The sequence below is a fragment of the Ambystoma mexicanum genome, chromosome 11, assembly GCF_040938575.1.
Source record: "Ambystoma mexicanum isolate Mex_15411 chromosome 11, UKY_AmexF1_1, whole genome shotgun sequence".
Classification (NCBI taxonomy): Eukaryota; Metazoa; Chordata; class Amphibia; order Caudata; family Ambystomatidae; genus Ambystoma; species Ambystoma mexicanum.
The window spans coordinates 823,452,603-824,533,942 of record NC_090934.1 but is presented as its reverse complement, the minus strand read 5'-3'; the positions used below and the strand labels follow the sequence as shown (position 1 = coordinate 824,533,942).

Sequence of the window (1,081,340 nt, the reverse complement as noted above, 5' to 3'; positions counted from 1 at the left end):
GGGCTTCACAGCACCTTCCCCCCTTTCCCTAAGTGCATTGCAAGGGGCTCTGGGAGGCGTGCACATTTGTCTGAAACACAAAGATCCACTGGCAATAAAAAGCGTAGGTTCCTAGTTTGCATTTCTTAGAATTTGAGGTGGCACTCAGAGTTGTCTCGGGCGTGACTGTACCTTTCATAGGAGATGTGCTAATCCCCAAACCCTCTTCCTTTGTCCCAGTAATCTGTGTTAGGGCCTCTAGCAAGTTGTTTTCTGAAACAAAGTTTACCTGAACATCCTGTAAAATTGGTAACTTTTCAGTAGCCGTACAGTGCAGTATATAGCATTCCTGTTGCGCACAGCATCTAGATCCAAAAATTACTTACTCTACCCCAGAAATTAGAATTCACCCAGTCAAACAGAGGGATCTATAAAGATCATGGCAAGTAGTTAACATAAGCTACTTCCCCCAAGTTCTCTTGGTGCACTCTGCTGCCCTCTTTTAACAGAAGAATGCAACTGCAGGTCTTGCTTCTCAGCAAGGTACCTACATATAGAAACCTTGGTGCACTCTTGCTAAATCTGCTGGAATGTGTCTTCTATTGTGCCCAAGGTGGTTGTGTATTTGGGGACTCAGGGAAGCAAGGGAGCTGTGTAATGCACTGCAGTGCTAAGAGAGGCATGCCTTTTTCTGAAAAAAGTTCAGGTTTTCTGCCAATCAGAAAAAAATAGCAATGCAATCAGGCCAAAGGCAGAACACACATGCCAGTGAGTCTCTCTGGCGCAATTGGTTAGCGCGTTCGGCTGTTAACCGAAAAGACGCTGCTGTTTTTGGCACAAAGACACAGAGTGTTCCACTCAGTAAACCTGAGTCATTTCTCCCGTGTTCTCTGGGTTCAGCCTACTGTCCCCTTTAAACACAAGTGCGCAACTGTGGCTTTCTCCTCATAGCAAGTTATGCCTACACAGAGGACATTTGGTGCACTGTTGAAGGGCTCTGTCCTCTACTAAATCCCCTGTGTTTGTGGATTAGGGGAGGTAGGGAAGTGCTTGATACCCTGATTTGCTGTGGGAAATAGAGCTATTTTAGAAATATTTTCAGGTTGCCTGGGAAGCATAAGCAAACAGCACACCAATCAGGCCCCAGTGTAAGCACTGCATGAGTCTCTGTGGCGCAATCGGTTAGCGCATTCGGCTGTTAACCGAAAGGTTGGTGCTTCAAGCCCACCCAGGGACGATGCATTTTGGCTCAAAAATTCAGCGTGACCAACTATGAACTTCTGTTTACCTCTCGCAGGTCTCGTCTGCTGACGTCCAAAAAATCCAATAAACTGCAAGCAATTCTTCTCGCTTGCTTTAGTTTTTCAAAACTTGCCATTCAATTCATAAACATCAAGACTTCATGGGAAGGGTTTGGCTGCAGCGTGTACTGATGCACAGAAGGAAGCTATCCTAGCCAGTCTACTTAAAGAAGCAATGAGGCTCTGCAGGTGCATGTACGTCTCCTACCTTTATTCTGTCATCAGACACACCAGGTGGATTGCCGCAAGGACCTCGTGGCGCAATGGTAGCGCGTCTGACTCCTGATCAGAAGGTTGCGTGTTCAAATCACGTCGGGGTCATACTTGCTTTTCCCACTCTGAAATACAAAATTGCTCTTCAGTATCTCGTTATTTCAACCTGACTGCATCTTTGTGCGCTGGGCCTAGTTGTTCTGGCGTTTCGAATGTAAGCTTTGCAGCAGGGAAGTATCATATTGACAGACACCCATGAAGGACATGGTCAACCTTTAAAGCAGGCCAATCTCTATGTTTTACTGGATGCAGCAGAAGTATTTCCTCTTTACCATCTCTTCAAGTGGGCCTGACTGATGTGCTGTTTTGTGCACGCTACGTGGGCTTTGTAAAGCATACCTCTGCCATTTGCATGGCCTCCTAGCGCTGTCAATATTTTCGTGTAATCGCTGAATGCTGCACTGTCCTGGGAACTCTAGGTGTGACTAAAGGATATATGCTGGGGACCCGAAAGGCGGTCGGCAGTCTAGTGGCAATGCCCATCACTTTGCAGTTTGGTTTGTGAGTTCAGGTACCGGTCTGGTGTCAGAAAACTGTAAGCGCCCTCCAATCAACTGTCGGTCCTGGATTGTGAGGATTGCCCCTTATACTGGTCTCAGTAGACACATTTCCATTTTACTTTTTCACTCTCGCATTGCCTATTTCTCTCTCTCTCATAGATACATTATAGACAAGAGAGACATTGTCAGCGAGAGGGCTTCACAGCACCTTCCCATGTTTCCCTAAGTGCATTGCAAGGGGCTCTGGGAGGCGTGCACATTTGTCTGAAACACAAAGATCCACTGGCAATAAAAAGCGCAGGACCCTAGTTCGCATTTCTTAGAATTTGAGGTGGCACTCAGAGTTGTCTCGGGTGTGACTGTACATTTCATAGGAGATGTGCTAATCCCCAAACCCTCTTCCTTTGTCCCAGTAATCTGTTTTAGGGCCTCTAGCAAGTTGTTTTCTGAAACAAAGCTTACCTGAACATCCTGTAAAATTGGTAACTTTTCAGTAGCAGTACAGTGCAGTATATAGCATTCCTGTTGCGCACAGCATCTAGATCCAAAAATTGCTTACTCTACCCCAGAAATTAGAATTCACCCAGTCAAACAGAGGGATCTATAAAGAGCATGGCAAGTAGTTAACATAAGCTACTTCCCCCAAGTTCTCTTGGTGCACTCTGCTGCCCTCTTTTAACAGAAGAATGCAACTGCAGGTCTTGCTTCTCAGCAAGGTACCTACATATAGAAACCTTGGTGCACTCTTGCTAAATCTGCTGGAATGTGTCTTCTATTGTGCCCAAGGTGGTTGTGTATTTGGGGACTCAGGGAAGCAAGGGAGCTGTGTAATGCACTGCAGTGCTCAGAGAGGCATGCCTTTTTCAGAAAAAAGTTCAGGTTTTCTGCCAATCAGAAAAAAATAGCAATGCAATCAGGCCAAAGGCAGAACACACATGCCAGTGAGTCTCTGTGGCGCAATTGGTTAGCGCGTTCGACTGTTAACCGAAAAGACGCTGCTATTTTTGGCACAAAGACACAGAGTGTTCCACTCAGTAAACCTGAGTCATTTCTCCCGTGTTCTCTGGGTTCAGCCTACTGTCCCCTTCTAACACAAGTGCGCAACTGTGGCTTTCTCCTCATAGCAAGTTATGCCTACACAGAGGACATTTGGTGCACTGTTGATGGGCTCTGTCCTCTACTAAATCCCCTGTGTTTGTGGACTAGGGGAGGTAGGGAAGTGCTTGATACCCTGATTTGCTGTGGGAAATAGAGCTATTTTAGAAATATTTTCAGGTTGCCTGGGAAGCATAATCAAACAGCACACCAATCAGGCCCCAGTGTAAGCACTGCATGAGTCTCTGTGGCGCAATCGGTTAGCGCGTTCGGCTGTTAACCGAAAGGTTGGTGGTTCAAGCCCATCCAGCGACGATGCATTTTGGCTCAAAAATTCAGCATGACCAACTATGAACTTCTGTTTACCTCTCGCAGGTCTCGTCTGCTGACGTCCAAAAATCCAATAAACTGCAAGCAATTCTTCTCGCTTGCTTTAGTTTTTCAAAACTTGCCATTCAATTCATAAACATCAAGACTTCATGGGAAGGGTTTGGCTGCAGAGTGTACTGATGCACAGAAGGAAGCTATCCTAGCCAGTCTACTTAAAGAAGCAATGAGGCTCTGCAGGTGCATGTACGTCTCCTACATTTATTCTGTCATCAGACACACCAGGTGGATTGCCACAAGGACCTCGTGGCGCAATGGTAGCGCGTCTGACTCCAGATCAGAAGGTTGTGTGTTCAAATCACGTCGGGGTCATACTTCCTTTTCCCACTCTGAAATACAAAATTGCTCTTCAGTATCTCGTTATTTCAACCTGACTGTATCTTTGTGCTCTGGGACTAGTTGTTCTGGCGTTTCGAATGTAAGCTTTGCAGCAGGGAAGTATCATATTGACAGACACCCATGAAGGACATGTTCAACCTTTAAAGCAGGCCAATCTCTATGTTTTACTGGATGCAGCAGAAGTATTTCCTCTTTACCATCTCTTCAAGTGGGCCTGACTGATGTGCTGTTTTGTGCACGCTACGTGGGCTTTGTAAAGCATACCTCTGCCATTTGCATGGCCTCCTAGCGCTGTCAATATTTTCGTGTAATCGCTGAATGCTGCACTGTCCTGGGAACTCTAGGTGTGACTAAAGGATATATGCTGGGGCCCCGAAAGGGGTTCGGCAGTCTAGTGGCAATGGGCATCACTTTGCAGTTTGGGTTTGTGAGTTCAGGTACCGGTCTGGTGTCGGAAACCTGTAAGCGCCCTCCCAATCAACTGTCGGTCCAGGATTGTGAGGATTTCCCCTTATACTGGTCTCAGTAGACACATTTCCATTTTACTTTTTGACTCTCGCATTGCCTATTTCTCTCTCTCTCATAGATACATTATAGACAAGAGAGACATTCTCAGCGAGAGGGTTGCACAGCACCTTCCCCCATTTCCCTAAGTGCATTGCATGGGGCTCTGGGAGGCGTGCACATTTGTCTGAAACACAAAGATCCACTGGCAATAAAAGGCGTAGGACCCCAGTTCGCATTTCTTAGAATTTGAGGAGGCACTCAGAGTTGTCTCGGGCATGACTGTACCTTTCATAGGAGATGTGCTAATCCCCAAACCCTCTTCCTTTGTCCCAGTAATCTGTCCTAGGGCCTCTAGCAAGTTGTTTTCTGAAACAAAGCTTACCTGAACAATCTGTAAAATTGGTAACTTTTCAGTAGCAGTACAGTGCAGTATATAGCATTCCTGTTGCGCACAGCATCTAGATCCAAAAATTGCTTACTCTACCCCAGAAATTAGAATTCACCCAGTCAAACAGAGGGATCTATAAAGATCATGGCAAGTAGTTAACATAAGCTACTTCCCCCAAGTTCTCTTGGTGCACTCTGCTGCCCTCTTTTAACAGAAGAATGCAACTGCAGGTCTTGCTTCTCAGCAAGGTATCTACATATAGAAACCTTGGTGCACTCTTGCTAAATCTGCTGGAATGTGTCTTCTATTGTGCCCAAGGTGGTTGTGTATTTGGGGACTCAGGGAAGCAAGGGAGCAGTCTAATGCACTGCAGTGCTAAGAGAGGCATGCCTTTTTCAGAAAAAAGTTCAGGTTTTCTGCCAATCAGAAAAAAATAGCAATGCAATCAGGCCAAAGGCAGAACACACATGCCAGTGAGTCTCTGTGGCACAATTGGTTAGCGCGTTCGGCTGTTAACCGAAAAGACGCTGCTGTTTTTGGCACAAAGACACAGAGTGTTCCACTCAGTAAACCTGAGTCATTTCTCCCGTGTTCTCTGGGTTCAGCCTACTGTCCCCTTTTAACACAAGTGCGCAACTGTGGCTTCCTCCTCATAGCAAGTTATGCCTACACAGAGGGCATTTGGTGCACTGTTGATGGGCTCTGTCCTCCATTAAATCCCCTGTGTTTGTGGATTAGGGGAGGTAGGGAAGTGCTTGATACCCTGATTTGCTGTGGGAAATAGAGCTATTTTAGAAATATTTTCAGGTTGCCTGGGAAGCATAAGCAAACAGCACACCAATCAGGCCCCAGTGTAAGCACTCCATGAGTCTCTGTGGCGCAATCGGTTAGCGCGTTCGGCTGTTAACCGAAAGGTTGGTGGTTCAAGCCCACCCAGGGACGGTGCATTTTGGCTCAAAAATTCAGCGTGACCAACTATGGACTTCTGTTTACCTCTCGCAGGTCTCGTCTGCTGACGTCCAAAAAATCCAATAAACTGCAAGCAATTCTTCTCGCTTGCTTTAGTTTTTCAAAACTTGCCATTCAATTCATAAACATCAAGACTTCATGGGAAGGGTTTGGCTGCAGCGTGTACTGATGCACAGAAGGAAGCTATCCTAGCCAGTCTACCATAAGAAGCAATGAGGCTCTGCAGGTGCATGTACGTCTCCTACCTTTATTCTGTCATCAGACACACCATGTGGATTGCCACAAGGACCTCCTGGCGCAATGGTAGCGCGTCTGACTCCAGATCAGAAGGTTTCGTGTTCAAATCACGTCGGGGGCATATTTGCTTTTCCCACTCTGAAATATAAAATTGCTCTTCAGTAATTCGTTATTTCAACCTGACTGCATCTTTGTGCTCTGGGCCTAGTTGTTCTGGCGTTTCGAATGTAAACTTTGCAGCAGGGAAGTATCATATTGACAGACACCCATGAAGGACATGGTCAACCTTTAAAGCAGGCCAATCTCTATGTTTTACTGGATGCAGCAGAAGTATTTCCTCTTTACCATCTCTTCAAGTGGGCCTGACTGATGTGCTGTTTTGTGCACGCTACGTGGGCTTTGTAAAGCATACCTCTGCCATTTGCATGGCCTCCTAGTGCTGTCAATATTTTCGTGTAATCGCTGAATGCTGCACTGTCCTGGGAACTCTAGGTGTGACTAAAGGATATATGCTGGGGCCCCGAAAGGGGGTCGGCAGTCTAGTGGCAATGCCCATCACTTTGCAGTTTGGGTTTGTGAGTTCAGGTACCGGTCTGGTGTCGGAAACCTGTAAGCGCCCTCCCAATCAACTGTCGGTCCTGGATTGTGAGGATTTCCCCTTATACTGGTCTCAGTAGACACATTTCCATTTTACTTTTTCACTCTCGCATTGCCTATTTCTCTCTCTCTCATAGATACATTATAGACAAGAGAGACATTGTCAGCGAGAGGGCTTCACAGCACCTTCCCCCATTTCCCTAAGTGCATTGCATGGGGCTCTGGGAGGCGTGCACATTTGTCTGAAACACAAAGATCCACTGGCAATAAAAAGCGTAGGACCCCAGTTCGCATTTCTTAGAATTTGAGGAGGCACTCAGAGTTGTCTTGGGCGTGACTGTACCTTTCATAGGAGATGTGCTAATCCCCAAACCCTCTTCCTTTGTCCCAGTAATCTGTTTTAGTGCCTCTAGCAAGTTGTTTTCTGAAACAAAGCTTACCTGAACATCCTGTAAAATTGGTAACTTTTCAGTAGCAGTACAGTGCAGTATATAGCATTCCTGTTGCGCACAGCATCTAGATCCAAAAATTGCTTACTCTACCCCAGAAATTAGAATTCACCCAGTCAAACAGAGGGATCTATAAAGAGCATGGCAAGTAGTTAACATAAGCTACTTCCCCCAAGTTCTCTTGGTGCACTCTGCTGCCCTCTTTTAACAGAAGAATGCAACTGCAGGTCTTGCTTCTCAGCAAGGTACCTACATATAGAAACCTTGGTGCACTCTTGCTAAATCTGCTGGAATGTGTCTTCTATTGTGCCCAAGGTGGTTGTGTATTTGGGGACTCAGGGAAGCAAGGGAGCAGTCTAATGCACTGCAGTGCTAAGAGAGGCATGCCTTTTTCAGAAAAAAGTTCAGGTTTTCTGCCAATCAGAAAAAAATAGCAATGCAATCAGGCCAAAGGCAGAACACACATGCCAGTGAGTCTCTGTGGCACAATTGGTTAGCGCGTTCGGCTGTTAACCGAAAAGACGCTGCTGTTTTTGGCACAAAGACACAGAGTGTTCCACTCAGTAAACCTGAGTTATTTCTCCCGTGTTCTCTGGGTTCAGCCTACTGTCCCCTTTTAACACAAGTGCGCAACTGTGGCTTTCTCCTCATAGCAAGTTATGCCTACACAGAAGACATTTGGTGCACTGTTGATGGGCTCTGTCCTCTACTAAATCCCCTGTGTTTGTGGATTAGGGGAGGTAGGGAAGTGCTTGGTACCCTGATTTGCTGTGGGAAATAGAGCTATTTTAGAAATATTTTCAGGTTGCCTGGGAAGCATAAGCAAACAGCACACCAATCAGGCCCCAGTGAAAGCACTGCATGAGTCTCTGTGGCGCAATTGGTTAGCGCGTTCGGCTGTTAACCGAAAGGATGGTGGTTCAAGCCCACCCAGGGACGATGCATTTTGGCTCAAAAATTCAGCATGACCAACTATGAACTTCTGTTTACCTCTCGCAGGTCTCGTCTGCTGACGTCCAAAAAATCCAATAAACTGCAAGCAATTCTTCTCGCTTGCTTTAGTTTTTCAAAACTTGCCATTCAATTCATAAACATCAAGACTTCATGGGAAGGGTTTGGCTGCAGCGTGTACTGATGCACAGAAGGAAGCTATCCTAGCCAGTCTACTTAAAGAAGCAATGAGGCTCTGCAGGTCCATGTACGTCTCCTACCTTTATTCTGTCATCAGACACACCAGGTGGACTGCCACAAGGACCTCGTGGCGCAATGGTAGCAGACTCCAGATCAGAAGGTTGCGTGTTCAAATCACGTCGGGGTCATACTTCCTTTTCCCACTCTGAAATACAAAATTGCTCCTCAGTATCTCGTTATTTCAACCTGACTGCATCTTTGTGCTCTGGGCCTAGTTGTTCTGGCGTTTCGAATGTAAGCTTTGCAGCAGGGAAGTATCATATTGACAGACACCCATGAAGGACATGGTCAACCTTTAAAGCAGGCCAATCTCTATGTTTTACTGGATGCAGCAGAAGTATTTCCTCTTTACCATCTCTTCAAGTGGGCCTGACTGATGTGCTGTTTTGTGCACGCTACGTGGGCTTTGTAAAGCATACCTCTGCCATTTGCATGGCCTCCTAGCGCTGTCAATATTTTCGTGTAATCGCTGAATGCTGCACTGTCCTGGGAACTCTAGGTGTGACTAAAGGATATATGCTGGGGCCCCGAAAGGGGGTCGGCAGTCTAGTGGCAATGCCCATCACTTTGCAGTTTGGGTTTGTGAGTTCAGGTACCGGTCTGGTGTCGGAAACCTGTAAGCGCCCTCCCAATCAACTGTCGGTCCTGGATTGTGAGGATTTCCCCTTATACTGGTCTCAGTAGACACATTTCCATTTTACTTTTTCACTCTCGCATTGCCTATTTCTCTCTCTCTCATAGATACATTATAGACAAGAGAGACATTGTCAGCGAGAGGGCTTCACAGCACCTTCCCCCATTTCCCTAAGTACATTGCAAGGGGCTCTGGGAGGCGTGCACATTTGTCTGAAACACAAAGATCCACTGGCAATAAAAAGCGTAGGTCCCTAGTTTGCATTTCTTAGAATTTGAGGTGACACTCAGAGTTGTCTCGGGCGTGACTGTACCTTTCATAGGAGATGTGCTAATCCCCAAACCCTCTTCCTTTGTCCCAGTAATCTGTTTTAGTGCCTCTAGCAAGTTGTTTTCTGAAACAAAGCTTACCTGAACATCCTGTAAAATTGGTAACTTTTCAGTAGCAGTACAGTGCAGTATATAGCATTCCTGTTGCGCACAGCATCTAGATCCAAAAATTGCTTACTCTACCCCAGAAATTAGAATTCACCCAGTCAAACAGAGGGATCTATAAAGATCATGGCAAGTAGTTAACATAAGCTACTTCCCCCAAGTTCTCTTGGTGCACTCTGCTGCCCTCTTTTAACAGAAGAATGCAACTGCAGGTCTTGCTTCTCAGCAAGGTACCTACATATAGAAACCTTGGTGCACTCTTGCTAAATCTGCTGGAATGTGTCTTCTATTGTGCCCAAGGTGGTTGTGTATTTGGGGACTCAGGGAAGCAAGGGAGCAGTCTAATGCACTGCAGTGCTAAGAGAGGCATGCCTTTTTCAGAAAAAAGTTCAGGTTTTCTGCCAATCAGAAAAAAATAGCAATGCAATCAGGCCAAAGGCAGAACACACATGCCAGTGAGTCTCTGTGGCGCAATTGGTTAGCGCGTTCGGCTGTTAACCGAAAAGACGCTGCTGTTTTTGGCACAAAGACACAGAGTGTTCCACTCAGTAAACCTGAGTCATTTCTCCCGTGTTCTCTGGGTTCAGCCTACTGTCCCCTTTTAACACAAGTGCGCAACTGTGGCTTTCTCCTCATAGCAAGTTATGCCTACACAGAGGACATTTGGTGCACTGTTGATGGGCTCTGTCCTCTACTAAATCCCCTGTGTTTGTGGATTAGGGGAGGTAGGGAAGTGCTTGATACCCTGATTTGCTGTGGGAAAAAGAGCTATTTTAGAAATATTTTCAGGTTGCCTGGGAAGCATAAGCAAACAGCACACCAATCAGGCCCCTGTGTAAGAACTGCATGAGTCTCTGTGGCGCAATCGGTTAGCGCGTTCGGCTGTTAACCGAAAGGTTGGTGGTTCAAGCCCACCCAGGGACGATGCATTTTGGCTCAAAAATTCAGCATGACCAACTATGAACTTCTGTTTACCTCTCGCAGGTCTCGTCTGCTGACGTCCAAAAAATCCAATAAACTGTAAGCAATTCTTCTCGCTTGCTTTAGTTTTTCAAAACTTGCCATTCAATTCATAAACATCAAGACTTCATGGGAAGGGTTTGGCTGCAGCGTGTACTGATGCACAGAAGGAAGCTATCCTAGCCAGTCTACTTAAAGAAGCAATGAGGCTCTACCTTTATTCTGTCATCAGACACACCAGGTGGAATGCCACAAGGACCTCGTGGCGCAATGGTAGCGCGTCTGACTCCAGATCAGAAGGTTGTGTGTTCAAATCACAACGGGGTCATACTTGCTTTTCCCACTCTGAAATACAAAATTGCTCTTCAGTATCTCGTTATTTCAACCTGACTGCATCTTTGTGCTCTGGGCCTGGTTGTTCTGGCGTTTCGAATGTAAACTTTGCAGCAGGGAAGGAAGTATCATATTGACAGACACCCATGAAGGACATGGTCAACCTTTAAAGCAGGCCAATCTCTATGTTTTACAGGATGCAGCAGAAGTATTTCCTCTTTACCATCTCTTCAAGTGGGCCTGACTGATGTGCTGTTTTGTGCACGCTACGTGGGCTTTGTAAAGCATACCTCTGCCATTTGCATGGCCTCCTAGCGCTGTCAATATTTTCGTGTAATCGCTGAATGCTGCACTGTCCTGGGAACTCTAGGTGTGACTAAAGGATATATTTTGGGGCCCCGAAAGGGGGTCGGCAGTCTAGTGGCAATGGGCATCACTTTTCAGTTTGGGTTTGTGAGTTCAGGTACCGGTCTGGTGTCGGAAACCTGTAAGCGCCCTCCCAATCAACTGTCGGTCCTGGATTGTGAGGATTTCCCCTTATACTGGTCTCAGTAGACACATTTCCATTTTACTTTTTCACTCTCGCATTGCCTATTTCTCTCTCTCTCATAGTTACATTATAGACAAGAGAGACATTGTCAGCGAGAGGGCTTCACAGCACCTTCCCCCCTTTCCCTAAGTGCATTGCAAGGGGCTCTGGGAGGCGTGCACATTTGTCTGAACACAAAGATCCACTGGCAATAAAAAGCGTAGGTCCCTAGTTTGCATTTCTTAGAATTTGAGGTGACACTCAGAGTTGTCTCGGGCGTGACTGTACCTTTCATAGGAGATGTGCTAATCCCCAAACCCTCTTCCTTTGTCCCAGTAATCTGTCTTAGTGCCTCTAGCAAGTTGTTTTCTGAAACAAAGCTTACCTGAACATCCTGTAAAATTGGTAACTTTTCAGTAGCAGTACAGTGCAGTATATAGCATTCCTGTTGCGCACAGCATCTAGATCCAAAAATTGCTTACTCTACCCCAGAAATTAGAATTCACCCAGTCAAACAGAGGGATCTATAAAGAGCATGGCAAGTAGTTAACATAAGCTACTTCCCCCAAGTTCTCTTGGTGAACTCTGCTGCCCTCTTTTAACAGAAGAATGCAACTGCAGGTCTTGCTTCTCAGCAAGGTACCTACATATAGAAACCTTGGTGCACTCTTGCTAAATCTGCTGGAATGAGTCTTCTATTGTGCCCAAGGTGGTTGTGTATTTGGGGACTCAGGGAAGCAAGGGAGCAGTGTAATGCACTGCAGTGCTAAGAGAGGCATGCCTTTTTCAGAAAAAAGTTCAGGTTTTCTGCCAATCAGAAAAAAATAGCAATGCAATCAGGCCAAAGGCAGAACACACATGCCAGTGAGTCTCTGTGGCACAATTGGTTAGCGCGTTCGGCTGTTAACCGAAAAGACGCTGCTGTTTTTGGCACAAAGACACAGAGTGTTCCACTGAGTAAACCTGAGTCATTTCTCCCGTGTTCTCTGGGTTCAGCCTACTGTCCCCTTTTAACACAAGTGCGCAACTGTGGCTTTCTCCTCATAGCAGGTTATGCCTATACAGAGGACATTTGGTGCACTGTTGATGGGCTCTGTCCTCTACTAAATCCCCTGTGTTTGTGGATTAGGGGAGGTAGGGAAGTGCTTGATACCCTGATTTGCTGTGGGAAAAAGAGCTATTTTAGAAATATTTTCAGGTTGCCTGGGAAGCATAAGCAAACAGCACACCAATCAGGCCCCTGTGTAAGAACTGCATGAGTCTCTGTGGCGCAATCGGTTAGCGCGTTCGGCTGTTAACCGAAAGATTGGTGGTTCAAGCCCACCCAGGGACGATGCATTTTGGCTCAAAAATTCAGCGTGACCAACTATGAACTTCTGTTTACCTCTCGCAGGTCTCGTCTGCTGACGTCCAAAAAATCCAATAAACTGCAAGCAATTCTTCTCGCTTGCTTTAGTTTTTCAAAACTTGCCATTCAATTCATAAACATCAAGACTTCATGGGAAGGGTTTGGCTGCAGCGTGTACTGATGCACAGAAGGAAGCTATCCTAGCCAGTCTACTTAAAGAAGCAATGAGGCTCTGCAGGTGCATGTACGTCTCCTACCTTTATTCTGTCATCAGACACACCAGGTGGATTGCCACAAGGACCTCGTGGTGCAATGGTAGCGCGTCTGACTCCAGATCAGAAGGTTTCGTGTTCAAATCACGTCGGGGGCATACTTCCTTTTCCCACTCTGAAATACAAAATTGCTCTTCAGTATCTCGTTATTTCAACCTGGCTGCATCTTTGTGCTCTGGGCCTAGTTGTTCTGGCGTTTCGAATGTAAGCTTTGCAGCAGGGAAGTATCATATTGACAGACACCCATGAAGGACATGGTCAACCTTTAAAGCAGGCCAATCTCTATGTTTTACTGAATGCAGCAGAAGTATTTCCTCTTTACCATCTCTTCAAGTGGGCCTGACTGATGTGCTGTTTTGTGCACGCTACGTGGGCTTTGTAAAGCATACCTCTGCCATTTGCATGGCCTCCTAGCGCTATCAATATGTTCGTGTAATCGCTGAATGCTGCACTGTCCTGGGAACTCTAGGTGTGACTAAAGGATATATGTTGGGGCCCCGAAAGGGTTCGGCAGTCTAGTGGCAATGGATCACTTTGCAGTTTGGGTTTGTGAGTTCAGGTACCGGTCTGGTGTCGGAAACCTGTAAGCGCCCTCCCAATCAACTGTCGGTCCAGGATTGTGAGGATTTCCCCTTATACTGGTCTCAGTAGACACATTTCCATTTTACTTTTTCACTCTCGCATTGCCTATTTCTCTCTCTCTCATAGATACATTATAGACAAGAGAGACATTGTCAGCGAGAGGGTTGCACAGCACCTTCCCCCATTTCCCTAAGTGCATTGCATGGGGCTCTGGGAGGCGTGCACATTTGTCTGAAACACAAAGATCCACTGGCATTAAAAGGCGTAGGACCCCAGTTCGCATTTCTTAGAATTTGAGGAGGCACTCAGAGTTGTCTCGGGCATGACTGTACCTTTCATAGGAGATGTGCTAATCCCCAAACCCTCTTCCTTGTCCCAGTAATCTGTCCTAGGGCCTCTAGCAAGTTGTTTTCTGAAACAAAGCTTACCTGAACAATCTGTAAAATTGGTAACTTTTCAGTAGCAGTACAGTGCAGTATATAGCATTCCTGTTGCGCACAGCATCTAGATCCAAAAATTGCTTACTCTACCCCAGAAATTAGAATTCACCCAGTCAAACAGAGGGATCTATAAAGATCATGGCAAGTAGTTAACATAAGCTACTTCCCCCAAGTTCTCTTGGTGCACTCTGCTGCCCTCTTTTAACAGAAGAATGCAACTGCAGGTCTTGCTTCTCAGCAAGGTACCTACATATAGAAACCTTGGTGCACTCTTGCTAAATCTGCTGGAATGTGTCTTCTATTGTGCCCAAGGTGGTTGTGTATTTGGGGACTCAGGGAAGCAAGGGAGCAGTCTAATGCACTGCAGTGCTAAGAGAGGCATGCCTTTTTCAGAAAAAAGTTCAGGTTTTCTGCCAATCAGAAAAAAATAGCAATGCAATCAGGCCAAAGGCAGAACACACATGCCAGTGAGTCTCTGTGGCACAATTGGTTAGCACGTTCGGCTGTTAACCGAAAAGACGCTGCTGTTTTTGGCACAAAGACACAGAGTGTTCCACTCAGTAAACCTGAGTCATTTCTCCCGTGTTCTCTGGGTTCAGCCTACTGTCCCCTTTTAACACAAGTGCGCAACTGTGGCTTCCTCCTCATAGCAAGTTATGCCTACACAGAGGGCATTTGGTGCACTGTTGATGGGCTCTGTCCTCCACTAAATCCCCTGTGTTTGTGGATTAGGGGAGGTAGGGAAGTGCTTGATACCCTGATTTGCTGTGGGAAATAGAGCTATTTTAGAAATATTTTCAGGTTGCCTGGGAAGCATAAGGAAACAGCACACCAATCAGGCCCCAGTGTAAGCACTGCATGAGTCTCTGTGGGGCAATCGGTTAGCGCGTTCGGCTGTTAACCGAAAGGTTGGTGGTTCAAGCCCACCCAGGGACGATGCATTTTGGCTCAAAAATTCAGCATGACCAACTATGAACTTCTGTTTACCTCTCGCAGGTCTCGTCTGCTGACGTCCAAAAAATCCAATAAACTGTAAGCAATTCTTCTCGCTTGCTTTAGTTTTTCAAAACTTGCCATTCAATTCATAAACATCAAGACTTCATGGGAAGGGTTTGGCTGCAGCGCGTACTGATGCACAGAAGGAAGCTATCCTAGCCAGTCTACTTAAAGAAGCAATGAGGCTCTGCAGGTCCATGCACGTCTCCTACCTTTATTCTGTCATCAGACACACCAGGGGGATTGCCACAAGGACCTCGTGGCGCAATGGTAGCGCGTCTGACTCCAGATCAGAAGGTTTCGTGTTCAAATCACGTCGGGGGCATATTTGCTTTTCCCACTCTGAAATATAAAATTGCTCTTCAGTAATTCGTTATTTCAACCTGACTGCATCTTTGTGCTCTGGGCCTAGTTGTTCTGGCGTTTCGAATGTAAACTTTGCAGCAGGGAAGTATCATATTGACAGACACCCATGAAGGACATGGTGAACCTTTAAAGCAGGCCAATCTCTATGTTTTACTGGATGCAGCAGAAGTAGTTCCTCTTTACCATCTCTTCAAGTGGGCCTGACTGATGTGCTGTTTTGTGCACGCTACGTGGGCTTTGTAAAGCATACCTCTGCCATTTGCATGGCCTCCTAGCGCTGTCAATATTTTCGTGTAATCGCTGAATGCTGCACTGTCCTGGGAACTCTAGGTGTGACTAAAGGATATATGCTGGGGCCCCGAAAGGGGGTCGGCAGTCTAGTGGCAATGCCCATCACTTTGCAGTTTGGGTTTGTGAGTTCAGGTACCGGTCTGGTGTCGGAAACCTGTAAGCGCCCTCCCAATCAACTGTCGGTCCTGGATTGTGAGGATTTCCCCTTATACTGGTCTCAATAGACACATTTCCATTTTACTTTTTCACTCTCGCATTGCCTATTTCTCTCTCTCTCATAGATACATTATAGACAAGAGAGACATTGTCAGCGAGAGGGTTGCACAGCACCTTCCCCCATTTCCCTAAGTGCATTGCAAGGGGCTTTGGGAGGCGTGCACATTTGTCTGAAACACAAAGATCCACTGGCAATAAAAAGCGTAGGTCCATAGTTTGCATTTCTGAGAATTTGAGGTGACACTCAGAGTTGTCTCGGGCGTGACTGTACCTTTCATAGGAGATGTGCTAATCCCCAAACCCTCTTCCTTTGTCCCAGTAATCTGTCTTAGTGCCTCTAGCAAGTTGTTTTCTGAAACAAAGCTTACCTGAACATCCTGTAAAATTGGTAACTTTTCAGTAGCAGTACAGTGCAGTATATAGCATTCCTGTTGCGCACAGCATCTAGATCCAAAAATTGCTTACTCTACCCCAGAAATTAGAATTCACCCAGTCAAACAGAGGGATCTATAAAGAGCATGGCAAGTAGTTAACATAAGCTACTTCCCCCAAGTTCTCTTGGTGAACTCTGCTGCCCTCTTTTAACAGAAGAATGCAACTGCAGGTCTTGCTTCTCAGCAAGGTACCTACATATAGAATCCTTGGTGCACTCTTGCTAAATCTGCTGGAATGTGTCTTCTATTGTGCCCAAAGTGGTTGTGTATTTGGGGACTCAGGGAAGCAAGGGAGCAGTCTAATGCACTGCAGTGCTAAGAGAGGCATGCCTTTTTCAGAAAAAAGTTCAGGTTTTCTGCCAATCAGAAAAAAATAGCAATGCAATCAGGCCAAAGGCAGAACACACATGCCAGTGAGTCTCTGTGGCGCAATTGGTTAGCGCGTTCGGCTGTTAACCGTAAAGACGCTGCTGTTTTGGGCACAAAGACACAGAGTGTTCCACTCAGTAAACCTGAGTCATTTCTCCCGTGTTCTCTGGGTTTAGCCTACTGTCCCCTTTTAACACAAGTGCGCAACTGTGGCTTTCTCCTCATAGCAAGTTATGCCTACACAGAGGGCATTTGGTGCACTGTTGATGGGCTCTGTCCTCTACTAAATCCCCTGTGTTTGTGGATTACGGGAGGTAGGGAAGTGCTTGATACCCTGATTTGCTGTGGGAAATAGAGCTATTTTAGAAATATTTTCAGGTTGCCTGGGGAGCATAAGCAAACAGCACACCAATCAGGCCCCAGTGTAAGCACTGCATGACTCTCTGTGGCGCAATCGGTTAGCGCGTTCGGCAGTTAACCGAAAGGTTGGTGGTTCAAGCCCACCCAGGGACGATGCATTTTGGCTCAAAAATTCAGCATGACCAACTATGAACTTCTGTTTACCTCTCGCAGGTCTCGTCTGCTGACGTCCAAAAAATCCAATAAACTGCAAGCAATTCTTCTCGCTTGCTTTAGTTTTTCAAAACTTGCCATTCAATTCATAAACATCAAGACTTCATGGGAAGGGTTTGGCTGCAGCGTGTACTGATGCACAGAAGGAAGCTTTCCTAGCCAGTCTACTTAAAGAAGCAATGAGGCTCTGCAGGTGCATGTACGTCTCCTACATTTATTCTGTCATCAGACACACCAGGTGGATTGCCACAAGGACCTCGTGGCGCAATGGTAGCGCGTCTGACTCCAGATCAGAAGGTTGCGTGTTCAAATCACGTCGGGGTCATACTTCCTTTTCCCACTCTGAAATACAAAATTGCTCTTCAGTATCTCGTTATTTCAACCTGACTGCATCTTTGTTCTCTGGGCCTAGTTGTTCTGGCGTTTCGAATGTAAGCTTTGCAGCAGGGAAGTATCATATTGACAGACACCCATGAAGGACATGGTCAACCTTTAAAGCAGGCCAATCTCTATGTTTTACTGGATGCAGCAGAAGTATTTCCTCTTTACCATCTCTTCAAGTGGGCCTGACTGATGTGCTGTTTTGTGCACGCTACGTGGGCTTTGTAAAGCATACCTCTGCCATTTGCATGGCCTCCTAGCGCTGTCAATATTTTCGTGTAATCGCTGAATGCTGCACTGTCCTGGGAACTCTAGGTGTGACTAAAGGATATATGCTGGGGCCCCGAAAGGGGGTCGGCAGTCTAGTGGCAATGCCCATCACTTTGCAGTTTGGGTTTGTGAGTTCAGGTACCGGTCTGGTGTCGGAAACCTGTAAGCGCCCTCCCAATCAACTGTCGTCCTGGATTGTGAGGATTTCCCCTTATACTGGTCTCAGTAGACACATTTCCATTTTACTTTTTCACTCTCGCATTGCCTATTTCTCTCTCTCTCATAGATACATTATAGACAAGAGAGACATTGTCAGCGAGAGGGTTGCACAGCACCTTCCCCCATTTCCCTAAGTGCATTGCATGGGGCTCTGGGAGGCGTGCACATTTGTCTGAAACACAAAAATCCACTGGCAATAAAAGGCGTAGGACCCCAGTTCGCATTTCTTAGAATTTGAGGAGGCACTCAGAGTTGTCTCGGGCGTGACTGTACCTTTCATAGGAGATGTGCTAATCCCCAAACCCTCTTCCTTTGTCCCAGTAATCTGTCCTAGGGCCTCTAGCAAGTTGTTTTCTGAAACAAAGCTTACCTGAACATCCTGTAAAATTGGTAACTTTTCAGTAGCAGTACAGTGCAGTATATAGCATTCCTGTTGCGCACAGCATCTAGATCCAAAAATTGCTTACTCTACCCCAGAAATTAGAATTCACCCAGTCAAACAGAGGGATCTATAAAGATCATGGCAAGTAGTTAACATAAGCTACTTCCCCCAAGTTCTCTTGGTGCACTCTGCTGCCCTCTTTTAACAGAAGAATGCAACTGCAGGTCTTGCTTCTCAGCAAGGTACCTACATATAGAAACCTTGGTGCACTCTTGCTAAATCTGCTGGAATGTGTCTTCTATTGTGCCCAAGGTGGTTGTGTATTTGGGGACTCAGGGAAGCAAGGGAGCAGTCTAATGCACTGCAGTGCTAAGAGAGGCATGCCTTTTTCAGAAAAAAGTTCAGGTTTTCTGCCAATCAGAAAAAAATAGCAATGCAATCAGGCCAAAGGCAGAACACACATGCCAGTGAGTCTCTGTGGCACAATTGGTTAGCGCGTTCGGCTGTTAACCGAAAAGACGCTGCTGTTTTTGGCACAAAGACACAGAGTGTTCCACTCAGTAAACCTGAGTCATTTCTCCCGTGTTCTCTGGGTTCAGCCTACTGTCCCCTTTTAACACAAGTGCGCAACTGTGGCTTTCTCCTCATAGCAAGTTATGCCTACACAGAGGACATTTGGTGCACTGTTGATGGGCTCTGTCCTCTACTAAATCCCCTGTGTTTGTGGATTAGGGGAGGTAGGGAAGTGCTTGATACCCTGATTTGCTGTGGGAAATAGAGCTATTTTAGAAATATTTTCAGGTTGCCTGGGAAGCATAAGCAAACAGCACACCAATCAGGCCCCAGTGTAAGCACTGCATGAGTCTCTGTGGCGCAATCGGTTAGCGTGTTCGGCTGTTAACCGAAAGGTTGGTGGTTCAAGCCAACCCAGGGACGATGCATTTTGGCTCAAAAATTCAGCATGACCAACTATGAACTTCTGTTTACCTCTCGCAGGTCTCGTCTGCTGACGTCCAAAAAATCCAATAAACTGCAAGCAATTCTTCTCGCTTGCTTTAGTTTTTCAAAACTTGCCATTCAATTCATAAACATCAAGACTTCATGGGAAGGGTTTGGCTGCAGCGTGTACTGATGCACAGAAGGAAGCTATCCTAGCCAGTCTACTTAAAGAAGCAATGAGGCTCTGCAGGTGCATGTACGTCTCCTACCTTTATTCTGTCATCAGACACACCAGGTGGATTGCCACAAGGACCTCGTGGTGCAATGGTAGCGCGTCTGACTCCAGATCAGAAGGTTTCGTGTTCAAATCACGTCGGGGGCATACTTCCTTTTCCCACTCTGAAATACAAAATTGCTCTTCAGTATCTCGTTATTTCAACCTGGCTGCATCTTTGTGCTCTGGGCCTAGTTGTTCTGGCGTTTCGAATGTAAGCTTTGCAGCAGGGAAGTATCATATTGACAGACACCCATGAAGGACATGGTCAACCTTTAAAGCAGGCCAATCTCTATGTTTTACTGAATGCAGCAGAAGTATTTCCTCTTTACCATCTCTTCAAGTGGGCCTGACTGATGTGCTGTTTTGTGCACGCTACGTGGGCTTTGTAAAGCATACCTCTGCCATTTGCATGGCCTCCTAGCGCTATCAATATGTTCGTGTAATCGCTGAATGCTGCACTGTCCTGGGAACTCTAGGTGTGACTAAAGGATATATGTTGGGGCCCCGAAAGGGTTCGGCAGTCTAGTGGCAATGGATCACTTTGCAGTTTGGGTTTGTGAGTTCAGGTACCGGTCTGGTGTCGGAAACCTGTAAGCGCCCTCCCAATCAACTGTCGGTCCAGGATTGTGAGGATTTCCCCTTATACTGGTCTCAGTAGACACATTTCCATTTTACTTTTTCACTCTCGCATTGCCTATTTCTCTCTCTCTCATAGATACATTATAGACAAGAGAGACATTGTCAGCGAGAGGGTTGCACAGCACCTTCCCCCATTTCCCTAAGTGCATTGCATGGGGCTCTGGGAGGCGTGCACATTTGTCTGAAACACAAAGATCCACTGGCATTAAAAGGCGTAGGACCCCAGTTCGCATTTCTTAGAATTTGAGGAGGCACTCAGAGTTGTCTCGGGCATGACTGTACCTTTCATAGGAGATGTGCTAATCCCCAAACCCTCTTCCTTGTCCCAGTAATCTGTCCTAGGGCCTCTAGCAAGTTGTTTTCTGAAACAAAGCTTACCTGAACAATCTGTAAAATTGGTAACTTTTCAGTAGCAGTACAGTGCAGTATATAGCATTCCTGTTGCGCACAGCATCTAGATCCAAAAATTGCTTACTCTACCCCAGAAATTAGAATTCACCCAGTCAAACAGAGGGATCTATAAAGATCATGGCAAGTAGTTAACATAAGCTACTTCCCCCAAGTTCTCTTGGTGCACTCTGCTGCCCTCTTTTAACAGAAGAATGCAACTGCAGGTCTTGCTTCTCAGCAAGGTACCTACATATAGAAACCTTGGTGCACTCTTGCTAAATCTGCTGGAATGTGTCTTCTATTGTGCCCAAGGTGGTTGTGTATTTGGGGACTCAGGGAAGCAAGGGAGCAGTCTAATGCACTGCAGTGCTAAGAGAGGCATGCCTTTTTCAGAAAAAAGTTCAGGTTTTCTGCCAATCAGAAAAAAATAGCAATGCAATCAGGCCAAAGGCAGAACACACATGCCAGTGAGTCTCTGTGGCACAATTGGTTAGCGCGTTCGGCTGTTAACCGAAAAGACGCTGCTGTTTTTGGCACAAAGACACAGAGTGTTCCACTCAGTAAACCTGAGTCATTTCTCCCGTGTTCTCTGGGTTCAGCCTACTGTCCCCTTTTAACACAAGTGCGCAACTGTGGCTTCCTCCTCATAGCAAGTTATGCCTACACAGAGGGCATTTGGTGCACTGTTGATGGGCTCTGTCCTCCACTAAATCCCCTGTGTTTGTGGATTAGGGGAGGTAGGGAAGTGCTTGATACCCTGATTTGCTGTGGGAAATAGAGCTATTTTAGAAATATTTTCAGGTTGCCTGGGAAGCATAAGGAAACAGCACACCAATCAGGCCCCAGTGTAAGCACTGCATGAGTCTCTGTGGGGCAATCGGTTAGCGCGTTCGGCTGTTAACCGAAAGGTTGGTGGTTCAAGCCCACCCAGGGACGATGCATTTTGGCTCAAAAATTCAGCATGACCAACTATGAACTTCTGTTTACCTCTCGCAGGTCTCGTCTGCTGACGTCCAAAAAATCCAATAAACTGTAAGCAATTCTTCTCGCTTGCTTTAGTTTTTCAAAACTTGCCATTCAATTCATAAACATCAAGACTTCATGGGAAGGGTTTGGCTGCAGCGCGTACTGATGCACAGAAGGAAGCTATCCTAGCCAGTCTACTTAAAGAAGCAATGAGGCTCTGCAGGTCCATGCACGTCTCCTACCTTTATTCTGTCATCAGACACACCAGGTGGATTGCCACAAGGACCTCGTGGCGCAATGGTAGCGCGTCTGACTCCAGATCAGAAGGTTTCGTGTTCAAATCACGTCGGGGGCATATTTGCTTTTCCCACTCTGAAATATAAAATTGCTCTTCAGTAATTCGTTATTTCAACCTGACTGCATCTTTGTTCTCTGGGCCTAGTTGTTCTGGCGTTTCGAATGTAAGCTTTGCAGCAGGGAAGTATCATATTGACAGACACCCATGAAGGACATGGTCAACCTTTAAAGCAGGCCAATCTCTATGTTTTACTGGATGCAGCAGAAGTATTTCCTCTTTACCATCTCTTCAAGTGGGCCTGACTGATGTGCTGTTTTGTGCACGCTACGTGGGCTTTGTAAAGCATACCTCTGCCATTTGCATGGCCTCCTAGCGCTGTCAATATTTTCGTGTAATCGCTGAATGCTGCACTGTCCTGGGAACTCTAGGTGTGACTAAAGGATATATGCTGGGGCCCCGAAAGGGGGTCGGCAGTCTAGTGGCAATGCCCATCACTTTGCAGTTTGGGTTTGTGAGTTCAGGTACCGGTCTGGTGTCGGAAACCTGTAAGCGCCCTCCCAATCAACTGTCGTCCTGGATTGTGAGGATTTCCCCTTATACTGGTCTCAGTAGACACATTTCCATTTTACTTTTTCACTCTCGCATTGCCTATTTCTCTCTCTCTCATAGATACATTATAGACAAGAGAGACATTGTCAGCGAGAGGGTTGCACAGCACCTTCCCCCATTTCCCTAAGTGCATTGCATGGGGCTCTGGGAGGCGTGCACATTTGTCTGAAACACAAAAATCCACTGGCAATAAAAGGCGTAGGACCCCAGTTCGCATTTCTTAGAATTTGAGGAGGCACTCAGAGTTGTCTCGGGCGTGACTGTACCTTTCATAGGAGATGTGCTAATCCCCAAACCCTCTTCCTTTGTCCCAGTAATCTGTCCTAGGGCCTCTAGCAAGTTGTTTTCTGAAACAAAGCTTACCTGAACATCCTGTAAAATTGGTAACTTTTCAGTAGCAGTACAGTGCAGTATATAGCATTCCTGTTGCGCACAGCATCTAGATCCAAAAATTGCTTACTCTACCCCAGAAATTAGAATTCACCCAGTCAAACAGAGGGATCTATAAAGATCATGGCAAGTAGTTAACATAAGCTACTTCCCCCAAGTTCTCTTGGTGCACTCTGCTGCCCTCTTTTAACAGAAGAATGCAACTGCAGGTCTTGCTTCTCAGCAAGGTACCTACATATAGAAACCTTGGTGCACTCTTGCTAAATCTGCTGGAATGTGTCTTCTATTGTGCCCAAGGTGGTTGTGTATTTGGGGACTCAGGGAAGCAAGGGAGCAGTCTAATGCACTGCAGTGCTAAGAGAGGCATGCCTTTTTCAGAAAAAAGTTCAGGTTTTCTGCCAATCAGAAAAAAATAGCAATGCAATCAGGCCAAAGGCAGAACACACATGCCAGTGAGTCTCTGTGGCACAATTGGTTAGCGCGTTCGGCTGTTAACCGAAAAGACGCTGCTGTTTTTGGCACAAAGACACAGAGTGTTCCACTCAGTAAACCTGAGTCATTTCTCCCGTGTTCTCTGGGTTCAGCCTACTGTCCCCTTTTAACACAAGTGCGCAACTGTGGCTTTCTCCTCATAGCAAGTTATGCCTACACAGAGGACATTTGGTGCACTGTTGATGGGCTCTGTCCTCTACTAAATCCCCTGTGTTTGTGGATTAGGGGAGGTAGGGAAGTGCTTGATACCCTGATTTGCTGTGGGAAATAGAGCTATTTTAGAAATATTTTCAGGTTGCCTGGGAAGCATAAGCAAACAGCACACCAATCAGGCCCCAGTGTAAGCACTGCATGAGTCTCTGTGGCGCAATCGGTTAGCGTGTTCGGCTGTTAACCGAAAGGTTGGTGGTTCAAGCCAACCCAGGGACGATGCATTTTGGCTCAAAAATTCAGCATGACCAACTATGAACTTCTGTTTACCTCTCGCAGGTCTCGTCTGCTGACGTCCAAAAAATCCAATAAACTGCAAGCAATTCTTCTCGCTTGCTTTAGTTTTTCAAAACTTGCCATTCAATTCATAAACATCAAGACTTCATGGGAAGGGTTTGGCTGCAGCGTGTACTGATGCACAGAAGGAAGCTATCCTAGCCAGTCTACTTAAAGAAGCAATGAGGCTCTGCAGGTCCATGCACGTCTCCTACCTTTATTCTGTCATCAGACACACCAGGTGGACTGCCACAAGGACCTCGTGGCGCAATGGTAGCGCGTCTGACTCCAGATCAGAAGGTTGTGTGTTCAAATCACGTCGGGGTCATACTTCCTTTTCCCACTCTGAAATACAAAATTGCTCTTCAGTATCTCGTTATTTCAACCTGACTGCATCTTTATGCTCTGGGCCTAGTTGTTCTGGCGTTTCGAATGTAAGCTTTGCAGCAGGGAAGTATCATATTGACAGACACCCATGAAGGACATGGTCAACCTTTAAAGCAGGCCAATCTCTATGTTTTACTGGATGCAGCAGAAGTATTTCCTCTTTACCATCTCTTCAAGTGGGCCTGACTGATGTGCTGTTTTGTGCACGCTACGTGGGCTTTGTAAAGCATACCTCTGCCATTTGCATGGCCTCCTAGCGCTGTCAATATTTTCGTGTAATCGCTGAATGCTGCACTGTCCTGGGAACTCTAGGTGTGACCAAACGATATATGCTGGGGCCCCGAAAGGGGGTCGGCAGTCTAGTGGCAATGCCCATCACTTTGCAGTTTGGGTTTGTGAGTTCAGGTACCGGTCTGGTGTCGGAAACCTGTAAGCGCCCTCCCAATCAACTGTCGGTCCTGGATTGTGAGGATTTCCCCTTATACTGGTCTCAGTAGACACATTTCCATTTTACTTTTTCACTCTCGCATTGCCTATTTCTCTCTCTCTCATAGTTACATTATAGACAAGAGAGACATTGTCAGCGAGAGGGCTGCACAGCACCTTCCCCCATTTCCCTAAGTGCATTGCATGGGGCTCTGGGAGGCGTGCACATTTGTCTGAAACACAAAGATCCACTGGCAATAAAAAGCGTAGGTCCCTAGTTTGCATTTCTTAGAATTTGAGGTGACACTATGAGTTGTCTCGGGCGTGACTGTACCTTTCATAGGAGATGTGCTAATCCCCAAACCCTCTTCCTTTGTCCCAGTAATCTGTCTTAGTGCCTCTAGCAAGTTGTTTTCTGAAACAAAGCTTACCTGAACATCCTGTAAAATTGGTAACTATTCAGTAGCAGTACAGTGCAGTATATAGCATTCCTGTTGCGCACAGCATCTAGATCCAAAAATTGCTTACTCTACCCCAGAAATTAGAATTCACCCAGTCAAACAGAGGGATCTATAAAGAGCATGGCAAGTAGTTAACATAAGCTACTTCCCCCAAGTTCTCTTGGTGAACTCTGCTGCCCTCTTTTAACAGAAGAATGCAACTGCAGGTCTTGCTTCTCAGCAAGGTACCTACATATAGAATCCTTGGTGCACTCTTGCTAAATCTGCTGGAATGTGTCTTCTATTGTGCCCAAGGTGGTTGTGTATTTGGGGACTCAGGGAAGCAAGGGAGCAGTCTAATGCACTGCAGTGCTAAGAGAGGCATGCCTTTTTCAGAAAAAAGTTCAGGTTTTCTGCCAATCAGAAAAAAATAGCAATGCAATCAGGCCAAAGGCAGAACACACATGCCAGTGAGTCTCTGTGGCGCAATTGGTTAGCGCGTTCGGCTGTTAACCGAAAAGACGCTGCTGTTTTGGGCACAAAGACACAGAGTGTTCCACTCAGTAAACCTGAGTCATTTCTCCCGTGTTCTCTGGGTTTAGCCTACTGTCCCCTTTTAACACAAGTGCGCAACTGTGGCTTTCTCCTCATAGCAAGTTATGCCTACACAGAGGGCATTTGGTGCACTGTTGATGGGCTCTGTCCTCTACTAAATCCCCTGTGTTTGTGGATTACGGGAGGTAGGGAAGTGCTTGATACCCTGATTTGCTGTGGGAAATAGAGCTATTTTAGAAATATTTTCAGGTTGCCTGGGGAGCATAAGCAAACAGCACACCAATCAGGCCCCAGTGTAAGCACTGCATGAGTCTCTGTGGCGCAATCGGCTGTTAACCGAAAGGTTGGTGGTTCAAGCCCACCCAGGGACGATGCATTTTGGCTCAAAAATTCAGCATGACCAACTATGAACTTCTGTTTACCTCTCGCAGGTCTCGTCTGCTGACGTCCAAAAAATCCAATAAACTGCAAGCAATTCTTCTCGCTTGCTTTAGTTTTTCAAAACTTGCCATTCAATTCATAAACATCAAGACTTCATGGGAAGGGTTTGGCTGCAGCGTGTACTGATGCACAGAAGGAAGCTATCCTAGCCAGTCTACTTAAAGAAGCAATGAGGCTCTGCAGGTGCATGTACGTCTCCTACCTTTATTCTGTCATCAGACACACCAGGTGGACTGCCACAAGGACCTCGTGGCGCAATGGTAGCGCGTCTGACTCCAGATCAGAAGGTTGCGTGTTCAAATCACGTCGGGGTCATACTTCCTTTTCCCACTCTGAAATACAAAATTGCTCTTCAGTATCTCGTTATTTCAACCTGACTGCATCTTTGTGCTCTGGGCCTAGTTGTTCTGGCGTTTCGAATGTAAGCTTTGCAGCAGGGAAGTATCATATTGACAGACACCCATGAAGGACATGGTCAACCTTTAAAGCAGGCCAATCTCTATGTTTTACTGGATGCAGCAGAAGTATTTCCTCTTTACCATCTCTTCAAGTGGGCCTGACTGATGTGCTGTTTTGTGCACGCTACGTGGGCTTTGTAAAGCATACCTCTGCCATTTGCATGGCCTCCTAGCGCTGTCAATATTTTCGTGTAATCGCTGAATGCTGCACTGTCCTGGGAACTCTAGGTGTGACTAAAGGATATATTTTGGGGCCCCGAAAGAGGGTCGGCAGTCTAGTGGCAATGCCCATCACTTTGCAGTTTGGGTTTGTGAGTTCAGGTACCGGGCTGGTGTCGGAAACCTGTAAGCGCCCTCCCAATCAACTGTCGGTCCTGGATTGTGAGGATTTCCCCTTATACTGGTCTCAGTAGACACATTTCCATTTTACTTTTTCGCTCTCGCATTGCCTATTTCTCTCTCTCTCATAGTTACATTATAGACAAGAGAGACATTGTCAGCGAGAGGGCTTCACAGCACCTTCCCCCTTTCCCTAAGTGCATTGCAAGGGGCTCTGGGAGGCGTGCACATTTGTCTGAACACAAAGATCCGCTGGCAATAAAAAGCGTAGGTCCCTAGTTTGCATTTCTTAGAATTTGAGGTGACACTCAAGAGTTGTCTCGGGCGTGACTGTACCTTTCATAGGAGATGTGCTAATCCCCAAACCCTCTTCCTTTGTCCCAGTAATCTGTTTTAGTGCCTCTAGCAAGTTGTTTTCTGAAACAAAGCTTACCTGAACATCCTGTAAAATTGGTAACTTTTCAGTAGCAGTACAGTGCAGTATATAGCATTCCTGTTGCGCACAGCATCTAGATCCAAAAATTGCTTACTCTAAACCCAGAAATTAGAATTCACCCAGTCAAACAGAGGGATCTATAAAGAGCATGGCAAGTAGTTAACATAAGCTACTTCCCCCAAGTTCTCTTGGTGAACTCTGCTGCCCTCTTTTAACAGAAGAATGCAACTGCAGGTCTTGCTTCTCAGCAAGGTACCTACATATAGAATCCTTGGTGCACTCTTGCTAAATCTGCTGGAATGTGTCTTCTATTGTGCCCAAGGTGGTTGTGTATTTGGGGACTCAGGGAAGCAAGGGAGCAGTCTAATGCACTGCAGTGCTAAGAGAGGCATGCCTTTTTCAGAAAAAAGTTCAGGTTTTCTGCCAATCAGAAAAAAATAGCAATGCAATCAGGCCAAAGGCAGAACACACATGCCAGTGAGTCTCTGTGGCGCAATTGGTTAGCGCGTTCGGCTGTTAACCGAAAAGACGCTGCTGTTTTGGGCACAAAGACACAGAGTGTTCCACTCAGTAAACCTGAGTCATTTCTCCCGTGTTCTCTGGGTTCAGCCTACTGTCCCCTTTTAACACAAGTGCGCAACTGTGGCTTTCTCCTCATAGCAAGTTATGCCTACACAGAGGACATTTGGTGCACTGTTGATGGGCTCTGTCCTCTACTAAATCCCCTGTGTTTGTGGATTAGGGGAGGTAGGGAAGTGCTTGATACCCTGATTTGCTGTGGGAAATAGAGCTATTTTAGAAATATTTTCAGGTTGCCTGGGAAGCATAAGCAAACAGCACACCAATCAGGCCCCTGTGTAAGAACTGCATGAGTCTCTGTGGCGCAATCGGTTAGCGCGTTCGGCTGTTAATCGAAAGGTTGGTGGTTCAAGCCCACCCAGGGACGATGCATTTTGGCTCAAAAATTCAGCATGACCAACTATGAACTTCTGTTTACCTCTCGCAGGTCTCGTCTGCTGACGTCCAAAAAATCCAATAAACTGCAAGCAATTCTTCTCGCTTGCTTTAGTTTTTCAAAACTTGCCATTCAATTCATAAACATCAAGACTTCATGGGAAGGGTTTGGCTGCAGCGTGTACTGATGCACAGAAGGAAGCTATCCTAGCCAGTCTACTTAAAGAAGCAATGAGGCTCTGCAGGTCCATGTACGTCTCCTACCTTTACTCTGTCATCAGACACACCGGGTGGACTGCCACAAGGACCTCGTGGCGCAATGGTAGCGCGTCTGACTCCAGATCAGAAGGTTGCGTGTTCAAATCACGTCGGGGTCATACTTCCTTTTCCCACTCTGAAATACAAAATTGCTATTCAGTATCTCGTTATTTCAACCTGACTGCATCTTTGTGCTCTGGGCCTAGTTGTTCTGGCGTTTCGAATGTAAGCTTTGCAGCAGGGAAGTATCATATTGACAGACACCCATGAAGGACATGGTCAACCTTTAAAGCAGGCCAATCTCTATGTTTTACTGGATGCAGCAGAAGTATTTCCTCTTTACCATCTCTTCAAGTGGGCCTGACTGATGTGCTGTTTTGTGCACGCTACGTGGGCTTTGTAAAGCATACCTCTGCCATTTGCATGGCCTCCTAGCGCTGTCAATATTTTCGTGTAATCGCTGAATGCTGCACTGTCCTGGGAAATCTAGGTGTGACTAAAGGATATATGCTGGGGCCCCGAAAGGGGGTCGGCAGTCTAGTGGCAATGCCCATCACTTTGCAGTTTGGGTTTGTGAGTTCAGGTACCGGTCTGGTGTCGGAAACCTGTAAGCGCCCTCCCAATCAACTGTCGGTCCTGGATTGTGAGGATTTCCCCTTATACTGGTCTCAGTAGACACATTTCCATTTTACTTTTTCACTCTCGCATTGCCTATTTCTCTCTCTCTCATAGATACATTATAGACAAGAGAGACATTGTCAGCGAGAGGGTTGCACAGCACCTTCCCCCATTTCGCTAAGTGCGATGCATGGGGCTCTGGGAGGCGTGCACATTTGTCTGAAACACAAAAATCCACTGGCAATAAAAGGCGTAGGACCCCAGTTCGCATTTCTTAGAATTTGAGGAGGCACTCAGAGTTGTCTCGGGCGTGACTGTACCTTTCATAGGAGATGTGCTAATCCCCAAACCCTCTTCCTTTGTCCCAGTAATCTGTCCTATGGCCTCTAGCAAGTTGTTTTCTGAAACAAAGCTTACCTGAACATCCTGTAAAATTGGTAACTTTTCAGTAGCAGTACAGTGCAGTATATAGCATTCCTGTTGCGCACAGCATCTAGATCCAAAAATTGCTTACTCTACCCCAGAAATTAGAATTCACCCAGTCAAACAGAGGGATCTATAAAGATCATGGCAAGTAGTTAACATAAGCTACTTCCCCCAAGTTCTCTTGGTGCACTCTGCTGCCCTCTTTTAACAGAAGAATGCAACTGCAGGTCTTGCTTCTCAGCAAGGTACCTACATATAGAAACCCTGGTGCACTCTTGCTAAATCTGCTGGAATGTGTCTTCTATTGTGCCCAAGGTGGTTGTGTATTTGGGGACTCAGGGAAGCAAGGGAGCAGTCTAATGCACTGCAGTGCTAAGAGAGGCATGCCTTTTTCAGAAAAAAGTTCAGGTTTTCTGCCAATCAGAAAAAAATAGCAATGCAATCAGGCCAAAGGCAGAACACACATGCCAGTTAGTCTCTGTGGCACAATTGGTTAGCGCGTTCGGCTGTTAACCGAAAAGACGCTGCTGTTTTTGGCACAAAGACACAGAGTGTTCCACTCAGTAAACCTGAGTCATTTCTCCCGTGTTCTCTGGGTTCAGCCTATTGTCCCCTTTTAACACAAGTGCGCAACTGTGGCTTTCTCCTCATAGCAAGTTATGCCTACACAGAGGACATTTGGTGCACTGTTGATGGGCTCTGTCCTCTACTAAATCCCCTGTGTTTGTGGATTAGGGGAGGTAGGGAAGTGCTTGATACCCTGATTTGCTGTGGGAAAAAGAGCTATTTTAGAAATATTTTCAGGTTGCCTGGGAAGCATAAGCAAACAGCACACCAATCAGGCCCCTGTGTAAGAACTGCATGAGTCTCTGTGGCGCAATCGGTTAGCACGTTCGGCTGTTAACCGAAAGGTTGGTGGTTCAAGCCCACCCAGGGACGATGCATTTTGGCTCAAAAATTCAGCATGACCAACTATGAACTTCTGTTTACCTCTCGCAGGTCTCGTCTGCTGACGTCCAAAAAATCCAATAAACTGCAAGCAATTCTTCTCGCTTGCTTTAGTTTTTCAAAACTTGCCATTCAATTCATAAACATCAAGACTTCATGGGAAGGGTTTGGCTGCAGCGTGTACTGATGCACAGAAAGAAGCTATCCTAGCCAGTCTACTTAAAGAAGCAATGAGGCTCTGCAGGTGCATGTACGTCTCCTACCTTTATTCTGTCATCAGACACACCAGGTGGATTGCCACAAGGACCTCGTGGCGCAATGGTAGCGCGTCTGACTCAAGATCAGAAGGTTTCGTGTTCAAATCACGTCGGGGGCATATTTGCTTTTCCCACTCTGAAATATAAAATTGCTCTTCAGTATCTCGTTATTTCAACCTGACTGCATCTTTGTGCTCTGGGCCTAGTTGTTCTGGCGTTTCGAATGTAAACTTTGCAGCAGGGAAGTATCATATTGACAGACACCCATGAAGGACATGGTCAACCTTTAAAGCAGGCCAATCTCTATGTTTTACTGGATGCAGCAGAAGTATTTCCTCTTTACCATCTCTTCAAGTGGGCCTGACTGATGTGCTGTTTTGTGCACGCTACGTGGGCTTTGTAAAGCATACCTCTGCCATTTGCATGGCCTCCTAGCGCTTTCAATATTTTCGTGTAATCGCTGAATGCTGCACTGTCCTGGGAACTCTATGTGTGACTAAAGGATATATGCTGGGGCCCCGAAAGGGGGTCGGCAGTCTAGTGGCAATGGGCATCACTTTGCAGTTTGGGTTTGTGAGTTCAGGTACCGGTCTGGTGTCGGAAACCTGTAAGCGCCCTCCCAATCAACTGTCGGTCCTGGATTGTGAGGATTTCCCCTTATACTGGTCTCAGTAGACACATTTCCATTTTACTTTTTCACTCTCGCATTGCCTATTTCTCTCTCTCTCATAGTTACATTATAGACAAGAGAGACATTGTCAGCGAGAGGGCTTCACAGCACCTTCCCCCCTTTCCCTAAGTGCATTGCAAGGGGCTCTGGGAGGCGTGCACATTTGTCTGAACACAAAGATCCACTGGCAATAAAAAGCGTAGGTCCCTAGTTTGCATTTCTTAGAATTTGAGGTGACACTCAGAGTTGTCTCGGGCGTGACTGTACCTTTCATAGGAGATGTGCTAATCCCCAAACCCTCTTCCTTTGTCCCAGTAATCTGTCTTAGTGCCTCTAGCAAGTTGTTTTCTGAAACAAAGCTTACCTGAACATCCTGTAAAATTGGTAACTTTTCAGTAGCAGTACAGTGCAGTATATAGCATTCCTGTTGCGCACAGCATCTAGATCCAAAAATTGCTTACTCTACCCCAGAAATTAGAATTCACCCAGTCAAACAGAGGGATCTATAAAGAGCATGGCAAGTAGTTAACATAAGCTACTTCCCCCAAGTTCTCTTGGTGAACTCTGCTGCCCTCTTTTAACAGAAGAATGCAACTGCAGGTCTTGCTTCTCAGCAAGGTACCTACATATAGAATCCTTGGTGCACTCTTGCTAAATCTGCTGGAATGTGTCTTCTATTGTGCCCAAGGTGGTTGTGTATTTGGGGACTCAGGGAAGCAAGGGAGCAGTCTAATGCACTGCAGTGCTAAGAGAGGCATGCCTTTTTCAGAAAAAAGTTCAGGTTTTCTGCCAATCAGAAAAAAATAGCAATGCAATCAGGCCAAAGGCAGAACACACATGCCAGTGAGTCTCTGTGGCGCAATTGGTTAGCGCGTTCGGCTGTTAACCGAAAAGACGCTGCTGTTTTGGGCACAAAGACACAGAGTGTTCCACTCAGTAAACCTGAGTCATTTCTCCCGTGTTCTCTGGGTTCAGCCTACTGTCCCCTTTTAACACAAGTGCGCAACTGTGGCTTTCTCCTCATAGCAAGTTATGCCTACACAGAGGACATTTGGTGCACTGTTGATGGGCTCTGTCCTCTACTAAATCCCCTGTGTTTGTGGATTAGGGGAGGTAGGGAAGTGCTTGATACCCTGATTTGCTGTGGGAAATAGAGCTATTTTAGAAATATTTTCAGGTTGCCTGGGAAGCATAAGCAAACAGCACACCAATCAGGCCCCTGTGTAAGAACTGCATGAGTCTCTGTGGCGCAATCGGTTAGCGCGTTCGGCTGTTAATCGAAAGGTTGGTGGTTCAAGCCCACCCAGGGACGATGCATTTTGGCTCAAAAATTCAGCATGACCAACTATGAACTTCTGTTTACCTCTCGCAGGTCTCGTCTGCTGACGTCCAAAAAATCCAATAAACTGCAAGCAATTCTTCTCGCTTGCTTTAGTTTTTCAAAACTTGCCATTCAATTCATAAACATCAAGACTTCATGGGAAGGGTTTGGCTGCAGCGTGTACTGATGCACAGAAGGAAGCTATCCTAGCCAGTCTACTTAAAGAAGCAATGAGGCTCTGCAGGTCCATGTACGTCTCCTACTTTTACTCTGTCATCAGACACACCGGGTGGACTGCCACAAGGACCTCGTGGCGCAATGGTAGCGCGTCTGACTCCAGATCAGAAGGTTGCGTGTTCAAATCACGTCGGGGTCATACTTCCTTTTCCCACTCTGAAATACAAAATTGCTATTCAGTATCTCGTTATTTCAACCTGACTGCATCTTTGTGCTCTGGGCCTAGTTGTTCTGGCGTTTCGAATGTAAGCTTTGCAGCAGGGAAGTATCATATTGACAGACACCCATGAAGGACATGGTCAACCTTTAAAGCAGGCCAATCTCTATGTTTTACTGGATGCAGCAGAAGTATTTCCTCTTTACCATCTCTTCAAGTGGGCCTGACTGATGTGCTGTTTTGTGCACGCTACGTGGGCTTTGTAAAGCATACCTCTGCCATTTGCATGGCCTCCTAGCGCTGTCAATATTTTCGTGTAATCGCTGAATGCTGCACTGTCCTGGGAAATCTAGGTGTGACTAAAGGATATATGCTGGGGCCCCGAAAGGGGGTCGGCAGTCTAGTGGCAATGCCCATCACTTTGCAGTTTGGGTTTGTGAGTTCAGGTACCGGTCTGGTGTCGGAAACCTGTAAGCGCCCTCCCAATCAACTGTCGGTCCTGGATTGTGAGGATTTCCCCTTATACTGGTCTCAGTAGACACATTTCCATTTTACTTTTTCACTCTCGCATTGCCTATTTCTCTCTCTCTCATAGATACATTATAGACAAGAGAGACATTGTCAGCGAGAGGGTTGCACAGCACCTTCCCCCATTTCGCTAAGTGCGATGCATGGGGCTCTGGGAGGCGTGCACATTTGTCTGAAACACAAAAATCCACTGGCAATAAAAGGCGTAGGACCCCAGTTCGCATTTCTTAGAATTTGAGGAGGCACTCAGAGTTGTCTCGGGCGTGACTGTACCTTTCATAGGAGATGTGCTAATCCCCAAACCCTCTTCCTTTGTCCCAGTAATCTGTCCTATGGCCTCTAGCAAGTTGTTTTCTGAAACAAAGCTTACCTGAACATCCTGTAAAATTGGTAACTTTTCAGTAGCAGTACAGTGCAGTATATAGCATTCCTGTTGCGCACAGCATCTAGATCCAAAAATTGCTTACTCTACCCCAGAAATTAGAATTCACCCAGTCAAACAGAGGGATCTATAAAGATCATGGCAAGTAGTTAACATAAGCTACTTCCCCCAAGTTCTCTTGGTGCACTCTGCTGCCCTCTTTTAACAGAAGAATGCAACTGCAGGTCTTGCTTCTCAGCAAGGTACCTACATATAGAAACCCTGGTGCACTCTTGCTAAATCTGCTGGAATGTGTCTTCTATTGTGCCCAAGGTGGTTGTGTATTTGGGGACTCAGGGAAGCAAGGGAGCAGTCTAATGCACTGCAGTGCTAAGAGAGGCATGCCTTTTTCAGAAAAAAGTTCAGGTTTTCTGCCAATCAGAAAAAAATAGCAATGCAATCAGGCCAAAGGCAGAACACACATGCCAGTGAGTCTCTGTGGCACAATTGGTTAGCGCGTTCGGCTGTTAACCGAAAAGACGCTGCTGTTTTTGGCACAAAGACACAGAGTGTTCCACTCAGTAAACCTGAGTCATTTCTCCCGTGTTCTCTGGGTTCAGCCTATTGTCCCCTTTTAACACAAGTGCGCAACTGTGGCTTTCTCCTCATAGCAAGTTATGCCTACACAGAGGACATTTGGTGCACTGTTGATGGGCTCTGTCCTCTACTAAATCCCCTGTGTTTGTGGATTACGGGAGGTAGGGAAGTGCTTGATACCCTAATTTGCTGTGGGAAATAGAGCTATTTTAGAAATATTTTCAGGTTGCCTGGGGAGCATAAGCAAACAGCACACCAATCAGGCCCCAGTGTAAGCACTGCATGACTCTCTGTGGCGCAATCGGTTAGCGCGTTCGGCAGTTAACCGAAAGGTTGGTGGTTCAAGCCCACCCAGGGACGATGCATTTTGGCTCAAAAATTCAGCATGACCAACTATGAACTTCTGTTTACCTCTCGCAGGTCTCGTCTGCTGACGTCCAAAAAATCCAATAAACTGCAAGCAATTCTTCTCGCTTGCTTTAGTTTTTCAAAACTTGCCATTCAATTCATAAACATCAAGACTTCATGGGAAGGGTTTGGCTGCAGCGTGTACTGATGCACAGAAGGAAGCTTTCCTAGCCAGTCTACTTAAAGAAGCAATGAGGCTCTGCAGGTGCATGTACGTCTCCTACATTTATTCTGTCATCAGACACACCAGGTGGATTGCCACAAGGACCTCGTGGCGCAATGGTAGCGCGTCTGACTCCAGATCAGAAGGTTGCGTGTTCAAATCATGTCGGGGTCATACTTCCTTTTCCCACTCTGAAATACAAAATTGCTCTTCAGTATCTCGTTATTTCAACCTGACTGCATCTTTGTGCTCTGGGCCTAGTTGTTCTGGCGTTTCGAATGTAAGCTTTGCAGCAGGGAAGTATCATATTGACAGACACCCATGAAGGACATGGTCAACCTTTAAAGCAGGCCAATCTCTATGTTTTACTGGATGCAGCAGAAGTATTTCCTCTTTACCATCTCTTCAAGTGGGCCTGACTGATGTGCTGTTTTGTGCACGCTACGTGGGCTTTGTAAAGCATACCTCTGCCATTTGCATGGCCTCCTAGCGCTGTCAATATTTTCGTGTAATCGCTGAATACTGCACTGTCCTGGGAACTCTAGGTGTGACTAAAGGATATATGCTGGGGCCCCGAAAGGGGGTCGGCAGTCTAGTGGCAATGCCCATCACTTTGCAGTTTGGGTTTGTGAGTTCAGGTACCGGTCTGGTGTCGGAAACCTGTAAGCGCCCTCCCAATCAACTGTCGTCCTGGATTGTGAGGATTTCCCCTTATACTGGTCTCAGTAGACACATTTCCATTTTACTTTTTCACTCTCGCATTGCCTATTTCTCTCTCTCTCATAGATACATTATAGACAAGAGAGACATTGTCAGCGAGAGGGTTGCACAGCACCTTCCCCCATTTCCCTAAGTGCATTGCATGGGGCTCTGGGAGGCGTGCACATTTGTCTGAAACACAAAAATCCACTGGCAATAAAAGGCGTATGACCCCAGTTCGCATTTCTTAGAATTTGAGGCGGCACTCAGAGTTGTCTCGGGCGTGACTGTACCTTTCATAGGAGATGTGCTAATCCCCAAACCCTCTTCCTTTGTCCCAGTAATCTGTCCTAGGGCCTCTAGCAAGTTGTTTTCTGAAACAAAGCTTACCTGAACATCCTGTAAAATTGGTAACTTTTCAGTAGCAGTACAGTGCAGTATATAGCATTCCTGTTGCGCACAGCATCTAGATCCAAAAATTGCTTACTCTACCCCAGAAATTAGAATTCACCCAGTCAAACAGAGGGATCTATAAAGATCATGGCAAGTAGTTAACATAAGCTACTTCCCCCAAGTTCTCTTGGTGCACTCTGCTGCCCTCTTTTAACAGAAGAATGCAACTGCAGGTCTTGCTTCTCAGCAAGGTACCTACATATAGAAACCTTGGTGCACTCTTGCTAAATCTGCTGGAATGTGTCTTCTATTGTGCCCAAGGTGGTTGTGTATTTGGGGACTCAGGGAAGCAAGGGAGCAGTCTAATGCACTGCAGTGCTAAGAGAGGCATGCCTTTTTCAGAAAAAAGTTCAGGTTTTCTGCCAATCAGAAAAAAATAGCAATGCAATCAGGCCAAAGGCAGAACACACATGCCAGTGAGTCTCTGTGGCACAATTGGTTAGCGCGTTCGGCTGTTAACCGAAAAGACGCTGCTGTTTTTGGCACAAAGACACAGAGTGTTCCACTCAGTAAACCTGAGTCATTTCTCCCGTGTTCTCTGGGTTCAGCCTACTGTCCCCTTTTAACACAAGTGCGCAACTGTGGCTTTCTCCTCATAGCAAGTTATGCCTACACAGAGGACATTTGGTGCACTGTTGATGGGCTCTGTCCTCTACTAAATCTCCTGTGTTTGTGGATTAGGGGAGGTAGGGAAGTGCTTGATACCCTGATTTGCTGTGGGAAATAGAGCTATTTTAGAAATATTTTCAGGTTGCCTGGGAAGCATAAGCAAACAGCACACCAATCAGGCCCCAGTGTAAGCACTGCATGAGTCTCTGTGGCGCAATCGGTTAGCGTGTTCGGCTGTTAACCGAAAGGTTGGTGGTTCAAGCCAACCCAGGGACGATGCATTTTGGCTCAAAAATTCAGCATGACCAACTATGAACTTCTGTTTACCTCTCGCAGGTCTCGTCTGCTGACGTCCAAAAAATCCAATAAACTGCAAGCAATTCTTCTCGCTTGCTTTAGTTTTTCAAAACTTGCCATTCAATTCATAAACATCAAGACTTCATGGGAAGGGTTTGGCTGCAGCGTGTACTGATGCACAGAAGGAAGCTATCCTAGCCAGTCTACTTAAAGAAGCAATGAGGCTCTGCAGGTCCATGCACGTCTCCTACCTTTATTCTGTCATCAGACACACCAGGTGGACTGCCACAAGGACCTCGTGGCGCAATGGTAGCGCGTCTGACTCCAGATCAGAAGGTTGTGTGTTCAAATCACGTCGGGGTCATACTTCCTTTTCCCACTCTGAAATACAAAATTGCTCTTCAGTATCTCGTTATTTCAACCTGACTGCATCTTTATGCTCTGGGCCTAGTTGTTCTGGCGTTTCGAATGTAAGCTTTGCAGCAGGGAAGTATCATATTGACAGACACCCATGAAGGACATGGTCAACCTTTAAAGCAGGCCAATCTCTATGTTTTACTGGATGCAGCAGAAGTATTTCCTCTTTACCATCTCTTCAAGTGGGCCTGACTGATGTGCTGTTTTGTGCACGCTACGTGGGCTTTGTAAAGCATACCTCTGCCATTTGCATGGCCTCCTAGCGCTGTCAATATTTTCGTGTAATCGCTGAATGCTGCACTGTCCTGGGAACTCTAGGTGTGACCAAACGATATATGCTGGGGCCCCGAAAGGGGGTCGGCAGTCTAGTGGCAATGCCCATCACTTTGCAGTTTGGGTTTGTGAGTTCAGGTACCGGTCTGGTGTCGGAAACCTGTAAGCGCCCTCCCAATCAACTGTCGGTCCTGGATTGTGAGGATTTCCCCTTATACTGGTCTCAGTAGACACATTTCCATTTTACTTTTTCACTCTCGCATTGCCTATTTCTCTCTCTCTCATAGTTACATTATAGACAAGAGAGACATTGTCAGCGAGAGGGCTGCACAGCACCTTCCCCCATTTCCCTAAGTGCATTGCATGGGGCTCTGGGAGGCGTGCACATTTGTCTGAAACACAAAGATCCACTGGCAATAAAAAGCGTAGGTCCCTAGTTTGCATTTCTTAGAATTTGAGGTGACACTATGAGTTGTCTCGGGCGTGACTGTACCTTTCATAGGAGATGTGCTAATCCCCAAACCCTCTTCCTTTGTCCCAGTAATCTGTTTTAGTGCCTCTAGCAAGTTGTTTTCTGAAACAAAGCTTACCTGAACATCCTGTAAAATTGGTAACTATTCAGTAGCAGTACAGTGCAGTATATAGCATTCCTGTTGCGCACAGCATCTAGATCCAAAAATTGCTTACTCTACCCCAGAAATTAGAATTCACCCAGTCAAACAGAGGGATCTATAAAGAGCATGGCAAGTAGTTAACATAAGCTACTTCCCCCAAGTTCTCTTGGTGAACTCTGCTGCCCTCTTTTAACAGAAGAATGCAACTGCAGGTCTTGCTTCTCAGCAAGGTACCTACATATAGAATCCTTGGTGCACTCTTGCTAAATCTGCTGGAATGTGTCTTCTATTGTGCCCAAGGTGGTTGTGTATTTGGGGACTCAGGGAAGCAAGGGAGCAGTCTAATGCACTGCAGTGCTAAGAGAGGCATGCCTTTTTCAGAAAAAAGTTCAGGTTTTCTGCCAATCAGAAAAAAATAGCAATGCAATCAGGCCAAAGGCAGAACACACATGCCAGTGAGTCTCTGTGGCGCAATTGGTTAGCGCGTTCGGCTGTTAACCGAAAAGACGCTGCTGTTTTGGGCACAAAGACACAGAGTGTTCCACTCAGTAAACCTGAGTCATTTCTCCCGTGTTCTCTGGGTTTAGCCTACTGTCCCCTTTTAACACAAGTGCGCAACTGTGGCTTTCTCCTCATAGCAAGTTATGCCTACACAGAGGGCATTTGGTGCACTGTTGATGGGCTCTGTCCTCTACTAAATCCCCTGTGTTTGTGGATTACGGGAGGTAGGGAAGTGCTTGATACCCTGATTTGCTGTGGGAAATAGAGCTATTTTAGAAATATTTTCAGGTTGCCTGGGGAGCATAAGCAAACAGCACACCAATCAGGCCCCAGTGTAAGCACTGCATGAGTCTCTGTGGCGCAATCGGTTAGCGCGTTCGGCTGTTAACCGAAAGGTTGGTGGTTCAAGCCCACCCAGGGACGATGCATTTTGGCTCAAAAATTCAGCATGACCAACTATGAACTTCTGTTTACCTCTCGCAGGTCTCGTCTGCTGACGTCCAAAAAATCCAATAAACTGCAAGCAATTCTTCTCGCTTGCTTTAGTTTTTCAAAACTTGCCATTCAATTCATAAACATCAAGACTTCATGGGAAGGGTTTGGCTGCAGCGTGTACTGATGCACAGAAGGAAGCTATCCTAGCCAGTCTACTTAAAGAAGCAATGAGGCTCTGCAGGTGCATGTACGTCTCCTACCTTTATTCTGTCATCAGACACACCAGGTGGACTGCCACAAGGACCTCGTGGCGCAATGGTAGCGCGTCTGACTCCAGATCAGAAGGTTGCGTGTTCAAATCACGTCGGGGTCATACTTCCTTTTCCCACTCTGAAATACAAAATTGCTCTTCAGTATCTCGTTATTTCAACCTGACTGCATCTTTGTGCTCTGGGCCTAGTTGTTCTGGCGTTTCGAATGTAAGCTTTGCAGCAGGGAAGTATCATATTGACAGACACCCATGAAGGACATGGTCAACCTTTAAAGCAGGCCAATCTCTATGTTTTACTGGATGCAGCAGAAGTATTTCCTCTTTACCATCTCTTCAAGTGGGCCTGACTGATGTGCTGTTTTGTGCACGCTACGTGGGCTTTGTAAAGCATACCTCTGCCATTTGCATGGCCTCCTAGCGCTGTCAATATTTTCGTGTAATCGCTGAATGCTGCACTGTCCTGGGAACTCTAGGTGTGACTAAAGGATATATTTTGGGGCCCCGAAAGGGGGTCGGCAGTCTAGTGGCAATGCCCATCACTTTGCAGTTTGGGTTTGTGAGTTCAGGTACCGGGCTGGTGTCGGAAACCTGTAAGCGCCCTCCCAATCAACTGTCGGTCCTGGATTGTGAGGATTTCCCCTTATACTGGTCTCAGTAGACACATTTCCATTTTACTTTTTCGCTCTCGCATTGCCTATTTCTCTCTCTCTCATAGTTACATTATAGACAAGAGAGACATTGTCAGCGAGAGGGCTTCACAGCACCTTCCCCCTTTCCCTAAGTGCATTGCAAGGGGCTCTGGGAGGCGTGCACATTTGTCTGAACACAAAGATCCGCTGGCAATAAAAAGCGTAGGTCCCTAGTTTGCATTTCTTAGAATTTGAGGTGACACTCAAGAGTTGTCTCGGGCGTGACTGTACCTTTCATGGGAGATGTGCTAATCCCCAAACCCTCTTCCTTTGTCCCAGTAATCTGTTTTAGTGCCTCTAGCAAGTTGTTTTCTGAAACAAAGCTTACCTGAACATCCTGTAAAATTGGTAACTTTTCAGTAGCAGTACAGTGCAGTATATAGCATTCCTGTTGCGCACAGCATCTAGATCCAAAAATTGCTTACTCTAAACCCAGAAATTAGAATTCACCCAGTCAAACAGAGGGATCTATAAAGAGCATGGCAAGTAGTTAACATAAGCTACTTCCCCCAAGTTCTCTTGGTGAACTCTGCTGCCCTCTTTTAACAGAAGAATGCAACTGCAGGTCTTGCTTCTCAGCAAGGTACCTACATATAGAATCCTTGGTGCACTCTTGCTAAATCTGCTGGAATGTGTCTTCTATTGTGCCCAAGGTGGTTGTGTATTTGGGGACTCAGGGAAGCAAGGGAGCAGTCTAATGCACTGCAGTGCTAAGAGAGGCATGCCTTTTTCAGAAAAAAGTTCAGGTTTTCTGCCAATCAGAAAAAAATAGCAATGCAATCAGGCCAAAGGCAGAACACACATGCCAGTGAGTCTCTGTGGCGCAATTGGTTAGCGCGTTCGGCTGTTAACCGAAAAGACGCTGCTGTTTTGGGCACAAAGACACAGAGTGTTCCACTCAGTAAACCTGAGTCATTTCTCCCGTGTTCTCTGGGTTCAGCCTACTGTCCCCTTTTAACACAAGTGCGCAACTGTGGCTTTCTCCTCATAGCAAGTTATGCCTACACAGAGGACATTTGGTGCACTGTTGATGGGCTCTGTCCTCTACTAAATCCCCTGTGTTTGTGGATTAGGGGAGGTAGGGAAGTGCTTGATACCCTGATTTGCTGTGGGAAATAGAGCTATTTTAGAAATATTTTCAGGTTGCCTGGGAAGCATAAGCAAACAGCACACCAATCAGGCCCCTGTGTAAGAACTGCATGAGTCTCTGTGGCGCAATCGGTTAGCGCGTTCGGCTGTTAATCGAAAGGTTGGTGGTTCAAGCCCACCCAGGGACGATGCATTTTGGCTCAAAAATTCAGCATGACCAACTATGAACTTCTGTTTACCTCTCGCAGGTCTCGTCTGCTGACGTCCAAAAAATCCAATAAACTGCAAGCAATTCTTCTCGCTTGCTTTAGTTTTTCAAAACTTGCCATTCAATTCATAAACATCAAGACTTCATGGGAAGGGTTTGGCTGCAGCGTGTACTGATGCACAGAAGGAAGCTATCCTAGCCAGTCTACTTAAAGAAGCAATGAGGCTCTGCAGGTCCATGTACGTCTCCTACCTTTACTCTGTCATCAGACACACCAGGTGGACTGCCACAAGGACCTCGTGGCGCAATGGTAGCGCGTCTGACTCCAGATCAGAAGGTTGCGTGTTCAAATCACGTCGGGGTCATACTTCCTTTTCCCACTCTGAAATACAAAATTGCTATTCAGTATCTCGTTATTTCAACCTGACTGCATCTTTGTGCTCTGGGCCTAGTTGTTCTGGCGTTTCGAATGTAAGCTTTGCAGCAGGGAAGTATCATATTGACAGACACCCATGAAGGACATGGTCAACCTTTAAAGCAGGCCAATCTCTATGTTTTACTGGATGCAGCAGAAGTATTTCCTCTTTACCATCTCTTCAAGTGGGCCTGACTGATGTGCTGTTTTGTGCACGCTACGTGGGCTTTGTAAAGCATACCTCTGCCATTTGCATGGCCTCCTAGCGCTGTCAATATTTTCGTGTAATCGCTGAATGCTGCACTGTCCTGGGAAATCTAGGTGTGACTAAAGGATATATGCTGGGGCCCCGAAAGGGGGTCGGCAGTCTAGTGGCAATGCCCATCACTTTGCAGTTTGGGTTTGTGAGTTCAGGTACCGGTCTGGTGTCGGAAACCTGTAAGCGCCCTCCCAATCAACTGTCGGTCCTGGATTGTGAGGATTTCCCCTTATACTGGTCTCAGTAGACACATTTCCATTTTACTTTTTCACTCTCGCATTGCCTATTTCTCTCTCTCTCATAGATACATTATAGACAAGAGAGACATTGTCAGCGAGAGGGTTGCACAGCACCTTCCCCCATTTCGCTAAGTGCATTGCATGGGGCTCTGGGAGGCGTGCACATTTGTCTGAAACACAAAAATCCACTGGCAATAAAAGGCGTAGGACCCCAGTTCGCATTTCTTAGAATTTGAGGAGGCACTCAGAGTTGTCTCGGGCGTGACTGTACCTTTCATAGGAGATGTGCTAATCCCCAAACCCTCTTCCTTTGTCCCAGTAATCTGTCCTATGGCCTCTAGCAAGTTGTTTTCTGAAACAAAGCTTACCTGAACATCCTGTAAAATTGGTAACTTTTCAGTAGCAGTACAGTGCAGTATATAGCATTCCTGTTGCGCACAGCATCTAGATCCAAAAATTGCTTACTCTACCCCAGAAATTAGAATTCACCCAGTCAAACAGAGGGATCTATAAAGATCATGGCAAGTAGTTAACATAAGCTACTTCCCCCAAGTTCTCTTGGTGCACTCTGCTGCCCTCTTTTAACAGAAGAATGCAACTGCAGGTCTTGCTTCTCAGCAAGGTACCTACATATAGAAACCTTGGTGCACTCTTGCTAAATCTGCTGGAATGTGTCTTCTATTGTGCCCAAGGTGGTTGTGTATTTGGGGACTCAGGGAAGCAAGGGAGCAGTCTAATGCACTGCAGTGCTAAGAGAGGCATGGCTTTTTCAGAAAAAAGTTCAGGTTTTCTGCCAATCAGAAAAAAATAGCAATGCAATCAGGCCAAAGGCAGAACACACATGCCAGTGAGTCTCTGTGGCACAATTGGTTAGCGCGTTCGGCTGTTAACCGAAAAGACGCTGCTGTTTTTGGCACAAAGACACAGAGTGTTCCACTCAGTAAACCTGAGTCATTTCTCCCGTGTTCTCTGGGTTCAGCCTACTGTCCCCTTTTAACACAAGTGCGCAACTGTGGCTTTCTCCTCATAGCAAGTTATGCCTACACAGAGGACATTTGGTGCACTGTTGATGGGCTCTGTCCTCTACTAAATCCCCTGTGTTTGTGGATTAGGGGAGGTAGGGAAGTGCTTGATACCCTGATTTGCTGTGGGAAAAAGAGCTATTTTAGAAATATTTTCAGGTTGCCTGGGAAGCATAAGCAAACAGCACACCAATCAGGCCCCTGTGTAAGAACTGCATGAGTCTCTGTGGCGCAATCGGTTAGCACGTTCGGCTGTTAACCGAAAGGTTGGTGGTTCAAGCCCACCCAGGGACGATGCATTTTGGCTCAAAAATTCAGCATGACCAACTATGAACTTCTGTTTACCTCTCGCAGGTCTCGTCTGCTGACGTCCAAAAAATCCAATAAACTGCAAGCAATTCTTCTCGCTTGCTTTAGTTTTTCAAAACTTGCCATTCAATTCATAAACATCAAGACTTCATGGGAAGGGTTTGGCTGCAGCGTGTACTGATGCACAGAAGGAAGCTATCCTAGCCAGTCTACTTAAAGAAGCAATGAGGCTCTGCAGGTGCATGTACGTCTCCTACCTTTATTCTGTCATCAGACACACCAGGTGGATTGCCACAAGGACCTCGTGGCGCAATGGTAGCGCGTCTGACTCAAGATCAGAAGGTTTCGTGTTCAAATCACGTCGGGGGCATATTTGCTTTTCCCACTCTGAAATATAAAATTGCTCTTCAGTATCTCGTTATTTCAACCTGACTGCATCTTTGTGCTCTGGGCCTAGTTGTTCTGGCGTTTCGAATGTAAACTTTGCAGCAGGGAAGTATCATATTGACAGACACCCATGAAGGACATGGTCAACCTTTAAAGCAGGCCAATCTCTATGTTTTACTGGATGCAGCAGAAGTATTTCCTCTTTACCATCTCTTCAAGTGGGCCTGACTGATGTGCTGTTTTGTGCACGCTACGTGGGCTTTGTAAAGCATACCTCTGCCATTTGCATGGCCTCCTAGCGCTTTCAATATTTTCGTGTAATCGCTGAATGCTGCACTGTCCTGGGAACTCTATGTGTGACTAAAGGATATATGCTGGGGCCCCGAAAGGGGGTCGGCAGTCTAGTGGCAATGGGCATCACTTTGCAGTTTGGGTTTGTGAGTTCAGGTACCGGTCTGGTGTCGGAAACCTGTAAGCGCCCTCCCAATCAACTGTCGGTCCTGGATTGTGAGGATTTCCCCTTATACTGGTCTCAGTAGACACATTTCCATTTTACTTTTTCACTCTCGCATTGCCTATTTCTCTCTCTCTCATAGTTACATTATAGACAAGAGAGACATTGTCAGCGAGAGGGCTTCACAGCACCTTCCCCCCTTTCCCTAAGTGCATTGCAAGGGGCTCTGGGAGGCGTGCACATTTGTCTGAACACAAAGATCCACTGGCAATAAAAAGCGTAGGTCCCTAGTTTGCATTTCTTAGAATTTGAGGTGACACTCAGAGTTGTCTCGGGCGTGACTGTACCTTTCATAGGAGATGTGCTAATCCCCAAACCCTCTTCCTTTGCCCCAGTAATCTGTCTTAGTGCCTCTAGCAAGTTGTTTTCTGAAACAAAGCTTACCTGAACATCCTGTAAAATTGGTAACTTTTCAGTAGCAGTACAGTGCAGTATATAGCATTCCTGTTGCGCACAGCATCTAGATCCAAAAATTGCTTACTCTACCCCAGAAATTAGAATTCACCCAGTCAAACAGAGGGATCTATAAAGAGCATGGCAAGTAGTTAACATAAGCTACTTCCCCCAAGTTCTCTTGGTGAACTCTGCTGCCCTCTTTTAACAGAAGAATGCAACTGCAGGTCTTGCTTCTCAGCAAGGTACCTACATATAGAATCCTTGGTGCACTCTTGCTAAATCTGCTGGAATGTGTCTTCTATTGTGCAAAAGGTGGTTGTGTATTTGGGGACTCAGGGAAGCAAGGGAGCAGTCTAATGCACTGCAGTGCTAAGAGAGGCATGCCTTTTTCAGAAAAAAGTTCAGGTTTTCTGCCAATCAGAAAAAAATAGCAATGCAATCAGGCCAAAGGCAGAACACACATGCCAGTGAGTCTCTGTGGCGCAATTGGTTAGCGCGTTCGGCTGTTAACCGTAAAGACGCTGCTGTTTTGGGCACAAAGACACAGAGTGTTCCACTCAGTAAACCTGAGTCATTTCTCCCGTGTTCTCTGGGTTTAGCCTACTGTCCCCTTTTAACACAAGTGCGCAACTGTGGCTTTCTCCTCATAGCAAGTTATGCCTACACAGAGGGCATTTGGTGCACTGTTGATGGGCTCTGTCCTCTACTAAATCCCCTGTGTTTGTGGATTACGGGAGGTAGGGAAGTGCTTGATACCCTGATTTGCTGTGGGAAATAGAGCTATTTTAGAAATATTTTCAGGTTGCCTGGGGAGCATAAGCAAACAGCACACCAATCAGGCCCCAGTGTAAGCACTGCATGACTCTCTGTGGCGCAATCGGTTAGCGCGTTCGGCAGTTAACCGAAAGGTTGGTGGTTCAAGCCCACCCAGGGACGATGCATTTTGGCTCAAAAATTCAGCATGACCAACTATGAACTTCTGTTTACCTCTCGCAGGTCTCGTCTGCTGACGTCCAAAAAATCCAATAAACTGCAAGCAATTCTTCTCGCTTGCTTTAGTTTTTCAAAACTTGCCATTCAATTCATAAACATCAAGACTTCATGGGAAGGGTTTGGCTGCAGCGTGTACTGATGCACAGAAGGAAGCTTTCCTAGCCAGTCTACTTAAAGAAGCAATGAGGCTCTGCAGGTGCATGTACGTCTCCTACATTTATTCTGTCATCAGACACACCAGGTGGATTGCCACAAGGACCTCGTGGCGCAATGGTAGCGCGTCTGACTCCAGATCAGAAGGTTGCGTGTTCAAATCACGTCGGGGTCATACTTCCTTTTCCCACTCTGAAATACAAAATTGCTCTTCAGTATCTCGTTATTTCAACCTGACTGCATCTTTGTGCTCTGGGCCTAGTTGTTCTGGCGTTTCGAATGTAAGCTTTGCAGCAGGGAAGTATCATATTGACAGACACCCATGAAGGACATGGTCAACCTTTAAAGCAGGCCAATCTCTATGTTTTACTGGATGCAGCAGAAGTATTTCCTCTTTACCATCTCTTCAAGTGGGCCTGACTGATGTGCTGTTTTGTGCACGCTACGTGGGCTTTGTAAAGCATACCTCTGCCATTTGCATGGCCTCCTAGCGCTGTCAATATTTTCGTGTAATCGCTGAATGCTGCACTGTCCTGGGAAATCTAGGTGTGACTAAAGGATATATGCTGGGGCCCCGAAAGGGGGTCGGCAGTCTAGTGGCAATGCCCATCACTTTGCAGTTTGGGTTTGTGAGTTCAGGTACCGGTCTGGTGTCGGAAACCTGTAAGCGCCCTCCCAATCAACTGTCGGTCCTGGATTGTGAGGATTTCCCCTTATACTGGTCTCAGTAGACACATTTCCATTTTACTTTTTCACTCTCGCATTGCCTATTTCTCTCTCTCTCATAGATACATTATAGACAAGAGAGACATTGTCAGCGAGAGGGTTGCACAGCACCTTCCCCCATTTCGCTAAGTGCATTGCATGGGGCTCTGGGAGGCGTGCACATTTGTCTGAAACACAAAAATCCACTGGCAATAAAAGGCGTAGGACCCCAGTTCGCATTTCTTAGAATTTGAGGAGGCACTCAGAGTTGTCTCGGGCGTGACTGTACCTTTCATAGGAGATGTGCTAATCCCCAAACCCTCTTCCTTTGTCCCAGTAATCTGTCCTATGGCCTCTAGCAAGTTGTTTTCTGAAACAAAGCTTACCTGAACATCCTGTAAAATTGGTAACTTTTCAGTAGCAGTACAGTGCAGTATATAGCATTCCTGTTGCGCACAGCATCTAGATCCAAAAATTGCTTACTCTACCCCAGAAATTAGAATTCACCCAGTCAAACAGAGGGATCTATAAAGATCATGGCAAGTAGTTAACATAAGCTACTTCCCCCAAGTTCTCTTGGTGCACTCTGCTGCCCTCTTTTAACAGAAGAATGCAACTGCAGGTCTTGCTTCTCAGCAAGGTACCTACATATAGAAACCTTGGTGCACTCTTGCTAAATCTGCTGGAATGTGTCTTCTATTGTGCCCAAGGTGGTTGTGTATTTGGGGACTCAGGGAAGCAAGGGAGCAGTCTAATGCACTGCAGTGCTAAGAGAGGCATGGCTTTTTCAGAAAAAAGTTCAGGTTTTCTGCCAATCAGAAAAAAATAGCAATGCAATCAGGCCAAAGGCAGAACACACATGCCAGTGAGTCTCTGTGGCACAATTGGTTAGCGCGTTCGGCTGTTAACCGAAAAGACGCTGCTGTTTTTGGCACAAAGACACAGAGTGTTCCACTCAGTAAACCTGAGTCATTTCTCCCGTGTTCTCTGGGTTCAGCCTACTGTCCCCTTTTAACACAAGTGCGCAACTGTGGCGTTCTCCTCATAGCAAGTTATGCCTACACAGAGGACATTTGGTGCACTGTTGATGGGCTCTGTCCTCTACTAAATCCCCTGTGTTTGTGGATTAGGGGAGGTAGGGAAGTGCTTGATACCCTGATTTGCTGTGGGAAAAAGAGCTATTTTAGAAATATTTTCAGGTTGCCTGGGAAGCATAAGCAAACAGCACACCAATCAGGCCCCTGTGTAAGAACTGCATGAGTCTCTGTGGCGCAATCGGTTAGCACGTTCGGCTGTTAACCGAAAGGTTGGTGGTTCAAGCCCACCCAGGGACGATGCATTTTGGCTCAAAAATTCAGCATGACCAACTATGAACTTCTGTTTACCTCTCGCAGGTCTCGTCTGCTGACGTCCAAAAAATCCAATAAACTGCAAGCAATTCTTCTCGCTTGCTTTAGTTTTTCAAAACTTGCCATTCAATTCATAAACATCAAGACTTCATGGGAAGGGTTTGGCTGCAGCGTGTACTGATGCACAGAAGGAAGCTATCCTAGCCAGTCTACTTAAAGAAGCAATGAGGCTCTGCAGGTGCATGTACGTCTCCTACCTTTATTCTGTCATCAGACACACCAGGTGGATTGCCACAAGGACCTCGTGGCGCAATGGTAGCGCGTCTGACTCAAGATCAGAAGGTTTCGTGTTCAAATCACGTCGGGGGCATATTTGCTTTTCCCACTCTGAAATATAAAATTGCTCTTCAGTATCTCGTTATTTCAACCTGACTGCATCTTTGTGCTCTGGGCCTAGTTGTTCTGGCGTTTCGAATGTAAACTTTGCAGCAGGGAAGTATCATATTGACAGACACCCATGAAGGACATGGTCAACCTTTAAAGCAGGCCAATCTCTATGTTTTACTGGATGCAGCAGAAGTATTTCCTCTTTACCATCTCTTCAAGTGGGCCTGACTGATGTGCTGTTTTGTGCACGCTACGTGGGCTTTGTAAAGCATACCTCTGCCATTTGCATGGCCTCCTAGCGCTTTCAATATTTTCGTGTAATCGCTGAATGCTGCACTGTCCTGGGAACTCTATGTGTGACTAAAGGATATATGCTGGGGCCCCGAAAGGGGGTCGGCAGTCTAGTGGCAATGGGCATCACTTTGCAGTTTGGGTTTGTGAGTTCAGGTACCGGTCTGGTGTCGGAAACCTGTAAGCGCCCTCCCAATCAACTGTCGGTCCTGGATTGTGAGGATTTCCCCTTATACTGGTCTCAGTAGACACATTTCCATTTTACTTTTTCACTCTCGCATTGCCTATTTCTCTCTCTCTCATAGTTACATTATAGACAAGAGAGACATTGTCAGCGAGAGGGCTTCACAGCACCTTCCCCCCTTTCCCTAAGTGCATTGCAAGGGGCTCTGGGAGGCGTGCACATTTGTCTGAACACAAAGATCCACTGGCAATAAAAAGCGTAGGTCCCTAGTTTGCATTTCTTAGAATTTGAGGTGACACTCAGAGTTGTCTCGGGCGTGACTGTACCTTTCATAGGAGATGTGCTAATCCCCAAACCCTCTTCCTTTGTCCCAGTAATCTGTCTTAGTGCCTCTAGCAAGTTGTTTTCTGAAACAAAGCTTACCTGAACATCCTGTAAAATTGGTAACTTTTCAGTAGCAGTACAGTGCAGTATATAGCATTCCTGTTGCGCACAGCATCTAGATCCAAAAATTGCTTACTCTACCCCAGAAATTAGAATTCACCCAGTCAAACAGAGGGATCTATAAAGAGCATGGCAAGTAGTTAACATAAGCTACTTCCCCCAAGTTCTCTTGGTGAACTCTGCTGCCCTCTTTTAACAGAAGAATGCAACTGCAGGTCTTGCTTCTCAGCAAGGTACCTACATATAGAATCCTTGGTGCACTCTTGCTAAATCTGCTGGAATGTGTCTTCTATTGTGCCCAAGGTGGTTGTGTATTTGGGGACTCAGGGAAGCAAGGGAGCAGTCTAATGCACTGCAGTGCTAAGAGAGGCATGCCTTTTTCAGAAAAAAGTTCAGGTTTTCTGCCAATCAGAAAAAAATAGCAATGCAATCAGGCCAAAGGCAGAACACACATGCCAGTGAGTCTCTGTGGCGCAATTGGTTAGCGCGTTCGGCTGTTAACCGTAAAGACGCTGCTGTTTTGGGCACAAAGACACAGAGTGTTCCACTCAGTAAACCTGAGTCATTTCTCCCGTGTTCTCTGGGTTTAGCCTACTGTCCCCTTTTAACACAAGTGCGCAACTGTGGCTTTCTCCTCATAGCAAGTTATGCCTACACAGAGGGCATTTGGTGCACTGTTGATGGGCTCTGTCCTCTACTAAATCCCCTGTGTTTGTGGATTACGGGAGGTAGGGAAGTGCTTGATACCCTGATTTGCTGTGGGAAATAGAGCTATTTTAGAAATATTTTCAGGTTGCCTGGGGAGCATAAGCAAACAGCACACCAATCAGGCCCCAGTGTAAGCACTGCATGACTCTCTGTGGCGCAATCGGTTAGCGCGTTCGGCAGTTAACCGAAAGGTTGGTGGTTCAAGCCCACCCAGGGACGATGCATTTTGGCTCAAAAATTCAGCATGACCAACTATGAACTTCTGTTTACCTCTCGCAGGTCTCGTCTGCTGACGTCCAAAAAATCCAATAAACTGCAAGCAATTCTTCTCGCTTGCTTTAGTTTTTCAAAACTTGCCATTCAATTCATAAACATCAAGACTTCATGGGAAGGGTTTGGCTGCAGCGTGTACTGATGCACAGAAGGAAGCTTTCCTAGCCAGTCTACTTAAAGAAGCAATGAGGCTCTGCAGGTGCATGTACGTCTCCTACATTTATTCTGTCATCAGACACACCAGGTGGATTGCCACAAGGACCTCGTGGCGCAATGGTAGCGCGTCTGACTCCAGATCAGAAGGTTGCGTGTTCAAATCACGTCGGGGTCATACTTCCTTTTCCCACTCTGAAATACAAAATTGCTCTTCAGTATCTCGTTATTTCAACCTGACTGCATCTTTGTGCTCTGGGCCTAGTTGTTCTGGCGTTTCGAATGTAAGCTTTGCAGCAGGGAAGTATCATATTGACAGACACCCATGAAGGACATGGTCAAGCTTTAAAGCAGGCCAATCTCTATGTTTTACTGGATGCAGCAGAAGTATTTCCTCTTTACCATCTCTTCAAGTGGGCCTGACTGATGTGCTGTTGTGTGCACGCTACGTGGGCTTTGTAAAGCATACCTCTGCCATTTGCATGGCCTCCTAGCGCTGTCAATATTTTCGTGTAATCTCTGAATGCTGCACTGTCCTGGGAACTCTAGGTGTGACCAAACGATATATGCTGGGGCCCCGAAAGGGGGTCGGCAGTCTAGTGGCAATGCCCATCACTTTGCAGTTTGGGTTTGTGAGTTCAGGTACCGGTCTGGTGTCAGAAACCTGTAAGCGCCCTCCCAATCAACTGTCAGTCCTGGATTGTGAGGATTTCCCCTTATACTGGTCTCAGTAGACACATTTCCATTTTACTTTTTCACTCTCGCATTGCCTATTTCTCTCTCTCTCATAGATACATTATAGACAAGAGAGACATTGTCAGCGAGAGGGTTGCACAGCACCTTCCCCCATTTCGCTAAGTGCATTGCATGGGGCTCTGGGAGGCGTGCACATTTGTCTGAAACACAAAAATCCACTGGCAATAAAAGGCGTAGGACCCCAGTTCGCATTTCTTAGAATTTGAGGAGGCACTCAGAGTTGTCTCGGGCGTGACTGTACCTTTCATAGGAGATGTGCTAATCCCCAAACCCTCTTCCTTTGTCCCAGTAATCTGTCCTAGTGCCTCTAGCAAGTTGTTTTCTGAAACAAAGCTTACCTGAACATCCTGTAAAATTGGTAACTTTTCAGTAGCAGTACAGTGCAGTATATAGCATTCCTGTTGCGCACAGCATCTAGATCCAAAAATTGCTTACTCTACCCCAGAAATTAGAATTCACCTAGTCAAACAGAGGGATCTATAAAGAGCATGGCAAGTAGTTAACATAAGCTACTTCCCCCAAGTTCTCTTGGTGCACTCTGCTGCCCTCTTTTAACAGAAGAATGCAACTGCAGGTCTTGCTTCTCAGCAAGGTACCTACATATAGAATCCTTGGTGCACTCTTGCTAAATCTGCTGGAATGTGTCTTCTATTGTGCCCAAGGTGGTTGTGTATTTGGGGACTCAGGGAAGCAAGGGAGCAGTCTAATGCACTGCAGTGCTAAGAGAGGCATGCCTTTTTCAGAAAAAAGTTCAGGTTTTCTGCCAATCAGAAAAAAATAGCAATGCAATCAGGCCAAAGGCAGAACACACATGCCAGTGAGTCTCTGTGGCGCAATTGGTTAGCGCGTTCGGCTGTTAACCGAAAAGACGCTGCTGTTTTTGGCACAAAGACACAGAGTGTTCCACTCAGTAAACCTGAGTCATTTCTCCCGTGTTCTCTGGGTTCAGCCTACTGTTCCCTTTTAACACAAGTGCGCAACTGTGGCTTTCTCCTCATAGCAAGTTATGCCTACACAGAGGACATTTGGTGCACTGTTGATGGGCTCTGTCCTCTACTAAATCCCCTGTGTTTGTGGATTAGGGGAGGTAGGGAAGTGCTTGATACCCTGATTTGCTGTGGGAAATAGAGCTATTTTAGAAATATTTTCAGGTTGCCTGGGAAGCATAAGCAAACAGCACACCAATCAGGCCCCTGTATAAGAACTGCATGAGTCTCTGTGGCGCAATCGGTTAGCGCGTTCGGCTGTTAGCCGAAAGGTTGGTGGTTCAAGCCCACCCAGGGACGGTGCATTTTGGCTCAAAAATTCAGCATGACCAACTATGAACTTCTGTTTACCTCTCGCAGGTCTCGTCTGCTGACGTCCAAAAAATCCAATAAACTGCAAGCAATTCTTCTCGCTTGCTTTAGTTTTTCAAAACTTGCCATTCAATTCATAAACATCAAGACTTCATGGGAAGGGTTTGGCTGCAGCGTGTACTGATGCACAGAAGGAAGCTATCCTAGCCAGTCTACTTAAAGAAGCAATGAGGCTCTGCAGGTGCATGTACGTCTCCTACCTTTATTCTGTCATCAGACACACCAGGTGGATTGCCACAAGGACCTCGTGGCGCAATGGTAGCGCGTCTGACTACAGATCAGAAGGTTTCGTGTTCAAATCACGTCGGGGGCATATTTGCTTTTCCCACTCTGAAATATAAAATTGCTCTTCAGTAATTCGTTATTTCAACCTGACTGCATCTTTGTGCTCTGGGCCTAGTTGTTCTGGCGTTTCGAATGTAAGCTTTGCAGCAGGGAAGTATCATATTGACAGACACCCATGAAGGACATGGTCAACCTTTAAAGCAGGCCAATCTCTATGTTTTACTGGATGCAGCAGAAGTATTTCCTCTTTACCATCTCTTCAAGTGGGCCTGACTGATGTGCTGTTTTGTGCACGCTACGTGGGCTTTGTAAAGCATACCTCTGCCATTTGCATGGCCTCCTAGCGCTGTCAATATTTTCGTGTAATCGCTGAATGCTGCACTGTCCTGGGAACTCTAGGTGTGACTAAAGGATATATGCTGGGGCCCCGAAAGGGGGTCGGCAGTCTAGTGGCAATGCCCATCACTTTGCAGTTTCGGTTTGTGAGTTCAGGTACCGGTCTGGTGTCGGAAACCTGTAAGCGCCCTCCCAATCAACTGTCGGTCCTGGATTGTGAGGATTTCCCCTTATACTGGTCTCAGTAGACACATTTCCATTTTACTTTTTCACTCTCGCATTGCCTATTTCTCTCTCTCTCATAGATACATTATAGACAAGAGAGACATTGTCAGCGAGAGGGTTGCACAGCACCTTCCCTCATTTCCCTAAGTGCATTGCAAGGGGCTCTGGGAGGCGTGCACATTTGTCTGAAACACAAAGATCCACTGGCAATAAAAAGCGTAGGTCCCTAGTTTGCATTTCTTAGAATTTGAGGCGGCACTCAGAGTTGTCTCGGGCGTGACTGTACCTTTCATAGGAGATGTGCTAATCCCCAAACCCTCTTCCTTTGTCCCAGTAATCTGTCTTAGTGCCTCTAGCAAGTTGTTTTCTGAAACAAAGCTTACCTGAACATCCTGTAAAATTGGTAACTTTTCAGTAGCAGTACAGTGCAGTATATAGCATTCCTGTTGCGCACAGCATCTAGATCCAAAAATTGCTTACTCTACCCCAGAAATTAGAATTCACCTAGTCAAACAGAGGGATCTATAAAGAGCATGGCAAGTAGTTAACATAAGCTACTTCCCCCAAGTTCTCTTGGTGCACTCTGCTGCCCTCTTTTAACAGAAGAATGCAACTGCAGGTCTTGCTTCTCAGCAAGGTACCTACATATAGAATCCTTGGTGCACTCTTGCTAAATCTGCTGGAATGTGTCTTCTATTGTGCCCAAGGTGGTTGTGTATTTGGGGACTCAGGGAAGCAAGGGAGCAGTCTAATGCACTGCAGTGCTAAGAGAGGCATGCCTTTTTCAGAAAAAAGTTCAGGTTTTCTGCCAATCAGAAAAAAATAGCAATGCAATCAGGCCAAAGGCAGAACACACATGCCAGTGAGTCTCTGTGGCGCAATTGGTTAGCGCGTTCGGCTGTTAACCGAAAAGACGCTGCTGTTTTTGGCACAAAGACACAGAGTGTTCCACTCAGTAAACCTGAGTCATTTCTCCCGTGTTCTCTGGGTTCAGCCTACTGTCCCCTTTTAACACAAGTGCGCAACTGTGGCTTTCTCCTCATAGCAAGTTATGCCTACACAGAGGACATTTGGTGCACTGTTGATGGGCTCTGTCCTCTACTAAATCCCCTGTGTTTGTGGATTGGGGGAGGTAGGGAAGTGCTTGATACCCTGATTTGCTGTGGGAAATAGAGCTATTTTAGAAATATTTTCAGGTTGCCTGGGAAGCATAAGCAAACAGCACACCAATCAGGCCCCTGTGTAAGAACTGCATGAGTCTCTGTGGCGCAATCGGTTAGCGCGTTCGGCTGTTAACCGAAGCCCACCCAGGGACGGTGCATTTTGGCTCAAAAATTCAGCGTGACCAACTATGAACTTCTGTTTACCTCTCGCAGGTCTCGTCTGCTGACGTCCAAAAAATCCAATAAACTGCAAGCAATTCTTCTCGCTTGCTTTAGTTTTTCAAAACTTGCCAATCAATTCATAAACATCAAGACTTCATGGGAAGGGTTTGGCTGCAGCGTGTACTGATGCACAGAAGGAAGCTATCCTAGCCAGTCTACTTAAAGAAGCAATGAGGCTCTGCAGGTTCATGCACGTCTCCTACCTTTATTCTGTCATCAGACACACCAGGTGGATTGCCCCAAGGACCTCGTGGCGCAATGGTAGCGTATGACTCCAGATCAGAAGGTTGTGTGTTCAAATCACGTCGGGGTCATACTTCCTTTTCCCACTCTGAAATACAAAATTGCTCTTCAGTATCTCGTTATTTCAACCTGACTGCATCTTTATGCTCTGGGCCTAGTTGTTCTGGCGTTTCGAATGTAAGCTTTGCAGCAGGGAAGTATCATATTGACAGACACCCATGAAGGACATGGTCAACCTTTAAAGCAGGCCAATCTCTATGTTTTACTGGATGCAGCAGAAGTATTTCCTCTTTACCATCTCTTCAAGTGGGCCTGACTGATGTGCTGTTTTGTGCACGCTACGTGGGCTTTGTAAAGCATACCTCTGCCATTTGCATGGCCTCCTAGCGCTGTCAATATTTTCGTGTAATCGCTGAATGCTGCACTGTCCTGGGAACTCTAGGTGTGACCAAACGATATATGCTGGGGCCCCGAAAGGGGGTCGGCAGTCTAGTGGCAATGGGCATCACTTTGCAGTTTGGGTTTGTGAGTTCAGGTACCGGTCTGGTGTCGGAAACCTGTAAGCGCCCTCCCAATCAACTGTCGGTCCTGGATTGTGAGGATTTCCCCTTATACTGGTCTCAGTAGACACATTTCCATTTTACTTTTTCACTCTCGCATTGCCTATTTCTCTCTCTCTCATAGTTACATTATAGACAAGAGAGACATTGTCAGCGAGAGGGCTTCACAGCACCTTCCCCCCTTTCCCTAAGTGCATTGCAAGAGGCTCTGGGAGGCGTGCACATTTGTCTGAAACACAAAGATCCACTGGCAATAAAAAGCGTAGGTCCCTAGTTTGCATTTCTTAGAATTTGAGGTGACACTCAGAGTTGTCTCGGGCGTGACTGTACCTTTCATAGGAGATGTGCTAATCCCCAAACCCTCTTCCTTTGTCCCAGTAATCTGTCTTAGTGCCTCTAGCAAGTTGTTTTCTGAAACAAAGCTTACCTGAACATCCTGTAAAATTGGTAACTTTTCAGTAGCAGTACAGTGCAGTATATAGCATTCCTGTTGCGCACAGCATCTAGATCCAAAAATTGCTCACTCTACCCCAGAAATTAGAATTCACCCAGTCAAACAGAGGGATCTATAAAGAGCATGGCAAGTAGTTAACATAAGCTACTTCCCCCAAGTTCTCTTGGTGCACTCTGCTGCCCTCTTTTAACAGAAGAATGCAACTGCAGGTCTTGCTTCTCAGCAAGGTACCTACATATAGAATCCTTGGTGCACTCTTGCTAAATCTGCTGGAATGTGTCTTCTATTGTGCCCAAGGTGGTTGTGTATTTGGGGACTCAGGGAAGCAAGGGAGCAGTCTAATGCACTGCAGTGCTAAGAGAGGCATGCCTTTTTCAGAAAAAAGTTCAGGTTTTCTGCCAATCAGAAAAAAATAGCAATGCAATCAGGCCAAAGGCAGAACACACATGCCAGTGAGTCTCTGTGGCACAATTGGTTAGCGCGTTCGGCTGTTAACCGAAAAGACGCTGCTGTTTTTGGCACAAAGACACAGAGTGTTCCACTCAGTAAACCTGAGTCATTTCTCCCGTGTTCTCTGGGTTCAGCCTACTGTCCCCTTTTAACACAAGTGCGCAACTGTGGCTTTCTCCTCATAGCAAGTTATGCCTACACAGAGGACATTTGGTGCACTGTTGATGGGCTCTGTCCTCTACTAAATCCCCTGTGTTTGTGGATTAGGGGAGGTAGGGAAGTGCTTGATACCCTGATTTGCTGTGGGAAATAGAGCTGTTTTAGAAATATTTTCAGGTTGCCTGGGAAGCATAAGCAAACAGCACACCAATCAGGCCCCAGTGTAAGCACTGCATGAGTCTCTGTGGCGCAATCGGTTAGCGCGTTCAGGTTGGTGGTTCAAGCCCACCCAGGGACGATGCATTTTGGCTCAAAAATTCAGCATGACCAACTATGAACTTCTGTTTACCTCTCGCAGGTCTCGTCTGCTGACGTCCAAAAAATCCAATAAACTGTAAGCAATTCTTCTCGCTTGCTTTAGTTTTTCAAAACTTGCCATTCAATTCATAAACATCAAGACTTCATGGGAAGGGTTTGGCTGCAGCGTGTACTGATGCACAGAAGGAAGCTATCCTAGCCAGTCTACTTAAAGAAGCAATGAGGCTCTGCAGGTCCATGCACGTCTCCTACCTTTATTCTGTCATCAGACACACCAGGTGGACTGCCACCAGGACCTCGTGGCGCAATGGTAGCGCGTCTGACTCCAGATCAGAAGGTTGTGTGTTCAAATCACGTCGGGGTCATATTTCCTTTTCCCACTCTGAAATACAAAATTGCTCTTCAGTATCTCGTTAATTCAACCTGACTGCATCTTTGTGCTCTGGGCCTAGTTGTTCTGGCGTTTCGAATGTAAACTTTGCACCAGGAAAGTATCATATTGACAGACACCCATGAAGGACATGGTCAAGCTTTAAAGCAGGCCAATCTCTATGTTTTACTGGATGCAGCAGAAGTATTTCCTCTTTACCATCTCTTCAAGTGGGCCTGACTGATGTGCTGTTTTGTGCACGCTACGTGGGCTTTGTAAAGCATACCTCTGCCATTTGCATGGCCTCCTAGCGCTGTCAATATTTTCGTGTAATCGCTGAATGCTGCACTGTCCTGGGAACTCTAGGTGTGACTAAAGGATATATGCTGGGGCCCCGAAAGGGGGTCGGCAGTCTAGTGGCAATGCCCATCACTTTGCAGTTTAGGTTTGTGAGTTCAGGTACCGGTCTGGTGTCGGAAACCTGTAAGCGCCCTCCCAATCAACTGTCGGTCCTGGATTGTGAGGATTTCCCCTTATACTGGTCTCAGTAGACACATTTCCATTTTACTTTTTCACTCTCGCATTGCCTATTTCTCTCTCTCTCATAGATACATTATAGACAAGAGAGACATTGTCAGCGAGAGGGCTTCACAGCACCTTCCCCCATTTCCCTAAGTGCATTGCAAGGGGCTCTGGGAGGCGTGCACATTTGTCTGAAACACAAAGATCCACTGGCAATAAAATGCGTAGGTCCCTAGTTTGCATTTCTTAGAATTTGAGGTGACACTCAGAGTTGTCTCGGGCGTGACTGTACCTTTCATAGGAGATGTGCTAATCCCCAAACCCTCTTCCTTTGTCCCAGTAATCTGTCTTAGTGCCTCTAGCAAGTTGTTTTCTGAAACAAAGCTTACCTGAACATCCTGTAAAATTGGTAACTTTTCAGTAGCAGTACAGTGCAGTATATAGCATTCCTGTTGCGCACAGCATCTAGATCCAAAAATTGCTTACTCTACCCCAGAAATTAGAATTCACCCAGTCAAACAGAGGGATCTATAAAGAGCATGGCAAGTAGTTAACATAAGCTACTTCCCCCAAGTTCTCTTGGTGCACTCTGCTGCCCTCTTTTAACAGAAGAATGCAACTGCAGGTCTTGCTTCTCAGCAAGGTACCTACATATAGAAACCTTGGTGCACTCTTGCTAAATCTGCTGGAATGTGTCTTCTATTGTGCCCAAGGTGGTTGTGTATTTGGGGACTCAGGGAAGCAAGGGAGCAGTCTAATGCACTGCAGTGCTACGAGAGGCATGCCTTTTTCAGAAAAAAGTTCAGGTTTTCTGCCAATCAGAAAAAAATAGCAATGCAATCAGGCCAAAGGCAGAACACACATGCCAGTGAGTCTCTGTGGCGCAATTGGTTAGCGCGTTCGGCTGTTAACCGAAAAGACGCTGCTGTTTTGGGCACAAAGACACAGAGGGTTCCACTCAGTAAACCTGAGTCATTTCTCCCGTGTTCTCTGGGTTCAGCCTACTGTCCCCTTTTAACACAAGTGCGCAACTGTGGCTTTCTCCTCATAGCAAGTTATGCCTACACAGAGGGCATTTGGTGCACTGTTGATGGGCTCTGTCCTCTACTAAATCCCCTGTGTTTGTGGATTACGGGAGGTAGGGAAGTACTTCATACCCTGATTTGCTGTGGGAAATAGAGCTATTTTAGAAATATTTTCAGGTTGCCTGGGGAGCATAAGCAAACAGCACACCAATCAGGCCCCAGTGTAAGCACTGCATGAGTCTCTGTGGCGCAATCGGTTAGCGCGTTCGGCTGTTAACCAAAAGGTTGGTGGTTCAAGCCTACCCAGGGAAGATGCATTTTGGCTCAAAAATTCAGCATGACCAACTATGAACTTCTGTTTACCTCTCGCAGGTCTCGTCTGCTGACGTCCAAAAAATCCAATAAACTGCAAGCAATTCTTCTCGCTTGCTTTAGTTTTTCAAAACTTGCCATTCAATTCATAAACATCAAGACTTCATGGGAAGGGTTTGGCTGCAGCGTGTACGGATGCAGAGAAGGAAGCTATCCTAGCCAGTCTACCTAAAGAAGCAATGAGGCTCTGCAGGTGCATGTACGTCTCCTACCTTTATTCTGTCATCAGACACACCAGGTGGATTGCCACAAGGACCTCGTGGCGCATGGTAGCGCGTCTGACTCCAGATCAGAAGGTTGTGTGTTCAAATCACGTCGGGGTCATACTTCCTTTTCCCACTCTGAAATACAAAATTGCTCTTCAGTATCTCGTTATTTCAACCTGACTGCATCTTTGTGCTCTGGGCCTAGTTGTTCTGGCGTTTCGAATGTAAACTTTGCAGCAGGGAAGTATCATATTGACAGACACCCATGAAGGACATGGTCAAGCTTTAAAGCAGGCCAATCTCTATGTTTTACTGGATGCAGCAGAAGTATTTCCTCTTTACCATCTCTTCAAGTGGGCCTGACTGATGTGCTGTTTTGTGCACGCTACGTGGGCTTTGTAAAGCATACCTCTGCCATTTGCATGGCCTCCTAGCGCTGTCAATATTTTCGTGTAATCGCTGAATGCTGCACTGTCCTGGGAACTCTAGGTGTGACTAAAGGATATATGTTGGGGCCCCGAAAGGGGGTCGGCAGTCTAGTGGCAATGGGCATCACTTTGTAGTTTGGGTTTGTGAGTTCAGGTACCGGTCTGGTGTCGGAAACCTGTAAGCGCCCTCCCAATCAACTGTCGGTCCTGGATTGTGAGGATTTCCCCTTATACTGGTCTCAGTAGACACATTTCCATTTTACTTTTTCACTCTCGCATTGCCTATTTCTCTCTCTCTCATAGATACATTATAGACAAGAGAGACATTGTCAGCGAGAGGGCTTCACAGCACCTTCCCCCATTTCCCTAAGTGCATTGCAAGGGGCTCTGGGAGGCGTGCACATTTGTCTGAAACACAAAGATCCACTGGCAATAAAAGGCGTAGGACCCCAGTTCGCATTTCTTAGAATTTGAGGAGGCACTCAGAGTTGTCTCGGGCGTGACTTTACCTTTCATAGGAGATGTGCTAATCCCCAAACCCTCTTCCTTTGTCCCAGTAATCTGTCCTAGGGCCTCTAGCAAGTTGTTTTCTGAAACAAAGCTTACCTGAACATCCTGTAAAATTGGTAACTTTTCAGTAGCAGTACAGTGCAGTATATAGCATTCCTGTTGCGCACAGCATCTAGATCCAAAAATTGCTTACTCTACCCCAGAAATTAGAATTCACCCAGTCAAACAGAGGGATCTATAAAGATCATGGCAAGTAGTTAACATAAGCTACTCTTGGTGCACTCTGCTGCCCTCTTTTAACAGAAGAATGCAACTGCAGGTCTTGCTTCTCAGCAAGGTACCTACATATAGAAACCTTGGTGCACTCTTGCTAAATCTGCTGGAATGTGTCTTCTATTGTGCCCAAGGTGGTTGTGTATTTGGGGACTCAGGGAAGCAAGGGAGCAGTCTAATGCACTGCAGTGCTAAGAGAGGCATGCCTTTTTCAGAAAAAAGTTCAGGTTTTCTGCCAATCAGAAATAAATAGCAATGCAATCAGGCCAAAGGCAGAACACACATGCCAGTGAGTCTCTGTGGCACAATTGGTTAGCGCGTTCGGCTGTTAACCGAAAAGACGCTGCTGTTTTTGGCACAAAGACACAGAGTGTTCCACTCAGTAAACCTGAGTCATTTCTCCCGTGTTCTCTGGGTTCAGCCTACTGTCCCCTTTTAACACAAGTGCGCAACTGTGGCTTTCTCCTCATAGCAAGTTATGCCTACACAGAGGACATTTGGTGCACTGTTGATGGGCTCTGTCTTCTACTAAATCCCCTGTGTTTGTGGATTAGGGGAGGTAGGGAAGTGCTTGATACCCTGATTTGCTGTGGGAAATAGAGCTATTTTAGAAATATTTTCAGGTTGCCTGGGAAGCATAAGCAAACAGCACACCAATCAGGCCCCAATGTAAGCACTGCATGAGTCTCTATGGCGCAATCGGTTAGCGCGTTCGGCTGTTAACCAAAAGGTTGGTGGTTCAAGCCCACCGAGGGACGATGCATTTTGGGTCAAAAATTCAGCGTGACCAACTATGAACTTCTGTTTACCTCTCGCAGGTCTCGTCTGCTGACGTCCAAAAAATCCAATAAACTGCAAGCAATTCTTCTCGCTTGCTTTAGTTTTTCAAAACTTGCCATTCAATTCATAAACATCAAGACTTCATGGGAAGGGTTTGGCTGCAGCGTGTACTGATGCACAGAAGGAAGCTATCCTAGCCAGTCTACTTAAAGAAGCAATGAGGCTCTGCAGGTGCATGTACGTCTCCTACCTTTATTCTGTCATCAGACACACCAGGTGGACTGCCAAGGACCTCGTGGCGCAATGGTAGCGCGTCTGACTCCAGATCAGAAGGTTGCGTGTTCAAATCACGTCGGGGTCATATTTGCTTTTCCCACTCTGAAATACAAAATTGCTCTTCAGTATCTCGTTAATTCAACCTGACTGCATCTTTGTGCTCTGGGCCTAGTTGTTCTGGCGTTTCGAATGTAAACTTTGCACCAGGGAAGTATCATATTGACAGACACCCATGGAGGACATGGTCAAGCTTTAAAGCAGGCCAATCTCTATGTTTTACTGGATGCAGCAGAAGTATTTCCTCTTTACCATCTCTTCAAGTGGGCCTGACTGATGTGCTGTTTTGTGCACGCTACGTGGGCTTTGTAAAGCATACCTCTGCCATTTGCATGGCCTCCTAGCGCTGTCAATATTTTCGTGTAATCGCTGAATGCTGCACTGTCCTGGGAACTCTAGGTGTGACTAAAGGATATATGCTGGGGCCCCGAAAGGGGGTCGGCAGTCTAGTGGCAATGCCCATCACTTTTCAGTTTGGGTTTGTGAGTTCAGGTACCGGTCTGGTGTCGGAAACCTGTAAGCGCCCTCCCAATCAACTGTCGGTCCTGGATTGTGAGGATTTCCCCTTATACTGGTCTCAGTAGACACATTTCCATTTTACTTTTTCACTCTCGCATTGCCTATTTTTCTCTCTCTCATAGATACATTATAGACAAGAGAGACATTGTCAGCGAGAGGGCTTCACAGCACCTTCCCCCATTTCCCTAAGTGCATTGCAAGGGGCTCTGGGAGGCGTGCACATTTGTCTGAAACACAAAGATCCACTGGCAATAAAAAGCGTAGGTCCCTAGTTTGCATTTCTTAGAATTTGAGGTGACACTCAGAGTTGTCTCGGGCGTGACTGTACCTTTCATAGGAGATGTGCTAATCCCCAAACCCTCTTCCTTTGTCCCAGTAATCTGTCTTAGTGCCTCTAGCAAGTTGTTTTCTGAAACAAAGCTTACCTGAACATCCTGTAAAATTGGTAACTTTTCAGTAGCAGTACAGTGCAGTATATAGCATTCCTGTTGCGCACAGCATCTAGATCCAAAAATTGCTTACTCTACCCCAGAAATTAGAATTCACCCAGTCAAACAGAGGGATCTATAAAGAGCATGGCAAGTAGTTAACATAAGCTACTTCCCCCAAGTTCTCTTGGTGCACTCTGCTGCCCTCTTTTAACAGAAGAATGCAACTGCAGGTCTTGCTTCTCAGCAAGGTACCTACATATAGAAACCTTGGTGCACTCTTGCTAAATCTGCTGGAATGTGTCTTCTATTGTGCCCAAGGTGGTTGTGTATTTGGGGACTCAGGGAAGCAAGGGAGCAGTCTAATGCACTGCAGTGCTACGAGAGGCATGCCTTTTTCAGAAAAAAGTTCAGGTTTTCTGCAAATCAGAAAAAAATAGCAATGCAATCAGGCCAAAGGCAGAACACACATGCCAGTGAGTCTCTGTGGCGCAATTGGTTAGCGCGTTCGGCTGTTAACCGAAAAGACGCTGCTGTTTTGGGCACAAAGACACAGAGTGTTCCACTCAGTAAACCTGAGTCATTTCTCCCGTGTTCTCTGGGTTCAGCCTACTGTCCCCTTTTAACACAAGTGCGCAACTGTGGCTTTCTCCTCATAGCAAGTTATGCCTACACAGAGGGCATTTGGTGCACTGTTGATGGGCTCTGTCCTCTACTAAATCCCCTGTGTTTGTGGATTACGGGAGGTAGGGAAGTACTTCATACCCTGATTTGCTGTGGGAAATAGAGCTATTTTAGAAATATTTTCAGGTTGCCTGGGGAGCATAAGCAAACAGCACACCAATCAGGCCCCAGTGTAAGCACTGCATGAGTCTCTGTGGCGCAATCGGTTAGCGCGTTCGGCTGTTAACCGAAAGGTTGGTGGTTCAAGCCCACCCAGGGACGATACATTTTGGCTCAAAAATTCAGCATGACCAACTATGAACTTCTGTTTACCTCTCGCAGGTCTCGTCTGCTGACGTCCAAAAAATCCAATAAACTGTAAGCAATTCTTCTCGCTTGCTTTAGTTTTTCAAAACTTGCCATTCAATTCATAAACATCAAGACTTCATGGGAAGGGTTTGGCTGCAGCGTGTACTGATGCACAGAAGGAAGCTATCCTAGCCAGTCTACTTAAAGAAGCTATGAGGCTCTGCAGGTGCATGTACGTCTCCTACCTTTATTCTGTCATCAGACACACCAGGTGGTTGCCACAAGGACCTCGTGGCGCAATGGTAGCGCGTCTGACTCTAGATCAGAAGGTTGCGTGTTCAAATCACGTCGGGGTCATATTTGCTTTTCCCACTCTGAAATACAAAATTGCTCTTCAGTATCTCGTTATTTCAACCTGACTGCATCTTTGTGCTCTGGGCCTAGTTGTTCTGGCGTTTCGAATGTAAGCTTTGCAGCAGGGAAGTATCATATTGACAGACACCCATGAAGGACATGGTCAACCTTTAAAGCAGGCCAATCTCTATGTTTTACTGGATGCAGCAGAAGTATTTCCTCTTTACCATCTCTTCAAGTGGGCCTGACTGATGTGCTGTTTTGTGCACGCTACGTGGGCTTTGTAAAGCATACCTCTGCCATTTGCATGGCCTCCTAGCGCTGTCAATATTTTCGTGTAATCGCTGAATGCTGCACTGTCCTGGGAACTCTAGGTGTGACTAAAGGATATATGCTGGGGCCCCGAAAGGGGGTCGGCAGTCTAGTGGCAATGCCCATCACTTTGCAGTTTGGGTTTGTGAGTTCAGGTACCGGTCTTGTGTCGGAAACCTGTAAGCGCCCTCCCAATCAACTGTCGGTCCTGGATTGTGAGGATTTCCCCTTATACTGGTCTCAGTAGACACATTTCCATTTTACTTTTTCACTCTCGCATTGCCTATTTCTCTCTCTCTCATAGTTACATTATAGACAAGAGAGACATTGTCAGCGAGAGGGCTTCACAGCACCTTCCCCCCTTTCCCTAAGTGCATTGCAAGGGGCTCTGGGAGGCGTGCACATTTGTCTGAACCACAAAGATCCACTGGCAATAAAAAGCGTAGGTCCCTAGTTTGCATTTCTTAGAATTTGAGGTGACACTCAGAGTTGTCTTGGGCGTGACTGTACCTTTCATAGGAGATGTGCTAATCCCCAAACCCTCTTCCTTTGTCCCAGTAATCTGTCCTAGGGCCTCTAGCAAGTTGTTTTCTGAAACAAAGCTTACCTGAACATCCTGTAAAATTGGTAACTTTTCAGTAGCAGTACAGTGCAGTATATAGCATTCCTGTTGCGCACAGCAACTAGATCCAAAAATTGCTTACTCTACCCCAGAAATTAGAATTCACCCAGTCAAACAGAGGGATCTATAAAGAGCATGGCAAGTAGTTAACATAAGCTACTTCCCCCAAGTTCTCTTGGTGCACTCTGCTGCCCTCTTTTAACAGAAGAATGCAACTGCAGGTCTTGCTTCTCAGCAAGGTACCTACATATAGAATCCTTGGTGCACTCTTGCTAAATCTGCTGGAATGTGTCTTCTATTGTGCCCAGGGTGGTTGTGTATTTGGGGGCTCAGGGAAGCAAGGGAGCAGTCTAATGCACTGCAGTGCTAAGAGAGGCATGCCTTTTTCAGAAAAAAGTTCAGGTTTTCTGCCAATCAGAAAAAAATAGCAATGCAATCAGGCCAAAGGCAGAACACACATGCCAGTGAGTCTCTGTGGTGCAATTGGTTAGCGCGTTCGGCTGTTAACCGAAAAGAGGCTGCTGTTTTTGGCACAAAGACACAGAGTGTTCCACTCAGTAAACCTGAGTCATTTCTCCCGTGTTCTCTGGGTTCAGCCTACTGTCCCCTTTTAACACAAGTGCGCAACTGTGGCTTTATCCTCATAGCAAGTTATGCCTACACAGAGGACATTTGGTGCACTGTTGATGGGCTCTGTCCTCTACTAAATCCCCTGTGTGTGTGGATTAGGGGAGGTAGGGAAGTGCTTGATACCCTGATTTGCTGTGGGAAAAAGAGCTATTTTAGAAATATTTTCAGGTTGCCTGGGAAGCATAAGCAAACAGCACACCAATCAGGCCCCTGTGTAAGAACTGCATGAGTCTCTATGGCGCAATCGGTTAGCGCGTTCGGCTGTTAACCAAAAGGTTGGTGGTTCAAGCCCACCCAGGGACGGTGCATTTTGGCTCAAAAATTCAGCGTGACCAACTATGGACTTCTGTTTACCTCTCGCAGGTCTCGTCTGCTGACGTCCAAAAAATCCAATAAACTGCAAGCAATTCTTCTCGCTTGCTTTAGTTTTTCAAAACTTGCCATTCAATTCATAAACATCAAGACTTCATGGGAAGGGTTTGGCTGCAGCGTGTACGGATGCAGAGAAGGAAGCTATCCTAGCCAGTCTACCTAAAGAAGCAATGAGGCTCTGCAGGTGCATGTACGTCTCCTACCTTTATTCTGTCATCAGACACACCAGGTGGATTGCCACAAGGACCTCGTGGCGCAATGGTAGCGCGTCTGACTCCAGATCAGAAGGTTGTGTGTTCAAATCACGTCGGGGTCATACTTCCTTTTCCCACTCTGAAATACAAAATTGCTCTTCAGTATCTCGTTATTTCAACCTGACTGCATCTTTGTGCTCTGGGCCTAGTTGTTCTGGCGTTTCGAATGTAAACTTTGCAGCAGGGAAGTATCATATTGACAGACACCCATGAAGGACATGGTCAAGCTTTAAAGCAGGCCAATCTCTATGTTTTACTGGATGCAGCAGAAGTATTTCCTCTTTACCATCTCTTCAAGTGGGCCTGACTGATGTGCTGGTTTGTGCACGCTACGTGGGCTTTGTAAAGCGTACCTCTGCCATTTGCATGGCCTCCTAGCGCTGTCAATATTTTCGTGTAATCGCTGAATGCTGCACTGTCCTGGGAACTCTAGGTGTGACTAAAGGATATATGTTGGGGCCCCGAAAGGGGGTCGGCAGTCTAGTGGCAATGGGCATCACTTTGTAGTTTGGGTTTGTGAGTTCAGGTACCGGTCTGGTGTCAGAAAACTGTAAGCGCCCTCCCAATCAACTGTCGGTCCTGGATTGTGAGGATTTCCCCTTATACTGGTCTCAGTAGACACATTTCCATTTTACTTTTTCACTCTCGCATTGCCTATTTCTCTCTCTCTCATAGATACATTATAGACAAGAGAGACATTGTCAGCGAGAGGGCTTCACAGCACCTTCCCCCATTTCCCTAAGTGCATTGCAAGGGGCTCTGGGAGGCGTGCACATTTGTCTGAAACACAAAGATCCACTGGCAATAAAAGGCGTAGGACCCCAGTTCGCATTTCTTAGAATTTGAGGAGGCACTCAGAGTTGTCTCGGGCGTGACTTTACCTTTCATAGGAGATGTGCTAATCCCCAAACCCTCTTCCTTTGTCCCAGTAATCTGTCCTAGGGCCTCTAGCAAGTTGTTTTCTGAAACAAAGCTTACCTGAACATCCTGTAAAATTGGTAACTTTTCAGTAGCAGTACAGTGCAGTATATAGCATTCCTGTTGCGCACAGCATCTAGATCCAAAAATTGCTTACTCTACCCCAGAAATTAGAATTCACCCAGTCAAACAGAGGGATCTATAAAGATCATGGCAAGTAGTTAACATAAGCTACTTCCCCCAAGTTCTCTTGGTGCACTCTGCTGCCCTCTTTTAACAGAAGAATGCAACTGCAGGTCTTGCTTCTCAGCAAGGTACCTACATATAGAAACCTTGGTGCACTCTTGCTAAATCTGCTGGAATGTGTCTTCTATTGTGCCCAAGGTGGTTGTGTATTTGGGGACTCAGGGAAGCAAGGGAGCAGTCTAATGCACTGCAGTGCTAAGAGAGGCATGCCTTTTTCAGAAAAAAGTTCAGGTTTTCTGCCAATCAGAAATAAATAGCAATGCAATCAGGCCAAAGGCAGAACACACATTCCAGTGAGTCTCTGTGGCACAATTGGTTAGCGCGTTCGGCTGTTAACCGAAAAGACGCTGCTGTTTTTGGCACAAAGACACAGAGTGTTCCACTCAGTAAACCTGAGTCATTTCTCCCGTGTTCTCTGGGTTCAGCCTACTGTCCCCATTTAACACAAGTGCGCAACTGTGGCTTTCTCCTCATAGCAAGTTATGCCTACACAGAGGACATTTGGTGCACTGTTGATGGGCTCTGTCTTCTACTAAATCCCCTGTGTTTGTGGATTAGGGGAGGTAGGGAAGTGCTTGATACCCTGATTTGCTGTGGGAAATAGAGCTATTTTAGAAATATTTTCAGGTTGCCTGGGAAGCATAAGCAAACAGCACACCAATCAGGCCCCAGTGTAGGCACTGCATGAGTCTCTGTGGCGCAATCGGTTAGTGCGTTCGGCTGTTAACCGAAAGGTTGCTGGTTCAAGCCCACCCAGGGACGATGCATTTTGGCTCAAAAAATCAGCGTGACCAACTATGAACTTCTGTTTACCTCTCGCAGGTCTCGTCTGCTGACGTCCAAAAAATCCAATAAACTGCAAGCAATTCTTCTCGCTTGCTTTAGTTTTTCAAAACTTGCCATTCAATTCATAAACATCAAGACTTCATGGGAAGGGTTTGGCTGCAGCGTGTACTGATGCACAGAAGGAAGCTACCCTAGCCAGTCTACTTAAAGAAGCAATGAGGCTCTCCAGGTGCATGTACGTCTCCTACCTTTATTCTGTCATCAGACACACCAGGTGGATTGCCACAAGGAGCTCGTGGCGCAATGGTAGCGCGTCTGACTCCAGATCAAAAGGTTGTGTGTTCAAATCACGTCGGGGTCATACTTCATTTTCCCACTCTGAAATACAAAATTGCTCTTCAGTATCTCGTTATTTCAACCTGACTGCATCTTTGTGCTCTGGGCCTAGTTGTTCTGGCGTTTCGAATGTAAGCTTTGCAGCAGGGAAGTATCATATTGACAGACACCCATGAAGGACATGGTCAACCTTTAAAGCAGGCCAATCTCTATGTTTTACTGGATGCAGCAGAAGTATTTCCTCTTTACCATCTCTTCAAGTGGGCCTGACTGATGTGCTGTTTTGTGCACGCTACGTGGGCTTTGTAAAGCATACCTCTGTCATTTGCATGGCCTCCTAGCGCTGTCAATATTTTCGTGTAATCGCTGAATGCTGCACTGTCCTGGGAACTCTAGGTGTGACTAAAGGATATATGTTGGGGCCCCGAAAGGGGGTCGGCAGTCTAGTGGCAATGGGCATCACTTTGCAGTTTGGGTTTGTGAGTTCAGGTACCGGTCTGGTGTCGGAAACCTGTAAGCGCCCTCCCAATCAACTGTCGGTCCTGGATTGTGAGGATTTCCCCTTATACTGGTCTCAGTAGACACATTTCCATTTTACTTTTTCACTCTCGCATTGCCTATTTCTCTCTCTCTCATAGATACATTATAGACAAGAGAGACATTGTCAGCGAGAGGGCTTCACAGCACCTTCCCCCCTTTCCCTAAGTGCATTGCAAGGGGCTCTGGGAGGCGTGCACATTTGTCTGAAACACAAAGATCCCCTAGCAATAAAAAGCGTAGGTCCCTAGTTTGCATTTCTTAGAATTTGAGGTGACACTCAGAGTTGTCTCGGGCGTGACTGTACCTTTCATAGGAGATGTGCTAATCCCCAAACCCTCTTCCTTTGTCCCAGTAATCTGTCTTAGTGCCTCTAGCAAGTTGTTTTCTGAAACAAAGCTTACCTGAACATCCTGTAAAATTGATAACTTTTCAGTAGCAGTAAAGTGCAGTATATAGCATTCCTGTTGCGCACAGCATCTAGATCCAAAAATTGCTTATTCTACCCCAGAAATTAGAATTCACCCAGTCAAACAGAGGGATCTATAAAGAGCATGGCAAGTAGTTAACATAAGCTACTTCCCCCAAGTTCTCTTGGTGCACTATGCTGCCCTCTTTTAACAGAAGAATGCAACTGCAGGTCTTGCTTCTCAGCAAGGTACCTACATATAGAATCCTTGGTGCACTCTTGCTAAATCTGCTGGAATGTGTCTTCTATTGTGCCCAAGGTGGTTGTGTATTTGGGGACTCAGGGAAGCAAGGGAGCAGTCTAATGCACTGCAGTGCTAAGAGAGGCATGCCTTTTTAGAAAAAAGTTCAGGTTTTCTGCCAATCAGAAAAAAATAGCAATGTAATCAGGCCAAAGGCAGAACACACATGCCAGTGAGTCTCTGTGGCGCAATTGGTTAGCGCGTTCGGCTGTTAACCGAAAAGACGCTGCTGTTTTGGGCACAAAGACACAGAGTGTTCCACTTAGTAAACCTGAGTCATTTCTCCCGTGTTCTCTGGGTTCAGCCTACTGTCCCCTTTTAACACAAGTGCGCAACTGTGGCTTTCTCCTCATAGCAAGTTATGCCTACACAGAGGGCATTTGGTGCACTGTTGATGGGCTCTGTCCTCTACTAAATCCCCTGTGTTTGTGTATTAGGGGAGGTAGGGAAGTGCTTGATACCCTGATTTGCTGTGGGAAATAGAGCTATTTTAGAAATATTTTCAGGTTGCCTGGGAAGCATAAGCAAACAGCACACCAATCAGGCCCCAATGTAAGCACTGCATGAGTCTCTATGGCGCAATCGGTTAGCGCGTTCGGCTGTTAACCAAAAGGTTGGTGGTTCAAGCCCACCGAGGGACGATGCATTTTGGGTCAAAAATTCAGCGTGACCAACTATGAACTTCTGTTTACCTCTCGCAGGTCTCGTCTGCTGACGTCCAAAAAATCCAATAAACTGCAAGCAATTCTTCTCGCTTGCTTTAGTTTTTCAAAACTTGCCATTCAATTCATAAACATCAAGACTTCATGGGAAGGGTTTGGCTGCAGCGTGTACTGATGCACAGAAGGAAGCTATCCTAGCCAGTCTACTTAAAGAAGCAATGAGGCTCTGCAGGTGCATGTACGTCTCCTACCTTTATTCTGTCATCAGACACACCAGGTGGACTGCCAAGGACCTCGTGGCGCAATGGTAGCGCGTCTGACTCCAGATCAGAAGCTTGCGTGTTCAAATCACGTCGGGGTCATATTTGCTTTTCCCACTCTGAAATACAAAATTGCTCTTCAGTATCTCGTTATTTCAACCTGACTGCATCTTTGTGCTCTGGGCCTAGTTGTTCTGGCGTTTCGAATGTAAACTTTGCAGCAGGGAAGTATCATATTGACAGACACCCATGAAGGACATGGTCAACCTTTAAAGCAGGCCAATCTCTATGTTTTACTGGATGCAGCAGAAGTATTTCCTCTTTACCATCTCTTCAAGTGGGCCTGACTGATGTGCTGTTTTGTGTACGCTACGTGGGCTTTGTAAAGCATACCTCTGCCATTTGCATGGCCTCCTAGCGCTGTCAATATTTTCGTGTAATCGCTGAATGCTGCACTGTCCTGGGAACTCTAGGTGTGACTAAAGGATACATGCTGGGGCCCCGAAAGGGGGTCGGCAGTCTAGTGGCAATGCCCATCACTTTGCAGTTTGGGTTTGTGAGTTCAGGTACCGGTCTGGTGTCGGAAACCTGTAAGCGCCCTCCCAATCAACTGTCGGTCCTGGATTGTGAGGATTTCCCCTTATACTGGTCTCAGTAGACACATTTCCATTTTACTTTTTCTCTCTCGCATTGCCTATTTCTCTCTCTCTCATAGATACATTATAGACAAGAGAGACATTGTCAGCGAGAGGGTTGCACAGCACCTTCCCCCATTTCCCTAAGTGCATTGCATGGGGCTCTGGGAGGCGTGCACATTTGTCTGAAACACAAAGATCCACTGGCAATTAAAAGCGTAAGGCCCTGGTTCGCATTTCTTAGAATTTGAGGTGGCACTCAGAGTTGTCTCGGGCGTGACTGTACCTTTCATAGGAGATGTGCTAATCCCCAAACCCTCTTCCTTTGTCCCAGTAATCTGTCCTAGGGCCTCTAGCAAGTTGTTTTCTGAAACAAAGCTTACCTGAACATCCTGTAAAATTGGTAACTTTTCAGTAGCAGTACAGTGCATTATATAGCATTCCTGTTGCGCACAGCATCTAGATCCAAAAATTGCTTACTCTACCCCAGAAACTAGAATTCACCCAGTCAAACAGAGGGATCTATAAAGAGCATGGCAAGTAGTTAACATAAGCTACTTCCCCCAAGTTCTCTTGGTGCACTCTGCTGCCCTCTTTTAACAGAAGAATGCAACTGCAGGTCTTGCTTCTCAGCAAGGTACCTACATATAGAAACCTTGGTGCACTCTTGCTAAATCTGCTGGAATGTGTCTTCTATTGTGCCCAAGGTGGTTGTGTATTTGGGGACTCAGGGAAGCAAGGGAGCAGTCTAATGCACTGTAGTGCTAAGAGAGGCATGGCTTTTTCAGAAAAAAGTTCAGGTTTTCTGCCAATCAGAAAAAAATAGCAATGCAATCAGGCCAAAGGCAGAACACACATGCCAGTGAGTCTCTGTGGCGCAATTGGTTAGCGCGTTCGGCTGTTAACCGAAAAGACGCTGCTGTTTTTGGCACAAAGACACAAAGTGTTCCACTCAGTAAACCTGAGTCATTTCTCCCGTGTTCTCTGGGTTCATCCTACTGTCCCCTTTTAACACAAGTGCGCAACTGTGGCTTTCTCCTCATAGCAAGTTATGCCTACACAGAGGACATTTGGTGCACTGTTGATGGGCTCTGTCCTCTACTAAATCCCCTGTGTTTGTGGATTAGGGGAGGTAGGGAAGTGCTTGATACCCTGATTTGCTGTGGGAAATAGAGCTATTTTAGAAATATTTTCAGGTTGCCTGGGAAGCATAAGCAAACAGCACACCAATCAGGCCCCAGTGTAAGGACTGCATGAGTCTCTGTGGTGCAATCGGTTAGCGGTGGTTCAAGCCCACCCAGGGACGATGCATTTTGGCTCAAAAATTCAGCATGACCAACTATGAACTTCTGTTTACCTCTCGCAGGTCTCGTCTGCTGACGTCCAAAAAATCCAATAAACTGCAAGCAATTCTTCTCGCTTGCTTTAGTTTTTCAAAACTTGCCATTCAATTCATAAACATCAAGACTTCATGGGAAGGGTTTGGCTGCAGGGTGTACTGATGCACAGAAGGAAGCTATCCTAGCCAGTCTACTTAAAGAAGCAATGAGGCTCTGGAGGTGCATGTACGTCTCCTACCTTTATTCTGTCATCAGACACACCAGGTGGACTGCCACTAGGACCTCGTGGCGCAATGGTAGGGCGTCTGACTCCAGATCAGAAGGATGCGTGTTCAAATCACGTCGGGGTCATATTTGCTTTTCCCACTCTGAAATACAAAATTGCTCTTCAGTATCTCGGTATTTCAACCTGACTGCATCTTTGTGCTCTGGGCCTAGTTGTTCTGGCGTTTCGAATGTAAGCTTTGCAGCAGGGAAGTATCATATTGACATACACCCATGAAGGACATGGTCAACCTTTAAAGCAGGCCAATATCTATGTTTTACTGGATGTAGCAGAAGTATTTCCTCTTTACCATCTCTTCAAGTGGGCCTGACTGATGTGCTGTTTTGTGCACGCTACGTGGGCTTTGTAAAGCATACCTCTGCCATTTGCATGGCCTCCTAGCGCTGTCAATATTTTCGTGTAATCGCTGAATGCTGCACTGTCCTGGGAACTCTAGGTGTGACTAAAGGATATATGCTGGGGCCCCGAAAGGGGGTTGGCAGTCTAGTGGCAATGCCCATCACTTTGCAGTTTGGGTTTTTGAGTTCAGGTACCGGTCTGGTGTTGGAAACCTGTAAGCGCCCTCCCAATCAACTGTCGGTCCTGGATTGTGAGGATTTCCCCTTATACTGGTCTCAGTAGACACATTTCCATTTTACTTTTTCACTCTCGCATTGCCTATTTCTCTCTCTCTCATAGATACATTATAGATAAGAGAGTCATTGTCAGCGAGAGGGCTTCACAGCACCTTCCCCCATTTCCCTAAGTGCATTGCAAGGGGCTCTGGGAGGCGTGCACATTTGTCTGAAACACAAAGATCCACTGGCAATAACAAGCGTAGGACCCTAGTTCGCATTTCTTAGAATTTGAGGTGGCACTCAGAGTTGTCTCGGGCGTGACAGTACCTTACATAGGAGATGTGCTAATCCCCAAACCCTCTTCCTTTGTCCCACTAATCTGTCCTAGGGCCTCTAGCAAGTTGTTTTCTGAAACAAAGCTTACCTGAACATCCTGTAAAATTGGTAACTTTTCAGTAGCAGTACAGTGCAGTATATAGCATTCCTGTTGCGCACAGCATCTAGATCCAAAAATTGCTTATTCTACCCCAGAAATTAGAATTCACCCAGTCAAACAGAGGGATCTATAAAGAGCATGGCAAGTAGTTAACATAAGCTACTTCCCCCAAGTTCTCTTGGTGCACTCTGCTGCCCTCTTTTAACAGAAGAATGCAACTGCAGGTCTTGCTTCTCAGCAAGGTACCTACATATAGAAACCTTGGTGCACTCTTGCTAAATCTGCTGGAATGTGTCTTCTATTGTGCCCAAGGTGGTTGTGTATTTGGGGACTCAGGGAAGCAAGGGAGCAGTCTAATGTACTGCAGTGCTAAGAGAGGCATGCCTTTTTCAGAAAAAAGTTCAGGTTTTCTGCCAATCAGAAAAAAATAGCAATGCAATCAGGCCAAAGGCAGAACACACATGCCAGTGAGTCTCTGTGGCACAATTGGTTAGCGCGTTCGGCTGTTAACCGAAAAGACGCTGCTGTTTTTGGCACAAAGACACAGAGTGTTCCACTCAGTAAACCTGAGTCATTTCTCCCGTGTTCTCTGGGTTCAGCCTACTGTCCCCTTTTAACACAAGTGCGCAACTGTGGCTTTCTCCTCATAGCAAGTTATGCCTACACAGAGGACATTTGGTGCACTGTTGATGGGCTCTGTCCTCTACTAAATCCCCTGTGTTTGTGGATTAGGATTAGGGGAGGTAGGGAAGTGCTTGATACCCTGATTTGCTGTGGGAAATAGAGCTATTTTAGAAATATTTTCAGGTTGCCTGGGAAGCATAAGCAAACAGCACACCAATCAGGCCCCAGTGTAAGCACTGCATGAGTCTCTGTGGCGCAATCGGTTAGCGCGTTCAGGTTGGTGGTTCAAGCCCACCCAGGGACGATGCATTTTGGCTCAAAAATTCAGCATGACCAACTATGAACTTCTGTTTACCTCTCGCAGGTCTCGTCTGCTGACGTCCAAAAAATCCAATAAACTGTAAGCAATTCTTCTCGCTTGCTTTAGTTTTTCAAAACTTGCCATTCAATTCATAAACATCAAGACTTCATGGGAAGGGTTTGGCTGCAGCGTGTACTGATGCACAGAAGGAAGCTATCCTAGCCAGTCTACTTAAAGAAGCAATGAGGCTCTGCAGGTCCATGCACGTCTCCTACCTTTATTCTGTCATCAGACATACCAGGTGGATTTCCACAAGGACCTCGTGGCGCAATGGTAGCGCGTCTGACTCCAGATCAGAAGGTTGTGTGTTCAAATCACGTCGGGGTCATATTTCCTTTTCCCACTCTGAAATACAAAATTGCTCTTCAGTATCTCGTTAATTCAACCTGACTGCATCTTTGTGCTCTGGGCCTAGTTGTTCTGGCGTTTCGAATGTAAACTTTGCACCAGGGAAGTATCATATTGACAGACACCCATGAAGGACATGGTCAAGCTTTAAAGCAGGCCAATCTCTATGTTTTACTGGATGCAGCAGAAGTATTTCCTCTTTACCATCTCTTCAAGTGGGCCTGACTGATGTGCTGTTTTGTGCACGCTACGTGGGCTTTGTAAAGCATACCTCTGCCATTTGCATGGCCTCCTAGCGCTGTCAATATTTTCGTGTAATCGCTGAATGCTGCACTGTCCTGGGAACTCTAGGTGTGACTAAAGGATATATGCTGGGGCCCCGAAAGGGGGTCGGCAGTCTAGTGGCAATGCCCATCACTTTTCAGTTTGGGTTTGTGAGTTCAGGTACCGGTCTGGTGTCGGAAACCTGTAAGCGCCCTCCCAATCAACTGTCGGTCCTGGATTGTGAGGATTTCCCCTTATACTGGTCTCAGTAGACACATTTCCATTTTACTTTTTCACTCTCGCATTGCCTATTTCTCTCTCTCTCATAGATACATTATAGACAAGAGAGACATTGTCAGCGAGAGGGCTTCACAGCACCTTCCCCCATTTCCCTAAGTGCATTGCAAGGGGCTCTGGGAGGCGTGCACATTTGTCTGAAACACAAAGATCCACTGGCAATAAAAAGCGTAGGTCCCTAGTTTGCATTTCTTAGAATTTGAGGTGACACTCAGAGTTGTCTCGGGCGTGACTGTACCTTTCATAGGAGATGTGCTAATCCCCAAACCCTCTTCCTTTGTCCCAGTAATCTGTCTTAGTGCCTCTAGCAAGTTGTTTTCTGAAACAAAGCTTACCTGAACATCCTGTAAAATTGGTAACTTTTCAGTAGCAGTACAGTGCAGTATATAGCATTCCTGTTGCGCACAGCATCTAGATCCAAAAATTGCTTACTCTACCCCAGAAATTAGAATTCACCCAGTCAAACAGAGGGATCTATAAAGAGCATGGCAAGTAGTTAACATAAGCTACTTCCCCCAAGTTCTCTTGGTGCACTCTGCTGCCCTCTTTTAACAGAAGAATGCAACTGCAGGTCTTGCTTCTCAGCAAGGTACCTACATATAGAAACCTTGGTGCACTCTTGCTAAATCTGCTGGAATGTGTCTTCTATTGTGCCCAAGGTGGTTGTGTATTTGGGGACTCAGGGAAGCAAGGGAGCAGTCTAATGCACTGCAGTGCTACGAGAGGCATGCCTTTTTCAGAAAAAAGTTCAGGTTTTCTGCCAATCAGAAAAAAATAGCAATGCAATCAGGCCAAAGGCAGAACACACATGCCAGTGAGTCTCTGTGGCGCAATTGGTTAGCGCGTTCGGCTGTTAACCGAAAAGACGCTGCTGTTTTGGGCACAAAGACACAGAGTGTTCCACTCAGTAAACCTGAGTCATTTCTCCCGTGTTCTCTGGGTTCAGCCTACTGTCCCCTTTTAACACAAGTGCGCAACTGTGGCTTTCTCCTCATAGCAAGTTATGCCTACACAGAGGGCATTTGGTGCACTGTTGATGGGCTCTGTCCTCTACTAAATCCCCTGTGTTTGTGGATTACAGGAGGTAGGGAAGTACTTGATACACTGATTTGCTGTGGGAAATAGAGCTATTTTAGAAATATTTTCAGGTTGCCTGGGGAGCATAAGCAAACAGCACACCAATCAGGCCCCAGTGTAAGCACTGCATGAGTCTCTGTGGCGCAATCGGTTAGCGCGTTCGGCTGTTAACCGAAAGGTTGGTGGTTCAAGCCCATCCAGGGACGATGCATTTTGGCTCAAAAATTCAGCATGACCAACTATGAACTTCTGTTTACCTCTCGCAGGTCTCGTCTGCTGACGTCCAAAAAATCCAATAAACTGCAAGCAATTCTTCTCTCTTGCTTTAGTTTTTCAAAACTTGCCATTCAATTCATAAACATCAAGACTTCATGGGAAGGGTTTGGCTGCAGCGTGTACTGATGCACAGAAGGAAGCTATCCTAGCCAGTCTACTTAAAGAAGCAATGAGGCTCTGCAGGTGCATGTACGTCTCCTACCTTTATTCTGTCATCAGACACACCAGGTGGATTGCCACAAGGACCTCGTGGCGCAATGGTAGCGCGTCTGACTCTAGATCAGAAGGTTGCGTGTTCAAATCACGTCGGGGTCATGTTTGCTTTTCCCACTCTGAAATACAAAATTGCTCTTCAGTATCTCGTTATTTCAACCTGACTGCATCTTTGTGCTCTGGGCCTAGTTGTTCTGGCGTTTCGAATGTAAGCTTTGCAGCAGGGAAGTATCATATTGACAGACACCCATGAAGGACATGGTCAACCTTTAAAGCAGGCCAATCTCTATGTTTTACTGGATGCAGCAGAAGTATTTCCTCTTTACCATCTCTTCAAGTGGGCCTGACTGATGTGCTGTTTTGTGCACGCTACGTGGGCTTTGTAAAGCATACCTCTGCCATTTGCATGGCCTCCTAGCGCTGTCAATATTTTCGTGTAATCGCTGAATGCTGCACTGTCCTGGGAACTCTAGGTGTGACTAAAGGATATATGTTGGGGCCCCGAAAGGGGGTCGGCAGTCTAGTGGCAATGGGCATCACTTTGTAGTTGGGTTTGTGAGTTCAGGTACCGGTCTGGTGTCAGAAAACTGTAAGCGCCCTCCCAATCAACTGTCGGTCCTGGATTGTGAGGATTTCCCCTTATACTGGTCTCAGTAGACACATTTCCATTTTACTTTTTCACTCTCGCATTGCCTATTTCTCTCTCTCTCATAGATACATTATAGACAAGAGAGACATTGTCAGCGAGAGGGCTTCACAGCACCTTCCCCCATTTCCCTAAGTGCATTGCAAGGGGCTCTGGGAGGCGTGCACATTTGTCTGAAACACAAAGATCCACTGGCAATAAAAGGCGTAGGACCCCAGTTCGCATTTCTTAGAATTTGAGGAGGCACTCAGAGTTGTCTCGGGCGTGACTTTACCTTTCATAGGAGATGTGCTAATCCCCAAACCCTCTTCCTTTGTCCCAGTAATCTGTCCTAGGGCCTCTAGCAAGTTGTTTTCTGAAACAAAGCTTACCTGAACATCCTGTAAAATTGGTAACTTTTCAGTAGCAGTACAGTGCAGTATATAGCATTCCTGTTGCGCACAGCATCTAGATCCAAAAATTGCTTACTCTACCCCAGAAATTAGAATTCACCCAGTCAAACAGAGGGATCTATAAAGATCATGGCAAGTAGTTAACATAAGCTACTTCCCCCAAGTTCTCTTGGTGCACTCTGCTGCCCTCTTTTAACAGAAGAATGCAACTGCAGGTCTTGCTTCTCAGCAAGGTACCTACATATAGAAACCTTGGTGCACTCTTGCTAAATCTGCTGGAATGTGTCTTCTATTGTGCCCAAGGTGGTTGTGTATTTGGGGACTCAGGGAAGCAAGGGAGCAGTCTAATGCACTGCAGTGCTAAGAGAGGCATGCCTTTTTCAGAAAAAAGTTCAGGTTTTCTGCCAATCAGAAAAAAATAGCAATGCAATCAGGCCAAAGGCAGAACACACATGCCAGTGAGTCTCTGTGGCGCAATTGGTTAGCGCGTTCGGCTGTTAACCGAAAAGACGCTGCTGTTTTGGGCACAAAGACACAGAGTGTTCCACTCAGTAAACCTGAGTCATTTCTCCCGTGTTCTCTGGGTTCAGCCTACTGTCCCCTTTTAACACAAGTGCGCAACTGTGGCTTTCTCCTCATAGCAAGTTATGCCTACACAGTGGGCTTTGGTGCACTGTTGATGGGCTCTGTCCTCTACTAAATCCCCTGTGTTTGTGGATTACGGGAGGTAGGGAAGTGCTTGATACCCTGATTTGCTGTTGGAAATAGAGCTATTTTAGAAATATTTTCAGGTTGCCTGGGAAGCATAAGCAAACAGCACACCAATCAGGCCCCAGTGTAAGCACTGCATGAGTCTCTGTGGCGCAATCGGTTAGCGCGTTCGGCTGTTAACCGAAAGGTTGGTGGTTCAAGCCCACCCAGGGACGATGCATTTTGGCTCAAAAATTCAGCATGACCAACTATGAACTTCTGTTTACCTCTCGCAGGTCTCGTCTGCTGACGTCCAAAAAATCCAATAAACTGCAAGCAATTCTTCTCGCTTGCTTTAGTTTTTCAAAACTTGCCATTCAATTCATAAACATCAAGACTTCATGGGAAGGGTTTGGCTTCAGCGTGTACTGATGCACAGAAGGAAGCTATCCTAGCCAGTCTACTTAAAGAAGCAATGAGGCTCTGCAGGTGCATGTACGTCTCCTACCTTTATTCTGTCATCAGACACACCAGGTGAACTGCCGCAAGGACCTCGTGGCGCAATGGTAGCGCGTCTGACTCCAGATCAGAAGCGTCGGGGGCATATTTGCTTTTCCCACTCTGAAATATAAAATTGCTCTTCAGTATCTCGTTATTTCAACCTGACTGCATCTTTGTGCTCTGGGCCTAGTTGTTCTGGCATTTCGAATGTAAGCTTTGCAGCAGGGAAGTATCATATTGACAGACACCCATGAAGGACATGGTCAACCTTTAAAGCAGGCCAATCTCTATGTTTTACTGGATGCAGCAGAAGTATTTCCTCTTTACCATCTCTTCAAGTGGGCCTGACTGATGTGCTGTTTTGTGCACGCTACGTGGGCTTTGTAAAGCATACCTTTGCCATTTGCATGGCCTCCTAGCGCTGTCAATATTTTCGTGTAATCGCTGAATGCTGCACTGTCCTGGGAACTCTAGGTGTGACTAAAGGATATATGCTGGGGCCCCGAAAGGGGGTCGGCAGTCTAGTGGCAATGCCCATCACTTTGCAGTTTGGGTTTGTGAGTTCAGGTACCGGTCTGGTGTCGGAAACCTGTAAGCGCCCTCCCAATCAACTGTCGGTCCTGGATTGTGAGGATTTCCCCTTATACTGGTCTCAGTAGACACATTTCCATTTTACTTTTTCACTCTCGCATTGCCTATTTCTCTCTCTCTCATAGATACATTATAGACAAGAGAGACATTGTCAGCGAGAGGGCTTCACAGCACCTTCCCCCATTTCCCTAAGTGCATTGCAAGGGGCTCTGGGAGGCGTGCACATTTGTCTGAAACACAAAGATCCACTGGCAATAAAAAGCGTAGGTCCCTAGTTTGCATTTCTTAAAATTTGAAGTGACACTCAGAGTTGTCTCGGGCGTGACTGTACCTTTCATAGGAGATGTGCTAATCCCCAAACCCTCTTCCTTTGTCCCAGTAATCTGTCTTAGTGCCTCTAGCAAGTTGTTTTCTGAAACAAAGCTTACCTGAACATCCTGTAAAATTGGTAACTATTCAGTAGCAGTACAGTGCAGTATATAGCATTCCTGTTGCGCACAGCATCTAGATCCAAAAATTGCTTACTCTACCCCAGAAATTAGAATTCACCCAGTCAAACAGAGGGATCTATAAAGAGCATGGCAAGTAGTTAACATAAGCTACTTCCCCCAAGTTCTCTTGGTGCACTCTGCTGCCCTCTTTTAACAGAAGAATGCAACTGCAGGTCTTGCTTCTCAGCAAGGTACCTACATATAGAATCCTTAGTGCACTCTTGCTAAATCTGCTGGAATGTGTCTTCTATTGTGCCCAAGGTGGTTGTGTATTTGTGGACTCAGGGAAGCAAGGGAGCAGTCTACTGCACTGCAGTGCTAAGAGAGGCATGCCTTTTTCAGAAAAAAGTTCAGGTTTTCTGCCAATCAGAAAAAAATAGCAATGCAATCAGGCCAAAGGCAGAACACACATGCCAGTGAGTCTCTGTGGCGCAATTGGTTAGCGCGTTCGGCTGTTAACCGAAAAGACGCTGCTGTTTTTGGCACAAAGACACAGAGTGTTCCACTCAGTAAACCTGAGTCATTTCTCCCGTGTTCTCTGGGTTCAGCCTACTGTCCCCTTTTAACACAAGTGCGCAACTGTGGCTTTCTCCTCATAGCAAGTTATGCCTACACAGAGGACATTTGGTGCACTGTTGATGGGCTCTGTCCTCTACTAAATCCCCTGTGTTTGTGGATTAGGGGAGGTAGGGAAGTGCTTGATACCCTGATTTGCTGTGGGAAATAGAGTTATTTTAGAAATATTTTCAGGTTGCCTGGGAAGCATAAGCAAACAGCACACCAATCAGGCCCCTGTGTAAGAACTGCATGAGTCTCTGTGGCGCAATCGGTTAGCGCGTTCGGCTGTTAACCGAAAGGTTGGTGGTTCAAGCCCACCCAGGGACGATGCATTTTGGCTCAAAAAATCAGCGTGACCAACTATGAACTTCTGTTTACCTCTCGCAGGTCTCGTCTGCTGACGTCCAAAAAATCCAATAAACTGTAAGCAATTCTTCTCGCTTGCTTTAGTTTTTCAAAACTTGCCATTCAATTCATAAACATCAAGACTTCATGGGAAGGGTTTGGCTGCAGCGTGTACTGATGCACAGAAGGAAGCTATCCTAGCCAGTCTACTTAAAGAAGCAATGAGGCTCTGCAGGTCCATGCACGTCTCCTACCTTTATTCTGTCATCAGACATACCAGGTGGATTTCCGCAAGGACCTCGTGGCGCAATGGTAGCGCGTCTGACTCCAGATCAAAAGGTTGCGTGTTCAAATCACTTCGGGGGCATATTTGCTTTTCCCACTCTGAAATATAAAATTGCTCTTCAGTAATTCGTTATTTCAACCTGACTGCATCTTTGTGCTCTGGGCCTAGTTGTTCTGGCGTTTCGAATGTAAGCTTTGCAGCAGGGAAGTATCATATTTGCAGACACCCATGAAGGACATGGTCAACCTTTAAAGCAGGCCAATCTCTATGTTTTACTGGATGCAGCAGAAGTATTTCCTCTTTACCATCTCTTCAAGTGGGCCTGACTGATGTGCTGTTTTGTGCACGCTACGTGGGCTTTGTAAAGCATACCTCTGCCATTTGCATGGCCTCCTAGCGCTGTCAATATTTTCGTGTAATCGCTGAATGCTGCACTGTCCTGGGAACTCTAGGTGTGACTAAAGGATATATGTTGGGGCCCCGAAAGGGGGTCGGCAGTCTAGTGGCAATGGGCATCACTTTGTAGTTGGGTTTGTGAGTTCAGGTACCGGTCTGGTGTCAGAAAACTGTAAGCGCCCTCCCAATCAACTGTCGGTCCTGGATTGTGAGGATTTCCCCTTATACTGGTCTCAGTAGACACATTTCCATTTTACTTTTTCACTCTCGCATTGCCTATTTCTCTCTCTCTCATAGATACATTATAGACAAGAGAGACATTGTCAGCGAGAGGGCTTCACAGCACCTTCCCCCATTTCCCTAAGTGCATTGCAAGGGGCTCTGGGAGGCGTGCACATTTGTCTGAAACACAAAGATCCACTGGCAATAAAAGGCGTAGGACCCCAGTTCGCATTTCTTAGAATTTGAGGAGGCACTCAGAGTTGTCTCGGGCGTGACTTTACCTTTCATAGGAGATGTGCTAATCCCCAAACCCTCTTCCTTTGTCCCAGTAATCTGTCCTAGGGCCTCTAGCAAGTTGTTTTCTGAAACAAAGCTTACCTGAACATCCTGTAAAATTGGTAACTTTTCAGTAGCAGTACAGTGCAGTATATAGCATTCCTGTTGCGCACAGCATCTAGATCCAAAAATTGCTTACTCTACCCCAGAAATTAGAATTCACCCAGTCAAACAGAGGGATCTATAAAGATCATGGCAAGTAGTTAACATAAGCTACTTCCCCCAAGTTCTCTTGGTGCACTCTGCTGCCCTCTTTTAACAGAAGAATGCAACTGCAGGTCTTGCTTCTCAGCAAGGTACCTACATATAGAAACCTTGGTGCACTCTTGCTAAATCTGCTGGAATGTGTCTTCTATTGTGCCCAAGGTGGTTGTGTATTTGGGGACTCAGGGAAGCAAGGGAGCAGTCTAATGCACTGCAGTGCTAAGAGAGGCATGCCTTTTTCAGAAAAAAGTTCAGGTTTTCTGCCAATCAGAAAAAAATAGCAATGCAATCAGGCCAAAGGCAGAACACACATGCCAGTGAGTCTCTGTGGCGCAATTGGTTAGCGCGTTCGGCTGTTAACCGAAAAGACGCTGCTGTTTTGGGCACAAAGACACAGAGTGTTCCACTCAGTAAACCTGAGTCATTTCTCCCGTGTTCTCTGGGTTCAGCCTACTGTCCCCTTTTAACACAAGTGCGCAACTGTGGCTTTCTCCTCATAGCAAGTTATGCCTACACAGTGGGCTTTGGTGCACTGTTGATGGGCTCTGTCCTCTACTAAATCCCCTGTGTTTGTGGATTACGGGAGGTAGGGAAGTGCTTGATACCCTGATTTGCTGTTGGAAATAGAGCTATTTTAGAAATATTTTCAGGTTGCCTGGGAAGCATAAGCAAACAGCACACCAATCAGGCCCCAGTGTAAGCACTGCATGAGTCTCTGTGGCGCAATCGGTTAGCGCGTTCGGCTGTTAACCGAAAGGTTGGTGGTTCAAGCCCACCCAGGGACGATGCATTTTGGCTCAAAAATTCAGCATGACCAACTATGAACTTCTGTTTACCTCTCGCAGGTCTCGTCTGCTGACGTCCAAAAAATCCAATAAACTGCAAGCAATTCTTCTCGCTTGCTTTAGTTTTTCAAAACTTGCCATTCAATTCATAAACATCAAGACTTCATGGGAAGGGTTTGGCTTCAGCGTGTACTGATGCACAGAAGGAAGCTATCCTAGCCAGTCTACTTAAAGAAGCAATGAGGCTCTGCAGGTGCATGTACGTCTCCTACCTTTATTCTGTCATCAGACACACCAGGTGAACTGCCGCAAGGACCTCGTGGCGCAATGGTAGCGCGTCTGACTCCAGATCAGAAGCGTCGGGGGCATATTTGCTTTTCCCACTCTGAAATATAAAATTGCTCTTCAGTATCTCGTTATTTCAACCTGACTGCATCTTTGTGCTCTGGGCCTAGTTGTTCTGGCATTTCGAATGTAAGCTTTGCAGCAGGGAAGTATCATATTGACAGACACCCATGAAGGACATGGTCAACCTTTAAAGCAGGCCAATCTCTATGTTTTACTGGATGCAGCAGAAGTATTTCCTCTTTACCATCTCTTCAAGTGGGCCTGACTGATGTGCTGTTTTGTGCACGCTACGTGGGCTTTGTAAAGCATACCTTTGCCATTTGCATGGCCTCCTAGCGCTGTCAATATTTTCGTGTAATCGCTGAATGCTGCACTGTCCTGGGAACTCTAGGTGTGACTAAAGGATATATGCTGGGGCCCCGAAAGGGGGTCGGCAGTCTAGTGGCAATGCCCATCACTTTGCAGTTTGGGTTTGTGAGTTCAGGTACCGGTCTGGTGTCGGAAACCTGTAAGCGCCCTCCCAATCAACTGTCGGTCCTGGATTGTGAGGATTTCCCCTTATACTGGTCTCAGTAGACACATTTCCATTTTACTTTTTCACTCTCGCATTGCCTATTTCTCTCTCTCTCATAGATACATTATAGACAAGAGAGACATTGTCAGCGAGAGGGCTTCACAGCACCTTCCCCCATTTCCCTAAGTGCATTGCAAGGGGCTCTGGGAGGCGTGCACATTTGTCTGAAACACAAAGATCCACTGGCAATAAAAAGCGTAGGTCCCTAGTTTGCATTTCTTAAAATTTGAAGTGACACTCAGAGTTGTCTCGGGCGTGACTGTACCTTTCATAGGAGATGTGCTAATCCCCAAACCCTCTTCCTTTGTCCCAGTAATCTGTCTTAGTGCCTCTAGCAAGTTGTTTTCTGAAACAAAGCTTACCTGAACATCCTGTAAAATTGGTAACTATTCAGTAGCAGTACAGTGCAGTATATAGCATTCCTGTTGCGCACAGCATCTAGATCCAAAAATTGCTTACTCTACCCCAGAAATTAGAATTCACCCAGTCAAACAGAGGGATCTATAAAGAGCATGGCAAGTAGTTAACATAAGCTACTTCCCCCAAGTTCTCTTGGTGCACTCTGCTGCCCTCTTTTAACAGAAGAATGCAACTGCAGGTCTTGCTTCTCAGCAAGGTACCTACATATAGAATCCTTGGTGCACTCTTGCTAAATCTGCTGGAATGTGTCTTCTATTGTGCCCAAGGTGGTTGTGTATTTGTGGACTCAGGGAAGCAAGGGAGCAGTCTACTGCACTGCAGTGCTAAGAGAGGCATGCCTTTTTCAGAAAAAAGTTCAGGTTTTCTGCCAATCAGAAAAAAATAGCAATGCAATCAGGCCAAAGGCAGAACACACATGCCAGTGAGTCTCTGTGGCGCAATTGGTTAGCGCGTTCGGCTGTTAACCGAAAAGACGCTGCTGTTTTTGGCACAAAGACACAGAGTGTTCCACTCAGTAAACCTGAGTCATTTCTCCCGTGTTCTCTGGGTTCAGCCTACTGTCCCCTTTTAACACAAGTGCGCAACTGTGGCTTTCTCCTCATAGCAAGTTATGCCTACACAGTGGGCTTTGGTGCACTGTTGATGGGCTCTGTCCTCTACTAAATCCCCTGTGTTTGTGGATTAGGGGAGGTAGGGAAGTGCTTGATACCCTGATTTGCTGTGGGAAATAGAGTTATTTTAGAAATATTTTCAGGTTGCCTGGGAAGCATAAGCAAACAGCACACCAATCAGGCCCCTGTGTAAGAACTGCATGAGTCTCTGTGGCGCAATCGGTTAGCGCGTTCGGCTGTTAACCGAAAGGTTGGTGGTTCAAGCCCACCCAGGGACGATGCATTTTGGCTCAAAAAATCAGCGTGACCAACTATGAACTTCTGTTTACCTCTCGCAGGTCTCGTCTGCTGACGTCCAAAAAATCCAATAAACTGTAAGCAATTCTTCTCGCTTGCTTTAGTTTTTCAAAACTTGCCATTCAATTCATAAACATCAAGACTTCATGGGAAGGGTTTGGCTGCAGCGTGTACTGATGCACAGAAGGAAGCTATCCTAGCCAGTCTACTTAAAGAAGCAATGAGGCTCTGCAGGTCCATGCACGTCTCCTACCTTTATTCTGTCATCAGACATACCAGGTGGATTTCCGCAAGGACCTCGTGGCGCAATGGTAGCGCGTCTGACTCCAGATCAAAAGGTTGCGTGTTCAAATCACGTCGGGGGCATATTTGCTTTTCCCACTCTGAAATATAAAATTGCTCTTCAGTAATTCGTTATTTCAACCTGACTGCATCTTTGTGCTCTGGGCCTAGTTGTTCTGGCGTTTCGAATGTAAGCTTTGCAGCAGGGAAGTATCATATTTGCAGACACCCATGAAGGACATGGTCAACCTTTAAAGCAGGCCAATCTCTATGTTTTACTGGATGCAGCAGAAGTATTTCCTCTTTACCATCTCTTCAAGTGGGCCTGACTGATGTGCTGTTTTGTGCACGCTACGTGGGCTTTGTAAAGCATACCTCTGCCATTTGCATGGCCTCCTAGCGCTGTCAATATTTTCGTGTAATCGCTGAATGCTGCACTGTCCTGGGAACTCTAGGTGTGACCAAACGATATATGCTGGGGCCCCGAAAGGGGGTCGGCAGTCTAGTGGCAATGCCCATCACTTTGCAGTTTGGGTTTGTGAGTTCAGGTACCGGTCTGGTGTCAGAAAACTGTAAGCGCCCTCCCAATCAACTGTCAGTCCAGGATTGTGAGGATTTCCCCTTATACTGGTCTCAGTAGACACATTTCCATTTTACTTTTTCACTCTCGCATTGCCTATTTCTCTCTCTCTCATAGATACATTATAGACAAGAGAGACATTGTCAGCGAGAGGGTTGCACAGCACCTTCCCCCATTTCGCTAAGTGCATTGCATGGGGCTCTGGGAGGCGTGCACATTTGTCTGAAACACAAAAATCCACTGGCAATAAAAGGCGTAGGACCCCAGTTCGCATTTCTTAGAATTTGAGGAGGCACTCAGAGTTGTCTCGGGCGTGACTGTACCTTTCATAGGAGATGTGCTAATCCCCAAACCCTCTTCCTTTGTCCCAGTAATCTGTCCTAGGGCCTCTAGCAAGTTGTTTTCTGAAACAAAGCTTACCTGAACATCCTGTAAAATTGGTAACTTTTCAGTAGCAGTACAGTGCAGTATATAGCATTCCTGTTGCGCACAGCATCTAGATCCAAAAATTGCTTACTCTACCCCAGAAATTAGAATTCACCCAGTCAAACAGAGGGATCTATAAAGATCATGGCAAGTAGTTAACATAAGCTACTTCCCCCAAGTTCTCTTGGTGCACTCTGCTGCCCTCTTTTAACAGAAGAATGCAACTGCAGGTCTTGCTTCTCAGCAAGGTACCTACATATAGAAACCTTGGTGCACTCTTGCTAAATCTGCTGGAATGTGTCTTCTATTGTGCCCAAGGTGGTTGTGTATTTGGGGACTCAGGGAAGCAAGGGAGAAGTCTAATGCACTGCAGTGCTAAGAGAGGCATGCCTTTTTCAGAAAAAAGTTCAGGTTTTCTGCCAATCAGAAAAAAATAGCAATGCAATCAGGCCAAAGGCAGAACACACATGCCAGTGAGTCTCTGTGGCACAATTGGTTAGCGCGTTCGGCTGTTAACCGAAAAGACGCTGCTGTTTTTGGCACAAAGACACAGAGTGTTCCACTCAGTAAACCTGAGTCATTTCTCCCGTGTTCTCTGGGTTCAGCCTACTGTCCCCTTTTAACACAAGTGCGCAACTGTGGTTTTCTCCTCATAGCAAGTTATGCCTACACAGAGGACATTTGGTGCACTGTTGATGGGCTCTGTCCTCTACTAAATCCCCTGTGTTTGTGGATTAGGGGAGGTAGGGAAGTGCTTGATACCCTGATTTGCTGTGGGAAATAGAGCTATTTTAGAAATATTTTCAGGTTGCCTGGGAAGCATAAGCAAACAGCACACCAATCAGGCCCCTGTGTAAGAACTGCATGAGTCTCTGTGGCGCAATCGGTTAGCGCGTTCGGCTGTTAACCGAAAGGTTGGTGGTTCAAGCCCACCCAGGGACGGTGCATTTTGGCTCAAAAATTCAGCGTGACCAACTATGGACTTCTGTTTACCTCTCGCAGGTCTCGTCTGCTGACGTCCAAAAAATCCAATAAACTGCAAGCAATTCTTCTCGCTTGCTTTAGTTTTTCAAAACTTGCCATTCAATTCATAAACATCAAGACTTCATGGGAAGGGTTTGGCTGCAGCGTGTACTGATGCACAGAAGGAAGCTATCCTAGCCAGTCTACTTAAAGAAGCAATGAGGCTCTGCACGTCTCCTACCTTTATTCTGTCATCAGACACACCAGGTGGATTGCCACAAGGACCTCGTGGCGCAATGGTAGCGTCTGACTCCAGATCAGAAGGTTGTGTGTTCAAATCACGTTGGGGTCATACTTCCTTTTCCCACTCTGAAATACAAAATTGCTCTTCAGTATCTCGTTATTTCAACCTGACTGCATCTTTATGCTCTGGGCCTAGTTGTTCTGGCGTTTCGAATGTAAGCTTTGCAGCAGGGAAGTATCATATTGACAGACACCCATGAAGGACATGGTCAACCTTTAAAGCAGGCCAATCTCTATGTTTTACTGGATGCAGCAGAAGTATTTCCTCTTTACCATCTCTTCAAGTGGGCCTGACTGATGTGCTGTTTTGTGCACGCTACGTGGGCTTTGTAAAGCATACCTCTGCCATTTGCATGGCCTCCTAGCGCTGTCAATATTTTCGTGTAATCGCTGAATGCTGCACTGTCCTGGGAAATCTAGGTGTGACTAAAGGATATATGCTGGGGCCCCGAAAGGGGGTCGGCAGTCTAGTGGCAATGCCCATCACTTTGCAGTTTGGGTTTGTGAGTTCAGGTACCGGTCTGGTGTCGGAAACCTGTAAGCGCCCTCCCAATCAACTGTCGGTCCTGGATTGTGAGGATTTCCCCTTATACTGGTCTCAGTAGACACATTTCCATTTTACTTTTTCACTCTCGCATTGCCTATTTCTCTCTCTCTCATAGATACATTATAGACAAGAGAGACATTGTCAGCGAGAGGGTTGCACAGCACCTTCCCCCATTTCCCTAAGTGCATTGCATGGGGCTCTGGGAGGCGTGCACATTTGTCTGAAACACAAAGATCCACTGGCAATAAAAAGCGTAGGTCCCTAGTTTGCATTTCTTAAAATTTGAAGTGACACTCAGAGTTGTCTCGGGCGAGACTGTACCTTTCATAGGAGATGTGCTAATCCCCAAACCCTCTTCCTTTGTCCCAGTAATCTGTCTTAGTGCCTCTAGCAAGTTGTTTTCTGAAACAAAGCTTACCTGAACATCCTGTAAAATTGGCAACTATTCAGTAGCAGTACAGTGCAGTATATAGCATTCCTGTTGCGCACAGCATCTAGATCCAAAAATTGCTTACTCTACCCCAGAAATTAGAATTCACCCAGTCAAACAGAGGGATCTATAAAGAGCATGGCAAGTAGTTAACATAAGCTACTTCCCCCAAGTTCTCTTGGTGCACTCTGCTGCCCTCTTTTAACAGAAGAATGCAACTGCAGGTCTTGCTTCTCAGCAAGGTACCTACATATAGAATCCTTGGTGCACTCTTGCTAAATCTGCTGGAATGTGTCTTCTATTGTGCCCAAGGTGGTTGTGTATTTGGGGACTCAGGGAAGCAAGGGAGCAGTCTAATGCACTGCAGTGCTAAGAGAGGCATGCCTTTTTCAGAAAAAAGTTCAGGTTTTCTGCCAATCAGAAAAAAATAGCAATGCAATCAGGCCAAAGGCAGAACACACATGCCAGTGAGTCTCTGTGGCACAATTGGTTAGCGCGTTCGGCTGTTAACCGAAAAGACGCTGCTGTTTTTGGCACAAAGACACAGAGTGTTCCACTCAGTAAACCTGAGTCATTTCTCCCGTGTTCTCTGGGTTCAGCCTACTGTCCCCTTTTAACACAAGTGCGCAACTGTGGCTTTCTCCTCATAGCAAGTTATGCCTACACAGAGGACATTTGGTGCACTGTTGATGGGCTCTGTCCTCTACTAAATCCCCTGTGTTTGTGGATTAGGGGAGGTAGGGAAGTGCTTGATACCCTGATTTGCTGTGGGAAATAGAGTTATTTTAGAAATATTTTCAGGTTGCCTGGGAAGCATAAGCAAACAGCACACCAATCAGGCCCCTGTGCAAGAACTGCATGAGTCTCTGTGGCGCAATTGGTTAGCGCGTTCGGCTGTTAACCGAAAGGTTGGTGGTTCAAGCCCACCCAGGGACGGTGCATTTTGGCTCAAAAATTCAGCGTGACCAACTATGGACTTCTGTTTACCTCTCGCAGGTCTCGTCTGCTGACGTCCAAAAAATCCAATAAACTGCAAGCAATTCTTCTCGCTTGCTTTAGTTTTTCAAAATTTGCCATTCAATTCATAAACATCAAGACTTCATGGGAAGGGTTTGGCTGCAGCGTGTACTGATGCACAGAAGGAAGCTATCCTAGCCAGTCTACTTAAAGAAGCAATGAGGCTCTGCAGGTCCATGCACGTCTCCTACCTTTATTCTGTCATCAGACACACCAGGTGGACTGCCACAAGCACCTCGTGGCGCAATGGTAGCGCGTCTGACTCCAGATCAGAAGGTTGTGTGTTCAAATCACGTCGGGGTCATACTTCCTTTTCCCACTCTGAAATACAAAATTGCTCTTCAGTATCTCGTTATTTCAACCTGACTGCATCTTTGTGCTCTGGGCCTAGTTGTTCTGGCGTTTCGAATGTAAACTTTGCACCAGGGAAGTATCATATTGACAGACACCCATGAAGGACATGGTCAAGCTTTAAAGCAGGCCAATCTCTATGTTTTACTGGATGCAGCAGAAGTATTTCCTCTTTACCATCTCTTCAAGTGGGCCTGACTGATGTGCTGTTTTGTGCACGCTACGTGGGCTTTGTAAAGCATACCTTTGCCATTTGCATGGCCTCCTAGCGCTGTCAATATTTTCGTGTAATCGCTGAATGCTGCACTGTCCTGGGAACTCTAGGTGTGACTAAAGGATATATGCTGGGGCCCCGAAAGGGGGTCGGCAGTCTAGTGGCAATGCCCATCACTTTGCAGTTTCGGTTTGTGAGTTCAGGTACCGGTCTGGTGTCGGAAACCTGTAAGCGCCCTCCCAATCAACTGTCGGTCCTGGATTGTGAGGATTTCCCCTTATACTGGTCTCAGTAGACACATTTCCATTTTACTTTTTCACTCTCGCATTGCCTATTTCTCTCTCTCTCATAGATACATTATAGACAAGAGAGACATTGTCAGCGAGAGGGTTGCACAGCACCTTCCCTCATTTCCCTAAGTGCATTGCAAGGGGCTCTGGGAGGCGTGCACATTTGTCTGAAACACAAAGATCCACTGGCAATAAAAAGCGTAGGTCCCTAGTTTGCATTTCTTAGAATTTGAGACGGCACTCAGAGTTGTCTCGGGCGTGACTGTACCTTTCATAGGAGATGTGCTAATCCCCAAACCCTCTTCCTTTGTCCCAGTAATCTGTCTTAGTGCCTCTAGCAAGTTGTTCTCTGAAACAAAGCTTACCTGAACATCCTGTAAAATTGGTAACTTTTCAGTAGCAGTACAGTGCAGTATATAGCATTCCTGTTGCGCACAGCATCTAGATCCAAAAATTGCTTACTCTACCCCAGAAATTAGAATTCACCTAGTCAAACAGAGGGATCTATAAAGAGCATGGCAAGTAGTTAACATAAGCTACTTCCCCCAAGTTCTCTTGGTGCACTCTGCTGCCCTCTTTTAACAGAAGAATGCAACTGCAGGTCTTGCTTCTCAGCAAGGTACCTACATATAGAATCCTTGGTGCACTCTTGCTAAATCTGCTGGAATGTGTCTTCTATTGTGCCCAAGGTGGTTGTGTATTTGGGGACTCAGGGAAGCAAGGGAGCAGTCTAATGCACTGCAGTGCTAAGAGAGGCATGCCTTTTTCAGAAAAAAGTTCAGGTTTTCTGCCAATCAGAAAAAAATAGCAATGCAATCAGGCCAAAGGCAGAACACACATGCCAGTGAGTCTCTGTGGCGCAATTGGTTAGCGCGTTCGGCTGTTAACCGAAAAGACGCTGCTGTTTTTGGCACAAAGACACAGAGTGTTCCACTCAGTAAACCTGAGTCATTTCTCCCGTGTTCTCTGGGTTCAGCCTACTGTCCCCTTTTAACACAAGTGCGCAACTATGGCTTTCTCCTCATAGCAAGTTATGCCTACACAGAGGACATTTGGTGCACTGTTGATGGGCTCTGTCCTCTACTAAATCCCCTGTGTTTGTGGATTAGGGGAGGTAGGGAAGTGCTTGATACCCTGATTTGCTGTGGGAAATAGAGCTATTTTAGAAATATTTTCAGGTTGCCTGGGAAGCATAAGCAAACAGCACACCAATCAGGCCCCTGTGTAAGAACTGCATGAGTCTCTGTGGCGCAATCGGTTAGCGCGTTCGGCTGTTAACCGAAAGGTTGGTGGTTCAAGCCCACCCAGGGACGGTGCATTTTGGCTCAAAAATTCAGCATGACCAACTATGAACTTCTGTTTACCTCTCGCAGGTCTCGTCTGCTGACGTCCAAAAAATCCAATAAACTGTAAGCAATTCTTCTCGCTTGCTTTAGTTTTTCAAAACTTGCCATTCAATTCATAAACATCAAGACTTCATGGGAAGGGTTTGGCTGCAGCGTGTACTGATGCACAGAAGGAAGCTATCCTAGCCAGTCTACTTAAAGAAGCAATGAGGCTCTGCAGGTCCATGCACGTCTCCTACCTTTATTCTGTCATCAGACACACCAGGTGGATTGCCACAAGGACCTCGTGGCGCAATGGTAGCGCGTCTGACTCCAGATCAGAAGGTTTCGTGTTCAAATCACGTCGGGGGAATATTTGCTTTTCCCACTCTGAAATATAAAATTGCTCTTCAGTATCTCGTTATTTCAACCTGACTGCATCTTTGTGCTCTGGGCCTAGTTGTTCTGGCGTTTCGAATGTAAGCTTTGCAGCAGGGAAGTATCATATTGACAGACACCCATGAAGTACATGGTCAACCTTTAAAGCAGGCCAATCTCTATGTTTTACTGGATGCAGCAGAAGTATTTCCTCTTGACCATCTCTTCAAGTGGGCCTGACTGATGTGCTGTTTTGTGCACGCTACGTGGGCTTTGTAAAGCATACCTCTGCCATTTGCATGGCCTCCTAGCGCTGTCAATATTTTCGTGTAATCGCTGAATGCTGCACTGTCCTGGGAACTCTAGGTGTGACTAAAGGATATATGCTGGGGCCCCGAAAGGGGGTCGGCAGTCTAGTGGCAATGCCCATCACTTTGCAGTTTGGGTTTGTGAGTTCAGGTACCGGTCTGGTGTCGGAAACCTGTAAGCGCCCTCCCAATCAACTGTCGGTCCTGGATTGTGAGGATTTCCCCTTATACTGGTCTCAGTAGACACATTTCCATTTTACTTTTTCACTCTCGCATTGCCTATTTCTCTCTCTCTCATAGTTACATTATAGACAAGAGAGACATTGTCAGCGAGAGGGCTTCACAGCACCTTCCCCCCTTTCCCTAAGTGCATTGCAAGGGGCTCTGGGAGGCGTGCACATTTGTCTGAACACAAAGATCCACTGGCAATAAAAAGCGTAGGTCCCTAGTTTGCTTTTCTTAGAATTTGAGGTGACACTCAGAGTTGTCTCGGGCGTGACTGTACATTTCATAGGAGATGTGCTAATCCCCAAACCCTCTTCCTTTGTCCCAGTAATCTGTCTTAGTGCCTCTAGCAAGTTGTTTTCTGAAACAAAGCTTAACTGAACATCCTGTAAAATTGGTAACTTTTCAGTAGCAGTACAGTGCAGTATATAGCATTCCTGTTGCGCACAGCATCTAGATCCAAAAATTGCTTACTCTACCCCAGAAATTAGAATTCACCCAGTCAAACAGAGGGATCTATAAAGAGCATGGCAAGTAGTTAACATAAGCTACTTCCCCCATGTTCTCTTGGTGAACTCTGCTGCCCTCTTTTAACAGAAGAATGCAACTGCAGGTCTTGCTTCTCAGCAAGGTACCTACATATAGAATCCTTGGTGCACTCTTGCTAAATCTGCTGGAATGTGTCTTCTATTGTGCCCAAGGTGGTTGTGTATTTGGGGACTCAGGGAAGCAAGGGAGCAGTCTAATGCACTGCAGTGCTAAGAGAGGCATGCCTTTTTCAGAAAAAAGTTCAGGTTTTCTGCCAATCAGAAAAAAATAGCAATGCAATCAGGCCAAAGGCAGAACACACATGCCAGTGAGTCTCTGTGGCGCAATTGGTTAGCGCGTTCGGCTGTTAACCGAAAAGACGCTGCTGTTTTGGGCACAAAGACACAGAGTGTTCCACTCAGTAAACCTGAGTCATTTCTCCCGTGTTCTCTGGGTTTAGCCTACTGTCCCCTTTTAACACAAGTGCGCAACTGTGGCTTTCTCCTCATAGCAAGTTATGCCTACACAGAGGGCATTTGGTGCACTGTTGATGGGCTCTGTCCTCTACTAAATCCCCTGTGTTTGTGGATTACGGGAGGTAGGGAAGTGCTTGATACCCTGATTTGCTGTGGGAAATAGAGTTATTTTAGAAATATTTTCAGGTTGCCTGGGAAGCATAAGCAAACAGCACACCAATCAGGCCCCTGTGCAAGAACTGCATGAGTCTCTGTGGCGCAATTGGTTAGCGCGTTCGGCTGTTAACCGAAAGGTTGGTGGTTCAAGCCCACCCAGGGACGGTGCATTTTGGCTCAAAAATTCAGCGTGACCAACTATGGACTTCTGTTTACCTCTCGCAGGTCTCGTCTGCTGACGTCCAAAAAATCCAATAAACTGCAAGCAATTCTTCTCGCTTGCTTTAGTTTTTCAAAATTTGCCATTCAATTCATAAACATCAAGACTTCATGGGAAGGGTTTGGCTGCAGCGTGTACTGATGCACAGAAGGAAGCTATCCTAGCCAGTCTACTTAAAGAAGCAATGAGGCTCTGCAGGTCCATGCACGTCTCCTACCTTTATTCTGTCATCAGACACACCAGGTGGACTGCCACAAGCACCTCGTGGCGCAATGGTAGCGCGTCTGACTCCAGATCAGAAGGTTGTGTGTTCAAATCACGTCGGGGTCATACTTCCTTTTCCCACTCTGAAATACAAAATTGCTCTTCAGTATCTCGTTATTTCAACCTGACTGCATCTTTGTGCTCTGGGCCTAGTTGTTCTGGCGTTTCGAATGTAAACTTTGCACCAGGGAAGTATCATATTGACAGACACCCATGAAGGACATGGTCAAGCTTTAAAGCAGGCCAATCTCTATGTTTTACTGGATGCAGCAGAAGTATTTCCTCTTTACCATCTCTTCAAGTGGGCCTGACTGATGTGCTGTTTTGTGCACGCTACGTGGGCTTTGTAAAGCATACCTTTGCCATTTGCATGGCCTCCTAGCGCTGTCAATATTTTCGTGTAATCGCTGAATGCTGCACTGTCCTGGGAACTCTAGGTGTGACTAAAGGATATATGCTGGGGCCCCGAAAGGGGGTCGGCAGTCTAGTGGCAATGCCCATCACTTTGCAGTTTCGGTTTGTGAGTTCAGGTACCGGTCTGGTGTCGGAAACCTGTAAGCGCCCTCCCAATCAACTGTCGGTCCTGGATTGTGAGGATTTCCCCTTATACTGGTCTCAGTAGACACATTTCCATTTTACTTTTTCACTCTCGCATTGCCTATTTCTCTCTCTCTCATAGATACATTATAGACAAGAGAGACATTGTCAGCGAGAGGGTTGCACAGCACCTTCCCTCATTTCCCTAAGTGCATTGCAAGGGGCTCTGGGAGGCGTGCACATTTGTCTGAAACACAAAGATCCACTGGCAATAAAAAGCGTAGGTCCCTAGTTTGCATTTCTTAGAATTTGAGGCGGCACTCAGAGTTGTCTCGGGCGTGACTGTACCTTTCATAGGAGATGTGCTAATCCCCAAACCCTCTTCCTTTGTCCCAGTAATCTGTCTTAGTGCCTCTAGCAAGTTGTTCTCTGAAACAAAGCTTACCTGAACATCCTGTAAAATTGGTAACTTTTCAGTAGCAGTACAGTGCAGTATATAGCATTCCTGTTGCGCACAGCATCTAGATCCAAAAATTGCTTACTCTACCCCAGAAATTAGAATTCACCTAGTCAAACAGAGGGATCTATAAAGAGCATGGCAAGTAGTTAACATAAGCTACTTCCCCCAAGTTCTCTTGGTGCACTCTGCTGCCCTCTTTTAACAGAAGAATGCAACTGCAGGTCTTGCTTCTCAGCAAGGTACCTACATATAGAATCCTTGGTGCACTCTTGCTAAATCTGCTGGAATGTGTCTTCTATTGTGCCCAAGGTGGTTGTGTATTTGGGGACTCAGGGAAGCAAGGGAGCAGTCTAATGCACTGCAGTGCTAAGAGAGGCATGCCTTTTTCAGAAAAAAGTTCAGGTTTTCTGCCAATCAGAAAAAAATAGCAATGCAATCAGGCCAAAGGCAGAACACACATGCCAGTGAGTCTCTGTGGCGCAATTGGTTAGCGCGTTCGGCTGTTAACCGAAAAGACGCTGCTGTTTTTGGCACAAAGACACAGAGTGTTCCACTCAGTAAACCTGAGTCATTTCTCCCGTGTTCTCTGGGTTCAGCCTACTGTCCCCTTTTAACACAAGTGCGCAACTATGGCTTTCTCCTCATAGCAAGTTATGCCTACACAGAGGACATTTGGTGCACTGTTGATGGGCTCTGTCCTCTACTAAATCCCCTGTGTTTGTGGATTAGGGGAGGTAGGGAAGTGCTTGATACCCTGATTTGCTGTGGGAAATAGAGCTATTTTAGAAATATTTTCAGGTTGCCTGGGAAGCATAAGCAAACAGCACACCAATCAGGCCCCTGTGTAAGAACTGCATGAGTCTCTGTGGCGCAATCGGTTAGCGCGTTCGGCTGTTAACCGAAAGGTTGGTGGTTCAAGCCCACCCAGGGACGGTGCATTTTGGCTCAAAAATTCAGCATGACCAACTATGAACTTCTGTTTACCTCTCGCAGGTCTCGTCTGCTGACGTCCAAAAAATCCAATAAACTGTAAGCAATTCTTCTCGCTTGCTTTAGTTTTTCAAAACTTGCCATTCAATTCATAAACATCAAGACTTCATGGGAAGGGTTTGGCTGCAGCGTGTACTGATGCACAGAAGGAAGCTATCCTAGCCAGTCTACTTAAAGAAGCAATGAGGCTCTGCAGGTCCATGCACGTCTCCTACCTTTATTCTGTCATCAGACACACCAGGTGGATTGCCACAAGGACCTCGTGGCGCAATGGTAGCGCGTCTGACTCCAGATCAGAAGGTTTCGTGTTCAAATCACGTCGGGGGAATATTTGCTTTTCCCACTCTGAAATATAAAATTGCTCTTCAGTATCTCGTTATTTCAACCTGACTGCATCTTTGTGCTCTGGGCCTAGTTGTTCTGGCGTTTCGAATGTAAGCTTTGCAGCAGGGAAGTATCATATTGACAGACACCCATGAAGTACATGGTCAACCTTTAAAGCAGGCCAATCTCTATGTTTTACTGGATGCAGCAGAAGTATTTCCTCTTGACCATCTCTTCAAGTGGGCCTGACTGATGTGCTGTTTTGTGCACGCTACGTGGGCTTTGTAAAGCATACCTCTGCCATTTGCATGGCCTCCTAGCGCTGTCAATATTTTCGTGTAATCGCTGAATGCTGCACTGTCCTGGGAACTCTAGGTGTGACTAAAGGATATATGCTGGGGCCCCGAAAGGGGGTCGGCAGTCTAGTGGCAATGCCCATCACTTTGCAGTTTGGGTTTGTGAGTTCAGGTACCGGTCTGGTGTCGGAAACCTGTAAGCGCCCTCCCAATCAACTGTCGGTCCTGGATTGTGAGGATTTCCCCTTATACTGGTCTCAGTAGACACATTTCCATTTTACTTTTTCACTCTCGCATTGCCTATTTCTCTCTCTCTCATAGTTACATTATAGACAAGAGAGACATTGTCAGCGAGAGGGCTTCACAGCACCTTCCCCCCTTTCCCTAAGTGCATTGCAAGGGGCTCTGGGAGGCGTGCACATTTGTCTGAACACAAAGATCCACTGGCAATAAAAAGCGTAGGTCCCTAGTTTGCTTTTCTTAGAATTTGAGGTGACACTCAGAGTTGTCTCGGGCGTGACTGTACATTTCATAGGAGATGTGCTAATCCCCAAACCCTCTTCCTTTGTCCCAGTAATCTGTCTTAGTGCCTCTAGCAAGTTGTTTTCTGAAACAAAGCTTAACTGAACATCCTGTAAAATTGGTAACTTTTCAGTAGCAGTACAGTGCAGTATATAGCATTCCTGTTGCGCACAGCATCTAGATCCAAAAATTGCTTACTCTACCCCAGAAATTAGAATTCACCCAGTCAAACAGAGGGATCTATAAAGAGCATGGCAAGTAGTTAACATAAGCTACTTCCCCCATGTTCTCTTGGTGAACTCTGCTGCCCTCTTTTAACAGAAGAATGCAACTGCAGGTCTTGCTTCTCAGCAAGGTACCTACATATAGAATCCTTGGTGCACTCTTGCTAAATCTGCTGGAATGTGTCTTCTATTGTGCCCAAGGTGGTTGTGTATTTGGGGACTCAGGGAAGCAAGGGAGCAGTCTAATGCACTGCAGTGCTAAGAGAGGCATGCCTTTTTCAGAAAAAAGTTCAGGTTTTCTGCCAATCAGAAAAAAATAGCAATGCAATCAGGCCAAAGGCAGAACACACATGCCAGTGAGTCTCTGTGGCGCAATTGGTTAGCGCGTTCGGCTGTTAACCGAAAAGACGCTGCTGTTTTGGGCACAAAGACACAGAGTGTTCCACTCAGTAAACCTGAGTCATTTCTCCCGTGTTCTCTGGGTTTAGCCTACTGTCCCCTTTTAACACAAGTGCGCAACTGTGGCTTTCTCCTCATAGCAAGTTATGCCTACACAGAGGGCATTTGGTGCACTGTTGATGGGCTCTGTCCTCTACTAAATCCCCTGTGTTTGTGGATTACGGGAGGTAGGGAAGTGCTTGATACCCTGATTTGCTGTGGGAAATAGAGCTATTTTAGAAATATTTTCAGGTTGCCTGGGAAGCATAAGCAAACAGCACACCAATCAGGCCCCTGTGTAAGAACTGCATGAGTCTCTGTGGCGCAATCGGTTAGCGCGTTCGGCTGTTAACCGAAGCCCACCCAGGGACGGTGCATTTTGGCTCAAAAATTCAGCGTGACCAACTATGGACTTCTGTTTACCTCTCGCAGGTCTCGTCTGCTGACGTCCAAAAAATCCAATAAACTGCAAGCAATTCTTCTCGCTTGCTTTAGTTTTTCAAAACTTGCCATTCAATTCATAAACATCAAGACTTCATGGGAAGGGTTTGGCTGCAGCGTGTACTGATGCACAGAAGGAAGCTATCCTAGCCAGTCTACTTAAAGAAGCAATGAGGCTCTGCAGGTTCATGCACGTCTCCTACCTTTATTCTGTCATCAGACACACCAGGTGGATTGCCACAAGGACCTCGTGGCGCAATGGTAGCGTCTGACTCCAGATCAGAAGGTTGTGTGTTCAAATCACGTCGGGGTCATACTTCCTTTTCCCACTCTGAAATACAAAATTGCTCTTCAGTATCTCGTTATTTCAACCTGACTGCATCTTTATGCTCTGGGCCTAGTTGTTCTGGCGTTTCGAATGTAAGCTTTGCAGCAGGGAAGTATCATATTGACAGACACCCATGAAGGACATGGTCAACCTTTAAAGCAGGCCAATCTCTATGTTTTACTGGATGCAGCAGAAGTATTTCCTCTTGACCATCTCTTCAAGTGGGCCTGACTGATGTGCTGTTTTGTGCACGCTACGTGGGCTTTGTAAAGCATACCTCTGCCATTTGCATGGCCTCCTAGCGCTGTCAATATTTTCGTGTAATCGCTGAATGCTGCACTGTCCTGGGAACTCTAGGTGTGACTAAAGGATATATGCTGAGGCCCGAAAGGGGGTCGGCAGTCTAGTGGCAATGCCCATCACTTTGCAGTTTGGGTTTGTGAGTTCAGGTACCGGTCTGGTGTCGGAAACCTGTAAGCGCCCTCCCAATCAACTGTCGGTCCTGGATTGTGAGGATTTCCCCTTATACTGGTCTCAGTAGACACATTTCCATTTTACTTTTTCACTCTCGCATTGCCTATTTCTCTCTCTCTCATAGTTACATTATAGACAAGAGAGACATTGTCAGCGAGAGGGCTTCACAGCACCTTCCCCCCTTTCCCTAAGTGCATTGCAAGGGGCTCTGGGAGGCGTGCACATTTGTCTGAAACACAAAGATCCACTGGCAATAAAAAGCGTAGGTCCCTAGTTTGCATTTCTTAGAATTTGAGGTGACACTCAGAGTTGTCTCGGGCGTGACTGTACCTTTCATAGGAGATGTGCTAATCCCCAAACCCTCTTCCTTTGTCCCAGTAATCTGTCTTAGTGCCTCTAGCAAGTTGTTTTCTGAAACAAAGCTTACCTGAACATCCTGTAAAATTGGTAACTTTTCAGTAGCAGTACAGTGCAGTATATAGCATTCCTGTTGCGCACAGCATCTAGATCCAAAAATTGCTTACTCTACCCCAGAAATTAGAATTCACCCAGTCAAACAGAGGGATATATAAAGAGCATGGCAAGTAGTTAACATAAGCTACTTCCCCCAAGTTCTCTTGGTGCACTCTGCTGCCCTCTTTTAACAGAAGAATGCAACTGCAGGTCTTGCTTCTCAGCAAGGTACCTACATATAGAATCCTTGGTGCACTCTTGCTAAATCTGCTGGAATGTGTCTTCTATTGTGCCCAAGGTGGTTGTGTATTTGGGGACTCAGGGAAGCAAGGGAGCAGTCTAATGCACTGCAGTGCTAAGAGAGGCATGCCTTTTTCAGAAAAAAGTTCAGGTTTTCTGCCAATCAGAAAAAAATAGCAATGCAATCAGGCCAAAGGCAGAACACACATGCCAGTGAGTCTCTGTGGCACAATTGGTTAGCGCGTTCGGCTGTTAACCGAAAAGACGCTGCTGTTTTTGGCACAAAGACACAGAGTGTTCCACTCAGTAAACCTGAGTCATTTCTCCCGTGTTCTCTGGGTTCAGCCTACTGTCCCCTTTTAACACAAGTGCGCAACTGTGGCTTTCTCCTCATAGCAAGTTATGCCTACACAGAGGACATTTGGTGCACTGTTGATGGGCTCTGTCCTCTACTAAATCCCCTGTGTTTGTGGATTAGGATTAGGGGAGGTAGGGAAGTGCTTGATACCCTGATTTGCTGTGGGAAATAGAGCTATTTTAGAAATATTTTCAGGTTGCCTGGGAAGCATAAGCAAACAGCACACCAATCAGGCCCCAGTGTAAGCACTGCATGAGTCTCTGTGGCGCAATCGGTTAGCGCGTTCAGGTTGGTGGTTCAAGCCCACCCAGGGACGATGCATTTTGGCTCAAAAATTCAGCATGACCAACTATGAACTTCTGTTTACCTCTCGCAGGTCTCGTCTGCTGACGTCCAAAAAATCCAATAAACTGCAAGCAATTCTTCTCGCTTGCTTTAGTTTTTCAAAACTTGCCATTCAATTCATAAACATCAAGACTTCATGGGAAGGGTTTGGCTGCAGCGTGTACTGATGCACAGAAGGAAGCTATCCTAGCCAGTCTACTTAAAGAAGCAATGAGGCTCTGCAGGTGCATGTACGTCTCCTACCTTTATTCTGTCATCAGACACACCAGGTGGACTGCCACAAGGACCTCGTGGCGCAATGGTAGCGCGTCTGACTCTAGATCAGAAGGTTGCGTGTTCAAATCACGTCGGGGTCATATTTGCTTTTCCCACTCTGAAATACAAAATTGCTCTTCAGTATCTCGTTATTTCAACCTGACTGCATCTTTGTGCTCTGGGCCTAGTTGTTCTGGCGTTTCGAATGTAAGCTTTGCAGCAGGGAAGTATCATATTGACAGACACCCATGAAGGACATGGTCAACCTTTAAAGCAGGCCAATCTCTATGTTTTACTGGATGCAGCAGAAGTATTTCCTCTTTACCATCTCTTCAAGTGGGCCTGACTGATGTGCTGTTTTGTGCACGCTACGTGGGCTTTGTAAAGCATACCTCTGCCATTTGCATGGCCTCCTAGCGCTGTCAATATTTTCGTGTAATCGCTGAATGCTGCACTGTCCTGGGAACTCTAGGTGTGACTAAAGGATATATGCTGGGGCCCCGAAAGGGGGTCGGCAGTCTAGTGGCAATGCCCATCACTTTGCAGTTTGGGTTTGTGAGTTCAGGTACCGGTCTGGTGTCGGAAACCTGTAAGCGCCCTCCCAATCAACTGTCGGTCCTGGATTGTGAGGATTTCCCCTTATACTGGTCTCAGTAGACACATTTCCATTTTACTTTTTCACTCTCGCATTGCCTATTTCTCTCTCTCTCATAGTTACATTATAGACAAGAGAGACATTGTCAGCGAGAGGGCTTCACAGCACCTTCCCCCCTTTCCCTAAGTGCATTGCAAGGGGCTCTGGGAGGCGTGCACATTTGTCTGAACCACAAAGATCCACTGGCAATAAAAAGCGTAGGTCCCTAGTTTGCATTTCTTAGAATTTGAGGTGACACTCAGAGTTGTCTTGGGCGTGACTGTACCTTTCATAGGAGATGTGCTAATCCCCAAACCCTCTTCCTTTGTCCCAGTAATCTGTCCTAGGGCCTCTAGCAAGTTGTTTTCTGAAACAAAGCTTACCTGAACATCCTGTAAAATTGGTAACTTTTCAGTAGCAGTACAGTGCAGTATATAGCATTCCTGTTGCGCACAGCAACTAGATCCAAAAATTGCTTACTCTACCCCAGAAATTAGAATTCACCCAGTCAAACAGAGGGATCTATAAAGAGCATGGCAAGTAGTTAACATAAGCTACTTCCCCCAAGTTCTCTTGGTGCACTCTGCTGCCCTCTTTTAACAGAAGAATGCAACTGCAGGTCTTGCTTCTCAGCAAGGTACCTACATATAGAATCCTTGGTGCACTCTTGCTAAATCTGCTGGAATGTGTCTTCTATTGTGCCCAGGGTGGTTGTGTATTTGGGGGCTCAGGGAAGCAAGGGAGCAGTCTAATGCACTGCAGTGCTAAGAGAGGCATGCCTTTTTCAGAAAAAAGTTCAGGTTTTCTGCCAATCAGAAAAAAATAGCAATGCAATCAGGCCAAAGGCAGAACACACATGCCAGTGAGTCTCTGTGGTGCAATTGGTTAGCGCGTTCGGCTGTTAACCGAAAAGACGCTGCTGTTTTTGGCACAAAGACACAGAGTGTTCCACTCAGTAAACCTGAGTCATTTCTCCCGTGTTCTCTGGGTTCAGCCTACTGTCCCCTTTTAACACAAGTGCGCAACTGTGGCTTTATCCTCATAGCAAGTTATGCCTACACAGAAGACATTTGGTGCACTGTTGATGGGCTCTGTCCTCTACTAAATCCCCTGTGTGTGTGGATTAGGGGAGGTAGGGAAGTGCTTGATACCCTGATTTGCTGTGGGAAAAAGAGCTATTTTAGAAATATTTTCAGGTTGCCTGGGAAGCATAAGCAAACAGCACACCAATCAGGCCCCTGTGTAAGAACTGCATGAGTCTCTGTGGCGCAGTCGGTTAGCGCGTTCGGCTGTTAACCGAAAGGTTGGTGGTTCAAGCCCACCCAGGGACGGTGCATTTTGGCTCAAAAATTCAGCATGACCAACTATGAACTTCTGTTTACCTCTCGCAGGTCTCGTCTGCTGACGTCCAAAAAATCCAATAAACTGCAAGCAATTCTTCTCGCTTGCTTTAGTTTTTCAAAACTTGCCATTCAATTCATAAACATCAAGACTTCATGGGAAGGGTTTGGCTGCAGCGTGTACGGATGCAGAGAAGGAAGCTATCCTAGCCAGTCTACCTAAAGAAGCAATGAGGCTCTGCAGGTGCATGTACGTCTCCTACCTTTATTCTGTCATCAGACACACCAGGTGGATTGCCAGAAGGACCTCGTGGCGCAATGGTAGCGTGTCTGACTCCAGATCAGAAGGTTGTGTGTTCAAATTACGTCGGGGTCATACTTCCTTTTCCCACTCTGAAATACAAAATTGCTCTTCAGTATCTCGTTATTTCAACCTGACTGCATCTTTGTGCTCTGGGCCTAGTTGTTCTGGCGTTTCGAATGTAAACTTTGCAGCAGGGAAGTATCATATTGACAGACACCCATGAAGGACATGGTCAAGCTTTAAAGCAGGCCAATCTCTATGTTTTACTGGATGCAGCAGAAGTATTTCCTCTTTACCATCTCTTCAAGTGGGCCTGACTGATGTGCTGTTTTGTGCACGCTACGTGGGCTTTGTAAAGCATACCTCTGCCATTTGCATGGCCTCCTAGCGCTGTCAATATTTTCGTGTAATCGCTGAATGCTGCACTGTCCTGGGAACTCTAGGTGTGACTAAAGGATATATGTTGGGGCCCCGAAAGGGGGTCGGCAGTCTAGTGGCAATGCCCATCACTTTGTAGTTTGGGTTTGTGAGTTCAGGTACCGGTCTGGTGTCGGAAACCTGTAAGCGCCCTCCCAATCAACTGTCGGTCCTGGATTGTGAGGATTTCCCCTTATACTGGTCTCAGTAGACACATTTCCATTTTACTTTTTCACTCTCGCATTGCCTATTTCTCTCTCTCTCATAGATACATTATAGACAAGAGAGACATTGTCAGCGAGAGGGCTTCACAGCACCTTCCCCCATTTCCCTAAGTGCATTGCAAGGGGCTCTGGGAGGCGTGCACATTTGTCTGAAACACAAAGATCCACTGGCAATAAAAGGCGTAGGACCCCAGTTCGCATTTCTTAGAATTTGAGGAGGCACTCAGAGTTGTCTCGGGCGTGACTTTACCTTTCATAGGAGATGTGCTAATCCCCAAACCCTCTTCCTTTGTCCCAGTAATCTGTCCTAGGGCCTCTAGCAAGTTGTTTTCTGAAACAAAGCTTACCTGAACATCCTGTAAAATTGGTAACTTTTCAGTAGCAGTACAGTGCATTATATAGCATTCCTGTTGCGCACAGCATCTAGATCCAAAAATTGCTTACTCTACCCCAGAAACTAGAATTCACCCAGTCAAACAGAGGGATCTATAAAGAGCATGGCAAGTAGTTAACATAAGCTACTTCCCCCAAGTTCTCTTGGTGCACTCTGCTGCCCTCTTTTAACAGAAGAATGCAACTGCAGGTCTTGCTTCTCAGCAAGGTACCTACATATAGAAACCTTGGTGCACTCTTGCTAAATCTGCTGGAATGTGTCTTCTATTGTGCCCAAGGTGGTTGTGTATTTGGGGACTCAGGGAAGCAAGGGAGCAGTCTAATGCACTGTAGTGCTAAGAGAGGCATGGCTTTTTCAGAAAAAAGTTCAGGTTTTCTGCCAATCAGAAAAAAATAGCAATGCAATCAGGCCAAAGGCAGAACACACATGCCAGTGAGTCTCTGTGGCGCAATTGGTTAGCGCGTTCGGCTGTTAACCGAAAAGACGCTGCTGTTTTTGGCACAAAGACACAAAGTGTTCCACTCAGTAAACCTGAGTCATTTCTCCCGTGTTCTCTGGGTTCATCCTACTGTCCCCTTTTAACACAAGTGCGCAACTGTGGCTTTCTCCTCATAGCAAGTTATGCCTACACAGAGGACATTTGGTGCACTGTTGATGGGCTCTGTCCTCTACTAAATCCCCTGTGTTTGTGGATTAGGGGAGGTAGGGAAGTGCTTGATACCCTGATTTGCTGTGGGAAATAGAGCTATTTTAGAAATATTTTCAGGTTGCCTGGGAAGCATAAGCAAACAGCACACCAATCAGGCCCCAGTGTAAGGACTGCATGAGTCTCTGTGGCGCAATCGGTTAGCGCGTTTGGCTGTTAACCGTAAAGGTTGGTGGTTCAAGGCCACCCAGGGACGATGCATTTTGGCTCAAAAATTCAGCGTGACCAACTATGGACTTCTGTTTACCTCTCGCAGGTCTCGTCTGCTGACGTCCAAAAAATCCAATAAACTGCAAGCAATTCTTCTCGCTTGCTTTAGTTTTTCAAAACTTGCCATTCAATTCATAAACATCAAGACTTCATGGGAAGGGTTTGGCTGCAGGGTGTACTGATGCACAGAAGGAAGCTATCCTAGCCAGTCTACTTAAAGAAGCAATGAGGCTCTGCAGGTGCATGTACGTCTCCTACCTTTATTCTGTCATCAGACACACCAGGTGGATTGCCACAAGGACCTCGTGGCGCAATGGTAGCGCGTCTGACTCCAGATCAGAAGGATGCGTGTTCAAATCACGTCGGGGTCATATTTGCTTTTCCCACTCTGAAATACAAAATTGCTCTTCAGTATCTCGGTATTTCAACCTGACTGCATCTTTGTGCTCTGGGCCTAGTTGTTCTGGCGTTTCGAATGTAAGCTTTGCAGCAGGGAAGTATCATATTGACAGACACCCATGAAGGACATGGTCAACCTTTAAAGCAGGCCAATCTCTATGTTTTACTGGATGCAGCAGAAGTATTTCCTCTTTACCATCTCTTCAAGTGGGCCTGACTGATGTGCTGTTTTGTGCACGCTACGTGGGCTTTGTAAAGCATACCTCTGCCATTTGCATGGCCTCCTAGCGCTGTCAATATTTTCGTGTAATCGCTGAATGCTGCACTGTCCTGGGAACTCTAGGTGTGACTAAAGGATATATGCTGGGTCCCCGAAAGGGGGTTGGCAGTCTAGTGGCAATGCCCATCACTTTGCAGTTTGGGTTTTTGAGTTCAGGTACCGGTCTGGTGTCGGAAACCTGTAAGCGCCCTCCCAATCAACTGTCGGTCCTGGATTGTGAGGATTTCCCCTTATACTGGTCTCAGTAGACACATTTCCATTTTACTTTTTCACTCTCGCATTGCCTATTTCTCTCTCTCTCATAGATACATTATAGATAAGAGAGCCATTGTCAGCGAGAGGGCTTCACAGCACCTTCCCCCATTTCCCTAAGTGCATTGCAAGGGGCTCTGGGAGGCGTGCACATTTGTCTGAAACACAAAGATCCACTGGCAATAACAAGCGTAGGACCCTAGTTCGCATTTCTTAGAATTTGAGGTGGCACTCAGAGTTGTCTCGGGTGTGACAGTACCTTACATAGGAGATGTGCTAATCCCCAAACCCTCTTCCTTTGTCCCACTAATCTGTCCTAGGGCCTCTAGCAAGTTGTTTTCTGAAACAAAGCTTACCTGAACATCCTGTAAAATTGGTAACTTTTCAGTAGCAGTACAGTGCAGTATATAGCATTCCTGTTGCGCACAGCATCTAGATCCAAAAATTGCTTATTCTACCCCAGAAATTAGAATTCACCCAGTCAAACAGAGGGATCTATAAAGAGCATGGCAAGTAGTTAACATAAGCTACTTCCCCCAAGTTCTCTTGGTGCACTCTGCTGCCCTCTTTTAACAGAAGAATGCAACTGCAGGTCTTGCTTCTCAGCAAGGTACCTACATATAGAAACCTTGGTGCACTCTTGCTAAATCTGCTGGAATGTGTCTTCTATTGTGCCCAAGGTGGTTGTGTATTTGGGGACTCAGGGAAGCAAGGGAGCAGTCTAATGTACTGCAGTGCTAAGAGAGGCATGCCTTTTTCAGAAAAAAGTTCAGGTTTTCTGCCAATCAGAAAAAAATAGCAATGCAATCAGGATAAAGGCAGAAAACACATGTCAGTGAGTCTCTGTGGCGCAATTGGTTAGCGCGTTCGGCTGTTAACCGAAAAGACGCTGCTGTTTTTGGCACAAAGACACAGAGTGTTCCACTTAGTAATCCTGAGTCATTTCTCCCGTGTTCTCTGGGTTCAGCCTACTGTCCCCTTTTAACACAAGTGCGCAACTGTGGCTTTCTCCTCATAGCAAGTTATGCCTACACAGAGGACATTTGGTGCACTGTTGATGGGCTCTGTCCTCTACTAAATCCCCTGTGTTTGTGGATTAGGGGAGGTAGGGAAGTGCTTGATACCCTGATTTGCTGTGGGAAATAGAGCTATTTTAGAAATGTTTTCAGGTTGCCTGGGAAGCATAAGCAAACAGCACACCAATCAGGCCCCAGTGTAAGCACTGCATGAGTCTCTGTGGCGCAATCGGTTAGCGCGTCCGGCTGTTAACCGAAAGGTTGGTGGTTCAAACCCACCCAGGGACGATGCATTTCGGCTCAAAAATTCAGCTTGACCAACTATGAACTTCTGTTTACCTCTCGCAGGTCTCGTCTGCTGACGTCCAAAAAATCCAATAAACTGCAAGCAATTCTTCTCGCTTGCTTTAGTTTTTCAAAACTTGCCATTCAATTCATAAACATCAAGACTTCATGGGAAGGGTTTGGCTGCAGCGTGTACTGATGCACAGAAGGAAGCTATCCTAGCCAGTCTACTTAAATAAGCAATGAGGCTTTGCAGGTGCATGTACGTCTCCTACCTTTATTCTGTCATCAGACACACCAGGTGGACTGCCACAAGGACCTCGTGGCGCAATGGTAGCGCGTCTGACTCCACATCAGACGGTTGCGTGTTCAAATCACGTCGGGGTCATATTTGCTTTTCCCATTCTGAAATATAAAATTGCTCTTCAGTATCTCGTTATTTCAACCTGACTGCATCTTTGTGCTCTGGGCCTAGTTGTTCTGGCGTTTCGAATGTAAGCTTTGCAGCAGGGAAGTATCATATTGACAGACACCCATGAAGGACATGGTCAACCTTTAAAGCAGGCCAATCTCTATGTTTTACTGGATGCAGCAGAAGTATTTCCTCTTTACCATCTCTTCAAGTGGGCCTGACTGATGTGCTGTTTTGTGCACGCTACGTGGGCTTTGTAAAGCATACCTCCGCCATTTGCATGGCCTCCTAGCGCTGTCAATATTTTCGTGTAATCGCTGAATGCTGCACTGTCCTGGGAACTCTAAGTGTGACTAAAGGATATATACTGGGGCCCCGAAAGGGGGTCGGCAGTCTAGTGGCAATGCCCATCACTTTGCAGTTTGGGTTTGTGAGTTCAGGTACCGGTCTGGTGTCGGAAACCTGTAAGCGCCCTCCCAATCAACTGTCGGTCCTGGATTGTGAGGATTTCCCCTTATACTGGTCTCAGTAGACACATTTCCATTTTACTTTTTCACTCTCGCATTGCCTATTTCTCTCTCTCTCATAGATACATTATAGACAAGAGAGACATTGTCAGCGAGAGGGTTGCACAGCACCTTCCCCCATTTCCCTAAGTGCATTGCAAGGGGCTCTGGGAGGCGTGCACATTAGTCTGAAACACAAAGATCCACTGGCAATAAAAAGCGTAGGACCCCAGTTCGCATTTCTTAGAATTTGAGGAGGCACTCAGAGTTGTCTCGGGCGTGACTGTACCTTTCATAGGAGATGTGCTAATCCCCAAACCCTCTTCCTTTGTCCCAGTAATCTGTCCTAGGACCTCTAGCAAGTTGTTTTCTGAAACAAAGCTTACCTGAACATCCTGTAAAATTGATAACTTTTCAGTAGCAGTACAGTGCAGTATATAGCATTCCTGTTGCGCACAGCATCTAGATCCAAAAATTGCTTATTCTACCCCAGAAATTAGAATTCACCCAGTCAAACAGAGGGATCTATAAAGAGCATGGCAAGTAGTTAACATAAGCTACTTCCCCCAAGTTCTCTTGGTGCACTCTGCTGCCCTCTTTTAACAGAAGAATGCAACTGCAGGTCTTGCTTCTCAGCAAGGTACCTACATATAGAAACCTTGGTGCACTCTTGCTAAATCTGCTGGAATGTGTCTTCTATTGTGCCCAAGGTGGTTGTGTATTTGGGGACTCAGGGAAGCAAGGGAGCAGTCTAATGCACTGCAGTGCTAAGAGAGGCATGCCTTTTTCAGAAAAAAGTTCAGGTTTTCTGCCAATCAGAAAAAAATAGCAATGCAATCAGGCCAAAGGCAGAACACACATGCCAGTGAGTCTCTGTGGCGCAATTGGTTAGCGCGTTCGGCTGTTAACCGAAAAGACGCTGCTGTTTTTGGCACAAAGACACAGAGTGTTCCACTCAGTAAACCTGAGTCATTTCTCCCGTGTTCTCTCGGTTCAGCCTACTGTCCCCTTTTAACACAAGTGCGCAACTGTGGCTTTCTCCTCATAGCAAGTTATGCCTACACAGAGGACATTTGGTGCACTGTTGATGGGCTCTGTCCTCTACTAAATCCCCTATGTTAGTGGATTAGTGGAGGTAGGGAAGTGCTTGATACCCTGATTTGCTGTGGGAAATAGAGCTATTTTAGAAATATTTTCAGGTTGCCTGGGAAGCATAAGCAAACAGCACACCAATCAGGCCCCAGTGTAAGCACTGCATGAGTCTCTGTGGCGCAATCGGTTAGCGCGTTCGGCTGTTAACCAAAAGGTTGGTGGTTCAAGCCCACCCAGGGACGATGCATTTTGGCTCAAAAATTCAGCATGACCAACTATGAACTTCTGTTTACCTCTCGCAGGTCTCGTCTGCTGACGTCCAAAAAATCCAATAAACTGCAAGCAATTCTTCTCGCTTGCTTTAGTTTTTCAAAACTTGCCATTCAATTCATAAACATCAAGACTTCATGGGAAGGGTTTGGCTGCAGCGTGTACTGATGCACAGAAGGAAGCTATCCTAGCCAGTCTACCTAAAGAAGCAATGAGGCTCTGCAGGTGCATGTACGTCTCCTACCTTTATTCTGTCATCAGACTACCCAGGTGGACTGCCACAAGGACCTCGTGGCGCAATGGTAGCGCATCTGACTCCAGATCAGAAGGTTGTGTGTTCAAATCACGTCGGGGTCATACTTCCTTTTCCCACTCTGAAATACAAAATTGCTCTTCAGTATCTCGTTATTTCAACCTGACTTCATCTTTGTGCTCTGGGCCTAGTTGTTCTGGCGTTTCGAATGTAAACTTTGCAGCAGGGAAGTATCATATTGACAGACACCCATGAAGGACATGGTCAACCTTTAAAGCAGGGCAATCTCTATGTTTTACTGGATGCAGCAGAAGTATTTCCTCTTTACCATCTCTTCAAGTGGGCCTGACTGATGTGCTGTTTTGTGCACGCTACGTGGGCTTTGTAAAGCATACCTCTGCCATTTGCATGGCCTCCTAGCGCTGTCAATATTTTCGTGTAATCGCTGAATGCTGCAGTGTCCTGGGAACTCTAGGTGTGACTAAAGGATATATGTTGGGGCCCCGAAAGGGGGTCGGCAGTCTAGTGGCAATGGGCATCACTTTGTAGTTTGGGTTTGTGAGTTCAGGTACCGGTCTGGTGTCGGAAACCTGTAAGCGCCCTCCCAATCAACTGTCGGTCCTGGATTGTGAGGATTTCCCCTTATACTGGTCTCAGTAGACACATTTCCATTTTACTTTTTCACTCTCGCATTGCCTATTTCTCTCTCTCTCATAGATACATTATAGACAAGAGAGACATTGTCAGCGAGAGGGCTTCACAGCACCTTCCCCCATTTCCCTAAGTGCATTGCATGGGGCTCTGGGAGGCGTGCACATTTGTCTGAAACACAAAGATCCACTGGCAATAAAAGGCGTAGGACCCCAGTTCGCATTTCTTAGAATTTGAGGAGGCACTCAGAGTTGTCTCGGGCGTGACTGTACCTTTCATAGGAGATGTGCTAATCCCCAAACCCTCTTCCTTTGTCCCAGTAATCTGTCCTAGGGCCTCTAGCAAGTTGTTTTCTGAAACAAAGCTTACCTGAACATCCTGTAAAATTGGTAACTTTTCAGTAGCAGTACAGTGCAGTATATAGCATTCCTGTTGCGCACAGCATCTAGATCCAAAAATTGCTTACTCTACCCCAGAAATTAGAATTCACCCAGTCAAACAGAGGGATCTATAAAGAGCATGGCAAGTAGTTAACATAAGCTACTTCCCCCAAGTTCTCTTGGTGCACTCTGCTGCCCTCTTTTAACAGAAGAATGCAACTGCAGGTCTTGCTTCTCAGCAAGGTACCTACATATAGAATCCTTGGTGCACTCTTGCTAAATCTGCTGGAATGTGTCTTCTATTGTGCCCAAGGTGGTTGTGTATTTGGGGACTCAGGGAAGCAAGGGAGCAGTCTAATGCACTGCAGTGCTAAGAGAGGCATGCCTTTTTCAGAAAAAAGTTCAGGTTTTCTGCCAATCAGAAAAAAATAGCAATGCAATCAGGCCAAAGGCAGAACACACATGCCAGTGAGTCTCTGTGGCGCAATTGGTTAGCGCGTTCGGCTGTTAACCGAAAAGACGCTGCTGTTTTGGGCACAAAGACACAGAGTGTTCCACTCAGTAAACCTGAGTCATTTCTCCCGTGTTCTCTGGGTTCAGCCTACTGTCCCCTTTTAACACAAGTGCGCAACTGTGGCTTTCTCCTCATAGCAAGTTATGCCTACACAGAGGGCATTTGGTGCACTGTTGATGGGCTCTGTCCTCTACTAAATCCCCTGTGTTTGTGGATTACGGGAGGTAGGGAAGTGCTTGATACCCTGATTTGCTGTTGGAAATAGAGCTATTTTAGAAATATTTTCAGGTTGCCTGGGAAGCATAAGCAAACAGCACACCAATCAGGCCCCAGTGTAAGCACTGCATGAGTCTCTGTGGCGCAATCGGTTAGCGCGTTCGGCTGTTAACCGAAAGGTTGGTGGTTCAAGCCCACCCAGGGACGATGCATTTTGGCTCAAAAATTCAGCATGACCAACTATGAACTTCTGTTTACCTCTCGCAGGTCTCGTCTGCTGACGTCCAAAAAATCCAATAAACTGTAAGCAATTCTTCTCTCTTGCTTTAGTTTTTCAAAACTTGCCATTCAATTCATAAACATCAAGACTTCATGGAAAGGGTTTGGCTTCAGCGTGTACTGATGCACAGAAGGAAGCTATCCTAGCCAGTCTACTTAAAGAAGCAATGAGGCTCTGCAGGTGCATGTACGTCTCCTACCTTTATTCTGTCATCAGACACACCAGGTGAACTGCCGCAAGGACCTCGTGGCGCAATGGTAGCGCGTCTGACTCCAGATCAGAAGGTTTCGTGTTCAAATCACGTCGGGGGCATATTTGCTTTTCCCACTCTGAAATATAAAATTGCTCTTCAGTATCTCGTTATTTCAACCTGACTGCATCTTTGTGCTCTGGGCCTAGTTGTTCTGGCATTTCGAATGTAAGCTTTGCAGCAGGGAAGTATCATATTGACAGACACCCATGAAGGACATGGTCAACCTTTAAAGCAGGCCAATCTCTATGTTTTACTGGATGCAGCAGAAGTATTTCCTCTTTACCATCTCTTCAAGTGGGCCTGACTGATGTGCTGTTTTGTGCACGCTACGTGGGCTTTGTAAAGCATACCTTTGCCATTTGCATGGCCTCCTAGCGCTGTCAATATTTTCGTGTAATCGCTGAATGCTGCACTGTCCTGGGAACTCTAGGTGTGACTAAAGGATATATGCTGGGGCCCCGAAAGGGGGTCGGCAGTCTAGTGGCAATGCCCATCACTTTGCAGTTTGGGTTTGTGAGTTCAGGTACCGGTCTGGTGTCGGAAACCTGTAAGCGCCCTCCCAATCAACTGTCAGTCCTGGATTGTGAGGATTTCCCCTTATACTGGTCTCAGTAGACACATTTCCATTTTACTTTTTCACTCTCGCATTGCCTATTTCTCTCTCTCTCATAGATACATTATAGACAAGAGAGACATTGTCAGCGAGAGGGCTTCACAGCACCTTCCCCCATTTCCCTAAGTGCATTGCATGGGGCTCTGGTAGGCGTGCACATTTGTCTGAAACACAAAGATCCACTGGCAATAAAAGGCGTAGGACCCCAGTTCGCATTTCTTAGAATTTGAGGAGGCACTCAGAGTTGTCTCGGGCGTGACTGTACCTTTCATAGGAGATGTGCTAATCCCCAAACCCTCTTCCTTTGTCCCAGTAATCTGTCCTAGGGCCTCTAGCAAGTTGTTTTCTGAAACAAAGCTTACCTGAACATCCTGTAAAATTGGTAACTTTTCAGTAGCAGTACAGTGCAGTATATAGCATTCCTGTTGCGCACAGCATCTAGATCCAAAAATTGCTTACTCTACCCCAGAAATTAGAATTCACCCAGTCAAACAGAGGGATCTATAAAGATCATGGCAAGTAGTTAACATAAGCTACTTCCCCCAAGTTCTCTTGGTGCACTCTGCTGCCCTCTTTTAACAGAAGAATGCAACTGCAGGTCTTGCTTCTCAGCAAGGTACCTACATATAGAATCCTTGGTGCACTCTTGCTAAATCTGCTGGAATGTGTCTTCTATTGTGCCCAAGGTGGTTGTGTATTTGGGGACTCAGGGAAGCAAGGGAGCAGTCTAATGCACTGCAGTGCTAAGAGAGGCATGCCTTTTTCAGAAAAAAGTTCAGGTTTTCTGCCAATCAGAAAAAAATAGCAATGCAATCAGGCCAAAGGCAGAACACACATGCCAGTGAGTCTCTGTGGCACAATTGGTTAGCGCGTTCGGCTGTTAACCGAAAAGACGCTGCTGTTTTTGGCACAAAGACACAGAGTGTTCCACTCAGTAAACCTGAGTCATTTCTCCCGTGTTCTCTGGGTTCAGCCTACTGTCCCCTTTTAACACAAGTGTGCAACTGTGGCTTTCTCCTCATAGCAAGTTATGCCTACACAGAGGACATTTGGTGCACTGTTGATGGGCTCTGTCCTCTACTAAATCCCCTGTGTTTGTGGATTACGGGAGGTAGGGAAGTGCTTGATACCCTGATTTGCTGTTGGAAATAGAGCTATTTTAGAAATATTTTCAGGTTGCCTGGGAAGCATAAGCAAACAGCACACCAATCAGGCCCCAGTGTAAGCACTGCATGAGTCTCTGTGGCGCAATCGGTTAGCGCGTTCGGCTGTTAACCGAAAGGTTGGAGGTTCAAGCCCACCGAGGGACGATGCATTTTGGCTCAAAAATTCAGCATGACCAACTATGAACTTCTGTTTACCTCTCGCAGGTCTCGTCTGCTGACGTCCAAAAAATCCAATAAACTGCAAGCAATTCTTCTCGCTTGCTTTAGTTTTTCAAAACTTGCCATTCAATTCATAAACATCAAGACTTCATGGGAAGGGTTTGGCTGCAGCGTGTACTGATGCACAGAAGGAAGCTATCCTAGCCAGTCTACTTAAAGAAGCAATGAGGCTCTGCAGGTCCATGTACGTCTCCTACCTTTATTCTGTCATCAGACACACCAGGTGGACTGCCACAAGGACCTCGTGGCGCAATGGTAGCACGTCTGACTCCAGGTCAGAAGATTGCGTGTTCAAATCACGTCGGGGTCATATTTGCTTTTCCCACTCTGAAATACAAAATTGCTCTTCAGTATCTCGTTTTTCAACCTGACTGCATCTTTGTGCTCTGGGCCTAGTTGTTCTGGCGTTTCGAATGTAAGCTTTGCAGCAGGGAAGTATCATATTGACAGACACCCATGAAGAACATGGTCAACCTTTAAAGCAGGCCAATCTCTATGTTTTACTGGATGCAGCAGAAGTATTTCCTCTTTACCATCTCTTCAAGTGGGCCTGACTGATGTGCTGTTTTGTGCACGCTACGTGGGCTTTGTAAAGCATACCTCTGCCATTTGCATGGCCTCCTAGCGCTGTCAATATTTGCGTGTAATCGCTGAATGCTGCAGTGTCCTGGGAACTCTAGGTGTGACTAAAGGATATATGTTGGGGCCCCGAAAGGGGGTTGGCAGTCTAGTGGCAATGGGCATCACTTTGTAGTTTGGGTTTGTGAGTTCAGGTACCGGTCTGGTGTCAGAAAACTGTAAGCGCCCTCCCAATCAACTGTCGGTCCTGGATTGTGAGGATTTCCCCTTATACTGGTCTCAGTAGACACATTTCCATTTTACTTTTTCACTCTCGCATTGCCTATTTCTCTCTCTCTCATAGATACATTATAGACAAGAGAGACATTGTCAGCGAGAGGGTTGCACATCACCTTCCCCCATTTCCCTAAGTGCATTGCATGGGGCTCTGGGAGGCGTGCACATTTGTCTGAAACACAAAGATCCACTGGCAATAAAAGGCGTAGGACCCCAGTTCGCATTTCTTAGAATTTGAGGAGGCACTCAGAGTTGTCTCGGGCGTGACTGTACCTTTCATAGGAGATGTGCTAATCCCCAAACCCTCTTCCTTTGTCCCAGTAATCTGTCCTAGGGCCTCTAGCAAGTTGTTTTCTGAAACAAAGCTTACCTGAACATCCTGTAAAATTGGTAACTTTTCAGTAGCAGTACAGTGCAGTATATAGCATTCCTGTTGCGCACAGCATCTAGATCCAAAAATTGCTTACTCTACCCCAGAAATTAGAATTCACCCAGTCAAACAGAGGGATCTATAAAGAGCATGGCAAGTAGTTAACATAAGCTACTTCCCCCAAGTTCTCTTGGTGCACTCTGCTGCCCTCTTTTAACAGAAGAATGCAACTGCAGGTCTTGCTTCTCAGCAAGGTACCTACATATAGAATCCTTGGTGCACTCTTGCTAAATCTGCTGGAATGTGTCTTCTATTGTGCCCAAGGTGGTTGTGTATTTGGGGACTCAGGGAAGCAAGGGAGCAGTCTAATGCACTGCAGTGCTAAGAGAGGCATGCCTTTTTCAGAAAAAAGTTCAGGTTTTCTGCCAATCAGAAAAAAATAGCAATGCAATCAGGCCAAAGGCAGAACACACATGCCAGTGAGTCTCTGTGGCGCAATTGGTTAGCGCGTTCGGCTGTTAACCGAAAAGACGCTGCTGTTTTGGGCACAAAGACACAGAGTGTTCCACTCAGTAAACCTGAGTCATTTCTCAAGTGTTCTCTGGGTTCAGCCTACTGTCCCCTTTTAACACAAGTGCGCAACTGTGGCTTTCTCCTCATAGCAAGTTATGCCTACACAGAGGGCATTTGGTGCACTGTTGATGGGCTCTGTCCTCTACTAAATCCCCTGTGTTTGTGGATTACGGGAGGTAGGGAAGTGCTTGATACCCTGATTTGCTGTTGGAAATAGAGCTATTTTAGAAATATTTTCAGGTTGCCTGGGAAGCATAAGCAAACAGCACACCAATCAGGCCCCAGTGTAAGCACTGCATGAGTCTCTGTGGCGCAATCGGTTAGCGCGTTCGGCTGTTAACCGAAAGGTTGGTGGTTCAAGCCCACCCAGGGACGATGCATTTTGGCTCAAAAATTCAGCATGGCCAACTATGAACTTCTGTTTACCTCTCGCAGGTCTCGTCTGCTGACGTCCAAAAAATCCAATAAACTGCAAGCAATTCTTCTCGCTTGCTTTAGTTTTTCAAAACTTGCCATTCAATTCATAAACATCAAGACTTCATGGGAAGGGTTTGGCTGCAGCGTGTACTGATGCACAGAAGGAAGCTATCCTAGCCAGTCTACTTAAAGAAGCAATTAGGCTCTGCAGGTGCATGTACGTCTCCTACCTTTATTCTGTCATCAGACACACCAGGTGAACTGCCGCAAGGACCTCGTGGCGCAATGGTAGCACGTCTGACTCCAGATCAGAAGGTTTCGTGTTCAAATCACGTCGGGGGCATATTTGCTTTTCCCACTCTGAAATATAAAATTGCTCTTCAGTATCTCGTTATTTCAACCTGACTGCATCTTTGTGCTCTGGGCCTAGTTGTTCTGGCATTTCGAATGTAAGCTTTGCAGCAGGGAAGTATCATATTGACAGACACCCATGAAGGACATGGTCAACCTTTAAAGCAGGCCAATCTCTATGTTTTACTGGATGCAGCAGAAGTATTTCCTCTTTACCATCTCTTCAAGTGGGCCTGACTGATGTGCTGTTTTGTGCACGCTACGTGGGCTTTGTAAAGCATACCTCTGCCATTTGCATGGCCTCCTAGCGCTGTGAAGTGGGAGAATGGAAGACCAGGCTCCCGTCCTTCACCTCTCGCGCTTGGCCTAGAGGGTCACGGCCCAGACACCCGCCGCGAGAAGAGTTTGTCCATTTACCAGACGACCAGGTACCCTGGTACAGGAACATACGGATGTGTCCATCTGCCTGCCCAACAGCCCGCACTGGCCATGCCGACACCTGCGGTTCGGATCAGCTAGACTAAAATCCACACGTCGTTAGAGATGCCATGACGACCTAGACAACGGGAAGCACTTCTGTACAAATATACGCACTGAACATTTCCACACCAATCTACACGAAGAACATACTCAGTGCTCTGACGTAGGCGACAGGCATATTCACGGACGTGCATCTTTATTATTTTTACATAGGCTTTCAGAATGCAGAAACGCAAGACGCATCATGAACTCATCTATAACGCTTGCTCACGCTTCTCTTGAAACCCATTACCACAATAGAGGTATAATGGAAACACGATACTGGTCATGGAAATATATGCTATTATAACCTAAAAGCACCTATGCACCAAACGGACTAATTATGCACCAGGCCCGAGTAGGCCTCAACCAAGAGCTCCCGTGGACATTAACAAAGCAAGAGTCAGGTTGCTGATCCTGCAGAAAGAACCCAGTGGAGCAACCAGCCAAGGTCGCAATGTTGCAAACTCACATTCCAAGAACAAATCATCAAAGGCACGATGTTGCAACCTCGCACTCCGCGCCCCAACCTTAAAGTCACGCCGGCAAATTAAACCAAACGCGCAGTAGAAAAAACAATATTAATTGTGCAGAATTCTGCCTCTTTCACGGTCCCTCCCCACGTGACCAAGCCGAACTTGACGAGATGCCAAAACCCAGGAGAAAAAAGGCGTCTGGGTCCCTCGCTACGAGACACAGGCCGATACACTTGAAAGGCTCAATGGACATCTGCTATAGTGGGAGCGGTCAGCCTTCCACCTATGAATAAATCCTCACATTGTCTGCACGTACCCATATTGAAACATTGTTGCAATCACAGGTACACCGAGAGCTGGGAACAACGGTGGTCCCAGGCTGGGAAGCTCACGAGTGCACCAATCAGAACATGGGGCTCTTATCTCAGACGTCAGTAATATTAGCCAATCCTCAGGAGTCTTCATGTAACAATTCTTATGTATCTAATTGTAGGGACAACCCAGATATACCACCTGATTACACCTTGTCCACTAATATCATTCTCTATATGTGTACTATACTAACCCTACCACTCGAGCAACCAATTAAGAGTGGCGATAGGTTTTTTGTTAACTTTCTGAAGTGACGCAAGTAGCGCGTCATAATACAGTAAAAAGGGCCTGCGAGCCCCACGATTGGGTGTGTGTCAGGACGAACGCGTACGCTCCTTGACCCATCCCTGCCGTTTTGTATAAATAAACAGCAGAGTCACCTTGCTCCTTGTGTGTGTCTCATACTCTATCTCATCTGGGATATACGGGAGGAGTTGGGGCCTCCCTGCCCAGAGGTCTGCGGACGGCCCGGCCGACCCCGGCAGAATTTCCCCCCGACAAGTTGGAGGCACTGCTGAGATCTGTTTAAGATCGACTTTTATTTTTAATTTTTCCAGGCACTCCCGTTGCGAGGAGGCCCGGCGGCGCGGCCCCCTCTGCCGTTGCCCCCTTCTGAGGACTACAGGACCATCGCGGAGCTGCGAGAGGACCGGACAGCGCAATCCGGATATTGGCCCTCGGGAGCCGGTTGAGAAGTATCCCGCCCGCGGTCGGCGAGTGTCCAGACGTGGTCCAGACGAGGGGAGGTGGCGAGCCGCTTGGAGGGGTGCACGCAGTCGAACGGCCCTGCATCGAGAGAACTTGGTGAGCATGACACGCACAACAAGCAATGCGAAATTGTGAGGGAGGGGGAGGAAGTAAATAAGGGAGGAGGGAGGTATTGTACAGATGTGCGGCGAAGGTTTAACTGAGTGTTGCAAATGGAATGAATGGTAGCGAAACGAGTGCGAGAGCAGTCGGCTACGTTACGCGAAAGAGGGGGGCGGGGCACGAAAACATCACGTGCAGCCGCTCGTAAGACACTGATGGCCTAAATTGCGACTACGTGTGAGGGTGGGTGTGTGTGGTTTCCTACGATTTGGCATTTATTGATCAATGAGTAGATGAGGTTCCCTATTGTTCGAGCAAGAAACTCGATAGGTAGATGACGTTTCCCTGTGGGCGGTAGCTAGTTACATAGTTGCCCAAAACGGAAGATAATTGGCTGGTTAAGCCCTCCTGTTGAGGGGCGTATCACACGCGAGGCGACGCAGCGTGCGCAGTCCGGTTATATTATTGATGAGATTACCTTGTTCCAGGAGAGACAGGAAGACAGCTGTAGGGTTAGCGGGGTAGATTGCAAGTGTATTTTGAACTTAAAGAACATAACAAGAATGTACCAGTAGCTCGAAGAAATCGGTGACGTCACCAGTAGGGATTTAATAGGATATCGCGAGCACAAGGAACTTTGGGTTTGAGAGTGGTGGGTAAGAGAAACATGATAAAGGAGCGGATACGGAGATAAACTATAAACCAGTGGATCGAAAGAGGAGAAGGGGAAAGGGGCGTGGCTGCGCACGGAGAACGCCGGCCACGGCAAGTGTAAAAGGGGGAAGAGAACGGAGAAACAGGACGACTGTATAAGATCGTCGTAAGGGGTACGCAGCCGCAGGGGGCTGCGTGCGCTTCGGCCGCAGGGGGCCGTAGGGGAAGGAATATAATATAACATCATATTTATTATTATTGCATAATTTGTCAAAGGATTGTCGTAAGTCCCCACACTTGCGGGGCGAGGTAAGCAATACAAGGTTGTATATTGTAAACTGCTAGTAAGGGGAAGGGTAACCAGGGGAGTGCCACTATGTCATACGGGAGAGGGTCGGGAGGGTGGGGGAACACCCTCACTACCCCACTACAACACATATGCACCACACTGCCACCACATAGGGAGAAATTAATTAAGTACAGCATAGAGTGGACCCAGGGGACGGACAACAAAATGTTAACACCATGGCCGCCTAATGGTAGTTTCGATCCATATGCCCAACATTCACTACTAAACCATCTGCACAATACATACAAGGGGAAGAAGTTGGCAAACCATGTGGAGGTGTTTAACTTATGGAGGATGTTCCAGGGGTCCCGACCAGGACCAAATGGAATGTTCACTATGGGGGAAACAACGGAAGAAAAGGAGATTAAGAAAGAAGGAACGGATGGGGAAAAGGAGTGCGAAAGCACAAAGAATACGGGGAACGGAGGACAGGGAGGAGAAAAGATTGATAAATCAGACGACATAAAAAAGGAACCGAGCAATGAGATACCCATAACACCGGGAGTGAAAACAGAGGGAGTAGGGTTGTACCCTTTAAGAGAATTAGGAGAAATAGAAGGACAGTTCAGGGCGGCTGAAGGATACTCAAACCCGGCATACAGCCCTCCACCATATGTGGCTCATGGGAAGATACCAATGGGGGAAGGGAGGATTGGAGAAGAGCAGACTGTAGAGATAGGAAACGATGAGTGGGTAGCTGCACAGATATTATTGAAATTACGAGGCTCACTAACTGGAGAAGAAAGGGAGGCGGTAAAGAGAACAAACGAGGATAGTGCCAGAGAGAGTGAAATGAGGGGAGAGGAGCTACTACGGCAGAAGGAAGAGATTTTGGAGGAAAGATTAGCAAAACTAAGGGATGAGCAGAATGAATTGATCAAACAACTTGAGAGGGAGGAAAGAGAGAGAGTGAGGAAAAGGAAAGAAGGTAAGAACGAATTGGAAAAATTAAGGGAACGAAATGAGGAGCAAAAGAGAGAAGATGAAAGGGTAAAAGCAGCAGCAGATAGGGTATCAAGAGTAGTGCTGAGAGAGAAGAAGAAGGAAGAAGAAGAAAAGGAAAAGGAAATGGAAATATGGAGGAGGAGGATAATATCAGAGACAGCTAAAAAATATGAAGAGGGGAAGGTAATAGAGAGTATAGTAGAAAGAGAAAGGGTGAAATGGGAAAGGAAGAAAGAGGATGAAAGGATATTGGAACAGATGAGCAACGAAGTAATGGAGGAATTGAAAAGGAAAAGGGAGGAAAATAGTAGGGAAATGGAGGAGAGAAGTGAAGGGGGAAGAGAAGGGAGGAGTAGGGAGAGTGAAAGATGGGGAGATGTATATAAAAGTAGAGAGGTAGCAACAACATCAGCACTAGGGGGAACAGTTGGTAACAACGAAACGGGAGAAAGAGACCTAATAGACTTAAAAACAGTAACAATAAAAGGAAAAAAGGCAGAGTGGGGGGTGCCATTTATGAATGACTTTTGCAGTGAGGAGGAAGAAGGAGTGGAGAAGGATGGAAGAAAGAGTGAAAGGGAAAGCTTAGATAAACTATACCTCACTAGAACAAACATAGATTCGCCCTGGATGAGTAGAAGATGGGAGGAGCTGGAGAGAAGTAAGGAGGAAGTGAAAAGAATAGGGGAAACACAAACCAATGAAACCACGCCACCCACATCCCCATCACGCCCTCCCACGTCACACCCTACATGTTCAACCACCGCACGCTCACTGCACAGAATAAAGCTCGCGCCCTTCATGAACGAACTTACACCTTATGCATGTCGGCTTAGGGACCTCCCTAGTCGCAGGCAAGACAGACAAATAAACATACCCATATTGAACACAGGAAATGACGAAAAAAGGGGAAAGGAAGAAGAGGGAGGTAGGAGCAGAGGTAGTAAGGAAGAATTTGAAGTAGTAAAGGAAACGGGGGAAGAGGAGGGGTGTGAAGACTCAATATTATGGAGCGTAAAGGGTGACACAAGACAGAATTTAATGCCACTGTTGGAGAGAGGAGGGGTTAGACCACAGTATGTAACTTGGAAACATACGGATAAGGAAAATATAAAATGTAGGCTCCCATCACTAAGTGGAGGTGCGGGTAAGTGGATATATGAAATGGAAAAACACACCGCAGGACAGAAACTAGCAGTAGGAGATGTGAAGGGCCTGTTAATATCAATATTAGGGGATAGAGCGGATGACATTTGGAAAAGAGCGGGATTCCATGGGGTAACAATAACGAACACATCGCATGATGGGGCACCATTTGCAAACTGCAGACATGCGCTATGGCAGGCACTGAGAGTGCAGTACCCAGACACATCAGACATAGGAGCCATTACTTCCCGTAAGATGGGTGAAAATGAGGATCCTGTTGATTATATCCAGGATATTCAAGAGAAGTGGCGCATGGAAACTAGAGAACAATGGGACAAAACACCAGCCATATTTTATCATATACTAGTACAAGAGCTCCCAGAAGGAGTTCAGAAACAACTAAAGAAAGTAGTGGGGATGGAAGCAAAACCATGGCCATAAATACAACTGACTATAGTACATCACTGCAGGACATGGCAAGGAAAAATGAAACAAAAGGAGGAGGACAGGAAAACAGAAGAGGCCAAACTAGTACAGAAAAAACTTACTAAATACACAATGGAAGGGGCACTAATAACTACGCCCACACCAATGGCCCAAAGCCCAACGCAAGTAGTGGCTGCACAAGATCCCGCTCAAATAGCGCCTCCACAAGGTGTAATACAGCAAGTGCCGCCTCTGCAATTACACGCACCAAACATGGGAGGAGGGTACCCAATGCAAGGAACTGGGTATTATAGTTATAACAGAGGGAGAGGAGGGTTTATGAGGGGGAGAGGATACGGATATAATACCCAACAACAGGCTGGGGGACTTAGAAATTACTACCCCACAGGGCAACCCGTATACCAGGACAACACAGGGAGCTTCCCATGGCAAAGCAGGGAACCACCCGTGTGTTGGAGCTGCGGACTATTAGGACACATGTCACGTACATGTAGGGTCAGGCCAGGAACACCAGCATGGAATGAACAAGCACAACCTAGGACCTCACAAGAACAGCAGGGCATACAACAACAGCAGATGTCACAACAAGGGAGTGACCCACAACAACAAACACAACAGCCACAAACCTATTCACTGCCACAACAACAAATAACACCGCAACTGCCACCGCCACAACAACAAGTAGCGTTAATACAACCACCACCCCAAACTCAACAAACACAATTGGGTAGGGTGACGGTGTTGGGACACAACCCTTACACAGGGAATGGCCAATCATTGTACCCCCAATAGGTCAGCCCACAGACGGCCTTGGTGTGTCCCATCCTGTCAGTAACACCTAATAGTGCGGAGGAACCACGCATAGAGGTAACGATAGGTGACAAAAAATTATCATTCCTTGTTGACACCGGGGCAACCCGGTCTTGCATAAGGGAAGGTAAATTTAAGATGTCAGGCGAAGCCATGAACACCCAAGGATTTTCTGGGGCTAAAGGGTTGGTTCCATTTACTGATAACGTTCCCTTATCTATTGGAGATTATGATCTGTCAGTCCCACTTTTGTATTATAGTGCCTCACCAGTAAATATACTGGGGAGAGACATAATGAACAGGTTGAATATGACGATCTCCTTTACAGAGGATGGCATAATTTGCTCTACTCCAGGGATTAACATGCTCGCAGCACGACAGATTTTGCAAGCATACTGTGGACAGACAGCGATTAGGGCGGAGCCAGTAGATGGCGAGCTATTCCAGCATGGCACAGACATGGCATTTGCATGGATGCCAGGGATAGAAGGGAAAATATGGAGGAGGCCAGCAGCCTATCTGTTCCGACCAGAAACACCAGTTAATGAACTGGAAGGGAAGGTGTTGTAATGGACATTGAGAGCATTATTGCAACAGCTGATTATGTTGCTGTGCACGCCCAAGATAAAGAAGGGAGAGCATGGAGGGCAGTGATAGCACTAGCAGAAGGATGTAGGCTGACCCAGGTGTCAGATGAAGAGCTGTTCTCAGAAGAAAAGGAGGAAGGTGAAATGGTGTTCATGATGAGTGTAGAAATATGGCTAAGAGTGGCTCACAAACAAGTAGCACAGAAAATTGCAATGGCACTTGAGGCACCCGCAGGCACCCCAGTCCCATTTTTTAAGGAAGATATGTCAAAGGTGCCCAAATCATTATGGACTGTTAGCCCTTATGACGTGGGATGTATAAAAAGCATAGGGGGTGTAAGGATAAAATTGAAAAAAGGTGCCATACTACCAAGAGTGAAACAGTACCCATTGTCAAAAGAGGCAGATGAGGGCATATATGAAACCATAACGGCCCTTATAAACAATGGCATATTGGTCCCCTCAGAATCACCATGTAACACAGCTGTGTACCAGGTGCGCAAGGCTAAAGGGGGGTCTTGGCGCTTCATACAGGACCTCAGACCCTTGAACAACATAGTAGAAGCAGAGTATCCAGTAACAGCAAACCCGGCCACAATATTGTGTGGCATTCCAGCAGAGGCATCACGATTTACAGTGATTGACCTTAAAAATGCTTTTTTCTCAATACCATTACACCCAGACTCACAAGATTTGACAAGCTTCACTTACCGAAATACAAAGTGGAAACATACCAGGTTACCACAGGGGTATTGTGAATCACCCTCAATTTTCAATAGAGTAATACAGATGGATCTGGGTAACGTTGAGGTGGAAAGCACAGTGTTACAGTATGTGGATGACATAATAATTTGCAGTACAAACGAAAGTAAATGTAGAGAGGACTCCTTAAAAATGTTAACAATATTGGCTGAAAAGGGGTACAAGGTAGACATGGAAAAGATACAATACTGTCAGGAACAGGTACTTTACATTGGCCAACTGATATCCCAACATGGAAGAAGGATTGCACCACAGAGAGCACAGGCCATCTCAAGCACTCCCATGCCACAGACTGTGAGAGAACTGCAGCAATTTCTGGGGCTGTGCAACTACTGTAGAGCATGGGTATTTGATTACAGCTCATACATAGGACCACTGCTTGAGGGTTTGAAGGAAGCAAATAAAGGGGAGAAAAAGTTGGGGTGGACTATGGAAATGAGGGAGGCATTTGACGAATTGAAAGACGCGATATCAACTGCTCCAGTACTGGCATCCCCAGACTATGAGCGACGCTTTTTTATATTTTCACATTGCGACTCAGCAGTGATGAAAGCAGTGTTGGCCCAAAAAACTAGCATGGGCTATAAACCAGTAGCATTTTACAGCGGTCACTTAGACCCTGTGATGTTAGGCCACTTCCCTTGTGAACAAGGTCTTGCTGCAGCTGCTTTTGCAGTAGAAAAAGCATCAGCAATAACTATGGGGTGTCCAACTACACTGTTTGTGGAACATGCACTATTTGCGATATTGAATAAACCTAAGTCCACACTATCGACACAGAGGGCATCAGGTTATGAGATTATTTTGTCTAAAGCTGAACTAGCAATTGTTAGATGTAGCACGGTTAACCCTGCAAGATTTCTAGCAGAAGTAATTGAAGAGGGAGATTACGCCCACGACTGCACCCAAATAACTAAGATGTACTCATGTACTAGGAAAGTTGAAGAAAACGCACTAGAGGGAGGTGAGCTTTTGTTTATTGATGGGTCATCAACTATTGATCAAGGAGATGGGATACGAAGGACTGGGGCAGCAGTAGTAAAAATGATGGAGGCGCCGGTGTGTGTGGCTATGAAGTGTGTACAATTACCACAGCATTACTCTGCTCAAGCCGCGGAACTGGTTGCACTAATATTGGCATTAAAGGAAAGTTTTAATAAAAGAGTAACTATATATTCCGACAGTGCATATGTTACATCCACTGTCCACTCAGGGCTATCAAAATGGAGAAGAAGAGGGTTTAGGAGAGCTGATGGCACTCCAGTACAACATGCCCTCTTGTTGGCTGAACTAATTGAAGTAATAAACGACCCCCAAGAACTAGCCCTAGTCAAATGCACCGCACACACCAATGGAGAAGACTACGTCTCAAAAGGAAATGCAGCAGCAGACGCACATGCGAAATATGCTGCATATTTTGGTGAGATATGGAACCCCACAGACTCACAGAGAGGGAGAGGGAGGGGAATAGCTAGGGAGATGTTAATAAGAGAAGGGTACACCCATCTCCCAGCCACACAGATTATGGAGCTACAAGCGGCTGCACCAATGGCCGAAAAAGAAGTATGGGTGAAAAGAGGATGTACAATGTCACCAACCGACGCACTATGGCGCCAGGGTGGCACTGGGAAAGTTGTAATACCGTTGGCACTGTTAAATACCGCCCTGAGCCAATTACATCACCCTGCCCATACAGGCAAGGAAATAATCGCAGCACGAATTAGAGAAGATTGGTTTTGTCCTGAGTTAAACTCTCATGTGTCAAATTTTATCAGCAATTGCTTCACATGTCAACAGTTTACGGCCGGTCATACTCTAAAAGTGATAAGAGGTACCATACCCCGGCCAGAAGGACCTTTTCGGCATCAACATATGTCAAGGTAATAGGTATATGATTGTAGTAGTATGCCCATTTTCTAGGTGGATTGAAGCAGGGCCCTGTTCACACCCTGATGCGTTTAGAGCAGCCAAATTCATAGTAAGGGAGGTCTTCCCCAGGTGGGGAGTGTGCGAGGTGTTAAGATCAGACAACGGCCCACATTTCGCAAACGAAATGTTCCAGCATATCACATCCCTGCTGAACATTAAACACAAATTTGCATGTGCATACCACCCACAGGCTAATGGTGTATGTGAACGCCTGAATGGCTTATTGAAGGAGGCAATTGCTAAAATACAACAAACAACAAAGAAAAGTTGGTTGTATTGCCTTCCGTTAGCCTTATTTGAACTTAGAAATAGGCCAGGGTCCGACCACCACCTCACCCCTCACGAAGTGGTTACTGGACGTCAAATGCGCCTTCCCCTAACCCCAACGTCAAGGGCATTCACCGACCACGAAAGTTCAGCGAGTGTGTTAGGTGATGAAATGTATCAATATGTGTCTTCTTTGATTACTTGTGTCGTGTTTGTGTCTCAACAGCTCGAGCGCACACGGGGCGGGTCTACCAGCAATCAAGAAAAAGACGCAAGTACAGAATTGGGAAAGGAGAACTTGTGCAAACTTGCCAAAGGTGACCACGTACTACTTCGCAATTTCAATAGAAAGTGGAACGAGAAGAGGTTCACTGGCCCCCATCTGGTAGAGGACGTATCAACAAGAGCAGTAAAACTAAAGGATAAGCGTGCCTGGAACCACCTACATGACGTAAAGATCTACAAACTGCAGACCCGCCCCAGCGCCAACGACAGGTCCATTGGAAGAACAGCAACAACATCCCCGACAGCGGAAGAAAGTTTCATCACAGACAACGACCCAATTGTTCCCTCGGAGACGATAACTGACGAAGAAAGGGGTGATCCCCATACTGCCCACCCCATGGTCACACGCTCAAAGAGTAAAAATACTTCCGCCATCTGAGCGCAAACCCCCCCCATTGACTCCTAAGTACAGTTGTAACTAAAACTGAAGGACATTGCTTGCACCAATACACATGTAAACACGTGAATGTTCTCTTTTTTCTCTCGCACATACAGGAACTGCGTAATATTGTATTGTTAAGAAAAGCTAATTAACAAGTTCAGTGTACAGGCGTAGATGGTGCTGCCAGACGATAACTACCCAGAAGAATTGTCACACCAATTTGTATACGAAATAAAAAGGCCAACATACCTAAAAAGGAGAAGGGTACGTGTCTACTACACAGCCTTCCTCCTGGCCATAGAAAATTACATGCCCCACCTCCGCCCATACTTGCCGGTCCTAAGAGACCGATCACTTAGAGTAGCGTGGGAGCAGCTCTTCGCCTGGGCACTGAATGACTACTTGATAGGGAGAGCTTAAAGGAAACAAAACTAACATTTAATAACGAGCACTTTTGAGAATTTTTAGGCGGGCAACTTTAACGTCACAAGAATACGCTGCCAGGACTGCAGCAAGGTAAGAGCAAAATGCCGGTGAGATTAGCATATGTAATAAAAATAATAGGGATTTTTATGATCACCGGGTTCTTGGCTGCCTCTGTCTGGCAGTACAGCTATGCTATCAATTTTATTGCTGCACCCAAACCTAATATACCCCCGTTCCCTGCTGCAACAGGTGTTACGTCAGGTGGTAATAGTAACATTGCACCCAAGCAAAATAGAGTTAAACGCAGCACATACTCAGACAATAAAGGTATTGATAATTATGTACAAGATTCAGCACACGTCACAAACAACATATGGTACCAGCACATGACCCGCATTGGTAAGCAGACAACTGAGGATAGCTGTTACGTTTGCTCATTAATACCATACGCCATGAGCGCTTCACGAACATTTGTTGCCACTGAAATAGATAAAAAGACAGCACAGTGCATAATATATTTGGCCCTGTTCCAAACGAAAGGAAGATTTCAAGGAACAGTAGTGCACATGACATGGAAAACACGAGACTCATACCCATATGAAAACAACTTCCTCAAGACCTATCTGAGTTATCACAAGACCAGTTTACATGCTGAAGCATTCAAATACATAACAAGTGGCCCTGCAAAAGGAGAAACAAAGAAGGTAACACTGCAGTATCTACCATGTGATTGGTACGCCACTGAAGTTCCGGGTAAACAAGGATGCTGGGAGAGGCCGCTACTGACGATAACAGGAAAGGTGTATCTGGACAACAGCTGGGAGATAGGAGTGATTGGCAGCAACATGGTAACAAAAGAAACTATCTCAACCATCGAGACACACAATCATCGATGTTGGACGACGTGGATCAAGTACGTACCAATGCTCTCGTGGGTAGAAGAAGATGAAGACCCAATAACAATACTACCATTGACTGCGCCCAAAGTATGCTACCAGCATAAAGGAGAGGTGGACGTAGGATATAACACCAATTGTGCAAGCGTGATGGAGTTACCTGAGGGGGGAGCGGGAACAGCAGTAATAATGGACCATTATTGGGCCTGTGGAGAAAAGGCATATCATACACTGCCTCCCCTGTGGAATGGTGTGTGCACAATGGTACACGTCAATGTACCATCATTAGTGGTACCTAAGAAGCATGTCGATGTGGCGAAATTCCCTAAAATGGATGAAGGGGATAAGAGAAGAAAGAGATCTGCACCACTTCAGAAGGAGCAAGAGAACAGGACCAACAGCAATGATACTGTCCTAAATAGGAGAAAACGACAAGGAGAGCCACTGACAGGAAATTACCTGTGGGGAAGGTCGGAAACGGAACTAACATCAATACCGCCAGAACACAGACTATTCAGCAGAGCAGCAATGTTCTTCTCCTCAATAATACATCCGGGACTGCAGGCATACGCAAACGCAAAATGGCTCCAAATAACCAGATGGGAACTAATGATGACCATCAATTCAACAGTAAATGGGTTCAACGCAATTAAAGAGGAGCTGCGAGCTGTAAGGATGGTAGCACTCCAGAACAGATATGTATTGGACCTTCTCACAGCAATGGAAGGAGGAGTTTGTGCAAAGATAGGACAATCTTGCTGCACGTTCATACCTGCCAACGATGCTGACAATGGTACACTGACAGAAGCAGTATCACAATTGGCCCAGATGCACTCCAAAATGATGGATGAAAGTAACGGTGTAGACAAGGATAAGAGCTGGTTTTCACTATTATGGTCATGGATGCCATCCTGGCTGTCAGATGGACTGAAAATAATAGTGGGGTGTACTATTTTGGCTGGAGCTACTCTGATCATAATTAGATTTTGGAAGGCCCGGAAGGCACGCACGACTGACGAGTTGCTGGAAATGGTGGGAATGCACCCCTTAATGCCAGCAGATGACGGCCAGCATACAGGGGTGATAATACAAGAGAGGGAGAAGTTGCGCACCCAAATCATCACCAACCATCTAGACCCACCATCAGTGAAGATCGAGAACCCAAGGAACCCCAGGAGCTACATAGGAAGATGGGTATACTGTACTCCTGGAGGAACATGTGAATATATGTATTGGTCATTTGAAGATCATGTAAACCATTATGGACATCTCGGAGGGATAACTAAGATATGGAGGGTAAGAGGAGATAACGAGAAGGATATGTTTGTGGTCGACAAGTCGACCAGAGGGGGGACTGAAGTGGGAGAATGGAAGACCAGGCTCCCGTCCTTCACCTCTCGCGCTTGGCCTAGAGGGTCACGGCCCAGACACCCGCCGCGAGAAGAGTTTGTCCATTTACCAGACGACCAGGTACCCTGGTACAGGAACATACGGATGTGTCCATCTGCCTGCCCAACAGCCCGCATTGGCCATGCCGACACCTGCGGTTCGGATCAGCTAGACTAAAATCCACACGTCGTTAGAGATGCCATGACGACCTAGACAACGGGAAGCACTTCTGTACAAATATACACACTGAACATTTCCACACCAATCTACACGAAGAACATACTCAGTGCTCTGACGTAGGCGACAGGCATATTCACGGACGTGCATCTTTATTATTTTTACATAGGCTTTCAGAATGCAGAAACGCAAGACGCATCATGAACTCATCTATAACGCTTGCTCACGCTTCTCTTGAAACCCATTACCACAATAGAGGTATAATGGAAACACGATACTGGTCATGGAAATATATGCTATTATAACCTAAAAGCACCTATGCACCAAACGGACTAATTATGCACCAGGCCCGAGTAGGCCTCAACCAAGAGCTCCCGTGGACATTAACAAAGCAAGAGTCAGGTTGCTGATCCTGCAGAAAGAACCCGGTGGAGCAACCAGCCAAGGTCGCAATGTTGCAAACTCACATTCCAAGAACAAATCATCAAAGGCACGATGTTGCAACCTCGCACTCCGCGCCCCAACGATAAAGTCACGCCGGCAAATTAAACCAAACGCGCAGTAGAAAAAACAATATTAATTGTGCAGAATTCTGCCTCTTTCACGGTCCCTCCCCACGTGACCAAGCCGAACTTGACGAGATGCCAAAACCCAGGAGAAAAAAGGCGTCTGGGTCCCTCGCTACGAGACACAGGCCGATACACTTGAAAGGCTCAATGGACATCTGCTATAGTGGGAGCGGTCAGCCTTCCACCTATGAATAAATCCTCACATTGTCTGCACGTACCCATATTGAAACATTGTTGCAATCACAGGTACACCGAGAGCTGGGAACAACGGTGGTCCCAGGCTGGGAAGCTCACGAGTGCACCAATCAGAACATGGGGCTCTTATCTCAGACGTCAGTAATATTAGCCAATCCTCAGGAGTCTTCATGTAACAATTCTTATGTATCTAATTGTAGGGACAACCCAGATATACCACCTGATTACACCTTGTCCACTAATATCATTCTCTATATGTGTACTATACTAACCCTACCACTCGAGCAACCAATTAAGAGTGGCGATAGGTTTTTTGTTAACTTTCTGAAGTGACGCAAGTAGCGCGTCATAATACAGTAAAAAGGGCCTGCGAGCCCCACGATTGGGTGTGTGTCAGGACGAACGCGTACGCTCCTTGACCCATCCCTGCCGTTTTGTATAAATAAACAGCAGAGTCACCTTGCTCCTTGTGTGTGTCTCATACTCTATCTCATCTGGGATATACGGGAGGAGTTGGGGCCTCCCTGCCCGGAGGTCTGCGGACGGCCCGGCCGACCCCGGCAGAATTTCCCCCCGACAGCTGTCAATATTTTCGTGTAATCGCTGAATGCTGCACTGTCCTGGGAACTCTAGGTGTGACTAAAGGATATATGCTGGGGCCCCGAAAGGGGGTCGGCAGGCTAGTGGCAATGCCCATCACTTTGCAGTTTGGGTTTGTGAGTTCAGGTACCGGTCTGGTGTCAGAAAACTGTAAGCGCCCTCCCAATCAACTGTCGTCCTGGATTGTGAGGATTTCCCCTTATACTGGTCTCAGTAGACACATTTCCATTTTACTTTTTCACTCTCGCATTGCCTATTTCTCTCTCTCTCATAGATACATTATAGACAAGAGAGACATTGTCAGCGAGAGGGTTGCACAGCACCTTCCCCCATTTCCCTAAGTGCATTGCAAGGGGCTCTGGGAGGCGTGCACATTTGTCTGAAACACAAAGATCCACTGGCAATAAAAAGCGTAGGACCCCAGTTCGCATTTCTTAGAATTTGAGGAGGCACACAGAGTTGTCTCGGGCGTGACTGTACCTTTCATAGGAGATGTGCTAATCCCCAAACCCTCTTCCTTTGTCCCAGTAATCTGTCTTAGTGCCTCTAGCAAGTTGTTTTCTGAAACAAAGCTTACCTGAACATCCTGTAAAATTGGTAACTTTTCAGTAGCAGTACAGTGCAGTATATAGCATTCCTGTTGCGCACAGCATCTAGATCCAAAAATTGCTTACTCTACCCCAGAAATTAGAATTCACCCAGTCAAACAGAGGGATCTATAAAGAGCATGGCAAGTAGTTAACATAAGCTACTTCCCCCAAGTTCTCTTGGTGCACTCTGCTGCCCTCTTTTAACAGAAGAATGCAACTGCAGGTCTTGCTTCTCAGAAAGGTACCTACGTATAGAAACCTTGGTGCACTCTTGCTAAATCTGCTGGAATGTGTCTTCTATTGTGCCCAAGGTGGTTGTGTATTTGGGGACTCAGGGAAGCAAAGGAGCAGTCTAATGCACTGCAGTGCTAAGAGAGGCATGCCTTTTTCAGAAAAAAGTTCAGGTTTTCTGCCAATCAGAAAAAAATAGCAATGCAATCAGGCCAAAGGCAGAACACACATGCCAGTGAGTCTCTGTGGCGCAATTGGTTAGCGTGTTCGGCTGTTAACCGAAAAGACGCTGCTGTTTTTGGCACAAAGACACAGAGTGTTCCACTCAGTAAACCTGAGTCATTTCTCCCGTGTTCTCTGGGTTCAGCCTACTGTCCCCTTTTAACACAAGTGCACAACTGTGGCTTTCTCCTCATAGCAAGTTATGCCTACACAGAGGACATTTGGTGCACTGTTGATGGGCTCTGTCCTCTACTAAATCCCCTGTGTTTGTGGATTACGGGGGGTAGGGAAGTGCTTGATACCCTGATTTGCTGTGGGAAATAGAGCTATTTTAGAAATATTTTCAGGTTGCCTGGGAAGCATAAGCAAACAGCACACCAATCAGGCCCCAGTGTAAGCACTGCATGAGTCTCTGTGGCGCAATCGGTTAGCGCGTTAAGGTTGGTGGTTCAAGCCCACCCAGGGACGATGCATTTTGGCTCAAAAATTCAGCATGACCAACAATGAACTTCTGTTTACCTCTCGCAGGTCTCGTCTACTGACGTCCAAAAAATCCAATAAACTGCAAGCAATTCTTCTCGCTTGCTTTAGTTTTTCAAAACTTGCCATTCAATTCATAAACATCAAGACTTCATGGGAAGGGTTTGGCTGCAGCGTGTACTGATGCACAGAAGGAAGCTATCCTAGCAAGTCTACTTAAAGAAGCAATGAGGCTCTGCAGGTCCATGTACGTCTCCTACCTTTATTCTGTCATCAGACACACCAGGTGGATTGCCACAAGGACCTCGTGGCGCAATGGTAGCGCGTCTGACTCCAGATCAGAAGGTTGCGTGTTCAAATCACGTCGGGGTCATATTTGCTTTTTCCCACTCTGAAATACAAAATTGCTCTTCAGTAATTCGTTATTTCAACCTGACTGCATCTTTGTGCTCTGGGCCTAGTTGTTCTGGCGTTTCGAATGTAAGCTTTGCAGCAGGGAAGTATCATATTGACAGACACCCATGAATGACATGGTCAACCTTTAAAGCAGGCCAATCTCTATGTTTTACTGGATGCAGCAGAAGTATTTCCTCTTTACCATCTCTTCAAGTGGGCCTGACTGATGTGCTGTTTTGTGCACGCTACGTGGGCTTTGTAAAGCATACCTCTGCCATTTGCATGGCCTCCTAGCGCTGTCAATATTTTCGTGTAATCGCTGAATGCTGCACTGTCCTGGGAACTCTAGGTGTGACTAAAGGATATATACTGGGGCCCCGAAAGGGGGTCGGCAGTCTAGTGGCAATGCCCATCACTTTGCAGTTTGGGTTTGTGAGTTCAGGTACCGGTCTGGTGTTGGAAACCTGTAAGCGCCCTCCCAATCAACTGTCGGTCCTGGATTGTGAGGATTTCCCCTTATACTGGTCTCAGTAGACACATTTCCATTTTACTTTTTCACTCTCGCATTGCCTATTTCTCTCTCTCTCATAGAAACATTATAGACAAGAGAGACATTGTCAGCGAGAGGGCTTCACAGCACCTTCCCCCATTTCCCTAAGTGCATTGCAAGGGGCTCTGGGAGGCGTGCACATTTGTCTGAAACACAAAGATCCACTGGCAATAAAAAGGGTAGGTCCCTAGTTTGCATTTCTTAGAATTTGAGGTGACACTCAGAGTTGTCTCGGGCGTGACTGTACCTTTCATAGGAGATGTGCTAATCCCCAAACCCTCTTCCTTTGTCCCAGTAATCTGTCTTAGTGTCTCTAGCAAGTTGTTTTCTGAAACAAAGCTTACCTGAACATCCTGTAAAATTGGTAACTTTTCAGTAGCAGTACAGTGCAGTATATAGCATTCCTGTTGCGCACAGCATCTAGATCCAAAAATTGCTTACTCTACCCCAGAAATTAGAATTCACCCAGTCAAACAGAGGGATCTATAAAGAGCATGGCAAGTAGTTAACATAAGCTACTTCCCCCAAGTTCTCTTGGTGCACTCTGCTGCCCTCTTTTAACAGAAGAATGCAACTGCAGGTCTTGCTTCTCAGCAAGGTACCTACATATAGAATCCTTGGTGCACTCTTGCTAAATCTGCTGGAATGTATCTTCTATTGTGCCCAAGGTGGTTGTGTATTTGGGGACTCAGGGAAGCAAGGGAGCAGTCTAATGCACTGCAGTGCTAAGAGAGGCATGCCTTTTTCAGAAACAAGTTCAGGTTTTCTGCCAATCAGAAAAAAATAGCAATGCAATCAGGCCAAAGGCAGAACACACATGCCAGTGAGTCTCTGTGGCGCAATTGGTTAGCGTGTTCGGCTGTTAACCGAAAAGACGCTGCTGTTTTTGGCACAAAGACACAGAGTGTTCCACTCAGTAAACCTGAGTCATTTCTCCCGTGTTCTCTGGGTTCAGCCTACTGTCCCCTTTTAACACAAGTGCGCAACTGTGGCTTTCTCCTCATAGCAAGTTATGCCTATACAGAGGACATTTGGTGCACTGTTAATGGGCTCTGTCCTCTACTAAATCCCCTGTGTTTGTGGATTAGGGGAGGTAGGGAAGTGCTTGATACCCTGATTTGCTGTGGGAAAAAGAGCTATTTTAGAAATATTTTCAGGTTGCCTGGGAAGCATAAGCAAACAGCACACCAATCAGGCCCCTGTGTAAGAACTGCATGAGTCTCTGTGGCGCAATCGGTTAGCGCGTTCGGCTGTTAACCGAAAGGTTGGTGGTTCAAGCCCACCCAGGGACGATGCATTTTGGCTCAAAAATTCAGCGTGACCAACTATGAACTTCTGTTTACCTCTCGCAGGTCTCGTCTGCTGACATCCAAAAAATCCAATAAACTGCAAGCAATTCTTCTCGCTTACTTTAGTTTTTCAAAACTTGCCATTCAATTCATAAACATCAAGACTTCATGGGAAGGGTTTGGCTGCAGCGTGTACTGATGCACAGAAGGAAGCTATCCTAGCCAGTCTACTTAATGAAGCAATGAGGCTCTGCAGGTGCATGTACGTCTCCTACCTTTATTCTGTCATCAGACAACCCAGGTGGATTGCCACAAGGACGTCGTGGCGCAATGGTAGCGCGTCTGACTCCAGATCAGAAGTTTTCGTGTTCAAATCACGTCGGGGTCATATTTGCTTTTCCCACTCTGAAATATAAAATTGCTCTTCAGTATCTCGTTATTTCAACCTGACTGCATCTTTGTGCTCTGGGCCTAGTTGTTCTGGCGTTTCGAATGTAAACTTTGCAGCAGGGAAGTATCATATTGACAGACACCCATCAAGGACATGGTCAACCTTTAAAGCAGGCCAATCTCTATGTTTTACTGGATGCAGCAGAAGTATTTCCTCTTTACCATCTCTTCAAGTGGGCCTGACTGATGTGCTGTTTTGTGCACGCTACGTGGGCTTTGTAAAGCATACCTCTGCCATTTGCATGGCCTCCTAGCGCTGTCAATATTTTCGTGTAATCGCTGAATGCTGCACTGTCCTGGGAACTCTAGGTGAGACTAAACGATATATGCTGGGGCCCCGAAAGGGGGTCGGCAGTCTAGTGGCAATGCCCATCACTTTGCAGTTTGGGTTTGTGAGTTCAGGTACCGGTCTGGTGTCAGAAAACTGTAAGCGCCCTCCCAATCAACTGTCGGTCCTGGATTGTGAGGATTTCCCCTTATACTGGTCTCAGTAGACACATTTCCATTTTACTTTTTCACTCTCGCATTGCCTATTTCTCTCTCTCTCATAGATACATTATAGACAAGAGAGACATTGTCAGCGAGAGGGCTTCACAGCACCTTCCCCCCTTTCCCTAAGTGCATTGCAAGGGGCTCTGGGAGGCGTGCACATTAGTCTGAAACACAAAGATCCACTGGCAATAAAAAGCGTAGGACCCCAATTCGCATTTCTTAGAATTTGAGGAGGCACTCAGAGTTGTCTCGGGCGTGACTGTACCTTTCATAGGAGATGTGCTAATCCCCAAACCCTCTTCCTTTGTCCCAGTAATCTGTCCTAGGGCCTCTAGCAAGTTGTTTTCTGAAACAAAGCTTACCTGAACATCCTGTAAAATTGGTAACTTTTCAGTAGCAGTACAGTGCAGTATATAGCATTCCTGTTGCGCACAGCATCTAGATCCAAAAATTGCTTACTCTACCCCAGAAATTAGAATTCACTCAGTCAAACAGAGGGATCTATAAAGAGCATGGCAAGTAGTTAACATAAGCTACTTCCCCCAAGTTCTCTTGGTGCACTCTGCTGCCCTCTTTTAACAGAAGAATGCAACTGCAGGTCTTGCTTCTCAGCAAGGTACCTACATATAGAAACCTTGGTGCACTCTTGCTAAATCTGCTGGAATGTGTCTTCTATTGTGCCCAAGGTGGTTGTGTATTTGGGGACTCAGGGAAGCAAGGGAGCAGTCTAATGCAGTGCAGTGCTAAGAGAGGCATGCCTTTTTCAGAAAAAAGTTCAGGTTTTCTGCCAATCAGAAAAAAATAGCAATGCAATCAGGCCAAAGGCAGAGCACACATGCCAGTGAGTCTCTGTGGCGCAATTGGTTAGCGCGTTCGGCTGTTAACCGAAAAGACGCTGCTGTTTTTGGCACAAAGACACAGAGTGTTCCACTCAGTAAACCTGAGTCATTTCTCCCGTGTTCTCTGGGTTCAGCCTACTGTCCCCTTTTAACACAAGTGCGCAACTGTGGCTTTCTCCTCATAGCAAGTTATGCCTACACAGAGGACATTTGGTGCACTGTTGATGGGCTCTGTCCTCTACTAAATCCCCTGTGTTTGTGGATTAGGGGAGGTAGGGAAGTGCTTGATACCCTGATTTGCTGTGGGAAATAGAGCTATTTTAGAAATATTTTCAGGTTGCCTGGGAAGCATAAGCAAACAGCACACCAATCAGGCCCCAGTGTAAGCACTGCGTGAGTCTCTGTGGCGCAATCGGTTAGCGCGTTCGGCTGTTAACCGAAAGATTGGTGGATCAAGCCCACCCAGGGACGATGCATTTTGGCTCAAAAATTCAGCATGACCAACTATGAACTTCTGTTTACCTCTCGCAGGTCTCGTCTGCTGACGTCCAAAAAATCCAATAAACTGCAAGCAATTCTTCTCGCTTGCTTTAGTTTTTCAAAACTTGCCATTCAATTCATAAACATCAAGACTTCATGGGAAGGGTTTGGCTGCAGCGTGTACTGATGCACAGAAGGAAGCTATCCTAGCCAGTCTACTTAAAGAAGCAATGAGGCTCTGCAGGTGCATGTACGTCTCCTACCTTTATTCTGTCATCAGACACACCAGGTGGATTGCCACAAGGACCTCGTGGCGCAATGGTAGCGCGTCTGACTCCAGATCAGAAGGTTGCGTGTTCAAATCACGTCGGGGTCATATTTGCTTTTCCCACTCTGAAATACAAAATTGCTCTTCAGTATCTCGTTATTTCAACCTGACTGCATCTTTGTGCTCTGGGCCTAGTTGTTCTGGCGTTTCGAATGTAAGCTTTGCAGCAGGGAAGTATCATATTGACAGACACCCATGAAGGACATGGTCAACCTCTAAAGCAGGCCAATCTCTATGTTTTACTGGATGCAGCAGAAGTATTTCCTCTTTACCATCTCTTCAAGTGGGCCTGACTGATGTGCTGTTTTGTGTACGCTACGTGGGCTTTGTAAAGCATACCTCTGCCATTTGCATGGCCTCCTAGCGCTGTCAATATTTTCGTGTAATCGCTGAATGCTGCACTGTCCTGGGAACTCTAGGTGTGACTAAACGATATATGCTGGGGCCCCGAAAGGGGGTCGGCAGTCTAATGGCAATGCCCATCACTTTGCAGTTTGGGTTTGTGAGTTCAGGTACCGGTCTGGTGTCAGAAAACTGTAAGCGCCCTCCCAATCAACTGTCGGTCCTGGATTGTGAGGATTTCCCCTTATACTGGTCTCAGTAGACACATTTCCATTTTACTTTTTCACTCTCGCATTGCCTATTTCTCTCTCTCTCATAGGTACATTATAGACAAGAGAGACATTGTCAGCGAGAGGGCTTCACAGCACCTTCCCATATTTCCCTAAGTGCATTGCAAGGGGCTCTGGGAGGCGTGCACATTAGTCTGAAACACAAAGATCCACTGGCAATAAAAAGCGTAGGACCCCAATTCGCATTTCTTAGAATTTGAGGAGGCACTCAGAGTTGTCTCGGGCGTGACTGTACCTTTCATAGGAGATGTGCTAATCCCCAAACCCTCTTCCTTTGTCCCAGTAATCTGTCCTAGGGCCTCTAGCAAGTTGTTTTCTGAAACAAAGCTTACCTGAACATCCTGTAAAATTGGTAACTTTTCAGTAGCAGTACAGTGCAGTATATAGCATTCCTGTTGCGCACAGCATCTAGATCCAAAAATTGCTTACTCTACCCCAGAAATTAGAATTCACTCAGTCAAACAGAGGGATCTATAAAGAGCATGGCAAGTAGTTAACATAAGCTACTTCCCCCAAGTTCTCTTGGTGCACTCTGCTGCCCTCTTTTAACAGAAGAATGCAACTGCAGCTCTTGCTTCTCAGCAAGGTACCTACATATAGAAACCTTGGTGCACTCTTGCTAAATCTGCTGGAATGTGTCTTCTATTGTGCCCAAGGTGGTTGTGTATTTGGGGACTCAGGGAAGCAAGGGAGCAGTCTAATGCAGTGCAGTGCTAAGAGAGGCATGCCTTTTTCAGAAAAAAGTTCAGGTTTTCTGCCAATCAGAAAGAAATAGCAATGCAATCAGGCCAAAGGCAGAGCACACATGCCAGTGAGTCTCTGTGGCGCAATTGGTTAGCGCGTTCGGCTGTTAACCGAAAAGACGCTGCTGTTTTTGGCACAAAGACACAGAGTGTTCCACTCAGTAAACCTGAGTCATTTCTCCCATGTTCTCTGGGTTCAGCCTACTGTCCCCTTTTAACACAAGCGCGAAACTGTGGCTTTCTCCTCATAGCAAGTTATGCCTACACAGAGGACATTTGGTGCACTGTTGATGGGCTCTGTCCTCTACTAAATCCCCTGTGTTTGTGGATTAGGGGAGGTAGGGAAGTGCTTGATACCCTGATTTGCTGTGGGAAATAGAGCTATTTTAGAAATATTTTCAGGTTGCCTGGGAAGCATAAGCAAACAGCACACCAATCAGGCCCCAGTGTAAGCAATGCATGAGTCTCTGTGGCGCAATCGGTTAGCGCGTTCGGCTGTTAACCGAAAGATTGGTGGTTCAAGCCCACCCAGGGACGATGCATTTTGGCTCAAAAATTCAGCATGACCAACTATGAACTTCTGTTTACCTCTCGCAGGTCTCGTCTGCTGACGTCCAAAAAATCCAATAAACTGCAAGCAGTTCTTCTCGCTTGCTTTAGTTTTTCAAAACTTGCCATTCAATTCATAAACATCAAGACTTCATGGGAAGGGTTTGGCTGCAGCGTGTACTGATGCACAGAAGGAAGTTATCCTAGCCAGTCTACTTAAAGAAGCAATGAGGCTCTGCAGGTGCATGTACCTACCTTTATTCTGTCATCAGACACACAAGATGGATTGCCACAAGGACCTCGTGGCGCAATGGTAGCGCGTCTGACTCCAGATCAGAATGTTGCGTGTTCAAATCACGTCGGGGTCATATTTGCTTTTCCCACTCTGAAATACAAAATTGCTCTTCAGTATCTCGTTATTTCAACCTGACTGCATCTTTGTGCTCTGGGCCTAGTTGTTCTGGCGTTTCGAATGTAAGCTTTGCAGCAGGGAAGTATCATATTGACAGACACCCATGAAGGACATGGTCAACCTTTAAAGCAGGCCAATCTCTATGTTTTACTGGATGCAGCAGAAGTATTTCCTCTTTACCATCTCTTCAAGTGGGCCTGACTGATGTGCTGTTTTGTGCACGCTACGTGGGCTTTGTAAAGCATACCTCTGCCATTTGCATGGCCTCCTAGCGCTGTCAATATTTTCGTGTAATCGCTGAATGCTGCACTGTCCTGGGAACTCTAGGTGTGACTAAAGGATATATGCTGGGGCCCCGAAAGGGGGTCGGCAGTCTAGTGGCAATGCCCATCACTTTGCAGTTTGGGTTTGTGAGTTCAGGGACCGGTCTGGTGTCGGAAACTTGTAAGCGCCCTCCCAATCAACTGTCGGTCCTGGATTGTGAGGATTTCCCCTTATACTGGTCTCAGTAGACACATTTCCATTTTACTTTTTCACTCTCGCATTGCCTATTTCTCTCTCTCTCATAGATACATTATAGACAAGAGAGACATTGTCAGCGAGAGGGCTTCACAGCACCTTCCCCCATTTCCCTAAGTGCATTGCAAGGGGCTCTGGGAGGCGTGCACATTTGTCTGAAACACAAAGATCCACTGGCAATAAAAAGCGTAGGTCCATAGTTTGCATTTCTTAGAATTTGAGGTGACACTCAGAGTTGTCTCGGGCGTGACTGTACCTTTCATAGTGCTAATCCCCAAACCCTCTTCCTTTGTCCCAGTAATCTGTCTTAGTGCCTCTAGCAAGTTGTTTTCTGAAAAAAAGCTTACCTGAACATCCTGTAAAATTGGTAACTTTTCAGTAGCAGTACAGTGCAGTATATAGCATTCCTGTTGCGCACAGCATCTAGATCCATAAATTGCTTACTCTACCCCAGAAATTAGAATTCACCCAGTCAAACAGAGGGATCTATAAAGAGCATGGCAAGTAGTTAACATAAGCTACTTCCCCTAAGTTCTCTTGGTGCACTCTGCTGCCCTCTTTTAACAGAAGAATGCAACTGCAGGTCTTGCTTCTCAGCAAGGTACCTACATATAGAATCCTTGGTGCACTCTTGCTAAATCTGCTGGAATGTGTCTTCTATTGTGCCCAAGGTGGTTGTGTATTTAGGGACTCAGGGAAGCAAGGGAGCAGTCTAATGCACTGCAGTGCTAAGAGAGGCATGCCTTTTTCAGAAAAAAGTTCAGGTTTTCTGCCAATCAGAAAAGAATAGCAATGCAATCAGGCCAAAGGCAGAACACACATGCCAGTGAGTCTCTGTGGCGCAATTGGTTAGCGCGTTCGGCTGTTAACCGAAAAGACGCTGCTGTTTTTGGCACAAAGACACAGAGTGTTCCACTCAGTAAACCTGAGTCATTTCTCCCGTGTTCTCTGGGTTCTGTAAGAGGATTCAATTCAACACTACAGCTAAGTCAACGCCTAGTCTATAATACTGAATGAAAACCCTTATTGATATATCTTTATGTCCAGTTCATGCGTTCTGGATGACTACCCCTATATAACACCCCTCTCTTGGAATCCTCCTGACCCCACTGAGCCAAGAAGTAGTTCTGTTTTGCAAGTTAAAAGGTTTATTTGATAATTTAAACAATAGATATAGATATCACGCTTTATAGTAAATTAATAATTGAATATCACACTTAATCTGATATGATAAATATTAACAACGGAGAATCTGGCACCAACACGCTTCTCTATAATCAATAAGGAGTTGACATGAAATGGATAAGGTAGCACACAGGTGAATAGGAACAAAAGAAGAAGGTGGTACAGAATGCTTTATGTAAGCTCAGGTGGATGCAATATTCAATGAATGCAGTACAGAAAATACTCAATATGATTTCAACCAAACAATGTAATCACTTTTCTCTGGCTATTCACTCCCCCCCTCTTTATGCAATGCAAGGAAATGGGAGGAAAGCACACAGTTCTCAGAAATGCAATCAATGTAATTCAGTTCAATCCCCCCCAAGCACGCTTAAAGAAAACAGATAGGAGTTTTGAAAACACAGGCCCAAATGCTTTTATATGTGCTAGCAATGGATGAGAAATATGCTGGAAATGCTTTTAATTCCCTTTCAGAGGTTCAGGGTGAGTGGTATCTAGTTAATATTAGTCCAGGCTCACTCTTGCAATGATTCAGGAATGATTAGCAGGTTAAACGAATTTCTGGCAAATGGAAGGCAAGCAGCAGCAGATTTTTTTACACGTGGAGAAATGTGCAAATCGCGGTAAAATTCGCGAATGCGCCGAGCGCTATTACAGAGGAACTACAAGGACTATCACTATCGTTTTGGGGTCCTAAGAAAGCCTAGGATCTCAGCTTCCAGATGAAAGTTACTGCAAGTCTCTAAGACAAACGGTCGCGGAGATATGAGCGATTTAGTAAAGGTCGTTTTTGGTTTTGCAAATTTTAAACGCAGCACTTTTTCAGTTTTAAAAATGATGGCAGGATAACACAATTGCTAAGCTGCAGTTCTACTTAGATTAAAAATGGATTGAATTATATGATTTTAACTAAGAGATTGGTTCTGCACAGTTTTCTAGGTACTCACACTATATTCTTGAGTGAAATGGACCTCGCCACGGATCTGGTCAGGTTTTAGACTCGCCTCTGGTCTCTGCACTTCACAGTGATCTGGGTCAGCTCTCTCTGGTTCTGAAGATTGAGGGATTTAAAGTCTGGATCTTTCTGCACAGCTTTCTCTGGAGATTGATGGAGGTAAAGTATGGATTTTCCCGGCAGAGCTTCCAGCTGCAAATGGATTTGAAGGTCCCTATCTGTCCTGTCTCTCTGCTTTTATGTGTTTTTAAAATGGGTGTGTGTGAGCATCACTGACCCTACCTCTCTCTCAGCTTCTAATTGGTCAAACTTCCATTTCTCACTTGATTGGGGAAGGAACTGTGAGTCAGAGCGATGTCATTTTATGGCTTGCAGAGAGGACACTCCCCAGTCAAATTGCACACATTCTATATATGATAACAAAAGACATATTTGCACAGGTAAACATTGGTTTAAAATTACATGCACACATCACATATCACAGGAGATATACCCTGTCCAAACTTTGCTCTTCCTGGGGGCTTGCATTCAGAAATGGCAATATTTTGCACTTTTTAACTGGTTTGCAATACCGTACATTACCCCAAATTTACACACATGTGCGCAAGGAGTATGGACATTAGTTGATGAAGTGTCAGATTTTTCACATGCACACATTTTGAGTAATATCCTCTTTTCCGCTAAAACCCCCCTGAACATGCCACCGGTTCGAAAAACCTCTTAAAATGTGGGCAGAAAAATCACAAGAATTATGGTATCATTGATAAAATTTTCACATGTCCGCTCTATGAGTTATTCATCTTTTTAGAGTTATGTTCTGGCCCCAAAGGGGTGTGGTTTTCCTCCAGCACAAGGTTGAATTTCTGGTTTTTCCAGTTCTGCCAAGCCAGCTTGCTCTCACAGGCAGTGCCCCTCCCCTTTGCTTCAGGAGGAAGCTACTTTACGACCTCTGTAATAAACCATCTGCCTGGGTGAAGGGGGTTGCATTGTTCAGAGCTCCTGTGTTCTGTGGGGCTCCCCTTAATTCAATTATCAGGGAGATGGCATATCCTTAGTGTGGCCAGCAAAAGGCAGATAGGCCTGGGAACACAGCTGTGACTCAAGTTTCACTCCTGATGGGGGTAGTTGCCAGGCAGAATTCAGTTCCTTAAGCCAAGTTTCAGATAAAATGTCACTTTTTGTTCCCCAGTTAAGTCAAGACATTTTTTTACATATGCAGCTAGAATGCTGATTCTAAGTTCAAAACTATGACATTTAAACAATTGCAACCTATGTGACACTCAAAGTAGGTCACTCATTTCTCTTAAACCTTGAGATTTTTAATGTCTTTCAGTCCAAATTTACTTAAACTGCTGAAATCCCCAGCTCAGCCAGTCTTGTTATAAACCTTCAAGTCACTTCAGAATATAACTTTACATTGTATCCACCTCTCAGTAAGTCTTTCTTTGGCATGTTTTGGGTTCATTTATTCAGTTTTGCAAAAAGTAAAATCTGGTGTTGTTTTAAAACGCCGGCTTTTGGATAGTGGTGAGTACTGGTACTGCACCCCTTTTTGGGATTTAAGAAAACGAATTCTCCACAGTTATGGGTTTGCTTTTGGCAATCAGCATTGCCACTCCCAATGGTTTCCGACTACTGTGTGGGTAGTCCCATGGTGGTTTTAGGCAGTTTCTTTCTGTGCCCATAACATCGGCAAAAATGAGTGGCAGCCTATTCTTCATGCATTTCCCTGTGCATTTTCTGGGAAGCTCTGGCCATCATGATGTTTTCATGTCAGTACTGCACAGTTTTGAGGTAGGGCTCGGATGCATGGGTAAATACATCCCAAAAGCCCCCCTTCTTGCGGTGGCCATCTGATCCTTCACTGGTGGGACACGCAAGATCTGGGATGTAGTTCTCATCTTCTTCCGGTAGATGGCACAGTTCAGCATCTTTTCCTCCATCCGGTACTGATCGATCGGTTCTCCTCGCCGGTCCTGATGGGAATATTGGGCGGTACCCCGGGCCCATTGCGTCTCTGCTCGCGGTCTCCGGATCGTCCTCCTTGGTCCGTCTCAAGGTTTTCTTTCTCCTAGGACGACAAAGGAAGAGCGGCAATACCTATTCATAGACATTTTTCCACCACTGTTGAGATAGTGGGGCAGCATATGCATTTCATCATAACAAAACATTACATTCTTATTTTGGAAAAAAAAAACGGTATAACTAAGAGACAGTTTCATGCAAATCACAATATTTTAGAGACTAGATGTGGTCTGTTTTATGGTTGGAACTGAATTAGTCTGAGACAATACCCGCTAGGATTCCAGAGGATTCCTCCAGTTGTTGCAGAGTGTGCCTGGGATGGCAACATTTCAACTGGTTTATGTGGACCCACTTGTCTTCCCCCGCTGCCAAAGGACCTTTGGGGATGTGGATTTTGTAGGCCACAGGGGAGATCTTGTCGATGATCTCAAAGGGTCCCTTCCATGTAGGCAAAAATTTGCGCTGCTTGGCCTGGTTCCTTTGGAAGTTGTATAGATAGACCCGGTCTCCCACCTGATATTCCTTCCTGGAAGCTTTCAGGTCATAATGGGTCTTCATGCTATCAGCCGATCTTTCTAGATTCCGCTGAGCGTAAGCAAAAGCATGTTGGAGGTGTTTCCTTAAATTCTCCACATACTCATGAGTAGTGGAGGCATTTATCAGTGTCTGCTCTTGGGTCCTATAGAGCAAATGCTGAGGAAGCACCATCTTGCGTCCAGTCATCAACTCAAATGGTGACATTTTGGTTGCAGATGAAGGGGTAGATCTGATGGCCATTAGGACCAGAGGTAATCGGATATCCCAACTTGGCCCAGAATCTGCCACAAACTTCTTTAATATGCTCACAATTGTCCGGTTATATCTCTCTACGGCCCCAGAAGAAGCTGGCCGATAAGCAATATGCAACTTCCTTTTGACCCCCAGTATCTCCCACATCTTTGTCATTACTTCACTGGTGAAGTGGCTACCTCTGTCTGACTCAATCCTTTGAGGTAGACCAAAACGGGAAAAGATGTGGTTAATCATCAAGGCAGCTGCAGTTTCTGCCTTGCAATTTGGGGCTGGGAGACATTCCACCCACTTGGTAAACAAGCATGTCACAGTCAACATGTACTTATTCCCCCTAGCAGAGCGAATCACGGGGCCTACAAAGTCGATTTGTAAATCTGACCATGGCAGTGTCATTCCCCTCTTTTGGAGAGGCGCACGGTGCGTGAGGGATGATGGCTGAAATTGTGCACACACAAGACACCCCTTCAAGTATTGGTCGAGGTCCTGCCCCATGTGTGGCCAGTATGCAACCTCTCTTAAGATTTCCAATGTTGTGTGAAACCCCCTATGACCGGCGGTGGCCGCATCATGGGCGTGACTTAACATCAGGCTTCGGAATGAGGTAGGAACCACCCACTGATCGTGGCCAGCTTTGGATTTCCTTACCAGCAAACCGTCTTGGATTTGGAACATTTTTGGACATTTCATCAACACTCTTAGGTCCTCTTTCCCAATGTAATCGGTATCCGTCAGGGGAAAGTTCTCAGGGTCCTCAAGGTGCTGGTAAAATTTACCAATTATTGGATCCCCCTTCTGAGCGGTAATCAAATCAGCATCAGGGGTCTCCTTACTCCATTGTACAATTGAAAGGTCGTTGTGAGCATTCGTCTGGGACCTAGTGATAGCAGTGACCTGGATTTCCCCCAACAGGGACTCAATCTCAATTAGATCCCCTTGGATGGCCCCGGTTTTGGCCAGCTGATCAGCTAAGTCATTTCCAGTTTTGTCTGGTCCCTCTACTTTGGAATGACCCTTGATCTTTTTCCAATAGATGGTCATCTCATTCGAGGTGACCAGATCATCAATGTTTTGGATCAACTTCCCATGTTTCAAGGGTTTGTTGTTAGCACATAACATGCCTCTGGTTTTCCAATTAACCAGGTGCTCCACGAACCCGTTCCGTACATAATCCGAATCTGTGATTATGACCAGTTCGTGGAGTTGATGCTGGACAGCAGTGAGGATGGCCTGATGCACAGCCATCAATTCTGCCACCTGACTACTTCGGGGACCAATTTTGTATCCAGCGGAGGGTTCTGGGGACTCATTCACCCATGCATTCCCTACGCCGGCCACCAGTTCTTTCTCCCCGTCGTTGTCAACATGGTAAGAGCATCCATCCACATAGACAGTGGGCATTCCCTCACACTTGTCTTCTTCAAAGACTTTGTGGGGGGAATTAAGGTATGCCTCCATGTTGTCCTTTATTTTTAGACCTTCGTCCTCGAGACAGTTTTCTCTGGCACAATCATGCAAGTCAGCCAGACCTTGCGCGAGGGGACTCTTCTTGTTTTGGCCATATCGGACCTCCACAGGAAAGCCTTGCATTGACAGAATCCAGGAAGTAATTCGGGAATTACTCACATTTCCGGCCCGGATTCTGTCACTTTGGAGATATTGCAGAGGCTGGTGTGGAGTCTCCACTATGATGTGTTCCCCCTGGATAAACGGGCGGTAATTCTTCAATGCCCACACCGTTGCCAGGAGTGCCTTCTCACAATCGTTGAATTTTTCCTCCACAGAGGATAAAGTTTTGCTCGCATAGGAGATTACTTTATTGACCTTGTCATGCTTATGGTATAATACTGCCGTCAGGCACGTATTAGAGAACCCTGTCTCCAGGAAGAACTCCTTGTTTCTGACAGGGTAAGCTAGGCAGGGCGCTTGTGAGAGGCTTCTTTTGAGTTGTCTTACTGCCTCGGCTTGTTCTGGACCCCATTCCCACTTGACCCCCCCCCTTCAGGAGATTAATCAGGGGTCTGGTGATCTCTGCGTAGCCCTCAATGAACTTTCTGCTGTAATTAGTCAGTCCAAGGAGGCTCCTTAGTTCCCGCAGAGTTGTGGGGTCTTTCAGTTTTTGGAGGGCTTCCACTTTCTTTTCCTGGGGACAGAGACCCTGAGGAGTAATCTCATGCCCCAAGAAATGAACACGGGTTCTACACCACTGTGCTTTCTGAAAGGAAAGTTTTGCTCCGGCGGCCCTCAACTGCGTCAGAACATAACGGATCTCCGCTATGTGTTCCTCCACAGATGAACTTTTGATGAGGACATCATCTACATAAGCCAGGTTACCCCTCGCACCCAGGTCGGGCATGGCCTTGTGTAGAAAAATGTTGAACTCATTACCGGAGTTGAGGTATCCGAAAGGAGTCCGGGTCCATGTGTACTGCTGGCCCCCAAAGGTAAAAGCCAGTTTGTATTGGTCCTCCCTACTGACAGGCACAGTCCAGTATCCATTGGTCAGGTCTATTGCAGTGAATACCTGTGACCCCTGAATCTGGGCCAGCCCTTGGTCAATGTAGGGAAGAGGCCATCGGGAAGTGTGGACCCGTTTGTTGAGCTCCCTGAGGTCGGCGCAGAGTCTCCACTGGCCGTTTGGCTTCAATATTCCCAGCACCGGATTATTGAAGGTGCTGTGAACTGGACGGATTATTCCCCGGGACTCAAGGTTCTTAATTATTTCAGTAAGGGACTCCATTGATGTGAGAGGCAAGCGATATTTCTTCACAAACACAGGAGTCATGCCAGGGTCCGTGGGGATGGTGGTTGTGTGGATGTCAGTGCGACCACAGTCATATGAGTCTACCGCAAAGAGATCTTGGAAATCCAAGAAAACTTGTTTCAACTTTTGCTTTTGTTCCAGAGTCACACAGGCATCAGCTAGGTTGACTCTCTCTTCCACCATCTGCCTGAAGCCTGGAAAGACTTCTGGTTTGGCTATCTCCGCGGCCTCCTCCAACTGGGTGGAGAAGTCCCTGGTCAGAGTGCTGATTTGGACTGGAGGCTTCAAGTGGGAAAGGCAGCCCTCATGGACCTGGAAAATCACCTCATCCCTCCTGAAGTCACAAGTCACATCTTCCTTACCATAGGGGCAGGAAGTGTACACCAGGAAGTCCCCCCCATGCCGGGTAAAAATCCTGTCTGGTGTTGTATTGTCATCACTGTCACTGTCAAAGCAGTCCTTGGGGATTGGCCCTAGCAGTTCATTTCCAAGATCAATGGAGAAATGTCGGTCATCAACCGCCATTCCAATAATGGTGCCTGCGGCTAGAGTAATACTCTTTAAGTCGCTGTTATCCACCTCTATTGGAATGGTGTCATGTTCTATGTTGACTAATGGAGTTGGGTTTACCCCTAACCCTTGCTGTTGGAGAGAAGCGTTTAGATGTATGTAAGCATCAGGGTTTTGCAAATGTTGTCCTCTTTTAACTTTCACTTCCAGGGAGAATTGTCGGGTCCTTTCTGGGATGGTGACTTCCTCTTTGATCTGAATTTCAACTGCATAAGGTAGCAATTGAGCTGACCTAAATGCTTTTTCTGGATCATCAAAGCCCATGGGATTATCCGCTAATCGGGACCAAGCTTTGAAGTTTATTAGGTCCAAACTAATGGCAAAGCGATTGAGAATGTCACTGCCTAAGTAAAAGGCGGCAGGGACGTCTCGCACGACCCAACAATTGTGGACTATGCTCTTGTTGCCAATGGAGATTTTGAGCATACACCTGCTTGGCAGGAGATGTTTGGAATTAGGCGCTTCCAGGTCCATTTCCCATTTGTCTATCAGTTTGAATGTGGGAATGGCTGGATCTTTTGGGAGTTGGCGGAACATGGCTTCGCTGATGAAGCTCTTACCGTTGTTCACACACACTCGAGCGAGAACCGAGTCCTTCCCATCATTTAACTGGACAGGGATGAACAACTGCTCTCCAATTTGCTGAATATCAGCCAGGCTCTGAGCTGATTTCACATCTTTCTGGACTATAGAAGTGGGAGTTTCTGATTGTGGATTAGTATAGAATCTCAGAGTGTTTCCTTCCAGCGTGGAGTACCACTTTAGACTGGAAGGAAGGTTGATTTTCAGAAATAGAGAGGACCCCCCATCACCAGTCTGTTGTCCTACTGCTATTACTGTCACGTCTGGAATTTGGCTATTCTGGAAGTGAAATTCTACTTGGTCAGGTTTTTGTTCAACCATGTGGCAGGTGCCGTTTAAACTAACATGGTGGACACTCTGTTTTAATTTTATTGGTCGGCTAGTCTGGGTCCAGAGGACCTTGTTTACGCAATCTATTAGGGGTGACAACCTTCTCAGGAGGTCATTCCCTAGTAAACAAGGGGTGCCCTCTGGGGTCACTACTATGACCGGGTGTTTCAACTTATGTCGCCCAATTTTTATGTCCAAATCTGCCGTCCCCTCAACGGGAATTTCCTTCCCGTCGAAGTTCTGGAGTTGTCCAGGAAGAGAGGTGAGAGGAATTCGGTAATTCTCTCCCCTTCCTGCATTCAGTTCGTCAAAGGCCCTTCTGGACAGAAGGGTAGCTTGAGATCCAGTGTCCACCAGTGCCAAGATTGTACCCTGCCCCTGTACTTGTACCGGGGCATAATATCTTCCCTCCTTCTCCTCAAGGGGGCACAGATAATGTACATTTTTGGACAACTGGTGGGCTAATTTTCTGGTTTTGGACATCGCTAGCGAAGAGATTTGGGCAGAATTCTGTGGAGAGTCTTGGGAATCTGAAAGAAAAATTTGGCAACTGGAGATCAGAGCCATTGTGGGTTCCCCTGGCTCCGGATCTGGGCCGCCCCCCCCTTTTTGGAGGCAGTCACCAGGATGGGTTTGAACCAGGGGATTTTCTTGCGGTTGGTTCTGGGATGAGATGGTGGGCGGCGGTAGCTCAGTCTCCACATCTCCCCAGTCTGGATTTGCATCCCTAGGGACCCATTTTTCTTTGGGAGGAGTTCCCCCCTCTCTGAAGGAGAAGATCCTTTTCCCAGGATCCTCTGAGGATCCCTCTCCCTCAAATTGGAATATCTGTACCTCCTCCTCAAACAGAGTCTGTTTGGGTCTTTTGTTTCTCCTACCCCCCCTCTGCTCCTTAGGAGGCAGACTTTCAGGGGCAAGAGATTTTGTTTCCGGTTCCTGGGTTTCCAGGGGCTGTTTACAAGTGAGGAAGGAAGCTTCCTCCAAGGCTTTACACCCCCCTTCCCCTTGTGCCTCCTCCCTGGGAACCGGTGAGTTATCGGGGTGCTGCCCCCGTCATTGTTCTGGAGCACCAGGTCCAGAGTTGGGTGCGTTCTGCGCCGGCATGCTGATCTGAGGGTTCTGCTGAGCCCTCAGTATGTGACCCATATCCCGCGCCATGTTTTGAACCTGGCGCTCTAACTGGGAAACCCGCTCAGGCTGATACGGGGCCCTGTTTTCTCCCCTGGGCTGATCCCGGGAAGGGTAGCTATCCCTTCTTTGGTAGTACCCCTGGTTGGGAAGATTTGGGTACCCCTCCACCCTTGGCCTCCCCTCTCCCGGATTCAGTGGTCTGGGCTCAGGGAATTGGGGAAAGAAGGATGGATGGTTTTGGGGCTGAAAGTCGGGTGGATATCTGGGGAAAAAGTTCTGCCCAGAGTTTGGTAAATTTCTGCCCTCCTGTGGGAAGTTTGGAGGGAAGTTCCCTGGGTTTGGTGCTTGGCTGGATCCCCCCCCTTGGGCTGGAGGAGTCCACACATAACCCAGGATGGGTCGATTTCCCTTGTAACGGGGACTTACATAATCAGGAGAGCGAGGGACCCCATTTGTGGGGCTGCCTCCTTGGCTCCCTGTCTGTGACTGACCCGAGGACCTCCTGGGCCTAGCATTATTAGGTGCAGGTAGGTTTTTAGGCCCCCCCATCTCCAAATCCAAAACGGGGGTGACCTTTACCTCTGCAACCTTGGCAGCAGCAGGGGTGCTGTTGGCTTTGGGGTTTTTCTGGGCATTACTTTTGCTATCTATCGGTTTCTGCACCTCATAGATCCGGGTAGCCTGTTCAATGACCCAGTCTAAAGATCTTTTCTCGTGAAAATCCCTCACGAGCTGGGTCATGATATATTTGGGCAAGGCATGGAAAAACGTATTAATAGATTCTCTGCTATCCGTGCGCACCCTTCTTGTGGTCTGTGCAAAAGCACGCTTTAACTCCTGCACAAATTCTTGTGAGGCCTGATCCTCCCCACATTGCAAATTGTAGGCTGCCTTGCGAGCCTCTTGAGGATTTCTGTGAACAGAAAAATGTTTCAAGATGGCCGCCTTATAGGCGGACCATCTTAAATGATTTTGGTCCTCCAGCCCCGCAAAGAAACTGGAGTATTCCGGGGAGAAGGTCCACTTTACATATTGAATACAGCTTTGGCTGTCCTTCAAATGGAAAGTCTCCATCATTTGTTCAAACAACTCTAAGTGCTCCCAAACAGAATACTTAGCGTTCTTATGGTAAGGCGTGATGACGCTCCTGATCGCCTTAATCTGCTTTAAGGGGTCCTTAAGCAAGGCCCTTTTTGCCTTATTGGCCTTTTTGGTTCGGGTAACCCTTGTCCATTCGTCCTCGGACTCAGAGGCACTGCTCCCAGAGGTTCCCGTCTGTTCTTCCAGGTTTTCCCGGATTCTGCGAGCCTGGGAACGGCTGGCAGAATGTGGGGACCTGGTCTCCTGTGTCCTGAGCAGTTCAGAGGAGTCTTCAGATTCCTCCTTGCTGCCAGGATTTGATGGGTACCCCCTCCACTGACCTAACTGGGCAGAGGTTTTCAGGATGCCCTTAATGGGCCTACTCTCCTGGGGTTCCCCATTGAACTGTACTGTACTTGGGTGCCCATACCCGGATGCCCACCCCTCCATTCCTGAGTGGTACTGGCCTATGAGCCCCATACTCTTAGCTGGATAGTAATCTGCCATCCCTGTGGCCCTGTGCTCATGTGCGCCAGGGGACATGGGGGTGGTAGAGTCCAGGGACTGTGGGAGATGAAGGCCCCTGATGTTAGGGCTCCTGCGGTTATGGTCAGGAGTCTCTCTTTCCCAGCGGACCTCATCTCTATCCGCCCCTGCTCCCTGTTGCAATGCAAGAGCCTGCATTTGTGCTTTCAGTTCCTCAGTCAAGGCCTTACTAGACTCTATCAGTCTCTCCTGCATCGCTACCTGTTGTTGGAGCCTATCATTGTGTTGACAGAGGGCCTCATTTTCCCACTGTGCTTCCTGGTTGGTCCTGGAGAACTGGGCCAGTCTTTGCTGCAGGAGGTTTACCTCCTGAGTCCCATCCCTACCGGCCTGCTCCTTTCTTGCCAGAGCATCTTCCACCCTTCTGGTGCGCTCTACCAAGTTCTGGTTTTCTTTTTGGAGGTCACCCAGCCCCTGGAGGGCCAGGTGATTTTCTTCAATTTCCTTTTTTAAGTGGCAGACTTTCTGGCCTAAAGTGTCTCTTTCCTGACTGAGAGCCTGCATCTGTGCTGCCAGGTCGTCCCTCTGCCTTTGAAGGGCACCAGCTTTCCGGCGCTCTTCATCAAACTCTGCCTGGGTATCCAGGTCTTTCAGAATCAGTTTATTGCTTTCTGCCTTTTCCCTATCTAGGTGGCCTTGCAGGTTGACTACCTGCTCAGCACATACCCTGTTGAAGTCCAGTTGTTGCTCCAGCTTTTTCTGGCTTTGCAGTAGGGAGTCCAAACCTTCTTGGTGTTCCTTCTGCAAGGCCAGAAATCTGGTATCCTGTTCTGACTTTTCCTTTTGCAGCACATCCATATCCTCCTTTATTTTAGTGATGTACTGCCTGGTCTCATTTTCTGACTCCTGGCTCCTGTGCAGCCTTTGCTCAGAAGAGTCCAGATCAGATTGGGCCTTCTCTAACGCCATCTGTTGTCTTTTTGCCAGATCATGGCCTTCAGCACATTTATTCTGTATGGCTCCCATATATAAATATAAATATGCCGCTATCCTAACAATCTTGTCGTGTTCATCTTTGGCCTTAGGAGCCATATATAGTTCACTCAGGGCCACATGTAATGGACCCTGATCTCTCCATAGTCTGACCCTGTTTCAGTGACCTGTTGCGTGATGGCCTGCAACCAGGCATCCTGGCCCTGCTCAGCCCATTCACCTCTCACAAATAGTTTATATAAGAAGTGCTCTCTGGCTATTTTCATATCTACCAAGGTCGTCATTCTAGAGATTGGTCTCTGTCCTGACTTACAGAAGTTAGTATTTTATTTTTGCAGAACAGAACTTTTCTTGGAGTGTCCCTTTTGAGGAGTGCTTTACAGCGTAACACAGCGTGGTGATCCGACCGGATATGTGTATCTGGTCAGCTGGCACGCTGTATTAATCTGCACAAATGGTAAATCTAACCCAAACGTCCGGCCCGAGCCCCCAATTTGTAAGAGGATTCAATTCAACACTACAGCTAAGTCAACGCCTAGTCTATAATACTGAATGAAAACCCTTATTGATATATCTTTATGTCCAGTTCATGCGTTCTGGATGACTACCCCTATATAACACCCCTCTCTTGGAATCCTCCTGACCCCACTGAGCCAAGAAGTAGTTCTGTTTTGCAAGTTAAAAGGTTTATTTGATAATTTAAACAATAGATATAGATATCACGCTTTATAGTAAATTAATAATTGAATATCACACTTAATCTGATATGATAAATATTAACAACGGAGAATCTGGCACCAACACGCTTCTCTATAATCAATAAGGAGTTGACATGAAATGGATAAGGTAGCACACAGGTGAATAGGAACAAAAGAAGAAGGTGGTACAGAATGCTTTATGTAAGCTCAGGTGGATGCAATATTCAATGAATGCAGTACAGAAAATACTCAATATGATTTCAACCAAACAATGTAATCACTTTTCTCTGGCTATTCACTCCCCCCCTCTTTATGCAATGCAAGGAAATGGGAGGAAAGCACACAGTTCTCAGAAATGCAATCAATGTAATTCAGTTCAATCCCCCCCAAGCACGCTTAAAGAAAACAGATAGGAGTTTTGAAAACACAGGCCCAAATGCTTTTATATGTGCTAGCAATGGATGAGAAATATGCTGGAAATGCTTTTAATTCCCTTTCAGAGGTTCAGGGTGAGTGGTATCTAGTTAATATTAGTCCAGGCTCACTCTTGCAATGATTCAGGAATGATTAGCAGGTTAAACGAATTTCTGGCAAATGGAAGGCAAGCAGCAGCAGATTTTTTTACACGTGGAGAAATGTGCAAATCGCGGTAAAATTCGCGAATGCGCCGAGCGCTATTACAGAGGAACTACAAGGACTATCACTATCGTTTTGGGGTCCTAAGAAAGCCTAGGATCTCAGCTTCCAGATGAAAGTTACTGCAAGTCTCTAAGACAAACGGTCGCGGAGATATGAGCGATTTAGTAAAGGTCGTTTTTGGTTTTGCAAATTTTAAACGCAGCACTTTTTCAGTTTTAAAAATGATGGCAGGATAACACAATTGCTAAGCTGCAGTTCTACTTAGATTAAAAATGGATTGTATTATATGATTTTAACTAAGAGATTGGTTCTGCACAGTTTTCTAGGTACTCACACTATATTCTTGAGTGAAATGGACCTCGCCACGGATCTGGTCAGGTTTTAGACTCGCCTCTGGTCTCTGCACTTCACAGTGATCTGGGTCAGCTCTCTCTGGTTCTGAAGATTGAGGGATTTAAAGTCTGGATCTTTCTGCACAGCTTTCTCTGGAGATTGATGGAGGTAAAGTATGGATTTTCCCGGCAGAGCTTCCAGCTGCAAATGGATTTGAAGGTCCCTATCTGTCCTGTCTCTCTGCTTTTATGTGTTTTTAAAATGGGTGTGTGTGAACATCACTGACCCTACCTCTCTCTCAGCTTCTAATTGGTCAAACTTCCATTTCTCACTTGATTGGGGAAGGAACTGTGAGTCAGAGCGATGTCATTTTATGGCTTGCAGAGAGGACACTCCCCAGTCAAATTGCACACATTCTATATATGATAACAAAAGACATATTTGCACAGGTAAACATTGGTTTAAAATTACATGCACACATCACATATCACAGGAGATATACTCTGTCCAAACTTTGCTCTTCCTGGGGGCTTGCATTCAGAAATGGCAATATTTTGCACTTTTTAACTGGTTTGCAATACCGTACATTACCCCAAATTTACACACATGTGCGCAAGGAGTATGGACATTAGTTGATGAAGTGTCAGATTTTTCACATGCACACATTTTGAGTAATATCCTCTTTTCCGCTAAAACCCCCCTGAACATGCCACTGGTTCGAAAAACCTCTTAAAATGTGGGCAGAAAAATCACAAGAATTATGGTATCATTGATAAAATTTTCACATGTCCGCTCTATGAGTTATTCATCTTTTTAGAGTTATGTTCTGGCCCCAAAGGGGTGTGGTTTTCCTCCAGCACAAGGTTGAATTTCTGGTTTTTCCAGTTCTGCCAAGCCAGCTTGCTCTCACAGGCAGTGCCCCTCCCCTTTGCTTCAGGAGGAAGCTACTTTACGACCTCTGTAATAAACCATCTGCCTGGGTGAAGGGGGTTGCATTGTTCAGAGCTCCTGTGTTCTGTGGGGCTCCCCTTAATTCAATTATCAGGGAGATGGCATATCCTTAGTGTGGCCAGCAAAAGGCAGATAGGCCTGGGAACACAGCTGTGACTCAAGTTTCACTCCTGATGGGGGTAGTTGCCAGGCAGAATTCAGTTCCTTAAGCCAAGTTTCAGATAAAATGTCACTTTTTGTTCCCCAGTTAAGTCAAGACATTTTTTTACATATGCAGCTAGAATGCTGATTCTAAGTTCAAAACTATGACATTTAAACAATTGCAACCTATGTGACACTCAAAGTAGGTCACTCATTTCTCTTAAACCTTGAGATTTTTAATGTCTTTCAGTCCAAATTTACTTAAACTGCTGAAATCCCCAGCTCAGCCAGTCTTGTTATAAACCTTCAAGTCACTTCAGAATATAACTTTACATTGTATCCACCTCTCAGTAAGTCTTTCTTTGGCCTGTTTTGGGTTCATTTATTCAGTTTTGCAAAAAGTAAAATCTGGTGTTGTTTTAAAACGCCGGCTTTTGGATAGTGGTGAGTACTGGTACTGCACCCCTTTTTGGGATTTAAGAAAACAAATTCTCCACAGTTATGGGTTTGCTTTTGGCAATCAGCATTGCCACTCCCAATGGTTTCAGACTACTGTGTGGGTAGTCCCATGGTGGTTTTAGGCAGTTTCCTTCTGTGCCCATAACATCGGCGAAAATGAGTGGCAGCCTATTCTTCATGCATTTCCCTGTGCATTTTCTGGGAAGCTCTGGCCATCATGATGTTTTCATGTCAGTACTGCACAGTTTTGAGGTAGGGCTCGGATGCATGGGTAAATACATCCCACAGTTCAGCCTACTGTCCCCTTTTAACACAAGTGCGCAACTGTGGCTTTCTCCTCATAGCAAGTTATGCCTATGATATGATAAGGCATTTGTAACGCGCCTATACACAAGTGTTTCAAGGCGCGACGAGGCAGGGGGGGGCAAGGGGAGACAGACAACGATCTTACTAGGCCAGGTGTCATTCAGATCGCGCAAGTGCCAGGGAAGAGGGGAAGGGAAAAGTGCATGGGGGAAGGGAGAGGGGAAAGTGCAGTACAGGGTTATAAGCATACAGCATACAGGATAAATAACAAGGGCCAGCTGGTGGGAAGTGCGAGGTAAGTGCAGACAAGTGCTGGGAAGGGGGGCTGTATGGATACAGACACAGTCCCGTAGTGCAGGGGTTGCCGTGGAGGCAGTGCAGGGGAGAGTGGCTGGGCCGAGAACGGTGAATGGCCCAGTTGCAGATTCAGTGCAGTTTCAGTACTATTAGCAGGGGAGAGGGGGAGAGAAAGCGGAGGCAAAGAGGAAGGTTTTGAGGTGCTTCCGGAACCGGAGGTGGTTCTCCTCAAGTTTCAGGGAGGTAGGAAGGCTGTTCCAGAGGGAGGCCCCTGCAGTGGAAAGAGATCTGCCCCCAACTCGTTGTTTGGAGAAGCGGCTGACCCTGAGGGAGTTGGAGGCGGATGAGCGAAGAGCTCGAGAAGGAAGATATTTAGGAAGAGAGAGTTGAAGGTATTTTGGCCCAAGGCCCCAGACGGCCTTGTGGACAATGTAGAGGGTTTTGAACTTGATCATCGCAGTCACTGGGAGCCAGTGTAGTGATTTCAGTCCTGGAGAGATACGGTCCCTGGGCTTGAGGCCAAGGACAAGTCTTGCAGTCCTGTTCTGGATGAGTTGCAAAGGGCGGAGAGTAGAGGCGAGCAGATTAAGATAGAGGCTGTTACAGTAGTCCAGCTTAGAGAGAACCAGGGCTCTAGAGACAGTGAGCTTCTGGGTGAAGGAGAGGAAAGGAAGGATACCTCTGAGGAGGTGTAGCTGGTAGTGTGACTTCTTAGATACGTCGGATATGTGAGGAGAGAGGGAGAGTGTGGAGTCGAAGATGACCCCAAGGTTTTTTGCCTTGCAGGTAGGAGTAGGAAGAGGGCCCAGAGAGCAGCAGGGAAGGAGGGAGTGGGAGTGCCGATGAGTAGAATCTCAGTCTTACTGGCATTAAGGCAGAGGTCGTTGGCGGCACACCATTCCTGGATAGCAGAAAGACAGTCAGAGATGAGGGAAGGAGAAGAGGAGGCCGAGGGTAGCCTGAAAATGAGTTGGGTATCATCCGCATAGCACTGAAAGTAGGGGCAGAGAGCGGTGATGTGGTGGGCGAGAAGTGCCAGATACTGGTTGAACAGCCAGGGAGAGAGGTTAGATCCCTGGGGGACACCACAGGTAGAGAAGAAGATGTCAGAGAGGAAAGACCCCAGTTGGACCTGGGAGGGTCGATTTGAGAGGAAAGAGGTCAGCCACGTCAGAGCCTGACCAGTGATACCGAGGTTATCACGGAGACGGTTGAGCAGGATGGTATGGTTGACAGTATCAAAGGCAGAAGAGAGATCAAGCAAAATGAGAACACATGGAATGTTAGAGTCAAGGTTCGAGAGCAGGTCCTCACAGATGTTCAGGAGAGCAGTTTCCGTGCTTCTGGCAGCTCTGAAGCCAGACTGATGGTCATGAAGACTACCAACACATTCAGCATGGAGATTAAGCTGGGAGATGGCCAGTTTCTCCAGGCGCTTGCCCAGGAAGGGAGTGATAGAGATTGGGCGATAGTTAGCTGGGCAGGAAGGGTCGGAAGAGGGTTTCTTAAGAAGGGGGTGCACAAGGGAGTGCTTGAGAGGGGATGGGAAGACTCCAGAGGCGAAGGAGTGACTGCAGAAGTCAGCAAGGGCAGGAGCCAAGGAGTCAATGTGGTCCTTGATAGTTTTGGAGGAACAGGGGTGGACCTGTTTTGATGAGACTTTCATAGATCGGACTTGTCTTGAAACCTCGTCAGCAGAAAAAAAGGGGAAAGGAAGAGAAGGAGAGAGGAGGGGTGGCTGCAGAAGAGCCAGAGGAAGGGCAGGGAATAGAGGGGGGGAGGTTATAGGAGGAGAGTGAGGACAGGATGTCCTGAGTTTTTGAAATGAAGTGAGAGGCCAGTGCCGTGCAGAGGGCCTGGGAGGGGACAGGAGAGGTAGAGACTGCAGCAGGGTTGGCCAGCTCCTTGCAGATTTTAAAGAGTTCGGCCGAATTGTTAGATGCCGCAGAGATGCGGGCTTGGATAAGGGCTCTCTTCTTGGTGAGAACGGAGAGCCGGTATTGCCTTTGGAGCAGGCGACAGGCCAGTTTGTCAGAGGATGATCATGAAGCACGCCATTTCCTCTCTGCCACCCTGCACTTGCGCTTAAGGGTGACGAGATCCGAGTCATACCAGGAGTTACATTTGGCTTTGGGCTTCAGACGGATTCTCATGACAGGGGCAAGGATATCAAGAGTATCAGATATAGCGGAGTGGAGAGTGGAGAGGGCTGTGTCAGGGTGGGAGTCAGCCGAAGGGGGAGGAGGGGGCAAGAAGGTGGCAGCGAAAGCCTCAACTGACACGCGCTTCATGGGTCGGATGACCGAGAAGGAAGGTGGCAGTGATGGGGGTGGCTTTGCCTGTGGGGTAGGTGAGGTGGGAGGAGAGGAGAAAGTGATCACTCCAGGAGAGAGGAGTGGAGAGAGGGACAGAGAGGGGAAGGTCAGAGGAGATCAGGGCATCAAGAGTGTGCCCTGCAGAATGAGTCGGCCCAGACGGGAGAATAGAGAGTGAGAGAGAGTCGCAGAGGTTGCGAAAGAGTCCAGAGGGGGGACAGGAGGCATCCAGGTGGATGTTGAAGTCTCCAAGAAAGAGGAGTTGAGTGGTTGAGGACAGGAGTGAGGAGGAGAGGTCCGCCCACTCGGAGAGGAAGGAGGAAATTTGACCAGGTGGCCGATAGATAGTAGCCACGGTAAGGGAATGGCTAGGAGAGAGAGAGAGTCGGCAGACAAGACATTCAAAAGAGGAGTAGGTCTGCATGGGAGTAACAGTGGCAGGAATCTACTCAGGGAAGATAAGGGCCACACCTCCCCCCGCACGGTTGGGCCTGGGCACAGAGAGGATCTCTATATACAGAGGACATTTGGTGCACTGTTGATGGGCTCTGTCCTCTACTAAATCCCCTGTGTTTGTGGATTAGGGGAGGTAGGGAAGTGCTTGATACCCTGATTTGCTGTGGGAAATAGAGCTATTTTAGAAATATTTTCAGGTTGCCTGGGAAGCATAAGCAAACAGCACACCAATCAGGCCCCTGTGTAAGAACTGCATGAGTCTATGTGGCGCAATCGGTTAGCGCGTTCGGCTGTTAACCGAAAGGTTGATGATTCAAGCCCACCCAGGGACGGTGCATTTTGGCTCAAAAATTAAGCGTGACCAACTATGGACTTCTGTTTACCTCTCGCAGGTCTCGTCTGCTGACGTCCAAAAAATCCAATAAACTGCAAGCAATTCTTCTTGCTTGCTTTAGTTTTTCAAAACTTGCCATTCAATTCATAAACATCAAGACTTCATGGGAAGGGTTTGGCTGCAGCGTGTACTGATGCACAGAAGGAAGCTATCCTAGCCAGTCTACTTAAAGAAGCAATGAGGCTCTGCAGGTCCATGTACGTCTCCTACCTTTATTCTGTCATCAGACACACCAGGTGGATTGCCACAAGGACCTCGTGGCGCAATGGTAGCGCGTCTGACTCCAGATCAGAAGGTTTCGTGTTCAAATCACGTCGGGGTCATATTTGCTTTTCCCACTCTGAAATATAAAATTGCTCTTCAGTATCTCGTTATTTCAACCTGACTGCATCTTTGTGCTCTGGGCCTAGTTGTTCTGGCGTTTCGAATGTAAACTTTGCAGCAGGGAAGTATCATATTGACAGACACCCATGAAGGACATGGTCAACCTTTAAAGCAGGCCAATCTCTATGTTTTACTGGATGCAGCAGAAGTATTTCCTCTTTACCATCTCTTCAAGTGGGCCTGACTGATGTGCTGTTTTGTGCACGCTACGTGGGCTTTGTAAAGCATACCTCTGCCATTTGCATGGCCTCCTAGCGCTGTCAATATTTTCGTGTAATCGTTGAATGCTGCACTGTCCTGGGACTCTAGGTGTGACTAAACGATATATGCTGGGGCCCCGAAAGGGGGTCGGCAGTCTAGTGGCAATGCCCATCACTTTGCAGTTTGGGTTTGTGAGTTCAGGTACCGGTCTGGTGTCAGAAAACTGTAAGCGCCCTCCCAATCAACTGTCGGTCCTGGATTGTGAGGATTTCCCCTTATACTGGTCTCAGTAGACACATTTCCATTTTACTTTTTCACTCTCCCATTGCCTATTTCTCTCTCTCTCATAGATACATTATAGACAAGAGAGACATTGTCAGCGAGAGGGCTTCACAGCACCTTCCCCCATTTCCCTAAGTGCATTGCAAGGGGCTCTGGGAGGCGTGCACATTTGTCTGAAACACAAAGATCCACTGGCAATAAAAAGCGTAGGTCCCTAGTTTGCATTTCGTAGAATTTGAGGTGACACTCAGAGTTGTCTCGGGCGTGACTGTACCTTTCATAGGAGATGTGCTAATCCCCAAACCCTCTTCCTTTGTCCCAGTAATCTGTCTTAGTGCCTCTAGCAAGTTGTTTTCTGAAACAAAGCTTACCTGAACATCCTGTAAAATTGGTAACTTTTCAGTAGCAGTACAGTGCAGTATATAGCATTCCTGTTGCGCACAGCATCTAGATCCAAAAATTGCTTACTCTACCCCAGAAATTAGAATTCACCCAGTCAAACAGAGGGATCTATAAAGAGCATGGCAAGTAGTTAACATAAGCTACTTCCCCCAAGTTCTCTTGGTGCACTCTGCTGCCCTCTTTTAACAGAAGAATGCAACTGCAGGTCTTGCTTCTCAGCAAGGTACCTACATATAGAAACCTTGGTGCACTCTTGCTAAATCTGCTGGAATGTGTCTTCTATTGTGCCCAAGGTGGTTGTGTATTTGGGGACTCAGGGAAGCAAGGGAGCAGTCTAATGCACTGCAGTGCTAAGAGAGGCATGCCTTTTTCAGAAAAAAGTTCAGGTTTTCTGCCAATCAGAAAAAAATAGCAATGCAATCAGGCCAAAGGCAGAACACACATGCCAGTGAGTCCCTGTGGCGCAATTGGTTAGCGCGTTCGGCTGTTAACCGAAAAGACGCTGCTGTTTTTGGCACAAAGACACAGAGTGTTCCACTCAGTAAACCTGAGTCATTTCTCCCGTGTTCTCTGGGTTCAGCCTACTGTCCCCTTTTAACACAAGTGCGCAACTGTGGCTTTCTCCTCATAGCAAGTTATGCCTACACAGAGGGCATTTGGTGCACTGTTGATGGGCTCTGTCCTCTACTAAATCCCCTGTGTTTGTGGATTACGGGAGGTAGGGAAGTACTTCATACCCGGATTTGCTGTGGGAAATAGAGCTATTTTAGAAATATTTTCAGGTTGCCTGGGGAGCATAAGCAAACAGCACACCAATCAGGCCCCAGTGTAGGCACTGCATGAGTCTCTGTGGCGCAATCGGTTAGCGCGTTCGGCTGTTAACCGAAAGGTTGGTTGTTCAAGCCCACCCAGGGACGATGCATTTTGGCTCAAAAATTCAGCATGACCAACTATGAACTTCTGTTTACCTCTCGCAGGTCTCGTCTGCTGACGTCCAAAAAATCCAATAAACTGCAAGCAATTCTTCTCGCTTGCTTTAGTTTTTCAAAACTTGCCATTCAATTCATAAACATCAAGACTTCATGGGAAGGGTTTGGCTGCAGCGTGTACTGATGCACAGAAGGAAGCTATCCTAGCCAGTCTACTTAAAGAAGCAATGAGGCTCTGCAGGTGCATGTACGTCTCCTACCTTTATTCTGTCATCAGACACACCAGGTGGAAGGCCACTAGGACCTCGTGGCGCAATGGTAGCGCTTCTGACTCCAGATCAGAAGGTTTCGTGTTCAAATCACGTCGGGGGCATATTTGCTTTTCCCACTCTGAAATATAAAATTGCTCTTCAGTATCTAGTTATTTCAACCTGACTGCATCTTTGTGCTCTGGGCCTAGTTGTTCTGGCGTTTCGAATGTAAGCTTTGCAGCAGGGAAGTAACATATTGACAGACACCCATGAAGGACATGGTCAACCTTTAAAGCAGGCCAATCTCTATGTTTTACTGGATGCAGCAGAAGTATTTCCTCTTTACCATCTCTTCAAGTGGGCCTGACTGATGTGCTGTTTTGTGCACGCTACGTGGGCTTTGTAAAGCATACCTCTGCCATTTGCATGGCCTCCTAGCGCTGTCAATATTTTCGTGTAATCGCTGAATGCTGCACTGTCCTGGGAACTCTAGGTGTGACTAAAGGATATATGCTGGGGCCCCGAAAGGGGGTCGGCAGTCTAGTGGCAATGGGCATCACTTTGCAGTTTGGGTTTGTGAGTTCAGGTACCGGTCTGGTGTCGGAAACCTGTAAGCGCCCTCCCAATCAACTGTCGGTCCTGGATTGTGAGGATTTCCCCTTATACTGGTCTCAGTAGACACATTTCCATTTTACTTTTTCACTCTCGCATTGCCTATTTCTCTCTCTCTCATAGATACATTATAGACAAGAGAGACATTGTCAGCGAGAGGGTTGCACAGCATCTTCCCCCATTTCCCTAAGTGCATTGCATGGGGCTCTGGGAGGCGTGCACATTTGTCTGAAACACAAAGATCCACTGGCAATAAAAAGCGTAGGACCCTAGTTCGCATTTCTTAGAATTTGAGGAGGCACTCAGAGTTGTCTCGGGCGTGACTGTACCTTTCATAGGAGATGTGCTAATCCCCAAACCCTCTTCCTTTGTCCCAGTAATCTGTCCTAGGGCCTCTAGCAAGTTGTTTTCTGAAACAAAGCTTACCTGAACATCCTGTAAAATTGGTAACTTTTCAGTAGCAGTACAGTGCAGTATATAGCATTCCTGTTGCGCACAGCATCTAGATCCAAAAATTGCTTACTCTACCCCAGAAATTAGAATTCACCCAGTCAAACAGAGGGATCTATAAAGATCATGGCAAGTAGTTAACATAAGCTACTTCCCCCAAGTTCTCTTGGTGCACTCTGCTGCCCTCTTTTAACAGAAGAATGCAACTGCAGGTCTTGCTTCTCAGCAAGGTACCTACATATAGAAACCTTGGTGCACTCTTGCTAAATCTGCTGGAATGTGTCTTCTATTGTGCCCAAGGTGGTTGTGTATTTGGGGACTCAGGGAAGCAAGGGAGCAGTCTAATGCACTGCAGTGCTAAGAGAAGCATGCCTTTTTCAGAAAAAAGTTCAGGTTTTCTGCCAATCAGAATAAAATAGCAATGCAATCAGGCCAAAGGCAGAACACACATGCCAGTGAGTCTCTGTGGCACAATTGGTTAGCGCGTTCGGCTGTTAACCGAAAAGACGCTGCTGTTTTTGGCACAAAGACACAGAGTGTTCCACTCAGTAAACCTGAGTCATTTCTCCCGTGTTCTCTGGGTTCAGCCTACTGTCCCCTTTTAACACAAGTGCGCAACTGTGGCTTTCTCCTCATAGCAAGTTATGCCTACACAGAGGACATTTGGTGCACTGTTGATGGGCTCTGTCCTCTACTAAATCCCCTGTGTTTGTGGATTAGGGGAGGTAGGGAAGTGCTTGATACCCTGATTTGCTGTGGGAAATAGAGCTATTTTAGAAATATTTTCAGGTTGCCTGGGAAGCATAAGCAAACAGCACACCAATCAGGCCCCAGTGTAAGCACTGCATGAGTCTCTGTGGCGCAATCGGTTAGCGCGTTCGGCTGTTAACCGAAAGGTTGGTGGTTCAAGCCCACCCAGGGACGATGCATTTTGGCTCAAAAATTCAGCATGACCAACTATGAACTTCTGTTTACCTCTCGCAGGTCTCGTCTGCTGACGTCCAAAAAATCCAATAAACTGTAAGCAATTCTTCTCGCTTGCTTTAGTTTTTCAAAACTTGCCATTCAATTCATAAACATCAAGACTTCATGGGAAGGGTTTGGCTGCAGCGTGTACTGATGCACAGAAGGAAGCTATCCTAGCCAGTCTACTTAAAGAAGCAATGAGGCTCTCCAGGTGCATGTACGTCTCCTACCTTTATTCTGTCATCAGACACACCAGGTGGATTGCCGCAAGGACCTCATGGCGCAATGGTAGGGCGTCTGACTCCAGATCAGAAGGTTGCGTGTTCAAATCACGTCGGGGTCATATTTGCTTTTCCCACTCTGAAATATAAAATTGCTCTTCATTATCTCGTTATTTGAACCTGACTGCATCTTTGTGCTCTGGGCCTAGTTGTTCTGGCGTTTCGAATGTAAGCTTTGCAGCAGGGAAGTATCATATTGACAGACACCCATGAAGGACATGGTCAAACTTTAAAGCAGGCCAATCTCTATGTTTTACTGGATGCAGCAACAGTATTTCCTCTTTACCATCTCTTCAAGTGGGCCTGACTGATGTGCTGTTTTGTGCACGCTACGTGGGCTTTGTAAAGCATACCTCTGCCATTTGCATGGCCTCCTAGCGCTGTCAATATTTTCGTGTAATCGCTGAATGCTGCACTGTCCTGGGAACTCTAGGTGTGACTAAAGGATATATGCTGGGGCCCCGAAAGGGGGTCGGCAGTCTAGTGGCAATGCCCATCACTTTGTAGTTTGGGTTTGTGAGTTCAGGTACCGGTCTGGTGTCGGAAACCTGTAAGCGCCCTCCCAATCAACTGTCGGTCCTGGATTGTGAGGATTTCCCCTTATACTGGTCTCAGTAGACACATTTCCATTTTACTTTTTCACTCTCGCATTGCCTATTTCTCTCTCTCTCATAGATACATTATAGACAAGAGAGACGTTGTCAGCGAGAGGGTTGCACAGCACCTTCCCCCATTTCCCTAAGTGCATTGCATGGGGCTCTGGGAGGCGTGCACATTTGTCTGAAACACAAAGATCCACTGGCAATAAAAGGCGTAGGACCCCAGTTCGCATTTCTTAGAATTTGAGGAGGCACTCAGAGTTGTCTCGGGCGTGACTGTACCTTTCATAGGAGATGTGCTAATCCCCAAACCCTCTTCCTTTGTCCCAGTAATCTGTCCTAGGGCCTCTAGCAAGTTGTTTTCTGAAACAAAGCTTACCTGAACATCCTGTAAAATTGGTAACTTTTCAGTAGCAGTACAGTGCAGTATATAGCATTCCTATTGCGCACAGCATCTAGATCCAAAAATTGCTTACTCTACCCCAGAAATTAGAATTCACCCAGTCAAACAGAGGGATCTATAAAGATCATGGCAAGTAGTTAACATAAGCTACTTCCCCCAAGTTCTCTTGGTGCACTCTGCTGCCCTCTTTTAACAGAAGAATGCAACTGCAGGTCTTGCTTCTCAGCAAGGTACCTACATATAGAAACCTTGGTGCACTCTTGCTAAATCTGCTGGAATGTGTCTTCTATTGTGCCCAAGGTGGTTGTGTATTTAGGGACTCAGGGAAGCAAGGGAGCAGTCTAATGCACTGCAGTGCTAAGAGAGGCATGCCTTTTTCAGAAAAAAGTTCAGGTTTTCTGCCAATCAGAAAAAAATAGCAATGCAATCAGGCCAAAGGCAGAACACACATGCCAGTGAGTCTCTGTGGCACAATTGGTTAGCGCGTTCGGCTGTTAACCGAAAAGACGCTGCTGTTTTTGGCACAAAGACACAGAGTGTTCCACTCAGTAAACCTGAGTCATTTCTCCCGTGTTCTCTGGGTTCAGCCTACTGTCCCCTTTTAACACAAGTGCGCAACTGTGGCTTTCTCCTCATAGCAAGTTATGCCTACACAGAGGACATTTGGTGCACTGTTGATGGGCTCTGTCCTCTACTAAATCCCCTGTGTTTGTGGATTAGGGGAGGTAGGGAAGTGCTTGATACCCTGATTTGCTGTGGGAAATAGAGCTATTTTAGAAATATTTTCAGGTTGCCTGGGAAGCATAAGCAAACAGCACACCAATCAGGCCCCAGTGTAAGCACTGCATGAGTCTCTGTGGCGCAATCGGTTAGCGCGTTCGGCTGTTAACCGAAAGGTTGGTGGTTCAAGCCCACCCAGGGACGATGCATTTTGGCTCAAAAATTCAGCATGACCAACTATGAACTTCTGTTTACCTCTCGCAGGTCTCGTCTGCTGACGTCCAAAAAATCCAATAAACTGTAAGCAATTATTCTCGCTTGCTTTAGTTTTTCAAAACTTGCCATTCAATTCATAAACATCAAGACTTCATGGGAAGGGTTTGGCTGCAGCGTGTACTGATGCACAGAAGGAAGCTATCCTAGCCAGTCTACTTAAAGAAGCAATGAGGCTCTGCAGGTGCATGTACGTCTCCTACCTTTATTCTGTCATCAGACACACCAGGTGGATTGCCACAAGGACCTCGTGGCGCAATGGTAGCGTGTCTTACTCCAGATCAGAAGGTTGTGTGTTCAAATCACGTCGGGGTCATACTTCCTTTTCCCACTCTGAAATACAAAATTGCTCTTCAGTATCTCGTTATTTCAACCTGACTGCATCTTTGTGCTCTGGCCTAGTTGTTCTGGCGTTTCGAATGTAAGCTTTGCAGCAGGGAAGTATCATATTGACAGACACCCATGAAGGACATGGTCAACCTTTAAAGCAGGCCAATCTCTATGTTTTACTGGATGCAGCAGAAGTATTTCCTCTTTACCATCTCTTCAAGTGGGCCTGACTGATGTGCTGTTTTGTGCACGCTACGTGGGCTTTGTAAAGCATACCTCTGCCATTTGCATGGCCTCCTAGCGCTGTCAATATTTTCGTGTAATCGCTGAATGCTGCACTGTCCTGGGAACTCTAGGTGTGACTAAAGGATATATGTTGGGGCCCCGAAAGGGGGTCGGCAGTCTAGTGGCAATGGGCATCACTTTGCAGTTTGGTTTTGTGAGTTCAGGTACCGGTCTGGTGTCGGAAACCTGTAAGCGCCCTCCCAATCAACTGTCGGTCCTGGATTGTGAGGATTTCCCCTTATACTGGTCTCAGTAGACACATTTCCATTTTACTTTTTCACTCTCGCATTGCCTATTTCTCTCTCTCTCATAGTTACATTATAGACAAGAGAGACATTGTCAGCGAGAGGGCTTCACAGCACCTTCCCCCATTTCCCTAAGTGCATTGCATGGGGCTCTGGGAGGCGTGCACATTTGTCTGAAACACAAAGATCCACTGGCAATAAAAGGCGTAGGACCCCAGTTCGCATTTCTTAGAATTTGAGGAGGCACTCAGAGTTGTCTCGGGCGTGACTGTACCTTTCATAGGAGATGTGCTAATCCCCAAACCCTCTTCCTTTGTCCCAGTAATCTGTCCTAGGGCCTCTAGCAAGTTGTTTTCTGAAACAAAGCTTACCTGAACATCCTGTAAAATTGGTAACTTTTCAGTAGCAGTACAGTGCAGTATATAGCATTCCTATTGCGCACAGCATCTAGATCCAAAAATTGCTTACTCTACCCCAGAAATTAGAATTCACCCAGTCAAACAGAGGGATCTATAAAGATCATGGCAAGTAGTTAACATAAGCTACTTCCCCCAAGTTCTCTTGGTGCACTCTGCTGCCCTCTTTTAACAGAAGAATGCAACTGCAGGTCTTGCTTCTCAGCAAGGTACCTACATATAGAAACCTTGGTGCACTCTTGCTAAATCTGCTGGAATGTGTCTTCTATTGTGCCCAAGGTGGTTGTGTATTTGGGGACTCAGGGAAGCAAGGGAGCAGTCTAATGCACTGCAGTGCTAAGAGAGGCATGCCTTTTTCAGAAAAAAGTTCAGGTTTTCTGCCAATCAGAAAAAAATAGCAATGCAATCAGGCCAAAGGCAGAACACACATGCCAGTGAGTCTCTGTGGCACAATTGGTTAGCGCGTTCGGCTGTTAACCGAAAAGACGCTGCTGTTTTTGGCACAAAGACACAGAGTGTTCCACTCAGTAAACCTGAGTCATTTCTCCCGTGTTCTCTGGGTTCAGCCTACTGTCCCCTTTTAACACAAGTGCGCAACTGTGGCTTTCTCCTCATAGCAAGTTATGCCTACACAGAGGACATTTGGTGCACTGTTGATGGGCTCTGTCCTCTACTAAATCCCCTGTGTTTGTGGATTAGGGGAGGTAGGGAAGTGCTTGATACCCTGATTTGCTGTGGGAAATAGAGCTATTTTAGAAATATTTTCAGGTTGCCTGGGAAGCATAAGCAAACAGCACACCAATCAGGCCCCAGTGTAAGCAATGCATGAGTCTCTGTGGCGCAATCGGTTAGTGCGTTCGGCTGTTAACTGAAAGGTTGGTGGTTCAAGCCCACCCAGGGACGATGCATTTTGGCTCAAAAATTCAGCATGACCAACTATGAACTTCTGTTTACCTCTCGCAGGTCTCGTCTGCTGACGTCCAAAAAATCCAATAAACTGCAAGCAATTCTTCTCGCTTGCTTTAGTTTTTCAAAACTTGCCATTCAATTCATAAACATCAAGACTTCATGGGAAGGGTTTGGCTGCAGCGTGTACTGATGCACAGAAGGAAGCTATCCTAGCCAGTCTACTTAAAGAAGCAATGAGGCTCTGCAGGTGCATGTACGTCTCCTACCTTTATTCTGTCATCAGACACACCAGGTGGATTGCCACAAGGACCTCGTGGCGCAATGGTAGCGCGTCCGACTCCAGTTCAGAAGGTTTCGTGTTCAAATCACGTCGGGGTCATACTTCCTTTTCCCACTCTGAAATACAAAATTGCTCTTCAGTATCTCGTTATTTCAACCTGACTGCATCTTTGTGCTCTGGGCCTAGTTGTTCTGGCGTTTCGAATGTAAGCTTTGCAGCAGGGAAGTATCATATTGACAGACACCCATGAAGGACATGGTCAACCTTTAAAGCAGGCCAATCTCTATGTTTTACTGGATGCAGCAGAAGTATTTCCTCTTTACCATCTCTTCAAGTGGGCCTGACTGATGTGCTGTTTTGTGCACGCTACGTGGGCTTTGTAAAGCATACCTCTGCCATTTGCATGGCCTCCTAGCGCTGTCAATATTTTCGTGTAATCGCTGAATGCTGCACTGTCCTGGGAACTCTAGGTGTGACTAAAGGATATATGCTGGGGCCCCGAAAGGGGGTCGGCAGTCTAGTGGCAATGGGCATCACTTTGCAGTTTGGGTTTGTGAGTTCAGGTACCGGTCTGGTGTCGGAAACCTGTAAGCGCCCTCCCAATCAACTGTCGGTCCTGGATTGTGAGGATTTCCCCTTATACTGGTCTCAGTAGACACATTTCCATTTTACTTTTTCTCTCTCGCATTGCCTATTTCTCTCTCTCTCATAGATACATTATAGACAAGAGAGACATTGTCAGCGAGAGGGTTGCACAGCACCTTCCCCCATTTCCCTAAGTGCATTGCATGGGGCTCTGGGAGGCGTGCACATTTGTCTGAAACACAAAGATCCACTGGCAATAAAAGGCGTAGGACCCCAGTTCGCATTTCTTAGAATTTGAGGAGGCACTCAGAGTTGTCTCGGGCGTGACTGTACCTTTCATGGGAGATGTGCTAATCCCCAAACCCTCTTCCTTTGTCCCAGTAATCTGTCCTAGGGCCTCTAGCAAGTTGTTTTCTGAAACAAAGCTTACCTGAACATCCTGTAAAATTGGTAACTTTTCAGTAGCAGTACAGTGCAGTATATAGCATTCCTGTTGCGCACAGCATCTAGATCCAAAAATTGCTTACTCTACCCCAGAAATTAGAATTCACCCAGTCAAACAGAGGGATCTATAAAGATCATGGCAAGTAGTTAACATAAGCTACTTCCCCCAAGTTCTCTTGGTGCACTCTGCTGCCCTCTTTTAACAGAAGAATGCAACTGCAGGTCTTGCTTCTCAGCAAGGTACCTACATATAGAAACCTTGGTGCACTCTTACTAAATCTGCTGGAATGTGTCTTCTATTGTGCCCAAGGTGGTTGTGTATTTGGGGACTCAGGGAAGCAAGGGAGCAGTCTAATGCACTGCAGTGCTAAGAGAGGCATGCCTTTTTCAGAAAAAAGTTCAGGTTTTCTGCCAATCAGAAAAAAATAGCAATGCAATCAGGCCAAAGGCAGAATACACATGCCAGTGAGTCTCTGTGGCGCAATTGGTTAGCGCGTTCGGCTGTTAACCGAAAAGACGCTGCTGTTTTTGGCACAAAGACACAGAGTGTTCCACTCAGTAAACCTGAGTCATTTCTCCCGTGTTCTCTGGGTTCAGCCTACTGTCCCCTTTTAACACAAGTGCTCAACTGTGGCTTTCTCCTCATAGCAAGTTATGCCTACACAGAGGACATTTGGTGCACTGTTGATGGGCTCTGTCCTCTACTAAATCCCCTGTGTTTGTGGATTAGGGGAGGTAGGGAAGTGCTTGATACCCTGATTTGGTGTGGGAAATAGAGCTATTTTAGAAATATTTTCAGGTTGCCTGGGAAGCATAAGCAAACATCACACCAATAAGGCCCCAGTGTAAGCACTGCATGAGTCTCTGTGGCGCAATCGGTTAGCGCGTTTGGCTGTTAACCGAAAGGTTGGTGGTTCAAGCCCACCCAGTGACGATGCATTTTGGCTCAAAAATTCAGCATGACCAACTATGAACTTCTGTTTACCTCTCGCAGGTCTCGTCTGCTGACGTCCAAAAAATCCAATAAACTCTAAGCAATTCTTCTCGCTTGCTTTAGTTTTTCAAAACTTGCCATTCAATTCATAAACATCAAGACTTCATGGGAAGGGTTTGGCTGCAGCATTCGAAGGAAGTTATCCTAGCCAGTCTACCTAAAGAAGCAAAAGACGCTGCTGTTTTTGGCACAAAGACACAGAGTGTTCCACTCAGTAAACCTGAGTCATTTCTCCCGTGTTCTCTGGGTTCAGCCTACTGTCCCCTTTTAACACAAGTGCGCAACTGTGGCTTTCTCCTCATAGCAAGTTATGCCTACACAGAGGACATTTGGTGCACTGTTGATGGGCTCTGTCCTCTACTAAATCCCCTGTGTTAGTGGATTAGGGGAGGTAGGGAAGTGCTTGATACCCTGATTTGCTGTGGGAAATAGAGCTATTTTAGAAATATTTTCAGGTTGCCTGGGAAGCATAAGCAAACAGCACACCAATCAGGCCCCTGTGTAAGAACTGCATGAGTCTCTGTGGCGCAATCGGTTAGCGCATTCGGCTGTTAACCGAAAGGTTGGTGGTTCAAGCCCACCCAGGGACGGTGCATTTTGGCTCAAAAATTCAGCGTGACCAACTATGGACTTCTGTTTACCTCTCGCAGGTCTCGTCTGCTGACGTCCAAAAAATCCAATAAACTGCAAGCAATTCTTCTCGCTTGCTTTAGTTTTTCAAAACTTGCCATTCAATTCATAAACATCAAGACTTCATGGGAAGGGTTTGGCTGCAGCGTGTACTGATGCACAGAAGGAAGCTATCCTAGCCAGTCTACTTAAAGAAGCAATGAGGCTCTGCAGGTCCATGCACGTCTCCTACCTTTATTCTGTCATCAGACACACCAGGTGGATTGCCACAAGGACCTCAAGGCGCAATGGTAGCGCGTCTGACTCCAGATCAGAAGGTTGCGTGTTCAAATCACGTCGGGGTCATACTTCCTTTTCCCACTCTGAAATACAAAATTGCTCTTCAGTATCTCGTTATTTCAACCTGACTGCATCTTTGTGCTCTGGGCCTAGTTGTTCTGGCGTTTCGAATGTAAACTTTGCAGCAGGGAAGTATCATATTGACAGACACCCATGAAGGACATGGTCAAACTTTAAAGCAGGCCAATCTCTATGTTTTACTGGATGCAGCAAAAGTATTTCCTCTTTACCATCTCTTCAAGTGGGCCTGACTGATGTGCTGTTTTGTGCACGCTACGTGGGCTTTGTAAAGCATACCTCTGCCATTTGCATGGCCTCCTAGCGCTGTCAATATTTTCGTGTAATCGCTGAATGCTGCACTGTCCTGGGAACTCTAGGTGTGACTAAAGGATATATGCTGGGGCCCCGAAAGGGGGTCGGCAGTCTCGTGGCAATGCCCATCACTTTGCAGTTTGGGTTTGTGAGTTCAGGTACCGGTCTGGTGTCGGAAACCTGTAAGCGCCCTCCCAATCAACTGTCGGTCCTGGATTGTGAGGATTTCCCCTTATACTGGTCTCAGTAGACACATTTCCATTTTACTTTTTCACTCTCGCATTGCCTATTTCTCTCTCTCTCATAGTTACATTATAGACAAGAGAGACATTGTCAGCGAGAGGGTTGCACAGCACCTTCCCCCATTTCAATAAGTGCATTGCATGGGGCTCTGGGAGGCATGCACATTTGTCTGAAACACAAAGATCCACTGGCAATAAAAGGCGTAGGACCCCAGTTCGCATTTCTTAGAATTTGAGGAGGCACTCAGAGTTGTCTCGGGCGTGACTGTACCTTTCATAGGAGATGTGCTAATCCCCAAACCCTCTTCCTTTGTCCCAGTAATCTGTCCTAGGGCCTCTAGCAAGTTGTTTTCTGAAACAAAGCTTACCTGAACATCCTGTAAAATTGGTAACTTTTCAGTAGCAGTACAGTGCAGTATATAGCATTCCTATTGCGCACAGCATCTAGATCCAAAAATTGCTTACTCTACCCCAGAAATTAGAATTCACCCAGTCAAACAGAGGGATCTATAAAGATCATGGCAAGTAGTTAACATAAGCTACTTCCCCCAAGTTCTCTTGGTGCACTCTGCTGCCCTCTTTTAACAGAAGAATGCAACTGCAGGTCTTGCTTCTCAGCAAGGTACCTACATATAGAAACCTTGGTGCACTCTTGCTAAATCTGCTGGAATGTGTCTTCTATTGTGCCCAAGGTGGTTGTGTATTTGGGGACTCAGGGAAGCAAGGGAGCAGTCTAATGCACTGCAGTGCTAAGAGAGGCATGCCTTTTTCAGAAAAAAGTTCAGGTTTTCTGCCAATCAGAAAAAAATAGCAATGCAATCAGGCCAAAGGCAGAACACACATGCCAGTGAGTCTCTGTGGCACAATTGGTTAGCGCGTTCGGCTGTTAACCGAAAAGACGCTGCTGTTTTTGGCACAAAGACACAGAGTGTTCCACTCAGTAAACCTGAGTCATTTCTCCCGTGTTCTCTGGGTTCAGCCTACTGTCCCCTTTTAACACAAGTGCGCAACTGTGGCTTTCTCCTCATAGCAAGTTATGCCTACACAGAGGACATTTGGTGCACTGTTGATGGGCTCTGTCCTCTACTAAATCCCCTGTGTTTGTGGATTAGGGGAGGTAGGGAAGTGCTTGATACCCTGATTTGCTGTGGGAAATAGAGCTATTTTAGAAATGTTTTCAGGTTGCCTGGGAAGCATAAGCAAACAGCACACCAATCAGGCCCCAGTGTAAGCACTGCATGAGTCTCTGTGGCGCAATCGGTTAGCGCGTCCGGCTGTTAACCGAAAGGTTGGTGGTTCAAACCCACCCAGGGACGATGCATTTTGGCTCAAAAATTCAGCATGACCAACTATGAACTTCTGTTTACCTCTCGCAGGTCTCGTCTGCTGACGTCCAAAAAATCCAATAAACTGTAAGCAATTCTTCTCGCTTGCTTTAGTTTTTCAAAACTTGCCATTCAATTCATAAACATCAAGACTTCATGGGAAGGGTTTGGCTGCAGCGTGTACTGATGCACAGAAGGAAGCTATCCTAGCCAGTCTACTTAAAGAAGCAATGAGGCTCTGCAGGTCCATGTACGTCTCCTACCTTTATTCTGTCATCAGACACACCAGGTGGACTGCCACAAGGACCTCGTGGCGCAATGGTAGCGTCTGACTCCAGATCAGAAGGTTTCGTGTTCAAATCACGTCGGGGTCATACTTCCTTTTCCCACTCTGAAATACAAAATTGCTCTTCAGTATCTCGTTATTTCAACCTGACTGCATCTTTGTGCTCTGGGCCTAGTTGTTCTGGCGTTTCGAATGTAAACTTTGCAGCAGGGAAGTATCATATTGACAGACACCCATGAAGGACATGGTCAACCTTTAAAGCAGGCCAATCTCTATGTTTTACTGGATGCAGCAGAAGTATTTCCTCTTTACCATCTCTTCAAGTGGGCCTGACTGATGTGCTGTTTTGTGCACGCTACGTGGGCTTTGTAAAGCATACCTCTGCCATTTGCATGGCCTCCTAGCGCTGTCAATATTTTCGTGTAATCGCTGAATGCTGCACTGTCCTGGGAACTCTAGGTGTGACTAAAGGATATATGTTGGGGCCCCGAAAGGGGGTCGGCAGTCTAGTGGCAATGGGCATCACTTTGCAGTTTGGGTTTGTGAGTTCAGGTACCGGTCTGGTGTCGGAAACCTGTAAGCGCCCTCCCAATCAACTGTCGGTCCTGGATTGTGAGGATTTCCCCTTATACTGGTTTCAGTAGACACATTTCCATTTTACTTTTTCACTCTCGCATTGCCTATTTCTCTCTCTCTCATAGATACATTATAGACAAGAGAGACATTGTCAGCGAGAGGGCTTCACAGCACCTTCCCCCATTTCCCTAAGTGCATTGCAAGGGGCTCTGGGAGACGTGGACATTTGTCTGAAACACAAAGATCCACTGGCAATAAAAAGCGTAGGTCCCTAGTTTGCATTTCTTAGAATTTGAGGTGACACTCAGAGTTGTCTCAGGCGTGACTGTACCTTTCATAGGAGATGTGTTAATCCCCAAACCCTCTTCCTTTGTCCCAGTAATCTGTCTTAGTGCCTCTAGCAAGTTGTTTTCTGAAACAAAGCTTACCTGAACATCCTGTAAAATTGGTAACTTTTCAGTAGCAGTACAGTGCAGTATATAGCATTCCTGTTGCGCACAGCATCTAGATTCAAAAATTGCTTACTCTACCCCAGAAATTAGAATTCACCCAGTCAAACAGAGGGATCTATAAAGATCATGGCAAGTAGTTAACATAAGCTACTTCCCCCAAGTTCTCTTGGTGCACTCTGCTGCCCTCTTTTAACAGAAGAATGCAACTGCAGGTCTTGCTTCTCAGCAAGGTACCTACATATAGAAACCTTGGTGCACTCTTGCTAAATCTGCTGGAATGTGTCTTCTATTGTGCCCAAGGTGGTTGTGTATTTGGGGGCTCAGGGAAGCAAGGGAGCAGTCTAATGCACTGCAGTGCTAAGAGAGGCGTGCCTTTTTCAGAAAAAAGTTCAGGTTTTCTGCCAATCAGAAAAAAATAGCAATGCAATCAGGCCAAAGGCAGAACACACATGCCAGTGAGTCTCTGTGGCACAATTGGTTAGCGCGTTCGGCTGTTAACCGAAAAGACGCTGCTGTTTTTGGCACAAAGACACAGAGTGTTCCACTCAGTAAACCTGAGTCATTTCTCCCGTGTTCTCTGGGTTCAGCCTACTGTCCCCTTTTAACACAAGTGCGCAACTGTGGCTTTCTCCTCATAGCAAGTTATGCCTACACAGAGGACATTTGGTGCACTGTTGATGGGCTCTGTCCTCTACTAAATCCCCTGTGTTTGTGGATTAGGGGAGGTAGGGAAGTGCTTGATACCCTGATTTGCTGTGGGAAATAGAGCTATTTTAGAAATATTTTCAGGTTGCCTGGGAAGCATAAGCAAACAGCACACCAATCAGGCCCCAGTGTAAGCACTGCATGAGTCTCTGTGGCGCAATCGTTTAGCGCGTTTGGCTGTTAACCGAAAGGTTGGTGGTTCAAGCCCACCCAGGGATGATGCATTTTGGCTCAAAAATTCAGCATGACCAACTATGAACTTCTGTTTACCTCTCGCAGGTCTCGTCTGCTGACGTCCAAAAAATCCAATAAACTGTAAGCAATTCTTCTCGCTTGCTTTAGTTTTTCAAAACTTGCCATTCAATTCATAAACATAAAGACTTCATGGGAAGGGTTTGGCTGCAGCGTGTACTGATGCACAGAAGGAAGCTATCCTAGCCAGTCTACCTAAAGAAGCAATGAGGCTCTGCAGGTGCATGTACGTCTCCTACCTTTATTCTGTCATCAGACACACCAGGTGGACTGCCACAAGGACCTCGTGGCGCAATGGTAGCGGGTCTGACTCCAGATCAGAAGGTTGCGTGTTCAAATCACATCGGGGTCATATTTGCTTTTCCCACTCTGAAATACAAAATTGCTCTTCAGTATCTCGTTATTTCAACCTGACTGCATCTTTGTGCTCTAGGCCTAGTTGTTCTGGGGTTTCGAATGTAAGCTTTGCAGCAGGGAAGTATCATATTGACAGACACCCATGAAGGACATGGTCAACCTTTAAAGCGGGCCAATCTCTATGTTTTACTGGATGCAGCAGAAGTATTTCCTCTTTACCATCTCTTCAAGTGGGCCTGACTGATGTGCTGTTTTGTGCACGCTACGTGGGCTTTGTAAAGCATACCTCTGCCATTTGCATGGCCTCCTAGCGCTGTCAATATTTTCGTGTAATCGCTGAATGCTGCACTGTCCTGGGAACTCTAGGTGTGACTAAAGGATATATGTTGGGGCCCCGAAAGGGGGTCGGCAGTCTAGTGGCAACGGGCATCACTTTGCAGTTTGGGTTTGTGAGTTCAGGTACCGGTCTGGTGTCGGAAACCTGTAAGCGCCCTCCCAATCAACTGTCGGTCCTGGATTGTGAGGATTTCCCCTTATACTGGTCTCAGTAGACACATTTCCATTTTACTTTTTCACTCTCGCATTGCCTATTTCTCTCTCTCTCATAGATACATTATAGACAAGAGAGACATTGTCAGCGAGAGGGCTTCACAGCACCTTCCCCCCTTTCCCTAAGTGCATTGCAAGGGGCTCTGGGAGGCGTGCACATTTGTCTGAAACACAAAGATCCACTGGCAATAAAAAGCGTAGGTCCCTAGTTTGCATTTCTTAGAATTTGAGGTGACACTCAGAGTTGTCTCGGGCGTGACTGTACCTTTCATAGGAGATGTGCTAATCCCCAAACCCTCTTCCTTTGTCCCAGTAATCTGTCTTAGTGCCTCTAGCAAGTTGTTTTCTGAAACAAAGCTTACCTGAACATCCTGTAAAATTGGTAACTTTTCAGTAGCAGTACAGTGCAGTATATAGCATTCCTGTTGCGCACAGCATCTAGATCCAAAAATTGCTTACTCTACCCCAGAAATTAGAATTCACCCAGTCAAACAGAGGGATCTATAAAGAGCATGGCAAGTAGTTAACATAAGCTACTTCCCCCAAGTTCTCTTGGTGCACTCTGCTGCCCTCTTTTAACAGAAGAATGCAACTGCAGGTCTTGCTTCTCAGCAAGGTACCTACAAATAGAATCCTTGGTGCACTCTTGCTAAATCTGCTGGAATGTGTCTTCTATTGTGCCCAAGGTGGTTGTGTATTTGGGGACTCAGGGAAGCAAGGGAGCCGTCTAATGCACTGCAGTGCTAAGAGAGGCATGCCTTTTTCAGAAAAAAGTTCAGGTTTTCTGCCAATCAGAAAAAAATAGCAATGCAATCAGGCCAAAGGCAGAACACACATGCCAGTGAGTCTCTGTGGCGCAATTGGTTAGCGCGTTCGGCTGTTAACCGAAAAGACGCTGCTGTTTTTGGCAGAAAGACACAGAGTGTTCCACTCAGTAAACCTGAGTCATTTCTCCCGTGTTCCCTGGGTTCAGCCTACTGTCCCCTTTTAACACAAGTGCGCAACTGTGGCTTTCTCCTCATAGCAAGTTATGCCTATACAGAGGACATTTGGTGCACTGTTGATGGGCTCTGTCCTCTACTAAATCCCCTGTGTTTGTGGATTAGGGGAGGTAGGGAAGTGCTTGATACCCTGATTTGCTGTGGGAAATAGAGCTGTTGATGGGCTCTGTCCTCTACTCAATCCCCTGTGTTCGTGGATTACGGGAGGTAGGGAAGTGCTTGATACCCTGATTTGCTGTGGGAAATAGAGCCATTTCAGAAGTATTTTCAGGTTGCCTGGGGAGCATAAGCAAACAGCACACCAATCAGGCCCCAGTGTAAGCACTGCATGAGCCTCTGTGGCGCAATCGGTTAGCGCGTTCGGCTGTTAACCGAAAGGTTGGTGGTTCAAGCCCACCCAGGGACGATGCATTTTGGCTCAAAAATTCAGCATGACACAACTATGTACTTCTTTTTACCTCTCGCAGGTCTCGTCTGCTGACGTCCAAAAAATCCAATAAACTGCAAGCAATTCTTCTCGCTGGCTTTAGTTTTTCAAAACTTGCCATTCAATTCATAAACACCAAGACTTCATGGGAAGGGTTTGGCTGCAGCGTGTACTGATGCACAGAAGGAAGCTATCGTAGCCAGTCTACTTAAAGAAGCAATGAGGCTCTGCAGGTGCATGTACGTCTCCTACCTTTATTCTGTCATCAGACACAGCAGGTGAACTGCCACAAGGACCTCGTGGCGCAATGGTAGCGTGTCTGACTCCAGATCAGAAGGTTGCGTGTTCAAATCACGTCGGGGTCATATTTGCTTTTCCCACTCTGAAATATAAAATTGCTCTTCAGTAATTCGTTATTTCAACCTGACTGCATCTTTGTGCTCTGGGCCTAGTTGTTCTGGCGTTTCGAATGTAAGCTTTGCAGCAGGGAAGTATCATATTGACAGACACCCATGAAGGACATGGTCAACCTTTAAAGCAGGCCAATCTCTATGTTTTACTGGATGCAGCAGAAGTATTTCCTCTTTACCATCTCTTCAAGTGGGCCTGACTGATGTGCTGTTTTGTGCACGCTACGTGGGCTTTGTAAAGCATACCTCTGCCATTTGCATGGCCTCCTAGCGCTGTCAATATTTTCGTGTAATCGCTGAATGCTGCACTGTCCTGGGAACTCTAGGTGTGACTAAAGGATATATGCTGGGGCCCCGAAAGGGGGTCGGCAGTCTAGTGGCAATGCCCATCACTTTGCAGTTTGGGTTTGTGAGTTCAGGTACCGGTCTGGTGTCGGAAACCTGTAAGCGCCCTCCCAATCAACTGTCGGTCCTGGATTGTGAGGATTTCCCCTTATACTGGTCTCAGTAGACACATTTCCATTTTACTTTTTCACTCTCGCATTGCCTATTTCTCTCTCTCTCATAGATATATTATAGACAAGAGAGACATTGTCAGCGAGAGGGCTTCACAGCACCTTCCCCCATTTCCCTAAGTGCATTGCAAGGTGCTCTGGGAGGCGTGCACATTTGTCTGAAACACAAAGATCCACTGGCAATAAAAAGCGTAGGTCCCTAGTTTGCATTTCTTAGAATTTGAGGTGACACTCAGAGTTGTCTCGGGCGTGACTGTACCTTTCATAGGAGATGTGCTAATCCCAAAACCCTCTTCCTTTGTCCCAGTAATCTGTCTTAGTGCCTCTAGCAAGTTGTTTTCTGAAACAAAGCTTACCTGAACATCCTGTAAAATTGGTAACTTTTCAGTAGCAGTACAGTGCAGTATATAGCATTCCTGTTGCGCACAGCATCTAGATCCAAAAATTGCTTACTCTACCCCAGAAATTAGAATTCACCCAGTCAAACAGAGGGATCTATAAAGAGCATGGCAAGTAGTTAACATAAGCTACTTCCCCCAAGTTCTCTTGGTGCACTCTGCTGCCCTCTTTTAACAGAAGAATGCAACTGCAGGTCTTGCTTCTCAGCAAGGTACCTACATATAGAATCCTTGGTGCACTCTTGCTAAATCTGCTGGAATGTGTCTTCTATTGTGCCCAGGGTGGTTGTGTATTTGGGGACTCAGGGAAGCAAGGGAGCAGTCTAATGCACTGCAGTGCTAAGAGAGGCATGCCTTTTTCAGAAAAAAGTTCAGGTTTTCTGCCAATCAGAAAAAAATAGCAATGCAATCAGGCCAAAGGCAGAACACACATGCCAGTGAGTCTCTGTGGCGCAATTGGTTAACGCGTTTGGCTGTTAACCGAAAAGACGCTGCTGTTTTTGGCACAAAGACACAGAGTGTTCCACTCAGTAAACCTGAGTCATTTCTCCCGTGTTCTCTGGGTTCAGCCTACTGTCCCCTTTTAACACAGGTGCGCAACTGTGGCTTTCTCCTCATAGCAAGTTATGCCTACACAGAGGACATTTGGTGCACTGTTGATGGGCTCTGTCCTCTTCTAAATCCCCTGTGTTTGTGGATTAGGGGAGGTAGGGAAGTGCTTGATACTCTGATTTGCTGTGGGAAAAAGAGCTATTTTAGAAATATTTTCAGGTTGCCTGGGAAGCATAAGCAAACAGCACACCAATCAGGCCCCTGTGTAAGAACTGCATGAGTCTCTGTGGCGCAATCGGTTAGCGCGTTCGGCTGTTAACCGAAAGGTTGGTGGTTCAAGCCCACCCAGGGACGGTGCATTTTGGCTCAAAAATTCAGCGTGACCAACTATGGACTTCTGTTTACCTCTCGCAGGTCTCGTCTACTGACGTCCAAAAAATCCAATAAACTGCAAGCAATTCTTCTCGCTTGCTTTAGTTTTTCAAAACTTGCCATTCAATTCATAAACATCAAGACTTCATGGGAAGGGTTTGGCTGCAGCGTGTACTGATGCACAGAAGGAAGCCATCCTAGCCAGTCTACTTAAAGAAGCAATGAGGCTCTGCAGGTGCATGTACGTCTCCTACCTTTATTCTGTCATCAGACACACCAGGTGTATTGCCGCAAGGACCTCGTGGCGCAATGGTAGCACGTCTGACTCCAGATCAGAAGGTTGCGTGTTCAAATCACGTCGGGGTCATATTTGCTTTTCCCACTCTGAAATACAAAATTGCTCTTCAGTATCTCGTTATTTCAACCTGACTGCATCTTTGTGCTCTGGGCCTAGTTGTTCTGGCGTTTCGAATGTAAGCTTTGCAGCAGGGAAGTATCATATTGACAGACACCCATGAAGGACATGGTCAACCTTTAAAGCAGGCCAATCTCTATGTTTTACTGGATGCAGCAGAAGTATTTCCTCTTTACCATCTCTTCAAGTGGGCCTGACTGATGTGCTGTTTTGTGCACGCTACGTGGGCTTTGTAAAGCATACCTCTGCCATTTGCATGGCCTCCTAGCGCTGTCAATATTTTCGTGTAATCGCTGAATGCTGCACTGTCCTGGGAACTCTAGGTGTGACTAAAGGATATATGTTGGGGCCCCGAAAGGGGGTCGGCAGTCTAGTGGCAATGGGCATCACTTTGCAGTTTGGGTTTGTGAGTTCAGGTACCGGTCTGGTGTCGGAAACCTGTAAGCGCCCTCCCAATCAACTGTCGGTCCTGGATTGTGAGGATTTCCCCTTATACTGGTCTCAGTAGACACATTTCCATTTTACTTTTTCACTCTCGCATTGCCTATTTCTCTCTCTCTCATAGATACATTATAGACAAGAGAGACATTGTCAGCGAGAGGGCTTCACAGCACCTTCCCACATTTCCCTAAGTGCATTGCAAGGGGCTCTGGGAGGCGTGCACATTTGTCTGAAACACAAAGATCCACTGGCAATAAAAAGCGTAGGTCCCTAGTTTGCATTTCTTAGAATTTGAGGTGACACTCAGAGTTGTCTCGGGCGTGACTGTACCTTTCATAGGAGATGTGCTAATCCCAAAACCCTCTTCCTTTGTCCCAGTAATCTGTCTTAGTGCCTCTAGCAAGTTGTTTTCTGAAACAAAGCTTACCTGAACATCCTGTAAAATTGGTAACTTTTCAGTAGCAGTACAGTGCAGTATATAGCATTCCTGTTGCGCACAGCATCTAGATCCAAAAATTGCTTACTCTACCCCAGAAATTAGAATTCACCCAGTCAAACAGAGGGATCTATAAAGAGCATGGCAAGTAGTTAACATAAGCTACTTCCCCCAAGTTCTCTTGGTGCACTCTGCTGCCCTCTTTTAACAGAAGAATGCAACTGCAGGTCTTGCTTCTCAGCAAGGTACCTACATATAGAATCCTTGGTGCACTCTTGCTAAATCTGCTGGAATGTGTCTTCTATTGTGCCCAGGGTGGTTGTGTATTTGGGGACTCAGGGAAGCAAGGGAGCAGTCTAATGCACTGCAGTGCTAAGAGAGGCATGCCTTTTTCAGAAAAAAGTTCAGGTTTTCTGCCAATCAGAAAAAAATAGCAATGCAATCAGGCCAAAGGCAGAACACACATGCCAGTGAGTCTCTGTGGCTCAATTGGTTAACGCGTTTGGCTGTTAACCGAAAAGATGCTGCTGTTTTTGGCACAAAGACACAGAGTGTTCCACTCAGTAAACCTGAGTCATTTCTCCCGTGTTCTCTGGGTTCAGCCTACTGTCCCCTTTTAACACAGGTGCTCAACTGTGGCTTTATCCTCATAGCAAGTTATGCCTACACAGAGGACATTTGGTGCACTGTTGATGGGCTCTGTCCTCTACTAAATCCCCTGTGTTTGTGGATTAGGGGAGGTAGGGAAGTGCTTGATACCCTGATTTGCTGTGGGAAAAAGAGCTATTTTAGAAATATTTTCAGGTTGCCTGGGAAGCATAAGCAAACAGCACACCAATCAGGCCCCTGTGTATGAACTGCATGAGTCTCTGTGGCGCAATCGGTTAGCGCGTTCGGCTGTTAACCGAAAGGTTGGTGGTTCAAGCCCACCCAGGGACGGTGCATTTTGGCTCAAAAATTCAGCGTGACCAACTATGGACTTCTGTTTACCTCTCGCAGGTCTCGTCTGCTGACGTCCAAAAAATCCAATAAACTGCAAGCAATTCTTCTCGCTTGCTTTAGTTTTTCAAAACTTGCCATTCAATTCATAAACATCAAGACTTCATGGGAAGGGTTTGGCTGCAGCGTGTACTGATGCACAGAAGGAAGCCATCCTAGCCAGTCTACTTAAAGAAGCAATGAGGCTCTGCAGGTGCATGTACGTCTCCTACCTTTATTCTGTCATCAGACACACCAGGTGGATTGCCACAAGGACCTCGTGGCGCAATGGTAGCGCGTCTGACTCCAGATCAGAAGGTTTCGTGTTCAAATCACGTCGGGGTCATATTTGCGTTTCCCACTCTGAAATATAAAATTGCTCTTCAGTATCTCGTTATTTCAACCTGACTGCATCTTTGTGCTCTGGGCCTAGTTGTTCTGGCGTTTCGAATGTAAGCTTTGCAGCAGGGAAGTATCATATTCACAGACACCCATGAAGGACATGGTCAACCTTTAAAGCAGGCCAATCTCTATGTTTTACTGGATGCAGCAGAAGTATTTCCTCTTTACCATCTCTTCAAGTGGGCCTGACTGATGTGCTGTTTTGTGCACGCTACGGTGGCTTTGTAAAGCATACCTCTGCCATTTGCATGGCCTCCTAGCGCTGTCAATATTTTCGTGTAATCGCTGAATGCTGCACTGTCCTGGGAACTCTAGGTGTGACTAAAGGATATATGTTGGGACCCCGAAAGGGGGTCGGCAGTCTAGTGGCAATGGGCATCACTTTGCAGTTTGGGTTTGTGAGTTCAGGTACCGGTCTGGTGTCGGAAACCTGTAAGCGCCCTCCCAATCAACTGTCGGTCCTGGATTGTGAGGATTTCCCCTTATACTGGTCTCAGTAGACACATTTCCATTTTACTTTTTCACTCTCGCATTGCCTATTTCTCTCTCTCTCATAGATACATTATAGACAAGAGAGACATTGTCAGCGAGAGGGCTCCACAGCACCTTCCCCCATTTCCCTAAGTGCATTGCAAGGGGCTCTGGGAGGCGTGCACATTTGTCTGAAACACAAAGATCCACTGGCAATAAAAAGCGTAGGTCCCTAGTTTGCATTTCTGAGAATTTGAGGTGACACTCAGAGTTGTCTCGGGCGTGACTGTACCTTTCATAGGAGATGTGCTAATCCCCAAACCCTCTTCCTTTGTCCCAGTAATCTGTCTTAGTGCCTCTAGCAAGTTGTTTTCTGAAACAAAGCTTACCTGAACATCCTGTAAAATTGGTAACTTTTCAGTAGCAGTACAGTGCAGTATATAGCATTCCTGTTGCGCACAGCTTCTAGATCCAAAAATTGCTTACTCTACCCCAGAAATTAGAATTCACCCAGTCAAACAGAGGGATCTATAAAGAGCATGGCAAGTAGTTAACATAAGCTACTTCCCCAAAGTTCTCTTGGTGCACTCTGCTGCCCTCTTTTAACAGAAGAATGCAACTGCAGGTCTTGCTTCTCAGCAAGGTACCTACATATAGAATCCTTGGTGCAATCTTGCTAAATCTGCTGGAATGTGTCTTCTATTGTGCCCAGGGTGGTTGTGTATTTGGGGATTCAGGGAAGCAAGGGAGCAGTCTAATGCACTGCAGTGCTAAGAGAGGCATGCCTTTTTCAGAAAAAAGTTCAGGTTTTCTGCCAATCAGAAAAAAATAGCAATGCAATCAGGCCAAAGACAGAACACACATGCCAGTGAGTCTCTGTGGCGCAATTGGTTAGCGCGTTCGGCTGTTAACCGAAAAGACGCTGCTGTTTTTGGCACAAAGACACAGAGTGTTCCACTCAGTAAACCTGAGTCATTTCTCCCGTGTTCTCTGGGTTCAGCCTACTGTCCCCTTTTAACACAGGTGCGCAACTGTGGCTTTCTCCTCATAGCAAGTTATGCCTACACGGAGGACATTTGGTGCACTGTTGATGGGCTCTGTCCTCTACTAAATCCCCTGTGTTTGTGGATTAGGGGAGGTAGGGAAGTGCTTGATACCCTGATTTGCTGTGGGAAAAAGAGCTGTTTTAGAAATATTTTCAGGTTGCCTGGGAAGCATAAGCAAACAGCACACCAATCAGGCGCCTGCGTAAGAACTGCATGAGTCTCTGTGGCGCAATCGGTTAGCGCGTTCGGCTGTTAACCGAAAGGTTGGTGGTTCAAGCCCACCCAGGGACGGTGCATTTTGGCTCAAAAATTCAGCATGACCAACTATGAACTTCTGTTTACCTCTCGCAGGTCTCGTCTGCTGACGTCCAAAAAATCCAATAAACTGCAAGCAATTCTTCTCGCTTGCTTCAGTTTTTCAAAACTTGCCATTCAATTCATAAACATCAAGACTTCATGGGAAGGGTTTGGCTGCAGCGTGTACTGATGCACAGAAGGAAGCTATCCTAGCCAGTCTACTTAAAGAAGCAATGAGGCTCTGCAGGTCCATGCACGTCTCCTACCTTTATTCTGTCATCAGACACACCAGGTGGATTGCCACAAGGACCTCGTGGCGCAATGGTAGCGCGTTTGACTCCAGATCAGAAGGTTTCGTGTTCAAATCACGTCGGGGTCATATTTGCTTTTCCCACTCTGAAATATAAAATTGCTCTTCAGTATCTCGTTATTTCAACCTGACTGCATCTTTGTGCTCTGGGCCTAGTTGTTCTGGCGTTTCGAATGTAAGCTTTGCAGCAGGGAAGTATCATATTGACAGACACCCATGAAGTACATGGTCAACTTTTAAAGCAGGCCAATCTCTATGTTTTACTGGATGCAGCAGAAGTATTTCCTCTTTACCATCTCTTCAAGTGGGCCTGACTGATGTGCTGTTTTGTGCACGCTACGTGGGCTTTGTAAAGCATACCTCTGCAATTTGCATGGCCTCCTAGCGCTGTCAATATTTTCGTGTAATCGCTGAATGCTGCACTGTCCTGGGAACTCTAGGTGTGACTAAAGGATATATGCTGGGGCCCCGAAAGGGGGTCGGCAGTCTAGTGGCAATGCCCATCACTTTGCAGTTTGGGTTTGTGAGTTCAGGTACCGGTCTGGTGTCGGAAACCTGTAAGCGCCCTCCCAATCAACTGTCGGTCCTGGATTGTGAGGATTTCCCCTTATACTGGTCTCAGTAGACACATTTCCATTTTACTTTTTCACTCTCGCATTGCCTCTTTCTCTCTCTCTCATAGATACATTATAGACAAGAGAGACATTGTCAGCGAGAGGGCTTCACAGCACCTTCCCCCATTTCCCTAAGTGCATTGCATGGGGCTATGGGAGGCGTGCACATTTGTCTGAAACACAAAGATCCACTGGCAATAAAAGGCGTAGGACCCCAGTTCGCATTTCTTAGAATTTGAGGAGGCACTCAGAGTTGTCTTGGGCGTGACTGTACCTTTCATAGGAAATGTGCTAATCCTCAAACCCTCTTCCTTTGTCCCAGTAATCTGTCCTAGGGCCTCTAGCAAGTTGTTTTCTGAAACAAAGCTTACCTGAACATCCTGTAAAATTGGTAACTTTTCAGTAGCAGTACAGTGCAGTATATAGCATTCCTGTTGCGCACAGCATCTAGATCCAAAAATTGCTTACTCTACACCAGAAATTAGAATTCACCCAGTCAAACAGAGGGATCTATAAAGAGCATGGCAAGTAGTTAACATAAGCTACTTCCCCCAAGTTCTCTTGGTGCACTCTGCTGCCCTCTTTTAACAGAAGAATGCAACTGCAGGTCTTGCTTCTCAGCAAGGTACCTACATATAGAAACCTTGGTGCACTCTTGCTAAATCTGCTGGAATGTGTCTTCTATTGTGCCCAAGGTGGTTGTGTATTTGGGGACTCAGGGAAGCAAGGGAGCAGTCTAATGCACTGCAGTGCTAAGAGAGGCATGCCTTTTTCAGAAAAAAGTTCATGTTTTCTGCCAATCAGAAAAAAATAGCAATGCAATCAGGCCAAAGGCAGAACACACATGCCAGTGAGTCTCTGTGGCACAATTGGTTAGCGCGTTCGGCTGTTAACCGAAAAGACGCTGCTGTTTTTGGCACAAAGACACAGAGTGTTCCACTCAGTAAACCTGAGTCATTTCTCCCGTGTTCTCTGGGTTCAGCCTACTGTCCCCTTTTAACACAAGTGCGCAACTGTGGCTTTCTCCTCATAGCAAGTTATGCCTACACAGAGGACATTTGGTGCACTGTTGATGGGCTCTGTCCTCTACTAAATCCCCTGTGTTTGTGGATTAGGGGAGGTAGGGAAGTGCTTGATACCCTGATTTGCTGTGGGAAATAGAGCTATTTTAGAAATATTTTCAGGTTGCCTGGGAAGCATAAGCAAACAGCACACCAATCAGGCCCCAGTGTAAGCACTGCATGAGTCTCTGTGGCGCAATCGTTTAGCGCGTTCGGCTGTTAACCGAAAGGTTGGTGGTTCAAGCCCACCCAGGGAAAATTCAGCATGACCAACTATGAACTTCTGTTTACCTCTCGCAGGTCTCGTCTGCTGACGTCCAAAAAATCCAATAAACTGTAAGCAATTCTTCTCGCTTGCTTTAGTTTTTCAAAACTTGCCATTCAATTCATAAACATCAAGACTTCATGGGAAGGGTTTGGCTGCAGCGTGTACTGATGCACAGAAGGAAGCTATCCTAGCCAGTCTACCTAAAGAAGCAATGAGGCTCTGCAGGTGCATGTACGTCTCCTACCTTTATTCTGTCATCAGACACACCAGGTGGATTGCCACAAGGACCTCGTGGCGCAATGGTAGCGCGTCTGACTCCAGATCAGAAGGTTGTGTGTTCAAATCACGTCGGGGTCATACTTCCTTTTCCCACTCTGAAATACAAAATTGCTCTTCAGTATCTCGTTATTTCAACCTGACTGCATCTTTGTGCTCTGGGCCTAGTTGTTCTGGCGTTTCCAATGTAAGCTTTGCAGCAAGGAAGTATCATATTGACAGACACCCATGAAGGACATGGTCAACCTTTAAAGCAGGCCAATCTCTATGTTTTACTGGATGCAGCAGAAGTATTTCCTCTTTACCATCTCTTCAAGTGGGCCTGACTGATGTGCTGTTTTGTGCACGCTACGTGGGCTTTGTAAAGCATACCTCTGCCATTTGCATGGCCTCCTAGCGCTGTCAATATTTTCGTGTAATCGCTGAATGCTGCACTGTCCTGGGAACTCTAGGTGTGACTAAAGGATATATGCTGGGGCCCCGAAAGGGGGTCGGCAGTCTAGTGGCAATGCCCATCACTTTGCAGTTTGGGTTTGTGAGTTCAGGTACCGGTCTGGTGTCGGAAACCTGTAAGCGCCCTCCCAATCAACTGTCGGTCCTGGATTGTGAGGATTTCCCCTTATACTGGTCTCAGTAGACACATTTCCATTTTACTTTTTCACTCTCGCATTGCCTATTTCTCTCTCTCTCATAGATACATTATAGACAAGAGAGACATTGTCAGCGAGAGGGCTTCACAGCACCTTCCCCCATTTCCCTAAGTGCATTGCAAGGGGCTCTGGGAGGCGTGCACATTTGTCTGAAACACAAAGATCCACTGGCAATAAAAAGCGTAGGTCCCTAGTTTGCATTTCTTAGAATTTGAGGTGACACTCAGAGTTGTCTCGGGCGTGACTGTACCTTTCATAGGAGATGTGCTAATCCCCAAACCCTCTTCCTTTGTCCCAGTAATCTGTTTTAGTGCCTCTAGCAAGTTGTTTTCTGAAACAAAGCTTACCTGAACATCCTGTAAAGTTGGTAACTTTTCAGTAGCAGTACAGTGCAGTATATAGCATTCCTGTTGCGCACAGCATCTAGATCCAAAAATTGCTTACTCTACCCCAGAAATTAGAATTCACCCAGTCAAACAGAGGGATCTATAAAGAGCATGGCAAGTAGTTAACATAAGCTACTTCCCCCAAGTTCTCTTGGTGCACTCTGCTGCCCTCTTTTAACAGAAGAATGCAACTGCAGGTCTTGCTTCTCAGCAAGGTACCTACATATAGAATCCTTGGTGCACTCTTGCTAAATCTGCTGGAATGTGTCTTCTATTGTGATATGATATGATATGATATGATATTTGTAACGCGCCTATACACAAGTGTTTCAAGGCGCGACGAGGCAGGGAGGGAGGGAAACAAGGGGAAGACAGACAAACGATCCTACTAGGCCAGGTGTCATTCAGATCGCGCAAGTGCAGAGGTAAGGGGAAAAGGAGAAAGTGCAGGGGGAGGAGGTGGGGGGGAAGTGCGGTACAAGGTAAGTAGCGTAAAAATAAATAAATAATAAATAATAAATAAAAGGGCCAGCTGGTGGCAAGTGCGAGGTAAGTGCAGAGCAAGTGCTGGGAAGGGGGCTGTAGGGATGCAGTGACAGTCCCACAGTGCAGGGGGAGCCAGGGAGGCAGTGCAAGTGGAGAGTGGCTGGGACCTGGACCGAGGTCGCTGAGAGTGGCTCAGATGCAGGTTTAGTGCAGAATTCAGTGGGGAGTTAAGCAGGTTTAGCAGGGGAGAGGGAGAGAGAAGGCAGAAGCGAAGAGGAAGGTTTTGAGGTGCTTCCGGAACCGGAGATGGTTCTCCTCAAGTTTCAGGGAGGCAGGAAGGCTGTTCCAGAGGGAGGCCCCTGCTGCGGAGAGAGATCTACCCCCAGCTCGTTGCTTCGAGAAGCGGCTGACCATGAGGGAGTTGGAGAAGGATGAGCGAAGGGCTCGTGAAGGAAGATATTTAGGAAGAGAGAGTTGAAGGTATTTAGGCCCCAGGCCCCAGAAGGCCTTGTGGACAATGCAGAGGGTTTTGAACTTAATCCTCGCAGCCACTGGGAGCCAGTGAAGAGATTTCAGTCCTGGAGAGATACGGTCCCTGGGCTTGAGGCCAAGGACAAGTCTCGCAGTTCTGTTCTGGATAAGTTGCAGAGGGCGGAGAGTGGAGGCAGGCAGATTAAGATAGAGGCTGTTACAGTAGTCCAGCCTTGAGAGAACCAGGGCTCGGGAGACAGTGAGCTTCTGGGGGAAGGAGAGGAAGGGAAGAATACCTCTGAGGAGGTGCAGCTGGTAGTGTGACTTCTTAGAGACGTCAGATATATGAGGAGAGAAGGAGAGTGTGGAGTCGAAGATGACCCCAAGGTTTTTAGCCTTGCAGGTAGGGGCAGGAAGGGGGCCAAGGGAGGCCGGCCAGAGAGCTGCAGGGAAGGAGGGAGTGGGTGTGCCGATGAGTAGAATCTCAGTCTTACTGGCGTTAAGGCAGAGGTCATTGGCGGCACACCATTCCTGGATAGCAGACAGACAGTCGGAGATGAGGGAAGGAGAGGAGGAGGCCGAGGGTAGCCTGAAAATGAGCTGGGTATCGTCCGCATAGCACTGGAAGTAGGGGCAGAGAGCGGCGATGCGGTGGGCAAGGAGTGCCAGATACTGGTTGAAAAGCCAGGGAGAGAGGTTGGATCCCTGGGGGACACCACAGGTGGAGAAAAAGATGTCAGAGAGGAAGGAGCCCATTTGGACCTGGGAGGGTCGACCGGAAAGGAAAGAGGTCAGCCATGCCAGAGCCTGACCAGTGATACCCAGGTTATCACGGAGACGGTTGAGCAGGATGGCATGGTTGACAGTGTCAAAGGCAGAGGAGAGATCGAGCAGAATGAGAACACAGGGAGTGTTGGAATCGAGGTTCAGGAGCAGGTCCTCACGGATGTTCAGGAGAGCAGTTTCCGTGCTTCGGGCCGCTCTGAAGCCGGATTGATGGTCATGAAGATTACCAACAGATTCAGCATGGAGGTTAAGCTGGGAGATGGCCAGTTTCTCCAGGAGCTTGCCCAGGAAGGGAGTGATGGAGATTGGGCGATAGTTGGCCGGGCAGGAGGGGTCGGAGGAGGGTTTCTTGAGGAGGGGGTGCACAAGGGAGTGCTTGAGGGGGGATGGGAAGACTCCAGAGGCGAATGAGTGGTTGCAAAAGGCAGCCAAGGCAGGAGCCAGGGAGTCGATGTGGTCCTTGATGGTTTTGGAGGAACAGGGGTGAACCTGTTTAGACGAGGCTTTCATAGATCGGACTTGTCTGGAAACCTCATCAGCAGAAAAAGGTGGAAAAGCAGAGAAGGAGGGCGGAGGGGAGGCTGCAAGAGAGCAAGAGGAAGGGCCGGGAAGAGAGGGAGGGAGGAGAGAGGAGGAGAGCGAGGACAGGATGTCCTGAGTTTTTGAGATGAAGTGCGAGGCCAGTGCGGTGCAGAGGGCCTGGGAGGGGACAGGAGAGGTAGAGAGTGCCCAGGGTGGTTGTGTATTTAGGGACTCAGGGAAGCAAGGGAGCAGTCTAATGCACTGCAGTGCTAAGAGAGGCATGCCTTTTTCAGAAAAAAGTTCAGGTTTTCTGCCAATCAGAAAAAAATAGCAATGCAATCAGGCCAAAGGCAGAACACACATGCCAGTGAGTCTCTGTGGCGCAATTGGTTAGCCCGTTCGGCTGTTAACCGAAAAGACGCTGCTGTTTTTGGCACAAAGACACAGAGTGTTCCACTCAGTAAACCCGAGTCATTTCTCCCGTGTTCTCTGGGTTCAGCCTACTGTCCCCTTTTAACACAAGTGCGCAACTGTGGCTTTCTCCTCATAGCAAGTTATGCCTACACAGAGGACATTTGGTGCACTGTTGATGGGCTCTGTCCTCTACTAAATCCCCTGTGTTTGTGGATTAGGGGAGGTAGGGAAGTGCTTGATACCCTGATTTGCTGTGGGAAAAAGAGCTATTTTAGAAATATTTTCAGGTTGCCTGGGAAGCATAAGCAAACAGCACACCAATCAGGCCCCTGTGTAAGAACTGCATGAGTCTCTGTGGCGCAATCGGTTAGCGCGTTCGGCTGTTAACCGAAAGGTTGGTGGTTCAAGCCCACCCAGGGATGGTGCATTTTGGCTCAAAAATTCAGCGTGACCAACTATGGACTTCTGTTTACCTCTCGCAGGTCTCGTCTGCTGACGTCCAAAAAATCCAATAAACTGCAAGCAATTCTTCTCGCTTGCTTTAGTTTTTCAAAACTTGCCATTCAATTCATAAACATCAAGACTTCATGGGAAGGGTTTGGCTGCAGCGTGTACTGATGCACAGAAGGAAGCTATCCTAGCCAGTCTACTTAAAGAAGCAATGAGGCTCTGCAGGTGCATGTACGTCTCCTACCTTTATTCTGTCATCAGACACACCAGGTGGACTGTCACAAGGACCTCGTGGCGCAATGGTAGCGCGTCTGACTCCAGATCAGAAGGTTGCGTGTTGAAATCACGTCGGGCTCATATTTGCTTTTCCCACTCTGAAATATAAAATTGCTCTTCAGTATCTCGTTATTTCAACCTGACTGCATCTTTGTGCTCTGGGCCTAGTTGTTCTGGCGTTTCGAATGTAAGCTTTGCAGCAGGGAAGTATCATATTGACAGACACCCATGAAGGACATGGTCAACCTTTAAAGCAGGCCAATCTCTATGTTTTACTGGATGCAGCAGAAGTATTTCCTCTTTACCATCTCTTCAAGTGGGCCTGACTGATGTGCTGTTTTGTGCACGCTACGTGGGCTTTGTAAAGCATACCTCTGCCATTTGCATGGCCTCCTAGCGCTGTCAATATTTTCGTGTAATCGCTGAATGCTGCACTGTCCTGGGAACTCTAGGTGTGACTAAAGGATATATGCTGGGGCCCCGAAAGGGGGTCGGCAGTCTAGTGGCAATGCCCATCACTTTGTAGTTTGGGTTTGTGAGTTCAGGTACCGGTCTGGTGTCAGAAAACTGTAAGCGCCCTCCCAATCAACTGTCGGTCCTGGATTGTGAGGATTTCCCCTTATACTGGTCTCAGTAGACACATTTCCATTTTACTTTTTCACTCTCGCATTGCCTCTTTCTCTCTCTCTCATAGATACATTATAGACAAGAGAGACATTGTCAGCGAGAGGGTTGCACAGCACCTTCCCCCATTTCCCTAAGTGCATTGCATGGGGCTCTGGGAGGCGTGCACATTTATCTGAAACACAAAGATCCACTGGCAATAAAAGGCGTAGGACCCCAGTTCGCATTTCTTAGAATTTGAGGAGGCACTCAGAGTTGTCTCGGGCGTGACTGTACATTTCATAGGAGATGTGCTAATCCCCAAACCCTCTTCCTTTGTCCCAGTAATCTGTCCTAGGGCCTCTAGCAAGTTGTTTTCTGAAACAAAGCTTACCTGAACATCCTGTAAAATTGGTAACTTTTCAGTAGCAGTACAGTGCAATATATAGCATTCCTGTTGCGCACAGCATCTAGATCCAAAAATTGCTTACTCTACCCCAGAAATTAGAATTCACCCAGTCAAACAGAGGGATCTATAAAGAGCATGGCAAGTAGTTAACATAAGCTACTTCCCCCAAGTTCTCTTGGTGCACTCTGCTGCCCTCTTTTAACAGAAGAATGCAACTGCAGGTCTTGCTTCTCAGCAAGGTACCTACATATAGAAACCTTGGTGCACTCTTGCTAAATCTGCTGGAATGTGTCTTCTATTGTGCCCAAGGTGGTTGTGTATTTGGGGACTCAGGGAAGCAAGGGAGCAGTCTAATGCACTGCAGTGCTAAGAGAGGCATGCCTTTTTCAGAAAAAAGTTCAGGTTTTCTGCCAATCAGAAAAAAATAGCAATGCAATCAGGCCAAAGGCAGAACACACATGCCAGTGAGTCTCTGTGGCACAATTGGTTAGCGCGTTTGGCTGTTAACCGAAAAGACGCTGCTGTTTTTGGCACAAAGACACAGTGTTCCACTCAGTAAACCTGAGTCATTTCTCCCGTGTTCTCTGGGTTCAGCCTACTGTCCCCTTTTAACACAAGTGCGCAACTGTGGCTTTCTCCTCATAGCAAGTTATGCCTACACAGAGGACATTTGGTGCACTGTTGATGGGCTCTGTCCTCTACTAAATCCCCTGTGTTTGTGGATTAGGGGAGGTAGGGAAGTGCTTGATACCCTGATTTGCTGTGGGAAAAAGAGCTATTTTAGAAATATTTTCAGGTTGCCTGGGAAGCATAAGCAAACAGCACACCAATCAGGCCCCTGTGTAAGAACTGCATGAGTCTCTGTGGCGCAATCGGTTAGCGCGTTCGGCTGTTAACCGAAAGGTTGGTGGTTCAAGCCCACCCAGGGACGGTGCATTTTGGCTCAAAAATTCAGCGTGACCAACTATGGACTTCTGTTTACCTCTCGCAGGTCTCGTCTGCTGACGTCCAAAAAATCCAATAAACTGCAAGCAATTCTTCTCGCTTGCTTTAGTTTTTCAAAACTTGCCATTCAATTCATAAACATCAAGACTTCATGGGAAGGGTTTGGCTGCAGCGTGTACTGATGCACAGAAGGAAGCTATCCTAGCCAGTCTACTTAAAGAAGCAATGAGGCTCTGCAGGTGCATGTACGTCTCCTACCTTTATTCTGTCATCAGACACACCAGGTGGACCACAAGGACCTCGTGGCGCAATGGTAACGGGTCTGACTCCAGATCAGAAGGTTGCGTGTTCAAATCACGTCGGGCGCATATTTGCTTTTCCCACTCTGAAATACAAAATTGCTCTTCAGTATCTCGTTATTTCAACCTGACTGCATCTTTGTGCTCTGGGCCTAGTTGTTCTGGCGTTTCGAATGTAAGCTTTGCAGCAGGGAAGTATCATATTGACAGACACCCATGAAGGACATGGTCAACCTTTAAAGCAGGCCAATCTCTATGTTTTACTGGATGCAGCAGAAGTATTTCCTCTTTACCATCTCTTCAAGTGGGCCTGACTGATGTGCTGTTTTGTGCACGCTACGTGGGCTTTGTAAAGCATACCTCTGCCATTTGCATGGCCTCCTAGCGCTGTCAATATTTTCGTGTAATCGCTGAATGCTGCACTGTCCTGGGAACTCTAGGTGTGACTAAAGGATATATGCTGGGGCCCCGAAAGGGGGTCGGCAGTCTAGTGGCAATGCCCATCACTTTGTAGTTTGGGTTTGTGAGTTCAGGTACCGGTCTGGTGTCAGAAAACTGTAAGCGCCCTCCCAATCAACTGTCGGTCCTGGATTGTGAGGATTTCCCCTTATACTGGTCTCAGTAGACACATTTCCATTTTACTTTTTCACTCTCGCATTGCCTCTTTCTCTCTCTCTCATAGATACATTATAGACAAGAGAGACATTGTCAGCGAGAGGGTTGCACAGCACCTTCCCCCATTTCCCTAAGTGCATTGCATGGGGCTCTGGGAGGCGTGCACATTTGTCTGAAACACAAAGATCCACTGGCAATAAAAGGCGTAGGACCTTAGTTCGCATTTCTTAGAATTTGAGGAGGCACTCAGAGTTGTCTCGGGCGTGACTGTACATTTCATAGGAGATGTGCTAATCCCCAAACCCTCTTCCTTTGTCCCAGTAATCTGTCCTAGGGCCTCTAGCAAGTTGTTTTCTGAAACAAAGCTTACCTGAACATCCTGTAAAATTGGTAACTTTTCAGTAGCAGTACAGTGCAGTATATAGAATTCCTGTTGCGCACAGCATCTAGATCCAAAAATTGCTTACTCTACCCCAGAAATTAGAATTCACCCAGTCAAACAGAGGGATCTATAAAGATCATGGCAAGTAGTTAACATAAGCTACTTCCCCCAAGTTCTCTTGGTGCACTCTGCGGCCCTCTTTTAACAGAAGAATGCAACTGCAGGTCTTGCTTCTCAGCAAGGTACCTACATATAGAAACCTTGGTGCACTCTTGCTAAATCTGCTGGAATGTGTCTTCTATTGTGCCCAAGGTGGTTGTGTATTTGGGGACTCAGGGAAGCAAGGGAGCAGTCTAATGCACTGCAGTGCTAAGAGAGGCATGCCTTTTTCAGAAAAAAGTTCAGGTTTTCTGCCAATCAGAAAAAAATAGCAATGCAATCAGGCCAAAGGCAGAACACACATGCCAGTGAGTCTCTGTGGCACAATTGGTTAGCGCGTTCGGCTGTTAACCGAAAAGACGCTGCTGTTTTTGGCACAAAGACACAGAGTGTTCCACTCAGTAAACCTGAGTCATTTCTCCCGTGTTCTCTGGGTTCAGCCTACTGTCCCCTTTTAACACAAGTGCGCAACTGTGGCTTTCTCCTCATAGCAAGTTATGCCTACACAGAGGACATTTGGTGCACTGTTGATGGGCTCTGTCCTCTACTAAATCCCCTGTGTTTGTGGATTAGGGGAGGTAGGGAAGTGCTTGATACCCTGATTTGCTGTGGGAAAAAGAGCTATTTTAGAAATATTTTCAGGTTGCCTGGGAAGCATAAGCAAACAGCACACCAATCAGGCCCCAGTGTAAGCACTGCATGAGTCTCTGTGGCGCAATCGGTTAGCGCGTTCGGCTGTTAACTGAAAGGTTGGTGGTTCAAGCCCACCCAGGGACGATGCATTTTGGCTCAAAAATTCAGCATGACCAACTATGAACTTCTGTTTACCTCTCGCAGGTCTCGTCTGCTGACGTCCAAAAAATCCAATAAACTGTAAGCAATTCTTCTCGCTTGCTTTAGTTTTTCAAAACTTGCCATTCAATTCATAAACATCAAGACTTCATGGGAAGGGTTTGGCTGCAGCGTGTACTGATGCACAGAAGGAAGCTATCCTAGCCAGTCTACCTAAAGAAGCAATGAGGCTCTGCAGGTGCATGTACGTCTCCTACCTTTATTCTGTCATCAGACACACCAGGTGGATTGCCACAAGGACCTCGTGGCGCAATGGTAGCGCGTCTGACTCCAGATCAGAAGGTTGTGTGTTCAAATCACGTCGGGGTCATACTTCCTTTTCCCACTCTGAAATACAAAATTGCTCTTCAGTATCTCGTTATTTCAACCTGACTGCATCTTTGTGCTCTGGGCCTAGTTGTTCTGGGGTTTTGAATGAAAACTTTGCAGCAGGGAAGTATGATATTGACAGACACCCATGAAGCACATGGTCAACCTTTAAAGCATGCCAATCTCTATGTTTTACTGGATGCAGCAGAAGTATTTCCTCTTTACCATCTCTTCAAGTGGGCCTGACTGATGTGCTGTTTTGTGCACGCTACGTGGGCTTTGTAAAGCATACCTCTGCCATTTGCATGGCCTCCTAGCGCTGTCAATATTTTCGTGTAATCGCTGAATGCTGCACTGTCCTGGGAACTCTAGGTGTGACTAAAGGATATATGTTGGGGCCCCGAAAGGGGGTCAGCAGTCTAGTGGCAATGGGCATCACTTTGCAGTTTGGGTTTGTGAGTTCAGGTACCGGTCTGGTGTCGGAAACCTGTAAGCGCCCTCCCAATCAACTGTCGTCCTGGATTGTGAGGATTTCCCCTTATACTGGTCTCAGTAGACACATTTCCATTTTACTTTTTCACTCTCGCATTGCCTATTTCTCTCTCTCTCATAGATACATTATAGACAAGAGAGACATTGTCAGCGAGAGGGTTGCACAGCACCTTCCCCCATTTCCCTAAGTGCATTGCATGGGGCTCTGGGAGGCGTGCACATTTGTCTGAAACACAAAGATCCACTGGCAATAAAAGGCGTAGGACCCCAGTTCGCATTTCTTAGAATTTGAGGAGGCACTCAGAGTTGTCTCGGGCGTGACTGTACCTTTCATAGGAGATGTGCTAATCCCCAAACCCTCATCCTTTGTCCCAGTAATCTGTCCTAGGGCCTCTTGCAAGTTGTTTTCTGAAACAAAGCTTACCTGAACATCCTGTAAAATTGGTAACTTTTCAGTAGCAGTACAGTGCAGTATATAGCATTCCTGTTGCGCACAGCATCTAGATCCAAAAATTGCTTACTCTACCCCAGAAATTAGAATTCACCCAGTCAAACAGAGGGATCTATAAAGATCATGGCAAGTAGTTAACATAAGCTACTTCCCCCAAGTTCTCTTGGTGCACTCTGCTGCCCTCTTTTAACAGAAGAATGCAACTGCAGGTCTTGCTTCTTAGCAAGGTACCTACATATAGAAACCTTGGTGCACTCTTGCTAAATCTGCTGGAATGTGTCTTCTATTGTGCCCAGGGTGGTTGTGTATTTGGGGACTCAGGGAAGCAAGGGAGCAGTCTAATGCACTGCAGTGCTAAGAGAGGCATGCCTTTTTCAGAAAAAAGTTCAGGTTTTCTGCCAATCAGAAAAAAATAGCAATGCAATCAGGCCAATGCCAGTGAGTCTCTGTGGCACAATTGGTTAGCGCGTTCGGCTGTTAACCGAAAAGACACTGCTGTTTTTGGCACAAAGACACAGAGTGTTCCACTCAGTAAACCTGAGTCATTTCTCCCGTGTTCTCTGGGTTCAGCCTACTGTCCCCTTTTAACACAAGTGCGCAACTGTGGCTTTCTCCTCATAGCAAGTTATGCCTACACAGAGGACATTTGGTGCACTGTTGATGGGCTCTGTCCTCTACTAAATCCCCTGTGTTTGTGGATTAGGGGAGGTAGGGAAGTGCTTGATACCCTGATTTGCTGTGGGAAAAAGAGCTATTTTACAAATATTTTCAGGTTGCCTGGGAAGCATAAGCAAACAGCACACCAATCAGGCCCCTGCGTTGGAACTGCATGAGTCTCTGTGGCGCAATCGGTTAGCGCGTTCGGCTATTAACCGAAAGGTTGGTGGTTCAAGCCCACCCAGCGACGGTGCATTTTGGCTCAAAAATTCAGCGTGACCAACTATGGACTTCTGTTTACCTCTCGCAGGTCTCGTCTGCTGACGTCCAAAAAATCCAATAAACTGCAAGCAATTCTTCTCGCTTGCTTTAGTTTTTCAAAACTTGCCATTCAATTCATAAACATCAAGACTTCATGGGAAGGGTTTGGCTGCAGCGTGTACTGATGCACAGAAGGAAGCCATCCTAGCCAGTCTACTTAAAGAAGCAATGAGGCTCTGCAGGTGCATGTACGTCTCCTACCTTTATTCTGTCATCAGACACACCAGGTGGACTGCCACAAGGACCTTGTGGCGCAATGGTAGCGCGTCTGACTCCAAATCAGAAGGTTGCGTGTTCAAATCACGTCGGGTCATATTTGCTTTTCCCACTCTGAAATACAAAATTGCTCTTCAGTATCTCGTTATTTCAACCTGACTGCATCTTTGTGCTCTGGGCCTAGTTGTTCTGGCGTTTCGAATGTAAGCTTTGCAGCAGGGAAGTATCGTATTGACAGACACCCATGAAGGACATGGTCAACCTTTAAAGCAGGCCAATCTCTATGTTTTACTGGATGCAGCAGAAGTATTTCCTCTTTACCATCTCTTCAAGTGGGCCTGACTGATGTGCTGTTTTGTGCACGCTACGTGGGCTTTGTAAAGCATACCTCTGCCATTTGCATGGCCTCCTAGCGCTGTCAATATTTTCGTGTAATCGCTGAATGCTGCACTGTCCTGGGAACTCTAGGTGTGACTAAAGGATATATGTTGGGGCCCCGAAAGGGGGTCGGCAGTCTAGTGGCAATGGGCATCACTTTGCAGTTTGGGTTTGTGAGTTCAGGTACCGGTCTGGTGTCGGAAACCTGTAAGCGCCCTCCCAATCAACTGTCGGTCCTGGATTGTGAGGATTTCCCCTTATACTGGTCTCAGTAGACACATTTCCATTTTACTTTTTCACTCTCGCATTGCCTATTTCTCTCTCTCTCATAGTTACATTATAGACAAGAGAGACATTGTCAGCGAGAGGGCTTCACAGCACCTTCCCCCCTTTCCCTAAGTGCATTGCAAGGGGCTCTGGGAGGCGTGCACATTTGTCTGAAACACAAAGATCCACTGGCAATAAAAAGCGTAGGTCCCTAGTTTGCATTTCTTAGAATTTGAGGTGACACTCAGAGTTGTCTCGGGCGTGACTGTACCTTTCATAGGAGATGTGCTAATCCCCAAACCCTCTTCCTTTGTCCCAGTAATCTGTCTTAGTGCCTCTAGCAAGTTGTTTTCTGAAACAAAGCTTACCTGAACATCCTGTAAAGTTGGTAACTTTTCAGTAGCAGTACAGTGCAGTGTATAGCATTCCTGTTGCGCACAGCATCTAGATCCAAAAATTGCTTACTCTACCCCAGAAATTAGAATTCACCCAGTCAAACAGAGGGATCTATAAAGAGCATGGCAAGTAGTTAACATAAGCTACTTCCCCCAAGTTCTCTTGGTGCACTCTGCTGCCCTCTTTTAACAGAAGAATGCAACTGCAGGTCTTGCTTCTCAGCAAGGTACCTACATATAGAATCCTTGGTGCACTCTTGCTAAATCTGCTGGAATGTGTCTTCTATTGTGCCCAGGGTGGTTGTGTATTTGGGGACTCAGGGAAGCAAGGGAGCAGTCTAATGCACTGCAGTGCTAAGAGAGGCATGCCTTTTTCAGAAAAAAGTTCAGGTTTTCTGCCAATCAGAAAAAAATAGCAATGCAATCAGGCCAAAGGCAGAACACACATGCCAGTGAGTCTCTGTGGCGCAATTGGTTAGCCCGTTCGGCTGTTAACCGAAAAGACGCTGCTGTTTTTGGCACAAAGACACAGAGTGTTCCACTCAGTAAACCCGAGTCATTTCTCCCGTGTTCTCTGGGTTCAGCCTACTGTCCCCTTTTTTGAAAATCAATTTTATTAAGTTTCCTTGGTGCATAACGAGGTTACATTCTTGCATTGCATTTATTAATGTGAGTTAACATAAAGAGAAAACCAGACGAAACACACCCCATGCCCCCCCCCCTCCCTCTCCCTCCCCCCACCCCCCTTCAGTTCGCGCTTACATAGCCTTGATAAACACTTGCACAACGGGCTCTCTTAATGATGGAGGCGTCAATACAATATGCGTGTGGCACGCCAAAGTCATATGGGCCAAACGAGTTCAGTTCTCAGCCGGGTCCTTGGCCCATGGTCCCACATCCGTGGGGAGGAGGGGAATCCCTCAGCTCAGTCTTCAGGACCTAGACCACTCGGCCGTACTTATCAAAGAAGGGGAGCCAAATTTCCTCGATACTGGACTTAGACTCATCGAGCAGGTGTGTGAGGAACTCCATGTCGTAGATGGCCCTTACTTTGGTCACCCAGGTTTTTTCCCCTGGCATTCTCGGGTGTTTCCATTTCTGCGCTAGACAGCATCTAGCTGCTACCAGCATCACCTGGAGCATGTGATCATGAGTGTTACCCCGGTCCTCTTCGTTACTAATCCCGAAGAGGAAGAGCCACGGGCAGGATACTCGTTCTATCCCATCTACCCCTTTGATCCAGGTCCGCACCTTGTCCCAGTATTTCTGGACCACTGGGCATCCCCACCACATGTGGATATAGTCACCTCTCTCTGTCCTACATTTCCAACAGTGTGGGTCATATCCTGGACGCATTTTGGCTATTCTTTGCGGGGGGTAGTGCCATCTATGTAATATCTTGAGGGCCTGATGGCGATATTGGAGGGAGGATGTGGATCGATTGGCCCGTCTACACATCTCTGTCCATCTCTCGTCATCAATTTCCTCGCCCAGGTCCCTACCCCATTGTATGCGTGCTGGTGGCGGGTCTCGGGGGATGGAGAACAGAAAGAGCTTGTATAGGCGGGAGATTATCCCCTTGGAGCCCCTTGCGGTCAGAAGGAGTTTTTCAAAGTCTGTGAGTTCCCTCCTGAGGGTATCACCCCAAGATGGTTCCGTGAGGGCACCCTTAAGCTGAAGATATCGGAACGGGGAAAGCGTGCCTATTCCCAGGGCTTCCTCAAGGTCCTTCAAGGGGAGGAAGGAGCCCCCCACCCACAACTGGCCGGTCCTACTAAGGCCCGCCTCGAACCATGTCTGGTAGGCTGCTGGTTCCGCTATTTTGGCCAGGAAAGGAGGGGCCCAGATGCAGCTCAAGGGGGAGGGCCATGTCGTGAGCCATCTATAGTAACCTCCCTCTCTCCACAGGGACCACAGTACTCTTAGAATCGGGTGGTTCAAGACTGATCTGGGGATCGTTCTCCTTGGGACCCAGAGCCATTCCTCTAGTGTGACGGGCGCCAGGGGCCTATTGTCCATGGCTACCCACTGTTTTTTCGGTCCCGGTGAGAAGTGATCGACCAGGATCCTCAACTGGGAAGCCCTATAATACGTCTCGAGATCAGGGTAGCCCACCCCTCCATCTTCCTTGGTCCTAGTCAGAACCTCGTATGAAATCCTGTGTTTTTTGCCCTGCCAGAGGAATCTAAGGAGGATGCGTTTTGTCTCGTCAAAAAAGGCCTTGGGGACTTGGACCGGGAGCATTTGAAAGAGAAACAGAAATTTTGGGAGGATAACCATTTTTATAAGGTTAAGGCGTGCCATCCATGAGAGACCCGTTCCCGCCCACCTTTCTATGTCTCTCCTGATTGCTGACCAGAGGGGGGGGAAGTTGGCCCCATACAGGTCCTCAAGGTTACGTGTGATTTGGACTCCCAAGTAACGGAACCCCTCATCGCTCCGCTTGAAGGGGAGACCCTCCACAAAGGTCACCTCCGTGTCTGGCAGGTTCCCACCCATGAATGCGACCGATTTGTCCAAATTAACCTTATACCCCGATAGTTCTCCATATCTTGCGAGGCCCTGCAGAACCCGAGGGATTGTTTGGGACGGTCTGGTGACATAGAGCAGGGCGTCATCCGCAAAGAGGCAGATCTTGCAGTGCATATCCCCCATCTGTACACCACTGATGTCCGCATCATTGCGGATCGAGATTGCCCACGGTTCCATCACCAATGCGTAGATTAACGGAGACAGGGGGCATCCCTGCCTCGTGCCACGTTCAAGGGGGAATTCCCTAGACTCAATCCCGTTAGCCACCACTCTGGCCGAGGGGGAGGAGTAGAGCGCGGATATCCATCCCAACCACCTTGGACCCATCCCCACTGACAAGAGAACCTCCCTCATGAAAGCCCAGCTGACCCTGTCAAAGGCCTTCTCCGCGTCAAGAGCCAGTAGGAGAGCGCCTTCATTCCTGGCCTCGGTCGTGGCCAATACATGGAGGGTCTTCCTTAAATTATCGGAACCCTGTCTATTGAGGACGAATCCCGCCTGATCAGGATGTATCAGGCGTGGGAGGGAGTTTTCCAATCTGGAGGCCAGGATCCTAGCAAAGATCTTGGCATCTAAGTTGAGAAGTGAAATGGGTCTGTAAGACCCACAAGCTGCCCGGTCTTTACCAGGTTTAGGTATGACGGTGATGAGGGCCTGTAGGAAAGTCGGGGGGATCGTGTCGTTGCCTCTAATTTGGTTGAACAATTTGGTCAGGGGCTTCACTAAGGTGGACTGGGTCTGTTTATAGAAATCCGCTGTGTAGCCGTCAAGGCCAGGAGCCTTTCCGGCCTTCAGTCTCTTGATGGCTCCCTCCACCTCCTCTTCTGAAATTTCCCCCTCGAGGGCCTCCAAGTCCTGGTCGGTCAGTTTGGGGAGGGGGTGTTCTGCCAGGTAGGAGGCAATGTCCTCCCGAGATTCGCCCGCTTGCCTAGAATAGAGTTTGCTGTAGTACTCAGCAAAGCATTCCGTCACTTCATGCCGGTTCCCATGAACCCTGCCCTCTTCGTCGGTCAACCGGGTAATCCCTCTCTCCACTCTACACCCCCTCGACCTCTGAGCCAGCAGAGTGCCTACCCTGTCGCCCTGTTCGTAGTATCTCTGTTTGGTATATCGCATCCTCTTAACCACCTCCCCTATGAGAACCGTATGGAGCTCCTGTCTTTTGCCCTGCATCTCGTCCAATAGTGCCCTCCGGTCCACTCCCGGGACTCCCAGTCTGGCCCGCAAGATCTGCAGCTCCCCTCGGAGTCTGCTCTCGATCAGGCCCCTCTCTCTTTTACGCCTCGAGCCCTCCGCTATGAGGAGGCCTCTGAAGGTGGCCTTCCCCGCTTCCCATACCATGGACATGTCCGTCTCCCCCGTGTCATTTGTCTCGAAGTAGGCCAGCATTTCCTGCTTCATGAACTCACGGAATACTGGATCCCTAAGGAGCGTGTCGTTGCACCGCCATCGAGCCGATCTCGGGGCGATGGGCAGGGACCAGTTAGCTATAAGTAGTTCATGGTCCGACCACGTTATGGTCTCGACTTTTGGTTGGGTCATCGCCCCATCTCCCTCCTCTGAGGCCAACAGAAGGTCGATTCTGGTGTAGGTGCAGTGCGGGGGAGAAAAGAATGTGTAACCACCCTGGGCCGGGTACGCCTTGCGCCAAACATCTACCCAGTAGTGATCCTTCAAGAGGTTCTGCAAGGCCAGGTTATCCCTCGTGATCCCCTTGGGTACCCCACCTCTGGCGGACCACCAGTCCAGTTGGGGGTCGGCTATGAGATTAAAATCACCCCCGAGAATCATGGCCCCCTCGGCCCATTCATCCATGACACCAAAGATCCGTGTGAGGAACTCCACCTGGCCCGTGTTGGGCGCGTATACGGTGGCGAGAGTAACTCGCTGCCCCTCGCAAAGCCCCTTGACACCCAGAAATCGACCCCCAAACCCCCTCTTGGTTTCCACCCCCGTTAGTTGGAGAGCCCTTCCCAGGAGAATGCCCACCCCCTCCTTCTTCGAGGTCGGGTGTGAAGCCCAATAGTTGCTACCGATGTCTTTCCCCTTGATTCTGGATTCCCTCCCGCGCTTATAATGTGTTTCCTGTAGAAATAGGACCGTCAGGTGTTGTTTTCGGAACATGTTGCCCGTGAGGGATCTTTTATTTTGAGAGTTTAGACCCTTGACATTTAACGTGCCCACCTTCCCTTCAATCGTTGTCATCATACCGTGTGCGTATTCTGAACCCCTCGTGGTGATTGAATTTTAGTGCCCCTTGCCAAGCGTATTCTTGCGGTCTGAACTGAATTTCCCCCTGAGTCCCCCAAACTACCCCGTTATCCCCCCCATCCCCTCCCCCCTTGCAACTGACCCCCCTCCCCGTGTCTTCCCTCCCCCCTCCCCACCCTTGTACCTTGAGGCGTCCGTCCACTCTCCCCAACATGTGTTGGGGCCGGTCAACGAACCACCAAGGACTCCAACCCCAGCCCCGGGGTTTTCGTGTGTCTGGAGAGTCCCAGATCGCAAGTCCGATTCAGGTCGGCCCCTGCAGGCCTTCGGTGCACTTAACCGAGACAAAAACCAGAGACCCCGCCCGGGCCCTCAACCCACAACCAGAAACCCAAACGCGGGGCAACACAAATAAACAGTTAACTTTTTAACATAATGGTCTGCCGACCCAAGGTCCGGTGGGCCAAACGCGACACCGCCGCGGTGTCCGTTCAAGGCAGTTCGTGGGCCCGGGGCCTCCTGCGTCCGTACCCTGAATCGTCTCTCACCTCATGATTTTCTCTCCTTCCAATCGAACGTCATTTTCATGAGTCAGTGTGATTTTCCGGGTTCATCGACGGGTGTCTGGTTTTCCGAAACTTTCGGGCCCCCTTGACCTTAGATTTCCCACTGTGATTTCCTGGGCCGTCGGGACCCCTAGGGGGGTCCCGTGGTCCTCCCTCCTGGGCGCCCGAATGGCCCGCCTGGTCGTTCACCAGATCGTCCGTGGCTCTTCGTATGTCCTCCTCCGACACCAGGTGGTGTTTCTCACCTAGCCACTCAAACTCCAAATAGAAGGGGTGACCCCACCGATATCGGACTCCTTTTCCCTGCAACCATCTTGTGAGTGTGCCGCATTTCCTCCTCATTGACAGGGTTAGGGCCGAGAGGTCTTGGAAGATGGATACCTTTGAATCACCGTACTGTATGGTGCCAAGATGTCTCGCCTTTTCCAGGATTCTGATCTTGTCCCTGTAGTAGTGCAGCCGAACCAGAACCGAGCGTGGGCCTCTGCCTCCCCCCCCCGCTCGGTGCACCCTGTCGAAGTTGGTCGCCCCCACGTCTTCCGTTCCCAGGGCGATCCTCACGATATCGTGCACTTTGCCTTCAAGTCCTTGTACGGATTCGCCCTCAGATTCCATCAGGCCAAAGATTCGAAGGTTGTTCCTCCTCTCCCTATTTTCCATGTCGTCAACCTTGAACCGAAGCTCTTCCTCGCGCCTTTCCATGTCTCGGAGTCTCATGTCCATTTGGGTTTCGAGGAGTGTCGCCGAAAGTTGGTTATTCTCGACGCCCTCCACGCGGTCTTCTAGGGTGGCGACCTTGGTGGTGAGGTCGGCCAGTTTGGCCCCCATGTCTGTCCTCATACCTCGTATCTCCTCCAGAATCGTTTGGATGTTGTTCTGGATAGCCCCCAGATCCGGGGGTGGGACGGTGGGGCTACCGGCGGCCATGGTCCTTTCTTTGGGAACAAACTGATATTTCAGCAAGTTCTCTCTCCAGTTCATGAGGGGTTCGTGTCGGCCAGTTTACGACGGACGCCGCCTTTCTCCGGGTCAGGCCGGGCCTCGGGCACCAGAGGCGCCGGGCGTGCGTTCCCTGTGTGGGTGGACGGTTTTCTTCAAGTCGGAGGATGCCCAGGGGAGGAAGCGCCGCGGGCTCACCCTCTCGGGCCTATTCGTGGGCGGCGCGGCTCGTGCTGTCTCCTGCGCCACTCCGCGCCAGGTCGTGGGGGAGGGGCAGCCGATATCGCCTTGGTCCGTGTAACTCCGCACAGGAGCGTCGGATCGGAACCAAAGTTGGACCCAGGTGGGGGCCACAGGCTTCCACGTCTTTTGGGGGGGGTCGCGTAGTATATGGGACCCTCGTTTCGCCGATAAATCGTGATTCACCCGGGGCTGGGTGCGGAGCTCGACGTTCAGGCGTCCATCCTGCCCGCGCCCCCTGGTGGCCTCCTCTACTGTCCCCTTTTAACACAAGTGCGCAACTGTGGCTTTCTCCTCATAGCAAGTTATGCTTACACAGAGGACATTTGGTGCACTGTTGATGGGCTCTGTCCTCTACTAAATCCCCTGTGTTTGTGGATTAGGGGAGGTAGGGAAGTGCTTGATACCCTGATTTGCTGTGGGAAAAAGAGCTATTTTAGCAATATTTTCAGGTTGCCTGGGAAGCATAAGCAAACAGCACACCAATCAGGCCCCTGTGTAAGAACTGCATGAGTCTCTGTGGCGCAATCGGTTAGCGCGTTCGGCTGTTAACCGAAAGGTTGGTGGTTCAAGCCCACCCAGGGATGGTGCATTTTGGCTCAAAAATTCAGCGTGACCAACTATGGACTTCTGTTTACCTCTCGCAGGTCTCGTCTGCTGACGTCCAAAAAATCCAATAAACTGCAAGCAATTCTTCTCGCTTGCTTTAGTTTTTCAAAACTTGCCATTCAATTCATAAACATCAAGACTTCATGGGAAGGGTTTGGCTGCAGCGTGTACTGATGCACAGAAGGAAGCTATCCTAGCCAGTCTACTTAAAGAAGCAATGAGGCTCTGCAGGTGCATGTACGTCTCCTACCTTTATTCTGTCATCAGACACACCAGGTGGACTGTCACAAGGACCTCGTGGCGCAATGGTAGCGCGTCTGACTCCAGATCAGAAGGTTGCGTGTTGAAATCACGTCGGGGTCATATTTGCTTTTCCCACTCTGAAATATAAAATTGCTCTTCAGTATCTCGTTATTTCAACCTGACTGCATCTTTGTGCTCTGGGCCTAGTTGTTCTGGCGTTTCGAATGTAAGCTTTGCAGCAGGGAAGTATCATATTGACAGACACCCATGAAGGACATGGTCAACCTTTAAAGCAGGCCAATCTCTATGTTTTACTGGATGCAGCAGAAGTATTTCCTCTTTACCATCTCTTCAAGTGGGCCTGACTGATGTGCTGTTTTGTGCACGCTACGTGGGCTTTGTAAAGCATACCTCTGCCATTTGCATGGCCTCCTAGCGCTGTCAATATTTTCGTGTAATCGCTGAATGCTGCACTGTCCTGGGAACTCTAGGTGTGACTAAAGGATATATGCTGGGGCCCCGAAAGGGGGTCGGCAGTCTAGTGGCAATGGGCATCACTTTGCAGTTTGGGTTTGTGAGCTCAGGTACCGGTCTGGTGTCAGAAACCTGTAAGCGCCCTCCCAATAAACTGTCGGTCCTGGATTGTGAGGATTTCCCCTTATACTGGTCTCAGTAGACACATTTCCATTTTACTTTTTCACTCTCGCATTGCCTCTTTCTCTCTCTCTCATAGATACATTATAGACAAGAGAGACATTGTCAGCGAGAGGGTTGCACAGCACCTTCCCCCATTTCCCTAAGTGCATTGCATGGGGCTCTGGGAGGCGTGCACATTTGTCTGAAACACAAAGATCCACTGGCAATAAAAGGCGTAGGACCCCAGTTCGCATTTCTTAGAATTTGAGGAGGCACTCAGAGTTGTCTCGGGCGTGACTGTACATTTCATAGGAGATGTGCTAATCCCCAAACCCTCTTCCTTTGTCCCAGTAATCTGTCCTAGGGCCTCTAGCAAGTTGTTTTCTGAAACAAAGCTTACCTGAACATCCTGTAAAATTGGTAACTTTTCAGTAGCAGTACAGTGCAGTATATAGCATTCCTGTTGCGCACAGCATCTAGATCCAAAAATTGCTTACTCTACCCCAGAAATTAGAATTCACCCAGTCAAACAGAGGGATCTATAAAGAGCATGGCAAGTAGTTAACATAAGCTACTTCCCCCAAGTTCTCTTGGTGCACTCTGCTGCCCTCTTTTAACAGAAGAATGCAACTGCAGGTCTTGCTTCTCAGCAAGGTACCTACATATAGAAACCTTGGTGCACTCTTGCTAAATCTGCTGGAATGTGTCTTCTATTGTGCCCAAGGTGGTTGTGTATTTGGGGACTCAGGGAAGCAAGGGAGCAGTCTAATGCACTGCAGTGCTAAGAGAGGCATGCCTTTTTCAGAAAAAAGTTCAGGTTTTCTGCCAATCAGAAAAAAATAGCAATGCAATCAGGCCAAAGGCAGAACACACATGCCAGTGAGTCTCTGTGGCACAATTGGTTAGCGCGTTTGGCTGTTAACCGAAAAGACGCTGCTGTTTTTGGCACAAAGACACAGAGTGTTCCACTCAGTAAACCTGAGTCATTTCTCCCGTGTTCTCTGGGTTCAGCCTACTGTCCCCTTTTAACACAAGTGCGCAACTGTGGCTTTCTCCTCATAGCAAGTTATGCCTACACAGAGGACATTTGGTGCACTGTTGATGGGCTCTGTCCTCTACTAAATCCCCTGTGTTTGTGGATTAGGGGAGGTAGGGAAGTGCTTGATACCCTGATTTGCTGTGGGAAAAAGAGCTATTTTAGAAATATTTTCAGGTTGCCTGGGAAGCATAAGCAAACAGCACACCAATCAGGCCCCTGTGTAAGAACTGCATGAGTCTCTGTGGCGCAATCGGTTAGCGCGTTCGGCTGTTAACCGAAAGGTTGGTGGTTCAAGCCCACCCAGGGATGGTGCATTTAGGCTCAAAAATTCAGCGTGACCAACTATGGACTTCTGTTTACCTCTCGCAGGTCTCGTCTGCTGACGTCCAAAAAATCCAATAAACTGCAAGCAATTCTGCTCGCTTGCTTTAGTTTTTCAAAACTTGCCATTCAATTCATAAACATCAAGACTTCATGGGAAGGGTTTGGCTGCAGCGTGTACTGATGCACAGAAGGAAGCTATCCTAGCCAGTGTACTTAAAGAAGCAATGAGGCTCTGCAGGTGCATGTACGTCTCCTACCTTTATTCTGTCATCAGACACACCAGGTGGACTGTCACAAGGACCTCGTGGCGCAATGGTAGCGCGTCTGACTCCAGATCAGAAGGTTGCGTGTTGAAATCACGTCGGGGTCATATTTGCTTTTCCCACTCTGAAATATAAAATTGCTCTTCAGTATCTCGTTATTTCAACCTGACTGCATCTTTGTGCTCTGGGCCTAGTTGTTCTGGCGTTTCGAATGTAAGCTTTGCAGCAGGGAAGTATCATATTGACAGACACCCATGAAGGACATGGTCAACCTTTAAAGCAGGCCAATCTCTATGTTTTACTGGATGCAGCAGAAGTATTTCCTCTTTACCATCTCTTCAAGTGGGCCTGACTGATGTGCTGTTTTGTGCACGCTACGTGGGCTTTGTAAAGCATACCTCTGCCATTTGCATGGCCTCCTAGCGCTGTCAATATTTTCGTGTAATCGCTGAATGCTGCACTGTCCTGGGAACTCTAGGTGTGACTAAAGGATATATGCTGGGGCCCCGAAAGGGGGTCGGCAGTCTAGTGGCAATGGGCATCACTTTGCAGTTTGGGTTTGTGAGCTCAGGTACCGGTCTGGTGTCAGAAACCTGTAAGCGCCCTCCCAATAAACTGTCGGTCCTGGATTGTGAGGATTTCCCCTTATACTGGTCTCAGTAGACACATTTCCATTTTACTTTTTCACTCTCGCATTGCCTCTTTCTCTCTCTCTCATAGATACATTATAGACAAGAGAGACATTGTCAGCGAGAGGGTTGCACAGCACCTTCCCCCATTTCCCTAAGTGCATTGCATGGGGCTCTGGGAGGCGTGCACATTTATCTGAAACACAAAGATCCACTGGCAATAAAAGGCGTAGGACCCCAGTTCGCATTTCTTAGAATTTGAGGAGGCACTCAGAGTTGTCTCGGGCGTGACTGTACATTTCATAGGAGATGTGCTAATCCCCAAACCCTCTTCCTTTGTCCCAGTAATCTGTCCTAGGGCCTCTAGCAAGTTGTTTTCTGAAACAAAGCTTACCTGAACATCCTGTAAAATTGGTAACTTTTCAGTAGCAGTACAGTGCAGTATATAGCATTCCTGTTGCGCACAGCATCTAGATCCAAAAATTGCTTACTCTACCCCAGAAATTAGAATTCACCCAGTCAAACAGAGGGATCTATAAAGAGCATGGCAAGTAGTTAACATAAGCTACTTCCCCCAAGTTCTCTTGGTGCACTCTGCTGCCCTCTTTTAACAGAAGAATGCAACTGCAGGTCTTGCTTCTCAGCAAGGTACCTACATATAGAAACCTTGGTGCACTCTTGCTAAATCTGCTGGAATGTGTCTTCTATTGTGCCCAAGGTGGTTGTGTATTTGGGGACTCAGGGAAGCAAGGGAGCAGTCTAATGCACTGCAGTGCTAAGAGAGGCATGCCTTTTTCAGAAAAAAGTTCAGGTTTTCTGCCAATCAGAAAAAAATAGCAATGCAATCAGGCCAAAGGCAGAACACACATGCCAGTGAGTCTCTGTGGCACAATTGGTTAGCGCGTTTGGCTGTTAACCGAAAAGACGCTGCTGTTTTTGGCACAAAGACACAGAGTGTTCCACTCAGTAAACCTGAGTCATTTCTCCCGTGTTCTCTGGGTTCAGCCTACTGTCCCCTTTTAACACAAGTGCGCAACTGTGGCTTTCTCCTCATAGCAAGTTATGCCTACACAGAGGACATTTGGTGCACTGTTGATGGGCTCTGTCCTCTACTAAATCCCCTGTGTTTGTGGATTAGGGGAGGTAGGGAAGTGCTTGATACCCTGATTTGCTGTGGGAAAAAGAGCTATTTTAGAAATATTTTCAGGTTGCCTGGGAAGCATAAGCAAACAGCACACCAATCAGGCCCCTGTGTAAGAACTGCATGAGTCTCTGTGGCGCAATCGGTTAGCGCGTTTGGCTGTTAACCGAAAGGTTGGTGGTTCAAGCCCACCCAGGGACGGTGCATTTTGGCTCAAAAATTCAGCGTGACCAACTATGGACTTCTGTTTACCTCTCGCAGGTCTCGTCTGCTGACGTCCAAAAAATCCAATAAACTGCAAGCAATTCTTCTCGCTTGCTTTAGTTTTTCAAAACTTGCCATTCAATTCATAAACATCAAGACTTCATGGGAAGGGTTTGGCTGCAGCGTGTACTGATGCACAGAAGGAAGCTATCCTAGCCAGTCTACTTAAAGAAGCAATGAGGCTCTGCAGGTGCATGTACGTCTCCTACCTTTATTCTGTCATCAGACACACCAGGTGGACCACAAGGACCTCGTGGCGCAATGGTAACGCGTCTGACTCCAGATCAGAAGGTTGCGTGTTCAAATCACGTCGGGGTCATGTTTGCTTTTCCCACTCTGAAATACAAAATTGCTCTTCAGTATCTCGTTATTTCAACCTGACTGCATCTTTGTGCTCTGGGCCTAGTTGTTCTGGCGTTTCGAATGTAAGCTTTGCAGCAGGGAAGTATCATATTGACAGACACCCATGAAGGACATGGTCAACCTTTAAAGCAGGCCAATCTCTATGTTTTACTGGATGCAGCAGAAGTATTTCCTCTTTACCATCTCTTCAAGTGGGCCTGACTGATGTGCTGTTTTGTGCACGCTACGTGGGCTTTGTAAAGCATACCTCTGCCATTTGCATGGCCTCCTAGCGCTGTCAATATTTTCGTGTAATCGCTGAATGCTGCACTGTCCTGGGAACTCTAGGTGTGACTAAAGGATATATGCTGGGGCCCCAAAAGGGGGTCGGCAGTCTAGTGGCAATGCCCATCACTTTGTAGTTTGGGTTTGTGAGTTCAGGTACCGGTCTGGTGTCAGAAAACTGTAAGCGCCCTCCCAATCAACTGTCGGTCCTGGATTGTGAGGATTTCCCCTTATACTGGTCTCAGTAGACACATTTCCATTTTACTTTTTCACTCTCGCATTGCCTATTTCTCTCTCTCTCATAGATACATTATAGACAAGAGAGACATTGTCAGCGAGAGGGTTGCACAGCACCTTCCCCTATTTCCCTAAGTGCATTGCATGGGGCTCTGGGAGGCGTGCACATTTGTCTGAAACACAAAGATCCACTGGCAATAAAAGGCGTAGGACCTTAGTTCGCATTTCTTAGAATTTGAGGTGACACTCAGAGTTGTCTCGGGCGTGACTGTACATTTCATAGGAGATGTGCTAATCCCCAAACCCTCTTCCTTTGTCCCAGTAATCTGTCCTAGGGCCTCTAGCAAGTTGTTTTCTGAAACAAAGCTTACCTGAACATCCTGTAAAATTGGTAACTTTTCAGTAGCAGTACAGTGCAGTATATAGAATTCCTGTTGCGCACAGCATCTAGATCCAAAAAGTGCTTACTCTACCCCAGAAATTAGAATTCACCCAGTCAAACAGAGGGATCTATAAAGATCATGGCAAGTAGTTAACATAAGCTACTTCCCCCAAGTTCTCTTGGTGCACTCTGCGGCCCTCTTTTAACAGAAGAATGCAACTGCAGGTCTTGCTTCTCAGCAAGGTACCTACATATAGAAACCTTGGTGCACTCTTGCTAAATCTGCTGGAATGTGTCTTCTATTGTGCCCAAGGTGGTTGTGTATTTGGGGACTCAGGGAAGCAAGGGAGCAGTCTAATGCACTGCAGTGCTAAGAGAGGCATGCCTTTTTCAGAAAAAAGTTCAGGTTTTCTGCCAATCAGAAAAAAATAGCAATGCAATCAGGCCAAAGGCAGAACACACATGCCAGTGAGTCTCTGTGGCACAATTGGTTAGCGCGTTCGGCTGTTAACCGAAAAGACGCTGCTGTTTTTGGCACAAAGACACAGAGTGTTCCACTCAGTAAACCTGAGTCATTTCTCCCGTGTTCTCTGGGTTCAGCCTACTGTCCCCTTTTAACACAAGTGCGCAACTGTGGCTTTCTCCTCATAGCAAGTTATGCCTACACAGAGGACATTTGGTGCACTGTTGATGGGCTCTGACCTCTACTAAATCCCCTGTGTTTGTGGATTAGGGGAGGTAGGGAAGTGCTTGATACCCTGATTTGCTGTGGGAAATAGAGCTATTTTAGAAATATTTTCAGGTTGCCTGGGAAGCATAAGCAAACAGCACACCAATCAGGCCCCAGTGTAAGCACTGCATGAGTCTCTGTGGCGCAATCGGTTATCGCGTTTGGCTGTTAACCGAAAGGTTGGTGGTTCAAGCCCACCCAGGGACGGTGCATTTTGGCTCAAAAATTCAGCATGACCAACTATGGACTTCTGTTTACCTCTCGCAGGTCTCGTCTGCTGACGTCCAAAAAATCCAATAAACTGTAAGCAATTCTTCTCGCTTGCTTTAGTTTTTCAAAACTTGCCATTCAATTCATAAACATCAAGACTTCATGGGAAGGGTTTGGCTGCAGCGTGTACTGATGCACAGAAGGAAGCTATCCTAGCCAGTCTACCTAAAGAAGCAATGAGGCTCTGCAGGTGCATGTACGTCTCCTACCTTTATTCTGTCATCAGACACACCAGGTGGATTGCCACAAGGACCTCGTGGCGCAATGGTAGCGCGTCTGACTCCAGATCAGAAGGTTGTGTGTTCAAATCACGTCGGGGTCATACTTCCTTTTCCCACTCTGAAATACAAAATTGCTCTTCAGTATCTCGTTATTTCAACCTGACTGCATCTTTGTGCTCTGGGCCTAGTTGTTCTGGCGTTTCGAATGTAAGCTTTGCAGCAGGGAAGTATCATATTGACAGACACCCATGAAGGACATGGTCAACCTTTAAAGCAGGCCAATCTCTATGTTTTACTGGATGCAGCAGAAGTATTTCCTCTTTACCATCTCTTCAAGTGGGCCTGACTGATGTGCTGTTTTGTGCACGCTACGTGGGCTTTGTAAAGCATACCTCTGCCATTTGCATGGCCTCCTAGCGCTGTCAATATTTTCGTGTAATCGCTGAATGCTGCACTGTCCTGGGAACTCTAGGTGTGACTAAAGGATATATGTTGGGGCCCCGAAAGGGGGTCGGCAGTCTAGTGGCAATGCCCATCACTTTGCAGTTTGGGTTTGTGAGTTCAGGTACCGGTCTGGTGTCGGAAACCTGTAAGCGCCCTCCCAATCAACTGTCGGTCCTGGATTGTGAGGATTTCCCCTTATACTGGTCTCAGTAGACACATTTCCATTTTACTTTTTCACTCTCGCATTGCCTATTTCTCTCTCTCTCATAGTTACATTATAGACAAGAGAGACATTGTCAGCGAGAGGGCTTCACAGCACCTTCCCCCCTTTCCCTAAGTGCATTGCAAGGGGCTCTGGGAGGCGTGCACATTTGTCTGGAACACAAAGATCCACTGGCAATAAAAAGCGTAGGTCCCTAGTTTGCATTTCTTAGAATTTGAGGTGGCACTCAGAGTTGTCTCGGGCGTGACTGTACCTTTCATAGGAGATGTGCTAATCCCCAAACCCTCTTCCTTTGTCCCAGTAATCTGTCTTAGTGCCTCTAGCAAGTTGTTTTCTGAAACAAAGCTTACCTGAACATCCTGTAAAATTGGTAACTTTTCAGGAGCAGTACAGTGCAGTATATAGCATTCCTTTTGCGCACAGCATCTAGATCCAAAAATTGCTTACTCTACCCCAGAAATTAGAATTCACCCAGTCAAACAGAGGGATCTATAAAGATCATGGCAAGTAGTTAACATAAGCTACTTCCCCCAAGTTCTCTTGGTGCACTCTGCTGCCCTCTTTTAACAGAAGAATGCAACTGCAGGTCTTGCTTCTCAGCAAGGTACCTACATATAGAAACCTTGGTGCACTCTTGCTAAATCTGCTGGAATGTGTCTTCTATTGTGCCCAGGGTGGTTGTGTATTTGGGGACTCAGGGAAGCAAGGGAGCAGTCTAATGCACTGCAGTGCTAAGAGAGGCATGCCTTTTTCAGAAAAAAGTTCAGGTTTTCTGCCAATCAGAAAAAAATAGCAATGCAATCAGGCCAAAGGCAGAACACACATGCCAGTGAGTCTCTGTGGCACAATTGGTTAGCGCGTTCGGCTGTTAACCGAAAAGACACTGCTGTTTTTGGCACAAAGACACAGAGTGTTCCACTCAGTAAACCTGAGTCATTTCTCCCGTGTTCTCTGGGTTCAGCCTACTGTCCCCTTTTAACACAAGTGCGCAACTGTGGCTTTCTCCTCATAGCAAGTTATGCCTACACAGAGGACATTTGGTGCACTGTTGATGGGCTCTGTCCTCTACTAAATCCCCTGTGTTTGTGGATTAGGGGAGGTAGGGAAGTGCTTGATACCCTGATTTGCTGTGGGAAAAAGAGCTATTTTACAAATATTTTCAGGTTGCCTGGGAAGCATAAGCAAACAGCACACCAATCAGGCCCCTGCGTAAGAACTGCATGAGTCTCTGTGGCGCAATCGGTTAGCGCGTTCGGCTGTTAACCGAAAGGTTGGTGGTTCAAGCCCACCCAGCGACGGTGCATTTTGGCTCAAAAATTCAGCGTGACCAACTATGGACTTCTGTTTACCTCTCGCAGGTCTCGTCTGCTGACGTCCAAAAAATCCAATAAACTGCAAGCTATTCTTCTCGCTTGCTTTAGTTTTTCAAAACTTGCCATTCAATTCATAAACATCAAGACTTCATGGGAAGGGTTTGGCTGCAGCGTGTACTGATGCACAGAAGGAAGCTATCCTAGCCAGTCTACTTAAAGAAGCAATGAGGCTCTGCAGGTGCATGTACGTCTCCTACCTTTATTCTGTCATCAGACACACCAGGTGGACTGCCACAAGGACCTCGTGGCGCAATGGTAGCGCGTCTGACTCCAGATCAGAAGGTTGCGTGTTCAAATCACGTCGGGGTCATATTTGCTTTTCCCACTCTGAAATATAAAATTGCTCTTCAGTATCTCGTTATTTCAACCTGACTGCATCTTTGTGCTCTGGGCCTAGTTGTTCTGGCGTTTCGAATGTAAGCTTTGCAGCAGGGAAGTATCATATTGACAGACACCCATGAAGGACATGGTCAACCTTTAAAGCAGGCCAATCTCTATGTTTTACTGGATGCAGCAGAAGTATTTCCTCTTTACCATCTCTTCAAGTGGGCCTGACTGATGTGCTGTTTTGTGCACGCTACGTGGGCTTTGTAAAGCATACCTCTGCCATTTGCATGGCCTCCTAGCGCTGTCAATATTTTCGTGTAATCGCTGAATGCTGCACTGTCCTGGGAACTCTAGGTGTGACTAAAGGATATATGTTGGGGCCCCGAAAGGGGGTCGGCAGTCTAGTGGCAATGCCCATCACTTTGCAGTTTGGGTTTGTGAGTTCAGGTACCGGTCTGGTGTCGGAAACCTGTAAGCGCCCTCCCAATCAACTGTCGGTCCTGGATTGTGAGGATTTCCCCTTATACTGGTCTCAGTAGACACATTTCCATTTTACTTTTTCACTCTCGCATTGCCTATTTCTCTCTCTCTCATAGTTACATTATAGACAAGAGAGACATTGTCAGCGAGAGGGCTTCACAGCACCTTCCCCCCTTTCCCTAAGTGCATTGCAAGGGGCTCTGGGAGGCGTGCACATTTGTCTGGAACACAAAGATCCATTGGCAATAAAAAGCGTAGGTCCCTAGTTTGCATTTCTTAGAATTTGAGGTGACACTCAGAGTTGTCTCGGGCGTGACTGTACCTTTCATAGGAGATGTGCTAATCCCCAAACCCTCTTCCTTTGTCCCAGTAATCTGTTTTAGTGCCTCTAGCAAGTTGTTTTCTGAAACAAAGCGTACCTGAACATCCTGTAAAATTGGTAACTTTTCAGGAGCAGTACAGTGCAGTATATAGCATTCCTTTTGCGCACAGCATCTAGATCCAAAAATTGCTTACTCTACCCCAGAAATTAGAATTCACCCAGTCAAACAGAGGGATCTATAAAGAGCATGGCAAGTAGTTAACATAAGCTACTTACCCCAAGTTCTCTTGGTGCACTCTGCTGCCCTCTTTTAACAGAAGAATGCAACTGCAGGTCTTGCTTCTCAGCAAGGTACCTACATATAGAATCCTTGGTGCACTCTTGCTAAATCTGCTGGAATGTGTCTTCTATTGTGCCCAAGGTGGTTGTGTATTTGGGGACTCAGGGAAGCAAGGGAGCAGTCTAATGCACTGCAGTGCTAAGAGAGGCATGCCTTTTTCAGAAAAAAGTTCAGGTTTTCTGCCAATCAGAAAAAAATAGCAATGCAATCAGGCCAAAGGCAGAACACACATGCCAGTGAGTCTCTGTGGCGCAATTGGTTAGCGCGTTCGGCTGTTAACCGAAAAGACGCTGCTGTTTTGGGCACAAAGACACAGAGTGTTCCACTCAGTAAACCTGAGTCATTTCTCCCGTGTTCTCTGGGTTCAGCCTACTGTGCCCTTTTAACACAAGTGCGCAACTGTGGCTTTCTCCTCATAGCAAGTTATGCCTACACAGAGGGCATTTGGTGCACTGTTGATGGGCTCTGTCCTCTACTAAATCCCCTGTGTTTGTGGATTACGGGAGGTAGGGAAGTGCTTGATACCCTGATTTGCTGTGGGAAATAGAGCTATTTTAAAAATATTTTCAGGTTGCCTGGGGAGCATAAGCAAACAGCACACCAATCAGGCCCCAGTGTAAGCACTGCATGAGTCTCTGTGGCGCAATCGGTTAGCGCGTTCGGCTGTTAACCGAAAGGTTGGTGGTTCAAGCCCACCCAGGGACGATGCATTTTGGCTCAAAAATTCAGCATGACCAACTATGAACTTCTGTTTACCTCTCGCAGGTCTCGTCTGCTGACGTCCAAAAAATCCAATAAACTGCAAGCAATTCTTCTCGCTTGCTTTAGTTTTTCAAAACTTGCCATTCAATTCATAAACATCAAGACTTCATGGGAAGGGTTTGGCTGCAGCGTGTACTGATGCACAGAAGGAAGCTATCCTAGCCAGTCTACTTAAAGAAGCAATGCGGCTCTGCAGGTGCATGTACGTCTCCTACCTTTATTCTGTCATCAGACACACCAGGTGGAGTGCCGCAAGGACCTCGTGGCGCAATGGTAGCGCGTCTGACTTCAGATCAGAAGGTTGCGTGTTCAAATCACTTCGGGGGCATATTTGCTTTTCCCACTCTGAAATATAAAATTGCTCTTCAGTATCTCGTTATTTCAACCTGACTGCATCTTTGTGCTCTGGGCCTAGTTGTTCTGGCGTTTCGAATGTAAACTTTGCAGCAGGGAAGTATCATATTGACAGACACCCATGAAGGACATGGTCAACCTTTAAAGCAGGCCAATCTCTATGTTTTACTGGATGCAGCAGAAGTATTTCCTCTTTACCATCTCTTCAAGTGGGCCTGACTGATGTGCTGTTTTGTGCACGCTACGTGGGCTTTGTAAAGCATACCTCTGCCATTTGCATGGCCTCCTAGCGCTGTCAATATTTTCGTGTAATCGCTGAATGCTGCACTGTCCTGGGAACTCTAGGTGTGACTAAAGGATATATGCTGGGGCCCCGAAAGGGGGTCGGCAGTCTAGTGGCAATGACCATCACTTTGCAGTTTGGGTTTGTAAGTTCAGGTACCGGTCTGGTGTCAGAAAACTGTAAGCGCCCTCCCAATCAACTGTCGGTCCTGGATTGTGAGGATTTCCCCTTATACTGGTCTCAGTAGACACATTTCCATTTTACTTTTTCACTCTCGCATTGCCTATTTCTCTCTCTCTCATAGATACATTATAGACAAGAGAGACATTGTCAGCGAGAGGGTTGCACAGCACCTTCCCCCATTTCCCTAAGTGCATTGCATGGGGCTCTGGGAGGCGTGCACATTTGTCTGAAACACAAAGATCCACTGGCAATAAAAAGCGTAGGACCCCAGTTCGCATTTCTTAGAATTTGAGGAGGCACTCAGAGTTGTCTCGGGCGTGACTGTACCTTTCACAGGAGATGTGCTAATCCCCAAACCCTCTTCCTTTGTCCCAGTAATCTGTCCTAGGGCCTCTAGCAAGTTGTTTTCTGAAACAAAGCTTACCTGAACATCCTGTAAAATTGGTAACTTTTCAGTAGCAGTACAGTGCAGTATATAGCATTCCTGTTGCGCACAGCATCTAGATCCAAAAATTGCTTACTCTACCCCAGAAATTAGAATTCACCCAGTCAAACAGAGGGATCTATAAAGATCATGGCAAGTAGTTAACATAAGCTACTTCCCCCAAGTTCTCTTGGTGCACTCTGCTGCCCTCTTTTAACAGAAGAATGCAACTGCAGGTCTTGCTTCTCAGCAAGGTACCTACATATAGAAACCTTGGTGCACTCTTGCTAAATCTGCTGGAATGTGTCTTCTATTGTGCCCAAGGTGGTTGTGTATTTGGGGACTCAGGGAAGCAAGGGAGCAGTCTAATGCACTGCAGTGCTAAGAGAGGCATGCCTTTTTCAGAAAAAAGTTCAGGTTTTCTGCCAATCAGAATAAAATAGCAATGCAATCAGGCCAAAGGCAGAACACACATGCCAGTGAGTCTCTGTGGCACAATTGGTTAGCGCGTTCGGCTGTTAACCGAAAAGACGCTGCTGTTTTTGGCACAAAGACACAGAGTGTTCCACTCAGTAAACCTGAGTCATTTCTCCCGTGTTCTCTGGGTTCAGCCTACTGTCCCCTTTTAACACAAGTGCGCAACTGTGGCTTTCTCCTCATAGCAAGTTATGCCTACACAGAGGACATTTGGTGCACTGTTGATGGGCTCTGTCCTCTACTAAATCCCCTGTGTTTGTGGATTAGGGGAGGTAGGGAAGTGCTTGATACCCTGATTTGCTGTGGGAAAAAGAGCTATTTTAGAAATATTTTCAGGTTGCCTGGGAAGCATAAGCAAACAGCACACCAATCAGGCCCCAGTGTAAGCACTGCATGAGTCTCTGTGGCGCAATCGGTTAGCGCGTTCGGCTGTTAACAGAAAGGTTGGTGGTTCAAGCCCACCCAGGGACGATGCATTTTGGCTCAAAAATTCAGCGTGACCAACTATGAACTTCTGTTTACCTCTCGCAGGTCTCGTCTGCTGACGTCCAAAAAATCCAATAAACTGCAAGCAATTCTTCTCGCTTGCTTTAGTTTTTCAAAACTTGCCATTCAATTCATAAACATCAAGACTTCATGGGAAGGGTTTGGCTGCAGCGTGTACTGATGCACAGAAGGAAGCTATCCTAGCCAGTCTACTTAAAGAAGCAATGAGGCTCTGCAGGTGCATGTACGTCTCCTACCTTTATTCTGTCATCAGACACACCAGGTGGCTTGCCGCAAGGACCTCGTGGCGCAATGGTAGCACGTCTGACTCCAGATCAGAAGGTTGCATGTTCAAATCACGCCGGGGTCATATTTGCTTTTCCCACTCTGAAATGCAAAATTGCTCTTCAGTATCTCGTTATTTCAACCTGACTGCATCTTTGTGCTCTGGGCCTAGTTGTTCTGGCGTTTCGAATGTAAGCTTTGCAGCAGGGAAGTATCATATTGACAGACACCCATGAAGGACATGGTCAACCTTTAAAGCAGGCCAATCTCTATGTTTTACTGGATGCAGCAGAAGTATTTCCTCTTTACCATCTCTTCAAGTGGGCCTGACTGATGTGCTGTTTTGTGCACGCTACGTGGGCTTTGTAAAGCATACCTCTGCCATTTGCATGGCCTCCTAGCGCTGTCAATATTTTCGTGTAATCGCTGAATGCTGCACTGTCCTGGGAACTCTAGGTGTGACTAAAGGATATATGCTGGGGCCCCGAAAGGGGGTCGGCAGTCTAGTGGCAATGCCCATCACTTTGCAGTTTAGGTTTGTGAGTTCAGGTACCGGTCTGGTGTCGGAAACCTGTAAGCGCCCTCCCAATCAACTGTCGGTCCTGGATTGTGAGGATTTCCCCTTATACTGGTCTCAGTAGACACATTTCCATTTTACTTTTTCACTCTCGCATTGCCTATTTCTCGCTCTCTCATAGATACATTATAGACAAGAGAGACATTGTCAGCGAGAGGGCTTCACAGCACCTTCCCCCATTTCCCTAAGTGCATTGCAAGGGGCTCTGGGAGGCGTGCACATTTGTCTGAAACACAAAGATCCACTGGAAATAAAAAGCGTAGGACCCCAGTTCGCATTTCTTAGAATTTGAGGAGGCACTCAGAGTTGTCTCGGGCGTGACTGTACCTTTCATAGGAGATGTGCTAATCCCCAAACCCTCTTCCTTTGTCCCAGTAATCTGTCCTAGGGCCTCTAGCAAGTTGTTTTCTGAAACAAAGCTTACCTGAACATCCTGTAAAATTGGTAACTTTTCAGTAGCAGTACAGGGCAGTATATAGCATTCCTGTTGCGCACAGCATCTAGATCCAAAAATTGCTTACTCTACCCCAGAAATTAGAATTCACCCAGTCAAACAGAGGGATCTATAAAGATCATGGCAAGTAGTTAACATAAGCTACTTCCCCCAAGTTCTCTTGGTGCACTCTGCGGCCCTCTTTTAACAGAAGAATGCAACTGCAGGTCTTGCTTCTCAGCAAGGTACCTACATATAGAAACCTTGGTGCACTCTTGCTAAATCTGCTGGAATGTGTCTTTTATTGTGCCCAAGGTGGTTGTGTATTTGGGGACTCAGGGAAGCAAGGGAGCAGTCTAATGCACTGCAGTGCTAAGAGAGGCATGCCTTTTTCAGAAAAAAGTTCAGGTTTTCTGCCAATCAGAAAAAAATAGCAATGCAATCAGGCCAAAGGCAGAACACACATGCCAGTGAGTCTCTGTGGCACAATTGGTTAGCGCGTTCGGCTGTTAACCGAAAAGACGCTGCTGTTTTTGGCACAAAGACACAGAGTGTGCCACTCAGTAAACCTGAGTCATTTCTCCCGTGTTCTCTGGGTTCAGCCTACTGTCCCCTTTTAACACAAGTGCGCAACTGTGGCTTTCTCCTCATAGCAAGTTATGCCTACACAGAGGACATTTGGTGCACTGTTGATGGGCTCTGTCCTCTACTAAATCCCCTGTGTTTGTGGATTAGGGGAGGTAGGGAAGTGCTTGATACCCTGATTTGCTGTGGGAAATAGAGCTATTTTAGAAATATTTTCAGGTTGCCTGGGGAGCATAAGCAAACAGCACACCAATCAGGCCCCAGTGTAAGCACTGCATGAGTCTCTGTGGCGCAATCGGTTAGCGCGTTCGGCAGTTAACCGAAAGGTTGGTGGTTCAAGCCCACCCAGGGACGATGCATTTTGGCTCAAAAATTCAGCATGACCAACTATGAACTTCTGTTTACCTCTCGCAGGTCTCGTCTGCTGACGTCCAAAAAATCCAATAAACTGCAAGCAATTCTTCTCGCTTGCTTTAGTTTTTCAAAACTTGCCATTCAATTCATAAACATCAAGACTTCATGGGAAGGGTTTGGCTGCAGCGTGTACTGATGCACAGAAGGAAGCTTTCCTAGCCAGTCTACTTAAAGAAGCAATGAGGCTCTGCAGGTCCATGTACGTCTCCTACCTTTACTCTGTCATCAGACACACCAGGTGGACTGCCACAAGGACCTCGTGGCGCAATGGTAGCGCGTCTGACTCCAGATCAGAAGGTTGTGTGTTCAAATCACGTCGGGGTCATACTTCCTTTTCCCACTCTGAAATACAAAATTGCTCTTCAGTATCTCGTTATTTCAACCTGACTGCATCTTTGTGCTCTGGGCCTAGTTGTTCTGGCGTTTCGAATGTAAGCTTTGCAGCAGGGAAGTATCATATTGACAGACACCCATGAAGGACATGGTCAACCTTTAAAGCAGGCCAATCTCTATGTTTTACTGGATGCAGCAGAAGTATTTCCTCTTTACCATCTCTTCAAGTGGGCCTGACTGATGTGCTGTTTTGTGCACGCTACGTGGGCTTTGTAAAGCATACCTCTGCCATTTGCATGGCCTCCTAGCGCTGTCAATATTTTCGTGTAATCGCTGAATGCTGCACTGTCCTGGGAACTCTAGGTGTGACTAAAGGATATATTTTGGGGCCCCGAAAGGGGGTCGGCAGTCTAGTGGCAATGGGCATCACTTTGCAGTTTGGGTTTGTGAGTTCAGGTACCGGTCTGGTGTCGGAAACCTGTAAGCGCCCTCCCAATCAACTGTCGGTCCTGGATTGTGAGGATTTCCCCTTATACTGGTCTCAGTAGACACATTTCCATTTTACTTTTTCACTCTCGCATTGCCTATTTCTCTCTCTCTCATAGTTACATTATAGACAAGAGAGACATTGTCAGCGAGAGGGCTTCACAGCACCTTCCCCCCTTTCCCTAAGTGCATTGCAAGGGGCTCTGGGAGGCGTGCACATTTGTCTGAAACACAAAGATCCCCTAGCAATAAAAAGCGTAGGACCCTAGTTTGCATTTCTTAGAATTTGAGGTGACACTCAGAGTTGTCTCGGGCGTGACTGTACCTTTCATAGGAGATGTGCTAATCCCCAAACCCTCTTCCTTTGTCCCAGTAATCTGTCTTAGTGCCTCTAGCAAGTTGTTTTCTGAAACAAAGCTTACCTGAACATCCTGTAAAATTGGTAACTTTTCAGTAGCAGTACAGTGCAGTATATAGCATTCCTGTTGCGCACAGCATCTAGATCCAAAAATTGCTTACTCTACCCCAGAAATTAGAATTCACCCAGTCAAACAGAGGGATCTATAAAGAGCATGGCAAGTAGTTAACATAAGCTACTTCCCCCAAGTTCTCTTGGTGCACTCTGCTGCCCTCTTTTAACAGAAGAATGCAACTGCAGGTCTTGCTTCTCAGCAAGGTACCTACATATAGAATCCTTGTTGCACTCTTGCTAAATCTGCTGGAATGTGTCTTCTATTGTGCCCAAGGTGGTTGTGTATTTGGGGACTCAGGGAAGCAAGGGAGCAGTCTAATGCACTGCAGTGCTAAGAGAGGCATGCCTTTTTCAGAAAAAAGTTCAGGTTTTCTGCCAATCAGAAAAAAATAGCAATGCAATCAGGCCAAAGGCAGAACACACATGCCAGTGAGTCTCTGTGGCGCAATTGGTTAGCGCGTTCGGCTGTTAACCGAAAAGACGCTGCTGTTTTTGGCACAAAGACACAGAGTGTTCCACTCAGTAAACCTGAGTCATTTCTCCCGTGTTCTCTGGGTTCAGCCTACTGTCCCCTTTTAACACAAGTGCGCAACTGTGGCTTTCTCCTCATAGCAAGTTATGCCTACACAGAGGGCATTTGGTGCACTGTTGATGGGCTCTGTCCTCTATTAAATCCCCTGTGTTTGTGGATTAGGGGAGGTAGGGAAGTGCTTGATACCCTGATTTGCTGTGGGAAATAGAGCTATTTTAGAAATATTTTCAGGTTGCCTGGGAAGCATAAGCAAACAGCACACCAATCAGGCCCCTGTGTAAGAACTGCATGAGTCTCTGTGGCGCAATCGGTTAGCGCGTTCGGCTGTTAACCGAAAGGTTGGTGGTTCAAGCCCACCCAGGGACGATGCATTTTGGCTCAAAAATTCAGCATGACCAACTATGAACTTCTGTTTACCTCTCGCAGGTCTCGTCTGCTGACGTCCAAAAATCCAATAAACTGCAAGCAATTCTTCTCGCTTGCTTTAGTTTTTCAAAACTTGCCATTCAATTCATAAACATCAAGACTTCATGGGAAGGGTTTGGCTGCAGCGTGTACTGATGCACAGAAGGAAGCTATCCTAGCCAGTCTACTTAAAGAAGCAATGAGGCTCTGCAGGTGCATGTACGTCTCCTACCTTTATTCTGTCATCAGACACACCAGGTGGACTGCCGCAAGGACCTCGTGGCGCAATGGTAGCGCGTCTGACTCCAGATCCGAAGGTTTCGTGTTCAAATCACGTTGGGGTCATATTTGCTATTCCCACTCTGAAATACAAAATTGCTCTTCAGTATCTCGTTATTTCAACCTGACTGCATCTTTGTGCTCTGGGCCTAGTTGTTCTGGCGTTTCGAATGTAAACTTTGCAGCAGGGAAGTATCATATTGACAGACACCCATGAAGGACATGGTCAACCTTTAAAGCAGGCCAATCTCTATGTTTTACTGGATGCAGCAGAAGTATTTCCTCTTTACCATCTCTTCAAGTGGGCCTGACTGATGTGCTGTTTTGTGCACGCTACGTGGGCTTTGTAAAGCATACCTCTGCCATTTGCATGGCCTCCTAGCGCTGTCAATATTTTCGTGTAATCGCTGAATGCTGCACTGTCCTGGGAACTCTAGGTGTGACTAAAGGATATATGCTGGGGCCCTGAAAGGGGGTCGGCAGTCTAGTGGCAATGCCCATCACTTTGCAGTTTGGGTTTGTGAGTTCAGGTACCGGTCTGGTGTCGGAAACCTGTAAGCGCCCTCCCAATCAACTGTCGGTCCTGGATTGTGAGGATTTCCCCTTATACTGGTCTCAGTAGACACATTTCCATTTTACTTTTTCACTCTCGCATTGCCTATTTCTCTCTCTCTCATAGATACATTATAGACAAGAGAGACATTGTCAGCGAGAGGGTTGCACAGCACCTTCCCCCATTTCCCTAAGTGCATTGCAAGGGGCTCTGGGAGGCGTGCACATTTGTCTGAAACACAAAGATCCACTGGCAATAAAAAGCGTAGGTCCCTAGTTTGCATTTCTTAGAATTTGAGGTGACACTCAGAGTTGTCTCGGGCGTGACTGTACCTTTCATAGGAGATGTGCTAATCCCCAAACCCTCTTCCTTTGTCCCAGTAATCTGTCCTAGGGCCTCTAGCAAGTTGTTTTCTGAAACAAAGTTTACCTGAACATCCTGTAAAATTGGTAGCTTTTCAGTAGCAGTACAGTGCAGTATATAGCATTCCTGTTGCGCACAGCATCTAGATCCAAAAATTGCTTACTCTACCCCAGAAATTAGAATTCACCCAGTCAAACAGAGGGATCTATAAAGAGCATGGCAAGTAGTTAACATAAGCTACTTCCCCCAAGTTCTCTTGGTGCACTCTGCTGCCCTCTTTTAACAGAAGAATGCAACTGCAGGTCTTGCTTCTCAGCAAGGTACCTACATATAGAATCCTTGTTGCACTCTTGCTAAATCTGCTGGAATGTGTCTTCTATTGTGCCCAAGGTGGTTGTGTATTTGGGGACTCAGGGAAGCAAGGGAGCAGTCTAATGCACTGCAGTGCTAAGAGAGGCATGCCTTTTTCAGAAAAAAGTTCAGGTTTTCTGCCAATCAGAAAAAAATAGCAATGCAATCAGGCCAAAGGCAGAACACACATGCCAGTGAGTCTCTGTGGCGCAATTGGTTAGCGCGTTCGGCTGTTAACCGAAAAGACGCTGCTGTTTTTGGCACAAAGACACAGAGTGTTCCACTCAGTAAACCTGAGTCATTTCTCCCGTGTTCTCTGAGTTCAGCCTACTGTCCCCTTTTAACACAAGTGCGCAACTGTGGCTTTCTCCTCATAGCAAGTTATGCCTACACAGAGGGCATTTGGTGCACTGTTGATGGGCTCTGTCCTCTATTAAATCCCCTGTGTTTGTGGATTAGGGGAGGTAGGGAAGTGCTTGATACCCTGATTTGCTGTGGGAAATAGAGCTATTTTAGAAATATTTTCAGGTTGCCTGGGAAGCATAAGCAAACAGCACACCAATCAGGCCCCTGTGTAAGAACTGCATGAGTCTCTGTGGCGCAATCGGTTAGCGCGTTCGGCTGTTAACCGAAAGGTTGGTGGTTCAAGCCCACCCAGGGACGGTGCATTTTGGCTCAAAAATTCAGCGTGACCAACTATGGACTTCTGTTTACCTCTCGCAGGTCTCGTCTGCTGACGTCCAAAAATCCAATAAACTGCAAGCAATTCTTCTCGCTTGCTTTAGTTTTTCAAAACTTGCCATTCAATTCATAAACATCAAGACTTCATGGGAAGGGTTTGGCTGCAGCGTGTACTGAAGCACAGAAGGAAGCTATCCTAGCCAGTCTACTTAAAGAAGCAATGAGGCTCTGCAGGTGCATGTACGTCTCCTACCTTTATTCTGTCATCAGACACACCAGGTGGACTGCCGCAAGGACCTCGTGGCGCAATGGTAGCGCGTCTGACTCCAGATCCGAAGGTTTCGTGTTCAAATCACGTTGGGGTCATATTTGCTATTCCCACTCTGAAATACAAAATTGCTCTTCAGTATCTCGTTATTTCAACCTGACTGCATCTTTGTGGTCTGGGCCTAGTTGTTCTGGCGTTTCGAATGTAAACTTTGCAGCAGGGAAGTATCATATTGACAGACACCCATGAAGGACATGGTCAACCTTTAAAGCAGGCCAATCTCTATGTTTTACTGGATGCAGCAGAAGTATTTCCTCTTTACCATCTCTTCAAGTGGGCCTGACTGATGTGCTGTTTTGTGCACGCTACGTGGGCTTTGTAAAGCATACCTCTGCCATTTGCATGGCCTCCTAGCGCTGTCAATATTTTCGTGTAATCGCTGAATGCTGCACTGTCCTGGGAAATCTAGGTGTGACTAAAGGATCTATGCTGGGGCCCCGAAAGGGGGTCGGCAGTCTAGTGGCAATGCCCATCACTTTGCAGTTTGGGTTTGTGAGTTCAGGTACCGGTCTGGTGTCGGAAACCTGTAAGCGCCCTCCCAATCAACTGTCGGTCCTGGATTGTGAGGATTTCCCCTTATACTGGTCTCAGTAGACACATTTCCATTTTACTTTTTCACTCTCGCATTGCCTATTTCTCTCTCTCTCATAGATACATTATAGACAAGAGAGACATTGTCAGCGAGAGGGTTGCACAGCACATTCCCCCATTTCCCTAAGTGCATTGCATGGGGCTCTGGGAGGCGTGCACATTTGTCTGAAACACAAAGATCCACTGGCAATAAAAAGCGTAGGTCCCTAGTTTGCATTTCTTAGAATTTGAGGTGACACTCAGAGTTGTCTCGGGCGTGACTGTACCTTTCATAGGAGATGTGCTAATCCCCAAACCCTCTTCCTTTGTCCCAGTAATCTGTCTTAGTGCCTCTAGCAAGTTGTTTTCTGAAACAAAGCTTACCTGAACATCCTGTAAAATTGGTAACTTTTCAGTAGCAGTACAGTGAAGTATATAGCATTCCTGTTGCGCACAGCATCTAGATCCAAAAATTGCTTACTCTACCCCAGAAATTAGAATTCACCCAGTCAAACAGAGGGATCTATAAAGAGCATGGCAAGTAGTTAACATAAGCTACTTCCCCCAAGTTCTCTTGGTGCACTCTGCTGCCCTCTTTTAACAGAAGAATGCAACTGCAGGTCTTGCTTCTCAGCAAGGTACCTACATATAGAAACCTTGGTGCACTCTTGCTAAATCTGCTGGAATGTGTCTTCTATTGTGCCCAAGGTGGTTGTGTATTTGGGGACTCAGGGAAGCAAGGGAGCAATCTAATGCACTGCAGTGCTACGAGAGGCATGCCTTTTTCAGAAAAAAGTTCAGGTTTTCTGCCAATCAGAAAAAAATAGCAATGCAATCAGGCCAAAGGCAGAACACACATGCCAGTGAGTCTCTGTGGCGCAATTGGTTAGCGCGTTCGGCTGTTAACCGAAAAGACGCTGCTGTTTTTGGCACAAAGACACAGAGTGTTCCACTCAGTAAACCTGAGTCATTTCTCCCGTGTTCTCTGGGTTCAGCCTACTGTCCCCTTTTAACACAAGTGCGCAACTGTGGCTTTCTCCTCATAGCAAGTTATGCCTATACAGAGGACATTTGGTGCACTGTTGATGAGCTCTGTCCTCTACTAAATCCCCTGTGTTTGTGGATTAGGGGAGGTAGGGAAGTGCTTGATACCCTGATTTGCTGTGGGAAATAGAGCTATTTTAGAAATATTTTCAGGTTGCCTGGGAAGCATAAGCAAACAGCACACCAATCAGGCCCCTGTGTAAGCACTGCATGAGTCTCTGTGGCGCAATCGGTTAGCGCGTTCGGCTGTAAAGGTTGGTGGTTCAAGCCCACCCAGGGACGGTGCATTTTGGCTCAAAAATTCAGCATGACCAACTATGAACTTCTGTTTACCTCTCGCAGGTCTCGTCTGCTGACGTCCAAAAAATCCAATAAACTGCAAGCAATTCTTCTCGCTTGCTTTAGTTTTTCAAAACTTGCCATTCAATTCATAAACATCAAGACTTCATGGGAAGGGTTTGGCTGCAGCGTGTACTGATGCACAGAAGGAAGCTATCCTAGCCAGTCTACTTAAAGAAGCAATGAGGCTCTGCAGGTGCATGTACGTCTCCTACCTTTATTCTGTCATCAGACACACCAGGTGGACTGCCACAAGGACCTCGTGGCGCAATGGTAGCACGTCTGACTCCAGATCAGAAGGTTGCGTGTTCAAATCACGTCGGGGTCATATTTGCTTTTCCCACTCTGAAATACAAAATTGCTCTTTAGTATCTCGTTATTTCAACCTGACTGCATCTTTGTGCTCTGGGCCTAGTTGTTCTGGCGTTTCGAATGTAAGCTTTGCAGCAGGGAAGTATCATATTGACAGACACCCATGAAGGACATGGTCAAACTTTAAAGCAGGCCAATCTCTATGTTTTACTGGATGCAGCAGAAGTATTTCCTCTTTACCATCTCTTCAAGTGGGCCTGACTGATGTGCTGTTTTGTGCACGCTACGTGGGCTTTGTAAAGCATACCTCTGCCATTTGCATGGCCTCCTAGCGCTGTCAATATTTTCGTGTAATCGCTGAATGCTGCACTGTCCTGGGAACTCTAGGTGTGACTAAAGGATACATGCTGGGGCCCCGAAAGGGGGTCGGCAGTCTAGTGGCAATGCCCATCACTTTGCAGTTTGGGTTTGTGAGTTCAGGTACCGGTCTGGTGTCGGAAACCTGTAAGCGCCCTCCCAATCAACTGTCGGTCCTGGATTGTGAGGATTTCCCCTTATACTGGTCTCAGTAGACACATTTCCATTTTACTTTTTCACTCTCGCATCGCCTATTTCTCTCTCTCTCATAGATACATTATAGACAAGAGAGACATTGTCAGCGAGAGGGCTTCACAGCACCTTCCCCCCTTTCCCTAAGTGCATTGCAAGGGGCTCTGGGAGGCGTGCACATTTGTCTGAAACACAAAGATCCCCTAGCAATAAAAAGCGTAGGTCCCTAGTTTGCATTTCTTAGAATTTGAGGTGACACTCAGAGTTGTCTCGGGCGTGACTGTACCTTTCATAGGAGATGTGCTAATCCCCAAACACTCTTCCTTTGTCCCAGTAATCTGTCTTAGTGCCTCTAGCAAGTTGTTTTCTGAAACAAAGCTTACCTGAACATCCTGTAAAATTGGTAACTTTTCAGTAGCAGTAGAGTGCAGTATATAGCATTCCTGTTGCGCACAGCATCTAGATCCAAAAATTGCTTACTCTACCCCAGGAATTAGAATTCACCCAGTCAAACAGAGGGATCTATAAAGAGCATGGCAAGTAGTTAACATAAGCTACTTCCCCCAAGTTCTCTTGGTGCACTCTGCTGCCCTCTTTTAACAGAAGAATGCAACTGCAGGTCTTGCTTCTCAGCAAGGTACCTACATATAGAAACCTTGGTGCACTCTTGCTAAATCTGCTGGAATGTGTCTTCTATTGTGCCCAAGGTGGTTGTGTATTTGGGGACTCAGGGAAGCAAGGGAGCAGTCTAATGCACTGCAGTGCTAAGAGAGGCATGCCTTTTTCAGAAAAAAGTTCAGGTTTTCTGCCAATCAGAAAAAAATAGCAATGCAATCAGGCCAAAGGCAGAGCACACATGCCAGTGAGTCTCTGTGGCGCAATTGGTTAGCGCGTTCGGCTGTTAACCGAAAAGACGCTGCTGTTTTTGGCACAATGACACAGAGTGTTCCACTCAGTAAACCTGAGTCATTTCTCCCGTGTTCTCTGGGTTCAGCCTACTGTCCCCTTTTAACACAAGTGTGCAACTGTGGCTTTCTCCTCATAGCAAGTTATGCCTACACAGAGGACATTTGGTGCACTGTTGATGGGCTCTGTCCTCTACTAAATCCCCTGTGTTAGTGGATTAGTGGAGGTAGGGAAGTGCTTGATACCCTGATTTGCTGTGGGAAATAGAGCTATTTTAGAAATATTTTCAGGTTGCCTGGGAAGCATAAGCAAACAGCACACCAATCAGGCCCCAGTGTAAGCACTGCATGAGTCTCTGTGGCGCAATCGGTTAGCGCGTTCGGCTGTTAACCGAAAGGTTGGTGGTTCAAGCCCACCCAGGGATGATGCGTTTTGGCTCAAAAATTCAGCATGACCAACTATGAACTTCTGTTTACCTCTCGCAGGTCTCGTCTGCTAACGTCCAATAAACTGCAAGCAATTCTTCTCGCTTGCTTTAGTTTTTCAAAACTTGCCATTCAATTCATAAACATCAAGACTTCATGGGAAGGGTTTGGCTGCAGCATGTACTGATGCACAGAAGGAAGCTATCCTAGCCAGTCTACTTAAAGAAGCAATGAGGCTCTGCAGGTGCATGTACGTCTCCTACCTTTATTCTGTCATCAGACACACCAGGTGGACTGTCACAAGGACCTCGTGGCGCAATGGTAGCGCGTCTGACTCCAGATCAGAAGGTTGTGTGTTCAAATCACATCGGGGTCATACTTGCTTTTCCCACTCTGAAATACAAAATTGCTCTTTAGTATCTCGTTATTTCAACCTGACTGCATCTTTGTGCTCTGGGCCTAGTTGTTCTGGCGTTTCGAATGTAAGCTTTGCAGCAGGGAAGTATCATATTGACAGACACCCATGAAGGACATGGTCAACCCTTAAAGCAGGCCAATCTCTATGTTTTACTGGATGCAGCAGAAGTATTTCCTCTTTACCATCTCTTCAAGTGGGCCTGACTGATGTGCTGTTTTGTGCACGCTACGTGGGCTTTGTAAAGCATACCTCTGCCATTTGCATGGCCTCCTAGCGCTGTCAATATTTTCGTGTAATCGCTGAATGCTGCAGTGTCCTGGGAACTCTAGGTGTGACTAAAGGATATATGCTGGGGCCCCGAAAGGGGGTCGGCAGTCTAGTGGCAATGCCCATCACTTTGCAGTTTGGGTTTGTGAGTTCAGGTACCGGTCTGGTGTCGGAAACCTGTAAGCGCCCTCCCAATCAACTGTCGGTCCTGGATTGTGAGGATTTCCCCTTATACTGGTCTCAGTAGACACATTTCCATTTTACTTTTTCACTCTCGCATTGCCTATTTCTCTCTCTCTCATAGTTACATTATAGACAAGAGAGACTCTGTCAGCGAGAGGGCTTCACAGCACCTTCCCCCCTTTCCCTAAGTGCATTGCAAGGGGCTCTGGGAGGCGTGCACATTTGTCTGAAACACAAAGATCCACTGGCAATAAAAAGCGTAGGTCCCTAGTTTGCATTTCTTAGAATTTGAGGTGACACTCAGAGTTGTCTCGGGCGTGACTGTACCTTTCATAGGAGATGTGCTAATCCCCAAACCCTCTTCCTTTGTCCCAGTAATCTGTCTTAGTGCCTCTAGCAAGTTGTTTTCTGAAACAAAGCTTACCTGAACATCCTGTAAAATTGGTAACTTTTCAGTAGCAGTACAGTGCAGTATATAGCATTCCTGTTGCGCACAGCATCTAGATCCAAAAATTGCTTACTCTACCCCAGAAATTAGAATTCACCCAGTCAAACAGAGGGATCTATAAAGAGCATGGCAAGTAGTTAACATAAGCTACTTCCCCCAAGTTCTCTTGGTGCACTCTGCTGCCCTCTTTTAACAGAAGAATGCAACTGCAGGTCTTGCTTCTCAGCAAGGTACCTACATATAGAAACCTTGGTGCACTCTTGCTAAATCTGCTGGAATGTGTCTTCTATTGTGCCCAAGGTGGTTGTGTATTTGGGGACTCAGGGAAGCAAGGGAGCAGTCTAATGCACTGCAGTGCTAAGAGAGGCATGCCTTTTTCAGAAAAAAAATCAGGTTTTCTGCCAATCAGAAAAAAATAGCAATGCAATCAGGCCAAAGGCAGAACACACATGCCAGTGAGTCTCTGTGGCGCAATTGGTTAGCGCGTTCGGCTGTTAACCGAAAAGACGCTGCTGTTTTGGGCACAAAGACACAGAGTGTTCCACTCAGTAAACCTGAGTCATTTCTCCCGTGTTCTCTGGGTTCAGCCTACTGTCCCCTTTTAACACAAGTGCGCAACTGTGGCTTTCTCCTCATAGCAAGTTATGCCTACACAGAGGGCATTTGGTGCACTGTTGATGGGCTCTGTCCTCTACTAAATCCCCTGTGTTTGTGGATTACGGGAGGTAGGGAAGTGCTTGATACCCTGATTTGCTGTGGGAAATAGAGCTATTTTAGAAATATTTTCAGGTTGCCTGGGGAGCATAAGCAAACAGCACACCAATCAGACCCCAGTGTAAGCACTGCTTGAGTCTCTGTGGCGCAATCGGTTAGCGCGTTCGGCTGTAAAGGTTGGTGGTTCAAGCCCACCCAGGGACGATGCATTTTGGCTCAAAAATTCAGCATGACCAACTATGAACTTCTGTTTACCTCTCGCAGGTCTCGTCTGCTGACGTCCAAAAAATCCAATAAACTGCAAGCAATTCTTCTCGCTTGCTTTAGTTTTTCAAAACTTGCCATTCAATTCATAAACATCAAGACTTCATGGGAAGGGTTTGGCTGCAGCGTGTACTGATGCACAGAAGGAAGCTATCCTAGCCAGTCTACTTAAAGAAGCAATGAGGCTCTGCAGGTCCATGTACGTCTCCTACCTTTATTCTGTCATCAGACTACCCAGGTGGACTGCCACAAGGACCTCGTGGCGCAACGGTAGCGCGTCTGACTCCAGATCAGAAGGTTGCGTGTTCAAATCACGTCGGGGTCATGTTTGCTTTTCCCACTCTGAAATACAAAATTGCTCTTCAGTATCTCGTTATTTCAACCTGACTGCATCTTTGTGCTCTGGGCCTAGTTGTTCTGGCGTTTCGAATGTAAACTTTGCAGCAGGGAAGTATCATATTGACAGACACCCATGAAGTACATGGTCAACCTTTAAAGCAGGCCAATCTCTATGTTTTACTGGATGCAGCAGAAGTATTTCCTCTTTACCATCTCTTCAAGTGGGCCTGACTGATGTGCTGTTTTGTGCACGCTACGTGGGCTTTGTAAAGCATACCTCTGCCATTTGCATGGCCTCCTAGCGCTGTCAATATTTTCGTGTAATCGCTGAATGCTGCACTGTCCTGGGAACTCTAGGTGTGACTAAAGGATATATGCTGAGGCCCGAAAGGCGGTCGGCAGTCTAGTGGCAATGCCCATCACTTTGCAGTTTGGGTTTGTGAGTTCAGGTACCGGTCTGGTGTCGGAAACCTGTAAGCGCCCTCCCAATCAACTGTCGGTCCTGGATTGTGAGGATTTCCCCTTATACTGGTCTCAGTAGACACATTTCCATTTTACTTTTTCACTCTCGCATTGCCTATTTCTCTCTCTCTCATAGATACATTATAGACAAGAGAGACATTGTCAGCGAGAAGGCTTCACAGCATCTTCCCCCCTTTCCCTAAGTGCATTGCAAGGGGCTCTGGGAGGCGTGCACATTTGTCTGAAACACAAAGATCCCCTAGCAATAAAAAGCGTAGGTCCCTAGTTTGCATTTCTTAGAATTTGAGGTGACACTCAGAGTTGTCTCGGGCGTGACTGTACCTTTCATAGGAGATGTGCTAATCCCCAAACACTCTTCCTTTGTCCCAGTAATCTGTCTTAGTGCCTCTAGCAAGTTGTTTTCTGAAACAAAGCTTACCTGAACATCCTGTAAAATTGGTAACTTTTCAGTAGCAGTACAGTGCAGTATATAGCATTCCTGTTGCACACAGCATCTAGATCCAAAAATTGCTTACTCTACCCCAGAAATTAGAATTCACCCAGTCAAACAGAGGGGTCTATAAAGAGCATGGCAAGTAGTTAACATAATCTACTTCCCCCAAGTTCTCTTGGTGCACTCTGCTGCCCTCTTTTAACAGAAGAATGCAACTGCAGGTCTTGCTTCTCAGCAAGGTACCTACATATAGAATCCTTGGTGCACTCTTGCTAAATCTGCTGGAATGTGTCTTCTATTGTGCCCAAGGTGGTTGTGTATTTGGGGACTCAGGGAAGCAAGGGAGCAGTCTAATGCACTGCAGTGCTAAGAGAGGCATGCCTTTTTCAGAAAAAAGTTCAGGTTTTCTGCCAATCAGAAAAAAATAGCAATGCAATCAGGCCAAAGGCAGAACACACATGCCAGTGAGTCTCTGTGGCGCAATTGGTTAGCTTGTTCGGCTGTTAACCGAAAAGATGCTGCTGTTTTTGGCACAATTACACAGAGTGTTCCACTCAGTAAACCTGAGTCATTTCTCCCGTGTTCTCTGGGTTCAGCCTACTGTCCCCTTTTAACACAAGTGCGCAACTGTGGCTTTCTCCTCATAGCAAGTTATGCCTATACAGAGGACATTTGGTGCACTGTTGATGAGCTCTGTCCTCTACTAAATCCCCTGTGTTTGTGGATTAGGGGAGGTAGGGAATTGCTTGATACCCTGATTTGCTGTGGGAAATAGAGCTATTTTAGAAATATTTTCAGGTTGCCTGGGAAGCATAAGCAAACAGCACACCAATCAGGCCCCTGTGTAAGAACTGCATGAGTCTCTGTGGCGCAATCGGTTAGCGCGTTCGGCTGTTAACCGAAAAGACGCTGCTGTTTTGGGCACAAAGACACAGAGTGTTCCACTCAGTAAACCTGAGTCATTTCTCCCGTGTTCTCTGGGTTCAGCCTACTGTCCCCTTTTAACACAAGTGCGCAACTGTGGCTTTCTCCTCATAGCAAGTTATGCCTACACAGAGGGCATTTGGTGCACTGTTGATGGGCTCTGTCCTCTACTAAATCCCCTGTGTTTGTGGATTACGGGAGGTAGGGAAGTACTTCATACCCGGATTTGCTGTGGGAAATAGAGCTATTTTAGAAATATTTTCAGGTTGCCTGGGGAGCATAAGCAAACAGCACACCAATCAGGCCCCAGTGTAAGCACTGCTTGAGTCTCTGTGGCGCAATCGGTTAGCGCGTTCGGCTGTAAAGGTTGGTGGTTCAAGCCCACCCAGGGACGATGCATTTTGGCTCAAAAATTCAGCATGACCAACTATGAACTTCTGTTTACCTCTCGCAGGTCTCGTCTGCTGACGTCCAAAAAATCCAATAAACTGCAAGCAATTCTTCTCGCTTGCTTTAGTTTTTCAAAACTTGCCATTCAATTCATAAACATCAAGACTTCATGGGAAGGGTTTGGCTGCAGCGTGTACTGATGCACAGAAGGAAGCTATCCTAGCCAGTCTACTTAAAGAAGCAATGAGGCTCTGCAGGTCCATGTACGTCTCCTACCTTTATTCTGTCATCAGACTACCCAGGTGGACTGCCACAAGGACCTCGTGGCGCAACGGTAGCGCGTCTGACTCCAGATCAGAAGGTTGCGTGTTCAAATCACGTCGGGGTCATATTTGCTTTTCCCACTCTGAAATACAAAATTGCTCTTCAGTATCTCGTTATTTCAACCTGACTGCATCTTTGTGCTCTGGGCCTAGTTGTTCTGGCGTTTCGAATGTAAACTTTGCAGCAGGGAAGTATCATATTGACAGACACCCATGAAGTACATGGTCAACCTTTAAAGCAGGCCAATCTCTATGTTTTACTGGATGCAGCAGAAGTATTTCCTCTTTACCATCTCTTCAAGTGGGCCTGACTGATGTGCTGTTTTGTGCACGCTACGTGGGCTTTGTAAAGCATACCTCTGCCATTTGCATGGCCTCCTAGCGCTGTCAATATTTTCGTGTAATCGCTGAATGCTGCACTGTCCTGGGAACTCTAGGTGTGACTAAAGGATATATGCTGAGGCCCGAAAGGCGGTCGGCAGTCTAGTGGCAATGCCCATCACTTTGCAGTTTGGGTTTGTGAGTTCAGGTACCGGTCTGGTGTCGGAAACCTGTAAGCGCCCTCCCAATCAACTGTCGGTCCTGGATTGTGAGGATTTCCCCTTATACTGGTCTCAGTAGACACATTTCCATTTTACTTTTTCACTCTCGCATTGCCTATTTCTCTCTCTCTCATAGATACATTATAGACAAGAGAGACATTGTCAGCGAGAAGGCTTCACAGCACCTTCCCCCCTTTCCCTAAGTGCATTGCAAGGGGCTCTGGGAGGCGTGCACATTTGTCTGAAACACAAAGATCCCCTAGCAATAAAAAGCGTAGGTCCCTAGTTTGCATTTCTTAGAATTTGAGGTGACACTCAGAGTTGTCTCGGGCGTGACTGTACCTTTCATAGGAGATGTGCTAATCCCCAAACACTCTTCCTTTGTCCCAGTAATCTGTCTTAGTGCCTCTAGCAAGTTGTTTTCTGAAACAAAGCTTACCTGAACATCCTGTAAAATTGGTAACTTTTCAGTAGCAGTACAGTGCAGTATATAGCATTCCTGTTGCACACAGCATCTAGATCCAAAAATTGCTTACTCTACCCCAGAAATTAGAATTCACCCAGTCAAACAGAGGGGTCTATAAAGAGCATGGCAAGTAGTTAACATAAGCTACTTCCCCCAAGTTCTCTTGGTGCACTCTGCTGCCCTCTTTTAACAGAAGAATGCAACTGCAGGTCTTGCTTCTCAGCAAGGTACCTACATATAGAATCCTTGGTGCACTCTTGCTAAATCTGCTGGAATGTGTCTTCTATTGTGCCCAAGGTGGTTGTGTATTTGGGGACTCAGGGAAGCAAGGGAGCAGTCTAATGCACTGCAGTGCTAAGAGAGGCATGCCTTTTTCAGAAAAAAGTTCAGGTTTTCTGCCAATCAGAAAAAAATAGCAATGCAATCAGGCCAAAGGCAGAACACACATGCCAGTGAGTCTCTGTGGCGCAATTGGTTAGCTTGTTCGGCTGTTAACCGAAAAGATGCTGCTGTTTTTGGCACAATTACACAGAGTGTTCCACTCAGTAAACCTGAGTCATTTCTCCCGTGTTCTCTGGGTTCAGCCTACTGTCCCCTTTTAACACAAGTGCGCAACTGTGGCTTTCTCCTCATAGCAAGTTATGCCTATACAGAGGACATTTGGTGCAGTGTTGATGAGCTCTGTCCTCTACTAAATCCCCTGTGTTTGTGGATTAGGGGAGGTAGGGAAGTGCTTGATACCCTGATTTGCTGTGGGAAATAGAGCTATTTTAGAAATATTTTCAGGTTGCCTGGGGAGCATAAGCAAACAGCACACCAATCAGGCCCCAGTGTAAGCACTGCTTGAGTCTCTGTGGCGCAATCGGTTAGCGCGTTCGGCTGTAAAGGTTGGTGGTTCAAGCCCACCCAGGGACGATGCATTTTGGCTCAAAAATTCAGCATGACCAACTATGAACTTCTGTTTACCTCTCGCAGGTCTCGTCTGCTGACGTCCAAAAAATCCAATAAACTGCAAGCAATTCTTCTCGCTTGCTTTAGTTTTTCAAAACTTGCCATTCAATTCATAAACATCAAGACTTCATGGGAAGGGTTTGGCTGCAGCGTGTACTGATGCACAGAAGGAAGCTATCCTAGCCAGTCTACTTAAAGAAGCAATGAGGCTCTGCAGGTCCATGTACGTCTCCTACCTTTATTCTGTCATCAGACACACCAGGTGGACTGCCACAAGGACCTCGTGGCGCAATGGTAGCGCGTCTGACTCCAGATCAGAAGGTTGCGTGTTCAAATCACGTCGGGGTCATATTTGCTTTTCCCACTCTGAAATACAAAATTGCTCTTCAGTATCTCGTTATTTCAACCTGACTGCATCTTTGTGCTCTGGGCCTGGTTGTTCTGGCGTTTCGAATGTAAGCTTTGCAGCAGGGAAGTATCATATTGACAGACACCCATGAAGGACATGGTCAACCTTTAAAGCAGGCCAATCTCTATGTTTTACTGGATGCAGCAGAAGTATTTCTTCTTTACCATCTCTTCAAGTGGGCCTGACTGATGTGCTGTTTTGTGCACGCTACGTGGGCTTTGTAAAGCATACCTCTGCCATTTGCATGGCCTCCTAGCGCTGTCAATATTTTCGTGTAATCGCTGAATGCTGCACTGTCCTGGGAACTCTACGTGTGACTAAAGGATATATGTTGGGGCCCCGAAAGGGGGTCGGCAGTCTAGTGGCAATGGGCATCACTTTGCAGTTTGGGTTTGTGAGTTCAGGTACCGGTCTGGTGTCGGAAACCTGTAAGCGCCCTCCCAATCAACTGTCGGTCCTGGATTGTGAGGATTTCCCCTTATACTGGTCTCAGTAGACACATTTCCTTTTTACTTTTTCACTCTCGCATTGCCTATTTCTCTCTCTCTCATAGATACATTATAGACAAGAGAGACATTGTCAGCGAGAGTGCTTCACAGCACCTTCCCCCATTTCCCTAAGTGCATTGCAAGGGGCTCTGGGAGGCGTGCACATTTGTCTGAAACACAAAGATCCACTGGCAATAAAAAGCGTAGGTCCCTAGTTTGCATTTCTTAGAATTTGAGGTGACACTCAGAGTTGTCTCGGGCGTGACTGTACCTTTCATAGGAGATGTGCTAATCCCCAAACCCTCTTCCTTTGTCCCAGTAATCTGTCTTAGTGCCTCTAGCAAGTTGTTTTCTGAAACAAAGCTTACCTGAACATCCTGTAAAATTGGGAACTTTTCAGTAGCAGTACAGTGCAGTATATAGCATTCCTGTTGCGCACAGCATCTAGATCCAAAAATTGCTTAATCTACCCCAGAAATTAGAATTCACCCAGTCAAACAGAGGGATCTATAAAGAGCATGGCAAGTAGTTAACATAAGCTACTTCCCCCAAGTTCTCTTGGTGCACTCTGCTGCCCTCTTTTAACAGAAGAATGCAACTGCAGGTCTTGCTTCTCAGCAAGGTACCTACATATAGAATCCTTGGTGCACTCTTGCTAAATCTGCTGGAATGTGTCTTCTATTGTGCCCAAGGTGGTTGTGTATTTGGGGACTCAGGGAAGCAAGGGAGCAGTCTAATGCACTGCAGTGCTAAGAGAGGCATGCCTTTTTCAGAAAAAAGTTCAGGTTTTCTGCCAATCAGAAAAAAATAGCAATGCAATCAGGCCAAAGGCAGAACACACATGCCAGTGAGTCTCTGTGGCGCAATTGGTTAGCGCGTTCGGCTGTTAACCGAAAAGACGCAGCTGTTTTGGGCACAAAGACACAGAGTGTTCCACTCAGTAAACCAGAGTCATTTCTCCCGTGTTCTCTGGGTTCAGCCTACTGTCCCCTTTTAACACAAGTGCGCAACTGTGGCTTTCTCCTCATAGCAAGTTATGCCTACACAGAGGGCATTTGGTGCACTGTTGATGGGCTCTGTCCTCTACTAAATCCCCTGTGTTTGTGGATTAGGGGAGGTAGGGAAGTGCTTGATACCCTGATTTGCTGTGGGAAATAGAGCTATTTTAGAAATATTTTCAGGTTGCCTGGGGAGCATAAGCAAACAGCACACCAATCAGGCCCCAGTGTAAGCACTGCATGAGTCTCTGTGGCGCAATCGGTTAGCGCGTTCGGCTGTTAACCGAAAGGTTGGTGGTTCAAGCCCACCCAGGGACGGTGCATTTTGGCTCAAAAATTCAGCGTGACCAACTATGGACTTCTGTTTACCTCTCGCAGGTCTCGTCTGCTGACGTCCAAAAAATCCAATAAACTGCAAGCAATTCTTCTCGCTTGCTTTAGTTTTTCAAAACTTGCCATTCAATTCATAAACATCAAGACTTCATGGGAAGGGTTTGGCTGCAGCGTGTACTGATGCACAGAAGGAAGCTATCCTAGCCAGTCTACTTAAAGAAGCAATGAGGCTCTCCAGGTGCATGTACGTCTCCTACCTTTATTCTGTCATCAGACACACCAGGTGAACTGCCGCAAGGACCTCGTGGCGCAATGGTAGCGCGTCTGACTCCAGATCAGAAGGTTTCGTGTTCAAATCACGTCGGGGGCATATTTGCTTTTCCCACTCTGAAATATAAAATTGCTCTTCAGTATCTCGTTATTTCAACCTAACTGCATCTTTGTGCTCTGGGCCTAGTTGTTCTGGCGTTTCGAATGTAAGCTTTGCAGCAGGGAAGTATCATATTGACAGACACCCATGAAGGACATGGTCAACCTTTAAAGCAGGCCAATCTCTATGTTTTACTGGATGCAGCAGAAGTATTTCCTCTTTACCATCTCTTCAAGTGGGCCTGACTGATGTGCTGTTTTGTGCACGCTACGTGGGCTTTGTAAAGCATACCTCTGCCATTTGCATGGCCTCCTAGCGCTGTCAATATTTTCGTGTAATCGCTGAATGCTGCACTGTCCTGGGAACTCTAGGTGTGACTAAAGGATATATGTTGGGGCCCCGAAAGGGGGTCGGCAGTCTAGTGGCAATGGGCATCACTTTGCAGTTTGGGTTTGTGAGTTCAGGTACCGGTCTGGTGTCGGAAACCTGTAAGCGCCCTCCCAATCAACTGTCGGTCCTGGATTGTGAGGATTTCCCCTTATACTGGTCTCAGTAGACACATTTCCATTTTACTTTTTCACTCTCGCATTGCCTATTTCTCTCTCTCTCATAGATACATTATAGACAAGAGAGACATTGTCAGCGAGAGGGCTTCACAGCAACTTCCCCCATTTCCCTAAGTGCATTGCAAGGGGCTCTGGGAGGCGTGCACATTTGTCTGAAACACAAAGATCCACTGGCAATAAAAAGCGTAGGTCCCTAGTTTGCATTTCTTAGAATTTGAGGTGACACTCAGAGTTGTCTCGGGCGTGACTGTACCTTTCATAGGAGATGTGCTAATCCCCAAACCCTCTTCCTTTGTCCCAGTAATCTGTCTTAGTACCTCTAGCAAGTTGTTTTCTGAAACAAAGCTTACCTGAACATCCTGTAAAATTGGTAACTTTTCAGTAGCAGTACAGTGAAGTATATAGCATTCCTGTTGCGCACAGCATCTAGATCCAAAAATTGCTTACTCTACCCCAGAAATTAGAATTCACCCAGTCAAACAGAGGGATCTATAAAGAGCATGGCAAGTAGTTAACATAAGCTACTTCCCCCAAGTTCTCTTGGTGCACTCTGCTGCCCTCTTTTAACAGAAGAATGCAACTGCAGGTCTTGCTTCTCAGCAAGGTACCTACATATAGAAACCTTGGTGCACTCTTGCTAAATCTGCTGGAATGTGTCTTCTATTGTGCCCAAGGTGGTTGTGTATTTGGGGACTCAGGGAAGCAAGGGAGCAATCTAATGCACTGCAGTGCTACGAGAGGCATGCCTTTTTCAGAAAAAAGTTCAGGTTTTCTGCCAATCAGAAAAAAATAGCAATGCAATCAGGCCAAAGGCAGAACACACATGCCAGTGAGTCTCTGTGGCGCAATTGGTTAGCGCGTTCGGCTGTTAACCGAAAAGACGCTGCTGTTTTGGGCACAAAGACACAGAGTGTTCCACTCAGTAAACCTGAGTCATTTCTCCCGTGTTCTCTGGGTTCAGCCTACTGTCCCCTTTTAACACAAGTGCGCAACTGTGGCTTTCTCCTCATAGCAAGTTATGCCTACACAGAGGGCATTTGGTGCACTGTTGATGGGCTCTGTCCTCTACTAAATCCCCTGTGTTAGTGGATTACGGGAGGTAGGGAAGTACTTCATACCCGGATTTGCTGTGGGAAATAGAGCTATTTTAGAAATATTTTCAGGTTGCCTGGGGAGCATAAGCAAACAGCACACCAATCAGGCCCCAGTGTAGGCACTGCATGAGTCTCTGTGGCGCAATCGGTTAGCGCGTTCGGCTGTTAACCGAAAGGTTGGTGGTTCAAGCCCACCCAGGGACGATGCATTTTGGCTCAAAAATTCAGCATGACCAACTATGAACTTCTGTTTACCTCTCGCAGGTCTCGTCTGCTGACGTCCAAAAAATCCAATAAACTGCAAGCAATTCTTCTCGCTTGCTTTAGTTTTTCAAAACTTGCCATTCAATTCATAAACATCAAGACTTCATGGGAAGGGTTTGGCTGCAGCGTGTACTGATGCACAGAAGGAAGCTATCCTAGCCAGTCTACTTAAAGAAGCAATGAGGCTCTGCAGGTGCATGTACGTCTCCTACCTTTATTCTGTCATCAGACACACCAGGTGGACTGCCACAAGGACCTCGTGGCGCAATGGTAGCGCGTCTGACTCCAGATCAGAAGGTTGCGTGTTCAAATCACGTCGGGGTCATATTTGCTTTTCCCACTCTGAAATACAAAATTGCTCTTCAGTATCTCGTTATTTCAACCTGACTGCATCTTTGTGCTCTGGGCCTAGTTGTTCTGGCGTTTCGAATGTAAGCTTTGCAGCAGGGAAGTATCATATTGACAGACACCCATGAAGGACATGGTCAACCTTTAAAGCAGGCCAATCTCTATGTTTTACTGGATGCAGCAGAAGTATTTCCTCTTTACCATCTCTTCAAGTGGGCCTGACTGATGTCCTGTTTTGTGCACGCTACGTGGGCTTTGTAAAGCATACCTCTGCCATTTGCATGGCCTCCTAGCGCTGTCAATATTTTCGTGTAATCGCTGAATGCTGCACTGTCCTGGGAACTCTAGGTGTGACTAAAGGATATATGCTGAGGCCCGAAAGGGGGTCGGCAGTCTAGTGGCAATGCCCATCACTTTGCAGTTTGGGTTTGTGAGTTCAGGTACCGGTCTGGTGTCAGAAAACTGTAAGCGCCCTCCCAATCAACTGTCGGTCCTGGATTGTGAGGATTTCCCCTTATACTGGTCTCAGTAGACACATTTCCATTTTACTTTTTCACTCTCGCATTGCCTATTTCTCTCTCTCTCATAGATACATTATAGACAAGAGAGACATTGTCAGCGAGAGGGTTGCACATCACCTTCCCCCATTTCCCTAAGTGCATTGCATGGGGCTCTGGGAGGCGTGCACATTTGTCTGAAACACAAAGATCCACTGGCAATAAAAGGCGTAGGACCCCAGTTCGCATTTCTTAGAATTTGAGGAGGCACTCAGAGTTGTCTCGGGCGTGACTGTACCTTTCATAGGAGATGTGCTAATCCCCAAACCCTCTTCCTTTGTCCCAGTAATCTGTCCTAGGGCCTCTAGCAAGTTGTTTTCTGAAACAAAGCTTACCTGAACATCCTGTAAAATTGGTAACTTTTCAGTAGCAGTACAGTGCAGTATATAGCATTCCTGTTGCGCACAGCATCTAGATCCAAAAATTGCTTACTCTACCCCAGAAATTAGAATTCACCCAGTCAAACAGAGGGATCTATAAAGAGCATGGCAAGTAGTTAACATAAGCTACTTCCCCCAAGTTCTCTTGGTGCACTCTGCTGCCCTCTTTTAACAGAAGAATGCAACTGCAGGTCTTGCTTCTCAGCAAGGTACCTACATATAGAAACCTTGGTGCACTCTTGCTAAATCTGCTGGAATGTGTCTTCTATTGTGCCCAAGGTGGTTGTGTATTTGGGGACTCAGGGAAGCAAGGGAGCAGTCTAATGCACTGCAGTGCTAAGAGAGGCATGCCTTTTTCAGAAAAAAGTTCAGGTTTTCTGCCAATCAGAAAAAAATAGCAATGCAATCAGGCCAAAGGCAGAACACACATGCCAGTGAGTCTCTGTGGCACAATTGGTTAGCGCGTTCGGCTGTTAACCGAAAAGACGCTGCTGTTTTTGGCACAAAGACACAGAGTGTTCCACTCAGTAAACCTGAGTCATTTCTCCCGTGTTCTCTGGGTTCAGCCTACTGTCCCCTTTTAACACAAGTGCGCAACTGTGGCTTTCTCCTCATAGCAAGTTATGCCTACACAGAGGACATTTGGTGCACTGTTGATGGGCTCTGTCCTCTACTAAATCCCCTGTGTTTGTGGATTAGGGGAGGTAGGGAAGTGCTTGATACCCTGATTTGCTGTGGGAAATAGAGCTATTTTAGAAATATTTTCAGGTTGCCTGGGAAGCATAAGCAAACAGCACACCAATCAGGCCCCAGTGTAAGCACTGCATGAGTCTCTGTGGCGCAATCGGTTAGCGCGTTCGGCTGTTAACCGAAAGGTTGGTGGTTCAAGCCCACCCAGGGAGGATGCATTTTGGCTCAAAAATTCAGCATGACCAACTATGAACTTCTGTTTACCTCTCGCAGGTCTCGTCTGCTGACGTCCAAAAAATCCAATAAACTGCAAGCAATTCTTCTCGCTTGCTTTAGTTTTTCAAAACTTGCCATTCAATTCATAAATATCAAGACTTCATGGGAAGGGTTTGGCTGCAGCGTGTACTGATGCACAGAAGGAAGCTATCCTAGCCAGTCTACTTAAAGAAGCAATGAGGCTCTGCAGGTCCATGTACGTCTCCTACCTTTATTCTGTCATCAGACACACCAGGTGGACTGTCACAAGGACCTCGTGGCGCAATGGTAGCACGTCTGACTCCAGGTCAGAAGGTTGCGTGTTCAAATCACGTTGGGGTCATATTTGCTTTTCCCACTCTGAAATACAAAATTGCTCTTCAGTATCTCGTTTTTCAACCTGACTGCATCTTTGTGCTCTGGGCCTAGTTGTTCTGGCGTTTCGAATGTAAGCTTTGCAGCAGGGAAGTATCATATTGACAGACACCCATGAAGGACATGGTCAACCTTTAAAGCAGGCCAATCTCTATGTTTTACTGGATGCAGCAGAAGTATTTCCTCTTTACCATCTCTTCAAGTGGGCCTGACTGATGTGCTGTTTTGTGCACGCTACGTGGGCTTTGTAAAGCATACCTCTGCCATTTGCATGGCCTCCTAGCGCTGTCAATATTTTCGTGTAATCGCTGAATGCTGCACTGTCCTGGGAACTCTAGGTGTGACTAAAGGATATATGCTGAGGCCCGAAAGGGGGTCGGCAGTCTAGTGGCAATGCCCATCACTTTGCAGTTTGGGTTTGTGAGTTCAGGTACCGGTCTGGTGTCGGAAACCTGTAAGCGCCCTCCCAATCAACTGTCGGTCCTGGATTGTGAGGATTTCCCCTTATACTGGTCTCAGTAGACACATTTCCATTTTACTTTTTCACTCTCGCATTGCCTATTTCTCTCTCTCTCATAGATACATTATAGACAAGAGAGACATTGTCAGCGAGAGGGCTTCACAGCACCTTCCCCCATTTCCCTAAGTGCATTGCAAGGGGCTCTGGGAGGCGTGCACATTTGTCTGAAACACAAAGATCCACTGGCAATAAAAAGCGTAGGTCCCTAGTTTGCATTTCTTAGAATTTGAGGTGACACTCAGAGTTGTCTCGGGCGTGACTGTACCTTTCATAGGAGATGTGCTAATCCCCAAACCCTCTTCCTTTGTCCCAGTAATCTGTCTTAGTGCCTCTAGCAAGTTGTTTTCTGAAACAAAGCTTACCTGAACATCCTGTAAAATTGGTAACTTTTCAGTAGCAGTACAGTGCAGTATATAGCATTCCTGTTGCGCACAGCATCTAGATCCAAAAATTGCTTAATCTACCCCAGAAATTAGAATTCACCCAGTCAAACAGAGGGATCTATAAAGAGCATGGCAAGTAGTTAACATAAGCTACTTCCCCCAAGTTGTCTTGGTGCACTCTGCTGCCCTCTTTTAACAGAAGAATGCAACTGCAGGTCTTGCTTCTCAGCAAGGTACCTACATATAGAATCCTTGGTGCACTCTTGCTAAATCTGCTGGAATGTGTCTTCTATTGTGCCCAAGGTGGTTGTGTATTTGGGGACTCAGGGAAGCAAGGGAGCAGTCTAATGCACTGCAGTGCTAAGAGAGGCATGCCTTTTTCAGAAAAAAGTTCAGGTTTTCTGCCAATCAGAAAAAAATAGCAATGCAATCAGGCCAAAGGCAGAACACACATGCCAGTGAGTCTCTGTGGCGCAATTGGTTAGCGCGTTCGGCTGTTAACCGAAAAGACGCTGCTGTTTTTGGCACAAACACACAGAGTGTTCCACTCAGTAAACCTGAGTCATTTCTCCCGTGTTCTCTGGGTTCAGCCTACTGTCCCCTTTTAACACAAGTGCGCAACTGTGGCTTTCTCCTCATAGCAAGTTATGCCTATACAGAGGACATTTGGTGCACTGTTGATGGGCTCTGTCCTCTACTAAATCCCCTGTGTTTGTGGATTAGGGGAGGTAGGGAAGTGCTTGATACCCTGATTTGCTGTGGGAAATAGAGCTATTTTAGAAATATTTTCAGGTTGCCTGGGAAGCATAAGCAAACAGCACACCAATCAGGCCCCTGTGTAAGAACTGCATGAGTCTCTGTGGCGCAATCGGTTAGCGCGTTCGGCTGTTAACCGAAAGGTTGGTGGTTCAAGCCCACCCAGGGACGGTGCATTTTGGCTGAAAAATTCAGCGTGACCAACTATGGACTTCTGTTTACCTCTCGCAGGTCTCGTCTGCTGACGTCCAAAAAATCCAATAAACTGTAAGCAATTCTTCTCGCTTGCTTTAGTTTTTCAAAACTTGCCATTCAATTCATAAACATCAAGACTTCATGGGAAGGGTTTGGCTGCAGCGTGTACTGATGCACAGAAGGAAGCTATCCTAGCCAGTCTACTTAAAGAAGCAATGAGGCTCTGCAGGTGCATGTACGTCTCCTACCTTTATTCTGTCATCAGACACACCAGGTGAACTGCCGCAAGGACCTCGTGGGGCAATGGTAGCGCGTCTGACTCCAGATCAGAAGGTTTCGTGTTCAAATCACGTCGGGGGCATATTTGCTTTTCCCACTCTGAAATACAAAATTGCTCTTCAGTATCTCGTTATTTCAACCTGACTGCATCTTTGTGCTCTGGGCCTAGTTGTTCTGGCGTTTCGAATGTAAGCTTTGCAGCAGGGAAGTATCATATTGACAGACACCCATGAAGGACATGGTCAACCTTTAAAGCAGGCCAATCTCTATGTTTTACTGGATGCAGCAGAAGTATTTCCTCCTTACCATCTCTTCAAGTGGGCCTGACTGATGTGCTGTTTTGTGCACGCTACGTGGGCTTTGTAAAGCATACCTCTGCCATTTGCATGGCCTCCTAGCGCTGTCAATATTTTCGTGTAATCGCTGAATGCTGCACTGTCCTGGGAACTCTAGGTGTGACTAAAGGATATATGCTGGGGCCCCGAAAGGGGGTCGGCAGTCTAGTGGCAATGCCCATCACTTTGCAGTTTGGGTTTGTGAGTTCAGGTACCGGTCTGGTGTTGGAAACCTGTAAGCGCCCTCCCAATCAACTGTCGGTCCTGGATTGTGAGGATTTCCCCTTATACTGGTCTCAGTAGACACATTTCCATTTTACTTTTTCACTCTCACATTGTCTATTTCTCTCTCTCTCATAGATACATTATAGACAAGAGAGACATTGTCAGCGAGAGGGTTGCACAGCACCTTCCCCCATTTCCCTAAGTGCATTGCAAGGGGCTCTGGGAGGCGTGCACATTTGTCTGAAACACAAAGATCCACTGGCAATAAAAAGCGTAGGACCCCAGTTCGCATTTCTTAGAATTTGAGGAGGCACTCAGAGTTGTCTCGGGCGTGACTGTACCTTTCATAGGAGATGTGCTAATCCCCAAACCCTCTTCCTTTGTCCCAGTAATCTGTCCTAGGGCCTCTAGCAAGTTGTTTTCTGAAACAAAGCTTACCTGAACATCCTGTAAAATTGGTAACTTTTCAGTAGCAGTACAGTGCAGTATATAGCATTCCTGTTGCGCACAGCATCTAGATCCAAAAATTGCTTACTCTACCCCAGAAATTAGAATTCACCCAGTCAAACAGAGGGATCTATAAAGAGCATGGCAAGTAGTTAACATAAGCTACTTCCCCCAAGTTCTCTTGGTGCACTCTGCTGCCCTCTTTTAACAGAAGAATGCAACTGCAGGTCTTGCTTCTCAGCAAGGTACCTAAATATAGAATCCTTAGTGCACTCTTGCTAAATCTGCTGGAATGTGTCTTCTATTGTGCCCAAGGTGGTTGTGTATTTGGGGACTCAGGGAAGCAAGGGAGCAGTCTAATGCACTGCAGTGCTAAGAGAGGCATGCCTTTTTCAGAAAAAAGTTCAGGTTTTCTGCCAATCAGAAAAAAATAGCAATGCAATCAGGCCAAAGGCAGAACACACATGCCAGTGAGTCTCTGTGGCGCAATTGGTTAGCGCGTTCGGCTGTTAACCGAAAAGACGCTGCTGTTTTGGGCACAAAGACACAGAGTGTTCCACTCAGTAAACCTGAGTCATTTCTCCCGTGTTCTCTGGGTTCAGCCTACTGTCCCCTTTTAACACAAGTGCGCAACTGTGGCTTTCTCCTCATAGCAAGTTATGCCTACACAGAGGGCATTTGGTGCACTGTTGATGGGCTCTGTCCTCTACTAAATCCCCTGTGTTTGTGGATTACGGGAGGTAGGGAAGTGCTTGATACCCTGATTTGCTGTGGGAAATAGAGCTATTTTAGAAATATTTTCAGGTTGCCTGGGGAGCATAAGCAAACAGCACACCAATCAGGCCCCATTGTAAGCACTGCATGAGTCTCTGTGGCGCAATCGGTTAGCACGTTCGGCTGTTAACCGAAAGGTTGGTGGTTCAAGCCCACCCAGGGACGGTGCATTTTGGCTCAAAAATTCAGCGTGACCAACTATGGACTTCTGTTTACCTCTCGCAGGGGTCTCGTCTGCTGACGTCCAAAAAATCCAATAAACTGCAAGCAATTCTTCTCGCTTGCTTTAGTTTTTCAAAACTTGCCATTCAATTCATAAACATCAAGACTTCATGGGAAGGGTTTGGCTGCAGCGTGTACTGATGCACAGAAGGAAGCTATCCTAGCCAGTCTACTTAAAGAAGCAATGAGGCTCTGCAGGTGCATGTACGTCTCCTACCTTTATTCTGTCATCAGACACACCAGGTGAACTGCCGCAAGGACCTCGTGGCGCAATGGTAGCGCGTCTGACTCCAGATCAGAAGGTTTCGTGTTCAAATCACGTCGGGGGCATATTTGCTTTTCCCACTCTGAAATATAAAATTGCTCTTCAGTATCTCGTTATTTCAACCTGACTGCATCTTTGTGCTCCGGGCCTAGTTGTTCTGGCGTTTCGAATGTAAGCTTTGCAGCAGGGAAGTATCATATTGACAGACACCCATGAAGGACATGGTCAACCTTTAAAGCAGGCCAATCTCTATGTTTTACTGGATGCAGCAGAAGTATTTCCTCTTTACCATCTCTTCAAGTGGGCCTGACTGATGTGCTGTTTTGTGCACGCTACGTGGGCTTTGTAAAGCATACCTCTGCCATTTGCATGGCCTCCTAGCGCTGTCAATATTTTCGTGTAATCGCTGAATGCTGCACTGTCCTGGGAACTCTAGGTGTGACTAAAGGATATATGCTGGGGCCCCGAAAGGGGGTCGGCAGTCTAGTGGCAATGCCCATCACTTTTCAGTTTGGGTTTGTGAGTTCAGGTACCGGTCTGGTGTCGGAAACCTGTAAGCGCCCTCCCAATCAACTGTCGGTCCTGGATTGTGAGGATTTCCCCTTATACTGGTCTCAGTAGACACATTTCCATTTTACTTTTTCACTCTCGCATTGCCTATTTCTCTCTCTCTCATAGATACATTATAGACAAGAGAGACATTGTCAGCGAGAGGGCTTCACAGCACCTTCCCCCATTTCCCTAAGTGCATTGCAAGGGGCTCTGGGAGGCGTGCACATTTGTCTGAAACACAAAGATCCACTGGCAATAAAAAGCGTAGGTCCCTAGTTTGCATTTCTTAGAATTTGAGGTGACACTCAGAGTTGTCTCGGGCGTGACTGTACCTTTCATAGGAGATGTGCTAATCCCCAAACCCTCTTCCTTTGTCCCAGTAATCTGTCTTAGTGCCTCTAGCAAGTTGTTTTCTGAAACAAAGCTTACCTGAACATCCTGTAAAATTGGTAACTTTTCAGTAGCAGTACAGTGCAGTATATAGCATTCCTGTTGCGCACAGCATCTAGATCCAAAAATTGCTTACTCTACCCCAGAAATTAGAATTCACCCAGTCAAACAGAGGGATCTATAAAGAGCATGGCAAGTAGTTAACATAAGCTACTTCCCCCAAGTTCTCTTGGTGCACTCTGCTGCCCTCTTTTAACAGAAGAATGCAACTGCAGGTCTTGCTTCTCAGCAAGGTACCTACATATAGAAACCTTGGTGCACTCTTGCTAAATCTGCTGGAATGTGTCTTCTATTGTGCCCAAGGTGGTTGTGTATTTGGGGACTCAGGGAAGCAAGGGAGCAGTCTAATGCACTGCAGTGCTAAGAGAGGCATGCCTTTTTCAGAAAAAAGTTCAGGTTTTCTGCCAATCAGAAAAAAATAGCAATGCAATCAGGCCAAAGGCAGAACACACATGCCAGTGAGTCTCTGTGGCACAATTGGTTAGCGCGTTCGGCTGTTAACCGAAAAGACGCTGCTGTTTTTGGCACAAAGACACAGAGTGTTCCACTCAGTAAACCTGAGTCATTTCTCCCGTGTTCTCTGGGTTCAGCCTACTGTCCCCTTTTAACACAAGTGCGCAACTGTGGCTTTCTCCTCATAGGAAGTTATGCCTACACAGAGGACATTTGGTGCACTGTTGATGGGCTCTGTCCTCTACTAAATCCCCTGTGTTTGTGGATTACGGGAGGTAGGGTAGTGCTTGATACCCTGATTTGCTGTGGGAAATAGAGCTATTTTAGAAATATTTTCAGGTTGCCTGGGAAGCATAAGCAAACAGCACACCAATCAGGCCCCAGTGTAAGCACTGCATGAGTCTCTGTGGCGCAATCGGTTAGCGCGTTCGGCTGTTAACCGAAAGGTTGGTGGTTCAAGCCCACCCAGGGAGGATGCATTTTGGCTCAAAAATTCAGCATGACCAACTATGAACTTCTGTTTACCTCTCGCAGGTCTCGTCTGCTGACGTCCAAAAAATCCAATAAACTGCAAGCAATTCTTCTCGCTTGCTTTAGTTTTTCAAAACTTGCCATTCAATTCATAAACATCAAGACTTCATGGGAAGGGTTTGGCTGCAGCGTGTACTGATGCACAGAAGGAAGCTATCCTAGCCAGTCTACTTAAAGAAGCAATGAGGCTCTGCAGGTCCATGTACGTCTCCTACCTTTATTCTGTCATCAGACACACCAGGTGGACTGTCACAAGGACCTCGTGGCGCAATGGTAGCACGTCTGACTCCAGGTCAGAAGGTTGCGTGTTCAAATCACGTTGGGGTCATATTTGCTTTTCCCACTCTGAAATACAAAATTGCTCTTCAGTATCTCGTTTTTCAACCTGACTGCATCTTTGTGCTCTGGGCCTAGTTGTTCTGGCGTTTCGAATGTAAGCTTTGCAGCAGGGAAGTATCATATTGACAGACACCCATGAAGGACATGGTCAACCTTTAAAGCAGGCCAATCTCTATGTTTTACTGGATGCAGCAGAAGTATTTCCTCTTTACCATCTCTTCAAGTGGGCCTGACTGATGTGCTGTTTTGTGCACGCTACGTGGGCTTTGTAAAGCATACCTCTGCCATTTGCATGGCCTCCTAGCGCTGTCAATATTTTCGTGTAATCGCTGAATGCTGCACTGTCCTGGGAACTCTAGGTGTGACTAAAGGATATATGCTGAGGCCCGAAAGGGGGTCGGCAGTCTAGTGGCAATGCCCATCACTTTGCAGTTTGGGTTTGTGAGTTCAGGTACCGGTCTGGTGTCGGAAACCTGTAAGCGCCCTCCCAATCAACTGTCGGTCCTGGATTGTGAGGATTTCCCCTTATACTGGTCTCAGTAGACACATTTCCATTTTACTTTTTCACTCTCGCATTGCCTATTTCTCTCTCTCTCATAGATACATTATAGACAAGAGAGACATTGTCAGCGAGAGGGCTTCACAGCACCTTCCCCCATTTCCCTAAGTGCATTGCAAGGGGCTCTGGGAGGCGTGCACATTTGTCTGAAACACAAAGATCCACTGGCAATAAAAAGCGTAGGTCCCTAGTTTGCATTTCTTAGAATTTGAGGTGACACTCAGAGTTGTCTCGGGCGTGACTGTACCTTTCATAGGAGATGTGCTAATCCCCAAACCCTCTTCCTTTGTCCCAGTAATCTGTCTTAGTGCCTCTAGCAAGTTGTTTTCTGAAACAAAGCTTACCTGAACATCCTGTAAAATTGGTAACTTTTCAGTAGCAGTACAGTGCAGTATATAGCATTCCTGTTGCGCACAGCATCTAGATCCAAAAATTGCTTAATCTACCCCAGAAATTAGAATTCACCCAGTCAAACAGAGGGATCTATAAAGAGCATGGCAAGTAGTTAACATAAGCTACTTCCCCCAAGTTGTCTTGGTGCACTCTGCTGCCCTCTTTTAACAGAAGAATGCAACTGCAGGTCTTGCTTCTCAGCAAGGTACCTACATATAGAATCCTTGGTGCACTCTTGCTAAATCTGCTGGAATGTGTCTTCTATTGTGCCCAAGGTGGTTGTGTATTTGGGGACTCAGGGAAGCAAGGGAGCAGTCTAATGCACTGCAGTGCTAAGAGAGGCATGCCTTTTTCAGAAAAAAGTTCAGGTTTTCTGCCAATCAGAAAAAAATAGCAATGCAATCAGGCCAAAGGCAGAACACACATGCCAGTGAGTCTCTGTGGCGCAATTGGTTAGCGCGTTCGGCTGTTAACCGAAAAGACGCTGCTGTTATTGGCACAAACACACAGAGTGTTCCACTCAGTAAACCTGAGTCATTTCTCCCGTGTTCTCTGGGTTCAGCCTACTGTCCCCTTTTAACACAAGTGCGCAACTGTGGCTTTCTCCTCATAGCAAGTTATGCCTATACAGAGGACATTTGGTGCACTGTTGATGGGCTCTGTCCTCTACTAAATCCCCTGTGTTTGTGGATTAGGGGAGGTAGGGAAGTGCTTGATACCCTGATTTGCTGTGGGAAATAGAGCTATTTTAGAAATATTTTCAGGTTGCCTGGGAAGCATAAGCAAACAGCACACCAATCAGGCCCCTGTGTAAGAACTGGATATGTCTCTGTGGCGCAATCGGTTAGCGCGTTCGGCTGTTAACCGAAAGGTTGGTGGTTCAAGCCCAGGGACGGTGCATTTTGGCTGAAAAATTCAGCGTGACCAACTATGGACTTCTGTTTACCTCTCGCAGGTCTCGTCTGCTGACGTCCAAAAAATCCAATAAACTGTAAGCAATTCTTCTCGCTTGCTTTAGTTTTTCAAAACTTGCCATTCAATTCATAAACATCAAGACTTCATGGGAAGGGTTTGGCTGCAGCGTGTACTGATGCACAGAAGGAAGCTATCCTAGCCAGTCTACTTAAAGAAGCAATGAGGCTCTGCAGGTGCATGTACGTCTCCTACCTTTATTCTGTCATCAGACACACCAGGTGAACTGCCGCAAGGACCTCGTGGCGCAATGGTAGCGCGTCTGACTCCAGATCAGAAGGTTTCGTGTTCAAATCTCGTCGGGGGCATATTTGCTTTTCCCACTCTGAAATACAAAATTGCTCTTCAGTATCTCGTTATTTCAACCTGACTGCATCTTTGTGCTCTGGGCCTAGTTGTTCTGGCGTTTCGAATGTAAGCTTTGCAGCAGGGAAGTATCATATTGACAGACACCCATGAAGGACATGGTCAACCCTTAAAGCAGGCCAATCTCTATGTTTTACTGGATGCAGCAGAAGTATTTCCTCCTTACCATCTCTTCAAGTGGGCCTGACTGATGTGCTGTTTTGTGCACGCTACGTGGGCTTTGTAAAGCATACCTCTGCCATTTGCATGGCCTCCTAGCGCTGTCAATATTTTCGTGTAATCGCTGAATGCTGCACTGTCCTGGGAACTCTAGGTGTGACTAAAGGATATATGCTGGGGCCCCGAAAGGGGGTCGGCAGTCTAGTGGCAATGCCCATCACTTTGCAGTTTGGGTTTGTGAGTTCAGGTACCGGTCTGGTGTTGGAAACCTGTAAGCGCCCTCCCAATCAACTGTCGGTCCTGGATTGTGAGGATTTCCCCTTATACTGGTCTCAGTAGACACATTTCCATTTTACTTTTTCACTCTCACATTGCCTATTTCTCTCTCTCTCATAGATACATTATAGACAAGAGAGACATTGTCAGCGAGAGGGTTGCACAGCACCTTCCCCCATTTCCCTAAGTGCATTGCAAGGGGCTCTGGGAGGCGTGCACATTTGTCTGAAACACAAAGATCCACTGGCAATAAAAAGCGTAGGACCCCAGTTCGCATTTCTTAGAATTTGAGGAGGCACTCAGAGTTGTCTCGGGCGTGACTGTACCTTTCATAGGAGATGTGCTAATCCCCAAACCCTCTTCCTTTGTCCCAGTAATCTGTCCTAGGGCCTCTAGCAAGTTGTTTTCTGAAACAAAGCTTACCTGAACATCCTGTAAAATTGGTAACTTTTCAGTAGCAGTACAGTGCAGTATATAGCATTCCTGTTGCGCACAGCATCTAGATCCAAAAATTGCTTACTCTACCCCAGAAATTAGAATTCACCCAGTCAAACAGAGGGATCTATAAAGAGCATGGCAAGTAGTTAACATAAGCTACTTCCCCCAAGTTCTCTTGGTGCACTCTGCTGCCCTCTTTTAACAGAAGAATGCAACTGCAGGTCTTGCTTCTCAGCAAGGTACCTAAATATAGAATCCTTAGTGCACTCTTGCTAAATCTGCTGGAATGTGTCTTCTATTGTGCCCAAGGTGGTTGTGTATTTGGGGACTCAGGGAAGCAAGGGAGCAGTCTAATGCACTGCAGTGCTAAGAGAGGCATGCCTTTTTCAGAAAAAAGTTCAGGTTTTCTGCCAATCAGAAAAAAATAGCAATGCAATCAGGCCAAAGGCAGAACACACATGCCAGTGAGTCTCTGTGGCGCAATTGGTTAGCGCGTTCGGCTGTTAACCGAAAAGACGCTGCTGTTTTGGGCACAAAGACACAGAGTGTTCCACTCAGTAAACCTGAGTCATTTCTCCCGTGTTCTCTGGGTTCAGCCTACTGTCCCCTTTTAACACAAGTGCGCAACTGTGGCTTTCTCCTCATAGCAAGTTATGCCTACACAGAGGGCATTTGGTGCACTGTTGATGGGCTCTGTCCTCTACTAAATCCCCTGTGTTTGTGGATTACGGGAGGTAGGGAAGTGCTTGATACCCTGATTTGCTGTGGGAAATAGAGCTATTTTAGAAATATTTTCAGGTTGCCTGGGGAGCATAAGCAAACAGCACACCAATCAGGCCCCAGTGTAAGCACTGCATGAGTCTCTGTGGCGCAATCGGTTAGCACGTTCGGCTGTTAACCGAAAGGTTGGTGGTTCAAGCCCACCCAGGGACGGTGCATTTTGGCTCAAAAATTCAGCGTGACCAACTATGGACTTCTGTTTACCTCTCGCAGGGGTCTCGTCTGCTGACGTCCAAAAAATCCAATAAACTGCAAGCAATTCTTCTCGCTTGCTTTAGTTTTTCAAAACTTGCCATTCAATTCATAAACATCAAGACTTCATGGGAAGGGTTTGGCTGCAGCGTGTACTGATGCACAGAAGGAAGCTATCCTAGCCAGTCTACTTAAAGAAGCAATGAGGCTCTGCAGGTGCATGTACGTCTCCTACCTTTATTCTGTCATCAGACACACCAGGTGAACTGCCGCAAGGACCTCGTGGCGCAATGGTAGCGCGTCTGACTCCAGATCAGAAGGTTTCGTGTTCAAATCACGTCGGGGGCATATTTGCTTTTCCCACTCTGAAATATAAAATTGCTCTTCAGTATCTCGTTATTTCAACCTGACTGCATCTTTGTGCTCTGGGCCTAGTTGTTCTGGCGTTTCGAATGTAAGCTTTGCAGCAGGGAAGTATCATATTGACAGACACCCATGAAGGACATGGTCAACCTTTAAAGCAGGCCAATCTCTATGTTTTACTGGATGCAGCAGAAGTATTTCCTCTTTACCATCTCTTCAAGTGGGCCTGACTGATGTGCTGTTTTGTGCACGCTACGTGGGCTTTGTAAAGCATACCTCTGCCATTTGCATGGCCTCCTAGCGCTGTCAATATTTTCGTGTAATCGCTGAATGCTGCACTGTCCTGGGAACTCTAGGTGTGACTAAAGGATATATGCTGGGGCCCCGAAAGGGGGTCGGCAGTCTAGTGGCAATGCCCATCACTTTGCAGTTTGGGTTTGTGAGTTCAGGTACCGGTCTGGTGTCGGAAACCTGTAAGCGCCCTCCCAATCAACTGTCGGTCCTGGATTGTGAGGATTTCCCCTTATACTGGTCTCAGTAGACACATTTCCATTTTACTTTTTCACTCTCGCATTGCCTATTTCTCTCTCTCTCATAGATACATTATAGACAAGAAAGACATTGTCAGCGAGAGGGCTTCACAGCAACTTCCCCCATTTCCCTAAGTGCATTGCAAGGGGCTCTGGGAGGCGTGCACATTTGTCTGAAACACAAAGATCCACTGGCAATAAAAAGCGTAGGTCCCTAGATTGCATTTCTTAGAATTTGAGGTGACACTCAGAGTTGTCTCGGGCGTGACTGTACCTTTCATAGGAGATGTGCTAATCCCCAAACCCTCTTCCTTTGTCCCAGTAATCTGTCTTAGTGCCACTAGCAAGTGGTTTTCTGAAACAAAGCTTACCTGAACATCCTGTAAAATTGGTAACTTTTCAGTAGCAGTACAGTGAAGTATATAGCATTCCTGTTGCGCACAGCATCTAGATCCAAAAATTGCTTACTCTACCCCAGAAATTAGAATTCACCCAGTCAAACAGAGGGATCTATAAAGAGCATGGCAAGTAGTTAACATAAGCTACTTCCCCCAAGTTCTCTTGGTGCACTCTGCTGCCCTCTTTTAACAGAAGAATGCAACTGGAGGTCTTTCTTCTCAGCAAGGTACCTACATATAGAAACCTTGGTGCACTCTTGCTAAATCTGCTGGAATGTGTCTTCCATTGTGCCCAAGGTGGTTGTGTATTTGGGGACTCAGGGAAGCAAGGGAGCAATCTAATGCACTGCAGTGCTACGAGAGGCATGCCTTTTTCAGAAAAAAGTTCAGGTTTTCTGCCAATCAGAAAAAAATAGCAATGCAATCAGGCCAAAGGCAGAACACACATGCCAGTGAGTCTCTGTGGCGCAATTGGTTAGCGCGTTCGGCTGTTAACCGAAAAGACGCTGCTGTTTTGGGCACAAAGACACAGAGTGTTCCACTCAGTAAACCTGAGTCATTTCTCCCGTGTTCTCTGGGTTCAGCCTACTGTCCCCTTTTAACACAAGTGCGCAACTGTGGCTTTCTCCTCATAGCAAGTTATGCCTACACAGAGGGCATTTGGTGCACTGTTGATGGGCTCTGTCCTCTACTAAATCCCCTGTGTTTGTGGATTACGGGAGGTAGGGAAGTACTTTATACCCGGATTTGCTGTGGGAAATAGAGCTATTTTAGAAATATTTTCAGGTTGCCTGGGGAGCATAAGCAAACAGCACACCAATCAGGCCCCAGTGTAGGCACTGCATGAGTCTCTGTGGCGCAATCGGTTAGCGCGTTCGGCTGTTAACCGAAAGGTTGGTGGTTCAAGCCCACCCAGGGACGATGCATTTTGGCTCAAAAATTCAGCATGACCAACTATGAACTTCTGTTTACCTCTCGCAGGTCTCGTCTGCTGACGTCCAAAAAATCCAATAAACTGCAAGCAATTCTTCTCGCTTGCTTTAGTTTTTCAAAACTTGCCATTCAATTCATAAACATCAAGACTTCATGGGAAGGGTTTGGCTGCAGCGTGTACTGATGCACAGAAGGAAGCTATCCTAGCCAGTCTACTTAAAGAAGCAATGAGGCTCTGCAGGTGCATGTACGTCTCCTACCTTTATTCTGTCATCAGACACACCAGGTGGACTGCCACAAGGACCTCGTGGCGCAATGGTAGCGCGTCTGACTCCAGATCAGAAGATTGCGTGTTCAAATCACGTCGGGGTCATATTTGCTTTTCCCACTCTGAAATACAAAATTGCTCTTCAGTATCTCGTTATTTCAACCTGACTGCATCTTTGTGCTCTGGGCCTAGTTGTTCTGGCGTTTCGAATGTAAGCTTTGCAGCAGGGAAGTATCATATTGACAGACACCCATGAAGTGTGGAAATCGATATAATATTGTGACCCCAATCGCATTGTTTAAATGTATGTTGGCCTACGCCAAGCTGTCTAAAGAATATTGTGAACATAGGTTCCGCGGCAAGGTCTTGACCTTAATGTATTGTGTAAGCTGCCATCTTGGATCTAGCCGCCATTTTAGGTATTCTTGCAGTGTGGAAGTCACCCCGAATCACAAAATGGAGGCCGAATGACATTGCGAGTAAGACTTCGGCCATGGTGACCTCCGCACACGTGAATGAATAATATGTCCGCAGGCTACTTGTTAGGGTCATGAACTAAGACCCTGTCCTCTGTTTAACCTAGGTGTAAATATGTAACTGTATCAGCGGAACCAATCTAATATATGGAGATTGCATGTTCGACCTGGCTACGAACCCTAGCCATGGTTCCAGAAATGGTTAACTTGTAAGAGGGCTGGCCAATGCAGTACTAAATGTATAAAAACCCAAGCATCCCGATGATCGGTCTCTCCCACTTTCGATGCGAAACCTTATCGTTGGAGGTTCGTGTGTGAGTCAGAGAGCCGAATAGCTATTCGCATGTCAATTGACCTTGATAACTTGATAACTTTGTAACTTTGAAATAAAGCGCTTTATATGGTCCTTTGTAACCTGTGTTGGTGTGTTTCCATTTGGGCTTCCCGGCCTCATGTCAATTTCTCTGTTTCCACAGTTGGCGCCCGAATAGGGACCCTCAAGATTGATGCCGGATAATTGAAGGTTGACGCAGACTATCGAATCGGGATCGGACGGTGTGATTCTGCGGGCCCGACCGATCGAGATGCGATACCTCGGCAGCGCTGCACGATCCGATCCTTGGGCGATAGTCGTGCGGTCTGACACGGCATCTTGACGAGGGTCCAAATCCGAGGCGGGCAGATTTGCCGAAACCACTGAACGCAGGTAAAATTTGTTAGTTGAAGTCCTTTGAAAACCGTACGGTCCTCCTTAGGTTTGGTCAGGTGTAGTCGTGACCCGGCTCTTAATTTAACCCTGACAATTTGAATTTGGCGTATTGTATCTGCAGACACAATTATTGGACCAGGTAACACCAATTCTTTGAGAAATGCCTGGGAAATTGTCTAGCTGTTTTAGGGCTCTATTCCGCAGCGATCGACAATCTTTGGAATTTAGCCGTCCGGCACCACAGGAGGGGTCGCCGGCGTGTACTATGTACTGTAAGTATGGCATTGGTAGTATTGTATTTAATGACATTTGGCACAGACAGACCAGAAATGCCTCCGGATTTCAGTGGCCAATCAATGGTAGTTTTGAGATCCCCCGTATTGAATACTTAGAGTCGATTTTGCTTAAGAAGAAGGCTAGGCCAGCAGCCTTTGATGTGTTACAAAATTGGAAAAAGGAAGCATTACAGCAGCTTAAAAGTAGGGATAAACATGCACGACGTCATAAAACGAATGCCGAAAAGGCATTGTTATATGACAAGGAAAAACGATTAGATGAAACCCAGAAAATGGACAGAGCTTTTTCGCTCGGAGTCCAGAAAATTTACCCTTCTAAAGATTTCCATGTTTCCGAGGAGTTTATTGAGAAAATATTAAACGAACGGAGGCCTGATTCTTCAGCGCCACCTCCGTATGCTCCTGTTGTGGGCGCTATTCCCATTCCTGCTATTGCTCCTATCGTTATTCCTACTCCTCTTACACAGCCTACTACCCCTAGTTCCTTAGTTGTCGCTCCTCCGTCTATTTCGTCTGTTACTTTACCTCTTTCCCCTGCACCCATGTTAGGTTCACCTACACTTTCGATCTCGGGGAGTCCTGTGTTTATTAAATCAGATCCTGGTGCAGGGTCGAGGATAGTGACTCGTAGTACTGTTCCTGCGGGCAGGAAACAGGAACTATTTGCTTGGGCTAAACATTGCATGGAAAAAGGTGATCAAACTGAGGTATTTTCAACATTATCTAATTTGCACGATTTTCCCGAGAAAAACGTTTTTATTGAAGGACTGGGGATTCATTTAGGTGTAATGTGGGGTAGATTGCAGACTTCGGATCTCCCACAAGGGGTGAGAGATCTGAACGCTTTGGCACTCTCAAGGGATACCGAACAGAAAGTATATGGACATGTTGATAGATTGTTTGAGTTTAGACAGGATTTTGAAAGATTACAAAATGAGGATGATGAGGACGATAGGATATATATGCAGAAACGGTTCCTTTCGTGCCGAAGATCAGCACCCGAGGAAGTACGGATTTGTACTAGAGATGCGGTTCGATGGATCTCGGATCCATCAATACCGCCGGATGAGGTATACGATACATATAGTCAATATACGGTAGAAATGCAAAGGAAGGTAATTCAAGTGATGGTACAGCACTTGCAGGAAGAATGTATAAGAAAGAAGGTTGGTTGCCCCACAGAGTTATTAGGTATTTGTAAAAGAGCTTTTTCGCCCGACACTTCCACAGCTGCTTTAGCGCTTGATTTGGCCTTATTACTCAGTAAGCGGTCGGAGGTCCCTATATCTCAGTTGCCTATGAGAGAGGTCCCTCCGACCCTTGTCCCAAAAGTAGAAATCCCCGCCGACGCGGCGACTGGTGCTCCCGCGGTGGATATCCCAGCACACTACGTATCACAGTTTGTTCACGTCCCGTTCTCTCGACAGGAAGTGAACACGATCAGACAATCAGTCCCTGATATTAGGAAGAACCCGACAGGGTTTTATAAAGAAATAGAATCCGTTTTGCAGTCTTCCGTGTTCACCTTAAGTGACATGGATTTATTGTTTCCAGTGCTTTTACCTGTTGATGTATGGAAGCAGGTACGGACAGTAGATGATGTGCCGGGGTTAGGGGATACATGGGTAAATCTAACTAGAATAGATGGGGAACGACCAGCTGGTGAGAAACCACCGCAGGTAATACTCACTTTACCTGATAGAATAGTTGCCAAATTGAAAACTATAATTCCAGAAAAAAGGATTATTTGGGACAAGCTTACGGCCTGTGCCCAAGGAAAAACTGAAGGTACCACTGAATTCTTTAATAGGTTTGAACAAGTGTTCTCCGACTTCAGTGGACAGGATTTGGGTACAGAGTCGGGGAAGAGGTTGTTTGTGGACAAATTTGTGCGTGGATTGTTGCCCGACATCCAGTCACAAATTATGTCCTCAGAGAGCGCTTGGCAGGCAAAATCTCAGTCAGAGGTTTTGCATATGGCTCAGTATTATGAGAATAGGGTTAATAACGAAAAAGAGAAAATAGAAAAAAGAAGGGGTGACCTAAAGACTAAGGTATTGTTGCAGCAAATTGTCAGGCACCCCAGAGGAGGTACGACACAAACTAGAGGTCAGTACATTCCAAGAGGAAATACTCCTCTAAATTCTATAAATATTAATCAGTGTGCTTATTGCCGCCAGGAAGGTCACTGGCGAGCACAGTGCCCTGCCCTCCGTCAGAGGTCAGGAGGCACATTCGGAGGTATGGGTAGGCGACCACGGGGCCGCCCTGGAGCAGGGGGTCCTGATAGGGGTCAGCTTCTACGAGATCCCCAGCAACCTTTTTCACAGGAAAATCAGACTTCGAGTATGGACTCAAGAAATATATTTGATCACCCTTCCGCCGTCTATCTTTCTGAGGAACTTCCCTTTGATGAAGTTCTGCCTTACTAGGATTGCCCGAAGCAGCGTTTGGAACCTTTACCTATTCCCGTTATTCAGAAGGGCCCCTATGTTGAATTATTGGTGGGGAATAGGAAACATCAGTTCTTGATCGACACTGGAGCGCAGAAGTGCTCCATTGACCATTCTCGGGTTCCAAACATTCCCCTGTCAGGGCAAACGAATGTTTCTATAGGGTTCTCTGGTATACCAACTGTTTGTCCGGTCTCTGCACCGGTACCCATTTCTTTGGGCCCTTTTACAGACCAGTGCCCTTTTCTTCTTACTTCAAACTGTGGAGAAAATTTGCTGGGGTTGAATTTGTTGAAGAAATTGAACGCAGTGATTCATTGTTCCCCTGACGGAATAAGATTAACAGTTTCACCACAGCAACCTTTTAACTCCCAATACTTGACCCGACCTCTACCTCCCGAATTTGGCATTGTCCCAGAATATTTGTGGGCAATAGACGACAATGATGTCGGGATATTGCACATTGACCCTGTTAAGATAGTATTGAAACATGGGGTTAAACTGCCGCGCATTCCGCAATATAAAATTTCAGTTGAGGGCGAGCGCGCTTTGAAATGCATTGTCTCCGATTTTGTACATCGTGGAGTGATCGAAGAGATTACAGGTAGCTTATGTAATAGTCCGATCTTACCGGTATATAAGAAAGGCGACAATGCAATTCCGTACCGGTTTATAATAGATCTTCGTGCTATTAACCGGGTAGTGGCCCCACAATTTCCAATCGTGCCGGATGTAACTACAATCTTAACAATGATCCCTGCTATGGCTACGCACTTCAGTGTCGTAGATTTGAAAAACGCCTTCTTTAGTATTCCGATACACAAGGAGAGCAGGTATTTGTTTGCGTTCACCTTGGGGGGACGCTCATTTACATTCACAAGGGCACCTCAAGGGTATACTGAAATTCCTAGGATCTATAGTAGAGCCTTAAAAGAGCAGCTCGACACCCTTGAATTGCCACCTACTTGCACGCTGCTTCAATATGTAGACGATTTGCTCTTAGCTGCAGACTCTGAGAAAGCTTGTAAAGAAGGCACTATATTGTTGCTTGTTCATTTAGCTGAACATGGACACAAAGCTTCACTTAAGAAATGTCAATATTGTTGCCAGGAGGTTGCCTATTTAGGCTACCTCCTGTCAAAGGAGGGGAGAAGATTGACACCTGAACGAATAAAACACATTTCTGGCATGTCTGTCCCAAAAACACAGAAGGAAGTCAGAGCCCTGATAGGGATGGCGTCCTACTGTAGACTGTGGATCCCGAACTTTGCCCTAGTGGTAAAACCGATGTTGGCTTTGACGAGGAAGGGCATTTCTTTGCCACTGCCATGGGAATCGGAACATCAACGATCATTTGAGCTTCTCAAAGCCGCGCTGTGTTCAGCACCGGTTCTGGGTACACCAAATTACGATAAGGCCTTTGTGTTGTTTGTGCATGAATGTAATGGATGTGCTTTGTCTGTGTTAACGCAGGAACATGGAGGGAAGAATAGGCCGTGCGGCTATTATTCCTCTGCCCTTGATCCTGTCGCATGCGCTTTGCCGCGATGTCTGCGCGCTGTTGCTGCTGCTGCTGCGTCTGTAAAACAGAGTGAGGGGATGGTCCTAGGCCACGATTTGATTCTGATGGTACCTCACTCTGTTGATATTCTATTGAATAAAACTCAAACACAACACCTTACTTCTGCCCGGTTGACCAGGTATGAATTAGTTCTATTTGCTCCTCATATCCAAATTAAAAGGTGTTGTGTTCTCAATCCGGCTGAACTTTTGCCTCTCCCGCAAACTTCTGCTTGCGGCGATGATGGATCACATGACTGCCTGTACGCCACCGAACAAGAAACAAAGGGCAGAATAGACCTCTCAGATACTCCTTTGGAGAATGCGGAAGGGGAGCTGTTTTGTAATGGCTCCTGCTTTAAACTTCCGAATGGCACATCTACAGCTGCTTATGCAGTTACTACTTTAAACAAGATCGTAGAAACTAAAAGGATTCCGCATAACTCTGCGCAGGCCGCAGAGATTATAGCGTTGACTCGTGCTTGTGAGCTCTCCCAAGGGCATAGAGTTAATATTTATACGGATAGTCAGTACGCCTTTGGGGTGGCTCACAACTTCGGAAAATTGTGGTCGGAAAGAGGGTTTCTGACCTCACATGGGACCAAGATTCAGCATGGTCCCTTAATAGTACAGTTACTTTCAGCACTCTCACTCCCTAAACAACTAGTGATTATGAAATGTGCAGCTCATCGTAAGGTCATAGATGATGTGGGCAAAGGAAATGCTTTTGCAGACTCGATAGCTAGACAAACAGCTACAGACCTTAGCACAGACATGTATACCTCAAGGGAAGTGAGAGATGGTTGTATAATAGATGAAGGCATTGGGTCTGTGCGAGATATTCAGACTGATGCCTCTGTTGATGAATCTAGGAAATGGGCTGAAGGCATGGGGAAATTGGATGACGAAGGGTGTTGGGTGGACGCATCTGACGGGAAATGGTTGCTTCCTGATTCTTATGTATTAGCAATGGTCACAATGGCACATGGTCCAACACATGTGTGTGCCCATCAAATTGCAAAGATATTACAGCAGGTTTGGGTGAATGACAAAATTTTGGAAACTGAAAAAAAATATGTTCAGAATTGTATGATTTGCCTGCAGCACAATGTGGGTAAAGGGACAGTGACTCCAAGGGGAAGTTTCGGGCCCCCCTCTGTCCCCTTTGAAACCATTCACCTTGATTTCATTGAAATGGAACGTTGTAATAACTTGAAATATGTTCTTGTTATCATTTGTGCTTTTAGCAAGTGGGTCGAGGCTTTCCCTGCCAAAGATGCTACCGCCATGACCACCGCAAAGATCTTGGTGAAAGAATATTTTCCTCGATTTGGGCTCCCGAGGATAATCTGGTCGGATAACGGCCCACATTTCATCGCAGCTGTAATATTGCAAATATGTGTTGCCTTAGGGATTGAGAAACGTTTTCATTCAGCTAGGCACCCTCAAAGTGCGGGGTTGGTAGAAAGACACAACGGTATTTTGAAAAACAAACTTGCAAAAACATGTGCTGAGACTAAATTAAAATGGCCAGATGCTTTACCTATTGTATTGTTAGCTATGCGCACCACACCCCAGACTAGAACTGGGCTTTCTCCATTTGAGGTAGTAATGGGAAGGCCTGCTAATATTTGGGGCCTCCCTAAACCTAAAGCCCTGAGGGATGTGGAGAATGTATTGCTTGTAGATTATTGTAATCAATTGACTAAAAACCTGTATTTCATCTACCACCAGGTGAAGGCCGCCTTACCTGTACGGTTTACGGGCCCAGGGCACGATATATTGCCCGGCAGCTGGATCCTGGTAAAGGCCTACGAAAGGTCTTCCTGTCTCGCGCCTCGCTGGCGGGGACCCTACCAGGTTTTATTGGTCACCAGGACGGCAGTGCGGGTGGCAGGAAAGAAGAACTGGATACATGCAACACACATCAAGAAGATCCCTCACCCGACGCCACAAGTTACAGAAGAAACAGAACCCCTTGCTGATGCTACACTTTCTGATCTCGGAGTAGCAAGCAGCGTTGTGAGTGCGTCGGAGAAGTTCTCTGAGCCTGAGGAGCTCGGGGAGCCGTCCATTTTGTCTCCGCACTCCCTTGATCAATCACTTCCGGAAACTCTGGTTTCAAGTTCTGCGACTTCCGTCGCCACCGACGTGACGCTCCCCTCAGGGAGCGACGATACTCTGCTTTTGGATTCGGAAAACTTGGGTACCATCAGGTACAACCTTCGACCACGAAAATAAAATCGCTGCACGAGTATCGTGCATCTGGAAAAAAAAGGAGTGATTGGAATACTAATGTCTTTCCCTTTTTTGGAACACAGAAAAGGAGGGTTCTGTTGGCTAGGGTTGGGAAGGACTAAGAAGTCGCGCGGCCGAAGTGCCGCCAGCAACGAACATTGGGGCCGTCGATCGGGACAACCATGATGCCTGCCGCCTTCACCGCTGCTCCTCGTATTGAACTATTAGATAAGGAGGTGACCAGTTCGAACAATGGACAATGTGCCTGGGCCCTGAAAACGTACTGTTGTGTTCTTGTTTTGATTACTGTTAGTTTTGCAACTGCTGCCGTGGGACTTTGGTACTTTGAAGAGATTTATCCTTTGAAGCCTCTGTTACCGACCGAAATTGTACCAACTGTTTTGACTCCCTCTGTACACCTTCACACTCTGTCCCCTAGGGACTCTCGGCATAGACAGAAATATCATAATAACACTCTGATGATAGTGATGAACGCTACGCATGCTATTTTTAATAAGAGTAATTGTTGGATTTGCACGCATTTGCCACAACATGGGAACAAGGGACTGGGATGGTATATACATCCCTTACCTCTAACGACTTCCTGCTATGCCTCTCTTAGAGCACTCTTCTTTGGCCGATGGAATGATAGCATCTCAGGGAACTTCGATGGCACTAATTTGAATGAATTTGAGAGACGTGAATTGACTCCCCTGGGATGCTCGCTTTTTCGCAAATAGGAGTAGACCTAATATCGCTTCTATTAGACCGTCTGATAAACTTTCCTTTCCTTTCCAAAATCTAGTTTCTTTCAAGATGGCTCCGATAGGCAATAAGGATGCCATGCCTCCTTCTTATTCTGTAAATCACAATCCTGATTCTGTCCCTTTCTGTGTACAAAGAAATGGCACTAGGCCAATGGGAGATTTTGAGCCTTGTATACATATTGTAAATTTGACTGGGGAAAATAGGCCTTTGTATGTAGGGGGACCCGTTTATTTTGTTTGTGGTAGTTTAGCTTTTCCCTGGTTGCCCAAGGATTGGCAGGGGACTTGTTATTTAGGGATATTGTTACCAGGTGTATTTATAGCCAGTACCTTAGAGGTATCCCAGGCTCGCCCGCGACGAGATAGTGAGGGAGATACCCCCGGACAAGTGTTCGGGGATATAGCCAAATCAGTAGTCCCCTTTTGGGGACAAATAGCAAATTCAGAAAACATTAGGGGATTAGCGAGGGTATTGGAGAAAACGATCAACCGGACCACGGACATACTTTACAATATGACCTTAGAGCAAAAGGCGATAAGATTGGTAGCACTGCAAAATCGAATGGCATTAGATGTCATTTTAGCCGAACGAGGTGGAGTATGTAAATTAGTGGGGTCCGCTTGTTGCGTTTTCGTACCAGATTCTTCACCAACAATATTTAAAGCAATTCAGAACTTACACATTCTTAGTTCTGAAGTCCATATCCCTGTAGGAGACTGGAGCCTTAGTACCTGGTTTTGGGATTCTCTACGATCTTGGGGGTGGAAGGTGCTTTCTGTCATTTTAGGTATTTTAGGGACTCTGTTATTTCTTTGCTGTTGTTTTCAATGCCTCCCAAGTATATGCGGAATGATGGGGGAATGTTGTGCCCAGGTAATGAGCGCAATAGGGCGTAAGATATACACTCCGAAGACAGCATCTAAAGAGTTCATGTTGCAAGAAGTTCTTACGAACGACCTTATGGCTATTGATATTTCAGACAATGATGCGGAACCTATGGATGATAATGCCTTCAAGTATTTTCAAAAGTATTAGAAAACTATGTTTTAGCACTTGGCATAGGCCAAAAGGAGGGTCTGTGGAAATCGATATAATATTGTGACCCCAATCGCATTGTTTAAATGTATGTTGGCCTACGCCAAGCTGTCTAAAGAATATTGTGAACATAGGTTCCGCGGCAAGGTCTTGACCTTAATGTATTGTGTAAGCTGCCATCTTGGATCTAGCCGCCATTTTAGGTATTCTTGCAGTGTGGAAGTCACCCCGAATCACAAAATGGAGGCCGAATGACATTGCGAGTAAGACTTCGGCCATGGTGACCTCCGCACACGTGAATGAATAATATGTCCGCAGGCTACTTGTTAGGGTCATGAACTAAGACCCTGTCCTCTGTTTAACCTAGGTGTAAATATGTAACAGTATCAGCGGAACCGATCTAATATATGGAGATTGCATGTTCGACCTGGCTACGAACCCTAGCCATGGTTCCAGAAATGGTTAACTTGTAAGAGGGCTGGCCAATGCAGTACTAAATGTATAAAAACCCAAGCATCCCGATGATCGGTCTCTCCCACTTTCGATGCGAAACCTTATCGTTGGAGGTTCGTGTGTGAGTCAGAGAGCCGAATAGCTATTCGCATGTCAATTGACCTTGATAACTTGGTAACTTTGTAACTTTGAAATAAAGCGCTTTATATGGTCCTTTGTAACCTGTGTTGGTGTGTTTCCATTTGGGCTTCCCGGCCTCATGTCAATTTCTCTGTTTCCACAGAAGGACATGGTCAACCTTTAAAGCAGGCCAATCTCTATGTTTTACTGGATGCAGCAGAAGTATTTCCTCTTTACCATCTCTTCAAGTGGGCCTGACTGATGTCCTGTTTTGTGCACGCTACGTGGGCTTTGTAAAGCATACCTCTGCCATTTGCATGGCCTCCTAGCGCTGTCAATATTTTCGTGTAATCGCTGAATGCTGCACTGTCCTGGGAACTCTAGGTGTGACTAAAGGATATATGCTGAGGCCCGAAAGAGGGTCGGCAGTCTAGTGGCAATGCCCATCACTTTGCAGTTTGGGTTTGTGAGTTCAGGTACCGGTCTGGTGTCAGAAAACTGTAAGCGCCCTCCCAATCAACTGTCGGTCCTGGATTGTGAGGATTTCCCCTTATACTGGTCTCAGTAGACACATTTCCATTTTACTTTTTCACTCTCGCATTGCCTATTTCTCTCTCTCTCATAGATACATTATAGACAAGAGAGACATTGTCAGCGAGAGGGTTGCACATCACCTTCCCCCATTTCCCTAAGTGCATTGCATGGGGCTCTGGGAGGCGTGCACATTTGTCTGAAACACAAAGATCCACTGGCAATAAAAGGCGTAGGACCCCAGTTCGCATTTCTTAGAATTTGAGGAGGCACTCAGAGTTGTCTCGGGCGTGACTGTACCTTTCATATGAGATGTGCTAATCCCCAAACCCTCTTCCTTTGTCCCAGTAATCTGTCCTAGGGCCTCTAGCAAGTTGTTTTCTGAAACAAAGCTTACCTGAACATCCTGTAAAATTGGTAACTTTTCAGTAGCAGTACAGTGCAGTATATAGCATTCCTGTTGCGCACAGCATCTAGATCCAAAAATTGCTTACTCTACCCCAGAAATTAGAATTCACCCAGTCAAACAGAGGGATCTATAAAGAGCATGGCAAGTAGTTAACATAAGCTACTTCCCCCAAGTTCTCTTGGTGCACTCTGCTGCCCTCTTTTAACAGAAGAATGCAACTGCAGGTCTTGCTTCTCAGCAAGGTACCTACATATAGAAAACTTGGTGCACTCTTGCTAAATCTGCTGGAATGTGTCTTCTATTGTGCCCAAGGTGGTTGTGTATTTGGGGACTCAGGGAAGCAAGGGAGCAGTCTAATGCACTGCAGTGCTAAGAGAGGCATGCCTTTTTCAGAAAAAAGTTCAGGTTTTCTGCCAATCAGAAAAAAATAGCAATGCAATCAGGCCAAAGGCAGAACACACATGCCAGTGAGTCTCTGTGGCACAATTGGTTAGCGCGTTCGGCTGTTAACCGAAAAGACGCTGCTGTTTTTGGCACAAAGACACAGAGTGTTCCACTCAGTAAACCTGAGTCATTTCTCCCGTGTTCTCTGGGTTCAGCCTACTGTCCCCTTTTAACACAAGTGCGCAACTGTGGCTTTCTCCTCATAGCAAGTTATGCCTACACAGAGGACATTTGGTGCACTGTTGATGGGCTCTGTCCTCTACTAAATCCCCTGTGTTTGTGGATTAGGGGAGGTAGGGAAGTGCTTGATACCCTGATTTGCTGTGGGAAATAGAGCTATTTTAGAAATATTTTCAGGTTGCCTGGGGAGCATAAGCAAACAGCACACCAATCAGGCCCCAGTGTTAGCAATGCATGAGTCCCTGTGGCGCAATCGGTTAGCGCGTTCGGCTGTTAACCGAAAAGGTTGGTGGTTCAAGCCCACCCAGGGACGATGCATTTTGTCTCAAAAATTCAGCATGACCAACTATGAACTTCTGTTTACCTCTCGCAGGTCTCGTCTACTGACGTCCAAAAAATCCAATAAACTGCAAGCAATTCTTCTCGCTTGCTTTAGTTTTTCAAAACTTGCCAATCAATTCATAAACATCAAGACTTCATGGGAAGGGTTTGGCTGCAGCGTGTACTGATGCACAGAAGGAAGCTATCCTAGCCAGTCTACTTAAAGAAGCAATGAGGCTCTGCAGGTCCATGCACGTCTCCTACCTTTATTCTGTCATCAGACACACCAGGTGGATTGCCACAAGGACCTCGTGGCGCAATGGTAGCGCGTCTGACTCCAGATCAGAAGGTTGCGTGTTCAAATCACGTCGGGGTCATATTTGCTTTTCCCACTCTGAAATATAAAATTGCTCTTCAGTATCTCGTTATTTCAACCTGACTGCATCTTTGTGCTCTGGGCCTAGTTGTTCTGGCGTTTCGAATGTAAGCTTTGCAGCAGGGAAGTATCATATTGACAGACACCCATGAAGGACATGGTCAACCTTTAAAGCAGGCCAATCTCTATGTTTTACTGGATGCAGCAGAAGTATTTCCTCTTTACCATCTCTTCAAGTGGGCCTGACTGATGTGCTGTTTTGTGCACGCTACGTGGGCTTTGTAAAGCATACCTCTGCCATTTGCATGGCCTCCTAGCGCTGTCAATATTTTCGTGTAATCGCTGAATGCTGCACTGTCCTGGGAACTCTAGGTGTGACTAAAGGATATATGTTGGGGCCCCGAAAGGGGGTCGGCAGTCTAGTGGCAATGGGCATCACTTTGCAGTTTGGGTTTGTGAGTTCAGGTACCGGTCTGGTGTCGGAAACCTGTAAGCGCCCTCCCAATCAACTGTCGGTCCTGGATTGTGAGGATTTCCCCTTATACTGGTCTCAGTAGACACATTTCCATTTTACTTTTTCACTCTCGCATTGCCTATTTCTCTCTCTCTCATAGATACATTATAGACAAGAGAGACATTGTCAGCGAGAGGGCTTCACAGCACCTTCCCCCATTTCCCTAAGTGCATTGCAAGGGGCTCTGGGAGGCGTGCACATTTGTCTGAAACACAAAGATCCACTGGCAATAAAAAGCGTAGGTCCCTAGTTTGCATTTCTTAGAATTTGAGGTGACACTCAGAGTTGTCTCGGGCGTGACTGTACCTTTCATAGGAGATGTGCTAATCCCCAAACCCTCTTCCTTTGTCCCAGTAATCTGTCTTAGTGTCTCTAGCAAGTTGTTTTCTGAAACAAAGCTTACCTGAACATCCTGTAAAATTGGTAACTTTTCAGTAGCAGTACAGTGCAGTATATAGCATTCCTGTTGCGCACAGCATCTAGATCCAAAAATTGCTTACTCTACCCCAGAAATTAGAATTCACCCAGTCAAACAGAGGGATCTATAAAGAGCATGGCAAGTAGTTAACATAAGCTACTTCCCCCAAGTTCTCTTGGTGCACTCTGCTGCCCTCTTTTAACAGAAGAATGCAACTGCAGGTCTTGCTTCTCAGCAAGATACCTACATATAGAAACCTTGGTGCACTCTTGCTAAATCTGCTGGAATGTGTCTTCTATTGTGCCCAAGGTGGTTGTGTATTTGGGGACTCAGGGAAGCAAGGGAGCAGTCTAATGCACTGCAGTGCTAAGAGAGGCATGCCTTTTTCAGAAACAAGTTCAGGTTTTCTGCCAATCAGAAAAAAATAGCAATGCAATCAGGCCAAAGGCAGAACACACATGCCAGTGAGTCTCTGTGGCGCAATTGGTTAGCGCGTTCGGCTGTTAACCGAAAAGACGCTGCTGTTTTTGGCACAAAGACACAGAGTGTTCCACTCAGTAAACCTGAGTCATTTCTCCCGTGTTCTCTGGGTTCAGCCTACTGTCCCCTTTTAACACAAGTGCGCAACTGTGGCTTTATCCTCATAGCAAGTTATGCCTACACAGAGGGCATTTGGTGCACTGTTGATGGGCTCTGTCCTCTACTAAATCCCCTGTGTTTGTGGATTAGGGGAGGTAGGGAAGTGCTTGATACCCTGATTTGCTGTGGGAAAAAGAGCTATTTTAGAAATATTTTCAGGTTGCCTGGGAAGCATAAGCAAACAGCACACCAATCAGGCCCCTGTGTAAGAACTGCATGAGTCTCTGTGGCGCAATCGGTTAGCGCGTTCGGCTGTTAAGGTTGGTGGTTCAAGCCCACCCAGGGACGGTGCATTTTGGCTCAAAAATTCAGCGTAACCAACTATGGACTTCTGTTTACCTCTCGCAGGTCTCGTCTGCTGACGTCCAAAAAATCCAATAAACTGCAAGCAATTCTTCTCGCTTGCTTTAGTTTTTCAAAACTTGCCATTCAATTCATAAACATCAAGACTTCATGGGAAGGGTTTGGCTGCAGCGTGTACTGATGCACAGAAGGAAGCTATCCTAGCCAGTCTACTTAAAGAAGCAATGAGGCTCTGCAGGTGCATGTACGTCTCCTACCTTTATTCTGTCATCAGACACACCAGGAGCAATGCCACAAGGACCTCGTGGCGCAATGGTAGCGCGTCTGACTCCAGATCAGAAGGTTGCGTGTTCAAATCACGTCGGGGTCATACTTCCTTTTCCCACTCTGAAATACAAGATTGCTCTTCAGTATCTCGTTATTTCAACCTGACTGCATCTTTGTGCTCTGGGCCTAGTTGTTCTGGGGTTTTGAATGGAAACTTTGCAGCAGGGAAGTATCATATTGACAGACACCCATGAAGGACATGGTCAACCTTTAAAGCAGGCCAATCTCTATGTTTTACTGGATGCAGCAGAAGTATTTCCTCTTTACCATCTCTTCAAGTGGGCCTGACTGATGTGCTGTTTTGTGCACGCTACGTGGGCTTTGTAAAGCATACCTCTGCCATTTGCATGGCCTCCTAGCGCTGTCAATATTTTCGTGTAATCGCTGAATGCTGCACTGTCCTGGGAACTCTAGGTGTGACTAAAGGATATATGCTGGGGCCCCGAAAGGGGGTCGGCAGTCTAGTGGCAATGCCCCTCACTTTGCAGTTTGGGTTTGTGAGTTCAGGTACCGGTCTGGTGTCGGAAACCTGTAAGCGCCCTCCCAATCAACTGTCGGTCCTGGATTGTGAGGATTTCCTCTTATACTGGTCTCAGTAGACACATTTCCATTTTACTTTTTCACTTTCGCATTGCCTATTTCTCTCTCTCTCATAGTTACATTATAGACAAGAGAGACATTGTCAGCGAGAGGGCTTCACAGCACCTTCCCCCCTTTCCCTAAGTGCATTGCATGGGGCTCTGGGAGGCGTGCACATTTGTCTGAAACACAAAGATCCACTGGCAATAAAAAGCGTAGGTCCCTAGTTTGCATTTCTTAGAATTTGAGGTGACACTCAGAGTTGTCTCGGGCGTGACTGTACCTTTCATAGGAGATGTGCTAATCCCCAAACCCTCTTCCTTTGTCCCAGTAATCTGTCTTAGTGCCTCTAGCAAGTTGTTTTCTGAAACAAAGCTTACCTGAACATCCTGTAAAATTGGTAACTTTTCAGTAGCAGTACAGTGCAGTATATAGCATTCCTGTTGCGCACAGCATCTAGATCCAAAAATTGCTTACTCTACCCCAGAAATTAGAATTCACCCAGTCAAACAGAGGGATCTATAAAGAGCATGGCAAGTAGTTAACATAAGCTACTTCCCCCAAGTTCTCTTGGTGCACTCTGCTGCCATCTTTTAACAGAAGAATGCAACTGCAGGTCTTGCTTCTCAGAAAGGTACCTACATATAGAAACCTTGGTGCACTCTTGCTAAATCTGCTGGAATGTGTCTTCTATTGTGCCCAAGGTGGTTGTGTATTTGGCGACTCAGGGAAGCAAGGGAGCAGTCTAATGCACTGCAGTGCTAAGAGAGGCATGCCTTTTTCAGAAAAAAGTTCAGGTTTTCTGCCAATCAGAAAAAAATAGCAATGCAATCAGGCCAAAGGCAGAACACACATGCCAGTGAGTCTCTGTGGCACAATTGGTTAGCGCGTTCGGCTGTTAACCGAAAAGACGCTGCTGTTTTTGGCACAAAGACACAGAGTGTTCCACTCAGTAAACCTGAGTCATTTCTCCCGTGTTCTCTGGGTTCAGCCTACTGTCCCCTTTTAACACAAGTGCGCAACTGTGGCTTTCTCCTCATAGCAAGTTATGCCTACACAGAGGACATTTGGTGCACTGTTGATGGGCTCTGTCCTCTACTAAATCCCCTGTGTTTGTGGATTACGGGAGGTAGGGAAGTGCTTGATACCCTGATTTGCTGTGGGAAATAGAGCTATTTTAGAAATATTTTCAGGTTGCCTGGGAAGCATAAGCAAACAGCACACGAATCAGGCCCCAGTGTAAGCACTGCATGAGTCTCTGTGGCGCAATCGGTTAGCGCGTTCGGCTCTTAATCGTAAGGTTGGTGGTTCAAGCCCACCCAGGGACGATGCATTTTGTCTCAAAAATTCAGCATGACCAACTATGAACTTCTGTTTACCTCTCGCAGGTCTCGTCTGCTGACGTCCAAAAAATCCAATAAACTGTAAGCAATTCTTCTAGCTTGCTTTAGTTTTTCAAAACTTGCCATTCAATTCATAAACATCAAGACTTCATGGGAAGGGTTTGGCTGCAGCGTGTACTGATGCACAGAAGGAAGCTATCCTAGCCAGTCTACTTAAAGAAGCAATGAGGCTCTGCAGGTGCATGTACGTCTCCTACCTTTATTCTGTCATCAGACACACCAGGTGGACTGCCACAAGGACCTCGTGGCGCAATGGTAGCGCGTCTGACTCCAGATCAGAAGGTTGCGTGTTCAAATCACGTCGGGGTCATATTTGCTTTCCCCACTCTGAAATATAAAATTGCTCTTCAGTATCTCGTTATTTCAACCTGACTGCATCTTTGTGCTCTGGGCCTAGTGGTTCTGGCGTTTCGAATGTAAACTTTGCAGCAGGGAAGTATCATATTGACAGACACCCATGAAGGACATGGTCAACCTTTAAAGCAGGCCAATCTCTATGTTTTACTGGATGCAGCAGAAGTATTTCCTCTTTACCATCTCTTCAAGTGGGCCTGACTGATGTGCTGTTTTGTGCACACTACGTGGGCTTTGTAAAGCATACCTCTGCCATTTGCATGGCCTCCTAGCGCTGTCAATATTTTCGTGTAATCGCTGAATGCTGCACTGTCCTGGGAAATCTAGGTGTGACTAAAGGATATATGCTGGGGCCCCGAAAGGGGGTCGGCAGTCTAGTGGCAATGCCCATCACTTTGCAGTTTGGGTTTGTGAGTTCAGGTACCGGTCTGGTGTCAGAAAACTGTAAGCGCCCTCCCAATCAACTGTCGGTCCTGGATTGTGAGGATTTCCCCTTATACTGGTCTCAGTAGACACATTTCCATTTTACTTTTTCACTCTCGCATTGCCTATTTCTCTCTCTCTCATAGTTACATTATAGACAAGAGAGACATTGTCAGCGAGAGGGTTGCACAGCACCTTCCCCCATTTCCCTAAGTGCATTGCAAGGGGCTCTGGGAGGCGTGCACATTTGTCTGAAACACAAAGATCCACTGGCAATAAAAAGCGTAGGTCCCTAGTTTGCATTTCTTAAAATTTGAAGTGACACTCAGAGTTGTCTCGGGCGTGACTGTACCTTTCATAGGAGATGTGCTAATCCCCAAACCCTCTTCCTTTGTCCCAGTAATCTGTCTTAGTGCCTCTAGCAAGTTGTTTTCTGAAACAAAGCTTACCTGAACATCCTGTAAAATTGGTAACTTTTCAGTAGCAGTACAGTGCAGTATATAGCATTCCTGTTGCGCACAGCATCTAGATCCAAAAATTGCTTACTCTACCCCAGAAATTAGAATTCACCCAGTCAAACAGAGGGATCTATAAAGAGCATGGCAAGTAGTTAACATAAGCTACTTCCCCCAAGTTCTCTTGGTGCACTCTGCTGCCCTCTTTTAACAGAAGAATGCAACTGCAGGTCTTGCTTCTCAGCAAGGTACCTACATATAGAATCCTTGGTGCACTCTTGCTAAATCTGCTGGAATGTGTCTTCTATTGTGCCCAAGGTGGTTGTGTATTTGGGGACTCAGGGAAGCAAGGGAGCAGTCTAATGCACTGCAGTGCTAAGAGAGGCATGCCTTTTTCAGAAAAAAGTTCAGGTTTTCTGCCAATCAGAACAAAATAGCAATGCAATCAGGCCAAAGGCAGAACACACATGCCAGTGAGTCTCTGTGGCGCAATTGGTTAGCGCGTTCGGCTGTTAACCGAAAAGACGCTGCTGTTTTTGGCACAAAGACACAGAGTGTTCCACTCAGTAAACCTGAGTCATTTCTCCCGTGTTCTCTGGGTTCAGCCTACTGTCCCCTTTTAACACAAGTGCGCAACTGTGGCTTTCTCCTCATAGCAAGTTATGCCTACACAGAGGACATTTGGTGCACTGTTGATGGGCTCTGTCCTCTACTAAATCCCCTGTGTTTGTGGATTAGGGGAGGTAGGGAAGTGCTTGATACCCTGATTTGCTGTGGGAAATAGAGCTATTTTAGAAATATTTTCAGGTTGCCTGGGAAGCATAAGCAAACAGCACACCAATCAGGCCCCTGTGTAAGAACTGCATGAGTCTCTGTGGCGCAATCGGTTAGCGCGTTCGGCTGTTAACCAAAAGGTTGGTGGTTCAAGCCCACCCAGGGACGGTGCATTTTGGCTCAAAAATTCAGCATGACCAACTATGGACTTCTGTTTACCTCTCGCAGGTCTCGTCTGCTGACGTCCAAAAAATCCAATAAACTGCAAGCAATTCTTCTCGCTTGCTTTAGTTTTTCAAAACTTGCCATTCAATTCATAAACATCAAGACTTCATGGGAAGGGTTTGGCTGCAGCGTGTACTGATGCACAGAAGGAAGCTATCCTAGCCAGTCTACTTAAAGAAGCAATGAGGCTCTGCAGGTTCATGCACGTCTCCTACCTTTATTCTGTCATCAGACACACCAGGTGGATTGCCACAAGGACCTCGTGGCGCAATGGTAGCGTCTGACTCCAGATCAGAAGGTTGTGTGTTCAAATCACGTCGGGGTCATACTTCCTTTTCCCACTCTGAAATACAAAATTGCTCTTCAGTATCTCGTTATTTCAACCTGACTGCATCTTTATGCTCTGGGCCTAGTTGTTCTGGCGTTTCGAATGTAAGCTTTGCAGCAGGGAAGTATCATATTGACAGACACCCATGAAGGACATGGTCAACCTTTAAAGCAGGCCAATCTCTATGTTTTACTGGATGCAGCAGAAGTATTTCCTCTTTACCATCTCTTCAAGTGGGCCTGACTGATGTGCTGTTTTGTGCACGCTACGTGGGCTTTGTAAAGCATACCTCTGCCATTTGCATGGCCTCCTAGCGCTGTCAATATTTTCGTGTAATCGCTGAATGCTGCACTGTCCTGGGAACTCTAGGTGTGACCAAACGATATATGCTGGGGCACCGAAAGGGGGTCGGCAGTCTAGTGGCAATGCCCATCACTTTGCAGTTTGGGTTTGTGAGTTCAGGTACCGGTCTGGTGTCAGAAACCTGTAAGCGCCCTCCCAATCAACTGTCGGTCCTGGATTGTGAGGATTTCCCCTTATACTGGTCTCAGTAGACACATTTCCATTTTACTTTTTCACTCTCGCATTGCCTATTTCTCTCTCTCTCATAGTTACATTATAGACAAGAGAGACATTGTCAGCGAGAGGGCTTCACAGCACCTTCCCCCCTTTCCCTAAGTGCATTGCAAGGGGCTCTGGGAGGCGTGCACATTTGTCTGAAACACAAAGATCCACTGGCAATAAAAAGCGTAGGTCCCTAGTTTGCATTTCTTAGAATTTGAGGTGACACTCAGAGTTGTCTCGGGCGTGACTGTACCTTTCATAGGAGATGTGCTAATCCCCAAACCCTCTTCCTTTGTCCCAGTAATCTGTCTTAGTGCCTCTAGCAAGTTGTTTTCTGAAACAAAGCTGACCTGAACATCCTGTAAAATTGGTAACTTTTCAGTAGCAGTACAGTGCAGTATATAGCATTCCTGTTGCGCACAGCATCTAGATCCAAAAATTGCTTACTCTACCCCAGAAATTAGAATTCACCCAGTCAAACAGAGGGATCTATAAAGAGCATGGCAAGTAGTTAACATAAGCTACTTCCCCCAAGTTCTCTTGGTGCACTCTGCTGCCCTCTTTTAACAGAAGAATGCAACTGCAGGTCTTGCTTCTCAGCAAGGTACCTACATATAGAATCCTTGGTGCACTCTTGCTAAATCTGCTGGAATGTGTCTTCTATTGTGCCCAAGGTGGTTGTGTATTTGGGGACTCAGGGAAGCAAGGGAGCAGTCTAATGCACTGCAGTGCTAAGAGAGGCATGCCTTTTTCAGAAAAAAGTTCAGGTTTTCTGCCAATCAGAAAAAAATAGCAATGCAATCAGGCCAAAGGCAGAACACACATGCCAGTGAGTCTCTGTGGCACAATTGGTTAGCGCGTTCGGCTGTTAACCGAAAAGACGCTGCTGTTTTTGGCACAAAGACACAGAGTGTTCCACTCAGTAAACCTGAGTCATTTCTCCCGTGTTCTCTGGGTTCAGCCTACTGTCCCCTTTTAACACAAGTGCGCAACTGTGGCTTTCTCCTCATAGCAAGTTATGCCTACACAGAGGACATTTGGTGCACTGTTGATGGGCTCTGTCCTCTACTAAATCCCCTGTGTTTGTGGATTAGGGGAGGTAGGGAAGTGCTTGATACCCTGATTTGCTGTGGGAAATAGAGCTATTTTAGAAATATTTTCAGGTTGCCTGGGAAGCATAAGCAAACAGCACACCAATCAGGCCCCTGTGTAAGAACTGCATGAGTCTCTGTGGCGCAATCGGTTAGCGCGTTCGGCTGTTAACCGAAAGGTTGGTGGTTCAAGCCCACCCAGGGACGGTGCATTTTGGCTCAAAAATTCAGCGTGACCAACTATGGACTTCTGTTTACCTCTCGCAGGTCTCGTCTGCTGACGTCCAAAAAATCCAATAAACTGCAAGCAATTCTTCTGGCTTGCTTTAGTTTTTCAAAATTTGCCATTCAATTCATAAACATCAAGACTTCATGGGAAGGGTTTGGCTGCAGCGTGTACTGATGCACAGAAGGAAGCTATCCTAGCCAGTCTACTTAAAGAAGCAATGAGGCTCTGCAGGTCCATGCACGTCTCCTACCTTTATTCTGTCATCAGACACACCAGGTGGATTTCCACAAGGACCTCGTGGCGCAATGGTAGCGCGTCTGACTCCAGATCAGAAGGTTTCGTGTTCAAATCACGTCGGGGGCATATTTGCTTTTCCCACTCTGAAATATAAAATTGCTCTTCAGTAATTCGTTTTTTCAACCTGACTGCATCTTTGTGCTCTGGGCCTAGTTGTTCTGGCGTTTCGAATGTAAACTTTGCAGCAGGGAAGTATCATATTTGCAGACACCCATGAAGGACATGATCAACCTTTAAAGCAGGCCAATCTCTATGTTTTACTGGATGCAGCAGAAGTATTTCCTCTTTACCATCTCTTCAAGTGGGCCTGACTGATGTGCTGTTTTGTGCACGCTACGTGGGCTTTGTAAAGCATACCTCTGCCATTTGCATGGCCTCCTAGCGCTGTCAATATTTTCGTGTAATCGCTGAATGCTGCACTGTCCTGGGAACTCTAGGTGTGACTAAAGGATATATGTTGGGGCCCCGAAAGGGGGTCGGCAGTCTAGTGGCAATGGGCATCACTTTGCAGTTTGGGTTTGTGAGTTCAGGTACCGGTCTGGTGTCGGAAACCTGTAAGCGCCCTCCCAATCAACTGTCGGTCCTGGATTGTGAGGATTTCCCCTTATACTGGTCTCAGTAGACACATTTCCATTTTACTTTTTCACTCTCGCATTGCCTATTTCTCTCTCTCTCATAGTTACATTATAGACAAGAGAGACATTGTCAGCGAGAGGGCTTCACAGCACCTTCCCCCCTTTCCCTAAGTGCATTGCAAGGGGCTCTGGGAGGCGTGCACATTTGTCTGAAACACAAAGATCCACTGGCAATAAAAAGCGTAGGTCCCTAGTTTGCATTTCTTAGAATTTGAGGTGACACTCAGAGTTGTCTCGGGCGTGACTGTACCTTTCATAGGAGATGTGCTAATCCCCAAACCCTCTTCCTTTGTCCCAGTAATCTGTCTTAGTGCCTCTAGCAAGTTGTTTTCTGAAACAAAGCTGACCTGAACATCCTGTAAAATTGGTAACTTTTCAGTAGCAGTACAGTGCAGTATATAGCATTCCTGTTGCGCACAGCATCTAGATCCAAAAATTGCTTACTCTACCCCAGAAATTAGAATTCACCCAGTCAAACAGAGGGATCTATAAAGAGCATGGCAAGTAGTTAACATAAGCTACTTCCCCCAAGTTCTCTTGGTGCACTCTGCTGCCCTCTTTTAACAGAAGAATGCAACTGCAGGTCTTGCTTCTCAGCAAGGTACCTACATATAGAATCCTTGGTGCACTCTTGCTAAATCTGCTGGAATGTGTCTTCTATTGTGCCCAAGGTGGTTTTGTATTTGGGGACTCAGGGAAGCAAGGGAGCAGTCTAATGCACTGCAGTGCTAAGAGAGGCATGCCTTTTTCAGAAAAAAGTTCAGGTTTTCTGCCAATCAGAAAAAAATAGCAATGCAATCAGGCCAAAGGCAGAACACACATGCCAGTGAGTCTCTGTGGCACAATTGGTTAGCGCGTTCGGCTGTTAACCGAAAAGACGCTGCTGTTTTTGGCACAAAGACACAGAGTGTTCCACTCAGTAAACCTGAGTCATTTCTCCCGTGTTCTCTGGGTTCAGCCTACTGTCCCCTTTTAACACAAGTGCGCAACTGTGGCTTTCTCCTCATAGCAAGTTATGCCTACACAGAGGACATTTGGTGCACTGTTGATGGGCTCTGTCCTCTACTAAATCCCCTGTGTTTGTGGATTAGGGGAGGTAGGGAAGTGCTTGATACCCTGATTTGCTGTGGGAAATAGAGCTATTTTAGAAATATTTTCAGGTTGCCTGGGAAGCATAAGCAAACAGCACACCAATCAGGCCCCAGTGTAAGCACTGCATGAGTCTCTGTGGCGCAATCGGTTAGCGCGTCCGGCTGTTAACCGAAGCCCACCCAGGGACGGTGCATTTTGGCTCAAAAATTCAGCGTGACCAACTATGGACTTCTGTTTACCTCTCGCAGGTCTCGTCTGCTGACGTCCAAAAAATCCAATAAACTGCAAGCAATTCTTCTCGCTTGCTTTAGTTTTTCAAAACTTGCCATTCAATTCATAAACATCAAGACTTCATGGGAAGGGTTTGGCTGCAGCGTGTACTGATGCACAGAAGGAAGCTATCCTAGCCAGTCTACTTAAAGAAGCAATGAGGCTCTGCAGGTTCATGCACGTCTCCTACCTTTATTCTGTCATCAGACACACCAGGTGGATTGCCACAAGGACCTCGTGGCGCAATGGTAGCGTCTGACTCCAGATCAGAAGGTTGTGTGTTCAAATCACGTCGGGGTCATACTTCCTTTTCCCACTCTGAAATACAAAATTGCTCTTCAGTATCTCGTTATTTCAACCTGACTGCATCTTTATGCTCTGGGCCTAGTTGTTCTGGCGTTTCGAATGTAAGCTTTGCAGCAGGGAAGTATCATATTGACAGACACCCATGAAGGACATGGTCAACCTTTAAAGCAGGCCAATCTCTATGTTTTACTGGATGCAGCAGAAGTATTTCCTCTTTACCATCTCTTCAAGTGGGCCTGACTGATGTGCTGTTTTGTGCATGCTACGAGGGCTTTGTAAAGCATACCTCTGCCATTTGCATGGCCTCCTAGCGCTGTCAATATTTTCGTGTAATCGCTGAATGCTGCACTGTCCTGGGAACTCTAGGTGTGACCAAACGATATATGCTGGGGCCCCGAAAGGGGGTCGGCAGTCTAGTGGCAATGGGCATCACTTTGCAGTTTGGGTTTGTGAGTTCAGGTACCGGTCTGGTGTCGGAAACCTGTAAGCGCCCTCCCAATCAACTGTCGGTCCTGGATTGTGAGGATTTCCCCTTATACTGGTCTCAGTAGACACATTTCCATTTTACTTTTTCACTCTCGCATTGCCTATTTCTCTCTCTCTCATAGATACATTATAGACAAGAGAGACATTGTCAGCGAGAGGGCTTCACAGCACCTTCCCCCATTTCCCTAAGTGCATTGCAAGGGGCTCTGGGAGGCGTGCACATTTGTCTGAAACACAAAGATCCACTGGCAATAAAAAGCGTAGGTCCCTAGTTTGCATTTCTTAGAATTTGAGGTGACACTCAGAGTTGTCTCGGGCGTGACTGTACCTTTCATAGGAGATGTGCTAATCCCCAAACCCTCTTCCTTTTTCCCAGTAATCTGTCTTAGTGCCTCTAGCAAGTTGTTTTCTGAAACAAAGCTTACCTGAACATCCTGTAAAATTGGTAACTTTTCAGTAGCAGTACAGTGCAGTATATAGCATTCCTGTTGCGCACAGCATCTAGATCCAAAAATTGCTTACTCTACCCCAGAAATTAGAATTCACCCAGTCAAACAGAGGGATCTATAAAGAGCATGGCAAGTAGTTAACATAAGCTACTTCCCCCAAGTTCTCTTGGTGAACTCTGCTGCCCTCTTTTAACAGAAGAATGCAACTGCAGGTCTTGCTTCTCAGCAAGGTACCTACATATAGAATCCTTGGTGCACTCTTGCTAAATCTGCTGGAATGTGTCTTCTATTGTGCCCAAGGTGGTTGTGTATTTGGGGACTCAGGGAAGCAAGGGAGCAGTCTAATGCACTGCAGTGCTAAGAGAGGCATGCCTTTTTCAGAAAAAAGTTCAGGTTTTCTGCCAATCAGAAAAAAATAGCAATGCAATCAGGCCAAAGGCAGAACACACATGCCAGTGAGTCTCTGTGGCGCAATTGGTTAGCGCGTTCGGCTGTTAACCGAAAAGACGCTGCTGTTTTGGGCACAAAGACACAGAGTGTTCCACTCAGTAAACCTGAGTCATTTCTCCCGTGTTCTCTGGGTTCAGCCTACTGTCCCCTTTTAAGACAAGTGCGCAACTGTGGCTTTCTCCTCATAGCAAGTTATGCCTACACAGAGGGCATTTGGTGCACTGTTGATGGGCTCTGTCCTCTACTAAATCCCCTGTGTTTGTGGATTACGGGAGGTAGGGAAGTGCTTGATACCCTGATTTGCTGTGGGAAATAGAGCTATTTTAGAAATATTTTCAGGTTGCCTGGGGAGCATAAGCAAACAGCACACCAATCAGGCCCCAGAGTAAGCACTGCATGAGTCTCTGTGGAGCAATCGGTTAGCGCGTTCGGCTGTTAACAGAAAGGTTGGTGGTTCAAGCCCACCCAGGGACGATGCGTTTTGGCTCAAAAATTCAGCATGACCAACTATGAACTTCTGTTTACCTCTCGCAGGTCTCGTCTGCTGACGTCCAAAAAATCCAATAAACTGCAAGCAATTCTTCTCGCTTGCTTTAGTTTTTCAAAACTTGCCATTCAATTCATAAACATCAAGACTTCATGGGAAGGGTTTGGCTGCAGCGTGTACTGATGCACAGAAGGAAGCTATCCTAGCCAGTCTACTTAAAGAAGCAATGAGGCTCTGCAGGTGCATGTACGTCTCCTACCTTTACTCTGTCATCAGACACACCAGGTGGATTGCCACAAGGACCTCGTGGCGCAATGGTAGCATCTGACTCCAGATCAGAAGGTTGTGTGTTCAAATCACGTCGGGCTCATATTTGCCTTTCCCACTCTGAAATACAAAATTGCTCTTCAGTATCTCGTTATTTCAACCTGACTGCATCTTTGTGCTCTGGGCCTAGTTGTTCTGGCGTTTCGAATGTAAGCTTTGCAGCAGGGAAGTATCATATTGACAGACACCCATGAAGGACATGGTCAACCTTTAAAGCAGGCCAATCTCTATGTTTTACTGGATGCAGCAGAAGTATTTCCTCTTTACCATCTCTTCAAGTGGGCCTGACTGATGTGCTGTTTTGTGCACGCTACGTGGGCTCTGTAAAGCATACCTCTGCCATTTGCATGGCCTCCTAGCGCTGTCAATATTTTCGTGTAATCGCTGAATGCTGCACTGTCCTGGGAACTGTAGGTGTGACTAAAGGATATATGCTGGGGCCCCGAAAGGGGGTCGGCAGTCTACTGGCAATGCCCATCACTTTGCAGTTTGGGTTTGTGAGTTCAGCTACCGGTCTGGTGTCGGAAACCTGTAAGCGCCCTCCCAATCAACTGTCGGTCCTGGATTGTGAGGATTTCCCCTTATACTGGTCTCAGTAGACACATTTCCATTTTACTTTTTCACTCTCGCATTGCCTATTTCTCTCTCTCTCATAGATACATTATAGACAAGAGAGACATTGTCAGCGAGAGGGCTTCACAGCACCTTCCCCCATTTCCCTAAGTGCATTGCAAGGGGCTCTGGGAGGCGTGCACATTTGTCTGAAACACAAAGATCCACTGGCAATAAAAAGCGTAGGTCCCTAGTTTGCATTTCTTAGAATTTGAGGTGACACTCAGAGTTGTCTCGGGCGTGACTGTACCTTTCATAGGAGATGTGCTAATCCCCAAACCCTCTTCCTTTGTCCCAGTAATCTGTCCTAGGACCTGTAGCAAGTTGTTTTCTGAAACAAAGCTTACCTGAACATCCTGTAAAATTGGTAACTTTTCAGTAGCAGTACAGTGCAGTATATAGCATTCCTGTTGCGCACAGCATCTAGATCCAAAAATTGCTTACTCTACCCCAGAAATTAGAATTCACCCAGTCAAACAGAGGGATCTATAAAGAGCATGGCAAGTAGTTAACATAAGCTACTTCCCCCAAGTTCTCTTGGTGCACTCTGCTGCCCTCTTTTAACAGAAGAATGCAACTGCAGGTCTTGCTTCTCAGCAAGGTACCTACATATAGAATCCTTGGTGCACTCTTGCTAAATCTGCTGGAATGTGTCTTCTATTGTGCCCAGGGTGGTTGTGTATTTGGGGACTCAGGGAAGCAAGGGAGCAGTCTAATGCACTGCAGTGCTAAGAGAGGCATGCCTTTTTCAGAAAAAAGTTCAGGTTTTCTGCCAATCAGAAAAAAATAGCAATGCAATCAGGCCAAAGGCAGAACACACATGCCAGTGAGTCTCTGTGGCGCAATTGGTTAGCGCGTTCGGCTGTTAACCGAAAAGACGCTGCTGTTTTTGGCACAAAGACACAGAGTGTTCCACTCAGTAAACCTGAGTCATTTCTCCCGTGTTCTCTGGGTTCAGCCTACTGTCCCCTTTTAACACAAGTGCGCAACTGTGGCTTTCTCCTCATAGCAAGTTATGCCTACACAGAGGACATTTGGTGCACTGTTGATGGGCTCTGTCCTCTACTAAATCCCCTGTGTTTGTGGATTACGGGAGGTAGGGAAGTGCTTGATACCCTGATTTGCTGTGGGAAATAGAGCTATTTTAGAAATATTTTCAGGTTGCCTGGGAAGCATAAGCAAACAGCACACCAATCAGGCCCCAGAGCAAGCACTGCCTGAGTCTCTGTGGCGCAATCGGTTGTTAACCGAAAGGTTGGTGGTTCAAGCCCACCCAGGGACGATGCATTTTGTCTCAAAAATTCAGCATGACCAACTATGAACTTCTGTTTACCTCTCGCAGGTCTCGTCTGCTGACGTCCAAAAAATCCAATAAACTGCAAGCAATTCTTCTCTCTTGCTTTAGTTTTTCAAAACTTGCCATTCAATTCATAAACATCAAGACTTCATGGGAAGGGTTTGGCTGCAGCGTGTACTGATGCACAGAAGGAAGCTATCCTAGCCAGTCTACTTAAAGAAGCAATGAGGCTCTGCAGGTTCATGCACGTCTCCTACCTTTATTCTGTCATCAGACACACCAGGTGGATTGCCACAAGGACCTCGTGGCGCAATGGTAGCGTCTGACTCCAGATCAGAAGGTTGTGTGTTCAAATCACGTCGGGGTCATACTTCCTTTTCCCACTCTGAAATACAAAATTGCTCTTCAGTATCTCGTTATTTCAACCTGACTGCATCTTTATGCTCTGGGCCTAGTTGTTCTGGCGTTTCGAATGTAAGCTTTGCAGCAGGGAAGTATCATATTGACAGACACCCATGAAGGACATGGTCAACCTTTAAAGCAGGCCAATCTCTATGTTTTACTGGATGCAGCAGAAGTATTTCCTCTTTACCATCTCTTCAAGTGGGCCTGACTGATGTGCTGTTTTGTGCATGCTACGTGGGCTTTGTAAAGCATACCTCTGCCATTTGCATGGCCTCCTAGCGCTGTCAATATTTTCGTGTAATCGCTGAATGCTGCACTATCCTGGGAACTCTAGGTGTGACCAAACGATATATGCTGGGGCCCCGAAAGGGGGTCGGCAGTCTAGTGGCAATGGGCATCACTTTGCAGTTTGGGTTTGTGAGTTCAGGTACCGGTCTGGTGTCGGAAACCTGTAAGCGCCCTCCCAATCAACTGTCGGTCCTGGATTGTGAGGATTTCCCCTTATACTGGTCTCAGTAGACACATTTCCATTTTACTTTTTCACTCTCGCATTGCCTATTTCTCTCTCTCTCATAGATACATTATAGACAAGAGAGACATTGTCAGCGAGAGGGCTTCACAGCACCTTCCCCCATTTCCCTAAGTGCATTGCAAGGGGCTCTGGGAGGCGTGCACATTTGTCTGAAACACAAAGATCCACTGGCAATAAAAAGCGTAGGTCCCTAGTTTGCATTTCTTAGAATTTGAGGTGACACTCAGAGTTGTCTCGGGCGTGACTGTACCTTTCATAGGAGATGTGCTAATCCCCAAACCCTCTTCCTTTTTCCCAGTAATCTGTCTTAGTGCCTCTAGCAAGTTGTTTTCTGAAACAAAGCTTACCTGAACATCCTGTAAAATTGGTAACTTTTCAGTAGCAGTACAGTGCAGTATATAGCATTCCTGTTGCGCACAGCATCTAGATCCAAAAATTGCTTACTCTACCCCAGAAATTAGAATTCACCCAGTCAAACAGAGGGATCTATAAAGAGCATGGCAAGTAGTTAACATAAGCTACTTCCCCCAAGTTCTCTTGGTGAACTCTGCTGCCCTCTTTTAACAGAAGAATGCAACTGCAGGTCTTGCTTCTCAGCAAGGTACCTACATATAGAATCCTTGGTGCACTCTTGCTAAATCTGCTGGAATGTGTCTTCTATTGTGCCCAAGGTGGTTGTGTATTTGGGGACTCAGGGAAGCAAGGGAGCAGTCTAATGCACTGCAGTGCTAAGAGAGGCATGCCTTTTTCAGAAAAAAGTTCAGGTTTTCTGCCAATCAGAAAAAAATAGCAATGCAATCAGGCCAAAGGCAGAACACACATGCCAGTGAGTCTCTGTGGCGCAATTGGTTAGCGCGTTCGGCTGTTAACCGAAAAGACGCTGCTGTTTTGGGCACAAAGACACAGAGTGTTCCACTCAGTAAACCTGAGTCATTTCTCCCGTGTTCTCTGGGTTCAGCCTACTGTCCCCTTTTAAGACAAGTGCGCAACTGTGGCTTTCTCCTCATAGCAAGTTATGCCTACACAGAGGGCATTTGGTGCACTGTTGATGGGCTCTGTCCTCTACTAAATCCCCTGTGTTTGTGGATTACGGGAGGTAGGGAAGTGCTTGATACCCTGATTTGCTGTGGGAAATAGAGCTATTTTAGAAATATTTTCAGGTTGCCTGGGGAGCATAAGCAAACAGCACACCAATCAGGCCCCAGAGTAAGCACTGCATGAGTCTCTGTGGCGCAATCGGTTAGCGCGTTCGGCTGTTAACAGAAAGGTTGGTGGTTCAAGCCCACCCAGGGACGATGCGTTTTGGCTCAAAAATTCAGCATGACCAACTATGAACTTCTGTTTACCTCTCGCAGGTCTCGTCTGCTGACGTCCAAAAAATCCAATAAACTGCAAGCAATTCTTCTCGCTTGCTTTAGTTTTTCAAAACTTGCCATTCAATTCATAAACATCAAGACTTCATGGGAAGGGTTTGGCTGCAGCGTGTACTGATGCACAGAAGGAAGCTATCCTAGCCAGTCTACTTAAAGAAGCAATGAGGCTCTGCAGGTGCATGTACGTCTCCTACCTTTACTCTGTCATCAGACACACCAGGTGGATTGCCACAAGGACCTCGTGGCGCAATGGTAGCATCTGACTCCAGATCAGAAGGTTGTGTGTTCAAATCACGTCGGGCTCATATTTGCCTTTCCCACTCTGAAATACAAAATTGCTCTTCAGTATCTCGTTATTTCAACCTGACTGCATCTTTGTGCTCTGGGCCTAGTTGTTCTGGCGTTTCGAATGTAAGCTTTGCAGCAGGGAAGTATCATATTGACAGACACCCATGAAGGACATGGTCAACCTTTAAAGCAGGCCAATCTCTATGTTTTACTGGATGCAGCAGAAGTATTTCCTCTTTACCATCTCTTCAAGTGGGCCTGACTGATGTGCTGTTTTGTGCACGCTACGTGGGCTTTGTAAAGCATACCTCTGCCATTTGCATGGCCTCCTAGCGCTGTCAATATTTTCGTGTAATCGCTGAATGCTGCACTGTCCTGGGAACTGTAGGTGTGACTAAAGGATATATGCTGGGGCCCCGAAAGGGGGTCGGCAGTCTACTGGCAATGCCCATCACTTTGCAGTTTGGGTTTGTGAGTTCAGGTACCGGTCTGGTGTCGGAAACCTGTAAGCGCCCTCCCAATCAACTGTCGGTCCTGGATTGTGAGGATTTCCCCTTATACTGGTCTCAGTAGACACATTTCCATTTTACTTTTTCACTCTCGCATTGCCTATTTCTCTCTCTCTCATAGATACATTATAGACAAGAGAGACATTGTCAGCGAGAGGGCTTCACAGCACCTTCCCCCATTTCCCTAAGTGCATTGCAAGGGGCTCTGGGAGGCGTGCACATTTGTCTGAAACACAAAGATCCACTGGCAATAAAAAGCGTAGGTCCCTAGTTTGCATTTCTTAGAATTTGAGGTGACACTCAGAGTTGTCACGGGCGTGACTGTACCTTTCATAGGAGATGTGCTAATCCCCAAACCCTCTTCCTTTGTCCCAGTAATCTGTCCTAGGACCTGTAGCAAGTTGTTTTCTGAAACAAAGCTTACCTGAACATCCTGTAAAATTGGTAACTTTTCAGTAGCAGTACAGTGCAGTATATAGCATTCCTGTTGCGCACAGCATCTAGATCCAAAAATTGCTTACTCTACCCCAGAAATTAGAATTCACCCAGTCAAACAGAGGGATCTATAAAGAGCATGGCAAGTAGTTAACATAAGCTACTTCCCCCAAGTTCTCTTGGTGCACTCTGCTGCCCTCTTTTAACAGAAGAATGCAACTGCAGGTCTTGCTTCTCAGCAAGGTACCTACATATAGAATCCTTGGTGCACTCTTGCTAAATCTGCTGGAATGTGTCTTCTATTGTGCCCAGGGTGGTTGTGTATTTGGGGACTCAGGGAACCAAGGGAGCAGTCTAATGCACTGCAGTGCTAAGAGAGGCATGCCTTTTTCAGAAAAAAGTTCAGGTTTTCTGCCAATCAGAAAAAAATAGCAATGCAATCAGGCCAAAGGCAGAACACACATGCCAGTGAGTCTCTGTGGCGCAATTGGTTAGCGCGTTCGGCTGTTAACCGAAAAGACGCTGCTGTTTTTGGCACAAAGACACAGAGTGTTCCACTCAGTAAACCTGAGTCATTTCTCCCGTGTTCTCTGGGTTCAGCCTACTGTCCCCTTTTAACACAAGTGCGCAACTGTGGCTTTCTCCTCATAGCAAGTTATGCCTACACAGAGGACATTTGGTGCACTGTTGATGGGCTCTGTCCTCTACTAAATCCCCTGTGTTTGTGGATTATGGGAGGTAGGGAAGTGCTTGATACCCTGATTTGCTGTGGGAAATAGAGCTATTTTAGAAATATTTTCAGGTTGCCTGGGAAGCATAAGCAAACAGCACACCAATCAGGCCCCAGAGCAAGCACTGCCTGAGTCTCTGTGGCGCAATCGGTTGTTAACCGAAAGGTTGGTGGTTCAAGCCCACCCAGGGACGATGCATTTTGTCTCAAAAATTCAGCATGACCAACTATGAACTTCTGTTTACCTCTCGCAGGTCTCGTCTGCTGACGTCCAAAAAATCCAATAAACTGCAAGCAATTCTTCTCGCTTGCTTTAGTTTTTCAAAACTTGCCATTCAATTCATAAACATCAAGACTTCACGGGAGGGGTTTGGCTGCAGCGTGTACTGATGCACAGAAGGAAGCTGTCCTAGCCAGTCTACCTAAAGAAGCAATGAGGCTCTGCAGGTGCATGTACGTCTCCTACCTTTATTCTGTCATCAGACACACCAGGTAGACTGCCACAAGGACCTCGTGGCGCAATGGTAGCGCGTCTGACTCCAGATCAGAAGGTTGTGTGTTCAAATCACGTCGGGGTCATACTTCCTTTTCCCACTCTGAAATACAAAATTGCTCTTCAGTATCTCGTTATTTCAACCTGACTGCATCTTTGTGCTCTGGGCCTAGTTGTTCTGGCGTTTCGAATGTAAGCTTTGCAGCAGGGAAGTATCATATTGACAGACACCCATGAAGGACATGGTCAACCTTTAAAGCAGGCCAATCTCTATGTTTTACTGGATGCAGCAGACGTATTTCCTCTTTACCATCTCTTCAAGTGGGCCTGACTGATGTGCTGTTTTGTGCACGCTACGTGGGCTTTGTAAAGCATACCTCTGCCATTTGCATGGCCTCCTAGCGCTGTCAATATTTTCGTGTAATCGCTGAATGCTGCACTGTCCTGGGAACTCTAGGTGTGACTAAAGGATATATGCTGGGGCCCCGAAAGGGGGTCGGCAGTCTAGTGGCAATGCCCATCACTTTGCAGTTTGGGTTTGTGAGTTCAGGTACCGGTCTGGTGTCGGAAACCTGTAAGCGCCCTCCCAATCAACTGTCGGTCCTGGATTGTGAGGATTTCCCCTTATACTGGTCTCAGTAGACAAATTTCCATTTTACTTTTTCACTCTCGCATTGCCTATTTCTCTCTCTCTCATAGATACATTATAGACAAGAGAGACATTGTCAGCGAGAGGGCTTCACAGCACCTTCCCCCATTTCCCTAAGTGCATTGCAAGGGGCTCTGGGAGGCGTGCACATTTGTCTGAAACACAAAGATCCACTGGCAATAAAAAGCGTAGGTCCCTAGTTTGCATTTCTTAGAATTTGAGGTGACACTCAGAGTTGTCTCGGGCGTGACTGTACCTTTCATAGTGCTAATCCCCAAACCCTCTTCCTTTGTCCCAGTAATCTGTCTTAGTGCCTCTAGCAAGTTGTTTTCTGAAACAAAGCTTACCTGAACATCCTGTAAAATTGGTAACTTTTCAGTAGCAGTACAGTGCAGTATATAGCATTCCTGTTGCGCACAGCATCTAGATCCAAAAATTGCTTACTCTACCCCAGAAATTAGAATTCACCCAGTCAAACAGAGGGATCTATAAAGAGCATGGCAAGTAGTTAACATAAGCTACTTCCCCTAAGTTCTCTTGGTGCACTCTGCTGCCCTCTTTTAACAGAAGAATGCAACTGCAGGTCTTGCTTCTCAGCAAGGTACCTACATATAGAATCCTTGGTGCACTCTTGCTAAATCTGCTGGAATGTGTCTTCTATTGTGCCCAAGGTGGTTGTGTATTTGGGGACTCAGGGAAGCAAGGGAGCAGTCTAATGCACTGCAGTGCTAAGAGAGGCATGCCTTTTTCAGAAAAAAGTTCAGGTTTTCTGCCAATCAGAAAAAAATATCAATGCAATCAGGCCAAAGGCAGAACACACATGCCAGTGAGTCTCTGTGGCGCAATTGGTTAGCGCGTTCGGCTGTTAACCGAAAAGACGCTGCTGTTTTTGGCACAAAGACACAGAGTGTTCCACTCAGTAAACCTGAGTCATTTCTCCCGTGTTCTCTGGGTTCAGCCTACTGTCCCCTTTTAACACAAGTGCGCAACTGTGGCTTTCTCCTCATAGCAAGTTATGCCTATGATATGATAAGGCATTTGTAACGCGCCTATACACAGTGTTTCAAGGCGCGACGAGGCAGGGGGGGGACAAGGGGAGACAGACAACGATCTTACTAGGCCAGGTGTCATTCAGATCGCGCAAGTGCAAGGGTAGAGGGGAAGGGAAAAGTGCATGGGGGAAGGGAGAGGGGAAAGTGCAGTACAGGGTTATAAGCATACAGCATACAGGATAAATAACAAGGGCCAGCTGGTGGCAAGTGCGAGGTAAGTGCAGACAAGTGCTGGGAAGGGGGGCTGTATGGATACAGACACAGTCCCGTAGTGCAGGGGTTGCCGTGGAGGCAGTGCAGGGGAGAGTGGCTGGGCCGAGAACGGTGAATGGCCCAGTTGCAGATTCAGTGCAGTTTCAGTAGTATTAGCAGGGGAGAGGGGGAGAGAAAGCGGAGGCAAAGAGGAAGGTTTTGAGGTGCTTCCGGAACCGGAGGTGGTTCTCCTCAAGTTTCAGGGAGGTAGGAAGGCTGTTCCAGAGGGAGGCCCCTGCAGTGGAAAGAGATCTGCCCCCAACTCGTTGTTTGGAGAAGCGGCTGACCCTGAGGGAGTTGGAGGCGGATGAGCGAAGAGCTCGAGAAGGAAGATATTTAGGAAGAGAGAGTTGAAGGTATTTTGGCCCAAGGCCCCAGACGGCCTTGTGGACAATGCAGCGGGTTTTGAACTTGATCATCGCAGTCACTGGGAGCCAGTGTAGTGATTTCAGTCCTGGAGAGATACGGTCCCTGGGCTTGAGGCCAAGGACAAGCCTTGCAGTCCTGTTCTGGATGAGTTGCAAAGGGCGGAGAGTAGAGGCGGGCAGATTAAGATAGAGGCTGTTACAGTAGTCCAGCTTAGAGAGAACCAGGGCTCTAGAGACAGTGAGCTTCTGGGGGAAGGAGAGGAAAGGAAGGATACCTCTGAGGAGGTGTAGCTGGTAGTGTGACTTCTTAGATACGTCGGATATGTGAGGAGAGAGGGAGAGTGTGGAGTCGAAGATGACCCCAAGGTTTTTTGCCTTGCAGGTAGGAGTAGGAAGAGGGCCCAGAGAGGCCGGCCAGAGAGCAGCAGGGAAGGAGGGAGTGGGAGTGCCGATGAGTAGAATCTCAGTCTTACTGGCATTAAGGCAGAGGTCGTTGGCGGCACACCATTCCTGGATAGCAGAAAGACAGTCAGAGATGAGGGAAGGAGAAGAGGAGGCCGAGGGTAGCCTGAAAATGAGTTGGGTATCATCCGCATAGCACTGAAAGTAGGGGCAGAGAGCGGCGATGTGGTGGGCAAGAAGTGCCAGATACTGGTTGAACAGCCAGGGAGAGAGGTTAGATCCCTGGGGGACACCACAGGTAGAGAAGAAGATGTCAGAGAGGAAAGACCCCAGTTGGACCTGGGAGGGTCGATTTGAGAGGAAAGAGGTCAGCCACGTCAGAGCCTGACCAGTGATACCGAGGTTATCACGGAGACGGTTGAGCAGGATGGTATGGTTGACAGTATCAAAGGCAGAAGAGAGATCAAGCAAAATGAGAACACATGGAATGTTAGAGTCAAGGTTCGAGAGCAGGTCCTCACGGATGTTCAGGAGAGCAGTTTCCGTGCTTCTGGCAGCTCTGAAGCCAGACTGATGGTCATGAAGACTACCAACACATTCAGCATGGAGATTAAGCTGGGAGATGGCCAGTTTCTCCAGGAGCTTGCCCAGGAAGGGAGTGATAGAGATTGGGCGATAGTTAGCTGGGCAGGAAGGGTCGGAAGAGGGTTTCTTAAGAAGGGGGTGCACAAGGGAGTGCTTGAGAGGGGATGGGAAGACTCCAGAGGCGAAGGAGTGACTGCAGAAGTCAGCAAGGGCAGGAGCCAAGGAGTCAATGTGGTCCTTGATAGTTTTGGAGGAACAGGGGTGGACCTGTTTTGATGAGACTTTCATAGATCGGACTTGTCTTGAAACCTCGTCAGCAGAAAAAAGGGGAAAGGAAGAGAAGGAGAGAGGAGGGGTGGCTGCAGAAGAGCCAGAGGAAGGGCAGGGAATAGAGGGGGGGAGGTTATAGGAGGAGAGTGAGGACAGGATGTCCTGAGTTTTTGAAATGAAGTGAGAGGCCAGTGCCGTGCAGAGGGCCTGGGAGGGGACAGGAGAGGTAGAGACTGCAGCAGGGTTGGCCAGCTCCTTGCAGATTTTAAAGAGTTCGGCCGAATTGTTAGATGCCGCAGAGATGCGGGCTTGGATAAGGGCTCTCTTCTTGGTGAGAACGGAGAGCCGGTATTGCCTTTGGAGCAGGCGACAGGCCAGTTTGTCAGAGGATGAACATGAAGCACGCCATTTCCTCTCTGCCACCCTGCACTTGCGCTTAAGGGTGACGAGATCCGAGTCATACCAGGAGTTACATTTGGCTTTGGGCTTCAGGCGGATTCTCATGACAGGGGCAAGGATATCAAGAGTATCAGATATAGCGGAGTGGAGAGTGGAGAGGGCTGTGTCAGGGTGGGAGTCAGCCGAAGGGGGAGGAGGGGGCAAGAAGGTGGCAGCAAAAGCCTCAACTGACACGCGCTTCATGGGTCGGATGACCGAGAAGGAAGGTGGCAGTGATGGGGGTGGCTTTGCCTGTGGGGTAGGGAGGGTGAGGTGGGAGGAGAGGAGAAAGTGATCACTCCAGGAGAGAGGAGTGGAGAGAGGGACAGAGAGGGGAAGGTCAGAGGAGATCAGGGCATCAAGAGTGTGCCCTGCAGAATGAGTCGGCCCAGACGGGAGAATAGAGAGTGAGAGAGAGTCGCAGAGGTTGCGAAAGAGTCCAGAGGGGGGACAGGAGGCATCCAGGTGGATGTTGAAGTCTCCAAGAAAGAGGAGTTGAGTGGTTGAGGACAGGAGTGAGGAGGAGAGGTCCGCCCACTCGGAGAGGAAGGAGGAAATTTGACCAGGTGGCCGATAGATAGTAGCCACGGTAAGGGAATAGCTAGGAGAGAGAGAGAGTCGGCAGACAAGACATTCAAAAGAGGAGTAGGTCTGCATGGGAGTAACAGTGGCAGGAATCCACTCAGGGAAGATAAGGGCTACACCTCCCCCCGCACGGTTGGGCCTGGGCACAGAGAGGATCTCTATATACAGAGGACATTTGGTGCACTGTTGATGGGCTCTGTCCTCTACTAAATCCCCTGTGTTTGTGGATTAGGGGAGGTAGGGAAGTGCTTGATACCCTGATTTGCTGTGGGAAATAGAGCTTTTTAGAAATATTTTCAGGTTGCCTGGGAAGCATAAGCAAACAGCACACCAATCAGGCCCCTGTGTAAGAACTGCATGAGTCTATGTGGCGCAATCGGTTAGCGCGTTCGGCTGTTAACCGAAAGGTTGATGGTTTAAACCCACCCAGGGACGGTGCATTTTGGCTCAAAAATTAAGCGTGACCAACTATGGACTTCTGTTTACCTCTCGCAGGTCTCGTCTGCTGACGTCCAAAAAATCCAATAAACTGCAAGCAATTCTTCTTGCTTGCTTTAGTTTTTCAAAACTTGCCATTCAATTCATAAACATCAAGACTTCATGGGAAGGGTTTGGCTGCAGCGTGTACTGATGCACAGAAGGAAGCTATCCTAGCCAGTCTACTTAAAGAAGCAATGAGGCTCTGCAGGTCAATGTACGTCTCCTACCTTTATTCTGTCATCGGACACACTATGTGGATTGCCACAAGGACCTCGTGGCGCAATGGTAGCGCGTCTGACTCCAGATCAGAAGGTTTCGTGTTCAAATCACGTCGGGGTCATATTTGCTTTTCCCACTCTGAAATATAAAATTGCTCTTCAGTATCTCGTTATTTCAACCTGACTGCATCTTTGTGCTCTGGGCCTAGTTGTTCTGGCGTTTCGAATGTAAACTTTGCAGCAGGGAAGTATCATATTGACAGACACCCATGAAGGACATGGTCAACCTTTAAAGCAGGCCAATCTCTATGTTTTACTGGATGCAGCAGAAGTATTTCCTCTTTACCATCTCTTCAAGTGGGCCTGACTGATGTGCTGTTTTGTGCACGCTACGTGGGCTTTGTAAAGCATACCTCTGCCATTTGCATGGCCTCCTAGCGCTGTCAATATTTTCGTGTAATCGCTGAATGCTGCACTGTCCTGGGAACTCTAGGTGTGACTAAAGGATATATGCTGGGGCCCCGAAAGGGGGTCGGCAGTCTAGTGGCAATGCCCATCACTTTGCAGTTTGGGTTTGTGAGTTCAGGTACCGGTCTGGTGTCGGAAACCTGTAAGCGCCCTCCCAATAAACTGTCGGTCCTGGATTGTGAGGATTTCCCCTTATACTGGTCTCAGTAGACACATTTCCATTTTACTTTTTCACTCTCGCATTGCCTATTTCTCTCTCTCTCATAGTTACATTATAGACAAGAGAGACATTGTCAGCGAGAGGGCTTCACAGCACCTTCCCCCCTTTCCCTAAGTGCATTGCAAGGGGCTCTGGGAGGCGTGCATATTTGTCTGAAACACAAAGATCCACTGGCAATAAAAGGCGTAGGACCCCAGTTCGCATTTCTTAGAATTTGAGGAGGCACTCAGAGTTGTCTCGGGCGTGACTGTACCTTTCATAGGAGATGTGCTAATCCCCAAACCCTCTTCCTTTGTCCCAGTAATCTGTCCTAGGGCCTCTAGCAAGTTCTTTTCTGAAACAAAGCTTACCTGAACATCCTGTAAAATTGGTAACTTTTCAGTAGCAGTACAGTGCAGTATATAGCATTCCTGTTGCGCACAGCATCTAGATCCAAAAATTGCTTACTCTACCCCAGAAATTAGAATTCACCCAGTCAAACAGAGGGATCTATAAAGAGCATGGCAAGTAGTTAACATAAGCTACTTCCCCCAAGTTCTCTTGGTGCACTCTGCTGCCCTCTTTTAACAGAAGAATGCAACTGCAGGTCTTGCTTCTCTGCAAGGTACCTACATATAGAAACCTTGGTGCACTCTTGCTAAATCTGCTGGAATGTGTCTTCTATTGTGCCCAAGGTGGTTGTGTATTTGGGGACTCAGGGAAGCAAGGGAGCAGTCTAATGCACTGCAGTGCTACGAGAGGCATGCCTTTTTCAGAAAAAAGTTCAGGTTTTCTGCCAATCAGAAAAAAATAGCAATGCAATCAGGCCAAAGGCAGAACACACATGCCAGTGAGTCTCTGTGGCACAATTGGTTAGCGCGTTCGGCTGTTAACCGAAAAGACGCTGCTGTTTTTGGCACAAAGACACAGAGTGTTCCACTCAGTAAACCTGAGTCATTTCTCCCGTGTTCTCTGGGTTCAGCCTACTGTCCCCTTTTAACACAAGTGCGCAACTGTGGCTTTCTCCTCATAAAAAGTTATGCCTAGACAGTGGACATTTGGTGCACTGTTGATGGGCTCTGTCCTCTACTAAATCCCCTGTGTTTGTGGATTAGGGGAGGTAGGGAAGTGCTTGATACCCTGATTTGCTGTGGGAAATAGAGCTATTTTAGAAATATTTTCAGGTTGCCTGGGAAGCATAAGCAAACAGCACACCAATAAGGCCCCAGTGTAAGCACTGCATGAGTCTCTGTGGCGCAATCGGTTAGCGAGTTCGGCTGTTAACCGAAAGGTTGGTGGTTCAAGCCCACCCAGGGACGATGCATTTTGGCTCAAAAATTCAGCATGACCAACTATGAACTTCTGTTTACCTCTCGCAGGTCTCGTCTGCTGACGTCCAAAAAATCCAATAAACTGCAAGCAATTCTTCTCGCTTGCTTTAGTTTTTCAAAACTTGCCATTCAATTCATAAACATCAAGACTTCATGGGAAGGGTTTGGCTTCAGCGTGTACTGATGCACAGAAGGAAGCTATCCTAGCCAGTCTACTTAAAGAAGCAATGAGGCTCTACAGGTGCATGTACGTCTCCTACCTTTATTCTGTCATCAGACACACCAGGTGGAGTGCCGCATGGACCTCGTGGCGCAATGGTAGCGCGTCTGACTCCAGATCCGAAGGTTTCGTGTTCAAATCACGTCGGGGTCATATTTGCTTTTCCCACTCTGAAATATAAAATTGCTCTTCAGTATCTCGTTATTTCAACCTGACTGCATCTTTGTGCTCTGGGCCTAGTTGTTCTGGCGTTTCGAATGTAAACTTTGCAGCAGGGAAGTATCATATTGACAGACACCCATGAAGGACATGGTCAACCTTTAAAGCAGGCCAATCTCTATGTTTTACTGGATGCAGCAGAAGTATTTCCTCTTTACCATCTCTTCAAGTGGGCCTGACTGATGTGCTGTTTTGTGCACGCTATGTGGGCTTTGTAAAGCATACCTCTGCCATTTGCATGGCCTCCTAGCGCTGTCAATATTTTCGTGTAATCGCTGAATGCTGCACTGTCCTGGGAACTCTAGGTGTGACTAAAGGATATATGCTGGGGCCCCGAAAGGGGGTCGGCAGTCTAGTGGCAATGCCCATCACTTTGTAGTTTGGGTTTGTGAGTTCAGGTACCGGTCTGGTGTCAGAAAACTGTAAGCGCCCTCCCAATCAACTGTCGGTCCTGGATTGTGAGGATTTCCCCTTATACTGGTCTCAGTAGACACATTTCCATTTTACTTTTTCACTCTCGCATTGCCTATTTCTCTCTCTCTCATAGATACATTATAGACAAGAGAGACATTGTCAGCGAGAGGGTTGCACAGCACCTTCCCCCATTTCCCTAAGTGCATTGCATGGGGCTCTGGGAGGCGTGCACATTTGTCTGAAACACAAAGATCCACTGGCAATAAAAAGCGTAGGACCCCAGTTCGCATTTCTTAGAATTTGAGGAGGCACTCAGAGTTGTCTCGGGCGTGACTGTACCTTTCATAGGAGATGTGCTAATCCCCAAACCCTCTTCCTTTGTCCCAGTAATCTGTCCTAGGGCCTCTAGCAAGTTGTTTTCTGAAACAAAGCTTACCTGAACATCCTGTAAAATTGGTAACTTTTCAGTAGCAGTACAGTGCAGTATATAGCATTCCTGTTGCGCACAGCATCTAGATCCAAAAATTGCTTACTCTACCCCAGAAATTAGAATTCACCCAGTCAAACAGAGGGATCTATAAAGATCATGGCAAGTAGTTAACATAAGCTACTTCCCCCAAGTTCTCTTGGTGCACTCTGCTGCCCTCTTTTAACAGAAGAATGCAACTGCAGGTCCTGCTTCTCAGCAAGGTACCTACATATAGAATCCTTGGTGCACTCTTGCTAAATCTGCGGGAATGTGTCTTCTATTGTGCCCAAGGTGGTTGTGTATTTGGGGACTCAGGGAAGCAAGGGAGCAGTCTAATGCACTGCAGTGCTAAGAGAGGCATGCCTTTTTCAGAAAAAAGTTCAGGTTTTCTGCCAATCAGAAAAAAATAGCAATGCAATCAGGCCAAAGGCAGAACACACATGCCAGTGAGTCTCTGTGGCGCAATTGGTTAGCGCGTTCTGCTGTTAACCGAAAAGACGCTGCTGTTTTTGGCACAAAGACACAGAGTGTTCCACTCAGTAAACCTGAGTCATTTCTCCCGTGTTCTCTGGGTTCAGCCTACTGTCCCCTTTTAACACAAGTGCGCAACTGTGGCTTTCTCCTCATAGCAAGTTATGCCTACACAGAGGGCATTTGGTGCACTGTTGATGGGCTCTGTCCTCTACTAAATCCCCTGTGTTTGTGGATTACGGGAGGTAGGGAAGTACTTGATACCCTGATTTACTGTGGGAAATAGAGCTATTTTAGAAATATTTTCAGGTTGCCTGGGGAGCATAAGCAAACAGCACACCAATCAGGCCCCAGTGCAAGCACTGCATGAGTCTCTGTGGCGCAATCGGTTAGCGCGTTCGGCTGTTAACCGAAAGGTTGGTGGTTCAAGCCCACCCAGGGACGATGCATTTTGGCTCAAAAATTCAGCATGACCAACTATGAACTTCTGTTTACCTCTCGCAGGTCTCGTCTGCTGACGTCCAAAAAATCCAATAAACTGCAAGCAATTCTTCTCGCTTGCTTTAGTTTTTCAAAACTTGCCATTCAATTCATAAACATCAAGACTTCATGGGAAGGGTTTGGCTGCAGCGTGTACTGATGCACAGAAGGAAGCTATCCTAGCCAGTCTACTTAAAGAAGCAATGAGGCTCTGCAGGTGCATGTACGTCTCCTACCTTTATTCTGTCATCAGACACACCAGGTGGACTGCCACTAGGACCTCGTGGCGCAATGGTAGGGCGTCTGACTCCAGATCAGAAGGTTGCGTGTTCAAATCACGTCGGGGGCATATTTGCTTTTCCCACTCTGAAATACAAAATTGCTCTTCAGTATCTCGTTATTTCAACCTGACTGCATCTTTGTGCTCTGGGACTAGTTGTTCTGGCGTTTCGAATGTAAGCTTTGCAGCAGGGAAGTATCATATTGACAGACACCCATGAAGGACATGGTCAACCTTTAAAGCAGGCCAATCTCTATGTTTTACTGGATGCAGCAGAAGTATTTCCTCTTTACCATCTCTTCAAGTGGGCCTGACTGATGTGCTGTTTTGTGCACGCTACGTGGGCTTTGTAAAGCATACCTCTGCCATTTGCATGGCCTCCTAGCGCTGTCAATATTTTCGTGTAATCGCTGAATGCTGCAGTGTCCTGGGAACTCTAGGTGTGACTAAAGGATATATGTTGGGGCCCCGAAAGGGGGTCGGCAGTCTAGTGGCAATGCCCATCACTTTGCAGTTTGGGTTTGTGAGTTCAGGTACCGGTCTGGTGTCGGAAACCTGTAAGCGCCCTCCCAATCAACTGTCGGTCCTGGATTGTGAGGATTTCCCCTTATACTGGTCTCAGTAGACACATTTCCATTTTACTTTTTCACTCTCGCATTGCCTATTTCTCTCTCTCTCATAGATACATTATAGACAAGAGAGACATTGTCAGCGAGAGGGCTTCACAGCACCTTCCCCCATTTCCCTAAGTGCATTGCAAGGGGCTCTGGGAGGCGTGCACATTTGTCTGAAACACAAAGATCCCCTAGCAATAAAAGGCGTAGGACCCCAGTTCGCATTTCTTAGAATTTGAGGAGGCACTCAGAGTTGTCTCGGGCGTGACTGTACCTTTCATAGGAGATGTGCTAATCCCCAAACCCTCTTCCTTTGTCCCAGTAATCTGTCCTAGGGCCTCTAGCAAGTTGTTTTCTGAAACAAAGCTTACCTGAACATCCTGTAAAATTGGTAACTTTTCAGTAGCAGTACAGTGCAGTATATAGCATTCCTGTTGCGCACAGCATCTAGATCCAAAAATTGCTTACTCTACCCCAGAAATTAGAATTCACCCAGTCAAACAGAGGGATCTATAAAGAGCATGGCAAGTAGTTAACATAAGCTACTTCCCCCAAGTTCTCTTGGTGCACTCTGCTGCCCTCTTTTAACAGAAGAATGCAACTGCAGGTCTTGCTTCTCAGCAAGGTACCTACATATAGAAACCTTGGTGCACTCTTGCTAAATCTGCTGGAATGTGTCTTCTATTGTGCCCAAGGTGGTTGTGTATTTGGGGACTCAGGGAAGCAAGGGAGCAGTCTAATGCACTGCAGTGCTACGAGAGGCATGCCTTTTTCAGAAAAAAGTTCAGGTTTTCTGCCAATCAGAAAAAAATAGCAATGCAATCAGGCCAAAGGCAGAACACACATGCCAGTGAGTCTCTGTGGCACAATTGGTTAGCGCGTTCGGCTGTTAACCGAAAAGACGCTGCTGTTTTTGGCACAAAGACACAGAGTGTTCCACTCAGTAAACCTGAGTCATTTCTCCCGTGTTCTCTGGGTTCAGCCTACTGTCCCCTTTTAACACAAGTGCGCAACTGTGGCTTTCTCCTCATAGCAAGTTATGCCTACACAGAGGACATTTGGTGCACTGTTGATGGGCTCTGTCCTCTACTAAATCCCCTGTGTTTGTGGATTAGGGGAGGTAGGGAAGTGCTTGATACCCTGATTTGCTGTGGGAAATAGAGCTATTTTAGAAATATTTTCAGGTTGCCTGGGAAGCATAAGCAAACAGCACACCAATCAGGCCCCAGTGTAAGCACTGCATGAGTCTCTGTGGCGCAATCGGTTAGCGCGTTCGGCTGTTAACCGAAAGGTTGGTGGTTCAAGCCCACCCAGGGACGATGCATTTTGGCTCAAAAATTCAGCATGACCAACTATGAACTTCTGTTTACCTCTCGCAGGTCTCGTCTGCTGACGTCCAAAAAATCCAATAAACTGCAAGCAATTCTTCTCGCTTGCTTTAGTTTTTCAAAACTTGCCATTCAATTCATAAACATCAAGACTTCATGGGAAGGGTTTGGCTGCAGCGTGTACTGATGCACAGAAGGAAGCTATCCTAGCCAGTCTACTTAAAGAAGCAATGAGGCTCTGCAGGTGCATGTACGTCTCCTACCTTTATTCTGTCATCAGACACACCAGGTGGAGTGCCGCATGGACCTCGTGGCGCAATGGTAGCGCGTCTGACTCCAGATCCGAAGGTTTCGTGTTCAAATCACGTCGGGGTCATATTTGCTTTTCCCACTCTGAAATATAAAATTGCTCTTCAGTATCTCGTTATTTCAACCTGACTGCATCTTTGTGCTCTGGGCCTAGTTGTTCTGGCGTTTCGAATGTAAACTTTGCAGCAGGGAAGTATCATATTGACAGACACCCATGAAGGACATGGTCAACCTTTAAAGCAGGCCAATCTCTATGTTTTACTGGATGCAGCAGAAGTATTTCCTCTTTACCATCTCTTCAAGTGGGCCTGACTGATGTGCTGTTTTGTGCACGCTACGTGGGCTTTGTAAAGCATACCTCTGCCATTTGCATGGCCTCCTAGCGCTGTCAATATTTTCGTGTAATCGCTGAATGCTGCACTGTCCTGGGAACTCTAGGTGTGACTAAAGGATATATACTGGGGCCCCGAAAGGGGGTCGGCAGTCTAGTGGCAATGCCCATCACTTTGCAGTTTGGGTTTGTGAGTTCAGGTACCGGTCTGGTGTCGGAAACCTGTAAGCGCCCTCCCAATCAACTGTCGGTCCTGGATTGTGAGGATTTCCCCTTATACTGGTCTCAGTAGACACATTTCCATTTTACTTTTTCACTCTCGCATTGCCTATTTCTCTCTCTCTCATAGATACATTATAGACAAGAGAGACATTGTCAGCGAGAGGGCTTCACAGCACCTTCCCCCATTTCCCTAAGTGCATTGCAAGGGGCTCTGGGAGGCGTGCACATTTGTCTGAAACACAAAGATCCACTGGCAATAAAAAGCGTAGGACCCCAGTTCGCATTTCTTAGAATTTGAGGAGGCACTCAGAGTTGTCTCTGGCGTGACTGTACCTTTCATAGGAGATGTGCTAATCCCCAAACCCTCTTCCTTTGTCCCAGTAATCTGTCCTAGGGCCTCTAGCAAGTTGTTTTCTGAAACAAAGCTTACCTGAACATCCTGTAAAATTGGTAACTTTTCAGTAGCAGTACAGTGCAGTATATAGCATTCCTGTTGCGCACAGCATCTAGATCCAAAAATTGCTTACTCTACCCCAGAAATTAGAATTCACCCAGTCAAACAGAGGGATCTATAAAGATCATGGCAAGTAGTTAACATAAGCTACTTCCCCCAAGTTCTCTTGATGCACTCTGCTGCCCTCTTTTAACAGAAGAATGCAACTGCAGGTCTTGATTCTCAGCAAGGTACCTACATATAGAAACCTTGGTGCACTCTTGCTAAATCTGCTGGAATGTGTCTTCTATTGTGCCCAAGGTGGTTGTGTATTTGGGGACTCAGGGAAGCAAGGGAGCAGTCTAATGCACTGCAGTGCTAAGAGAGGCATGCCTTTTTCAGAAAAAAGTTCAGGTTTTCTGCCAATCAGAAAAAAATAGCAATGCAATCAGGCCAAAGGCAGAACACACATGCCAGTGAGTCTCTGTGGCACAATTGGTTAGCGCGTTCGGCTGTTAACCGAAAAGACGCTGCTGTTTTTGGCACAAAGACACAGAGTGTTCCACTCAGTAAACCTGAGTCATTTCTCCCGTGTTCTCTGGGTTCAGCCTACTGTCCCCTTTTAACACAAGGGCGCAACTGTGGCTTTCTCCTCATAGCAAGTTATGCCTATACAGAGGACATTTGGTGCACTGTTGATGGGCTCTGTCCTCTACTAAATCCCCTGTGTTTGTGGATTAGGGGAGGTAGGGAAGTGCTTGATACCCTGATTTGCTGTGGGAAATAGAGCTATTTTAGAAATATTTTCAGGTTGCCTGGGAAGCATAAGCAAACAGCACACCAATCAGGCCCCAGTGTAAGCACTGCATGACTCTCTGTGGCGCAATCGGTTAGCGCGTTCGGCTGTTAACCGAAAGGTTGGTGGTTCAAGCCCACCCAGGGACGATGCATTTTGGCTCAAAAATTCAGCATGACCAACTATGAACTTCTGTTTACCTCTCGCAGGTCTCGTCTGCTGACGTCCAAAAAATCCAATAAACTGCAAGCAATTCTTCTCGCTTGCTTTAGTTTTTCAAAACTTGCCATTCAATTCATAAACATCAAGACTTCATGGGAAGGGTTTGGCTGCAGCGTGTACTGATGCACAGAAGGAAGCTATCCTAGCCAGTCTACTTAAAGAAGCAATGAAGCTCTGCAGGTGCATGTACGTCTCCTACCTTTATTCTGTCATCAGACACACCAGGTGGAGTGCCACATGGACCTCGTGGCGCAATGGTAGCGCGTCTGACTACAGATCCGAAGGTTTCGTGTTCAAATCACGTCGGGGTCATATTTGCTTTTCCCACTCTGAAATATAAAATTGCTCTTCAGTATCTCGTTATTTCAACCTGACTGCATCTTTGTGCTCTGGGCCTAGTTGTTCTGGCGTTTCGAATGTAAACTTTGCAGCAGGGAAGTATCATATTGACAGACACCCATGAAGGACATGGTCAACCTTTAAAGCAGGCCAATCTCTATGTTTTACTGGATGCAGCAGAAGTATTTCCTCTTTACCATCTCTTCAAGTGGGCCTGACTGATGTGCTGTTTTGTGCACGCTACGTGGGCTTTGTAAAGCATACCTCTGCCATTTGCATGGCCTCCTAGCGCTGTCAATATTTTCGTGTAATCGCTGAATGCTGCACTGTCCTGGGAACTCTAGGTGTGACTAAAGGATATATGCTGGGGCCCCGAAAGGGGGTCGGCAGTCTAGTGGCAATGCCCATCACTTTGTAGTTTGGGTTTGTGAGTTCAGGTACCGGTCTGGTGTCAGAAAACTGTAAGCGCCCTCCCAATCAACTGTCGGTCCTGGATTGTGAGGATTTCCCCTTATACTGGTCTCAGTAGACACATTTCCATTTTACTTTTTCACTCTCGCATTGCCTATTTCTCTCTCTCTCATAGATACATTATAGACAAGAGAGACATTGTCAGCGAGAGGGTTGCACAGCACCTTCCCCCATTTCCCTAAGTGCATTGCATGGGGCTCTGGGAGGCGTGCACATTTGTCTGAAACACAAAGATCCACTGGCAATAAAAAGCGTAGGACCCCAGTTCGCATTTCTTAGAATTTGAGGAGGCACTCAGAGTTGTCTCGGGCGTGACTGTACCTTTCATAGGAGATGTGCTAATCCCCAAACCCTCTTCCTTTGTCCCAGTAATCTGTCCTAGGGCCTCTAGCAAGTTGTTTTCTGAAACAAAGCTTACCTGAACATCCTGTAAAATTGGTAACTTTTCAGTAGCAGTACAGTGCAGTATATAGCATTCCTGTTGCGCACAGCATCTAGATCCAAAAATTGCTTACTCTACCCCAGAAATTAGAATTCACCCAGTCAAACAGAGGGATCTATAAAGATCATGGCAAGTAGTTAACATAAGCTACTTCCCCCAAGTTCTCTTGGTGCACTCTGCTGCCCTCTTTTAACAGAAGAATGCAACTGCAGGTCCTGCTTCTCAGCAAGGTACCTACATATAGAATCCTTGGTGCACTCTTGCTAAATCTGCGGGAATGTGTCTTCTATTGTGCCCAAGGTGGTTGTGTATTTGGGGACTCAGGGAAGCAAGGGAGCAGTCTAATGCACTGCAGTGCTAAGAGAGGCATGCCTTTTTCAGAAAAAAGTTCAGGTTTTCTGCCAATCAGAAAAAAATAGCAATGCAATCAGGCCAAAGGCAGAACACACATGCCAGTGAGTCTCTGTGGCGCAATTGGTTAGCGCGTTCTGCTGTTAACCGAAAAGACGCTGCTGTTTTTGGCACAAAGACACAGAGTGTTCCACTCAGTAAACCTGAGTCATTTCTCCCGTGTTCTCTGGGTTCAGCCTACTGTCCCCTTTTAACACAAGTGCGCAACTGTGGCTTTCTCCTCATAGCAAGTTATGCCTACACAGAGGGCATTTGGTGCACTGTTGATGGGCTCTGTCCTCTACTAAATCCCCTGTGTTTGTGGATTACGGGAGGTAGGGAAGTACTTGATACCCTGATTTACTGTGGGAAATAGAGCTATTTTAGAAATATTTTCAGGTTGCCTGGGGAGCATAAGCAAACAGCACACCAATAAGGCCCCAGTGTAAGCACTGCATGAGTCTCTGTGGCGCAATCGGTTAGCGCGTTCGGCTGTTAACCGAAAGGTTGGTGGTTCAAGCCCACCCAGGGACGATGCATTTTGGCTCAAAAATTCAGCATGACCAACTATGAACTTCTGTTTACCTCTCGCAGGTCTCGTCTGCTGACGTCCAAAAAATCCAATAAACTGCAAGCAATTCTTCTCGCTTGCTTTAGTTTTTCAAAACTTGCCATTCAATTCATAAACATCAAGACTTCATGGGAAGGGTTTGGCTGCAGCGTGTACTGATGCACAGAAGGAAGCTATCCTAGCCAGTCTACTTAAAGAAGCAATGAGGCTCTGCAGGTGCATGTACGTCTCCTACCTTTATTCTGTCATCAGACACACCAGGTGGACTGCCACTAGGACCTCGTGGCGCAATGGTAGGGCGTCTGACTCCAGATCAGAAGGTTGCGTGTTCAAATCACGTCGGGGGCATATTTGCTTTTCCCACTCTGAAATACAAAATTGCTCTTCAGTATCTCGTTATTTCAACCTGACTGCATCTTTGTGCTCTGGGACTAGTTGTTCTGGCGTTTCGAATGTAAGCTTTGCAGCAGGGAAGTATCATATTGACAGACACCCATGAAGGACATGGTCAACCTTTAAAGCAGGCCAATCTCTATGTTTTACTGGATGCAGCAGAAGTATTTCCTCTTTACCATCTCTTCAAGTGGGCCTGACTGATGTGCTGTTTTGTGCACGCTACGTGGGCTTTGTAAAGCATACCTCTGCCATTTGCATGGCCTCCTAGCGCTGTCAATATTTTCGTGTAATCGCTGAATGCTGCAGTGTCCTGGGAACTCTAGGTGTGACTAAAGGATATATGTTGGGGCCCCGAAAGGGGGTCGGCAGTCTAGTGGCAATGCCCATCACTTTGCAGTTTGGGTTTGTGAGTTCAGGTACCGGTCTGGTGTCGGAAACCTGTAAGCGCCCTCCCAATCAACTGTCGGTCCTGGATTGTGAGGATTTCCCCTTATACTGGTCTCAGTAGACACATTTCCATTTTACTTTTTCACTCTCGCATTGCCTATTTCTCTCTCTCTCATAGATACATTATAGACAAGAGAGACATTGTCAGCGAGAGGGCTTCACAGCACCTTCCCCCATTTCCCTAAGTGCATTGCAAGGGGCTCTGGGAGGCGTGCACATTTGTCTGAAACACAAAGATCCCCTAGCAATAAAAGGCGTAGGACCCCAGTTCGCATTTCTTAGAATTTGAGGAGGCACTCAGAGTTGTCTCGGGCGTGACTGTACCTTTCATAGGAGATGTGCTAATCCCCAAACCCTCTTCCTTTGTCCCAGTAATCTGTCCTAGGGCCTCTAGCAAGTTGTTTTCTGAAACAAAGCTTACCTGAACATCCTGTAAAATTGGTAACTTTTCAGTAGCAGTACAGTGCAGTATATAGCATTCCTGTTGCGCACAGCATCTAGATCCAAAAATTGCTTACTCTACCCCAGAAATTAGAATACACCCAGTCAAACAGAGGGATCTATAAAGAGCATGGCAAGTAGTTAACATAAGCTACTTCCCCCAAGTTCTCTTGGTGCACTCTGCTGCCCTCTTTTAACAGAAGAATGCAACTGCAGGTCTTGCTTCTCAGCAAGGTACCTACATATAGAAACCTTGGTGCACTCTTGCTAAATCTGCTGGAATGTGTCTTCTATTGTGCCCAAGGTGGTTGTGTATTTGGGGACTCAGGGAAGCAAGGGAGCAGTCTAATGCACTGCAGTGCTACGAGAGGCATGCCTTTTTCAGAAAAAAGTTCAGGTTTTCTGCCAATCAGAAAAAAATAGCAATGCAATCAGGCCAAAGGCAGAACACACATGCCAGTGAGTCTCTGTGGCACAATTGGTTAGCGCGTTCGGCTGTTAACCGAAAAGACGCTGCTGTTTTTGGCACAAAGACACAGAGTGTTCCACTCAGTAAACCTGAGTCATTTCTCCCGTGTTCTCTGGGTTCAGCCTACTGTCCCCTTTTAACACAAGTGCGCAACTGTGGCTTTCTCCTCATAGCAAGTTATGCCTACACAGAGGACATTTGGTGCACTGTTGATGGGCTCTGTCCTCTACTAAATCCCCTGTGTTTGTGGATTAGGGGAGGTAGGGAAGTGCTTGATACCCTGATTTGCTGTGGGAAATAGAGCTATTTTAGAAATATTTTCAGGTTGCCTGGGAAGCATAAGCAAACAGCACACCAATCAGGCCCCAGTGTAAGCACTGCATGAGTCTCTGTGGCGCAATCGGTTAGCGCGTTCGGCTGTTAACCGAAAGGTTGGTGGTTCAAGCCCACCCAGGGACGATGCATTTTGGCTCAAAAATTCAGCATGACCAACTATGAACTTCTGTTTACCTCTCGCAGGTCTCGTCTGCTGACGTCCAAAAAATCCAATAAACTGCAAGCAATTCTTCTCGCTTGCTTTAGTTTTTCAAAACTTGCCATTCAATTCATAAACATCAAGACTTCATGGGAAGGGTTTGGCTGCAGCGTGTACTGATGCACAGAAGGAAGCTATCCTAGCCAGTCTACTTAAAGAAGCAATGAGGCTCTGCAGGTGCATGTACGTCTCCTACCTTTATTCTGTCATCAGACACACCAGGTGGAGTGCCGCATGGACCTCGTGGCGCAATGGTAGCGCGTCTGACTCCAGATCCGAAGGTTTCGTGTTCAAATCACGTCGGGGTCATATTTGCTTTTCCCACTCTGAAATATAAAATTGCTCTTCAGTATCTCGTTATTTCAACCTGACTGCATCTTTGTGCTCTGGGCCTAGTTGTTCTGGCGTTTCGAATGTAAACTTTGCAGCAGGGAAGTATCATATTGACAGACACCCATGAAGGACATGGTCAACCTTTAAAGCAGGCCAATCTCTATGTTTTACTGGATGCAGCAGAAGTATTTCCTCTTTACCATCTCTTCAAGTGGGCCTGACTGATGTGCTGTTTTGTGCACGCTACGTGGGCTTTGTAAAGCATACCTCTGCCATTTGCATGGCCTCCTAGCGCTGTCAATATTTTCGTGTAATCGCTGAATGCTGCACTGTCCTGGGAACTCTAGGTGTGACTAAAGGATATATACTGGGGCCCCGAAAGGGGGTCGGCAGTCTAGTGGCAATGCCCATCACTTTGCAGTTTGGGTTTGTGAGTTCAGGTACCGGTCTGGTGTCGGAAACCTGTAAGCGCCCTCCCAATCAACTGTCGGTCCTGGATTGTGAGGATTTCCCCTTATACTGGTCTCAGTAGACACATTTCCATTTTACTTTTTCACTCTCGCATTGCCTATTTCTCTCTCTCTCATAGATACATTATAGACAAGAGAGACATTGTCAGCGAGAGGGCTTCACAGCACCTTCCCCCATTTCCCTAAGTGCATTGCAAGGGGCTCTGGGAGGCGTGCACATTTGTCTGAAACACAAAGATCCACTGGCAATAAAAAGCGTAGGACCCCAGTTCGCATTTCTTAGAATTTGAGGAGGCACTCAGAGTTGTCTCTGGCGTGACTGTACCTTTCATAGGAGATGTGCTAATCCCCAAACCCTCTTCCTTTGTCCCAGTAATCTGTCCTAGGGCCTCTAGCAAGTTGTTTTCTGAAACAAAGCTTACCTGAACATCCTGTAAAATTGGTAACTTTTCAGTAGCAGTACAGTGCAGTATATAGCATTCCTGTTGCGCACAGCATCTAGATCCAAAAATTGCTTACTCTACCCCAGAAATTAGAATTCACCCAGTCAAACAGAGGGATCTATAAAGATCATGGCAAGTAGTTAACATAAGCTACTTCCCCCAAGTTCTCTTGATGCACTCTGCTGCCCTCTTTTAACAGAAGAATGCAACTGCAGGTCTTGATTCTCAGCAAGGTACCTACATATAGAAACCTTGGTGCACTCTTGCTAAATCTGCTGGAATGTGTCTTCTATTGTGCCCAAGGTGGTTGTGTATTTGGGGACTCAGGGAAGCAAGGGAGCAGTCTAATGCACTGCAGTGCTAAGAGAGGCATGCCTTTTTCAGAAAAAAGTTCAGGTTTTCTGCCAATCAGAAAAAAATAGCAATGCAATCAGGCCAAAGGCAGAACACACATGCCAGTGAGTCTCTGTGGCACAATTGGTTAGCGCGTTCGGCTGTTAACCGAAAAGACGCTGCTGTTTTTGGCACAAAGACACAGAGTGTTCCACTCAGTAAACCTGAGTCATTTCTCCCGTGTTCTCTGGGTTCAGCCTACTGTCCCCTTTTAACACAAGGGCGCAACTGTGGCTTTCTCCTCATAGCAAGTTATGCCTATACAGAGGACATTTGGTGCACTGTTGATGGGCTCTGTCCTCTACTAAATCCCCTGTGTTTGTGGATTAGGGGAGGTAGGGAAGTGCTTGATACCCTGATTTGCTGTGGGAAATAGAGCTATTTTAGAAATATTTTCAGGTTGCCTGGGAAGCATAAGCAAACAGCACACCAATCAGGCCCCAGTGTAAGCACTGCATGACTCTCTGTGGCGCAATCGGTTAGCGCGTTCGGCTGTTAACCGAAAGGTTGGTGGTTCAAGCCCACCCAGGGACGATGCATTTTGGCTCAAAAATTCAGCATGACCAACTATGAACTTCTGTTTACCTCTCGCAGGTCTCGTCTGCTGACGTCCAAAAAATCCAATAAACTGCAAGCAATTCTTCTCTCTTGCTTTAGTTTTTCAAAACTTGCCATTCAATTCATAAACATCAAGACTTCATGGGAAGGGTTTGGCTGCAGCGTGTACTGATGCACAGAAGGAAGCTATCCTAGCCAGTCTACTTAAAGAAGCAATGAGGCTCTGCAGGTGCATGTACGTCTCCTACCTTTATTCTGTCATCAGACACACCAGGTGGAGTGCCACATGGACCTCGTGGCGCAATGGTAGCGCGTCTGACTACAGATCCGAAGGTTTCGTGTTCAAATCACGTCGGGGTCATATTTGCTTTTCCCACTCTGAAATATAAAATTGCTCTTCAGTATCTCGTTATTTCAACCTGACTGCATCTTTGTGCTCTGGGCCTAGTTGTTCTGGCGTTTCGAATGTAAACTTTGCAGCAGGGAAGTATCATATTGACAGACACCCATGAAGGACATGGTCAACCTTTAAAGCAGGCCAATCTCTATGTTTTACTGGATGCAGCAGAAGTATTTCCTCTTTACCATCTCTTCAAGTGGGCCTGACTGATGTGCTGTTTTGTGCACGCTACGTGGGCTTTGTAAAGCATACCTCTGCCATTTGCATGGCCTCCTAGCGCTGTCAATATTTTCGTGTAATCGCTGAATGCTGCACTGTCCTGGGAACTCTAGGTGTGACTAAAGGATATATGCTGGGGCCCCGAAAGGGGGTCGGCAGTCTAGTGGCAATGCCCATCACTTTGTAGTTTGGGTTTGTGAGTTCAGGTACCGGTCTGGTGTCAGAAAACTGTAAGCGCCCTCCCAATCAACTGTCGGTCCTGGATTGTGAGGATTTCCCCTTATACTGGTCTCAGTAGACACATTTCCATTTTACTTTTTCACTCTCGCATTGCCTATTTCTCTCTCTCTCATAGATACATTATAGACAAGAGAGACATTGTCAGCGAGAGGGTTGCACAGCACCTTCCCCCATTTCCCTAAGTGCATTGCATGGGGCTCTGGGAGGCGTGCACATTTGTCTGAAACACAAAGATCCACTGGCAATAAAAAGCGTAGGACCCCAGTTCGCATTTCTTAGAATTTGAGGAGGCACTCAGAGTTGTCTCGGGCGTGACTGTACCTTTCATAGGAGATGTGCTAATCCCCAAACCCTCTTCCTTTGTCCCAGTAATCTGTCCTAGGGCCTCTAGCAAGTTGTTTTCTGAAACAAAGCTTACCTGAACATCCTGTAAAATTGGTAACTTTTCAGTAGCAGTACAGTGCAGTATATAGCATTCCTGTTGCGCACAGCATCTAGATCCAAAAATTGCTTACTCTACCCCAGAAATTAGAATTCACCCAGTCAAACAGAGGGATCTATAAAGATCATGGCAAGTAGTTAACATAAGCTACTTCCCCCAAGTTCTCTTGGTGCACTCTGCTGCCCTCTTTTAACAGAAGAATGCAACTGCAGGTCCTGCTTCTCAGCAAGGTACCTACATATAGAATCCTTGGTGCACTCTTGCTAAATCTGCGGGAATGTGTCTTCTATTGTGCCCAAGGTGGTTGTGTATTTGGGGACTCAGGGAAGCAAGGGAGCAGTCTAATGCACTGCAGTGCTAAGAGAGGCATGCCTTTTTCAGAAAAAAGTTCAGGTTTTCTGCCAATCAGAAAAAAATAGCAATGCAATCAGGCCAAAGGCAGAACACACATGCCAGTGAGTCTCTGTGGCGCAATTGGTTAGCGCGTTCTGCTGTTAACCGAAAAGACGCTGCTGTTTTTGGCACAAAGACACAGAGTGTTCCACTCAGTAAACCTGAGTCATTTCTCCCGTGTTCTCTGGGTTCAGCCTACTGTCCCCTTTTAACACAAGTGCGCAACTGTGGCTTTCTCCTCATAGCAAGTTATGCCTACACAGAGGGCATTTGGTGCACTGTTGATGGGCTCTGTCCTCTACTAAATCCCCTGTGTTTGTGGATTACGGGAGGTAGGGAAGTACTTGATACCCTGATTTACTGTGGGAAATAGAGCTATTTTAGAAATATTTTCAGGTTGCCTGGGGAGCATAAGCAAACAGCACACCAATAAGGCCCCAGTGTAAGCACTGCATGAGTCTCTGTGGCGCAATCGGTTAGCGCGTTCGGCTGTTAACCGAAAGGTTGGTGGTTCAAGCCCACCCAGGGACGATGCATTTTGGCTCAAAAATTCAGCATGACCAACTATGAACTTCTGTTTACCTCTCGCAGGTCTCGTCTGCTGACGTCCAAAAAATCCAATAAACTGCAAGCAATTCTTCTCGCTTGCTTTAGTTTTTCAAAACTTGCCATTCAATTCATAAACATCAAGACTTCATGGGAAGGGTTTGGCTGCAGCGTGTACTGATGCACAGAAGGAAGCTATCCTAGCCAGTCTACTTAAAGAAGCAATGAGGCTCTGCAGGTGCATGTACGTCTCCTACCTTTATTCTGTCATCAGACACACCAGGTGGACTGCCACTAGGACCTCGTGGCGCAATGGTAGGGCGTCTGACTCCAGATCAGAAGGTTGCGTGTTCAAATCACGTCGGGGGCATATTTGCTTTTCCCACTCTGAAATACAAAATTGCTCTTCAGTATCTCGTTATTTCAACCTGACTGCATCTTTGTGCTCTGGGACTAGTTGTTCTGGCGTTTCGAATGTAAGCTTTGCAGCAGGGAAGTATCATATTGACAGACACCCATGAAGGACATGGTCAACCTTTAAAGCAGGCCAATCTCTATGTTTTACTGGATGCAGCAGAAGTATTTCCTCTTTACCATCTCTTCAAGTGGGCCTGACTGATGTGCTGTTTTGTGCACGCTACGTGGGCTTTGTAAAGCATACCTCTGCCATTTGCATGGCCTCCTAGCGCTGTCAATATTTTCGTGTAATCGCTGAATGCTGCAGTGTCCTGGGAACTCTAGGTGTGACTAAAGGATATATGTTGGGGCCCCGAAAGGGGGTCGGCAGTCTAGTGGCAATGCCCATCACTTTGCAGTTTGGGTTTGTGAGTTCAGGTACCGGTCTGGTGTCGGAAACCTGTAAGCGCCCTCCCAATCAACTGTCGGTCCTGGATTGTGAGGATTTCCCCTTATACTGGTCTCAGTAGACACATTTCCATTTTACTTTTTCACTCTCGCATTGCCTATTTCTCTCTCTCTCATAGATACATTATAGACAAGAGAGACATTGTCAGCGAGAGGGCTTCACAGCACCTTCCCCCATTTCCCTAAGTGCATTGCAAGGGGCTCTGGGAGGCGTGCACATTTGTCTGAAACACAAAGATCCCCTAGCAATAAAAGGCGTAGGACCCCAGTTCGCATTTCTTAGAATTTGAGGAGGCACTCAGAGTTGTCTCGGGCGTGACTGTACCTTTCATAGGAGATGTGCTAATCCCCAAACCCTCTTCCTTTGTCCCAGTAATCTGTCCTAGGGCCTCTAGCAAGTTGTTTTCTGAAACAAAGCTTACCTGAACATCCTGTAAAATTGGTAACTTTTCAGTAGCAGTACAGTGCAGTATATAGCATTCCTGTTGCGCACAGCATCTAGATCCAAAAATTGCTTACTCTACCCCAGAAATTAGAATTCACCCAGTCAAACAGAGGGATCTATAAAGAGCATGGCAAGTAGTTAACATAAGCTACTTCCCCCAAGTTCTCTTGGTGCACTCTGCTGCCCTCTTTTAACAGAAGAATGCAACTGCAGGTCTTGCTTCTCAGCAAGGTACCTACATATAGAAACCTTGGTGCACTCTTGCTAAATCTGCTGGAATGTGTCTTCTATTGTGCCCAAGGTGGTTGTGTATTTGGGGACTCAGGGAAGCAAGGGAGCAGTCTAATGCACTGCAGTGCTACGAGAGGCATGCCTTTTTCAGAAAAAAGTTCAGGTTTTCTGCCAATCAGAAAAAAATAGCAATGCAATCAGGCCAAAGGCAGAACACACATGCCAGTGAGTCTCTGTGGCACAATTGGTTAGCGCGTTCGGCTGTTAACCGAAAAGACGCTGCTGTTTTTGGCACAAAGACACAGAGTGTTCCACTCAGTAAACCTGAGTCATTTCTCCCGTGTTCTCTGGGTTCAGCCTACTGTCCCCTTTTAACACAAGTGCGCAACTGTGGCTTTCTCCTCATAGCAAGTTATGCCTACACAGAGGACATTTGGTGCACTGTTGATGGGCTCTGTCCTCTACTAAATCCCCTGTGTTTGTGGATTAGGGGAGGTAGGGAAGTGCTTGATACCCTGATTTGCTGTGGGAAATAGAGCTATTTTAGAAATATTTTCAGGTTGCCTGGGAAGCATAAGCAAACAGCACACCAATCAGGCCCCAGTGTAAGCACTGCATGAGTCTCTGTGGCGCAATCGGTTAGCGCGTTCGGCTGTTAACCGAAAGGTTGGTGGTTCAAGCCCACCCAGGGACGATGCATTTTGGCTCAAAAATTCAGCATGACCAACTATGAACTTCTGTTTACCTCTCGCAGGTCTCGTCTGCTGACGTCCAAAAAATCCAATAAACTGCAAGCAATTCTTCTCGCTTGCTTTAGTTTTTCAAAACTTGCCATTCAATTCATAAACATCAAGACTTCATGGGAAGGGTTTGGCTGCAGCGTGTACTGATGCACAGAAGGAAGCTATCCTAGCCAGTCTACTTAAAGAAGCAATGAGGCTCTGCAGGTGCATGTACGTCTCCTACCTTTATTCTGTCATCAGACACACCAGGTGGAGTGCCGCATGGACCTCGTGGCGCAATGGTAGCGCGTCTGACTCCAGATCCGAAGGTTTCGTGTTCAAATCACGTCGGGGTCATATTTGCTTTTCCCACTCTGAAATATAAAATTGCTCTTCAGTATCTCGTTATTTCAACCTGACTGCATCTTTGTGCTCTGGGCCTAGTTGTTCTGGCGTTTCGAATGTAAACTTTGCAGCAGGGAAGTATCATATTGACAGACACCCATGAAGGACATGGTCAACCTTTAAAGCAGGCCAATCTCTATGTTTTACTGGATGCAGCAGAAGTATTTCCTCTTTACCATCTCTTCAAGTGGGCCTGACTGATGTGCTGTTTTGTGCACGCTACGTGGGCTTTGTAAAGCATACCTCTGCCATTTGCATGGCCTCCTAGCGCTGTCAATATTTTCGTGTAATCGCTGAATGCTGCACTGTCCTGGGAACTCTAGGTGTGACTAAAGGATATATGCTGGGGCCCCGAAAGGGGGTCGGCAGTCTAGTGGCAATGCCCATCACTTTGTAGTTTGGGTTTGTGAGTTCAGGTACCGGTCTGGTGTCAGAAAACTGTAAGCGCCCTCCCAATCAACTGTCGGTCCTGGATTGTGAGGATTTCCCCTTATACTGGTCTCAGTAGACACATTTCCATTTTACTTTTTCACTCTCGCATTGCCTATTTCTCTCTCTCTCATAGATACATTATAGACAAGAGAGACATTGTCAGCGAGAGGGTTGCACAGCACCTTCCCCCATTTCCCTAAGTGCATTGCATGGGGCTCTGGGAGGCGTGCACATTTGTCTGAAACACAAAGATCCACTGGCAATAAAAGGCGTAGGACCCCAGTTCGCATTTCTTAGAATTTGAGGAGGCACTCAGAGTTGTCTCGGGCGTGACTGTACCTTTCATAGGAGATGTGCTAATCCCCAATCCCTCTTCCTTTGTCCCAGTAATCTGTCCTAGGGCCTCTAGCAAGTTGTTTTCTGAAACAAAGCTTACCTGAACATCCTGTAAAATTGGTAACTTTTCAGTAGCAGTACAGTGCAGTATATAGCATTCCTGTTGCGCACAGCATCTAGATCCAAAAATTGCTTACTCTACCCCAGAAATTAGAATTCACCCAGTCAAACAGAGGGATCTATAAAGATCATGGCAAGTAGTTAACATAAGCTACTTCCCCCAAGTTTTCTTGGTGCACTCTGCTGCCCTCTTTTAACAGAAGAATGCAACTGCAGGTCTTGCTTCTCAGCAAGGTACCTACATATAGAAACCTTGGTGCACTCTTGCTAAATCTGCTGGAATGTGTCTTCTATTGTGCCCAAGGTGGTTGTGTATTTGGGGACTCAGGGAAGCAAGGGAGCAGTCTAATGCACTGCAGTGCTAAGAGAGGCATGCCTTTTTCAGAAAAAAGTTCAGGTTTTCTGCCAATCAGAAAAAAATAGCAATGCAATCAGGCCAAAGGCAGAGCACACATGCCAGTGAGTCTCTGTGGCACAATTGGTTAGCGCGTTCGGCTGTTAACCGAAAAGACGCTGCTGTTTTTGGCACAAAGACACAGAGTGTTCCACTCAGTAAACCTGAGTCATTTCTCCCGTGTTCTCTGGGTTCAGCCTACTGTCCCCTTTTAACACAAGTGCGCAACTGTGGCTTTCTCCTCATAGCAAGTTATGCCTACACAGAGGGCATTTGGTGCACTGTTGATGGGCTCTGTCCTCTACTAAATCCCCTGTGTTTGTGGATTACGGGAGGTAGGGAAGTACTTGATACCCTGATTTACTGTGGGAAATAGAGCTATTTTAGAAATATTTTCAGGTTGCCTGGGGAGCATAAGCAAACAGCACACCAATCAGGCCCCAGTGCAAGCACTGCATGAGTCTCTGTGGCGCAATCGGTTAGCGCGTTCGGCTGTTAACCGAAAGGTTGGTGGTTCAAGCCCACCCAGGGACGATGCATTTTGGCTCAAAAATTCAGCATGACCAACTATGAACTTCTGTTTACCTCTCGCAGGTCTCGTCTGCTGACGTCCAAAAAATCCAATAAACTGCAAGCAATTCTTCTCGCTTGCTTTAGTTTTTCAAAACTTGCCATTCAATTCATAAACATCAAGACTTCATGGGAAGGGTTTGGCTGCAGCGTGTACTGATGCACAGAAGGAAGCTATCCTAGCCAGTCTACTTAAAGAAGCAATGAAGCTCTGCAGGTGCATGTACGTCTCCTACCTTTATTCTGTCATCAGACACACCAGGTGGACTGCCACAAGGACCTTGTGGCGCAATGGTAGCACGTCTGACTCCAGATCCGAAGGTTTCGTGTTCAAATCACGTCGGGGGCATATTTGCTTTTCCCACTCTGAAATATAAAATTGCTCTTCAGTATCTCGTTATTTCAACCTGACTGCATCTTTGTGCTCTGGGCCTAGTTGTTCTGGCGTTTCGAATGTAAACTTTGCAGCAGGGAAGTATCATATTGACAGACACCCATGAAGGACATGGTCAACCTTTAAAGCAGGCCAATCTCTATGTTTTACTGGATGCAGCAGAAGTATTTCCTCTTTACCATCTCTTCAAGTGGGCCTGACTGATGTGCTGTTTTGTGCACGCTACGTGGGCTTTGTAAAGCATACCTCTGCCATTTGCATGGCCTCCTAGCGCTGTCAATATTTTCGTGTAATCGCTGAATGCTGCACTGTCCTGGGAACTCTAGGTGTGACTAAAGGATATATGCTGGGGCCCCGAAAGGGGGTCGGCAGTCTAGTGGCAATGCCCATCACTTTGTAGTTTGGGTTTGTGAGTTCAGGTACCGGTCTGGTGTCAGAAAACTGTAAGCGCCCTCCCAATCAACTGTCGGTCCTGGATTGTGAGGATTTCCCCTTATACTGGTCTCAGTAGACACATTTCCATTTTACTTTTTCACTCTCGCATTGCCTATTTCTCTCTCTCTCATAGATACATTATAGACAAGAGAGACATTGTCAGCGAGAGGGTTGCACAGCACCTTCCCCCATTTCCCTAAGTGCATTGCATGGGGCTCTGGGAGGCGTGCACATTTGTCTGAAACACAAAGATCCACTGGCAATAAAAAGCGTAGGACCCCAGTTCGCATTTCTTAGAATTTGAGGAGGCACTCAGAGTTGTCTCGGGCGTGACTGTACCTTTCATAGGAGATGTGCTAATCCCCAAACCCTCTTCCTTTGTCCCAGTAATCTGTCCTAGGGCCTCTAGCAAGTTGTTTTCTGAAACAAAGCTTACCTGAACATCCTGTAAAATTGGTAACTTTTCAGTAGCAGTACAGTGCAGTATATAGCATTCCTGTTGCGCACAGCATCTAGATCCAAAAATTGCTTACTCTACCCCAGAAATTAGAATTCACCCAGTCAAACAGAGGGATCTATAAAGATCATGGCAAGTAGTTAACATAAGCTACTTCCCCCAAGTTCTCTTGGTGCACTCTGCTGCCCTCTTTTAACAGAAGAATGCAACTGCAGGTCCTGCTTCTCAGCAAGGTACCTACATATAGAATCCTTGGTGCACTCTTGCTAAATCTGCGGGAATGTGTCTTCTATTGTGCCCAAGGTGGTTGTGTATTTGGGGACTCAGGGAAGCAAGGGAGCAGTCTAATGCACTGCAGTGCTAAGAGAGGCATGCCTTTTTCAGAAAAAAGTTCAGGTTTTCTGCCAATCAGAAAAAAATAGCAATGCAATCAGGCCAAAGGCAGAACACACATGCCAGTGAGTCTCTGTGGCGCAATTGGTTAGCGCGTTCTGCTGTTAACCGAAAAGACGCTGCTGTTTTTGGCACAAAGACACAGAGTGTTCCACTCAGTAAACCTGAGTCATTTCTCCCGTGTTCTCTGGGTTCAGCCTACTGTCCCCTTTTAACACAAGTGCGCAACTGTGGCTTTCTCCTCATAGCAAGTTATGCCTACACAGAGGGCATTTGGTGCACTGTTGATGGGCTCTGTCCTCTACTAAATCCCCTGTGTTTGTGGATTACGGGAGGTAGGGAAGTACTTGATACCCTGATTTACTGTGGGAAATAGAGCTATTTTAGAAATATTTTCAGGTTGCCTGGGGAGCATAAGCAAACAGCACACCAATAAGGCCCCAGTGTAAGCACTGCATGAGTCTCTGTGGCGCAATCGGTTAGCGCGTTCGGCTGTTAACCGAAAGGTTGGTGGTTCAAGCCCACCCAGGGACGATGCATTTTGGCTCAAAAATTCAGCATGACCAACTATGAACTTCTGTTTACCTCTCGCAGGTCTCGTCTGCTGACGTCCAAAAAATCCAATAAACTGCAAGCAATTCTTCTCGCTTGCTTTAGTTTTTCAAAACTTGCCATTCAATTCATAAACATCAAGACTTCATGGGAAGGGTTTGGCTGCAGCGTGTACTGATGCACAGAAGGAAGCTATCCTAGCCAGTCTACTTAAAGAAGCAATGAGGCTCTGCAGGTGCATGTACGTCTCCTACCTTTATTCTGTCATCAGACACACCAGGTGGACTGCCACTAGGACCTCGTGGCGCAATGGTAGGGCGTCTGACTCCAGATCAGAAGGTTGCGTGTTCAAATCACGTCGGGGGCATATTTGCTTTTCCCACTCTGAAATACAAAATTGCTCTTCAGTATCTCGTTATTTCAACCTGACTGCATCTTTGTGCTCTGGGACTAGTTGTTCTGGCGTTTCGAATGTAAGCTTTGCAGCAGGGAAGTATCATATTGACAGACACCCATGAAGGACATGGTCAACCTTTAAAGCAGGCCAATCTCTATGTTTTACTGGATGCAGCAGAAGTATTTCCTCTTTACCATCTCTTCAAGTGGGCCTGACTGATGTGCTGTTTTGTGCACGCTACGTGGGCTTTGTAAAGCATACCTCTGCCATTTGCATGGCCTCCTAGCGCTGTCAATATTTTCGTGTAATCGCTGAATGCTGCAGTGTCCTGGGAACTCTAGGTGTGACTAAAGGATATATGTTGGGGCCCCGAAAGGGGGTCGGCAGTCTAGTGGCAATGCCCATCACTTTGCAGTTTGGGTTTGTGAGTTCAGGTACCGGTCTGGTGTCGGAAACCTGTAAGCGCCCTCCCAATCAACTGTCGGTCCTGGATTGTGAGGATTTCCCCTTATACTGGTCTCAGTAGACACATTTCCATTTTACTTTTTCACTCTCGCATTGCCTATTTCTCTCTCTCTCATAGATACATTATAGACAAGAGAGACATTGTCAGCGAGAGGGCTTCACAGCACCTTCCCCCATTTCCCTAAGTGCATTGCAAGGGGCTCTGGGAGGCGTGCACATTTGTCTGAAACACAAAGATCCCCTAGCAATAAAAGGCGTAGGACCCCAGTTCGCATTTCTTAGAATTTGAGGAGGCACTCAGAGTTGTCTCGGGCGTGACTGTACCTTTCATAGGAGATGTGCTAATCCCCAAACCCTCTTCCTTTGTCCCAGTAATCTGTCCTAGGGCCTCTAGCAAGTTGTTTTCTGAAACAAAGCTTACCTGAACATCCTGTAAAATTGGTAACTTTTCAGTAGCAGTACAGTGCAGTATATAGCATTCCTGTTGCGCACAGCATCTAGATCCAAAAATTGCTTACTCTACCCCAGAAATTAGAATACACCCAGTCAAACAGAGGGATCTATAAAGAGCATGGCAAGTAGTTAACATAAGCTACTTCCCCCAAGTTCTCTTGGTGCACTCTGCTGCCCTCTTTTAACAGAAGAATGCAACTGCAGGTCTTGCTTCTCAGCAAGGTACCTACATATAGAAACCTTGGTGCACTCTTGCTAAATCTGCTGGAATGTGTCTTCTATTGTGCCCAAGGTGGTTGTGTATTTGGGGACTCAGGGAAGCAAGGGAGCAGTCTAATGCACTGCAGTGCTACGAGAGGCATGCCTTTTTCAGAAAAAAGTTCAGGTTTTCTGCCAATCAGAAAAAAATAGCAATGCAATCAGGCCAAAGGCAGAACACACATGCCAGTGAGTCTCTGTGGCACAATTGGTTAGCGCGTTCGGCTGTTAACCGAAAAGACGCTGCTGTTTTTGGCACAAAGACACAGAGTGTTCCACTCAGTAAACCTGAGTCATTTCTCCCGTGTTCTCTGGGTTCAGCCTACTGTCCCCTTTTAACACAAGTGCGCAACTGTGGCTTTCTCCTCATAGCAAGTTATGCCTACACAGAGGACATTTGGTGCACTGTTGATGGGCTCTGTCCTCTACTAAATCCCCTGTGTTTGTGGATTAGGGGAGGTAGGGAAGTGCTTGATACCCTGATTTGCTGTGGGAAATAGAGCTATTTTAGAAATATTTTCAGGTTGCCTGGGAAGCATAAGCAAACAGCACACCAATCAGGCCCCAGTGTAAGCACTGCATGAGTCTCTGTGGCGCAATCGGTTAGCGCGTTCGGCTGTTAACCGAAAGGTTGGTGGTTCAAGCCCACCCAGGGACGATGCATTTTGGCTCAAAAATTCAGCATGACCAACTATGAACTTCTGTTTACCTCTCGCAGGTCTCGTCTGCTGACGTCCAAAAAATCCAATAAACTGCAAGCAATTCTTCTCGCTTGCTTTAGTTTTTCAAAACTTGCCATTCAATTCATAAACATCAAGACTTCATGGGAAGGGTTTGGCTGCAGCGTGTACTGATGCACAGAAGGAAGCTATCCTAGCCAGTCTACTTAAAGAAGCAATGAGGCTCTGCAGGTGCATGTACGTCTCCTACCTTTATTCTGTCATCAGACACACCAGGTGGAGTGCCGCATGGACCTCGTGGCGCAATGGTAGCGCGTCTGACTCCAGATCCGAAGGTTTCGTGTTCAAATCACGTCGGGGTCATATTTGCTTTTCCCACTCTGAAATATAAAATTGCTCTTCAGTATCTCGTTATTTCAACCTGACTGCATCTTTGTGCTCTGGGCCTAGTTGTTCTGGCGTTTCGAATGTAAACTTTGCAGCAGGGAAGTATCATATTGACAGACACCCATGAAGGACATGGTCAACCTTTAAAGCAGGCCAATCTCTATGTTTTACTGGATGCAGCAGAAGTATTTCCTCTTTACCATCTCTTCAAGTGGGCCTGACTGATGTGCTGTTTTGTGCACGCTACGTGGGCTTTGTAAAGCATACCTCTGCCATTTGCATGGCCTCCTAGCGCTGTCAATATTTTCGTGTAATCGCTGAATGCTGCACTGTCCTGGGAACTCTAGGTGTGACTAAAGGATATATACTGGGGCCCCGAAAGGGGGTCGGCAGTCTAGTGGCAATGCCCATCACTTTGCAGTTTGGGTTTGTGAGTTCAGGTACCGGTCTGGTGTCGGAAACCTGTAAGCGCCCTCCCAATCAACTGTCGGTCCTGGATTGTGAGGATTTCCCCTTATACTGGTCTCAGTAGACACATTTCCATTTTACTTTTTCACTCTCGCATTGCCTATTTCTCTCTCTCTCATAGATACATTATAGACAAGAGAGACATTGTCAGCGAGAGGGCTTCACAGCACCTTCCCCCATTTCCCTAAGTGCATTGCAAGGGGCTCTGGGAGGCGTGCACATTTGTCTGAAACACAAAGATCCACTGGCAATAAAAAGCGTAGGACCCCAGTTCGCATTTCTTAGAATTTGAGGAGGCACTCAGAGTTGTCTCTGGCGTGACTGTACCTTTCATAGGAGATGTGCTAATCCCCAAACCCTCTTCCTTTGTCCCAGTAATCTGTCCTAGGGCCTCTAGCAAGTTGTTTTCTGAAACAAAGCTTACCTGAACATCCTGTAAAATTGGTAACTTTTCAGTAGCAGTACAGTGCAGTATATAGCATTCCTGTTGCGCACAGCATCTAGATCCAAAAATTGCTTACTCTACCCCAGAAATTAGAATTCACCCAGTCAAACAGAGGGATCTATAAAGATCATGGCAAGTAGTTAACATAAGCTACTTCCCCCAAGTTCTCTTGATGCACTCTGCTGCCCTCTTTTAACAGAAGAATGCAACTGCAGGTCTTGATTCTCAGCAAGGTACCTACATATAGAAACCTTGGTGCACTCTTGCTAAATCTGCTGGAATGTGTCTTCTATTGTGCCCAAGGTGGTTGTGTATTTGGGGACTCAGGGAAGCAAGGGAGCAGTCTAATGCACTGCAGTGCTAAGAGAGGCATGCCTTTTTCAGAAAAAAGTTCAGGTTTTCTGCCAATCAGAAAAAAATAGCAATGCAATCAGGCCAAAGGCAGAACACACATGCCAGTGAGTCTCTGTGGCACAATTGGTTAGCGCGTTCGGCTGTTAACCGAAAAGACGCTGCTGTTTTTGGCACAAAGACACAGAGTGTTCCACTCAGTAAACCTGAGTCATTTCTCCCGTGTTCTCTGGGTTCAGCCTACTGTCCCCTTTTAACACAAGGGCGCAACTGTGGCTTTCTCCTCATAGCAAGTTATGCCTATACAGAGGACATTTGGTGCACTGTTGATGGGCTCTGTCCTCTACTAAATCCCCTGTGTTTGTGGATTAGGGGAGGTAGGGAAGTGCTTGATACCCTGATTTGCTGTGGGAAATAGAGCTATTTTAGAAATATTTTCAGGTTGCCTGGGAAGCATAAGCAAACAGCACACCAATCAGGCCCCAGTGTAAGCACTGCATGACTCTCTGTGGCGCAATCGGTTAGCGCGTTCGGCTGTTAACCGAAAGGTTGGTGGTTCAAGCCCACCCAGGGACGATGCATTTTGGCTCAAAAATTCAGCATGACCAACTATGAACTTCTGTTTACCTCTCGCAGGTCTCGTCTGCTGACGTCCAAAAAATCCAATAAACTGCAAGCAATTCTTCTCTCTTGCTTTAGTTTTTCAAAACTTGCCATTCAATTCATAAACATCAAGACTTCATGGGAAGGGTTTGGCTGCAGCGTGTACTGATGCACAGAAGGAAGCTATCCTAGCCAGTCTACTTAAAGAAGCAATGAGGCTCTGCAGGTGCATGTACGTCTCCTACCTTTATTCTGTCATCAGACACACCAGGTGGAGTGCCACATGGACCTCGTGGCGCAATGGTAGCGCGTCTGACTACAGATCCGAAGGTTTCGTGTTCAAATCACGTCGGGGTCATATTTGCTTTTCCCACTCTGAAATATAAAATTGCTCTTCAGTATCTCGTTATTTCAACCTGACTGCATCTTTGTGCTCTGGGCCTAGTTGTTCTGGCGTTTCGAATGTAAACTTTGCAGCAGGGAAGTATCATATTGACAGACACCCATGAAGGACATGGTCAACCTTTAAAGCAGGCCAATCTCTATGTTTTACTGGATGCAGCAGAAGTATTTCCTCTTTACCATCTCTTCAAGTGGGCCTGACTGATGTGCTGTTTTGTGCACGCTACGTGGGCTTTGTAAAGCATACCTCTGCCATTTGCATGGCCTCCTAGCGCTGTCAATATTTTCGTGTAATCGCTGAATGCTGCACTGTCCTGGGAACTCTAGGTGTGACTAAAGGATATATGCTGGGGCCCCGAAAGGGGGTCGGCAGTCTAGTGGCAATGCCCATCACTTTGTAGTTTGGGTTTGTGAGTTCAGGTACCGGTCTGGTGTCAGAAAACTGTAAGCGCCCTCCCAATCAACTGTCGGTCCTGGATTGTGAGGATTTCCCCTTATACTGGTCTCAGTAGACACATTTCCATTTTACTTTTTCACTCTCGCATTGCCTATTTCTCTCTCTCTCATAGATACATTATAGACAAGAGAGACATTGTCAGCGAGAGGGTTGCACAGCACCTTCCCCCATTTCCCTAAGTGCATTGCATGGGGCTCTGGGAGGCGTGCACATTTGTCTGAAACACAAAGATCCACTGGCAATAAAAAGCGTAGGACCCCAGTTCGCATTTCTTAGAATTTGAGGAGGCACTCAGAGTTGTCTCGGGCGTGACTGTACCTTTCATAGGAGATGTGCTAATCCCCAAACCCTCTTCCTTTGTCCCAGTAATCTGTCCTAGGGCCTCTAGCAAGTTGTTTTCTGAAACAAAGCTTACCTGAACATCCTGTAAAATTGGTAACTTTTCAGTAGCAGTACAGTGCAGTATATAGCATTCCTGTTGCGCACAGCATCTAGATCCAAAAATTGCTTACTCTACCCCAGAAATTAGAATTCACCCAGTCAAACAGAGGGATCTATAAAGATCATGGCAAGTAGTTAACATAAGCTACTTCCCCCAAGTTCTCTTGGTGCACTCTGCTGCCCTCTTTTAACAGAAGAATGCAACTGCAGGTCCTGCTTCTCAGCAAGGTACCTACATATAGAATCCTTGGTGCACTCTTGCTAAATCTGCGGGAATGTGTCTTCTATTGTGCCCAAGGTGGTTGTGTATTTGGGGACTCAGGGAAGCAAGGGAGCAGTCTAATGCACTGCAGTGCTAAGAGAGGCATGCCTTTTTCAGAAAAAAGTTCAGGTTTTCTGCCAATCAGAAAAAAATAGCAATGCAATCAGGCCAAAGGCAGAACACACATGCCAGTGAGTCTCTGTGGCGCAATTGGTTAGCGCGTTCTGCTGTTAACCGAAAAGACGCTGCTGTTTTTGGCACAAAGACACAGAGTGTTCCACTCAGTAAACCTGAGTCATTTCTCCCGTGTTCTCTGGGTTCAGCCTACTGTCCCCTTTTAACACAAGTGCGCAACTGTGGCTTTCTCCTCATAGCAAGTTATGCCTACACAGAGGGCATTTGGTGCACTGTTGATGGGCTCTGTCCTCTACTAAATCCCCTGTGTTTGTGGATTACGGGAGGTAGGGAAGTACTTGATACCCTGATTTACTGTGGGAAATAGAGCTATTTTAGAAATATTTTCAGGTTGCCTGGGGAGCATAAGCAAACAGCACACCAATAAGGCCCCAGTGTAAGCACTGCATGAGTCTCTGTGGCGCAATCGGTTAGCGCGTTCGGCTGTTAACCGAAAGGTTGGTGGTTCAAGCCCACCCAGGGACGATGCATTTTGGCTCAAAAATTCAGCATGACCAACTATGAACTTCTGTTTACCTCTCGCAGGTCTCGTCTGCTGACGTCCAAAAAATCCAATAAACTGCAAGCAATTCTTCTCGCTTGCTTTAGTTTTTCAAAACTTGCCATTCAATTCATAAACATCAAGACTTCATGGGAAGGGTTTGGCTGCAGCGTGTACTGATGCACAGAAGGAAGCTATCCTAGCCAGTCTACTTAAAGAAGCAATGAGGCTCTGCAGGTGCATGTACGTCTCCTACCTTTATTCTGTCATCAGCCACACCAGGTGGACTGCCACTAGGACCTCGTGGCGCAATGGTAGGGCGTCTGACTCCAGATCAGAAGGTTGCGTGTTCAAATCACGTCGGGGGCATATTTGCTTTTCCCACTCTGAAATACAAAATTGCTCTTCAGTATCTCGTTATTTCAACCTGACTGCATCTTTGTGCTCTGGGACTAGTTGTTCTGGCGTTTCGAATGTAAGCTTTGCAGCAGGGAAGTATCATATTGACAGACACCCATGAAGGACATGGTCAACCTTTAAAGCAGGCCAATCTCTATGTTTTACTGGATGCAGCAGAAGTATTTCCTCTTTACCATCTCTTCAAGTGGGCCTGACTGATGTGCTGTTTTGTGCACGCTACGTGGGCTTTGTAAAGCATACCTCTGCCATTTGCATGGCCTCCTAGCGCTGTCAATATTTTCGTGTAATTGCTGAATGCTGCAGTGTCCTGGGAACTCTAGGTGTGACTAAAGGATATATGTTGGGGCCCCGAAAGGGGGTCGGCAGTCTAGTGGCAATGCCCATCACTTTGCAGTTTGGGTTTGTGAGTTCAGGTACCGGTCTGGTGTCGGAAACCTGTAAGCGCCCTCCCAATCAACTGTCGGTCCTGGATTGTGAGGATTTCCCCTTATACTGGTCTCAGTAGACACATTTCCATTTTACTTTTTCACTCTCGCATTGCCTATTTCTCTCTCTCTCATAGATACATTATAGACAAGAGAGACATTGTCAGCGAGAGGGCTTCACAGCACCTTCCCCCATTTCCCTAAGTGCATTGCAAGGGGCTCTGGGAGGCGTGCACATTTGTCTGAAACACAAAGATCCCCTAGCAATAAAAGGCGTAGGACCCCAGTTCGCATTTCTTAGAATTTGAGGAGGCACTCAGAGTTGTCTCGGGCGTGACTGTACCTTTCATAGGAGATGTGCTAATCCCCAAACCCTCTTCCTTTGTCCCAGTAATCTGTCCTAGGGCCTCTAGCAAGTTGTTTTCTGAAACAAAGCTTACCTGAACATCCTGTAAAATTGGTAACTTTTCAGTAGCAGTACAGTGCAGTATATAGCATTCCTGTTGCGCACAGCATCTAGATCCAAAAATTGCTTACTCTACCCCAGAAATTAGAATACACCCAGTCAAACAGAGGGATCTATAAAGAGCATGGCAAGTAGTTAACATAAGCTACTTCCCCCAAGTTCTCTTGGTGCACTCTGCTGCCCTCTTTTAACAGAAGAATGCAACTGCAGGTCTTGCTTCTCAGCAAGGTACCTACATATAGAAACCTTGGTGCACTCTTGCTAAATCTGCTGGAATGTGTCTTCTATTGTGCCCAAGGTGGTTGTGTATTTGGGGACTCAGGGAAGCAAGGGAGCAGTCTAATGCACTGCAGTGCTACGAGAGGCATGCCTTTTTCAGAAAAAAGTTCAGGTTTTCTGCCAATCAGAAAAAAATAGCAATGCAATCAGGCCAAAGGCAGAACACACATGCCAGTGAGTCTCTGTGGCACAATTGGTTAGCGCGTTCGGCTGTTAACCGAAAAGACGCTGCTGTTTTTGGCACAAAGACACAGAGTGTTCCACTCAGTAAACCTGAGTCATTTCTCCCGTGTTCTCTGGGTTCAGCCTACTGTCCCCTTTTAACACAAGTGCGCAACTGTGGCTTTCTCCTCATAGCAAGTTATGCCTACACAGAGGACATTTGGTGCACTGTTGATGGGCTCTGTCCTCTACTAAATCCCCTGTGTTTGTGGATTAGGGGAGGTAGGGAAGTGCTTGATACCCTGATTTGCTGTGGGAAATAGAGCTATTTTAGAAATATTTTCAGGTTGCCTGGGAAGCATAAGCAAACAGCACACCAATCAGGCCCCAGTGTAAGCACTGCATGAGTCTCTGTGGCGCAATCGGTTAGCGCGTTCGGCTGTTAACCGAAAGGTTGGTGGTTCAAGCCCACCCAGGGACGATGCATTTTGGCTCAAAAATTCAGCATGACCAACTATGAACTTCTGTTTACCTCTCGCAGGTCTCGTCTGCTGACGTCCAAAAAATCCAATAAACTGCAAGCAATTCTTCTCGCTTGCTTTAGTTTTTCAAAACTTGCCATTCAATTCATAAACATCAAGACTTCATGGGAAGGGTTTGGCTGCAGCGTGTACTGATGCACAGAAGGAAGCTATCCTAGCCAGTCTACTTAAAGAAGCAATGAGGCTCTGCAGGTGCATGTACGTCTCCTACCTTTATTCTGTCATCAGACACACCAGGTGGAGTGCCGCATGGACCTCGTGGCGCAATGGTAGCGCGTCTGACTCCAGATCCGAAGGTTTCGTGTTCAAATCACGTCGGGGTCATATTTGCTTTTCCCACTCTGAAATATAAAATTGCTCTTCAGTATCTCGTTATTTCAACCTGACTGCATCTTTGTGCTCTGGGCCTAGTTGTTCTGGCGTTTCGAATGTAAACTTTGCAGCAGGGAAGTATCATATTGACAGACACCCATGAAGGACATGGTCAACCTTTAAAGCAGGCCAATCTCTATGTTTTACTGGATGCAGCAGAAGTATTTCCTCTTTACCATCTCTTCAAGTGGGCCTGACTGATGTGCTGTTTTGTGCACGCTACGTGGGCTTTGTAAAGCATACCTCTGCCATTTGCATGGCCTCCTAGCGCTGTCAATATTTTCGTGTAATCGCTGAATGCTGCACTGTCCTGGGAACTCTAGGTGTGACTAAAGGATATATGCTGGGGCCCCGAAAGGGGGTCGGCAGTCTAGTGGCAATGCCCATCACTTTGTAGTTTGGGTTTGTGAGTTCAGGTACCGGTCTGGTGTCAGAAAACTGTAAGCGCCCTCCCAATCAACTGTCGGTCCTGGATTGTGAGGATTTCCCCTTATACTGGTCTCAGTAGACACATTTCCATTTTACTTTTTCACTCTCGCATTGCCTATTTCTCTCTCTCTCATAGATACATTATAGACAAGAGAGACATTGTCAGCGAGAGGGTTGCACAGCACCTTCCCCCATTTCCCTAAGTGCATTGCATGGGGCTCTGGGAGGCGTGCACATTTGTCTGAAACACAAAGATCCACTGGCAATAAAAGGCGTAGGACCCCAGTTCGCATTTCTTAGAATTTGAGGAGGCACTCAGAGTTGTCTCGGGCGTGACTGTACCTTTCATAGGAGATGTGCTAATCCCCAATCCCTCTTCCTTTGTCCCAGTAATCTGTCCTAGGGCCTCTAGCAAGTTGTTTTCTGAAACAAAGCTTACCTGAACATCCTGTAAAATTGGTAACTTTTCAGTAGCAGTACAGTGCAGTATATAGCATTCCTGTTGCGCACAGCATCTAGATCCAAAAATTGCTTACTCTACCCCAGAAATTAGAATTCACCCAGTCAAACAGAGGGATCTATAAAGATCATGGCAAGTAGTTAACATAAGCTACTTCCCCCAAGTTTTCTTGGTGCACTCTGCTGCCCTCTTTTAACAGAAGAATGCAACTGCAGGTCTTGCTTCTCAGCAAGGTACCTACATATAGAAACCTTGGTGCACTCTTGCTAAATCTGCTGGAATGTGTCTTCTATTGTGCCCAAGGTGGTTGTGTATTTGGGGACTCAGGGAAGCAAGGGAGCAGTCTAATGCACTGCAGTGCTAAGAGAGGCATGCCTTTTTCAGAAAAAAGTTCAGGTTTTCTGCCAATCAGAAAAAAATAGCAATGCAATCAGGCCAAAGGCAGAGCACACATGCCAGTGAGTCTCTGTGGCACAATTGGTTAGCGCGTTCGGCTGTTAACCGAAAAGACGCTGCTGTTTTTGGCACAAAGACACAGAGTGTTCCACTCAGTAAACCTGAGTCATTTCTCCCGTGTTCTCTGGGTTCAGCCTACTGTCCCCTTTTAACACAAGTGCGCAACTGTGGCTTTCTCCTCATAGCAAGTTATGCCTACACAGAGGACATTTGGTGCACTGTTGATGGGCTCTGTCCTCTACTAAATCCCCTGTGTTTGTGGATTAGGGGAGGTAGGGAAGTGCTTGATACCCTGATTTGCTGTGGGAATTAGAGCTATTTTAGAAATATTTTCAGGTTGCCTGGGAAGCATAAGCAAACAGCACACCAATCAGGCCCCAGTGTAAGCACTGCATGAGTCTCTGTGGCGCAATCGGTTAGCGCGTTCGGCTGTTAACCGAAAGGTTGGTGGTTCAAGCCCACCCAGGGACGATGCATTTTGGCTCAAAAATTCAGCATGACCAACTACGAACTTCTGTTTACCTCTCGCAGGTCTCGTCTGCTGACGTCCAAAAAATCCAATAAACTGTAAGCAATTCTTCTCGCTTGCTTTAGTTTTTCAAAACTTGCCATTCAATTCATAAACATCAAGACTTCATGGGAAGGGTTTGGCTGCCGCGTGCACTGATGCACAGAAGGAAGCTATCCTTGCCAGTCTACTTAAAGAAGCAATGAGGCTCTGCAGGTGCATGTACGTCTCCTACCTTTATTCTGTCATCAGACACACCAGGTGGACTGCCACTAGGACCTCGTGGCGCAATGGTAGCGCGTCTGACTCCAGATCAGAAGGTTGCGTGTTCAAATCACGTCGGGGGCATATTTGCTTTTCCCACTCTGAAATACAAAATTGCTCTTCAGTATCTCGTTATTTCAACCTGACTGCATCTTTGTGCTCTGGGCCTAGTTGTTCTGGCGTTTCGAATGTAAGCTTTGCAGCAGGGAAGTATCATATTGACAGACACCCATGAAGGACATGGTCAACCTTTAAAGCAGGCCAATCTCTATGTTTTACTGGATGCAGCAGAAGTATTTCCTCTTTACCATCTCTTCAAGTGGGCCTGACTGATGTGCTGTTTTGTGCACGCTACGTGGGCTTTGTAAAGCATACCTCTGCCATTTGCATGGCCTCCTAGCGCTGTCAATATTTTCGTGTAATCGCTGAATGCTGCACTGTCCTGGGAACTCTAGGTGTGACTAAAGGATATATGTTGGGGCCCCGAAAGGGGGTCGGCAGTCTAGTGGCAATGGGCATCACTTTGCAGTTTGGGTTTGTGAGTTCAGGTACCGGTCTGGTGTCGGAAACCTGTAAGCGCCCTCCCAATCAACTGTCGGTCCTGGATTGTGAGGATTTCCCCTTATACTGGTCTCAGTAGACACATTTCCATTTTACTTTTTCACTCTCGCATTGCCTATTTCTCTCTCTCTCATAGATACATTATAGACAAGAGAGACATTGTCAGCGAGAGGGCTTCACAGCACCTTCCCCCATTTCCCTAAGTGCATTGCAAGGGGCTCTGGGAGGCGTGCACATTTGTCTGAAACACAAAGATCCACTGGCAATAAAAGGCGTAGGACCCCAGTTCGCATTTCTTAGAATTTGAGGAGGCACTCAGAGTTGTCTCGGGCGTGACTGTACCTTTCATAGGAGATGTGCTAATCCCCAAACCCTCTTCCTTTGTCCCAGTAATCTGTCCTAGGGCCTCTAGCAAGTTGTTTTCTGAAACAAAGCTTACCTGAACATCCTGTAAAATTGGTAACTTTTCAGTAGCAGTACAGTGCAGTATATAGCATTCCTGTTGCGCACAGCATCTAGATCCAAAAATTGCTTACTCTACCCCAGAAATTAGAATTCACCCAGTCAAACAGAGGGATCTATAAAGAGCATGGCAAGTAGTTAACATAAGCTACTTCCCCCAAGTTCTCTTGGTGCACTCTGCTGCCCTCTTTTAACAGAAGAATGCAACTGCAGGTCTTGCTTCTCAGCAAGGTACCTACATATAGAAACCTTGGTGCACTCTTGCTAAATCTGCTGGAATGTGTCTTCTATTGTGCCCAAGGTGGTTGTGTATTTGGGGACTCAGGGAAGCAAGGGAGCAGTCTAATGCACTGCAGTGCTACGAGAGGCATGCCTTTTTCAGAAAAAAGTTCAGATTTTCTGCCAATCAGAAAAAAATAGCAATGCAATCAGGCCAAAGGCAGAACACACATGCCAGTGAGTCTCTGTGGCACAATTGGTTAGCGCGTTCGGCTGTTAACCGAAAAGACGCTGCTGTTTTTGGCACAAAGACACAGAGTGTTCCACTCAGTAAACCTGAGTCATTTCTCCCGTGTTCTCTGGGTTCAGCCTACTGTCCCCTTTTAACACAAGTGCGCAACTGTGGCTTTCTCCTCATAGCAAGTTATGCCTACACAGAGGACATTTGGTGCACTGTTGATGGGCTCTGTCCTCTACTAAATCCCCTGTGTTTGTGGATTAGGGGAGGTAGGGAAGTGCTTGATACCCTGATTTGCTGTGGGAAATAGAGCTATTTTAGAAATATTTTCAGGTTGCCTGGGAAGCATAAGCAAACAGCACACCAATCAGGCCCCTGTGTAAGAACTGCATGAGTCTCTGTGGCGCAATCGGTTAGCGCGTTCGGCTGTTAACCGAAAGGTTGGTGTTTCAAGCCCACCCAGGGACGGTGCATTTTGGCTCAAAAATTCAGCGTGACCAACTATGGACTTCTGTTTACCTCTCGCAGGTCTCGTCTGCTGACGTCCAAAAAATCCAATAAACTGCAAGCAATTCTTCTCGCTTGCTTTAGTTTTTCAAAACTTGCCATTCAATTCATAAACATCAAGACTTCATGGGAAGGGTTTGGCTGCAGCGTGTACTGATGCACAGAAGGAAGCTATCCTAGCCAGTCTACTTAAAGAAGCAATGAGGCTCTGCAGGTGCATGTACGTCTCCTACCTTTATTCTGTCATCAGACACACCAGGTGGACTGCCGCAAGGACCTCGTGGCGCAATGGTAGCGCGTCTGACTCCAGATCAGAAGGTTTCGTGTTCAAATCACGTCGGGGGCATATTTGCTTTTCCCAGTCTGAAATATAAAATTGCTCTTCAGTATCTCGTTATTTCAACCTGACTGCATCTTTGTGCTCTGGGCCTAGTTGTTCTGGCGTTTCGAATGTAAGCTTTGCAGCAGGGAAGTATCATATTGACAGACACCCATGAAGGACATGGTCAACCTTTAAAGCAGGCCAATCTCTATGTTTTACTGGATGCAGCAGAAGTATTTCCTCTTTACCATCTCTTCAAGTGGGCCTGACTGATGTGCTGTTTTGTGCACGCTACGTGGGCTTTGTAAAGCATACCTCTGCCATTTGCATGGCCTCCTAGCGCTGTCAATATTTTCGTGTAATCGCTGAATGCTGCACTGTCCTGGGAACTCTAGGTGTGACTAAAGGATATATGCTGGGGCCCCGAAAGGTGGTCGGCAGTCTAGTGGCAATGCCCATCACTTTGTAGTTTGGGTTTGTAAGTTCAGGTACCGGTCTGGTGTCAGAAAACTGTAAGCGCCCTCCCAATCAACTGTCGGTCCTGGATTGTGAGGATTTCCCCTTATACTGGTCTCAGTAGACACATTTCCATTTTACTTTTTCACTCTCGCATTGCCTATTTCTCTCTCTCTCATAGATACATTATAGACAAGAGAGACATTGTCAGCGAGAGGGTTGCACAGCACCTTCCCCCATTTCCCTAAGTGCATTGCATGGGGCTCTGGGAGGCGTGCACATTTGTCTGAAACACAAAGATCCACTGGCAATAAAAAGCGTAGGACCCCAGTTCGCATTTCTTAGAATTTGAGGAGGCACTCAGAGTTGTCTCTGGCGTGACTGTACCTTTCATAGGAGATGTGCTAATCCCCAAACCCTCTTCCTTTGTCCCAGTAATCTGTCCTAGGGCCTCTAGCAAGTTGTTTTCTGAAACAAAGCTTACCTGAACATCCTGTAAAATTGGTAACTTTTCAGTAGCAGTACAGTGCAGTATATAGCATTCCTGTTGCGCACAGCATCTAGATCCAAAAATTGCTTACTCTACCCCAGAAATTAGAATTCACCCAGTCAAACAGAGGGATCTATAAAGATCATGGCAAGTAGTTAACATAAGCTACTTCCCCCAAGTTCTCTTGATGCACTCTGCTGCCCTCTTTTAACAGAAGAATGCAACTGCAGGTCTTGCTTCTCAGCAAGGTACCTACATATAGAAACCTTGGTGCACTCTTGCTAAATCTGCTGGAATGTGTCTTCTATTGTGCCCAAGGTGGTTGTGTATTTGGGGACTCAGGGAAGCAAGGGAGCAGTCTAATGCACTGCAGTGCTAAGAGAGGCATGCCTTTTTCAGAAAAAAGTTCAGGTTTTCTGCCAATCAGAAAAAAATAGCAATGCAATCAGGCCAAAGGCAGAACACACATGCCAGTGAGTCTCTGTGGCACAATTGGTTAGCGCGTTCGGCTGTTAACCGAAAAGACGCTGCTGTTTTTGGCACAAAGACACAGAGTGTTCCACTCAGTAAACCTGAGTCATTTCTCCCGTGTTCTCTGGGTTCAGCCTACTGTCCCCTTTTAACACAAGGGCGCAACTGTGGCTTTCTCCTCATAGCAAGTTATGCCTATACAGAGGACATTTGGTGCACTGTTGATGGGCTCTGTCCTCTACTAAATCCCCTGTGTTTGTGGATTAGGGGAGGTAGGGAAGTGCTTGATACCCTGATTTGCTGTGGGAAATAGAGCTATTTTAGAAATATTTTCAGGTTGCCTGGGAAGCATAAGCAAACAGCACACCAATCAGGCCCCAGTGTAAGCACTGCATGACTCTCTGTGGCGCAATCGGTTAGCGCGTTCGGCTGTTAACCGAAAGGTTGGTGGTTCAAGCCCACCCAGGGACGATGCATTTTGGCTCAAAAATTCAGCATGACCAACTATGAACTTCTGTTTACCTCTCGCAGGTCTCGTCTGCTGACGTCCAAAAAATCCAATAAACTGCAAGCAATTCTTCTCGCTTGCTTTAGTTTTTCAAAACTTGCCATTCAATTCATAAACATCAAGACTTCATGGGAAGGGTTTGGCTGCAGCGTGTACTGATGCACAGAAGGAAGCTATCCTAGCCAGTCTACTTAAAGAAGCAATGAGGCTCTGCAGGTGCATGTACGTCTCCTACCTTTATTCTGTCATCAGACACACCAGGTGGACTGCCACTAGGACCTCGTGGCGCAATGGTAGGGCGTCTGACTCCAGATCAGAAGGTTGCGTGTTCAAATCACGTCGGGGGCATATTTGCTTTTCCCACTCTGAAATACAAAATTGCTCTTCAGTATCTCGTTATTTCAACCTGACTGCATCTTTGTGCTCTGGGCCTAGTTGTTCTGGCGTTTCGAATGTAAACTTTGCAGCAGGGAAGTATCATATTGACAGACACCCATGAAGGACATGGTCAACCTTTAAAGCAGGCCAATCTCTATGTTTTACTGGATGCAGCAGAAGTATTTCCTCTTTACCATCTCTTCAAGTGGGCCTGACTGATGTGCTGTTTTGTGCACGCTACGTGGGCTTTGTAAAGCATACCTCTGCCATTTGCATGGCCTCCTAGCGCTGTCAATATTTTCGTGTAATCGCTGAATGCTGCACTGTCCTGGGAACTCTAGGTGTGACTAAAGGATATATGCTGGGGCCCCGAAAGGGGGTCGGCAGTCTAGTGGCAATGCCCATCACTTTGTAGTTTGGGTTTGTGAGTTCAGGTACCGGTCTGGTGTCAGAAAACTGTAAGCGCCCTCCCAATCAACTGTCGGTCCTGGATTGTGAGGATTTCCCCTTATACTGGTCTCAGTAGACACATTTCCATTTTACTTTTTCACTCTCGCATTGCCTATTTCTCTCTCTCTCATAGATACATTATAGACAAGAGAGACATTGTCAGCGAGAGGGTTGCACAGCACCTTCCCCCATTTCCCTAAGTGCATTGCATGGGGCTCTGGGAGGCGTGCACATTTGTCTGAAAAACAAAGATCCACTGGCAATAAAAGGCGTAGGACCCCAGTTCGCATTTCTTAGAATTTGAGGAGGCACTCAGAGTTGTCTCGGGCGTGACTGTACCTTTCATTAGAGATGTGCTAATCCCCAAACCCTCTTCCTTTGTCCCAGTAATCTGTCCTAGGGCCTCTAGCAAGTTGTTTTCTGAAACAAAGCTTACCTGAACATCCTGTAAAATTGGTAACTTTTCAGTAGCAGTACAGTGCAGTATATAGCATTCCTGTTGCGCACAGCATCTAGATCCAAAAATTGCTTACTCTACCCCAGAAATTAGAATTCACCCAGTCAAACAGAGGGATCTATAAAGATCATGGCAAGTAGTTAACATAAGCTACTTCCCCCAAGTTCTCTTGGTGCACTCTGCTGCCCTCTTTTAACAGAAGAATGCAACTGCAGGTCTTGCTTCTCAGCAAGGTACCTACATATAGAAACCTTGGTGCACTCTTGCTAAATCTGCTGGAATGTGTCTTCTATTGTGCCCAAGGTGGTTGTGTATTTGGGGACTCAGGGAAGCAAGGGAGCAGTCTAATGCACTGCAGTGCTAAGAGAGGCATGCCTTTTTCAGAAAAAAGTTCAGGTTTTCTGCCAATCAGAAAAAAATAGCAATGCAATCAGGCCAAAGGCAGAGCACACATGCCAGTGAGTCTCTGTGGCACAATTGGTTAGCGCGTTCGGCTGTTAACCGAAAAGACGCTGCTGTTTTTGGCACAAAGACACAGAGTGTTCCACTCAGTAAACCTGAGTCATTTCTCCCGTGTTCTCTGGGTTCAGCCTACTGTCCCCTTTTAACACAAGTGCGCAACTGTGGCTTTCTCCTCATAGCAAGTTATGCCTACACAGAGGACATTTGGTGCACTGTTGATGGGCTCTGTCCTCTACTAAATCCCCTGTGTTTGTGGATTAGGGGAGGTAGGGAAGTGCTTGATACCCTGATTTGCTGTGGGAATTAGAGCTATTTTAGAAATATTTTCAGGTTGCCTGGGAAGCATAAGCAAACAGCACACCAATCAGGCCCCAGTGTAAGCACTGCATGAGTCTCTGTGGCGCAATCGGTTAGCGCGTTCGGCTGTTAACCGAAAGGTTGGTGGTTCAAGCCCACCCAGGGACGATGCATTTTGGCTCAAAAATTCAGCATGACCAACTACGAACTTCTGTTTACCTCTCGCAGGTCTCGTCTGCTGACGTCCAAAAAATCCAATAAACTGTAAGCAATTCTTCTCGCTTGCTTTAGTTTTTCAAAACTTGCCATTCAATTCATAAACATCAAGACTTCATGGGAAGGGTTTGGCTGCCGCGTGCACTGATGCACAGAAGGAAGCTATCCTTGCCAGTCTACTTAAAGAAGCAATGAGGCTCTGCAGGTGCATGTACGTCTCCTACCTTTATTCTGTCATCAGACACACCAGGTGGACTGCCACTAGGACCTCGTGGCGCAATGGTAGGGCGTCTGACTCCAAATCAGAAGGTTGCGTGTTCAAATCACGTCGGGGGCATATTTGCTTTTCCCACTCTGAAATACAAAATTGCTCTTCAGTATCTCGTTATTTCAACCTGACTGCATCTTTGTGCTCTGGGCCTAGTTGTTCTGGCGTTTCGAATGTAAGCTTTGCAGCAGGGAAGTATCATATTGACAGACACCCATGAAGGACATGGTCAACCTTTAAAGCAGGCAAATCTCTATGTTTCACTGGATGCAGCAGAAGTATTTCCTCTTTACCGTCTCTTCAAGTGGGCCTGACTGATGTGCTGTTTTGTGCACGCTACGTGGGCTTTGTAAAGCATACCTCTGCCATTTGCATGGCCTCCTAGCGCTGTCAATATTTTCGTGTAATCGCTGAATGCTGCACTGTCCTGGGAACTCTAGGTGTGACTAAAGGATATATGTTGGGGCCCCGAAAGGGGGTCGGCAGTCTAGTGGCAATGGGCATCACTTTGCAGTTTGGGTTTGTGAGTTCAGGTACCGGTCTGGTGTCGGAAACCTGTAAGCGCCCTCCCAATCAACTGTCGGTCCTGGATTGTGAGGATTTCCCCTTATACTGGTCTCAGTAGACACATTTCCATTTTACTTTTTCACTCTCGCATTGCCTATTTCTCTCTCTCTCATAGATACATTATAGACAAGAGAGACATTGTCAGCGAGAGGGCTTCACAGCACCTTCCCCCATTTCCCTAAGTGCATTGCAAGGGGCTCTGGGAGGCGTGCACATTTGTCTGAAACACAAAGATCCACTGGCAATAAAAGGCGTAGGACCCCAGTTCGCATTTCTTAGAATTTGAGGAGGCACTCAGAGTTGTCTCGGGCGTGACTGTACCTTTCATAGGAGATGTGCTAATCCCCAAACCCTCTTCCTTTGTCCCAGTAATCTGTCCTAGGGCCTCTAGCAAGTTGTTTTCTGAAACAAAGCTTACCTGAACATCCTGTAAAATTGGTAACTTTTCAGTAGCAGTACAGTGCAGTATATAGCATTCCTGTTGCGCACAGCATCTAGATCCAAAAATTGCTTACTCTACCCCAGAAATTAGAATTCACCCAGTCAAACAGAGGGATCTATAAAGAGCATGGCAAGTAGTTAACATAAGCTACTTCCCCCAAGTTCTCTTGGTGCACTCTGCTGCCCTCTTTTAACAGAAGAATGCAACTGCAGGTCTTGCTTCTCAGCAAGGTACCTACATATAGAAACCTTGGTGCACTCTTGCTAAATCTGCTGGAATGTGTCTTCTATTGTGCCCAAGGTGGTTGTGTATTTGGGGACTCAGGGAAGCAAGGGAGCAGTCTAATGCAATGCAGTGCTACGAGAGGCATGCCTTTTTCAGAAAAAAGTTCAGATTTTCTGCCAATCAGAAAAAAATAGCAATGCAATCAGGCCAAAGGCAGAACACACATGCCAGTGAGTCTCTGTGGCACAATTGGTTAGCGCGTTCGGCTGTTAACCGAAAAGACGCTGCTGTTTTTGGCACAAAGACACAGAGTGTTCCACTCAGTAAACCTGAGTCATTTCTCCCGTGTTCTCTGGGTTCAGCCTACTGTCCCCTTTTAACACAAGTGCGCAACTGTGGCTTTCTCCTCATAGCAAGTTATGCCTACACAGAGGACATTTGGTGCACTGTTGATGGGCTCTGTCCTCTACTAAATCCCCTGTGTTTGTGGATTAGGGGAGGTAGGGAAGTGCTTGATACCCTGATTTGCTGTGGGAAATAGAGCTATTTTAGAAATATTTTCAGGTTGCCTGGGAAGCATAAGCAAACAGCACACCAATCAGGCCCCTGTGTAAGAACTGCATGAGTCTCTGTGGCGCAATCGGTTAGCGCGTTCGGCTGTTAACCGAAAGGTTGGTGTTTCAAGCCCACCCAGGGACGGTGCATTTTGGCTCAAAAATTCAGCGTGACCAACTATGGACTTCTGTTTACCTCTCGCAGGTCTCGTCTGCTGACGTCCAAAAAATCCAATAAACTGCAAGCAATTCTTCTCGCTTGCTTTAGTTTTTCAAAACTTGCCATTCAATTCATAAACATCAAGACTTCATGGGAAGGGTTTGGCTGCAGCGTGTACTGATGCACAGAAGGAAGCTATCCTAGCCAGTCTACTTAAAGAAGCAATGAGGCTCTGCAGGTGCATGTACGTCTCCTACCTTTATTCTGTCATCAGACACACCAGGTGGACTGCCGCAAGGACCTCGTGGCGCAATGGTAGCGCGTCTGACTCCAGATCAGAAGGTTTCGTGTTCAAATCACGTCGGGGGCATATTTGCTTTTCCCAGTCTGAAATATAAAATTGCTCTTCAGTATCTCGTTATTTCAACCTGACTGCATCTTTGTGCTCTGGGCCTAGTTGTTCTGGCGTTTCGAATGTAAGCTTTGCAGCAGGGAAGTATCATATTGACAGACACCCATGAAGGACATGGTCAACCTTTAAAGCAGGCCAATCTCTATGTTTTACTGGATGCAGCAGAAGTATTTCCTCTTTACCATCTCTTCAAGTGGGCCTGACTGATGTGCTGTTTTGTGCACGCTACGTGGGCTTTGTAAAGCATACCTCTGCCATTTGCATGGCCTCCTAGCGCTGTCAATATTTTCGTGTAATCGCTGAATGCTGCACTGTCCTGGGAACTCTAGGTGTGACTAAAGGATATATGCTGGGGCCCCGAAAGGTGGTCGGCAGTCTAGTGGCAATGCCCATCACTTTGTAGTTTGGGTTTGTAAGTTCAGGTACCGGTCTGGTGTCAGAAAACTGTAAGCGCCCTCCCAATCAACTGTCGGTCCTGGATTGTGAGGATTTCCCCTTATACTGGTCTCAGTAGACACATTTCCATTTTACGTTTTCACTCTCGCATTGCCTATTTCTCTCTCTCTCATAGATACATTATAGACAAGAGAGACATTGTCAGCGAGAGGGTTGCACAGCACCTTCCCCCATTTCCCTAAGTGCATTGCATGGGGCTCTGGGAGGCGTGCACATTTGTCTGAAACACAAAGATCCACTGGCAATAAAAAGCGTAGGACCCCAGTTCGCATTTCTTAGAATTTGAGGAGGCACTCAGAGTTGTCTCTGGCGTGACTGTACCTTTCATAGGAGATGTGCTAATCCCCAAACCCTCTTCCTTTGTCCCAGTAATCTGTCCTAGGGCCTCTAGCAAGTTGTTTTCTGAAACAAAGCTTACCTGAACATCCTGTAAAATTGGTAACTTTTCAGTAGCAGTACAGTGCAGTATATAGCATTCCTGTTGCGCACAGCATCTAGATCCAAAAATTGCTTACTCTACCCCAGAAATTAGAATTCACCCAGTCAAACAGAGGGATCTATAAAGATCATGGCAAGTAGTTAACATAAGCTACTTCCCCCAAGTTCTCTTGATGCACTCTGCTGCCCTCTTTTAACAGAAGAATGCAACTGCAGGTCTTGCTTCTCAGCAAGGTACCTACATATAGAAACCTTGGTGCACTCTTGCTAAATCTGCTGGAATGTGTCTTCTATTGTGCCCAAGGTGGTTGTGTATTTGGGGACTCAGGGAAGCAAGGGAGCAGTCTAATGCACTGCAGTGCTAAGAGAGGCATGCCTTTTTCAGAAAAAAGTTCAGGTTTTCTGCCAATCAGAAAAAAATAGCAATGCAATCAGGCCAAAGGCAGAACACACATGCCAGTGAGTCTCTGTGGCACAATTGGTTAGCGCGTTCGGCTGTTAACCGAAAAGACGCTGCTGTTTTTGGCACAAAGACACAGAGTGTTCCACTCAGTAAACCTGAGTCATTTCTCCCGTGTTCTCTGGGTTCAGCCTACTGTCCCCTTTTAACACAAGGGCGCAACTGTGGCTTTCTCCTCATAGCAAGTTATGCCTATACAGAGGACATTTGGTGCACTGTTGATGGGCTCTGTCCTCTACTAAATCCCCTGTGTTTGTGGATTAGGGGAGGTAGGGAAGTGCTTGATACCCTGATTTGCTGTGGGAAATAGAGCTATTTTAGAAATATTTTCAGGTTGCCTGGGAAGCATAAGCAAACAGCACACCAATCAGGCCCCAGTGTAAGCACTGCATGACTCTCTGTGGCGCAATCGGTTAGCGCGTTCGGCTGTTAACCGAAAGGTTGGTGGTTCAAGCCCACCCAGGGACGATGCATTTTGGCTCAAAAATTCAGCATGACCAACTATGAACTTCTGTTTACCTCTCGCAGGTCTCGTCTGCTGACGTCCAAAAAATCCAATAAACTGCAAGCAATTCTTCTCGCTTGCTTTAGTTTTTCAAAACTTGCCATTCAATTCATAAACATCAAGACTTCATGGGAAGGGTTTGGCTGCAGCGTGTACTGATGCACAGAAGGAAGCTATCCTAGCCAGTCTACTTAAAGAAGCAATGAGGCTCTGCAGGTGCATGTACGTCTCCTACCTTTATTCTGTCATCAGACACACCAGGTGGAGTGCCGCATGGACCTCGTGGCGCAATGGTAGCGCGTCTGACTCCAGATCCGAAGGTTTCGTGTTCAAATCACGTCGGGGTCATATTTGCTTTTCCCACTCTGAAATATAAAATTGCTCTTCAGTATCTCGTTATTTCAACCTGACTGCATCTTTGTGCTCTGGGCCTAGTTGTTCTGGCGTTTCGAATGTAAACTTTGCAGCAGGGAAGTATCATATTGACAGACACCCATGAAGGACATGGTCAACCTTTAAAGCAGGCCAATCTCTATGTTTTACTGGATGCAGCAGAAGTATTTCCTCTTTACCATCTCTTCAAGTGGGCCTGACTGATGTGCTGTTTTGTGCACGCTACGTGGGCTTTGTAAAGCATACCTCTGCCATTTGCATGGCCTCCTAGCGCTGTCAATATTTTCGTGTAATCGCTGAATGCTGCACTGTCCTGGGAACTCTAGGTGTGACTAAAGGATATATGCTGGGGCCCCGAAAGGGGGTCGGCAGTCTAGTGGCAATGCCCATCACTTTGTAGTTTGGGTTTGTGAGTTCAGGTACCGGTCTGGTGTCAGAAAACTGTAAGCGCCCTCCCAATCAACTGTCGGTCCTGGATTGTGAGGATTTCCCCTTATACTGGTCTCAGTAGACACATTTCCATTTTACTTTTTCACTCTCGCATTGCCTATTTCTCTCTCTCTCATAGATACATTATAGACAAGAGAGACATTGTCAGCGAGAGGGTTGCACAGCACCTTCCCCCATTTCCCTAAGTGCATTGCATGGGGCTCTGGGAGGCGTGCACATTTGTCTGAAACACAAAGATCCACTGGCAATAAAAAGCGTAGGACCCCAGTTCGCATTTCTTAGAATTTGAGGAGGCACTCAGAGTTGTCTCGGGCGTGACTGTACCTTTCATAGGAGATGTGCTAATCCCCAAACCCCCTTCCTTTGTCCCAGTAATCTGTCCTAGGGCCTCTAGCAAGTTGTTTTCTGAAACAAAGCTTACCTGAACATCCTGTAAAATTGGTAACTTTTCAGTAGCAGTACAGTGCAGTATATAGCATTCCTGTTGCGCACAGCATCTAGATCCAAAAATTGCTTACTCTACCCCAGAAATTAGAATTCACCCAGTCAAACAGAGGGATCTATAAAGATCATGGCAAGTAGTTAACATAAGCTACTTCCCCCAAGTTCTCTTGGTGCACTCTGCTGCCCTCTTTTAACAGAAGAATGCAACTGCAGGTCCTGCTTCTCAGCAAGGTACCTACATATAGAATCCTTGGTGCACTCTTGCTAAATCTGCGGGAATGTGTCTTCTATTGTGCCCAAGGTGGTTGTGTATTTGGGGACTCAGGGAAGCAAGGGAGCAGTCTAATGCACTGCAGTGCTAAGAGAGGCATGCCTTTTTCAGAAAAAAGTTCAGGTTTTCTGCCAATCAGAAAAAAATAGCAATGCAATCAGGCCAAAGGCAGAACACACATGCCAGTGAGTCTCTGTGGCGCAATTGGTTAGCGCGTTCTGCTGTTAACCGAAAAGACGCTGCTGTTTTTGGCACAAAGACACAGAGTGTTCCACTCAGTAAACCTGAGTCATTTCTCCCGTGTTCTCTGGGTTCAGCCTACTGTCCCCTTTTAACACAAGTGCGCAACTGTGGCTTTCTCCTCATAGCAAGTTATGCCTACACAGAGGGCATTTGGTGCACTGTTGATGGGCTCTGTCCTCTACTAAATCCCCTGTGTTTGTGGATTACGGGAGGTAGGGAAGTACTTGATACCCTGATTTACTGTGGGAAATAGAGCTATTTTAGAAATATTTTCAGGTTGCCTGGGGAGCATAAGCAAACAGCACACCAATCAGGCCCCAGTGTAAGCACTGCATGAGTCTCTGTGGCGCAATCGGTTAGCGCGTTCGGCTGTTAACCGAAAGGTTGGTGGTTCAAGCCCACCCAGGGACGATGCATTTTGGCTCAAAAATTCAGCATGACCAACTATGAACTTCTGTTTACCTCTCGCAGGTCTCGTCTGCTGACGTCCAAAAAATCCAATAAACTGCAAGCAATTCTTCTCGCTTGCTTTAGTTTTTCAAAACTTGCCATTCAATTCATAAACATCAAGACTTCATGGGAAGGGTTTGGCTGCAGCGTGTACTGATGCACAGAAGGAAGCTATCCTAGCCAGTCTACTTAAAGAAGCAATGAGGCTCTGCAGGTGCATGTACGTCTCCTACCTTTATTCTGTCATCAGACACACCAGGTGGACTGCCACTAGGACCTCGTGGCGCAATGGTAGGGCGTCTGACTCCAGATCAGAAGGTTGCGTGTTCAAATCACGTCGGGGGCATATTTGCTTTTCCCACTCTGAAATACAAAATTGCTCTTCAGTATCTCGTTATTTCAACCTGACTGCATCTTTGTGCTCTGGGACTAGTTGTTCTGGCGTTTCGAATGTAAGCTTTGCAGCAGGGAAGTATCATATTGACAGACACCCATGAAGGACATGGTCAACCTTTAAAGCAGGCCAATCTCTATGTTTTACTGGATGCAGCAGAAGTATTTCCTCTTTACCATCTCTTCAAGTGGGCCTGACTGATGTGCTGTTTTGTGCACGCTACGTGGGCTTTGTAAAGCATACCTCTGCCATTTGCATGGCCTCCTAGCGCTGTCAATATTTTCGTGTAATCGCTGAATGCTGCAGTGTCCTGGGAACTCTAGGTGTGACTAAAGGATATATGTTGGGGCCCCGAAAGGGGGTCGGCAGTCTAGTGGCAATGCCCATCACTTTGCAGTTTGGGTTTGTGAGTTCAGGTACCGGTCTGGTGTCGGAAACCTGTAAGCGCCCTCCCAATCAACTGTCGGTCCTGGATTGTGAGGATTTCCCCTTATACTGGTCTCAGTAGACACATTTCCATTTTACTTTTTCACTCTCGCATTGCCTATTTCTCTCTCTCTCATAGATACATTATAGACAAGAGAGACATTGTCAGCGAGAGGGCTTCACAGCACCTTCCCCCATTTCCCTAAGTGCATTGCAAGGGGCTCTGGGAGGCGTGCACATTTGTCTGAAACACAAAGATCCCCTAGCAATAAAAGGCGTAGGACCCCAGTTCGCATTTCTTAGAATTTGAGGAGGCACTCAGAGTTGTCTCGGGCGTGACTGTACCTTTCATAGGAGATGTGCTAATCCCCAAACCCTCTTCCTTTGTCCCAGTAATCTGTCCTAGGGCCTCTAGCAAGTTGTTTTCTGAAACAAAGCTTACCTGAACATCCTGTAAAATTGGTAACTTTTCAGTAGCAGTACAGTGCAGTATATAGCATTCCTGTTGCGCACAGCATCTAGATCCAAAAATTGCTTACTCTACCCCAGAAATTAGAATTCACCCAGTCAAACAGAGGGATCTATAAAGAGCATGGCAAGTAGTTAACATAAGCTACTTCCCCCAAGTTCTCTTGGTGCACTCTGCTGCCCTCTTTTAACAGAAGAATGCAACTGCAGGTCTTGCTTCTCAGCAAGGTACCTACATATAGAAACCTTGGTGCACTCTTGCTAAATCTGCTGGAATGTGTCTTCTATTGTGCCCAAGGTGGTTGTGTATTTGGGGACTCAGGGAAGCAAGGGAGCAGTCTAATGCACTGCAGTGCTACGAGAGGCATGCCTTTTTCAGAAAAAAGTTCAGGTTTTCTGCCAATCAGAAAAAAATAGCAATGCAATCAGGCCAAAGGCAGAACACACATGCCAGTGAGTCTCTGTGGCACAATTGGTTAGCGCGTTCGGCTGTTAACCGAAAAGACGCTGCTGTTTTTGGCACAAAGACACAGAGTGTTCCACTCAGTAAACCTGAGTCATTTCTCCCGTGTTCTCTGGGTTCAGCCTACTGTCCCCTTTTAACACAAGTGCACAACTGTGGCTTTCTCCTCATAGCAAGTTATGCCTACACAGAGGACATTTGGTGCACTGTTGATGGGCTCTGTCCTCTACTAAATCCCCTGTGTTTGTGGATTAGGGGAGGTAGGGAAGTGCTTGATACCCTGATTTGCTGTGGGAAATAGAGCTTTTTTAGAAATATTTTCAGGTTGCCTGGGAAGCATAAGCAGACAGCACACCAATCAGGCCCCAGTGTAAGCACTGCATGAGTCTCTGTGGCGCAATCGGTTAGCGCGTTTGGCTGTTAACCGAAAGGTTGGTGGTTCAAGCCCACCCAGGGACGATGCATTTTGGCTCAAAAATTCAGCATGACCAACTATGAACTTCTGTTTACCTCTCGCAGGTCTCGTCTGCTGACGTCCAAAAAATCCAATAAACTGCAAGCAATTCTTCTCGCTTGCTTTAGTTTTTCAAAACTTGCCATTCAATTCATAAACATCAAGACTTCATGGGAAGGGTTTGGCTGCAGCGTGTACTGATGCACAGAAGGAAGCTATCCTAGCCAGTCTACTTAAAGAAGCAATGAGGCTCTGCAGGTGCATGTACGTCTCCTACCTTTATTCTGTCATCAGACACACCAGGTGGAGTGCCGCATGGACCTCGTGGCGCAATGGTAGCGCGTCTGACTCCAGATCCGAAGGTTTCGTGTTCAAATCACGTCGGGGTCATATTTGCTTTTCCCACTCTGAAATATAAAATTGCTCTTCAGTATCTCGTTATTTCAACCTGACTGCATCTTTGTGCTCTGGGCCTAGTTGTTCTGGCGTTTCGAATGTAAACTTTGCAGCAGGGAAGTATCATATTGACAGACACCCATGAAGGACATGGTCAACCTTTAAAGCAGGCCAATCTCTATGTTTTACTGGATGCAGCAGAAGTATTTCCTCTTTACCATCTCTTCAAGTGGGCCTGACTGATGTGCTGTTTTGTGCACGCTACGTGGGCTTTGTAAAGCATACCTCTGCCATTTGCATGGCCTCCTAGCGCTGTCAATATTTTCGTGTAATCGCTGAATGCTGCACTGTCCTGGGAACTCTAGGTGTGACTAAAGGATATATACTGGGGCCCCGAAAGGGGGTCGGCAGTCTAGTGGCAATGCCCATCACTTTGCAGTTTGGGTTTGTGAGTTCAGGTACCGGTCTGGTGTCGGAAACCTGTAAGCGCCCTCCCAATCAACTGTCGGTCCTGGATTGTGAGGATTTCCCCTTATACTGGTCTCAGTAGACACATTTCCATTTTACTTTTTCACTCTCACATTGCCTATTTCTCTCTCTCTCATAGATACATTATAGACAAGAGAGACATTGTCAGCGAGAGGGTTGCACAGCACCTTCCCCCATTTCCCTAAGTGCATTGCATGGGGCTCTGGGAGGCGTGCACATTTGTCTGAAACACAAAGATCCACTGGCAATAAAAGGCGTAAGACCCCAGTTCGCATTTCTTAGAATTTGAGGAGGCACTCAGAGTTGTCTCGGGCGTGACTGTACCTTTCATAGGAGATGTGCTAATCCCCAAACCCTCTTCCTTTGTCCCAGTAATCTGTCCTAGGGCCTCTAGCAAGTTGTTTTCTGAAACAAAGCTTACCTGAACATCCTGTAAAATTGGTAACTTTTCAGTAGCAGTACAGTGCAGTATATAGCATTCCTGTTGCGCACAGCATCTAGATCCAAAAATTGCTTACTCTACCCCAGAAATTAGAATTCACCCAGTCAAACAGAGGGATCTATAAAGATCATGGCAAGTAGTTAACATAAGCTACTTCCCCCAAGTTCTCTTGGTGCACTCTGCTGCCCTCTTTTAACAGAAGAATGCAACTGCAGGTCCTGCTTCTCAGCAAGGTACCTACATATAGAATCCTTGGTGCACTCTTGCTAAATCTGCTGGAATGTGTCTTCTATTGTGCCCAAGGTGGTTGTGTATTTGGGGACTCAGGGAAGCAAGGGAGCAGTCTAATGCACTGCAGTGCTAAGAGAGGCATGCCTTTTTCAGAAAAAAGTTCAGGTTTTCTGCCAATCAGAAAAAAATAGCAATGCAATCAGGCCAAAGGCAGAACACACATGCCAGTGAGTCTCTGTGGCACAATTGGTTAGCGCGTTCGGCTGTTAACCGAAAAGACGCTGCTGTTTTTGGCACAAAGACACAGAGTGTTCCACTCAGTAAACCTGAGTCATTTCTCCCGTGTTCTCTGGGTTCAGCCTACTGTCCCCTTTTAACACAAGTGCGCAACTGTGGCTTTCTCCTCATAGCAAGTTATGCCTACACAGAGGGCATTTGGTGCACTGTTGATGGGCTCTGTCCTCTACTAAATCCCCTGTGTTTGTGGATTACGGGAGGTAGGGAAGTACTTGATACCCTGATTTGCTGTGGGAAATAGAGCTATTTTAGAAATATTTTCAGGTTGCCTGGGGAGCATAAGCAAACAGCACACCAATCAGGCCCCAGTGTAAGCACTGCATGAGTCTCTGTGGCGCAATCGGTTAGCGCGTTCGGCTGTTAACCGAAAGGTTGGTGGTTCAAGCCCACCCAGGGACGATGCATTTTGGCTCAAAAATTCAGCATGACCAACTACGAACTTCTGTTTACCTCTCGCAGGTCTCGTCTGCTGACGTCCAAAAAATCCAATAAACTGTAAGCAATTCTTCTCGCTTGCTTTAGTTTTTCAAAACTTGCCATTCAATTCATAAACATCAAGACTTCATGGGAAGGGTTTGGCTGCAGCGTGCACTGATGCACAGAAGGAAGCTATCCTTGCCAGTCTACTTAAAGAAGCAATGAGGCTCTGCAGGTGCATGTACGTCTCCTACCTTTATTCTGTCATCAGACACACCAGGTGGACTGCCACTAGGACCTCGTGGCGCAATGGTAGGGCGTCTGACTCCAGATCAGAAGGTTGCGTGTTCAAATCACGTCGGGGGCATATTTGCTTTTCCCACTCTGAAATACAAAATTGCTCTTCAGTATCTCGTTATTTCAACCTGACTGCATCTTTGTGCTCTGGGCCTAGTTGTTCTGGCGTTTCGAATGTAAGCTTTGCAGCAGGGAAGTATCATATTGACAGACACCCATGAAGGACATGGTCAACCTTTAAAGCAGGCCAATCTCTATGTTTTACTGGATGCAGCAGAAGTATTTCCTCTTTACCATCTCTTCAAGTGGGCCTGACTGATGTGCTGTTTTGTGCACGCTACGTGGGCTTTGTAAAGCATACCTCTGCCATTTGCATGGCCTCCTAGCGCTGTCAATATTTTCGTGTAATCGCTGAATGCTGCACTGTCCTGGGAACTCTAGGTGTGACTAAAGGATATATGTTGGGGCTCCGAAAGGGGGTCGGCAGTCTAGTGGCAATGGGCATCACTTTGCAGTTTGGGTTTGTGAGTTCAGGTACCGGTCTGGTGTCGGAAACCTGTAAGCGCCCTCCCAATCAACTGTCGGTCCTGGATTGTGAGGATTTCCCCTTATACTGGTCTCAGTAGACACATTTCCATTTTACTTTTTCACTCTCGCATTGCCTATTTCTCTCTCTCTCATAGATACATTATAGACAAGAGAGACATTGTCAGCGAGAGGGCTTCACAGCACCTTCCCCCATTTCCCTAAGTGCATTGCAAGGGGCTCTGGGAGGCGTGCACATTTGTCTGAAACACAAAGATCCACTGGCAATAAAAGGCGTAGGACCCCAGTTCGCATTTCTTAGAATTTGAGGAGGCACTCAGAGTTGTCTCGGGCGTGACTGTACCTTTCATAGGAGATGTGCTAATCCCCAAACCCTCTTCCTTTGTCCCAGTAATCTGTCCTAGGGCCTCTAGCAAGTTGTTTTCTGAAACAAAGCTTACCTGAACATCCTGTAAAATTGGTAACTTTTCAGTAGCAGTACAGTGCAGTATATAGCATTCCTGTTGCGCACAGCATCTAGATCCAAAAATTGCTTACTCTACCCCAGAAATTAGAATTCACCCAGTCAAACAGAGGGATCTATAAAGAGCATGGCAAGTAGTTAACATAAGCTACTTCCCCCAAGTTCTCTTGGTGCACTCTGCTGCTCTCTTTTAACAGAAGAATGCAACTTCAGGTCTTGCTTCTCAGCAAGGTACCTACATATAGAAACCTTGGTGCACTCTTGCTAAATCTGCTGGAATGTGTCTTCTATTGTGCCCAAGGTGGTTGTGTATTTGGGGACTCAGGGAAGCAAGGGAGCAGTCTAATGCACTGCAGTGCTACGAGAGGCATGCCTTTTTCAGAAAAAAGTTCAGATTTTCTGCCAATCAGAAAAAAATAGCAATGCAATCAGGCCAAAGGCAGAACACACATGCCAGTGAGTCTCTGTGGCACAATTGGTTAGCCCGTTCGGCTGTTAACCGAAAAGACGCTGCTGTTTTTGGCACAAAGACACAGAGTGTTCCACTCAGTAAACCTGAGTCATTTCTCCCGTGTTCTCTGGGTTCAGCCTACTGTCCCCTTTCAAAACACAAGTGCGCAACTGTGGCTTTCTCCTCATAGCAAGTTATGCCTACACAGAGGACATTTGGTGCACTGTTGATGGGCTCTGTCCTCTACTAAATCCCCTGTGTTTGTGGATTAGGGGAGGTAGGGAAGTGCTTGATACCCTGATTTGCTGTGGGAAATAGAGTTATTTTAGAAATATTTTCAGGTTGCCTGGGAAGCATAAGCAAACAGCACACCAATCAGGCCCCTGTGTAAGAACTGCATGAGTCTCTGTGGCGCAATCGGTTAGCGCGTTCGGCTGTTAACCGAAAGGTTGGTGTTTCAAGCCCACCCAGGGACGGTGCATTTTGGCTCAAAAATTCAGCGTGACCAACTATGGACTTCTGTTTACCTCTCGCAGGTCTCGTCTGCTGACGTCCAAAAAATCCAATAAACTGTAAGCAATTCTTCTCGCTTGCTTTAGTTTTTCAAAACTTGCCATTCAATTCATAAACATCAAGACTTCATGGGAAGGGTTTGGCTGCAGCGTGCACTGATGCACAGAAGGAAGCTATCCTTGCCAGTCTACTTAAAGAAGCAATGAGGCTCTGCAGGTGCATGTACGTCTCCTACCTTTATTCTGTCATCAGACACACCAGGTGGACTGCCACTAGGACCTCGTGGCGCAATGGTAGGGCGTATGACTCCAGATCAGAAGGTTGCGTGTTCAAATCACGTCGGGGGCATATTTGCTTTTCCCACTCTGAAATACAAAATTGCTCTTCAGTATCTCGTTATTTCAACCTGACTGCATCTTTGTGCTCTGGGCCTAGTTGTTCTGGCGTTTCGAATGTAAGCTTTGCAGCAGGGAAGTATCATATTGACAGACACCCATGAACGACATGGTCAACCTTTAAAGCAGGCCAATCTCTATGTTTTACTGGATGCAGCAGAAGTATTTCCTCTTTACCATCTCTTCAAGTGGGCCTGACTGATGTGCTGTTTTGTGCACGCTACGTGGGCTTTGTAAAGCATACCTCTGCCATTTGCATGGCCTCCTAGCGCTGTCAATATTTTCGTGTAATCGCTGAATGCTGCACTGTCCTGGGAACTCTAGGTGTGACTAAAGGATATATGTTGGGGCCCCGAAAGGGGGTCGGCAGTCTAGTGGCAATGGGCATCACTTTGCAGTTTGGGTTTGTGAGTTCAGGTACCGGTCTGGTGTCGGAAACCTGTAAGCGCCCTCCCAATCAACTGTCGGTCCTGGATTGTGAGGATTTCCCCTTATACTGGTCTCAGTAGACAAATTTCCATTTTACTTTTTCACTCTCGCATTGCCTATTTCTCTCTCTCTCATAGATACATTATAGACAAGAGAGACATTGTCAGCGAGAGGGCTTCACAGCACCTTCCCCCATTTCCCTAAGTGCATTGCAAGGGGCTCTGGGAGGCGTGCACATTTGTCTGAAACACAAAGATCCACTGGCAATAAAAAGCGTAGGACCCCAGTTCGCATTTCTTAGAATTTGAGGAGGCACTCAGAGTTGTCTCTGGCGTGACTGTACCTTTCATAGGAGATGTGCTAATCCCCAAACCCTCTTCCTTTGTCCCAGTAATCTGTCCTAGGGCCTCTAGCAAGTTGTTTTCTGAAACAAAGCTTACCTGAACATCCTGTAAAATTGGTAACTTTTCAGTAGCAGTACAGTGCAGTATATAGCATTCCTGTTGCGCACAGCATCTAGATCCAAAAATTGCTTACTCTACCCCAGAAATTAGAATTCACCCAGTCAAACAGAGGGATCTATAAAGATCATGGCAAGTAGTTAACATAAGCTACTTCCCCCAAGTTCTCTTGATGCACTCTGCTGCCCTCTTTTAACAGAAGAATGCAACTGCAGGTCTTGCTTCTCAGCAAGGTACCTACATATAGAAACCTTGGTGCACTCTTGCTAAATCTGCTGGAATGTGTCTTCTATTGTGCCCAAGGTGGTTGTGTATTTGGGGACTCAGGGAAGCAAGGGAGCAGTCTAATGCACTGCAGTGCTAAGAGAGGCATGCCTTTTTCAGAAAAAAGTTCAGGTTTTCTGCCAATCAGAAAAAAATAGCAATGCAATCAGGCCAAAGGCAGAACACACATGCCAGTGAGTCTCTGTGGCACAATTGGTTAGCGCGTTCGGCTGTTAACCGAAAAGACGCTGCTGTTTTTGGCACAAAGACACAGAGTGTTCCACTCAGTAAACCTGAGTCATTTCTCCCGTGTTCTCTGGGTTCAGCCTACTGTCCCCTTTTAACACAAGGGCGCAACTGTGGCTTTCTCCTCATAGCAAGTTATGCCTATACAGAGGACATTTGGTGCACTGTTGATGGGCTCTGTCCTCTACTAAATCCCCTGTGTTTGTGGATTAGGGGAGGTAGGGAAGTGCTTGATACCCTGATTTGCTGTGGGAAATAGAGCTATTTTAGAAATATTTTCAGGTTGCCTGGGAAGCATAAGCAAACAGCACACCAATCAGGCCCCAGTGTAAGCACTGCATGACTCTCTGTGGCGCAATCGGTTAGCGCGTTCGGCTGTTAACCGAAAGGTTGGTGGTTCAAGCCCACCCAGGGACGATGCATTTTGGCTCAAAAATTCAGCATGACCAACTATGAACTTCTGTTTACCTCTCGCAGGTCTCGTCTGCTGACGTCCAAAAAATCCAATAAACTGCAAGCAATTCTTCTCGCTTGCTTTAGTTTTTCAAAACTTGCCATTCAATTCATAAACATCAAGACTTCATGGGAAGGGTTTGGCTGCAGCGTGTACTGATGCACAGAAGGAAGCTATCCTAGCCAGTCTACTTAAAGAAGCAATGAGGCTCTGCAGGTGCATGTACGTCTCCTACCTTTATTCTGTCATCAGACACACCAGGTGGAGTGCCACATGGACCTCGTGGCGCAATGGTAGCGCGTCTGACTCCAGATCCGAAGGTTTCGTGTTCAAATCACGTCGGGGTCATATTTGCTTTTCCCACTCTGAAATATAAAATTGCTCTTCAGTATCTCGTTATTTCAACCTGACTGCATCTTTGTGCTCTGGGCCTAGTTGTTCTGGCGTTTCGAATGTAAACTTTGCAGCAGGGAAGTATCATATTGACAGACACCCATGAAGGACATGGTCAACCTTTAAAGCAGGCCAATCTCTATGTTTTACTGGATGCAGCAGAAGTATTTCCTCTTTACCATCTCTTCAAGTGGGCCTGACTGATGTGCTGTTTTGTGCACGCTACGTGGGCTTTGTAAAGCATACCTCTGCCATTTGCATGGCCTCCTAGCGCTGTCAATATTTTCGTGTAATCGCTGAATGCTGCACTGTCCTGGGAACTCTAGGTGTGACTAAAGGATATATGCTGGGGCCCCGAAAGGGGGTCGGCAGTCTAGTGGCAATGCCCATCACTTTGTAGTTTGGGTTTGTGAGTTCAGGTACCGGTCTGGTGTCAGAAAACTGTAAGCGCCCTCCCAATCAACTGTCGGTCCTGGATTGTGAGGATTTCCCCTTATACTGGTCTCAGTAGACACATTTCCATTTTACTTTTTCACTCTCGCATTGCCTATTTCTCTCTCTCTCATAGATACATTATAGACAAGAGAGACATTGTCAGCGAGAGGGTTGCACAGCACCTTCCCCCATTTCCCTAAGTGCATTGCATGGGGCTCTGGGAGGCGTGCACATTTGTCTGAAACACAAAGATCCACTGGCAATAAAAAGCGTAGGACCCCAGTTCGCATTTCTTAGAATTTGAGGAGGCACTCAGAGTTGTCTCGGGCGTGACTGTACCTTTCATAGGAGATGTGCTAATCCCCAAACCCTCTTCCTTTGTCCCAGTAATCTGTCCTAGGGCCTCTAGCAAGTTGTTTTCTGAAACAAAGCTTACCTGAACATCCTGTAAAATTGGTAACTTTTCAGTAGCAGTACAGTGCAGTATATAGCATTCCTGTTGCGCACAGCATCTAGATCCAAAAATTGCTTACTCTACCCCAGAAATTAGAATTCACCCAGTCAAACAGAGGGATCTATAAAGATCATGGCAAGTAGTTAACATAAGCTACTTCCCCCAAGTTCTCTTGGTGCACTCTGCTGCCCTCTTTTAACAGAAGAATGCAACTGCAGGTCCTGCTTCTCAGCAAGGTACCTACATATAGAATCCTTGGTGCACTCTTGCTAAATCTGCGGGAATGTGTCTTCTATTGTGCCCAAGGTGGTTGTGTATTTGGGGACTCAGGGAAGCAAGGGAGCAGTCTAATGCACTGCAGTGCTAAGAGAGGCATGCCTTTTTCAGAAAAAAGTTCAGGTTTTCTGCCAATCAGAAAAAAATAGCAATGCAATCAGGCCAAAGGCAGAACACACATGCCAGTGAGTCTCTGTGGCGCAATTGGTTAGCGCGTTCTGCTGTTAACCGAAAAGACGCTGCTGTTTTTGGCACAAAGACACAGAGTGTTCCACTCAGTAAACCTGAGTCATTTCTCCCGTGTTCTCTGGGTTCAGCCTACTGTCCCCTTTTAACACAAGTGCGCAACTGTGGCTTTCTCCTCATAGCAAGTTATGCCTACACAGAGGGCATTTGGTGCACTGTTGATGGGCTCTGTCCTCTACTAAATCCCCTGTGTTTGTGGATTACGGGAGGTAGGGAAGTACTTGATACCCTGATTTACTGTGGGAAATAGAGCTATTTTAGAAATATTTTCAGGTTGCCTGGGGAGCATAAGCAAACAGCACACCAATCAGGCCCCAGTGTAAGCACTGCATGAGTCTCTGTGGCGCAATCGGTTAGCGCGTTCGGCTGTTAACCGAAAGGTTGGTGGTTCAAGCCCACCCAGGGACGATGCATTTTGGCTCAAAAATTCAGCATGACCAACTATGAACTTCTGTTTACCTCTCGCAGGTCTCGTCTGCTGACGTCCAAAAAATCCAATAAACTGCAAGCAATTCTTCTCGCTTGCTTTAGTTTTTCAAAACTTGCCATTCAATTCATAAACATCAAGACTTCATGGGAAGGGTTTGGCTGCAGCGTGTACTGATGCACAGAAGGAAGCTATCCTAGCCAGTCTACTTAAAGAAGCAATGAGGCTCTGCAGGTGCATGTACGTCTCCTACCTTTATTCTGTCATCAGACACACCAGGTGGACTGCCACTAGGACCTCGTGGCGCAATGGTAGGGCGTCTGACTCCAGATCAGAAGGTTGCGTGTTCAAATCACGTCGGGGGCATATTTGCTTTTCCCACTCTGAAATACAAAATTGCTCTTCAGTATCTCGTTATTTCAACCTGACTGCATCTTTGTGCTCTGGGACTAGTTGTTCTGGCGTTTCGAATGTAAGCTTTGCAGCAGGGAAGTATCATATTGACAGACACCCATGAAGGACATGGTCAACCTTTAAAGCAGGCCAATCTCTATGTTTTACTGGATGCAGCAGAAGTATTTCCTCTTTACCATCTCTTCAAGTGGGCCTGACTGATGTGCTGTTTTGTGCACGCTACGTGGGCTTTGTAAAGCATACCTCTGCCATTTGCATGGCCTCCTAGCGCTGTCAATATTTTCGTGTAATCGCTGAATGCTGCAGTGTCCTGGGAACTCTAGGTGTGACTAAAGGATATATGTTGGGGCCCCGAAAGGGGGTCGGCAGTCTAGTGGCAATGCCCATCACTTTGCAGTTTGGGTTTGTGAGTTCAGGTACCGGTCTGGTGTCGGAAACCTGTAAGCGCCCTCCCAATCAACTGTCGGTCCTGGATTGTGAGGATTTCCCCTTATACTGGTCTCAGTAGACACATTTCCATTTTACTTTTTCACTCTCGCATTGCCTATTTCTCTCTCTCTCATAGATACATTATAGACAAGAGAGACATTGTCAGCGAGAGGGCTTCACAGCACCTTCCCCCATTTCCCTAAGTGCATTGCAAGGGGCTCTGGGAGGCGTGCACATTTGTCTGAAACACAAAGATCCCCTAGCAATAAAAGGCGTAGGACCCCAGTTCGCATTTCTTAGAATTTGAGGAGGCACTCAGAGTTGTCTCGGGCGTGACTGTACCTTTCATAGGAGATGTGCTAATCCCCAAACCCTCTTCCTTTGTCCCAGTAATCTGTCCTAGGGCCTCTAGCAAGTTGTTTTCTGAAACAAAGCTTACCTGAACATCCTGTAAAATTGGTAACTTTTCAGTAGCAGTACAGTGCAGTATATAGCATTCCTGTTGCGCACAGCATCTAGATCCAAAAATTGCTTACTCTACCCCAGAAATTAGAATTCACCCAGTCAAACAGAGGGATCTATAAAGAGCATGGCAAGTAGTTAACATAAGCTACTTCCCCCAAGTTCTCTTGGTGCACTCTGCTGCCCTCTTTTAACAGAAGAATGCAACTGCAGGTCTTGCTTCTCAGCAAGGTACCTACATATAGAAACCTTGGTGCACTCTTGCTAAATCTGCTGGAATGTGTCTTCTATTGTGCCCAAGGTGGTTGTGTATTTGGGGACTCAGGGAAGCAAGGGAGCAGTCTAATGCACTGCAGTGCTACGAGAGGCATGCCTTTTTCAGAAAAAAGTTCAGGTTTTCTGCCAATCAGAAAAAAATAGCAATGCAATCAGGCCAAAGGCAGAACACACATGCCAGTGAGTCTCTGTGGCACAATTGGTTAGCGCGTTCGGCTGTTAACCGAAAAGACGCTGCTGTTTTTGGCACAAAGACACAGAGTGTTCCACTCAGTAAACCTGAGTCATTTCTCCCGTGTTCTCTGGGTTCAGCCTACTGTCCCCTTTTAACACAAGTGCGCAACTGTGGCTTTCTCCTCATAGCAAGTTATGCCTACACAGAGGACATTTGGTGCACTGTTGATGGGCTCTGTCCTCTACTAAATCCCCTGTGTTTGTGGATTAGGGGAGGTAGGGAAGTGCTTGATACCCTGATTTGCTGTGGGAAATAGAGCTATTTTAGAAATATTTTCAGGTTGCCTGGGAAGCATAAGCAAACAGCACACCAATCAGGCCCCAGTGTAAGCACTGCATGAGTCTCTGTGGCGCAATCGGTTAGCGCGTTCGGCTGTTAACCGAAAGGTTGGTGGTTCAAGCCCACCCAGGGACGATGCATTTTGGCTCAAAAATTCAGCATGACCAACTATGAACTTCTGTTTACCTCTCGCAGGTCTCGTCTGCTGACGTCCAAAAAATCCAATAAACTGCAAGCAATTCTTCTCGCTTGCTTTAGTTTTTCAAAACTTGCCATTCAATTCATAAACATCAAGACTTCATGGGAAGGGTTTGGCTGCAGCGTGTACTGATGCACAGAAGGAAGCTATCCTAGCCAGTCTACTTAAAGAAGCAATGAGGCTCTGCAGGTGCATGTACGTCTCCTACCTTTATTCTGTCATCAGACACACCAGGTGGAGTGCCGCATGGACCTCGTGGCGCAATGGTAGCGCGTCTGACTCCAGATCCGAAGGTTTCGTGTTCAAATCACGTCGGGGTCATATTTGCTTTTCCCACTCTGAAATATAAAATTGCTCTTCAGTATCTCGTTATTTCAACCTGACTGCATCTTTGTGCTCTGGGCCTAGTTGTTCTGGCGTTTCGAATGTAAACTTTGCAGCAGGGAAGTATCATATTGACAGACACCCATGAAGGACATGGTCAACCTTTAAAGCAGGCCAATCTCTATGTTTTACTGGATGCAGCAGAAGTATTTCCTCTTTACCATCTCTTCAAGTGGGCCTGACTGATGTGCTGTTTTGTGCACGCTACGTGGGCTTTGTAAAGCATACCTCTGCCATTTGCATGGCCTCCTAGCGCTGTCAATATTTTCGTGTAATCGCTGAATGCTGCACTGTCCTGGGAACTCTAGGTGTGACTAAAGGATATATACTGGGGCCCCGAAAGGGGGTCGGCAGTCTAGTGGCAATGCCCATCACTTTGCAGTTTGGGTTTGTGAGTTCAGGTACCGGTCTGGTGTCGGAAACCTGTAAGCGCCCTCCCAATCAACTGTCGGTCCTGGATTGTGAGGATTTCCCCTTATACTGGTCTCAGTAGACACATTTCCATTTTACTTTTTCACTCTCACATTGCCTATTTCTCTCTCTCTCATAGATACATTATAGACAAGAGAGACATTGTCAGCGAGAGGGTTGCACAGCACCTTCCCCCATTTCCCTAAGTGCATTGCATGGGGCTCTGGGAGGCGTGCACATTTGTCTGAAACACAAAGATCCACTGGCAATAAAAGGCGTAAGACCCCAGTTCGCATTTCTTAGAATTTGAGGAGGCACTCAGAGTTGTCTCGGGCGTGACTGTACCTTTCATAGGAGATGTGCTAATCCCCAGACCCTCTTCCTTTGTCCCAGTAATCTGTCCTAGGGCCTCTAGCAAGTTGTTTTCTGAAACAAAGCTTACCTGAACATCCTGTAAAATTGGTAACTTTTCAGTAGCAGTACAGTGCAGTATATAGCATTCCTGTTGCGCACAGCATCTAGATCCAAAAATTGCTTACTCTACCCCAGAAATTAGAATTCACCCAGTCAAACAGAGGGATCTATAAAGATCATGGCAAGTAGTTAACATAAGCTACTTCCCCCAAGTTCTCTTGGTGCACTCTGCTGCCCTCTTTTAACAGAAGAATGCAACTGCAGGTCCTGCTTCTCAGCAAGGTACCTACATATAGAATCCTTGGTGCACTCTTGCTAAATCTGCTGGAATGTGTCTTCTATTGTGCCCAAGGTGGTTGTGTATTTGGGGACTCAGGGAAGCAAGGGAGCAGTCTAATGCACTGCAGTGCTAAGAGAGGCATGCCTTTTTCAGAAAAAAGTTCAGGTTTTCTGCCAATCAGAAAAAAATAGCAATGCAATCAGGCCAAAGGCAGAAGACACATGCCAGTGAGTCTCTGTGGCGCAATTGGTTAGCGCGTTCGGCTGTTAACCGAAAAGACGCTGCTGTTTTTGGCACAAACACACAGAGTGTTCCACTCAGTAAACCTGAGTCATTTCTCCCGTGTTCTCTGGGTTCAGCCTACTGTCCCCTTTTAACACAAGTGCGCAACTGTGGCTTTCTCCTCATAGCAAGTTATGCCTACACAGAGGGCATTTGGTGCACTGTTGATGGGCTCTGTCCTCTACTAAATCCCCTGTGTTTGTGGATTACGGGAGGTAGGGAAGTACTTGATACCCTGATTTGCTGTGGGAAATAGAGCTATTTTAGAAATATTTTCAGGTTGCCTGGGGAGCATAAGCAAACAGCACACCAATCAGGCCCCAGTGTAAGCACTGCATGAGTCTCTGTGGCGCAATCGGTTAGCGCGTTCGGCTGTTAACCGAAAGGTTGGTGGTTCAAGCCCACCCAGGGACGATGCATTTTGGCTCAAAAATTCAGCATGACCAACTACGAACTTCTGTTTACCTCTCGCAGGTCTCGTCTGCTGACGTCCAAAAAATCCAATAAACTGTAAGCAATTCTTCTCGCTTGCTTTAGTTTTTCAAAACTTGCCATTCAATTCATAAACATCAAGACTTCATGGGAAGGGTTTGGCTGCAGCGTGCACTGATGCACAGAAGGAAGCTATCCTTGCCAGTCTACTTAAAGAAGCAATGAGGCTCTGCAGGTGCATGTACGTCTCCTACCTTTATTCTGTCATCAGACACACCAGGTGGACTGCCACTAGGACCTCGTGGCGCAATGGTAGGGCGTCTGACTCCAGATCAGAAGGTTGCGTGTTCAAATCACGTCGGGGGCATATTTGCTTTTCCCACTCTGAAATACAAAATTGCTCTTCAGTATCTCGTTATTTCAACCTGACTGCATCTTTGTGCTCTGGGCCTAGTTGTTCTGGCGTTTCGAATGTAAGCTTTGCAGCAGGGAAGTATCATATTGACAGACACCCATGAAGGACATGGTCAACCTTTAAAGCAGGCCAATCTCTATGTTTTACTGGATGCAGCAGAAGTATTTCCTCTTTACCATCTCTTCAAGTGGGCCTGACTGATGTGCTGTTTTGTGCACGCTACGTGGGCTTTGTAAAGCATACCTCTGCCATTTGCATGGCCTCCTAGCGCTGTCAATATTTTCGTGTAATCGCTGAATGCTGCACTGTCCTGGGAACTCTAGGTGTGACTAAAGGATATATGTTGGGGCCCCGAAAGGGGGTCGGCAGTCTAGTGGCAATGGGCATCACTTTGCAGTTTGGGTTTGTGAGTTCAGGTACCGGTCTGGTGTCGGAAACCTGTAAGCGCCCTCCCAATCAACTGTCGGTCCTGGATTGTGAGGATTTCCCCTTATACTGGTCTCAGTAGACACATTTCCATTTTACTTTTTCACTCTCGCATTGCCTATTTCTCTCTCTCTCATAGATACATTATAGACAAGAGAGACATTGTCAGCGAGAGGGCTTCACAGCACCTTCCCCCATTTCCCTAAGTGCATTGCAAGGGGCTCTGGGAGGCGTGCACATTTGTCTGAAACACAAAGATCCACTGGCAATAAAAGGCGTAGGACCCCAGTTCGCATTTCTTAGAATTTGAGGAGGCACTCAGAGTTGTCTCGGGCGTGACTGTACCTTTCATAGGAGATGTGCTAATCCCCAAACCCTCTTCCTTTGTCCCAGTAATCTGTCCTAGGGCCTCTAGCAAGTTGTTTTCTGAAACAAAGCTTACCTGAACATCCTGTAAAATTGGTAACTTTTCAGTAGCAGTACAGTGCAGTATATAGCATTCCTGTTGCGCACAGCATCTAGATCCAAAAATTGCTTACTCTACCCCAGAAATTAGAATTCACCCAGTCAAACAGAGGGATCTATAAAGAGCATGGCAAGTAGTTAACATAAGCTACTTCCCCCAAGTTCTCTTGGTGCACTCTGCTGCTCTCTTTTAACAGAAGAATGCAACTGCAGGTCTTGCTTCTCAGCAAGGTACCTACATATAGAAACCTTGGTGCACTCTTGCTAAATCTGCTGGAATGTGTCTTCTATTGTGCCCAAGGTGGTTGTGTATTTGGGGACTCAGGGAAGCAAGGGAGCAGTCTAATGCACTGCAGTGCTACGAGAGGCATGCCTTTTTCAGAAAAAAGTTCAGATTTTCTGCCAATCAGAAAAAAATAGCAATGCAATCAGGCCAAAGGCAGAACACACATGCCAGTGAGTCTCTGTGGCACAATTGGTTAGCCCGTTCGGCTGTTAACCGAAAAGACGCTGCTGTTTTTGGCACAAAGACACAGAGTGTTCCACTCAGTAAACCTGAGTCATTTCTCCCGTGTTCTCTGGGTTCAGCCTACTGTCCCCTTTCAAAACACAAGTGCGCAACTGTGGCTTTCTCCTCATAGCAAGTTATGCCTACACAGAGGACATTTGGTGCACTGTTGATGGGCTCTGTCCTCTACTAAATCCCCTGTGTTTGTGGATTAGGGGAGGTAGGGAAGTGCTTGATACCCTGATTTGCTGTGGGAAATAGAGCTATTTTAGAAATATTTTCAGGTTGCCTGGGAAGTGAAGTGGGAGAATGGAAAACCCGGCTCCCGTCCTTCACCTCTCGCGCTTGGCCTAGAGGGTCACGGCCCAGGCACCCGCCACGAGAAGAGTTTGTCCATTTACCAGACGACCAAATACCCTGGTACAGAAACATACGGATGTGTCCATCTGCCTGCCCAACAGCCCGCACTGGCCATGCCGACACCTGCGGTTCGGATCAGCTAGACTAAAATCCACACGTCGTTAGAGATGCCATGACGACCTAGACAACGGGAAGCACGTCTGTACAAATATACACACTGAACATTTCCACACCATTCTACACGAAGAACATACTCAGTGCTCTGACGTAGGTGACAGGCATATTCACGGACGTGCATCTTTATTATTTTTATATAGGCTTTCAGAACGCAGAAACGCAAGACGCATCATGAACTCATTTATAACGCTTGCTCACGCTTCTCTTGAAACCATTACCACCATAGAGATATACTGGAAACGCGATATTGGTCATGGAAATATATGCTATTATAACCTAAAAGCACCTATGCACCAAACGGACTAATTATGCACCAGGCCAAAGTAGGCCTCAATCAAGAGCTCCCGTGGACATTAGCAAAGCACGAGTCAGGTTGCTGATCCTGCAGAAAGAACCCAGTGGAGCAACCAGCCAAGGTCGTAATGTTGCAAACTCACAGTCCAAGAACACATCATCAAAGGCACGATGTTGCAACCTCGCAATCCGCGTACCAATGTTAAAGTCATACCTACAAATTAAACCAGACACACAGTGAAAAAACAATATTAATTGTGCAGAATTCTGCCTCAAACACGGTCCCGCCTCACGTGACCAAGCCGAACCTGACGAGATGCCAAAGCCCAGGAGAAAGAAAGGCGTCTGGGTCCCTCGCTACGAGACATAGGCCGATACACTTGAAAGGCTCAATGGACATCTGCTACAGGGGGAGCGGCCAGTCTTCCACCTATGAATAAATCCTCACATTGTCTGCACGTACCCATATTGAAACATTGTTGCAAACGCAGGTACACCGAGAGCTGGGAACAACGGTGGTCCCAGGCTGGGGAGCTCACGGATGCACCAATCAGAACATGGGGCTCTTATCTCAGACGTCAGTAATATTAGCCAATCCTCAGGAGTCTTCATGTAACAATTCTTATGTATCTAATTATAGGGACATCCCAGATATACCACCTGACTACACCTTGACCACTAATATCATTCTCTATATGTGTACTATACTAACCCTACCACTCGAGCAACCAATTAAGAGTGGCGATAAGTTTTTTGTTAACTTTTTGAAGTGACGCAAGTAGCGCGTCATATTATAGTAAAAAGGGCCTGCGAGCCCCACGATTGTGTGTGTGTCAGGACGAACGCGTACGCTCCTTGACCCATCCCTGCCGTTTGCATAATAAACAGCAGAAGTTGCCTTGCTCCTTGTGTGTGCCTCATACTCTGTCTCGACCCGAGATATACACGGGAGGAGTTGGGGCCTCCCTGCCCGGAGGTCTGCGGACGGCCCGGCCGACCCCGGCAGAATTTCCCCCGACAAGTTGGAGGCACTGCTGAGATCTGTTTAAGATCGACTTTTATTTTTAATTTTTCCAGGCACTCCCGTTGCGAGGAGGCCCGGCGGCGCGGCCCCCTCTGCCGTTGCCCCCTTCTGAGGACTACAGGACCATCGCGGAGCTGCGAGAGGACCGGACAGCGCAATCCGGATATTGGCCCTCGGGAGCCGGTTGAGAAGTATCCCGCCCGCGGTCGGCGAGTGTCCAGACGTGGTCCAGACGAGGGGAGGTGGCGAGCCGCTTGGAGGGGTGCACGCAGTCGAGCGGCCCTGCATCGAGAGAACTTGGTGAGCATGACACGCACAACAAGCAATGCGAAATTGTGAGGGAGGGGGAGGAAGTAAATAAGGGAGGAGGGAGGTATTGTAAAGCGGCGAAGGTTTAACTGAGTGTTGCTAATGGAATGAATGGTTGCGAAACGAGTGCGAGAGCAGGCGGCTAACGTTACGCGAAAGAGGAGGGCGGGGCACGAAAACATCACGTGCAGCCGCTCGTAACAGTGAGCTAACGTTACGCGAAAGAGGAGGGCGGGGCACGAAAACATCACGTGCAGCCGCTCGTAACAGTGAGCTAACGTTACGCGAAAGAGGGGGGCGGGGCACGAAAACATCACGTGCAGCCGCTCGTAAGACACTGATTGGCCTAAATTGCGACTACGTGTGAGGGTGGGTGTGTGGTTTCCTACGATTTGATATTTATTATTCAATGAGTAGATGAGGTTCCCTATTGTTCGAGCAAGAAACTCGATAGGTAGATGACGTTTCCCTGTGGGCGGTGGCTAGTTACGTAGTTGCCCAAAACGGAAGATAATTGGCTGGTTAAGCCCTCCTGTTGAGGGGCGTATCACACGCGAGGCGACGCAGCGTGCGCAGTCCGGTTATAGTATTGATGAGATTACCTTGTTCCAGGAGAGACAGGAAGACAGCTGTGGGGTTAGCGGGGTAGATTACAAGTGTATTTTGAATTTAAAGAACATAACACGAATATACCAGTAGCTCGAAGAAATAGGTGACGTCACCAGTAGGGATTTAATAGGATATCACGAGCACAAGGAGCGTTGGGTTTAAGAGTGGTGGGGAGGAGAAGGATGATTAAGAAGCTGATACGGAGATAAACTATAAACCGGTGGATCGAAAGAAGAAGGGGAAAGGGGCGTGGCTGCGCACGGAGAACGCCGGCCACGGTAAATGTAAAAGGGGGAGGAGAACGAAGAAACAGGACGACTGTATAAGATCGTCGTAAGGGGTACGCAGCCGCAGGGGGCTGCGTGCGCTTCGGCCGCAGGGGGCCGTAGGGGAAGGAATATAATATAACATCATATTTATTACTATCGCATAATTTGTCAAAGGATTGTCGTAAGTCCCCACACTTGCGGGGCGAGGTAAGCAATACAAGGTTGTATATTGTAAACTGTTAGTAAGGGGAAGGGTAACAAGGGGAGTACAACCATGTCATACGGGAGAGGGTCGGGAGAGTGGGGGAACACCCTCACCACCCCACTACAGCACATATGCACCACACTGCCACCACACAGGGAGAAGTTAATTAAGTACAGCATAGAGTGGACCCAGGGGACGGACAACAAAATGTTAACACCATGGCCGCCTAATGGTAGTTTCGATCCATATGCCCAACACTCACTACTGAACCATCTACACAATACATACAAGGGGAAGAAACTGGCAAACCATGTGGAGATGTTTAACTTATGGAGGATGTTCCAGGGGTCTCGACCAGGACAAAGTGGGATGTTCACTATGGGGGAAATACCGGAAGAAAAGGAGATTAAGAAAGAAGGAACGGGTGGTGAAAGGGAGTGCGAAATAACGAAAAATACGGGGAACGAAAGACAGGGAGGAGAAAAGGTTGATAAATCAGACGACATAAAAAAGGAACCGAGCAATGAGATACCAATAACACCGGGAGTGAAAACAGAGGGAGGAGGGTTGTACCCTTTAAGAGAACTAGGAGAAATAGAAGGACAGTTAAGGGCGGCTGAAGGATACTCAAACCCGGCATACAGCCCTCCACCATATGTGGCTCATGGGAAGATACCAATGGGGGAAGGGAGAATTAGAGAAGAGCAGACTGTAGAGATAGGAGAGGATGAGTGGGTAGCTGCACAGATATTGTTGAAGTTACGAGGGTCACTAACTGGAGAAGAAAAGGAGGCGGTAAGGAGAACAAACGAGGATAGTGCCAGAGAGAGTGAAATGAGGGGAGAGGAGCTACTACGGCAGAAGGAAGAGATTTTGGAGGAAAGATTAGCAAAACTAAGGGATGAGCAGAATGAACTGATCAAACAACTTGAGAGGGAGGAAAGAGAGAGAGTGAGGAAAAGGAAAGAAGGTAAGGACGAATTGGAAAGATTAAGGGAACGAAGCGAGGAACAAAAGAGAGAAGCTGAAAGGGTAAAAGCAGCAGCAGATAGGGTATCAAGAGTAGTGCTGAGAGAGAAGAAGAAGGAAGAAGAAGAAAAGGAAAAAGAAATGGAAATATGGAGGAGGAGGATAATATCTGAAACAGCTAAAAAATATGAAGAGGGGAAGGTAATAGAGAGTATAGTAGAAAGAGAAAGGGTGAAATGGGAAAGAAAGAGGGAGGATGAACGAATATTGGAACAGATGAGCAACGAAGTAATGGAGGAATTAAAAAGGAAAAGAGAGGAAAATAATAAGGAAATGGAGGAGGGAAGGGAAGAAGGAAGAGAAGGGAGGGGTAGAGAGAGTGAAAGATGGGGAGATGTATATAAAAATAGGGAGGTAGCAACGACATCAGCACTAGGGGGGACAGTTGGTAACAACGGAAGGGGAGAAAGAGACCTAATAGATTTAAAAACAGTAACAATAAAAGGGAAAAGGGCAGAGTGGGGGGTGCCATTTATAAATGATTTTTGCAGTGAGGAGGAAGAAGGAGTGGAGAAGGATGGAAGAGAGAGTGAAAGGGAAAGCTTAGATAAACTGTACCTCACTAGAACAAACATAGATTCGCCCTGGATAAGTAGAAGAGGGGAGGAGCTGGAGAGAAGTAAGGAGGAAAGGAAAAGAATAGGGGAAACACAAACCAATGAAACCACGCCACCCACATCCCCATCACGCCGTCCTCCCACGTCACTACCTACATGTTCAACCACCGCACGCTCGCTGCACAGAATAAAGCTCGCGCCCTTCATGAACGAACTTACCCCTTATGCATGTCGGCTTAGGGACCTCCCTAGTCGCAGGCAAGACAGACAGATAAACATACCCATATTGAACACAGGAAATGATGAAAGAAGGGGAAAGGAAGAAGAGGGAGGTAGGGGCAGAGGTAGTAAGGAAGAATTTGAAGTAGTAAAAGAAATGGGGGAAGAGGAGGGGTGTGAAGACTCAATATCATGGAGCTTAAAGGGTCACACAAGACAGAATTTAATGCCACTGCTGGAGAGAGGAGGGGTTAGACCACAGTATGTACCTTGGAAACATACGGATAAGGAAAATATAAAATGTAGGCTCCCATCACTAAGTGGAGGTGCGGGTAAGTGGATATATGAAATGGAAAAACACACCGCAGGACAGAAACTAGCAGTAGGAGATGTGAAGGGCCTGTTAATATCAATATTAGGGGATAGAGCGGATGACATTTGGAAAAGAGCGGGATTCCATGGGGTAACAATAACAAACACCTCGCATGATGGGGCACCATTTGCAAACTGCAGACATGCACTATGGCAGGCACTAAGAGTGCAGTACCCAGACACATCAGACATAGGAGCCATTACTTCCCGTAAGATGGGTGAAACTGAGGATCCTGTTGATTATATCCAGGATATTCAAGAGAAGTGGCGCATGGAAACTAGAGAACAATGGGACAAAACACCAGCCATATTTTATCATATACTAGTACAAGGGCTCCCAGAAGGAGTTCAGAAACAGCTAAAGAAAGTAGTAGGAATGGAAGCAAAACCGTGGCCAGAAATACAACTGACTATAGTACATCACTGCAGGACATGGCAAGGGAAAATGAAACAAAAGGAGGAGGACAGGAAAACAGAAGAGGCCAAATTAGTACAGAAAAAACTTACTAAATATACAATGGAAGGGGCACTAATAACTACGCCCACACCAATGGCCCAAAGCACAACGCAAGTAGTGGCTGCACAAGATCCAGCTCAAATAGCGCCCCCACAAGGTGTAATACAGCCTCTGCCATTACAAACACCGAACATGGGAGGAGGGTACCCAATGCAAGGAACTGGGTATTATAATTTTAACAGGGGAAGAGGAGGGTTTATGAGAGGAAGAGGATATGGATATAATACCCAGCAACAGGGTGGGGGACTCAGAAATTACTACCCCACAGGGCAACCCGTATACCAGGACAACACAGGGAGCTTCCCATGGCAAAACAGGGAACCACACGTGTGTTGGAGCTGCGGACTGTTGGGGCACATGTCACGTACGTGTAGGGTCAGGCCAGGAACACCGGCATGGAATGGACAAGCACAACTTAGGACATCACAAGAACAGCAGGGCATGCAACAACAGCAGATGTCACAACAAGAGAATGACCAACAACAACAAACACGACAGCCCCAAACCTATTCACTGCCACAACAACAAATAACACAGCAACTAACGCCGCCGCAACAACAAGTGGCGTTAATACAACCACCACCCCAAAATGAACGAACACAATTGGGTGGGGTGTCGGTGTTGGGACACAACCCTTACACAGGGAATGGCCAATCATTGTACCCCCAATAGGCCAGCCCACAGACGGCCTTGGTGTGTCCCATCCTGTCAATAACACCCAATAGTGCGGAGGAGCCACGCATAGAGGTAACGATAGGTGACAAAAAATTATCATTTCTTGTTGACACTGGGGCAACCCGGTCTTGCATAAGGGAAGGTAAATTTAAGATGTCAGGCGAAGCCATGAACACCCAAGGATTTTCTGGGGCTAAAGGGTTGGTTCCATTTACTGATAACGTTCCGTTATCTATTGGTGATTACGATCTGTCAGTCCCACTTTTGTATTATAGTGCCTCGCCAGTAAATATACTGGGGAGAGACATAATGAACAGGTTAAATATGACGATCTCCTTTACAGAGGATGGCATAATTTGTTCTACTCCGGGGATTAACATGCTCGCAGCACGACAGATTTTGCAAGCATACTGTGGACAGACAGCGATTAGGGCGGAGCCACTGGATGGCGAGATATTTCAATATGGCACAGACATGGCACTTGCATGGATGCCAGGGATAGAAGGGAAAATATGGAGGAGGCCAGCAGCCTATCTATTCCGACCAGAAACACCAGCTAATGAACTGGAAGGGAAGGTGTTTGCAGTGGACATTGAGAGCATTATTGCAACAGCTGATTATGTTGCTGTGCACGCCCAAGATAAAGAAGGGAGAGCTTGGAGGGCGGTGATAGCACTAGCGGAAGGATGTAGGCTGACTCAGGTGTCAGATGAAGAGCTGTTCTCAGAAGAAAAGGAAGAAAATGAAATGGTGTTCATGATGAGTGTAGAAATATGGCTAAGAGTGGCTCACAAACAAGTAGCACAGAAAATTGCAATGGCACTTGAGGCACCAGCAGGCACCCCAGTCCCATTTTTTAAAGAGGATATGTCAAAGGTGCCGAAATCATTATGGACCATTAGCCCTTATGATGTGGGATGCATAAAAAGCATAGGGGGTGTAAGGATAAAATTGAAAAAAGGTGCCATACTACCAAGAGTGAAACAGTACCCATTGTCAAAAGAGGCAGATGAGGGCATATATGAAACCATAACGGCCCTTATAAACAATGGAATATTGGTCCCCTCAGAATCACCATGTAACACAGCTGTGTACCCGGTGCGCAAGGCTAAAGGGGGGTCTTGGCGCTTCATACAGGACCTCAGACCCCTGAACAACATAGTAGAAGCAGAGTATCCAATAACAGCAAACCCGGCCACAATATTGTGTGGCATTCCAGCAGAAGCATCACGATTTACAGTGATTGACCTTAAAAATGCTTTTTTCTCAATACCATTACACCCAGACTCACAAGATTTGACAAGCTTTACTTACCGAAATACAAAGTGGAAACATACCAGATTACCACAGGGGTATTGTGAATCACCCTCAATTTTCAATAGAGTAATACAGATGGATTTGGGTAACGTTGAGATGGAAAGCACAGTGTTGCAGTATGTGGATGACATAATAATTTGCAGTACAAACGAAAGCAAATGTAGAGAGGACTCCTTAAAAATGTTGACAATATTGGCTGAAAAGGGGTATAAGGTAGATATGGAAAAGATACAATACTGTCAGGAACAGGTACTTTACATTGGCCAACTGATATCTCAACATGGAAGAAGGATTGCACCACAAAGAGCACAGGCCATCTCAAGCACTCCCGTGCCACAGACTGTGAGAGAACTGCAGCAATTTCTAGGGCTGTGCAACTATTGTAGAGCATGGGTATTTGATTATAGCTCATATATAGGACCCCTGCTTGAGGGGTTGAAGGAAGCAAATAAAGGGGAGAAAAAGTTGGGATGGACTATGGAAATGAGGGAGGCATTTGACGAATTAAAGGACGCGATATCAACTGCTCCAGTACTGGCATCCCCAGACTATGAGCGACGCTTCTTTATATTTTCACATTGCGACTCAGCAGTGATGAAAGCAGTGTTGGCCCAAAAAACTAGCATGGGCTATAAACCAGTAGCATTTTATAGCGGTCACTTAGACCCTGTAATGTTAGGACACTTCTCTTGTGAACAAGGTCTCGCTGCAGCTGCTTTTGCAGTAGAAAAAGCATCAGCAATAACTATGGGGTGTCCAACTACACTATTTGTGGAACATGCATTATTTGCGATATTGAATAAACCTAAGTCCACCCTAACAACACAAAGGGCATCAGGCTATGAGATTATTTTGTCTAAAGCCGAACTAGCAATTGTTAGATGTAGTACGGTTAACCCTGCAAGGTTCCTAGCAGAAGTAATTGAAGAGGGAGATTACGCCCACGACTGCACCCAAGTAACTGAAATGTACTCTTGTACTAGGAAAGTTGAAGAAAACGCACTAGAGGGAGGTGAGCTTTTGTTTATTGATGGGTCATCAACTATTGATCAAGGAGACGGGATAAGAAGGACTGGGGCAGCAGTAGTGAAAATGATGGAGGCGCCGGTGTGTGTGGCTATGAAGTGTGTACAATTACCACAGCATTACTCTGCTCAAGCCGCGGAACTCGTTGCACTAATATTGGCATTAAGGGAAAGTTTTAATAAAAGAGTGACTATATATTCTGACAGTGCATATGTTACATCAACTGTCCACTCAGGGCTATCAAAATGGAGAAGAAGAGGGTTTAGGAGAGCTGATGGCACCCCAGTACAACATGCCCTCTTGTTGGCAGAACTAATTGAAGTAATAAATGACCCCCAAGAACTAGCCCTGGTAAAATGCACCGCACACACAAATGGAGAAGACTACGTATCAAAAGGAAATGCAGCAGCAGACGCACATGCGAAATATGCTGCATATTTTGGTGAGATATGGGACCCCACAGACTCACAGAGAGGGAGAGGGAGGGGAATAGCTAGGGAGATGTTAATAAGAGAAGGGTACACCCATCTCCCAGCCACACAGATTATGGAACTACAAGCGGCTGCACCAATGGCCGAAAAAGAAGTATGGGTGAAAAGAGGATGCACAATGTCACCAACTGACGCACTATGGCGCCAGGGTGGCACTGGGAAAGTTGTAATACCGTTGGCACTGTTAAATACCGCCCTGAGCCAATTACATCACCCTGCCCATACAGGCAAGGAAATAATCGCAGCACGAATTAGAGAAGATTGGTTTTGTCCCGAGTTAACCTCTCATGTGTCAAATTTTATCAGCAATTGCCTCACATGTCAACAGTTTACGGCTGGTCATACTTTAAAAGTGATAAGAGGTACCATACCCCGGCCAGAAGGACCTTTTCGGCACCTTCACATTGACTATGTTGATATGATCAACATATGTCAAGGAAATAGGTATATGATTGTAGTAGTGTGCCCATTTTCTAGGTGGATTGAAGCAGGGCCCTGTTCACACCCTGATGCGTTTAGAGCAGCCAAATTCATAGTAAGGGAGGTCTTCCCCAGGTGGGGAGTGTGCGAGGTGTTAAGATCAGACAACGGGCCCCATTTCGCAAACAAATGTTCCAGCATATCACATCCCTACTGAACATTAAACACAAATTTGCATGTGCATACCACCCACAGGCTAATGGTGTATGTGAACGCCTGAATGGCTTATTGAAGGAGGCAATTGCTAAAATACAACAAACAACAAAGAAAAGTTGGTTGTATTGCCTTCCGTTAGCACTGTTTGAACTTAGAAACAGGCCAGGGTCCGACCACCACCTCACCCCACACGAAGTGGTTACTGGACGCCAAATGCGCCTTCCCCTAACACCAACGTCAAGGGCATTCACCGACCAAGAAAGTTCTGCGAATGTGTTAGGTGACGAAATGTATCAATATGTGTCTTCTTTGATTACTAGTGTTGTGTTTGTGTCTCAACAGCTCGAGCGCACACGGGGCGGGTCTACCAGCAACCAAGAAAAAGACGAAAATACAGAATTGGGAAAGGAGAACTTGTGCCAACTTGCCAAAGGTGACCACGTACTACTTCGAAATTTTAATAGGAAGTGGAACCAGCAGAGGTTCACTGGCCCCCATTTGGTAGAGGACGTATCAACAAGAGCAGTAAAACTAAAGGATAAGCGTGCCTGGAACCACCTGCATGATGTAAAAATCTACAAACTGCAGACCCGCCCCAGCGCCAACGACAGATCAATTGGAAGAACAGCAACCACATCTGCTACAGCGGAAGAAAGTTTCACCACAGACAACGACCCAATTGTTCCCTCGGAGACAATAACTGACGAAGAAGGGAGTGATCCCCATACTGCCCACCCCATGACCACTCGCTCAAAGAGCAAAAATACTTCCGCCATTTGAGCACAACCCCCCCCCCCATTGACTGCTAAAATACAGTTGTAACTAAAACTGAAGGACATGTTTGCACTAATACACATGTAAACACGTGAATGTTCTCTTTTTTCTCTCGCACATACAGGAACTGCGTAATATTGCATTGTTAAGAAAGATAATTAACAAATTCAGTGTGCAGGTGTAGATGGTGCTGCCAGACGATAACTACCCAGAAGAATTGTCACACCAGTTCGTATACGAAATAAAGAGGCCAACATACTTAAAAAGGAGAAGGGTACGTGTCTACTACACAGCCTTCCTCCTGGCCATAGAATATCACATGCCCCACCTCCACCCATATTTGCCGGTCTTAAGAGACCCATCACTTAGAGTAGCGTGGGAGCAGCTCTTCGCCTGGGCACTGAATGACCACTTGATAGGGAGAGCTTAAAGCTAACATTTAATAACAAGCACTTTTGAGAATTTTTAGGCGGGCAACTGTAACGTCGCAAGAATAAGCTGCCAGGACTGCAGCAAGGTAAGAGCAAAATGCCGGTGAAATTAGCATATGTAATAAAAATAATAGGGATTTTTATGATCACCGGGTTCTTGGCTGCCTCTGTCTGGCAGTACAGCTATGCTATCGATTTTATTGCTGCACCCAAACTTAATATACCCCTGCCCTCTGCTGCAACAGGTGTTACGTCAGGTGGTAATAGTAACATTGCACCCAAGCAAAATAGAATTAAACGCAGCACATACTCAGACAATAAAGGTATTGATAATTATGTACAAGATTCGGCACAAGTCACAAACAACATATGGTACCAGCACATGACCCGCATTGGTAAGCAGACAACTGAGGATAGCTGTTACGTTTGCTCATTAATACCATACGCCATGAGCGCTTCACGAACATTTGTTGCCACAGAAATAGATGAAAAAACAGCACAGTGCATAATATATTTGGCCCTGTTCCAAACGAAAGGAAGATTTCAAGGAACAGTAGTGCATATGACATGGAAAACGCGAGACTCGTACCCATATGAGAACAACTTCCTCAAGACCTATCTGAGCTATCACAAGACCAGTTTACATGCTGAAGCATTCAGGTACATAACAAGTGGTCCTGCAAAAGGAGAAACAAAGAAGGTAACACTGCAGTATCTACCATGTGATTGGTACGCCACTGAAGTTCCGGGTAAACAAGGATGCTGGGAGAGGCCGCTACTGACGATAACAGGAAAGGTGTATCTGGACAACAGCTGGGAGATAGGAGTAATTGGCAGCAACATGGTAACAAAAGAAACTATCTCAACCATCGAGACACACAATCATCGATGTTGGACGACGTGGATCAAGTATGTACCAATGCTCACGTGGGTTGAAGAAGATGAAGACCCAATAACAATATTAAAATTGACTGCGCCCAAAGTATGTTACCAGCATAAAGGAGAGGTGGACGTAGGATATAACACCAATTGTGCAAGCGTGATGGAGTTACCTGAGGGGGGTGCGGGAACAGCAGTAATAATGGACCATTATTGGGCCTGTGGAGAAAAGGCATATCATACACTGCCTCCCCTGTGGAATGGTGTGTGCACAATGGTACACGTCAATGTACCATCACTAGTGGTACCTAAGAAGCATGTCAATGTGGCGAAATTTCCTAAAATGGATGAAGGGGATAAGAGACGAAAGAGATCTGCACCGCTCCAGAAGGAGCAAGAGAACAAGACCAACAGCGAGGATACTGTCCTAAATAGGAGAAAACGACAAGGAGAGCCACTGACAGGAAATTACCTGTGGGGAAGGTCGGAAACGGAACTAACGTCAATACCGCCAGAACACAGACTATTCAGCAGAGCAGCAATGTTTTTCTCCTCAATAATACATCCGGGACTGCAGGCATACGCAAACGCAAAATGGCTGCAAATAACCAGATGGGAACTAATGATGACCATCAATTCAACAGTAAATGGGTTCAACGCAATCAAAGAGGAGCTGCGAGCTGTAAGGATGGTAGCACTACAAAACAGATATGTACTGGACCTTCTCACAGCGATGGAAGGAGGAGTTTGTGCAAAGATAGGACAATCTTGCTGCACGTTCATACCTGCCAACGACGCCGACAATGGTACACTGACAGAAGCAGTTTCACAATTGGCCCAGATGCACTCCAAAATGATGGACGAGAGTAACGGTGTAAACAAGGATAAGAGCTGGTTTTCACTATTATGGTCATGGATGCCTTCTTGGCTGTCAGATGGACTGAAAATAATAGTGGGGTGTACTATTTTGGCTGGAGCTACTTTGATCATAATTAGATTTTGGAAAGCCCGGAAGGCCCGCACGGCTGACGAGTTGCTGGAAATGGTGGGAATGCACCCCTTGATGCCAGCAGATGATGGCCAGCATACAGGAGTGATAATACAGGAGAGGGAGAAGCTGCGCACCCAAATAATCACCAACCATCTGGATCCACCATCGGTGAAGATCGAGAACCCAAGGAACCCCAGGAGCTACATAGGAAGATGGGTATACTGTACTCCTGGAGGAACATGTGAATATATGTATTGGTCATTTGAAGATCATGTAAACCATTATGGACACCTCGGAGGGATAACTAAGATATGGAGAGTAAGAGGAGATAACGAGAAGGATATGTTTGTGGTCGACAAGTCGACCAGAGGGGGGACTGAAGTGGGAGAATGGAAAACCCGGCTCCCGTCCTTCACCTCTCGCGCTTGGCCTAGAGGGTCACGGCCCAGGCACCCGCCACGAGAAGAGTTTGTCCATTTACCAGACGACCAAATACCCTGGTACAGAAACATACGGATGTGTCCATCTGCCTGCCCAACAGCCCGCACTGGCCATGCCGACACCTGCGGTTCGGATCAGCTAGACTAAAATCCACACGTCGTTAGAGATGCCATGACGACCTAGACAACGGGAAGCACGTCTGTACAAATATACACACTGAACATTTCCACACCATTCTACACGAAGAACATACTCAGTGCTCTGACGTAGGTGACAGGCATATTCACGGACGTGCATCTTTATTATTTTTATATAGGCTTTCAGAACGCAGAAACGCAAGACGCATCATGAACTCATTTATAACGCTTGCTCACGCTTCTCTTGAAACCATTACCACCATAGAGATATACTGGAAACGCGATATTGGTCATGGAAATATATGCTATTATAACCTAAAAGCACCTATGCACCAAACGGACTAATTATGCACCAGGCCAAAGTAGGCCTCAATCAAGAGCTCCCGTGGACATTAGCAAAGCACGAGTCAGGTTGCTGATCCTGCAGAAAGAACCCAGTGGAGCAACCAGCCAAGGTCGTAATGTTGCAAACTCACAGTCCAAGAACACATCATCAAAGGCACGATGTTGCAACCTCGCAATCCGCGTACCAATGTTAAAGTCATACCTACAAATTAAACCAGACACACAGTGAAAAAACAATATTAATTGTGCAGAATTCTGCCTCAAACACGGTCCCGCCTCACGTGACCAAGCCGAACCTGACGAGATGCCAAAGCCCAGGAGAAAGAAAGGCGTCTGGGTCCCTCGCTACGAGACATAGGCCGATACACTTGAAAGGCTCAATGGACATCTGCTACAGGGGGAGCGGCCAGTCTTCCACCTATGAATAAATCCTCACATTGTCTGCACGTACCCATATTGAAACATTGTTGCAAACGCAGGTACACCGAGAGCTGGGAACAACGGTGGTCCCAGGCTGGGGAGCTCACGGATGCACCAATCAGAACATGGGGCTCTTATCTCAGACGTCAGTAATATTAGCCAATCCTCAGGAGTCTTCATGTAACAATTCTTATGTATCTAATTATAGGGACATCCCAGATATACCACCTGACTACACCTTGACCACTAATATCATTCTCTATATGTGTACTATACTAACCCTACCACTCGAGCAACCAATTAAGAGTGGCGATAAGTTTTTTGTTAACTTTTTGAAGTGACGCAAGTAGCGCGTCATATTATAGTAAAAAGGGCCTGCGAGCCCCACGATTGTGTGTGTGTCAGGACGAACGCGTACGCTCCTTGACCCATCCCTGCCGTTTGCATAATAAACAGCAGAAGTTGCCTTGCTCCTTGTGTGTGCCTCATACTCTGTCTCGACCCGAGATATACACGGGAGGAGTTGGGGCCTCCCTGCCCGGAGGTCTGCGGACGGCCCGGCCGACCCCGGCAGAATTTCCCCCGACAGAAGCATAAGCAAACAGCACACCAATCAGGCCCCTGTGTAAGAACTGCATGAGTCTCTGTGGCGCAATCGGTTAGCGCGTTCGGCTGTTAACCGAAAGGTTGGTGTTTCAAGCCCACCCAGGGACGGTGCATTTTGGCTCAAAAATTCAGCGTGACCAACTATGGACTTCTGTTTACCTCTCGCAGGTCTCGTCTGCTGACGTCCAAAAAATCCAATAAACTGTAAGCAATTCTTCTCGCTTGCTTTAGTTTTTCAAAACTTGCCATTCAATTCATAAACATCAAGACTTCATGGGAAGGGTTTGGCTGCAGCGTGCACTGATGCACAGAAGGAAGCTATCCTTGCCAGTCTACTTAAAGAAGCAATGAGGCTCTGCAGGTGCATGTACGTCTCCTACCTTTATTCTGTCATCAGACACACCAGGTGGACTGCCACTAGGACCTCGTGGCGCAATGGTAGGGCGTATGACTCCAGATCAGAAGGTTGCGTGTTCAAATCACGTCGGGGGCATATTTGCTTTTCCCACTCTGAAATACAAAATTGCTCTTCAGTATCTCGTTATTTCAACCTGACTGCATCTTTGTGCTCTGGGCCTAGTTGTTCTGGCGTTTCGAATGTAAGCTTTGCAGCAGGGAAGTATCATATTGACAGACACCCATGAAGGACATGGTCAACCTTTAAAGGAGGCAAATCTCTATGTTTTACTGGATGCAGCAGAAGTATTTCCTCTTTACCATCTCTTCAAGTGGGCCTGACTGATGTGCTGTTTTGTGCACGCTACGTGGGCTTTGTAAAGCATACCTCTGCCATTTGCATGGCCTCCTAGCGCTGTCAATATTTTCGTGTAATCGCTGAATGCTGCACTGTCCTGGGAACTCTAGGTGTGACTAAAGGATATATGTTGGGGCCCCGAAAGGGGGTCGGCAGTCTAGTGGCAATGGGCATCACTTTGCAGTTTGGGTTTGTGAGTTCAGGTACCGGTCTGGTGTCGGAAACCTGTAAGCGCCCTCCCAATCAACTGTCGGTCCTGGATTGTGAGGATTTCCCCTTATACTGGTCTCAGTAGACAAATTTCCATTTTACTTTTTCACTCTCGCATTGCCTATTTCTCTCTCTCTCATAGATACATTATAGACAAGAGAGACATTGTCAGCTAGATGGCTTCACAGCACCTTCCCCCATTTCCCTAAGTGCATTGCAAGGGGCTCTGGGAGGCGTGCACATTTGTCTGAAACACAAAGATCCACTGGCAATAAAAGGCGTAGGACCCCAGTTCGCATTTCTTAGAATTTGAGGAGGCACTCAGAGTTGTCTCGGGCGTGACTGTACCTTTCATAGGAGATGTGCTAATCCCCAAACCCTCTTCCTTTGTCCCAGTAATCTGTCCTAGGGCCTCTAGCAAGTTGTTTTCTGAAACAAAGCTTACCTGAACATCCTGTAAAATTGGTAACTTTTCAGTAGCAGTACAGTGCAGTATATAGCATTCCTGTTGCGCACAGCATCTAGATCCAAAAATTGCTTACTCTACCCCAGAAATTAGAATTTACCCAGTCAAACAGAGGGATCTATAAAGAGCATGGCAAGTAGTTAACATAAGCTACTTCCCCCAAGTTCTCTTGGTGCACTCTGCTGCCCTCTTTTAACAGAAGAATGCAACTGCAGGTCTTGCTTCTCAGCAAGGTACCTACATATAGAAACCTTGGTGCACTCTTGCTAAATCTGCTGGAATGTGTCTTCTATTGTGCCCAAGGTGGTTGTGTATTTGGGGACTCAGGGAAGCAAGGGAGCAGTCTAATGCACTGCAGTGCTACGAGAGGCATGCCTTTTTCAGAAAAAAGTTCAGATTTTCTGCCAATCAGAAAAAAATAGCAATGCAATCAGGCCAAAGGCAGAACACACATGCCAGTGAGTCTCTGTGGCACAATTGGTTAGCGCGTTCGGCTGTTAACCGAAAAGACGCTGCTGTTTTTGGCACAAAGACACAGAGTGTTCCACTCAGTAAACCTGAGTCATTTCTCCCGTGTTCTCTGGGTTCAGCCTACTGTCCCCTTTTAACACAAGTGCGCAACTGTGGCTTTCTCCTCATAGCAAGTTATGCCTACACAGAGGACATTTGGTGCACTGTTGATGGGCTCTGTCCTCTACTAAATCCCCTGTGTTTGTGGATTAGGGGATGTAGGGAAGTGCTTGATACCCTGATTTGCTGTGGGAAATAGAGCTATTTTAGAAATATTTTCAGGTTGCCTGGGAAGCATAAGCAAACAGCACACCAATCAGGCCCCTGTGTAAGAACGTCATGAGTCTCTGTGGCGCAATCGGTTAGCGCGTTCGGCTGTTAACCGAAAGGTTGGTGTTTCAAGCCCACCCAGGGACGGTGCATTTTGGCTCAAAAATTCAGCGTGACCAACTATGGACTTCTGTTTACCTCTCGCAGGTCTCGTCTGCTGACGTCCAAAAAATCCAATAAACTGCAAGCAATTCTTCTCGCTTGCTTTAGTTTTTCAAAACTTGCCATTCAATTCATAAACATCAAGACTTCATGGGAAGGGTTTGGCTGCAGCGTGTACTGATGCACAGAAGGAAGCTATCCTAGCCAGTCTACTTAAAGAAGCAATGAGGCTCTGCAGGTGCATGTACGTCTCCTACCTTTATTCTGTCATCAGACACACCAGGGGGACTGCCGCAAGGACCTCGTGGCGCAATGGTAGCGCGTCTGACTCCAGATCAGAAGGTTTCGTGTTCAAATCACGTCGGGGGCATATTTGCTTTTCCCAGTCTGAAATATAAAATTGCTCTTCAGTATCTCGTTATTTCAACCTGTCTGCATCTTTGTGCTCTGGGCCTAGTTGTTCTGGCGTTTCGAATGTAAGCTTTGCAGCAGGGAAGTATCATATTGACAGACACCCATGAAGGACATGGTCAACCTTTAAAGCAGGCCAATCTCTATGTTTTACTGGATGCAGCAGAAGTATTTCCTCTTTACCATCTCTTCAAGTGGGCCTGACTGATGTGCTGTTTTGTGCACGCTACGTGGGCTTTGTAAAGCATACCTCTGCCATTTGCATGGCCTCCTAGCACTGTCAATATTTTCGTGTAATCGCTGAATGCTGCACTGTCCTGGGAACTCTAGGTGTGACTAAAGGATATATGCTGGGGCCCCGAAAGGTGGTCGGCAGTCTAGTGGCAATGCCCATCACTTTGCAGTTTGGGTTTGTAAGTTCAGGTACCGGTCTGGTGTCAGAAAACTGTAAGCGCCCTCCCAATCAACTGTCGGTCCTGGATTGTGAGGATTTCCCCTTATACTGGTCTCAGTAGACACATTTCCATTTTACTTTTTCACTCTCGCATTGCCTATTTCTCTCTCTCTCATAGATACATTATAGACAAGAGAGACATTGTCAGCGAGAGGGTTGCACAGCACCTTCCCCCATTTCCCTAAGTGCATTGCATGGGGCTCTGGGAGGCGTGCACATTTGTCTGAAACACAAAGATCCACTGGCAATAAAAAGCGTAGGACCCCAGTTCGCATTTCTTAGAATTTGTGGAGGCACTCTGAGTTGTCTCGGGCGTGACTGTACCTTTCATAGGAGATGTGCTAATCCCCAAACCCTCTTCCTTTGTCCCAGTAATCTGTCCTAGGGCCTCTAGCAAGTTGTTTTCTGAAACAAAGCTTACCTGAACATCCTGTAAAATTGGTAACTTTTCAGTAGCAGTACAGTGCAGTATATAGCATTCCTGTTGCGCACAGCATCTAGATCCAAAAATTGCTTACTCTACCCCAGAAATTAGAATTCACCCAGTCAAACAGAGGGATCTATAAAGATCATGGCAAGTAGTTAACATAAGCTACTTCCCCCAAGTTCTCTTGATGCACTCTGCTGCCCTCTTTTAACAGAAGAATGCAACTGCAGGTCTTGCTTCTCAGCAAGGTACCTACATATAGAAACCTTGGTGCACTCTTGCTAAATCTGCTGGAATGTGTCTTCTATTGTGCCCAAGGTGGTTGTGTATTTGGGGACTCAGGGAAGCAAGGGAGCAGTCTAATGCACTGCAGTGCTAAGAGAGGCATGCCTTTTTCAGAAAAAAGTTCAGGTTTTCTGCCAATCAGAAAAAAATAGCAATGCAATCAGGCCAAAGGCAGAACACACATGCCAGTGAGTCTCTGTGGCACAATTGGTTAGCGCGTTCGGCTGTTAACCGAAAAGACGCTGCTGTTTTTGGCACAAAGACACAGAGTGTTCCACTCAGTAAACCTGAGTCATTTCTCCCGTGTTCTCTGGGTTCAGCCTACTGTCCCCTTTTAACACAAGGGCGCAACTGTGGCTTTCTCCTCATAGCAAGTTATGCCTACACAGAGGACATTTGGTGCACTGTTGATGGGCTCTGTCCTCTACTAAATCCCCTGTGTTTGTGGATTAGGGGAGGTAGGGAAGTGCTTGATACCCTGATTTGCTGTGGGAAATAGAGCTATTTTAGAAATATTTTCAGGTTGCCTGGGAAGCATAAGCAAACAGCACCCCAATCAGGCCCCAGTGTAAGCACTGCATGACTCTCTGTGGCGCAGGCTGTTAACCGAAAGGTTGGTGGTTCAAGCCCACCCAGGGACGATGCATTTTGGCTCAAAAATTCAGCGTGACCAACTATGGACTTCTGTTTACCTCTCGCAGGTCTCGTCTGCTGACGTCCAAAAAATCCAATAAACTGCAAGCAATTCTTCTCGCTTGCTTTAGTTTTTCAAAACTTGCCATTCAATTCATAAACATCAAGACTTCATGGGAAGGGTTTGGCTGCAGCGTGTACTGATGCACAGAAGGAAGCTATCCTAGCCAGTCTACTTAAAGAAGCAATGAGGCTCTGCAGGTGCATGTACGTCTCCTACCTTTATTCTGTCATCAGACACACCAGGTGGAGTGCCGCATGGACCTCGTGGCGCAATGGTAGCGCGTCTGACTCCAGATCCGAAGGTTTCGTGTTCAAATCACGTCGGGGTCATATTTGCTTTTCCCACTCTGAAATATAAAATTGCTCTTCAGTATCTCGTTATTTCAACCTGACTGCATCTTTGTGCTCTGGGCCTAGTTGTTCTGGCGTTTCGAATGTAAACTTTGCAGCAGGGAAGTATCATATTGACAGACACCCATGAAGGACATGGTCAACCTTTAAAGCAGGCCAATCTCTATGTTTTACTGGATGCAGCAGAAGTATTTCCTCTTTACCATCTCTTCAAGTGGGCCTGACTGATGTGCTGTTTTGTGCACGCTACGTGGGCTTTGTAAAGCATACCTCTGCCATTTGCATGGTCTCCTAGCGCTGTCAATATTTTCGTGTAATCGCTGAATGCTGCACTGTCCTGGGAACTCTAGGTGTGACTAAAGGATATATGCTGGGGCCCCGAAAGGGGGTCGGCAGTCTAGTGGCAATGCCCATCACTTTGTAGTTTGGGTTTGTGAGTTCAGGTACCGGTCTGGTGTCAGAAAACTGTAAGCGCCCTCCCAATCAACTGTCGGTCCTGGATTGTGAGGATTTCCCCTTATACTGGTCTCAGTAGACACATTTCCATTTTACTTTTTCACTCTCACATTGCCTATTTCTCTCTCTCTCATAGATACATTATAGACAAGAGAGACATTGTCAGCGAGAGGGTTGCACAGCACCTTCCCCCATTTCCCTAAGTGCATTGCATGGGGCTCTGGGAGGCGTGCACATTTGTCTGAAACACAAAGATCCACTGGCAATAAAAGGCGTAGGACCCCAGTTCGCATTTCTTAGAATTTGAGGAGGCACTCAGAGTTGTCTCGGGCGTGACTGTACCTTTCATAGGAGATGTGCTAATCCCCAAACCCTCTTCCTTTGTCCCAGTAATCTGTCCTAGGGCCTCTAGCAAGTTGTTTTCTGAAACAAAGCTTACCTGAACATCCTGTAAAATTGGTAACTTTTCAGTAGCAGTACAGTGCAGTATATAGCATTCCTGTTGCGCACAGCATCTAGATCCAAAAATTGCTTACTCTACCCCAGAAATTAGAATTCACCCAGTCAAACAGAGGGATCTATAAAGATCATGGCAAGTAGTTAACATAAGCTACTTCCCCCAAGTTCTCTTGGTGCACTCTGCTGCCCTCTTTTAACAGAAGAATGCAACTGCAGGTCCTGCTTCTCAGCAAGGTACCTACATATAGAATCCTTGGTGCACTCTTGCTAAATCTGCTGGAATGTGTCTTCTATTGTGCCCAAGGTGGTTGTGTATTTGGGGACTCAGGGAAGCAAGGGAGCAGTCTAATGCACTGCAGTGCTAAGAGAGGCATGCCTTTTTCAGAAAAAAGTTCAGGTTTTCTGCCAATCAGAAAAAAATAGCAATGCAATCAGGCCAAAGGCAGAACACACATGCCAGTGAGTCTCTGTGGCGCAATTGGTTAGCGCGTTCTGCTGTTAACCGAAAAGACGCTGCTGTTTTTGGCACAAAGACACAGAGTGTTCCACTCAGTAAACCTGAGTCATTTCTCCCGTGTTCTCTGGGTTCAGCCTACTGTCCCCTTTTAACACAAGTGCGCAACTGTGGCTTTCTCCTCATAGCAAGTTATGCCTACACAGAGGGCATTTGGTGCACTGTTGATGGGCTCTGTCCTCTACTAAATCCCCTGTGTTTGTGGATTACGGGAGGTAGGGAAGTACTTGATACCCTGATTTGCTGTGGGAAATAGAGCTATTTTAGAAATATTTTCAGGTTGCCTGGGGAGCATAAGCAAACAGCACACCAATCAGGCCCCAGTGCAAGCACTGCATGAGTCTCTGTGGCGCAATCGGTTAGCGAGTTCGGCTGTTAACCGAAAGGTTGGTGGTTCAAGCCCACCCAGGGACGATGCATTTTGGCTCAAAAATTCAGCATGACCAACTATGAACTTCTGTTTACCTCTCGCAGGTCTCGTCTGCTGACGTCCAAAAAATCCAATAAACTGCAAGCAATTCTTCTCGCTTGCTTTAGTTTTTCAAAACTTGCCATTCAATTCATAAACATCAAGACTTCATGGGAAGGGTTTGGCTGCAGCGTGTACTGATGCACAGAAGGAAGCTATCCTAGCCAGTCTACTTAAAGAAGCAATGAGGCTCTGCAGGTGCATGTACGTCTCCTACCTTTATTCTGTCATCAGACACACCAGGTGGACTGCCACTAGGACCTCGTGGCGCAATGGTAGGGCGTCTGACTCCAGATCAGAAGGTTGCGTGTTCAAATCACGTCGGGGGCATATTTGCTTTTCCCACTCTGAAATACAAAATTGCTCTTCAGTATCTCGTTATTTCAACCTGACTGCATCTTTGTGCTCTGGGACTAGTTGTTCTGGCGTTTCGAATGTAAGCTTTGCAGCAGGGAAGTATCATATTGACAGACACCCATGAAGGACATGGTCAACCTTTAAAGCAGGCCAATCTCTATGTTTTACTGGATGCAGCAGAAGTATTTCCTCTTTACCATCTCTTCAAGTGGGCCTGACTGATGTGCTGTTTTGTGCACGCTACGTGGGCTTTGTAAAGCATACCTCTGCCATTTGCATGGCCTCCTAGCGCTGTCAATATTTTCGTGTAATCGCTGAATGCTGCAGTGTCCTGGGAACTCTAGGTGTGACTAAAGGATATATGTTGGGGCCCCGAAAGGGGGTCGGCAGTCTAGTGGCAATGCCCATCACTTTGCAGTTTGGTTTTGTGAGTTCAGGTACCGGTCTGGTGTCGGAAACCTGTAAGCGCCCTCCCAATCAACTGTCGGTCCTGGATTGTGAGGATTTCCCCTTATACTGGTCTCAGTAGACACATTTCCATTTTACTTTTTCACTCTCGCATTGCCTATTTCTCTCAATCTCATAGTTACATTATAGACAAGAGAGACATTGTCAGCGAGAGGGCTTCACAGCACCTTCCCCCATTTCCCTAAGTGCATTGCATGGGGCTCTGGGAGGCGTGCACATTTGTCTGAAACACAAAGATCCCCTAGCAATAAAAGGCGTAGGACCCCAGTTCGCATTTCTTAGAATTTGAGGAGGCACTCAGAGTTGTCTCGGGCGTGACTGTACCTTTCATAGGAGATGTGCTAATCCCCAAACCCTCTTCCTTTGTCCCAGTAATCTGTCCTAGGGCCTCTAGCAAGTTGTTTTCTGAAACAAAGCTTACCTGAACATCCTGTAAAATTGGTAACTTTTCAGTAGCAGTACAGTGCAGTATATAGCATTCCTGTTGCGCACAGCATCTAGATCCAAAAATTGCTTACTCTACCCCAGAAATTAGAATTCACCCAGTCAAACAGAGGGATCTATAAAGAGCATGGCAAGTAGTTAACATAAGCTACTTCCCCCAAGTTCTCTTGGTGCACTCTGCTGCCCTCTTTTAACAGAAGAATGCAACTGCAGGTCTTGCTTCTCAGCAAGGTACCTACATATAGAAACCTTGGTGCACTCTTGCTAAATCTGCTGGAATGTGTCTTCTATTGTGCCCAAGGTGGTTGTGTATTTGGGGACTCAGGGAAGCAAGGGAGCAGTCTAATGCACTGCAGTGCTACGAGAGGCATGCCTTTTTCAGAAAAAAGTTCAGGTTTTCTGCCAATCAGAAAAAAATAGCAATGCAATCAGGCCAAAGGCAGAACACACATGCCAGTGAGTCTCTGTGGCACAATTGGTTAGCGCGTTCGACTGTTAACCGAAAAGACGCTGCTGTTTTTGGCACAAAGACACAGAGTGTTCCACTCAGTAAACCTGAGTCATTTCTCCCGTGTTCTCTGGGTTCAGCCTACTGTCCCCTTTTAACACAAGTGCGCAACTGTGGCTTTCTCCTCATAGCAAGTTATGCCTACACAGAGGACATTTGGTGCACTGTTGATGGGCTCTGTCCTCTACTAAATCCCCTGTGTTTGTGGATTAGGGGAGGTAGGGAAGTGCTTGATACCCTGATTTGCTGTGGGAAATAGAGCTATTTTAGAAATATTTTCAGGTTGCCTGGGAAGCATAAGCAAACAGCACACCAATCAGGCCCCAGTGTAAGCACTGCATGAGTCTCTGTGGCGCAATCGGTTAGCGCGTATCGCTTACTCTACCCCAGAAATTAGAATTCACCCAGTCAAACAGAGGGATCTATAAAGAGCATGGCAAGTAGTTAACATAAGCTACTTCCCCCAAGTTCTCTTGGTGCACTCTGCTGCCCTCTTTTAACAGAAGAATGCAACTGCAGGTCTTGCTTCTCAGCAAGGTACCTACATATAGAAACCTTGGTGCACTCTTGCTAAATCTGCTGGAATGTGTCTTCTATTGTGCCCAAGGTGGTTGTGTATTTGGGGACTCAGGGAAGCAAGGGAGCAGTCTAATGCACTGCAGTGCTTAGAGAGGCATGCCCTTTTCAGAAAAAAGTTCAGGTTTTCTGCCAATCAGAAAAAAATAGCAATGCAATCAGGCCAAAGGCAGAACACACATGCCAGTGAGTCTCTGTGGCGCAATTGGTTAGCGCGTTCTGCTGTTAACCGAAAAGACGCTGCTGTTTTTGGCACAAAGACACAGAGTGTTCCACTCAGTAAACCTGAGTCATTTCTCCCGTGTTCTCTGGGTTCAGCCTACTGTCCCCTTTTAACACAAGTGCGCAACTGTGGCTTTCTCCTCATAGCAAGTTATGCCTACACAGAGGGCATTTGGTGCACTGTTGATGGGCTCTGTCCTCTACTAAATCCCCTGTGTTTGTGGATTAGGGGAGGTAGGGAAGTGCTTGATACCCTGATTTGCTGTGGGAAATAGAGCTATTTTAGAAATATTTTCAGGTTGCCTGGGAAGCATAAGCAAACAGCACACCAATCAGGCCCCAGTGTAAGCACTGCATGAGTCTCTGTGGCGCAATCGGTTAGCGAGTTCGGCTGTTAACTGAAAGGTTGGTGGTTCAAGCCCACCCAGGGACGATGCATTTTGGCTCAAAAATTCAGCATGACCAACTATGAACTTCTGTTTACCTCTCGCAGGTCTTGTCTGCTGACGTCCAAAAAATCCAATAAACTGCAAGCAATTCTTCTCGCTTGCTTTAGTTTTTCAAAACTTGCCATTCAATTCATAAACATCAAGACTTCATGGGAAGGGTTTGGCTGCAGCGTGTACTGATGCACAGAAGGAAGCTATCCTAGCCAGTCTACTTAAAGAAGCAATGAGGCTCTGCAGGTGCATGTACGTCTCCTACCTTTATTCTGTCATCAGACACACCAGGTGGACGGCCACTAGGACCTCGTGGCGCAATGGTAGGGCGTCTGACTCCAGATCAGAAGGTTGCGTGTTCAAATCACGTCGGGGGCATATTTGCTTTTCCCACTCTGAAATACAAAATTGCTCTTCAGTATCTCGTTATTTCAACCTGACTGCATCTTTGTGCTCTGGGACTAGTTGTTCTGGCGTTTCGAATGTAAGCTTTGCAGCAGGGAAGTATCATATTGACAGACACCCATGAAGGACATGGTCAACCTTTAAAGCAGGCCAATCTCTATGTTTTACTGGATGCAGCAGAAGTATTTCCTCTTTACCATCTCTTCAAGTGGGCCTGACTGATGTGCTGTTTTGTGCACGCTACGTGGGCTTTGTAAAGCATACCTCTGCCATTTGCATGGCCTCCTAGCGCTGTCAATATTTTCGTGTAATCGCTGAATGCTGCAGTGTCCTGGGAACTCTAGGTGTGACTAAAGGATATATGTTGGGGCCCCGAAAGGGGGTCGGCAGTCTAGTGGCAATGCCCATCACTTTGCAGTTTGGGTTTGTGAGTTCAGGTACCGGTCTGGTGTCGGAAACCTGTAAGCGCCCTCCCAATCAACTGTCGGTCCTGGATTGTGAGGATTTCCCCTTATACTGGTCTCAGTAGACACATTTCCATTTTACTTTTTCACTCTCGCATTGCCTATTTCTCTCTCTCTCATAGATACATTATAGACAAGAGAGACATTGTCAGCGAGAGGGCTTCACAGCACCTTCCCCCATTTCCCTAAGTGCATTGCAAGGGGCTCTGGGAGGCGTGCACATTTGTCTGAAACACAAAGATCCCCTAGCAATAAAAGGCGTAGGACCCCAGTTCGCATTTCTTAGAATTTGAGGAGGCACTCAGAGTTGTCTCGGGCGTGACTGTACCTTTCATAGGAGATGTGCTAATCCCCAAACCCTCTTCCTTTGTCCCAGTAATCTGTCCTAGGGCCTCTAGCAAGTTGTTTTCTGAAACAAAGCTTACCTGAACATCCTGTAAAATTGGTAACTTTTCAGTAGCAGTACAGTGCAGTATATAGCATTCCTGTTGCGCACAGCATCTAGATCCAAAAATTGCTTACTCTACCCCAGAAATTAGAATTCACCCAGTCAAACAGAGGGATCTATAAAGAGCATGGCAAGTAGTTAACATAAGCTACTTCCCCCAAGTTCTCTTGGTGCACTCTGCTGCCCTCTTTTAACAGAAGAATGCAACTGCAGGTCTTGCTTCTCAGCAAGGTACCTACATATAGAAACCTTGGTGCACTCTTGCTAAATCTGCTGGAATGTGTCTTCTATTGTGCCCAAGGTGGTTGTGTATTTGGGGACTCAGGGAAGCAAGGGAGCAGTCTAATGCACTGCAGTGCTACGAGAGGCATGCCTTTTTCAGAAAAAAGTTCAGGTTTTCTGCCAATCAGAAAAAAATAGCAATGCAATCAGGCCAAAGGCAGAACACACATGCCAGTGAGTCTCTGTGGCACAATTGGTTAGCGCGTTCGGCTGTTAACCGAAAAGACGCTGCTGTTTTTGGCACAAAGACACAGAGTGTTCCACTCAGTAAACCTGAGTCATTTCTCCCGTGTTCTCTGGGTTCAGCCTACTGTCCCCTTTTAACACAAGTGCGCAACTGTGGCTTTCTCCTCATAGCAAGTTATGCCTACACAGAGGACATTTGGTGCACTGTTGATGGGCTCTGTCCTCTACTAAATCCCCTGTGTTTGTGGATTAGGGGAGGTAGGGAAGTGCTTGATACCCTGATTTGCTGTGGGAAATAGAGCTATTTTAGAAATATTTTCAGGTTGCCTGGGAAGCATAAGCAAACAGCACACCAATCAGGCCCCAGTGTAAGCACTGCATGAGTCTCTGTGGCGCAATCGGTTAGTGCGTTCGGCTGTTAACCGAAAGGTTGGTGGTTCAAGCCCACCCAGGGACGATGCATTTTGGCTCAAAAATTCAGCATGACCAACTATGAACTTCTGTTTACCTCTCGCAGGTCTCGTCTGCTGACGTCCAAAAAATCCAATAAACTGCAAGCAATTCTTCTCGCTTGCTTTAGTTTTTCAAAACTTGCCATTCAATTCATAAACATCAAGACTTCATGGGAAGGGTTTGGCTGCAGCGTGTACTGATGCACAGAAGGAAGCTATCCTAGCCAGTCTACTTAAAGAAGCAATGAGGCTCTGCAGGTGCATGTACGTCTCCTACCTTTATTCTGTCATCAGACACACCAGGTGGAGTGCGCATGGACCTCGTGGCGCAATGGTAGCGCGTCTGACTCCAGATCCGAAGGTTTCGTGTTCAAATCACGTCGGGGTCATATTTGCTTTTCCCACTCTGAAATATAAAATTGCTCTTCAGTATCTCGTTATTTCAACCTGACTGCATCTTTGTGCTCTGGGCCTAGTTGTTCTGGCGTTTCGAATGTAAACTTTGCAGCAGGGAAGTATCATATTGACAGACACCCATGAAGGACATGGTCAACCTTTAAAGCAGGCCAATCTCTATGTTTTACTGGATGCAGCAGAAGTATTTCTTCTTTACCATCTCTTCAAGTGGGCCTGACTGATGTGCTGTTTTGTGCACGCTACGTGGGCTTTGTAAAGCATACCTCTGCCATTTGCATGGCCTCCTAGCGCTGTCAATATTTTCGTGTAATCGCTGAATGCTGCACTGTCCTGGGAACTCTAGGTGTGACTAAAGGATATATACTGGGGCCCCGAAAGGGGGTCGGCAGTCTAGTGGCAATGACCATCACTTTGCAGTTTGGGTTTGTGAGTTCAGGTACCGGTCTGGTGTCGGAAACCTGTAAGCGCCCTCCCAATCAACTGTCGGTCCTGGATTGTGAGGATTTCCCCTTATACTGGTCTCAGTAGACACATTTCCATTTTACTTTTTCACTCTCACATTGCCTATTTCTCTCTCTCTCATAGATACATTATAGACAAGAGAGACATTGTCAGCGAGAGGGTTGCACAGCACCTTCCCCCATTTCCCTAAGTGCATTGCATGGGGCTCTGGGAGGCGTGCACATTTGTCTGAAACACAAAGATCCACTGGCAATAAAAGGCGTAAGACCCCAGTTCGCATTTCTTAGAATTTGAGGAGGCACTCAGAGTTGTCTCGGGCGTGACTGTACCTTTCATAGGAGATGTGCTAATCCCCAAACCCTCTTCCTTTGTCCCAGTAATCTGTCCTAGGGCCTCTAGCAAGTTGTTTTCTGAAACAAAGCTTACCTGAACATCCTGTAAAATTGGTAACTTTTCAGTAGCAGTACAGTGCAGTATATAGCATTCCTGTTGCGCACAGCATCTAGATCCAAAAATTGCTTACTCTACCCCAGAAATTAGAATTCACCCAGTCAAACAGAGGGATCTATAAAGATCATGGCAAGTAGTTAACATAAGCTACTTCCCCCAAGTTCTCTTGGTGCACTCTGCTGCCCTCTTTTAACAGAAGAATGCAACTGCAGGTCCTGCTTCTCAGCAAGGTACCTACATATAGAATCCTTGGTGCACTCTTGCTAAATCTGCTGGAATGTGTCTTCTATTGTGCCCAAGGTGGTTGTGTATTTGGGGACTCAGGGAAGCAAGGGAGCAGTCTAATGCACTGCAGTGCTAAGAGAGGCATGCCTTTTTCAGAAAAAAGTTCAGGTTTTCTGCCAATCAGAAAAAAATAGCAATGCAATCAGGCCAAAGGCAGAACACACATGCCAGTGAGTCTCTGTGGCGCAATTGGTTAGCGCGTTCGGCTGTTAACCGAAAAGACGCTGCTGTTTTTGGCACAAAGACACAGAGTGTTCCACTCAGTAAACCTGAGTCATTTCTCCCGTGTTCTCTGGGTTCAGCTTACTGTCCCCTTTTAACACAAGTGCGCAACTGTGGCTTTCTCCTCATAGCAAGTTATGCCTACACAGAGGGCATTTGGTGCACTGTTGATGGGCTCTGTCCTCTACTAAATCCCCTGTGTTTGTGGATTACGGGAGGTAGGGAAGTACTTGATACCCTGATTTGCTGTGGGAAATAGAGCTATTTTAGAAATATTTTCAGGTTGCCTGGGGAGCATAAGCAAACAGCACACCAATCAGGCCCCAGTGTAAGCACTGCATGAGTCTCTGTGGCGCAATCGGTTAGCGCGTTCGGCTGTTAACCGAAAGGTTGGTGGTTCAAGCCCACCCAGGGACGATGCATTTTGGCTCAAAAATTCAGCATGACCAACTATGAACTTCTGTTTACCTCTCGCAGGTCTCGTCTGCTGACGTCCAAAAAATCCAATAAACTGCAAGCAATTCTTCTCGCTTGCTTTAGTTTTTCAAAACTTGCCATTCAATTCATAAACATCAAGACTTCATGGGAAGGGTTTGGCTGCAGCGTGTACTGATGCACAGAAGGAAGCTATCCTAGCCAGTCTACTTAAAGAAGCAATGAGGCTCTGCAGGTGCATGTACGTCTCCTACCTTTATTCTGTCATCAGACACACCAGGTGGACTGCCACTAGGACCTCGTGGCGCAATGGTAGGGCGTCTGACTCCAGATCAGAAGGTTGCGTGTTCAAATCACGTCGGGGGCATATTTGCTTTTCCCACTCTGAAATACAAAATTGCTCTTCAGTATCTCGTTATTTCAACCTGACTGCATCTTTGTGCTCTGGGCCTAGTTGTTCTGGCGTTTCGAATGTAAGCTTTGCAGCAGGGAAGTATCATATTGACAGACACCCATGAAGGACATGGTCAACCTTTAAAGCAGGCCAATCTCTATGTTTTACTGGATGCAGCAGAAGTATTTCCTCTTTACCATCTCTTCAAGTGGGCCTGACTGATGTGCTGTTTTGTGCACGCTACGTGGGCTTTGTAAAGCATACCTCTGCCATTTGCATGGCCTCCTAGCGCTGTCAATATTTTCGTGTAATCGCTGAATGCTGCACTGTCCTGGGAACTCTAGGTGTGACTAAAGGATATATGCTGGGGCCCCGAAAGGGGGTCGGCAGTCTAGTGGCAATGCCCATCACTTTGTAGTTTGGGTTTGTGAGTTCAGGTACCGGTCTGGTGTCAGAAAACTGTAAGCGCCCTCCCAATCAACTGTCGGTCCTGGATTGTGAGGATTTCCCCTTATACTGGTCTCAGTAGACACATTTCCATTTTACTTTTTCACTCTCGCATTGCCTATTTCTCTCTCTCTCATAGATACATTATAGACAAGAGAGACATTGTCAGCGAGAGGGTTGCACAGCACCTTCCCCCATTTCCCTAAGTGCATTGCATGGGGCTCTGGGAGGCGTGCACATTTGTCTGAAACACAAAGATCCACTGGCAATAAAAGGCGTAGGACCCCAGTTCGCATTTCTTAGAATTTGAGGAGGCACTCAGAGTTGTCTCGGGCGTGACTGTACCTTTCATAGGAGATGTGCTAATCCCCAAACCCTCTTCCTTTGTCCCAGTAATCTGTCCTAGGGCCTCTAGCAAGTTGTTTTCTGAAACAAAGCTTACCTGAACATCCTGTAAAATTGGTAACTTTTCAGTAGCAGTACAGTGCAGTATATAGCATTCCTGTTGCGCACAGCATCTAGATCCAAAAATTGCTTACTCTACCCCAGAAATTAGAATTCACCCAGTCAAACAGAGGGATCTATAAAGATCATGGCAAGTAGTTAACATAAGCTACTTCCCCCAAGTTCTCTTGGTGCACTCTGCTGCCCTCTTTTAACAGAAGAATGCAACTGCAGGTCTTGCTTCTCAGCAAGGTACCTACATATAGAAACCTTGGTGCACTCTTGCTAAATCTGCTGGAATGTGTCTTCTATTGTGCCCAAGGTGGTTGTGTATTTGGGGACTCAGGGAAGCAAGGGAGCAGTCTAATGCACTGCAGTGCTAAGAGAGGCATGCCTTTTTCAGAAAAAAGTTCAGGTTTTCTGCCAATCAGAAAAAAATAGCAATGCAATCAGGCCAAAGGCAGAGCACACATGCCAGTGAGTCTCTGTGGCACAATTGGTTAGCGCGTTCGGCTGTTAACCGAAAAGACGCTGCTGTTTTTGGCACAAAGACACAGAGTGTTCCACTCAGTAAACCTGAGTCATTTCTCCCGTGTTCTCTGGGTTCAGCCTACTGTCCCCTTTTAACACAAGTGCGCAACTGTGGCTTTCTCCTCATAGCAAGTTATGCCTACACAGAGGACATTTGGTGCACTGTTGATGGGCTCTGTCCTCTACTAAATCCCCTGTGTTTGTGGATTAGGGGAGGTAGGGAAGTGCTTGATACCCTGATTTGCTGTGGGAATTAGAGCTATTTTAGAAATATTTTCAGGTTGCCTGGGAAGCATAAGCAAACAGCACACCAATCAGGCCCCAGTGTAAGCACTGCATGAGTCTCTGTGGCGCAATCGGTTAGCGCGTTCGGCTGTTAACCGAAAGGTTGGTGGTTCAAGCCCACCCAGGGACGATGCATTTTGGCTCAAAAATTCAGCATGACCAACTACGAACTTCTGTTTACCTCTCGCAGGTCTCGTCTGCTGACGTCCAAAAAATCCAATAAACTGTAAGCAATTCTTCTCGCTTGCTTTAGTTTTTCAAAACTTGCCATTCAATTCATAAACATCAAGACTTCATGGGAAGGGTTTGGCTGCAGCGTGCACTGATGCACAGAAGGAAGCTATCCTTGCCAGTCTACTTAAAGAAGCAATGAGGCTCTGCAGGTGCATGTACGTCTCCTACCTTTATTCTGTCATCAGACACACCAGGTGGACTGCCACTAGGACCTCGTGGCGCAATGGTAGGGCGTCTGACTCCAGATCAGAAGGTTGCGTGTTCAAATCACGTCGGGGGCATATTTGCTTTTCCCACTCTGAAATACAAAATTGCTCTTCAGTATCTCGTTATTTCAACCTGACTGCATCTTTGTGCTCTGGGCCTAGTTGTTCTGGCGTTTCGAATGTAAGCTTTGCAGCAGGGAAGTATCATATTGACAGACACCCATGAAGGACATGGTCAACCTTTAAAGCAGGCCAATCTCTATGTTTTACTGGATGCAGCAGAAGTATTTCCTCTTTACCATCTCTTCAAGTGGGCCTGACTGATGTGCTGTTTTGTGCACGCTACGTGGGCTTTGTAAAGCATACCTCTGCCATTTGCATGGCCTCCTAGCGCTGTCAATATTTTCGTGTAATCGCTGAATGCTGCACTGTCCTGGGAACTCTAGGTGTGACTAAAGGATATATGTTGGGGCCCGAAAGGGGGTCGGCAGTCTAGTGGCAATGGGCATCACTTTGCAGTTTGGGTTTGTGAGTTCAGGTACCGGTCTGGTGTTGGAAACCTGTAAGCGCCCTCCCAATCAACTGTCGGTCCTGGATTGTGAGGATTTCCCCTTATACTGGTCTCAGTAGACACATTTCCATTTTACTTTTTCACTCTCGCATTGCCTATTTCTCTCTCTCTCATAGATACATTATAGACAAGAGAGACATTGTCAGCGAGAGGGCTTCACAGCACCTTCCCCCATTTCCCTAAGTGCATTGCAAGGGGCTCTGGGAGGCGTGCACATTTGTCTGAAACACAAAGATCCACTGGCAATAAAAGGCGTAGGACCCCAGTTCGCATTTCTTAGAATTTGAGGAGGCACTCAGAGTTGTCTGGGGCGTGACTGTACCTTTCATAGGAGATGTGCTAATCCCCAAACCCTCTTCCTTTGTCCCAGTAATCTGTCCTAGGGCCTCTAGCAAGTTGTTTTCTGAAACAAAGCTTACCTGAACATCCTGTAAAATTGGTAACTTTTCAGTAGCAGTACAGTGCAGTATATAGCATTCCTGTTGCGCACAGCATCTAGATCCAAAAATTGCTTACTCTACCCCAGAAATTAGAATTCACCCAGTCAAACAGAGGGATCTATAAAGAGCATGGCAAGTAGTTAACATAAGCTACTTCCCCCAAGTTCTCTTGGTGCACTCTGCTGCTCTCTTTTAACAGAAGAATGCAACTGCAGGTCTTGCTTCTCAGCAAGGTACCTACATATAGAAACCTTGGTGCACTCTTGCTAAATCTGCTGGAATGTGTCTTCTATTGTGCCCAAGGTGGTTGTGTATTTGGGGACTCAGGGAAGCAAGGGAGCAGTCTAATGCACTGCAGTGCTACGAGAGGCATGCCTTTTTCAGAAAAAAGTTCAGATTTTCTGCCAATCAGAAAAAAATAGCAATGCAATCAGGCCAAAGGCAGAACACACATGCCAGTGAGTCTCTGTGGCACAATTGGTTAGCGCGTTCGGCTGTTAACCGAAAAGACGCTGCTGTTTTTGGCACAAAGACACAGAGTGTTCCACTCAGTAAACCTGAGTCATTTCTCCCGTGTTCTCTGGGTTCAGCCTACTGTCCCCTTTTAACACAAGTGCGCAACTGTGGCTTTCTCCTCATAGCAAGTTATGCCTACACAGAGGACATTTGGTGCACTGTTGATGGGCTCTGTCCTCTACTAAATCCCCTGTGTTTGTGGATTAGGGGAGGTAGGGAAGTGCTTGATACCCTGATTTGCTGTGGGAAATAGAGCTATTTTAGAAATATTTTCAGGTTGCCTGGGAAGCATAAGCAAACAGCACACCAATCAGGCCCCTGTGTAAGAACTGCATGAGTCTCTGTGGCGCAATCGGTTAGCGCGTTCGGCTGTTAACCGAAAGGTTGGTGTTTCAAGCCCACCCAGGGACGGTGCATTTTGGCTCAAAAATTCAGCGTGACCAACTATGGACTTCTGTTTACCTCTCGCAGGTCTCGTCTGCTGACGTCCAAAAAATCCAATAAACTGCAAGCAATTCTTCTCGCTTGCTTTAGTTTTTCAAAACTTGCCATTCAATTCATAAACATCAAGACTTCATGGGAAGGGTTTGGCTGCAGCGTGTACTGATGCACAGAAGGAAGCTATCCTAGCCAGTCTACTTAAAGAAGCAATGAGGCTCTGCAGGTGCATGTACGTCTCCTACCTTTATTCTGTCATCAGACACACCAGGTGGACTGCCGCAAGGACCTCGTGGCGCAATGGTAGCGCGTCTGACTCCAGATCAGAAGGTTTCGTGTTCAAATCACGTCGGGGGCATATTTGCTTTTCCCAGTCTGAAATATAAAATTGCTCTTCAGTATCTCGTTATTTCAACCTGACTGCATCTTTGTGCTCTGGGCCTAGTTGTTCTGGCGTTTCGAATGTAAGCTTTGCAGCAGGGAAGTATCATATTGACAGACACCCATGAAGGACATGGTCAACCTTTAAAGCAGGCCAATCTCTATGTTTTACTGGATGCAGCAGAAGTATTTCCTCTTTACCATCTCTTCAAGTGGGCATGACTGATGTGCTGTTTTGTGCACGCTACGTGGGCTTTGTAAAGCATACCTCTGCCATTTGCATGGCCTCCTAGCGCTGTCAATATTTTCGTGTAATCGCTGAATGCTGCAGTGTCCTGGGAACTCTAGGTGTGACTAAAGGATATATGTTGGGGCCCCGAAAGGGGGTCGGCAGTCTAGTGGCAATGCCCATCACTTTGCAGTTTGGGTTTGTGAGTTCAGGTACCGGTCTGGTGTCGGAAACCTGTAAGCGCCCTCCCAATCAACTGTCGGTCCTGGATTGTGAGGATTTCCCCTTATACTGGTCTCAGTAGACACATTTCCATTTTACTTTTTCACTCTCGCATTGCCTATTTCTCTCTCTCTCATAGATACATTATAGACAAGAGAGACATTGTCAGCGAGAGGGCTTCACAGCACCTTCCCCCATTTCCCTAAGTGCATTGCAAGGGGCTCTGGGAGGCGTGCACATTTGTCTGAAACACAAAGATCCACTGGCAATAAAAGGCGTAGGACCCCAGTTCGCATTTCTTAGAATTTGAGGAGGCACTCAGAGTTGTCTCGGGCGTGACTGTACCTTTCATAGGAGATGTGCTAATCCCCAAACCCTCTTCCTTTGTCCCAGTAATCTGTCCTAGGGCCTCTAGCAAGTTGTTTTCTGAAACAAAGCTTACCTGAACATCCTGTAAAATTGGTAACTTTTCAGTAGCAGTACAGTGCAGTATATAGCATTCCTGTTGCGCACAGCATCTAGATCCAAAAATTGCTTACTCTACCCCAGAAATTAGAATTCACCCAGTCAAACAGAGGGATCTATAAAGATCATGGCAAGTAGTTAACATAAGCTACTTCCCCCAAGTTCTCTTGGTGCACTCTGCTGCCCTCTTTTAACAGAAGAATGCAACTGCAGGTCTTGCTTCTCAGCAAGGTACCTACATATAGAAACCTTGGTGCACTCTTGCTAAATCTGCTGGAATGTGTCTTCTATTGTGCCCAAGGTGGTTGTGTATTTGGGGACTCAGGGAAGCAAGGGAGCAGTCTAATGCACTGCAGTGCTAAGAGAGGCATGCCTTTTTCAGAAAAAAGTTCAGGTTTTCTGCCAATCAGAAAAAAATAGCAATGCAATCAGGCCAAAGGCAGAGCACACATGCCAGTGAGTCTCTGTGGCACAATTGGTTAGCGCGTTCGGCTGTTAACCGAAAAGACGCTGCTGTTTTTGGCACAAAGACACAGAGTGTTCCACTCAGTAAACCTGAGTCATTTCTCCCGTGTTCTCTGGGTTCAGCCTACTGTCCCCTTTTAACACAAGTGCGCAACTGTGGCTTTCTCCTCATAGCAAGTTATGCCTACACAGAGGACATTTGGTGCACTGTTGATGGGCTCTGTCCTCTACTAAATCCCCTGTGTTTGTGGATTAGGGGAGGTAGGGAAGTGCTTGATACCCTGATTTGCTGTGGGAATTAGAGCTATTTTAGAAATATTTTCAGGTTGCCTGGGAAGCATAAGCAAACAGCACACCAATCAGGCCCCAGTGTAAGCACTGCATGAGTCTCTGTGGCGCAATCGGTTAGCGCGTTCGGCTGTTAACCGAAAGGTTGGTGGTTCAAGCCCACCCAGGGACGATGCATTTTGGCTCAAAAATTCAGCATGACCAACTACGAACTTCTGTTTACCTCTCGCAGGTCTCGTCTGCTGACGTCCAAAAAATCCAATAAACTGTAAGCAATTCTTCTCGCTTGCTTTAGTTTTTCAAAACTTGCCATTCAATTCATAAACATCAAGACTTCATGGGAAGGGTTTGGCTGCAGCGTGCACTGATGCACAGAAGGAAGCTATCCTTGCCAGTCTACTTAAAGAAGCAATGAGGCTCTGCAGGTGCATGTACGTCTCCTACCTTTATTCTGTCATCAGACACACCAGGTGGACTGCCACTAGGACCTCGTGGCGCAATGGTAGGGCGTCTGACTCCAGATCAGAAGGTTGCGTGTTCAAATCACGTCGGGGGCATATTTGCTTTTCCCACTCTGAAATACAAAATTGCTCTTCAGTATCTCGTTATTTCAACCTGACTGCATCTTTGTGCTCTGGGCCTAGTTGTTCTGGCGTTTCGAATGTAAGCTTTGCAGCAGGGAAGTATCATATTGACAGACACCCATGAAGGACATGGTCAACCTTTAAAGCAGGCAAATCTCTATGTTTTACTGGATGCAGCAGAAGTATTTCCTCTTTACCATCTCTTCAAGTGGGCCTGACTGATGTGCTGTTTTGTGCACGCTACGTGGGCTTTGTAAAGCATACCTCTGCCATTTGCATGGCCTCCTAGCGCTGTCAATATTTTCGTGTAATCGCTGAATGCTGCACTGTCCTGGGAACTCTAGGTGTGACTAAAGGATATATGTTGGGGCCCCGAAAGGGGGTCGGCAGTCTAGTGGCAATGGGCATCACTTTGCAGTTTGGGTTTGTGAGTTCAGGTACCGGTCTGGTGTTGGAAACCTGTAAGCGCCCTCCCAATCAACTGTCGGTCCTGGATTGTGAGGATTTCCCCTTATACTGGTCTCAGTAGACACATTTCCATTTTACTTTTTCACTCTCGCATTGCCTATTTCTCTCTCTCTCATAGATACATTATAGACAAGAGAGACATTGTCAGCGAGAGGGCTTCACAGCACCTTCCCCCATTTCCCTAAGTGCATTGCAAGGGGCTCTGGGAGGCGTGCACATTTGTCTGAAACACAAAGATCCACTGGCAATAAAAGGCGTAGGACCCCAGTTCGCATTTCTTAGAATTTGAGGAGGCACTCAGAGTTGTCTGGGGCGTGACTGTACCTTTCATAGGAGATGTGCTAATCCCCAAACCCTCTTCCTTTGTCCCAGTAATCTGTCCTAGGGCCTCTAGCAAGTTGTTTTCTGAAACAAAGCTTACCTGAACATCCTGTAAAATTGGTAACTTTTCAGTAGCAGTACAGTGCAGTATATAGCATTCCTGTTGCGCACAGCATCTAGATCCAAAAATTGCTTACTCTACCCCAGAAATTAGAATTCACCCAGTCAAACAGAGGGATCTATAAAGAGCATGGCAAGTAGTTAACATAAGCTACTTCCCCCAAGTTCTCTTGGTGCACTCTGCTGCTCTCTTTTAACAGAAGAATGCAACTGCAGGTCTTGCTTCTCAGCAAGGTACCTACATATAGAAACCTTGGTGCACTCTTGCTAAATCTGCTGGAATGTGTCTTCTATTGTGCCCAAGGTGGTTGTGTATTTGGGGACTCAGGGAAGCAAGGGAGCAGTCTAATGCACTGCAGTGCTACGAGAGGCATGCCTTTTTCAGAAAAAAGTTCAGATTTTCTGCCAATCAGAAAAAAATAGCAATGCAATCAGGCCAAAGGCAGAACACACATGCCAGTGAGTCTCTGTGGCACAATTGGTTAGCGCGTTCGGCTGTTAACCGAAAAGACGCTGCTGTTTTTGGCACAAAGACACAGAGTGTTCCACTCAGTAAACCTGAGTCATTTCTCCCGTGTTCTCTGGGTTCAGCCTACTGTCCCCTTTTAACACAAGTGCGCAACTGTGGCTTTCTCCTCATAGCAAGTTATGCCTACACAGAGGACATTTGGTGCACTGTTGATGGGCTCTGTCCTCTACTAAATCCCCTGTGTTTGTGGATTAGGGGAGGTAGGGAAGTGCTTGATACCCTGATTTGCTGTGGGAAATAGAGCTATTTTAGAAATATTTTCAGGTTGCCTGGGAAGCATAAGCAAACAGCACACCAATCAGGCCCCTGTGTAAGAACTGCATGAGTCTCTGTGGCGCAATCGGTTAGCGCGTTCGGCTGTTAACCGAAAGGTTGGTGTTTCAAGCCCACCCAGGGACGGTGCATTTTGGCTCAAAAATTCAGCGTGACCAACTATGGACTTCTGTTTACCTCTCGCAGGTCTCGTCTGCTGACGTCCAAAAAATCCAATAAACTGCAAGCAATTCTTCTCGCTTGCTTTAGTTTTTCAAAACTTGCCATTCAATTCATAAACATCAAGACTTCGTGGGAAGGGTTTGGCTGCAGCGTGTACTGATGCACAGAAGGAAGCTATCCTAGCCAGTCTACTTAAAGAAGCAATGAGGCTCTGCAGGTGCATGTACGTCTCCTACCTTTATTCTGTCATCAGACACACCAGGTGGACTGCCGCAAGGACCTCGTGGCGCAATGGTAGCGCGTCTGACTCCAGATCAGAAGGTTTCGTGTTCAAATCACGTCGGGGGCATATTTGCTTTTCCCAGTCTGAAATATAAAATTGCTCTTCAGTATCTCGTTATTTCAACCTGACTGCATCTTTGTGCTCTGGGCCTAGTTGTTCTGGCGTTTCGAATGTAAGCTTTGCAGCAGGGAAGTATCATATTGACAGACACCCATGAAGGACATGGTCAACCTTTAAAGCAGGCCAATCTCTATGTTTTACTGGATGCAGCAGAAGTATTTCCTCTTTACCATCTCTTCAAGTGGGCATGACTGATGTGCTGTTTTGTGCACGCTACGTGGGCTTTGTAAAGCATACCTCTGCCATTTGCATGGCCTCCTAGCGCTGTCAATATTTTCGTGTAATCGCTGAATGCTGCAGTGTCCTGGGAACTCTAGGTGTGACTAAAGGATATATGTTGGGGCCCCGAAAGGGGGTCGGCAGTCTAGTGGCAATGCCCATCACTTTGCAGTTTGGGTTTGTGAGTTCAGGTACCGGTCTGGTGTCGGAAACCTGTAAGCGCCCTCCCAATCAACTGTCGGTCCTGGATTGTGAGGATTTCCCCTTATACTGGTCTCAGTAGACACATTTCCATTTTACTTTTTCACTCTCGCATTGCCTATTTCTCTCTCTCTCATAGTTACATTATAGACAAGAGAGACATTGTCAGCGAGAGGGCTTCACAGCACCTTCCCCCATTTCCCTAAGTGCATTGCATGGGGCTCTGGGAGGCGTGCACATTTGTCTGAAACACAAAGATCCCCTAGCAATAAAAGGCGTAGGACCCCAGTTCGCATTTCTTAGAATTTGAGGAGGCACTCAGAGTTGTCTCGGGCATGACTGTACCTTTCATAGGAGATGTGCTAATCCCCAAACCCTCTTCCTTTGTCCCAGTAATCTGTCCTAGGGCCTCTAGCAAGTTGTTTTCTGAAACAAAGCTTACCTGAACATCCTGTAAAATTGGTAACTTTTCAGTAGCAGTACAGTGCAGTATATAGCATTCCTGTTGCGCACAGCATCTAGATCCAAAAATTGCTTACTCTACCCCAGAAATTAGAATTCACCCAGTCAAACAGAGGGATCTATAAAGAGCATGGCAAGTAGTTAACATAAGCTACTTCCCCCAAGTTCTCTTGGTGCACTCTGCTGCCCTCTTTTAACAGAAGAATGCAACTGCAGGTCTTGCTTCTCAGCAAGGTACCTACATATAGAAACCTTGGTGCACTCTTGCTAAATCTGCTGGAATGTGTCTTCTATTGTGCCCAAGGTGGTTGTGTATTTGGGGACTCAGGGAAGCAAGGGAGCAGTCTAATGCACTGCAGTGCTACGAGAGGCATGCCTTTTTCAGAAAAAAGTTCAGGTTTTCTGCCAATCAGAAAAAAATAGCAATGCAATCAGGCCAAAGGCAGAACACACATGCCAGTGAGTCTCTGTGGCACAATTGGTTAGCGCGTTCGGCTGTTAACCGAAAAGACGCTGCTGTTTTTGGCACAAAGACACAGAGTGTTCCACTCAGTAAACCTGAGTCATTTCTCCCGTGTTCTCTTGGTTCAGCCTACTGTCCCCTTTTAACACAAGTGCGCAACTGTGGCTTTCTCCTCATAGCAAGTTATGCCTACACAGAGGACATTTGGTGCACTGTTGATGGGCTCTATCCTCTACTAAATCCCCTGTGTTTGTGGATTAGGGGAGGTAGGGAAGTGCTTGATACCCTGATTTGCTGTGGGAAATAGAGCTATTTTAGAAATATTTTCAGGTTGCCTGGGAAGCATAAGCAAACAGCACACCAATCAGGCCCCAGTGTAAGCACTGCATGAGTCTCTGTGGCGCAATCGGTTAGCGCGTTCGGCTGTTAACCGAAAGGTTGGTGGTTCAAGCCCACCCAGGGACGATGCATTTTGGCTCAAAAATTCAGCATGACCAACTATGAACTTCTGTTTACCTCTCGCAGGTCTCGTCTGCTGACGTCCAAAAAATCCAATAAACTGTAAGCAATTCTTCTCGCTTGCTTTAGTTTTTCAAAACTTGCCATTCAATTCATAAACATCAAGACTTCATGGGAAGGGTTTGGCTGCAGCGTGCACTGATGCACAGAAGGAAGCTATCCTTGCCAGTCTACTTAAAGAAGCAATGAGGCTCTGCAGGTGCATGTACGTCTCCTACCTTTATTCTGTCATCAGACACACCAGGTGGATTGCCACAAGGACCTCGTGGCGCAATGGTAGCGCGTCTGACTCAAGATCAGAAGGTTTCGTGTTCAAATCACGTCGGGGGCATATTTCCTTTTCCCACTCTGAAATATAAAATTGCTCTTCAGTATCTCGTTATTTCAACCTGACTGCATCTTTGTGCTCTGGGCCTAGTTGTTCTGGCGTTTCGAATGTAAACTTTGCAGCAGGGAAGTATCATATTGACAGACACCCATGAAGGACATGGTCAACCTTTAAAGCAGGCCAATCTCTATGTTTTACTGGATGCAGCAGAAGTATTTCCTCTTTACCATCTCTTCAAGTGGGCCTGACTGATGTGCTGTTTTGTGCACGCTACGTGGGCTTTGTAAAGCATACCTCTGCCATTTGCATGGCCTCCTAGCGCTGTCAATATTTTCGTGTAATCGCTGAATGCTGCACTGTCCTGGGAACTCTAGGTGTGACTAAAGGATATATGCTGGGGCCCCGAAAGGGGGTCGGCAGTCTAGTGGCAATGCCCATCACTTTGTAGTTTGGGTTTGTGAGTTCAGGTACCGGTCTGGTGTCAGAAACCTGTAAGCGCCCTCCCAATCAACTGTCGGTCCTGGATTGTGAGGATTTCCCCTTATACTGGTCTCAGTAGACACATTTCCATTTTACTTTTTCACTCTCGCATTGCCTATTTCTCTCTCTCTCATAGATACATTATAGACAAGAGAGACATTGTCAGCGAGAGGGTTGCACAGCACCTTCCCCCATTTCCCTAAGTGCATTGCATGGGGCTCTGGGAGGCGTGCACATTTGTCTGAAACACAAAGATCCACTGGCAATAAAAGGCGTAGGACCCCAGTTCGCATTTCTTAGAATTTGAGGATGCACTCAGAGTTGTCTCGGGCGTGACTGTACCTTTCATAGGAGATGTGCTAATCCCCAAACCCTCTTCCTTTGTCCCAGTAATCTGTCCTAGGGCCTCTAGCAAGTTGTTTTCTGAAACAAAGCTTACCTGAACATCCTGTAAAATTGGTAACTTTTCAGTAGCAGTACAGTGCAGTATATAGCATTCCTGTTGCGCACAGCATCTAGATCCAAAAATTGCTTACTCTACCCTAGAAATTAGAATTCACCCAGTCAAACAGAGGGATCTATAAAGATCATGGCAAGTAGTTAACATAAGCTACTTCCCCCAAGTTCTCTTGGTGCACTCTGCTGCCCTCTTTTAACAGAAGAATGCAACTGCAGGTCTTGCTTCTCAGCAAGGTACCTACATATAGAAACCTTGGTTCACTCTTGCTAAATCTGCTGGAATGTGTCTTCTATTGTGCCCAAGGTGGTTGTGTATTTGGGGACTCAGGGAAGCAAGGGAGCAGTCTAATGCACTGCAGTGCTAAGAGAGGCATGCCTTTTTCAGAAAAAAGTTCAGGTTTTCTGCCAATCAGAAAAAAATAGCAATGCAATCAGGCCAAAGGCAGAACACACATGCCAGTGAACCTGTGGCACAATTGGTTAGCGCGTTTGGCTGTTAACCGAAAAAACGCTGCTGTTTTTGGCACAAAGACACAGAGTGTTCCACTCAGTAAACCTGAGTCATTTCTCCCGTGTTCTCTGGGTTCAGCCTACTGTCCCCTTTTAACACAAGTGCGCAACTGTGGCTTTCTCCTCATAGCAAGTTATGCCTATACAGAGGACATTTGGTGCACTGTTGATGGGCTCTGTCCTCTACTAAATCCCCTGTGTTTGTGGATTAGGTGAGGTAGGGAAGTGCTTGATACCCTGATTTGCTGTGGGAAAAAGAGCTATTTTAGAAATATTTTCAGGTTGCCTGGGAAGCATAAGCAAACAGCACACCAATCAGGCCCCTGTGTAAGAACTGCATGAGTCTCTGTGGCGCAATCGGTTAGCGCATTCGGCTGTTAACCGAAAGGTTGGTGGTTCAAGCCCACCCAGGGACGATGCATTTTGGCTCAAAAATTCAGCATGACCAACTATGAACTTCTGTTTACCTCTCGCAGGTCTCGTCTGCTGACGTCCAAAAAATCCAATAAACTGCAAGCAATTCTTCTCGCTTGCTTTAGTTTTTCAAAACTTGCCATTCAATTCATAAACATCAAGACTTCATGGGAAGGGTTTGGCTGCAGCGTGTACTGATGCACAGAAGGAAGCTATCCTAGCCAGTCTACTTAAAGAAGCAATGAGGCTCTGCAGGTGCATGTACGTCTCCTACCTTTATTCTGTCATCAGACACACCAGGTGGACTGCCACTAGGACCTCGTGGCGCAATGGTAGCACGTCTGACTCTAGATCAGAAGGTTGTGTGTTCAAATCACGTCGGGGTCATATTTGCTTTTCCCACTCTGAAATACAAAATTGCTCTTCAGTATCTCGTTATTTCAACCTGACTGCATCTTTGTGCTCTGGGCCTAGTTGTTCTGGCGTTTCGAATGTAAGCTTTGCAGCAGGGAAGTATCATATTGACAGACACCCATGAAGGACATGGTCAACCTTTAAAGCAGGCCAATCTCTATGTTTTACTGAATGCAGCAGAAGTATTTCCTCTTTACCATCTCTTCAAGTGGGCCTGACTGATGTGCTGTTTTGTGCACGCTTCGTGGGCTTTGTAAAGCATACCTCTGCCATTTGCATGGCCTCCTAGCGCTATCAATATTTTCGTGTAATCGCTGAATGCTGCACTGTCCTGGGAACTCTAGGTGTGACTAAAGGATATATGTTGGGGCCCCGAAAGGGGTTCGGCAGTCTAGTGGCAATGGGCATCACTTTGCAGTTTGGGTTTGTGAGTTCAGGTACCAGTCTGGTGTCGGAAACCTGTAAGCGCCCTCCCAATCAACTGTCGGTCCAGGATTGTGAGGATTTCCCCTTATACTGGTCTCAGTAGACACATTTCCATTTTACTTTTTCACTCTCGCATTGCCTATTTCTCTCTCTCTCATAGATACATTATAGACAAGAGAGACATTGTCAGCGAGAGGGTTGCACAGCACCTTCCCCCATTTCCCTAAGTGCATTGCATGGGGCTCTGGGAGGCGTGCACATTTGTCTGAAACACAAAGATCCACTGGCAATAAAAGGCGTAGGACCCCAGTTCGCATTTCTTAGAATTTGAGGATGCACTCAGAGTTGTCTCGGGCGTGACTGTACCTTTCATAGGAGATGTGCTAATCCCCAAACCCTCTTCCTTTGTCCCAGTAATCTGTCCTAGGGCCTCTAGCAAGTTGTTTTCTGAAACAAAGCTTACCTGAACATCCTGTAAAATTGGTAACTTTTCAGTAGCAGTACAGTGCAGTATATAGCATTCCTGTTGCGCACAGCATCTAGATCCAAAAATTGCTTACTCTACCCTAGAAATTAGAATTCACCCAGTCAAACAGAGGGATCTATAAAGATCATGGCAAGTAGTTAACATAAGCTACTTCCCTCAAGTTCTCTTGGTGCACTCTGCTGCCCTCTTTTAACAGAAGAATGCAACTGCAGGTCTTGCTTCTCAGCAAGGTACCTACATATAGAAACCTTGGTGCACTCTTGCTAAATCTGCTGGAATGTGTCTTCTATTGTGCCCAAGGTGGTTGTGTATTTGGGGACTCAGGGAAGCAAGGGAGCAGTCTAATGCACTGCAGTGCTAAGAGAGGCATGCCTTTTTCAGAAAAAAGTTCAGGTTTTCTGCCAATCAGAAAAAAATAGCAATGCAATCAGGCCAAAGGCAGAACACACATGCCAGTGAACCTGTGGCACAATTGGTTAGCGCGTTCGGCTGTTAACCGAAAAGACGCTGCTGTTTTTGGCACAAAGACACAGAGTGTTCCACTCAGTAAACCTGAGTCATTTCTCCCGTGTTCTCTGGGTTCAGCCTACTGTCCCCTTTTAACACAAGTGCGCAACTGTGGCTTTCTCCTCATAGCAAGTTATGCCTACACAGAGGACATTTGGTGCACTGTTGATGGGCTCTGTCCTCTACTAAATCCCCTGTGTTTGTGGATTAGGGGAGGTAGGGAAGTGCTTGGTACCCTGATTTGCTGTGGGAAATAGAGCTATTTTAGAAATATTTTCAGGTTGCCTGGGAAGCATAAGCAAACAGCACACCAATCAGGCCCCAGTGTAAGCACTCCATGAGTCTCTGTGGCGCAATCGGTTAGCGCGTTCGGCTGTTAACCAAAAGGTTGGTGGTTCAAGCCCACCCAGGGACGATGCATTTTGGCTCAAAAATTCAGCATGACCAACTATGAACTTCTGTTTACCTCTCGCAGGTCTCGTCTGCTGACGTCCAAAAAATCCAATAAACTGCAAGCAATTCTTCTCGCTTGCTTTAGTTTTTCAAAACTTGCCATTCAATTCATAAACATCAAGACTTCATGGGAAGGGTTTGGCTGCAGCGTGTACTGATGCACAGAAGGAAGCTATCCTAGCCAGTCTACTTAAAGAAGCAATGAGGCTCTGCAGGTCCATGTACGTCTCCTACCTTTATTCTGTCATCAGACACACCAGGTGGACTGCCACTAGGACCTCGTGGCGCAATGGTAGCACGTCTGACTCTAGATCAGAAGGTTGCGTGTTCAAATCACGTCGGGGTCATATTTGCTTTTCCCACTCTGAAATATAAAATTGCTCTTCAGTATCTCGTTATTTCAACCTGACTGCATCTTTGTGCTCTGGGCCTAGTTGTTCTAGCGTTTCGAATGTAAGCTTTGCAGCAGGGAAGTATCATATTGACAGACACCCATGAAGGACATGGTCAACCTTTAAAGCAGGCCAATCTCTATGTTTTACTGGATGCAGCAGAAGTATTTCCTCTTTACCATCTCTTCAAGTGGGCCTGACTGATGTGCTGTTTTGTGCACGCTACGTGGGCTTTGTAAAGCATACCTCTGCCATTTGCATGGCCTCCTAGCGCTGTCAATATTTTCGTGTAATCGCTGAATGCTGCACTGTCCTGGGAACTCTAGGTGTGACTAAAGGATATATGTTGGGGCCCCGAAAGGGGGTCGGCAGTCTAGTGGCAATGCCCATCACTTTGCAGTTTGGGTTTGTGAGTTCAGGTACCGGTCTGGTGTCGGAAACCTGTAAGCGCCCTCCCAATCAACTGTCGGTCCTGGATTGTGAGGATTTCCCCTTATACTGGTCTCAGTAGACACATTTCCATTTTACTTTTTCACTCTCGCATTGCCTATTTCTCTCTCTCTCATAGTTACATTATAGACAAGAGAGACATTGTCAGCGAGAGGGCTTCACAGCACCTTCCCCCCTTTCCCTAAGTGCATTGCAAAGGGCTCTGGGAGGCGTGCACATTTGTCTGAAACACAAAGATCCACTGGCAATAAAAAGCGTAGGTCCCTAGTTTGCATTTCTTAAAATTTGAAGTGACACTCAGAGTTGTCTCGGGCGTGACTGTACCTTTCATAGGAGATGTGCTAATCCCCAAACCCTCTTCCTTTGTCCCAGTAATCTGTCTTAGTGCCTCTAGCAAGTTGTTTTCTGAAACAAAGCTTACCTGAACATCCTGTAAAATTGGTAACTTTTCAGTAGCAGTACAGTGCAGTATATAGCATTCCTGTTGCGCACAGCATCTAGATCCAAAAATTGCTTACTCTACCCCAGAAATTAGAATTCACCCAGTCAAACAGAGGGATCTATAAAGAGCATGGCAAGTAGTTAACATAAGCTACTTCCCCCAAGTTCTCTTGGTGCACTCTGCTGCCCTCTTTTAACAGAAGAATGCAACTGCAGGTCTTGCTTCTCAGCAAGGTACCTACATATAGAATCCTTGGTGCACTCTTGCTGAAACTGCTGGAATGTGTCTTCTATTGTGCCCAAGGTGGTTGTGTATTTGGGGACTCAGGGAAGCAAGGGAGCAGTCTAATGCACTGCAGTGCTAAGAAAGGCATGCCTTTTTCAGAAAAAAGTTCAGGTTTTCTGCCAATCAGAAAAAAATAGCAATGCAATCAGGCCAAAGGCAGAACACACATGCCAGTGAGTCTCTGTGGCACAATTGGTTAGCGCGTTCGGCTGTTAACCGAAAAGACGCTGCTGTTTTTGGCACAAAGACACAGAGTGTTCCACTCAGTAAACCTGAGTCATTTCTCCCGTGTTCTCTGGGTTCAGCCTACTGTCCCCTTTTAACACAAGTGCGCAACTGTGGCTTTCTCCTCATAGCAAGTTATGCCTACACAGAGGACATTTGGTGCACTGTTGATGGGCTCTGTCCTCTACTAAATCCCCTGTGTTTGTGGATTAGGGGAGGTAGGGAAGTGCTTGATACCCTGATTTGCTGTGGGAAATAGAGCTATTTTAGAAATATTTTCAGGTTGCCTGGGAAGCATAAGCAAACAGCACACCAATCAGGCCCCAGTGTAAGCACTGCATGAGTCTCTGTGGCGCAATCGGTTAGCGCGTTCGGCTGTTAACCGAAAGGTTGGTGGTTCAAGCCCACCCAGGGACGGTGCATTTTGGCTAAAAAATTCAGCATGACCAACTATGAACTTCTGTTTACCTCTCGCAGGTCTCGTCTGCTGACGTCCAAAAAATCCAATAAACTGTAAGCAATTCTTCTCGCTTGCTTTAGTTTTTCAAAACTTGCCATTCAATTCATAAACATCAAGACTTCATGGGAAGGGTTTGGCTGCAGCGTGTACTGATGCACAGAAGGAAGCTATCCTAGCCAGTCTACCTAAAGAAGCAATGAGGCTCTGCAGGTGCATGTACGTCTCCTACCTTTATTCTGTCATCAGGACCTCGTGGCGCAATGGTAGCGCATCTGAAACCAGATCAGAAGGTTGTGTGTTCAAATCACGTCGGGGTCATACTTCCTTTTCCCACTCTGAAATACAAAATTGCTCTTCAGTATCTCGTTATTTCAACCTGACTGCATCTTTGTGCTCTGGGCCTAGTTGTTCTGGCGTTTCGAATGTAAGCTTTGCAGCAGGGAAGTATCATATTTGCAGACACCCATGAAGGACATGGTCAACCTTTAAAGCAGGCCAATCTCTACGTTCTACTGGATGCAGCAGAAGTATTTCCTCTTTACCATCTCTTCAAGTGGGCCTGACTGATGTGCTGTTTTGTGCACGCTACGTGGGCTTTGTAAAGCATACCTCTGCCATTTGCATGGCCTCCTAGCGCTGTCAATATTTTCGTGTAATCGCTGAATGCTGCACTGTCCTGGGAACTCTAGGTGTGACTAAAGGATATATGTTGGGGCCCCGAAAGGGGGTCGGCAGTCTAGTGGCAATGGGCATCACTTTGCAGTTTGGGTTTGTGAGTTCAGGTACCGGTCTGGTGTCGGAAACCTGTAAGCGCCCTCCCAATCAACTGTCGGTCCTGGATTGTGAGGATTTCCCCTTATACTGGTCTCAGTAGACACATTTCCATTTTACATTTTCACTCTCGCATTGCCTATTTCTCTCTCTCTCATAGTTACATTATAGACAAGAGAGACATTGTCAGCGAGAGGGTTGCACAGCACCTTCCCCCATTTCCCTAAGTGCATTGCAAGGGGCTCTGGGAGGCGTGCACATTTGTCTGAAACACAAAGATCCACTGGCAATAAAAAGCGCAGGACCCTAGTTCGCATTTCTTAGAATTTGAGGTGGCACTCAGAGTTGTCTCGGGCGTGACTGTACATTTCATAGGAGATGTGCTAATCCCCAAACCCTCTTCCTTTGTCCCAGTAATCTGTTTTAGGGCCTCTAGCAAGTTGTTTTCTGAAACAAAGCTTACCTGAACATCCTGTAAAATTGGTAACTTTTCAGTAGCAGTACTGTGCAGTATATAGCATTCCTGTTGCGCACAGCATCTAGATCCAAAAATTGCTTACTCTACCCCAGAAATTAGAATTCACCCAGTCAAACAGAGGGATCTATAAAGAGCATGGCAAGTAGTTAACATAAGCTACTTCCCCCAAGTTCTCTTGGTGCACTCTGCTGCCCTCTTTTAACAGAAGAATGCAACTGCAGGTCTTGCTTCTCAGCAAGGTACCTACATATAGAATCCTTGGTGCACTCTTGCTAAATCTGCTGGAATGTGTCTTCTATTGTGCCCAAGGTGGTTGTGTATTTGGGGACTCAGGGAAGCAAGGGAGCAGTCTAATGCACTGCAGTGCTAAGAGAGGCATGCCTTTTTCAGAAAAAAGTTCAGGTTTTCTGCCAATCAGAAAAAAATAGCAATGCAATCAGGCCAAAGGCAGAACACACATGCCAGTGAGTCTCTGTGGCACAATTGGTTAGCGCGTTCGGCTGTTAACCGAAAAGACGCTGCTGTTTTTGGCACAAAGACACAGAGTGTTCCACTCAGTAAACCTGAGTCATTTCTCCCGTGTTCTCTGGGTTCAGCCTACTGTCCCCTTTTAACACAAGTGCGCAACTGTGGCTTTCTCCTCATAGCAAGTTATGCCTACACAGAGGACATTTGGTGCACTGTTGATGGGCTCTGTCCTCTACTAAATCCCCTGTGTTTGTGGATTAGGGGAGGTAGGGAAGTGCTTGATACCCTGATTTGCTGTGGGAAATAGAGCTATTTTAGAAATATTGTCAGGTTGCCTGGGAAGCATAAGCAAACAGCACACCAATCAGGCCCCAGTGTAAGCACTGCATGAGTCTCTGTGGCGCAATCGGTTAGCGCGTTTGGCTGTTAACCGAAAGGTTGGTGGTTCAAGCCCACCCAGGGACGATGCATTTTGGCTCAAAAATTCAGCATGACCAACTATGAACTTCTGTTTACCTCTCGCAGGTCTCGTCTGCTGACGTCCAAAAAATCCAATAAACTGCAAGCAATTCTTCTCGCTTGCTTTAGTTTTTCAAAACTTGCCATTCAATTCATAAACATCAAGACTTCATGGGAAGGGTTTGGCTGCAGCGTGTACTGATGCACAGAAGGAAGCTATCCTAGCCAGTCTACTTAAAGAAGCAATGAGGCTCTGCAGGTGCATGTACGTCTCCTACCTTTATTCTGTCATCAGACACACCAGATGGCTGCCACAAGGACCTCGTGGCGCAATGGTAGCGCATCTGACTCCAGATCAGAAGGTTGTGTGTTCAAATCACGTCGGGGTCATACATCCTTTTCCCACTCTGAAATACAAAATTGCTCTTCAGTATCTCGTTATTTCAACCTGACTGCATCTTTGTGCTCTGGGCCTAGTTGTTCTGGCGTTTCGAATGTAAGCTTTGCAGCAGGGAAGTATCATATTGACAGACACCCATGAAGGACATGGTCAACCTTTAAAGCAGGCCAATCTCTATGTTTTACTGGATGCAGCAGAAGTATTTCCTCTTTACCATCTCTTCAAGTGGGCCTGACTGATGTGCTGTTTTGTGCACGCTACGTGGGCTTTGTAAAGCATACCTCTGCCATTTGCATGGCCTCCTAGCGCTGTCAATATTTTCGTGTAATCGCTGAATGCTGCAGTGTCCTGGGAACTCTAGGTGTGACTAAAGGATATATGTTGGGGCCCCGAAAGGGGGTCGGCAGTCTAGTGGCAATGCCCATCACTTTGCAGTTTGGGTTTGTGAGTTCAGGTACCGGTCTGGTGTCGGAAACCTGTAAGCGCCCTCCCAATCAACTGTCGGTCCTGGATTGTGAGGATTTCCCCTTATACTGGTCTCAGTAGACACATTTCCATTTTACTTTTTCACTCTCGCATTGCCTATTTCTCTCTCTCTCATAGTTACATTATAGACAAGAGAGACATTGTCAGCGAGAGGGCTTCACAGCACCTTCCCCCATTTCCCTAAGTGCATTGCATGGGGCTCTGGGAGGCGTGCACATTTGTCTGAAACACAAAGATCCCCTAGCAATAAAAGGCGTAGGACCCCAGTTCGCATTTCTTAGAATTTGAGGAGGCACTCAGAGTTGTCTCGGGCATGACTGTACCTTTCATAGGAGATGTGCTAATCCCCAAACCCTCTTCCTTTGTCCCAGTAATCTGTCCTAGGGCCTCTAGCAAGTTGTTTTCTGAAACAAAGCTTACCTGAACATCCTGTAAAATTGGTAACTTTTCAGTAGCAGTACAGTGCAGTATATAGCATTCCTGTTGCGCACAGCATCTAGATCCAAAAATTGCTTACTCTACCCCAGAAATTAGAATTCACCCAGTCAAACAGAGGGATCTATAAAGAGCATGGCAAGTAGTTAACATAAGCTACTTCCCCCAAGTTCTCTTGGTGCACTCTGCTGCCCTCTTTTAACAGAAGAATGCAACTGCAGGTCTTGCTTCTCAGCAAGGTACCTACATATAGAAACCTTGGTGCACTCTTGCTAAATCTGCTGGAATGTGTCTTCTATTGTGCCCAAGGTGGTTGTGTATTTGGGGACTCAGGGAAGCAAGGGAGCAGTCTAATGCACTGCAGTGCTACGAGAGGCATGCCTTTTTCAGAAAAAAGTTCAGGTTTTCTGCCAATCAGAAAAAAATAGCAATGCAATCAGGCCAAAGGCAGAACACACATGCCAGTGAGTCTCTGTGGCACAATTGGTTAGCGCGTTCGGCTGTTAACCGAAAAGACGCTGCTGTTTTTGGCACAAAGACACAGAGTGTTCCACTCAGTAAACCTGAGTCATTTCTCCCGTGTTCTCTGGGTTCAGCCTACTGTCCCCTTTTAACACAAGTGCGCAACTGTGGCTTTCTCCTCATAGCAAGTTATGCCTACACAGAGGACATTTGGTGCACTGTTGATGGGCTCTGTCCTCTACTAAATCCCCTGTGTTTGTGGATTAGGGGAGGTAGGGAAGTGCTTGATACCCTGATTTGCTGTGGGAAATAGAGCTATTTTAGAAATATTTTCAGGTTGCCTGGGAAGCATAAGCAAACAGCACACCAATCAGGCCCCAGTGTAAGCACTGCATGAGTCTCTGTGGCGCAATCGGTTAGCGCGTTCGGCTGTTAACCGAAAGGTTGGTGGTTCAAGCCCACCCAGGGACGGTGCATTTTGGCTAAAAAATTCAGCATGACCAACTATGAACTTCTGTTTACCTCTCGCAGGTCTCGTCTGCTGACGTCCAAAAAATCCAATAAACTGTAAGCAATTCTTCTCGCTTGCTTTAGTTTTTCAAAACTTGCCATTCAATTCATAAACATCAAGACTTCATGGGAAGGGTTTGGCTGCAGCGTGTACTGATGCACAGAAGGAAGCTATCCTAGCCAGTCTACCTAAAGAAGCAATGAGGCTCTGCAGGTGCATGTACGTCTCCTACCTTTATTCTGTCATCAGACACACCAGGTGGATTGCCACAAGGACCTCGTGGCGCAATGGTAGCGCATCTGAAACCAGATCAGAAGGTTGTGTGTTCAAATCACGTCGGGGTCATACTTCCTTTTCCCACTCTGAAATACAAAATTGCTCTTCAGTATCTCGTTATTTCAACCTGACTGCATCTTTGTGCTCTGGGCCTAGTTGTTCTGGCGTTTCGAATGTAAGCTTTGCAGCAGGGAAGTATCATATTTGCAGACACCCATGAAGGACATGGTCAACCTTTAAAGCAGGCCAATCTCTACGTTCTACTGGATGCAGCAGAAGTATTTCCTCTTTACCATCTCTTCAAGTGGGCCTGACTGATGTGCTGTTTTGTGCACGCTACGTGGGCTTTGTAAAGCATACCTCTGCCATTTGCATGGCCTCCTAGCGCTGTCAATATTTTCGTGTAATCGCTGAATGCTGCACTGTCCTGGGAACTCTAGGTGTGACTAAAGGATATATGTTGGGGCCCCGAAAGGGGGTCGGCAGTCTAGTGGCAATGGGCATCACTTTGCAGTTTGGGTTTGTGAGTTCAGGTACCGGTCTGGTGTCGGAAACCTGTAAGCGCCCTCCCAATCAACTGTCGGTCCTGGATTGTGAGGATTTCCCCTTATACTGGTCTCAGTAGACACATTTCCATTTTACTTTTTCACTCTCGCATTGCCTATTTCTCTCTCTCTCATAGTTACATTATAGACAAGAGAGACATTGTCAGCGAGAGGGTTGCACAGCACCTTCCCCCATTTCCCTAAGTGCATTGCAAGGGGCTCTGGGAGGCGTGCACATTTGTCTGAAACACAAAGATCCACTGGCAATAAAAAGCGCAGGACCCTAGTTCGCATTTCTTAGAATTTGAGGTGGCACTCAGAGTTGTCTCGGGCGTGACTGTACATTTCATAGGAGATGTGCTAATCCCCAAACCCTCTTCCTTTGTCCCAGTAATCTGTTTTAGGGCCTCTAGCAAGTTGTTTTCTGAAACAAAGCTTACCTGAACATCCTGTAAAATTGGTAACTTTTCAGTAGCAGTACTGTGCAGTATATAGCATTCCTGTTGCGCACAGCATCTAGATCCAAAAATTGCTTACTCTACCCCAGAAATTAGAATTCACCCAGTCAAACAGAGGGATCTATAAAGAGCATGGCAAGTAGTTAACATAAGCTACTTCCCCCAAGTTCTCTTGGTGCACTCTGCTGCCCTCTTTTAACAGAAGAATGCAACTGCAGGTCTTGCTTCTCAGCAAGGTACCTACATATAGAATCCTTGGTGCACTCTTGCTAAATCTGCTGGAATGTGTCTTCTATTGTGCTCAAGGTGGTTGTGTATTTGGGGACTCAGGGAAGCAAGGGAGCAGTCTAATGCACTGCAGTGCTAAGAGAGGCATGCCTTTTTCAGAAAAAAGTTCAGGTTTTCTGCCAATCAGAAAAAAATAGCAATGCAATCAGGCCAAAGGCAGAACACACATGCCAGTGAGTCTCTGTGGCACAATTGGTTAGCGCGTTCGGCTGTTAACCGAAAAGACGCTGCTGTTTTTGGCACAAAGACACAGAGTGTTCCACTCAGTAAACCTGAGTCATTTCTCCCGTGTTCTCTGGGTTCAGCCTACTGTCCCCTTTTAACACAAGTGCGCAACAGTGGCTTTCTCCTCATAGCAAGTTATGCCTACACAGAGGACATTCGGTGCACTGTTGATGGGCTCTGTCCTCTACTAAATCCCCTGTGTTTGTGGATTAGGGGAGGTAGGGAAGTGCTTGATACCCTGATTTGCTGTGGGAAATAGAGCTATTTTAGAAATATTGTCAGGTTGCCTGGGAAGCATAAGCAAACAGCACACCAATCAGGCCCCAGTGTAAGCACTGCATGAGTCTCTGTGGCGCAATCGGTTAGCGCGTTTGGCTGTTAACCGAAAGGTTGGTGGTTCAAGCCCACCCAGGGACGATGCATTTTGGCTCAAAAATTCAGCATGACCAACTATGAACTTCTGTTTACCTCTCGCAGGTCTCGTCTGCTGACGTCCAAAAAATCCAATAAACTGCAAGCAATTCTTCTCGCTTGCTTTAGTTTTTCAAAACTTGCCATTCAATTCATAAACATCAAGACTTCATGGGAAGGGTTTGGCTGCAGCGTGTACTGATGCACAGAAGGAAGCTATCCTAGCCAGTCTACTTAAAGAAGCAATGAGGCTCTGCAGGTGCATGTACGTCTCCTACCTTTATTCTGTCATCAGACACACCAGATGGCTGCCACAAGGACCTCGTGGCGCAATGGTAGCGCATCTGACTCCAGATCAGAAGGTTGTGTGTTCAAATCACGTCGGGGTCATACATCCTTTTCCCACTCTGAAATACAAAATTGCTCTTCAGTATCTCGTTATTTCAACCTGACTGCATCTTTGTGCTCTGGGCCTAGTTGTTCTGGCGTTTCGAATGTAAGCTTTGCAGCAGGGAAGTATCATATTGACAGACACCCATGAAGGACATGGTCAACCTTTAAAGCAGGCCAATCTCTATGTTTTACTGGATGCAGCAGAAGTATTTCCTCTTTACCATCTCTTCAAGTGGGCCTGACTGATGTGCTGTTTTGTGCACGCTACGTGGGCTTTGTAAAGCATACCTCTGCCATTTGCATGGCCTCCTAGCGCTGTCAATATTTTCGTGTAATCGCTGAATGCTGCAGTGTCCTGGGAACTCTAGGTGTGACTAAAGGATATATGTTGGGGCCCCGAAAGGGGGTCGGCAGTCTAGTGGCAATGCCCATCACTTTGCAGTTTGGGTTTGTGAGTTCAGGTACCGGTCTGGTGTCGGAAACCTGTAAGCGCCCTCCCAATCAACTGTCGGTCCTGGATTGTGAGGATTTCCCCTTATACTGGTCTCAGTAGACACATTTCCATTTTACTTTTTCACTCTCGCATTGCCTATTTCTCTCTCTCTCATAGTTACATTATAGACAAGAGAGACATTGTCAGCGAGAGGGCTTCACAGCACCTTCCCCCATTTCCCTAAGTGCATTGCATGGGGCTCTGGGAGGCGTGCACATTTGTCTGAAACACAAAGATCCCCTAGCAATAAAAGGCGTAGGACCCCAGTTCGCATTTCTTAGAATTTGAGGAGGCACTCAGAGTTGTCTCGGGCATGACTGTACCTTTCATAGGAGATGTGCTAATCCCCAAACCCTCTTCCTTTGTCCCAGTAATCTGTCCTAGGGCCTCTAGCAAGTTGTTTTCTGAAACAAAGCTTACCTGAACATCCTGTAAAATTGGTAACTTTTCAGTAGCAGTACAGTGCAGTATATAGCATTCCTGTTGCGCACAGCATCTAGATCCAAAAATTGCTTACTCTACCCCAGAAATTAGAATTCACCCAGTCAAACAGAGGGATCTATAAAGAGCATGGCAAGTAGTTAACATAAGCTACTTCCCCCAAGTTCTCTTGGTGCACTCTGCTGCCCTCTTTTAACAGAAGAATGCAACTGCAGGTCTTGCTTCTCAGCAAGGTACCTACATATAGAAACCTTGGTGCACTCTTGCTAAATCTGCTGGAATGTGTCTTCTATTGTGCCCAAGGTGGTTGTGTATTTGGGGACTCAGGGAAGCAAGGGAGCAGTCTAATGCACTGCAGTGCTACGAGAGGCATGCCTTTTTCAGAAAAAAGTTCAGGTTTTCTGCCAATCAGAAAAAAATAGCAATGCAATCAGGCCAAAGGCAGAACACACATGCCAGTGAGTCTCTGTGGCACAATTGGTTAGCGCGTTCGGCTGTTAACCGAAAAGACGCTGCTGTTTTTGGCACAAAGACACAGAGTGTTCCACTCAGTAAACCTGAGTCATTTCTCCCGTGTTCTCTGGGTTCAGCCTACTGTCCCCTTTTAACACAAGTGCGCAACTGTGGCTTTCTCCTCATAGCAAGTTATGCCTACACAGAGGACATTTGGTGCACTGTTGATGGGCTCTGTCCTCTACTAAATCCCCTGTGTTTGTGGATTAGGGGAGGTAGGGAAGTGCTTGATACCCTGATTTGCTGTGGGAAATAGAGCTATTTTAGAAATATTTTCAGGTTGCCTGGGAAGCATAAGCAAACAGCACACCAATCAGGCCCCAGTGTAAGCACTGCATGAGTCTCTGTGGCGCAATCGGTTAGCGCGTTCGGCTGTTAACCGAAAGGTTGGTGGTTCAAGCCCACCCAGGGACGATGCATTTTGGCTCAAAAATTCAGCATGACCAACTATGAACTTCTGTTTACCTCTCGCAGGTCTCGTCTGCTGACGTCCAAAAAATCCAATAAACTGTAAGCAATTCTTCTCGCTTGCTTTAGTTTTTCAAAACTTGCCATTCAATTCATAAACATCAAGACTTCATGGGAAGGGTTTGGCTGCAGCGTGCACTGATGCACAGAAGGAAGCTATCCTTGCCAGTCTACTTAAAGAAGCAATGAGGCTCTGCAGGTGCATGTACGTCTCCTACCTTTATTCTGTCATCAGACACACCAGGTGGATTGCCACAAGGACCTCGTGGCGCAATGGTAGCGCGTCTGACTCAAGATCAGAAGGTTTCGTGTTCAAATCACGTCGGGGTCATATTTGCTTTTCCCACTCTGAAATATAAAATTGCTCTTCAGTATCTCGTTATTTCAACCTGACTGCATCTTTGTGCTCTGGGCCTAGTTGTTCTGGCGTTTCGAATGTAAACTTTGCAGCAGGGAAGTATCATATTGACAGACACCCATGAAGGACATGGTCAACCTTTAAAGCAGGCCAATCTCTATGTTTTACTGGATGCAGCAGAAGTATTTCCTCTTTACCATCTCTTCAAGTGGGCCTGACTGATGTGCTGTTTTGTGCACGCTACGTGGGCTTTGTAAAGCATACCTCTGCCATTTGCATGGCCTCCTAGCGCTGTCAATATTTTCGTGTAATCGCTGAATGCTGCACTGTCCTGGGAACTCTAGGTGTGACTAAAGGATATATGCTGGGGCCCCGAAAGGGGGTCGGCAGTCTAGTGGCAATGCCCATCACTTTGTAGTTTGGGTTTGTGAGTTCAGGTACCGATCTGGTGTCAGAAACCTGTAAGCGCCCTCCCAATCAACTGTCGGTCCTGGATTGTGAGGATTTCCCCTTATACTGGTCTCAGTAGACACATTTCCATTTTACTTTTTCACTCTCGCATTGCCTATTTCTCTCTCTCTCATAGATACATTATAGACAAGAGAGACATTGTCAGCGAGAGGGTTGCACAGCACCTTCCCCCATTTCCCTAAGTGCATTGCATGGGGCTCTGGGAGGCGTGCACATTTGTCTGAAACACAAAGATCCACTGGCAATAAAAGGCGTAGGACCCCAGTTCGCATTTCTTAGAATTTGAGGATGCACTCAGAGTTGTCTCGGGCGTGACTGTACCTTTCATAGGAGATGTGCTAATCCCCAAACCCTCTTCCTTTGTCCCAGTAATCTGTCCTAGGGCCTCTAGCAAGTTGTTTTCAGAAACAAAGCTTACCTGAACATCCTGTAAAATTGGTAACTTTTCAGTAGCAGTACAGTGCAGTATATAGCATTCCTGTTGCGCACAGCATCTAGATCCAAAAATTGCTTACTCTACCCTAGAAATTAGAATTCACCCAGTCAAACAGAGGGATCTATAAAGATCATGGCAAGTAGTTAACATAAGCTACTTCCCCCAAGTTCTCTTGGTGCACTCTGCTGCCCTCATTTAACAGAAGAATGCAACTGCAGGTCTTGCTTCTCAGCAAGGTACCTACATATAGAAACCTTGGTGCACTCTTGCTAAATCTGCTGGAATGTGTCTTCTATTGTGCCCAAGGTGGTTGTGTATTTGGGGACTCAGGGAAGCAAGGGAGCAGTCTAATGCACTGCAGTGCTAAGAGAGGCATGCCTTTTTCAGAAAAAAGTTCAGGTTTTCTGCCAATCAGAAAAAAATAGCAATGCAATCAGGCCAAAGGCAGAACACACATGCCAGTGAACCTGTGGCACAATTGGTTAGCGCGTTTGGCTGTTAACCGAAAAAACGCTGCTGTTTTTGGCACAAAGACACAGAGTGTTCCACTCAGTAAACCTGAGTCATTTCTCCCGTGTTCTCTGGGTTCAGCCTACTGTCCCCTTTTAACACAAGTGCGCAACTGTGGCTTTCTCCTCATAGCAAGTTATGCCTATACAGAGGACATTTGGTGCACTGTTGATGGGCTCTGTCCTCTACTAAATCCCCTGTGTTTGTGGATTAGGTGAGGTAGGGAAGTGCTTGATACCCTGATTTGCTGTGGGAAAAAGAGCTATTTTAGAAATATTTTCAGGTTGCCTGGGAAGCATAAGCAAACAGCACACCAATCAGGCCCCTGTGTAAGAACTGCATGAGTCTCTGTGGCGCAATCGGTTAGCGCATTCGGCTGTTAACCTAAAGGTTGGTGGTTCAAGCCCACCCAGGGACGATGCATTTTGGCTCAAAAATTCAGCATGACCAACTATGAACTTCTGTTTACCTCTCGCAGGTCTCGTCTGCTGACGTCCAAAAAATCCAATAAACTGCAAGCAATTCTTCTCGCTTGCTTTAGTTTTTCAAAACTTGCCATTCAATTCATAAACATCAAGACTTCATGGGAAGGGTTTGGCTGCAGCGTGTACTGATGCACAGAAGGAAGCTATCCTAGCCAGTCTACTTAAAGAAGCAATGAGGCTCTGCAGGTGCATGTACGTCTCCTACCTTTATTCTGTCATCAGACACACCAGGTGGACTGCCACTAGGACCTCGTGGCGCAATGGTAGCACGTCTGACTCTAGATCAGAAGGTTGTGTGTTCAAATCACGTCGGGGTCATATTTGCTTTTCCCACTCTGAAATACAAAATTGCTCTTCAGTATCTCGTTATTTCAACCTGACTGCATCTTTGTGCTCTGGGCCTAGTTGTTCTGGCGTTTCGAATGTAAGCTTTGCAGCAGGGAAGTATCATATTGACAGACACCCATGAAGGACATGGTCAACCTTTAAAGCAGGCCAATCTCTATGTTTTACTGAATGCAGCAGAAGTATTTCCTCTTTACCATCTCTTCAAGTGGGCCTGACTGATGTGCTGTTTTGTGCACGCTTCGTGGGCTTTGTAAAGCATACCTCTGCCATTTGCATGGCCTCCTGGCGCTATCAATATTTTCGTGTAATCGCTGAATGCTGCACTGTCCTGGGAACTCTAGGTGTGACTAAAGGATATATGTTGGGGCCCCGAAAGGGGTTCGGCAGTCTAGTGGCAATGGGCATCACTTTGCAGTTTGGGTTTGTGAGTTCAGGTACCAGTCTGGTGTCGGAAACCTGTAAGCGCCCTCCCAATCAACTGTCGGTCCAGGATTGTGAGGATTTCCCCTTATACTGGTCTCAGTAGACACATTTCCATTTTACTTTTTCACTCTCGCATTGCCTATTTCTCTCTCTCTCATAGATACATTATAGACAAGAGAGACATTGTCAGCGAGAGGGTTGCACAGCACCTTCCCCCATTTCCCTAAGTGCATTGCATGGGGCTCTGGGAGGCGTGCACATTTGTCTGAAACACAAAGATCCACTGGCAATAAAAGGCGTAGGACCCCAGTTCGCATTTCTTAGAATTTGAGGATGCACTCAGAGTTGTCTCGGGCGTGACTGTACCTTTCATAGGAGATGTGCTAATCCCCAATCCCTCTTCCTTTGTCCCAGTAATCTGTCCTAGGGCCTCTAGCAAGTTGTTTTCTGAAACAAAGCTTACCTGAACATCCTGTAAAATTGGTAACTTTTCAGTAGCATTACAGTGCAGTATATAGCATTCCTGTTGCGCACAGCATCTAGATCCAAAAATTGCTTACTCTACCCTAGAAATTAGAATTCACCCAGTCAAACAGAGGGATCTATAAAGATCATGGCAAGTAGTTAACATAAGCTACTTCCCTCAAGTTCTCTTGGTGCACTCTGCTGCCCTCTTTTAACAGAAGAATGCAACTGCAGGTCTTGCTTCTCAGCAAGGTACCTACATATAGAAACCTTGGTGCACTCTTGCTAAATCTGCTGGAATGTGTCTTCTATTGTGCCCAAGGTGGTTGTGTATTTGGGGACTCAGGGAAGCAAGGGAGCAGTCTAATGCACTGCAGTGCTAAGAGAGGCATGCCTTTTTCAGAAAAAAGTTCAGGTTTTCTGCCAATCAGAAAAAAATAGCAATGCAATCAGGCCAAAGGCAGAACACACATGCCAGTGAACCTGTGGCACAATTGGTTAGCGCGTTCGGCTGTTAACCGAAAAGACGCTGCTGTTTTTGGCACAAAGACACAGAGTGTTCCACTCAGTAAACCTGAGTCATTTCTCCCGTGTTCTCTGGGTTCAGCCTACTGTCCCCTTTTAACACAAGTGCGCAACTGTGGCTTTCTCCTCATAGCAAGTTATGCCTACACAGAGGACATTTGGTGCACTGTTGATGGGCTCTGTCCTCTACTAAATCCCCTGTGTTTGTGGATTAGGGGAGGTAGGGAAGTGCTTGGTACCCTGATTTGCTGTGGGAAATAGAGCTATTTTAGAAATATTTTCAGGTTGCCTGGGAAGCATAAGCAAACAGCACACCAATCAGGCCCCAGTGTAAGCACTCCATGAGTCTCTGTGGCGCAATCGGTTAGCGCGTTCGGCTGTTAACCAAAAGGTTGGTGGTTCAAGCCCACCCAGGGACGATGCATTTTGGCTCAAAAATTCAGCATGACCAACTATGAACTTCTGTTTACCTCTCGCAGGTCTCGTCTGCTGACGTCCAAAAAATCCAATAAACTGCAAGCAATTCTTCTCGCTTGCTTTAGTTTTTCAAAACTTGCCATTCAATTCATAAACATCAAGACTTCATGGGAAGGGTTTGGCTGCAGCGTGTACTGATGCACAGAAGGAAGCTATCCTAGCCAGTCTACTTAAAGAAGCAATGAGGCTCTGCAGGTCCATGTACGTCTCCTACCTTTATTCTGTCATCAGACACACCAGGTGGACTGCCACTAGGACCTCGTGGCGCAATGGTAGCACGTCTGACTCTAGATCAGAAGGTTGCGTGTTCAAATCACGTCGGGGTCATATTTGCTTTTCCCACTCTGAAATATAAAATTGCTCTTCAGTATCTCGTTATTTCAACCTGACTGCATCTTTGTGCTCTGGGCCTAGTTGTTCTAGCGTTTCGAATGTAAGCTTTGCAGCAGGGAAGTATCATATTGACAGACACCCATGAAGGACATGGTCAACCTTTAAAGCAGGCCAATCTCTATGTTTTACTGGATGCAGCAGAAGTATTTCCTCTTTACCATCTCTTCAAGTGGGCCTGACTGATGTGCTGTTTTGTGCACGCTACGTGGGCTTTGTAAAGCATACCTCTGCCATTTGCATGGCCTCCTAGCGCTGTCAATATTTTCGTGTAATCGCTGAATGCTGCACTGTCCTGGGAACTCTAGGTGTGACTAAAGGATATATGTTGGGGCCCCGAAAGGGGGTCGGCAGTCTAGTGGCAATGCCCATCACTTTGCAGTTTGGGTTTGTGAGTTCAGGTACCGGTCTGGTGTCGGAAACCTGTAAGCGCCCTCCCAATCAACTGTCGGTCCTGGATTGTGAGGATTTCCCCTTATACTGGTCTCAGTAGACACATTTCCATTTTACTTTTTCACTCTCGCATTGCCTATTTCTCTCTCTCTCATAGTTACATTATAGACAAGAGAGACATTGTCAGCGAGAGGGCTTCACAGCACCTTCCCCCCTTTCCCTAAGTGCATTGCAAAGGGCTCTGGGTGGCGTGCACATTTGTCTGAAACACAAAGATCCACTGGCAATAAAAAGCGTAGGTCCCTAGTTTGCATTTCTTAAAATTTGAAGTGACACTCAGAGTTGTCTCGGGCGTGACTGTACCTTTCATAGGAGATGTGCTAATCCCCAAACCCTCTTCCTTTGTCCCAGTAATCTGTCTTAGTGCCTCTAGCAAGTTGTTTTCTGAAACAAAGCTTACCTGAACATCCTGTAAAATTGGTAACTTTTCAGTAGCAGTACAGTGCAGTATATAGCATTCCTGTTGCGCACAGCATCTAGATCCAAAAATTGCTTACTCTACCCCAGAAATTAGAATTCACCCAGTCAAACAGAGGGATCTATAAAGAGCATGGCAAGTAGTTAACATAAGCTACTTCCCCCAAGTTCTCTTGGTGCACTCTGCTGCCCTCTTTTAACAGAAGAATGCAACTGCAGGTCTTGCTTCTCAGCAAGGTACCTACATATAGAATCCTTGGTGCACTCTTGCTGAAACTGCTGGAATGTGTCTTCTATTGTGCCCAAGGTGGTTGTGTATTTGGGGACTCAGGGAAGCAAGGGAGCAGTCTAATGCACTGCAGTGCTAAGAAAGGCATGCCTTTTTCAGAAAAAAGTTCAGGTTTTCTGCCAATCAGAAAAAAATAGCAATGCAATCAGGCCAAAGGCAGAACACACATGCCAGTGAGTCTCTGTGGCACAATTGGTTAGCGCGTTCGGCTGTTAACCGAAAAGACGCTGCTGTTTTTGGCACAAAGACACAGAGTGTTCCACTCAGTAAACCTGAGTCATTTCTCCCGTGTTCTCTGGGTTCAGCCTACTGTCCCCTTTTAACACAAGTGCGCAACTGTGGCTTTCTCCTCATAGCAAGTTATGCCTACACAGAGGACATTTGGTGCACTGTTGATGGGCTCTGTCCTCTACTAAATCCCCTGTGTTTGTGGATTAGGGGAGGTAGGGAAGTGCCTGATACCCTGATTTGCTGTGGGAAATAGAGCTATTTTAGAAATATTTTCAGGTTGCCTGGGAAGCATAAGCAAACAGCACACCAATCAGGCCCCTGTGTAAGAATTGCATGAGTCTCTGTGGCGCAATCGGTTAGCGCGTTCGGCTGTTAACCGAAAGGTTGGTGGTTCAAGCCCACCCAGGGACGGTGCATTTTGGCTCAAAAATTCAGCATGACCAACTATGAACTTCTGTTTACCTCTCGCAGGTCTCGTCTGCTGACGTCCAAAAAATCCAATAAACTGTAAGCAATTCTTCTCGCTTGCTTTAGTTTTTCAAAACTTGCCATTCAATTCATAAACATCAAGACTTCATGGGAAGGGTTTGGCTGCAGCGTGTACTGATGCACAGAAGGAAGCTATCCTAGCCAGTCTACCTAAAGAAGCAATGAGGCTCTGCAGGTGCATGTACGTCTCCTACCTTTATTCTGTCATCAGACACACCAGGTGGATTGCCACAAGGACCTCGTGGCGCAATGGTAGCGCGTCTGACTCCATATCAAAAGGTTGTGTGTTCAAATCACGTCGGGGTCATACTTCCTTTTCCCACTCTGAAATACAAAATTGCTCTTCAGTATCTCGTTATTTCAACCTGACTGCATCTTTGTGCTCTGGGCCTAGTTGTTCTGGCGTTTCGAACGTAAGCTTTGCAGCAGGGAAGTATCATATTTGCAGACACCCATGAAGGACATGGTCAACCTTTAAAGCAGGCCAATCTCTACGTTCTACTGGATGCAGCAGAAGTATTTCCTCTTTACCATCTCTTCAAGTGGGCCTGACTGATGTGCTGTTTTGTGCACGCTACGTGGGCTTTGTAAAGCATACCTCTGCCATTTGCATGGCCTCCTAGCGCTGTCAATATTTTCGTGTAATCGCTGAATGCTGCACTGTCCTGGGAACTCTAGGTGTGACTAAAGGATATATGTTGGGGCCCCGAAAGGGGGTCGGCAGTCTAGTGGCAATGGGCATCACTTTGCAGTTTGGGTTTGTGAGTTCATGTACCGGTCTGGTGTCGGAAACCTGTAAGCGCCCTCCCAATCAACTGTCGGTCCTTGCTTTGTGAGGATTTCCCCTTATACTGGTCTCAGTAGACACATTTCCATTTTACTTTTTCACTCTCGCATTGCCTATTTCTCTCTCTCTCATAGTTACATTATAGACAAGAGAGACATTGTCAGCGAGAGGGTTGCACAGCACCTTCCCCCATTTCCCTAAGTGCATTGCAAGGGGCTCTGGGAGGCGTGCACATTTGTCTGAAACACAAAGATCCACTGGCAATAAAAAGCGCAGGACCCTAGTTCGCATTTCTTAGAATTTGAGGTGGCACTCAGAGTTGTCTCGGGCGTGACTGTACATTTCATAGGAGATGTGCTAATCCCCAAACCCTCTTCCTTTGTCCCAGTAATCTGTTTTAGGGCCTCTAGCAAGTTGTTTTCTGAAACAAAGCTTACCTGAACATCCTGTAAAATTGGTAACTTTTCAGTAGCAGTACAGTGCAGTATATAGCATTCCTGTTGCGCACAGCATCTAGATCCAAAAATTGCTTACTCTACCCCAGAAATTAGAATTCACCCAGTCAAACAGAGGGATCTATAAAGAGCATGGCAAGTAGTTAACATAAGCTACTTCCCCCAAGTTCTCTTGGTGCACTCTGCTGCCCTCTTTTAACAGAAGAATGCAACTGCAGGTCTTGCTTCTCAGCAAGGTACCTACATATAGAATCCTTGGTGCACTCTTGCTAAATCTGCTGGAATGTGTCTTCTATTGTGCCCAAGGTGGTTGTGTATTTGGGGACTCAGGGAAGCAAGGGAGCAGTCTAATGCACTGCAGTGCTAAGAGAGGCATGCCTTTTTCAGAAAAAAGTTCAGGTTTTCTGCCAATCAGAAAAAAATAGCAATGCAATCAGGCCAAAGGCAGAACACACATGCCAGTGAGTCTCTGTGGCACAATTGGTTAGCGCGTTTGGCTGTTAACCGAAAAGACGCTGCTGTTTTTGGCACAAAGACACAGAGTGTTCCACTCAGTAAACCTGAGTCATTTCTCCCGTGTTCTCTGGGTTCAGCCTACTGTCCCCTTTTAACACAAGTGCGCAACTGTGGCTTTCTCCTCATAGCAAGTTATGCCTACACAGAGGACATTTGGTGCACTGTTGATGGGCTCTGTCCTCTACTAAATCCCCTGTGTTTGTGGATTAGGGGAGGTAGGGAAGTGCTTGATACCCTGATTTGCTGTGGGAAATAGAGCTATTTTAGAAATATTGTCAGGTTGCCTGGGAAGCATAAGCAAACAGCACACCAATCAGGCCCCAGTGTAAGCACTGCATGAGTCTCTGTGGCGCAATCGGTTAGCGCGTTTGGCTGTTAACCGAAAGGTTGGTGGTTCAAGCCCACCCAGGGACGATGCATTTTGGCTCAAAAATTCAGCATGACCAACTATGAACTTCTGTTTACCTCTCGCAGGTCTCGTCTGCTGACGTCCAAAAAATCCAATAAACTGCAAGCAATTCTTCTCGCTTGCTTTAGTTTTTCAAAACTTGCCATTCAATTCATAAACATCAAGACTTCATGGGAAGGGTTTGGCTGCAGCGTGTACTGATGCACAGAAGGAAGCTATCCTAGCCAGTCTACTTAAAGAAGCAATGAGGCTCTGCAGGTGCATGTACGTCTCCTACCTTTATACTGTCATCAGACACACCAGATGGCTGCCACAAGGACCTCGTGGCGCAATGGTAGCGCATCTGACTCCAGATCAGAAGGTTGTGTGTTCAAATCACGTCGGGGTCATACATCCTTTTCCCACTCTGAAATACAAAATTGCTCTTCAGTATCTCGTTATTTCAACCTGACTGCATCTTTGTGCTCTGGGCCTAGTTGTTCTGGCGTTTCGAATGTAAGCTTTGCAGCAGGGAAGTATCATATTGACAGACACCCATGAAGGACGTGGTCAACCTTTAAAGCAAGCCAATCTCTATGTTTTACTGGATGCAGCAGAAGTATTTCCTCTTTACCATCTCTTCAAGTGGGCCTGACTGATGTGCTGTTTTGTGCACGCTACGTGGGCTTTGTAAAGCATACCTCTGCCATTTGCATGGCCTCCTAGCGCTGTCAATATTTTCGTGTAATCGCTGAATGCTGCACTGTCCTGGGAACTCTAGGTGTGACTAAAGGATATATGTTGGGGCCCCGAAAGGGGGTCGGCAGTCTAGTGGCAATGGGCATCACTTTGCAGTTTGGGTTTGTGAGTTCAGGTACCGGTCTGGTGTCGGAAACCTGTAAGCGCCCTCCCAATCATCTGTCGGTCCTGGATTGTGAGGATTTCCCCTTATACTGGTCTCAGTAGACACATTTCCATTTTACTTTTTCACTCTCGCATTGCCTATTTCTCTCTCTCTCATAGATACATTATAGACAAGAGAGACATTGTCAGCGAGAGGGTTGCACAGCACCTTCCCCCATTTCCCTAAGTGCATTGCATGGGGCTCTGGGAGGCGTGCACATTTGTCTGAAACACAAAGATCCACTGGCAATAAAAGGCGTAGGACCCCAGTTCGCATTTCTTAGAATTTGAGGAGGCACTCAGAGTTGTCTCGGGCGTGACTGTACCTTTCATAGGAGATGTGCTAATCCCCAAACCCTCTTCCTTTGTCCCAGTAATCTGTCCTAGGGCCTCTAGCAAGTTGTTTTCTGAAACAAAGCTTACCTGAACATCCTGTAAAATTGGTAACTTTTCAGTAGCAGTACAGTGCAGTATATAGCATTCCTGTTGCTCACAGCATCTAGATCCAAAAATTGCTTACTCTACCCCAGAAGTTAGAATTCACCCAGTCAAACAGAGGGATCTATAAAGATCATGGCAAGTAGTTAACATAAGCTACTTCCCCCAAGTTCTCTTGGTGCACTCTGCTGCCCTCTTTTAACAGAAGAATGCAACTGCAGGTCTTGCTTCTCAGCAAGGTACCTACATATAGAAACCTTGGTGCACTCTTGCTAAATCTGCTGGAATGTGTCTTCTATTGTGCCCAAGGTGGTTGTGTATTTGGGGACTCAGGGAAGCAAGGGAGCAGTCTAATGCACTGCAGTGCTAAGAGAGGCATGCCTTTTTCAGAAAAAAGTTCAGGTTTTCTGCCAATCAGAAAAAAATAGCAATGCAATCAGGCCAAAGGCAGAACACACATGCCAGTGAGTCTCTGTGGCACAATTGGTTAGCGCGTTCGGCTGTTAACCGAAAAGACGCTGCTGTTTTTGGCACAAAGACACAGAGTGTTCCACTCAGTAAACCTGAGTCATTTCTCCCGTGTTCTCTGGGTTCAGCCTACTGTCCCCTTTTAACACAAGTGCGCAACTGTGGCTTTCTCCTCATAGCAGGTTATGCCTACACAGAGGACATTTGGTGCACTGTTGATGGGCTCTGTCCTCTACTAAATCCCCTGTGTTTGTGGATTAGGGGAGGTAGGGAAGTGCTTGATACCCTGATTTGCTGTGGGAAATAGAGCTATTTTAGAAATATTTTCAGGTTGCCTGGGAAGCATAAGCAAACAGCACACCAATCAGGCCCCATTGTCAGCACTGCATGAGTCTCTGTGGCGCAATCGGTTAGCGCGTTCGGCTGTTAACCGAAAGGTTGGTGGTTCAAACCCACCCAGGGACGATGCATTTTGGCTCAAAAATTCAGCATGACCAACTATGAACTTCTGTTTACCTCTCGCAGGTCTCGTCTGCTGACGTCCAAAAAATCCAATAAACTGCAAGCAATTCTTCTGGCTTGCTTTAGTTTTTCAAAACTTGCCATTCAATTCATAAACATCAAGACTTCATGGGAAGGGTTTGGCTGCAGCGTGTACTGATGCACAGAAGGAAGCTATCCTAGCCAGTCTACCTAAAGAAGCAATGAGGCTCTGCAGGTGCATGTACGTCTCCTACCTTTATTCTGTCATCAGACACACCAGGTGGATTGCCACAAGGACCTCGTGGCGCAATGGTAGCGCGTCTGACTCCAGATCAGAAGGTTGTGTGTTCAAATCACGTCGGGGTCATACTTCCTTTTCCCACTCTGAAATATAAAATTGCTCTTCAGTATCTCGTTATTTCAACCTGACTGCATCTTTGTGCTCTGGGCCTAGTTGTTCTGGCGTTTCGAATGTAAACTTTGCAGCAGGGAAGTATCATATTGATAGACACCCATGAAGGACATGGTCAACCTTTAAAGCAGGCCAATCTCTATGTTTTACTGGATGCAGCAGAAGTATTTCCTCTTTACCATCTGTTCAAGTGGGCCTGACTGATGTGCTGTTTTGTGCACGCTACGTGGGATTTGTAAAGCATACCTCTGCCATTTGCATGGCCTCCTAGCGCTGTCAATATTTTCGTGTAATCGCTGAATGCTGCACTGTCCTGGGAACTCTAGGTGTGACTAAAGGATATATGCTGGGGCCCCGAAAGGCGGTCGGCAGTCTAGTGGCAATGCCCATCATTTTGCAGTTTGGTTTGTGAGTTCAGGTACCGGTCTGGTGTCAGAAAACTGTAAGCGCCCTCCAATCAACTGTCGGTCCTGGATTGTGAGGATTGCCCCTTATACTGGTCTCAGTAGACACATTTCCATTTTACTTTTTCACTCTCGCATTGCCTATTTCTCTCTCTCCCATAGATACATTATAGACAAGAGAGACATTGTCAGCGAGAGGGCTTCACAGCACCTTCCCCCCTTTCCCTATGTGCATTGCAAGGGGCTCTGGGAGGCGTGCACATTTGTCTGAAACACAAAGATCCACTGGCAATAAAAAGCGTAGGTTCCTAGTTTGCATTTCTTAGAATTTGAGGTGGCACTCAGAGTTGTCTCGGGCGTGACTGTTCCTTTCATAGGAGATGTGCTAATCCCCAAACCCTCTTCCTTTGTCCCAGTAATCTGTGTTAGGGCCTCTAGCAAGTTGTTTTCTGAAACAAAGTTTACCTGAACATCCTGTAAAATTGGTAACTTTTCAGTAGCCGTACAGTGCAGTATATAGCATTCCTGTTGCGCACAGCATCTAGATCCAAAAATTACTTACTCTACCCCAGAAATTAGAATTCACCCAGTCAAACAGAGGGATCTATAAAGAGCATGGCAAGTACTTAACATAAGCTACTTCCCCCAAGTTCTCTTGGTGCACTCTGCTGCCCTCTTTTAACAGAAGAATGCAACTGCAGGTCTTGCTTCTCAGCAAGGTACCTACATATAGAAACCTTGGTGCACTCTTGCTAAATCTGCTGGAATGTGTCTTCTATTGTGCCCAAGGTGGTTGTGTATTTGGGGACTCAGGGAAGCAAGGGAGCTGTGTAATGCACTGCAGTGCTAAGAGAGGCATGCCTTTTTATGAAAAAAGTTCAGGTTTTCTGCCAATCAGAAAAAAATAGCAATGCAATCAGGCCAAAGGCAGAACACACATGCCAGTGAGTCTCTCTGGCGCAATTGGTTAGCGCGTTCGGCTGTTAACCGAAAAGACGCTGCTGTTTTTGGCACAAAGACACAGAGTGTTCCACTCAGTAAACCTGAGTCATTTCTCCCGTGTTCTCTGGGTTCAGCCTACTGTCCCCTTTAAACACAAGTGCGCAACTGTGGCTTTCTCCTCATAGCAAGTTATGCCTACACAGAGGACATTTGGTGCACTGTTGAAGGGCTCTGTCCTCTACTAAATCCCCTGTGTTTGTGGATTAGGGGAGGTAGGGAAGTGCTTGATACCCTGATTTGCTGTGGGAAATAGAGCTATTTTAGAAATATTTTCAGGTTGCCTGGGAAGCATAAGCAAACAGCACACCAATCAGGCCCCAGTGTAAGCACTGCATGAGTCTCTGTGGCGCAATCGGTTAGCGCATTCGGCTGTTAACCGAAAGGTTGGTGCTTCAAGCCCACCCAGGGACGATGCATTTTGGCTCAAAAATTCAGCGTGACCAACTATGAACTTCTGTTTACCTCTCGCAGGTCTCGTCTGCTGACGTCCAAAAAATCCAATAAACTGCAAGCAATTCTTCTCGCTTGCTTTAGTTTTTCAAAACTTGCCATTCAATTCATAAACATCAAGACTTCATGGGAAGGGTTTGGCTGCAGCGTGTACTGATGCACAGAAGGAAGCTATCCTAGCCAGTCTACTTAAAGAAGCAATGAGGCTCTGCAGGTGCATGTACGTCTCCTACCTTTATTCTGTCATCAGACACACCAGGTGGATTGCCGCAAGGACCTCGTGGCGCAATGGTAGCGCGTCTGACTCCTGATCAGAAGGTTGCGTGTTCAAATCACGTCGGGGTCATACTTGCTTTTCCCACTCTGAAATACAAAATTGCTCTTCAGTATCTCGTTATTTCAACCTGACTGCATCTTTGTGCGCTGGGCCTAGTTGTTCTGGCGTTTCGAATGTAAGCTTTGCAGCAGGGAAGTATCATATTGACAGACACCCATGAAGGACATGGTCAACCTTTAAAGCAGGCCAATCTCTATGTTTTACTGGATGCAGCAGAAGTATTTCCTCTTTACCATCTCTTCAAGTGGGCCTGACTGATGTGCTGTTTTGTGCACGCTACGTGGGCTTTGTAAAGCATACCTCTGCCATTTGCATGGCCTCCTAGCGCTGTCAATATTTTCGTGTAATCGCTGAATGCTGCACTGTCCTGGGAACTCTAGGTGTGACTAAAGGATATATGCTGGGGACCCGAAAGGCGGTCGGCAGTCTAGTGGCAATGCCCATCACTTTGCAGTTTGGTTTGTGAGTTCAGGTACCGGTCTGGTGTCAGAAAACTGTAAGCGCCCTCCCAATCAACTGTCGGTCCTGGATTGTGAGGATTGCCCCTTATACTGGTCTCAGTAGACACATTTCCATTTTACTTTTTCACTCTCGCATTGCCTATTTCTCTCTCTCTCATAGATACATTATAGACAAGAGAGACATTGTCAGCGAGAGGGCTTCACAGCACCTTCCCATGTTTCCCTAAGTGCATTGCAAGGGGCTCTGGGAGGCGTGCACATTTGTCTGAAACACAAAGATCCACTGGCAATAAAAAGCGCAGGACCCTAGTTCGCATTTCTTAGAATTTGAGGTGGCACTCAGAGTTGTCTCGGGTGTGACTGTACATTTCATAGGAGATGTGCTAATCCCCAAACCCTCTTCCTTTGTCCCAGTAATCTGTCCTAGGGCCTCTAGCAAGTTGTTTTCTGAAACAAAGCTTACCTGAACATCCTGTAAAATTGGTAACTTTTCAGTAGCAGTACAGTGCAGTATATAGCATTCCTGTTGCGCACAGCATCTAGATCCAAAAATTGCTTACTCTACCCCAGAAATTAGAATTCACCCAGTCAAACAGAGGGATCTATAAAGAGCATGGCAAGTAGTTAACATAAGCTACTTCCCCCAAGTTCTCTTGGTGCACTCTGCTGCCCTCTTTTAACAGAAGAATGCAACTGCAGGTCTTGCTTCTCAGCAAGGTACCTACATATAGAAACCTTGGTGCACTCTTGCTAAATCTGCTGGAATGTGTCTTCTATTGTGCCCAAGGTGGTTGTGTATTTGGGGACTCAGGGAAGCAAGGGAGCTGTGTAATGCACTGCAGTGCTCAGAGAGGCATGCCTTTTTCAGAAAAAAGTTCAGGTTTTCTGCCAATCAGAAAAAAATAGCAATGCAATCAGGCCAAAGGCAGAACACACATGCCAGTGAGTCTCTGTGGCGCAATTGGTTAGCGCGTTCGACTGTTAACCGAAAAGACGCTGCTATTTTTGGCACAAAGACACAGAGTGTTCCACTCAGTAAACCTGAGTCATTTCTCCCGTGTTCTCTGGGTTCAGCCTACTGTCCCCTTCTAACACAAGTGCGCAACTGTGGCTTTCTCCTCATAGCAAGTTATGCCTACACAGAGGACATTTGGTGCACTGTTGATGGGCTCTGTCCTCTACTAAATCCCCTGTGTTTGTGGACTAGGGGAGGTAGGGAAGTGCTTGATACCCTGATTTGCTGTGGGAAATAGAGCTATTTTAGAAATATTTTCAGGTTGCCTGGGAAGCATAATCAAACAGCACACCAATCAGGCCCCAGTGTAAGCACTGCATGAGTCTCTGTGGCGCAATCGGTTAGCGCGGCTGTTAACCGAAAGGTTGGTGGTTCAAGCCCATCCAGCGACGAAGCATTTTGGCTCAAAAATTCAGCGTGAACAACTTCTGTTTACCTCTCGCATGTCTCGTCTGCTGACGTCCAAAAATCCAATAAACTGCAAGCAATTCTTCTCGCTTGCTTTAGTTTTTCAAAACTTGCCATTCAATTCATAAACATCAAGACTTCATGGGAAGGGTTTGGCTGCAGAGTGTACTGATGCACAGAAGGAAGCTATCCTAGCCAGTCTACTTAAAGAAGCAATGAGGCTCTGCAGGTGCATGTACGTCTCCTACATTTATTCTGTCATCAGACACACCAGGTGGATTGCCACAAGGACCTCGTGGCGCAATGGTAGCGCGTCTGACTCCAGATCAGAAGGTTGTGTGTTCAAATCACGTCGGGGTCATACTTCCTTTTCCCACTCTGAAATACAAAATTGCTCTTCAGTATCTCGTTATTTCAACCTGACTGCATCTTTGTGCTCTGGGACTAGTTGTTCTGGCGTTTCGAATGTAAGCTTTGCAGCAGGGAAGTATCATATTGACAGACACCCATGAAGGACATGTTCAACCTTTAAAGCAGGCCAATCTCTATGTTTTACTGGATGCAGCAGAAGTATTTCCTCTTTACCATCTCTTCAAGTGGGCCTGACTGATGTGCTGTTTTGTGCACGCTACGTGGGCTTTGTAAAGCATACCTCTGCCATTTGCATGGCCTCCTAGCGCTGTCAATATTTTCGTGTAATCGCTGAATGCTGCACTGTCCTGGGAACTCTAGGTGTGACTAAAGGATATATGCTGGGGCCCCGAAAGGGGGTCGGCAGTCTAGTGGCAATGCCCATCACTTTGCAGTTTGGGTTTGTGAGTTCAGGTACCTGTCTGGTGTCAGAAACCTGTAAGCGCCCTCCCAATCAACTGTCGGTCCTGGATTGTGAGGATTTCCCCTTATACTGGTCTCAGTAGACACATTTCCATTTTACTTTTTCACTCTCCCATTGCCTATTTTTCTCTCTCTCATAGATACATTATAGACAAGAGAGACATTGTCAGCGAGAGGGCTTCACAGCACCTTCCCCCCTTTCCCTAAGTGCATTGCAAGGGGCTCTGGGAAGCGTGCACATTTGTCTGAAACACAAAGATCCACTGGCAATAAAAGGCGTAGGACCCCAGTTCGCATTTCTTAGAATTTGAGGAGGCACTCAGAGTTGTCTCGGGCGTGACTGTACCTTTCATAGGAGATGTGCTAATCCCCAAACCCTCTTCCTTTGTCCCAGTAATCTGTCCTAGGGCCTCTAGCAAGTTGTTTTCTGAAACAAAGCTTACCTGAACATCCTGTAAAATTGGTAACTTTTCAGTAGCAGTACAGTGCAGTATATAGCATTCCTGTTGCGCACAGCATCTAGATCCAAAAATTGCTTACTCTACCCCAGAAATTAGAATTCACCCAGTCAAACAGAGGGATCTATAAAGAGCATGGCAAGTAGTTAACATAAGCTACTTCCCCCAAGTTCTCTTGGTGCACTCTGCTGCCCTCTTTTAACAGAAGAATGCAACTGCAGGTCTTGCTTCTCAGCAAGGTACCTACATATAGAAACCTTGGTGCACTCTTGCTAAATCTGCTGGAATGAGTCTTCTATTGTGCCAAAGGTGGTTGTGTATTTGGGGACTCAGGGAAGCAAGGGAGCAGTGTAATGCACTGCAGTGCTAAGAGAGGCATGCCTTTTTCAGAAAAAAGTTCAGGTTTTCTGCCAATCAGAAAAAAATAGCAATGCAATCAGGCCAAAGGCAGAACACACATGCCAGTGAGTCTCTGTGGTGCAATTGGTTAGCGCGTTCAGCTGTTAACCGAAAAGACGCTGCTGTTTTTGGCACAAAGACACAGAGTGTTCCACTCAGTAAACCTGAGTCATTTCTCCCGTGTTCTCTGGGTTCAGCCTACTGTCCCCTTTTAACACAAGTGCGCAACTGTGGCTTTCTCCTCATAGCAAGTTATGCCTACACAGAGGACATTTGGTGCACTGTTGATGGGCTCGGTCCTCTACTAAATCCCCTGTATTTGTGGATTAGGGGAGGTAGGGAAGTGCTTGATACCCTGATTTGCTGTGGGAAATAGAGCTATTTTAGAAATATTTTCAGGTTGCCTGGGAAGCATAAGCAAACAGCACACCAATCAGGCCCCAGAGTAAACACTGCATGAGTCTCTGTGGCGCAATCGGTTAGCGCGTTCGGCTGTTAACCGAAAGGTTGGTGGTTCAAGCCCACCCAGGGACGGTGCATTTTGGCTCAAAAATTCAGCGTGACCAACTATGGACTTCTGTTTACCTCTCGCAGGTCTCGTCTGCTGACGTCCAAAAAATCCAATAAACTGCAAGCAATTCTTCTCGCTTGCTTTAGTTTTTCAAAACTTGCCATTCAATTCATAAACATCAAGACTTCATGGGAAGGGTTTGGCTGCAGCGTGTACTGATGCACAGAAGGAAGCTATCCTAGCCAGTCTACTTAAAGAAGCAATGAGGCTCTGCAGGTGCATGTACGTCTCCTACCTTTATTCTGTCATCAGACACACCAGGTGGATTGCCACAAAGACCTCGTGGCGCAATGGTAGCGCGTCTGACTCCAGATCAGAAGGTTGTGTGTTCAAATCACGTCGGGGTCATACTTCCTTTTCCCACTCTGAAATACAAAATTGCTCTTCAGTATCTCGTTATTTCAAACTGACTGCATCTTTGTGCTCTGGGCCTAGTTGTTCTGGCGTTTCGAATGTAAGCTTTGCAGCAGGGAAGTATCATATTGACAGACACCCATGAAGGACATGGTCAACCTTTAAAGCAGGCCAATCTCTATGTTTTACTGAATGCAGCAGAAGTATTTCCTCTTTACCATCTCTTCAAGTGGGCCTGACTGATGTGCTGTTTTGTGCACGCTACGTGGGCTTTGTAAAGCATACCTCTGCCATTTGCATGGCCTCCTAGCGCTATCAATATTTTCGTGTAATCGCTGAATGCTGCACTGTCCTGGGAACTCTAGGTGTGACTAAAAGATATATGTTGGGGCCCCGAAAGGGGTTCGGCAGTCTAGTGGCAATGGGCATCACTTTGCAGTTTGGGTTTGTGAGTTCAGGTACCGGTCTGGTGTCGGAAACCTGTAAGCGCCCTCCCAATCAACTGTCGGTCCAGGATTGTGAGGATTTCCCCTTATACTGGTCTCAGTAGACACATTTCCATTTTACTTTTTGACTCTCGCATTGCCTATTTCTCTCTCTCTCATAGATACATTATAGACAAGAGAGACATTCTCAGCGAGAGGGTTGCACAGCACCTTCCCCCATTTCCCTAAGTGCATTGCATGGGGCTCTGGGAGGCGTGCACATTTGTCTGAAACACAAAGATCCACTGGCAATAAAAGGCGTAGGACCCCAGTTCGCATTTCTTAGAATTTGAGGAGGCACTCAGAGTTGTCTCGGGCATGACTGTACCTTTCATAGGAGATGTGCTAATCCCCAAACCCTCTTCCTTTGTCCCAGTAATCTGTCCTAGGGCCTCTAGCAAGTTGTTTTCTGAAACAAAGCTTACCTGAACAATCTGTAAAATTGGTAACTTTTCAGTAGCAGTACAGTGCAGTATATAGCATTCCTGTTGCGCACAGCATCTAGATCCAAAAATTGCTTACTGTACCCCAGAAATTAGAATTCACCCAGTCAAACAGAGGGATCTATAAAGATCATGGCAAGTAGTTAACATAAGCTACTTCCCCCAAGTTCTCTTGGTGCACTCTGCTGCCCTCTTTTAACAGAAGAATGCAACTGCAGGTCTTGCTTCTCAGCAAGGTACCTACATATAGAAACCTTGGTGCACTCTTGCTAAATCTGCTGGAATGTGTCTTCTATTGTGCCCAAGGTGGTTGTGTATTTGGGGACTCAGGGAAGCAAGGGAGCAGTCTAATGCACTGCAGTGCTAAGAGAGGCATGCCTTTTTCAGAAAAAAGTTCAGGTTTTCTGCCAATCAGAAAAAAATAGCAATGCAATCAGGCCAAAGGCAGAACACACATGCCAGTGAGTCTCTGTGGCACAATTGGTTAGCGCGTTCGGCTGTTAACCGAAAAGACGCTGCTGTTTTTGGCACAAAGACACAGAGTGTTCCACTCAGTAAACCTGAGTCATTTCTCCCGTGTTCTCTGGGTTCAGCCTACTGTCCCCTTTTAACACAAGTGCGCAACTGTGGCTTCCTCCTCATAGCAAGTTATGCCTACACAGAGGGCATTTGGTGCACTGTTGATGGGCTCTGTCCTCCATTAAATCCCCTGTGTTTGTGGATTAGGGGAGGTAGGGAAGTGCTTGATACCCTGATTTGCTGTGGGAAATAGAGCTATTTTAGAAATATTTTCAGGTTGCCTGGGAAGCATAAGCAAACAGCACACCAATCAGGCCCCAGTGTAAGCACTCCATGAGTCTCTGTGGCGCAATCGGTTAGGGCGTTCTGCTGTTAACCGAAAGGTTGGTGGTTCAAGCCCACCCAGGGACGATGCATTTTGGCTCAAAAATTCAGCATGACCAACTATGAACTTCTGTTTACCTCTCGCAGGTCTCGTCTGCTGACGTCCAAAAAATCCAATAAACTGTAAGCAATTCTTCTCGCTTGCTTTAGTTTTTCAAAACTTGCCATTCAATTCATAAACATCAAGACTTCATGGGAAGGGTTTGGCTGCAGCGTGTACTGATGCACAGAAGGAAGCTATCCTAGCCAGTCTACCTTAAGAAGCAATGAGGCTCTGCAGGTGCATGTACGTCTCCTACCTTTATTCTGTCATCAGACACACCAGGTGGATAGCCACAAGGACCTCGTGGCGCAATGGTAGCGCGTCTGACTCCAGATCAGAAGGTTTCGTGTTCAAATCACGTCGGGGGCATATTTGCTTTTCCCACTCTGAAATATAAAATTGCTCTTCAGTAATTCGTTATTTCAACCTGACTGCATCTTTGTGCTCTCGGCCTAGTTGTTCTGGCGTTTCGAATGTAAGCTTTGCAGCAGGGAAGTATCATATTGACAGACACCCATGAAGGACATGGTCAACCTTTAAAGCAGGCCAATCTCTATGTTTTACTGGATGCAGCAGAAGTATTTCCTCTTTACCATCTCTTCAAGTGGGCCTGACTGATGTGCTGTTTTGTGCACGCTACGTGGGCTTTGTAAAGCATACCTCTGCCATTTGCATGGCCTCCTAGCGCTGTCAATATTTTCGTGTAATCGCTGAATGCTGCACTGTCCTGGGAACTCTAGGTGTGACTAAAGGATATATGCTGGGGCCCCGAAAGGGGGTCGGCAGTCTAGTGGCAATGCCCATCACTTTGCAGTTTGGGTTTGTGAGTTCAGGTACCGGTCTGGTGTCGGAAACCTGTAAGCGCCCTCCCAATCAACTGTCGGTCCTGGATTGTGAGGATTTCCCCTTATACTGGTCTCAGTAGACACATTTCCATTTTACTTTTTCACTCTCGCATTGCCTATTTCTCTCTCTCTCATAGATACATTATAGACAAGAGAGACATTGTCAGCGAGAGGGCTTCACAGCACCTTCCCCCATTTCCCTAAGTACATTGCAAGGGGCTCTGGGAGGCGTGCACATTTGTCTGAAACACAAAGATCCACTGGCAATAAAAAGCGTAGGTCCCTAGTTTGCATTTCTTAGAATTTGAGGTGACACTCAGAGTTGTCTCGGGCGTGACTGTACCTTTCATAGGAGATGTGCTAATCCCCAAACCCTCTTCCTTTGTCCCAGTAATCTGTTTTAGTGCCTCTAGCAAATTGTTTTCTGAAACAAAGCTTACCTGAACATCCTGTAAAATTGGTAACTTTTCAGTAGCAGTACAGTGCAGTATATAGCATTCCTGTTGCGCACAGCATCTAGATCCAAAAATTGCTTACTCTACCCCAGAAATTAGAATTCACCCAGTCAAACAGAGGGATCTATAAAGATCATGGCAAGTAGTTAACATAAGCTACTTCCCCCAAGTTCTCTTGGTGCACTCTGCTGCCCTCTTTTAACAGAAGAATGCAACTGCAGGTCTTGCTTCTCAGCAAGGTACCTACATATAGAAACCTTGGTGCACTCTTGCTAAATCTGCTGGAATGTGTCTTCTATTGTGCCCAAGGTGGTTGTGTATTTGGGGACTCAGGGAAGCAAGGGAGCAGTCTAATGCACTGCAGTGCTAAGAGAGGCATGCCTTTTTCAGAAAAAAGTTCAGGTTTTCTGCCAATCAGAAAAAAATAGCAATGCAATCAGGCCAAAGGCAGAACACACATGCCAGTGAGTCTCTGTGGCGCAATTGGTTAGCGCGTTCGGCTGTTAACCGAAAAGACGCTGCTGTTTTTGGCACAAAGACACAGAGTGTTCCACTCAGTAAACCTGAGTCATTTCTCCCGTGTTCTCTGGGTTCAGCCTACTGTCCCCTTTTAACACAAGTGCGCAACTGTGGCTTTCTCCTCATAGCAAGTTATGCCTACACAGAGGACATTTGGTGCACTGTTGATGGGCTCTGTCCTCTACTAAATCCCCTGTGTTTGTGGATTAGGGGAGGTAGGGAAGTGCTTGATACCCTGATTTGCTGTGGGAAAAAGAGCTATTTTAGAAATATTTTCAGGTTGCCTGGGAAGCATAAGCAAACAGCACACCAATCAGGCCCCTGTGTAAGAACTGCATGAGTCTCTGTGGCGCAATCGGTTAGCGCGTTCGGCTGTTAACCGAAAGGTTGGTGGTTCAAGCCCACCCAGGGACGATGCATTTTGGCTCAAAAATTCAGCATGACCAACTATGAACTTCTGTTTACCTCTCGCAGGTCTCGTCTGCTGACGTCCAAAAAATCCAATAAACTGTAAGCAATTCTTTTCGCTTGCTTTAGTTTTTCAAAACTTGCCATTCAATTCATAAACATCAAGACTTCATGGGAAGGGTTTGGCTGCAGCGTGTACTGATGCACAGAAGGAAGCTATCCTAGCCAGTCTACTTAAAGAAGCAATGAGGCTCTGCAGGTGCATGTACGTCTCCTACCTTTATTCTGTCATCAGACACACCAGGTGTAATGCCACAAGGACCTCGTGGCGCAATGGTAGCGCGTCTGACTCCAGATCAGAAGGTTGTGTGTTCAAATCACAACGGGGTCATACTTGCTTTTCCCACTCTGAAATACAAAATTGCTCTTCAGTATCTCGTTATTTCAACCTGACTGCATCTTTGTGCTCTGGGCCTGGTTGTTCTGGCGTTTCGAATGTAAACTTTGCAGCAGGGAAGGAAGTATCATATTGACAGACACCCATGAAGGACATGGTCAACCTGTAAAGCAGGCCAATCTCTATGTTTTACTGGATGCAGCAGAAGTATTTCCTCTTTACCATCTCTTCAAGTGGGCCTGACTGATGTGCTGTTTTGTGCACGCTACGTGGGCTTTGTAAAGCATACCTCTGCCATTTGCATGGCCTCCTAGCGCTGTCAATATTTTCGTGTAATCGCTGAATGCTGCACTGTCCTGGGAACTCTAGGTGTGACTAAAGGATATATGCTGGGGCCCCGAAAGGGGGTCGGCAGTCTAGTGGCAATGCCCATCACTTTGCAGTTTGGGTTTGTGAGTTCAGGTACCGGTCTGGTGTCGGAAACCTGTAAGCGCCCTCCCAATCAACTGTCGGTCCTGGATTGTGAGGATTTCCCCTTATACTGGTCTCAGTAGACACATTTCCATTTTACTTTTTCACTCTCGCATTGCCTATTTCTCTCTCTCTCATAGTTACATTATAGACAAGAGAGACATTGTCAGCGAGAGGGCTTCACAGCACCTTCCCCCCTTTCCCTAAGTGCATTGCAAGGGGCTCTGGGAGGCGTGCACATTTGTCTGAACACAAAGATCCACTGGCAATAAAAAGCGTAGGTCCCTAGTTTGCATTTCTTAGAATTTGAGGTGACACTCAGAGTTGTCTCGGGCGTGACTGTACCTTTCATAGGAGATGTGCTAATCCCCAAACCCTCTTCCTTTGTCCCAGTAATCTGTCTTAGTGCCTCTAGCAAGTTGTTTTCTGAAACAAAGCTTACCTGAACATCCTGTAAAATTGGTAACTTTTCAGTAGCAGTACAGTGCAGTATATAGCATTCCTGTTGCGCACAGCATCTAGATCCAAAAATTGCTTACTCTACCCCAGAAATTAGAATTCACCCAGTCAAACAGAGGGATCTATAAAGAGCATGGCAAGTAGTTAACATAAGCTACTTCCCCCAAGTTCTCTTGGTGAACTCTGCTGCCCTCTTTTAACAGAAGAATGCAACTGCAGGTCTTGCTTCTCAGCAGGGTACCTACATATAGAAACCTTGGTGCACTCTTGCTAAATCTGCTGGAATGAGTCTTCTATTGTGCCCAAGGTGGTTGTGTATTTGGGGACTCAGGGAAGCAAGGGAGCAGTGTAATGCACTGCAGTGCTAAGAGAGGCATGCCTTTTTCAGAAAAAAGTTCAGGTTTTCTGCCAATCAGAAAAAAATAGCAATGCAATCAGGCCAAAGGCAGAACACACATGCCAGTGAGTCTCTGTGGTGCAATTGGTTAGCGCGTTCAGCTGTTAACCGAAAAGACGCTGCTGTTTTTGGCACAAAGACACAGAGTGTTCCACTCAGTAAACCTGAGTCATTTCTCCCGTGTTCTCTGGGTTCAGCCTACTGTCCCCTTTTAACACAAGTGCGCAACTGTGGCTTTCTCCTCATAGCAAATTATGCCTACACAGAGGACATTTGGTGCACTGTTGATGGGCTCGGTCCTCTACTAAATCCCCTGTGTTTGTGGATTAGGGGAGGTAGGGAAGTGCTTGATACCCTGATTTGCTGTGGGAAATAGAGCTATTTTAGAAATATTTTCAGGTTGCCTGGGAAGCATAAGCAAACAGCACACCAATCAGGCCCCAGTGTAAACACTGCATGAGTCTCTGTGGCGCAATCGGTTAGCGCGTTCGGCTGTTAACCGAAAGATTGGTGGTTCAAGCCCACCCAGGAACGATGCATTTTGGCTCAAAAATTAAGCGTGACCAACTATGAACTTCTGTTTACCTCTCGCAGGTCTCGTCTGCTGACGTCCAAAAAATCCAATAAACTGCAAGCAATTCTTCTCGCTTGCTTTAGTTTTTCAAAACTTGCCATTCAATTCATAAACATCAAGACTTCATGGGAAGGGTTTGGCTGCAGCGTGTACTGATGCACAGAAGGAAGCTATCCTAGCCAGTCTACTTAAAGAAGCAATGAGGCTCTGCAGGTGCATGTACGTCTCCTACCTTTATTCTGTCATCAGACACACCAGGTGGATTGACACAAGGACCTCGTGGCGCAATGGTAGCGCGTCTGACTCCAGATTAGAAGGTTTTGTGTTCAAATCACGTCGGGGTCATACTTCCTTTTCCCACTCTGAAATACAAAATTGCTCTTCAGTATCTCGTTATTTCAACCTGACTGCATCTTTGTGCTCTGGGCCTAGTTGTTCTGGCGTTTCGAATGTAAGCTTTGCAGCAGGGAAGTATCATATTGACAGACACCCATGAAGGACATGGTCAACCTTTAAAGCAGGCCAATCTCTATGTTTTACTGAATGCAGCAGAAGTATTTCCTCTTTACCATCTCTTCAAGTGGGCCTGACTGATGTGCTGTTTTGTGCACGCTACGTGGGCTTTGTAAAGCATACCTCTGCCATTTGCATGGCCTCCTAGTGCTATCAATATTTTCGTGTAATCGCTGAATGCTGCACTGTCCTGGGAACTCTAGGTGTGACTAAAGGATATATGTTGGGGCCCCGAAAGGGGTTCGGCAGTCTAGTGGCAATGGGCATCACTTTGCAGTTTGGGTTTGTGAGTTCAGGTACCGGTCTGGTGTCGGAAACCTGTAAGCGCCCTCCCAATCAACTGTCGGTCCAGGATTGTGAGGATTTCCCCTTATACTGGTCTCAGTAGACACATTTCCATTTTACTTTTTCACTCTCGCATTGCCTATTTCTCTCTCTCTCATAGATACATTATAGACAAGAGAGACATTGTCAGCGAGAGGGTTGCACAGCACCTTCCCCCATTTCCCTAAGTGCATTGCATGGGGCTCTGGGAGGCGTGCACATTTGTCTGAAACACAAAGATCCACTGGCAATAAAAGGCGTAGGACCCCAGTTCGCATTTCTTAGAATTTGAGGAGGCACTCAGAGTTGTCTCGGGCATGACTGTACCTTTCATAGGAGATGTGATAATCCCCAAACCCTCTTCCTTTGTCCCAGTAATCTGTCCTAGGGCCTCTAGCAAGTTGTTTTATGAAACAAAGCTTACCTGAACAATCTGTAAAATTGGTAACTTTTCAGTAGCAGTACAGTGCAGTATATAGCATTCCTGTTGCGCACAGCATCTAGATCCAAAAATTGCTTACTCTACCCCAGAAATTAGAATTCACCCAGTCAAACAGAGGGATCTATAAAGATCATGGCAAGTAGTTAACATAAGCTACTTCCCCCAAGTTCTCTTGGTGCACTCTGCTGCCCTCTTTTAACAGAAGAATGCAACTGCAGGTCTTGCTTCTCAGCAAGGTACCTACATATAGAAACCTTGGTGCACTCTTGCTAAATCTGCTGGAATGTGTCTTCTATTGTGCCCAAGGTGGTTGTGTATTTGGGGACTCAGGGAAGCAAGGGAGCAGACTAATGCACTGCAGTGCTAAGAGAGGCATGCCTTTTTCAGAAAAAAGTTCAGGTTTTCTGCCAATCAGAAAAAAATAGCAATGCAATCAGGCCAAAGGCAGAACACACATGCCAGTGAGTCTCTGTGGCGCAATTGGTTAGCGCGTTCGGCTGTTAACCGAAAAGACGCTGCTGTTTTTGGCACAAAGACACAGAGTGTTCCACTCAGTAAACCTGAGTCATTTCTCCCGTGTTCTCTGGGTTCAGCCTACTGTCCCCTTTTAACACAAGTGCGCAACTGAGGCTTTCTCCTCATAGCACGTTATGCCTATACAGAGGACATTTGGTGCACTCTTGATGGGCTCTGTCCTCTACTAAATCCCCTGTGTTTGTGGATTAGGGGAGGTAGGGAAGTGCTTGATACCCTGATTTGCTGTGGGAAAAAGAGCTATTTTAGAAATATTTTCAGGTTGCCTGGGAAGCATAAGCAAACAGCACACCAATCAGGCCCCTGTGTAAGAACTGCATGAGTCTCTGTGGCGCAATCGGTTAGCGCGTTCGGCTGTTAACCGAAAGATTGGTGGTTCAAGCCCACCCAGGGACGATGCATTTTGGCTCAAAAATTAAGCGTGACCAACTATGAACTTCTGTTTACCTCTCGCAGGTCTCGTCTGCTGACGTCCAAAAAATCCAATAAACTGCAAGCAATTCTTCTCGCTTGCTTTAGTTTTTCAAAACTTGCCATTCAATTCATAAACATCAAGACTTCATGGGAAGGGTTTGGCTGCAGCGTGTACTGATGCACAGAAGGAAGCTATCCTAGCCAGTCTACTTAAAGAAGCAATGAGGCTCTGCAGGTGCATGTACGTCTCCTACCTTTATTCTGTCATCAGACACACCAGGTGGATTGCCACAAGGACCTCGTGGCGCAATGGTAGCGCGTCTGACTCCAGATCAGAAGGTTTCGTGTTCAAATCACGTCGGGGGCATACTTCCTTTTCCCACTCTGAAATACAAAATTGCTCTTCAGTATCTCGTTATTTCAACCTGGCTGCATCTTTGTGCTCTGGGCCTAGTTGTTCTGGCGTTTCGAATGTAAGCTTTGCAGCAGGGAAGTATCATATTGACAGACACCCATGAAGGACATGGTCAACCTTTAAAGCAGGCCAATCTCTATGTTTTACTGGATGCAGCAGAAGTATTTCCTCTTTACCATCTGTTCAAGTGGGCCTGACTGATGTGCTGTTTTGTGGACGCTACGTGGGCTTTGTAAAGCATACCTCTGCCATTTGCATGGCCTCCTAGCGCTATCAATATTTTCGTGTAATCGCTGAATGCTGCACTGTCCTGGGAACTCTAGGTGTGACTAAAGGATATATGTTGGGGCCCCGAAAGGGGTTCGGCAGTCTAGTGGCAATGGGCATCACTTTGCAGTTTGGGTTTGTGAGTTCAGGTACCGGTCTGGTGTCGGAAACCTGTAAGCGCCCTCCCAATCAACTGTCGGTCCAGGATTGTGAGGATTTCCCCTTATACTGGTCTCAGTAGACACATTTCCATTTTACTTTTTCACTCTCGCATTGCCTATTTCTCTCTCTCTCATAGATACATTATAGACAAGAGAGACATTGTCAGCGAGAGGGTTGCACAGCACCTTCCCCCATTTCCCTAAGTGCATTGCATGGGGCTCTGGGAGGCGTGCACATTTGTCTGAAACACAAAGATCCACTGGCATTAAAAGGCGTCGGACCCCAGTTCGCATTTCTTAGAATTTGAGGAGGCACTCAGAGTTGTCTCGGGCATGACTGTACCTTTCATAGGAGATGTGCTAATCCCCAAACCCTCTTCCTTTGTCCCAGTAATCTGTCCTAGGGCCTCTAGCAAGTTGTTTTCTGAAACAAAGCTTACCTGAACAATCTGTAAAATTGGTAACTTTTCAGTAGCAGTACAGTGCAGTATATAGCATTCCTGTTGCGCACAGCATCTAGATCCAAAAATTGCTTACTGTACCCCAGAAATTAGAATTCACCCAGTCAAACAGAGGGATCTATAAAGATCATGGCAAGTAGTTAACATAAGCTACTTCCCCCAAGTTCTCTTGGTGCACTCTGCTGCCCTCTTTTAACAGAAGAATGCAACTGCAGGTCTTGCTTCTCAGCAAGGTACCTACATATAGAAACCTTGGTGCACTCTTGCTAAATCTGCTGGAATGTGTCTTCTATTGTGCCCAAGGTGGTTGTGTATTTGGGGACTCAGGGAAGCAAGGGAGCAGTCTAATGCACTGCTGTGCTAAGAGAGGCATGCCTTTTTCAGAAAAAAGTTCAGGTTTTCTGCCAATCAGAAAAAAATAGCAATGCAATCAGGCCAAAGGCAGAACACACATGCCAGTGAGTCTCTGTGGCACAATTGGTTAGCGCGTTCGGCTGTTAACCGAAAAGACGCTGCTGTTTTTGGCACAAAGACACAGAGTGTTCCACTCAGTAAACCTGAGTCATTTCTCCCGTGTTCTCTGGGTTCAGCCTACTGTCCCCTTTTAACACAAGTGCGCAACTGTGGCTTTCTCCTCATAGCAAGTTATGCCTATACAGAGGACATTTGGTGCACTGTTGATGGGCTCTGTCCTCTACTAAATCCCCTGTGTTTGTGGATTAGGGGAGGTAGGGAAGTGCTTGATACCCTGATTTGCTGTGGGAAAAAGAGCTATTTTAGAAATATTTTCAGGTTGCCTGGGAAGCATAAGCAAACAGCACACCAATCAGGCCCCAGTGTAAGCACTGCATGAGTCCCTGTGGCGCAATCGGTTAGCGCGTTCGGCTGTTAACCGAAAGATTGGTGGATCAAGCCCACCCAGGGACGATGCATTTTGGCTCAAAAATTCAGCATGACCAACTATGAACTTCTGTTTACCTCTCGCAGGTCTCGTCTGCTGACGTCCAAAAAATCCAATAAACTGCAAGCAATTCTTCTCGCTTGCTTTAGTTTTTCAAAACTTGCCATTCAATTCATAAACATCAAGACTTCATGGGAAGGGTTTGGCTGCAGCGTGTACTGATGCACAGAAGGAAGCTATCCTAGCCAGTCTACTTAAAGAAGCAATGAGGCTCTGCAGGTGCATGTACGTCTCCTACCTTTATTCTGTCATCAGACACACCAGGTGGATTGCCACAAGGACCTCGTGGCGCAATGGTAGCGCGTCTGACTCAAGATCAGAAGGTTTCGTGTTCAAATCACGTCGGGGGCATATTTGCTTTTCCCACTCTGAAATATAAAATTGCTCTTCAGTATCTCGTTATTTCAACCTGACTGCATCTTTGTGCTCTGGGCCTAGTTGTTCTGGCGTTTCGAATGTAAGCTTTGCAGCAGGGAAGTATCATATTGACAGACACCCATGAAGGACATGGTCAAGCTTTAAAGCAGGCCAATCTCTATGTTTTTACTGGATGCAGCAGAAGTAGTTCCTCTTTACCATCTCTTCAAGTGGGCCTGACTGATGTGCTGTTTTGTGCACGCTACGTGGGCTTTGTAAAGCATACCTCTGCCATTTGCATGGCCTCCTAGCACTGTCAATATTTTCGTGTAATCGCTGAATGCTGCACTGTCCTGGGAACTCTAGGTGTGACTAAAGGATATATTTTGGGGCCCCGAAAGGGGGTCGGCAGTCTAGTGGCAATGGGCATCACTTTTCAGTTTGGGTTTGTGAGTTCAGGTACCGGTCTGGTGTCGGAAACCTGTAAGCGCCCTCCCAATCAACTGTCGGTCCTGGATTGTGAGGATTTCCCCTTATACTGGTCTCAGTAGACACATTTCCATTTTACTTTTTCACTCTCGCATTGCCTATTTCTCTCTCTCTCATAGTTACATTATAGACAAGAGAGACATTGTCAGCGAGAGGGCTTCACAGCACCTTCCCCCCTTTCCCTAAGTGCATTGCAAGGGGCTCTGGGAGGCGTGCACATTTGTCTGAACACAAAGATCCACTGGCAATAAAAAGCGTAGGTCCCTAGTTCGCATTTCTTAGAATTTGAGGTGACACTCAGAGTTGTCTCGGGCGTGACTGTACCTTTCATAGGAGATGTGCTAATCCCCAAACCCTCTTCCTTTGTCCCAGTAATCTGTCTTAGTGCCTCTAGCAAGTTGTTTTCTGAAACAAAGCTTACCTGAACATCCTGTAAAATTGGTAACTTTTCAGTAGCAGTACAGTGCAGTATATAGCATTCCTGTTGCGCACAGCATCTAGATCCAAAAATTGCTTACTCTACCCCAGAAATTAGAATTCACCCAGTCAAACAGAGGGATCTATAAAGAGCATGGCAAGTAGTTAACATAAGCTACTTCCCCCAAGTTCTCTTGGTGCACTCTGCTGCCCTCTTTTAACAGAAGAATGCAACTGCAGGTCTTGCTTCTCAGCAAGGTACCTACATATAGAAACCTTGGTGCACTCTTGCTAAATCTGCTGGAATGTGTCTTCTATTGTGCCCAAGGTGGTTGTGTATTTGGGGACTCAGGGAAGCAAGGGAGCAGTCTAATGCACTGCAGTGCTAAGAGAGGCATGCCTTTTTCAGAAAAAAGTTCAGGTTTCTGCCAATCAGAAAAAAATAGCAATGCAATCAGGCCAAAGGCAGAACACACATGCCAGTGAGTCTCTGTGGCACAATTGGTTAGCGCGTTCGGCTGTTAACCGAAAAGACGCTGCTGTTTTTGGCACAAAGACACAGAGTGTTCCACTCAGTAAACCTGAGTCATTTCTCCCGTGTTCTCTGGGTTCAGCCTACTGTCCCCTTTTAACACAAGTGCGCAACTGTGGCTTTCTCCTCATAGCAAGTTATGCCTACACAGAGGACATTTGGTGCACTGTTGATGGGCTCTGTCCTCTACTAAATCCCCTGTGTTTGTGGATTAGGGGAGGTAGGGAAGTGCTTGATACCCTGATTTGCTGTGGGAAATAGAGCTATTTTAGAAATATTTTCAGGTTGCCTGGGAAGCATAAGCAAACAGCACACCAATCAGGCCCCAGTGTAAGCACTGCATGAGTCTCTGTGGCGCAATCGGTTAGCGTGTTCGGCTGTTAACCGAAAGGTTGGTGGTTCAAGCCCACCCAGGGACAATGCATTTTGGCTCAAAAATTCAGCATGACCAACTATGAACTTCTGTTTACCTCTCGCAGGTCTCGTCTGCTGACGTCCAAAAAATCCAATAAACTGTAAGCAATTCTTCTCGCTTGCTTTAGTTTTTCAAAACTTGCCATTCAATTCATAAACATCAAGACCTCATGGGAAGGGTTTGGCTGCAGCGTGTACTGATGCACAGAAGGAAGCTATCCTAGCCAGTCTACTTAAAGAAGCAATGAGGCTCTGCAGGTCCATGCACGTCTCCTACCTTTATTCTGTCATCAGACACACCAGGTGGACTGCCACAAGGACCTCGTGGCGCAATGGTAGCGCGTCTGACTCCAGATCAGAAGGTTGTGTGTTCAAATCACGTCGGGGTCATACTTCCTTTTCCCACTCTGAAATACAAAATTGCTCTTCAGTATCTCGTTATTTCAACCTGACTGCATCTTTATGCTCTGGGCCTAGTTGTTCTGGCGTTTCGAATGTAAGCTTTGCAGCAGGGAAGTATCATATTGACAGACACCCATGAAGGACATGGTCAACCTTTAAAGCAGGCCAATCTCTATGTTTTACTGGATGCAGCAGAAGTATTTCCTCTTTACCATCTCTTCAAGTGGGCCTGACTGATGTGCTGTTTTGTGCACGCTACGTGGGCTTTGTAAAGCATACCTCTGCCATTTGCATGGCCTCCTAGCGCTGTCAATATTTTCGTGTAATCGCTGAATGCTGCACTGTCCTGGGAACTCTAGGTGTGACCAAACGATATATGCTGGGGCCCCGAAAGGGGGTCGGCAGTCTAGTGGCAATGCCCATCACTTTGCAGTTTGGGTTTGTGAGTTCAGGTACCGGTCTGGTGTCGGAAACCTGTAAGCGCCCTCCCAATCAACTGTCGGTCCTGGATTGTGAGGATTTCCCCTTATACTGGTCTCAGTAGACACATTTCCATTTTACTTTTTCACTCTCGCATTGCCTATTTCTCTCTCTCTCATAGTTACATTATAGACAAGAGAGACATTGTCAGCGAGAGGGCTGCACAGCACCTTCCCCCATTTCCCTAAGTGCATTGCATGGGGCTCTGGGAGGCGTGCACATTTGTCTGAAACACAAAGATCCACTGGCAATAAAAAGCGTAGGTCCCTAGTTTGCATTTCTTAAAATTTGAAGTGACACTCAGAGTTGTCTCGGGCGTGACTGTACCTTTCATAGGAGATGTGCTAATCCCCAAACCCTCTTCCTTTGTCCCAGTAATCTGTCTTAGTGCCTCTAGCAAGTTGTTTTCTGAAACAAAGCTTACCTGAACATCCTGTAAAATTGGTAACTTTTCAGTAGCAGTACAGTGCAGTATATAGCATTCCTGTTGCGCACAGCATCTAGATCCAAAAATTGCTTACTCTACCCCAGAAATTAGAATTCACCCAGTCAAACAGAGGGATCTATAAAGAGCATGGCAAGTAGTTAACATAAGCTACTTCCCCCAAGTTCTCTTGGTGAACTCTGCTGCCCTCTTTTAACAGAAGAATGCAACTGCAGGTCTTGCTTCTCAGCAAGGTACCTACATATAGAATCCTTGGTGCACTCTTGCTAAATCTGCTGGAATGTGTCTTCTATTGTGCCCAAGGTGGTTGTGTATTTGGGGACTCAGGGTAGCAAGGGAGCAGTCTAATGCACTGCAGTGCTAAGAGAGGCATGCCTTTTTCAGAAAAAAGTTCAGGTTTTCTGCCATTCAGAAAAAAATAGCAATGCAATCAGGCCAAAGGCAGAACACACATGCCAGTGAGTCTCTGTGGCGCAATTGGTTAGCGCGTTCGGCTGTTAACCGAAAAGACGCTGCTGTTTTGGGCACAAAGACACAGAGTGTTCCACTCAGTAAACCTGAGTCATTTCTCCCGTGTTCTCTGGGTTTAGCCTATTGTCCCCTTTTAACACAAGTGCGCAACTGTGGCTTTCTCCTCATAGCAAGTTATGCCTACACAGAGGGCATTTGGTGCACTGTTGATGGGCTCTGTCCTCTACTAAATCCCCTGTGTTTGTGGATTACGGGAGGTAGGGAAGTGCTTGAGACCCTGATTTGCTGTGGGAAATAGAGCTATTTTAGAAATATTTTCAGGTTGCCTGGGGAGCATAAGCAAACAGCACACCAATCAGGCCCCAGTGTAAGCACTGCATGAGTCTCTGTGGCGCAATCGGTTAGCGCATTCGGCTGTTAACCGAAAGGTTGGTGGTTCAAGCCCACCCAGGGACGATGCATTTTGGGTCAAAAATTCAGCATGACCAACTATGAACTTCTGTTTACCTCTCGCAGGTCTCGTCTGCTGACGTCCAAAAAATCCAATAAACTGCAAGCAATTCTTCTCGCTTGCTTTAGTTTTTCAAAACTTGCCATTCAATTCATAAACATCAAGACTTCATGGGAAGGGTTTGGCTGCAGCGTGTACTGATGCACAGAAGGAAGCTATCCTAGCCAGTCTACTTAAAGAAGCAATGAGGCTCTGCAGGTGCATGTACGTCTCCTACCTTTATTCTGTCATCAGACACACCAGGTGGACTGCCACAAGGACCTCGTGGGGCAATGGTAGTGCGTCTGACTCCAGATCAGAAGGTTGCGTGTTCAAATCACGTCGGGGTCATACTTCCTTTTCCCACTCTGAAATACAAAATTGCTCTTCAGTATCTCGTTATTTCAACCTGACTGCATCTTTGTGCTCTGGGCCTAGTTGTTCTGGCGTTTCGAATGTAAGCTTTGCAGCAGGGAAGTATCATATTGACAGACACCCATGAAGGACATGGTCAACCTTTAAAGCAGGCCAATCTCTATGTTTTACTGGATGCAGCAGAAGTATTTCCTCTTTACCATCTCTTCAAGTGGGCCTGACTGATGTGCTGTTTTGTGCACGCTACGTGGGCTTTGTAAAGCATACCTCTGCCATTTGCATGGCCTCCTAGCGCTGTCAATATTTTCGTGTAATCGCTGAATGCTGCACTGTCCTGGGAACTCTAGGTGTGACTAAAGGATATATGCTGGGGCCCCGAAAGGGGGTCGGCAGTCTAGTGGCAATGCCCATCACTTTGCAGTTTGGGTTTGTGAGTTCAGGTACCGGTCTGGTGTCGGAAAACTGTAAGCGCCCTCCCAATCAACTGTCGGGCCTGGATTGTGAGGATTTCCCCTTATACTGGTCTCAGTAGACACATTTCCATTTTACTTTTTCACTCTCGCATTGCCTATTTCTCTCTCTCTCATAGATACATTATAGACAAGAGAGACATTGTCAGCGAGAGGGTTGCACAGCACCTTCCCCCATTTCCCTAAGTGCATTGCATGGGGCTCTGGGAGGCGTGCACATTTGTCTGAAACACAAAGATCCACTGGCAATAAAAAGCGTAGGTCCCTAGTTTGCATTTCTTAAAATTTGAAGTGACACTCAGAGTTGTCTCGGGCGTGACTGTACCTTTCATAGGAGATGTGCTAATCCCCAAACCCTCTTCCTTCGTCCCAGTAATCTGTCTTAGTGCCTCTAGCAAGTTGTTTTCTGAAACAAAGCTTACCTGAACATCCTGTAAAATTGGTAACTATTCAGTAGCAGTACAGTGCAGTATATAGCATTCCTGTTGCGCAGAGCATCTAGATCCAAAAATTGCTTACTCTACCCCAGAAATTAGAATTCACCCAGTCAAACAGAGGGATCTATAAAGAGCATGGCAAGTAGTTAACATAAGCTACTTCCCCCAAGTTCTCTTGGTGCACTCTGCTGCCCTCTTTTAACAGAAGAATGCAACTGCAGGTCTTGCTTCTCAGCAAGGTACCTACATATAGAATCCTTGGTGCACTCTTGCTAAATCTGCTGGAATGTGTCTTCTATTGTGCCCAAGGTGGTTGTGTATTTGGGGACTCAGGGAAGCAAGGGAGCAGTCTAATGCACTGCAGTGCTAAGAGAGGCATGCCTTTTTCAGAAAAAAGTTCAGGTTTTCTGCCAATCAGAAAAAAATAGCAATGCAATCAGGCCAAAGGCAGAACACACATGCCAGTGAGTCTCTGTGGCGCAATTGGTTAGCGCGTTCGGCTGTTAACCGAAAAGACGCTGCTGTTTTTGGCACAAAGACACAGAGTGTTCCACTCAGTAAACCTGAGTCATTTCTCCCGTGTTCTCTGGGTTCAGCCTACTGTCCCCTTTTAACACAAGTGCGCAACAGTGGCTTTCTCCTCATAGCAAGTTATGCCTATACAGAGGACATTTGGTGCACTGTTGATGGGCTCTGTCCTCTACTAAATCCCCTGTGTTTGTGGATTAGGGGAGGTAGGGAAGTGCTTGATACCCTGATTTGCTGTGGGAAAAAGAGCTATTTTAGAAATATTTTCAGGTTGCCTGGGAAGCATAAGCAAACAGCACACCAATCAGGCCCCTGTGTAAGAACTGCATGAGTCTCTGTGGCGCAATCGGTTAGCGCGTTCGGCTGTTAACCGAAAGGTTGGTGGTTCAAGCCCACCCAGGGACGATGCATTTTGGCTCAAAAATTCAGCATGACCAACTATGAACTTCTGTTTACCTCTCGCAGGTCTCGTCTGCTGACGTCCAAACAATCCAATAAACTGTAAGCAATTCTTCTCGCTTGCTTTAGTTTTTCAAAACTTACCATTCAATTCATAAACATCAAGACTTCATGGGAAGGGTTTGGCTGCAGCGCGTACTGATGCACAGAAGGAAGCTATCCTAGCCAGTCTACTTAAAGAAGCAATGAGGCTCTGCAGGTCCATGCACGTCTCCTACCTTTATTCTGTCATCAGACACACCAGGTGGATTGCCACAAGGACCTCGTGGCGCAATGGTAGCGCGTCTGACTCCAGATCAGAAGGTTTCGTGTTCAAATCACGTCGGGGGCATATTTGCTTTTCCCACTCTGAAATATAAAATTGCTCTTCAGTAATTCGTTATTTCAACCTGACTGCATCTTTGTGCTCTGGGCCTAGTTGTTCTGGCGTTTCGAATGTAAACTTTGCAGCAGGGAAGTATCATATTGACAGACACCCATGAAGGACATGGTCAACCTTTAAAGCAGGCCAATCTCTATGTTTTACTGGATGCAGCAGAAGTATTTCCTCTTTACCATCTGTTCAAGTGGGCCTGACTGATGTGCTGTTTTGTGCACGCTACGTGGGCTTTGTAAAGCATACCTCTGCCATTTGCATGGCCTCCTAGCGCTGTCAATATTTTCGTGTAATCGCTGAATGCTGCACTGTCCTGGGAACTCTAGGTGTGACTAAAGGATATATGCTGGGGCCCCAAAAGGGGGTCGGCAGTCTAGTGGCAATGCCCATCACTTTGCAGTTTGGGTTTGTGAGTTCAGGTACCGGTCTGGTGTCGAAACCTGTAAGCGCCCTCCCAATCAACTGTCGGTCCTGGATTGTGAGGATTTCCCCTTATACTGGTCTCAATAGACACATTTCCATTTTACTTTTTCACTCTCGCATTGCCTATTTCTCTCTCTCTCATAGATACATTATAGACAAGAGAGACATTGTCAGCGAGAGGGTTGCACAGCACCTTCCCCCATTTCCCTAAGTGCATTGCAAGGGGCTTTGGGAGGCGTGCACATTTGTCTGAAACACAAAGATCCACTGGCAATAAAAAGCGTAGGTCCCTAGTTTGCATTTCTTAGAATTTGAGGTGACACTCAGAGTTGTCTAGGGCGTGACTGTACCTTTCATAGGAGATGTGCTAATCCCCAAACCCTCTTCCTTTGTCCCAGTAATCTGTCCTAGGGCCTCTAGCAAGTTGTTTTCTGAAACAAAGCTTACCTGAACATCCTGTAAAATTGGTAACTTTTCAGTAGCAGTACAGTGCAGTATATAGCATTCCTGTTGCGCACAGCATCTAGATCCAAAAATTGCTTACTCTACCCCAGAAATTAGAATTCACCCAGTCAAACAGAGGGATCTATAAAGAGCATGGCAAGTAGTTAACATAAGCTACTTCCCCCAAGTTCTCTTTGTGCACTCTGCTGCCCTCTTTTAACAGAAGAATGCAACTGCAGGTCTTGCTTCTCAGCAAGGTACCTACATATAGAAACCTTGGTGCACTCTTGCTAAATCTGCTGGAATGTGTCTTCTATTGTGCCCAAGGTGGTTGTGTATTTGGGGACTCAGGGAAGCAAGGGAGCAGTCTAATGCACTGCAGTGCTAAGAGAGGCATGCCTTTTTCAGAAAAAAGTTCAGGTTTTCTGCCAATCAGAAAAAAATAGCAATGCAATCAGGCCAAAGGCAGAACACACATGCCAGTGAGTCTCTGTGGCGCAATTGGTTAGCGCGTTCGGCTGTTAACCGAAAAGACGCTGCTGTTTTTGGCACAAAGACACAGAGTGTTCCACTCAGTAAACCTGAGTCATTTCTCCCGTGTTCTCTGGGTTCAGCCTACTGTCCCCTTTTAACACAAGTGCGCAACTGTGGCTTTCTCCTCATAGCAAGTTATGCCTATACAGAGGACATTTGGTGCACTGTTGATGGGCTCTGTCCTCTACTAAATCCCCTGTGTTTGTGGATTAGGGGAGGTAGGGAAGTGCTTGATACCCTGATTTGCTGTGGGAAAAAGAGCTATTTTAGAAATATTTTCAGGTTGCCTGGGAAGCATAAGCAAACAGCACACCAATCAGGCCCCAGTGTAAGCACTGCATGAGTCCCTGTGGCGCAATCGGTTAGCGCGTTCGGCTGTTAACCGAAAGATTGGTGGATCAAGCCCACCCAGGGACGATGCATTTTGGCTCAAAAATTCAGCATGACCAACTATGAACTTCTGTTTACCTCTCGCAGGTCTCGTCTGCTGACGTCCAAAAAATCCAATAAACTGCAAGCAATTCTTCTCGCTTGCTTTAGTTTTTCAAAACTTGCCATTCAATTCATAAACATCAAGACTTCATGGGAAGGGTTTGGCTGCAGCGTGTACTGATGCACAGAAGGAAGCTATCCTAGCCAGTCTACTTAAAGAAGCAATGAGGCTCTGCAGGTGCATGTACGTCTCCTACCTTTATTCTGTCATCAGACACACCAGGTGGATTGCCACAAGGACCTCGTGGCGCAATGGTAGCGCGTCTGACTCAAGATCAGAAGGTTTCGTGTTCAAATCACGTCGGGGGCATATTTGCTTTTCCCACTCTGAAATATAAAATTGCTCTTCAGTATCTCGTTATTTCAACCTGACTGCATCTTTGTGCTCTGGGCCTAGTTGTTCTGGCGTTTCGAATGTAAGCTTTGCAGCAGGGAAGTATCATATTGACAGACACCCATGAAGGACATGGTCAAGCTTTAAAGCAGGCCAATCTCTATGTTTTACTGGATGCAGCAGAAGTAGTTCCTCTTTACCATCTCTTCAAGTGGGCCTGACTGATGTGCTGTTTTGTGCACGCTACGTGGGCTTTGTAAAGCATACCTCTGCCATTTGCATGGCCTCCTAGCACTGTCAATATTTTCGTGTAATCGCTGAATGCTGCACTGTCCTGGGAACTCTAGGTGTGACTAAAGGATATATTTTGGGGCCCCGAAAGGGGGTCGGCAGTCTAGTGGCAATGGGCATCACTTTTCAGTTTGGGTTTGTGAGTTCAGGTACCGGTCTGGTGTCGGAAACCTGTAAGCGCCCTCCCAATCAACTGTCGGTCCTGGATTGTGAGGATTTCCCCTTATACTGGTCTCAGTAGACACATTTCCATTTTACTTTTTCACTCTCGCATTGCCTATTTCTCTCTCTCTCATAGTTACATTATAGACAAGAGAGACATTGTCAGCGAGAGGGCTTCACAGCACCTTCCCCCTTTTCCCTAAGTGCATTGCAAGGGGCTCTGGGAGGCGTGCACATTTGTCTGAACACAAAGATCCACTGGCAATAAAAAGCGTAGGTCCCTAGTTCGCATTTCTTAGAATTTGAGGTGACACTCAGAGTTGTCTCGGGCGTGACTGTACCTTTCATAGGAGATGTGCTAATCCCCAAACCCTCTTCCTTTGTCCCAGTAATCTGTCTTAGTGCCTCTAGCAAGTTGTTTTCTGAAACAAAGCTTACCTGAACATCCTGTAAAATTGGTAACTTTTCAGTAGCAGTACAGTGCAGTATATAGCATTCCTGTTGCGCACAGCATCTAGATCCAAAAATTGCTTACTCTACCCCAGAAATTAGAATTCACCCAGTCAAACAGAGGGATCTATAAAGAGCATGGCAAGTAGTTAACATAAGCTACTTCCCCCAAGTTCTCTTGGTGCACTCTGCTGCCCTCTTTTAACAGAAGAATGCAACTGCAGGTCTTGCTTCTCAGCAAGGTACCTACATATAGAAACCTTGGTGCACTCTTGCTAAATCTGCTGGAATGTGTCTTCTATTGTGCCCAAGGTGGTTGTGTATTTGGGGACTCAGGGAAGCAAGGGAGCAGTCTAATGCACTGCAGTGCTAAGAGAGGCATGCCTTTTTCAGAAAAAAGTTCAGGTTTTCTGCCAATCAGAAAAAAATAGCAATGCAATCAGGCCAAAGGCAGAACACACATGCCAGTGAGTCTCTGTGGCACAATTGGTTAGCGCGTTCGGCTGTTAACCGAAAAGACGCTGCTGTTTTTGGCACAAAGACACAGAGTGTTCCACTCAGTAAACCTGAGTCATTTCTCCCGTGTTCTCTGGGTTCAGCCTACTGTCCCCTTTTAACACAAGTGCGCAACTGTGGCTTTCTCCTCATAGCAAGTTATGCCTACACAGAGGACATTTGGTGCACTGTTGATGGGCTCTGTCCTCTACTAAATCCCCTGTGTTTGTGGATTAGGGGAGGTAGGGAAGTGCTTGATACCCTGATTTGCTGTGGGAAATAGAGCTATTTTAGAAATATTTTCAGGTTGCCTGGGAAGCATAAGCAAACAGCACACCAATCAGGCCCCAGTGTAAGCACTGCATGAGTCTCTGTGGCGCAATCGGTTAGCGTGTTCGGCTGTTAACCGAAAGGTTGGTGGTTCAAGCCCACCCAGGGACAATGCATTTTGGCTCAAAAATTCAGCATGACCAACTATGAACTTCTGTTTACCTCTCGCAGGTCTCGTCTGCTGACGTCCAAAAAATCCAATAAACTGTAAGCAATTCTTCTCGCTTGCTTTAGTTTTTCAAAACTTGCCATTCAATTCATAAACATCAAGACCTCATGGGAAGGGTTTGGCTGCAGCGTGTACTGATGCACAGAAGGAAGCTATCCTAGCCAGTCTACTTAAAGAAGCAATGAGGCTCTGCAGGTCCATGCACGTCTCCTACCTTTATTCTGTCATCAGACACACCAGGTGGACTGCCACAAGGACCTTGTGGCGCAATGGTAGCGCGTCTGACTCCAGATCAGAAGGTTGTGTGTTCAAATCACGTCGGGGTCATACTTCCTTTTCCCACTCTGAAATACAAAATTGCTCTTCAGTATCTCGTTATTTCAACCTGACTGCATCTTTATGCTCTGGGCCTAGTTGTTCTGGCGTTTCGAATGTAAGCTTTGCAGCAGGGAAGTATCATATTGACAGACACCCATGAAGGACATGGTCAACCTTTAAAGCAGGCCAATCTCTATGTTTTACTGGATGCAGCAGAAGTATTTCCTCTTTACCATCTCTTCAAGTGGGCCTGACTGATGTGCTGTTTTGTGCACGCTACGTGGGCTTTGTAAAGCATACCTCTGCCATTTGCATGGCCTCCTAGCGCTGTCAATATTTTCGTGTAATCGCTGAATGCTGCACTGTCCTGGGAACTCTAGGTGTGACCAAACGATATATGCTGGGGCCCCGAAAGGGGGTCGGCAGTCTAGTGGCAATGCCCATCACTTTGCAGTTTGGGTTTGTGAGTTCAGGTACCGGTCTGGTGTCGGAAACCTGTAAGCGCCCTCCCAATCAACTGTCGGTCCTGGATTGTGAGGATTTCCCCTTATACTGGTCTCAGTAGACACATTTCCATTTTACTTTTTCACTCTCGCATTGCCTATTTCTCTCTCTCTCATAGTTACATTATAGACAAGAGAGACATTGTCAGCGAGAGGGCTGCACAGCACCTTCCCCCATTTCCCTAAGTGCATTGCATGGGGCTCTGGGAGGCGTGCACATTTGTCTGAAACACAAAGATCCACTGGCAATAAAAAGCGTAGGTCCCTAGTTTGCATTTCTTAAAATTTGAAGTGACACTCAGAGTTGTCTCGGGCGTGACTGTACCTTTCATAGGAGATGTGCTAATCCCCAAACCCTCTTCCTTTGTCCCAGTAATCTGTCTTAGTGCCTCTAGCAAGTTGTTTTCTGAAACAAAGCTTACCTGAACATCCTGTAAAATTGGTAACTTTTCAGTAGCAGTACAGTGCAGTATATAGCATTCCTGTTGCGCACAGCATCTAGATCCAAAAATTGCTTACTCTACCCCAGAAATTAGAATTCACCCAGTCAAACAGAGGGATCTATAAAGAGCATGGCAAGTAGTTAACATAAGCTACTTCCCCCAAGTTCTCTTGGTGAACTCTGCTGCCCTCTTTTAACAGAAGAATGCAACTGCAGGTCTTGCTTCTCAGCAAGGTACCTACATATAGAATCCTTGGTGCACTCTTGCTAAATCTGCTGGAATGTGTCTTCTATTGTGCCCAAGGTGGTTGTGTATTTGGGGACTCAGGGTAGCAAGGGAGCAGTCTAATGCACTGCAGTGCTAAGAGAGGCATGCCTTTTTCAGAAAAAAGTTCAGGTTTTCTGCCAATCAGAAAAAAATAGCAATGCAATCAGGCCAAAGGCAGAACACACATGCCAGTGAGTCTCTGTGGCGCAATTGGTTAGCGCGTTCGGCTGTTAACCGAAAAGACGCTGCTGTTTTGGGCACAAAGACACAGAGTGTTCCACTCAGTAAACCTGAGTCATTTCTCCCGTGTTCTCTGGGTTTAGCCTACTGTCCCCTTTTAACACAAGTGCGCAACTGTGGCTTTCTCCTCATAGCAAGTTATGCCTACACAGAGGGCATTTGGTGCACTGTTGATGGGCTCTGTCCTCTACTAAATCCCCTGTGTTTGTGGATTACGGGAGGTAGGGAAGTGCTTGAGACCCTGATTTGCTGTGGGAAATAGAGCTATTTTAGAAATATTTTCAGGTTGCCTGGGGAGCATAAGCAAACAGCACACCAATCAGGCCCCAGTGTAAGCACTGCATGAGTCTCTGTGGCGCAATCGGTTAGCGCGTTCCGAAAGGTTGGTGGTTCAAGCCCACCCAGGGACGATGCATTTTGGCTCAAAAATTCAGCATGACCAACTATGAACTTCTGTTTACCTCTCGCAGGTCTCGTCTGCTTACGTCCAAAAAATCCAATAAACTGCAAGCAATTCTTCTCGCTTGCTTTAGTTTTTCAAAACTTGCCATTCAATTCATAAACATCAAGACTTCATGGGAAGGGTTTGGCTGCAGCGTGTACTGATGCACAGAAGGAAGCTATCCTAGCCAGTCTACTTAAAGAAGCAATGAGGCTCTGCAGGTGCATGTACGTCTCCTACCTTTATTCTGTCATCAGACACACCAGGTGGACTGCCACAAGGACCTCGTGGGGCAATGGTAGCGCGTCTGACTCCAGATCAGAAGGTTGCGTGTTCAAATCACGTCGGGGTCATACTTCCTTTTCCCACTCTGAAATACAAAATTGCTCTTCAGTATCTCGTTATTTCAACCTGACTGCATCTTTGTGCTCTGGGCCTAGTTGTTCTGGCGTTTCGAATGTAAGCTTTGCAGCAGGGAAGTATCATATTGACAGACACCCATGAAGGACATGGTCAACCTTTAAAGCAGGCCAATCTCTATGTTTTACTGGATGCAGCAGAAGTATTTCCTCTTTACCATCTCTTCAAGTGGGCCTGACTGATGTGCTGTTTTGTGCACGCTACGTGGGCTTTGTAAAGCATACCTCTGCCATTTGCATGGCCTCCTAGCGCTGTCAATATTTTCGTGTAATCGCTGAATGCTGCACTGTCCTGGGAACTCTAGGTGTGACTAAAGGATATATGCTGGGGCCCCGAAAGGGGGTCGGCAGTCTAGTGGCAATGCCCATCACTTTGCAGTTTGGGTTTGTGAGTTCAGGTACCGGTCTGGTGTCGGAAAACTGTAAGCGCCCTCCCAATCAACTGTCGGGCCTGGATTGTGAGGATTTCCCCTTATACTGGTCTCAGTAGACACATTTCCATTTTACTTTTTCACTCTCGCATTGCCTATTTCTCTCTCTCTCATAGATACATTATAGACAAGAGAGACATTGTCAGCGAGAGGGTTGCACAGCACCTTCCCCCATTTCCCTAAGTGCATTGCATGGGGCTCTGGGAGGCGTGCACATTTGTCTGAAACACAAAGATCCACTGGCAATAAAAAGCGTAGGTCCCTAGTTTGCATTTCTTAAAATTTGAAGTGACACTCAGAGTTGTCTCGGGCGTGACTGTACCTTTCATAGGAGATGTGCTAATCCCCAAACCCTCTTCCTTCGTCCCAGTAATCTGTCTTAGTGCCTCTAGCAAGTTGTTTTCTGAAACAAAGCTTACCTGAACATCCTGTAAAATTGGTAACTATTCAGTAGCAGTACAGTGCAGTATATAGCATTCCTGTTGCGCAGAGCATCTAGATCCAAAAATTGCTTACTCTACCCCAGAAATTAGAATTCACCCAGTCAAACAGAGGGATCTATAAAGAGCATGGCAAGTAGTTAACATAAGCTACTTCCCCCAAGTTCTCTTGGTGCACTCTGCTGCCCTCTTTTAACAGAAGAATGCAACTGCAGGTCTTGCTTCTCAGCAAGGTACCTACATATAGAATCCTTGGTGCACTCTTGCTAAATCTGCTGGAATGTGTCTTCTATTGTGCCCAAGGTGGTTGTGTATTTGGGGACTCAGGGAAGCAAGGGAGCAGTCTAATGCACTGCAGTGCTAAGAGAGGCATGCCTTTTTCAGAAAAAAGTTCAGGTTTTCTGCCAATCAGAAAAAAATAGCAATGCAATCAGGCCAAAGGCAGAACACACATGCCAGTGAGTCTCTGTGGCGCAATTGGTTAGCGCGTTCGGCTGTTAACCGAAAAGACGCTGCTGTTTTTGGCACAAAGACACAGAGTGTTCCACTCAGTAAACCTGAGTCATTTCTCCCGTGTTCTCTGGGTTCAGCCTACTGTCCCCTTTTAACACAAGTGCGCAACAGTGGCTTTCTCCTCATAGCAAGTTATGCCTATACAGAGGACATTTGGTGCACTGTTGATGGGCTCTGTCCTCTACTAAATCCCCTGTGTTTGTGGATTAGGGGAGGTAGGGAAGTGCTTGATACCCTGATTTGCTGTGGGAAAAAGAGCTATTTTAGAAATATTTTCAGGTTGCCTGGGAAGCATAAGCAAACAGCACACCAATCAGGCCCCTGTGTAAGAACTGCATGAGTCTCTGTGGCGCAATCGGTTAGCGCGTTCGGCTGTTAACCGAAAGGTTGGTGGTTCAAGCCCACCCAGGGACGATGCATTTTGGCTCAAAAATTCAGCATGACCAACTATGAACTTCTGTTTACCTCTCGCAGGTCTCGTCTGCTGACGTCCAAACAATCCAATAAACTGTAAGCAATTCTTCTCGCTTGCTTTAGTTTTTCAAAACTTACCATTCAATTCATAAACATCAAGACTTCATGGGAAGGGTTTGGCTGCAGCGCGTACTGATGCACAGAAGGAAGCTATCCTAGCCAGTCTACTTAAAGAAGCAATGAGGCTCTGCAGGTCCATGCACGTCTCCTACCTTTATTCTGTCATCAGACACACCAGGTGGATTGCCACAAGGACCTCGTGGCGCAATGGTAGCGCGTCTGACTCCAGATCAGAAGGTTTCGTGTTCAAATCACGTCGGGGGCATATTTGCTTTTCCCACTCTGAAATATAAAATTGCTCTTCAGTAATTCGTTATTTCAACCTGACTGCATCTTTGTGCTCTGGGCCTAGTTGTTCTGGCGTTTCGAATGTAAACTTTGCAGCAGGGAAGTATCATATTGACAGACACCCATGAAGGACATGGTCAACCTTTAAAGCAGGCCAATCTCTATGTTTTACTGGATGCAGCAGAAGTATTTCCTCTTTACCATCTGTTCAAGTGGGCCTGACTGATGTGCTGTTTTGTGCACGCTACGTGGGCTTTGTAAAGCATACCTCTGCCATTTGCATGGCCTCCTAGCGCTGTCAATATTTTCGTGTAATCGCTGAATGCTGCACTGTCCTGGGAACTCTAGGTGTGACTAAAGGATATATGCTGGGGCCCCAAAAGGGGGTCGGCAGTCTAGTGGCAATGCCCATCACTTTGCAGTTTGGGTTTGTGAGTTCAGGTACCGGTCTGGTGTCGAAACCTGTAAGCGCCCTCCCAATCAACTGTCGGTCCTGGATTGTGAGGATTTCCCCTTATACTGGTCTCAATAGACACATTTCCATTTTACTTTTTCACTCTCGCATTGCCTATTTCTCTCTCTCTCATAGATACATTATAGACAAGAGAGACATTGTCAGCGAGAGGGTTGCACAGCACCTTCCCCCATTTCCCTAAGTGCATTGCAAGGGGCTTTGGGAGGCGTGCACATTTGTCTGAAACACAAAGATCCACTGGCAATAAAAAGCGTAGGTCCCTAGTTTGCATTTCTTAGAATTTGAGGTGACACTCAGAGTTGTCTAGGGCGTGACTGTACCTTTCATAGGAGATGTGCTAATCCCCAAACCCTCTTCCTTTGTCCCAGTAATCTGTCCTAGGGCCTCTAGCAAGTTGTTTTCTGAAACAAAGCTTACCTGAACATCCTGTAAAATTGGTAACTTTTCAGTAGCAGTACAGTGCAGTATATAGCATTCCTGTTGCGCACAGCATCTAGATCCAAAAATTGCTTACTCTACCCCAGAAATTAGAATTCACCCAGTCAAACAGAGGGATCTATAAAGAGCATGGCAAGTAGTTAACATAAGCTACTTCCCCCAAGTTCTCTTTGTGCACTCTGCTGCCCTCTTTTAACAGAAGAATGCAACTGCAGGTCTTGCTTCTCAGCAAGGTACCTACATATAGAAACCTTGGTGCACTCTTGCTAAATCTGCTGGAATGTGTCTTCTATTGTGCCCAAGGTGGTTGTGTATTTGGGGACTCAGGGAAGCAAGGGAGCAGTCTAATGCACTGCAGTGCTAAGAGAGGCATGCCTTTTTCAGAAAAAAGTTCAGGTTTTCTGCCAATCAGAAAAAAATAGCAATGCAATCAGGCCAAAGGCAGAACACACATGCCAGTGAGTCTCTGTGGCGCAATTGGTTAGCGCGTTCGGCTGTTAACCGAAAAGACGCTGCTGTTTTTGGCACAAAGACACAGAGTGTTCCACTCAGTAAACCTGAGTCATTTCTCCCGTGTTCTCTGGGTTCAGCCTACTGTCCCCTTTTAACACAAGTGCGCAACTGTGGCTTTCTCCTCATAGCAAGTTATGCCTATACAGAGGACATTTGGTGCACTGTTGATGGGCTCTGTCCTCTACTAAATCCCCTGTGTTTGTGGATTAGGGGAGGTAGGGAAGTGCTTGATACCCTGATTTGCTGTGGGAAAAAGAGCTATTTTAGAAATATTTTCAGGTTGCCTGGGAAGCATAAGCAAACAGCACACCAATCAGGCCCCAGTGTAAGCACTGCATGAGTCCCTGTGGCGCAATCGGTTAGCGCGTTCGGCTGTTAACCGAAAGATTGGTGGATCAAGCCCACCCAGGGACGATGCATTTTGGCTCAAAAATTCAGCATGACCAACTATGAACTTCTGTTTACCTCTCGCAGGTCTCGTCTGCTGACGTCCAAAAAATCCAATAAACTGCAAGCAATTCTTCTCGCTTGCTTTAGTTTTTCAAAACTTGCCATTCAATTCATAAACATCAAGACTTCATGGGAAGGGTTTGGCTGCAGCGTGTACTGATGCACAGAAGGAAGCTATCCTAGCCAGTCTACTTAAAGAAGCAATGAGGCTCTGCAGGTGCATGTACGTCTCCTACCTTTATTCTGTCATCAGACACACCAGGTGGATTGCCACAAGGACCTCGTGGCGCAATGGTAGCGCGTCTGACTCAAGATCAGAAGGTTTCGTGTTCAAATCACGTCGGGGGCATATTTGCTTTTCCCACTCTGAAATATAAAATTGCTCTTCAGTATCTCGTTATTTCAACCTGACTGCATCTTTGTGCTCTGGGCCTAGTTGTTCTGGCGTTTCGAATGTAAGCTTTGCAGCAGGGAAGTATCATATTGACAGACACCCATGAAGGACATGGTCAAGCTTTAAAGCAGGCCAATCTCTATGTTTTACTGGATGCAGCAGAAGTAGTTCCTCTTTACCATCTCTTCAAGTGGGCCTGACTGATGTGCTGTTTTGTGCACGCTACGTGGGCTTTGTAAAGCATACCTCTGCCATTTGCATGGCCTCCTAGCACTGTCAATATTTTCGTGTAATCGCTGAATGCTGCACTGTCCTGGGAACTCTAGGTGTGACTAAAGGATATATTTTGGGGCCCCGAAAGGGGGTCGGCAGTCTAGTGGCAATGGGCATCACTTTTCAGTTTGGGTTTGTGAGTTCAGGTACCGGTCTGGTGTCGGAAACCTGTAAGCGCCCTCCCAATCAACTGTCGGTCCTGGATTGTGAGGATTTCCCCTTATACTGGTCTCAGTAGACACATTTCCATTTTACTTTTTCACTCTCGCATTGCCTATTTCTCTCTCTCTCATAGTTACATTATAGACAAGAGAGACATTGTCAGCGAGAGGGCTTCACAGCACCTTCCCCCCTTTCCCTAAGTGCATTGCAAGGGGCTCTGGGAGGCGTGCACATTTGTCTGAACACAAAGATCCACTGGCAATAAAAAGCGTAGGTCCCTAGTTCGCATTTCTTAGAATTTGAGGTGACACTCAGAGTTGTCTCGGGCGTGACTGTACCTTTCATAGGAGATGTGCTAATCCCCAAACCCTCTTCCTTTGTCCCAGTAATCTGTCTTAGTGCCTCTAGCAAGTTGTTTTCTGAAACAAAGCTTACCTGAACATCCTGTAAAATTGGTAACTTTTCAGTAGCAGTACAGTGCAGTATATAGCATTCCTGTTGCGCACAGCATCTAGATCCAAAAATTGCTTACTCTACCCCAGAAATTAGAATTCACCCAGTCAAACAGAGGGATCTATAAAGAGCATGGCAAGTAGTTAACATAAGCTACTTCCCCCAAGTTCTCTTGGTGCACTCTGCTGCCCTCTTTTAACAGAAGAATGCAACTGCAGGTCTTGCTTCTCAGCAAGGTACCTACATATAGAAACCTTGGTGCACTCTTGCTAAATCTGCTGGAATGTGTCTTCTATTGTGCCCAAGGTGGTTGTGTATTTGGGGACTCAGGGAAGCAAGGGAGCAGTCTAATGCACTGCAGTGCTAAGAGAGGCATGCCTTTTTCAGAAAAAAGTTCAGGTTTTCTGCCAATCAGAAAAAAATAGCAATGCAATCAGGCCAAAGGCAGAACACACATGCCAGTGAGTCTCTGTGGCACAATTGGTTAGCGCGTTCGGCTGTTAACCGAAAAGACGCTGCTGTTTTTGGCACAAAGACACAGAGTGTTCCACTCAGTAAACCTGAGTCATTTCTCCCGTGTTCTCTGGGTTCAGCCTACTGTCCCCTTTTAACACAAGTGCGCAACTGTGGCTTTCTCCTCATAGCAAGTTATGCCTACACAGAGGACATTTGGTGCACTGTTGATGGGCTCTGTCCTCTACTAAATCCCCTGTGTTTGTGGATTAGGGGAGGTAGGGAAGTGCTTGATACCCTGATTTGCTGTGGGAAATAGAGCTATTTTAGAAATATTTTCAGGTTGCCTGGGAAGCATAAGCAAACAGCACACCAATCAGGCCCCAGTGTAAGCACTGCATGAGTCTCTGTGGCGCAATCGGTTAGCGTGTTCGGCTGTTAACCGAAAGGTTGGTGGTTCAAGCCCACCCAGGGACAATGCATTTTGGCTCAAAAATTCAGCATGACCAACTATGAACTTCTGTTTACCTCTCGCAGGTCTCGTCTGCTGACGTCCAAAAAATCCAATAAACTGTAAGCAATTCTTCTCGCTTGCTTTAGTTTTTCAAAACTTGCCATTCAATTCATAAACATCAAGACCTCATGGGAAGGGTTTGGCTGCAGCGTGTACTGATGCACAGAAGGAAGCTATCCTAGCCAGTCTACTTAAAGAAGCAATGAGGCTCTGCAGGTCCATGCACGTCTCCTACCTTTATTCTGTCATCAGACACACCAGGGGGACTGCCACAAGGACCTTGTGGCGCAATGGTAGCGCGTCTGACTCCAGATCAGAAAGTTGTGTGTTCAAATCACGTCGGGGTCATACTTCCTTTTCCCACTCTGAAATACAAAATTGCTCTTCAGTATCTCGTTATTTCAACCTGACTGCATCTTTATGCTCTGGGCCTAGTTGTTCTGGCGTTTCGAATGTAAGCTTTGCAGCAGGGAAGTATCATATTGACAGACACCCATGAAGGACATGGTCAACCTTTAAAGCAGGCCAATCTCTATGTTTTACTGGATGCAGCAGAAGTATTTCCTCTTTACCATCTCTTCAAGTGGGCCTGACTGATGTGCTGTTTTGTGCACGCTACGTGGGCTTTGTAAAGCATACCTCTGCCATTTGCATGGCCTCCTAGCGCTGTCAATATTTTCGTGTAATCGCTGAATGCTGCACTGTCCTGGGAACTCTAGGTGTGACCAAACGATATATGCTGGGGTCCCGAAAGGGGGTCGGCAGTCTAGTGGCAATGCCCATCACTTTGCAGTTTGGGTTTGTGAGTTCAGGTACCGGTCTGGTGTCGGAAACCTGTAAGCGCCCTCCCAATCAACTGTCGGTCCTGGATTGTGAGGATTTCCCCTTATACTGGTCTCAGTAGACACATTTCCATTTTACTTTTTCACTCTCGGATTGCCTATTTCTCTCTCTCTCATAGTTACATTATAGACAAGAGAGACATTGTCAGCGAGAGGGCTGCACAGCACCTTCCCCCATTTCCCTAAGTGCATTGCATGGGGCTCTGGGAGGCGTGCACATTTGTCTGAAACACAAAGATCCACTGGCAATAAAAAGCGTAGGTCCCTAGTTTGCATTTCTTAAAATTTGAAGTGACACTCAGAGTTGTCTCGGGCGTGACTGTACCTTTCATAGGAGATGTGCTAATCCCCAAACCCTCTTCCTTTGTCCCAGTAATCTGTCTTAGTGCCTCTAGCAAGTTGTTTTCTGAAACAAAGCTTACCTGAACATCCTGTAAAATTGGTAACTTTTCAGTAGCAGTACAGTGCAGTATATAGCATTCCTGTTGCGCACAGCATCTAGATCCAAAAATTGCTTACTCTACCCCAGAAATTAGAATTCACCCAGTCAAACAGAGGGATCTATAAAGAGCATGGCAAGTAGTTAACATAAGCTACTTCCCCCAAGTTCTCTTGGTGAACTCTGCTGCCCTCTTTTAACAGAAGAATGCAACTGCAGGTCTTGCTTCTCAGCAAGGTACCTACATATAGAATCCTTGGTGCACTCTTGCTAAATCTGCTGGAATGTGTCTTCTATTGTGCCCAAGGTGGTTGTGTATTTGGGGACTCAGGGTAGCAAGGGAGCAGTCTAATGCACTGCAGTGCTAAGAGAGGCATGCCTTTTTCAGAAAAAAGTTCAGGTTTTCTGCCAATCAGAAAAAAATAGCAATGCAATCAGGCCAAAGGCAGAACACACATGCCAGTGAGTCTCTGTGGCGCAATTGGTTAGCGCGTTCGGCTGTTAACCGAAAAGACGCTGCTGTTTTGGGCACAAAGACACAGAGTGTTCCACTCAGTAAACCTGAGTCATTTCTCCCGTGTTCTCTGGGTTTAGCCTACTGTCCCCTTTTAACACAAGTGCGCAACTGTGGCTTTCTCCTCATAGCAAGTTATGCCTACACAGAGGGCATTTGGTGCACTGTTGATGGGCTCTGTCCTCTACTAAATCCCCTGTGTTTGTGGATTACGGGAGGTAGGGAAGTGCTTGAGACCCTGATTTGCTGTGGGAAATAGAGCTATTTTAGAAATATTTTCAGGTTGCCTGGGGAGCATAAGCAAACAGCACACCAATCAGGCCCCAGTGTAAGCACTGCATGAGTCTCTGTGGCGCAATCGGTTAGCGCGTTCCGAAAGGTTGGTGGTTCAAGCCCACCCAGGGACGATGCATTTTGGCTCAAAAATTCAGCATGACCAACTATGAACTTCTGTTTACCTCTCGCAGGTCTCGTCTGCTTACGTCCAAAAAATCCAATAAACTGCAAGCAATTCTTCTCGCTTGCTTTAGTTTTTCAAAACTTGCCATTCAATTCATAAACATCAAGACTTCATGGGAAGGGTTTGGCTGCAGCGTGTACTGATGCACAGAAGGAAGCTATCCTAGCCAGTCTACTTAAAGAAGCAATGAGGCTCTGCAGGTGCATGTACGTCTCCTACCTTTATTCTGTCATCAGACACACCAGGTGGACTGCCACAAGGACCTCGTGGGGCAATGGTAGCGCGTCTGACTCCAGATCAGAAGGTTGCGTGTTCAAATCACGTCGGGGTCATACTTCCTTTTCCCACTCTGAAATACAAAATTGCTCTTCAGTATCTCGTTATTTCAACCTGACTGCATCTTTGTGCTCTGGGCCTAGTTGTTCTGGCGTTTCGAATGTAAGCTTTGCAGCAGGGAAGTATCATATTGACAGACACCCATGAAGGACATGGTCAACCTTTAAAGCAGGCCAATCTCTATGTTTTACTGGATGCAGCAGAAGTATTTCCTCTTTACCATCTCTTCAAGTGGGCCTGACTGATGTGCTGTTTTGTGCACGCTACGTGGGCTTTGTAAAGCATACCTCTGCCATTTGCATGGCCTCCTAGCGCTGTCAATATTTTCGTGTAATCGCTGAATGCTGCACTGTCCTGGGAACTCTAGGTGTGACTAAAGGATATATGCTGGGGCCCCGAAAGGGGGTCGGCAGTCTAGTGGCAATGCCCATCACTTTGCAGTTTGGGTTTGTGAGTTCAGGTACCGGTCTGGTGTCGGAAAACTGTAAGCGCCCTCCCAATCAACTGTCGGTCCTGGATTGTGAGGATTTCCCCTTATACTGGTCTCAGTAGACACATTTCCATTTTACTTTTTCACTCTCGCATTGCCTATTTCTCTCTCTCTCATAGATACATTATAGACAAGAGAGACATTGTCAGCGAGAGGGTTGCACAGCACCTTCCCCCATTTCCCTAAGTGCATTGCATGGGGCTCTGGGAGGCGTGCACATTTGTCTGAAACACAAAGATCCACTGGCAATAAAAAGCGTAGGTCCCTAGTTTGCATTTCTTAAAATTTGAAGTGACACTCAGAGTTGTCTCGGGCGTGACTGTACCTTTCATAGGAGATGTGCTAATCCCCAAACCCTCTTCCTTTGTCCCAGTAATCTGTCTTAGTGCCTCTAGCAAGTTGTTTTCTGAAACAAAGCTTACCTGAACATCCTGTAAAATTGGTAACTATTCAGTAGCAGTACAGTGCAGTATATAGCATTCCTGTTGCGCACAGCATCTAGATCCAAAAATTGCTTACTCTACCCCAGAAATTAGAATTCACCCAGTCAAACAGAGGGATCTATAAAGAGCATGGCAAGTAGTTAACATAAGCTACTTCCCCCAAGTTCTCTTGGTGCACTCTGCTGCCCTCTTTTAACAGAAGAATGCAACTGCAGGTCTTGCTTCTCAGCAAGGTACCTACATATAGAATCCTTGGTGCACTCTTGCTAAATCTGCTGGAATGTGTCTTCTATTGTGCCCAAGGTGGTTGTGTATTTGGGGACTCAGGGAAGCAAGGGAGCAGTCTAATGCACTGCAGTGCTAAGAGAGGCATGCCTTTTTCAGAAAAAAGTTCAGGTTTTCTGCCAATCAGAAAAAAATAGCAATGCAATCAGGCCAAAGGCAGAACACACATGCCAGTGAGTCTCTGTGGCGCAATTGGTTAGCGCGTTCGGCTGTTAACCGAAAAGACGCTGCTGTTTTGGCACAAAGACACAGAGTGTTCCACTCAGTAAACCTGAGTCATTTCTCCCGTGTTCTCTGGGTTCAGCCTACTGTCCCCTTTTAACACAAGTGCGCAACAGTGGCTTTCTCCTCATAGCAAGTTATGCCTATACAGAGGACATTTGGTGCACTGTTGATGGGCTCTGTCCTCTACTAAATCCCCTGTGTTTGTGGATTAGGGGAGGTAGGGAAGTGCTTGATACCCTGATTTGCTGTGGGAAAAAGAGCTATTTTAGAAATATTTTCAGGTTGCCTGGGAAGCATAAGCAAACAGCACACCAATCAGGCCCCTGTGTAAGAACTGCATGAGTCTCTGTGGCGCAATCGGTTAGCGCGTTCGGCTGTTAACCGAAAGGTTGGTGGTTCAAGCCCACCCAGGGACGATGCATTTTGGCTCAAAAATTCAGCATGACCAACTATGAACTTCTGTTTACCTCTCGCAGGTCTCGTCTGCTGACGTCCAAAAAATCCAATAAACTGTAAGCAATTCTTCTCGCTTGCTTTAGTTTTTCAAAACTTACCATTCAATTCATAAACATCAAGACTTCATGGGAAGGGTTTGGCTGCAGCGCGTACTGATGCACAGAAGGAAGCTATCCTAGCCAGTCTACTTAAAGAAGCAATGAGGCTCTGCAGGTCCATGCACGTCTCCTACCTTTATTCTGTCATCAGACACACCAGGTGGATTGCCACAAGGACTTCGTGGCGCAATGGTAGCGCGTCTGACTCCAGATCAGAAGGTTTCGTGTTCAAATCACGTCGGGGGCATATTTGCTTTTCCCACTCTGAAATATAAAATTGCTCTTCAGTAATTCGTTATTTCAACCTGACTGCATCTTTGTGCTCTGGGCCTAGTTGTTCTGGCGTTTCGAATGTAAACTTTGCAGCAGGGAAGTATCATATTGACAGACACCCATGAAGGACATGGTCAACCTTTAAAGCAGGCCAATCTCTATGTTTTACTGGATGCAGCAGAAGTAGTTCCTCTTTACCATCTCTTCAAGTGGGCCTGACTGATGTGCTGTTTTGTGCACGCTACGTGGGCTTTGTAAAGCATACCTCTGCCATTTGCATGGCCTCCTAGCGCTGTCAATATTTTCGTGTAATCGCTGAATGCTGCACTGTCCTGGGAACTCTAGGTGTGACTAAAGGATATATGCTGGGGCCCCGAAAGGGGGTCGGCAGTCTAGTGGCAATGCCCATCACTTTGCAGTTTGGGTTTGTGAGTTCAGGTACCGGTCTGGTGTCGAAACCTGTAAGCGCCCTCCCAATCAACTGTCGGTCCTGGATTGTGAGGATTTCCCCTTATACTGGTCTCAATAGACACATTTCCATTTTACTTTTTCACCCTCGCATTGCCTATTTCTCTCTCTCTCATAGATACATTATAGACAAGAGAGACATTGTCAGCGAGAGGGTTGCACAGCACCTTCCCCCATTTCCCTAAGTGCATTGCAAGGGGCTTTGGGAGGCGTGCACATTTGTCTGAAACACAAAGATCCACTGGCAATAAAAAGCGTAGGTCCCTAGTTTGCATTTCTTAGAATTTGAGGTGACACTCAGAGTTGTCTAGGGCGTGACTGTACCTTTCATAGGAGATGTGCTAATCCCCAAACCCTCTTCCTTTGTCCCAGTAATCTGTCCTAGGGCCTCTAGCAAGTTGTTTTCTGAAACAAAGCTTACCTGAACATCCTGTAAAATTGGTAACTTTTCAGTAGCAGTACAGTGCAGTATATAGCATTCCTGTTGCGCACAGCATCTAGATCCAAAAATTGCTTACTCTACCCCAGAAATTAGAATTCACCCAGTCAAACAGAGGGATCTATAAAGAGCATGGCAAGTAGTTAACATAAGCTACTTCCCCCAAGTTCTCTTGGTGCACTCTGCTGCCCTCTTTTAACAGAAGAATGCAACTGCAGGTCTTGCTTCTCAGCAAGGTACCTACATATAGAAACCTTGGTGCACTCTTGCTAAATCTGCTGGAATGTGTCTTCTATTGTGCCCAAGGTGGTTGTGTATTTGGGGACTCAGGGAAGCAAGGGAGCAGTCTAATGCACTGCAGTGCTAAGAGAGGCATGCCTTTTTCAGAAAAAAGTTCAGGTTTTCTGCCAATCAGAAAAAAATAGCAATGCAATCAGGCCAAAGGCAGAACACACATGCCAGTGAGTCTCTGTGGCGCAATTGGTTAGCGCGTTCGGCTGTTAACCGAAAAGACGCTGCTGTTTTTGGCACAAAGACACAGAGTGTTCCACTCAGTAAACCTGAGTCATTTCTCCCGTGTTCTCTGGGTTCAGCCTACTGTCCCCTTTTAACACAAGTGCGCAACTGTGGCTTTCTCCTCATAGCAAGTTATGCCTATACAGAGGACATTTGGTGCACTGTTGATGGGCTCTGTCCTCTACTAAATCCCCTGTGTTTGTGGATTAGGGGAGGTAGGGAAGTGCTTGATACCCTGATTTGCTGTGGGAAAAAGAGCTATTTTAGAAATATTTTCAGGTTGCCTGGGAAGCATAAGCAAACAGCACACCAATCAGGCCCCAGTGTAAGCACTGCATGAGTCCCTGTGGCGCAATCGGTTAGCGCGTTCGGCTGTTAACCGAAAGATTGGTGGATCAAGCCCACCCAGGGACGATGCATTTTGGCTCAAAAATTCAGCATGACCAACTATGAACTTCTGTTTACCTCTCGCAGGTCTCGTCTGCTGACGTCCAAAAAATCCAATAAACTGCAAGCAATTCTTCTCGCTTGCTTTAGTTTTTCAAAACTTGCCATTCAATTCATAAACATCAAGACTTCATGGGAAGGGTTTGGCTGCAGCGTGTACTGATGCACAGAAGGAAGCTATCCTAGCCAGTCTACTTAAAGAAGCAATGAGGCTCTGCAGGTGCATGTACGTCTCCTACCTTTATTCTGTCATCAGACACACCAGGTGGATTGCCACAAGGACCTCGTGGCGCAATGGTAGCGCGTCTGACTCAAGATCAGAAGGTTTCGTGTTCAAATCACGTCGGGGGCATATTTGCTTTTCCCACTCTGAAATATAAAATTGCTCTTCAGTATCTCGTTATTTCAACCTGACTGCATCTTTGTGCTCTGGGCCTAGTTGTTCTGGCGTTTCGAATGTAAGCTTTGCAGCAGGGAAGTATCATATTGACAGACACCCATGAAGGACATGGTCAAGCTTTAAAGCAGGCCAATCTCTATGTTTTACTGGATGCAGCAGAAGTAGTTCCTCTTTACCATCTCTTCAAGTGGGCCTGACTGATGTGCTGTTTTGTGCACGCTACGTGGGCTTTGTAAAGCATACCTCTGCCATTTGCATGGCCTCCTAGCACTGTCAATATTTTCGTGTAATCGCTGAATGCTGCACTGTCCTGGGAACTCTAGGTGTGACTAAAGGATATATTTTGGGGCCCCGAAAGGGGGTCGGCAGTCTAGTGGCAATGGGCATCACTTTTCAGTTTGGGTTTGTGAGTTCAGGTACCGGTCTGGTGTCGGAAACCTGTAAGCGCCCTCCCAATCAACTGTCGGTCCTGGATTGTGAGGATTTCCCCTTATACTGGTCTCAGTAGACACATTTCCATTTTACTTTTTCACTCTCGCATTGCCTATTTCTCTCTCTCTCATAGTTACATTATAGACAAGAGAGACATTGTCAGCGAGAGGGCTTCACAGCACCTTCCCCCCTTTCCCTAAATGCATTGCAAGGGGCTCTGGGAGGCGTGCACATTTGTCTGAACACAAAGATCCACTGGCAATAAAAAGCGTAGGTCCCTAGTTCGCATTTCTTAGAATTTGAGGTGACACTCAGAGTTGTCTCGGGCGTGACTGTACCTTTCATAGGAGATGTGCTAATCCCCAAACCCTCTTCCTTTGTCCCAGTAATCTGTCTTAGTGCCTCTAGCAAGTTGTTTTCTGAAACAAAGCTTACCTGAACATCCTGTAAAATTGGTAACTTTTCAGTAGCAGTACAGTGCAGTATATAGCATTCCTGTTGCGCACAGCATCTAGATCCAAAAATTGCTTACTCTACCCCAGAAATTAGAATTCACCCAGTCAAACAGAGGGATCTATAAAGAGCATGGCAAGTAGTTAACATAAGCTACTTCCCCCAAGTTCTCTTGGTGCACTCTGCTGCCCTCTTTTAACAGAAGAATGCAACTGCAGGTCTTGCTTCTCAGCAAGGTACCTACATATAGAAACCTTGGTGCACTCTTGCTAAATCTGCTGGAATGTGTCTTCTATTGTGCCCAAGGTGGTTGTGTATTTGGGGACTCAGGGAAGCAAGGGAGCAGTCTAATGCACTGCAGTGCTAAGAGAGGCATGCCTTTTTCAGAAAAAAGTTCAGGTTTTCTGCCAATCAGAAAAAAATAGCAATGCAATCAGGCCAAAGGCAGAACACACATGCCAGTGAGTCTCTGTGGCACAATTGGTTAGCGCGTTCGGCTGTTAACCGAAAAGACGCTGCTGTTTTTGGCACAAAGACACAGAGTGTTCCACTCAGTAAACCTGAGTCATTTCTCCCGTGTTCTCTGGGTTCAGCCTACTGTCCCCTTTTAACACAAGTGCGCAACTGTGGCTTTCTCCTCATAGCAAGTTATGCCTACACAGAGGACATTTGGTGCACTGTTGATGGGCTCTGTCCTCTACTAAATCCCCTGTGTTTGTGGATTAGGGGAGGTAGGGAAGTGCTTGATACCCTGATTTGCTGTGGGAAATAGAGCTATTTTAGAAATATTTTCAGGTTGCCTGGGAAGCATAAGCAAACAGCACACCAATCAGGCCCCAGTGTAAGCACTGCATGAGTCTCTGTGGCGCAATCGGTTAGCGTGTTCGGCTGTTAACCGAAAGGTTGGTGGTTCAAGCCCACCCAGGGACAATGCATTTTGGCTCAAAAATTCAGCATGACCAACTATGAACTTCTGTTTACCTCTCGCAGGTCTCGTCTGCTGACGTCCAAAAAATCCAATAAACTGTAAGCAATTCTTCTCGCTTGCTTTAGTTTTTCAAAACTTGCCATTCAATTCATAAACATCAAGACCTCATGGGAAGGGTTTGGCTGCAGCGTGTACTGATGCACAGAAGGAAGCTATCCTAGCCAGTCTACTTAAAGAAGCAATGAGGCTCTGCAGGTCCATGCACGTCTCCTACCTTTATTCTGTCATCAGACACACCAGGTGGACTGCCACAAGGACCTCGTGGCGCAATGGTAGCGCGTCTGACTCCAGATCAGAAGGTTGTGTGTTCAAATCACGTCGGGGTCATACTTCCTTTTCCCACTCTGAAATACAAAATTGCTCTTCAGTATCTCGTTATTTCAACCTGACTGCATCTTTATGCTCTGGGCCTAGTTGTTCTGGCGTTTCGAATGTAAGCTTTGCAGCAGGGAAGTATCATATTGACAGACACCCATGAAGGACATGGTCAACCTTTAAAGCAGGCCAATCTCTATGTTTTACTGGATGCAGCAGAAGTATTTCCTCTTTACCATCTCTTCAAGTGGGCCTGACTGATGTGCTGTTTTGTGCACGCTACGTGGGCTTTGTAAAGCATACCTCTGCCATTTGCATGGCCTCCTAGCGCTGTCAATATTTTCGTGTAATCGCTGAATGCTGCACTGTCCTGGGAACTCTAGGTGTGACCAAACGATATATGCTGGGGCCCCGAAAGGGGGTCGGCAGTCTAGTGGCAATGCCCATCACTTTGCAGTTTGGGTTTGTGAGTTCAGGTACCGGTCTGGTGTCGGAAACCTGTAAGCGCCCTCCCAATCAACTGTCGGTCCTGGATTGTGAGGATTTCCCCTTATACTGGTCTCAGTAGACACATTTCCATTTTACTTTTTCACTCTCGCATTGCCTATTTCTCTCTCTCTCATAGTTACATTATAGACAAGAGAGACATTGTCAGCGAGAGGGCTGCACAGCACCTTCCCCCATTTCCCTAAATGCATTGCATGGGGCTCTGGGAGGCGTGCACATTTGTCTGAAACACAAAGATCCACTGGCAATAAAAAGCGTAGGTCCCTAGTTTGCATTTCTTAAAATTTGAAGTGACACTCAGAGTTGTCTCGGGCGTGACTGTACCTTTCATAGGAGATGTGCTAATCCCCAAACCCTCTTCCTTTGTCCCAGTAATCTGTCTTAGTGCCTCTAGCAAGTTGTTTTCTGAAACAAAGCTTACCTGAACATCCTGTAAAATTGGTAACTTTTCAGTAGCAGTACAGTGCAGTATATAGCATTCCTGTTGCGCACAGCATCTAGATCCAAAAAGTGCTTACTCTACCCCAGAAATTAGAATTCACCCAGTCAAACAGAGGGATCTATAAAGAGCATGGCAAGTAGTTAACATAAGCTACTTCCCCCAAGTTCTCTTGGTGAACTCTGCTGCCCTCTTTTAACAGAAGAATGCAACTGCAGGTCTTGCTTCTCAGCAAGGTACCTACATATAGAATCCTTGGTGCACTCTTGCTAAATCTGCTGGAATGTGTCTTCTATTGTGCCCAAGGTGGTTGTGTATTTGGGGACTCAGGGTAGCAAGGGAGCAGTCTAATGCACTGCAGTGCTAAGAGAGGCATGCCTTTTTCAGAAAAAAGTTCAGGTTTTCTGCCAATCAGAAAAAAATAGCAATGCAATCAGGCCAAAGGCAGAACACACATGCCAGTGAGTCTCTGTGGCGCAATTGGTTAGCGCGTTCGGCTGTTAACCGAAAAGACGCTGCTGTTTTGGGCACAAAGACACAGAGTGTTCCACTCAGTAAACCTGAGTCATTTCTCCCGTGTTCTCTGGGTTTAGCCTACTGTCCCCTTTTAACACAAGTGCGCAACTGTGGCTTTCTCCTCATAGCAAGTTATGCCTACACAGAGGGCATTTGGTGCACTGTTGATGGGCTCTGTCCTCTACTAAATCCCCTGTGTTTGTGGATTACGGGAGGTAGGGAAGTGCTTGAGACCCTGATTTGCTGTGGGAAATAGAGCTATTTTAGAAATATTTTCAGGTTGCCTGGGGAGCATAAGCAAACAGCACACCAATCAGGCCCCAGTGTAAGGACTGCATGAGTCTCTGTGGCGCAATCGGTTAGCGCGTTCGGCTGTTAACCGAAAGGTTGGTGGTGCAAGCACACCCAGGGACGATGCATTTTGGCTCAAAAATTCAGCATGACCAACTATGAACTTCTGTTTACCTCTCGCAGGTCTCGTCTGCTGACGTCCAAAAAATCCAATAAACTGCAAGCAATTCTTCTCGCTTGCTTTAGTTTTTCAAAACTTGCCATTCAATTCATAAACATCAAGACTTCATGGGAAGGGTTTGGCTGCAGCGTGTACTGATGCACAGAAGGAAGCTATCCTAGCCAGTCTACTTAAAGAAGCAATGAGGCTCTGCAGGTGCATGTACGTCTCCTACCTTTATTCTGTCATCAGACACACCAGGTGGACTGCCACAAGGACCTCGTGGGGCAATGGTAGCGCGTCTGACTCCAGATCAGAAGGTTGCGTGTTCAAATCACGTCGGGGTCATACTTCCTTTTCCCACTCTGAAATACAAAATTGCTCTTCAGTATCTCGTTATTTCAACCTGACTGCATCTTTGTGCTCTGGGCCTAGTTGTTCTGGCGTTTCGAATGTAAGCTTTGCAGCAGGGAAGTATCATATTGACAGACACCCATGAAGGACATGGTCAACCTTTAAAGCAGGCCAATCTCTATGTTTTACTGGATGCAGCAGAAGTATTTCCTCTTTACCATCTCTTCAAGTGGGCCTGACTGATGTGCTGTTTTGTGCACGCTACGTGGGCTTTGTAAAGCATACCTCTGCCATTTGCATGGCCTCCTAGCGCTGTCAATATTTTCGTGTAATCGCTGAATGCTGCACTGTCCTGGGAACTCTAGGTGTGACTAAAGGATATATGCTGGGGCCCCGAAAGGGGGTCGGCAGTCTAGTGGCAATGCCCATCACTTTGCAGTTTGGGTTTGTGAGTTCAGGTACCGGTCTGGTGTCGGAAAACTGTAAGCGCCCTCCCAATCAACTGTCGGTCCTGGATTGTGAGGATTTCCCCTTATACTGGTCTCAGTAGACACATTTCCATTTTACTTTTTCACTCTCGCATTGCCTATTTCTCTCTCTCTCATAGATACATTATAGACAAGAGAGACATTGTCAGCGAGAGGGTTGCACAGCACCTTCCCCCATTTCCCTAAGTGCATTGCATGGGGCTCTGGGAGGCGTGCACATTTGTCTGAAACACAAAGATCCACTGGCAATAAAAAGCGTAGGTCCCTAGTTTGCATTTCTTAAAATTTGAAGTGACACTCAGAGTTGTCTCGGGCGTGACTGTACCTTTCATAGGAGATGTGCTAATCCCCAAACCCTCTTCCTTTGTCCCAGTAATCTGTCTTAGTGCCTCTAGCAAGTTGTTTTCTGAAACAAAGCTTACCTGAACATCCTGTAAAATTGGTAACTATTCAGTAGCAGTACAGTGCAGTATATAGCATTCCTGTTGCGCACAGCATCTAGATCCAAAAATTGCTTACTCTACCCCAGAAATTAGAATTCACCCAGTCAAACAGAGGGATCTATAAAGAGCATGGCAAGTAGTTAACATAAGCTACTTCCCCCAAGTTCTCTTGGTGCACTCTGCTGCCCTCTTTTAACAGAAGAATGCAACTGCAGGTCTTGCTTCTCAGCAAGGTACCTACATATAGAATCCTTGGTGCACTCTTGCTAAATCTGCTGGAATGTGTCTTCTATTGTGCCCAAGGTGGTTGTGTATTTGGGGACTCAGGGAAGCAAGGGAGCAGTCTAATGCACTGCAGTGCTAAGAGAGGCATGCCTTTTTCAGAAAAAAGTTCAGGTTTTCTGCCAATCAGAAAAAAATAGCAATGCAATCAGGCCAAAGGCAGAACACACATGCCAGTGAGTCTCTGTGGCGCAATTGGTTAGCGCGTTCGGCTGTTAACCGAAAAGACGCTGCTGTTTTTGGCACAAAGACACAGAGTGTTCCACTCAGTAAACCTGAGTCATTTCTCCCGTGTTCTCTGGGTTCAGCCTACTGTCCCCTTTTAACACAAGTGCGCAACAGTGGCTTTCTCCTCATAGCAAGTTATGCCTATACAGAGGACATTTGGTGCACTGTTGATGGGCTCTGTCCTCTACTAAATCCCCTGTGTTTGTGGATTAGGGGAGGTAGGGAAGTGCTTGATACCCTGATTTGCTGTGGGAAAAAGAGCTATTTTAGAAATATTTTCAGGTTGCCTGGGAAGCATAAGCAAACAGCACACCAATCAGGCCCCTGTGTAAGAACTGCATGAGTCTCTGTGGCGCAATCGGTTAGCGCGTTCGGCTGTTAACCGAAATTTTGGTGGTTCAAGCCCACCCAGGGACGATGCATTTTGGCTCAAAAATTCAGCATGACCAACTATGAACTTCTGTTTACCTCTCGCAGGTCTCGTCTGCTGACGTCCAAAAAATCCAATAAACTGTAAGCAATTCTTCTCGCGTGCTTTAGTTTTTCAAAACTTGCCATTCAATTCATAAACATCAAGACTTCATGGGAAGGGTTTGGCTGCAGCGTGTACTGATGCACAGAAGGAAGCTATCCTAGCCAGTCTACTTAAAGAAGCAATGAGGCTCTGCAGGTGCATGTACGTCTCCTACCTTTATTCTGTCATCAGACACACCAGGTGGATTGCCACAAGGACCTCGTGGCGCAATGGTAGCGCGTCTGACTCAAGATCAGAAGGTTTCGTGTTCAAATCACGTCGGGGGCATATTTGCTTTTCCCACTCTGAAATATAAAATTGCTCTTCAGTATCTCGTTATTTCAACCTGACTGCATCTTTGTGCTCTGGGCCTAGTTGTTCTGGCGTTTCGAATGTAAGCTTTGCAGCAGGGAAGTATCATATTGACAGACACCCATGAAGGACATGGTCAACCTTTAAAGCAGGCCAATCTCTATGTTTTACTGGATGCAGCAGAAGTATTTCCTCTTTACCATCTCTTCAAGTGGGCCTGACTGATGTGCTGTTTTGTGCACGCTACGTGGGCTTTGTAAAGCATACCTCTGCCATTTGCATGGCCTCCTAGCGCTGTCAATATATTCGTGTAATCGCTGAATGCTGCACTGTCCTGGGAACTCTAGGTGTGACTAAAGGATATATTTTGGGGCCCCGAAAGGGGGTCGGCAGTCTAGTGGCAATGCCCATCACTTTGCAGTTTGGGTTTGTGAGTTCAGGTACCGGGCTGGTGTCGGAAACCTGTAAGCGCCCTCCCAATCAACTGTCGGTCCTGGATTGTGAGGATTTCCCCTTATACTGGTCTCAGTAGACACATTTCCATTTTACTTTTTCACTCTCGCATTGCCTATTTCTCTCTCTCTCATAGTTACATTATAGACAAGAGAGACATTGTCAGCGAGAGGGCTTCACAGCACCTTCCCCCCTTTCCCTAAGTGCATTGCAAGGGGCTCTGGGAGGCGTGCACATTTGTCTGAACACAAAGATCCGCTGGCAATAAAAAGCGTAGGTCCCTAGTTTGCATTTCTTAGAATTTGAGGTGACACTCAAGAGTTGTCTCGGGCGTGACTGTACCTTTCATAGGAGATGTGCTAATCCCCAAACCCTCTTCCTTTGTCCCAGTAATCTGTCTTAGTGCCTCTAGCAAGTTGTTTTCTGAAACAAAGCTTACCTGAACATCCTGTAAAATTGGTAACTTTTCAGTAGCAGTACAGTGCAGTATATAGCATTCCTGTTGCGCACAGCATCTAGATCCAAAAATTGCTTACTCTAAACCCAGAAATTAGAATTCACCCAGTCAAACAGAGGGATCTATAAAGAGCATGGCAAGTAGTTAACATAAGCTACTTCCCCCAAGTTCTCTTGGTGAACTCTGCTGCCCTCTTTTAACAGAAGAATGCAACTGCAGGTCTTGCTTCTCAGCAAGGTACCTACATATAGAATCCTTGGTGCACTCTTGCTAAATCTGCTGGAATGTGTCTTCTATTGTGCCCAAGGTGGTTGTGTATTTGGGGACTCAGGGAAGCAAGGGAGCAGTCTAATGCACTGCAGTGCTAAGAGAGGCATGCCTTTTTCAGAAAAAAGTTCAGGTTTTCTGCCAATCAGAAAAAAATAGCAATGCAATCAGGCCAAAGGCAGAACACACATGCCAGTGAGTCTCTGTGGCGCAATTGGTTAGCGCGTTCGGCTGTTAACCGAAAAGACGCTGCTGTTTTGGGCACAAAGACACAGAGTGTTCCACTCAGTAAACCTGAGTCATTTCTCCCGTGTTCTCTGGGTTTAGCCTACTGTCCCCTTTTAACACAAGTGCGCAACTGTGGCTTTCTCCTCATAGCAAGTTATGCCTACACAGAGGGCATTTGGTGCACTGTTGATGGGCTCTGTCCTCTACTAAATCCCCTGTGTTTGTGGATTACGGGAGGTAGGGAAGTGCTTGATACCCTGATTTGCTGTGGGAAATAGAGCTATTTTAGAAATATTTTCAGGTTGCCTGGGGAGCATAAGCAAACAGCACACCAATCAGGCCCCTGTGTAAGCACTGCATGAGTCTCTGTGGCGCAATCGGTTAGCGCGTTCGGCTGTTAACCGAAAGGTTGGTGGTTCAAGCCCACCCAGGGACGATGCATTTTGGCTCAAAAATTCAGCATGACCAACTATGAACTTCTGTTTACCTCTCGCAGGTCTCGTCTGCTGACGTCCAAAAAATCCAATAAACTGCAAGCAATTCTTCTCGCTTGCTTTAGTTTTTCAAAACTTGCCATTCAATTCATAAACATCAAGACTTCATGGGAAGGGTTTGGCTGCAGCGTGTACTGATGCACAGAAGGAAGCTTTCCTAGCCAGTCTACTTAAAGAAGCAATGAGGCTCTGCAGGTCCATGTACGTCTCCTACCTTTACTCTGTCATCAGACACACCAGGTGGACTGCCACAAGGACCTCGTGGCGCAATGGTAGCGCGTCTGACTCCAGATCAGAAGGTTGCGTGTTCAAATCACGTCGGGGTCATACTTCCCTTTCCCACTCTGAAATACAAAATTGCTCTTCAGTATCTCGTTATTTCAACCTGACTGCATCTTTGTGCTCTGGGCCTAGTTGTTCTGGCGTTTCGAATGTAAGCTTTGCAGCAGGGAAGTATCATATTGCCAGACACCCATGAAGGACATGGTCAACCTTTAAAGCAGGCCAATCTCTATGTTTTACTGGATGCAGCAGAAGTATTTCCTCTTTACCATCTCTTCAAGTGGGCCTGACTGATGTGCTGTTTTGTGCACGCTACGTGGGCTTTGTAAAGCATACCTCTGCCATTTGCATGGCCTCCTAGCGCTGTCAATATTTTCGTGTAATCGCTGAATGCTGCACTGTCCTGGGAACTCTAGGTGTGACTAAAGGATATATGCTGGGGCCCCGAAAGGGGGTCGGCAGTCTAGTGGCAATGCCCATCACTTTGCAGTTTGGGTTTGTGAGTTCAGGTACCGGTCTGGTGTCAGAAAACTGTAAGCGCCCTCCCAATCAACTGTCAGTCCTGGATTGTGAGGATTTCCCCTTATACTGGTCTCAGTAGACACATTTCCATTTTACTTTTTCACTCTCGCATTGCCTATCTCTCTCTCTCTCATAGATACATTATAGACAAGAGAGACATTGTCAGCGAGAGGGTTGCACAGCACCTTCCCCCATTTCCCTAAGTGCATTGCAAGGGGCTCTGGGAGGCGTGCACATTAGTCTGAAACACAAAGATCCACTGGCAATAAAAGGCGTAGGACCCCAGTTCGCATTTCTTAGAATTTGAAGTGACACTCAGAGTTGTCTCGGGCGTGACTGTACCTTTCATAGGAGATGTGCTAATCCCCAAACCCTCTTCCTTTGTCCCAGTAATCTGTCCTAGGGCCTCTAGCAAGTTGTTTTCTGAAACAAAGCTTACCTGAACATCCTGTAAAATTGGTAACTTTTCAGTAGCAGTACAGTGCAGTATATAGCATTCCTGTTGTGCACAGCATCTAGATCCAAAAATTGCTTACTCTACCCCAGAAATTAGAATTCACCCAGTCAAACAGAGGGATCTATAAAGATCATGGCAAGTAGTTAACATAAGCTACTTCCCCCAAGTTCTCTTGGTGCACTCTGCTGCCCTCTTTTAACAGAAGAATGCAACTGCAGGTCTTGCTTCTCAGCAAGGTACCTACATATAGAAACCTTGGTGCACTCTTGCTAAATCTGCTGGAATGTGTCTTCTATTGTGCCCAAGGTGGTTGTGTATTTGGGGACTCAGGGAAGCAAGGGAGCAGTCTAATGCACTGCAGTGCTAAGAGAGGCATGCCTTTTTCAGAAAAAAGTTCAGGTTTTCTGCCAATCAGAAAAAAATAGCAATGCAATCAGGCCAAAGGCAGAACACACATGCCAGTGAGTCTCTGTGGCACAATTGGTTAGCGCGTTCGGCTGTTAACCGAAAAGACGCTGCTGTTTTTGGCACAAAGACACAGAGTGTTCCACTCAGTAAACCTGAGTCATTTCTCCCGTGTTCTCTGGGTTCAGCCTACTGTCCCCTTTTAACACAAGTGCGCAACTGTGGCTTTCTCCTCATAGCAAGTTATGCCTACACAGAGGACATTTGGTGCACTGTTGATGGGCTCTGTCCTCTACTAAATCCCCTGTGTTTGTGGATTAGGGGAGGTAGGGAAGTGCTTGATACCCTGATTTGCTGTGGGAAATAGAGCTATTTTAGAAATATTTTCAGGTTGCCTGGGAAGCATAAGCAAACAGCACACCAATCAGGCCCCAGTGTAAGCACTGCATGAGTCTCTGTGGCGCAATCGGTTAGCGCGTTCGGCTGTTAACCGAAAGGTTGGTGGTTCAAGCCAACCCAGGGACGATGCATTTTGGCTCAAAAATTCAGCATGACCAACTTTGAACTTCTGTTTACCTCTCGCAGGTCTCGTCTGCTGACGTCCAAAAAATCCAATAAACTGTAAGCAATTCTTCTCGCTTGCTTTAGTTTTTCAAAACTTGCCATTCAATTCATAAACATCAAGACTTCATGGGAAGGGTTTGGCTGCAGCGTGTACTGATGCACAGAAGGAAGCTATCCTAGCCAGTCTACCTAAAGAAGCAATGAGGCTCTGCAGGTGCATGTACGTCTCCTACCTTTATTCTTTCATCAGACACACCAGGTGGATTGCCACAAGGACCTCGTGGCGCAATGGTAGCGCGTCTGACTCCAGATCAAAAGGTTGTGTGTTCAAATCACGTCGGGGTCATACTTCCTTTTCCCACTCTGAAATACAAAATTGCTCTTCAGTATCTCGTTATTTCAACCTGACTGCATCTTTGTGCTCTGGGCCTAGTTGTTCTGGCGTTTCGAATGTAAGCTTTGCAGCAGGGAAGTATCATATTGACAGACACCCATGAAGGACATGGTCAAGCTTTAAAGCAGGCCAATCTCTATGTTTTACTGGATGCAGCAGAAGTATTTCCTCTTTACCATCTCTTCAAGTGGGCCTGACTGATGTGCTGTTTTGTGCACGCTACGTGGGCTTTGTAAAGCATACCTCTGCCATTTGCATGGCCTCCTAGCGCTGTCAATATTTTCGTGTAATCGCTGAATGCTGCACTGTCCTGGGAACTCTAGGTGTGACTAAAGGATATATGCTGGGGCCCCGAAAGGGGGTCGGCAGTTTAGTGGCAATGCCCATCACTTTGCAGTTTCGGTTTGTGAGTTCAGGTACCGGTCTGGTGTCGGAAACCTGTAAGCGCCCTCCCAATCAACTGTCGGTCCTGGATTGTGAGGATTTCCCCTTATACTGGTCTCAGTAGACACATTTCCATTTTACTTTTTCACTCTCGCATTGCCTATTTCTCTCTCTCTCATAGATACATTATAGACAAGAGAGACATTGTCAGCGTGAGGGTTGCACAGCACCTTCCCTCATTTCCCTAAGTGCATTGCAAGGGGCTCTGGGAGGCGTGCACATTTGTCTGAAACACAAAGATCCACTGGCAATAAAAAGCGTAGGTCCCTAGTTTGCATTTCTTAGAATTTGAGGCGGCACTCAGAGTTGTCTCGGGCGTGACTGTACCTTTCATAGGAGATGTGCTAATCCCCAAACCCTCTTCCTTTGTCCCAGTAATCTGTCTTAGTGCCTCTAGCAAGTTGTTTTCTGAAACAAAGCTTACCTGAACATCCTGTAAAATTGGTAACTTTTCAGTAGCAGTACAGTGCAGTATATAGCATTCCTGTTGCGCACAGCATCTAGATCCAAAAATTGCTTACTCTACCCCAGAAATTAGAATTCACCTAGTCAAACAGAGGGATCTATAAAGAGCATGGCAAGTAGTTAACATAAGCTACTTCCCCCAAGTTCTCTTGGTGCACTCTGCTGCCCTCTTTTAACAGAAGAATGCAACTGCAGGTCTTGCTTCTCAGCAAGGTACCTACATATAGAATCCTTGGTGCACTCTTGCTAAATCTGCTGGAATGTGTCTTCTATTGTGCCCAAGGTGGTTGTGTATTTGGGGACTCAGGGAAGCAAGGGAGCAGTCTAATGCACTGCAGTGCTAAGAGAGGCATGCCTTTTTCAGAAAAAAGTTCAGGTTTTCTGCCAATCAGAAAAAAATAGCAATGCAATCAGGCCAAAGGCAGAACACACATGCCAGTGAGTCTCTGTGGCGCAATTGGTTAGCGCGTTCGGCTGTTAACCGAAAAGACGCTGCTGTTTTTGGCACAAAGACACAGAGTGTTCCACTCAGTAAACCTGAGTCATTTCTCCCGTGTTCTCTGGGTTCAGCCTACTGTCCCCTTTTAACACAAGTGCGCAACTGTGGCTTTCTCCTCATAGCAAGTTATGCCTACACAGAGGACATTTGGTGCACTGTTGATGGGCTCTGTCCTCTACTAAATCCCCTGTGTTTGTGGATTAGGGGAGGTAGGGAAGTGCTTGATACCCTGATTTGCTGTGGGAAATAGAGCTATTTTAGAAATATTTTCAGGTTGCCTGGGAAGCATAAGCAAACAGCACACCAATCAGGCCGCTGTGTAAGAAATGCATGAGTCTCTGTGGCGCAATCGGTTAGCGCGTTCGGCTGTTAACCGAAAGGTTGGTGGTTCAAGCCCACCCAGGGACGGTGCATTTTGGCTCAAAAATTCAGCATGACCAACTATGAACTTCTGTTTACCTCTCGCAGGTCTCGTCTGCTGACGTCCAAAAAATCCAATAAACTGTAAGCAATTCTTCTCACTTGCTTTAGTTTTTCAAAACTTGCCATTCAATTCATAAACATCAAGACTTCATGGGAAGGGTTTGGCTGCAGCGTGTACTGATGCACAGAAGGAAGCTATCCTAGCCAGTCTACTTAAAGAAACAATGAGGCTCTGCAGGTGCATGTACGTCTCCTACCTTTATTCTGTCATCAGACACACCAGGTCGATTGCCACAAGGACCTCGTGGCGCAATGGTAGCGCGTCTGACTCCAGATCAGAAGGTTTCGTGTTCAAATCACGTCGGGGGCATATTTGCTTTTCCCACTCTGAAATATGAAATTGCTCTTCAGTAATTCGTTATTTCAACGTGACTGCATCTTTGTGCTCTGGGCCTAGTTGTTCTGGCGTTTCGAATGTAAGCTTTGCAGCAGGGAAGTATCATATTGACAGACACCCATGAAGGACATGGTCAACCTTTAAAGCAGGCCAATCTCTATGTTTTACTGGATGCAGCAGAAGTATTTCCTCTTTACCATCTCTTCAAGTGGGCCTGACTGATGTGCTGTTTTGTGCACGCTACGTGGGCTTTGTAAAGCATACCTCTGCCATTTGCATGGCCTCCTAGCGCTGTCAATATTTTCGTGTAATCGCTGAATGCTGCACTGTCCTGGGAACTCTAGGTGTGACTAAAGGATATATGCTGGGGCCCCGAAAGGGGGTCAGCAGTCTAGTGGCAATGCCCATCACTTTGCAGTTTGGGTTTGTGAGTTCAGGTACCGGTCTGGTGTCGGAAACCTGTAAGCGCCCTCCCAATCAACTGTCGGTCCTGGATTGTGAGGATTTCCCCTTATACTGGTCTCAGTAGACACATTTCCATTTTACTTTTTCACTCTTGCATTGCCTATTTCTCTCTCTCTCATAGATACATTATAGACAAGAGAGACATTGTCAGCGAGAGGGCTTCACAGCACCTTCCCCCCTTTCCCTAAGTGCATTGCAAGGGGCTCTGGGAGGCGTGCACATTTGTCTGAACACAAAGATCCACTGGCAATAAAAAGCGTAGGTCCCTAGTTTGCATTTCTTAGAATTTGAGGTGACACTCAGAGTTGTCTCGGGCGTGACTGTACCTTTCATAGGAGATGTGCTAATCCCCAAACCCTCTTCCTTTGTCCCAGTAATCTGTCTTAGTGCCTCTAGCAAGTTGTTTTCTGAAACAAAGCTTACCTGAACATCCTGTAAAATTGGTAACTTTTCAGTAGCAGTACAGTGCAGTATATAGCATTCCTGTTGCGCACAGCATCTAGATCCAAAAATTGCTTACTCTACCCCAGAAATTAGAATTCACCCAGTCAAACAGAGGGATCTATAAAGAGCATGGCAAGTAGTTAACATAAGCTACTTCCCCCAAGTTCTCTTGGTGAACTCTGCTGCCCTCTTTTAACAGAAGAATGCAACTGCAGGTCTTGCTTCTCAGCAAGGTACCTACATATAGAATCCTTGGTGCACTCTTGCTAAATCTGCTGGAATGTGTCTTCTATTGTGCCCAAGGTGGTTGTGTATTTGGGGACTCAGGGAAGCAAGGGAGCAGTCTAATGCACTGCAGTGCTAAGAGAGGCATGCCTTTTTCAGAAAAAAGTTCAGGTTTTCTGCCAATCAGAAAAAAATAGCAATGCAATCAGGCCAAAGGCAGAACACACATGCCAGTGAGTCTCTGTGGCGCAATTGGTTAGCGCGTTCGGCTGTTAACCGAAAAGACGCTGCTGTTTTGGGCACAAAGACACAGAGTGTTCCACTCAGTAAACCTGAGTCATTTCTCCCGTGTTCTCTGGGTTTAGCCTACTGTCCCCTTTTAACACAAGTGCGCAACTGTGGCTTTCTCCTCATAGCAAGTTATGCCTACACAGAGGGCATTTGGTGCACTGTTGATGGGCTCTGTCCTCTACTAAATCCCCTGTGTTTGTGGATTACGGGAGGTAGGGAAGTGCTTGATACCCTGATTTGCTGTGGGAAATAGAGCTATTTTAGAAATATTTTCAGGTTGCCTGGGGAGCATAAGCAAACAGCACACCAATCAGGCCCCAGTGTAAGCACTGCATGAGTCTCTGTGGCGCAATCGGTTAGCGCGTTCGGCTGTTAACCGAAAGGTTGGTGGTTCAAGCCCACCCAGGGACGATGCATTTTGGCTCAAAAATTCAGCATGACCAACTATGAACTTCTGTTTACCTCTCGCAGGTCTCGTCTGCTGACGTCCAAAAAATCCAATAAACTGCAAGCAATTCTTCTCGCTTGCTTTAGTTTTTCAAAACTTACCATTCAATTCATAAACATCAAGACTTCATGGGAAGGGTTTGGCTGCAGCGTGTACTGATGCACAGAAGGAAGCTTTCCTAGCCAGTCTACTTAAAGAAGCAATGAGGCTCTGCAGGTCCATGTACGTCTCCTACCTTTACTCTGTCATCAGACACACCAGGTGGACTGCCACAAGGACCTCGTGGCGCAATGGTAGCGCGTCTGACTCCAGATCAGAAGGTTGCGTGTTCAAATCACGTCGGGGTCATACTTCCTTTTCCCACTCTGAAATACAAAATTACTCTTCAGTATCTCGTTATTTCAACCTGACTGCATCTTTGTGCTCTGGGCCTAGTTGTTCTGGCGTTTCGAATGTAAGCTTTGCAGCAGGGAAGTATCATATTGACAGACACCCATGAAGGACATGGTCAACCTTTAAAGCAGGCCAATCTCTATGTTTTACTGGATGCAGCAGAAGTATTTCCTCTTTACCATCTCTTCAAGTGGGCCTGACTGATGTGCTGTTTTGTGCACGCTACGTGGGCTTTGTAAAGCATACCTCTGCCATTTGCATGGCCTCCTAGCGCTGTCAATATTTTCGTGTAATCGCTGAATGCTGCACTGTCCTGGGAACTCTAGGTGTGACTAAAGGATATATGCTGGGGCCCCGAAAGGGGGTCGGCAGTCTAGTGGCAATGGGCATCACTTTGCAGTTTGGGTTTGTGAGTTCAGGTACCGGTCTGGTGTCGGAAACCTGTAAGCGCCCTCCCAATCAACTGTCGGTCCTGGATTGTGAGGATTTCCCCTTATACTGGTCTCAGTAGACACATTTCCATTTTACTTTTTCACTCTCGCATTGCCTATTTCTCTCTCTCTCATAGATACATTATAGACAAGAGAGACATTGTCAGCGAGAGGGTTGCACAGCACCTTCCCTCATTTCCCTAAGTGCATTGCAAGGGGCTCTGGGAGGCGTGCACATTTGTCTGAAACACAAAGATCCACTGGCAATAAAAAGCGTAGGTCCCTAGTTTGCATTTCTTAGAATTTGAGGCGGCACTCAGAGTTGTCTCGGGCGTGACTGTACCTTTCATAGGAGATGTGCTAATCCCCAAACCCTCTTCCTTTGTCCCAGTAATCTGTCTTAGTGCCTCTAGCAAGTTGTTTTCTGAAACAAAGCTTACCTGAACATCCTGTAAAATTGGTAACTTTTCAGTAGCAGTACAGTGCAGTATATAGCATTCCTGTTGCGCACAGCATCTAGATCCAAAAATTGCTTACTCTACCCCAGAAATTAGAATTCACCTAGTCAAACAGAGGGATCTATAAAGAGCATGGCAAGTAGTTAACATAAGCTACTTCCCCCAAGTTCTCTTGGTGCACTCTGCTGCCCTCTTTTAACAGAAGAATGCAACTGCAGGTCTTGCTTCTCAGCAAGGTACCTACATATAGAATCCTTGGTGCACTCTTGCTAAATCTGCTGGAATGTGTCTTCTATTGTGCCCAAGGTGGTTGTGTATTTGGGGACTCAGGGAAGCAAGGGAGCAGTCTAATGCACTGCAGTGCTAAGAGAGGCATGCCTTTTTCAGAAAAAAGTTCAGGTTTTCTGCCAATCAGAAAAAAATAGCAATGCAATCAGGCCAAAGGCAGAACACACATGCCAGTGAGTCTCTGTGGCGCAATTGGTTAGCGCGTTCGGCTGTTAACCGAAAAGACGCTGCTGTTTTTGGCACAAAGACACAGAGTGTTCCACTCAGTAAACCTGAGTCATTTCTCCCGTGTTCTCTGGGTTCAGCCTACTGTCCCCTTTTAACACAAGTGCGCAACTGTGGCTTTCTCCTCATAGCAAGTTATGCCTACACAGAGGACATTTGGTGCACTGTTGATGGGCTCTGTCCTCTACTAAATCCCCTGTGTTTGTGGATTAGGGGAGGTAGGGAAGTGCTTGATACCCTGATTTGCTGTGGGAAATAGAGCTATTTTAGAAATATTTTCAGGTTGCCTGGGAAGCATAAGCAAACAGCACACCAATCAGGCCCCTGTGTAAGAACTGCATGAGTCTCTGTGGCGCAATCGGTTAGCGCGTTCGGCTGTTAACCGAAGCCCACCCAGGGACGGTGCATTTTGGCTCAAAAATTCAGCGTGACCAACTATGGACTTCTGTTTACCTCTCGCAGGTCTCGTCTGCTGACGTCCAAAAAATCCAATAAACTGCAAGCAATTCTTCTCGCTTGCTTTAGTTTTTCAAAACTTGCCATTCAATTCATAAACATCAAGACTTCATGGGAAGGGTTTGGCTGCAGCGTGTACTGATGCACAGAAGGAAGCTATCCTAGCCAGTCTACTTAAAGAAGCTATGAGGCTCTGCAGGTTCATGCACGTCTCCTACCTTTATTCTGTCATCAGACACACCAGGTGGATTGCCACAAGGACCTCGTGGCACAATGGTAGCGTATGACTCCAGATCAGAAGGTTGTGTGTTCAAATCACGTCGGGGTCATACTTCCTTTTCCCACTCTGAAATACAAAATTGCTCTTCAGTATCTCGTTATTTCAACCTGACTGCATCTTTATGCTCTGGGCCTAGTTGTTCTGGCGTTTCGAATGTAAGCTTTGCAGCAGGGAAGTATCATATTGACAGACACCCATGAAGGACATGGTCAACCTTTAAAGCAGGCCAATCTCTATGTTTTACTGGATGCAGCAGAAGTATTTCCTCTTTACCATCTCTTCAAGTGGGCCTGACTGATGTGCTGTTTTGTGCACGCTACGTGGGCTTTGTAAAGCATACCTCTGCCATTTGCATGGCCTCCTAGCGCTGTCAATATTTTCGTGTAATCGCTGAATGCTGCACTGTCCTGGGAACTCTAGGTGTGACCAAACGATATATGCTGGGGCCCCGAAAGGGGGTCGGCAGTCTAGTGGCAATGGGCATCACTTTGCAGTTTGGGTTTGTGAGTTCAGGTACCGGTCTGGTGTCGGAAACCTGTAAGCGCCCTCCCAATCAACTGTCGGTCCTGGATTGTGAGGATTTCCCCTTATACTGGTCTCAGTAGACACATTTCCATTTTACTTTTTCACTCTCGCATTGCCTATTTCTCTATCTCTCATAGTTACATTATAGACAAGAGAGACATTGTCAGCGAGAGGGCTTCACAGCACCTTCCCCCCTTTCCCTAAGTGCATTGCAAGGGGCTCTGGGAGGCGTGCACATTTGTCTGAAACACAAAGATCCACTGGCAATAAAAAGCGTAGGTCCCTAGTTTGCATTTCTTAGAATTTGAGGTGACACTCAGAGTTGTCTCGGGCGTGACTGTACCTTTCATAGGAGATGTGCTAATCCCCAAACCCTCTTCCTTTGTCCCAGTAATCTGTCTTAGTGCCTCTAGCAAGTTGTTTTCTGAAACAAAGCTTACCTGAACATCCTGTAAAATTGGTAACTTTTCAGTAGCAGTACAGTGCAGTATATAGCATTCCTGTTGCGCACAGCATCTAGATCCAAAAATTGCTTACTCTACCCCAGAAATTAGAATTCACCCAGTCAAACAGAGGGATCTATAAAGAGCATGGCAAGTAGTTAACATAAGCTACTTCCCCCAAGTTCTCTTGGTGCACTCTGCTGCCCTCTTTTAACAGAAGAATGCAACTGCAGGTCTTGCTTCTCAGCAAGGTACCTACATATAGAATCCTTGGTGCACTCTTGCTAAATCTGCTGGAATGTGTCTTCTATTGTGCCCAAGGTGGTTGTGTATTTGGGGACTCAGGGAAGCAAGGGAGCAGTCTAATGCACTGCAGTGCTAAGAGAGGCATGCCTTTTTCAGAAAAAAGTTCAGGTTTTCTGCCAATCAGAAAAAAATAGCAATGCAATCAGGCCAAAGGCAGAACACACATGCCAGTGAGTCTCTGTGGCACAATTGGTTAGCGCGTTCGGCTGTTAACCGAAAAGACGCTGCTGTTTTTGGCACAAAGACACAGAGTGTTCCACTCAGTAAACCTGAGTCATTTCTCCCGTGTTCTCTGGGTTCAGCCTACTGTCCCCTTTTAACACAAGTGCGCAACTGTGGCTTTCTCCTCATAGCAAGTTATGCCTACACAGAGGACATTTGGTGCACTGTTGATGGGCTCTGTCCTCTACTAAATCCCCTGTGTTTGTGGATTAGGGGAGGTAGGGAAGTGCTTGATACCCTGATTTGCTGTGGGAAATAGAGCTATTTTAGAAATATTTTCAGGTTGCCTGGGAAGCATAAGCAAACAGCACACCAATCAGGCCCTTGTGTAAGAACTGCATGAGTCTCTGTGGCGCAATCGGTTAGCGCGTTCGGCTGTTAACCGAAAGGTTGGTGGTTCAAGCCCACCCAGGGACGGTGCATTTTGGCTCAAAAATTCAGCGTGACCAACTATGGACTTCTGTTTACCTCTCGCAGGTCTCGTCTGCTGACGTCCAAAAAATCCAATAAACTGCAAGCAATTCTTCTCGCTTGCTTTAGTTTTTCAAAATTTGCCATTCAATTCATAAACATCAAGACTTCATGGGAAGGGTTTGGCTGCAGCGTGTACTGATGCACAGAAGGAAGCTATCCTAGCCAGTCTACTTAAAGAAGCAATGAGGCTCTGCAGGTCCATGCACGTCTCCTACCTTTATTCTGTCATCAGACACACCAGGTGGACTGCCACAAGGACCTCGTGGCGCAATGGTAGCGCGTCTGACTCCAGATCAGAAGGTTGTGTGTTCAAATCACGTCGGGGTCATACTTCCTTTTCCCACTCTGAAATACAAAATTGCTCTTCAGTATCTCGTTATTTCAACCTGACTGCATCTTTATGCTCTGGGCCTAGTTGTTCTGGCGTTTCGAATGTAAGCTTTGCAGCAGGGAAGTATCATATTGACAGACACCCATGAAGGACATGGTCAACCTTTAAAGCAGGCCAATCTCTATGTTTTACTGGATGCAGCAGAAGTATTTCCTCTTTACCATCTCTTCAAGTGGGCCTGACTGATGTGCTGTTTTGTGCACGCTATGTGGGCTTTGTAAAGCATACCTCTGCCATTTGCATGGCCTCCTAGCGCTGTCAATATTTTCGTGTAATCGCTGAATGCTGCACTGTCCTGGGAACTCTAGGTGTGACCAAACGATATATGCTGGGGCCCCGAAAGGGGGTCGGCAGTCTAGTGGCAATGCCCATCACTTTGCAGTTTGGGTTTGTGAGTTCAGGTACCGGTCTGGTGTCAGAAAACTGTAAGCGCCCTCCCAATCAACTGTCGGTCCTGGATTGTGAGGATTTCCCCTTATACTGGTCTCAGTAGACACATTTCCATTTTACTTTTTCACTCTCGCATTGCCTATTTCTCTCTCTCTCATAGATACATTATAGACAAGAGAGACATTGTCAGCGAGAGGGTTGCACAACACCTTCCCCCATTTCCCTAAGTGCATTGCATGGGGCTCTGGGAGGCGTGCACATTTGTCTGAAACACAAAGATCCACTGGCAATAAAAGGCGTAGGACCCCAGTTCGCATTTCTTAGAATTTGAGGAGGCACTCAGAGTTGTCTCGGGCGTGACTGTACCTTTCATAGGAGATGTGCTAATCCCCAAACCCTTTATCCTTTGTCCCAGTAATCTGTCCTAGGGCCTCTAGCAAGTTGTTTTCTGAAACAAAGCTTACCTGAACATCCTGTAAAATTGGTAACTTTTCAGTAGCAGTACAGTGCAGTATATAGCATTCCTGTTGCGCACAGCATCTAGATCCAAAAATTGCTTACTCTACCCCAGAAATTAGAATTCACCCAGTCAAACAGAGGGATCTATAAAGATCATGGCAAGTAGTTAACATAATCTACTTCCCCCAAGTTCTCTTGGTGCACTCTGCTGCCCTCTTTTAACGGAAGAATGCAACTGCAGGTCTTGCTTCTCAGAAAGGTACCTACATATAGAAACCTTGATGCACTCTTGCTAAATCTGCTGGAATGTGTCTTCTATTGTGCCCAAGGTGGTTGTGTATTTGGGGACTCAGGGAAGCAAGGGAGCAGTCTAATGCACTGCAGTGCTAAGAGAGGCATGCCTTTTTCAGAAAAAAGTTCAGGTTTTCTGCCAATCAGAAAAAAATAGCAATGTAATCAGGCCAAAGGCAGAACACACATGCCAGTGAGTCTCTGTGGCACAATTGGTTAGCGCGTTCGGCTGTTAACCGAAAAGACGCTGCTGTTTTTGGCACAAAGACACAGAGTGTTCCACTCAGTAAACCTGAGTCATTTCTCCCGTGTTCTCTGGGTTCAGCCTACTGTCCCCTTTTAACACAAGTGCGCAACTGTGGCTTTCTCCTCATAGCAAGTTATGCCTACACAGAGGACATTTGGTGCACTGTTGATGGGCTCTGTCCTCTACTAAATCCCCTGTGTTTGTGGATTAGGATTAGGGGAGGTAGGGAAGTGCTTGATACCCTGATTTGCTGTGGGAAATAGAGCTATTTTAGAAATATTTTCAGGTTGCCTGGGAAGCATAAGCAAACAGCACACCAATCAGGCCCCAGTGTAAGCACTGCATGAGTCTCTGTGGCGCAATCGGTTAGCGCGTTCAGGTTGGTGGTTCAAGCCCACCCAGGGACGATGCATTTTGGCTCAAAAATTCAGCATGACCAACTATGAACTTCTGTTTACCTCTCGCAGGTCTCGTCTGCTGACGTCCAAAAAATCCAATAAACTGTAAGCAATTCTTCTCGCTTGCTTTAGTTTTTCAAAACTTGCCATTCAATTCATAAACATCAAGACTTCATGGGAAGGGTTTGGCTGCAGCGTGTACTGATGCACAGAAGGAAGCTATCCTAGCCAGTCTACTTAAAGAAGCAATGAGGCTCTGCAGGTCCATGCACGTCTCCTACCTTTATTCTGTCATCAGACACACCAGGTGGACTGCCACAAGGATCTCGTGGCGCAATGGTAGCGCGTCTGACTCCAGATCAGAAGGTTGTGTGTTCAAATCACGTCGGGTCATATTTCCTTTTCCCACTCTGAAATACAAAATTGCTCTTCAGTATCTCGTTAATTCAACCTGACTGCATCTTTGTGCTCTGGGCCTAGTTGTTCTGGCGTTTCGAATGTAAACTTTGCACCAGGGAAGTATCATATTGACAGACACCCATGAAGGACATGGTCAAGCTTTAAAGCAGGCCAATCTCTATGTTTTACTGGATGCAGCAGAAGTATTTCCTCTTTACCATCTCTTCAAGTGGGCCTGACTGATGTGCTGTTTTGTGCACGCTACGTGGGCTTTGTAAAGCATACCTCTGCCATTTGCATGGCCTCCTAGCGCTGTCAATATTTTCGTGTAATCGCTGAATGCTGCACTGTCCTGGGAACTCTAGGTGTGACTAAAGGATATATGCTGGGGCCCCGAAAGGGGGTCGGCAGTCTAGTGGCAATGCCCATCACTTTTCAGTTTGGGTTTGTGAGTTCAGGTACCGGTCTGGTGTCGGAAACCTGTAAGCGCCCTCCCAATCAACTGTCGGTCCTGGATTGTGAGGATTTCCCCTTATACTGGTCTCAGAAGACACATTTCCATTTTACTTTTTCACTCTCGCATTGCCTATTTCTCTCTCTCTCATAGATACATTATAGACAAGAGAGACATTGTCAGCGAGAGGGCTTCACAGCACCTTCCCCCATTTCCCTAAGTGCATTGCAAGGGGCTCTGGGAGGCGTGCACATTTGTCTGAAACACAAAGATCCACTGGCAATAAAAAGCGTAGGTCCCTAGTTTGCATTTCTTAGAATTTGAGGTGACACTCAGAGTTGTCTCGGGCGTGACTGTACCTTTCATGGGAGATGTGCTAATCCCCAAACCCTCTTCCTTTGTCCCAGTAATCTGTCTTAGTGCCTCTAGCAAGTTGTTTTCTGAAACAAAGCTTACCTGAACATCCTGTAAAATTGGTAACTTTTCAGTAGCAGTACAGTGCAGTATATAGCATTCCTGTTGCGCACAGCATCTAGATCCAAAAATTGCTTACTCTACCCCAGAAATTAGAATTCACCCAGTCAAACAGAGGGATCTATAAAGAGCATGGTAAGTAGTTAACATAAGCTACTTCCCCCAAGTTCTCTTGGTGCACTCTGCTGCCCTCTTTTAACAGAAGAATGCAACTGCAGGTCTTGCTTCTCAGCAAGGTACCTACATATAGAAACCTTGGTGCACTCTTGCTAAATCTGCTGGAATGTGTCTTCTATTGTGCCCAAGGTGGTTGTGTATTTGGGGACTCAGGGAAGCAAGGGAGCAGTCTAATGCACTGCAGTGCTACGAGAGGCATGCCTTTTTCAGAAAAAAGTTCAGGTTTTCTGCCAATCAGAAAAAAATAGCAATGCAATCAGGCCAAAGGCAGAACTCACATGCCAGTGAGTCTCTGTGGCGCAATTGGTTAGCGCGTTCGGCTGTTAACCGAAAAGACGCTGCTGTTTTGGGCACAAAGACACACAGTGTTCCACTCAGTAAACCTGAGTCATTTCTCCCGTGTTCTCTGGGTTCAGCCTACTGTCCCCTTTTAACACAAGTGCGCAACTGTGGCTTTCTCCTCATAGCAAGTTATGCCTACACAGAGGGCATTTGGTGCACTGTTGATGGGCTCTGTCCTCTACTAAATCCCCTGTGTTTGTGGATTACGGGAGGTAGGGAAGTACTTCATACCCTGATTTGCTGTGGGAAATAGAGCTATTTTAGAAATATTTTCAGGTTGCCTGGGGAGCATAAGCAAACAGCACACCAATCAGGCCCCAGTGTAAGCACTGCATGAGTCTCTGTGGCGCAATCGGTTAGCGCGTTCGGCTGTTAACCGAAAAGACGCTGCTGTTTTGGGCACAAAGACACAGAGTGTTCCACTCAGTAAACCTGAGTCATTTCTCCCGTGTTCTCTGGGTTCAGCCTACTGTCCCCTTTTAACACAAGTGCGCAACTGTGGCTTTCTCCTCATAGCAAGTTATGCCTACACAGAGGGCATTTGGTGCACTGTTGATGGGCTCTGTCCTCTACTAAATCCCCTGTGTTTGTGGATTACGGGAGGTAGGGAAGTACTTCATACCCTGATTTGCTGTGGGAAATAGAGCTATTTTAGAAATATTTTCAGGTTGCCTGGGGAGCATAAGCAAACAGCACACCAATCAGGCCCCAGTGTAAGCACTGCATGAGTCTCTGTGGCGCAATCGGTTAGCGCGTTCGGCTGTTAACCGAAAGGTTGGTGGTTCAAGCCCACCCAGGGACGATGCATTTTGGCTCAAAAATTCAGCATGACCAACTATGAACTTCTGTTTACCTCTCGCAGGTCTCGTCTGCTGACGTCCAAAAAATCCAATAAACTGCAAGCAATTCTTCTCGCTTGCTTTAGTTTTTCAAAACTTGCCATTCAATTCATAAACATCAAGACTTCATGGGAAGGGTTTGGCTGCAGCGTGTACTGAGCAACAGAAGGAAGCTATCCTAGCCAGTCTACTTAAAGAAGCAATGAGGCTCTGCAGGTGCATGTACGTCTCCTACCTTTATTCTGTCATCAGACACACCAGGTGGACTGCCACAAGGACCTCGTGGCGCAATGGTAGCGCGTCTGACTCTAGATCAGAAGGTTGCGTGTTCAAATCACGTCGGGGTCATATTTGCTTTTCCCACTCTGAAATACAAAATTGCTCTTCAGTATCTCGTTATTTCAACCTGACTGCATCTTTGTGCTCTGGGCCTAGTTGTTCTGGCGTTTCGAATGTAAGCTTTGCAGCAGGGAAGTATCATATTGACAGACACCCATGAAGGACATGGTCAACCTTTAAAGCAGGCCAATCTCTATGTTTTACTGGATGCAGCAGAAGTATTTCCTCTTTACCATCTCTTCAAGTGGGCCTGACTGATGTGCTGTTTTGTGCACGCTACGTGGGCTTTGTAAAGCATACCTCTGCCATTTGCATGGCCTCCTAGCGCTGTCAATATTTTCGTGTAATCGCTGAATGCTGCACTGTCCTGGGAAATCTAGGTGTGACTAAAGGATATATGCTGGGGCCCCGAAAGGGGGTCGGCAGTCTAGTGGCAATGCCCATCACTTTGCAGTTTGGGTTTGTGAGTTCAGGTACCGGTCTGGTGTCGGAAACCTGTAAGCGCCCTCCCAATCAACTGTCGGTCCTGGATTGTGAGGATTTCCCCTTATACTGGTCTCAGTAGACACATTTCCATTTTACTTTTTCACTCTCGCATTGCCTATTTCTCTCTCTCTCATAGATACATTATAGACAAGAGAGACATTGTCAGCGAGAGGGCTTCACAGCACCTTCCCCCCTTTCCCTAAGTGCATTGCAAGGGGCTCTGGGAGGCGTGCACATTTGTCTGAACCACAAAGATCCACTGGCAATAAAAAGCGTAGGTCCCTAGTTTGCATTTCTTAGAATTTGAGGTGACACTCAGAGTTGTCTTGGGCGTGACTGTACCTTTCATAGGAGATGTGCTAATCCCCAAACCCTCTTCCTTTGTCCCAGTAATCTGTCCTAGGGCCTCTAGCAAGTTGTTTTCTGAAACAAAGCTTACCTGAACATCCTGTAAAATTGGTAACTTTTCAGTAGCAGTACAGTGCAGTATATAGCATTCCTGTTGCGCACAGCAACTAGATCCAAAAATTGCTTACTCTACCCCAGAAATTAGAATTCACCCAGTCAAACAGAGGGATCTATAAAGAGCATGGCAAGTAGTTAACATAAGCTACTTCCCCCAAGTTCTCTTGGTGCACTCTGCTGCCCTCTTTTAACAGAAGAATGCAACTGCAGGTCTTGCTTCTCAGCAAGGTACCTACATATAGAATCCTTGGTGCACTCTTGCTAAATCTGCTGGAATGTGTCTTCTATTGTGCCCAGGGTGGTTGTGTATTTGGGGGCTCAGGGAAGCAAGGGAGCAGTCTAATGCACTGCAGTGCTAAGAGAGGCATGCCTTTTTCAGAAAAAAGTTCAGGTTTTCTGCCAATCAGAAAAAAATAGCAATGTAATCAGGCCAAAGGCAGAACACACATGCCAGTGAGTCTCTGTGGTGCAATTGGTTAGCGCGTTCGGCTGTTAACCGAAAAGACGCTGCCGTTTTGGGCACAAAGACACAGAGTGTTCCACTTAGTAAACCTGAGTCATTTCTCCCGTGTTCTCTGGGTTCAGCCTACTGTCCCCTTTTAACACAAGTGCGCAACTGTGGCTTTCTCCTCATAGCAAGTTATGCCTACACAGAGGGCATTTGGTGCACTGTTGATGGGCTCTGTCCTCTACTAAATCCCCTGTGTTTGTGTATTAGGGGAGGTAGGGAAGTGCTTGATACCCTGATTTGCTGTGGGAAATAGAGCTATTTTAGAAATATTTTCAGGTTGCCTGGGAAGCATAAGCAAACAGCACACCAATCAGGCCCCTGTGTAAGAACTGCATGAGTCTCTGTGGCGCAATCGGTTAGCGTGTTCGGCTGTTAACCGAAAGGTTGATGGTTCAAGCCCACCCAGGGATGGTGCATTTTGGCTCAAAAATTCAGCGTGACCAACTATGGACTTCTGTTTACCTCTCGCAGGTCTCGTCTGCTGACGTCCAAAAAATCCAATAAACTGCAAGCAATTCTTCTCGCTTGCTTTAGTTTTTCAAAACCTGCCATTCAATTCATAAACATCAAGACTTCATGGGAAGGGTTTGGCTGCAGCGTGTACTGATGCATAGAAGGAAGCTATCCTAGCCAGTCTACCTAAAGAAGCAATGAGGCTCTGCAGGTGCATGTACGTCTCCTACCTTTATTCTGTCATCAGACACACCAGGTGGACTGCCACAAGGACCTTGTGGCGCAATGGTAGCGCGCCTGACTCCAGATCAGAAGGTTGCGTGTTCAAATCACGTCGGGGTCATATTTGCTTTTCCCACTCTGAAATACAAAATTGCTCTTCAGTATCTCGTTATTTCAACCTGACTGCATCTTTGTGCTCTCGGCCTAGTTGTTCTGGCGTTTCGAATGTAAGCTTTGCAGCAGGGAAGTATCATATTGACAGACACCCATGAAGGACATGGTCAACCTTTAAAGCAGGCCAATCTCTATGTTTTACTGGATGCAGCAGAAGTATTTCCTCTTTACCATCTCTTCAAGTGGGCCTGACTGATGTGCTGTTTTGTGCACGCTACGTGGGCTTTGTAAAGCATACCTCTGCCATTTGCATGGCCTCCTAGCGCTGTCAATATTTTCGTGTAATCGCTGAATGCTGCACTGTCCTGGGAACTCTAGGTGTGACTAAAGGATATATGCTGGGGCCCCGAAAGGGGGTCGGCAGTCTAGTGGCAATGGGCATCACTTTGCAGTTTGGGTTTGTGAGCTCAGGTACCGGTCTGGTGTCGGAAACCTGTAAGCGCCCTCCCAATCAACTGTCGGTCCTGGATTGTGAGGATTTCCCCTTATACTGGTCTCAGTAGACACATTTCCATTTTACTTTTTCACTCTCGCATTGCCTATTTCTCTCTCTCTCATAGATACATTATAGACAAGAGAGACATTGTCAGCGAGAGGGTTGCACAGCACCTTCCCCCATTTCCCTAAGTGCATTGCATGGGGCTCTGGGAGGCGTGCACATTTGTCTGAAACACAAAGATCCACTGGCAATAAAAGACGTAGGACCCTAGTTTGCATTTCTTAGAATTTGAGGTGACACTCAGAGTTGTCTCGGGCGTGACTGTACCTTTCATAGGAGATGTGCTAATCCCCAAACCCTCTTCCTTTGTCCCAGTAATCTGTCTTAGTGCCTCTAGCAAGTTGTTTTCTGAAACAAAGCTTACCTGAACATCCTGTAAAATTGGTAACTTTTCAGTAGCAGTACAATGCAGTATATAGCATTCCTGTTGCGCACAGCATCTAGATCCAAAAATTGCTTACTCTACCCCAGAAATTAGAATTCACCCAGTCAAACAGAGGGATCTATAAAGAGCATGGCAAGTATTTAACATAAGCTACTTCCCCCAAGTTCTCTTGGTGCACTCTGCTGCCATCTTTTAACAGAAGAATGCAACTGCAGGTCTTGCTTCTCAGAAAGGTACCTACATATAGAAACCTTGGTGCACTCTTGCTAAATCTGCTGGAATGTGTCTTCTATTGTGCCCAAGGTGGTTGTGTATTTGGCGACTCAGGGAAGCAAGGGAGCAGTCTAATGCACTGCAGTGCTAAGAGAGGCATGCCTTTTTCAGAAAAAAGTTCAGGTTTTCTGCCAATCAGAAAAAAATAGCAATGCAATCAGGCCAAAGGCAGAACACACATGCCAGTGAGTCTCTGTGGCGCAATTGGTTAGCGCGTTCGGCTGTTAACCGAAAAGACGCTGCTGTTTTTGGCACAAAGACACAGAGTGTTCCACTCAGTAAACCTGAGTCATTTCTCCCGTGTTCTCTGGGTTCAGCCTACTGTCCCCTTTTAACACAAGTGCGCAACTGTGGCTTTCTCCTCATAGCAAGTTATGCCTACACAGAGGACATTTGGTGCACTGTTGATGGGCTCTGTCCTCTACTAAATCCCCTGTGTTTGTGGATTACGGGAGGTAGGGAAGTGCTTGATACCCTGATTTGCTGTGGGAAATAGAGCTATTTTAGAAGTATTTTCAGGTTGCCTGGGGAGCATAAGCAAACAGCACACCAATCAGGCCCCAGTGTAAGCACTGCATGAGTCTCTGTGGCGCAATCGGTTAGCGCGTTAGGCTGTTAACCGAAAGGTTGGTGGTTCAAGCCCACCCAGGGACGATGCATTTTGGCTCAAAAATTCAGCATGACCAACTATGAACTTCTGTTTACCTCTCGCAGGTCTCGTCTGCTGACGTCCAATAAACTGCAAGCAAGTCTTCTCGCTTGCTTTAGTTTTTCAAAACTTGCCATTCAATTCATAAACATCAAGACTTCATGGGAAGGGTTTGGCTGCAGCGTGTACTGATGCACAGAAGGAAGCTATCCTAGCCAGTCTACTTAAAGAAGCAATGAGGCTCTGCAGGTGCATGTACGTCTCCTACCTTTATTCTGTCATCAGACACACCAGGTGGACTGCAAAGGACCTCGTGGCGCAATGGTAGCGCGTCTGACTCCACATCGGAAGGTTGCGTGTTCAAATCACGTCGGGGTCATGTTTGCTTTTCCCACTCTGAAATACAAAATTGCTCTTCAGTATCTCGGTATTTCAACCTGACTGCATCTTTGTGCTCTGGGCCTAGTTGTTCTGGCGTTTCGAATGTAAGCTTTGCAGCAGGGAAGTATCATATTGACAGACACCCATGAAGGACATGGTCAACCTTTAAAGCAGGCCAATCTCTATGTTTTACTGGATGCAGCAGAAGTATTTCCTCTTTACCATCTCTTCAAGTGGTCCTGACTGATGTGCTGTTTTGTGCACGCTACGTGGGCTTTGTAAAGCATACCTCTGCCATTTGCATGGCCTCCTAGCGCTGTCAATATTTTCGTGTAATCGCTGAATGCTGCACTGTCCTGGGAACTCTAGGTGTGACTAAAGGATATATGCTGGGGCCCCGAAAGGGGGTTGGCAGTCTAGTGGCAATGCCCATCACTTTGTAGTTTGGGTTTGTGAGTTCAGGTACCGGTCTGGTGTCGGAAACCTGTAAGCGCCCTCCCAATCAACTGTCGGTCCTGGATTGTGAGGATTTCCCCTTATACTGGTCTCAGTAGACACATTTCCATTTTACTTTTTCACTCTCGCATAGCCTATTTCTCTCTCTCTCATAGATACATTATAGACAAGAGAGACATTGTCAGCGAGAGGGCTTCACAGCACCTTCCCCCATTTCCCTAAGTGCATTGCAAGGGGCTCTGGGAGGCGTGCACATTTGTCTGAAACACAAAGATCCACTGGCAATAAAAAGCGTAGGACCCTAGTTCGCATTTCTTAGAATTTGAGGTGGCACTCAGAGTTGTCTCGGGCGTGACTGTACCTTACATAGGAGATGTGCTAATCCCCAAACCCTCTTCCTTTGTCCCAGTAATCTGTCCTAGGGCCTCTAGCAAGTTGTTTTCTGAAACAAAGCTTACCTGAACATCCTGTAAAATTGGTAACTTTTCAGTAGCAGTACAGTGCAGTATATAGCATTCCTGTTGCGCACAGCATCTAGATCCAAAAATTGCTTATTCTACCCCAGAAATTAGAATTCACCCAGTCAAACAGAGGGATCTATAAAGAGCATGGCAAGTAGTTAACATAAGCTACTTCCCCCAAGTTCTCTTGGTGCACTCTGCTGCCCTCTTTTAACAGAAGAATGCAACTGCAGGTCTTGCTTCTCAGCAAGGTACCTACATATAGAAACCTTGGTGCACTCTTGCTAAATCTGCTGGAATGTGTCTTCTATTGTGCCCAAGGTGGTTTTGCATTTGGGGACTCAGGGAAGCAAGGGAGCAGTCTAATGCACTGCAGTGCTAAGAAAGGCATTCCTTTTTCAGAAAAAAGTTCAGGTTTTCTGCCAATCAGAAAAAAATAACAATGCAATCAGGATAAAGGCAGAAAACACATGTCAGTGAGTCTCTGTGGCGCAATTGGTTAGCGCGTTCGGCTGTTAACCGAAAAGACGCTGCTGTTTTTGGCACAAAGACACAGAGTGTTCCACTTAGTAATCCTGAGTCATTTCTCCCGTGTTCTCTGGGTTCAGCCTACTGTCCCCTTTTAACACAAGTGCGCAACTGTGGCTTTCTCCTCATAGCAAGTTATGCCTACACAGAGGAAATTTGGTGCACTGTTGATGGGCTCTGTCCTCTACTAAATCCCCTGTGTTTGTGGATTAGGGGAGGTAGGGAAGTGCTTGATACCCCGATTTGCTGTGGGAAATAGAGCTATTTTAGAAATATTTTCAGGTTGCCTGGGAAGCATAAGCAAACAGCACACCAACCAGGCCCCAGTGTAAGCACTGCATGAGTCTCTGTGGCGCAATCGGTTAGCGCGTTCGGCTGTTAATCGAAAGGTTGGTGGTTCAAGCCCACCCAGGGACGATGCATTTTGGCTCAAAAATTCAGCATGACCAACTATGAACTTCTGTTTACCTCTCGCAGGTCTCGTCTACTGACGTCCAAAAAATCCAATAAACTGCAAGCAATTCTTCTCGCTTGCTTTAGTTTTTCAAAACTTGCCATTCAATTCATAAACATCAAGACTTCATGGGAAGGGTTTGGCTGCAGCGTGTACTGATGCACAGAAGGAAGCTATCCTAGCCAGTCTACTTAAATAAGCAATGAGGCTTTGCAGGTGCATGTACGTCTCCTACCTTTATTCTGTCATCAGACACACCAGGTGGACTGCCACAAGGACCTCGTGGCGCAATGGTAGCGCGTCTGACTCCAGATCAGACGGTTGCGTGTTCAAATCACATCGGGGTCAAATTTGCTTTTCCCACTCTGAAATATAAAATTGCTCTTCAGTATCTCGTTATTTCAACCTGACTGCATCTTTGTGCTCTGGGCCTAGTTGTTCTGGCGTTTCGAATGTAAGCTTTGCAGCAGGGAAGTATCATATTGACAGACACCCATGAAGGACATGGTCAACCTTTAAAGCAGGCCAATCTCTATGTTTTACTGGATGCAGCAGAAGTATTTCCTCTTTACCATCTCTTCAAGTGGGCCTGACTGATGTGCTGTTTTGTGCACGCTACGTGGGCTTTGTAAAGCATACCTCTGCCATTTGCATGGCCTCCTAGCGCTGTCAATATTTTCGTGTAATCGCTGAATGCTGCACTGTCCTGGGAACTCTAAGTGTGACTAAAGGATATATACTGGGGCCCCGAAAGGGGGTCGGCAGTCTAGTGGCAATGCCCATCACTTTGCAGTTTGGGTTTGTGAGTTCAGGTACCGGTCTGGTGTCGGAAACCTGTAAGCGCCCTCCCAATCAACTGTCGGTCCTGGATTGTGAGGATTTCCCCTTATACTGGTCTCAGTAGACACATTTCCATTTTACTTTTTCACTCTCGCATTGCCTATTTCTCTCTCTCTCATAGATACATTATAGACAAGAGAGACATTGTCAGCGAGAGGGCTTCACAGCACCTTCCCCCATTTCCCTAAGTGCATTGCAAGGGGCTCTGGGAGGCGTGCACATTTGTCTGAAACACAAAGATCCACTGGCAATAAAAAGCGTAGGTCCCTAGTTTGCATTTCTTAGAATTTGAGGTGACACTCAGAGTTGTCTCGGGCGTGACTGTACCTTTCATAGGAGATGTGCTAATCCCCAAACCCTCTTCCTTTGTCCCAGTAATCTGTCTTAGTGTCTCTAGCAAGTTGTTTTCTGAAACAAAGCTTACCTGAACATCCTGTAAAATTGGTAACTTTTCAGTAGCAGTACAGTGCAGTATATAGCATTCCTGTTGCGCACAGCATCTAGATCCAAAAATTGCTTACTCTACCCAGAAATTAGAATTCACCCAGTCAAACAGAGGGATCTATAAAGAGCATGGCAAGTAGTTAACATAAGCTACTTCCCCCAAGTTCTCTTGGTGCACTCTGCTGCCCTCTTTTAACAGAAGAATGCAAATGCAGGTCTTGCTTCTCATCAAGGTACCTACATATAGAATCCTTGGTGCACTCTTGCTAAATCTGCTGGAATGTGTCTTCTATTGTGCCCAAGGTGGTTGTGTATTTGGGGACTCAGGGAAGCAAGGGAGCAGTCTAATGCACTGCAGTGCTAAGAGAGGCATGCCTTTTTCAGAAACAAGTTCAGGTTTTCTGCCAATCAGAAAAAAATAGCAATGCAATCAGGCCAAAGGCAGAACACACATGCCAGTGAGTCTCTGTGGCGCAATTGGTTAGCGCGTTCGGCTGTTAACCGAAAAGACGCTGCTGTTTTTGGCACAAAGACACAGAGTGTTCCACTCAGTAAACCTGAGTCATTTCTCCCGTGTTCTCTGGGTTCAGCCTACTGTCCCCTTTTAACACAAGTGCGCAACTGTGGCTTTCTCCTCATAGCAAGTTATGCCTATACAGAGGACATTTGGTGCACTGTTGATGGGCTCTGTCCTCTACTAAATCCCCTGTGTTTGTGGATTAGGGGAGGTAGGGAAGTGCTTGATACCCTGATTTGCTGAGGGAAATAGAGCTATTTTAGAAATATTTTCAGGTTGCCTGGGAAGCATAAGCAAACAGCACACCAATCAGGCCCCTGTGTAAGAACTGCATGAGTCTCTGTGGCGCAATCGGTTAGCGTGTTCGGCTGTTAACCGAAAGGTTGATGGTTCAAGCCCACCCAGGGATGGTGCATTTTGGCTCAAAAATTCAGCGTGACCAACTATGGACTTCTGTTTACCTCTCGCAGGTCTCGTCTGCTGACGTCCAAAAAATCCAATAAACTGCAAGCAATTCTTCTCGCTTGCTTTAGTTTTTCAAAACCTGCCATTCAATTCATAAACATCAAGACTTCATGGGAAGGGTTTGGCTGCAGCGTGTACTGATGCATAGAAGGAAGCTATCCTAGCCAGTCTACCTAAAGAAGCAATGAGGCTCTGCAGGTGCATGTACGTCTCCTACCTTTATTCTGTCATCAGACACACCAGGTGGACTGCCACAAGGACCTTGTGGCGCAATGGTAGCGCGTCTGACTCCAGATCAGAAGGTTGCGTGTTCAAATCACGTCGGGGTCATATTTGCTTTTCCCACTCTGAAATACAAAATTGCTCTTCAGTATCTCGTTATTTCAACCTGACTGCATCTTTGTGCTCTCGGCCTAGTTGTTCTGGCGTTTCGAATGTAAGCTTTGCAGCAGGGAAGTATCATATTGACAGACACCCATGAAGGACATGGTCAACCTTTAAAGCTGCCAATCTCTATGTTTTACTGGATGCAGCAGAAGTATTTCCTCTTTACCATCTCTTCAAGTGGGCCTGACTGATGTGCTGTTTTGTGCACGCTACGTGGGCTTTGTAAAGCATACCTCTGCCATTTGCATGGCCTCCTAGCGCTGTCAATATTTTCGTGTAATCGCTGAATGCTGCAGTGTCCTGGGAACTCTAGGTGTGACTAAAGGATATATGTTGGGGCCCCGAAAGGGGGTCGGCAGTCTAGTGGCAATGCCCATCACTTTGCAGTTTGGGTTTGTGAGTTCAGGTACCGGTCTGGTGTCGGAAACCTGTAAGCGCCCTCCCAATCAACTGTCGGTCCTGGATTGTGAGGATTTCCCCTTATACTGGTCTCAGTAGACACATTTCCATTTTACTTTTTCACTCTCGCATTGCCTATTTCTCTCTCTCTCATAGATACATTATAGACAAGAGAGACATTGTCAGCGAGAGGGCTTCACAGCACCTTCCCCCATTTCCCTAAGTGCATTGCATGGGGCTCTGGGAGGCGTGCACATTTGTCTGAAACACAAAGATCCACTGGCAATAAAAGGCGTAGGACCCCAGTTCGCATTTCTTAGAATTTGAGGAGGCACTCAGAGTTGTCTCGGGCGTGACTGTACCTTTCATAGGAGAAGTGCTAATCCCCAAACCCTCTTCCTTTGTCCCAGTAACCTGTCCTAGGGCCTCTAGCAAGTTGTTTTCTGAAACAAAGCTTACCTGAACATCCTGTAAAATTGGTAACTTTTCAGTAGCAGTACAGTGCAGTATATAGCATTCCTGTTGCGCACAGCATCTAGATCCAAAAATTGCTTACTCTACCCCAGAAATTAGAATTCACCCAGTCAAACAGAGGGATCTATAAAGAGCATGGCAAGTAGTTAACATAAGCTACTTCCCCCAAGTTCTCTTGGTGCACTCTGCTGCCCTCTTTTAACAGAAGAATGCAACTGCAGGTCTTGCTTCTCAGCAAGGTACCTACATATAGAATCCTTGGTGCACTCTTGCTAAATCTGCTGGAATGTGTCTTCTATTGTGCCCAAGGTGGTTGTGTATTTGGGGACTCAGGGAAGCAAGGGAGCAGTCTAATGCACTGCAGTGCTAAGAGAGGCATGCCTTTTTCAGAAAAAAGTTCAGGTTTTCTGCCAATCAGAAAAAAATAGCAATGCAATCAGGCCAAAGGCAGAACACACATGCCAGTGAGTCTCTGTGGCGCAATTGGTTAGCGCGTTCGGCTGTTAACCGAAAAGACGCTGCTGTTTTGGGCACAAAGACACAGAGTGTTCCACTCAGTAAACCTGAGTCATTTCTCCCGTGTTCTCTGGGTTCAGCCTACTGTCCCCTTTTAACACAAGTGCGCAACTGTGGCTTTCTCCTCATAGCAAGTTATGCCTACACAGAGGGCATTTGGTGCACTGTTGATGGGCTCTGTCCTCTACTAAATCCCCTGTGTTTGTGGATTACGGGAGGTAGGGAAGTGCTTGATACCCTGATTTGCTGTTGGAAATAGAGCTATTTTAGAAATATTTTCAGGTTGCCTGGGAAGCATAAGCAAACAGCACACCAATCAGGCCCCAGTGTAAGCACTGCATGAGTCTCTGTGGCACAATCGGTTAGCGCGTTCGGCTGTTAACCGAAAGGTTGGTGGTTCAAGCCCACCCAGGGACGATGCATTTTGGCTCAAAAATTCAGCATGACCAACTATGAACTTCTGTTTACCTCTCGCAGGTCTCGTCTGCTGACGTCCAAAAAATCCAATAAACTGCAAGCAATTCTTCTCGCTTGCTTTAGTTTTTCAAAACTTGCCATTCAATTCATAAACATCAAGACTTCATGGGAAGGGTTTGGCTTCAGCGTGTACTGATGCACAGAAGGAAGCTATCCTAGCCAGTCTACTTAAAGAAGCAATGAGGCTCTGCAGGTGCATGTACGTCTCCTACCTTTATTCTGTCATCAGACACACCAGGTGAACTGCCGCAAGGACCTCGTGGCGCAATGGTAGCGCGTCTGACTCCAGATCAGAAGCGTCGGGGGCATATTTGCTTTTCCCACTCTGAAATATAAAATTGCTCTTCAGTATCTCGTTATTTCAACCTGACTGCATCTTTGTGCTCTGGGCCTAGTTGTTCTGGCATTTCGAATGTAAGCTTTGCAGCAGGGAAGTATCATATTGACAGACACCCATGAAGGACATGGTCAACCTTTAAAGCAGGCCAATCTCTATGTTTTACTGGATGCAGCAGAAGTATTTCCTCTTTACCATCTCTTCAAGTGGGCCTGACTGATGTGCTGTTTTGTGCACGCTACGTGGGCTTTGTAAAGCATACCTTTGCCATTTGCATGGCCTCCTAGCGCTGTCAATATTTTCGTGTAATCGCTGAATGCTGCACTGTCCTGGGAACTCTAGGTGTGACTAAAGGATATATGCTGGGGCCCCGAAAGGGGGTCGGCAGTCTAGTGGCAATGCCCATCACTTTGCAGTTTGGGTTTGTGAGTTCAGGTACCGGTCTGGTGTCGGAAACCTGTAAGCGCCCTCCCAATCAACTGTCGGTCCTGGATTGTGAGGATTTCCCCTTATACTGGTCTCAGTAGACACATTTCCATTTTACTTTTTCACTCTCGCATTGCCTATTTCTCTCTCTCTCATAGATACATTATAGACAAGAGAGACATTGTCAGCGAGAGGGTTGCACAGCACCTTCCCCCAATTCCCTAAGTGCATTGCATGGGGCTCTGGGAGGCGTGCACATTTGTCTGAAACACAAAGATCCACTGGCAATAAAAAGCGTAGGTCCCTAGTTTGCATTTCTTAAAATTTGAAGTGACACTCAGAGTTGTCTCGGGCGTGACTGTACCTTTCATAGGAGATGTGCTAATCCCCAAACCCTCTTCCTTTGTCCCAGTAATCTGTCTTAGTGCCTCTAGCAAGTAGTTTTCTGAAACAAAGCTTACCTGAACATCCTGTAAAATTGGTAACTATTCAGTAGCAGTACAGTGCAGTATATAGCATTCCTGTTGCGCACAGCATCTAGATCCAAAAATTGCTTACTCTACCCCAGAAATTAGAATTCACCCAGTCAAACAGAGGGATCTATAAAGAGCATGGCAAGTAGTTAACATAAGCTACTTCCCCCAAGTTCTCTTGGTGCACTCTGCTGCCCTCTTTTAACAGAAGAATGCAACTGCAGGTCTTGCTTCTCAGCAAGGTACCTACATATAGAATCCTTGGTGCACTCTTGCTAAATCTGCTGGAATGTGTCTTCTATTGTGCCCAAGGTGGTTGTGTATTTGGGGACTCAGGGAAGCAAGGGAGCAGTCTACTGCACTGCAGTGCTAAGAGAGGCATGCCTTTTTCAGAAAAAAGTTCAGGTTTTCTGCCAATCAGAAAAAAATAGCAATGCAATCAGGCCAAAGGCAGAACACACATGCCAGTGAGTCTCTGTGGCGCAATTGGTTAGCGCGTTCGGCTGTTAACCGAAAAGACGCTGCTGTTTTTGTCACAAAGACACAGAGTGTTCCACTCAGTAAACCTGAGTCATTTCTCCCGTGTTCTCTGGGTTCAGCCTACTGTCCCCTTTTAACACAAGTGCGCAACTGTGGCTTTCTCCTCATAGCAAGTTATGCCTACACAGAGGACATTTGGTGCACTGTTGATAGGCTCTGTCCTCTACTAAATCCCCTGTGTTTGTGGATTAGGGGAGGTAGGGAAGTGCTTGATACCCTGATTTGCTGTGGGAAATAGAGCTATTTTAGAAATATTTTCAGGTTGCCTGGGAAGCATAAGCAAACAGCACACCAATCAGGCCCCTGTGTAAGAACTGCATGAGTCTCTGTGGCGCAATCGGTTAGCGCGTTCGGCTGTTAACCGAAAGGTTGGTGGTTCAAGCCCACCCAGGGACGGTGCATTTTGGCTCAAAAATTCAGCATGACCAACTATGAACTTCTGTTTACCTCTCGCAGGTCTCGTCTGCTGACGTCCAAAAAATCCAATAAACTGTAAGCAATTCTTCTCGCTTGCTTTAGTTTTTCAAAACTTGCCATTCAATTCATAAACATCAAGACTTCATGGGAAGGGTTTGGCTGCAGCGTGTACTGATGCACAGAAGGAAGCTATCCTAGCCAGTCTACTTAAAGAAGCAATGAGGCTCTGCAGGTCCATGCACGTCTCCTACCTTTATTCTGTCATCAGACATACCAGGTGGATTTCTGCAAGGACCTCGTGGCGCAATGGTAGCGCGTCTGACTCCAGATCAGAAGGTTTCGTGTTCAAATCACGTCGGGGGCATATTTGCTTTTCCCACTCTGAAATATAAAATTGCTCTTCAGTAATTCGTTATTTCAACCTGACTGCATCTTTGTGCTCTGGGCCTAGTTGTTCTGGCGTTTCGAATGTAAGCTTTGCAGCAGGGAAGTATCATATTTGCAGACACCCATGAAGGACATGGTCAACCTTTAAAGCAGGCCAATCTCTATGTTTTACTGGATGCAGCAGAAGTATTTCCTCTTTACCATCTCTTCAAGTGGGCCTGACTGATGTGCTGTTTTGTGCACGCTACGTGGGCTTTGTAAAGCATACCTCTGCCATTTGCATGGCCTCCTAGCGCTGTCAATATTTTCGTGTAATCGCTGAATGCTGCACTGTCCTGGGAACTCTAGGTGTGACCAAACGATATATGCTGGGGCCCCGAAAGGGGGTCGGCAGTCTAGTGGCAATGCCCATCACTTTGCAGTTTGGGTTTGTGAGTTCAGGTACCGGTCTGGTGTCAGAAAACTGTAAGCGCCCTCCCAATCAACTGTCAGTCCTGGATTGTGAGGATTTCCCCTTATACTGGTCTCAGTAGACACATTTCCATTTTACTTTTTCACTCTCGCATTGCCTATTTCTCTCTCTCTCATAGATACATTATTGACAAGAGAGACATTGTCAGCGAGAGGGCTTCACAGCACCTTCCCCCATTTCCCTAAGTGCATTGCATGGGGCTCTGGGAGGCGTGCACATTTGTCTGAAACACAAAAATCCACTGGCAATAAAAGGCGTAGGACCCCAGTTCGCATTTCTTAGAATTTGAGGAGGCACTCAGAGTTGTCTCGGGCGTGACTGTACCTTTCATAGGAGATGTGCTAATCCCCAAACCCTCTTCCTTTGTCCCAGTAATCTGTCCTAGGGCCTCTAGCAAGTTGTTTTCTGAAACAAAGCTTACCTGAACATCCTGTAAAATTGGTAACTTTTCAGTAGCAGTACAGTGCAGTATATAGCATTCCTGTTGCGCACAGCATCTAGATCCAAAAATTGCTTACTCTACCCCAGAAATTAGAATTCACCCAGTCAAACAGAGGGATCTATAAAGATCATGGCAAGTAGTTAACATAAGCTACTTCCCCCAAGTTCTCTTGGTGCACTCTGCTGCCCTCTTTTAACAGAAGAATGCAACTGCAGGTCTTGCTTCTCAGCAAGGTACCTACATATAGAAACCTTTGTGCACTCTTGCTAAATCTGCTGGAATGTGTCTTCTATTGTGCCCAAGGTGGTTGTGTATTTGGGGACTCAGGGAAGCAAGGGAGCAGTCTAATGCACTGCAGTGCTAAGAGAGGCATGCCTTTTTCAGAAAAAAGTTCAGGTTTTCTGCCAATCAGAAAAAAATAGCAATGCAATCAGGCCAAAGGCAGAACACACATGCCAGTGAGTCTCTGTGGCACAATTGGTTAGCGCGTTCGGCTGTTAACCGAAAAGACGCTGCTGTTTTTGGCACAAAGACACAGAGTGTTCCACTCAGTAAACCTGAGTCATTTCTCCCGTGTTCTCTGGGTTCAGCCTACTGTCCCCTTTTAACACAAGTGCGCAACTGTGGCTTTCTCCTCATAGCAAGTTATGCCTACACAGAGGACATTTGGTGCACTGTTGATGGGCTCTGTCCTCTACTAAATCCCCTGTGTTTGTGGATTAGGGGAGGTAGGGAAGTGCTTGATACCCTGATTTGCTGTGGGAAATAGAGCTATTTTAGAAATATTTTCAGGTTGCCTGGGAAGCATAAGCAAACAGCACACCAATCAGGCCCCTGTGTAGGAATTGCATGAGTCTCTGTGGCGCAATCGGTTAGCGCGTTCGGCTGTTAATCGAAAGGTTGGTGGTTCAAGCCCACCCAGGGACGATGCATTTTGGCTCAAAAATTCAGCATGACCAACTATGAACTTCTGTTTACCTCTCGCAGGTCTCGTCTACTGACGTCCAAAAAATCCAATAAACTGCAAGCAATTCTTCTCGCTTGCTTTAGTTTTTCAAAACTTGCCATTCAATTCATAAACATCAAGACTTCATGGGAAGGGTTTGGCTGCAGCGTGTACTGATGCACAGAAGGAAGCTATCCTAGCCAGTCTACTTAAATAAGCAATGAGGCTTTGCAGGTGCATGTACGTCTCCTACCTTTATTCTGTCATCAGACACACCAGGTGGACTGCCACAAGGACCTCGTGGCGCAATGGTAGCGCGTCTGACTCCAGATCAGACGGTTGCGTGTTCAAATCACATCGGGGTCAAATTTGCTTTTCCCACTCTGAAATATAAAATTGCTCTTCAGTATCTCGTTATTTCAACCTGACTGCATCTTTGTGCTCTGGGCCTAGTTGTTCTGGCGTTTCGAATGTAAGCTTTGCAGCAGGGAAGTATCATATTGACAGACACCCATGAAGGACATGGTCAACCTTTAAAGCAGGCCAATCTCTATGTTTTACTGGATGCAGCAGAAGTATTTCCTCTTTACCATCTCTTCAAGTGGGCCTGACTGATGTGCTGTTTTGTGCACGCTACGTGGGCTTTGTAAAGCATACCTCTGCCATTTGCATGGCCTCCTAGCGCTGTCAATATTTTCGTGTAATCGCTGAATGCTGCACTGTCCTGGGAACTCTAAGTGTGACTAAAGGATATATACTGGGGCCCCGAAAGGGGGTCGGCAGTCTAGTGGCAATGCCCATCACTTTGCAGTTTGGGTTTGTGAGTTCAGGTACCGGTCTGGTGTCGGAAACCTGTAAGCGCCCTCCCAATCAACTGTCGGTCCTGGATTGTGAGGATTTCCCCTTATACTGGTCTCAGTAGACACATTTCCATTTTACTTTTTCACTCTCGCATTGCCTATTTCTCTCTCTCTCATAGATACATTATAGACAAGAGAGACATTGTCAGCGAGAGGGCTTCACAGCACCTTCCCCCATTTCCCTAAGTGCATTGCAAGGGGCTCTGGGAGGCGTGCACATTTGTCTGAAACACAAAGATCCACTGGCAATAAAAAGCGTAGGTCCCTAGTTTGCATTTCTTAGAATTTGAGGTGACACTCAGAGTTGTCTCGGGCGTGACTGTACCTTTCATAGGAGATGTGCTAATCCCCAAACCCTCTTCCTTTGTCCCAGTAATCTGTCTTAGTGTCTCTAGCAAGTTGTTTTCTGAAACAAAGCTTACCTGAACATCCTGTAAAATTGGTAACTTTTCAGTAGCAGTACAGTGCAGTATATAGCATTCCTGTTGCGCACAGCATCTAGATCCAAAAATTGCTTACTCTACCCAGAAATTAGAATTCACCCAGTCAAACAGAGGGATCTATAAAGAGCATGGCAAGTAGTTAACATAAGCTACTTCCCCCAAGTTCTCTTGGTGCACTCTGCTGCCCTCTTTTAACAGAAGAATGCAAATGCAGGTCTTGCTTCTCAGCAAGGTACCTACATATAGAATCCTTGGTGCACTCTTGCTAAATCTGCTGGAATGTGTCTTCTATTGTGCCCAAGGTGGTTGTGTATTTGGGGACTCAGGGAAGCAAGGGAGCAGTCTAATGCACTGCAGTGCTAAGAGAGGCATGCCTTTTTCAGAAACAAGTTCAGGTTTTCTGCCAATCAGAAAAAAATAGCAATGCAATCAGGCCAAAGGCAGAACACACATGCCAGTGAGTCTCTGTGGCGCAATTGGTTAGCGCGTTCGGCTGTTAACCGAAAAGACGCTGCTGTTTTTGGCACAAAGACACAGAGTGTTCCACTCAGTAAACCTGAGTCATTTCTCCCGTGTTCTCTGGGTTCAGCCTACTGTCCCCTTTTAACACAAGTGCGCAACTGTGGCTTTCTCCTCATAGCAAGTTATGCCTATACAGAGGACATTTGGTGCACTGTTGATGGGCTCTGTCCTCTACTAAATCCCCTGTGTTTGTGGATTAGGGGAGGTAGGGAAGTGCTTGATACCCTGATTTGCTGAGGGAAATAGAGCTATTTTAGAAATATTTTCAGGTTGCCTGGGAAGCATAAGCAAACAGCACACCAATCAGGCCCCTGTGTAAGAACTGCATGAGTCTCTGTGGCGCAATCGGTTAGCGTGTTCGGCTGTTAACCGAAAGGTTGATGGTTCAAGCCCACCCAGGGATGGTGCATTTTGGCTCAAAAATTCAGCGTGACCAACTATGGACTTCTGTTTACCTCTCGCAGGTCTCGTCTGCTGACGTCCAAAAAATCCAATAAACTGCAAGCAATTCTTCTCGCTTGCTTTAGTTTTTCAAAACCTGCCATTCAATTCATAAACATCAAGACTTCATGGGAAGGGTTTGGCTGCAGCGTGTACTGATGCATAGAAGGAAGCTATCCTAGCCAGTCTACCTAAAGAAGCAATGAGGCTCTGCAGGTGCATGTACGTCTCCTACCTTTATTCTGTCATCAGACACACCAGGTGGACTGCCACAAGGACCTTGTGGCGCAATGGTAGCGCGTCTGACTCCAGATCAGAAGGTTGCGTGTTCAAATCACGTCGGGGTCATATTTGCTTTTCCCACTCTGAAATACAAAATTGCTCTTCAGTATCTCGTTATTTCAACCTGACTGCATCTTTGTGCTCTCGGCCTAGTTGTTCTGGCGTTTCGAATGTAAGCTTTGCAGCAGGGAAGTATCATATTGACAGACACCCATGAAGGACATGGTCAACCTTTAAAGCTGCCAATCTCTATGTTTTACTGGATGCAGCAGAAGTATTTCCTCTTTACCATCTCTTCAAGTGGGCCTGACTGATGTGCTGTTTTGTGCACGCTACGTGGGCTTTGTAAAGCATACCTCTGCCATTTGCATGGCCTCCTAGCGCTGTCAATATTTTCGTGTAATCGCTGAATGCTGCACTGTCCTGGGAACTCTAGGTGTGACTAAAGGATATATGCTGGGGCCCCGAAAGGGGGTCGGCAGTCTAGTGGCAATGGGCATCACTTTGCAGTTTGGGTTTGTGAGCTCAGGTACCGGTCTGGTGTCGGAAACCTGTAAGCGCCCTCCCAATCAACTGTCGGTCCTGGATTGTGAGGATTTCCCCTTATACTGGTCTCAGTAGACACATTTCCATTTTACTTTTTCACTCTCGCATTGCCTATTTCTCTCTCTCTCATAGATACATTATAGACAAGAGAGACATTGTCAGCGAGAGGGTTGCACAGCACCTTCCCCCATTTCCCTAAGTGCATTGCATGGGGCTCTGGGAGGCGTGCACATTTGTCTGAAACACAAAGATCCACTGGCAATAAAAGGCGTAGGACCCTAGTTTGCATTTCTTAGAATTTGAGGTGACACTCAGAGTTGTCTCGGGCGTGACTGTACCTTTCATAGGAGATGTGCTAATCCCCAAACCCTCTTCCTTTGTCCCAGTAATCTGTCTTAGTGCCTCTAGCAAGTTGTTTTCTGAAACAAAGCTTACCTGAACATCCTGTAAAATTGGTAACTTTTCAGTAGCAGTACAGTGCAGTATATAGCATTCCTGTTGCGCACAGCATCTAGATCCAAAAATTGCTTACTCTACCCCAGAAATTAGAATTCACCCAGTCAAACAGAGGGATCTATAAAGAGCATGGCAAGTATTTAACATAAGCTACTTCCCCCAAGTTCTCTTGGTGCACTCTGCTGCCATCTTTTAACAGAAGAATGCAACTGCAGGTCTTGCTTCTCAGAAAGGTACCTACATATAGAAACCTTGGTGCACTCTTGCTAAATCTGCTGGAATGTGTCTTCTATTGTGCCCAAGGTGGTTGTGTATTTGGCGACTCAGGGAAGCAAGGGAGCAGTCTAATGCACTGCAGTGCTAAGAGAGGCATGCCTTTTTCAGAAAAAAGTTCAGGTTTTCTGCCAATCAGAAAAAAATAGCAATGCAATCAGGCCAAAGGCAGAACACACATGCCAGTGAGTCTCTGTGGCGCAATTGGTTAGCGCGTTCGGCTGTTAACCGAAAAGACGCTGCTGTTTTTGGCACAAAGACACAGAGTGTTCCACTCAGTAAACCTGAGTCATTTCTCCCGTGTTCTCTGGGTTCAGCCTACTGTCCCCTTTTAACACAAGTGCGCAACTGTGGCTTTCTCCTCATAGCAAGTTATGCCTACACAGAGGACATTTGGTGCACTGTTGATGGGCTCTGTCCTCTACTAAATCCCCTGTGTTTGTGGATTACGGGAGGTAGGGAAGTGCTTGATACCCTGATTTGCTGTGGGAAATAGAGCTATTTTAGAAGTATTTTCAGGTTGCCTGGGGAGCATAAGCAAACAGCACACCAATCAGGCCCCAGTGTAAGCACTGCATGAGTCTCTGTGGCGCAATCGGTTAGCGCTTTAGGCTGTTAACCGAAAGGTTGGTGGTTCAAGCCCACCCAGGGACGATGCATTTTGGCTCAAAAATTCAGCATGACCAACTATGAACTTCTGTTTACCTCTCGCAGGGGTCTCGTCTGCTGACGTCCAAAAAATCCAATAAACTGCAAGCAATTCTTCTCGCTTGCTTTAGTTTTTCAAAACTTGCCATTCAATTCATAAACATCAAGACTTCATGGGAAGGGTTTGGCTGCAGCGTGTACTGATGCACAGAAGGAAGCTATCCTAGCCAGTCTACCTAAAGAAGCAATGAGGCTCTGCAGGTGCATGTACGTCTCCTACCTTTATTCTGTCATCAGACACACCAGGTGGATTGCCACAAGGACCTCGTGGCGCAATGGTAGCGCATCTGACTCCAGATCAGAAGGTTGTGTGTTCAAATCACGTCGGGGTCATACTTCCTTTTCCCACTCTGAAATACAAAATTGCTCTTCAGTATCTCGTTATTTCAACCTGACTGCATCTTTGTGCTCTGGGCCTAGTTGTTCTGGCGTTTCGAATGTAAACTTTGCAGCAGGGAAGTATCATATTGACAGACACCCATGAAGGACATGGTCAACCTTTAAAGCAGGGCAATCTCTATGTTTTACTGGATGCAGCAGAAGTATTTCCTCTTTACCATCTCTTCAAGTGGGCCTGACTGATGTGCTGTTTTGTGCACGCTACGTGGGCTTTGTAAAGCATACCTCTGCCATTTGCATGGCCTCCTAGCGCTGTCAATATTTTCGTGTAATCGCTGAATGCTGCAGTGTCCTGGGAACTCTAGGTGTGACTAAAGGATATATGTTGGGGCCCCGAAAGGGGGTCGGCAGTCTAGTGGCAATGCCCATCACTTTGCAGTTTGGGTTTGTGAGTTCAGGTACCGGTCTGGTGTCGGAAACCTGTAAGCGCCCTCCCAATCAACTGTCGGTCCTGGATTGTGAGGATTTCCCCTTATACTGGTCTCAGTAGACACATTTCAATTTTACTTTTTCACTCTCGCATTGCCTATTTCTCTCTCTCTCATAGATACATTATAGACAAGAGAGACATTGTCAGCGAGAGGGCTTCACAGCACCTTCCCCCATTTCCCTAAGTGCATTGCATGGGGCTCTGGGAGGCGTGCACATTTGTCTGAAACACAAAGATCCACTGGCAATAAAAGGCGTAGGACCCCAGTTCGCATTTCTTAGAATTTGAGGAGGCACTCAGAGTTGTCTCGGGCGTGACTGTACCTTTCATAGGAGAAGTGCTAATCCCCAAACCCTCTTCCTTTGTCCCAGTAACCTGTCCTAGGGCCTCTAGCAAGTTGTTTTCTGAAACAAAGCTTACCTGAACATCCTGTAAAATTGGTAACTTTTCAGTAGCAGTACAGTGCAGTATATAGCATTCCTGTTGCGCACAGCATCTAGATCCAAAAATTGCTTACTCTACCCCAGAAATTAGAATTCACCCAGTCAAACAGAGGGATCTATAAAGAGCATGGCAAGTAGTTAACATAAGCTACTTCCCCCAAGTTCTCTTGGTGCACTCTGCTGCCCTCTTTTAACAGAAGAATGCAACTGCAGGTCTTGCTTCTCAGCAAGGTACCTACACATAGAATCCTTGGTGCACTCTTGCTAAATCTGCTGGAATGTGTCTTCTATTGTGCCCAAGGTGGTTGTGTATTTGGGGACTCAGGGAAGCAAGGGAGCAGTCTAATGCACTGCAGTGCTAAGAGAGGCATGCCTTTTTCAGAAAAAAGTTCAGGTTTTCTGCCAATCAGAAAAAAATAGCAATGCAATCAGGCCAAAGGCAGAACACACATGCCAGTGAGTCTCTGTGGCGCAATTGGTTAGCGCGTTCGGCTGTTAACCGAAAAGACGCTGCTGTTTTGGGCACAAAGACACAGAGTGTTCCACTCAGTAAACCTGAGTCATTTCTCCCGTGTTCTCTGGGTTCAGCCTACTGTCCCCTTTTAACACAAGTGCGCAACTGTGGCTTTCTCCTCATAGCAAGTTATGCCTACACAGAGGGCATTTGGTGCACTGTTGATGGGCTCTGTCCTCTACTAAATCCCCTGTGTTTGTGGATTACGGGAGGTAGGGAAGTGCTTGATACCCTGATTTGCTGTTGGAAATAGAGCTATTTTAGAAATATTTTCAGGTTGCCTGGGAAGCATAAGCAAACAGCACACCAATCAGGCCCCAGTGTAAGCACTGCATGAGTCTCTGTGGCACAATCGGTTAGCGCGTTCGGCTGTTAACCGAAAGGTTGGTGGTTCAAGCCCACCCAGGGACGATGCATTTTGGCTCAAAAATTCAGCATGACCAACTATGAACTTCTGTTTACCTCTCGCAGGTCTCGTCTGCTGACGTCCAAAAAATCCAATAAACTGCAAGCAATTCTTCTCGCTTGCTTTAGTTTTTCAAAACTTGCCATTCAATTCATAAACATCAAGACTTCATGGGAAGGGTTTGGCTTCAGCGTGTACTGATGCACAGAAGGAAGCTATCCTAGCCAGTCTACTTAAAGAAGCAATGAGGCTCTGCAGGTGCATGTACGTCTCCTACCTTTATTCTGTCATCAGACACACCAGGTGAACTGCCGCAAGGACCTCGTGGCGCAATGGTAGCGCGTCTGACTCCAGATCAGAAGCGTCGGGGGCATATTTGCTTTTCCCACTCTGAAATATAAAATTGCTCTTCAGTATCTCGTTATTTCAACCTAACTGCATCTTTGTGCTCTGGGCCTAGTTGTTCTGGCATTTCGAATGTAAGCTTTGCAGCAGGGAAGTATCATATTGACAGACACCCATGAAGGACATGGTCAACCTTTAAAGCAGGCCAATCTCTATGTTTTACTGGATGCAGCAGAAGTATTTCCTCTTTACCATCTCTTCAAGTGGGCCTGACTGATGTGCTGTTTTGTGCACGCTACGTGGGCTTTGTAAAGCATACCTTTGCCATTTGCATGGCCTCCTAGCGCTGTCAATATTTTCGTGTAATCGCTGAATGCTGCACTGTCCTGGGAACTCTAGGTGTGACTAAAGGATATATGCTGGGGCCCCGAAAGGGGGTCGGCAGTCTAGTGGCAATGCCCATCACTTTGCAGTTTGGGTTTGTGAGTTCAGGTACCGGTCTGGTGTCGGAAACCTGTAAGCGCCCTCCCAATCAACTGTCGGTCCTGGATTGTGAGGATTTCCCCTTATACTGGTCTCAGTAGACACATTTCCATTTTACTTTTTCACTCTCGCATTGCCTATTTCTCTCTCTCTCATAGATACATTATAGACAAGAGAGACATTGTCAGCGAGAGGGTTGCACAGCACCTTCCCCCAATTCCCTAAGTGCATTGCATGGGGCTCTGGGAGGCGTGCACATTTGTCTGAAACACAAAGATCCACTGGCAATAAAAAGCGTAGGTCCCTAGTTTGCATTTCTTAAAATTTGAAGTGACACTCAGAGTTGTCTCGGGCGTGACTGTACCTTTCATAGGAGATGTGCTAATCCCCAAACCCTCTTCCTTTGTCCCAGTAATCTGTCTTAGTGCCTCTAGCAAGTAGTTTTCTGAAACAAAGCTTACCTGAACATCCTGTAAAATTGGTAACTATTCAGTAGCAGTACAGTGCAGTATATAGCATTCCTGTTGCGCACAGCATCTAGATCCAAAAATTGCTTACTCTACCCCAGAAATTAGAATTCACCCAGTCAAACAGAGGGATCTATAAAGAGCATGGCAAGTAGTTAACATAAGCTACTTCCCCCAAGTTCTCTTGGTGCACTCTGCTGCCCTCTTTTAACAGAAGAATGCAACTGCAGGTCTTGCTTCTCAGCAAGGTACCTACATATAGAATCCTTGGTGCACTCTTGCTAAATCTGCTGGAATGTGTCTTCTATTGTGCCCAAGGTGGTTGTGTATTTGGGGACTCAGGGAAGCAAGGGAGCAGTCTACTGCACTGCAGTGCTAAGAGAGGCATGCCTTTTTCAGAAAAAAGTTCAGGTTTTCTGCCAATCAGAAAAAAATAGCAATGCAATCAGGCCAAAGGCAGAACACACATGCCAGTGAGTCTCTGTGGCGCAATTGGTTAGCGCGTTCGGCTGTTAACCGAAAAGACGCTGCTGTTTTTGTCACAAAGACACAGAGTGTTCCACTCAGTAAACCTGAGTCATTTCTCCCGTGTTCTCTGGGTTCAGCCTACTGTCCCCTTTTAACACAAGTGCGCAACTGTGGCTTTCTCCTCATAGCAAGTTATGCCTACACAGAGGACATTTGGTGCACTGTTGATAGGCTCTGTCCTCTACTAAATCCCCTGTGTTTGTGGATTAGGGGAGGTAGGGAAGTGCTTGATACCCTGATTTGCTGTGGGAAATAGAGCTATTTTAGAAATATTTTCAGGTTGCCTGGGAAGCATAAGCAAACAGCACACCAATCAGGCCCCTGTGTAAGAACTGCATGAGTCTCTGTGGCGCAATCGGTTAGCGCGTTCGGCTGTTAACCGAAAGGTTGGTGGTTCAAGCCCACCCAGGGACGGTGCATTTTGGCTCAAAAATTCAGCATGACCAACTATGAACTTCTGTTTACCTCTCGCAGGTCTCGTCTGCTGACGTCCAAAAAATCCAATAAACTGTAAGCAATTCTTCTCGCTTGCTTTAGTTTTTCAAAACTTGCCATTCAATTCATAAACATCAAGACTTCATGGGAAGGGTTTGGCTGCAGCGTGTACTGATGCACAGAAGGAAGCTATCCTAGCCAGTCTACTTAAAGAAGCAATGAGGCTCTGCAGGTCCATGCACGTCTCCTACCTTTATTCTGTCATCAGACATACCAGGTGGATTTCTGCAAGGACCTCGTGGCGCAATGGTAGCGCGTCTGACTCCAGATCAGAAGGTTTCGTGTTCAAATCACGTCGGGGGCATATTTGCTTTTCCCACTCTGAAATATAAAATTGCTCTTCAGTAATTCGTTATTTCAACCTGACTGCATCTTTGTGCTCTGGGCCTAGTTGTTCTGGCGTTTCGAATGTAAGCTTTGCAGCAGGGAAGTATCATATTTGCAGACACCCATGAAGGACATGGTCAACCTTTAAAGCAGGCCAATCTCTATGTTTTACTGGATGCAGCAGAAGTATTTCCTCTTTACCATCTCTTCAAGTGGGCCTGACTGATGTGCTGTTTTGTGCACGCTACGTGGGCTTTGTAAAGCATACCTCTGCCATTTGCATGGCCTCCTAGCGCTGTCAATATTTTCGTGTAATCGCTGAATGCTGCACTGTCCTGGGAACTCTAGGTGTGACCAAACGATATATGCTGGGGCCCCGAAAGGGGGTCGGCAGTCTAGTGGCAATGCCCATCACTTTGCAGTTTGGGTTTGTGAGTTCAGGTACCGGTCTGGTGTCAGAAAACTGTAAGCGCCCTCCCAATCAACTGTCAGTCCTGGATTGTGAGGATTTCCCCTTATACTGGTCTCAGTAGACACATTTCCATTTTACTTTTTCACTCTCGCATTGCCTATTTCTCTCTCTCTCATAGATACATTATTGACAAGAGAGACATTGTCAGCGAGAGGGCTTCACAGCACCTTCCCCCATTTCCCTAAGTGCATTGCATGGGGCTCTGGGAGGCGTGCACATTTGTCTGAAACACAAAAATCCACTGGCAATAAAAGGCGTAGGACCCCAGTTCGCATTTCTTAGAATTTGAGGAGGCACTCAGAGTTGTCTCGGGCGTGACTGTACCTTTCATAGGAGATGTGCTAATCCCCAAACCCTCTTCCTTTGTCCCAGTAATCTGTCCTAGGGCCTCTAGCAAGTTGTTTTCTGAAACAAAGCTTACCTGAACATCCTGTAAAATTGGTAACTTTTCAGTAGCAGTACAGTGCAGTATATAGCATTCCTGTTGCGCACAGCATCTAGATCCAAAAATTGCTTACTCTACCCCAGAAATTAGAATTCACCCAGTCAAACAGAGGGATCTATAAAGATCATGGCAAGTAGTTAACATAAGCTACTTCCCCCAAGTTCTCTTGGTGCACTCTGCTGCCCTCTTTTAACAGAAGAATGCAACTGCAGGTCTTGCTTCTCAGCAAGGTACCTACATATAGAAACCTTGGTGCACTCTTGCTAAATCTGCTGGAATGTGTCTTCTATTGTGCCCAAGGTGGTTGTGTATTTGGGGACTCAGGGAAGCAAGGGAGCAGTCTAATGCACTGCAGTGCTAAGAGAGGCATGCCTTTTTCAGAAAAAAGTTCAGGTTTTCTGCCAATCAGAAAAAAATAGCAATGCAATCAGGCCAAAGGCAGAACACACATGCCAGTGAGTCTCTGTGGCACAATTGGTTAGCGCGTTCGGCTGTTAACCGAAAAGACGCTGCTGTTTTTGGCACAAAGACACAGAGTGTTCCACTCAGTAAACCTGAGTCATTTCTCCCGTGTTCTCTGGGTTCAGCCTACTGTCCCCTTTTAACACAAGTGCGCAACTGTGGCTTTCTCCTCATAGCAAGTTATGCCTACACAGAGGACATTTGGTGCACTGTTGATGGGCTCTGTCCTCTACTAAATCCCCTGTGTTTGTGGATTAGGGGAGGTAGGGAAGTGCTTGATACCCTGATTTGCTGTGGGAAATAGAGCTATTTTAGAAATATTTTCAGGTTGCCTGGGAAGCATAAGCAAACAGCACACCAATCAGGCCCCTGTGTAGGAATTGCATGAGTCTCTGTGGCGCAATCGGTTAGCGCGTTCGGCTGTTAACCGAAAGGTTGGTGGTTCAAGCCAACCCAGGGACGATGCATTTTGGCTCAAAAATTCAGCGTGACCAACTATGAACTTCTGTTTACCTCTCGCAGGTCTCGTCTGCTGACGTCCAAAAAATCCAATAAACTGCAAGCAATTCTTCTCGCTTGCTTTAGTTTTTCAAAACTTGCCATTCAATTCATAAACATCAAGACTTCATGGGAAGGGTTTGGCTGCAGCGTGTACTGATGCACAGAAGGAAGCTATCCTAGCCAGTCTACCTAAAGAAGCAATGAGGCTCTGCAGGTGCATGTACGTCTCCTACCTTTATTCTGTCATCAGACACACCAGGTGGATTGCCACAAGGACCTCGTGGCGCAATGGTAGCGCGTCTGACTCCAGATCAAAAGGTTGTGTGTTCAAATCACGTCGGGGTCATACTTCCTTTTCCCACTCTGAAATACAAAATTGCTCTTCAGTATCTCGTTATTTCAACCTGACTGCATCTTTGTGCTCTGGGCCTAGTTGTTCTGGCGTTTCGAATGTAAGCTTTGCAGCAGGGAAGTATCATATTGACAGACACCCATGAAGGACATGGTCAACCTTTAAAGCAGGCCAATCTCTATGTTTTACTGGATGCAGCAGAAGTATTTCCTCTTTACCATCTCTTCAAGTGGGCCTGACTGATGTGCTGTTTTGTGCACACTACGTGGGCTTTGTAAAGCATACCTCTGCCATTTGCATGGCCTCCTAGCGCTGTCAATATTTTCGTGTAATCGCTGAATGCTGCACTGTCCTGGGAACTCTAGGTGTGACTAAAGGATATATGTTGGGGCCCCGAAAGGGGGTCGGCAGTCTAGTGGCAATGGGCATCACTTTGCAGTTTGGGTTTGTGAGTTCAGGTACCGGTCTGGTGTCGGAAACCTGTAAGCGCCCTCCCAATCAACTGTCGGTCCTGGATTGTGAGGATTTCCCCTTATACTGGTCTCAGTAGACACATTTCCATTTTACTTTTTCACTCTCGCATTGCCTATTTCTATCTCTCTCATAGTTACATTATAGACAAGAGAGACATTGTCAGCGAGAGGGCTTCACAGCAGCTTCCCCCCTTTCCCTAAGTGCATTGCAAGGGGCTCTGGGAGGCGTGCACATTTGTCTGAAACACAAAGATCCACTGGCAATAAAAAGCGTAGGTCCCTAGTTTGCATTTCTTAGAATTTGAGGTGACACTCAGAGTTGTCTCGGGCGTGACTGTACCTTTCATAGGAGATGTGCTAATCCCCAAACCCTCTTCCTTTGTCCCAGTAATCTGTCTTAGTGCATCTAGCAAGTTGTTTTCTGAAACAAAGCTTACCTGAACATCCTGTAAAATTGGTAACTTTTCAGTAGCAGTACAGTGCAGTATATAGCATTCCTGTTGCGCACAGCATCTAGATCCAAAAATTGCTTACTCTACCCCAGAAATTAGAATTCACCCAGTCAAACAGAGGGATCTATAAAGAGCATGGCAAGTAGTTAACATAAGCTACTTCCCCCAAGTTATCTTGGTGCACTCTGCTGCCCTCTTTTAACAGAAGAATGCAACTGCAGGTCTTGCTTCTCAGCAAGGTACCTACATATAGAATCCTTGGTGCACTCTTGCTAAATCTGCTGGAATGTGTCTTCTATTGTGCCCAAGGTGGTTTTGTATTTGGGGACTCAGGGAAGCAAGGGAGCAGTCTAATGCACTGCAGTGCTAAGAGAGGCATGCCTTTTTCAGAAAAAAGTTCAGGTTTTCTGCCAATCAGAAAAAAATAGCAATGCAATCAGGCCAAAGGCAGAACACACATGCCAGTGAGTCTCTGTGGCACAATTGGTTAGCGCGTTCTGCTGTTAACCGAAAAGACGCTGCTGTTTTTGGCACAAAGACACAGAGTGTTCCACTCAGTAAACCTGAGTCATTTCTCCCGTGTTCTCTGGGTTCAGCCTACTGTCCCCTTTTAACACAAGTGCGCAACTGTGGTTTTCTCCTCATAGCAAGTTATGCCTACACAGAGGACATTTTGTGCACTGTTGATGGGCTCTGTCCTCTACTAAATCCCCTGTGTTTGTGGATTACGGGAGGTAGGGAAGTGCTTGATACCCTGATTTGCTGTGGGAAATAGAGCTATTTTAGAAATATTTTCAGGTTGCCTGGGAAGCATAAGCAAACAGCACACCAATCAGGCCCCTGTGTAAGAACTGCATGAGTCTCTGTGGCGCAATCGGTTAGCGCGTTCGGCTGTTAACCGAAAGGTTGGTGGTTCAAGCCCACCCAGGGACGGTGCATTTTGGCTCAAAAATTCAGCGTGACCAACTATGGACTTCTGTTTACCTCTCGCAGGTCTCGTCTGCTGACGTCCAAAAAATCCAATAAACTGCAAGCAATTCTTCTCGCTTGCTTTAGTTTTTCAAAACTTGCCATTCAATTCATAAACATCAAGACTTCATGGGAAGGGTTTGGCTGCAGCGTGTACTGATGCACAGAAGGAAGCTATCCTAGCCAGTCTACCTAAAGAAGCAATGAGGCTCTGCAGGTGCATGTACGTCTCCTACCTTTATTCTGTCATCAGACACACCAGGTGGATTGCCACAAGGACCTCGTGGCGCAATGGTAGCGCGTCTGACTCCAGATCAAAAGGTTGTGTGTTCAAATCACGTCGGGGTCATACTTCCTTTTCCCACTCTGAAATACAAAATTGCTCTTCAGTATCTCGTTATTTCAACCTGACTGCATCTTTATGCTCTGGGCCTAGTTGTTCTGGCGTTTCGAATGTAAGCTTTGCAGCAGGGAAGTATCATATTGACAGACACCCATGAAGGACATGGTCAACCTTTAAAGCAGGCCAATCTCTATGTTTTACTGGATGCAGCAGAAGTATTTCCTCTTTACCATCTCTTCAAGTGGGCCTGACTGATGTGCTGTTTTGTGCACGCTACGTGGGCTTTGTAAAGCATACCTCTGCCATTTGCATGGCCTCCTAGCGCTGTCAATATTTTCGTGTAATCGCTGAATGCTGCACTGTCCTGGGAAATCTAGGTGTGACTAAAGGATATATGCTGGGGCCCCGAAAGGGGGTCGGCAGTCTAGTGGCAATGCCCATCACTTTGCAGTTTGGGTTTGTGAGTTCAGGTACCGGTCTGGTGTCGGAAACCTGTAAGCGCCCTCCCAATCAACTGTCGTTCCTGGATTGTGAGGATTTCCCCTTATACTGGTCTCAGTAGACACATTTCCATTTTACTTTTTCACTCTCGCATTGCCTATTTCTCTCTCTCTCATAGATACATTATAGACAAGAGAGACATTGTCAGCGAGAGGGTTGCACAGCACCTTCCCCCATTTCCCTAAGTGCATTGCATGGGGCTCTGGGAGGCGTGCACATTTGTCTGAAACACAAAGATCCACTGGCAATAAAAGGCGTAGGACCCCAGTTCGCATTTCTTAGAATTTGAGGAGGCACTCAGAGTTGTCTCGGGCGTGACTGTACCTTTCATAGGAGATGTGCTAATCCCCAAACCCTCTTCCTTTGTCCCAGTAATCTGTCCTAGGGCCTCTAGCAAGTTGTTTTCTGAAACAAAGCTTACCTGAACATCCTGTAAAATTGGTAACTTTTCAGTAGCAGTACAGTGCAGTATATAGCATTCCTGTTGCGCACAGCATCTAGATCCAAAAATTGCTTACTCTACCCCAGAAATTAGAATTCACCCAGTCAAACAGAGGGATCTATAAAGATCATGGCAAGTAGTTAACATAAGCTACTTCCCCCAAGTTCTCTTGGTGCACTCTGCTGCCCTCTTTTAACAGAAGAATGCAACTGCAGGTCTTGCTTCTCAGCAAGGTACCTACATATAGAAACCTTGGTGCACTCTTGCTAAATCTGCTGGAATGTGTCTTCTATTGTGCCCAAGGTGGTTGTGTATTTGGGGACTCAGGGAAGCAAGGGAGCAGTCTAATGCACTGCAGTGCTAAGAGAGGCATGCCTTTTTCAGAAAAAAGTTCAGGTTTTCTGCCAATCAGAAAAAAATAGCAATGCAATCAGGCCAAAGGCAGAACACACATGCCAGTGAGTCTCTGTGGCACAATTGGTTAGCGCGTTCGGCTGTTAACCGAAAAGACGCTGCTGTTTTTGGCACAAAGACACAGAGTGTTCCACTCAGTAAACCTGAGTCATTTCTCCCGTGTTCTCTGGGTTCAGCCTACTGTCCCCTTTTAACACAAGTGCGCAACTGTGGCTTTCTCCTCATAGCAAGTTATGCCTACACAGAGGACGTTTGGTGCACTGTTGATGGGCTCTGTCCTCTACTAAATCCCCTGTGTTTGTGGATTAGGGGAGGTAGGGAAGTGCTTGATACCCTGATTTGCTGTGGGAAATAGAGCTATTTTAGAAATATTTTCAGGTTGCCTGGGAAGCATAAGCAAACAGCACACCAATCAGGCCCCAGTGTAAGCACTGCATGAGTCTCTGTGGTGCAATCGGTTAGCGCTTTCGGCTGTTAACCGAAAGGTTGGTGGTTCAAGCCAACCCAGGGACGATGCATTTTGGCTCAAAAATTCAGCATGACCAACTATGAACTTCTGTTTACCTCTCGCAGGTCTCGTCTGCTGACGTCCAAAAAATCCAATAAACTGTAAGCAATTCTTCTCGCTTGCTTTAGTTTTTCAAAACTTGCCATTCAATTCATAAACATCAAGACTTCATGGGAAGGGTTTGGCTGCAGCGTGTACTGATGCACAGAAGGAAGCTATCCTAGCCAGTCTACCTAAAGAAGCAATGAGGCTCTGCAGGTGCATGTACGTCTCCTACCTTTATTCTTTCATCAGACACACCAGGTGGATTGCCACAAGGACCTCGTGGCGCAATGGTAGCGCATCTGACTCTAGATCAGAAGGTTGCGTGTTCAAATCACGTCGGGGTCATACTTCCTTTTCCCACTCTGAAATACAAAATTGCTCTTCAGTATCTCGTTATTTCAACCTGACTGCATCTTTGTGCTCTGGGCCTAGTTGTTCTGGCGTTTCGAATGTAAGCTTTGCAGCAGGGAAGTATCATATTGACAGACACCCATGAAGGACATGGTCAACCTTTAAAGCAGGCCAATCTCTATGTTTTACTGGATGCAGCAGAAGTATTTCCTCTTTACCATCTCTTCAAGTGGGCCTGACTGATGTGCTGTTTTGTGCACGCTACGTGGGCTTTGTAAAGCATACCTCTGCCATTTGCATGGCCTCCTAGCGCTGTCAATATTTTCGTGTAATCGCTGAATGCTGCACTGTCCTGGGAACTCTAGGTGTGACTAAAGGATATATGTTGGGGCCCCGAAAGGGGGTCGGCAGTCTAGTGGCAATGGGCATCACTTTGCAGTTTGGGTTTGTGAGTTCAGGTACCGGTCTGGTGTCGGAAACCTGTAAGCGCCCTCCCAATCAACTGTCGGTCCTGGATTGTGAGGATTTCCCCTTATACTGGTCTCAGTAGACACATTTCCATTTTACTTTTTCACTCTCGCATTGCCTATTAATCTCTCTCTCATAGTTACATTATAGACAAGAGAGACATTGTCAGCGAGAGGGCTTCACAGCACCTTCCCCCCTTTCCCTAAGTGCATTGCAAGGGGCTCTGGGAGGCGTGCACATTTGTCTGAAACACAAAGATCCACTGGCAATAAAAAGCGTAGGTCCCTAGTTTGCATTTCTTAGAATTTGAGGTGACACTCAGAGTTGTCTCGGGCGTGACTGTACCTTTCATAGGAGATGTGCTAATCCCCAAACCCTCTTCCTTTGTCCCAGTAATCTGTCTTAGTGCCTCTAGCAAGTTGTTTTCTGAAACAAAGCTTACCTGAACATCCTGTAAAATTGGTAACTTTTCAGTAGCAGTACAGTGCAGTATATAGCATTCCTGTTGCGCACAGCATCTAGATCCAAAAATTGCTTACTCTACCCCAGAAATTAGAATTCACCCAGTCAAACAGAGGGATCTATAAAGAGCATGGCAAGTAGTTAACATAAGCTACTTCCCCCAAGTTCTTTTGGTGCACTCTGCTGCCCTCTTTTAACAGAAGAATGCAACTGCAGGTCTTGCTTCTCAGCAAGGTACCTACATATAGAATCCTTGGTGCACTCTTGCTAAATCTGCTGGAATGTGTCTTCTATTGTGCCCAAGGTGGTTTTGTATTTGGGGACTCAGGGAAGCAAGGGAGCAGTCTAATGCACTGCAGTGCTAAGAGAGGCATGCCTTTTTCAGAAAAAAGTTCAGGTTTTCTGCCAATCAGAAAAAAATAGCAATGCAATCAGGCCAAAGGCAGAACACACATGCCAGTGAGTCTCTGTGGCACAATTGGTTAGCGCGTTCGGCTGTTAACCGAAAAGACGCTGCTGTTTTTGGCACAAAGACACAGAGTGTTCCACTCAGTAAACCTGAGTCATTTCTCCCGTGTTCTCTGGGTTCAGCCTACTGTCCCCTTTTAACACAAGTGCGCAACTGTGGTTTTCTCCTCATAGCAAGTTATGCCTACACAGAGGACATTTGGTGCACTGTTGATGGGCTCTGTCCTCTACTAAATCCCCTGTGTTTGTGGATTAGGGGAGGTAGGGAAGTGCTTGATACCCTGATTTGCTGTGGGAAATAGAGCTATTTTAGAAATATTTTCAGGTTGCCTGGGAAGCATAAGCAAACAGCACACCAATCAGGCCCCTGTGTAAGAACTGCATGAGTCTCTGTGGCGCAATCGGTTAGCGCGTTCGGCTGTTAACCAAAAGGTTGGTGGTTCAAGCCCACCCAGGGACGGTGCATTTTGGCTCAAAAATTCAGCGTGACCAACTATGGACTTCTGTTTACCTCTCGCAGGTCTCGTCTGCTGACGTCCAAAAAATCCAATAAACTGCAAGCAATTCTTCTCGCTAGCTTTAGTTTTTCAAAACTTGCCATTCAATTCATAAACATCAAGACTTCATGGGAAGGGTTTGGCTGCAGCGTGTACTGATGCACAGAAGGAAGCTATCCTAGCCAGTCTACTTAAAGAAGCAATGAGGCTCTGCAGGTTCATGCACGTCTCCTACCTTTATTCTGTCATCAGACACACCAGGTGGATTGCCACAAGGACCTCGTGGCGCAATGGTAGCGTCTGACTCCAGATCAGAAGGTTGTGTGTTCAAATCACGTCGGGGTCATACTTCCTTTTCCCACTCTGAAATACAAAATTGCTCTTCAGTATCTCGTTATTTCAACCTGACTGCATCTTTGTGCTCTGGGCCTAGTTGTTCTGGCGTTTCGAATGTAAGCTTTGCAGCAGGGAAGTATCATATTGACAGACACCCATGAAGGACATGGTCAACCTTTAAAGCAGGCCAATCTCTATGTTTTACTGGATGCAGCAGAAGTATTTCCTCTTTACCATCTCTTCAAGTGGGCCTGACTGATGTGCTGTTTTGTGCACGCTACGTGGGCTTTGTAAAGCATACCTCTGCCATTTGCATGGCCTCCTAGCGCTGTCAATATTTTCGTGTAATCGCTGAATGCTGCACTGTCCTGGGAAATCTAGGTGTGACTAAAGGATATATGCTGGGGCCCCGAAAGGGGGTCGGCAGTCTAGTGGCAATGCCCATCACTTTGCAGTTTGGGTTTGTGAGTTCAGGTACCGGTCTGGTGTCGGAAAACTGTAAGCGCCCTCCCAATCAACTGTCGGTCCTGGATTGTGAGGATTTCCCCTTATACTGGTCTCAGTAGACACATTTCCATTTTACTTTTTCACTCTCGCATTGCCTATTTCTCTCTCTCTCATAGATACATTATAGACAAGAGAGACATTGTCAGCGAGAGGGTTGCACAGCACCTTCCCCCATTTCCCTAAGTGCATTGCATGGGGCTCTGGGAGGCGTGCACATTTGTCTGAAACACAAAGATCCACTGGCAATAAAAAGCGTAGGTCCCTAGTTTGCATTTCTTAAAATTTGAAGTGACACTCAGAGTTGTCTCGGGCGTGACTGTACCTTTCATAGGAGATGTGCTAATCCCCAAACCCTCTTCCTTTGTCCCAGTAATCTGTCTTAGTGCCTCTAGCAAGTTGTTTTCTGAAACAAAGCTTACCTGAACATCCTGTAAAATTGGTAACTATTCAGTAGCAGTACAGTGCAGTATATAGCATTCCTGTTGCGCACAGCATCTAGATCCAAACATTGCTTACTCTACCCCAGAAATTAGAATTCACCCAGTCAAACAGAGGGATCTATAAAGAGCATGGCAAGTAGTTAACATAAGCTACTTCCCCCAAGTTCTCTTGGTGCACTCTGCTGCCCTCTTTTAACAGAAGAATGCAACTGCAGGTCTTGCTTCTCAGCAAGGTACCTACATATAGAATCCTTGGTGCACTCTTGCTAAATCTGCTGGAATGTGTCTTCTATTGTGCCCAAGGTGGTTGTGTATTTGGGGACTCAGGGAAGCAAGGGAGCAGTCTACTGCACTGCAGTGCTAAGAGAGGCATGCCTTTTTCAGAAAAAAGTTCAGGTTTTCTGCCAATCAGAAAAAAATAGCAATGCAATCAGGCCAAAGGCAGAACACACATGCCAGTGAGTCTCTGTGGCACAATTGGTTAGCGCGTTCGGCTGTTAACCGAAAAGACGCTGCTGTTTTTGGCACAAAGACACAGAGTGTTCCACTCAGTAAACCTGAGTCATTTCTCCCGTGTTCTCTGGGTTCAGCCTACTGTCCCCTTTTAACACAAGTGCGCAACTGTGGCTTTCTCCTCATAGCAAGTTATGCCTACACAGAGGACATTTGGTGCACTGTTGATGGGCTCTGTCCTCTACTAAATCCCCTGTGTTTGTGGATTAGGGGAGGTAGGGAAGTGCTTGATACCCTGATTTGCTGTGGGAAATAGAGCTATTTTAGAAATATTTTCAGGTTGCCTGGGAAGCATAAGCAAACAGCACACCAATCAGGCCCCTGTGTAAGAACTGCATGAGTCTCTGTGGTGCAATTGGTTAGCGCGTTCGGCTGTTAACCGAAAGGTTGGTGGTTCAAGCCCACCCAGGGACGGTGCATTTTGGCTCAAAAATTCAGCGTGACCAACTATGGACTTCTGTTTACCTCTCGCAGGTCTCGTCTGCTGACGTCCAAAAAATCCAATAAACTGCAAGCAATTCTTCTCGCTTGCTTTAGTTTTTCAAAATTTGCCATTCAATTCATAAACATCAAGACTTCATGGGAAGGGTTTGGCTGCAGCGTGTACTGATGCACAGAAGGAAGCTATCCTAGCCAGTCTACTTAAAGAAGCAATGAGGCTCTGCAGGTCCATGCACGTCTCCTACCTTTATTCTGTCATCAGACACACCAGGTGGACTGCCACAAGGACCTCGTGGCGCAATGGTAGCGCGTCTGACTCCAGATCAGAAGGTTGTGTGTTCAAATCACGTCGGGGTCATACTTCCTTTTCCCACTCTGAAATACAAAATTGCTCTTCAGTATCTCGTTATTTCAACCTGACTGCATCTTTGTGCTCTGGGCCTAGTTGTTCTGGCGTTTCGAATGTAAACTTTGCACCAGGGAAGTATCATATTGACAGACACCCATGAAGGACATGGTCAAGCTTTAAAGCAGGCCAATCTCTATGTTTTACTGGATGCAGCAGAAGTATTTCCTCTTTACCATCTCTTCAAGTGGGCCTGACTGATGTGCTGTTTTGTGCACGCTACGTGGGCTTTGTAAAGCATACCTCTGCCATTTGCATGGCCTCCTAGCGCTGTCAATATTTTCGTGTAATCGCTGAATGCTGCACTGTCCTGGGAACTCTAGGTGTGACTAAAGGATATATGCTGGGGCCCCGAAAGGGGGTCGGCAGTCTAGTGGCAATGCCCATCACTTTGCAGTTTCGGTTTGTGAGTTCAGGTACCGGTCTGGTGTCGGAAACCTGTAAGCGCCCTCCCAATCAACTGTCGGTCCTGGATTGTGAGGATTTCCCCTTATACTGGTCTCAGTAGACACATTTCCATTTTACTTTTTCACTCTCGCATTGCCTATTTCTCTCTCTCTCATAGATACATTATAGACAAGAGAGACATTGTCAGCGAGAGGGTTGCACAGCACCTTCCCTCATTTCCCTAAGTGCATTGCAAGGGGCTCTGGGAGGCGTGCACATTTGTCTGAAACACAAAGATCCACTGGCAATAAAAAGCGTAGGTCCCTAGTTTGCATTTCTTAGAATTTGAGGCGGCACTCAGAGTTGTCTCGGGCGTGACTGTACCTTTCATAGGAGATGTGCTAATCCCCAAACCCTCTTCCTTTGTCCCAGTAATCTGTCTTAGTGCCTCTAGCAAGTTGTTTTCTGAAACAAAGCTTACCTGAACATCCTGTAAAATTGGTAACTTTTCAGTAGCAGTACAGTGCAGTATATAGCATTCCTGTTGCGCACAGCATCTAGATCCAAAAATTGCTTACTCTACCCCAGAAATTAGAATTCACCTAGTCAAACAGAGGGATCTATAAAGAGCATGGCAAGTAGTTAACATAAGCTACTTCCCCCAAGTTCTCTTGGTGCACTCTGCTGCCCTCTTTTAACAGAAGAATGCAACTGCAGGTCTTGCTTCTCAGCAAGGTACCTACATATAGAATCCTTGGTGCACTCTTGCTAAATCTGCTGGAATGTGTCTTCTATTGTGCCCAAGGTGGTTGTGTATTTGGGGACTCAGGGAAGCAAGGGAGCAGTCTAATGCACTGCAGTGCTAAGAGAGGCATGCCTTTTTCAGAAAAAAGTTCAGGTTTTCTGCCAATCAGAAAAAAATAGCAATGCAATCAGGCCAAAGGCAGAACACACATGCCAGTGAGTCTCTGTGGCGCAATTGGTTAGCGCGTTCGGCTGTTAACCGAAAAGACGCTGCTGTTTTTGGCACAAAGACACAGAGTGTTCCACTCAGTAAACCTGAGTCATTTCTCCCGTGTTCTCTGGGTTCAGCCTACTGTCCCCTTTTAACACAAGTGCGCAACTGTGGCTTTCTCCTCATAGCAAGTTATGCCTACACAGAGGACATTTGGTGCACTGTTGATGGGCTCTGTCCTCTACTAAATCCCCTGTGTTTGTGGATTAGGGGAGGTAGGGAAGTGCTTGATACCCTGATTTGCTGTGGGAAATAGAGCTATTTTAGAAATATTTTCAGGTTGCCTGGGAAGCATAAGCAAACAGCACACCAATCAGGCCCCTGTGTAAGAACTGCATGAGTCTCTGTGGCGCAATCGGTTAGCGCGTTCGGCTGTTAACCGAAAGGTTGGTGGTTCAAGCCCACCCAGGGACGGTGCATTTTGGCTCAAAAATTCAGCATGACCAACTATGAACTTCTGTTTACCTCTCGCAGGTCTCGTCTGCTGACGTCCAAAAAATCCAATAAACTGTAAGCAATTCTTCTCGCTTGCTTTAGTTTTTCAAAACTTGCCATTCAATTCATAAACATCAAGACTTCATGGGAAGGGTTTGGCTACAGCGTGTACTGATGCACAGAAGGAAGCTATCCTAGCCAGTCTACTTAAAGAAGCAATGAGGCTCTGCAGGTCCATGCACGTCTCCTACCTTTATTCTGTCATCAGACACACCAGGTGGACTGCCACAAGGACCTCGTGGCGCAATGGTAGCGCGTCTGACTCCAGATCAGAAGGTTTCGTGTTCAAATCACGTCGGGGGCATATTTGCTTTTCCCACTCTGAAATATAAAATTGCTCTTCAGTAATTCGTTATTTCAACCTGACTGCATCTTTGTGCTCTGGGCCTAGTTGTTCTGGCGTTTCGAATGTAAGCTTTGCAGCAGGGAAGTATCACATTGACAGACACCCATGGAGGACATGGTCAACCTTTAAAGCAGGCCAATCTCTATGTTTTACTGGATGCAGCAGAAGTAGTTCCTCTTTACCATCTCTTCAAGTGGGCCTGACTGATGTGCTGTTTTGTGCACGCTACGTGGGCTTTGTAAAGCATACCTCTGCCATTTGCATGGCCTCCTAGCGCTGTCAATATTTTCGTGTAATCGCTGAATGCTGCACTGTCCTGGGAACTCTAGGTGTGACTAAAGGATATATGCTGGGGCCCCGAAAGGGGGTCGGCAGTCTAGTGGCAATGCCCATCACTTTGCAGTTTGGGTTTGTGAGTTCAGGTACCGGTCTGGTGTCGGAAACCTGTAAGCGCCCTCCCAATCAACTGTCGGTCCTGGATTGTGAGGATTTCCCCTTATACTGGTCTCAGTAGACACATTTCCATTTTACTTTTTCACTCTCGCATTGCCTATTTCTCTCTCTCTCATAGTTACATTATAGACAAGAGAGACATTGTCAGCGAGAGGGCTTCACAGCACCTTCCCCCCTTTCCCTAAGTGCATTGCAAGGGGCTCTGGGAGGCGTGCACATTTGTCTGAACACAAAGATCCACTGGCAATAAAAAGCGTAGGTCCCTAGTTTGCATTTCTTAGAATTTGAGGTGACACTCAGAGTTGTCTCGGGCGTGACTGTACCTTTCATAGGAGATGTGCTAATCCCCAAACCCTCTTCCTTTGTCCCAGTAATCTGTCTTAGTGCCTCTAGCAAGTTGTTTTCTGAAACAAAGCTTACCTGAACATCCTGTAAAATTGGTAACTTTTCAGTAGCAGTACAGTGCAGTATATAGCATTCCTGTTGCGCACAGCATCTAGATCCAAAAATTGCTTACTCTACCCCAGAAATTAGAATTCACCCAGTCAAACAGAGGGATCTATAAAGAGCATGGCAAGTAGTTAACATAAGCTACTTCCCCCAAGTTCTCTTGGTGAACTCTGCTGCCCTCTTTTAACAGAAGAATGCAACTGCAGGTCTTGCTTCTCAGCAAGGTACCTACATATAGAATCCTTGGTGCACTCTTGCTAAATCTGCTGGAATGTGTCTTCTATTGTGCCCAAGGTGGTTGTGTATTTGGGGACTCAGGGAAGCAAGGGAGCAGTCTAATGCACTGCAGTGCTAAGAGAGGCATGCCTTTTTCAGAAAAAAGTTCAGGTTTTCTGCCAATCAGAAAAAAATAGCAATGCAATCAGGCCAAAGGCAGAACACACATGCCAGTGAGTCTCTGTGGCGCAATTGGTTAGCGCGTTCGGCTGTTAACCGAAAAGACGCTGCTGTTTTGGGCACAAAGACACAGAGTGTTCCACTCAGTAAACCTGAGTCATTTCTCCCGTGTTCTCTGGGTTTAGCCTACTGTCCCCTTTTAACACAAGTGCGCAACTGTGGCTTTCTCCTCATAGCAAGTTATGCCTACACAGAGGGCATTTGGTGCACTGTTGATGGGCTCTGTCCTCTACTAAATCCCCTGTGTTTGTGGATTACGGGAGGTAGGGAAGTGCTTGATACCCTGATTTGCTGTGGGAAATAGAGCTATTTTAGAAATATTTTCAGGTTGCCTGGGGAGCATAAGCAAACAGCACACCAATCAGGCCCCAGTGTAAGCACTGCATGAGTCTCTGTGGCGCAATCGGTTAGCGCGTTCGGCTGTTAACCGAAAGGTTGGTGGTTCAAGCCCACCCAGGGACGATGCATTTTGGCTCAAAAATTCAGCATGACCAACTATGAACTTCTGTTTACCTCTCGCAGGTCTCGTCTGCTGACGTCCAAAAAATCCAATAAACTGTAAGCAATTCTTCTCGCTTGCTTTAGTTTTTCAAAACTTGCCATTCAATTCATAAACATCAAGACTTCATGGGAAGGGTTTGGCTGCAGCGTGTACTGATGCACAGAAGGAAGCTTTCCTAGCCAGTCTACTTAAAGAAGCAATGAGGCTCTGCAGGTGCATGTACGTCTCCTACCTTTATTCTGTCATCAGACACACCAGGTGGACTGCCACAAGGACCTCGTGGCGCAGTGGTAGCGCGTCTGACTCCAGATCAGAAGGTTGCGTGTTCAAATCACGTCGGGGTCATACTTCCTTTTCCCACTCTGAAATACAAAATTGCTCTTCAGTATCTCGTTATTTCAACCTGACTGCATCTTTGTGCTCTGGGCCTAGTTGTTCTGGCGTTTCGAATGTAAGCTTTGCAGCAGGGAAGTATCATATTGACAGACACCCATGAAGGACATGGTCAACCTTTAAAGCAGGCCAATCTCTATGTTTTACTGGATGCAGCAGAAGTATTTCCTCTTTACCATCTCTTCAAGTGGGCCTGACTGATGTGCTGTTTTGTGCACGCTACGTGGGCTTTGTAAAGCATACCTCTGCCATTTGCATGGCCTCCTAGCGCTGTCAATATTTTCGTGTAATCGCTGAATGCTGCACTGTCCTGGGAACTCTAGGTGTGACTAAAGGATATATGCTGGGGCCCCGAAAGGGGGTCGGCAGTCTAGTGGCAATGCCCATCACTTTGCAGTTTGGGTTTGTGAGTTCAGGTACCGGTCTGGTGTCGGAAACCTGTAAGCGCCCTCCCAATCAACTGTCGGTCCTGGATTGTGAGGATTTCCCCTTATACTGGTCTCAGTAGACACATTTCCATTTTACTTTTTCACTCTCGCATTGCCTATTTCTCTCTCTCTCATAGTTACATTATAGACAAGAGAGACATTGTCAGCGAGAGGGTTGCACAGCACCTTCCCCCATTTCCCTAAGTGCATTGCAAGGGGCTCTGGGAGGCGTGCACATTTGTCTGAAACACAAAGATCCACTGGCAATAAAAAGCATAGGTCCCTAGTTTGCATTTCTTAGAATTTGAGGTGACACTCAGAGTTGTCTCGGGCGTGACTGTACCTTTCATAGGAGATGTGCTAATCCCCAAACCCTCTTCCTTTGTCCCAGTAATCTGTCTTAGTGCCTCTAGCAAGTTGTTTTCTGAAACAAAGCTTACCTGAACATCCTGTAAAATTGGTAACTATTCAGTAGCAGTACAGTGCAGTATATAGCATTCCTGTTGCGCACAGCATCTAGATCCAAAAATTGCTTACTCTACCCCAGAAATTAGAATTCACCCAGTCAAACAGAGGGATCTATAAAGAGCATGGCAAGTAGTTAACATAAGCTACTTCCCCCAAGTTCTCTTGGTGCACTCTGCTGCCCTCTTTTAACAGAAGAATGCAACTGCAGGTCTTGCTTCTCAGCAAGGTACCTACATATAGAATCCTTGGTGCACTCTTGCTAAATCTGCTGGAATGTGTCTTCTATTGTGCCCAAGGTGGTTGTGTATTTGGGGACTCAGGGAAGCAAGGGAGCAGTCTAATGCACTGCAGTGCTAAGAGAGGCATGCCTTTTTCAGAAAAAAGTTCAGGTTTTCTGCCAATCAGAAAAAAATAGCAATGCAATCAGGCCAAAGGCAGAACACACATGCCAGTGAGTCTCTGTGGCGCAATTGGTTAGCGCGTTCGGCTGTTAACCGAAAAGACGCTGCTGTTTTTGGCACAAAGACACAGAGTGTTCCACTCAGTAAACCTGAGTCATTTCTCCCGTGTTCTCTGGGTTCAGCCTACTGTCCCCTTTTAACACAAGTGCGCAACTGTGGCTTTCTCCTCATAGCAAGTTATGCCTACACAGAGGACATTTGGTGCACTGTTGATGGGATCTGTCCTCTACTAAATCCCCTGTGTTTGTGGATGAGGGGAGGTAGGGAAGTGCTTGATACCCTGATTTGCTGTGGGAAATAGAGCTATTTTAGAAATATTTTCAGGTTGCCTGGGAAGCATAAGCAAACAGCACACCAATCAGGCCCCTGTGTAAGAACTGCATGAGTCTCTGTGGCGCAATCGGTTAGCGCGTTCGGCTGTTAACCGAAGCCCACCCAGGGACGGTGCATTTTGGCTCAAAAATTCAGCGTGACCAACTATGGACTTCTGTTTACCTCTCGCAGGTCTCGTCTGCTGACGTCCAAAAAATCCAATAAACTGCAAGCAATTCTTCTCGCTTGCTTTAGTTTTTCAAAACTTGCCATTCAATTCATAAACATCAAGACTTCATGGGAAGGGTTTGGCTGCAGCGTGTACTGATGCACAGAAGGAAGCTATCCTAGCCAGTCTACTTAAAGAAGCAATGAGGCTCTGCAGGTTCATGCACGTCTCCTACCTTTATTCTGTCATCAGACACACCAGGTGGATTGCCACTAGGACCTCGTGGCCCAATGGTAGCGTCTGACTCCAGATCAGAAGGTTGTGTGTTCAAATCACGTCGGGGTCATACTTCCTTTTCCCACTCTGAAATACAAAATTGCTCTTCAGTATCTCGTTATTTCAACCTGACTGCATCTTTATGCTCTGGGCCTAGTTGTTCTGGCGTTTCGAATGTAAGCTTTGCAGCAGGGAAGTATCATATTGACAGACACCCATGAAGGACATGGTCAACCTTTAAAGCAGGCCAATCTCTATGTTTTACTGGATGCAGCAGAAGTATTTCCTCTTTACCATCTCTTCAAGTGGGCCTGACTGATGTGCTGTTTTGTGCACGCTACGTGGGCTTTGTAAAGCATACCTCTGCCATTTGCATGGCCTCCTAGCGCTGTCAATATTTTCGTGTAATCGCTGAATGCTGCACTGTCCTGGGAACTCTAGGTGTGACTAAAGGATATATGCTGAGGCCCTAAAGGGGGTCGGCAGTCTAGTGGCAATGCCCATCACTTTGCAGTTTGGGTTTGTGAGTTCAGGTACCGGTCTGGTGTCGGAAACCTGTAAGCGCCCTCCCAATCAACTGTCGGTCCTGGATTGTGAGGATTTCCCCTTATACTGGTCTCAGTAGACACATTTCCATTTTACTTTTTCACTCTCGCATTGCCTATTTCTCTCTCTCTCATAGTTACATTATAGACAAGAGAGACATTGTCAGCGAGAGGGCTTCACAGCACCTTCCCCCCTTTCCCTAAGTGCATTGCAAGGGGCTCTGGGAGGCGTGCACATTTGTCTGAAACACAAAGATCCACTGGCAATAAAAAGCGTAGGTCCCTAGTTTGCATTTCTTAGAATTTGAGGCGGCACTCAGAGTTGTCTCGGGCGTGACTGTACCTTTCATAGGAGATGTGCTAATCCCCAAACCCTCTTCCTTTGTCCCAGTAATCTGTCTTAGTGCCTCTAGCAAGTTGTTTTCTGAAACAAAGCTTACCTGAACATCCTGTAAAATTGGTAACTTTTCAGTAGCAGTACAGTGCAGTATATAGCATTCCTGTTGCGCACAGCATCTAGATCCAAAAATTGCTTACTCTACCCCAGAAATTAGAATTCACCTAGTCAAACAGAGGGATCTATAAAGAGCATGGCAAGTAGTTAACATAAGCTACTTCCCCCAAGTTCTCTTGGTGCACTCTGCTGCCCTCTTTTAACAGAAGAATGCAACTGCAGGTCTTGCTTCTCAGCAAGGTACCTACATATAGAATCCTTGGTGCACTCTTGCTAAATCTGCTGGAATGTGTCTTCTATTGTGCCCAAGGTGGTTGTGTATTTGGGGACTCAGGGAAGCAAGGGAGCAGTCTAATGCACTGCAGTGCTAAGAGAGGCATGCCTTTTTCAGAAAAAAGTTCAGGTTTTCTGCCAATCAGAAAAAAATAGCAATGCAATCAGGCCAAAGGCAGAACACACATGCCAGTGAGTCTCTGTGGCGCAATTGGTTAGCGCGTTCGGCTGTTAACCGAAAAGACGCTGCTGTTTTTGGCACAAAGACACAGAGTGTTCCACTCAGTAAACCTGAGTCATTTCTCCCGTGTTCTCTGGGTTCAGCCTACTGTCCCCTTTTAACACAAGTGCGCAACTGTGGCTTTCTCCTCATAGCAAGTTATGCCTACACAGAGGACATTTGGTGCACTGTTGATGGGCTCTGTCCTCTACTAAATCCCCTGTGTTTGTGGATTAGGGGAGGTAGGGAAGTGCTTGATACCCTGATTTGCTGTGGGAAATAGAGCTATTTTAGAAATATTTTCAGGTTGCCTGGGAAGCATAAGCAAACAGCACACCAATCAGGCCCCTGTGTAAGAACTGCATGAGTCTCTGTGGCGCAATCGGTTAGCGCGTTCGGCTGTTAACCGAAAGGTTGGTGGTTCAAGCCCACCCAGGGACGGTGCATTTTGGCTCAAAAATTCAGCATGACCAACTATGAACTTCTGTTTACCTCTCGCAGGTCTCGTCTGCTGACGTCCAAAAAATCCAATAAACTGTAAGCAATTCTTCTCGCTTGCTTTAGTTTTTCAAAACTTGCCATTCAATTCATAAACATCAAGACTTCATGGGAAGGGTTTGGCTACAGCGTGTACTGATGCACAGAAGGAAGCTATCCTAGCCAGTCTACTTAAAGAAGCAATGAGGCTCTGCAGGTCCATGCACGTCTCCTACCTTTATTCTGTCATCAGACACACCAGGTGGACTGCCACAAGGACCTCGTGGCGCAATGGTAGCGCGTCTGACTCCAGATCAGAAGGTTTCGTGTTCAAATCACGTCGGGGGCATATTTGCTTTTCCCACTCTGAAATATAAAATTGCTCTTCAGTAATTCGTTATTTCAACCTGACTGCATCTTTGTGCTCTGGGCCTAGTTGTTCTGGCGTTTCGAATGTAAGCTTTGCAGCAGGGAAGTATCACATTGACAGACACCCATGGAGGACATGGTCAACCTTTAAAGCAGGCCAATCTCTATGTTTTACTGGATGCAGCAGAAGTAGTTCCTCTTTACCATCTCTTCAAGTGGGCCTGACTGATGTGCTGTTTTGTGCACGCTACGTGGGCTTTGTAAAGCATACCTCTGCCATTTGCATGGCCTCCTAGCGCTGTCAATATTTTCGTGTAATCGCTGAATGCTGCACTGTCCTGGGAACTCTAGGTGTGACTAAAGGATATATGCTGGGGCCCCGAAAGGGGGTCGGCAGTCTAGTGGCAATGCCCATCACTTTGCAGTTTGGGTTTGTGAGTTCAGGTACCGGTCTGGTGTCGGAAACCTGTAAGCGCCCTCCCAATCAACTGTCGGTCCTGGATTGTGAGGATTTCCCCTTATACTGGTCTCAGTAGACACATTTCCATTTTACTTTTTCACTCTCGCATTGCCTATTTCTCTCTCTCTCATAGTTACATTATAGACAAGAGAGACATTGTCAGCGAGAGGGCTTCACAGCACCTTCCCCCCTTTCCCTAAGTGCATTGCAAGGGGCTCTGGGAGGCGTGCACATTTGTCTGAACACAAAGATCCACTGGCAATAAAAAGCGTAGGTCCCTAGTTTGCATTTCTTAGAATTTGAGGTGACACTCAGAGTTGTCTCGGGCGTGACTGTACCTTTCATAGGAGATGTGCTAATCCCCAAACCCTCTTCCTTTGTCCCAGTAATCTGTCTTAGTGCCTCTAGCAAGTTGTTTTCTGAAACAAAGCTTACCTGAACATCCTGTAAAATTGGTAACTTTTCAGTAGCAGTACAGTGCAGTATATAGCATTCCTGTTGCGCACAGCATCTAGATCCAAAAATTGCTTACTCTACCCCAGAAATTAGAATTCACCCAGTCAAACAGAGGGATCTATAAAGAGCATGGCAAGTAGTTAACATAAGCTACTTCCCCCAAGTTCTCTTGGTGAACTCTGCTGCCCTCTTTTAACAGAAGAATGCAACTGCAGGTCTTGCTTCTCAGCAAGGTACCTACATATAGAATCCTTGGTGCACTCTTGCTAAATCTGCTGGAATGTGTCTTCTATTGTGCCCAAGGTGGTTGTGTATTTGGGGACTCAGGGAAGCAAGGGAGCAGTCTAATGCACTGCAGTGCTAAGAGAGGCATGCCTTTTTCAGAAAAAAGTTCAGGTTTTCTGCCAATCAGAAAAAAATAGCAATGCAATCAGGCCAAAGGCAGAACACACATGCCAGTGAGTCTCTGTGGCGCAATTGGTTAGCGCGTTCGGCTGTTAACCGAAAAGACGCTGCTGTTTTGGGCACAAAGACACAGAGTGTTCCACTCAGTAAACCTGAGTCATTTCTCCCGTGTTCTCTGGGTTTAGCCTACTGTCCCCTTTTAACACAAGTGCGCAACTGTGGCTTTCTCCTCATAGCAAGTTATGCCTACACAGAGGGCATTTGGTGCACTGTTGATGGGCTCTGTCCTCTACTAAATCCCCTGTGTTTGTGGATTACGGGAGGTAGGGAAGTGCTTGATACCCTGATTTGCTGTGGGAAATAGAGCTATTTTAGAAATATTTTCAGGTTGCCTGGGGAGCATAAGCAAACAGCACACCAATCAGGCCCCAGTGTAAGCACTGCATGAGTCTCTGTGGCGCAATCGGTTAGCGCGTTCGGCTGTTAACCGAAAGGTTGGTGGTTCAAGCCCACCCAGGGACGATGCATTTTGGCTCAAAAATTCAGCATGACCAACTATGAACTTCTGTTTACCTCTCGCAGGTCTCGTCTGCTGACGTCCAAAAAATCCAATAAACTGTAAGCAATTCTTCTCGCTTGCTTTAGTTTTTCAAAACTTGCCATTCAATTCATAAACATCAAGACTTCATGGGAAGGGTTTGGCTGCAGCGTGTACTGATGCACAGAAGGAAGCTTTCCTAGCCAGTCTACTTAAAGAAGCAATGAGGCTCTGCAGGTGCATGTACGTCTCCTACCTTTATTCTGTCATCAGACACACCAGGTGGACTGCCACAAGGACCTCGTGGCGCAGTGGTAGCGCGTCTGACTCCAGATCAGAAGGTTGCGTGTTCAAATCACGTCGGGGTCATACTTCCTTTTCCCACTCTGAAATACAAAATTGCTCTTCAGTATCTCGTTATTTCAACCTGACTGCATCTTTGTGCTCTGGGCCTAGTTGTTCTGGCGTTTCGAATGTAAGCTTTGCAGCAGGGAAGTATCATATTGACAGACACCCATGAAGGACATGGTCAACCTTTAAAGCAGGCCAATCTCTATGTTTTACTGGATGCAGCAGAAGTATTTCCTCTTTACCATCTCTTCAAGTGGGCCTGACTGATGTGCTGTTTTGTGCACGCTACGTGGGCTTTGTAAAGCATACCTCTGCCATTTGCATGGCCTCCTAGCGCTGTCAATATTTTCGTGTAATCGCTGAATGCTGCACTGTCCTGGGAACTCTAGGTGTGACTAAAGGATATATGCTGGGGCCCCGAAAGGGGGTCGGCAGTCTAGTGGCAATGCCCATCACTTTGCAGTTTGGGTTTGTGAGTTCAGGTACCGGTCTGGTGTCGGAAACCTGTAAGCGCCCTCCCAATCAACTGTCGGTCCTGGATTGTGAGGATTTCCCCTTATACTGGTCTCAGTAGACACATTTCCATTTTACTTTTTCACTCTCGCATTGCCTATTTCTCTCTCTCTCATAGTTACATTATAGACAAGAGAGACATTGTCAGCGAGAGGGTTGCACAGCACCTTCCCCCATTTCCCTAAGTGCATTGCAAGGGGCTCTGGGAGGCGTGCACATTTGTCTGAAACACAAAGATCCACTGGCAATAAAAAGCATAGGTCCCTAGTTTGCATTTCTTAGAATTTGAGGTGACACTCAGAGTTGTCTCGGGCGTGACTGTACCTTTCATAGGAGATGTGCTAATCCCCAAACCCTCTTCCTTTGTCCCAGTAATCTGTCTTAGTGCCTCTAGCAAGTTGTTTTCTGAAACAAAGCTTACCTGAACATCCTGTAAAATTGGTAACTATTCAGTAGCAGTACAGTGCAGTATATAGCATTCCTGTTGCGCACAGCATCTAGATCCAAAAATTGCTTACTCTACCCCAGAAATTAGAATTCACCCAGTCAAACAGAGGGATCTATAAAGAGCATGGCAAGTAGTTAACATAAGCTACTTCCCCCAAGTTCTCTTGGTGCACTCTGCTGCCCTCTTTTAACAGAAGAATGCAACTGCAGGTCTTGCTTCTCAGCAAGGTACCTACATATAGAATCCTTGGTGCACTCTTGCTAAATCTGCTGGAATGTGTCTTCTATTGTGCCCAAGGTGGTTGTGTATTTGGGGACTCAGGGAAGCAAGGGAGCAGTCTAATGCACTGCAGTGCTAAGAGAGGCATGCCTTTTTCAGAAAAAAGTTCAGGTTTTCTGCCAATCAGAAAAAAATAGCAATGCAATCAGGCCAAAGGCAGAACACACATGCCAGTGAGTCTCTGTGGCGCAATTGGTTAGCGCGTTCGGCTGTTAACCGAAAAGACGCTGCTGTTTTTGGCACAAAGACACAGAGTGTTCCACTCAGTAAACCTGAGTCATTTCTCCCGTGTTCTCTGGGTTCAGCCTACTGTCCCCTTTTAACACAAGTGCGCAACTGTGGCTTTCTCCTCATAGCAAGTTATGCCTACACAGAGGACATTTGGTGCACTGTTGATGGGATCTGTCCTCTACTAAATCCCCTGTGTTTGTGGATGAGGGGAGGTAGGGAAGTGCTTGATACCCTGATTTGCTGTGGGAAATAGAGCTATTTTAGAAATATTTTCAGGTTGCCTGGGAAGCATAAGCAAACAGCACACCAATCAGGCCCCTGTGTAAGAACTGCATGAGTCTCTGTGGCGCAATCGGTTAGCGCGTTCGGCTGTTAACCGAAGCCCACCCAGGGACGGTGCATTTTGGCTCAAAAATTCAGCGTGACCAACTATGGACTTCTGTTTACCTCTCGCAGGTCTCGTCTGCTGACGTCCAAAAAATCCAATAAACTGCAAGCAATTCTTCTCGCTTGCTTTAGTTTTTCAAAACTTGCCATTCAATTCATAAACATCAAGACTTCATGGGAAGGGTTTGGCTGCAGCGTGTACTGATGCACAGAAGGAAGCTATCCTAGCCAGTCTACTTAAAGAAGCAATGAGGCTCTGCAGGTTCATGCACGTCTCCTACCTTTATTCTGTCATCAGACACACCAGGTGGATTGCCACAAGGACCTCGTGGCCCAATGGTAGCGTCTGACTCCAGATCAGAAGGTTGTGTGTTCAAATCACGTCGGGGTCATACTTCCTTTTCCCACTCTGAAATACAAAATTGCTCTTCAGTATCTCGTTATTTCAACCTGACTGCATCTTTATGCTCTGGGCCTAGTTGTTCTGGCGTTTCGAATGTAAGCTTTGCAGCAGGGAAGTATCATATTGACAGACACCCATGAAGGACATGGTCAACCTTTAAAGCAGGCCAATCTCTATGTTTTACTGGATGCAGCAGAAGTATTTCCTCTTTACCATCTCTTCAAGTGGGCCTGACTGATGTGCTGTTTTGTGCACGCTACGTGGGCTTTGTAAAGCATACCTCTGCCATTTGCATGGCCTCCTAGCGCTGTCAATATTTTCGTGTAATCGCTGAATGCTGCACTGTCCTGGGAACTCTAGGTGTGACTAAAGGATATATGCTGAGGCCCTAAAGGGGGTCGGCAGTCTAGTGGCAATGCCCATCACTTTGCAGTTTGGGTTTGTGAGTTCAGGTACCGGTCTGGTGTCGGAAACCTGTAAGCGCCCTCCCAATCAACTGTCGGTCCTGGATTGTGAGGATTTCCCCTTATACTGGTCTCAGTAGACACATTTCCATTTTACTTTTTCACTCTCGCATTGCCTATTTCTCTCTCTCTCATAGTTACATTATAGACAAGAGAGACATTGTCAGCGAGAGGGCTTCACAGCACCTTCCCCCCTTTCCCTAAGTGCATTGCAAGGGGCTCTGGGAGGCGTGCACATTTGTCTGAAACACAAAGATCCACTGGCAATAAAAAGCGTAGGTCCCTAGTTTGCATTTCTTAGAATTTGAGGCGGCACTCAGAGTTGTCTCGGGCGTGACTGTACCTTTCATAGGAGATGTGCTAATCCCCAAACCCTCTTCCTTTGTCCCAGTAATCTGTCTTAGTGCCTCTAGCAAGTTGTTTTCTGAAACAAAGCTTACCTGAACATCCTGTAAAATTGGTAACTTTTCAGTAGCAGTACAGTGCAGTATATAGCATTCCTGTTGCGCACAGCATCTAGATCCAAAAATTGCTTACTCTACCCCAGAAATTAGAATTCACCTAGTCAAACAGAGGGATCTATAAAGAGCATGGCAAGTAGTTAACATAAGCTACTTCCCCCAAGTTCTCTTGGTGCACTCTGCTGCCCTCTTTTAACAGAAGAATGCAACTGCAGGTCTTGCTTCTCAGCAAGGTACCTACATATAGAATCCTTGGTGCACTCTTGCTAAATCTGCTGGAATGTGTCTTCTATTGTGCCCAAGGTGGTTGTGTATTTGGGGACTCAGGGAAGCAAGGGAGCAGTCTAATGCACTGCAGTGCTAAGAGAGGCATGCCTTTTTCAGAAAAAAGTTCAGGTTTTCTGCCAATCAGAAAAAAATAGCAATGCAATCAGGCCAAAGGCAGAACACACATGCCAGTGAGTCTCTGTGGCGCAATTGGTTAGCGCGTTCGGCTGTTAACCGAAAAGACGCTGCTGTTTTTGGCACAAAGACACAGAGTGTTCCACTCAGTAAACCTGAGTCATTTCTCCCGTGTTCTCTGGGTTCAGCCTACTGTCCCCTTTTAACACAAGTGCGCAACTGTGGCTTTCTCCTCATAGCAAGTTATGCCTACACAGAGGACATTTGGTGCACTGTTGATGGGCTCTGTCCTCTACTAAATCCCCTGTGTTTGTGGATTAGGGGAGGTAGGGAAGTGCTTGATACCCTGATTTGCTGTGGGAAATAGAGCTATTTTAGAAATATTTTCAGGTTGCCTGGGAAGCATAAGCAAACAGCACACCAATCAGGCCCCTGTGTAAGAACTGCATGAGTCTCTGTGGCGCAATCGGTTAGCGCGTTCGGCTGTTAACCGAAAGGTTGGTGGTTCAAGCCCACCCAGGGACGGTGCATTTTGGCTCAAAAATTCAGCATGACCAACTATGAACTTCTGTTTACCTCTCGCAGGTCTCGTCTGCTGACGTCCAAAAAATCCAATAAACTGTAAGCAATTCTTCTCGCTTGCTTTAGTTTTTCAAAACTTGCCATTCAATTCATAAACATCAAGACTTCATGGGAAGGGTTTGGCTACAGCGTGTACTGATGCACAGAAGGAAGCTATCCTAGCCAGTCTACTTAAAGAAGCAATGAGGCTCTGCAGGTCCATGCACGTCTCCTACCTTTATTCTGTCATCAGACACACCAGGTGGACTGCCACAAGGACCTCGTGGCGCAATGGTAGCGCGTCTGACTCCAGATCAGAAGGTTTCGTGTTCAAATCACGTCGGGGGCATATTTGCTTTTCCCACTCTGAAATATAAAATTGCTCTTCAGTAATTCGTTATTTCAACCTGACTGCATCTTTGTGCTCTGGGCCTAGTTGTTCTGGCGTTTCGAATGTAAGCTTTGCAGCAGGGAAGTATCACATTGACAGACACCCATGGAGGACATGGTCAACCTTTAAAGCAGGCCAATCTCTATGTTTTACTGGATGCAGCAGAAGTAGTTCCTCTTTACCATCTCTTCAAGTGGGCCTGACTGATGTGCTGTTTTGTGCACGCTACGTGGGCTTTGTAAAGCATACCTCTGCCATTTGCATGGCCTCCTAGCGCTGTCAATATTTTCGTGTAATCGCTGAATGCTGCACTGTCCTGGGAACTCTAGGTGTGACTAAAGGATATATGCTGGGGCCCCGAAAGGGGGTCGGCAGTCTAGTGGCAATGCCCATCACTTTGCAGTTTGGGTTTGTGAGTTCAGGTACCGGTCTGGTGTCGGAAACCTGTAAGCGCCCTCCCAATCAACTGTCGGTCCTGGATTGTGAGGATTTCCCCTTATACTGGTCTCAGTAGACACATTTCCATTTTACTTTTTCACTCTCGCATTGCCTATTTCTCTCTCTCTCATAGTTACATTATAGACAAGAGAGACATTGTCAGCGAGAGGGCTTCACAGCACCTTCCCCCCTTTCCCTAAGTGCATTGCAAGGGGCTCTGGGAGGCGTGCACATTTGTCTGAACACAAAGATCCACTGGCAATAAAAAGCGTAGGTCCCTAGTTTGCATTTCTTAGAATTTGAGGTGACACTCAGAGTTGTCTCAGGCGTGACTGTACCTTTCATAGGAGATGTGCTAATCCCCAAACCCTCTTCCTTTGTCCCAGTAATCTGTCTTAGTGCCTCTAGCAAGTTGTTTTCTGAAACAAAGCTTACCTGAACATCCTGTAAAATTGGTAACTTTTCAGTAGCAGTACAGTGCAGTATATAGCATTCCTGTTGCGCACAGCATCTAGATCCAAAAATTGCTTACTCTACCCCAGAAATTAGAATTCACCCAGTCAAACAGAGGGATCTATAAAGAGCATGGCAAGTAGTTAACATAAGCTACTTCCCCCAAGTTCTCTTGGTGAACTCTGCTGCCCTCTTTTAACAGAAGAATGCAACTGCAGGTCTTGCTTCTCAGCAAGGTACCTACATATAGAATCCTTGGTGCACTCTTGCTAAATCTGCTGGAATGTGTCTTCTATTGTGCCCAAGGTGGTTGTGTATTTGGGGACTCAGGGAAGCAAGGGAGCAGTCTAATGCACTGCAGTGCTAAGAGAGGCATGCCTTTTTCAGAAAAAAGTTCAGGTTTTCTGCCAATCAGAAAAAAATAGCAATGCAATCAGGCCAAAGGCAGAACACACATGCCAGTGAGTCTCTGTGGCGCAATTGGTTAGCGCGTTCGGCTGTTAACCGAAAAGACGCTGCTGTTTTGGGCACAAAGACACAGAGTGTTCCACTCAGTAAACCTGAGTCATTTCTCCCGTGTTCTCTGGGTTTAGCCTACTGTCCCCTTTTAACACAAGTGCGCAACTGTGGCTTTCTCCTCATAGCAAGTTATGCCTACACAGAGGGCATTTGGTGCACTGTTGATGGGCTCTGTCCTCTACTAAATCCCCTGTGTTTGTGGATTACGGGAGGTAGGGAAGTGCTTGATACCCTGATTTGCTGTGGGAAATAGAGCTATTTTAGAAATATTTTCAGGTTGCCTGGGGAGCATAAGCAAACAGCACACCAATCAGGCCCCAGTGTAAGCACTGCATGAGTCTCTGTGGCGCAATCGGATAGCGCGTTCGGCTGTTAACCGAAGCCCACCCAGGGACGGTGCATTTTGGCTCAAAAATTCAGCGTGACCAACTATGGACTTCTGTTTACCTCTCGCAGGTCTCGTCTGCTGACGTCCAAAAAATCCAATAAACTGCAAGCAATTCTTCTCGCTTGCTTTAGTTTTTCAAAACTTGCCATTCAATTCATAAACATCAAGACTTCATGGGAAGGGTTTGGCTGCAGCGTGTACTGATGCACAGAAGGAAGCTATCCTAGCCAGTCTACTTAAAGAAGCAATGAGGCTCTGCAGGTTCATGCACGTCTCCTACCTTTATTCTGTCATCAGACACACCAGGTGGATTGCCACAAGGACCTCGTGGCCCAATGGTAGCGTCTGACTCCAGATCAGAAGGTTGTGTGTTCAAATCACGTCGGGGTCATACTTCCTTTTCCCACTCTGAAATACAAAATTGCTCTTCAGTATCTCGTTATTTCAACCTGACTGCATCTTTGTGCTCTGGGCCTAGTTGTTCTGGCGTTTCGAATGTAAGCTTTGCAGCAGGGAAGTATCATATTGACAGACACCCATGAAGGACATGGTCAACCTTTAAAGCAGGCCAATCTCTATGTTTTACTGGATGCAGCAGAAGTATTTCCTCTTTACCATCTCTTCAAGTGGGCCTGACTGATGTGCTGTTTTGTGCACGCTACGTGGGCTTTGTAAAGCATACCTCTGCCATTTGCATGGCCTCCTAGCGCTGTCAATATTTTCGTGTAATCGCTGAATGCTGCACTGTCCTGGGAACTCTAGGTGTGACTAAAGGATATATGCTGAGGCCCTAAAGGGGGTCGGCAGTCTAGTGGCAATGCCCATCACTTTGCAGTTTGGGTTTGTGAGTTCAGGTACCGGTCTGGTGTCGGAAACCTGTAAGCGCCCTCCCAATCAACTGTCGGTCCTGGATTGTGAGGATTTCCCCTTATACTGGTCTCAGTAGACACATTTCCATTTTACTTTTTCACTCTCGCATTGCCTATTTCTCTCTCTCTCATAGTTACATTATAGACAAGAGAGACATTGTCAGCGAGAGGGCTTCACAGCACCTTCCCCCCTTTCCCTAAGTGCATTGCAAGGGGCTCTGGGAGGCGTGCACATTTGTCTGAAACACAAAGATCCACTGGCAATAAAAAGCGTAGGTCCCTAGTTTGCATTTCTTAGAATTTGAGGTGACACTCAGAGTTGTCTCGGGCGTGACTGTACCTTTCATAGGAGATGTGCTAATCCCCAAACCCTCTTCCTTTGTCCCAGTAATCTGTCTTAGTGCCTCTAGCAAGTTGTTTTCTGAAACAAAGCTTACCTGAACATCCTGTAAAATTGGTAACTTTTCAGTAGCAGTACAGTGCAGTATATAGCATTCCTGTTGCGCACAGCATCTAGATCCAAAAATTGCTTACTCTACCCCAGAAATTAGAATTCACCCAGTCAAACAGAGGGATCTATAAAGAGCATGGCAAGTAGTTAACATAAGCTACTTCCCCCAAGTTCTCTTGGTGCACTCTGCTGCCCTCTTTTAACAGAAGAATGCAACTGCAGGTCTTGCTTCTCAGCAAGGTACCTACATATAGAATCCTTGGTGCACTCTTGCTAAATCTGCTGGAATGTGTCTTCTATTGTGCCCAAGGTGGTTGTGTATTTGGGGACTCAGGGAAGCAAGGGAGCAGTCTAATGCACTGCAGTGCTAAGAGAGGCATGCCTTTTTCAGAAAAAAGTTCAGGTTTTCTGCCAATCAGAAAAAAATAGCAATGCAATCAGGCCAAAGGCAGAACACACATGCCAGTGAGTCTCTGTGGCACAATTGGTTAGCGCGTTCGGCTGTTAACCGAAAAGACGCTGCTGTTTTTGACACAAAGACACAGAGTGTTCCACTCAGTAAACCTGAGTCATTTCTCCCGTGTTCTCTGGGTTCAGCCTACTGTCCCCTTTTAATACAAGTGCGCAACTGTGGCTTTCTCCTCATAGCAAGTTATGCCTACACAGAGGACATTTGGTGCACTGTTGATGGGCTCTGTCCTCTACTAAATCCCCTGTGTTTGTGGATTAGGGGAGGTAGGGAAGTGCTTGATACCCTGATTTGCTGTGGGAAATAGAGCTATTTTAGAAATATTTTCAGGTTGCCTGGGAAGCATAAGCAAACAGCACACCAATCAGGCCCCTGTGTAAGAACTGCATGAGTCTCTTTGGCGCAATCGGTTAGCGCGTTCGGCTGTTAACCGAAAGGTTGGTGGTTCAAGCCCACCCAGGGACGGTGCATTTTGGCTCAAAAATTCAGCGTGACCAACTATGGACTTCTGTTTACCTCTCGCAGGTCTCGTCTGCTGACGTCCAAAAAATCCAATTAACTGCAAGCAATTCTTCTCGCTTGCTTTAGTTTTTCAAAATTTGCCATTCAATTCATAAACATCAAGACTTCATGGGAAGGGTTTGGCTGCAGCGTGTACTGATGCACAGAAGGAAGCTATCCTAGCCAGTCTACTTAAAGAAGCAATGAGGCTCTGCAGGTGCATGTACGTCTCCTACCTTTATTCTGTCATCAGACACACCAGGTGGACTGCCACAAGGACCTCGTGGCGCAATGGTAGCGCGTCTGACTCCAGATCAGAAGGTTGTGTGTTCAAATCACGTCGGGGTCATACTTCCTTTTCCCACTCTGAAATACAAAATTGCTCTTCAGTATCTCGTTATTTCAACCTGACTGCATCTTTATGCTCTGGGCCTAGTTGTTCTGGCGTTTCGAATGTAAGCTTTGCAGCAGGGAAGTATCATATTGACAGACACCCATGAAGGACATGGTCAACCTTTAAAGCAGGCCAATCTCTATGTTTTACTGGATGCAGCAGAAGTATTTCCTCTTTACCATCTCTTCAAGTGGGCCTGACTGATGTGCTGTTTTGTGCACGCTACGTGGGCTTTGTAAAGCATACCTCTGCCATTTGCATGGCCTCCTAGCGCTGTCAATATTTTCGTGTAATCGCTGAATGCTGCACTGTCCTGGGAACTCTAGGTGTGACCAAACGATATATGCTGGGGCCCCGAAAGGGGGTCGGCAGTCTAGTGGCAATGCCCATCACTTTGCAGTTTGGGTTTGTGAGTTCAGGTACCGGTCTGGTGTCAGAAAACTGTAAGCGCCCTCCCAATCAACTGTCGGTCCTGGATTGTGAGGATTTCCCCTTATACTGGTCTCAGTAGACACATTTCCATTTTACTTTTTCACTCTCGCATTGCCTATTTCTCTCTCTCTCATAGATACATTATAGACAAGAGAGACATTGTCAGCGAGAGGGTTGCACAGCACCTTCCCCCATTTCCCTAAGTGCATTGCATGGGGCTCTGGGAGGCGTGCACATTTGTCTGAAACACAAAGATCCACTGGCAATAAAAGGAGTAGGACCCCAGTTCGCATTTCTTAGAATTTGAGGAGGCACTCAGAGTTGTCTCGGGCGTGACTGTACCTTTCATAGGAGATGTGCTAATCCCCAAACCCTTTATCCTTTGTCCCAGTAATCTGTCCTAGGGCCTCTAGCAAGTTGTTTTCTGAAACAAAGCTTACCTGAACATCCTGTAAAATTGGTAACTTTTCAGTAGCAGTACAGTGCAGTATATAGCATTCCTGTTGCGCACAGCATCTAGATCCAAAAATTGCTTACTCTACCCCAGAAATTAGAATTCACCCAGTCAAACAGAGGGATCTATAAAGATCATGGCAAGTAGTTAACATAATCTACTTCCCCCAAGTTCTCTTGGTGCACTCTGCTGCCCTCTTTTAACGGAAGAATGCAACTGCAGGTCTTGCTTCTCAGAAAGGTACCTACATATAGAAACCTTGATGCACTCTTGCTAAATATGCTGGAATGTGTCTTCTATTGTGCCCAAGGTGGTTGTGTATTTGGGGATTCAGGGAAGCAAGGGAGCAGTCTAATGCACTGCAGTGCTAAGAGAGGCATGCCTTTTTCAGAAAAAAGTTCAGGTTTTCTGCCAATCAGAAAAAAATAGCAATGCAATCAGGCCAAAGGCAGAACACACATGCCAGTGAGTCTCTGTGGCACAATTGGTTAGCGCGTTCGGCTGTTAACCGAAAAGACGCTGCTGTTTTTGGCACAAAGACACAGAGTGTTCCACTCAGTAAACCTGAGTCATTTCTCCCGTGTTCTCTGGGTTCAGCCTACTGTCCCCTTTTAACACAAGTGCGCAACTGTGGCTTTCTCCTCATAGCAAGTTATGCCTACACAGAGGACATTTGGTGCACTGTTGATGGGCTCTGTCCTCTACTAAATCCCCTGTGTTTGTGGATTAGGATTAGGGGAGGTAGGGAAGTGCTTGATACCCTGATTTGCTGTGGGAAATAGAGCTATTTTAGAAATATTTTCAGGTTGCCTGGGAAGCATAAGCAAACAGCACACCAATCAGGCCCCAGTGTAAGCACTGCATGAGTCTCTGTGGCGCAATCGGTTAGCGAGTTCAGGTTGGTGGTTCAAGCCCACCCAGGGACGATGCATTTTGGCTCAAAAATTCAGCATGACCAACTATGAACTTCTGTTTACCTCTCGCAGGTCTCGTCTGCTGACGTCCAAAAAATCCAATAAACTGTAAGCAATTCTTCTCGCTTGCTTTAGTTTTTCAAAACTTGCCATTCAATTCATAAACATCAAGACTTCATGGGAAGGGTTTGGCTGCAGCGTGTACTGATGCACAGAAGGAAGCTATCCTAGCCAGTCTACTTAAAGAAGCAATGAGGCTCTGCAGGTCCATGCACGTCTCCTACCTTTATTCTGTCATCAGACACACCAGGTGGACTGCCACAAGGACCTCGTGGCGCAATGGTAGCGCGTCTGACTCCAGATCAGAAGGTTGTGTGTTCAAATCACGTCGGGGTCATACTTCCTTTTCCCACTCTGAAATACAAAATTGCTCTTCAGTATCTCGTTAATTCAACCTGACTGCATCTTTGTGCTCTGGGCCTAGTTGTTCTGGCGTTTCGAATGTAAACTTTGCACCAGGGAAGTATCATATTGACAGACACCCATGAAGGACATGGTCAAGCTTTAAAGCAGGCCAATCTCTATGTTTTACTGGATGCAGCAGAAGTATTTCCTCTTTACCATCTCTTCAAGTGGGCCTGACTGATGTGCTGTTTTGTGCACGCTACGTGGGCTTTGTAAAGCATACCTCTGCCATTTGCATGGCCTCCTAGCGCTGTCAATATTTTCGTGTAATCGCTGAATGCTGCACTGTCCTGGGAACTCTAGGTGTGACTAAAGGATATATGTTGGGGCCCCGAAAGGGGGTCGGCAGTCTAGTGGCAATGGGCATCACTTTGTAGTTTGGGTTTGTGAGTTCAGGTACCGGTCTGGTGTCAGAAAACTGTAAGCGCCCTCCCAATCAACTGTCGGTCCTGGATTGTCAGGATTTCCCCTTATACTGGTCTCAGTAGACACATTTCCATTTTACTTTTTCACTCTCGCATTGCCTATTTCTCTCTCTCTCATAGATACATTATAGACAAGAGAGACATTGTCAGCGAGAGGGCTTCACAGCACCTTCCCCCATTTCCCTAAGTGCATTGCAAGGGGCTCTGGGAGGCGTGCACATTTGTCTGAAACACAAAGATCCACTGGCAATAAAAGGCGTAGGACCCCAGTTCGCATTTCTTAGAATTTGAGGAGGCACTCAGAGTTGTCTCGGGCGTGACTTTACCTTTCATAGGAGATGTGCTAATCCCCAAACCCTCTTCCTTTGTCCCAGTAATCTGTCCTAGGGCCTCTAGCAAGTTGTTTTCTGAAACAAAGCTTACCTGAACATCCTGTAAAATTGGTAACTTTTCAGTAGCAGTACAGTGCAGTATATAGCATTCCTGTTGCGCACAGCATCTAGATCCAAAAATTGCTTACTCTACCCCAGAAATTAGAATTCACCCAGTCAAACAGAGGGATCTATAAAGATCATGGCAAGTAGTTAACATAAGCTACTTCCCCCAAGTTCTCTTGGTGCACTCTGCTGCCCTCTTTTAACAGAAGAATGCAACTGCAGGTCTTGCTTCTCAGCAAGGTACCTACATATAGAAACCTTGGTGCACTCTTGCTAAATCTGCTGGAATGTGTCTTCTATTGTGCCCAAGGTGGTTGTGTATTTGGGGACTCAGGGAAGCAAGGGAGCAGTCTAATGCACTGCAGTGCTAAGAGAGGCATGCCTTTTTCAGAAAAAAGTTCAGGTTTTCTGCCAATCAGAAATAAATAGCAATGCAATCAGGCCAAAGGCAGAACACACATTCCAGTGAGTCTCTGTGGCACAATTGGTTAGCGCGTTCGGCTGTTAACCGAAAAGACGCTGCTGTTTTTCGCACAAAGACACAGAGTGTTCCACTCAGTAAACCTGAGTCATTTCTCCCGTGTTCTCTGGGTTCAGCCTACTGTCCCCATTTAACACAAGTGCGCAACTGTGGCTTTCTCCTCATAGCAAGTTATGCCTACACAGAGGTCATTTGGTGCACTGTTGATGGGCTCTGTCTTCTACTAAATCCCCTGTGTTTGTGGATTAGGGGAGGTAGGGAAGTGCTTGATACCCTGATTTGCTGTGGGAAATAGAGCTATTTTAGAAATATTTTCAGGTTGCCTGGGAAGCATAAGCAAACAGCACACCAATCAGGCCCCAGTGTAAGCACTGCATGAGTCTCTGTGGCGCAATCGGTTAGCGCGTTCGGCTGTTAACCGAAAGGTTGGTGGTTCAAGCCCACCCAGGGACGATGCATTTTGGCTCAAAAAATCAGCGTGACCAACTATGAACTTCTGTTTACCTCTCGCAGGTCTCGTCTGCTGACGTCCAAAAAATCCAATAAACTGTAAGCAATTCTTCTCGCTTGCTTTAGTTTTTCAAAACTTGCCATTCAATTCATAAACATCAAGACTTCATGGGAAGGGTTTGGCTGCAGCGTGTACTGATGCACAGAAGGAAGCTATCCTAGCCAGTCTACTTAAAGAAGCAATGAGGCTCTGCAGGTGCATGTACGTCTCCTACCTTTATTCTGTCATCAGACACACCAGGTGGATTGCCACAAGGAGCTCGTGGCGCAATGGTAGCGCGTCTGACTCCAGATCAAAAGGTTGTGTGTTCAAATCACGTCGGGGTCATACTTCCTTTTCCCACTCTGAAATACAAAATTGCTCTTCAGTATCTCGTTATTTCAACCTGACTGCATCTTTGTGCTCTGGGCCTAGTTGTTCTGGCGTTTCGAATGTAAGCTTTGCAGCAGGGAAGTTTCATATTGACTGACACCCATGAAGGACATGGTCAACCTTTAAAGCAGGCCAATCTCTATGTTTTACTGGATGCAGCAGAAGTATTTCCTCTTTACCATCTCTTCAAGTGGGCCTGACTGATGTGCTTTTTTGTGCACGCTACGTGGGCTTTGTAAAGCATACCTCTGTCATTTGCATGGCCTCCTAGCGCTGTCAATATTTTCGTGTAATCGCTGAATGCTGCACTGTCCTGGGAACTCTAGGTGTGACTAAAGGATATATGTTGGGGCCCCGAAAGGGGGTCGGCAGTCTAGTGGCAATGGGCATCACTTTGCAGTTTGGGTTTGTGAGTTCAGGTACCGGTCTGGTGTCGGAAACCTGTAAGCGCCCTCCCAATCAACTGTCGGTCCTGGATTGTGAGGATTTCCCCTTATACTGGTCTCAGTAGACACATTTCCATTTTACTTTTTCACTCTCGCATTGCCTATTTCTCTCTCTCTCATAGTTACATTATAGACAAGAGAGACATTGTCAGCGAGAGGGCTTCACAGCACCTTCCCCCCTTTCCCTAAGTGCATTGCAAGGGGCTCTGGGAGGCGTGCACATTTGTCTGAAACACAAAGATCCACTGGCAATAAAAAGCGTAGTTCCCTAGTTTGCATTTCTTAGAATTTGAGGTGACACTCAGAGTTGTCTCGGGCGTGACTGTACCTTTCATAGGAGATGTGCTAATCCCCAAACCCTCTTCCTTTGTCCCAGTAATCTGTCTTAGTGCCTCTAGCAAGTTGTTTTCTGAAACAAAGCTTACCTGAACATCCTGTAAAATTGGTAACTTTTCAGTAGCAGTAAAGTGCAGTATATAGCATTCCTGTTGCGCACAGCATCTAGATCCAAAAATTGCTTACTCTACCCCAGAAATTAGAATTCACCCAGTCAAACAGAGGGATCTATAAAGAGCATGGCAAGTAGTTAACATAAGCTACTTCCCCCAAGTTCTCTTGGTGCACTCTGCTGCCCTCTTTTAACGGAAGAATGCAACTGCAGGTCTTGCTTCTCAGAAAGGTACCTACATATAGAAACCTTGATGCACTCTTGCTAAATATGCTGGAATGTGTCTTCTATTGTGCCCAAGGTGGTTGTGTATTTGGGGATTCAGGGAAGCAAGGGAGCAGTCTAATGCACTGCAGTGCTAAGAGAGGCATGCCTTTTTCAGAAAAAAGTTCAGGTTTTCTGCCAATCAGAAAAAAATAGCAATGCAATCAGGCCAAAGGCAGAACACACATGCCAGTGAGTCTCTGTGGCACAATTGGTTAGCGCGTTCGGCTGTTAACCGAAAAGACGCTGCTGTTTTTGGCACAAAGACACAGAGTGTTCCACTCAGTAAACCTGAGTCATTTCTCCCGTGTTCTCTGGGTTCAGCCTACTGTCCCCTTTTAACACAAGTGCGCAACTGTGGCTTTCTCCTCATAGCAAGTTATGCCTACACAGAGGACATTTGGTGCACTGTTGATGGGCTCTGTCCTCTACTAAATCCCCTGTGTTTGTGGATTAGGATTAGGGGAGGTAGGGAAGTGCTTGATACCCTGATTTGCTGTGGGAAATAGAGCTATTTTAGAAATATTTTCAGGTTGCCTGGGAAGCATAAGCAAACAGCACACCAATCAGGCCCCAGTGTAAGCACTGCATGAGTCTCTGTGGCGCAATCGGTTAGCGCGTTCAGGTTGGTGGTTCAAGCCCACCCAGGGACGATGCATTTTGGCTCAAAAATTCAGCATGACCAACTATGAACTTCTGTTTACCTCTCGCAGGTCTCGTCTGCTGACGTCCAAAAAATCCAATAAACTGTAAGCAATTCTTCTCGCTTGCTTTAGTTTTTCAAAACTTGCCATTCAATTCATAAACATCAAGACTTCATGGGAAGGGTTTGGCTGCAGCGTGTACTGATGCACAGAAGGAAGCTATCCTAGCCAGTCTACTTAAAGAAGCAATGAGGCTCTGCAGGTCCATGCACGTCTCCTACCTTTATTCTGTCATCAGACACACCAGGTGGACTGCCACAAGGACCTCGTGGCGCAATGGTAGCGCGTCTGACTCCAGATCAGAAGGTTGTGTGTTCAAATCACGTCGGGGTCATACTTCCTTTTCCCACTCTGAAATACAAAATTGCTCTTCAGTATCTCGTTAATTCAACCTGACTGCATCTTTGTGCTCTGGGCCTAGTTGTTCTGGCGTTTCGAATGTAAACTTTGCACCAGGGAAGTATCATATTGACAGACACCCATGAAGGACATGGTCAAGCTTTAAAGCAGGCCAATCTCTATGTTTTACTGGATGCAGCAGAAGTATTTCCTCTTTACCATCTCTTCAAGTGGGCCTGACTGATGTGCTGTTTTGTGCACGCTACGTGGGCTTTGTAAAGCATACCTCTGCCATTTGCATGGCCTCCTAGCGCTGTCAATATTTTCGTGTAATCGCTGAATGCTGCACTGTCCTGGGAACTCTAGGTGTGACTAAAGGATATATGTTGGGGCCCCGAAAGGGGGTCGGCAGTCTAGTGGCAATGGGCATCACTTTGTAGTTTGGGTTTGTGAGTTCAGGTACCGGTCTGGTGTCAGAAAACTGTAAGCGCCCTCCCAATCAACTGTCGGTCCTGGATTGTGAGGATTTCCCCTTATACTGGTCTCAGTAGACACATTTCCATTTTACTTTTTCACTCTCGCATTGCCTATTTCTCTCTCTCTCATAGATACATTATAGACAAGAGAGACATTGTCAGCGAGAGGGCTTCACAGCACCTTCCCCCATTTCCCTAAGTGCATTGCAAGGGGCTCTGGGAGGCGTGCACATTTGTCTGAAACACAAAGATCCACTGGCAATAAAAGGCGTAGGACCCCAGTTCGCATTTCTTAGAATTTGAGGAGGCACTCAGAGTTGTCTCGGGCGTGACTTTACCTTTCATAGGAGATGTGCTAATCCCCAAACCCTCTTCCTTTGTCCCAGTAATCTGTCCTAGGGCCTCTAGCAAGTTGTTTTCTGAAACAAAGCTTACCTGAACATCCTGTAAAATTGGTAACTTTTCAGTAGCAGTACAGTGCAGTATATAGCATTCCTGTTGCGCACAGCATCTAGATCCAAAAATTGCTTACTCTACCCCAGAAATTAGAATTCACCCAGTCAAACAGAGGGATCTATAAAGATCATGGCAAGTAGTTAACATAAGCTACTTCCCCCAAGTTCTCTTGGTGCACTCTGCTGCCCTCTTTTAACAGAAGAATGCAACTGCAGGTCTTGCTTCTCAGCAAGGTACCTACATATAGAAACCTTGGTGCACTCTTGCTAAATCTGCTGGAATGTGTCTTCTATTGTGCCCAAGGTGGTTGTGTATTTGGGGACTCAGGGAAGCAAGGGAGCAGTCTAATGCACTGCAGTGCTAAGAGAGGCATGCCTTTTTCAGAAAAAAGTTCAGGTTTTCTGCCAATCAGAAATAAATAGCAATGCAATCAGGCCAAAGGCAGAACACACATTCCAGTGAGTCTCTGTGGCACAATTGGTTAGCGCGTTCGGCTGTTAACCGAAAAGACGCTGCTGTTTTTGGCACAAAGACACAGAGTGTTCCACTCAGTAAACCTGAGTCATTTCTCCCGTGTTCTCTGGGTTCAGCCTACTGTCCCCATTTAACACAAGTGCGCAACTGTGGCTTTCTCCTCATAGCAAGTTATGCCTACACAGAGGTCATTTGGTGCACTGTTGATGGGCTCTGTCTTCTACTAAATCCCCTGTGTTTGTGGATTAGGGGAGGTAGGGAAGTGCTTGATACCCTGATTTGCTGTGGGAAATAGAGCTATTTTAGAAATATTTTCAGGTTGCCTGGGAAGCATAAGCAAACAGCACACCAATCAGGCCCCAGTGTAAGCACTGCATGAGTCTCTGTGGCGCAATCGGTTAGCGCGTTCGGCTGTTAACCGAAAGGTTGGTGGTTCAAGCCCACCCAGGGACGATGCATTTTGGCTCAAAAAATCAGCGTGACCAACTATGAACTTCTGTTTACCTCTCGCAGGTCTCGTCTGCTGACGTCCAAAAAATCCAATAAACTGTAAGCAATTCTTCTCGCTTGCTTTAGTTTTTCAAAACTTGCCATTCAATTCATAAACATCAAGACTTCATGGGAAGGGTTTGGCTGCAGCGTGTACTGATGCACAGAAGGAAGCTATCCTAGCCAGTCTACTTAAAGAAGCAATGAGGCTCTGCAGGTGCATGTACGTCTCCTACCTTTATTCTGTCATCAGACACACCAGGTGGATTGCCACAAGGAGCTCGTGGCGCAATGGTAGCGCGTCTGACTCCAGATCAAAAGGTTGTGTGTTCAAATCACGTCGGGGTCATACTTCCTTTTCCCACTCTGAAATACAAAATTGCTCTTCAGTATCTCGTTATTTCAACCTGACTGCATCTTTGTGCTCTGGGCCTAGTTGTTCTGGCGTTTCGAATGTAAGCTTTGCAGCAGGGAAGTTTCATATTGACTGACACCCATGAAGGACATGGTCAACCTTTAAAGCAGGCCAATCTCTAGGTTTTACTGGATGCAGCAGAAGTATTTCCTCTTTACCATCTCTTCAAGTGGGCCTGACTGATGTGCTTTTTTGTGCACGCTACGTGGGCTTTGTAAAGCATACCTCTGTCATTTGCATGGCCTCCTAGCGCTGTCAATATTTTCGTGTAATCGCTGAATGCTGCACTGTCCTGGGAACTCTAGGTGTGACTAAAGGATATATGTTGGGGCCCCGAAAGGGGGTCGGCAGTCTAGTGGCAATGGGCATCACTTTGCAGTTTGGGTTTGTGAGTTCAGGTACCGGTCTGGTGTCGGAAACCTGTAAGCGCCCTCCCAATCAACTGTCGGTCCTGGATTGTGAGGATTTCCCCTTATACTGGTCTCAGTAGACACATTTCCATTTTACTTTTTCACTCTCGCATTGCCTATTTCTCTCTCTCTCATAGTTACATTATAGACAAGAGAGACATTGTCAGCGAGAGGGCTTCACAGCACCTTCCCCCCTTTCCCTAAGTGCATTGCAAGGGGCTCTGGGAGGCGTGCACATTTGTCTGAAACACAAAGATCCACTGGCAATAAAAAGCGTAGTTCCCTAGTTTGCATTTCTTAGAATTTGAGGTGACACTCAGAGTTGTCTCGGGCGTGACTGTACCTTTCATAGGAGATGTGCTAATCCCCAAACCCTCTTCCTTTGTCCCAGTAATCTGTCTTAGTGCCTCTAGCAAGTTGTTTTCTGAAACAAAGCTTACCTGAACATCCTGTAAAATTGGTAACTTTTCAGTAGCAGTAAAGTGCAGTATATAGCATTCCTGTTGCGCACAGCATCTAGATCCAAAAATTGCTTACTCTACCCCAGAAATTAGAATTCACCCAGTCAAACAGAGGGATCTATAAAGAGCATGGCAAGTAGTTAACATAAGCTACTTCCCCCAAGTTCTCTTGGTGCACTATGCTGCCCTCTTTTAACAGAAGAATGCAACTGCAGGTCTTGCTTCTCAGCAAGGTACCTACATATAGAATCCTTGGTGCACTCTTGCTAAATCTGCTGGAATGTGTCTTCTATTGTGCCCAAGGTGGTTGTGTATTTGGGGACTCAGGGAAGCAAGGGAGCAGTCTAATGCACTGCAGTGCTAAGAGAGGCATGCCTTTTTAGAAAAAAGTTCAGGTTTTCTGCCAATCAGAAAAAAATAGCAATGTAATCAGGCCAAAGGCAGAACACACATGCCAGTGAGTCTCTGTGGCGCAATTGGTTAGCGCGTTCGGCTGTTAACCGAAAAGACGCTGCTGTTTTGGGCACAAAGACACAGAGTGTTCCACTTAGTAAACCTGAGTCATTTCTCCCGTGTTCTCTGGGTTCAGCCTACTGTCCCCTTTTAACACAAGTGCGCAACTGTGGCTTTCTCCTCATAGCAAGTTATGCCTACACAGAGGGCATTTGGTGCACTGTTGATGGGCTCTGTCCTCTACTAAATCCCCTGTGTTTGTGTATTAGGGGAGGTAGGGAAGTGCTTGATACCCTGATTTGCTGTGGGAAATAGAGCTATTTTAGAAATATTTTCAGGTTGCCTGGGAAGCATAAGCAAACAGCACACCAATCAGGCCCCAATGTAAGCACTGCATGAGTCTCTATGGCGCAATCGGTTAGCGCGTTCGGCTGTTAACCAAAAGGTTGGTGGTTCAAGCCCACCGAGGGACGATGCATATTGGGTCAAAAATTCAGCGTGACCAACTATGAACTTCTGTTTACCTCTCGCAGGTCTCGTCTGCTGACGTCCAAAAAATCCAATAAACTGCAAGCAATTCTTCTCGCTTGCTTTAGTTTTTCAAAACTTGCCATTCAATTCATTAACATCAAGACTTCATGGGAAGGGTTTGGCTGCAGCGTGTACTGATGCACAGAAGGAAGCTATCCTAGCCAGTCTACTTAAAGAAGCAATGAGGCTCTGCAGGTGCATGTACGTCTCCTACCTTTATTCTGTCATCAGACACACGAGGTGGACTGCCAAGGACCTCGTGGCGCAATGGTAGCGCGTCTGACTCCAGATCAGAAGGTTGCGTGTTCAAATCACGTCGGGGTCATATTTGCTTTTCCCACTCTGAAATACAAAATTGCTCTTCAGTATCTCGTTATTTCAACCTGACTGCATCTTTGTGCTCTGGGCCTAGTTGTTCTGGCGTTTCGAATGTAAGCTTTGCAGCAGGGAAGTATCATATTGACAGACACCCATGAAGGACATGGTCAACCTTTAAAGCAGGCCAATCTCTATGTTTTACTGGATGCAGCAGAAGTATTTCCTCTTTACCATCTCTTCAAGTGGGCCTGACTGATGTGCTGTTTTGTGCACGCTACGTGGGCTTTGTAAAGCATACCTCTGCCATTTGCATGGCCTCCTAGCGCTGTCAATATTTTCGTGTAATCGCTGAATGCTGCACTGTCCTGGAAACTCTAGGTGTGACTAAAGGATATATGCTGGGGCCCCGAAAGGGGGTTGGCAGTCTAGTGGCAATGCCCATCACTTTGCAGTTTGGGTTTTTGAGTTCAGGTACCGGTCTGGTGTCGGAAACCTGTAAGCGCCCTCCCAATCAACTGTCGGTCCTGGATTGTGAGGATTTCCCCTTATACTGGTCTCAATAGACACATTTCCATTTTACTTTTTCACTTTTGCATTGCCTATTTCTCTCTCTCTCATAGATACATTATAGATAAGAGAGCCATTGTCAGCGAGAGGGCTTCACAGCACCTTCCCCCATTTCCCTAAGTGTATTGCAAGGGGCTCTGGGAGGCGTGCACATTTGTCTGAAACACAAAGATCCACTGGCAATAACAAGCGTAGGACCCTAGTTCGCATTTCTTAGAATTTGAGGTGGCACTCAGAGTTGTCTCGGGCGTGACAGTACCTTACATAGGAGATGTGCTAATCCCCAAACCCTCTTCCTTTGTCCCACTAATCTGTCCTAGGGCCTCTAGCAAGTTGTTTTCTGAAACAAAGCTTACCTGAACATCCTGTAAAATTGGTAACTTTTCAGTAGCAGTACAGTGCAGTATATAGCATTCCTGTTGCGCACAGCATCTAGATCCAAAAATTGCTTATTCTACCCCAGAAATTAGAATTCACCCAGTCAAACAGAGGGATCTATAAAGAGCATGGCAAGTAGTTAACATAAGCTACTTCCCCCAAGTTCTCTTGGTGCACTCTGCTGCCCTCTTTTAACAGAAGAATGCAACTGCAGGTCTTGCTTCTCAGCAAGGTACCTACATATAGAAACCTTGGTGCACTCTTGCTAAATCTGCTGGAATGTGTCTTCTATTGTGCCCAAGGTGGTTGTGTATTTGGGGACTCAGGGAAGCAAGGGAGCAGTCTAATGTACTGCAGTGCTAAGAGAGGCATGCCTTTTTCAGAAAAAAGTTCAGGTTTTCTGCCAATCAGAAAAAAATAGCAATGCAATCAGGATAAAGGCAGAAAACACATGTCAGTGAGTCTCTGTGGCGCAATTGGTTAGCGCGTTCGGCTGTTAACCGAAAAGACGCTGCTGTTTTTGGCACAAAGACACAGAGTGTTCCACTTAGTAATCCTGAGTCATTTCTCCCGTGTTCTCTGGGTTCAGCCTACTGTCCCCTTTTAACACAAGTGCGCAACTGTGGCTTTCTCCTCATAGCAAGTTATGCCTACACAGAGGACATTTGGTGCACTGTTGATGGGCTCTGTCCTCTACTAAATCCCCTGTGTTTGTGGATTAGGGGAGGTAGGGAAGTGCTTGATACCCTGATTTGCTGTGGGAAATAGAGCTATTTTAGAAATGTTTTCAGGTTGCCTGGGAAGCATAAGCAAACAGCACACCAATCAGGCCCCAGTGTAAGCACTGCATGAGTCTCTGTGGCGCAATCGGTTAGCGCGTCCGGCTGTTAACCGAAAGGTTGGTGGTTCAAGCCCACCCAGGGACGATGCATTTCGGCTCAAAAATTCAGCTTGACCAACTATGAACTTCTGTTTACCTCTCGCAGGTCTCGTCTGCTGACGTCCAAAAAGTCCAATAAACTGCAAGCAATTCTTCTCGCTTGCTTTAGTTTTTCAAAACTTGCCATTCAATTCATAAACATCAAGACTTCATGGGAAGGGTTTGGCTGCAGCGTGTACTGATGCACAGAAGGAAGCTATCCTAGCCAGTCTACTTAAAGAAGCAATGAGGCTCTGCAGGTGCATGTACGTCTCCTACCTTTATTCTGTCATCAGACACACCAGGTGGATTGCCACAAGGACCTCGTGGCGCAATGGTAGCGCATCTGACTCCAGATCAGAAGGCTTCGTGTTCAAGTCACGTCGGGGTCATATTTGCTTTTCCCACTCTGAAATATAAAATTGCTCTTCAGTATCTCGTTATTTCAACCTGACTGCATCTTTGTGCTCTGGGCCTAGTTGTTCTGGCGTTTCGAATGTAAACTTTGCAGCAGGGAAGTATCATATTGACAGACACCCATGAAGGACATGGTCAACCTTTAAAGCAGGCCAATCTCTATGTTTTACTGGATGCAGCAGAAGTATTTCCTCTTTACCATCTCTTCAAGTGGGCCTGACTGATGTGCTGTTTTGTGCACGCTACGTGGGCTTTGTAAAGCATACCTCTGCCATTTGCATGGCCTCCTAGCGCTGTCAATATTTTCGTGTAATCGCTGAATGCTGCACTGTCCTGGGAACTCTAGGTGTGACTAAACGATATATGCTGGGGCCCCGAAAGGGGGTCGGCAGTCTAGTGGCAATGCCCATCACTTTGCAGTTTGGGTTTGTGAGTTCAGGTACCGGTCTGGTGTCAGAAAACTGTAAGCGCCCTCCCAATCAACTGTCGGTCCTGGATTGTGAGGATTTCCCCTTATACTGGTCTCAGTAGACACATTTCCATTTTACTTTTTCACTCTCGCATTGCCTATTTCTCTCTCTCTCATAGATACATTATAGACAAGAGAGACATTGTCAGCGAGAGGGTTGCACAGCACCTTCCCCCATTTCCCTAAGTGCATTGCAAGGGGCTCTGGGAGGCGTGCACATTAGTCTGAAACACAAAGATCCACTGGCAATAAAAAGCGCAGGACCCCAGTTCGCATTTCTTAGAATTTGAGGAGGCACTCAGAGTTGTCTCGGGCGTGACTGTACCTTTCATAGGAGATGTGCTAATCCCCAAACCCTCTTCCTTTGTCCCAGTAATCTGTCCTAGGACCTCTAGCAAGTTGTTTTCTGAAACAAAGCTTACCTGAACATCCTGTAAAATTGATAACTTTTCAGTAGCAGTACAGTGCAGTATATAGCATTCCTGTTGCGCACAGCATCTAGATCCAAAAATTGCTTATTCTACCCCAGAAATTAGAATTCACCCAGTCAAACAGAGGGATCTATAAAGAGCATGGCAAGTAGTTAACATAAGCTACTTCCCCCAAGTTCTCTTGGTGCACTCTGCTGCCCTCTTTTAACAGAAGAATGCAACTGCAGGTCTTGCTTCTCAGCAAGGTACCTACATATAGAAACCTTGGTGCACTCTTGCTAAATCTGCTGGAATGTGTCTTCTATTGTGCCCAAGGTGGTTGTGTATTTGGGGACTCAGGGAAGCAAGGGAGCAGTCTAATGCACTGCAGTGCTAAGAGAGGCATGCCTTTTTCAGAAAAAAGTTCAGGTTTTCTGCCAATCAGAAAAAAATAGCAATGCAATCAGGCCAAAGGCAGAACACACATGCCAGTGAGTCTCTGTGGCGCAATTGGTTAGCGCGTTCGGCTGTTAACCGAAAAGACGCTGCTGTTTTTGGCACAAAGACACAGAGTGTTCCACTCAGTAAACCTGAGTCATTTCTCCCGTGTTCTCTCGGTTCAGCCTACTGTCCCCTTTTAACACAAGTGCGCAACTGTGGCTTTCTCCTCATAGCAAGTTATGCCTACACAGAGGACATTTGGTGCACTGTTGATGGGCTCTGTCCTCTACTAAATCCCCTATGTTAGTGGATTAGTGGAGGTAGGGAAGTGCTTGATACCCTGATTTGCTGTGGGAAATAGAGCTATTTTAGAAATATTTTCAGGTTGCCTGGGAAGCATAAGCAAACAGCACACCAATCAGGCCCCAGTGTAAGCACTGCATGAGTCTCTGTGGCGCAATCGGTTAGCGCGTTCGGCTGTTAACCGAAAGGTTGGTGGTTCAAGCCCACCCAGGGACGATGCATTTTGGCTCAAAAATTCAGCATGACCAACTATGAACTTCTGTTTACCTCTCGCAGGTCTCGTCTGCTGACGTCCAAAAAATCCAATAAACTGCAAGCAATTCTTCTCGCTTGCTTTAGTTTTTCAAAACTTGCCATTCAATTCATAAACATCAAGACTTCATGGGAAGGGTTTGGCTGCAGCGTGTACTGATGCACAGAAGGAAGCTATCCTAGCCAGTCTACTTAAAGAAGCAATGAGGCTCTGCAGGTGCATGTACGTCTCCTACCTTTATTCTGTCATCAGACACACCAGGTGGACTGCCGCAAGGACCTTGTGGCGCAATGGTAGCGCGTCTGACTCCAGATCAGAAGGTTGCGTGTTCAAATCACGTCGGGGTCATATTTGCTTTTCCCACTCTGAAATACAAAATTGCTCTTCAGTATCTCGTTATTTCAACCTGACTGCATCTTTGTGCTCTCGGCCTAGTTGTTCTGGCGTTTCGAATGTAAGCTTTGCAGCAGGGAAGTATCATATTGACAGACACCCATGAAGGACATGGTCAACCTTTAAAGCAGGCCAATCTCTATGTTTTACTGGATGCAGCAGAAGTATTTCCTCTTTACCATCTCTTCAAGTGGGCCTGACTGATGTGCTGTTTTGTGCACGCTACGTGGGCTTTGTAAAGCATACCTCTGCCATTTGCATGGCCTCCTAGCGCTGTCAATATTTTCGTGTAATCGCTGAATGCTGCACTGTCCTGGGAACTCTAGGTGTGACTAAAGGATATATGCTGGGGCCCCGAAAGGGGGTCGGCAGTCTAGTGGCAATGGGCATCACTTTGCAGTTTGGGTTTGTGAGCTCAGGTACCGGTCTGGTGTCGGAAACCTGTAAGCGCCCTCCCAATCAACTGTCGGTCCTGGATTGTGAGGATTTCCCCTTATACTGGTCTCAGTAGACACATTTCCATTTTACTTTTTCACTCTCGCATTGCCTATTTCTCTCTCTCTCATAGATACATTATAGACAAGAGAGACATTGTCAGCGAGAGGGTTGCACAGCACCTTCCCCCATTTCCCTAAGTGCATTGCATGGGGCTCTGGGAGGCGTGCACATTTGTCTGAAACACAAAGATCCACTGGCAATAAAAGGCGTAGGACCCTAGTTTGCATTTCTTAGAATTTGAGGTGACACTCAGAGTTGTCTCGGGCGTGACTGTACCTTTCATAGGAGATGTGCTAATCCCCAAACCCTCTTCCTTTGTCCCAGTAATCTGTCTTAGTGCCTCTAGCAAGTTGTTTTCTGAAACAAAGCTTACCTGAACATCCTGTAAAATTGGTAACTTTTCAGTAGCAGTACAGTGCAGTATATAGCATTCCTGTTGCGCACAGCATCTAGATCCAAAAATTGCTTACTCTACCCCAGAAATTAGAATTCACCCAGTCAAACAGAGGGATCTATAAAGAGCATGGCAAGTAGTTAACATAAGCTACTTCCCCCAAGTTCTCTTGGTGCACTCTGCTGCCATCTTTTAACAGAAGAATGCAACTGCAGGTCTTGCTTCTCAGAAAGGTACCTACATATAGAAACCTTGGTGCACTCTTGCTAAATCTGCTGGAATGTGTCTTCTATTGTGCCCAAGGTGGTTGTGTATTTGGCGACTCAGGGAAGCAAGGGAGCAGTCTAATGCACTGCAGTGCTAAGAGAGGCATGCCTTTTTCAGAAAAAAGTTCAGGTTTTCTGCCAATCAGAAAAAAATAGCAATGCAATCAGGCCAAAGGCAGAACACACATGCCAGTGAGTCTCTGTGGCGCAATTGGTTAGCGCGTTCGGCTGTTAACCGAAAAGACGCTGCTGTTTTTGGCACAAAGACACAGAGTGTTCCACTCAGTAAACCTGAGTCATTTCTCCCGTGTTCTCTGGGTTCAGCCTACTGTCCCCTTTTAACACAAGTGCGCAACTGTGGCTTTCTCCTCATAGCAAGTTATGCCTACACAGAGGACATTTGGTGCACTGTTGATGGGCTCTGTCCTCTACTAAATCCCCTGTGTTTGTGGATTACGGGAGGTAGGGAAGTGCTTGATACCCTGATTTGCTGTGGGAAATAGAGCTATTTTAGAAATATTTTCAGGTTCCCTGGGAAGCATAAGCAAACAGCACACCAATCAGGCCCCAGTGTAAGCACTGCATGAGTCTCTGTGGCTCAATCGGTTAGCGCGTTAGGCTGTTAACCGAAAGGTTGGTGGTTCAAGCCCACCCAGGGACGATGCATTTTGGCTCAAAAATTCAGCATGACCAACTATGAACTTCTGTTTACCTCTCGCAGGGGTCTCGTCTGCTGACGTCCAAAAAATCCAATAAACTGCAAGCAATTCTTCTCGCTTGCTTTAGTTTTTCAAAACTTGCCATTCAATTCATTAACATCAAGACTTCATGGGAAGGGTTTGGCTGCAGCGTGTACTGATGCACAGAAGGAAGCTATCCTAGCCAGTCTACTTAAAGAAGCAATGAGGCTCTGCAGGTGCATGTACGTCTCCTACCTTTATTCTGTCATCAGACACACGAGGTGGACTGCCAAGGACCTCGTGGCGCAATGGTAGCGCGTCTGACTCCAGATCAGAAGGTTGCGTGTTCAAATCACGTCGGGGTCATATTTGCTTTTCCCACTCTGAAATACAAAATTGCTCTTCAGTATCTCGTTATTTCAACCTGACTGCATCTTTGTGCTCTGGGCCTAGTTGTTCTGGCGTTTCGAATGTAAGCTTTGCAGCAGGGAAGTATCATATTGACAGACACCCATGAAGGACATGGTCAACCTTTAAAGCAGGCCAATCTCTATGTTTTACTGGATGCAGCAGAAGTATTTCCTCTTTACCATCTCTTCAAGTGGGCCTGACTGATGTGCTGTTTTGTGCACGCTACGTGGGCTTTGTAAAGCATACCTCTGCCATTTGCATGGCCTCCTAGCGCTGTCAATATTTTCGTGTAATCGCTGAATGCTGCACTGTCCTGGAAACTCTAGGTGTGACTAAAGGATATATGCTGGGGCCCCGAAAGGGGGTTGGCAGTCTAGTGGCAATGCCCATCACTTTGCAGTTTGGGTTTTTGAGTTCAGGTACCGGTCTGGTGTCGGAAACCTGTAAGCGCCCTCCCAATCAACTGTCGGTCCTGGATTGTGAGGATTTCCCCTTATACTGGTCTCAATAGACACATTTCCATTTTACTTTTTCACTTTTGCATTGCCTATTTCTCTCTCTCTCATAGATACATTATAGATAAGAGAGCCATTGTCAGCGAGAGGGCTTCACAGCACCTTCCCCCATTTCCCTAAGTGCATTGCAAGGGGCTCTGGGAGGCGTGCACATTTGTCTGAAACACAAAGATCCACTGGCAATAACAAGCGTAGGACCCTAGTTCGCATTTCTTAGAATTTGAGGTGGCACTCAGAGTTGTCTCGGGCGTGACAGTACCTTACATAGGAGATGTGCTAATCCCCAAACCCTCTTCCTTTGTCCCACTAATCTGTCCTAGGGCCTCTAGCAAGTTGTTTTCTGAAACAAAGCTTACCTGAACATCCTGTAAAATTGGTAACTTTTCAGTAGCAGTACAGTGCAGTATATAGCATTCCTGTTGCGCACAGCATCTAGATCCAAAAATTGCTTATTCTACCCCAGAAATTAGAATTCACCCAGTCAAACAGAGGGATCTATAAAGAGCATGGCAAGTAGTTAACATAAGCTACTTCCCCCAAGTTCTCTTGGTGCACTCTGCTGCCCTCTTTTAACAGAAGAATGCAACTGCAGGTCTTGCTTCTCAGCAAGGTACCTACATATAGAAACCTTGGTGCACTCTTGCTAAATCTGCTGGAATGTGTCTTCTATTGTGCCCAAGGTGGTTGTGTATTTGGGGACTCAGGGAAGCAAGGGAGCAGTCTAATGTACTGCAGTGCTAAGAGAGGCATGCCTTTTTCAGAAAAAAGTTCAGGTTTTCTGCCAATCAGAAAAAAATAGCAATGCAATCAGGATAAAGGCAGAAAACACATGTCAGTGAGTCTCTGTGGCGCAATTGGTTAGCGCGTTCGGCTGTTAACCGAAAAGACGCTGCTGTTTTTGGCACAAAGACACAGAGTGTTCCACTTAGTAATCCTGAGTCATTTCTCCCGTGTTCTCTGGGTTCAGCCTACTGTCCCCTTTTAACACAAGTGCGCAACTGTGGCTTTCTCCTCATAGCAAGTTATGCCTACACAGAGGACATTTGGTGCACTGTTGATGGGCTCTGTCCTCTACTAAATCCCCTGTGTTTGTGGATTAGGGGAGGTAGGGAAGTGCTTGATACCCTGATTTGCTGTGGGAAATAGAGCTATTTTAGAAATGTTTTCAGGTTGCCTGGGAAGCATAAGCAAACAGCACACCAATCAGGCCCCAGTGTAAGCACTGCATGAGTCTCTGTGGCGCAATCGGTTAGCGCGTCCGGCTGTTAACCGAAAGGTTGGTGGTTCAAGCCCACCCAGGGACGATGCATTTCGGCTCAAAAATTCAGCTTGACCAACTATGAACTTCTGTTTACCTCTCGCAGGTCTCGTCTGCTGACGTCCAAAAAATCCAATAAACTGCAAGCAATTCTTCTCGCTTGCTTTAGTTTTTCAAAACTTGCCATTCAATTCATAAACATCAAGACTTCATGGGAAGGGTTTGGCTGCAGCGTGTACTGATGCACAGAAGGAAGCTATCCTAGCCAGTCTACTTAAAGAAGCAATGAGGCTCTGCAGGTGCATGTACGTCTCCTACCTTTATTCTGTCATCAGACACACCAGGTGGATTGCCACAAGGACCTCGTGGCGCAATGGTAGCGCATCTGACTCCAGATCAGAAGGCTTCGTGTTCAAGTCACGTCGGGGTCATATTTGCTTTTCCCACTCTGAAATATAAAATTGCTCTTCAGTATCTCGTTATTTCAACCTGACTGCATCTTTGTGCTCTGGGCCTAGTTGTTCTGGCGTTTCGAATGTAAACTTTGCAGCAGGGAAGTATCATATTGACAGACACCCATGAAGGACATGGTCAACCTTTAAAGCAGGCCAATCTCTATGTTTTACTGGATGCAGCAGAAGTATTTCCTCTTTACCATCTCTTCAAGTGGGCCTGACTGATGTGCTGTTTTGTGCACGCTACGTGGGCTTTGTAAAGCATACCTCTGCCATTTGCATGGCCTCCTAGCGCTGTCAATATTTTCGTGTAATCGCTGAATGCTGCACTGTCCTGGGAACTCTAGGTGTGACTAAACGATATATGCTGGGGCCCCGAAAGGGGGTCGGCAGTCTAGTGGCAATGCCCATCACTTTGCAGTTTGGGTTTGTGAGTTCAGGTACCGGTCTGGTGTCAGAAAACTGTAAGCGCCCTCCCAATCAACTGTCGGTCCTGGATTGTGAGGATTTCCCCTTATACTGGTCTCAGTAGACACATTTCCATTTTACTTTTTCACTCTCGCATTGCCTATTTCTCTCTCTCTCATAGATACATTATAGACAAGAGAGACATTGTCAGCGAGAGGGTTGCACAGCACCTTCCCCCATTTCCCTAAGTGCATTGCAAGGGGCTCTGGGAGGCGTGCACATTAGTCTGAAACACAAAGATCCACTGGCAATAAAAAGCGTAGGACCCCAGTTCGCATTTCTTAGAATTTGAGGAGGCACTCAGAGTTGTCTCGGGCGTGACTGTACCTTTCATAGGAGATGTGCTAATCCCCAAACCCTCTTCCTTTGTCCCAGTAATCTGTCCTAGGACCTCTAGCAAGTTGTTTTCTGAAACAAAGCTTACCTGAACATCCTGTAAAATTGATAACTTTTCAGTAGCAGTACAGTGCAGTATATAGCATTCCTGTTGCGCACAGCATCTAGATCCAAAAATTGCTTATTCTACCCCAGAAATTAGAATTCACCCAGTCAAACAGAGGGATCTATAAAGAGCATGGCAAGTAGTTAACATAAGCTACTTCCCCCAAGTTCTCTTGGTGCACTCTGCTGCCCTCTTTTAACAGAAGAATGCAACTGCAGGTCTTGCTTCTCAGCAAGGTACCTACATATAGAAACCTTGGTGCACTCTTGCTAAATCTGCTGGAATGTGTCTTCTATTGTGCCCAAGGTGGTTGTGTATTTGGGGACTCAGGGAAGCAAGGGAGCAGTCTAATGCACTGCAGTGCTAAGAGAGGCATGCCTTTTTCAGAAAAAAGTTCAGGTTTTCTGCCAATCAGAAAAAAATAGCAATGCAATCAGGCCAAAGGCAGAACACACATGCCAGTGAGTCTCTGTGGCGCAATTGGTTAGCGCGTTCGGCTGTTAACCGAAAAGACGCTGCTGTTTTTGGCACAAAGACACAGAGTGTTCCACTCAGTAAACCTGAGTCATTTCTCCCGTGTTCTCTCGGTTCAGCCTACTGTCCCCTTTTAACACAAGTGCGCAACTGTGGCTTTCTCCTCATAGCAAGTTATGCCTACACAGAGGACATTTGGTGCACTGTTGATGGGCTCTGTCCTCTACTAAATCCCCTATGTTAGTGGATTAGTGGAGGTAGGGAAGTGCTTGATACCCTGATTTGCTGTGGGAAATAGAGCTATTTTAGAAATATTTTCAGGTTGCCTGGGAAGCATAAGCAAACAGCACACCAATCAGGCCCCAGTGTAAGCACTGCATGAGTCTCTGTGGCGCAATCGGTTAGCGCGTTCGGCTGTTAACCGAAAGGTTGGTGGTTCAAGCCCACCCAGGGACGATGCATTTTGGCTCAAAAATTCAGCATGACCAACTATGAACTTCTGTTTACCTCTCGCAGGTCTCGTCTGCTGACGTCCAAAAAATCCAATAAACTGCAAGCAATTCTTCTCGCTTGCTTTAGTTTTTCAAAACTTGCCATTCAATTCATAAACATCAAGACTTCATGGGAAGGGTTTGGCTGCAGCGTGTACTGATGCACAGAAGGAAGCTATCCTAGCCAGTCTACTTAAAGAAGCAATGAGGCTCTGCAGGTGCATGTACGTCTCCTACCTTTATTCTGTCATCAGACACACCAGGTGGACTGCCGCAAGGACCTTGTGGCGCAATGGTAGCGCGTCTGACTCCAGATCAGAAGGTTGCGTGTTCAAATCACGTCGGGGTCATATTTGCTTTTCCCACTCTGAAATACAAAATTGCTCTTCAGTATCTCGTTATTTCAACCTGACTGCATCTTTGTGCTCTCGGCCTAGTTGTTCTGGCGTTTCGAATGTAAGCTTTGCAGCAGGGAAGTATCATATTGACAGACACCCATGAAGGACATGGTCAACCTTTAAAGCAGGCCAATCTCTATGTTTTACTGGATGCAGCAGAAGTATTTCCTCTTTACCATCTCTTCAAGTGGGCCTGACTGATGTGCTGTTTTGTGCACGCTACGTGGGCTTTGTAAAGCATACCTCTGCCATTTGCATGGCCTCCTAGCGCTGTCAATATTTTCGTGTAATCGCTGAATGCTGCACTGTCCTGGGAACTCTAGGTGTGACTAAAGGATATATGCTGGGGCCCCGAAAGGGGGTCGGCAGTCTAGTGGCAATGGGCATCACTTTGCAGTTTGGGTTTGTGAGCTCAGGTACCGGTCTGGTGTCGGAAACCTGTAAGCGCCCTCCCAATCAACTGTCGGTCCTGGATTGTGAGGATTTCCCCTTATACTGGTCTCAGTAGACACATTTCCATTTTACTTTTTCACTCTCGCATTGCCTATTTCTCTCTCTCTCATAGATACATTATAGACAAGAGAGACATTGTCAGCGAGAGGGTTGCACAGCACCTTCCCCCATTTCCCTAAGTGCATTGCATGGGGCTCTGGGAGGCGTGCACATTTGTCTGAAACACAAAGATCCACTGGCAATAAAAGGCGTAGGACCCTAGTTTGCATTTCTTAGAATTTGAGGTGACACTCAGAGTTGTCTCGGGCGTGACTGTACCTTTCATAGGAGATGTGCTAATCCCCAAACCCTCTTCCTTTGTCCCAGTAATCTGTCTTAGTGCCTCTAGCAAGTTGTTTTCTGAAACAAAGCTTACCTGAACATCCTGTAAAATTGGTAACTTTTCAGTAGCAGTACAGTGCAGTATATAGCATTCCTGTTGCGCACAGCATCTAGATCCAAAAATTGCTTACTCTACCCCAGAAATTAGAATTCACCCAGTCAAACAGAGGGATCTATAAAGAGCATGGCAAGTAGTTAACATAAGCTACTTCCCCCAAGTTCTCTTGGTGCACTCTGCTGCCATCTTTTAACAGAAGAATGCAACTGCAGGTCTTGCTTCTCAGAAAGGTACCTACATATAGAAACCTTGGTGCACTCTTGCTAAATCTGCTGGAATGTGTCTTCTATTGTGCCCAAGGTGGTTGTGTATTTGGCGACTCAGGGAAGCAAGGGAGCAGTCTAATGCACTGCAGTGCTAAGAGAGGCATGCCTTTTTCAGAAAAAAGTTCAGGTTTTCTGCCAATCAGAAAAAAATAGCAATGCAATCAGGCCAAAGGCAGAACACACATGCCAGTGAGTCTCTGTGGCGCAATTGGTTAGCGCGTTCGGCTGTTAACCGAAAAGACGCTGCTGTTTTTGGCACAAAGACACAGAGTGTTCCACTCAGTAAACCTGAGTCATTTCTCCCGTGTTCTCTGGGTTCAGCCTACTGTCCCCTTTTAACACAAGTGCGCAACTGTGGCTTTCTCCTCATAGCAAGTTATGCCTACACAGAGGACATTTGGTGCACTGTTGATGGGCTCTGTCCTCTACTAAATCCCCTGTGTTTGTGGATTACGGGAGGTAGGGAAGTGCTTGATACCCTGATTTGCTGTGGGAAATAGAGCTATTTTAGAAATATTTTCAGGTTCCCTGGGAAGCATAAGCAAACAGCACACCAATCAGGCCCCAGTGTAAGCACTGCATGAGTCTCTGTGGCTCAATCGGTTAGCGCGTTAGGCTGTTAACCGAAAGGTTGGTGGTTCAAGCCCACCCAGGGACGATGCATTTTGGCTCAAAAATTCAGCATGACCAACTATGAACTTCTGTTTACCTCTCGCAGGGGTCTCGTCTGCTGACGTCCAAAAAATCCAATAAACTGCAAGCAATTCTTCTCGCTTGCTTTAGTTTTTCAAAACTTGCCATTCAATTCATAAACATCAAGACTTCATGGGAAGGGTTTGGCTGCAGCGTGTACTGATGCACAGAAGGAAGCTATCCTAGCCAGTCTACCTAAAGAAGCAATGAGGCTCTGCAGGTGCATGTACGTCTCCTACCTTTATTCTGTCATCAGACACACCAGGTGGATTGCCACAAGGACCTCGTGGCGCAATGGTAGCGCATCTGACTCCAGATCAGAAGGTTGTGTGTTCAAATCACGTCGGGGTCATACTTCCTTTTCCCACTCTGAAATACAAAATTGCTCTTCAGTATCTCGTTATTTCAACCTGACTGCATCTTTGTGCTCTGGGCCTAGTTGTTCTGGCGTTTCGAATGTAAACTTTGCAGCAGGGAAGTATCATATTGACAGACACCCATGAAGGACATGGTCAACCTTTAAAGCAGGCCAATCTCTATGTTTTACTGGATGCAGCAGAAGTATTTCCTCTTTACCATCTCTTCAAGTGGGCCTGACTGATGTGCTGTTTTGTGCACGCTACGTGGGCTTTGTAAAGCATACCTCTGCCATTTGCATGGCCTCCTAGCGCTGTCAATATTTTCGTGTAATCGCTGAATGCTGCAGTGTCCTGGGAACTCTAGGTGTGACTAAAGGATATATGTTGGGGCCCCGAAAGGGGGTCGGCAGTCTAGTGGCAATGGGCATCACTTTGTAGTTTGGGTTTGTGAGTTCAGGTACCGGTCTGGTGTCGGAAACCTGTAAGCGCCCTCCCAATCAACTGTCGGTCCTGGATTGTGAGGATTTCCCTTATACTGGTCTCAGTAGACACATTTCCATTTTACTTTTTCACTCTCGCATTGCCTATTTCTCTCTCTCTCATAGATACATTATAGACAAGAGAGACATTGTCAGCGAGAGGGCTTCACAGCACCTTCCCCCATTTCCCTAAGTGCATTGCATGGGGCTCTGGGAGGCGTGCACATTTGTCTGAAACACAAAGATCCACTGGCAATAAAAGGCGTAGGACCCCAGTTCGCATTTCTTAGAATTTGAGGAGGCACTCAGAGTTGTCTCGGGCGTGACTGTACCTTTCATAGGAGATGTGCTAATCCCCAAACCCTCTTCCTTTGTCCCAGTAATCTGTCCTAGGGCCTCTAGCAAGTTGTTTTCTGAAACAAAGCTTACCTGAACATCCTGTAAAATTGGTAACTTTTCAGTAGCAGTACAGTGCAGTATATAGCATTCCTGTTGCGCACAGCATCTAGATCCAAAAATTGCTTACTCTACCCCAGAAATTAGAATTCACCCAGTCAAACAGAGGGATCTATAAAGAGCATGGCAAGTAGTTAACATAAGCTACTTCCCCCAAGTTCTCTTGGTGCACTCTGCTGCCCTCTTTTAACAGACAGAAGAATGCAACTGCAGGTCTTGCTTCTCAGCAAGGTACCTACATATAGAATCCTTGGTGCACTCTTGCTAAATCTGCTGGAATGTGTCTTCTATTGTGCCCAAGGTGGTTGTGTATTTGGGGACTCAGGGAAGCAAGGGAGCAGTCTAATGCACTGCAGTGCTAAGAGAGGCATGCCTTTTTCAGAAAAAAGTTCAGGTTTTCTGCCAATCAGAAAAAAATAGCAATGCAATCAGGCCAAAGGCAGAACACACATGCCAGTGAGTCTCTGTGGCGCAATTGGTTAGCGCGTTCGGCTGTTAACCGAAAAGACGCTGCTGTTTTGGGCACAAAGACACAGAGTGTTCCACTCAGTAAACCTGAGTCATTTCTCCCGTGTTCTCTGGGTTCAGCCTACTGTCCCCTTTTAACACAAGTGCGCAACTGTGGCTTTCTCCTCATAGCAAGTTATGCCTACACAGAGGACATTTGGTGCACTGTTGATGGGCTCTGTCCTCTACTAAATCCCCTGTGTTTGTGGATTAGGGGAGGTAGGGAAGTGCTTGATACCCTGATTTGCTGTGGGAAATAGAGCTATTTTAGAAATATTTTCAGGTTGCCTGGGAAGCATAAGCAAACAGCACACCAATCAGGCCCCAGTGTAAGCACTGCATGAGTCTCTGTGGCGCAATAACCGAAAGGTTGGTGGTTCAAGCCCACCCAGGGACGATGCATTTTGGCTCAAAAATTCAGCATGACCAACTATGAACTTCTGTTTACCTCTCGCAGGTCTCGTCTGCTGACGTCCAAAAAATCCAATAAACTCCAAGCAATTCTTCTCGCTTGCTTTAGTTTTTCAAAACTTGCCATTCAATTCATAAACATCAAGACTTCATGGGAAGGGTTTGGCTGCAGCGTGTACTGATGCACAGAAGGAAGCTATCCTAGCCAGTCTACTTAAAGAAGCAATGAGGCTCTGCAGGTGCATGTACGTCTCCTACCTTTATTCTGTCATCAGACACACCAGAACTGCCGCAAGGACCTCGTGGCGCAATGGTAGCGCGTCTGACTCCAGATCAGAAGGTTTCGTGTTCAAATCACGTCGGGGGCATATTTGCTTTTCCCACTCTGAAATATAAAATTGCTCTTCAGTATCTCGTTATTTCAACCTGACTGCATCTTTGTGCTCTGGGCCTAGTTGTTCTGGCATTTCGAATGTAAGCTTTGCAGCAGGGAAGTATCATATTGACAGACACCCATGAAGGACATGGTCAACCTTTAAAGCAGGCCAATCTCTATGTTTTACTGGATGCAGCAGAAGTATTTCCTCTTTACCATCTCTTCAAGTGGGCCTGACTGATGTGCTGTTTTGTGCACGCTACGTGGGCTTTGTAAAGCAAACCTTTGCCATTTGCATGGCCTCCTAGCGCTGTCAATATTTTCGTGTAATCGCTGAATGCTGCACTGTCCTGGGAACTCTAGGTGTGACTAAAGGATATATGCTGGGGCCCCGAAAGGGGGTCGGCAGTCTAGTGGCAATGCCCATCACTTTGCAGTTTGGGTTTGTGAGTTCAGGTACCGGTCTGGTGTCGGAAACCTGTAAGCGCCCTCCCAATCAACTGTCAGTCCTGGATTGTGAGGATTTCCCCTTATACTGGTCTCAGTAGACACATTTCCATTTTACTTTTTCACTCTCGCATTGCCTATTTCTCTCTCTCTCATAGATACATTATAGACAAGAGAGACATTGTCAGCGAGAGGGCTTCACAGCACCTTCCCCCATTTCCCTAAGTGCATTGCATGGGGCTCTGGTAGGCGTGCACATTTGTCTGAAACACAAAGATCCACTGGCAATAAAAGGCGTAGGACCCCAGTTCTCATTTCTTAGAATTTGAGGAGGCACTCAGAGTTGTCTCGGGCGTGACTGTACCTTTCATAGGAGATGTGCTAATCCCCAAACCCTCTTCCTTTGTCCCAGTAATCTGTCCTAGGGCCTCTAGCAAGTTGTTTTCTGAAACAAAGCTTACCTGAACATCCTGTAAAATTGGTAACTTTTCAGTAGCAGTACAGTGCAGTATATAGCATTCCTGTTGCACACAGCATCTAGATCCAAAAATTGCTTACTCTACCCCAGAAATTAGAATTCACCCAGTCAAACAGAGGGATCTATAAAGAGCATGGCAAGTAGTTAACATAAGCTACTTCCCCCAAGTTCTCTTGGTGCACTCTGCTGCCATCTTTTAACAGAAGAATGCAACTGCAGGTCTTGCTTCTCAGAAAGGTACCTACATATAGAAACCTTGGTGCACTCTTGCTAAATCTGCTGGAATGTGTCTTCTATTGTGCCCAAGGTGGTTGTGTATTTGGCGACTCAGGGAAGCAAGGGAGCAGTCTAATGCACTGCAGTGCTAAGAGAGGCATGCCTTTTTCAGAAAAAAGTTCAGGTTTTCTGCCAATCAGAAAAAAATAGCAATGCAATCAGGCCAAAGGCAGAACACACATGCCAGTGAGTCTCTGTGGCGCAATTGGTTAGCGCGTTCGGCTGTTAACCGAAAAGACGCTGCTGTTTTTGGCACAAAGACACAGAGTGTTCCACTCAGTAAACCTGAGTCATTTCTCCCGTGTTCTCTGGGTTCAGCCTACTGTCCCCTTTTAACACAAGTGCGCAACTGTGGCTTTCTCCTCATAGCAAGTTATGCCTACACAGAGGACATTTGGTGCACTGTTGATGGGCTCTGTCCTCTACTAAATCCCCTGTGTTTGTGGATTACGGGAGGTAGGGAAGTGCTTGATACCCTGATTTGCTGTGGGAAATAGAGCTATTTTAGAAATATTTTCAGGTTCCCTGGGAAGCATAAGCAAACAGCACACCAATCAGGCCCCAGTGTAAGCACTGCATGAGTCTCTGTGGCGCAATCGGTTAGCGCGTTCGGCTGTTAACCGAAAGGTTGGTGGTTCAAGCCCACCCAGGGACGATGCATTTTGGCTCAAAAATTCAGCATGACCAACTATGAACTTCTGTTTACCTCTCGCAGGGGTCTCGTCTGCTGACGTCCAAAAAATCCAATAAACTGCAAGCAATTCTTCTCGCTTGCTTTAGTTTTTCAAAACTTGCCATTCAATTCATAAACATCAAGACTTCATGGGAAGGGTTTGGCTGCAGCGTGTACTGATGCACAGAAGGAAGCTATCCTAGCCAGTCTACTTAAAGAAGCAATGAGGCTCTGCAGGTGCATGTACGTCTCCTACCTTTATTCTGTCATCAGACACACCAGGTGAACTGCCGCAAGGACCTCGTGGCGCAATGGTAGCGCGTCTGACTCCAGATCAGAAGGTTGTGTGTTCAAATCACGTCGGGGTCATACTTCCTTTTCCCACTCTGAAATACAAAATTGCTCTTCAGTATCTCGTTATTTCAAACTGACTGCATCTTTGTGCTCTGGGCCTAGTTGTTCTGGCGTTTCGAATGTAAGCTTTGCAGCAGGGAAGTATCATATTGACAGACACCCATGAAGGACATGGTCAACCTTTAAAGCAGGCCAATCTCTATGTTTTACTGGATGCAGCAGAAGTATTTCCTCTTTACCATCTCTTCAAGTGGGCCTGACTGATGTGCTGTTTTGTGCACGCTACGTGGGCTTTGTAAAGCATACCTCTGCCATTTGCATGGCCTCCTAGCGCTGTCAATATTTTCGTGTAATCGCTGAATGCTGCAGTGTCCTGGGAACTCTAGGTGTGACTAAAGGATATATGTTGGGGCCCCGAAAGGGGGTCGGCAGTCTAGTGGCAATGGGCATCACTTTGTAGTTTGGGTTTGTGAGTTCAGGTACCGGTCTGGTGTCAGAAAACTGTAAGCGCCCTCCCAATCAACTGTCGGTCCTGGATTGTGAGGATTTCCCCTTATACTGGTCTCAGTAGACACATTTCCATTTTACTTTTTCACTCTCGCATTGCCTATTTCTCTCTCTCTCATAGATACATTATAGACAAGAGAGACATTGTCAGCGAGAGGGTTGCACATCACCTTCCCCCATTTCCCTAAGTGCATTGCATGGGGCTCTGGGAGGCGTGCACATTTGTCTGAAACACAAAGATCCACTGGCAATAAAAGGCGTAGGACCCCAGTTCGCATTTCTTAGAATTTGAGGAGGCACTCAGAGTTGTCTCGGGCGTGACTGTACCTTTCATAGGAGATGTGCTAATCCCCAAACCCTCTTCCTTTGTCCCAGTAATCTGTCCTAGGGCCTCTAGCAAGTTGTTTTCTGAAACAAAGCCTACCTGAACATCCTGTAAAATTGGTAACTTTTCAGTAGCAGTACAGTGCAGTATATAGCATTCCTGTTGCGCACAGCATCTAGATCCAAAAATTGCTTACTCTACCCCAGAAATTAGAATTCACCCAGTCAAACAGAGGGATCTATAAAGAGCATGGCAAGTAGTTAACATAAGCTACTTCCCCCAAGTTCTCTTGGTGCACTCTGCTGCCCTCTTTTAACAGAAGAATGCAACTGCAGGTCTTGCTTCTCAGCAAGGTACCTACATATAGAATCCTTGGTGCACTCTTGCTAAATCTGCTGGAATGTGTCTTCTATTGTGCCCAAGGTGGTTGTGTATTTGGGGACTCAGGGAAGCAAGGGAGCAGTCTAATGCACTGCAGTGCTAAGAGAGGCATGCCTTTTTCAGAAAAAAGTTCAGGTTTTCTGCCAATCAGAAAAAAATAGCAATGCAATCAGGCCAAAGGCAGAACACACATGCCAGTGAGTCTCTGTGGCGCAATTGGTTAGCGCGTTCGGCTGTTAACCGAAAAGACGCTGCTGTTTTGGGCACAAAGACACAGAGTGTTCCACTCAGTAAACCTGAGTCATTTCTCCCGTGTTCTCTGGGTTCAGCCTACTGTCCCCTTTTAACACAAGTGCGCAACTGTGGCTTTCTCCTCATAGCAAGTTATGCCTACACAGAGGGCATTTGGTGCACTGTTGATGGGCTCTGTCCTCTACTAAATCCCCTGTGTTTGTGGATTACGGGAGGTAGGGAAGTGCTTGATACCCTGATTTGCTGTGGGAAATAGAGCTATTTTAGAAATATTTTCAGGTTGCCTGGGAAGCATAAGCAAACAGCACACCAATCAGGCCCCAGTGTAAGCACTGCATGAGTCTCTGTGGCGCAATCGGTTAGCGCGTTCGGCTGTTAACCGAAAGGTTGGTGGTTCAAGCCCACCCAGGGACGATGCATTTTGGCTCAAAAATTCAGCATGACCAACTATGAACTTCTGTTTACCTCTCGCAGGTCTCGTCTGCTGACGTCCAAAAAATCCAATAAACTGCAAGCAATTCTTCTCGCTTGCTTTAGTTTTTCAAAACTTGCCATTCAATTCATAAACATCAAGACTTCATGGGAAGGGTTTGGCTGCAGCGTGTACTGATGCACAGAAGGAAGCTATCCTAGCCAGTCTACTTAAAGAAGCAATGAGGCTCTGCAGGTCCATGTACGTCTCCTACCTTTATTCTGTCATCAGACACACCAGGTGGACTGCCACAAGGACCTCGTGGCGCAATGGTAGCGCGTCTGACTCCAGGTCAGAAGATTGCGTGTTCAAATCACGTCGGGGTCATATTTGCTTTTCCCACTCTGAAATACAAAATTGCTCTTCAGTATCTCGTTTTTCAACCTGACTGCATCTTTGTGCTCTGGGCCTAGTTGTTCTGGCGTTTCGAATGTAAGCTTTGCAGCAGGGAAGTATCATATTGACAGACACCCATGAAGAACATGGTCAACCTTTAAAGCAGGCCAATCTCTATGTTTTACTGGATGCAGCAGAAGTATTTCCTCTTTACCATCTCTTCAAGTGGGCCTGACTGATGTGCTGTTTTGTGCACGCTACGTGGGCTTTGTAAAGCATACCTCTGCCATTTGCATGGCCTCCTAGCGCTGTCAATATTTGCGTGTAATCGCTGAATGCTGCAGTGTCCTGGGAACTCTAGGTGTGACTAAAGGATATATGTTGGGGCCCCGAAAGGGGGTTGGCAGTCTAGTGGCAATGGGCATCACTTTGTAGTTTGGGTTTGTGAGTTCAGGTACCGGTCTGGTGTCAGAAAACTGTAAGCGCCCTCCCAATCAACTGTCGGTCCTGGATTGTGAGGATTTCCCCTTATACTGGTCTCAGTAGACACATTTCCATTTTACTTTTTCACTCTCGCATTGCCTATTTCTCTCTCTCTCATAGATACATTATAGACAAGAGAGACATTGTCAGCGAGAGGGTTGCACATCACCTTCCCCCATTTCCCTAAGTGCATTGCATGGGGCTCTGGGAGGCGTGCACATTTGTCTGAAACACAAAGATCCACTGGCAATAAAAGGCGTAGGACCCCAGTTCGCATTTCTTAGAATTTGAGGAGGCACTCAGAGTTGTCTCGGGCGTGACTGTACCTTTCATAGGAGATGTGCTAATCCCCAAACCCTCTTCCTTTGTCCCAGTAATCTGTCCTAGGGCCTCTAGCAAGTTGTTTTCTGAAACAAAGCTTACCTGAACATCCTGTAAAATTGGTAACTTTTCAGTAGCAGTACAGTGCAGTATATAGCATTCCTGTTGCGCACAGCATCTAGATCCAAAAATTGCTTACTCTACCCCAGAAATTAGAATTCACCCAGTCAAACAGAGGGATCTATAAAGAGCATGGCAAGTAGTTAACATAAGCTACTTCCCCCAAGTTCTCTTGGTGCACTCTGCTGCCCTCTTTTAACAGAAGAATGCAACTGCAGGTCTTGCTTCTCAGCAAGGTACCTACATATAGAATCCTTGGTGCACTCTTGCTAAATCTGCTGGAATGTGTCTTCTATTGTGCCCAAGGTGGTTGTGTATTTGGGGACTCAGGGAAGCAAGGGAGCAGTCTAATGCACTGCAGTGCTAAGAGAGGCATGCCTTTTTCAGAAAAAAGTTCAGGTTTTCTGCCAATCAGAAAAAAATAGCAATGCAATCAGGCCAAAGGCAGAACACACATGCCAGTGAGTCTCTGTGGCGCAATTGGTTAGCGCGTTCGGCTGTTAACCGAAAAGACGCTGCTGTTTTGGGCACAAAGACACAGAGTGTTCCACTCAGTAAACCTGAGTCATTTCTCCCGTGTTCTCTGGGTTCAGCCTACTGTCCCCTTTTAACACAAGTGCGCAACTGTGGCTTTCTCCTCATAGCAAGTTATGCCTACACAGAGGGCATTTGGTGCACTGTTGATGGGCTCTGTCCTCTACTAAATCCCCTGTGTTTGTGGATTACGGGAGGTAGGGAAGTGCTTGATACCCTGATTTGCTGTTGGAAATAGAGCTATTTTAGAAATATTTTCAGGTTGCCTGGGAAGCATAAGCAAACAGCACACCAATCAGGCCCCAGTGTAAGCACTGCATGAGTCTCTGTGGCGCAATCGGTTAGCGCGTTCGGCTGTTAACCGAAAGGTTGGTGGTTCAAGCCCACCCAGGGACGATGCATTTTAGCTCAAAAATTCAGCATGGCCAACTATGAACTTCTGTTTACCTCTCGCAGGTCTCGTCTGCTGACGTCCAAAAAATCCAATAAACTGCAAGCAATTCTTCTCGCTTGCTTTAGTTTTTCAAAACTTGCCATTCAATTCATAAACATCAAGACTTCATGGGAAGGGTTTGGCTGCAGCGTGTATTGATGCACAGAAGGAAGCTATCCTAGCCAGTCTACTTAAAGAAGCAATGAGGCTCTGCAGGTGCATGTACGTCTCCTACCTTTATTCTGTCATCAGACACACCAGGTGAACTGCCGCAAGGACCTCGTGGCGCAATGGTAGCACGTCTGACTCCAGATCAGAAGGTTTCGTGTTCAAATCACGTCGGGGGCATATTTGCTTTTCCCACTCTGAAATATAAAATTGCTCCTCAGTATCTCGTTATTTCAACCTGACTGCATCTTTGTGCTCTGGGCCTAGTTGTTCTGGCATTTCGAATGTAAGCTTTGCAGCAGGGAAGTATCATATTGACAGACACCCATGAAGGACATGGTCAACCTTTAAAGCAGGCCAATCTCTATGTTTTACTGGATGCAGCAGAAGTATTTCCTCTTTACCATCTCTTCAAGTGGGCCTGACTGATGTGCTGTTTTGTGCACGCTACGTGGGCTTTGTAAAGCATACCTCTGCCATTTGCATGGCCTCCTAGCGCTGTGAAGTGGGAGAATGGAAGACCAGGCTCCCGTCCTTCACCTCTCGCGCTTGGCCTAGAGGGTCACGGCCCAGACACCCGCCGCGAGAAGAGTTTGTCCATTTACCAGACGACCAGGTACCCTGGTACAGGAACATACGGATGTGTCCATCTGCCTGCCCAACAGCCCGTACTGGCCATGCCGACACCTGCGGTTCGGATCAGCTAGACTAAAATCCACACGTCGTTAGAGATGCCATGACGACCTAGACAACGGGAAGCACTTCTGTACAAATATACACACTGAACATTTCCACACCAATCTACACGAAGAACATACTCAGTGCTCTGACGTAGGCGACAGGCATATTCACGGACGTGCATCTTTATTATTTTTACATAGGCTTTCAGAATGCAGAAACGCAAGACGCATCATGAACTCATCTATAACGCTTGCTCACGCTTCTCTTGAAACCCATTACCACAATAGAGGTATAATGGAAACACGATACTGGTCATGGAAATATATGCTATTATAACCTAAAAGCACCTATGCACCAAACGGACTAATTATGCACCAGGCCCGAGTAGGCCTCAACCAAGAGCTCCCGTGGACATTAACAAAGCAAGAGTCAGGTTGCTGATCCTGCAGAAAGAACCCGGTGGAGCAACCAGCCAAGGTCGCAATGTTGCAAACTCACATTCCAAGAACAAATCATCAAAGGCACGATGTTGCAACCTCGCACTCCGCGCCCCAACGATAAAGTCACGCCGGCAAATTAAACCAAACGCGCAGTAGAAAAAACAATATTAATTGTGCAGAATTCTGCCTCTTTCACGGTCCCTCCCCACGTGACCAAGCCGAACTTGACGAGATGCCAAAACCCAGGAGAAAAAAGGCGTCTGGGTCCCTCGCTACGAGACACAGGCCGATACACTTGAAAGGCTCAATGGACATCTGCTATAGTGGGAGCGGTCAGCCTTCCACCTATGAATAAATCCTCACATTGTCTGCACGTACCCATATTGAAACATTGTTGCAATCACAGGTACACCGAGAGCTGGGAACAACGGTGGTCCCAGGCTGGGAAGCTCACGAGTGCACCAATCAGAACATGGGGCTCTTATCTCAGACGTCAGTAATATTAGCCAATCCTCAGGAGTCTTCATGTAACAATTCTTATGTATCTAATTGTAGGGACAACCCAGATATACCACCTGATTACACCTTGTCCACTAATATCATTCTCTATATGTGTACTAGACTAACCCTACCACTCGAGCAACCAATTAAGAGTGGCGATAGGTTTTTTGTTAACTTTCTGAAGTGACGCAAGTAGCGCGTCATAATACAGTAAAAAGGGCCTGCGAGCCCCACGATTGGGTGTGTGTCAGGACGAACGCGTACGCTCCTTGACCCATCCCTGCCGTTTTGTATAAATAAACAGCAGAGTCACCTTGCTCCTTGTGTGTGTCTCATACTCTATCTCATCTGGGATATACGGGAGGAGTTGGGGCCTCCCTGCCCGGAGGTCTGCGGACGGCCCGGCCGACCCCGGCAGAATTTCCCCCCGACAAGTTGGAGGCACTGCTGAGATCTGTTTAAGATCGACTTTTATTTTTAATTTTTCCAGGCACTCCCGTTGCGAGGAGGCCCGGCGGCGCGGCCCCCTCTGCCGTTGCCCCCTTCTGAGGACTACAGGACCATCGCGGAGCTGCGAGAGGACCGGACAGCGCAATCCGGATATTGGCCCTCGGGAGCCGGTTGAGAAGTATCCCGCCCGCGGTCGGCGAGTGTCCAGACGTGGTCCAGACGAGGGGAGGTGGCGAGCCGCTTGGAGGGGTGCACGCAGTCGAACGGCCCTGCATCGAGAGAACTTGGTGAGCATGACACGCACAACAAGCAATGCGAAATTGTGAGGGAGGGGGAGGAAGTAAATAAGGGAGGAGGGAGGTATTGTACAGATGTGCGGCGAAGGTTTAACTGAGTGTTGCAAATGGAATGAATGGTAGCGAAACTAGTGCGAGAGCAGTCGGCTACGTTACGCGAAAGAGGGGGGCGGGGCACGAAAACATCACGTGCAGCCGCTCGTAAGACACTGATGGCCTAAATTGCGACTACGTGTGAGGGTGGGTGTGTGTGGTTTCCTACGATTTGGCATTTATTGATCAATGAGTAGATGAGGTTCCCTATTGTTCGAGCAAGAAACTCGATAGGTAGATGACGTTTCCCTGTGGGCGGTAGCTAGTTACATAGTTGCCCAAAACGGAAGATAATTGGCTGGTTAAGCCCTCCTGTTGAGGGGCGTATCACACGCGAGGCGACGCAGCGTGCGCAGTCCGGTTATATTATTGATGAGATTACCTTGTTCCAGGAGAGACAGGAAGACAGCTGTAGGGTTAGCGGGGTAGATTGCAAGTGTATTTTGAACTTAAAGAACATAACAAGAATGTACCAGTAGCTCGAAGAAATCGGTGACGTCACCAGTAGGGATTTAATAGGATATCGCGAGCACAAGGAACTTTGGGTTTGAGAGTGGTGGGGAAGAGAAACATGATAAAGGAGCGGATACGGAGATAAACTATAAACCAGTGGATCGAAAGAGGAGAAGGGGAAAGGGGCGTGGCTGCGCACGGAGAACGCCGGCCACGGCAAGTGTAAAAGGGGGAAGAGAACGGAGAAACAGGACGACTGTATAAGATCGTCGTAAGGGGTACGCAGCCGCAGGGGGCTGCGTGCGCTTCGGCCGCAGGGGGCCGTAGGGGAAGGAATATAATATAACATCATATTTATTATTATTGCATAATTTGTCAAAGGATTGTCGTAAGTCCCCACACTTGCGGGGCGAGGTAAGCAATACAAGGTTGTATATTGTAAACTGCTAGTAAGGGGAAGGGTAACCAGGGGAGTGCCACTATGTCATACGGGAGAGGGTCGGGAGGGTGGGGGAACACCCTCACTACCCCACTACAACACATATGCACCACACTGCCACCACATAGGGAGAAATTAATTAAGTACAGCATAGAGTGGACCCAGGGGACGGACAACAAAATGTTAACACCATGGCCGCCTAATGGTAGTTTCGATCCATATGCCCAACATTCACTACTAAACCATCTGCACAATACATACAAGGGGAAGAAGTTGGCAAACCATGTGGAGGTGTTTAACTTATGGAGGATGTTCCAGGGGTCCCGACCAGGACCAAATGGAATGTTCACTATGGGGGAAACACCGGAAGAAAAGGAGATTAAGAAAGAAGGAACGGATGGGGAAAAGGAGTGCGAAAGCACAAAGAATACGGGGAACGGAGGACAGGGAGGAGAAAAGATTGATAAATCAGACGACATAAAAAACGAACCGAGCAATGAGATACCCATAACACCGGGAGTGAAAACAGAGGGAGTAGGGTTGTACCCTTTAAGAGAATTAGGAGAAATAGAAGGACAGTTCAGGGCGGCTGAAGGATACTCAAACCCGGCATACAGCCCTCCACCATATGTGGCTCATGGGAAGATACCAATGGGGGAAGGGAGGATTGGAGAAGAGCAGACTGTAGAGATAGGAAACGATGAGTGGGTAGCTGCACAGATATTATTGAAATTACGAGGCTCACTAACTGGAGAAGAAAGGGAGGCGGTAAAGAGAACAAACGAGGATAGTGCCAGAGAGAGTGAAATGAGGGGAGAGGAGCTACTACGGCAGAAGGAAGAGATTTTGGAGGAAAGATTAGCAAAACTAAGGGATGAGCAGAATGAATTGATCAAACAACTTGAGAGGGAGGAAAGAGAGAGAGTGAGGAAAAGGAAAGAAGGTAAGAACGAATTGGAAAAATTAAGGGAACGAAATGAGGAGCAAAAGAGAGAAGATGAAAGGGTAAAAGCAGCAGCAGATAGGGTATCAAGAGTAGTGCTGAGAGAGAAGAAGAAGGAAGAAGAAGAAAAGGAAAAGGAAATGGAAATATGGAGGAGGAGGATAATATCAGAGACAGCTAAAAAATATGAAGAGGGGAAGGTAATAGAGAGTATAGTAGAAAGAGAAAGGGTGAAATGGGAAAGGAAGAAAGAGGATGAAAGGATATTGGAACAGATGAGCAACGAAGTAATGGAGGAATTGAAAAGGAAAAGGGAGGAAAATAGTAGGGAAATGGAGGAGAGAAGTGAAGGGGGAAGAGAAGGGAGGAGTAGGGAGAGTGAAAGATGGGGAGATGTATATAAAAGTAGAGAGGTAGCAACAACATCAGCACTAGGGGGAACAGTTGGTAACAACGAAAGGGGAGAAAGAGACCTAATAGACTTAAAAACAGTAACAATAAAAGGAAAAAAGGCAGAGTGGGGGGTGCCATTTATGAATGACTTTTGCAGTGAGGAGGAAGAAGGAGTGGAGAAGGATGGAAGAAAGAGTGAAAGGGAAAGCTTAGATAAACTATACCTCACTAGAACAAACATAGATTCGCCCTGGATGAGTAGAAGATGGGAGGAGCTGGAGAGAAGTAAGGAGGAAGTGAAAAGAATAGGGGAAACACAAACCAATGAAACCACGCCACCCACATCCCCATCACGCCCTCCCACGTCACACCCTACATGTTCAACCACCGCACGCTCACTGCACAGAATAAAGCTCGCGCCCTTCATGAACGAACTTACACCTTATGCATGTCGGCTTAGGGACCTCCCTAGTCGCAGGCAAGACAGACAAATAAACATACCCATATTGAACACAGGAAATGACGAAAAAAGGGGAAAGGAAGAAGAGGGAGGTAGGAGCAGAGGTAGTAAGGAAGAATTTGAAGTAGTAAAGGAAACGGGGGAAGAGGAGGGGTGTGAAGACTCAATATTATGGAGCGTAAAGGGTGACACAAGACAGAATTTAATGCCACTGTTGGAGAGAGGAGGGGTTAGACCACAGTATGTACCTTGGAAACATACGGATAAGGAAAATATAAAATGTAGGCTCCCATCACTAAGTGGAGGTGCGGGTAAGTGGATATATGAAATGGAAAAACACACCGCAGGACAGAAACTAGCAGTAGGAGATGTGAAGGGCCTGTTAATATCAATATTAGGGGATAGAGCGGATGACATTTGGAAAAGAGCGGGATTCCATGGGGTAACAATAACGAACACATCGCATGATGGGGCACCATTTGCAAACTGCAGACATGCGCTATGGCAGGCACTGAGAGTGCAGTACCCAGACACATCAGACATAGGAGCCATTACTTCCCGTAAGATGGGTGAAAATGAGGATCCTGTTGATTATATCCAGGATATTCAAGAGAAGTGGCGCATGGAAACTAGAGAACAATGGGACAAAACACCAGCCATATTTTATCATATACTAGTACAAGGGCTCCCAGAAGGAGTTCAGAAACAACTAAAGAAAGTAGTGGGGATGGAAGCAAAACCATGGCCAGAAATACAACTGACTATAGTACATCACTGCAGGACATGGCAAGGAAAAATGAAACAAAAGGAGGAGGACAGGAAAACAGAAGAGGCCAAACTAGTACAGAAAAAACTTACTAAATACACAATGGAAGGGGCACTAATAACTACGCCCACACCAATGGCCCAAAGCCCAACGCAAGTAGTGGCTGCACAAGATCCCGCTCAAATAGCGCCTCCACAAGGTGTAATACAGCAAGTGCCGCCTCTGCAATTACACGCACCAAACATGGGAGGAGGGTACCCAATGCAAGGAACTGGGTATTATAGTTATAACAGAGGGAGAGGAGGGTTTATGAGGGGGAGAGGATACGGATATAATACCCAACAACAGGCTGGGGGACTTAGAAATTACTACCCCACAGGGCAACCCGTATACCAGGACAACACAGGGAGCTTCCCATGGCAAAGCAGGGAACCACCCGTGTGTTGGAGCTGCGGACTATTAGGACACATGTCACGTACATGTAGGGTCAGGCCAGGAACACCAGCATGGAATGAACAAGCACAACCTAGGACCTCACAAGAACAGCAGGGCATACAACAACAACAGATGTCACAACAAGGGAGTGACCCACAACAACAAACACAACAGCCACAAACCTATTCACTGCCACAACAACAAATAACACCGCAACTGCCACCGCCACAACAACAAGTAGCGTTAATACAACCACCACCCCAAACTCAACAAACACAATTGGGTAGGGTGACGGTGTTGGGACACAACCCTTACACAGGGAATGGCCAATCATTGTACCCCCAATAGGTCAGCCCACAGACGGCCTTGGTGTGTCCCATCCTGTCAGTAACACCTAATAATGCGGAGGAACCACGCATAGAGGTAACGATAGGTGACAAAAAATTATCATTCCTTGTTGACACCGGGGCAACCCGGTCTTGCATAAGGGAAGGTAAATTTAAGATGTCAGGCGAAGCCATGAACACCCAAGGATTTTCTGGGGCTAAAGGGTTGGTTCCATTTACTGATAACGTTCCCTTATCTATTGGAGATTATGATCTGTCAGTCCCACTTTTGTATTATAGTGCCTCACCAGTAAATATACTGGGGAGAGACATAATGAACAGGTTGAATATGACGATCTCCTTTACAGAGGATGGCATAATTTGCTCTACTCCAGGGATTAACATGCTCGCAGCACGACAGATTTTGCAAGCATACTGTGGACAGACAGCGATTAGGGCGGAGCCAGTAGATGGCGAGCTATTCCAGTATGGCACAGACATGGCATTTGCATGGATGCCAGGGATAGAAGGGAAAATATGGAGGAGGCCAGCAGCCTATCTGTTCCGACCAGAAACACCAGTTAATGAACTGGAAGGGAAGGTGTTTGTAATGGACATTGAGAGCATTATTGCAACAGCTGATTATGTTGCTGTGCACGCCCAAGATAAAGAAGGGAGAGCATGGAGGGCAGTGATAGCACTAGCAGAAGGATGTAGGCTGACCCAGGTGTCAGATGAAGAGCTGTTCTCAGAAGAAAAGGAGGAAGGTGAAATGGTGTTCATGATGAGTGTAGAAATATGGCTAAGAGTGGCTCACAAACAAGTAGCACAGAAAATTGCAATGGCACTTGAGGCACCCGCAGGCACCCCAGTCCCATTTTTTAAGGAAGATATGTCAAAGGTGCCCAAATCATTATGGACTGTTAGCCCTTATGACGTGGGATGTATAAAAAGCATAGGGGGTGTAAGGATAAAATTGAAAAAAGGTGCCATACTACCAAGAGTGAAACAGTACCCATTGTCAAAAGAGGCAGATGAGGGCATATATGAAACCATAACGGCCCTTATAAACAATGGCATATTGGTCCCCTCAGAATCACCATGTAACACAGCTGTGTACCCGGTGCGCAAGGCTAAAGGGGGGTCTTGGCGCTTCATACAGGACCTCAGACCCTTGAACAACATAGTAGAAGCAGAGTATCCAGTAACAGCAAACCCGGCCACAATATTGTGTGGCATTCCAGCAGAGGCATCACGATTTACAGTGATTGACCTTAAAAATGCTTTTTTCTCAATACCATTACACCCAGACTCACAAGATTTGACAAGCTTCACTTACCGAAATACAAAGTGGAAACATACCAGGTTACCACAGGGGTATTGTGAATCACCCTCAATTTTCAATAGAGTAATACAGATGGATCTGGGTAACGTTGAGGTGGAAAGCACAGTGTTACAGTATGTGGATGACATAATAATTTGCAGTACAAACGAAAGTAAATATAGAGAGGACTCCTTAAAAATGTTAACAATATTGGCTGAAAAGGGGTACAAGGTAGACATGGAAAAGATACAATACTGTCAGGAACAGGTACTTTACATTGGCCAACTGATATCCCAACATGGAAGAAGGATTGCACCACAGAGAGCACAGGCCATCTCAAGCACTCCCATGCCACAGACTGTGAGAGAACTGCAGCAATTTCTGGGGCTGTGCAACTACTGTAGAGCATGGGTATTTGATTACAGCTCATACATAGGACCACTGCTTGAGGGTTTGAAGGAAGCAAATAAAGGGGAGAAAAAGTTGGGGTGGACTATGGAAATGAGGGAGGCATTTGACGAATTGAAAGACGCGATATCAACTGCTCCAGTACTGGCATCCCCAGACTATGAGCGACGCTTTTTTATATTTTCACATTGCGACTCAGCAGTGATGAAAGCAGTGTTGGCCCAAAAAACTAGCATGGGCTATAAACCAGTAGCATTTTACAGCGGTCACTTAGACCCTGTGATGTTAGGCCACTTCCCTTGTGAACAAGGTCTTGCTGCAGCTGCTTTTGCAGTAGAAAAAGCATCAGCAATAACTATGGGGTGTCCAACTACACTGTTTGTGGAACATGCACTATTTGCGATATTGAATAAACCTAAGTCCACACTAACGACACAGAGGGCATCAGGTTATGAGATTATTTTGTCTAAAGCTGAACTAGCAATTGTTAGATGTAGCACGGTTAACCCTGCAAGATTTCTAGCAGAAGTAATTGAAGAGGGAGATTACGCCCACGACTGCACCCAAATAACTAAGATGTACTCATGTACTAGGAAAGTTGAAGAAAACGCACTAGAGGGAGGTGAGCTTTTGTTTATTGATGGGTCATCAACTATTGATCAAGGAGATGGGATACGAAGGACTGGGGCAGCAGTAGTAAAAATGATGGAGGCGCCGGTGTGTGTGGCTATGAAGTGTGTACAATTACCACAGCATTACTCTGCTCAAGCCGCGGAACTGGTTGCACTAATATTGGCATTAAAGGAAAGTTTTAATAAAAGAGTAGCTATATATTCCGACAGTGCATATGTTACATCCACTGTCCACTCAGGGCTATCAAAATGGAGAAGAAGAGGGTTTAGGAGAGCTGATGGCACTCCAGTACAACATGCCCTCTTGTTGGCTGAACTAATTGAAGTAATAAACGACCCCCAATAACTAGCCCTAGTCAAATGCACCGCACACACCAATGGAGAAGACTACGTCTCAAAAGGAAATGCAGCAGCAGACGCACATGCGAAATATGCTGCATATTTTGGTGAGATATGGAACCCCACAGACTCACAGAGAGGGAGAGGGAGGGGAATAGCTAGGGAGATGTTAATAAGAGAAGGGTACACCCATCTCCCAGCCACACAGATTATGGAGCTACAAGCGGCTGCACCAATGGCCGAAAAAGAAGTATGGGTGAAAAGAGGATGTACAATGTCACCAACCGACGCACTATGGCGCCAGGGTGGCACTGGGAAAGTTGTAATACCGTTGGCACTGTTAAATACCGCCCTGAGCCAATTACATCACCCTGCCCATACAGGCAAGGAAATAATCGCAGCACGAATTAGAGAAGATTGGTTTTGTCCTGAGTTAAACTCTCATGTGTCAAATTTTATCAGCAATTGCCTCACATGTCAACAGTTTACGGCCGGTCATACTCTAAAAGTGATAAGAGGTACCATACTTCGGCCAGAAGGACCTTTTCGGCACCTTCACATTGACTATGTTGATATGATCAACATATGTCAAGGTAATAGGTATATGATTGTAGTAGTATGCCCATTTTCTAGGTGGATTGAAGCAGGGCCCTGTTCACACCCTGATGCGTTTAGAGCAGCCAAATTCATAGTAAGGGAGGTCTTCCCCAGGTGGGGAGTGTGCGAGGGGTTAAGATCAGACAACGGCCCACATTTCGCAAACGAAATGTTCCAGCATATCACATCCCTGCTGAACATTAAACACAAATTTGCATGTGCATACCACCCACAGGCTAATGGTGTATGTGAACGCCTGAATGGCTTATTGAAGGAGGCAATTGCTAAAATACAACAAACAACAAAGAAAAGTTGGTTGTATTGCCTTCCGTTAGCCTTATTTGAACTTAGAAATAGGCCAGGGTCCGACCACCACCTCACCCCTCACGAAGTGGTTACTGGACGTCAAATGCGCCTTCCCCTAACCCCAACGTCAAGGGCATTCACCGACCACGAAAGTTCAGCGAGTGTGTTAGGTGATGAAATGTATCAATATGTGTCTTCTTTGATTACTAGTGTCGTGTTTGTGTCTCAACAGCTCGAGCGCACACGGGGCGGGTCTACCAGCAATCAAGAAAAAGACGCAAGTACAGAATTGGGAAAGGAGAACTTGTGCAAACTTGCCAAAGGTGACCACGTACTACTTCGCAATTTCAATAGAAAGTGGAACGAGAAGAGGTTCACTGGCCCCCATCTGGTAGAGGACATATCAACAAGAGCAGTAAAACTAAAGGATAAGCGTGCCTGGAACCACCTACATGACGTAAAGATCTACAAACTGCAGACCCGCCCCAGCGCCAACGACAGGTCCATTGGAAGAACAGCAACAACATCCCCGACAGCGGAAGAAAGTTTCATCACAGACAACGACCCAATTGTTCCCTCGGAGACGATAACTGACGAAGAAAGGGGTGATCCCCATGCTGCCCACCCCATGGTCACACGCTCAAAGAGTAAAAATACTTCCGCCATCTGAGCGCAAACCCCCCCCATTGACTCCTAAGTACAGTTGTAACTAAAACTGAAGGACATTGCTTGCACCAATACACATGTAAACACGTGAATGTTCTCTTTTTTCTCTCGCACATACAGGAACTGCGTAATATTGTATTGTTAAGAAAAGCTAATTAACAAGTTCAGTGTACAGGCGTAGATGGTGCTGCCAGACGATAACTACCCAGAAGAATTGTCACACCAATTTGTATACGAAATAAAAAGGCCAACATACCTAAAAAGGAGAAGGGTACGTGTCTACTACACAGCCTTCCTCCTGGCCATAGAAAATTACATGCCCCACCTCCGCCCATACTTGCCGGTCCTAAGAGACCGATCACTTAGAGTAGCGTGGGAGCAGCTCTTCGCCTGGGCACTGAATGACTACTTGATAGGGAGAGCTTAAAGGAAACAAAACTAACATTTAATAACGAGCACTTTTGAGAATTTTTAGGCGGGCAACTTTAACGTCACAAGAATACGCTGCCAGGACTGCAGCAAGGTAAGAGCAAAATGCCGGTGAGATTAGCATATGTAATAAAAATAATAGGGATTTTTATGATCACCGGGTTCTTGGCTGCCTCTGTCTGGCAGTACAGCTATGCTATCAATTTTATTGCTGCACCCAAACCTAATATACCCCCGTTCCCTGCTGCAACAGGTGTTACGTCAGGTGGTAATAGTAACATTGCACCCAAGCAAAATAGAGTTAAACGCAGCACATACTCAGACAATAAAGGTATTGATAATTATGTACAAGATTCAGCACACGTCACAAACAACATATGGTACCAGCACATGACCCGCATTGGTAAGCAGACAACTGAGGATAGCTGTTACGTTTGCTCATTAATACCATACGCCATGAGCGCTTCACGAACATTTGTTGCCACTGAAATAGATGAAAAGACAGCACAGTGCATAATATATTTGGCCCTGTTCCAAACGAAAGGAAGATTTCAAGGAACAGTAGTGCACATGACATGGAAAACACGAGACTCATACCCATATGAAAACAACTTCCTCAAGACCTATCTGAGTTATCACAAGACCAGTTTACATGCTGAAGCATTCAAATACATAACAAGTGGCCCTGCAAAAGGAGAAACAAAGAAGGTAACACTGCAGTATCTACCATGTGATTGGTACACCACTGAAGTTCCGGGTAAACAAGGATGCTGGGAGAGGCCGCTACTGACGATAACAGGAAAGGTGTATCTGGACAACAGCTGGGAGATAGGAGTGATTGGCAGCAACATGGTAACAAAAGAAACTATCTCAACCATCGAGACACACAATCATCGATGTTGGACGACGTGGATCAAGTACGTACCAATGCTCACGTGGGTAGAAGAAGATGAAGACCCAATAACAATACTACCATTGACTGCGCCCAAAGTATGCTACCAGCATAAAGGAGAGGTGGACGTAGGATATAACACCAATTGTGCAAGCGTGATGGAGTTACCTGAGGGGGGAGCGGGAACAGCAGTAATAATGGACCATTATTGGGCCTGTGGAGAAAAGGCATATCATACACTGCCTCCCCTGTGGAATGGTGTGTACACAATGGTACACGTCAATGTACCATCATTAGTGGTACCTAAGAAGCATGTCGATGTGGCGAAATTCCCTAAAATGGATGAAGGGGATAAGAGAAGAAAGAGATCTGCACCACTTCAGAAGGAGCAAGAGAACAGGACCAACAGCAATGATACTGTCCTAAATAGGAGAAAACGACAAGGAGAGCCACTGACAGGAAATTACCTGTGGGGAAGGTCGGAAACGGAACTAACATCAATACCGCCAGAACACAGACTATTCAGCAGAGCAGCAATGTTCTTCTCCTCAATAATACATCCGGGACTGCAGGCATACGCAAACGCAAAATGGCTCCAAATAACCAGATGGGAACTAATGATGACCATCAATTCAACAGTAAATGGGTTCAACGCAATTAAAGAGGAGCTGCGAGCTGTAAGGATGGTAGCACTCCAGAACAGATATGTATTGGACCTTCTCACAGCAATGGAAGGAGGAGTTTGTGCAAAGATAGGACAATCTTGCTGCACGTTCATACCTGCCAACGATGCTGACAATGGTACACTGACAGAAGCAGTATCACAATTGGCCCAGATGCACTCCAAAATGATGGATGAAAGTAACGGTGTAGACAAGGATAAGAGCTGGTTTTCACTATTATGGTCATGGATGCCATCCTGGCTGTCAGATGGACTGAAAATAATAGTGGGGTGTACTATTTTGGCTGGAGCTACTCTGATCATAATTAGATTTTGGAAGGCCCGGAAGGCACGCACGACTGACGAGTTGCTGGAAATGGTGGGAATGCACCCCTTAATGCCAGCAGATGACGGCCAGAATACAGGGGTGATAATACAAGAGAGGGAGAAGTTGCGCACCCAAATCATCACCAACCATCTAGACCCACCATCAGTGAAGATCGAGAACCCAAGGAACCCCAGGAGCTACATAGGAAGATGGGTATACTGTACTCCTGGAGGAACATGTGAATATATGTATTGGTCATTTGAAGATCATGTAAACCATTATGGACATCTCGGAGGGATAACTAAGATATGGAGGGTAAGAGGAGATAACGAGAAGGATATGTTTGTGGTCGACAAGTCGACCAGAGGGGGGACTGAAGTGGGAGAATGGAAGACCAGGCTCCCGTCCTTCACCTCTCGCGCTTGGCCTAGAGGGTCACGGCCCAGACACCCGCCGCGAGAAGAGTTTGTCCATTTACCAGACGACCAGGTACCCTGGTACAGGAACATACGGATGTGTCCATCTGCCTGCCCAACAGCCCGCACTGGCCATGCCGACACCTGCGGTTCGGATCAGCTAGACTAAAATCCACACGTCGTTAGAGATGCCATGACGACCTAGACAACGGGAAGCACTTCTGTACAAATATACACACTGAACATTTCCACACCAATCTACACGAAGAACATACTCAGTGCTCTGACGTAGGCGACAGGCATATTCACGGACGTGCATCTTTATTATTTTTACATAGGCTTTCAGAATGCAGAAACGCAAGACGCATCATGAACTCATCTATAACGCTTGCTCACGCTTCTCTTGAAACCCATTACCACAATAGAGGTATAATGGAAACACGATACTGGTCATGGAAATATATGCTATTATAACCTAAAAGCACCTATGCACCAAACGGACTAATTATGCACCAGGCCCGAGTAGGCCTCAACCAAGAGCTCCCGTGGACATTAACAAAGCAAGAGTCAGGTTGCTGATCCTGCAGAAAGAACCCGGTGGAGCAACCAGCCAAGGTTGCAATGTTGCAAACTCACATTCCAAGAACAAATCATCAAAGGCACGATGTTGCAACCTCGCACTCCGCGCCCCAACGATAAAGTCACGCCGGCAAATTAAACCAAACGCGCAGTAGAAAAAACAATATTAATTGTGCAGAATTCTGCCTCTTTCACGGTCCCTCCCCACGTGACCAAGCCGAACTTGACGAGATGCCAAAACCCAGGAGAAAAAAGGCGTCTGGGTCCCTCGCTACGAGACACAGGCCGATACACTTGAAAGGCTCAATGGACATCTGCTATAGTGGGAGCGGTCAGCCTTCCACCTATGAATAAATCCTCACATTGTCTGCACGTACCCATATTGAAACATTGTTGCAATCACAGGTACACCGAGAGCTGGGAACAACGGTGGTCCCAGGCTGGGAAGCTCACGAGTGCACCAATCAGAACATGGGGCTCTTATCTCAGACGTCAGTAATATTAGCCAATCCTCAGGAGTCTTCATGTAACAATTCTTATGTATCTAATTGTAGGGACAACCCAGATATACCACCTGATTACACCTTGTCCACTAATATCATTCTCTATATGTGTACTATACTAACCCTACCACTCGAGCAACCAATTAAGAGTGGCGATAGGTTTTTTGTTAACTTTCTGAAGTGACGCAAGTAGCGCGTCATAATACAGTAAAAAGGGCCTGCGAGCCCCACGATTGGGTGTGTGTCAGGACGAACGCGTACGCTCCTTGACCCATCCCTGCCGTTTTGTATAAATAAACAGCAGAGTCACCTTGCTCCTTGTGTGTGTCTCATACTCTATCTCATCTGGGATATACGGGAGGAGTTGGGGCCTCCCTGCCCGGAGGTCTGCGGACGGCCCGGCCGACCCCGGCAGAATTTCCCCCCGACAGCTGTCAATATTTTCGTGTAATCGATGAATGCTGCACTGTCCTGGGAACTCTAGGTGTGACTAAAGGATATATGCTGGGGCCCCGAAAGGGGGTCGGCAGTCTAGTGGCAATGCCCATCACTTTGCAGTTTGGGTTTGTAAGTTCAGGTACCGGTCTGGTGTCAGAAAACTGTAAGCGCCCTCCCAATCAACTGTCGGTCCTGGATTGTGAGGATTTCCCCTTATACTGGTCTCAGTAGACACATTTCCATTTTACTTTTTCACTCTCGCATTGCCTATTTCTCTCTCTCTCATATATACATTATAGACAAGAGAGACATTGTCAGCGAGAGGGTTGCACAGCACCTTCCCCCATTTCCCTAAGTGCATTGCATGGGGCTCTGGGAGGCGTGCACATTTGTCTGAAACACAAAGATCCACTGGCAATAAAAAGCGTAGGACCCCAGTTCGCATTTCTTAGAATTTGAGGAGGCACTCAGAGTTGTCTCGGTCGTGACTGTACCTTTCATAGGAGATGTGCTAATCCCCAAACCCTCTTCCTTTGTCCCAGTAATCTGTCCTAGGGCCTCTAGCAAGTTGTTTTCTGAAACAAAGCTTACCTGAACATCCTGTAAAATTGGTAACTTTTCAGTAGCAGTACAGTGCAGTATATAGCATTCCTGTTGCGCACAGCATCTAGATCCAAAAATTGCTTACTCTACCCCAGAAATTAGAATTCACCCAGTCAAACAGAGGGATCTATAAAGAGCATGGCAAGTAGTTAACATAAGCTACTTCCCCCAAGTTCTCTTGGTGCACTCTGCTGCCCTCTTTTAACAGAAGAATGCAACTGCAGGTCTTGCTTCTCAGCAAGGTACCTACATATAGAAACCTTGGTGCACTCTTGCTAAATCTGCTGGAATGTGTCTTCTATTGTGCCCAAGGTGGTTGTGTATTTGGGGACTCAGGGAAGCAAGGGAGCAGTCTAATGCACTGCAGTGCTTAGAGAGGCATGCCCTTTTCAGAAAAAAGTTCAGGTTTTCTGCCAATCAGAAAAAAATAGCAATGCAATCAGGCCAAAGGCAGAACACACATGCCAGTGAGTCTCTGTGGCGCAATTGGTTAGCGTGTTCGGCTGTTAACCGAAAAGACGCTGCTGTTTTTGGCACAAAGACACAGAGTGTTCCACTCAGTAAACCTGAGTCATTTCTCCCGTGTTCTCTGGGTTCAGCCTACTGTCCCCTTTTAACACAAGTGCGCAACTGTGGCTTTCTCCTCATAGCAAGTTATGCCTATACAGAGGACATTTGGTGCACTGTTGATGGGCTCTGTCCTCTACTAAATCCCCTGTGTTTGTGGATTAGGGGAGGTAGGGAAGTGCTTGATACCCTGATTTGCTGTGGGAAAAAGAGCTATTTTAGAAATATTTTCAGGTTGCCTGGGAAGCATAAGCACACAGCACACCAATCAGGCCCCTGGGTAAGAACTGCATGAGTCTCTGTGGCGCAATCGGTTAGCGCGTTTGGCTGTTAACCGAAGGTTGGTGGTTCAAGCCCACCCAGGGAAAATTCAGCATGACCAACTATGAACTTCTGTTTACCTCTCGCAGGTCTCGTCTGCTGACGTCCAAAAAATCCAATAAACTGTAAGCAATTCTTCTCGCTTGCTTTAGTTTTTCAAAACTTGCCATTCAATTCATAAACATCAAGACTTCATGGGAAGGGTTTGGCTGCAGCGTGTACTGATGCACAGAAGGAAGCTATCCTAGCCAGTCTACCTAAAGAAGCAATGAGGCTCTGCAGGTGCATGTACGTCTCCTACCTTTATTCTGTCATCAGACACACCAGGTGGATTGCCACAAGGACCTCGTGGCGCAATGGTAGCGCGTCTGACTCCAGATCAGAAGGTTGTGTGTTCAAATCACGTCGGGGTCATACTTCCTTTTCCCACTCTGAAATACAAAATTGCTCTTCAGTATCTCGTTATTTCAACCTGACTGCATCTTTGTGCTCTGGGCCTAGTTGTTCTGGCGTTTCGAATGTAAGCTTTGCAGCAAGGAAGTATCATATTGACAGACACCCATGAAGGACATGGTCAACCTTTAAAGCAGGCCAATCTCTATGTTTTACTGGATGCAGCAGAAGTATTTCCTCTTTACCATCTCTTCAAGTGGGCCTGACTGATGTGCTGTTTTGTGCACGCTACGTGGGCTTTGTAAAGCATACCTCTGCCATTTGCATGGCCTCCTAGCGCTGTCAATATTTTCGTGTAATCGCTGAATGCTGCACTGTCCTGGGAACTCTAGGTGTGACTAAAGGATATATGCTGGGGCCCCGAAAGGGGGTCGGCAGTCTAGTGGCAATGCCCATCACTTTGCAGTTTGGGTTTGTGAGTTCAGGTACCGGTCTGGTGTCGGAAACCTGTAAGCGCCCTCCCAATCAACTGTCGGTCCTGGATTGTGAGGATTTCCCCTTATACTGGTCTCAGTAGACACATTTCCATTTTACTTTTTCACTCTCGCATTGCCTATTTCTCTCTCTCTCATAGATACATTATAGACAAGAGAGACATTGTCAGCGAGAGGGCTTCACAGCACCTTCCCCCATTTCCCTAAGTGCATTGCAAGGGGCTCTGGGAGGCGTGCACATTTGTCTGAAACACAAAGATCCACTGGCAATAAAAAGCGTAGGTCCCTAGTTTGCATTTCTTAGAATTTGAGGTGACACTCAGAGTTGTCTCGGGCGTGACTGTACCTTTCATAGGAGATGTGCTAATCCCCAAACCCTCTTCCTTTGTCCCAGTAATCTGTCTTAGTGCCTCTAGCAAGTTGTTTTCTGAAACAAAGCTTACCTGAACATCCTGTAAAGTTGGTAACTTTTCAGTAGCAGTACAGTGCAGTATATAGCATTCCTGTTGCGCACAGCATCTAGATCCAAAAATTGCTTACTCTACCCCAGAAATTAGAATTCACCCAGTCAAACAGAGGGATCTATAAAGAGCATGGCAAGTAGTTAACATAAGCTACTTCCCCCAAGTTCTCTTGGTGCACTCTGCTGCCCTCTTTTAACAGAAGAATGCAACTGCAGGTCTTGCTTCTCAGCAAGGTACCTACATATAGAATCCTTGGTGCACTCTTGCTAAATCTGCTGGAATGTGTCTTCTATTGTGCCCAGGGTGGTTGTGTATTTGGGGACTCAGGGAAGCAAGGGAGCAGTCTAATGCACTGCAGTGCTAAGAGAGGCATGCCTTTTTCAGAAAAAAGTTCAGGTTTTCTGCCAATCAGAAAAAAATAGCAATGCAATCAGGCCAAAGGCAGAACACACATGCCAGTGAGTCTCTGTGGCGCAATTGGTTAGCCCGTTCGGCTGTTAACCGAAAAGACGCTGCTGTTTTTGGCACAAAGACACAGAGTGTTCCACTCAGTAAACCCGAGTCATTTCTCCCGTGTTCTCTGGGTTCAGCCTACTGTCCCCTTTTAACACAAGTGCGCAACTGTGGCTTTCTCCTCATAGCAAGTTATGCCTACACAGAGGACATTTGGTGCACTGTTGATGGGCTCTGTCCTCTACTAAATCCCCTGTGTTTGTGGATTAGGGGAGGTAGGGAAGTGCTTGATACCCTGATTTGCTGTGGGAAAAAGAGCTATTTTAGCAATATTTTCAGGTTGCCTGGGAAGCATAAGCAAACAGCACACCAATCAGGCCCCTGTGTAAGAACTGCATGAGTCTCTGTGGCGCAATCGGTTAGCGCGTTCGGCTGTTAACCGAAAGGTTGGTGGTTCAAGCCCACCCAGGGATGGTGCATTTTGGCTCAAAAATTCAGCGTGACCAACTATGGACTTCTGTTTACCTCTCGCAGGTCTCGTCTGCTGACGTCCAAAAAATCCAATAAACTGCAAGCAATTCTTCTCGCTTGCTTTAGTTTTTCAAAACTTGCCATTCAATTCATAAACATCAAGACTTCATGGGAAGGGTTTGGCTGCAGCGTGTACTGATGCACAGAAGGAAGCTATCCTAGCCAGTCTACTTAAAGAAGCAATGAGGCTCTGCAGGTGCATGTACGTCTCCTACCTTTATTCTGTCATCAGACACACCAGGTGGACTGCCACAAGGACCTCGTGGCGCAATGGTAGCGCGTCTGACTCCAGATCAGAAGGTTGCGTGTTCAAATCACGTCGGGGTCATATTTGCTTTTCCCACTCTGAAATATAAAATTGCTCTTCAGTATCTCGTTATTTCAACCTGACTGCATCTTTGTGCTCTGGGCCTAGTTGTTCTGGCGTTTCGAATGTAAGCTTTGCAGCAGGGAAGTATCATATTGACAGACACCCATGAAGGACATGGTCAACATTTAAAGCAGGCCAATCTCTATGTTTTACTGGATGCAGCAGAAGTATTTCCTCTTTACCATCTCTTCAAGTGGGCCTGACTGATGTGCTGTTTTGTGCACGCTACGTGGGCTTTGTAAAGCATACCTCTGCCATTTGCATGGCCTCCTAGCGCTGTCAATATTTTCGTGTAATCGCTGAATGCTGCACTGTCCTGGGAACTCTAGGTGTGACTAAAGGATATATGTTGGGGCCCCGAAAGGGGGTCGGCAGTCTAGTGGCAATGCCCATCACTTTGCAGTTTGGGTTTGTGAGTTCAGGTACCGGTCTGGTGTCGGAAACCTGTAAGCGCCCTCCCAATCAACTGTCGGTCCTGGATTGTGAGGATTTCCCCTTATACTGGTCTCAGTAGACACATTTCCATTTTACTTTTTCACTCTCGCATTGCCTATTTCTCTCTCTCTCATAGATACATTATAGACAAGAGAGACATTGTCAGCGAGAGGGCTTCACAGCACCTTCCCCCATTTCCCTAAGTGCATTGCAAGGGGCTCTGGGAGGCGTGCACATTTGTCTGAAACACAAAGATCCACTGGCAATAAAAGGCGTAGGACCCCAGTTCGCATTTCTTAGAATTTGAGGTGACACTCAGAGTTGTCTCGGGCGTGACTGTACCTTTCATAGGAGATGTGCTAATCCCCAAACACTCTTCCTTTGTCCCAGTAATCTGTCTAAGTGCCTCTAGCAAGTTGTTTTCTGAAACAAAGCTTACCTGAACATCCTGTAAAATTGGCAACTTTTCAGTAGCAGTACAGTGCAGTATATAGCATTCCTGTTGCGCACAGCATCTAGATCCAAAAATTGCTTACTCTACCCCAGAAATTAGAATTCACCCAGTCAAACAGAGGGATCTATAAAGAGCATGGCAAGTAGTTAACATAAGCTACTTCCCCCAAGTTCTCTTGGTGCACTCTGCTGCCCTCTTTTAACAGAAGAATGCAACTGCAGGTCTTGCTTCTCAGCAAGGTACCTACATATAGAAACCTTGGTGCACTCTTGCTAAATCTGCTGGAATGTGTCTTCTATTGTGCCCAAGGTGGTTGTGTATTTGGGGACTCAGGGAAGCAAGGGAGCAGTCTAATGCACTGCAGTGCTAAGAGAGGCATGCCTTTTTCAGAAAAAAGTTCAGGTTTTCTGCCAATCAGAAAAAAATAGCAATGTAATCAGGCCAAAGGCAGAACACACATGCCAGTGAGTCTCTGTGGCGCAATTGGTTAGCGCGTTCGGCTGTTAACCGAAAAGACGCTGCTGTTTTTGGCACAAAGACACAGAGTGTTCCACTCAGTAAACCTGAGTCATTTCTCCCGTGTTCTCTGGGTTCAGCCTACTGTCCCCTTTTAACACAAGTGCGCAACTGTGGCTTTCTCCTCATAGCAAGTTATGCCTACACAGAGGACATTTGGTGCACTGTTGATGGGCTCTGTCCTCTACTAAATCCCCTGTGTTTGTGGATTAGGGGAGGTAGGGAAGTGCTTGATACCCTGATTTGCTGTGGGAAATAGAGCTATTTTAGAAATATTTTCAGGTTGCCTGGGAAGCATAAGCAAACAGCACACCAATCAGGCCCCTGTGTAAGAACTGCATGAGTCTCTGTGGCGCAATCGGTTAGCGCGTTCGGCTGTTAACCGAAAGGTTGGTGGTTCAAGCCCACCCAGGGACGGTGCATTTTGGCTCAAAAATTCAGCGTGACCAACTATGGACTTCTGTTTACCTCTCGCAGGTCTCGTCTACTGACGTCCAAAAAATCCAATAAACTGCAAGCAATTCTTCTCGCTTGCTTTAGTTTTTCAAAACTTGCCATTCAATTCATAAACATCAAGACTTCATGGGAAGGGTTTGGCTGCAGCGTGTACTGATGCACAGAAGGAAGCTATCCTAGCCAGTCTACCTAAAGAAGCAATGAGGCTCTGCAGGTGCATGTACGTCTCCTACCTTTATTCTGTCATCAGACACACCAGGTGGATTGCCACAAGGACCTCGTGGCGCAATGGTAGCGCGTCTGACTCCAGATCAGAAGGTTGTGTGTTCAAATCACGTCGGGGTCATACTTCCTTTTCCCACTCTGAAATACAAAATTGCTCTTCAGTATCTCGTTATTTCAACCTGACTGCATCTTTGTGCTCTGGGCCTAGTTGTTCTGGCGTTTCGAATGTAAGCTTTGCAGCAGGGAAGTATCATATTGACAGACACCCATGAAGGACATGGTCAACCTTTAAAGCAGGCCAATCTCTATGTTTTACTGGATGCAGCTGAAGTATTTCCTCTTTACCATCTCTTCAAGTGGGCCTGACTGATGTGCTGTTTTGTGCAAGCTACGTCGGCTTTGTAAAGCATACCTCTGCCATTTGCATGGCCTCCTAGCGCTGTCAATATTTTCGTGTAATCGCTGAATGCTGCACTGTCCTGGGAACTCTAGGTGTGACTAAAGGATATATGCTGGGGCCCCGAAAGGGGGTCGGCAGTCTAGTGGCAATGCCCATCACTTTGCAGTTTGGGTTTGTGAGTTCAGGTACCGGTCTGGTGTCGGAAACCTGTAAGCGCCCTCCCAATCAACTGTCGGTCCTGGATTGTGAGGATTTCCCCTTATACTGGTCTCAGTAGACACATTTCCATTTTACTTTTTCACTCTCGCATTGCCTATTTCTCTCTCTCTCATAGATACATTATAGACAAGAGAGACATTGTCAGCGAGAGGGCTTCACAGCACCTTCCCCCATTTCCCTAAGTGCATTGCAAGGGGCTCTGGGAGGCGTGCACATTTGTCTGAAACACAAAGATCCACTGGCAATAAAAGGCGTAGGACCCCAGTTCGCATTTCTTAGAATTTGAGGTGACACTCAGAGTTGTCTCGGGCGTGACTGTACCTTTCATAGGAGATGTGCTAATCCCCAAACCCTCATCCTTTGTCCCAGTAATCTGTCCTAGGGCCTCTTGCAAGTTGTTTTCTGAAACAAAGCTTACCTGAACATCCTGTAAAATTGGTAACTTTTCAGTAGCAGTACAGTGCAGTATATAGCATTCCTGTTGCGCACAGCATCTAGATCCAAAAATTGCTTACTCTACCCCAGAAATTAGAATTCACCCAGTCAAACAGAGGGATCTATAAAGATCATGGCAAGTAGTTAACATAAGCTACTTCCCCCAAGTTCTCTTGGTGCACTCTGCTGCCCTCTTTTAACAGAAGAATGCAACTGCAGGTCTTGCTTCTCAGCAAGGTACCTACATATAGAAACCTTGGTGCACTCTTGCTAAATCTGCTGGAATGTGTCTTCTATTGTGCCCAGGGTGGTTGTGTATTTGGGGACTCAGGGAAGCAAGGGAGCGGTCTAATGCACTGCAGTGCTAAGAGAGGCATGCCTTTTTCAGAAAAAAGTTCAGGTTTTCTGCCAATCAGAAAAAAATAGCAATGCAATCAGGCCAAAGGCAGAACACACATGCCAGTGAGTCTCTGTGGCACAATTGGTTAGCGCGTTCGGCTGTTAACCGAAAAGACACTGCTGTTTTTGGCACAAAGACACAGAGTGTTCCACTCAGTAAACCTGAGTCATTTCTCCCGTGTTCTCTGGGTTCAGCCTACTGTCCCCTTTTAACACAAGTGCGCAACTGCGGCTTTCTCCTCATAGCAAGTTATGCCTACACAGAGGGCATTTGGTGCACTGTTGATGGGCTCTGTCCTCTACTAAATCCCCTGTGTTTGTGGATTACGGGAGGTAGGGAAGTGCTTGATACCCTGATTTGCTGTGGGAAATAGAGCTATTTTAAAAATATTTTCAGGTTGCCTGGGGAGCATAAGCAAACAGCACACCAATCAGGCCCCAGTCTAAGCACTGCATGAGTCTCTGTGGCGCAATCGGTTAGCGCGTTCGGCTGTTAACCGAAAGGTTGGTGGTTCAAGCCCACCCAGGGACGATGCATTTTGGCTCAAAAATTCAGCATGACCAACTATGAACTTCTGTTTACCTCTCGCAGGTCTCGTCTGCTGACGTCCAAAAAATCCAATAAACTGCAAGCAATTCTTCTCGCTTGCTTTAGTTTTTCAAAACTTGCCATTCAATTCATAAACATCAAGACTTCATGGGAAGGGTTTGGCTGCAGCGTGTACTGATGCACAGAAGGAAGCTATCCTAGCCAGTCTACTTAAAGAAGCAATGAGGCTCTGCAGGTGCATGTACGTCTCTTACCTTTATTCTGTCATCAGACACACCAGGTGAACTGCCGCAAGGACCTCATGGCGCAATGGTAGCGCGTCTGACTCCAGATCAGAAGGTTTCGTGTTCAAATCACGGCGGGGGCATATTTGCTTTTCCCACTCTGAAATATAAAATTGCTCTTCAGTATCTCGTTATTTCAACCTGACTGCATCTTTGTGCTCTGGGCCTAGTTGTTCTGGCGTTTCGAATGTAAACTTTGCAGCAGGGAAGTATCATATTGACAGACACCCATGAAGGACATGGTCAACCTTTAAAGCAGGCCAATCTCTATGTTTTACTGGATGCAGCAGAAGTATTTCCTCTTTACCATCTCTTCAAGTGGGCCTGACTGATGTGCTGTTTTGTGCACGCTACGTGGGCTTTGTAAAGCATACCTCTGCCATTTGCATGGCCTCCTAGCGCTGTCAATATTTTCGTGTAATCGCTGAATGCTGCACTGTCCTGGGAACTCTAGGTGTGACTAAAGGATATATGCTGGGGCCCCGAAAGGGGGTCGGCAGTCTAGTGGCAATGCCCATCACTTTGCAGTTTGGGTTTGTAAGTTCAGGTACCGGTCTGGTGTCAGAAAACTGTAAGCGCCCTCCCAATCAACTGTCGGTCCTGGATTGTGAGGATTTCCCCTTATACTGGTCTCAGTAGACACATTTCCATTTTACTTTTTCACTCTCGCATTGCCTATTTCTCTCTCTCTCATATATACATTATAGACAAGAGAGACATTGTCAGCGAGAGGGTTGCACAGCACCTTCCCCCATTTCCCTAAGTGCATTGCATGGGGCTCTGGGAGGCGTGCACATTTGTCTGAAACACAAAGATCCACTGGCAATAAAAAGCGTAGGACCCCAGTTCGCATTTCTTAGAATTTGAGGAGGCACTCAGAGTTGTCTCGGGCGTGACTGTACCTTTCATAGGAGATGTGCTAATCCCCAAACCCTCTTCCTTTGTCCCAGTAATCTGTCCTAGGGCCTCTAGCAAGTTGTTTTCTGAAACAAAGCTTACCTGAACATCCTGTAAAATTGGTAACTTTTCAGTAGCAGTACAGTGCAGTATATAGCATTCCTGTTGCGCACAGCATCTAGATCCAAAAATTGCTTACTCTACCCCAGAAATTAGAATTCACCCAGTCAAACAGAGGGATCTATAAAGAGCATGGCAAGTAGTTAACATAAGCTACTTCCCCCAAGTTCTCTTGGTGCACTCTGCTGCCCTCTTTTAACAGAAGAATGCAACTGCAGGTCTTGCTTCTCAGCAAGGTACCTACATATAGAAACCTTGGTGCACTCTTGCTAAATCTGCTGGAATGTGTCTTCTATTGTGCCCAAGGTGGTTGTGTATTTGGGGACTCAGGGAAGCAAGGGAGCAGTCTAATGCACTGCAGTGCTTAGAGAGGCATGCCCTTTTCAGAAAAAAGTTCAGGTTTTCTGCCAATCAGAAAAAAATGGCAATGCAATCAGGCCAAAGGCAGAACACACATGCCAGTGAGTCTCTGTGGCGCAATTGGTTAGCGCGTTCGGCTGTTAAATGAAAAGACGCTGCTGTTTTTGGCACAAAGACACAGAGTGTTCCACTCAGTAAACCTGAGTCATTTCTCCCGTGTTCTCTGGGTTCAGCCTACTGTCCCCTTTTAACACAAGTGCGCAACTGTGGCTTTCTCCTCATAGCAAGTTATGCCTATACAGAGGACATTTGGTGCACTGTTGATGGGCTCTGTCCTCTACTAAATCCCCTGTGTTTGTGGATTAGGGGAGGTAGGGAAGTGCTTGATACCCTGATTTGCTGTGGGAAAAAGAGCTATTTTAGAAATATTTTCAGGTTGCCTGGGAAGCATAAGCACACAGCACACCAATCAGGCCCCTGGGTAAGAACTGCATGAGTCTCTGTGGCGCAATCGGTTAGCGCGTTTGGCTGTTAACCGAAGGTTGGTGGTTAAAGCCCACCCAGGGAAAATTCAGCATGACCAACTATGAACTTCTGTTTACCTCTCGCAGGTCTCGTCTGCTGACGTCCAAAAAATCCAATAAACTGTAAGCAATTCTTCTCGCTTGCTTTAGTTTTTCAAAACTTGCCATTCAATTCATAAACATCAAGACTTCATGGGAAGGGTTTGGCTGCAGCGGGTACTGATGCACAGAAGGAAGCTATCCTAGCCAGTCTACCTAAAGAAGCAATGAGGCTCTGCAGGTGCATGTACGTCTCCTACCTTTATTCTGTCATCAGACACACCAGGTGGATTGCCACAAGGACCTCGTGGCGCAATGGTAGCGCGTCTGACTCCAGATCAGAAGGTTGTGTGTTCAAATCACGTCGGGGTCATACTTCCTTTTCCCACTCTGAAATACAAAATTGCTCTTCAGTATCTCGTTATTTCAACCTGACTGCATCTTTGTGCTCTGGGCCTAGTTGTTCTGGCGTTTCGAATGTAAGCTTTGCAGCAAGGAAGTATCATATTGACAGACACCCATGAAGGACATGGTCAACCTTTAAAGCAGGCCAATCTCTATGTTTTACTGGATGCAGCAGAAGTATTTCCTCTTTACCATCTCTTCAAGTGGGCCTGACTGATGTGCTGTTTTGTGCACGCTACGTGGGCTTTGTAAAGCATACCTCTGCCATTTGCATGGCCTCCTAGCGCTGTCAATATTTTCGTGTAATCGCTGAATGCTGCACTGTCCTGGGAACTCTAGGTGTGACTAAAGGATATATGCTGGGGCCCCGAAAGGGGGTCGGCAGTCTAGTGGCAATGCCCATCACTTTGCAGTTTGGATTTGTGAGTTCAGGTACCGGTCTGGTGTCGGAAACCTGTAAGCGCCCTCCCAATCAACTGTCGGTCCTGGATTGTGAGGATTTCCCCTTATACTGGTCTCAGTAGACACATTTCCATTTTACTTTTTCACTCTCGCATTGCCTATTTCTCTCTCTCTCATAGATACATTATAGACAAGAGAGACATTGTCAGCGAGAGGGCTTCACAGCACCTTCCCCCATTTCCCTAAGTGCATTGCAAGGGGCTCTGGGAGGCGTGCACATTTGTCTGAAACACAAAGATCCACTGGCAATAAAAAGCGTAGGTCCCTAGTTTGCATTTCTTAGAATTTGAGGTGACACTCAGAGTTGTCTCGGGCGTGACTGTACCTTTCATATGAGATGTGCTAATCCCCAAACCCTCTTCCTTTGTCCCAGTAATCTGTCTTAGTGCCTCTAGCAAGTTGTTTTCTGAAACAAAGCTTACCTGAACATCCTGTAAAGTTGGTAACTTTTCAGTAGCAGTACAGTGCAGTATATAGCATTCCTGTTGCGCACAGCATCTAGATCCAAAAATTGCTTACTCTACCCCAGAAATTAGAATTCACCCAGTCAAACAGAGGGATCTATAAAGAGCATGGCAAGTAGTTAACATAAGCTACTTCCCCCAAGTTCTCTTGGTGCACTCTGCTGCCCTCTTTTAACAGAAGAATGCAACTGCAGGTCTTGCTTCTCAGCAAGGTACCTACATATAGAATCCTTGGTGCACTCTTGCTAAATCTGCTGGAATGTGTCTTCTATTGTGCCCAGGGTGGTTGTGTATTTGGGGACTCAGGGAAGCAAGGGAGCAGTCTAATGCACTGCAGTGCTAAGAGAGGCATGCCTTTTTCAGAAAAAAGTTCAGGTTTTCTGCCAATCAGAAAAAAATAGCAATGCAATCAGGCCAAAGGCAGAACACACATGCCAGTGAGTCTCTGTGGCGCAATTGGTTAGCCCGTTCGGCTGTTAACCGAAAAGACGCTGCTGTTTTTGGCACAAAGACACAGAGTGTTCCACTCAGTAAACCCGAGTCATTTCTCCCGTGTTCTCTGGGTTCAGCCTACTGTCCCCTTTTAACACAAGTGCGCAACTGTGGCTTTCTCCTCATAGCAAGTTATGCCTACACAGAGGACATTTGGTGCACTGTTGATGGGCTCTGTCCTCTACTAAATCCCCTGTGTTTGTGGATTAGGGGAGGTAGGGAAGTGCTTGATACCCTGATTTGCTGTGGGAAAAAGAGCTATTTTAGCAATATTTTCAGGTTGCCTGGGAAGCATAAGCAAACAGCACACCAATCAGGCCCCTGTGTAAGAACTGCATGAGTCTCTGTGGCGCAATCGGTTAGCGCGTTCGGCTGTTAACCGAAAGGTTGGTGGTTCAAGCCCACCCAGGGATGGTGCATTTTGGCTCAAAAATTCAGCGTGACCAACTATGGACTTCTGTTTACCTCTCGCAGGTCTCGTCTGCTGACGTCCAAAAAATCCAATAAACTGCAAGCAATTCTTCTCGCTTGCTTTAGTTTTTCAAAACTTGCCATTCAATTCATAAACATCAAGACTTCATGGGAAGGGTTTGGCTGCAGCGTGTACTGATGCACAGAAGGAAGCTATCCTAGCCAGTCTACTTAAAGAAGCAATGAGGCTCTGCAGGTGCATGTACGTCTCCTATCTTTATTCTGTCATCAGACACACCAGGTGGACTGCCACAAGGACCTCGTGGCGCAATGGTAGCGCGTCTGACTCCAGATCAGAAGGTTGCGTGTTCAAATCACGTCGGGGTCATATTTGCTTTTCCCACTCTGAAATATAAAATTGCTCTTCAGTATCTCGTTATTTCAACCTGACTGCATCTTTGTGCTCTGGGCCTAGTTGTTCTGGAGTTTCGAATGTAAGCTTTGCAGCAGGGAAGTATCATATTGACAGACACCCATGAAGGACATGGTCAACATTTAAAGCAGGCCAATCTCTATGTTTTACTGGATGCAGCAGAAGTATTTCCTCTTTACCATCTCTTCAAGTGGGCCTGACTGATGTGCTGTTTTGTGCACGCTACGTGGGCTTTGTAAAGCATACCTCTGCCATTTGCATGGCCTCCTAGCGCTGTCAATATTTTCGTGTAATCGCTGAATGCTGCACTGTCCTGGGAACTCTAGGTGTGACTAAAGGATATATGTTGGGGCCCCGAAAGGGGGTCGGCAGTCTAGTGGCAATGCCCATCACTTTGCAGTTTGGGTTTGTGAGTTCAGGTACCGGTCTGGTGTCGGAAACCTGTAAGCGCCCTCCCAATCAACTGTCGGTCCTGGATTGTGAGGATTTCCCCTTATACTGGTCTCAGTAGACACATTTCCATTTTACTTTTTCACTCTCGCATTGCCTATTTCTCTCTCTCTCATAGATACATTATAGACAAGAGAGACATTGTCAGCGAGAGGGCTTCACAGCACCTTCCCCCATTTCCCTAAGTGCATTGCAAGGGGCTCTGGGAGGCGTGCACATTTGTCTGAAACACAAAGATCCACTGGCAATAAAAGGCGTAGGACCCCAGTTCGCATTTCTTAGAATTTGAGGTGACACTCAGAGTTGTCTCGGGCGTGACTGTACCTTTCATAGGAGATGTGCTAATCCCCAAACACTCTTCCTTTGTCCCAGTAATCTGTCTAAGTGCCTCTAGCAAGTTGTTTTCTGAAACAAAGCTTACCTGAACATCCTGTAAAATTGGCAACTTTTCAGTAGCAGTACAGTGCAGTATATAGCATTCCTGTTGCGCACAGCATCTAGATCCAAAAATTGCTTACTCTACCCCAGAAATTAGAATTCACCCAGTCAAACAGAGGGATCTATAAAGAGCATGGCAAGTAGTTAACATAAGCTACTTCCCCCAAGTTCTCTTGGTGCACTCTGCTGCCCTCTTTTAACAGAAGAATGCAACTGCAGGTCTTGCTTCTCAGCAAGGTACCTACATATAGAAACCTTGGTGCACTCTTGCTAAATCTGCTGGAATGTGTCTTCTATTGTGCCCAAGGTGGTTGTGTATTTGGGGACTCAGGGAAGCAAGGGAGCAGTCTAATGCACTGCAGTGCTAAGAGAGGCATGCCTTTTTCAGAAAAAAGTTCAGGTTTTCTGCCAATCAGAAAAAAATAGCAATGTAATCAGGCCAAAGGCAGAACACACATGCCAGTGAGTCTCTGTGGCGCAATTGGTTAGCGCGTTCGGCTGTTAACCGAAAAGACGCTGCTGTTTTTGGCACAAAGACACAGAGTGTTCCACTCAGTAAACCTGAGTCATTTCTCCCGTGTTCTCTGGGTTCAGCCTACTGTCCCCTTTTAACACAAGTGCGCAACTGTGGCTTTCTCCTCATAGCAAGTTATGCCTACACAGAGGACATTTGGTGCACTGTTGATGGGCTCTGTCCTCTACTAAATCCCCTGTGTTTGTGGATTAGGGGAGGTAGGGAAGTGCTTGATACCCTGATTTGCTGTGGGAAATAGAGCTATTTTAGAAATATTTTCAGGTTGCCTGGGAAGCATGAGCAAACAGCACACCAATCAGGCCCCAGTGTAAGCACTGCATGAGTCTCTGTGGCGCAATCGGTTAGCGCGTTCGGCTGTTAACCGAAAGGTTGGTGGTTCAAGCCCACCCAGGGACGATGCATTTTGGCTCAAAAATTCAGCATGACCAACTATGAACTTCTGTTTACCTCTCGCAGGTCTCGTCTGCTGACGTCCAAAAAATCCAATAAACTGTAAGCAATTCTTCTCGCTTGCTTTAGTTTTTCAAAACTTGCCATTCAATTCATAAACATCAAGACTTCATGGGAAGGGTTTGGCTGCAGCGTGTACTGATGCACAGAAGGAAGCTATCCTAGCCAGTCTACTTAAAGAAGCAATGAGGCTCTGCAGGTGCATGTACGTCTCCTACCTTTACTCTGTCATCAGACACACCAGGTGGATTGCCACAAGGACCTCCTGGCGCAATGGTAGCGCGTCTGACTCCAGATCAGAAGGTTGTGTGTTCAAATCACGTCGGGGTCATACTTCCTTTTCCCACTCTGAAATACAAAATTGCTCTTCAGTATCTCGTTATTTCAACCTGACTGCATCTTTGTGCTCTGGGCCTAGTTGTTCTGGCGTTTCGAATGTAAGCTTTGCAGCAGGGAAGTATCATATTGACAGACACCCATGAAGGACATGGTCAACCTTTAAAGCAGGCCAATCTCTATGTTTTACTGGATGCAGCAGAAGTATTTCCTCTTTACCATCTCTTCAAGTGGGCCTGACTGATGTGCTGTTTTGTGCAAGCTACGTCGGCTTTGTAAAGCATACCTCTGCCATTTGCATGGCCTCCTAGCGCTGTCAATATTTTCGTGTAATCGCTGAATGCTGCACTGTCCTGGGAACTCTAGGTGTGACTAAAGGATATATGCTGGGGCCCCAAAAGGGGGTCGGCAGTCTAGTGGCAATGCCCATCACTTTGCAGTTTGGGTTTCTGAGTTCAGGTACCGGTCTGGTGTCGGAAACCTGTAAGCACCCTCCCAATCAACTGTCGGTCCTGGATTGTGAGGATTTCCCCTTATACTGGTCTCAGTAGACACATTTCCATTTTACTTTTTCACTCTCGCATTGCCTATTTCTCTCTCTCTCATAGTTACATTATAGACAAGAGAGACATTGTCAGCGAGAGGGCTTCACAGCACCTTCCCCCCTTTCCCTAAGTGCATTGCAAGGGGCTCTGGGAGGCGTGCACATTTGTCTGAAACACAAAGATCCACTGGCAATAAAAAGCGTAGGTCCCTAGTTTGCATTTCTTAGAATTTGAGGTGACACTCAGAGTTGTCTCGGGCGTGACTGTACCGTTCATAGGAGATGTGCTAATCCCCAAACCCTCTTCCTTTGTCCCAGTAATCTGTCTTAGTGCCTCTAGCAAGTTGTTTTCTGAAACAAAGCTTACCTGAACATCCTGTAAAATTGGTAAGTTTTCAGTAGCAGTACAGTGCAGTATATAGCATTCCTGTTGCGCACAGCATCTAGATCCAAAAATTGCTTACTCTACCCCAGAAATTAGAATTCACCCAGTCAAACAGAGGGATCTATAAAGAGCATGGCAAGTAGTTAACATAAGCTACTTCCCCCAAGTTCTCCTGGTGCACTCTGCTGCCCTCTTTTAACAGAAGAATGCAACTGCAGGTCTTGCTTCTCAGCAAGGTACCTACATATAGAATCCTTGGTGCACTCTTGCTAAATCTGCTGGAATGTGTCTTCTATTGTGCCCAAGGTGGTTGTGTATTTGGGGACTCAGGGAAGCAAGGGAGCAGTCTAATGCACTGCAGTGCTAAGAGAGGCATGCCTTTTTCAGAAAAAAGTTCAGGTTTTCTGCCAATCAGAAAAAAAATAGCAATGCAATCAGGCCAAAGGCAGAACACACATGCCAGTGAGTCTCTGTGGCGCAATTGGTTAGCGCGTTCGGCTGTTAACCGAAAAGATGCTGCTGTTTTTGGCACAAAGACACAGAGTGTTCCACTCAGTAAACCTGAGTAATTTCTCCCGTGTTCTCTGGGTTCAGCCTACTGTCCCCTTTTAACACAAGTGCGCAACTGTGGCTTTCTCCTCATAGCAAGTTATGCCTATACAGAGGACATTTGGTGCACTGTTGATGGGCTCTGTCCTCTACTAAATCCCCTGTGTTTGTGGATTAGGGGAGGTAGGGAAGTGCTTGATACCCTGATTTGCTGTGGGAAATAGAGCTATTTTAGAAATATTTTCAGGTTGCCTGGGAAGCATAAGCAAACAGCACACCAATCAGGCCCCTGTGTAAGAACTGCATGAGTCTCTGTGGCGCAATCGGTTAGCGCGTTCGGCTGTTAACCGAAAGGTTGGTGGTTCAAGCCCACCCAGGGACGGTGCATTTTGGCTCAAAAATTCAGCGTGACCAACTATGGACTTCTGTTTACCTCTCGCAGGTCTCGTCTACTGACGTCCAAAAAATCCAATAAACTGCAAGCAATTCTTCTCGCTTGCTTTAGTTTTTCAAAACTTGCCATTCAATTCATAAACATCAAGACTTCATGGGAAGGGTTTGGCTGCAGCGTGTACTGATGCACAGAAGGAAGCTATCCTAGCCAGTCTACCTAAAGAAGCAATGAGGCTCTGCAGGTGCATGTACGTCTCCTACCTTTATTCTGTCATCAGACACACCAGGTGGATTGCCACAAGGACCTCGTGGCGCAATGGTAGCGCGTCTGACTCCAGATCAGAAGGTTGTGTGTTCAAATCACGTCGGGGTCATACTTCCTTTTCCCACTCTGAAATACAAAATTGCTCTTCAGTATCTCGTTATTTCAACCTGACTGCATCTTTGTGCTCTGGGCCTAGTTGTTCTGGCGTTTCGAATGTAAGCTTTGCAGCAGGGAAGTATCATATTGACAGACACCCATGAAGGACATGGTCAACCTTTAAAGCAGGCCAATCTCTATGTTTTACTGGATGCAGCAGAAGTATTTCCTCTTTACCATCTCTTCAAGTGGGCCTGACTGATGTGCTGTTTTGTGCAAGCTACGTCGGCTTTGTAAAGCATACCTCTGCCATTTGCATGGCCTCCTAGCGCTGTCAATATTTTCGTGTAATCGCTGAATGCTGCACTGTCCTGGGAACTCTAGGTGTGACTAAAGGATATATGCTGGGGCCCCGAAAGGGGGTCGGCAGTCTAGTGGCAATGCCCATCACTTTGCAGTTTGGGTTTGTGAGTTCAGGTACCGGTCTGGTGTCGGAAACCTGTAAGCGCCCTCCCAATCAACTGTCGGTCCTGGATTGTGAGGATTTCCCCTTATACTGGTCTCAGTAGACACATTTCCATTTTACTTTTTCACTCTCGCATTGCCTATTTCTCTCTCTCTCATAGTTACATTATAGACAAGAGAGACATTGTCAGCGAGAGGGCTTCACAGCACCTTCCCCCCTTTCCCTAAGTGCATTGCAAGGGGCTCTGGGAGGCGTGCACATTTGTCTGAAACACAAAGATCCACTGGCAATAAAAAGCGTAGGTCCCTAGTTTGCATTTCTTAGAATTTGAGGTGACACTCAGAGTTGTCTCGGGCGTGACTGTACCTTTCATAGGAGATGTGCTAATCCCCAAACCCTCTTCCTTTGTCCCAGTAATCTGTCTTAGTGCCTCTAGCAAGTTGTTTTCTGAAACAAAGCTTACCTGAACATCCTGTAAAATTGGTAAGTTTTCAGTAGCAGTACAGTGCAGTATATAGCATTCCTGTTGCGCACAGCATCTAGATCCAAAAATTGCTTACTCTACCCCAGAAATTAGAATTCACCCAGTCAAACAGAGGGATCTTTAAAGAGCATGGCAAGTAGTTAACATAAGCTACTTCCCCCAAGTTCTCTTGGTGCACTCTGCTGCCCTCTTTTAACAGAAGAATGCAACTGCAGGTCTTGCTTCTCAGCAAGGTACCTACATATAGAATCCTTGGTGCACTCTTGCTAAATCTGCTGGAATGTGTCTTCTATTGTGCCCAAGGTGGTTGTGTATTTGGGGACTCAGGGAAGCAAGGGAGCAGTCTAATGCACTGCAGTGCTAAGAGAGGCATGCCTTTTTCAGAAAAAAGTTCAGGTTTTCTGCCAATCAGAAAAAAAATAGCAATGCAATCAGGCCAAAGGCAGAACACACATGCCAGTGAGTCTCTGTGGCACAATTGGTTAGCGCGTTCGGCTGTTAACCGAAAAGACGCTGCTGTTTTTGGCACAAAGACACAGAGTGTTCCACTCAGTAAACCTGAGTCATTTCTCCCGTGTTCTCTGGGTTCAGCCTACTGTCCCCTTTTAACACAAGTGCGCAACTGTGGCTTTCTCCTCATAGCAAGTTATGCCTACACAGAGGACATTTGGTGCACTGTTGATGGGCTCTGTCCTCTACTAAATCCCCTGTGTTTGTGGATTAGGGGAGGTAGGGAAGTGCTTGATACCCTGATTTGCTGTGGGAAATAGAGCTATTTTAGAAAAATTTTCAGGTTGCCTGGGAAGCATAAGCAAACAGCACACCAATCAGGCCCCAGTGTAAGCACTGCATGAGTCTCTGTGGCGCAATCGGTTAACGCGTTCGGCTGTTAACCGAAAGGTCGGTGGTTCAAGCCCACCCAGGGACGATGCATTTTGGCTCAAAAATTCAGCATGACCAACTATGAACTTCTGTTTACCTCTCGCAGGTCTCGTCTGCTGACGTCCAAAAAATCCAATAAACTGCAAGCAATTCTTCTCGCTTGCTTTAGTTTTTCAAAACTTGCCATTCAATTCATAAACATCAAGACTTCATGGGAAGGGTTTGGCTGCAGCGTGTACTGATGCGCAGAAGGAAGCTATCCTAGCCAGTCTACCTAAAGAAGCAATGAGGCTCTGCAGGTGCATGTACGTCTCCTACCTTTATTCTGTCATCAGACACACCAGGTGGATTGCCACAAGGACCTCGTGGCGCAATGGTAGTGCGTCTGACTCCAGATTAGAAGGTTGTGTGTTCAAATCACGTCGGGGTCATACTTCCTTTTCCCACTCTGAAATACAAAATTGCTCTTCAGTATCTCGTTATTTCAACCTGACTGCATCTTTGTGCTCTGGGCCTAGTTGTTCTGGCGTTTCGAATGTAAGCTTTGCAGCAGGGAAGTATCATATTGACAGACACCCATGAAGGACATGGTCAACCTTTAAAGCAGGCCAATCTCTATGTTTTACTGGATGCAGCAGAAGTATTTCCTCTTTACCATCTCTTCAAGTGGGCCTGACTGATGTGCTGTTTTGTGCACGCTACGTGGGCTTTGTAAAGCATACCTCTGCCATTTGCATGGCCTCCTAGCGCTGTCAATATTTTCGTGTAATCGCTGAATGCTGCACTGTCCTGGGAACTCTAGGTGTGACTAAAGGATATATGCTGGGGCCCCGAAAGGGGGTCGGCAGTCTAGTGGCAATGGGCATCACTTTGCAGTTTGGGTTTGTGAGTTCAGGTACCGGTCTGGTGTCAGAAAACTGTAAGCGCCCTCCCAATCAACTGTCGGTCCTGGATTGTGAGGATTTCCCCTTATACTGGTCTCAGTAGACACATTTCCATTTTACTTTTTCACTCTCGCATTGCCTATTTCTCTCTCTCTCATAGTTACATTATAGACAAGAGAGACATTGTCAGCGAGAGGGTTGCACAGCACCTTCCCCCATTTCCCTAAGTGCATTGCAAGGGGCTCTGGGAGGCGTGCACATTTGTCTGAAACACAAAGATCCACTGGCAATAAAAAGCGTAGGTCCCTAGTTTGCATTTCTTAGAATTCGAGGTGACACTCAGAGTTGTCTCGGGCGTGACTGTACCTTTCATAGGAGATGTGCTAATCCCCAAACCATCTTCCTTTGTCCCAGTAATCTGTCTTAGTGCCTCTAGCAGTTGTTTTCTGAAACAAAGCTTACCTGAACATCCTGTAAAATTGGTAACTTTTCAGTAGCAGTACAGTGCAGTATATAGCATTCCTGTTGCGCACAGCATCTAGATCCAAAAATTGCTTACTCTACCCCAGAAATTAGAATTCACCCAGTCAAACAGAGGGATCTATAAAGAGCATGGCAAATAGTTAACATAATCTACTTCCCCCAAGTTCTCTTGGTGCACTCTGCTGCCCTCTTTTAACAGAAGAATGCAACTGCAGGTCTTGCTTCTCAGCAAGGTACCTACATATAGAATCCTTGGTGCACTCTTGCTAAATCTGCTGGAATGTGTCTTCTATTGTGCCCAAGGTGGTTGTGTATTTGGGGACTCAGGGAAGCAAGGGAGCAGTCTAATGCACTGCAGTGCTAAGAGAGGCATGCCTTTTTCAGAAAAAAGTTCAGGTTTTCTGCCAATCAGAAAAAAATAGCAATGCAATCAGGCCAAAGGCAGAACACACATGCCAGTGAGTCTCTGTGGCGCAATTGGTTAGCGCGTTCGGCTGTTAACCGAAAAGACGCTGCTGTTTTGGGCACAAAGACACAGAGTGTTCCACTCAGTAAACCTGAGTCATTTCTCCCGTGTTCTCTGGGTTCAGCCTACTGTCCCCTTTTAACACAAGTGCGCAACTGTGGCTTTCTCCTCATAGCAAGTTATGCCTACACAGAGGGCATTTGGTGCACTGTTGATGGGCTCTGTCCTCTACTAAATCCCCTGTGTTTGTGGATTACGGGAGGTAGGGAAGTGCTTGATACCCTGATTTGCTGTGGGAAATAGAGCATTTTAGAAATATTTTCAGGTTGCCTGGGGAGCATAAGCAAACAGCACACCAATCAGGCCCCAGTGCAAGCACTGCATGAGTCTCTGTGGCGCAATCGGTTAGCGCGTTCGGCTGTTAACCGAAAGGTTGGTGGTTCAAGCCCACCCAGGGACGATGCATGTTGGCTCAAAAATTCAGCATGACCAACTATGAACTTCTGTTTACCTCTCGCAGGTCTCGTCTGCTGACGTCCAAAAAATCCAATAAACTGCAAGCAATTCTTCTCGCTTGCTTTAGTTTTTCAAAACTTGCCATTCAATTCATAAACATCAAGACTTCATGGGAAGGGTTTGGCTGCAGCGTGTACTGATGCACAGAAGGAAGCTATCCTAGCCAGTCTACTTAAAGAAGCAATGAGGCTCTGCAGGTGCATGTACGTCTCCTACCTTTATTCTGTCATCAGACACACCAGGTGGACTGCCGCAAGGACCTCGTGGCGCAATGGTAGCGCGTCTGACTCCAGATCAAAAGGTTGCGTGTTCAAATCACGTCAGGGTCATACTTCCTTTTCCCACTCTGAAATACAAAATTGCTCTTCAGTATCTCGTTATTTCAACCTGACTGCATCTTTGTGCTCTGGGCCTAGTTGTTCTGGCGTTTCGAATGTAAGCTTTGCAGCAGGGAAGTATCATATTGACAGACACCCATGAAGGACATGGTCAACCTTTAAAGCAGGCCAATCTCTATGTTTTACTGGATGCAGCAGAAGTATTTCCTCTTTACCATCTCTTCAAGTGGGCCTGACTGATGTGCTGTTTTGTGCACGCTACGTGGGCTTTGTAAAGCATACCTCTGCCATTTGCATGGCCTCCTAGCGCTGTCAATATTTTCGTGTAATCGCTGAATGCTGCACTGTCCTGGGAACTCTAGGTGTGACTAAAGGATATATGCTGGGGCCCCGAAAGGGGGTCGGCAGTCTAGTGGCAATGCCCATCACTTTGCAGTTTGGGTTTGTGAGTTCAGGTACCGGTCTGGTGTCGGAAACCTGTAAGCGCCCTCCCAATCAACTGTCGGTCCTGGATTGTGAGGATTTCCCCTTATACTGGTCTCATTAGACACATTTCCATTTTACTTTTTCACTCTCGCATTGCCTATTTCTCTCTCTCTCATAGATACATTATAGACAAGAGAGACATTGTCAGCGAGAGGGCTTCACAGCACCTTCCCCCATTTCCCTAAGTGCATTGCAAGGGGCTCTGGGAGGCGTGCACATTTGTCTGAAACACAAAGATCCACTGGCAATAAAAAGCGTAGGTCCCTAGTTTGCATTTCTTAGAATTTGAGGTGACACTCAGAGTTGTCTCGGGCGTGACTGTACCTTTCATAGGAGATGTGCTAATCCCAAAACCCTCTTCCTTTGTCCCAGTAATCTGTCTTAGTGCCTCTAGCAAGTTGTTTTCTGAAACAAAGCTTACCTGAACATCCTGTAAAATTGGTAACTTTTCAGCAGCAGTACAGTGCAGTATATAGCATTCCTGTTGCGCACAGCATCTAGATCCAAAAATTGCTTACTCTACCCAAGAAATTAGAATTCACCCAGTCAAACAGAGGGATCTATAAAGATCATGGCAAGTAGTTAACATAAGCTACTTCCCCCAAGTTCTCTTGGTGCACTCTGCTGCCCTCTTTTAACAGAAGAATGCAACTGCAGGTCTTGCTTCTCAGCAAGGTACCTACATATAGAAACCTTGGTGCACTCTTGCTAAATCTGCTGGAATGTGTCTTCTATTGTGCCCAAGGTGATTTTGTATTTGGGGACTCAGGGAAGCAAGGGAGCAGTCTAATGCACTGCAGTGCTAAGAGAGGCATGCCTTTTTCAGAAAAAAGTTCAGGTTTTCTGCCAATCAGAAAAAAATAGCAATGCAATCAGGCCAAAGGCAGAACACACATGCCAGTGAGTCTCTGTGGCACAATTGGTTAGCGCGTTCGGCTGTTAACCGAAAAGACGCTGCTGTTTTTGGCACAAAGACACAGAGTGTTCCACTCAGTAAACCTGAGTCATTTCTCCCGTGTTCTCTGGGTTCAGCCTACTGTCCCCTTTTAACACAAGTGCGCAACTGTGGCTTTCTCCTCATAGCAAGTTATGCCTACACAGAGGACATTTGGTGCACTGTTGATGGGCTCTGTCCTCTACTAAATCCCCTGTGTTTGTGGATTAGGGGAGGTAGGGAAGTGCTTGATACCCTGATTTGGTGTGGGAAATAGAGCTATTTTAGAAATATTTTCAGGTTGCCTGGGAAGCATAAGCAAACAGCACACCAATCAGGCCCCAGTGTAAGCACTGCATGAGTCTCTGTGGCGCAATCGGTTAGCGCGTTCGGCTGTTAACCGAAAGGTTGGTGGTTCAAGCCCACCCAGGGACGGTGCATTTTGGCTCAAAAATTCAGCGTGACCAACTATGGACTTCTGTTTACCTCTCGCAGGTCTCGTCTGCTGACGTCCAAAAAAATCCAATAAACTGCAAGCAATTCTTCTCGCTTGCTTTAGTTTTTCAAAACTTGCCATTCAATTCATAAACATCAAGACTTCATGGGAAGGGTTTGGCTGCAGCGTGTACTGATGCACAGAAGGAAGCTATCCTAGCCAGTCTACTTAAAGAAGCAATGAGGCTCTGCAGGTGCATGTACGTCTCCTACCTTTATTCTGTCATCAGACACACCAGGGGGACTGCCACAAGGACCTCGTGGCGCAATGGTAGCGCGTCTGACTCCAGATGAGAAGGTTGCGTGTTCAAATCACGTCGGGGTCATATTTTCTTTTCCCACTCTGAAATATAAAATTGCTCTTCAGTATCTCGTTATTTCAACCTGACTGCATCTTTGTGCTCTGGGCCTAGTTGTTCTGGCGTTTCGAATGTAAACTTTGCAGCAGGGAAGTATCATATTGACAGACACCCATGAAGGGCGTGGTCAACCTTTAAAGCAGGCCAATCTCTATGTTTTACTGGATGCAGCAGAAGTATTTCCTCTTTACCATCTCTTCAAGTGGGCCTGACTGATGTGCTGTTTTGTGCACGCTACGTGGGCTTTGTAAAGCATACCTCTGCCATTTGCATGGCCTCCTAGCGCTGTCAATATTTTCGTGTAATCGCTGAATGCTGCACTGTCCTGGGAACTCTAGGTGTGACTAAAGGATATATGCTGGGGCCCCGAAAGGGGGTCGGCAGTCTAGTGGCAATGCCCATCACTTTGCAGTTTGGGTTTGTGAGTTCAGGTACCGGTCTGGTGTCGGAAACCTGTAAGCGTCCTCCCAATCAACTGTCGGTCCTGGATTGTGAGGATTTCCCCTTATACTGGTCTCAGTAGACACATTTCCATTTTACTTTTTCACTCTCGCATTGCCTATTTCTCTCTCTCTCATAGATACATTATAGACAAGAGAGACATTGTCAGCGCGAGGGTTGCACAGCACCTTCCCCCATTTCCCTAAGTGCATTGCATGGGGCTCTGGGAGGCGTGCACATTTGTCTGAAACACAAAGATCCACTGGCAATAAAAGGCGAAGGACCCCAGTTCGCATTTCTTAGAATTTGAGGAGGCACTCAGAGTTGTCTCGGGCGTGACTGTACCTTTCATAGGAGATGTGCTAATCCCCAAACCCTCTTCCTTTGTTCCAGTAATCTGTCCTAGGGCCTCTAGCAAGTTGTTTTCTGAAACAAAGCTTACCTGAACATCCTGTAAAATTGGTAACTTTTCAGTAGCAGTACAGTGCAGTATATAGCATTCCTGTTGCGCACAGCATCTAGATCCAAAAATTGCTTACTCTACCCCAGAAATTAGAATTCACCCAGTCAAACAGAGGGATCTATAAAGAGCATGGCAAGTAGTTAACATAAGCTACTTCCCCCAAGTTCTCTTGGTGCACTCTGCTGCCCTCTTTTAACAGAAGAATGCAACTGCAGGTCTTGCTTCTCAGCAAGGTACCTACATATAGAAACCTTGGTGCACTCTTACTAAATCTGCTGGAATGTGTCTTCTATTGTGCCCAAGGTGGTTGTGTATTTGGGGACTCAGGGAAGCAAGGGAGCAGTCTAATGCACTGCAGTGCTAAGAGAGGCATGCCTTTTTCAGAAAAAAGTTCAGGTTTTCTGCCAATCAGAAAAAAATAGCAATGCAATCAGGCCAAAGGCAGAACACACATGCCAGTGAGAATCTGTGGCACAATTGGTTAGCGCGTTCGGCTGTTAACCGAAAAGACGCTGCTGTTTTTGGCACAAACCCACAGAGTGTTCCACTCAGTAAACCTGAGTCATTTCTCCCGTGTTCTCTGGGTTCAGCCTACTGTCCCCTTTTAACACAAGTGCGCAACTGTGGCTTTCTCCTCATAGCAAGTAATGCCTACACAGAGGACATTTGGTGCACTGTTGATGGGCTCTGTCCTCTACTAAATCCCCTGTGTTTGTGGATTAGGGGAGGTAGGGAAGTGCTTGATACCCTGATTTGCTGTGGGAAATAGAGCTATTTTAGAAATATTTTCAGGTTGCCTGGGAAGCATAAGCAAACAGCACACCAATCAGGCCCCAGTGTAAGCACTGCATGAGTCTCTGTGGCGCAATCGGTTAGCGCGTTCGGCTGTTAACCGAAAGGTTGACATTCGGCTGTTAACCGAAAGGTTGGTGGTTCAAGCCCACCCAGGGACGATGCATTTTGGCTCAAAAATTCAGCATGACCAACTATGAACTTCTGTTTACCTCTCGCAGGTCTCGTCTGCTGACGTCCAAAAAATCCAATAAACTGCAAGCAATTCTTCTCGCTTGCTTTAGTTTTTCAAAACTTGCCATTCAATTCATAAACATCAAGACTTCATGGGAAGGGTTTGGCTGCAGCGTGTACTGATGCACAGAAGGAAGCTATCCTAGCCAGTCTACCTAAAGAGGCAATGAGGCTCTGCAGGTGCATGTACGTCTCCTACCTTTATTCTGTCATCAGACACACCAGGTGGATTGCCACAAGGACCTCGTGGCGCAATGGTAGCGCGTCTGACTCCAGATCAGAAGGTTGTGTGTTCAAATCACGTCGGGGTCATACTTCCTTTTCCCACTCTGAAATACAAAATTGCTCTTCAGTATCTCGTTATTTCAACCTGACTGCATCTTTGTGCTCTGGGCCTAGTTGTTCTGGCGTTTCGAATGTAAACTTTGCAGCAGGGAAGTATCATATTGACAGACAACCATGAAGGACATGGTCAACCTTTAAAGCAGGCCAATCTCTATGTTTTACTGGATGCAGCAGAAGTATTTCCTCTTTACCATCTCTTCAAGTGGGCCTGACTGATGTGCTGTTTTGTGCACGCTACGTGGGCTTTGTAAAGCATACCTCTGCCATTTGCATGGCCTCCTAGCGCTGTCAATATTTTCGTGTAATCGCTGAATGCTGCACTGTCCTGGGAACTCTAGGTGTGACTAAAGGATATATGCTGGGGCCCGAAAGGGGGTCGGCAGTCTAGTGGCAATGCCCATCACTTTGCAGTTTGGGTTTGTGAGTTCAGGTACCGGTCTGGTGTCGGAAACCTGTAAGCGCCCTCCCAATCAACTGTCGGTCCTGGATTGTGAGGATTTCCCCTTATACTGGTCTCAGTAGACACATTTCCATTTTACTTTTTCACTCTCGCATTGCCTATTTCTCTCTCTCTCATAGATACATTATAGACAAGAGAGACATTGTCAGCGAGAGGGCTTCACAGCACCTTCCCCCATTTCCCTAAGTGCATTGCAAGGGGCTCTGGGAGGCGTGCACATTTGTCTGAAACACAAAGATCCACTGGCAATAAAAAGCGTAGGTCCCTAGTTTGCATTTCTTAGAATTTGAGGTGACACTCAGAGTTGTCTCGGGCGTGACTGTACCTTTCATAGGAGATGTGCTAATCCCCAAACCCTCTTCCTTTGTCCCAGTAATCTGTCTTAGTGCCTCTAGCAAGTTGTTTTCTGAAACAAAGCTTACCTGAACATCCTGTAAAATTGGTAACTTTTCAGTAGCAGTACAATGCAGTATATAGCATTCCTGTTGCGCACAGCATCTAGATCCAAAAATTGCTTACTCTACCCCAGAAATTAGAATTCACCCAGTCAAACAGAGGGATCTATAAAGAGCATGGCAAGTAGTTAACATAAGCTACTTCCCCCAAGTTCTCTTGGTGCACTCTGCTGCCCTCTTTTAACAGAAGAATGCAACTGCAGGTCTTGCTTCTCAGCAAGGTACCTACATATAGAATCCTTGGTGCACTCTTGCTAAATCTGCTGGAATGTGTCTTCTATTGTGCCCAAGGTGGTTGTGTATTTGGGGACTCAGGGAAGCAAGGGAGCAGTCTAATGCACTGCAGTGCTAAGAGAGGCATGCCTTTTTCAGAAAAAAGTTCAGGTTTTCTGCCAATCAGAAAAAAATAGCAATGCAATCAGGCCAAAGGCAGAACACACATGCCAGTGAGTCTCTGTGGCGCAATTGGTTAGCGCGTTCGGCTGTTAACCGAAAAGACGCTGCTGTTTTTGGCACAAAGACACAGAGTGTTCCACTCAGTAAACCTGAGTCATTTCTCCCGTGTTCTCTGGGTTCAGCCTACTGTCCCCTTTTAACACAAGTGCGCAACTGTGGATTTCTCCTCATAGCAAGTTATGCCTATACAGAGGACATTTGGTGCACTGTTGATGGGCTCTGTCCTCTACTAAATCCCCTGTGTTTGTGGATTAGGGGAGGTAGGGAAGTGCTTGATACCCTGATTTGCTGTGGGAAATAGAGCTATTTTAGAAATATTTTCAGGTTGCCTGGGAAGCATAAGCAAACAGCACACCAATCACGCCCCTGTGTAAGAACTGCATGAGTCTCTGTGGCGCAATCGGTTAGCGCGTTCGGCTGTTAACTGAAAGTTTGGTGGTTCAAACCCACCCAGGGACGGTGCATTTTGGCTGAAAAATTCAGCGTGACCAACTATGGACTTCTGTTAACCTCTCGCAGGTCTCGTCTGCTGACGTCCAAAAAATCCAATAAACTGCAAGCAATTCTTCTCGCTTGCTTTAGTTTTTCAAAACTTGCCATTCAATTCATAAACATCAAGACTTCATGGGAAGGGTTTGGCTGCAGCGTGTACTGATGCACAGAAGGAAGCTATCCTAGCCAGTCTACTTAAAGAAGCAATGAGGCTCTGCAGGTGCATGTACGTCTCCTACCTTTATTCTGTCATCAGACACACCAGGTGAACTGCCGCAAGGACCTCGTGGCGCAATGGTAGCGCGTCTGACTCCAGATCAGGTTTCGTGTTCAAATCACGTCGGGGGCATATTTGCTTTTCCCACTCTGAAATATAAAATTGCTCTTCAGTATCTCGTTATTTCAACCTGACTGCATCTTTGTGCTCTGGGCCTAGTTGTTCTGGCGTTTCGAATGTAAGCTTTGCAGCAGGGAAGTATCATATTGACAGACACCCATGAAGGACATGGTCAACCTTTAAAGCAGGCCAATCTCTATGTTTTACTGGATGCAGCAGAAGTATTTCCTCTTTACCATCTCTTCAAGTGGGCCTGACTGATGTGCTGTTTTGTGCACGCTACGTGGGCTTTGTAAAGCATACCTCTGCCATTTGCATGGCCTCCTAGCGCTGTCAATATTTTCGTGTAATCGCTGAATGCTGCACTGTCCTGGGAACTCTAGGTGTGACTAAAGGATATATGTTGGGGCCCCGAAAGGGGGTCGGCAGTCTAGTGGCAATGCCCATCACTTTGCAGTTTGGGTTTGTGAGTTCAGGTACCGGTCTGGTGTCGGAAACCTGTAAGCGCCCTCCCAATCAACTGTCGGTCCTGGATTGTGAGGATTTCCCCTTATACTGGTCTCAGTAGACACATTTCCATTTTACTTTTTCACTCTCGCATTGCCTATTTCTCTCTCTCTCATAGTTACATTATAGACAAGAGAGACATTGTCAGCGAGAGGGCTTCACAGCACCTTCTCCCCTTTCCCTAAGTGCATTGCATGGGGCTCTGGGAGGCGTGCACATTTGTCTGAAACACAAAGATCCACTGGCAATAAAAAGCGTAGGACCCCAGTTCGCATTTCTTAGAATTTGAGGAGGCACTCAGAGTTGTCTCGGGCGTGACTGTACCTTTCATAGGAGATGTGCTAATCCCCAAACTCTCTTCCTTTGTCCCAGTAATCTGTCCTAGGGCCTCTAGCAAGTTGTTTTCTGAAACAAAGCTTACCTGAACATCCTGTAAAATTGGTAACTTTTTAGTAGCAGTACAGTGCAGTATATAGCATTCCTGTTGCGCACAGCATCTAGATCCAAAAATTGCTTACTCTACCCCAGAAATTAGAATTCACCCAGTCAAATAGAGGGATCTATAAAGATCATGGCAAGTAGTTAACATAAGCTACTTCCCCCAAGTTCTCTTGGTGCACTCTGCTGCCCTCTTTTAACAGAAGAATGCAACTGCAGGTCTTGCTTCTCAGCAAGGTACCTACATATAGAAACCTTGGTGCACTCTTGCTAAATCTGCTGGAATGTGTCTTCTATTGTGCCCAAGGTGGTTGTGTATTTGGGGACTCAGGGAAGCAAGGGAGCAGTCTAATGCACTGCAGTGCTAAGAGAGGCATGCCTTTTTCAGAAAAAAGTTCAGGTTTTGTGCCAATCAGAAAAAAATAGCAATGCAATCAGGCCAAAGGCAGAACACACATGCCAGTGAGTCTCTGTGGCGCAATTGGTTAGCGAGTTCGGCTGTTAACCGAAAAGACGCTGCTGTTTTGGGCACAAAGACACAGAGTGTTCCACTCAGTAAACCTGAGTCATTTCTCCCGTGTTCTCTGGGTTCAGCCTACTGTCCCCTTTTAACACAAGTGCGCAACTGTGGCTTTCTCCTCATAGCAAGTTATGCCTACACAGAGGGCATTTGGTGCACTGTTGATGGGCTCTGTCCTCTACTAAATCCCCTGTGTTTGTGGATTACGGGAGGTAGGGAAGTACTTGATACCCTGATTTGCTGTGGGAAATAGAGCTATTTTAGAAATATTTTCAGGTTGCCTGGGGAGCATAAGCAAACAGCACACCAATCAGGCCCCAGTGTAAGCACTGCATGAGTCTCTGTGGCGCAATCGGTTAGCGCGTTCGGCTGTTAACCAAAAGGTTGGTGGTTCAAGCCCACCCAGGGACGATGCATTTTGGCTCAAAAATTCAGCATGACCAACTATGAACTTCTGTTTACCTCTCGCAGGTCTCGTCTGCTGACGTCCAAAAAATCCAATAAACTGCAAGCAATTCTTCTCGCTTGCTTTAGTTTTTCAAAACTTGCCATTCAATTCATAAACATCAAGACTTCATGGGAAGGGTTTGGCTGCAGCGTGTACTGATGCACAGAAGGAAGCTATCCTAGCCAGTCTACTTAAAGAAGCAATGAGGCTCTGCAGGTGCATGTACGTCTCCTACCTTTATTCTGTCATCAGACACACCAGGTGGACTGCCACAAGGACCTCGTGGCGCAACGGTAGTGCGTCTGACTCCAGATCAGAAGGTTGCATGTTCAAATCACGTCGGGGTCATACTTCCTTTTCCCACTCTGAAATACAAAATTGCTCTTCAGTATCTCGTTATTTCAACCTGACTGCATCTTTGTGCTCTGGGCCTAGTTGTTCTGGCGTTTCGAATGTAAGCTTTGCAGCAGGGAAGTATCATATTGACAGACACCCATGAAGGACATGGTCAACCTTTAAAGCAGGCCAATCTCTATGTTTTACTGGATGCAGCAGAAGTATTTCCTCTTTACCATCTCTTCAAGTGGGCCTGACTGATGTGCTGTTTTGTGCACGCTACGTGGGCTTTGTAAAGCATACCTCTGCCATTTGCATGGCCTCCTAGCGCTGTCAATATTTTCGTGTAATCGCTGAATGCTGCACTGTCCTGGGAACTCTAGGTGTGACTAAAGGATATATGCTGGGGCCCCGAAAGGGGGTCGGTAAGCTAGTGGCAATGCCCATCACTTTGCAGTTTGGGTTTGTGAGTTCAGGTACCGGTCTGGTGTCGGAAACCTGTAAGCGCCCTCCCAATCAACTGTCGGTCCTGGATTGTGAGGATTTCCCCTTATACTGGTCTCAGTAGACACATTTCCATTTTACTTTTTCACTCTCGCATTGCCTATTTCTCTCTCTCTCATAGATACATTATAGACAAGAGAGACATTGTCAGCGAGAGGGCTTCACAGCACCTTCCCCCATTTCCCTAAGTGCATTGCAAGGGGCTCTGGGAGGCGTGCACATTTGTCTGAAACACAAAGATCCACTGGCAATAAAAAGCGTGGGTCCCTAGTTTGCATTTCTTAGAATTTGAGGTGACACTCAGAGTTGTCTCGGGCGTGACTGTACCTTTCATAGGAGATGTGCTAATCCCCAAACCCTCTTCCTTTGTCCCAGTAATCTGTCTTAGTGCCTCTAGCAAGTTGTTTTCTGAAACAAAGCTTACCTGAACATCCTGTAAAATTGGTAACTTTTCAGTAGCAGTACAGTGCAGTATATAGCATTCCTGTTGCGCACAGCATCTAGATCCAAAAATTGCTTACTCTACCCCAGAAATTAGAATTCACCCAGTCAAACAGAGGGATCTATAAAGAGCATGTCAAGTAGTTAACATAAGCTACTTCCCCCAAGTTCTCTTGGTGCACTCTGCTGCCCTGTTTTAACAGAAGAATGCAACTGCAGGTCTTGCTTCTCAGCAAGGTACCTACATATAGAAATCTTGGTGCACTCTTGCTAAATCTGCTGGAATGTGTCTTCTATTGTGCCCAAGGTGGTTGTGTATTTGGGGACTCAGGGAAGCAAGGGAGCAGTCTAATGCACTGCAGTGCTAAGAGAGGCATGCCTTTTTCAGAAAAAAGTTCAGGTTTTCTGCCAATCAGAAAAAAATAGCAATGCAATCAGGCCAAAGGCAGAACACACATGCCAGTGAGTCTCTGTGGCACAATTGGTTAGCGCGTTCGCCTGTTAACCGAAAAGACGCTGCTGTTTTTGGCACAAAGACACAGAGTGTTCCACTCAGTAAACCTGAGTCATTTCTCCCGTGTTCTCTGGGTTCAGCCTACTGTCCCCTTTTAACACAAGTGCGCAACTGTGGCTTTCTCCTCATAGCAAGTTATGCCTACACAGAGGACATTTGGTGCACTGTTGATGGGCTCTGTCCTCTACTAAATCCCCTGTGTTTGTGGATTAGGGGAGGTAGGGAAGTGCTTGATACCCTGATTTGCTGTGGGAAATAGAGCTATTTTAGAAATATTTTCAGGTTGCCTGGGAAGCATAAGCAAACAGCACACCAATCAGGCCCCAGTGTAAGCACTGCATGAGTCTCTGTGGCGCAATCGGTTAGCGCGTTCGTCTGTTAACCGAAAGGTTGGTGGTTCAAGCCCACCCAGGGACGGTGCATTTTGGCTCAAAAATTCAGCATGACCAACTATGAACTTCTGTTTACCTCTCGCAGGTCTCGTCTGCTGACGTCCAAAAAATCCAATAAACTGTAAGCAATCCTTCTCGCTTGCTTTAGTTTTTCAAAACTTGCCATTCAATTCATAAACATCAAGACTTCATGGGAAGGGTTTGGCTGCAGCGTGTACTGATGCACAGAAGGAAGCTATCCTAGCCAGTCTACTTAAAGAAGCAATGAGGCTCTGCAGGTGCATGTACGTCTCCTACCTTTACTCTGTCATCAGACACACCAGGTGGATTGCCACAAGGACCTCGTGGCGCAATGGTAGCGCGTCTGACTCCAGATCAGAAGGTTTCGTGTTCAAATCACGTCGGGGGCATATTTGCTTTTCCCACTCTGAAATATAAAATTGCTCTTCAGTAATTCGTTATTTCAACCTGACTGCATCTTTGTGCTCTGGGCCTAGTTGTTCTGGCGTTTCGAATGTAAGCTTTGCAGCAGGGAAGTATCATATTTGCAGACACCCATGAAGGACATGGTCAACCTTTAAAGCAGGCCAATCTCTATGTTTTACTGGATGCAGCAGAAGTATTTCCTCTTTACCATCTCTTCAAGTGGGCCTGACTGATGTGCTGTTTTGTGCACGCTACGTGGGCTTTGTAAAGCATACCTCTGCCATTTGCATGGCCTCCTAGCGCTGTCAATATTTTCGTGTAATCGCTGAATGCTGCACTGTCCTGGGAACTCTAGGTGTGACCAAACGATATATGCTGGGGCCCCGAAAGGGGGTCGGCAGTCTAGTGGCAATGCCCATCACTTTGCAGTTTGGGTTTGTGAGTTCAGGTACCGGTCTGGTGTCGGAAACCTGTAAGCGCCCTCCCAATCAACTGTCGGTCCTGGATTGTGAGGATTTCCCCTTATACTGGTCTCAGTAGACACATTTCCATTTTACTTTTTCACTCTCGCATTGCCTATTTCTCTCTCTCTCATAGTTACATTATAGACAAGAGAGACATTGTCAGCGAGAGGGCTTCACAGCACCTTCCCCCATTTCCCTAAGTGCATTGCAAGGGGCTCTGGGAGGCGTGCACATTTGTCTGAAACACAAAGATCCACTGGCAATAAAAAGCGTAGGTCCCTAGTTTGCATTTCTTAGAATTTGAGGTGACACTCAGAGTTGTCTCGGGCGTGACTGTACCTTTCATAGGAGATGTGCTAATCCCCAAACCCTCTTCCTTTGTCCCAGTAATCTGTCTTAGTGCCTCTAGCAAGTTGTTTTCTGAAACAAAGCTTACCTGAACATCCTGTAAAATTGGTAACTTTTCAGTAGCAGTACAATGCAGTATATAGCATTCCTGTTGCGCACAGCATCTAGATCCAAAAATTGCTTACTCTACCCCAGAAATTAGAATTCACCCAGTCAAACAGAGGGATCTATAAAGAGCATGGCAAGTAGTTAACATAAGCTACTTCCCCCAAGTTCTCTTGGTGCACTCTGCTGCCCTCTTTTAACAGAAGAATGCAACTGCAGGTCTTGCTTCTCAGCAAGGTACCTACATATAGAATCCTTGGTGCACTCTTGCTAAATCTGCTGGAATGTGTCTTCTATTGTGCCCAAGGTGGTTTTGTATTTGGGGACTCAGGGAAGCAAGGGAGCAGTCTAATGCACTGCAGTGCTAAGAGAGGCATGCCTTTTTCAGAAAAAAGTTCAGGTTTTCTGCCAATCAGAAGAAAATAGCAATGCAATCAGGCCAAAGGCAGAACACACATGCCAGTGAGTCTCTGTGGCACAATTGGTTAGCGCGTTCGGCTGTTAACCGAAAAGACGCTGCTGTTTTTGGCACAAAGACACAGAGTGTTCCACTCAGTAAACCTGAGTCATTTCTCCCGTGTTCTCTGGGTTCAGCCTACTGTCCCCTTTTAACACAAGTGCGCAACTGTGGTTTTCTCCTCATAGCAAGTTATGCCTACACAGAGGACATTTGGTGCACTGTTGATGGGCTCTGTCCTCTACTAAATCCCCTGTGTTTGTGGATTAGGGGAGGTAGGGAAGTGCTTGATACCCTGATTTGCTGTGGGAAATAGAGCTATTTTAGAAATATTTTCAGGTTGCCTGGGAAGCATAAGCAAACAGCACACCAATCAGGCCCCTGTGTAAGAACTGCATGAGTCTCTGTGGCGCAATCGGTTAGCGCGTTCGGCTGTTAACCGAAAGGTTGGTGGTTCAAGCCCACCCAGGGACGGTGCATTTTGGCTCAAAAATTCAGCGTGACCAACTATGGACTTCTGTTTACCTCTCGCAGGTCTCGTCTGCTGACGTCCAAAAAATCCAATAAACTGCAAGCAATTCTTCTGGCTTGCTTTAGTTTTTCAAAACTTGCCATTCAATTCATAAACATCAAGACTTCATGGGAAGGGTTTGGCTGCAGCGTGTACTGATGCACAGAAGGAAGCTATCCTAGCCAGTCTACTTAAAGAAGCAATGAGGCTCTGCAGGTTCATGCACGTCTCCTACCTTTATTCTGTCATCAGACACACCAGGTGGATTGCCACAAGGACCTCGTGGCGCAATGGTAGCGTCTGACTCCAGATCAGAAGGTTGTGTGTTCAAATCACGTCGGGGTCATACTTCCTTTTCCCACTCTGAAATACAAAATTGCTCTTCAGTATCTCGTTATTTCAACCTGACTGCATCTTTATGCTCTGGGCCTAGTTGTTCTGGCGTTTCGAATGTAAGCTTTGCAGCAGGGAAGTATCATATTGACAGACACCCATGAAGGACATGGTCAACCTTTAAAGCAGGCCAATCTCTATGTTTTACTGGATGCAGCAGAAGTATTTCCTCTTTACCATCTCTTCAAGTGGGCCTGACTGATGTGCTGTTTTGTGCACGCTACGTGGGCTTTGTAAAGCATACCTCTGCCATTTGCATGGCCTCCTAGCGCTGTCAATATTTTCGTGTAATCGCTGAATGCTGCACTGTCCTGGGAAATCTAGGTGTGACTAAAGGATATATGCTGGGGCCCCGAAAGGGGGTCGGCAGTCTAGTGGCAATGCCCATCACTTTGCAGTTTGGGTTTGTGAGTTCAGGTACCGGTCTGGTGTCGGAAAACTGTAAGCGCCCTCCCAATCAACTGTCGGTCCTGGATTGTGAGGATTTCCCCTTATACTGGTCTCAGTAGACACATTTCCATTTTACTTTTTCACTCTCGCATTGCCTATTTCTCTCTCTCTCATAGATACATTATAGACAAGAGAGACATTGTCAGCGAGAGGGTTGCACAGCACCTTCCCCCATTTCCCTAAGTGCATTGCATGGGGCTCTGGGAGGCGTGCACATTTGTCTGAAACACAAAGATCCACTGGCAATAAAAAGCGTAGGTCCTGTTGCATGGCACCCCCGCAAGGGGCCATGGTAGATTCCACAGTGTTGTTGTGTGGTCACATGGGCAACCATGTGACCAACCTAATAAAAGGTCCGAGCCGTTTCCGGCTCGGCAGTCGAGACCAGCAAGACTCCGTGGTGTGTGTGTTATTTGTGTCGGCGCCATGGCGGCGCCCCACCACGTGTGCTGGGCCCAAGGAAAGGGCCCAGCTCCAGGACGGTGCCCCTGCCGGGCAACGCCGTCCGGACGGTGCCCCTGCCGGGCAACACCGTCCCTGTGTGTTTCCCTGGCCCTGTGAGTCGGGCCAGGGTGGCGACCCCGGCCTGGGTGCCCCCAGAGCCGGGGCCGCGGTAAGCCGGTTGCCTGCCGGCCATGTGTGGCGCTCCAGTGTCCCGGAGCGGGTGGGATGAACCCCCACCCTTCATCCCGCGGCGTGATCGCCGCACTGCAGCGTGTGGTGTCGGGCGCTACCCGACCCGAGTGTGGGGCTGCCCGGTGGACCGGAGCAGCCCCCAACAATGGCGACGAAGGAACGGGCCCCGTGTGCCCGGAGGACATCATGGTGTGGCGGGCCCTTCTATACCTGGGCCCGCCGAGAAGAAGTGCCGTGGCAGACCCACCTCCAAACTGGGCCTGCGAAGTGCGCATGGGGGCGAGCTGCCTGCCCGTCCCCTGAGGGAGATGGAGGAGGTCCGCGGCATCGGCCGCGTGGGTGGCTGCGCCCCTCCCCGCCTTGGATGCGGACTCTGCTGCGTCAAGGGGGGGAGAGTGAGATGGGCGGCATCGGCCGCGGGGGGAAGGCAATCGGCCCCCACCACCATCAGGAGGGCAGAAGCCGTACCCCCCTTTCCCGTGGGGACTGGAATGCCTGCGGCATCGGCCGCGAGGAGGAGCCGAGCTGCCCCTCCCCCACCTACTGGCTGCGGCGAGGGGCGATGCAGGAAAATCAACGGTGCGGGCCCAGCTCCAACTGGGCCCGCAAGGCAAGAAGGAGCCATTTCCCCACCCGGAGGAGGGAAACGAGGGGCCGCGGAACTGCTGAGGCGGCCCCGACAGAGGAGCGGCATCGGCCGTGGCACGGAGTTGGGGTAGGGCCGCCCAACAGCTGACGCGGCCCCCAACGGAAGGCGGGCCCATCATCAGCTGGGCCCGGAAAAAAAAAAAATGGAAAAAAAAAGGGATGGTGCAGGCCCGAATCGAACGGGCCTGCAAAGGAAACAAAGGAGGCGGGCCCAGCACCAGCTAGGCTCGCAAAGACAATGGAGTGCATGCCCCGAGGAGTGGGCAGAGAGAGAGAGAGTGAGCTGCCTGCCCCCCCCCCCAACGGTGCATGGCCCAGGCTCAACCCGGGCCTAGTGGAGGGGAAGTAAGCATCTCCACACGCAGGGGCTGCAGCTCTCCGGAGGGCTTGTGCGTCCTGGCACCAGACCACCAGCGTCGCTCTGCTAGCTGACCCGGGCGGGAAGGAAGAGCCTGTCGTTTGAATGGCCTAACACAATACCAGTAACCCCTCTGGGATGGGGGAATTGTGAGGAGGGGTTTGTCCTCCGTCAACAGTGCCTTGTCGCGGGCTGGCCCCCCATACAAGTGGACATAGCCGATGTGGCCCCTGGGCCTCCCCAGGTGCGGCTTTGCCGGTCTTTGTGACTTTGCTGTGACTGTTCCATACGAGTGCTGGTGAGGACGCGAGCGGGTTTCCGGTGACTCCACGAGTGCGGAAGATGGACATCATGAGTAACATTCCCCGGAAGACTGTGAGCCGGCAGACACGGACTTGCTTAAAATGGCCCGGTTAGTGGGTAATGTTATGTGGTGCCAGCAGCCCCCAGTGGTGCCGTTTAGTGACATGAGAGCCACTCACCCAGGTTAATAAAGGGTGTGCAAAGTAGTAGAGTGGCTCAAATAGTAGTAGTTGTGGCTAGGTGGGGATTTTGGGGTTTTTGTTTTGTTGTTATGGAAAAGGAGGAGTGTTGCATGGCACCCCCGCAAGGGGCCATGGTAGATTCCACAGTGTTGTTGTGTGGTCACATGGGCAACCATGTGACCAACCTAATAAAAGGTCCGAGCCGTTTCCGGCTCGGCAGTCGAGACCAGCAAGACTCCGTGGTGTGTGTGTTATTTGTGTCGGCGCCATGGCGGCGCCCCACCACGTGTGCTGGGCCCAAGGAAAGGGCCCAGCTCCAGGACGGTGCCCCTGCCGGGCAACGCCGTCCGGACGGTGCCCCTGCCGGGCAACACCGTCCCTGTGTGTTTCCCTGGCCCTGTGAGTCGGGCCAGGGTGGCGACCCCGGCCTGGGTGCCCCCAGAGCCGGGGCCGCGGTAAGCCGGTTGCCTGCCGGCCATGTGTGGCGCTCCGGTGTCCCGGAGCGGGTGGGATGAACCCCCACCCTTCATCCCGCGGCGTGATCGCCGCACTGCAGCGTGTGGTGTCGGGCGCTACCCGACCCGAGTGTGGGGCTGCCCGGTGGACCGGAGCAGCCCCCAACAGGTCCCTAGTTTGCATTTCTTAAAATTTGAAGTGACACTCAGAGTTGTCTCGGGCGTGACTGTACCTTTCATACGAGATGTGCTAATCCCCAAACCCTCTTCCTTTGTCCCAGTAATCTGTCCTAGGGCCTCTAGCAAGTTGTTTTCTGAAACAAAGCTTACCTGAACATCCTGTAAAATTGGTAACTTTTCAGTAGCAGTACAGTGCAGTATATAGCATTCCTGTTGCGCACAGTATCTAGATCCAAAAATTGCTTACTCTACCCCAGAAATTAGAATTCACCCAGTCAAACAGAGGGATCTATAAAGATCATGGCAAGTAGTTAACATAAGCTACTTCCCCCAAGTTCTCTTGGTGCACTCTGCTGCCCTCTTTTAACAGAAGAATGCAACTGCAGGTCTTGCTTCTCAGCAAGGTACCTACATATAGAAACCTTGGTGCACTCTTGCTAAATCTGCTGGAATGTGTCTTCTATTGTGCCCAAGGTGGTTGTGTATTTGGGGACTCAGGGAAGCAAGGGAGCAGTCTAATGCACTGCAGTGCTAAGAGAGGCATGCCTTTTTCAGAAAAAAGTTCAGGTTTTCTGCCAATCAGAAAAAAATAGCAATGCAATCAGGCCAAAGGCAGAACACACATGCCAGTGAGTCTCTGTGGCACAATTGGTTAGCGCGTTCGGCTGTTAACCGAAAAGACGCTGCTGTTTTTGGCACAAAGACACAGAGTGTTCCACTCAGTAAACCTGAGTCATTTCTCCCGTGTTCTCTGGGTTCAGCCTACTGTCCCCTTTTAACACAAGTGCGCAACTGTGGCTTTCTCCTCATAGCAAGTTATGCCTACACAGAGGACATTTGGTGCACTGTTGATGGGCTCTGTCCTCTACTAAATCCCCTGTGTTTGTGGATTAGGGGAGGTAGGGAAGTGCTTGATACCCTGATTTGCTGTGGGAAATAGAGCTATTTTAGAAATATTTTCAGGTTGCCTGGGAAGCATAAGCAAACAGCACACCAATCAGGCCCCAGTGTAAGCACTGCATGAGTCTCTGTGGCGCAATCGGTTAGCGCGTTCGGCTGTTAACCGAAAGGTTGGTGGTTCAAGCCCACCCAGGGACGGTGCATTTTGGCTCAAAAATTCAGCATGACCAACTATGAACTTCTGTTTACCTCTCGCAGGTCTCGTCTGCTGACGTCCAAAAAATCCAATAAACTGTAAGCAATTCTTCTCGCTTGCTTTAGTTTTTCAAAACTTGCCATTCAATTCATAAACATCAAGACTTCATGGGAAGGGTTTGGCTGCAGCGTGTACTGATGCACAGAAGGAAGCTATCCTAGCCAGTCTACTTAAAGAAGCAATGAGGCTCTGCAGGTGCATGTACGTCTCCTACCTTTATTCTGTCATCAGACACACCAGGTGAACTGCCGCAAGGACCTCGTGGCGCAATGGTAGCGCGTCTGACTCCAGATCAGAAGGTTTCGTGTTCAAATCACGTCGGGGGCATATTTGCTTTTCCCACTCTGAAATATAAAATTGCTCTTCAGTAATTCGTTATTTCAACCTGACTGCATCTTTGTGCTCTGGGCCTAGTTGTTCTGGCGTTTCGAATGTAAGCTTTGCAGCAGGGAAGTATCATATTGACAGACACCCATGAAGGACATGGTCAACCTTTAAAGCAGGCCAATCTCTATGTTTTACTGGATGCAGCAGAAGTATTTCCTCTTTACCATCTCTTCAAGTGGGCCTGACTGATGTGCTGTTTTGTGCACGCTACGTGGGCTTTGTAAAGCATACCTCTGCCATTTGCATGGCCTCCTAGCGCTGTCAATATTTTCGTGTAATCGCTGAATGCTGCACTGTCCTGGGAAATCTAGGTGTGACTAAAGGATATATGCTGGGGCCCCGAAAGGGGGTCGGCAGTCTAGTGGCAATGCCCATCACTTTGCAGTTTGGGTTTGTGAGTTCAGGTACCGGTCTGGTGTCGGAAAACTGTAAGCGCCCTCCCAATCAACTGTCGGTCCTGGATTGTGAGGATTTCCCCTTATACTGGTCTCAGTAGACACATTTCCATTTTACTTTTTCACTCTCGCATTGCCTATTTCTCTCTCTCTCATAGATACATTATAGACAAGAGAGACATTGTCAGCGAGAGGGTTGCACAGCACCTTCCCTCATTTCCCTAAGTGCATTGCATGGGGCTCTGGGAGGCGTGCACATTTGTCTGAAACACAAAGATCCACTGGCAATAAAAAGCGTAGGTCCCTAGTTTGCATTTCTTAAAATTTGAAGTGACACTCAGAGTTGTCTCGGGCGTGACTGTACCTTTCATAGGAGATGTGCTAATCCCCAAACCCTCTTCCTTTGTCCCAGTAATCTGTCTTAGTGCCTCTAGCAAGTTGTTTTCTGAAACAAAGCTTACCTGAACATCCTGTAAAATTGGTAACTATTCAGTAGCAGTACAGTGCAGTATATAGCATTCCTGTTGCGCACAGCATCTAGATCCAAAAATTGCTTACTCTACCCCAGAAATTAGAATTCACCCAGTCAAACAGAGGGATCTATAAAGAGCATGGCAAGTAGTTAACATAAGCTACTTCCCCCAAGTTCTCTTGGTGCACTCTGCTGCCCTCTTTTAACAGAAGAATGCAACTGCAGGTCTTGCTTCTCAGCAAGGTACCTACATATAGAATCCTTGGTGCACTCTTGCTAAATCTGCTGGAATGTGTCTTCTATTGTGCCCAAGGTGGTTGTGTATTTGGGGACTCAGGGAAGCAAGGGAGCAGTCTACTGCACTGCAGTGCTAAGAGAGGCATGCCTTTTTCAGAAAAAAGTTCAGGTTTTCTGCCAATCAGAAAAAAATAGCAATGCAATCAGGCCAAAGGCAGAACACACATGCCAGTGAGTCTCTGTGGCGCAATTGGTTAGCGCGTTCGGCTGTTAACCGAAAAGACGCTGCTGTTTTTGGCACAAAGACACAGAGTGTTCCACTCAGTAAACCTGAGTCATTTCTCCCGTGTTCTCTGGGTTCAGCCTACTGTCCCCTTTTAACACAAGTGCGCAACTGTGGCTTTCTCCTCATAGCAAGTTATGCCTACACAGAGGACATTTGGTGCACTGTTGATGGGCTCTGTCCTCTACTAAATCCCCTGTGTTTGTGGATTAGGGGAGGTAGGGAAGTGCTTGATACCCTGATTTGCTGTGGGAAATAGAGCTATTTTAGAAATATTTTCAGGTTGCCTGGGAAGCATAAGCAAACAGCCCACCAATCAGGCCCCTGTGTAAGAACTGCATGAGTCTCTGTGGCGCAATCGGTTAGCGCGTTCGGCTGCTAACCGAAAGGTTGGTGGTTCAAGCCCACCCAGGGACGGTGCATTTTGGCTCAAAAATTCAGCATGACCAACTATGAACTTCTGTTTACCTCTCGCAGGTCTCGTCTGCTGACGTCCAAAAAATCCAATAAACTGTAAGCAATTCTTCTCGCTTGCTTTAGTTTTTCAAAACTTGCCATTCAATTCATAAACATCAAGACTTCATGGGAAGGGTTTGGCTGCAGCGTGTAGTGATGCACAGAAGGAAGCTATCCTAGCCAGTCTACTTAAAGAAGCAATGAGGCTCTGCAGGTCCATGCACGTCTCCTACCTTTATTCTGTCATCAGACATACCAGGTGGATTTCCACAAGGACCTCGTGGCGCAATGGTAGCGCGTCTGACTCCAGATCAGAAGGTTGCGTGTTCAAATCACGTCGGGGGCATATTTGCTTTTCCCACTCTGAAATACAAAATTGCTCTTCAGTAATTCGTTATTTCAACCTGACTGCATCTTTGTGCTCTGGGCCTAGTTGTTCTGGCGTTTCGAATGTAAGCTTTGCAGCAGGGAAGTATCATATTTGCAGACACCCATGAAGGACATGGTCAAGCTTTAAAGCAGGCCAATCTCTATGTTTTACTGGATGCAGCAGAAGTATTTCCTCTTTACCATCTCTTCAAGTGGGCCTGACTGATGTGCTGTTTTGTGCACGCTACGTGGGCTTTGTAAAGCATACCTCTGCCATTTGCATGGCCTCCTAGCGCTGTCAATATTTTCGTGTAATCCCTGAATGCTGCACTGTCCTGGGAACTCTAGGTGTGACCAAACGATATATGCTGGGGCCCCGAAAGGGGGTCGGCAGTCTAGTGGCAATGCCCATCACTTTGCAGTTTGGGTTTGTGAGTTCAGGTACCGGTCTGGTGTCAGAAAACTGTAAGCGCCCTCCCAATCAACTGTCAGTCCTGGATTGTGAGGATTTCCCCTTATACTGGTCTCAGTAGACACATTTCCATTTTACTTTTTCACTCTCGCATTGCCTATTTCTCTCTCTCTCATAGATACATTATAGACAAGAGAGACATTGTCAGCGAGAGGGTTGCACAGCACCTTCCCCCCTTTCCCTAAGTGCATTGCAAGGGGCTCTGGGAGGCGTGCACATTTGTCTGAAACACAAAGATCCACTGGCAATAAAAAGCGTAGGTCCCTAGTTTGCATTTCTTAGAATTTGAGGTGACACTCAGAGTTGTCTCGGGCGTGACTGTACCTTTCATAGGAGATGTGCTAATCCCCAAACCCTCTTCCTTTGTCCCAGTAATCTGTCTTAGTGCCTCTAGCAAGTTGTTTTCTGAAACAAAGCTTACCTGAACATCCTGTAAAATTGGTAACTTTTCAGTAGCAGTACAGTGCAGTATATAGCATTCCTGTTGCGCACAGCATCTAGATCCAAAAATTGCTTACTCTACCCCAGAAATTAGAATTCACCCAGTCAAACAGAGGGATCTATAAAGAGCATGGCAAGTAGTTAACATAAGCTACTTCCCCCAAGTTCTCTTGGTGCACTCTGCTGCCCTCTTTTAACAGAAGAATGCAACTGCAGGTCTTGCTTCTCAGCAAGGTACCTACATATAGAATCCTTGGTCCACTCTTGCTAAATCTGCTGGAATGTGTCTTCTATTGTGCCCAAGGTGGTTTTGTATTTGGGGACTCAGGGAAGCAAGGGAGCAGTCTAATGCACTGCAGTGCTAAGAGAGGCATGCCTTTTTCAGAAAAAAGTTCAGGTTTTCTGCCAATCAGAAAAAAATAGCAATGCAATCAGGCCAAAGGCAGAACACACATGCCAGTGAGTCTCTGTGGCACAATTGGTTAGCGCGTTCGGCTGTTAACCGAAAAGACGCTGCTGTTTTTGGCACAAAGACACAGAGTGTTCCACTCAGTAAACCTGAGTCATTTCTCCCGTGTTCTCTGGGTTCAGCCTACTGTCCCCTTTTAACACAAGTGCGCAACTGTGGTTTTCTCCTCATAGCAAGTTATGCCTACACAGAGGACATTTGGTGCACTGTTGATGGGCTCTTTCCTCTACTAAATCCCCTGTGTTTGTGGATTAGGGGAGGTAGGGAAGTGCTTGATACCCTGATTTGCTGTGGGAAATAGAGCTATTTTAGAAATATTTTCAGGTTGCCTGGGAAGCATAAGCAAACAGCACACCAATCAGGTCCCTGTGTAAGAACTGCATGAGTCTCTGTGGCGCAATCGGTTAGCGCGTTCGGCTGTTAACCGAAAGGTTGGTGGTTCAAGCCCACCCAGGGACGGTGCATTTTGGCTCAAAAATTCAGCGTGACCAACTATGGACTTCTGTTTACCTCTCGCAGGTCTCGTCTGCTGACGTCCAAAAAATCCAATAAACTGCAAGCAATTCTTCTCGCTTGCTTTAGTTTTTCAAAACTTGCCATTCAATTCATAAACATCAAGACTTCATGGGAAGGGTTTGGCTGCAGCGTGTACTGATGCACAGAAGGAAGCTATCCTAGCCAGTCTACTTAAAGAAGCAATGAGGCTCTGCAGGTTCATGCACGTCTCCTACCTTTATTCTGTCATCAGACACACCAGGTGGATTGCCACAAGGACCTCGTGGCGCAATGGTAGCGTCTGACTCCAGATCAGAAGGTTGTGTGTTCAAATCACGTCGGGGTCATACTTCCTTTTCCCACTCTGAAATACAAAATTGCTCTTCAGTATCTCGTTATTTCAACCTGACTGCATCTTTATGCTCTGGGCCTAGTTGTTCTGGCGTTTCGAATGTAAGCTTTGCAGCAGGGAAGTATCATATTGACAGACACCCATGAAGGACATGGTCAACCTTTAAAGCAGGCCAATCTCTATGTTTTACTGGATGCAGCAGAAGTATTTCCTCTTTACCATCTCTTCAAGTGGGCCTGACTGATGTGCTGTTTTGTGCACGCTACGTGGGCTTTGTAAAGCATACCTCTGCCATTTGCATGGCCTCCTAGCGCTGTCAATATTTTCGTGTAATCGCTGAATGCTGCACTGTCCTGGGAAATCTAGGTGTGACTAAAGGATATATGCTGGGGCCCCGAAAGGGGGTCGGCAGTCTAGTGGCAATGCCCATCACTTTGCAGTTTGGGTTTGTGAGTTCAGGTACCGGTCTGGTGTCGGAAAACTGTAAGCGCCCTCCCAATCAACTGTCGGTCCTGGATTGTGAGGATTTCCCCTTATACTGGTCTCAGTAGACACATTTCCATTTTACTTTTTCACTCTCGCATTGCCTATTTCTCTCTCTCTCATAGATACATTATAGACAAGAGAGACATTGTCAGCGAGAGGGTTGCACAGCACCTTCCCCCATTTCCCTAAGTGCATTGCATGGGGCTCTGGGAGGCGTGCACATTTGTCTGAAACACAAAGATCCACTGGCAATAAAAAGCGTAGGTCCCTAGTTTGCATTTCTTAAAATTTGAAGTGACACTCAGAGTTGTCTCGGGCGTGACTGTACCTTTCATAGGAGATGTGCTAATCCCCAAACCCTCTTCCTTTGTCCCAGTAATCTGTCTTAGTGCCTCTAGCAAGTTGTTTTCTGAAACAAAGCTTACCTCAACATCCTGTAAAATTGGTAACTATTCAGTAGCAGTACAGTGCAGTATATAGCATTCCTGTTGCGCACAGCATCTAGATCCAAAAATTGCTTACTCTACCCCAGAAATTAGAATTCACCCAGTCAAACAGAGGGATCTATAAAGAGCATGGCAAGTAGTTAACATAAGCTACTTCCCCCAAGTTCTCTTGGTGCACTCTGCTGCCCTCTTTTAACAGAAGAATGCAACTGCAGGTCTTGCTTCTCAGCAAGGTACCTACATATAGAATCCTTGGTGCACTCTTGCTAAATCTGCTGGAATGTGTCTTCTATTGTGCCCAAGGTGGTTGTGTATTTGGGGACTCAGGGAAGCAAGGGAGCAGTCTACTGCACTGCAGTGCTAAGAGAGGCATGCCTTTTTCAGAAAAAAGTTCAGGTTTTCTGCCAATCAGAAAAAAATAGCAATGCAATCAGGCCAAAGGCAGAACACACATGCCAGTGAGTCTCTGTGGCGCAATTGGTTAGCGCGTTCGGCTGTTAACCGAAAAGACGCTGCTGTTTTTGGCACAAAGACACAGAGTGTTCCACTCAGTAAACCTGAGTCATTTCTCCCGTGTTCTCTGGGTTCAGCCTACTGTCCCCTTTTAACACAAGTGCGCAACTGTGGCTTTCTCCTCATAGCAAGTTATGCCTACACAGAGGACATTTGGTGCACTGTTGATGGGCTCTGTCCTCTACTAAATCCCCTGTGTTTGTGGATTAGGGGAGGTAGGGAAGTGCTTGATACCCTGATTTGCTGTGGGAAATAGAGCTATTTTAGAAATATTTTCAGGTTGCCTGGGAAGCATAAGCAAACAGCACACCAATCAGGCCCCTGTGTAAGAACTGCATGAGTCTCTGTGGCGCAATCGGTTAGCGCGTTCGGCTGTTAACCGAAAGGTTGGTGGTTCAAGCCCACCCAGGGACGGTGCATTTTGGCTCAAAAATTCAGCATGACCAACTATGAACTTCTGTCTACCTCTCGCAGGTCTCGTCTGCTGACGTCCAAAAAATCCAATAAACTGTAAGCAATTCTTCTCGCTTGCTTTAGTTTTTCAAAACTTGCCATTCAATTCATAAACATCAAGACTTCATGGGAAGGGTTTGGCTGCAGCGTGTACTGATGCACAGAAGGAAGCTATCCTAGCCAGTCTACTTAAAGAAGCAATGAGGCTCTGCAGGTCCATGCACGTCTCCTACCTTTATTCTGTCATCAGACATACCAGGTGGATTTCCACAAGGACCTCGTGGCGCAATGGTAGCGCGTCTGACTCCAGATCAGAAGGTTGCGTGTTCAAATCACGTCGGGGGCATATTTGCTTTTCCCACTCTGAAATACAAAATTGCTCTTCAGTAATTCGTTATTTCAACCTGACTGCATCTTTGTGCTCTGGGCCTAGTTGTTCTGGCGTTTCGAATGTAAGCTTTGCAGCAGGGAAGTATCATATTGACAGACACCCATGAAGGACATGGTCAACCTGTAAAGCAGGCCAATCTCTATGTTTTACTGGATGCAGCAGAAGTATTTCCTCTTTACCATCTCTTCAAGTGGGCCTGACTGATGTGCTGTTTTGTGCACGCTACGTGGGCTTTGTAAAGCATACCTCTGCCATTTGCATGGCCTCCTAGCGCTGTCAATATTTTCGTGTAATCGCTGAATGTTGCACTGTCCTGGGAACTCTAGGTGTGACCAAACGATATATGCTGGGGCCCCGAAAGGGGGTCGGCAGTCTAGTGGCAATGCCCATCACTTTGCAGTTTGGGTTTGTGAGTTCAGGTACCGGTCTGGTGTCAGAAAACTGTAAGCGCCCTCCCAATCAACTGTCAGTCCTGGATTGTGAGGATTTCCCCTTATACTGGTCTCAGTAGACACATTTCCATTTTACTTTTTCACTCTCGCATTGCCTATTTCTCTCTCTCTCATAGATACATTATAGACAAGAGAGACATTGTCAGCGAGAGGGTTGCACAGCACCTTCCCCCATTTCGCTAAGTGCATTGCATGGGGCTCTGGGAGGCGTGCACATTTGTCTGAAACACAAAAATCCACTGGCAATAAAAGGCGTAGGACCCCAGTTCGCATTTCTTAGAATTTGAGGAGGCACTTAGAGTTGTCTCGGGCGTGACTGTACCTTTCATAGGAGATGTGCTAATCCCCAAACCCTCTTCCTTTGTCCCAGTAATCTGTCCTAGGGCCTCTAGCAAGTTGTTTTCTGAAACAAAGCTTACCTGAACATCCTGTAAAATTGGTAAATTTTCAGTAGCAGTACAGTGCAGTATATAGCATTCCTGTTGCGCACAGCATCTAGATCCAAAAATTGCTTACTCTACCCCAGAAATTAGAATTCACCCAGTCAAACAGAGGGATCTATAAAGATCATGGCAAGTAGTTAACATAAGCTACTTCCCCCAAGTTCTCTTGGTGCACTCTGCTGCCCTCTTTTAACAGAAGAATGCAACTGCAGGTCTTGCTTCTCAGCAAGGTACCTACATATAGAAACCTTGGTGCACTCTTGCTAAATCTGCTGGAATGTGTCTTCTATTGTGCCCAAGGTGGTTGTGTATTTGGGGACTCAGGGAAGCAAGGGAGCAGTCTAATGCACTGCAGTGCTAAGAGAGGCATGCCTTTTTCAGAAAAAAGTTCAGGTTTTCTGCCAATCAGAAAAAAATAGCAATGCAATCAGGCCAAAGGCAGAACACACATGCCAGTGAGTCTCTGTGGCACAATTGGTTAGCGCGTTCGGCTGTTAACCGAAAAGACGCTGCTGTTTTTGGCACAAAGACACAGAGTGTTCCACTCAGTAAACCTGAGTCATTTCTCCCGTGTTCTCTGGGTTCAGCCTACTGTCCCCTTTTAACACAAGTGCGCAACTGTGGCTTTCTCCTCATAGCAAGTTATGCCTACACAGAGGACATTTGGTGCACTGTTGATGGGCTCTGTCCTCTACTAAATCCCCTGTGTTTGTGGATTAGGGGAGGTAGGGAAGTGCTTGATACCCTGATTTGCTGTGGGAAATAGAGCTATTTTAGAAATATTTTCAGGTTGCCTGGGAAGCATAAGCAAACAGCACACCAATCAGGCCCCAGTGTAAGCACTGCATGAGTCTCTGTGGCGCAATCGGTTAGCGCGTTCGGCTGTTAACCGAAAGGTTGGTGGTTCAAGCCAACCCAGGGACGATGCATTTTGGCTCAAAAATTCAGCATGACCAACTATGAACTTCTGTTTACCTCTCGCAGGTCTCGTCTGCTGACGTCCAAAAAATCCAATAAACTGTAAGCAATTCTTCTCGCTTGCTTTAGTTTTTCAAAACTTGCCATTCAATTCATAAATATCAAGACTTCATGGGAAGGGTTTGGCTGCAGCGTGTACTGATGCACAGAAGGAAGCTATCCTAGCCAGTCTACCTAAAGAAGCAATGAGGCTCTGCAGGTGCATGTACGTCTCCTACCTTTATTCTTTCATCAGACACACCAGGTGGATTGCCACAAGGACCTCGTGGCGCAATGGTAGCGCGTCTGACTCCAGATTAAAAGGTTGTGTGTTCAAATCACGTCGGGGTCATACTTCCTTTTCCCACTCTGAAATACAAAATTGCTCTTCAGTATCTCGTTATTTCAACCTGACTGCATCTTTGTGCTCTGGGCCTAGTTGTTCTGGCGTTTCGAATGTAAGCTTTGCAGCAGGGAAGTATCATATTGACAGACACCCATGAAGGACATGGTCAACCTTTAAAGCAGGCCAATCTCTATGTTTTACTGGATGCAGCAGAAGTATTTCCTCTTTACCATCTCTTCAAGTGGGCCTGACTGATGTGCTGTTTTGTGCACGCTACGTGGGCTTTGTAAAGCATACCTCTGCCATTTGCATGGCCTCCTAGCGCTGTCAATATTTTCGTGTAATCGCTGAATGCTGCACTGTCCTGGGAACTCTAGGTGTGACTAAAGGATATATGTTGGGGCCCCGAAAGGGGGTCGGCAGTCTAGTGGCAATGGGCATCACTTTGCAGTTTGGGTTTGTGAGTTCAGGTACCGGTCTGGTGTCGGAAACCTGTAAGCGCCCTCCCAATCAACTGTCGGTCCTGGATTGTGAGGATTTCCCCTTATACTGGTCTCAGTAGACACATTTCCATTTTACTTTTTCACTCTCGCATTGCCTATTTCTCTCTCTCTCATAGTTACATTATAGACAAGAGAGACATTGTCAGCGAGAGGGCTTCACAGCACCTTCCCCCCTTTCCCTAAGTGCATTGCAAGGGGCTCTGGGAGGCGTGCACATTTATCTGAAACACAAAGATCCACTGGCAATAAAAAGCGTAGGTCCCTAGTTTGCATTTCTTAGAATTTGAGGTGACACTCAGAGTTGTCTCGGGCGTGACTGTACCTTTCATAGGAGATGTGCTAATCCCCAAACCCTCTTCCTTTGTCCCAGTAATCTGTCTTAGTGCCTCTAGCAAGTTGTTTTCTGAAACAAAGCTTACCTGAACATCCTGTAAAATTGGTAACTTTTCAGTAGCAGTACAGTGCAGTATATAGCATTCCTGTTGCGCACAGCATCTAGATCCAAAAATTGCTTACTCTACCCCAGAAATTAGAATTCACCCAGTCAAACAGAGGGATCTATAAAGAGCATGGCAAGTAGTTAACATAAGCTACTTCCCCCAAGTTCTCTTGGTGCACTCTGCTGCCCTCTTTTAACAGAAGAATGCAACTGCAGGTCTTGCTTCTCAGCAAGGTACCTACATATAGAATCCTTGGTGCACTCTTGCTAAATCTGCTGGAATGTGTCTTCTATTGTGCCCAAGGTGGTTTTGTATTTGGGGACTCAGGGAAGCAAGGGAGCAGTCTAATGCACTGCAGTGCTAAGAGAGGCATGCCTTTTTCAGAAAAAAGTTCAGGTTTTCTGCCAATCATAAAAAAATAGCAATGCAATCAGGCCAAAGGCAGAACACACATGCCAGTGAGTCTCTGTGGCACAATTGGTTAGCACGTTCGGCTGTTAACCGAAAAGACGCTGCTGTTTTTGGCACAAAGACACAGAGTGTTCCACTCAGTAAACCTGAGTCATTTCTCCCGTGTTCTCTGGGTTCAGCCTACTGTCCCCTTTTAACACAAGTGCGCAACTGTGGTTTTCTCCTCATAGCAAGTTATACCTACACAGAGGACATTTGGTGCACTGTTGATGGGCTCTGTCCTCTACTAAATCCCCTGTGTTTGTGGATTAGGGGAGGTAGGGAAGTGCTTGATACCCTGATATGCTGTGGGAAATAGAGCTATTTTAGAAATATTTTCAGGTTGCCTGGGAAGCATAAGCAAACAGCACACCAATCATGCCCCTGTGTAAGAACTGCATGAGTCTCTGTGGCGCAATCGGTTAGCGCGTTCGGCTGTTAACCGAAAGGTTGGTGGTTCAAGCCCACCCAGGGACGGTGCATTTTGGCTCAAAAATTCAGCGTGACCAACTATGGACTTCTGTTTACCTCTCGCAGGTCTCGTCTGCTAACGTCCAAAAAATCCAATAAACTGCAAGCAATTCTTCTCGCTTGCATTAGTTTTGCAAAACTTGCCATTCAATTCATAAACATCAAGACTTCATGGGAAGGGTTTGGCTGCAGCGTGTACTGATGCACAGAAGGAAGCTATCCTAGCCAGTCTACTTAAAGAAGCAATGAGGCTCTGCAGGTTCATGCACGTCTCCTACCTTTATTCTGTCATCAGACACACCAGGTGGATTGCCACAAGGACCTCGTGGCGCAATGGTAGCGTCTGACTCCAGATCAGAAGGTTGTGTGTTCAAATCACGTCTGGGTCATTCTTCCTTTTCCCACTCTGAAATACAAAATTGCTCTTCAGTATCTCGTTATTTCAACCTGACTGCATCTTTATGCTCTGGGCCTAGTTGTTCTGGCGTTTCGAATGTAAGCTTTGCAGCAGGGAAGTATCATATTGACAGACACCCATGAAGGACATGGTCAACCTTTAAAGCAGGCCAATCTCTATGTTTTACTGGATGCAGCAGAAGTATTTCCTCTTTACCATCTCTTCAAGTGGGCCTGACTGATGTGCTGTTTTGTGCACGCTACGTGGGCTTTGTAAAGCATACCTCTGCCATTTGCATGGCCTCCTAGCGCTGTCAATATTTTCGTGTAATCGCTGAATGCTGCACTGTCCTGGGAAATCTAGGTGTGACTAAAGGATATATGCTGGGGCCCCGAAAGGGGGTCGGCAGTCTAGTGGCAATGCCCATCACTTTGCAGTTTGGGTTTGTGAGTTCAGGTACCGGTCTGGTGTCGGAAACCTGTAAGCGCCCTCCCAATCAACTGTCGGTCCTGGATTGTGAGGATTTCCCCTTATACTGGTCTCAGTAGACACATTTCCATTTTACTTTTTCACTCTCGCATTGCCTATTTCTCTCTCTCTCATAGATACATTATAGACAAGAGAGACATTGTCAGCGAGAGGGTTGCACAGCACCTTCCCCCATTTCCCTAAGTGCATTGCATGGGGCTCTGGGAGGCGTGCACATTTGTCTGAAACACAAAGATCCACTGGCAATAAAAAGCGTAGGTCCCTAGTTTGCATTTCTTAAAATTTGAAGTGACACTCAGAGTTGTCTCGGGCGTGACTGTACCTTTCATAGGAGATGTGCTAATCCCCAAACCCTCTTCCTTTGTCCCAGTAATCTGTCTTAGTGCCTCTAGCAAGTTGTTTTCTGAAACAAAGCTTACCTGAACATCCTGTAAAATTGGTAACTATTCAGTAGCAGTACAGTGCAGTATATAGCATTCCTGTTGCGCACAGCATCTAGATCCAAAAATTGCTTACTCTACCCCAGAAATTAGAATTCACCTAGTCAAACAGAGGGATCTATAAAGAGCATGGCAAGTAGTTAACATAAGCTACTTCCCCCAAGTTCTCTTGGTGCACTCTGCTGCCCTCTTTTAACAGAAGAATGCAACTGCAGGTCTTGCTTCTCAGCAAGGTACCTACATATAGAATCCTTGGTGCACTCTTGCTAAATCTGCTGGAATGTGTCTTCTATTGTGCCCAAGGTGGTTGTGTATTTGGGGACTCAGGGAAGCAAGGGAGCAGTCTAATGCACTGCAGTGCTAAGAGAGGCATGCCTTTTTCAGAAAAAAGTTCAGGTTTTCTGCCAATCAGAAAAAAATAGCAATGCAATCAGGCCAAAGGCAGAACACACATGCCAGTGAGTCTCTGTGGCGCAATTGGTTAGCGCGTTCGGCTGTTAACCGAAAAGACGCTGCTGTTTTTGGCACAAAGACACAGAGTGTTCCACTCAGTAAACCTGAGTCATTTCTCCCGTGTTCTCTGGGTTCAGCCTACTGTCCCCTTTTAACACAAGTGCGCAACTGTGGCTTTCTCCTCATAGCAAGTTATGCCTACACAGAGGACATTTGGTGCACTGTTGATGGGCTCTGTCCTCTACTAAATCCCCTGTGTTTGTGGATTAGGGGAGGTAGGGAAGTGCTTGATACCCTGATTTGCTGTGGGAAATAGAGCTATTTTAGAAATATTTTCAGGTTGCCTGGGAAGCATAAGCAAACAGCACACCAATCAGGCCCCTGTGTAAGAACTCCATGAGTCTCTGTGGCGCAATCGGTTAGCGCGTTCGGCTGTTAACCGAAAGGTTGGTGGTTCAAGCCCACCCAGGGACGGTGCATTTTGGCTCAAAAATTCAGCATGACCAACTATGAACTTCTGTTTACCTCTCGCAGGTCTCGTCTGCTGACGTCCAAAAAATCCAATAAACTGTAAGCAATTCTTCTCGCTTGCTTTAGTTTTTCAAAACTTGCCATTCAATTCATAAACATCAAGACTTCATGGGAAGGGTTTGGCTGCAGCGTGTACTGATGCACAGAAGGAAGCTATCCTAGCCAGTCTACTTAAAGAAGCAATGAGGCTCTGCAGTTCCATGCACGTCTCCTACCTTTATTCTGTCATCAGACACACCAGGTGGATTGCCACAAGGACCTCGTGGCGCAATGGTAACGCGTCTGACTCCAGATCAGAAGGTTTCGTGTTCAAATCACGTCGGGGGCATATTTGCTTTTCCCACTCTGAAATATAAAATTGCTCTTCAGTATCTCGTTATTTCAACCTGACTGCATCTTTGTGCTCTGGGACTAGTTGTTCTGGCGTTTCGAATGTAAGCTTTGCAGCAGGGAAGTATCATATTGACAGACACCCATGAAGGACATGGTCAACCTTTAAAGCAGGCCAATCTCTATGTTTTACTGGATGCAGCAGAAGTATTTCGTCTTTACCATCTCTTCAAGTGGGCCTGACTGATGTGCTGTTTTGTGCACGCTACGTGGGCTTTGTAAAGCATACCTCTGCCATTTGCATGGCCTCCTAGCGCTGTCAATATTTTCGTGTAATCGCTGAATGCTGCACTGTCCTGGGAACTCTAGGTGTGACTAAAGGATATATGCTGGGGCCCCGAAAGGGGGTCGGCAGTCTAGTGGCAATGCCCATCACTTTGCAGTTTGGGTTTGTGAGTTCAGGTACCGGTCTGGTGTCGGAAACCTGTAAGCACCCTCCCAATCAACTGTCGGTCCTGGATTGTGAGGATTTCCCCTTATACTGGTCTCAGTAGACACATTTCCATTTTACTTTTTCACTCTCGAATTGCCTATTTCTCTCTCTCTCATAGATACATTATAGACAAGAGAGACATTGTCAGCGAGAGGGCTTCACAGCACCTTCCCCCCTTTCCCTAAGTGCATTGCAAGGGGCTCTGGGAGGCGTGCACATTTGTCTGAACACAAAGATCCACTGGCAATAAAAAGCGTAGGTCCCTAGTTTGCATTTCTTAGAATTTGAGGTGACACTCAGAGTTGTCTCGGGCGTGACTGTACCTTTCATAGGAGATGTGCTAATCCCCAAACCCTCTTCCTTTGTCCCAGTAATCTGTCTTAGTGCCTCTAGCAAGTTGTTTTCTGAAACAAAGCTTACCTGAACATCCTGTAAAATTGGTAACTTTTCAGTAGCAGTACAGTGCAGTATATAGCATTCCTGTTGCGCACAGCATCTAGATCCAAAAATTGCTTACTCTACCCCAGAAATTAGAATTCACCCAGTCAAACAGAGGGATCTATAAAGAGCATGGCAAGTAGTTAACATAAGCTACTTCCCCCAAGTTCTCTTGGTGAACTCTGCTGCCCTCTTTTAACAGAAGAATGCAACTGCAGGTCTTGCTTCTCAGCAAGGTACCTACATATAGAATCCTTGGTGCACTCTTGCTAAATCTGCTGGAATGTGTCTTCTATTGTGCCCAAGGTGGTTGTGTATTTGGGGACTCAGGGAAGCAAGGGAGCAGTCTAATGCACTGCAGTGCTAAGAGAGGCATGCCTTTTTCAGAAAAAAGTTCAGGTTTTCTGCCAATCAGAAAAAAATAGCAATGCAATCAGGCCAAAGGCAGAACACACATGCCAGTGAGTCTCTGTGGCGCAATTGGTTAGCGCGTTCGGCTGTTAACCGAAAAGACGCTGCTGTTTTGGGCACAAAGACACAGAGTGTTCCACTCAGTAAACCTGAGTCATTTCTCCCGTGTTCTCTGGGTTTAGCCTACTGTCCCCTTTTAACACAAGTGCGCAACTGTGGCTTTCTCCTCATAGCAAGTTATGCCTACACAGAGGGCATTTGGTGCACTGTTGATGGGCTCTGTCCTCTACTAAATCCCCTGTGTTTGTGGATTACGGGAGGTAGGGAAGTGCTTGATACCCTGATTTTCTGTGGGAAATAGAGCTATTTTAGAAATATTTTCAGGTTGCCTGGGGAGCATAAGCAAACAGCACACCAATCAGGCCCTAGTGAAAGCACTGCATGAGTCTCTGTGGCGCAATCGGTTAGCGCGTTCGGCTGTTAACCGAAAGGTTGGTGGTTCAAGCCCACCCAGGGACGATGCATTTTGGCTCAAAAATTCAGCATGACCAACTATGAACTTCTGTTTACCTCTCGCAGGTCTCGTCTGCTGACGTCCAAAAAATCCAATAAACTGCAAGCAATTCTTCTCGCTTGCTTTAGTTTTTCAAAACTTGCCATTCAATTCATAAACATCAAGACTTCATGGGAAGGGTTTGGCTGCAGCGTGTACTGATGCACAGAAGGAAGCTTTCCTAGCCAGTCTACTTAAAGAAGCAATGAGGCTCTGCAGGTCCATGTACGTCTCCTACCTTTACTCTGTCATCAGACACACCAGGTGGACTGCCACAAGGACCTCGTGGCGCAATGGTAGCGCGTCTGACTCCAGATCAGAAGGTTGCGTGTTCAAATCACGTCGGGGTCATTCTTCCTTTTCCCACTCTGAAATACAAAATTACTCTTCAGTATCTCGTTATTTCAACCTGACTGCATCTTTGTGCTCTGGGCCTAGTTGTTCTGGCGTTTCGAATGTAAGCTTTGCAGCAGGGAAGTATCATATTGACAGACACCCATGAAGGACATGGTCAACCTTTAAAGCAGGCCAATCTCTATGTTTTACTGGATGCAGCAGAAGTATTTCCTCTTTACCATCTCTTCAAGTGGGCCTGACTGATGTGCTGTTTTGTGCACGCTACGTGGGCTTTGTAAAGCATACCTCTGCCATTTGCATGGCCTCCTAGCGCTGTCAATATTTTCGTGTAATCGCTGAATGCTGCACTGTCCTGGGAACTCTAGGTGTGACTAAAGGATATATGCTGGGGCCCCGAAAGGGGGTCGGCAGTCTAGTGGCAATGCCCATCACTTTGCAGTTTGGGTTTGTGAGTTCAGGTACCGGTCTGGTGTCGGAAACCTGTAAGCACCCTCCCAATCAACTGTCGGTCCTGGATTGTGAGGATTTCCCCTTATACTGGTCTCAGTAGACACATTTCCATTTTACTTTTTCACTCTCGAATTGCCTATTTCTCTCTCTCTCATAGATACATTATAGACAAGAGAGACATTGTCAGCGAGAGGGCTTCACAGCACCTTCCCCCCTTTCCCTAAGTGCATTGCAAGGGGCTCTGGGAGGCGTGCACATTTGTCTGAACACAAAGATCCACTGGCAATAAAAAGCGTAGGTCCCTAGTTTGCATTTCTTAGAATTTGAGGTGACACTCAGAGTTGTCTCGGGCGTGACTGTACCTTTCATAGGAGATGTGCTAATCCCAAAACCCTCTTCCTTTGTCCCAGTAATCTGTCTTAGTGCCTCTAGCAAGTTGTTTTCTGAAACAAAGCTTACCTGAACATCCTGTAAAATTGGTAACTTTTCAGTAGCAGTACAGTGCAGTATATAGCATTCCTGTTGCGCACAGCATCTAGATCCAAAAATTGCTTACTCTACCCCAGAAATTAGAATTCACCCAGTCAAACAGAGGGATCTATAAAGAGCATGGCAAGTAGTTAACATAAGCTACTTCCCCCAAGTTCTCTTGGTGAACTCTGCTGCCCTCTTTTAACAGAAGAATGCAACTGCAGGTCTTGCTTCTCAGCAAGGTACCTACATATAGAATCCTTGGTGCACTCTTGCTAAATCTGCTGGAATGTGTCTTCTATTGTGCCCAAGGTGGTTGTGTATTTGGGGACTCAGGGAAGCAAGGGAGCAGTCTAATGCACTGCAGTGCTAAGAGAGGCATGCCTTTTTCAGAAAAAAGTTCAGGTTTTCTGCCAATCAGAAAAAAATAGCAATGCAATCAGGCCAAAGGCAGAACACACATGCCAGTGAGTCTCTGTGGCGCAATTGGTTAGCGCGTTCGGCTGTTAACCGAAAAGACGCTGCTGTTTTGGGCACAAAGACACAGAGTGTTCCACTCAGTAAACCTGAGTCATTTCTCCCGTGTTCTCTGGGTTTAGCCTACTGTCCCCTTTTAACACAAGTGCGCAACTGTGGCTTTCTCCTCATAGCAAGTTATGCCTACACAGAGGGCATTTGGTGCACTGTTGATGGGCTCTGTCCTCTACTAAATCCCCTGTGTTTGTGGATTACGGGAGGTAGGGAAGTGCTTGATACCCTGATTTGCTGTGGGAAATAGAGCTATTTTAGAAATATTTTCAGGTTGCCTGGGGAGCATAAGCAAACAGCACACCAATCAGGCCCTAGTGAAAGCACTGCATGAGTCTCTGTGGCGCAATCGGTTAGCGCGTTCGGCTGTTAACCGAAAGGTTGGTGGTTCAAGCCCACCCAGGGACGATGCATTTTGGCTCAAAAATTCAGCATGACCAACTATGAACTTCTGTTTACCTCTCGCAGGTCTCGTCTGCTGACGTCCAAAAAATCCAATAAACTGCAAGCAATTCTTCTCGCTTGCTTTAGTTTTTCAAAACTTGCCATTCAATTCATAAACATCAAGACTTCATGGGAAGGGTTTGGCTGCAGCGTGTACTGATGCACAGAAGGAAGCTTTCCTAGCCAGTCTACTTAAAGAAGCAATGAGGCTCTGCAGGTCCATGTACGTCTCCTACCTTTACTCTGTCATCAGACACACCAGGTGGACTGCCACAAGGACCTCGTGGCGCAATGGTAGCGCGTCTGACTCCAGATCAGAAGGTTGCGTGTTCAAATCACGTCGGGGTCATACTTCCTTTTCCCACTCTGAAATACAAAATTACTCTTCAGTATCTCGTTATTTCAACCTGACTGCATCTTTGTGCTCTGGGCCTAGTTGTTCTGGCGTTTCGAATGTAAGCTTTGCAGCAGGGAAGTATCATATTGACAGACACCCATGAAGGACATGGTCAACCTTTAAAGCAGGCCAATCTCTATGTTTTACTGGATGCAGCAGAAGTATTTCCTCTTTACCATCTCTTCAAGTGGGCCTGACTGATGTGCTGTTTTGTGCACGCTACGTGGGCTTTGTAAAGCATACCTCTGCCATTTGCATGGCCTCCTAGCGCTGTCAATATTTTCGTGTAATCGCTGAATGCTGCACTGTCCTGGGAACTCTAGGTGTGACTAAAGGATATATGCTGGGGCCCCGAAAGGGGGTCGGCAGTCTAGTGGCAATGCCCATCACTTTGCAGTTTGGGTTTGTGAGTTCAGGTACCGGTCTGGTGTCGGAAACCTGTAAGCGCCCTCCCAATCAACTGTCGGTCCTGGATTGTGAGGATTTCCCCTTATACTGGTCTCAGTAGACACATTTCCATTTTACTTTTTCACTCTCGCATTGCCTATTTCTCTCTCTCTCATAGATACATTATAGACAAGAGAGACATTGTCAGCGAGAGGGTTGCACAGCACCTTCCCCCATTGCCCTAAGTGCATTGCAAGGGGCTCTGGGAGGCGTGCACATTTGTCTGAAACACAAAGATCCACTGGCAATAAAAAGCGTAGGTCCCTAGTTTGCATTTCTTAAAATTTGAAGTGACACTCAGAGTTGTCTCGGGCGTGACTGTACCTTTCATAGGAGATGTGCTAATCCCCAAACCCTCTTCCTTTGTCCCAGTAATCTGTCCTAGGACCTGTAGCAAGTTGTTTTCTGAAACAAAGCTTACCTGAACATCCTGTAAAATTGGTAACTATTCAGTAGCAGTACAGTGCAGTATATAGCATTCCTGTTGCGCACAGCATCTAGATCCAAAAATTGCTTACTCTACCCCAGAAATTAGAATTCACCCAGTCAAACAGAGGGATCTATAAAGAGCATGGCAAGTAGTTAACATAAGCTACTTCCCCCAAGTTCTCTTGGTGCACTCTGCTGCCCTCTTTTAACAGAAGAATGCAACTGCAGGTCTTGCTTCTCAGCAAGGTACCTACATATAGAATCCTTGGTGCACTCTTGCTAAATCTGCTGGAATGTGTCTTCTATTGTGCCCAAGGTGGTTGTGTATTTGGGGACTCAGGGAAGCAAGGGAGCAGTCTAATGCACTGCAGTGCTAAGAGAGGCATGCCTTTTTCAGAAAAAAGTTCAGGTTTTCTGCCAATCAGAAAAAAATAGCAATGCAATCAGGCCAAAGGCAGAACACACATGCCAGTGAGTCTCTGTGGCGCAATTGGTTAGCGCGTTCGGCTGTTAACCGAAAAGACGCTGCTGTTTTTGGCACAAAGACACAGAGTGTTCCACTCAGTAAACCTGAGTCATTTCTCCCGTGTTCTCTGGGTTCAGCCTACTGTCCCCTTTTAACACAAGTGCGCAACTGTGGCTTTCTCCTCATAGCAAGTTATGCCTACACAGAGGACATTTGGTGCACTGTTGATGGGCTCTGTCCTCTACTAAATCCCCTGTGTTTGTGGATGAGGGGAGGTAGGGAAGTGTTTGATACCCTGATTTGCTGTGGGAAATAGAGCTATTTTAGAAATATTTTCAGGTTGCCTGGGAAGCATAAGCAAACAGCACACCAATCAGGCCCCTGTGTAAGAACTGCATGAGTCTCTGTGGCGCAATCGGTTAGCGCGTTCGGCTGTTAACCGAAAGGTTGGTTGTTCAAGCCCACCCAGGGACGGTGCATTTTGGCTCAAAAATTCAGCATGACCAACTATGAACTTCTGTTTACCTCTCGCAGGTCTGGTCTGCTGACGTCCAAAAAATCCAATAAACTGCAAGCAATTCTTCTCGCTTGCTTTAGTTTTTCAAAACTTGCCATTCAATTCATAAACATCAAGACTTCATGGGAAGGGTTTGGCTGCAGCGTGTACTGATGCACAGAAGGAAGCTATCCTAGCCAGTCTACTTAAAGAAGCAATGAGGCTCTGCAGGTTCATGCACGTCTCCTACCTTTATTCTGTCATCAGACACACCAGGTGGATTGCCAAAAGGACCTCGTGGCGCAATGGTAGCGTCTGACTCCAGATCAGAAGGTTTCGTGTTCAAATCACGTCGGGGGCATATTTGCTTTTCCCACTCTGAAATATAAAATTGCTCTTCAGTAATTCGTTATTTCAACCTGACTGCATCTTTGTGCTCTGGGCCTAGTTGTTCTGGCGTTTCGAATGTAAACTTTGCAGCAGGGAAGTATCATATTTGCAGACACCCATGAAGGACATGGTCAACCTTTAAAGCAGGCCAATCTCTATGTTTTACTGGATGCAGCAGAAGTATTTCCTCTTTACCATCTCTTCAAGTGGGCCTGACTGATGTGCTGTTTTGTGCACGCTACGTGGGCTTTGTAAAGCATACCTCTGCCATTTGCATGGCCTCCTAGCGCTGTCAATATTTTCGTGTAATCGCTGAATGCTGCACTGTCCTGGGAACTCTAGGTGTGACCAAACGATATATGCTGGGGCCCCGAAAGGGGGTCGGCAGTCTAGTGGCAATGGGCATCACTTTGCAGTTTGGGTTTGTGAGTTCAGGTACCGGTCTGGTGTCGGAAACCTGTAAGCGCCCTCCCAATCAACTGTCGGTCCTGGATTGTGAGGATTTCCCCTTATACTGGTCTCAGTAGACACATTTCCATTTTACTTTTTCACTCTCGCATTGCCTATTTCTCTCTCTCTCATAGTTACATTATAGACAAGAGAGACATTGTCAGCGAGAGGGCTTCACAGCACCTTCCCCCCTTTCCCTAAGTGCATTGCAAGGGGCTCTGGGAGGCGTGCACATTTGTCTGAAACACAAAGATCCACTGGCAATAAAAAGCGTAGGTCCCTAGTTTGCATTTCTTAGAATTTGAGGTGACACTCAGAGTTGTCTCGGGCGTGACTGTACCTTTCATAGGAGATGTGCTAATCCCCAAACCCTCTTCCTTTGTCCCAGTAATCTGTCTTAGTGCCTCTAGCAAGTTGTTTTCTGAAACAAAGCTTACCTGAACATCCTGTAAAATTGGTAACTTTTCAGTAGCAGTACAGTGCAGTATATAGCATTCCTGTTGCGCACAGCATCTAGATCCAAAAATTGCTTACTCTACCCCAGAAATTAGAATTCACCCAGTCAAACAGAGGGATCTATAAAGAGCATGGCAAGTAGTTAACATAAGCTACTTCCCCCAAGTTCTCTTGGTGCACTCTGCTGCCCTCTTTTAACAGAAGAATGCAACTGCAGGTCTTGCTTCTCAGCAAGGTACCTACATATAGAATCCTTGGTGCACTCTTGCTAAATCTGCTGGAATGTGTCTTCTATTGTGCCCAAGGTGGTTTTGTATTTGGGGACTCAGGGAAGCAAGGGAGCAGTCTAATGCACTGCAGTGCTAAGAGAGGCATGCCTTTTTCAGAAAAAAGTTCAGGTTTTCTGCCAATCAGAAAAAAATAGCAATGCAATCAGGCCAAAGGCAGAACACACATGCCAGTGAGTCTCTGTGGCACAATTGGTTAGCGCGTTCGGCTGTTAACCGAAAAGACGCTGCTGTTTTTGGCACAAAGACACAGAGTGTTCCACTCAGTAAACCTGAGTCATTTCTCCCGTGTTCTCTGGGTTCAGCCTACTGTCCCCTTTTAACACAAGTGCGCAACTGTGGCTTTCTCCTCATAGCAAGTTATGCCTACACAGAGGACATTTGGTGCACTGTTGATGGGCTCTGTCCTCTACTAAATCCCCTGTGTTTGTGGATTAGGGGAGGTCGGGAAGTGCTTGATACCCTGATTTGCTGTGGGAAATAGAGCTATTTTAGAAATATTTTCAGGTTGCCTGGGAAGCATAAGCAAACAGCACACCAATCAGGCCCCTGTGTAAGAACTGCATGAGTCTCTGTGGCGCAATCGGTTAGCGCGTTCGGCTGTTAACCGAAGCCCACCCAGGGACGGTGCATTTTGGCTCAAAAATTCAGCGTGACCTACTATGGACTTCTGTTTACCTCTCGCAGGTCTCGTCTGCTGACGTCCAAAAAATCCAATAAACTGCAAGCAATTCTTCTCGCTTGCTTTAGTTTTTCAAAACTTGCCATTCAATTCATAAACATCAAGACTTCATGGGAAGGGTTTGGCTGCAGCGTGTACTGATGCACAGAAGGAAGCTATCCTAGCCAGTCTACTTAAAGAAGCAATGAGGCTCTGCAGGTTCATGCACGTCTCCTACCTTTATTCTGTCATCAGACACACCAGGTGGATTGCCACAAGGACCTCGTGGCGCAATGGTAGCGTCTGACTCCAGATCAGAAGGTTGTGTGTTCAAATCACGTCGGGGTCATACTTCCTTTTCCCACTCTGAAATACAAAATTGCTCTTCAGTATCTCGTTATTTCAACCTGACTGCATCTTTATGCTCTGGGCCTAGTTGTTCTGGCGTTTCGAATGTAAGCTTTGCAGCAGGGAAGTATCATATTGACAGACACCCATGAAGGACATGGTCAACCTTTAAAGCAGGCCAATCTCTATGTTTTACTGGATGCAGCAGAAGTATTTCCTCTTTACCATCTCTTCAAGTGGGCCTGACTGATGTGCTGTTTTGTGCACGCTACGTGGGCTTTGTAAAGCATACCTCTGCCATTTGCATGGCCTCCTAGCGCTGTCAATATTTTCGTGTAATCGCTGAATGCTGCACTGTCCTGGGAACTCTAGGTGTGACCAAACGATATATGCTGGGGCCCCGAAAGGGGGTCGGCAGTCTAGTGGCAATGGGCATCACTTTGCAGTTTGGGTTTGTGAGTTCAGGTACCGGTCTGGTGTCGGAAACCTGTAAGCGCCCTCCCAATCAACTGTCGGTCCTGGATTGTGAGGATTTCCCCTTATACTGGTCTCAGTAGACACATTTCCATTTTACTTTTTCACTCTCGCATTGCCTATTTCTCTCTCTCTCATAGTTACATTATAGACAAGAGAGACATTGTCAGCGAGAGGGCTTCACAGCACCTTCCCCCCTTTCCCTAAGTGCATTGCAAGGGGCTCTGGGAGGCGTGCACATTTGTCTGAAACACAAAGATCCACTGGCAATAAAAAGCGTAGGTCCCTAGTTTGCATTTCTTAGAATTTGAGGTGACACTCAGAGTTGTCTCGGGCGTGACTGTACCTTTCATAGGAGATGTGCTAATCCCCAAACCCTCTTCCTTTGTCCCAGTAATCTGTCTTAGTGCCTCTAGCAAGTTGTTTTCTGAAACAAAGCTTACCTGAACATCCTGTAAAATTGGTAACTTTTCAGTAGCAGTACAGTGCAGTATATAGCATTCCTGTTGCGCACAGCATCTAGATCCAAAAATTGCTTACTCCACCCCAGAAATTAGAATTCACCCAGTCAAACAGAGGGATCTATAAAGAGCATGGCAAGTAGTTAACATAAGCTACTTCCCCCAAGTTCTCTTGGTGCACTCTGCTGCCCTCTTTTAACAGAAGAATGCAACTGCAGGTCTTGCTTCTCAGCAAGGTACCTACATATAGAATCCTTGGTGCACTCTTGCTAAATCTGCTGGAATGTGTCTTCTATTGTGCCCAAGGTGGTTGTGTATTTGGGGACTCAGGGAAGCAAGGGAGCAGTCTAATGCACTGCAGTGCTAAGAGAGGCATGCCTTTTTCAGAAAAAAGTTCAGGTTTTCTGCCAATCAGAAAAAAATAGCAATGCAATCAGGCCAAAGGCAGAACACACATGCCAGTGAGTCTCTGTGGCGCAATTGGTTAGCGCGTTCGGCTGTTAACCGAAAAGACGCTGCTGTTTTTGGCACAAAGACACAGAGTGTTCCACTCAGTAAACCTGAGTCATTTCTCCCGTGTTCTCTGGGTTCAGCCTACTGTCCCCTTTTAACACAAGTGCGCAACTGTGGCTTTCTCCTCATAGCAAGTTATGCCTACACAGAGGACATTTGGTGCACTGTTGATGGGCTCTGTCCTCTACTAAATCCCCTGTGTTTGTGGATTAGGGGAGGTAGGGAAGTGCTTGATACCCTGATTTGCTGTGGGAAATAGAGCTATTTTAGAAATATTTTCAGGTTGCCTGGGAAGCATAAGCAAACAGCACACCAATCAGGCCCCTGTGTAAGAACTGCATGAGTCTCTGTGGCGCAATCGGTTAGCGCGTTCGGCTGTTAACCGAAAGGTTGGTGGTTCAAGCCCACCCAGGGATGGTGCATTTTGGCTCAAAAATTCAGCGTGACCAACTATGGACTTCTGTTTACCTCTCGCAGGTCTCGTCTGCTGACGTCCAAAAAATCCAATAAACTGCAAGCAATTCTTCTCGCTTGCTTTAGTTTTTCAAAATTTGCCATTCAATTCATAAACATCAAGACTTCATGGGAAGGGTTTGGCTGCAGCGTGTACTGATGCACAGAAGGAAGCTATCCTAGCCAGTCTACTTAAAGAAGCAATGAGGCTGTGCAGGTCCATGCACGTCTCCTACCTTTATTCTGTCATCAGACACACCAGGTGGACTGCCACAAGGACCTCGTGGCGCAATGGTAGCGCGTCTGACTCCAGATCAGAAGGTTGTGTGTTCAAATCACGTCGGGGTCATACTTCCTTTTCCCACTCTGAAATACAAAATTGCTCTTCAGTATCTCGTTATTTCAACCTGACTGCATCTTTATGCTCTGGGCCCAGTTGTTCTGGCGTTTTGAATGTAAGCTTTGCAGCAGGGAAGTATCATATTGACAGACACCCATGAAGGACATGGTCAACCTTTAAAGCAGGCCAATCTCTATGTTTTACTGGATGCAGCAGAAGTATTTCCTCTTTACCATCTCTTCAAGTGGGCCTGACTGATGTGCTGTTTTGTGCACGCTACGTGGGCTTTGTAAAGCATACCTCTGCCATTTGCATGGCCTCCTAGCGCTGTCAATATTTTCGTGTAATCGCTGAATGCTGCACTGTCCTGGGAACTCTAGGTGTGACCAAACGATATATGCTGGGGCCCCGAAAGGGGGTCGGCAGTCTAGTGGCAATGCCCATCACTTTGCAGTTTGGGTTTGTGAGTTCAGGTACCGGTCTGGTGTCAGAAAACTGTAAGCGCCCTCCCAATCAACTGTCGGTCCTGGATTGTGAGGATTTCCCCTTATACTGGTCTCAGTAGACACATTTCCATTTTACTTTTTCACTCTCGCATTGCCTATTTCTCTCTCTCTCATAGATACATTATAGACAAGAGAGACATTGTCAGCGAGAGGGTTGCACAGCACCTTCCCCCATTTCCCTAAGTGCATTGCATGGGGCTCTGGGAGGCGTGCACATTTGTCTGAAACACAAAGATCCACTGGCAATAAAAGGCGTAGGACCCCAGTTCGCATTTCTTAGAATTTGAGGAGGCACTCAGAGTTGTCTCGGGCGTGACTGTACCTTTCATAGGAGATGTGCTAATCCCCAAACCCTTTATCCTTTGTCCCAGTAATCTGTCCTAGGGCCTCTAGCAAGTTGTTTTCTGAAACAAAGCTTACCTGAACATCCTGTAAAATTGGTAACTTTTCAGTAGCAGTACAGTGCAGTATATAGCATTCCTGTTGCGCACAGCATCTAGATCCAAAAATTGCTTACTCTACCCCAGAAATTAGAATTCACCCAGTCAAACAGAGGGATCTATAAAGATCATGGCAAGTAGTTAACATAATCTACTTCCCCCAAGTTCTCTTGGTGCACTCTGCTGCCCTCTTTTAACGGAAGAATGCAACTGCAGGTCTTGCTTCTCAGAAAGGTACCTACATATAGAAACCTTGATGCACTCTTGCTAAATCTGCTGGAATGTGTCTTCTATTGTGCCCAAGGTGGTTGTGTATTTGGGGACTCAGGGAAGCAAGGGAGCAGTCTAATGCACTGCAGTGCTAAGAGAGGCATGCCTTTTTCAGAAAAAAGTTCAGGTTTTCTGCCAATCAGAGAAAAATAGCAATGCAATCAGGCCAAAGGCAGAACACACATGCCAGTGAGTCTCTGTGGCACAATTGGTTAGCGCGTTCGGCTGTTAACCGAAAAGACGCTGCTGTTTTTGGCACAAAGACACAGAGTGTTCCACTCAGTAAACCTGAGTCATTTCTCCCGTGTTCTCTGGGTTCAGCCTACTGTCCCCTTTTAACACAAGTGCGCAACTGTGGCTTTCTCCTCATAGCAAGTTATGCCTACACAGAGGACATTTGGTGCACTGTTGATGGGCTCTGTCCTCTACTAAATCCCCTGTGTTTGTGGATTAGGATTAGGGGAGGTAGGGAAGTGCTTGATACCCTGATTTGCTGTGGGAAATAGAGCTATTTTAGAAATATTTTCAGGTTGCCTGGGAAGCATAAGCAAACAGCACACCAATCAGGCCCCAGTGTAAGCACTGCATGAGTCTCTGTGGCGCAATCGGTTAGCGCGTTCAGGTTGGTGGTTCAAGCCCACCCAGGGACGATGCATTTTGGCTCAAAAATTCAGCATGACCAACTATGAACTTCTGTTTACCTCTCGCAGGTCTCGTCTGCTGACGTCCAAAAAAATCCAATAAACTGTAAGCAATTCTTCTCGCTTGCTTTAGTTTTTCAAAACTTGCCATTCAATTCATAAACATCAAGACTTCATGGGAAGGGTTTGGCTGTAGCGTGTACTGATGCACAGAAGGAAGCTATCCTAGCCAGTCTACTTAAAGAAGCAATGAGGCTCTGCAGGTCCATGCACGTCTCCTACCTTTATTCTGTCATCAGACACACCAGGTGGACTGCCACAAGGACCTCGTGGCGCAATGGTAGCGCGTCTGACTCCAGATCAGAAGGATGTGTGTTCAAATCACGTCGGGGTCATACTTCCTTTTCCCACTCTGAAATACAAAATTGCTCTTCAGTATCTCGTTAATTCAACCTGACTGCATCTTTGTGCTCTGGGCCTAGTTGTTCTGGCGTTTCGAATGTAAACTTTGCACCAGGGAAGTATCATATTGACAGACACCCATGAAGGACATGGTCAAGCTTTAAAGCAGGCCAATCTCTATGTTTTACTGGATGCAGCAGAAGTATTTCCTCTTTACCATCTCTTCAAGTGGGCCTGACTGATGTGCTGTTTTGTGCACGCTACGTGGGCTTTGTAAAGCATACCTCTGCCATTTGCATGGCCTCCTAGCGCTGTCAATATTTTCGTGTAATCGCTGAATGCTGCACTGTCCTGGGAACTCTAGGTGTGACTAAAGGATATATGCTGGGGCCCCGAAAGGGGGTCGGCAGTCTAGTGGCAATGCCCATAACTTTTCAGTTTGGGTTTGTGAGTTCAGGTACCGGTCTGGTGTCGGAAACCTGTAAGCGCCCTCCCAATCAACTGTCGGTCCTGGATTGTGAGGATTTCCCCTTATACTGGTCTCAGTAGACACATTTCCATTTTACTTTTTCACTCTCGCATTGCCTATTTCTCTCTCTCTCATAGATACATTATAGACAAGAGAGACATTGTCAGCGAGAGGGCTCCACAGCACCTTCCCCCATTTCCCTAAGTGCATTGCAAGGGGCTCTGGGAGGCGTGCACATTTGTCTGAAACACAAAGATCCACTGGCAATAAAAAGCGTAGGTCCCTAGTTTGCATTTCTTAGAATTTGAGGTGACACTCAGAGTTGTCTCGGGCGTGACTGTACCTTTCATAGGAGATGTGCTAATCCCCAAACCCTCTTCCTTTGTCCCAGTAATCTGTCCTAGGGCCTCTAGCAAGTTGTTTTCTGAAACAAAGCTTACCTGAACATCCTGTAAAATTGGTAACTTTTCAGTAGCAGTACAGTGCAGTATATAGCATTCCTGTTGCGCACAGCATCTAGATCCAAAAATTGCTTACTCTACCCCAGAAATTAGAATTCACCCAGTCAAACAGAGGGATCTATAAAGATCATGGCAAGTAGTTAACATAAGCTACTTCCCCCAAGTTCTCTTGGTGCACTCTGCTGCCCTCTTTTAACAGAAGAATGCAACTGCAGGTCTTGCTTCTCAGCAAGGTACCTACATATAGAAACCTTGGTGCACTCTTGCTAAATCTGCTGGAATGTGTCTTCTATTGTGCCCAAGGTGGTTGTGTATTTGGGGACTCAGGGAAGCAAGGGAGCAGTCTAATGCACTGCAGTGCTAAGAGAGGCATGCCTTTTTCAGAAAAAAGTTCAGGTTTTCTGCCAATCAGAAATAAATAGCAATGCAATCAGGCCAAAGGCAGAACACACATTCCAGTGAGTCTCTGTGGCACAATTGGTTAGCGCGTTCGGCTGTTAACCGAAAAGACGCTGCTGTTTTTGGCACAAAGACACAGAGTGTTCCACTCAGTAAACCTGAGTCATTTCTCCCGTGTTCTCTGGGTTCAGCCTACTGTCCCCATTTAACACAAGTGCGCAACTGTGGCTTTCTCCTCATAGCAAGTTATGCCTACACAGAGGACATTTGGTGCACTGTTGATGGGCTCTGTCTTCTACTAAATCCCCTGTGTTTGTGGATTAGGGGAGGTAGGGAAGTGCTTGATACCCTGATTTGCTGTGGGAAATAGAGCTATTTTAGAAATATTTTCAGGTTGCCTGGGAAGCATAAGCAAACAGCACACCAATCAGGCCCCAGTGTAAGCACTGCATGAGTCTCTGTGGCGCAATCGGTTAGCGCGTTCGGCTGTTAACCGAAAGGTTGGTGGTTCAAGCCCACCCAGGGACGATGCATTTTGGCTCAAAAATTCAGCATGACCAACTATGAACTTCTGTTTACCTCTCGCAGGTCTCGTCTGCTGACGTCCAAAAAATCCAATAAACTGCAAGCAATTCTTCTCGCTTGCTTTAGTTTTTCAAAACTTGCCATTCAATTCATAAACATCAAGACTTCATGGGAAGGGTTTGGCTGCAGCGTGTACTGATGCACAGAAGGAAGCTATCCTAGCCAGTCTACCTAAAGAAGCAATGAGGCTCTGCAGGTGCATGTACGTCTCCTACCTTTATTCTGTCATCAGACACACCAGGTGGATTGCCACAAGGAGCTCGTGGCGCAATGGTAGCGCGTCTGACTCCAGATCAAAAGGTTGTGTGTTCAAATCACATCGGGGTCATACTTCCTTTTCCCACTCTGAAATACAAAATTGCTCTTCAGTATCTCGTTATTTCAACCTGACTGCATCTTTGTGCTCTGGGCCTAGTTGTTCTGGCGTTTCGAATGTAAGCTTTGCAGCAGGGAAGTATCATATTGACTGACACCCATGAAGGACATGGTCAACCTTTAAAGCAGGCCAATCTCTATGTTTTACTGGATGCAGCAGAAGTATTTCCTCTTTACCATCTCTTCAAGTGGGCCTGACTGATGTGCTGTTTTGTGCACGCTACGTGGGCTTTGTAAAGCATACCTCTGTCATTTGCATGGCCTCCTAGCGCTGTCAATATTTTCGTGTAATCGCTGAATGCTGCACTGTCCTGGGAACTCTAGGTGTGACTAAAGGATATATGTTGGGGCCCCGAAAGGGGCTCGGCAGTCTAGTGGCAATGGGCATCACTTTGCAGTTTGGGTTTGTGAGTTCAGGTACCGGTCTGGTGTCGGAAACCTGTAAGCGCCCTCCCAATCAACTGTCGGTCCTGGATTGTGAGGATTTCCCCTTATACTGGTCTCAGTAGACACATTTCCATTTTACTTTTTCACTCTCGCATTGCCTATTTCTCTCTCTCTCATAGTTACATTATAGACAAGAGAGACATTGTCAGCGAGAGGGCTTCACAGCACCTTCCCCCCTTTCCCTAAGTGCATTGCAAGGGGCTCTGGGAGGCGTGCACATTTGTCTGAAACACAAAGATCCACTGGCAATAAAAAGCGTAGTTCCCTAGTTTGCATTTCTTAGAATTTGAGGTGACACTCAGAGTTGTCTCGGGCGTGACTGTACCTTTCATAGGAGATGTGCTAATCCCCAAACCCTCTTCCTTTGTCCCAGTAATCTGTCTTAGTGCCTCTAGCAAGTTGTTTTCTGAAACAAAGCTTACCTGAACATCCTGTAAAATTGGTAACTTTTCAGTAGCAGTAAAGTGCAGTATATAGCATTCCTGTTGCGCACAGCATCTAGATCCAAAAATTGCTTACTCTACCCCAGAAATTAGAATTCACCCAGTCAAACAGAGGGATCTATAAAGAGCATGGCAAGTAGTTAACATAAGCTACTTCCCCCAAGTTCTCTTGGTGCACTATGCTGCCCTCTTTTAACAGAAGAATGCAACTGCAGGTCTTGCTTCTCAGCAAGGTACCTACATATAGAATCCTTGGTGCACTCTTGCTAAATCTGCTGGAATGTGTCTTCTATTGTGCCCAAGGTGGTTGTGTATTTGGGGACTCAGGGAAGCAAGGGAGTAGTCTAATGCACTGCAGTGCTAAGAGAGGCATGCCTTTTTCAGAAAAAAGTTCAGGTTTTCTGCCAATCAGAAAAAAATAGCAATGTAATCAGGCCAAAGGCAGAACACACATGCCAGTGAGTCTCTGTGGCGCAATTGGTTAGCGCGTTCGGCTGTTAACCGAAAAGACGCTGCTGTTTTGGGCACAAAGACACAGAGTGTTCCACTTAGTAAACCTGAGTCATTTCTCCCGTGTTCACTGGGTTCAGCCTACTGTCCCCTTTTAACACAAGTGCGCAACTGTGGCTTTCTCCTCATAGCAAGTTATGCCTACACAGAGGGCATTTGGTGCACTGTTGATGGGCTCTGTCCTCTACTAAATCCCCTGTGTTTGTGTATTAGGGGAGGTAGGGAAGTGCTTGATACCCTGATTTGCTGTGGGAAATAGAGCTATTTTAGAAATATTTTCAGGTTGCCTGGGAAGCATAAGCAAACAGCACACCAATCAGGCCCCAATGTAAGCACTGCATGAGTCTCTATGGCGCAATCGGTTAGCGCGTTTGGCTGTTAACCAAAAGGTTGGTGGTTCAAGCCCACCGAGGGACGATGCATTTTGGGTCAAAAATTCAGCGTGACCAACTATGAACTTCTGTTTACCTCTCGCAGGTCTCGTCTGCTGACGTCCAAAAAATCCAATAAACTGCAAGCAATTCTTCTCGCTTGCTTTAGTTTTTCAAAACTTGCCATTCAATTCATAAACATCAAGACTTCATGGGAAGGGTTTGGCTGCAGCGTGTACTGATGCACAGAAGGAAGCTATCCTAGCCAGTCTACTTAAAGAAGCAATGAGGCTCTGCAGGTGCATGTACGTCTCCTACCTTTATTCTGTCATCAGATACACCAGGTGGACTGCCACAAGGACCTCGTGGCGCAATGGTAGCGCGTCTGACTCCAGGTCAGAAGGTTGTGTGTTCAAATCACGTCGGGGTCATATTTGCTTTTCCCACTCTGAAATACAAAATTGCTCTTCAGTATCTCGTTATTTCAACCTGACTGCATCTTTGTGCTCTGGGCCTAGTTGTTCTGGCGTTTCGAATGTAAACTTTGCAGCAGGGAAGTATCATATTGACAGACACCCATGAAGGACATGGTCAACCTTTAAAGCAGGCCAATCTCTATGTTTTACTGGATGCAGCAGAAGTATTTCCTCTTTACCATCTCTTCAAGTGGGCCTGACTGATGTGCTGTTTTGTGTACGCTACGTGGGCTTTGTAAAGCATACCTCTGCCATTTGCATGGCCTCCTAGCGCTGTCAATATTTTCGTGTAATCGCTGAATGCTGCACTGTCCTGGGAACTCTAGGTGTGACTAAAGGATACATGCTGGGGCCCCGAAAGGGGGTCGGCAGTCTAGTGGCAATGCCCATCACTTTGCAGTTTGGGTTTGTGAGTTCAGGTACCGGTCTGGTGTCGGAAACCTGTAAGCGCCCTCCCAATCAACTGTCGGTCCTGGATTGTGAGGATTTCCCCTTATACTGGTCTCAGTAGACACATTTCCATTTTACTTTTTCACTCTCGCATTGCCTATTTCTCTCTCTCTCATAGATACATTATAGATAAGAGAGCCATTGTCAGCGAGAGGGCTTCACAGCACCTTCCCCCATTTCCCTAAGTGCATTGCAAGGGGCTCTGGGAGGCGTGCACATTTGTCTGAAACACAAAGATCCACTGGCAATAACAAGCGTAGGACCCTAGTTCGCATTTCTTAGAATTTGAGGTGGCACTCAGAGTTGTCTCGGGCGTGACAGTACCTTACATAGGAGATGTGCTAATCCCCAAACCCTCTTCCTTTGTCCCACTAATCTGTCCTAGGGCCTCTAGCAAGTTGTTTTCTGAAACAAAGCTTACCTGAACATCCTGTAAAATTGGTAACTTTTCAGTAGCAGTACAGTGCAGTATATAGCATTCCTGTTGCGCACAGCATCTAGATCCAAAAATTGCTTATTCTACCCCAGAAATTAGAATTCACCCAGTCAAACAGAGGGATCTATAAAGAGCATGGCAAGTAGTTAACATAAGCTACTTCCCCCAAGTTCTCTTGGTGCACTCTGCTGCCCTCTTTTAACAGAAGAATGCAACTGCAGGTCTTGCTTCTCAGCAAGGTACCTACATATAGAAACCTTGGTGCACTCTTGCTAAATCTGCTGGAATGTGTCTTCTATTGTGCCCAAGGTGGTTGTGTATTTGGGGACTCAGGGAAGCAAGGGAGCAGTCTAATGTACTGCAGTGCTAAGAGAGGCATGCCTTTTTCAGAAAAAAGTTCAGGTTTTCTGCCAATCAGAAAAAAATAGCAATGCAATCAGGATAAAGGCAGAAAACACATGTCAGTGAGTCTCTGTGGCGCAATTGGTTAGCGCGTTCGGCTGTTAACCGAAAAGACGCTGCTGTTTTTGGCACAAAGACACAGAGTGTTCCACTTAGTAATCCTGAGTCATTTCTCCCGTGTTCTCTGGGTTCAGCCTACTGTCCCCTTTTAACACAAGTGCGCAACTGTGGCTTTCTCCTCATAGCAAGTTATGCCTACACAGAGGACATTTGGTGCACTGTTGATGGGCTCTGTCCTCTACTAAATCCCCTGTGTTTGTGGATTAGGGGAGGTAGGGAAGTGCTTGATACCCTGATTTGCTGTGGGAAATAGAGCTATTTTAGAAATGTTTTCAGGTTGCCTGGGAAGCATAAGCAAACAGCACACCAATCAGGCCCCAGTGTAAGCACTGCATGAGTCTCTGTGGCGCAATCGGTTAGCGCGTCCGGCTGTTAACCGAAAGGTTGGTGGTTCAAGCCCACCCAGGGACGATGCATTTCGGCTCAAAAATTCAGCTTGACCAACTATGAACTTCTGTTTACCTCTCGCAGGTCTCGTCTGCTGACGTCCAATAAACTGCAAGCAATTCTTCTCGCTTGCTTTAGTTTTTCAAAACTTGCCATTCAATTCATAAACATCAAGACTTCATGGGAAGGGTTTGGCTGCAGCGTGTACTGATGCACAGAAGGAAGCTATCCTAGCCAGTCTACTTAAAGAAGCAATGAGGCTCTGCAGGTGCATGTACGTCTCCTACCTTTATTCTGTCATCAGACACACCAGGTGGACTGCAAAGGACCTCGTGGCGCAATGGTAGCGCGTCTGACTCCAGATCGGAAGGTTGCGTGTTCAAATCACGTCGGGGTCATGTTCGCTTTTCCCACTCTGAAATACAAAATTGCTCTTCAGTATCTCGGTATTTCAACCTGACTGCATCTTTGTGCTCTGGGCCTAGTTGTTCTGGCGTTTCGAATGTAAGCTTTGCAGCAGGGAAGTATCATATTGACAGACACCCATGAAGGACATGGTCAACCTTTAAAGCAGGCCAATCTCTATGTTTTACTGGATGCAGCAGAAGTATTTCCTCTTTACCATCTCTTCAAGTGGTCCTGACTGATGTGCTGTTTTGTGCACGCTACGTGGGCTTTGTAAAGCATACCTCTGCCATTTGCATGGCCTCCTAGCGCTGTCAATATTTTCGTGTAATCGCTGAATGCTGCACTGTCCTGGGAACTCTAGGTGTGACTAAAGGATATATGCTGGGGCCCCGAAAGGGGGTTGGCAGTCTAGTGGCAATGCCCATCACTTTGTAGTTTGGGTTTGTGAGTTCAGGTACCGGTCTGGTGTCGGAAACCTGTAAGCGCCCTCCCAATCAACTGTCGGTCCTGGATTGTGAGGATTTCCCCTTATACTGGTCTCAGTAGACACATTTCCATTTTACTTTTTCACTCTCGCATTGCCTATTTCTCTCTCTCTCATAGGTACATTATAGACAAGAGAGCCATTGTCAGCGAGAGGGCTTCACAGCACCTTCCCCCATTTCCCTAAGTGCATTGCAAGGGGCTCTGGGAGGCGTGCACATTTGTCTGAAACACAAAGATCCACTGGCAATAAAAAGCGTAGGACCCTAGTTCGCATTTCTTAGAATTTGAGGTGGCACTCAGAGTTGTCTCGGGCGTGACTCTACCTTACATAGGGATGTGCTAATCCCCAAACCCTCTTCCTTTGTCCCAGTAATCTGTCCTAGGGCCTCTAGCAAGTTGTTTTCTGAAACAAAGCTTACCTGAACATCCTGTAAAATTGGTAACTTTTCAGTAGCAGTACAGTGCAGTATATAGCATTCCTGTTGCGCACAGCATCTAGATCCAAAAATTGCTTATTCTACCCCAGAAATTAGAATTCACACAGTCAAACAGAGGGATCTATAAAGAGCATGGCAAGTAGTTAACATAAGCTACTTCCCCCAAGTTCTCTTGGTGCACTCTGCTGCCCTCTTTTAACAGAAGAATGCAACTGCAGGTCTTGCTTCTCAGCAAGGTACCTACATATAGAAACCTTGGTGCACTCTTGCTAAATCTGCTGGAATGTGTCTTCTATTGTGCCCAAGGTGGTTGTGCATTTGGGGACTCAGGGAAGCAAGGGAGCAGTCTAATGCACTGCAGTGCTAAGAAAGGCATTCCTTTTTCAGAAAAAAGTTCAGGTTTTCTGCCAATCAGAAAAAAATAACAATGCAATCAGGATAAAGGCAGAAAACACATGTCAGTGAGTCTCTGTGGCGCAATTGGTTAGCGCGTTCGGCTGTTAACCGAAAAGACGCTGCTGTTTTTGGCACAAAGACACAGAGTGTTCCACTTAGTAATCCTGAGTCATTTCTCCCGTGTTCTCTGGGTTCAGCCTACTGTCCCCTTTTAACACAAGTGCGCAACTGTGGCTTTCTCCTCATAGCAAGTTATGCCTACACAGAGGAAATTTGGTGCACTGTTGATGGGCTCTGTCCTCTACTAAATCCCCTGTGTTTGTGGATTAGGGGAGGTAGGGAAGTGCTTGATACCCTGATTTGCTGTGGGAAATAGAGCTATTTTAGAAATATTTTCAGGTTGCCTGGGAAGCATAAGCAAACAGCACACCAACCAGGCCCAGTGTAAGCACTGCATGAGTCTCTGTGGCGCAATCGGTTAGCGCGTTCGGCTGTTAATCGAAAGGTTGGTGGTTCAAGCCCACCCAGGGACGATGCATTTTGGCTCAAAAATTCAGCATGACCAACTATGAACTTCTGTTTACCTCTCGCAGGTCTCGTCTGCTGACGTCCAAAAAATCCAATAAACTGCAAGCAATTCTTCTCGCTTGCTTTAGTTTTTCAAAACTTGCCATTCAATTCATAAACATCAAGACTTCATGGGAAGGGTTTGGCTGCAGCGTGTACTGATGCACAGAAGGAAGCTATCCTAGCCAGTCTACTTAAAGAAGCAATGAGGCTCTGCAGGTGCATGTACGTCTCCTACCTTTATTCTGTCATCAGACACACCAGGTGGACTGCCACAAGGACCTCGTGGCGCAATGGTAGCGCGTCTGACTCCAGATCAGAAGGTTGCGTGTTCAAATCACGTCGGGGTCATATTTGCTTTTCCCACTCTGAAATATAAAATTGCTCTTCAGTATCTCGTTATTTCAACCTGACTGCATCTTTGTGCTCTGGGCCTAGTTGTTCTGGCGTTTCGAATGTAAGCTTTGCAGCAGGGAAGTATCATATTGACAGACACCCATGAAGGACATGGTCAAGCTTTAAAGCAGGCCAATCTCTATGTTTTACTGGATGCAGCAGAAGTATTTCCTCTTTACCATCTCTTCAAGTGGGCCTGACTGATGTGCTGTTTTGTGCACGCTACGTGGGCTTTGTAAAGCGTACCTCTGCCATTTGCATGGCCTCCTAGCGCTGTCAATATTTTCGTGTAATCGCTGAATGCTGCACTGTCCTGGGAACTCTAGGTGTGACTAAAGGATATATACTGGGGCCCCGAAAGGGGGTCGGCAGTCTAGTGGTAATGCCCATCACTTTGCAGTTTGGGTTTGTGAGTTCAGGTACCGGTCTGGTGTCGGAAACCTGTAAGCGCCCTCCCAATCAACTGTCGGTCCTGGATTGTGAGGATTTCCCCTTATACTGGTCTCAGTAGACACATTTCCATTTTACTTTTTCACTCTCGCATTGCCTATTTCTCTCTCTCTCATAGATACATTATAGACAAGAGAGACATTGTCAGCGAGAGGGCTTCACAGCACCTTCCCCCCTTTCCCTAAGTGCATTGCAAGGGGCTCTGGGAGGCGTGCACATTTGTCTGAAACACAAAGATCCACTGGCAATAAAAAGCGTAGGTCCCTAGTTTGCATTTCTTAGAATTTGAGGTGACACTCAGAGTTGTCTCGGGCGTGACTGTACCTTTCATAGGAGATGTGCTAATCCCCAAACCCTCTTCCTTTGTCCCAGTAATCTGTCTTAGTGTCTCTAGCAAGTTGTTTTCTGAAACAAAGCTTACCTGAACATCCTGTAAACTTGGTAACTTTTCAGTAGCAGTACAGTGCAGTATATAGCATTCCTGTTGCGCACAGCATCTAGATCCAAAAATTGCTTACTCTACCCAGAAATTAGAATTCACCCAGTCAAACAGAGGGATCTATAAAGAGCATGGCAAGTAGTTAACATAAGCTACTTCCCCCAAGTTCTCTTGGTGCACTCTGCTGCCCTCTTTTAACAGAAGAATGCAACTGCAGGTCTTGCTTCTCAGCAAGGTACCTACATATAGAATCCTTGGTGCACTCTTGCTAAATCTGCTGGAATGTGTCTTCTATTGTGCCCAAGGTGGTTGTGTATTTGGGGACTCAGGGAAGCAAGGGAGCAGTCTAATGCACTGCAGTGCTAAGAGAGGCATGCCTTTTTCAGAAACAAGTTCAGGTTTTCTGCCAATCAGAAAAAAATAGCAATGCAATCAGGCCAAAGGCAGAACACACATGCCAGTGAGTCTCTGTGGCGCAATTGGTTAGCGCGTTCGGCTGTTAACCGAAAAGACGCTGCTGTTTTTGGCACAAAGACACAGAGTGTTCCACTCAGTAAACCTGAGTCATTTCTCCCGTGTTCTCTGGGTTCAGCCTACTGTCCCCTTTTAACACAAGTGCGCAACTGTGGCTTTCTCCTCATAGCAAGTTATGCCTATACAGAGGACATTTGGTGCACTGTTGATGGGCTCTGTCCTCTACTAAATCCCCTGTGTTTGTGGATTAGGGGAGGTAGGGAAGTGCTTGATACCCTGATTTGCTGAGGGAAATAGAGCTATTTTAGAAATATTTTCAGGTTGCCTGGGAAGCATAAGCAAATAGCACACCAATCAGGCCCCTGTGTAAGAACTGCATGAGTCTCTGTGGCGCAATTGGTTAGCGCGTTCGGCTGTTAACCGAAAAGACGCTGCTGTTTTTGGCACAAAGACACAGAGTGTTCCACTTAGTAATCCTGAGTCATTTCTCCCGTGTTCTCTGGGTTCAGCCTACTGTCCCCTTTTAACACAAGTGCGCAACTGTGGCTTTCTCCTCATAGCAAGTTATGCCTACACAGAGGAAATTTGGTGCACTGTTGATGGGCTCTGTCCTCTACTAAATCCCCTGTGTTTGTGGATTAGGGGAGGTAGGGAAGTGCTTGATACCCTGATTTGCTGTGGGAAATAGAGCTATTTTAGAAATATTTTCAGGTTGCCTGGGAAGCATAAGCAAACAGCACACCAACCAGGCCCCAGTGTAAGCACTGCATGAGTCTCTGTGGCGCAATCGGTTAGCGCGTTCGGCTGTTAATCGAAAGGTTGGTGTTTCAAGCCCACCCAGGGACGATGCATTTTGGCTCAAAAATTCAGCATGACCAACTATGAACTTCTGTTTACCTCTCGCAGGTCTCGTCTGCTGACGTCCAAAAAATCCAATAAACTGCAAGCAATTCTTCTCGCTTGCTTTAGTTTTTCAAAACTTGCCATTCAATTCATAAACATCAAGACTTCATGGGAAGGGTTTAGCTGCAGCGTGTACTGATGCACAGAAGGAAGCTATCCTAGCCAGTCTACTTAAAGAAGCAATGAGGCTTTGCAGGTGCATGTACGTCTCCTACCTTTATTCTGTCATCAGACACACCAGGTGGACTGCCACAAAGACCTCGTGGCGCAATGGTAGCGCGTCTGACTCCAGATCAGACGGTTGCGTGTTCAAATCACGTCGGGGTCATATTTGCTTTTCCCACTCTGAAATATAAAATTGCTCTTCAGTATCTCGTTATTTCAACCTGACTGCATCTTTGTGCTCTGGGCCTAGTTGTTCTGGCGTTTCGAATGTAAGCTTTGCAGCAGGGAAGTATCATATTGACAGACACCCATGAAGGACATGGTCAACCTTTAAAGCAGGCCAATCTCTATGTTTTACTGGATGCAGCAGAAGTATTTCCTCTTTACCATCTCTTCAAGTGGGCCTGACTGATGTGCTGTTTTGTGCACGCTACGTGGGCTTTGTAAAGCATACCTCTGCCATTTGCATGGCCTCCTAGCGCTGTCAATATTTTCGTGTAATCGCTGAATGCTGCACTGTCCTGGGAAGTCTAAGTGTGACTAAAGGATATATACTGGGGCCCCGAAAGGGGGTCGGCAGTCTAGTGGCAATGCCCATCACTTTGCAGTTTGGGTTTGTGAGTTCAGGTACCGGTCTGGTGTCGGAAACCTGTAAGCGCCCTCCCAATCAACTGTCGGTCCTGGATTGTGAGGATTTCCCCTTATACTGGTCTCAGTAGACACATTTCCATTTTACTTTTTCACTCTCGCATTGCCTATTTCTCTCTCTCTCATAGATACATTATAGACAAGAGAGACATTGTCAGCGAGAGGGCTTCACAGCACCTTCCCCCATTTCCCTAAGTGCATTGCAAGGGGCTCTGGGAGGCGTGCACATTTGTCTGAAACACAAAGATCCACTGGCAATAAAAAGCGTAGGTCCCTAGTTTGCATTTCTTAGAATTTGAGGTGACACTCAGAGTTGTCTCGGGCGTGACTGTACCTTTCATAGGAGATGTGCTAATCCCCAAACCCTCTTCCTTTGTCCCAGTAATCTGTCTTAGTGTCTCTAGCAAGTTGTTTTCTGAAACAAAGCTTACCTGAACATCCTGTAAAATTGGTAACTTTTCAGTAGCAGTACAGTGCAGTATATAGCATTCCTGTTGCGCACAGCATCTAGATCCAAAAATTGCTTACTCTACCCAGAAATTAGAATTCACCCAGTCAAACAGAGGGATCTATAAAGAGCATGGCAAGTAGTTAACATAAGCTACTTCCCCCAAGTTCTCTTGGTGCACTCTGCTGCCCTCTTTTAACAGAAGAATGCAACTGCAGGTCTTGCTTCTCAGCAAGGTACCTACATATAGAATCCTTGGTGCACTCTTGCTAAATCTGCTGGAATGTGTCTTCTATTGTGCCCAAGGTGGTTGTGTATTTGGGGACTCAGGGAAGCAAGGGAGCAGTCTAATGCACTGCAGTGCTAAGAGAGGCATGCCTTTTTCAGAAACAAGTTCAGGTTTTCTGCCAATCAGAAAAAAATAGCAATGCAATCAGGCCAAAGGCAGAACACACATGCCAGTGAGTCTCTGTGGCGCAATTGGTTAGCGCGTTCGGCTGTTAACCGAAAAGACGCTGCTGTTTTTGGCACAAAGACACAGAGTGTTCCACTCAGTAAACCTGAGTCATTTCTCCCGTGTTCTCTGGGTTCAGCCTACTGTCCCCTTTTAACACAAGTGCGCAACTGTGGCTTTCTCCTCATAGCAAGTTATGCCTACACAGAGGGCATTTGGTGCACTGTTGATGGGCTCTGTCCTCTACTAAATCCCTTGTGTTTGTGGATTACGGGAGGTAGGGAAGTACTTCATACCCTGATTTGCTGTGGGAAATAGAGCTATTTTAGAAATATTTTCAGGTTGCCTGGGGAGCATAAGCAAATAGCACACCAATCAGGCCCCAGTGTAAGCACTGCATGAGTCTCTGTGGCGCAATCGGTTAGCGCGTTCGGCTGTTAACCGAAAGGTTGGTGGTTCAAGCCCACCCAGGGACGATGCATTTTGGCTCAAAAATTCAGCATGACCAACTATGAACTTCTGTTTACCTCTCGCAGGTCTCGTCTGCTGACGTCCAAAAAATCCAATAAACTGCAAGCAATTCTTCTCGCTTGCTTTAGTTTTTCAAAACTTGCCATTCAATTCATAAACATCAAGACTTCATGGGAAGGGTTTGGCTGCAGCGTGTTCTGATGCACAGAAGGAAGCTATCCTAGCCAGTCTACTTAAAGAAGCAATGAGGCTCTGCAGGTGCATGTACGTCTCCTACCTTTATTCTGTCATCAGACACACCAGGTGGATTGCCACAAGGACCTCGTGGCCCAATGGTAGCGCATCTGACTCCAGATCAGAAGGTTTCGTGTTCAAGTCACGTCGGGGTCATATTTGCTTTTCCCACTCTGAAATATAAAATTGCTCTTCAGTATCTCGTTATTTCAACCTGACTGCATCTTTGTGCTCTGGGCCTAGTTGTTCTGGCGTTTCGAATGTAAACTTTCCCGCAGGGAAGTATCATATTGACAGACACCCATGAAGGACATGGTCAACCTTTAAAGCAGGCCAATCTCTATGTTTTACTGGATGCAGCAGAAGTATTTCCTCTTTACCATCTCTTCAAGTGGGCCTGACTGATGTGCTGTTTTGTGCACGCTACGTGGGCTTTGTAAAGCATACCTCTGCCATTTGCATGGCCTCCTAGCGCTGTCAATATTTTCGTGTAATCGCTGAATGCTGCACTGTCCTGGGAACTCTAGGTGTGACTAAACGATATATGCTGGGGCCCCGAAAGGGGGTCGGCAGTCTAGTGGCAATGCCCATCACTTTGCAGTTTGGGTTTGTGAGTTCAGGTACCGGTCTGGTGTCAGAAAACTGTAAGCGCCCTCCCAATCAACTGTCGGTCCTGGATTGTGAGGATTTCCCCTTATACTGGTCTCAGTAGACACATTTCCATTTTACTTTTTCACTCTCGCATTGCCTATTTCTCTCTCTCTCATAGATACATTATAGACAAGAGAGACATTGTCAGCGAGAGGGTTGCACAGCACCTTCCCCCATTTCCCTAAGTGCATTGCAAGGGGCTCTGGGAGGCGTGCACATTAGTCTGAAACACAAAGATCCACTGGCAATAAAAAGCGTAGGACCCCAGTTCGCATTTCTTAGAATTTGAGGAGGCACTCAGAGTTGTCTCGGGCGTGACTGTACCTTTCATAGGAGATGTGCTAATCCCCAAACCCTCTTCCTTTGTCCCAGTAATCTGTCCTAGGACCTCTAGCAAGTTGTTTTCTGAAACAAAGCTTACCTGAACATCCTGTAAAATTGATAACTTTTCAGTAGCAGTACAGTGCAGTATATAGCATTCCTGTTGCGCACAGCATCTAGATCCAAAAATTGCTTATTCTACCCCAGAAATTAGAATTCACCCAGTCAAACAGAGGGATCTATAAAGAGCATGGCAAGTAGTTAACATAAGCTACTTCCCCCAAGTACTCTTGGTGCACTCTGCTGCCCTCTTTTAACAGAAGAATGCAACTGCAGGTCTTGCTTCTCAGCAAGGTACCTACATATAGAAACCTTGGTGCACTCTTGCTAAATCTGCTGGAATGTGTCTTCTATTGTGCCCAAGGTGGTTGTGTATTTGGGGACTCAGGGAAGCAAGGGAGCAGTCTAATGCACTGAAGTGCTAAGAGAGGCATGCCTTTTTCAGAAAAAAGTTCAGGTTTTCTGCCAATCAGAAAAAAATAGCAATGCAATCAGGCCAAAGGCAGAACACACATGCCAGTGAGTCTCTGTGGCGCAATTGGTTAGCGCGTTCGGCTGTTAACCGAAAAGACGCTGCTGTTTTTGGCACAAAGACACAGAGTGTTCCACTCAGTAAACCTGAGTCATTTCTCCCGTGTTCTCTCGGTTCAGCCTACTGTCCCCTTTTAACACAAGTGCGCAACTGTGGCTTTCTCCTCATAGCAAGTTATGCCTACACAGAGGACATTTGGTGCACTGTTGATGGGCTCTGTCCTCTACTAAATCCCCTATGTTAGTGGATTAGTGGAGGTAGGGAAGTGCTTGATACCCTGATTTGCTGTAGGAAATAGAGCTATTTTAGAAATATTTTCAGGTTGCCTGGGAAGCATAAGCAAACAGCACACCAATCAGGCCCCAGTGTAAGCACTGCATGAGTCTCTGTGGCGCAATCGGTTAGCGCGTTCGGCTGTTAACCGAAAGGTTGGTGGTTCAAGCCCACCCAGGGAAGATGCATTTTGGCTCAAAAATTCAGCATGACCAACTATGAACTTCTGTTTACCTCTCGCAGGTCTCGTCTGCTGACGTCCAAAAAATCCAATAAACTGCAAGCAATTCTTCTCGCTTGCTTTAGTTTTTCAAAACTTGCCATTCAATTCATAAACATCAAGACTTCATGGGAAGGGTTTGGCTGCAGCGTGTACTGATGCACAGAAGGAAGCTATCCTAGCCAGTCTACTTAAAGAAGCAATGAGGCTCTGCAGGTGCATGTACGTCTCCTACCTTTATTCTGTCATCAGACACACCAGGTGGACTGCCACAAGGACCTCGTGGCGCAATGGTAGCGCGTCTGACTCCAGATCAGAAGGTTGCGTGTTCAAATCACGTCGGGGTCATATTTGCTTTTCCCACTCTGAAATACAAAATTGCTCTTCAGTATCTCGTTATTTCAACCTGACTGCATCTTTGTGCTCTGGGCCTAGTTGTTCTGGCGTTTCGAATGTAAGCTTTGCAGCAGGGAAGTATCATATTGACAGACACCCATGAAGGACATGGTCAACCTTTAAAGCAGGCCAATCTCTATGTTTTACTGGATGCAGCAGAAGTATTTCCTCTTTACCATCTCTTCAAGTGGGCCTGACTGATGTGCTGTTTTGTGCACGCTACGTGGGCTTTGTAAAGCATACCTCTGCCATTTGCATGGCCTCCTAGCGCTGTCAATATTTTCGTGTAATCGCTGAATGCTGCACTGTCCTGGGAACTCTAGGTGTGACTAAAGGATATATGCTGGGGCCCCGAAAGGGGGTCGGCAGTCTAGTGGCAATGCCCATCACTTTGCAGTTTGGGTTTGTGAGTTCAGGTACCGGTCTGGTGTCGGAAACCTGTAAGCGCCCTCCCAATCAACTGTCGGTCCTGGATTGTGAGGATTTCCCCTTATACTGGTCTCAGTAGACACATTTCCATTTTACTTTTTCACTCTCGCATTGCCTATTTCTCTCTCTCTCATATATACATTATAGACAAGAGAGACATTGTCAGCGAGAGGGTTGCACAGCACCTTCCCCCATTTCCCTAAGTGCATTGCAAGGGGCTCTGGGAGGCGTGCACATTTGTCTGAAACACAAAGATCCACTGGCAATAAAAAGCGTAGGACCCCAGTTCGCATTTCTTAGAATTTGAGGAGGCACTCAGAGTTGTCTCGGGCGTGACTGTACCTTTCATAGGAGATGTGCTAATCCCCAAACCCTCTTCCTTTGTCCCAGTAATCTGTCCTAGGGCCTCTAGCAAGTTGTTTTCTGAAACAAAGCTTACCTGAACATCCTGTAAAATTGGTAACTTTTCAGTAGCAGTACAGTGCAGTATATAGCATTCCTGTTGCGCACAGCATCTAGATCCAAAAATTGCTTACTCTACCCCAGAAATTAGAATTCACCCAGTCAAACAGAGGGATCTATAAAGAGCATGGCAAGTAGTTAACATAAGCTACTTCCCCCAAGTTCTCTTGGTGCACTCTGCTGCCCTCTTTTAACAGAAGAATGCAACTGCAGGTCTTGCTTCTCAGCAAGGTACCTAAATATAGAATCCTTAGTGCACTCTTGCTAAATCTGCTGGAATGTGTCTTCTATTGTGCCCAAGGTGGTTGTGTATTTGGGGACTCAGGGAAGCAAGGGAGCAGTCTAATGCACTGCAGTGCTAAGAGAGGCATGCCTTTTTCAGAAAAAAGTTCAGGTTTTCTGCCAATCAGAAAAAAATAGCAATGCAATCAGGCCAAAGGCAGAACACACATGCCAGTGAGTCTCTGTGGCGCAATTGGTTAGCGCGTTCGGCTGTTAACCGAAAAGACGCTGCTGTTTTGGGCACAAAGACACAGAGTGTTCCACTCAGTAAACCTGAGTCATTTCTCCCGTGTTCTCTGGGTTCAGCCTACTGTCCCCTTTTAACACAAGTGCGCAACTGTGGCTTTCTCCTCATAGCAAGTTATGCCTACACAGAGGGCATTTGGTGCACTGTTGATGGGCTCTGTCCTCTACTAAATCCCCTGTGTTTGTGGATTACGGGAGGTAGGGAAGTGCTTGATACCCTGATTTGCTGTGGGAAATAGAGCTATTTTAGAAATATTTTCAGGTTGCCTGGGGAGCATAAGCAAACAGCACACCAATCAGGCCCCAGTGTAAGCACTGCATGAGTCTCTGTGGCGCAATCGGTTAGCGCGTTCGGCTGTTAACCGAAAGGTTGGTGGTTCAAGCCCACCCAGGGACGGTGCATTTTGGCTCAAAAATTCAGCGTGACCAACTATGGACTTCTGTTTACCTCTCGCAGGTCTCGTCTGCTGACGTCCAAAAAATCCAATAAACTGCAAGCAATTCTTCTTGCTTGCTTTAGTTTTTCAAAACTTGCCATTCAATTCATAAACATCAAGACTTCATGGGAAGGGTTTGGCTGCAGCGTGTACTGATGCACAGAAGGAAGCTATCCTAGCCAGTCTACTTAAAGAAGCAATGAGGCTCTGCAGGTGCATGTACGTCTCCTACCTTTATTCTGTCATCAGACACACCAGGTGAACTGCCGCAAGGACCTCGTGGCGCAATGGTAGCGCGTCTGACTCCAGATCAGAAGGTTTCGTGTTCAAATCACGTCAGGGGCATATTTGCTTTTCCCACTCTGAAATACAAAATTGCTCTTCAGTATTTCGTTATTTCAACCTGACTGCATCTTTGTGCTCTGGGCCTAGTTGTTCTGGCGTTTCGAATGTAAGCTTTGCAGCAGGGAAGTATCATATTGACAGACACCCATGAAGGACATGGTCAACCTTTAAAGCAGGCCAATCTCTATGTTTTACTGGATGCAGCAGAAGTATTTCCTCCTTACCATCTCTTCAAGTGGGTCTGACTGATGTGCTGTTTTGTGCACGCTACGTGGGCTTTGTAAAGCATACCTCTGCCATTTGCATGGCCTCCTAGCGCTGTCAATATTTTCGTGTAATCGCTGAATGCTGAACTGTCCTGGGAACTCTAGGTGTGACTAAAGGATATATGCTGGGGCCCCGAAAGGGGGTCGGCAGTCTAGTGGCAATGCCCATCACTTTGCAGTTTGGGTTTGTGAGTTCAGGTACCGGTCTGGTGTCGGAAACCTGTAAGCGCCCTCCCAATCAACTGTCGGTCCTGGATTGTGAGGATTTCCCCTTATACTGGTCTCAGTAGACACATTTCCATTTTACTTTTTCACTCTCACATTGCCTATTTCTCTCTCTCTCATAGATACATTATAGACAAGAGAGACATTGTCAGCGAGAGGGTTGCACAGCACCTTCCCCCATTTCCCTAAGTGCATTGCAAGGGGCTCTGGGAGGCGTGCACATTTGTCTGAAACACAAAGATCCACTGGCAATAAAAAGCGTAGGACCCCAGTTCGCATTTCTTAGAATTTGAGGAGGCACTCAGAGTTGTCTCGGGCGTGACTGTACCTTTCATAGGAGATGTGCTAATCCCCAAACCCTCTTCCTTTGTCCCAGTAATCTGTCCTAGGGCCTCTAGCAAGTTGTTTTCTGAAACAAAGCTTACCTGAACATCCTGTAAAATTGGTAACTTTTCAGTAGCAGTACAGTGCAGTATATAGCATTCCTGTTGCGCACAGCATCTAGATCCAAAAATTGCTTACTCTACCCCAGAAATTAGAATTCACCCAGTCAAACAGAGGGATCTATAAAGAGCATGGCAAGTAGTTAACATAAGCTACTTCCCCCAAGTTCTCTTGGTGCACTCTGCTGCCCTCTTTTAACAGAAGAATGCAACTGCAGGTCTTGCTTCTCAGCAAGGTACCTACATATAGAAACCTTGGTGCACTCTTGCTAAATCTGCTGGAATGTGTCTTCTATTGTGCCCAAGGTGGTTGTGTATTTGGGGACTCAGGGAAGCAAGGGAGCAATCTAATGCACTGCAGTGCTACGAGAGGCATGCCTTTTTCAGAAAAAAGTTCAGGTTTTCTGCCAATCAGAAAAAAATAGCAATGCAATCAGGCCAAAGGCAGAACACACATGCCAGTGAGTCTCTGTGGCGCAATTGGTTAGCGCGTTCGGCTGTTAACCGAAAAGACGCTGCTGTTTTGGGCACAAAGACACAGAGTGTTCCACTCAGTAAACCTGAGTCATTTCTCCCGTGTTCTCTGGGTTCAGCCTACTGTCCCCTTTTAACACAAGTGCGCAACTGTGGCTTTCTCCTCATAGCAAGTTATGCCTACACAGAGGGCATTTGGTGCACTGTTGATGGGCTCTGTCCTCTACTAAATCCCCTGTGTTTGTGGATTACGGGAGGTAGGGAAGTACTTCATACCCGGATTTGCTGTGGGAAATAGAGCTATTTTAGAAATATTTTCAGGTTGCCTGGGGAGCATAAGCAAACAGCACACCAATCAGGCCCCAGTGTAGGCACTGCATGAGTCTCTGTGGCGCAATCGGTTAGCGCGTTCGGCTGTTAACCGAAAGGTTGGTGGTTCAAGCCCACCCAGGGACGATGCATTTTGGCTCAAAAATTCAGCATGACCAACTATGAACTTCTGTTTACCTCTCGCAGGTCTCGTCTGCTGACGTCCAAAAAATCCAATAAACTGCAAGCAATTCTTCTCGCTTGCTTTAGTTTTTCAAAACTTGCCATTCAATTCATAAACATCAAGACTTCATGGGAAGGGTTTGGCTGCAGCGTGTACTGATGAACAGAAGGAAGCTATCCTAGCCAGTCTACTTAAAGAAGCAATGAGGCTCTGCAGGTGCATGTACGTCTCCTACCTTTATTCTGTCATCAGACACACCAGGTGGATTGCCACAAGGACCTCGTGGCGCAATGGTAGCGCGTCTGACTCCAGATCAGAAGGTTGCGTGTTCAAATCACGTCGGGGTCATATTTGCTTTTCCCACTCTGAAATACAAAATTGCTCTTCAGTATCTCGTTATTTCAACCTGACTGCATCTTTGTGCTCTGGGCCTAGTTGTTCTGGCGTTTCGAATGTAAGCTTTGCAGCAGGGAAGTATCATATTGACAGACACCCATGAAGGACATGGTCAACCTTTAAAGCAGGCCAATCTCTATGTTTTACTGGATGCAGCAGAAGTATTTCCTCTTTACCATCTCTTCAAGTGGGCCTGACTGATGTCCTGTTTTGTGCACGCTACGTGGGCTTTGTAAAGCATACCTCTGCCATTTGCATGGCCTCCTAGCGCTGTCAATATTTTCGTGTAATCGCTGAATGCTGCACTGTCCTGGGAACTCTAGGTGTGACTAAAGGATATATGCTGAGGCCCGAAAGGGGGTCGGCAGTCTAGTGGCAATGCCCATCAGTTTGCAGTTTGGGTTTGTGAGTTCAGGTACCGGTCTGGTGTCAGAAAACTGTAAGCGCCCTCCCAATCAACTGTCGGTCCTGGATTGTGAGGATTTCCCCTTATACTGGTCTCAGTAGACACATTTCCATTTTACTTTTTCACTCTCGCATTGCCTATTTCTCTCTCTCTCATAGATACATTATAGACAAGAGAGACATTGTCAGCGAGAGGGTTGCACATCACCTTCCCCCATTTCCCTAAGTGCATTGCATGGGGCTCTGGGAGGCGTGCACATTTGTCTGAAACACAAAGATCCACTGGCAATAAAAGGCGTAGGACCCCAGTTCGCATTTCTTAGAATTTGAGGAGGCACTCAGAGTTGTCTCGGGCGTGACTGTACCTTTCATAGGAGATGTGCTAATCCCCAAACCCTCTTCCTTTGTCCCAGTAATCTGTCCTAGGGCCTCTAGCAAGTTGTTTTCTGAAACAAAGCTTACCTGAACATCCTGTAAAATTGGTAACTTTTCAGTAGCAGTACAGTGCAGTATATAGCATTCCTGTTGCGCACAGCATCTAGATCCAAAAATTGCTTACTCTACCCCAGAAATTAGAATTCACCCAGTCAAACAGAGGGATCTATAAAGAGCATGGCAAGTAGTTAACATAAGCTACTTCCCCCAAGTTCTCTTGGTGCACTCTGCTGCCCTCTTTTAACAGAAGAATGCAACTGCAGGTCTTGCTTCTCAGCAAGGTACCTACATATAGAAACCTTGGTGCACTCTTGCTAAATCTGCTGGAATGTGTCTTCTATTGTGCCCAAGGTGGTTGTGTATTTGGGGACTCAGGGAAGCAAGGGAGCAGTCTAATGCACTGCAGTGCTAAAAGAGGCATGCCTTTTTCAGAAAAAAGTTCAGGTTTTCTGCCAATCAGAAAAAAATAGCAATGCAATCAGGCCAAAGGCAGAACACACATGCCAGTGAGTCTCTGTGGCACAATTGGTTAGCGCGTTCGGCTGTTAACCGAAAAGACGCTGCTGTTTTTGGCACAAAGACACAGAGTGTTCCACTCAGTAAACCTGAGTCATTTCTCCCGTGTTCTCTGGGTTCAGCCTACTGTCCCCTTTTAACACAAGTGCGCAACTGTGGCTTTCTCCTCATAGCAAGTTATGCCTACACAGAGGACATTTGGTGCACTGTTGATGGGCTCTGTCCTCTACTAAATCCCCTGTGTTTGTGGATTAGGGGAGGTAGGGAAGTGCTTGATACCCTGATTTGCTGTGGGAAATAGAGCTATTTTAGAAATATTTTCAGGTTGCCTGGGAAGCATAAGCAAACAGCACACCAATCAGGCCCCAGTGTAAGCACTGCATGAGTCTCTGTGGCGCAATCGGTTAGCGCGTTCGGCTGTTAACCGAAAGGTTGGTGGTTCAAGCCCACCCAGGGACGATGCATTTTGGCTCAAAAATTCAGCATGACCAACTATGAACTTCTGTTTACCTCTCGCAGGTCTCGTCTGCTGACGTCCAAAAAATCCAATAAACTGCAAGCAATTCTTCTCGCTTGCTTTAGTTTTTCAAAACTTGCCATTCAATTCATAAACATCAAGACTTCATGGGAAGGGTTTGGCTGCAGCGTGTACTGATGCACAGAAGGAAGCTATCCTAGCCAGTCTACTTAAAGAAGCAATGAGGCTCTGCAGGTCCATGTACGTCTCCTACCTTTATTCTGTCATCAGACACACCAGGTGGACTGTCACAAGGACCTCGTGGCGCAATGGTAGCACGTCTGACTCCAGGTCAGAAGGTTGCGTGTTCAAATCACGTCGGGGTCATATTTGCTTTTCCCACTCTGAAATACAAAATTGCTCTTCAGTATCTCGTTTTTCAACCTGACTGCATCTTTGTGCTCTGGGCCTAGTTGTTCTGGCGTTTCGAATGTAAGCTTTGCAGCAGGGAAGTATCATATTGACAGACACCCATGAAGGACATGGTCAACCTTTAAAGCAGGCCAATCTCTATGTTTTACTGGATGCAGCAGAAGTATTTACTCTTTACCATCTCTTCAAGTGGGCCTGACTGATGTGCTGTTTTGTGCACGCTACGTGGGCTTTGTAAAGCATACCTCTGCCATTTGCATGGCCTCCTAGCGCTGTCAATATTTTCGTGTAATCGCTGAATGCTGCACTGTCCTGGGAACTCTAGGTTCGACTAAAGGATATATGCTGGGGCCCCGAAAGGGGGTCGGCAGTCTAGTGGCAATGGGCATCACTTTGCAGTTTGGGTTTGTGAGTTCAGGTACCGGTCTGGTGTCGGAAACCTGTAAGCGCCCTCCCAATCAACTGTCGGTCCTGGATTGTGAGGATTTCCCCTTATACTGGTCTCAGTAGACACATTTCCATTTTACTTTTTCACTCTCGCATTGCCTATTTCTCTCTCTCTCATAGATACATTATAGACAAGAGAGACATTGTCAGCGAGAGGGCTTCACAGCACCTTCCCCCATTTCCCTAAGTGCATTGCAAGGGGCTCTGGGAGGCGTGCACATTTGTCTGAAACACAAAGATCCACTGGCAATAAAAAGCGTAGGTCCCTAGTTTGCATTTCTTAGAATTTGAGGTGACACTCAGAGTTGTCTCGGGCGTGACTGTACCTTTCATAGGAGATGTGCTAATCCCCAAACCCTCTTCCTTTGTCCCAGTAATCTGTCTTAGTGCCTCTAGCAAGTTGTTTTCTGAAACAAAGCTTACCTGAACATCCTGTAAAATTGGTAACTTTTCAGTAGCAGTACAGTGCAGTATATAGCATTCCTGTTGCGCACAGCATCTAGATCCAAAAATTGCTTAATCTACCCCAGAAATTAGAATTCACCCAGTCAAACAGAGGGATCTATAAAGAGCATGGCAAGTAGTTAACATAAGCTACTTCCCCCAAGTTCTCTTGGTGCACTCTGCTGCCCTCTTTTAACAGAAGAATGCAACTGCAGGTCTTGCTTCTCAGCAAGGTACCTACATATAGAATCCTTGGTGCACTCTTGCTAAATCTGCTGGAATGTGTCTTCTATTGTGCCCAAGGTGGTTGTGTATTTGGGGACTCAGGGAAGCAAGGGAGCAGTCTAATGCACTGCAGTGCTAAGAGAGGCATGCCTTTTTCAGAAAAAAGTTCAGGTTTTCTGCCAATCAGAAAAAAATAGCAATGCAATCAGGCCAAAGGCAGAACACACATGCCAGTGAGTCTCTGTGGCGCAATTGGTAAGCGCGTTCGGCTGTTAACCGAAAAGACGCTGCTGTTTTTGGCACAAACACACAGAGTGTTCCACTCAGTAAACCTGAGTCATTTCTCCCGTGTTCTCTGGGTTCAGCCTACTGTCCCCTTTTAACACAAGTGCGCAACTGTGGCTTTCTCCTCATAGCAAGTTATGCCTATACAGAGGACATTTGGTGCACTGTTGATGGGCTCTGTCCTCTACTAAATCCCCTGTGTTTGTGGATTAGGGGAGGTAGGGAAGTGCTTGATACCCTGATTTGCTGAGGGAAATAGAGCTATTTTAGAAATATTTTCAGGTTGCCTGGGAAGCATAAGCAAACAGCACACCAATCAGGCCCCTGTGTAAGAACTGCATGAGTCTCTGTGGCGCAATCGGTTAGCGCGTTTGGCTGTTAACCGAAAGGTTGGTGGTTCAAGCCCACCCAGGGACGGTGCATTTTGGCTCAAAAATTCAGCGTGACCAACTATGGACTTCTGTTTACCTCTCGCAGGTCTCGTCTGCTGACGTCCAAAAAATCCAATAAACTGCAAGCAATTCTTCTCGCTTGCTTTAGTTTTTCAAAACTTGCCATTCAATTCATAAACATCAAGACTTCATGGGAAGGGTTTGGCTGCAGCGTGTACTGATGCACAGAAGGAAGCTATCCTAGCCAGTCTACTTAAAGAAGCAATGAGGCTCTGCAGGTGCATGTAAGTCTCCTACCTTTATTCTGTCATCAGACACACCAGGTGGATTGCCACAAGGACCTCGTGGCGCAATGGTAGCGCGTCTGACTCCAGATCAGAAGGTTTCGTGTTCAAATCACGTCGGGGGCATATTTGCTTTTCCCACTCTGAAATACAAAATTGCTCTTCAGTATCTCGTTATTTCAACCTGACTGCATCTTTGTGCTCTGGGCCTAGTTGTTCTGGCGTTTCGAATGTAAGCTTTGCAGCAGGGAAGTATCATATTGACAGACACCCATGAAGGACATGGTCAACCTTTAAAGCAGGCCAATCTCTATGTTTTACTGGATGCAGCAGAAGTATTTCCTCTTTACCATCTCTTCAAGTGGGCCAGACTGATGTGCTGTTTTGTGCACGCTACGTGGGCTTTGTAAAGCATACCTCTGCCATTTGCATGGCCTCCTAGCGCTGTCAATATTTTCGTGTAATCGCTGAATGCTGCACTGTCCTGGGAACTCTAGGTTCGACTAAAGGATATATGCTGGGGCCCCGAAAGGGGGTCGGCAGTCTAGTGGCAATGGGCATCACTTTGCAGTTTGGGTTTGTGAGTTCAGGTACCTGTCTGGTGTCAGAAAACTGTAAGCGCCCTCCAATCAACTGTCGGTCCTGGATTGTGAGGATTGCCCCTTATACTGGTCTCAGTAGACACATTTCCATTTTACTTTTTCACTCTCGCATTGCCTATTTCTCTCTCTCTCATAGATACATTATAGACAAGAGAGACATTGTCAGCGAGAGGGCTTCACAGCACCTTCCCCCATTTCCCTAAGTGCATTGCAAGGGGCTCTGGGAGGCGTGCACATTTGTCTGAAACACAAAGATCCACTGGCAATAAAAAGCGTAGGTCCCTAGTTTGCATTTCTTAGAATTTGAGGTGACACTCAGAGTTGTCTCGGGCGTGACTGTACCTTTCATAGGAGATGTGCTAATCCCCAAACCCTCTTCCTTTGTCCCAGTAATCTGTCTTAGTGCCTCTAGCAAGTTGTTTTCTGAAACAAAGCTTACCTGAACATCCTGTAAAATTGGTAACTTTTCAGTAGCAGTACAGTGCAGTATATAGCATTCCTGTTGCGCACAGCATCTAGATCCAAAAATTGCTTAATCTACCCCAGAAATTAGAATTCACCCAGTCAAACAGAGGGATCTATAAAGAGCATGGCAAGTAGTTAACATAAGCTACTTCCCCCAAGTTCTCTTGGTGCACTCTGCTGCCCTCTTTTAACAGAAGAATGCAACTGCAGGTCTTGCTTCTCAGCAAGGTACCTACATATAGAATCCTTGGTGCACTCTTGCTAAATCTGCTGGAATGTGTCTTCTATTGTGCCCAAGGTGGTTGTGTATTTGGGGACTCAGGGAAGCAAGGGAGCAGTCTAATGCACTGCAGTGCTAAGAGAGGCATGCCTTTTTCAGAAAAAAGTTCAGGTTTTCTGCCAATCAGAAAAAAATAGCAATGCAATCAGGCCAAAGGCAGAACACACATGCCAGTGAGTCTCTGTGGCGCAATTGGTTAGCGCGTTCGGCTGTTAACCGAAAAGACGCTGCTGTTTTTGGCACAAACACACAGAGTGTTCCACTCAGTAAACCTGAGTCATTTCTCCCGTGTTCTCTGGGTTCAGCCTACTGTCCCCTTTTAACACAAGTGCGCAACTGTGGCTTTCTCCTCATAGCAAGTTATGCCTATACAGAGGACATTTGGTGCACTGTTGATGGGCTCTGTCCTCTACTAAATCCCCTGTGTTTGTGGATTAGGGGAGGTAGGGAAGTGCTTGATACCCTGATTTGCTGTGGGAAATAGAGCTATTTTAGAAATATTTTCAGGTTGCCTGGGAAGCATAAGCAAACAGCACACCAATCAGGCCCCTGTGTAAGAACTGCATGAGTCTCTGTGGCGCAATCGGTTAGCGCGTTCGGCTGTTAACCGAAAGGTTGGTGGTTCAAGCCCACCCAGGGACGGTGCATTTTGGCTCAAAAATTCAGCGTGACCAACTATGGACTTCTGTTTACCTCTCGCAGGTCTCGTCTGCTGACGTCCAAAAAATCCAATAAACTGCAAGCAATTCTTCTCGCTTGCTTTAGTTTTTCAAAACTTGCCATTCAATTCATAAACATCAAGACTTCATGGGAAGGGTTTGGCTGCAGCGTGTACTGATGCACAGAAGGAAGCTATCCTAGCCAGTCTACTTAAAGAAGCAATGAGGCTCTGCAGGTGCATGTACGTCTCCTACCTTTATTCTGTCATCAGACTACCCAGGTGGACTGCCACAAGGACCTCGTGGCGCAATGGTAGCGCGTCTGACTCCAGATCAGAAGGTTTCGTGTTCAAATCACGTCGGGGGCATATTTGCTTTTCCCACTCTGAAATACAAAATTGCTCTTCAGTATCTCGTTATTTCAACCTGACTGCATCTTTGTGCTCTGGGCCTAGTTGTTCTGGCGTTTCGAATGTAAGCTTTGCAGCAGGGAAGTATCATATTGACAGACACCCATGAAGGACATGGTCAACCTTTAAAGCAGGACAATCTCTATGTTTTACTGGATGCAGCAGAAGTATTTCCTCCTTACCATCTCTTCAAGTGGGCCTGACTGATGTGCTGTTTTGTGCACGCTACGTGGGCTTTGTAAAGCATACCTCTGCCATTTGCATGGCCTCCTAGCGCTGTCAATATTTTCGTGTAATCGCTGAATGCTGCACTGTCCTGGGAACTCTAGGTGTGACTAAAGGATATATGCTGGGGCCCCGAAAGGGGGTCGGCAGTCTAGTGGCAATGCCCATCACTTTGCAGTTTGGGTTTGTGAGTTCAGGTACCGGTCTGGTGTCGGAAACCTGTAAGCGCCCTCCCAATCAACTGTCGGTCCTGGATTGTGAGGATTTCCCCTTATACTGGTCTCAGTAGACACATTTCCATTTTACTTTTTCACTCTCGCATTGCCTATTTCTCTCTCTCTCATAGATACATTATAGACAAGAGAGACATTGTCAGCGAGAGGGTTGCACAGCACCTTCCCCCATTTCCCTAAGTGCATTGCAAGGGGCTCTGGGAGGCGTGCACATTTGTCTGAAACACAAAGATCCACTGGCAATAAAAAGCGTAGGACCCCAGTTCGCATTTCTTAGAATTTGAGGAGGCACTCAGAGTTGTCTCGGGCGTGACTGTACCTTTCATAGGAGATGTGCTAATCCCCAAACCCTCTTCCTTTGTCCCAGTAATCTGTCCTAGGGCCTCTAGCAAGTTGTTTTCTGAAACAAAGCTTACCTGAACATCCTGTAAAATTGGTAACTTTTCAGTAGCAGTACAGTGCAGTATATAGCATTCCTGTTGCGCACAGCATCTAGATCCAAAAATTGCTTACTCTACCCCAGAAATTAGAATTCACCCAGTCAAATAGAGGGATCTATAAAGATCAAGGCAAGTAGTTAACATAAGCTACTTCCCCCAAGTTCTCTTGGTGCACTCTGCTGCCCTCTTTTAACAGAAGAATGCAACTGCAGGTCTTGCTTCTCAGCAAGGTACCTACATATAGAAACCTTGGTGCACTCTTGCTAAATCTGCTGGAATGTATCTTCTATTGTGCCCAAGGTGGTTGTGTATTTGGGGACTCAGGGAAGCAAGGGAGCAGTCTAATGCACTGCAGTGCTAAGAGAGGCATGCCTTTTTCAGAAAAAAGTTCAGGTTTTCTGCCAATCAGAAAAAAATAGCAATGCAATCAGGCCAAAGGCAGAACACACATGCCAGTGAGTCTCTGTGGCACAATTGGTTAGCGCGTTCGGCTGTTAACCGAAAAGACGCTGCTGTTTTTGGCACAAAGACACAGAGTGTTCCACTCAGTAAACCTGAGTCATTTCTCCCGTGTTCTCTGGGTTCAGCCTACTGTCCCCTTTTAACACAAGTGCGCAACTGTGGCTTTCTCCTCATAGCAAGTTATGCCTACACAGAGGACATTTGGTGCACTGTTGATTGGCTCTGTCCTCTACTAAATCCCCTGTGTTTGTGGATTAGGGGAGGTAGGGAAGTGCTTGATACCCTGATTTGCTGTGGGAAATAGAGCTATTTTAGAAATATTTTCAGGTTGCCTGGGAAGCATAAGCAAACAGCACACCAATCAGGCCCCAGTGTAAGCACTGCAGGAGTCTCTGTGGCGCAATCGGTTAGCGCGTTCGGCTGTTAACCGAAAGGTTGGTGGTTCAAGCCCACCCAGGGACGATGCATTTTTGCTCAAAAATTCAGCATGACCAACTATGAACTTCTGGTTACCTCTCGCAGGTCTCGTCTGCTGACGTCCAAAAAATCCAATAAACTGCAAGCAATTCTTCTCGCTTGCTTTAGTTTTTCAAAACTTGCCATTCAATTCATAAACATCAAGACTTCATGGGAAGGGTTTGGCTGCAGCATGTACTGATGCACAGAAGGAAGCTATCCTAGCCAGTCTACTTAAAGAAGCAATGAGGCTCTGCAGGTGCATGTACGTCTCCTACCTTTATTCTGTCATCAGACACACCAGGTGGACTGCCACAAGGACCTCGTGGCGCAATGGTAGCACGTCTGACTCCAGGTCAGAAGGTTGCGTGTTCAAATCACGTCGGGGTCATATTTGCTTTTCCCACTCTGAAATATAAAATTGCTCTTCAGTATCTCGTTATTTCAACCTGACTGCATCTTTGTGCTCTGGGCCTAGTTGTTCTGGCGTTTGGAATGTAAGCTTTGCAGCAGGGAAGTATCATATTGACAGACACCCATGAAGGACATGGTCAACCTTTAAAGCAGGCCAATCTCTATGTTTTACTGGATGCAGCAGAAGTATTTCCTCTTTACCATCTCTTCAAGTGGGCCTGACTGATGTGCTGTTTTGTGCACGCTACGTGGGCTTTGTAAAGCATACCTCTGCCATTTGCATGGCCTCCTAGCGCTGTCAATATTTTCGTGTAATCGCTGAATGCTGCACTGTCCTAAGAACTCTAGGTGTGACTAAAGGATATATGCTGGGGCCCCGAAAGGGGGTCGGCAGTCTAGTGGCAATGCCCATCACTTTGCAGTTTGGGTTTGTGAGTTCAGGTACCGGTCTGGTGTCGGAAACCTGTAAGCGCCCTCCCAATCAACTGTCGGTCCTGGATTGTGAGGATTTCCCCTTATACTGGTCTCAGTAGACACATTTCCATTTTACTTTTTCACTCTCGCATTGCCTATTTCTCTCTCTCTCATAGATACATTATAGACAAGAGAGACATTGTCAGCGAGAGGGTTGCACAGCACCTTCCCCCATTTCCCTAAGTGCATTGCAAGGGGCTCTGGGAGGCGTGCACATTTGTCTGAAACACAAAGATCCACTGGCAATAAAAAGCGTAGGACCCCAGTTCGCATTTCTTAGAATTTGAGGAGGCACACAGAGTTGTCTCGGGCGTGACTGTACCTTTCATAGGAGATGTGCTAATCCCCAAACCCTCTTCCTTTGTCCCAGTAATCTGTCTTAGTGCCTCTAGCAAGTTGTTTTCTGAAACAAAGCTTACCTGAACATCCTGTAAAATTGGTAACTTTTCAGTAGCAGTACAGTGCAGTATATAGCATTCCTGTTGCACACAGCATCTAGATCCAAAAATTGCTTACTCTACCCCAGAAATTAGAATTCACCCAGTCAAACAGAGGGATCTATAAAGATCATGGCAAGTAGTTAACATAAGCTACTTCCCCCAAGTTCTCTTGGTGCACTCTGCTGCCCTCTTTTAACAGAAGAATGCAACTGCAGGTCTTGCTTCTCAGCAAGGTACCTACATATAGAAACCTTGGTGCACTCTTGCTAAATCTGCTGGAATGTGTCTTCTATTGTGCCCAAGGTGGTTGTGTATTTGGGGACTCAGGGAAGCAAGGGAGCAGTCTAATGCACTGCAGTGCTAAGAGAGAAATGCCTTTTTCAGAAAAAAAGTTCAGGTTTTCTGCCAATCAGAAAAAAATAGCAATGCAATCAGGCCAAAGGCAGAACACACATGCCAGTGAGTCTCTGTGGCACAATTGGTTAGCGCGTTCGGCTGTTAACCGAAAAGACGCTGCTGTTTTTGGCACAAAGACACAGTGTTCCACTCAGTAAACCTGAGTCATTTCTCCCGTGTTCTCTGCGTTCAGCCTACTGTCCCCTTTTAACACAAGTGCGCAACTGTGGCTTTCTCCTCATAGCAAGTTATGCCTACACAGAGGACATTTGGTGCACTGTTGATGGGCTCTGTCCTCTACTAAATCCCCTGTGTTTGTGGATTAGGGGCGGTAGGGAAGTGCTTGATACCCTGATTTTCTGTGGGAAATAGAGCTATTTTAGAAATATTTTCAGGTTCCCTGGGAAGCATAAGCAAACAGCACACCAATCAGGCCCCAGTGTAAGCACTGCATGAGTCTCTGTGGCGCAATCGGTTAGCGCGTTCGGCTGTTAACCGAAAGGTTGGTAGTTCAAGCCCACCCAGGCACGATGCATTTTGGCTCAAAAATTCAGCATGACCAACTATGAACTTCTGTTTACCTCTCGCAGGTCTCGTCTGCTGACGTCCAAAAAATCCAATAAACTGTAAGCAATTCTTCTCGCTTGCTTTAGTTTTTCAAAACTCGCCATTTAATTCATAAACATCAAGACTTCATGGGAAGGGTTTGGCTGCAGCGTGTACTGATGCACAGAAGGAAGCTATCCTAGCCAGTCTACCTAAAGAAGCAATGAGGCTCTGCAGGTGCATGTACGTCTCCTACCTTTATTCTGTCATCAGACACACCAGGTGGATTGCCACAAGGACCTTGTGGCGCAATGGTAGCGCGTCTGACTCCAGATCAGAAGGTTTCGTGTTCAAATCACGTCGGGGTCATACTTCCTTTTCCCACTCTGAAATACAAAATTGCTCTTCAGTATCTCGTTATTTCAACCTGACTGCATCTTTGTGCTCTGGGCCTAGTTGTTCTGGCGTTTCGAATGTAAGCTTTGCAGCAGGGAAGTATCATATTGACAGACACCCATGAAGGACATGGTCAACCTTTAAAGCAGGCCAATCTCTATGTTTTACTGGATGCAGCAGAAGTATTTCCTCTTTACCATCTCTTCAAGTGGGCCTGACTGATGTGCTGTTTTGTGCACGCTACGTGGGCTTTGTAAAGCATACCTCTGCCATTTGCATGGCCTCCTAGCGCTGTCAATATTTTCGTGTAATCGCTGAATGCTGCACTGTCCTGGGAACTCTAGGTGTGACTAAAGGATATATGTTGGGGCCCCGAAAGGGGGTCGGCAGTCTAGTGGCAATGGGCATCACTTTGCAGTTTGGGTTTGTGAGTTCAGGTACCGGTCTGGTGTCAGAAACCTGTAAGCGCCCTCCCAATCAACTGTCGGTCCTGGATTGTGAGGATTTCCCCTTATACTGGTCTCAGTAGACACATTTCCATTTGACTTTTTCACTCTCGCATTGCCTATTTCTCTCTCTCTCATAGTTACATTATAGACAAGAGAGACATTGTCAGCGAGAGGGCTTCACAGCACCTTCCCCCCTTTCCCTAAGTGCATTGCAAGGGGCTCTGGGAGGCGTGCACATTTGTCTGAAACACAAAGATCCACTGGCAATAAAAAGTGTAGGTCCCTAGTTTGCATTTCTTAGAATTTGAGGTGACACTCAGAGTTGTCTCGGGCGTGACTGTACCTTTCATAGGAGATGTGCTAATCCCCAAACCCTCTTCCTTTGTCCCAGTAATCTGTCTTACTGCCTCTAGCAAGTTGTTTTCTGAAACAAAGCTTACCTGAACATCCTGTAAAATTGGTAACTTTTCAGTAGCAGTACAGTGCAGTATATAGCATTCCTGTTGCGCACAGCATCTAGATCCAAAAATTGCTTACTCTACCCCAGAAATTAGAATTCACCCAGTCAAACAGAGGGATCTATAAAGAGCATGGCAAGTAGTTAACATAAGCTACTTCCCCCAAGTTCTCTTGGTGCACTCTGCTGCCCTCTTTTAACAGAAGAATGCAACTGCAGGTCTTGCTTCTCAGCAAGTTACCTACATATAGAATCCTTGGTGCACTCTTGCTAAATCTGCTGGAATGTGTCTTCTATTGTGCCCAAGGTGGTTGTGTATTTGGGGACTCAGGGAAGCAAGGGAGCAGTCTAATGCACTGCAGTGCTAAGAGAGGCATGCCTTTTTCAGAAAAAAGTTCAGGTTTTCTGCCAATCAGAAAAAAATAGCAATGCAATCAGGCCAAAGGCAGAACACACATGCCAGTGAGTCTCTGTGGCGCAATTGGTTAGCGCGTTCGGCTGTTAACCGAAAAGACGCTGCTGTTTTTGGCACAAAGACACAGAGTGTTCCACTCAGTAAACCTGAGTCATTTCTCCCGTGTTCTCTGGGTTCAGCCTACTGTCCCCTTTTAACACAAGTGCGCAACTGTGGCTTTCTCCTCATAGCAAGTTATGCCTATACAGAGGACATTTGGTGCACTGTTGATGGGCTCTGTCCTCTACTAAATCCCCTGTGTTTGTGGATTAAGGGAGGTAGGGAAGTGCTTGATACCCTGATTTGCTGTGGGAAATAGAGCTATTTTAGAAATATTTTCAGGTTGCCTGGGAAGCATAAGCAAACAGCACACCAATCAGGCCCCTGTGTGAGAACTGCATGAGTCTCTGTGGCGCAATCGGTTAGCGTGTTTGGCTGTTTACCGAAAGGTTGGTGGTTCAAGCCACCAACCACCGCCACAGGGGCGGTGCATTTTGGCTCAAAAATTCAGCGTGACCAACTATGGAATTCTGTTTACCTCTCGCAGGTCTCGTCTGCTGACGTCCAAAAAATCCAATAAACTGTAAGCAATTCTTCTCGCTTGCTTTAGTTTTTCAAAACTTGCCATTCAATTCATAAACATCAAGACTTCATGGGAAGGGTTTGGCTGCAGCGTGTACTGATGCACAGAAGGAAGCTATCCTAGCCAGTCTACTTAAAGAAGCAATGAGGCTCTGCAGGTCCATGCACGTCTCCTACCTTTATTCTGTCATCAGACACACCAGGTGGATTGCCACAAGGACCTCGTGGCGCAATGGTAGCGCGTCTGACTCCAGATCAGAAGGTTTCGTGTTCAAATCACGTCGGGGGCATATTTGCTTTTCCCACTCTGAAATATAAAATTGCTCTTCAGTAATTCGTTATTTCAACCTGACTGCATCTTTGTGCTCTGGGCCTAGTTGTTCTGGCGTTTCGAATGTAAACTTTGCAGCAGGGAAGTATCATATTGACAGACACTCATGAAGGACATGGTCAACCTTTAAAGCAGGCCAATCTCTATGTTTTACTGGATGCAGCAGAAGTATTTCCTCTTTACCATCTCTTCAAGTGGGCCTGACTGATGTGCTGTTTTGTGCACGCTACGTGGGCTTTGTAAAGCATACCTCTGCCATTTGCATGGCCTCCTAGCGCTGTCAATATTTTCGTGTAATCGCTGAATGCTGCACTGTCCTGGGAACTCTAGGTGTGACTAAAGGATATATGCTGGGGCCCCGAAAGGGGGTCGGCAGTCTAGTGGCAATGCCCATCACTTTGCAGTTTGGGTTTGTGAGTTCAGGTACCGGTCTGGTGTCGGAAACCTGTAAGCGCCCTCCCAATCAACTGTCGGTCCAGGATTGTGAGGATTTCCCCTTATACTGGTCTCAGTAGACACATTTCCATTTTACTTTTTCACTCTCGCATTGCCTATTTCTCTCTCTCTCATAGATACATTATAGACAAGAGAGACATTGTCAGCGAGAGGGTTGCACAGCACCTTCCCCCATTTCCCTAAGTGCATTTCATGGGGCTCTGGGAGGCGTGCACATTTGTCTGAAACACAAAGATCCACTGGCAATAAAAGGCGTAGGACCCCAGTTCGCATTTCTTAGAATTTGAGGAGGCACTCAGAGTTGTCTCGGGCGTGACTGTACCTTTCATAGGAGATGTGCTAATCCCCAAACCCTCTTCCTTTGTCCCAGTAATCTGTCCTAGGGCCTCTAGCAAGTTGTTTTCTGAAACAAAGCTTACCTGAACATCCTGTAAAATTGGTAACTTTTCAGTAGCAGTACAGTGCAGTATATAGCATTCCTGTTGCGCACAGCATCTAGATCCAAAAATTGCTTACTCTACCCCAGAAATTAGAATTCACCCAGTCAAACAGAGGGATCTATAAAGAGCATGGCAAGTAGTTAACATAAGCTACTTCCCCCAAGTTCTCTTGGTGCACTCTGCTGCCCTCTTTTAACAGAAGAATGCAACTGCAGGTCTTGCTTCTCAGCAAGGTACCTACATATAGAATCCTTGGTGCACTCTTGCTAAATCTGCTGGACTGTGTCTTCTATTGTGCCCAAGGTGGTTGTGTATTTGGGGACTCAGGGAAGCAAGGGAGCAGTCTAATGCACTGCAGTGCTAAGAGAGGCATGCCTTTTTCAGAAAAAAGTTCAGGTTTTCTGCCAATCAGAAAAAAATAGCAATGCAATCAGGCCAAAGGCAGAACACACATGCCAGTGAGTCTCTGTGGCGCAATTGGTTAGCGCGTTCGGCTGTTAACCGAAAAGACGCTGCTGTTTTTGGCACAAAGACACAGAGTGTTCCACTCAGTAAACCTGAGTCATTTCTCCCGTGTTCTCTGGGTTCAGCCTACTGTCCCCTTTTAACACAAGTGCGCAACTGTGGCTTTCTCCTCATAGCAAGTTATGCCTATACAGAGGACATTTGGTGCACTGTTGATGGGCTCTGTCCTCTACTAAATCCCCTGTGTTTGTGGATTAAGGGAGGTAGGGAAGTGCTTGATACCCTGATTTGCTGTGGGAAATAGAGCTATTTTAGAAATATTTTCAGGTTGCCTGGGAAGCATAAGCAAACAGCACACCAATCAGGCCCCTGTGTGAGAACTGCATGAGTCTCTGTGGCGCAATCGGTTAGCGTGTTTGGCTGTTTACCGAAAGGTTGGTGGTTCAAGCCACCAACCACCGCCACAGGGGCGGTGCATTTTGGCTCAAAAATTCAGCGTGACCAACTATGGAATTCTGTTTACCTCTCGCAGGTCTCGTCTGCTGACGTCCAAAAAATCCAATAAACTGTAAGCAATTCTTCTCGCTTGCTTTAGTTTTTCAAAACTTGCCATTCAATTCATAAACATCAAGACTTCATGGGAAGGGTTTGGCTGCAGCGTGTACTGATGCACAGAAGGAAGCTATCCTAGCCAGTCTACTTAAAGAAGCAATGAGGCTCTGCAGGTCCATGCACGTCTCCTACCTTTATTCTGTCATCAGACACACCAGGTGGATTGCCACAAGGACCTCGTGGCGCAATGGTAGCGCGTCTGACTCCAGATCAGAAGGTTTCGTGTTCAAATCACGTCGGGGGCATATTTGCTTTTCCCACTCTGAAATATAAAATTGCTCTTCAGTAATTCGTTATTTCAACCTGACTGCATCTTTGTGCTCTGGGCCTAGTTGTTCTGGCGTTTCGAATGTAAACTTTGCAGCAGGGAAGTATCATATTGACAGACACTCATGAAGGACATGGTCAACCTTTAAAGCAGGCCAATCTCTATGTTTTACTGGATGCAGCAGAAGTATTTCCTCTTTACCATCTCTTCAAGTGGGCCTGACTGATGTGCTGTTTTGTGCACGCTACGTGGGCTTTGTAAAGCATACCTCTGCCATTTGCATGGCCTCCTAGCGCTGTCAATATTTTCGTGTAATCGCTGAATGCTGCACTGTCCTGGGAACTCTAGGTGTGACTAAAGGATATATGCTGGGGCCCCGAAAGGGGGTCGGCAGTCTAGTGGCAATGCCCATCACTTTGCAGTTTGGGTTTGTGAGTTCAGGTACCGGTCTGGTGTCGGAAACCTGTAAGCGCCCTCCCAATCAACTGTCGGTCCAGGATTGTGAGGATTTCCCCTTATACTGGTCTCAGTAGACACATTTCCATTTTACTTTTTCACTCTCGCATTGCCTATTTCTCTCTCTCTCATAGATACATTATAGACAAGAGAGACATTGTCAGCGAGAGGGTTGCACAGCACCTTCCCCCATTTCCCTAAGTGCATTTCATGGGGCTCTGGGAGGCGTGCACATTTGTCTGAAACACAAAGATCCACTGGCAATAAAAGGCGTAGGACCCCAGTTCGCATTTCTTAGAATTTGAGGAGGCACTCAGAGTTGTCTCGGGCGTGACTGTACCTTTCATAGGAGATGTGCTAATCCCCAAACCCTCTTCCTTTGTCCCAGTAATCTGTCCTAGGGCCTCTAGCAAGTTGTTTTCTGAAACAAAGCTTACCTGAACATCCTGTAAAATTGGTAACTTTTCAGTAGCAGTACAGTGCAGTATATAGCATTCCTGTTGCGCACAGCATCTAGATCCAAAAATTGCTTACTCTACCCCAGAAATTAGAATTCACCCAGTCAAACAGAGGGATCTAGAGAGAGCATGGCAAGTAGTTAACATAAGCTACTTCCCCCAAGTTCTCTTGGTGCACTCTGCTGCCCTCTTTTAACAGAAGAATGCAACTGCAGGTCTTGCTTCTCAGCAAGGTACCTACATATAGAATCCTTGGTGCACTCTTGCTAAATCTGCTGGAATGTGTCTTCTATTGTGCCCAAGGTGGTTGTGTATTTGGGGACTCAGGGAAGCAAGGGAGCAGTCTAATGCACTGCAGTGCTAAGAGAGGCATGCCTTTTTCAGAAAAAAGTTCAGGTTTTCTGCCAATCAGAAAAAAATAGCAATGCAATCAGGCCAAAGGCAGAACACACATGCCAGTGAGTCTCTGTGGCACAATTGGTTAGCGCGTTCGGCTGTTAACCGAAAAGACGCTGCTGTTTTTGGCACAAAGACACAGAGTGTTCCACTCAGTAAACCTGAGTCATTTCTCCCGTGTTCTCTGGGTTCAGCCTACTGTCCCCTTTTAACACAAGTGCGCAACTGTGGCTTTCTCCTCATAGCAAGTTATGCCTATACAGAGGACATTTGGTGCACTGTTGATGGGCTCTGTCCTCTACTAAATCCCCTGTGTTTGTGGATTAGGGGAGGTAGGGAACTGCTTGATACCCTGATTTGCTGTGGGAAATAGAGCTATTTTAGAAATATTTTCAGGTTGCCTGGGAAGCATAAGCAAACAGCACACCAATCAAGCCCCTGTGTAAGAACTGCATGAGTCTCTGTGGCGCAATCGGTTAGCACGTTCGGCTGTTAATGTTGGTGGTTCAAGCCCACCCAGGGACGGTGCATTTTGGCTCAAAAATTCAGCGTGACCAACTATGGACTTCTGTTTACCTCTCGCAGGTCTCGTCTGCTGACGTCCAAAAAATCCAATAAACTGCAAGCAATTCTTCTCGCTTGCTTTAGTTTTTCAAAACTTGCCATTCAATTCATAAACATCAAGACTTCATGGGAAGGGTTTGGCTGCAGCGTGTACTGATGCACAGAAGGAAGCTATCCTAGCCAGTCTACTTAAAGAAGCAATGAGGCTCTGCAGGTGCATGTACGTCTCCTACCTTTATTCTGTCATCAGACACACCAGGTGAATGCCGCAAGGACCTCGTGGCGCAATGGTAGCGCGTCTGACTCCAGATCAGAAGGTTTCGTGTTCAAATCACGTCGGGGGCATATTTGCTTTTCCCACTCTGAAATATAAAATTGCTCTTCAGTATCTCGTTATTTCAACCTGACTGCATCTTTGTGCTCTGGGCCTAGTTGTTCTGGCGTTTCGAATGTAAGCTTTGCAGCAGGGAAGTATCATATTGACAGACACCCATGAAGGACATGGTCAAGCTTTAAAGCAAGCCAATCTCTATGTTTTACTGGATGCAGCAGAAGTATTTCCTCTTTACCATCTCTTCAAGTGGGCCTGACTGATGTGCTGTTTTGTGCACGCTACATGGGCTTTGTAAAGCATACCTCTGCCATTTGCATGGCCTCCTAGCGCTGTCAATATTTTCGTGTAATCGCTGAATGCTGCACTGTCCTGGGAACTCTAGGTGTGACTAAAGGATATATGCTGGGGTCCCGAAAGGGGGTCGGCAGTCTAGTGGCAATGCCCATCACTTTGCAGTTTGGGTTTGTAAGTTCAGGTACCGGTCTGGTGTCAGAAAACTGTAAGCGCCCTCCCAATCAACTGTCGGTCCTGGATTGTGAGGATTTCCCTTTATACTGGTCTCAGTAGACACATTTCCATTTTACTTTTTCACTCTCGCATTGCCTATTTCTCTCTCTCTCATAGATACATTATAGACAAGAGAGACATTGTCAGCGAGAGGGTTGCACAGCACCTTCCCCCATTTCCCTAAGTGCATTGCATGGGGCTCTGGGAGGCGTGCACATTTGTCTGAAACACAAAGATCCACTGGCAATAAAAAGCGTAGGTCCCTAGTTTGCATTTCTTAGAATTTGAGGTGACACTCAGAGTTGTCTCGGGCGTGACTGTACCTTTCATAGGAGATGTGCTAATCCCCAAACCCTCTTCCTTTGTCCCAGTAATCTGTCTTACTGCCTCTAGCAAGTTGTTTTCTGAAACAAAGCTTACCTGAACATCCTGTAAAATTGGTAACTTTTCAGTAGCAGTACAGTGCAGTATATAGCATTCCTGTTGCGCACAGCATCTAGATCCAAAAATTGCTTACTCTACCCCAGAAATTAGAATTCACCCAGTCAAACAGAGGGATCTAGAGAGAGCATGGCAAGTAGTTAACATAAGCTACTTCCCCCAAGTTCTCTTGGTGCACTCTGCTGCCCTCTTTTAACAGAAGAATGCAACTGCAGGTCTTGCTTCTCAGCAAGGTACCTACATATAGAATCCTTGGTGCACACTTGCTAAATCTGCTGGAATGTGTCTTCTATTGTGCCCAAGGTGGTTGTGTATTTGGGGACTCAGGGAAGCAAGGGAGCAGTCTAATGCACTGCAGTGCTACGAGAGGCATGCCTTTTTCAGAAAAAAGTTCAGGTTTTCTGCCAATCAGAAAAAAATAGCAATGCAATCAGGCCAAAGGCAGAACACACATGCCAGTGAGTCTCTGTGGCGCAATTGGTTAGTGCGTTCGGCTGTTAACCGAAAAGACACTGCTGTTTTGGGCACAAAGACACAGAGTGTTCCACTCAGTAAACCTGAGTCATTTCTCCCGTGTTCTCTGGGTTCAGCCTACTGTCCCCTTTTAACACAAGTGCGCAACTGTGGCTTTCTCCTCATAGCAAGTTATGCCTACACAGAGGGCATTTGGTGCACTGTTGATGGGCTCTGTCCTCTACTAAATCCCTTGTGTTTGTGGATTACGGGAGGTAGGGAAGTGCTTGATACCCTGATTTGCTGTGGGAAATTGAGCTATTTTAGAAGTATTTTCAGGTTGCCTGGGGAGCATAAGCAAACAGCACACCAATCAGGCCCCAGTGTAAGCACTGCATGAGTCTCTGTGGCGCAATCGGTTAGCGCTTTCGGCTGTTAACCGAAAGGTTGGTGGTTCAAGCCCACCCAGGGACGATGCATTTTGGCTCAAAAATTCAGCATGACCAACTATGAACTTCTGTTTACCTCTCGCAGGTCTCGTCTGCTGACGTGCAAAAAATCCAATAAACTGCAAGCAATTCTTCTCGCTTGCTTTAGTTTTTCAAAACTTGCCATTCAATTCATAAACATCAAGACTTCATGGGAAGGGTTTGGCTGCAGCGTGTACTGATGCATAGAAGGAAGCTATCCTAGCCAGTCTACTTAAAGAAGCAATGAGGCTCTGCAGGTCCATGTACGTCTCCTACCTTTATTCTGTCATCAGACACACCAGGTGGACTGCCACAAGGACCTCGTGGCGCAATGGTAGAGCGTCTGACTCCAGATCAGAAGGTTGCGTGTTCAAATCACGTCGGGGTCATATTTGCTTTTCCCACTCTGAAATACAAAATTGCTCTTCAGTATCTCGTTATTTCAACCTGACTGCATCTTTGTGCTCTGGGCCTAGTTGTTCTGGCGTTTCGAATGTAAGCTTTGCAGCAGGGAAGTATCATATTGACAGACACCCATGAAGGACATGGTCAACCTTTAAAGCAGGCCAATCTCTATGTTTTACTGGATGCAGCAGAAGTATTTCCTCTTTACCATCTCTTCAAGTGGGCCTGACTGATGTGCTGTTTTGTGCACGCTACGTGGGCTTTGTAAAGCATACCTCTGCCATTTGCATGGCCTCCTAGCGCTGTCAATATTTTCGTGTAATCGCTGAATGCTGCACTGTCCTGGGAACTCTAGGTGTGACTAAAGGATATATGCTGGGGCCCCGAAAGGGGGTCGGCAGTCTAGTGGCAATGCCCATCACTTTGCAGTTTGGGTTTGTGAGTTCAGGTACCGGTCTGGTGTCGGAAACCTGTAAGCGCCCTCCCAATCAACTGTCGGTCCTGGATTGTGAGGATTTCCCCTTATACTGGTCTCAGTAGACACATTTCCATTTTACTTTTTCACTCTCGCATTGCCTATTTCTCTCTCTCTCATAGATACATTATAGACAAGAGAGACATTGTAAGCGAGAGGGCTTCACAGCACCTTCCCCCATTTCCCTAAGTGCATTGCAAGGGGCTCTGGGAGGCGTGCACATTTGTCTGAAACACAAAGATCCACTGGCAATAAAAGGCGTAGGACCCCAGTTCGCATTTCTTAGAATTTGAGGAGGCACTCAGAGTTGTCTCGGGCGTGACTGTACCTTTCATAGGAGATGTGCTAATCCCCAAACCCTCTTCCTTTGTCCCAGTAATCTGTCCTAGGGCCTCTAGCAAGTTGTTTTCTGAAACAAAGCTTACCTGAACATCCTGTAAAATTGGTAACTTTTCAGTAGCAGTACAGTGCAGTATATAGCATTCCTGTTGCGCACAGCATCTAGATCCAAAAATTGCTTACTCTACCCCAGAAATTAGAATTCACCCAGTCAAACAGAGGGATCTATAAAGATCATGGCAAGTAGTTAACATAAGCTACTTCCCCCAAGTTCTCTTGGTGCACTCTGCTGCCCTCTTTTAACAGAAGAATGCAACTGCAGGTCTTGCTTCTCAGCAAGGTACCTACATATAGAAACCTTGGTGCACTCTTGCTAAATCTGCTGGAATGTGTCTTCTATTGTGCCCAAGGTGGTTGTGTATTTGGGGACTCAGGGAAGCAAGGGAGCAGTCTAATGCACTGCAGTGCTAAGAGAGGCATGCCTTTTTCAGAAAAAAGTTCAGGTTTTCTGCCAATCAGAAATAAATAGCAATGCAATCAGGCCAAAGGCAGAACACACATTCCAGTGAGTCCCTGTGGCACAATTGGTTAGCGCGTTCGGCTGTTAACCGAAAAGACGCTGCTGTTTTTGGCACAAAGACACAGAGTGTTCCACTCAGTAAACCTGAGTCATTTCTCCCGTGTTCTCTGGGTTCAGCCTACTGTCCCCTTTTAACACAAGTGCGCAACTGTGGCTTTCTCCTCATAGCAAGTTATGCCTACACAGAGGACATTTGGTGCACTGTTGATGGGCTCTGTCTTCTACTAAATCCCCTGTGTTTGTGGATTAGGGGAGGTAGGGAAGTGCTTGATACCCTGATTTGCTGTGGGAAATAGAGCTATTTTAGAAATATTTTCAGGTTGCCTGGGGAGCATAAGCAAACAGCACACCAATCAGGCCCCAGTGTAAGCACTGCATGAGTCTCTGTGGCGCAATCGGTTAGCGCGTTCGGCTGTTAACCGAAAGGTTGGTGGTTCAAGCCCACCCAGGGACGGTGCATTTTGGCTCAAAAATTCAGCATGACCAACTATGAACTTCTGTTTACCTCTCGCAGGTCTCGTCTGCTGACGTCCAAAAAATCCAATAAACTGCAAGCAATTCTTCTCGCTTGCTTTAGTTTTTCAAAACTTGCCATTCAATTCATAAACATCAAGACTTCATGGGAAGGGTTTGGCTGCAGCGTGTACTGATGCACAGAAGGAAGCTATCCTAGCCAGTCTACCTAAAGAAGCAATGAGGCTCTGCAGGTGCATGTACGTCTCCTACCTTTATTCTGTCATCAGACACACCAGGTGGATTGCCACAAGGAGCTCGTGGCGCAATGGTAGCGCGTCTGACTCCAGATCAAAAGGTTGTGTGTTCAAATCACGTCGGGGTCATACTTCCTTTTCCCACTCTGAAATACAAAATTGCTCTTCAGTATCTCGTTATTTCAACCTGACTGCATCTTTGTGCTCTGGGCCTAGTTGTTCTGGCGTTTCGAATGTAAGCTTTGCAGCAGGGAAGTATCATATTGACTGACACCCATGAAGGACATGGTCAACCTTTAAAGCAGGCCAATCTCTATGTTTTACTGGATGCAGCAGAAGTATTTCCTCTTTACCATCTCTTCAAGTGGGCCTGACTGATGTGCTGTTTTGTGCACGCTACGTGGGCTTTGTAAAGCATACCTCTGCCATTTGCATGGCCTCCTAGCGCTGTCAATATTTTCGTGTAATCGCTGAATGCTGCACTGTCCTGGGAACTCTAGGTGTGACTAAAGGATATATGTTGGGGCCCCGAAAGGGGGTCGGCAGTCTAGTGGCAATGGGCATCACTTTGCAGTTTGGGTTTGTGAGTTCAGGTACCGGTCTGGTGTCGGAAACCTGTAAGCGCCCTCCCAATCAACTGTCGGTCCTGGATTGTGAGGATTTCCCCTTATACTGGTCTCAGTAGACACATTTCCATTTTACTTTTTCACTCTCGCATTGCCTATTTCTCTCTCTCTCATAGATACATTATAGACAAGAGAGACATTGTCAGCGAGAGGGTTGCACAGCACCTTCCCCCATTTCCCTAAGTGCATTGCAAGGGGCTCTGGGAGGCGTGCACATTTGTCTGAAACACAAAGATCCACTGGCAATAAAAAGCGTAGTTCCCTAGTTTGCATTTCTTAGAATTTGAGGTGACACTCAGAGTTGTCTCGGGCGTGACTGTACCTTTCATAGGAGATGTGCTAATCCCCAAACCCTCTTCCTTTGTCCCAGTAATCTGTCTTAGTGCCTCTAGCAAGTTGTTTTCTGAAACAAAGCTTACCTGAACATCCTGTAAAATTGGTAACTTTTCAGTAGCAGTAAAGTGCAGTATATAGCATTCCTGTTGCGCACAGCATCTAGATCCAAAAATTGCTTACTCTACCCCAGAAATTAGAATTCACCCAGTCAAACAGAGGGATCTATAAAGAGCATGGCAAGTAGTTAACATAAGCTACTTCCCCCAAGTTCTCTTGGTGCACTCTGCTGCCCTCTTTTAACAGAAGAATGCAACTGCAGGTCTTGCTTCTCAGCAAGGTACCTACATATAGAATCCTTGGTGCACTCTTGCTAAATCTGGTGGAATGTGTCTTCTATTGTGCCCAAGGTGGTTGTGTATTTGGGGACTCAGGGAAGCAAGGGAGCAGTCTAATGCACTGCAGTGCTAAGAGAGGCATGCCTTTTTCAGAAAAAAGTTCAGGTTTACTGCCAATCAGAAAAAAATAGCAATGTAATCAGGCCAAAGGCAGAACACACATGCCAGTGAGTCTCTGTGGCGCAATTGGTTAGCGCGTTCGGCTGTTAACCGAAAAGACGCTGCTGTTTTGGGCACAAAGACACAGAGTGTTCCACTCAGTAAACCTGAGTCATTTCTCCCGTGTTCTCTGGGTTCAGCCTACTGTCCCCTTTTAACACAAGTGCGCAACTGTGGCTTTCTCCTCATAGCAAGTTATGCCTACACAGAGGGCATTTGGTGCACTGTTGATGGGCTCTGTCCTCTACTAAATCCCCTGTGTTTGTGTATTAGGGGAGGTAGGGAAGTGCTTGATACCCTGATTTGCTGTGGGAAATAGAGCTATTTTAGAAATATTTTCAGGTTGCCTGGGAAGCATAAGCAAACAGCACACCAATCAGGCCCCAATGTAAGCACTGCATGAGTCTCTATGGAGCAATCGGTTAGCGCGTTCGGCTGTTAACCAAAAGGTTGGTGGTTCAAGCCCACCGAGGGACGATGCATTTTGGGTCAAAAATTCAGCGTGACCAACTATGAACTTCTGTTTACCTCTCGCAGGTCTCGTCTGCTGACGTCCAAAAAATCCAATAAACTGCAAGCAATTCTTCTCGCTTGCTTTAGTTTTTCAAAACTTGCCATTCAATTCATAAACATCAAGACTTCATGGGAAGGGTTTGGCTGCAGCGTGTACTGATGCACAGAAGGAAGCTATCCTAGCCAGTCTACTTAAAGAAGCAATGAGGCTCTGCAGGTGCATGTACGTCTCCTACCTTTATTCTGTCATCAGACACACCAGGTGGACTGCCAAGGACCTCGTGGCGCAATGGTAGCGCGTCTGACTCCAGATCAGAAGGTTGCGTGTTCAAATCACGTCGTGGTCATATTTGCTTTTCCCACTCTGAAATACAAAATTGCTCTTCAGTATCTCGTTATTTCAACCTGACTGCATCTTTGTGCTCTGGGCCTAGTTGTTCTGGCGTTTCGAATTTAAACTTTGCAGCAGGGAAGTATCATATTGACAGACACCCATGAAGGACATGGTCAACCTTTAAAGCAGGCCAATCTCTATGTTTTACTGGATGCAGCAGAAGTATTTCCTCTTTACCATCTCTTCAAGTGGGCCTGACTGATGTGCTGTTTTGTGCACGCTACGTGGGCTTTGTAAAGCATACCTCTGCCATTTGCATGGCCTCCTAGCGCTGTCAATATTTTCGTGTAATCGCTGAATGCTGCACTGTCCTGGGAACTCTAGGTGTGACTAAAGGATACATGCTGGGGCCCCGAAAGGGGGTCGGCAGTCTAGTGGCAATGCCTATCACTTTGCAGTTTGGGTTTGTGAGTTCAGGTACCGGTCTGGTGTCGGAAACCTGTAAGCGCCCTCCCAATCAACTGTCGGTCCTGGATTGTGAGGATTTCCCCTTATACTGGTCTCAGTAGACACATTTCCATTTTACTTTTTCACTCTCGCATTGCCTATTTCTCTCTCTCTCATAGATACATTATAGACAAGAGAGACATTGTCAGCGAGAGGGTTGCACAGCACCTTCCCCCATTTCCCTAAGTGCATTGCATGGGGCTCTGGGAGGCGTGCACATTTGTCTGAAACACAAAGATCCACTGGCAATAAAAAGCGTAGGACCCTGGTTCGCATTTCTTAGAATTTGAGGTGGCACTCAGAGTTGTCTCGGGCGTGACTGTACCTTTCATAGGAGATGTGCTAATCCCCAAACCCTCTTCCTTTGTCCCAGTAATCTGTCCTAGGGCCTCTAGCAAGTTGTTTTCTGAAACAAAGCTTACCTGAACATCCTGTAAAATTGGTAACTTTTCAGTAGCAGTACAGTGCATTATATAGCATTCCTGTTGCGCACAGCATCTAGATCCAAAAATTGCTTACTCTACCCCAGAAACTAGAATTCACCCAGTCAAACAGAGGGATCTATAAAGAGCATGGCAAGTAGTTAACATAAGCTACTTCCCCCAAGTTCTCTTGGTGCACTCTGCTGCCCTCTTTTAACAGAAGAATGCAACTGCAGGTCTTGCTTCTCAGCAAGGTACCTACATATAGAAACCTTGGTGCACTCTTGCTAAATCTGCTGGAATGTGTCTTCTATTGTGCCCAAGGTGGTTGTGTATTTGGGGACTCAGGGAAGCAAGGGAGCAGTCTAATGCACTGCAGTGCTAAGAGAGGCATGCCTTTTTCAGAAAAAAGTTCAGGTTTTCTGCCAATCAGAAAAAAATAGCAATGCAATCAGGCCAAAGGCAGAACACACATGCCAGTGAGTCTCTGTGGCGCAATTGGTTAGCGCGTTCGGCTGTTAACCGAAAAGACGCTGCTGTTTTTGGCACAAAGACACAAAGTGTTCCACTCAGTAATCCTGAGTCATTTCTCCCGTGTTCTCTGGGTTCAGCCTACTGTCCCCTTTTAACACAAGTGCGCAACTGTGGCTTTCTCCTCATAGCAAGTTATGCCTACACAGAGGACATTTGGTGCACTGTTGATGGGCTCTGTCCTCTACTAAATCCCCTGTGTTTGTGGATTAGGGGAGGTAGGGAAGTGCTTGATACCCTGATTTGCTGTGGGAAATAGAGCTATTTTAGAAATGTTTTCAGGTTGCCTGGGAAGCATAAGCAAACAGCACACCAATCAGGCCCCAGTGTAAGCACTGCACGAGTCTCTGTGGCGCGATCAGTTAGCGCGTCCGGCTGTTAATCGAAAGGTTGGTGGTTCAAGCCCACCCAGGACGGTGCATTTTGGCTCAAAAATTCAGCATGACCAACTATGAACTTCTGTTTACCTCTCGCAGGTCTCGTCTGCTGACGTCCAAAAAATCCAATAAACTGCAAGCAATTCTTCTCGCTTGCTTTAGTTTTTCAAAACTTGCCATTCAATTCATAAACATCAAGACTTCATGGGAAGGGTTTGGCTGCAGCGTGTACTGATGCATAGAAGGAAGCTATCCTAGCCAGTCTACTTAAAGAAGCAATGAGGCTCTGCAGGTCCATGTACGTCTCCTACCTTTATTCTGTCATCAGACACACCAGGTGGACTGCCACAAGGACCTCGTGGCGCAATGGTAGAGCGTCTGACTCCAGATCAGAAGGTTGCGTGTTCAAATCACGTCGGGGTCATATTTGCTTTTCCCACTCTGAAATACAAAATTGCTCTTCAGTATCTCGTTATTTCAACCTGACTGCATCTTTGTGCTCTGGGCCTAGTTGTTCTGGCGTTTCGAATGTAAGCTTTGCAGCAGGGAAGTATCATATTGACAGACACCCATGAAGGACATGGTCAACCTTTAAAGCAGGCCAATCTCTATGTTTTACTGGATGCAGCAGAAGTATTTCCTCTTTACCATCTCTTCAAGTGGGCCTGACTGATGTGCTGTTTTGTGCACGCTACGTGGGCTTTGTAAAGCATACCTCTGCCATTTGCATGGCCTCCTAGCGCTGTCAATATTTTCGTGTAATCGCTGAATGCTGCACTGTCCTGGGAACTCTAGGTGTGACTAAAGGATATATGCTGGGGCCCCGAAAGGGGGTCGGCAGTCTAGTGGCAATGCCCATCACTTTGCAGTTTGGGTTTGTGAGTTCAGGTACCGGTCTGGTGTCGGAAACCTGTAAGCGCCCTCCCAATCAACTGTCGGTCCTGGATTGTGAGGATTTCCCCTTATACTGGTCTCAGTAGACACATTTCCATTTTACTTTTTCACTCTCGCATTGCCTATTTCTCTCTCTCTCATAGATAAATTATAGATAAGAGAGACATTGTCAGCGAGAGGGCTTCACAGCACCTTCCCCATTTCCCTAAGTGCATTGCAAGGGGCTCTGGGAGGCGTGCACATTTGTCTGAACCACAAAGATCCACTGGCAATAAAAAGCGTAGGTCCCTAGTTTGCATTTCTTAGAATTTGAGGTGACACTCAGAGTTGTCTTGGGCGTGACTGTACCTTTCATAGGAGATGTGCTAATCCCCAAACCCTCTTCCTTTGTCCCAGTAATCTGTTTTAGTGCCTCTAGCAAGTTGTTTTCTGAAACAAAGCTTACCTGAACATCCTGTAAAATTGGTAACTTTTCAGTAGCAGTACAGTGCAGTATATAGCATTCCTGTTGCGCACAGCAACTAGATCCAAAAATTGCTTACTCTACCCCAGAAATTAGAATTCACCCAGTCAAACAGAGGTATCTATAAAGAGCATGGCAAGTAGTTAACATAAGCTACTTCCCCCAAGTTCTCTTGGTGCACTCTGCTGCCCTCTTTTAACAGAAGAATGCAACTGCAGGTCTTGCTTCTCAGCAAGGTACCTACATATAGAATCCTTGGTGCACTCTTGCTAAATCTGCTGGAATGTGTCTTCTATTGTGCCCAGGGTGGTTGTGTATTTGGGGACTCAGGGAAGCAAGGGAGCAGTCTAATGCACTGCAGTGCTAAGAGAGGCATGCCTTTTTCAGAAAAAAGTTCAGGTTTTCTGCCAATCAGAAAAAAATAGCAATGCAATCAGGCCAAAGGCAGAACACACATGCCAGTGAGTCTCTGTGGTGCAATTGGTTAGCGCGTTCGGCTGTTAACCGAAAAGACGCTGCTGTTTTTGGCACAAAGACACAGAGTGTTCCACTCAGTAAACCTGAGTCATTTCTCCCGTGTTCTCTGGGTTCAGCCTACTGTCCCCTTTTAACACAAGTGCGCAACTGTGGCTTTATCCTCATAGCAAGTTATGCCTACACAGAGGACATTTGGTGCACTGTTGATGGGCTCTGTCCTCTACTAAATCCCCTGTGTTTGTGGATTAGGGGAGGTAGGGAAGTGCTTGATACCCTGATTTGCTGTGGGAAAAAGAGCTATTTTAGAAATATTTTCAGGTTGCCTGGGAAGCATAAGCAAACAGCACACCAATCAGGCCCCTGTGTAAGAACTGCATGAGTCTCTGTGGCGCAATCGGTTAGCGCGTTCGGCTGTTAACCAAAAGGTTGGTGGTTCAAGCCCACCCAGGGACGGTGCATTTTGGCTCAAAAATTCAGCGTGACCAACTATGGACTTCTGTTTACCTCTCGCAGGTCTCGTCTGCTGACGTTCAAAAAATCCAATAAACTGCAAGCAATTCTTCTCGCTTGCTTTAGTTTTTCAAAACTTGCCATTCAATTCATAAACATCAAGACTTCATGGGAAGGGTTTGGCTGCAGCGTGTACTGATGCACAGAAGGAAGCTATCCTAGCCAGTCTACTTAAAGAAGCAATGAGGCTCTGCAGGTGCATGTACGTCTCCTACCTTTATTCTGTCATCAGACACACCAGGTGGACTGCCGCAAGGACCTCGTGGCGCAATGGTAGCGCGTCTGACTCCAGATCAGAAGGTTTCGTGTTCAAATCACGTCGGGGGCATATTTGCTTTTCCCAGTCTGAAATATAAAATTGCTCTTCAGTATCTCGTTATTTCAACCTGACTGCATCTTTGTGCTCTGGGCCTAGTTGTTCTGGCGTTTCGAATGTAAACTTTGCAGCAGGGAAGTATCATATTGACAGACACCCATGAAGGACATGGTCAAGCTTTAAAGCAGGCCAATCTCTATGTTTTACTGGATGCAGCAGAAGTATTTCCTCTTTACCATCTCTTCAAGTGGGCCTGACTGATGTGCTGTTTTGTGCACGCTACGTGGGCTTTGTAAAGCATACCTCTGCCATTTGCATGGCCTCCTAGCGCTGTCAATATTTTCGTGTAATCGCTGAATGCTGCACTGTCCTGGGAACTCTAGGTGTGACTAAAGGATATATGTTGGGGCCCCGAAAGGGGGTCGGCAGTCTAGTGGCAATGCCCAACACTTTGCAGTTTGGGTTTGTGAGTTCAGGTACCGGTCTGGTGTCGGAAACCTGTAAGCGCCCTCCCAATCAACTGTCGGTCCTGGATTGTGAGGATTTCCCCTTATACTGGTCTCAGTAGACACATTTCCATTTTACTTTTTCACTCTCGCATTGCCTATTTGTCTCTCTCTCATAGATACATTATAGACAAGAGAGACATTGTAAGCGAGAGGGCTTCACAGCACCTTCCCCCATTTCCCTAAGTGCATTGCAAGGGGCTCTGGGAGGCGTGCACATTTGTCTGAAACACAAAGATCCACTGGCAATAAAAGGCGTAGGACCCCAGTTCGCATTTCTTAGAATTTGAGGAGGCACTCAGAGTTGTCTCGGGCGTGACTGTACCTTTCATAGGAGATGTGCTAATCCCCAAACCCTCTTCCTTTGTCCCAGTAATCTGTCCTAGGGCCTCTAGCAAGTTGTTTTCTGAAACAAAGCTTACCTGAACATCCTGTAAAATTGGTAACTTTTCAGTAGCAGTACAGTGCAGTATATAGCATTCCTGTTGCGCACAGCATCTAGATCCAAAAATTGCTTACTCTACCCCAGAAATTAGAATTCACCCAGTCAAACAGAGGGATCTATAAAGATCATGGCAAGTAGTTAACATAAGCTACTTCCCCCAAGTTCTCTTGGTGCACTCTGCTGCCCTCTTTTAACAGAAGAATGCAACTGCAGGTCTTGCTTCTCAGCAAGGTACCTACATATAGAAACCTTGGTGCACTCTTGCTAAATCTGCTGGAATGTGTCTTCTATTGTGCCCAAGGTGGTTGTGTATTTGGGGACTCAGGGAAGCAAGGGAGCAGTCTAATGCACTGCAGTGCTAAGAGAGGCATGCCTTTTTCAGAAAAAAGTTCAGGTTTTCTGCCAATCAGAAATAAATAGCAATGCAATCAGGCCAAAGGCAGAACACACATTCCAGTGAGTCCCTGTGGCACAATTGGTTAGCGCGTTCGGCTGTTAACCGAAAAGACGCTGCTGTTTTTGGCACAAAGACACAGAGTGTTCCACTCAGTAAACCTGAGTCATTTCTCCCGTGTTCTCTGGGTTCAGCCTACTGTCCCCTTTTAACACAAGTGCGCAACTGTGGCTTTCTCCTCATAGCAAGTTATGCCTACACAGAGGACATTTGGTGCACTGTTGATGGGCTCTGTCTTCTACTAAATCCCCTGTGTTTGTGGATTAGGGGAGGTAGGGAAGTGCTTGATACCCTGATTTGCTGTGGGAAATAGAGCTATTTTAGAAATATTTTCAGGTTGCCTGGGGAGCATAAGCAAACAGCACACCAATCAGGCCCCAGTGTAAGCACTGCATGAGTCTCTGTGGCGCAATCGGTTAGCGCGTTCGGCTGTTAACCGAAAGGTTGGTGGTTCAAGCCCACCCAGGGACGGTGCATTTTGGCTCAAAAATTCAGCATGACCAACTATGAACTTCTGTTTACCTCTCGCAGGTCTCGTCTGCTGACGTCCAAAAAATCCAATAAACTGCAAGCAATTCTTCTCGCTTGCTTTAGTTTTTCAAAACTTGCCATTCAATTCATAAACATCAAGACTTCATGGGAAGGGTTTGGCTGCAGCGTGTACTGATGCACAGAAGGAAGCTATCCTAGCCAGTCTACCTAAAGAAGCAATGAGGCTCTGCAGGTGCATGTACGTCTCCTACCTTTATTCTGTCATCAGACACACCAGGTGGATTGCCACAAGGAGCTCGTGGCGCAATGGTAGCGCGTCTGACTCCAGATCAAAAGGTTGTGTGTTCAAATCACGTCGGGGTCATACTTCCTTTTCCCACTCTGAAATACAAAATTGCTCTTCAGTATCTCGTTATTTCAACCTGACTGCATCTTTGTGCTCTGGGCCTAGTTGTTCTGGCGTTTCGAATGTAAGCTTTGCAGCAGGGAAGTATCATATTGACTGACACCCATGAAGGACATGGTCAACCTTTAAAGCAGGCCAATCTCTATGTTTTACTGGATGCAGCAGAAGTATTTCCTCTTTACCATCTCTTCAAGTGGGCCTGACTGATGTGCTGTTTTGTGCACGCTACGTGGGCTTTGTAAAGCATACCTCTGCCATTTGCATGGCCTCCTAGCGCTGTCAATATTTTCGTGTAATCGCTGAATGCTGCACTGTCCTGGGAACTCTAGGTGTGACTAAAGGATACATGCTGGGGCCCCGAAAGGGGGTCGGCAGTCTAGTGGCAATGCCTATCACTTTGCAGTTTGGGTTTGTGAGTTCAGGTACCGGTCTGGTGTCGGAAACCTGTAAGCGCCCTCCCAATCAACTGTCGGTCCTGGATTGTGAGGATTTCCCCTTATACTGGTCTCAGTAGACACATTTCCATTTTACTTTTTCACTCTCGCATTGCCTATTTCTCTCTCTCTCATAGATACATTATAGACAAGAGAGACATTGTCAGCGAGAGGGTTGCACAGCACCTTCCCCCATTTCCCTAAGTGCATTGCATGGGGCTCTGGGAGGCGTGCACATTTGTCTGAAACACAAAGATCCACTGGCAATAAAAAGCGTAGGACCCTGGTTCGCATTTCTTAGAATTTGAGGTGGCACTCAGAGTTGTCTCGGGCGTGACTGTACCTTTCATAGGAGATGTGCTAATCCCCAAACCCTCTTCCTTTGTCCCAGTAATCTGTCCTAGGGCCTCTAGCAAGTTGTTTTCTGAAACAAAGCTTACCTGAACATCCTGTAAAATTGGTAACTTTTCAGTAGCAGTACAGTGCATTATATAGCATTCCTGTTGCGCACAGCATCTAGATCCAAAAATTGCTTACTCTACCCCAGAAACTAGAATTCACCCAGTCAAACAGAGGGATCTATAAAGAGCATGGCAAGTAGTTAACATAAGCTACTTCCCCCAAGTTCTCTTGGTGCACTCTGCTGCCCTCTTTTAACAGAAGAATGCAACTGCAGGTCTTGCTTCTCAGCAAGGTACCTACATATAGAAACCTTGGTGCACTCTTGCTAAATCTGCTGGAATGTGTCTTCTATTGTGCCCAAGGTGGTTGTGTATTTGGGGACTCAGGGAAGCAAGGGAGCAGTCTAATGCACTGCAGTGCTAAGAGAGGCATGCCTTTTTCAGAAAAAAGTTCAGGTTTTCTGCCAATCAGAAAAAAATAGCAATGCAATCAGGCCAAAGGCAGAACACACATGCCAGTGAGTCTCTGTGGCGCAATTGGTTAGCGCGTTCGGCTGTTAACCGAAAAGACGCTGCTGTTTTTGGCACAAAGACACAAAGTGTTCCACTCAGTAATCCTGAGTCATTTCTCCCGTGTTCTCTGGGTTCAGCCTACTGTCCCCTTTTAACACAAGTGCGCAACTGTGGCTTTCTCCTCATAGCAAGTTATGCCTACACAGAGGACATTTGGTGCACTGTTGATGGGCTCTGTCCTCTACTAAATCCCCTGTGTTTGTGGATTAGGGGAGGTAGGGAAGTGCTTGATACCCTGATTTGCTGTGGGAAATAGAGCTATTTTAGAAATGTTTTCAGGTTGCCTGGGAAGCATAAGCAAACAGCACACCAATCAGGCCCCAGTGTAAGCACTGCACGAGTCTCTGTGGCGCGATCAGTTAGCGCGTCCGGCTGTTAATCGAAAGGTTGGTGGTTCAAGCCCACCCAGGACGGTGCATTTTGGCTCAAAAATTCAGCATGACCAACTATGAACTTCTGTTTACCTCTCGCAGGTCTCGTCTGCTGACGTCCAAAAAATCCAATAAACTGCAAGCAATTCTTCTCGCTTGCTTTAGTTTTTCAAAACTTGCCATTCAATTCATAAACATCAAGACTTCATGGGAAGGGTTTGGCTGCAGCGTGTACTGATGCACAGAAGGAAGCTATCCTAGCCAGTCTACTTAAAGAAGCAATGAGGCTCTGCAGGTGCATGTACGTCTCCTACCTTTATTCTGTCATCAGACACACCAGGTGGACTGCCACAAGGACCTCGTGGCGCAATGGTAGCGCGTCTGACTCCAGATCAGAAGGTTGAGTGTTCAAATCACGTCGGGGTCATATTTGCTTTTCCCACTCTGAAATACAAAATTGCTCTTCAGTATCTCGTTATTTCAACCTGACTGCATCTTTGTGCTCTGGGCCTAGTTGTTCTGGCGTTTCGAATGTAAGCTTTGCAGCAGGGAAGTATCATATTGCCAGACACCCATGAAGGACATGGTCAACCTTTAAAGCAGGCCAATCTCTATGTTTTACTGGATGCAGCAGAAGTATTTCCTCTTTACCATCTCTTCAAGTGGGCCTGACTGATGTGCTGTTTTGTGCACGCTACGTGGGCTTTGTAAAGCATACCTCTGCCATTTGCATGGCCTCCTAGCGCTGTCAATATTTTCGTGTAATCGCTGAATGCTGCACTGTCCTGGGAACTCTAGGTGTGACTAAAGGATATATGCTGGGGCCCCGAAAGGGGGTCGGCAGTCTAGTGGCAATGCCCATCACTTTGCAGTTTGGGTTTGTGAGTTCAGGTACCGGTCTGGTGTCGGAAACCTGTAAGCGCCCTCCCAATCAACTGTCGGTCCTGGATTGTGAGGATTTCCCCTTATACTGGTCTCAGTAGACACATTTCCATTTTACTTTTTCACTCTCGCATTGCCTATTTCTCTCTCTCTCATAGATACATTATAGACAAGAGAGACATTGTCAGCGAGAGGGCTTCACAGCACCTTCCCCCATTTCCCTAAGTGCATTGCAAGGGGCTCTGGGAGGCGTGCACATTTGTCTGAACCACAAAGATCCACTGGCAATAAAAAGCGTAGGTCCCTAGTTTGCATTTCTTAGAATTTGAGGTGACACTCAGAGTTGTCTTGGGCGTGACTGTACCTTTCATAGGAGATGTGCTAATCCCCAAACCCTCTTCCTTTGTCCCAGTAATCTGTTTTAGTGCCTCTAGCAAGTTGTTTTCTGAAACAAAGCTTACCTGAACATCCTGTAAAATTGGTAACTTTTCAGTAGCAGTACAGTGCAGTATATAGCATTCCTGTTGCGCACAGCAACTAGATCCAAAAATTGCTTACTCTACCCCAGAAATTAGAATTCACCCAGTCAAACAGAGGGATCTATAAAGAGCATGGCAAGTAGTTAACATAAGCTACTTCCCCCAAGTTCTCTTGGTGCACTCTGCTGCCCTCTTTTAACAGAAGAATGCAACTGCAGGTCTTGCTTCTCAGCAAGGTACCTACATATAGAATCCTTGGTGCACTCTTGCTAAATCTGCTGGAATGTGTCTTCTATTGTGCCCAGGGTGGTTGTGTATTTGGGGACTCAGGGAAGCAAGGGAGCAGTCTAATGCACTGCAGTGCTAAGAGAGGCATGCCTTTTTCAGAAAAAAGTTCAGGTTTTCTGCCAATCAGAAAAAAATAGCAATGCAATCAGGCCAAAGGCAGAACACACATGCCAGTGAGTCTCTGTGGTGCAATTGGTTAGCGCGTTCGGCTGTTAACCGAAAAGACGCTGCTGTTTTTGGCACAAAGACACAGAGTGTTCCACTCAGTAAACCTGAGTCATTTCTCCCGTGTTCTCTGGGTTCAGCCTACTGTCCCCTTTTAACACAAGTGCGCAACTGTGGCTTTATCCTCATAGCAAGTTATGCCTACACAGAGGACATTTGGTGCACTGTTGATGGGCTCTGTCCTCTACTAAATCCCCTGTGTTTGTGGATTAGGGGAGGTAGGGAAGTGCTTGATACCCTGATTTGCTGTGGGAAAAAGAGCTATTTTAGAAATATTTTCAGGTTGCCTGGGAAGCATAAGCAAACAGCACACCAATCAGGCCCCTGTGTAAGAACTGCATGAGTCTCTGTGGCGCAATCGTTTAGCGCGTTCGGCTGTTAACCGAAAGGTTGGTGGTTCAAGCCCACCCAGGGACGGTGCATTTTGGCTCAAAAATTCAGCGTGACCAACTATGGACTTCTGTTTACCTCTCGCAGGTCTCGTCTGCTGACGTCCAAAAAATCCAATAAACTGCAAGCAATTCTTCTCGCTTGCTTTAGTTTTTCAAAACTTGCCATTCAATTCATAAACATCAAGACTTCATGGGAAGGGTTTGGCTGCAGCGTGTACTGATGCATAGAAGGAAGCTATCCTAGCCAGTCTACTTAAAGAAGCAATGAGGCTCTGCAGGTGCATGTACGTCTCCTACCTTTATTCTGTCATCAGACACACCAGGTGGATTGCCACAAGGACCTCGTGGCGCAATGGTAGCGCGTCTGACTCCAGATCAGAAGGTTGCGTGTTCAAATCACGTCGGGGGCATATTTGCTTTTCCCACTCTGAAATATAAAATTGCTCTTCAGTATCTCGTTATTTCAACCTGACTGCATCTTTGTGCTCTGGGCCTAGTTGTTCTGGCGTTTCGAATGTAAACTTTGCAGCAGGGAAATATCATATTGACAGACACCCATGAAGGACATGGTCAAGCTTTAAAGCAGGCCAATCTCTATGTTTTACTGGATGCAGCAGAAGTATTTCCTCTTTACCATCTCTTCAAGTGGGCCTGACTGATGTGCTGTTTTGTGCACGCTACGTGGGCTTTGTAAAGCATACCTCTGCCATTTGCATGGCCTCCTAGCGCTGTCAATATTTTCGTGTAATCGCTGAATGCTGCACTGTCCTGGGAACTCTAGGTGTGACTAAAGGATATATGTTGGGGCCCCGAAAGGGGGTCGGCAGTCTAGTGGCAATGGGCATCACTTTGTAGTTTGGGTTTGTGAGTTCAGGTACCGGTCTGGTGTCGGAAACCTGTAAGCGCCCTCCCAATCAACTGTCGGTCCTGGATTGTGAGGATTTCCCCTTATACTGGTCTCAGTAGACACATTTCCATTTTACTTTTTCACTCTCGCATTGCCTATTTCTCTCTCTCTCATAGATACATTATAGACAAGAGAGACATTGTCAGCGAGAGGGCTTCACAGCACCTTCCCCCATTTCCCTAAGTGCATTGCAAGGGGCTCTGGGAGGCGTGCACATTTGTCTGAAACACAAAGATCCACTGGCAATAAAAGGCGTAGGACCCCAGTTCGCATTTCTTAGAATTTGAGGAGGCACTCAGAGTTGTCTCGGGCGTGACTGTACCTTTCATAGGAGATGTGCTAATCCCCAAACCCTCTTCCTTTGTCCCAGTAATCTGTCCTAGGGCCTCTAGCAAGTTGTTTTCTGAAACAAAGCTTACCTGAACATCCTGTAAAATTGGTAACTTTTCAGTAGCAGTACAGTGCAGTATATAGCATTCCTGTTGCGCACAGCATCTAGATCCAAAAATTGCTTACTCTACCCCAGAAATTAGAATTCACCCAGTCAAACAGAGGGATCTATAAAGATCATGGCAAGTAGTTAACATAAGCTACTTCCCCCAAGTTCTCTTGGTGCACTCTGCTGCCCTCTTTTAACAGAAGAATGCAACTGCAGGTCTTGCTTCTCAGCAAGGTACCTACATATAGAAACCTTGGTGCACTCTTGCTAAATCTGCTGGAATGTGTCTTCTATTGTGCCCAAGGTGGTTGTGTATTTGGGGACTCAGGGAAGCAAGGGAGCAGTCTAATGCACTGCAGTGCTAAGAGAGGCATGCCTTTTTCAGAAAAAAGTTCAGGTTTTCTGCCAATCAGAAATAAATAGCAATGCAATCAGGCCAAAGGCAGAACACACATTCCAGTGAGTCTCTGTGGCACAATTGGTTAGCGCGTTCGGCTGTTAACCGAAAAGACGCTGCTGTTTTTGGCACAAAGACACAGAGTGTTCCACTCAGTAAACCTGAGTCATTTCTCCCGTGTTCTCTGGGTTCAGCCTACTGTCCCCTTTTAACACAAGTGCGCAACTGTGGCTTTCTCCTCATAGCAAGTTATGCCTACACAGAGGACATTTGGTGCACTGTTGATGGGCTCTGTCTTCTACTAAATCCCCTGTGTTTGTGGATTATGGGAGGTAGGGAAGTGCTTGATACCCTGATTTGCTGTGGGAAATAGAGCTATTTTAGAAATATTTTCAGGTTGCCTGGGAAGCATAAGCAAACAGCACACCAATCAGGCCCCAGTGTAGGCACTGCATGAGTCTCTGTGGCGCAATCGGTTAGCGCGTTCGGCTGTTAACCGAAAGGTTGGTGGTTCAAGCCCACCCAGGGACGATGCATTTTGGCTCAAAAAATCAGCGTGACCAACTATGAACTTCTGTTTACCTCTCGCAGGTCTCGTCTGCTGACGTCCAAAAAATCCAATAAACTGTAAGCAATTCTTCTCGCTTGCTTTAGTTTTTCAAAACTTGCCATTCAATTCATAAACATCAAGACTTCATGGGAAGGGTTTGGCTGCAGCGTGTACTGATGCACAGAAGGAAGCTATCCTAGCCAGTCTACCTAAAGAAGCAATGAGGCTCTGCAGGTGCATGTACGTCTCCTACCTTTATTCTGTCACCAGACACACCAGGTGGATTGCCACAAGGAGCTCATGGCGCAATGGTAGCGCGTCTGACTCCAGATCAAAAGGTTGTGTGTTCAAATCACGTCGGGGTCATACTTCCTTTTCCCACTCTGAAATACAAAATTGCTCTTCAGTATCTCGTTATTTCAACCTGACTGCATCTTTGTGCTCTGGGCCTAGTTGTTCTGGCGTTTCGAATGTAAGCTTTGCAGCAGGGAAGTATCATATTGACAGACACCCATGAAGGACATGGTCAACCTTTAAAGCAGGCCAATCTCTATGTTTTACTGGATGCAGCAGAAGTATTTCCTCTTTACCATCTCTTCAAGTGGGCCTGACTGATGTGCTGTTTTGTGCACGCTACGTGGGCTTTGTAAAGCATACCTCTGCCATTTGCATGGCCTCCTAGCGCTGTCAATATTTTCGTGTAATCGCTGAATGCTGCACTGTCCTGGGAACTCTAGGTGTGACTAAAGGATATATGTTGGGGCCCCGAAAGGGGGTCGGCAGTCTAGTGGCAATGGGCATCACTTTGCAGTTTGGGTTTGTGAGTTCAGGTACCGGTCTGGTGTCGGAAACCTGTAAGCGCCCTCCCAATCAACTGTCGGTCCTGGATTGTGAGGATTTCCCCTTATACTGGTCTCAGTAGACACATTTCCATTTTACTTTTTCACTCTCGCATTGCCTATTTCTCTCTCTCTCATAGTTACATTATAGACAAGAGAGACATTGTCAGCGAGAGGGCTTCACAGCACCTTCCCCCCTTTCCCTAAGTGCATTGCAAGGGGCTCTGGGAGGCGTGCACATTTGTCTGAAACACAAAGATCCACTGGCAATAAAAAGCGTAGTTCCCTAGTTTGCATTTCTTAGAATTTGAGGTGACACTCAGAGTTGTCTCGGGCGTGACTGTACCTTTCATAGGAGATGTGCTAATCCCCAAACCCTCTTCCTTTGTCCCAGTAATCTGTCTTAGTGCCTCTAGCAAGTTGTTTTCTGAAACAAAGCTTACCTGAACATCCTGTAAAATTGGTAACTTTTCAGTAGCAGTAAAGTGCAGTATATAGCATTCCTGTTGCGCACAGCATCTAGATCCAAAAATTGCTTACTCTACCCCAGAAATTAGAATTCACCCAGTCAAACAGAGGGATCTATAAAGAGCATGGCAAGTAGTTAACATAAGCTACTTCCCCCAAGTTCTCTTGGTGCACTCTGCTGCCCTCTTTTAACAGAAGAATGCAACTGCAGGTCTTGCTTCTCAGCAAGGTACCTACATATAGAATCCTTGGTGCACTCTTGCTAAATCTGCTGGAATGTGTCTTCTATTGTGCCCAAGGTGGTTGTGTATTTGGGGACTCAGGGAAGCAAGGGAGCAGTCTAATGCACTGCAGTGCTAAGAGAGGCATGCCTTTTTCAGAAAAAAGTTCAGGTTTTCTGCCAATCAGAAAAAAATAGCAATGTAATCAGGCCAAAGGCAGAACACACATGCCAGTGAGTCTCTGTGGCGCAATTGGTTAGCGCGTTCGGCTGTTAACCGAAAAGACGCTGCTGTTTTGGGCACAAAGACACAGAGTGTTCCACTCAGTAAACCTGAGTCATTTCTCCCGTGTTCTCTGGGTTCAGCCTACTGTCCCCTTTTAACACAAGTGCGCAACTGTGGCTTTCTCCTCATAGCAAGTTATGCCTACACAGAGGGCATTTGGTGCACTGTTGATGGGCTCTGTCCTCTACTAAATCCCCTGTGTTTGTGTATTAGGGGAGGTAGGGAAGTGCTTGATACCCTGATTTGCTGTGGGAAATAGAGCTATTTTAGAAATATTTTCAGGTTGCCTGGGAAGCATAAGCAAACAGCACACCAATCAGGCCCCAATTTAAGCACTGCATGAGTCTCTATGGCGCAATCGGTTAGCGCGTTCGGCTGTTAACCAAAAGGTTGGTGGTTCAAGCCCACCCAGGGAGGATGCATTTTGGCTCAAAAATTCAGCATGACCAACTATGAACTTTTGTTTACCTCTCGCAGGTCTCGTCTGCTGACGTCCAAAAAATCCAATAAACTGCAAGCAATTCTTCTCGCTTGCTTTAGTTTTTCAAAACTTGCCATTCAATTCATAAACATCAAGACTTCATGGGAAGGGTTTGGCTGCAGCGTGTACTGATGCACAGAAGGAAGCTATCCTAGCCAGTCTACTTAAAGAAGCAATGAGGCTCTGCAGGTGCATGTACGTCTCCTACCTTTATTCTGTCATCAGACACACCAGGTGGACTGCCACAAGGACCTCGTGGCGCAATGGTAGCGCGTCTGACTATAGATCAGAAGGATGCGTGTTCAAATCACGTCGGGGTCATATTTGCTTTTCACACTCTGAAATACAAAATTGCTCTTCAGTATCTCGGTATTTCAACCTGACTGCATCTTTGTGCTCTGGGCCCAGTTGTTCTGGCATTTCGAATGTAAGCTTTGCAGCAGGGAAGTATCATATTGACAGACACCCATGAAGAACATGGTCAACCTTTAAAGCAGGCCAATCTCTATGTTTTACTGGATGCAGCAGAAGTATTTCCTCTTTACCATCTCTTCAAGTGGGCCTGACTGATGTGCTGTTTTGTGCACGCTACGTGGGCTTTGTAAAGCATACCTCTGCCATTTGCATGGCCTCCTAGCGCTGTCAATATTTTCGTGTAATCGCTGAATGCTGCACTGTCCTGGGAACTCTAGGTGTGACTAAAGGATATATGCTGGGGCCCCGAAAGGGGGTCGGCAGTCTAGTGGCAATGCCCATCACTTTGCAGTTTGGGTTTGTGAGTTCAGGTACCGGTCTGGTGTCAGAAAACTGTAAGCGCCCTCCCAATCAACTGTCGGTCCTGGATTGTGAGGATTTCCCCTTATACTGGTCTCAGTAGACACATTTCCATTTTACTTTTTCACTCTCGCATTGCCTATTTCTCTCTCTCTCATAGATACATTATAGACAAGAAAGACATTGTCAGCGAGAGGGCTTCACAGCAACTTCCCCCATTTCCCTAAGTGCATTGCAAGGGGCTCTGGGAGGCGTGCACATTTGTCTGAAACACAAAGATCCACTGGCAATAAAAAGCGTAGGTCCCTAGTTTGCATTTCTTAGAATTTGAGGTGACACTCAGAGTTGTACCGGGTGTGACTGTACCTTTCATAGGAGATGTGCTAATCCCCAAACCCTCTTCCTTTGTCCCAGTAATCTGTCCTAGGGCCTCTAGCAAGTTGTTTTCTGAAACAAAGCTTACCTGAACATCCTGTAAAATTGGTAACTTTTCAGTAGCAGTACAGTGCATTATATAGCATTCCTGTTGCGCACAGCATCTAGATCCAAAAATTGCTTACTCTACCCCAGAAACTAGAATTCACCCAGTCAAACAGAGGGATCTATAAAGAGCATGGCAAGTAGTTAACATAAGCTACTTCCCCCAAGTTCTCTTGGTGCACTCTGCTGCCCTCTTTTAACAGAAGAATGCAACTGCAGGTCTTGCTTCTCAGCAAGGTACCTACATATAGAAACCTTGGTGCACTCTTGCTAAATCTGCTGGAATGTGTCTTCTATTGTGCCCAAGGTGGTTGTGTATTTGGGGACTCAGGGAAGCAAGGGAGCAGTCTAATGCACTGCAGTGCTAAGAGAGGCATGCCTTTTTCAGAAAAAAGTTCAGGTTTTCTGCCAATCAGAAAAAAATAGCAATGCAATCAGGCCAAAGGCAGAACACACATGCCAGTGAGTCTCTGTGGCGCAATTGGTTAGCGCGTTCGGCTGTTAACCGAAAAGACGCTGCTGTTTTTGGCACAAAGACACAAAGTGTTCCACTCAGTAAACCTGAGTCATTTCTCCCGTGTTCTCTGGGTTCATCCTACTGTCCCCTTTTAACACAAGTGCGCAACTGTGGCTTTCTCCTCATAGCAAGTTATGCCTACACAGAGGACATTTGGTGCACTGTTGATGGGCTCTGTCCTCTACTAAATCCCCTGTGTTTGTGGATTAGGGGAGGTAGGGAAGTGCTTGATACCCTGATTTGCTGTGGGAAATAGAGCTATTTTAGAAATATTTTCAGGTTGCCTGGGAAGCATAAGCAAACAGCACACCAATCAGGCCCCAGTGTAAGGACTGCATGAGTCTCTGTGGCGCAATCGGTTAGCGCGTTCGGCTGTTAACCGAAAGGTTGGTGGTTCAAGCCCACCCAGGGAGGATGCATTTTGGCTCAAAAATTCAGCATGACCAACTATGAACTTTTGTTTACCTCTCGCAGGTCTCGTCTGCTGACGTCCAAAAAATCCAATAAACTGCAAGCAATTCTTCTCGCTTGCTTTAGTTTTTCAAAACTTGCCATTCAATTCATAAACATCAAGACTTCATGGGAAGGGTTTGGCTGCAGCGTGTACTGATGCACAGAAGGAAGCTATCCTAGCCAGTCTACTTAAAGAAGCAATGAGGCTCTGCAGGTGCATGTACGTCTCCTACCTTTATTCTGTCATCAGACACACCAGGTGGACTGCCAAGGACCTCGTGGCGCAATGGTAGCGCGTCTGACTCCAGATCAGAAGGTTGCGTGTTCAAATCACGTCGTGGTCATATTTGCTTTTCCCACTCTGAAATACAAAATTGCTCTTCAGTATCTCGGTATTTCAACCTGACTGCATCTTTGTGCTCTGGGCCTAGTTGTTCTGGCGTTTCGAATGTAAGCTTTGCAGCAGGGAAGTATCATATTGACAGACACCCATGAAGGACATGGTCAACCTTTAAAGCAGGCCAATCTCTATGTTTTACTGGATGCAGCAGAAGTATTTCCTCTTTACCATCTCTTCAAGTGGGCCTGACTGATGTGCTGTTTTGTGCACGCTACGTGGGCTTTGTAAAGCATACCTCTGCCATTTGCATGGCCTCCTAGCGCTGTCAATATTTTCGTGTAATCGCTGAATGCTGCACTGTCCTGGGAACTCTAGGTGTGACTAAAGGATATATGCTGGGGCCCCGAAAGGGGGTTGGCAGTCTAGTGGCAATGCCCATCACTTTGCAGTTTGGGTTTTTGAGTTCAGGTACCGGTCTGGTGTCGGAAACCTGTAAGCGCCCTCCCAATCAACTGTCGGTCCTGGATTGTGAGGATTTCCCCTTATACTGGTCTCAGTAGACACATTTCCATTTTACTTTTTCACTCTCGCATTGCCTATTTCTCTCTCTCTCATAGATACATTATAGACAAGAGAGCCATTGCCAGCGAGAGGGCTTCACAGCACCTTCCCCCATTTCCCTAAGTGCATTGCAAGGGGCTCTGGGAGGCGTGCACATTTGTCTGAAACACAAAGATCCACTGGCAATAACAAGCGTAGGACCCTAGTTCGCATTTCTTAGAATTTGAGGTGGCACTCAGAGTTGTCTCGGGCGTGACAGTACCTTACATAGGAGATGTGCTAATCCCCAAACCCTCTTCCTTTGTCCCACTAATCTGTCCTAGGGCCTCTAGCAAGTTGTTTTCTGAAACAAAGCTTACCTGAACATCCTGTAAAATTGGTAACTTTTCAGTAGCAGTACAGTGCAGTATATAGCATTCCTGTTGCGCACAGCATCTAGATCCAAAAATTGCTTATTCTACCCCAGAAATTAGAATTCACCCAGTCAAACAGAGGGATCTATAAAGAGCATGGCAAGTGGTTAACATAAGCTACTTCCCCCAAGTTCTCTTGGTGCACTCTGCTGCCCTCTTTTAACAGAAGAATGCAACTGCAGGTCTTGCTTCTCAGCAAGGTACCTACATATAGAAACCTTGGTGCACTCTTGCTAAATCTGCTGGAATGTGTCTTCTATTGTGCCCAAGGTGGTTGTGTATTTGGGGACTCAGGGAAGCAAGGGAGCAGTCTAATGTACTGCAGTGCTAAGAGAGGCATGCCTTTTTCAGAAAAAAGTTCAGGTTTTCTGCCAATCAGAAAAAAATAGCAATGCAATCAGGATAAAGGCAGAAAACACATGTCAGTGAGTCTCTGTGGCGCAATTGGTTAGCGCGTTCGGCTGTTAACCGAAAAGACGCTGCTGTTTTTGGCACAAAGACACAGAGTGTTCCACTTAGTAATCCTGAGTCATTTCTCCCGTGTTCTCTGGGTTCAGCCTACTGTCCCCTTTTAACACAAGTGCGCAACTGTGGCTTTCTCCTCATAGCAAGTTATGCCTACACAGAGGACATTTGGTGCACTGTTGATGGGCTCTGTCCTCTACTAAATCCCCTGTGTTTGTGGCTAGGGGAGGTAGGGAAGTGCTTGATACCTTGATTTGCTGTGGGAAATAGAGCTATTTTAGAAATGTTTTCAGGTTGCCTGGGAAGCATAAGCAAACAGCACACCAATCAGTCCCCAGTGTAAGCACTGCATGAGTCTCTGTGGCGCAATCGGTTAGCGCGTCCGGCTGTTAACCGAAAGGTTGGTGGTTCAAGCCCACCCAGGGACGATGCATTTCGGCTCAAAAATTCAGCTTGACCAACTATGAACTTCTGTTTACCTCTCGCAGGTCTCGTCTGCTGACGTCCAATAAACTGCAAGCAATTCTTCTCGCTTGCTTTAGTTTTTCAAAACTTGCCATTCAATTCATAAACATCAAGACATCATGGGAAGGGTTTGGCTGCAGCGTGTACTGATGCACAGAAGGAAGCTATCCTAGCCAGTCTACTTAAAGAAGCAATGAGGCTCTGCAGGTGCATGTACGTCTCCTACCTTTATTCTGTCATCAGACACACCAGGTGGACTGCAAAGGACCTCGTGGCGCAATGGTAGCGCGTCTGACTCCAGATCGGAAGGTTGTGTGTTCAAATCACGTCGGGGTCATACTTCCTTTTCCCACTCTGAAATACAAAATTGCTCTTCAGTATCTCGGTATTTCAACCTGACTGCATCTTTGTGGTCTGGGCCTAGTTGTTCTGGCGTTTCGAATGTAAGCTTTGCAGCAGGGAAGTATCATATTGACAGACACCCATGAAGGACATGGTCAACCTTTAAAGCAGGCCAATCTCTATGTTTTACTGGATGCAGCAGAAGTATTTCCTCTTTACCATCTCTTCAAGTGGTCCTGACTGATGTGCTGTTTTGTGCATGCTACGTGGGCTTTGTAAAGCATACCTCTGCCATTTGCATGGCCTCCTAGCGCTGTCAATATTTTCGTGTAATCGCTGAATGCTGCACTGTCCTGGGAACTCTAGGTGTGACTAAAGGATATATGATGGGGCCCCGAAAGGGGGTTGGCAGTCTAGTAACAATGCCCATCACTTTGCAGTTTGGGTTTTTGAGTTCAGGTACCGGTCTGGTGTCGGAAACCTGTAAGCGCCCTCCCAATCAACTGTCGGTCATGGATTGTGAGGATTTCCCCTTATACTGGTCTCAGTAGACACATTTCCATTTTACTTTTTCACTCTCGCATTGCCTATTTCTCTCTCTCTCATAGGTACATTATAGACAAGAGAGCCATTGTCAGCGAGAGGGCTTCACAGCACCTTCCCCCATTTCCCTAAGTGCATTGCAAGGGGCTCTGGGAGGCGTGCACATTTGTCTGAAACACAAAGATCCACTGGCAATAAAAAGCGTAGGACCCTAGTTCGCATTTCTTAGAATTTGAGGTGGCACTCAGAGTTGTCTCGGGCTTGACTGTACCTTACATAGGAGATGTGCTAATCCCCAAACCCTCTTCCTTTGTCCCAGTAATCTGTCCTAGGGCCTCTAGCAAGTTGTTTTCTGAAACAAAGCTTACCTGAACATCCTGTAAAATTGGTAACTTTTCAGTAGCAGTACAGTGCAGTATATAGCATTCCTGTTGCGCACAGCATCTAGATCCAAAAATTGCTTATTCTACCCCAGAAATTAGAATTCACCCAGTCAAACAGAGGGATCTATAAAGAGCATGGCAAGTAGTTAACATAAGCTACTTCCCCCAAGTTCTCTTGGTGCACTCTGCTGCCCTCTTTTAACAGAAGAATGCAACTGCAGGTCTTGCTTCTCAGCAAGGTACCTACATATAGAAACCTTGGTGCACTCTTGCTAAATCTGCTGGAATGTGTCTTCTATTGTCCCCAAGGTGGTTGTGCATTTGGGGACTCAGGGAAGCAAGGGAGCAGTCTAATGCACTGCAGTGCTAAGAGAGGCATTCCTTTTTCAGAAAAAAGTTCAGGTTTTCTGCCAATCAGAAAAAAATAGCAATGCAATCAGGATAAAGGCAGAAAACACATGTCAGTGAGTCTCTGTGGCGCAATTGGTTAGCGCGTTCGGCTGTTAACCGAAAAGACGCTGCTGTTTTTGGCACAAAGACACAGAGTGTTCCACTTAGTAATCCTGAGTCATTTCTCCCGTGTTCTCTGGGTTCAGCCTACTGTCTCCTTTTAACACAAGTGCGCAACTGTGGCTTTCTCCTCATAGCAAGTTATGCCTACACAGAGGAAATTTGGTGCACTGTTGATGGGCTCTGTCCTCTACTAAATCCCCTGTGTTTGTGGATTAGGGGAGGTAGGGAAGTGCTTGATACCCTGATTTGCTGTGGGAAATAGAGCTATTTTAGAAATGTTTTCAGGTTGCCTGGGAAGCATAAGCAAACAGCACACCAATCAGGCCCCAGTGTAAGCACTGCACGAGTCTCTGTGGCGCGATCAGTTAGCGCGTCCGGCTGTTAATCGAAAGGTTGGTGGTTCAAGCCCACCCAGGACGGTGCATTTTGGCTCAAAAATTCAGCATGACCAACTATGAACTTCTGTTTACCTCTCGCAGGTCTCGTCTGCTGACGTCCAAAAAATCCAATAAACTGCAAGCAATTCTTCTCGCTTGCTTTAGTTTTTCAAAACTTGCCATTCAATTCATAAACATCAAGACTTCATGGGAAGGGTTTGGCTGCAGCGTGTACTGATGCACAGAAGGAAGTTATCCTAGCCAGTCTACTTAAAGAAGCAATGAGGCTCTGCAGGTGCATGTACGTCTCCTACCTTTATTCTGTCATCAGACACACCAGGTGGATTGCCACAAGGACCTCGTGACGCAATGGTAGTGCGTCTGACTCCAGATCAGAAGGTTTCGTGTTCAAATCACGTCGGGGTCATATTTGCTTTTCCCACTTTGAAATATAAAATTGCTCTTCAGTATCTCGTTATTTCAACCTGACTGCATCTTTGTGCTCTGGGCCTAGTTGTTCTGGCGTTTCGAATGTAAACTTTGCAGCAGGGAAGTATCATATTGACAGACACCCATGAAGGACATGGTCAACCTTTAAAGCAGGCCAATCTCTATGTTTTACTGGATGCAGCAGAAGTATTTCCTCTTTACCATCTCTTCAAGTGGGCCTGACTGATGTGCTGTTTTGTGCACGCTACGTGGGCTTTGTAAAGCATACCTCTGCCATTTGCATGGCCTCCTAGCGCTGTCAATATTTTCGTGTAATCGCTGAATGCTGCACTGTCCTGGGAACTCTAGGTGTGACTAAAGGATATATGTTGGGGCCCCGAAAGGGGGTCGGCAGTCTAGTGGCAATGCCCATCACTTTGCAGTTTGGGTTTGTGAGTTCAGGTACCGGTCTGGTGTCGGAAACCTGTAAGCGCCCTCCCAATCAACTGTCGGTCCTGGATTGTGAGGATTTCCCCTTATACTGGTCTCAGTAGACACATTTCCATTTTACTTTTTCACTCTCGCATTGCCTATTTCTCTCTCTCTCATAGTTACATTATAGACAAGAGAGACATTGTCAGCGAGAGGGCTTCACAGCACCTTCCCCCCTTTCCCTAAGTGCATTGCATGGGGCTCTGGGAGGCGTGCACATTTGTCTGAAACACAAAGATCCACTGGCAATAAAAAGCGTAGGTCCCTAGTTTGCATTTCTTAGAATTTGAGGTGACACTCAGAGTTGTCTCGGGCGTGACTGTACCTTTCATAGGAGATGTGCTAATCCCCAAACCCTCTTCCTTTGTCCCAGTAATCTGTTTTAGTGCCTCTAGCAAGTTGTTTTCTGAAACAAAGTTTACCTGAACATCCTGTAAAATTGGTAACTTTTCAGTAGCAGTACAGTGCAGTATATAGCATTCCTGTTGCGCACAGCATCTAGATCCAAAAATTGCTTACTCTACCCCAGAAATTAGAATTCACCCAGTCAAACAGAGGGATCTATAAAGATCATGGCAAGTAGTTAACATAAGCTACTTCCCCCAAGTTCTCTTGGTGCACTCTGCTGCCCTCTTTTAACAGAAGAATGCAACTGCAGGTCTTGCTTCTCAGCAAGGTACCTACATATAGAATCCTTGGTGCACTCTTGCTAAATCTGCTGGAATGTGTCTTCTATTGTGCCCAAGGTGGTTGTGTATTTGGGGACTCAGGGAAGCAAGGGAGCAGTCTAATGCACTGCAGTGCTAAGAGAGGCATGCCTTTTTCAGAAACAAGTTCAGGTTTTCTGCCAATCAGAAAAAAATAGCAATGCAATCAGGCCAAAGGCAGAACACACATGCCAGTGAGTCTCTGTGGCGCAATTGGTTAGCGCGTTCGGCTGTTAACCGAAAAGACGCTGCTGTTTTTGGCACAAAGACACAGAGTGTTCCACTCAGTAAACCTGAGTCATTTCTCCCGTGTTCTCTGGGTTCAGCCTACTGTCCCCTTTTAACACAAGTGCGCAACTGTGGCCTTCTCCTCATAGCAAGTTATGCCTATACAGAGGACATTTGGTGCACTGTTGATGGGCTCTGTCCTCTACTAAATCCCCTGTGTTTGTGGATTAGGGGAGGTAGGGAAGTGCTTGATACCCTGATTTGCTGATGGAAATAGAGCTATTTTAGAAATATTTTCAGGTTGCCTGGGAAGCATAAGCAAACAGCACACCAATCAGGCCCCTGTGTAAGAACTGCATGAGTCTCTGTGGCGCAATCGGTTAGCGCGTTCGGCTGTTAACCGAAAGGTTGGTGTTTCAAGCCCACCCAGGGACGGTGCATTTTGGCTCAAAAATTCAGCGTGACCAACTATGGACTTCTGTTTACCTCTCGCAGGTCTCGTCTGCTGACGTTTAAAAAATCCAATAAACTGCAAGCAATTCTTCTCGCTTGCTTTAGTTTTTCAAAACTTGCCATTCAATTCATAAACATCAAGACTTCATGGGAAGGGTTTGGCTGCAGCGTGTACTGATGCACAGAAGGAAGCTATCCTAGCCAGTCTACTTAAAGAAGCAATGAGGCTCTGCAGGTGCATGTACGTCTCCTACCTTTATTCTGTCATCAGACACACCAGGTGAACTGGCCCAAGGACCTCGTGGCGCAATGGTAGCGCGTCTGACTCCAGATCCGAAGGTTTCGTGTTCAAATCACGTAGGGGGCATATTTGCTTTTCCCACTCTGAAATATAAAATTGCTCTTCAGTATCTCGTTATTTCAACCTGACTGCATCTTTGTGCTCTGGGCCCAGTTGTTCTGGCATTTCGAATGTAAGCTTTGCAGCAGGGAAGTATCATATTGACAGACACCCATGAAGGACATGGTCAACCTTTAAAGCAGGCCAATCTCTATGTTTTACTGGATGCAGCAGAAGTATTTCCTCTTTACCATCTCTTCAAGTGGGCCTGACTGATGTGCTGTTTTGTGCACGCTACGTGGGCTTTGTAAAGCATACCTCTGCCATTTGCATGGCCTCCTAGCGCTGTCAATATTTTCGTGTAATCGCTGAATGCTGCACTGTCCTGGGAACTCTAGGTGTGACTAAAGGATATATGCTGGGGCCCCGAAAGGGGGTCGGCAGTCTAGTGGCAATGCCCATCACTTTGCAGTTTGGGTTTGTGAGTTCAGGTACCGGTCTGGTGTCAGAAAACTGTAAGCGCCCTCCCAATCAACTGTCGGTCCTGGATTGTGAGGATTTCCCCTTATACTGGTCTCAGTAGACACATTTCCATTTTACTTTTTCACTCTCGCATTGCCTATTTCTCTCTCTCTCATAGATACATTATAGACAAGAAAGACATTGTCAGCGAGAGGGCTTCACAGCAACTTCCCCCATTTCCCTAAGTGCATTGCAAGGGGCTCTGGGAGGCGTGCACATTTGTCTGAAACACAAAGATCCACTGGCAATAAAAAGCGTAGGTCCCTAGTTTGCATTTCTTAAAATTTGAAGTGACACTCAGAGTTGTCTCGGGCGTGACTGTACCTTTCATAGGAGATGTGCTAATCCCCAAACCCTCTTCCTTTGTCCCAGTAATCTGTCTTAGTGCCTCTAGCAAGTTGTTTTCTGAAACAAAGCTTACCTGAACATCCTGTAAAATTGGTAACTTTTCAGTAGCAGTACAGTGCAGTATATAGCATTCATGTTGCACACAGCATCTAGATCCAAAAATTGCTTACTCTACCCCAGAAATTAGAATTCACCCAGTCAAACAGAGGGATCTATAAAGAGCATGGCAAGTAGTTAACATAAGCTACTTCCCCCAAGTTCTCTTGGTGCACTCTGCTGCCCTCTTTTAACAGAAGAATGCAACTGCAGGTCTTGCTTCTCAGCAAGGTACCTACATATAGAAACCTTGGTGCACTCTTGCTAAATCTGCTGGAATGTGTCTTCTATTGTGCCCAAGGTGGTTGTGTATTTGGGGACTCAGGGAAGCAAGGGAGCAGTCTAATGCACTGCAGTGCTAAGAGAGGCATGCCTTTTTCAGAAAAAAGTTCAGGTTTTCTGCCAATCAGAAAAAAATAGCAATGCAATCAGGCCAAAGGCAGAACACACATGCCAGTGAGTCTCTGTGGCGCAATTGGTTAGCGCGTTCGGCTGTTAACCGAAAAGACGCTGCTGTTTTTGGCACAAAGACACAAAGTGTTCCACTCAGTAAACCTGAGTCATTTCTCCCGTGTTCTCTGGGTTCATCCTACTGTCCCCTTTTAACACAAGTGCGCAACTGTGGCTTTCTCCTCATAGCAAGTTATGCCTACACAGAGGACATTTGGTGCACTGTTGATGGGCTCTGTCCTCTACTAAATCCCCTGTGTTTGTGGATTAGGGGAGGTAGGGAAGTGCTTGATACCCTGATTTGCTGTGGGAAATAGAGCTATTTTAGAAATATTTTCAGGTTGCCTGGGAAGCATAAGCAAACAGCACACCAATCAGGCCCCAGTGTAAGGACTGCATGAGTCTCTGTGGCGCAATCGGTTAGCGCGTTCGGCTGTTAACCGAAAGGTTGGTGGTTCAAGCCCACCCAGGGAGGATGCATTTTGGCTCAAAAATTCAGCATGACCAACTATGAACTTTTGTTTACCTCTCGCAGGTCTCGTCTGCTGACGTCCAAAAAATCCAATAAACTGCAAGCAATTCTTCTCGCTTGCTTTAGTTTTTCAAAACTTGCCATTCAATTCATAAACATCAAGACTTCATGGGAAGGGTTTGGCTGCAGCGTGTACTGATGCACAGAAGGAAGCTATCCTAGCCAGTCTACTTAAAGAAGCAATGAGGCTCTGCAGGTGCATGTACGTCTCCTACCTTTATTCTGTCATCAGACACACCAGGTGGACTGCCACAAGGACCTCGTGGCGAAATGGTAGCGCGTCTGACTATAGATCAGAAGGATGCGTGTTCAAATCACTTCGGGGTCATATTTGCTTTTCACACTCTGAAATACAAAATTGCTCTTCAGTATCTCGGTATTTCAACCTGACTGCATCTTTGTGCTCTGGGCCTAGTTGTTCTGGCGTTTCGAATGTAAGCTTTGCAGCAGGGAAGTATCATATTGACAGACACCCATGAAGGACATGGTCAACCTTTAAAGCAGGCCAATCTCTATGTTTTACTGGATGCAGCAGAAGTATTTCCTCTTTACCATCTCTTCAAGTGGGCCTGACTGATGTGCTGTTTTGTGCACGCTACGTGGGCTTTGTAAAGCATACCTCTGCCATTTGCATGGCCTCCTAGCGCTGTCAATATTTTCGTGTAATCGCTGAATGCTGCACTGTCCTGGGAACTCTAGGTGTGACTAAAGGATATATGCTGGGGCCCCGAAAGGGGGTTGGCAGTCTAGTGGCAATGCCCATCACTTTGCAGTTTGGGTTTTTGAGTTCAGGTACCGGTCTGGTGTCGGAAACCTGTAAGCGCCCTCCCAATCAACTGTCGGTCCTGGATTGTGAGGATTTCCCCTTATACTGGTCTCAGTAGACACATTTCCATTTTACTTTTTCACTCTCGCATTGCCTATTTCTCTCTCTCTCATAGATACATTATAGACAAGAGAGCCATTGCCAGCGAGAGGGCTTCACAGCACCTTCCCCCATTTCCCTAAGTGCATTGCAAGGGGCTCTGGGAGGCGTGCACATTTGTCTGAAACACAAAGATCCACTGGCAATAACAAGCGTAGGACCCTAGTTCGCATTTCTTAGAATTTGAGGTGGCACTCAGAGTTGTCTCGGGCGTGACAGTACCTTACATAGGAGATGTGCTAATCCCCAAACCCTCTTCCTTTGTCCCACTAATCTGTCCTAGGGCCTCTAGCAAGTTGTTTTCTGAAACAAAGCTTACCTGAACATCCTGTAAAATTGGTAACTTTTCAGTAGCAGTACAGTGCAGTATATAGCATTCCTGTTGCGCACAGCATCTAGATCCAAAAATTGCTTATTCTACCCCAGAAATTAGAATTCACCCAGTCAAACAGAGGGATCTATAAAGAGCATGGCAAGTAGTTAACATAAGCTACTTCCCCCAAGTTCTCTTGGTGCACTCTGCTGCCCTCTTTTAACAGAAGAATGCAACTGCAGGTCTTGCTTCTCAGCAAGGTACCTACATATAGAAACCTTGGTGCACTCTTGCTAAATCTGCTGGAATGTGTCTTCTATTGTGCCCAAGGTGGTTGTGTATTTGGGGACTCAGGGAAGCAAGGGAGCAGTCTAATGTACTGCAGTGCTAAGAGAGGCATGCCTTTTTCAGAAAAAAGTTCAGGTTTTCTGCCAATCAGAAAAAAATAGCAATGCAATCAGGATAAAGGCAGAAAACACATGTCAGTGAGTCTCTGTGGCGCAATTGGTTAGCGCGTTCGGCTGTTAACCGAAAAGACGCTGCTGTTTTTGGCACAAAGACACAGAGTGTTCCACTTAGTAATCCTGAGTCATTTCTCCCGTGTTCTCTGGGTTCAGCCTACTGTCCCCTTTTAACACAAGTGCGCAACTGTGGCTTTCTCCTCATAGCAAGTTATGCCTACACAGAGGACATTTGGTGCACTGTTGATGGGCTCTGTCCTCTACTAAATCCCCTGTGTTTGTGGATTAGGGGAGGTAGGGAAGTGCTTGATACCCTGATTTGCTGTGGGAAATAGAGCTATTTTAGAAATGTTTTCAGGTTGCCTGGGAAGCATAAGCAAACAGCACACCAATCAGGCCCCAGTATAAGCACTGCATGAGTCTCTGTGGCGCAATCGGTTAGCGCGTCCGGCTGTTAACCGAAAGGTTGGTGGTTCAAGCCCACCCAGGGACGATGCATTTCGGCTCAAAAATTCAGCTTGACCAACTATGAACTTCTGTTTACCTCTCGCAGGTCTCGTCTGCTGACGTCCAATAAACTGCAAGCAATTCTTCTCGCTTGCTTTAGTTTTTCAAAACTTGCCATTCAATTCATAAACATCAAGACTTCATGGGAAGGGTTTGGCTGCAGCGTGTACTGATGCACAGAAGGAAGCTATCCTAGCCAGTCTACTTAAAGAAGCAATGAGGCTCTGCAGGTGCATGTACGTCTCCTACCTTTATTCTGTCATCAGACACACCAGGTGGACTGCAAAGGACCTCGTGGCGCAATGGTAGCGCGTCTGACTCCAGATCGGAAGGTTGCGTGTTCAAATCACGTCGGGATAATGTTTGCTTTTCCCACTCTGAAATACAAAATTGCTCTTCAGTATCTCGGTATTTCAACCTGACTGCATCTTTGTGCTCTGGGCCTAGTTGTTCTGGCGTTTCGAATGTAAGCTTTGCAGCAGGGAAGTATCATATTGACAGACACCCATGAAGGACATGGTCAACCTTTAAAGCAGGCCAATCTCTATGTTTTACTGGATGCAGCAGAAGTATTTCCTCTTTACCATCTCTTCAAGTGGTCCTGACTGATGTGCTGTTTTGTGCACGCTACGTGGGCTTTGTAAAGCATACCTCTGCCATTTGCATGGCCTCCTAGCGCTGTCAATATTTTCGTGTAATCGCTGAATGCTGCACTGTCCTGGGAACTCTAGGTGTGACTAAAGGATATATGATGGGGCCCCGAAAGGGGGTTGGCAGTCTAGTAACAATGCCCATCACTTTGCAGTTTGGGTTTTTGAGTTCAGGTACCGGTCTGGTGTCGGAAACCTGTAAGCGCCCTCCCAATCAACTGTCGGTCATGGATTGTGAGGATTTCCCCTTATACTGGTCTCAGTAGACACATTTCCATTTTACTTTTTCACTCTCGCATTGCCTATTTCTCTCTCTCTCATAGGTACATTATAGACAAGAGAGCCATTGTCAGCGAGAGGGCTTCACAGCACCTTCCCCCATTTCCCTAAGTGCATTGCAAGGGGCTCTGGGAGGCGTGCACATTTGTCTGAAACACAAAGATCCACTGGCAATAAAAAGCGTAGGACCCTAGTTCGCATTTCTTAGAATTTGAGGTGGCACTCAGAGTTGTCTCGGGCGTGACTGTACCTTACATAGGAGATGTGCTAATCCCCAAACCCTCTTCCTTTGTCCCAGTAATCTGTCCTAGGGCCTCTAGCAAGTTGTTTTCTGAAACAAAGCTTACCTGAACATCCTGTAAAATTGGTAACTTTTCAGTAGCAGTACAGTGCAGTATATAGCATTCCTGTTGCGCACAGCATCTAGATCCAAAAATTGCTTATTCTACCCCAGAAATTAGAATTCACCCAGTCAAACAGAGGGATCTATAAAGAGCATGGCAAGTAGTTAACATAAGCTACTTCCCCCAAGTTCTCTTGGTGCACTCTGCTGCCCTCTTTTAACAGAAGAATGCAACTGCAGGTCTTGCTTCTCAGCAAGGTACCTACATATAGAAACCTTGGTGCACTCTTGCTAAATCTGCTGGAATGTGTCTTCTATTGTCCCCAAGGTGGTTGTGCATTTGGGGACTCAGGGAAGCAAGGGAGCAGTCTAATGCACTGCAGTGCTAAGAGAGGCATTCCTTTTTCAGAAAAAAGTTCAGGTTTTCTGCCAATCAGAAAAAAATAGCAATGCAATCAGGATAAAGGCAGAAAACACATGTCAGTGAGTCTCTGTGGCGCAATTGGTTAGCGCGTTCGGCTGTTAACCGAAAAGACGCTGCTGTTTTTGGCACAAAGACACAGAGTGTTCCACTTAGTAATCCTGAGTCATTTCTCCCGTGTTCTCTGGGTTCAGCCTACTGTCTCCTTTTAACACAAGTGCGCAACTGTGGCTTTCTCCTCATAGCAAGTTATGCCTACACAGAGGAAATTTGGTGCACTGTTGATGGGCTCTGTCCTCTACTAAATCCCCTGTGTTTGTGGATTAGGGGAGGTAGGGAAGTGCTTGATACCCTGATTTGCTGTGGGAAATAGAGCTATTTTAGAAATGTTTTCAGGTTGCCTGGGAAGCATAAGCAAACAGCACACCAATCAGGCCCCAGTGTAAGCACTGCACGAGTCTCTGTGGCGCGATCAGTTAGCGCGTCCGGCTGTTAATCGAAAGGTTGGTGGTTCAAGCCCACCCAGGACGGTGCATTTTGGCTCAAAAATTCAGCATGACCAACTATGAACTTCTGTTTACCTCTCGCAGGTCTCGTCTGCTGACGTCCAAAAAATCCAATAAACTGCAAGCAATTCTTCTCGCTTGCTTTAGTTTTTCAAAACTTGCCATTCAATTCATAAACATCAAGACTTCATGGGAAGGGTTTGGCTGCAGCGTGTACTGATGCACAGAAGGAAGTTATCCTAGCCAGTCTACTTAAAGAAGCAATGAGGCTCTGCAGGTGCATGTACGTCTCCTACCTTTATTCTGTCATCAGACACACCAGGTGGATTTCCACAAGGACCTCGTGACGCAACGGTAGTGCGTCTGACTCCAGATCAGAAGGTTTCGTGTTCAAATCACGTCGGGGTCAGATTTGCTTTTCCCACTTTGAAATATAAAATTGCTCTTCAGTATCTCGTTATTTCAACCTGACTGCATCTTTGTGCTCTGGGCCTAGTCGTTCTGGCGTTTCGAATGTAAACTTTGCAGCAGGGAAGTATCATATTGACAGACACCCATGAAGGACATGGTCAACCTTTAAAGCAGGCCAATCTCTATGTTTTACTGGATGCAGCAGAAGTATTTCCTCTTTACCATCTCTTCAAGTGGGCCTGACTGATGTGCTGTTTTGTGCACGCTACGTGGGCTTTGTAAAGCATACCTCTGCCATTTGCATGGCCTCCTAGCGCTGTCAATATTTTCGTGTAATCGCTGAATGCTGCACTGTCCTGGGAACTCTAGGTGTGACTAAAGGATATATGCTGGGGCCCCGAAAGGGGGTCGGCAGTCTAGTGGCAATGCCCATCACTTTGTAGTTGGGTTTGTGAGTTCAGGTACCGGTCTGGTGTCAGAAAACTGTAAGCGCCCTCCCAATCAACTGTCGGTCCTGGATTGTGAGGATTTCCCCTTATACTGGTCTCAGTAGACACATTTCCATTTTACTTTTTCACTCTCGCATTGCCTATTTCTCTCTCTCTCATAGATACATTATAGACAAGAGAGACATTGTCAGCGAGAGGGTTGCACAGCACCTTCCCCCATTTCCCTAAGTGCATTGCATGGGGCTCTGGGAGGCGTGCACATTAGTCTGAAACACAAAGATCCACTGGCAATAAAAGGCGTAGGACCCCAGTTCGCATTTCTTAGAATTTGAGGAGGCACTCAGAGTTGTCTCGGGCGTGACTGTACCTTTCATAGGAGATGTGCTAATCCCCAAACCCTCTTCCTTTGTCCCAGTAATCTGTCCTAGGGCCTCTAGCAAGTTGTTTTCTGAAACAAAGCTTACCTGAACATCCTGTAAAATTGGTAACTTTTCAGTAGCAGTACAGTGCAGTATATAGCATTCCTGTTGCGCACAGCATCTAGATCCAAAAATTGCTTATTCTACCCCAGAAATTAGAATTCACCCAGTCAAACAGAGGGATCTATAAAGAGCATGGCAAGTAGTTAACATAAGCTACTTCCCCCAAGTTCTCTTGGTGCACTCTGCTGCCCTCTTTTAACAGAAGAATGCAACTGCAGGTCTTGCTTCTCAGCAAGGTACCTACATATAGAAACCTTGGTGCACTCTTGCTAAATCTGCTGGAATGTGTCTTCTATTGTGCCCAAGGTGGTTGTGTATTTGGGGACTCAGGGAAGCAAGGGAGCATTCTAATGCACTGCAGTGCTAAGAGAGGCATGCCTTTTTCAGAAAAAAGTTCAGGTTTTCTGCCAATCAGAAAAAAATAGCAATGCAATCAGGCCAAAGGCAGAACACACATGCCAGTGAGTCTCTGTGGTGCAATTGGTTAGCGCGTTCGGCTGTTAACCGAAAAGACGCTGCTGTTTTTGGCACAAAGACACAGAGTGTTCCACTCAGTAAACCTGAGTCATTTCTCCCGTGTTCTCTGGGTTCAGCCTACTGTCCCCTTTTAACACAAGTGCGCAACTGTGGCTTTCTCCTCATAGCAAGTTATGCCTACACAGAGGACATTTGGTGCACTGTTGATGGGCTCTGTCCTCTACTAAATCCCCTGTGTTTGTGGATTAGGGGAGGTAGGGAAGTGCTTGATACCCTGATTTGCTGTGGGAAATAGAGCTATTTTAGAAATATTTTCAGGTTGCCTGGGAAGCATAAGCAAACAGCACACCAATCAGGCCCCAGTGTAAGGACTGCATGAGTCTCTGTGGCGCAATCGGTTAGCGCGTTCGGCTGTTAACCGAAAGGTTGGTGGTTCAAGCCCACCCAGGGAGGATGCATTTTGGCTCAAAAATTCAGCATGACCAACTATGAACTTTTGTTTACCTCTCGCAGGTCTCGTCTGCTGACGTCCAAAAAATCCAATAAACTGCAAGCAATTCTTCTCGCTTGCTTTAGTTTTTCAAAACTTGCCATTCAATTCATAAACATCAAGACTTCATGGGAAGGGTTTGGCTGCAGCGTGTACTGATGCACAGAAGGAAGCTATCCTAGCCAGTCTACTTAAAGAAGCAATGAGGCTCTGCAGGTGCATGTACGTCTCCTACCTTTATTCTGTCATCAGACACACCAGGTGGACTGCCACAAGGACCTCGTGGCGCAATGGTAGCGCATCTGACTATAGATCAGAAGGATGCGTGTTCAAATCACGTCGGGGTCATATTTGCTTTTCACACTCTGAAATACAAAATTGCTCTTCAGTATCTCGGTATTTCAACCTGACTGCATCTTTGTGCTCTGGGCCTAGTTGTTCTGGCGTTTCGAATGTAAGCTTTGCAGCAGGGAAGTATCATATTGACAGACACCCATGAAGGACATGGTCAACCTTTAAAGCAGGCCAATCTCTATGTTTTACTGGATGCAGCAGAAGTATTTCCTCTTTACCATCTCTTCAAGTGGGCCTGACTGATGTGCTGTTTTGTGCACGCTACGTGGGCTTTGTAAAGCATACCTCTGCCATTTGCATGGCCTCCTAGCGCTGTCAATATTTTCGTGTAATCGCTGAATGCTGCACTGTCCTGGGAACTCTAGGTGTGACTAAAGGATATATGCTGGGGCCCCGAAAGGGGGTTGGCAGTCTAGTGGCAATGCCCATCACTTTGCAGTTTGGGTTTTTGAGTTCAGGTACCGGTCTGGTGTCGGAAACCTGTAAGCGCCCTCCCAATCAACTGTCGGTCCTGGATTGTGAGGATTTCCCCTTATACTGGTCTCAGTAGACACATTTCCATTTTACTTTTTCACTCTCGCATTGCCTATTTCTCTCTCTCTCATAGATACATTATAGACAAGAGAGCCATTGCCAGCGAGAGGGCTTCACAGCACCTTCCCCCATTTCCCTAAGTGCATTGCAAGGGGCTCTGGGAGGCGTGCACATTTGTCTGAAACACAAAGATCCACTGGCAATAACAAGCGTAGGACCCTAGTTCGCATTTCTTAGAATTTGAGGTGGCACTCAGAGTTGTCTCGGGCGTGACAGTACCTTACATAGGAGATGTGCTAATCCCCAAACCCTCTTCCTTTGTCCCACTAATCTGTCCTAGGGCCTCTAGCAAGTTGTTTTCTGAAACAAAGCTTACCTGAACATCCTGTAAAATTGGTAACTTTTCAGTAGCAGTACAGTGCAGTATATAGCATTCCTGTTGCGCACAGCATCTAGATCCAAAAATTGCTTATTCTACCCCAGAAATTAGAATTCACCCAGTCAAACAGAGGGATCTATAAAGAGCATGGCAAGTAGTTAACATAAGCTACTTCCCCCAAGTTCTCTTGGTGCACTCTGCTGCCCTCTTTTAACAGAAGAATGCAACTGCAGGTCTTGCTTCTCAGCAATGTACCTACATATAGAAACCTTGGTGCACTCTTGCTAAATCTGCTGGAATGTGTCTTCTATTGTGCCCAAGGTGGTTGTGTATTTGGGGACTCAGGGAAGCAAGGGAGCAGTCTAATGTACTGCAGTGCTAAGAGAGGCATGCCTTTTTCAGAAAAAAGTTCAGGTTTTCTGCCAATCAGAAAAAAATAGCAATGCAATCAGGATAAAGGCAGAAAACACATGTCAGTGAGACTCTGTGGCGCAATTGGTTAGCGCGTTCGGCTGTTAACCGAAAAGACGCTGCTGTTTTTGGCACAAAGACACAGAGTGTTCCACTTAGTAATCCTGAGTCATTTCTCCCGTGTTCTCTGGGTTCAGCCTACTGTCCCCTTTTAACACAAGTGCGCAACTGTGGCTTTCTCCTCATAGCAAGTTATGCCTACACAGAGGACATTTGGTGCACTGTTGATGGGCTCTGTCCTCTACTAAATCCCCTGTGTTTGTGGACTAGGGGAGGTAGGGAAGTGCTTGATACCCTGATTTGCTGTGGGAAATAGAGCTATTTTAGAAATGTTTTCAGGTTGCCTGGGAAGCATAAGCAAACAGCACACCAATCAGGCCCCAGTGTAAGCACTGCATGAGTCTCTGTGGCGCAATCGGTTAGCGCGTCCGGCTGTTAACCGAAAGGTTGGTGGTTCAAGCCCACCCAGGGACGATGCATTTCGGCTCAAAAATTCAGCTTGACCAACTATGAACTTCTGTTTACCTCTCGCAGGTCTCGTCTGCTGACGTCCAATAAACTGCAAGCAATTCTTCTCGCTTGCTTTAGTTTTTCAAAACTTGCCATTCAATTCATAAACATCAAGACTTCATGGGAAGGGTTTGGCTGCAGCGTGTACTGATGCACAGAAGGAAGTTATCCTAGCCAGTCTACTTAAAGAAGCAATGAGGCTCTGCAGGTGCATGTACGTCTCCTACCTTTATTCTGTCATCAGACACACCAGGTGGATTGCCACAAGGACCTCGTGACGCAATGGTAGTGCGTCTGACTCCAGATCAGAAGGTTTCGTGTTCAAATCACGTCGGGGTCATATTTGCTTTTCCCACTTTGAAATATAAAATTGCTCTTCAGTATCTCGTTATTTCAACCTGACTGCATCTTTGTGCTCTGGGCCTAGTTGTTCTGGCGTTTCGAATGTAAACTTTGCAGCAGGGAAGTATCATATTGACAGACACCCATGAAGGACATGGTCAACCTTTAAAGCAGGCCAATCTCTATGTTTTACTGGATGCAGCAGAAGTATTTCCTCTTTACCATCTCTTCAAGTGGGCCTGACTGATGTGCTGTTTTGTGCACGCTACGTGGGCTTTGTAAAGCATACCTCTGCCATTTGCATGGCCTCCTAGCGCTGTCAATATTTTCGTGTAATCGCTGAATGCTGCACTGTCCTGGGAACTCTAGGTGTGACTAAAGGATATATGTTGGGGCCCCGAAAGGGGGTCGGCAGTCTAGTGGCAATGCCCATCACTTTGCAGTTTGGGTTTGTGAGTTCAGGTACCGGTCTGGTGTCGGAAACCTGTAAGCGCCCTCCCAATCAACTGTCGGTCCTGGATTGTGAGGATTTCCCCTTATACTGGTCTCAGTAGACACATTTCCATTTTACTTTTTCACTCTCGCATTGCCTATTTCTCTCTCTCTCATAGATACATTATAGACAAGAGAGACATTGTCAGCGAGAGGGCTTCACAGCACCTTCCCCCATTTCCCTAAGTGCATTGCAAGGGGCTCTGGGAGGCGTGCACATTTGTCTGAAACACAAAGATCCACTGGCAATAAAAAGCGTAGGTCCCTAGTTTGCATTTCTTAGAATTTGAGGTGACACTCAGAGTTGTCTCGGGCGTGACTGTACCTTTCATAGGAGATATGCTAATCCCCAAACCCTCTTCCTTTGTCCCAGTAATCTGTCCTAGGGCCTCTAGCAAGTTGTTTTCTGAAACAAAGCTTACCTGAACATCCTGTAAAATTGGTAACTTTTCAGTAGCAGTACAGTGCAGTATATAGCATTCCTGTTGCGCACAGCATCTAGATCCAAAAATTGCTTATTCTACCCCAGAAATTAGAATTCACCCAGTCAAACAGAGGGATCTATAAAGATCATGGCAAGTAGTTAACATAAGCTACTTCCCCCAAGTTCTCTTGGTGCACTCTGCTGCCCTCTTTTAACAGAAGAATGCAACTGCAGGTCTTGCTTCTCAGCAAGGTACCTACATATAGAAACCTTGGTGCACTCTTGCTAAATCTGCTGGAATGTGTCTTCTATTGTGCCCAAGGTGGTTGTGTATTTGGGGACTCAGGGAAGCAAGGGAGCAGTCTAATGCACTGCAGTGCTAAGAGAGGCATGCCTTTTTCAGAAAAAAGTTCAGGTTTTCTGCCAATCAGAAAAAAATAGCAATGCAATCAGGCCAAAGGCAGAACACACATGCCAGTGAGTCTCTGTGGCGCAATTGGTTAGCGCGTTCGGCTGTTAACCGAAAAGACGCTGCTGTTTTTGGCACAAAGACACAGAGTGTTCCACTCAGTAAACCTGAGTCATTTCTCCCGTGTTCTCTCGGTTCAGCCTACTGTCCCCTTTTAACACAAGTGCGCAACTGTGGCTTTCTCCTCATAGCAAGTTATGCCTACACAGAGGACATTTGGTGCACTGTTGATGGGCTCTGTCCTCTACTAAATCCCCTATGTTAGTGGATTAGTGGAGGTAGGGAAGTGCTTGATACCCTGATTTGCTGTGGGAAATAGAGCTATTTTAGAAATATTTTCAGGTTGCCTGGGAAGCATAAGCAAACAGCACACCAATCAGGCCCCAGTGTAAGCACTGCATGAGTCTCTGTGGCGCAATCGGTTAGCGCGTTCGGCTGTTAACCGAAAGGTTGGTGGTTCAAGCCCACCCAGGGACGATGCATTTTGGCTCAAAAATTCAGCATGACCAACTATGAACTTCTGTTTACCTCTCGCAGGTCTCGTCTGCTGACGTCCAAAAAATCCAATAAACTGCAAGCAATTCTTCTCGCTTGCTTTAGTTTTTCAAAACTTGCCATTCAATTCATAAACATCAAGACTTCATGGGAAGGGTTTGGCTGCAGCGTGTACTGATGCACAGAAGGAAGCTATCCTAGCCAGTCTACTTAAAGAAGCAATGAGGCTCTGCAGGTGCATGTACGTCTCCTACCTTTATTCTGTCATCAGACACACCAGGTGGACTGCCACAAGGACCTCGTGGCGCAATGGTAGCGCGTCTGACTCCAGATCAGAAGGTTGCGTGTTCAAATCACGTCGGGGTCATATTTGCTTTTCCCACTCTGAAATATAAAATTGCTCTTCAGTATCTCGTTATTTCAACCTGACTGCATCTTTGTGCTCTGGGCCTAGTTGTTCTGGCGTTTCGAATGTAAGCTTTGCAGCAGGCAAGTATCATATTGACAGACACCCATGAAGGACATGGTCAACCTTTAAAGCAGGCCAATCTCTATGTTTTACTGGATGCAGCAGAAGTATTTCCTCTTTACCATCTCTTCAAGTGGGCCTGACTGATGTGCTGTTTTGTGCACGCTACGTGGGCTTTGTAAAGCATACCTCTGCCATTTGCATGGCCTCCTAGCGCTGTCAATATTTTCGTGTAATTGCTGAATGCTGCACTGTCCTGGGGACTCTAGGTGTGACTAAAGGATATATACTGGGGCCCCGAAAGGGGGTCGGCAGTCTAGTGGCAATGCCCATCACTTTGCAGTTTGGGTTTGTGAGTTCAGGTACCGGTCTGGTGTCGGAAACCTGTAAGCGCCCTCCCAATCAACTGTCGGTCCTGGATTGTGAGGATTTCCCCTTATAGTGGTCTCAGTAGACACATTTCCATTTTACTTTTTCACTCTCGCATTGCCTATTTCTCTCTCTCTCATAGTTACATTATAGACAAGAGAGACATTGTCAGCGAGAGGGCTTCACAGCACCTTCCCCCATTTCCCTAAGTGCATTGCAAGGGGCTCTGGGAGGCGTGCACATTTGTCTGAAACACAAAGATCCACTGGCAATAAAAAGCGTAGGTCCCTAGTTTGCATTTCTTAGAATTTGAGGTGACACTCAGAGTTGTCTCGGGCGTGACTGTACCTTTCATAGGAGATGTGCTAATCCCCAAACCCTCTTCCTTTGTCCCAGTAATCTGTCTTAGTGTCTCTAGCAAGTTGTTTTCTGAAACAAAGCTTACCTGAACATCCTGTAAAATTGGTAACTTTTCAGTAGCAGTACAGTGCAGTATATAGCATTCCTGTTGCGCACAGCATCTAGATCCAAAAATTGCTTACTCTACCCCAGAAATTAGAATTCACCCAGTCAAACAGAGGGATCTATAAAGAGCATGGCAAGTAGTTAACATAAGCTACTTCCCCCAAGTTCTCTTGGTGCACTCTGCTGCCCTCTTTTAACAGAAGAATGCAACTGCAGGTCTTGCTTCTCAGCAAGGTACCTACATATAGAATCCTTGGTGCACTCTTGCTAAATCTGCTGGAATGTGTCTTCTATTGTGCCCAAGGTGGTTGTGTATTTGGGGACTCAGGGAAGCAAGGGAGCAGTCTAATGCACTGCAGTGCTAAGAGAGGCATGCCTTTTTCAGAAACAAGTTCAGGTTTTCTGCCAATCAGAAAAAAATAGCAATGCAATCAGGCCAAAGGCAGAACACACATGCCAGTGAGTCTCTGTGGCGCAATTGGTTAGCGCGTTCGGCTGTTAACCGAAAAGACGCTGCTGTTTTTGGCACAAAGACACAGAGTGTTCCACTCAGTAAACCTGAGTCATTTCTCCCGTGTTCTCTGGGTTCAGCCTACTGTCCCCTTTTAACACAAGTGCGCAACTGTGGCTTTCTCCTCATAGCAAGTTATGCCTATACAGAGGACATTTGGTGCACTGTTGATGGGCTCTGTCTTCTACTAAATCCCCTGTGTTTGTGGATTAGGGGAGGTAGGGAAGTGCTTGATACCCTGATTTGCTGAGGGAAATAGAGCTATTTTAGAAATATTTTCAGGTTGCCTGGGAAGCATAAGCAAACAGCACACCAATCAGGCCCCAGTGTAAGCACTGCATGAGTCTCTGTGGCGCAATCGGTTAGCGTGTTCAGCTGTTAACCGAAAGGTTGATGGTTCAAGCCCACCCAGGGACGGTGCATTTTGGCTCAAAAATTCAGCATGACCAACTATGAACTTCTGTTTACCTCTCGCAGGTCTCGTCTGCTGACGTCCAAAAAATCCAATAAACTGCAAGCAATTCTTCTCGCTTGCTTTAGTTTTTCAAAACTTGCCATTCAATTCATAAACATCAAGACTTCATGGGAAGGGTTTGGCTGCAGCGTGTACTGATGCACAGAAGGAAGCTATCCTAGCCAGTCTACTTAAAGAAGCAATGAGGCTCTGCAGGTGCATGTACGTCTCCTACCTTTATTCTGTCATCAGACACACCAGGTGGACTGCCACAAGGACCTCGTGGCGCAATGGTAGCGCGTCTGACTCCAGATCAGAAGGTTGTGTGTTCAAATCACGTCGGGGTCATATTTGCTTTTCCCACTCTGAAATACAAAATTGCTCTTCAGTATCTCGTTATTTCAACCTGACTGCATCTTTGTGCTCTGGGCCTAGTTGTTCTGGCGTTTCGAATGTAAGCTTTGCAGCAGGGAAGTATCATATTGACAGACACCCATGAAGGACATGGTCAACCTTTAAAGCAGGCCAATCTCTATGTTTTACTGGATGCAGCAGAAGTATTTCCTCTTTACCATCTCTTCAAGTGGGCCTGACTGATGTGCTGTTTTGTGCACGCTACATGGGCTTTGTAAAGCATACCTCTGCCATTTGCATGGCCTCCTAGCGCTGTCAATATTTTCGTGTAATCGCTGAATGCTGCACTGTCCTGGGAACTCTAGGTGTGACTAAAGGATATATGTTGGGGCCCCGAAAGGGGGTCGGCAGTCTAGTGGCAATGCCCATCACTTTGCAGTTTGGGTTTGTGAGTTCAGGTACCGGTCTGGTGTCGGAAACCTGTAAGCGCCCTCCCAATCAACTGTCGGTCCTGGATTGTGAGGATTTCCCCTTATACTGGTCTCAGTAGACACATTTCCATTTTACTTTTTCACTCTCGCATTGCCTATTTCTCTCTCTCTCATAGTTACATTATAGACAAGAGAGACATTGTCAGCGAGTGGGCTTCACAGCACCTTCCCCCCTTTCCCTAAGTGCATTGCATGGGGCTCTGGGAGGCGTGCACATTTGTCTGAAACACAAAGATCCACTGGCAATAAAAAGCGTAGGTCCCTAGTTTGCATTTCTTAGAATTTGAGGTGACACTCAGAGTTGTCTCGGGCGTGACTGTACCTTTCATAGGAGATGTGCTAATCCCCAAACCCTCTTCCTTTGTCCCAGTAATCTGTCTTAGTGCCTCTAGCAAGTTGTTTTCTGAAACAAAGCTTACCTGAACATCCTGTAAAATTGGTAACTTTTCAGTAGCAGTACAATGCAGTATATAGCATTCCTGTTGCGCACAGCATCTAGATCCAAAAATTGCTTACTCTACCCCAGAAATTAGAATTCACCCAGTCAAACAGAGGGATCTATAAAGAGCATGGCAAGTAGTTAACATAAACTACTTCCCCCAAGTTCTCTTGGTGCACTCTGCTGCCATCTTTTAACAGAAGAATGCAACTGCAGGTCTTGCTTCTCAGAAAGGTACCTACATATAGAAACCTTGGTGCACTCTTGCTAAATCTGCTGGAATGTGTCTTCTATTGTGCCCAAGGTGGTTGTGTATTTGGCGACTCAGGGAAGCAAGGGAGCAGTCTAATGCACTGCAGTGCTAAGAGAGGCATGCCTTTTTCAGAAAAAAGTTCAGGTTTTCTGCCAATCAGAAAAAAATAGCAATGCAATCAGGCCAAAGGCAGAACACACATGCCAGTGAGTCTCTGTGGTGCAATTGGTTAGCGCGTTCGGCTGTTAACCGAAAAGACGCTGCTGTTTTTGGCACAAAGACACAGAGTGTTCCACTCAGTAAACCTGAGTCATTTCTCCCGTGTTCTCTGGGTTCAGCCTACTGTCCCCTTTTAACACAAGTGCGCAACTGTGGCTTTCTCCTCATAGCAAGTTATGCCTACACAGAGGACATTTGGTGCACTGTTGATGGGCTCTGTCCTCTACTAAATCCCCTGTGTTTGTGGATTAGGGGAGGTAGGGAAGTGCTTGATACCCTGATTTGCTGTGGGAAATAGAGCTATTTTAGAAATATTTTCAGGTTGCCTGGGGAGCATAAGCAAACAGCACACCAATCAGGCCCCAGTGTTAGCAATGCATGAGTCCCTGTGGCGCAATCGGTTAGCGCGTTCGGCTGTTAACCGAAAGGTTGGTGGTTCAAGCCCACCCAGGGACGATGCATTTTGTCTCAAAAATTCAGCATGACCAACTATGAACTTCTGTTTACCTCTCGCAGGTCTCGTGTGCTGACGTCCAAAAAATCCAATAAACTGCAAGCAATTCTTCTGGCTTGCTTTAGATTTTCAAAACTTGCCATTCAATTCATAAACATCAAGACTTCATGGGAAGGGTTTGGCTGCAGCGTGTACTGATGCACAGAAGGAAGCTATCCTAGCCAGTCTACTTAAAGAAGCAATGAGGCTCTGCAGGTGCATGTACGTCTCCTACCTTTATTCTGTCATCAGACACACCAGGTGGACTGCCACAAGGACCTTGTGGCGCAATGGTAGCGCATCTGACTCCAGATCAGAAGGTTTCGTGTTCAAATCACGTCGGGGTCATATTTGCTTTTCCCACTCTGAAATATAAAATTGCTCTTCAGTATCTCGTTATTTCAACCTGACTGCATCTTTGTGCTCTGGGCCTAGTTGTTCTGGCGTTTCGAATGTAAGCTTTGCAGCAGGGAAGTATCATATTGACAGACACCCATGAAGGACATGGTCAACCTTTAAAGCAGGCCAATCTCTATGTTTTACTGGATGCAGCAGAAGTATTTCCTCTTTACCATCTCTTCAAGTGGGCCTGACTGATGTGCTGTTTTGTGCACGCTACGTGGGCTTTGTAAAGCATACCTCTGCCATTTGCATGGCCTCCTAGCGCTGTCAATATTTTCGTGTAATCGCTGAATGCTGCACTGTCCTGGGAAATCTAGGTGTGACTAAAGGATATATGCTGGGGCCCCGAAAGGGGGTCGGCAGTCTAGTGGCAATGCCCATCACTTTGCAGTTTGGGTTTGTGAGTTCAGGTACCGGTCTGGTGTCGGAAAACTGTAAGCGCCCTCCCAATCAACTGTCGGTCCTGGATTGTGAGGATTTCCCCTTATACTGGTCTCAGTAGACACATTTCCATTTTACTTTTTCACTCTCGCATTGCCTATTTCTCTCTCTCTCATAGATACATTATAGACAAGAGAGACATTGTCAGCGAGAGGGTTGCACAGCACCTTCCCCCATTTCCCTAAGTGCATTGCATGGGGCTCTGGGAGGCGTGCACATTTGTCTGAAACACAAAGATCCACTGGCAATAAAAGGCGTAGGACCCCAGTTCGCATTTCTTAGAATTTGAGGAGGCACTCAGAGTTGTCTCGGGCGTGACTGTACCTTTCATAGGAGATGTGCTAATCCCCAAACCCTCTTCCTTTGTCCCAGTAATCTGTCCTAGGGCCTCTAGCAAGTTGTTTTCTGAAACAAAGCTTACCTGAACATCCTGTAAAATTGGAAACTTTTCAGTAGCAGTACAGTGCAGTATATAGCATTCCTGTTGCGCACAGCATCTAGATCCAAAAATTGCTTATTCTACCCCAGAAATTAGAATTCACCCAGTCAAACAGAGGGATCTATAAAGAGCATGGCAAGTAGTTAACATAAGCTACTTCCCCCAAGTTCTCTTGGTGCACTCTGCTGCCCTCTTTTAACAGAAGAATGCAACTGCAGGTCTTGCTTCTCAGCAAGGTACCTACATATAGAAACCTTGGTGCACTCTTGCTAAATCTGCTGGAATGTGTCTTCTATTGTGCCCAAGGTGGTTGTGTATTTGGGGACTCAGGGAAGCAAGGGAGCAGTCTAATGCACTGCAGTGCTAAGAGAGGCATGCCTTTTTCAGAAAAAAGTTCAGGTTTTCTGCCAATCAGAAAAAAATAGCAATGCAATCAGGCCAAAGGCAGAACACACATGCCAGTGAGTCTCTGTGGTGCAATTGGTTAGCGCGTTCGGCTGTTAACCGAAAAGACGCTGCTGTTTTTGGCACAAAGACACAGAGTGTTCCACTCAGTAAACCTGAGTCATTTCTCCCGTGTTCTCTGGGTTCAGCCTACTGTCCCCTTTTAACACAAGTGCGCAACTGTGGCTTTCTCCTCATAGCAAGTTATGCCTACACAGAGGACATTTGGTGCACTGTTGATGGGCTCTGTCCTCTACTAAATCCCCTGTGTTTGTGGATTAGGGGAGGTAGGGAAGTGCTTGATACCCTGATTTGCTGTGGGAAATAGAGCTATTTTAGAAATATTTTCAGGTTGCCTGGGAAGCATAAGCAAACAGCACACCAATCAGGCCCCAGTGTAAGCACTGCATGAGTCTCTGTGGCGCAATCGGTTAGCGCGTTCGGCTGTTAACCGAAAGGTTGGTGGTTCAAGCCCACCCAGGGACGATGCATTTTGGCTCAAAAATTCAGCATGACCAACTATGAACTTCTGTTTACCTCTCGCAGGTCTCGTCTGCTGACTTCCAAAAAATCCAATAAACTGCAAGCAATTCTTCTCGCTTGCTTTAGTTTTTCAAAACTTGCCATTCAATTCATAAACATCAAGACTTCATGGGAAGGGTTTGGCTGCAGCGTGTACTGATGCACAGAAGGAAGCTAACCTAGCCAGTCTACTTAAAGAAGCAATGAGGCTCTGCAGGTGCATGTACGTCTCCTACCTTTATTCTGTCATCAGACACACCAGGTGGACTGCCGCAAGGACCTCGTGGCGCAATGGTAGCGCGTCTGACTCCAGATCAGAAGGTTGCGTGTTCAAATCACGTCGGGGTCATATTTGCTTTTCCCACTCTGAAATATAAAATTGCTCTTCAGTATCTCGTTATTTCAAGCTGACTGCATCTTTGTGCTCTGGGCCTAGTTGTTCTGGCGTTTCGAATGTAAGCTTTGCAGCAGGGAAGTATCATATTGACAGACACCCATGAAGGACATGGTCAACCTTTAAAGCAGGCCAATCTCTATGTTTTACTGGATGCAGCAGAAGTATTTCCTCTTTACCATCTCTTCAAGTGGGCCTGACTGATGTGCTGTTTTGTGCACGCTACGTGGGCTTTGTAAAGCATACCTCTGCCATTTGCATGGCCTCCTAGCGCTGTCAATATTTTCGTGTAATCGCTGAATGCTGCACTGTCCTGGGAACTCTAGGTGTGACTAAAGGATATATGCTGGGGCCCCGAAAGGGGGTCGGCAGTGTAGTGGCAATGCCCATCACTTTGCAGTTTGGGTTTGTGAGTTCAGGTACCGGTCTGGTGTCAGAAAACTGTAAGCGCCCTCCCAATCAACTGTCGGTCCTGGATTGTGAGGATTTCCCCTTATACTGGTCTCAGTAGACACATTTCCATTTTACTTTTTCACTTTCGCATTGCCTATTTCTCTCTCTCTCATAGTTACATTATAGACAAGAGAGACATTGTCAGCGAGTGGGCTTCACAGCACCTTCCCCCCTTTCCCTAAGTGCATTGCATGGGGCTCTGGGAGGCGTGCACATTTGTCTGAAACACAAAGATCCACTGGCAATAAAAAGCGTAGGTCCCTAGTTTGCATTTCTTAGAATTTGAGGTGACACTCAGAGTTGTCTCGGGCGTGACTGTACCTTTCATAGGAGATGTGCTAATCCCCAAACCCTCTTCCTTTGTCCCAGTAATCTGTCTTAGTGCCTCTAGCAAGTTGTTTTCTGAAACAAAGCTTACCTGAACATCCTGTAAAATTGGTAACTTTTCAGTAGCAGTACAGTGCAGTATATAGCATTCCTGTTGCGCACAGCATCTAGATCCAAAAATTGCTTACTCTACCCCAGAAATTAGAATTCACCCAGTCAAACAGAGGGATCTATAAAGAGCATGGCAAGTAGTTAACATAAGCTACTTCCCCCAAGTTCTCTTGGTGCACTCTGCTGCCATCTTTTAACAGAAGAATGCAACTGCAGGTCTTGCTTCTCAGAAAGGTACCTACATATAGAAACCTTGGTGCACTCTTGCTAAATCTGCTGGAATGTGTCTTCTATTGTGCCCAAGGTGGTTGTGTATTTGTCGACTCAGGGAAACAAGGGAGCAGTCTAATGCACTGCAGTGCTAAGAGAGGCATGCCTTTTTCAGAAAAAAGTTCAGGTTTTCTGCCAATCAGAAAAAAATAGCAATGCAATCAGGCCAAAGGCAGAACACACATGCCAGTGAGTCTCTGTGGTGCAATTGGTTAGCGCGTTCGGCTGTTAACCGAAAAGACGCTGCTGTTTTTGGCACAAAGACACAGAGTGTTCCACTCAGTAAACCTGAGTCATTTCTCCCGTGTTCTCTGGGTTCAGCCTACTGTCCCCTTTTAACACAAGTGCGCAACTGTGTCTTTCTCCTCATAGCAAGTTATGCCTACACAGAGGACATTTGGTGCACTGTTGATGGGCTCTGTCCTCTACTAAATCCCCTGTGTTTGTGGATTACGGGAGGTAGGGAAGTGCTTGATACCCTGATTTGCTGTGGGAAATAGAGCTATTTTAGAAATATTTTCAGGTTGCCTGGGAAGCATAAGCAAACAGCACACCAATCAGGCCCCAGTGTAAGCACTGCATGAGTCTCTGTGGCGCAATCGGTTAGCGCGTTCTGCTCTTAATCGTAAGGTTGGTGGTTCAAGCCCACCCAGGGACGATGCATTTTGTCTCAAAAATTCAGCATGACCAACTATGAACTTCTGTTTACCTCTCGCAGGTCTCGTCTGCTGACGTCCAAAAAATCCAATAAACTGCAAGCAATTCTTCTCGCTTGCTTTAGTTTTTCAAAACTTGCCATTCAATTCATAAACATCAAGACTTCATGGGAAGGGTTTGGCTGCAGCGTGTACTGATGCACAGAAGGAAGCTATCCTAGCCAGTCTACTTAAAGAAGCAATGAGGCTCTGCAGGTGCATGTACGTCTCCTACCTTTATTCTGTCATCAGACACACCAGGTGGACTGCCGCAAGGACCTCGTGGCGCAATGGTAGCGCGTCTGACGCCAGATCAGAAGGTTGCGTGTTCAAATCACGTCGGGGTCATATTTGCTTTTCCCACTCTGAAATATAAAATTGCTCTTCAGTATCTCGTTATTTCAACCTGACTGCATCTTTGTGCTCTGGGCCTAGTTGTTCTGGCGTTTCGAATGTAAACTTTGCAGCAGGGAAGTATCATATTGACAGACACCCATGAAGGACATGGTCAACCTTTAAAGCAGGCCAATCTCTATGTTTTACTGGATGCAGCAGAAGTATTTCCTCTTTACCATCTCTTCAAGTGGGCCTGACTGATGTGCTGTTTTGTGCACGCTACGTGGGCTTTGTAAAGCATACCTCTGCCATTTGCATGGCCTCCTAGCGCTGTCAATATTTTCGTGTAATCGCTGAATGCTGCACTGTCCTGGGAACTCTAGGTGTGACTAAAGGATATATACTGGGGCCCCGAAAGGGGGTCGGCAGTCTAGTGGCAATGCCCATCACTTTGCAGTTTGGGTTTGTGAGTTCAGGTACCGGTCTGGTGTCGGAAACCTGTAAGCGCCCTCCCAATCAACTGTCGGTCCTGGATTGTGAGGATTTCCCCTTATACTGGTCTCAGTAGACACATTTCCATTTTACTTTTTCACTCTCGCATTGCCTATTTCTCTCTCTCTCATAGTTACATTATAGACAAGAGAGACATTGTCAGCGAGAGGGCTTCACAGCACCTTCCCCCCTTTCCCTAAGTGCATTGCAAGGGGCTCTGGGAGGCGTGCACATTTGTCTGAAACACAAAGATCCACTGGCAATAAAAAGCGTAGGTCCCTAGTTTGCATTTCTTAGAATTCGAGGTGACACTCAGAGTTGTCTCGGGCGTGACTGTACCTTTCATAGGAGATGTGCTAATCCCCAAACCCTCTTCCTTTGTCCCAGTAATCTGTCTTAGTGTCTCTAGCAAGTTGTTTTCTGAAACAAAGCTTACCTGAACATCCTGTAAAATTGGTAACTTTTCAGTAGCAGTACAGTGCAGTATATAGCATTCCTGTTGCGCACAGCATCTAGATCCAAAAATTGCTTACTCTACCCCAGAAATTAGAATTCACCCAGTCAAACAGAGGGATCTATAAAGAGCATGGCAAGTAGTTAACATAAGCTACTTCCCCCAAGTTCTCTTGGTGCACTCTGCTGCCCTCTTTTAACAGAAGAATGCAACTGCAGGTCTTGCTTCTCAGCAAGGTACCTACATATAGAATCCTTGGTGCACTCTTGCTAAATCTGCTGGAATGTGTCTTCTATTGTGCCCAGGGTGGTTGTGTATTTGGGGACTCAGGGAAGCAAGGGAGCAGTCTAATGCACTGCAGTGCTAAGAGAGGCATGCCTTTTTCAGAAAAAAGTTCAGGTTTTCTGCCAATCAGAAAAAAATAGCAATGCAATCAGGCCAAAGGCAGAGCACACATGCCAGTGAGTCTCTGTGGCGCAATTGGTTAGCGCGTTCGGCTGTTAACCGAAAAGACGCTGCTGTTTTTGGCACAAAGACACAGAGTGTTCCACTCAGTAAACCTGAGTCATTTCTCCCGTGTTCTCTGGGTTCAGCCTACTGTCCCCTTTTAACACAAGTGCGCAACTGTGGCTTTCTCCTCATAGCAAGTTATGCCTACACAGAGGACATTTGGTGCACTGTTGATGGGCTCTGTCCTCTACTAAATCCCCTGTGTTTGTGGATTAGGGGAGGTAGGGAAGTGCTTGATACCCTGATTTGCTGTGGGAAATAGAGCTATTTTAGAAATATTTTCAGGTTGCCTGGGAAGCATAAGCAAACAGCACACCAATCAGGCCCCAGTGTAAGCAATGCATGAGTCTCTGTGGCGCAATCGGTTAGCGCGTTCGGCTGTTAACCGAAAGATTGGTGGTTCAAGCCCACCCAGGGACGATGCATTTTGGCTCAAAAATTCAGCATGACCAACTATGAACTTCTGTCTACCTCTCGCAGGTCTCGTCTGCTGACGTCCAAAAAATCCAATAAACTGCAAGCAATTCTTCTCGCTTGCTTTAGTTTTTCAAAACTTGCCATTCAATTCATAAACATCAAGACTTCATGGGAAGGGTTTGGCTGCAGCGTGTACTGATGCACAGAAGGAAGCTATCCTAGCCAGTCTACTTAAAGAAGCAATGAGGCTCTGCAGGTGCATGTACGTCTCCTACCTTTATTCTGTCATCAGACACACCAGGAGCAATGCCACAAGGACCTCGTGGCGCAATGGTAGCGCGTCTGACTCCAGATCAGAAGGTTGCGTGTTCAAATCACGTCGGGGTCATACTTCCTATTCCCACTCTGAAATACAAGATTGCTCTTCAGTATCTCGTTATTTCAACCTGACTGCATCTTTGTGCTCTGGGCCTAGTTGTTCTGGGGTTTTGAATGGAAACTTTGCAGCAGGGAAGTATCATATTGACAGACACCCATGAAGGACATGGTCAACCTTTAAAGCAGGCCAATCTCTATGTTTTACTGGATGCAGCAGAAGTATTTCCTCTTTACCATCTCTTCAAGTGGGCCTGACTGATGTGCTGTTTTGTGCACGCTACGTGGGCTTTGTAAAGCATACCTCTGCCATTTGCATGGCCTCCTAGCGCTGTCAATATTTTCGTGTAATCGCTGAATGCTGCACTGTCCTGGGAACTCTAGGTGTGACTAAAGGATATATGCTGGGGCCCCGAAAGGGGGCCGGCAGTCTAGTGGCAATGCCCATCACTTTGCAGTTTGGGTTTGTGAGTTCAGGTACCGGTCTGGTGTCGGAAACCTGTAAGCGCCCTCCCAATCAACTGTCGGTCCTGGATTGTGAGGATTTCCTCTTATACTGGTCTCAGTAGACACATTTCCATTTTACTTTTTCACTTTCGCATTGCCTATTTCTCTCTCTCTCATAGTTACATTATAGACAAGAGAGACATTGTCAGCGAGAGGGCTTCACAGCACCTTCCCCCCTTTCCCTAAGTGCATTGCATGGGGCTCTGGGAGGCGTGCACATTTGTCTGAAACACAAAGATCCACTGGCAATAAAAAGCATAGGTCCCTAGTTTGCATTTCTTAGAATTTGAGGTGACACTCAGAGTTGTCTCGGGCGTGACTGTACCTTTCATAGGAGATGTGCTAATCCCCAAACCCTCTTCCTTTGTCCCAGTAATCTGTCTTAGTGCCTCTAGCAAGTTGTTTTCTGAAACAAAGCTTACCTGAACATCCTGTAAAATTGGTAACTTTTCAGTAGCAGTACAGTGCAGTATATAGCATTCCTGTTGCGCACAGCATCTAGATCCAAAAATTGCTTACTCTACCCCAGAAACTAGAATTCACCCAGTCAAACAGAGGGATCTATAAAGAGCATGGCAAGTAGTTAACATAAGCTACTTCCCCCAAGTTCTCTTGGTGCACTCTGCTGCCATCTTTTAACAGAAGAATGCAACTGCAGGTCTTGCTTCTCAGAAAGGTACCTACATATAGAAACCTTGGTGCACTCTTGCTAAATCTGCTGGAATGTGTCTTCTATTGTGCCCAAGGTGGTTGTGTATTTGGCGACTCAGGGAAGCAAGGGAGCAGTCTAATGCACTGCAGTGCTAAGAGAGGCATGCCTTTTTCAGAAAAAAGTTCAGGTTTTCTGCCAATCAGAAAAAAATAGCAATGCAATCAGGCCAAAGGCAGAACACACATGCCAGTGAGTCTCTGTGGCGCAATTGGTTAGCGCGTTCGGCTGTTAACCGAAAAGACGCTGCTGTTTTTGGCACAAAGACACAGAGTGTTCCACTCAGTAAACCTGAGTCATTTCTCCCGTGTTCTCTGGGTTCAGCCTACTGTCCCCTTTTAACACAAGTGCGCAACTGTGGCTTTCTCCTCATAGCAAGTTATGCCTACACAGAGGACATTTGGTGCACTGTTGATGGGCTCTGTCCTCTACTAAATCCCCTGTGTTTGTGGATTACGGGAGGTAGGGAAGTGCTTGATACCCTGATTTGCTGTGGGAAATAGAGCTATTTTAGAAATATTTTCAGGTTGCCTGGGAAGCATAAGCAAACAGCACACCAATCAGGCCCCAGTGTAAGCACTGCATGAGTCTCTGTGGCGCAATCGGTTAGCGCGTTCGGCTTTTAATCGTAAGGTTGGTGGTTCAAGCCCACCCAGGGACGATGCATTTTGTCTCAAAAATTCAGCATGACCAACTATGAACTTCTGTTTACCTCTCGCAGGTCTCGTCTACTGACGTCCAAAAAATCCAATAAACTGCAAGCAATTCTTCTCGCTTGCTTTAGTTTTTCAAAACTTGCCATTCAATTCATAAACATCAAGACTTCATGGGAAGGGTTTGGCTGCAGCGTGTACTGATGCACAGAAGGAAGCTATCCTAGCCAGTCTACTTAAAGAAGCAATGAGGCTCTGCAGGTGCATGTACGTCTCCTACCTTTATTCTGTCATCAGACACACCAGGTGGACTGCCACAAGGACCTTGTGGCGCAATGGTAGCGCATCTGACTCCAGATCAGAAGGTTTCGTGTTCAAATCACGTCGGGGTCATATTTGCTTTTCCCACTCTGAAATATAAAATTGCTCTTCAGTATCTCGTTATTTCAACCTGACTGCATCTTTGTGCTCTGGGCCTAGTTGTTCTGGCGTTTCGAATGTAAGCTTTGCAGCAGGGAAGTATCATATTGACAGACACCCATGAAGGACATGGTCAACCTTTAAAGCAGGCCAATCTCTATGTTTTACTGGATGCAGCAGAAGTATTTCCTCTTTACCATCTCTTCAAGTGGGCCTGACTGATGTGCTGTTTTGTGCACGCTACGTGGGCTTTGTAAAGCATACCTCTGCCATTTGCATGGCCTCCTAGCGCTGTCAATATTTTTGTGTAATCGCTGAATGCTGCACTGTCCTGGGAACTCTAGGTGTGACTAAAGGATATATGCTGGGGCCCCGAAAGGGGGTAGGCAGTCTAGTGGCAATGCCCATCACTTTGTAGTTTGGGTTTGTGAGTTCAGGTACCGGTCTGGTGTCAGAAAACTGTAAGCGCCCTCCCAATCAACTGTCGGTCCTGGATTGTGAGGATTTCCCCTTATACTGGTCTCAGTAGACACATTTCCATTTTACTTTTTCACTCTCGCATTGCCTATTTCTCTCTCTCTCATAGATACATTATAGACAAGAGAGACATTGTCAGCGAGAGGGTTGCACAGCACCTTCCCCCATTTCCCTAAGTGCATTGCATGGGGCTCTGGGAGGCGTGCACATTTGTCTGAAACACAAAGATCCACTGGCAATAAAAGGCGTAGGACCCCAGTTCGCATTTCTTAGAATTTGAGGAGGCACTCAGAGTTGTCTCGGGCGTGACTGTACCTTTCATAGGAGATGTGCTAATCCCCAAACCATCTTCCTTTGTCCCAGTAATCTGTCCTAGGGCCTCTAGCAAGTTGTTTTCTGAAACAAAGCTTACCTGAACATCCTGTAAAATTGGAAACTTTTCAGTAGCAGTACAGTGCAGTATATAGCATTCCTGTTGCGCACAGCATCTAGATCCAAAAATTGCTTATTCTACCCCAGAAATTAGAATTCACCCAGTCAAACAGAGGGATCTATAAAGAGCATGGCAAGTAGTTAACATAAGCTACTTCCCCCAAGTTCTCTTGGTGCACTCTGCTGCCCTCTTTTAACAGAAGAATGCAACTGCAGGTCTTGCTTCTCAGCAAGGTACCTACATATAGAAACCTTGGTGCACTCTTGCTAAATCTGCTGGAATGTGTCTTCTATTGTGCCCAACGTGGTTGTGTATTTGGGGACTCAGGGAAGCAAGGGAGCAGTCTAATGCACTGCAGTGCTAAGAGAGGCATGCCTTTTTCAGAAAAAAGTTCAGGTTTTCTGCCAATCAGAAAAAAATAGCAATGCAATCAGGCCAAAGGCAGAACACACATGCCAGTGAGTCTCTGTGGTGCAATTGGTTAGCGCGTTCGGCTGTTAACCGAAAAGACGCTGCTGTTTTTGGCACAAAGACACAGAGTGTTCCACTCAGTAAACCTGAGTCATTTCTCCCGTGTTCTCTGGGTTCAGCCTACTGTCCCCTTTTAACACAAGTGCGCAACTGTGGCTTTCTCCTCATAGCAAGTTATGCCTACACAGAGGACATTTGGTGCACTGTTGATGGGCTCTGTCCTCTACTAAATCCCCTGTGTTTGTGGATTAGGGGAGGTAGGGAAGTGCTTGATACCCTGATTTGCTGTGGGAAATAGAGCTATTTTAGAAATATTTTCAGGTTGCCTGGGAAGCATAAGCAAACAGCACACCAATCAGGCCCCAGTGTAAGCACTGCATGAGTCTCTGTGGCGCAATCGGTTAGCGCGTTCGGCTGTTAACCGAAAGGTTGGTGGTTCAAGCCCACCCAGGGACGATGCATTTTGGCTCAAAAATTCAGCATGACCAACTATGAACTTCTGTTTACCTCTCGCAGGTCTCGTCTGCTGACGTCCAAAAAATCCAATAAACTGCAAGCAATTCTTCTCGCTTGCTTTAGTTTTTCAAAACTTGCCATTCAATTCATAAACATCAAGACTTCATGGGAAGGGTTTGGCTGCAGCGTGTACTGATGCACAGAAGGAAGCTATCCTAGCCAGTCTACTTAAAGAAGCAATGAGGCTTTGCAGGTGCATGTACGTCTCCTACCTTTATTCTGTCATCAGACACACCAGGTGGACTTCCGCAAGGACCTCGTGGCGCAATGGTAGCGCGTCTGACTCCAGATCAGAAGGTTGCGTGTTCAAATCACGTCGGGGTCATATTTGCTTTTCCCACTCTGAAATATAAAATTGCTCTTCAGTATCTCGTTATTTCAACCTGACTGCATCTTTGTGCTCTGGGCCTAGTTGTTCTGGCGTTTCGAATGTAAGCTTTGCAGCAGGGAAGTATCATATTGACAGACACCCATGAAGGACATGGTCAACCTTTAAAGCAGGCCAAACTCTATGTTTTACTGGATGCAGCAGAAGTATTTCCTCTTTACCATCTCTTCAAGTGGGCCTGACTGATGTGCTGTTTTGTGCACGCTACGTGGGCTTTGTAAAGCATACCTCTGCCATTTGCATGGCCTCCTAGCGCTGTCAATATTTTCGTGTAATCGCTGAATGCTGCACTGTCCTGGGAACTCTAGGTGTGACTAAAGGATATATGCTGGGGCCCCGAAAGGGGGTCGGCAGTGTAGTGGCAATGCCCATCACTTTGCAGTTTGGGTTTGTGAGTTCAGGTACCGGTCTGGTGTCAGAAAACTGTAAGCGCCCTCCCAATCAACTGTCGGTCCTGGATTGTGAGGATTTCCCCTTATACTGGTCTCAGTAGACACATTTCCATTTTACTTTTTCACTTTCGCATTGCCTATTTCTCTCTCTCTCATAGTTACATTATAGACAAGAGAGACATTGTCAGCGAGTGGGCTTCACAGCACCTTCCCCCCTTTCCCTAAGTGCATTGCATGGGGCTCTGGGAGGCGTGCACATTTGTCTGAAACACAAAGATCCACTGGCAATAAAAAGCGTAGGTCCCTAGTTTGCATTTCTTAGAATTTGAGGTGACACTCAGAGTTGTCTCGGGCGTGACTGTACCTTTCATAGGAGATGTGCTAATCCCCAAACCCTCTTCCTTTGTCCCAGTAATCTGTCTTAGTGCCTCTAGCAAGTTTTTTTCTGAAACAAAGCTTACCTGAACATCCTGTAAATTTGGTAACTTTTCAGTAGCAGTACAGTGCAGTATATAGCATTCCTGTTGCGCACAGCATCTAGATCCAAAAATTGCTTACTCTACCCCAGAAATTAGAATTCACCCAGTCAAACAGAGGGATCTATAAAGAGCATGGCAAGTAGTTAACATAAGCTACTTCCCCCAAGTTCTCTTGGTGCACTCTGCTGCCATCTTTTAACAGAAGAATGCAACTGCAGGTCTTGCTTCTCAGAAAGGTACCTACATATAGAAACCTTGGTGCACTCTTGCTAAATCTGCTGGAATGTGTCTTCTATTGTGCCCAAGGTGGTTGTGTATTTGGCGACTCAGGGAAGCAAGGGAGCAGTCTAATGCACTGCAGTGCTAAGAGAGGCATGCCTTTTTCAGAAAAAAGTTCAGGTTTTCTGCCAATCAGAAAAAAATAGCAATGCAATCAGGCCAAAGGCAGAACACACATGCCAGTGAGTCTCTGTGGTGCAATTGGTTAGCGCGTTCGGCTGTTAACCGAAAAGACGCTGCTGTTTTTGGCACAAAGACACAGAGTGTTCCACTCAGTAAACCTGAGTCATTTCTCCCGTGTTCTCTGGGTTCAGCCTACTGTCCCCTTTTAACACAAGTGCGCAACTGTGGCTTTCTCCTCATAGCAAGTTATGCCTACACAGAGGACATTTGGTGCACTGTTGATGGGCTCTGTCCTCTACTAAATCCCCTGTGTTTGTGGATTACGGGAGGTAGGGAAGTGCTTGATACCCTGATTTGCTGTGGGAAATAGAGCTATTTTAGAAATATTTTCAGGTTGCCTGGGAAGCATAAGCAAACAGCATACCAATCAGGCCCCAGTGTAAGCACTGCATGAGTCTCTGTGGCGCAATCGGTTAGCGCGTTCGGCTGTTAACCGAAAGGTTGGTGGTTCAAGCCCACCCAGGGACGATGCATTTTGGCTCAAAAATTCAGCATGACCAACTATGAACTTCTGTTTACCTCTCGCAGGTCTCGTCTGCTGACGTCCAAAAAATCCAATAAACTGTAAGCAATTCTTCTCGCTTGCTTTAGTTTTTCAAAACTTGCCATTCAATTCATAAACATCAAGACTTCATGGGAAGGGTTTGGCTGCAGCGTGTACTGATGCACAGAAGGAAGCTATCCTAGCCAGTCTACTTAAAGAAGCAATGAGGCTCTGCAGGTGCATGTACGTCTCCTACCTTTATTCTGTCATCAGACACACCAGGTGGACTGCCGCAAGGACCTCGTGGCGCAATGGTAGCGCGTCTGACTCCAGATCAGAAGGTTGCGTGTTCAAATCACGTCGGGGTCATATTTGCTTTTCCCACTCTGAAATATAAAATTGCTCTTCAGTATCTCGTTATTTCAACCTGACTGCATCTTTGTGCTCTGGGCCTAGTTGTTCTGGCGTTTCGAATGTAAACTTTGCAGCAGGGAAGTATCATATTGACAGACACCCATGAAGGACATGGTCAACCTTTAAAGCAGGCCAATCTCTATGTTTTACTGGATGCAGCAGAAGTATTTCCTCTTTACCATCTCTTCAAGTGGGCCTGACTGATGTGCTGTTTTGTGCACGCTACGTGGGCTTTGTAAAGCATACCTCTGCCATTTGCATGGCCTCCTAGCGCTGTCAATATTTTCGTGTAATCGCTGAATGCTGCACTGTCCTGGGAACTCTAGGTGTGACTAAAGGATATATACTGGGGCCCCGAAAGGGGGTCGGCAGTCTAGTGGCAATGCCCATCACTTTGCAGTTTGGGTTGGTGAGTTCAGGTACCGGTCTGGTGTCGGAAACCTGTAAGCGCCCTCCCAATCAACTGTCGGTCCTGGATTGTGAGGATTTCCCCTTATACTGGTCTCAGTAGACACATTTCCATTTTACTTTTTCACTCTCGCATTGCCTATTTCTCTCTCTCTCATAGTTACATTATAGACAAGAGAGACATTGTCAGCGAGAGGGCTTCACAGCACCTTCCCCCCTTTCCCTAAGTGCATTGCAAGGGGCTCTGGGAGGCGTGCACATTTGTCTGAAACACAAAGATCCACTGGCAATAAAAAGCGTAGGTCCCTAGTTTGCATTTCTTAGAATTTGAGGTGACACTCAGAGTTGTCTCGGGCGTGACTGTACCTTTCATAGGAGATGTGCTAATCCCCAAACCCTCTTCCTTTGTCCCAGTAATCTGTCTTAGTGTCTCTAGCAAGTTGTTTTCTGAAACAAAGCTTACCTGAACATCCTGTAAAATTGGTAACTTTTCAGTAGCAGTACAGTGCAGTATATAGCATTCCTGTTGCGCACAGCATCTAGATCCAAAAATTGCTTACTCTACCCCAGAAATTAGAATTCACCCAGTCAAACAGAGGGATCTAAAAAGGACATGGCAAGTAGTTAACATAAGCTACTTCCCCCAAGTTCTCTTGGTGCACTCTGCTGCCCTCTTTTAACAGAAGAATGCAACTGCAGGTCTTGCTTCTCAGCAAGGTACCTACACATAGAATCCTTGGTGCACTCTTGCTAAATCTGCTGGAATGTGTCTTCTATTGTGCCCAGGGTGGTTGTGTATTTGGGGACTCAGGGAAGCAAGGGAGCAGTCTAATGCACTGCAGTGCTAAGAGAGGCATACCTTTTTCAGAAAAAAGTTCAGGTTTTCTGCCAATCAGAAAAAAATATCAATGCAATCAGGCCAAAGGCAGAGCACACATGCCAGTGAGTCTCTGTGGCGCAATTGGTTAGCGCGTTCGGCTGTTAACCGAAAAGACGCTGCTGTTTTTGGCACAAAGACACAGAGTGTTCCACTCAGTAAACCTGAGTCATTTCTCCCGTGTTCTCTGGGTTCAGCCTACTGTCCCCTTTTAACACAAGTGCGCAACTGTGGCTTTCTCCTCATAGCAAGTTATGCCTACACAGAGGACATTTGGTGCACTGTTGATGGGCTCTGTCCTCTACTAAATCCCCTGTGTTTGTGGATTACGGGAGGTAGGGAAGTGCTTGATACCCTGATTTGCTGTGGGAAATAGAGCTATTTTAGAAATATTTTCAGGTTGCCTGGGAAGCATAAGCAAACAGCACACCAATCAGGCCCCAGTGTAAGCAATGCATGAGTCTCTGTGGCGCAATCGGTTAGCGCGTTCGGCTGTTAACCGAAAGATTGGTGGTTCAAGCCCACCCAGGGACGATGCATTTTGGCTCAAAAATTCAGCATGACCAACTATGAACTTCTGTCTACCTCTCGCAGGTCTCGTCTGCTGACGTCCAAAAAATCCAATAAACTGTAAGCAATTCTTCTCGCTTGCTTTAGTTTTTCAAAACTTGCCATTCAATTCATAAACATCAAGACTTCATGGGAAGGGTTTGGCTGCAGCGTGTACTGATGCACAGAAGGAAGCTATCCTAGCCAGTCTACTTAAAGAAGCAATGAGGCTCTGCAGGTGCATGTACGTCTCCTACCTTTATTCTGTCATCAGACACACCAGGAGCAATGCCACAAGGACCTCGTGGCGCAATGGTAGCGCGTCTGACTCCAGATCAGAAGGTTGCGTGTTCAAATCACGTCGGGGTCATACTTCCTATTCCCACTCTGAAATACAAGATTGCTCTTCAGTATCTCGTTATTTCAACCTGACTGCATCTTTGTGCTCTGGGCCTAGTTGTTCTGGGGTTTTGAATGGAAACTTTGCAGCAGGGAAGTATCATATTGACAGACACCCATGAAGGACATGGTCAACCTTTAAAGCAGGCCAATCTCTATGTTTTACTGGATGCAGCAGAAGTATTTCCTCTTTACCATCTCTTCAAGTGGGCCTGACTGATGTGCTGTTTTGTGCACGCTACGTGGGCTTTGTAAAGCATACCTCTGCCATTTGCATGGTCTCCTAGCGCTGTCAATATTTTCGTGTAATCGCTGAATGCTGCACTGTCCTGGGAACTCTAGGTGTGACTAAAGGATATATGCTGGGGCCCCGAAAGGGGGTCGGCAGTCTAGTGGCAATGCCCATCACTTTGCAGTTTGGGTTTGTGAGTTCAGGTACCGGTCTGGTGTCGGAAACCTGTAAGCGCCCTCCCAATCAACTGTCGGTCCTGGATTGTGAGGATTTCCTCTTATACTGGTCTCAGTAGACACATTTCCATTTTACTTTTTCACTTTCGCATTGCCTATTTCTCTCTCTCTCATAGTTACATTATAGACAAGAGAGACATTGTCAGCGAGAGGGCTTCACAGCACCTTCCCCCCTTTCCCTAAGTGCATTGCATGGGGCTCTGGGAGGCGTGCACATTTGTCTGAAACACAAAGATCCACTGGCAATAAAAAGCATAGGTCCCTAGTTTGCATTTCTTAGAATTTGAGGTGACACTCAGAGTTGTCTCGGGCGTGACTGTACCTTTCATAGGAGATGTGCTAATCCCCAAACCCTCTTCCTTTGTCCCAGTAATCTGTCTTAGTGCCTCTAGCAAGTTGTTTTCTGAAACAAAGCTTACCTGAACATCCTGTAAAATTGGTAACTTTTCAGTAGCAGTACAGTGCAGTATATAGCATTCCTGTTGCGCACAGCATCTAGATCCAAAAATTGCTTACTCTACCCCAGAAATTAGAATTCACCCAGTCAAACAGAGGGATCTATAAAGAGCATGGCAAGTAGTTAACATAAGCTACTTCCCCCAAGTTCTCTTGGTGCACTCTGCTGCCATCTTTTAACAGAAGAATGCAACTGCAGGTCTTGCTTCTCAGAAAGGTACCTACATATAGAAACCTTGGTGCACTCTTGCTAAATCTGCTGGAATGTGTCTTCTATTGTGCCCAAGGTGGTTGTGTATTTGGCGACTCAGGGAAGCAAGGGAGCAGTCTAATGCACTGCAGTGCTAAGAGAGGCATGCCTTTTTCAGAAAAAAGTTCAGGTTTTCTGCCAATCAGAAAAAAATAGCAATGCAATCAGGCCAAAGGCAGAACACACATGCCAGTGAGTCTCTGTGGCGCAATTGGTTAGCGCGTTCGGCTGTTAACCGAAAAGACGCTGCTGTTTTTGGCACAAAGACACAGAGTGTTCCACTCAGTAAACCTGAGTCATTTCTCCCGTGTTCTCTGGGTTCAGCCTACTGTCCCCTTTTAACACAAGTGCGCAACTGTGGCTTTCTCCTCATAGCAAGTTATGCCTACACAGAGGACATTTGGTGCACTGTTGATGGGCTCTGTCCTCTACTAAATCCCCTGTGTTTGTGGATTACGGGAGGTAGGGAAGTGCTTGATACCCTGATTTGCTGTGGGAAATAGAGCTATTTTAGAAATATTTTCAGGTTGCCTGGGAAGCATAAGCAAACAGCACACCAATCAGGCCCCAGTGTAAGCACTGCATGAGTCTCTGTGGCGCAATCGGTTAGCGCGTTCGGCTTTTAATCGTAAGGTTGGTGGTTCAAGCCCACCCAGGGACGATGCATTTTGTCTCAAAAATTCAGCATGACCAACTATGAACTTCTGTTTACCTCTCGCAGGTCTCGTCTACTGACGTCCAAAAAATCCAATAAACTGCAAGCAATTCTTCTCGCTTGCTTTAGTTTTTCAAAACTTGCCATTCAATTCATAAACATCAAGACTTCATGGGAAGGGTTTGGCTGCAGCGCGTACTGATGCACAGAAGGAGGCTATCCTAGCCAGTCTACTTAAAGAAGCAATGAGGCTTTGCAGGTGCATGTACGTCTCCTACCTTTATTCTGTCATCAGACACACCAGGTGGACTGCCACAAGGACCTCGTGGCGCAATGGTAGCGCGTCTGACTCCAGATCAGAAGGTTGTGTGTTCAAATCACGTCGGGGTCATATTTGCTTTTCCCACTCTGAAATATAAAATTGCTCTTCAGTATCTCGTTATTTCAACCTGACTGCATCTTTGTGCTCTGGGCCTAGTTGTTCTGGCGTTTCGAATGTAAACTTTGCAGCAGGGAAGTATCATATTGACAGACACCCATGAAGGACATGGTCAACCTTTAAAGCAGGCCAATCTCTATGTTTTACTGGATGCAGCAGAAGTATTTCCTCTTTACCATCTCTTCAAGTGGGCCTGACTGATGTGCTGTTTTGTGCACACTACGTGGGCTTTGTAAAGCATACCTCTGCCATTTGCATGGCCTCCTAGCGCTGTCAATATTTTCGTGTAATCGCTGAATGCTGCACTGTCCTGGGAACTCTAGGTGTGACTAAACGATATATGCTGTGGCCCCGAAAGGGGGTCGGCAGTCTAGTGGCAATGCCCATCACTTTGCAGTTTGGGTTTGTGAGTTCAGGTACCGGTCAGGTGTCGGAAACCTGTAAGCGCCCTCCCAATCAACTGTCGGTCCTGGATTGTGAGGATTTCCCCTTATACTGGTCTCAGTAGACACATTTCCATTTTACTTTTTCACTCTCGCATTGCCTATTTCTCTCTCTCTCATAGATACATTATAGACAAGAGAGACATTGTCAGCGAGAGGGCTTCACAGCACCTTCCCCCATTTCCCTAAGTGCATTGCAAGGGGCTCTGGGAGGCGTGCACATTTGTCTGAAACACAAAGATCCACTGGCAATAAAAAGCGTAGGTCCCTAGTTTGCATTTCTTAGAATTTGAGGTGACACTCAGAGTTGTCTCGGGCGTGACTGTACCTTTCATAGGAGATATGCTAATCCCCAAACCCTCTTCCTTTGTCCCAGTAATCTGTCCTAGGGCCTCTAGCAAGTTGTTTTCTGAAACAAAGCTTACCTGAACATCCTGTAAAATTGGTAACTTTTCAGTAGCAGTACAGTGCAGTATATAGCATTCCTGTTGCGCACAGCATCTAGATCCAAAAATTGCTTATTCTACCCCAGAAATTAGAATTCACCCAGTCAAACAGAGGGATCTATAAAGATCATGGCAAGTAGTTAACATAAGCTACTTCCCCCAAGTTCTCTTGGTGCACTCTGCTGCCCTCTTTTAACAGAAGAATGCAACTGCAGGTCTTGCTTCTCAGCAAGGTACCTACATATAGAAACCTTGGTGCACTCTTGCTAAATCTGCTGGAATGTGTCTTCTATTGTGCCCAAGGTGGTTGTGTATTTGGGGACTCAGGGAAGCAAGGGAGCAGTCTAATGCACTGCAGTGCTAAGAGAGGCATGCCTTTTTCAGAAAAAAGTTCAGGTTTTCTGCCAATCAGAAAAAAATAGCAATGCAATCAGGCCAAAGGCAGAACACACATGCCAGTGAGTCTCTGTGGCGCAATTGGTTAGCGTGTTCGGCTGTTAACCGAAAAGACGCTGCTGTTTTTGGCACAAAGACACAGAGTGTTCCACTCAGTAAACCTGAGTCATTTCTCCCGTGTTCTCTCGGTTCAGCCTACTGTCCCCTTTTAACACAAGTGCGCAACTGTGGCTTTCTCCTCATAGCAAGTTATGCCTACACAGAGGACATTTGGTGCACTGTTGATGGGCTCTGTCCTCTACTAAATCCCCTATGTTAGTGGATTAGTGGAGGTAGGGAAGTGCTTGATACCCTGATTTGCTGTGGGAAATAGAGCTATTTTAGAAATATTTTCAGGTTGCCTGGGAAGCATAAGCAAACAGCACACCAATCAGGCCCCAGTGTAAGCACTGCATGAGTCTCTGTGGCGCAATCGGTTAGCGCGTTCGGCTGTTAACCGAAAGGTTGGTGGTTCAAGCCCACCAACCAAGGGACGATGCATTTTGGCTCAAAAATTCAGCATGACCAACTATGAACTTCTGTTTACCTCTCGCAGGTCTCGTCTGCTGACGTCCAAAAAATCCAATAAACTGCAAGCAATTCTTCTCGCTTGCTTTAGTTTTTCAAAACTTGCCATTCAATTCATAAACATCAAGACTTCATGGGAAGGGTTTGGCTGCAGCGTGTACTGATGCACAGAAGGAAGCTATCCTAGCCAGTCTACTTAAAGAAGCAATGAGGCTCTGCAGGTGCATGTACGTCTCCTACCTTTATTCTGTCATCAGACACACCAGGTGGACTGCCACAAGGACCTCGTGGCGCAATGGTAGCGCGTCTGACTCCAGATCAGAAGGTTGCGTGTTCAAATCACGTCGGGGTCATATTTGCTTTTCCCACTCTGAAATATAAAATTGCTCTTCAGTATCTCGTTATTTCAACCTGACTGCATCTTTGTGCTCTGGGCCTAGTTGTTCTGGCGTTTCGAATGTAAGCTTTGCAGCAGGGAAGTATCATATTGACAGACACCCATGAAGGACATGGTCAACCTTTAAAGCAGGCCAATCTCTATGTTTTACTGGATGCAGCAGAAGTATTTCCTCTTTACCATCTCTTCAAGTGGGCCTGACTGATGTGCTGTTTTGTGCACGCTACGTGGGCTTTGTAAAGCATACCTCTGCCATTTGCATGGCCTCCTAGCGCTGTCAATATTTTCGTGTAATCGCTGAATGCTGCACTGTCCTGGGGACTCTAGGTGTGACTAAAGGATATATACTGGGGCCCCGAAAGGGGGTCGGCAGTCTAGTGGCAATGCCCATCACTTTGCAGTTTGGGTTTGTGAGTTCAGGTACCGGTCTGGTGTCGGAAACCTGTAAGCGCCCTCCCAATCAACTGTCGGTCCTGGATTGTGAGGATTTCCCCTTATACTGGTCTCAGTAGACACATTTCCATTTTACTTTTTCACTCTCGCATTGCCTATTTCTCTCTCTCTCATAGTTACATTATAGACAAGAGAGACATTGTCAGCGAGAGGGCTTCACAGCACCTTCCCCCATTTCCCTAAGTGCATTGCAAGGGGCTCTGGGAGGCGTGCACATTTGTCTGAAACACAAAGATCCACTGGCAATAAAAAGCGTAGGTCCCTAGTTTGCATTTCTTAGAATTTGAGGTGACACTCAGAGTTGTCTCGGGCGTGACTGTACCTTTCATAGGAGATGTGCTAATCCCCAAACCCTCTTCCTTTGTCCCAGTAATCTGTCTTAGTGTCTCTAGCAAGTTGTTTTCTGAAACAAAGCTTACCTGAACATCCTGTAAAATTGGTAACTTTTCAGTAGCAGTACAGTGCAGTATATAGCATTCCTGTTGCGCACAGCATCTAGATCCAAAAATTGCTTACTCTACCCCAGAAATTAGAATTCACCCAGTCAAACAGAGGGATCTATAAAGAGCATGGCAAGTAGTTAACATAAGCTACTTCCCCCAAGTTCTCTTGGTGCACTCTGCTGCCCTCTTTTAATTAACAGAAGAATGCAACTGCAGGTCTTGCTTCTCAGCAAGGTACCTACATATAGAATCCTTGGTGCACTCTTGCTAAATCTGCTGGAATGTGTCTTCTATTGTGCCCAGGGTGGTTGTGTATTTGGGGACTCAGGGAAGCAAGGGAGCAGTCTAATGCACTGCAGTGCTAAGAGAGGCATGCCTTTTTCAAAAAAAAGTTCAGGTTTTCTGCCAATCAGAAAAAAATAGCAATGCAATCAGGCCAAAGGCAGAGCACACATGCCAGTGAGTCTCTGTGGCGCAATTGGTTAGCGCGTTCGGCTGTTAACCGAAAAGACGCTGCTGTTTTTGGCACAAAGACACAGAGTGTTCCACTCAGTAAACCTGAGTCATTTCTCCCGTGTTCTCTGGGTTCAGCCTACTGTCGCCTTTTAACACAAGTGCGCAACTGTGGCTTTCTCCTCATAGCAAGTTATGCCTACACAGAGGACATTTGGTGCACTGTTGATGGGCTCTGTCCTCTACTAAATCCCCTGTGTTTGTGGATTAGGGGAGGTAGGGAAGTGCTTGATACCCTGATTTGCTGTGGGAAATAGAGCTATTTTAGAAATATTTTCAGGTTGCCTGGGAAGCATAAGCAAACAGCACACCAATCAGGCCCCAGTGTAAGCAATGCATGAGTCTCTGTGGCGCAATCGGTTAGCGCGTTCGGCTGTTAACCGAAAGATTGGTGGTTCAAGCCCACCCAGGGACGATGCATTTTGGCTCAAAAATTCAGCATGACCAACTATGAACTTCTGTCTACCTCTCGCAGGTCTCGTCTGCTGACGGCCAAAAAATCCAATAAACTGCAAGCAATTCTTCTCGCTTGCTTTAGTTTTTCAAAACATGCCGTTCAATTCATAAACATCAAGACTTCATGGGAAGGGTTTGGCTGCAGCGTGTACTGATGCACAGAAGGAAGTTATCCTAGCCAGTCTACTTAAAGAAGCAATGAGGCTCTGCAGGTGCATGTACGTCTCCTACCTTTATTCTGTCATCAGACACACCAGGAGCAATGCCACAAGGACCTCGTGGCGCAATGGTAGCGCGTCTGACTCCAGATCAGAAGGTTGCGTGTTCAAATCACGTCGGGGTCATACTTCCTTTTCCCACTCTGAAATACAAGATTGCTCTTCAGTATCTCGTTATTTCAACCTGACTGCATCTTTGTGCTCTGGGCCTAGTTGTTCTGGGGTTTTGAATGGAAAATTTGCAGCAGGGAAGTATCATATTGACAGACACCCATGAAGGACATGGTCAACCTTTAAAGCAGGCCAATCTCTATGTTTTACTGGATGCAGCAGAAGTATTTCCTCTTTACCATCTCTTCAAGTGGGCCTGACTGATGTGCTGGTTTGTGCACGCTACGTGGGCTTTGTAAAGCATACCTCTGCCATTTGCATGGCCTCCTAGCGCTGTCAATATTTTCGTGTAATCGCTGAATGCTGCACTGTCCTGGGAACTCTAGGTGTGACTAAAGGATATATGCTGGGGCCCCGAAAGGGGGTCGGCAGTCTAGTGGCAATGCCCATCACTTTGCAGTTTGGGTTCGTGAGTTCAGGTACCGGTCTGGTGTCGGAAACCTGTAAGCGCCCTCCCAATCAACTGTCGGTCCTGGATTGTGAGGATTTCCTCTTATACTGGTCTCAGTAGACACATTTCCATTTTACTTTTTCACTTTCGCATAGCCTATTTCTCTCTCTCTCATAGATACATTATAGACAAGAGAGACATTGTCAGCGAGAGGGTTGCACAGCACCTTCCCCCATTTCCCTAAGTGCATTGCATGGGGCTCTGGGAGGCGTGCACATTTGTCTGAAACACAAAGATCCACTGGCAATAAAAAGCGTAGGTCCCTAGTTTGCATTTCTTAGAATTTGAGGTGACACTCAGAGTTGTCTCGGGCGTGACTGTACCTTTCATAGGAGATGTGCTAATCCCCAAATCCTCTTCCTTTGTCCCAGTAATCTGTCTTAGTGCCTCTAGCAAGTTGTTTTCTGAAACAAAGCTTACCTGAACATCCTGTAAAATTGGTAACTTTTCAGTAGCAGTACAGTGCAGTATATAGCATTCCTGTTGCGCACAGCATCTAGATCCAAAAATTGCTTACTCTACCCCAGAAATTAGAATTCACCCAGTCAAACAGAGGGATCTATAAAGAGCATGGCAAGTAGTTAACATAAGCTACTTCCCCCAAGTTCTCTTGGTGCACTCTGCTGCCATCTTTTAACAGAAGAATGCAACTGCAGGTCTTGCTTCTCAGAAAGGTACCTACATATAGAAACCTTGGTGCACTCTTGCTAAATCTGCTGGAATGTGTCTTCTATTGTGCCCAAGGTGGTTGTGTATTTGGCGACTCAGGGAAGCAAGGGAGCAGTCTAATGCACTGCAGTGCTAAGAGAGGCATGCCTTTTTCAGAAAAAAGTTCAGGTTTTCTGCCAATCAGAAAAAAATAGCAATGCAATCAGGCCAAAGGCAGAACACACATGCCAGTGAGTCTCTGTGGCGCAATTGGTTAGCGCGTTCGGCTGTTAACCGAAAAGACGCTGCTGTTTTTGGCACAAAGACACAGAGTGTTCCACTCAGTAAACCTGAGTCATTTCTCCCGTGTTCTCTGGGTTCAGCCTATTGTCCCCTTTTAACACAAGTGCGCAACTGTGGCTTTCTCCTCATAGCAAGTTATGCCTACACAGAGGACATTTGGTGCACTGTTGATGGGCTCTGTCCTCTACTAAATCCCCTGTGTTTGTGGATTACGGGAGGTAGGGAAGTGCTTGATACCCTGATTTGCTGTGGGAAATAGAGCTATTTTAGAAATATTTTCAGGTTGCCTGGGAAGCATAAGCAAACAGCACACCAATCAGGCCCCTGCGTAAGAACTGCATGAGTCTGTGTGGCGCAATCGGTTAGCGCGTTCAGCTGTTAACCGAAAGGTTGGTGGTTCAAGCCCACCCAGGGACGGTGCATTTTGGCTCAAAAATTCAGCGTGACCAACTATGGACTTCTGTTTACCTCTCGCAGGTCTCGTCTGCTGACGTTCAAAAAATCCAATAAACTGCAAGCAATTCTTCTCGCTTGCTTTAGTTTTTCAAAACTTGCCATTCAATTCATAAACATCAAGACTTCATGGGAAGGGTTTGGCTGCAGCGTGTACTGATGCACAGAAGGAAGCTATCCTAGCCAGTCTACTTAAAGAAGCAATGAGGCTTTGCAGGTGCATGTACGTCTCCTACCTTTATTCTGTCATCAGACACACCAGGTGGACTGCCACAAGGACCTCGTGGCGCAATGGTAGCGCGTCTGACTCCAGATCAGAAGGTTGTGTGTTCAAATCACGTCGGGGTCATACTTCCTTTTCCCACTCTGAAATATAAAATTGCTCTTCAGTATCTCGTTATTTCAACCTGACTGCATCTTTGTGCTCTGGGCCTAGTTGTTCTGGCGTTTCGAATGTAAGCTTTGCAGCAGGGAAGTATCATATTGACAGACACCCATGAAGGACATGGTCAACCTTTAAAGCAGGCCAATCTCTATGTTTTACTGGATGCAGCAGAAGTATTTCCTCTTTACCATCTCTTCAAGTGGGCCTGACTGATGTGCTGTTTTGTGCACACTACGTGGGCTTTGTAAAGCATACCTCTGCCATTTGCATGGCCTCCTAGCGCTGTCAATATTTTCGTGTAATCGCTGAATGCTGCACTGTCCTGGGAACTCTAGGTGTGACTAAAGGATATATGCTGGGGCCCCGAAAGGGGGTCGGCAGTCTAGTGGCAATGCCCATCACTTTGCAGTTTGGGTTTGTGAGTTCAGGTACCGGTCAGGTGTCGGAAACCTGTAAGCGCCCTCCCAATCAACTGTCGGTCCTGGATTGTGAGGATTTCCCCTTATACTGGTCTCAGTAGACACATTTCCATTTTACTTTTTCACTCTCGCATTGCCTATTTCTCTCTCTCTCATAGATACATTATAGACAAGAGAGACATTGTCAGCGAGAGGGCTTCACAGCACCTTCCCCCCTTTCCCTAAGTGCATTGCAAGGGGCTCTGGGAGGCGTGCACATTTGTCTGAAACACAAAGATCCACTGGCAATAAAAAGCGTAGGTCCCTAGTTTGCATTTCTTAGAATTTGAGGTGACACTCAGAGTTGTCTCGGGCGTGACTGTACCTTTCATAGGAGATATGCTAATCCCAAAACCCTCTTCCTTTGTCCCAGTAATCTGTCCTAGGACCTGTAGCAAGTTGTTTTCTGAAACAAAGCTTACCTGAACATCCTGTAAAATTGGGAACTTTTCAGTAGCAGTACAGTGCAGTATATAGCATTCCTGTTGCGCACAGCATCTAGATCCAAAAATTGCTTACTCTACCCCAGAAATTAGAATTCACCCAGTCAAACAGAGGGATCTATAAAGAGCATGGCAAGTAGTTAACATAAGCTACTTCCCCCAAGTTCTCTTGGTGCACTCTGCTGCCCTCTTTTAACAGAAGAATGCAACTGCAGGTCTTGCTTCTCAGCAAGGTACCTACATATAGAATCCTTGGTGCACTCTTGCTAAATCTGCTGGAATGTGTCTTCTATTGTGCCCAGGGTGGTTGTGTATTTGGGGACTCAGGGAAGCAAGGGAGCAGTCTAATGCACTGCAGTGCTAAGAGAGGCATGCCTTTTTCAGAAAAAAGTTCAGGTTTTCTGCCAATCAGAAAAAAATAGCAATGCAATCAGGCCAAAGGCAGAGCACACATGCCAGTGAGTCTCTGTGGCGCAATTGGTTAGCATGTTCGGCTGTTAACCGAAAAGACGCTGCTGTTTTTGGCACAAAGACACAGAGTGTTCCACTCAGTAAACCTGAGTCATTTCTCCCGTGTTCTCTGGGTTCAGCCTACTGTCCCCTTTTAACACAAGTGCGCAACTGTGGCTTTCTCCTCATAGCAAGTTATGCCTACACAGAGGACATTTGGTGCACTGTTGATGGGCTCTGTCCTCTACTAAATCCCCTGTGTTTGTGGATTAGGGGAGGTAGGGAAGTGCTTGATACCCTGATTTGCTGTGGGAAATAGAGCTATTTTAGAAATATTTTCAGGTTGCCTGGGAAGCATAAGCAAACAGCACACCAATCAGGCCCCAGTGTAAGCAATGCATGAGTCTCTGTGGCGCAATCGGTTAGCGCGTTCGGCTGTTAACAGAAAGATTGGTGGTTCAAGCCCACCCAGGGACGATGCATTTTGGCTCAAAAATTCAGCATGACCAACTATGAACTTCTGTCTACCTCTCGCAGGTCTCGTCTGCTGACGTCCAAAAAATCCAATAAACTGCAAGCAATTCTTCTCGCTTGCTTTAGTTTTTCAAAACATGCTGTTCAATTCATAAACATCAAGACTTCATGGGAAGGGTTTGGCTGCAGCGTGTACTGATGCACAGAAGGAAGTTATCCTAGCCAGTCTACTTAAAGAAGCAATGAGGCTCTGCAGGTGCATGTACGTCTCCTACCTTTATTCTGTCATCAGACACACCAGGAGCATTGCCACAAGGACCTCGTGGCGCAATGGTAGCGCGTCTGACTCCAGATCAGAAGGTTGCGTGTTCAAATCACGTCGGGGTCAGATTTGCTTTTCCCACTCTGAAATACAAAATTGCTCTTCAGTATCTCGTTATTTCAACCTGACTGCATCTTTGTGCTCTGGGCCTAGTTGTTCTGGGGTTTTGAATGGAAACTTTGCAGCAGGGAAGTATCATATTGACAGACACCCATGAAGGACATGGTCAACCTTTAAAGCAGGCCAATCTCTATGTTTTACTGGATGCAGCAGAAGTATTTCCTCTTTACCATCTCTTCAAGTGGGCCTGACTGATGTGCTGTTTTGTGCACGCTACGTGGGCTTTGTAAAGCATACCTCTGCCATTTGCATGGCCTCCTAGCGCTGTCAATATTTTCGTGTAATCGCTGAATGCTGCACTGTCCTGGGAACTCTAGGTGTGACTAAACGATATATGCTGGGGCCCCGAAAGGGGGTCGGCAGTCTAGTGGCAATGCCCATCACTTTGCAGTTTGGGTTTGTGAGTTCAGGTACCGGTCTGGTGTCAGAAAACTGTAAGCGCCCTCCCAATCAACTGTCGGTCCTGGATTGTGAGGATTTCCCCTTATACTGGTCTCAGTAGACACATTTCCATTTTACTTTTTCACTCTCGCATTGCCTATTTCTCTCTCTCTCATAGATACATTATAGACAAGAGAGACATTGTCAGCGAGAGGGTTGCACAGCACCTTCCCCCATTTCCCTAAGTGCATTGCATGGGGCTCTGGGAGGCGTGCACATTTGTCTGAAACACAAAGATCCACTGGCAATAAAAGGCGTAGGACCCCAGTTCGCATTTCTTAGAATTTGAGGAGGCACTCAGAGTTGTCTCGGGCGTGACTGTACCTTTCATAGGAGATGTGCTAATCCCCAAACCCTCTTCCTTTGTCCCAGTAATCTGTCCTAGGGCCTCTAGCAAGTTGTTTTCTGAAACAAAGCTTACCTGAACATCCTGTAAAATTGGTAACTTTTCAGTAGCAGTACAGTGCAGTATATAGCATTCCTGTTGCGCACAGCATCTAGATCCAAAAATTGCTTATTCTACCCAAGAAATTAGAATTCACCCAGTCAAACAGAGGGATCTATAAAGAGCATGGCAAGTAGTTAACATAAGCTACTTCCCCCAAGTTCTCTTGGTGCACTCTGCTGCCCTCTTTTAACAGAAGAATGCAACTGCAGGTCTTGCTTCTCAGCAAGGTACCTACATATAGAAACCTTGGTGCACTCTTGCTAAATCTGCTGGAATGTGTCTTCTATTGTGCCCAAGGTGGTTGTGTATTTGGGGACTCAGGGAAGCAAGGGAGCAGTCTAATGCACTGCAGTGCTAAGAGAGGCATGCCTTTTTCAGAAAAAAGTTCAGGTTTTCTGCCAATCAGAAAAAAATAGCAATGCAATCAGGCCAAAGGCAGAACACACATGCCAGTGAGTCTCTGTGGCGCAATTGGTTAGCGCGTTCGGCTGTTAACCGAAAAGACGCTGCTGTTTTTGGCACAAAGACACAGAGTGTTCCACTCAGTAAACCTGAGTCATTTCTCCCGTGTTCTCTCGGTTCAGCCTACTGTCCCCTTTTAACACAAGTGCGCAACTGTGGCTTTCTCCTCATAGCAAGTTATGCCTACACAGAGGACATTTGGTGCACTGTTGATGGGCTCTGTCCTCTACTAAATCCCCTATGTTAGTGGATTAGTGGAGGTAGGGAAGTGCTTGATACCCTGATTTGCTGTGGGAAATAGAGCTATTTTAGAAATATTTTCAGGTTGCCTGGGAAGCATAAGCAAACAGCACACCAATCAGGCCCCAGTGTAAGCACTGCATGCGTCTCTGTGGCGCAATCGGTTAGCGCGTTCGGCTGTTAACCGAAAGGTTGGTGGTTCAAGCCCACCCAGGGACGATGCATTTTGGCTCAAAAATTCAGCATGACCAACTATGAACTTCTGTTTACCTCTCGCAGGTCTCGTCTGCTGACGTCCAAAAAATCCAATAAACTGCAAGCAATTCTTCTCGCTTGCTTTAGTTTTTCAAAACTTGCCATTCAATTCATAAACATCAAGACTTCATGGGAAGGGTTTGGCTGCAGCGTGTACTGATGCACAGAAGGAAGCTATCCTAGCCAGTCTACTTAAAGAAGCAATGAGGCTCTGCAGGTGCATGTACGTCTCCTACCTTTATTCTGTCATCAGACACACCAGGTGGACTGCCACAAGGACCTCGTGGCGCAATGGTAGCGCGTCTGACTCCAGATCAGAAGGTTGCGTGTTCAAATCACGTCGGGGTCATATTTGCTTTTCCCACTCTGAAATACAAAATTGCTCTTCAGTATCTCGTTATTTCAACCTGACTGCATCTTTGTGCTCTGGGCCTAGTTGTTCTGGCGTTTCGAATGTAAGCTTTGCAGCAGGGAAGTATCATATTGACAGACACCCATGAAGGACATGGTCAACCTTTAAAGCAGGCCAATCTCTATGTTTTACTGGATGCAGCAGAAGTATTTCCTCTTTACCATCTCTTCAAGTGGGCCTGACTGATGTGCTGTTTTGTGCACGCTACGTGGGCTTTGTAAAGCATACCTCTGCCATTTGCATGGCCTCCTAGCGCTGTCAATATTTTCGTGTAATCGCTGAATGCTGCACTGTCCTGGGAACTCTAGGTGTGACTAAAGGATATATGTTGGGGCCCCGAAAGGGGGTCGGCAGTCTAGTGGCAATGCCCATCACTTTGCAGTTTGGGTTTGTGAGTTCAGGTACCGGTCTGGTGTCGGAAACCTGTAAGCGCCCTCCCAATCAACTGTCGGTCCTGGATTGTGAGGATTTCCCCTTATACTGGTCTCAGTAGACACATTTCCATTTTACTTTTTCACTTTCGCATTGCCTATTTCTCTCTCTCTCATAGTTACATTATAGACAAGAGAGACATTGTCAGCGAGAGGGCTTCACAGCACCTTCCCCCCTTTCCCTAAGTGCATTGCATGGGGCTCTGGGAGGCGTGCACATTTGTCTGAAACACAAAGATCCACTGGCAATAAAAAGCGTAGGTCCCTAGTTTGCATTTCTTAGAATTTGAGGTGACACTCAGAGTTGTCTCGGGCGTGACTGTACCTTTCATAGGAGATGTGCTAATCCCCAAACCCTCTTCCTTTGTCCCAGTAATCTGTCTTAGTGCCTCTAGCAAGTTGTTTTCTGAAACAAAGCTTACCTGAACATCCTGTAAAATTGGTAACTTTTCAGTAGCAGTACAGTGCAGTATATACCATTCCTGTTGCGCACAGCATCTAGATCCAAAAATTGCTTACTCTACCCCAGAAATTAGAATTCACCCAGTCAAAAAGAGGGATCTATAAAGAGCATGGCAAGTAGTTAACATAAGCTACTTCCCCCAAGTTCTCTTGGTGCACTCTGCTGCCATCTTTTAACAGAAGAATGCAACTGCAGGTCTTGCTTCTCAGAAAGGTACCTACATATAGAAACCTTGGTGCACTCTTGCTAAATCTGCTGGAATGTGTCTTCTATTGTGCCCAAGGTGGTTGTGTATTTGGCGACTCAGGGAAGCAAGGGAGCAGTCTAATGCACTGCAGTGCTAAGAGAGGCATGCCTTTTTCAGAAAAAAGTTCAGGTTTTCTGCCGATCAGAAAAAAATAGCAATGCAATCAGGCCAAAGGCAGAACACACATGCCAGTGAGTCTCTGTGGCGCAATTGGTTAGCGCGTTCGGCTGTTAACCGAAAAGACGCTGCTGTTTTTGGCACAAAGACACAGAGTGTTCCACTCAGTAAACCTGAGTCATTTCTCCCGTGTTCTCTGGGTTCAGCCTACTGTCCCCTTTTAACACAAGTGCGCAACTGTGGCTTTCTCCTCATAGCAAGTTATGCCTACACAGAGGACATTTGGTGCACTGTTGATGGGCTCTGTCCTCTACTAAATCCCCTGTGTTTGTGGATTACGGGAGGTAGGGAAGTGCTTGATACCCTGATTTGCTGTGGGAAATAGAGCTATTTTAGAAATATTTTCAGGTTGCCTGGGAAGCATAAGCAAACAGCACACCAATCAGGCCCCAGTGTAAGCACTGCATGAGTCTCTGTGGCGCAATCGGTTAGCGCGTTCAGCTGTTAACCGAAAGGTTGATGGTTCAAGCCCACCCAGGGACGATGCATTTTGTCTCAAAAATTCAGCATGACCAACTATGAACTTCTGTTTACCTCTCGCAGGTCTCGTCTACTGACGTCCAAAAAATCCAATAAACTGCAAGCAATTCTTCTCGCTTGCTTTAGTTTTTCAAAACTTGCCATTCAATTCATAAACATCAAGACTTCATGGGAAGGGTTTGGCTGCAGCGTGTACTGATGCACAGAAGGAAGCTATCCTAGCCAGTCTACTTAAAGAAGCAATGAGGCTTTGCAGGTGCATGTACGTCTCCTACCTTTATTCTGTCATCAGACACACCAGGTGGACTGCCACAAGGACCTCGTGGCGCAATGGTAGCGCGTCTGACTCCAGATCAGAAGGTTGTGTGTTCAAATCACGGCGGGGTCATATTTGCTTTTCCCACTCTGAAATATAAAATTGCTCTTCAGTATCTCGTTATTTCAACCTGACTGCATCTTTGTGCTCTGGGCCTAGTTGTTCTGGCGTTTCGAATGTAAGCTTTGCAGCAGGGAAGTATCATATTGACAGACACCCATGAAGGACATGGTCAACCTTTAAAGCAGGCCAATCTCTATGTTTTACTGGATGCAGCAGAAGTATTTCCTCTTTACCATCTCTTCAAGTGGGCCTGACTGATGTGCTGTTTTGTGCACGCTACGTGGGCTTTGTAAAGCATACCTCTGCCATTTGCATGGCCTCCTAGCGCTGTCAATATTTTCGTGTAATCGCTGAATGCTGCACTGTCCTGGGAACTCTAGGTGTGACTAAAGGATATATGCTGGGGCCCCGAAAGGGGGTCGGCAGTCTAGTGGCAATGCCCATCACTTTGCAGTTTGGGTTTGTGAGTTCAGGTACCGGTCAGGTGTCGGAAACCTGTAAGCGCCCTCCCAATAAACTGTCGGTCCTGGATTGTGAGGATTTCCCCTTATACTGGTCTCAGTAGACACATTTCCATTTTACTTTTTCACTCTCGCATTGCCTATTTCTCTCTCTCTCATAGATACATTATAGACAAGAGAGACATTGTCAGCGAGAGGGCTTCACAGCACCTTCCCCCATTTCCCTAAGTGCATTGCAAGGGGCTCTGGGAGGCGTGCACATTTGTCTGAAACACAAAGATCCACTGGCAATAAAAAGCGTAGGTCCCTAGTTTGCATTTCTTAAAATTTGAGGGGACACTCAGAGTTGTCTCGGGCGTGACTGTACCTTTCATAGGAGATATGCTAATCCCAAAACCCTCTTCCTTTGTCCCAGTAATCTGTCCTAGGACCTGTAGCAAGTTGTTTTCTGAAACAAAGCTTACCTGAACATCCTGTAAAATTGGTAACTTTTCAGTAGCAGTACAGTGCAGTATATAGCATTCCTGTTGCGCACAGCATCTAGATCCAAAAATTGCTTACTCTACCCCAGAAATTAGAATTCACCCAGTCAAACAGAGGGATCTATAAAGAGCATGGCAAGTAGTTAACATAAGCTACTTCCCCCAAGTTCTCTTGGTGCACTCTGCTGCCCTCTTTTAACAGAAGAATGCAACTGCAGGTCTTGCTTCTCAGCAAGGTACCTACATATAGAATCCTTGGTGCACTCTTGCTAAATCTGCTGGAATGTGTCTTCTATTGTGCCCAAGGTGGTTGTGTATTTGGGGACTCAGGGAAGCAAGGGAGCAGTCTAATGCACTGCAGTGCTAAGAGAGGCATGCCTTTTTCAGAAAAAAGTTCAGGTTTTCTGCCAATCAGAAAAAAATAGCAATGCAATCAGGCCAAAGGCAGAGCACACATGCCAGTGAGTCTCTGTGGCGCAATTGGTTAGCGCTTTCGGCTGTTAACCGAAAAGACGCTGCTGTTTTTGGCACAAAGACACAGAGTGTTCCACTCAGTAAACCTGAGTCATTTCTCCCGTGTTCTCTGGGTTCAGCCTACTGTCCCCTTTTAACACAAGTGCGCAACTGTGGCTTTCTCCTCATAGCAAGTTATGCCTACACAGAGGACATTTGGTGCACTGTTGATGGGCTCTGTCCTCTACTAAATCCCCTGTGTTTGTGGATTAGGGGAGGTAGGGAAGTGCTTGATACCCTGATTTGCTGTGGGATATAGAGCTATTTTAGAAATATTTTCAGGTTGCCTGGGAAGCATAAGCAAACAGCACACCAATCAGGCCCCAGTGTAAGCAATGCATGAGTCTCTGTGGCGCAATCGGTTAGCGCGTTCGGCTGTTAACCGAAAGATTGGTGGTTCAAGCCCACCCAGGGACGATGCATTTTGGCTCAAAAATTCAGCATGACCAACTATGAACTTCTGTTTACCTCTCGCAGGTCTCGTCTGCTGACGTCCAAAAAATCCAATAAACTGCAAGCAATTCTTCTCGCTTGCTTTAGTTTTTCAAAACATGCTGTTCAATTCATAAACATCAAGACTTCATGGGAAGGGTTTGGCTGCAGCGTGTACTGATGCACAGAAGGAAGTTATCCTAGCCAGTCTATTTAAAGAAGCAATGAGGCTCTGCAGGTGCATGTACGTCTCCTACCTTTATTCTGCTCTTCAGTATCTCGTTATTTCAACCTGACTGCATCTTTGTGCTCTGGGCCTAGTTGTTCTGGCGTTTCGAATGTAAGCTTTGCAGCAGGGAAGTATCATATTGACAGACACCCATGAAGGACATGGTCAACCTTTAAAGCAGGCCAATCTCTATGTTTTACTGGATGCAGCAGACGTATTTCCTCTTTACCATCTCTTCAAGTGGGCCTGACTGATGTACTGTTTTGTGCACGCTACGTGGGCTTTGTAAAGCATACCTCTGCCATTTGCATGGCCTCCTAGCGCTGTCAATATTTCCGTGTAATCGCTGAATGCTGCACTGTCCTGGGAACTCTAGGTGTGACTAAAGGATATATGCTGGGGCCCGAAAGGGGGTCGGCAGTCTAGTGGCAATGCCCATCACTTTGCAGTTTGGGCTTGTGAGTTCAGGTACCGGTCTGGTGTCGGAAACCTGTAAGCGCCCTCCCAATCAACTGTCGGTCCTGGATTGTGAGGATTTCCCCTTATACTGGTCTCAGTAGACACATTTCCATTTTACTTTTTCACTCTCGCATTGCCTATTTCTCTCTCTCTCATAGTTACATTATAGACAAGAGAGACATTGTCAGCGAGAGGGCTTCACAGCACCTTCCCCCCTTTCCCTAAGTGCATTGCAAGGGGCTCTGGGAGGCGTGCACATTTGTCTGAAACACAAAGATCCACTGGCAATAAAAAGCGTAGGTCCCTAGTTTGCATTTCTTAGAATTTGAGGTGACACTCAGAGTTGTCTCGGGCGTGACTGTACCTTTCATAGGAGATGTGCTAATCCCCAAACCCTCTTCCTTTGTCCCAGTAATCTGTCTTAGTGCCTCTAGCAAGTTGTTTTCTGAAACAAAGCTTACCTGAACATCCTGTAAAATTGGTAACTTTTCAGTAGCAGTACAGTGCAGTATATAGCATTCCTGTTGCGCACAGCATCTAGATCCAAAAATTGCTTATTCTACCCCAGAAATTAGAATTCACCCAGTCAAACAGAGGGATCTATAAAGAACATGGCAAGTAGTTAACATAAGCTACTTCCCCCAAGTCCTCTTGGTGCACTCTGCTGCCCTCTTTTAACAGAAGAATGCAACTGCAGGTCTTGCTTCTCAGCAAGGTACCTACATATAGAAACCTTGGTGCACTCTTGCTAAATCTGCTGGAATGTGTCTTCTATTGTGCCCAAGGTGGTTGTGTATTTGGGGACTCAGGGAAGCAAGGGAGCAGTCTAATGCACTGCAGTGCTAAGAGAGGCATGCCTTTTTCAGAAAAAAAGTTCAGGTTTTCTGCCAATCAGAAAAAAATAGCAATGCAATCAGGCCAAAGGCAGAACACACATGCCAGTGAGTCTCTGTGGCGCAATTGGTTAGCGCGTTCGGCTGTTAACCGAAAAGACGCTGCTGTTTTTGGCACAAAGACACAGAGTGTTCCACTCAGTAAACCTGAGTCATTTCTCCCGTGTTCTCTGGGTTCAGCCTACTGTCCCCTTTTAACACAAGTGCGCAACTGTGGCTTTCTCCTCATAGCAAGTTATGCCTATGATATGATAAGGCATTTGTAACGCGCCTATACACAAGTGTTTCAAGGCGCGACGAGGCAGGGGGGTGGGACAAGGGGAGACAGACAACGATCTTACTAGGCCAGGTGTCATTCAGATCGCGCAAGTGCAAGGGTAGAGGGGAAGGGAAAAGTGCATGGGGGAAGGGAGAGGGGAAAGTGCAGTACAGGGTTATAAGCATACAGCATACAGGATAAATAACAAGGGCCAGCTGGTGGCAAGTGCGAGGTAAGTGCAGACAAGTGCTGGGAAGGGGGGCTGTATGGATACAGACACAGTCCCGTAGTGCAGGGGTTGCCGTGGAGGCAGTGCAGGGGAGAGTGGCTGGGCCGAGAACGGTGAATGGCCCAGTTGCAGATTCAGTGCAGTTTCAGTAGTATTAGCAGGGGAGAGGGGGAGAGAAAGCGGAGGCAAAGAGGAAGGTTTTGAGGTGCTTCCGGAACCGGAGGTGGTTCTCCTCAAGTTTCAGGGAGGTAGGAAGGCTGTTCCAGAGGGAGGCCCCTGCAGTGGAAAGAGATCTGCCCCCAACTCGTTGTTTGGAGAAGCGGCTGACCCTGAGGGAGTTGGAGGCGGATGAGCGAAGAGCTCGAGAAGGAAGATATTTAGGAAGAGAGAGTTGAAGGTATTTTGGCCCAAGGCCCCAGACGGCCTTGTGGACAATGCAGAGGGTTTTGAACTTGATCATCGCAGTCACTGGGAGCCAGTGTAGTGATTTCAGTCCTGGAGAGATACGGTCCCTGGGGTTGAGGCAAAGGACAAGTCTTGCAGTCCTGTTCTGGATGAGTTGCAAAGGGCGGAGAGTAGAGGCGGGCAGATTAAGATAGAGGCTGTTACAGTAGTCCAGCTTAGAGAGAACCAGGGCTCTAGAGACAGTGAGCTTCTGGGGGAAGGAGAGGAAAGGAAGGATACCTCTGAGGAGGTGTAGCTGGTAGTGTGACTTCTTAGATACGTCGGATATGTGAGGAGAGAGGGAGAGTGTGGAGTCGAAGATGACCCCAAGGTTTTTTGCCTTGCAGGTAGGAGTAGGAAGAGGGCCCAGAGAGGCCGGCCAGAGAGCAGCAGGGAAGGAGGGAGTGGGAGTGCCGATGAGTAGAATCTCAGTCTTACTGGCATTAAGGCAGAGGTCGTTGGCGGCACACCATTCCTGGATAGCAGAAAGACAGTCAGAGATGAGGGAAGGAGAAGAGGAGGCCGAGGGTAGCCTGAAAATGAGTTGGGTATCATCCGCATAGCACTGAAAGTAGGGGCAGAGAGCGGCGATGTGGTGGCCGAGAAGTGCCAGATACTGGTTGAACAGCCAGGGAGAGAGGCTAGATCCCTGGGGGACACCACAGGTGGAGAAGAATATGTCAGAGAGGAAAGACCCCAATTGGACCTGGGAGGGTCGATTTGAGAGGAAAGAGGTCAGCCACGTCAGAGCCTGACCAGTGATACCGAGGTTATCACGGAGACGGTTGAGCAGGATGGTATGGTTGACAGTATCAAAGGCAGAAGAGAGATCAAGCAAAATGAGAACACATGGAATGTTAGAGTCAAGGTTCGAGAGCAGGTCCTCACGGATGTTCAGGAGAGCAGTTTCCGTGCTTCTGGCAGCTCTGAAGCCAGACTGATGGTCATGAAGACTACCAACACATTCAGCATGGAGATTAAGCTGGGAGATGGCTAGTTTCTCCAGGAGCTTGCCCAGGAAGGGAGTGATAGAGATTGGGCGATAGTTAGCTGGGCAGGAAGGGTCGGAAGAGGGTTTCTTAAGAAGGGGGTGCACAAGGGAGTGCTTGAGAGGGGATGGGAAGACTCCAGAGGCGAAGGAGTGACTGCAGAAGTCAGCAAGGGCAGGAGCCAAGGAGTCAATGTGGTCCTTGATAGTTTTGGAGGAACAGGGGTGGACCTGTTTTGATGAGACTTTCATAGATCGGACTTGTCTTGAAACCTCGTCAGCAGAAAAAAGGGGAAAGGAAGAGAAGGAGAGAGGAGGGGTGGCTGCAGAAGAGCCAGAGGAAGGGCAGGGAATAGAGGGGGGGAGGTTATAGGAGGAGAGTGAGGACAGGATGTCCTGAGTTTTTGAAATGAAGTGAGAGGCCAGTGCCGTGCAGAGGGCCTGGGAGGGGACAGGAGAGGTAGAGACTGCAGCAGGGTTGGCCAGCTCCTTGCAGATTTTAAAGAGTTCGGCCGAATTGTTAGATGCCGCAGAGATGCGGGCTTGGATAAGGGCTCTCTTCTTGGTGAGAACGGAGAGCCGGTATTGCCTTTGGAGCAGGCGACAGGCCAGTTTGTCAGAGGATGAACATGAAGCACGCCATTTCCTCTCTGCCACCCTGCACTTGCGCTTAAGGGTGACGAGATCCGAGTCATACCAGGAGTTACATTTGGCTTTGGGCTTCAGGCGGATTCTCATGACAGGGGCAAGGATATCAAGAGTATCAGATATAGCGGAGTGGAGAGTGGAGAGGGATGTGTCAGGGTGGGAGTCAGCCGAAGGGGGAGGAGGGGGCAAGAAGGTGGCAGCGAAAGCCTCAACTGACACGCGCTTCATGGGTCGGATGACCGAGAAGGAAGGTGGCAGTGATGGGGGTGGCTTTGCCTGTGGGGTAGGGAGGGTGAGGTGGGAGGAGAGGAGAAAGTGATCACTCCAGGAGAGAGGAGTGGAGAGAGGGACAGAGAGGGGAAGGTCAGAGGAGATCAGGGCATCAAGAGTGTGCCCTGCAGAATGAGTCGGCCCAGACGGGAGAATAGAGAGTGAGAGAGAGTCGCAGAGGTTGCGAAAGAGTCCAGAGGGGGGACAGGAGGCATCCAGGTGGATCTTGAAGTCTCCAAGAAAGAGGAGTTGAGTGGTTGAGGACAGGAGTGAGGAGGAGAGGTCCGCCCACTCGGAGAGGAAGGAGGAAATTTGACCAGGTGGCCGATAGATAGTAGCCACGGTAAGGGAATGGCTAGGAGAGAGAGAGAGTCGGCAGACAAGACATTCAAAAGAGGAGTAGGTCTGCATGGGAGTAACAGTGGCAGGAATCCACTCAGGGAAGATAAGGGCCACACCTCCCCCCGCACGGTTGGGCCTGGGCACAGAGAGGATCTCTATATACAGAGGACATTTGGTGCACTGTTGATAGGCTCTGTCCTCTACTAAATCCCCTGTGTTTGTGGATTAGGGGAGGTAGGGAAGTGCTTGATACCCTGATTTGCTGTGGGAAATAGAGCTATTTTAGAAATATTTTCAGGTTGCCTGGGAAGCATAAGCAAACAGCACACCAATCAGGCCCCTGTGTAAGAACTGCATGAGTCTATGTGGCGCAATCGGTTAGCGCGTTCGGCTGTTAACCGAAAGGTTGATGGTTCAAGCCCACCCAGGGACGGTGCATTTTGGCTCAAAAATTAAGCGTGACCAACTATGGACTTCTGTTTACCTCTCGCAGGTCTCGTCTGCTGACGTCCAAAAAATCCAATAAACTGCAAGCAATTCTTCTTGCTTGCTTTAGTTTTTCAAAACTTGCCATTCAATTCATAAACATCAAGACTTCATGGGAAGGGTTTGGCTGCAGCGTGTACTGATGAACAGAAGGAAGCTATCCTAGCCAGTCTACTTAAAGAAGCAATGAGGCTCTGCAGGTCCATGTACGTCTCCTACCTTTATTCTGTCATCGGACACACCAGGTGGATTGCCACAAGGACCTCGTGGGGCAATGGTAGCGCGTCTGACTCCAGATCAGAAGGTTTCGTGTTCAAATCACGTCGGGGTCATATTTGCTTTACCCACTCTGAAATATAAAATTGCTCTTCAGTATCTCGTTATTTCAACCTGACTGCATCTTTGTGCTCTGGGCCTAGTTGTTCTGGCGTTTCGAATGTAAACTTTGCAGCATGGAAGTATCATATTGATAGACACCCATGAAGGACATGGTCAACCTTTAAAGCAGGCCAATCTCTATGTTTTACTGGATGCAGCAGAAATATTTCCTCTTTACCATCTCTTCAAGTGGGCCTGACTGATGTGCTGTTTTGTGCACACTACGTGGGCTTTGTAAAGCATACCTCTGCCATTTGCATGGCCTCCTAGCGCTGTCAATATTTTCGTGTAATCGCTGAATGCTGCACTGTCCTGGGAACTCTAGGTGTGACTAAAGGATATATGCTGGGGCCCCGAAAGGGGGTCGGCAGTCTAGTGGCAATGCCCATCACTTTGCAGTTTGGGTTTGTGAGTTCAGGTACCGGTCTGGTGTCGGAAACCTGTAAGCGCCCTCCCAATAAACTGTCGGTCCTGGATTGTGAGGATTTCCCCTTATACTGGTCTCAGTAGACACATTTCCATTTTACTTTTTCACTCTCGCATTGCCTATTTCTCTCTCTCTCATAGATACATTATAGACAAGAGAGACATTGTCAGCGAGAGGGCTTCACAGCACCTTCCCCCATTTCCCTAAGTGCATTGCAAGGGGCTCTGGGAGGCGTGCACATTTGTCTGAAACACAAAGATCCACTGGCAATAAAAAGCGTAGGTCCCTAGTTTGCATTTCTTAGAATTTGAGGTGACACTCAGAGTTGTCTCGGGTGTGACTGTACCTTTCATAGGAGATATGCTAATCCCAAAACCCTCTTCCTTTGTCCCAGTAATCTGTCCTAGGACCTGTAGCAAGTTGTTTTCTGAAACAAAGCTTACCTGAACATCCTGTAAAATTGGTAACTTTTCAGTAGCAGTACAGTGCAGTATATAGCATTCCTGTTGCGCACAGCATCTAGATCCAAAAATTGCTTACTCTACCCCAGAAATTAGAATTCACCCAGTCAAACAGAGGGATCTATAAAGAGCATGGCAAGTAGTTAACATAAGCTACTTCCCCCAAGTTCTCTTGGTGCACTCTGCTGCCCTCTTTTAACAGAAGAATGCAACTGCAGGTCTTGCTTCTCAGCAAGGTACCTACATATAGAATCCTTGGTGCACTCTTGCTAAATCTGCTGGAATGTGTCTTCTATTGTGCCCAGGGTGGTTGTGTATTTGGGGACTCAGGGAAGCAAGGGAGCAGTGTAATGCACTGCAGTGCTAAGAGAGGCATGCCTTTTTCAGAAAAAAGTTCAGGTTTTCTGCCAATCAGAAAAAAATAGCAATGCAATCAGGCCAAAGGCAGAACACACATGCCAGTGAGTCTCTGTGGCGCAATTGGTTAGCGCGTTTGGCTGTTAACCGAAAAGACGCTGCTGTTTTGGGCACAAAGACACAGAGTGTTCCACTCAGTAAACCTGAGTCATTTCTCCCGTGTTCTCTGGGTTCAGCCTACTGTCCCCTTTTAACACAAGTGCGCAACTGTGGCTTTCTCCTCATAGCAAGTTATGCCTATACAGAGGACATTTGGTGCACTGTTGATGGGCTCTGTACTCTACTAAATCCCCTGTGTGTGTGGATTATGGGAGGTAGGGAAGTGCTTGATACTCTGATTTGCTGTGGGAAAAAGAGCTATTTTAGAAATATTTTCAGGTTGCCTGGGAAGCATAAGCAAACAGCACACCAATCAGGCCCCTGCGTAAGAACTGCATGAGTCTGTGTGGCGCAATCGGTTAGCGCGTTCAGCTGTTAACCGAAAGGTTGGTGGTTCAAGCCCACCCAGGGACGGTGCATTTTGGCTCAAAAATTCAGCGTGACCAACTATGGACTTCTGTTTACCTCTCGCAGGTCTCGTCTGCTGACGTCCAAAAAATCCAATAAACTGCAAGCAATTCTTCTCGCTTGCTTTAGTTTTTCAAAACTTGCCATTCAATTCATAAACATCAAGACTTCATGGGAAGGGTTTGGCTGCAGCGTGTACTGATGCACAGAAGGAAGCTATCCTAGCCAGTCTACTTAAAGAAGCAATGAGGCTCTGCAGGTCCATGTACGTCTCCTACCTTTATTCTGTCATCGGACACACCAGGTGTATTGCCACAAGGACTTCTTGGGGCAATGGTAGCGCGTCTGACTCCAGATCAGAAGGTTTCGTGTTCAAATCACGTCGGGGTCATATTTGCTTTTCCCACTCTGAAATATAAAATTGCTCTTCAGTATCTCGTTATTTCAACCTGACTGCATCTTTGTGCTCTGGGCCTAGTTGTTCTGGCGTTTCGAATGTAAACTTTGCAGCAGGGAAGTATCATATTGACAGACACCCATGAAGGACATGGTCAACCTTTAAAGCAGGCCAATCTCTATGTTTTACTGGATGCAGCAGAAGTATTTCCTCTTTACCATCTCTTCAAGTGGGCCTGACTGATGTGCTGTTTTGTGCACACTACGTGGGCTTTGTAAAGCATACCTCTGCCATTTGCATGGCCTCCTAGCGCTGTCAATATTTTTGTGTAATCGCTGAATGCTGCACTGTCCTGGGAACTCTAGGTGTGACTAAAGGATATATGCTGGGGCCCCGAAAGGGGGTCGGCAGTCTAGTGGCAATGCCCATCACTTTGCAGTTTGGGTTTGTGAGTTCAGGTACCGGTCTGGTGTCGGAAACCTGTAAGCGCCCTCCCAATAAACTGTCGGTCCTGGATTGTGAGGATTTCCCCTTATACTGGTCTCAGTAGACACATTTCCATTTTACTTTTTCACTCTCGCATTGCCTATTTCTCTCTCTCTCATAGATACATTATAGACAAGAGAGACATTGTCAGCGAGAGGGCTTCACAGCACCTTCCCCCATTTCCCTAAGTGCATTGCAAGGGGCTCTGGGAGGCGTGCACATTTGTCTGAAACACAAAGATCCACTGGCAATAAAAAGCGTAGTTCCCTAGTTTGCATTTCTTAGAATTTGAGGTGACACTCAGAGTTGTCTCGGGCGTGACTGTACCTTTCATAGGAGATGTGCTAATCGCCAAACTCTCTTCCTTTGTCCCAGTAATCTGTCTTAGTGCCTCTAGCTAGTTGTTTTCTGAAACAAAGCTTACCTGAACATCCTGTAAAATTGGTAACTTTTCAGTAGCAGTACAGTGCAGTATATAGCATTCCTGTTGCGCACAGCATCTAGATCCAAAAATTGCTTATTCTACCCCAGAAATTAGAATTCACCCAGTCAAACAGAGGGATCTATAAAGAGCATGGCAAGTAGTTAACATAAACTACTTCCCCCAAGTTCTCTTGGTGCACTCTGCTGCCCTCTTTTAACAGAAGAATGCAACTGCAGGTCTTGCTTCTCAGCAAGGTACCTACATATAGAAACCTTGGTGCACTCTTGCTAAATCTGCTGGAATGTGTCTTCTATTGTGCCCAAGGTGGTTGTGTATTTGGGGACTCAGGGAAGCAAGGGAGCAGTCTAATGCACTGCAGTGCTAAGAGAGGCATGCCTTTTTCAGAAAAAAGTTCAGGTTTTCTGCCAATCAGAAAAAAATAGCAATGCAATCAGGCCAAAGGCAGAACACACATGCCAGTGAGTCTCTGTGGCGCAATTGGTTAGCGCGTTCGGCTGTTAACCGAAAAGACGCTGCTGTTTTTGGCACAAAGACACAGAGTGTTCCACTCAGTAAACCTGAGTCATTTCTCCCGTGTTCTCTGGGTTCAGCCTACTGTCCCCTTTTAACACAAGTGTGCAACTGTGGCTTTCTCCTCATAGCAAGTTATGCCTACACAGAGGGCATTTGGTGCACTGTTGATGGGCTCTGTCCTCTACTAAATCCCCTGTGTTTGTGGATTACGGGAGGTAGGGAAGTGCTTGATACCCTGATTTGCTGTGGGAAATAGAGCTATTTTAGAAATATTTTCAGGTTGCCTGGGAAGCATAAGCAAACAGCACACCAATCAGGCCCCAGTGTAAGCACTGCATGAGTCTCTGTGGCGCAATCGGTTAGCGCGTTTGGCTGTTAACCAAAAGGTTGGTGGTTCAAGCCCACCCAGAGACGATGCATTTTGGCTCAAAAATTCAGCATGACCAACTATGAACTTCTGTTTACCTCTCGCAGGTCTCGTCTGCTGACGTCCAAAAAATCCAATAAACTGCAAGCAATTCTTCTCGCTTGCTTTAATTTTTCAAAACTTGCCATTCAATTCATAAACATCAAGACTTCATGGGAAGGGTTTGGCTGCAGCGTGTACTGATGCACAGAAGGAAGCTATCCTAGCCAGTCTACTTAAAGAAGCAATGAGGCTCTGCAGGTGCATGTACGTCTCCTACCTTTATTCTGTCATCAGACACACCAGGTAGACTGCCACAAGGACCTCGTGGCGCAATGGTAGCGCGTCTGACTCCAAATCAGAAGGTTGTGTGTTCAAATCACATCGGGGTCATACTTGCTTTTCCCACTCTGAAATACAAAATTGATCTTCAGTATCTCGTTATTTCAACCTGACTACATCTTTGTGCTCTGGGCCTAGTTGTTCTGGCGTTTCGAATGTAAGCTTTGCAGCAGGGAAGTATCATATTGACAGACACCCATGAAGGACATGGTCAAGCTTTAAAGCAGGCCAATCTCTATGTTTTACTGGATGCAGCAGAAGTATTTCCTCTTTACCATCTCTTCAAGTGGGCCTGACTGATGTGCTGTTTTGTGCACGCTACGTGGGCTTTGTAAAGCATACCTCTGCCATTTGCATGGCCTCCTAGCGCTGTCAATATTTTCGTGTAATCGCTGAATGCTGCAGTGTCCTGGGAACTCTAGGTGTGACTAAAGGATATATGTTGGGGCCCCGAAAGGGGGTCGGCAGTCTAGTGGCAATGCCCATCACTTTGCAGTTTGGGTTTGTGAGTTCAGGTACCGGTCTGGTGTCGGAAACCTGTAAGCGCCCTCCCAATCAACTGTCGGTCCTGGATTGTGAGGATTTCCCCTTATACTGGTCTCAGTAGACACATTTCCATTTTACTTTTTCACTCTCGCATTGCCTATTTCTCTCTCTCTCATAGATACATTATAGACAAGAGAGACATTGTCAGCGAGAGGGCTTCACAGCACCTTCCCCCCTTTCCCTAAGTGCATTGCAAGGGGCTCTGGGAGGCGTGCACATTTGTCTGAAACACAAAGATCAACTGGCAATAAAAAGCGTAGGTCCCTAGTTTGCATTTCTTAGAATTTGAGGTGACACTCAGAGTTGTCTCGGGCGTGACTGTACCTTTCATAGGAGATGTGCTAATCCCCAAACCCTCTTCCTTTGTCCCAGTAATCTGTCCTAGGGCCTCTAGCAAGTTGTTTTCTGAAACAAAGCTTACCTGAACATCCTGTAAAATTGGTAACTTTTCAGTAGCAGTACAGTGCAGTATATAGCATTCCTGTTGCGCACAGCATCTAGATCCAAAAATTGCTTACTCTACCCCAGAAATTAGAATTCACCCAGTCAAACAGAGGGATCTATAAAGAGCACGGCAAGTAGTTAACATAAGATACTTCCCCCAAGTTCTCTTGGTGCACTCTGCTGCCCTCTTTTAACAGAAGAATGCAACTGCAGGTCTTGCTTCTCAGCAAGGTACCTACATATAGAAACCTTGGTGCACTCTTGCTAAATCTGCTGGAATGTGTCTTCTATTGTGCCCAAGGTGGTTGTGTATTTGGGGACTCAGGGAAGCAAGGGAGCAGTCTAATGCACTGCAGTGCTAAGAGAGGCATGCCTTTTTCAGAAAAAAGTTCAGGTTTTCTGCCAATCAGAAAAAAATAGCAATGCAATCAGGCCAAAGGCAGAACACACATGCCAGTGAGTCTCTGTGGCGCAATTGGTTAGCGCGTTTGGCTGTTAACCGAAAAGACGCTGCTGTTTTTGGCACAAAGACACAGAGTGTTCCACTCAGTAAACCTGAGTCATTTCTCCCGTGTTCTCTGGGTTCAGCCTACTGTCCCCTTTTAACACAAGTGCGCAACTGTGGCTTTCTCCTCATAGCAAGTTATGCCTACACAGAGGACATTTGGTGCACTGTTGATGGGCTCTGTACTCTACTAAATCCACTGTGTGTGTGGATTAGGGGAGGTAGGGAAGTGCTTGATACTCTGATTTGCTGTGGGAAAAAGAGCTATTTTAGAAATATTTTCAGGTTGCCTGGGAAGCATAAGCAAACAGCACACCAATCAGGCCCCTGCGTAAGAACTGCATGAGTCTCTGTGGCGCAATCTGTTAGCGCTTTCAGCTGTTAACCGAAAGGTTGGTGGTTCAAGCCCACCCAGGGACGGTGCATTTTGGCTCAAAAATTCAGCGTGACCAACTATGGACTTCTGTTTACCTCTCGCAGGTCTCGTCTGCTGACGTTCAAAAAATCCAATAAACTGTAAGCAATTCTTCTCGCTTGCTTTAGTTTTTCAAAACTTGCCATTCAATTCATAAACATCAAGACTTCATGGGAAGGGTTTGGCTGCAGCGTGTACTGATGCACAGAAGGAAGCTATCCTAGCCAGTCTACTTAAAGAAGCAATGAGGCTCTGCAGGTGCATGTACGTCTCCTACCTTTATTCTGTCATCAGACACACCAGGTGGATTGCCGCAAGGACCTCGTGGCGCAATGGTAGCGCGTCTGACTCCAGATCAGAAGGTTGCGTGTTCAAATCACGTCGGGGTCATACTTGCTTTTCCCACTCTGAAATATAAAATTGCTCTTCAGTATCTCGTTATTTCAACCTGACTGCATCTTTGTGCTCTGGGCCTAGTTGTTCTGGCGTTTCGAATGTAAACTTTGCAGCAGGGAAGTATCATATTGACAGACACCCATGAAGGACATGGTCAACCTTTAAAGCAGGCCAATCTCTATGTTTTACTGGATGCAGCAGAAGTATTTCCTCTTTACCATCTCTTCAAGTGGGCCTGACTGATGTGCTGTTTTGTGCACGCTACGTGGGCTTTGTAAAGCATACCTCTGCCATTTGCATGGCCTCCTAGCGCTGTCAATATTTTCGTGTAATCGCTGAATGCTGCACTGTCCTGGGAACTCTAGGTGTGACTAAAGGATATATGCTGGGGCCCCGAAAGGGGGTCGGCAGTCTAGTGGCAATGCCCATCACTTTGTAGTTTGGGTTTGTGAGTTCAGGTACCGGTCTGGTGTCAGAAAACTGTAAGCGCCCTCCCAATCAACTGTCGGTCCTGGATTGTGAGGATTTCCCCTTATACTGGTCTCAGTAGACACATTTCCATTTTACTTTTTCACTCTCGCATTGCCTATTTCTCTCTCTCTCATAGATACATTATAGACAAGAGAGACATTGTAAGCGAGAGGGTTGCACAGCACCTTCCCCCATTTCCCTAAGTGCATTGCATGGGGCTCTGGGAGGCGTGCACATTTGTCTGAAACACAAAGATCCACTGGCAATAAAAGGCTTAGGACCCCAGTTCGCATTTCTTAGAATTTGAGGAGGCACTCAGAGTTGTCTCGGGCGTGACTGTACCTTTCATAGTGCTAATCCCCAAACCCTCTTCCTTTGTCCCAGTAATCTGTCTTAGTGCCTCTAGCAAGTTGTTTTCTGAAACAAAGCTTACCTTATCCTGTAAAATTGGTAACTTTTCAGTAGCAGTACAGTGCAGTATATAGCATTCCTGTTGCGCACAGCATCTAGATCCAAAAATTGCTTACTCTACCCCAGAAATTAGAATTCACCCAGTCAAACAGAGGGATCTATAAACAGCATGGCAAGTAGTTAACATAAGCTACTTCCCCCAAGTTCACTTGGTGCACTCTGCTGCCCTCTTTTAACAGAAGAATGCAACTGCAGGTCTTGCTTCTCAGCAAGGTACCTACATATAGAATCCTTGGTGCACTCTTGCTAAATCTGCTGGAATGTGTCTTCTATTGTGCCCAAGGTGGTTGTGTATTTGGGGACTCAGGGAAGCAAGGGAGCAGTCTAATGCACTGCAGTGCTAAGAGAGGCATGCCTTTTTCAGAAAAAAGTTCAGGTTTTCTGCCAATCAGAAAAAAATAGCAATGCAATCAGGCCAAAGGCAGAACACACATGCCAGTGAGTCTCTGTGGCGCAATTGGTTAGCGCGTTCGGCTGTTAACCGAAAAGACGCTGCTGTTTTTGGCACAAAGACACAGAGTGTTCCACTCAGTAAACCTGAGTCATTTCTCCCGTGTTCTCTGGGTTCAGCCTACTGTCCCCTTTTAACACAAGTGCGCAACTGTGGCTTTCTCCTCATAGCAAGTTATGCCTATACAGAGGACATTTGGTGCACTGTTGATGGGCTCTGTCCTCTACTAAATCCCCTGTGTTTGTGGATTAGGGGAGGTAGGGAAGTGCTTGATACCCTGATTTGCTGTGGGAAATAGAGCTATTTTAGAAATATTTTCAGGTTGCCTGGGAAGCATAAGCAAACAGCACACCAATCAGGCCCCTGTATAAGAACTGTATGAGTCTCTGTGGCGCAATCGGTTAGCGCGTTCGGCTGTTAACCGAAAGGTTGATGGTTCAAGCCCACCCAGGGACGGTGCATTTTGGCTCAAAAATTCAGCGTGACCAACTATGGACTTCTGTTTACCTCTCGCAGGTCTCGTCTGCTGACGTCCAAAAAATCCAATAAACTGCAAGCAATTCTTCTCGCTTGCTTTAGTTTTTCAAAACTTGCCATTCAATTCATAAACATCAAGACTTCATGGGAAGGGTTTGGCTGCAGCGTGTACTGATGCACAGAAGGAAGCTATCCTAGCCAGTCTACTTAAAGAAGCAATGAGGCTCTGCAGGTGCATGTACGTCTCCTACCTTTATTCTGTCATCAGACACACCAGGTGGAGTGCCGCATGGACCTCGTGGCGCAATGGTAGCACGTCTGACTCCAGATCCGAAGGTTTCGTGTTCAAATCACGTCGGGGTCATATTTGCTTTTCCCACTCTGAAATATAAAATTGCTCTTCAGTATCTTGTTATTTCAACCTGACTGCATCTTTGTGCTCTGGGCCTAGTTGTTCTGGCGTTTCGAATGTAAACTTTGCAGCAGGGAAGTATCATATTGACAGACACCCATGAAGGACATGGTCAACCTTTAAAGCAGGCCAATCTCTATGTTTTACTGGATGCAGCAGAAGTATTTCCTCTTTACCATCTCTTCAAGTGGGCCTGACTGATGTGCTGTTTTGTGCACGCTACGTGGGCTTTGTAAAGCATACCTCTGCCATTTGCATGGCCTCCTAGCGCTGTCAATATTTTCGTGTAATCGCTGAATGCTGCACTGTCCTGGGAACTCTAGGTGTGACTAAAGGATATATGCTGGGGCCCCGAAAGGGGGTCGGCAGTCTAGTGGCAATGCCCATCACTTTGCAGTTTGGGTTTGTGAGTTCAGGTACCGGTCTGGTGTCGGAAACCTGTAAGCGCCCTCCCAATCAACTGTCGGTCCTGGATTGTGAGGATTTCCCCTTATACTGGTCTCAGTAGACACATTTCCATTTTACTTTTTCACTCTCGCATTGCCTATTTCTCTCTCTCTCATAGATACATTATAGACAAGAGAGACATTGTCAGCGAGAGGGCTTCACAGCACCTTCCCCCATTTCCCTAAGTGCATTGCAAGGGGCTCTGGGAGGCGTGCACATTTGTCTGAAACACAAAGATCCACTGGCAATAAAAAGCGTAGGTCCCTAGTTTGCATTTCTTAGAATTTGAGGTGACACTCAGAGTTGTCTCGGGCGTGACTGTACCTTTCATAGGAGATGTGCTAATCCCCAAACCCTCTTCCTTTGTCCCAGTAATCTATCTTAGTGCCTCTAGCAAGTTGTTTTCTGAAACAAAGCTTACCTGAACATCCTGTAAAATTGGTAACTTTTCAGTAGCAGTACAGTGCAGTATATAGCATTCCTGTTGCGCACAGCATCTAGATCCAAAAATTGCTTACTCTACCCCAGAAATTAGAATTCACCCAGTCAAACAGAGGGATCTATAAAGAGCATGGCAAGTAGTTAACATAAGCTACTTCCCCCAAGTTATCTTGGTGCACTCTGCTGCCCTCTTTTAACAGAAGAATGCAACTGCAGGTCTTGCTTCTCAGCAAGGTACCTACATATAGAAACCTTGGTGCACTCTTGCTAAATCTGCTGGAATGTGTCTTCTATTGTGCCCAAGGTGGTTGTGTATTTGGGAACTCAGGGAAGCAAGGGAGCAGTCTAATGCACTGCAGTGCTAAGAGAGGCATGCCTTTTTCAGAAAAAAGTTCAGGTTTTCTGCCAATCAGAAAAAATAGCAATGCAATCAGGCCAAAGGCAGAGCACACATGCCAGTGAGTCTCTGTGGCGCAATTGGTTAGCGCGTTCGGCTGTTAACCGAAAAGACGCTGCTGTTTTTGGCACAAAGACACAGAGAGTTCCACTCAGTAAACCTGAGTCATTTCTCCCGTGTTCTCTGGGTTCAGCCTACTGTCCCCTTTTAACACAAGTGCGCAACTGTAGCTTTCTCCTCATAGCAAGTTATGCCTACACAGAGGACATTTTGTGCACTGTTGATGGGCTCTGTCCTCTACTAAATCCCCTGTGTTTGTGGATTAGGGGAGGTAGGGAAGTGCTTGATACCCTGATTTGCTGTGGGAAATAGAGCTATTTTAGAAATATTTTCAGGTTGCCTGGGGAGCATAAGCAAACAGCACACCAATCAGGCCCCAGTGTAAGCACTGCATGAGTCTCTGTGGCGCAATCGGTTAGCGCATTCGGCTGTTAACCGAAAGGTTGGTGGTTCAAGCCCACCTAGGGACGATGCATTTTGGCTCAAAAATTCAGCATGACCAACTACGAACTTCTGTTTACCTCTCGCAGGTCTCGTCTGCTGACGTCCAAAAAATCCAATAAACTGCAAGCAATTCTTCTCGCTTGCTTTAGTTTTTCAAAACTTGCCATTCAATTCATAAACATCAAGACTTCACGGGAAGGGTTTGGCTGCAGCGTGTACTGATGCACAGAAGGAAGCTATCCTAGCCAGTCTACTTAAAGAAGCAATGAGGCTCTGCAGGTGCATGTACGTCTCCTACCTTTATTCTGTCATCAGACACACCAGGTGGATTGCCACAAGGACCTCGTGGCGCAATGGTAGCGCGTCTGATTCCAGATCAGAAGGTTGCGTGTTCAAATCACGTCGGGCTCATATTTGCTTTTCCCACTCTGAAATACAAAATTGCTCTATAGTATCTCGTTATTTCAACCTGACTGCATCTTTGTGCTCTGGGCCTAGTTGTTCTGGCGTTTCGAATGTAAGCTTTGCAGCAGGGAAGTATCATATTGACAGACACCCATGAAGGACATGGTCAACCTTTAAAGCAGGCCAATCTCTATGTTTTACTGGATGCAGCAGACGTATTTCCTCTTTACCATCTCTTCAAGTGGGCCTGACTGATGTGCTGTTTTGTGCACGCTACGTGGGCTTTGTAAAGCATACCTCTGCCATTTGCATGGCCTCCTAGCGCTGTCAATATTTTCGTGTAATCGCTGAATGCTGCACTGTCCTGGGAACTCTAGGTGTGACTAAAGGATATATGCTGGGGCCCCGAAAGGGGGTCGGCAGTCTAGTGGCAATGCCCATCACTTTGTAGTTTGGGTTTGTGAGTTCAGGTACCGGTCTGGTATCAGAAAACTGTAAGCGCCCTCCCAATCAACTGTCGGTCCTGGATTGTGAGGATTTCCCCTTATACTGGTCTCAGTAGACACATTTCCATTTTACTTTTTAACTCTCGCATTGCCTATTTCTCTCTCTCTCATAGATACATTATAGACAAGAGAGACATTGTCAGCGAGAGGGTTGCACAGCACCTTCCCCCATTTCCCTAAGTGCATTGCAAGGGGCTCTGGGAGGCGTGCACATTTGTCTGAAACACAAAGATCCACTGGCAATAAAAAGCGTAGGTCCCTAGTTTGCATTTCTTAGAATTTGAGGTGACAATCAGAGTTGTCTCGGGCGTGACTGTACCTTTCATAGGAGATGTGCTAATCCCCAAACCCTCTTCCTTTGTCCCAGTAATCTGTCCTAGGGCCTCTAGCAAGTTGTTTTCTGAAACAAAGCTTACCTGAACATCCTGTATAATTAGTAACTTTTCAGTAGCAGTACAGTGCAGTATATAGCATTCCTGTTGCGCACAGCATCTAGATCCAAAAATTGCTTACTCTACCCCAGAAATTAGAATTCACCCAGTCAAACAGAGGGATCTATAAAGAGCATGGCAAGTAGTTAACATAAGCTACTTCCCCCAAGTTCTCTTGGTGCACTCTGAGGCCCTCTTTTAACAGAAGAATGCAACTGCAGGTCTTGCTTCTCAGCAAGGTACCTACATATAGAAACCTTGGTGCACTCTTGCTAAATCTGCTGGAATGTGTCTTCTATTGTGCCCAAGGTGGTTGTGTATTTGGGGACTCAGGGAAGCAAGGGAGCAGTCTAATGCACTGCAGTGCTAAGAGAGGCATGCCTTTTTCAGAAAAAAGTTCAGGTTTTCTGCCAATCAGAAAAAAATAGCAATGCAATCAGGCCAAAGGCAGAACACACATGCCAGTGAGTCTCTGTGGCGCAATTTGTTAGCGCGTTCGGCTGTTAACCGAAAAGACGCTGCTGTTTTTGGCACAAAGACACAGAGTGTTCCACTCAGTAAACCTGAGTCATTTCTCCCGTGTTCTCTGGGTTCAGCCTACTGTCCCCTTTTAACACAAGTGCGCAACTGTGGCTTTCTCCTCATAGCAAGTTATGCCTACACAGAGGACATTTGGTGCACTGTTGATGGGCTCTGTCCTCTACTAAATCCCCTGTGTTAGTGGATTAGTGGAGGTAGGGAAGTGCTTGATACCCTGATTTGCTGTGGGAAATAGAGCTATTTTAGAAATATTTTCAGGTTGCCTGGGAAGCATAAGCAAACAGCACACCAATCAGGCCCCAATGTGTCCCCTGTGGCGCAATCGGTTAGCGCGTTCGGCTGTTAACCGAAAGGTTGGTGGGTCAAGCCCACCCAGGAACGATGCGTTTTGGCTCAAAAATTCAGCATGACCAACTATGACCTTCTGTTTACCTCTCGCAGGTCTCGTCTGCTGACGTCCAAAAAATCCAATAAACTGCAAGCAATTCTTCTCGCTTGCTTTAGTTTTTCAGAACTTGCCATTCAATTCATAAACATCAAGACTTCATGGGAAGGGTTTGGCTGCAGCGTGTACTGATGCACAGAAGGAAGCTATCCTAGCCAGTCTACTTAAAGAAGCAATGAGGCTCTGCAGGTGCATGTACGTCTCCTACCTTTATTCTGTCATCAGACACACCAGGTGGACTGCCACAAGGACCTCATGGCGCAATGGTAGCGCGTCTGACTCCAGATCAGAAGGTTGCGTGTTCAAATCACGTCGGGGTCATATTTGCTTTTCCCACTCTGAAATACAAAATTGCTCTTCAGTATCTCGTTATTTCAACCTGACTGCATCTTTGTGCTCTGGGCCTAGTTGTTCTGGCGTTTCGAATGTAAGCTTTGCAGCAGGGAAGTATCATATTGACAGACACCCATGAAGGACATGGTCAACCTTTAAAGCAGGCCAATCTCTATGTTTTACTGGATGCAGCAGAAGTATTTCCTCTTTACCATCTCTTCAAGTGGGCCTGACTGATGTGCTGTTTTGTGCACGCTACGTGGGCTTTGTAAAGCATACCTCTGCCATTTGCATGGCCTCCTAGCGCTGTCAATATTTTCGTGTATTCGCTGAATGCTGCACTGTCCTGGGAACTCTAGGTGTGACTAAAGGATATATGCTGGGGCCCCGAAAGGGGGTCGGCAGTCTAGTGGCAATGCCCATCACTTTGCAGTTTGGGTTTGTGAGTTCAGGTACCGGTCTGGTGTAGGAAACCTGTAAGCGCCCTCCCAATCAACTGTCGGTCCTGGATTGTGAGGATTTCCCCTTATACTGGTCTCAGTAGACACATTTCCATTTTACTCTTTCACTCTCGCATTGCCTATTTCTCTCTCTCTCATAGATACATTATAGACAAGAGAGACATTGTCAGCGAGAGGGCTTCACAGCACCTTCCCCCATTTCCCTAAGTGCATTGCAACGGGCTCTGGGAGGCGTGCACATTTGTCTGAAACACAAAGATCCACTGGCAATAAAAAGCGTAGGTCCCTAGTTTGCATTTCTTAGAATTTGAGGTGACACTCAGAGTTGTCTCGGGCGTGACTGTACCTTTCATAGGAGATGTGCTAATCCCCAAACCCTCTTCCTTTGTCCCAGTAATCTGTTTTAGTGCCTCTAGCAAGTTGTTTTCTGAAACAAAGCTTACCTGAACATCCTGTAAAATTGGTAACTTTTCAGTAGCAGTACAGTGCAGTATATAGCATTCCTGTTGCGCACAGCATCTAGATCCAAAAATTGCTTACTCTACCCCAGAAATTAGAATTCACCCAGTCAAACAGAGGGATCTATAAAGAGCATGGCAAGTAGTTAACATAAGCTACTTCCCCCAAGTTCTCTTGGTGCACTCTGCTGCCCTCTTTTAACAGAAGAATGCAACTGCAGGTCTTGCTTCTCAGCAAGGTACCTACATATAGAATCCTTGGTGCACTCTTGCTAAATATGCTGGAATGTGTCTTCTATTGTGCCCAAGGTGGTTGTGTATTTGGGGACTCAGGGAAGCAAGGGAGCAGTCTAATGCACTGCAGTGCTAAGAGAGGCATGCCTTTTTCAGAAAAAAGTTCAGGTTTTCTGCCAATCAGAAAAAAATAGCAATGCAATCAGGCCAAAGGCAGAACACACATGCCAGTGAGTCTCTGTGGCGCAATTGGTTAGCGCGTTCGGCTGTTAACCGAAAAGACGCTGCTGTTTTTGGCACAAAGACACAGAGTGTTCCACTCAGTAAACCTGAGTCATTTCTCCCGTGTTCTCTGGGTTCAGCCACCTGTCCCCTTTTAACACAAGTGTGCAACTGTGGCTTTCTCCTCATAGCAAGTTATGCCTATACAGAGGACATTTGGTGCACTGTTGATGGGCTCTGTCCTCTACTAAATCCCCTGTGTTTGTGGATTAGGGGAGGTAGGGAAGTGCTTGATACCCTGATTTGCTGTGGGAAATAGAGCTATTTTAGAAATATTTTCAGGTTGCCTGGGAAGCATAAGCAAACAGCACACCAATCAGGCCCCTGTGTAAAAACTGCATGAGTCTCTGTGGCGCAATCGGTTAGCGCGTTCGGCTGTTAACTGAAAGGTTGGTGGTTCAAGCCCACCCAGGGACGGTGCATTTTGGCTCAAAAATTCAGCGTGACCAACTATGGACTTCTGTTTACCTCTCGCAGGTCTCGTCTGCTGACGTCCAAAAAATCCAATAAACTGCAAGCAATTCTTCTCGCTTGCTTTAGTTTTTCAAAACTTGCCATTCAATTCATAAACATCAAGACTTCATGGGAAGGGTTTGGCTGCAGCGTGTACTGATGCACAGAAGGAAGCTATCCTAGCCAGTCTACTTAAAGAAGCAATGAGGCTCTGCAGGGCCATGTACGTCTCCTACCTTTATTCTGTCATCAGACACACCAGGTGGACTGTCACAAGGACCTCGTGGCGCAATGGTAGCACATCTGACTCCAGATCAGAAGGTTGCGTGTTCAAATCACGTCGGGGTCATTTTTGCTTTTCCCACTCTGAAATACAAAATTGCTCTTCAGTATCTCGTTATTTCAACCTGACTGCATCTTTGTGCTCTGGGCCTAGTTGTTCTGGCGTTTCGAATGTAAGCTTTGCAGCAGGGAAGTTTCATATTGACAGACACCCATGAAGGACATGGTCAACCTTTAAAGCAGGCCAATCTCTATGTTTTACTGGATGCAGCAGAAGTATTTCCTCTTTACCATCTCTTCAAGTGGGCCTGACTGATGTGCTGTTTTGTGCACGCTAGGTGGGCTTTGTAAAGCATACCTCTGCCATTTGCATGGCCTCCTAGCGCTGTCAATATTTTCGTGTAATCGCTGAATGCTGCACTGTCCTGGGAACTCTAGGTGTGACTAAAGGATATATGCTGGGGGCCCGAAAGGGGGTCGGCAGTCTAGTGGCAATGCCCATCACTTTGCAGTTTGGGTTTGTGAGTTCAGGTACCCGTCTGGTGTCGGAAACCTGTAAGCGCCCTCCCAATCAACTGTCGGTCCTGGATTGTGAGGATTTCCCCTTATACTGGTCTCAGTAGACACATTTCCATTTTACTTTTTCACTCTCGCATTGCCTATTTCTCTCTCTCTCATAGATACATTATAGACAAGAGAGACATTGTCAGCGAGAGGGCTTCACAGCACCTTCCCCCATTTCCCTAAGTGCATTGCAAGGGGCTCTGGGAGGCGTGCACATTTGTCTGAAACACAAAGATCCCCTAGCAATAAAAAGCGTAGGTCCCTAGTTTGCATTTCTTAGAATTTGAGGTGACACTCAGAGTTGTCTCGGGCGTGACTGTACCTTTCATAGGAGATGTGCTAATCCCCAAACCCTCTTCCTTTGTCCCAGTAATCTGTCTTAGTGCCTCTAGCAAGTTGTTTTCTGAAACAAAGCTTACCTGAACATCCTGTAAAATTGGTAACTTTTCAGTAGCAGTACAGTGCAGTATATAGCATTCCTGTTGCGCACAGCATCTAGATCCAAAAATTGCTTATTCTACCCTAGAAATTAGAATTCACCCAGTCAAACAGAGGGATCTATAAAGAGCATGGCAAGTAGTTAACATAAGCTACTTCCCCCAAGTTCTCTTGGTGCACTCTGCTGCCCTCTTTTAACAGAAGAATGCAACTGCAGGTCTTGCTTCTCAGCAAGGTACCTACATATAGAATCCTTGGTGCACTCTTGCTAAATATGCTGGAATGTGTCTTCTATTGTGCCCAAGGTGGTTGTGTATTTGGGGACTCAGGGAAGCAAGGGAGCAGTCTAATGCACTGCAGTGCTAAGAGAGGCATGCCTTTTTCAGAAAAAAGTTCAGGTTTTCTGCCAATCAGAAAAAAATAGCAATGCAATCAGGCCAAAGGCAGAACACACATGCCAGTGAGTCTCTGTGGCGCAATTGGTTAGCGCGTTCGGCTGTTAACCGAAAAGACGCTGCTGTTTTTGGCACAAAGACACAGAGTGTTCCACTCAGTAAACCTGAGTCATTTCTCCCGTGTTCTCTGGGTTCAGCCACCTGTCCCCTTTTAACACAAGTGTGCAACTGTGGCTTTCTCCTCATAGCAAGTTATGCCTATACAGAGGACATTTGGTGCACTGTTGATGGGCTCTGTCCTCTACTAAATCCCCTGTGTTTGTGGATTAGGGGAGGTAGGGAAGTGCTTGATACCCTGATTTGCTGTGGGAAATAGAGCTATTTTAGAAATATTTTCAGGTTGCCTGGGAAGCATAAGCAAACAGCACACCAATCAGGCCCCTGTGTAAAAACTGCATGAGTCTCTGTGGCGCAATCGGTTAGCGCGTTCGGCTGTTAACTGAAAGGTTGGTGGTTCAAGCCCACCCAGGGACGGTGCATTTTGGCTCAAAAATTCAGCGTGACCAACTATGGACTTCTGTTTACCTCTCGCAGGTCTCGTCTGCTGACGTCCAAAAAATCCAATAAACTGCAAGCAATTCTTCTCGCTTGCTTTAGTTTTTCAAAACTTGCCATTCAATTCATAAACATCAAGACTTCATGGGAAGGGTTTGGCTGCAGCGTGTACTGATGCACAGAAGGAAGCTATCCTAGCCAGTCTACTTAAAGAAGCAATGAGGCTCTGCAGGGCCATGTACGTCTCCTACCTTTATTCTGTCATCAGACACACCAGGTGGACTGTCACAAGGACCTCGTGGAGCAATGGTAGCACATCTGACTCCAGATCAGAAGGTTGCGTGTTCAAATCACGTCGGGGTCATTTTTGCTTTTCCCACTCTGAAATACAAAATTGCTCTTCAGTATCTCGTTATTTCAACCTGACTGCATCTTTGTGCTCTGGGCCTAGTTGTTCTGGCGTTTCGAATGTAAGCTTTGCAGCAGGGAAGTTTCATATTGACAGACACCCATGAAGGACATGGTCAACCTTTAAAGCAGGCCAATCTCTATGTTTTACTGGATGCAGCAGAAGTATTTCCTCTTTACCATCTCTTCAAGTGGGCCTGACTGATGTGCTGTTTTGTGCACGCTAGGTGGGCTTTGTAAAGCATACCTCTGCCATTTGCATGGCCTCCTAGCGCTGTCAATATTTTCGTGTAATCGCTGAATGCTGCACTGTCCTGGGAACTCTAGGTGTGACTAAAGGATATATGCTGGGGGCCCGAAAGGGGGTCGGCAGTCTAGTGGCAATGCCCATCACTTTGCAGTTTGGGTTTGTGAGTTCAGGTACCCGTCTGGTGTCGGAAACCTGTAAGCGCCCTCCCAATCAACTGTCGGTCCTGGATTGTGAGGATTTCCCCTTATACTGGTCTCAGTAGACACATTTCCATTTTACTTTTTCACTCTCGCATTGCCTATTTCTCTCTCTCTCATAGATACATTATAGACAAGAGAGACATTGTCAGCGAGAGGGCTTCACAGCACCTTCCCCCATTTCCCTAAGTGCATTGCAAGGGGCTCTGGGAGGCGTGCACATTTGTCTGAAACACAAAGATCCCCTAGCAATAAAAAGCGTAGGTCCCTAGTTTGCATTTCTTAGAATTTGAGGTGACACTCAGAGTTGTCTCGGGCGTGACTGTACCTTTCATAGGAGATGTGCTAATCCCCAAACCCTCTTCCTTTGTCCCAGTAATCTGTCTTAGTGCCTCTAGCAAGTTGTTTTCTGAAACAAAGCTTACCTGAACATCCTGTAAAATTGGTAACTTTTCAGTAGCAGTACAGTGCAGTATATAGCATTCCTGTTGCGCACAGCATCTAGATCCAAAAATTGCTTATTCTACCCTAGAAATTAGAATTCACCCAGTCAAACAGAGGGATCTATAAAGAGCATGGCAAGTAGTTAACATAAGCTACTTCCCCCAAGTTCTCTTGGTGCACTCTGCTGCCCTCTTTTAACAGAAGAATGCAACTGCAGGTCTTGCTTCTCAGCAAGGTACCTACATATAGAAACCTTGGTGCACTCTTGCTAAATCTGCTGGAATGTGTCTTCTATTGTGCCCAAGGTGGTTGTGTATTTGGGGACTCAGGGAAGCAAGGGAGCAGTCTAATGCACTGCAGTGCTAAGAGAGGCATGCCTTTTTCAGAAAAAAGTTCAGGTTTTCTGCCAATCAGAAAAAAATAGCAATGCAATCAGGCCAAAGGCAGAACACACATGCCAGTGAGTCTCTGTGGCGCAATTGGTTAGCGCGTTCGGCTGTTAACCGAAAAGACGCTGCTGTTTTTGGCACAAAGACACAGAGTGTTCCACTCAGTAAACCTGAGTCATTTCTCCCGTGTTCTCTGGGTTCAGCCTACTGTCCCCTTTTAACACAAGTGCGCAACTGTGGCTTTCTCCTCATAGCAAGTTATGCCTACACAGAGGACATTTGGTGCACTGTTGATGGGCTCTGTCCTCTACTAAATCCCCTGTGTTAGTGGATTAGTGGAGGTAGGGAAGTGCTTGATACCCTGATTTGCTGTGGGAAATAGAGCTATTTTAGAAATATTTTCAGGTTGCCTGGGAAGCATAAGCAAACAGCACACCAATCAGGCCCCAGTGTAAGCACTGCATGAGTCTCTGTGGCGCAATCGGTTAGCGCGTTAGGCTGTTAAAAGAAAGGTTGGTGGTTCAAGCCCACCCAGGGACGATGCATTTTGGCTCAAAAATTCAGCATGACCAACTATGAACTTCTGTTTACCTCTCGCAGGTCTCGTCTGCTGACGTCCAAAAAATCCAATAAACTGCAAGCAATTCTTCTCGCTTGCTTTAGTTTTTCAAAACTTGCCATTCAATTCATAAACATCAAGACTTCATGGGAAGGGTTTGGCTGCAGCGTGTACTGATGCACAGAAGGAAGCTATCCTAGCCAGTCTACTTAAAGAAGCAATGAGGCTCTGCAGGTGCATGTACGTCTCCTACCTTTATTCTGTCATCAGACACACCAGGTGGACTGCCACAAGGACCTCGTGGCGCAGTGGTAGCGCGTCTGACTCCAGATCAGAAGGTTGTGTGTTCAAATCACATCGGGGTCACACTTGCTTTTCCCACTCTGAAATACAAAATTGCTCTTCAGTATCTCGTTATTTCAACCTGACTGCATCTTTGTGCTCTGGGCCTAGTTGTTCTGGCGTTTCGAATGTAAGCTTTGCAGCAGGGAAGTATCATATTGACAGACACCCATGAAGGACATGGTCAACCTTTAAAGCAGGCCAATCTCTATGTTTTACTGGATGTAGCAGAAGTATTTCCTCTTTAACATCTCTTCAAGTGGGCCTGACTGATGTGCTGTTTTGTGCACGCTACGTGGGCTTTGTAAAGCATACCTCTGCCATTTGAATGGCCTCCTAGCACTGTCAATATTTTCGTGTAATCGCTGAATGCTGCACTGTCCTGGGAACTCTAGGTGTGACTAAAGGATATATGCTGGGGCCCCGAAAGGGGGTCGGTAATCTAGTGGCAATGCCCATGACTTTGCAGTTTGGGTTTGTGAGTTCAGGTACCGGTCTGGTGTCGGAAACCTGTAAGCGTCCTCCCAATCAACTGTCGGTCCTGGATTGTGAGGATTTCCCCTTAGACTGGTCTCAGTAGACACATTTCCATTTTACTTTTTCACTCTCGCATTGCCTATTTCTCTCTCTCTCATAGATACATTATAGACAAGAGAGACATTGTCAGCGAGAGGGCTTCACAGCACCTTCCCCCATTTCCCTAAGTGCATTGCAAGGGGCTCTGGGAGGCGTGCACATTTGTCTGAAAAACAAAGATCCACTGGCAATAAAAAGCGTAGGTCCCTAGTTTGCATTTCTTAGAATTTGAGGTGACACTCAGAGTTGTCTCGGGCGTGACTGTACCTTTCATAGGAGATGTGCTAATCCCCAAACCCTCTTCCTTTGTCCCAGTAATCTGTCCTAGGGCCTCTAGCAAGTTGTTTTCTGAAACAAAGCTTACCTGAACATCCTGTAAAATTGGTAACTTTTCAGTAGCAGTACAGTGCAGCATATAGCATTCCTGTTGCGCACAGCATCTAGATCCAAAAATTGCTTACTCTACCCCAGAAATTAGAATTCACCCAGTCAAACAGAGGGATCTATAAAGAGCATGGCAAGTAGTTAACATAAGCTACTTCCCCCAAGTTCTCTTGGTGCACTCTGCTGCCCTCTTTTAACAGAAGAATGCAACTGCAGGTCTTGCTTCTCAGCAAGGTACCTACATATAGAATCCTTGGTGCACTCTTGCTAAATCTGCTGGAATGTGTCTTCTATTGTGCCCAAGGTGGTTGTGTATTTGGGGACTCAGGGAAGCAAGGGAGCAGTCTAATGCACTGCAGTGCTAAGAGAGGCATGCCTTTTTCAGAAAAAAGTTCAGGTTTTCTGCCAATCAGAAAAAAATAGCAATGCAATCAGGCCAAAGGCAGAACACACATGCCAGTGAGTCTCTGTGGCGCAATTGGTTAGCGCGTTCGGCTGTTAACCGAAAAGACGCTGCTGTTTTGGGCACAAAGACACAGAGTGTTCCACTCAGTAAACCTGAGTCATTTCTCCCGTGTTCTCTGGGTTCAGCCTACTGTCCCCTTTTAACACAAGTGCGCAACTGTGGCTTTCTCCTCATAGCAAGTTATGCCTACACAGAGGACATTTGGTGCACTGTTGATGGGCTCTGTCCTCTACTAAATCCCCTATGTTAGTGGATTAGTGGAGGTAGGGAAGTACTTGATACCCTGATTTGCTGTGGGAAATAGAGCTATTTTAGAAATATTTTCAGGTTGCCTGGGAAGCATAAGCAAACAGCACACCAATCAGGCCCCAGTGTAAGCACCGCATGAGACTCTGTGGCGCAATCGGTTAGCGCGTTCAGCTTTTAACCGAAAGGTTGGTGGTTCAAGCCCACCCAGGGACGATGCATTTTGGCTCAAAAATTCAGCATGACCAACTATGAACTTCTGTTTACCTCTCGCAGGTCTCGTCTGCTGACGTCCAAAAAATCCAATAAACTGTAAGCAATTCTTCTCGCTTGCTTTAGTTTTTCAAAACTTGCCATTCAATTCATAAACATCAAGACTTCATGGGAAGGGTTTGGCTGCAGCGTGTACTGATGCACAGAAGGAAGCTATCCTAGCCAGTCTACTTAAAGAAGCAATCAGGCTCTGCAGGTGCATGTACGTCTCCTACCTTTATTCTGTCATCAGACATACCAGAAGGATTGCCACAAGGACCTCGTGGCGCAATGGTAGCACGTCTGACTCCAGATCAGAAGGTTGCGCGTTCAAATCACGTCGGGGTCATATTTGCTTTTCCCACTCTGAAATACAAAATTGCTCTTCAGTATCTCGTTATTTCAACCTGACTGCATCTTTGTGCTCTGGGCCTCGTTGTTCTGGCGTTTCGAATGTAAGCTTTGCAGCAGGGAAGTATCATATTGACAGACACCCATGAAGGACATGGTCAACCTTTAAAGCAGGCCAATCTCTCTGTTTTACTGGATGCAGCAGAAGTATTTCCTCTTTACCATCTCTTCAAGTGGGCCTGACTGATGTGCTGTTTTGTGCACGCTACGTGGGCTTTGTAGAGCATACCTCTGCCATTTGCATGGCCTCCTAGCGCTGTCAATATTTTCGTGTAATCGCTGAATGCTGCACTGTTCTGGGAACTCTTGGTGTGACTAAAGGATATATGCTGGGGCCCCGAAAGGGGGTCGGCAGTCTAGTGGCAATGCCCATCACTTTGCAGTTTGGGTTTTTGAGTTCAGGTACCGGTCTGGTGTCGGAAACCTGTAAGCGCCCTTCCAATCAACTGTCGGTCCTGGATTGTGAGGATTTCCCCTTATACTGGTCTCAGTAGACACATTTCCATTTTACTTTTTCACTCTCGCATTGCCTATTTCTCTCTCTCTCATAGTTACATTATAGACAAGAGAGACATTGTCAGCGAGAGGGCTTCACAGCACCTTCCCCCCTTTCCCTAAGTGCATTGCAAGGGTCTCTGGGAGGCGTGCACATTTGTCTGAAACACAAAGATCCACTGGCAATAAAAAGCGTAGGTCCCTAGTTTGCATTTCTTAGAATTTGAGGAGGCACTCAGAGTTGTCTCGGGCGTGACTGTACCTTTCATAGGAGATGTGCTAATCCCCAAACCCTCTTCCTTTGTCCCAGTAATCTGTCCTAGGGCCTCTAGCAAGTTGTTTTCTGAAACAAAGCTTACCTGAACATCCTGTAAAATTGGTAACTTTTCAGTAGCAGTACAGTGCAGTATATAGCATTCCTGTTGCGCACAGCATCTAGATCCAAAAATTGCTTACTCTACCCCAGAAATTAGAATTCACCCAGTCAAACAGAGGGATCTATAAAGAGCATGGCAAGTAGTTAACATAAGCTACTTCCCCCAAGTTCTCTTGGTGCACTCTGCTGCCCTCTTTTAACAGAAGAATGCAACTGCAGGTATTGCTTCTCAGCAAGGTACCTACATATAGAAACCTTGGTGCACTCTTGCTAAATCTGCTGGAATGTGTCTTCTATTGTGCCCAAGGTGGTTGTGTATTTGGGGACTCAGGGAAGCAAGGGAGCAGTCTAATGCACTGCAGTGCTAAGAGAGGCATGCCTTTTTCAGAAAAAAGTTCAGGTTTTCTGCCAATCAGAAAAAAATAGCAATGCAATCAGGCCAAAGGCAGAACACACATGCCAGTGAGTCTCTGTGGCGCAATTGGTTAGCGCGTTCGGCTGTTAACCGAAAAGACGCTGCTGTTTTTGGCACAAAGACACAGAGTGTTCCACTCAGTAAACCTGAGTCATTTCTCCCGTGTTCTCTGGGTTCAGCCTACTGTCCCCTTTTAACACAAGTGCGCAACTGTGGCTTTCTCCTCATAGCAAGTTATGCCTACACAGAGGACATTTGGTGCACTGTTGATGGGCTCTGTCCTCTACTAAATCCCCTGTGTTAGTGGATTAGTGGAGGTAGGGAAGTGCTTGATACCCTGATTTGCTGTGGGAAATAGAGCTATTTTAGAAATATTTTCAGGTTGCCTGGGAAGCATAAGCAAACATCACACCAATCAGGCCCCAGTGTAAGCACTGCAAGAGTCTCTGTGGCGCAATCGGTTAGCGCGTTCGGCTGTTAAATGAAAGGTTGGTGGTTCAAGCCCACCCAGGGACAATGCATTTTGGCTCAAAAATTCAGCATGACCAACTATGAACTTCTGTTTACCTCTCGCAGGTCTCGTCTTCTGACGTCCAAAAAATCCAATAAACTGCAAGCAATTCTTCTCGCTTGCTTTAGTTTTTCAAAACTTGCCATTCAATTCATAAACATCAAGACTTCATGGGAAGGGTTTGGCTGCAGCGTGTACTGATGCACAGAAGGAAGCTATCCTAGCCAGTCTACTTAAAGAAGCAATGAGGCTCTGCAGGTGCATGTACGTCTCCTACCTTTATTCTGTCATCAGACACACCAGGTTGACTACCACAAGGACCTCGTGGCGCAATGGTAGCGCGTCTGACTCCGGATCAGAAGGTTGTGTGTTCAAATCACATCGGGGTCATACTTGCTTTTCCAACTCTGAAATACAAAATTGCTCTTCAGTATCTCGTTATTTCAACCTGACTGCATCTTTGTGCTCTGGGCCTAGTTGTTCTGGCGTTTCGAATGTAAGCTTTGCAGCAGGGAAGTATCATATTGACAGACACCCATGAAGGACATGGTCAACCTTTAAAGCAGGCCAATCTCTATGTTTTACTGAATGCAGCAGAAGTATTTCCTCTTTACCATCTCTTCAAGTGGGCCTGACTGATGTGCTGTTTTGTGCACGCTATGTGGGCTTTGTAAAGCATACCTCTGCCATTTGCATGGCCTCCTAGCACTGTCAATATTTTCGTGTAATCGCTGAATGCTGCACTGTCCTGGGAACTCTAGGTGTGACTAAAGGATATATGCTGGGGCCCCGAAAGGGGGTCGGCAGTCTAGTGGCAATGCCCATCACTTTGCAGTTTGGGTTTGTGAGTTCAGGTACCGGTCTGGTGTCGGAAACCTGTAAGCGCCCTCCCAATCAACTGTCGGTCCTGGATTGTGAGGATTTCCCCTTATACTGGTCTCAGTAGACACATTTCCATTTTACTTTTTCACTCTCGCATTGCCTATTTCTCTCTCTCTCATAGATACATTATAGACAAGAGAGACATTGTCAGCGAGAGGGCTTCACAGCACCTTCCCCCATTTCCCTAAGTGCATTGCAAGGGGCTCTGGGAGGCGTGCACATTTGTCTGAAACACAAAGATCCCCTAGCAATAAAAAGCGTAGGTCCCTAGTTTGCATTTCTTAGAATTTGAGGTGACACTCAGAGTTGTCTCGGGCGTGACTGTACCTTTCATAGGAGATGTGCTAATCCCCAAACACTCTTCCTTTGTCCCAGTAATCTGTCTAAGTGCCTCTAGCAAGTTGTTTTCTGAAACAAAGCTTACCTGAACATCCTCTAAAATTGGTAACTTTTCAGTAGCAGTACAGTGCAGTATATAGCATTCCTGTTGCGCACAGCATCTAGATCCAAAAATTGCTTACTCTACCCCAGAAATTAGAATTCACCCAGTCAAACAGAGGGATCTATAAAGAGCATGGCAAGTAGTTAACATAAGCTACTTCCCCCAAGTTCTCTTGGTGCACTCTGCTGCCCTCTTTTAACAGAAGAATGCAACTGCAGGTCTTGCTTCTCAGCAAGGTACCTACATATAGAAACCTTGGTGCACTCTTGCTAAATCTGCTGGAATGTGTCTTCTATTGTGCCCAAGGTGGTTGTGTATTTGGGGACTCAGGGAAGCAAGGGAGCAGTCTAATGCACTGCAGTGCTAAGAGAGGCATGCCTTTTTCAGAAAAAAGTTCAGGTTTTCTGCCAATCAGAAAAAAATAGCAATGCAATCAGGCCAAAGGCAGAACACACATGCCAGTGAGTCTCTGTGGCACAATTGGTTAGCGCGTTCGGCTGTTAACCGAAAAGACGCTGCTGTTTTTGGCACAAAGACACAGAGTGTTCCACTCAGTAAACCTGAGTCATTTCTCCCGTGTTCTCTGGGTTCAGCCTACTGTCCCCTTTTAACACAAGTGCGCAACTGTGGCTTTCTCCTCATAGCAAGTTATGCCTACACAGAGGACATTTGGTGCACTGTTGATGGGCTCTGTCCTCTACTAAATCCCCTGTGTTAGTGGATTAGTGGAGGTAGGGAAGTGCTTGATACCCTGATTTGCTGTGGGAAATAGAGCTATTTTAGAAATATTTTCAGGTTGCCTGGGAAGCATAAGCAAACAGCACACCAATCAGGCCCCAGTGTAAGCACTGCATGATTCTCTGTGGCGCAATCGGTTAGTTCGGCTGTTAACCGAAAGGTTGGTAGTTCAAGCCCACCCAGGGACGTTGCATTTTGGCTCAAAAATTCAGCATGACCAACTATGAACTTCTGTCTACCTCTCGCAGGTCTCGTCTGCTGACGTCCAAAAAATCCAATAAACTGTAAGCAATTCTTCTCGCTTGCTTTAGTTTTTCAAAACTTGCCATTCAATTCATAAACATCAAGACTTCATGGGAAGGGTTTGGCTGCAGCGTGTACTGATGCACAGAAGGAAGCTATCCTAGCCAGTCTACTTAAAGAAGCAATGAGGCTCTGCAGGTGCATGTACGTCTCCTACCTTTATTCTGTCATCAGACACACCAGGTGGACTGCCGCAAGGACCTCGTGGCGCAATGGTAGCGCATTTGACTCCAGATCAGAAGGTTGTGTGTTCAAATCACATCGGGGTCATACTTGCTTTTCCCACTCTGAAATACAAAATTGCTCTTCAGTATCTCGTTATTTCAACCTGACTGCATCTTTGTGCTCTGGGCCTAGTTGTTCTGGCGTTTCGAATGTAAGCTTTGCAGCAGGGAAGTATCATATTGACAGACACCCATGAAGGACATGGTCAACCTTTAAAGCAGGCCAATCTCTATGTTTTACTGGATGCAGCAGAAGTATTTCCTCTTTACCATCTCTTCAAGTGGGCCTGACTGATGTGCTGTTTTGTGCACGCTACGTGGGCTTTGTAAAGCATACCTCTGCCATTTGCATGGCCTCCTAGCGCTGTCAATATTTTCGTGTAATCGCTGAATGCTGCAGTGTCCTGGGAACTCTAGGTGTGACTAAAGGATATATGTTGGGGCCCCGAAAGGGGGTCGGCAGTCTAGTGGCAATGCCCATCACTTTGCAGTTTGGGTTTGTGAGTTCAGGTACCGGTCTGGTGTCGGAAACCTGTAAGCGCCCTCCCAATCAACTGTCGGTCCTGGATTGTGAGGATTTCCCCTTATACTGGTCTCAGTAGACACATTTCCATTTTACTTTTTCACTCTCGCATTGCCTATTTCTCTCTCTCTCATAGATACATTATAGACAAGAGAGACATTGTCAGCGAGAGGGTTGCACAGCACCTTCCCCCATTTCCCTAAGTGCATTGCATGGGGCTCTGGGAGGCGTGCACATTTGTCTGAAACACAAAGATCCACTGGCAATAAAATGCGTAGGACCCCAGTTCGCATTTCTTAGAATTTGAGGAGGCACTCAGAGTTGTCTCGGGCGTGACTGTACCTTTCATAGGAGATGTGCTAATCCCCAAACCCTCTTCCTTTGTCCCAGTAATCTGTCTTAGTGCCTCTAGCAAGTTGTTTTCTGAAACAAAGCTTACCTGAACATCCTGTAAAATTGGTAACTTTTCAGTAGCAGTACAGTGCAGTATATAGCATTCCTGTTGCGCACAGCATCTAGATCCAAAAATTGCTTACTCTACCCCAGAAATTAGAATTCACCCAGTCAAACAGAGGGATCTATAAAGAGCATGGCAAGTAGTTAACATAAGCTACTTCCCCCAAGTTCTCTTGGTGCACTCTGCTGCCCTCTTTTAACAGAAGAATGCAACTGCAGGTCTTGCTTCTCAGCAAGGTACCTACATATAGAAACCTTGGTGCACTCTTGCTAAATCTGCTGGAATGTGTCTTCTATTGTGCCCAAGGTGGTTGTGTATTTGGGGACTCAGGGAAGCAAGGGAGCAGTCTAATGCACTGCAGTGCTAAGAGAGGCATGCCTTTTTCAGAAAAAAGTTCAGGTTTTCTGCCAATCAGAAAAAAATAGCAATGCAATCAGGCCAAAGGCAGAACACACATGCCAGTGAGTCTCTGTGGCACAATTGGTTAGCGCGTTCGGCTGTTAACCGAAAAGACGCTGCTGTTTTTGGCACAAAGACACAGAGTGTTCCACTCAGTAAACCTGAGTCATTTCTCCCGTGTTCTCTGGGTTCAGCCTACTGTCCCCTTTTAACACAAGTGCGCAACTGTGGCTTTCTCCTCATAGCAAGTTATGCCTACAGAGAGGACATTTGGTGCACTGTTGATGGGCTCTGTCCTCTACTAAATCCCCTGTGTTTGTGGATTAGGGGAGGTAGGGAAGTGCTTGATACCCTGATTTGCTGTGGGAAATAGAGCTATTTTAGAAATATTTTCAGGTTGCCTGGGAAGCATAAGCAAACAGCACACCAATCAGGCCCCAGTGTAAGCACTGCATGAGTCTCTGTGGCGCAATCGGTTAGCGCGTTCGGCTGTTAACCAAAAGGTTGGTGGTTCAAGCCCACCCAGGGACGATGCATTTTGGCTCAAAAATTCAGCATGACCAACTATGAACTTCTGTTTACCTCTCGCAGGTCTCGTCTTCTGACGTCCAAAAAATCCAATAAACTGCAAGCAATTCTTCTCGCTTGCTTTAGTTTTTCAAAACTTGCCATTCAATTCATAAACATCAAGACTTCATGGGAAGGGTTTGGCTGCAGCGTGTACTGATGCACAGAAGGAAGCTATCCTAGCCAGTCTACTTAAAGAAGCAATGAGGCTCTGCAGGTCCATGTACGTCTCCTACCTTTATTCTGTCATCAGACACACCAGGTGGACTGCCACAAGGACCTCGTGGCGCAATGGTAGCGCGTCTGACTCCAGATCAGAAGGTTGCGTGTTCAAATCACGTCGGGGTCATATTTGCTTTTCCCACTCTGAAATACAAAATTGCTCTTCAGTATCTCGTTATTTCAACCTGACTGCATCTTTGTGCTCTGGGCCTAGTTGTTCTGGCGTTTCGAATGTAAGCTTTGCAGCAGGGAAGTATCATATTGACAGACACCCATGAAGGACATGGTCAACCTTTAAAGCAGGCCAATCTCTATGTTTTACTGGATGCAGCAGAAGTATTTCCTCTTTACCATCTCTTCAAGTGGGCCTGACTGATGTGCTGTTTTGTGCACGCTACGTGGGCTTTGTAAAGCATACCTCTGCCATTTGCATGGCCTCCTAGCGCTGTCAATATTTTCGTGTAATCGCTGAATGCTGCACTGTCCTGGGAACTCTAGGTGTGACTAAAGGATATATGCTGGGGCCCCGAAAGGGGGTCGGCAGTCTAGTGGCAATGCCCATCACTTTGCAGTTTGGGTTTGTGAGTTCAGGTACCGGTCTGGTGTCGGAAACCTGTAAGCGCCCTCCCAATCAACTGTCGGTCCTGGACTGTGAGGATTTCCCCTTATACTGGTCTCAGTAGACACATTTCCATTTTACTTTTTCACTCTCGCATTGCCTATTTCTCTCTCTCTCATAGATACATTATAGACAAGAGAGACATTGTCAGCGAGAGGGCTTCACAGCACCTTCCCCCCTATCCCTAAGTGCATTGCAAGGGGCTCTGGGAGGCGTGCACATTTGTCTGAAACACAAAGATCCACTGGCAATTATAAGCGTAGGTCCCTAGTTTGCATTTCTTAGAATTTGAGGTGACACTCAGAGTTGTCTCGGGCGTGACTGTACCTTTCATAGGAGATGTGCTAATCCCCAAACCCTCTTCCTTTGTCCCAGTAATCTGTCTTAGTGCCTCTAGCAAGTTGTTTTCTGAAACAAAGCTTACCTGAACATCCTGTAAAATTGGTAACTTTTCAGTAGCAGTACAGTGCAGTATATAGCATTCCTGTTGCGCACAGCATCTAGATCCAAAAATTGCTTACTCTACCCCAGAAATTAGAATTCACCCAGTCAAACAGAGGGATCTATAAAGAGCATGGCAAGTAGTTAACATAAGCTACTTCCCCCAAGTTCTCTTGGTGCACTCTGCTGCCCTCTTTTAACAGAAGAATGCAACTGCAGGTCTTGCTTCTCAGCAAGGTACCTACATATAGAAACCTTGGTGCACTCTTGCTAAATCTGCTGGAATGTGTCTTCTATTGTGCCCAAGGTGGTTGTGTATTTGGGGACTCAGGGAAGCAAGGGAGCAGTCTAATGCACTGCAGTGCTAAGAGAGGCATGCCTTTTTCAGAAAAAAGTTCAGGTTTTCTGCCAATCAGAAAAAAATAGCAATGCAATCAGGCCAAAGGCAGAACACACATGCCAGTGAGTCTCTGTGGCACAATTGGTTAGCGCGTTCGGCTGTTAACCGAAAAGACGCTGCTGTTTTTGGCACAAAGACACAGTGTTCCACTCAGTAAACCTGAGTCATTTCTCCCGTGTTCTCTGGGTTCAGCCTACTGTCCCCTTTTAACACAAGTGCGCAACTGTGGCTTTCTCCTCATAGCAAGTTATGCCTACAGAGAGGACATTTGGTGCACTGTTGATGGGCTCTGTCCTCCACTAAATCCCCTGTGTTTGTGGATTAGGGGAGGTAGGGAAGTGCTTGATACCCTGATTTGCTGGGGGAAATAGAGCTATTTTAGAAATATTTTCAGGTTGCCTGGGAAGCATAAGCAAACAGCACACCAATCAGGCCCCAGTGTAAGCACTGCATGAGTCTCTGTGGCGCAATCAGTTAGCGCGTTCGGCTGTTAACCGAAAGGATAGTGGTTCAAGCCCACCCAGGGACGATGCATTTTGGCTCAAAAATTCAGCATGACCAACTATGAACTTCTGTTTACCTCTCGCAGGTCTCGTCTGCTGACGTCCAAAAAATCCAATAAACTGTAAGCAATTCTTCTCGCTTGCTTTAGTTTTTCAAAACTCGCCATTTAATTCATAAACATCAAGACTTCATGGGAAGGGTTTGGCTGCAGTGTGTACTGATGCACAGAAGGAAGCTATCCTAGCCAGTCTACCTAAAGAAGCAATGAGGCTCTGCAGGTGCATGTACGTCTCCTACCTTTATTCTGTCATCAGACACACCAGGTGGATGCCACAAGGACCTCGTGGCGCAATGGTAGCGCGTCTGACTCCAGATCAGAAAGTTGCGTGTTCAAATCACGTCGGGGTCATATTTGCTTTTCCCACTCTGAAATACAAAATTGCTCTTCAGTATCTCGTTATTTCGACCGGACTGCATCTTTGTGCTCTGGGCCTAGTTGTTCTGGCGTTTCGAATGTAAGCTTTGCAGCAGGGAAGTATCATATTGACAGACACCCATAAAGGACATGGTCAACCTTTAAAGCAGGCCAATCTCTATGTTTTACTGGATGCAGCAGAAGTATTTCCTCTTTACCATCTCTTCAAGTGGGCCTGACTGATGTGCTGTTTTGTGCACGCTACGTGGGCTTTGTAAAGCATACCTCTGCCATTTGCATGGCCTCCTAGCGCTGTCAATATTTTCGTGTAATCGCTGAATGCTGCACTGTCCTGGGAACTCTAGGTGTGACTAAAGGATATATTCTGGGGCCCCGAAAGGGGGTCGGCAGTCTAGTGGCAATGCCCATCACTTTGCAGTTTGGGTTTGTGAGTTCAGGTACCGGTCTGGTGTCGGAAACCTGTAAGCGCCCTCCCAATCAACTGTCGGTCCTGGATTGTGAGGATTTCCCCTTATACTGGTCTCAGTAGACACATTTCCATTTTACTTTTTCACTCTCGCATTGCCTATTTCTCTCTCTCTCATAGATACATTATAGACAAGAGAGACATTGTCAGCGAGAGGGTTGCACAGCACCTTCCCCCATTTCCCTAAGTGTGTTGCAAGGGACTCTGGGAGGCGTGCACATTTGTCTGAAACACAAAGATCCACTGGCAATAAAAAGCGTAGGACCCCAGTTCGCATTTCTTAGAATTTGAGGAGGGACTCAGAGTTGTCTCGGGCGTGACTGTACCTTTCCTAGGAGATGTGCTAATCCCCAAACCCTCTTCCTTTGTCCCAGTAATCTGTCCTAGGACCTCTAGCAAGTTGTTTTCTGAAACAAAGCTTACCTGAACATCCTGTAAAATTGGTAACTTTTCAGTAGCAGTACAGTGCAGTATATAGCATTCCTGTTGCGCACAGCATCTAGATCCAAAAATTGCTTACTCTACCCCAGAAATTAGAATTCACCCAGTCAAACAGAGGGATCTATAAAGAGCATGGCAAGTAGTTAACATAAGCTACTTCCCCCAAGTTCTCTTGGTGCACTCTGCTGCCCTCTTTTAACAGAAGAATGCAACTGCAGGTCTTGCTTCTCAGCAAGGTACCTACATATAGAAACCTTGGTGCACTCTTGCTAAATCTGCTGGAATGTGTCTTCTATTGTGCCCAAGGTGGTTGCGTATTTGGGGACTCAGGGAAGCAAGGGAGCAGTCTAATGCACTGCAGTGCTAAGAGAGGCATGCCTTTTTCAGAAAAAAGTTCAGGTTTTCTGCCAATCAGAAAAAAATAGCAATGCAATCAGGCCAAAGGCAGAACACACATGCCAGTGAGTCTCTGTGGCGCAATTCGTTAGCGCGTTCGGCTGTTAACCGAAAAGACGCTGCTGTTTTTGGCACAAAGACACAGAGTGTTCCACTGAGTAAACCTGAGTCATTTCTCCCGTGTTCTCTGGGTTCAGCCTACTGTCCCCTTTTAACACAAGTGCGCAACTGTGGCTTTCTCCTCATAGCAAGTTATGCCTATACAGAGGACATTTGGTGCACTGTTGATGGGCTCTGTCCTCTACTAAATCCCCTGTGTTTGTGGATTAGGGGTGGTAGTGAAGTGCTTGATACTCTGATTTGCTGTGGGAAATAGAGCTATTTTAGAAATATTTTCAGGTTGCCTGGGAAGCATAAGCAAACAGCACACCAATTAGGCCCCAGTATAAGCACTGCATGAGACTCTGTGGCGCAATCGGTTAGCGCGTTCGGCTGTTAACCGAAAGGTTGGTGGTTCAAGCCCACCCAGGGACGGTGCATTTTGGCTCAAAAATTCAGCGTGACCAACTATGGACTCTGTTTAACTCTCGCAGGTCTCGTCTGCTGACGTCCAAAAAATCCAATAAACTGCAAGCAATTCTTCTCGCTTGCTTTAGTTTTTCAAAACTTGCCATTCAATTCATAAACATCAAGACTTCATGGGAAGGGTTTGGCTGCAGCGTGTACTGATGCACATAAGGAAGCTATCCTAGCCAGTCTACTTAAAGAAGCAATGAGGCTCTGCAGGTGCATGTACGTCTCCTACCTTTATTCTGTCATCAGACACACCAGGTGGATTGCCACAAGGACCTCGTGGCGCAATGGTAGCGCGTCTGACTCCAGATCAGAAGGTTTCGTGTTCAAATCACTTCGGGGTCATATTTGCTTTTCCCACTCTGAAATATAAAATTGCTCTTCAGTATCTCGTTATTTCAACCTGACTGCATCTTTGTGCTCTGGGCCTAGTTGTTCTGGCGTTTCGAATGTAAGTTTTGCAGCAGGGAAGTATCATATTGACAGACACCCATGAAGGACATGGTCAACCTTTAAAGCAGGCCAATCTCTATGTTTTACTGGATGCAGCAGAAGTATTTCCTCTTTACCATCTCTTCAAGTGGGCCTAACTGATGTGCTGTTTTGTGCACGCTACGTGGGCTTTGTAAAGCATACCTCTGCCATTTGCATGGCCTCCTAGCGCTGTCAATATTTTCGTGTAATCGCTGAATGCTGCACTGTCCTGGGAACTCTAGGTGTGACTAAAGGATATATGCTGGGGCCCCGAAAGGGGGTCGGCAGTCTAGTGGCAATGCCCATCACTTTGCAGTTTGGGTTTGTGAGTTCAGGTACCGGTCTGGTGTCAGAAACCTGTAAGCGCCCTCCCAATCAACTGTCGGTCCTGGATTGTGAGGATTTCCCCTTATACTGGTCTCAGTAGACACATTTCCATTTTACTTTTTCACTCTCGCATTGCCTATTTCTCTCTCTCTCATAGATACATTATAGACAAGAGAGACATTGTCAGCGAGAGGGCTTCACAGCACCTTCCCCCATTTCCCTAAGTGCATTGCAAGGGGCTCTGGGAGGCGTGCACATTTGTCTGAAACACAAAGATCCCCTAGCAATAAAAAGCGTAGGTCCCTAGTTTGCATTTCTTAGAATTTGAGGTGACACTCAGAGTTGTCTCAGGCGTGACTGTACCTTTCATAGGAGATGTGCTAATCCCCAAACTCTCTTCCTTTGTCCCAGTAATCTGTCTTAGTGCCTCTAGCTAGTTGTTTTCTGAAACAAAGCTTACCTGAACATCCTGTAAAATTGGTAACTTTTCAGTAGCAGTACAGTGCAGTATATAGCATTCCTGTTGCGCACAGCATCTAGATCCAAAAATTGCTTACTCTACCCCAGAAATTAGAATTCACCCAGTCAAACAGAGGGATCTTTAAAGAGCATGGCAAGTAGTTAACATAAGCTACTTCCCCCAAGTTCTCTTGGTGCACTCTGCTGCCCTCTTTTAACAGAAGAATGCAACTGCAGGTCTTGCTTCTCAGCAAGGTACCTACATATAGAAACCTTGGTGCACTCTTGCTAAATCTGCTGGAATGTGTCTTCTATTGTGCCCAAGGTGGTTGTGTATTTGGGGACTCATGGAAGCAAGGGAGCAGTCTAATGCACTGCAGTGCTAAGAGAGGCATGCCTTTTTCAGAAAAAGTTCAAGTTTTCTGCCAATCAGAAAAAAATAGCAATGCAATCAGGCCAAAGGCAGAACACACATGCCAGTGAGTCTCTGTGGCGCAATTGGTTAGCGCGTTCGGCTGTTAACCGAAAAGACGCTGCTGTTTTTGGCACAAAGACACAGAGTGTTCCACTCAGTAAACCTGAGTCATTTCTCCCGTGTTCTCTGGGTTCAGCCTACTGTCCCCTTTTAACACAAGTGCGCAACTGTGGCTTTCTCCTCATAGCAAGTTATGCCTACACAGAGGACATTTGGTGCACTGTTGATGGGCTCTGTCCTCTACTAAATCCCCTGTGTTAGTGGATTAGTGGAGGTAGGGAAGTGCTTGATACCCTGATTTGCTGTGGGAAATAGAGCTATTTTAGAAATATTTTCAGGTTGCCTGGGAAGCATAAGCAAACAGCACACCAATCAGGCCCCAGTGTAAGCACTGCATGAGTCTCTGTGGCGCAATCGGTTAGCGCGTTCGGCTGTTAACCGAAAGATTGGTGGTTCAAGCCCACCCAGGGACGATGCATTTTGGCTCAAAAATTCAGCATGACCAACTATGAACTTCTGTTTACCTCTCGCAGGTCTAGTCTGCTGACGTCCAAAAAATCCAATAAACTGCAAGCAATTCTTCTCGCTTGCTTTAGTTTTTCAAAACTTGCCATTCAATTCATAAACATCAAGACTTCATGGGAAGGGTTTGGCTGCAGCGTGTACTGATGCACAGAAGGAAGCTATCCTAGCCAGTCTACTTAAAGAAGCAATGAGGCGCTGCAGGTCCATGTACGTCTCCTACCTTTATTCTGTCATCAGACACACCGGTGGATTGCCACAAGGACCTCGTGGCGCAATGGTAGCGCGTCTGACTCCAGATCAGAAGGTTGCGTGTTCAAATCACGTCGGGGTCATATTTGCTTTTCCCACTCTGAAATACAAAATTGCTCTTCAGTATCTCGTTATTTCAACCTGACTGCATCTTTGTGCTCTGGGCCTAGTTGTTCTGGCGTTTCGAATGTAAGCTTTGCAGCAGGGAAGTATCATATTGACAGACACCCATAAAGGACATGGTCAACCTTTAAAGCAGGCCAATCTCTATGTTTTACTGGATGCAGCAGAAGTATTTCCTCTTTACCATCTCTTCAAGTGGGCCTGACTGATGTGCTGTTTTGTGCACGCTACGTGGGCTTTGTAAAGCATACCTCTGCCATTTGCATGGCCTCCTAGCGCTGTCAATATTTTCGTGTAATCGCTGAATGCTGCACTGTCCTGGGAACTCTAGGTGTGACTAAAGGATATATGCTGGGGCCCCGAAAGGGGGTCGGCAGTCTAGTGGCAATGCCCATCACTTTGTAGTTTGGGTTTGTGAGTTCAGGTACCGGTCTGGTGTCAGAAACCTGTAAGCGCCCTCCCAATCAACTGTCGGTCCTGGATTGTGAGGATTTCCCCTTATACTGGTCTCAGTAGACACATTTCCATTTTACTTTTTCACTCTCGCATTGCCTATTTCTCTCTCTCTCATAGATACATTATAGACAAGAGAGACATTGTCAGCGAGAGGGCTTCACAGCACCTTCCCCCATTTCCCTTAGTGCATTGCATGGGGCTCTGGGAGGCGTGCACATTTGTCTGAAACACAAAGATCCACTGGCAATAAAAAGCGTAGGACCCCAGTTCGCATTTCTTAGAATTTGAGGAGGCACTCAGAGTTGTCTCGGGCGTGACTGTACCTTTCATAGGAGATGTGCTAATCCCCAAACCCTCTTCCTTTGTCCCAGTAATCTGTCCTAGGACCTCTAGCAAGTTGTTTTCTGAAACAAAGCTTACCTGAACATCCTGTAAAATTGGTAACTTTTCAGTAGCAGTACAGTGCAGTATATAGCATTCCTGTTGCGCACAGCATCTAGATCCAAAAATTGCTTACTCTACCCCAGAAATTACAATTCACCCAGTCAAACAGAGGGATCTCTAAAGAGCATGGCAAGTAGTTAACATAAACTACTTCCCCCAAGTTCTCTTGGTGCACTCTGCTGCCCTCTTTTAACAGAAGAATGCAACTGCAGGTCTTGCTTCTCAGCAAGGTACCTACATATAGAAACCTTGGTGCACTCTTGCTAAATCTGCTGGAATGTGTCTTCTATTGTGCCCAAGGTGGTTGTGTATTTGGGGACTCAGGGAAGCAAGGGAGCAGTCTAATGCACTGCAGTGCTAAGAGAGGCATGCATTTTTCAGAAAAAAGTTCAGGTTTTCTGCCAATCAGAAAAAAATAGCAATGCAATCAGGCCAAAGGCAGAACACACATGCCAGTGAGTCTCTGTGGCGCAATTGGTTAGCGCGTTCGGCTGTTAACCGAAAAGACGCTGCTGTTTTTGGCACAAAGACACAGAGTGTTCCACTCAGTAAACCTGAGTCATTTCTCCCGTGTTCTCTGGGTTCAGCCTACTGTCCCCTTTTAACACAAGTGCGCAACTGTGGCTTTCTCCTCAAAGCAAATTATGCCTACACAGAGGACATTTGGTGCACTGTTGATGGGCTCTGTCCTCTACCAAATCCCCTGTGTTAGTGGATTAGTGGAGGTAGGGAAGTGCTTGATACCCTGATTTGCTGTGGGAAATAGAGCTATTTTAGAAATATTTTCAGGTTGCCTGGGAAGCATAAGCAAACAGCACACCAATCAGGCCCCAGTGTAAGCACTGCATGAGTCTCTGTGGCGCAATCGGTTAGCGCGTTTGGCTGTTAACCAAAAGGTTGGTGGTTCAAGCCCACCCAGAGACGATGCATTTTGGCTCAAAAATTCAGCATGACCAACTATGAACTTCTGTTTACCTCTCGCAGGTCTCGTCTGCTGACGTCCAAAAAATCCAATAAACTGCAAGCAATTCTTCTCGCTTGCTTTAGTTTTTCAAAACTTGCCATTCAATTCATAAACATCAAGACTTCATGGGAAGGGTTCGGCTGCAGCGTGTACTGATGCACAGAAGGAAGCTATCCTAGCCAGTCTACTTAAAGAAGCAATGAGGCTCTGCAGGTCCATGTACGTCTCCTACCTTTATTCTGTCATCAGACACACCAGGTGGATTGCCACAAGGACCTCGTGGCGCAATGGTAGCGCGTCTGACTCCAGATCAGACGGTTGCGTGTTCAAATCACGTCGGGGTCATATTTGCTTTTCCCACTCTGAAATATAAAATTGCTCTTCAGTATCTTGTTATTTCAACCTGACTGCATCTTTGTGCTCTGGGCCTAGTTGTTCTGGCGTTTCGAATGTAAACTTTGCAGCAGGGAAGTATCATATTGACAGACACCCATGAAGGACATGGTCAACCTTTAAAGCAGGCCAATCTCTATGTTTTACTGGATGCAGCAGAAGTATTTCCTCTTTACCATCTCTTCAAGTGGGCCTGACTGATGTGCTGTTTTGTGCACGCTACGTGGGCTTTGTAAAGCATACCTCTGCCATTTGCATGGCCTCCTAGCGCTGTCAATATTTTCGTGTAATCGCTGAATGCTGCACTGTCCTTCGAACTCTAGGTGTGACTAAAGGATATATGCTGGGGCCCCGAAAGGGGGTCGGCAGTCTAGTGGCAATGGGCATCACTTTGCAGTTTGGGTTTGTGAGTTCAGGTACCGTTCTGGTGTTGGAAACCTGTAAGCGCCCTCCCAATCAACTGTCGGTCCTGGATTGTGAGGATTTCCCCTTATACTGGTCTCAGTAGACACATTTCCATTTTACTTTTTCACTCTCGCATTGCCTATTTCTCTCTCTCTCATAGATACATTATAGACAAGAGAGACATTGTCAGCGAGAGGGCTTCACAGCACCTTCCCCCATTTCCCTAAGTGCATTGCAAGGGGCTCTGGGAGGCGTGCACATTTGTCTGAAACACAAAGATCCACTGGCAATAAAAGGCGTTGGACCCCAGTTCGCATTTCTTAGAATTTGAGGTGACACTCAGAGTTGTCTCGGGCGTGACTGTACCTTTCATAGGAGATGTGCTAATCCCCAAACCCTCTTCCTTTGTCCCAGTAATCTGTCCTAGGGCCTCTAGCAAGTTGTTTTCTGAAACAAAGCTTACCTGAACATCCTGTATAATTAGTAACTTTTCAGTAGCAGTACAGTGCAGTATATAGCATTCCTGTTGCGCACAGCATCTAGATCCAAAAATTGCTTACTCTACCCCAGAAATTAGAATTCACCCAGTCAAACAGAGGGATCTATAAAGAGCATGGCAAGTAGTTAACATAAGCTACTTCCCCCAAGTTCTCTTGGTGCACTCTGCTGCCCTCTTTTAACAGAAGAATGCAACTGCAGGTCTTGCTTCTCAGCAAGGTACCTACATATAGAAACCTTGGTGCACTCTTGCTAAATCTGCTGGAATGTGTCTTCTATTGTGCCCAAGGTGGTTGTGTATTTGGGGACTCAGGGAAGCAAGGGAGCAGTCTAATGCACTGCAGTGCTAAGAGAGGCATGCCTTTTTCAGAAAAAAGTTCAGGTTTTCTGCCAATCAGAAAAAAATAGCAATGCAATCAGGCCAAAGGCAGAACACACATGCCAGTGAGTCTCTGTGGCGCAATTTGTTAGCGCGTTCGGCTGTTAACCGAAAAGACGCTGCTGTTTTTGGCACAAAGACACAGAGTGTTCCACTCAGTAAACCTGAGTCATTTCTCCCGTGTTCTCTGGGTTCAGCCTACTGTCCCCTTTTAACACAAGTGCGCAACTGTGGCTTTCTCCTCATAGCAAGTTATGCCTACACAGAGGACATTTGGTGCACTGTTGATGGGCTCTGTCCTCTACTAAATCCCCTGTGTTAGTGGATTAGTGGAGGTAGGGAAGTGCTTGATACCCTGATTTGCTGTGGGAAATAGAGCTATTTTAGAAATATTTTCAGGTTGCCTGGGAAGCATAAGCAAACAGCACACCAATCAGGCCCCAGTGTAAGCACTGCATGAGTCTATGTGGCGCAATCGGTTAGCGCGTTCGGCTGTTAACTGAAAGGTTGGTGGTTCAAGCCCACCCAGGGACGGTGCATTTTGGCTCAAAAATTCAGCGTGACCAACTATGGACTTCTGTTTACCTCTCGCAGGTCTCGTCTGCTGACGTCCAAAAAATCCAATAAACTGCAAGCAATTCTTCTCGCTTGCTTTAGTTTTTCAAAACTTGCCATTCAATTCATAAACATCAAGACTTCATGGGAAGGGTTTGGCTGCAGCGTGTACTGATGCACAGAAGGAAGCTATCCTAGCCAGTCTACTTAAAGAAGCAATGAGGCTCTGCAGGTCCATGTACGTCTCCTACCTTTATTCTGTCATCAGACACACCAGGTGGACTGTCACAAGGACCTCGTGGCGCAATGGTAGCACATCTGACTCCAGATCAGAAGGTTGCGTGTTCAAATCACGTCGGGGTCATTTTTGCTTTTCCCACTCTGAAATACAAAATTGCTCTTCAGTATCTCGTTATTTCAACCTGACTGCATCTTTGTGCTCTGGGCCTAGTTGTTCTGGCGTTTCGAATGTAAGCTTTGCAGCAGGGAAGTATCATATTGACAGACACCCATGAAGGACATGGTCAACCTTTAAAGCAGGCCAATCTCTATGTTTTACTGGATGCAGCAGAAGTATTTCCTCTTTACCATCTCTTCAAGTGGGCCTGACTGATGTGCTGTTTTGTGCACGCTACGTGGGCTTTGTAAAGCATACCTCTGCCATTTGCATGGCCTCCTAGCGCTGTCAATATTTTCGTGTAATCGCTGAATGCTGCACTGTCCTGGGAACTCTAGGTGTGACTAAAGGATATATGCTGGGGGCCCGAAAGGGGGTCGGCAGTCTAGTGGCAATGCCCATCACTTTGCAGTTTGGTTTTGTGAGTTCAGGTACCCGTCTGGTGTCGGAAACCTGTAAGCGCCCTCCCAATCAACTGTCGGTCCTGGATTGTGAGGATTTCCCCTTATACTGGTCTCAGTAGACACATTTCCATTTTACTTTTTCACTCTCGCATTGCCTATTTCTCTCTCTCTCATAGATACATTATAGACAAGAGAGAAATTGTCAGCGAGAGGGCTTCACAGCACCTTCCCCCATTTCCCTAAGTGCATTGCAAGGGGCTCTGGGAGGCGTGCACATTTGTCTGAAACACAAAGATCCCCTAGCAATAAAAAGCGTAGGTCCCTAGTTTGCATTTCTTAGAATTTGAGGTGACACTCAGAGTTGTCTCGGGCGTGACTGTACCTTTCATAGGAGATGTGCTAATCCCCAACCCCTCTTCCTTTGTCCCAGTAATCTGTCTTAGTGCCTCTAGCAAGTTGTTTTCTGAAACAAAGCTTACCTGAACATCCTGTAAAATTGGTAACTTTTCAGTAGCAGTACAGTGCAGTATATAGCATTCCTGTTGCGCACAGCATCTAGATCCAAAAATTGCTTATTCTACCCTAAAAATTAGAATTCACCCAGTCAAACAGAGGGATCTATAAAGAGCATGGCAAGTAGTTAACATAAGCTACTTCCCCCAAGTTCTCTTGGTGCACTCTGCTGCCCTCTTTTAACAGAAGAATGCAACTGCAGGTCTTGCTTCTCAGCAAGGTACCTACATATAGAAACCTTGGTGCACTCTTGCTAAATCTGCTGGAATGTGTCTTCTATTGTGCCCAAGGTGGTTGTGTATTTGGGGACTCAGGGAAGCAAGGGAGCAGTCTAATGCACTGCAGTGCTAAGGGAGGCATGCCTTTTTCAGAAAAAAGTTCAGGTTTTCTGCCAATCAGAAAAAAATAGCAATGCAATCAGGCCAAAGGCAGAACACACATGCCAGTGAGTCTCTGTGGCGCAAATGGTTAGCGCGTTCGGCTGTTAACCGAAAAGACGCTGCTGTTTTTGGCACAAAGACACAGAGTGTTCCACTCAGTAAACCTGAGTCATTTCTCCCGTGTTCTCTGGGTTCAGCCTACTGTCCCCTTTTAACACAAGTGCGCAACTGTGGCTTTCTCCTCATAGCAAGTTATGCCTACGCAGAGGACATTTGGTGCACTGTTGATGGGCTCTGTCCTCTACTAAATCCCCTGTGTTAGTGGATTAGTGGAGGTAGGGAAGTGCTTGATACCCTGATTTGCTGTGGGAAATAGAGCTATTTTAGAAATATTTTCAGGTTGCCTGGGAAGCATAAGCAAACAGCACACCAATCAGGCCCCAGTGTAAGCAATGCATGAGTCTCTGTGGCGCAATCGGTTAGCGCGTTCGGCTGTTAACCGAAAGGTTGGTGGTTCAAGCCCACCCAGGGACGATGCATTTTGGCTCAAAAATTCAGCATGACCAACTATGAACTTCTGTTTACCTCTCGCAGGTCTCGTCTGCTGACGTCCAAAAAATCCAATAAACTGCAAGCAATTCTTCTCGCTTGCTTTAGTTTTTCAAAACTTGCCATTCAATTCATAAACATCAAGACTTCATGGGAAGGGTTTGGCTGCAGCGTGTACTGATGCACAGAAGGAAGCTATCCTAGCCAGTCTACTTAAAGAAGCAATGAGGCTCTGAAGGTGCATGTACGTCTCCTACCTTTATTCTGTCATCAGACACACCAGGTGGACTGCCACAAGGACCTCGTGGCGCAGTGGTAGCGCGTCTGACTCCAGATCAGAAGGTTGTGTGTTCAAATCACATCGGGGTCACACTTGCTTTTCCCACTCTGAAATACAAAATTGCTCTTCAGTATCTCGTTATTTCAACCTGACTGCATCTTTGTGCTCTGGGCCTAGTTGTTCTGGCGTTTCGAATGTAAGCTTTGCAGCAGGGAAGTATCATATTGACAGACACCCATGAAGGACATGGTCAACCTTTAAAGCATGCCAATCTCTATGTTTTACTGGATGTAGCAGAAGTATTTCCTCTTTAACATCTCTTCAAGTGGGCCTGACTGATGTGCTGTTTTGTGCACGCTACGTGGGCTTTGTAAAGCATACCTCTGCCATTTGAATGGCCTCCTAGCACTGTCAATATTTTCGTGTAATCGCTGAATGCTGCACTGTCCTGGGAACTCTAGGTGTGACTAAAGGATATATGCTGGGGCCCCGAAAGGGGGTCGGTAATCTAGTGTCAATGCCCATCACTTTGTAGTTTGGGTTTGTGAGTTCAGGTACCGGTCTGGTGTCGGAAACCTGTAAGCGCCCTCCCAATCAACTGTCGGTCCTGGATTGTGAGGATTTCCCCTTATACTGGTCTCAGTAGACACATTTCCATTTTACTTTTTCACTCTCGCATTGCCTATTTCTCTCTCTCTCATAGATACATTATAGACAAGAGAGACATTGTCAGCGAGAGGGCTTCACAGCACCTTCCCCCATTTCCCTAAGTGCATTGCAAGGGGCTCTGGGAGGCGTGCACATTTGTCTGAAACACAAAGATCCACTGGCAATAAAAAGCGTAGGTCCCTAGTTTGCATTTCTTAGAATTTGAGGTGACACTCAGAGTTGTCTCGGGCGTGACTGTACCTTTCATAGGAGATGTGCTAATCCCCAAACCCTCTTCCTTTGTCCCAGTAATCTGTCCTAGGGCCTCTAGCAAGTTGTTTTCTGAAACAAAGCTTACCTGAACATCCTGTAAAATTGGTAACTTTTCAGTAGCAGTACAGTGCAGCATATAGCATTCCTGTTGCGCACAGCATCTAGATCCAAAAATTGCTTACTCTACCCCAGAAATTAGAATTCACCCAGTCAAACAGAGGGATCTATAAAGAGCATGTCAAGTAGTTAACATAAGCTACTTCCCCCAAGTTCTCTTGGTGCACTCTGCTGCCCTCTTTTAACAGAAGAATGCAACTGCAGGTCTTGCTTCTCAGCAAGGTACCTACATATAGAATCCTTGGTGCACTCTTGCTAAATCTGCTGGAATGTGTCTTCTATTGTGCCCAAGGTGGTTGTGTATTTGGGGACTCAGGGAAGCAAGGGAGCAGTCTAATGCACTGCAGTGCTAAGAGAGGCATGCCTTTTTCAGAAAAAAGTTCAGGTTTTCTGCCAATCAGAAAAAAATAGCAATGCAATCAGGCCAAAGGCAGAACACACATGCCAGTGAGTCTCTGTGGCGCAATTGGTTAGCGCGTTCGGCTGTTAACCGAAAAGACGCTGCTGTTTTTGGCACAAAGACACAGAGTGTTCCACTCAGTAAACCTGAGTCATTTCTCCCGTGTTCTCTGGGTTCAGCCTACTGTCCCCTTTTAACACAAGTGCGCAACTGTGGCTTTCTCCTCATAGCAAGTTATGCCTATACAGAGGACATTTGGTGCACTGTTGATGGGCTCTGTCCTCTACTAAATCCCCTGTGTTTGCGGATTAGGAGAGGTAGGGAAGTGCTTGATACCCTGATTTGCTGTGGGAAATAGAGCTATTTTAGAAATATTTTCAGGTTGCCTGGGAAGCATAAGCAAACAGCACACCAATCAGGCCCCTGTGTAAGAACTGCATGAGTCTCTGTGGCGCAATCGGTTAGCGCGTTCGGCTGTTAACTGAAAGGTTGGTGGTTCAAGCCCACCCAGGGACGGTGCATTTTGGCTCAAAAATTCAGCGTGACCAACTATGGACTTCTGTTTACCTCTCGCAGGTCTCGTCTGCTGACGTCCAAAAAATCCAATAAACTGCAAGCAATTCTTCTCGCTTGCTTTAGTTTTTCAAAACTTGCCATTCAATTCATAAACATCAAGGCTTCATGGGAAGGGTTTGGCTGCAGCGTGTACTGATGCACAGAAGGAAGCTATCCTAGCCAGTCTACTTAAAGAAGCAATGAGGCTCTGCAGGTGCATGTACGTCTCCTACCTTTATTCTGTCATCAGACACACCAGGTGGACTGCCACTAGGACCTCGTGGCGCAATGGTAGCACGTCTGACTCCAGATCAGAAAGTTGCGTGTTCAAATCACGTCGGGGTCATATTTGCTTTTCCCACTCTGAAATACAAAATTGCTCTTCAGTATCTCGTTATTTTAACCTGACTGCATCTTTGTGCTCTGGGCCTAGTTGTTCTGGCGTTTCGAATGTAAGCTTTGCAGCAGGGAAGTATCATATTGACAGACACCCATGAAGGACATGGTCAACCTTTAAAGCAGGCCAATCTCTATGTTTTACTGGATGCAGCAGACGTATTTCCTCTTTACCATCTCTTCAAGTGGGCCTGACTGATGTGCTGTTTTGTGCACGCTACGTGGGCTTTGTAAAGCATACCTCTGCCATTTGCATGGCCTCCTAGCGCTGTCAATATTTTCGTGTAATCGCTGAATGCTGCACTGTCCTGGGAACTCTAGGTGTGACTAAAGGATATATGCTGGGGCCCCGAAAGGGGGTCGGCAGTCTAGTGGTAATGCCCATCACTTTGCATTTTGGGTTTGTGAGTTCAGGTACCGGTCTGGTGTCGGAAACCTGTAAGCGCCCTCCCAATCAACTGTCGGTCCTGGATTGTGAGGATTTCCCCTTATACTGGTCTCAGTAGACACATTTCCATTTTACTTTTTCACTCTCGCATTGCCTATTTCTCTCTCTCTCATAGATACATTATAGACAAGAGAGACATTGTCAGCGAGAGGGCTTCACAGCACCTTCCCCCATTTCCCTAAGTGCATTGCAAGGGGCTCTGGGAGGCGTGCACATTTGTCTGAAACACAAAGATCCCCTAGCAATAAAAAGCGTAGGTCCCTAGTTTGCATTTCTTAGAATTTGAGGTGACACTCAGAGTTGTCTCGGGCGTGACTGTACCTTTCATAGGAGATGTGCTAATCCCCAACCCCTCTTCCTTTGTCCCAGTAATCTGTCTTAGTGCCTCTAGCAAGTTGTTTTCTGAAACAAAGCTTACCTGAACATCCTGTAAAATTGGTAACTTTTCAGTAGCAGTACAGTGCAGTATATAGCATTCCTGTTGCGCACAGCATCTAGATCCAAAAATTGCTTATTCTACCCTAAAAATTAGAATTCACCCAGTCAAACAGAGGGATCTATAAAGAGCATGGCAAGTAGTTAACATAAGCTACTTCCCCCAAGTTCTCTTGGTGCACTCTGCTGCCCTCTTTTAACAGAAGAATGCAACTGCAGGTCTTGCTTCTCAGCAAGGTACCTACATATAGAAACCTTGGTGCACTCTTGCTAAATCTGCTGGAATGTGTCTTCTATTGTGCCCAAGGTGGTTGTGTATTTGGGGACTCAGGGAAGCAAGGGAGCAGTCTAATGCACTGCAGTGCTAAGGGAGGCATGCCTTTTTCAGAAAAAAGTTCAGGTTTTCTGCCAATCAGAAAAAAATAGCAATGCAATCAGGCCAAAGGCAGAACACACATGCCAGTGAGTCTCTGTGGCGCAAATGGTTAGCGCGTTCGGCTGTTAACCGAAAAGACGCTGCTGTTTTTGGCACAAAGACACAGAGTGTTCCACTCAGTAAACCTGAGTCATTTCTCCCGTGTTCTCTGGGTTCAGCCTACTGTCCCCTTTTAACACAAGTGCGCAACTGTGGCTTTCTCCTCATAGCAAGTTATGCCTACGCAGAGGACATTTGGTGCACTGTTGATGGGCTCTGTCCTCTACTAAATCCCCTGTGTTAGTGGATTAGTGGAGGTAGGGAAGTGCTTGATACCCTGATTTGCTGTGGGAAATAGAGCTATTTTAGAAATATTTTCAGGTTGCCTGGGAAGCATAAGCAAACAGCACACCAATCAGGCCCCAGTGTAAGCAATGCATGAGTCTCTGTGGCGCAATCGGTTAGCGCGTTCGGCTGTTAACCGAAAGGTTGGTGGTTCAAGCCCACCCAGGGACGATGCATTTTGGCTCAAAAATTCAGCATGACCAACTATGAACTTCTGTTTACCTCTCGCAGGTCTCGTCTGCTGACGTCCAAAAAATCCAATAAACTGCAAGCAATTCTTCTCGCTTGCTTTAGTTTTTCAAAACTTGCCATTCAATTCATAAACATCAAGACTTCATGGGAAGGGTTTGGCTGCAGCGTGTACTGATGCACAGAAGGAAGCTATCCTAGCCAGTCTACTTAAAGAAGCAATGAGGCTCTGAAGGTGCATGTACGTCTCCTACCTTTATTCTGTCATCAGACACACCAGGTGGACTGCCACAAGGACCTCGTGGCGCAGTGGTAGCGCGTCTGACTCCAGATCAGAAGGTTGTGTGTTCAAATCACATCGGGGTCACACTTGCTTTTCCCACTCTGAAATACAAAATTGCTCTTCAGTATCTCGTTATTTCAACCTGACTGCATCTTTGTGCTCTGGGCCTAGTTGTTCTGGCGTTTCGAATGTAAGCTTTGCAGCAGGGAAGTATCATATTGACAGACACCCATGAAGGACATGGTCAACCTTTAAAGCATGCCAATCTCTATGTTTTACTGGATGTAGCAGAAGTATTTCCTCTTTAACATCTCTTCAAGTGGGCCTGACTGATGTGCTGTTTTGTGCACGCTACGTGGGCTTTGTAAAGCATACCTCTGCCATTTGAATGGCCTCCTAGCACTGTCAATATTTTCGTGTAATCGCTGAATGCTGCACTGTCCTGGGAACTCTAGGTGTGACTAAAGGATATATGCTGGGGCCCCGAAAGGGGGTCGGTAATCTAGTGTCAATGCCCATCACTTTGTAGTTTGGGTTTGTGAGTTCAGGTACCGGTCTGGTGTCGGAAACCTGTAAGCGCCCTCCCAATCAACTGTCGGTCCTGGATTGTGAGGATTTCCCCTTATACTGGTCTCAGTAGACACATTTCCATTTTACTTTTTCACTCTCGCATTGCCTATTTCTCTCTCTCTCATAGATACATTATAGACAAGAGAGACATTGTCAGCGAGAGGGCTTCACAGCACCTTCCCCCATTTCCCTAAGTGCATTGCAAGGGGCTCTGGGAGGCGTGCACATTTGTCTGAAACACAAAGATCCACTGGCAATAAAAAGCGTAGGTCCCTAGTTTGCATTTCTTAGAATTTGAGGTGACACTCAGAGTTGTCTCGGGCGTGACTGTACCTTTCATAGGAGATGTGCTAATCCCCAAACCCTCTTCCTTTGTCCCAGTAATCTGTCCTAGGGCCTCTAGCAAGTTGTTTTCTGAAACAAAGCTTACCTGAACATCCTGTAAAATTGGTAACTTTTCAGTAGCAGTACAGTGCAGCATATAGCATTCCTGTTGCGCACAGCATCTAGATCCAAAAATTGCTTACTCTACCCCAGAAATTAGAATTCACCCAGTCAAACAGAGGGATCTATAAAGAGCATGTCAAGTAGTTAACATAAGCTACTTCCCCCAAGTTCTCTTGGTGCACTCTGCTGCCCTCTTTTAACAGAAGAATGCAACTGCAGGTCTTGCTTCTCAGCAAGGTACCTACATATAGAATCCTTGGTGCACTCTTGCTAAATCTGCTGGAATGTGTCTTCTATTGTGCCCAAGGTGGTTGTGTATTTGGGGACTCAGGGAAGCAAGGGAGCAGTCTAATGCACTGCAGTGCTAAGAGAGGCATGCCTTTTTCAGAAAAAAGTTCAGGTTTTCTGCCAATCAGAAAAAAATAGCAATGCAATCAGGCCAAAGGCAGAACACACATGCCAGTGAGTCTCTGTGGCGCAATTGGTTAGCGCGTTCGGCTGTTAACCGAAAAGACGCTGCTGTTTTTGGCACAAAGACACAGAGTGTTCCACTCAGTAAACCTGAGTCATTTCTCCCGTGTTCTCTGGGTTCAGCCTACTGTCCCCTTTTAACACAAGTGCGCAACTGTGGCTTTCTCCTCATAGCAAGTTATGCCTATACAGAGGACATTTGGTGCACTGTTGATGGGCTCTGTCCTCTACTAAATCCCCTGTGTTTGCGGATTAGGAGAGGTAGGGAAGTGCTTGATACCCTGATTTGCTGTGGGAAATAGAGCTATTTTAGAAATATTTTCAGGTTGCCTGGGAAGCATAAGCAAACAGCACACCAATCAGGCCCCTGTGTAAGAACTGCATGAGTCTCTGTGGCGCAATCGGTTAGCGCGTTCGGCTGTTAACTGAAAGGTTGGTGGTTCAAGCCCACCCAGGGACGGTGCATTTTGGCTCAAAAATTCAGCGTGACCAACTATGGACTTCTGTTTACCTCTCGCAGGTCTCGTCTGCTGACGTCCAAAAAATCCAATAAACTGCAAGCAATTCTTCTCGCTTGCTTTAGTTTTTCAAAACTTGCCATTCAATTCATAAACATCAAGGCTTCATGGGAAGGGTTTGGCTGCAGCGTGTACTGATGCACAGAAGGAAGCTATCCTAGCCAGTCTACTTAAAGAAGCAATGAGGCTCTGCAGGTGCATGTACGTCTCCTACCTTTATTCTGTCATCAGACACACCAGGTGGACTGCCACTAGGACCTCGTGGCGCAATGGTAGCACGTCTGACTCCAGATCAGAAAGTTGCGTGTTCAAATCACGTCGGGGTCATATTTGCTTTTCCCACTCTGAAATACAAAATTGCTCTTCAGTATCTCGTTATTTTAACCTGACTGCATCTTTGTGCTCTGGGCCTAGTTGTTCTGGCGTTTCGAATGTAAGCTTTGCAGCAGGGAAGTATCATATTGACAGACACCCATGAAGGACATGGTCAACCTTTAAAGCAGGCCAATCTCTATGTTTTACTGGATGCAGCAGACGTATTTCCTCTTTACCATCTCTTCAAGTGGGCCTGACTGATGTGCTGTTTTGTGCACGCTACGTGGGCTTTGTAAAGCATACCTCTGCCATTTGCATGGCCTCCTAGCGCTGTCAATATTTTCGTGTAATCGCTGAATGCTGCACTGTCCTGGGAACTCTAGGTGTGACTAAAGGATATATGCTGGGGCCCCGAAAGGGGGTCGGCAGTCTAGTGGTAATGCCCATCACTTTGCATTTTGGGTTTGTGAGTTCAGGTACCGGTCTGGTGTCGGAAACCTGTAAGCGCCCTCCCAATCAACTGTCGGTCCTGGATTGTGAGGATTTCCCCTTATACTGGTCTCAGTAGACACATTTCCATTTTACTTTTTCACTCTCGCATTGCCTATTTTTCTCTCTCTCATAGATACATTATAGACAAGAGAGACATTGTCAGCGAGAGGGCTTCACAGCACCTTCCCCCATTTCCCTAAGTGCATTGCAAGGGGCTCTGGGAGGCGTGCACATTTGTCTGAAACACAAAGATCCCCTAGCAATAAAAAGCGTAGGTCCCTAGTTTGCATTTCTTAGAATTTGAGGTGACACTCAGAGTTGTCTCGGGCGTGACTGTACCTTTCATAGGAGATGTGCTAATCCCCAAACCCTCTTCCTTTGTCCCAGTAATCTGTCTTAGTGCCTCTAGCAAGTTGTTTTCTGAAACAAAGCTTACCTGAACATCCTGTAAAATTGGTAACTTTTCAGTAGCAGTACAGTGCAGTATATAGCATTCCTGTTGCGCACAGCATCTAGATCCAAAAATTGCTTACTCTACCCCAGAAATTAGAATTCACCCAGTCAAACAGAGGGATCTATAAAGAGCATGGCAAGTAGTTAACATAAGCTACTTCCCCCAAGTTCTCTTGGTGCACTCTGCTGCCCTCTTTTAACAGAAGAATGCAACTGCAGGTCTTGCTTCTCAGCAAGGTACCTACATATAGAAACCTTGGTGCACTCTTGCTAAATCTGCTGGAATGTGTCTTCTATTGTGCCCAAGGTGGTTGTGTATTTGGGGACTCAGGGAAGCAAGGGAGCAGTCTAATGCACTGCAGTGCTAAGAGAGGCATGCCTTTTTCAGAAAAAAGTTCAGGTTTTCTGCCAATCAGAAAAAAATAGCAATGCAATCAGGCCAAAGGCAGAACACACATGCCAGTGAGTCTCTGTGGCACAATTGGTTAGCGCGTTTGGCTGTTAACCGAAAAGACGCTGCTGTTTTTGGCACAAAGACACAGAGTGTTCCACTCAGTAAACCTGAGTCATTTCTCCCGTGTTCTCTGGGTTCAGCCTACTGTCCCCTTTTAACACAAGTGCGCAACTGTGGCTTTCTCCTCATAGCAAGTTATGCCTACACAGAGGACATTTGGTGCACTGTTGATGGGCTCTGTCCTCTACTAAATCCCCTGTGTTTGTGGATTAGGGGAGGTAGGGAAGTGCTTGATACCCTGATTTGCTGTGGGAAATAGAGCTATTTTAGAAATGTTTTCAGGTTGCCTGGGAAGCATAAGCAAACAGCACACCAATCAGGCCCCAGTGTAAGCACTGCATGAGTCTCTGTGGCGCAATCGGTTAGCGCGTTCGGCTGTTAACCGAAAGGTTGGTGGTTCAAGCCCACCCAGGGACGATGCATTTTGGCTCAAAAATTCAGCATGACCAACTATGAACTTCTGTTTACCTCTCGCAGGTCTCGTCTGCTGACGTCCAAAAAATCCAATAAACTGTAAGCAATTCTTCTCGCTTGCTTTAGTTTTTCAAAACTTGCCATTCAATTCATAAACATCAAGACTTCATGGGAAGGGTTTGGCTGCAGCGTGTACTGATGCACAGAAGGAAACTATCCTAGCCAGTCTACTTACAGAAGCAATGAGGCTCTGCAGGTGCATGTAGGTCTCCTACCTTTATTCTGTCATCAGACACACCAGGAGGATTGCCACAAGGACCTCGTGGGGCAATGGTAGCGCGTCTGACTCCAGATCAGAAGGTTGCGTGTTCAAATCACGTCGGGGTCATTCGTGCTTTTCCCACTCTGAAATACAAAATTGCTCTTCAGTATCTCGTTATTTCAACCTGACTGCATCTTTGTGCTCTGGGCCTAGTTGTTCTGGCGTTTCGAATGTAAGCATTGCAGCAGGGAAGTATCATATTGACAGACACCCATGAAGGACATTGTCAACCTTTAAAGCAGGCCAATCTCTATGTTTTACTGGATGCCGTATTTCCTCTTTACCATCTCTTCAAGTGGGCCTGACTGATGTGCTGTTTTGTGCACGCTACGTGGGCTTTGTAAAGCATACCTCTGCCATTTGCATGGCCTCCTAGCGCTGTCAATATTTTCGTGTAATCGCTGAATGCTGCACTGTCCTGGGAACTCTAGGTGTGACTAAAGGATATATGCTGGGGCCCCGAAAGGGGGTCGGCAGTCTAGTGGTAATGCCCATCACTTTGCATTTTGGGTTTGTGAGTTCAGGTACCGGTCTGGTGTCGGAAACCTGTAAGCGCCCTCCCAATCAACTGTCGGTCCTGGATTGTGAGGATTTCCCCTTATACTGGTCTCAGTAGACACATTTCCATTTTACTTTTTCACTCTCGCATTGCCTATTTCTCTCTCTCTCATAGATACATTATAGACAAGAGAGACATTGTCAGCGAGAGGGCTTCACAGCACCTTCCCCCATTTCCCTAAGTGCATTGCATGGGGCTCTGGGAGGCGTGCACATTTGTCTGAAACACAAAGATCCCCTAGCAATAAAAAGCGTAGGTCCCTAGTTTGCATTTCTTAGAATTTGAGGTGACACTCAGAGTTGTCTCGGGCGTGACTGTACCTTTCATAGGAGATGTGCTAATCCCCAAACACTCTTCCTTTGTCCCAGTAATCTGTCTAAGTGCCTCTAGCAAGTTGTTTTCTGAAACAAAGCTTACCTGAACATCCTGTAAAATTGGTAACTTTTCAGAAGCAGTACAGTGCAGTATATAGCATTCCTGTTGCGCACAGCATCTAGATCCAAAAATTGCTTACTCTACCCCAGAAATTAGAATTCACCCAGTCAAACAGAGGGATCTATAAAGAGCATGGCAAGTAGTTAACATAAGCTACTTCCCCCAAGTTCTCTTGGTGCACTCTGCTGCCCTCTTTTAACAGAAGAATGCAACTGCAGGTCTTGCTTCTCAGCAAGGTACCTACATATAGAAACCTTGGTGCACTCTTGCTAAATCTGCTGGAATGTGTCTTCTATTGTGCCCAAGGTGGTTGTGTATTTGGGGACTCAGGGAAGCAAGGGAGCAGTCTAATGCACTGCAGTGCTAAGAGAGGCATGCCTTTTTCAGAAAAAAAGTTCAGGTTTTCTGCCAATCAGAAAAAAATAGCAATGCAATCAGGCCAAAGGCAGAACACACATGCCAGTGAGTCTCTGTGGCGCAATTGGTTAGCGCGTTCGGCTGTTAACCGAAAAGACGCTGCTGTTTTTGGCACAAAGACACAGAGTGTTCCACTCAGTAAACCTGAGTCATTTCTCCCGTGTTCTCTGGGTTCAGCCTACTGTCCCCTTTTAACACAAGTGCGCAACTGTGGCTTTCTCCTCATAGCAAGTTATGCCTACACAGAGGACATTTGGTGCACTGTTGATGGGCTCTGTCCTCTACTAAATCCCCTGTGTTAGTGGATTAGTGGAGGTAGGGAAGTGCTTGATACCCTGATTTGCTGTGGGAAATAGAGCTATTTTAGAAATATTTTCAGGTTGCCTGGGAAGCATAAGCAAACAGCACACCAATCAGGCCCCAGTGTAAGCACTGCATGAGTCTCTGTGGCGCAATCGGTTAGCGCGTTCGGCTGTTAACCGAAAGGTTGGTGGTTCAAGCCCACCCAGGGACGATGCATTTTGGCTCAAAAATTCAGCATGACCAACTATGAACTTCTGTTTACCTCTCGAAGGTCTCGTCTTCTGACGTCCAAAAAATCCAATAAACTGCAAGCAATTCTTCTCGCTTGCTTTAGTTTTTCAAAACTTGCCATTCAATTCATAAACATCAAGACTTCATGGGAAGGGTTTGGCTGCAGCGTGTACTGATGCACAGAAGGAAGCTATCCTAGCCAGTCTACTTAAAGAAGCAATGAGGCTCTGCAGGTGCATGTACGTCTCCTACCTTTATTCTGTCATCAGACACACCAGGTGGACTGCCACAAGGACCTCGTGGCGCAATGGTAGCGCGTCTGACTCCAGATCAGAAGGTTGTGTGTTCAAATCAATTCGGGGTCATATTTGCTTGTCCCACTCTGAAATATAAAATTGCTCTTCAGTATCTCGTTATTTCAACCTGACTGCATCTTTGTGCTCTGGGCCTAGTTATTCTGGCGTTTCGAATGTAAGCTTTGCAGCAGGGAAGTATCATATTGACAGACACCCATGAAGGACATGGTCAACCTTTAAAGCAGGCCAATCTCTGTTTTACTGGATGCAGCAGAAGTATTTCCTCTTTACCATCTCTTCAAGTGGGCCTGACTGATGTGCTGTTTTGTGCACGCTACGTGGGCTTTGTAAAGCATACCTCTGCCATTTGCATGGCCTCCTAGCGCTGTCAATATTTTCGTGTAATCGCTGAATGCTGCACTGTCCTGGGAACTCTAGGAGTGACTAAAGGATATATGCTGGGGCCCCGAAAGGGGGTCGGCAGTCTAGTGGCAATGCCCATCACTTTGCAGTTTGGGTTTGTGAGTTCAGGTACCGGTCTGGTGTCGGAAACCTGTAAGCGCCCTCCCAATCAACTGTCGGTCCTGGATTGTGAGGATTTCCCCTTCGACTGGTCTCAGTAGACACATTTCCATTTTACTTTTTCACTCTCGCATTGCCTATTTTTCTCTCTCTCATAGATACATTATAGACAAGAGAGACATTGTCAGCGAGAGGGCTTCACAGCACCTTCCCCCATTTCCCTAAGTGCATTGCAAGGGGCTCTGGGAGGCGTGCACATTTGTCTGAAACACAAAGATCCCCTAGCAATAAAAAGCGTAGGTCCCTAGTTTGCATTTCTTAGAATTTGAGGTGACACTCAGAGTTGTCTCGGGCGTGACTGTACCTTTCATAGGAGATGTGCTAATCCCCAAACCCTCTTCCTTTGTCCCAGTAATCTGTCTTAGTGCCTCTAGCAAGTTGTTTTCTGAAACAAAGCTTACCTGAACATCCTGTAAAATTGGTAACTTTTCAGTAGCAGTACAGTGCAGTATATAGCATTCCTGTTGCGCACAGCATCTAGATCCAAAAATTGCTTACTCTACCCCAGAAATTAGAATTCACCCAGTCAAACAGAGGGATCTATAAAGAGCATGGCAAGTAGTTAACATAAGCTACTTCCCCCAAGTTCTCTTGGTGCACTCTGCTGCCCTCTTTTAACAGAAGAATGCAACTGCAGGTCTTGCTTCTCAGCAAGGTACCTACATATAGAAACCTTGGTGCACTCTTGCTAAATCTGCTGGAATGTGTCTTCTATTGTGCCCAAGGTGGTTGTGTATTTGGGGACTCAGGGAAGCAAGGGAGCAGTCTAATGCACTGCAGTGCTAAGAGAGGCATGCCTTTTTCAGAAAAAAGTTCAGGTTTTCTGCCAATCAGAAAAAAATAGCAATGCAATCAGGCCAAAGGCAGAACACACATGCCAGTGAGTCTCTGTGGCACAATTGGTTAGCGCGTTTGGCTGTTAACCGAAAAGACGCTGCTGTTTTTGGCACAAAGACACAGAGTGTTCCACTCAGTAAACCTGAGTCATTTCTCCCGTGTTCTCTGGGTTCAGCCTACTGTCCCCTTTTAACACAAGTGCGCAACTGTGGCTTTCTCCTCATAGCAAGTTATACCTACACAGAGGACATTTGGTGCACTGTTGATGGGCTCTGTCCTCTACTAAATCCCCTGTGTTTGTGGATTAGGGGAGGTAGGGAAGTGCTTGATACCCTGATTTGCTGTGGGAAATAGAGCTATTTTAGAAATGTTTTCAGGTTGCCTGGGAAGCATAAGCAAACAGCACACCAATCAGGCCCCAGTGTAAGCACTGCATGAGTCTCTGTGGCGCAATCGGTTAGCGCGTTCGGCTGTTAACCGAAAGGTTGGTGGTTCAAGCCCACCCAGGGACGATGCATTTTGGCTCAAAAATTCAGCATGACCAACTATGAACTTCTGTTTACCTCTCGCAGGTCTCGTCTGCTGACGTCCAAAAAATCCAATAAACTGTAAGCAATTCTTCTCGCTTGCTTTAGTTTTTCAAAACTTGCCATTCAATTCATAAACATCAAGACTTCATGGGAAGGGTTTGGCTGCAGCGTGTACTGATGCACAGAAGGAAACTATCCTAGCCAGTCTACTTACAGAAGCAATGAGGCTCTGCAGGTGCATGTAGGTCTCCTACCATTATTCTGTCATCAGACACACCAGGAGGATTGCCACAAGGACCTCGTGGCGCAATGGTAGCGCGTCTGACTCCAGATCAGAAGGTTGCGTGTTCAAATCACGTCGGGGTCATTCTTGCTTTTCCCACTCTGAAATACAAAATTGCTCTTCAGTATCTCGTTATTTCAACCTGACTGCATCTTTGTGCTCTGGGCCTAGTTGTTCTGGCGTTTCGAATGTAAGCTTTGCAGCAGGGAAGTATCATATTGACAGACACCCATGAAGGACATGGTCAACCTTTAAAGCAGGCCAATCTCTATGTTTTACTGGATGCAGTATTTCCTCTTTACCATCTCTTCAAGTGGGCCTGACTGATGTGCTGTTTTGTGCACGCTACGTGGGCTTTGTAAAGCATACCTCTGCCATTTGCATGGCCTCCTAGCGCTGTCAATATTTTCGTGTAATCGCTGAATGCTGCACTGTCCTGGGAACTCTAGGTGTGACTAAAGGATATATGCTGGGGCCCCGAAAGGGGGTCGGCAGTCTAGTGGCAATGCCCATCACTTTGCAGTTTGGGTTTGTGAGTTCAGGTACCGGTCTGGTGTCGGAAACCTGTAAGCGCCCTCCCAATCAACTGTCGGTCCTGGATTGTGAGGATTTCCCCTTATACTGGTCTCAGTAGACACATTTCCATTTTACTTTTTCACTCTCGCATTGCCTATTTCTCTCTCTCTCATAGATACATTATAGACAAGAGAGACATTGTCAGCGAGAGGGCTTCACAGCACCTTCCCCCATTTCCCTAAGTGCATTGCATGGGGCTCTGGGAGGCGTGCACATTTGTCTGAAACACAAAGATCCACTGGCAATAAAAAGCATAGGTCCCTAGTTTGCATTTCTTAGAATTTGAGGTGACACTCAGAGTTGTCTCGGGCGTGACTGTACCTTTCATAGGAGATGTGCTAATCCCCAAACCCTCTTCCTTTGTCCCAGTAATCTGTCTTAGTGCCTCTAGGAAGTTGTTTTCTGAAACAAAGCTTACCTGAACATCCTGTAAAATTGGTAACTTTTCAGTAGCAGTACAGTGCAGTATATAGCATTCCTGTTGCGCACAGCATCTAGATCCAAAAATTGCTTACTCTACCCCAGAAATTAGAATTCACCCAGTCAAACAGAGGGATCTATAAAGAGCATGGCAAGTAGTTAACATAAGCTACTTCCCCCAAGTTCTCTTGGTGCACTCTGCTGCCCTCTTTTAACAGAAGAATGCAACTGCAGGTCTTGCTTCTCAGCAAGGTACCTACATATAGAAACCTTGGTGCACTCTTGCTAAATCTGCTGGAATGTGTCTTCTATTGTGCCCAAGGTGGTTGTGTATTTGGGGACTCAGGGAAGCAAGGGAGCAGTCTAATGCACTGCAGTGCTAAGAGAGGCATGCCTTTTTCAGAAAAAAGTTCAGGTTTTCTGCCAATCAGAAAAAAATAGCAATGCAATCAGGCCAAAGGCAGAACACACATGCCAGTGAGTCTCTGTGGCACAATTGGTTAGCGCGTTTGGCTGTTAACCGAAAAGACGCTGCTGTTTTTGGCACAAAGACACAGAGTGTTCCACTCAGTAAACCTGAGTCATTTCTCCCGTGTTCTCTGGGTTCAGCCTACTGTCCCCTTTTAACACAAGTGCGCAACTGTGGCTTTCTCCTCATAGCAAGTTATGCCTACACAGAGGACATTTGGTGCACTGTTGATGGGCTCTGTCCTCTACTAAATCCCCTGTGTTTGTGGATTAGGGGAGGTAGGGAAGTGCTTGATACCCTGATTTGCTGTGGGAAATAGAGCTATTTTAGAAATGTTTTCAGGTTGCCTGGGAAGCATAAGCAAACAGCACACCAATCAGGCCCCAGTGTAAGCACTGCATGAGTCTCTGTGGCGCAATCGGTTAGCGCGTTCGGCTGTTAACCGAAAGGTTGGTGGTTCAAGCCCACCCAGGGACGATGCATTTTGGCTCAAAAATTCAGCATGACCAACTATGAACTTCTGTTTACCTCTCGCAGGTCTCGTCTGCTGACGTCCAAAAAATCCAATAAACTGTAAGCAATTCTTCTCGCTTGCTTTAGTTTTTCAAAACTTGCCATTCAATTCATAAACATCAAGACTTCATGGGAAGGGTTTGGCTGCAGCGTGTACTGATGCACAGAAGGAAACTATCCTAGCCAGTCTACTTACAGAAGCAATGAGGCTCTGCAGGTGCATGTAGGTCTCCTACCTTTATTCTGTCATCAGACACACCAGGAGGATTGCCACAAGGACCTCGTGGCGCAATGGTAGCGCGTCTGACTCCAGATCAGAAGGTTGCGTGTTCAAATCACGTCGGGGTCATTCTTGCTTTTCCCACTCTGAAATACAAAATTGCTCTTCAGTATCTCGTTATTTCAACCTGACTGCATCTTTGTGCTCTGGGCCTAGTTGTTCTGGCGTTTCGAATGTAAGCATTGCAGCAGGGAAGTATCATATTGACAGACACCCATGAAGGACATGGTCAACCTTTAAAGCAGGCCAATCTCTATGTTTTACTGGATGCAGTATTTCCTCTTTACCATCTCTTCAAGTGGGCCTGACTGATGTGCTGTTTTGTGCACGCTACGTGGGCTTTGTAAAGCATACCTCTGCCATTTGGTATATGTAAGGATATTTGGCGTGTTACAGTACACAGTACAGCAATACTGCACAAGTAGCACAAACTTTTTGCAGCACCACCACCACAAGGGTGCGGTGCATTGCTATATGGGTTAGCAGATTAACAAGGAAAGACAGACTATTCAGTAAAAAACGATTTTAACATATAAGATGCAAATCTATTTTTACAGTTAAAAGCACACGTGTTCATTTAAAAATGCACACTATTTTTCACCTGAAATGCCTATATTGCTAGAGACACATTTGAAAATTAACAGCTAACCTATTAACCATTAACCTGACTAATAAAACCTTATTTTAATATAACCCACTAATAAAATGTGTTCTCTACTGCAGAATTAGGCATACTTTGAAAACCATTTAAATGAGTGTGCAGATTTTTCTCTTCTCTGCCTGATTCTCCGTGTTGTTGTGCACAGTAACTGCAGGAAGGAGGAAGTCAGATTTGCAACAATTGCAAATGTATAAGCGAAGCTATTGTTGAAGAGTAGGAGGATGAGAGATGATGGATTTCATTGGGACACGTCATAAAGAGGGCTGAGAGGAAAGTTTTAGTGGGCAGTATCAGGGAAAAAGACAGGCAGACATCTTTCTGCACTACTGGGGAGAAGACATGGCTGTGGGGTCCTGACTGAATGCAGATTCCTGTGTCCTGCTGCAGTCGACATTGGGGAGAGCTGAAAGAAAAACCTGTCCACTGGCTGAGGCAGTCCTATCTGAAAAAGCTGAGAATTCCAGGCAATGACCCCGGCTTGAGAAGGCAAGCGTTCCTTTTTGCTGGAGTTAATCCAAGAGAGCCACATTCACAGAGAGAAGCCTCTGAACAGATAAGGTAATTACCTAACTGGGGGAGCTGTGTGTGTGCACGAAAATATGCAGTCAGTGTAGAAAAATGAAAGTCCCGTGCGTGTCTTAATCAAGTGCTAATGTTGCAATTTAAGTTCTGTTCTTCGCCACTATAATTGCAGTGTGTCATAGAAAATGCTTTGATTGTGCCATTTTATTGCTGTAAAGAATGAGATCGTGTTAAATACAACTTTTATAATACAGAAAAATATTTGAAAACAGACGGATGGTGTACTCATTACAATGCTGATGATGTGGGGAGATTTTTAAACAGTGCAATGGTCATTTTAAGACAGATGTGTGCATGTCAGAATCAGTATGAATAATTGTGAGTGACTGTAGTATAGCTTGTTGGAGGTATATGAGCCAACGGGAAGAGAGACTCTCTGAACATAGCTCCCTACCGTATATAAGGTAGTGGAAATTACCACAAGACTACCACATATAGCTCTCTGTCGTAAATAAGTCAGTGAGTTTGCCCATGGTGGCGCACCAACACTATCACTGGAAAATGTGGTATCCCTAGAATGCAGGTCTGAGGCCTCTCTAGTGATCACACGAAAAATCTAAGCGAAGATAAGGGATTCTGGACATTGGGGCCACAAATAAAACAAGGGAATTATGCTCACCAAAATACCACCAACCGCGTATACCAAATATGCAGGTCTGGGTGCTGAAATAATGCATACCCATTGTATTATGGTTGCACATGGCCAAATCTGAATACAAAGAGTGATTATTGCTAAGTTATTTTCCGGCGGTAATAAAATACCGTCAGGCCCCAAATCTCCACAAAATACCCTACATATTTATGGTGCGTTGCAGGCCGGGAAAGTGATCACAGAGTACCTACTGGGCGTGGCAAGCGTGTCTCACACTGCCATTTGCACATTAAAGGGAACCCATTTTATAATAGCAGTGTGCCACTAAAAACGAATTTCAGAATGTCACAAAGGGAAACCACATTCTCAGATCTAGTGCAATATTTAGAGGCAAAGTTATTTGCACATGGGAATTGGTCTTCGAACAGTACCTTAGAATGGAGTAACCGCATTCAGGGTGAGGTGCAGAAAGAAAAACTAGACAATATTTTTGCAGAAGGCAGCATAATTCAGGTCTGCCTTACAAGATTATTGAATGCAGCCGATAAAAGTGCAGAGAAAGACTGTTTAATACGGCTATGCGGCAAAATATGGTTTATTTTAAACAAGTCACTGCGAATGCAAGAGAATGATACTCAGCTAATTAACAGGTTAAAGACTGAATTAGATGGGGCAAGTAAAAATCAGGAAATGTTGAGAGCAGAATTGGATGTATGCCAAAAAGACATGCAATTAAAATGCAGAGACTTTGATACTCAGTTATCCAAAAGCAAGAAACAATTTGAAGATAGTGAGCAAGAATTGACACACTTAAAAGCCTTAGTGGATCACATTAGGCAGGATAAAGATGAGATTGTTTCAGAAATGCAGATTTTACAAAAAGAACATTGCGAAAAAGAAGGTGATCTCCAGGGTGTAGAACAAGAAATGATTAAAATGATTCAAGAAAGAGACAAAAGAAATAAAGAGTTCAATGAATGCCAAATGCAAATGTGTGACATGCAGGAGGCGATTAATAAAATGAGCGATGAAAATAATTATTTACAGAATGAAGCAACCAGACTCCTTAAAAAGTGTAAGGACTTAGAACAGCAAATGTGCATTCCCAGGTCCCAGGAGAGGCGGCAGGGTACCACATTCAATGGAGTGGAGGTGAATTCTAGCTCTGCCCAAAGAGCTAGTGCCCCAGTGACAGGGCCGGTGACTGAACTTGGTTGCAGCGCCCTTGGGGGATTTGATACTCCCATTGGGGGCAGTCACCAATCTCATACACCTGAAAACAGGATTGACTCACAAAATAGTGCAATTCCATGCATTGCAACAAGTAGCCCCATAAAAATAATGAAATCCATTAAAGCCCTGATCAAACCATTTAAAAAGGGAGGTGAATGCTGCATTGAGGATCACTTAGAAGCGGTGCATGACATTTTTAAAGCACTCCAGATACCTAAGGAACAGTACAGACAATATTTTCATTTAACTTTAGATCCCCCGACGGCCAGCATCATAAGAGGATTAAATGAACAGCAGAATATGACATGGCTGGAGTTTGAAAAAGAAATTAGGCGTCATTTTTCTCCTTTTCAGTCATTGCAGGAGGCAAAGAAAGTCGCGTACACTATTACTGCTGGACCTAATACATCACCTCGCCAATTTTTACAAGACTTAAAAAGAGCATTCTCTCGCTTTGATGTATCTTTTGACTCAAATTCCAATGAGTTTAAAACCGCATACTTCTATGGGCTACAGAAAGACATCATATCCCAATTGGTCCGTGAATTTGACCGTGACAAGTCCCTTGAATGGATTGTACATCAAAGCACCAAGCTATATGAGGTACTCTATTGTCAGGGTAGAGAAAGTGATAAAATGAAAGATACTAGGCCTAAATCTAAAGAACCCTCAGCCACAGTAATGGAAATCAGGTCAGCCAAAATGTCCCTTGAGTCTGCTCAAAGCCAAGGTAAAAATAATGTGACACCTGAACAAAGGGGTAATCAACAAAGATCGCCATTTCCTGTACCAATGTTCCAATCACATGATCCTAGTAATAGAGAGAGCTACATCAGCCCTAGATATTTAGGAGATAGACCCCGGGTAAGATACCGGTCTGATATGGCAGGTATGAACAATAACCAGAGACAAAATCAAGATCAAAGAAATGATGGTCCCTACCAGTCATTGGGGACACAGAGCAGATTTGATCCCAGCACCATGATATATGGTAATCAGGATAGGCCCCGATATGTGGATCGATTTACTGATAATGGAAATCAACATAGGGGCCAGTACCCACAATCTGAGAGACAGAACATGAGGCAAAACGTGAACTACAGTCCACGCCAGTACAATGATTCCCCACCAGGGGACTATAATCAAAGGATGGGTGCAACCCGCTCCCCTCCACAAATGAATCAAGAGTTCAGAAACCATCCCAACCGGTATCAATCACCTGAGAGGTATCAGAATAGATCCAATCAGGGGGAAAACAACCAATATCGACCTAGGCCACAGAAAGAGGATCCTAGAGAGGTGGAAAGGTTCCAGTGCCTTGAGGCCCAAGTGAAAATGTTAGCTGAGCAAATAGGAAAGCTCTATACAGCGCAAAAACAACCTTCCAAAGAGGGGGCTGATGGCCATAGCAATGACCGGGGGGCTTCCGAAAAGTGACTAAGTACTCATGATAATCGCAGTGCCAAAATGACAGATTGCTCTGATATAATTTTGCATGACAACTCTGAGGTGACTAATGGATTAAAAATGAAAGTACCAGTAAATGAAATTGTGATAGAAAGTGCAAATACTTCTAAAAAAGAGGTACGGTTTAACTTAGAGCTAAATAAAACAGTAAAGATTTGCACAAATGAAAAAGAAACATTAGGAATTCCAAAAGAACAAAGGGACAGATTTAAGAAAAATGACTCATGCATGGGGAATACCAGTGAACAGGGAGTAAGTGGGGATGCCATAGCTCCTTCCCTGGGCAAGCAAAACAATTACCAAACACAGACAGAAAAAGGAAATACTCACAAGGAGGGTACAAGTCAATCACCTGAAAAATTCTTTGAGCCACATATTTTTGAAGAGGCTGAAAGGGCTGGTATTACACTAAATGATCACAAATGCACAGAATTAAGAAATGACAAATTGCTGAATGATGTTGTTACACATGTTCAGTTGGAAGGTTGTAATGTGGTCTCTGATGTTACCCAGATGGATGGGCGAACGGTGGCCACACTCCAAAAAACCTCTGAACATGGAGAAATGAATAAAATATCTCGCACAGAAATGGGTAAAAAGGAGGGAAAAATGTCTTTTCATTTACCAATGTGCTTAGCCAAAAGTGAAAAAGACCTGAGAAAGGTGAGCCCTGAAATCAGTAAGAATTCACATTTCTTATGTGTATTAGAGGAAGTTGAGGACAGATATTATGCACCCATCACTGTAGAAGAAAAATGCCACACCTTTGCTATGATTGACACTGGCGCACAGGCCACAATTATGTCCAAGGAGCTGGTAAAGAGTATCAATGAAGGGAGGCCTCCACAGAGTCAGATCACAGTGAAGGCAAATCAAGGCCCAGTGCATAACTTTAATGGGGAGGAGGTGCCCATCATAGGTGTAACTGAGGTTGACATAAAAATAGGAAAGCACAGAATGAAACAAGAGGTATTGATCACATCTATTTGTGAAATTCCATTTCTGATGGGGACAGATTGCCTGAAAAGATTGTCTCCTCTCATAGATGGGGTGAATGGAGTGCTGTGGTCCTTAACCAAAAAACCATTGAGGCCTAAGAAACTAAAATCACAAAACAGCAATATAAAAGAATGTCACACCGTTGCCAAAACAAATGATGCTGTGGAGGTATATCTCCAGAATAGCTGCATACCTAGTGTCACTGTTATATTAATGTGTCAAGACAAAGATCAGAGCGACAATGAAAAACTACCTGTACAAATATACTTGGACCCAAGGAAAGATTGGCAGACTGCTATAGATGAGCACACATTACGTTTTTACTTAAAAGAGAATACATGCAAACAGAATATTGTTCCTAAAACAGATTCAGAAAAACACATTACCACTCTGGCAGAGATACACATGGAAGATGAGCAACCATGGGTTCACGTTGGTATAAATGATTATCTTAAAACAATAAAAGCCACTTTAGCGCTTGAACATGAAAGGAGTTTCATTAATGAGAAATTGTTGCAAAAAATTATGGAGAGGGAAGAAATCCCGAAATTTAGGATTAAAAACCAATATGTTTCTGGGTTGGACAGTCCAGACTTTGAAAACCGAATTACAGGCAGATGCATGCTTAAAATTAGCATTGGGCAGAAAACAATTTACCATAATGTATGGATAGTGAGTGGAGCACAAAATGAATTTTACATGGGCAATGACATCATGCACAGAATGTGTATGGTGTTAGATTTCCTTAATCAAAAAATATGGTCACGCCTAGGTGGGCCGGCGCCTGAATTTGAAGACAAAAGAAGGGCTTATCATTGTGCACAACTAGTTCCTTATGCAGTCGAATTACAGATGAGGAAAAATACTATTGTTCCTGCATTTACAAAACAGTTTGCAATAACACTGAAATGCAAAAATGGACAGCAGATGAAAGGCTCTGATGCATTTGTATGCCTGAATGAATCCATAAAACAGCAAGGCCTGGATTATGAATACATTCCATTGGTAGATATTGGTGAAGGATCTGTAAAAATCATGGTAAATAATAAAGGTTGTCAGGACATTCATTTAGAGGAAAACTCCCCATTAGGAATGGCCATACAAAAATCACATTATACGGCAGATTTAAATAACATGGTGATTGGGAAAATTCCTGAAAAATATGTAGATGCCAAGGGCGAGTTGCCAGAACACCTGGACTCTCAGCCCAAAGGAATATTTAAAATTCATTCTGTGTATCCTTATGATTCAAATGAGACAGTGTGCTGCCATCAAGAGGATTGCATAATATTTAATTTAAATGAAAATGAAACAGGAAATCAGCCCATTGAAGTGGAAGCTGATATGCCAAAATATTTGAAAGTGGCAGCTCTACAAAAAGACACAGCCACACAGTTAGAGGAAAGCGCTGAGATTCCTTTACCAGAAGAGTTTCCAGAATTTTCCAGAATGGTAGAAGAGCAGATCTCCTTAGCGGATGCATGTGACAGCGATGAGGATCGACGCAATCTGAGGGAAATATTTATGGAGTTTAAGGATGTATTTGCAAAAGATGCTTATGATTGTGGTTTAACTGATTTACATGTGGCCACACTACCAGAAGGTTGTAGCAGAAATCCAGTGTTTGTACGCCAGTATAGACTACCGCTGGCATGTTTAGAATCATTGGCAGAGATTATTAAAAATTTGGAATCACGGGGAATAATTAGGCCCATTCATAGCACATCCAATACGCCTATTTTAGGTGTGTTAAAGCCAAATGGTCAATGGCGGCTGTGTGCAGACTTAAGAGAGTTAAATAAAAGAGTACCAGTATCTAGATGGCCACTACCATTCATTGATCAGGGCCTAGCTCAGATACATGGTTCAAATGTATTTACCACGTTAGATCTCACATCTGGATATTGGTGTGTGCCATTGGCAGAGGAGATACAACACCTATTTTCCTTTACATTTGACAGGACTCAATATGCCTGGCTTAGAGCTCCGTTCGGGTACATCAATAGTGGGAGTGAATTTGGCATATTTTTGAGAAAGGCCATGCCAGATGCAGCGGAAAGAGGAACAATAGTTTATGTGGATGATGTCTTGATAAGAAATGAAAACCTTAAAAGCCATTTTGATGAAATAAGACATGTGCTTGGCCAATTGCAGAAAGCAGGCGCCAAAGTATCTTTGCAAAAAGCACAATGGTGCAAGAAAAAAGTGAACTTTCTAGGGCATGAAGTGACTGAACATGGGCTAAATCCACAAAGGAAGAAAATAGAGGCCATACAAAGATTAAAAGATCCTAAAAATGTGAAAGGAGTAAAAAGTTTATTAGGGATGACAGGCTATAACAGAAAGTTCATTGAGAATTATGCAGAAATCACTCAACCATTGACTAAACTGCTTAAACTAAATACTCCCTGGAGATGGGAAAGAGAGCAGTCTGATGCAGTGGCTAGATTGAAGCAATGTCTTCTAAAGGCACCATGTTTAGCATACCCCATAAAGGACAGGGATTTCTTTATAGAAATAGGCTTTTCTGAACATTGTATGTCAGCAGTGTTATCACAAAAACACGATTTGAATCACAAAACCATTGCATATGCAAGTAAGGCATTTTCCCAAGTTGAAATGAAATTTAATGAATGCGAAAAGGCCCTATTAACCACTGTGTGGGCGCTACAACATTTCCGCCCCATTGTTCAGGGAGAAAAGGTGATTATTGAAACAAATCATCAACCTTTGCAATTTTTAGAGAGTAAAAGAATTAGATCAGGCAATCTAGCGCAATCCAGAATCACTTCATGGACGCTGGCATTACAAGGTTTTCCCGTAGAAGTAAGATATGGACAAAATAAAAAGAGCCCAATTGCTCAAGGGTTAGCTGACTTACATGACTGTGCAGCTGAACAAATAACAAATGAAATGGATGTGGAAGCTAGTTTACAGGAATTTGAACAATCACCACACAAAGCTTTTGATGAAAAAACATGCAAGGATTTGCCAACTGTATATGTGGATGGTTGTGCTTTTCACATTGAAAATGACAGTAATAAACAATTAGTGGCAGGAATAGGAAATGTCTGGTTGAAATGTGAAGGCGTTCCTAGTATAGGGATGAGGATTGGAGATAGGAGCAGTCAGGTGGCGGAATTGGCAGCCATCTATAAAGCAATTGCTACTGCAGTTGATAAAAAGTTCAGTGAAATTGTCCTGGTGACTGATTCTGACTATGCACGGAATAGCTTTGTGGAGTATTTGCCTGGTTGGAAAGCAAGAGGCATGGTTACATACAACAAAAAGCCACTTAAACATGGAAAAATGATACAAGCCATAGACAAATTGGTGTCAGAAAATAATTTAACAATATACTGGAGAAAAATTTGTGGGCATTTAAAAACACCAGGAGAGGATAAGGAGGGAAATGATAAGGCAGACCATCTGGCTAAGATTGGGGCTGTGATGGGAGAATTGCTACCTATTGATTATTTAATGGGTGAAATACAAATTGATGCAGTCACACGTTCTAAAGCACCAAAGGAGGTAGATCAACCAGTGGTGCAGTGGAGTCATGACACGCCAGACCAAGATTTGATTGAGGCACAAAAGAATGATCAAATTTTGGGAATCTATTATAATCATTTGATAGATCCTGAACAAAATCCTTTAACAGAAAAAGATTGCATGGGAAAAGAAGAGTTGAGGGTGTTATTAAAGAACAAAACACGAATTAGATTACAGGATGGGCTCATGATTAGAGAGTCCATAACAGGGCAAATACAGTGGGTAGTACCCCTTTCATTCAGAGGACTAATGCTACACCATGCACACGATGCCATAACTGCAGGCCATAGAGGTTCACAAAAAACATTAGAAATACTAAAAGATTATGCTTACTGGCCTCATATGTCCCAAGATGTGGAATTATATACTAGAGGATGTCTAGTATGCGCCCAATTTAAACCTGCTTCACCAATGCATAGAGCACCATTGATGAAAAGAGGCCTAACTCTCCCATGGTCAGATTTGCAAATAGACTATGTAGGTCCTTTAAAAAGGTCGAGCAGGGGACACCGTTATATTTTGAGTGTGGTATGTTTGATGTCAAAGTGGATTGAGTGCATTCCTGCACCAGATTGTAGTGCGCAAACAGCAGCCACATTGCTGGTGAACCATGTGTTCTCAAGGTTTGGGTTGCCACAAAGAATTGAGTCAGACAGAGGAAGTCATTTCACAAGTACTCTAATGAGTAAGGTATGGCAAATACTAGGTGTGAAAAGGAAACTACATATCGCATATCGGGCGGCGTCTTCAGGTACAGTTGAAAGAAGCAATAGGTCTGTTGTGGATATTTTAAAGAAATTTGTGGCAGAAGCAGGTTCCAGCTGGGATTTGCGTTTACCATTGGTTTTGATGGCAATCAGGTCGACTCCTGCCAAAGCAACAGGTGTTAGCCCCCATGAGGTCTTAACAGGTAGGAAAATGGTGTTACCACAACACCTACTATACAGAACACATGAGCAAACTCTAGTGAGTGCATCCACAGTTCATGAATATATTGATGAACTGAGGAGGCATTTGCAACATGCATTTGCTTTTGTGCAGAGAAATCTGGAAAGAGCTGCTGACAGTGCTAAGTCATATTATGACAAAAAGACATCAGTAAAGGAATACAATGTAGGGGATCAGCTGTACAAGTTTCATTTTGGAAAAAGTAAACAGAAAAATTCTAAATTTCTGGCAGCCTGGCAGGGGCCATTTCGAATTATAGATAAAGTCTCTCCTGTAGTGTATAAAATTTTGAAAAATGAAGGTGAAACAGCAATAGAGCAGTTTGTCCATGTAAATCAAATCAAACCATGCCATCCCAGACATGAGATCAGGCAGCTTGAGCATGTGGAAACGGATAGAGTCCCTTGAGAAAATAAATGGGTGTGATCAGGAGGCAGTGACAAAGAAGTTAAAAAAAAGTTGATTGTTATGATGGCACATAAACACTGTAATATATGTGAAAATATATAATATAAATAAATAAATAAATAAATAAATAAATAAATAAATAAATAAATAAATAAATAAATAAATAAATGCACATATAACGGAAGCTCGTGGTTGGTGTGCAGAGAGAAAGTGTATTAAATATTGAATGCTGTTTTATATGTGTTTGTTTTCTTTTAACTTGTGTTTAATTTCAGAAAAAAGAAAAAAAAAACGAGGTATTTTTACCAAGCATGTTTTATTTTTGGCAAAAGGATGAAGTTAGTATTGTGCTATGTACTTAATCTGTTTATTTTCTATTTTGATTAAGACAATTAACATTATTTGGTCGGAGGTCCCGGGATCAGAGGCCACGGGAGACGATGGAGTCCTGGAGCCCGCGAGGACGGATTCCGGGAAAGCCCCAAAGAGGGGTGAAGACCAAGGCTACAAAGCGATCAGCATTGAGGATGATACCGATGACATGTTTAACGATGATGATATTTGGAGGGATCTTCAAGAATTCAGAAGCACAGGTTGTCATTGAACCTGGACCAGCATCTGGTATCGCGGTGGAAGAGGCACCAGGATTCATCATGAGTGATAGAAGGATGATTTTCCAAAATATATACATTCCATTAAATCCTGAGATTTTGATTGAAAAACACTTGAACAATACCGGAATTAAGATTGAACAGACTAAAGAGTGGCTGGAAATAAGAAAAGAGGACACTAAGCAGTCAATAAGAGATATATTAATGCAATTGGAAAAAACATTCGTGAATTCAGCAGACATTAAGAAGAAGAGAGGAAAGAGAGGTGCGGTGATGCTTTCGATATCAATGGTAATGTCTATAATTGGAGCAATAATAGGTACTACAATATCAACAGCCAATTCTATTTCGGTAGGAACACTGACTACTAAAGCGCAACAACTGAGTATTGACCTAGAAATAATACAAAAAACAGATGGGATTAGAGGGGGACTGGATGAACAAGTAAGATTCATAAATGAAACTGCAATCATTCTAAATGAACAAGCAGATGTGATGCAACGGGCAATTAAAATAATACTTAAGCTGGACAGAACTTTAAATGAAATATTGAACATAATGAGTCCTGTTGATAGACTATTAACGAATTATATGAGAGAAGTTCAAACTGCAGTTTCACAATTGATTCAAGGACATATCCCCTTGTATTTTGTTTCGCAGGATATTATTTGTCAAATGATAGAAAGATTGACTACGAGGGAAATTGATATAATACAGGTAAAAATTGCATTTGAAATGGGTAATGCAATGCCATTATACGTGGACTTGGAAAGACTAGAGATCGGATTTTTGCTATGCATCCCATATGTAGCTCCTGAACTTATTTATCAAACGAAGTGGGTACACAACGTGGGATTTTGGCAAGAGGACACATTTATTAAGATTAAGACTCCAGAAGTGGTGGCATTTCAGTCATGGGAACCTGAAGTTTATTTAATACCAAACCTGGAAACATGTGTCAAATTTAAAGAACAAAATTATATGTGTCCAGGTAAACCGTTTGTTCCTGATGCCACAGATGCTATTTGTGGTTTCAAATCTGACCCAAGTATATCAGAAGGATGTGAAGTGATTATTAGCAATATGGGGAGTGAAGAACTGGCACAGGCTAAGATGGTCAGAGGTAAATGGTTGGTCAGCACCTGTTTAAAGAACATGACGGTAGTACATTTAAACCATGGAACATACGTGGTTAAACAGGTGAAATATAATGTTTTTATTTACAGGTTCCAAAGGATACAATTGTGTCAATTGGGGGGTTAACATTGTTTCATGTAACAAATGATGTTTGGGAAAGCCAAGTGGAAAATATCGATTTTTTTCAAAGGGATACTTTTCCAATAGATCCGGATGTGGAATATTTATTGAATCACAAAGAAAGACATGTTATAAAAATGAATTTGAGAAAAAACAATATTACAATTAGTAATCTGGGGATAATAGAAGTGGAAAGATTTAATTGGGGAACTTGGGGGGAATGCTCAATAGTGGGTTTGGCTGTCCTGGTGCTAATCATGGGTGGATGGTTGATTGTGCTATCAGTAAAAATGAAAATGTTACTGATTTTAGTAGCTACGCCAGGAAGAGAAAGATATCCCAATACACATGCATTTTAAAAGAAAAAAAAGAACAAGTTGTTTTTAGGAATTGGCTTGGATCGTAGCCAAGTTCTAAAAATAAAAGGAGGGTATGTAAGGATATTTGGCGTGTTACAGTACACAGTACAGCAATACTGCACAAGTAGCACAATTTTTTTTGCAGCACCACCACCACAAGGGTGCGGTGCATTGCTATATGGGTTAGCAGATTAACAAGGAAAGACAGACTATTCAGTAAAAAACGATTTTAACATATAAGATGCAAATCTATTTTTACAGTTAAAAGCACACGTGTTCATTTAAAAATGCACACTATTTTTCACCTGAAATGCCTATATTGCTAGAGACACATTTGAAAATTAACAGCTAACCTATTAACCATTAACCTGACTAATAAAACCTTATTTTAATATAACCCACTAATAAAATGTGTTCTCCACTGCAGAATTAGGCATACTCTGAAAACCATTTAAATGTGTGTGCAGATTTTTTTTTCTTCTCTTCTCTGCCTGATTCTCCGTGTTGTTGTGCACAGTAACTGCAGGAAGGAGGAAGTCAGATTTGCAACAATTGCAAATGTATAAGCGAAGCTATTGTTGAAGAGTAGGAGGATGAGAGATGATGGATTTCATTGGGACACGTCATAAAGAGGGCTGAGAGGAAAGTTTTAGTGGGCAGTATCAGGGAAAAAGACAGGCAGACATCTTTCTGCACTACTGGGGAGAAGACCTGGCTGTGGGGTCCTGACTGAATGCAGATTCCTGTGTCCTGCTGCAGTCGACATTGGGGAGAGCTGAAAGAAAAACCTGTCCACTGGCTGAGGCAGTCCTATCTGAAAAAGCTGAGAATTCCAGGCAATGACCCCGGCTTGAGAAGGCAAGCGTTCCTTTTTGCTGGAGTTAATCCAAGAGAGCCACATTCACAGAGAGAAGCCTCTGAACAGATAAGGTAATTACCTAACTGGGGGAGCTGTGTGTGTGCACGAAAATATGCAGTCAGTGTAGAAAAATGAAAGTCCCGTGCGTGTCTTAATCAAGTGCTAATGTTGCAATTTAAGTTCTGTTCTTCGCCACTATAATTGCAGTGTGTCATAGAAAATGCTTTGATTGTGCCATTTTATTGCTGTAAAGAATGAGATCGTGTTAAATACAACTTTTATAATACAGAAAAATATTTGAAAACAGACGGATGGTGTACTCATTACAATGCTGATGATGTGGGGAGATTTTTAAACAGTGCAATGGTCATTTTAAGACAGATGTGTGCATGTCAGAATCAGTATGAATAATTGTGAGTGACTGTAGTATAGCTTGTTGGAGGTATATGAGCCAACGGGAAGAGAGACTCTCTGAACATAGCTCCCTACCGTATATAAGGTAGTGGAAATTACCACAAGACTACCACATATAGCTCTCTGTCGTAAATAAGTCAGTGAGTTTGCCCATGGTGGCGCACCAACACTATCACTGGAAAATGTGGTATCCCTAGAATGCAGGTCTGAGGCCTCTCTAGTGATCACACGAAAAATCTAAGCGAAGATAAGGGATTCTGGACATTGGGGCCACAAATAAAACAAGGGAATTATGCTCACCAAAATACCACCAACCGCGTATACCAAATATGCAGGTCTGGGTGCTGAAATAATGCATACCCATTGTATTATGGTTGCACATGGCCAAATCTGAATACAAAGAGTGATTATTGCTAAGTTATTTTCCGGCGGTAATAAAATACCGTCAGGCCCCAAATCTCCACAAAATACCCTACAGGCCTGACTGATGTGCTGTTTTGTGCACGCTACGTGGGCTTTGTAAAGCATACCTCTGCCATTTGCATGGCCTCCTAGCGCTGTCAATATTTTCGTGTAATCGCTGAATGCTGCACTGTCCTGGGAACTCTAGGTGTGACTAAAGGATATATGTTGGGGCCCCGAAAGGGGGTCGGCAGTCTAGTGGCAATGCCCATCACTTTGCAGTTTGGGTTTGTGAGTTCAGGTACCGGTCTGGTGTCGGAAACCTGTAAGCGCCCTCCCAATCAACTGTCGGTCCTGGATTGTGAGGATTTCCCCTTATACTGGTCTCAGTAGACACATTTCCATTTTACTTTTTCACTCTCGCATTGCCTATTTCTCTCTCTCTCATAGATACATTATAGACAAGAGAGACATTGTCAGCGAGAGGGCTTCACAGCACCTTCCCCCCTTTCCCTAAGTGCATTGCAAGGGGCTCTGGGAGGCGTGCACATTTGTCTGAAACACAAAGATCAACTGGCAATAAAAAGCGTAGGTCCCTAGTTTGCATTTCTTAGAATTTGAGGTGACACTCAGAGTTGTCTCGGGCGTGACTGTACCTTTCATAGGAGATGTGCTAATCCCCAAACCCTCTTCCTTTGTCCCAGTAATCTGTCCTAGGGCCTCTAGCAAGTTGTTTTCTGAAACAAAGCTTACCTGAACATCCTGTAAAATTGGTAACTTTTCAGTAGCAGTACAGTGCAGTATATAGCATTCCTGTTGCGCACAGCATCTAGATCCAAAAATTGCTTACTCTACCCCAGAAATTAGAATTCACCCAGTCAAACAGAGGGATCTATAAAGAGCATGGCAAGTAGTTAACATAAGCTACTTCCCCCAAGTTCTCTTGGTGCACTCTGCTGCCCTCTTTTAACAGAAGAATGCAACTGCAGGTCTTGCTTCTCAGCAAGGTACCTACATATAGAATCCTTGGTGCAATCTTGCTAAATCTGCTGGAATGTGTCTTCTATTGTGCCCAGGGTGGTTGTGTATTTGGGGATTCAGGGAAGCAAGGGAGCAGTCTAATGCACTGCAGTGCTAAGAGAGGCATGCCTTTTTCAGAAAAAAGTTCAGGTTTTCTGCCAATCAGAAAAAAATAGCAATGCAATCAGGCCAAAGGCAGAACACACATGCCAGTGAGTCTCTGTGGCGCAATTGGTTAGCGCGTTCGGCTGTTAACCGAAAAGACGCTGCTGTTTTTGGCACAAAGACACAGAGTGTTCCACTCAGTAAACCTGAGTCATTTCTCCCGTGTTCTCTGGGTTCAGCCTACTGTCCCCTTTTAACACAAGTGCGCAACTGTGGCTTTCTCCTCATAGCAAGTTATGCCTATACAGAGGACATTTGGTGCACTGTTGATGGGCTCTGTCCTCTACTAAATCCCCTGTGTTTGTGGATTAGGGGAGGTAGGGAAGTGCTTGATACCCTGATTTGCTGTGGGAAAAAGAGCTATTTTAGAAATATTTTCAGGTTGCCTGGGAAGCATGAGCAAACAGCACACCAATCAGGCCCCTGTGTAAGAACTGCATGAGTCTCTGTGGCGCAATCGGTTAGCGCGTTCGGCTGTTAACCGAAAGGTTGGTGGTTCAAGCCCACCCAGGGACGGTGCATTTTGGCTCAAAAATTCAGCGTGACCAACTATGGACTTCTGTTTACCTCTCGCAGGTCTCGTCTGCTGACGTCCAAAAAATCCAATAAACTGCAAGCAATTCTTCTCGCTTGCTTTAGTTTTTCAAAACATGCCATTCAATTCATAAACATCAAGACTTCATGGGAAGGGTTTGGCTGCAGCGTGTACTGATGCACAGAAGGAAGCTGTCCTAGCCAGTCTACTTAAAGAAGCAATGAGGCTCTGCAGGTGCATGTACGTCTCCTACCTTTATTCTGCCATCAGACACACCAGGTGGACTGCCACAAGGACCTCGTGGCGCAACGGTAGCGCGTCTGACTCCAGATCAGAAGGTTGTGTGTTCAAATCACGTCGGGGTCATATTTGCTTTTTCCACTCTGAAATATAAAATTGCTCTTCAGTATCTCGTTATTTCAACCTGACTGCATCTTTGTGCTCTGGGCCTAGTTGTTCTGGCGTTTCGAATGTAAACTTTGCAGCAGGGAAGTATCATATTGCCAGACACCCATGAAGGACATGGTCAACCTTTAAAGCAGGCCAATCTCTATGTTTTACTGGATGCAGCAGAAGTATTTCCTCTTTACCATCTCTTCAAGTGGGCCTGACTGATGTGCTGTTTTGTGCACGCTACGTGGGCTTTGTAAAGCATACCTCTGCCATTTGCATGGCCTCCTAGCGCTGTCAATATTTTCGTGTAATCGCTGAATGCTGCACTGTCCTGGGAACTCTAGGTGTGACTAAAGGATATATGCTGGGGCCCCGAAAGGGGGTCGGCAGTCTAGTGGCAATGCCCATCACTTTGTAGTTTGGGTTTGTGAGTTCAGGTACCGGTCTGGTGTCAGAAAACTGTAAGCGCCCTCCCAATCACCTGTCGGTCCTGGATTGTGAGGATTTCCCCTTATACTGGTCTCAGTAGACACATTTCCATTTTACTTTTTCACTCTCGCATTGCCTATTTCTCTCTCTCTCATAGATACATTATAGACAAGAGAGACATTGTCAGCGAGTGGGCTTCACAGCACCTTCCCCCCTTTCCCTAAGTGCATTGCAAGGGGCTCTGGGAGGCGTGCACATTTGTCTGAAACACAAAGATCCACTGGCAATAAAAGGCGTAGGACCCCAGTTCGTATTTCTTAGAATTTGAGGAGGCACTTAGAGTTGTCTCGGGCGTGACTGTACCTTTCATAGGAGATGTGCTAATCCCCAAACCCTCTTCCTTTGTCCCAGTAATCTGTCCTAGGGCCTCTAGCAAGTTGTTTTCTGAAACAAAGCTTACCTGAACATCCTGTAAAATTGGTAACTTTTCAGTAGCAGTACAGTGCAGTATATGGCATTCCTGTTGCGCACAGCATCTAGATCCAAAAATTGCTTACTCTACCCCAGAAATTAGAATTCACCCAGTCAAACAGAGGGATCTATAAAGAGCATGGCAAGTAGTTAACATAAACTACTTCCCCCAAGTTCTCTTGGTGCACTCTGCTGCCCTCTTTTAACAGAAGAATGCAACTGCAGGTCTTGCTTCTCAGCAAGGTACCTTCATATAGAATCCTTGGTGCACTCTTGCTAAATCTGCTGGAATGTGTCTTCTATTGTGCCCAAGGTGGTTGTGTATTTGGGGACTCAGGGAAGCAAGGGAGCAGTCTAATGCACTGCAGTGCTAAGAGAGGCATGCCTTTTTCAGAAAAAAGGTCAGGTTTTCTGCCAATCAGAAAAAAATAGCAATGCAATCAGGCCAAAGGCAGAACACACATGCCAGTGAGTCTCTGTGGCGCAATTGGTTAGCGCGTTCGGCTGTTAACCGAAAAGACGCTGCTGTTTTGGGCACAAAGACACAGAGTGTTCCACTCAGTAAACCTGAGTCATTTCTCCCGTGTTCTCTGGGTTCAGCCTACTGTCCCCTTTTAACACAAGTGCGCAACTGTGGCTTTCTCCTCATAGCAAGTTATGCCTACACAGAGGGCATTTGGTGCACTGTTGATGGGCTCTGTCCTCTACTAAATCCCCTGTGTTTGTGGATTAGGGGAGGTAGGGAAGTGCTTGATACCCTGATTTGCTGTGGGAAATAGAGCTATTTTAGAAATATTTTCAGGTTGCCTGGGAAGCATAAGCAAACAGCACACCAATCAGGCCCCAGTGGAAGCACTGCATGAGTCTCTGTGGCGCAATCGGTTAGCGCGTTCGGCTGTTAACGAAAGGTTGGTGGTTCAAACCCACCCAGGGACGATGCATTTTGGCTCAAAAATTCAGCATGACCAACTATGAACTTCTGTTTACCTCTCGCAGGTCTCGTCTGCTGACGTCCAAAAAATCCAATAAACTGCAAGCAATTCTTCTCGCTTGCTTTAGTTTTTCAAAACTTGCCATTCAATTCATAAACATCAAGACTTCATGGGAAGGGTTTGGCTGCAGCGTGTACTGATGCACAGAAGGAAGCTATCCTAGCCAGTCTACTTAAAGAAGCAATGAGGCTCTGCAGGTGCATGTACGTCTCCTACCTTTATTCTGTCATCAGACACACCAGGTGAACTGCCGCAAGGACCTCGTGGCGCAATGGTAGCGCGTCTGACTCCAGATCAGAAGGTTGCGTGTTCAAATCACGTCGGGGTCATATTTGCTTTTCCCACTCTGAAATACAAAATTGCTCTTCAGTATCTCGTTATTTCAACCTGACTGCATCTTTGTGCTCTGGGCCTAGTTGTTCTGGCGTTTCGAATGTAAGCTTTGCAGCAGGGAAGTATCATATTGACAGACACCCATGAAGGACATGGTCAACCTTTAAAGCAGGCCAATCTCTATGTTTTACTGGATGCAGCAGAAGTATTTCCTCTTTACCATCTCTTCAAGTGGGCCTGACTGATGTGCTGTTTTGTGCACGCTACGTGGGCTTTGTAAAGCATACCTCTGCCATTTGCATGCCCTCCTAGCGCTGTCAATATTTTCGTGTAATCGCTGAATGCTGCACTGTCCTGGGAACTCTAGGTGTGACTAAAGGATATATGCTGGGGCCCCGAAAGGGGGTCGGCAGTCTAGTGGCAATGCCCATCAGTTTGTAGTTTGGGTTTGTGAGTTCAGGTACCGGTCTGGTGTCAGAAAACTGTAAGCGCCCTCCCAATCACCTGTCGGTCCTGGATTGTGAGGATTTCCCCTTATACTGGTCTCAGTAGACACATTTCCATTTTACTTTTTCACTCTCGCATTGCCTATTTCTCTCTCTCTCATAGATACATTATAGACAAGAGAGACATTGTCAGCGAGAGGGTTGCACAGCACCTTCCCCCATTTCCCTAAGTGCATTGCATGGGGCTCTGGGAGGCGTGCACATTTGTCTGAAACACAAAGATCCACTGGCAATAAAAGGCGTAGGACCCCAGTTCGCATTTCTTAGAATTTGAGGAGGCACTCAGAGTTGTCTCGGGCGTGACTGTACCTTTCATAGGAGATGTGTTAATCCCCAAACCCTCTTCCTTTGTCCCAGTAATCTGTCCTAGGGCCTCTAGCAAGTTGTTTTCTGAAACAAAGCTTACCTGAACATCCTGTAAAATTGGTAACTTTTCAGTAGCAGTACAGTGCAGTATATAACATTCCTGTTGCGCACAGCATCTAGATCCAAAAATTGCTTACTCTACCCCAGAAATTAGAATTCACCCAGTCAAACAGAGGGATCTATAAAGATCATGGCAAGTAGTGAAGTGGGAGAATGGAAGACCAGGCTCCCGTCCTTCACCTCTCGCGCTTGGCCTAAAGGGTCACGACCCAGACACCCGCCACGAGAAGAGTTTGTCCATTTACCAGACGACCAAATACCCTGGTACAGGAACATACGGATGTGTCCATCTGCCTGCCCAGCAGCCCGCACTGGCCATGCCGACACCTGCGGCACGGACCAACTAGACTAAAAGCTACTCGTCATTAGAGATGCCATGAGGACCTAGACAACGGGAAGCACAGCTGTACAAATATACACACTGGACATTCCCACACCGATCTACACGAAGAATATACTCAGTGCTATGACGTAGGCGACAGGCATATTCACGGACGTGCATCTTTATTATTTTCACATAGGCTTTCAGAATGCAGAAACACAAGACGCGTCATGAACTTATCTACAAAGCTTGCTCACGCTTCCCTTGCAACCAGTTACCACCATGAGAAGTACAATGAAGACACGATACTGGTCATGGAACTATATGCCACTATAACCTAAAGCACCCATGCACGAAATGGATCACTTATGCACCAGGCCCAAGTAGGCCTCAAACAAGAGCTCCCGTGGACATTAACAAAGCAAAAGTCAGGTTGCTGATCCTGCAAGAATGAGCCCGGCGAAGCAACCAGCCAAGGTCGCAATGTTGCAAACCCACATTCAAAGAACAAATCATCAAAGGCACGATGTTGCAACCTCGCACTTCGCGCACCAACGTTAAAGTCACACCTACAAATTAAACCAGACACACAGTGGAAAAGCAATATTAATTGTGCAGAATTCTGCCTCAAACACGGTCCCACCTCACGTGACCAAGCCGAACCTGACGAGATGCCAAGCCCAGGAGAAAAGAGGCATCTGGATCCCTCGCCACGAGACACAGGCAGATACAATTGAAAGGCTCAATGGACATTCGCGACAGTGGGAGCGGTCAGCCTTCCAGCTATGAATAAATCCTCACATTGTCTGCATGTACCCATAGTGAAACATTGTTGCAAATTAAAGGTACACCGAGAGCTGGGAACAGCGGTGGTCCCAGGCTGGGGAGCTCACGGGTGCACCAATCAGAACATGGGGCTCTTATCACTGACGCAAATAGCTTTAACCAATCCTCAGGAGTCTTCATGTAACAATTCTCATGTATCTAATTGTAGGGACAACCCAGATATATCACCTGACTACCCTTTATCCACTAACATCGTTCTCTATATGTGTGCTATACTAACCCTACCACTCGAGCATCCAATTAAGAGTGGCGATAGGTTTTTCGTTAACTTTCTGAAGTGACGCAAGTAGCGCGTCATAATACAGTAAAAAGGGCCTGCGAGCCCCACGATTGTGTGTGTGTCAGGTCGAAAGCGTACGCTCCTTGACCCATCCCTGCCGTTTGTCTAATAAACAGCAGAAGTCACCTTGCTCCTTGTGTGTGCCTCATACTCTGTCTCATCTGAGATATACACGGGAGGAGTTGGGGCCTCCCTGCCTGGAGGTCTGCGGACGGCCCGGCCGACCCCGGCAGAATTTCCCCCCGACAAGTTGGAGGCACTGCTGAGATCTGTTTAAGATCGACTTTTTATTTTTTTTACTTTTTCCAAGCACTCCCGTTACGAGGAGGCCCGGAGGCGCGGCCCCCTCTGCCGTTGCCCCCTTCTGAGGACTACAGGACAATCGCGGAGCTGCAAGAAGACCGGACAGCGCAATCCGGATATTGGCCCTCGGGAGCCGGTTGAGAAGTATCCCGCCCGCGGTTGGTGAGTGTCCAGACGTGGTCCAGACGAAGGGAGGTGGCGAGCCGCTCGGAGGGGTGCACGCAGTCGAGCGACCCTGCATCGAGAGAACTTGGTGAGCATGACACGCACAATGAAAAATGCGAAATTGTGAGGGAGGGGGGAAGAAGTAAATAAGGGAGGAGGGAGGTGTTGTACAGATGCACGGCGAAGGTCTAACAACTTAGTGTTGCCAATGGAATGAATGGTAGCGAAACGAGTGCCAAAGCAGTCGGCTACGTCACGCGAAAGAGGGGGGCGGAGCACGAAAACATCATGTGCGGCCGCTCGTAAGACACTGATTGGCCTAAGTCGCGACTACGTGTAAGGGTGGTGGTGTGTGGTTTCCTACGATTTGGCATTTATTGATCAATGAGTAGACGAGGATCCCTATTGTTCGAGCAAGAAACTCGATAGGTAGATAACGTTTCCCTGTAGGCGGTAGCTAGTTGCCTAGTTGCCGAAAACGGAAGATAATTGGCTGGTTAAGCCCTCCTGTTGAGAGGCGTATCACACGCGAGGCGACGCAGTGTACGCAGTCCGATTATATTATTGATTTGATTACCTTGTTCCAGGAGTGACAGGAAGACAGCTGTAGGGTTAGCGGGGATAGATTGCAAGTGTATTTTGAACTTAAAGAACATATGAAGAATGTACCAGTAGCTCGAAGAGATCGGTGACGTCACCAATAGGGTTTTAATAGGATATCGCGTGCACAAGGAACTTTGGGTTGAGAGTGGTGAGGAAGAGAAAGATGATAAGGGAGCGGACACGGAGATAACGGATAGACTAGTGGATCGGAAAAGGAGAAGGGGAGAGGGGCGTGGCTGCGCACGGAGAACGCCGGCCACGGCAAGTGTAAAAGGGGGAGGAGAACGGGGAAACAGGACGACTGTATAAGAGCGTAATAAGGGGTACGCAGCCGCAGGGGGCTGCGTGCGCTTCGGCCGCAGGGGGCCGTAGGGGAAGGAATATAAAATATAAAATAGTACACAGATATATTTTTTGTTTTTTATGTTTTTTAATAATTTTTACTGCATATTGTACCAAAGGATTGTCGTAAGTCCCCACACTTGCAGGGCAAGGTAAACAATATAAGGTTGTATATTGCAAACTGCCAGTGAAGATAAGGGTAACAAGGGGAGCACCACTATGTCATACGGGACAGGGTCAGGAGGGTGGGGGAACACCCTCACTACCCCACTACAACACATATGTACCACACTGCCACCCCATAGGGAGAAATTAATTAAGTACAGCATAGAGTGGACACAGGGGACAGATAACAAAATGTTGACACCATGGCCGCCTAATGGTAGTTTCGACCCATATGCCCAACATTCACTGCTAAACCATCTGCACAATACATACAAGGGGAAGAAGTTGGCAAACCATGTGGAGGTGTTTAACTTATGGAGGATGTTCCAGGGGTCCCGACCAGGACCAAATGGAATGTTCACTGTGGGGGAAACACCGGAAGAAAAGGAGATTAAGAAAGAAGGAGAGGATGGGAAAAAGGCGTGTGAAAGCACAAAGAATATGGGGAACGAAGGAGAGGGAGGAGATAAGATTGATAAATCAGACGGCATTAAAGGGGAACTTAGTAACAAGATAGCCATAACACCGGGAGTGAAAACAGAGGGGGGAGGGTTGTACCCTTTAAGAGAATTAGAAGAAATAGAAGGACAATTAAGGGCGGCTGAAGGATACTCGAACCCGGCATACAGCCCTCCACCATATGTGGCTCATAGGAAGATGACAATGGGGGAAGGGAGGATTGGAGAAGAGCAGACTGTAGAGATAGGAAACGATGAGTGGGTAGCTGCACAGATATTATTGAAATTACGAGGCTCACTAACTGGAGAAGAGAGGGAGGCGGTAAAGAGAACAAACGAGGATAGTGCCAGAAAGAGTGAAATGAGGGGAGAGGAGCTACTACGGCAGAAGGAAGAGATTTTGGAGGAAAGATTAGCAAAACTAAGGGACGAGCAGAATGAATTGATCAAACAACTTGAGAGGGAGGAAAGAGAGAGAGTGAGGAAAAGGAAAGAAGGTAAGAACGAATTGGAAAAATTAAGGGAACGAAATGAGGAGCAAAGGAGAGAAGCTGAAAGGGTAAAAGCAGCAGCAGATACGGTATCAAGAGTAGTGCTGAGAGAGAAGAAGAAGGAAGAAGAAGAAAAGGAAAAGGAAATGGAAATATGGAGGAGGAGGGTACTATCAGGGACAGCTAAGAAATATGAAGAGGGGAAAGTAATAGAGAGTATAGTAGAAAGAGAAAGGGTGAAATGGGAAAGGAAGAAAGAGGATGAAAGAATATTGGAACAGATGAGCAACGAAGTAATGGAGGAATTGAAAAGGAAAAGGGAGGAAAATAGTAGGGAAATGGAGGAGAGAAGTGAAGGGGGAAGAGACGGGAGGAGTAGGGAGAGTGAAAGATGGGGAGATGTATATAAAAGTAGAGAGGTAGCAACAACATCAGCACTAGGGGGAACAGTTGGTAACAACGGAAGGGGAGAAAGAGACCTAATAGACTTAGAAACAGTAACAATAAAAGGAAAAAAGGCAGAGTGGGGGGTGCCATTTATGAATGACTTTTGCAGTGAGGAGGAAGAAGGAGTGGAGAAGGATGGAAGAAAGAGTGAAAGGGAAAGCTTAGATAAACTATACCTCACTAGAACAAACATAGATTCGCCATGGATGAGTAGAAGATGGGAGGAGCTGGAGAGAAGTAAGGAGGGAGTGAAAGGAATAGGGGAAACACAAACCCATGAAACCACACCACCCACATCCCCATCACGCCCTCCCACATCACACCCTACATGTTCAACCACCGCACGCTCACTGCACAGAATAAAGCTCGCGCCCTTCATGGACGAACTTACACCTTATGCATGTCGGCTTAGGGACCTCCCTAGTCGCAGGCAAGGCAGACAAATAAACATGCCCACATTAAATACAGGAAATGACGAAAGGAGGGAAAAGGATGGAGAAGGAGTTAGGAACAGGGGTAATAAGGACGAAATTGAAGAGGTAAGGGAAACAGAAGGGGAAGAGGGGTGTGAGGACTCGATATTATGGAACGTAAAGGGTGACACAAGACACAACTTAATGCCACTGTTGGAGAGAGGAGGGGTTAGACCACAGTACGTCCCTTGGAAGCATACAGACAAAGAAAATATTAAATGCAGACTCCCATCACTAAGTGGAGGTGCGGGTAAGTGGATATATGAAATGGAAAAACACACCGCAGGACAGAAACTAGCAGTAGGAGATGTGAAGGGACTGTTAATATCAATATTAGGGGATAGAGCGGATGACATTTGGAAGAGAGCGGGATTCCATGGGGTAACAATAACAAACACATCGCATGATGGGGCACCATTTGCAAATTGCAGACATGCGCTATGGCAGGCCCTGAGAGTACAGTACCCAGACACATCAGACATAGGAGCAATTACTTCCCGTAAGATGCGTGAGAATGAGGATCCTGTTGATTATATCCAGGATATCCAAGAGAAGTGGCGCATGGAAACTAGAGAACAATGGGACAAAACACCAGCAATATTTTATCATATACTAGTACAAGGGCTCCCAGAAGGAGTTCAGAAACAACTAAAGAAAGTAGTGGGAATGGAAGCAAAACCATGGCCAGAAATACAACTGACTATAGTACATCACTGCAGGACATGGCAAGGAAAAATGAAACAAAAAGAAGAGGACAGGAAAACAGAAGAGGCTAAACTAGTACAGAAAAAACTTACTAAATATACAATGGAAGGGGCACTAATAACTACGCCCACACCAATGGCCCAAAGCCCCACACAAGTAGTGGCTGCACAAGATCCGGCTCAATTAGCACCTCCACAGTCTATAACACAACAAGTGCCGCAACTGCAATCACACGCACCAAACATGGGAGGAGGGTACCCAATGCAAGGAGCTGGGTATTATAGTTATAACAGGGGGAGAGGAGGATTTATGAGAGGGAGAGGATACGGATACAATACCCAACAGCAGGTGGGAGGACTTAGAAATTCCTACCCCACAGGGCAACCAGTATACCAGGACAACACAGGGAGCTTCCCATGGCAAAGCAGGGAACCACCCGTGTGTTGGAGTTGTGGATTATTAGGACACATGTCACGTACGTGTAGGGTCAGGCCTGGAACACCAGCATGGAATGAACAGGCACAACCTAGGATATCACAAGAACAGCAGGGCATACAACAACAGCAGACTTTACAACAAGGAAGTGACCCACAACAACAAATCACACAACAACAGCCACTGCAACAACAACAAGTAGCGCTAACACAACAACCCCAAACACAACAAACGCAATTGGGTAGGGTGACGGTCTTGGGACACAACCCTTACACAGGGAATGGCCAATCATTGTACCCCCAATAGGACAGCCCACAGGCGGCCTTGGTGTGTCCCATCCTGTCAGTAACACCTAATAGTGCGGAGGAGCCACGCATAGAGGTAACGATAGGTGACAAAAAATTATCATTCCTTGTTGACACCGGGGCAACCCGGTCTTGCATAAGGGAAGGTAAATTTAAGATGTCAGGCGAAGCCATGAACACCCAAGGATTTTCTGGGGCTAAAGGGTTGGTTCCCTTTACTGATAACGTTCCCTTATCTATTGGAGATTATGATCTTTCAGTTCCGCTTTTATATTATAGTGCCTCACCAGTAAATATACTGGGGAGGGACATAATGAACAGGTTGAATATGACTATCTCCTTTACAGAGGATGGCATAATATGCTCTACTCCAGGGATTAACATGCTCGCAGCACGACAGATTATGCAAGCATACTGTGGACAGACTGCAATTAGGGCAGAACCAGTAGATGGCGAACTATTCCAGTATGGTACAGACATGGCATTTGCATGGATGCCAGGGATAGAAGGGAGAATATGGAGGAGGCCAGCATCCTATCTGTTCCGACCAGAAACACCTGTTAATGAACCAGAAGGAAAGGTGTTAGTAATGGACATTGAGAGCATTATTGCAACAGCTGATTATATTGCTGTGCACGCCCAAGATAAAGAAGGGAGAGCATGGAGGGCAGTGATAGCACTAACAGAAGGTTGCAGGTTGACCCAGGTATCAGACGAGGAGCTGTTTTCAGAAGAAAAGGAGGAAGGTGAAATGGTGTTCATGATGAGTGTAGACATATGGCTAAAAGTGGCTCACAAACAAGTAGCACAGAAAATTGCAATGGCACTTGAGGCACCCGCATGCACCCCAGTTCCCTTCTTTAAGGAGGATATGGCAAGGGTGCCCAAATCATTATGGACTATTAGCCCTTATGACGTGGGATCCATAAAAAGCATAGGGGGTGTAAGGATAAAACTGAAAAAAGGCGCCATACTACCAAGAGTGAAACAGTACCCACTGTCAAAAGAGGCAGATGAGGGCATATATGAAACCATAACGGCCCTTATAAACAATGGAATATTGGTCCCCACAGAATCACCATGTAACACAGCTGTGTACCCAGTGCGCAAGGCTAAAGGGGGGTCTTGGCGCTTCATACAGGACCTCAGGCCCTTGAACAACATAGTAGAAGCAGAATATCCAGTAACAGCAAACCCGGCCACAATATTGTGTGGCATTCCAGCAGAAGCATCACGATTTACCGTTATTGACCTTAAAAATGCTTTTTTCTCAATACCATTACACCCAGACTCACAAGATTTGACAAGCTTCACTTACCGAAATACAAAGTGGAAACATACCAGATTGCCACAGGGGTATTGTGAATCACCATCAATTTTCAATAGAGTAATACAGATGGATTTGGGTAATGTTGAGGTGGAAAGCACAGTGTTACAGTATGTGGATGACATAATAATTTGCAGTACAAACGAAAGTAAATGCAGAGAGGACTCCTTAAAAATGTTGACGATATTGGCTGAAAAGGGGTACAAGGTAGACATGGAAAAGATACAATACTGTCAGGAGCAGGTACTTTACATTGGCCAACTGATATCCCAACATGGAAGAAAGATTGCACCACAAAGAGCACACGCTATTTCAAGCACTCCAACGCCACAGACTGTGAGAGAACTGCAGCAATTTCTGGGGCTGTGCAGCTACTGTAGAGCATGGGTATTTGATTACAGTTCATACATAGGACCCCTGCTTGAGGGTTTGAGGGAAGCAAATAAAGGGGAGAAAAAGTTGGGGTGGACTATGGAAATGAGGGAGGCCTTTAACGAATTAAAAGACGCGATATCAACTGCTCCAGTACTGGCATCCCCAGACTATGAACGACGATTTTTTATATTTTCACATTGCGACTCAGCAGTGATGAAAGCAGTGTTGGCCCAAAAAACGAGCATGGGCTATAAACCAGTAGCATTTTACAGCAGTCACTTAGACCCTGTGATGTTAGGTCACTTCCCTTGCGAACAAGGTCTCGCTGCAGCTGCTTTTGCAGTGGAAAAAGCATCAGCAATAACCATGGGGTGTCCAACTACACTGTTTGTGGAACATGCACTATTTGCAATATTAAATAAACCTAAGTCCACACTAACAACGCAGAGGGCATCAGGTTATGAGATTATTTTGTCTAGAGCTGAACTAGCAATTGTTAGATGTAGCACGGTTAACCCTGCAAGATTCCTAGCAGAAGCAATTGAGGAGGGAGATTACGCCCATGACTGCACCCAAATAACTGAAATGTACTCATGTACTAGAAAAGTTGAAGAGAACGCACTAGAGGGAGGTGAGCTTTTGTTTATTGATGGGTCATCAGCTATTGATCAAGGGGATGGGATACGGAGGACTGGGGCAGCCGTGGTAAAAATGATGGAGGCGCCGGTATGTGTGGCTATGAAATGTGTACAATTACCACAGCATTACTCTGCTCAAGCCGCGGAACTTGTTGCACTAATATTGGCATTAAAGGAAAGTTTTGATAAACGAGTAACTATATATTCCGACAGTGCATATGTTACATCCACTGTCCACTCAGGACTATCAAAATGGAGAAGAAGAGGGTTTAGGAGAGCTGATGGCACTCCAGTGCAACATGCCCTCTTATTAGCTGAACTAATTGAAGTAATAAACGACCCCCAAGAACTAGCCCTAGTAAAATGTACCGCACACACCAATGGTGAAGACCACGTCTCAAAAGGGAATGCAGCAGCAGACGCACATGCGAAATATGCTGCATACTTTGGTGAGATATGGAACCCCCCAGAGTCACAGAGAGGGAGAGGGAGGGGAGTGGCGAGGGAGATGTTGATAAGAGAAGGGTACACCGATCTCCCAGCCACACAGATTATGGAGCTACAAGCGGCTGCACCAATGGCCGAAAAAGAAATATGGGTAAAAAGAGGATGTACAATGTCACCAACCGACGCACTTTGGCGCCAGGGTGGCACTGGGAAGGTTGTAATACTGTTGGCACTTTTAAACACCGCCCTGAGCCAATTACATCATCCAGCCCATACAGGCAAGGAAATAATTGCAGCACGAATTAGAGAAGATTGGTTCTGTCCCGAGTTAAATTCTCATGTGTCAAATTTTATCAGCAATTGTCTCACATGTCAACAATTTACGGCCGGTCATACCCTGAAAGTGATAAGAGGTACCATACCCCGGCCAGAGGGACCTTTTCGGCACCTTCACATTGACTATGTTGATATGATAAACATATGTCAAGGTAATAGGTATATGATTGTAGTAGTATGCCCATTCTCTAGGTGGATTGAAGCAGGGCCCTGTTCACACCCAGATGCATTTAGAGCAGCTAAATTCCTAGTAAGGGAGGTCTTCCCCAGGTGGGGAGTGTGCGAGGTCTTAAGGTCAGACAATGGCCCGCATTTCGCAAACGAAATGTTCCAACACATCACATCCTTGCTAAGCATAAAGCACAAATTTGCATGTGCATACCACCCACAGGCTAACGGTGTATGTGAACGCCTGAATGGCCTATTGAAAGAGGAAATTGCAAAAATACAACAAACAACAAAGAAAAGTTGGTTGTATTGCCTTCCATTAGCCCTATTCGAACTGAGGAATAGGCCAGGGTCCGACCACCACCTCACTCCTCACGAGGTGGTTACTGGACGTCAAATGCGCCTTCCCCTAACGCCAACGTCAAGGGCATTCACTGACCACGAAAGTTCAGCAAGTGTATTAGGAGATGAAATGTATCAATATGTGTCTTCGTTGGTTACTAGTGTTGTGTTTGTGTCTCAACAGCTCGAGCGCACACGGGGCGGGTCTACCAGCAATCAAGAAGAAGGTGCAAGTACAGAATTGGAAAAGGAGAACTTGTGCAAACTTGCAAAGGGTGACCACGTGCTACTTCGCAACTTCAATAGGAAGTGGAACGACAGGAGGTTCACTGGCCCCCATCTGGTAGAGGACGTATCAACAAGAGCAGTAAAACTAAAGGACAAGCGTGCCTGGAACCACCTACATGATGTAAAGATCTACAAACTGCAGACCCGGCCCAGCGCCAACGACAGGTCCATTGGAAGAACAACAACAACATCCCCGACAGCGGAAGAAAGTCCTACCACAGACAACGACCCAACTGTCCCCTTACCGTGTAACTACCCAGCTTCCCCGGAGACAATAACTGACGAAGAAAGGGGTGATCCCCATACTGCCCACCCCATGGTCACACGGTCAAAGAGTAAAAACACTTCCGCCATCTGAGCACAAACCCCCCGCCCATTGACCTCCCAGTATAGTTATAAACTGAATTGAAAGACATTTCCTGCACCAATACACATGTAAACAAGTGAATGTTCTCTTTTTCTCTCGCACATACAGGAACTGCGTATTATTGTATTGTTAAGAAGAGGTTAACTAACGAGTTCACTGTCCAGGCGTAGATGGTACTCCCAGACGATAATTACCCAGAAGAATTGTCACACCAATTTGTATACGAAATAAAAAGGCCAACGTACCTAAAGAAGAGGAGGGTGCGTGTCTATTACACAGCATTCCTCCTGGCCATAGAATATTCTATGCCACACCTCCGCCCCTACTTGCCGGTGCTAAGAGACCGATCACTTAGAGTAGCGTGGGAGCAGCTCTTCGCCTGGGCACTGAATGACTATTTGATAGGGAGAGCTTAAAACAAACAACTAACATTTCATAACAAGCATTTTTGAGAATTTTTAGGCGGGCAACTTTAACGTTGCAAGAATACGCTGCCAGGACTGCAGCAAGGTAAGAGCAAAATGCCGGTGAGACTAGCATATGTAATAAAAATAGTAGGGATTTTTATGATCACCAGGGTCTTGGCTGCCTCTGTATGGCAGTACAGCTATGCTATTAATTTTATTGCTGCACCTAAACCTAATGTACCCCCGTCCCCTGCTGCAACAGGTGTTATGTCAGGTGATATTAGTATTATTGCACCCAAGCAAATTAGAGGTAAACGCAGCACATACTCAGACAATAAAGGTATTGATAATTATATACAAGATTCAGCACACGTTACAAACAACATATGGTACCAACACATGACCCGCATTGGTAAGCAGACAACTGAGGACAGCTGCTACGTTTGCTCATTAATACCATACGCCATGAGTGCTTCACGAACATTTGTTGCCACAGAAATAGAGGAAAAGACAGCACAGTGCATAATATACTTGGCACTGTTCCAAACGAAAGGGAGATTTCAAGGGACAGTAGTACACATGACATGGAAAACACGAGACTCATACCAATATGAAAACAACTTCCTCAAGACCTATTTGAGCTACCACAAGAGCAGTTTACATTCTGAAGCATTCAGATACATAACAAGTGGTCCTGCAAAAGGAGAAACAAAGAAAGTAACACTGCAGTATCTACCATGTGATTGCTACGCCACTGAAGTTCCGGGTAAACAAGGATGTTGGGAGAGGCCGCTGTTGACGATAACAGGGAAGGTGTATCTGGACAACAGCTGGGAAGTAGGAGTGATTGGCAGCAACATGGTAACAAAGGAAACTATCTCAACTATCGAGGCACACAATCACCGATGTTGGACGATATGGATCAAGTATGTACCAATGCTCACGTGGGTAGAAACAGATGAAGACCCAATAACAATACTACCGTTGACTGCGCCCAAGGTATGCTACCAGCATAAAGGAGAGGTGGACGTAGGATATAATACCAATTGTGCAAATGTGGTGGAGTTACCTGAGGGGGGAGCGGGAACAGCAGTAATAATGGACCATTATTGGGCCTGTGGAGAAAAGGCATACCATACACTGCCTCCCCTGTGGAATGGTGTGTGCACAATGGTGCACGTCAACGTACCATCATTAGTGGTACCTAAGAAGCATGTCAATGTGGCGAACTTTCCCAAAATGGATGAAGGGGACAGAAGAAAAAGGAGATCTGCACCACTTCAGGAGGAACAAGGGAACAGGACCAACAGCAATGATACTGTCCTAAATAGAATAAAAAGACAAGGAGAGCCACTGACAGGGAATTACCTGTGGGGAAGGTCGGAAACGGCGCTAACCTCAATACCGCCAGAACACAGACTATTCAGCAGAGCAGCAATGTTCTTCTCCTCAATAATACACCCAGGACTGCAGGCTTACGCAAACGCAAAATGGCTCCAAATAACTAGATGGGAACTAATGATGACCATCAACTCTACAGTAAATGGGTTTAACGCAATAAAGGAGGAGCTACGAGCTATAAGGATGGTAGCACTCCAGAACAGATATGTATTGGACCTTCTCACAGCAATGGAAGGAGGAGTTTGTGCAAAAATAGGACAATCATGCTGCACGTTTATACCTGCCAACGATGCTGACAATGGTACACTGACAGAAGCAGTTTCACAATTGGCCCAGATGCACTCCAAAATGATGGATGAAAGTAACGGTGTAAACAAGGATAAGAGCTGGTTTTCACTATTATGGTCATGGATGCCATCTTGGCTGCCAGATGGACTGAAAATAATAGTGGGTTGCACTATTTTGGCTGGAGCTACGCTGATCATAATTAGATTTTGGAAGGCCCGGAAGGCACGTAACACTGACGAGTTGTTGGAAATGGTGGGTATGCACCCCTTGATGCCAGCAGATGACGGCCAACATACAGGTACAATAATACAGGAGAGGGAGAAGTTGCGCACCCAGATAATCACCAACCATCTAGATCCACCATCAGTAAAAATCGAGAACCCAAGAAACCCCAGGAGCTACATAGGAAAATGGGTATACTGCACTCCCGGAGGAACATGTGAATATATGTATTGGTCATTCGAAGATCATGTAAACCATTATGGACATCTAGGAGGAATAACCAAGATATGGCGAGTAAGAGGAGATAACGAGAAGGATATGTTTGTGGTCGACAAGTCGACCAGAGGGGGGACTGAAGTGGGAGAATGGAAGACCAGGCTCCCGTCCTTCACCTCTCGCGCTTGGCCTAAAGGGTCACGACCCAGACACCCACCACGAGAAGAGTTTGTCCATTTACCAGACGACCAAATACCCTGGTACAGGAACATACGGATGTGTCCATCTGCCTGCCCAGCAGCCCGCACTGGCCATGCCGACACCTGCGGCACGGACCAACTAGACTAAAAGCTACACGTCGTTAGAGATGCCATGACGACCTAGACAACGGGAAGCACAGCTGTACAAATATACACACTGGACATTCCCACACCGATCTACACGAAGAATATACTCAGTGCTATGACGTGGGCGACAGGCATATTCACGGACGTGCATCTTTATTATTTTCACATAGGCTTTCAGAATGCAGAAACGCAAGACGCGTCATGAACTTATCTACAAAGCTTGCTCACGCTTCCCTTGCAACCAGTTACCACCATGAGAAGTACAATGAAGACACGATACTGGTCATGGAACTATATGCCACTATAACCTAAAGCACCCATGCACGAAATGGATCACTTATGCACCAGGCCCAAGTAGGCCTCAAACAAGAGCTCCCGTGGACATTAACAAAGCAAAAGTCAGGTTGCTGATCCTGCAAGAATGAGCCCGGCGAAGCAACCAGCCAAGGTCGCAATGTTGCAAACCCACATTCAAAGAACAAATCATCAAAGGCACGATGTTGCAACCTCGCACTCCGCGAACCAACGTTAAAGTCACACCTACAAATTAAACCAGACACACAGTGGAAAAGCAATATTAATTGTGCAGAATTCTGCCTCAAACACGGTCCCACCTCACGTGACCAAGCCGAACCTGACGAGATGCCAAGCCCAGGAGAAAAGAGGCGTCTGGATCCCTCGCCACGAGACACAGGCAGATACAATTGAAAGGCTCAATGGACATTCGCGACAGTGGGAGCGGTCAGCCTTCCAGCTATGAATAAATCCTCACATTGTCTGCATGTACCCATAGTGAAACATTGTTGCAAATTAAAGGTACACCGAGAGCTGGGAACAGCGGTGGTCCCAGGCTGGGGAGCTCACGGGTGCACCAATCAGAACATGGGGCTCTTATCACTGACGCAAATAGCTTTAACCAATCCTCAGGAGTCTTCATGTAACAATTCTCATGTATCTAATTGTAGGGACAACCCAGATATATCACCTGACTATCCTTTATCCACTAACATCGTTCTCTATATGTGTGCTATACTAACCCTACCACTCGAGCATCCAATTAAGAGTGGCGATAGGTTTTTCGTTAACTTTCTGAAGTGACGCAAGTAGCGCGTCATAATACAGTAAAAAGGGCCTGCGAGCCCCACGATTGTGTGTGTGTCAGGACGAACGCGTACGCTCCTTTGCCCCATCCCTGCCGTTTGTCTAATAAACAGCAGAAGTCACCTTGCTCCTTGTGTGTGCCTCATACTCTGTCTCATCTGAGACATACACGGGAGGAGTTGGGGCCTCCCTGCCTGGAGGTCTGCGGACGGCCCGGCCGACCCCGGCAGAATTTCCCCCCGACAGTAGTTAACATAAGCTACTTCCCCCAAGTTCTCTTGGTGCACTCTGCTGCCCTCTTTTAACAGAAGAATGCAACTGCAGGTCTTGCTTCTCAGCAAGGTACCTACATATAGAAACCTTGGTGCACTCTTGCTAAATCTGCTGGAATGTGTCTTCTATTGTGCCCAAGGTGGTTGTGTATTTGGGGACTCAGGGAAGCAAGGGAGCAGTCTAATGCACTGCAGTGCTAAGAGAGGCATGCCTTTTTCAGAAAAAAGTTCAGGTTTTCTGCCAATCAGAAAAAAACAGCAATGCAATCAGGCCAAAGGCAGAACACACATGCCAGTGAGTCTCTGTGGCACAATTGGTTAGCGCGTTCGGCTGTTAACCAAAAAGACGCTGCTGTTTTTGGCACAAAGACACAGAGTGTTCCACTCAGTAAACCTGAGTCATTTCTCCCGTGTTCTCTGGGTTCAGCCTACTGTCCCCTTTTAACACAAGTGCGCAACTGTGGCTTTCTCCTCATAGCAAGTTATGCCTACACAGAGGACATTTGGTGCACTGTTGATGGGCTCTGTCCTCTACTAAATCCCCTGTGTTTGTGGATTAGGGGAGGTAGGGAAGTGCTTGATACCCTGATTTGCTGTGGGAAATAGAGCTATTTTAGAAATATTTTCAGGTTGCCTGGGAAGCATAAGCAAACAGCACACCAATCAGGCCCCAGTGTAAGCACTGCATGAGTTTCTGTGGCGCAATCGGTTAGCACGTTCGGCTGTTAACGAAAGGTTGGTGGTTCAAGCCCACCCAGGGACGATGCATTTTGGCTAAAAAATTCAGCATGACCAACTATGAACTTCTGTTTACCTCTCGCAGGTCTCGTCTGCTGACGTCCAAAAAATCCAATAAACTGTAAGCAATTCTTCTCGCTTGCTTTAGTTTTTCAAAACTTGCCATTCAATTCATAAACATCAAGACTTCATGGGAAGGGTTTGGCTGCAGCGTGTACTGATGCACAGAAGGAAGCTATCCTAGCCAGTCTACCTAAAGAAGCAATGAGGCTCTGCAGGTGCATGTACGTCTCCTACCTTTATTCTGTCATCAGACACACCAGGTGGACTGCCGCAAGGACCTCGTGGCGCAATGGTAGCGCTTCTGACTCCAGATCAGAAGGTTTCGTGTTCAAATCACGTCGGGGGCATATTTGCTTTTCCCAGTCTGAAATATAAAATTGCTCTTCACTATCTCGTTATTTCAACCTGACTGCATCTTTGTGCTCTGGGCCTAGTTGTTCTGGCGTTTCGAATGTAAACTTTGCAGCAGGGAAGTATCCTATTGACAGACACCCATGAAGGACATGGTCAAGCTTTAAAGCAGGCCAATCTCTATGTTTTACTGGATGCAGCAGAAGTATTTCCTCTTTACCATCTCTTCAAGTGGGCCTGACTGATGTGCTGTTTTGTGCACGCTACGTGGGCTTTGTAAAGCATACCTCTGCCATTTGCATGGCCTCCTAGCGCTGTCAATATTTTCGTGTAATCGCTGAATGCTGCACTGTCCTGGGAACTCTAGGTGTGACTAAAGGATATGTGTTGGGGCCCCGAAAGGGGGTCGGCAGTCTAGTGGCAATGGGCATCACTTTGCAGTTTGGGTTTGTGAGTTCAGGTACCGGTCTGGTGTCGGAAACCTGTAAGCGCCCTCCCAATCACCTGTCGGTCCTGGATTGTGAGGATTTCCCCTTATACTGGTCTCAGTAGACACATTTCCATTTTACTTTTTCACTCTCGCATTGCCTATTTCTCTCTCTCTCATAGTTACATTATAGACAAGAGAGACATTGTCAGCGAGAGGGTTGCACAGCACCTTCCCCCATTTCCCTAAGTGCATTGCAAGGGGCTCTGGGAGGCGTGCACATTTGTCTGAAACACAAAGATCCACTGGCAATAAAAAGCGTAGGTCCCTAGTTTGCATTTCTTAGAATTTGAGGTGACACTCAGAGTTGTCTCTGGCGTGACTGTACCTTTCATAGGAGATGTGCTAATCCCCAAACCCTCTTCCTTTGTCCCAGTAATCTGTCTTAGTGCCTCTAGCAAGTTGTTTTCTGAAACAAAGCTTACCTGAACATCCTGTAAAATTGGTAACTTTTCAGTAGCAGTACAGTGCAGTATATAGCATTCCTGTTGCGCACAGCATCTAGATCCAAAAATTGCTTACTCTACCCCAGAAATTAGAATTCACCCAGTCAAACAGAGGGATCTATAAAGAGCATGGCAAGTAGTTAACATAAGCTACTTCCCCCAAGTTCTCTTGGTGCACTCTGCTGCCCTCTTTCAACAGAAGAATGCAACTGCAGGTCTTGCTTCTCAGCAAGGTACCTACATATAGAATCCTTGGTGCACTCTTGCTAAATCTGCTGGAATGTGTCTTCTATTGTGCCCAAGGTGGTTGTGTATTTGGGGACTCAGGGAAGCAAGGGAGCAGTCTAATGCACTGCAGTGCTAAGAGAGGCATGCCTTTTTCAGAAAAAAGTTCAGGTTTTCTGCCAATCAGAAAAAAATAGCAATGCAATCAGGCCAAAGGCAGAACACACATGCCAGTGAGTCTCTGTGGCGCAATTGGTTAGCGCGTTCGGCTGTTAACCGAAAAGACGCTGCTGTTTTGGGCACAAAGACACAGAGTGTTCCACTCAGTAAACCTGAGTCATTTCTCCCGTGTTCTCTGGGTTCAGCCTACTGTCCCCTTTTACCACAAGTGCGCAACTGTGGCTTTCTCCTCATAGCAAGTTATGCCTATACAGAGGACATTTGGTGCACTGTTGATGGGCTCTGTCCTCTACTAAATCCCCTGTGTTTGTGGATTAGGGGAGGTAGGGAAGTGCTTGATACCCTGATTTGCTGTGGGAAATAGAGCTATTTTAGAAATATTTTCAGGTTGCCTGGGAAGCATAAGCAAACAGCACACCAATCAGGCCCCAGTGTAAGCACTGCATGAGTCTCTGTGGCGCAATCGGTTAGCGCGTTCGGCTGTTAACAGAAAGGTTGGTGGTTCAAGCCCACCCAGGGACGGTGCATTTTGGCTCAAAAATTCAGCGTGACCAACTATGTACTTCTGTTTACCTCTCGCAGGTCTCGTCTGCTGACGTCCAAAAAATCCAATAAACTGCAAGCAATTCTTCTCGCTTGCTTTAGTTTTTCAAAACTTGCCATTCAATTCATAAACATCAAGACTTCATGGGAAGGGTTTGGCTGCAGCGTGTACTGATGCACAGAAGGAAGCTATCCTAGCCAGTCTACTTAAAGAAGCAATGAGGCTCTGCAGGTCCATGTACGTCTCCTACCTTTATTCTGTCATCAGACACACCAGGTGGACTGCCACAAGGACCTCATGGTGCAATGGTAGGGCGTCTGACTCCAGATCAGAAGGTTGTGTGTTCAAATCACATCGGGGTCATACTTGCTTTTCCCACTCTGAAATACAAAATTGCTCTTCAGTATCTCGTTATTTCAACCTGACTGCATCTTTGTGCTCTGGGCCTAGTTGTTCTGGCGTTTCGAATGTAAACTTTGCAGCAGGGAAGTATCATATTGACAGACACCCATGAAGGACATGGTCAAGCTTTAAAGCAGGCCAATCTCTATGTTTTACTGGATGCAGCAGAAGTATTTCCTCTTTACCATCTCTTCAAGTGGGCCTGACTGATGTGCTGTTTTGTGCACGCTACGTGGGCTTTGTAAAGCATACCTCTGCCATTTGCATGGCCTCCTAGCGCTGTCAATATTTTCGTGTAATCGCTGAATGCTGCACTGTCCTGGGAACTCTAGGTGTGACTAAAGGATATATGTTGGGGCCCCGAAAGGGGGTCGGCAGTCTAGTGGCAATGGGCATCACTTTGCAGTTTGGGTTTGTGAGTTCAGGTACCGGTCTGGTGTCGGAAACCTGTAAGCGCCCTCCCAATCAACTGTCGGTCCTGGATTGTGAGGGTTTCCCCTTATACTGGTCTCAGAAGACACATTTCCATTTTACTTTTTCACTCTCGCATTGCCTATTTCTCTCTCTCTCATAGATACATTATAGACAAGAGAGACATTGTCAGCGAGAGGGCTTCACAGCACCTTCCCCCATTTCCCTAAGTGCATTGCAAGGGGCTCTGGGAGGCGTGCACATTTGTCTGAAACACAAAGATCTACTGGCAATAAAAAGCGTAGGTCCCTAGTTTGCATTTCTTAGAATTTGAGGTGACACTCAGAGTTGTCTCGGGCGTGACTGTACCTTTCATAGGAGATGTGCTAATCCCCAAACCCTCTTCCTTTGTCCCAGTAATCTGTCCTAGGGCCTCTAGCAAGTTGTTTTCTGAAACAAAGCTTACCTGAACATCCTGTAAAATTGGTAACTTTTCAGTAGCAGTACAGTGCAGTATATAGCATTCCTGCTGCGCACAGCATCTAGATCCAAAAATTGCTTACTCGACCCCAGAAATTAGAATTCACCCAGTCAAACAGAGGGATCTATAAAGATCATGGCAAGTAGTTAACATAAGCTACTTCCCCCAAGTTCTCTTAGTGCACTCTGCTGCCCTCTTTTAACAGAAGAATGCAACTGCAGGTCTTGCTTCTCAGCAAGGTACCTACATATAGAAACCTTGGTGCACTCTTGCTAAATCTGCTGGAATGTGTCTTCTATTGTGCCCAAGGTGGTTGTTTTATTTGGGGACTCAGGGAAGCAAGGGAGCAGTCTAATGCACTGCAGTGCTAAGAGAGGCATGCCTTTTTCAGAAAAAAGTTCAGGTTTTCTGCCAATCAGAAAAAAATAGCAATGCAATCAGGCCAAAGGCAGAACACACATGCCAGTGAGTCTCTGTGGTACAATTGGTTAGCGCGTTCGGCTGTTAACCGAAAAGACGCTGCTGTTTTTGGCACAAAGACACAGAGTGTTCCACTCAGTAAACCTGAGTCATTTCTCCCGTGTTCTCTGGGTTCAGCCTACTGTCCCCTTTTAACACAAGTGCGCAACTGTGGCTTTCTCCTCATAGCAAGTTATGCCTACACAGAGGACATTTGGTGCACTGTTGATGGGCTCTGTCCTCTACTAAATCCCCTGTGTTTGTGGATTAGGGGAGGTAGGGAAGTGCTTGATACCCTGATTTGCTGTGGGAAATAGAGCTATTTTAGAAATATTTTCAGGTTGCCTGGGGAGCATAAGCAAACAGCACACCAATCAGGCCCCAGTGTAAGCACTGCATGAGTCTCTGTGGCGCAATCGGGTAACGCGTTCGGCTGTTAACCGAAAGGTTGGTGGTTCAAGCCCACCCAGGGACGATGCATTTTGGCTCAAAAATTCAGCATGACCAACTATGAACTTCTGTTTACCTCTCGCAGGTCTCGTCTGCTGACGTCCAAAAAATCCAATAAACTGCAAGCAATTCTTCTCGCTTGCTTTAGTTTTTCAAAACTTGCCATTCAATTCATAAACATCAAGACTTCATGGGAAGGGTTTGGCTGCAGCGTGTACTGATGCACAGAAGGAAGCTATCCTAGCCAGTCTACCTTAAGAAGCAATGAGGCTCTGCAGGTGCATGTACGTCTCCTACCTTTATTCTGTCATCAGACACAACAGGTGGATTGCCACAAGGACCTCGTGGCGCAATGGTAGCGCGTTTGACTCCAGATCAGAAGGTTGTGTGTTCAAATCACGTCGGGGTCATATTTGCTTTTCCCACTCTGAAATACAAAATTGCTCTTCAGTATCTCGTTATTTCAACCTGACTGCATCTTTGTGCTCTGGGCCTAGTTGTTCTGGCGTTTCGAATGTAAGCTTTGCAGCAGGGAAGTATCATATTGACAGACACCCATGAAGGACATGGTCAACCTTTAAAGCAGGCCAATCTCTATGTTTTACTGGATGCAGCAGAAGTATTTCCTCTTTACCATCTCTTCAAGTGGGCCTGACTGATGTGCTGTTTTGTGCACGCTACGTGGGCTTTGTAAAGCATACCTCTGCCATTTGCATGGCCTCCTAGCGCTCTCAATATTTTCGTGTAATCGCTGAATGCTGCACTGTCCTGGGAACTCTAGGTGTGACTAAAGGATATATGCTGGGGCCCCGAAAGGGGGTCGGCAGTCTAGTGGCAATGGGCATCACTTTGCAGTTTGGGTTTGTGAGTTCAGGTACCGGTCTGGTGTCGGAAACCTGTAAGCGCCCTCCCAATCAACTGTCGGTCCTGGATTGTGAGGATTTCCCCTTATACTGGTCTCAGTAGACACATTTCCATTTTACTTTTTCACTCTCGCATTGCCTATTTCTCCCTCTCTCATAGTTACATTATAGACAAGAGAGACATTGTCAGCGAGAGGGCTTCACAGCACCTTCCCCCCTTTCCCTAAGTGCATTGCAAGGGGCTCTGGGAGGCGTGCACATTTGTCTGAACACAAAGATCCACTGGCAATAAAAAGCGTAGGTCCCTAGTTTGCATTTCTTAGAATTTGAGGTGACACTCAGAGTTGTCTCGGGCGTGACTGTACCTTTCATAGGAGATGTGCTAATCCCCAAACCCTCTTCCTTTGTCCCAGTAATCTGTCTTAGTGCCTCTAGCAAGTTGTTTTCTGAAACAAAGCTTACCTGAACATCATGTAAAATTGGTAACTTTTCAGTAGCAGTACAGTGCAGTATATAGCATTCCTGTTGCGCACAGCATCTAGATCCAAAAATTGCTTACTCTACCCCAGAAATTAGAATTCACCCAGTCAAACAGAGGGATCTATAAAGAGCATGGCAAGTAGTTAACATAAGCTACTTCCCCCAAGTTCTCTTGGTGAACTCTGCTGCCCTCTTTTAACAGAAGAATGCAACTGCAGGTCTTGCTTCTCAGCAAGGTACCTACATATAGAATCCTTGGTGCACTCTTGCTAAATCTGCTGGAATGTGTCTTCTATTGTGCCCAAGGTGGTTGTGTATTTGGGGACTCAGGGAAGCAAGGGAGCAGTCTAATGCACTGCAGTGCTAAGAGAGGCATGCCTTTTTCAGAAAAAAGTTCAGGTTTTCTGCCAATCAGAAAAAAATAGCAATGCAATCAGGCCAAAGGCAGAACACACATGCCAGTGAGTCTCTGTGGCGCAATTGGTTAGCGCGTTCGGCTGTTAACCGAAAAGACGCTGCTGTTTTGGGCACAAAGACACAGAGTGTTCCACTCAGTAAACCTGAGTCATTTCTCCCGTGTTCTCTGGGTTTAGCCTACTGTCCCCTTTTAACACAAGTGCGCAACTGTGGCTTTCTCCTCATAGCAAGTTATGCCTACACAGAGGGCATTTGGTGCACTGTTGATGGGCTCTGTCCTCTACTAAATCCCCTGTGTTTGTGGATTACGGGAGGTAGGGAAGTGCTTGATACCCTGATTTGCTGTGGGAAATAGAGCTATTTTAGAAATATTTTCAGGTTGCCTGGGGAGCATAAGCAAACAGCACACCAATCAGGCCCCAGTGTAAGCACTGCATGAGTCTCTGTGGCGCAATCGGTTAGCGCGTTCGGCTGTTAACCGAAAGGTTGGTGGTTCAAGCCCACCCAGGGACGATGCATTTTGGCTCAAAAATTCAGCATGACCAACTATGAACTTCTGTTTACCTCTCGCAGGTCTCGTCTGCTGACGTCCAAAAAATCCAATAAACTGCAAGCAATTCTTCTCGCTTGCTTTAGTTTTTCAAAACTTGCCATTCAATTCATAAACATCAAGACTTCATGGGAAGGGTTTGGCTGCAGCGTGTACTGATGCACAGAAGGAAGCTTTCCTAGCCAGTCTACTTAAAGAAGCAATGAGGCTCTGCAGGTCCATGTACGTCTCCTACCTTTACTCTGTCATCAGACACACCAGGTGGACTGCCACTAGGACCTCGTGGCACAATGGTAGCGCGTCTGACTCCAGATCAGAAGGTTGCGTGTTCAAATCACGTCGGGGTCATACTTCCTTTTCCCACTCTGAAATACAAAATTGTTCTTCAGTATCTCGTTATTTCAACCTGACTGCATCTTTGTGCTCTGGGCCTAGTTGTTCTGGCGTTTCGAATGTAAGCTTTGCAGCAGGGAAGTATCATATTTGCAGACACCCATGAAGGACATGGTCAACCTTTAAAGCAGGCCAATCTCTATGTTTTACTGGATGCAGCAGAAGTATTTCCTCTTTACCATCTCTTCAAGTGGGCCTGACTGATGTGCTGTTTTGTGCACGCTACGTGGGCTTTGTAAAGCATACCTCTGCCATTTGCATGGCCTCCTAGCGCTGTCAATATTTTCGTGTAATCGCTGAATGCTGCACTGTCCTGGGAAATCTAGGTGTGACTAAAGGATATATGCTGGGGCCCCGAAAGGGGGTCGGCAGTCTAGTGGCAATGCCCATCACTTTGCAGTTTGGGTTTGTGAGTTCAGGTACCGGTCTGGTGTCGGAAAACTGTAAGCGCCCTCCCAATCAACTGTCGGTCCTGGATTGGGAGGATTTCCCCTTATACTGGTCTCAGTAGACACATTTCCATTTTACTTTTTCACTCTCGCATTGCCTATTTCTCTCTCTCTCATAGATACATTATAGACAAGAGAGACATTGTCAGCGAGAGGGCTTCACAGCACCTTCCCCCATTTCCCTAAGTGCATTGCAAGGGGCTCTGGGAGGCGTGCACATTTGTCTGAAACACAAAGATCCACTGGCAATAAAAAGCGTAGGTCCCTAGTTTGCATTTCTTAGAATTTGAGGTGACACTCAGAGTTGTCTCGGGCGTGACTGTACCTTTCATAGGAGATATGCTAATCCCCAAACCCTCTTCCTTTGTCCCAGTAATCTGTCTTAGTGCCTCTAGCAAGTTGTTTTCTGAAACAAAGCTTACCTGAACATCCTGTAAAATTGGTAACTTTTCAGTAGCAGTACAGTGCAGTATATAGCATTCCTGTTGCGCACAGCATCTAGATCCAAAAATTGCTTACTCTACCCCAGAAATTAGAATTCACCCAGTCAAACAGAGGGATCTATAAAGAGCATGGCAAGTAGTTAACATAAGCTACTTCCCCCAAGTTCTCTTGGTGCACTCTGCTGCCCTCTTTTAACAGAAGAATGCAAATGCAGGTCTTGCTTCTCAGCAAGGTACCTACATATAGAATCCTTGGTGCACTCTTGCTAAATCTGCTGGAATGTGTCTTCTATTGTGCCCAAGGTGGTTGTGTATTTGGGGACTCAGGGAAGCAAGGGAGCAGTCTAATGCACTGCAGTGCTAAGAGAGGCATGCCTTTTTCAGAAAAAAGTTCAGGTTTTCTGCCAATCAGAAAAAAATAGCAATGCAATCAGGCCAAAGGCAGAACACACATGCCAGTGAGTCTCTGTGGCGCAATTGGTTAGCGCGTTCGGCTGTTAACCGAAAAGACGCTGCTGTTTTTGGCACAAAGACACAGAGTGTTCCACTCAGTAAACCTGAGTCATTTCTCCCGTGTTCTCTGGGTTCAGCCTACTGTCCCTTTTTAACACAAGTGCGCAACTGTGGCTTTCTCCTCATAGCAAGTTATGCCTACACAGAGGACATTTGGTGCACTGTTGATGGGCTCTGTCCTCTACTAAATCCCCTGTGTTTGTGGATGAGGGGAGGTAGGGAAGTGCTTGATACCCTGATTTGCTGTGGGAAATAGAGCTATTTTAGAAATATTTTCAGGTTGCCTGGGAAGCATAAGCAAACAGCACACCAATCAGGCCCCTGTGTAAGAACTGCATGAGTCTCTGTGGCGCAATCGGTTAGCGCGTTCGGCTGTTAACCGAAAGGTTGGTTGTTCAAGCCCACCCAGGGACGGTGCATTTTGGCTCAAAAATTCAGCATGACCAACTATGAACTTCTGTTTACCTCTCGCAGGTCTCGTCTGCTGACGTCCAAAAAATCCAATAAACTGTAAGCAATTCTTCTCGCTTGCTTTAGTTTTTCAAAACTTGCCATTCAATTCATAAACATCAAGACTTCATGGGAAGGGTTTGGCTGCAGCGTGTACTGATGCACAGAAGGAAGCTATCCTAGCCAGTCTACTTAAAGAAGCAATGAGGCTCTGCAGGTCCATGCACGTCTCCTACCTTTATTCTGTCATCAGACATACCAGGTGGATTTCCACAAGGACCTCGTGGCGCAATGGTAGCGCGTCTGACTCCAGATCAGAAGGTTTCGTGTTCAAATCACGTCGGGGGCATATTTGCTTTTCCCACTCTGAAATATAAAATTGCTCTTCAGTAATTCGTTATTTCAACCTGACTGCATCTTTGTGCTCTGGGCCTAGTTGTTCTGGCGTTTCGAATGTAAACTTTGCAGCAGGGAAGTATCATATTTGCAGACACCCATGAAGGACATGGTCAACCTTTAAAGCAGGCCAATCTCTATGTTTTACTGGATGCAGCAGAAGTATTTCCTCTTTACCATCTCTTCAAGTGGGCCTGACTGATGTGCTGTTTTGTGCACGCTACGTGGGCTTTGTAAAGCATACCTCTGCCATTTGCATGGCCTCCTAGCGCTGTCAATATTTTCGTGTAATCGCTGAATGCTGCACTGTCCTGGGAACTCTAGGTGTGACCAAACGATATATGCTGGGGCCCCCAAAGGGGGTCGGCAGTCTAGTGGCAATGGGCATCACTTTGCAGTTTGGGTTTGTGAGTTCAGGTACCGGTCTGGTGTCGGAAACCTGTAAGCGCCCTCCCAATCAACTGTCGGTCCTGGATTGTGAGGATTTCCCCTTATACTGGTCTCAGTAGACACATTTCCATTTTACTTTTTCACTCTCGCATTGCCTATTTCTCTCTCTCTCATAGATACATTATAGACAAGAGAGACATTGTCAGCGAGAGGGCTTCACAGCACCTTCCCCCATTTCCCTAAGTGCATTGCAAGGGGCTCTGGGAGGCGTGCACATTTGTCTGAAACACAAAGATCCACTGGCAATAAAAAGCGTAGGTCCCTAGTTTGCATTTCTTAGAATTTGAGGTGACACTCAGAGTTGTCTCGGTCGTGACTGTACCTTTCATAGGAGATGTGCTAATCCCCAAACCCTCTTCCTTTGTCCCAGTAATCTGTCTTAGTGCCTCTAGCAAGTTGTTTTCTGAAACAAAGCTTACCTGAACATCCTGTAAAATTGGTAACTTTTCAGTAGCAGTACAGTGCAGTATATAGCATTCCTGTTGCGCACAGCATCTAGATCCAAAAATTGCTTACTCTACCCCAGAAATTAGAATTCACCCAGTCAAACAGCGGGATCTATAAAGAGCATGGCAAGTAGTTAACATAAGCTACTTCCCCCAAGTTCTCTTGGTGCACTCTGCTGCCCTCTTTTAACAGAAGAATGCAACTGCAGGTCTTGCTTCTCAGCAAGGTACCTACATATAGAATCCTTGGTGCACTCTTGCTAAATCTGCTGGAATGTGTCTTCTATTGTGCCCAAGGTGGTTTTGTATTTGGGGACTCAGGGAATCAAGGGAGCAGTCTAATGCACTGCAGCGCTAAGAGAGGCATGCCTTTTTCAGAAAAAAGTTCAGGTTTTCTGCCAATCAGAAAAAAATAGCAATGCAATCAGGCCAAAGGCAGAACACACATGCCAGTGAGTCTCTGTGGCACAATTGGTTAGCGCGTTCGGCTGTTAACCGAAAAGACGCTGCTGTTTTTGGCACAAAGACACAGAGTGTTCCACTCAGTAAACCTGAGTCATTTCTCCCGTGTTCTCTGGGTTCAGCCTACTGTCCCCTTTTAACACAAGTGCGCAACTGTGGCTTTCTCCTCATAGCAAGTTATGCCTACACAGAGGACATTTGGTGCACTGTTGATGGGCTCTGTCCTCTACTAAATCCCCTGTGTTTGTGGATTAGGGGAGGTAGGGAAGTGCTTGATACCCTGATTTGCTGTGGGAAATAGAGCTATTTTAGAAATATTTTCAGGTTGCCTGGGAAGCATAAGCAAACAGCACACCAATCAGGCCCCTGTGTAAGAACTGCATGAGTCTCTGTGGCGCAATCGGTTAGCGCGTTCGGCTGTTAACCGAAGCCCACCCAGGGACGGTGCATTTTGGCTCAAAAATTCAGCGTGACCAACTATGGACTTCTGTTTACCTCTCGCAGGTCTCGTCTGCTGACGTCCAAAAAATCCAATAAACTGCAAGCAATTCTTCTAGCTTGCTTTAGTTTTTCAAAACTTGCCATTCAATTCATAAACATCAAGACTTCATGGGAAGGGTTTGGCTGCAGCGTGTACTCATGCACAGAAGGAAGCTATCCTAGCCAGTCTACTTAAAGATGCAATGAGGCTCTGCAGGTTCATGCACGTCTCCTACCTTTATTCTGTCATCAGACACACCAGGTGGATTGCCGCAAGGACCTCGTGGCGCAATGGTAGCGTCTGACTCCAGATCAGAAGGTTGTGTGTTCAAATCACGTCGGGGTCATACTTCCTTTTCCCACTCTGAAATACAAAATTGCTCTTCAGTATCTCGTTATTTCAACCTGACTGCATCTTTATGCTCTGGGCCTAGTTGTTCTGGCGTTTCGAATGTAAGCTTTGCAGCAGGGAAGTATCATATTGACAGACACCCATGAAGGACATGGTCAACCTTTAAAGCAGGCCAATCTCTATGTTTTACTGGATGCAGCAGAAGTATTTCCTCTTTACCATCTCTTCAAGTGGGCCTGACTGATGTGCTGTTTTGTGCACGCTACGTGGGCTTTGTAAAGCATACCTCTGCCATTTGCATGGCCTCCTAGCGCTGTCAATATTTTCGTGTAATCGCTGAATGCTGCACTGTCCTGGGAACTCTAGGTGTGACCAAACGATATATGCTGGGGCCCCGAAAGGGGGTCGGCAGTCTAGTGGCAATGGGCATCACTTTGCAGTTTGGGTTTGTGAGTTCAGGTACCGGTCTGGTGTCGGAAACCTGTAAGCGCCCTCCCAATCAACTGTCGGTCCTGGATTGTGAGGATTTCCCCTTATACTGGTCTCAGTAGACACATTTCCATTTTACTTTTTCACTCTCGCATTGCCTATTTCTCTCTCTCTCATAGTTACATTATAGACAAGAGAGACATTGTCAGCGAGAGGGCTTCACAGCACCTTCCCCCCTTTCCCTAAGTGCATTGCAAGGGGCTCTGGGAGGCGTGCACATTTGTCTGAAACACAAAGATCCACTGGCAATAAAAAGCGTAGGTCCCTAGTTTGCATTTCTTAGAATTTGAGGTGACACTCAGAGTTGTCTCGGGCGTGACTGTACCTTTCATAGGAGATGTGCTAATCCCCAAACCCTCTTCCTTTGTCCCAGTAATCTGTCTTAGTGCCTCTAGCAAGTTGTTTTCTGAAACAAAGCTTACCTGAACATCCTGTAAAATTGGTAACTTTTCAGTAGCAGTACAGTGCAGTATATAGCATTCCTGTTGCGCACAGCATCTAGATCCAAAAATTGCTTACTCTACCCCAGAAATTAGAATTCACCCAGTCAAACAGAGGGATCTATAAAGAGCATGGCAAGTAGTTAAAATAAGCTACTTCCCCCAAGTTCTCTTGGTGCACTCTGCTGCCCTCTTTTAACAGAAGAATGCAACTGCAGGTCTTGCTTCTCAGCAAGGTACCTACAGATAGAATCCTTGGTGCACTCTTGCTAAATCTGCTGGAATGTGTCTTCTATTGTGCCCAAGGTGGTTGTGTATTTGGGGACTCAGGGAAGCAAGGGAGCAGTCTAATGCACTGCAGTGCTAAGAGAGGCATGCCTTTTTCAGAAAAAAGTTCAGGTTTTCTGCCAATCAGAAAAAAATAGCAATGCAATCAGGCCAAAGGCAGAACACACATGCCAGTGAGTCTCTGTGGCAAAATTGGTTAGCGCGTTCGGCTGTTAACCGAAAAGACGCTGCTGTTTTTGGCACAAAGACACAGAGTGTTCCACTCAGTAAACCTGAGTCATTTCTCCCGTGTTCTCTGGGTTCAGCCTACTGTCCCCTTTTAACACAAGTGCGCAACTGTGGCTTTCTCCTCATAGCAAGTTATGCCTACACAGAGGACATTTGGTGCACTGTTGATGGGCTCTGTCCTCTACTAAATCCCCTGTGTTTGTGGATTAGGGGAGGTAGGGAAGTGCTTGATACCCTGATTTGCTGTGGGAAATAGAGCTATTTTAGAAATATTTTCAGGTTGCCTGGGAAGCATAAGCAAACAGCACACCAATCAGGCCCCTGTGTAAGAACTGCATGAGTCTCTGTGGCGCAATCGGTTAGCGCGTTCGGCTGTTAACCGAAAGGTTGGTGGTTCAAGCCCACCCAGGGACGGTGCATTTTGGCTCAAAAATTCAGCGTGACCAACTATGGACTTCTGTTTACCTCTCGCAGGTCTCGTCTGCTGACGTCCAAAAAATCCAATAAACTGCAAGCAATTCTTCTCGCTTGCTTTAGTTTTTCAAAATTTGCCATTCAATTCATAAACATCAAGACTTCATGGGAAGGGTTTGGCTGCAGCGTGTACTGATGCACAGAAGGAAGCTATCCTAGCCAGTCTACTTAAAGAAGCAATGAGGCTGTGCAGGTCCATGCACGTCTCCTACCTTTATTCTGTCATCAGACACACCAGGTGAACTGCCGCAAGGACCTCGTGGCGCAATGGTAGCGCGTCTGACTCCAGATCAGAAGGTTGTGTGTTCAAATCACGTCGGGGTCATACTTCCTTTTCCCACTCTGAAATACAAAATTGCTCTTCAGTATCTCGTTATTTCAACCTGACTGCATCTTTATGCTCTGGGCCTAGTTGTTCTGGCGTTTCGAATGTAAGCTTTGCAGCAGGGAAGTATCATATTGACAGACACCCATGAAGGACATGGTCAACCTTTAAAGCAGGCCAATCTCTATGTTTTACTGGATGCAGCAGAAGTATTTCCTCTTTACCATCTCTTCAAGTGGGCCTGACTGATGTGCTGTTTTGTGCACGCTACGTGGGCTTTGTAAAGCATACCTCTGCCATTTGCATGGCCTCCTAGCGCTGTCAATATTTTCGTGTAATCGCTGAATGCTGCACTGTCCTGGGAACTCTAGGTGTGACCAAACGATATATGCTGGGGCCCCGAAAGGGGGTCGGCAGTCTAGTGGCAATGCCCATCACTTTGCAGTTTGGGTTTGTGAGTTCAGGTACCGGTCTGGTGTCAGAAAACTGTAAGCGCCCTCCCAATCAACTGTCGGTCCTGGATTGTGAGGATTTCCCCTTATACTGGTCTCAGTAGACACATTTCCATTTTACTTTTTCACTCTCGCATTGCCTATTTCTCTCTCTCTCATAGATACATTATAGACAAGAGAGACATTGTCAGCGAGAGGGTTGCACAGCACCTTCCCCCATTTCCCTAAGTGCATTGCATGGGGCTCTGGGAGGCGTGCACATTTGTCTGAAACACAAAGATCCACTGGCAATAAAAGGCGTAGGACCCCAGTTCGCATTTCTTAGAATTTGAGGAGGCACTCAGAGTTGTCTCGGGCGTGACTGTACCTTTCATAGGAGATGTGCTAATCCCCAAACCCTTTATCCTTTGTCCCAGTAATCTGTCCTAGGGCCTCTAGCAAGTTGTTTTCTGAAACAAAGCTTACCTGAACATCCTGTAAAATTGGTAACTTTTCAGTAGCAGTACAGTGCAGTATATAGCATTCCTGTTGCGCACAGCATCTAGATCCAAAAATTGCTTACTCTACCCCAGAAATTAGAATTCACCCAGTCAAACAGAGGGATCTATAAAGATCATGGCAAGTAGTTAACATAATCTACTTCCCCCAAGTTCTCTTGGTGCACTCTGCTGCCCTCTTTTAACGGAAGAATGCAACTGCAGGTCTTGCTTCTCAGAAAGGTACCTACATATAGAAACCTTGATGCACTCTTGCTAAATCTGCTGGAATGTGTCTTCTATTGTGCCCAAGGTGGTTGTGTATTTGGGGACTCAGGGAAGCAAGGGAGCAGTCTAATGCACTGCAGTGCTAAGAGAGGCATGCCTTTTTCAGAAAAAAGTTCAGGTTTTCTGCCAATCAGAAAAAAATAGCAATGCAATCAGGCCAAAGGCAGAACACACATGCCAGTGAGTCTCTGTGGCACAATTGGTTAGCGCGTTCGGCTGTTAACCGAAAAGACGCTGCTGTTTTTGGCACAAAGACACAGAGTGTTCCACTCAGTAAACCTGAGTCATTTCTCCCGTGTTCTCTGGGTTCAGCCTACTGTCCCCTTTTAACACAAGTGCGCAACTGTGGCTTTCTCCTCATAGCAAGTTATGCCTACACAGAGGACATTTGGTGCACTGTTGATGGGCTCTGTCCTCTACTAAATCCCCTGTGTTTGTGGATTAGGATTAGGGGAGGTAGGGAAGTGCTTGATACCCTGATTTGCTGTGGGAAAAAGAGCTATTTTAGAAATATTTTCAGGTTGCCTGGGAAGCATAAGCAAACAGCACACCAATCAGGCCCCAGTGTAAGCACTGCATGAGTCTCTGTGGCGCAATCGGTTAGCGCGTTCAGGTTGGTGGTTCAAGCCCACCCAGGGACGATGCATTTTGGCTCAAAAATTCAGCATGACCAACTATGAACTTCTGTTTACCTCTCGCAGGTCTCGTCTGCTGACGTCCAAAAAATCCAATAAACTGCAAGCAATTCTTCTGGCTTGCTTTAGTTTTTCAAAACTTGCCATTCAATTCATAAACATCAAGACTTCATGGGAAGGGTTTGGCTGCAGCGTGTACTGATGCACAGAAGGAAGCTATCCTAGCCAGTCTACTTAAAGAAGCAATGAGGCTCTGCAGGTGCATGTACGTCTCCTACCTTTATTCTGTCATCAGACACACCAGGTGGACTGCCACAAGGACCTCGTGGCGCAATGGTAGCGCGTCTGACTCCAGATCAGAAGGTTGCGTGTTCAAATCACGTCGGGGTCATATTTGCTTTTCCCACTCTGAAATACAAAATTGCTCTTCAGTATCTCGTTATTTCAACCTGACTGCATCTTTGTGCTCTGGGCCTAGTTGTTCTGGCGTTTCGAATGTAAGCTTTGCAGCAGGGAAGTATCATATTGACAGACACCCATGAAGGACATGGTCAACCTTTAAAGCAGGCCAATCTCTATGTTTTACTGGATGCAGCAGAAGTATTTCCTCTTTACCATCTCTTCAAGTGGGCCTGACTGATGTGCTGTTTTGTGCACGCTACGTGGGCTTTGTAAAGCATACCTCTGCCATTTGCATGGCCTCCTAGCGCTGTCAATATTTTCGTGTAATCGCTGAATGCTGCACTGTCCTGGGAACTCTAGGTGTGACTAAAGGATATATGCTGGGGCCCCGAAAGGGGGTCGGCAGTCTAGTGGCAATGCCCATCACTTTGCAGTTTGGGTTTGTGAGTTCAGGTACCGGTCTGGTGTCGGAAAACTGTAAGCGCCCTCCCAATCAACTGTCGGTCCTGGATTGTGAGGATTTCCCCTTATACTGGTCTCAGTAGACACATTTCCATTTTACTTTTTCACTCTCGCATTGCCTATTTCTCTCTCTCTCATAGTTACATTATAGACAAGAGAGACATTGTCAGCGAGAGGGCTTCACAGCACCTTCCCCCCTTTCCCTAAGTGCATTGCAAGGGGCTCTGGGAGGCGTGCACATTTGTCTGAACCACAAAGATCCACTGGCAATAAAAAGCGTAGGTCCCTAGTTTGCATTTCTTAGAATTTGAGGTGACACTCAGAGTTGTCTTGGGCGTGACTGTACCTTTCATAGGAGATGTGCTAATCCCCAAACCCTCTTCCTTTGTCCCAGTAATCTGTCCTAGGGCCTCTAGCAAGTTGTTTTCTGAAACAAAGCTTACCTGAACATCCTGTAAAATTGGTAACTTTTCAGTAGCAGTACAGTGCAGTATACAGCATTCCTGTTGCGCACAGCAACTAGATCCAAAAATTGCTTACTCTACCCCAGAAATTAGAATTCACCCAGTCAAACAGAGGGATCTATAAAGAGCATGGCAAGTAGTTAACATAAGCTACTTCCCCCAAGTTCTCTTGGTGCACTCTGCTGCCCTCTTTTAACAGAAGAATGCAACTGCAGGTCTTGCTTCTCAGCAAGGTACCTACATATAGAATCCTTGGTGCACTCTTGCTAAATCTGCTGGAATGTGTCTTCTATTGTGCCCAGGGTGGTTGTGTATTTGGGGGCTCAGGGAAGCAAGGGAGCAGTCTAATGCACTGCAGTGCTAAGAGAGGCATGCCTTTTTCAGAAAAAAGTTCAGGTTTTCTGCCAATCAGAAAAAAATAGCAATGCAATCAGGCCAAAGGCAGAACACACATGCCAGTGAGTCTCTGTGGTGCAATTGGTTAGCGCGTTCGGCTGTTAACCGAAAAGACGCTGCTGTTTTTGGCACAAAGACACAGAGTGTTCCACTCAGTAAACCTGAGTCATTTCTCCCGTGTTCTCTGGGTTCAGCCTACTGTCCCCTTTTAACACAAGTGCGCAACTGTGGCTTTATCCTCATAGCAAGTTATGCCTACACAGAGGACATTTGGTGCACTGTTGATGGGCTCTGTCCTCTACTAAATCCCCTGTGTTTGTGGATTAGGGGAGGTAGGGAAGTGCTTGATACCCTGATTTGCTGTGGGAAAAAGAGCTATTTTAGAAATATTTTCAGGTTGCCTGGGAAGCATAAGCAAACAGCACACCAATCAGGCCCCTGTGTAAGAACTGCATGAGTCTCTGTGGCGCAATCGGTTAGCGTGTTCGGCTGTTAACCGAAAGGTTGGTGGTTCAAGCCCACCCAGGGATGGTGCATTTTGGCTCAAAAATTCAGCGTGACCAACTATGGACTTCTGTTTACCTCTCGCAGGTCTCGTCTGCTGACGTCCAAAAAATCCAATAAACTGCAAGCAATTCTTCTCGCTTGCTTTAGTTTTTCAAAACTTGCCATTCAATTCATAAACATCAAGACTTCATGGGAAGGGTTTGGCTGCAGCGTGTACGGATGCAGAGAAGGAAGCTATCCTAGCCAGTCTACCTAAAGAAGCAATGAGGCTCTGCAGGTGCATGTACGTCTCCTACCTTTATTCTGTCATCAGACACACCAGGTGGATTGCCACAAGGACCTCGTGGCGCAATGGTTGCGCGTCTGACTCCAGATCAGAAGGTTGTGTGTTCAAATCACGTCGGGGTCATACTTCCTTTTCCCACTCTGAAATACAAAATTGCTCTTCAGTATCTCGTTATTTCAACCTGACTGCATCTTTGTGCTCTGGGCCTAGTTGTTCTGGCGTTTCGAATGTAAGCTTTGCAGCAGGGAAGTATCATATTGACAGACACCCATGAAGGACATGGTCAACCTTTAAAGCAGGCCAATCTCTATGTTTTACTGGATGCAGCAGAAGTATTTCCTCTTTACCATCTCTTCAAGTGGGCCTGACTGATGTGCTGTTTTGTGCACGCTACGTGGGCTTTGTAAAGCATACCTCTGCCATTTGCATGGCCTCCTAGCGCTGTCAATATTTTCGTGTAATCGCTGAATGCTGCACTGTCCTGGGAACTCTAGGTGTGACTAAAGGATATATGCTGGGGCCCCGAAAGGGGGTCGGCAGTCTAGTGGCAATGCCCATCACTTTGCAGTTTGGGTTTGTGAGTTCAGGTACCGGTCTGGTGTCGGAAAACTGTAAGCGCCCTCCCAATCAACTGTCGGTCCTGGATTGTGAGGATTTCCCCTTATACTGGTCTCAGTAGACACATTTCCATTTTACTTTTTCACTCTCGCATTGCCTATTTCTCTCTCTCTCATAGTTACATTATAGACAAGAGAGACATTGTCAGCGAGAGGGCTTCACAGCACCTTCCCCCCTTTCCCTAAGTGCATTGCAAGGGGCTCTGGGAGGCGTGCACATTTGTCTGAACCACAAAGATCCACTGGCAATAAAAAGCGTAGGTCCCTAGTTTGCATTTCTTAGAATTTGAGGTGACACTCAGAGTTGTCTTGGGCGTGACTGTACCTTTCATAGGAGATGTGCTAATCCCCAAACCCTCTTCCTTTGTCCCAGTAATCTGTCCTAGGGCCTCTAGCAAGTTGTTTTCTGAAACAAAGCTTACCTGAACATCCTGTAAAATTGGTAACTTTTCAGTAGCAGTACAGTGCAGTATATAGCATTCCTGTTGCGCACAGCAACTAGATCCAAAAATTGCTTACTCTACCCCAGAAATTAGAATTCACCCAGTCAAACAGAGGGATCTATAAAGAGCATGGCAACTAGTTAACATAAGCTACTTCCCCCAAGTTCTCTTGGTGCACTCTGCTGCCCTCTTTTAACAGAAGAATGCAACTGCAGGTCTTGCTTCTCAGCAAGGTACCTACATATAGAATCCTTGGTGCACTCTTGCTAAATCTGCTGGAATGTGTCTTCTATTGTGCCCAGGGTGGTTGTGTATTTGGGGGCTCAGGGAAGCAAGGGAGCAGTCTAATGCACTGCAGTGCTAAGAGAGGCATGCCTTTTTCAGAAAAAAGTTCAGGTTTTCTGCCAATCAGAAAAAAATAGCAATGGAATCAGGCCAAAGGCAGAACACACATGCCAGTGAGTCTCTGTGGTGCAATTGGTTAGCGCGTTCGGCTGTTAAAGGATAGTTCCGGGACTTTTTTTTTATTGTCCCTACGGGTCGGCCATGTGTTTGTAAGCATAAATCGGTAGATCGTAGGAAACTTTCCTATGGACCTTACCCGACTTTTCGCCCATTATCGCACTCGAAATCAGCCTCCATTTTGTGATAATCCTATCATTCCGCCGCATCGACCTGGCTCACCTGCCTTTGCGGCACTAAATCAAATCCCCCGCCCCTGAGCCTGACATCAGCAGACGCGTTCCGCCCATTTCAAGCACGTCTCGTGTCAACAATCGCTGCGCCTCAGCTATTGACGTGTTGCCATGGAAATGGCAGGACGCCTCTTTCCCCAATAAGTATAAACAGACCGTTTCACAACATACAGCAGCAGATTTTCGATTCCATTCCTCTCTCTGTGTTACTTTGAGTATTCTGTGACTCGTTTCAGTGCTCTGGTCAGCTACCTTCGCCGCTTGTAGCCCGTGTGAACACCTGTAGCATCTCTGTAAATTATTTTACTATCTTTACCGCACAATGGCCACAATAATGCCGTATATGTACGAGCCCGAGTACACCGAGGAGGAACTACTGGAAAGGCAAGCACGCGAAAACGATGGGGATTCGGACGGCAGTTGGGAGGACCAGTCAACGGATGAAGAGCCTGGACCATGTCGCATGGACGGCGTCTCCACCTGGTGCACGTGCAATCGGTGCGAGCTAATGCCAACTGAGGAGGAGAACTGCTGCTGCCGTGAAAATTCCGGGTGCTTGGCCTACATTTCGGAAAGCGAGCAAAGTCTGCAGGAAGGCGAGCAAAGTCCGCAATGCATCACCGAGCTGCCAGAGTTCAGGGAAGCCTGCCTCTCACGGACAGTGTTGAGGATGATGATGGTGCTTATGCACGAACTTCGTGGCACTGTTCGTCCGCGTAATCCGAGTAACGAGTAAGTATACTCTGTTTGTGATGTCAGTGATGCCACCACTATTTCATGGTCGTCTCCCACATATAAAATTACATTTACATATCATTCGAACGCATGTAAATTGGTTCCATATAGTGCATTTTCTAGATATAATTTTTTTCTAAGAAAAATGACATGTGTTACCTGAATCGACATTGATAAGAAAGTTTGGTCAGTTTAATACAGTTTGCATCTTTTTTTTCACAGGTGGTACAGGCTGGTGGCCTATCGTTGCTTCACTTGGTGGCTTCACGGGAGGCTCGGACACCGCGTTCGGAGAGTAATACCTGCCTGTGCGGTACTTGCCATTAGACAACATTTCCCCAGTGACAGTGGACAATACCGCGGATTTTCCCTCGATGTGCTGCAACCTCAACTTTACAATGTGTAATGTTTATTATTTATGTTTAATTAAAATCTAAAATAAAGCACAACATATATTTTAACAATGGTTGTTTTGATTTTTTAAATGAATCTAGTGTGTCTCCGTTGAATAGCCTTCCAGTGCCTTGTCTTGTCACACCACATGTCTCCGGCCAGCATCCTCCCTCACGCTGGCCGCACACCTTCAATCCACATAACCGTTGAACCCATATATGCAGCAGTCATACATATATTCTTTTGTGGGTTGGCATCAAGCGTTGGCAATAAAAAGCTGTTGGATTTTATTGATACAAAACATGGTTATGGGTAAATAATAAATATGGTTGATCATAATAAATCCTCTTTTTGGGTACCGGGTACAGAGATGACCCCCATATATTCTCCTGGGAGGGTGAGGTATTTATAAACTCACCCCCCTGCCTTCCATGTAGTAGATCCTGCAGCCATCCTCTTACATTCAGTTAGATGGCCTCTCCTTGGTGAGGCCCTGCGGCAAACGGGTCTTGTCTGCACGACCACCGCCCCGATCCACCCCCCGCCCTATCAAAGGCAGTTCGCACCGGGGTACTTGCGCTGCTGGCAAGTGGAGCTGTCAGGGAGCGATAAAGGCCAAGAGGTGCCAAAGACCATGTACACTTCAAAGTGGTCTATAGAGCATGGGTTGTTGTTCCCATGTCTACCTCCAGACCCCGTGTCTCCTGCCAAGCATCCCCCTCACGATGGACGCCCCCCTGCAATCCACATAAGTGTGTCTCCATTCACAAGTCTTCCTGTGTCTTGTCTGCACGACCACCGCCCCGATCCACCCCCCGCCCTATCAAAGGCAGTTCGCACCGGGGTACTTGCGCTGCTGGCAAGTGGAGCTGTCAGGGAGCGATAAAGGCCAAGAGGTGCCAAAGACCATGTACACTTCAAAGTGGTCTATAGAGCATGGGTTGTTGTTCCCATGTCTACCTCCAGACCCCGTGTCTCCTGCCAAGCATCCCCCCTCACGCTGGACGCCCCCCTGCAATCCGCATAATGCCACGACATATACACGTCATTCATTCACAAACACACCCCTGTTTCGAATTCTTTATAACCCACTTCATATTTCTAATGAGAACTTCTTTGCGCTTTGCTAGTCAACCCGTGAAGGTGCTGGTTATCTGCTCTTCGTCTCTGTGAACTTCCGTGACCACTTTGAGCAAACTCGTCAGTTTGCAACCTGTGAACTGCTCCCTGTTCTACGACAAGAAACTACTCTGATCCCTGCATCTAACTGTTTGTTCGTCAAGGTAAATCCATGTACCATAATCATTTTGCGTCCAATTTTTTAATTTATATCTATTTGCTAGTAGTCATCAAATTGCATCCATGTTTTCTTTTCGTTCACGACAGTACATGCAAGGAACTAGTCACATGTTCTGAGTTTAGTCAAATTACTTTTTCTATTTTTTGAAAGTTATTGAAATACTTATCCGCATGTGAATAACGTGTATAGTTCCAAGAACCAAAACGGACCTTGCATTGAACCTTTTATGTGTCATTTAATGTTTTAACACATTGGTATTCATAGAGAATTGTTGATCTTTACTTTTCAGAACTTTCCATAATGCCTGCCTGTTCCATTGGCGGTTGCCCTTCGAAGACCCATAACAAATCTGAAGATACTATAATGCATGTTTTCCCTAAGACAATAGATCAGATAAGAGAATGGGTCCGATATTGCGGATATCCAGCCTCTGAGCTAGAAAGTAGAGTCCTAGAAGTCTTTGCGGACAAGAGGGGTGATCGATACCGCATCTGCAGCAGGCACTTTAGCCCAGACATGTACTCCACATCATTGCTAATAAAGAAGAAAACACCGCGAGCGAGGCGAAAATTGCTCTCAACCGCTATTCCCACTCTATTCGTCCACATCCCTCCACTGGTGAGTCAAGTTTACGTATTTGTCTCTCGGCCTTGCGGTAGTGTGTAGCATTAGCTAACAATAATTTCCCCATTTATGTATCCACTCAATATGAAGGCGGAAGATTCTCCATCCGTGTCGTTATTGCAGTCATCAGCCACTTCAAGCGCCTATCGGGTAATCTTACTTAGCTACTCTGACACTGACTTGTTTTAGGCATGTAAATCAATAGTTTTAATTGATCGTGTAATTATTTTACCTAATGGTACACCACAGTACTCGTCCTCTAGTCTTTGTTTTCAGTTATAATTATTGTTATCCAAAATAATGCAAGTACTGTCTTTCAGGGAGATGCTGAGGAGTCCAACGCATTGACGACAACCGTAGATGTCACTCAGATGCTCGAGGTACGTTTCCGGACAGTTCCATCGATGGAGATCATCAGATCTTGCATTCTTGTAGCGTGATTGTTACACACAATGTTTCTTTCGTTTTTAGCCATTGGTATGTCCTTCTGTCGTCGCCCTCCTATGTGTCTTCTTTTTTCAATATTGTGTTCATTACTAATGAAAGTCCTATGTTTCAGGGAGTCGATGGAGCATTAGTCCAAGAAGAAGGGGGAGCATGCAGTTACGGGTCGGCGCAACAGCTTGCAGAAGTGTGCACCGCAGTTACAGCGTCCCTTGATGTTCTTATGCATTTCGAGGTATGGATACTGACAGATCAATCATGCGAGATCAAATGACGTGATTACACCCGCTATACTTCCTTCTTTATTAACGCAAGTACTATGTTTCAGGGAGCTGACGGAGCTTCTTCAACAAGAACATCACCCCTAGTAGTTGATGCAGATCTCTGGGTGGTGACACTTCCAACGATGGAGCAAATCGAATCATATTTAGATATCCATTATTTATTTTAGACAACTGATCATTTGTGCAGGTCTATTTAGATGAGCCGTTGACGCCTGCAGAAAGTTTATGTTCTTTTAAACAAAATAGAAAACCATACTAATGCAATTACTGTGTTTCAGGGAGTTGCTGAAGCGTCATCTTCAATAATATCATCAATGGAAGTCTATGCGGAGCCCGAGGTATGGATCTTGACAGTTCAATGTAACTAGATCAACAATGCGTGAACTATTGTCGTTTGAATGTTCTACACAATGCGTTCATTCGTGTTTTGCTATTGAGATGTCCGTATGGGTATTGGTCCCCAAGTACATTTTGTGTTTTCAATATTATTATACATACTAATGAAAGTTCGATGTTTCAGGGAGTCGATGGAGCCTCAGTGAGTGATGGATGTGCTTATCATGAAAATATAGTCGTTGCAGCGCGAGAGGAAGTGGAGACATGCACACACGAGTCGGAGCAACAGCGTCCAGATGTTGAAGTTCGAGGCAAGAAAGTTTCAAAGAAAAGAAAGCAAAAGAAGGTTAGTGTCCTGTTCACTATTTTATGTTGTCTTTCACTGTCAATAGTTCAATACTGTAAGTTGTGTTTAAACTGAACATCCCTTTTCTAATCTGTCCTCTAGTTGCGAGTGGGTGTAAGAACTAGATCTACACAGACAGTGAAGCGAACGAGAGATGTTGCTTGTCAAACCTTTTGGCAGGGACTTGAGACTGGAGATGCATCGTGCCAATGGGAAGAATATGAAGTGATTGACAACGGAGCTATACCACCACCAGCCATTGATAGTGAATGTCCTCCTGGTAGTTTGGATGCAGTCGGAGATCAATTCACAGAATCCACACCCGCAAAAAATAAGAGCGCGCGAAAGTTGAAGACATTGTTTTTTTCTCCCATCTCCGGACAAGGAACAGATGTTGCAATGGAAGAGAATGAAGTGGACGACAATGAAACACCATCAATATCACTCAGCATAGCGGAAGACGATATCAGAGATTGTACCTTCCATGCGAGTGACATGTCCTCAACGTTACAGGCCGAACCAGCTGGGATGCAGAGTGACAGTATAAGGAAAGAGGCCAAATTCATTGTATTCGATAGCTGTTTGATGGATATTATTATGATGATGAAATGTGGGCATTGGGTTGGTGGGGAAGTTTGTGGGGAGCCATTGATTAATGTGACTCGTGCAATTCGAGGCACTAACCTTAAAATACATGCCACCTGTACACAATATCATCCGTTCGCATGGTCTGCACAACCCATGCTGGGGCAACTGCCAGCAGGCAATCTACTTTGTGCAGCGGCCGCACTTTTTAGTGGTTCAAGTTTTAAAAAGTTACAGTATTTCTTTCAGTTTGTGGGAATCCATTTCATTGCGAAAAGTCAGTTCTACAAATACCAAACCGATTATCTATTTCCAGCCATCAGCGAAGCTTGGAGAATGGAAAAAATGTCTATTGATAGTACATTCGCGGGCAAACGGTTCAGGCTAGCTGGTGATGGACAGTGCGACAGCCCAGGATTTTCAGCCAAGTACTGCACCTACCACTTTCAGGACATGGAAAGTAAGAAAATTGTGAGTTCGGTGGTCGTGCAGGTGTCACAAAGTACATCCTCAGTGGCCATGGAGAAAATTGGCTTTGTAGCATCATTGCAAGAACTACAATCGCGGGGAATGGTGATCGACCTGATAGCCACGGACAGACACGTTTCAATTGCCAAGACAATGAGAGAACAGTACAAAAATATAAATCACCAATTTGACGTTTGGCATCTTGCAAAATCAATCAATAAAAAATTGTCGGCTGCAGGTAAAAAAAAGGAATTGCAAGGTATTTCACAGTGGTCCAAGTCAATCAGCAACCATCTTTGGTGGAGCTCAAAAACATGTGAAGGGTCGTTGGAAATTCTACTGGAAAAATGGCGGTCAGTAATTTTGCACTGTAGCAACGTACATCGATGGTCGACAAATGAACATTTCCACAAATGTGAACATGGCCATTTGTCCACAGAGGAGGCACGGAAGAAGAAGTGGTTGATTCCTTCATCACCCACTCACAAAGCCATTGAAAAGATTGTATTTGATAAAACTATAACAAAAGCTTTGAGGGGACTCACGGAATTCTGCCACACAGGAGATTTGGAGGTGTTCCACAATATGTGCCTCAAGTACAGGCCAAAACGATTGCATTTTGGCATGGAGGGCATGATAAATCGGACTCTTTTAGCGGTCTTGGCACATAACCATAATGTTGGCCGTCAACAAAGTAGGACGACCGGAACTTTAGGGACGCTTCGCTACAATAAGGCCTTCACTAAAAGAAGTAAACAATGGGTGATCAAACCAGTGTTTGAGGATATGCAATATGAGTTTATTGAGAAACTTATCGTTGACGTCCTAGATAGGCACATACATGGAGTGGTGAACGAACCTATGCAGGGGACAACTGCATTGCCACCCAACATTGCCTCTGTTCCATGTCCACCTAAAGCAGAGCTCATTGAGAAATACACATCACGGTTTAAATGATTGTAATTTGATTGTCTGTTCTCTCGAGTCTCCTCATGTTGCAGGCCCATTGCAATTAAACCAAACAGTAATATAAATCATTTTTACAAAAATTATAGAATGTTTCCGTATTACAAACACATGGCCGACCCATAGGGACAATAAAAAAAAAGGCACGCAGACAAGATGTCCCTAAAACTAACCGCAGCTAAATAGAAATGTGTGCTCGCTCAAAGTGAAGGTCAGCTGCTTTGATGTTTTGCTCGGGTGGCGGAACGGCCCACGACCGAATATAAGGTTCTATTGTGATTTGACCTTGACAGGCCGGGACCATCCTGAAAGACTAAGAAAAGATAATGAATAAAATTTCAGAAACGAAACGATGAGCCACGTTCATTAGAAGAAGTAACGTCGGCAAAGAAGGAGTGGTGTTTCGGGTCTGCCCTACACAGAGACACAATGGAAAATGCAAATATAATGTAAGTAACTTTTGATGAGTTTATACCGCAATTTCATTACTATACAGTGGCTTTAAAGACGGGTTCAGTTGTACTTGTTCGTTCTATGTGGCATATTGTTTTCTACCGCGCACTATCTTGAGGAGAAAGATCTGCTTTTACTGAAGCACCTCAAAACCTTCCTCTTTGCTTCTGCTTTCTCTCTCCCTCTCCCCTGCTACAACTGGTCCACTGTCTGCGACCTCGGTCCTGGGCCCTTCCACTCTCCACCTGCACTGCCTCCCTGTCAACCCCTGCACTGGGGGACTGTCTCAGTATCCTACAGCCCCCCCTTCCCAGCACTTGTTCTGCACTTACCTTGCACTTGCCACCAGCTGGCCCTATTTATTTATTATTTTATGCTACTTACCTTGTACTCCACTCCCCCCCCTCCCTGCCTCGCCACGCCTTTAAACACTTGTGTACACCCAGTAGCGCTGTCCTCGCTATGATTTTAATAAGGATCTGATGGTGAGACTAATTTCATTTTTTATGTTTTTAGGTACATCATTCACTACTGTCTGTGTCACGAGTACCAGACACCGGCGGACGGCTTCTACAGCCGCCAGTTGCTTCTCCGCGTGAACAACGTTACCACCCTGACCATTTTATGGGACGATCGCCAAGTACAAGTATGCCCTTACGCGGTACTAACGGTTAGATGCAACATACCTACCGTTGTGGTGGCCTAGTGCCTCGTTGTTGGAACAGCCATGCGATTATCAGTGCGACCGAAGAGCTTATTTTTATCGTAAACCAACACCCTGTGTACTGCACACGAACATTGCTTCCCTCAAGACGAACTAATTTGGATCGAGAGCAAATAAAAATGCAAATCGCTGAATATTCTCTAAACATTTGATGTCCAATAAACGTACTTTGCCAAATGTACAATCTTGCCGTTTGCTTTTAAACCACGGTTTCACATTCCGAATTGTGGTGCTGTATTGTGAGATGCTCTAAGACCCTGTGTACAGGAAAGGACCATCGCGTTCCTCAATACGAACTTTTTGGAACATGAGCAAATAAAAATGCAAATCGCTGAATATTCTCAAAACATTTGATGTCCAATAAATGTACTTTACCACATTTACAATCTTGCGGTTTGATTTCAAAGTACAGTTTCATATTCCGAATTGTGGCGCGCTGTGTTGTGAGCTGATCTGTGTTGGTTTCCGGGTTCTGTGTGGAGTCGCGTAGAAGACGCCTGGGCGCGTTTGCCTACGCAGCACAGTCACGTCACGGATAGAGGCGGGGAATATGAATGTTTTGATAAAGTCTGTTTCAGGGGCGGGGGATTTGATTTAGTGCCGCAAAGGCAGGTGAGCCAGGTCGATGCGGCGGAATGATAGGATTATCACAAAATGGAGGCTGATTTCGAGTGCGATAATGGGCGAAAAGTCGGGTAAGGTCCATAGGAAAGTTTCCTACGATCTACCGATTTATGCTTACAAACACATGGCCGACCAGTAGGGACAATAAAAAAAAAGTCCCGGAACTATCCTTTAACCGAAAAGACGCTGCTGTTTTTGGCACAAAGACACAGAGTGTTCCACTCAGTAAACCTGAGTCATTTCTCCCGTGTTCTCTGGGTTCAGCCTACTGTCCCCTTTTAACACAAGTGCGCAACTGTGGCTTTATCCTCATAGCAAGTTATGCCTACACAGAGGACATTTGGTGCACTGTTGATGGGCTCTGTCCTCTACTAAATCCCCTGTGTTTGTGGATTAGGGGAGGTAGGGAAGTGCTTGATACCCTGATTTGCTGTGGGAAAAAGAGCTATTTTAGAAATATTTTCAGGTTGCCTGGGAAGCATAAGCAAACAGCACACCAATCAGGCCCCTGTGTAAGAACTGCATGAGTCTCTGTGGCGCAATCGGTTAGCGTGTTTGGCTGTTAACCGAAAGGTTGGTGGTTCAAGCCCACCCAGGGATGGTGCAATTTGGCTCAAAAATTCAGCGTGACCAACTATGGACTTCTGTTTACCTCTCGCAGGTCTCGTCTGCTGACGTCCAAAAAATCCAATAAACTGCAAGCAATTCTTCTCGCTTGCTTTAGTTTTTCAAAACTTGCCATTCAATTCATAAACATCAAGACTTCATGGGAAGGGTTTGGCTGCAGCGTGTACGGATGCAGAGAAGGAAGCTATCCTAGCCAGTCTACCTAAAGAAGCAATGAGGCTCTGCAGGTGCATGTACGTCTCCTACCTTTATTCTGTCATCAGACACACCAGGTGGATTGCCACAAGGACCTCGTGGCGCAATGGTAGCGCGTCTGACTCCAGATCAGAAGGTTGTGTGTTCAAATCACGTCGGGGTCATACTTCCTTTTCCCACTCTGAAATACAAAATTGCTCTTCAGTATCTCGTTATTTCAACCTGACTGCATCTTTGTGCTCTGGGCCTAGTTGTTCTGGCGTTTCGAATGTAAGCTTTGCAGCAGGGAAGTATCATATTGACAGACACCCATGAAGGACATGGTCAAGCTTTAAAGCAGGCCAATCTCTATGTTTTACTGGATGCAGCAGAAGTATTTCCTCTTTACCATCTCTTCAAGTGGGCCTGACTGATGTGCTGTTTTGTGCACGCTACGTGGGCTTTGTAAAGCATACCTCTGCCATTTGCATGGCCTCCTAGCGCTGTCAATATTTTCGTGTAATCGCTGAATGCTGCACTGTCCTGGGAACTCTAGGTGTGACTAAAGGATATATGTTGGGGCCCCGAAAGGGGGTCGGCAGTCTAGTGGCAATGGGCATCACTTTGTAGTTTGGGTTTGTGAGTTCAGGTACCGGTCTGGTGTCAGAAAACTGTAAGCGCCCTCCCAATCAACTGTCGGTCCTGGATTGTGAGGATTTCCCCTTATACTGGTCTCAGTAGACACATTTCCATTTTACTTTTTCACTCTCGCATTGCCTATTTCTCTCTCTCTCATAGATACATTATAGACAAGAGAGGCATTGTCAGCGAGAGGGCTTCACAGCACCTTCCCCCATTTCCCTAAGTGCATTGCAAGGGGCTCTGGGAGGCGTGCACATTTGTCTGAAACACAAAGATCCACTGGCAATAAAAGGCGTAGGACCCCAGTTCGCATTTCTTAGAATTTGAGGAGGCACTCAGAGTTGTCTCGGGCGTGACTTTACCTTTCATAGGAGATGTGCTAATCCCCAAACCCTCTTCCTTTGTCCCAGTAATCTGTCCTAGGGCCTCTAGCAAGTTGTTTTCTGAAACAAAGCTTACCTGAACATCCTGTAAAATTGGTAACTTTTCAGTAGCAGTACAGTGCAGTATATAGCATTCCTGTTGCGCACAGCATCTAGATCCAAAAATTGCTTACTCTACCCCAGAAATTAGAATTCACCCAGTCAAACAGAGGGATCTATAAAGATCATGGCAAGTAGTTAACATAAGCTACTTCCCCCAAGTTCTCTTGGTGCACTCTGCTGCCCTCTTTTAACAGAAGAATGCAACTGCAGGTCTTGCTTCTCAGCAAGGTACCTACATATAGAAACCTTGGTGCACTCTTGCTAAATCTGCTGGAATGTGTCTTCTATTGTGCCCAAGGTGGTTGTGTATTTGGGGACTCAGGGAAGCAAGGGAGCAGTCTAATGCACTGCAGTGCTAAGAGAGGCATGCCTTTTTCAGAAAAAAGTTCAGGTTTTCTGCCAATCAGAAATAAATAGCAATGCAATCAGGCCAAAGGCAGAACACACATTCCAGTGAGTCTCTGTGGCACAATTGGTTAGCGCGTTCGGCTGTTAACCGAAAAGACGCTGCTGTTTTTGGCACAAAGACACAGAGTGTTCCACTCAGTAAACCTGAGTCATTTCTCCCGTGTTCTCTGGGTTCAGCCTACTGTCCCCATTTAACACAAGTGCGCAACTGTGGCTTTCTCCTCATAGCAAGTTATGCCTACACAGAGGACATTTGGTGCACTGTTGATGGGCTCTGTCTTCTACTAAATCCCCTGTGTTTGTGGATTAGGGGAGGTAGGGAAGTGCTTGATACCCTGATTTGCTGTGGGAAATAGAGCTATTTTAGAAATATTTTCAGGTTGCCTGGGAAGCATAAGCAAACAGCACACCAATCAGGCCCCAGTGTAAGCACTGCATGAGTCTCTGTGGCGCAATCGGTTAGCGCGTTCGGCTGTTAACCGAAAGGTTGGTGGTTCAAACCCACCCAGGGACGATGCAATTTGGCTCAAAAAATCAGCATGACCAACTATGAACTTCTGTTTACCTCTCGCAGGTCTCGTCTGCTGACGTCCAAAAAATCCAATAAACTGTAAGCAATTCTTCTCGCTTGCTTTAATTTTTCAAAACTTGCCATTCAATTCATAAACATCAAGACTTCATGGGAAGGGTTTGGCTGCAGCGTGTACTGATGCACAGAAGGAAGCTATCCTAGCCAGTCTACCTAAAGAAGCAATGAGGCTCTGCAGGTGCATGTACGTCTCCTACCTTTATTCTGTCATCAGACACACCAGGTGGATTGCCACAAGGAGCTCGTGGCGCAATGGTAGCGCGTCTGACTCCAGATCAAAAGGTTGTGTGTTCAAATCACGTCGGGGTCATACTTCCTTTTCCCACTCTGAAATACAAAATTGCTCTTCAGTATCTCGTTATTTCAACCTGACTGCATCTTTGTGCTCTGGGCCTAATTGTTCTGGCGTTTCGAATGTAAGCTTTGCAGCAGGGAAGTATCATATTGACTGACACCCATGAAGGACATGGTCAACCTTTAAAGCAGGCCAATCTCTATGTTTTACTGGATGCAGCAGAAGTATTTCCTCTTTACCATCTCTTCAAGTGGGCCTGACTGATGTGCTGTTTTGTGCACGCTACGTGGGCTTTGTAAAGCATACCTCTGTCATTTGCATGGCCTCCTAGCGCTGTCAATATTTTCGTGTAATCGCTGAATGCTGCACTGTCCTGGGAACTCTAGGTGTGACTAAAGGATATATGTTGGGGCCCCGAAAGGGGGTCGGCAGTCTAGTGGCAATGGGCATCACTTTGCAGTTTGGGTTTGTGAGTTCAGGTACCGGTCTGGTGTCGGAAACCTGTAAGCGCCCTCCCAATCAACTGTCGGTCCTGGATTGTGAGGATTTCCCCTTATACTGGTCTCAGTAGACACATTTCCATTTTACTTTTTCACTCTCGCATTGCCTATTTCTCTCTCTCTCATAGTTACATTATAGACAAGAGAGACATTGTCAGCGAGAGGGCTTCACAGCACCTTCCCCCCTTTCCCTAAGTGCATTGCAAGGGGCTCTGGGAGGCGTGCACATTTGTCTGAAACACAAAGATCCACTGGCAATAAAAAGCGTAGTTCCCTAGTTTGCATTTCTTAGAATTTGAAGTGACACTCAGAGTTGTCTCGGGCGTGACTGTACCTTTCATAGGAGATGTGCTAATCCCCAAACCCTCTTCCTTTGTCCCAGTAATCTGTCTTAGTGCCTCTAGCAAGTTGTTTTCTGAAACAAAGCTTACCTGAACATCCTGTAAAATTGGTAACTTTTCAGTAGCAGTAAAGTGCAGTATATAGCATTCCTGTTGCGCACAGCATCTAGATCCAAAAATTGCTTACTCTACCCCAGAAATTAGAATTCACCCAGTCAAACAGAGGGATCTATAAAGAGCATGGCAAGTAGTTAACATAAGCTACTTCCCCCAAGTTCTCTTGGTGCACTATGCTGCCCTCTTTTAACAGAAGAATGCAACTGCAGGTCTTGCTTCTCAGCAAGGTACCTACATATAGAATCCTTGGTGCACTCTTGCTAAATCTGCTGGAATGTGTCTTCTATTGTGCCCAAGGTGGTTGTGTATTTGGGGACTCAGGGAAGCAAGGGAGCAGTCTAATGCACTGCAGTGCTAAGAGAGGCATGCCTTTTTCAGAAAAAAGTTCAGGTTTTCTGCCAATCAGAAAAAAATAGCAATGTAATCAGGCCAAAGGCAGAACACACATGCCAGTGAGTCTCTGTGGCGCAATTGGTTAGCGCGTTCGGCTGTTAACCGAAAAGACGCTGCTGTTTTGGGCACAAAGACACAGAGTGTTCCACTTAGTAAACCTGAGTCATTTCTCCCGTGTTCTCTGGGTTCAGCCTACTGTCCCCTTTTAACACAAGTGCGCAACTGTGGCTTTCTCCTCATAGCAAGTTATGCCTACACAGAGGGCATTTGGTGCACTGTTGATGGGCTCTGTCCTCTACTAAATCCCCTGTGTTTGTGTATTAGGGGAGGTAGGGAAGTGCTTGATACCCTGATTTGCTGTGGGAAATAGAGCTATTTTAGAAATATTTTCAGGTTGCCTGGGAAGCATAAGCAAACAGCACACCAATCAGGCCCCAATGTAAGCACTGCATGAGTCTCTATCTCGCAATCGGTTAGCGCGTTCGGCTGTTAACCAAAAGGTTGGTGGTTCAAGCCCACCGAGGGACGATGCATTTTGGGTCAAAAATTCAGCGTGACCAACTATGAACTTCTGTTTACCTCTCGCAGGTCTCGTCTGCTGACGTCCAAAAAATCCAATAAACTGCAAGCAATTCTTCTCGCTTGCTTTAGTTTTTCAAAACTTGCCATTCAATTCATAAACATCAAGACTTCATGGGAAGGGTTTGGCTGCAGCGTGTACTGATGCACAGAAGGAAGCTATCCTAGCCAGTCTACTTAAAGAAGCAATGAGGCTCTGCAGGTGCATGTACGTCTCCTACCTTTATTCTGTCATCAGACACACCAGGTGGACTGCCAAGGACCTCGTGGCGCAATGGTAGCGCGTCTGACTCCAGATCAGAAGGTTGCGTGTTCAAATCACGTCGGGGTCATATTTGCTTTTCCCACTCTGAAATACAAAATTGCTCTTCAGTATCTCGTTATTTCAACCTGACTGCATCTTTGTGCTCTGGGCCTAGTTGTTCTGGCGTTTCGAATGTAAACTTTGCAGCAGGGAAGTATCATATTGACAGACACCCATGAAGGACATGGTCAACCTTTAAAGCAGGCCAATCTCTATGTTTTACTGGATGCAGCAGAAGTATTTCCTCTTTACCATCTCTTCAAGTGGGCCTGACTGATGTGCTGTTTTGTGTACGCTACGTGGGCTTTGTAAAGCATACCTCTGCCATTTGCATGGCCTCCTAGCGCTGTCAATATTTTCGTGTAATCGCTGAATGCTGCACTGTCCTGGGAACTCTAGGTGTGACTAAAGGATACATGCTGGGGCCCCGAAAGGGGGTCGGCAGTCTAGTGGCAATGCCCATCACTTTGCAGTTTGGGTTTGTGAGTTCAGGTACCGGTCTGGTGTCGGAAACCTGTAAGCGCCCTCCCAATCAACTGTCGGTCCTGGATTGTGAGGATTTCCCCTTATACTGGTCTCAGTAGACACATTTCCATTTTACTTTTTCACTCTCGCATTGCCTATTTCTCTCTCTCTCATAGATACATTATAGACAAGAGAGACATTGTCAGCGAGAGGGTTGCACAGCACCTTCCCCCATTTCCCTAAGTGCATTGCATGGGGCTCTGGGAGGCGTGCACATTTGTCTGAAACACAAAGATCCACTGGCAATTAAAAGCGTAAGGCCCTGGTTCGCATTTCTTAGAATTTGAGGTGGCACTCAGAGTTGTCTCGGGCGTGACTGTACCTTTCATAGGAGATGTGCTAATCCCCAAACCCTCTTCCTTTGTCCCAGTAATCTGTCCTAGGGCCTCTAGCAAGTTGTTTTCTGAAACAAAGCTTACCTGAACATCCTGTAAAATTGGTAACTTTTCAGTAGCAGTACAGTGCATTATATAGCATTCCTGTTGCGCACAGCATCTAGATCCAAAAATTGCTTACTCTACCCCAGAAATTACAATTCACCCAGTCAAACAGAGGGATCTATAAAGAGCATGGCAAGTAGTTAACATAAGCTACTTCCCCCAAGTTCTCTTGGTGCACTCTGCTGCCCTCTTTTAACAGAAGAATGCAACTGCAGGTCTTGCTTCTCAGCAAGGTACCTACATAGAGAAACCTTGGTGCACTCTTGCTAAATCTGCTGGAATGTGTCTTCTATTGTGCCCAAGGTGGTTGTGTATTTGGGGACTCAGGGAAGCAAGGGAGCATTCTAATGCACTGTAGTGCTAAGAGAGGCATGGCTTTTTCAGAAAAAAGTTCAGGTTTTCTGCCAATCAGAAAAAAATAGCAATGCAATCAGGCCAAAGGCAGAACACACATGCCAGTGAGTCTCTGTGGCGCAATTGGTTAGCGCGTTCGGCTGTTAACCGAAAAGACGCTGCTGTTTTTGGCACAAAGACACAAAGTGTTCCACTCAGTAAACCTGAGTCATTTCTCCCGTGTTCTCTGGGTTCATCCTACTGTCCCCTTTTAACACAAGTGCGCAACTGTGGCTTTCTCCTCATAGCAAGTTATGCCTACACAGAGGACATTTGGTGCACTGTTGATGGGCTCTGTCCTCTACTAAATCCCCTGTGTTTGTGGATTAGGGGAGGTAGGGAAGTGCTTGATACCCTGATTTGCTGTGGGAAATAGAGCTATTTTAGAAATATTTTCAGGTTGCCTGGGAAGCATAAGCAAACAGCACACCAATCAGGCCCCAGTGTAAGGACTGCATGAGTCTCTGTGGCGCAATCGGTTAGCGCGTTCGGCTGTTAACCGAAAGGTTGGTGGTTCAAGCCCACCCAGGGACGATGCATTTTGGCTCAAAAATTCAGCATGACCAACTATGAACTTCTGTTTACCTCTCGCAGGTCTCGTCTGCTGACGTCCAAAAAATCCAATAAACTGCAAGCAATTCTTCTCGCTTGCTTTAGTTTTTCAAAACTTGCCATTCAATTCATAAACATCAAGACTTCATGGGAAGGGTTTGGCTGCAGGGTGTACTGATGCACAGAAGGAAGCTATCCTAGCCAGTCTACTTAAAGAAGCAATGAGGCTCTGCAGGTGCATGTACGTCTCCTACCTTTATTCTGTCATCAGACACACCAGGTGGACTGCCACAAGGACCTCGTGGCGCAATGGTAGCGCGTCTGACTCCAGATCAGAAGGATGCGTGTTCAAATCACGTCGGGGTCATATTTGCTTTTCCCACTCTGAAATACAAAATTGCTCTTCAGTATCTCGGTATTTCAACCTGACTGCATCTTTGTGCTCTGGGCCTAGTTGTTCTGGCGTTTCGAATGTAAGCTTTGCAGCAGGGAAGTATCATATTGACAGACACCCATGAAGGACATGGTCAACCTTTAAAGCAGGCCAATCTCTATGTTTTACTGGATGCAGCAGAAGTATTTCCTCTTTACCATCTCTTCAAGTGGGCCTGACTGATGTGCTGTTTTGTGCACGCTACGTGGGCTTTGTAAAGCATACCTCTGCCATTTGCATGGCCTCCTAGCGCTGTCAATATTTTCGTGTAATCGCTGAATGCTGCACTGTCCTGGGAACTCTAGGTGTGACTAAAGGATATATGCTGGGGCCCCGAAAGGGGGTTGGCAGTCTAGTGGCAATGCCCATCACTTTGCAGTTTGGGTTTTTGAGTTCAGGTACCGGTCTGGTGTCGGAAACCTGTAAGCGCCCTCCCAATCAACTGTCGGTCCTGGATTGTGAGGATTTCCCCTTATACTGGTCTCAGTAGACACATTTCCATTTTACTTTTTCACTCTCGCATTGCCTATTTCTCTCTCTCTAATAGATACATTATAGACAAGAGAGACATTGTCAGCGAGAGGGCTTCACAGCACCTTCCCCCATTTCCCTAAGTGCATTGCAAGGGGCTCTGGGAGGCGTGCACATTTGTCTGAAACACAAAGATCCACTGGCAATAACAAGCGTAGGACCCTAGTTCGCATTTCTTAGAATTTGAGGTGGCACTCAGAGTTGTCTCGGGCGTGACAGTACCTTACATAGGAGATGTGCTAATCCCCAAACCCTCTTCCTTTGTCCCACTAGTCTGTCCTAGGGCCTCTAGCAAGTTGTTTTCTGAAACAAAGCTTACCTGAACATCCTGTAAAATTGGTAACTTTTCAGTAGCAGTACAGTGCAGTATATAGCATTCCTGTTGCGCACAGCATCTAGATCCAAAAATTGCTTATTCTACCCCAGAAATTAGAATTCACCCAGTCAAACAGAGGGATCTATAAAGAGCATGGCAAGTAGTTAACATAAGCTACTTCCCCCAAGTTCTCTTGGTGCACTCTGCTGCCCTCTTTTAACAGAAGAATGCAACTGCAGGTCTTGCTTCTCAGCAAGGTACCTACATATAGAAACCTTGGTGCACTCTTGCTAAATCTGCTGGAATGTGTCTTCTATTGTGCCCAAGGTGGTTGTGTATTTGGGGACTCAGGGAAGCAAGGGAGCAGTCTAATGTACTGCAGTGCTAAGAGAGGCATGCCTTTTTCAGAAAAAAGTTCAGGTTTTCTGCCAATCAGAAAAAAATAGCAATGCAATCAGGATAAAGGCAGAAAACACATGTCAGTGAGTCTCTGTGGCGCAATTGGTTAGCGCGTTCGGCTGTTAACCGAAAAGACGCTGCTGTTTTTGGCACAAAGACACAGAGTGTTCCACTTAGTAATCCTGAGTCATTTCTCCCGTGTTCTCTGGGTTCAGCCTACTGTCCCCTTTTAACACAAGTGCGCAACTGTGGCTTTCTCTTCATAGCAAGTTATGCCTACACAGAGGACATTTGGTGCACTGTTGATGGGCTCTGTCCTCTACTAAATCCCCTGTGTTTGTGGATTAGGGGAGGTAGGGAAGTGCTTGATACCCTGATTTGCTGTGGGAAATAGAGCTATTTTAGAAATGTTTTCAGGTTGCCTGGGAAGCATAAGCAAACAGCACACCAATCAGGCCCCAGTGTAAGCACTGCATGAGTCTCTGTGGCGCAATCGGTTAGCGCGTCCGGCTGTTAACCGAAAGGTTGGTGGTTCAAGCCCACCCAGGGACGATGCATTTCGGCTCAAAAATTCAGCTTGACCAACTATGAACTTCTGTTTACCTCTCGCAGGTCTCGTCTGCTGACGTCCAATAAACTGCAAGCAATTCTTCTCGCTTGCTTTAGTTTTTCAAAACTTGCCATTCAATTCATAAACATCAAGACTTCATGGGAAGGGTTTGGCTGCAGCGTGTACTGATGCACAGAAGGAAGCTATCCTAGCCAGTCTACTTAAAGAAGCAATGAGGCTCTGCAGGTGCATGTACGTCTCCTACCTTTATTCTGTCATCAGACACACCAGGTGGACTGCAAAGGACCTCGTGGCGCAATGGTAGCGCGTCTGACTCCAGATCGGAAGGTTGCGTGTTCAAATCACGTCGGGGTCATGTTTGCTTTTCCCACTCTGAAATACAAAATTGCTCTTCAGTATCTCGGTATTTCAACCTGACTGCATCTTTGTGCTCTGGGCCTAGTTGTTCTGGCGTTTCGAATGTAAGCTTTGCAGCAGGGAAGTATCATATTGACAGACACCCATGAAGGACATGGTCAACCTTTAAAGCAGGCCAATCTCTATGTTTTACTGGATGCAGCAGAAGTATTTCCTCTTTGCCATCTCTTCAAGTGGTCCTGACTGATGTGCTGTTTTGTGCACGCTACGTGGGCTTTGTAAAGCATACCTCTGCCATTTGCATGGCCTCCTAGCGCTGTCAATATTTTCGTGTAATCGCTGAATGCTGCACTGTCCTGGGAACTCTAGGTGTGACTAAAGGATATATGCTGGGGCCCCGAAAGGGGGTTGGCAGTCTAGTGGCAATGCCCATCACTTTGTAGTTTGGGTTTGTGAGTTCAGGTACCGGTCTGGTGTCGGAAACCTGTAAGCGCCCTCCCAATCAACTGTCGGTCCTGGATTGTGAGGATTTCCCCTTATACTGGTCTCAGTAGACACATTTCCATTTTACTTTTTCACTCTCGCATTGCCTATTTCTCTCTCTCTCATAGGTACATTATAGACAAGAGAGCCATTGTCAGCGAGAGGGCTTCACAGCACCTTCCCCCATTTTCCTAAGTGCATTGCAAGGGGCTCTGGGAGGCATGCACATTTGTCTGAAACACAAAGATCCACTGGCAATAAAAAGCGTAGGACCCTAGTTCGCATTTCTTAGAATTTGAGGTGGCACTCAGAGTTGTCTCGGGCGTGACTGTACCTTACATAGGAGATGTGCTAATCCCCAAACCCTCTTCCTTTGTCCCAGTAATCTGTCCTAGGGCCTCTAGCAAGTTGTTTTCTGAAACAAAGCTTACCTGAACATCCTGTAAAATTGGTAACTTTTCAGTAGCAGTACAGTGTAGTATATAGCATTCCTGTTGCGCACAGCATCTAGATCCAAAAATTGCTTATTCTACCCCAGAAATTAGAATTCACCCAGTCAAACAGAGGGATCTATAAAGAGCATGGCAAGTAGTTAACATAAGCTACTTCCCCCAAGTTCTCTTGGTGCACTCTGCTGCCCTCTTTTAACAGAAGAATGCAACTGCAGGTCTTGCTTCTCAGCAAGGTACCTACATATAGAAACCTTGGTGCACTCTTGCTAAATCTGCTGGAATGTGTCTTCTATTGTGCCCAAGGTGGTTGTGCATTTGGGGACTCAGGGAAGCAAGGGAGCAGTCTAATGCACTGCAGTGCTAAGAAAGGCATTCCTTTTTCAGAAAAAAGTTCAGGTTTTCTGCCAATCAGAAAAAAATAACAATGCAATCAGGATAAAGGCAGAAAACACATGTCAGTGAGTCTCTGTGGCGCAATTGGTTAGCGCATTCGGCTGTTAACCGAAAAGACGCTGCTGTTTTTGGCACAAAGACACAGAGTGTTCCACTTAGTAATCCTGAGTCATTTCTCCCGTGTTCTCTGGGTTCAGCCTACTGTCCCCTTTTAACACAAGTGCGCAACTGTGGCTTTCTCCTCATAGCAAGTTATGCCTACACAGAGGAAATTTGGTGCACTGTTGATGGGCTCTGTCCTCTACTAAATCCCCTGTGTTTGTGGATTAGGGGAGGTAGGGAAGTGCTTGATACCCTGATTTGCTGTGGGAAATAGAGCTATTTTAGAAATATTTTCAGGTTGCCTGGGAAGCATAAGCAAACAGCACACCAACCAGGCCCCAGTGTAAACACTGCATGAGTCTCTGTGGCGCAATCGGTTAGCGCGTTCGGCTGTTAATCGAAAGGTTGGTGGTTCAAGCCCACCCAGGGACGATGCATTTTGGCTCAAAAATTCAGCATGACCAACTATGGACTTCTGTTTACCTCTCGCAGGTCTCGTCTACTGACGTCCAAAAAATCCAATAAACTGCAAGCAATTCTTCTCGCTTGCTTTAGTTTTTCAAAACTTGCCATTCAATTCATAAACATCAAGACTTCATGGGAAGGGTTTGGCTGCAGCGTGTACTGATGCACAGAAGGAAGCTATCCTAGCCAGTCTACTTAAAGAAGCAATGAGGCTTTGCAGGTGCATGTACGTCTCCTACCTTTATTCTGTCATCAGACACACCAGGTGGACTGCCACAAGGACCTCGTGGCGCAATGGTAGCGCGTCTGACTCCAGATCAGACGGTTGCGTGTTCAAATCACGTCGGGGTCATATTTGCTTTTCCCACTCTGAAATATAAAATTGCTCTTCAGTATCTCGTTATTTCAACCTGACTGCATCTTTGTGCTCTGGGCCTAGTTGTTCTGGCGTTTCGAATGTAAGCTTTGCAGCAGGGAAGTATCATATTGACAGACACCCATGAAGGACATGGTCAACCTTTAAAGCAGGCCAATCTCTATGTTTTACTGGATGCAGCAGAAGTATTTCCTCTTTACCATCTCTTCAAGTGGGCGGACTGATGTGCTGTTTTGTGCACGCTACGTGGGCTTTGTAAAGCATACCTCTGCCATTTGCATGGCCTCCTAGCGCTGTCAATATTTTCGTGTAATCGCTGAATGCTGCACTGTCCTGGGAACTCTAGGTGTGACTAAAGGATATATACTGGGGCCCCGAAAGGGGGTCGGCAGTCTAGTGGCAATGCCCATCACTTTGCAGTTTGGGTTTGTGAGTTCAGGTACCGGTCTGGTGTCGGAAACCTGTAAGCGCCCTCCCAATCAACTGTCAGTCCTGGATTGTGAGGATTTCCCCTTATACTGGTCTCAGTAGACACATTTCCATTTTACTTTTTCACTCTCGCATTGCCTATTTCTCTCTCTCTCATAGATACATTATAGACAAGAGAGACATTGTCAGCGAGAGGGCTTCACAGCACCTTCCCCCATTTCCCTAAGTGCATTGCAAGGGGCTCTGGGAGGCGTGCACATTTGTCTGAAACACAAAGATCCACTGGCAATAAAAAGCGTAGGTCCCTAGTTTGCATTTCTTAGAATTTGAGGTGACACTCAGAGTTGTCTCGGGCGTGACTGTACCTTTCATAGGAGATGTGCTAATCCCCAAACCCTCTTCCTTTGTCCCAGTAATCTGTCTTAGTGTCTCTAGCAAGTTGTTTTCTGAAACAAAGCTTACCTGAACATCCTGTAAAATTGGTAACTTTTCAGTAGCAGTACAGTGCAGTATATAGCATTCCTGTTGCGCACAGCATCTAGATCCAAAAATTGCTTACTCTACCCAGAAATTAGAATTCACCCAGTCAAACAGAGGGATCTATAAAGAGCATGGCAAGTAGTTAACATAAGCTACTTCCCCCAAGTTCTCTTGGTGCACTCTGCTGCCCTCTTTTAACAGAAGAATGCAACTGCAGGTCTTGCTTCTCAGCAAGGTACCTACATATAGAATCCTTGGTGCACTCTTGCTAAATCTGCTGGAATGTGTCTTCTATTGTGCCCAAGGTGGTTGTGTATTTGGGGACTCAGGGAAGCAAGGGAGCAGTCTAATGCACTGCAGTGCTAAGAGAGGCATGCCTTTTTCAGAAACAAGTTCAGGTTTTCTGCCAATCAGAAAAAAATAGCAATGCAATCAGGCCAAAGGCAGAACACACATGCCAGTGAGTCTCTGTGGCGCAATTGGTTAGCGCGTTCGGCTGTTAACCGAAAAGACGCTGCTGTTTTTGGCACAAAGACACAGAGTGTTCCACTCAGTAAACCTGAGTCATTTCTCCCGTGTTCTCTGGGTTCAGCCTACTGTCCCCTTTTAACACAAGTGCGCAACTGTGGCTTTCTCCTCATAGCAAGTTATGCCTATACAGAGGACATTTGGTGCACTGCTGATGGGCTCTGTCCTCTACTAAATCCCCTGTGTTTGTGGATTAGGGGAGGTAGGGAAGTGCTTGATACCCTGATTTGCTGAGGGAAATAGAGCTATTTTAGAAATATTTTCAGGTTGCCTGGGAAGCATAAGCAAACAGCACACCAATCAGGCCCCAGTGTAAGCACTGCATGAGTCTCTGTGGCGCAATCGGTTAGCGTGTTCGGCTGTTAACCGAAAGGTTGATGGTTCAAGCCCACCCAGGGATGGTGCATTTTGGCTCAAAAATTCAGCGTGACCAACTATGGACTTCTGATTACCTCTCGCAGGTCTCGTGTGCTGACGTCCAAAAAATCCAATAAACTGCAAGCAATTCTTCTGGCTTGCTTTAGTTTTTCAAAACTTGCCATTCAATTCATAAACATCAAGACTTCATGGGAAGGGTTTGGCTGCAGCGTGTTCTGATGCACAGAAGGAAGCTATCCTAGCCAGTCTACTTAAAGAAGCAATGAGGCTCTGCAGGTGCATGTACGTCTCCTACCTTTATTCTGTCATCAGACACACCAGGTGGATTGCCACAAGGACCTCGTGGCGCAATGGTAGCGCATCTGACTCCAGATCAGAAGGTTTCGTGTTCAAATCACGTCGGGGTCGTATTTGCTTTTCCCACTCTGAAATATAAAATTGCTCTTCAGTATCTCGTTATTTCAACCTGACTGCATCTTTGTGCTCTGGGCCTAGTTGTTCTGGCGTTTCGAATGTAAACTTTGCAGCAGGGAAGTATCATATTGACAGACACCCATGAAGGACATGGTCAACCTTTAAAGCAGGCCAATCTCTATGTTTTACTGGATGCAGCAGAAGTATTTCCTCTTTACCATCTCTTCAAGTGGGCCTGACTGATGTGCTGTTTTGTGCACGCTACGTGGGCTTTGTAAAGCATACCTCTGCCATTTGCATGGCCTCCTAGCGCTGTCAATATTTTCGTGTAATCGCTGAATGCTGCACTGTCCTGGGAACTCTAGGTGTGACTAAACGATATATGCTGGGGCCCCGAAAGGGGGTCGGCAGTCTAGTGGCAATGCCCATCACTTTGCAGTTTGGGTTTGTGAGTTCAGGTACCGGTCTGGTGTCAGAAAACTGTACGCGCCCTCCCAAATCAACTGTCGGTCCTGGATTGTGAGGATTTCCCCTTATACTGGTCTCAGTAGACACATTTCCATTTTACTTTTTCACTCTCGCATTGCCTATTTCTCTCTCTCTCATAGATACATTATAGACAAGAGAGACATTGTCAGCGAGAGGGTTGCACAGCACCTTCCCCCATTTCCCTAAGTGCATTGCAAGGGGCTCTGGGAGGCGTGCACATTAGTCTGAAACACAAAGATCCACTGGCAATAAAAAGCGTAGGACCCCAGTTCGCATTTCTTAGAATTTGAGGAGGCACTCAGAGTTGTCTCGGGCGTGACTGTACCTTTCATAGGAGATGTGCTAATCCCCAAACCCTCTTCCTTTGTCCCAGTAATCTGTCCTAGGACCTCTAGCAAGTTGTTTTCTGAAACAAAGCTTACCTGAACATCCTGTAAAATTGATAACTTTTCAGTAGCAGTACAGTGCAGTATATAGCATTCCTGTTGCGCACAGCATCTAGATCCAAAAATTGCTTATTCTACCCCAGAAATTAGAATTCACCCAGTCAAACAGAGGGATCTATAAAGAGCATGGCAAGTAGTTAACATAAGCTACTTCCCCCAAGTTCTCTTGGTGCACTCTGCTGCCCTCTTTTAACAGAAGAATGCAACTGCAGGTCTTGCTTCTCAGCAAGGTACCTACATATAGAAACCTTGGTGCACTCTTGCTAAATCTGCTGGAATGTGTCTTCTATTGTGCCCAAGGTGGTTGTGTATTTGGGGACTCAGGGAAGCAAGGGAGCAGTCTAATGCACTGAAGTGCTAAGAGAGGCATGCCTTTTTCAGAAAAAAGTTCAGGTTTTCTGCCAATCAGAAAAAAATAGCAATGCAATCAGGCCAAAGGCAGAACACACATGCCAGTGAGTCTCTGTGGCGCAATTGGTTAGCGCGTTCGGCTGTTAACCGAAAAGACGCTGCTGTTTTTGGCACAAAGACACAGAGTGTTCCACTCAGTAAACCTGAGTCATTTCTCCCGTGTTCTCTCGGTTCAGCCTACTGTCCCCTTTTAACACAAGTGCGCAACTGTGGCTTTCTCCTCATAGCAAGTTATGCCTACACAGAGGACATTTGGTGCACTGTTGATGGGCTCTGTCCTCTACTAAATCCCCTATGTTAGTGGATTAGTGGAGGTAGGGAAGTGCTTGATACCCTGATTTGCTGTGGGAAATAGAGCTATTTTAGAAATATTTTCAGGTTGCCTGGGGAGCATAAGCAAACAGCACACCAATCAGGCCCCAGTGTAAGCACTGCATGAGTCTCTGTGGCGCAATTGGTTAGCGCGTTCGGCTGTTAACCGAAAGGTTGGTGGTTCAAGCCCACCCAGGGACGGTGCATTTTGGCTCAAAAATTCAGCGTGACCAACTATGGACTTCTGTTTACCTCTCGCAGGTCTCGTCTGCTGACGTCCAAAAAATCCAATAAACTGCAAGCAATTCTTCTCGCTTGCTTTAGTTTTTCAAAACTTGCCATTCAATTCATAAACATCAAGACTTCATGGGAAGGGTTTGGCTGCAGCGTGTACTGATGCACAGAAGGAAGCTATCCTAGCCAGTCTACTTAAAGAAGCAATGAGGCTCTGCAGGTGCATGTACGTCTCCTACCTTTATTCTGTCATCAGACACACCAGGTGAACTGCCGCAAGGACCTCGTGGCGCAATGGTAGCGCGTCTGACTCCAGATCAGAAGGTTTCGTGTTCAAATCACGTCAGGGGCATATTTGCTTTTCCCACTCTGAAATACAAAATTGCTCTTCAGTATCTCGTTATTTCAACCTGACTGCATCTTTGTGCTCTGAGCCTAGTTGTTCTGGCGTTTCGAATGTAAGCTTTGCAGCAGGGAAGTATCATATTGACAGACACCCATGAAGGACATGGTCAACCTTTAAAGCAGGCCAATCTCTATGTTTTACTGGATGCAGCAGAAGTATTTCCTCCTTACCATCTCTTCAAGTGGGTCTGACTGATGTGCTGTTTTGTGCACGCTACGTGGGCTTTGTAAAGCATACCTCTGCCATTTGCATGGCCTCCTAGCGCTGTCAATATTTTCGTGTAATCGCTGAATGCTGCACTGTCCTGGGAACTCTAGGTGTGACTAAAGGATATATGCTGGGGCCCCGAAAGGGGGTCGGCAGTCTAGTGGCAATGCCCATCACTTTGCAGTTTGGGTTTGTGAGTTCAGGTACCGGTCTGGTGTCGGAAACCTGTAAGCGCCCTCCCAATCAACTGTCGGTCCTGGATTGTGAGGATTTCCCCTTATACTGGTCTCAGTAGACACATTTCCATTTTACTTTTTCACTCTCACATTGCCTATTTCTCTCTCTCTCATAGATACATTATAGACAAGAGAGACATTGTCAGCGAGAGGGTTGCACAGCACCTTCCCCCATTTCCCTAAGTGCATTGCAAGGGGCTCTGGGAGGCGTGCACATTTGTCTGAAACACAAAGATCCACTGGCAATAAAAAGCGTAGGACCCCAGTTCGCATTTCTTAGAATTTGAGGAGGCACTCAGAGTTGTCTCGGGCGTGACTGTACCTTTCATAGGAGATGTGCTAATCCCCAAACCCTCTTCCTTTGTCCCAGTAATCTGTCTTAGTGCCTCTAGCAAGTTGTTTTCTGAAACAAAGCTTACCTGAACATCCTGTAAAATTGGTAACTTTTCAGTAGCAGTACAGTGAAGTATATAGCATTCCTGTTGCGCACAGCATCTAGATCCAAAAATTGCTTACTCTACCCCAGAAATTAGAATTCACCCAGTCAAACAGAGGGATCTATAAAGAGCATGGCAAGTAGTTAACATAAGCTACTTCCCCCAAGTTCTCTTGGTGCACTCTGCTGCCCTCTTTTAACAGAAGAATGCAACTGCAGGTCTTGCTTCTCAGCAAGGTACCTACATATAGAAACCTTGGTGCACTCTTGCTAAATCTGCTGGAATGTGTCTTCTATTGTGCCCAAGGTGGTTGTGTATTTGGGGACTCAGGGAAGCAAGGGAGCAATCTAATGCACTGCAGTGCTACGAGAGGCATGCCTTTTTCAGAAAAAAGTTCAGGTTTTCTGCCAATCAGAAAAAAATAGCAATGCAATCAGGCCAAAGGCAGAACACACATGCCAGTGAGTCTCTGTGGCGCAATTGGTTAGCGCGTTCGGCTGTTAACCGAAAAGACGCTGCTGTTTTGGGCACAAAGACACAGAGTGTTCCACTCAGTAAACCTGAGTCATTTCTCCCGTGTTCTCTGGGTTCAGCCTACTGTCCCCTTTTAACACAAGTGCGCAACTGTGGCTTTCTCCTCATAGCAAGTTATGCCTACACAGAGGGCATTTGGTGCACTGTTGATGGGCTCTGTCCTCTACTAAATCCCCTGTGTTTGTGGATTACGGGAGGTAGGGAAGTACTTCATACCCGGATTTGCTGTGGGAAATAGAGCTATTTTAGAAATATTTTCAGGTTGCCTGGGGAGCATAAGCAAACAGCATACCAATCAGGCCCCAGTGTAAGCACTGCATGAGTCTCTGTGGCGCAATTGGTTAGCGCGTTCGGCTGTTAACCGAAAGGTTGGTGGTTCAAGCCCACCCAGGGACGGTGCATTTTGGCTCAAAAATTCAGCGTGACCAACTATGGACTTCTGTTTACCTCTCGCAGGTCTCGTCTGCTGACGTCCAAAAAATCCAATAAACTGCAAGCAATTCTTCTCGCTTGCTTTAGTTTTTCAAAACTTGCCATTCAATTCATAAACATCAAGACTTCATGGGAAGGGTTTGGCTGCAGCGTGTACTGATGCACAGAAGGAAGCTATCCTAGCCAGTCTACTTAAAGAAGCAATGAGGCTCTGCGGGTGCATGTACGTCTCCTACCTTTATTCTGTCATCAGACACACCAGGTGGATGGCCACAAGGACCTCGTGGCGCAATGGTAGCGCGTCTGACTCCAGATCAGAAGGTTGCGTGTTCAAATCACGTCGGGGTCATATTTGCTTTTCCCACTCTGAAATATAAAATTGCTCTTCAGTATCTCGTTATTTCAACCTGACTGCATCTTTGTGCTCTGGGCCTAGTTGTTCTGGCGTTTCGAATGTAAGCTTTGCAGCAGGGAAGTATCATATTGACAGACACCCATGAAGGACATGGTCAAGCTTTAAAGCAGGCCAATCTCTATGTTTTACTGGATGCAGCAGAAGTATTTCCTCTTTAGCATCTCTTCAAGTGGGCCTGACTGATGTGCTGTTTTGTGCACGCTACGTGGGCTTTGTAAAGCATACCTCTGCCATTTGCATGGCCTCCTAGCGCTGTCAATATTTTCGTGTAATCGCTGAATGCTGCACTGTCCTGGGAACTCTAGGTGTGACTAAAAGATATATGTTGGGGCCCCGAAAGGGGGTCGGCAGTCTAGTGGCAATGGGCATCACTTTGCAGTTTGGGTTTGTGAGTTCAGGTACCGGTCTGGTGTCGGAAACCTGTAAGCGCCCTCCCAATCAACTGTCGGTCCTGGATTGTGAGGATTTCCCCTTATACTGGTCTCAGTAGACACATTTCCATTTTACTTTTTCACTCTCGCATTGCCTATTTCTCTCTCTCTCATAGATACATTATAGACAAGAGAGACATTGTCAGCGAGAGGGCTTCACAGCACCTTCCCCCATTTCCCTAAGTGCATTGCAAGGGGCTCTGGGAGGCGTGCACATTTGTCTGAAACACAAAGATCCACTGGCAATAAAAAGCGTAGGTCCCTAGTTTGCATTTCTTAGAATTTGAGGTGACACTATGAGTTGTCTCGGGCGTGACTGTACCTTTCATAGGAGATGTGCTAATCCCCAAACCCTCTTCCTTTGTCCCAGTAATCTGTCTTAGTGCCTCTAGCAAGTTGTTTTCTGAAACAAAGCTTACCTGAACATCCTGTAAAATTGGTAACTTTTCAGTAGCAGTACAGTGCAGTATATAGCATTCCTGTTGCGCACAGCATCTAGATCCAAAAATTGCTTACTCTACCCCAGAAATTAGAATTCACCCAGTCAAACAGAGGGATCTATAAAGAGCATGGCAAGTAGTTAACATAAGCTACTTCCCCCAAGTTCTCTTGGTGCACTCTGCTGCCCTCTTTTAACAGAAGAATGCAACTGCAGGTCTTGCTTCTCAGCAAGGTACCTACATATAGAAACCTTGGTGCACTCTTGCTAAATCTGCTGGAATGTGTCTTCTATTGTGCCCAAGGTGGTTGTGTATTTGGGGACTCAGGGAAGCAAGGGAGCAGTCTAATGCACTGTAGTGCTAAGAGAAGCATGCCTTTTTCAGAAAAAAGTTCAGGTTTTCTGCCAATCAGAAAAAAATAGCAATGCAATCAGGCCAAAGGCAGAACACACATGCCAGTGAGTCTCTGTGGCGCAATTGGTTAGCACGTTCGGCTGTTAACCGAAAAGACGCTGCTGTTTTGGGCACAAAGACACCGAGTGTTCCACTCAGTAAACCTGAGTCATTTCTCCCGTGTTCTCTGGGTTCAGCCTACTGTCCCCTTTTAACACAAGTGCACAACTGTGGCTTTCTCCTCATAGCAAGTTATGCCTACACAGAGGGCATTTGGTGCACTGTTGATGGGCTCTGTCCTCTACTAAATCCCCTGTGTTTGTGGATTAGGGGAGGTAGGGAAGTGCTTGATACCCTGATTTGCTCTGGGAAATAGAGCTATTTTAGAAATATTTTCAGGTTGCCTGGGAAGCATAAGCAAACAGCACACCAATCAGGCCCCAGTGTAAGCACTGCATGAGTCTCTGTGGCGCAATCGGTTAGCGCGTTCGGCTGTTAACCGAAAGGTTGGTGGTTCAAGCCCACCCAGGGACGATGCATTTGGGCTCAAAAATTCAGCATGACCAACTATGGACTTCTGTTTACCTCTCGCAGGTCTCGTCTGCTGACGTCCAAAAAATCCAATAAACTGCAAGCAATTCTTCTCGCTTGCTTTAGTTTTTCAAAACTTGCCATTCAATTCATAAACATCAAGACTTCATGGGAAGGGTTTGGCTGCAGCGTGTACTGATGCACAGAAGGAAGCTATCCTAGCCTGTCTACTTAAAGAAGCAATGAGGCTCTGCAGGTGCATGTACGTCTCCTACCTTTATTCTGTCATCAGACACACCAGGTGGACTGCCACAAGGACCTCGTGGCGCAATGGTAGCGCGTCTGACTCCAGATCAGAAGGTTGCGTGTTCAAATCACGTCGGGGTCATATTTGCTTTTCCCACTCTGAAATACAAAATTGCTCTTCAGTATCTCGTTATTTCAACCTGACTGCATCTTTGTGCTCTGGGCCTAGTTGTTCTGGCGTTTCGAATGTAAGCTTTGCAGCAGGGAAGTATCATATTGACAGACACCCATGAAGGACATGGTCAACCTTTAAAGCAGGCCAATCTCTATGTTTTACTGGATGCAGCAGAAGTATTTCCTCTTTACCATCTCTTCAAGTGGGCCTGACTGATGTGCTGTTTTGTGCACGCTACGTGGGCTTTGTAAAGCATACCTCTGCCATTTGCATGGCCTCCTAGGCTGTCAATATTTTCGTGTAATCGCTGAATGCTGCACTGTCCTGGGAACTCTAGGTGTGACTAAAGGAAATATGCTGCGGCCCCGAAAGGGGGTCGGCAGTCGAGTGGCAATGCCCATCACTTTGCAGTTTGGGTTTGTGAGTTCAGGTACCGGTCTGGTGTCAGAAACCTGTAAGCGCCCTCCCAATCAACTGTCGGTCCTGGATTGTGAGGATTTCCCCTTATACTGGTCTCAGTAGACACATTTCCATTTTACTTTTTCACTCTCGCATTGCCTATTTCTCTCTCTCTCATAGATACATTATAGACAAGAGAGACATTGTCAGCGAGAGGGTTGCACAGCACCTTCCCCCATTTCCCTAAGTGCATTGCATGGGGCTCTGGGAGGCGTGCACATTTGTCTGAAACACAAAGATCCACTGGCAATAAAAAGCGTAGGTCCCTAGTTTGCATTTCTTAGAATTTGAGGTGACACTATGAGTTGTCTCGGGCGTAACTGTACCTTTCATAGGAGATGTGCTAATCCCCAAACCCTCTTCCTTTGTCCCAGTAATCTGTCTTAGTGCCTCTAGCAAGTTGTTTTCTGAAACAAAGCTTACCTGAACATCCTGTAAAATTGGTAACTTTTCAGTAGCAGTACAGGGCAGTATATAGCATTCCTGTTGCGCACAGCATCTAGATCCAAAAATTGCTTACTCTACCCCAGAAATTAGAATTCACCCAGTCAAACAGAGGGATCTATAAAGAGCATGGCAAGTAGTTAACATAAGCTACTTCCCCCAAGTTCTCTTGGTGCACTCTGCTGCCCTCTTTTAACAGAAGAATGCAACTGCAGGTCTTGCTTCTCAGCAAGGTACCTACATATAGAAACCTTGGTGCACTCTTGCTAAATCTGCTGGAATGTGTCTTCTATTGTGCCCAAGGTGGTTGTGTATTTGGGGACTCAGGGAAGCAAGGGAGCAGTCTAATGCACTGTAGTGCTAAGAGAAGCATGCCTTTTTCAGAAAAAAGTTCAGGTTTTCTGCCAATCAGAAAAAAATAGCAATGCAATCAGGCCAAAGGCAGAACACACATGCCAGTGAGTCTCTGTGGCACAATTGGTTAGCGCGTTTGGCTGTTAACCGAAAAGACGCTGCTGTTTTTGGCACAAAGACACAGAGTGTTCCACTCAGTAAACCTGAGTCATTTCTCCCGTGTTCTCTGGGTTCAGCCTACTGTCCCCTTTTAACACAAGTGCACAACTGTGGCTTTCTCCTCATAGCAAGTTATGCCTACACAGAGGGCATTTGGTGCACTGTTGATGGGCTCTGTCCTCTACTAAATCCCCTCTGTTTGTGGATTACGGGAGGTAGGGAAGTACTTGATACCCTGATTTGCTGTGGGAAATAGAGCTATTTTAGAAATATTTTCAGGTTGCCTGGGGAGCATAAGCAAACAGCACACCAATCAGGCCCCAGTGTAAGCAATGCATGAGTCTCTGTGGCGCAATCGGTTAGCGCGTTCGGCTGTTAACCGAAAGGTTGGTGGTTCAAGCCCACCCAGGGACGGTGCATTTTGGCTCAAAAATTCAGCATGACCAACTATGAACTTCTGTTTACCTCTCGCAGGTCTCGTCTGCTGACGTCCAAAAAATCCAATAAACTGCAAGCAATTCTTCTCGCTTGCTTTAGTTTTTCAAAACTTGCCATTCAATTAATAAACATCAAGACTTCATGGGAAGGGTTTGGCTGCAGCGTGTACTGATGCACAGAAGGAAGCTATCCTAGCCAGTCTACTTAAAGAAGCAATGAGGCTCTGTGGGTGCATGTACGTCTCCTACCTTTATTCTGTCATCAGACACACCAGGTGGAGTGCAACAAGGACCTCGTGGCGCAATGGTAGCGCGTCTGACTCCAGATCAGAAGGTTGCGTGTTCAAATCACGTCGGGGTCATATCTGCTTTTCCCACTCTGAAATACAAAATTGCTCTTCAGTATCTCGTTATTTCAACCTGACTGCATCTTTGTGCTCTGGGCCTAGTTGTTCTGGCGTTTCGAATGTAAGCTTTGCAGCAGGGAAGTATCATATTGACAGACACCCATGAAGGACATGGTCAACCTTTAAAGCAGGCCAATCTCTATGTTTTACTGGATGCAGCAGAAGTATTTCCTCTTTACCATCTCTTCAAGTGGGCCTGACTGATGTGCTGTTTTGTGCACGCTACGTGGGCTTTGTAAAGCATACCTCTGCCATTTGCATGGCCTCCTAGCGCTGTCAATATTTTCGTGTAATCGCTGAATGCTGCACTGTCCTGGGAACTCTAGGTGTGACTAAAGGAAATATGCTGCGGCCCCGAAAGGGGGTCGGCAGTCTAGTGGCAATGCCCATCACTTTGCAGTTTGGGTTTGTGAGTTCAGGTACCGGTCTGGTGTCGGAAACCTGTAAGCGCCCTCCCAATCAACTGTCGGTCCTGGATTGTGAGGATTTCCCCTTATACTGGTCTCAGTAGACACATTTCCATTTTACTTTTTCACTCTCGCATTGCCTATTTCTCTCTCTCTCTCATAGTTACATTATAGACAAGAGAGACATTGTCAGCGAGAGGGCTTCACAGCACCTTCCCCCCTTTCCCTAAGTGCATTGCAAGGGGCTCTGGGAGGCGTGCACATTTGTCTGAAACACAAAGATCCACTGGCAATAAAAAGCGTAGGTCCCTAGTTTGCATTTCTTAGAATTTGAGGTGACACTCAGAGTTGTCTCGGGCGTGACTGTACCTTTCATAGGAGATGTGCTAATCCCCAAACCCTCTTCCTTTGTCCCAGTAATCTGTTTTAGTGCCTCTAGCAAGTTGTTTTCTGAAACAAAGCTTACCTGAACATCCTGTAAAATTGGTAACTTTTCAGTAGCAGTACAGTGCAGTATATAGCATTCCTGTTGCGCACAGCATCTAGATCCAAAAATTGCTTACTCTACCCCAGAAATTAGAATTCACCCAGTCAAACAGAGGGATCTATAAAGAGCATGGCAAGTAGTTAACATAAGCTACTTCCCCCAAGTTCTCTTGGTGCACTCTGCAGCCCTCTTTTAACAGAAGAATGCAACTGCAGGTCTTGCTTCTCAGCAAGGTACCTACATATAGAAACCTTGGTGCACTCTTGCTAAATCTGCTGGAATGTGTCTTCTATTGTGCCCAAGGTGGTTGTGTATTTGGGGACTCAGGGAAGCAAGGGAGCAGTCTAATGCACTGCAGTGCTAAGAGAGGCATGCCTTTTTCAGAAAAAAGTTCAGGTTTTCTGCCAATCAGAAAAAAATAGCAATGCAATCAGGCCAAAGGCAGAACACACATGCCAGTGAGTCTCTGTGGCGCAATTGATTAGCGCGTTCGGCTGTTAACCGAAAAGACGCTGCTGTTTTGGGCACAAAGACACAGAGTGTTCCACTCAGTAAACCTGAGTCATTTCTCCCGTGTTCTCTGGGTTCAGCCTACTGTCCCCTTTTAACACAAGTGCACAACTGTGGCTTTCTCCTCATAGCAAGTTATGCCTACACAGAGGGCATTTGGTGCACTGTTGATGGGCTCTGTCCTCTACTAAATCCCCTGTGTTTGTGGATTACGGGAGGTAGGGAAGTGCTTGATACCCTGATTTGCTGTGGGAAATAGAGCTATTTTAGAAATATTTTCAGGTTGCCTGGGGAGCATAAGCAAACAGCACACCAATCAGGCCCCAGTATAAGCACTGCATGAGTCTCTGTGGCGCAATCGGTTAGCGCGTTCGGCTGTTAACCGAAAGGTTGGTGGTTCAAGCCCACCCAGAGACGGTGCATTTCGGCTCAAAAATTCAGCATGACCAACTATGAACTTCTGTTTACCTCTCGCAGGTCTCGTCTGCTGACGTCCAAAAAATCCAATAAACTGCAAGCAATTCTTCTCGCTTGCTTTAGTTTTTCAAAACTTGCCATTCAATTAATAAACATCAAGACTTCATGGGAAGGGTTTGGCTGCAGCGTGTACTGATGCACAGAAGGAAGCTATCCTAGCCAGTCTACTTAAAGAAGCAATGAGGCTCTGCAGGTGCATGTACGCTCCTACCTTTATTCTGTCATCAGACACACCAGGTGGACTGCCACAAGGACTTCGTGGCGCAATGGTAGCGCGTCTGACTCCAGATCAGAAGGTGGCGTGTTCAAATCACGTCGGGGTCATATTTGCTTTTCCCACTCTGAAATCCAAAATTGCTCTTCAGTATCTCGTTATTTCAACCTGACTGCATCTTTGTGCTCTGGGCCTAGTTGTTCTGGCGTTTCGAATGTAAGCTTTGCAGCAGGGAAGTATCATATTGACAGACACCCATGAAGGACATGGTTAACCTTTAAAGCAGGCCAATCTCTATGTTTTACTGGATGCAGCAGAAGTATTTCCTCTTTACCATCTCTTCAAGTGGGCCTGACTGATGTGCTGTTTTGTGCACGCTACGTGGGCTTTGTAAAGCATACCTCTGCCATTTGCATGGCCTCCTAGCGCTGTCAATATTTTCGTGTAATCGCTGAATGCTGCACTGTCCTGGGAACTCTAGGTGTGACTAAAGGATATATGCTGGGGCCCCGAAAGGGGGTCGGCAGTCTAGTGGCAATGCCCATCACTTTGCAGTTTGGGTTTGTGAGTTCAGGTACCGGTCTGGTGTCGGAAACCTGTAAGCGCCCTCCCAATCAACTGTCGGTCCTGGATTGTGAGGATTTCCCCTTATACTGGTCTCAGTAGACACATTTCCATTTTACTTTTTCACTCTCGCATTGCCTATTTCTCTCTCTCTCATAGTTACATTATAGACAAGAGAGACATTGTCAGCGAGAGGGCTTCACAGCACCTTCCCCCATTTCCCTAAGTGCATTGCATGGGGCTCTGGGAGGCGTGCACATTTGTCTGAAACACAAAGATCCACTGGCAATAAAAAGCATAGGTCCCTAGTTTGCATTTCTTAGAATTTGAGGTGACACTCAGAGTTGTCTCGGGCGTGACTGTACCTTTCATAGGAGATGTGCTAATCCCCAAACCCTCTTCCTTTGTCCCAGTAATCTGTCTTAGTGCCTCTAGGAAGTTGTTTTCTGAAACAAAGCTTACCTGAACATCCTGTAAAATTGGTAACTTTTCAGTAGCAGTACAGTGCAGTATATAGCATTCCTGTTGCGCACAGCATCTAGATCCAAAAATTGCTTACTCTACCCCAGAAATTAGAATTCACCCAGTCAAACAGAGGGATCTATAAAGAGCATGGCAAGTAGTTAACATAAGCTACTTCCCCCAAGTTCTCTTTTAACAGAAGAATGCAACTGCAGGTCTTGCTTCTCAGCAAGGTACCTACATATAGAAACCTTGGTGCACTCTTGCTAAATCTGCTGGAATGTGTCTTCTATTGTGCCCAAGGTGGTTGTGTATTTGGGGACTCAGGGAAGCAAGGGAGCAGTCTAATGCACTGCAGTGCTAAGAGAAGCATGCCCTTTTCAGAAAAAAGTTCAGGTTTTCTGCCAATCAGAAAAAAATAGCAATGCAATCAGGCCAAAGGCAGAACACACATGCCAGTGAGTCTCTGTGGCACAATTGGTTAGCGCGTTCGGCTGTTAACCGAAAAGACGCTGCTGTTTTTGGCACAAAGACACAGAGTGTTCCACTCAGTAAACCTGAGTCATTTCTCCCGTGTTCTCTGGGTTCAGCCTACTGTCCCCTTTTAACACAAGTGCGCAACTGTGGCTTTCTCCTCATAGCAAGTTATGCCTACACAGAGGACATTTGGTGCACTGTTGATGGGCTCTGTCCTCTACTAAATCCCCTGTGTTTGTGGATTAGGGGAGGTAGGGAAGTGCTTGATACCCTGATTTGCTGTGGGAAATAGAGCTATTTTAGAAATATTTTCAGGTTGCCTGGGAAGCATAAGCAAACAGCACACCAATCAGGCCCCAGTGTAAGCACTGCATGAGTCTCTGTGGCGCAATCGGTTAGCGCGTTCGGCTGTTAACCGAAAGGTTGGTGGTTCAAGCCCACCCAGGGACGATGCGTTTTGGCTCAAAAATTCAGCATGACCAACTATGAACTTCTGTTTACCTCTCGCAGGTCTCGTCTTCTGATGTCCAAAAAATCCAATAAACTGCAAGCAATTCTTCTCGCTTGCTTTAGTTTTTCAAAACTTGCCATTCAATTCATAAACATCAAGACTTCATGGGAAGGGTTTGGCTGCAGCGTGTACTGATGCACAGAAGGAAGCTATCCTAGCCAGTCTACTTAAAGAAGCAATGAGGCTCTGCAGGTGCATGTAGGTCTCCTACCTTTATTCTGTCATCAGACACACCAGGTGGACTGCCACAAGGACCTTGTGGCGCAATGGTAGCGCATCTGACTCCAGATCAGAAGGTTGTGTGTTCAAATCACGTCGGGGTCATATTTGCTTTTCCCACTCTGAAATACAAAATTGCTCTTCAGTATCTCGTTATTTCAACCTGACTGCATCTTTGTGCTCTGGGCCTAGTTGTTCTGGCGTTTCGAATGTAAGCTTTGCAGCAGGGAAGTATCATATTGACAGACACCCATGAAGGACATGGTCAACCTTTAAAGCAGGCCAATCTCTATGTTTTACTGGATGCAGCAGAAGTATTTCCTCTTTACCATCTCTTCAAGTGGGCCTGACTGATGTGCTGTTTTGTGCACGCTACGTGGGCTTTGTAAAGCATACCTCTGCCATTTGCATGGCCTCCTAGCGCTGTCAATATTTTCGTGTAATCGCTGAATGCTGCACTGTCCTGGGAACTCTAGGTGTGACTAAAGGATATATGCTGGGGCCCCGAAAGGGGGTCGGCAGTCTAGTGGCAATGCCCATCACTTTGCAGTTTGGGTTTGTGAGTTCAGGTACCGGTCTGGTGTCAGAAACCTGTAAGCGCCCTCCCAATCAACTGTCGGTCCTGGATTGTGAGGATTTCCCCTTATACTGGTCTCAGTAGACACATTTCCATTTTACTTTTTCACTCTCGCATTGCCTATTTCTCTCTCTCTCATAGATACATTATAGACAAGAGAGACATTGTCAGCGAGAGGGCTTCACAGCACCTTCCCCCATTTCCCTAAGTGCATTGCAAGGGGCTCTGGGAGGCGTGCACATTTGTCTGAAACACAAAGATCCCCTAGCAATAAAAGGCGTAGGACCCCAGTTCGCATTTCTTAGAATTTGAAGAGGCACTCAGAGTTGTCTCGGGCGTGACTGTACCTTTCATAGGAGATGTGCTAATCCCCAAACCCTCTTCCTTTGTCCCAGTAATCTGTCCTAGGGCCTCTAGCAAGTTGTTTTCTGAAACAAAGCTTACCTGAACATCCTGTAAAATTGGTAACTTTTCAGTAGCAGTAAAGTGCAGTATATAGCATTCCTGTTGCGCACAGCATCTAGATCCAAAAATTGCTTACTCTACCCCAGAAATTAGAATTCACCCAGTCAAACAGAGGGATCTATAAAGAGCATGGCAAGTAGTTAACATAAGCTACTTCCCCCAAGTTCTCTTGGTGCACTCTGCTGCCCTCTTTTAACAGAAGAATGCAACTGCAGGTCTTGCTTCTCAGCAAGGTACCTACATATAGAATCCTTGGTGCACTCTTGCTAAATCTGCTGGAATGTGTCTTCTATTGTGCCCAAGGTGGTTGTGTATTTGGGGACTCAGGGAAGCAAGGGGGCAGTCTAATGCACTGCAGTGCTAAGAGAGGCATGCCTTTTTCAGAAAAAAGTTCAGGTTTTCGGCCAATCAGAAAAAAATAGCAATGCAATCAGGCCAAAGGCAGAACACACATGCCAGTGAGTCTCTGTGGCACAATTGGTTAGCGCTTTCGGCTGTTAACCGAAAAGACGCTGCTGTTTTTGGCACAAAGACACAGTGTGTTCCACTCAGTAAACCTGAGTCATTTCTCCCGTGTTCTCTGGGTTCAGCCTACTGTCCCCTTTTAACACAAGTGCGCAACTGTGGCTTTCTCCTCATAGCAAGTTATGCCTACACAGAGGACATTTGGTGCACTGTTGATGGGCTCTGTCCTCTAATAAATCCCCTGTGTTTGTGTATTAGGGGAGGTAGGGAAGTGCTTGATACCCTGATTTGCTGTGGGAAATAGAGCTATTTTAGAAATATTTTCAGGTTGCCTGGGAAGAATAAGCAAACAGCACACCAATCAGGCCCCAGTGTAAACACTGCATGAGTCTCTGTGGCGCAATCGGTTAGCGCGTTCGGCTGTTAACCGAAAGGTTGGTGGTTCAAGCCCACCCAGGGACGATGCATTTTGGCTCAAAAATTCAGCATGACCAACTATGAACTTCTGTTTACCTCTCGCAGGTCTCGTCTGCTGACGTCCAAAAAATCCAATAAACTGCAAGCAATTCTTCTCGCTTGCTTTAGTTTTTCAAAACTTGCCATTCAATTCATAAACATCAAGACTTCATGGGAAGGGTTTGGCTGCAGCGTGTACTGATGCACAGAAGGAAGCTATCCTAGCCAGTCTACTTAAAGAAGCAATGAGGCTCTGCAGGTCCATGTACGTCTCCTACCTTTATTCTGTCATGAGACACACCAGGTGGATTGCCACAAGGACCTCGTGGCGCAATGGTAGTGCGTCTGACTCCAGATCAGAAGGTTTCGTGTTCAAATCACGTCGGGGTCATATTTGCTTTTCCCACTCTGAAATACAAAATTGCTCTTCAGTATCTCGTTATTTCAACCTGACTGCATCTTTGTGCTCTGGGCCTAGTTGTTCTGGCGTTTCGAATGTAAGCTTTGCAGCAGGGAAGTATCATATTGACAGACACCCATGAAGGACGTGGTCAACCTTTAAAGCAGGCCAATCTCTATGTTTTACTGGATGCAGCAGAAGTATTTCCTCTTTACCATCTCTTCAAGTGGGCCTGACTGATGTGCTGTTTTGTGCACGCTACGTGGGCTTTGTAAAGCATACCTCTGCCATTTGCATGGCCTCCTAGCGCTGTCAATATTTTCGTGTAATCGCTGAATGCTGCACTGTCCTGGGAACTCTAGGTGTGACTAAAGTATTTATGCTGCGGCCCCGAAAGGGGGTCGGCAGTCTAGTGGCAATGCCCATCACTTTGCAGTTTGGGTTTGTGAGGTCAGGTACCGGTCTGGTGTCGGAAACCTGTAAGCGCCCTCCCAATCAACTGTCGGTCCTGGATTGTGAGGATTTCCCCTTATACTGGTCTCAGTAGACACATTTCCATTTTACTTTTTCACTCTCGCATTGCCTATTTCTCTCTCTCTCATAGATACATTATAGACAAGAGAGACATTGTCAGCGAGAGGGTTGCACAGCACCTTCCCCCATTTCCCTAAGTGCATTGCATGGGGCTCTGGGAGGCGTGCACATTTGTCTGAAACACAAAGATCCACTGGCAATAAAAGGCGTAGGTCCCTAGTTTGCATTTCTTAGAATTTGAGGTGACACTCAGAGTTGTCTCGGGCGTGACTGACCTTTCATAGGAGATGTGCTAATCCCCAAACACTCTTCCTTTGTCCCAGTAATCTGTCTTAGTGCCTCTAGCAAGTTGTTTTCTGAAACAAAGCTTACCTGAACATCCTGTAAAATTGGTAACTTTTCAGTAGCAGTAGAGTGCAGTATATAGCATTCCTGTTGCGCACAGCATCTAGATCCAAAAATTGCTTACTCTACCCCAGAAATTAGAATTCACCCAGTCAAACAGAGGGATCTATAAAGAGCATGGCAAGTAGTTAACATAAGCTACTTCCCCCAAGTTCTCTTGGTGCACTCTGCTGCCCTCTTTTAACAGAAGAATGCAACTGCAGGTCTTGCTTCTCAGCAAGGTACCTACATATAGAAACCTTGGTGCACTCTTGCTAAATCTGCTGGAATGTGTCTTCTATTGTGCCCAAGGTGGTTGTGTATTTGGGGACTCAGGGAAGCAAGGGAGCAGTCTAATGCACTGCAGTGCTAAGAGAGGCATGCCTTTTTCAGAAAAAAGTTCAGGTTTTCTGCCAATCAGAAAAAAATAGCAATGCAATCAGGCCAAAGGCAGAGCACACATGCCAGTGAGTCTCTGTGGCGCAATTGGTTAGCGCTTTCGGCTGTTAACCGAAAAGACGCTGCTGTTTTTGGCACAAAGACACAGAGTGTTCCACTCAGTAAACCTGAGTCATTTCTCCCGTGTTCTCTGGGTTCAGCCTACTGTCCCCTTTTAACACAAGTGTGCAACTGTGGCTTTCTCCTCATAGCAAGTTATGCCTACACAGAGGACATTTGGTGCACTGTTGATGGGCTCTGTCCTCTACTAAATCCCCTGTGTTAGTGGATTAGTGGAGGTAGGGAAGTGCTTGATACCCTGATTTGCTGTGGGAAAAAGAGCTATTTTAGAAATATTTTCAGGTTGCCTGGGAAGCATAAGCAAACAGCACACCAATCAGGCCCCTGTGTAAGGACTGCATGAGTCTCTGTGGCGCAATCGGTTAGCGCGTTCGGCTGTTAACCGAAAGGTTGGTGGTTCAAGCCCGCCCAGTGACTGTGCATTTTGGCTCAAAAATTCAGCGTGACCAACTATGGACTTCTGTTTACCTCTCGCAGGTCTCGTCTGCTGACGTCCAAAAAATCCAATAAACTGTAAGCAATTCTTCTCGCTTGCTTTAGTTTTTCAAAACTTGCCATTCAATTCATAAACATCAAGACTTCATGGGAAGGGTTTGGCTGCAGCGTGTACTGATGCACAGAAGGAAGCTATCCTAGCCAGTCTACTTAAAGAAGCAATGAGGCTCTGCAGGTGCATGTACGTCTCCTACCTTTATTCTGTCATCAGACACACCAGGTGGACTGCCACAAGGACCTCGTGGCGCAATGGTAGCGCGTCTGACTCCAGATCAGAAGGTTGTGTGTTCAAATCACAACGGGGTCATGCTTGCTTTTCCCACTCTGAAATACAAAATTGCTCTTCAGTATCTCGTTATTTCAACCTGACTGCAGCTTTGTGCTCTGGGCCTAGTTGTTCTGGCGTTTCGAATGTAAGCTTTGCAGCAGGGAAGTATCATATTGACAGACACCCATGAAGGACATGGTCAACCTTTAAAGCAGGCCAATCTCTATGTTTTACTGGATGCAGCAGAAGTATTTCCTCTTTACCATCTCTTCAAGTGGGCCTGACTGATGTGCTGTTTTGTGCACGCTACGTGGGCTTTGTAAAGCATACCTCTGCCATTTGCATGGCCTCCTAGCGCTGTCAATATTTTCGTGTAATCGCTGAATGCTGCAGTGTCCTGGGAACTCTAGGTGTGACTAAAGGATATATGTTGGGGCCCCGAAAGGGGGTCGGCAGTCTAGTGGCAATGCCCATCACTTTGCAGTTTGGGTTTGTGAGTTCAGGTACCCGTCTGGTGTCGGAAACCTGTAAGCGCCCTCCCAATCAACTGTCGGTCCTGGATTGTGAGGATTTCCCCTTATACTGGTCTCAGTAGACACATTTCCATTTTACTTTTTCACTCTCGCATTGCCTATTTCTCTCTCTCTCATAGTTACATTATAGACAAGAGAGACATTGTCAGCGAGAGGGCTTCACAGCACCTTCCCCCTTTCCCTAAGTGCATTGCAAGGGGCTCTGGGAGGCATGCACATTTGTCTGAAACACAAAGATCCACTGGCAATAAAAAGCGTAGGTCCCTAGTTTGCATTTCTTAGAATTTGAGGTGACACTCAGAGTTGTCTCGGGCGTGACTGTACCTTTCATAGGAGATGTGCTAATCCCCAAACCCTCTTCCTTTGTCCCAGTAATCTGTCCTAGGGCCTCTAGCAAGTTGTTTTCTGAAACAAAGCTCACCTGAACATCCTGTAAAATTGGTAACTTTTCAGTAGCAGTACAGTGCAGTATATAGCATTCTTGTTGCACACAGCATCTAGATCCAAAAATTGCTTACTCTACCCCAGAAATTAGAATTCACCCAGTCAAACAGAGGGATCTATAAAGAGCATGGCAAGTAGTTAACATAAGCTACTTCCCCCAAGTTCTCTTGGTGCACTCTGCTGCCCTCTTTTAACAGAAGAATGCAACTGCAGGTCTTGCTTCTCAGCAAGGTACCTACATATAGAAACCTTGGTGCACTCTTGCTAAATCTGCTGGAATGTGTCTTCTATTGTGCCCAAGGTGGTTGTGTATTTGGGGACTCAGGGAAGCAAGGGATGTAAGAGGATTCAATTCAGCACTACAGCCAAGTCAACGCCTAGTCTAGAATACTGAATGAAAACCCTTATTGATATATCTTTATGTCCAGTTCATGCGTTCTGGATGACTACCCCTATATAACACCCCTCTGTTGGAATCCCCCTGACCCCACTGAGCCAAGAAGTAGTTCTGTTTTGCAAGTTAAAAGGTTTAATTGATACTTTAAACAATATAGATATATATATCACACTTTATAATAAATTAATAATTGAATATCACACTTAATCTGATATGATAAAGATTAACAACAGAGAATCTGGCACTAGCACACTTCTTTATAATCACTAAGGAGTTGACATGAAATGGATAAGGTAGCACACTGGTAAATAGGGACAGAAGAATAATGTGGTAGAGAATGCTTTATAGATTTCGGAGGGATGCAATGTTGAATGAAATGCAGTAAAGAAAATAACTTGATAGGATTTCAGCAAAAGACAATGTAATCACTTTCTTAGACAATTCACCCCCTCCTTTTATGCAATGCAAGGAAATGGAAGGAAGCACACAGTTCTCAGAAATGCAATTCAAACGTAATTCAGTTCACCCAGCAACTTAGACTACAGACGTTGAAAACACAGGCAAAATGCTTTTATATGTGCTGGCAATTAAGTGAAAAATATGCTAAATTTGCTTTTAATTCCCTCTAGAAGTTCAGGGTGAGTGGTATCTAGTTAATATTAGTCCAGGCTCACTTTAGCAAGGATCTAGGGTGTAACTAGCAGGTTAAACGAATGTTTAGCAACTGAAAGCAAGAAGCTTCTGTTTTCACACGTGGAGAAATTTGCAAATAGCGGCAAAATTCGCGAGTGCGTTTTTCAGGATTACGGCAAAACTATAGGGGGTAGGATTCTCAGCTTTCAGGGGAAAGTTACTGAAAGTCTCTAGCACAAACGGTTGCGGAGATATGAGCGATTAAATAAAGGTCGTTTTTCAGATTTGAAATTTTAAAGTTCAAAAAGACAAGTGCAGCTTGCAACTAGAAAATGACAGGTGACAGTTAGGAGACAGTTCTACTTAGATTAAAATAGATTTGAATTATATTATTTTAACTAAGAGATTGGTTCTGCACAGTTTTCTAGGTACTCACACTATATTCTTGAGTGAAATGGGCCTCGCCATGGATCTGGTCAGGTTTTAGACGGGACTCTGGTCTCTGCACTTCACAGTGATCTGGGTCTGCTCTCTCTCTGGATTCTGAAGATTGAGGGATTTAAAGTCTGGATCTTTCTGCACAGCTTTCTCCGGAGATTGATGGAGGTAAAGTATGGATTTTCCCGGCAGAGCTTCCAGCTGCAAATGGATTGGAAAGTCTCTATCTGTCCTGTCTGTCTGCTTTTATGTGTTTAGAATGTGGGTGTGTTCTAGCATCACTGACCCTACCTCTCTCTCAGCTTCTAATTGGTCAAACTTCCATTTCTCATTTGATTGGGGGAGCTAAGTTGTGTCAGAGTGATGTCATTTTACAGCCTGCAGAAAGTCCACTCCTCCTGTCAACTTACACACAAATCTAGATTTGAACCCAAATACATATTTGCAGAGGTACATGTTTTTTAAAATCATCTTCACCCATCATGCATTACAGGAGGTATACCCTGTTCAAACTCTGCTCTTCCTGTGGGCTTGCATTCAGAAATGGCACATATTTCACTTTTTAACTGATTTTGCAATTCCGGACATTGACCCAAATTTACACACATGTGCGCAAGGAGTATGGACATTAGTTGATGAAGTGTCTGATTTTTCACATGCACACATTTTGAGTACTATCCTCTTTTCCGCTAAATACCCCCTGAACATGCCACCGGTTCAAAAAACCTCTTAAAATGTGGGCAGAAAAATCACAAGAATTATGGTATCATTTAAATAATTTTCACAAGTCCGTACTATGAGTTATTCATCTTTTTCTAAAACCATATTCTGGCTATAGAGGTGTGTCTTTTCAGGTCACATGGTACAGAAACCAGTCTTTCCAGTTTCTGCCAAGCTCAGAGACCCTGCCCCTCCCAGCTTCTGCCAAGAGGAAGCTCCATTTACGACTCCCGCCAATAAAACATTTGCCTGAGTCAGGACAGGGCTTTGTTCAATTTCCTGCAGAGCCCAGGTAATTCAATCAGGGAAGTGTCATATCCCTTTTGGTGTGAGCAGCAAAAGGGCAGCTAGGCCTGGGAACACAGCTGTGACTCAAGTTTCACTCCTGATGGGGGTAGTTGCCAGGCAGAATTCAGTTCCTTAAGCCAAGTTTCAGATAAAATGTCACTTTTTGTTCCCCAGTTCCTGCATTCAAATAAAACTAAACATTTTTACATATGCAGCTAGAATGCTGATTCTAAGTTTAAAACTATGACATTTAAACAATTGCAACCTATGTGACACTCAAAAGTAGGTCACTCAGTCAATTTAAACATTTAGATTTTTTTTAGTGTCTTTCAGTCCAAATTTACTTAAACTGCTGAAATCCACAGCGCAGCCAGTCTTGTTATAAACCTTCAAGTCACTTCAGAATATAACTTTAGATTGTATCCACCTCTCAGTAAGTCTTTCTTTGGCCTGTTTTGGGTTCATTTATTCAGTTTTGCAAAAAGTAAAATCTGGTGTTGTTTTAAAATGCCGGCTTTTGGATAGTGGTGAGTACTGGTACTGCACCCCTTTTTGGGATTTAAGAAAATGAATTCTCCACAGTTATGGGTTTGCTTTTGGCAATCAGCATTGCCATTCCCAATGGTTTCAGACTACTGTGTGGGTAGTCCAATGGTGGTTTTAGGCAGTGTCCTTCTGTGCCCATAACATCGGCAAAAATGGGTGGCAGCCTATTCTTCATGCACTTCCCTGTGCATTTTCTGGGAAGCTCTGGCCATCATGATGTTTTCCATGTCAGTACTGCACAGTTTTGAGGTAGGGCTCGAATGCATGGGTAAATACACCCCACAAGCCCCCCTCTTGCGATGGCCATTCTATTTCACGAATGGGACTCGCAAGACCTGGGATGTTTCCTCATCTTCTTCCAATAGATGGCACAGTTCAGCATCTTTTCCTCCATCCGGTACTGATCGATCGGTTCTCCTCGCCGGTCCTGATGGGAAGATTGGGCGGTACCCCGGGCCCGTTGCGTCTCTGCTCGCGGTCTCCGGATCGTCCTCCTTGGTCATTCTCCATGGTTTCATCTCTTCTAGGATGATAAGGCAAAAGCGGCAATACCTACTCATAGACGTTTTTCCACCACTGTTGAGATAGTGGGGCAGCATATGAATTTCATCATAACAAAACATTACTTTCTTATTTTGAAAAAAAAAACAGTATAACTAAGAGACAGTTTCATGCAAATCGCAATATTTTAGAGACTAGATGTGGTATGTTTTATGGTTGGAACTGAATTAGTCTGAGACAGTGCCCGCTAGGATTCCAGAGGATTCCTCCAGTTGTTGCAGAGTGTGCCTGGGATGGCAACATTTCAACTGGTTTATGTGGACCCACTTGTCTTCCCCCGCTGCCAAAGGACCTTTGGGGATGTGGATTTTGTAGGCCACAGGAGAGATCTTGTCGATGATCTCAAAGGGTCCCTTCCATGTAGGCAAAAATTTGCGCTGCTTGGCCTGGTTCCTTTGGAAGTTGTATAGATAGACCCGGTCTCCCACCTGATATTCCTTCCTGGAAGTTTTCAGGTCATAGTGGGTCTTCATGCTATCAGCCGATCTTTCTAGATTCCGCTGAGCATAAGCAAAAGCATGTTGAAGGTGTTTCCTTAAATTCTCCACATACTCATGAGTTGTGGAGGCATTTATCAGTGTCTGCTCTTGGGTCCTATAAAGCAAATGCTGCGGAAGCACCATCTTGCGGCCAGTCATCAACTCAAATGGTGACATTTTGGTTGCAGATGAAGGGGTAGATCTGATGGCCATTAGGACCAGAGGTAATCGGATATCCCAATTTGGCCCAGAATCTGCCACAAACTTCTTTAATATGCTCACAATTGTCCGGTTATATCTCTCTACTGCCCCAGAAGAAGCTGGCCGGTAAGCAATGTGTAGCTTTCTCTTGACCCCAAGTATCTCCCACATCTTTGTCATTACTTCACTGGTGAAGTGGCTACCTCTGTCTGACTCAATCCTTTGAGGTAGACCAAAACGGGAAAAGATGTGGTTAATCATCAACGCAGCTGCAGTTTCTGCCTTGCAATTTGGGGCTGGGAGACATTCCACCCACTTGGTAAACAAGCATGTCACAGTCAACATGTACTTATTCCCCCTAGCAGAGCGAATCACAGGGCCAACAAAGTCGATTTGTAAATCTGACCATGGCAGGGTCATCCCCCGCTTTTGGAGAGGCGCACGGTGCGTGAGGGATGATGGCTGAAATTGCACACACAAGACACCCCTTCAAATATTGGTCGAGGTCCTGCCCCATGTGTGGCCAGTATGCAACCTCTCTTAAGATTTCCAGTGTTGTGTGAAACCCCCTATGACCGGCGGTGGCCGCATCATGGGCGTGACTTAACATCAGGCTTCGGAATGAGGTAGGAACCACCCACTGATCGTGGCCAGCTTTGGATTTCCTTACCAACAAACCGTCTTGGATCCGGAACATTTTTGGACATTTCATCAACCGTCTTAGGTCCTCTTTCCCAATGTAATCGGTATCCGTCAGGGGAAAGTTCTCAGGGTCCTCAAGGTGCTGGTAAAATTTACCAATAATTGGATCCCCCTTCTGAGCGGTAATCAAATCAGCATCAGGGGTCTCCTTACTCCATTGTACAATTGAAAGGTCGTTGTGAGCATTCGTCTGGGACCTAGTGATAGCAGGGACCTGGATTTCCCCCAACAGGGACTCAATCTCAATTAGATCTCCTTGGATGGCCCCGGTTTTGGCCAGCTGATCAGCTAAGTCATTTCCAGTTTTGTCTGGTCCCTCTACTTTGGAATGACCCTTGATCTTTTTCCAATAGATGGTCATCCCATTCGACGTGACCAGATCATCGATGTTTTGGATCAACTTCCCATGCTTCAAGGGTTTGTTGTTAGCACATAACATGCCTCTGGTTTTCCAATTTAGCAGGTGCTCCACGAACCCGTTCCGTACATAATCCGAATCTGTGATTATGACCAGTTCGTGGAGTTGATGCTGGACAGCAGTGAGGATGGCCTGATGAACAGCCATCAATTCTGCCACCTGACTACTTCGGGGACCAATTTTGTATCCAGCGGAGGGTTCTGGGGACTCATTCACCCATGCATTCCCTACGCCAGCCACCAGTTCTTTCTCCCCGTCGTTGTCAACATGGTAAGAGCATCCATCCACATAGACAGTGGGCATTCCCTCACACTTGTCCTCTTCAAAGACTGTGTGGGGAATTAAGGTATGCCTCCGTGTTGTCCTTGATTTTTAGACTTTCGTCCTCGAGACAGTTTTCTCTGGCACAATCATGCAAGTCAGCCAGACCTTGCGCGAGGGGACTCTTCTTGTTTTGGCCATATCTGACCTCCACAGGAAAGCCTTGCATTGATAGAATCCAGGAAGTGATTCGGGAATTACTCACATTTCCGGCCCGGATTCTATCACTTTGGAGATATTGCAGAGGCTGGTGTGGAGTCTCCACTATGATGTGTTCCTCCTGGATAAACGGGCGGTAATTCTTCAATGCCCACACCGTCGCCAGGAGTGCCTTCTCACAATCGTTGAATTTTTCCTCCACAGAGGATAAAGTTTTGCTCGCATAGGAGATTACTTTATTGACCTTGTCATGCTTTTGGTATAATACTGCCGTCAAGCACGTATTAGAGAACCCCGTCTCCAGGAAGAACTCCTTGTTTCTGACAGGGTAAGCTAGGCAAGGCGCTTGTGAGAGGCTTCTTTTGAGTTGTTTTACCGCCTCGGATTGTTCTGGACCCCATTCCCACTTGACCCCCCCCTTCAGGAGATGAATCAGGGGTCTGGTGATCTCTGCGTATCCCTCAATGAACTTTCTGCTGTAATTAGTCAGTCCAAGGAGGCTCCTTAGTTCTCGCAGAGTTGTGGGGTCTTTCAGTTTCTGAAGTGCTTCCACTTTCTTTTCCTGGGGACAGAGACCCTGAGGAGTAATCTCATGCCCCAAGAAATTAACACGGGTTCTACACCACTGTGCTTTCGAAAGGAAAGTTTTGCTCCGGCGGCCCTCAACTGCGTCAGAACATAACGGATCTCCGCTATGTGTTCCTCCACAGATGAACTTTTGACGAGGACATCATCTACATAAGCCAGGTTACCCCTCGCACCCAGGTCGGGCATGGCCTTATGTAGGAAAATGTTGAACTCATTACCGGAGTTAAGGTATCCGAAGGGAGTCCGGGTCCATGTGTACTGCTGGCCCCCAAAGGTAAAAGCCAGTTTGTATTGGTCCTCCCTGCTGACAGGCACGGTCCAGTATCCATTGGTCAGGTCGATTGCGGTGAATACCTGTGACCCCTGGATCTGGGCCAGCCCTTGGTCAATGTAGGGAAGAGGCCATCGGGAAGTGTGGACCCGTTTGTTGAGCTCCCTGAGGTCGGCGCAGAGTCTCCACTGGCCGTTTGGCTTCAATATTCCCAGCACCGGATTATTGAAGGTGCTGTGGACTGGACGGATTATTCCCCGGGACTCAAGGTTCTTAATTATTTCCGTAAGTCACTCCATTGATGCGACAGGCAAGTGATATTGCTTCACAAACACAGGAGTCATGCCAGGGTCCGTGGGGATTGTTGTTGTGTGGATGTCAGTGCGACCACAGTCATATGAGTCTACCGCAAATTGATCTTCGAAATCCAAGAAAACTTGTTTCAACTTTTGCTTTTGTTCCAGAGTCACACAGGCATCAGCTAGGTTGACTCTATCTTCCACCATCTGCCTGAAGCCTGGAAAGACTTCTGGTTTGGCTATTTCAGCGGCCTCCTCCAGCTGGGTGGAGAAGTCCCTGGTTAGAGTGCTGATTTGGACCGGAGGCTTCAGGTGGGAAAGGCAGCCCTCATGGACCTGGAAAATCACCTCATCCCTCCTGAAGTCACAAGTCACATCTTCCTTACCATAGGGGCAGGAAGTGTACACCAGGAAGTTCCCCCCATGCCGGGTAAAAATCCTGTCTGGTGTTGTGTTGTCCTCACTGTCACTGTCAAAACAGTCCTTGGGGATTGGTCCTAACAGTTCATTACCTAAATCAATGGAAAAATGTCGGTCATCAACCGCCATTCCAATAATGGTGCCTGCGGCTAGAGTAATACTCTTTAAGTCGCTGTTATCCACCTCTATTGGAATGGTGTCATGTTCTATGTTGACTAATGGAGTTGGGTTTACCCCCAACCCTTGCTGTTGGAGAGAAGCGTTTAGATGTATGTAAGCATCAGGGTTTTTCAACTCTTGTCCCCTTTTAACTTTCACTTCCAGGGAGAATTGTCGGGTCCTTTCTGGGATGGTGACTTCCTCTTTAATCTGAATTTCAACTGCATAAGGTAGCAATTGAGCTGACCTAAAGGCTTTTTCTGGATCATCAAAGCCCATGGGATTATCCGCTAATCGGGACCAAGCTTTGAAGTTTATTAGGTCCAAACTAATGGCAAAGCGATTGCGAATGTCACTGCCTAAGTAAAAGGCGGCAGGGACGTCTCGCACGACCCAACAATTGTGGACTATGCTCTTGTTGCCAATGGAGATTTTGAGCATACACCTGCTTGGCAGGAGATGTTTGGAATCAGATGCTTCCAGGTCCATTTCCCATTTGTCTATCAGTTTGAAGGTGGGAATGGCTGGATCTTTTGGGAGTTGGCGAAACATGGCTTCGCTGATGAAGCTCTTACCGTTGTTCACACACACTCGAGCGAGAACAGAGTCCTTCCCATCATTTAACTGAACAGGGATGAACAACTGCTCTCCAATTTGCTGAATATCAGCCAGGCTCTGAGTGAATTTCACATCTTTCTGGACTGTAGGAGTGGGAGTTTCTGATTGTGGATTAGTATAGAATTTCAGGGTGTTTCCTTCCATTGTGGAATACCACTTTAAACTGGAAGGAAGGTTGATTTTCAGAAATAGAGAGGACCCTCCATCACCAGTCTGTTGTCCTACTGCTATTACTGTCACGTCTGGAATTTGGCTATTCTGGAAGTGAAATTCTACTTGGTCAGATTTTTGTTCAACCATGTGGCAGGTGCCGTTTAAACTAACATGGTTGACACTCTGTTTTAATTTTATTGGTCGGCTAGTCTGGGTCCAGAGGACCTTGTTTACGCAATCTATTAGGGGTGACAACCTTCTCAGGAGGTCATTCCCTAGTAAACAAGGGGTGCCCTCTGGGGCCACAACTATGACCGGGTGTTTCAACTTGTGTCGCCCAATTTTAATGTCCAAATCTGCCGTCCCCTCGACGGGAATTTCCTTCCCGTCAAAGTTCTGGAGTTGCCCAGGAAGAGAGGTGAGAGGAATTTGGTAATTCTCTCCCCTTCTTGCATTCAGTTCGTCAAAGGCCCTTCTGGACAGAAGGGTAGCTTGAGATCCAGTGTCCACCAGTGCCAAAATTGTACCCTGCCCCTGTACTTGTACCGGGGCATAATATCTTCCCTCCTTCTCCTCAAGGGGGCACAGATAATGCACATTTTTGGACAACTGGTGGGCTAATTTTCTGGTTTTGGACATCGCTAGCGAAGAGATTTGGGCAGAATTCTGTGGAGAGCCTTGGGAATCTGAAAGAAAAATTTGGCAACTGGAGATCAGAGCCATTGTGGGTTCCCCTGGCTCCGGTTCTGGGCCGCCCCCCCCTTTTTGGAGGCAGTCACCAGGATGGGTTTGAACCAGGGGATTTTCTTGCGGTTGGTTCTGGGATGAGATGGTGGGCGGCGGTAGCTCAGTCTCCACATCTCCCCAATCTGGATTTGCATCCCTAGGGACCCATTTTTCTTTGGGAGGTGTTCCCCCCTCTCTGAAGGAGAAGATCCTTTTCCCAGGATCCTCTGAGGATCCCTCTCCCTCAAATTGGAAGACCTGTACCTCCTCCTCAAACTGAGTCTGTTTGGGTCTTTTGTTTCTCCTACCCCCCCTCTGCTCCTTAGGAGGCAGACTTTCAGGGGCAAGAGATTTTGTTTCCGGTTCCTGGGTTTCCAGGGTCTGTTTACAAGTGAGGAAGGAAGCTTCCTCCAAGGCTTTACACCCCCCTTCCCCTTGTGCCTCCTCCCTGGGAACCGGTGAGTTATCGGGGTGCTGCCCCCGTCATTGTTCTGGAGCACCAGGTCCAGAGTTGGGTGCGTTCTGCGCCGGCATGCTGATCTGAGGGTTCTGCTGAGCCCTCAGTATGTGACCCAGATCCCGCGCCATGTTTTGAACCTGGCGCTCTAACTGGGAAACCCGCTCAGGCTGATACGGGGCCATGTTTTCTCCCCTGGGCTGATCCCGGGAAGGGTAGCTATCCCTTCTTTGGTAGTACCCCTGGTTGGGAAGATTTGGGTACCCCTCCACCCTTGGCCTCCCCTCTCCCGGATTAGGATGTCTGGGCTCAGAGAATTGGGGAAAGAAGGATGGATGATTTTGGGGTTGGAAATTGGGTGGATACCTGGGGAAAAAGTTCTGCCCAGGATTTGGAGAATTTCTGCCCTCCTGTGGGAAGTTGGGAGGGAAGTTCCCTGGGTTCGGTGCTTGGCTGGATCCCCCCCCCCTTGTGCTGGAGGAGTCCACACATAACCCAGGATGGGTCGATTTCCCTTGTAATGAGGACTTACATAATCAGGAGAGCGAGGGACCCCATTTGTGGGGCTGCCTCCTTGGCTCCCTGTCTGTGACTGACCCAAGGACCTCCTGGGCCTAGCATTATTAGGTGCAGGTAGGTTTTTAGGCCCCCCCATCTCCAAATCCAAAACGGGGGTGACCTTTACCTCTGCCACCTTGGCAGCAGCAGGGGTGCTGTTGGCTTTGGGGTTTTTTTGGGCATTACTTTTGCTATGTATCGGTTTCTGCACCTCATAGATCCGGGTAGCCTGTTCAATGACCCAGTCTAAAGATCTTTTCTCGTGAAAATCCCTCACGAGCTGGGTCATGATATATTTGGGCAAGGCGTGGAAAAACGTATTTATAAATTCTCTGCTATCCGTGCGCACCCTTCTTGTGGTCTGTGCAAAAGCACGCTTTAACTCCTGCACAAATTCTTGTGGGGCCTGATCCTCCCCACATTGCAAATTGTAGGCTGCCTTGCGAGCCTCTTGAGGATTTCTGTGAACAGAAAAATGTTTCAAGATGGCCGCCTTATAGGTGGACCATCTTAAATGATTTTGGTCCTCCAGCCCCGCAAAGAAACTGGAGTATTCCGGGGAGAAGGTCCACTTTACATATTGAATACAGCTTTGGCTGTCCTTCAAATGGAAAGTCTCCATCATTTGTTCAAACAACTCTAAGTGCTCCCAAACAGAATACTTAGCGTTCTTATGGTAAGGCGTGATGACGCTCCTGATCGCCTTAATCTGCTTTAAGGGGTCCTTAAGCAAGGCCCTTTTTGCCTTATTGGCCTTTTTGGTTCGGGTAACCCTTGTCCATTCGTCCTCGGACTCAGAGGCACTGCTCCCAGAGGTTCCCGTCTGTTCTTCCAGGTTTTCCCGGATTCTGCGAGCCTGGGAATGGCTGGCAGAATGTGGGGACCTGGTCTCCTGTGTCCTGCGCAGTTCAGAGGAGTCTTCAGATTCCTCCTTGCTGCCAGGATTTGATGGGTACCCCCTCCACTGACCTAACTGGGCAGAGGTTTTCAGGATGCCCTTAATGGGCCTATTCTCCCGGGGTTCCCCACTGAATTGCATCATGCTTGGGTGCCCATGCCCAGATGCCCGCCCATCCATTCCTGAGTGGTACTGGCCTATGAGCCCCATACTTTTAGCTGGATAGTAATCTGCCATCCCTGTGGCCCTGTGCTCATGTGCGCCTGGGGACATGGGGGTGGTAGAGTCCAGGGACTGGGAGAGATGAAGGCCCCTGGTGTTAGGGCTCCTGAGGTTATGGTCAGGAGTCTCTCTTTCCCAGCGGACCTCATCTCTATCCGCCCCTGCTCCCTGTTGCAATGCAAGAGCCTGCATTTGTGCTTTCAGTTCCTCAGTCAAGGCCTTACTAGACTCTATCAGTCTCTCCTGCATCGCTACCTGTTGTTGGAGCCTATCATTGTGTTGACAGAGGGCCTCATTTTCCCTCTGTGCTTCCTGGTTGGTCCTGGAGAACTGGGCCAGTCTTTGCTGCAGGAGGTTTACCTCCTGAGTCCCATCCCTAACGGCCTGCTCCTTTATTGCCAGAGCATCTTCCACCCTTCTGGTGTGCTCTACCAAGTTCTGGTTTTCTTTTTGGAGGTCACCCAGCCCCTGGAGGGCCAGGTGATTTTCTTCCATTTTCCTTTTTAAATGGCAGACTTCCTGGCCTATGGTGTCTCTTTCCTGACTGAGAGCCTGCATCTGTGCTGCCAGGTCGTCCCTTTGCCTTTGGAAGGCACCAGCTTTCTGGCGCTCCTGATCAAACTCTGCCTGGGTATCCAGGTCTTTCAGAATTAGTTTGTTGCTCTCTGCCTTCACTCTATCTAGGTGGCCTTGCAGGGTGACTACCTGCTCAGCACATACCCTGTTGAAGTCCAGTTGTTGCTCCAGCTTTTTCTGGCTTTGCAGTAGGGAGTCCAAACCTACTTGGTGTTCCTTCTGCAAGGCCAGAAATCTGGTATCCTGTTCTGACTTTTCCTTTTGCAGCACATCCATATCCTCCTTTATTTTAGTGATGTACTGCCTGGTCTCATTTTCTGACTCCTGGCTCCTGTGCAGCCTTTGCTCAGAAGAGTCCAGATCAGATTGGGCCTTCTCTAACGCCATCTGTTGCCTTTTTGCCAGATCAGGGCCTTCAGCACATTTATTCTGTATGGCTCCCATACATAAATATAAATATGCCGCTATCCTAACAATCTTATTGTGTTCATCTTTGGCCTTAGGAGCCATATATAGTTCACTCAGGGCCACATGTAATGGACCCTGATCTCTCCATAAGTCTGACCCTGTTTCAGTGACCTGTCGCGTGATGGCCTGCAACCAGGCATCCTGGCCCTGCTCAGCCCATTCACCTCTCACAAATAGTTTATGTAAGAAGTGCTCTCTGGCTATTTTCATATCTACCAAGGTCGTCATTCTAGAGATTGGTCTCTGTCCTGACTTACAGAAGTTTGTATTTTATTTTTGCAGAACAGAACTTTTCTTGGAGTGTCCCTTTTGAGGAATGCTTCACAGCGTAATGCAGCGTGGTGATCCGACTGGATATGTGTATCTGGTCAGCTGGCACGCTGTATTAAGGTGCACAAGTGGTATTCTAACCCAAACGTCCGGCCCGAGCCCCCAATTTTGTAAGAGGATTCAATTCAGCACTACAGCCAAGTCAACGCCTAGTCTAGAATACTGAATGAAAACCCTTATTGATATATCTTTATGTCCAGTTCATGCGTTCTGGATGACTACCCCTATATAACACCCCTCTGTTGGAATCCCCCTGACCCCACTGAGCCAAGAAGTAGTTCTGTTTTGCAAGTTAAAAGGTTTAATTGATACTTTAAACAATATAGATATATATATCACACTTTATAATAAATTAATAATTGAATATCACACTTAATCTGATATGATAAAGATTAACAACGGAGAATCTGGCACTAGCACACTTCTTTATAATCACTAAGGAGTTGACATGAAATGGATAAGGTAGCACACTGGTAAATAGGGACAGAAGAATAATGTGGTAGAGAATGCTTTATAGATTTCGGAGGGATGCAATGTTGAATGAAATGCAGTAAAGAAAATAACTTGATAGGATTTCAGCAAAAGACAATGTAATCACTTTCTTAGACAATTCACCCCCCCCTTTTATGCAATGCAAGGAAATGGAAGGAAGCACACAGTTCTCAGAAATGCAATTCAAACGTAATTCAGTTCACCCAGCAACTTAGACTACAGACGTTGAAAACACAGGCAAAATGCTTTTATGTGTGCTGGCAATTAAGTGAAAAATATGCTAAATTTGCTTTTAATTCCCTCTAGAAGTTCAGGGTGAGTGGTATCTAGTTAATATTAGTCCAGGCTCACTTTAGCAAGGATCTAGGGTGTAACTAGCAGGTTAAATGAATTTTTAGCAACTGAAAGCAAGAAGCTTCTGTTTTCACACGTGGAGAAATTTGCGGTTCTAGGTTCGTAGGAAAGCCACGATTCTCAGCTTTCAGGGGAAAGTTACTGCAAGTCTCTAGCACAAACGGTTGCGGAGATATGAGCGATTAAATAAAGGTCGTTTTTTAGATTTGAAATTTTAAAGTTCAAAAAGACAAGTGCAGCTTGCAACTAGAAAATGACAGGTGACAGTTAGGAGACAGTTCTACTTAGATTAAAATAGATTTGAATTATATTATTTTAACTAAGAGATTGGTTCTGCACAGTTTTCTAGGTACTCACACTATATTCTTGAGTGAAATGGGCCTCGCCATGGATCTGGTCAGGTTTTAGACGGGACTCTGGTCTCTGCACTTCACAGTGATCTGGGTCTGCTCTCTCTCTGGATTCTGAAGATTGAGGGATTTAAAGTCTGGATCTTTCTGCACAGCTTTCTCTGGAGATTGATGGAGGTAAAGTATGGATTTTCCCGGCAGAGCTTCCAGCTGCAAATGGATTGGAAAGTCTCTATCTGTCCTGTCTGTCTGCTTTTATGTGTTTAGAATGTGGGTGTGTTCTAGCATCACTGACCCTACCTCTCTCTCAGCTTCTAATTGGTCAAACTTCCATTTCTCATTTGATTGGGGGAGCTAAATTGTGTCAGAGTGATGTCATTTTACAGCCTGCAGAAAGTCCACTCCTCCTGTCAACTTACACACAAATCTAGATTTGAACCCAAATACATATTTGCAGAGGTACATGTTGTTTTAAAATCATCTTCACCCATCATGCATTACAGGAGGTATACCCTGTTCAAACTCTGCTCTTCCTGGGGGCTTGCATTCAGAAATGGCACATATTTCACTTTTTAACTGATTTTGCAATTCCGGACATTGACCCAAATTTACACACATGTGCGCAAGGAGTATGGACATTAGTTGATGAAGTGTCTGATTTTTCACATGCACACATTTTGAGTAATATCCTCTTTTCCGCTAAATCCCCCCTGAACATGCCACCGGTTCAAAAAACCTCTTAAAATGTGGGCAGAAAAATCACAAGAATTATGGTATCATTTAAATAATTTTCACAAGTCCGTACTATGAGTTATTCATCTTTTTCTAAAACCATATTCTGGCTATAGAGGTGTGTCTTTTCAGGTCACATGGTACAGAAACCAGTCTTTCCAGTTTCTGCCAAGCTCAGAGACCCTGCCCCTCCCAGCTTCTGCCAAGAGGAAGCTCCATTTACGACTCCCGCCAATAAAACATTTGCCTGAGTCAGGACAGGGCTTTGTTCAATTTCCTGCAGAGCCCAGGTAATTCAATCAGGGAAGTGTCATATCCCTTTTGGTGTGAGCAGCAAAAGGGCAGCTAGGCCTGGGAACACAGCTGTGACTCAAGTTTCACTCCTGATGGGGGTAGTTGCCAGGCAGAATTCAGTTCCTTAAGCCAAGTTTCAGATAAAATGTCACTTTTTGTTCCCCAGTTCCTGCATTCAAATAAAACTAAACATTTTTACATATGCAGCTAGAATGCTGATTCTAAGTTTAAAACTATGACATTTAAACAATTGCAACCTATGTGACACTCAAAAGTAGGTCACTCAGTCAATTTAAACATTTAGATTTTTTTTAGTGTCTTTCAGTCCAAATTTACTTAAACTGCTGAAATCCACAGCGCAGCCAGTCTTGTTATAAACCTTCAAGTCACTTCAGAATATAACTTTAGATTGTATCCACCTCTCAGTAAGTCTTTCTTTGGCCTGTTTTGGGTTCATTTATTCAGTTTTGCAAAAAGTAAAATCTGGTGTTGTTTTAAAATGCCGGCTTTTGGATAGTGGTGAGTACTGGTACTGCACCCCTTTTTGGGATTTAAGAAAATGAATTCTCCACAGTTATGGGTTTGCTTTTGGCAATCAGCATTGCCATTCCCAATGGTTTCAGACTACTGTGTGGGTAGTCCAATGGTGGTTTTAGGCAGTGTCCTTCTGTGCCCATAACATCGGCAAAAATGGGTGGCAGCCTATTCTTCATGCACTTCCCTGTGCATTTTCTGGGAAGCTCTGGCCATCATGATGTTTTCCATGTCAGTACTGCACAGTTTTGAGGTAGGGCTCGAATGCATGGGTAAATACATCCCACAGGGAGCAGTCTAATGCACTGCAGTGCTAAGAGAGGCATGCCTTTTTCAGAAAAAAGTTCAGGTTTTCTTCCAATCAGAAAAAAATAGCAATGCAATCAGGCCAAAGGCAGAACACACATGCCAGTGAGTCTCTGTGGCGCAATTGGTTAGCGCGTTCGGCTGTTAACCGAAAAGACGCTGCTGTTTTGGGCACAAAGACACAGAGTGTTCCACTCAGTAAACCTGAGTCATTTCTCCCGTGTTCTCTGGGTTCAGCCTACTGTCCCCTTTTAACACAAGTGCGCAACTGTGGCTTTCTCCTCATAGCAAGTTATGCCTACACAGAGGGCATTTGGTGCACTGTTGATGGGCTCTGTCCTCTACTAAATCCCCTGTGTTTGTGGATTACGGGAGGTAGGGAAGTGCTTGATACCCTGATTTGCTGTGGGAAATAGAGCTATTTTAGAAATATTTTCAGGTTGCCTGGGGAGCATAAGGAAACAGCACACCAATCAGGCCCCAGTGTAAGCACTGCATGAGTCTCTGTGGCGCAATCGGTTAGCGCGTTCGGCTGTTAACCGAAAGGTTGGTGGTTCAAGCCCACCCAGGGACGATGCATTTTGGCTCAAAAATTCAGCATGACCAACTATGAACTTCTGTTTACCTCTCGCAGGTCTCGTCTGCTGACGTCCAAAAAATCCAATAAACTGTAAGCAATTCTTCTCGCTTGCTTTAGTTTTTCAAAACTTGCCATTCAATTCATAAACATCAAGACTTCATGGGAAGGGTTTGGCTGCAGCGTGTACTGATGCACAGAAGGAATCTATCCTAGCCAGTCTACTTAAAGAAGCAATGAGGCTCTGCAGGTCCATGTACGTCTCCTACCTTTATTCTGTCATCAGACACACCAGGTGGACTGCCGCAAGGACCTCGTGGCGCAATGGTAGCGCGTCTGACTCCAGATCAGAAGGTTGTGTGTTCAAATCACGTCGGGGTCATACTTCCTTTTCCCACTCTGAAATACAAAATTGCTCTTCAGTATCTCGTTATTTCAACCTGACTGCATCTTTGTGCTCTGGGCCTAGTTGTTCTGGCGTTTCGAATGTAAGCTTTGCAGCAGGGAAGTATCATATTGACAGACACCCATGAAGGACATGGTCAACCTTTAAAGCAGGCCAATCTCTATGTTTTACTGGATGCAGCAGAAGTATTTCCTCTTTACCATCTCTTCAAGTGGGCCTGACTGATGTGCTGTTTTGTGCACGCTACGTGGGCTTTGTAAAGCATACCTCTGCCATTTGCATGGCCTCCTAGCGCTGTCAATATTTTCGTGTAATCGCTGAATGCTGCACTGTCCTGGGAACTCTAGGTGTGACTAAAGGATATATGCTGGGGCCCCGAAAGGGGGTCGGCAGTCTAGTGGCAATGCCCATCACTTTGCAGTTTGGGTTTGTGAGTTCAGGTACCGGTCTGGTGTCGGAAACCTGTAAGCGCCCTCCCATTCAACTGTCGGTCCTGGATTGTGAGGATTTCCCCTTATACTGGTCTCAGTAGACACATTTCCATTTTACTTTTTCACTCTCGCATTGCCTATTTCTCGCTCTCTCATAGATACATTATAGACAAGAGAGACATTGTCAGCGAGAGGGTTTCACAGCACCTTCCCCCATTTCCCTAAGTGCATTGCAAGGGGCTCTGGGAGGCGTGCACATTTGTCTGAAACACAAAGAACCACTGGCAATAAAAGGCGTAGGACCCCAGTTCGCATTTCTTAGAATTTGAGGAGGCACTCAGAGTTGTCTCGGGCGTGACTGTACCTTTCATAGGAGATGGGCTAATCCCCAAACCCTCTTCCTTTGTCCCAGTAATCTGTCCTAGGGCCTCTAGCAAGTTGTTTTCTGAAACAAAGCTTACCTGAACATCCTGTAAAATTGGTAACTTTTCAGTAGCAGTACAGTGCAGTATATAGCATTCCTGTTGCGCACAGCATCTAGATCCAAAAATTGCTTACTCTACCCCAGAAATTAGAATTCACCCAGTCAAACAGAGGGATCTATAAAGATCATGGCAAGTAGTTAACATAAGCTACTTCCCCCAAGTTCTCTTGGTGCACTCTGCTGCCCTCTTTTAACAGAAGAATGCAACTGCAGGTCTTGCTTCTCAGCAAGGTACCTACATATAGAAGCCTTGGTGCACTCTTGCTAAATCTGCTGGAATGTGTCTTCTATTGTGCCCAAGGTGGTTGTGTATTTGGGGACTCAGGGAAGCAAGGGAGCAGTCTAATGCACTGCAGTGCTAAGAGAGGCATGCCTTTTTCAGAAAAAAGTTCAGGTTTTCTGCCAATCAGAAAAAAATAGCAATGCAATCAGGCCAAAGGCAGAACACACATGCCAGTGAGTCTCTGTGGCACAATTGGTTAGCGCGTTCGGCTGTTAACCGAAAAGACGCTGCTGTTTTTGGCACAAAGACACAGAGTGTTCCACTCAGTAAACCTGAGTCATTTCTCCCGTGTTCTCTGGGTTCAGCCTACTGTCCCCTTTTAACACAAGTGCGCAACTGTGGCTTTCTCCTCATAGCAAGTTATGCCTACACAGAGGACATTTGGTGCACTGTTGATGGGCTCTGTCCTCTACTAAATCCCCTGTGTTTGTGGATTAGGGGAGGTAGGGAAGTGCTTGATACCCTGATTTGCTGTGGGAAATAGAGCTATTTTAGAAATATTTTCAGGTTGCCTGGGAAGCATAAGCAAACAGCACACCAATCAGGCCCCAGTGTAAGCACTGCATGAGTCTCTGTGGCGCAATCGGTTAGCACGTTCGGCTGTTAACCGAAAGGATGGTGGTTCAAGCCCACCCAGGGACGATGCATTTTGGCTCAAAAATTCAGCATGACCATCTATGAACTTCTGTTTACCTCTCGCAGGTCTCGTCTGCTGACGTCCAAAAAATCCAATAAACTGTAAGCAATTCTTCTCGCTTGCTTTAGTTTTTCAAAACTTGCCATTCAATTCATAAACATCAAGACTTCATGGGAAGGGTTTGGCTGCAGCGTGTACTGATGCACAGAAGGAAGCTCTCCTAGCCAGTCTACTTAAAGAAGCAATGAGGCTCTGCAGGTGCATGTACGTCTCCTACCTTTATTCTGTCATCAGACACACCAGGTGGACTGCCACAAGGACCTCGTGGCGCAATGGTAGCGCGTCTGACTCCAGATCAGAAGGTTGTGTGTTCAAATCACGTCGGGGTCATACTTGCTTTTCCCACTCTGAAATACAAAATTGCTCTTCAGTATCTCGTTATTTCAACCTGACTGCATCTTTGTGCTCTGGGCCTAGTTGTTCTGGCGTTTCGAATGTAAGCTTTGCAGCAGGGAAGTATCATATTGACAGACACCCATGAAGGACATGGTCAACCTTTAAAGCAGGCCAATCTCTATGTTTTACTGGATGCAGCAGAAGTATTTCCTCTTTACCATCTCTTCAAGTGGGCCTGACTGATGTGCTGTTTTGTGCACGCTTCGTGGGCTTTGTAAAGCATACCTCTGCCATTTGCATGGCCTCCTAGCGCTGTCAATATTTTCGTGTAATCGCTGAATGCTGCACTGTCCTGGGAACTCTAGGTGTGACTAAAGGATATATGTTGGGGCCCCGAAAGGGGGTCGGCAGTCTAGTGGCAATGGGCATCACTTTGCAGTTTGGGTTTGTGAGTTCAGGTACCGGTCTGGTGTCGGAAACCTGTAAGCGCCCTCCCAATCAACTGTCGGTCCTGGATTGTGAGGATTCCCCCTTATACTGGTCTCAGTAGACACATTTCCATTTTACTTTTTCACTCTCGCATTGCCTATTTCTCTCTCTCTCATAGTTACATTATAGACAAGAGAGACATTGTCAGCGAGAGGGCTTCACAGCACCTTCCCCCCTTTCCCTAAGTGCATTGCAAGCGGCTCTGGGAGGCGTGCACATTTGTCTGAAACACAAAGATCCACTGGCAATAAAAAGCGTAGGTCCCTAGTTTGCATTTCTTAGAATTTGAGGTGACACTCAGAGTTGTCTCGGGCGTGACTGTACCTTTCATAGGAGATGTGCTAATCCCCAAACCCTCTTCCTTTGTCCCAGTAATCTGTCTTAGTGCCTCTAGCAAGTTGTTTTCTGAAACAAAGCTTACCTGAACATCCTGTAAAATTGGTAACTTTTCAGTAGCAGTACAGTGCAGTATATAGCATTCCTGTTGCGCACAGCATCTAGATCCAAAAATTGCTTACTCTACCCCAGAAATTAGAATTCACCCAGTCAAACAGAGGGATCTATAAAGAGCATGGCAAGTAGTTAACATAATCTACTTCCCCCAAGTTCTCTTGGTGCACTCTGCTGCCCTCTTTTAACAGAAGAATGCAACTGCAGGTCTTGCTTCTCAGCAAGGTACCTACATATAGAATCCTTGGTGCACTCTTGCTAAATCTGCTGGAATGTGTCTTCTATTGTGCCCAAGGTGGTTGTGTATTTGGGGACTCAGGGAAGCAAGGGAGCAGTCTAATGCACTGCAGTGCTAAGAGAGGCATGCCTTTTTCAGAAAAAAGTTCAGGTTTTCTGCCAATCAGAAAAAAATAGCAATGCAATCAGGCCAAAGGCAGAACACACATGCCAGTGAGTCTCTGTGGCGCAATTGGTTAGCGCGTTCGGCTGTTAACCGAAAAGACGCTGCTGTTTTGGGCACAAAGACACAGAGTGTTCCACTCAGTAAACCTGAGTCATTTCTCCCGTGTTCTCTGGGTTCAGCCTACTGTCCCCTTTTAACACAAGTGCGCAACTGTGGCTTTCTCCTCATAGCAAGTTATGCCTACACAGAGGACATTTGGTGCACTGTTGATGGGCTCTGTCCTCTACTAAATCCCCTGTGTTTGTGGATTAGGGGAGGTAGGGAAGTGCTTGATACCCTGATTTGCTGTGGGAAAAAGAGCTATTTTAGAAATATTTTCAGGTTGCCTGGGAAGCATAAGCAAACAGCACACCAATCAGGCCCCTATGTAAAAACTGCATGAGTCTCTGTGGCGCAATCGGTTAGCGCGTTCAGCTGTTAACCGAAAGGTTGGTGGTTCAAGCCCACCCAGGGACGGTGGATTTTGGCTCAAAAATTCAGCGTGACCAACTATGAACTTCTGTTTACCTCTCGCAGGTCTTGTCTGCTGACGTCCAAAAAATCCAATAAACTGCAAGCAATTCTTCTCGCTTGCTTTAGTTTTTCAAAACTTGCCATTCAATTGATAAACATCAAGACTTCATGGGAAGGGTTTGGCTGCAGCGTGTACTGATGCACAGAAGGAAGCTATCCTAGCCAGTCTACTTAAAGAAGCAATGAGGCTCTGCAGGTCCATGTACGTCTCCTACCTTTATTCTGTCATCAGACACACCAGGTGGACTGCCGCAAGGACCTCGTTGCGCAATGGTAGCGCGTCTGACTCCAGATCAGAAGGTTGTGTGTTCAAATCACGTCGGGGTCATACTTCCTTTTCCCACTCTGAAATACAAAATTGCTCTTCAGTATCTCGTTATTTCAACCTGACTGCATCTTTGTGCTCTGGGCCTAGTTGTTCTGACGTTTCGAATGTAAGCTTTGCAGCAGGGAAGTATCATATTGACAGACACCCATGAAGGACATGGTCAACCTTTAAAGCAGGCCAATCTCTATGTTTTACTGGATGCAGCAGAAGTATTTCCTCTTTACCATCTCTTCAAGTGGGCCTGACTGATGTGCTGTTTTGTGCACGCTACGTGGGCTTTGTAAAGCATACCTCTGCCATTTGCATGGCCTCCTAGCGCTGTCAATATTTTCGTGTAATCGCTGAATGCTGCACTGTCCTGGGAACTCTAGGTGTGACTAAAGGATATATGTTGGGGCCCCGAAAGGGGGTCGGCAGTCTAGTGGCAATGGGCATCACTTTGCAGTTTGGGTTTGTGAGTTCAGGTACCGGTCTGGTGTCGGAAACCTGTAAGCGCCCTCCCAATCAACTGTCGGTCCTGGATTGTGAGGATTTCCCCTTATACTGGTCTCAGTAGACACATTTCCATTTTACTTTTTCACTCTCGCATTGCCTATTTCTCTCTCTCTCATAGTTACATTATAGACAAGAGAGACATTGTCAGCGAGAGGGCTTCACAGCACCTTCCCCCCTTTCCCTAAGTGCATTTCAATGGGCTCTGGGAGGAGTGCACATTTGTCTGAAACACAAAGATCCACTGGCAATAAAAAGCGTAGGTCCCTAGTTTGCATTTCTTAGAATTTGAGGTGACGCTCAGAGTTGTCTCGGGCGTGACTGTACCTTTCATAGGAGATGTGCTAATCCCCAAACCCTCTTCCTTTGTCCCAGTAATCTGTCTTAGTGGCTCTAGCAAGTTGTTTTCTGAAACAAAGCTTACCTGAACATCCTGTAAAATTGGAAACTTTTCAGTAGCAGTAAAGTGCAGTATATAGCATTCCTGTTGCGCACAGCATCTAGATCCAAAAATTGCTTACTCTACCCCAGAAATTAGAATTCACCCAGTCAAACAGAGGGATCTATAAAGAGCATGGCAAGTAGTTAACATAAACTACTTCCCCCAAGTTCTCTTGGTGCACTCTGCTGCCCTCTTTTAACAGAAGAATGCAACTGCAGGTCTTGCTTTTCAGCAAGGTACCTTCATATAGAATCCTTGGTGCACTCTTGCTAAATCTGCTGGAATGTGTCTTCTATTGTGCCCAAGGTGGTTGTGTATTTGGGGACTCAGGGAAGCAAGGGAGCAGTCTAATGCACTGCAGTGCTAAGAGCGGCATGCCTTTTTCAGAAAAAAGTTCAGGTTTTCTGCCAATCAGAAAAAAATAGCAATGCAATCAGGCCAAAGGCAGAACACACATGCCAGTGAGTCTCTGTGGCGCAATTGGTTAGCGCGTTCGGCTGTTAACCGAAAAGACGCTGCTGTTTTGGGCACAAAGACACAGAGTGTTCCACTCAGTAAACCTGAGTCATTTCTCCCGTGTTCTCTGGGTTCAGCCTACTGTCCCCTTTTAACACAAGTGCGCAACTGTGGCTTTCTCCTCATAGCAAGTTATGCCTACAAAGAGGACATTTGGTGCACTGTTGATGGGCTCTGTCCTCTACTAAATCCCCTGTGTTTGTGGATTACGGGAGGTAGGGAAGTGCTTGATACCCTGATTTGCTGTGGGAAATAGAGCTATTTTAGAAATATTTTCAGGTTGCCTGGGGAGCATAAGCAAACAGCACACCAATCAGGCCCCAGTGTAAGCACTGCATGAGTCTCTGTGGCGCAATCGGTTAGCGCGTTCGGCTGTTAACCGAAAGGTTGTTGGTTCAAGCCCACCCAGGGACGGTGGATTTTGGCTCAAAAATTCAGCGTGACCAACTATGAACTTCTGTTTACCTCTCGCAGGTCTTGTCTGCTGACGTCCAAAAAATCCAATAAACTGCAAGCAATTCTTCTCGCTTGCTTTAGTTTTTCAAAACTTGCCATTCAATTGATAAACATCAAGACTTCATGGGAAGGGTTTGGCTGCAGCGTGTACTGATGCACAGAAGGAAGCTATCCTAGCCAGTCTACTTAAAGAAGCAATGAGGCTCTGCAGGTCCATGTACGTCTCCTACCTTTATTCTGTCATCAGACACACCAGGTGGACTGCCGCAAGGACCTCGTTGCGCAATGGTAGCGCGTCTGACTCCAGGTCAGAAGGTTGTGTGTTCAAATCACGTCGGGGTCATACTTCCTTTTCCCACTCTGAAATACAAAATTGCTCTTCAGTATCTCGTTATTTCAACCTGACTGCATCTTTGTGCTCTGGGCCTAGTTGTTCTGACGTTTCGAATGTAAGCTTTGCAGCAGGGAAGTATCATATTGACAGACACCCATGAAGGACATGGTCAACCTTTAAAGCAGGCCAATCTCTATGTTTTACTGGATGCAGCAGAAGTATTTCCTCTTTACCATCTCTTCAAGTGGGCCTGACTGATGTGCTGTTTTGTGCACGCTACGTGGGCTTTGTAAAGCATACCTCTGCCATTTGCATGGCCTCCTAGCGCTGTCAATATTTTCGTGTAATCGCTGAATGCTGCACTGTCCTGGGAACTCTAGGTGTGACTAAAGGATATATGTTGGGGCCCCGAAAGGGGGTCGGCAGTCTAGTGGCAATGGGCATCACTTTGCAGTTTGGGTTTGTGAGTTCAGGTACCGGTCTGGTGTCGGAAACCTGTAAGCGCCCTCCCAATCAACTGTCGGTCCTGGATTGTGAGGATTTCCCCTTATACTGGTCTCAGTAGACACATTTCCATTTTACTTTTTCACTCTCGCATTGCCTATTTCTCTCTCTCTCATAGTTACATTATAGACAAGAGAGACATTGTCAGCGAGAGGGCTTCACAGCACCTTCCCCCCTTTCCCTAAGTGCATTTCAATGGGCTCTGGGAGGAGTGCACATTTGTCTGAAACACAAAGATCCACTGGCAATAAAAAGCGTAGGTCCCTAGTTTGCATTTCTTAGAATTTGAGGTGACGCTCAGAGTTGTCTCGGGCGTGACTGTACCTTTCATAGGAGATGTGCTAATCCCCAAACCCTCTTCCTTTGTCCCAGTAATCTGTCTTAGTGGCTCTAGCAAGTTGTTTTCTGAAACAAAGCTTACCTGAACATCCTGTAAAATTGGAAACTTTTCAGTAGCAGTAAAGTGCAGTATATAGCATTCCTGTTGCGCACAGCATCTAGATCCAAAAATTGCTTACTCTACCCCAGAAATTAGAATTCACCCAGTCAAACAGAGGGATCTATAAAGAGCATGGCAAGTAGTTAACATAAACTACTTCCCCCAAGTTCTCTTGGTGCACTCTGCTGCCCTCTTTTAACAGAAGAATGCAACTGCAGGTCTTGCTTTTCAGCAAGGTACCTTCATATAGAATCCTTGGTGCACTCTTGCTAAATCTGCTGGAATGTGTCTTCTATTGTGCCCAAGGTGGTTGTGTATTTGGGGACTCAGGGAAGCAAGGGAGCAGTCTAATGCACTGCAGTGCTAAGAGCGGCATGCCTTTTTCAGAAAAAAGTTCAGGTTTTCTGCCAATCAGAAAAAAATAGCAATGCAATCAGGCCAAAGGCAGAACACACATGCCAGTGAGTCTCTGTGGCGCAATTGGTTAGCGCGTTCGGCTGTTAACCGAAAAGACGCTGCTGTTTTGGGCACAAAGACACAGAGTGTTCCACTCAGTAAACCTGAGTCATTTCTCCCGTGTTCTCTGGGTTCAGCCTACTGTCCCCTTTTAACACAAGTGCGCAACTGTGGCTTTCTCCTCATAGCAAGTTATGCCTACAAAGAGGACATTTGGTGCACTGTTGATGGGCTCTGTCCTCTACTAAATCCCCTGTGTTTGTGGATTACGGGAGGTAGGGAAGTGCTTGATACCCTGATTTGCTGTGGGAAATAGAGCTATTTTAGAAATATTTTCAGGTTGCCTGGGGAGCATAAGCAAACAGCACACCAATCAGGCCCCAGTGTAAGCACTGCATGAGTCTCTGTGGCGCAATCGGTTAGCGCGTTCGGCTGTTAACCGAAAGGTTGTTGGTTCAAGCCCACCCAGGGACGATGCATTTTGGCTCAAAAATTCAGCATGACCAACTATGAACTTCTGTTTACCTCTCGCAGGTCTCGTCTGCTGACGTCCAAAAAATCCAATAAACTGCAAGCAATTCTTCTCGCTTGCTTTAGTTTTTCAAATCTTGCCATTCAATTCATAAACATCAAGACTTCATGGGAAGGGTTTGGCTGCAGCGTGTACTGATGCACAGAAGGAAGCTATCCTAGCCAGTCTACTTAAAGAAGCAATGAGGCTCTGCAGGTCCATGCACGTCTCCTACCTTTATTCTGTCATCAGACACACCAGGTGGACTGCCACTAGGACCTCGTGGCGCAATGGTAGCGCGTCTGACTCCAGATCAGAAGGTTGCGTGTTCAAATCACGTCGGGGTCATATTTGCTTTGCCCACTCTGAAATACAAAATTGCTCTTCAGTATCTCGTTATTTCAACCTGACTGCATCTTTGTGCTCTGGGCCTAGTTGTTCTGGCGTTTCGAATGTAAGCTTTGCAGCAGGGAAGTATCATATTGACAGACACCCATGAAGGACATGGTCAACCTTTAAAGCAGGCCAATCTCTATGTTTTACTGGATGCAGCAGAAATATTTCCTCTTTACCATCTCTTCAAGTGGGCCTGACTGATGTGCTGTTTTGTGCACGCTACGTGGGCTTTGTAAAGCATACCTCTGCCATTTGCATGGCCTCCTAGCGCTGTCAATATTTTCGTGTAATCGCTGAATGCTGCACTGTCCTGGGAACTCTAGGTGTGACTAAAGGATATATGCTGGGGCCCCGAAAGGGGGTCGGCAGTCTAGTGGCAATGCCCATCACATTGCAGTTTGGGTTTGTGAGTTCAGGTACCGGTCTGGTGTCGGAAACCTGTAAGCGCCCTCCCAATCAACTGTCGGTCCTGGATTGTGAGGATTTCCCCTTATACTGGTCTCAGTAGACACATTTCCATTTTACTTTTTCACTCTCGCATTGCCTATTTCTCTCTCTCTCATAGTTACATTATAGACAAGAGAGACATTGTCAGCGAGAGGGCTTCACAGCACCTTCCCCCCTTTCCCTAAGTGCATTGCAAGGGGCTCTGGGAGGCGTGCACATTTGTCTGAAACACAAAGATCCACTGGCAAGAAAAAGCGTAGGTCCCTAGTTTGCATTTCTTAGAATTTGAGGTGACACTCAGAGTTGTCTCGGGCGTGACTGTACCTTTCATAGGAGATGTGCTAATCCCCAAACCCTCTTCCTTTGTCCCAGTAATCTGTCCTAGGGCCTCTAGCAAGTTGTTTTCTGAAACAAAGCTTACCTGAACATCCTGTAAAATTGGTAACTTTTCAGTAGCAGTACAGTGCAGTATATAGCATTCCTGTTGCGCACAGCATCTAGATCCAAAAATTGCTTACTCTACCCCAGAAATTAGAATTCACCCAGTCAAACAGAGGGATCTATAAAGAGCATGGCAAGTAGTTAACATAAGCTACTTCCCCCAAGTTCTCTTGGTGCACTCTGCTGCCCTCTTTTAACAGAAGAATGCAACTGCAGGTCTTGCTTCTCAGCAAGGTACCTACATATAGAAACCTTGGTGCACTCTTGCTAAATCTGCTGGAATGTGTCTTCTATTGTGCCCAAGGTGGTTGTGTATTTGGGGACTCAGGGAAGCAAGGGAGCAGTCTAATGCACTGCAGTGCTAAGAGAGGCATGCCTTTTTCAGAAAAAAGTTCAGGTTTTCTGCCAATCAGAAAAAAATAGCAATGCAATCAGGCCAAAGGCAGAACACACATGCCAGTGAGTCTCTGTGGCACAATTGGTTAGCGCGTTCGGCTGTTAACCGAAAAGACGCTGCTGTTTTTGGCACAAAGACACAGAGTGTTCCACTCAGTAAACCTGAGTCATTTCTCCCGTGTTCTCTGGGTTCAGCCTACTGTCCCCTTTTAACACAAGTGCGCAACTGTGGCTTTCTCCTCATAGCAAGTTATGCCTACACAGAGGGCATTTGGTGCACTGTTGATGGGCTCTGTCCTCTACTAAATCCCCTCTGTTTGTGGATTACGGGAGGTAGGGAAGTGCTTGATACCCTGATTTGCTGTGGGAAATAGAGCTATTTTAGAAATATTTTCAGGTTGCCTGGGGAGCATAAGCAAACAGCACACCAATCAGGCCCCAGTGTAAGCACTGCATGACTCTCTGTGGCGCAATCGGTTAGCGCGTTCGGCTGTTAACCAAAAGGTTGGTGGTTCAAGCCCACCCAGGGACGATGCATTTTGGCTCAAAAATTCAGCATGACCAACTATGAACTTCTGTTTACCTCTCGCAGGTCTCGTCTGCTGACGTCCAAAAAATCCAATAAACTGTAAGCAATTCTTCTCGCTTGCTTTAGTTTTTCAAAACTTGCCATTCAATTCATAAACATCAAGACTTCATGGGAAGGGTTTGGCTGCAGCGTGTACTGATGCACAGAAGGAAGCTATCCTAGCCAGTCTACCTAAAGAAGCAATGAGGCTCTGCAGGTGCATGTACGTCTCCTACCTTTATTCTGTCATCAGACACACCAGGTGGACTGCCACAAGGACCTCGTGGCGCAATTGTAGCGCATCTGACTCCAGATCCGAAGGTTTCGTGTTCAAATCACGTCGGGGTCATACTTCCTTTTCCCACTCTGAAATACAAAATTGCTCTTCAGTATCTCGTTATTTCAACCTGACTGCATCTTTGTGCTCTGGGCCTAGTTGTTCTGGCGTTTCGAATGTAAGCTTTGCAGCAGGGAAGTATCATATTGACAGACACCCATGAAGGACATGGTCAACCTTTAAAGCAGGCCAATCTCTATGTTTTACTGGATGCAGCAGAAGTATTTCCTCTTTACCATCTCTTCAAGTGGGCCTGACTGATGTGCTGTTTTGTGCACGCTACGTGGGCTTTGTAAAGCATACCTCTGCCATTTGCATGGCCTCCTAGCGCTGTCAATATTTTCGTGTAATCGCTGAATGCTGCACTGTCCTGGGAACTCTAGGTGTGACTAAAAGATATATGTTGGGGCCCCGAAAGGGGGTCGGCAGTCTAGTGGCAATGGGCATCACTTTGCAGTTTGGGTTTGTGAATTCAGGTACCGGTCTGGTGTCGGAAACCTGTAAGCGCCCTCCCAATCAACTGTCGGTCCTGGATTGTGAGGATTTCCCCTTATACTGTTCTCAGTAGACACATTTCCATTTTACTTTTTCACTCTCGCATTGCCTATTTCTCTCTCTCTCATAGATACATTATAGACAAGAGAGACATTGTCAGCGAGAGGGTTGCACAGCACCTTCCCCCATTTCCCTAAGTGCATTGCATGGGGCTCTGGGAGGCGTGCACATTTGTCTGAAACACAAAGATCCACTGGCTATAAAAAGCGTAGGTCCCTAGTTTGCATTTCTTAGAATTTGAGGTGACACTCAGAGTTGTCTCGGGCGTGACTGTACCTTTCATAGGAGATGTGCTAATCCCCAAACCCTCTTCCTTTGTCCCAGTAATCTGTCTTAGTGGCTCTAGCAAGTTGTTTTCTGAAACAAAGCTTACCTGAACATCCTGTAAAATTGGAAACTTTTCAGTAGCAGTAAAGTGCAGTATATAGCATTCCTGTTGCGCACAGCATCTAGATCCAAAAATTGCTTACTCTACCCCAGAAATTAGAATTCACCCAGTCAAACAGAGGGATCTATAAAGAGCATGGCAAGTAGTTAACATAAACTACTTCCCCCAAGTTCTCTTGGTGCACTCTGCTGCCCTCTTTTAACAGAAGAATGCAACTGCAGGTCTTGCTTCTCAGCAAGGTACCTTCATATAGAATCCTTGGTGCACTCTTGCTAAATCTGCTGGAATGTGTCTTCTATTGTGCCCAAGGTGGTTGTGTATTTGGGGACTCAGGGAAGCAAGGGAGCAGTCTAATGCACTGCAGTGCTAAGAGAGGCATGCCTTTTTCAGAAAAAAGGTCAGGTTTTCTGCCAATCAGAAAAAAATAGCAATGCAATCAGGCCAAAGGCAGAACACACATGCCAGTGAGTCTCTGTGGCGCAATTGGTTAGCGCGTTCGGCTGTTAACCGAAAAGACGCTGCTGTTTTGGGCACAAAGACACAGAGTGTTCCACTCAGTAAACCTGAGTCATTTCTCCCGTGTTCTCTGGGTTCAGCCTACTGTCCCCTTTTAACACAAGTGCGCAACTGTGGCTTTCTCCTCATAGCAAGTTATGCCTACAAAGAGGACATTTGGTGCACTGTTGATGGGCTCTGTCCTCTACTAAATCCCCTGTGTTTGTGGATTACGGGAGGTAGGGAAGTGCTTGATACCCTGATTTGCTGTGGGAAATAGAGCTATTTTAGAAATATTTTCAGGTTGCCTGGGGAGCATAAGCAAACAGCACACCAATCAGGCCCCAGTGTAAGCACTGCATGAGTCTCTGTGGCGCAATCGGTTAGCGCGTTCGGCTGTTAACCGAAAGGTTGGTGGTTCAAGCCCACCCAGGGACGATGCATTTTGGCTCAAAAATTCAGCATGACCAACTATGAACTTCTGTTTACCTCTCGCAGGTCTCGTCTGCTGACGTCCAAAAAATCCAATAAACTGCAAGCAATTCTTCTCGCTTGCTTTAGTTTTTCAAAACTTGCCATTCAATTCATAAACATCAAGACTTCATGGGAAGGGTTTGGCTGCAGCGTGTACTGATGCACAGAAGGAAGCTATCCTAGCCAGTCTACTTAAAGAAGCAATGAGGCTCTGCAGGTGCATGTACGTCTCCTACCTTTATTCTGTCATCAGACACACCAGGTGGATTGCCACAAGGACCTCGTGGCGCAATGGTAGCGCGTCTGACTCCAGATCCGAAGGTTTCGTGTTCAAATCACGTCGGGGTCATACTTCCTTTTCCCACTCTGAAATACAAAATTGCTCTTCAGTATCTCGTTATTTCAACCTGACTGCATCTTTGTGCTCTGGGCCTAGTTGTTCTGGCGTTTCGAATGTAAGCTTTGCAGCAGGGAAGTATCATATTGACAGACACCCATGAAGGACATGGTCAACCTTTAAAGCAGGCCAATCTCTATGTTTTACTGGATGCAGCAGAAGTATTTCCTCTTTACCATCTCTTCAAGTGGGCCTGACTGATGTGCTGTTTTGTGCACGCTACGTGGGCTTTGTAAAGCATACCTCTGCCATTTGCATGGCCTCCTAGCGCTGTCAATATTTTCGTGTAATCGCTGAATGCTGCACTGTCCTGGGAACTCTAGGTGTGACTAAAGGATATATGCTGGGGCCCCGAAAGGGGGTCGGCAGTCTAGTGGCAATGCCCATCACTTTGCAGTTTGGGTTTGTGAGTTCAGGTACCGGTCTGGTGTCGGAAACCTGTAAGCGCCCTCCCAATCAACTGTCGGTCCTGGATTGTGAGGATTTCCCCTTATACTGGTCTCAGTAGACACATTTCCATTTTACTTTTTCACTCTCGCATTGCCTATTTCTCTCTCTCTCATAGATACATTATAGACAAGAGAGACATTGTCAGCGAGAGGGCTTCACAGCACCTTCCCCCATTTCCCTAAGTGCATTGCATGGGGCTCTGGGAGGCGTGCACATTTGTCTGAAACACAAAGATCCACTGGCAATAAAAAGCGTAGGTCCCTAGTTTGCATTTCTTAGAATTTGAGGTGACACTCAGAGTTGTCTCGGGCGTGACTGTACCTTTCATAGGAGATGTGCTAATCCCCAAACCCTCTTCCTTTGTCCCTTTAATCTGTCTTAGTGCCTCTAGCAAGTTGTTTTCTGAAACAAAGCTTACCTGAACATCCTGTAAAATTGGTAACTTTTCAGTAGCAGTACAGTGCAGTATATAGCATTCCTGTTGCGCACAGCATCTAGATCCAAAAATTGCTTACTCTACCCCAGAAATTAGAATTCACCCAGTCAAACAGAGGGATCTATAAAGAGCATGGCAAGTAGTTAACATAAGCTACTTCCCCCAAGTTCTCTTGGTGCACTCTGCTGCCCTCTTTTAACAGAAGAATGCAACTGCAGGTCTTGCTTCAAAGCAAGGTACCTACATATAGAAACCTTGGTGCACTCTTGCTAAATCTGCTGGAATGTGTCTTCTATTGTGCCCAAGGTGGTTGTGTATTTGGGGACTCAGGGAAGCAAGGGAGCAGTCTAATGCACTGCAGTGCTAAGAGAGGCATGCCTTTTTCAGAAAAAAGTTCAGGTTTTCTGCCAATCAGAAAAAAATAGCAATGCAATCAGGCCAAAGGCAGAACACACATGCCAGTGAGTCTCTGTGGCACAATTGGTTAGCGCGTTCGGCTGTTAACCGAAAAGACGCTGCTGTTTTTGGCACAAAGACACAGAGTGTTCCACTCAGTAAACCTGAGTCATTTCTCCCGTGTTCTCTGGGTTCAGCCTACTGTCCCCTTTTAACACAAGTGCGCAACTGTGGCTTTCTCCTCATAGCAAGTTATGCCTACACAGAGGACATTTGGTGCACTGTTGATGGGCTCTGTCCTCTACTAAATCCCCTGTGTTTGTGGATTAGGGGAGGTAGGGAAGTGCTTGATACCCTGATTTGCTGTGGGAAATAGAGCTATTTTAGAAATATTTTCAGGGTGCCTGGGAAGCATAAGCAAACAGCACACCAATCAGGCCCCAGTGTAAGCACTGCATGAGTCTCTGTGGCGCAATCGGTTAGCGCGTTCGGCTGTTAACCGAAAGGTTGGTGGTTCAAGCCCACCCAGGGACGATGCGTTTTGGCTCAAAAATTCAGCATGACCAACTATGAACTTCTGTTTACCTCTCGCAGGTCTCGTCTGCTGACGTCCAAAAAATCCAATAAACTGTAAGCAATTCTTCTCGCTTGCTTTAGTTTTTCAAAACTTGCCATTCAATTCATAAACATCAAGACTTCATGGGAAGGGTTTGGCTGCAGCGTGTACTGATGCACAGAAGGAAGCTATCCTAGCCAGTCTACTTAAAGAAGCAATGAGGCTCTGCAGGTGCATGTACGTCTCCTACCTTTATTCTGTCATCAGACACACCAGGTGGACTGCCACAAGGACCTCGTGGCGCAATGGTAGCGCGTCTGACTCCAGATCAGAAGATTGCGTGTTCAAATCACGTCGGGGTCATATTTGCTTTTCCCACTCTGAAATACAAAATTGCTCTTCAGTATATCGTTATTTCAACCTGACTGCATCTTTGTGCTCTGGGCCTAGTTGTTCTGGCGTTTCGAATGTAAGCTTTGCAGCAGGGAAGTATCATATTGACAGACACCCATGAAGGACATGGTCAACCTTTAAAGCAGGCCAATCTCTATGTTTTACTGGATGCAGCAGAAGTATTTCCTCTTTACCATCTCTTCAAGTGGGCCTGACTGATGTGCTGTTTTGTGCACGCTACGTGGGCTTTGTAAAACATACCTCTGCCATTTGCATGGCCTCCAAGCGCTGTCAATATTTTCGTGTAATCGCTGAATTCTGCACTGTCCTGGGAACTCTAGGTGTGACTAAAGGATATATGCTGGGGCCCCGAAAGGGGGTCGGCAGTCTAGTGGCAATGCCCATCACTTTGCAGTTTGGGTTTGTGAGTTCAGGTACCGGTCTGGTGTCGGAAACCTGTAAGCGCCCTCCCAATCAACTGTCGGTCCTGGATTGTGAGGATTTCCCCTTATACTGGTCTCAGTAGACACATTTCCATTTTACTTTTTCACTCTCGCATTGCCTATTTCTCTCTCTCTCATAGTTACATTATAGACAAGAGAGACATTGTCAGCGAGAGGGCTTCACAGCACCTTCCCCCCTTTCCCTAAGTGCATTGCAAGGGGCTCTGGGAGGCATGCACATTTGTCTGAAACACAAAGATCCACTGGCAATAAAAAGCGTAGGTCCCTAGTTTGCATTTCTTAGAATTTGAGGTGACACTCAGAGTTGTCTCGGGCGTGACTGTACCTTTCATAGGAGATGTGCTAATCCCCAAACCCTCTTCCTTTGTCCCAGTAATCTGTCTTAGTGCCTCTAGCAAGTTGTTTTCTGAAACAAAGCTTACCTGAACATCCTGTAAAATTGCTAACTTTTCAGTAGCAGTAAAGTGCAGTATATAGCATTCCTGTTGCGCACAGCATCTAGATCCAAAAATTGCTTACTCTACCCCAGAAATTAGAATTCACCCAGTCAAACAGAGGGATCTATAAAGAGCATGGCAAGTAGTTAACATAAGCTACTTCCCCCAAGTTCTCTTGGTGCACTCTGCTGCCCTCTTTTAACAGAAGAATGCAACTGCAGGTCTTGCTTCTCAGCAAGGTACCTACATATAGAATCCTTGGTGCAATCTTGCTAAATCTGCTGGAATGTGTCTTCTATTGTGCCCAGGGTGGTTGTGTATTTGGGGATTCGGGGAAGCAAGGGAGCAGTCTAATGCACTGCAGTGCTAAGAGAGGCATGCCTTTTTCAGAAAAAAGTTCAGGTTTTCTGCCAATCAGAAAAAAATAGCAATGCAATCAGGCCAAAGGCAGAACACACATGCCAGTGAGTCTCTGTGGCGCAATTGGTTAGCGCGTTCGGCTGTTAACCGAAAAGACGCTGCTGTTTTTGGCACAAAGACACAGAGTGTTCCACTCAGTAAACCTGAGTCATTTCTCCCGTGTTCTCTGGGTTCAGCCTACTGTCCCCTTTTAACACAAGTGCGCAACTGTGGCTTTCTCCTCATAGCAAGTTATGCCTACACAGAGGACATTTGGTGCACTGTTGATGGGCTCTGTCCTCTACTAAATCCCCTGTGTTTGTGGATTAGGGGAGGTAGGGAAGTGCTTGATACCCTGATTTGCTGTGGGAAATAGAGCTATTTTAGAAATATTTTCAGGTTGCCTGGGAAGCATAAGCAAACAGCACACCAATCAGGCCCCTGTGTAAGAACTGCATGAGTCTCTGTGGCGCAATCGGTTAGCGCGTTTGTTAACCGAAAGGTTGGTGGTTCAAGCCCACCCAGGGACGGTGCATTTTGGCTCAAAAATTCAGCGTGACCAACTATGGACTTCTGTTTACCTCTCGCAGGTCTCGTCTGCTGACGTCCAAAAAATCCAATAAACTGCAAGCAATTCTTCTCGCTTGCTTTAGTTTTTCAAAACTTGCCATTCAATTCATAAACATCAAGACTTCATGGGAAGGGTTTGGCTGCAGCGTGTACTGATGCACAGAAGGAAGCTATCCTAGCCAGTCTACTTAAAGAAGCAATGAGGCTCTGCAGGTCCATGCACGTCTCCTACCTTTATTCTGTCATCAGACACACCAGGTGGATTGCCACAAGGACCTCGTGGCGCAATGGTAGCGCGTCTGACTCCAGATCAGAAGGTTGCGTTTTTCAAATCACGTCGGGAGCATATTTGCTTTTCCCACTCTGAAATATAAAATTGATCTTCAGTATCTCGTTATTTCAACGTGACTGCATCTTTGTGCTCTGGGCCTAGTTGTTCTGGCGTTTCGAATGTAAGCTTTGCAGCAGGGAAGTATCATATTGACAGACACCCATGAAGGACATGGTCAACCTTTAAAGCAGGCCAATCTCTATGTTTTACTGGATGCAGCAGAAGTATTTCCTCTTTACCATCTCTTCAAGTGGGCCTGACTGATGTGCTGTTTTGTGCACGCTACGTGGGCTTTGTAAAGCATACCTCTGCCATTTGCATGGCCTCCTAGCGCTGTCAATATTTTCGTGTAATCGCTGAATGCTGCACTGTCCTGGGAACTCTAGGTGTGACTAAAGGATATATGTTGGGGTCCGAAAGGGGGTCGGCAGTCTAGTGGCAATGGGCATCACTTTGCAGTTTGGGTTTGTGAGTTCAGGTACCGGTCTGGTGTCGGAAACCTGTAAGCGCCCTCCCAATCAACTGTCGGTCCTGGATTGTGAGGATTTCCCCTTATACTGGTCTCAGTAGACACATTTCCATTTTACTTTTTCACTCTCGCATTGCCTATTTCTCTCTCTCTCATAGATACATTATAGACAAGAGAGACATTGTCAGCGAGAGGGCTTCACAGCACCTTCCCCCATTTCCCTAAGTGCATTGCATGGGGCTCTGGGAGGCGTGCACATTTGTCTGAAACACAAAGATCCACTGGCAATAAAAAGCGTAGGTCCCTAGTTTGCATTTCTTAGAATTTGAGGTGACACTCAGAGTTGTCTCGGGCGTGACTGTACCTTTCATAGGAGATGTGCTAATCCCCAAACCCTCTTCCTTTGTCCCTTTAATCTGTCTTAGTGCCTCTAGCAAGTTGTTTTCTGAAACAAAGCTTACCTGAACATCCTGTAAAATTGGTAACTTTTCAGTAGCAGTACAGTGCAGTATATAGCATTCCTGTTGCGCACAGCATCTAGATCCAAAAATTGCTTACTCTACCCCAGAAATTAGAATTCACCCAGTCAAACAGAGGGATCTATAAAGAGCATGGCAAGTAGTTAACATAAGCTACTTCCCCCAAGTTCTCTTGGTGCACTCTGCTGCCCTCTTTTAACAGAAGAATGCAACTGCAGGTCTTGCTTCAAAGCAAGGTACCTACATATAGAAACCTTGGTGCACTCTTGCTAAATCTGCTGGAATGTGTCTTCTATTGTGCCCAAGGTGGTTGTGTATTTGGGGACTCAGGGAAGCAAGGGAGCAGTCTAATGCACTGCAGTGCTAAGAGAGGCATGCCTTTTTCAGAAAAAAGTTCAGGTTTTCTGCCAATCAGAAAAAAATAGCAATGCAATCAGGCCAAAGGCAGAACACACATGCCAGTGAGTCTCTGTGGCACAATTGGTTAGCGCGTTCGGCTGTTAACCGAAAAGACGCTGCTGTTTTTGGCACAAAGACACAGAGTGTTCCACTCAGTAAACCTGAGTCATTTCTCCCGTGTTCTCTGGGTTCAGCCTACTGTCCCCTTTTAACACAAGTGCGCAACTGTGGCTTTCTCCTCATAGCAAGTTATGCCTACACAGAGGACATTTGGTGCACTGTTGATGGGCTCTGTCCTCTACTAAATCCCCTGTGTTTGTGGATTAGGGGAGGTAGGGAAGTGCTTGATACCCTGATTTGCTGTGGGAAATAGAGCTATTTTAGAAATATTTTCAGGGTGCCTGGGAAGCATAAGCAAACAGCACACCAATCAGGCCCCAGTGTAAGCACTGCATGAGTCTCTGTGGCGCAATCGGTTAGCGCGTTCGGCTGTTAACCGAAAGGTTGGTGGTTCAAGCCCACCCAGGGACGATGCATTTTGGCTCAAAAATTCAGCATGACCAACTATGAACTTCTGTTTACCTCTCGCAGGTCTCGTCTGCTGACGTCCAAAAAATCCAATAAACTGTAAGCAATTCTTCTCGCTTGCTTTAGTTTTTCAAAACTTGCCATTCAATTCATAAACATCAAGACTTCATGGGAAGGGTTTGGCTGCAGCGTGTACTGATGCACAGAAGGAAGCTATCCTAGCCAGTCTACCTAAAGAAGCAATGAGGCTCTGCAGGTGCATGTACGTCTCCTACCTTTATTCTGTCATCAGACACACCAGGTGGACTGCCACAAGGACCTCGTGGCGCAATGGTAGCGCGTCTGACTCCAGATCCGAAGGTTTCGTGTTCAAATCACGTCGGGGTCATACTTCTTTTTCCCACTCTGAAATACAAAATTGCTCTTCAGTATCTCGTTATTTCAACCTGACTGCATCTTTGTGCTCTGGGCCTAGTTGTTCTGGCGTTTCGAATGTAAGCTTTGCAGCAGGGAAGTATCATATTGACAGACACCCATGAAGGACATGGTCAACCTTTAAAGCAGGCCAATCTCTATGTTTTACTGGATGCAGCAGAAGTATTTCCTCTTTACCATCTCTTCAAGTGGGCCTGACTGATGTGCTGTTTTGTGCACGCTACGTGGGCTTTGTAAAACATACCTCTGCCATTTGCATGGCCTCCAAGCGCTGTCAATATTTTCGTGTAATCGCTGAATTCTGCACTGTCCTGGGAACTCTAGGTGTGACTAAAGGATATATGCTGGGGCCCCGAAAGGGGGTCGGCAGTCTAGTGGCAATGCCCATCACTTTGCAGTTTGGGTTTGTGAGTTCAGGTACCGGTCTGGTGTCGGAAACCAGTAAGCGCCCTCCCAATCAACTGTCGGTCCTGGATTGTGAGGATTTCCCCTTATACTGGTCTCAGTAGACACATTTCCATTTTACTTTTTCACTCTCGCATTGCCTATTTCTCTCTCTCTCATAGTTACATTATAGACAAGAGAGACATTGTCAGCGAGAGGGCTTCACAGCACCTTCCCCCCTTTCCCTAAGTGCATTGCAAGGGGCTCTGGGAGGCGTGCACATTTGTCTGAAACACAAAGATCCACTGGCAATAAAAAGCGTAGGTCCCTAGTTTGCATTTCTTAGAATTTGAGGTGACACTCAGAGTTGTCTCGGGCGTGACTGTACCTTTCATAGGAGATGTGCTAATCCCCAAACCCTCTTCCTTTGTCCCAGTAATCTGTCTTAGTGCCTCTAGCAAGTTGTTTTCTGAAACAAAGCTTACCTGAACATCCTGTAAAATTGCTAACTTTTCAGTAGCAGTAAAGTGCAGTATATAGCATTCCTGTTGCGCACAGCATCTAGATCCAAAAATTGCTTACTCTACCCCAGAAATTAGAATTCACCCAGTCAAACAGAGGGATCTATAAAGAGCATGGCAAGTAGTTAACATAAGCTACTTCCCCCAAGTTCTCTTGGTGCACTCTGCTGCCCTCTTTTAACAGAAGAATGCAACTGCAGGTCTTGCTTCTCAGCAAGGTACCTACATATAGAATCCTTGGTGCAATCTTGCTAAATCTGCTGGAATGTGTCTTCTATTGTGCCCAGGGTGGTTGTGTATTTGGGGATTCGGGGAAGCAAGGGAGCACTCTCATGCACTGCAGTGCTAAGAGAGGCATGCCTTTTTCAGAAAAAAGTTCAGGTTTTCTGCCAATCAGAAAAAAATAGCAATGCAATCAGGCCAAAGGCAGAACACACATGCCAGTGAGTCTCTGTGGCGCAATTGGTTAGCGCGTTCGGCTGTTAACCGAAAAGACGCTGCTGTTTTTGGCACAAAGACACAGAGTGTTCCACTCAGTAAACCTGAGTCATTTCTCCCGTGTTCTCTGGGTTCAGCCTACTGTCCCCTTTTAACACAAGTGCGCAACTGTGGCTTTCTCCTCATAGCAAGTTATGCCTACACAGAGGACATTTGGTGCACTGTTGATGGGCTCTGTCCTCTACTAAATCCCCTGTGTTTGTGGATTAGGGGAGGTAGGGAAGTGCTTGATACCCTGATTTGCTGTGGGAAATAGAGCTATTTTAGAAATATTTTCAGGTTGCCTGGGAAGCATAAGCAAACAGCACACCAATCAGGCCCCTGTGTAAGAACTGCATGAGTCTCTGTGGCGCAATCGGTTAGCGCGTTTGTTAACCGAAAGGTTGGTGGTTCAAGCCCACCCAGGGACGGTGCATTTTGGCTCAAAAACTCAGCGTGACCAACTATGGACTTCTGTTTACCTCTCGCAGGTCTCGTCTGCTGACGTCCAAAAAATCCAATAAACTGCAAGCAATTCTTCTTACTTGCTTTAGTTTTTCAAAACTTGCCATTCAATTCATAAACATCAAGACTTCATGGGAAGGGTTTGGCTGCAGCGTGTACTGATGCACAGAAGGAAGCTATCCTAGCCAGTCTACTTAAAGAAGCAATGAGGCTCTGCAGGTCCATGCACGTCTCCTACCTTTATTCTGTCATCAGACACACCAGTTGGATTGCCACAAGGACCTCGTGGCGCAATGGTAGCGCGTCTGACTCCAGATCAGAAGGTTGCGTTTTTCAAATCACGTCGGGAGCATATTTGCTTTTCCCACTCTGAAATATAAAATTGATCTTCAGTATCTCGTTATTTCAACCTGACTGCATCTTTGTGCTCTGGGCCTAGTTGTTCTGGCGTTTCGAATGTAAGCTTTGCAGCAGGGAAGTATCATATTGACAGACACCCATGAAGGACATGGTCAACCTTTAAAGCAGGCCAATCTCTATGTTTTACTGGATGCAGCAGAAGTATTTCCTCTTTACCATCTCTTCAAGTGGGCCTGACTGATGTGCTGTTTTGTGCACGCTACGTGGGCTTTGTAAAGCATACCTCTGCCATTTGCATGGCCTCCTAGCGCTGTCAATATTTTCGTGTAATCGCTGAATGCTGCACTGTCCTGGGAACTCTAGGTGTGACTAAAGGATATATGTTGGGGCCCCGAAAGGGGGTCGGCAGTCTAGTGGCAATGGGCATCACTTTGCAGTTTGGGTTTGTGAGTTCAGGTACCGGTCTGGTGTCGGAAACCTGTAAGCGCCCTCCCAATCAACTGTCGGTCCTGGATTGTGAGGATTTCCCCTTATACTGGTCTCAGTAGACACATTTCCATTTTACTTTTTCACTCTCGCATTGCCTATTTCTCTCTCTCTCATAGATACATTATAGACAAGAGAGACATTGTCAGCGAGAGGGTTGCACAGCACCTTCCCCCATTTCCCTAAGTGCATTGCATGGGGCTCTGGGAGGCGTGCACATTTGTCTGAAACACAAAGATCCACTGGCAATAAAAGGCGTAGGACCCCAGTTCGCCTTTCTTAGAATTTGAGGAGGCACTCAGAGTTGTCTCGGGCGTGACTGTACCTTTCATAGGAGATGTGCTAATCCCCAAACCCTCTTCCTTTGTCCCAGTAATCTGTCCTAGGGCCTCTAGCAAGTTGTTTTCTGAAACAAAGCTTACCTGAACATCCTGTAAAATTGGTAACTTTTCAGTAGCAGTACAGTGCAGTATATAGCATTCCTGTTGCGCACAGCATCTAGATCCAAAAATGGCTTACTCTACCCCAGAAATTAGAATTCACCCAGTCAAACAGAGGGATCTATAAAGATCATGGCAAGTAGTTAACATAAGCTACTTCCCCCAAGTTCTCTTGGTGCACTCTGCTGCCCTCTTTTAACAGAAGAATGCAACTGCAGGTCTTGCTTCTCAGCAAGGTACCTACATATAGAAACCTTGGTGCACTCTTGCTAAATCTGCTGGAATGTGTCTTCTATTGTGCCCAAGGTGGTTGTGTATTTGGGGACTCAGGGAAGCAAGGGAGCAGTCTAATGCACTGCAGTGCTAAGAGAGGCATGCCTTTTTCAGAAAAAAGTTCAGGTTTTCTGCCAATCAGAAAAAAATAGCAATGCAATCAGGCCAAAGGCAGAACACACATGCCAGTGAGTCTCTGTGGCGCAATTGGTTAGCGCGTTCGGCTGTTAACTGAAAAGACGCTGCTGTTTTGGGCACAAAGACACAGAGTGTTCCACTCAGTAAACATGAGTCATTTCTCCCGTGTTCTCTGGGTTCAGCCTACTGTCCCCTTTTAACACAAGTGCGCAACTGTGGCTTTCTCCTCATAGCAAGTTATGCCTACACAGAGGACATTTGGTGCACTGTTGATGGGCTCTGTCCTCTACTAAATCCCCTGTGTTTGTGGATTAGGGGTGGTAGGGAAGTGCTTGATACCCTGATTTGCTGTGGGAAATAGAGCTATTTTAGAAATATTTTCAGGTTGCCTGGGAAGCATAAGCAAACAGCACACCAATCAGGCCCCTGTGTAAGCACTGCATGAGTCTCTGTGGCGCAATCGGTTAGCGCGTTCGGCTGTTAACCGAAAGGTTGGTGGTTCAAGCCCACCCAGGGACGATGCATTTTGGCTCAAAAATTCAGCATGACCAACTATGAACTTCTGTTTACCTCTCGCAGGTCTCGTCTGCTGACGTCCAAAAAATCCAATAAACTATAAGCAATTCTTCTCGCTTGCTTTAGTTTTTCAAAACTTGCCATTCAATTCATAAACATCAAGACTTCATGGGAAGGGTTTGGCTGCAGCGTGTACTGATGCACAGAAGGAAGCTATCCTAGCCAGTCTACTTAAAGAAGCAATGAGGCTCTGCAGGTGCATGTACGTCTCCTACCTTTATTCTGTCATCAGACACACCAGGTGGACTGCCACAAGGACCTTGTGGCGCAATGGTAGCGTGTCTGACTCCAGATCAGAAGGTTGCGTGTTCAAATCACGTCGGGGTCATATTTGCTTTTCCCACTCTGAAATACAAAATTGCTCTTCAGTATCTCGTTATTTCAACCTGATTGCATCTTTGTGCTCTGGGCCTAGTTGTTCTGGCGTTTCGAATGTAAGCTTTGCAGCAGGGAAGTATCATATTGACAGACACCCATGAAGGACATGGTCAACCTTTAAAGCAGGCCAATCTCTATGTTTTACTGGATGCAGCAGAAGTATTTCCTCTTTACCATCTCTTCAAGTGGGCCTGACTGATGTGCTGTTTTGTGCACGCTACGTGGGCTTTGTAAAGCATACCTCTGCCATTTGCATGGCCTCCTAGCGCTGTCAATATTTTCGTGTAATCGCTGAATGCTGCACTGTCCTGGGAACTCTAGGTGTGACTAAAGGATATATGCTGGGGCCCCGAAAGGGGGTCGGCAGTCTAGTGGCAATGCCCATCACATTGCAGTTTGGGTTTGTGAGTTCAGGTACCGGTCTGGTGTCGGAAACCTGTAAGCGCCCTCCCAATCAACTGTCGGTCCTGGATTGTGAGGATTTCCCCTTATACTGGTCTCAGTAGACACATTTCCATTTTACTTTTTCACTCTCGCATTGCCTATTTCTCTCTCTCTCATAGATACATTATAGACAAGAGAGACATTGTCAGCGAGAGGGCTTCACAGCACCTTGGCGTGCACATTTGTCTGAAACACAAAGATCCACTGGCAATAAAAAGCGTAGGTCCCTAGTTTGCATTTCTTAGAATTTGAGGTGACACTCAGAGTTGTCTCGGGCGTGACTGTACCTTTCATAGGAGATGTGCTAATCCCCAAACCCTCTTCCTTTGTCCCAGTGATCTGTCTTAGTGCCTCTAGCAAGTTGTTTTCTGAAACAAAGCTTACCTGAACATCCTGTAAAATTGGTAACTTTTCAGTAGCAGTACAGTGCAGTATATAGCATTCCTGTTGCGCACAGCATCTAGATCCAAAAATTGCTTACTCTACCCCAGAAATTAGAATTCACCCAGTCAAACAGAGGGATCTATAAAGAGCATGGCAAGTAGTTAACATAAGCTACTTCCCCCAAGTTCTCTTGGTGCACTCTGCTGCCCTCTTTTAACAGAAGAATGCAACTGCAGGTCTTGCTTCTCAGCAAGGTACCTACATATAGAATCCTTGGTGCAATCTTGCTAAATCTGCTGGAATGTGTCTTCTATTGTGCCCAGCGTGGTTGTGTATTTGGGGATTCAGGGAAGCAAGGGAGCAGTCTAATGCACTGCAGTGCTAAGAGAGGCATGCCTTTTTCAGAAAAAAGTTCAGGTTTTCTGCCAATCAGAAAAAAATAGCAATGCAATCAGGCCAAAGGCAGAACACACATGCCAGTGAGTCTCTGTGGCGCAATTGGTTAGCGCGTTCGGCTGTTAACCGAAAAGACGCTGCTGTTTTTGGCACAAAGACACAGAGTGTTCCACTCAGTAAACCTGAGTCATTTCTCCCGTGTTCTCTGGGTTCAGCCTACTGTCCCCTTTTAACACAAGTGCGCAACTGTGGCTTTCTCCTCATAGCAAGTTATGCCTATACAGAGGACATTTGGTGCACTGTTGATGGGCTCTGTCCTCTACTAAATCCCCTGTGTTTGTGGATTAGGGGAGGTAGGGAAGTGCTTGATACCCTGATTTGCTGTGGGAAAAAGAGCTATTTTAGAAATATTTTCAGGTTGCCTGGGAAGCATAAACAAACAGCACACCAATCAGGCCCCTGTGTAAGACCTGCAAGAGTCTCTGTGGCGCAATCGGTTAGCACGTTCAGCTGTTAACCGAAAGGCAGACACCCATGAAGGACATGGTCAACCTTTAAAGCAGGCCAATCTCTATGTTTTACTGGATGCAGCAGAAGTATTTCCTCTTTACCATCTCTTCAAGTGGGCCTGACTGATGTGCTGTTTTGTGCACGCTACGTGGGCTTTGTAAAGCATACCTCTGCCATTTGCATGGCCTCCTAGCGCTGTCAATATTTTCGTGTAATCGCTGAATGCTGCACTGTCCTGGGAACTCTAGGTGTGACTAAAGGATATATGCTGGGGCCCCGAAAGGGGGTCGGCAGTCTAGTGGCAATGCCCATCACATTGCAGTTTGGGTTTGTGAGTTCAGGTACCGGTCTGGTGTCGGAAACCTGTAAGCGCCCTCCCAATCAACTGTCGGTCCTGGATTGTGAGGATTTCCCCTTATACTGGTCTCAGTAGACACATTTCCATTTTACTTTTTCACTCTCGCATTGCCTATTTCTCTCTCTCTCATAGTTACATTATAGACAAGAGAGACATTGTCAGCTAGAGGGCTTCACAGTACCTTCCCCCCTTTCCCTAAGTGCATTGCAAGGGGCTCTGGGAGGCGTGCACATTTGTCTGAAACACAAAGATCCACTGGCAATAAAAAGCGTAGGTCCCTAGTTTGCATTTCTTAGAATTTGAGGTGACACTCAGAGTTGTCTCGGGCGTGACTGTACCTTTCATAGGAGATGTGCTAATCCCCAAACCCTCTTCCTTTGTCCCAGTAATCTGTTTTAGTGCCTCTAGCAAGTTGTTTTCTGAAACAAAGCTTACCTGAACATCCTGTAAAATTGGTAACTTTTCAGTAGCAGTAAAGTGCAGTATATAGCATTCCTGTTGCGCACAGCATCTAGATCCAAAAATTGCTTACTCTACCCCAGAAATTAGAATTCACCCAGTCAAACAGAGGGATCTATAAAGAGCATGGCAAGTAGTTAACATAAGCTACTTCCCCCAAGTTCTCTTGGTGCACTCTGCTGCCCTCTTTTAACAGAAGAATGCAACTGCAGGTCTTGCTTCAAAGCAAGGTACCTACATATAGAAACCTTGGTGCACTCTTGCTAAATCTGCTGGAATGTGTCTTCTATTGTGCCCAAGGTGGTTGTGTATTTGGGGACTCAGGGAAGCAAGGGAGCAGTCTAATGCACTGCAGTGCTAAGAGAGGCATGCCTTTTTCAGAAAAAAGTTCAGGTTTTCTGCCAATCAGAAAAAAATAGCAATGCAATCAGGCCAAAGGCAGAACACACATGCCAGTGAGTCTCTGTGGCGCAATTGGTTAGCGCGTTCGGCTGTTAACCGAAAAGACGCTGCTGTTTTTGGCACAAAGACACAGAGTGTTCCACTCAGTAAACCTTAGTCATTTCTCCCGTGTTCTCTGGGTTCAGCCTACTGTCCCCTTTTAACACAAGTGCGCAACTGTGGCTTTCTCCTCATAGCAAGTTATGCCTATACAGAGGACATTTGGTGCACTGTTGATGGGCTCTGTCCTCTACTAAATCCCCTGTGTTTGTGGATTATGGGAGGTAGGGAAGTGCTTGATACCCTGATTTGCTGTGGGAAAAAGAGCTATTTTAGAAATATTTTCAGGTTGCCTGGGAAGCATAAACAAACAGCACACCAATCAGGCCCCTGTGTAAGACCTGCAAGAGTCTCTGTGGCGCAATCGGTTAGCGCGTTCAGCTGTTAACCGAAAGGCAGACACCCATGAAGGACATGGTCAACCTTTAAAGCAGGCCAATCTCTATGTTTTACTGGATGCAGCAGAAGTATTTCCTCTTTACCATCTCTTCAAGTGGGCCTGACTGATGTGCTGTTTTGTGCACGCTACGTGGGCTTTGTAAAGCATACCTCTGCCATTTGCATGGCCTCCTAGCGCTGTCAATATTTTCGTGTAATCGCTGAATGCTGCACTGTCCTGGGAACTCTAGGTGTGACTAAAGGATATATGCTGGGGCCCCGAAAGGGGGTCGGCAGTCTAGTGGCAATGCCCATCACATTGCAGTTTGGGTTTGTGAGTTCAGGTACCGGTCTGGTGTCGGAAACCTGTAAGCGCCCTCCCAATCAACTGTCGGTCCTGGATTGTGAGGATTTCCCCTTATACTGGTCTCAGTAGACACATTTCCATTTTACTTTTTCACTCTCGCATTGCCTATTTCTCTCTCTCTCATAGTTACATTATAGACAAGAGAGACATTGTCAGCGAGAGGGCTTCACAGCACCTTCCCCCCTTTCCCTAAGTGCATTGCAAGGGGCTCTGGGAGGCGTGCACATTTGTCTGAAACACAAAGATCCACTGGCAAGAAAAAGCGTAGGTCCCTAGTTTGCATTTCTTAGAATTTGAGGTGACACTCAGAGTTGTCTCGGGCGTGACTGTACCTTTCATAGGAGATGTGCTAATCCCCAAACCCTCTTCCTTTGTCCCAGTAATCTGTCTTACTGCCTCTAGCAAGTTGTTTTCTGAAACAAAGCTTACCTGAACATCCTGTAAAATTGGTAACTTTTCAGTAGCAGTACAGTGCAGTATATAGCATTCCTGTTGCGCACAGCATCTAGATCCAAAAATTGCTTACTCTACCCCAGAAATTAGAATTCACCCAGTCAAACAGAGGGATCTATAAAGAGCATGGCAAGTAGTTAACATAAGCTACTTCCCCCAAGTTCTCTTGGTGCACTCTGCTGCCCTCTTTTAACAGAAGAATGCAACTGCAGGTCTTGCTTCTCAGCAAGGTACCTACATATAGAAACCTTGGTGCACTCTTGCTAAATCTGCTGGAATGTGTCTTCTATTGTGCCCAAGGTGGTTGTGTATTTGGGGACTCAGGGAAGCAAGGGAGCAGTCTAATGCACTGCAGTGCTAAGAGAGGCATGCCTTTTTCAGAAAAAAGTTCAGGTTTTCTGCCAATCAGAAAAAAATAGCAATGCAATCAGGCCAAAGGCAGAACACACATGCCAGTGAGTCTCTGTGGCGCAATTGGTTAGCGCGTTCGGCTGTTAACTGAAAAGACGCTGCTGTTTTGGGCACAAAGACACAGAGTGTTCCACTCAGTAAACCTGAGTCATTTCTCCCGTGTTCTCTGGGTTCAGCCTACTGTCCCCTTTTAACACAAGTGCGCAACTGTGGCTTTCTCCTCATAGCAAGTTATGCCTACACAGAGGACATTTGGTGCACTGTTGATGGGCTCTGTCCTCTACTAAATCCCCTGTGTTTGTGGATTAGGGGTGGTAGGGAAGTGCTTGATACCCTGATTTGCTGTGGGAAATAGAGCTATTTTAGAAATATTTTCAGGTTGCCTGGGAAGCATAAGCAAACAGCACACCAATCAGGCCCCAGTGTAAGCACTGCATGAGTCGCTGTGGCGCAATCGGTTAGCGCGTTCGGCTGTTAACCGAAAGGTTGGTGGTTCAAGCCCACCCAGGGACGATGCATTTTGGCTCAAAAATTCAGCATGACCAACTATGAACTTCTGTTTACCTCTCGCAGGTCTCGTCTGCTGACGTCCAAAAAATCCAATAAACTATAAGCAATTCTTCTCGCTTGCTTTAGTTTTTCAAAACTTGCCATTCAATTCATAAACATCAAGACTTCATGGGAAGGGTTTGGCTGCAGCGTGTACTGATGCACAGAAGGAAGCTATCCTAGCCAGTCTACTTAAAGAAGCAATGAGGCTCTGCAGGTGCATGTACGTCTCCTACCTTTATTCTGTCATCAGACACACCAGGTGGACTGCCACAAGGACCTTGTGGCGCAATGGTAGCGTGTCTGACTCCAGATCAGAAGGTTGCGTGTTCAAATCACGTCGGGGTCATATTTGCTTTTCCCACTCTGAAATACAAAATTGCTCTTCAGTATCTCGTTATTTCAACCTGATTGCATCTTTGTGCTCTGGGCCTAGTTGTTCTGGCGTTTCGAATGTAAGCTTTGCAGCAGGGAAGTATCATATTGACAGACACCCATGAAGGACATGGTCAACCTTTAAAGCAGGCCAATCTCTATGTTTTACTGGATGCAGCAGAAGTATTTCCTCTTTACCATCTCTTCAAGTGGGCCTGACTGATGTGCTGTTTTGTGCACGCTACGTGGGCTTTGTAAAGCATACCTCTGCCATTTGCATGGCCTCCTAGCGCTGTCAATATTTTCGTGTAATCGCTGAATGCTGCACTGTCCTGGGAACTCTAGGTGTGACTAAAGGATATATGCTGGGGCCCCGAAAGGGGGTCGGCAGTCTAGTGGCAATGCCCATCACATTGCAGTTTGGGTTTGTGAGTTCAGGTACCGGTCTGGTGTCGGAAACCTGTAAGCGCCCTCCCAATCAACTGTCGGTCCTGGATTGTGAGGATTTCCCCTTATACTGGTCTCAGTAGACACATTTCCATTTTACTTTTTCACTCTCGCATTGCCTATTTCTCTCTCTCTCATAGATACATTATAGACAAGAGAGACATTGTCAGCGAGAGGGCTTCACAGCACCTTCCCCCATTTCCCTAAGTGCATTGCAAGGGGCTCTGGGAGGCGTGCACATTTGTCTGAAACACAAAGATCCACTGGCAATAAAAAGCGTAGGTCCCTAGTTTGCATTTCTTAGAATTTGAGGTGACACTCAGAGTTGTCTCGGGCGTGACTGTACCTTTCATAGGAGATGTGCTAATCCCCAAACCCTCTTCCTTTGTCCCAGTGATCTGTCTTAGTGCCTCTAGCAAGTTGTTTTCTGAAACAAAGCTTACCTGAACATCCTGTAAAATTGGTAACTTTTCAGTAGCAGTACAGTGCAGTATATAGCATTCCTGTTGCGCACAGCATCTAGATCCAAAAATTGCTTACTCTACCCCAGAAATTAGAATTCACCCAGTCAAATAGAGGGATCTATAAAGAGCATGGCAAGTAGTTAACATAAGCTACTTCCCCCAAGTTCTCTTGGTGCACTCTGCTGCCCTCTTTTAACAGAAGAATGCAACTGCAGGTCTTGCTTCTCAGCAAGGTACCTACATATAGAATCCTTGGTGCAATCTTGCTAAATCTGCTGGAATGTGTCTTCTATTGTGCCCAGCGTGGTTGTGTATTTGGGGATTCAGGGAAGCAAGGGAGCAGTCTAATGCACTGCAGTGCTAAGAGAGGCATGCCTTTTTCAGAAAAAAGTTCAGGTTTTCTGCCAATCAGAAAAAAATAGCAATGCAATCAGGCCAAAGGCAGAACACACATGCCAGTGAGTCTCTGTGGCGCAATTGGTTAGCGCGTTCGGCTGTTAACCGAAAAGACGCTGCTGTTTTTGGCACAAAGACACAGAGTGTTCCACTCAGTAAACCTGAGTCATTTCTCCCGTGTTCTCTGGGTTCAGCCTACTGTCCCCTTTTAACACAAGTGCGCAACTGTGGCTTTCTCCTCATAGCAAGTTATGCCTATACAGAGGACATTTGGTGCACTGTTGATGGGCTCTGTCCTCTACTAAATCCCCTGTGTTTGTGGATTAGGGGAGGTAGGGAAGTGCTTGATACCCTGATTTGCTGTGGGAAAAAGAGCTATTTTAGAAATATTTTCAGGTTGCCTGGGAAGCATAAACAAACAGCACACCAATCAGGCCCCTGTGTAAGACCTGCAAGAGTCTCTGTGGCGCAATCGGTTAGCGCGTTCAGCTGTTAACCGAAAGGCAGACACCCATGAAGGACATGGTCAACCTTTAAAGCAGGCCAATCTCTATGTTTTACTGGATGCAGCAGAAGTATTTCCTCTTTACCATCTCTTCAAGTGGGCCTGACTGATGTGCTGTTTTGTGCACGCTACGTGGGCTTTGTAAAGCATACCTCTGCCATTTGCATGGCCTCCTAGCGCTGTCAATATTTTCGTGTAATCGCTGAATGCTGCACTGTCCTGGGAACTCTAGGTGTGACTAAAGGATATATGCTGGGGCCCCGAAAGGGGGTCGGCAGTCTAGTGGCAATGCCCATCACATTGCAGTTTGGGTTTGTGAGTTCAGGTACCGGTCTGGTGTCGGAAACCTGTAAGCGCCCTCCCAATCAACTGTCGGTCCTGGATTGTGAGGATTTCCCCTTATACTGGTCTCAGTAGACACATTTCCATTTTACTTTTTCACTCTCGCATTGCCTATTTCTCTCTCTCTCATAGTTACATTATAGACAAGAGAGACATTGTCAGCGAGAGGGCTTCACAGTACCTTCCCCCCTTTCCCTAAGTGCATTGCAAGGGGCTCTGGGAGGCGTGCACATTTGTCTGAAACACAAAGATCCACTGGCAATAAAAAGCGTAGGTCCCTAGTTTGCATTTCTTAGAATTTGAGGTGACACTCAGAGTTGTCTCGGGCGTGACTGTACCTTTCATAGGAGATGTGCTAATCCCCAAACCCTCTTCCTTTGTCCCAGTAATCTGTTTTAGTGCCTCTAGCAAGTTGTTTTCTGAAACAAAGCTTACCTGAACATCCTGTAAAATTGGTAACTTTTCAGTAGCAGTAAAGTGCAGTATATAGCATTCCTGTTGCGCACAGCATCTAGATCCAAAAATTGCTTACTCTACCCCAGAAATTAGAATTCACCCAGTCAAACAGAGGGATCTATAAAGAGCATGGCAAGTAGTTAACATAAGCTACTTCCCCCAAGTTCTCTTGGTGCACTCTGCTGCCCTCTTTTAACAGAAGAATGCAACTGCAGGTCTTGCTTCAAAGCAAGGTACCTACATATAGAAACCTTGGTGCACTCTTGCTAAATCTGCTGGAATGTGTCTTCTATTGTGCCCAAGGTGGTTGTGTATTTGGGGACTCAGGGAAGCAAGGGAGCAGTCTAATGCACTGCAGTGCTAAGAGAGGCATGCCTTTTTCAGAAAAAAGTTCAGGTTTTCTGCCAATCAGAAAAAAATAGCAATGCAATCAGGCCAAAGGCAGAACACACATGCCAGTGAGTCTCTGTGGCGCAATTGGTTAGCGCGTTCGGCTGTTAACCGAAAAGACGCTGCTGTTTTTGGCACAAAGACACAGAGTGTTCCACTCAGTAAACCTTAGTCATTTCTCCCGTGTTCTCTGGGTTCAGCCTACTGTCCCCTTTTAACACAAGTGCGCAACTGTGGCTTTCTCCTCATAGCAAGTTATGCCTATACAGAGGACATTTGGTGCACTGTTGATGGGCTCTGTCCTCTACTAAATCCCCTGTGTTTGTGGATTATGGGAGGTAGGGAAGTGCTTGATACCCTGATTTGCTGTGGGAAAAAGAGCTATTTTAGAAATATTTTCAGGTTGCCTGGGAAGCATAAACAAACAGCACACCAATCAGGCCCCTGTGTCAGACCTGCAAGAGTCTCTGTGGCGCAATCGGTTAGCGCGTTCAGCTGTTAACCGAAAGGCAGACACCCATGAAGGACATGGTCAACCTTTAAAGCAGGCCAATCTCTATGTTTTACTGGATGCAGCAGAAGTATTTCCTCTTTACCATCTCTTCAAGTGGGCCTGACTGATGTGCTGTTTTGTGCACGCTACGTGGGCTTTGTAAAGCATACCTCTGCCATTTGCATGGCCTCCTAGCGCTGTCAATATTTTCGTGTAATCGCTGAATGCTGCACTGTCCTGGGAACTCTAGGTGTGACTAAAGGATATATGCTGGGGCCCCGAAAGGGGGTCGGCAGTCTAGTGGCAATGCCCATCACATTGCAGTTTGGGTTTGTGAGTTCAGGTACCGGTCTGGTGTCGGAAACCTGTAAGCGCCCTCCCAATCAACTGTCGGTCCTGGATTGTGAGGATTTCCCCTTATACTGGTCTCAGTAGACACATTTCCATTTTACTTTTTCACTCTCGCATTGCCTATTTCTCTCTCTCTCATAGTTACATTATAGACAAGAGAGACATTGTCAGCGAGAGGGCTTCACAGCACCTTCCCCCCTTTCCCTAAGTGCATTGCAAGGGGCTCTGGGAGGCGTGCACATTTGTCTGAAACACAAAGATCCACTGGCAATAAAAAGCGTAGGTCCCTAGTTTGCATTTCTTAGAATTTGAGGTGACACTCAGAGTTGTCTCGGGCGTGACTGTACCTTTCATAGGAGATGTGCTAATCCCCAAACCCTCTTCCTTTGTCCCAGTAATCTGTTTTAGTGCCTCTAGCAAGTTGTTTTCTGAAACAAAGCTTACCTGAACATCCTGTAAAATTGGTAACTTTTCAGTAGCAGTAAAGTGCAGTATATAGCATTCCTGTTGCGCACAGCATCTAGATCCAAAAATTGCTTACTCTACCCCAGAAATTAGAATTCACCCAGTCAAACAGAGGGATCTATAAAGAGCATGGCAAGTAGTTAACATAAGCTACTTACCCCAAGTTCTCTTGGTGCACTCTGCTGCCCTCTTTTAACAGAAGAATGCCACTGCAGGTCTTGCTTCAAAGCAAGGTACCTACATATAGAAACCTTGGTGCACTCTTGCTAAATCTGCTGGAATGTGTCTTCTATTGTGCCCAAGGTGGTTGTGTATTTGGGGACTCAGGGAAGCAAGGGAGCAGTCTAATGCACTGCAGTGCTAAGAGAGGCATGCCTTTTTCAGAAAAAAGTTCAGGTTTTCTGCCAATCAGAAAAAAATAGCAATGCAATCAGGCCAAAGGCAGAACACACATGCCAGTGAGTCTCTGTGGCACAATTGGTTAGCGCGTTCGGCTGTTAACCGAAAAGACGCTGCTGTTTTTGGCACAAAGACACAGAGTGTTCCACTCAGTAAACCTGAGTCATTTCTCCCGTGTTCTCTGGGTTCAGCCTACTGTCCCCTTTTAACACAAGTGCGCAACTGTGGCTTTCTCCTCATAGCAAGTTATGCCTACACAGAGGACATTTGGTGCACTGTTGATGGGCTCTGTCCTCTACTAAATCCCCTGTGTTTGTGGATTAGGGGAGGTAGGGAAGTGCTTGATACCCTGATTTGCTGTGGGAAATAGAGCTATTTTAGAAATATTTTCAGGTTGCCTGGGAAGCATAAGCAAACAGCACACCAATCAGGCCCCTGTGTAAGAACTGCATGAGTCTCTGTGGCGCAATCGGTTAGCGCGTTTGGCTGTTAACCGAAAGGTTGGTGGTTCAAGCCCACCCAGCGTGACCAACTATGGACTTCTGTTTACCTCTCGCAGGTCTCGTCTGCTGACGTCCAAAAAATCCAATAAACTGCAAGCAATTCTTCTCGCTTGCTTTAGTTTTTCAAAACTTGCCATTCAATTCATAAACATCAAGACTTCATGGGAAGGGTTTGGCTGCAGCGTGTACTGATGCACAGAAGGAAGCTATCCTAGCCAGTCTACTTAAAGAAGCAATGAGGCTCTGCAGGTGCATGTACGTCTCCTACCTTTATTCTGTCATCAGACACACCAGGTGGACTGCCACAAGGACCTCGTGGCGCAATGGTAGCGCGTCTGACTCCTGATCAGAAGGTTGTGTGTTCAAATCACGTTGGGGGCATATTTGCTTTTCCCACTCTGAAATACAAAATTGCTCTTCAGTATCTCGTTTTTCAACCTGACTGCATCTTTGTGCTCTGGGCCTAGTTGTTCTGGCGTTTCGAATGTAAGCTTTGCAGCAGGGAAGTATCATATTGACAGACACCCATGAAGGACATGGTCAACCTTTAAAGCAGGCCAATCTCTATGTTTTACTGGATGCAGCAGAAGTATTTCCTCTTTACCATCTCTTCAAGTGGGCCTGACTGATGTGCTGTTTTGTGCACGCTACGTGGGCTTTGTAAAGCATACCTCTGCCATTTGCATGGCCTCCTAGCGCTGTCAATATTTTCGTGTAATCGCTGAATGCTGCACTGTCCTGGGAAATCTAGGTGTGACTAAAGGATATATGTTGGGGCCCCGAAAGGGGGTCGGCAGTCTAGTGGCAATGGGCATCACTTTGCAGTTTGGGTTTGTGAGTTCAGGTACCGGTCTGGTGTCGAAAACCTGTAAGCGCCCTCCCAATCAACTGTCGGTCCTGGATTGTGAGGATTTCCCCTTATACTGGTCTCAGTAGACACATTTCCATTTTACTTTTTCACTCTCGCATTGCCTATTTCTCTCTCTCTCATAGATACATTATAGTCAAGAGAGACATTGTCAGCGAGAGGGTTGCACAGCACCTTCCCCCATTCCCCTAAGTGCATTGCATGGGGCTCTGGGAGGCGTGCACATTTGTCTGAAACACAAAGATCCACTGGCAATAAAAGGCGTAGGACCCCAGTTCGCATTTCTTAGAATTTGAGGAGGCACTCAGAGTTGTCTCGGGCGTGACTGTACCTTTCATAGGAGATGTGCTAATCCCCAAACCCTCTTCCTTTGTCCCAGTAATCTGTCCTAGGGCCTCTAGCAAGTTGTTTTCTGAAACAAAGCTTACCTGAACATCCTGTAAAATTGGTAACTTTTCAGTAGCAGTACAGTGCAGTATATAGCATTCCTGTTGCGCACAGCATCTAGATCCAAAAATTGCTTACTCTACCCCAGAAATTAGAATTCACCCAGTCAAACAGAGGGATCTATAAAGAGCATGGCAAGTAGTTAACATAAGCTACTTCCCCCAAGTTCTCTTGGTGCACTCTGCTGCCCTCCTTTAACAGAAGAATGCAACTGCAGGTCTTGCTTCTCAGCAAGGTACCTACATATAGAATCCTTGGTGCAATCTTGCTAAATCTGCAGGAAAGTGTCTTCTATTGTGCCCAGCGTGGTTGTGTATTTGGGGATTCAGGGAAGCAAGGGAGCAGTCTAATGCACTGCAGTGCTAAGAGAGGCATGCCTTTTTCAGAAAAAAGTTTAGGTTTTCTGCCAATCAGAAAAAAATAGCAATGCAATCAGGCCAAAGGCAGAACACACATGCCAGTGAGTCTCTGTGGCGCAATTGGTTAGCGCGTTCGGCTGTTAACCGAAAAGACGCTGCTGTTTTTGGCACAAAGACACGAGTGTTCCACTCAGTAAACCTGAGTCATTTCTCCCGTGTTCTCTGGGTTCAGCCTACTGTCCCCTTTTAACACAAGTGCGCAACTGTGGCTTTCTCCTCATAGCAAGTTATGCCTATACAGAGGACATTTGGTGCGCTGTTGATGGGCTCTGTCCTCTACTAAATCCCCTGTGTTTGTGGATTAGGGGTGGTAGGGAAGTGCTTGATACCCTGATTTGCTGTGGGAAAAAGAGCTATTTTAGAAATATTTTCAGGTTGCCTGGGAAGCATAAGCAAACAGCACACCAATCAAGCCCCTGTATAAGAACTGCATGAGTCTCTGTGGCGCAATCGGTTAGCGCGTTCGGCTGTTAACCGAAAGGTTGGTGGTTCAAGCCCACCCAGGGACGGTGCGTTTTGGCTCAAAAATTCAGCGTGACCAACTATGGACTTCTGTTTACCTCTCGCAGGTCTCGTCTGCTGACGTCCAAAAAATCCAATAAACTGCAAGCAATTCTTCTCGCTTGCTTTAGTTTTTCAAAACTTGCCATTCAATTCATAAACATCAAGACTTCATGGGAAGGGTTTGGCTGCAGCGTGTACTGATGCACAGAAGGAAGCTATCCTAGCCAGTCTACTTAAAGAAGCAATGAGGCTCTGCAGGTCCATGTACGTCTCCTACCTTTATTCTGTCATCAGACACACCAGGTGGACTGCCGCAAGGACTTGTGGCGCAATGGTAGCGCGTCTGACTCCAGATCAGAAGGTTGTGTGTTCAAATCACGTCGGGGTCATACTTCCTTTTCCCACTCTGAAATACAAAATTGCTCTTCAGTATCTCGTTATTTCAACCTGACTGCATCTTTGTGCTCTGGGCCTAGTTGTTCTGGCGTTTCGAATGTAAGCTTTGCAGCAGGGAAGTATCATATTGACAGACACCCATGAAGGACATGGTCAACCTTTAAAGCAGGCCAATCTCTATGTTTTACTGGATGCAGCAGAAGTATTTCCTCTTTACCATCTCTTCAAGTGGGCCTGACTGATGTGCTGTTTTGTGCACGCTACGTGGGCTTTGTAAAGCATACCTCTGCCATTTGCATGGCCTCCTAGCGCTGTCAATATTTTCGTGTAATCGCTGAATGCTGCACTGTCCTGGGAACTCTATGTGTGACTAAAGGATATATGCTGGGGCCTCCGAAAGGGGGTCGGCAGTCTCGTGGCAATGCCCATCACTTTGCAGTTTGGGTTTATGCGTTCAGGTACCGGTCTGGTGTCGGAAACCTGTAAGCGCCCTCCCAATCAACTGTCGGTCCTGGATTGTGAGGATTTCCCCTTATACTGGTCTCAGTAGACACATTTCCATTTTACTTTTTCACTCTCGCATTGCCTATTTCTCTCTCTCTCATAGTTACATTATAGACAAGAGAGACATTGTCAGCGAGAGGGTTGCACAGCACCTTCCCCCATTTCCCTAAGTGCATTGCAAGGGGCTCTGGGAGGCATGCACATTTGTCTGAAACACAAAGATCCACTGGCAATAAAAAGCGTAGGTCCCTAGTTTGCATTTCTTAGAATTTGAGGTGACACTCAGAGTTGTCTCGGGCGTGATTGTACCTTTCATAGGAGATGTGCTAATCCCCAAACCCTCTTCCTTTGTCCCAGTAATCTGTCTTAGTGCCTCTAGCAAGTTGTTTTCTGAAACAAAGCTTACCTGAACATCCTGTAAAATTGGTAATATTTCAGTAGCAGTACAGTGCAGTATATAGCATTCCTGTTGCGCACAGCATCTAGATCCAAAAATTGCTTACTCTACCCCAGAAATTAGAATTCACCCAGTCAAACAGAGGGATCTATAAAGAGCATGGCAAGTAGTTAACATAAGCTACTTCCCCCAAGTTCTCTTGGTGCACTCTGCTGCCCTCTTTTAACAGAAGAATGCAACTGCAGGTCTTGCTTCTCAGCAAGGTACCTACATATAGAATCCTTGGTGCACTCTTGCTAAATCTGCTGGAATGTGTCTTCTATTGTGCCCAAGGTGGTTGTGTATTTGGGGACTCAGGGAAGCAAGGGAGCAGTCTAATGCACTGCAGTGCTAAGAGAGGCATGCCTTTTTCAGAAAATAGTTCAGGTTTTCTGCCAATCAGAAAAAAATAGCAATGCAATCAGGCCAAAGGCAGAACACACATGCCAGTGAGTCTCTGTGGCGCAATTGGTTAGCGCGTTCGGCTGTTAACCGAAAAGACGCTGCTGTTTTGGGCACAAAGACACAGAGTGTTCCACTCAGTAAACCTGAGTCATTTCTCCCGTGTTCTCTGGGTTCAGCCTACTGTCCCCTTTTAACACAAGTGCGCAACTGTGGCTTTCTCCTCATAGCAAGTTATGCCTACACAGAGGACATTTGGTGCACTGTTGATGGGCTCTGTCCTCTACTAAATCCCCTGTGTTTGTGGATTAGGGGAGGTAGGGAAGTGCTTGATACCCTGATTTGCTGTGGGAAATAGAGCTATTTTAGAAATATTTTCAGGTTGCCTGGGAAGCATAAGCAAACAGCACACCAATCAGGCCCCTGTGTAAGAACTGCAGGAGTCTCTGTGGCGCAATCGGTTAGCGCGTTCGGCTGTTAACCGAAAGGTTGGTGGTTCAAGCCCACCCAGGGACGGTGCATTTTGGCTCAAAAATTTAGCGTGACCAACTATGGACTTCTGTTTACCTCTCGCAGGTCTCGTCTGCTGACGTCCAAAAAATCCAATAAACTGCAAGCAATTCTTCTCGCTTGCTTTAGTTTTTCAAAACTTGCCATTCAATTCATAAACATCAAGACTTCATGGGAAGGGTTTGGCTGCAGCGTGTACTGATGCACAGAAGGAAGCAATCCTAGCCAGTCTACTTAAAGAAGCAATGAGGCTCTGCAGGTGCATGTACGTCTCCTACCTTTATTCTGTCATCAGACACACCAGGTGGACTGCCGCAAGGACTTGTGGCGCAATGGTAGCGCGTCTGACTCCAGATCAGAAGGTTGTGTGTTCAAATCACGTCGGGGTCATACTTCCTTTTCCCACTCTGAAATACAAAATTGCTCTTCAGTATCTCGTTATTTCAACCTGACTGTATCTTTGTGCTCTGGGCCTAGTTGTTCTGGCGTTTCGAATGTAAGCTTTGCAGCAGGGAAGTATCATATTGACAGACACCCATGAAGGACATGGTCAACCTTTAAAGCAGGCCAATCTCTATGTTTTACTGGATGCAGCAGAAGTATTTCCTCTTTACCATCTCTTCAAGTGGGCCTGACTGATGTGCTGTTTTGTGCACGCTACGTGGGCTTTGTAAAGCATACCTCTGCCATTTGCATGGCCTCCTAGCGCTGTCAATATTTTCGTGTAATCGCTGAATGCTGCACTGTCCTGGGAACTCTATGTGTGACTAAAGGATATATGCTGGGGCCCCCGAAAGGGGGTCGGCAGTCTCGTGGCAATGCCCATCACTTTGCAGTTTGGGTTTATGCGTTCAGGTACCGGTCTGGTGTCGGAAACCTGTAAGCGCCCTCCCAATCAACTGTCGGTCCTGGATTGTGAGGATTTCCCCTTATACTGGTCTCAGTAGACACATTTCCATTTTACTTTTTCACTCTCGCATTGCCTATTTCTCTCTCTCTCATAGTTACATTATAGACAAGAGAGACATTGTCAGCGAGAGGGTTGCACAGCACCTTCCCCCATTTCCCTAAGTGCATTGCAAGGGGCTCTGGGAGGCATGCACATTTGTCTGAAACACAAAGATCCACTGGCAATAAAAAGCGTAGGTCCCTAGTTTGCATTTCTTAGAATTTGAGGTGACACTCAGAGTTGTCTCGGGCGTGATTGTACCTTTCATAGGAGATGTGCTAATCCCCAAACCCTCTTCCTTTGTCCCAGTAATCTGTCTTAGTGCTTCTAGCAAGTTGTTTTCTGAAACAAAGCTTACCTGAACATCCTGTAAAATTGGTAACTTTTCAGTAGCAGTACAGTGCAGTATATAGCATTCCTGTTGCGCACAGCATCTAGATCCAAAAATTGCTTACTCTACCCCAGAAATTAGAATTCACCCAGTCAAACAGAGGGATCTATAAAGAGCATGGCAAGTAGTTAACATAAGCTACTTCCCCCAAGTTCTCTTGGTGCACTCTGCTGCCCTCTTTTAACAGAAGAATGCAACTGCAGGTCTTGCTTCTCAGCAAGGTACCTACATATAGAATCCTTGGTGCACTCTTGCTAAATCTGCTGGAATGTGTCTTCTATTGTGCCCAAGGTGGTTGTGTATTTGGGGACTCAGGGAAGCAAGGGAGCAGTCTAATGCACTGCAGTGCTAAGAGAGGCATGCCTTTTTCAGAAAATAGTTCAGGTTTTCTGCCAATCAGAAAAAAATAGCAATGCAATCAGGCCAAAGGCAGAACACACATGCCAGTGAGTCTCTGTGGCGCAATTGGTTAGCGCGTTCGGCTGTTAACCGAAAAGACGCTGCTGTTTTGGGCACAAAGACACAGAGTGTTCCACTCAGTAAACCTGAGTCATTTCTCCCGTGTTCTCTGGGTTCAGCCTACTGTCCCCTTTTAACACAAGTGCGCAACTGTGGCTTTCTCCTCATAGCAAGTTATGCCTACACAGAGGACATTTGGTGCACTGTTGATGGGCTCTGTCCTCTACTAAATCCCCTGTGTTTGTGGATTAGGGGAGGTAGGGAAGTGCTTGATACCCTGATTTGCTGTGGGAAATAGAGCTATTTTAGAAATATTTTCAGGTTGCCTGGGAAGCATAAGCAAACAGCACACCAATCAGGCCCCTGTGTAAGAACTGCATGAGTCTCTGTGGCGCAATCGGTTAGCGCGTTCGGCTGTTAACCGAAAGGTTGGTGGTTCAAGCCCACCCAGGGACGGTGCATTTTGGCTCAAAAATTCAGCGTGACCAACTATGGACTTCTGTTTACCTCTCGCAGGTCTCGTCTGCTGACGTCCAAAAAATCCAATAAACTGCAAGCAATTCTTCTCGCTTGCTTTAGTTTTTCAAAACTTGCCATTCAATTCATAAACATCAAGACTTCATGGGAAGGGTTTGGCTGCAGCGTGTACTGATGCACAGAAGGAAGCTATCGTAGCCAGTCTACTTAAAGAAGCAATGAGGCTCTGCAGGTGCATGTACGTCTCCTACCTTTATTCTGTCATCAGACACACCAGGTGGATTGCCACAAGGACCTCGTGGCGCAATGGTAGCGCGTCTGACTCCAGATCAGAAGGTTGCGTGTTCAAATCACGTCGGGCGCATATTTGCTTTTCCCACTCTGAAATACAAAATTGCTCTTCAGTATCTCGTTATTTCAACCTGACTGCATCTTTGTGCTCTGGGCCTAGTTGTTCTGGCGTTTCGAATGTAAGTTTTGCAGCAGGGAAGTATCATATTGACAGACACCCATGAAGGACATGGTCAACCTTTAAAGCAGGCCAATCTCTATGTTTTACTGGATGCAGCAGAAGTATTTCCTCTTTACCATCTCTTCAAGTGGGCCTGACTGATGTGCTGTTTTGTGCACGCTACGTGGGCTTTGTAAAGCATACCTCTGCCATTTGCATGGCCTCCTAGCGCTGTCAATATTTTTGTGTAATCGCTGAATGCTGCACTGTCCTGGGAACTCTAGGTGTGACTAAAGGATATATGTTGGGGCCCCGAAAGGGGGTCGGCAGTCTAGTGGCAATGCCCATCACTTTGCAGTTTGGGTTTGTGAGTTCAGGTACCGGTCTGGTGTCGGAAACCTGTAAGCGCCCTCCCAATCAACTGTCGGTCCTGGATTGTGAGGATTTCCCCTTATACTGGTCTCAGTAGACACATTTCCATTTTACTTTTTCACTCTCGCATTGCCTATTTCTCTCTCTCTCATAGTTACATTATAGACAAGAGAGACATTGTCAGCGAGAGGGCTTCACAGCACCTTCCCCCCTTTCCCTAAGTGCATTGCAAGGGGCTCTGGGAGGCGTGCACATTTGTCTGAAACACAAAGATCCACTGGCAATAAAAAGCGTAGGTCCCTAGTTTGCATTTCTTAGAATTTGAGGTGACACTCAGAGTTGTCTCGGGCGTGACTGTACCTTTCATAGGAGATGTGCTAATCCCCAAACCCTCTTCCTTTGTCCCAGTAATCTGTCTTAGTGCCTCTAGCAAGTTGTTTTCTGAAACAAAGCTTACCTGAACATCCTGTAAAATTGGTAACTTTTCAGTAGCAGTACAGTGCAGTATATAGCATTCCTGTTGCGCACAGCATCTAGATCCAAAAATTGCTTACTCTACCCCAGAAATTAGAATTCACCCAGTCAAACAGAGGGATCTATAAAGAGCATGGCAAGTAGTTAACATAAGCTACTTCCCCAAGTTCTCTTGGTGCACTCTGCTGCCCTCTTTTAACAGAAGAATGCAACTGCAGGTCTTGCTTCTCAGCAAGGTACCTACATATAGAATCCTTGGTGCACTCTTGCTAAATCTGCTGGAATGTGTCTTCTATTGTGCCCAAGGTGGTTGTGTATTTGGGGACTCAGGGAAGCAAGGGAGCAGTCTAATGCACTGCAGTGCTAAGAGAGGCATGCCTTTTTCAGAAAAAAGTTCAGGTTTTCTGCCAATCAGTAAAAAATAGCAATGCAATCAGGCCAAAGGCAGAACACACATGCCAGTGAGTCTCTGTGGCGCAATTGGTTAGCGCGTTCGGCTGTTAACTGAAAAGACGATGCTGTTTTGGGCACAAAGACACAGAGTGTTCCACTCAGTAAACCTGAGTCATTTCTCCCGTGTTCTCTGGGTTCAGCCTACTGTCCCCTTTTAACACAAGTGCGCAACTGTGGCTTTCTCCTCATAGCAAGTTATGCCTACACAGAGGGCATTTGGTGCACTGTTGATGGGCTCTGTCCTCTACTAAATCCCCTGTGTTTGTGGATTACGGGAGGTAGGGAAGTGCTTGATACCCTGATTTGCTGTGGGAAATAGAGCTATTTTAGAAATATTTTCAGGTTGCCTGGGGAGCATAAGCAAACAGCACACCAATCAGGCCCCAGTGTAAGCACTGCATGAGTCTCTCTGGCGCAATCGGTTAGCGCGTTCGGCTGTTAACCGAAAGGTTGGTGGTTCAAGCCCACCCAGGGACGATACATTTTGGCTCAAAAATTCAGCATGACCAACTATGAACTTCTGTTTACCTCTCGCAGGTCTCGTCTGCTGACGTCCAAAAAATCCAATAAACTGCAAGCAATTCTTCTCGCTTGCTTTAGTTTTTCAAAACTTGCCATTCAATTCATAAACATCAAGACTTCATGGGAAGGGTTTGGCTGCAGCGTGTACTGATGCACAGAAGGAAGCTATCCTAGCCAGTCTACTTAAAGAAGCAATGAGGCTCTGCAGGTGCATGTACGTCTCCTACCTTTATTCTGTCATCAGACACACCAGGTGGACTGCCACAAGGACCTTGTGGTGCAATGGTAGCGCGTCTGAATCCAGATCGGAAGGTTGCGTGTTCAAATCACGTCGGAGTCATATTTGCTTTTCCCACTCTGAAATACAAAATTGCTCTTCAGTATCTCGTTATTTCAACCTGACTGCATCTTTGTGCTCTGGGCCTAGTTGTTCTGGCGTTTCGAATGTAAGCTTTGCAGCAGGGAAGTATCATATTGACAGACACCCATGAAGGACATGGTCAACCTTTAAAGCAGGCCAATCTCTATGTTTTACTGGATGCAGCAGAAGTATTTCCCCTTTACCATCTCTTCAAGTGGGCCTGACTGATGTGCTGTTTTGTGCACGCTACGTGGGCTTTGTAAAGCATACCTTTGCCATTTGCATGGCCTCCTAGCGCTGTCAATATTTTCGTGTAATCGCTGAATGCTGCACTGTCCTGGGAACTCTAGGTTGACTAAAGGATATATGCTGGGGCCCCGAAAGGGGGTCGGCAGTCTAGTGGCAATGCCCATCACTTTGTAGTTTGGGTTTGTGAGTTCAGGTACCAGTCTGGTGTTAGAAAACTGCAAGCGCCCTCCCAATCAACTGTCGGTCCTGGATTGTGAGGATTTCCCCTTATACTGGTCTCAGTAGACACATTTCCATTTTACTTTTTCACTCTCGCATTGCCTATTTCTCTCTCTCTCATAGATACATTATAGACAAGAGAGACATTGTCAGCGAGAGGGTTGCACAGCACCTTCCCCCATTTCCCTAAGTGCATTGCATGGGGCTCTGGGAGGCGTGCACATTTGTCTGAAACACAAAGATCCACTGGCAATAAAAGGCGTAGGACCCCAGTTCGCATTTCTTAGAATTTGAGGAGGCACTCAGAGTTGTCTCGGGCGTGACTGTACCTTTCATAGGAGATGTGCTAATCCCCAAACCCTCTTCCTTTGTCCCAGTAATCTGTCTTAGTGCCTCTAGCAAGTTGTTTTCTGAAACAAAGCTTACCTGAACATCCTGTAAAATTGGTAACTTTTCAGTAGCAGTACAGTGCAGTATATAGCATTCCTGTTGCGCACAGCATCTAGATCCAAAAATTGCTTACTCTACCCCAGAAATTAGAATTCACCCAGTCAAACAGAGGGATCTATAAAGATCATGGCAAGTAGTTAACATAAGCTACTTCCCCCAAGTTCTCTTGGTGCACTCTGCTGCCCTCTTTTAACAGAAGAATGCAACTGCAGGTCTTGCTTCTCAGCAAGGTACCTACATATAGAAACCTTGGTGCACTCTTGCTAAATCTTTTGGAATGTGTCTTCTATTGTGCCCAGGGTGATTGTGTATTTGGGGACTCAGGGAAGCAAGGGAGCAGTCTAATGCACTGCAGTGCTAAGAGAGGCATGCCTTTTTCAGAAAAAAGTTCAGGTTTTCTGCCAATCAGAAAAAAATAGCAATGCAATCAGGCCAAAGGCAGAACACACATGCCAGTGAGTCTCTGTGGCGCAATTGGTTAGCGCGTTCGGCTGTTAACCGAAAAGACGCTGCTGTTTTTGGCACAAAGACACAGAGTGTTCCACTCAGTAAACCTGAGTCATTTCTCCCGTGTTCTCTGGGTTCAGCCTACTGTCCCCTTTTAACACAAGTGCGCAACTGTGGCTTTCTCCTCATAGCAAGTTATGCCTACACAGAGGACATTTGGTGCACTGTTGATGGGCTCTGTCCTCTACTAAATCCCCTGTGTTAGTGGATTAGGGGAGGTAGGGAAGTGCTTGATACCCTGATTTGCTGTGGGAAATAGAGCTATTTTAGAAATATTTTCAGGTTGCCTGGGAAGCATAAGCAAAAAGCACACCAATCAGGCCCCTGTGTAAGAACTGCATGAGTCTCTGTGGCGCAATCCGTTAGCGCGTTCGGCTGTTAAACGAAAGGTTGGTGGTTCAAGCCCACCCAGGGACGGTGCATTTTGGCTCAAAAATTCAGCGTGACCAACTATGGACTTCCGTTTACCTCTCGCAGGTCTCGTCTGCTGACGTCCAAAAAATCCAATAAACTGCAAGCAATTCTTCTCGCTTGCTTTAGTTTTTCAAAACTTGCCATTCAATTCATAAACATCAAGACTTCATGGGAAGGGTTTGGCTGCAGCGTGTACTGATGCACAGAAGGAAGCTATCCTAGCCAGTCTACTTAAAGAAGCAATGAGGCTCTGCAGGTGCATGTACGTCTCCTACCTTTATTCTGTCATCAGACACACCAGGTGGATTGCCACTAGGACCTCGTGGCGCAATGGTAGCGCGTCTGACTCCAGATCAGAAGGTTGCGTGTTCAAATCACGTCGGGGTCATATTTGCTTTTCCCACTCTGAAATATAAAATTGCTCTTCAGTATCTCGTTATTTCAACCTGACTGCATCTTTGTGCGCTGGGCCTAGTTGTTCTGGCGTTTCGAATGTAAGCTTTGCAGCAGGGAAGTATCATATTGACAGACACCCATGAAGGACATGGTCAAGCTTTAAAGCAGGCCAATCTCTATGTTTTACTGGATGCAGCAGAAGTATTTCCTCTTTACCATCTCTTCAAGTGGGCCTGACTGATGTGCTGTTTTGTGCACGCTACGTGGGCTTTGTAAAGCATACCTCTGCCATTTGCATGGCCTCCTAGCGCTGTCAATATTTTCGTGTAATCGCTGAATGCTGCACTGTCCTGGGAACTCTAGGTGTGACTAAAGGATATATGTTGGGGCCCCGAAAGGGGGTCGGCAGTCTAGTGGCAATGGGCATCACTTTGCAGTTTGGGTTTGTGAGTTCAGGTACCGGTCTGGTGTCGGAAACCTGTAAGCGCCCTCCCAATCAACTGTCAGTCCTGGATTGTGAGGATTTCCCCTTATACTGGTCTCAGTAGACACATTTCCATTTTACTTTTTCACTCTCGCATTGCCTATTTCTCTCTCTCTCATAGATACATTATAGACAAGAGAGACATTGTCAGCGAGAGGGTTGCACAGCACCTTCCCCCATTTCCCTAAGTGCATTGCATGGGGCTCTGGGAGGCGTGCACATTTGTCTGAAACACAAAGATCCACTGGCAATAAAAGGCGTAGGACCCCAGTTCGCATTTCTTAGAATTTGAGGAGGCACTCAGAGTTGTCTCGGGCGTGACTGTACCTTTCATAGGAGATGTGCTAATCCCCAAACCCTCTTCCTTTGTCCCAGTAATCTGTCCTAGGGCCTCTAGCAAGTTGTTTTCTGAAACAAAGCTTACCTGAACATCCTGTAAAATTGGTAACTTTTCAGTAGCAGTACAGTGCAGTATATAGCATTCCTGTTGCGCACAGCATCTAGATCCAAAAATTGCTTACTCTACCCCAGAAATTAGAATTCACCCAGTCAAACAGAGGGATCTATAAAGATCATGGCAAGTAGTTAACATAAGCTACTTCCCCCAAGTTCTCTTGGTGCACTCTGCTGCCCTCTTTTAACAGACGAATGCAACTGCAGATCTTGCTTCTCAGCAAGGTACCTACATATAGAAACCTTGGTGCACTCTTGCTAAATCTGCTGGAATGTGTCTTCTATTGTGCCCAAGGTGGTTGTGTATTTGGGGACTCAGGGAAGCAAGAGAGCAGTCTAATGCACTGCAGTGCTAAGAGAGGCATGCCTTTTTCAGAAAAAAGTTCAGGTTTTCTGCCAATCAGAAAAAAATAGCAATGCAATCAGGCCAAAGGCAGAACACACATGCCAGTGAGTCTCTGTGGCACAATTGGTTAGCGCGTTCGGCTGTTAACCGAAAAGACGCTGCTGTTTTTGGCACAAAGACACAGAGTGTTCCACTCAGTAAACCTGAGTCATTTCTCCCGTGTTCTCTGGGTTCAGCCTACTGTCCCCTTTTAACACAAGTGCGCAACTGTGGCTTTCTCCTCATAGCAAGTTATTCCTACACAGAGGAGATTTGGTGCACTGTTGATGGGCTCTGTCCTCTACTAAATCCCCTGTGTTTGTGGATTAGGGGAGGTAGGGAAGTGCTTGATACCCTGATTTGCTGTGGGAAATAGAGCTTTTTTAGAAATATTTTCAGGTTGCCTGGGAAGCATAAGCAAACAGCACACCAATCAGGCCCCAGTGTAAGCACTGCATGAGTCTCTGTGGCGCAATCGGTTAGCGCGTTCGGCTGTTAACCGAAAGGTTGGTGGTTCAAGCCCACCCAGGGACGATGCATTTTGGCTCAAAAATTCAGCATGACCAACTATGAACTTCTGTTTACCTCTCGCAGGTCTCGTCTGCTGACGTCCAAAAAATCCAATAAACTGCAAGCAATTCTTCTCGCTTGCTTTAGTTTTTCAAAACTTGCCATTCAATTCATAAACATCAAGACTTCATGGGAAGGGTTTGGCTGCAGCGTGTACTGATGCACAGAAGGAAGCTATCCTAGCCAGTCTACCTAAAGAAGCAATGAGGCTCTGCAGGTGCATGTACGTCTCCTACCTTTATTCTGTCATCAGACACACCAGGTGGATTGCCACAAGGACCTCGTGGCGCAATGGTAGCGCGTCTGACTCCAGATCAGAAGGTTGTGTGTTCAAATCACGTCGGGGTCATACTTCCTTTTCCCACTCTGAAATACAAAATTGCTCTTCAGTATCTCGTTATTTCAACCTGACTGCATCTTTGTGCTCTGGGCCTAATTGTTCTGGCGTTTCGAATGTAAGCTTTGCAGCAGGGAAGTATCATATTGACAGACACCCATGAAGGACATGGTCAACTTTTAAAGCAGGCCAATCTCTATGTTTTACTGGATGCAGCAGAAGTATTTCCTCTTTACCATCTCTTCAAGTGGGTCTGACTGATGTGCTGTTTTGTGCACGCTACGTGGGCTTTGTAAAGCATACCTCTGCCATTTGCATGGCCTCCTAGCGCTGTCAATATTTTCGTGTAATCGCTGAATGCTGCACTGTCCTGGGAACTCTAGGTGTGACTAAAGGATATATGCTGGGGCCCCGAAAGGGGGTCGGCAGTCTAGTGGCAATGCCCATCACTTTGCAGTTTGGGTTGTGAGTTCAGGTACCGGTCTGGTGTCGGAAACCTGTAAGCGCCCTCCCAATCAACTGTCGGTCCTGGATTGTGAGGATTTCCCCTTATACTGGTCTCAGTAGACACATTTCCATTTTACTTTTTCACTCTCGCATTGCCTATTTCTCTCTCTCTCATAAATACATTATAGACAAGAGAGACATTGTCAGCGAGAGGGCTTCACAGCACCTTCCCCCATTTCCCTAAGTGCATTGCAAGGGGCTCTGGGAGGCGTGCACATTTGTCTGAAACACAAAGATCCACTGGCAATAAAAAGCGTAGGTCCCTAGTTTGCATTTCTTAGAATTTGAGGTGACACTCAGAGTTGTCTCGGGCGTGACTGTACCTTTCATAGGAGATGTGCTAATCCCCAAACCCTCTTCCTTTGTCCCAGTAATCTGTCTTAGTGCCTCTAGCAAGTTGTTTTCTGAAACAAAGCTTACCTGAACATCCTGTAAAATTGGTAACTTTTCAGTAGCAGTACAGTGCAGTATATAGCATTCCTGTTGCGCACAGCATCTAGATCCAAAAATTGCTTACTCTACCCCAGAAATTAGAATTCACCCAGTCAAACAGAGGGATCTATAAAGATCATGGCAAGTAGTTAACATAAGCTACTTCCCCCAAGTTCTCTTGGTGCACTCTGCTGCCCTCTTTTAACAGAAGAATGCAACTGCAGGTCTTGCTTCTCAGCAAGGTACCTACATATAGAAACCTTGGTGCACTCTTGCTAAATCTGCTGGAATGTGTCTTCTATTGTGCCCAGCGTGGTTGTGTATTTGGGGATTCAGGGAAGCAAGGGAGCAGTCTAATGCACTGCAGTGCTAAGAGAGGCATGCCTTTTTCAGAAAAAAGTTCAGGTTTTCTGCCAATCAGAAAAAAATAGCAATGCAATCAGGCCAAAGGCAGAACACACATGCCAGTGAGTCTCTGTGGCGCAATTGGTTAGCGCGTTCGGCTGTTAACCGAAAAGACGCTGCTGTTTTTGGCACAAAGACACAGAGTGTTCCACTCAGTAAACCTGAGTCATTTCTCCCGTGTTCTCTGGGTTCAGCCTACTGTCCCCTTTTAACACAAGTGCGCAACTGTGGCTTTCTCCTCATAGCAAGTTATGCCTATACAGAGGACATTTGGTGCACTGTTGATGGGCTCTGTCCTCTACTAAATCCCCTGTGTTTGTGGATTAGGGGAGGTAGGGAAGTGCTTGATACCCTGATTTGCTGTGGGAAAAAGAGCTATTTTAGAAATATTTTCAGGTTGCCTGGGAAGCATAAACAAACAGCACACCAATCAGGCCCCTGTGTAAGACCTGCAAGAGTCTCTGTGGCGCAATCGGTTAGCGCGTTCAGCTGTTAACCGAAAGGCAGACACCCATGAAGGACATGGTCAACCTTTAAAGCAGGCCAATCTCTATGTTTTACTGGATGCAGCAGAAGTATTTCCTCTTTACCATCTCTTCAAGTGGGCCTGACTGATGTGCTGTTTTGTGCACGCTACGTGGGCTTTGTAAAGCATACCTCTGCCATTTGCATGGCCTCCTAGCGCTGTCAATATTTTCGTGTAATCGCTGAATGCTGCACTGTCCTGGGAACTCTAGGTGTGACTAAAGGATATATGCTGGGGCCCCGAAAGGGGGTCGGCAGTCTAGTGGCAATGCCCATCACATTGCAGTTTGGGTTTGTGAGTTCAGGTACCGGTCTGGTGTCGGAAACCTGTAAGCGCCCTCCCAATCAACTGTCGGTCCTGGATTGTGAGGATTTCCCCTTATACTGGTCTCAGTAGACACATTTCCATTTTACTTTTTCACTCTCGCATTGCCTATTTCTCTCTCTCTCATAGTTACATTATAGACAAGAGAGACATTGTCAGCGAGAGGGCTTCACAGTACCTTCCCCCCTTTCCCTAAGTGCATTGCAAGGGGCTCTGGGAGGCGTGCACATTTGTCTGAAACACAAAGATCCACTGGCAATAAAAAGCGTAGGTCCCTAGTTTGCATTTCTTAGAATTTGAGGTGACACTCAGAGTTGTCTCGGGCGTGACTGTACCTTTCATAGGAGATGTGCTAATCCCCAAACCCTCTTCCTTTGTCCCAGTAATCTGTTTTAGTGCCTCTAGCAAGTTGTTTTCTGAAACAAAGCTTACCTGAACATCCTGTAAAATTGGTAACTTTTCAGTAGCAGTAAAGTGCAGTATATAGCATTCCTGTTGCGCACAGTATCTAGATCCAAAAATTGCTTACTCTACCCCAGAAATTAGAATTCACCCAGTCAAACAGAGGGATCTATAAAGAGCATGGCAAGTAGTTAACATAAGCTACTTCCCCCAAGTTCTCTTGGTGCACTCTGCTGCCCTCTTTTAACAGAAGAATGCAACTGCAGGTCTTGCTTCAAAGCAAGGTACCTACATATAGAAACCTTGGTGCACTCTTGCTAAATCTGCTGGAATGTGTCTTCTATTGTGCCCAAGGTGGTTGTGTATTTGGGGACTCAGGGAAGCAAGGGAGCAGTCTAATGCACTGCAGTGCTAAGAGAGGCATGCCTTTTTCAGAAAAAAGTTCAGGTTTTCTGCCAATCAGAAAAAAATAGCAATGCAATCAGGCCAAAGGCAGAACACACATGCCAGTGAGTCTCTGTGGCGCAATTGGTTAGCGCGTTCGGCTGTTAACCGAAAAGACGCTGCTGTTTTTGGCACAAAGACACAGAGTGTTCCACTCAGTAAACCTTAGTCATTTCTCCCGTGTTCTCTGGGTTCAGCCTACTGTCCCCTTTTAACACAAGTGCGCAACTGTGGCTTTCTCCTCATAGCAAGTTATGCCTATACAGAGGACATTTGGTGCACTGTTGATGGGCTCTGTCCTCTACTAAATCCCCTGTGTTTGTGGATTATGGGAGGTAGGGAAGTGCTTGATACCCTGATTTGCTGTGGGAAAAAGAGCTATTTTAGAAATATTTTCAGGTTGCCTGGGAAGCATAAACAAACAGCACACCAATCAGGCCCCTGTGTCAGACCTGCAAGAGTCTCTGTGGCGCAATCGGTTAGCGCGTTCAGCTGTTAACCGAAAGGCAGACACCCATGAAGGACATGGTCAACCTTTAAAGCAGGCCAATCTCTATGTTTTAGTGGATGCAGCAGAAGTATTTCCTCTTTACCATCTCTTCAAGTGGGCCTGACTGATGTGCTGTTTTGTGCACGCTACGTGGGCTTTGTAAAGCATACCTCTGCCATTTGCATGGCCTCCTAGCGCTGTCAATATTTTCGTGTAATCGCTGAATGCTGCACTGTCCTGGGAACTCTAGGTGTGACTAAAGGATATATGCTGGGGCCCCGAAAGGGGGTCGGCAGTCTAGTGGCAATGCCCATCACATTGCAGTTTGGGTTTGTGAGTTCAGGTACCGGTCTGGTGTCGGAAACCTGTAAGCGCCCTCCCAATCAACTGTCGGTCCTGGATTGTGAGGATTTCCCCTTATACTGGTCTCAGTAGACACATTTCCATTTTACTTTTTCACTCTCGCATTGCCTATTTCTCTCTCTCTCATAGTTACATTATAGACAAGAGAGACATTGTCAGCGAGAGGGCTTCACAGCACCTTCCCCCCTTTCCCTAAGTGCATTGCAAGGGGCTCTGGGAGGCGTGCACATTTGTCTGAAACACAAAGATCCACTGGCAATAAAAAGCGTAGGTCCCTAGTTTGCATTTCTTAGAATTTGAGGTGACACTCAGAGTTGTCTCGGGCGTGACTGTACCTTTCATAGGAGATGTGCTAATCCCCAAACCCTCTTCCTTTGTCCCAGTAATCTGTTTTAGTGCCTCTAGCAAGTTGTTTTCTGAAACAAAGCTTACCTGAACATCCTGTAAAATTGGTAACTTTTCAGTAGCAGTAAAGTGCAGTATATAGCATTCCTGTTGCGCACAGCATCTAGATCCAAAAATTGCTTACTCTACCCCAGAAATTAGAATTCACCCAGTCAAACAGAGGGATCTATAAAGAGCATGGCAAGTAGTTAACATAAGCTACTTACCCCAAGTTCTCTTGGTGCACTCTGCTGCCCTCTTTTAACAGAAGAATGCAACTGCAGGTCTTGCTTCAAAGCAAGGTACCTACATATAGAAACCTTGGTGCACTCTTGCTAAATCTGCTGGAATGTGTCTTCTATTGTGCCCAAGGTGGTTGTGTATTTGGGGACTCAGGGAAGCAAGGGAGCAGTCTAATGCACTGCAGTGCTAAGAGAGGCATGCCTTTTTCAGAAAAAAGTTCAGGTTTTCTGCCAATCAGAAAAAAATAGCAATGCAATCAGGCCAAAGGCAGAACACACATGCCAGTGAGTCTCTGTGGCACAATTGGTTAGCGCGTTCGGCTGTTAACCGAAAAGACGCTGCTGTTTTTGGCACAAAGACACAGAGTGTTCCACTCAGTAAACCTGAGTCATTTCTCCCGTGTTCTCTGGGTTCAGCCTACTGTCCCCTTTTAACACAAGTGCGCAACTGTGGCTTTCTCCTCATAGCAAGTTATGCCTACACAGAGGACATTTGGTGCACTGTTGATGGGCTCTGTCCTCTACTAAATCCCCTGTGTTTGTGGATTAGGGGAGGTAGGGAAGTGCTTGATACCCTGATTTGCTGTGGGAAATAGAGCTATTTTAGAAATATTTTCAGGTTGCCTGGGAAGCATAAGCAAACAGCACACCAATCAGGCCCCTGTGTAAGAACTGCATGAGTCTCTGTGGCGCAATCGGTTAGCGCGTTTGGCTGTTAACCGAAAGGTTGGTGGTTCAAGCCCACCCAGCGTGACCAACTATGGACTTCTGTTTACCTCTCGCAGGTCTCGTCTGCTGACGTCCAAAAAATCCAATAAACTGCAAGCAATTCTTCTCGCTTGCTTTAGTTTTTCAAAACTTGCCATTCAATTCATAAACATCAAGACTTCATGGGAAGGGTTTGGCTGCAGCGTGTACTGATGCACAGAAGGAAGCTATCCTAGCCAGTCTACTTAAAGAAGCAATGAGGCTCTGCAGGTGCATGTACGTCTCCTACCTTTATTCTGTCATCAGACACACCAGGTGGACTGCCACAAGGACCTCGTGGCGCAATGGTAGCGCGTCTGACTCCTGATCAGAAGGTTGTGTGTTCAAATCACGTTGGGGGCATATTTGCTTTTCCCACTCTGAAATACAAAATTGCTCTTCAGTATCTCGTTTTTCAACCTGACTGCATCTTTGTGCTCTGGGCCTAGTTGTTCTGGCGTTTCGAATGTAAGCTTTGCAGCAGGGAAGTATCATATTGACAGACACCCATGAAGGACATGGTCAACCTTTAAAGCAGGCCAATCTCTATGTTTTACTGGATGCAGCAGAAGTATTTCCTCTTTACCATCTCTTCAAGTGGGCCTGACTGATGTGCTGTTTTGTGCACGCTACGTGGGCTTTGTAAAGCATACCTCTGCCATTTGCATGGCCTCCTAGCGCTGTCAATATTTTCGTGTAATCGCTGAATGCTGCACTGTCCTGGGAAATCTAGGTGTGACTAAAGGATATATGTTGGGGCCCCGAAAGGGGGTCGGCAGTCTAGTGGCAATGGGCATCACTTTGCAGTTTGGGTTTGTGAGTTCAGGTACCGGTCTGGTGTCGAAAACCTGTAAGCGCCCTCCCAATCAACTGTCGGTCCTGGATTGTGAGGATTTCCCCTTATACTGGTCTCAGTAGACACATTTCCATTTTACTTTTTCACTCTCGCATTGCCTATTTCTCTCTCTCTCATAGATACATTATAGTCAAGAGAGACATTGTCAGCGAGAGGGTTGCACAGCACCTTCCCCCATTCCCCTAAGTGCATTGCATGGGGCTCTGGGAGGCGTGCACATTTGTCTGAAACACAAAGATCCACTGGCAATAAAAGGCGTAGGACCCCAGTTCGCATTTCTTAGAATTTGAGGAGGCACTCAGAGTTGTCTCGGGCGTGACTGTACCTTTCATAGGAGATGTGCTAATCCCCAAACCCTCTTCCTTTGTCCCAGTAATCTGTCCTAGGGCCTCTAGCAAGTTGTTTTCTGAAACAAAGCTTACCTGAACATCCTGTAAAATTGGTAACTTTTCAGTAGCAGTACAGTGCAGTATATAGCATTCCTGTTGCGCACAGCATCTAGATCCAAAAATTGCTTACTCTACCCCAGAAATTAGAATTCACCCAGTCAAACAGAGGGATCTATAAAGAGCATGGCAAGTAGTTAACATAAGCTACTTCCCCCAAGTTCTCTTGGTGCACTCTGCTGCCCTCCTTTAACAGAAGAATGCAACTGCAGGTCTTGCTTCTCAGCAAGGTACCTACATATAGAATCCTTGGTGCAATCTTGCTAAATCTGCAGGAAAGTGTCTTCTATTGTGCCCAGCGTGGTTGTGTATTTGGGGATTCAGGGAAGCAAGGGAGCAGTCTAATGCACTGCAGTGCTAAGAGAGGCATGCCTTTTTCAGAAAAAAGTTTAGGTTTTCTGCCAATCAGAAAAAAATAGCAATGCAATCAGGCCAAAGGCAGAACACACATGCCAGTGAGTCTCTGTGGCGCAATTGGTTAGCGCGTTCGGCTGTTAACCGAAAAGACGCTGCTGTTTTTGGCACAAAGACACGAGTGTTCCACTCAGTAAACCTGAGTCATTTCTCCCGTGTTCTCTGGGTTCAGCCTACTGTCCCCTTTTAACACAAGTGCGCAACTGTGGCTTTCTCCTCATAGCAAGTTATGCCTATACAGAGGACATTTGGTGCGCTGTTGATGGGCTCTGTCCTCTACTAAATCCCCTGTGTTTGTGGATTAGGGGTGGTAGGGAAGTGCTTGATACCCTGATTTGCTGTGGGAAAAAGAGCTATTTTAGAAATATTTTCAGGTTGCCTGGGAAGCATAAGCAAACAGCACACCAATCAAGCCCCTGTGTAAGAACTGCATGAGTCTCTGTGGCGCAATCGGTTAGCGCGTTCGGCTGTTAACCGAAAGGTTGGTGGTTCAAGCCCACCCAGGGACGGTGCGTTTTGGCTCAAAAATTCAGCGTGACCAACTATGGACTTCTGTTTACCTCTCGCAGGTCTCGTCTGCTGACGTCCAAAAAATCCAATAAACTGCAAGCAATTCTTCTCGCTTGCTTTAGTTTTTCAAAACTTGCCATTCAATTCATAAACATCAAGACTTCATGGGAAGGGTTTGGCTGCAGCGTGTACTGATGCACAGAAGGAAGCTATCCTAGCCAGTCTACTTAAAGAAGCAATGAGGCTCTGCAGGTCCATGTACGTCTCCTACCTTTATTCTGTCATCAGACACACCAGGTGGACTGCCGCAAGGACTTGTGGCGCAATGGTAGCGCGTCTGACTCCAGATCAGAAGGTTGTGTGTTCAAATCACGTCGGGGTCATACTTCCTTTTCCCACTCTGAAATACAAAATTGCTCTTCAGTATCTCGTTATTTCAACCTGACTGCATCTTTGTGCTCTGGGCCTAGTTGTTCTGGCGTTTCGAATGTAAGCTTTGCAGCAGGGAAGTATCATATTGACAGACACCCATGAAGGACATGGTCAACCTTTAAAGCAGGCCAATCTCTATGTTTTACTGGATGCAGCAGAAGTATTTCCTCTTTACCATCTCTTCAAGTGGGCCTGACTGATGTGCTGTTTTGTGCACGCTACGTGGGCTTTGTAAAGCATACCTCTGCCATTTGCATGGCCTCCTAGCGCTGTCAATATTTTCGTGTAATCGCTGAATGCTGCACTGTCCTGGGAACTCTATGTGTGACTAAAGGATATATGCTGGGGCCCCCGAAAGGGGGTCGGCAGTCTCGTGGCAATGCCCATCACTTTGCAGTTTGGGTTTATGCGTTCAGGTACCGGTCTGGTGTCGGAAACCTGTAAGCGCCCTCCCAATCAACTGTCGGTCCTGGATTGTGAGGATTTCCCCTTATACTGGTCTCAGTAGACACATTTCCATTTTACTTTTTCACTCTCGCATTGCCTATTTCTCTCTCTCTCATAGTTACATTATAGACAAGAGAGACATTGTCAGCGAGAGGGTTGCACAGCACCTTCCCCCATTTCCCTAAGTGCATTGCAAGGGGCTCTGGGAGGCATGCACATTTGTCTGAAACACAAAGATCCACTGGCAATAAAAAGCGTAGGTCCCTAGTTTGCATTTCTTAGAATTTGAGGTGACACTCAGAGTTGTCTCGGGCGTGATTGTACCTTTCATAGGAGATGTGCTAATCCCCAAACCCTCTTCCTTTGTCCCAGTAATCTGTCTTAGTGCCTCTAGCAAGTTGTTTTCTGAAACAAAGCTTACCTGAACATCCTGTAAAATTGGTAATATTTCAGTAGCAGTACAGTGCAGTATATAGCATTCCTGTTGCGCACAGCATCTAGATCCAAAAATTGCTTACTCTACCCCAGAAATTAGAATTCACCCAGTCAAACAGAGGGATCTATAAAGAGCATGGCAAGTAGTTAACATAAGCTACTTCCCCCAAGTTCTCTTGGTGCACTCTGCTGCCCTCTTTTAACAGAAGAATGCAACTGCAGGTCTTGCTTCTCAGCAAGGTACCTACATATAGAATCCTTGGTGCACTCTTGCTAAATCTGCTGGAATGTGTCTTCTATTGTGCCCAAGGTGGTTGTGTATTTGGGGACTCAGGGAAGCAAGGGAGCAGTCTAATGCACTGCAGTGCTAAGAGAGGCATGCCTTTTTCAGAAAATAGTTCAGGTTTTCTGCCAATCAGAAAAAAATAGCAATGCAATCAGGCCAAAGGCAGAACACACATGCCAGTGAGTCTCTGTGGCGCAATTGGTTAGCGCGTTCGGCTGTTAACCGAAAAGACGCTGCTGTTTTGGGCACAAAGACACAGAGTGTTCCACTCAGTAAACCTGAGTCATTTCTCCCGTGTTCTCTGGGTTCAGCCTACTGTCCCCTTTTAACACAAGTGCGCAACTGTGGCTTTCTCCTCATAGCAAGTTATGCCTACACAGAGGACATTTGGTGCACTGTTGATGGGCTCTGTCCTCTACTAAATCCCCTGTGTTTGTGGATTAGGGGAGGTAGGGAAGTGCTTGATACCCTGATTTGCTGTGGGAAATAGAGCTATTTTAGAAATATTTTCAGGTTGCCTGGGAAGCATAAGCAAACAGCACACCAATCAGGCCCCTGTGTAAGAACTGCAGGAGTCTCTGTGGCGCAATCGGTTAGCGCGTTCGGCTGTTAACCGAAAGGTTGGTGGTTCAAGCCCACCCAGGGACGGTGCATTTTGGCTCAAAAATTTAGCGTGACCAACTATGGACTTCTGTTTACCTCTCGCAGGTCTCGTCTGCTGACGTCCAAAAAATCCAATAAACTGCAAGCAATTCTTCTCGCTTGCTTTAGTTTTTCAAAACTTGCCATTCAATTCATAAACATCAAGACTTCATGGGAAGGGTTTGGCTGCAGCGTGTACTGATGCACAGAAGGAAGCAATCCTAGCCAGTCTACTTAAAGAAGCAATGAGGCTCTGCAGGTGCATGTACGTCTCCTACCTTTATTCTGTCATCAGACACACCAGGTGGACTGCCGCAAGGACTTGTGGCGCAATGGTAGCGCGTCTGACTCCAGATCAGAAGGTTGTGTGTTCAAATCACGTCGGGGTCATACTTCCTTTTCCCACTCTGAAATACAAAATTGCTCTTCAGTATCTCGTTATTTCAACCTGACTGTATCTTTGTGCTCTGGGCCTAGTTGTTCTGGCGTTTCGAATGTAAGCTTTGCAGCAGGGAAGTATCATATTGACAGACACCCATGAAGGACATGGTCAACCTTTAAAGCAGGCCAATCTCTATGTTTTACTGGATGCAGCAGAAGTATTTCCTCTTTACCATCTCTTCAAGTGGGCCTGACTGATGTGCTGTTTTGTGCACGCTACGTGGGCTTTGTAAAGCATACCTCTGCCATTTGCATGGCCTCCTAGCGCTGTCAATATTTTCGTGTAATCGCTGAATGCTGCACTGTCCTGGGAACTCTATGTGTGACTAAAGGATATATGCTGGGGCCCCCGAAAGGGGGTCGGCAGTCTCGTGGCAATGCCCATCACTTTGCAGTTTGGGTTTATGCGTTCAGGTACCGGTCTGGTGTCGGAAACCTGTAAGCGCCCTCCCAATCAACTGTCGGTCCTGGATTGTGAGGATTTCCCCTTATACTGGTCTCAGTAGACACATTTCCATTTTACTTTTTCACTCTCGCATTGCCTATTTCTCTCTCTCTCATAGTTACATTATAGACAAGAGAGACATTGTCAGCGAGAGGGTTGCACAGCACCTTCCCCCATTTCCCTAAGTGCATTGCAAGGGGCTCTGGGAGGCATGCACATTTGTCTGAAACACAAAGATCCACTGGCAATAAAAAGCGTAGGTCCCTAGTTTGCATTTCTTAGAATTTGAGGTGACACTCAGAGTTGTCTCGGGCGTGATTGTACCTTTCATAGGAGATGTGCTAATCCCCAAACCCTCTTCCTTTGTCCCAGTAATCTGTCTTAGTGCCTCTAGCAAGTTGTTTTCTGAAACAAAGCTTACCTGAACATCCTGTAAAATTGGTAACTTTTCAGTAGCAGTACAGTGCAGTATATAGCATTCCTGTTGCGCACAGCATCTAGATCCAAAAATTGCTTACTCTACCCCAGAAATTAGAATTCACCCAGTCAAACAGAGGGATCTATAAAGAGCATGGCAAGTAGTTAACATAAGCTACTTCCCCCAAGTTCTCTTGGTGCACTCTGCTGCCCTCTTTTAACAGAAGAATGCAACTGCAGGTCTTGCTTCTCAGCAAGGTACCTACATATAGAATCCTTGGTGCACTCTTGCTAAATCTGCTGGAATGTGTCTTCTATTGTGCCCAAGGTGGTTGTGTATTTGGGGACTCAGGGAAGCAAGGGAGCAGTCTAATGCACTGCAGTGCTAAGAGAGGCATGCCTTTTTCAGAAAATAGTTCAGGTTTTCTGCCAATCAGAAAAAAATAGCAATGCAATCAGGCCAAAGGCAGAACACACATGCCAGTGAGTCTCTGTGGCGCAATTGGTTAGCGCGTTCGGCTGTTAACCGAAAAGACGCTGCTGTTTTGGGCACAAAGACACAGAGTGTTCCACTCAGTAAACCTGAGTCATTTCTCCCGTGTTCTCTGGGTTCAGCCTACTGTCCCCTTTTAACACAAGTGCGCAACTGTGGCTTTCTCCTCATAGCAAGTTATGCCTACACAGAGGACATTTGGTGCACTGTTGATGGGCTCTGTCCTCTACTAAATCCCCTGTGTTTGTGGATTAGGGGAGGTAGGGAAGTGCTTGATACCCTGATTTGCTGTGGGAAATAGAGCTATTTTAGAAATATTTTCAGGTTGCCTGGGAAGCATAAGCAAACAGCACACCAATCAGGCCCCTGTGTAAGAACTGCATGAGTCTCTGTGGCGCAATCGGTTAGCGCGTTCGGCTGTTAACCGAAAGGTTGGTGGTTCAAGCCCACCCAGGGACAGTGCATTTTGGCTCAAAAATTCAGCGTGACCAACTATGGACTTCTGTTTACCTCTCGCAGGTCTCGTCTGCTGACGTCCAAAAAATCCAATAAACTGCAAGCAATTCTTCTCGCTTGCTTTAGTTTTTCAAAACTTGCCATTCAATTCATAAACATCAAGACTTCATGGGAAGGGTTTGGCTGCAGCGTGTACTGATGCACAGAAGGAAGCTATCGTAGCCAGTCTACTTAAAGAAGCAATGAGGCTCTGCAGGTGCATGTACGTCTCCTACCTTTATTCTGTCATCAGACACACCAGGTGGATTGCCACAAGGACCTCGTGGCGCAATGGTAGCGCGTCTGACTCCAGATCAGAAGGTTGCGTGTTCAAATCACGTCGGGCGCATATTTGCTTTTCCCACTCTGAAATACAAAATTGCTCTTCAGTATCTCGTTATTTCAACCTGACTGCATCTTTGTGCTCTGGGCCTAGTTGTTCTGGCGTTTCGAATGTAAGTTTTGCAGCAGGGAAGTATCATATTGACAGACACCCATGAAGGACATGGTCAACCTTTAAAGCAGGCCAATCTCTATGTTTTACTGGATGCAGCAGAAGTATTTCCTCTTTACCATCTCTTCAAGTGGGCCTGACTGATGTGCTGTTTTGTGCACGCTACGTGGGCTTTGTAAAGCATACCTCTGCCATTTGCATGGCCTCCTAGCGCTGTCAATATTTTTGTGTAATCGCTGAATGCTGCACTGTCCTGGGAACTCTAGGTGTGACTAAAGGATATATGTTGGGGCCCCGAAAGGGGGTCGGCAGTCTAGTGGCAATGCCCATCACTTTGCAGTTTGGGTTTGTGAGTTCAGGTACCGGTCTGGTGTCGGAAACCTGTAAGCGCCCTCCCAATCAACTGTCGGTCCTGGATTGTGAGGATTTCCCCTTATACTGGTCTCAGTAGACACATTTCCATTTTACTTTTTCACTCTCGCATTGCCTATTTCTCTCTCTCTCATAGTTACATTATAGACAAGAGAGACATTGTCAGCGAGAGGGCTTCACAGCACCTTCCCCCCTTTCCCTAAGTGCATTGCAAGGGGCTCTGGGAGGCGTGCACATTTGTCTGAAACACAAAGATCCACTGGCAATAAAAAGCGTAGGTCCCTAGTTTGCATTTCTTAGAATTTGAGGTGACACTCAGAGTTGTCTCGGGCGTGACTGTACCTTTCATAGGAGATGTGCTAATCCCCAAACCCTCTTCCTTTGTCCCAGTAATCTGTCTTAGTGCCTCTAGCAAGTTGTTTTCTGAAACAAAGCTTACCTGAACATCCTGTAAAATTGGTAACTTTTCAGTAGCAGTACAGTGCAGTATATAGCATTCCTGTTGCGCACAGCATCTAGATCCAAAAATTGCTTACTCTACCCCAGAAATTAGAATTCACCCAGTCAAACAGAGGGATCTATAAAGAGCATGGCAAGTAGTTAACATAAGCTACTTCCCCAAGTTCTCTTGGTGCACTCTGCTGCCCTCTTTTAACAGAAGAATGCAACTGCAGGTCTTGCTTCTCAGCAAGGTACCTACATATAGAATCCTTGGTGCACTCTTGCTAAATCTGCTGGAATGTGTCTTCTATTGTGCCCAAGGTGGTTGTGTATTTGGGGACTCAGGGAAGCAAGGGAGCAGTCTAATGCACTGCAGTGCTAAGAGAGGCATGCCTTTTTCAGAAAAAAGTTCAGGTTTTCTGCCAATCAGTAAAAAATAGCAATGCAATCAGGCCAAAGGCAGAACACACATGCCAGTGAGTCTCTGTGGCGCAATTGGTTAGCGCGTTCGGCTGTTAACTGAAAAGACGATGCTGTTTTGGGCACAAAGACACAGAGTGTTCCACTCAGTAAACCTGAGTCATTTCTCCCGTGTTCTCTGGGTTCAGCCTACTGTCCCCTTTTAACACAAGTGCGCAACTGTGGCTTTCTCCTCATAGCAAGTTATGCCTACACAGAGGGCATTTGGTGCACTGTTGATGGGCTCTGTCCTCTACTAAATCCCCTGTGTTTGTGGATTACGGGAGGTAGGGAAGTGCTTGATACCCTGATTTGCTGTGGGAAATAGAGCTATTTTAGAAATATTTTCAGGTTGCCTGGGGAGCATAAGCAAACAGCACACCAATCAGGCCCCAGTGTAAGCACTGCATGAGTCTCTCTGGCGCAATCGGTTAGCGCGTTCGGCTGTTAACCGAAAGGTTGGTGGTTCAAGCCCACCCAGGGACGATACATTTTGGCTCAAAAATTCAGCATGACCAACTATGAACTTCTGTTTACCTCTCGCAGGTCTCGTCTGCTGACGTCCAAAAAATCCAATAAACTGCAAGCAATTCTTCTCGCTTGCTTTAGTTTTTCAAAACTTGCCATTCAATTCATAAACATCAAGACTTCATGGGAAGGGTTTGGCTGCAGCGTGTACTGATGCACAGAAGGAAGCTATCCTAGCCAGTCTACTTAAAGAAGCAATGAGGCTCTGCAGGTGCATGTACGTCTCCTACCTTTATTCTGTCATCAGACACACCAGGTGGACTGCCACAAGGACCTTGTGGTGCAATGGTAGCGCGTCTGAATCCAGATCGGAAGGTTGCGTGTTCAAATCACGTCGGAGTCATATTTGCTTTTCCCACTCTGAAATACAAAATTGCTCTTCAGTATCTCGTTATTTCAACCTGACTGCATCTTTGTGCTCTGGGCCTAGTTGTTCTGGCGTTTCGAATGTAAGCTTTGCAGCAGGGAAGTATCATATTGACAGACACCCATGAAGGACATGGTCAACCTTTAAAGCAGGCCAATCTCTATGTTTTACTGGATGCAGCAGAAGTATTTCCCCTTTACCATCTCTTCAAGTGGGCCTGACTGATGTGCTGTTTTGTGCACGCTACGTGGGCTTTGTAAAGCATACCTTTGCCATTTGCATGGCCTCCTAGCGCTGTCAATATTTTCGTGTAATCGCTGAATGCTGCACTGTCCTGGGAACTCTAGGTTGACTAAAGGATATATGCTGGGGCCCCGAAAGGGGGTCGGCAGTCTAGTGGCAATGCCCATCACTTTGTAGTTTGGGTTTGTGAGTTCAGGTACCAGTCTGGTGTTAGAAAACTGCAAGCGCCCTCCCAATCAACTGTCGGTCCTGGATTGTGAGGATTTCCCCTTATACTGGTCTCAGTAGACACATTTCCATTTTACTTTTTCACTCTCGCATTGCCTATTTCTCTCTCTCTCATAGATACATTATAGACAAGAGAGACATTGTCAGCGAGAGGGTTGCACAGCACCTTCCCCCATTTCCCTAAGTGCATTGCATGGGGCTCTGGGAGGCGTGCACATTTGTCTGAAACACAAAGATCCACTGGCAATAAAAGGCGTAGGACCCCAGTTCGCATTTCTTAGAATTTGAGGAGGCACTCAGAGTTGTCTCGGGCGTGACTGTACCTTTCATAGGAGATGTGCTAATCCCCAAACCCTCTTCCTTTGTCCCAGTAATCTGTCTTAGTGCCTCTAGCAAGTTGTTTTCTGAAACAAAGCTTACCTGAACATCCTGTAAAATTGGTAACTTTTCAGTAGCAGTACAGTGCAGTATATAGCATTCCTGTTGCGCACAGCATCTAGATCCAAAAATTGCTTACTCTACCCCAGAAATTAGAATTCACCCAGTCAAACAGAGGGATCTATAAAGATCATGGCAAGTAGTTAACATAAGCTACTTCCCCCAAGTTCTCTTGGTGCACTCTGCTGCCCTCTTTTAACAGAAGAATGCAACTGCAGGTCTTGCTTCTCAGCAAGGTACCTACATATAGAAACCTTGGTGCACTCTTGCTAAATCTTTTGGAATGTGTCTTCTATTGTGCCCAGGGTGATTGTGTATTTGGGGACTCAGGGAAGCAAGGGAGCAGTCTAATGCACTGCAGTGCTAAGAGAGGCATGCCTTTTTCAGAAAAAAGTTCAGGTTTTCTGCCAATCAGAAAAAAATAGCAATGCAATCAGGCCAAAGGCAGAACACACATGCCAGTGAGTCTCTGTGGCGCAATTGGTTAGCGCGTTCGGCTGTTAACCGAAAAGACGCTGCTGTTTTTGGCACAAAGACACAGAGTGTTCCACTCAGTAAACCTGAGTCATTTCTCCCGTGTTCTCTGGGTTCAGCCTACTGTCCCCTTTTAACACAAGTGCGCAACTGTGGCTTTCTCCTCATAGCAAGTTATGCCTACACAGAGGAAATTTGGTGCACTGTTGATGGGCTCTGTCCTCTACTAAATCCCCTGTGTTAGTGGATTAGGGGAGGTAGGGAAGTGCTTGATACCCTGATTTGCTGTGGGAAATAGAGCTATTTTAGAAATATTTTCAGGTTGCCTGGGAAGCATAAGCAAAAAGCACACCAATCAGGCCCCTGTGTAAGAACTGCATGAGTCTCTGTGGCGCAATCCGTTAGCGCGTTCGGCTGTTAAACGAAAGGTTGGTGGTTCAAGCCCACCCAGGGACGGTGCATTTTGGCTCAAAAATTCAGCGTGACCAACTATGGACTTCCGTTTACCTCTCGCAGGTCTCGTCTGCTGACGTCCAAAAAATCCAATAAACTGCAAGCAATTCTTCTCGCTTGCTTTAGTTTTTCAAAACTTGCCATTCAATTCATAAACATCAAGACTTCATGGGAAGGGTTTGGCTGCAGCGTGTACTGATGCACAGAAGGAAGCTATCCTAGCCAGTCTACTTAAAGAAGCAATGAGGCTCTGCAGGTGCATGTACGTCTCCTACCTTTATTCTGTCATCAGACACACCAGGTGGATTGCCACTAGGACCTCGTGGCGCAATGGTAGCGCGTCTGACTCCAGATCAGAAGGTTGCGTGTTCAAATCACGTCGGGGTCATATTTGCTTTTCCCACTCTGAAATATAAAATTGCTCTTCAGTATCTCGTTATTTCAACCTGACTGCATCTTTGTGCGCTGGGCCTAGTTGTTCTGGCGTTTCGAATGTAAGCTTTGCAGCAGGGAAGTATCATATTGACAGACACCCATGAAGGACATGGTCAAGCTTTAAAGCAGGCCAATCTCTATGTTTTACTGGATGCAGCAGAAGTATTTCCTCTTTACCATCTCTTCAAGTGGGCCTGACTGATGTGCTGTTTTGTGCACGCTACGTGGGCTTTGTAAAGCATACCTCTGCCATTTGCATGGCCTCCTAGCGCTGTCAATATTTTCGTGTAATCGCTGAATGCTGCACTGTCCTGGGAACTCTAGGTGTGACTAAAGGATATATGTTGGGGCCCCGAAAGGGGGTCGGCAGTCTAGTGGCAATGGGCATCACTTTGCAGTTTGGGTTTGTGAGTTCAGGTACCGGTCTGGTGTCGGAAACCTGTAAGCGCCCTCCCAATCAACTGTCAGTCCTGGATTGTGAGGATTTCCCCTTATACTGGTCTCAGTAGACACATTTCCATTTTACTTTTTCACTCTCGCATTGCCTATTTCTCTCTCTCTCATAGATACATTATAGACAAGAGAGACATTGTCAGCGAGAGGGTTGCACAGCACCTTCCCCCATTTCCCTAAGTGCATTGCATGGGGCTCTGGGAGGCGTGCACATTTGTCTGAAACACAAAGATCCACTGGCAATAAAAGGCGTAGGACCCCAGTTCGCATTTCTTAGAATTTGAGGAGGCACTCAGAGTTGTCTCGGGCGTGACTGTACCTTTCATAGGAGATGTGCTAATCCCCAAACCCTCTTCCTTTGTCCCAGTAATCTGTCCTAGGGCCTCTAGCAAGTTGTTTTCTGAAACAAAGCTTACCTGAACATCCTGTAAAATTGGTAACTTTTCAGTAGCAGTACAGTGCAGTATATAGCATTCCTGTTGCGCACAGCATCTAGATCCAAAAATTGCTTACTCTACCCCAGAAATTAGAATTCACCCAGTCAAACAGAGGGATCTATAAAGATCATGGCAAGTAGTTAACATAAGCTACTTCCCCCAAGTTCTCTTGGTGCACTCTGCTGCCCTCTTTTAACAGACGAATGCAACTGCAGATCTTGCTTCTCAGCAAGGTACCTACATATAGAAACCTTGGTGCACTCTTGCTAAATCTGCTGGAATGTGTCTTCTATTGTGCCCAAGGTGGTTGTGTATTTGGGGACTCAGGGAAGCAAGAGAGCAGTCTAATGCACTGCAGTGCTAAGAGAGGCATGCCTTTTTCAGAAAAAAGTTCAGGTTTTCTGCCAATCAGAAAAAAATAGCAATGCAATCAGGCCAAAGGCAGAACACACATGCCAGTGAGTCTCTGTGGCACAATTGGTTAGCGCGTTCGGCTGTTAACCGAAAAGACGCTGCTGTTTTTGGCACAAAGACACAGAGTGTTCCACTCAGTAAACCTGAGTCATTTCTCCCGTGTTCTCTGGGTTCAGCCTACTGTCCCCTTTTAACACAAGTGCGCAACTGTGGCTTTCTCCTCATAGCAAGTTATTCCTACACAGAGGAGATTTGGTGCACTGTTGATGGGCTCTGTCCTCTACTAAATCCCCTGTGTTTGTGGATTAGGGGAGGTAGGGAAGTGCTTGATACCCTGATTTGCTGTGGGAAATAGAGCTTTTTTAGAAATATTTTCAGGTTGCCTGGGAAGCATAAGCAAACAGCACACCAATCAGGCCCCAGTGTAAGCACTGCATGAGTCTCTGTGGCGCAATCGGTTAGCGCGTTCGGCTGTTAACCGAAAGGTTGGTGGTTCAAGCCCACCCAGGGACGATGCATTTTGGCTCAAAAATTCAGCATGACCAACTATGAACTTCTGTTTACCTCTCGCAGGTCTCGTCTGCTGACGTCCAAAAAATCCAATAAACTGCAAGCAATTCTTCTCGCTTGCTTTAGTTTTTCAAAACTTGCCATTCAATTCATAAACATCAAGACTTCATGGGAAGGGTTTGGCTGCAGCGTGTACTGATGCACAGAAGGAAGCTATCCTAGCCAGTCTACCTAAAGAAGCAATGAGGCTCTGCAGGTGCATGTACGTCTCCTACCTTTATTCTGTCATCAGACACACCAGGTGGATTGCCACAAGGACCTCGTGGCGCAATGGTAGCGCGTCTGACTCCAGATCAGAAGGTTGTGTGTTCAAATCACGTCGGGGTCATACTTCCTTTTCCCACTCTGAAATACAAAATTGCTCTTCAGTATCTCGTTATTTCAACCTGACTGCATCTTTGTGCTCTGGGCCTAATTGTTCTGGCGTTTCGAATGTAAGCTTTGCAGCAGGGAAGTATCATATTGACAGACACCCATGAAGGACATGGTCAACTTTTAAAGCAGGCCAATCTCTATGTTTTACTGGATGCAGCAGAAGTATTTCCTCTTTACCATCTCTTCAAGTGGGTCTGACTGATGTGCTGTTTTGTGCACGCTACGTGGGCTTTGTAAAGCATACCTCTGCCATTTGCATGGCCTCCTAGCGCTGTCAATATTTTCGTGTAATCGCTGAATGCTGCACTGTCCTGGGAACTCTAGGTGTGACTAAAGGATATATGCTGGGGCCCCGAAAGGGGGTCGGCAGTCTAGTGGCAATGCCCATCACTTTGCAGTTTGGGTTGTGAGTTCAGGTACCGGTCTGGTGTCGGAAACCTGTAAGCGCCCTCCCAATCAACTGTCGGTCCTGGATTGTGAGGATTTCCCCTTATACTGGTCTCAGTAGACACATTTCCATTTTACTTTTTCACTCTCGCATTGCCTATTTCTCTCTCTCTCATAAATACATTATAGACAAGAGAGACATTGTCAGCGAGAGGGCTTCACAGCACCTTCCCCCATTTCCCTAAGTGCATTGCAAGGGGCTCTGGGAGGCGTGCACATTTGTCTGAAACACAAAGATCCACTGGCAATAAAAAGCGTAGGTCCCTAGTTTGCATTTCTTAGAATTTGAGGTGACACTCAGAGTTGTCTCGGGCGTGACTGTACCTTTCATAGGAGATGTGCTAATCCCCAAACCCTCTTCCTTTGTCCCAGTAATCTGTCTTAGTGCCTCTAGCAAGTTGTTTTCTGAAACAAAGCTTACCTGAACATCCTGTAAAATTGGTAACTTTTCAGTAGCAGTACAGTGCAGTATATAGCATTCCTGTTGCGCACAGCATCTAGATCCAAAAATTGCTTACTCTACCCCAGAAATTAGAATTCACCCAGTCAAACAGAGGGATCTATAAAGATCATGGCAAGTAGTTAACATAAGCTACTTCCCCCAAGTTCTCTTGGTGCACTCTGCTGCCCTCTTTTAACAGAAGAATGCAACTGCAGGTCTTGCTTCTCAGCAAGGTACCTACATATAGAAACCTTGGTGCACTCTTGCTAAATCTGCTGGAATGTGTCTTCTATTGTGCCCAAGGTGGTTGTGTATTTGGGGACTCAGGGAAGCAAGGGGGCAGTCTAATGCACTGCAGTGCTAAGAGAGGCATGCCTTTTTCAGAAAAAAGTTCAGGTTTTCTGCCAATCAGAAAAAAATAGCAATGCAATCAGGCCAAAGGCAGAACACACATGCCAGTGAGTCTCTGTGGCACAATTGGTTAGCGCGTTCGGCTGTTAACCGAAAAGACGCTGCTGTTTTTGGCACAAAGACACAGAGTGTTCCACTCAGTAAACCTGAGTCATTTCTTCCGTGTTCTCTGGGTTCAGCCTACTGTCCCCTTTTAACACAAGTGCGCAACTGTGGCTTTCTCCTCATAGCAAGTTATGCCTACACAGAGGACATTTGGTGCACTGTTGATGGGCTCTGTCCTCTACTAAATCCCCTGTGTTTGTGGATTAGGGGAGGTAGGGAAGTGCTTGATACCCTGATTTGCTGTGGGAAATAGAGCTATTTTAGAAATATTTTCAGGTTGCCAGGGAAGCATAAGCAAACAGCACACCAATCAGGCCCCAGTGTAAGCACTGCATGAGTCTCTGTGGCGCAATCGTTTAGCGCGTTCGGCTGTTAACCGAAAGGTTGGTGGTTCAAGCCCACCCAGGGACGATGCATTTTGGCTCAAAAATTCAGCGTGACCAACTATGGACATCTGTTTACCTCTCGCAGGTCTCGTCTGCTGACGTCCAAAAAATCCAATAAACTGTAAGCAATTCTTCTCGCTTGCTTTAGTTTTTCAAAACTTGCCATTCAATTCATGAACATCAAGACTTCATGGGAAGGGTTTGGCTGCAGCGTGTACTGATGCACAGAAGGAAGCTATCCTAGCCAGTCTACTTAAAGAAGCAATGAGGCTCTGCAGGTGCATGTACGTCTCCTACCTTTATTCTGTCATCAGACACACCAGATGGACTGCCACAAGAACCTCGTGGCGCAATGGTAGCACGTCTGACTCCAGATCAGAAGGTTGCGTGTTCAAATCACGTCGGGGTCATATTTGCTTTTCCCACTCTGAAATATAAAATTGCTCTTCAGTATATCGTTATTTCAACCTGACTGCATCTTTGTGCTCTGGGCCTAGTTGTTCTGGCGTTTCGAATGTAAGCTTTGCAGCAGGGAAGTATCATATTGACAGACACCCATGAAGGACATGGTCAACCTTTAAAGCAGGCCAATCTCTATGTTTTACTGGATGCAGCAGAAGTATTTCATCTTTACCATCTCTTCAAGTGGGCCTGACTGATGTGCTGTTTTGTGCACGCTACGTGGGCTTTGTAAAGCATACCTCTGCCATTTGCATGGCCTCCTAGCGCTGTCAATATTTTTGTGTAATCGCTGAATGATGCACTGTCCTGGGAACTCTAGGTGTGACTAAAGGATATATGTTGGGGCCCCGAAAGGGGGTCGGCAGTCTAGTGGCAATGGGCATCACTTTGCAGTTTGGGTTTGTGAGTTCAGGTACCGGTCTGGTGTCGGAAACCTGTAAGCGCCCTCCCAATCAACTGTCGGTCCTGGATTGTGAGGATTTCCCCTTATACTGGTCTCAGTAGACACATTTCCATTTTACTTTTTCACTCTCGCATTGCCTATTTCTCTCTCTCTCATAGTTACATCATAGACAAGAGAGACATTGTCAGCGAGAGGGCTTCACAGCACCTTCCCCCCTTTCCCTAAGTGCATTGCAAGGGGCTCTGGGAGGATGCACATTTGTCTGAAACACAAAGATCCACTGGCAATAAAAGGCGTAGGTCCCTAGTTTGCATTTCTTAGAATTTGAGGTGACACTCAGAGTTGTCTCGGGCGTGACTGTACCTTTCATAGGAGATGTGCTAATCCCCAAACCCTCTTCCTTTGTCCCAGTAATCTGTCTTAGTGCCTCTAGCAAGTTGTTTTCTGAAACAAAGCTTACCTGAACATCCTGTAAAATTGGTAACTTTTCAGGAGCAGTACAGTGCAGTATATAGCATTCCTGTTGCGCACAGCATCTAGATCCAAAAATTGCTTACTCTACCCCAGAAATTAGAATTCACCCAGTCAAACAGAGGGATCTATAAAGAGCATGGCAAGTAGTTAACATAAACTACTTCCCCCAAGTTCTCTTGGTGCACTCTGCTGCCCTCTTTTAACAGAAGAATGCAACTGCTGGTCTTGCTTCTCAGCAAGGTACCTACATATAGAATCCTTGGTGCACTCTTGCTAAATCTGCTGGAATGTGTCTTCTATTGTGCCCAAGGTGGTTGTGTATTTGGGGACTCAGGGAAGCAAGGGAGCAGTCTAATGCACTGCAGTGCTAAGAGAGGCATGCCTTTTTCAGAAAAAAGTTCAGGTTTTCTGCCAATCAGAAAAAAATAGCAATGCAATCAGGCCAAAGGCAGAACACACATGCCAGTGAGTCTCTGTGGCGCAATTGGTTAGCGCGTTCGGCTGTTAACCGAAAAGACGCTGCTGTTTTGGGCACAAAGACACAGAGTGTTCCACTCAGTAAACCTGAGTCATTTCTCCCGTGTTCTCTGGGTTCAGCCTACTGTCCCCTTTTAACACAAGTGCGCAACTGTGGCTTTCTCCTCATAGCAAGTTATGCCTACACAGAGGGCATTTGGTGCACTGTTGATGGGCTCTGTCCTCTACTAAATCCCCTGTGTTTGTGGATTACGGGAGGTAGGGAAGTGCTTGATACCCTGATTTGCTGTGGGAAATAGAGCTATTTTAGAAATATTTTCAGGTTGCCTGGGGAGCATAAGCAAACAGCACACCAATCAGGCCCCAGTGTAAGCACTGCATGAGTCTCTGTGGCGCAATCGGTTAGCGCGTTTGGATGTTAACCGAAAGGTTGGTGGTTCAAGCCCACCCAGGGATGATGCATTTTGGCTCAAAAATTCAGCATGACCAACTATGAACTTCTGTTTACCTCTCGCAGGTCTCGTCTGCTGACGTCCAAAAAATCCAATAAACTGTACGCAATTCTTCTCGCTTGCTTTAGTTTTTCAAAACTTGCCATTCAATTCATAAACATCAAGACTTCATGGGAAGGGTTTGGCTGCAGCGTGTACTGATGCACAGAAGGAAGCTATCCTAGCCAGTCTACTTAAGAGAAGCAATGAGGCTCTGCAGGTGCATGTACGTCTCCTACCTTTATTCTGTCATCAGACACACCAGGTGGACTGCCACAAGGACCTTGTGGCGCAATGGTAGCGCGTCTGAATCCAGATCAGAAGGTTTCGTGTTCAAATCACGTCGGAGTCATATTTGCTTTTCCCACTCTGAAATACAAAATTGCTCTTCAGTATCTCGTTATTTCAACCTGACTGCATCTTTGTGCTCTGGGCCTAGTTGTTCTGGCGTTTCGAATGTAAGCTTTGCAGCAGGGAAGTATCATATTGACAGACACCCATGAAGGACATGGTCAAGCTTTAAAGCAGGCCAATCTCTATGTTTTACTGGATGCAGCAGAAGTATTTCCTCTTTACCATCTCTTCAAGTGGGCCTGACTGATGTGCTGTTTTGTGCACGCTACGTGGGCTTTGTAAAGCATACCTCTGCCATTTGCATGGCCTCCTAGCGCTGTCAATATTTTCGTGTAATCGCTGAATGCTGCACTGTCCTGGGAACTCTAGGTGTGACTAAAGGATATATGTTGGGGCCCCGAAAGGGGGCCGGCAGTCTAGTGGCAATGGGCATCACTTTGCAGTTTGCGTTTGTGAGTTCAGGTACCGGTCTGGTGTCGGAAACCTGTAAGCGCCCTCCCAATCAACTGTCGGTCCTGGATTGTGAGGATTTCCCCTTATACTGGTCTCAGTAGACACATTTCCATTTTACTTTTTCACTCTCGCATTGCCTATTTCTCTCTCTCTCATAGATACATTATAGACAAGAGAGACATTGTCAGCGAGAGGGTTGCACAGCACCTTCCCCCATTTCCCTAAGTGCATTGCATGGGGCTCTGGGAGGCGTGCACATTTGTCTGAAACACAAAGATCCACTGGCAATAAAAGGCGTAGGACCCCAGTTCGCATTTCTTAGAATTTGAGGAGGCACTCAGAGTTGTCTCGGGCGTGACTGTACCTTTCATAGGAGATGTGCTAATCCCCAAACCCTCTTCCTTTGTCCCAGTAATCTGTCCTAGGGCCTCTAGCAAGTTGTTTTCTGAAACAAAGCTTACCTGAACATCCTGTAAAATTGGTAACTTTTCAGTAGCAGTACAGTGCAGTATATAGCATTCCTGTTGCGCACAGCATCTAGATCCAAAAATTGCTTACTCTACCCCAGAAATTAGAATTCACCCAGTCAAACAGAGGGATCTATAAAGATCATGGCAAGTAGTTAACATAAGCTACTTCCCCCAAGTTCTCTTGGTGCACTCTGCTGCCCTCTTTTAACAGAAGAATGCAACTGCAGATCTTGCTTCTCAGCAAGGTACCTACATATAGAAACCTTGGTGCACTCTTGCTAAATCTGCTGGAATGTGTCTTCTATTGTGCCCAAGGTGGTTGTGTATTTGGGGACTCAGGGAAGCAAGAGAGCAGTCTAATGCACTGCAGTGCTAAGAGAGGCATGCCTTTTTCAGAAAAAAGTTCAGGGTTTCTGCCAATCAGAAAAAAATAGCAATGCAATCAGGCCAAAGCCAGAACACACATGCCAGTGAGTCTCTGTGGCACAATTGGTTAGCGCGTTCGGCTGTTAACCGAAAAGACGCTGCTGTTTTTGGCACAAAGACACAGAGTGTTCCACTCAGTAAACCTGAGTCATTTCTCCCGTGTTCTCTGGGTTCAGCCTACTGTCCCCTTTTAACACAAGTGCGCAACTGTGGCTTTCTCCTCATAGCAAGTTATTCCTACACAGAGGAGATTTGGTGCACTGTTGATGGGCTCTGTCCTCTACTAAATCCCCTGTGTTTGTGGATTAGGGGAGGTAGGGAAGTGCTTGATACCCTGATTTGCTGTGGGAAATAGAGCTTTTTTAGAAATATTTTCAGGTTGCCTGGGAAGCATAAGCAAACAGCACACCAATCAGGCCCCAGTGTAAGCACTGCATGAGTCTCTGTGGCGCAATCGGTTAGCGCGTTCGGCTGTTAACCGAAAGGTTGGTGGTTCAAGCCCACCCAGGGACGATGCATTTTGGCTCAAAAATTCAGCATGACCAACTATGAACTTCTGTTTACCTCTCGCAGGTCTCGTCTGCTGACGTCCAAAAAATCCAATAAACTGCAAGCAATTCTTCTCGCTTGCTTTAGTTTTTCAAAACTTGCCATTCAATTCATAAACATCAAGACTTCATGGGAAGGGTTTGGCTGCAGCGTGTACTGATGCACAGAAGGAAGCTATCCTAGCCAGTCTACCTAAAGAAGCAATGAGGCTCTGCAGGTGCATGTACGTCTCCTACCTTTATTCTGTCATCAGACACACCAGGTGGATTGCCGCAAGGACCTCGTGGCGCAATGGTAGCGCGTCTGACTCCAGATCAGAAGGTTGTGTGTTCAAATCACGTCGGGGTCATACTTCCTTTTCCCACTCTGAAATACAAAATTGCTCTTCAGTATCTCGTTATTTCAACCTGACTGCATCTTTGTGCTCTGGGCCTAATTGTTCTGGCGTTTCGAATGTAAGCTTTGCAGCAGGGAAGTATCATATTGACAGACACCCAAGAAGGACATGGTCAACTTTTAAAGCAGGCCAATCTCTATGTTTTACTGGATGCAGCAGAAGTATTTCCTCTTTACCATCTCTTCAAGTGGGTCTGACTGATGTGCTGTTTTGTGCACGCTACGTGGGCTTTGTAAAGCATACCTCTGCCATTTGCATGGCCTCCTAGCGCTGTCAATATTTTCGTGTAATCGCTGAATGCTGCACTGTCCTGGGAACTCTAGGTGTGACTAAAGGATATATGCTGGGGCCCCGAAAGGGGGTCGGCAGTCTAGTGGCAATGCCCATCACTTTGCAGTTTGGGTTGTGAGTTCAGGTACCGGTCTGGTGTCGGAAACCTGTAAGCGCCCTCCCAATCAACTGTCGGTCCTGGATTGTGAGGATTTCCCCTTATACTGGTCTCAGTAGACACATTTCCATTTTACTTTTTCACTCTCGCATTGCCTATTTCTCTCTCTCTCATAAATACATTATAGACAAGAGAGACATTGTCAGCGAGAGGGCTTCACAGCACCTTCCCCCATTTCCCTAAGTGCATTGCAAGGGGCTCTGGGAGGCGTGCACATTTGTCTGAAACACAAAGATCCACTGGCAATAAAAAGCGTAGGTCCCTAGTTTGCATTTCTTAGAATTTGAGGTGACACTCAGAGTTGTCTCGGGCGTGACTGTACCTTTCATAGGAGATGTGCTAATCCCCAAACCCTCTTCCTTTGTCCCAGTAATCTGTCTTAGTGCCTCTAGCAAGTTGTTTTCTGAAACAAAGCTTACCTGAACATCCTGTAAAATTGGTAACTTTTCAGTAGCAGTACAGTGCAGTATATAGCATTCCTGTTGCGCACAGCATCTAGATCCAAAAATTGCTTACTCTACCCCAGAAATTAGAATTCACCCAGTCAAACAGAGGGATCTATAAAGATCATGGCAAGTAGTTAACATAAGCTACTTCCCCCAAGTTCTCTTGGTGCACTCTGCTGCCCTCTTTTAACAGAAGAATGCAACTGCAGGTCTTGCTTCTCAGCAAGGTACCTACATATAGAAACCTTGGTGCACTCTTGCTAAATCTGCTGGAATGTGTCTTCTATTGTGCCCAAGGTGGTTGTGTATTTGGGGACTCAGGGAAGCAAGGGGGCAGTCTAATGCACTGCAGTGCTAAGAGAGGCATGCCTTTTTCAGAAAAAAGTTCAGGTTTTCTGCCAATCAGAAAAAAATAGCAATGCAATCAGGCCAAAGGCAGAACACACATGCCAGTGAGTCTCTGTGGCACAATTGGTTAGCGCGTTCGGCTGTTAACCGAAAAGACGCTGCTGTTTTTGGCACAAAGACACAGAGTGTTCCACTCAGTAAACCTGAGTCATTTCTCCCGTGTTCTCTGGGTTCAGCCTACTGTCCCCTTTTAACACAAGTGCGCAACTGTGGCTTTCTCCTCATAGCAAGTTATGCCTACACAGAGGACATTTGGTGCACTGTTGATGGGCTCTGTCCTCTACTAAATCCCCTGTGTTTGTGGATTAGGGGAGGTAGGGAAGTGCTTGATACCCTGATTTGCTGTGGGAAATAGAGCTATTTTAGAAATATTTTCAGGTTGCCAGGGAAGCATAAGCAAACAGCACACCAATCAGGCCCCAGTGTAAGCACTGCATGAGTCTCTGTGGCGCAATCGTTTAGCGCGTTCGGCTGTTAACCGAAAGGTTGGTGGTTCAAGCCCACCCAGGGACGATGCATTTTGGCTCAAAAATTCAGCATGACCAACTATGGACATCTGTTTACCTCTCGCAGGTCTCGTCTGCTGACGTCCAAAAAATCCAATAAACTGTAAGCAATTCTTCTCGCTTGCTTTAGTTTTTCAAAACTTGCCATTCAATTCATGAACATCAAGACTTCATGGGAAGGGTTTGGCTGCAGCGTGTACTGATGCACAGAAGGAAGCTATCCTAGCCAGTCTACTTAAAGAAGCAATGAGGCTCTGCAGGTGCATGTACGTCTCCTACCTTTATTCTGTCATCAGACACACCAGGTGGACTGCCACAAGGACCTCGTGGCGCAATGGTAGCACGTCTGACTCCAGATCAGAAGGTTGCGTGTTCAAATCACGTCGGGGTCATATTTGCTTTTCCCACTCTGAAATATAAAATTGCTCTTCAGTATATCGTTATTTCAACCTGACTGCATCTTTGTGCTCTGGGCCTAGTTGTTCTGGCGTTTCGAATGTAAGCTTTGCAGCAGGGAAGTATCATATTGACAGACACCCATGAAGGACATGGTCAACCTTTAAAGCAGGCCAATCTCTATGTTTTACTGGATGCAGCAGAAGTATTTCCTCTTTACCATCTCTTCAAGTGGGCCTGACTGATGTGCTGTTTTGTGCACGCTACGTGGGCTTTGTAAAGCATACCTCTGCCATTTGCATGGCCTCCTAGCGCTGTCAATATTTTTGTGTAATCGCTGAATGCTGCACTGTCCTGGGAACTCTAGGTGTGACAAAAGGATATATGTTGGGGCCCCGAAAGGGGGTCGGCAGTCTAGTGGCAATGGGCATCACTTTGCAGTTTGGGTTTGTGAGTTCAGGTACCGGTCTGGTGTCGGAAACCTGTAAGCGCCCTCCCAATCAACTGTCGGTCCTGGATTGTGAGGATTTCCCCTTATACTGGTCTCAGTAGACACATTTCCATTTTACTTTTTCACTCTCGCATTGCCTATTTCTCTCTCTCTCATAGTTACATTATAGACAAGAGAGACATTGTCAGCGAGAGGGCTTCACAGCACCTTCCCCCCTTTCCCTAAGTGCATTGCAAGGGGCTCTGGGAGGCGTGCACATTTGTCTGAAACACAAAGATCCACTGGCAATAAAAGGCGTAGGTCCCTAGTTTGCATTTCTTAGAATTTGAGGTGACACTCAGAGTTGTCTCGGGCGTGACTGTACCTTTCATAGGAGATGTGCTAATCCCCAAACCCTCTTCCTTTGTCCCAGTAATCTGTCTTAGTGCCTCTAGCAAGTTGTTTTCTGAAACAAAGCTTACCTGAACATCCTGTAAAATTGGTAACTTTTCAGGAGCAGTACAGTGCAGTATATAGCATTCCTGTTGCGCACAGCATCTAGATCCAAAAATTGCTTACTCTACCCCAGAAATTAGAATTCACCCAGTCAAACAGAGGGATCTATAAAGAGCATGGCAAGTAGTTAACATAAGCTACTTCCCCCAAGTTCTCTTGGTGCACTCTGCTGCCATCTTTTAACAGAAGAATGCAACTGCAGGTCTTGCTTCTCAGCAAGGTACCTACATATAGAATCCTTGGTGCACTCTTGCTAAATCTGCTGGAATGTGTCTTCTATTGTGCCCAAGGTGGTTGTGTATTTGGGGACTCAGGGAAGCAAGGGAGCAGTCTAATGGACTGCAGTGCTAAGAGAGGCATGCCTTTTTCAGAAAAAAGTTCAGGTTTTCTGCCAATCAGAAAAAAATAGCAATGCAATCAGGCCAAAGGCAGAACACACATGCCAGTGAGTCTCTGTGGCGCAATTGGTTAGCGCGTTCGGCTGTTAACCGAAAAGACGCTGCTGTTTTGGGCACAAAGACACAGAGTGTTCCACTCAGTAAACCTGAGTCATTTCTCCCGTGTTCTCTGGGTTCAGCCTACTGTCCCCTTTTAACACAAGTGCGCAACTGTGGCTTTCTCCTCATAGCAAGTTATGCCTACACAGAGGGCATTTGGTGCACTGTTGATGGGCTCTGTCCTCTACTAAATCCCCTGTGTTTGTGGATTACGGGAGGTAGGAAGTGCTTGATACCCTGATTTGCTGTGGGAAATAGAGCTATTTTAGAAATATTTTCAGGTTGCCTGGGGAGCATAAGCAAACAGCACACCAATCAGGCCCCAGTGTAAGCACTGCATGAGTCTCTGTGGCGCAATTGGTTAGCGCGTTCGGCTGTTAACCGAAAGGTTGGTGGTTCAAGCCCACCCAGGGACGATGCATTTTGGCTCAAAAATTCAGCATGACCAACTATGAACTTCTGTTTACCTCTCGCAGGTCTCGTCTGCTGACGTCCAAAAAATCCAATAAACTGCAAGCAATTCTTCTCGCTTGCTTTAGTTTTTCAAAACTTGCCATTCAATTCATAAACATCAAGACTTCATGGGAAGGGTTTGGCTGCAGCGTGTACTGATGCACAGAAGGAAGCTATCCTAGCCAGTCTACTTAAGAGAAGCAATGAGGCTCTGCAGGTGCATGTACGTCTCCTACCTTTATTCTGTCATCAGACACACCAGGTGGACTGCCACAAGGACCTCGTGGCGCAATGGTAGCGCGTCTGACTCCAGATCAGAAGTTTGTGTGTTCAAATCACGTCGTGGTCATACTTCCTTTTCCCACTCTGAAATATAAAATTGCTCTTCAGTATCTCGTTATTTCAACCTGACTGCATCTTTGTGCTCTGGGCCTAGTTGTTCTGGCGTTTCGAATGTAAGCTTTGCAGCAGGGAAGTATCATATTGACAGACACCCATGAAGGACATGGTCAAGCTTTAAAGCAGGCCAATCTCTATGTTTTACTGGATGCAGCAGAAGTATTTCCTCTTTACCATCTCTTCAAGTGGGCCTGACTGATGTGCTGTTTTGTGCACGCTACGTGGGCTTTGTAAAGCATACCTCTGCCATTTGCATGGCCTCCTAGCGCTGTCAATATTTTCGTGTAATCGCTGAATGCTGCACTGTCCTGGGAACTCTAGGTGTGACTAAAGGATATATGCTGGGGCCCCGAAAGGGGGTCGGCAGTCTAGTGGCAATGCCCATCACTTTGCAGTTTGGGTTTGTGAGTTCAGGTACCGGTCTGGTGTCGGAAACATGTAAGCGCCCTCCCAATCAACTGTCGGTCCTGGATTGTGAGGATTTCCCCTTATACTGGTCTCAGTAGACACATTTCCATTTTACTTTTTCACTCTCGCATTGCCTATTTCTCTCTCTCTCATAGTTACATTATAGACAAGAGAGACATTGTCAGCGAGAGGGCTTCACAGCACCTTCCCCCCTTTCCCTAAGTGCATTGCAAGGGGCTCTGGGAGGCGTGCACATTTGTCTGAAACACAAAGATCCACTGGCAATAAAAAGCGTAGGTCCCTAGTTTGCATTTCTTAGAATTTGAGGTGACACTCAGAGTTGTCTCGGGCGTGACTGTACCTTTCATAGGAGATGTGCTAATCCCCAAACCCTCTTCCTTCGTCCCAGTAATCTGTTTTAGTGCCTCTAGCAAGTTGTTTTCTGAAGCAAAGCTTACCTCAACATCCTGTAAAATTGGTAACTTTTCAGTAGCAGTACAGTGCAGTATATAGCATTCCTGTTGCGCACAGCATCTAGATCCAAAAATTGCTTACTCTACCCCAGAAATTAGAATTCACCCAGTCAAACAGAGGGATCTATAAAGAGCATGGCAAGTAGTTAACATAAACTACTTCCCCCAAGTTCTCTTGGTGCACTCTGCTGCCCTCTTTTAACAGAAGAATGCAACTGCAGGTCTTGCTTCTCAGCAAGGTACCTACATATAGAATCCTTGGTGCACTCTTGCTAAATCTGCTGGAATGTGTCTTCTATTGTGCCCAGGGTGGTTGCGTATTTGGGGACTCAGGGAAGCAAGTGAGCAGTCTAATGCACTGCAGTGCTAAGAGAGGCATGCCTTTTTCAGAAAAAAGTTCAGGTTTTCTGCCAATCAGAAAAAAATAGCAATGCAATCAGGCCAAAGGCAGAACACACATGCCAGTGAGTCTCTGTGGCGCAATTGGTTAGCGCGTTCGGCTGTTAACCGAAAAGATGCTGCTGTTTTTGGCACAAAGACACAGAGTGTTCCACTCAGTAAACCTGAGTCATTTCTCCCGTGTTCTCTGGGTTCAGCCTACTGTCCCCTTTTAACACAAGTGCGCAACTGTGGCTTTCTCCTCATAGCAAGTTATGCCTATACAGAGGACATTTGGTGCACTGTTGATGGGCTCTGTCCTCTTCTAAATCCCCTGTGTTTGTGGATTAGGGGAGGTAGGGAAGTGCTTGATACCCTGATTTGCTGTGGGAAATAGAGCTATTTTAGAAATATTTTCAGGTTGCCTGGGAAGCATAAGCAAACAGCACACCAATCAGGCCCCTGTATAAGAACTGCATGAGTCTCTGTGGCGCAATCGGTTAGCGCGTTCTGCTGTTAACCGAAAGGTTGGTGGTTCAAGCCCACCCAGGGACGGTGCATTTTGGCTCAAAAATTCAGCGTGACCAACCTCTCGCAGGTCTCGTCTGCTGACGTCCAAAAAATCCAATAAACTGCAAGCAATTCTTCTCGCTTGCTTTAGTTTTTCAAAACTTGCCATTCAATTCATAAACATCAAGACTTCATGGGAAGGGTTTGGCTGCAGCGTGTACTGATGCACAGAAGGAAGCTATCCTAGCCAGTCTACTTAAAGAAGCAATGAGGCTCTGCAGGTCCATGTACGTCTCCTACCTTTATTCTGTCATCAGACACACCAGGGGGAGTGCCGCAAGGACCTCGTGGCGCAATGGTAGCGCGTCTGACTCCAGATCAGAAGGTTGCGTGTTCAAATCACGTCGGGGTCATATCTGCTTTTCCCACTCTGAAATATAAAATTGCTCTTCAGTATCTCGTTATTTCAACCTGACTGCATCTTTATGCTCTGGGCCTAGTTGTTCTGGCGTTTCGAATGTAAGCTTTGCAGCAGGGAAGTATCATATTGACAGACATCCATGAAGGAGATGGTCAACCTTTAAAGCAGGCCAATCTCTATGTTTTACTGGATGCAGCAGAAGTATTTCCTCTTTACCATCTCTTCAAGTGGGCCTGACTGATGTGCTGTTTTGTGCCCGCTACGTGGGCTTTGTAAAGCATACCTCTGCCATTTGCATGGCCTCCTAGCGCTGTCAATATTTTCGTGTAATCGCTGAATGCTGCACTGTCCTGGGAACTCTAGGTGTGACTAAAGGATATATGCTGGGGCCCCGAAAGGGGGTCAGCAGTCTAGTGGCAATGCCCATCACTTTGTAGTTTGGGTTTGTGAGTTCAGGTACCGGTCTGGTGTCAGAAAACTGTAAGCGCCCTCCCAATCAACTGTCGGTCCTGGATTGTGAGGATTTCCCCTTATACTGGTCTCAGTAGACACATTTCCATTTTACTTTTTCACTCTCGCATTGCCTATTTCTCTCTCTCTAATAGATACATTATAGACAAGAGAGACATTGTCAGCGAGAGGGCTTCACAGCACCTTCCCCCATTTCCCTAAGTGCATTGCAAGGGGCTCTGGGAGGCGTGCACATTTGTCTGAAACACAAAGATCCACTGGCAATAAAAGGCGTAGGACCCCAGTTCGCATTTCTTAGAATTTGAGGAGGCACTCAGAGTTGTCTCGGGCGTGACTGTACCTTTCATAGGAGATGTGCTAATCCCCAAACCCTCTTCCTTTGTCCCAGTAATCTGTCCTAGGGCCTCTAGCAAGTTGTTTTCTGAAACAAAGCTTACCTGAACATCCTGTAAAATTGGTAACTTTTCAGTAGCAGTACAGTGCAGTATATAGCATTCCTGTTGCGCACAGCATCTAGATCCAAAAATTGCTTACTCTACCCCAGAAATTAGAATTCACCCAGTCAAACAGAGGGATCTATAAAGATCATGGCAAGTAGTTAACATAAGCTACTTCCCCCAAGTTCTCTTGGTGCACTCTGCTGCCCTCTTTTAACAGAAGAATGCAACTGCAGGTCTTGCTTCTCAGCAAGGTACCTACATATAGAAACCTTGGTGCACTCTTGCTAAATCTGCTGGAATGTGTCTTCTATTGTGCCCAAGGTGGTTGTGTATTTGGGGACTCAGGGAAGCAAGGGAGCAGTCTAATGCACTGCAGTGCTAAGAGAGGCATGCCTTTTTCAGAAAAAAAGTTCAGGTTTTCTGCCAATCAGAAAAAAATAGCAATGCAATCAGGCCAAAGGCAGAACACACATGCCAGTGAGTCTCTGTGGCACAATTGGTTAGCGCGTTCGGCTGTTAACGGAAAAGACGCTGCTGTTTTTGGCACAAAGACACAGTGTTCCACTCAGTAAACCTGAGTCATTTCTCCCGTGTTCTCTGGGTTCAGCCTACTGTCCCCTTTTAACACAAGTGTGCAACTGTGGCTTTCTCCTCATAGCAAGTTATGCCTACACAGAGGACATTTGGTGCACTGTTGATGGGCTCTGTCCTCTACTAAATCCCCTTTGTTTGTGGATTAGGGGAGGTAGGGAAGTGCTTGATACCCTGATTTGCTGTGGGAAATAGAGCTATTTTAGAAATATTTTCAGGTTGCCTGGGAAGCATAAGCAAACATCACACCAATCAGGCCCCAGTGTAAGCACTGCATGAGTCTCTGTGGCGCAATCGGTTAGCGCGTTCGGCTGTTAACCGAAAGGTTGGTGGTTCAAGCCCACCCAGGGACGATGCATTTCGGCTCAAAAATTCAGCATGACCAACTATGAACTTCTGTTTACCTCTCGCAGGTCTCGTCTGCTGACGTCCAAAAAATCCAATAAACTGTAAGCAATTCTTCTCGCTTGCTTTAGTTTTTCAAAACTTGCCATTCAATTCATAAACATCAAGACTTCATGGGAAGGGTTTGGCTGCAGCGTGTACTGATGCACAGAAGGAAGCTATCCTAGCCAGTCTACCTAAAGAAGCAATGAGGCTCTGCAGGTGCATGTACGTCTCCTACCTTTATTCTGTCATCAGACACACCAGGTGGACTGCCACAAGGACCTCGTGGCGCAATGGTAGCGCGTCTGACTCCAGATCAGAAGGTTGTGTGTTCAAATCACGTCGGGGTCATACTTCCTTTTCCCACTCTGAAATACAAAATTGCTCTTCAGTATCTCGTTATTTCAACCTGACTGCATCTTTGTGCTCTGGGCCTAGTTGTTCTGGCGTTTCGAATGTAAGCTTTGCAGCAGGGAAGTTTCATATTGACAGACACCCATGAAGGACATGGTCAACCTTTAAAGCAGGCCAATCTCTATGTTTTACTGGATGCAGCAGAAGTATTTCCTCTTTACCATCTCTTCAAGTGGGCCTGACTGATGTGCTGTTTTGTGCACGCTACGTGGGCTTTGTAAAGCATACCTCTGCCATTTGCATGGCCTCCTAGCGCTGTCAATATTTTCGTGTAATCGCTGAATGCTGCACTGTCCTGGGAACTCTAGGTGTGACTAAAGGATATATGTTGGGGCCCCGAAAGGGGGTCGGCAGTCTAGTGGCAATGGGCATCACTTTGCAGTTTGGGTTTGTGAGTTCAGGTACCGGTCTGGTGTCGGAAACCTGTAAGCGCCCTCCCAATCAACTGTCGGTCCTGGATTGTGAGGGTTTCCCCTTATACTGGTCTCAGAAGACACATTTCCATTTTACTTTTTCACTCTCGCATTGCCTATTTCTCTCTCTCTCATAGATACATTATAGACAAGAGAGACATTGTCAGCGAGAGGGCTTCACAGCACCTTCCCCCATTTCCCTAAGTGCATTGCAAGGGGCTCTGGGAGGCGTGCACATTTGTCTGAAACACAAAGATCCACTGGCAATAAAAAGCGTAGGTCCCTAGTTTGCATTTCTTAGAATTTGAGGTGACACTCAGAGTTGTCTCGGGCGTGACTGTACCTTTCATAGGAGATGTGCTAATCCCCAAACCCTCTTCCTTTGTCCCAGTAATCTGTCTTAGTGCCTCTAGCAAGTTGTTTTCTGAAACAAAGCTTACCTGAACATCGTGTAAAATTGGTAACTTTTCAGTAGCAGTACAGTGCAGTATATAGCATTCCTGTTGCGCACAGCATCTAGATCCAAAAATTGCTTACTCTACCCCAGAAATTAGAATTCACCCAGTCAAACAGAGGGATCTATAAAGATCATGGCAAGTAGTTAACATAAGCTACTTCCCCCAAGTTCTCTTGGTGCACTCTGCTGCCCTCTTTTAACAGAAGAATGCAACTGCAGGTCTTGCTTCTCAGCAAGGTAACTACATATAGAAACCTTGGTGCACTCTTGCTAAATCTGCTGGAATGTGTCTTCTATTGTGCCCAAGGTGGTTGTGTATTTGGGGACTCAGGGAAGCAAGGGAGCAGTCTAATGCACTGCAGTGCTAAGAGAGGCATGCCTTTTTCAGAAAAAAGTTCAGGTTTTCTGCCAATCAGAAAAAAATAGCAATGCAATCAGGCCAAAGGCAGAACACACATGCCAGTGAGTCTCTGTGGCGCAATTGGTTAGCGCGTTCGGCTGTTAACCGAAAAGACGCTGCTGTTTTTGGCACAAAGACACAGAGTGTTCCACTCAGTAAACCTGAGTCATTTCTCCCGTGTTCTCTGGGTTCAGCCTACTGTCCCCTTTTAACACAAGTGCGCAATTGTGGCTTTCTCCTCATAGCAAGTTATGCCTATACAGAGGACATTTGGTGCACTGTTGATGGGCTCTGTCCTCTACTAAATCCCCTGTGTTTGTGGATTACGGGAGGTAGGGAAGTGCTTGATACCCTGATTTGCTGTGGGAAAAAGAGCTATTTTAGAAATATTTTCAGGTTGCCTGGGAAGCATAAGCAAACAGCACACCAATCAAGCCCCTGTGTAAGAACTGCATGAGTCTCTGTGGCGCAATCGGTTAGCGCGTTCGGCTGTTAACCGAAAGGTTGGTGGTTCAAGCCCACCCAGGGACCGTGCATTTTGGCTCAAAAATTCAGCGTGACCAACTATGGACTTCTGTTTACCTCTCGCAGGTCTCGTCTGCTGACGTCCAAAAAATCCAATAAACTGCAAGCAATTCTTCTCGCTTGCTTTAGTTTTTCAAAACTTGCCATTCAATTCATAAACATCAACACTTCATGGGAAGGGTTTGGCTGCAGCGTGTACTGATGCACAGAAGGAAGCTATCCTAGCCAGTCTACCTAAAGAAGCAATGAGGCTCTGCAGGTGCATGTACGTCTCCTACCTTTATTCTGTCATCAGACACACCAGGTGGACTGCCACAAGGACCTCGTGGCGCAATGGTAGCGCGTCTGACTCCAGATCAGAAGGTTGCGTGTTCAAATCACGTCGGGGTCATACTTCCTTTTCCCACTCTGAAATACAAAATTGCTCTTCAGTATCTCGTTATTTCAACCTGACTGCATCTTTGTGCTCTGGGCCTAGTTGTTCTGGCGTTTCGAATGTAAGCTTTGCAGCAGGGAAGTATCATATTGACAGACACCCATGAAGGACATGGTCAACCTTTAAAGCAGGCCAATCTCTATGTTTTACTGGATGCAGCAGAAGTATTTACTCGTTACCATCTCTTCAAGTGGGCCTGACTGATGTGCTGTTTTGTGCACGCTACGTGGGCTTTGTAAAGCATACCTCTGCCATTTGCATGGCCTCCTAGCGCTGTCAATATTTTCGTGTAATCGCTGAATGCTGCACTGTCCTGGGAACTCTAGGTGTGACTAAAGGATATATGCTGGGGCCCCAAAAGGGGGTCGGCAGTCTAGTGGCAATGGGCATCACTTTGCAGTTTGGGTTTGTGAGTTCAGGTACCGGTCTGGTGTCGGAAACCTGTAAGCGCCCTCCCAATCAACTGTCGGTCCTGGATTGTGAGGATTTCCCCTTATACTGGTCTCAGTAGACACATTTCCATTTTACTTTTTCACTCTCGCATTGCCTATTTCTCTCTCTCTCATAGATACATTATAGACAAGAGAGACATTGTCAGAGAGAGGGTTGCACAGCACCTTCCCCCATTTCCCTAAGTGCATTGCAAGGGGCTCTGGGAGGCGTGCACATTTGTCTGAAACACAAAGATCCACTGGCAATAAAAGGCGTAGGACCCCAGTTCGCATTTCTTAGAATTTGAGGAGGCACTCAGAGTTGTCTCGGGCGTGACTGTACCTTTCATAGGAGATGTGCTAATCCCCAAACCCTCTTCCTTTGTCCCAGTAATCTGTCTTAGTGCCTCTAGCAAGTTGTTTTCTGAAACAAAGCTTACCTGAACATCCTGTAAAATTGGTAACTTTTCAGTAGCAGTACAGTGCAGTATATAGCATTCCTGTGGCGCACAGCATCTAGATCCAAAAATTGCTTACTCTACCCCAGAAATTAGAATTCACCCAGTCAAACAGAGGGATCTATAAAGATCATGGCAAGTAGTTAACATAAGCTACTTCCCCCAAGTTCTCTTGGTGCACTCTGCTGCCCTCTTTTAACAGAAGAATGCAACTGCAGGTCTTGCTTCTCAGCAAGGTACCTACATATAGAATCCTTGGTGCACTCTTGCTAAATCTGCTGGAATGTGTCTTCTATTGTGCCCAAGGTGGTTGTGTATTTGGGGACTCAGGGAAGCAAGGGAGCAGTCTAATGCACTGCAGTGCTAAGAGAGGCATGCCTTTTTCAGAAACAAGTTCAGGTTTTCTGCCAATCAGAAAAAAATAGCAATGCAATCAGGCCAAAGGCAGAACACACATGCCAATGAGTCTCTGTGGCGCAATTGGTTAGCGCGTTCGGCTGTTAACCGAAAAGACGCTGCTGTTTTGGGCACAAAGACACAGAGTGTTCCACTCAGTAAACCTGAGTCATTTCTCCCGTGTTCTCTGGGTTCAGCCTACTGTCCCCTTTTAACACAAGTGCGCAACTGTGGCTTTCTCCTCATAGCAAGTTATGCCTACACAGAGGACATTTGGTGCACTGTTGATGGGCTCTGTCCTCTACTAAATCCCCTGTGTTTGTGGATTACGGGAGGTAGGGAAGTGCTTGATACCCTGATTTGCTGTGGGAAATAGAGCTATTTTAGAAATATTTTCAGGTTGCCTGGGAAGCATAAGCAAACAGAACACGAATCAGGCCCCAGTGTAAGCACTGCATGAGTCTCTGTGGCGCAATCGGTTAGCGCGTTCGGCTGTTAACCGAAAAGACGCTGCTGTTTTTGGCACAAAGACACAGAGTGTTCCACTCAGTAAACCTGAGTCATTTCTCCCGTGTTCTCTGGGTTCAGCCTACTGTCCCCTTTTAACACAAGTGCGCAACTGTGGCTTTCTCCTCATAGCAAGTTATGCCTACACAGAGGACATTTGGTGCACTGTTGATGGGCTCTGTCCTCTACTAAATCCCCTGTGTTTGTGGATTACGGGAGGTAGGGAAGTGCTTGATACCCTGATTTGCTGTGGGAAATTGAGCTATTTTAGAAATATTTTCAGGTTGCCTGGGAAGCATAAGCAAACAGAACACCAATCAGGCCCCAGTGTAAGCACTGCATGAGTCTCTGTGGCGCAATCGGTTAGCGCGTTCGGCTGTTAACCGAAAGGTTGGTGGTTCAAGCCCACCCAGGGACGATGCATTTTGGCTCAAAAATTCAGCATGACCAACTATGAACTTCTGTTTACCTCTCGCAGGTCTCGTCTGCTGACGTCCAAAAAATCCAATAAACTGTAAGCAATTCTTCTCGCTTGCTTTAGTTTTTCAAAACTTGCCATTCAATTCATAAACATCAAGACTTCATGGGAAGGGTTTGGCTGCAGCGTGTACTGATGCACAGAAGGAAGCTATCCTAGCCAGTCTACCTAAAGAAGCAATGAGGCTCTGCAGGTGCATGTACGTCTCCTACCTTTATTCTGTCATCAGACACACCAGGTGGATTGCCACAAGGACCTCGTGCCGCAATGGTAGCGCGTCTGACTCCAGATCAGAAGGTTGTGTGTTCAAATCACGTCGGGGTCATACTTCCTTTTCCCACTCTGAAATACAAAATTGCTCTTCAGTATCTCGTTATTTCAACCTGACTGCATCTTTGTGCTCTGGGCCTAGTTGTTCTGGCGTTTCGAATGTAAGCTTTGCAGCAGGGAAGTATCATATTGACAGACACCCATGAAGGACATGGTCAACCTTTAAAGCAGGCCAATCTCTATGTTTTACTGGATGCAGCAGAAGTATTTCCTCTTTACCATCTCTTCAAGTGGGCCTGACTGATGTGCTGTTTTGTGCACGCTACGTGGGCTTTGTAAAGCATACCTCTGCCATTTGCATGGCCTCCTAGCGCTGTCAATATTTTCGTGTAATCGCTGAATGCTGCACTGTCCTGGGAACTCTAGGTGTGACTAAAGGATATATGTTGGGGCCCCGAAAGGGGGTCGGCAGTCTAGTGGCAATGGGCATCACTTTGCAGTTTGGGTTTGTGAGTTCAGGTACCGGTCTGGTGTCGGAAACCTGTAAGCGCCCTCCCAATCAACTGTCGGTCCTGGATTGTGAGGGTTTCCCCTTATACTGGTCTCAGAAGACACATTTCCATTTTACTTTTTCACTCTCGCATTGCCTATTTCTCTCTCTCTCATAGATACATTATAGACAAGAGAGACATTGTCAGCGAGAGGGCTTCACAGCACCTTCCCCCATTTCCCTAAGTGCATTGCAAGGGGCTCTGGGAGGCGTGCACATTTTTCTGAAACACAAAGATCCACTGGCAATAAAAAGCGTAGGTCCCTAGTTTGCATTTCTTAGAATTTGAGGTGACACTCAGAGTTGTCTCGGGCGTGACTGTACCTTTCATAGGAGATGTGCTAATCCCCAAACCCTCTTCCTTTGTCCCAGTAATCTGTCTTAGTGCCTCTAGCAAGTTGGTTTCTGAAACAAAGCTTACCTGAACATCCTGTAAAATTGGTAACTTTTCAGTAGCAGTACAGTGCAGTCTATAGCATTCCTGTTGCGCACAGCATCTAGATCCAAAAATTGCTTACTCTACCCCAGAAATTAGAATTCACCCAGTCAAACAGAGGGATCTATAAAGATCATGGCAAGTAGTTAACATAAGCTACTTCCCCCAAGTTCTCTTGGTGCACTCTGCTGCCCTCTTTTAACAGAAGAATGCAACTGCAGGTCTTGCTTCTCAGATAGGTAACTACATATAGAAACCTTGGTGCACTCTTGCTAAATCTGCTGGAATGTGTCTTCTATGTGCCCAAGGTGGTTGTGTATTTGGGGACTCAGGGAAGCAAGGGAGCAGTCTAATGCACTGCAGTGCTAAGAGAGGCATGCCTTTTTCAGAAAAAAGTTCAGGTTTTCTGCCAATCAGAAAAAAATAGCAATGCAATCAGGCCAAAGGCAGAACACACATGCCAGTGAGTCTCTGTGGCGCAATTGGTTAGCGCGTTCGGCTGTTAACCGAAAAGACGCTGCTGTTTTTGGCACAGAGACACAGAGTGTTCCACTCAGTAAACCTGAGTCATTTCTCCCGTGTTCTCTGGGTTCAGCCTACTGTCCCCTTTTAACACAAGTGCGCAACTGTGGCTTTCTCCTCATAGCAAGTTATGCCTATACAGAGGACATTTGGTGCACTGTTGATGGGCTCTGTCCTCTACTAAATCCCTTGTGTTTGTGGATTAGGGGAGGTAGGGAAGTGCTTGATACCCTGATTTGCTGTGGGAAAAAGAGCTATTTTAGAAATATTTTCAGGTTGCCTGGGAAGCATAAGCAAACAGCACACCAATCAGGCCCCTGTGTAAGAACTGTATGAGTCTCTGTGGCAAAATCGGTTAGCGCGTTCGGCTGTTAACCAAAAGGTTGGTGGTTCAAGCCCACCCAGGGACGGTGCATTTTGGCTCAAAAATTCAGCGTGACCAACTATGGACTTCTGTTTACCTCTCGCAGGTCTCGTCTGCTGACGTCCAAAAAATCCAATAAACTGCAAGCAATTCTTCTCGCTTGCTTTAGTTTTTCAAAACTTGCCATTCAATTCATAAACATCAAGACTTCATGGGAAGGGTTTGGCTGCAGCGTGTACTGATGCACAGAAGGAAGCTATCCTAGCCAGTCTACTTAAAGAAGCAATGAGGCTCTGCAGGTCCATGTACGTCTCCTACCTTTATTCTGTCATCAGACACACCAGGTGGACTGCCACAAGGACCTCGTGGCACAATGGTAACGCGTCTGACTCCAGATCAGAAGGTTTCGTGTTCAAATCACGTCGGGGTCATATTTGCTTTTCCCACTCTGAAATATAAAATTGCTCTTCAGTATCTCGTTATTTCAACCTGACTGCATCTTTGTGATCTGGGCCTAGTTGTTCTGGCGTTTCGAATGTAAGCTTTGCAGCAGGGAAGTATCATATTGACAGACACCTATGAAGGACATGGTCAACCTTTAAAGCAGGCCAATCTCTATGTTTTACTGGATGCAGCAGAAGTATTTCCTCTTTACCATCTCTTCAAGTGGGCCTGACTGATGTGCTGTTTTGTGCACGCTACGTGGGCTTTGTAAAGCATACCTCTGCCATTTGCATGGCCTCCTAGCGCTGTCAATATTTTCGTGTAATCGCTGAATGCTGCACTGTCCTGGGAACTCTAGGTGTGACTAAAGGATATATGCTGGGGCCCCGAAAGGGGGTCGGCAGTCTAGTGGCAATGCCCATCACTTTGTAGTTTGGGTTTGGAAGTTCAGGTACCGGTCTGGTGTCAGAAAACTGTAAGCGCCCTCCCAATCAACTGTCGGTCCTGGATTGTGAGGATTTCCCCTTATACTGGTCTCAGTAGACACATTTCCATTTTACTTTTTCACTCTCGCATTGCCTATTTCTCTCTCTCTCATAGATACATTATAGACAAGAGAGACATTGTCAGCGAGAGGGTTGCACAGCACCTTCCCCCATTTCCCTAAGTGCATTGCATGGGGCTCTGGGAGGCGTGCACATTTGTCTGAAACACAAAGATCCACTGGCAATAAAAGGCGTAGGACCCCAGTTTGCATTTCTTAGAATTTGAGGAGGCACTCAGAGTTGTCTCGGGCGTGACTGTACCTTTCATAGGAGATGTGCTAATCCCCAAACCCTCTTCCTTTGTCCCAGTAATCTGTCCTAGGGCTTCTAGCAAGTTGTTTTCTGAAACAAAGCTTACCTGAACATCCTGTAAAATTGGTAACTTTTCAGTAGCAGTACAGTGCAGTATATAGCATTCCTGTTGCGCACAGCATCTAGATCCAAAAATTGCTTACTCTACCCCAGAAATTAGAATTCACCCAGTCAAACAGAGGGATCTATAAAGATCATGGCAAGTAGTTAACATAAGCTACTTCCCCCAAGTTCTCTTGGTGCACTCTGCTGCCCTCTTTTAACAGAAGAATGCAACTGCAGGTCTTGCTTCTCAGCAAGGTACCTACATATAGAAACCTTGGTGCACTCTTGCTAAATCTGCTGGAATGTGTCTTCTATTGTGCCCAAGGTGGTTGTGTATTTGGGGACTCAGGGAAGCAAGGGAGCAGTCTAATGCACTGCAGTGCTAAGAGAGGCATGCCTTTTTCAGAAAAAAGTTCAGGTTTTCTGCCAATCAGAAAAAAATAGCAATGCAATCAGGCCAAAGGCAGAACACACATGCCAGTGAGTCTCTGTGGCACAATTGGTTAGCACGTTCGGCTGTTAACCGAAAAGACGCTGCTGTTTTTGGCACAAAGACGCAGAGTGTTCCACTCAGTAAACCTGAGTCATTTCTCCCGTGTTCTCTGGGTTCAGCCTACTGTCCCCTTTTAACACAAGTGCGCAACTGTGGCTTTCTCCTCATAGCAAGTTATGCCTACACAGAGGACATTTGGTGCACTGTTGATGGGCTCTGTCCTCTACTAAATCCCCTGTGTTTGTGGATTAGGGGAGGTAGGGAAGTGCTTGATACCCTGATTTGCTGTGGGAAAAAGAGCTATTTTAGAAATATTTTCAGGTTGCCTGGGAAGCATAAGCAAACAGCACACCAATCAGGCCCCAGTGTAAGCACTGCATGAGTCTCTGTGGCGCAATCGGTTAGCGCGTTCGGCTGTTAACCGAAAGGATGGTGGTTCAAGCCCACCCAGGGACGATGCATTTTGGCTCAAAAATTCAGCGTGACCAACTATGAACTTCTGTTTACCTCTCGCAGGTCTCGTCTGCTGACGTCCAAAAAATCCAATAAACTGCAAGCAATTCTTCTCGCTTGCTTTAGTTTTAAAAAACTTGCCATTCAATTCATAAACATCAAGACTTCATGGGAAGGGTTTGGCTGCAGCGTGCACTGATGCACAGAAGGAAGCTATCCTTGCCAGTCTACTTAAAGAAGCAATGAGGCTCTGCAGGTGCATGTACGTCTCCTACCTTTATTCTGTCATCAGACACACCAGGTGGACTGCCACTAGGACCTCGTGGCGCAATGGTAGGGCGTCTGACTCCAGATCAGAAGGTTGCGTGTTCAAATCACGTCGGGGTCATATTTGCTTTTCCCACTCTGAAATACAAAATTGCTCTTCAGTATCTCGTTATTTCAACCTGACTGCATCTTTGTGCTCTGGGCCTAGTTGTTCTGGCATTTCGAATGTAAGCTTTGCAGCAGGGAAGTATCATATTGACAGACACCCATGAAGGACATGGTCAACCTTTAAAGCAGGCCAATCTCTATGTTTTACTGCATGCAGCAGAAGTATTTCCTCTTTACCATCTCTTCAAGTGGGCCTGACTGATGTGCTGTTTTGTGCACGCTACGTGGGCTTTGTAAAGCATACCTCTGCCATTTGCATGGCCTCCTAGCGCTGTCAAAATGTTCGTGTAATCGCTGAATGCTGCACTGTCCTGGGAACTCTAGGTGTGACTAAAGGATATATGTTGGGGCCCCGAAAGGGGGTCGGCAGTCTAGTGGCAATGCCCATCACTTTGCAGTTTGGGTTTGTGAGTTCAGGTACTGGTCTGGTGTCGGAAACCTGTAAGCGCCCTCCCAATCAACTGTCGGTCCTGGATTGTGAGGATTTCCCCTTATACTGGTCTCAGTAGACACATTTCCATTTTACTTTTTCACTCTCGCATTGCCTATTTCTCTCTCTCTCATAGTTACATTATAGACAAGAGAGACATTGTCAGCGAGAGGGCTTCACAGCTCCTTCCCCCCTTTCCCTAAGTGCATTGCAAGGGGCTCTGGGAGGCGTGCACATTTGTCTGAAACACAAAGATCCACTGGCAATAAAAAGCGTAGGTCCCTAGTTTGCATTTCTTAGAATTTGAGGTGACACTCAGAGTTGTCTCGGGCGTGACTGTACCTTTCATAGGAGATGTGCTAATCCCCAAACCCTCTTCCTTTGTCCCAGTAATCTGTCCTAGCGCCTCTAGCAAGTTGTTTTCTGAAACAAAGCTTACCTGAACATCCTGTAAAATTGGTAACTTTTCAGTAGCAGTAGAGTGCAGTATATAGCATTCCTGTTGCGCACAGCGTCTAGATCCAAAAATTGCTTACTCTACCCCAGAAATTAGAATTCACCAAGTCAAACAGAGGGATCTATAAAGAGCATGGCAAGTAGTTAACATAAGCTACTTCCCCCAAGTTCTCTTGGTGCACTCTGCTGTCCTCTTTTTACAGAAGAATGCAACTGCAGGTCTTGCTTCTCAGCAAGGTACCTACATATAGAAACATTGGTGCACTCTTGCTAAATCTGCTGGAATGTGTCTTCTATTGTGCCCAAGGTGGTTGTGTATTTGGGGACTCAGGGAAGCAAGGGAGCAGTCTAATGCACTGCAGTGCAAAGAGAGGCATGCCTTTTTCAGAAAAAAGTTCAGGTTTTCTGCCAATCAGAAAAAAATAGCAATGCAATCAGGCCAAAGGCAGAACACACATGCCAGTGAGTCTCTGTGGCGCAATTGGTTAGCGCGTTCGGCTGTTAACCGAAAAGACGCTGCTGTTTTTGGCACAAAGACACAGAGTGTTCCACTCAGTAAACCTGAGTCATTTCTCCCGTGTTCTCTGGGTTCAGCCTACTGTCCCCTTTTAACACAAGTGCGCAACTGTGGCTTTCTCCTCATAGCAAGTTATGCCTACACAGAGGACCTTTGGTGCACTGTTGATGGGCTCTGTCCTCTACTAAATCCCCTGTGTTTGTGGATTAGGGGAGGTAGGGAAGTGCTTGATACCCTGATTTGCTGTGGGAAATAGAGCTATTTTAGAAATATTTTCAGGTTGCCTGGGAAGCATAAGCAAACAGCACACCAATCAGGCCCCAGTGTAAGCACTGCATGAGTCTCTGTGGCGCAATCGGTTAGCGCGTTCGGCTTTTAACCGAAAGGATGGTGGTTCAAGCCCACCCAGGGACGATGCATTTTGGCTCAAAAATTCAGCATGACCAACTATGAACTTCTGTTTACCTCTCGCAGGTCTCGTCTGCTGACGTCCAATAAACTGCAAGCAATTCTTCTCGCTTGCTTTAGTTTTTCAAAACTTGCCATTCAATTCATAAACATCAAGACTTTATGGGAAGGGTTTGGCTGCAGCGTGTACTGATGCACAGAAGGAAGCTATCCTAGCCAGTCTACTTAAAGAAGCAATGAGGCTCTGCAGGTGCATGTACGTCTCCTACCTTTATTCTGTCATCAGACACACCAGGTGGACTGCCACAAGGACCTCGTGGCGCAATGGTAGCGCGTCTGACTCCAGATCAGAAGGTTGCGTGTTCAAATCACGTCGGGGTCATATTTGCTTTTCCCACTCTGAAATACAAAATTGCTCTTCAGTATCTCGTTATTTCAACCTGACTGCATCTTTGTGCTCTGGGCCTAGTTGTTCTGGCGTTTTGAATGTAAGCTTTGCAGCAGGGAAGTATCATATTGACAGACACCCATGAAGGACATGGTCAACCTTTAAAGCAGGCCAATCTCTATGTTTTACTGGATGCAGCAGAAGTATTTCCTCTTTACCATCTCTTCAAGTGGGCCTGACTGATGTGCTGTTTTGTGCACGCTACGTGGGCTTTGTAAAGCATACCTCTGACATTTGCATGGCTTCCTAGCGCTGTCAATATTTTCGTGTAATCGCTGAATGCTGCACTGTCCTGGGAACTCTAGGTGTGACTAAAGGAAATATGCTGCGGCCCCGAAAGGGGGTCGGCAGTCTAGTGGCAATGCCCATCACTTTGCAGTTTGGGTTTGTGAGTTCAGGTACCGGTCTGGTGTCGGAAACCTGTAAGCGCCCTCCCAATCAACTGTCGGTCCTGGATTGTGAGGATTTCCCCTTATACTGGTCTCAGTAGACACATTTCCATTTTACTTTTTCACTCTTGCATTGCCTATTTCTCTCTCTCGCATAGATACATTATAGACAAGAGAGACATTGTCAGCGAGAGGGCTTCACAGCACCTTCCCCCCTTTCCCTAAGTGCATTGCAAGGGGCTCTGGGAGGCGTGCACATTTGTCTGAAACACAAAGATCCACTGGCAATAAAAAGCGTAGGTCCCTAGTTTGCATTTCTTAGAATTTGAGGTGACACTCAGAGTTGTCTCGGGCGTGACTGTACCTTTCATAGGAGATGTGCTAATCCCCAAACCCTCTTCCTTTGTCCCAGTAATCTGTCTTAGTGCCTCTAGCAAGTTGTTTTCTGAAACAAAGCTTACCTGAACATCCTGTAAAATTGGTAACTTTTCAGTAGCAGTACAGTGCAGTATATAGGATTCCTGTTGCGCACAGCATCTAGATCCAAAAATTGCTTACTCTACCCCAGAAATTAGAATTCACCCAGTCAAACAGAGGGATCTATAAAGAGCATGGCAAGTAGTTAACATAAGCTACTTCCCCCAAGTTCTCTTGGTGCACTCTGCTGCCCTCTTTTAACAGAAGAATGCAACTGCAGGTCTTGCTTCTCAGCAAGGTACCTACATATAGAAACCTTGGTGCACTCTTGCTAAATCTGCTTGAATGTGTCTTCTATTGTGCCCAAGGTGGTTGTGTATTTGGGGACTCAGGGAAGCAAGGGAGCAGTCTAATGCACTGCAGTGCTAAGAGAAGCATGCCTTTTTCAGAAAAAAGTTCAGGTTTTCTGCCAATCAGAAAAAAATAGCAATGCAATCAGGCCAAAGGCAGAACACACATGTCAGTGAGTCTCTGTGGCACAATTGGTTAGCGCGTTCGGCTGTTAACCGAAAAGACGCTGCTGTTTTTGGCACAAAGACACAGAGTGTTCCACTCAGTAAACCTGAGTCATTTCTCCCGTGTTCTCTGGGTTCAGCCTATTGTCCCCTTTTAACACAAGTGCGCAACTGTGGCTTTCTCCTCATAGCAAGTTATGCCTACACAGAGGACATTTGGTGCACTGTTGATCGGCTCTGTCCTCTACTAAATCCCCTGTGTTTGTGGATTAGGGGAGGTAGGGAAGTGCTTGATACCCTGATTTGCTGTGGGAAATAGAGCTATTTTAGAAATATTTTCAGGTTGCCTGGGGAGCATAAGCAAACAGCACACCAATCAGGCCCCAGTGTAAGCACTGCATGAGTCTCTGTGGCGCAATTGGTTAGCGCTTTCGGCTGTTAACCGAAAGGTTGGTGGTTCAAGCCCACCCAGGGACGATGCATTTTGGCTCAAAAATTCAGCATGACCAACTATGAACTTCTGTTTACCTCTCGCAGGTCTCGTCTGCTGACGTCCAAAAAATCCAATAAACTGCAAGCAATTCTTCTCGCTTGCTTTAGTTTTTCAAAACTTGCCATTCAATTCATAAACATCAAGACTTCATGGGAAGGGTTTGGCTGCAGCGTGTACTGATGCACAGAAGGAAGCTATCCTAGCCAGTCTACTTAAAGAAGCAATGAGGCTCTGCAGGTGCATGTAAGTCTCCTATCTTTATTCTGTCGTCAGACACACCAGGTGGACTGCCGCAAGGACCTCGTGGCGCAATGGTAGCACGTCTGACTCCAGATCATAAGGTTGCGTGTTCAAATCACGTCGGGGTCATATTTGCTTTTCCCACTCTGAAATACAAAATTGCTCTTCAGTATCTCGTTATTTCAACCTGACTGCATCTTTGTGCTCTGGGCCTAGTTGTTCTGGCGTTTTGAATGTAAGCTTTGCAGCAGGGAAGTATCATATTGACAGACACCCATGAAGGACATGGTCAACCTTTAAAGCAGGCCAATCTCTATGTTTTACTGGATGCAGCAGAAGTATTTCCTCTTTACCATCTCTTCAAGTGGGCCTGACTGATGTGCTGTTTTGTGCACGCTACGTGGGCTTTGTAAAGCATACCTCTGCCATTTGCATGGCCTCCTAGCGCTGTCAATATTTTCGTGTAATCGCTGAATGCTGCACTGTCCTGGGAACTCTAGGTGTGACTAAAGGAAATATGCTGCAGCCCCGAAAGGGGGTCGGCAGTCTAGTGGCAATGCCCATCACTTTGCAGTTTGGGTTTGTGAGTTCAGGTACCGGTCTGGTGTCGGAAACCTGTAAGCGCCCTCCCAATCAACTGTCAGTCCTGGATTGTGAGGATTTCCCCTTATACTGGTCTCAGTAGACACATTTCCATTTTACTTTTTCACTCTCGCATTGCCTATTTCTCTCTCTCTCATAGATACATTATAGACAAGAGAGACATTGTCAGCGAGAGGGTTGCACAGCACCTTCCCCCATTTCCCTAAGTGCATTGCATGGGGCTCTGGGAGGCGTGCACATTTGTCTGAAACACAAAGATCCACTGGCAATAAAAAGCATAGGTCCCTAGTTTGCATTTCTTAGAATTTGAGGTGACACTCAGAGTTGTCTCGGGCGTGACTGTACCTTTCATAGGAGATGTGCTAATCCCCAAACCCTCTTCCTTTGTCCCAGTAATCTGTCTTAGTGCCTCTAGCAAGTTGTTTTCTGAAACAAAGCTTACCTGAACATCCTGCAAAATTGGTAACTTTTCAGTAGCAGTACAGTGCAGTATATAGCATTCCTGTTGCGCACAGCATCTAGATCCAAAAATTGCTTACTCTACCCCAGAAATTAGAATTCACCCAGTCAAACAGAGGGATCTATAAAGAGCATGGCAAGTAGTTAACATAAGCTACTTCCCCCACGTTCTCTTGATGCACTCTGCTGCCCTCTTTTAACAGAAGAATGCAACTGCAGGTCTTGCTTCTCAGCAAGGTACCTACATATAGAAACCTTGGTGCACTCTTGCTAAATCTGCTGGAATGTGTCTTCTATTGTGCCCAAGGTGGTTGTGTATTTGGGGACTCAGGGAAGCAAGGGAGCAGTCTAATGCACTGCAGTGCTAAGAGAAGCATGCCTTTTTCAGAAAAAAGTTCAGGTTTTCTGCCAATCAGAAAAAAATAGCAATGCAATCAGGCCAAAGGCAGAACACACATGCCAGTGAGTCTCTGTGGCACAATTGGTTAGCGCGTTCGGCTGTTAACCGAAAAGACGCTGCTGTTTTTGGCACAAAGACACAGAGTGTTCCACTCAGTAAACCTGAGTCATTTCTCCCGTGTTCTCTGGGTTCAGCCTACTGTCCCCTTTTAACACAAGTGCGCAACTGTGGCTTTCTCCTCATAGCAAGTTATGCCTACACAGAGGACATTTGGTGCACTGTTGATGGGCTCTGTCCTCTACTAAATCCCCTGTGTTTGTGGATTAGGGGAGGTAGGGAAGTGCTTGATACCCTGATTTGCTGTGGGAAATAGAGCTATTTTAGAAATATTTTCAGGTTGCCTGGGAAGCATAAGCAAACAGCACACCAATCAGGCCCCAGTGTAAGCACTGCATGAGTCTCTGTGGCGCAATCGGTTAGCGGGTTCGGCTGTTAACCGAAAGGATGGTGGTTCAAGCCCACCGAGGGACGGTGCATTTTGGCTCAAAAATTCAGCATGACCAACTATGGACTTCTGTTTACCTCTCGCAGGTCTCGTCTGCTGACGTCCAAAAAATCCAATAAACTGCAAGCAATTCTTCTCGCTTGCTTTAGTTTTTCAAAACTTGCCATTCAATTCATAAACATCAAGACTTCATGGGAAGGGTTTGGCTGCAGCGTGTACTGATGCACAGAAGGAAGCTATCCTAGCCAGTCTACCTAAAGAAGCAATGAGGCTCTGCAGGTGCATGTACGTCTCCTACCTTTATTCTGTCATCAGACACACCAGGTGGATTGCCACAAGGACCTCGTGGCGCAATGGTAGCACGTCTGACTCCGGATCAGAAGGTTGCGAGTTCAAATCACGTCGGGGTCATATTTGCTTTTCCCACTCTGAAATACAAAATTGCTCTACAGTATCTCGTTATTTCAACCTGACTGCATCTTTGTGCTCTGGGCCTAGTTGTTCTGGCGTTTCGAATGTAAGCTTTGCAGCAGGGAAGTATCATATTGACAGACACCCATGAAGGACATGGTCAACCTTTAAAGCAGGCCAATCTCTATGTTTTACTGGATGCAGCAGAAGTATTTCCTCTTTACCATCTCTTCAAGTGGGCCTGACTGATGTGCTGTTTTGTGCACGCTACGTGGGCTTTGTAAAGCATACCTCTGCCATTTGCATGGCCTCCTAGCGCTGTCAATATTTTCGTGTAATCGCTGAATGCTGCACTGTCCTGGGAACTCTAGGTGTGACTAAAGGATATATGTTGGGGCCCCGAAAGGGGGTCGGCAGTCTAGTGGCAATGGGCATCACTTTGCAGTTTGGGTTTGTGAGTTCAGGTACCGGTCTGGTGTCGGAAACCTGTAAGCGCCCTCCCAATCAACTGTCGGTCCTGGATTGTGAGGATTTCCCCTTATACTGGTCTCAGTAGACACATTTCCATTTTACTTTTTCACTCTCGCATTGCCTATTTCTCTCTCTCTCATAGTTACATTATAGACAAGAGAGACATTGTCAGCGAGAGGGCTTCACAGCACCTTCCCCCCTTTCCCTAAGTGCATTGCAAGGGGCTCTGGCAGGCGTGCACATTTGTCTGAAACACAAAGATCCACTGGCAATAAAAAGCGTAGGTCCCTAGTTTGCATTTCGTAGAATTTGAGGTGACACTCAGAGTTGTCTCGGGCGTGACTGTACCTTTCATAGGAGATGTGCTAATCCCCAAACCCTCTTCCTTTGTCCCAGTAATCTGTTTTAGTGCCTCTAGCAAGTTGTTTTCTGAAACAAAGCTTACCTGAACATCCTGTAAAATTGGTAACTTTTCAGTAGCAGTACAGTGCAGTATATAGCATTCCTGTTGCGCGCAGCATCTAGATCCAAAAATTGCTTACTCTACCCCAGAAATTAGAATTCACCCAGTCAAACAGAGGGATCTATAAAGAGCATGGCAAGTAGTTAACATAAGCTACTTCCCCCAAGTTCTCTTGGTGCACTCTGCTGCCCTCTTTTAACAGAAGAATGCAACTGCAGGTCTTGCTTCTCAGCAAGGTACCTACATATAGAAACCTTGGTGCACTCTTGCTAAATCTGCTGGAATGTGTCTTCTATTGTGCCCAAGGTGGTTGTGTATTTGGGGACTCAGGGAAGCAAGGGAGCAGTCTAATGCACTGCAGTGCTAAGAGAGGCATGCCTTTTTCAGAAAAAAGTTCAGGTTTTCTGCCAATCAGAAAAAAATAGCAATGCAATCAGGCCAAAGGCAGAACACACATGCCAGTGAGTCTCTGTGGCGCAATTGGTTAGCGCGTTCGGCTGTTAACCGAAAAGACGCTGCTGTTTTGGGCACAAAGACACAGAGTGTTCCACTCAGTAAACCTGAGTCATTTCTCCCGTGTTCTCTGGGTTCAGCCTACTGTCCCCTTTTAACACAAGTGCGCAACTGTGGCTTTCTCCTCATAGCAAGTTATGCCTACACAGAGGGCATTTGGTGCACTGTTGATGGGCTCTGTCCTCTACTAAATCCCCTCTGTTTGTGGATTACGGGAGGTAGGGAAGTACTTGATACCCTGATTTGCTGTGGGAAATAGAGCTATTTTAGAAATATTTTCAGGTTGCCTGGGAAGCATAAGCAAACAGCACACCAATCAGGCCCCAGTGTAAGCACTGCATGAGTCTCTGTGGCGCAATCGGTTAGCGCGTTCGGCTGTTAACCGAAAGGATGGTGGTTCAAGCCCACCCAGGGACGATGCATTTTGGCTCAAAAATTCAGCATGACCAACTATGAACTTCTGTTTACCTCTCGCAGGTCTCGTCTGCTGACGTCCAAAAAATCCAATAAACTGCAAGCAATTCTTCTCGCTTGCTTTAGTTTTTCAAAACTTGCCATTCAATTCATAAACATCAAGACTTCATGGGAAGGGTTTGGCTGCAGCGTGTACTGATGCACAGAAGGAAGCTATCCTAGCCAGTCTACCTAAAGAAGCAATGAGGCTCTGCAGGTGCATGTACGTCTCCTACCTTTATTCTGTCATCATCCACACCAGGTGGATTGCCACAAGGACCTCGTGGCGCAATGGTAGCACGTCTGACTCCAGGTCAGAAGATTGCGTGTTCAAATCACGTCGGGGTCATATTTGCTTTTCCCACTCTGAAATACAAAATTGCTCTTCAGTATCTCGGTATTTCAACCTGACTGCATCTTTGTGCTCTGGGCCTAGTTGTTCTGGCGTTTCGAATGTAAGCTTTGCAGCAGGGAAGTATCATATTGACAGACACCCATGAAGGACATGGTCAACCTTTAAAGCAGGCCAATCTCTATGTTTTACTGGATGCAGCAGAAGTATTTCCTCTTTACCATCTCTTCAAGTGGGCCTGACTGATGTGCTGTTTTTTGCACGCTACGTGGGCTTTGTAAAGCATACCTCTGCCATTTGCATGGCCTCCTAGCGCTGTCAATATTTTCGTGTAATCGCTGAATGCTGCACTGTCCTGGGAACTCTAGGTGTGACTAAAGGATATATGTTGGGGCCCCGAAAGGGGGTCGGCAGTCTAGTGGCAATGCCCATCACTTTGCAGTTTGGGTTTGTGAGTTCAGGTACCGGTCTGGTGTCAGAAAACTGTAAGCGCCCTCCCAATCAACTGTCGGTCCTGGATTGTGAGGATTTCCCCTTATACTGGTCTCAGTAGACACATTTCCATTTTACTTTTTCACTCTCGCATTGCCTATTTCTCTCTCTCTCATAGTTACATTATAGACAAGAGAGACATTGTCAGCGAGAGGGCTTCACAGCACCTTCCCCCCTTTCCCTAAGTGCATTGCAAGGGGCTCTGGCAGGCGTGCACATTTGTCTGAAACACAAAGATCCACTGGCAATAAAAAGCGTAGGTCCCTAGTTTGCATTTCTTAGAATTTGAGGTGACACTCAGAGTTGTCTCGGGCGTGACTGTACCTTTCATAGGAGATGTGCTAATCCCCAAACCCTCTTCCTTTGTCCCAGTAATCTGTCTTAGTGCCTCTAGCAAGTTGTTTTCTGAAACAAAGCTTACCTGAACATCCTGTAAAATTGGTAACTTTTCAGTAGCAGTACAGTGCAGTATATAGCATTCCTGTTGCGCACAGCATCTAGATCCAAAAATTGCTTACTCTACCCCAGAAATTAGAATTCACCCAGTCAAACAGAGGGATCTATAAAGAGCATGGCAAGTAGTTAACATAAGCTACTTCCCCATAGTTCTCTTGGTGCACTCTGCTGCCCTCTTTTAACAGAAGAATGCAACTGCAGGTCTTGCTTCTCAGCAAGGTACCTACATATAGAAACCTTGGTGCACTCTTGCTAAATCTGCTGGAATGTGTCTTCTATTGTGCCCAAGGTGGTTGTGTATTTGGGGACTCAGGGAAGCAAGGGAGCAGTCTAATGCACTGCAGTGCTAAGAGAGGCATGCCTTTTTCAGAAAAAAGTTCAGGTTTTCTGCCAATCAGAAAAAAATAGCAATGCAATCAGGCCAAAGGCAGAACACACATGCCAGTGAGTCTCTGTGGCGCAATTGGTTAGCGCGTTCGGCTGTTAACCGAAAAGACGCTGCTGTTTTTGGCACAAAGACACAGAGTGTTCCACTCAGTAAACCTGAGTCATTTCTCCCGTGTTCTCTGGGTTCAGCCTACTGTCCCCTTTTAACACAAGTGCGCAACTGTGGCTTTCTCCTCATAGCAAGTTATGCCTACACAGAGGGCATTTGGTGCACTGTTGATGGGCTCTGTCCTCTACTAAATCCCCTGTGTTTGTGGATTACGGGAGGTAGGGAAGTGCTTGATACCCTGATTTGCTGTGGGAAATAGAGCTATTTTAGAAATATTTTCAGGTTGCCTGGGGAGCATAAGCAAACAGCACACCAATCAGGCCCCAGTGTAAGCACTGCATGAGCCTGTGTGGCGCAATCGGTTAGCGCGTTCGGCTGTTAACCGAAAGGTTGGTGGTTCAAGCCCACCCAGGGACGATGCATTTTGGCTCAAAAATTCAGCATGACCAACTATGAACTTCTGTTTACCTCTCGCAGGTCTCGTCTGCTGAGGTCCAAAAAATCCAATAAACTGCAAGCAATTCTTCTCGCTTGCTTTAGTTTTTCAAAACTTGCCATTCAATTCATAAACATCAAGACTTCATGGGAAGGGTTTGGCTGCAGCGTGTACTGATGCACAGAAGGAAGCTATCCTAGCCAGTCTACTTAAAGAAGCAATGAGGCTCTGCAGGTGCATGTAGGTCTCCTACCTTTATTCTGTCATCAGACACACCAGGTGGACTGCCACAAGGACCTTGTGGCGCAATGGTAGCGCGTCTGACTCCAGATCAGAAGGTTGTGTGTTCAAATCACGTCGGGGTCATATTTGCTTTTCCCACTCTGAAATACAAAACTGCTCTTCAGTATCTCGTTATTTCAACCTGACTGCATCTTTGTGCTCTGGGCCTAGTTGTTCTGGCGTTTCGAATGTAAGCTTTGCAGCAGGGAAGTATCATATTGACAGACACCCATGAAGGACATGGTCAACCTTTAAAGCAGGCCAATCTCTATGTTTTACTGGATGCAGCAGAAGTATTTCCTCTTTACCATCTCTTCAAGTGGGCCTGACTGATGTGCTGTTTTGTGCACGCTACGTGGGCTTTGTAAAGCATACCTCTGCCATTTGCATGGCCTCCTAGCGCTGTCAATATTTTCGTGTAATCGCTGAATGCTGCACTGTCCTGGGAACTCTAGGTGTGACTAAAGGATATATGCTGGGGCCCCGAAAGGGGGTCGGCAGTCTAGTGGCAATGCCCATCACTTTGCAGTTTGGGTTTGTAAGTTCAGGTACCGGTCTGGTGTTGGAAACCTGTAAGCGCCCTCCCAATCAACTGTCGGTCCTGGATTGTGAGGATTTCCCCTTATACTGGTCTCAGTAGACACATTTCCATTTTACTTTTTCACTCTCGCATTGCCTATTTCTCTCTCTCTCATAGATACATTATAGACAAGAGAGACATTGTCAGCGAGAGGGCTTCACAGCACCTTCCCCCATTTCCCTAAGTGCATTG

At 46.3% G+C, this 1,081,340-nt stretch overlaps 559 non-coding genes across 559 annotated transcripts; all 559 read left to right on the top strand.

The window, feature by feature from the left end:
• Positions 1-1,529: 1,529 nt before the first annotated feature.
• Positions 1,530-1,601, top strand: TRNAR-CCU (transfer RNA arginine (anticodon CCU)). Its single transcript has one exon. It is a non-coding gene; the product is annotated as a tRNA-Arg (tRNA).
• Positions 1,602-3,775: 2,174 nt separating this feature from the next.
• On the top strand, positions 3,776-3,847 carry TRNAW-CCA (transfer RNA tryptophan (anticodon CCA)). The gene has a single exon. It is a non-coding gene; the product is annotated as a tRNA-Trp (tRNA).
• A 1,790-nt stretch (positions 3,848-5,637) lies between these two features.
• TRNAN-GUU (transfer RNA asparagine (anticodon GUU)) lies at positions 5,638-5,711 on the top strand. Its single transcript has one exon. It is a non-coding gene; the product is annotated as a tRNA-Asn (tRNA).
• A 2,175-nt stretch (positions 5,712-7,886) lies between these two features.
• On the top strand, positions 7,887-7,960 carry TRNAN-GUU (transfer RNA asparagine (anticodon GUU)). Its single transcript has one exon. It is a non-coding gene; the product is annotated as a tRNA-Asn (tRNA).
• Positions 7,961-10,130: 2,170 nt separating this feature from the next.
• Positions 10,131-10,204, top strand: TRNAN-GUU (transfer RNA asparagine (anticodon GUU)). Its single transcript has one exon. It is a non-coding gene; the product is annotated as a tRNA-Asn (tRNA).
• A 292-nt stretch (positions 10,205-10,496) lies between these two features.
• Positions 10,497-10,568, top strand: TRNAW-CCA (transfer RNA tryptophan (anticodon CCA)). Its single transcript has one exon. It is a non-coding gene; the product is annotated as a tRNA-Trp (tRNA).
• Positions 10,569-12,361: 1,793 nt separating this feature from the next.
• TRNAN-GUU (transfer RNA asparagine (anticodon GUU)) lies at positions 12,362-12,435 on the top strand. Its single transcript has one exon. It is a non-coding gene; the product is annotated as a tRNA-Asn (tRNA).
• Positions 12,436-14,993: 2,558 nt separating this feature from the next.
• TRNAW-CCA (transfer RNA tryptophan (anticodon CCA)) lies at positions 14,994-15,065 on the top strand. Its single transcript has one exon. It is a non-coding gene; the product is annotated as a tRNA-Trp (tRNA).
• Positions 15,066-17,242: 2,177 nt separating this feature from the next.
• Positions 17,243-17,314, top strand: TRNAW-CCA (transfer RNA tryptophan (anticodon CCA)). The gene has a single exon. It is a non-coding gene; the product is annotated as a tRNA-Trp (tRNA).
• A 4,421-nt stretch (positions 17,315-21,735) lies between these two features.
• On the top strand, positions 21,736-21,807 carry TRNAW-CCA (transfer RNA tryptophan (anticodon CCA)). Its single transcript has one exon. It is a non-coding gene; the product is annotated as a tRNA-Trp (tRNA).
• Positions 21,808-23,983: 2,176 nt separating this feature from the next.
• Positions 23,984-24,055, top strand: TRNAW-CCA (transfer RNA tryptophan (anticodon CCA)). The gene has a single exon. It is a non-coding gene; the product is annotated as a tRNA-Trp (tRNA).
• A 2,164-nt stretch (positions 24,056-26,219) lies between these two features.
• Positions 26,220-26,291, top strand: TRNAW-CCA (transfer RNA tryptophan (anticodon CCA)). Its single transcript has one exon. It is a non-coding gene; the product is annotated as a tRNA-Trp (tRNA).
• Positions 26,292-28,081: 1,790 nt separating this feature from the next.
• Positions 28,082-28,155, top strand: TRNAN-GUU (transfer RNA asparagine (anticodon GUU)). The gene has a single exon. It is a non-coding gene; the product is annotated as a tRNA-Asn (tRNA).
• Positions 28,156-28,468: 313 nt separating this feature from the next.
• Positions 28,469-28,540, top strand: TRNAW-CCA (transfer RNA tryptophan (anticodon CCA)). The gene has a single exon. It is a non-coding gene; the product is annotated as a tRNA-Trp (tRNA).
• A 1,790-nt stretch (positions 28,541-30,330) lies between these two features.
• Positions 30,331-30,404, top strand: TRNAN-GUU (transfer RNA asparagine (anticodon GUU)). Its single transcript has one exon. It is a non-coding gene; the product is annotated as a tRNA-Asn (tRNA).
• Positions 30,405-32,578: 2,174 nt separating this feature from the next.
• Positions 32,579-32,652, top strand: TRNAN-GUU (transfer RNA asparagine (anticodon GUU)). The gene has a single exon. It is a non-coding gene; the product is annotated as a tRNA-Asn (tRNA).
• Positions 32,653-32,965: 313 nt separating this feature from the next.
• On the top strand, positions 32,966-33,037 carry TRNAW-CCA (transfer RNA tryptophan (anticodon CCA)). Its single transcript has one exon. It is a non-coding gene; the product is annotated as a tRNA-Trp (tRNA).
• Positions 33,038-35,214: 2,177 nt separating this feature from the next.
• On the top strand, positions 35,215-35,286 carry TRNAW-CCA (transfer RNA tryptophan (anticodon CCA)). The gene has a single exon. It is a non-coding gene; the product is annotated as a tRNA-Trp (tRNA).
• A 2,176-nt stretch (positions 35,287-37,462) lies between these two features.
• On the top strand, positions 37,463-37,534 carry TRNAW-CCA (transfer RNA tryptophan (anticodon CCA)). Its single transcript has one exon. It is a non-coding gene; the product is annotated as a tRNA-Trp (tRNA).
• A 1,790-nt stretch (positions 37,535-39,324) lies between these two features.
• On the top strand, positions 39,325-39,398 carry TRNAN-GUU (transfer RNA asparagine (anticodon GUU)). Its single transcript has one exon. It is a non-coding gene; the product is annotated as a tRNA-Asn (tRNA).
• Positions 39,399-39,711: 313 nt separating this feature from the next.
• TRNAW-CCA (transfer RNA tryptophan (anticodon CCA)) lies at positions 39,712-39,783 on the top strand. Its single transcript has one exon. It is a non-coding gene; the product is annotated as a tRNA-Trp (tRNA).
• A 1,790-nt stretch (positions 39,784-41,573) lies between these two features.
• TRNAN-GUU (transfer RNA asparagine (anticodon GUU)) lies at positions 41,574-41,647 on the top strand. The gene has a single exon. It is a non-coding gene; the product is annotated as a tRNA-Asn (tRNA).
• A 313-nt stretch (positions 41,648-41,960) lies between these two features.
• Positions 41,961-42,032, top strand: TRNAW-CCA (transfer RNA tryptophan (anticodon CCA)). The gene has a single exon. It is a non-coding gene; the product is annotated as a tRNA-Trp (tRNA).
• A 1,790-nt stretch (positions 42,033-43,822) lies between these two features.
• TRNAN-GUU (transfer RNA asparagine (anticodon GUU)) lies at positions 43,823-43,896 on the top strand. Its single transcript has one exon. It is a non-coding gene; the product is annotated as a tRNA-Asn (tRNA).
• Positions 43,897-46,457: 2,561 nt separating this feature from the next.
• On the top strand, positions 46,458-46,529 carry TRNAW-CCA (transfer RNA tryptophan (anticodon CCA)). Its single transcript has one exon. It is a non-coding gene; the product is annotated as a tRNA-Trp (tRNA).
• A 1,790-nt stretch (positions 46,530-48,319) lies between these two features.
• On the top strand, positions 48,320-48,393 carry TRNAN-GUU (transfer RNA asparagine (anticodon GUU)). Its single transcript has one exon. It is a non-coding gene; the product is annotated as a tRNA-Asn (tRNA).
• A 2,561-nt stretch (positions 48,394-50,954) lies between these two features.
• Positions 50,955-51,026, top strand: TRNAW-CCA (transfer RNA tryptophan (anticodon CCA)). The gene has a single exon. It is a non-coding gene; the product is annotated as a tRNA-Trp (tRNA).
• Positions 51,027-52,816: 1,790 nt separating this feature from the next.
• On the top strand, positions 52,817-52,890 carry TRNAN-GUU (transfer RNA asparagine (anticodon GUU)). The gene has a single exon. It is a non-coding gene; the product is annotated as a tRNA-Asn (tRNA).
• Positions 52,891-53,203: 313 nt separating this feature from the next.
• Positions 53,204-53,275, top strand: TRNAC-ACA (transfer RNA cysteine (anticodon ACA)). Its single transcript has one exon. It is a non-coding gene; the product is annotated as a tRNA-Cys (tRNA).
• A 4,395-nt stretch (positions 53,276-57,670) lies between these two features.
• On the top strand, positions 57,671-57,742 carry TRNAW-CCA (transfer RNA tryptophan (anticodon CCA)). Its single transcript has one exon. It is a non-coding gene; the product is annotated as a tRNA-Trp (tRNA).
• A 4,410-nt stretch (positions 57,743-62,152) lies between these two features.
• TRNAW-CCA (transfer RNA tryptophan (anticodon CCA)) lies at positions 62,153-62,224 on the top strand. Its single transcript has one exon. It is a non-coding gene; the product is annotated as a tRNA-Trp (tRNA).
• Positions 62,225-64,014: 1,790 nt separating this feature from the next.
• TRNAN-GUU (transfer RNA asparagine (anticodon GUU)) lies at positions 64,015-64,088 on the top strand. Its single transcript has one exon. It is a non-coding gene; the product is annotated as a tRNA-Asn (tRNA).
• Positions 64,089-66,649: 2,561 nt separating this feature from the next.
• TRNAW-CCA (transfer RNA tryptophan (anticodon CCA)) lies at positions 66,650-66,721 on the top strand. Its single transcript has one exon. It is a non-coding gene; the product is annotated as a tRNA-Trp (tRNA).
• Positions 66,722-71,144: 4,423 nt separating this feature from the next.
• Positions 71,145-71,216, top strand: TRNAW-CCA (transfer RNA tryptophan (anticodon CCA)). Its single transcript has one exon. It is a non-coding gene; the product is annotated as a tRNA-Trp (tRNA).
• A 2,152-nt stretch (positions 71,217-73,368) lies between these two features.
• TRNAW-CCA (transfer RNA tryptophan (anticodon CCA)) lies at positions 73,369-73,440 on the top strand. The gene has a single exon. It is a non-coding gene; the product is annotated as a tRNA-Trp (tRNA).
• Positions 73,441-75,609: 2,169 nt separating this feature from the next.
• TRNAW-CCA (transfer RNA tryptophan (anticodon CCA)) lies at positions 75,610-75,681 on the top strand. The gene has a single exon. It is a non-coding gene; the product is annotated as a tRNA-Trp (tRNA).
• A 1,790-nt stretch (positions 75,682-77,471) lies between these two features.
• TRNAN-GUU (transfer RNA asparagine (anticodon GUU)) lies at positions 77,472-77,545 on the top strand. Its single transcript has one exon. It is a non-coding gene; the product is annotated as a tRNA-Asn (tRNA).
• Positions 77,546-79,718: 2,173 nt separating this feature from the next.
• TRNAN-GUU (transfer RNA asparagine (anticodon GUU)) lies at positions 79,719-79,792 on the top strand. The gene has a single exon. It is a non-coding gene; the product is annotated as a tRNA-Asn (tRNA).
• A 2,158-nt stretch (positions 79,793-81,950) lies between these two features.
• On the top strand, positions 81,951-82,024 carry TRNAN-GUU (transfer RNA asparagine (anticodon GUU)). The gene has a single exon. It is a non-coding gene; the product is annotated as a tRNA-Asn (tRNA).
• Positions 82,025-84,197: 2,173 nt separating this feature from the next.
• On the top strand, positions 84,198-84,271 carry TRNAN-GUU (transfer RNA asparagine (anticodon GUU)). Its single transcript has one exon. It is a non-coding gene; the product is annotated as a tRNA-Asn (tRNA).
• A 2,157-nt stretch (positions 84,272-86,428) lies between these two features.
• TRNAN-GUU (transfer RNA asparagine (anticodon GUU)) lies at positions 86,429-86,502 on the top strand. The gene has a single exon. It is a non-coding gene; the product is annotated as a tRNA-Asn (tRNA).
• A 313-nt stretch (positions 86,503-86,815) lies between these two features.
• TRNAW-CCA (transfer RNA tryptophan (anticodon CCA)) lies at positions 86,816-86,887 on the top strand. Its single transcript has one exon. It is a non-coding gene; the product is annotated as a tRNA-Trp (tRNA).
• A 1,790-nt stretch (positions 86,888-88,677) lies between these two features.
• On the top strand, positions 88,678-88,751 carry TRNAN-GUU (transfer RNA asparagine (anticodon GUU)). Its single transcript has one exon. It is a non-coding gene; the product is annotated as a tRNA-Asn (tRNA).
• A 2,163-nt stretch (positions 88,752-90,914) lies between these two features.
• TRNAN-GUU (transfer RNA asparagine (anticodon GUU)) lies at positions 90,915-90,988 on the top strand. Its single transcript has one exon. It is a non-coding gene; the product is annotated as a tRNA-Asn (tRNA).
• A 313-nt stretch (positions 90,989-91,301) lies between these two features.
• TRNAW-CCA (transfer RNA tryptophan (anticodon CCA)) lies at positions 91,302-91,373 on the top strand. Its single transcript has one exon. It is a non-coding gene; the product is annotated as a tRNA-Trp (tRNA).
• A 1,790-nt stretch (positions 91,374-93,163) lies between these two features.
• On the top strand, positions 93,164-93,237 carry TRNAN-GUU (transfer RNA asparagine (anticodon GUU)). Its single transcript has one exon. It is a non-coding gene; the product is annotated as a tRNA-Asn (tRNA).
• A 2,174-nt stretch (positions 93,238-95,411) lies between these two features.
• Positions 95,412-95,485, top strand: TRNAN-GUU (transfer RNA asparagine (anticodon GUU)). The gene has a single exon. It is a non-coding gene; the product is annotated as a tRNA-Asn (tRNA).
• A 313-nt stretch (positions 95,486-95,798) lies between these two features.
• On the top strand, positions 95,799-95,870 carry TRNAW-CCA (transfer RNA tryptophan (anticodon CCA)). The gene has a single exon. It is a non-coding gene; the product is annotated as a tRNA-Trp (tRNA).
• A 1,790-nt stretch (positions 95,871-97,660) lies between these two features.
• TRNAN-GUU (transfer RNA asparagine (anticodon GUU)) lies at positions 97,661-97,734 on the top strand. The gene has a single exon. It is a non-coding gene; the product is annotated as a tRNA-Asn (tRNA).
• A 6,646-nt stretch (positions 97,735-104,380) lies between these two features.
• TRNAN-GUU (transfer RNA asparagine (anticodon GUU)) lies at positions 104,381-104,454 on the top strand. Its single transcript has one exon. It is a non-coding gene; the product is annotated as a tRNA-Asn (tRNA).
• Positions 104,455-104,767: 313 nt separating this feature from the next.
• Positions 104,768-104,839, top strand: TRNAW-CCA (transfer RNA tryptophan (anticodon CCA)). Its single transcript has one exon. It is a non-coding gene; the product is annotated as a tRNA-Trp (tRNA).
• A 2,178-nt stretch (positions 104,840-107,017) lies between these two features.
• TRNAW-CCA (transfer RNA tryptophan (anticodon CCA)) lies at positions 107,018-107,089 on the top strand. The gene has a single exon. It is a non-coding gene; the product is annotated as a tRNA-Trp (tRNA).
• A 1,790-nt stretch (positions 107,090-108,879) lies between these two features.
• On the top strand, positions 108,880-108,953 carry TRNAN-GUU (transfer RNA asparagine (anticodon GUU)). Its single transcript has one exon. It is a non-coding gene; the product is annotated as a tRNA-Asn (tRNA).
• A 313-nt stretch (positions 108,954-109,266) lies between these two features.
• Positions 109,267-109,338, top strand: TRNAW-CCA (transfer RNA tryptophan (anticodon CCA)). Its single transcript has one exon. It is a non-coding gene; the product is annotated as a tRNA-Trp (tRNA).
• A 1,790-nt stretch (positions 109,339-111,128) lies between these two features.
• On the top strand, positions 111,129-111,202 carry TRNAN-GUU (transfer RNA asparagine (anticodon GUU)). The gene has a single exon. It is a non-coding gene; the product is annotated as a tRNA-Asn (tRNA).
• A 313-nt stretch (positions 111,203-111,515) lies between these two features.
• Positions 111,516-111,587, top strand: TRNAW-CCA (transfer RNA tryptophan (anticodon CCA)). The gene has a single exon. It is a non-coding gene; the product is annotated as a tRNA-Trp (tRNA).
• Positions 111,588-113,377: 1,790 nt separating this feature from the next.
• TRNAN-GUU (transfer RNA asparagine (anticodon GUU)) lies at positions 113,378-113,451 on the top strand. The gene has a single exon. It is a non-coding gene; the product is annotated as a tRNA-Asn (tRNA).
• Positions 113,452-113,764: 313 nt separating this feature from the next.
• TRNAW-CCA (transfer RNA tryptophan (anticodon CCA)) lies at positions 113,765-113,836 on the top strand. The gene has a single exon. It is a non-coding gene; the product is annotated as a tRNA-Trp (tRNA).
• A 4,038-nt stretch (positions 113,837-117,874) lies between these two features.
• Positions 117,875-117,948, top strand: TRNAN-GUU (transfer RNA asparagine (anticodon GUU)). The gene has a single exon. It is a non-coding gene; the product is annotated as a tRNA-Asn (tRNA).
• Positions 117,949-135,157: 17,209 nt separating this feature from the next.
• Positions 135,158-135,229, top strand: TRNAW-CCA (transfer RNA tryptophan (anticodon CCA)). Its single transcript has one exon. It is a non-coding gene; the product is annotated as a tRNA-Trp (tRNA).
• A 1,791-nt stretch (positions 135,230-137,020) lies between these two features.
• TRNAN-GUU (transfer RNA asparagine (anticodon GUU)) lies at positions 137,021-137,094 on the top strand. Its single transcript has one exon. It is a non-coding gene; the product is annotated as a tRNA-Asn (tRNA).
• A 2,175-nt stretch (positions 137,095-139,269) lies between these two features.
• On the top strand, positions 139,270-139,343 carry TRNAN-GUU (transfer RNA asparagine (anticodon GUU)). The gene has a single exon. It is a non-coding gene; the product is annotated as a tRNA-Asn (tRNA).
• Positions 139,344-139,656: 313 nt separating this feature from the next.
• On the top strand, positions 139,657-139,728 carry TRNAW-CCA (transfer RNA tryptophan (anticodon CCA)). Its single transcript has one exon. It is a non-coding gene; the product is annotated as a tRNA-Trp (tRNA).
• A 1,790-nt stretch (positions 139,729-141,518) lies between these two features.
• On the top strand, positions 141,519-141,592 carry TRNAN-GUU (transfer RNA asparagine (anticodon GUU)). The gene has a single exon. It is a non-coding gene; the product is annotated as a tRNA-Asn (tRNA).
• A 308-nt stretch (positions 141,593-141,900) lies between these two features.
• TRNAW-CCA (transfer RNA tryptophan (anticodon CCA)) lies at positions 141,901-141,972 on the top strand. The gene has a single exon. It is a non-coding gene; the product is annotated as a tRNA-Trp (tRNA).
• Positions 141,973-162,665: 20,693 nt separating this feature from the next.
• On the top strand, positions 162,666-162,737 carry TRNAW-CCA (transfer RNA tryptophan (anticodon CCA)). Its single transcript has one exon. It is a non-coding gene; the product is annotated as a tRNA-Trp (tRNA).
• A 2,176-nt stretch (positions 162,738-164,913) lies between these two features.
• TRNAW-CCA (transfer RNA tryptophan (anticodon CCA)) lies at positions 164,914-164,985 on the top strand. The gene has a single exon. It is a non-coding gene; the product is annotated as a tRNA-Trp (tRNA).
• Positions 164,986-166,775: 1,790 nt separating this feature from the next.
• Positions 166,776-166,849, top strand: TRNAN-GUU (transfer RNA asparagine (anticodon GUU)). Its single transcript has one exon. It is a non-coding gene; the product is annotated as a tRNA-Asn (tRNA).
• Positions 166,850-167,162: 313 nt separating this feature from the next.
• On the top strand, positions 167,163-167,234 carry TRNAW-CCA (transfer RNA tryptophan (anticodon CCA)). Its single transcript has one exon. It is a non-coding gene; the product is annotated as a tRNA-Trp (tRNA).
• Positions 167,235-169,024: 1,790 nt separating this feature from the next.
• On the top strand, positions 169,025-169,098 carry TRNAN-GUU (transfer RNA asparagine (anticodon GUU)). The gene has a single exon. It is a non-coding gene; the product is annotated as a tRNA-Asn (tRNA).
• Positions 169,099-174,171: 5,073 nt separating this feature from the next.
• TRNAN-GUU (transfer RNA asparagine (anticodon GUU)) lies at positions 174,172-174,245 on the top strand. The gene has a single exon. It is a non-coding gene; the product is annotated as a tRNA-Asn (tRNA).
• A 2,175-nt stretch (positions 174,246-176,420) lies between these two features.
• On the top strand, positions 176,421-176,494 carry TRNAN-GUU (transfer RNA asparagine (anticodon GUU)). The gene has a single exon. It is a non-coding gene; the product is annotated as a tRNA-Asn (tRNA).
• Positions 176,495-181,013: 4,519 nt separating this feature from the next.
• TRNAN-GUU (transfer RNA asparagine (anticodon GUU)) lies at positions 181,014-181,087 on the top strand. Its single transcript has one exon. It is a non-coding gene; the product is annotated as a tRNA-Asn (tRNA).
• A 314-nt stretch (positions 181,088-181,401) lies between these two features.
• Positions 181,402-181,473, top strand: TRNAW-CCA (transfer RNA tryptophan (anticodon CCA)). Its single transcript has one exon. It is a non-coding gene; the product is annotated as a tRNA-Trp (tRNA).
• Positions 181,474-183,263: 1,790 nt separating this feature from the next.
• TRNAN-GUU (transfer RNA asparagine (anticodon GUU)) lies at positions 183,264-183,337 on the top strand. The gene has a single exon. It is a non-coding gene; the product is annotated as a tRNA-Asn (tRNA).
• Positions 183,338-183,650: 313 nt separating this feature from the next.
• TRNAW-CCA (transfer RNA tryptophan (anticodon CCA)) lies at positions 183,651-183,722 on the top strand. The gene has a single exon. It is a non-coding gene; the product is annotated as a tRNA-Trp (tRNA).
• A 1,790-nt stretch (positions 183,723-185,512) lies between these two features.
• TRNAN-GUU (transfer RNA asparagine (anticodon GUU)) lies at positions 185,513-185,586 on the top strand. The gene has a single exon. It is a non-coding gene; the product is annotated as a tRNA-Asn (tRNA).
• Positions 185,587-185,899: 313 nt separating this feature from the next.
• Positions 185,900-185,971, top strand: TRNAW-CCA (transfer RNA tryptophan (anticodon CCA)). Its single transcript has one exon. It is a non-coding gene; the product is annotated as a tRNA-Trp (tRNA).
• A 1,790-nt stretch (positions 185,972-187,761) lies between these two features.
• Positions 187,762-187,835, top strand: TRNAN-GUU (transfer RNA asparagine (anticodon GUU)). The gene has a single exon. It is a non-coding gene; the product is annotated as a tRNA-Asn (tRNA).
• A 313-nt stretch (positions 187,836-188,148) lies between these two features.
• On the top strand, positions 188,149-188,220 carry TRNAW-CCA (transfer RNA tryptophan (anticodon CCA)). The gene has a single exon. It is a non-coding gene; the product is annotated as a tRNA-Trp (tRNA).
• A 2,159-nt stretch (positions 188,221-190,379) lies between these two features.
• On the top strand, positions 190,380-190,451 carry TRNAW-CCA (transfer RNA tryptophan (anticodon CCA)). The gene has a single exon. It is a non-coding gene; the product is annotated as a tRNA-Trp (tRNA).
• A 3,982-nt stretch (positions 190,452-194,433) lies between these two features.
• TRNAN-GUU (transfer RNA asparagine (anticodon GUU)) lies at positions 194,434-194,507 on the top strand. The gene has a single exon. It is a non-coding gene; the product is annotated as a tRNA-Asn (tRNA).
• A 2,173-nt stretch (positions 194,508-196,680) lies between these two features.
• Positions 196,681-196,754, top strand: TRNAN-GUU (transfer RNA asparagine (anticodon GUU)). The gene has a single exon. It is a non-coding gene; the product is annotated as a tRNA-Asn (tRNA).
• Positions 196,755-198,926: 2,172 nt separating this feature from the next.
• On the top strand, positions 198,927-199,000 carry TRNAN-GUU (transfer RNA asparagine (anticodon GUU)). Its single transcript has one exon. It is a non-coding gene; the product is annotated as a tRNA-Asn (tRNA).
• A 313-nt stretch (positions 199,001-199,313) lies between these two features.
• TRNAW-CCA (transfer RNA tryptophan (anticodon CCA)) lies at positions 199,314-199,385 on the top strand. The gene has a single exon. It is a non-coding gene; the product is annotated as a tRNA-Trp (tRNA).
• A 1,775-nt stretch (positions 199,386-201,160) lies between these two features.
• Positions 201,161-201,234, top strand: TRNAN-AUU (transfer RNA asparagine (anticodon AUU)). Its single transcript has one exon. It is a non-coding gene; the product is annotated as a tRNA-Asn (tRNA).
• Positions 201,235-201,547: 313 nt separating this feature from the next.
• Positions 201,548-201,618, top strand: TRNAW-CCA (transfer RNA tryptophan (anticodon CCA)). Its single transcript has one exon. It is a non-coding gene; the product is annotated as a tRNA-Trp (tRNA).
• A 7,944-nt stretch (positions 201,619-209,562) lies between these two features.
• TRNAN-GUU (transfer RNA asparagine (anticodon GUU)) lies at positions 209,563-209,636 on the top strand. Its single transcript has one exon. It is a non-coding gene; the product is annotated as a tRNA-Asn (tRNA).
• A 313-nt stretch (positions 209,637-209,949) lies between these two features.
• Positions 209,950-210,021, top strand: TRNAW-CCA (transfer RNA tryptophan (anticodon CCA)). Its single transcript has one exon. It is a non-coding gene; the product is annotated as a tRNA-Trp (tRNA).
• Positions 210,022-211,811: 1,790 nt separating this feature from the next.
• TRNAN-GUU (transfer RNA asparagine (anticodon GUU)) lies at positions 211,812-211,885 on the top strand. Its single transcript has one exon. It is a non-coding gene; the product is annotated as a tRNA-Asn (tRNA).
• Positions 211,886-212,198: 313 nt separating this feature from the next.
• Positions 212,199-212,270, top strand: TRNAW-CCA (transfer RNA tryptophan (anticodon CCA)). Its single transcript has one exon. It is a non-coding gene; the product is annotated as a tRNA-Trp (tRNA).
• A 1,790-nt stretch (positions 212,271-214,060) lies between these two features.
• On the top strand, positions 214,061-214,134 carry TRNAN-GUU (transfer RNA asparagine (anticodon GUU)). The gene has a single exon. It is a non-coding gene; the product is annotated as a tRNA-Asn (tRNA).
• Positions 214,135-214,444: 310 nt separating this feature from the next.
• Positions 214,445-214,516, top strand: TRNAW-CCA (transfer RNA tryptophan (anticodon CCA)). The gene has a single exon. It is a non-coding gene; the product is annotated as a tRNA-Trp (tRNA).
• A 2,177-nt stretch (positions 214,517-216,693) lies between these two features.
• TRNAW-CCA (transfer RNA tryptophan (anticodon CCA)) lies at positions 216,694-216,765 on the top strand. Its single transcript has one exon. It is a non-coding gene; the product is annotated as a tRNA-Trp (tRNA).
• Positions 216,766-218,555: 1,790 nt separating this feature from the next.
• TRNAN-GUU (transfer RNA asparagine (anticodon GUU)) lies at positions 218,556-218,629 on the top strand. Its single transcript has one exon. It is a non-coding gene; the product is annotated as a tRNA-Asn (tRNA).
• A 313-nt stretch (positions 218,630-218,942) lies between these two features.
• On the top strand, positions 218,943-219,014 carry TRNAW-CCA (transfer RNA tryptophan (anticodon CCA)). The gene has a single exon. It is a non-coding gene; the product is annotated as a tRNA-Trp (tRNA).
• Positions 219,015-220,804: 1,790 nt separating this feature from the next.
• Positions 220,805-220,878, top strand: TRNAN-GUU (transfer RNA asparagine (anticodon GUU)). Its single transcript has one exon. It is a non-coding gene; the product is annotated as a tRNA-Asn (tRNA).
• A 2,175-nt stretch (positions 220,879-223,053) lies between these two features.
• On the top strand, positions 223,054-223,127 carry TRNAN-GUU (transfer RNA asparagine (anticodon GUU)). Its single transcript has one exon. It is a non-coding gene; the product is annotated as a tRNA-Asn (tRNA).
• Positions 223,128-223,440: 313 nt separating this feature from the next.
• On the top strand, positions 223,441-223,512 carry TRNAW-CCA (transfer RNA tryptophan (anticodon CCA)). Its single transcript has one exon. It is a non-coding gene; the product is annotated as a tRNA-Trp (tRNA).
• Positions 223,513-225,302: 1,790 nt separating this feature from the next.
• TRNAN-GUU (transfer RNA asparagine (anticodon GUU)) lies at positions 225,303-225,376 on the top strand. Its single transcript has one exon. It is a non-coding gene; the product is annotated as a tRNA-Asn (tRNA).
• Positions 225,377-225,689: 313 nt separating this feature from the next.
• TRNAW-CCA (transfer RNA tryptophan (anticodon CCA)) lies at positions 225,690-225,761 on the top strand. The gene has a single exon. It is a non-coding gene; the product is annotated as a tRNA-Trp (tRNA).
• A 1,790-nt stretch (positions 225,762-227,551) lies between these two features.
• TRNAN-GUU (transfer RNA asparagine (anticodon GUU)) lies at positions 227,552-227,625 on the top strand. Its single transcript has one exon. It is a non-coding gene; the product is annotated as a tRNA-Asn (tRNA).
• A 2,174-nt stretch (positions 227,626-229,799) lies between these two features.
• Positions 229,800-229,873, top strand: TRNAN-GUU (transfer RNA asparagine (anticodon GUU)). Its single transcript has one exon. It is a non-coding gene; the product is annotated as a tRNA-Asn (tRNA).
• A 2,555-nt stretch (positions 229,874-232,428) lies between these two features.
• TRNAW-CCA (transfer RNA tryptophan (anticodon CCA)) lies at positions 232,429-232,500 on the top strand. Its single transcript has one exon. It is a non-coding gene; the product is annotated as a tRNA-Trp (tRNA).
• A 1,790-nt stretch (positions 232,501-234,290) lies between these two features.
• On the top strand, positions 234,291-234,364 carry TRNAN-GUU (transfer RNA asparagine (anticodon GUU)). The gene has a single exon. It is a non-coding gene; the product is annotated as a tRNA-Asn (tRNA).
• Positions 234,365-234,668: 304 nt separating this feature from the next.
• Positions 234,669-234,740, top strand: TRNAW-CCA (transfer RNA tryptophan (anticodon CCA)). Its single transcript has one exon. It is a non-coding gene; the product is annotated as a tRNA-Trp (tRNA).
• A 2,171-nt stretch (positions 234,741-236,911) lies between these two features.
• TRNAW-CCA (transfer RNA tryptophan (anticodon CCA)) lies at positions 236,912-236,983 on the top strand. Its single transcript has one exon. It is a non-coding gene; the product is annotated as a tRNA-Trp (tRNA).
• Positions 236,984-239,544: 2,561 nt separating this feature from the next.
• On the top strand, positions 239,545-239,616 carry TRNAW-CCA (transfer RNA tryptophan (anticodon CCA)). Its single transcript has one exon. It is a non-coding gene; the product is annotated as a tRNA-Trp (tRNA).
• Positions 239,617-241,786: 2,170 nt separating this feature from the next.
• Positions 241,787-241,858, top strand: TRNAW-CCA (transfer RNA tryptophan (anticodon CCA)). Its single transcript has one exon. It is a non-coding gene; the product is annotated as a tRNA-Trp (tRNA).
• Positions 241,859-243,648: 1,790 nt separating this feature from the next.
• On the top strand, positions 243,649-243,722 carry TRNAN-GUU (transfer RNA asparagine (anticodon GUU)). Its single transcript has one exon. It is a non-coding gene; the product is annotated as a tRNA-Asn (tRNA).
• A 313-nt stretch (positions 243,723-244,035) lies between these two features.
• On the top strand, positions 244,036-244,107 carry TRNAW-CCA (transfer RNA tryptophan (anticodon CCA)). The gene has a single exon. It is a non-coding gene; the product is annotated as a tRNA-Trp (tRNA).
• A 1,790-nt stretch (positions 244,108-245,897) lies between these two features.
• Positions 245,898-245,971, top strand: TRNAN-GUU (transfer RNA asparagine (anticodon GUU)). Its single transcript has one exon. It is a non-coding gene; the product is annotated as a tRNA-Asn (tRNA).
• A 313-nt stretch (positions 245,972-246,284) lies between these two features.
• Positions 246,285-246,356, top strand: TRNAW-CCA (transfer RNA tryptophan (anticodon CCA)). Its single transcript has one exon. It is a non-coding gene; the product is annotated as a tRNA-Trp (tRNA).
• Positions 246,357-250,392: 4,036 nt separating this feature from the next.
• On the top strand, positions 250,393-250,466 carry TRNAN-GUU (transfer RNA asparagine (anticodon GUU)). The gene has a single exon. It is a non-coding gene; the product is annotated as a tRNA-Asn (tRNA).
• A 2,175-nt stretch (positions 250,467-252,641) lies between these two features.
• Positions 252,642-252,715, top strand: TRNAN-GUU (transfer RNA asparagine (anticodon GUU)). Its single transcript has one exon. It is a non-coding gene; the product is annotated as a tRNA-Asn (tRNA).
• Positions 252,716-253,030: 315 nt separating this feature from the next.
• On the top strand, positions 253,031-253,102 carry TRNAW-CCA (transfer RNA tryptophan (anticodon CCA)). The gene has a single exon. It is a non-coding gene; the product is annotated as a tRNA-Trp (tRNA).
• A 6,282-nt stretch (positions 253,103-259,384) lies between these two features.
• On the top strand, positions 259,385-259,458 carry TRNAN-GUU (transfer RNA asparagine (anticodon GUU)). The gene has a single exon. It is a non-coding gene; the product is annotated as a tRNA-Asn (tRNA).
• Positions 259,459-259,773: 315 nt separating this feature from the next.
• Positions 259,774-259,845, top strand: TRNAW-CCA (transfer RNA tryptophan (anticodon CCA)). The gene has a single exon. It is a non-coding gene; the product is annotated as a tRNA-Trp (tRNA).
• A 1,790-nt stretch (positions 259,846-261,635) lies between these two features.
• TRNAN-GUU (transfer RNA asparagine (anticodon GUU)) lies at positions 261,636-261,709 on the top strand. The gene has a single exon. It is a non-coding gene; the product is annotated as a tRNA-Asn (tRNA).
• A 313-nt stretch (positions 261,710-262,022) lies between these two features.
• On the top strand, positions 262,023-262,094 carry TRNAW-CCA (transfer RNA tryptophan (anticodon CCA)). Its single transcript has one exon. It is a non-coding gene; the product is annotated as a tRNA-Trp (tRNA).
• An 11,805-nt stretch (positions 262,095-273,899) lies between these two features.
• Positions 273,900-273,974, top strand: TRNAN-GUU (transfer RNA asparagine (anticodon GUU)). The gene has a single exon. It is a non-coding gene; the product is annotated as a tRNA-Asn (tRNA).
• Positions 273,975-274,287: 313 nt separating this feature from the next.
• TRNAW-CCA (transfer RNA tryptophan (anticodon CCA)) lies at positions 274,288-274,359 on the top strand. The gene has a single exon. It is a non-coding gene; the product is annotated as a tRNA-Trp (tRNA).
• Positions 274,360-276,530: 2,171 nt separating this feature from the next.
• Positions 276,531-276,602, top strand: TRNAW-CCA (transfer RNA tryptophan (anticodon CCA)). The gene has a single exon. It is a non-coding gene; the product is annotated as a tRNA-Trp (tRNA).
• Positions 276,603-278,779: 2,177 nt separating this feature from the next.
• On the top strand, positions 278,780-278,851 carry TRNAW-CCA (transfer RNA tryptophan (anticodon CCA)). Its single transcript has one exon. It is a non-coding gene; the product is annotated as a tRNA-Trp (tRNA).
• A 1,790-nt stretch (positions 278,852-280,641) lies between these two features.
• On the top strand, positions 280,642-280,715 carry TRNAN-GUU (transfer RNA asparagine (anticodon GUU)). Its single transcript has one exon. It is a non-coding gene; the product is annotated as a tRNA-Asn (tRNA).
• A 2,173-nt stretch (positions 280,716-282,888) lies between these two features.
• On the top strand, positions 282,889-282,962 carry TRNAN-GUU (transfer RNA asparagine (anticodon GUU)). The gene has a single exon. It is a non-coding gene; the product is annotated as a tRNA-Asn (tRNA).
• Positions 282,963-283,275: 313 nt separating this feature from the next.
• On the top strand, positions 283,276-283,347 carry TRNAW-CCA (transfer RNA tryptophan (anticodon CCA)). Its single transcript has one exon. It is a non-coding gene; the product is annotated as a tRNA-Trp (tRNA).
• Positions 283,348-291,850: 8,503 nt separating this feature from the next.
• Positions 291,851-291,924, top strand: TRNAN-GUU (transfer RNA asparagine (anticodon GUU)). Its single transcript has one exon. It is a non-coding gene; the product is annotated as a tRNA-Asn (tRNA).
• A 2,547-nt stretch (positions 291,925-294,471) lies between these two features.
• On the top strand, positions 294,472-294,543 carry TRNAW-CCA (transfer RNA tryptophan (anticodon CCA)). The gene has a single exon. It is a non-coding gene; the product is annotated as a tRNA-Trp (tRNA).
• Positions 294,544-299,806: 5,263 nt separating this feature from the next.
• On the top strand, positions 299,807-299,878 carry TRNAW-CCA (transfer RNA tryptophan (anticodon CCA)). Its single transcript has one exon. It is a non-coding gene; the product is annotated as a tRNA-Trp (tRNA).
• Positions 299,879-301,668: 1,790 nt separating this feature from the next.
• Positions 301,669-301,742, top strand: TRNAN-GUU (transfer RNA asparagine (anticodon GUU)). The gene has a single exon. It is a non-coding gene; the product is annotated as a tRNA-Asn (tRNA).
• Positions 301,743-303,917: 2,175 nt separating this feature from the next.
• On the top strand, positions 303,918-303,991 carry TRNAN-GUU (transfer RNA asparagine (anticodon GUU)). The gene has a single exon. It is a non-coding gene; the product is annotated as a tRNA-Asn (tRNA).
• Positions 303,992-304,304: 313 nt separating this feature from the next.
• Positions 304,305-304,376, top strand: TRNAW-CCA (transfer RNA tryptophan (anticodon CCA)). Its single transcript has one exon. It is a non-coding gene; the product is annotated as a tRNA-Trp (tRNA).
• A 1,790-nt stretch (positions 304,377-306,166) lies between these two features.
• TRNAN-GUU (transfer RNA asparagine (anticodon GUU)) lies at positions 306,167-306,240 on the top strand. Its single transcript has one exon. It is a non-coding gene; the product is annotated as a tRNA-Asn (tRNA).
• Positions 306,241-308,802: 2,562 nt separating this feature from the next.
• TRNAC-ACA (transfer RNA cysteine (anticodon ACA)) lies at positions 308,803-308,874 on the top strand. The gene has a single exon. It is a non-coding gene; the product is annotated as a tRNA-Cys (tRNA).
• A 1,790-nt stretch (positions 308,875-310,664) lies between these two features.
• On the top strand, positions 310,665-310,738 carry TRNAN-GUU (transfer RNA asparagine (anticodon GUU)). The gene has a single exon. It is a non-coding gene; the product is annotated as a tRNA-Asn (tRNA).
• A 313-nt stretch (positions 310,739-311,051) lies between these two features.
• Positions 311,052-311,123, top strand: TRNAW-CCA (transfer RNA tryptophan (anticodon CCA)). Its single transcript has one exon. It is a non-coding gene; the product is annotated as a tRNA-Trp (tRNA).
• A 1,790-nt stretch (positions 311,124-312,913) lies between these two features.
• Positions 312,914-312,987, top strand: TRNAN-GUU (transfer RNA asparagine (anticodon GUU)). The gene has a single exon. It is a non-coding gene; the product is annotated as a tRNA-Asn (tRNA).
• Positions 312,988-315,549: 2,562 nt separating this feature from the next.
• Positions 315,550-315,621, top strand: TRNAC-ACA (transfer RNA cysteine (anticodon ACA)). The gene has a single exon. It is a non-coding gene; the product is annotated as a tRNA-Cys (tRNA).
• A 1,790-nt stretch (positions 315,622-317,411) lies between these two features.
• TRNAN-GUU (transfer RNA asparagine (anticodon GUU)) lies at positions 317,412-317,485 on the top strand. Its single transcript has one exon. It is a non-coding gene; the product is annotated as a tRNA-Asn (tRNA).
• Positions 317,486-317,798: 313 nt separating this feature from the next.
• On the top strand, positions 317,799-317,870 carry TRNAW-CCA (transfer RNA tryptophan (anticodon CCA)). Its single transcript has one exon. It is a non-coding gene; the product is annotated as a tRNA-Trp (tRNA).
• A 1,790-nt stretch (positions 317,871-319,660) lies between these two features.
• TRNAN-GUU (transfer RNA asparagine (anticodon GUU)) lies at positions 319,661-319,734 on the top strand. Its single transcript has one exon. It is a non-coding gene; the product is annotated as a tRNA-Asn (tRNA).
• A 2,175-nt stretch (positions 319,735-321,909) lies between these two features.
• Positions 321,910-321,983, top strand: TRNAN-GUU (transfer RNA asparagine (anticodon GUU)). The gene has a single exon. It is a non-coding gene; the product is annotated as a tRNA-Asn (tRNA).
• Positions 321,984-324,158: 2,175 nt separating this feature from the next.
• On the top strand, positions 324,159-324,232 carry TRNAN-GUU (transfer RNA asparagine (anticodon GUU)). The gene has a single exon. It is a non-coding gene; the product is annotated as a tRNA-Asn (tRNA).
• Positions 324,233-324,545: 313 nt separating this feature from the next.
• On the top strand, positions 324,546-324,617 carry TRNAW-CCA (transfer RNA tryptophan (anticodon CCA)). The gene has a single exon. It is a non-coding gene; the product is annotated as a tRNA-Trp (tRNA).
• Positions 324,618-326,407: 1,790 nt separating this feature from the next.
• TRNAN-GUU (transfer RNA asparagine (anticodon GUU)) lies at positions 326,408-326,481 on the top strand. The gene has a single exon. It is a non-coding gene; the product is annotated as a tRNA-Asn (tRNA).
• Positions 326,482-329,043: 2,562 nt separating this feature from the next.
• TRNAC-ACA (transfer RNA cysteine (anticodon ACA)) lies at positions 329,044-329,115 on the top strand. Its single transcript has one exon. It is a non-coding gene; the product is annotated as a tRNA-Cys (tRNA).
• Positions 329,116-330,905: 1,790 nt separating this feature from the next.
• On the top strand, positions 330,906-330,979 carry TRNAN-GUU (transfer RNA asparagine (anticodon GUU)). Its single transcript has one exon. It is a non-coding gene; the product is annotated as a tRNA-Asn (tRNA).
• Positions 330,980-331,292: 313 nt separating this feature from the next.
• On the top strand, positions 331,293-331,364 carry TRNAW-CCA (transfer RNA tryptophan (anticodon CCA)). Its single transcript has one exon. It is a non-coding gene; the product is annotated as a tRNA-Trp (tRNA).
• A 1,790-nt stretch (positions 331,365-333,154) lies between these two features.
• Positions 333,155-333,228, top strand: TRNAN-GUU (transfer RNA asparagine (anticodon GUU)). Its single transcript has one exon. It is a non-coding gene; the product is annotated as a tRNA-Asn (tRNA).
• Positions 333,229-335,403: 2,175 nt separating this feature from the next.
• TRNAN-GUU (transfer RNA asparagine (anticodon GUU)) lies at positions 335,404-335,477 on the top strand. Its single transcript has one exon. It is a non-coding gene; the product is annotated as a tRNA-Asn (tRNA).
• Positions 335,478-335,790: 313 nt separating this feature from the next.
• Positions 335,791-335,862, top strand: TRNAW-CCA (transfer RNA tryptophan (anticodon CCA)). Its single transcript has one exon. It is a non-coding gene; the product is annotated as a tRNA-Trp (tRNA).
• A 1,790-nt stretch (positions 335,863-337,652) lies between these two features.
• Positions 337,653-337,726, top strand: TRNAN-GUU (transfer RNA asparagine (anticodon GUU)). The gene has a single exon. It is a non-coding gene; the product is annotated as a tRNA-Asn (tRNA).
• Positions 337,727-338,039: 313 nt separating this feature from the next.
• On the top strand, positions 338,040-338,111 carry TRNAW-CCA (transfer RNA tryptophan (anticodon CCA)). Its single transcript has one exon. It is a non-coding gene; the product is annotated as a tRNA-Trp (tRNA).
• A 2,177-nt stretch (positions 338,112-340,288) lies between these two features.
• On the top strand, positions 340,289-340,360 carry TRNAW-CCA (transfer RNA tryptophan (anticodon CCA)). Its single transcript has one exon. It is a non-coding gene; the product is annotated as a tRNA-Trp (tRNA).
• Positions 340,361-342,150: 1,790 nt separating this feature from the next.
• On the top strand, positions 342,151-342,224 carry TRNAN-GUU (transfer RNA asparagine (anticodon GUU)). The gene has a single exon. It is a non-coding gene; the product is annotated as a tRNA-Asn (tRNA).
• A 313-nt stretch (positions 342,225-342,537) lies between these two features.
• Positions 342,538-342,609, top strand: TRNAW-CCA (transfer RNA tryptophan (anticodon CCA)). The gene has a single exon. It is a non-coding gene; the product is annotated as a tRNA-Trp (tRNA).
• A 1,790-nt stretch (positions 342,610-344,399) lies between these two features.
• On the top strand, positions 344,400-344,473 carry TRNAN-GUU (transfer RNA asparagine (anticodon GUU)). Its single transcript has one exon. It is a non-coding gene; the product is annotated as a tRNA-Asn (tRNA).
• Positions 344,474-344,786: 313 nt separating this feature from the next.
• TRNAW-CCA (transfer RNA tryptophan (anticodon CCA)) lies at positions 344,787-344,858 on the top strand. The gene has a single exon. It is a non-coding gene; the product is annotated as a tRNA-Trp (tRNA).
• Positions 344,859-348,897: 4,039 nt separating this feature from the next.
• Positions 348,898-348,971, top strand: TRNAN-GUU (transfer RNA asparagine (anticodon GUU)). The gene has a single exon. It is a non-coding gene; the product is annotated as a tRNA-Asn (tRNA).
• Positions 348,972-349,284: 313 nt separating this feature from the next.
• Positions 349,285-349,356, top strand: TRNAW-CCA (transfer RNA tryptophan (anticodon CCA)). The gene has a single exon. It is a non-coding gene; the product is annotated as a tRNA-Trp (tRNA).
• A 1,790-nt stretch (positions 349,357-351,146) lies between these two features.
• On the top strand, positions 351,147-351,220 carry TRNAN-GUU (transfer RNA asparagine (anticodon GUU)). The gene has a single exon. It is a non-coding gene; the product is annotated as a tRNA-Asn (tRNA).
• A 2,175-nt stretch (positions 351,221-353,395) lies between these two features.
• On the top strand, positions 353,396-353,469 carry TRNAN-GUU (transfer RNA asparagine (anticodon GUU)). The gene has a single exon. It is a non-coding gene; the product is annotated as a tRNA-Asn (tRNA).
• Positions 353,470-353,782: 313 nt separating this feature from the next.
• On the top strand, positions 353,783-353,854 carry TRNAW-CCA (transfer RNA tryptophan (anticodon CCA)). Its single transcript has one exon. It is a non-coding gene; the product is annotated as a tRNA-Trp (tRNA).
• Positions 353,855-355,646: 1,792 nt separating this feature from the next.
• TRNAN-GUU (transfer RNA asparagine (anticodon GUU)) lies at positions 355,647-355,720 on the top strand. The gene has a single exon. It is a non-coding gene; the product is annotated as a tRNA-Asn (tRNA).
• Positions 355,721-360,144: 4,424 nt separating this feature from the next.
• TRNAN-GUU (transfer RNA asparagine (anticodon GUU)) lies at positions 360,145-360,218 on the top strand. Its single transcript has one exon. It is a non-coding gene; the product is annotated as a tRNA-Asn (tRNA).
• A 313-nt stretch (positions 360,219-360,531) lies between these two features.
• TRNAW-CCA (transfer RNA tryptophan (anticodon CCA)) lies at positions 360,532-360,603 on the top strand. The gene has a single exon. It is a non-coding gene; the product is annotated as a tRNA-Trp (tRNA).
• Positions 360,604-362,393: 1,790 nt separating this feature from the next.
• TRNAN-GUU (transfer RNA asparagine (anticodon GUU)) lies at positions 362,394-362,467 on the top strand. Its single transcript has one exon. It is a non-coding gene; the product is annotated as a tRNA-Asn (tRNA).
• Positions 362,468-364,642: 2,175 nt separating this feature from the next.
• TRNAN-GUU (transfer RNA asparagine (anticodon GUU)) lies at positions 364,643-364,716 on the top strand. Its single transcript has one exon. It is a non-coding gene; the product is annotated as a tRNA-Asn (tRNA).
• Positions 364,717-365,029: 313 nt separating this feature from the next.
• TRNAW-CCA (transfer RNA tryptophan (anticodon CCA)) lies at positions 365,030-365,101 on the top strand. Its single transcript has one exon. It is a non-coding gene; the product is annotated as a tRNA-Trp (tRNA).
• A 16,591-nt stretch (positions 365,102-381,692) lies between these two features.
• Positions 381,693-381,766, top strand: TRNAN-GUU (transfer RNA asparagine (anticodon GUU)). The gene has a single exon. It is a non-coding gene; the product is annotated as a tRNA-Asn (tRNA).
• A 2,175-nt stretch (positions 381,767-383,941) lies between these two features.
• On the top strand, positions 383,942-384,015 carry TRNAN-GUU (transfer RNA asparagine (anticodon GUU)). The gene has a single exon. It is a non-coding gene; the product is annotated as a tRNA-Asn (tRNA).
• Positions 384,016-384,328: 313 nt separating this feature from the next.
• TRNAW-CCA (transfer RNA tryptophan (anticodon CCA)) lies at positions 384,329-384,400 on the top strand. Its single transcript has one exon. It is a non-coding gene; the product is annotated as a tRNA-Trp (tRNA).
• Positions 384,401-388,423: 4,023 nt separating this feature from the next.
• TRNAN-GUU (transfer RNA asparagine (anticodon GUU)) lies at positions 388,424-388,497 on the top strand. Its single transcript has one exon. It is a non-coding gene; the product is annotated as a tRNA-Asn (tRNA).
• Positions 388,498-388,810: 313 nt separating this feature from the next.
• On the top strand, positions 388,811-388,882 carry TRNAW-CCA (transfer RNA tryptophan (anticodon CCA)). Its single transcript has one exon. It is a non-coding gene; the product is annotated as a tRNA-Trp (tRNA).
• Positions 388,883-391,873: 2,991 nt separating this feature from the next.
• On the top strand, positions 391,874-391,945 carry TRNAW-CCA (transfer RNA tryptophan (anticodon CCA)). Its single transcript has one exon. It is a non-coding gene; the product is annotated as a tRNA-Trp (tRNA).
• A 1,790-nt stretch (positions 391,946-393,735) lies between these two features.
• TRNAN-GUU (transfer RNA asparagine (anticodon GUU)) lies at positions 393,736-393,809 on the top strand. The gene has a single exon. It is a non-coding gene; the product is annotated as a tRNA-Asn (tRNA).
• Positions 393,810-395,983: 2,174 nt separating this feature from the next.
• TRNAN-GUU (transfer RNA asparagine (anticodon GUU)) lies at positions 395,984-396,057 on the top strand. Its single transcript has one exon. It is a non-coding gene; the product is annotated as a tRNA-Asn (tRNA).
• A 313-nt stretch (positions 396,058-396,370) lies between these two features.
• On the top strand, positions 396,371-396,442 carry TRNAW-CCA (transfer RNA tryptophan (anticodon CCA)). Its single transcript has one exon. It is a non-coding gene; the product is annotated as a tRNA-Trp (tRNA).
• Positions 396,443-398,232: 1,790 nt separating this feature from the next.
• TRNAN-GUU (transfer RNA asparagine (anticodon GUU)) lies at positions 398,233-398,306 on the top strand. Its single transcript has one exon. It is a non-coding gene; the product is annotated as a tRNA-Asn (tRNA).
• A 313-nt stretch (positions 398,307-398,619) lies between these two features.
• On the top strand, positions 398,620-398,691 carry TRNAW-CCA (transfer RNA tryptophan (anticodon CCA)). Its single transcript has one exon. It is a non-coding gene; the product is annotated as a tRNA-Trp (tRNA).
• Positions 398,692-400,480: 1,789 nt separating this feature from the next.
• On the top strand, positions 400,481-400,554 carry TRNAN-GUU (transfer RNA asparagine (anticodon GUU)). Its single transcript has one exon. It is a non-coding gene; the product is annotated as a tRNA-Asn (tRNA).
• Positions 400,555-400,867: 313 nt separating this feature from the next.
• On the top strand, positions 400,868-400,939 carry TRNAW-CCA (transfer RNA tryptophan (anticodon CCA)). The gene has a single exon. It is a non-coding gene; the product is annotated as a tRNA-Trp (tRNA).
• A 1,790-nt stretch (positions 400,940-402,729) lies between these two features.
• TRNAN-GUU (transfer RNA asparagine (anticodon GUU)) lies at positions 402,730-402,803 on the top strand. Its single transcript has one exon. It is a non-coding gene; the product is annotated as a tRNA-Asn (tRNA).
• A 313-nt stretch (positions 402,804-403,116) lies between these two features.
• TRNAW-CCA (transfer RNA tryptophan (anticodon CCA)) lies at positions 403,117-403,188 on the top strand. The gene has a single exon. It is a non-coding gene; the product is annotated as a tRNA-Trp (tRNA).
• A 1,790-nt stretch (positions 403,189-404,978) lies between these two features.
• On the top strand, positions 404,979-405,052 carry TRNAN-GUU (transfer RNA asparagine (anticodon GUU)). The gene has a single exon. It is a non-coding gene; the product is annotated as a tRNA-Asn (tRNA).
• Positions 405,053-405,365: 313 nt separating this feature from the next.
• TRNAW-CCA (transfer RNA tryptophan (anticodon CCA)) lies at positions 405,366-405,437 on the top strand. The gene has a single exon. It is a non-coding gene; the product is annotated as a tRNA-Trp (tRNA).
• A 1,790-nt stretch (positions 405,438-407,227) lies between these two features.
• Positions 407,228-407,301, top strand: TRNAN-GUU (transfer RNA asparagine (anticodon GUU)). The gene has a single exon. It is a non-coding gene; the product is annotated as a tRNA-Asn (tRNA).
• Positions 407,302-409,474: 2,173 nt separating this feature from the next.
• On the top strand, positions 409,475-409,548 carry TRNAN-GUU (transfer RNA asparagine (anticodon GUU)). Its single transcript has one exon. It is a non-coding gene; the product is annotated as a tRNA-Asn (tRNA).
• A 2,173-nt stretch (positions 409,549-411,721) lies between these two features.
• On the top strand, positions 411,722-411,795 carry TRNAN-GUU (transfer RNA asparagine (anticodon GUU)). Its single transcript has one exon. It is a non-coding gene; the product is annotated as a tRNA-Asn (tRNA).
• A 2,175-nt stretch (positions 411,796-413,970) lies between these two features.
• Positions 413,971-414,044, top strand: TRNAN-GUU (transfer RNA asparagine (anticodon GUU)). The gene has a single exon. It is a non-coding gene; the product is annotated as a tRNA-Asn (tRNA).
• Positions 414,045-416,195: 2,151 nt separating this feature from the next.
• TRNAN-GUU (transfer RNA asparagine (anticodon GUU)) lies at positions 416,196-416,269 on the top strand. The gene has a single exon. It is a non-coding gene; the product is annotated as a tRNA-Asn (tRNA).
• A 312-nt stretch (positions 416,270-416,581) lies between these two features.
• Positions 416,582-416,653, top strand: TRNAW-CCA (transfer RNA tryptophan (anticodon CCA)). Its single transcript has one exon. It is a non-coding gene; the product is annotated as a tRNA-Trp (tRNA).
• A 1,790-nt stretch (positions 416,654-418,443) lies between these two features.
• Positions 418,444-418,517, top strand: TRNAN-GUU (transfer RNA asparagine (anticodon GUU)). The gene has a single exon. It is a non-coding gene; the product is annotated as a tRNA-Asn (tRNA).
• A 2,175-nt stretch (positions 418,518-420,692) lies between these two features.
• TRNAN-GUU (transfer RNA asparagine (anticodon GUU)) lies at positions 420,693-420,766 on the top strand. The gene has a single exon. It is a non-coding gene; the product is annotated as a tRNA-Asn (tRNA).
• A 312-nt stretch (positions 420,767-421,078) lies between these two features.
• Positions 421,079-421,150, top strand: TRNAW-CCA (transfer RNA tryptophan (anticodon CCA)). The gene has a single exon. It is a non-coding gene; the product is annotated as a tRNA-Trp (tRNA).
• A 1,790-nt stretch (positions 421,151-422,940) lies between these two features.
• Positions 422,941-423,014, top strand: TRNAN-GUU (transfer RNA asparagine (anticodon GUU)). The gene has a single exon. It is a non-coding gene; the product is annotated as a tRNA-Asn (tRNA).
• A 2,173-nt stretch (positions 423,015-425,187) lies between these two features.
• TRNAN-GUU (transfer RNA asparagine (anticodon GUU)) lies at positions 425,188-425,261 on the top strand. The gene has a single exon. It is a non-coding gene; the product is annotated as a tRNA-Asn (tRNA).
• A 2,173-nt stretch (positions 425,262-427,434) lies between these two features.
• On the top strand, positions 427,435-427,508 carry TRNAN-GUU (transfer RNA asparagine (anticodon GUU)). Its single transcript has one exon. It is a non-coding gene; the product is annotated as a tRNA-Asn (tRNA).
• Positions 427,509-429,683: 2,175 nt separating this feature from the next.
• On the top strand, positions 429,684-429,757 carry TRNAN-GUU (transfer RNA asparagine (anticodon GUU)). Its single transcript has one exon. It is a non-coding gene; the product is annotated as a tRNA-Asn (tRNA).
• A 2,176-nt stretch (positions 429,758-431,933) lies between these two features.
• TRNAN-GUU (transfer RNA asparagine (anticodon GUU)) lies at positions 431,934-432,007 on the top strand. The gene has a single exon. It is a non-coding gene; the product is annotated as a tRNA-Asn (tRNA).
• Positions 432,008-432,319: 312 nt separating this feature from the next.
• TRNAW-CCA (transfer RNA tryptophan (anticodon CCA)) lies at positions 432,320-432,391 on the top strand. Its single transcript has one exon. It is a non-coding gene; the product is annotated as a tRNA-Trp (tRNA).
• Positions 432,392-434,181: 1,790 nt separating this feature from the next.
• On the top strand, positions 434,182-434,255 carry TRNAN-GUU (transfer RNA asparagine (anticodon GUU)). The gene has a single exon. It is a non-coding gene; the product is annotated as a tRNA-Asn (tRNA).
• A 313-nt stretch (positions 434,256-434,568) lies between these two features.
• Positions 434,569-434,640, top strand: TRNAW-CCA (transfer RNA tryptophan (anticodon CCA)). The gene has a single exon. It is a non-coding gene; the product is annotated as a tRNA-Trp (tRNA).
• Positions 434,641-436,815: 2,175 nt separating this feature from the next.
• On the top strand, positions 436,816-436,887 carry TRNAR-CCU (transfer RNA arginine (anticodon CCU)). The gene has a single exon. It is a non-coding gene; the product is annotated as a tRNA-Arg (tRNA).
• Positions 436,888-439,051: 2,164 nt separating this feature from the next.
• Positions 439,052-439,123, top strand: TRNAW-CCA (transfer RNA tryptophan (anticodon CCA)). The gene has a single exon. It is a non-coding gene; the product is annotated as a tRNA-Trp (tRNA).
• A 1,790-nt stretch (positions 439,124-440,913) lies between these two features.
• Positions 440,914-440,987, top strand: TRNAN-GUU (transfer RNA asparagine (anticodon GUU)). Its single transcript has one exon. It is a non-coding gene; the product is annotated as a tRNA-Asn (tRNA).
• Positions 440,988-441,300: 313 nt separating this feature from the next.
• TRNAW-CCA (transfer RNA tryptophan (anticodon CCA)) lies at positions 441,301-441,372 on the top strand. Its single transcript has one exon. It is a non-coding gene; the product is annotated as a tRNA-Trp (tRNA).
• A 2,177-nt stretch (positions 441,373-443,549) lies between these two features.
• Positions 443,550-443,621, top strand: TRNAW-CCA (transfer RNA tryptophan (anticodon CCA)). Its single transcript has one exon. It is a non-coding gene; the product is annotated as a tRNA-Trp (tRNA).
• Positions 443,622-445,411: 1,790 nt separating this feature from the next.
• TRNAN-GUU (transfer RNA asparagine (anticodon GUU)) lies at positions 445,412-445,485 on the top strand. Its single transcript has one exon. It is a non-coding gene; the product is annotated as a tRNA-Asn (tRNA).
• Positions 445,486-445,798: 313 nt separating this feature from the next.
• On the top strand, positions 445,799-445,870 carry TRNAW-CCA (transfer RNA tryptophan (anticodon CCA)). The gene has a single exon. It is a non-coding gene; the product is annotated as a tRNA-Trp (tRNA).
• Positions 445,871-448,050: 2,180 nt separating this feature from the next.
• On the top strand, positions 448,051-448,122 carry TRNAW-CCA (transfer RNA tryptophan (anticodon CCA)). Its single transcript has one exon. It is a non-coding gene; the product is annotated as a tRNA-Trp (tRNA).
• Positions 448,123-449,912: 1,790 nt separating this feature from the next.
• TRNAN-GUU (transfer RNA asparagine (anticodon GUU)) lies at positions 449,913-449,986 on the top strand. Its single transcript has one exon. It is a non-coding gene; the product is annotated as a tRNA-Asn (tRNA).
• A 313-nt stretch (positions 449,987-450,299) lies between these two features.
• Positions 450,300-450,371, top strand: TRNAW-CCA (transfer RNA tryptophan (anticodon CCA)). Its single transcript has one exon. It is a non-coding gene; the product is annotated as a tRNA-Trp (tRNA).
• Positions 450,372-452,161: 1,790 nt separating this feature from the next.
• Positions 452,162-452,235, top strand: TRNAN-GUU (transfer RNA asparagine (anticodon GUU)). The gene has a single exon. It is a non-coding gene; the product is annotated as a tRNA-Asn (tRNA).
• A 2,174-nt stretch (positions 452,236-454,409) lies between these two features.
• Positions 454,410-454,483, top strand: TRNAN-GUU (transfer RNA asparagine (anticodon GUU)). The gene has a single exon. It is a non-coding gene; the product is annotated as a tRNA-Asn (tRNA).
• A 313-nt stretch (positions 454,484-454,796) lies between these two features.
• Positions 454,797-454,868, top strand: TRNAW-CCA (transfer RNA tryptophan (anticodon CCA)). The gene has a single exon. It is a non-coding gene; the product is annotated as a tRNA-Trp (tRNA).
• Positions 454,869-456,658: 1,790 nt separating this feature from the next.
• TRNAN-GUU (transfer RNA asparagine (anticodon GUU)) lies at positions 456,659-456,732 on the top strand. Its single transcript has one exon. It is a non-coding gene; the product is annotated as a tRNA-Asn (tRNA).
• A 2,175-nt stretch (positions 456,733-458,907) lies between these two features.
• TRNAN-GUU (transfer RNA asparagine (anticodon GUU)) lies at positions 458,908-458,981 on the top strand. The gene has a single exon. It is a non-coding gene; the product is annotated as a tRNA-Asn (tRNA).
• A 313-nt stretch (positions 458,982-459,294) lies between these two features.
• Positions 459,295-459,366, top strand: TRNAW-CCA (transfer RNA tryptophan (anticodon CCA)). Its single transcript has one exon. It is a non-coding gene; the product is annotated as a tRNA-Trp (tRNA).
• A 1,789-nt stretch (positions 459,367-461,155) lies between these two features.
• Positions 461,156-461,229, top strand: TRNAN-GUU (transfer RNA asparagine (anticodon GUU)). The gene has a single exon. It is a non-coding gene; the product is annotated as a tRNA-Asn (tRNA).
• A 2,174-nt stretch (positions 461,230-463,403) lies between these two features.
• TRNAN-GUU (transfer RNA asparagine (anticodon GUU)) lies at positions 463,404-463,477 on the top strand. The gene has a single exon. It is a non-coding gene; the product is annotated as a tRNA-Asn (tRNA).
• A 313-nt stretch (positions 463,478-463,790) lies between these two features.
• Positions 463,791-463,862, top strand: TRNAW-CCA (transfer RNA tryptophan (anticodon CCA)). The gene has a single exon. It is a non-coding gene; the product is annotated as a tRNA-Trp (tRNA).
• Positions 463,863-466,029: 2,167 nt separating this feature from the next.
• Positions 466,030-466,101, top strand: TRNAW-CCA (transfer RNA tryptophan (anticodon CCA)). The gene has a single exon. It is a non-coding gene; the product is annotated as a tRNA-Trp (tRNA).
• Positions 466,102-467,891: 1,790 nt separating this feature from the next.
• TRNAN-GUU (transfer RNA asparagine (anticodon GUU)) lies at positions 467,892-467,965 on the top strand. The gene has a single exon. It is a non-coding gene; the product is annotated as a tRNA-Asn (tRNA).
• A 313-nt stretch (positions 467,966-468,278) lies between these two features.
• TRNAW-CCA (transfer RNA tryptophan (anticodon CCA)) lies at positions 468,279-468,350 on the top strand. Its single transcript has one exon. It is a non-coding gene; the product is annotated as a tRNA-Trp (tRNA).
• A 1,789-nt stretch (positions 468,351-470,139) lies between these two features.
• TRNAN-GUU (transfer RNA asparagine (anticodon GUU)) lies at positions 470,140-470,213 on the top strand. The gene has a single exon. It is a non-coding gene; the product is annotated as a tRNA-Asn (tRNA).
• Positions 470,214-472,387: 2,174 nt separating this feature from the next.
• Positions 472,388-472,461, top strand: TRNAN-GUU (transfer RNA asparagine (anticodon GUU)). Its single transcript has one exon. It is a non-coding gene; the product is annotated as a tRNA-Asn (tRNA).
• Positions 472,462-472,774: 313 nt separating this feature from the next.
• Positions 472,775-472,846, top strand: TRNAW-CCA (transfer RNA tryptophan (anticodon CCA)). Its single transcript has one exon. It is a non-coding gene; the product is annotated as a tRNA-Trp (tRNA).
• A 2,167-nt stretch (positions 472,847-475,013) lies between these two features.
• TRNAW-CCA (transfer RNA tryptophan (anticodon CCA)) lies at positions 475,014-475,085 on the top strand. Its single transcript has one exon. It is a non-coding gene; the product is annotated as a tRNA-Trp (tRNA).
• A 1,789-nt stretch (positions 475,086-476,874) lies between these two features.
• Positions 476,875-476,948, top strand: TRNAN-GUU (transfer RNA asparagine (anticodon GUU)). Its single transcript has one exon. It is a non-coding gene; the product is annotated as a tRNA-Asn (tRNA).
• Positions 476,949-477,261: 313 nt separating this feature from the next.
• Positions 477,262-477,333, top strand: TRNAW-CCA (transfer RNA tryptophan (anticodon CCA)). Its single transcript has one exon. It is a non-coding gene; the product is annotated as a tRNA-Trp (tRNA).
• Positions 477,334-479,122: 1,789 nt separating this feature from the next.
• TRNAN-GUU (transfer RNA asparagine (anticodon GUU)) lies at positions 479,123-479,196 on the top strand. Its single transcript has one exon. It is a non-coding gene; the product is annotated as a tRNA-Asn (tRNA).
• A 2,174-nt stretch (positions 479,197-481,370) lies between these two features.
• Positions 481,371-481,444, top strand: TRNAN-GUU (transfer RNA asparagine (anticodon GUU)). The gene has a single exon. It is a non-coding gene; the product is annotated as a tRNA-Asn (tRNA).
• Positions 481,445-481,757: 313 nt separating this feature from the next.
• TRNAW-CCA (transfer RNA tryptophan (anticodon CCA)) lies at positions 481,758-481,829 on the top strand. The gene has a single exon. It is a non-coding gene; the product is annotated as a tRNA-Trp (tRNA).
• Positions 481,830-484,006: 2,177 nt separating this feature from the next.
• TRNAW-CCA (transfer RNA tryptophan (anticodon CCA)) lies at positions 484,007-484,078 on the top strand. Its single transcript has one exon. It is a non-coding gene; the product is annotated as a tRNA-Trp (tRNA).
• A 1,790-nt stretch (positions 484,079-485,868) lies between these two features.
• On the top strand, positions 485,869-485,942 carry TRNAN-GUU (transfer RNA asparagine (anticodon GUU)). Its single transcript has one exon. It is a non-coding gene; the product is annotated as a tRNA-Asn (tRNA).
• A 2,176-nt stretch (positions 485,943-488,118) lies between these two features.
• Positions 488,119-488,192, top strand: TRNAN-GUU (transfer RNA asparagine (anticodon GUU)). Its single transcript has one exon. It is a non-coding gene; the product is annotated as a tRNA-Asn (tRNA).
• A 313-nt stretch (positions 488,193-488,505) lies between these two features.
• On the top strand, positions 488,506-488,577 carry TRNAW-CCA (transfer RNA tryptophan (anticodon CCA)). Its single transcript has one exon. It is a non-coding gene; the product is annotated as a tRNA-Trp (tRNA).
• A 1,790-nt stretch (positions 488,578-490,367) lies between these two features.
• TRNAN-GUU (transfer RNA asparagine (anticodon GUU)) lies at positions 490,368-490,441 on the top strand. The gene has a single exon. It is a non-coding gene; the product is annotated as a tRNA-Asn (tRNA).
• Positions 490,442-490,754: 313 nt separating this feature from the next.
• Positions 490,755-490,826, top strand: TRNAW-CCA (transfer RNA tryptophan (anticodon CCA)). Its single transcript has one exon. It is a non-coding gene; the product is annotated as a tRNA-Trp (tRNA).
• A 1,790-nt stretch (positions 490,827-492,616) lies between these two features.
• TRNAN-GUU (transfer RNA asparagine (anticodon GUU)) lies at positions 492,617-492,690 on the top strand. Its single transcript has one exon. It is a non-coding gene; the product is annotated as a tRNA-Asn (tRNA).
• A 313-nt stretch (positions 492,691-493,003) lies between these two features.
• TRNAW-CCA (transfer RNA tryptophan (anticodon CCA)) lies at positions 493,004-493,075 on the top strand. Its single transcript has one exon. It is a non-coding gene; the product is annotated as a tRNA-Trp (tRNA).
• Positions 493,076-494,864: 1,789 nt separating this feature from the next.
• TRNAN-GUU (transfer RNA asparagine (anticodon GUU)) lies at positions 494,865-494,938 on the top strand. Its single transcript has one exon. It is a non-coding gene; the product is annotated as a tRNA-Asn (tRNA).
• A 313-nt stretch (positions 494,939-495,251) lies between these two features.
• Positions 495,252-495,323, top strand: TRNAW-CCA (transfer RNA tryptophan (anticodon CCA)). The gene has a single exon. It is a non-coding gene; the product is annotated as a tRNA-Trp (tRNA).
• Positions 495,324-499,345: 4,022 nt separating this feature from the next.
• TRNAN-GUU (transfer RNA asparagine (anticodon GUU)) lies at positions 499,346-499,419 on the top strand. Its single transcript has one exon. It is a non-coding gene; the product is annotated as a tRNA-Asn (tRNA).
• Positions 499,420-499,732: 313 nt separating this feature from the next.
• TRNAW-CCA (transfer RNA tryptophan (anticodon CCA)) lies at positions 499,733-499,804 on the top strand. The gene has a single exon. It is a non-coding gene; the product is annotated as a tRNA-Trp (tRNA).
• A 4,422-nt stretch (positions 499,805-504,226) lies between these two features.
• On the top strand, positions 504,227-504,300 carry TRNAN-GUU (transfer RNA asparagine (anticodon GUU)). The gene has a single exon. It is a non-coding gene; the product is annotated as a tRNA-Asn (tRNA).
• A 2,562-nt stretch (positions 504,301-506,862) lies between these two features.
• TRNAW-CCA (transfer RNA tryptophan (anticodon CCA)) lies at positions 506,863-506,934 on the top strand. The gene has a single exon. It is a non-coding gene; the product is annotated as a tRNA-Trp (tRNA).
• A 1,790-nt stretch (positions 506,935-508,724) lies between these two features.
• Positions 508,725-508,798, top strand: TRNAN-GUU (transfer RNA asparagine (anticodon GUU)). The gene has a single exon. It is a non-coding gene; the product is annotated as a tRNA-Asn (tRNA).
• Positions 508,799-509,100: 302 nt separating this feature from the next.
• On the top strand, positions 509,101-509,172 carry TRNAW-CCA (transfer RNA tryptophan (anticodon CCA)). Its single transcript has one exon. It is a non-coding gene; the product is annotated as a tRNA-Trp (tRNA).
• A 1,790-nt stretch (positions 509,173-510,962) lies between these two features.
• Positions 510,963-511,036, top strand: TRNAN-GUU (transfer RNA asparagine (anticodon GUU)). Its single transcript has one exon. It is a non-coding gene; the product is annotated as a tRNA-Asn (tRNA).
• Positions 511,037-511,349: 313 nt separating this feature from the next.
• TRNAW-CCA (transfer RNA tryptophan (anticodon CCA)) lies at positions 511,350-511,421 on the top strand. Its single transcript has one exon. It is a non-coding gene; the product is annotated as a tRNA-Trp (tRNA).
• A 2,176-nt stretch (positions 511,422-513,597) lies between these two features.
• On the top strand, positions 513,598-513,669 carry TRNAW-CCA (transfer RNA tryptophan (anticodon CCA)). The gene has a single exon. It is a non-coding gene; the product is annotated as a tRNA-Trp (tRNA).
• A 1,789-nt stretch (positions 513,670-515,458) lies between these two features.
• TRNAN-GUU (transfer RNA asparagine (anticodon GUU)) lies at positions 515,459-515,532 on the top strand. Its single transcript has one exon. It is a non-coding gene; the product is annotated as a tRNA-Asn (tRNA).
• Positions 515,533-517,690: 2,158 nt separating this feature from the next.
• TRNAN-GUU (transfer RNA asparagine (anticodon GUU)) lies at positions 517,691-517,764 on the top strand. Its single transcript has one exon. It is a non-coding gene; the product is annotated as a tRNA-Asn (tRNA).
• Positions 517,765-518,077: 313 nt separating this feature from the next.
• Positions 518,078-518,149, top strand: TRNAW-CCA (transfer RNA tryptophan (anticodon CCA)). Its single transcript has one exon. It is a non-coding gene; the product is annotated as a tRNA-Trp (tRNA).
• Positions 518,150-519,939: 1,790 nt separating this feature from the next.
• On the top strand, positions 519,940-520,013 carry TRNAN-GUU (transfer RNA asparagine (anticodon GUU)). The gene has a single exon. It is a non-coding gene; the product is annotated as a tRNA-Asn (tRNA).
• A 313-nt stretch (positions 520,014-520,326) lies between these two features.
• On the top strand, positions 520,327-520,398 carry TRNAW-CCA (transfer RNA tryptophan (anticodon CCA)). The gene has a single exon. It is a non-coding gene; the product is annotated as a tRNA-Trp (tRNA).
• Positions 520,399-522,574: 2,176 nt separating this feature from the next.
• Positions 522,575-522,646, top strand: TRNAW-CCA (transfer RNA tryptophan (anticodon CCA)). The gene has a single exon. It is a non-coding gene; the product is annotated as a tRNA-Trp (tRNA).
• A 2,178-nt stretch (positions 522,647-524,824) lies between these two features.
• On the top strand, positions 524,825-524,896 carry TRNAW-CCA (transfer RNA tryptophan (anticodon CCA)). The gene has a single exon. It is a non-coding gene; the product is annotated as a tRNA-Trp (tRNA).
• Positions 524,897-526,686: 1,790 nt separating this feature from the next.
• Positions 526,687-526,760, top strand: TRNAN-GUU (transfer RNA asparagine (anticodon GUU)). The gene has a single exon. It is a non-coding gene; the product is annotated as a tRNA-Asn (tRNA).
• Positions 526,761-528,918: 2,158 nt separating this feature from the next.
• TRNAN-GUU (transfer RNA asparagine (anticodon GUU)) lies at positions 528,919-528,992 on the top strand. Its single transcript has one exon. It is a non-coding gene; the product is annotated as a tRNA-Asn (tRNA).
• Positions 528,993-529,305: 313 nt separating this feature from the next.
• TRNAW-CCA (transfer RNA tryptophan (anticodon CCA)) lies at positions 529,306-529,377 on the top strand. Its single transcript has one exon. It is a non-coding gene; the product is annotated as a tRNA-Trp (tRNA).
• Positions 529,378-531,167: 1,790 nt separating this feature from the next.
• Positions 531,168-531,241, top strand: TRNAN-GUU (transfer RNA asparagine (anticodon GUU)). Its single transcript has one exon. It is a non-coding gene; the product is annotated as a tRNA-Asn (tRNA).
• Positions 531,242-531,554: 313 nt separating this feature from the next.
• On the top strand, positions 531,555-531,626 carry TRNAW-CCA (transfer RNA tryptophan (anticodon CCA)). The gene has a single exon. It is a non-coding gene; the product is annotated as a tRNA-Trp (tRNA).
• A 1,790-nt stretch (positions 531,627-533,416) lies between these two features.
• TRNAN-GUU (transfer RNA asparagine (anticodon GUU)) lies at positions 533,417-533,490 on the top strand. The gene has a single exon. It is a non-coding gene; the product is annotated as a tRNA-Asn (tRNA).
• A 313-nt stretch (positions 533,491-533,803) lies between these two features.
• TRNAW-CCA (transfer RNA tryptophan (anticodon CCA)) lies at positions 533,804-533,875 on the top strand. The gene has a single exon. It is a non-coding gene; the product is annotated as a tRNA-Trp (tRNA).
• A 4,039-nt stretch (positions 533,876-537,914) lies between these two features.
• Positions 537,915-537,988, top strand: TRNAN-GUU (transfer RNA asparagine (anticodon GUU)). The gene has a single exon. It is a non-coding gene; the product is annotated as a tRNA-Asn (tRNA).
• Positions 537,989-540,161: 2,173 nt separating this feature from the next.
• Positions 540,162-540,235, top strand: TRNAN-GUU (transfer RNA asparagine (anticodon GUU)). Its single transcript has one exon. It is a non-coding gene; the product is annotated as a tRNA-Asn (tRNA).
• A 313-nt stretch (positions 540,236-540,548) lies between these two features.
• On the top strand, positions 540,549-540,620 carry TRNAW-CCA (transfer RNA tryptophan (anticodon CCA)). Its single transcript has one exon. It is a non-coding gene; the product is annotated as a tRNA-Trp (tRNA).
• A 1,790-nt stretch (positions 540,621-542,410) lies between these two features.
• On the top strand, positions 542,411-542,484 carry TRNAN-GUU (transfer RNA asparagine (anticodon GUU)). Its single transcript has one exon. It is a non-coding gene; the product is annotated as a tRNA-Asn (tRNA).
• Positions 542,485-542,797: 313 nt separating this feature from the next.
• Positions 542,798-542,869, top strand: TRNAW-CCA (transfer RNA tryptophan (anticodon CCA)). The gene has a single exon. It is a non-coding gene; the product is annotated as a tRNA-Trp (tRNA).
• A 1,789-nt stretch (positions 542,870-544,658) lies between these two features.
• Positions 544,659-544,732, top strand: TRNAN-GUU (transfer RNA asparagine (anticodon GUU)). The gene has a single exon. It is a non-coding gene; the product is annotated as a tRNA-Asn (tRNA).
• Positions 544,733-545,045: 313 nt separating this feature from the next.
• TRNAW-CCA (transfer RNA tryptophan (anticodon CCA)) lies at positions 545,046-545,117 on the top strand. Its single transcript has one exon. It is a non-coding gene; the product is annotated as a tRNA-Trp (tRNA).
• A 4,021-nt stretch (positions 545,118-549,138) lies between these two features.
• TRNAN-GUU (transfer RNA asparagine (anticodon GUU)) lies at positions 549,139-549,212 on the top strand. The gene has a single exon. It is a non-coding gene; the product is annotated as a tRNA-Asn (tRNA).
• Positions 549,213-549,525: 313 nt separating this feature from the next.
• Positions 549,526-549,597, top strand: TRNAW-CCA (transfer RNA tryptophan (anticodon CCA)). The gene has a single exon. It is a non-coding gene; the product is annotated as a tRNA-Trp (tRNA).
• A 1,789-nt stretch (positions 549,598-551,386) lies between these two features.
• On the top strand, positions 551,387-551,460 carry TRNAN-GUU (transfer RNA asparagine (anticodon GUU)). Its single transcript has one exon. It is a non-coding gene; the product is annotated as a tRNA-Asn (tRNA).
• A 313-nt stretch (positions 551,461-551,773) lies between these two features.
• Positions 551,774-551,845, top strand: TRNAW-CCA (transfer RNA tryptophan (anticodon CCA)). Its single transcript has one exon. It is a non-coding gene; the product is annotated as a tRNA-Trp (tRNA).
• Positions 551,846-555,866: 4,021 nt separating this feature from the next.
• Positions 555,867-555,940, top strand: TRNAN-GUU (transfer RNA asparagine (anticodon GUU)). Its single transcript has one exon. It is a non-coding gene; the product is annotated as a tRNA-Asn (tRNA).
• Positions 555,941-556,253: 313 nt separating this feature from the next.
• TRNAW-CCA (transfer RNA tryptophan (anticodon CCA)) lies at positions 556,254-556,325 on the top strand. The gene has a single exon. It is a non-coding gene; the product is annotated as a tRNA-Trp (tRNA).
• Positions 556,326-560,345: 4,020 nt separating this feature from the next.
• TRNAN-GUU (transfer RNA asparagine (anticodon GUU)) lies at positions 560,346-560,419 on the top strand. Its single transcript has one exon. It is a non-coding gene; the product is annotated as a tRNA-Asn (tRNA).
• Positions 560,420-560,732: 313 nt separating this feature from the next.
• On the top strand, positions 560,733-560,804 carry TRNAW-CCA (transfer RNA tryptophan (anticodon CCA)). Its single transcript has one exon. It is a non-coding gene; the product is annotated as a tRNA-Trp (tRNA).
• A 2,170-nt stretch (positions 560,805-562,974) lies between these two features.
• TRNAW-CCA (transfer RNA tryptophan (anticodon CCA)) lies at positions 562,975-563,046 on the top strand. Its single transcript has one exon. It is a non-coding gene; the product is annotated as a tRNA-Trp (tRNA).
• Positions 563,047-564,836: 1,790 nt separating this feature from the next.
• TRNAN-GUU (transfer RNA asparagine (anticodon GUU)) lies at positions 564,837-564,910 on the top strand. Its single transcript has one exon. It is a non-coding gene; the product is annotated as a tRNA-Asn (tRNA).
• A 2,554-nt stretch (positions 564,911-567,464) lies between these two features.
• On the top strand, positions 567,465-567,536 carry TRNAW-CCA (transfer RNA tryptophan (anticodon CCA)). The gene has a single exon. It is a non-coding gene; the product is annotated as a tRNA-Trp (tRNA).
• Positions 567,537-569,326: 1,790 nt separating this feature from the next.
• TRNAN-GUU (transfer RNA asparagine (anticodon GUU)) lies at positions 569,327-569,400 on the top strand. The gene has a single exon. It is a non-coding gene; the product is annotated as a tRNA-Asn (tRNA).
• Positions 569,401-571,959: 2,559 nt separating this feature from the next.
• Positions 571,960-572,031, top strand: TRNAW-CCA (transfer RNA tryptophan (anticodon CCA)). The gene has a single exon. It is a non-coding gene; the product is annotated as a tRNA-Trp (tRNA).
• A 1,790-nt stretch (positions 572,032-573,821) lies between these two features.
• TRNAN-GUU (transfer RNA asparagine (anticodon GUU)) lies at positions 573,822-573,895 on the top strand. Its single transcript has one exon. It is a non-coding gene; the product is annotated as a tRNA-Asn (tRNA).
• A 313-nt stretch (positions 573,896-574,208) lies between these two features.
• On the top strand, positions 574,209-574,280 carry TRNAW-CCA (transfer RNA tryptophan (anticodon CCA)). Its single transcript has one exon. It is a non-coding gene; the product is annotated as a tRNA-Trp (tRNA).
• Positions 574,281-576,070: 1,790 nt separating this feature from the next.
• Positions 576,071-576,144, top strand: TRNAN-GUU (transfer RNA asparagine (anticodon GUU)). Its single transcript has one exon. It is a non-coding gene; the product is annotated as a tRNA-Asn (tRNA).
• Positions 576,145-576,457: 313 nt separating this feature from the next.
• TRNAW-CCA (transfer RNA tryptophan (anticodon CCA)) lies at positions 576,458-576,529 on the top strand. The gene has a single exon. It is a non-coding gene; the product is annotated as a tRNA-Trp (tRNA).
• A 2,177-nt stretch (positions 576,530-578,706) lies between these two features.
• TRNAW-CCA (transfer RNA tryptophan (anticodon CCA)) lies at positions 578,707-578,778 on the top strand. The gene has a single exon. It is a non-coding gene; the product is annotated as a tRNA-Trp (tRNA).
• Positions 578,779-580,568: 1,790 nt separating this feature from the next.
• On the top strand, positions 580,569-580,642 carry TRNAN-GUU (transfer RNA asparagine (anticodon GUU)). The gene has a single exon. It is a non-coding gene; the product is annotated as a tRNA-Asn (tRNA).
• A 313-nt stretch (positions 580,643-580,955) lies between these two features.
• Positions 580,956-581,027, top strand: TRNAW-CCA (transfer RNA tryptophan (anticodon CCA)). The gene has a single exon. It is a non-coding gene; the product is annotated as a tRNA-Trp (tRNA).
• Positions 581,028-582,817: 1,790 nt separating this feature from the next.
• Positions 582,818-582,891, top strand: TRNAN-GUU (transfer RNA asparagine (anticodon GUU)). The gene has a single exon. It is a non-coding gene; the product is annotated as a tRNA-Asn (tRNA).
• A 313-nt stretch (positions 582,892-583,204) lies between these two features.
• On the top strand, positions 583,205-583,276 carry TRNAW-CCA (transfer RNA tryptophan (anticodon CCA)). The gene has a single exon. It is a non-coding gene; the product is annotated as a tRNA-Trp (tRNA).
• A 2,179-nt stretch (positions 583,277-585,455) lies between these two features.
• Positions 585,456-585,527, top strand: TRNAW-CCA (transfer RNA tryptophan (anticodon CCA)). Its single transcript has one exon. It is a non-coding gene; the product is annotated as a tRNA-Trp (tRNA).
• Positions 585,528-587,683: 2,156 nt separating this feature from the next.
• TRNAW-CCA (transfer RNA tryptophan (anticodon CCA)) lies at positions 587,684-587,755 on the top strand. The gene has a single exon. It is a non-coding gene; the product is annotated as a tRNA-Trp (tRNA).
• A 1,790-nt stretch (positions 587,756-589,545) lies between these two features.
• On the top strand, positions 589,546-589,619 carry TRNAN-GUU (transfer RNA asparagine (anticodon GUU)). The gene has a single exon. It is a non-coding gene; the product is annotated as a tRNA-Asn (tRNA).
• A 315-nt stretch (positions 589,620-589,934) lies between these two features.
• Positions 589,935-590,006, top strand: TRNAW-CCA (transfer RNA tryptophan (anticodon CCA)). Its single transcript has one exon. It is a non-coding gene; the product is annotated as a tRNA-Trp (tRNA).
• A 1,790-nt stretch (positions 590,007-591,796) lies between these two features.
• Positions 591,797-591,870, top strand: TRNAN-GUU (transfer RNA asparagine (anticodon GUU)). The gene has a single exon. It is a non-coding gene; the product is annotated as a tRNA-Asn (tRNA).
• A 313-nt stretch (positions 591,871-592,183) lies between these two features.
• TRNAW-CCA (transfer RNA tryptophan (anticodon CCA)) lies at positions 592,184-592,255 on the top strand. The gene has a single exon. It is a non-coding gene; the product is annotated as a tRNA-Trp (tRNA).
• A 1,789-nt stretch (positions 592,256-594,044) lies between these two features.
• On the top strand, positions 594,045-594,118 carry TRNAN-GUU (transfer RNA asparagine (anticodon GUU)). The gene has a single exon. It is a non-coding gene; the product is annotated as a tRNA-Asn (tRNA).
• A 17,232-nt stretch (positions 594,119-611,350) lies between these two features.
• TRNAW-CCA (transfer RNA tryptophan (anticodon CCA)) lies at positions 611,351-611,422 on the top strand. The gene has a single exon. It is a non-coding gene; the product is annotated as a tRNA-Trp (tRNA).
• A 1,790-nt stretch (positions 611,423-613,212) lies between these two features.
• Positions 613,213-613,286, top strand: TRNAN-GUU (transfer RNA asparagine (anticodon GUU)). The gene has a single exon. It is a non-coding gene; the product is annotated as a tRNA-Asn (tRNA).
• A 313-nt stretch (positions 613,287-613,599) lies between these two features.
• Positions 613,600-613,671, top strand: TRNAW-CCA (transfer RNA tryptophan (anticodon CCA)). Its single transcript has one exon. It is a non-coding gene; the product is annotated as a tRNA-Trp (tRNA).
• A 1,790-nt stretch (positions 613,672-615,461) lies between these two features.
• Positions 615,462-615,535, top strand: TRNAN-GUU (transfer RNA asparagine (anticodon GUU)). The gene has a single exon. It is a non-coding gene; the product is annotated as a tRNA-Asn (tRNA).
• A 313-nt stretch (positions 615,536-615,848) lies between these two features.
• TRNAW-CCA (transfer RNA tryptophan (anticodon CCA)) lies at positions 615,849-615,920 on the top strand. Its single transcript has one exon. It is a non-coding gene; the product is annotated as a tRNA-Trp (tRNA).
• Positions 615,921-617,710: 1,790 nt separating this feature from the next.
• TRNAN-GUU (transfer RNA asparagine (anticodon GUU)) lies at positions 617,711-617,784 on the top strand. Its single transcript has one exon. It is a non-coding gene; the product is annotated as a tRNA-Asn (tRNA).
• Positions 617,785-620,327: 2,543 nt separating this feature from the next.
• On the top strand, positions 620,328-620,399 carry TRNAW-CCA (transfer RNA tryptophan (anticodon CCA)). The gene has a single exon. It is a non-coding gene; the product is annotated as a tRNA-Trp (tRNA).
• A 1,790-nt stretch (positions 620,400-622,189) lies between these two features.
• On the top strand, positions 622,190-622,263 carry TRNAN-GUU (transfer RNA asparagine (anticodon GUU)). Its single transcript has one exon. It is a non-coding gene; the product is annotated as a tRNA-Asn (tRNA).
• Positions 622,264-622,576: 313 nt separating this feature from the next.
• Positions 622,577-622,648, top strand: TRNAW-CCA (transfer RNA tryptophan (anticodon CCA)). The gene has a single exon. It is a non-coding gene; the product is annotated as a tRNA-Trp (tRNA).
• A 1,790-nt stretch (positions 622,649-624,438) lies between these two features.
• Positions 624,439-624,512, top strand: TRNAN-GUU (transfer RNA asparagine (anticodon GUU)). Its single transcript has one exon. It is a non-coding gene; the product is annotated as a tRNA-Asn (tRNA).
• Positions 624,513-624,825: 313 nt separating this feature from the next.
• On the top strand, positions 624,826-624,897 carry TRNAW-CCA (transfer RNA tryptophan (anticodon CCA)). Its single transcript has one exon. It is a non-coding gene; the product is annotated as a tRNA-Trp (tRNA).
• A 1,791-nt stretch (positions 624,898-626,688) lies between these two features.
• On the top strand, positions 626,689-626,762 carry TRNAN-GUU (transfer RNA asparagine (anticodon GUU)). The gene has a single exon. It is a non-coding gene; the product is annotated as a tRNA-Asn (tRNA).
• A 313-nt stretch (positions 626,763-627,075) lies between these two features.
• On the top strand, positions 627,076-627,147 carry TRNAW-CCA (transfer RNA tryptophan (anticodon CCA)). Its single transcript has one exon. It is a non-coding gene; the product is annotated as a tRNA-Trp (tRNA).
• A 1,791-nt stretch (positions 627,148-628,938) lies between these two features.
• Positions 628,939-629,012, top strand: TRNAN-GUU (transfer RNA asparagine (anticodon GUU)). The gene has a single exon. It is a non-coding gene; the product is annotated as a tRNA-Asn (tRNA).
• A 313-nt stretch (positions 629,013-629,325) lies between these two features.
• TRNAW-CCA (transfer RNA tryptophan (anticodon CCA)) lies at positions 629,326-629,397 on the top strand. The gene has a single exon. It is a non-coding gene; the product is annotated as a tRNA-Trp (tRNA).
• A 1,788-nt stretch (positions 629,398-631,185) lies between these two features.
• Positions 631,186-631,259, top strand: TRNAN-GUU (transfer RNA asparagine (anticodon GUU)). The gene has a single exon. It is a non-coding gene; the product is annotated as a tRNA-Asn (tRNA).
• Positions 631,260-631,572: 313 nt separating this feature from the next.
• On the top strand, positions 631,573-631,644 carry TRNAW-CCA (transfer RNA tryptophan (anticodon CCA)). Its single transcript has one exon. It is a non-coding gene; the product is annotated as a tRNA-Trp (tRNA).
• A 1,790-nt stretch (positions 631,645-633,434) lies between these two features.
• On the top strand, positions 633,435-633,508 carry TRNAN-GUU (transfer RNA asparagine (anticodon GUU)). The gene has a single exon. It is a non-coding gene; the product is annotated as a tRNA-Asn (tRNA).
• Positions 633,509-633,822: 314 nt separating this feature from the next.
• TRNAW-CCA (transfer RNA tryptophan (anticodon CCA)) lies at positions 633,823-633,894 on the top strand. Its single transcript has one exon. It is a non-coding gene; the product is annotated as a tRNA-Trp (tRNA).
• A 1,790-nt stretch (positions 633,895-635,684) lies between these two features.
• TRNAN-GUU (transfer RNA asparagine (anticodon GUU)) lies at positions 635,685-635,784 on the top strand. Its single transcript has 2 exons — positions 635,685-635,722; positions 635,749-635,784. It is a non-coding gene; the product is annotated as a tRNA-Asn (tRNA).
• A 313-nt stretch (positions 635,785-636,097) lies between these two features.
• Positions 636,098-636,169, top strand: TRNAW-CCA (transfer RNA tryptophan (anticodon CCA)). The gene has a single exon. It is a non-coding gene; the product is annotated as a tRNA-Trp (tRNA).
• Positions 636,170-637,958: 1,789 nt separating this feature from the next.
• Positions 637,959-638,032, top strand: TRNAN-GUU (transfer RNA asparagine (anticodon GUU)). Its single transcript has one exon. It is a non-coding gene; the product is annotated as a tRNA-Asn (tRNA).
• Positions 638,033-640,204: 2,172 nt separating this feature from the next.
• On the top strand, positions 640,205-640,278 carry TRNAN-GUU (transfer RNA asparagine (anticodon GUU)). The gene has a single exon. It is a non-coding gene; the product is annotated as a tRNA-Asn (tRNA).
• Positions 640,279-642,840: 2,562 nt separating this feature from the next.
• Positions 642,841-642,912, top strand: TRNAW-CCA (transfer RNA tryptophan (anticodon CCA)). The gene has a single exon. It is a non-coding gene; the product is annotated as a tRNA-Trp (tRNA).
• Positions 642,913-644,702: 1,790 nt separating this feature from the next.
• On the top strand, positions 644,703-644,776 carry TRNAN-GUU (transfer RNA asparagine (anticodon GUU)). The gene has a single exon. It is a non-coding gene; the product is annotated as a tRNA-Asn (tRNA).
• Positions 644,777-649,442: 4,666 nt separating this feature from the next.
• Positions 649,443-649,516, top strand: TRNAN-GUU (transfer RNA asparagine (anticodon GUU)). Its single transcript has one exon. It is a non-coding gene; the product is annotated as a tRNA-Asn (tRNA).
• A 313-nt stretch (positions 649,517-649,829) lies between these two features.
• On the top strand, positions 649,830-649,901 carry TRNAW-CCA (transfer RNA tryptophan (anticodon CCA)). The gene has a single exon. It is a non-coding gene; the product is annotated as a tRNA-Trp (tRNA).
• Positions 649,902-651,691: 1,790 nt separating this feature from the next.
• TRNAS-GCU (transfer RNA serine (anticodon GCU)) lies at positions 651,692-651,765 on the top strand. The gene has a single exon. It is a non-coding gene; the product is annotated as a tRNA-Ser (tRNA).
• A 313-nt stretch (positions 651,766-652,078) lies between these two features.
• Positions 652,079-652,150, top strand: TRNAW-CCA (transfer RNA tryptophan (anticodon CCA)). The gene has a single exon. It is a non-coding gene; the product is annotated as a tRNA-Trp (tRNA).
• A 1,790-nt stretch (positions 652,151-653,940) lies between these two features.
• On the top strand, positions 653,941-654,014 carry TRNAN-GUU (transfer RNA asparagine (anticodon GUU)). The gene has a single exon. It is a non-coding gene; the product is annotated as a tRNA-Asn (tRNA).
• A 2,173-nt stretch (positions 654,015-656,187) lies between these two features.
• Positions 656,188-656,261, top strand: TRNAN-GUU (transfer RNA asparagine (anticodon GUU)). The gene has a single exon. It is a non-coding gene; the product is annotated as a tRNA-Asn (tRNA).
• A 313-nt stretch (positions 656,262-656,574) lies between these two features.
• On the top strand, positions 656,575-656,646 carry TRNAW-CCA (transfer RNA tryptophan (anticodon CCA)). Its single transcript has one exon. It is a non-coding gene; the product is annotated as a tRNA-Trp (tRNA).
• Positions 656,647-658,436: 1,790 nt separating this feature from the next.
• On the top strand, positions 658,437-658,510 carry TRNAN-GUU (transfer RNA asparagine (anticodon GUU)). Its single transcript has one exon. It is a non-coding gene; the product is annotated as a tRNA-Asn (tRNA).
• A 313-nt stretch (positions 658,511-658,823) lies between these two features.
• TRNAW-CCA (transfer RNA tryptophan (anticodon CCA)) lies at positions 658,824-658,895 on the top strand. The gene has a single exon. It is a non-coding gene; the product is annotated as a tRNA-Trp (tRNA).
• Positions 658,896-660,685: 1,790 nt separating this feature from the next.
• TRNAN-GUU (transfer RNA asparagine (anticodon GUU)) lies at positions 660,686-660,759 on the top strand. Its single transcript has one exon. It is a non-coding gene; the product is annotated as a tRNA-Asn (tRNA).
• A 2,173-nt stretch (positions 660,760-662,932) lies between these two features.
• Positions 662,933-663,006, top strand: TRNAN-GUU (transfer RNA asparagine (anticodon GUU)). Its single transcript has one exon. It is a non-coding gene; the product is annotated as a tRNA-Asn (tRNA).
• A 2,174-nt stretch (positions 663,007-665,180) lies between these two features.
• TRNAN-GUU (transfer RNA asparagine (anticodon GUU)) lies at positions 665,181-665,254 on the top strand. Its single transcript has one exon. It is a non-coding gene; the product is annotated as a tRNA-Asn (tRNA).
• Positions 665,255-665,567: 313 nt separating this feature from the next.
• On the top strand, positions 665,568-665,639 carry TRNAW-CCA (transfer RNA tryptophan (anticodon CCA)). Its single transcript has one exon. It is a non-coding gene; the product is annotated as a tRNA-Trp (tRNA).
• A 1,789-nt stretch (positions 665,640-667,428) lies between these two features.
• TRNAN-GUU (transfer RNA asparagine (anticodon GUU)) lies at positions 667,429-667,502 on the top strand. Its single transcript has one exon. It is a non-coding gene; the product is annotated as a tRNA-Asn (tRNA).
• A 313-nt stretch (positions 667,503-667,815) lies between these two features.
• Positions 667,816-667,887, top strand: TRNAW-CCA (transfer RNA tryptophan (anticodon CCA)). The gene has a single exon. It is a non-coding gene; the product is annotated as a tRNA-Trp (tRNA).
• A 6,269-nt stretch (positions 667,888-674,156) lies between these two features.
• Positions 674,157-674,230, top strand: TRNAN-GUU (transfer RNA asparagine (anticodon GUU)). Its single transcript has one exon. It is a non-coding gene; the product is annotated as a tRNA-Asn (tRNA).
• Positions 674,231-674,543: 313 nt separating this feature from the next.
• On the top strand, positions 674,544-674,615 carry TRNAW-CCA (transfer RNA tryptophan (anticodon CCA)). Its single transcript has one exon. It is a non-coding gene; the product is annotated as a tRNA-Trp (tRNA).
• Positions 674,616-676,786: 2,171 nt separating this feature from the next.
• TRNAW-CCA (transfer RNA tryptophan (anticodon CCA)) lies at positions 676,787-676,858 on the top strand. Its single transcript has one exon. It is a non-coding gene; the product is annotated as a tRNA-Trp (tRNA).
• Positions 676,859-678,648: 1,790 nt separating this feature from the next.
• TRNAN-GUU (transfer RNA asparagine (anticodon GUU)) lies at positions 678,649-678,722 on the top strand. Its single transcript has one exon. It is a non-coding gene; the product is annotated as a tRNA-Asn (tRNA).
• A 313-nt stretch (positions 678,723-679,035) lies between these two features.
• TRNAW-CCA (transfer RNA tryptophan (anticodon CCA)) lies at positions 679,036-679,107 on the top strand. Its single transcript has one exon. It is a non-coding gene; the product is annotated as a tRNA-Trp (tRNA).
• A 1,790-nt stretch (positions 679,108-680,897) lies between these two features.
• On the top strand, positions 680,898-680,971 carry TRNAN-GUU (transfer RNA asparagine (anticodon GUU)). Its single transcript has one exon. It is a non-coding gene; the product is annotated as a tRNA-Asn (tRNA).
• Positions 680,972-681,284: 313 nt separating this feature from the next.
• On the top strand, positions 681,285-681,356 carry TRNAW-CCA (transfer RNA tryptophan (anticodon CCA)). Its single transcript has one exon. It is a non-coding gene; the product is annotated as a tRNA-Trp (tRNA).
• A 1,790-nt stretch (positions 681,357-683,146) lies between these two features.
• Positions 683,147-683,220, top strand: TRNAN-GUU (transfer RNA asparagine (anticodon GUU)). The gene has a single exon. It is a non-coding gene; the product is annotated as a tRNA-Asn (tRNA).
• Positions 683,221-683,522: 302 nt separating this feature from the next.
• TRNAW-CCA (transfer RNA tryptophan (anticodon CCA)) lies at positions 683,523-683,594 on the top strand. Its single transcript has one exon. It is a non-coding gene; the product is annotated as a tRNA-Trp (tRNA).
• A 1,788-nt stretch (positions 683,595-685,382) lies between these two features.
• On the top strand, positions 685,383-685,456 carry TRNAN-GUU (transfer RNA asparagine (anticodon GUU)). Its single transcript has one exon. It is a non-coding gene; the product is annotated as a tRNA-Asn (tRNA).
• A 313-nt stretch (positions 685,457-685,769) lies between these two features.
• On the top strand, positions 685,770-685,841 carry TRNAW-CCA (transfer RNA tryptophan (anticodon CCA)). The gene has a single exon. It is a non-coding gene; the product is annotated as a tRNA-Trp (tRNA).
• A 2,567-nt stretch (positions 685,842-688,408) lies between these two features.
• On the top strand, positions 688,409-688,480 carry TRNAW-CCA (transfer RNA tryptophan (anticodon CCA)). Its single transcript has one exon. It is a non-coding gene; the product is annotated as a tRNA-Trp (tRNA).
• A 1,789-nt stretch (positions 688,481-690,269) lies between these two features.
• Positions 690,270-690,343, top strand: TRNAN-GUU (transfer RNA asparagine (anticodon GUU)). Its single transcript has one exon. It is a non-coding gene; the product is annotated as a tRNA-Asn (tRNA).
• A 2,175-nt stretch (positions 690,344-692,518) lies between these two features.
• On the top strand, positions 692,519-692,592 carry TRNAN-GUU (transfer RNA asparagine (anticodon GUU)). The gene has a single exon. It is a non-coding gene; the product is annotated as a tRNA-Asn (tRNA).
• Positions 692,593-692,905: 313 nt separating this feature from the next.
• Positions 692,906-692,977, top strand: TRNAW-CCA (transfer RNA tryptophan (anticodon CCA)). The gene has a single exon. It is a non-coding gene; the product is annotated as a tRNA-Trp (tRNA).
• A 1,790-nt stretch (positions 692,978-694,767) lies between these two features.
• On the top strand, positions 694,768-694,841 carry TRNAN-GUU (transfer RNA asparagine (anticodon GUU)). The gene has a single exon. It is a non-coding gene; the product is annotated as a tRNA-Asn (tRNA).
• A 2,175-nt stretch (positions 694,842-697,016) lies between these two features.
• Positions 697,017-697,090, top strand: TRNAN-GUU (transfer RNA asparagine (anticodon GUU)). Its single transcript has one exon. It is a non-coding gene; the product is annotated as a tRNA-Asn (tRNA).
• A 313-nt stretch (positions 697,091-697,403) lies between these two features.
• TRNAW-CCA (transfer RNA tryptophan (anticodon CCA)) lies at positions 697,404-697,475 on the top strand. The gene has a single exon. It is a non-coding gene; the product is annotated as a tRNA-Trp (tRNA).
• Positions 697,476-699,264: 1,789 nt separating this feature from the next.
• TRNAN-GUU (transfer RNA asparagine (anticodon GUU)) lies at positions 699,265-699,338 on the top strand. The gene has a single exon. It is a non-coding gene; the product is annotated as a tRNA-Asn (tRNA).
• Positions 699,339-699,651: 313 nt separating this feature from the next.
• Positions 699,652-699,723, top strand: TRNAW-CCA (transfer RNA tryptophan (anticodon CCA)). The gene has a single exon. It is a non-coding gene; the product is annotated as a tRNA-Trp (tRNA).
• A 1,789-nt stretch (positions 699,724-701,512) lies between these two features.
• On the top strand, positions 701,513-701,586 carry TRNAN-GUU (transfer RNA asparagine (anticodon GUU)). Its single transcript has one exon. It is a non-coding gene; the product is annotated as a tRNA-Asn (tRNA).
• Positions 701,587-701,899: 313 nt separating this feature from the next.
• On the top strand, positions 701,900-701,971 carry TRNAW-CCA (transfer RNA tryptophan (anticodon CCA)). Its single transcript has one exon. It is a non-coding gene; the product is annotated as a tRNA-Trp (tRNA).
• Positions 701,972-703,760: 1,789 nt separating this feature from the next.
• On the top strand, positions 703,761-703,834 carry TRNAN-GUU (transfer RNA asparagine (anticodon GUU)). Its single transcript has one exon. It is a non-coding gene; the product is annotated as a tRNA-Asn (tRNA).
• Positions 703,835-704,147: 313 nt separating this feature from the next.
• Positions 704,148-704,219, top strand: TRNAW-CCA (transfer RNA tryptophan (anticodon CCA)). The gene has a single exon. It is a non-coding gene; the product is annotated as a tRNA-Trp (tRNA).
• Positions 704,220-706,009: 1,790 nt separating this feature from the next.
• On the top strand, positions 706,010-706,083 carry TRNAN-GUU (transfer RNA asparagine (anticodon GUU)). The gene has a single exon. It is a non-coding gene; the product is annotated as a tRNA-Asn (tRNA).
• Positions 706,084-706,396: 313 nt separating this feature from the next.
• On the top strand, positions 706,397-706,468 carry TRNAW-CCA (transfer RNA tryptophan (anticodon CCA)). The gene has a single exon. It is a non-coding gene; the product is annotated as a tRNA-Trp (tRNA).
• Positions 706,469-708,644: 2,176 nt separating this feature from the next.
• Positions 708,645-708,716, top strand: TRNAW-CCA (transfer RNA tryptophan (anticodon CCA)). The gene has a single exon. It is a non-coding gene; the product is annotated as a tRNA-Trp (tRNA).
• Positions 708,717-710,903: 2,187 nt separating this feature from the next.
• On the top strand, positions 710,904-710,975 carry TRNAW-CCA (transfer RNA tryptophan (anticodon CCA)). The gene has a single exon. It is a non-coding gene; the product is annotated as a tRNA-Trp (tRNA).
• Positions 710,976-713,162: 2,187 nt separating this feature from the next.
• Positions 713,163-713,234, top strand: TRNAW-CCA (transfer RNA tryptophan (anticodon CCA)). Its single transcript has one exon. It is a non-coding gene; the product is annotated as a tRNA-Trp (tRNA).
• Positions 713,235-715,404: 2,170 nt separating this feature from the next.
• TRNAW-CCA (transfer RNA tryptophan (anticodon CCA)) lies at positions 715,405-715,476 on the top strand. The gene has a single exon. It is a non-coding gene; the product is annotated as a tRNA-Trp (tRNA).
• Positions 715,477-717,266: 1,790 nt separating this feature from the next.
• TRNAN-GUU (transfer RNA asparagine (anticodon GUU)) lies at positions 717,267-717,340 on the top strand. The gene has a single exon. It is a non-coding gene; the product is annotated as a tRNA-Asn (tRNA).
• Positions 717,341-717,653: 313 nt separating this feature from the next.
• On the top strand, positions 717,654-717,725 carry TRNAW-CCA (transfer RNA tryptophan (anticodon CCA)). The gene has a single exon. It is a non-coding gene; the product is annotated as a tRNA-Trp (tRNA).
• Positions 717,726-719,515: 1,790 nt separating this feature from the next.
• TRNAN-GUU (transfer RNA asparagine (anticodon GUU)) lies at positions 719,516-719,589 on the top strand. The gene has a single exon. It is a non-coding gene; the product is annotated as a tRNA-Asn (tRNA).
• Positions 719,590-722,149: 2,560 nt separating this feature from the next.
• Positions 722,150-722,221, top strand: TRNAW-CCA (transfer RNA tryptophan (anticodon CCA)). Its single transcript has one exon. It is a non-coding gene; the product is annotated as a tRNA-Trp (tRNA).
• A 2,176-nt stretch (positions 722,222-724,397) lies between these two features.
• On the top strand, positions 724,398-724,469 carry TRNAW-CCA (transfer RNA tryptophan (anticodon CCA)). Its single transcript has one exon. It is a non-coding gene; the product is annotated as a tRNA-Trp (tRNA).
• A 1,789-nt stretch (positions 724,470-726,258) lies between these two features.
• On the top strand, positions 726,259-726,332 carry TRNAN-GUU (transfer RNA asparagine (anticodon GUU)). The gene has a single exon. It is a non-coding gene; the product is annotated as a tRNA-Asn (tRNA).
• Positions 726,333-726,645: 313 nt separating this feature from the next.
• TRNAW-CCA (transfer RNA tryptophan (anticodon CCA)) lies at positions 726,646-726,717 on the top strand. The gene has a single exon. It is a non-coding gene; the product is annotated as a tRNA-Trp (tRNA).
• A 1,790-nt stretch (positions 726,718-728,507) lies between these two features.
• On the top strand, positions 728,508-728,581 carry TRNAN-GUU (transfer RNA asparagine (anticodon GUU)). Its single transcript has one exon. It is a non-coding gene; the product is annotated as a tRNA-Asn (tRNA).
• Positions 728,582-731,142: 2,561 nt separating this feature from the next.
• Positions 731,143-731,214, top strand: TRNAW-CCA (transfer RNA tryptophan (anticodon CCA)). Its single transcript has one exon. It is a non-coding gene; the product is annotated as a tRNA-Trp (tRNA).
• Positions 731,215-733,004: 1,790 nt separating this feature from the next.
• Positions 733,005-733,078, top strand: TRNAN-GUU (transfer RNA asparagine (anticodon GUU)). The gene has a single exon. It is a non-coding gene; the product is annotated as a tRNA-Asn (tRNA).
• A 313-nt stretch (positions 733,079-733,391) lies between these two features.
• On the top strand, positions 733,392-733,463 carry TRNAW-CCA (transfer RNA tryptophan (anticodon CCA)). The gene has a single exon. It is a non-coding gene; the product is annotated as a tRNA-Trp (tRNA).
• A 1,790-nt stretch (positions 733,464-735,253) lies between these two features.
• On the top strand, positions 735,254-735,327 carry TRNAN-GUU (transfer RNA asparagine (anticodon GUU)). Its single transcript has one exon. It is a non-coding gene; the product is annotated as a tRNA-Asn (tRNA).
• Positions 735,328-737,889: 2,562 nt separating this feature from the next.
• TRNAY-AUA (transfer RNA tyrosine (anticodon AUA)) lies at positions 737,890-737,961 on the top strand. The gene has a single exon. It is a non-coding gene; the product is annotated as a tRNA-Tyr (tRNA).
• Positions 737,962-740,136: 2,175 nt separating this feature from the next.
• TRNAW-CCA (transfer RNA tryptophan (anticodon CCA)) lies at positions 740,137-740,208 on the top strand. Its single transcript has one exon. It is a non-coding gene; the product is annotated as a tRNA-Trp (tRNA).
• Positions 740,209-741,997: 1,789 nt separating this feature from the next.
• Positions 741,998-742,071, top strand: TRNAN-GUU (transfer RNA asparagine (anticodon GUU)). Its single transcript has one exon. It is a non-coding gene; the product is annotated as a tRNA-Asn (tRNA).
• A 302-nt stretch (positions 742,072-742,373) lies between these two features.
• Positions 742,374-742,445, top strand: TRNAW-CCA (transfer RNA tryptophan (anticodon CCA)). The gene has a single exon. It is a non-coding gene; the product is annotated as a tRNA-Trp (tRNA).
• Positions 742,446-746,483: 4,038 nt separating this feature from the next.
• On the top strand, positions 746,484-746,557 carry TRNAN-GUU (transfer RNA asparagine (anticodon GUU)). Its single transcript has one exon. It is a non-coding gene; the product is annotated as a tRNA-Asn (tRNA).
• Positions 746,558-749,119: 2,562 nt separating this feature from the next.
• Positions 749,120-749,191, top strand: TRNAY-AUA (transfer RNA tyrosine (anticodon AUA)). Its single transcript has one exon. It is a non-coding gene; the product is annotated as a tRNA-Tyr (tRNA).
• A 1,790-nt stretch (positions 749,192-750,981) lies between these two features.
• On the top strand, positions 750,982-751,055 carry TRNAN-GUU (transfer RNA asparagine (anticodon GUU)). Its single transcript has one exon. It is a non-coding gene; the product is annotated as a tRNA-Asn (tRNA).
• Positions 751,056-755,853: 4,798 nt separating this feature from the next.
• On the top strand, positions 755,854-755,925 carry TRNAY-AUA (transfer RNA tyrosine (anticodon AUA)). The gene has a single exon. It is a non-coding gene; the product is annotated as a tRNA-Tyr (tRNA).
• A 1,790-nt stretch (positions 755,926-757,715) lies between these two features.
• TRNAN-GUU (transfer RNA asparagine (anticodon GUU)) lies at positions 757,716-757,789 on the top strand. The gene has a single exon. It is a non-coding gene; the product is annotated as a tRNA-Asn (tRNA).
• Positions 757,790-759,955: 2,166 nt separating this feature from the next.
• Positions 759,956-760,029, top strand: TRNAN-GUU (transfer RNA asparagine (anticodon GUU)). Its single transcript has one exon. It is a non-coding gene; the product is annotated as a tRNA-Asn (tRNA).
• Positions 760,030-760,342: 313 nt separating this feature from the next.
• On the top strand, positions 760,343-760,414 carry TRNAW-CCA (transfer RNA tryptophan (anticodon CCA)). Its single transcript has one exon. It is a non-coding gene; the product is annotated as a tRNA-Trp (tRNA).
• A 2,177-nt stretch (positions 760,415-762,591) lies between these two features.
• Positions 762,592-762,663, top strand: TRNAW-CCA (transfer RNA tryptophan (anticodon CCA)). The gene has a single exon. It is a non-coding gene; the product is annotated as a tRNA-Trp (tRNA).
• A 1,790-nt stretch (positions 762,664-764,453) lies between these two features.
• On the top strand, positions 764,454-764,527 carry TRNAN-GUU (transfer RNA asparagine (anticodon GUU)). Its single transcript has one exon. It is a non-coding gene; the product is annotated as a tRNA-Asn (tRNA).
• Positions 764,528-764,840: 313 nt separating this feature from the next.
• TRNAW-CCA (transfer RNA tryptophan (anticodon CCA)) lies at positions 764,841-764,912 on the top strand. The gene has a single exon. It is a non-coding gene; the product is annotated as a tRNA-Trp (tRNA).
• A 1,790-nt stretch (positions 764,913-766,702) lies between these two features.
• TRNAN-GUU (transfer RNA asparagine (anticodon GUU)) lies at positions 766,703-766,776 on the top strand. The gene has a single exon. It is a non-coding gene; the product is annotated as a tRNA-Asn (tRNA).
• Positions 766,777-767,089: 313 nt separating this feature from the next.
• Positions 767,090-767,161, top strand: TRNAW-CCA (transfer RNA tryptophan (anticodon CCA)). The gene has a single exon. It is a non-coding gene; the product is annotated as a tRNA-Trp (tRNA).
• A 2,177-nt stretch (positions 767,162-769,338) lies between these two features.
• On the top strand, positions 769,339-769,410 carry TRNAW-CCA (transfer RNA tryptophan (anticodon CCA)). The gene has a single exon. It is a non-coding gene; the product is annotated as a tRNA-Trp (tRNA).
• Positions 769,411-771,200: 1,790 nt separating this feature from the next.
• Positions 771,201-771,274, top strand: TRNAN-GUU (transfer RNA asparagine (anticodon GUU)). Its single transcript has one exon. It is a non-coding gene; the product is annotated as a tRNA-Asn (tRNA).
• A 313-nt stretch (positions 771,275-771,587) lies between these two features.
• TRNAW-CCA (transfer RNA tryptophan (anticodon CCA)) lies at positions 771,588-771,659 on the top strand. Its single transcript has one exon. It is a non-coding gene; the product is annotated as a tRNA-Trp (tRNA).
• A 2,177-nt stretch (positions 771,660-773,836) lies between these two features.
• TRNAW-CCA (transfer RNA tryptophan (anticodon CCA)) lies at positions 773,837-773,908 on the top strand. Its single transcript has one exon. It is a non-coding gene; the product is annotated as a tRNA-Trp (tRNA).
• A 1,790-nt stretch (positions 773,909-775,698) lies between these two features.
• Positions 775,699-775,772, top strand: TRNAN-GUU (transfer RNA asparagine (anticodon GUU)). Its single transcript has one exon. It is a non-coding gene; the product is annotated as a tRNA-Asn (tRNA).
• A 313-nt stretch (positions 775,773-776,085) lies between these two features.
• On the top strand, positions 776,086-776,157 carry TRNAW-CCA (transfer RNA tryptophan (anticodon CCA)). Its single transcript has one exon. It is a non-coding gene; the product is annotated as a tRNA-Trp (tRNA).
• A 1,790-nt stretch (positions 776,158-777,947) lies between these two features.
• TRNAN-GUU (transfer RNA asparagine (anticodon GUU)) lies at positions 777,948-778,021 on the top strand. The gene has a single exon. It is a non-coding gene; the product is annotated as a tRNA-Asn (tRNA).
• A 313-nt stretch (positions 778,022-778,334) lies between these two features.
• On the top strand, positions 778,335-778,406 carry TRNAW-CCA (transfer RNA tryptophan (anticodon CCA)). The gene has a single exon. It is a non-coding gene; the product is annotated as a tRNA-Trp (tRNA).
• A 1,790-nt stretch (positions 778,407-780,196) lies between these two features.
• TRNAN-GUU (transfer RNA asparagine (anticodon GUU)) lies at positions 780,197-780,270 on the top strand. Its single transcript has one exon. It is a non-coding gene; the product is annotated as a tRNA-Asn (tRNA).
• A 313-nt stretch (positions 780,271-780,583) lies between these two features.
• Positions 780,584-780,655, top strand: TRNAW-CCA (transfer RNA tryptophan (anticodon CCA)). Its single transcript has one exon. It is a non-coding gene; the product is annotated as a tRNA-Trp (tRNA).
• A 2,177-nt stretch (positions 780,656-782,832) lies between these two features.
• TRNAW-CCA (transfer RNA tryptophan (anticodon CCA)) lies at positions 782,833-782,904 on the top strand. The gene has a single exon. It is a non-coding gene; the product is annotated as a tRNA-Trp (tRNA).
• A 2,181-nt stretch (positions 782,905-785,085) lies between these two features.
• Positions 785,086-785,157, top strand: TRNAW-CCA (transfer RNA tryptophan (anticodon CCA)). Its single transcript has one exon. It is a non-coding gene; the product is annotated as a tRNA-Trp (tRNA).
• A 1,794-nt stretch (positions 785,158-786,951) lies between these two features.
• TRNAN-GUU (transfer RNA asparagine (anticodon GUU)) lies at positions 786,952-787,025 on the top strand. Its single transcript has one exon. It is a non-coding gene; the product is annotated as a tRNA-Asn (tRNA).
• A 313-nt stretch (positions 787,026-787,338) lies between these two features.
• TRNAW-CCA (transfer RNA tryptophan (anticodon CCA)) lies at positions 787,339-787,410 on the top strand. The gene has a single exon. It is a non-coding gene; the product is annotated as a tRNA-Trp (tRNA).
• A 2,177-nt stretch (positions 787,411-789,587) lies between these two features.
• Positions 789,588-789,659, top strand: TRNAW-CCA (transfer RNA tryptophan (anticodon CCA)). The gene has a single exon. It is a non-coding gene; the product is annotated as a tRNA-Trp (tRNA).
• Positions 789,660-791,836: 2,177 nt separating this feature from the next.
• On the top strand, positions 791,837-791,908 carry TRNAW-CCA (transfer RNA tryptophan (anticodon CCA)). Its single transcript has one exon. It is a non-coding gene; the product is annotated as a tRNA-Trp (tRNA).
• Positions 791,909-793,698: 1,790 nt separating this feature from the next.
• Positions 793,699-793,772, top strand: TRNAN-GUU (transfer RNA asparagine (anticodon GUU)). The gene has a single exon. It is a non-coding gene; the product is annotated as a tRNA-Asn (tRNA).
• A 313-nt stretch (positions 793,773-794,085) lies between these two features.
• On the top strand, positions 794,086-794,157 carry TRNAW-CCA (transfer RNA tryptophan (anticodon CCA)). Its single transcript has one exon. It is a non-coding gene; the product is annotated as a tRNA-Trp (tRNA).
• A 2,177-nt stretch (positions 794,158-796,334) lies between these two features.
• On the top strand, positions 796,335-796,406 carry TRNAW-CCA (transfer RNA tryptophan (anticodon CCA)). The gene has a single exon. It is a non-coding gene; the product is annotated as a tRNA-Trp (tRNA).
• Positions 796,407-798,196: 1,790 nt separating this feature from the next.
• TRNAN-GUU (transfer RNA asparagine (anticodon GUU)) lies at positions 798,197-798,270 on the top strand. The gene has a single exon. It is a non-coding gene; the product is annotated as a tRNA-Asn (tRNA).
• A 9,633-nt stretch (positions 798,271-807,903) lies between these two features.
• Positions 807,904-807,977, top strand: TRNAN-GUU (transfer RNA asparagine (anticodon GUU)). The gene has a single exon. It is a non-coding gene; the product is annotated as a tRNA-Asn (tRNA).
• A 313-nt stretch (positions 807,978-808,290) lies between these two features.
• On the top strand, positions 808,291-808,362 carry TRNAW-CCA (transfer RNA tryptophan (anticodon CCA)). Its single transcript has one exon. It is a non-coding gene; the product is annotated as a tRNA-Trp (tRNA).
• Positions 808,363-810,539: 2,177 nt separating this feature from the next.
• TRNAW-CCA (transfer RNA tryptophan (anticodon CCA)) lies at positions 810,540-810,611 on the top strand. Its single transcript has one exon. It is a non-coding gene; the product is annotated as a tRNA-Trp (tRNA).
• A 1,781-nt stretch (positions 810,612-812,392) lies between these two features.
• Positions 812,393-812,466, top strand: TRNAN-GUU (transfer RNA asparagine (anticodon GUU)). Its single transcript has one exon. It is a non-coding gene; the product is annotated as a tRNA-Asn (tRNA).
• Positions 812,467-814,640: 2,174 nt separating this feature from the next.
• On the top strand, positions 814,641-814,714 carry TRNAN-GUU (transfer RNA asparagine (anticodon GUU)). The gene has a single exon. It is a non-coding gene; the product is annotated as a tRNA-Asn (tRNA).
• A 313-nt stretch (positions 814,715-815,027) lies between these two features.
• Positions 815,028-815,099, top strand: TRNAW-CCA (transfer RNA tryptophan (anticodon CCA)). Its single transcript has one exon. It is a non-coding gene; the product is annotated as a tRNA-Trp (tRNA).
• Positions 815,100-817,264: 2,165 nt separating this feature from the next.
• TRNAW-CCA (transfer RNA tryptophan (anticodon CCA)) lies at positions 817,265-817,336 on the top strand. The gene has a single exon. It is a non-coding gene; the product is annotated as a tRNA-Trp (tRNA).
• Positions 817,337-819,126: 1,790 nt separating this feature from the next.
• Positions 819,127-819,200, top strand: TRNAN-GUU (transfer RNA asparagine (anticodon GUU)). The gene has a single exon. It is a non-coding gene; the product is annotated as a tRNA-Asn (tRNA).
• Positions 819,201-819,513: 313 nt separating this feature from the next.
• Positions 819,514-819,585, top strand: TRNAW-CCA (transfer RNA tryptophan (anticodon CCA)). Its single transcript has one exon. It is a non-coding gene; the product is annotated as a tRNA-Trp (tRNA).
• Positions 819,586-821,375: 1,790 nt separating this feature from the next.
• TRNAN-GUU (transfer RNA asparagine (anticodon GUU)) lies at positions 821,376-821,449 on the top strand. Its single transcript has one exon. It is a non-coding gene; the product is annotated as a tRNA-Asn (tRNA).
• Positions 821,450-821,762: 313 nt separating this feature from the next.
• Positions 821,763-821,834, top strand: TRNAW-CCA (transfer RNA tryptophan (anticodon CCA)). Its single transcript has one exon. It is a non-coding gene; the product is annotated as a tRNA-Trp (tRNA).
• Positions 821,835-824,011: 2,177 nt separating this feature from the next.
• On the top strand, positions 824,012-824,083 carry TRNAW-CCA (transfer RNA tryptophan (anticodon CCA)). Its single transcript has one exon. It is a non-coding gene; the product is annotated as a tRNA-Trp (tRNA).
• Positions 824,084-828,509: 4,426 nt separating this feature from the next.
• TRNAR-CCG (transfer RNA arginine (anticodon CCG)) lies at positions 828,510-828,581 on the top strand. The gene has a single exon. It is a non-coding gene; the product is annotated as a tRNA-Arg (tRNA).
• A 2,173-nt stretch (positions 828,582-830,754) lies between these two features.
• Positions 830,755-830,826, top strand: TRNAW-CCA (transfer RNA tryptophan (anticodon CCA)). Its single transcript has one exon. It is a non-coding gene; the product is annotated as a tRNA-Trp (tRNA).
• A 1,790-nt stretch (positions 830,827-832,616) lies between these two features.
• Positions 832,617-832,690, top strand: TRNAN-GUU (transfer RNA asparagine (anticodon GUU)). Its single transcript has one exon. It is a non-coding gene; the product is annotated as a tRNA-Asn (tRNA).
• Positions 832,691-833,003: 313 nt separating this feature from the next.
• TRNAW-CCA (transfer RNA tryptophan (anticodon CCA)) lies at positions 833,004-833,075 on the top strand. The gene has a single exon. It is a non-coding gene; the product is annotated as a tRNA-Trp (tRNA).
• A 2,174-nt stretch (positions 833,076-835,249) lies between these two features.
• Positions 835,250-835,321, top strand: TRNAW-CCA (transfer RNA tryptophan (anticodon CCA)). Its single transcript has one exon. It is a non-coding gene; the product is annotated as a tRNA-Trp (tRNA).
• Positions 835,322-837,111: 1,790 nt separating this feature from the next.
• Positions 837,112-837,185, top strand: TRNAN-GUU (transfer RNA asparagine (anticodon GUU)). Its single transcript has one exon. It is a non-coding gene; the product is annotated as a tRNA-Asn (tRNA).
• A 2,173-nt stretch (positions 837,186-839,358) lies between these two features.
• TRNAN-GUU (transfer RNA asparagine (anticodon GUU)) lies at positions 839,359-839,432 on the top strand. Its single transcript has one exon. It is a non-coding gene; the product is annotated as a tRNA-Asn (tRNA).
• A 312-nt stretch (positions 839,433-839,744) lies between these two features.
• On the top strand, positions 839,745-839,816 carry TRNAW-CCA (transfer RNA tryptophan (anticodon CCA)). Its single transcript has one exon. It is a non-coding gene; the product is annotated as a tRNA-Trp (tRNA).
• A 1,790-nt stretch (positions 839,817-841,606) lies between these two features.
• On the top strand, positions 841,607-841,680 carry TRNAN-GUU (transfer RNA asparagine (anticodon GUU)). Its single transcript has one exon. It is a non-coding gene; the product is annotated as a tRNA-Asn (tRNA).
• A 313-nt stretch (positions 841,681-841,993) lies between these two features.
• TRNAW-CCA (transfer RNA tryptophan (anticodon CCA)) lies at positions 841,994-842,065 on the top strand. The gene has a single exon. It is a non-coding gene; the product is annotated as a tRNA-Trp (tRNA).
• A 2,177-nt stretch (positions 842,066-844,242) lies between these two features.
• TRNAW-CCA (transfer RNA tryptophan (anticodon CCA)) lies at positions 844,243-844,314 on the top strand. Its single transcript has one exon. It is a non-coding gene; the product is annotated as a tRNA-Trp (tRNA).
• Positions 844,315-846,104: 1,790 nt separating this feature from the next.
• TRNAN-GUU (transfer RNA asparagine (anticodon GUU)) lies at positions 846,105-846,178 on the top strand. The gene has a single exon. It is a non-coding gene; the product is annotated as a tRNA-Asn (tRNA).
• A 313-nt stretch (positions 846,179-846,491) lies between these two features.
• Positions 846,492-846,563, top strand: TRNAW-CCA (transfer RNA tryptophan (anticodon CCA)). Its single transcript has one exon. It is a non-coding gene; the product is annotated as a tRNA-Trp (tRNA).
• A 1,790-nt stretch (positions 846,564-848,353) lies between these two features.
• On the top strand, positions 848,354-848,427 carry TRNAN-GUU (transfer RNA asparagine (anticodon GUU)). The gene has a single exon. It is a non-coding gene; the product is annotated as a tRNA-Asn (tRNA).
• A 313-nt stretch (positions 848,428-848,740) lies between these two features.
• Positions 848,741-848,812, top strand: TRNAW-CCA (transfer RNA tryptophan (anticodon CCA)). Its single transcript has one exon. It is a non-coding gene; the product is annotated as a tRNA-Trp (tRNA).
• A 1,790-nt stretch (positions 848,813-850,602) lies between these two features.
• TRNAN-GUU (transfer RNA asparagine (anticodon GUU)) lies at positions 850,603-850,676 on the top strand. The gene has a single exon. It is a non-coding gene; the product is annotated as a tRNA-Asn (tRNA).
• A 313-nt stretch (positions 850,677-850,989) lies between these two features.
• On the top strand, positions 850,990-851,061 carry TRNAW-CCA (transfer RNA tryptophan (anticodon CCA)). Its single transcript has one exon. It is a non-coding gene; the product is annotated as a tRNA-Trp (tRNA).
• Positions 851,062-852,851: 1,790 nt separating this feature from the next.
• TRNAN-GUU (transfer RNA asparagine (anticodon GUU)) lies at positions 852,852-852,925 on the top strand. Its single transcript has one exon. It is a non-coding gene; the product is annotated as a tRNA-Asn (tRNA).
• A 313-nt stretch (positions 852,926-853,238) lies between these two features.
• Positions 853,239-853,310, top strand: TRNAW-CCA (transfer RNA tryptophan (anticodon CCA)). Its single transcript has one exon. It is a non-coding gene; the product is annotated as a tRNA-Trp (tRNA).
• Positions 853,311-855,100: 1,790 nt separating this feature from the next.
• Positions 855,101-855,174, top strand: TRNAN-GUU (transfer RNA asparagine (anticodon GUU)). Its single transcript has one exon. It is a non-coding gene; the product is annotated as a tRNA-Asn (tRNA).
• A 313-nt stretch (positions 855,175-855,487) lies between these two features.
• Positions 855,488-855,559, top strand: TRNAW-CCA (transfer RNA tryptophan (anticodon CCA)). Its single transcript has one exon. It is a non-coding gene; the product is annotated as a tRNA-Trp (tRNA).
• Positions 855,560-857,344: 1,785 nt separating this feature from the next.
• Positions 857,345-857,418, top strand: TRNAN-GUU (transfer RNA asparagine (anticodon GUU)). The gene has a single exon. It is a non-coding gene; the product is annotated as a tRNA-Asn (tRNA).
• Positions 857,419-859,591: 2,173 nt separating this feature from the next.
• Positions 859,592-859,665, top strand: TRNAN-GUU (transfer RNA asparagine (anticodon GUU)). The gene has a single exon. It is a non-coding gene; the product is annotated as a tRNA-Asn (tRNA).
• A 313-nt stretch (positions 859,666-859,978) lies between these two features.
• TRNAW-CCA (transfer RNA tryptophan (anticodon CCA)) lies at positions 859,979-860,050 on the top strand. The gene has a single exon. It is a non-coding gene; the product is annotated as a tRNA-Trp (tRNA).
• A 1,784-nt stretch (positions 860,051-861,834) lies between these two features.
• Positions 861,835-861,908, top strand: TRNAN-GUU (transfer RNA asparagine (anticodon GUU)). The gene has a single exon. It is a non-coding gene; the product is annotated as a tRNA-Asn (tRNA).
• Positions 861,909-862,221: 313 nt separating this feature from the next.
• Positions 862,222-862,293, top strand: TRNAW-CCA (transfer RNA tryptophan (anticodon CCA)). Its single transcript has one exon. It is a non-coding gene; the product is annotated as a tRNA-Trp (tRNA).
• Positions 862,294-878,195: 15,902 nt separating this feature from the next.
• TRNAN-GUU (transfer RNA asparagine (anticodon GUU)) lies at positions 878,196-878,269 on the top strand. The gene has a single exon. It is a non-coding gene; the product is annotated as a tRNA-Asn (tRNA).
• Positions 878,270-878,582: 313 nt separating this feature from the next.
• TRNAW-CCA (transfer RNA tryptophan (anticodon CCA)) lies at positions 878,583-878,654 on the top strand. Its single transcript has one exon. It is a non-coding gene; the product is annotated as a tRNA-Trp (tRNA).
• A 2,176-nt stretch (positions 878,655-880,830) lies between these two features.
• Positions 880,831-880,902, top strand: TRNAW-CCA (transfer RNA tryptophan (anticodon CCA)). The gene has a single exon. It is a non-coding gene; the product is annotated as a tRNA-Trp (tRNA).
• A 16,894-nt stretch (positions 880,903-897,796) lies between these two features.
• TRNAW-CCA (transfer RNA tryptophan (anticodon CCA)) lies at positions 897,797-897,868 on the top strand. The gene has a single exon. It is a non-coding gene; the product is annotated as a tRNA-Trp (tRNA).
• Positions 897,869-899,658: 1,790 nt separating this feature from the next.
• Positions 899,659-899,732, top strand: TRNAN-GUU (transfer RNA asparagine (anticodon GUU)). Its single transcript has one exon. It is a non-coding gene; the product is annotated as a tRNA-Asn (tRNA).
• Positions 899,733-901,908: 2,176 nt separating this feature from the next.
• On the top strand, positions 901,909-901,982 carry TRNAN-GUU (transfer RNA asparagine (anticodon GUU)). Its single transcript has one exon. It is a non-coding gene; the product is annotated as a tRNA-Asn (tRNA).
• Positions 901,983-902,295: 313 nt separating this feature from the next.
• Positions 902,296-902,367, top strand: TRNAW-CCA (transfer RNA tryptophan (anticodon CCA)). The gene has a single exon. It is a non-coding gene; the product is annotated as a tRNA-Trp (tRNA).
• Positions 902,368-904,156: 1,789 nt separating this feature from the next.
• Positions 904,157-904,230, top strand: TRNAN-GUU (transfer RNA asparagine (anticodon GUU)). Its single transcript has one exon. It is a non-coding gene; the product is annotated as a tRNA-Asn (tRNA).
• A 313-nt stretch (positions 904,231-904,543) lies between these two features.
• On the top strand, positions 904,544-904,615 carry TRNAW-CCA (transfer RNA tryptophan (anticodon CCA)). The gene has a single exon. It is a non-coding gene; the product is annotated as a tRNA-Trp (tRNA).
• A 2,177-nt stretch (positions 904,616-906,792) lies between these two features.
• Positions 906,793-906,864, top strand: TRNAW-CCA (transfer RNA tryptophan (anticodon CCA)). The gene has a single exon. It is a non-coding gene; the product is annotated as a tRNA-Trp (tRNA).
• Positions 906,865-910,886: 4,022 nt separating this feature from the next.
• Positions 910,887-910,960, top strand: TRNAN-GUU (transfer RNA asparagine (anticodon GUU)). The gene has a single exon. It is a non-coding gene; the product is annotated as a tRNA-Asn (tRNA).
• Positions 910,961-911,273: 313 nt separating this feature from the next.
• TRNAW-CCA (transfer RNA tryptophan (anticodon CCA)) lies at positions 911,274-911,345 on the top strand. The gene has a single exon. It is a non-coding gene; the product is annotated as a tRNA-Trp (tRNA).
• Positions 911,346-913,515: 2,170 nt separating this feature from the next.
• TRNAW-CCA (transfer RNA tryptophan (anticodon CCA)) lies at positions 913,516-913,587 on the top strand. The gene has a single exon. It is a non-coding gene; the product is annotated as a tRNA-Trp (tRNA).
• Positions 913,588-915,377: 1,790 nt separating this feature from the next.
• On the top strand, positions 915,378-915,451 carry TRNAN-GUU (transfer RNA asparagine (anticodon GUU)). The gene has a single exon. It is a non-coding gene; the product is annotated as a tRNA-Asn (tRNA).
• A 313-nt stretch (positions 915,452-915,764) lies between these two features.
• TRNAW-CCA (transfer RNA tryptophan (anticodon CCA)) lies at positions 915,765-915,836 on the top strand. The gene has a single exon. It is a non-coding gene; the product is annotated as a tRNA-Trp (tRNA).
• A 10,828-nt stretch (positions 915,837-926,664) lies between these two features.
• Positions 926,665-926,736, top strand: TRNAW-CCA (transfer RNA tryptophan (anticodon CCA)). The gene has a single exon. It is a non-coding gene; the product is annotated as a tRNA-Trp (tRNA).
• A 1,790-nt stretch (positions 926,737-928,526) lies between these two features.
• Positions 928,527-928,600, top strand: TRNAN-GUU (transfer RNA asparagine (anticodon GUU)). The gene has a single exon. It is a non-coding gene; the product is annotated as a tRNA-Asn (tRNA).
• A 2,560-nt stretch (positions 928,601-931,160) lies between these two features.
• On the top strand, positions 931,161-931,232 carry TRNAW-CCA (transfer RNA tryptophan (anticodon CCA)). The gene has a single exon. It is a non-coding gene; the product is annotated as a tRNA-Trp (tRNA).
• A 1,790-nt stretch (positions 931,233-933,022) lies between these two features.
• On the top strand, positions 933,023-933,096 carry TRNAN-GUU (transfer RNA asparagine (anticodon GUU)). Its single transcript has one exon. It is a non-coding gene; the product is annotated as a tRNA-Asn (tRNA).
• Positions 933,097-933,409: 313 nt separating this feature from the next.
• On the top strand, positions 933,410-933,481 carry TRNAW-CCA (transfer RNA tryptophan (anticodon CCA)). Its single transcript has one exon. It is a non-coding gene; the product is annotated as a tRNA-Trp (tRNA).
• Positions 933,482-935,271: 1,790 nt separating this feature from the next.
• TRNAN-GUU (transfer RNA asparagine (anticodon GUU)) lies at positions 935,272-935,345 on the top strand. Its single transcript has one exon. It is a non-coding gene; the product is annotated as a tRNA-Asn (tRNA).
• Positions 935,346-935,647: 302 nt separating this feature from the next.
• On the top strand, positions 935,648-935,719 carry TRNAW-CCA (transfer RNA tryptophan (anticodon CCA)). The gene has a single exon. It is a non-coding gene; the product is annotated as a tRNA-Trp (tRNA).
• Positions 935,720-937,509: 1,790 nt separating this feature from the next.
• On the top strand, positions 937,510-937,583 carry TRNAN-GUU (transfer RNA asparagine (anticodon GUU)). Its single transcript has one exon. It is a non-coding gene; the product is annotated as a tRNA-Asn (tRNA).
• Positions 937,584-937,896: 313 nt separating this feature from the next.
• TRNAW-CCA (transfer RNA tryptophan (anticodon CCA)) lies at positions 937,897-937,968 on the top strand. The gene has a single exon. It is a non-coding gene; the product is annotated as a tRNA-Trp (tRNA).
• A 2,175-nt stretch (positions 937,969-940,143) lies between these two features.
• Positions 940,144-940,215, top strand: TRNAW-CCA (transfer RNA tryptophan (anticodon CCA)). Its single transcript has one exon. It is a non-coding gene; the product is annotated as a tRNA-Trp (tRNA).
• A 1,791-nt stretch (positions 940,216-942,006) lies between these two features.
• On the top strand, positions 942,007-942,080 carry TRNAN-GUU (transfer RNA asparagine (anticodon GUU)). The gene has a single exon. It is a non-coding gene; the product is annotated as a tRNA-Asn (tRNA).
• Positions 942,081-944,255: 2,175 nt separating this feature from the next.
• On the top strand, positions 944,256-944,329 carry TRNAN-GUU (transfer RNA asparagine (anticodon GUU)). Its single transcript has one exon. It is a non-coding gene; the product is annotated as a tRNA-Asn (tRNA).
• Positions 944,330-944,642: 313 nt separating this feature from the next.
• TRNAW-CCA (transfer RNA tryptophan (anticodon CCA)) lies at positions 944,643-944,714 on the top strand. Its single transcript has one exon. It is a non-coding gene; the product is annotated as a tRNA-Trp (tRNA).
• Positions 944,715-946,504: 1,790 nt separating this feature from the next.
• TRNAN-GUU (transfer RNA asparagine (anticodon GUU)) lies at positions 946,505-946,578 on the top strand. Its single transcript has one exon. It is a non-coding gene; the product is annotated as a tRNA-Asn (tRNA).
• A 313-nt stretch (positions 946,579-946,891) lies between these two features.
• On the top strand, positions 946,892-946,963 carry TRNAW-CCA (transfer RNA tryptophan (anticodon CCA)). Its single transcript has one exon. It is a non-coding gene; the product is annotated as a tRNA-Trp (tRNA).
• Positions 946,964-948,752: 1,789 nt separating this feature from the next.
• Positions 948,753-948,826, top strand: TRNAN-GUU (transfer RNA asparagine (anticodon GUU)). The gene has a single exon. It is a non-coding gene; the product is annotated as a tRNA-Asn (tRNA).
• A 313-nt stretch (positions 948,827-949,139) lies between these two features.
• Positions 949,140-949,211, top strand: TRNAW-CCA (transfer RNA tryptophan (anticodon CCA)). Its single transcript has one exon. It is a non-coding gene; the product is annotated as a tRNA-Trp (tRNA).
• A 1,792-nt stretch (positions 949,212-951,003) lies between these two features.
• Positions 951,004-951,077, top strand: TRNAN-GUU (transfer RNA asparagine (anticodon GUU)). Its single transcript has one exon. It is a non-coding gene; the product is annotated as a tRNA-Asn (tRNA).
• A 312-nt stretch (positions 951,078-951,389) lies between these two features.
• TRNAW-CCA (transfer RNA tryptophan (anticodon CCA)) lies at positions 951,390-951,461 on the top strand. Its single transcript has one exon. It is a non-coding gene; the product is annotated as a tRNA-Trp (tRNA).
• A 1,769-nt stretch (positions 951,462-953,230) lies between these two features.
• TRNAN-GUU (transfer RNA asparagine (anticodon GUU)) lies at positions 953,231-953,304 on the top strand. Its single transcript has one exon. It is a non-coding gene; the product is annotated as a tRNA-Asn (tRNA).
• Positions 953,305-953,617: 313 nt separating this feature from the next.
• Positions 953,618-953,689, top strand: TRNAW-CCA (transfer RNA tryptophan (anticodon CCA)). The gene has a single exon. It is a non-coding gene; the product is annotated as a tRNA-Trp (tRNA).
• A 1,790-nt stretch (positions 953,690-955,479) lies between these two features.
• On the top strand, positions 955,480-955,553 carry TRNAN-GUU (transfer RNA asparagine (anticodon GUU)). Its single transcript has one exon. It is a non-coding gene; the product is annotated as a tRNA-Asn (tRNA).
• A 313-nt stretch (positions 955,554-955,866) lies between these two features.
• Positions 955,867-955,938, top strand: TRNAW-CCA (transfer RNA tryptophan (anticodon CCA)). Its single transcript has one exon. It is a non-coding gene; the product is annotated as a tRNA-Trp (tRNA).
• A 1,789-nt stretch (positions 955,939-957,727) lies between these two features.
• On the top strand, positions 957,728-957,801 carry TRNAN-GUU (transfer RNA asparagine (anticodon GUU)). The gene has a single exon. It is a non-coding gene; the product is annotated as a tRNA-Asn (tRNA).
• A 313-nt stretch (positions 957,802-958,114) lies between these two features.
• Positions 958,115-958,186, top strand: TRNAW-CCA (transfer RNA tryptophan (anticodon CCA)). Its single transcript has one exon. It is a non-coding gene; the product is annotated as a tRNA-Trp (tRNA).
• Positions 958,187-975,292: 17,106 nt separating this feature from the next.
• On the top strand, positions 975,293-975,366 carry TRNAN-GUU (transfer RNA asparagine (anticodon GUU)). Its single transcript has one exon. It is a non-coding gene; the product is annotated as a tRNA-Asn (tRNA).
• A 313-nt stretch (positions 975,367-975,679) lies between these two features.
• TRNAW-CCA (transfer RNA tryptophan (anticodon CCA)) lies at positions 975,680-975,751 on the top strand. The gene has a single exon. It is a non-coding gene; the product is annotated as a tRNA-Trp (tRNA).
• Positions 975,752-977,541: 1,790 nt separating this feature from the next.
• TRNAN-GUU (transfer RNA asparagine (anticodon GUU)) lies at positions 977,542-977,615 on the top strand. The gene has a single exon. It is a non-coding gene; the product is annotated as a tRNA-Asn (tRNA).
• Positions 977,616-977,928: 313 nt separating this feature from the next.
• Positions 977,929-978,000, top strand: TRNAW-CCA (transfer RNA tryptophan (anticodon CCA)). The gene has a single exon. It is a non-coding gene; the product is annotated as a tRNA-Trp (tRNA).
• A 1,790-nt stretch (positions 978,001-979,790) lies between these two features.
• On the top strand, positions 979,791-979,864 carry TRNAN-GUU (transfer RNA asparagine (anticodon GUU)). Its single transcript has one exon. It is a non-coding gene; the product is annotated as a tRNA-Asn (tRNA).
• A 313-nt stretch (positions 979,865-980,177) lies between these two features.
• On the top strand, positions 980,178-980,249 carry TRNAW-CCA (transfer RNA tryptophan (anticodon CCA)). The gene has a single exon. It is a non-coding gene; the product is annotated as a tRNA-Trp (tRNA).
• Positions 980,250-982,039: 1,790 nt separating this feature from the next.
• Positions 982,040-982,113, top strand: TRNAN-GUU (transfer RNA asparagine (anticodon GUU)). Its single transcript has one exon. It is a non-coding gene; the product is annotated as a tRNA-Asn (tRNA).
• A 2,175-nt stretch (positions 982,114-984,288) lies between these two features.
• TRNAN-GUU (transfer RNA asparagine (anticodon GUU)) lies at positions 984,289-984,362 on the top strand. The gene has a single exon. It is a non-coding gene; the product is annotated as a tRNA-Asn (tRNA).
• A 313-nt stretch (positions 984,363-984,675) lies between these two features.
• TRNAW-CCA (transfer RNA tryptophan (anticodon CCA)) lies at positions 984,676-984,747 on the top strand. The gene has a single exon. It is a non-coding gene; the product is annotated as a tRNA-Trp (tRNA).
• Positions 984,748-988,786: 4,039 nt separating this feature from the next.
• Positions 988,787-988,860, top strand: TRNAN-GUU (transfer RNA asparagine (anticodon GUU)). The gene has a single exon. It is a non-coding gene; the product is annotated as a tRNA-Asn (tRNA).
• A 2,175-nt stretch (positions 988,861-991,035) lies between these two features.
• TRNAN-GUU (transfer RNA asparagine (anticodon GUU)) lies at positions 991,036-991,109 on the top strand. Its single transcript has one exon. It is a non-coding gene; the product is annotated as a tRNA-Asn (tRNA).
• A 313-nt stretch (positions 991,110-991,422) lies between these two features.
• On the top strand, positions 991,423-991,494 carry TRNAW-CCA (transfer RNA tryptophan (anticodon CCA)). Its single transcript has one exon. It is a non-coding gene; the product is annotated as a tRNA-Trp (tRNA).
• A 4,035-nt stretch (positions 991,495-995,529) lies between these two features.
• TRNAN-GUU (transfer RNA asparagine (anticodon GUU)) lies at positions 995,530-995,603 on the top strand. Its single transcript has one exon. It is a non-coding gene; the product is annotated as a tRNA-Asn (tRNA).
• A 4,421-nt stretch (positions 995,604-1,000,024) lies between these two features.
• Positions 1,000,025-1,000,098, top strand: TRNAN-GUU (transfer RNA asparagine (anticodon GUU)). The gene has a single exon. It is a non-coding gene; the product is annotated as a tRNA-Asn (tRNA).
• A 313-nt stretch (positions 1,000,099-1,000,411) lies between these two features.
• On the top strand, positions 1,000,412-1,000,483 carry TRNAW-CCA (transfer RNA tryptophan (anticodon CCA)). Its single transcript has one exon. It is a non-coding gene; the product is annotated as a tRNA-Trp (tRNA).
• Positions 1,000,484-1,005,633: 5,150 nt separating this feature from the next.
• TRNAN-GUU (transfer RNA asparagine (anticodon GUU)) lies at positions 1,005,634-1,005,707 on the top strand. Its single transcript has one exon. It is a non-coding gene; the product is annotated as a tRNA-Asn (tRNA).
• Positions 1,005,708-1,006,020: 313 nt separating this feature from the next.
• Positions 1,006,021-1,006,092, top strand: TRNAW-CCA (transfer RNA tryptophan (anticodon CCA)). The gene has a single exon. It is a non-coding gene; the product is annotated as a tRNA-Trp (tRNA).
• A 5,546-nt stretch (positions 1,006,093-1,011,638) lies between these two features.
• On the top strand, positions 1,011,639-1,011,710 carry TRNAR-CCU (transfer RNA arginine (anticodon CCU)). Its single transcript has one exon. It is a non-coding gene; the product is annotated as a tRNA-Arg (tRNA).
• Positions 1,011,711-1,013,498: 1,788 nt separating this feature from the next.
• Positions 1,013,499-1,013,572, top strand: TRNAN-GUU (transfer RNA asparagine (anticodon GUU)). The gene has a single exon. It is a non-coding gene; the product is annotated as a tRNA-Asn (tRNA).
• A 312-nt stretch (positions 1,013,573-1,013,884) lies between these two features.
• Positions 1,013,885-1,013,956, top strand: TRNAW-CCA (transfer RNA tryptophan (anticodon CCA)). Its single transcript has one exon. It is a non-coding gene; the product is annotated as a tRNA-Trp (tRNA).
• Positions 1,013,957-1,015,747: 1,791 nt separating this feature from the next.
• On the top strand, positions 1,015,748-1,015,821 carry TRNAN-GUU (transfer RNA asparagine (anticodon GUU)). The gene has a single exon. It is a non-coding gene; the product is annotated as a tRNA-Asn (tRNA).
• A 312-nt stretch (positions 1,015,822-1,016,133) lies between these two features.
• Positions 1,016,134-1,016,205, top strand: TRNAW-CCA (transfer RNA tryptophan (anticodon CCA)). Its single transcript has one exon. It is a non-coding gene; the product is annotated as a tRNA-Trp (tRNA).
• A 1,791-nt stretch (positions 1,016,206-1,017,996) lies between these two features.
• TRNAN-GUU (transfer RNA asparagine (anticodon GUU)) lies at positions 1,017,997-1,018,070 on the top strand. Its single transcript has one exon. It is a non-coding gene; the product is annotated as a tRNA-Asn (tRNA).
• Positions 1,018,071-1,022,879: 4,809 nt separating this feature from the next.
• TRNAW-CCA (transfer RNA tryptophan (anticodon CCA)) lies at positions 1,022,880-1,022,951 on the top strand. Its single transcript has one exon. It is a non-coding gene; the product is annotated as a tRNA-Trp (tRNA).
• Positions 1,022,952-1,024,741: 1,790 nt separating this feature from the next.
• TRNAN-GUU (transfer RNA asparagine (anticodon GUU)) lies at positions 1,024,742-1,024,815 on the top strand. The gene has a single exon. It is a non-coding gene; the product is annotated as a tRNA-Asn (tRNA).
• Positions 1,024,816-1,025,128: 313 nt separating this feature from the next.
• Positions 1,025,129-1,025,200, top strand: TRNAW-CCA (transfer RNA tryptophan (anticodon CCA)). The gene has a single exon. It is a non-coding gene; the product is annotated as a tRNA-Trp (tRNA).
• A 5,545-nt stretch (positions 1,025,201-1,030,745) lies between these two features.
• Positions 1,030,746-1,030,817, top strand: TRNAR-CCU (transfer RNA arginine (anticodon CCU)). The gene has a single exon. It is a non-coding gene; the product is annotated as a tRNA-Arg (tRNA).
• A 1,788-nt stretch (positions 1,030,818-1,032,605) lies between these two features.
• On the top strand, positions 1,032,606-1,032,679 carry TRNAN-GUU (transfer RNA asparagine (anticodon GUU)). Its single transcript has one exon. It is a non-coding gene; the product is annotated as a tRNA-Asn (tRNA).
• Positions 1,032,680-1,032,991: 312 nt separating this feature from the next.
• On the top strand, positions 1,032,992-1,033,063 carry TRNAW-CCA (transfer RNA tryptophan (anticodon CCA)). The gene has a single exon. It is a non-coding gene; the product is annotated as a tRNA-Trp (tRNA).
• Positions 1,033,064-1,034,854: 1,791 nt separating this feature from the next.
• Positions 1,034,855-1,034,928, top strand: TRNAN-GUU (transfer RNA asparagine (anticodon GUU)). Its single transcript has one exon. It is a non-coding gene; the product is annotated as a tRNA-Asn (tRNA).
• A 312-nt stretch (positions 1,034,929-1,035,240) lies between these two features.
• On the top strand, positions 1,035,241-1,035,312 carry TRNAW-CCA (transfer RNA tryptophan (anticodon CCA)). Its single transcript has one exon. It is a non-coding gene; the product is annotated as a tRNA-Trp (tRNA).
• A 1,791-nt stretch (positions 1,035,313-1,037,103) lies between these two features.
• On the top strand, positions 1,037,104-1,037,177 carry TRNAN-GUU (transfer RNA asparagine (anticodon GUU)). Its single transcript has one exon. It is a non-coding gene; the product is annotated as a tRNA-Asn (tRNA).
• A 4,809-nt stretch (positions 1,037,178-1,041,986) lies between these two features.
• On the top strand, positions 1,041,987-1,042,058 carry TRNAW-CCA (transfer RNA tryptophan (anticodon CCA)). Its single transcript has one exon. It is a non-coding gene; the product is annotated as a tRNA-Trp (tRNA).
• A 1,790-nt stretch (positions 1,042,059-1,043,848) lies between these two features.
• TRNAN-GUU (transfer RNA asparagine (anticodon GUU)) lies at positions 1,043,849-1,043,922 on the top strand. Its single transcript has one exon. It is a non-coding gene; the product is annotated as a tRNA-Asn (tRNA).
• Positions 1,043,923-1,044,235: 313 nt separating this feature from the next.
• Positions 1,044,236-1,044,307, top strand: TRNAW-CCA (transfer RNA tryptophan (anticodon CCA)). The gene has a single exon. It is a non-coding gene; the product is annotated as a tRNA-Trp (tRNA).
• A 1,789-nt stretch (positions 1,044,308-1,046,096) lies between these two features.
• Positions 1,046,097-1,046,170, top strand: TRNAN-GUU (transfer RNA asparagine (anticodon GUU)). Its single transcript has one exon. It is a non-coding gene; the product is annotated as a tRNA-Asn (tRNA).
• Positions 1,046,171-1,046,483: 313 nt separating this feature from the next.
• Positions 1,046,484-1,046,555, top strand: TRNAW-CCA (transfer RNA tryptophan (anticodon CCA)). Its single transcript has one exon. It is a non-coding gene; the product is annotated as a tRNA-Trp (tRNA).
• Positions 1,046,556-1,050,594: 4,039 nt separating this feature from the next.
• Positions 1,050,595-1,050,668, top strand: TRNAN-GUU (transfer RNA asparagine (anticodon GUU)). Its single transcript has one exon. It is a non-coding gene; the product is annotated as a tRNA-Asn (tRNA).
• Positions 1,050,669-1,050,981: 313 nt separating this feature from the next.
• TRNAW-CCA (transfer RNA tryptophan (anticodon CCA)) lies at positions 1,050,982-1,051,053 on the top strand. Its single transcript has one exon. It is a non-coding gene; the product is annotated as a tRNA-Trp (tRNA).
• Positions 1,051,054-1,052,842: 1,789 nt separating this feature from the next.
• Positions 1,052,843-1,052,916, top strand: TRNAN-GUU (transfer RNA asparagine (anticodon GUU)). Its single transcript has one exon. It is a non-coding gene; the product is annotated as a tRNA-Asn (tRNA).
• A 313-nt stretch (positions 1,052,917-1,053,229) lies between these two features.
• Positions 1,053,230-1,053,301, top strand: TRNAW-CCA (transfer RNA tryptophan (anticodon CCA)). Its single transcript has one exon. It is a non-coding gene; the product is annotated as a tRNA-Trp (tRNA).
• Positions 1,053,302-1,055,090: 1,789 nt separating this feature from the next.
• On the top strand, positions 1,055,091-1,055,164 carry TRNAN-GUU (transfer RNA asparagine (anticodon GUU)). Its single transcript has one exon. It is a non-coding gene; the product is annotated as a tRNA-Asn (tRNA).
• A 314-nt stretch (positions 1,055,165-1,055,478) lies between these two features.
• On the top strand, positions 1,055,479-1,055,550 carry TRNAW-CCA (transfer RNA tryptophan (anticodon CCA)). Its single transcript has one exon. It is a non-coding gene; the product is annotated as a tRNA-Trp (tRNA).
• Positions 1,055,551-1,057,710: 2,160 nt separating this feature from the next.
• Positions 1,057,711-1,057,782, top strand: TRNAW-CCA (transfer RNA tryptophan (anticodon CCA)). The gene has a single exon. It is a non-coding gene; the product is annotated as a tRNA-Trp (tRNA).
• Positions 1,057,783-1,059,571: 1,789 nt separating this feature from the next.
• Positions 1,059,572-1,059,645, top strand: TRNAN-GUU (transfer RNA asparagine (anticodon GUU)). The gene has a single exon. It is a non-coding gene; the product is annotated as a tRNA-Asn (tRNA).
• A 313-nt stretch (positions 1,059,646-1,059,958) lies between these two features.
• On the top strand, positions 1,059,959-1,060,030 carry TRNAW-CCA (transfer RNA tryptophan (anticodon CCA)). The gene has a single exon. It is a non-coding gene; the product is annotated as a tRNA-Trp (tRNA).
• A 1,790-nt stretch (positions 1,060,031-1,061,820) lies between these two features.
• On the top strand, positions 1,061,821-1,061,894 carry TRNAN-GUU (transfer RNA asparagine (anticodon GUU)). The gene has a single exon. It is a non-coding gene; the product is annotated as a tRNA-Asn (tRNA).
• A 313-nt stretch (positions 1,061,895-1,062,207) lies between these two features.
• TRNAW-CCA (transfer RNA tryptophan (anticodon CCA)) lies at positions 1,062,208-1,062,279 on the top strand. Its single transcript has one exon. It is a non-coding gene; the product is annotated as a tRNA-Trp (tRNA).
• Positions 1,062,280-1,064,460: 2,181 nt separating this feature from the next.
• TRNAN-GUU (transfer RNA asparagine (anticodon GUU)) lies at positions 1,064,461-1,064,534 on the top strand. Its single transcript has one exon. It is a non-coding gene; the product is annotated as a tRNA-Asn (tRNA).
• A 313-nt stretch (positions 1,064,535-1,064,847) lies between these two features.
• On the top strand, positions 1,064,848-1,064,919 carry TRNAW-CCA (transfer RNA tryptophan (anticodon CCA)). Its single transcript has one exon. It is a non-coding gene; the product is annotated as a tRNA-Trp (tRNA).
• Positions 1,064,920-1,068,957: 4,038 nt separating this feature from the next.
• TRNAN-GUU (transfer RNA asparagine (anticodon GUU)) lies at positions 1,068,958-1,069,031 on the top strand. The gene has a single exon. It is a non-coding gene; the product is annotated as a tRNA-Asn (tRNA).
• Positions 1,069,032-1,069,344: 313 nt separating this feature from the next.
• Positions 1,069,345-1,069,416, top strand: TRNAW-CCA (transfer RNA tryptophan (anticodon CCA)). The gene has a single exon. It is a non-coding gene; the product is annotated as a tRNA-Trp (tRNA).
• Positions 1,069,417-1,071,584: 2,168 nt separating this feature from the next.
• Positions 1,071,585-1,071,656, top strand: TRNAW-CCA (transfer RNA tryptophan (anticodon CCA)). Its single transcript has one exon. It is a non-coding gene; the product is annotated as a tRNA-Trp (tRNA).
• Positions 1,071,657-1,073,446: 1,790 nt separating this feature from the next.
• Positions 1,073,447-1,073,520, top strand: TRNAN-GUU (transfer RNA asparagine (anticodon GUU)). The gene has a single exon. It is a non-coding gene; the product is annotated as a tRNA-Asn (tRNA).
• A 313-nt stretch (positions 1,073,521-1,073,833) lies between these two features.
• Positions 1,073,834-1,073,905, top strand: TRNAW-CCA (transfer RNA tryptophan (anticodon CCA)). Its single transcript has one exon. It is a non-coding gene; the product is annotated as a tRNA-Trp (tRNA).
• Positions 1,073,906-1,076,082: 2,177 nt separating this feature from the next.
• TRNAR-CCG (transfer RNA arginine (anticodon CCG)) lies at positions 1,076,083-1,076,154 on the top strand. The gene has a single exon. It is a non-coding gene; the product is annotated as a tRNA-Arg (tRNA).
• A 1,790-nt stretch (positions 1,076,155-1,077,944) lies between these two features.
• On the top strand, positions 1,077,945-1,078,018 carry TRNAN-GUU (transfer RNA asparagine (anticodon GUU)). Its single transcript has one exon. It is a non-coding gene; the product is annotated as a tRNA-Asn (tRNA).
• A 2,175-nt stretch (positions 1,078,019-1,080,193) lies between these two features.
• On the top strand, positions 1,080,194-1,080,267 carry TRNAN-GUU (transfer RNA asparagine (anticodon GUU)). The gene has a single exon. It is a non-coding gene; the product is annotated as a tRNA-Asn (tRNA).
• A 313-nt stretch (positions 1,080,268-1,080,580) lies between these two features.
• TRNAW-CCA (transfer RNA tryptophan (anticodon CCA)) lies at positions 1,080,581-1,080,652 on the top strand. The gene has a single exon. It is a non-coding gene; the product is annotated as a tRNA-Trp (tRNA).
• The last annotated feature ends 688 nt before the right edge of the window (positions 1,080,653-1,081,340 follow it).